The sequence below is a fragment of the Microcaecilia unicolor genome, chromosome 3 (assembly GCF_901765095.1).
Source record: "Microcaecilia unicolor chromosome 3, aMicUni1.1, whole genome shotgun sequence".
Classification (NCBI taxonomy): domain Eukaryota; kingdom Metazoa; phylum Chordata; class Amphibia; order Gymnophiona; family Siphonopidae; genus Microcaecilia; species Microcaecilia unicolor.
In genome coordinates this window covers 30,627,238-31,662,911 of record NC_044033.1, presented here as the reverse complement: position 1 = coordinate 31,662,911, position 1,035,674 = coordinate 30,627,238, and the positions used below count along the sequence as shown (strand labels likewise).

At 44.8% G+C, this 1,035,674-nt stretch overlaps 1 protein-coding gene across 1 annotated transcript; it reads right to left on the bottom strand.

The window, feature by feature from the left end:
- Positions 1-87,239: 87,239 nt before the first annotated feature.
- On the bottom strand, positions 87,240-1,002,507 carry PRKCE (protein kinase C epsilon). Its single transcript, XM_030195809.1, has 15 exons — positions 1,001,450-1,002,507; positions 724,046-724,112; positions 502,857-503,016; positions 442,617-442,651; positions 433,153-433,238; positions 427,934-428,063; positions 419,340-419,482; positions 404,893-404,989; positions 400,238-400,449; positions 396,541-396,714; positions 263,119-263,273; positions 156,540-156,678; positions 140,668-140,856; positions 128,293-128,439; positions 87,240-87,836 (listed from the first exon to the last, which is right to left on the bottom strand). The coding sequence occupies exons 1-15, from the start codon at positions 1,001,795-1,001,797 to the stop codon at positions 87,690-87,692; spliced, it is 2,229 nt and encodes a 742-aa protein (XP_030051669.1). The 5' UTR covers positions 1,001,798-1,002,507; the 3' UTR covers positions 87,240-87,689.
- Between the last annotated feature and the right edge of the window lie 33,167 nt (positions 1,002,508-1,035,674).

Here is a 1,035,674-nt window from a genome sequence, read left to right as displayed (position 1 = left end):
CCCAGCATCCTGTTTCCAACAGTGGCCAATCCAGGTCACAAATACCTGGCAAGATCCCAAAAAAGTACAAAACATTTTATGCTGCTTATCCCAGAAAAAAGCAGTGAATTTTCCCCAAGTCCATTTCAATAATGGTCTATGGACTTTTCCTTTAGGAAGTGCTAACTGCCTTTACCACATTCTCTGGCAACGAATTTCAGAGTGAAGAAAAAGTTTCTCCTATTTGTTTTAAATTTACTACTTTGTAGTTTCATTGAATGTCCCCTAGTCCTAGTATTTTTGGAAAAAGTTAACAGACGCTTCAGAAATGTTGGGCTAGATTCTATATATGGTGCCTGAAAATTCCATGTTGAAAAAAAATACTATAAAGTATAAATTCTATAAAGTATGCCTAAATTTTATAGAATAGGCTTAAATTTCCACAAGGTATATAGAATAATACTAGGCACCTCTCCATGCAACCAAATGTAGTTGTGGCCATTTACACCATGTTTTACTGGGCATAAATCCTGACACCTAAATTAGGTGCAGAGTGGGTATATTCTATAACAACACACATAGATTTTAGAAATGTCCATGTCCCACCCATGGCCACACCCCTTTTCAACTAAGCAACTTAGAATTTAGGCACATTACAGAATATGCTTAGCGAGGTGTGCACGTAGTAAATCAACGCCAATTAGTGCTGATAATTGCTTATTAACTTCCAATTAACAGTGCTGATTAGCTGATTAAATTATGCACATCGTTATAGAATATGCTTCGATTTCCATGCTGAAATTAAGGCACCTTATATAGAATCCTAGGGTTTATGGCTGTGGCAAAAATTAATTAATTTATTTATTTGTTACATTTATACCCCACATTTTCCCACCTATTTGCAGGCTCAATGTGGCTTGCATATTACTGTAAAGGCGTTCGCCAAGTCCGGTTGAGAAACAAATACAAGGTTATGTTGTGGTCTTATGAGACGGAAGGGAGTGAGGATTGTAAGTTGTCTAGTATGATCATTGGTATTGTTATGTTGTCTGATGTGGGGGTTTATGTTGGATCGGTGGGGAACACCTTTTTGAAATGGTTGGTTTTTAGTGATTTCCTGAAGTTTAGGTGATCACGGGTTGTTTTTATTTTTATTTATTTATTTATTTGCTGCATTTGTACCCCACATTTTCCCACCTATTTGCAGGCTCAATGTGGTTTACACTAAGGGGCATAATCGAACGGAAACGTCTATCTCCATGGGCGTTTATCTCCGAGAACGGGTCCGTGAAGGGGCAGACCGAACCGTATTTTCAAAAAACATGGACGTTTATCTTTTTTTGAGCTGGGTGTTTTTGTTTTTCAGCGATAATGGAAACCGAAAGCGCCCAGCTCAAAAACGAATAGCTCCAAGACATTTATTCGTGGGAGGGGCCAGGATTCGTAGTGCACTGGTCCCCCTCACATGCCAGGACACCAACCGTGCACCCTAGGGGGCACTTTTACAAAAAAAAAAAAAAGGTGAAAGAGCTCCCAGGTGCATAGCACCCTTCCCTTGTGTGTTGAGCCCCCCCAAATCCCCCTCAAAACCCACTGCCCACAAGTCTACACCATTACTATAGCCCTAAGGGGTGAAGGGGGGCACCTACATGTGGGTACAGTGGGTTTGGGGGACGGTTTGGAGGGCTCCCATTTACCAGCACAAGTGTAAAAGGTGGGGGGGGGATGGGCCTGGGTCCACCTGCCTGAAGTCCACTGCACCCCCTAATAACTGCTCCAGTGACCTGCATACTGCTGCCAGGGAGGTGGGTATGACATTTGAGGGTGAAAATAAAAAGTTGTGAAACGGCATATTTTGTGGTGGGAGGGGGTTTGTGACCACTGGGGGAGTCAGGGGAGGTCATCCCCGATTCCCTCCAGTGGTCATCTGGTCATTTAGGGCACTTTTTGGGGCCTTATTCGTGGAAAAACAGGGTCCAGGAAAAGTGCCCTAAATTCTCGCTAAAAACGCATATTTTTTTTCCATTATCGGCGAAAGGCGCCCATCTCTGATCGGCCGATAACCACGCCCCAGTTCCGCCTTCACCACGCCTTTGACACACCCCATCAACTTTGTCCGCATCCGCGACGGAGTGCTGTTGAAAATGTCCAAATTCGGCTTTTGATTATACCGCTTTATTCGTTTTTGTGAGATAAACGTCTATCTCCCGATTTGGGTCACAATATAGGCGTTTTTCTATTTCGATTATAGGCAGGACTATGTTGCAAAAGGTATAATCATAAACAGAGTAAGAGGTATGGTCTAATTTAACATATTACTGTGTAAGAAATTAGGTAGAGTGTGTTCCATAGTTGTGCACTTATGTTGGAGAAATTAGATGCATAAGTTGTTTTGTATTTGAGTCCTTTGCAATTAGGGTAGTGTAGATTTAGGCATGTTTTTGATGATCCGGTTCTGTTCCGGGTTGGTAGGTCTATAAGGTCTATCATGTATCCTGGGACTACGCCGTAGATAATTTTGTGGATCAGGGTGCAGATTTTGAAGATGATCCGTTCTTTGATTGGGAGCCAATGCATCTTTTCTCGGAGGGGTTTAGCGCTTTCGAATCGTGTTTTGCCGAATATCAGTCTGGCTGCTGTGTTTTGGGCAGTTTGGAGTTTTTTTGTGAGTCGTTCTTTACAACCCGCATAGATTCCGTTGCAATAGTCTGCATGGCTTAGGACCATTGATTGAATGATCTTAGCGTGCGGGATAGACCTACGTATGGTTGCTTTAAGTCCAACTGTTTGCTGCAGCTTAGTTAAAGGTCCCCTTAGATTATAAATCACCTTGAACTACTACTGAGTAAAAGTGTGAGTTAAATCCAGGGGTGTGCTGGTAAATTTTTAACAACGGGCTCTCTCTCCGGACATAGCTGGCCCTGAAATTTGGGGGAAGGGGGGAATACATGCCTCTCTCTCCCCTCCCTTCTGCGGGCATGCTAGGCATACCTTTGCCGAGCCCCACCAGCCAATAAATGGACTGCCACCATTCTCTGCTGCTTGTTTCTGGCTCTGAGCAGCATGATGGAACCTTCTTGCACTTGCATGAAAAGTCCCAGCCTGATGCTCAGAGTCAGAAACAAGGAGCAGGGAGCAGCAGCAGTCTATTTACTTGACTGGTGGGGCCAGCATCACTGCCAGCAAAGTAAAAGAGAATTCAGGAGGGGGCCGAAGCCCACATTTGGGGAGTCAGTTGTTAAAGTAGCCATGGGGAGGCCTACTTTAACAACCGGCTCCCAAAATTCTTAAAAATTTAACAAACGGCTCTTGCGAGCCTGTGAGAGCCCGCTCCAGCACACCACTGGTTAAATCCAAAATCCCTACCCCCTTCCATTCTATGTAATAATCAAAATAATAATAATATCAGAATAATAATTCTTTACATAATCTATAGTGAGTAGCCCATCAATGGAACATTTTAATCTCTATTCTTCACTATAGGAATAACCAGGAACACAGACTATTTTTTATTTATTTATTTGTTGCATTTGTATCCCACATTTTCCCAACCATTTGCAGGCTCGATGTGGCTTACATTGTTCTGCCATGGCTATCGCCATAACAGAGTAAAAGATAAAATTAGTAATTACATGAGAACATGGGTAACACAGAGGGGCATAATCGAACGTTGCCGGCCAAATAGTTCGCCAGCGATCTATTGTGGCGGCGCTACAGCTGGCCGGAACCGTATTATCGAAAAAGATGGCCGGCCATCTTTTCTTTCGATAATATGGTTTAGCCCGGCCAAATGCCAGAGTTAATGGAAAAAAAATGCCGGCCATCTCAAACCCGGCGAAATCCAAGGCATTTGGTCATGGGAGGAGCCAGCATTTGTAGTGCACTGGTCCCCCTGACATGCCAGGACACCAACCGCGCACCCTAGAGGGCAGTTCTAAAAATTTTTAAAAATACAAAAAAACCTCCCAGTTGCATAGCTCCCTTTCCTTGGGTGCTGAGCCCCCCAACCCCCCCCCCCCCAAACCCACTCCCCACAACTCTACACCATTACCATAGCCCTTATGGGTGAAGGGGGCACCTACATGTGGGTACAGTGGGTTTTGGGGGGATTTGGAGGGCTTAACATTTACCACCACAAGTGTAACAGGTAGGGGGGGGATGGACATGGGTCTGCCTGCCTGAAGTGCACTGCACCCATTAAAAACTGCTCCAGGGACTTGCATACTGCTGTCAGGGAGCTGGGTATTACATTTGAGGCTGGCATACAGGCTGGTAAAAAAAGGTTTTGATTTGTAATTTTTTAGTGTGGGAGGGGGTTGGTGACCAATGGGGGACAACGGGGAGGTCATCCCCCATTCCCTCCAGTGGTCATCTGGTCAGTCGGGGCACCTTTTTGAGGCTTGGTCGTGAAAATAAAAGGACCAAGTAAACCCGGCAAAATACTACTTAACGCCGCTTTTTTTTTGTTCCATTATCCGCGAAAGCAAGCCATCTGGTAGCCTCGACCATGCCCGCCCATGTCCCACCTTCGCTAAGCCGCCAACACGCCCCTTGAACTTTCGCTGGCGAGGCGATGGGAAAGTGGCGATGCTGTTAAAAACACCGCTTTCGATTATACCGATTTCGCCACTTTTGAGAGATCACTGGCCATCTCCCGATTTATGTCGGGAAATGGCCGGCGATCACTTTCGAAAATAAGCCTGATAATGGAGTAAAGCAACAGGTACAAAGAGATCATTATCGGAATAACAGATAAAGCGGTATTGCGCTAGCGCTTTAGAAATGTCAAGTAGTAGTTGTAGTAGTAGTAGTAAAGTTCATATGATGGATCGTTATGGTATGCTCTGTTGAAAAGGTAGGTCTTCAATGATTTCCGAAAGTTGATTAGGTCACGCATTTTTTTTCACACCCAGTGGTAAAGCATTCCAAAGCTGCGTACCTATGTAGGCTGCATGTGTTAGTTTGTGTTTTAGTCCTTTGCAGCTGGGGAAGTGGAGATTTAGGAATGTGCGAGATGATCATTTAGCGTTCCTGGGTGGTAGGTCTATGAGGTCTGACATGTAGACCGGGGCATCTCCGTAGATGATTTTATGAATCAAGCTGCAAATCTTGAACGTAATACGTTCCCTGAGTGGGAGCCAGTGTAATTTTTCTCTAAGGGGAGTGGCACTTTCGTATTTTGTTTTACCAAATATAAGTCTTGCTGTGCATTTTGGGCTGTTTGAAGTTTCTTAAACATTTGGTCTTTACAGCCAGCATAGAGTGAATTGCAGTAGTCTAGGTGACTTAGCACCATTGATTGTACAAGGCTGCGAAATATATCCCTTGGGAAAAAAAAGTTTATTCTTCACATGTTTTTCCAATGTGAGATTGTTCATTGCGAAGTTCATTTTTAAATTATTTGTTCATTGCTACACTATTTTAGAATAATACACGTAATTAACTATGGGAAGAAGAGCACGTTAGTTGTGAGCATCCTAATTAATCATAGTGGGCGACAGTGAGTCAATCCAGATATCAGCTAGGACAAGAAGCCCTGTCCTTGTTTAAAAAAAATGTTTGTTGGAATTTGGCAGTGTAGCTTGCGTTTTTGTACAGCATATTTTGCACAAAAGATGGCTTCCCAGCCTCATTCCGGCTAAGATCCAAGTGCAGAGCCTGAGCCCCGAAATGATGAAGGTCTCTTGGCCTTTTGGCTGAAGATAGCACTGGGGGCCTGGTGATAAGATGACCATTGCAATTTTACAAGTAGGTGTCCCCGAGGATAATTATATCATACATGCATCAAAAAGAATCCTCTCCAAATGAGTATATATCCGTAATTTTTATATTCATTACATTTTTATACTTTTTTTTAAATTTTTGTTTTTTTAATTTCTCTCATCTCATATAAAAAAGGGGAAGGAAAAGCCTCAATTGACTCATTTAAGGCTAAAAGCCAGACATATCCAGGCTGTGGAATAGAACCGTGTTGTTGAAGAGTCAGCAGGTCTCTTGAAAGCCAAACGTTAAGTAGAAGCTCACATTTTTTGAATTGAAATGATTTATTATTAAATATTTTGGAGTGGTTTTTTTTTTAGCCTATGATGATGCTGTGAACTCCTGGATATGTCTGGCTTTTAGCCTTAAAGGAGTCAGTTGAGGATTTTCCTTCCCCCCTCTTTTTTGTATGAGATGAGAGAAATTAAAAAACAAAAATTTAAAAAAGTATAAAAATGTAATAAATATAACAATTACAGATACATACTAATTTGGAGAGGATTCTTTTTGATGCATGTATGATAAGATGACCATTGCCAAAGTAGGAGGTAAAATTAGCTTAATCGAGACCCTGGAGATGTGAGTGAGAATCACCATTTGAATTGCTGCTAATACCGGGTGGTACAACATGTTGGTAGAACAAAGCCAAATGATAGGCTGGGGCAGGAGCGATGGGAGGAAGAAGGCAAGATATGGCAGCACCGGAGTGGAAAAGAAGCAACAGAAAGCTTATGTAGGTGGCACTGCAACAAGGTATTGCTAGTAACAACTGGCCTGCTTATTAGTCACCACCAGCAACAAAGGCGGGAAGATTGTGAAAAACTACAAGAGGACCTTACGAGACTGGGAGACTGGGCGTCTAAATGGCAGATGACGTCTAATGTGAACAAGTGCAAATTGATGCATGTGGGAAAGAGGAACCCAAACTATAACTACGTCATGCAAGGTTCAGCGTTGGGAGACACGGACCGAGAAAGGGATCTAGGTGTCATCGTAGATGATACGTTGAAAACTTCTGCTCAACGTGCTGCTGCAGCTAGGAAAGCAAATAGAATGTTGGGTATCATTAGGAAAGGGACGGAAAAGAAAAATTAGGATATTGTTCTGCCGTTGTATCGCTCCATGGTGCGACCGCACCTCGAGTATTGTGTTCAATTCCGGTCGCCGCACCTCAAAAAAGACATAGTGGAATTGGAAAAGGTGCAGAGAAGGGCGACAAAGATGATACAGGGGATAGGACGGTTTCCTTATTAGGATAGGCTGAAGAGGCTGGAGCTCTTCAGCCTGGAGAAAAGGCGGCTGAGGGGAGATGACAGAGGTCTATAAGATAATGAGTGGAATGGAACAGGTGGATGTGAAGCGTCTGTTTATGCTTTCCAAAAATACTAGGACAAGGGGGCATGCGATGAAGCTGCTGTGTGGTAAATTTAAAACGAATCGGAGGAAATTTTTCTTCACTCAACGAGTAGTTAAACTCTGGAATTCGCTGCCGGAAAAGGTGGTTAAGGCGGTTAACTTAGCAGACTTCAAAAAAGGGTTGGACGGCTTACTGGAGGAAAAAGCCATAGCATGTTATTGAGTGGATGAGGGAATAATACAGTATTTCTAGGATGGGCGGGACAAATTGCTTGTTCTTTTGGCCGCTGTCGGTGACAGGGTGCTGGGCTCGATGGATCCTTGCTCTGTCCCAGCATGGCAATGCTTATGCACTTATGTCATTGTCAGACTCAAACTCACCTAAGTAATCAATTATGGGCATTGACATGCTTTCTGATAATGGATCTGGCCATACTTAGCCCATGCTTGATAAGCATGTGCAAACGTCTTGTGCATTTTCATAACAGATATCCAGAAAACCAAACTGGCTGGTTGTGCTTGGGGGACTTGTTTGGGAAGCATTTGGACACTGGTTTAACAATTATGGGGTTTACTATATCTGGTAGTAAAGAGTCATGGATTTGATAAACTGCCTTTCTGTGGGTACAGCCAAAGTGGTTTACATATATTACATGCAATGTTATCTCCTGCAGCAATAAAAGTTCTACTGTGTATGCCACAGCGGTGCAACTCATAGCCGGAAACTTCAAGCACTACGAGAATTATAACACCCATTTCCTCATCAGCTGTACAGAAAATTTAAATTTTAACTGTTAAATTTTGCTGTTTATATTATATTGTTTCTTTTTTTTTTTAACAGAACTATATTAACATCAATAATTCTTGATAAAGATATTTAAATATTCATCTATCCCAAGCTGGGGATAGGATCTGATGTTTATTTATTTAGATTTTGATCACACCTTTTTCAGTAGTAGCTGAAGGTGAGTTACATTTGTTGGATTATTTGTAGTAAATAATTAGCAGATTTTAGTACACACAGCTTCAGCTTTAGAAATGTTAATTTCTTTCTTCATCTCTCTCATACACCCCTGAATAATTCACTGCTGAGTCACTTTAAAGTTGAAGTAACAAAACATCTGTTTACTCACAGTTTGTAGTTAGATTATAATCAGACAGGCTTATATATACATATTACTATACATTTGTATTATCAGCTCCTTCCATGTGCTTAGATGGTAATGGATGCTCACACCACCATAGATCCTCTCAGGTTAGGAGAGATCATGAGCTCCATGTGCTCCATGTGCTGCATGTGCTGTGTCTAAACCCCCACAGGAAGTTGCATAGCTGTGTGACCTCTCTAAGTAATTCACATCAGAGGTCACAGAGTAATAGCAGAGAAATAATAGGTGACAGGCAATGCATGTAAAATACAATTACATTCCAACAAACCCCTTCTCATGCATTACTGTCATGCAATTATTTATTCATACAAAGTCCAAGCTTTATACGCAGATTCACAAAATGTTCTCTGGGTAACGGTTTGGTCATGATGTCAGCTGTCATCTCACTGGTGTGACAATAGTGTAGACTGATGACCCCTTCTTTTGCCAACTCTCGCACGTTGTGGTATTTCGTTGCGATGTGCTTGGTGCGTGACTGAACCTTGTCATTCTGTGACAGTCGGATGCAGCTCTGATTATCTTCCATTATCTGGATTGGTCTCTTTTCAGCTATTCCAAAATCCAGCATAAGTTTTTCAATCCACATCAGTTCTCTGCACGCTTCCGATACTGCCACATATTCAGCTTCTGTAGAAGACAAACTCACAATACTTTGTTTATGACTGGCCCATGAAATTTGTACATTTCCATACATAAACACATATCCACTTGTGGATTTATAATCAGAATGATCCCCTGCCCAATCTGAATCACAGTAACATATTAGTTTTGGATTACTATTGGCTGAAATCTTTAATTTACAATCAATGGTACCCTTTAAATACCTTACCATCCTTTTAACTGCAGTCCAATCTGATTTGGTAGGTGAGCTGACCCTTCTGCTCAAAAATTCCTACTGCATTTGCTATATCAGCCCTGTATGTGGTAGCTAGATATAAAAGCTTACCTATGGCTGATCTATATTGGATGTTATCTGGTAAAGGTTCTCTTACTGTTTCATCCTTCAGAAAATCAGTGATCATGGGAGTGCTTACAACTTGGGCATCTTGCATACCTAAACTTTCAATAAGCTCATTTATTTTCTGCTTCTGGCTTAGAAGATAAGAACCATCATTTTGTTTCTCAATTTCTATACCAAGATAGTATGACACATTACCCAGTTCTTTTATCTCAACATTCTGGTTTAAACACTTTACAATGTCCTTGTACTCTTGCTCACTTTCGCTTGCAATGAGCAGATCATCAACAAAAGCTAAAATGTATGCATATTGTCCATTTGTGCACCTAGTGTACAAGCATTTATCTGCTTCACCTTGCTTAAATCCTAAATTTGTCAATATTTCATGCAATTTTTCATTCCAACATTTTGCACTTTGCTTTAATCCATAAAGACCTTTGTTTAATTTACACACTAGCTGTCTTTGTTTTGTATTTATGAAACCTGTTGGCTGTTCCATGTACAAGTCTTCAGTTATTTCTCCATGAAGAAACGCTGTTTTCACATCAATGTGGTTGACTTGCATGCCTTTTGAGACTGCAATGCTCAGAAGTGTTCTTATTGTCGTGTGTTTCACTACAGGTGCAAACACTTCATCAAAATCTTCTTCATATTTTTGAAGATATCCCTTTGCCACTAATCTGGCTTTATACCTTTCCACTTTTCCTTGTGCATTCCTTTTTAACTTGAATACCCATTTGCATCCTATAGCTTTCTTGCCAGGAGGTAATTTTGTAAGAATCCAAGTATTATTTTTATCCAATGCATCAATTTCTTCTTGTGCAGCTTTATGCCATTCAGCAGCTTCTTCTGCTGGCATTTTCTCAATCTCATCCCATGTTAAGGGCTCTTGAGCTTCTGCTGACTTTGTTAGGTAAGACAGTCTTGGGGGTGGAACACCTTTGTTTTCCCTGGATGAGCGTCTGACAACAGGTTGGTCTGACCTTTCCGCATCCTCTAAATCTGAGAGTCCTTCTCCAATTGATTCCCCTTCTCCAACTGTACTGTCTTCTTCAATGATCCTTTCTGTGTCTGCTTCCTCTGCCTGTTCCTCGTTAGATACAGGTGAGTTGCTTTCAGACATCTGCCTTGGTATGGCATTTATATACACTGGCATGTCTATTATGGTTCTAGTTTCATATTCTGGATGATAAGGCTCATCTGGGATAATCCAGCCTTTATCAACCCTTTTGTTTTCATCAAATATGTAACATGTCTTATGCCAACAATGCCAGTTTTCAGATTCAAAATTCTATATCCTTTGTGTCCTGGAGTATAGCCAACTAAAATGCCCCTTTCTGTTGTGGAATCCAGCTTATGCCTTCTTTGCTTTGGTACATGAGCATATGCTGTACTTCCAAATGTTCTTATGTGTGACAGGTTTGGCTTCCTACCATGCCATGTCTCATGTGGTGTGCGCTCAGCGCCTTTAGTTGGCATTCTGTTTTGTAGGTACACTGCTGTGAGAATGGCTTCCCCCCATAGTCTTTTAGGGAGATTGCTATCTGACAGCATACATCTGGTCATTTCCACAAGTGACCTAAATTTTCTCTCTGCAACAGAATTTTGCTCTGGTGTATAAGCTACTGTTGTGATATGTTGAATGCCTTCTTGTTCTAGAAATGTGCGCATGCTTTGTGAAGTGAACTCACCACCATTGTCGGTCTGAAGAACCTTTGGTTTTCTTTCAAATTTATTGCTCACCATGGCTACGTATTTCTTCAGCATGTCTGTGACTTGACTTTTTTCTTTCAGCAAATAGGCCACACAATATCTAGAGAAATCATCCAAGAATATTAGCACAAATCTGTTATTTCCCAATGATGGGATATTAAACGGTCCACATAAGTCACTGTGTATTAAGTCCAGTACTTTATTACTCCTATTTCCTGTGTATGCAGGAAATGAGGGTCTCACACCTTTTTGAGTAACACAGTCTATGCATTTCTCAATTTTACCAGCATCTGCACTTATCTGAATGCCGGTGGCCAGTTGCTTACTGTAAAGATCCTGGATCACCTTAGAATCACGATGTCCCAGGCGGCTGTGCCAGATTTCCGGACTACATTTACCATCATTCTTCCTTACTTGCGCCATATGTGAGGCTTCACCTGAAATGCTCAGTTTATAAACATCATTATGCATAAAAGCTTCAGCATACACTTCATCATTTTTAGAGATTGTGCACTTACTGTTTTCAAAATGAATCGCAAATCCCTTCTTATCTAATGTAGATACACTAAGCATATTGCAAACTGCTTGGGGAATATACAAGACATCACTTACAGGAATTTCTTTAACTTCATTAGACACTTTGCATTTTAAGAATCCAATACCTTTTGCTTGGATCTTAGCAGTCCCTGCGTTTGCAGTTTTAAGAATACCTTCCTCTGGACACATTTCCTGAAAGAAATTCTTACAATTGGTTAAATGGCATGTGCTCCCTGAATCCAAAATCCAAGTACTTTCATTTGAATTATTATTTACCATAGTCAAAGATTTTTCTGCCATTAGAAAGCCCTTGTGTTTATCTTTGTCCTTCATACATTTCCTGGTTTGAAAATTCTTTAGTTCCATTGGCTTAGGTGAGCTAGAGGGAGTGTTTTGTGTTTCCTTACACAATTTAGATACATGTCCCTCCTTTCCACATGAGTAGCAAATCAGCTTGCCCTTGGGTGGAGTTTTCTCATAGCTCCGCCTTCCTCTGTTCTTTGCCAAGAAATTTGTTTCATTTCTCTCTGACTGACTTTGAGAACACATCTCCTCAGAATCATTTATTATGCATTCCTGCCTTAGTTTTGATGTTGCCTGTTCAAAAGATTGCCCTTCAATGGCCTCATTTACAGACCTAAAAACATCAAACTTCTTTGATAGTGAGGTAAAAAGAAATGCTCTTTTCAATGCATCACACATGGGAATTCCAGAAAGTTCTAGCTTTTGAAATGAAGACATAAGATGCATAATGTGATCATTACATTTACTTTTATCCCTTAATTTGGTTTCATTCAACTCTGCCAGCCAAATTGGTTGCTGCTTTGCATATGTAGTTGCATACATAGTTCTCAGTTTATATAAAATGTCCTTTGGTGTATCTTTTCCCTCCACTAATATGGCTTGTTTCTCTGAGAGAGCTTCCAAAAGCATGCACTTCACATAATAGTTTGCATTGTCCCATTCAGCCATATTTTCAGCTGTTCTGTCTTGGTCTAAGCATATATTTAATCTTTTTGCTCGAAGGAGACATATGAATCTTAGTTCCCACTGCTGATAATTAAACTCAGTTAATCTAGGCACCTTGAGAGAATAGAACAATGGTGAATTTCTTCCCTCAGCCATTTTCTTAGCCTTCTGTCTGCTGTGTGGGGGGAGAGAGAGACAGACTGAATCTTTCCTTTAAAACTTAAGAGAAAAATGTGGCCTTTTTTTTTTGCCTGGTAATATTTCTCTTCTTTTTCAATTCCTGAGCCCTGGGCCCATAACCCTTTTGTTGGATTATTTGTAGTAAATAATTAGCAGATTTTAGTACACACAGCTTCAGCTTTAGAAATGTTAATTTCTTTCTTCATCTCTCTCATACACCCCTGAATAATTCACTGCTGAGTCACTTTAAAGTTGAAGTAACAAAACATCTGTTTACTCACAGTTTGTAGTTAGATTATAATCAGACAGGCTTATATATACATATTACTATACATTTGTATTATCAGCTCCTTCCATGTGCTTAGATGGTAATGGATGCTCACACCACCATAGATCCTCTCAGGTTAGGAGAGATCATGAGCTCCATGTGCTCCATGTGCTGCATGTGCTGTGTCTAAACCCCCACAGGAAGTTGCATAGCTGTGTGACCTCTCTAAGTAATTCACATCAGAGGTCACAGAGTAATAGCAGAGAAATAATAGGTGACAGGCAATGCATGTAAAATACAATTACATTCCAACAACATTCATGTACTCTGGATATTTCTCTGTCCTAGTCTGTTTGTACCTGAGACTATGGAGGGTTAAGTGACTTGCCCAAGATCACAAGGAGCAGCAGTGAGATTTGAACTGACCACCTCTGGATTGCAAGACTGGTGCTCTAACCACTAGGTCACTCCTCCACTCCACTCTACATGGTTCATGTTTCACTCATAGAGCTGTTTCAAGGAAGTCCCCTGTAGAAGAGAGGGAAAACATGAATAAATTTACTTTCCCTAACTTAACTCTTCTAAGCTATCTCTACTATAATAAAAAGCACCTCCAACGTTGTGAAGCTGACTCCGTGGCTTCACTGAAGTGAAGGGTTGGTAAGGTTCGTCAGATTCTTGAGTTTTTCACTATCTCTCTCGGCCCCACCCTCGCACCTCTGATAGGTCTAACGTCCTCGACCTCATCACGTTTTGACGTCGAGGGCGGCGGACCTATCAGAGGTGCGAGGGCGGGGCCGAGAGAGATGGTGACAGACTGACGAATCTGACGAACCTTACCAACCCTTCACTTCAATGAAGCCACGGAGTCAGCTTCACAACGTTACAGGTGCGTTTTGTTACACAGCTCCCTAATTTTTCACTTAAACATCGCAGGGTGCTGGAGGGGGGGGGGGGGGAAGAGGGGGGCAACTAACCTGGAACTGGGAGGGAGGGAGAGAGGGGGGCAATGACCCTGGAACTGGGTGGATGGGTGGGAGGGAGAACAGACCTTGGAGGGGGGCCAGGTGGACCCTGAAACTGGGAGGGAGGGAGGGAGGGGGGTTACCCTGAAACTGGGAGGGAGGGGGAGAGGGGGGCAACGACCCTGGAACTGGGTGGGTGGGATGGAGGGCAGACGCTGGAACTTGGAGGGGGGCGGGCGGACCCTGAAATTGGGAGGGGGCCCCTGGTACACACTCTCATTCTCACACACACACACACACTCTCGCACACAGTCTCACTCTCTCTGTCACACACACTCACACATTCACTCTCTCTCTGTCACACACACTCACACATTCACTCTCTCTCTATCACACACTCTGTAAAACACACACACTCCAAGGAAAACCTTGCTAGCGCCCATTTCATTTGTGTCAGAAATGGGCCTTTTTTCCTAGTATACTATAAACAATAAAAAATTACCTTAGTGCAAAAGTGGAAAAGTTTTGATAGACTCTTATGAGGGCTCTCATTTAGAATGTGGGAGGTGCCAATGGTGTCAGTTGACAATACATGGACCTAGTTGGCAGGATCCTCAAACTAAAGGGTCCTTTTACTAAGGTATGCTGAAAAATGGCTTGCAGTAGTGTAGGCGTAGGTTTTAGGCGCGCGCTGATCCATTTTTCAGTGCGCCTGTAAAAAAGCCCTTTTTAAAATTTTTGCCAAAAATGGACGAGCAACAAAATCAAAATTGCCACGCGTCCATTTTGGGTCTGCGACCTTACCGCCAGCCATTGACCTAGCGGTAAAGTCTCACACGGACTCCCGCCCTCACGGAAACAGGAAATTACATCAGACGAGGGCGGGACACAGGGAGGGAAGGCCCAAAGGTAGGCAATCTGCAGCTGCGCTTTCACATGGAGGTGAGCGTTGCCGAATCAATTTGAATGCAGGGGGCCTGGTGGTGGACAGAGAGGGGCTGTCGACGGAGCCGAGGGCAGGGGGGTGAGACCGGAGACTACGGCGCTGGGGAATTTTGTCCCTCCTGCCCCCCCCCCCCCTCGGCAGCCCCGAGCTTATGGTATTTGGTGGCATCTCCCAACAAAACAAACCAAGAAAAAAATTAGCTAACAAAAACTATTTCTACATTGTCACCCACACAGAGAGAGGCATTTTCGATATGATGTTTCAATCTGACTTCAGACATTTTGCTCAAAACACCTAAAATTCAAGTGGCAAACAGAATAATTTTCAAAACTGAAAAATGTTTATCTTTTTGTTTCAATAATGGCCTTTTTCTAGACATTGCTGTACACAGTGCGTTTATCTTTTTGGATTCTTTTAGGTTTTTAGCTCTCGAGAATGCTGTCCTTAAGCGATGTTGTGCAAACAACGGATGTGTTTTCATTACATCCCAATGTTGTCTAATAATCCTGGCAGCTGCTTCTCCTCCTGGAGCAAATCGCATGACCAATGTCATAACTGGATCAATCTGACCCCCCCTGTCTCCCCTGCAGAAGGAGGTCCCTGTTGTTAAACCTGGCACGGAGGTACGCTTGTCGGAGTAACCTAGGGGGATATTGTCTGGTGGTTAACTTATTGCAGACACTCTTTGCTTGAGTTTTAAAGTCCTCATCCAGAGTACAAATGCGTTTGTACCGGAGAAATTGTGAGAAAGGCAGACTGTCCCGTAGCGTTCGGGGATGGCAACTACTATATTCTAAAATGGTGTTGCTGTCTGTAGGCTTCGTGAATACTTTCGTTATAAACGTCTGATGAACCAAACGAACCTCCACATCTAAGATATGTATAATGCTGTCAGAAGATGCTGAGGTAAACTGTATCCTCCGATGGCAACGATTTAGCCAAATCACAAAATCCTCCAACTCCTTAGGGCTTCCATGCCATAGCATAAACACATCATCAATGTAACGGCGCCAAAGGAAGACTTTAAATTGAAACGGGAACTGCACCAGCCATTTGTCCTCGAATTACTAAGCCCGGCACGGTTGCTGGAGGAGGTACATACCTTGTCCAGTGAGAGACCCTTATTTTATCATCCTCACTTTAATATTCCGTTATCTCTTGTTTGTCCTGTTTGTCTGTCCTAATTATATGTGCTACTTTATGTGTATACTTGACCTTGATTTGTTTAGATTGTAAGCTCTGTCTAGCAGGGACTGTCTCTTCATGTTCAAGTGTACAGTGCTGCGTACGTCTAGTAGCGCTATAGAAATGATAAGTAGTAGTAGTAGCAATAAGGTAAACTGTAAAACTTGTGAGCTAACGATCGAGGCGGCCAGTTTTAGTCATGCTGGCCAGGTATATCGTTTAAAACATCGCACGACCTGCCACACTCCCGATATTGTATATTACATAAGTTATTTATTTATTTATTTGTTGCATTTGTATCCCACATTTTCCCACCGTATTGCAGGCTCAATGTGGTTTACATTATGCCGTAATGGCGATTGCCATTTCCGGAATGAGAAATACAAAGTATTGTTACATTAAAGTTCATAAATGTTAAGGCAAATTATAAAATAAGTTGGATAAACAGTTCATTTCAGGCATAAGATATAAAGGGTAATGCGCTAATGTTCATTGGTGACAAATTGATTGATGCAATCAGGTGTAAAGAAGTTGCCCATGCAATAAGAAATATATATCAAGAAATCCAGCAGAACACTCCATGCCAAGATGATTGAACATCGGTCGCGCATCACAGCGCGGAATTTTGGAGCACCGCAAGTACAACACTGTGTGCAAAATAACCACACAGTGAATGATTTGAAATGCATGGTGACAGACCATATTGTCCCGACACCGAGGGGAGGTGACCGCAACAGGAAATGTTATCGGAGACAGATTTGTGGAGATCTCTCTCTCTCTCTGTACTGCTCTATAGGTTTGCTGACTCTTGTTCCCCATATGGGCAGATGTAAGGGAAAATCTGTTCTTACCCTCCAGAGCATCAGCTATTGCGGATTTTGCAATGCCAGGCCAAAGAAGCTTGGAAGTAGCCTAGCTGCTCCTAACCAGTTGGAAGCTTCATTCAGTCCAGAGGTTCAGATGTTCTAATCTACGCCAAGCCCCCTCCCTACCCATCTTCAAATCCTTGCTTAAAGCTCACCTCTTCAATGCTGCATTCGGAACCTAACCTTTCGAACATATAGGTTGCCCCAATCTGTCTGACCTATCAGATTAACTGTACATTTGTCTTTTTAGATTGTAAGCTCTTCGAGCAGGGACTGTCCTTCCATGTTAAATTGTACAGCGCTGCGTAACCCTAGTAGCGCTTTAGAAATGTTAAGTAGTAGTAAATTACTGCAGCAGGAAACTTTTTGGATTTACCATCTAAACACTGTGGAACCCAGGGGGCTGAACACTTACATACACTGGGGATGCTTTATGTGAAACACAACTCCATCGTGAGCCACTTCCGGCACAGCCACTAGGTAAAACACGCCGCCGCCATGATGCAAACATGGAGGCTAATCAACAAGAAGGCCAAGCAAGTGTGAGCCATGACGATGATTGCAAGGACTGGAGCAACGCATTTAAGGAGAGTGGTGACAGGCTGTGTTTTGTTGTTACAGGTCCGGTGCTGTACTTGTCCCTTGACGAAGCTTGAAAAGCGAAACAGGCACCTGTCGGGATTCAGCGTTACACCGGAACGCACAGAGAAGTGATTCTTAAGCCTACCATCTCCATGGCATAAACTAAAGGTTGCGAGGAGATATGCCGAGTGTGCAAGGGCACAGCATGAAATGGACTAAGTAATACAATATCACTGTGAGAATTAAAAAAGAAATAAACTAAAAATCAGAGATACAATTGTAAAACTGTTCCGTTTGCACATGCAGGAAGGCTGAGGGGTTTTGTCGATGATTACAACTATCACCTATAGGGGTTTATTTGATTGATGTGTGAAACATCACACCAGACCCTGGTGACAATATGAGACTTTCCCCTTAAAAACCACAAAAACAACCAGAAATTAATTGTTGCCCCTGTACGGATTTCTGCTATATTTTGTATATTATTACGGTTGAGAGTTAGTAGACAAGTGCCAGATTAGGTTTATATTAACTTAGGCGTGCGTAGAAAAAGACATCACCGCGGAGACCCAGGCCAAGGTATCGGCCTGCTTATCCGACATTGCTGCCTGGATGTCCAACCGCCACCTGAAGCTGAACATGTCCAAAACCGAGCTCCTCGTCTTCCCACCTAAACCCACTTCTCCTCTTCCTCCACTCTCTATCTCAGTTGATAACACCCTCATCCTCCCCTTCCCATCTGCCCGCAACCTCGGAGTCATCTTCGACTCCTCCCTCTCCTTCTCTGCGCATATCCAACAGACTGCCAAGACCTGTCGCTTCTTCCTCTTCAACATCAGCAAAATTCGCCCTTTCCTCTCTGAGCACACCACACGAACTCTCGTTCATGCTCTCATTACCTCTCGTCTTGACTACTGCAACTTACTCCTCACCGGCCTCCCCCTTAGCCATCTATCCCCCCTTCAGTCCGTTCAGAACACTGCCGCACGTCTTATATTCCGCCAGAACCAATATACTTATATCACCCCTCTCCTCAAGTCACTTCACTGGCTTCCGATCAGATACCGCATACAATTCAAGATTCTCCTCCTTACCTACAAATGTACTCGGTCTGTGGCTCCTCACTACCTATCAGGGCCGTGCCGATGCGGTAAGCGAGGTAAGCGCCGCAGGGGGGCGCCCACCTCTGGAGGGCGCCGCCGCGGAGCTTACCCTCGCCCCGCCGAGGCCTTTAAATCTTTTGGTCGCCCCGGGTGTCACCAGAAAGGGGGGTGCCGCCGCTCCCGCTGTCTTCATCCTGGCACCCCCCCGCCCCCCCCCCGCACCAGCCCTTTAAATTTATTTGCCGACGCGATAGCGAGCGCAGCACCTCGTGTGGAAGTAAAGGAAGCGGATCCGATCATCTCATTGGGCCTTCCCTCACTGTCCCGCCCTCCTCTGACGCAACTTCCTATTTCCTCTAGGGCGGGACAGTGAAGGAAGGCCCAATGAGATGATTGGATTCGCTTCTTTTACTTCCACACGAGGTGCTGCGCTCGCTATCGCGTCGGCAATTTCTTTTTAAAAACAGGTGGCAGGGAGAAGACGAGGCAGGGTGAGGGTGGGGGACAGATGGGGTGACCGTGAAGGTGGGGGAGGACTCCGATAGCAGAAGGGACTGGGTGGGAGACAGATGGGGTGAGGGGGACTCGGATGGGCAGAAGGGACTGGGTGAGGGGGACTCGGATGGGCAGAAGGGACTGGGTGGGAGCCAGATGGGGTGAGGGGGACTCGGATGGGCAGAAGGGACTGGGTGGGAGACAGATGGGGTGAGGGGGACTCGGATGGGCAGAAGGGACTGGGTGGGAGACAGATGGGGTGAGAGTGGGGGGCACTTGGATAGCAGAAGGGACTGGGTGGGAGCCAGATGGGGTGAGGGGGACTCGGATGGGCAGAAGGGACTGGGTGGGAGACAGATGGGGTGAGGGTGGGGGGCACTTGGATAGCAGAAGGGACTAGGTGGGAGACAGATGGGGTGAGGGGGACTCGGATGGGCAGAAGGGACTGGGTGGGAGACAGATGATGGGGTGAGGGTGCGGGGCACTTGGATAGCAGAAGGGACTGGGTGGGAGACAGATGGGGTGAGGGGGACTCGGATGGGCAGAAGGGACTGGGTGGGAGACAGATGATGGGGTGAGGGTGGGGGCACTTGGATAGCAGAAGGGACTGGGTGGGAGACAGTTCATTTGTACAGCGCTGCGTAAGTCTAGTAGCGCTATAGAAATGTTTAATAGTAGTAGTAGTAGATGGGGTGAGGGGGACTCGGATGGGCAGAAGGGACTGGGTGGGAGACAGATGGGAGAAGGGGCATGGAGCTGGAACTGGGGTCTGAAAAGTGAGCAGGAGGGAGAATGGGGTCATGCCTGGGGCAGGGGTGGATGGGAGAATCAATGGATCTGGAACTAGGGGCAGCCGCAGGTGGGAACTGGGAGCCGAAAAGAGGGGGCAGTGAGAGAGGGGGGATAGATCCTGGATGGAATGGGGAGTGAGAGGGAGGGCAGACCCTGAATGGATGGGAGGGGGAAAGAGAGAGGGCAAATGGTGAATCGAAGGAGCAGAGAGAAAGGGCAGACAGTGGATAGAAGGGAGTGAAAGAGCAGAAAGTGGATGGAAGGGGGCAGAGATAGAGGGCAAATGCTAGAGGGAAAGGAGAGAGAGAGGGCAGATGGTGGATGGAAGGGGGAGAGAGGGATGGCAGACTGGGGCAGATGGTGGATGGAAGGAGCAGAAATAGAGGGCAGATGTGGATGGAAGGGACATTAGAGAGGGCAGACACTGGAGAGCAGAGAGAGAGCGAAGACAGATGCTGGATGGAAGGAAGACGGTGAAAAGAAGATGAGGAAAGCAGAAACCAAAGACAACAAACTGTAAATATATATTTTTATTATTTTGCTTTAGGATATAGTATTTTAGCTGTGTTAATAAATGTTTATAAATAGAACATGTAAATAAGGTAATCTTTTTATTGGACTAATTTTAATACATTTTGACTTAACTTTCAGAGAACAAAACCCCCTTCCTCAGATCAGGATAGGATACTGTAACAGCACTATACTGTATTGACCTGAGGAAGGAGATTTTGGCCTCTGGAAGCTAAATGTATTAGTCCAATAAAATGGTATTATTTTATTTTCTGTATTTGTTTTATTTCTATTTGTTAATTTGTAAAGTGGTGATTGGTATTTGTTAGTTTTTTCAAATTTACATCTGCTGTCTTTATATTTTGCACAGTACTAGGGGACAGTTTCTGTTTCTGTGGTGTTGCATTGTATACAGAGTCTGGCATCGGGGGTTCAGTTTAATTTTTGTCTAAATAGAAAGTTTATGATTACTTATTCTATAGTGGATTAGGGTGTATCTATTTGTGAAAAAGACATGGCTTTCGGTTGGCATTGACTGTGCAGGATCGACGATCTGTACTAATCTGTCTGTTTTCATTTTACAATAGGTGAATTGATGTTCTAGTGCTCACTAGTGTTTAAGATGCTTTCCTTTCCCTTGTGTGACTCGTAGAAACGACTGCTTATGGTATGGTAAAATTGCTCTATAGGTCGTGAGTGTTTTGTATTCTCGGTATGCCTAGTACTGGATTTGGGGGGGGGGGTGTTAAACAATGACCGGCCCCGGGTGTCAACTACCCTAGCTACGCCACTGCTGCCGACGTCTCCCTTGCCTTGCACTCGTTGGTTCCCTCAGTGTCCTGCCTTCTTCTGACGTCAGAAGAAGGCGGACACTGAGGGAACCAAGAGCGCAAAGGGAAGGGAGACGTCGGCAGCGCGCCGCTTTCACTGACGCTGCTGCGACCGGAAGTAAAAGATTTAAAGGCCCCAGGGTGCGGAGGGAAGGGCAGAGAGGCATGGATGGGAGGGCAGGGCCCAAGGAGAGGACAAATTGCTGGAAATGGAGGGGAGGGGATAGAGGAGGCAAGGATTGCTGGCTATGGATGGAGGAGGGAAGGGCAGAGAGGGACAAGGATGGACATGGGGGCCCAGGGAGAGGACAAATTGCTGGAAATGGAGGGGAGGGGAGAGAGGAGGATTGCTGGCTATGGATGGAGGAGGGAAGGGCAGAGAGGGACAAGAATGGACATGGATGGGAGGGCAGGACCCAGGGAGAGAGGAGAAATTGCTGGAAATGGATATAGAGCAAGAAATGAAGAAGAAAGGAGAAAAGTAAAGAAATAAATGGAAAGGAAGCCCTGGAAATGGAGTTAAGAGGACATATAGCAGCAGAATCAGATATTGGACCAGCATGATTGAAAAAAGAAAGTCACCAGACAACAAAGGTAGAAAAAAATTATTTATTTTCATTTTAGCGTTTGGAATATGTCCACTTTGAGAATTTACATCTGCTATCTTATTTTGCAATGTATAGCAATTTGTTTCTAAGAATATTGCTGACAATTCCTTTCAGTGTGGCAAGTGGTGAGCGATCATTTTCATGGGGGGGGGGCGTGATCATTTTCACGGGGGGGGGGGGGGGGGGGGCGCCAACTGATAGTCTGCAGGGGGGCGCCAGAGACCCTAGGCACGGCCCTGCTACCTATCTACCCTCATCTCCCCCTATGTTCCCGCCTGTAACCTCCGCTCACAGGACAAATCCCTCCTTCAGTTCCCTTCTCCACCACTGCCAACTCCAGGTTCCGCTCATTCTGCCTTGCCTCACCCTATGCCTGGAACAATCTTCCTCAACTGCTACGCCAAGCCCCCTCCCTACCCATCTTCAAATCTCTGCTTAAAACTCACCTCTTCAATGCTGCCTTCGGCACCTAACCTTTCGAGAAATATAGTGTGCCCTATCAGATTGACTCTACACTTGTCTCTTAGATTGTACACCTGTCTTTAGATTGTAAGCTCCTTGAGCAGGGACTGTCCTTCCATGTTAAATTGTACAGCGCTGCGTAACCCTAGTAGCGCTTTAGAAATGTTAAGTAGTAGTAGTAATAGAGAATGGTGCACCAATAAGTAGTTATCTAGCAGGAGAACGAAATAAACTTCAAACTTCAATTTCTCGTGTTTTCTAATGACTCCCGATAGCTTTCAACCATACCCATCTCTTGTTCTTTGCTTGGCTTTGCCGGTTTTAACTTCTGCCGAACAAAAAAATAGTCCGGTTTGTTTTCCCATAGTGTATACCTTTAAAAAAATACCCGGAAATGGCCCCTTGTATACTGCTGCATTAAATCTGGGCTTAGTGTGCAGGAAAGTCCTCCATTAAAAATGTGCTAAACCCAGATTATAGCATGTTGTTTCCAGTACCATCTCTATGCTGATGACACCCAGCTTTATCTCTCCACTCCCGACATCACAGTCGAAACCCAGGCCAAAGTTTCGGCCTGCCTCTCAGACATCGCTGCCTGGATGTCCAACCGGCATCTGAAACTGAACATGGCAAAGACCGAGCTCCTTGTCTTTCCACCCAAACCCTCTTCTCCCACTTTCCGTCTCTGTTGACAACGCCCTCATCCTCCCCGTCTCTTCAGCCCGCAATCTCGGAGTCATCTTCGACTCCTCCCTCTCCTTCTCTGCCCATATCCAACAGACAGCTAAGACCTGTCTCTTCTTCCTCTTTAATATTAGCAAAATTCACCCATTCCTCTCTGAACAGACCACCCGAACCCTCGTCCACTCGCTCGTTACCTCTCGTCTTGACTATTGCAACCTTCTTCTCACTGGCCTCCCGCTTAACCATCTATCCCCCCTTCAATCTGTCCAAAATTCTGCCACACGTCTTATCTACCACGTGAACCGATACTCTCATATCACCCCTCTCCTCAAGTCACTTCACTGGCTCCCGATCCGCTACCGTATACAGTTCAAGCTTCTCCTATTGACCTTCAAGTGCACTCAATCTGCAGCCCCCCTTTACCTCTCTACCCTCCTCTCCCCGTATGTTCCCACCCGTAACCTCCGCTCTCAGGACAAATCACTACTATCTGTACCCTTCTCCACCACCGCTAACTCCAGACTCCGCCCCTTCTGCCTCGCATCACCTTATGCCTGGAACAGACTTCCCGAGCCCATACGCCATGCGCCCTCCCTGCCCATCTTCAAGTCCTTACTCAAGGCCCATCTCTTCTCCCTTGCTTTTGGCGCCTAACCACCTTCCCTACATAGCTTATAACCTTTAGATTGTAAGCTACCTACATTGACTACATAAGTTGTAAGTTACCTACACTGACTACATAGTTTGTAACCTTTAGATTGTAAGCTCTCTTGAGCAGGTACTGTCCTTCCCCATGCTAAAATTGTACAGCGCTGCGTAACCCTGGCAGCGCTATAGAAATGCTAAGTAGTAGTAGTAGTAGTAGTAGTATGTTGTAGTAGAAGGGGCCCCTCAATCTCATTGGATAAAATGCAACCTGTACCAAAATAGCACATGTTGAATGGTAAAATAATCCATGTTGAAGGTAGTCCATATTGATAAACGTGTTAAATGGGTGTTATTCTTATAAAACTGTTTATACCAGTGGCGTAGCTACGTGGGGCCAGGGGGGGCCTGGGCCTCCATACATATGTACATAAGTAATGCCATACTGGGAAAAGACCAAAGGTCCATCAAGCCCAGCATCCTGTCCCCGACAGTGGCCAATCCAGGTCAAGGGCACCTGGCGAGCTTCCCAAACGTACAAACATTTTATACATGTTATTCCCGAAATTGTGGATTTTTCCCAAGTCCATTTAGTAGCGGTCTATGGACTTGTCCTTTAGGAAACCGTCCAAACACTTTTTAAACTCTGCCAAGCTAACCGCCTTCACCACATTCTACGGCAACAAACTCCAGAGTTTAATTATGCTTTGAGTGAAGAAACATTTTCTCCTATTTGTTTTAAATGTACTACACTGTAGTTTCATTGCATGCCCCCTAGTCCTAGTATTTTTGGAAAGCGTGAACAGATGCTTCACATCCGTAGATTTGGCCCTGGACCCCCCTGCCGAGGACCCTCTTGACCCCCCCCCCCTCCCGCCGTCACCTGCCTTTGCTGGCGGGGGACCCCAACCCCTACCAGCCAGGAACCTCTTCCCGCAAAAGGCTTCCTTCTGTTTCTGACGTCCTGCACGTACAATGTGCAGGACGTCAGACTCACAGAACGAAGCCTTGGGAGGCGGGGATAGTGCTGGGCAGACTTATACGGTCTGGCCCAGAGCCAGTGGTGGGAGGCGGGGCTGGTGGTTGGGAGGCGGGGATAGTGCTGGGCAGACTTATACGGTCTGTGCCCTGACAATGGCAGATACAAATCAAGGTAAGGTATACACAAAAAGTAGCACATGTGAAATTATCTTGTTGGGCAGACTGGATGGACCGTGCAGGTCTTTTTCTGCCGTCATCTACTATGTTATGTTACATGAAAACTTCCTGCTCTGTGCTCCTCGCCACCTCCAACCTAAGAAATGTGACATGTCCTATTTTGCTGTTTTTTTTTCCTTGTTGTAAATTTCCAGAATTGCATTCCACAACCATAAAGAGTGATTAAGAATGTACAAGAAAAGCAAACACAGGAAAAAAACAAAATTAACCTTAGGGGTCCTTTTACCAAGCTGCAGGAAAAGGGGCCTGCACAGCTGGTAAAAGCCAAAACAAAATGGCCACGCGGTGAGATAACTCTTACTGTGTTGCCATGCGGCGGGGAGCCCTTGCTGCCACCCATTGAGGTGGCGATAAGGGCTCCTGCGCTAACCTGGCAGTAACCAGGTAGCACGCTGCGATGACCAATTACCGCCAGGTTATCGCTGCACAGGCCATTTCCGGGGGTTTCTTTTTCCCCTGGAAATGGTGAGCACTCAGGACAGGACTACCGCTGGTGGCTGCATTGGGCCGGCAGTAGCCCTGGAAGAGTAAACGGTAAGCCCGTGTTGGGGTTATCGCCACTGTAAAAGGGCCCCGTAGCACGCGATAATGATAAGATGCCCATATTATATGGAGAGAGGAGGATAATTCTGACAAAGTAAAAGAAAAATGAGTTTAAAAAAAAGTCCAGACCCAATCAGTTAGAGCTGATAACAATTAATATTCAATCTCCAAATTACCATCAATTATGTAGACTATTTATTTATTTATTTTATTACATTTGTACCCCACACTTTCCCACTCATAGCAGGTTCAATGTGGCTTTCATATTATATACAGGTACTTATTTGTACCTGGGACAATGGAGGGTTAAGTGACTTGCCCAGAGTCACAAGGAGCTGCCTGTGCCTGCAGTGGGAATCGAATACTACTACTACTACTATTTAGCATTTCTATAGCGCTAAATAGTAGTACTAAGCCATGGTAAAAAGTGGCCTGCGGTAGTGTGGGCGTGGGTTATGGGCACGCGCAGAATTATTTTTCAGTGTGTCTGTAAAAAAGGTCCCTCTCCCCCCCCCCCCCCCAAAAATGGACGTGCAGCAAAATCAAAATTGCCGCGTGTCCATTTTGGGCCTCAGACCCAGCCATAGACCTAGCAGTAAAGAATTTGTACGGTAATGACCTACATGTGTCAGATGCCACTTGGCACGCGTCTGCTACGCCCACCAGAAAATAAAAGTTACCTTTCAGACACGCGTATCGTACGCACGCCAAACATGAAATTACATAAGTATTCCCATACTGGGAATGACCAAAGGTCCATCAAGCCCAGCATCCTGTTTCCAACAGTGGCCAATCCAGGTCACAAATACCCGGCAAGGTCCCAAAAATGTACAAAACATTTTATACTGCTTATCCCAGAAATAGTGGATTTTCCCCAAGTACATTTAATAATGGTCTATGGACTTTTCCTTTAGGAAGCCGTCCAAACCTTTTTTTAACTCCACTAAGCTAGGCGCCTTTACCACATTCTCTGGCAACGAATTCCAGAGTTTAATTACACGTTGAGTGAAGAAACATTTTCTCTGATTCGTTTTAAATTTACTACATTGTAGCTTCATCGCATGCCCCCTAGTCCTAGTATTTTTGGAAAGCGTGAACAGATGCTTCACATCTACCCATTCAACTCCACTCATTGTTTTATAGACCTCTATCATATCTCCCCTCAGCCGCCTTTTCTCCAAGCTGAAGAGCCCAAGCCGCTTTAGCCTTTCCTCATAGGGAAGTCGTCCCATCCCCTTTATCATTTTCGTCGCCCTTCTCTGCACCTTTTCTAATTCCACTATATCTTTTTTGAGATGCGGCGACCAGAATTGAACACAATATTCGAGGTGTGGTCGCACTATGGAGCGATACAAAGGCATTATAACATCTTCATTTTTGTTTTCCATTCCTTTCCTAATAATGCCTAACATTCTATTTGCTTTCTTAGCCGCAGCAGCACACTGAGCAGAAGGTTTCAACGTATCATTAACGACGACACCTAGATCCCTTTCTTGGTCTGTGACTCCTAACGTGGAACCTTGCATAACATAGCTATAATTCGGGTTCCTCTTTCCCACACGCATCACTTTGCATTTGCTCACATTAAATGTCATCTGCCATTTAGGCGCCCAGTCTCCCAGACTCGTAAGGTCCGCTGGTAATTTTTCACAATCCTCCCGTGATTTAATGACTTTGAATAACTTTGTGTCATCAGCAAATTTAATTACTTCACTAGTTACTCCCATCTCTAGGTCATTTATAAATATGTTAAAAAGCAGCGGTCCCAGCACAGACCCCTGGGGAACCCCACTAACTACACTTCTCCATTGAGAATACTGACCATTTAACCCTACTCTCTGTTTTCTATCTTTTAACCAGTTTTTAATCCACAATAGAACACTACCTCCTATCCCTATCCAGACTCTCCAATTTCCTCTGGAGTCTTTCATGAGGTACTTTGTCAAACGCCTTCTGAAAATCCAGATACACAATATCAACCGGTTCACCTTTATCCACATGTTTGTTCACCCCTTCAAAGAAATGTAGTAGATTGGTGAGGCAAGATTTCCCTTCACTAAATCCATGTTGACGTCTCATTAATCCATGCTTTTGAATATGCTCTGTAATTTTGTTCTTAATAGTAGTCTCTACCATTTTGCCCGGCACCGACGTCAGACTCACCAGTATATAATTTCCCGGATCTCCTCTGGAATCTTTTTTAAAAATCGGCAAGAGCCACGCAGTAGTCGGGTAGTAAGTGCATTTTGGCACGAGTTGGGCACGCATAGACGCTTACGTAGCTTAGTAAAAGGGGCCCACAAATTCCTATGCACCTTGCCTTGAAAGAAACGTCTGCAAATGGTCAGGTTGAGAACTTTGATAGGACTCTAAATACTCGCATGTCCTATTAAAAGCCTCTGCATCTGAACAATGTAGAGTCCAGGGAGACACTGTGCCCCTCTGTTCGTATAATTTTTTTTTTCATAGAGTTGCTATTGTCCTGTTCCTGGAATGTTGTGTACATGTGGGATTTACACTAGCATAAACATTCTTATCTTGGAGGCCAGAAACACGCAACCTATATCAAGTTAACAGAAAGGGTGGCGATGGGGAGGAAGACAAGCAAATGGACAAGACATTTCAAAGCAGGACTTTTTTTGAGGGGGTACTTGGGGGCACTGAGTACCGGCACCTTTTCCATTGTCTGCTAAAATTGACCCATGGTCCCCAAGTTTGAATGAAAGAGCTCAGGCTCTACACACCAATTCTGCCTTGTCATAGATTCTGTGACTGGTTGCAGGGGGTCTGGCTATTGTGGGGAGGGTCCCTCAGTGATCACCCCACCCCTGAAGGGTGTCCTGGCATTTGTGTACTGGCACCTTTTTCGCTAGAAAAAACACACTACTCTTTAGGATTCCAGAATCTTGCTATTCTTCGGGCTTCTACCTGGAATGTTGCCACTCTTTGAGATTCTGCTGGAATCTTGTCACTCCTTAGGATTCCAGAATCTTGCTGTTCTTTGGGGTTCTACATGGAATGTTGCTACTTTTTGAAATTCTGCATGGAATCTTGTCACTCTTTAGCAGGACTTTTTTTGCGGGGGTACTTGGGGGTACTGAGTACCGGCACCTTTTCCATTGTCTGCTAAAATTGACCCATGGTCCCCAAGTTTGAATGAAAGAGCTCAGGCTCTACACACCAATTCTGCCTTGTCATAGATTCTGTGACTGGTTGCAGGGGGTCTGGCTATTGTGGGGAGGGTCCCTCAGTGATCACCCCACCCCTGAAGGGTGGCCTGGCATTTGAGTACCGGCACCTTTCTCGCTAGATAAAACGCACTGTTTCAAAGTGAAATCATGCAACAGGCCGTATTTCCTGAGAATGAGAAATGTGTACGCTGACCAAGTTTCAAGTTTATTAGTACTTTCACCCCGCCTTACAGATACACCATCTAGGTGGCTTACACTATAACAACAGAAATGGTAAAGATAGTGATAACATAAAGACAGACAGTGTAGGAGAAGGGGGAGAAACTACAATAAAAATAGGAAAGATGGGGAAGGTACACACACAAAGTAGGCACTAGTGTCTTTCTAGGACCCCTGGACAAAAGGTAAGTGATTGGAGGTAAACCTCAATAGAAGGCATCTTTAAAAAGAAATGCCTTCAAGTCAATTTTAAATTAAGCAAGGGATGTCTATAATCGCAATGGAAGGGGCAAGAGTTCCAGAATTGTGGGCCTTAGACAGAAAATATGGAGGCTCTGGTATGTTCAAGGACTGCCTCTCTATAGGTGGGAACAATCGGTCTATTTTGGTTAGGAGATCTGAGAGATCTGAACGGAAGGTATGGGATTAAATAACGAGCGAGTTAAGCCAGTTCCTTTGTAATTAGTGTTTTAACGACTAGAAGGGGGAAGGACCACTGTTCTCATGCTAAAGTTGTGAAACAAAGATTAAGGCTTATGCAATTCCAAAATCTCAGGGCCCGATGCACAAAGCTTACAGTGCTTTGAACGTTTGCTTTAGAGCACTTGTAGCCTGGTTAAGGCAAATATTATTTAGCGTGTAATGCACAAAGGGGTTCTGCATCCCTTTTACCTTTCCCTGTAGCAGCTATTGACTACTCTATGCAAATGCATTACAATGAGCTCCATAGTATTAAAATGAGCATTCCAAGCAATGTACAGACCTCAGCCCCTACCTTTAACATGCAAATTTTATGAAAGGTCTGGACCTGTTCTTATGGGGAGCAATCTGCTTGCATTGTATAGTGTAAGTAGATGGCTCCCCATGGTAGGTGTTCAAGTGCATGGACCCCTGACATGACCCAACCCCCCTCCTGAAGACCTTTATAAATCTCCCTGGTGGTCCAGTGGACCCTGAGCCCGAACCTGACACTGAACCCCCGGCACCTTCTCCCCCCCCCCCCAGCAAAAAATCCATGGTGGTCCAGTAGAACCCCTCTTGAGCCCCACCCCACTACCAAAAATCTCCATGGTGGTCTAGTGGCCCCCTCCCCTCCCATCCTGTCCACATACCTGTAGAGTTAGAGGCAGAAGGGCAGTAGCAACGCATCCTCTCTCTTGCTTCTGGACCCACCTTCTCAAAATGGTGACACCCAGCCCCTGCCCGGTGCATCCTGGGATGCACTGGAAGGGGCTAAGTACCATTCCTTATATGCTGCTTAACCCCTCCCAGTACATCCTTTGCGGATTGGTTGCTGTTTGCAACTTGGTAAGTTCTCCCATGGCAGCCATATTTAACGGCTACCTTTGTACATCTGGCCCTCAGTCAGTCCTTCTAACACCCAGCCACCTATTAATGAACAACTGTGTCATTACTTGCCATTGGTATCAGATTCCCTGGTATTCCCTGATGTATTAATGAGGTTCAGTCCTATCACACTATGCACAAAACGAACCCTTTTGGAGACATTACTCTGAAAGTACAATTCTACATAGGACTGGAACAGCCTTTCCCACCCCGAGTCTACTCATAAATCGAGCACTAGGATGCTTCAGTGCTTTAATAATCTCAGTCCACATGGTAGCCTCTCTTATCTCTCAGGTACCTACACCAGGAGAAGTCACTCTCCTCTCCCCGCTGAAACAGACTTCTCCACTTTCCATTGACTATAGGAGAACGCTGTACCTGCAACTTTCTGCTTATGTTTATTGCCAGACTTCATATATATCCACTCAATAAATATTAGTTGAAGTACATCAGAGAGTCCATACTCCATGATAGGGGAGTGCATAAAGAGAAGCAACAGAAGAAAGCATAGCTGTTCTCCATTAGCTCCACACCAACCAAGGTAGCACCTAGTCCTCATCAAAAGCCTGAGAGAAAATATAGGCCTTGAAACAGGCCTTAGCCAAGGTAATGTGGAGGGGCATAATTGAACTGGGCACCCGAGTTTTCATGAGGGCGTCCTCGCAGGACGTCCTCAGGAAGGGGCGGGGAACCCCGTATTATCGAAACAAGATGGGCATCCATTTTTCGTTTTGATAATACGGTCGGGGACGCCCAAATCTCCACATTTAGGTCGTCCTTAGAGATGGTCGTCCCCAGTTTTCAGCGATAATGGAAACCAAGGATGCCCATCTCAGAAACGACCAAATCCAAGCCATTTTATCGTGGGAGGAGCCAGCATTCGTAGTGCTCTGGTCCCCATGACGTGCCAGGACACCAATCAGGCACCCAAGGGGGCACTGCAGTGGACTTCACAAATTGCTCCCAGATGCATAGCTCCCTTACCTTAGGTGCTGAGCCCCCCCAAAACCCCTCAGAACCCACTACCCACAACTGTACAACAGTACCATAGTCCTAAGGGGTGGGGGGGGGCACTTAGATGTGGGTACATTGAGTTTGTGGTGGGTTTTGAAGGGCTCACATTTACCACCACAAGTGTAACAGGTAGGGGGGATGGGCCTGGGTCCGCCTGCCTGAAGTGCACTGCACTAACTGCTCCAGGGGCTGGCATAGAGGCTGGCAAAAAATATTTTTAAAGTTTTATTTGAGGGTGGGAGGGGGTTATTGATCACTGGAGGAGAAGGGGAGGTCATCCCCGATTCCCTCCGGAGTGCTGCTTTGCCCTGCATCCTTCTCGGTCTCGGCTCGGGATTCAAAATGGCCGCCGAGAGTTGAAGCGGCCTCGCGAGACTTCAACTCTCAGTGGCCATTTTGAATCCTGAGCCGAGACCGAGAAGGATGCAGGGCAAGGCAGCACTCCGGGCAGGAAAGAGGGGGGGCTCTTTCCTGCCCCGAAGAGGTCACTAGACCACCAGGGCAGTAGATAGTAAGTAAGGGGAGGGGAATATGTGACAAGAGGGAGGGGAGGTGATGGGAGGGGAGGTGACGGGGGCAGGGGAGGGGAATATGTGACAAGGGGGAAGGGAGGTGATGGGGGAGGGGAATATGTGACCCGGGGGAGGGGAATATGTGACAGGGGGCAGGGCGATGATGATCAAGGGGCGGGGCATGTGTCCGCTTTTTAAGAGGACAAAATATGGTAAACCTAATCTTGGGCAAGTCACTTAACCCTCCATTGCCCCAGGTACAAAAACTTAGATTGTGAGCTCTCTAGGAACAGAGAAAGTACAGCGCTATGTACATCTAGTAGTGCTATAGAAATGATTAATAGTAGTAGGATATGACCAGTTATCTCCCTCTGAATATCAGTGGTTAGGTGCTTAACTGCTATATCGGGGGAGGGGGCAGGGTGCACAGATGGCAAAACTAATGCAGAATGCTTTAACACATCCTGAGTTAGGTGGTCATTTTTCTGCTCTGTTGGGGGTAGCCTAATGGCTAGTTCAGCAGCCCGATAACCAGATTCTATTCCCACTGCAGCTCCTTGTGACCCTCCTCAAGTCACTTAGGGCTCCTTTGACTAAGCGGCGGTAAGCCCAATGCGAGATTACCACTTGCTATACATGAAGTACCGCCAAGCTACCACAGTAGCCCAGCGGTACTTCCCACCCCTAGCATGCTGTCATTTCTAGCACTACAAAAATTAATTAATTTTTGTAGCGCCGGAGTGTACCTGGCGGTAATTGGGCAGTGTCCGGTTACTGCCGGGTCAACGCAGGCGCTCTAATCGCCACCTCAATGGGTGGTGGTAAGGGCTCCTCCCCGAAATGGCCGCGCGGCCATTTCCTGCAGGAAGGCGAGACTTTCCTTTTACCAGCTGCGGTAAAAGGGGGCCTCAACACCAGTGACGTGGCTACGTGGGGCCAACGGGGGCCTGGGCCCCCATAGATTTGGCCCTGGACCCCCCTGCCGAAGATCCTCTCGATCCCCCCTCCCGCCGCCAACCCTCCTCCGCCGCTGTCCTGCAGGACGTCAGACTCACAGAAACAGAACGAAGCCTTGCGCCAGAAGAGGAGGACCTCGACTGGCGGGGGTTGGGGGTCCTCCAACATCAAAGGTAGGCGATGGCGGGGGAGGGTTGGCGGCGGGAGGGGGTCGAGAGGGTCGTCGGCGGGGGGGTCAAAGTTGTTGGTGGCGGTGGCGGCGGCGGGGGGGGTCGGCGGCAACAGGGGGGGCTAAAATGTGTCCCCTCACCTCAGGCTCTGGACCCCCCCCTCCCGCCGAAGTCTGGCTACGCCCCTGCTCAGCACGCGTGTAAAACTTGTGCTGATGCCAGTGCCGGCTCCCTTTTGCCACAGCTTGATAAAAGGTGCCCTTAACCCTCCGTTGCCCCAGGTATAAAATAAATACCTGTATATAATATATAAACTGCTTTGATTATAACCATAGAAAGGCAGTATATCAAATCCCATCCCCTTTCCCTAATGCAGTTTCGTAAAAGAGTCCCTCGAAAATGCTATATATGTTTTATTTGTCTATATGAACACGTGCAAAGAATAGTAAGATGAGGCATATAAATGAAAGATTGCACCATAAATTGAACTGGAACATTCCACAGAGCTTCTTAGAGGTGTATAATTAAATGTGTTGAATGGCTGAGCTTGAAAAGCCTTCTAGGCCCAGTTCATTGGCAAGGTTGGTGAAGTTTTGTTTTTTTGCCCCAGGCAAGCGAGAGCAGAATCTCCAGCTCTTCCAAAACAAAAGGATTTTGCAAAGTAAACAGAATTAAGTAAACCTAATGCATAGTAAGATTGCTTGCCAAAAGACTTAGCTTATGCTGTAGGGTTGGTTTGTCCTTGTACAGGGGCCATTGGTGCAGGACAGAACTATTTCGATCTATTCCACAAGTTTATCAATAGAAATCAAACAAAATAAAACATGGAAAAGAAAATAAGATGATACCTTTTTTTAATGGACATAACAATACATTTCTTGATTAGCTTTCGAAGGTTGCCCTTCTTCGTCAGATCTATTCCACAAAAGCACTTGTTTCCTGGTGGTCATGCATCACAGGATAAAGCTTCTAAAATTAAGCCTTGTCTTCACACACACTGGTTTTACTGGAACATTACATGTCTTTTGTTTGGTAGGGTAAAATGTACAGCTGTGTTAGCACCTCTAAATGGGTTTGTTTTGCAAACAGCATGACAGGATTGCACTTCATTGGGAAGCGGGGATCTGCTGGGTATAACATAGGCAGCCGAGACACCTCGGCCTAAAAGTTTTCAATAGTACACAAATAATACAATAATAACACAACACATGGTATTTGAATATGGCATAACTCGGCCGCAGCTTTATTTAGATACAACACATCTTAACCATGGCTATACCCAAGCCTATCCAGCCTCTGGCTCATTGTCCAACCCAGTCCGCCATCATAGCAAGACCGACCAATCGTACACAGAGCTCCCCGCCGCCCAGCAAGGGAGCTCAACCGTAAGCGCAGATGCCCCAGCTGCCTAGCTTACACCATCAGGCTTGGGTACCCCGCCAAAGCTGCGACAGGATATATACAGGTACAGCACGCACGAAATTTGGGGAGGGAGGGCTGGGTGCGCTTGGTGCCCAGACATAGTAACATAGTAGATGACGGCAGAAAAAGACCTGCACGGTACATCCAGTCTGCCCAACAAGACAAACATATGTGTAAACCTTACCTTGATTTGTACCTGCCTTATTCAGGGCACTGACCTTACAAGTCTGCCCAGCAGTATTTCCCGCCTCCCAACCACCAGTCCCGCCTCCCATCACCGGCTCTGGCACAGACCGTATAAGTCTGCTATCCACTATCCTCGCCTCCCAACCACCAACCCCTCTTCCCCCCACCTGCTCCTCCACCCAATTTCGGCTAAGTTTCTGAGGATCCATTCCTTCTGCACAGGATTCCTTTATGCATATCCCACGCATGTTTGAATTCCGTTACCGTTTTCATCTCCACCACCTCCCGCGGGAGGGCATCCCAAGCTTCCACCACCCTCTCTGTGAAAAAATACTTCCAGATGCCAGAAAAGGTTGTCCGGGCTCCGCCCAGGGGTTTTAAAACCCCTTTCCTCTCTCCTCCCTTACCAGCAGGGTGCCCTTGAGTGGCGGGAACCTGCGTACCTCGCCTCGCCTGCACCCCGCTGGTAACCCCACGCATGCCCCTCGGTGCACGGCGCCATGTTATCTGCGGCTCCATGCACCTATGGGGCACTGCGCCTATCTTTTATCTCAGTCTCTCAAATGTACTGCTGCTCTTCTTAATATTTGCACTGTGCCAAACAGCATCCTCAGTTTCATTAAAACAAACAAGCATGCATGGCACTGAAAAACAGGACAGGGCGCCAGCAATGTAAGACCAGCGCAGGACAAACGCCTCAGCTGGCGGGGTTGGGGACCCCTGCCTAGGGCCGCCGAGAGACTGGGCCAGGCCCGGGACAAGGCCCCCCTCCCACCCGAGGTCGCCAGGCCCCCCCCTCCAACCATCATGGGCCCTCTGCACTGACCTTAAGCGCCTCACCTTCGAAAGCGCAGCAAGCAGCGGCAGACCACTCCTTCCTTCTGTGTCCCGCCCTCGCGGACGTTACGTCAGGCGAGGGCGGGACATGGAAGGAAGGAGTGGTCTGCCGCTGCTTGCTGTGCTTTCGAAGGTGAGGCGCTTAAATTCAATGCCAGGGAGTGACAGAGGGTGAGCGGGCCGGACTGCGGCGGCGGCGCTGGGCCCCCCCCCCCGGAGGCCCGAGCCCCGGGAACTTTGTCCCCCCTGTCACCCCCCTCTCAGCGGCCCTGCCCCTGCCAGCCAAACTGGGGGCCTCGAAGCCAGTTTGAGGAGACTCAGGTCCCTGTGGCCCCCCATAGCTACACCACTGGTTTATAGGTCACTGACCTAACCACTAAGCCAAGGGCATAGTCAGACTTCAACGGTAGGGGGGTCCAGAGGCGAGGTGAGGGGGCACATTTTAGCCCCCCCCCCCAGTGCCGCCGACCCCCCCCCATTGCCGACACCTCCCCCCCGCCCGCCCACCATTGCCGACACCTCCAACAACTTTGACCCCCCCCTGCTGATGACCCTCTCGACCCCCTGCCCGCTGTCGCCTACCTTTGCTGGCGGGGAACCCCAACCCCCGCCAGCCGATGTCTTCTTCCTTTGTTTGGTTTCTAACTGAGTCTGACCTTTAAGACCTCTAACGTCCTCTCAAGGATCATCACTATCTGTACCTTCGTCAAAAGAAATTGTTCAATGTGATACCCGCCAGCAAGCCTTCTCAGGTGTAGCCCCCATGTTCTGGAATTTACTTCCAGAGGGGCTACGTATAACTCAAGACTACCTCTATTTCAGGAAGCAGGTGAAAGTCTGGCTCTTCTCCTATGCCTTTAATACATAGGGTGACTGACTATACGGTCATTCTGCACCTGGGCTACCTTGGTACACACACTGTAATGTAGATCAGTTCCTTATCTCTTGCTTAACTATACAACAAACCTGCCTTGAGTTTAGCTAACCATCAAATCATAGGCGGTCGGTGACCCAACTGTTTGGGGAGGCTAAAGGGGTGGGGTTAGGGGTGGGGCCAGAGGTGGAGCTTTAATCCATAATTGTCTGATAACACACAGAAAAAATAAATAAATAAAAATAAAATCACAATTAATACCTTTTATTAAATTTAGATATTAGATATGTATCATATGTCAAAGAATAAAGTGGTTGCTCAAAGCATATTCTAACCACAATCGCTCAACTGCAAAACACTATGCACAACTTTGTCCAAAAACACACTCAGAACCTTACTGTACCATAAATATTACACTGGGCAGAACCTAATACACCAATATACCACCCATACGGAAAATGCAGACCGTCAACAATATGAAACATGGGATCATATCATCACAATTCTCATGTAGAACCACAAAACACCCTAATTCATGTTTAATGTGGGATAAAATGCCATAAATAAGTAAATAAATATAAACTTTTAATGTTGAGCACCTGATTCTCAAAGTGGACATATTCCAAACACCATAATGAAAATAAAATTATCTTTTCTACCTTTGTTGTCTGGTGACTTTTTCTGATCATGCTGGCCCAGTATCAGATTCTGCTGCTATCTGTCCTCAGTGCAGGTCAGGAAGTCATCCTCAAATATCTGCCTGGCAACCCAGGACACCTCCAGCCAACCCCCCCTGCTTTCCCAGCAGTAAGGTAAACAAATTAAAACATAAACCAATTTCTACAACTGGTTACACAAAGCTAGAAGGCTTTCACTGCAGCTCCTGCTGTGAGGATGGAGGTAAATCAACAATTTAAACCCCTTAGAGCAGTGGGACTCCACAGCTGATCCATCCTGCTGCAGCAGGGGAGGCTTAGCCTCTCCAAGCCTCTTATACCGGGCGCCTATGCATCAAATTATCCCAAATAATTCTGTACCACGCATCTTGTTCCCATCATATATCTGATCTTGGTCCCTCAGCTATATGGTAAGCCATATTGTAGAAATTCTTTAGCATCGTATCTATGTTAGTTGAATGTTCTAATGCATGTTTATTAGGTGTATCATTTGTATTATCCTTACATTGCATTATATCTCTGGTATTTGAATTCCAGTGCTGTTAAATGTTATATTTTTGATACTGTTTCGTGGTAGTTGTATTATTAGGTTTCAATCAACTTTTTTTCAAGTTCACCACATTTATTGTATTTATGTTTATTCTTGGTTATTTTACTGTTAACAAAATTGTAAGTTTTATGTTAAACTGTACCTGCTGTACACTGCCTTGGGTGAATCTCTTCATAAAGACAGTTAATACATCCCAATAAATAAATAAATTAAATAGCCTGTCTTAATGGCACCCCTCATTGATAACTACCCCCTTCCTTCCCCCCCCCCCCCCCCCACCCCCCCACCGATTCACAAACTGCCAGTACAAGAAGCCTGAAAAAGACTAGAGGTGGTGGAGCAAATATATGGGTAATTTTATTAAAATTATATTCCCCACTATCTAAAATTCTGGGCAGACCTCTGGAAAAGGTCAGATTTCTTCTTACAACATTTCTTTCAGTTTCGAGTGAGCCCTTTGTTGGGTGTGACATCAACAGAAAAATAAATGTTAAAAGCTGGACAGCCTGTGATCTGAATAGGGTTGCTGCAGAGCAGCCCTTTATACGATAAACATCTTGCACAGCCCTCTGTATGAATGTGGTTTTCAACAACTCAGCATCTAACCTAAAAATGCAGTCTTTGCAAGTACCCCAGAAGAAGCCACACATTGAATGATAACACCAGACAATATGGAAAATTTTGGCTGATGCAATGTAGAAGAAATATGGAATGTCTAGTTTAAGGAGGTAGACTGGACACCCTCAAAATTCCCCTTTCCCCCTCAGTCTCTGGAGTGCCTACCAAGCAGCCGTACGAAGAGGAGACAGGGACACTGAGAGGCCTGTGAACGCCTGCTGGCTCACATATAAGAACATAAGCATTGCCATACTGGGACAGACTGAAGGTCCATCAAGCCCAGTATCCTGTTTCCAATAGGCCAATCCAGTACCTGGCAAGATCCCAAAAGAGTAAAACAGATGTTATGCTGCTTATCCCAGAAATAAGCAGTGGTTTATCCCAAGTCCATCTTAATAAAGGCTTATGGACTCTTTTTTTTTTGTAGTAAATTGGCCAAACCTTTTTTTTAAACCCTGCTAAACTAATGACTTTTACCACATTCTCTGACAACGAATTCCAGAGTTTAATTGCACGGCAAGTGAAGAAATATTTTCTCCAATTTCTTTAAAATTTACTACTTAGTAGCTTCTTAGTGTGCGTCCTAATCCTTGTATTAGGGAGAATGCAAAGAAGCTACTACACAGTAAATTTAAAACAAATCAGAGAAATTTTTCCTATAGGTACCAGCTCTGTGGACGCAGTAAACATTGAGCAAACTCTTTTACTGTAACCAAGGAGTTGACTCCTATGTCCCTTGCTCACTGACTGCAACTACCAATTCCCCTCTTTCAGAATAAAGGGTTGGGGAAGAAGAGCAGGGTCTTTAGAAAGGGAACTCATAGGCTTAAATTGAACAAGGAAAAGACAACATTTCTCTGGTTGGGGTCTGTGGATCAGTCTTTTAGCTATCTACAACACATGACCTGATGACCTTTCGGAAATAACTGAAGACCTATCTGTTCAAAAAAACGTACAAAAAATATCCCCCATAAAACACCGACATATAAACCTACCTGATACAAGTTTAATGGAACTGTTCAAATCTGTTTATTCTAACTTACACCCTAATCATTGAACATTATATTTTATCCTGTTACCATTATGTTACGTTCTATCTAGTTACCCACTTCTCATTATACACAATTATCTTATGCACCATAACTTCAGCAAGGCTGAAATTATTATTCCGTTAAAATGATTGCCGTGGAGGGGCATAATTGAACGAAAACATCTATCTCCATGGGCGTTTATCTCCGAGAACGGGTCCGTGAAGGGGCGGACCGAACCGTATTTTCGAAAAAAATAGACGTCCATGTTTTATTCAACAATTTGTGAGCTGGGCGTTTTTGTTTTTCAGTGATAATGGAAAATGAAAGCGCCCAGCTCAAAAACGAATAAATCCAAGGCATTTGTTCGTGGGAGGGGCCAGGAGTCATAGTGCACTGGTCCCCCTCACATGCCAGGACACCAACCGGGCACCCTAGGGGGCACTTTTACAAAAACAAAAAAAAAAGGTAAAAGAGCTCCCAGGTGCATAGCACCCTTCCCTTGTGTGTTGAGCCCCCCAAATCCCCCTCAAAACCCACTGCCCACAAGTCTACAGCATTACTATAGCCCTAAGGGGTGAAGGGGGGCACCTACATGTGGGTACAGTGGGTTTGGGGGGGTTGGACGACTAAGCATTAAGCAGCACAATTGTAACAGGTAGGGGGGGATGGGCCTGGGTCCACCTGCCTGAAGTCCACTGCACCCCCTAACAACTGCTCCAGGGACCTGCATACTGCTGCCAGGGAGGTGGGTATGACATTTGAGGGTGAAAATAAAAAGTTGTGAAACATCATTTTTTTGTGGTGGGAGGGGGTTAGTGACCACTGGGGGAGTCAGGGGAGGTCATCCCCGATTCCCTCTGGTGGTAATCTGGTCATTTAGGGCACTTTTGGGGGCCTTATTCGTGAAAAAACAGGGTCTAGGAAAAGTGCCCTAAATTCTCGCTAAAAACGCATACTTTTTTTCCATTATCGGCGAAAGGCGCCCATCTCTGTTCGGGCGATAACCATGCCCCAGTCCCGCCTTCACCACGCCTTCGACACGCCCCCGTGAACTTTGTACGCTTCCGCGATGGAGTGCAGTTGAAAACGTCCAAGTTCTGCTTTCGATTATACCGCGTTATTCGTTTTTGTGAGATAAACGTCTATCTCCCGATTTAGGTCGCAATATAAGCTGGATAATATTCTCATGCACCTTATTTGTTATCTATATTCAGATTTCCTTATCCCATTAATGTGATTGTTGTATTATATTGTAAGCCACGTTGATCCTGCAAATAGGTGGGAAAATGTGGGATATAAATGCAGCAAATAAAATAAAATAAATAAAAATATTGGGACAGGCTGTTTTCATTTTTGTAAGTCAACAAGCATTCTTGGTGTAGATCTATATAATATCAACTTAGGGGTCCTTTTACTACACTGCATAAGCGTCTATGCGCGCCCAATGCGAGCCAAAATGGAGTTACTGCCCAACTACCGCTTGGCTATTGCGGTAATCTCATTTTTGGCGCTCGTCCGATACGCGTGTCCGAAAAATAATTTTTATTTTCGGACGCGCACCAAGTGGCGTTTGACATGCGTAGGTCATTACCGCCCGGTTACCGCATGAGACTTTACCGCTAGGTCAATGGCTGATGGTAAGGTCTCAGACCCAAAATGGACACGCAGCAATTTTCATTTTGCCGCACGTCCATTTTCGGCAAAAAGGTGCGCTGAAAAATGATTCTGCGCGCGCACAAAACATGCGTCTACACTACTGCAGGCCATTTTTCAGCGCACCTTAGGAAAAGGACCCCTTAGTCATTAAGAAGGTCTTTTTTTTCTTGTTGAAAAAATTGTGGTACATTAAGAAATATTTCACCACCTCTTCCTTCAGATTAGTGGTTCAATCTTTAACTCTCTCTATGATCAATTATTATAACAGTGTTTTTTCAGTTTGCACTAACTACTACTACTACTACTTATCATTTCTATAGCGCTACTAGACATACGTAGCGCTGTACACTAGAACATGAAGAGACAGTCCCTGCTCGACAGAGCTTACAATCTAATTAGGACAGACAAACAGGACAAATAAGAGATAAGGGAATATTAAGCTGAGGATGATAAAATAAGGGTTCTGAACAAGTGAATAAGGGTTAGGAGTTAAAAGCAGCATCAAAAAGGTGGGCTTTTAGCTTAGCTTATATGGATGCCCTTGTCAACTTACCACCAAGGAATTCACTTAGATCTTTTCGTTCATACTTAAACCTCCATTACCCTGCGTGCTCTGGTCTCAAGTATAAAACCACTTACGCTTCCACCTTTTCCTACATCAGCATTCATTTGTGGAATGCATTGCCTAAATCTGTAAAAAACGGTTCAAGATCATCTGACTTTCAGGAAGTCTCTCAAGACCTACTTATTTGGGCAAGCTTACCCTAAAGATCCCGTCCTGCCTCCGTGATTCCTGGACTACAAATCCTATAAATACCTTGTGAACTCAATTACTTTATCTTACCCCTCTGTAACTTTACGCCATCCATATCACTTTCACTTTGTTGTACTTTACTGTTTGTTTCCTAAATGTTGTAAGCCACATTGAGCCTGCCAGTGGTGGGAAAATGTGGGGTATAAATGATATAAAATAAAATAAATAAGTAAGTAAAATATAAGAGCTGGAAATGGAATGGAATAGAAACCTAGTATAAATCCTGGTGCACAAGTTGGGCATGCAGCCCCGGTATTCTATAACACTATGCCTACATTTTGGGAATTCCCCTGACCTGCTCATGCCCGCTTTTAAGTTATGTGTGAAACAATTTAGGTGCATAGTGTTATAGACTAGCTCACAGGCAGATCTGTGAGAGAGAGAGAGAGAGTTCCTACATATTTCCCACCATTCTGTAATTTCATTTTTAACCTTCTTATTTCAAGTACTCTTGATGGAAAGAGAAGATGTTTCTGCCTGATTTTGTGCTATTGCCTAAGTTCTGCAGATCAGTCCCCTGACAATTCATGCTTGAACATTCTGTACTAATTTTAACAAGGGACATATGTCCATCTTGTCTAAATATCCTATTTTCTTAGAAAAAAAAGAATGCTTCAGCTGGAAATATTTGAACTAAATCTTCTCCCTATAATTTAAATTCTTTTTTTGCAATTGCTCAAAACGTGTAGGAATCGTGTCTTGATATCATTGCGCAGACTATCTTAATATTTTCATTCTTTGCTTTATTTTTAAAACTCTTGAGAACCCCAAGGAACACTGGTTTTCTGTCATACTTTTTTTTTTAACCAGCTTTTGCCAGGTTCTTAAAGAATGGAACATCCATGGCTTTTTTTTAATCTGCCCTCCATATCAGTATCTGTGTAGGTGAAAAATAAATCGCTGATGAAAATTCTCTAACACAATGACTGCGCCAACAAATAACCATTTATCCTTGACCCACTGCAATATCTGTTACTTTTGCTGCAAAACAGCAGTCTCTGAGGGGTCAATTTAAGACTGAAATAGGAATGGATCCTCAGAAGCTTAGCCAAGATTGGGTGGCAGAGCGGGTGGTGGGAGGTGGGGCTGGTGGTTGGGAGGCGGGCTAGTGCTGGGCAGACTTCTACGGTCTGTGCCCTGACAATGGCAGATACAAATCAAGGTAAGGTATACACATAAAGTAGCACATATGAGTTTATCTTGTTGGGCAGACTAGATGGACCGTGCAGGTCTTTTTCTGCCGTCATCTACTATGTTACTATCCAGCTCATTTTCGAAAGAGAAGGGCGCCCATCTTCCGACACAAATCGGGAGATGGGCGGCCTTCTCTTAGGGCCGGCCAAATCGGCATAATCGAAAGCCGATTTTGTCCGGCCTCAACTGCTTTCCGTCGCAGGGACGGCCAAAGTTCAAGGGGGCGTGTCGGCAGTGTACCGAAGGTGGGACAGGAGTGTGGTTAACAGATGGCCATCCTCAGCCGACAATGGAAAAAAGAAGGGCGGCCCTGACAAGCATTTGGTCGACTTTACTTGGTCCCTTTTTGTTCACGACCAAGCCTTCAAAAGGTGCCTGAACTGACCAGATGACCACCGGAGGGAATCGGGAATCACCTCCCCTTACTCCCCCAGTGGTCACCAACCCCCTCCCACCCAAAAAATAATTTTAAACATTTTTTTGCCAGCCTCAATTGTCATACCCAGCTCCATCATAGCACTATGCAGGTCCCTGGAGTAGATTTTAGTGGGTACTGCAATGCACTTCAGGCAGGCGGACCCAGGCCCATCCCCCCTACCTGTTACAATTGTGGTGGTAAATGGAAGCCCTCCAAAACCCACCCGAAACCCACTGTACCCACATCTAAGTGCCCCCCGTTACCCTTTAAGGGCTATGGTAGTGTTGTACAGTTGTGGGTAGTAGGTTTTGGTGGGGGGGTTTAGGGGGCTCAGCACACAAGGTAATGGAGCTATGCACCTGGGAGCAATTTGTGAAGTCCACTGCAGTGCCCCCTAGGGTGCCCGGTTGGTGTCCTGGCATGTGAGGGGACCAGTGCACTACAAATGCTGGCTCCTCCCACGACCAAATGGCTTGGATTTGGCCGGTTTTGAAATGGCTGTCCTTAGTTTCCATTATCGACGAAAACCAATGGCGGCCATCTCTAAGGGCGGCCATCTCTAAGGTCGACCCAAATGTTGACATTTGGCTGTCCCCGACCGTATTATCGAAATGAAATATGGCCACCCATCTTGTTTCGATGATACGGTCGGGGACACTGCTCCTTAGAGATGGGCGCCCCCGTTCAATTATGCCCCTCCACGTTACTATGAAATGGAGTACATGATAAATAGCTATGCAGAAAGGTGGACCAAAAATGGGAGTCAACACGTGAGCAGAGGATATATGAGAAGCCAAATAGTGATCATTTCTGCAAAAATGAATGTGTAATGAGGCAATTTTGGGGCTGGGCTTGCTCCAAGCTATGGAGTGCATTTCAGTGGGACACAACAGTCCACGACTAAATTTAGTCGCACGGATGGACGCTCAGTGTATTCTGTAGACTGCACAGAAATGTAGGCTTATTCTATAAAGTATGCCCAAATTTAGGCGTAGTTTGTAGAATATGCTTAGGCGTATTGCATTTTGGTGCTGATACTTTAGGCATGATATATAGAATTGTAGGGACAAAACACACCCTGCATATGGCACTATGTAGCACTATGAAGCTGACTTTCTTGGATCAGGCTTAGGCCAGTGTCCGTTCCTATGTAGAGGTTTGTTCGCAGACCTGGGGTGCATTGCTGACACATTGAGGCCTGTGCAAGGGAAAGTAACTTTCAATAACAACCCTGTTTACAGAGCTGGGGGACTTCATGGTCAGAAGAAATCAGTTGTTTGGTCCCCCAAAGACATAACACTGGAAAACATCAGACTTTGTTATTCTAGTCAGCATGGCACCAACCTAGAGGGAAGGGTATAAAAAACCCTCTGTTATCCTGGGCAGTTCATGCGATAGCTGCTTTCAGCTGGCCTGAGACAGCCAGATGATGAAGGCTCATTTATTTATTGTTTTTGTACCCCTCATTTTCCCACCTTTTTGCAGGCTCAATGTGGCTTACAGAGTATGTTTAGACTACTGCAATCTGCTTCTTGCTGGCCTCCCACTTAGTCACCTCTCCCCTCTCCAGTCGGTTCAAAACTCTGCTGCCTGTCTCGTCTTCCGCCAGGGTCACTTTACTCATACTACCCCTCTCCTCAAGACCCTTCACTGGCTCCCTATCCGTTTTCCTGTTCAAACTTCTTCTACTAACCTATAAATGTACTCACTCTGCTGCTCCCCAGTATCTCTCCACACTCGTCCTTCCCTACACCCCTTCCCGTGCACTCCGCTCCATGGATAAATCCTTCTTATCTGTTCCCTTCTCCACTACTGCCAACTCCAGACTTCGCGCCTTCTGTCTCGCTGCACCCTACGCCTGGAATAAACTTCCTGAGCCCCTACGTCTTGCCCCATCCTTGGCCACCTTTAAATCTAGACTGAAAGCCCACCTCTTTAACATTGCTTTGGACTCGTAACCACTTGTAACCACTCGCCTCCACCTACCCTCCTCTCTTCCTTCCCGTTCACATTAATTGATTTGATTTGCTTACTTTATTTATTTTTTGTCTATTGTAAGCTCTTTGAGCAGGGACTGTCTTTCTTCTATGTTTGTGCAGTGCTGCGTATGCCTTGTAGCGCTATAGAAATGCTAAATAGTAGTAGTAGTAGTAACGTCGTTACATGATTTAAGAAAACAGTCGATCATAAGCTGAGGTGAACGAGGAATTTAGATGGAAAGGTGTTAGGTAAGGTCGTGTAAGAGGTGTTTTTTTTTGGTGTACTTGGGTGGTTTAAGGAATGATTTGTTTCATTGAGGGTGACTTTTGTAGGCTCTGTTGAAGAGATGTGTTTTACAAAGCTTTGCGAAAGCTGGTTAGATTGGTCATGGTTTTCAGGGCCATGGGTAGTGCGTTCCAAGACTGTGTGCTTTTGTATGCAAAGGTAGTAGCATAAGCCTGTTTGTATTTCATTCCTTTGCAGCTGGGGAAGTTCAGGTTGAGGAATTTGCGGGCCAATCTTTTGGCATTCCTGGGCGGTAAGTCCACTAGGTTTAACATATAGAGTGGGGCCTCTGCGTGAATGACTTTGTGTACAGTCGTGCAGATCTTGAACTCAATTAATTTGTGGCATCACCTGCTTGCATGCTCTTGCCCAGCTGGAGAGAGCTTACCTGCTGACCGACTGGGCCCACCTGCTGCTGACCAACCAGAGAAAGAGAATGCCTGCTTCCTACTTCAGCTCTCTGACTGATTTCAGTTCCTAGGTTTGTGAGTGTGGGGGGACCTTTTCCATCAGTAGGGCTGACACCAATGGTTGGGGTGATTGAGAGACTTTCCCTAGCATGGAAAGCCAGAGCACAGCCTTTACCATCTGTCTTACTCTCAGTTCAGGTCTGTGTGATATATTTATTTATGTATTTAAAAACATCAATATTCTGTCAAGTCAAAAAGTTCTTGGCAGGTTACAATAAAAACGTATCACATAGAACAAACATCAAAAAGTCATAACAAACAAACAAGACAGACTTCAATTGCTGTAGAACAATAACAATTCATCAATCATCCAAACTTGGCAGTAAAATGATACTGCAGGAACACTTAAAAAAAAAAGAACATTTACCCACGCTGTGTCTCATTTCGTGGCCCACTGATGCGTAGGAACCAGCTCTGCGGGTGCCAGTGGGTACTGAGCACCCCTGATATTAAGCAATCTCCTTCACTGTGTGCAGGGAAGGATGATTTGTATTATTTTTGGCACCGCCAACCATTTTGAAATGTTGGCACCTCTATACCTGACGTAAGAATCAATCACAGATCTGATTCACTACACAAAATTTTAGGATAACCACAATCTAACAGTGAATCTTAATGCAAACACTCTCTCCGTTTGTAAAAGTAAGGGAGGAAAGAAGACCTCATACAACTGCGGCAATCACCATGAAGTACGTGATTGCTGAATCAGCGAATCCACCTGCACACGGTTAAAAATGGTAATCATAGGTCAAAAACCTCTGCTTTAAATTAACTTAAATATGCAATCAAAATGGAAAAAGAGTCTAATGTTTCACAAAATCTTCAACACGCTACTGTCATACAAATTAAAGTCAGTATGTGAATACTTATCTTAATAATAGTATCCCAACATCTTTCCGTATAATCTTAATCCACCTCGTTGGGCAAGAATCAAGACAAGAGGTCATGATATGAATTGCCAAAAACATTACTCTAATTCCTCTTGTTCTATTCCAAGAAACCCACATCATAACGCACCCATGTCCTCCACTTCCTGCCCAACAGGCAAAGGACTCTGGGATCCTTGATATAAATCTCTGGATTTATGATACAAATATGTAGCAAATAACTCAGGGCCCAATATCTCAACACAACTGGACTGCCAGGTTCACAATACTAATTCTTTAACTGCCATAACTTCTGTAGCTGATTTAATGAAAATAAAACCCTTGAGGAATAATACTGACATTATCTATTATCCTGCAGAAATCCGCAATGCAACCACATATCTAAATTAATTAAATTGGATATGGGTTCAGTAAATTATCCGCATATGTAGATTGAGTTCAATTACTACTACTACTACTACTAATAGCATTTGTATAGCGCTACCAGACGCACGCAGCGCTGAACACTTGACATAGAGAGACAGTCCCTGTGCAAAGAGCTTACAATCTAGGTAGAACAGATAGACAAGACATAGAGTGGGCAAGGGAATGAATGGGTAAAGAGGGGGAGGGCAAATGAGTAGTGGTTAGGAGCCAAAGGCAGTAGTGAAAAGGTGGGCTTTCAGCATAGATTTAAAAACAGGAAGAGATGGAGCTAGACGTATGGGTTTGGGAAGACGGTTCCAGGCATAAGGTGCTGCGAGACAAAAGGAACGAAGACTGGAGTTAGCGGTGGAGGAGAAGGGGGACAAGAGAGATTTGTTCAGAGAGCGGAGTTCACAGGGAGGAATGTGGGGAGAAACAAGAGAGGAGAGGTAATGAGGGGGTCATAGAGTGAATGCATTTAAAGGTCAGTAAGAGGAGTTTGAACTGTATACGGAAGCGGACAGGGAGCCAGTGAAGTGACTTGAGGAGTGGGCTAGTGTGGGCATAACGATTCTGGCGGAAAATAAGTCGTGCTGCAGAATTCTGGACAGATCAGAGAGGAGAGAGATGGTTGAGTGGAAGACCAGTGAGAAGTAAATTACAATAGTCCAAGCGAGAAGTAACAAGGGTGTGGATAAGGGTTTTGGTGGCGTGTTCAGAAAGGAAGGGGCGAATTTTGCTAATTTTACTACTACAAATCATTTCTATAGCGCTACCAGTTGTACGCAGCACTTCACAATTGAACATGAAGAGACAGTCCCTGCTCAAAAGAGCTTACAATCTAAGTCAGGACAGACAGGCAGGACCAATAAGGGATAAGGGTAGGCCAGACAGATAGGACACATAGGGATAAGGGACTATTGAAGAGAGGAAGATAAGATAAAGGTTCAATTGCACTATACAACCTTCATCATCACTCACCAAGCTTCCCATGTTTTGTTCTAAAGCCAAAAATCCTATTTTACATCTTTTCATGCATTTTAAAATAAATTTCCAGTTAGTTGTCTGGATTGTGGGTTCAGTATAGTAGTGTTAGCCATTGATCTATCCAGGTATTCAGTGCCGGCCGCTATCCAGATTCTAGTGCTAAAAGTCAAAATTTTGGGGGGCTGGCATTTAAGACAACTGCAGATCATGGTGGCTGACTATCAGCCCACATAAAAATAATTTTGTCTTCCTGCTCCATGTAAGGCTAAGGTTTAGAAATACAGATGTAGCCTCTCCATTGTAAACAGAGACCCTCTTTTTAAAAGAACATTTCTCTTACATAAGATCCAAGTGAAGCGTGACATGTAGTAAAATATATTTGTGTTTTGTTCATGCCATGGAAGACTAATGCCATTACTCATGAGGAAATTCTCCCGTGCAAATGAGTGGAAATTAATTTATGATAAGATTTGGGCAATAGAATGTTCCGTTTTGCAGGCTTCTTTGCTCTGTCTTTCATGAGTAGTTTTGAAGTTCACTGGAAATCACCATTTATGTTTTATAAGTCCCAAGATAGTTATAACTTCCGAACTTTTCAGCCAATGAAATACAAACAGGCTTACGCTACTACATTTGCGTACAAAAGCACACAGTCCTGGAACGCACTACCCACGGCGCTGAAAACCATAACCAATCTAACAAGCTTTCGCAAAGCCCTGAAAACACATCTCTTCAACAGAGCCTATAAAAGTCACCCTCAATGAAACAAATCACTCCTTAACTACCCAAGTACACCTAAGACACCTCTCACACGACCTTACCTAACTCCTTTCCATCTGAATTCCTCTTTCACCTCAGCCTATGACTGACTGTCTTTGTTTTTTGTCTTCAAATCATGTAACGACGTCTTCATTTCCATACTCTGTAAGCCACATTGAGCCTGCAAAAAGGTGGGAAAATGTGGGGTACAAATACAATAAATAAATAAAGAAATAAAACAAGCCCATCTGGCTATGTGTCTCACTTGCAAGATGATATAATTAGAATTAAAGGTGCCACGCTTTTAAGGCACAGATACATTGCCATATTTGCAAATGATTAACTTCTCTCGCTAACTGTTGCTGTAATACAGAATAACAGTGGGTTCATTTGCATTCTTGTGTGTTGCATGCTGAAAGAATTTGCATCCCAAACCAACCAAATAAGATCAAAGGTATTTTGCTTCTGTTCTTAGATGTTTATACATTTTATTTATTTAGGGGTCATTTACTAAGCCGTGGTAAAAAGTGTCCTGTGGTATTGTGGGTATCACCTCTCGCTTAGATTACTGAAACTTGCTTTTCACAGGTCTTCCACTCAGCCGTCTCTCCTCTTCAATCTGTTCAAAATTCTGCTGCACGACTAATATTTCACCAAAGTCGCTATGCTCATATCAGCCCTCTCCTGAAGTCACTTCACTGGCTCCCTATCCGTTTCCGTATACAGTTCAAGCTCCTCTTATTGACCTATAAGTGCATTCACCCTGCAGCCCCTCACTACCTCTCCACCCTCATCTCTCCCTACACTCCTTCCCAGGAACTCCGTTCACTAGGCAAATCTCTCCTAATTGCACCCTTCTCCTCCATCGCTAACTCCAGACTCCGTTCCTTTTATCTTGCCACACCTTATGCCTGGAATAGGCTGCCTGAGCCGTTACGTCTAGCTCCATCCCTGGCTGCCTTCAAATCCGGGCTAAAGACCTATCTGTTTGATGCTGCTTTTGACTCCTAATTTGTCACTTGCTGGTAACCTTTATCTTGTCTTCCTCTCTTCAATGGTCCCTTTCCCTATGTGTCATTCTGTCTGTTGTACCCTTATCCCTTATTGGTCCTGTCTGTCTGTCCTGATTTAGATTGTAAGCTCTTTGAACAGGGACTGTCTTTTCTTCATGTTCAATTGTGTTGTGCTGCGTACGACTGGTAGCACTATAGAAATGATTTATAGTACTAGTAGTAGTGCTGGGTCATTTTTTTTACCACGGCTGGGAAAAAAGGCTTTTTAAAATGGAGGCAGTAAATGACTGTACTCTAAAATTCAAAGTAGCATATGGCTGTTTACTGCTTGAGCCCTTACCACCACCCATTGACCTAGTGGTAAGGGCTCAAGCGCTACATGTGCGATACTCATGCAGTGCACGCCAATGTGGCTGCACTGCCGATTACCACTGGGAACATGCCCCCCCCCAGTAGAAAAATATTTTCTACTGTGGGAAATAGTGTGCCAAATTTGAAATTACTGCTGGGTGGTAGTGTCGATTTGGCGTGCGCTACACGTGCAGTAGTCCTACTGCGCTTTGTAAAAGGGCCCCTTAGATTTTGGGTTATGGCTTTTTGTTAGTAGTAGCTCAAGGAGGGCTGCATTCAGGTAAACTAGATGTTTCCATGCCCCCAGAAGACTTACAGTCCATGAGGTCCTAAGTTGCGGTAATCACTAACGCCTGCTTACCGCAGATTAAAGTGCACTCCCGCAGGGTGCGCTGAGGTGTCCCACAGTAGTTTTAGGATCGGCATGCACTTCCCATGCACTAAAAAAAAATCCAATTTATTTTTTAGTGCTGGGGGCATGTCTGGGGGCAGAGAGTAGGTGTGTTCTATGCTAATCAGTTAGTGCAGCTGAATAAGTACGTAAGTATTACCATACTGGGACAGACCACAGGTCCATCAAGCCCAGCATCCTGTTTCCAACAGTGGCCAATCCAGGTCACAGATACCTGGCAAGATCTCAAAAAAGTACAAAACATTTTATGCTGGTTATCCCAGAAATAAGCAGTGGATTTCCCCCAAGTCCATTTTAATAATAGTCTGTGGACTTTTCCTTTAGGAAGCCGTCCAAACCCCGCTAAGCTAACCACCTTTACCACATTCTCTGGCAATGAATTGCCATGCACTATCTGATTAGCATGTGGTTAGCGCATACTAATAGATGGTGGTAAGGGCTCATGCACTAATGATCACACGCTAATGGGGAAATTAGCACGTGCCCATTAATAGACAATATGGAAAATGGGGCATTTTTACCGCCATGCTAAAAGTGGCCTCAGCACATGGGAGAGACCTGCACTGGGGACTGTGCCTGCCTCTTTATAGCGCAGCTTAGGAAAAGGGCCCCTAAGTTTTTACCTGAGATCATGGAGGGTTGTGACTTGCCCAAGGGCATAAGCAGGGGTGGCCCAACCACTAGGCTACCTGAGGCGGGGGTCTCGGGTGGCATTCCTCAGGAGCGTCATCTCGGGGAGCAACATCTCCCTCTTCATGGCATTTTACCTCGTCACGTTCCAAACCCGGCAGCAGCAGCAGCAGCAATTCCCATATGCTGCCCTGCCACCGGCACCCGCCTCTTCCCTTTACTGCGGCCGCCTCTCTGATGTAACTTTGGATTGAGAAATGGCTGATTTTATGATAGCATATAAGATGTTTGACAATGTGATGGTCCATTTATTTATTTATTAGAATTTTGAATGTATTAATTGATTTATATTTTCATTTTAAACCACTTTAAAACATGCTGTATTAAGTGATAGACTAAATTAATACATAAGTACATAAGTAATGCCATACTGGGAAAAGACCAAGGGTCCATCGAGCCCAGCATCCTGTCCACGACAGTGGCCAATCCAGGCCAAGGGCACCTGGCAAGCTTCCCAAACGTACAAACATTCTATACATGTTATTCCTGGAATTTTGGAGTTTTCCAAGTCCGTTTAGTAGCGGTTTATGGACTTGTCCTTTAGGAAACCGTCCAACCCCTTTTTAAACTCTGCTAAGCTAACCGCCTTCACCACATTTTCCGGCAATGAATTCCAGAGTTTAATTACACGTTGGGTGAAGAAAAATTTTCTCCGATTTGTTTTAAATTTACTACACTGTAGTTTCATCGCATGCCCCCTAGTCCTAGTATTTTTGGAAAGCATGAACAGACGCTTCACATCCACCTGTTCCACTCCACTCATTATTTTATATACCTCTATCATGTCTCCCCTCAGCCGTCTCTTCTCCAAGCTGTATAGCCCTAGCCTCCTTAGTCTTTCTTCATAGGGAAGTCGTCCCATCCCCGCTATCATTTTAGTCGCCCTTCGCTGCACCTTTTCCAATTCTACTATATCTTTCTTGAGATGCGGCGACCAGAATTGAACACAGTACTCAAGGTGCGGTCGCACCATGGAGCGATACTCAAGGTGCTGTCGCACCATGGAGCGATACAACGGCATTATAACATCCTCACACCTGTTTTCCATACCTTTCCTGATAATACCCAACATTCTATTCGCTTTCTTAGCCGCAGCAGCACACTGAGCAGAAGGTTTCAGTGTGTTATCGACGACGACACCCAGATCCCTTTCTTGGTCCGTAACTCCTAACGTGTTAAGCAGAAAGGGAAAGGGGACTTGATATACTGCTTTTCTGAGGTTTTTGCAACTACATTCAAAGCGGTTTACATATATTCAGGTACTTATTTTGTACCAGGGGCAATGGAGGGTTAAGTGACTTGTCCAGAGTCACAAGGAGCTGCAGTGGGAATTGAACTCAGTTCCTCAGGATCAAAGTCCACTGCACTAATCACTAGGCTAGTCCTCCACTCATTCCACCAATAAGAGCCAACCTCATCAGTGATGTCACAATGGCTTGATTGCCCGGTACTTGGCTCACTTCTGATATTGTGATGTCATAAGGGAAAGGGGGAAAGGGAAATTGGACTTGATATACCGCCTTTCTGAGGTTTTTGCAACTACATTCAAAGCAGTTTACATATATTCAGGTACTTATTTTGTACCAGGGGCAATGGAGGGTTAAGTGACTTGCCCAGAGTCACAAGGAGCTGCAGTGGGAATTGAACTCAGTTCCTCAGGATCAAAGTTCACTGCACTAACCACTAGGCCACTCCTCCACTACAATATTTAGATAAGAAAGATAACAACCATCCATATAATACTGATGGTTAGAATGATGAGGCTTTGGACTGTTACAGGGGATGATTAGAAGTGAGCGATGGGGGGGGGAGGAAAGGAGGTGAGGGGAAAGGAGGTGAGGGGAAAGGAGGTGAGGGGAAAGGTACTCCTACAAATGGAAAAGGAAGAGGCCGAAGCAGAGAAAAGGGGAAAACTCAATTAAGTAGTGCCAAAGACCATGGAGGAAAGCCAATGGGCCCTTTTACAAAGTCACACTGAAAAATGGCCTGCCGTAGTGTAGACGCATGTTTGGGGCGCACGCAGAATCATTTTTCAGCGCACCTGTAAAAAAGGCCTTTTTTAAAATTTTTGCCGAAAATGGTCGTGCGGCAAAATGAAAATTGCCGCATGTTCATTTTGGGTCTCAGATCTTACCGCCAGCCATTGACCTAGCGGTAAGGTCTCATGTGGTAACTGGATAGTAATGACCTAAATGCATCAAATGCTACTTGGCGCACGTCCAATATGTGTGTCTGAAAATAAAAATGATGTTTCGGATGCGCGTATCGGACGCACGCCAAAAATGAAATTACTGCAAGAACCACGCGGTAGTCAGGCGGTAACTCCATTTTGGCGCATGTTGGGCACGTGTAGATGCCCCCAAGTCTTCAGTGCAACTTAAAATTTTTCAAACAATGTCTTGATACTCATTTCTTTTGGAAGGGAGTTCCGATGAAAGGGGGCGGCAAAGAAAAAGGCACAGCAGCGGGTTGACTCCAAACTAACCTTTTTTCGGCCTGGGAAGCAGGGGCGTAGCCAGACTTCGGTGGGAGGGGGGTCCAGAGCCCGAGGTGAGGGGGCACATTTTAGCCCCCCCCGGTGCCACCGCCCCCTCCGCCATTGCTGCCCCCCCACCATTGCCGACACCCCCCCTGCCATTTCCGACCCTCCCCCCACTGCCGCCACCACCACCACCACCACCACTAACTTTGACTCCCCCCTGCCGACGACCCTCTCGACCCCCCCTCCCACCACCAACCCTCCCCCGCCTACCTTTGCTGGTGGGGGACCCCAACCCCCGCCAGCCGAGGTCCTCTTCTTCCTTCGTTCTGTTTCTGAGTCTGACTACCTGCACGTTGTATGTGCAGGATGTCAGACTCACAGAAACAGAACGAAGCCTTGCGCCGGAAGAAGAGGACCTCGGACGGCGGGGGTATAGCAACATTCCATGTAGAATCTCCAATAGTAGCAACATTCCATGTAGAATCTCCAATAGTATCTATTTTATTTTTGTTACATTTGTACCCTGCGCTTTCCCACTCATGGCAGGCTCAATGCGGCTTACATGGGGCAATGGAGGGTTAAGTGACTTGCCCAGAGTCACAAGGAGCTGCCTGTGCCTGAAGTGGGAATCAAATGAAATGTAATGTGGACAAGTGCAAAGTGATGTGTATTAGGAAAAATAATCATCCAGTACCTATAGTTATATGAAGCAGTATTAGGAGTCCCCACCTAGGAAAAGGATCTTGAAGTTATTGTAGCAATACCTTAAATTTAGGAATTATTCAGAAGAGAATGTATAATAAAATGGAGAATGAAATCATGTCCCTGTAGCGATCCATGGTGCAACTGCATCTTAAATACCGTGTACGGTTCTGATCGCCCCATCTCAAAAAACATAGTGGAACTGGAAAACGTAGAGAAAAGAGTGGCAAATGGTTGGGACGGCTCCCTTATGAAGAAAGATTGAACAGATTATGGCTCTTCAGTTTAGAGAAGGCATGACTGAGAGGGAGTAAGATAGCGATTTACAAAATCATGAGCAAGGTAAATAGGGAACATTACACGTACATAAGTATTGCCATACTGGGACAGACCAAAGGTCCATCAAGCCCAGCATCCTGTTTCCAACAGTATCCAATCCAGGTCACAAATACCTGGCAAGATCCCCAAAAAGTACAAAACATTTTATACTGCTTATTCCAGAAATAAGCAGTGGATTTTCCCCAAGTCCATTTTAATAATGGTCTATGCACTTTTCCGTTAGGAAATGGACTAAATGGAAATGGGGGAAATCCACTATTTCTGGGATAAGCAGTATAAAATGTTTTGTACTTTTTTGGGATCTTGCCAGGTATTTGTGACCTGGATTAGCCACTGTTGGAAACAGAATGCTGGGCTTGATGGACCTTTGGTCATTCCCAGTATGGCAATACTTAAGTACTTATGTAAGCTGTCCAAACCTTTTCAAAACCCTGCTAAGCTAACCACCTTTACGACATTAATGTCGTAAAAGCAGTTAGCTTAGCAGGGTTTTAAAAAGGTTTGGACGGCTTACATAAGCCAATGAACTTGTGCAACAAATTCCAGAGTTTAATTACACATTGAGTGAAGAAAAATTTTCTCCAATTCGTTTTAAATTTAGTACTTTGTAGCTTCATCGTTAAGAACATAAGAAAAAGAAAAGCCATGCCAAGTCAAACCAATGTCCATTGAGCCCAGCATTCTGTCTCTCTGACAGTGGCCAGTCCGGATCACAAGAACCTAGAAGATAAGTAGATTTATTTCTTATTGCTCCTTTCCAGGGATGGATAATGGCTCTACAACAACAAACAATCACGCCCATCACCTTCAAAGGATCCCCTTGTGGTCATCCTTTAATTCCTGGTGGTATAGTGGTCTCTGGGAGGAGCAATCCCTAGTTGCTCCTGCCCATCCAGTGCTGTCCCTCAAAATGGTGCCTCTCATGGCAGTCTCATGCAAACTTGTGCAAAAAAACACACTCAGAACCTTACCATATCGTATCAGCACTAACTTCCAGGTCTCTAACAGCAACAACCTTTTCCATGAAAAGGCAGCACTGTAAATATTGCACCGAGCCCCTAAATACCAATATGTCACCTTGTGAGACAACAGAACAAACAGGACAGATACAGATCTGTACACAGAAATGACAAGCTAGTAGGCTGCTGCAAAACACAGACCTCAACAAGGCGCCAGAGATCAGTAATAGCGATTTGGAGGCATAAAACTGAATTGAAAACCTCAAGAAGTCAGACTCTTCATGCACAGCAGTACTAAAGAAATGGAAACTGAAATGCAAGGTATCAGAGATGTATATGTCCCAAAACTTAATATTTCAATTAATAAATTCAAACTAAAATACTTTTTTTCTACCTTTGTTGTCTGAGCATTTTATTTTCCATTTACTTTGGTGCCAGGGTCTTTTTTCTTGTTATTTTCCCTAGCTCGCTTTCCAGGGTCTATTTGACATTTTTTATCTCTGCATGTCCACCATCAGTGTCCCTATCTAACTTGTCCAGCATCTCTCTTCTGTGTCCCAGTCCTTATATTCCCATCTAGTTCAGCATCACCCCTTTGTACCCCTATCCCTCGTCCTGTGTCCAGCGTCATCCTCCGGTGTCCCTATCCCATCCTTGTGCCCAGTATTGCCCCATTGTGTCCTTTTCCCTCTCTCAGCATTGCTCCTCTGTGTCCCCATTGACTCCTTGCTCAGCATCACTCCTCTGTGTCTCTGTCCCTATGTTCTCTGCAAGCTCAGCATATTTTCTCAATGTCCATTTCCCTCCCCTTGTCCAGATTCTCTTGCCTCCACCCTTTCTGTTGCACTTTCACCCTAGGGACAGCATCTCTCCCTCTCTCTTCCTCCCTCCATGAGTCTAATGTTTCTCCCCCTCTCTTTATACCTGGTCTGGTTTCAATCTCTCTCTCTCTTTCACTCTTCTCATCCCCCCACTCCAGTCTGATCTCTCTTGCTCCTCCCTGTTGGTCCAGCATCTCTCCCTCCCCCTCCATCTTCCAAATTTGTCTTGTTGCCAGCAGTGGTAGCGATTAACCAGGCTGCCCCCCAGCCAGCCCTTGGTTCTTTCCTCTGCCGCTGATGCAACTTCCTGTTTCTGGGTGGGTGTGGCTGAGGGAAGGCCCTGGGGCCAATTAGAGGCAGGCCTGTCTTAATAACTGCAGTTGCCAGTGATGGGAAACAAGTTTGGAGGACAGTATGGGGAGGGAGGGATGAGAAGAAAAAGATGTCAGTCTTGCAAGGGATGGAGAGGGAAAGGAAAGGAAAGGATGAGAGATACCAGACTGCTGGAGAGAGAAGCAAGAACAGAAAGAGAATGTGTGTGAGGAAGGTCCTTCTTCTACTAACCTATAAATGTATTCACTCTGCTGCTCCCCAGTATCTCTCCACACTCGTCCTTCCCTACACCCCTTCCCGTGCACTCCGCTCCATGGATAAATCCTTTTTATCTGTTCCCTTCTCCACTACTGCCAACTCCAGACTTCGCGCCTTCTGTCTCGCTGCACCCTACGCCTGGAATAAACTTCCTGAGCCCCTACGTCTTGCCCCATCCTTGGCCACCTTTAAATCTAGACTGAAAGCCCACCTCTTTAACATTGCTTTTGACTCGTAACCACTTGTAACCACTCGCCTCCACCTACCCTCCTCTCTTCCTTCCCGTTCACATTAATTGATTTGATCTGCTTACTTTATTTATTTTTTGTCTATTAGATTGTAAGCTCTTTGAGCAGGGACTGTCTTTCTTCTATGTTTGTGCAGCGCTGTGTACGCCTTGTAGCGCTATAGAAATGCTAAATAGTAGTAGTAGTAGTAGTAGATGTGTGAACTGGAGAGGGGGGCCAAATGTGTGTGTTACTTTTTTTAATTTATTTATTTATTGCATTTGTATCCCACATTTTCCCACCTTTTTGCGGGTTCAGTGTGGCTTACAATATGAGATGAATGATGGAAATACAGTTTGTTACAAATTGGTTATGGATTACATTGTGCAGAGTTATGCAAGACAATCGAAGTGTCGTTAGGAATGTAACAATGGAACACAAACATTGAAACATTGGAAGGAGACAATGAGAGCTTAGAGGGCGATAATAAGGCATAAAGACATATGGTATGCATATTTCTGTGAGTAAAGGTATAAGTGATGTGAGGTTACGGGGGATGAGAGTTCAGAAGTGGATGTATGATGCATTAGTGAACAGTGAGTGTGGACTTTATGTGTTTTGGCTCTTTCCGTAAATTTTTTCAAAAAGATGGGTCTTTAATAATCTGCGGAAGGAAGCTTGCTCGTGGATCGTTCTTAAGTTGCGCGGCAGTGTATTCCAAAACTGCGTGCTCATGTGAGAAAAGGTTGACGCGTGTAGCGTCTTGTATTTCAAGCCCTTGCAATTGGGGAAGTGGAGGTTGAGGAAGGTTCGGGATGATCTTTTGGCGTTTCTGGGTGGTAAGTCTATTAACTCAGACATGTAGGCTGGGGCTTCGCCATGAATGATTTTGTGGACTAATGTGCAAACTTTAAAAGTGACGCGTTCTTTGAGTGGAAGCCAGTGCAGTTTTTCTCGTAGTGGTTTTGCACTTTCATATTTTGGCTTTCCAAAGATGAGTCTGGCTGCCGTATTTTGGGCCATTTGAAGTTTCCTCAGTGTTTGCTCTTTGCAACCTGCGTATAGTGAGTTGCAGTAATCCAGATGGCTGAGTACGAGGGATTGTACTAGGCTGCGAAAGACGGATCTTGGGAAGAATGGTCTTATCCTTTTCAGTTTCCACATGCAGTAAAACATCTTTTTAGTTGTGTTGTTTGCGTGATTTTTGAGCGTTAGATGGCGGTCGATAGTGACTCCAAGGATTTTTAGCGTTTCTGAGATTTGAAGGTTTAGGTTTGGTGTGTTTAAAGCGGTAAATTCCTTTGTGTTGTATTGGGAGGTGAGTATCAGGCATTGAGTTTTTTCTGCATTTAATTTCAGATGAAATGTATCTGCCCATGTGTTCATGATGTGTAGGCTTTGATTGATTTCGTTGAAGATTTTGTTGATGTCTTGTGTGAAAGGGATGTATATTGTCACATCATCAGCGTAAATATGTGGGTTGAGGTTATGGTTTGATAGGAGTTTTGCCAGAGGGATCATCATTAGGTTGAAAATGGTTGGTGAGAGAGGTGATCCTTGTGATACTCCACATTCAGGTGTCCATGCCTTAGACGTGGTCGAATTTGATGTGACTTGGTACGAACGTTGGGTTAGGAACCCCTTGAACCAATTCAGGACATTTCCTCCAATGCCAAAGTATTCGAGTATGTGTAATAGGATTCCGTGGTCAACCATATCGAAGGCACTTGACATGTCAAATTGTAGGAGGAGTATATTGTTTCCAGTTGCTATTATTTGTTTAAATTTAGTCATAAGGGTGACTAATACTGTTTCTGTGCTATGATTCGACCGGAATCCTGATTGGGCATCATGCAGTATTGAGTGTTTGTTTAGATAGTTTGTGAGTTGTTTAGTTACCATTCCTTCGGTTATTTTGGTTATTAGTGGTATGGATGCTACTGGCCTGTAGTTGGTTAATTCACTCGTGCTTTTCTTTGTATCTTTAGGAATTGGGGTGAGTAAGATTTTTCCTTTTTCTTTTTGTAGCATGAAGTTCACATGGTTCGTTAGGTCTATTATGAATTGTTGAGGAGCAGATTTCATGAGGTTATTTGGGCATGTGTCTAGTTTGCAGTGGGATTTGGCATATCTTTTGAGAGTTTCAGAGATGAGGTCTTCTGATAGTATTTCGAATTCGGTCCATGTTCTGTCTAATGAGTGTAATTTGGCATGTCTGTTATATGGCATCTCTGTCCCCATTATTGGCATCATGGACAGAAGGTTGCCAAAGAGGGAGCAGTCAGGGACACAGGTCTGAAATCAAGGAGAATCCTTGGAAATCTGGCTTTGATCCTGGCGACCTGGGTTCAATTCCCACTGCAGCTCCTTGCGACTTTGGGCAAGTCACTTAACTCTCCATAGCCCCAGGTACAAAAACTTAGATTGTGAGCTCTCTAGGGACAGAGAACGTTCCTGCTTATAATGTGTACAGCGCTGTGAATGTCTAGTAGCACTATAGAATGATTAGTAGTAGTAGGATTTTAACACACGTGCAACACAAGAAATTCACTGCCAGGTCTGAGGCAGTGTAGATGGGTTAATTGAGAGGATTTAATGGCAGTTTTTGAGATTTGCTGCTAGGTTTATCTTCACTCATAGCAAGTACCAGCAATTTTAAAAGACATCTGTTGAAGAAGTTTCACGATCGAGTCCATTTTATCAGGGTCCTGTTTACTAAGCCTCGCTGTAGGTGCGCTTGCATTTTTAGAGCGTGCTAAATTTTAGCATACGATAAAAATGCTAGCGCGCCTAAGTAAACAGGGCCCTTAGTCAGTATGGTATTTGATTGAGACTTGAATATGCTATAGTGACTTTACTTTAGGAAATCTACAGTTTTTTTTGGGGGGGGGGGCAGAGAATACTGATATATCCAGATGCTGCGTGGCCAACTCCTCACTTTAATATTCCCTTATCTCTTGTTTGTCCTGTTTGTCTGTCCTAATTAGATTGTAAGCTCTGTCGAGCAGGGACTGTCTCTTCATGTTCAAGTGTACAGCGCTGCGTACGTCTAGTAGCGCTTTAGAAATGATAAGTAGTAGTAGTAGTCTTTAGGATTCCGGAATCTTGCTATTCTTTGGGTTCCGGAATCTTGCTACTCTTTAGGATTCTGCACAGAATCTTGCTACTCTTTGGGATTCCGGAATCTTGCTACTCTTTGTCCTTGTCCCTTATTTGTCCTGTTTGTCTGTCCTAATTAGATTGTAAGCTCTGTTGAGCAGGGACTGTCTCTTCATGTTCAAGCGTACAGCGCTGCGTACGTCTAGTAGCGCTTTAGAAATGATAAGTAGTAGTAGCAGTAACTCAAGAGAGATGTCGATTGTTTCTTTCTATGCAGCAGGAAGTTTTGGTGTTAGGGGCTACTTTATTCCTACGTTATCCTTGCAAATGTATAATTAATTACCTAGGTGTGAAATACACGTTCTTTGCCCCTGAACAGCTACGTTCCTTTTTATCGTCCTTTTTAGACGATAATGTCTGCAGTAACTGAAGCCCCAAATGGTTAATCATGAGTGAAGCAATAATTGAATCAGGTTGTTTTCTCGATACTGCTAGTCGGTTATTTTTGAAATAGTTCCTGTAGGAACTCCACTATTTTCGGATTCCCCCTCTCCCCCCCAATTGTTTGTGGTCTAATGAAGGATGGGAAGGTAATTTGTTTTTTGTTTTGTTCTACTTAGGGCTTTGTTTACTAAGGTGTGATACAGGCGCATTAGCGTTTTTAACGTGTGTTAATGGCTGATGTGCATTAAACATTAATGCACCCACAGGAATATATTGGCGCATTGGCATTTAACGCGCTTTAACTTTAAAGGCGTGTTAAAAACGCTATCGCGCCTTGGTAAATATACCCCCTAATTAACTATTGGGCTCCTTTACTAAGGTAAGAAATGGGCTTAGCACATCCTTATGTGGGCCTTTCTCTCATGTAAAGCCCATTTCTAGTAAAACCATCAAAAAGGCTTTTAAAAAAATTTGTTTCATTAATGGCTATGCACTAATGCTAGCATTAGCATGTGGCCAAAACAAAAAAAGAAAAAGAAAAATTACCACGTGAGCACTTACCACTACATATCATCTCTTATTTAGGAGGCACTAAGGACTCCCGCGTAGAGAGTTGCACGGGGACAGAAATCCAACCCTTTCCCCACCCATTCCCTCTGGAATCTAAACCCATCCCCATCTGTCCCCCTAGGGAATCTAACCCATCCCAGTCCGTGCCCTTGGGGAATCTAGCCCGTCCCCACAAGAATTTAATGGTACATTAAAAAAAAAATTTCCTGTCTGCTCTCTGGGTTCGAGCCGCAGCACTGCAGGCAAGAAAGGAACGGAAGTTGGAACGCTCTGGTGCGCACATGTAAGACTTCTCTGATTCACTGGCACTGTGTGCTAAGAGATCGCCACATGCACGCGGCAGTAGGTCAGGTGGCATCTGATGTTCGTGCCTATGTCAGAGCTGAGGTCTGCACATCAGCCCGGGAGCAGAGAGGATTAATAATGTCATAGTAAATGACAGCAGATAAAAAATGGAACGGTCCATGCAGTCTGCCCAATAGACATAATCATTATCAATTCATGATTAAATCAACAATAAATGTGATATTACATACTTGGTTATGGTCTTTCTGTGGTGTTTCTGGAACATAGACCATAGAAGTCCGCCTGGCCCTATCCTTATCTTCCAACTGTTGGACTTGCCCTCGAAGCCCACTCCAGTCTATTCATCTTCTCATTTGCTGGACACAGACCGTAAAAGTCTGTCCAGCACTGTCCAAGTCCTTTCCAGCCCATCTTAAACCAGATTGCCATATATGAGACACAGACCATACAGGTCTCCCAGTATCAGCCCTAGTTCATCACAGCCAGAGTCGCCATCTAAGTGTCGCTCGACACATCCACACACATGCAGCCATTTAAGTTTAGGTTTTTGTATCGCTTCCATTTTCTAATTACAGATCCTCTATGTTTATCCCATGCCTTTTTGAATTTCATCACCATTTGTATCTCTACCACCTCCGTAATGGAGCCTTTCCGCATCTGTGCTGTTAAAGCAAGGAGGAGGAGGAGACAGAACTCAAAGAAGTTGGTACTCGGTAGGTGAGAGGCTGGCGCAAGTGCAGCATACACTTCCATGGGAACCCCACAGGAACTGCTTCCGTCCCCGCGGGATCCCCACAGAACTTCCGTCCCCACGGGATCCCCGCAGAACAACTGCTTCCGTCCCCACGGGAATCCAGCGGGTTCAGCGGGATTCCCGCAATCCCCGTTTCCGTGCAAGTCCCGCGTTAAAGACGCTCTAACCAGTTAACGTGGTGAATATGTCAGCATGATAGCGGAATAGCACATCCATGCCCAGTCCCCACCCTGACACAGCCCCTCAAAACAATAAAGAAAAATAAACAGAAGTGCAAACAGCTGGCAAATCTAGTGCAGAACACTCTAGATCATCCTGCATTACCTAATGTAATCTGGCATTTTGTTAACCGCCAAATCCCTTGCAGGTTCACAGCAGTGTACAGAAATAAAGTTTAAACATTAAGTCTCAGCAATACAAACATAGTTCAATTATATCAATTACACTAGTTATTTAAACCATCATTTCACAAAGTGACTCATTTAACAAAGTAATTAACCCATGTCTAAACAGATTGGGCAATTAAATTGTTCATTAAACGAAAATGTTTTATGATTTTCACAAAATAAAATATAGGATTTCTCAATTCTTATATCCTGAGCCAAAGAACTCCAATAAAAAGCAGCTAAAGAAGAATAAGATTCACCATAATTTCTTTTAGATAACAAGGGTCCTGTTTACTAAGGTGCGCTAGAGGCACGTTAGTACACGCTAACCATGTAGGCAACCATACTATTCCTATGGGCGTTTACACGGTTAGCATGCGCTAAAAACTCTAGCGTAGCTTAGTAAACTGGGCCCTAAGGGACCATTTTACTAAGACGTGTAGACGTCTACACGCATCCAATGTGCATCAAGTTGGAGCTACCACCCGGCTACTGTGTGCCCCAGCCAGTAATTCCATTTTTGATGCGCGTTGTAAGGAATATGAGGGGGGGGGGGGGGTAGGAGGGAAGACAGGACGGGAGAAAGGAGCAAATCCTATTCACCAGAGAAGTGGAGAAAGGAAAAAGACTACAATTCCTACCAGTCCCCAAGAGGAGCGCAACCTAGAATGCAGGACTACGTTTCCCAGCAGTCCCGGAGGGAGGCATACCATCGCAGCAGGGACTTCCATTCCCATCAGCCCCCGGAGGAGGTTGAGAGAAGGACAAGGGTGGGGAATTGGAAAACCCTGACACAGAGAACTAGGCTAGGGGAGGAGGTCTTGCATCTGCCCAATCAAGGAAAGGAAGGGCAGCTGGGAGAGGGGTGTGGGGAGGAACCCATGGACTGGCAAGGGGCAGAAAAGGGAGAGGAAAGAGAACAGGAGGAGCCGATGGATACCTCAATCTACATTATCCCAATTGCAGGAATGTTAAATACAAGACCCTTTTTGCTTCGTCCTTCCCCTACATTAGTCCAAAATTCTGGAATGTTCTGCCGAGACAACTAAAAGAACTAGTCGACCACCACCTGTTCAAAAAGACTTTAGAAACATTCTTATTCGCCAAAGCTTATTCCACTGGCAACTCCTATATTTAACCTCTCTCCCTTCCTGACTGTATATGGTTATTTGCCGGTTGCTTTGCCTCTGTCTTTCACCCCGTGTTTTCCACTGTTCCATTCCCTGCCTGTCTCAATCTGAAACTGAGTCATCTTTGCATTGTATTTTTTCCTCTTGAATTATTGTAAGCCACATTGCGCCTGCTCCTGTGGGAAAATGTGGGGTAGAAATGCACCTAAATAAATAAATAAATAAGCCATGCAATGAAACACCAGGCCACCTTTGCTGCGACAGGCATGCATTAGCGCCAAACACAGCTTAGTAAAAGAGCCCCTGTGTTTCCTTTTTTTCTTGTTCCCTGTCTGTCTCAAAATTTCTGTAACAAGTGAGTGCTTGTGAATTTTTTGGATAACGACAAATAATAATAAAAGGCCAAATGGGAAGTAAGAGCTCCGTGCACACGTCCAAAGAAAACAAATGTAGTAGCAGACATCAGCGCGTGAACTGGAATGCTGTCCTGTGCAAAAATATTAGCCTCGTGAAAATGTTATATTTTTATTTGTTACATTTGTACCCTGCGCTTTCCCACTCATGGCAGGCTCAATGCGGCTTACATGGGGCAATGGAGGGTTAAGTGACTTGCCTAGAGTCACAAGGAGCTGCCTGTGCCTGAAGTGGGAATTGAACTCAGTTCCTCAGGACCAAAGTCCACCACCCTAACTACTAGGCCACTCCTCCACTGTTGCTACTATTTGAGATTCTACATGGAATGTTGCTATTCCACTAGCAACATTCTATGTAGAAGTCGGCCCTTGCAGATCACCAATGTGGCTGCGCAGGCTTCTGCTTCTGTGAGTCTGACGTCACGTCAGACTCACAGAAACAGAAGCCTGCGCAGCCTTCTACATGGAATGTTGCTAGTGGAATAGCAACATTCCATGTAGAATCTTCAATAGTAGCAATATTCCATGTAGAATTTCCAATAGTAGCAACATTCCATGTAGAATCTCCAATAGTATCTATTTTATTTTTGTTACATTTGTACCCTGCGCTTTCCCACTCATGGCAAGCTCAATGCGGCTTACATGGGGCAATGGAGGGTTAAGTGACTTGCCCAGAGTCACAAGGAGCTGCCTGTGCCTAAAGTGGGAATTGAACTCAGTTCCTCAGTTCCCCAGGACCACAGTCCACCACCCTAACCACTATCCACCACCATTTTTGTGAGGGTAACATTTATACACAGAACAACATTCTGGTTCATGAACAGGTGTGTTCTGGCACTTTTGTTTTCATAGAAACATAGAAACGTGACGGCAGATAAAGGCCATATGACCCATCCAGTCTGCCCATCCTCTGTAACCCCTAAGTCTTCCTGTTCCTAGGTGATCCCACATGCTTATCCCATGCCTTTTTAAATTCTGGAACAGTCCTCGACTCCACCACCTCCACCGGGAGGCCATTCCACGCCTCCACCACCTTTTCTGTGAAATAATACTTCCTTAGGTTTCTCCTAAGCCTATTCCCTCTTAACGTCTTCAGACATGTGCGCAGTGAAGCCACCTCTGTGGGTGTGTGTCTGGAAGGCTTTCCCGGATTAGTGTGCAAATTCTGCGTGCTTTGAATTTGCATCTCATTAGCTTACTGCAGGGTCATGGAATATTTTGTTGTTAATCTCACCGTAGAAGCCATGAACTCAGCCATGGGCGCACAGCTCTACCGCGTGGCTTTCTGCCTCGACCCCTTAATGCACTATGATTGTTTCTATTACAGATTCTAGTTACAAACTGACACCCTATTATTTAATATATCCAATTACACAGTAGATGGACATTTTTCATATAGCTCATTTAGGGGCCCTTTTTCTAAGGCGCGGTAGGCCGAGGCATCCCATTGTAGTTTGGCCATCAGCATCTGGTACTCCCACGTAAAAAAAGATTTTTTATTTCTTGCCATGGGAAGCGTGTATGGGAGCAGAGGTTAGGCATGCCTGAGCTAATTGTATATCATGGGCATATTACTGTGTGTTACCCCATTAGCGCAGGAGTAGCGTGGGAGCCCTTACCGCCTTCTAAATAGGTGGCGATATGGGTTCGCAGCAGTAATGGCCATGAACTAATGGGTTAAAACACAACACCACAAAGAGGGGAATTCAAACTACTTATGTCAAATACTAATGGAGAAACAAGTTTGAACGAAATATACTCAGTGATGGAATTCCCAAACACTCCCACTACTTTCAAAATGAAAATAGTAAATAAATACTTACAAACAGAACCTTTGAGAAGTTTGAGGTTCTGTTTGTAAGTATTTTATTTACTATTTTCATTTTGAAAGTAGTGGGAGTGTTTGGGAATTCCATCACTGAGTATATTTCGTTCCAACTTGTTTTTTGATTAGTTCAAGAACTAATGGGGAAATTAGGTGTCGTCGTTGATGATACGTTGAAACCTTCTGCTCAGTGTGCTGCTGCGGCTAAGAAAGCAAATAGAATGTTAGGTAATATTAGGAAAGGAATGGAATACAAAAATGAGGATGTTATAATGCCTTTGTATGGCTCCATGGTGCGACCGCACCTCGAATATTGCGTTCAATTCTGGTCGACGCATCTCAAAAAAGATATAGTGGAATTAGAAAAGGTGCAGAGAAGGGAGAAGAAAATGATAAAGTCCCAGTAGGTAGAATCCCATAGTTTCTATTGCTCAGAGCAGAAAAGACAGAGTGTGGTCACAACCAACACTCTGGTTCTATATTTACAGGTGCTCGTGAAATGAGGGGCAGTGTACATTATTCTCCCTATCCTGTGTCCCAGACAACCAGGCCCGCCGAGAGACTGGGCCGGGCCCGGGGCAAGGCCGCCCCCGCCCCCCTGAGGTAGTTGTCGTCGTCGCCGCCCCCCTCTGTCCACCACCGGGCCAGGCCCCCCTGAATTCAAATCTTAGCGCCTCACCTCAACCTCGCTCCATAGCTATAATTCGGGTTCCTCTTTCCCACATGCATCACTTTGCACTTGCTCACATTAAACGTCATCTGCCATTTAGACGCCCAGTCTCCCAGTCTCGTAAGGTCCTCTTGTAACTTTTCACAATATTCCTGTGATTTAACGACTGAATAACTTTGTGTCATCAGCAAATTTAATTACCTCACTAGTTACTCCCATCTCTAGGTCATTTATAAATATGTTAAAAAGCAATAGTCCCAGCACAGACCCCTGGGGAACCCCACTAACTACCCTTCTCCATTGAGAATACTGACCATTTAACCCTACTCTCTCTTTTCTATCTTGTAACCAGTTTTAAATCCACAATAGAACACTACCTCCTATCCCATGACTCTCTAATTTCCTCTGGAGTCTTTCATGAGGTACTTTGTTAAACGCCTTCTGAAAATCCAGATACACAATATCAACTGGCTTACCTTTATCCACATGCTTGTTCACCCCTTCAAAGAAATGTAGTAGATTGGTGAGGCAAGATTTCCCTTCATGAAATCCATGTTGACTTTGTCTCATTAATCCATGCTTTTGAATATGCTCTGTAATTTTGTTCTTAATAATAGTCTCTACTATTTTGCCCGGCACCGATGTCAGACTCACCGGTCTATAATTCCCGGATCTCCTCTGGAACCTTTTTAAAAAATCAGCGTTACATTGGCCACCCTCCAATCTTCCGGTACCACGCTCGATAAACATAAAGGAATCCTATTCAGAAGGAATGGATCCTAAGGAGCTTAGCCGAGATTGGGTGGCAGAGCCAGCCGGTGGTGGGAGGCGAGGATAGTGCTGGGCAGGCTTATACGGTCTGTGCCAGAGCCAGTGGTGGGAGGCGGGGCTGGTGGTTGGGAGGCGGGGATAGTGCTGGACAGACTTATACGGTCTGTGCCCTGAAGAGGAAAGGTACAAATCAAAGTAGGGTATACACAAAAAGTAGCACATATGAGTTGTCTTGTTGGGCAGACTGGATGGACCATGCAGGTCTTTTTCTGCCGTCATTTACTATGTTACTATGTTAAGGATAAATTACATATTACTAACAATAGCTCCGCAAGCTCATTTTTCAGTTCTATCAGTACTCTAGGATGAATACCATCTGGTCCAGGAGATCTGCTAGTCTTCATTTTGTAGAACTGCCCCATTACATCCTCCAGGTTTACAAAGAATTCATTAAGTTTCTTCGACTCGTCAGCTTCAAATACCATTTCTGGCACCAGTATCCCACCCAAATCTTCCTCAGTGAAGACCGAAGCAAAGAATTCATTTAATCTCTCCACTACAGCTTTGTCTTCCCTGATCTCCCCCTTTACTCCTCAGTCATCTAGTGGTCCAACTGATTCTTTTGCCGGCTTCCTGCTTTTAATATACCTAAAAACATTTTTTACTATGTGTTTTTGCCTCCAACACAGTCTTTTTTTTGAAGTCCCTCTTAGCCTTCCTTATCAGCGCTTTGCATTTCACTTGACATTCCTTATGTATAGTATACATTGTATTAATCTGTATAGTATACAGTGTATTAATAAAGCTTTTAGTGCACAAAAATGAGCACAAAATACAGAGATTAAAATTGCTGTTTCTAGCAGCTATAAGAATTTTTCAAGCTGTTCCAGTGATATTCAATTGTTATTTAATGATATTTATATCGACAAATGTGAAGCTTTCAAAAAAACAGTCCTATAAGTAAAAAAAAAAATGGGCCTCCACCTTTTAAATCACCGGCTAAAACAGCTTTATACTTGTTACAGATGAACCAACAATTAAAAAAGACGACAATGTGGATGCAGCAGCTCATAAGTTTGCTTGCTTGGGTAAACGGGGATGACAGCTGCGCTGGTAAAGGGAAACTAGACTGTCTTAATTGGCATCCTTGCCTCACTTCCACTCCTGTTTATTGAACATCCTTGAGCACGACAGCGCTGAGAACTTTCTGTTCTCAACCCACTCATCCACTCCATGTTTTACCACTGGGCCCTGCGCATCAAAGGCACATGGCAAAGGCACATGGCAACCTGCTGTGGGGGGGGGGGGGGGGGGAATGGATGCACGTGGCACTACAACACTACAAGCTTTTCATTGGCAATGAAGGAATGGAGGACACCTCTACTGCCTGTGAGCCCGCCCATGCATAAAACCATGGCACGTGCGTGACCTGCCCAGAGGAGACTGGGATGTCGCAGACTGAAGGTGAGTATGGCAATGCACCTTCCCGGGGTGCAGGGGGAGAAAAGGCAAGGAGACAGATGGAAACCCGTGGTGGAGGAGTTAGTCACACAAAGGTTAATCTAAATAAAAGCTTGATACATCTTGAATTGGACTATGTGACACAAGTCGGTTCGGCATGTACTGTTCACTGTTGGGGGGGGAGGGAAGGTCGCAGAAAAGGGGGGGCATGCAGGAGAGGATAGAAAAGTTTTTTCTACATAGTAAAATCTATATAGCCCAACACAGGAAGGGGGAGATGGTGAGTGTTACTATCCAGAAGGGGGAAGGGGGGGGGGGCAATGCATGAGAGGTCAGAACAGTTTGAAGACAGTAACAGCTAGCCATGATGAATCTAAGAACCCAATATTTATTTATTTATTGCATTTGTACCCCACATTTTCCCCATTTGCAGACTCAATGTGGCTTACATAGTACCGTCAAAGATGTTTGCCCAGTCGGTGGATAACAAATACAAAGTTGTATAGTGATCGTATGAGGTATAAGTGGAGGGTCGGAATGGATGAAGATTGCGTGTTGTCCTGTTCGATCATAGTCTTGCTGTGTTGGTAGGTGAAGAGGGTTACGTGGGGTCGTTGGGGTAGGTCTTTTTGAAGAAGTTGGTTTTTAGTGATTTCCTGAAGTTCAAGTGGTCGTGGATTGTTTTCACAGCTTTTGGGAGCCCATTCCATAGTTGTGCGCTTAGGTAGGAGAAGCCGGCTGCGTAAGTTGTTTTGTATTTCAGTCCTTTGCAATTTGGGTAGTGTAGATTTAGGTAGGATCTTGATGATCTTACTTTGTTTCTTATTGGTAAGTCTATGAGGTCTGTCATGTATTCTGGGACTATGCCGTATATGATTTTGTGGACTAAGGTGCAGATTTTGAGGATGATCCGTTCTTTGATTGGGAGCCAATGCAACTTTTCTCGGAGGGGTTTGGCACTTTCGAAGCGTGTTTTGCTGAATATCAGCCTGGCTGCTGTATTTTGGGCGGTCTGGAGTTTTTTTTATATATACTATCTCATTCTCTGTTCCTTCTGTGCTTGTCTCCCCTTGGCAGGCAAGAGAAGGCGTAGCCCTCCAGATGGGGAGGGGGGGGGGGTGGGGAAGGAGGTGAGTAGTACTAACAAATATCGTCTATTTAAATCATTATACACAATGGAACACAATAAAAACAGCAAACCATGTACACATCTGTTTACTATGGGGCTCATTTTCAAAGCACTTAGACTTACAAAGTTCCATAGGTTACTATGGAATTTTGTAAGTCTAAGTGCTTTGAAAATATGCCTCATCATATCTGTCCCTTCTAAATTAGTACTGTTTTTACAGTGAAGGAGGAGGAGCAAGACAGGCCATCCACCAGCATAATCGGATCCCCGTGCAGATCCAGCGAGTTTCTCTATATACTTCTATTGCACGGATGATCAAAGGTCAATGCGAGCAGAAAAGGACATTAGCCAACATTACATCCATAACAATGTTTTCACAGTTCCAGGTGTTTCAAGTACCAGTACCCCTCCGTCCGAGGGAGATCGGTTTCTGATCGAGGGGGAGGTATACCTTGACCCCCCCCCCCAATAGAAATGCCACCCTGGCTGGAGAGGGCATGGTCAGTGTTCTTGCACCTCTTCTTTAAGCTCCAGTGTAAGTAAAATGATATCCTTTGGGGGAGGGGGGGGCTTGGGGAGGGAGGAGGGAGAGAGTGCCAGCATTGTAGCAAACAATGAGCAGGTAAGTTAAGCATGCAAGATATGAACTGCTGAACAGTGAAAGTGGTAACAGTAATAGGTATTAAAGCATGCAAGATTTGAATATAAGAACAAATACACAACAGAAAACATTAACAGTAAACTAGTGTGTCTTAATACGTGTTCCACTTAACCTTTTCAGGTTTTACGATAGAACACCGGAGGACTCGGGACACTGCAGTGTGGCCACCCCCGCGATGCCGTCAAATTCAATCACCCACTGGAACACCAATGCCGGAAAGCACTCCTTCCTTCTCACCCCCTCCTCCATCTCCTGCGTCTGACCTCACACCCCCTTTCTCCCCAACATCCTCTTCACAATCCAACTCCAAACTACAGCAAGTACAGGAAATGCTCAGGCACATACAGGATGAGTGGCGTGACCTGGCCCAGAGGGTGGATGCGATCAGCGAAATGGCAGGATCAGTCGCTGATCGCATCCACCGCTCCGTGCCGCCTCACGACCCTCCGCAACATGAGAACGGTAATGTGTGTAATCTCAAAAAGACTAAATGAAAATGTTCCTACGGGGTAACCCCTTAAATGAGAACTGTAATGTGTTCAATGTTCTAATTGATATCGATAAGAAATGTTATTATGGTACAAAACACTTAAATGACAAGTGTTATGTGTGTAATGTAAAAAAAAAAATTTCAAAATGGGTGTGGACATAATTAATCACTTAAAACATCCCCAGTGGCGTTCCTAGGGGGGCGGACACCCGGGGCGGCGCCCCGCCCCCCCGGGTGCAGTACCTCCCCCAGTGCAGCGTGGACCCCCCCGGGTGCAGCACCCCCCCCCCGCAGTGCGGACCCCCCCCCCCCCGGGTGCACGCTGCTGGGGGGGTGCTGCAGCGCGCGACTGCTCAGAGTTCCCTGACTTCGCACGTTCGCTGCAGCTCCCTCTGACCCGGAACAGGAAGTAACCTGTTCCAGGGCAGAGGGAGCTGCAGCGAGCGCGCGAAGAAGTCAGCGAACTCAGAGCAGGCACGCGCCGCGGCACCCCCCCAGCGGCGTGCACCCAGGGTGGACCCGCCCCCCCCCCCCCCCCGCGGTACGCCACTGAACATCCCAAAAGTTTTTTTTACACATTCAAAAATGTATAACAATATATTTAGCATAAAGTGGTAGTCATCACAAACTCACTTTGGACTAGGAAGGAAAAAGGCCTCAAAGAGGTCCAGGATATAACAAATCCTATAGAGCTAAACAGATCATTACGATCAACTCTTCATCATTGGCCACCAAAAAAAACCTTCCAGGATTGCTTCCAATAGTTTGGCCGTAACAAAAATCTAGTTTTATTTAAAAAAAAAATATTTTTTACTGCTTTTAAAATTTTGAAGTTTGTTGAAATAAAGAAGTTTGTTGGACACCATCTGCGAGAGGATTCCTTTTTTCTCCACTGTTTTTGCCTGGTGAATTCCATTCGTCGGTTTTTTTTCCCTTCTGTTTGTTACCCACTTACCACACAGCCGTTTCAGAAGGGAGCACTTCCAACCGAGGTGGTGGTAAGGGCTCCTGCAGTAATCCGGTAGTACAAAAACAGAAAATATATTTGTAGCGCTGGAAATGGTGCAGGCTGGGGGGGTGGGACCTACCGTCGGGTTCCTGCCCTGCTCGTCCCCTCACGTTGCATATACGCTCATTTTAATGAAATTGAGCATGCACGTGATGTGTGGTGAAGAGCAGGGCAGGCAGTGAGTGGAGAGCTGGAGACCAACGCTGGACAAACGCTTCAGCTGGAGGTGGTTGGGGGCCCCCACCAGCCAAACCAGGGGCCTCGGAGCCAGTTTGGGGGGCCCAGGCCCCCTTGGCCCCCCGTAGCTATGCCACTGGATTCAACCAGCCAAAAATGTCTCCTGGACAGTTAAACAGCCTATTCAGGGCTAATTGCTCATTTACTTAACTGGTTAGTGTCACTAAAAATAACCGGTTAACACCAAACTATAAACCAGCTATTTTTCAGGGTGTTCCAGTCAACGTAGAATGAGAGGACATGAAATGAGATTGAAGGGGGGCAGACTCAAGAAAAATGTCAGGAAGTATTTTTTCACGGAGAGAGTGGTGGATGCTTGGAATGCCCTCCCGCGGGAGGTGGTGGAGATGAAAATGGTAACGGAATTCAAAAATGCATGGGATAAACATAAAGGAATCCTGTTCAGAAGAAATGGATCCTCAGAAGCTTAGCGGAGATTGGGTGGCAGAGCCGGTGGTGGGGGCGGGGCTGGTGGTTGGGAGGCGGGGATAGTGCTGGGCAGACTTATACGGTCTGTGCCGTGAGGATGGCAGATACTAATCAAGGTCAGGTATACACGAAAGGTAGCACATATGAGTTCATCTTGTTGGGCAGACTGGATGGACCTTGCCGGTCTTTCTCTGCCGTCATCTACTATGTCACTGGATAAAAGTCAGTCCTATCTTTATGAGGTGTCTAATAGCTGGTTAAGTGCTGAATTCACCCCCTGGAATTTCCCTAAAATACCTGTTTTTGTGTTGGACATTAACTGGACATTATCAGTGGCATTATCTGATTAAGTGACACGACTATGACCAGTTCGCCGTGAACAAGCGATTTAACCAGCCAGGAGCTGTTTCTGGCCAATTAAATTGCTTTGACTATCAACCCCCTCTATGTTTAAGAGATCCAGTGGCATATCTAAGAAAGGAAAATGTGCATGGGTGCAAGGAAATGCCCTTCCTAAACTAGTGCTCCCATACTGAATCTGGCTTACCCAGTATCATAGGTGCCTAGTATAAGAGGCTTGGGGAGGCTAAGCCTTCCCAGCCACAAGCCCCCAAATCTCACGCCAAGTACTCGGCTCTCCATGTCAGGGTCGCTTCAGGTGCTGGCATCTCTCATTCCCTGGGTCCAGCACCTCTCTTTCCTCCTCCATTACTTCTGGTCCAGCGTCTCTCTCGCTTTTTACCCCCTCCCATTGCAGTATCTGTCCCTCTCCCTCCCTCCCTCCCTCCCCATGGTCCAACTTGATTAGCTCGCCATTGGTACCAGCACTGTAACAACTAAAACAGCCTGCTTCAGCCTTCCTTGTGACTCGTCTCACCACTTTTGATGTAACTTCCTGCTTCCATGGGGGTGGGGCACATCTCAAGGAAGGCCAAAGCCCCAAAGCAGGCTTTTCATTGTTACAGAGATCTAATCAAGTTAGAGGGACCAAGGGAGGGAACGGGACAGATGCAGCAATGGGGGGTGGGAGGGGGGGAGGAAGCGAGAGAGACGCTAGACCAGATGTAATGGAGGAGGAAAGACAGGTTCTGGACCCAGGGAGAGTGAGATGCAGTAGGTGCTGCTCTACTGGAACTGGAGGTTGGGGGCAGACAGGAAGAGGTGCTGGACCCAGGAGGGAGATGGATATGGATAGATACTGGGCCAAGAAGAGGGGAGTGAGACTGAACTGGAAAAGGGGAAGATACTAGACCCAGGAGGGGAGATGCTGGAACATGGGGGGGGGGGGGGAGGAAGGCGAGAGATTCTGGAATCTGCAGAATGGAGGGAGAAGGAGACTGAGACCGACTGGATTGGAGGAGAGGAAGAGAGGGGGAAAGACACTGGACCGTGGGGGAGGGGAACAGGAAGGAAGAGAGGAGAGATACTGGCCCCATGGGTGGGATGAAGGGGACAGGGAGACAGAGATAAGATGCTGAGCATGGAGGGAGCATAGGGATAGGGACACAGAGGGGCAATGCTGGACACAGGAAGGATAGGGACATAGAAGGGCAATGCTGATCACAGGGGAAGAGATATGGACACAGAGTGGAAATGAAGCACAGGTCAACCAAGGGACACACAAAGGAGAGATGATGAATACAGAGGAGAAGATGGATGCTGAGAGGGCAGATGCTGAACATGGAGGGAGGAAGGGTTAGGGACAGGGACACAGAGGGAAGATGGATGGAGGACATGGAGAGAAAAGAAATGACAAATGGACAGGAGACCCTGCAGACAGGGGATGAAAACAGAGAAAAACAGAAAAGAGACATCAGGACCAAAGTGAATAGAAAAGTAAAATGCTCAGACAATAAAGGTAGAAAAAAATATTTTATTATGAACTTATTAATTGGAACATGTCAGCTTTTGGAATTATCTCCGATATTTTGCATTTGAGTTTCTATTTCTCTATTAGTGCTGCGTGAAGAGTCCGACTGCCTGAGATTTCCAGTTCTGTTTTTGCCTTCCTATCTCTATTACTGATGTGTGGTCCCTTGTTTCACATTTGTTGAGTGTCTGTATGTGTTTTGTGTCTGTGACCAAAGTATGGTATTCTGTTGGCATGTTGAGTCTTGTTGCAGTCCTGTTTATTTATTTCTAGGCGGTGTATTAGTGTTTTAGGGCATGGTGTAATATTGCTTTTTGAGTCCTGGGAGTTAGTGCTGTTTTGCAAAAACACACTCAGAACCTTACCATACTATAAGTTTATGTATAGTAACATAGTAACATACGTAGTAGATGGCGGCAGAAAAAGACCTGCATGGTCCATCCAGTCTGCCGAACAAGATAAATTCATATGTCCCAGTTTTTGTGCATACCTTACCTTGACTTGTACCTGTCTTTTTCAGGGCACAGACTGTATAAGTCTGCCCAGCACTATCCCCGCCCCCCCAACCACCAGCCCCGCCTCCCAACCACCGGCTCTGGCACAGACCGTATAAGTCTGCCAAGCACTATCCCCGCCTCCCAACCACCAGTCCCGCCTCCCACCACCAGCTCTGGCACAGACCGTATAAGTCTGCCCAGCACTATCCCTGCCTCCCCAACCACCAGCCCCGCCTCCCACCACCAGCTCTGGCACAGACCGTATAAGTCTGCCCAGCACTATCCCCGCCCCCCAACCACCAGCCCCGCCTCCCACCACCAGCTCTGGCACAGACCGTATAAGTCTGCCCAGCATTATCCCTGCCTCCCAACCACCAGCCCCGCCTCCCACCACTGGCTCTGGCAGACTGTATAAGTCTGCCTAGCACTATCGCCGACTCCCACTACCGGCTCTGTTTTGCAGTGGAGGAATTATGTGTTGGCCTTACTGAGGTGATGTCAAAACTTTAAGTTTTAGTTTGTCATAACATCAGAGGGTTGGCATCTTTGCACTCTGGTCCAGTATATTCCCTCCCTTCAGTACCCCCATGTCCAGCAATTCCACCCCCCCCCCCCCATCCCCTGTGCCTTCCCACTGTGCAGCCATGGAGTTGTCAGACAGCTTTGAGGAACTTGAGGTTCATGAAGAGCCTGTTGACCTTGCAGCTCCCAATCTCATGATCCAGCAAAATCAACAAGGTCTCGGAAGGTGGCAGGGGAGGGGGACGACAAGTGTGTGAGAAAGAGGCAGCCTGGCTGTGGGGAAGTGGGATGTGAGACAGGGAAAGAGGGGGGGCAGATGGACTGTAGGCCTCTATAGAGGTGTGGGCATCATCTACTGATACTTTTTTAAAAATCCACTTTAATTCAATTGCCTAAGGGGTCCTTTTCCTAAGGTGCACCGAAATGTGGCCTGCGCTGGTGTAGATGCGTGTATTGGGCGCACGCAGGTCCATTTTTCAGTACTCCTGCAAAAAAAGGCCTTTTTTTTTTTTGGCCGAAAATGGTGGTGCGGCAAAATGAAAATTGGCACGCGTCCATTTTGGCCATGAGACTCATGCATTAACCGAGCGGTAATCGTCAGCGCAAGTACAATGCCGATTACTGCCCGGTTAGTGCCGTGCGAGGTAAAATTTGCAGCATGCCTACTGGACGCGCGTACAAAATGAAATTACTGCCAGGGCCATGCGATAGTTCCAAACTGGCACGCACTGGGCACCCGTAGGCACCTACGGAGCTTAGTAAAAGGACCCCTAAGAGTCCTATATATATCTACTGAAGCTTGCACTGTTTAATTTTCTTTGCTACCTTATTCTTTGGCATATGCATCTTAATATCTAAATTTAATAAAAGGTATCTGCAACTATTTTGCTGGCCTTTCTCTGTTTTCATACAATTAAGGACTCAGGCCTCACCCCGCCCTAGCCCCGCTCATTGTAAAAGTGGCACTTTGGAAACGAGTCTCTCTCTCTTCCTCACAGTATCAAAGCTTGAACTTGTCTGTAAGGTACTGATCACCGGTTAGTCATGGAACTACAAGTGGGAAAGCATCAAGTAGATTAATCTGTTAAGCAACAATTTTGTTGAGCGCTTTGGAGGATTAAAGTTCAGTTTTTGTGTATAAGGATTACACAAAATTGCTTGGAAAATACAAAGAAAAGACACTTTGGCAACCCTTGTTTATTAACCCAACAGTAAATCAAGTCATTAGATACTGTATTTGTTCATCTGCTGTGGTAAAAATCTTAGACCCACCTTGACGCTTTCATCAGTCGCTGTCTGTGGGCGCTGGTATGTTAATCGGCGTACCACTGAGGTTTTAAGGAAGCCAAGCAACTGGGCACAAGGAGGAAGGAACAATGCCAGCAAGATAAGATCTGCTATGAAATGGAATGACTAACAGGCTAGTCTGAAATCCGAGGAGTAATTCTTTTTTGGCTGCTGTTTTTCTTCACTAATGTATACAGTACTTCTTAGCTGTTCTGCACACCTTACGCCAAGGGCAAAGATGTAGTGGCTGACATGCTGAAACACAGCCCTTACCTTTAGAGTGGAAAGAAGAAATTACCTCCTGGTACTAGAGTTATCTGCCACTTATCAACATTCTCCACCACCGCTAACTCCAGACTCCGCCCCTTCTGCCTCGCATCACCTTATGCCTGAAACAGACTTCCCGAGCCCATACGCCATGCGCCCTCCCTGCCCATTTTCAAGTCCTTACTCAAAGCCCATCTCTTCTCCCTTGCTTTTGGCGCCTAACCACCTTCCCCATTCATGATACCTACACTGACTACATAGTTTGTTACCTTTAGATTGTAAGCTCTCTTGAGCAGGGACCGTCCTTCCCCATGTTTAAACTTGTACAGCGCTGCGTAACCCTGGCAGCGCTATAGAAATGCTAAGTAGTAGTAGTAGTAGATTTTAGACTGTTGCATTTGTAAATGGAGCAAATTTATAGGCAGTTACAGGCACAAGTTGGATAAACATAAAATTCAATAAAGACAAAGTAAAAAAAAAAACATCGGGGAAGCAAACCACTTCTAATAACTATACTTAACACATGTCCCATACCGCATGGTATTCATGTAGAAACAACATTCCTACTGTATTTTCTTTATTTTCTTTATTTATTTATTTGCATTTGTGTCCCACATTCTCCCACCTGTTTGCGGGCTCAGTGTGGCTTACAATACTTTGAGAATGATGGAAGTACAATTGGTTACAGTACGATTATGGATTACATTATGATGAGTTATAGAAGACAGAGTAAATACAGGATATCATTTGGGAATAGAGCATCAGAAGATAACAGTGGTGAGTTGAGAGGGGGACAAACAATATCGAGGGAACATAAAGGTCTAATATTTTTATTTGTGGGTAGGGTTTTAAGGGTGGTGAGGATACGGGAAAAGAGACTTCAGGATAGAGTGTTTTGGTGCGTATCTATTGGTTTGTATGGACTTCATGTGTTTTGATCCTTGCCGTAGATTTTCTCAAAGAGATAGGTTTTCAGTAGTTTGCGGAAGTCGGTCAGTTTATAGATCGTTTTCAGATTGCGTGGTAGTGTATTCCAGACTTGTGTGCTCATGTATGCGAAGGTCGATCCGTGCATTTGGTTGCTGTGGGAAAACCAATGAGGGGGGAAATTCGATTATGCCCCCTCCAGGTCTCTCTCAGCCAATCACAGCGCGTTTAGCTGTCACCGGTGTCAGCTAAACGCGCTGTGATTGGCAGAGAGAGACCTAGAGGGGGGCATAATTGAAAGGGACGTCCAAATAGTTTTTTTATTTGGATGTTCTTGCAAAAGAACACCCATCACAAAAAATCTGGGGGAAAACGTCCAATTGCTCGTCAGGGCCGTCCTTTTTTAAAAAATGTTTCAGTGAAGGACGTCCATGTTAGGCGTCCTCGCACATCCCGATGTCGGCGGTGGTAATTTGGTGCAACTCTCACCCCCCAGAGCTGCACGTTCCCAGGGAGGAGGGTCTGCACGGTCAGCCGCAATCCACCCCCTTCTTCCGAGAGTGGGGCAGCAGGGATCACCGGCTGTACCGGCGGCTGCAGCTTGCGCTCCGGCCCGCGGCTCTGACAAGTGCTCGTCAGGGACGTCCTTTTTGGACGTCTTTGGCATGCGCAGAGCAGCCAGCATAACACTTGGCAGCTCTGCGCATGCTCAACCGGCCGACTGGTTTCCGAGGGAATAGAGAATGCAAGTGAGCTACAACGAGCATCTCATTTGCATTCCATTTCCTTATTGCATGGCCGTTCCATACCGATTCGCTATGGAATCGGTAAGGGAATGGCTCTTCCGAGGACTTTAGTGTATCTAGCCCTTAGTGCATGCCAATCCGGGTGCTACAAAATATTTGTATTTGGGGGGGGAGGGGACTGGCATGTCAGCGGGTGGAGAGTGGGCATTCCTGTGCTAAATAGTTAGCACATCCACATTAGCAGACTGGTTAGAGCAGGATTACCATATGAACCCCAACCACCCATAAAACATTAGCGCATGGCCATTAACACAAAATATAGAAAATCGGCCACTTTATAGCTGTGGTAAAAATGGCTTTAGCGCACAGGGGAGACCCACAAAAGGGCGTGCTAAGGCCAGCTTTTGCTGCAGGTTAGTAAAAAGGCCCCCAAATGATTTCCACTGATTGCCATACCCACTGCAAAAGCGCCTTTCAGATTTCATACACAGTTTCTAATTTCCTGTGACCTATTTTGAGAGTATTTTGTGAAAAGTTTAAAAGAGTGAAAAATGCAAAAACACTATGGGGTAAATTCTATAAATGGCGCCTAAAAAATAGGTGCCGAAAAAAACCTTGCTAAAGTGGCATTATATAAGCCACGCGTAAGGTTCAGTGCGCTTTACAGAATACACGCATAAGCGGAAAATCGCAGGTAAATTTAGGGCCCTGTTTACTAAGCCGTGCTGTAGGTGTGCTAGTGGTTTTAGCGAGCGCTCATGCTAGAGACACCCATAGGAATATATGGGTGTCTCTAGCGTTAGCGCGCATTAAATTTTAGTGCGCCTTAGTAAACAGGGCCCACGGTTATTTGCACCAATGAAAACGTGGTGCAAATGCCCTAAATTTACACACAGAGCACCACTATTATGTAATTACATGTGTAACTCGAAGCCACATCCCCGTTCCACTCCAAAACGCTCATGACCTTCCATTTGCACACCCCCTTATTTGGAATGTGTGTAATTATAGCTATGTCATGCAAGGTTCCACGTTAGGAGTTATGGACGAAGAAAGGGATCTGGGTGTCATCGTTGATAATACACTGAAACCTTCTGCTCAGTGTGCTGCTGCGGCTAGGAAAGCGAAAAGAATGTTGGGTATTATTAGGAAAGGTATGGAGAACAGATGTGAGGATGTTATAATGCCGTTGTATCGCTCCATGGTGCGACTGCACCTTGAGTATTGTGTTCAATTCTGGTTGCTGCATCTCAAGAATGATATAGTAGAACTGGAAAAGGTGCAGCGAAGGGCGACAAAAATGATAGCGGGGATGGGACGACTTTCCTATGAAGAAAGACTAAGGAGGCTAGGGCTTTTCAGCTTGGAGAACAGACGGTTGAGGGGAGACATGATAGAGGTATATAAAATAATGAGTGGAGTGGAACAGGTGGATGTGAAGCATCTGTTCACGCTTTCCAAAAATACTAGGACTAGGGGGCATGTGATGAAACTACAGTGTAGTAAATTTAAAACAAATCGGAGAAAGTGTTTCTTCACCCAACGCATACTTAAACTCTGGAATTCATTGCCAGAGAACGTGGTGAAGGCGGTTAGCTTGGCAGAGTTTAAAAAGGGGTTGGACGGTTTCCTAAAGGACAAGTCCATAGACTGCTACCAAATGGACTTGGGAAAAATCCACAATTTCGGGAATAACTTGTATAAAATGTTTGTACGTTTGGGTAGCTTGCCAGGTGCCCTTGACCTGGATTGGCCGCTGTCGGGGACAGGATGCTGGGCTCGATGGGCCTTTGGTCTTTTCCCAGTGTGGCATTACTTATGTAAATTTTAGACTCAGATTCCATGCTTAACTTTAAGTGCATTATTCCCAATTAAATCTAATTAGTGGCAATAATTGCTTGGTAAAAAGACATTGGCTCGTTATCCTATTAAATTCCTTGAACAATTTTTTGGTGACTTTTACAGAATCAGGGGGAATACACAGCTAACACAAACAAATGTATTCAGAAAAACTGTAACCAGACAAAATCCCTCCAATTTATCATCATCGTATTTATTAGGTTCTGTAATGATACACATTCACATCCTTTTTGAATACAGTACATTTGGCACAGTAATAATGTTTACAATGAAATAACATAGATGGCAGAAAATTTAAAATACATCCTTACGAAAAAAAATTCCTGTACAAATAAAGCATCACAATATGAAAACTAAAACTGAAAATACAGTTTATATTTAGCTAAACCTATTTGCACATAATTTAAAAAGAGGTAATTTTTTTTTTTAGACATTTTGGAGAGAATGCGGTTTTCACTGTATGGAGAAAATGTGTTTACACTTTTAAAAGTCTTTTAAAAATCAAGTCAACAGCGATGCCTCAGCTTTTTTTTTTTTTTGCCATTCTTCACTCGTTTGACAAAAAAAAAAATATGAGGGCAGGGAAACCAAGTTTACAAGAAAAGGCGTAACAGCATGCCCAGTTTATGAAGAAAAACATCTTTAAAAAAAAAATGTTCAAGGTAACAGACGGACCTGTTAATGTAAACCCAAAAGAAAAGGGTCTTCTGCTTGTGCAGAAGAAACCCTTTGCCCATGCAAAAGGTTTAACCTTTCTACCTTGCCTACCTAGCAAACATCATGCTTAGGAAACAAATGCAGGTGCCTTAAGACCTCTTGAAATACAAAATGTCATTGCCAGAAAGAGACCACACTAAAAATAAAAACCATGCGTCCGCTATATGAAATGTTCCCTCCTACCTATTTTCCCACTGCCCTCTCTTACCAGGAACTGCTAAACCCGTTTGTAGAAAGGCCTGTCATTTCTTACAGACACTAACTATTTATTTTTATTACATTTGCACCCCGCGCTTTCCCACTCATGGCAGGCTCAATGCAGCTTACATGGGGCAATGGAGGGTTAAGTGACTTGCCCAGAGTCACAAGGAGCTGCCTGTGCCTGAAGTGGGAATCGAACTCAGTTCCTCAGGACCAAAGTCCACCACCGTAACCACTAGGCCACTCCTCCGCTCACTAATCCACCATGCAATAGTTTGTCTTTCTAGCCAGTCAAGTCACCCGTTGGAAAGGACACTTAGCATTGTGGTCAGTTCCCGCCCGGATGGCCAGAGCTAATTATGGCGCAGAAACACACGGAGCCAATAGTGAGACCTCAAACTTCATGGGTAGCATTACTGTTTTTACTTCCATCCCACCCCCCTTAAAAAAAAAAAGAGACGTCATGAGATGATGCAATTATAACGATGTTTCTGTGCTTGTACTCAATTCCAGAAGTGCTTTTTCCTTCCTAGAACACAATGTTACCGACGATAAATTATATTAATCTACATTTCGATCCATTACAGATCACCTGTCTTCAAACAAAGGAGCTGATAGAGCACAATATTTACTTATCTGAAATCATCATAAGACTGTATAATAATTACACCTGAGTTTAAAAAAAAAAAAAAAAAACAACAAAGTGGAACTTTATGTCATTATCGGGAACAGAGCATATGAGCAGCCAGACACAAAACTGACACAAAGTAACTCCTTATCCTTGAGACTCAAATTGTCTCAGAACTCCAATAACCCAGGATCTTTGTCCACCGTTGTCTCGGAAATTCCTTTTTTTTTCCCATCCTATCTCAGTTGTATCTTTTATAAGAGTTGAATAGAACTATACAAGAGATTTAGTGTAGCTTAACAGGCTTACATCTTTTATAACAAAAAAAACCGTTTTCATCTCTCGACGGCAACTTGAACCAATACACATACAAGAGTATTGCACATGGACGTTATAATTATTCTTTCATAGACTACATTTTTTTTTTGTAATAATATGCCCATACATGCAGCGGTTTGATACCTCTATATTCAACGAACTCCACAGGCCTTGCAGCAAACACTATATACAAAGTCTCACCTGTACAAAAGGCAAAAAAAAGCTTTTTTTTCAGTGCCACTTTGCCACTCACAAGTATATATATATATCTATCTATATCTATCTATATATATATATATATTCTGGGCAGCCAAGGATCCATGTGTGTCAATAAAAATGAACCCCCCCCCCCCCCTCCCACTAGCTGCCATTTATCAGTCCAGTAAAATAGATAAAGTGAGCTCAACAATACACGTACACACAAACACGGGGAAACTCCTGGAGATAAATGTACATAACACTGTCGGCATATCTATAGGAGGTAACTTCACATTCTTGTCCTTATCAGTTACCCATTCTTGAGTACGCAAACACACTCGATACACACACATACAATCAGCCTACATTGCCAAATAATGTCAGTTTTGAACATCTGAGCTTCAGTCTTTCAATACACGTTCACCAAATACAGGGTTTACGCTTGGCGTGGTGTTTTTTTCATAGTATAGTTTTCATATTTCGTGTCTAAGAGACAGTGGTGCTGTGGTATTTCTAAGCCTGCAAAAAAAAAAAAAAAAAGTAACACTCTGCAGTTGAAAACGCACACAACTCAGGCGTGGGCTTAAAATTCCAAGCGAAGTGAGGAAAAGGGGGGGGGGGGGAAATACCACTCCGATAAGCACACTGCAACACGCATAGCTTCTGACACGGATGTGTTACGCTTTCCGGCAGAAGGGAAGATGAATGCTCTGTCTTTCTGTAAAAAGTAAACCGGGTCAAACAGATTGATTAGTAAGCCAGGAAGGAGATGGTTTCAGTGAGTTTCCTTTTAAAATTTAGCCCTTTAAAATCTTCCTATAAAATACAAAAAAATGGCTTTTTAAATAAATAAATAATTATACTGCTATTTTTCATTAATCTTTCTTTTTTTTTTTTTCATGGTGGATTTTTATGAGAGCTGTGTTATCAATACCCTTGCACACCACTACTGGCAAGCAGAAGTGACCATGTATGCAGTATAGCAGCGGTCTTCGAGGTTCACAACATACATACATAGCAACATAGTAAATGACGGCAGATAAAGACCTGAACGGTCCATCCAGTCTGCCCAACGAGACCCAGCCTGGTTTTCTACAATGAATATGTATGAGATTCATGAGCGTAGCCAGGCCCACTATTTTGGATGAGCCCACAGCTAACTTAGATGGGCCCTTCCATGGCACAGCTCCCCCCCCCACCCCCCCCAGAGATATAAAAAAATATTATACCGTATTTTTCGGAATATAAGACGCACTTTTTTCCCCCAAACTTTGGGAGGAAAATGGGGGGTGCGTCTTATAGTCCGAAGGTAGAGATTTGGCTGGCTGGCTGGCTGGCTGGCAGGCCGACCGCCCTCCCTCCGAGTTCGGGATCGCCCTCCCCCCGGCCCTGTCACCACTTCTCCCCTTACTCACACGATCTTCCCTGGTGGTCTAGTGACGTCGGGGCAGGAAAGAGCTCCCTCTTTCCTGCCCAGCGCGTTGCTCTCCATCCTCCTGTATGCAGCCTGACAGTCTCGGCGAGATTCAAAATGGCCGCCGAGACTTCAATTCTCGGCGGCCATTTTGAATCTCACCGAGAGCGTCAGGCAGCAATGCATACAGGAGGATGGAGAGCAGCGCACTGGGCAGGAAAGAGGGAGCTCTTTCCTGCCCCGACGTCACTAGACCACCAGGGAAGATCGCGTGAGTAAGGGGAGAGGTGGTGACAGGGCCTGGAGGGCGATCCCGAACTTGGAGGGAGGGATTCGGACAAGACGCACCGGAGCACCTAGGTTTTAGAGGAGGGAAAAAGCAAATTTTTTTTTCCTATTTCCCTCCTCTAAAACCTAGGTGCGTCTTATGGTCCGGTGCGTCTTATAGTCCGAAAAATACGGTAGATTATTTTTTTCTCTGCAGCATCCCAGCATGACCACCCATCGCTGAACCCTGTCCCTCCCTGGTGTACCTTACAGGCGTCCCCGATGCCTGCAGTGATTCTATTATTGCTGCCTGCGCCAACTCCGCAGGCTTCCATCGGCCGGGTCCCGCCAGACAGAAAATGATGAAAGCGAGGGCGGGACCCGGCCGATGGAAGCCTGCGGAGTTGGCGCAGGCAGCAATAATAGAATCACTGCAGGTGCCTGGGACATCTTTAAGGTACACCAGGGAGGGACGGGGCTCAGTGACGGACGGTCAGATGCTGGGACACCGCAGAGGAGAGATGCTGATGTGGGGTGCTGCCGCTGGGTGGGCCTGAGCCAAGAATGGGTGAGCCTGTGCCCACGCAGGCCCACCCATACCTACACTACTGATGACACGTATTTGCATGCAATGGAAGCAGTGAATGCAAATTGATACCATACATATTCATTGTGGAAATCCCGAATACCAAGTTGGGTTGTGGACCTGAAGGACTGGATTTGAGAACCCCTGCAGTATTATATATTCTCAGAGAAATGCCATTCCCTTGGTGTGGATAGCACAGGTCACACAGTACTGCGCACAGGTCGCACAGTACTGCGCACAGGACAGGTTTTCCTCCTGTTAAAGCTACCTACATGCGCAGAAAAGAAACCCTTATCTTTCCCACTCTTTCTCTGAGCGTATGGCAGTTACATAAGCATGAAATGAGAAATACATACTTTCAACAGGTTGGCTCTTTTGCTGTGTTGGGAAAAGACTCAAGTTAACAGTGGATTTACTGGAACCAAATGATGGAGCCTAAAACCCGGCAGAGTAAACCACCGGGGTGGAGGAACAGAAAACACTACGAGTGTATCAACAGTGGTAAAGGAGAGCAGTGTAGAAGAAGGCACAGATTTTTATTTAGGAATGACACCTTGTAGACTCGAAAATGATTATTTCGACCACAGCACTGCTTACTTCCAATTATTTAATTAATGCATTCTGTTTCATTATTTATTTTTGTTACATTTGTACCCCGCACTTTCCCACTCATGGAAGGCTCAATGCGGCAATGGAGGGTTAAGTGACTTGCCCAGAGTCACAAGGAGCTGCCTGTGCCTGAAGTGGGAATTGAACTCAGTTCCTCAGGACGAAAGTCCACCACCCTAACCACTAGGCCACTCCTCCACTGTTGCTATTATTTGAGATTCTACATGTAGAAGTCGCGGCCCTTGCAGATCACCAATGTGGCCACACAGGCTTCTGCTTCTGTGAGTCTGACGTCCTGCATGTACGTGCAGGACGTCAGACTCACAGAAACAGAAGCCTGCGCAGCCTTCTACATGGAATGTTGCTAGTGGAATAGCAACATTCCATGTAGAATCTCCAATAGTAGCAACATTCCATGTAGAATCTCCAATAGTATCTATTTTTGTTACATTTGTACCCCGTGCTTTCCCACTCAAGGCAGGCTCAATGCGGCTTACATGGGGCAATGGAGGGTTAAGTGACTTGCCCAGAGTCACAAGGAGCTGCCTGTGCCTGAAGTAGGAATCAAACTCAGTTCCTCAGGACCAAAGTCCACCACCCTAACCACTAGGCCACTCCTCCACATTAAAGTTTGGGCCCTGTTTACTAACCCTTGCTATAGGCGCGCTAGCGCTTTTAGCGTGCGCTAATGCTAGAGACACCCAAAGGAATACATGGGTGTCTCTAGCGTTAGCGCACGCTAAAAATGCTAGCGCACATTAGTAAACAGGGCCTTTTGTTTTCCAATGAATGTACTCATTTTTAATATCCTTTTTTGTCCTTATGAATTAAGTTTTTATGTATATAATTATTTACTTTAACATAGTATGATATTTATATATTTATATACCTGTTCACTTTTTCGAGTTTCATCTCTTTAACATTTGTACTTCTTCAATATATTTTAGGTTTCTGATGGATTTTTATGCTTAAAATATTGCTACTGTTTTTCTTCATGTACGCTTGTTTTTAGACTCCTGAGGCAGCACGGCTGGTGCCGAAACAACTACTACTACTACTACTACTTAACATTTCTAAAGCGCTACTAGGGTTACGCAGCGCTGTACAATTTAACATGGAAGGACAGTCCCTGCTCAAGGAGCTTACAATCTAAAAAAGACAGGTGTACAATCTAAAGACAAGTGTAGAGTCCGTCTGGTGGGTGATACTATATTTCATGAGAGGTTAGGTGCCGAACGCGGCATTGAAACACAGCCCCGTGTCAAGTCTACAAGGTGTCATTCCTAAATAAAACCTGTGTCTCTCGGATGGAACTGCCTTCTTCTCCACTGCTCTTCTCTACCACCCACCATACCCTCCCCCTCTTCTTATAAACAGCAGAATGTTACCTCTGCTGTTGCTGACTGACAGACAATCTTTCTGCATTGCTGATGGAAGAGAGAAATTCCAAGCGCCTTCAGAACATAAAATTAAAAGAGACAAATACATCAATAAATAGTTCAGATAGGGGATGCAGGCTCAAGGACGGAGAAGTAGTTCTTGCTCCACTGAATGACTTGATGATCTTCTTAGGACCACTTGTATTTTGCAGCATCGTTCCTCTGGGACTTCACCGCCATCCCTAGGGTAGTGGCTCCTCTCCAAAATACGAGAATCCTTTAAATTCATCCTGATTGATTTGCTTAACGATGGTGTCATCCACCGGCGTTAATACTGGCTCTTCCCGTGTAAAATCTTGATCAAAATTATTTACATCTCTTTTGGTTTTCTAAGAAGGGAAGGAAAAAGAAAAGGATGCTTGTTATTTTTGAAATGGCAGACAACCTATTACGAATCCACATATGAGCAATGCAATTATTAGTTTAGAAATAAATGGTCAAAGTAACTACATGTTACCTATTTAAAAATATATTATACTGAAATAATACATTATGTAACATAGTAACATAGTAGATGACGGCAGAAAAAGACCTGCACGGTCCATCCAGTCTGCCCAAGAAGATAAATTCATATGTGCTACTTTTTAAATTTGTACTGTCCTCTTCAGTGCACAGACCGTATAAGTCTGGCCAGCCCTATCCCCACCTCCCACCTCCCAACCACGCCTCCCAACCACCAGCTCTGGCACAGACCGTATAAGTCTGCCCAGCACTATCCCCGCCACCCAACCACCAGCCCCGGCACAGACCGTATATGTCTGCCCACACTAGCCCCGCCTCCCAATCATCAGCTCTGTTATAACCCTTGATGTAAAAATATCAAATCTTTTCCCTTTGGTTACTGAAGACCTGGGGATTGTAGAAACAGATCCAGTTACCCAGGAATGGGCAGTCCATCCCCATCATAAAATGCATCCCTTACTACTTACCTCATATGCGCGACTGTAAGTTGATCCATGTTTAAGTCGAAGGCAGTTTTGGGACTAAAATGGCCAAAATTGGTGTGTTTATGTATAAGTTGAGTCCACAAACACAGCCCCCCCCCAACACTTCTCCCTTCCTCACAACCCTCTCCAGCCAGTATGTCCTCCTCCATGCCTCATTCTCATCCCATCACACAGATCCAGTATTCCCTCTCTGCTAACCCCACTCTACACATATAGATCCCAGGCCCCCCCAATTTCAGCTCTGGCCCGCCCACTCCCATTGCTCCCATTGCCGGCCACTGCTGCTTTTCCTGTTGAGCAGCAGGGCCGGCGCTACAAAAAGAAGAAGTGCTCAGCTGACTGAGCTGAGCGCCGCCGCCAACGTTAACAACGAGAAAAAATGTAAAAAAAAAAAAGCGGCACCGTAGGCAGCCTCGAAGCATTGGCTGCTGGCTCTGCAGGCTCCTCCCGTCTCTTACGTCACTGCCCCAGGAGCGAACCAGGGGCAGTGACGTAAGAGACAGGAGGAGCCTGCAGAGCCAGTAGCCAATGCTTCGAGGCTGCCTGCGGTACCGCGCTTTTTTTTAAAACATTTTTTTCTCGTCTTTAGCGTTGGTGGCGGCGCTCAGCTCAATCAGCTGAGCGCTTCTTCTTTTTGTAGCTGGGGCTGGCGGGCCTGAATCGGGTGGGCCTGAATCGGATGGCATGGGGACTGGGGAGAAAGAGGGAAAACGGATGGCAGGATGGGGACTGGGGAGAAAGAGGGAAAACAGAAGGATGGGGAGAGAAAGAGGGAAAACAGATAGGAGGATGGCAGAGAAAGAGGGAAAACGGAAGGATCGGGAGAGAAAGAGGGAAACAGACGGAAGGATGGCAGAGAAAGAGGGAAAACAGACGGAAGGATGGCAGAGAAAGAGGGAAAACGGAAGGATGGGGAGAGAAAGAGGGAATACAGATGGAAGGATGGCAGAGAAAGAGGGAAAAAGGAAGGATGGGGAGAGAAAGAGGAAAAACAGACGGAAGGATGGCAGAGAAAGAGGGAAAACGGATGGAAGGATGGCAGAGAAAGAGGGAAAACGGATGGATAGGGAGAGAGTCACTGGATGGAAGGATGGGGAGAGAAAGAGGGGAGATGGATGAAAGGATGCAGCGAGACTGGAAGGATGTGGAGAGAGAAGGGACACTGAACAGAAAAGGGTAGAGAGATAGACACTGGTTAGAAGGAGGGAGAGAGAGACATTAGATGGAAGGATCAGGAGAGAGGGTAGATGGGTGGAAGGATGGGGAGAGAAAGAGGGAAGACGCTGGATGGAAGGGTAGGGAGAAAGAGGTGACACGATGGAAGGATGCAGAAAGAAAGAGGGGAGACTATTGGAAGGATGGGGAGAGAGAGGGGAGACACTGGAAGGATGGGGAGAGAAAGAAGAGAGCTGCTGGATGGAAAAGGAGAGTAGTGAAAGACTGGAGAATAAGAGGAAGGGGCATGGGGAGAACAAGGGTGAGAAAAAGATGAAAAACCATAAGTAGATGAAGGAACTTAAAGAATGGATAGTAAGAATGAATTAAATCTGGACAGAGAGAGAGAGAGAGAGGCAGAAAAATATTGAAGAAAGCAAAGAAAAAGGAGAGAAAAATGACAAATGGCCAGGAAACCCTGGCAGAAGAGTTAAGCAAAAACGAAGGAAAGCAGAATCTAGAGACTGGGAGCAACACAATGAGAAAAAGTAAATGGCCATACAACAAAGGTAAAGAAAATAATTGTATTTTTAATTTAGGATAAAGTAATATGGTGTTAATAAAGTTTCAGAGACCAATACTTCCTTCCTTAGGTCAGGAGAGGATACCGTAACAGCATTATACTGACCTGAGGCAGGAGGTTTTGGCCTCTGAAAGCTCACTGAAAAGGATTAGGCTATTAAATAAATTGTCTGAAATCTGATGCACTGAAAAGCAGCACTTTACCCTGTGTGACAAATGTATCTGAATGTGACTACATTTTGCTGGGGGAGGGGGGTAGAGAGAAAATTTTGTGCCCACCCACTTTGGGTTCAGGCCCACCCAAAATTGGCAGTCTGTTCTAGCCAAGCTTGTGTATGTATTTCTGTCTGTTTGAGACCCTGTATCTTGAACCCTGTCTAGTCTAGCTTGTTTCTCCCCACTCGGTCCAGTAAGTCCTGCCGGCTGCCCGCACCTAGGGGCTCAACCCCTACGGAACGGCGGCCAAGCGCAGGTGAAGTCCTGTTCCAGTCACGCTGGTTCTTGAATCCTGCTTGTGTTTCCTGATTCTGGTCCCTGCCAAGCCAAGTCCATTCCGGTTCTGCTTATTCCTGCCTAGCCTGCCTACAGCTTCTACTCCAGTCCTGTTGGTCCAGTCCAGGTTGGAGGGTTTTGCCTGCTGCTGTCGCTCCTCATCAGCAGCCCAAGGGCTCATGATTCCAGACTACCCTGGAGAACCTGACAGGAGCAGACTTCAAGCGGCCTAGGTGTACCGCTGTAGTGCCGAAGAGCAGTTTGAAGGTACACAGCAGCGGCAGCAGGGATTAAATTTCTTAGTGTTATGGGGTGCTACCCAAAGATAGGATGACCCCAGTTTTTCAGATGATTTTTTTCAGCATAAAAGTTTTCGACTTATAGTTGAGTATATATGGTACTTCTTTAATTTAAAATAAAATTAGGAGTAATTTTCGATGGCTTAATTTGAACTCCAGCCAATAGTGCTGCCCTACATATAGTTAGCAGCACTGAATATAAGTGTGGTGTGGGGACTGCCAACACTGCTATGTTTAGTTTAGGCTTGCTGTTTTGCAGGCTTAAACTAAACGCAAATTTACCTGTATAATGGATGAATACCACCGCTGTCCCTCTAATTCTATAAAAGTAGTCAAAAATTGTGTGCGAACATTTGGGCACGCATAATTTAATTAAAAAGTGAAGAATTTAGCACCAATAATTGACTTTTTAAACAATTCAGACCACATTCAGAAGCCCAAAGCCACAAATGCAGAATTCTGCTAATCACCATTCCTCTGCAGTCTGACTTCCAATTATTTTCATTCCCCTGATTTCCTGTGGCACAGGTGGAAAATTAGGCAGCTCAGTTTCAGAGAATCAGGGCTGGTGGTAGGAGTGAGACGGTGCCAGTGGTGTAAGTACCTTGGTTGCCAACCGAGGCAGGCGCGTCCCCCCCACCCTCCCTCCTCCGAGCAAGGGGGTGCAGTTGTCGGCTCTGCCAGTCCCCTGCCCCCTCTTTCCTGGCCAGTTTCTTGGTTCCTTACTCTCCTGTGAGTGCACTCCGATCATCTACACAGGGTCTCTTAATAGGTTCCATCCTTCCACAAGGTCTTTTTGAACTCTATTAGAAATTCACGTTCTCGTGTGGTTGGCTCAACTCTCTGGAACGCCCTCCCTCTACTTGAAGCTTAAATGATCTATTAGCAGTGCGTTTTTTTCTAGCAGAAAAGGTGCCGGTACTCAAATGCCAGGCCACCCTTCAGGGGTGGGGTGATCATTTAGGGACCCACCCCACAATAGCCAGGCCCCCTGCAACCAGTCACAGAATCTATGGCAAGGCAGAATTGGTGTGTTGAACCTGAGCTCTTTCATTATAATTTGGGGACCCTGGGTCAATTTTAGCAGACAATGGAAAAGGTGCCGGTACTCAGTACCCCCAAGTAACCCCTCAAAAATAGCCCTGTCTATTAGTAAGTTCAAGTCTCGACTTCAAACTTATTACTTCTCTTTGGCATTTCTGTTCTGTTGCTCTGCCTATAGTCCCCTTCCCCTTTTAATTTTTTTATCTTGTAAACTGCTTAGATTTCCTTTTGAAAAATTTTGCAGTATCAAACATATAAACGGCGAGTGACCGTACTCACTGCAAATGCGCAGTAGAGACTTCCCTCTCTGTCCCACCCCCGCGTCAATACGTGATGACGGGGGGGCGGGACAGAGAGGGAAACTGCGCCGCTGACGTTGCTACCGCTCCCCCCCCCCACTCGGAGTCGCCGCCGCCACCCCTCCACCCGGCCCGGGCCCTCTCTTCCCTTCTGAACTTACAGATCCATTCGCCGAACGCAGCAACGCACATCAGCTGAGCTGCAGTGAGCCCTTCCTTCTTTGCCTGTGGCCCCGCCCTCCTGTGACGTAACGTCAGCGAGGGCGGGACACACTACACACACAGGCAGAGAAGGAAGGGGCAGCTCAGCTGATGTGCGTTGCTGCGTTCAGCGAATGGATCTGTAAGTTCAGAAGTGAAGAGAGGGCCCGGACCAGGTGGAGGGGTGGCGGCGGCGACGACTTCGAGGGGGGGGGAGCGGTGGTGACTTCGCGGGGGGGGAGGGGAGCGGTGGTGACCGCGGGGGGAGGAAAACCTCTATACCAGACCGTTTTTACGGGCTCAACGGCTAGTATGAAATAAACTGAACGTGAACCTAGTTCTGCAGCAAAGGTCAATACTAAGGAATCTTGTCAAATGTACAGCTCTACCTACAGTACTTTAAACAGCAGGAGAAACTGATTTTCTTTCTTAAAAACAACATGGGTGTGAGCCCAGAGTCATCCCCGTATTCATTAAACACTAATCAGGGAGTTGCTTCCAAGGTAAATTAGATCCACTGTGCTCAGTGTGTTGTGACTGTGTGTGTGTCACTTGGAATTTGGAAACAGAGGCCTCCAGCTATAACCCAGGTGCTGCCTTTTTAGTCTTCTTCCTCCTTTTCATACCTTGTCAAATAAAATCCCTTCTGTTTCCATTTAGAGCCTTATTCTATGAAGGTTATGCTCCCAAGTTTATGCTCCTAAATTTATACTCCTAAATTTACGAGTGTAATCTGTGCTCCGAAATAGATTAGGCTCGTAATTTAGGTGTGTAAATTTAGGAGCATAAGGCCCGTAGGGGTCCTTTTACTAAGTCACGTAAGCATCTACGTGCGCCCGACGCACGCCAAAATGGAGTTACCGCCCAACAACCACGTGGCTCTTGAGGTAATTTCATTTCTGGCACGCGTATGAAATAAAAAAAAAAATTTCGGGCGCGCGTAACGGACACGCACCAAGTGGCATTTGGCGCACATAGGTCATTACTGCCCAAATTCTTTATCGCTAGGTCAATGGCTGGTGTTAAGGTCTCAGATCCAAAATGGATGCGCGGCAATTTTGATTTTGCCGCATGTCCATTTTCAGGGGAAAAAAAAAATCTTTTTCACAGGTGCGTTGAAAAATGGATTGGCGTGCGCCTAAAACCCGCGCCTACACTACCGCAAGCCATTTTTCAGTGTGCCTTTGTAAAAGGATCCCTTAAACTTTTGTTCCTGTTCACTTAGGGGAGGCGTCGGCATCTCTAGCATTTAGTGCAATGCCTATTTTTAGCACGCATTAAAATGCTAGAGAGCCTTAGTAAGAGATCCCCTGAGAGTTCAGGCTCACAACCACTGTAAGGGATGGTAGTGGAAGATGTGCTCTTACAGGATTTATATTTCTTGAATTTAGTATTCTATTCTTTTTCCTTTCTTGGTTCCCATTTCCTTTATTGTGGCAATAATGGTTATTTTCTTTTTTTCCCCCCTTGATTTTCTGGAATGTGTTACTACAGTGTTGTATTACTATGACATGTAATTTGAACATTTCACAAATTAAAAGAAAAAAAATATATATAAAATCTGCCCTCAAACAATATTTTCTGATTTTGTTGTCTTTGCTTTTAGTCTTATGTTTTCCCCCAAAATTCATTTTTAAGCTTTCCCCCCTTCAGAAACTAGGCTGATATATAGATTAAGCTGTATAAGAAAAAATAAAAACTTAAAAAGGATTTCTTTCAACAAAACATGATATTATCAGAGTATCTCACGCAAGAAAGAAAAAATAATGACGTTCTGAATGGCACCTTCATCTCTCTAACATGTCTGATAAGAGATCTTAGAAAACCCTGCCTACCTGCATCTCATGCAAAACATATGCAAGTTAGAGAGAAAGAGTTGAGTGAATTCATATTGAAACTGGGTAAATGCCAGAGAATGTTAACGAATGAGTAAAGAATCTTCCCAGGTGTTGAGCTACGGAAGATACTGCACAAAAAAACCAAAGAAACAGTTTATGTACAGTGAGAAACACACCTGGAGAGACTATTTTTCCCTAAGAATTCCTAGTGAGTTAGAAATATAAAATTCAATGGTCAATTGTGGCTTTCTCTTTTGAGTGCAGCAAATAATTTGTCACACTCAATGCAGGGATCACTCAAAGGTATCTGACACCATATGGAAGCCTTCAGGTCAAGGCCCTACCCCCAATCTTCCTTTTCCCCCTCCCAAGGTGTCAAGCATCTTCCTTCTTCTCCATCCCCCCCCCCCCCCCCCCCAAGGTGTCCAATATCTGCCTTTCCTTTCCTTATCATCCTCAGGTGTCCAGCATCTTCTCCTTCCCTCTGTCAGACCTACCTCATTTATTCTCTGCCCCCCCTCCCCAGGTGTCCAGTATCTGCCCTTCCTTTCCTTATCATCCTTAGGTGTCCAGCATCTTCTCCTTCCCTCTGTCAGGCCTACCTCATTTTTTCTCCGCCCCCCCCCCCAGGTGTCCAGTATCTGCCTTTCCTTTCCTTATCCTCAGGGGTCCAGCATCTTCTCCCTCCCTCTGTCAAGCCTACCTCATTTATTCTCTGCCCCCTCTCCCCAGGTGTCCAGTATCTGCCCTTCCTTTCCTTATCATCCTCAGGTGTCCAGCATCTTCTCCTTCCCTCTACCAGGCCTACCTCATTTCTCATAACGATACTGCTGCTGCTGCTGCATTGTCTCATCAAGTCTACCTGGGCCTTTGTCACTGCACAAGACTCAATCATAGTTAAAGCAGATCCTTGAGCATCTGCACTTGTTCAATGCGTGTCGTTTACTGCCCCACCCGAGCTTCCTCTTTCTTCCATTCTTGATTAGTGAGGATGACTGCTACATGGCCGTTGACTGCCCACCTCTGTGGTACCCCAAAGCAGAATTAGGAGTACACGTCCAGGAAAAGGAATGTTTTGAGATTAGTTTTATAATTCTGAAGAGATGTTTCTTGGCAAAGGGATTGGGCCAACCTGTTCAAATGCTCAGGAGCTTGGACTGAAAAGATGGTCTTTCCGGTGTGTTGATGGATAACTTCTCGGAAGGGTGGGATAATTTGCAAGTTTTGGAAGTTTGATCGTAAGGTTCTTGTGTTTGAGTAAGGGGTTAACAAATGGGAAAGGTAGGCTGGTTCACCTGACCTATGAATTTTAAAATCCATGAGCAAGATTTTGTAGATAAAATGGTGAGGAAGAGGGAGCCACTGGGCTACTTTCAATAGAGGCGTTACACGATCAAATTTCTTTCTGCCATTGATAAGTTTGATGGCTGTGTTCTGGACTACTTGCAGGCATCTAATGTCGGTAGTTCTGAGATCTATATATAGAGATTTACAGTAGTCGAGTTAGCTGATAATAAAAGAATTTGGGCTGTTTGAAAAAATGACAGAATTAGATTTATTAGGGTTAAACAGTAATTTATCATCCTGAAGTCAGTGGGTGATTAATATTGAGCTAAGGTGAATAGAGGTGGTAGAAAAATGTTAAATAGCATAGGGGACAGTATAGATCCCTGTGGAACTCCTGAAGTCAAAGAAAATTGGGCTGATGTCTTGCTATGGAAGTGAACTATATTGGAACGAGCAGTAAGGTAAGACTGGAACCAGGAGAGAGCTAAGTCTCGAATACCTATGTCACTAAGAGGGGCATTTTCGATAGAACGTCTAAATCAGAATTTGGACGTTTTACACAAATGTCCAAATTCTGAACAGGAAAGAAGGTCATTTTCGAAAAAGATAGACGTCTATGTTTTGTGTTTGAAAATGCTATGGGCATCTTGCGATTTGGACGTCCTTTTTTTTGGTCCATTTTCGAACAAAAGACATCCAAATGCAAGACATCCAAAGCAGGAGAGGAGTGGCTTAATGGTTAGTGCAGCGGGCTCTGATCCTGGCAACAGGGGTTCAATTCTTACTGCTGCTCCTTGTGACTTTGGGCAAGTCAAATGTTTTCTGTTATACATCGTGTTTTTGTTATTTTATTACCACACATTGTTTTTATTTGTAGACTCCTGATGTAGGCCCTCTGGCCGAAACACAATGTTGTGTCGAGTCATTTTATTATTTAATAAACTTTCTTCATTTTCACTACTGTTGTGGTCCAGTCTCTGGGAATCCTGGTTTTTATTCCCATTTCATTTTGTTATTGCATTTTTGGATATGACATCTAAGTCTGAATTTGGACATTTTTTGTAAAACGTCCAAAATCAGAACAGGAAAGGTCATTTTCTACAAAAAAAAGTCTATCTTTTCCTTTGGAAATTGCTCTTTGGAAAAATGTTTTGTGATTTGGGGGAGTAAAGGGAGGTGATCCCCGATTCCCTCCAGTGGTCATCTGGGGCACCTCTTGTGTGGAGTAGAGGAGTAGCCTAGTGGTTAGTGCAGCAGACTTTGATCCTGGGGTAGTGGAGTCCATTCCCACTGCAGCTATTCGGTATAAAATCAGGTCTAGCTCAAAACATCTAAGTTTTAATCTTGGACTTATTTGTTTTATTCCATTATGGCTGAAAGACGTCTAAGTCTTAGGAACTCCCAAGTCCCGCATTGAACACACCCCTGGCACACCCCCTTGAGATTTAGAGGTCCTTCTGATGGACTTCAGAGAAAGACGTCTAAAATAGGTTTCGAAAAATACTGATTTGGACGTCTTTGTGAGATGAACGTCCAAATGCAGACTTATGTCACTTTTTGAAAATGAGCCTGATAGTCTATCCAGAAGAATGGTGTGATCAACTAAATCAAAGGCAGAAGAAAGATCAAGGGATAGTAGTAGAACAGAGTTGTTACTATCTAATCTGCGAAATATGAAGGTAGTAATACCAAGTACAGCGGTTTCAGTACTGTGGTGTGGCCTGAATCCAGTATGATTGGGATGAAATGCATTGGTTTTTATCACACATGTAACTCAAAGCCATGTCCCCGTTCTGCCCTGAAATGTTGATGACCGTTCCCTCTCCATGCTCTCTTTTTTGGGACACGTGTAAAATTTAGGCGCGGATCCTGCACCTAAGTTTACGCACATAGGGTAACACCCAATTAAATCTAATTAGTGCCAATAATTTCTTGTTAAAGTCAATTATTGGCACTAATTGGTTTGTTATTCAATTAAATTGCATGCATAAATCGCCAACATACCTAAATTTGTGCATTTGGCCACCTTTACAGAATCAGGGAGAAGGCCCCTAGTCATTGCAATGGACAGACTAGCAAGTTATTGGCAATTTATGCGGTTGGATCCATCTCCTATATATATGGACATACCTGTTTTCCATGAGAGTAGTACGGATGTTTTTCGGTCTCATCGTTATGGTGCTGCACCTTATAAATGTTTGAATCTTTCATTTTGTCATGGAACAAACATGATTATTATTTTTCATTTATTATTCGTCTTCCCTTTATGGATGGCAGTTCAAGATAAAATGGCCTACTTTCTCTTTTTTTCCCGTCTAGAGTTGAATGGCAGTGGAAACGTTTTTCTGTAACAACGCACCTGCACAGAGGAATTCCCCAAGCCAATCAGTGGTTTGGTGAGTTATTTCTAAAGTTTGTTTTTATTATTTCATTTGTTTTATTACTTTTTGTAGGAGTTACGGATCAAGAAAGGGATCTGGGTGTCGTCGTCGTCGATGATACGCTGAAACCTTCTGCTCAGTGTGCTGCTGCGGCTAGGAAAGCGAATAGAATGTTGGGTGTTATTAGGAAGGGTATGGAGTCCAGGTGTGCGGATGTTATAATGCCGTTGTATCGCTCCATGGTGCGACCGCACCTGGAGTATTGTGTTCAGTACTGGTCTCCGTATCTCAAAAAAGATATAGTAGAATTGGAAAAGGTACAGCGAAGGGCGACGAAAATGATAGTGGGGATGGGACGACTTTCCTATGAAGAGAGGCTGAAGGCTAGGGCTTTTCAGCTTGGAGAAGAGACGGCTGAGGGGAGATATGATAGAAGTGTATAAAATAATGAGTGGAATGGATCGGGTGGATGTGAAGCGACTGTTCACGCTATCCAAAAATACTAGGACTAGAGGGCATGAGTTGAAGCTACAGTGTGGTAAATTTAAAACGAATCGGAGAAAATTTTTCTTCACCCAACGTGTAATTAGACTCTGGAATTCGTTGCCGGAGAACGTGGTACGGGCGGTTAGCTTGATGGAGTTTAAAAAGGGGTTAGATAGATTCCTAAAGGACAAGTCCATAGACCGCTATTAAATGGACTTGGAAAAATTCCGCATTTTTAGGTATAACTTGTCTGGAATGTTTTTACGTTTGGGGAGCGTGCCAGGTGCCCTTGACCTGGATTGGCCACTGTCGGTGACAGGATGCTGGGCTAGATGGACCTTTGGTCTTTCCCAGTATGGCACTACTTATGTACTTATGTACATGCACATATACATACTCAAAAACTGGTCTATTTTACTGTTTCGCACATGTTAAACCGGTTTTTATTTTCTCTGTATGTTAAGTTTTATTGATGGTTTTTGATGTTACATAACATATATATTCTTTTAAATACTAATGATCGTTATGGTCTGCTAGTCTGAAGATTATTCTAGTGTGCTATTTCATTACTACGATTTATTATTATTGTTTTTTATGTTGTTTTTATAATCTGTAATGTACAAAAATCTTTCAGCTATATTTTTATACAATTTTATGTGTAAAAACACACAGTGTTTTTATATTTATGTATTTATTTTCAAGAATGGCTATATATGGTTACATATTTTAAAACATGCAGATATCATATAGCTTTTGACAGTCCCTTTTAGCTGTTCAGATGCATTGTATGTATTCAGATAACTTATTATATTTTTTTACTTCTGTGTGTTTTTTGTAGAATTTTATTTGTGACCCCTGAGGCAGGCACTTCTGGCACTGAAACACGGACCGTGTCGGGTCCCTTATGTAAATTGGCTCAATAAACGCTTTTTCATATCATCTCCCAAGCTGGTTTGTCCATTTGTCAGCCTCTACTTTTGCTGTTCCCCTTTGACATATGGTATAGCAAAGAGAGGGATCGAAGTACAAGCAAAAGTCCAAACAAAGAAAACAGCTCCAAGGGCCTTAAAAAGAGGGACACAGTTCTTTAATTATAAACTTTGATAAAAACAGTCATTGAAGAAAGACCCGACACGGGCCGTGTTTTGGTGCTCCGCACCTGCGTCAGGGGTCTTTGGTGTTGTAATATAACTCTTGTCTATTTAACCTGCACGCTTTTGAAACCACCATTTTGCATCATTTACATTAGCTAATATACGGCTACTGCTTTCCAGCAAGAAAGAAGATAATCGAAGGATTTCACATTCAGATCCTTGAAAAAATTTTTTTTCCCTGTTGTCAAGAGTTATATTACAAAACCAGACACCCCTGATGCAGGTGCGGAGCACTGAAACACGGCCCGTGTCCTGGCATGTAAGGGGGGACCAGTGCACTACAAATGCTGGCTCCTCCCACGACCAAATGTGTCCCTCTTTTAGGCCTCCTTTGACATATGACATGAATGGATGTTCTTCGAACCTTCGGCATCTCCAGGGAACCTCCCTCAAGGCGCACCCTCAGCACGGCTTGCTGGCTGGTAGGTACTGGTGATGTAACAGCAGCAGGCTACCGTTTCAGGGCATGACTACACCAGCGGGCTAGTACTACCAAGCTTGACTGGTCCCAAAAGATAGTCTGGATCTCCCACATTAGTGAACTACTGCCTAAGCCACGGTGCTAGCCTTAAATCCTGTTTTTAGTTAAAGGTTTCAGTAGTAAGGCAAAGCAGACAAATTTAGTACGCTTTCCTGCTTATTTTCGAAGGAGAAGGGCCGGCCTTCTTCTGACACAAATCGGGAGATGGCCGGCCTTCTCCTAATGCCGGTCAAATCGGTATAATTGAAAGCCGATTTTGGCCGGCTTCAACTGCTTTCCGTCGAAGGGCCGGCCAAAGTTCAAGGGGGTGTGTTGGCAGTGTACCGAAGGCAGGGCAGGGGCATGGTTAACAGATGGCCGGCCTCGGCTGATAATGGAAAAAAGAAGGCCGGCCCTGACGAGCATTTGACCGACTTTACTTGGTCCCTTTTTGTTCACGACCAAGCCTCGAAAAGGTGCCCGAACTGACCAGATGACCACCGGAGGGAATCGGCGATCACCTCCCCTTACTCCCCCAGTGGTCACCAACCCCCTCCCACCCTAAAAAAAATTTTTTAAACATTTTTTGCCAGCCTCTATGCCAGCCTCAAATGTCATACCCAGCTCCATCACATCAGTATGAAGGTCCCTGGAGCAGTTTTTAGTGGGTGCAGTGCACTTCAGGCAGGCAGACCCAGGCCCATACCCCCCCCCCCCACTTGTGGTAGTAAATGTGAGCCCTTCAAAACCCACCACAAACCCACTGTACCCACATGTAGGTGCCCCCCTTCACCCCTTAGGGCTATGGTAGTGGTGTACAATTGTGGGGAGTGTTTTTTTTTTGGGGGGGGGGGGGCTCAGCACACAAGGTAAGGGAGCTATGCACCTGGGATCATTTTGTGATGTCCACTGCAGTGTCCCCTAGGGTGCCCGGTTGGTGTCCTGGCATGTGAGGGGGACCAGTGCACTACGAATGTTGGCTCCTCCCATGACCAAATGGCTTGGATTTGGCTAGTTTTGAGATGGCCGCCATTAGTTTCCATTATCGGCGAAAACCAATGGCAGCCATCTCTATCGCCAGCGATCTCTAAGGGCGGCCCAAATGTTGAGATTTGGCCAGCCCCGACCGTATTATCGAAATGAAAGATGGCCGCCCATCTTGTTTCCATAATACAGTCGGGTACACCACTTTACGGGGAAGTCATTATAGATGGCCGCCTCCGTTCGATTATGCCCCTCCACATATCCATTTTTACACGTCTCCATTTTCCATAAAAAAATTCACAAACTTGCACAAACACATTTAGGACCGTGCTATAGGTGCGCTAGCATTTGTAGTGCTCGCTAACGCTAGAGACACCCATAGGAATATAGCGCTTAGCGTGCGCTAAAAACACTAGCGCACCTTAGCAAACAGGGCCCTTAATTTCTTTGTAGTAAAGTTTCAGTAGAAATAAATGGCTTTCTACAGGTTTCTGGAATTTTCTGCAGTACATTTTACGGAAATTTTCACCACTGCTGCCTTATAGGAAAAATTCTGAAAACCTGCAGAACTGTGAATTTCTCGGGAACGTAAAACCTGCATGTTTTGCAACTCTCCATTGTTAACAGATCGCATTTTGTAACGCGGAGTTGCTCTACTTAAATTGTCATTATGCACTTGGTCCATTAAAAAAAAAACCCCAAACATGTTTAAAGAAAAACAGTTTCCAACTAGTAGTTGAATATGTTTGCTCATTATCTGTGTCTTCATCTTTAGACCAGCTAAGATTATTTTTAGAAGACTGAAAGCAGTGACAGCTAAAGATATTTCACTTTTTGAGCCGGGGCCATGATAATCACATGGCAGTGAGGTTACACCACACACCAATGCCCTCTTATTCACCTTTCCTCTCGAGAAAGCAGCACGCACCTCAGCAAGAAATTCTCACCAATCTGCCTCTTTTCAGAAACTCATAAGAAGAGGAAGACATTTTTGTGCCCGGTATTTCCCCGCTTGACTCATTTAATTGTTACAGTATGAATACTGATCTCAGTCGCATGAAAAATTATGGTGTTTTTGCGTGTGTTTAAATTAATACTACACTTTCTGGGGGAAGCAAAAAAGAAACAAATTCCAAGAGCCTAATTTACTGAAGGGCCCTTTTACCAAAATGCATTAAGGGGTCCTTTTACTAAGCTGCGGTAGAAGGGGGCCTGCGCTAGCATCAGCATGCGTTTTTGACATGCTCTGAGGCCCCTTTTTACCGCAGCGGGTAAAAGGCTGTCTTTTTTAATGGAAAAGAAATGGCAGTGTGGTAAGTGAAAAATAAAAATTAGAGGAAAAACAAACTGCAGCTCTAAATATCCTAAAGGGCCCTTTTACTAAGCTGCATAAGCACCTACGCGTGCCCAATGCACGCCAAAATGGAGTTACCGCATATCTACTGCATGGCCCCTGCGGTAATTTCATTTTTGGCGCGTGTTCGCTACGCCCGCCTGTAAAATATTTTTTTAAATTTTCTGGTGCGCGTAGGTCATTAGCGCCCGGTTACTGCATGAGAATTTACCGCTAGGTCAATGGCTGGCAGTAAGGTCTCAGACCCAAAACGGAAGCACGGCAATTTTCATTTTGCTGCGCGTCCATATTCGGCAAAAAGTTTTTAAAAAGGCATTTTTTTGCAGGTGCGCTGAAAAATGATTCTGCGTGCGCCCGAAAACACGCATCTGTACTACCGCGGGCCATTTTTCAGCGCACCTTAGTAAAAGGACCCCTAAGATAGCTAACACTATAATGAAGAACCCAGCGGTTAATACAAAAATATATGGTCACAATTGTAAAATAAAACACAAGGAAAAAGACCTCAGAACACCCAAACTCTTAACTATGATTTTGGCCAGACCCGTTTCACTCAAAGCGGCTTTTTCAGGGGTTGTGCCTTGATACTGAAACACGAAAAGGTGGTTTCATTCATTCGAATGACAATAGACCACCTTGCTGCTGGCGCTTTGCCAAAAGTGTCAGAGACCAAATTCAACGGCGCGAAGAAGCCGTTTCAGTGAAATGGGTCTGGCCGCTGTTGGGTGTCAGTTAAGGCGGGGATAGTGCTGGGCAGGCTTATACGATCTGTGCCAGAGCCGGTGGTGGGAGGCGGGGCTGGTGGTTGGGAGGCGGGGATAGTGCTGGGCAGACTTATACAGTCTGTGCCAGAGCTGGTGGTTGGGAGGCGGGGCTGGTGGTTGGGAGGCGGGGATAGTGCTGGGCAGACTTATACGGTCTGTGCCAGAGCCGGTGGTGGGAGGCGGGGATAGTGCTAGGCAGACTTATACGGTCTGTGCCCTGAATAAGACAGGTACAAATCAAAGTAAGGTATACACAAAAAGTAGCAAATATGAGTTATCTTGTTGGGCAGACTGGATGGACCGTGCAGGTCTTTTTCTGCCGTCATCTACTATGTTACTATGTAAGTGCTTGACTTTTCTTGCTATCTACATCTTAAGGAACAAGAATATAGCTGCTCTATTGTTGCTTTGCAAAAGGAGTGCTATCTCTGAATAGAAATTTAAAACTTGAAAACATTTTTATAAAAAAATTGAAAAGGAATAAAGTTATTAACGAAATTAAAATACCACAAGGTTTTTTTTTTTTAGACCAATGATGAATGACACAACCCCAGTGGAAGATGTCAAGATCACAGTAAGCGTTTGGGTGTTTTGAGGTCTTTTTCCTCGTGTATTATTATACAATTGTGACCATATATTTTTGTATTACCCGCTAGTGTGGTAAGTGAACCACTTGCCGCGTGGCCATTTTTTGGGGGGGGGGGGGGAGCATTTACCGCCACCCATTGAGGTGGCGGTAAGGGCTCCCGTGCTAACCTGGATTTAACTGGGAGGTGCGCACCACTGCCTGATGACTGCCGGGTAAGCACCAGCGCTACAAAAATAGAAATATATTTGTAGTGCCAGAAATGATGCGCACTTGGGGTGGGAACTACCGCCGAGCTCCTGCGGTGGCCCAGCAGTAGTTCTGGATTGGCGCGCTTCAACAAGAATTGGACAGCGCATTTTGGGACTTTCCTGCGGGTTAAGCCCATTTCTAAAGCGGCCCTAAAATGTGTTTTTTTTCTTCTTGCATTTACGTGCAAGACCTGCAAAAATGTTAACGTGGGAGCACTTAACTCCTCCTATAGTAAGTGCTCCCAAGTTAAGTCTGCGTTATCCAGTTAGGGCTAGATTCTATATATGGTGCCTAAAAAATTGGCGCCTAAAAAAATCCGCTAAAGTGGTATTCTATAAGCCACACCTAAAGTTCGTCAAGGTTTATACAAGTAATGCTTAAGTAGATAGGTCACGCGTAAATTTAGGCACTACCATTTGCGCCAATGAAAATGGGGTGCAACTACCCCTGCCTAAATTTATGTGCAGAGCACCACTATTCTGCAATTGTGCACGTAACTCAAAACCACAACTCCGAACTGACCTGAAATGCCCATGACCCTCCCATTTCTGTGCTCGCTTTTTCGGGCCACAAGTAAATTTTTGGCATGGCTTACACACGTTAGTCTCAATGAAATCTAAGTAGTGCCAATAACTGCTTGATAAAAAGCCAATTATTGGCACTAATTGGTTCATTATTCTATTAAATTGTGCACAAATTGGGGCTGCACCTAAATTTGCACAAGTAATTTTTGGCGACCTTCACAGAATCGGGGGTTAGTGTGCGCTAATGTGAGCGTTGTAGCTGGATAACGCTTCCATGCCCGTTTCCAACCCATGACATACCTCCTCCCACAAGATGGGTGCCCACACTGTATGGTTTGAAATAAGGGTGAAGGCGGAGTGCGGACGCACAAAACTCAAAGTACTGGATTTCAGACGCACTGATTTTGATAAAATGGGGAAAACAGTGGTCCAAGCTAAAGGCTGCTCTAAATATGGCAACTGATCTTTTTGTGAGGAAAGTAAACAAAAACAAGAGAAGCAGGAAGTCCATATGGTTCTCTAAACAAGTAGCTGAAAAAAATAAGAGCAAAAGAGGCCTTTGTTCAAGAAATACAAAAGAATGCAATGAGAGGCTCATGGAAAAGATTATCGGATTAAACTCAAAGAAGCGGAGGGAAATATGGCTAGCAAAAGCGCGAGTGGAAGAAAAAAATGGCTAAAGATGTAAAGAGAGGTGACAAGACCTTTTTCAGATATATTGGAGAAAGGAGAAGAGATAGGAATGAAACTGCGAGACTGAAAGATAATGAGAATGGCTATGTGGAGAGTGATGAAGATAAAGCGAACGTGCTAAACAATTATTTCTCTTCGGTGTTCACGGAGGAAAATCCTGGAGAAGGACCGCGGTCGGCTGCCGAGGGAACGTTTGGGAATGGAGTGGATACTGCGCCATTTACGGAAGAAAGAGTTTATAAACAGCTTGAGAATCTGAAGGTGGACAACGCTATGGGGCCGGATGGGATACATCCTAGGATACTGAGGGAGATCAGAGGGGTCCTGGTGGGACCTCTTAAAAATTTATTTAATAGATCTTTACAGACGGGAGAGGTTCCGCAGGATTGGAGACGAGCGGATGTGGTCCCTCTTCACAAAAGTGGAGACAGAGAAGAAGTAGGAAACTACAGACTGGTAAGTCTCACGTCGGTGGTAGGAAAAATAATGGAGTCGCTGCTGAAAGAAAGGATAGTTAACTTTTTTAGAAGCCGACGGGTTACAGGACCCGAGGCAACATGGGGGAAATCCTGCCAAATGAATCTTATTGACTTCTTTGACTGGGTGACAAAAGAACTGGATGAACTAGATGTAATCTACTTGGACTTCAGCAACACCTTTGATACGGTCCCCCACTGAAGACTCGTGTATAAACTGAAAGGGTTAAACTTAGGATCGAAAGTGGTGAACTGGATAAGAAACTGGTTGACCGACAGGTGGCAGAGGGTGGTGGTAAATGGAATCCGCTCGAAGGAAAGAAAGGTGAACAGTGGAGTTCCTCAGGGGTCGGTGCTGGGGCCTATTCTGTTTAACATATTTGTGGGAGATATTGCTGAAGGGTTGGAAGGAAAGGTTTGCCTTTTTGCGGATGACACGAAAATAGCCAATAGAGTGGATACCCTGGAGGGAGTAGAAACGATGAGAAGGGATCTCCAAACCTTAGAAGAATGGTCGAGAGTCTGGCAGTTAAAATTTAATCAATAAAGAAGAGGAAACAGAAACCCGTTATATACTTCTACCGGTTATAACTAAAAACAGACCTTGTGTAGACAGTGGTAAGCAATATAGCTAAACATAAACAGTGCTCAGAACTAAGTGCATGAGTTAAGCTTTAGGGCAGCTTGTGATCTCAACACACAACCACCATCATCGCATTGCCAGCCCTTCCTTCCTACCTATATAGTTTAGTAATGAATCTTTACAATTGAAACCGCATACTGTCATATAAAAGTACTTAGCTTAGCTATCATTAGAAGAGCTGGGTGCGGATAGGGCTGGATGCGCTGCTCATCTATGCTTAAGCCCCGATCATTTTTTTCTTATTTTTTCTTTTATGCTGGTGTTGTCGTGCAATGTTAAAAGTGATGCACCCTGGTGGTTATTCCCACGCTCTCATAACTTCCACGCTAGGTTGCATAGAGAGGGGCATAACCAGCAAAAGAAAGGAGGTGTTGATGCCCCTCTACAAGTCATTGTTGAGGCCCCACTTGGAGTATTGTGTTCAGTTTTGGAGGCCGTATCTTGCTAAAGATGGAAAAAAGACTGGAAGCGGTGCAAAGAAAAGCTACGAGGAGAGACATGCTAACCTGAACATGTATACCTTGGAGGAAAGGAGAAACAGGGGTGACATGATACAGACATTCAAATATTTGAAAGGTATTAATCCGCAAATGAATCTTTTCGGAGACTGGAAGGCAGTAGAACTAGAGGACATGAATTGAGGTTGAAGGGGGGCAGACTCTTTGGGGTTCTACATGGAATGTTGCTATTAATTGGGATTCCAGAATCTTGTAACTCTTTAGGATTCCAGAATCTTCAGAACTTTTAGTACAAGAAGAGTGCTGGGTAGACTTCTACGGTCTGTGCCCTGATTGTGACTGAATAGATAAGGATAGGCTGGAGTGTAAATTTTAAGGGGCTTCGACGTTAGCTTCAGAACTTAGTACAAGAACAGTACTGGGCAGACTTCTACGGTCTGTGCCCTGAGAAAGGCAAGGACAAATCAAACTCAGGTATACATATGAAGTATCACATACCATGTAAAATGAGTTTATCTTGTTGGGCAGACTGGATGGCCCGTTCAGGTCTTTATCTGCTGTCATTTACTATGTTACTATGAACAATAGCGCATACTGACAGGAAAATTATCACAAAATGCTTTAGGGGCCCCTTTTACTAAGCAGCAGTAAAAAGTGACCTGCGGTAGTTTGGAGAAATTAAATTGGCGCGCACTTGGCCATTTTTTACCATGGCTGGGAAAAAGGATGTTTTAATGAGGAAGGAAATGACTGGGCACTAAAATTAAAAGTAGCACGTGGCTATTTACTGTCTGAGCCCTTACTGCCACTCACTGACCTAGCAGTAAGGGCTCATGCGCTACACATGCGGTAATCATACACCACATGCCAATGTGGCCACGCTGGTGATTACCGCCGGGAATGCCCCTGTGGTAGAAAATAGAAAAATATTTTCTACCACGGGAAACAGAGCGCACCAACTTCAAAACTATTGCAGGACACCCGTGCTACCCTGCATTAGTGCCAATTTGGCGCATGCTACCCGCGCATTAGCCGAACTGCTGCTTAGTAAAAGGGCCCCTTAATGCGTTAAGCCTTTTTTCCCGTGTTAAACATGCGTTAGCATTTAAAGCGATTTAGTAAAAGGGCCCTGACTTAAGTCCATTTCAGTATTAGCTTGCAATAATAATTTAGACATTATTAAATTGAAAAATAATTCCTATTTAAACTCATGATTTATTTATTCATTAGAATTTATTAACTGTCTTAATGGGTTAGCGGACTATAAATACCCAAATTAAATTACATTAAATTTATGAAAAGATTTGCTGAAGGCAGCAAGTACAGCTTGACATAAAATTCCTGTTAACATAACAATAGTAAAATGAATAAATAGTATCAATAAAGAAAACTTGGAAATGGCAAATTGAATCCTAGTAATAGGTCTAACATGACACAGAACTAGAAATATAACTTTTATTGGCACTGTAAAAGAATCAAATAACAGAAATATGATAATTGTCAGCAAAATATGAATGTCATAAAAAGCAGCTTGGAAGAACATTCATAACATTGTCATGAAATGCCTAGCCACCCGCCTGGGGCTACCTCTGCGGCCACTCAAAGGGTCTATCCCCAGCACAGTTCAGGCCCATCTGCACCTGCTACTTGTGCTCTACACTAGTACCCTCCTCCCACCAACTGGGTCATAACCGTCTCTAGGGAAGTCTCCCACTCTCAAATTATCCCCAGTGATTTCTAGGTTATGGGAAGCCACACTCTCAGTGGTTCCACAGTTCTCAGAAAGCACTCACAGACCCAACACACAAACAACCAGGATTCTTAGTCAGTCCAAACAAGCAAAGGCAATAAACTAAAATGTTTATTGTCATGAAAAAAAATTAGAACAATGAATAGAAAAGGTGCAATCAGCAAACAGTAACAGATAACTGAAATATGGATCAATTATAACACTAACAAAACATTTGTTTACCATCTAAATAATACCTGGGGAGATCAGGACATATAGATGATCACAAGTTATCAAATATAACTTGTCATAGGGCCTCAGCAAAGAGATCCTTCTGTCTTTTCTCCCTAGATAAAACTGGGGCAAAAGCCAGTACATTCTAGATGAAATTGAGCTCTGTGTTTAAAAATAGCTTGCCACATCACTGCTAGCTGTGTTAACTAAGGGCCCCTTTTACCAAGCTGCAGCAAAAGGGGTCTGGTGCTGGCATTGGCACGTGTTTCACATGCGTGCTGAGGCCCCCTTTTACCACAGCTGGTAAAAGGGAAATCTTGCCTTCTTGCAGGAAATGGTTGTGCAGCAAGTAAAGCACTTGCCATGTGGCCATGTTTTGGGGGGGGCAGCTCTTTCCGCCACCCATTGAGTGCATTTTATTCTGGGACTATCCTGTGCGCTAAGCCCAGATTTTACACAGCACATTTTAGATTAAAATTTTTTTTAATGCAAGTCATGCACTAACATAACCATTACTGAGTGTACTAGCTGCTGGGGTAAATGCAGGAGCACTTCCTGCACTCTATTTAGCTAAGTGCTCCCATATTAAGTATGCATTATTCGGCTAGCGTGCACTAATCATAACACGCCAGCTGGCTAGTGCAAGAATACCCACTTCCTGCTTATGATACCTCCTATTCAAAAATAGTTTATAATCATAGTTAATGCAAAGTTATTATGAAACAACAGGGAAATTAATGCAAAATGCCGTAATGCATTTTGTGGTCTTTTCTCACTATCCCGCATTAGAGCTTAACATCCTTTAGTAAAAGGGCCCTTACTTCTTTATTATCCATGAAAAATATAACATTAGAGGATCATGTGATGCCAAGCTGGAGACAGGATGCTAAGTCCGTTCTCTCCTGCCACCCTGCCCATCTAACTCTGATTTTTCAGGCATAAATTCCCCATCACCCTTGGGGAAGTTCTTGCTGATTGCTCTTGCTATCTGACTCTGTGTGGGGGTGCGCCGAGACCTAACTTGCTCAAGAGTACCTGAAGACAAGAACAGCTGCAGAAAGCCCCAGCACTCTGCTGTGATAAGTACATAAGTACATAAGTAGTGCCATACTGGGAAAGACCAAAGGTCCATCTAGCCCAGCATCCTGTCACCGACAGTGGCCAATCCAGGTCAAGGGCACCTGGCACGTTCCCCAAACGTAAAAACATTCCAGACAAGTTATACCTAAAAATGCGGAATTTTTCCAAGTCCATTTAATAGCGGTCTATGGACTTGTCCTTTAGGAATCTATCTAACCCCTTTTTAAACTCCGTCAAGCTAACCGCCCGTACCACGTTCTCCGGCAACGAATTCCAGAGTCTAATTACACGTTGGGTGAAGAAACATTTTCTCCGATTCGTTTTAAATTTACCACACTGTAGCTTCAACTCATGCCCTCTAGTCCTAGTATTTTTGGATAGCGTGAACAGTCGCTTCACATCCACCCGATCCATTCCACTCATTATTTTATACACTTCTATCATATCTCCCCTCAGCCGTCTCTTCTCCAAGCTGAAAAGCCCTAGCCTTCTCAGCCTCTCTTCATAGAAAAGTCGTCCCATCCCCACTATCATTTTCGTCGCCCTTCGCTGTACCTTTTCCAATTCTACTATATCTTTTTTGAGATACGGAGACCAGTACTGAACACAATACTCCAGGTGCGGTCGCACCATGGAGCGATACAACGGCATTATAACATCCGCACACCTGGACTCCATACCCTTCCTAATAACACCCAACATTCTATTCGCTTTCCTAGCCGCAGCAGCACACTGAGCAGAAGGTTTCAGCGTATCATCGACGACACCCAGATCCCTTTCTTGATCCGTAACTCCTAACGCGGAACCTTGCAAGACATAGATACAGGACTTGGAAAATCGTTCTTGGAGAAGCAACTTAAGGTTTGTGGATCTCTTCGAATCAGTTAAAGATGCAGAACTCATCAGGTTCAGGGAGGCATGGCTCCCAAGGAAATTGGCGCTCTGCACGAATTAGGGGTCCCTGAGAGTGGAGAGGGCTCATAGATTGGGGTCCCAGAAGTTAACCAACAGACATCTCAGAGTGGTGATTATAAAACTGCTGAATTTTGCTCATAAAACTGTTATATTGCAAGCGTTGTGCAGTGGAAAAACTCTTACCTACATTGGTAAGAAAATATTGTTCTTTCAGGATTATTCGGTGAGCGTGGTGGCTAAAAGACATAGGTGTGCGCCTCTTTGTTCCAAGCTTTTTGAGCACCTTATCCGTTTTGCCCTGCTTTATCCAGTCAGTCTGTGCGTACAGTACTAAAATCACACTAAGCTCTCTGAAAATGTGGATAGCGCGCAGCGCTTCCTGGATGGACTTAAGCGCAGCACCTTCTGGGGCTGAGAACTCTTAAGTCGGATCCAAAGACCTGCGGTCCCTTTGAGAGGCAAGCGCCGACAGTGGACCACTTTCACATCATTGGACGCTTTTGATTGGTTGCCTTTACCTGGCACTATTTGACTGAGCTTTGCGTCGGATAGACTAAGTTGGGGAGAGCATGGGATGTACTTCCCACCCCCCCTTTTTTTTCTATGGCTGCAGAGAGGCTGACAACGGATAAACTATGTTTTTTTTTTTTTACTTACACCGCAGAGGTGAAGCTGAGGATATTGGACATACAAGATGTGTGGGGGTTTTTTTGACAGGGTGATTTCATATGGGGAGTTTACTTTGGACATGGCAGTTTATTCTGGGGTGATTACTCAATGTTGTGGATCGGGCTGGCTGAGTGGGTGAATGGGTGGGGTAGGCGTTATATATGACTAGCCGTTGAGCCCGTTAAAACGGGCTACTATTGGAATGGGGGTGTTCCAAGGCCCCCCCGAGGTCGCCGCTGCCCCCTCTCCCCCCGAGGTTGCCGCTACCAGTACCCCCCCCCCCCCCGGAGTCGCTGCCGCCGCCACCCCTCCACCCGGCCCGGGCCCTCTGTTCGCTATTCAACTTACATCGCCGCAACATGCGGATCAGCTGAGCTCCCGTCGGCCTGGCCTTCCTTCTCTGCCTATGTCCCGCCCTCGTGTGACGTACCGTCGGCGAGGGCGGGACATAGGCAGGGAAGGAAGGCCGACTGGAGCTCAGCTGATCTGCATGCTGCGGCGATGTAAGTTGAATTAATTGCGATCAGAGGGCCCAGGCCGGGTGGAGGGGTGGCTGCGGCGACTCGGGGGGGGGGGGGGTTACCAGTGGTGGCGACCTCGGGGGGGGGGGGGAGCGCAGTTTCCCTCTCTGTTCCGCCCCCGTCATCACGTATTGACGCGGGGGTGGGACAGAGAGGGAAGTCTCTACTGTGCATTTGCGAGTTAGTTCGGTCACTCGCCGTTTATATGTTTGATGGCCCTTTTTGTAGAGTGTAAGGTTTACTTAGGGGATGGTTGGGGAATGGGAGGGTGGGAGAGGCTGAGGGATGGGAGGGATGGTTGGTTTTGCTGGTTGGTGGGGAGGGGGGGTGAGGCAGCTTGGTGTGTTAGGTTGAAGGTTTGGAGTTTTTGCAGGGGTATCCTGTCTTTGTGGTTTGATCATACAGAGGGGTTCAGCGGCTCTGTTTGGAGTCGCACAAGGAGGGGGTTGTACGTTTCTACCCTATAGCTATCTTTAACTCCTCAGACTTTTAGTCTAAGTATCTACTGATCCTGGGGACAAAATGTTGCTGATGAATGATCACAGTTACCCTGTTTCTCTCATAGGGAAGAAATCAAGCTGTTAGCTGACAGCTGTGTATACTTCCGTGAAGCCAGCACAGTTCCCGGTGAGGGAATCCTGTCTACAGCACTCCAAAAACACGAAGGGGGCATGCACTACATCTAACCTTATGCATGCAGCACCTATAGAGGACACACTGAACAGCAAGACACATTTCCAAACCACAATTTCTGATGTCTATATGACAGACAGTTGCATGCTGAGGCCCGCTGCAGATGCCAATAAAATACCTCAGCCGCCAATACAAAGAGGCATGCTGGAAGTCGTTTTCAACAACTGGCAGATATACAGATCTGATAGTTAATTGTAGGGTTTCAGGCCTAGTATTCATGCCAAAAAAATTGCTCATCAGTGCCTTGTTTACTTTCTGGCTAACAGAAATGTTTTTTTTTTTTTAAAGAAAGGTAATGCAAGTCTCTTGTTCTACGGTACATTTAGATGTCTGTGGTTTCTTTCCTTAGCCATGCTTTCCCATTTATGGAGCAAGAAGCTGGAAAATGCCAGTGTATGTTAGTAAAGACATGTGAAAAGTAAAACTGTAATCTTACAAATATTTTTGGTAGCTTTCCAGAAAAATTATGCATTCATGAAACTCTCTGTAGCAGACTTTAGTGAGAGAGCTACCATGTGAAAAATGGAAAATAGAAAGCAGATCTAAGATAACTAGATACAGTCACTTGTACAGGCCCTAGGCATATTCTATAAACGGTGTTAAAGTTAGGCGGGGTTTACAGAATATGCCTAGCCGTATATTTTTTTGGGTGTCGATTTTTACGGCGCCATAAACAGAACCTAGCCGATTGTGCATTAGTAGCAAAAACTAGGACATGGGAAGTGAAAAGCCTGTGCAGCAGATGCAGGGGGTGGGTCCAGTATCCGAACAGATTGTAGACTGTAAGCTCTTTGAGCAGGGACTGTCTTTCTTCTATGTTTGTGCAGTGCTGCGTACGCCTTGTAGCGCTATAGACATGATAAATAGTAGTAGTAGTAGTCTCTTGTAACCAGAGCTAATATTGTGATGTCATAATGCCTCAGTCCACCAATAAGAGCCAACCTCATCAGTAATGTCACAATGGCTTGATTGTCCTATACTTGGCTCACTTTTATTACATAGCTCTTTGAGCAGGGACTGTCTTTCTTCTATGTTTGTGCAGCGCTGCGTACACCTTGTAGCGCTATAGAAATGCTAAATAGTAGTAGTAGTAGTAGAACAGGGCAGACACTTACCACATGGGCACTGTGTTACACAATGGTGGGTGGGTACTCCCACACTAACAGCCACTGTATGTAATGTGGTATGGGCCCACTGAAAAAGAAATAAATACACCCTCCAGCATCTATTCCCCTGTCTGAACCTCACCTCAAAGTCAGAAAATCCCCATGCCCCCCGATACCCCACCAAGCTGAGCCCCCTCCCTCCCCCACAAAGTCATAATCTCCTCAATGTAATCCTCCCCCTCTCAGGCTCAAATTTCAAGTTTAAAACCCCACCCTGATGTAAGCGCCCCCCACAAGCATGACCCTCACTCACTCTTCCCAGGGACCTACCCTTTGGCCAATTGCTTTGCTCATCCAATCAAAGATATAGCAAAATACAAAGAAGTCAGTTTTCTCTAGGAAAGGTAGGTACGTTGCTACTCTGCACTGGCAATTTTTGAATTGAAGTCTGCCAAATTATTTAACATCCAGGGACTTATTCAGTCAGGGCTTTCTTTGGGTAGAAATCTGTGTGTCTGCCCAGCACTTCACTGGCAGACAGTGTCATCATGAGCTCCTGAACCAGCTGCTTCATAAAGCAGTCATTGATTTCATCAAGGAATTTTACCTCTCCAGCATGCTCTGATGTTACATTTACTCAGTCGATATCAAGGAAATTGAAATCACTTATTATTATTGTGTTGCCCAGTTTGTTAGCATCCCTAATTTCTGATAACATTTCTACATCAGTTCATCTTGGTCAGGTGGACGGTAGTACACTTCTATGATCAATGTCCTTTTCCTCTTTACACATGGAATTTCTATCCATAGGGATTCTAAGATGTGTTTTGTGTCCTGCAGAATTTTTAGTCTAAGATGCCCAGTTCCTAACAAATCTAAATCCCTCGTACCTGCACCATCATCATGCCTATTAATCGAATCACCAGCTACCACAGCCGTCCTAACCCTTCCCTCCTGGGCAGAAACTCCTGGAGACACATCCTCGGTGCGAGAGGATATTGCAACCCCTGATGGGCTGGTCCTGGCTACAGAATTACATCCAATTTCTCCAGGGTGATGCTCTCCTTTTAGGAGACTTCCCTCCTCCAAGGCAGCACAGGGGCTTCCTTACTGGAGGTGGGACTTCTCTACAACGTCCCTGTAGGCCTCCTCTATGTGTCTCCCTCAGCTCCTTTAAGTCTGCTACTCTAGCCTCAAGAGAACAGACTCGTTCTCTGAGAGTTAGGAGCTCTTTGCATCAAGCACATACATAAAACCTCTCACCAACTGGAAGATAATCATACATGTGACAGTCAATGCAAAAGACTGGATAGCATCCCTCTTTCTGCTGGACTGCTGTCTGCAGCTTTTTTTTTTTTGTTACATTTGTACCCCGCACTTTCCCACTCATGGCAGGCTCAATGCGGCTTACATGGGGCAATGGAGGAGTTGTTTCATTAAAACTTCTTAAGGTACTAGGGATATTAGACAAAGATAAAGAGCCTTAAGATTATATGGTATAATGTGGGACTTTTCCTCTCTATATAGTTTTGATTCTATGGGATCTGCTTCAAACCCTATGAAGCTAACCCAGTAATCAGTTTGCCCTTAGTAATCTTTGCAACTCTTCTATTTTCTCACACCTTAATTAACACCTAATTCAGGCCAGTAGCAGTGTACCTCTTCAGCAGCCAAAGAACTGAAAATACCTCTGCAGCACATTCTTGTAATATCATTTCCCTACTAATATTATAAACTGACTGGTACTTGTGTTTGAAAACAATCTTCAGGTTCCTTTCTCATAGAATCTAGCTTCTGCATGTGACAAGTTTGATTAAAATACTACATCTTCATCATACCCAACTTAAGCTGGGACTATGGAAAATACACTGTTCACCCTGGTGGGAAGAAGTTTCAGTCATTGCATGACAGTTATACCTAGTGACGAAATCCAGGGTGCACACTTCCAGAGGGAACAGTTTTCTCTCCCTCATGGCCAAACACTATTACTGTCATGGTTGAGCTAGACAGGAAGCTGTGAGAGTTAAAAGAGGGGGAGGGGGAGAAGAAGCAAATGACGTGGGTACTAGTATAAGCTGGTCCCAAATGAGCTGAAAGTCTAAATGAGCAGCAGGAAACTGAAGTGTTTCTCAACCCAGTCTTCAGTAAACAGCCAGCACTAGGGGTTTCAAGATAGCTACAATGAATATGCATGAAACAGATTTGCATGCACTGCCTCTAACCAGACTGGCTGGCTGGGTCCCAAATAGTGAGTTGAGAACCCTTGTCATACATAGACTGAAATTCTGTTTAGGTAGGTTGAGTGACACTCATTTACACAGAAGGGTTTTGGCATTGAATATGCATAAATTACTCTTATTGGTGAATCCAATCTTTCCCAGAATGTAGCCAGCCGATATCCAGCCAGCGGCGGTCAGCGTTTTTCAGTGCCGGACCATTTCTGGGCAGTTGCATTGAAAATTAGGGCATGTCCAGTTAAGAATGTACTGCTCAGCCAATATTCAGCCAGGACCCGCAGAAGTGATATTCCAGTTCAATCCCCCCGAGCCCCTTGGCACCACCACTTCCAATCCCCAACACCACCCTTCACCAGATCTGAACACTCACTGATTCCTCTTCAAACCATTAGTCCCTCCCCAATTACAAAATCTGCCTCTTCCTGCACCCTCTTCCCAGAAGCACCCTTCATTCTCAGAACTTATCAGGATGAGATCCCTGGTGTCTAGTGGGAAAGGGCTGGAGAAGTCTCCGTTTTACTCCTGCCTTGTCAACTCCAGGTCAAACAATGGCAGCACCCTTAACAGTAGTCTCACTCCAGCCCTGGTTAAGTGCTGGTGAATACTGGCGGCCAGTCTGCTCAGCACAATTTAAGCAGGAGCATAAACCACTTTGAATATCAGGCCCAAAATATTCTTTATACAGGAGATGGAGACTGAACACACTTTAAATTTGGCCCTTAGAACACTGAACCCTTAGAATTAAAGACAACATGGGTCTCAACTCAGAAGACCATTCCCCTGCTATATAATATTATCTTAGTACTGGGTATATAAAATTGGATTCACAGATTTTTCCACATGTAAAGTGTGTATTATGTGGAAATGGCTTTTTGCAAAAGTAGGTGGTAGAATATATGCTTATAAGTCCATATGGAAGTAAGATGGTGTATAAGCATTCCTGGGGGTGTAGTTTGGGTGCAGATGTGATATTTATATTTGCTCACACCTTTTTCAGTAGTAGCTCACGGTGAGTTACATTCAGGTACTCTGGATATTTCTCTGTCCCAGGAGGGCTCACAATCTAAGTTTGTACATGGGGCAATGGAGGGTTAAGTGACTTGCCCAGGTTCACAAGGAGCAGCAGTGGGATTTGAACTGGCCACCTCTGGATTGCAAAACTGATGCTCTAACCACTAGGCCACTCCTCCATTAGCAACATTCCATCTAGAATCTCAAAAAGTAGCAACATTCCAGAATCTCAAAAAGTGGCAACATTCCATGTAGAATCTTCAGTAGTAGCAACATTCCATATATTTATTTATTTAGATTTTGCTCACACCTTTTCCAGTAGTAGCTGAAGGTGAGTTACATTCAGGTACACTGGCTATTTCTCTGTCCCAGGAGGGCTCACAATCTAAGTTTGTACCTGAGGCAGTGGAGGGTTAAGCGACTTACCCAAGATCACAAGGAGCAGCAGTGGGATTTGAACCGGCCACCTCTGGACTGCAACACTGGCGCTCCAACCACTAGGCCACTCCTCCACTCATATACACATGCATTTTATAAAACATGCTAGTACATGCACAGATTTCCATGAACTCTGGAGCAGGTGTAAATGTATAAGTCAGCATTTTTGCACTACCAGCGTTGGTTCTGGGGATCTATTCTATAAAGAAACACAGGTGTCTATGTCACCTTTATCAAATAGGCTTCTAGGTGCCTTTTTAGACTTCACATATGGGTGTCTTATTATAAAATCAGGTCCATAATACTTATCCCTCTCACAGAGGAAATTCACATGCTGAAAAATAGCTGGCTGCTTTGCCCTCTCCTGACATTTACCATGTGATGGGATGAATGAATAGACTCCACAATGAAAAGAAATGATTGTGCTTTGAAGCAAGAGAGAGAAGCTTCTTAGATACCAGGCTGACTATTGAGTTCAACACCCTTCCCGGGAGCTGGAATTAAGACAGGCAGGAGGTAGCAGGCTGTGCCTGTTTCCCCAGATTGATGGAGCTATTTTTATTTGGTGCTGAAGAGAAGCAACCAGTGTTCATGTTCCTTTTTTTTTTGTTACATTTGTACCCCACACTTTCCCACTCATGGCAGGCTCAATGCGGCGGGCAATGGAGGGTTAAATGACTTGCCCAGAGTCACAAGGAGCTGCCTGTGCCGGGAATCAAACTCAGTTCCTCATGACCAACGTCCACCACCCTAACCACTAGGCCACTCCTCCGCCTTGTAAAGAAGGAGGCATTATGTACAAGGATGGCTGTCAGGACTCTGTCTGTTCTGAATTTTGAGAGGCTCCTTGGACTAAGGAAAAATGACGTGAGCATTACTGTCTTTGTTAAGAAGGACAGGCACTCAGTCAATGAGCAGGAGTCCCCTTAACCATTACATTTGTTTACCAGCTTCGAGCAATAAAGCTTATTATATTCTAACAGTGTCTTGAGTAAGGTTAGAATCCACTTGTTCGAGTGCATTTAACTGCACAGCACTATTACTTTGGAACGCTCAACCCCTACTATTTCACTTGAACCGTCTTATTTATTTTTTTGATTTTGCTCACACCTTTTTCACTAATAGCTCAAGGTGAGTTACATTCAGGTACACTGGATAGTGCCCTGTTCCTGGAGGGGAGTTTTCCACGCAGGGGCGTATCTGACTTTCCCTGGTAGGGGGGGCCAGAGCCCGAAGTGCGGGGGCCGGTTTTCGCCCCCCCCATAGGCTTCCATTGGCGGCACGGGGGGGTTGGCGGCGGTAGCGGGGGCCAGGGCCAAATGTACGGGGGCCAGGCACCCGTTGGCCCCGTTACAGATACGCCCCTGTTTCCAAGATCAAAAAGAGTAGCAGGGAGATTTGAACCAGTAACCTAAACCACTAAGCTACTCCTCCACTCAAAGCTTAGGACAGCATTAAAAACATACGTGGCCATCTCTGGGAAAAGGAGACTAAACAGGCTCATTTTCGAAAGAGATGGACGTCCATCTTCTGACATAAATCGGAACATGGACATCCATCTCCCAGAGACGTCCAAATCGGTATAATCGAAACCCGATTTTGGACATCTCTAACTGAAGTCCGTCGCAAGGACGTCCAAATTCCAAGGGGGCGTCGGAGGCATGGTGAAGCCGGGACTTGGGCGTGCCTAACACTTGGACGTCTTTGAGCCATAATCGAAAAAAGCAGGAACGTCCTAAAGTAAAACTTGGACGTTTTCACCCGGACGTGTTTTTTTAATGAATAAGGCACAAAAAGGTGCCCGAAATGACCCGATGACCTCCGGAGGGAATCGGGGATGACATCCCGTTACTCCCCCAGTGGTCACTAACTCCCTCCCACCGTCAAAAAAAATCTTTAAAAATATGTCGTGCCAGCCTCAGATATCATACTCAAGTCCATGACAGCACATGCAGGTCCCAGGAGCAGTTTTAGTGGGTACTGCAGTGCACTTCAGACAGGCGGACCCAGGCCCATACCCCCCCTACCTGTTACGTTTGTGGAGGAAACAGCGAGCCCTCCAAAACCCACCACAAATCCACTGTACCCACATCTAGGTGCCCCCTTCACCCGTAAGGGCTATGGCAGTGGTGTACAGTTGGGGGTAGTGGGTTTGGGGGGGGGGGTTGGGGGGCTCAGCACACACAGTAAGGGAGCATGTACCTGGGAGCAATTTATGAAGTCTACTGCAGTGCCCCCTAGGGTGCCCGGTTGGTGTCCTGGCATGTCAGGGGGACCAGTGCACTACAAATGTTGGCTCCTCCTATGTCCAAATGGCTTGCATTTGGACGTTTTAGACATGGATGTCTTTGGTTTCGAAAATCGCCAAAAGTCAAAGACGTCCATGTCTAAGGACGTCCAAATCTAAGGACGTCTTTGGTATTTTCGAAACAAAAGATGGACATCCATCTTTTTTCGAAAATACGTTTTTCCCCGCCCCCGAATTTCGACATTTTACAAAGACGTCCAAATCCCAACTTGGACGTTTCTTTTGAAAATGCCCCTCTAAAGTCACCAGAAACAAAAAAATGAGGTTTTAATGAATTCTGTTAAAGTAAATATAGGGGCCGTGCATGGGTTTCCCAGTTGCACGCATAAATCTAGGTGTATTCTATAACTACGCACGTAGATTAATTGTTTAAACAAACTGTAGCCCTTAACAAGCAATAACGAGCACTAATTAGCTTAGCTACAATTGGGTGGCAGAGCAGGTGGGGGGAAGAGCAGGTGGGGGGAAGAGGGGTTGGTGGTTGGGAGGCGAGGATAGGGGAAGGCATACTTATACGGTCTGTGCCAGAGCCGGTGATGGAAGGCGGGACAGGTGGTTGGGAGGCAGGAAAAACTGCTGGGCAGACTTATACGGTCTGTGCCCTGAGAAAGACAGGTACAAATCAAGGTAAGGTATACACATGAGTTTATCTTGGGCAGACTGGATGGACCGTGCAGGTCTTTTTCTGCCGTCATCTACTATGTTACTATGTAATTGGCAAAAATTAGAATTTACTTGCATACATTGCTTAGCGTATTCTATAAAGTACTGCGCCTAAATTCTAATGTGCACAGGCAAAAAAGACGTTCTTAGTGGTGTGAAAATGGGCAATCCAAAATCTATGCGCGTTGTTATAGAATATGGGCCAGTGAACGTAAATCTACACGAAGGGATTTACACTAGCTTTTCTTTGGTGTAAATGGACACGCGTAGATTTAGTTGCATGAACTACGCGTAATTGTATTCTAAATACTGCACATAGATTTATCTGTGGTATTTAGTAAGCACGATGAGCGCCTCATGAATGTTAATTTTAGGCGCCATATAATCGAGCCCTTAGCACTCGGCATGCTTATTCTCTACCCCCAAACACGTCCCCGGTACTTTTAGTGCTGGGGAAGCATGCACAGATGCCTGATCTACCGCAGGATGTGTCAGCGTGCCCCACGGTAGTGCATTTTGGCATGCAGGAAGAACGCAGTCATGTTTGCTGCCACTTTATAAAAGAACTCTATATTTATTTATTTATTGGGTTTTATTAAGGGCCTTTATGAAGAGATTCACTCAAGGTGATGTGCAGCAGGTACAGTTTAACATAAAACTTATAACAACAAAACAATAGTAAAATGACCAAATATAAACATAAATACAATAAATAAGGTAAACTTGAAAAACAGCAAAGTGAAACTTAATAATAGGACTACCATGAAACACTCAGTCATTCTTAACGTTTTGGATCTGCTACTTTAGTTACCTTTTCCCCAGAGATGGTCACATATCTCTTTACCAAGGCCTTTGTGTGTTAGCTTTGGCTGGTATGGACTACTAGACTGCCCTGAGCCCCCCCCCCCCCCCCCCCCCCCCCCCCCCGCCGTTCTCTACACTTTCTTTCTTTTTGCCAAGTACTGGGGTTCCTTACCCTCTATCTGATTTTATTGTGTTTATGTAAATCGCTTTGTAGACTCTCATCTGCTCAATTCTCTCATCTATGCAAGACAGGTTCTTTTGTACTTAGACAATTGCGCTCAACCCAATGTTTTTTTGACCATGAATCTCTCCATGCACTCATCCTATCTTTATTTACAATAAGTGGATGAGTGGCCTAGTAGTTAGAGCACGGGTCTTGCAATCCCGAGGTGGCCGGTTGAAATTCCACTGTTGCTCCTTGTGATCTTGGGCAAGTCACTTAACCCTCCATTGCCCCTGGTACAAAATAAGTACCTGAATATAAGTAAACCGCTTTGAATGTAGTTGCAAAAAGCTCAGAAAGGTGGTATATCAAGTCCCAGTTCCCTTTCCCTATTTGAGGTTCTAAACGGAATGTTGTTACTATTTGAGATTCTACATGGAATGTTGCTGTTGCTACTATTTGAGATTCTACATGGAATGTTGCTACTATTGGAGATTCTAGATAGAATGTTGCTACTATTGAGATTCTGTTGCTACTATTTGAGATTCTACATGGAATGTTAATGTTGCCATTCCACTAGCAACATTCCATGTAGAAGCCTGCCCTTGCAGATCAGCAGCGCGGCCGGACAGGCTTCTGTTTCTGTGAGTCTGACGTCCTGCACGTACGTGCAGGACGTCAGACTCACAGAAACAGAAGCCTGCGCAGCCGCATTGCTCATCTGCAAGAGCAGGCTTCTACATAGAATGTTGCTACTGTTTGAGATTCTGTTGCTACTATTTGAGATTCTATACAGAATGTTGCTAGTGGAGGAGTGGCCTAGTGGTTAGAGCACTGGTCTTACAATCCAGAGGTGGCTGGTTCAAATCCCACTGCTGCTCCTTGTGATCTTGGGCAAGTCACTTAACCCTCCATTGCCTCAGGTCCAAACTTAGATTGTGAGCCCTCCTGGAACAGAGAAGCCTCCAGTGTACTTGAATGTAACGCACCTTGAGCTACTACTGAAAAAGGTGTGAGCAAAATCTAAATAAATAATTATTGCAACATAGTATACCTAGTATGTAACCAGTCACTTCGGGAAAAACTACAATCCCTGAATAATCACCATGAGATTCCTTCACCCCACCCATCATTCAGATCACATCTCTCCACTGCTTAAGTCACATCACGGGCTTCCAGTTGAGCAGCACATTCTCTTCAAAGTTCTTATACTTACTTTCAAAGCTTATAGATCTGGCAATCCACCCTATCTAGAATTTCTGACCATCCCCTATTCACCTTGTCGTGTTCTCCATTCTTTAAATGACTATCAGTTAGTCCTTCCCAGTTCAAGAAATGCCTCTCCTGAGTCTACGAGATACCGAGCTTTCTACTTTGCTGCACCTCCTCTCTGGAACTCGTTACCTCTTTTCATCTGTTCTGAGCTTTCTTTGCAGAAATGTAACTCCCTGGTTAAAATCTGGCTTTTTCAACAAGCCTTTCCTGCTCCATAGGGTTAGGTTATCTGGATCTTATTTTGCACTCGATTAACCTCAATCCTACTCCTAAGTGTTTTCCCCCTTCTTCTCCTTTCCCACATCGGCGTTTGCCAAAACTTTCTCAGTTGTTGTATGCTTGCCTGTATTTCGCTTTCCTACTATTATTATAGTTCCTTTTCCTTACTTTGAATATATGTTTTATGGTTATGATTACTGTACACCGCTTTGAACTGCTTGTTAGCAAAGGTGGTGTAGAAAGTCTGAATGAATAAATAAAATAAATAAGGCAGTATATCAAATTCTATAAAAACAAAGCGTCAACAGGGGGTCATGAAGCACCTTAGCACTTTTTACTATCGCAAGGGGTGTGTGCCAGGAACAAATAATGGCGAATCAGGCCTACAGTGCAAAGCTTCTCCATATAAGATTACTTATGTTAAAAGCCCATCAGGGTGCGGAACATGAAAACAGTGCAAGCACTATTCTGTGGGAAACTGATGTTCACAATAAATCATCAGAATAAGATTAATTCATTAACTTTGCTTTATTACAGTCAACTCAAAGACAATTTGCTCAAGGCAACAAAACGAAAGATGCTGATAAAATCCCAACAGTATTACATTATGTCTCCACTGCCTGCAGAACCCTGCATATGGTAGGGAGGAGTAGCCTAGTGGTTAGAGCACTAGACTTGTTATCCAGAGGTGGCTGGTTCAAAACCCACTTTTATTCCTTGTGTCTGTGTCCAAATCACTTGACACTCTATTGCCTCAGGTATAAAAATTAGATTGTGAGCCCTCCAGGGAAAGGGCAATGCCTCCTGTATCTGAACATCATTGGAGTAGCCAGAAGGCAATTTTTGGGTGGGCCAACAGGTCGGATGGGTGCGCACTAGAGTTGCCAACCTTTTGAAAGAGAAAAAACCCAGTCACCTGATGCACCCATGCTCTGTCCCTACCCCTCCCCATAATCCACCTCTACCTCACTCCTAAGTGCTTCAATGAGGGTAGCAGTGTAGGCTTCAGTGGCCAATTGAGAGCTAAGGGAAGTATAAGAGACTGCACTCTTCTTCAGCACTGTGGAGCCACGGTCCTCCAACACACATATGGTAATTCCGCAACCAGAGAACCTCCCGGTCTTCCATCAACAATGAATGCAGAGCAGAGCAAGGACATTTCCCCATAAAACTCACCATACAAAGAAATTTTGGTAATCTCAATAATGGAACTTTACAAGTCTAAGTGCTTTGAAAATGATCTCTCAGGTCTCCTCAGTTCTTTCCTCTTTTTTGGTTGTCCCTACTGTATTTACTCCTGCCGAAATTCTCTGTGACTGTGGAGCGCAGAATTTGCACAGAATACCGCAGCTGTGCAGAATTCTGCATGCCTACTCAGAATCTGCGCTCCGAGGGTGGATGGCTGGCCTCCCCTCTGCCTCCTCGAGCCTCAGTGAGCCCTCCCCAGCCCACGGAAAAGGCAGGCAGGCTGGCTGACTCCCCCGCTGACCTTCCAGGTGTACCTGGTAGTCTAGTGGCCTTTTCAGGGGAAGGAAAGAGCCCTATTCTTTCCTGCCTGCTGCTGCCACTCTCTAGCTTATGCCGCTGCTTTTTCAAAATGGCCACCGAAACTTCAAGCAGTAATCTCGTGAGACTGCCGCAGAAAGTCTTGGCAGCCATTTGGAAAAAGTAGTGGTGGCATGAGCGAGAGATTGGCAGCAGTGGGCTGGGCAGAAAACAGTGGGGTTCTTTCCTGCCCCGAAAAGCTACTCTCATACAGCCCCTACCTCACAGGGGAGTGCAGGGATGGGTTGAAAAAGAAATATTGATGGTCTGTGGATGCAGGTAGGGCGGGAACTGTAAAAAAAAAAAACCAATAAACAAAAAAGTGGATGCTATATGTGGGTATGTGGGTGGTTGGAGGGGGTTTTAAAAAAAGTGGATGCTGTGGGTGGAGGGAGCTGTAAAAAAAAAAGGTGGATGAGAAATGTAATATGGGTTAAATTATGACAAATTTGCAGAATTTGGCAAATTTTGTGCACAGAATTTTACAGAATTTGCAATTTTTTTGCGTAGAATTTTGATTTTTTTGTTTTTTGGCACAGAATTCTGGCAGGAGTACGTACTCCTCCCTTTTATAGCCCTGTGGGGAACCAGTTCTTCCTTGGTCTCAATATGCCATTTCGCTTACATACTTCACCTCTAAAAGAAAGGCTTGCTGATTGGATCTTGCCTTCCTTCTCTGCTGGCCTATCATTACAACTACTGATGAAGGAAAAAGATTCTGGGGTTAATATTCAAAGTGACATGACTGGGCTGGAGAGGACCTGCCCAGCTAAATCACTTGTGCGGAGCTATCTGCTGATATTCAGTGACAGATAACTGGATAGTGATGCTGAATATCAGCTGTAACTGCAAAACTCATAGCTGGCAATTTTGTGGGTAGTCCAGAGCAGAGTCAGCACTTATGCAGTTAATGGTCAATATTCGGCACTTAAGGCCTCGTTTACCAAGCCATGTTATAGGTTAACCATGTACGCACCTACAATATCCCTATAGGTGCCTACACGGTTAGCGCTAATTATAGGTGCGTTAAAAGTGCTAATGCACCTTAGTAAACAGGGCCCTTAACCACATAAGTTAATCGGACATACAGGAATGCATAAAACATAGACCTATCTTTGTCTGGTTTAACTTGAGTGGTTAAGAGATCCTTTTACTAAGGCACACTAAATGATAAGACACCCATAGGAATATAATGTGCAAAATCATTTTGCATGTGCTAATCGTTGGTGCACGCTAACAGGCTCATTTTTAAAAGAGAAGGACGTCCATCTTTCAACATAAATCGGAAGATGGATGTCCTTCTCCCAGAGACGTCCAAATCGGTATAATCGAAACCCGATTTTGGACGTCTCCAACTGCAGTCCGTCACAAGGAAGTCCAAATTTTAAGGGGGCATGTTGGAGGCCTAGTGAAGGCGGGACTTGCGCGTGCCTAACACTTGGACGTCTTTGACCCATATTCGAAAAAAGCAAGGTCGTCCCTGACGAACAACTGGACGTTTTCACCCGGACGTGTTTTTTTTTTACAAATAAGACACAAAAAGGTGCCCAAAATGACCACCGGAGGGAATCGGGGATTACCTCCCATTACTCCCCCAGTGGTCACTAACCTCCTCCCACCGTCAAAAAACATCTTTAAAAATATTTCGTGCCAGGCTCTATGCCAGCCTCAGATGTCATACTCAGGTCCATGACAGCGCATGCAGGTCCCAGGAGCAGTTTTACTGGGTACTGCAGTGCACTTCAGCCAGGCTGACCCAGGCCCATACCCCCCCTACCTGTTACATTTGTGGAGGAAACAGCAAGCCCTCCAAAACCCACCACAAACCCACGGTACCCATATATAGGTGCCCCCTTCACCCGAAGGTTGTGGGTAGTGGGTTTGGGGGGTTTCGGGGGGGGGGGGGGGGTTGGGGGACTTAGCACACAAGGTAAGGGAGCTATGCTCCTGGGAGCATTTTATGAAGTCCACTGCAGTGCCTCCTAAGGTGCCCAGCTGGTGTCCTGCATTGTCAGGGGGACCAGTGCCCTAGAAATGCTGGCTCCGCCCACGTCCAAATGGCTTGCGTTTGGACGTTTTTGACACGGAAGTCTTTGGTTTCGAAAATCGCCGAAAGTCAAAGACATCCATAACTATGGACGTCCAAATCCAGGGACGTCCAAATTTAAGGACGTCTCTGATGGTATTTTCGAAATGAAAGATGGACGTCCATCTTTTTCCCAAAATACGTTTTTCCCCGACCCCGGATTTGGACGTTTTGCAAAGACATCAAAATCGCAAAATGGATGTTTCTTTCGAAAATGCCCCTCTAAATCTGTTAAGCACCTTAGTTAAAAGAACCGCTAAGTGCTGAATATCGCAGTTAACTGGATCATTGATAGCCGGCTACATGTAGCTGGATATTAAATGCTGGAGCCCAGACAGGACCTGACATTAAATAAATGGCATAATGTTGGCAGGGGCCAAAATTGCTGACCACCAGTGGCTGAATATTTATCCCTCTCTTTCAAAATTAAAAAAAACCCAAGTAAGGTGAAAAGTCAGCTTGAGGCAGGAAAATATAAAGAAACAGGTGATAAGAAGTTGAGAGTCACAGCAATGTACTACAACAAGGTTCTGAAATGCCTCATACGAAACTGAAATGCTGTCACTAGAGAGTTAAGCGTGTTAAATTGGGCAAGTGCCCAATTTAACACACGTAATAAATTGAATAAGGAGCCAATCAGCGATGATAATTGGTGATAACAATCAATCAACAGAACTAACTGGCCCTAATTAGGATTTAAATGCACACTGTATTCTATAACGATCTGCATGTACATCCTAACTCATGTAACTATTTGGGGGCATGGCTAGGGGCATTTTTGAGGCATTCCTAAATTTTATAAGCATACATATTAAATTGCGCTTAACTGTAGGCTCATAGCAGGCCTAACTGCAGGCGCCTACAGTTAGCAATTCTATAAAGGACTCATACGCCCTATAGAATTGCGCTAAGCACGTTAAATTTTCAACGCCGGTTTTTAGGCGCTACTTGTAGAATTTGGTTCTTAGTGCATTTGTAATTTCTTCAAATTTGGAAGAAACTACTGCTTCAAATATTCTGGTATCATATACACATAAACACAGCAGCCAGGCTTATAGTTGGAAAAACACGCTTTGACAGCGTCAGACCACTCAGAGAAACATTGCACTGGCTACCAATCAAACAACGTATCACTTTCAAAATCTGCACAACTGTTCATAAAATTATTTACGGTGAGGCACTGGGATACATGACAGACCTCATCGACCTGTCAACCAGAAACACCACAAAATCTGCATGATCATACCTAAACCTCCATTACTCAAGCAGCAAAGGACTCAAATACAAATCCACATATGCAGCCAGCTTTTCCTACCTAAGCGCACAACTATGGAACGCATTGCCAAAAGCAGTGAAAACTACACTCGACCACCTAAATTTTCGGAAAGCACTAAAGACAGACCTGTTCAGAAGAGCATACCCCACCGACCCAGCATAAAAATACCTGGACATCTGTGACACAATGCAACCAAAGACCGTAACGGGCATTACGTGACTCTTCTTCCCCCTTTCCCTCTCTAAGTTCCCCCCAATTGTACCTACCATACATGTATCTCATTCTACCACAATATCACTTTGTGTTCATTCATACCATATATTTGTTCAGACTGTAATCGGCTAACGCCGTTAACGGTTTATATGTAAGCCACATTGAGCCTGCAAAAGGTGGGAAAATGTGGGATACAAATGTAACAAATAATAAATGTAACAAATAATAATAATCTACTTACAATCCGAGGTTTGAAAGGTGGCTTGATTTTCCTTTGTTCCAGAAGAGCCCAGTCAATTTCCTTGAAAAACGGGTGCTGCTTAATGGCGTCCTCCGAACCTTGCGATGCCACACAGCCTAATCGCTTATTTGGGTTTTTTGTCATAAACTGGAGGAAAAGAAAAGTTACAAGATGTTATTGGCACAGTAATGGAGTTTAAGAGGGTTTGGAATAATCGCAGCGGTTCTCTAGTTGCCATAAGTTATTGGCACAGGGCTCCTTTTACTAAGCAGCGGTAAGCTCAATGCGGGCTTACCGCTCGCTACAACAGAAGTACCGCCAGGCTACCGCAGCGGCCCGACAGTACTTCCCACCCCTACCGCGCCATCATTTCCGACGCTACAAAATTTTTTTTATTTTTGTAGTGCTGGACTGTACCCAGTGGTAATCATGTGCTGGCCGGGCTACCGCCAGGTTAGCACAGGAGCCCTTACCGCCACCTCAGTGGGTGTGATAAGGGCTCCCCCCCCCCAAAATGGCCACGCGGTAAGTACCGTACTTGACGCCCAGCCATTTCCCGCAGGGAAGTGAGACCTTCCCTTTTACCAGCTGTGGTAAAAGGGGGTCTTGGAGTGCGTGTAAAACACGTGCCAACGCCAGCGCCCTTTTGCCACAGCTTGATAAAAGGGGCCCACAGTAATGGAATTTAAAAGGGTGTGGAATAATGACAGGTTTTCTCTAGTTGCCATAAGTGGAGAAAGCGTAAAGCAGAACCTAGTGGTGGGCAAGGTGAGTGGAGGAGTAGCCTAGTGGTTAGTGCAGTGGACTTTGATCCTGGGGAACTGGGTTTCATTCCCACTGCAGCTGCTTGTGACTGTGCACAAGTCACTTAACCCTCCATTGCCCCTGGTACAAAAATCTCAGAAAGGCGGTATATCAAGTCCCAGTTCCCTTTCCCTATTTGAGATTCTGCATGGAATGTTGCTACTATTGGAGACTCTAGATGGAATGTTGCTACTATTGAGATTCTGTTGCTACTATTTGAGATTCTACATGGAATGTTAATGTTGCTGTTCCACTAGCAACATTCCATGTAGAAGCCTGCCCTTGCAGATCAGCAACGCGGCCACATTGCTGATCTACAAGGGCAGGCTTCTACATGGAACGTTGCTAGTGGAGAAGTAGCCTAGAGGTTAGTGAAGAGGACTCTGATCCTGGGGAACTGGGTTCGATTCCCACTGCAGCTGCTTGTGACTGTGGGCAAGTCACTTAACCCTCCATTGCCCCAGGTACAAAATAAGTACCTGTATATATGTAAACCGCTTTGAATGTAGCTGCAAAATACCACAGAAAGGCAGTAGATCAAGTCCCATTTCCCTTTCTGTGGTTAACATATTATATACAGGTACATATTTTTTTTTACCTGGCGCAATGGAGGTTCACAGGGAGCTGCCGTGGGAATCAAACTCAGTTCACCAGGCTCTCAGGCTACTGCACTAACCCCTATGCTACTCCTCCACTCTGCTAGTGGTATGTGTGGGATTGGCTGTACTGCTGCAATTGACTGATTCAATCGTTAGCGTGGGGACTTCCAGAAAGTACAGCAAAGAATGGTGTCACATTATATATTAGAAATTCACATAACAACTTTGGAGGCTGGAATTTACTTCCGGGGAACTTTGCATCATCGACGAACAAAGGAGTGAGGTGAACTGAAGGAGGATATCAAGAAATCTTTAATGTAAACAGTATAAAAATCACCCGACACGGCCGTGTTTCGGCACAAAGGCCTGCCTCAGGGGTCAGAGAAATCTCGTGTTATGGCGGAAATGCTTATTTACGTCACCGACGTTTTACTAGTCAGACGTTGTTTGCAACCCAGCGTCTTCTCTCCTGAGGATTTTACAGAGGATGAACAGCCAGAAAGAACTTTGACCTTACTCTTGAGTTAAGCATTTCTGCCATAACCCAAGAGATTTACCTTACCCCTGAGGCAGGCCTTTGTGCCGAAACGCGGCCATGTCGGTTCGTTTTTATGCTGTTTACATTAAAGATTTCTTGATATCCTCCTTCAGTTCACCTCACTCATCTGTTCATCACTCACGTTTACGTGAGGTTTTTTTTTCCTCCTCTTTTCTTGTTGAACTCTGCATCATGGAACAAAGAAGAATTCACAGGTGGGGGAATTCTGTGCAAATTCTCCACTTGCCTTGTGATCGTGCATCAAGAGAAGGAGGCAAAGCGCTGCACGTCAGGCTGCATCCTCCTTTTCTGCCGTCCTGGGCTCAACTGTTGATTCAACCTGCCAGGAGCTTGCACAGCTGCGATGTTCAAATCAGCAGTCGGAACCAGGGTGGCAGAGGAGGAGGACGTGGTCCAATGTGCAGACTGTTCTCTTTCTCCTCCTGTCACGTCATCAGGGGGGAAGGACAAAAAAAGCTGGGATGGGCTGTGGAGAGGTGGGAGGGATCAAGAGTTTTCTTTCCGCACGGCCATTTTGGGGGGGATTTTTTACCCAATGTGGAAAAACATGGCCCCCGGCATGCAGGAAAATTGGCCCGGCCACTACCGCAGGGTCCTTTTTTCCCCGCAGCTTAGTAAAAGGACACTTGTATGCGCAAATCCAATAAGTGCCAATTAGCTTCAATAATTGATTGTTAACATCAATTGTTAGTTAATGGCTCATTAACTAATTTGTTGGCGTGTGTATCTTGGATCCACCCCCAAATACTGGACACCATATATAGAATCGGGGGGTATAAGTGAAGGAATAGTAGACTTGGGCAAAGTTTTAATTACCCATATTCTGGTGTTATCTCATGCTGTGAAGCCGTTAGAGGAGAAAGTGGAGAAAGAAGCTAATGATTTGTGATTCTGTGGGGAAACGTGACTAAAGTCACTAGAAACAAAGCAATTTTAGTCATGTTTTCCCAGAGACAGTCACATTTTGCCTTTTAAAATATTTTATTAATTTTCAATAAATTACAATAACAGTGAGAAAACACTGAAAGAGGGGATGGGGAAACAAGTGCATGACCCTGCATTTTTTGGGATTAAGCCTTAGTTGCCAAATATCGGTCCATTCTTCTAGCTTCGCTAGGTCCTTCCTCATGTCATTCACACCCTCCAGGGTGTCCACCCTGTTGCAGAATTTAGTATCATCTGCAAAGAGACAAACCTTACCAGACATCCCTTCCGCAATATCGCTCACGAAGACGTTAAAAAGAGCCGGCCCTAGGACCGATCCCTGTGATACTCCACCGATGACATCCTTTTCTTCAGAGCAAGCTCCATTTACCACCACCCTCTGTCTCCTACCATTCAACCAATTTTTTACCCAATTAGTTACTCTAGGTCCCACACCGAGGGCACTCAATTTATTTATCAGTCGCCTGTGCGGAACCGTGTCAAAGGCTTTGCTGAAATCCAAGTATACCACATCAAGCGCCCCTCCCACATCCAACTGCTTGGTCACCCAAACCCCCAGATTCTGTATTGGTCACCCAAAGTTGGGCACGGATCACAGATTTGTGAATAAACTAACTGACTAAATTCTGATAACAATCAATTATTGTTAATAAGTGCTAATTGGCAGCCATTAATAGTTACTGGCAGATCTGTTCTATGCTCCTATTCTATAACCTATGCACCTAACTTATCTCGTGAGCAAGGCCAAGGGGTGTGTGGCCAGGGCAGCGGCATAGGCAGGTCAGGGGTGTCCCCAGGATTTACTATTACTACTAATCATTTCTATAGCGCTGCTAGATATATGCAGTGCTGTACACATTATACCCTAGAGGGCTCAGAATCTAAGCTTTTGTACCAGGGGCAATGGAAGGTTAAGTGACTTGTCCAAGGACACAAGGAGCTGCAGTGGGAATCAAACCTAGGTTGCCAGGATCAAAGTCCACTGCAGTAACCACTAGGCTACTGCTCCACTCCATAAAGGAAAGAGCTCTGACTTGTCAGGAGTGGGGTTTAGGCATGCAGTTACAGAATTCTTGCATTTCTGTGCATAACTGACAGTACTTTGGGTGTGGGCATTTATACCAGCCTTTGGCTGGCATAAGTGCTGGCACCCAAAGATAGGTGCGAAATTGAGCACTAAGCTAGAATTCTATAAAGACCGGTGCCTAACTTTGGGCAACCTTTACTGAATTCCCCCCAAAGGTACTTGCCAAGGTCATAAGAGATGTCAGTAAAAGAGGTGGGATTTGAACCCGCTTCTCAGACCATTGTTCTAAACTACAGGTATACACGATGTCCAGAAAAAAAAGTGAGCCCCCTAAACATTTAGCAACAGCAGCCTCAAACTTGCACCGAATTAATTAAAATTTTACATGCACAAAGCAACATCAGTTTGCGTCACCAACGCCAAATTACATTGGAATCCCTTGTCCCGTTTAAGAGATTTTAAATTTTTACAAACTGCTGTCACAAATCTCAGCTTCCGACATGACTTAATTACTTACTTACTTGCTATTGTGCATTGATAAACAAAATGTTAGCAAAAGAAAATTAAGTTTTACTTAAAATACTCAGATTTGAAAAAGAATACGGTGATTAAAGATTAGATTTAAACATTCGGATTGTTCATGTTGATAGGTAATCAATAGAAATAAAACAAAATAAAACATGGAAAAGAAAATAAGAAAATCTACAAAAATGGAATGGGATTTGCGTTGCAAATTGTACGAGGAGAGACTTGCTGATCTGAACATGTATACCTTAGAGGAAAGGAGAAGCTGGGGTGACATGATACAGATATTCAAATATTTGAAAGGTATTAATCCGCAAATGAACCTTTTTCGGAGATGGGAAGGCGGTAGAACTAGAGGACATGAATTGAGGTTGAAAGGGGGCAGACTCAGGAGTAATGTCAGGATGTATTTTTTCACAGAAAGGGTGGTGGATATGTGGAATGCCCTCCCAAGGGAGGTGGTGATGAAAACGGTAATGGAATTCAAACATGCGTGGGATACGCACAAAGGAATCCTGTTTAGAAGGAATGGGTCCACGGAATCTTAGCGGAGATTGGGTGATAATGCCGGTAATTGGGAAACAAAATGGGAGCTAGACAGACTTCTACGGTCTATGCCCTGATCATGACTGAATACATAGGGATAGGCTGGAGTGTAAATTTTAAGGGGCTTCAACGTTAGCTTCAGAACTTAGTACAAGAGCAGTGCTGGGCAGACTTCTACGGTCTGTGCCCTGAGAAAGGCAAGGACAAATCAAACGCGGATATACATATAAAGTATCACATACCATGTAAATGAGTTTATCTTGTTGGGCAGACTGCATGGACCGTACAGGTCTTTATCTGCCGTCATTTACTATTTCATCTGAGCACATCCCGCAGTAAAGCATTTTTTTGTTACAGTAAGCACTCGTTAGTAAAAGGGCTTCTCAATTTGTAGAATACCGACTAATGGCAATTCCGTGCGTAACTGAAAATTAGTACCAAGTAGCGCCAATGAATACCAATTATAACCAATTATTGGTTTTATGCTAATTAGAAGCTAATTTAACCATTAATTTATGTGTGTAACTGGCATTATTCAACAACTTGTGTGCGCAACTTTGCGTACGAACCCTCAGATTCTATATATGGCACCTAAACTTGCATGTGCGTTATTTGGCAGTGCAGTCAAATTGCTTGCGCAACTTAACTAGTTAACAAGTCAATCGGCGCAGATAATTGGCCACTAACAAGCAATTATCAGCACTAATTAGAATTTATGAGCACAACCTTCTAAGCTTATTCTATAAAGCGGTGTGGGTAAAAGAGGGCATGGCCAAGAGATCGGCAGGTTGTGAGTGTTCCTAACAATTCCACGCAGCTGCCGATCTGCACTGAAATTCAGCACGGGCATTTACACCAGGTTTTAGTTGGCATAAATTAGCAGCACCTAAATTTTGAGTAAGCTGGAACGAGCTCTACGCGCATTCTATAAACAGTGCCTAACTTTAGGGAGGTTCACAGAATACAGCTAAGCGCGGGATATTTTTGGTGCTGATTATTTTAGCACCGTATTCAGAATTCACCCCTAAGTGTCAAATTGTGTGTGCAAGTTTATATAATTATTTATTTATTGCATTTCTATCCCACATTTTCCCACCTGATGGTGGGTTCAACGAGGGGATCCGTGCTGCGTAAGAACCCTATATTGAAACAGAACATACGCAGCTTCCTTGTAGTTCATAAGTACCTTTCTAGTTAGGAGCCTAATGAAAATTTACCCCAACTTGACCATGGAGCAGAAGCAGCGTCTGGCAGTACAATGCAAGGAAACAGCGAGCTCCAGACATAATCACTTGGGCATACTCTGTAGCAAAAGGCCCCGACGCCTATGTATTTCCTCTGTTTTTCCTGTTCTGTTCTGACAGAACCTGGCTGGGGTGTACAAACAAGATCAAACGTTTACAGAGCTAAATAAAACTGTATTTTCTTTTCTGCCTGTTTAATCCTTTATGCAATTCACAGGTGGCTTTTTTTGTTTTACCCTCTGTGTTTCTTGGTGCTGCCTAACCGCGGTTGACAAAGAAAATCGAATTAGCAAACAAGGTGGGGGACAGCATGGCACAGACAAAACAGAACCAGTGTTTCCCTAAAGGCAGTGCTGGAGGTAAAGGTGGATCAAATGAACTGTGGGTCGTACCGGGCCAATACCCACGATCCATTTCAAGAAGTGTAATCAAGGTTTTCTGTAAAGCAAAATGGGCAAAATACACACCTGTATGTGAAGAATATATCATTCAAATCCCAGAGAGCATTTTTGATCTATGGCTCACAAGTCCCAAAGCAAATTGGAAAGCGTAATTTCCTGGCTCACGGATGATGTTTCAGAAAGAATTCAGCTTATTCCTAATCTGAGGTGCGTTGTGAAAAAGTATCTTCTCTCCTCTCATCTCCACTTTCCCCAAATCTAATTTGTATGGCTCCAGTCTGCTCACCTCTAGTCTATGGATGAGCAGCCAGAAAATATTTCTTTTGTGTCGTTTTCCATGTTGTTTCTGAGAACGTTCATTTCATTTGTTAGTGCTTGGCCTTTTTTTTGTCTTTTGAGTGCGAATTCTTCTTGCTGAAAGAGTGCGCTCTATGCATGCACGCAGGCACAGTGGTTTCCACATGTAGATAGTTTGCGCCTGTAAATTGGGTGCCCTTTTTATGAATAGTGCATACTATTATCAGCATTTGAAACAACATGAATTTTCATGGGTTTTTTTCTCTTTGATAACAACATTCAATGATAATATGTCATTAACATGAAGAAGTAGGAAAGGGATGTAGGCTAACCAAACACAGAGTCTCTAGAGGTTGACTGTAGCAAATTTATTTAAAAAGCCAGATACAGCGAGCTCGCTGTATCTGGCTTTTAAAATAAATCTGCCACAATCAACCTCTGAGATTGTGAATTTGGTTGGCCTACATTCCTTCCCTACGTCTTCAGTGGTCTCTGCTTCACTGTAGGGGATTTTTCCTTGTTCCTGGTGGTTGTTGACATACAGAACAAATAGAGAGGGTAATACAGCATACAACCAAAAAAAGAAAAGAAAGCAACACTGGGCCTTCAAGACCAGGACAACAGAAGTTCTTTATTGACAGGTGACCCGACACGGGCCGTGTTTCGGCATCAAATGACACCTGCCTCAGGGGTCAAAATGTGGAGGAGTGGCCTAGTGGTTAGGGTGGTGGACTTTGGTCCTGGGGAACTGAGGAACTGAGTTCGATTCTCCTTGTGACTCTGGGCAAGTCACTTAACCCTCCATTGCCCCATGTAAGCCGCATTGAGCCTGCCATGAGTGGGAAAGCGCAGGGTACAAATGTAACAAAAATAAAATAGATACTATTGGAGATTCTACATGGAATGTTGCTACTATTGGAGATTCAACATGGAATGTTGCTACTATTGGACATTCTACATGGAATGTTGCTATTCCACTAGCAACATTCCATGTAGAAGGCTGCGTAGGCTTCTGTTTCTGTGAGTCTGACTCAGTCTCACAGAAACAGAAGCCTGCGCGGCCACATTGGTGATCTGCAAGGGCTGACTTCTACATGGAATGTTGCTAGTGGAATATTCCATGTAGAATCTCAAATAGTAGCAAAAGTGGAGGAGTGGCCTAGTGATTAGGGTGGTGGACTTTGGTCCTGGGGAACTGAGGAACTGAGTTTGATTCCCACCAGGCACAGGCAGCTCCTTGTGACTCTGGGCAAGTCACTTAACCCTCCATTGCCCCATGTAAGTCGCATTGAGCCTGCCATGAGTGGGAAAGCGCAGGGTCCAAATGTAACAAACAAAAACAAAATTTGATTCTGCAGTATATAATTTGTGTAGGTCAAATGCCTAAAAACATTAAACTGTTACCGTCGAAAATATTTGTCGCAACGTGAAAATTAGGCTCCTGTACAAGCCTTCTCCTATGCACAAATAGCCGGTTAAAACCTGTCAATAAAGAACTCCTGTTGTCCTAGTCTTGAAGGCCCAGTGTTGCTTTTTTTGGTTGTTGACATACCCCATATTATTTGCAGAAGAATGTCCATCCCTATCCTAGACATGCTGCTGAAACATCTGACTGAAAACGACTCCTGTTAAAAGCTATGAACAACCAGGGCTCTACTTTGTCACAACTGCACAGAGAACAGAACCTGAACATTCAACGAAATGAAAATTTAACTCATCACACTTCTATGAAATTTCTGAAACAATGTGTAGTGACAGCTCTCCCACAAAGTGCTCTCTACAAAGCGAGGACCATCCAGAGACAGTCAGACCTAGCAGAGTGACATCAATGAAGTGTGGGTGTGGAGCAAGCTTGGTGGAGTTCTCTGGAGTAGCTGACTGGTTAGAGCAGCAGGTTGAGAACCAGAGGGGCCAGGTTCAAGTACCGCTGATCTTGGGCAAGTCACTTGTCACTTAACCCTCCATTACCTCATGCACTAGCATAGATTGTAAGCCACCTCTGGATTGCAAGACCCCGGTGCTCTAACCACTAGGCCACTCCTCCACTAGTAACATTCCGTGTAGAATCCCAAATAGTAGCAACAGAATCTCAAATAGTACCAACATTCCATATATATATATTTATTTAGATTTTGCTCGCACCTTTTTCAGTAGTAGCTCAAGGTGAGTTACATTCAGGTACTCTGGATATTTCTCTGTCCCAGGAGGGCTCACAATCTAAGTTTGTACCTGAGGCAATGGAGGGTTAAGTGACTTGCCCAAGATCACAAGGAGCAGTAGTGGGATTTGAACCAGCCACCTCTGGATTGCAAGACCGGTGCTCTAACCACTAGGCCACTCCTCCACTACCTAGCAAGATATGCACTGTGATAAAGTCACCTCCAGGGATAGTTGGGTTAAGGCAGTTTCAGTCTGAAATACAAGTCCCAGAAGGCATTGCAGGCAAGGAGCCAGAGGGTGAGATGAAGAACCCAGACTGGACTCCTAGCTGCAATCAGGGAAGACATGGGTGTAAGCTGGCAGGTTGTGTAAAGTGGCTGCCACTAGGCAGGAAGAGAGTTAGGAAACCCTGTGTGCAGGAGCTCATTGGTCTCATTAGTTTAATGCTCAACTCAGCTGGTATGGGTGTGAGGAAGCTAATGGAATGAGAATGATTGGTTGTGGTAGCTGAAGCCAGGGATTGATTAGGCAGGTGGGAAGGAGTCCCAGCAGTTCAGTTCAGGAGAGAGAAGCAGAAGAAGAGAAGCAGTTGCAGGCTGAAAACCCTTGGGCAGGGAGGTCCCTAAAGTACTGAAGCAGGCTGAAATTCCCTGGGTGAGAGGAAGTCCCAAAAGTATTGAATTCATTGTGAAGCTGATGCAGGGGGAAACCCTTGGGTAGAAGGATCCCTAAAATATTGAACTCTCCTGAAGGTAAAGAGGATAGAAGGTAGAAACTGCTGCTTGGTGACTGAACTGAAAGAACTGTTTGTCTTGGGAATTGAATTACTGTTTATTGTGCACTGGATAAAGAGCCCAGACTTGAGTCTGTAAGCCTGTATTGAATCCTGGTATGTGCTATGCTGCTGTTGGAACTGTGTACTAGAAACCTGCATGGAATAAAAGTCCTTAAGATTGAAGTTACTGATGGACATCTATTTCTTCATTGTACCGGGAGCCTGTGGCTGGAGGAGATTGTTCTATCCTTGGCTGCACAAGAGAGGTACCTTGTTACAGCACATGTAAATTATTATTGCCAATGGGCACCGACAATTGATTATTAGCACTCGATTACTGGCGCTAATGGGTTTGTTACTCAATTCAATTGTGTGTGCTAATTGGGCATGTACCCAAATTTGCACACACAATTTTGTGCACCTTTCACAGAATCCTGGGGTAAATGAATAATAAGTGTGTGGCCTCTCTGGTGGCAATATTTCGCCAGCGGTGATCGGTGATTTTTTTGCCACTGGCAGATATATGCCCAGATATACAATGCCAGGCCTTGTCTGGGTACAACACTGAATATCTGGGTATGTGCAGGAAGCTGGCACATAACCTGAGAAAGTTAAATTGGACAAACCCAAGACTATTTATACCATCCTATCTGTCCAGTTAACGTATCTGGTTAAGGGCTGAATACCAGCATTTAACTAGAGAAGTGTCAACTCCACCCTTTGACCTCCCACAAGATAGCAGGTTTCTGTTTGACCGGTTAGAGGGGATAGTCAGCAGGTACTACTTGGGTAAGTACCCGCTGAATATCCCTAGATAGCCAGCTGAGTGCAGTTTAATCGGTTGGGAGACTACATTGCCAACCTTGTTTCAACTCACTTTTGTATTTATTTGTTAACCTTTATTTCTGTAACATTGTAGTGGATTTTTGCGGAAAGCACATTACTTTATAACTTAAGAATAGCCATACTGGGTCAGACCAATGGTCCACCAGTATCCTGTTTCCAGCAGTGGCTAATCCAGGTCACAAGTACCTGGCAGAAACCCAAATAGTAGCAAGATTCTATGCTACAAATTCCAGAACAACTAATTTTAAGATCTGACAACTTCCTTCAAGACAGCACAGGAGACCCAACTATGATCTGAAAACGCAGTCTACCCCTCTTTCAGTTTCAATGCACTGTTTTCCCTCATGGTCCTGAAATGTCTGTCAGATTTGGGGGTGCTTTTACAAAGGCGCGTTGAAAAATGGCTTGCGGTAGTGTAGGCGTGGGTTTTGGGCGCGCGCCGATCCATTTTCTAGCACACTTGTAAAAAAGGCCTTTTTTTATTTCTGCCGAAAATGGACGTGCGGCAAAATTAAAATTGCCGCGCGTCCATTTTGGGTCTGAGACCTTACCGCCAGCCATTGACCTAGCGGTAAAGACTCACACGGTAACCGGGCGGTAATGACCTACGCGTGCCAAATGCCACTTAGTGCGCGTCTGTTACGCCTGACTCAAAATAAAAAAATGTTTTTCAGACACACATATCGGACGCACGCCAAAACCGAAATTACCGCAAGAGCCACGCAGTAGTCGGCCGGGAACTCCAGTTTGGCACACGTAGACGCTTACGCAGCTTAGTAAAAGGATCTCTTAAAGAGTCGACTTAAAAACATATGTAGCAGCGCAAGGAACTTAGAAAGCAGGCCAGGGGCCTAGCCAGACCTCGGCGGGAGGGGGTTGAGGAGCCCAAGGTGGGGGTGCATAGTTTAGCCCCCCCCCCACCACTTTCGACCCTCCCCTGCCACCCTCGACCACCCCCCCCCCCATTGCCACCAGGTACCTTTGTTGGCAGGGGTCCCCAAACCCCGCCAGCCAAAGTCTTCTTCAGCGCCGGTCTCCGTCGCCTTCACTGATCTGTTTCTGTGCACACACAGGACGTCAGGAGTCACAGAAATAGATCAGCGAAGGCACCGGAGACCTCGGCTGGCGGGGGTTGAGGAGCCCCGCCAGCAAAGGTACCAGGCAGCAGTGGCGGTGGGAGGGAGGATCAAAAATAGAGGGGGCCGGGGCTAAATCTGTGGGGGCCCATGCCCCCATGGTCCCACCTAGCTACGCCCCTGAAGCAGGCTATCGGGCTCATTTTCAAAGCACTTAGCCTCCCAAAGTTCCATAGAAACCTATGGAACTTAGCCTCCCAAAGTGCTTTGAAAATATGCCTCTAGGTGAACCAGAAGCTGTCAGAGGAGGTCTCGTTCGATCCCGCTTTTCCCTCTTAGCACGATTCTGTGCTACGCAACACACAGCAGAGCTATTAAGAAAAAAATCATTAGGATCGTCACCCACAAGAAGTGCAATGTATCCCAGGCTCTTTTATCCTGCCGGTGGCACTTCTGAACTGTACTTGAACTCCCAGCGGTGCCTGTTCTCTACTTGTCAAATTCAATTTCAAGCAGGAACTCCCTTCCCTGAAATAACCAAACAAAATTAGGAAAGCGCAGAAAGACTTACTGATTTCAAAATGCTAACAGCTTCTTTGCTGAGCCAGACCGGGTACAGGACGTCGTCGTGAAGGATTGACTCGAAAAGATCATCTTCATTGTCGGCCTCGAACGGGGGCTGTCCAGCCATCATTTCGTACATCAGCACACCTAGAGCCCACCAGTCTACTGAAGGACCATATTCTAACTCCTGGAGGATCTAAATTGGGGAAAACAGAGGTTGAAAAGAATAAGCAATCTGAAATGATCACTACTACTACTTAACATTTCTAGAGCGCTACTAGGGTTACACAGCGCTGTACAATTTAACAAAGAGAGACAGTCCCTGCTCAAAGAGCTTACAATCTAATAGACAAGTGAACGGTCGGTCCGATAGGGGCAGTCAAATTGGGGCAGTCTGGATTCACTGAACGGTAAGGGTTAGGTGACGAACGCAGCATTGAAGAGGTGGGCTTTAAGCAAAGACTTGAAGACGGGCAGGGAGGGGGCTTGGCGTAAGGGCTCAGGAAGGTTGTTCCACTATGGACTTGCTTTTGCGAATGAACATTGCTACGTTTGTTTATTTATTGGGGATTTATTTTATCTCCCCACTGAAGAAATTCACCTAAGACGGTACATCAAGAACAATCTGGACATAGGCAATAGATAATTACAGCAGTAAAAATATTCACATATTACATTATTTCATTTTACTATTGATGCATAGTTGCAGGGCAGCCCAAGACAATCTGCTGCCTGAGGCAAAGGATGACGTGGTGTACCCCTTCCCCACTGCCCCCTGCTCCTCATCAAAACTACAGTCAGGGAGATCTAAATGAAACAAAATATTTATTTTTATTTTGACTTATAAAACCACTTGTCCCTGAAACACGTTCAAAACAGAATAATCCATTTGTGCACTGAAAATTTAAACTTCTACAAAACAGATGCAGATGTGATTCCATTTTTCTCAAGAAAAATGTCGGGAAGTATTTTTTCACGGAGAGAGTGGTGGATGCTTGGAGATTTCTTTATTTACAGCAACGAATAACAAAAATACAGAAATCATATAAATACCAATATTCACATGCCTAACACAAACCATTCTATCACCAAAACAATCCCTTCTGCCCCTATACATATACACCCCTCCCCCTCCCTTTTCCCCCCCTTATTCCCCCCCTAAAATTACAACCAACACAACATCACAGTAACTATAATCATAAGGCCTTTAACCTCACATGCTTCCACCACAAGGACACCATCTGTGAATCCCTCTCCACTCTTTCCCATTGCGCCACTTGCTGTACAGCCCGCACCACATCCCAACTGACCTGTTCAATGGATCGATCTTCTTGGTGCAGGGATACCCGGCAACGAGCCATCCAAAGACAGAACCGGAGAATGAGCGAAATCAAGAACCCCGTCCCCGGATCCAGCTGACCTCTCTTGAATCGATATCCATACACCCAGTCCGCATACGTATAGGAACGGAACGTGGGGATCTGGAGGAGAGCAGAAACCCTGTCACCCACCCCCCGGGAAAAGGGACAGTCCTTCAAAAAGTGGTCCATGGTTTCTAACTTCCCCACACATTCCCCCCTTGGACAATTCCTGTCCTGGATCTTCCTATCTCTCAGATTCTCTCTGACATATAATTTGCCGTGTAGGGACAGCCAGGCAATGTCCCGATATTTAGCCGGAATCCTCTCCGAATTGATATTCCGTAGCCCTTGCCTCAGCACTTCCCCGGGAGCATCCCTAAGTACCAGAGGGGACGAGAACATCTGGGAGCGCACTCTCTCCACCCAGATTCCTCTCTTCCCATCCCTAATCTCCCCCACTAGAATCCCCCAGACCCGAACTAATTTTACTAACGTTTTATAGTACCCTACCCTTTCCGGAGCCCCTTTCCGCAATACCCCTACCCTCTCCCCTCTCCTCCACCCCACCCAAACCCTCTCCCACCACCCCAGCACACTACTCGCCCACCCTGGAGGAGCCTGACCCACCGCTCTCCCTAGATTAAAGTGCACAAACAAAGAACTAAAAAACAAAACCGGATTGATCATCCCTACCCCCCCCCTCCTTCCTAGATAGATATGTGGTGTTTCGTTTGACTGGATTCAACCGATTGCCCCACAGCAGCTGGAAGAAAATGCTATACAACGAGGCATAGCACTTTTCAGGTACCAAACAAATGTAGCTGATGAACAAAAAGAGGGGCACCAAATGGGTCTTGATGAGTTTCACCCGATCTTCCATGGACATTTTCCACCTCTTCCACCTGTCCACCCGCCCCTTTGCTTCCTGAAGACAACGGTCCCAGTTGAATTTAGCATAATCTCCTATCTCAAAGTAAATCCCCAAAACCCTCATTCTATCCACCACCCCCGGGAAACCCCCTCCTAATTCAAACTGCTCCCCTACTGGCCCTAACCACAAACTGTTGCATTTGTGGATATTCACCCGTGACCCTGTATCCCCTGCGAAATCGTGGATGAACTCCAAAAGTTTATCCCCTTCTGCTTTGTTTGCCACCCACACAGTAATATCGTCTGCGTATGCCACCACCCGCAACTGTTCTCCCGTGCTTACCTCCACCCCCCTCAATCCTCCCACCCCACCCTGCTCCAGACGCCTAATAAAAGGGTCTATAGAAAATGCATACAGCAAAGGGCTTAAAGGGCACCCTTGCCGAACCCCTGCCGTCAGCTCAAATTCCCCCCCTTTCCACCCATTGATCAATGGAAATGCATGTGCATGAGAATATAACAACCGTAATTGTGCCACCCAATCCCTAGGGAACCCGTAATACTCTAAAACCCGCCAGAGGAATCCCCATTGGACCCTGTCAAAGGCTTTTTCTTGGTCAAGCGCCACCATCAGCCACCCTGACCCCTCCTCCCGACTCCGCTCTAAACCTTCCCTCACCCATGCCGCAGCCTCCAGCACCCCTCTACCCGGCACCCCACAAGCCTGTGAGGCTGCCAACAAGTCCCCCGAGAATTGCCGCATACGCTTGAAGAGCATCTGCGCAAAGATCTTACGATCACAGTTTAGTAGCGCAATAGGCCTCCAGTTAGTTAACAGCTGCGGATCTTTGCCCTTACTTAACAAAATCAATGCAGACTCCAACAAGGATTTTGGAAGAGACCCCCTCTGACGTGCCTCTTCCCAGAGATCCAATAAAATCGGAGCCAGGCGCCTGCGAAACGTATGATAGAATTCTGCCGGCAGCCCGTCCGGCCCCGGAGATGTCCTCTTTCTCAGGGCCCCTATAGCCTCCTCAACCTCCTGCAGTGTCCAGGGGCACGAAAGGGCCTGGAGATGAGACCCCCAATTCCCCACCCCCGGAGTCCCTTCCACATACTGATCCATCCTCCCCCCATCCAAGTGCTGATCCGAAAAAAAACCCCTGAAGTGCTCTTCCACCACCTTCAATATTCCCTCTTTGGAATCCTGCATCACCCCCCTAGTATCCCTAAAACCCTCCACCACCCTATGCTCTCTTCTTTCCCTACAACAAACGAAGGGATCTGGGCTAATCAATTTACCAAAGTCCCTCTCATAAACTAAAGAGGAATACCGATCGTATTGAGTCTTCTCTAACAGAGACTGTAATTCTTGGATATCCTCTTTCCTCCCTCCCTTGGAAATCAAATAATCCTTCCTTTGCTTCAAGGCCATCCCCAAACGTGTCCTTTCCCTTCCCCTCCTCCGTGCCTGTCCCATGAAAAGGAAACGCGTCCGTTTTTTCACCACCTCCCACCATTCTCCTCTGGAGGGAAAGATCCCCCGTAAGGATAACTGGTCTTCTAAAAAATTCAAATATTTCTTTTGAGCCTCCTCATCCTGGACCCATCTTAAATTCATCCTCCACAACCCCCTACCTATCCTATGAGCCGCCGACCCCCCTACTTCCACAAGAAGCAGTTTATGGTCGGAAAAATCCACGTCCAGCAGGCGAGGCCCCCGCTGGCATACCCCTCTACGAACCAAAAACCGATCAATTCGGCTCCTACATCTCCCCCTGCTAAACGTGAATCCATCCTCATCTGGGAAATGTTCTATGTGAACATCTATCAGCCCCCCCTCTTTCATGATCCCGAGCAAGCGCACCCCATCATATGTCACCTGTACCTTAGTACCCCCACTATCCTGTTTCCTAATAATTAAATTGAAATCTCCCCCCCAAATTACCTGGCGTGCAGTAAACAAGTAAGGCCTGATCTTCCCTAATAACAAACTGCGCTCCTTCCTAGTCTGCGGCCCATAAAGATTAATAATTCGCAACGCCATACCCTGCCATAATACGTCTACCACTAAACACCTCCCCACCCCGAGTTCCATCACACGCTGAATTTCCACCTTATGTGTCTTAAATAAAATCCCCACTCCCCCATATCGTTCCCCTGCCAGCCCCCACACCGAGGGTCCCCATCTCCAATCCCTGCGCGCCCTTCTCAGCTGCTCCAGGTTCTGCAAACGCGTTTCCTGAAGCAGAAAACAATCGGCCTTAACCTGAGAAAAGCACTCATAGGCCAAACACTGAGCTCTCTGGGAAGCCACACTCGCCACATTTAGGGTGGCGAACGTCAGAAGAAGCCCTGCCATACCCCCCATTAGGACTCATGCAACTCCTCACTCTCCTCCTTCCTTTGCATACTATCTACTCTCTGTGGCAACCTGCTACCCAGAATGTAATCCTCCTCTCCATTATCCCCTATCTCTGCCGCCCAGTCCCGTATCCCTGTATCCTGATCCCAACCTTCCCCTCCCCCCTCCCTCATACCTTTCTTCCTCCCTTTCTTCTTTTTAAACCCTACGGAATCCCCCCCTGCAACCTTCCCCTCTTGAACCTCTCCCCTCTGCACCCCCTCCCCCTCCTTTCCTACCTCTACATTACCGTCCCCTTGAGCTTGCTCCTGGCTAACCACCCGCTGCCCCATCCTCCTCTTACCCCCCCCTCCCTTCCCTACCGGAACCCCCTCCTCCTCCCCAACCTCAACATCTTCCACTTCCATCCCCCCCTCCTCGTCATGGGTACCCCTTCCCTTCCTACCTTGACTCCTTTCCCCCTTGACCTTTCCCCGACTCCTCTCCCCTCCTCCCTCTTCCTGAGGTCCCTTCTCCCCATCATCCCCCTTCCCCTGTATCTCTGCCCCCCCATCCTCTTCTTCCAAAATCTGAAATCGATTACCCCCCTGCCCCACCCCAGGCAACCCCTGTAATGTCAAACCCTTTCCCTTTGAAACCTTCCGTTTCTTTAATTTTGACACTTGAACCCACTCTCCCTTTCCCTCCTCCTCCTGTCCCCCTCTAGTCTCTAGACCCCCGCCCTCCTCTAACCGTAAACCCTCCTCTTCCCCCTGCAAACCACCCCTCCCCTGTACCCCCAAACCTCCCTCTCCTCCCCCTTCCTCCCAAGCCCTCCCAACCCCCAGACCCCCAGAACCCTGACCTAGATCCTGCCCCTCTCCCCGAATCATATTCCCCCTGCCCTCATCCCTCCTATTATGACGCGCCCTCGGGCAGTCTCTAAAGGCATGCCCCAGACCCCCGCACAAATTGCAACGGATAGAGGAACAATTTTCTGTATAGTGCTCCTTACTCCCGCACTTTACACACTGTTGTACTGGGCAAGACATACTATAATGGCGAAAGGATCCGCAACGGAAACACTGCCGTGGCTGTCCCTTGTAAAAACAGAGAATCCTGTCCCGGCCAATAAAAGCCGCAGAAGGAATGTGCTTGACCACTTGCCCTTCCTGTCTTAGCTTAACCCAAGCCCCCCACCCCCCTGCCCACACCCTACTTGGATCCGGGAGTTTGGATAACGGGGTTCTCAAATCCGCATGCCGCTGTAACCAGTAGGCCAGGTCTGCCCCTGAAATGGACTCGTTTCGTACCAATACAGTGACTTGCACCAAGTCAGGTCTACTAATAGGAATAACCACATAATTGCTCCAATCCCCCCTTCCTTTCACCCCCTCATACCTCTCCCAAAAGATTTCCATACCCCTCTGCGTTAGAAAACTAACATCGTACTCAGGCAAATTAACTGGGTGAATACAGGCATAGAAGTCCTCTGGCACAAACCCCAGGCCCATGACCATCCTCAAAACCGTCTCCCGAGAAGGCATAGCCCCCTCCCCCACCCATCTAATCTGCACCACATTCCTTCGTTTGGGGATTTGCCCTGCCCCTCTCCCTTCCCCCCCTTTCCCCCTTGATCCCTCCACAGACACTGGCCGCCCCCCCATCTCCCCTCCCCCCTCACCCCTCACCACCGCCGCAAAGGAAAGAGCACCCTGCCCCTCCCCCGCCCCCCTCACTTCTCCCCTACCCTTCTTCCCTTCCTCCGAATCCCGGCTCCCCACATCCCCCTCCCCCACCTTCCGACAAGAAAGCATACCCCTCTCTTGACCAAGACCCTCCCCCCGCCCCCCACCCTCCCCTCGCACACAGCCCCCCCTCAACCAGTTCAAACCCAGACCTTCAACTGGGACATCAGGAGCTTTAAAAATTAGTGCACTTTCAGAGCTTACTCTGGTCTGAGCAATTGGTCCAATGTCCTGCTCCATTCCATGCAACTCCTGTTCCAGTTCCTCTTTCTCCTGCTGATTCTCTATGTCCTGGGCACCATACCCTAGCAGGTCCCCTGCAAACTTGGCTGCAGATTGAACAGAGATCTCTCCTGATTCTTCCTCCTGTCCGTCCTGACCTCGCGGGCAGACCTGCTCTGAGCCAAGCTGCACAGCTGATGATAATTGATCACCAGAAACTGCTGCCTCAATCAGAGCACCTTTGGAGTGCTCCTGCAGTTGGAAGCCTGCTGGTTTTTGCTTCTCTTGCAATCTCTCCACACAGGTAAGTTCAATACTTTTTTCCACACCCTGTTCTTCTTCCCCACTAGTGGGTACTGAAAAAGTGTCCTGGGTGGAAAACCTGTCTCCATCCGTTTCAATAATATGAAAGTGTTGTAACTTTGTGTCTTTTCCTTTCTGTTCTACCGGAATACCTGAGGCCAAACAATCCGCCCCTCCCCCTTCTCCTGGAGCTGTATCCAACCTGAGTACTCCCTCTTCCCTTGGGCTCATCAGGGCTTTCATAGTTTGCAATGTACTTTGACTGTTTGGACTTTGTACAATCTCTGTTACCAACTGCCTTTTGTGAAACAATGTTCCTGAGCTTAAACTGGTAGATTCCTGTGCTGGGGAAAAAACCTCCTGGCTCATAGTTTTAGATGTACCAGCCTGCATCCTCTCTTGATTCTCATAAACCTCCCTCAAGGGATTTGCAGAGCCTGTTTTTAAACAAGCAATTCTTTTTTCCTTCTGTTTCAGCAACTTTGTTAAGCGCTTTTCTTCAGTCTTATACTTTTGACCATGCTCTGCTGGGGCCAGCCTACTCATGGCTTTAGTCATTTTCAACCGTTTCCCCAGCTCCTCTATTTCCTTCTCCAGAGACTTGATGTGCCTCACCCGCTCCACCGTTTCTCTGGCACACTGTCCTGGGTCCATATTCTCCCACTCACCGGCCTCCTCCCCTTCTTCTGACCACTCTTCTTCACTGCCGGCTGCCTCAAATCCCAACTGGGCCTCCTGCCCCACCTCCATTCCTTCTTGTCCTTGCTCCTTCTGGGTCTGCACCTTTAGGGCCTCAACCTTCCTCCTTCCTCCCCCATGATCTTCAGGCTCCTTACCTGGACGCCGCTGGGTCATGGAGGAGGCATCAGATCCACAATCCTCCCTGGCCCTGGGCGCTTTACGGTCCAGGGGACTACGCTCCCTTCGTGCTGGAGGAGGGACTGGCTGAGAGCTACTCCGCCGGGCCTTCAGATCCTTCGGCCTTGTAGGCCCCATAGCCTGGGAGTTTCCTGGGCCTCTCTCCCCAGGCCCCCTCCGCATAGCTGGGGAAGGGACCAGGCCTGGCTCCCTTTCCTCAGAGCCTCTGACCGCACCTCCTTCCTGCCCTCTGTCTGACAACGACTGACGCTTGGAATGCCCTCCCGCGGGAGGTGGTGGAGAGGAAAATGGTAACGGAATTCAAACATGCGTGGGATAAACATAAAGGAATCCTGCTCAGAAGGAAGGGATCCCCAGAAGCTTAGCCGGCGGTGGGAGGCAGGGCTGGTGGTTGGGAGGTGGGGATAGTGCTGGGCAGACTTATACGGTCTGTGCCAGAGCCAGTGGTGGGAGGCGGGGCGGGTGGTTGGGAGGTGGGGATAGTGCTGGGCAGACTTATAAGGTCTGTGCCAGTGCCAGTACTGGGAGGCGGGGCGGGTGGTTGGGGATAGTGCTGGGCAGACTTATACGGGCTGTGCCAGAGCCAGTGGTGGGAGGCAGGGCTGGTGGTTGGGAGGCGGGGATAGTGCTGGGCAGACTTATACGGTCTGTGCCAGAGCCAGTGGTGGGAGGCGGGGCGGGTGGTTGGGAGGTGGGGATAGTGCTGGGCAGACTTATACGGGCTGTGCCAGAGCCAGTGGTGGGAGGCGGGGCGGGTGGTTGGGAGGTGGGGATAGTGCTGGGCAGACTTATACGGTCTGTGCCAGAGCCAGTAGTGGGAGGCGGGGCGGGTGGTTGGGAGGTGGGGATAGTGCTGGGCAGACTTATACGGGCTGTGCCAGAGCCAGTGGTGGGAGGCGGGGCTGGTGGTTGGGAGGCGGGGATAGTGCTGGGCAGACTTATACGGTCTGTGCCAGAGCCAGTGGTGGGAGGCGGGGCGGGTGGTTGGGAGGTGGGGATAGTGCTGGGCAGACTTATACGGTCTGTGCCAGAGCCAGTGGTGGGAGGCGGGGCGGGTGGTTGGGAGATGGGGATAGTGCTGGGCAGACTTATACGGTCTGTGCCAGAGCCAGTGGTGGGAGGCGGGGCGGGTGGTTGGGAGGTGGGGATAGTGCTGGGCAGACTTATACGGTCTGTGCCAGAGCCAGTGGTGGGAGGCGGGGCGGGTGGTTGGGAGGTGGGGATAGTGCTGGGCAGACTTATACGGTCTGTGCCCTGAAAAAGACAGGTACATATCAAGGTAAGGTATACACAAAAAATGACACGTGAGTTTATCTTGTTGGGCAGACTGGGTGGACCGTGCAGGTCTTTTTCTGCCATCATCTACTATGTTATGTTACTATGTGCCCCAATGAAAGAAGAGTTTAATTTTACTTCCATTTAATTTCAATATATTCCATCTTATATAACACCAGGCCTCCCAAGGCAGATTACAGCAACAGTTAAGATGAACCCATCAAGAAACAGGATATCCTCACTGAAATTTGGTCCTCTGTATTGTATAGAACAGTGTAGAAAAATGAGCACAAAACACAGAGTTTATAACTGCTGTCTCTCCAGTTACAATATTTTTATAGGTGTTTTAATGATATTCAATTGTTATTTCATGATATTTATATATGGGAAGCTTTCAAATAAATTAAAAAGCTGTCAAATAAGAAAAAAAAATATTTTGTCCTCCGCCTTTTAAGGCACTGCCTATCCAACTGGAACAGCTTTAGAATTTTTACAGATGGACCACGCACAGGCGGTCCCTCATTTCTAATAATCTTTTTTACTATTGCTTTCAATAGTGTTTGCTATTGTTTTGGGTGAACTAGTGTGGTGGCAGGCTCCGCATACTGGCTTCAGCCCATATAATGGGCTAGATAGGCTTACCCCGTTTCCTGTTTTATCTAACCTCCTTGTCCCGAGCCCAACATCTCTCATACTCTCTCTCTCACCCACCCCACCCCCCCAGGTCAGCATTTCCCCTTTTCCTCCCTCAATCCCCTTCCCCCGAGTTTACCTTTAATTTGTTTCAAAACTTGCCAGGCAGCGGCAGCGATTCACAGGCGCTGCCCTGCCACTGATCCCGACATATTCTCTCTCTGCTGTGCGGCCTGCCCCAGTGGAAACAGGAACTTACCTCAGAGAGGGCGGGCCACTGCAGCAGAAACAGAGAATGTCAGGCTGGTGGTACGGCAGCGCCTGTGAATCGATGCTGCCACCTGGCAAATTTTGAGACAAATTAAAGGTAGGCTCAGGGAAAGAGGGTTGAGGGAGGGAGGAGCAGCGGTGTCGGCGGTGCAGTGAATAGGAGGAAAGGGAAGATATGCTGCCGGAGGAAGAGTGCTTCAGAGTGCTGGCTGGCAGAGAGATGCCGTTCCTTTGTAGTGCTGCCTGAGGCTGGCACCTCACTTGTGAGACTGGGCTGGGCCCGGGGCAAGGCCTCCCCGGGGCCCCGCCCCTGCCGCCCTGCCCCCCCGAGGTCGCCGCCGCTCCCCCTTCACCCCCCCCCGAGGTCACCGCCACCATCCCCCCAAGGTTGTCGTCGCCGCCGCCACTCCCCCTCCACCCCCCCGAGGTCGCCACCGCTCCCCCCCGAGATCACCGCAGCCACTGCTCCCCCCTCCACCCCCCCCCGAGGTCACCGCCACCATCCCCCCCCGAGGTCGTCGCCGCCACTCCCCCTCCACCCCCCCCCGAGGTCGCCACCGCTCCCCCCGAGATCGCTACAGCCACTGCTCCCCCTCCACCCCCTCGAGGTCGCTGCCACCACCCCCCTCCATCCCCCCCCCGAGGTCGCCGCTGCTGCCGCTCCCCCCCTCCGTCCGCCATTGGGCCGGGCCCCCTGCATTGAAATCACAGTCTCACCTCCGTGAAAGCAGCGCTGCAGGCAGCAGAACGCCTCCCTTCGGCCCTCCTTCCCTCCTTGTGTCCCGTCCTCGCGGAAGTTACATCAGACGAGGGCGGGACACAGGGAGGGAAGGAGGGCCGAAGGGAGGCGTTCTGCTGCCTGCAGAGCTGCTTTCACGAAGGTGAGACTGCGATTTTAATGCAGGGGGTAGACAGTCAACGGCGGAGGGCGGGTGGGACTGCGGCGACGGACCCCCCTTGGAGGCCCGGGGAATTTTGTCCCCCCTGCCCCCCCTCTCGGCGGCTATGCATGGATGGGAAGGCTGGATAGGCCACATGCCATCCGATATTCAGCGCAATTTAACTGGCCAGGAACAGCTTCTGGTCAATTAAGTAGCACTTAACTGACTAAGCGCTAATACTGACCATTTGATAGCCAGCTATCTCTGCCAAATACTACCACTTAGTGCAAAAGCATCTCTATTGTGCAATATAACTGGTTAGCTGTGACTATTCAGTGCATTGCTGGCTAAGTTTGGTGGCCAAATTGCGCCATTCAGACCTACCTTTGACCGCTATAAATGTAACTGTTTAAACTGGCCAAAAAACCCTGGATATTCAACACCAGTCACCGGATAGGGCCCGAATTTGAATATCCAGGGCTCAGCGCTGATCGCGGGATTTAGCTGGCCTGCCTCCCGCTGGCTGAATAATCGGTCAGATAGTCTTTATCTGCCTTCATTTTTCTCTGTTTCTATACATACTATGGCACAGCTACTTACATGTCAACACAATAGCAGTAAAACATCTTAATTGACCCTTGTTTACCCTTCTGTAAGCAGAACTGATAAGGTGTCCAGTTTCTACATGTTTACTGTGGGAATTAGGCAGCGAATTCTAAAACTTTTCTGAATAATGTTAACAAAATATTCAAGATTCGTCTTACTTCTGTGCAGAAATAAACATTAACAAATTAACCCCCCCTGTTTACTATGCCGCACTAGCAGCTGACATAGCCAATTCAAAGTGAATGGGCTGTGTCAGCATTAGCGCAAGGCAGCTGCTAGCATGGCTTAGTAAACAGGGGGGTGGGGGTGGGGGGGGGGTGGGACAATTAAACACATCTTCCCCGATGTTCAAAACTATTTAACCAGCCAGGAACAGCTTCTGGCTGGTTAAATAGCATTTAAGTGCCTATCTGTGGACATTTAGTGGGAGATAACCTGTTATCTCCCGTTGAGTATCCCAGTTAGCGGCTACGTGATAACCAGCTGTATCGCGTGACAAATAACCAGTTAGGTACGGTTATTCAGCGCCAAACCAGATATGTTGAGTGATCAAAATAGGCCACTTAAATAGAAGGCCTATCTTTGACCGCTAAAAAGTTAACTGGTTAGGGCCTTATTCTATAAAGCTTACGCTCCTAAATTTACGCTCTTAAATTTATGCTCCTAAATTAGAAGCATACTCTATGCTGCAAAATAGATTATTTATTTATTACATTTGTATTCCACCTTTTCCCCATTTATAAGTAGGCTCAAAGTGGCTTACATAGTTCCGGAGAGGTGGTTACAGACTCCGGTGTGAACAAATACAGTGTAGAGGTACTATACAGTTAAGAAATATCAGTAAAGAGGTTGGGGTGGTTCACCCCAAGCAAAATGCTAGGGTGTGATCATGGGTCGGGGTTGAGTACTGTCTGTTTCCTGATTAAATTGCCATATTTATTGCCAGACTCATATTTGGAAAAGCGAAATACGAAAGCGCCAAACCCCTGAGAGAAAACTTACACTGGCTCCCACTAAAAGATCGAATTACATTCAAAATCTGTACCCTGGTTCATAAAATTATTCATGGCGAGGCCCCGATATATATGTCAGACCTCATAGACCTACCAGCAAGGAACTCAAAAGATTATCATGTACTTTCTTGAACCTCCATTACCCAATTGTAAAGGGCTTAAATATAAATCAATGTATGCATCTAATTTCTCCTACATCTGCACACAACCAGGGACGCCGAGAGGGGGGGGGGGACAAAAGTCCCCAGGCCCAGCGCAGTCCACCCGCTCTCTGTCGCTCCCACAACTAACCTGAAGCGTCTTCATCTTCAACGCCAGCAGCAGGGCAGGCCACTCCTTCCTTCCGTGTCCTGCCCTCGCCTGACGTAACGTCCACGAGGGCGGGGCAGGGAAGGAAGGAGAGGTCTGTCCTGCTGCTGCTGCTTGCATCGAAGATGAAGGCGCTTCAGGTTAGTTCAGAGGGCCCGGCACTGGGAGCGGGTGGAGGGGGGCTCGGCGACCTCGGGTGGGGGGGGGGGGGGGGGGGGGGGGCGCAACGCGACGTGACCTCGGATGGGGGGGGCCAGAGAGGGCCTTGTCCCGGGCCCAGCGGCCCTGCACACAACTATGGAACGCACTACCGAATGCCATAAAAACAACACATGATCCGACAGCCTTCCGGAAATAACTAAAGATTAACTTGTTCAAAGAGACTTATCAAAAGGATTCGTCATAAAAGTCTCGATATCAAAACTTTACCAGAACAAGTTATCATTGAACTCTTTTTAATTTGGTTACTTTAATCACATTGTCATTATTGAACGTTTTACATTACCCTTGATCTCAAATACCTGAAATGTATTGTATATCTATTTACTTCTAAATTTACTTTATATTTTTTGTACTTTAATTGCAATAATTCTCTGTACTTCTCATACCGGAAATGGTGATCGCCAGTACGGCATAATGTAAGGAACATTGAGCCTGCAAAGAGGTGGGAAAATGTGGGATACAAATGCAGTAAATAAATAAATAAATAAATAAATATTACATTATTCAACATTTGTCAGTTCTGTGGGGTATGCCTTCTTGAAAAGGTAAGTCTTTAGGTTTATGCTCGTAATTTAATGCATACATTTAGGAGCATAACCTTTATAGCATAAGGTCCTCAGCGTTGAATATCAGCTTAGCCACAGGTGGACCAGGGCCCACCCACTTAGGGCTCAGGCCCAACAGTAGCACACGCTTAGCGTAGTTCGTGGGGATCCCAAGCTCTGCCAGCTGAAGTCTTCCCCCTGATGGTAACAAAAACGCTACTCTCCACGATACCGGCACCTGCGCATGCTCAGTTTTCAGCGCATGCCTGCTGCAGACTGCCAAGGTGGAAAGAAGCATTTTCCTGCCAGCTGAGATATTATTTTGGTGGTGTGGTGGTGGTGGGGAGAGGGGGGGGTGGAGGAGGTGTCCACCCAAAATCTGTTGTCTGGCTACGCCCATGATCAGCAGCGGGTCCCATTTTATTCCTATGGGCCCTGCTACAGATAAATCGAGCTAATGTTTAGTAAAAGACCCCCTTAGTTTTACACTGTAAGCAGCAGTTAACTCACTCTCTTTCTGCTCAATATTTCACAGGACCCCAAAGTCATCCACAAAGGAAAGATATTCAACATAAAGGGATCTTTCACTTGCTCATTTTCCAATGTGGTATATATCATTCAGTGTAAAATATGTAACGAAGGATGCTATATTGGAGAAACAGGCCAGATGCTTAAGACAAGATTCAATTTACATAGACATCACATGAACAATACTGGTGCCAGTAGGGCTCCCACCCCTGTTGGTCAACATTTTACAGGAAGCAAACACCCACAGAAGGTGAGCTCTCCACAAGGAAACCAACGATAGGAAAAACACACAGTGGATCCAAAAAAGTCCTCTCACAATGAGTGTCTTCCTGAACAAGGTCTTTATTAGTAGTAGCTACTACTAATAAAGACCTTGTTCAGGAAGACACTCATTGTGAGAGGACTTTTTTGGATCCACTGTGTGTTTTTCCCAACATTTTACAGGACCAGGACACTGTACCAGTGACTGCACAGTGTGAATCCTGAAAGGTAACTTTAAAACCATACAAAAACGTAAGACCTTTGAAGTCAGAATGATTGAATATTTTAACACCCAACAGAAAGGACTTAACAAGGATCTGGGGTTCCTAGTCCATTATAAACCATAAAGATGTATGTCTCTGTTGATCACCCCACCCCTCACCTATCCACACCTATCCTGTTAGAATATCAATGATATGCTTTGATGTCCCCATGCATACCTCCGACCCACCCCCATCCTCCCACCCTGTCAGACTGTCATAGTCATGCTTGAATGTTTTCACTTATATACACTGTCAGCTAGCACATTTGCTTATTTCCGATCTGACGAAGAAGGGCAACCTTCGAAAGCTAATCAAGAAATGTATTAAGTTATGTCCAATAAAAAAGGTATCATCTTATTTTCTTTTCCATGTTTTATTTTGTTTGATTTCTATTGCTCACATAGCAAAAGAGCATGTATTAAGTCAGTCCTATTAGCTTGTCTGTTCACCATTCTTTCTTTCTGTTTTTTTTTTTTTAACTCTCTTTACTGGTGAACAAAACAAAGTTACAACCATCATCCAAAAACAGCACAATTATATTAGGTATCATAACAATCTGTGAAATAGAAGCACTTTGAAATGTTAATCTAAAAAAACAAATCATATTAAGATGGCAGTAAAAAGGACAAATGTAGGATAAGGTAAGACCACTTAAGAATAGACCAAAGAAAGCAAAGAATTTTAATATGCATCTTGTGCGTACTGCACGAAAAGCAACTTAAGAACAAACATCTGTAACATGTAATAAATATCATCCCATATACCAAAAATGATTGAAACGTCTTGTTAATTTTCCTTTTCCCCTATCCCCCCCACCCTACCCCGTCCCTTCCTCTGGGGCCCTTTTACTAAGGTGCGCCTAAAAGTGGCCTGTACCGGTGTAGGCGTGTGTTTTGGACGCGTGCAGGTCCATTTTTCAGCGCACCTAGAGAAAAGCTGCTTTTTTTGTGGCCGAAAACGGACATGCGGCAAAATTTAAACCAGTGCGCATCCGTTTTCGGCCTGAGACCTTACTGCTACCCGGTGACTTAGCGGTAAGGTCTCATGCGCTAACCAGGCAGTAAGCGGCCAGCATGCATAAACTGCCAACTACTACCGGGTAAGTACCACACGGTAGAAAAGATTTTCTACCGCGTGTTTCGGTCACACGTCAAAAATAGAATTGTCGCCTGAGGTATGCGGTAGCCGGGCGGTACCTCCAATTTGACACACGTTGGACGCACGTAGGCGCCTACATGCCTTTGTAAAAGCCCCCCCCCCCCTCTACGTGTGCACCACAAAATCAAACTGACCAGTCATAACGCGACAAACAAATCATTTGAGAACTGTGAGCAAAATTACTCTACCTCTGGAGCAATGTAATCAGGCGTTCCACAGAAGGTTGTTGTTGTCACCCCGTTTAAAATTCCTTCTTTACACATTCCAAAGTCTGCCAGTTTGCAGTGACCTTCTGCATCCAGAAGAATGTTGTCCAGTTTAAGATCCCTACAGAAGAGGTCAAAGGTTATTTTTTTCTTTCAAATACTGACATTCCCTATTGGGATATCTTTCTTTCACAGTAGTTTTTTAATGGATATTTTTGGAACATTCACCCTCTGTGAGCCACATTTATTTTGGGTGAATTGAACTGTAATATATGCTAAGGGGTCCTTTTACTAAAGTGCGCAGAAAAATGGCCTGCGGTAGTGTAGGCGCGTATTTTGGGCACGCGCAGATGCATTTTTCAGCGTGTCTGCAAAAAATGTCTTTTTAAAAAAAAAATTTTTGCCGAAAATGGACAAGCCGCAAAATGAAAATTGGCGCGTCTCCATTTTGGGTCTGAGACCTTACCACCAGCCATTGACCTAGCGGTAAAGTCTCACGCGGTAACTGGGTGGTAATGACCTACGCGCATCAAATGCCAATTGGCGCGTATCCGATACGCGTGCCCAAAATTATTTTTCGGACTTGCATATCAGATGGGCGCCAAAAATGAAATCACCACAAGAGCCACCCAGCAGCTGGGCACGCGTAGATGCTTACGCGGCTTACTAAAAGGGCCCCTTTGCGTTTTCCTCAACATATGATGCAATCTTTAAAGAAACAAGAGGTACAAAAGCACCCGAACAGGTCTATTTCTCACTGTCTAACACTAGTGTAGACATATATAGCACAGTTATTAATGAATGCTACTAGTCAACCTTTTGACCTTGAGAGCCAGCTTTCATTTTCATGCAACAGGGTCTGAAATCAATAAGTTTACCCCAAAGTTGTGATCTGAGGCAATATTACAAAGTTTTATTCTATAATGATCATTTTTGTTGTATACATACAATTAGCTTTTATATAGAATCTCACACACGGTGAAAAATTAGCAGCAGCCATCTTGGCAGCAACATAAGCTACACAGAAGCGTAGCCAGGTTTTGATGTCAGGGGGAGCAGACCTTTTGTAAAATAGGTGCCAATGAAAGCTGAAGGACCGATCTGAATAGGCACCAATTCATTCAAGATCCATTTGGGGGAGCGACTGCTCCCCTTGCACCCCACCTAGCTACTACACCTTTGAAGCTACACTATTAGGTTCTTAACTGGCTTCAGCATGGAGATGATAAATGCTATGAATGATTTCCAGAGTTCAGTAGGAGAAAACAAAAACAAAATGCAGGCTCTACTTCGTCGCCACAGTGATAAGAAATATGTTCACCAAGTCACGTCAAAGATTTTTCAGTGCATCTTTTAAGGTAATGGGGCAAAAGGGCACATGGACCTATATAAATATAGGATGCCCTTGTCAACTTGCCACCAAGGAATTCACTTAGATCTTCTCGTTCATACTTAAACCTCCATTACCCTGCGTGCTCTGGTCTCAAGTATAAAAATCACTTACGCTTCCATCTCTTCCTACATCAGCACTCATTTGTGGAATGTGTTGCCTAAATCTGTAAAACCAGATCAAGATCATCTGACTTTCAGGAAGTCTCTCAAGACCTACTTATTTGGGCAGGCTTACCCTAAAGATCCCGTCCTGCCTCCGTGATTCCTGGACTACAAATCCTATAAAGATTTTGTGAACTCAATTACTTTATCTTACCCCTGTAACTTTACACCATCCATATCACTTTCACTTTATTGTACTTTACTGTTTGTTTCCTAAATGTTGTAAGCCACATTGAGTGGTGGGAAAATGTGGGGGTATAAAATCAATCAATCCCCAAAGAGAATAATCCACTAAATTTCCATATTTTTGGAATAAAAAGCAGCCACCTGCTCCTTCCTAGCCCTGCCTGCTGGACCACCCTTTGAGTAGGCAAGCGAAAGAATGCATTGTTGAACACCGTTTATACTCTGACCCACAGTTTAGGCGATAATCAAAGCCCTACTTTCTCCTGGTAAAAAAATACTATTTTACCTGTTGAAAGGGCTTTCATTATAATTCTCTAAGAGGGTTAATTCTATACAGTTCACCTTTAGATCAGTGCCCAGAGGATGCCTGATTGGTGTGTAGCATGATATGATGAATTTTCAGGGTTATTAATTGTGCTGGATACAGATATATATAAAAGTGCTTTCAAAAACTTTGAATATAGATTGCTCAGATATCAGAAAGCCGATCTGGCCTCATCCCTCCTCCTTCAGACCATGAAAGCCTGAAACAATTGAACTGTTAAATGGTCAACTAGTGTGTAACAAAAGCAGGCTGGGTTATAGGAGAGTTAATCACCTCCATTCTGTAAGAAAAGGATCTGTATATTGACTGCAATCAAAGAGGCTGGATATAACAAAAGAAAGACCATCTACCTGAAACTCCCAGACAATGACACTGTCAGAAACATTCTGGGGTGTGTACCACAGAAGCTGATCAGCCAGGAAGCATGTGAGCAGCTACACCAAGTTTTCCATGCCTCCATGTCCAAAACCAGAAAGAACTAGTTTCAGCTATCCCTGAGATGTAATTGGGTTAATACACCCCAAATGACCAACTCTTATGGCCCAACAAGAATTATTAAAAAAACTGAACTGTCTCTCTTTGGACCCTCTCTGCACTGCTCTCTCTGGACCTTTGCTAGACTCCACATATCCAAGACAAGACTTCCTGCAGGTTCCACTACCATTAACAGAAGACTTCTCTTCCAGAAAGGATCACCGTCAAGCAACAGAAACAAGACATCCTTCACCATTCCAACCAGAAGCAGAAAGAATACATCTGAACCTCAATCAGAGTAAGTTCATATCAATCCAGCATAATTAATAATTCAGCCTTTCTAGCCATATTTATCCTGTGGCACATTTCCCTTGTATAAGATCCCTAAACTGAGAGCTAAAATTATTGCATTACCTGTACAGTATTGTAAATAAACTTGCTCTGTACCTTAGATTAAGAATCTAGTCCTTATGTTCTGAGTATATTTCCTTTAACATTGTACAGTGCGGGTTAGTGAAAGAAAGCGCTGGAAAAGGTTTCGGGGTCATGGGAGGGGGGGGGGGGGGGTCGTGGTCCACTGGACCACTGGGGTAACAGTGGCGGTACAGTGTATCAGAGCTGTCAAATCCATTTGACAATAGTGTCAAATCCATTTGACAACTCGAACTCGCAAACAGCGAGGATGCACAAAGGGGGATCCATGCAGCTCATTTGCAAGCGATCCCCTTTGTGCATCGTGCCACATATGTGAATGTTTCCTTGTCTGTGCTCACCTCGCTCTCTGGTGGCCAGAACCGATGGCTGCTATGGACTGTCACCCGTTCCAGACTTCAGCCCAGTCCGGTCCGGATCTTCCTGGCTGCCAGACTTGCTTCTCTTGTTTGTGCTTGAACAGCACCCTTAGCTGCCATGTGATTCCTGCAGCTAAACTTCGGCAGCTGATGGGCTTTATTAATCACTTGGAAACTTCTGTGTTGGCCTTTGCATCATCTAAGGTCCCTGGTTTGTTGGGGCTTTGTTGCACTTCTGCCTAGTCTGGTTTCTTGTTTGAGTTTCTTGTCCGGTCCTAGTTAGTCTGTGTATAGTTTAGCTTAATGTTTTGCTTTTTCTTAGTCTTGTTTCTGGTCTGTATTCTTGGATTAGTTTCTGTTTGTCTGTGTCTATCTCTTAGTGGCTGCGTGGCAGCTTTCAGTCCTGACTCTTTTCTGTCTGTGTTCTCGCTTAGTGACTGATCTGCAGCTTTCAGTCCTGACTCTTGTCTGTCTGTGTTGTTCAGTGGCTGCTTGGCAGCTTTCAGTTTCTGTCCTCTAGCTTGCCCATTTCCTGCCTTGTGTAGTATTGTTTGTCTGTGAGTCCTAGCCCAGTTTCCTGCCTTGCTGCCCATGTATATTCCCTTCCTCTCTGACCCTCACCCTGTTCAGCCTAGTTGGTATCCAGTTCCTGCCCTGTCCGGTAAGTCCTACCGGCCGCCTGCACCCCGGGGCTCAACTCATGGGGAAGGGTGGTCAAATGCAGGTGAAGTCTAGCTGTTCCTGTCAGAGTTCTGCCTTGCCTCTGGTGTGGGGTGGTTTTGCCTGCCACTGCTGCTCCACGGCAGTGGCCCAAGGGCTCACGAACCTAGTTTCTGCCTTGAAAACGTGACACATCGCGGGCTGTTAGTGATCTGCTAAATTTTGTGCACCGGGGCCTCACACAGAATAAGTACAATTTCATTACCAAACACAGAACAAAGGACCACCATAGTAACAGAACGTCTCAACTGGTAAAGATAACCGGATCAGTTTATTTACAAAATTAGCACCTAACTGCTTAGGGCACTTTAATAAAAATCAACTTGCCCAAAGCCACAAGGAGTGATCCTGGTTTCCCTGATTCTCAGCCCATTGCTCTAACCATTAGACCAAATCCTTACCTTCCAACAGATGAAAAATGTCCTAAACATTAGAATGATACCCATACAAAAAAATGTATTCTCTGCATGTACAAAACGTCTTCACACAATCACCAGCCCTTAGGCTGAAAAGAACAGTTACAGTTTATTGAATTTACTATACCGCTAGGCTTTTTGTGTAAAAAGATCACAGTGGTGAACAAATTTAAAATAAAATAACACTTAAAACGTATCAGAAAAGAATTACAATCATCAGATAGGAAAGAATCAATCATACACCACCATTCATAAACATAGCAGCCATAAAAAAAAAAGCACATATCTTGGGAACGTATTATCCTAGCTGGTATATATGGCTGTAGTAACCTAACAATCTCCCTGTCCAACATCTCACAGCTCCCACTTCCCTCCCTACCTTGGCCCTGTTTTTAAGGGCGTACAAAAATACTAGGACTAGGGGGCATGCGATGAAACTACAGTGTAGTAAATTTAAAACAAATCTGAGAAAAGTTCTCTTCACCCAACGCATAATTAAACCCTGGAATTCGTTGCCGGAGAACGTGGTGAAGGCGGTTAGCTTGGCAGAGTTTAAAAAGGGGTTAGACGGTTTCCTAAAGGACAAGTCCATAAACCGCTACTAAATGGACTTGGGAAAAATCCACAATTCCAGGAATAACATTTCTAGAAAGTGTGTACATTTGGGAAGCTCGCCAGGTGCCCTTGACCTGGATTGGCCGCTGTAGTGGACAGGATGCTGGGCTCGATGGACCCTTGGTCTTTTCCCAGTGTGGCATTACTTATGTACTCTGCCTGGAATGATTGCTGGGTACTTTTCTATCAGTTTACTGTAGTTCCTTTTTCTTTTTTTCCGGTATTGTATGTTTTTATTTAGTTTGTAAACCTCCTAGGTCTAGTAAAGGAAGTATAGCTACTGTGAATAAATAAATAACAAGTGTCTGAGGAATCTTTTCATAGTATGCCCTACGGGTAAGCACCATCAACTTAAATAAAATCCTAAACTGCTCCAGTAGCCAATGATAACACACATATACGGGAGAGACATGTTCAAACCTATGAGCTCTTCCTAATAGACGAACTGAAGTATTCTGTAACGTATTACTACTACTACTTATCATTTCTAAAGCGCTACTAGACGTACGCAGCGCTGTACACTTGAACATGAAGAGACAGTCCCTGCTCGACAGAGCTTACAATGTAATCAGGACAGACAAACAGGACAAATAAGGGATAAGGACAAAGAGTAGCAAAGATTCCGGAATCCCAAAGAGTAGCAAGATTCTGTGCAGAATCCTAAAGAGTAGCAACATTCCGGAACCCAAAGAATAGCAAGATTCCTGAATTCTAAAGACTACTACTACTGATCATTTCTATAGTGCTACTAGACATACGCAGCGCTGTACATTTTAACATGAAGAGACAGTCCCTGCTCGACAGAGCTTACAATCTAATTAGGACAAACAGGACAAACAAGAGATAAGGGAATATTAAAGTGAGGATGATAAAATAAGGGTTCTGAACAAGTGAATAAGGGTTAGGAGTTAAAAGCAGCATCAAAAAGGTGGGCTTTTAGCTTAGATTTGAAGACGGCCAGAGATGGAGCTTGACGTACCGGCTCAGGAAGTCTATTCCAGGCATATGATGCAGCCCATAAGCCAAGCCCCCTCCCTACCCATCTTCAAATCCCTACTCAAAACCCACCTCTTCAATGTCGCATTCGGCACCTAACCATTATACCTCTATTCAAGAAGTCTAGACTGCCCCAACTTGACATTTCGTCATTTAGATTGTAAGCTCCTTTGAGCAGGGACTATCCTTATTTGTAAAACTGTACAGCGCTGCGTAACCCGAGTAGCACTTTAGAAATGTTAAGTAGTAGTAGTAGCAAGATAAAAGGAACGGAGTCTGGAGTTAGCAGTGGAGGAGAAGGGTGCAGATAAGAGAGATTTACCCAGTGAACGGAGTTCCTGGAGAGGAATGTAGGGAGAGATGAGAGTGGAGAGGTACTGAGGAGCTGCAGAGTGAATGCACTTATAGGTCAATAAGAGGAGTTTGAACTGTATGCGGAAACGGATAGGAAGCCAGTGAAGTGACTTGAGGAGAGGGCTAATATGAGCATAATGACACTGGCGGACTATTAGTCGTGCAGCAGAATTTTGAACAGATTCATATGTGTACTTCCCATCAGTACTGCATTCGCATAGTCAAAACGAGTCATAAAAAGCGCATGCAATAAAATTAAAAATACCTTCTCATCTACATAACTCCTCATAGCTCTAAATTTACGCAGTGATGTATACCCACGATGCACCAGGGCACTAACCTGATCACTAAAAGTTAATTGAAAATCAGTCAAGACCCCTAAATATTTAAAGGTATCAACCGCAGATGCCATTTCACCCCACAAAGTCACTGTCAAATACGGCTGATTTTAATAATTATTACAAATATTTAAGGGCCCCTTTTACTAAGCAGCAGTAAGTCCAATGCGGGCTTACCGCTCGCTAAACAGGAAGCACCGCCAGGCTACTGCAGCAGTCTGGCGGTACTTCCCACCTCTAGCGTGCCGTCATATCCGGTATGTACCTGGCGGTAAGGCCATTTCCTGCAGGAAAGACAGATTTCCCTTTTACCCGCTGTGGTAAAAGGGGGGCCTCGGTGCATGTGAAAAACACGCATCAACGCCTGCGCAGGCCCCCTTTTGCTGCAGCTTGGTAAAAGGAGCCCTAAATGTGTTAGTGAAAGGACTCAGGAGGTTAGGAGGTATTGATCTCAGTGATATTTTTGTTTTTTGTGATATATTTATTTATTTGTTGCATTTGTATCCCACATTTTCCCACCTTTTTGCAGGCTCAATGTGGCTTACATATTACCGTTAACGGCGTTAGCCGATTCCGGTCTGAACAAATACATGGTGTGAATGAATACAAGGTGATATTGTGGTAGATAAGGTACATGTATGGTAGGTACAATATATACTCCTGCTACTCAACATCTTTGGCCTTTCATTATCCTTAAAAGTATACCGTGAATGTTCAAAATATGAACACGAAATGCTGTTAGAACAATGTCCAAAATCCACTGATGGTTTCCAATTGATTAAGAAGGTGTTTTACTAATGATTAGCATATATTGAGGGGCATAATCGAACGAAAACGTCTATCTCCATGGGCGTTTATCTCCGAGAACGGGTCCGTGAAGGGGCGGACCGAACCATATTTTTGAAAAAAAATAGACGTCCATGTTTTATTCGACAATTTGTGAGCTGGGTGTTTTTGCTTTTCAGCGATAATGGAAAATGAAAGCGCCCGGCTCAAAAACGAATACATCCAAGGCATTTGTTCGTGGGAGGGGCCAGGATTCGTAGTGCACTGGTCCCCCTCACATGCCAGGACACCAACCGGGCACCCTAGGGGGCACTTTTACAAAAACAAAAAAAAAGGTAAAAGAGCTCCCAGGTGCATAGCACCCTTCCCTTGTGTGTTGAGCCCCCCAAATCCCCCTCAAAACCCACTGCCCACAACACTACACCATTACTATAGCCCTAAGGGGTGAAGGGGGGCACCTACATGTGGGTACAGTGGGTTTGGAGGGGTTGGACGACTAAACATTAAGCAGCACAATTGTAACAGGTAGGGGGGGGGGGATGGGCCTGGGTCCACCTGCCTGAAGTCCACTGCACCCCCTAACAACTGCTCCAGGGACCTGCATACTGCTGCCAGGGAGGTGGGTATGACATTTGAGGGTGAAAATAAAAAGTTGTGAAACATCATTTTTTGTGGTGGGAGGGGGTTAGTGACCACTGGGGGAGTCAGGGGAGGTCATCCCCGATTCCCTCTGGTGGTAATCTGGTCATTTAGGGCACTTGGGGCCTTATTCGTGAAAAAACAGGGTCCAGGAAAAGTGCCCTAAATTCTAGCTACAAATGCATCCTTTTTTTCCATTATCGACGAAAGGCGCCCATCTCTGTTCAGGTGATAACCTTGCCCCAGTCCCGCCTTCACCACGCCTCCAACACGCCCCCGTCAACTTTGTACGCTTCTGCGATGGAGTGCAGTTGAAAACGTCCAAGTTTGGCTTTCGATTATACCGTGTTATTCATTTTTGTGAGATAAACGTCCATCTCCTGATTTAGGTCGGAACTTGGGCATTTTTCTCGTTCGATTATAAGCAGGACAATCTCCCACAGAGCCCATTTTATTCCTATGGACCTTGCTGCAGATAACATGAGCTAATCATTAGTAACAGACCATCTAAAAGTCTACCAAAAATATTAGGTCACAAAAATAGTACTCGTCCATGCAGATGCTGTTGTAGGATGTTAATAATTCACACAGCTCTCGTTTCCCAATCGTTCTACTCCATCACAAATAATTCCAAATGCTCAGGGGCTTGGGACTAGATTCTATGTATCATGTCTAACAAATCATCGCCGAAACAAAATACACCTAGGCATATTCTAGAAAGTATGCCTAAATTTAGGCATACTTTATATAATAAGCCTAAAATTTGGTGTGATTTATTTTTATTACATTTGTACCCTGCACTTTCCCACTCATGGCAGGCTCAATGCAGCAGGCAATGGAGGGTTAAGTGACTTGCCCAGAGTCACAAGGAGCTGCCTGTGCCGGGAATTGAACTCAGTTCCTCAGGACCAAAGTCCATCACCCTAACCACTAGGCCACTCCTCCACTTGTAGAATACAACAAGCGCCCATCCATGTGATTAAATCTAGTCGCGGACAGTCACGCCAAATAAAATTTGGTGTAAATGCAGACACCTAAATTACGTGTATATTCTATAACCATGTGCATAGATTTTAGAAATGCCCATGACCCCCATTCCATACCCATGACCCTGTCCCATTTTCAAATGGGCAACTTAGAATTTACATGCATCAAGTTATAGAAGATGCTTAGACAGTTCTGCATGTAAACTGTAATTAATGGCAATTTGTGGCAACCAGGGGCGTAGCCAGACCTCTGCGGGAGGGGGGGGGGCAGAGCTCGAGGTGGGGGGGGGGCACTGTTTAGCCGCCTCCCCCAGCCGCCTCCCCCCGCAGCCACCGCCCGCCTGCCCCCTGCATGGGGCTACATGCACGGTGCAGGACATAAGGCATCAGAAACAGATAATCACACAACGAAGGCGCCGGAGTTGACCGGCGCTGAAGAAGACTCTTCGGCTGGCGGGGATTGGGGACCCCCGCCAGCAAACAAGGTACCTGATGATGCGGCAGCGGAGCGGAGGACAGGCAGCGGCGGTCAAATGTAGAGGGGGCTAGGACATAATCTGTGGGGGCCCATGCCTCCGTGGCCCCACGTAGCTACGCCCCTGGTGGCAACTGACTGTTAAGTGGCAATTATTGGCACTGACTGGATTTTTACGTGCAACTTAAGACATGCTATATAGAATCTGGGGATTAATGTCTTCAATGTCTCATAGCATTTTAGAAAACAGCGACTTTTTTGCTCAACAATTTAATATTACCTTCAGTGGGTAGCAAGTAATTTGTTATTCTAGCTTTATAGAAGACACCTGAACTTAGGTATACAAGATCTTTGAGTGGTTGGTCAAATGGATCACTCATAGACTCAATAATGAACGTAAAGGTAACATTCTGTTGTACATATCTGGTTAAATTTGGGCTGCCTAGAATTAAGGGGCCCTTTTACAAAGGCGCGCTGAAAAATGGCCTGCGGTAGTACAGACTCATTTTGGGTGCACACAAAATCATTTTTCAGCGCACCTGTAAAAAAAAGCCTTTCTTAAATTTATGCCGAAAATGGACATGCGGTAAAATAAAATTTGCCGCACGTCCATTTTAGGTCTGAGACCTTACCGCCAGCCATTGACCTAGTGGTAAGGTCTCACGCGGTAACCGGGCAGTAATGGTCTATGTGCGTAGAATGATGATTACCGCCCGAATGCCAGAAAATAAAAATATTTTCTAGGTGCGCCTAGCAGACACGCATCAAAAATGAAATTACCGAAAGCTACGCGGTAGTCGGGCGGTAACTCAAAATTGATGTGCGTTGGCTATGCGTAGGCGCCTACGCGGCTGAGTAAAAGGGCCCCTAGGTTTGGATGACTAGTTTTCAGATAGCGTTGTTCTGTTTGTGCTGGTGGACGTTTATGCCTTCTGGGGGGGGGGGGGGGTTAGTAGTATTTTATTAGTGTGTTGTTATGACGTTTTTTATTTTGATCTCTTTGTGCATAGTGGAATTCAAGAATTTATAAATTAAAAAATGAATGTCTGAATGCTTGCTAAATACTGTACCATATTTTTTTTTTAACCAAATGACCCTTTGGGATGAACATTAACTAGATCTGTCTGCAACAAAGCCCAGCATCTAAGAGACATCACGGTTAATATATTCCACCAGGTTCAGCAGACATGTGTTTTCAAATGATGTATGTCTGTTTCAGCTGGTTTGGTTTCATCCCTGAAGCAATAAATATAAGTAAGGAAAGGTTATCTTGGTTGCAGGACTATAAGAATGTCATGACAGTCTCAAATGCAGGTAATATTTATATTTTAAATTTGTAAAAAAAAAACGTGAATGTGACTCAGAGCTGGCTTGTTGCTCCAATGACTAACACCTGTGTTTACAAAGGTGCGCTATTATTATTATTAGCATTTGTATAGCACTACCAGACGCACGCAGCGCTGAACACTGAACACCTGATACAAAGAGACAGTCCCTGCTCAAAAGAGTTTACAATCTAAATAATACAGACAGACAAGACAGTTACGGGTGAGGGAAGTAATGGGTGAGAAGGAAGGAAGGAGCAAGGGAAGGGCAATTGAGTAGTGGCTAGGAGCTAAAGGCAGCAGTGAAAAGGTGGGTTTTCAGCATAGATTTGAAAACAGGTAGAGACGGAAATAGACGAATAGGTCCAGGAAGTCTATTCCAGGCATAAGGTACCACGAGAGAAAAGAAGCAAAGCCTGGAGTTAGCAGTGAAGGAGAAGGGGGACGACAAGAGAGATTTGTCCAGTGAGTGGAGTTCACGGGGAGGAATGTAGGGAGAGGTGAGAGTGGAGAGGTAATGAGGGGCTGCTATAGGCGCGTTAGTGTTTTTAACGCACATTTAACGCTAACGCATGTCAAACACTAACGCGCCTTAACTTTAAAGGCGCGTTAAAAACACTAATGCGCCTTAGTAAACATACCCCTACGTCATAAAAGATGGAGTACAAATGTTTCAACACATCATTGAATCTGTAGGAATCTGTGAAGCTGCACTATTTACAACATAGAAACATCCCTTCTCTAGTCTCAGGGCTGCTTCTACCTATGGGTAAAAGGAGCAGCTGCCCCAGACCTAGATTAACAGGAGGGGGGGGGGGCATAGGTAAAAACAACCCTGAGCCCAGGGCCCACTCTGGTCCAGCAGTTTCCTTTCCTCCCTTCCCCTCCCTTGCTTCAACAGCTTCCTAATCCCCCTGCCCGTACTGCTTCCTGGCAAATAAAAAATATAATCCGGAACCTGCAAAAGGTCCGGTGGACGGTTCACTTGCGATTCAGTGCTGGTGCCCAAATATGGCCTGGCACTGAATATCCAGGGCTAATTCGGCCCCTGGCGGTCAGCATTTAAAAACATGTTGACTGCCATGGGCTGAATATTGTCAGAATAAGTTATACATTATGTTACAGTCTCTTCAAAATCCCCAAATCACTCCCTAGTTTAGAGAAATAATTTTGGATTATTTTAGAAGCTCTAATCTTGATTTGGACATCTGAAAACTGGCATTTAGATGTCCAAATCCCAATTTTACAATGGCAGAATACGGATATCTTACACGGAGGTATGTCCATAAGGCAAGGAGGTGTGGTCTGGGTGTGATTTGGACATTCAACTTCATTCACAGATGGGGAAGGGACAGCCATGTCTAAAAAGATGAACATTGTTATTTAGACTTGGTAGTTGGCACATCCAGATTATAGAAAGATGCTCTGATTGATCAGATGTCCACTGGAGGAACTGAGGCACGACACCTCCTTAATCCCCCAGTGGTAACTATCCTCCTTCCTCTCCCCCGAATGTGAAACCAGCAAGGGATACCAGGTTCTATGACAGCTTCAGGTAGTTACGGACATTCTTAACAGAGCAGCACACAGCTCTGACTAATGCTCAGTGCAGTGAACTGAGCACCAAAGAATCCAGGCTCCAAATTCCACTTCAGCTTTTTTTTTTTCCTTTTAATTGCAAGCCCTCCAGGGACAGCAAAATTGTACCTGAATATATAAGATACTTGCAGGCCTGAAGGCTATTGAACAGGTGTACATTCACGTACAGTAGGTATTTTTCACGGAGAGAGTAGTGGATGCTTGGAATGCCCTCCCGCGGGAGGTGGTGGAAACGAAAACGGTAACGGAATTCAAACATGTGTGGGATAAACATAAAGGAATTCTGCTCAGAAGGAATGGATCCTAAGGAGCTTAGATGAGATTGGGTGGCAAAGCCAGTGGCGGGAGACGGAGATGGTGCTGGGCAGACTTACACGGTCTGTGCCGGAGCCGATGGTGGGAGGCGGGACTGGTGGTTGGGAGGCGGGGATAGTGCTGGGCAGACTTATACGGTCTGTGCCAGAACCGGTGGTGGGAGGCGGGGCTGGTGGTTGGGAGGCGGGGATAGTGCTGGGCAGACTTATACGGTCTGTGCCCGGAAAAGGACAGGTACAAATCAAGGTAAGGTATACACAAAAAGTAGCACATGTGAGTTTATCTTGTTGGGCAGACTGGATGGACCGCGCAGGTCTTTTTCTGCCGTCATCTACTATGTTACTATGTTACTATGTATTTGTCTGTTACTAGAGGGCTCACAATTTAAAAAAAAACAAAACCACAAACAGCTGAAGTGGAATTTGAACCTGGGTCCCCTGATTCTCTGCATGGATGTCTGGGTGGCCATTTTATAAGATGGACGTTCCTATGATGCCACAGGGACATCCATGTCCCTTGTTTTCTCTCATTCATAATTTGGACGTTTCGGTTTGTAAAAAAGATGTTCATGCTGGATGGACAACCATCTTACATGTACATCTCTGGATATAGGATAAATTGTGATAAAACGGAGTGCCTTCCATTACACGAAGATATAACAATTCAAGAATTGAGTGTTTTCCCATTCAAAACACAAACTTCATACATAAAATATCCAGGTATTTATTTGGGGAGGACTCTACAAGATACCACCAACAGAAATACTGAGCTAATTTTAAATTCCACACAGGAATCAGTTTCTAAATGGTCTCCTTTGTCCCTTAGTTGGTGGGGAAGATTGGATACCATCAAAATGACTTTGGCTCCTATGTGGCCATGAGTGTTAAGTATGCTTCCTGTTTCCAGATAGTTTCTTTAGAAAAATCGACAGGATTCTTTCACAGTTTTGTTTTTTTTTAATAAATCTTGTTTATTCACATCGGTACACAAAGAAACTTAAAACAAACATGTAAAATACAGTCTAAATAACATTCCTTACAACCAAAACAGTTCCTTTTTTCCCCCTTTTTCCCCCCCTTTTACCCACCCCCTCCCTCTACCCCGCCTTCCCCTCCCTTCCCTTGACCTATTGCCCCCACCATCCCTCCCTTCCCTTACTTTTCAAGAGTTTAATATTCTACTTTTTGTCGTTGCAGTCAAAGTCTCCCAAAATGGGGCCCATATCTTACAGTAGTCATCTCCTTTTTTGGAAGCTAAGTCCGTAATTCTTCTCCATTCTAGGGAACACATGTGGATCATAAGTGCTCTCCACTGCGGTTTCACAGTTTTTATGGAAATCCAAACCTCCCTAAATCTCAATTCGCACACTAAAATTGCCTAAACAGAAAAATGGAGTCAATTTTCCAGACTTTGCTGCTTATCACAATTCCTTTATCTTGTCCAAAGGGTATAACTGGTTTTTACAGGAATACTCTTTTTGCAATCCTTCATGGTTATCAGTGGAAAGGTCCTTATCTCACCATCTTCCACTGAAGAAATTGGCAGAAATGGGCCCTAAAAGCTGCAGAAGGTTACTCCCAAGCAATAGATCAGTAATAATTGCAACAATTACAGCTTTTGCGGCACTGGCTAAGTCTCTGCTGAAACCTGCTGGTTTCCCCTCAAATATGGTCCTATGGAATAATAAACAACTAATGATTGATAGGAAAATCATAAATTGGTCTATCTGGCAAAAATGCGATATATGGTTTCTGAACCAACTGATAACAGATGGCACTCTTAAAACATTTGCCCAGCTACAAGTTGAGTTTCAAGTTCCCAACTCTCAACTATTACAGTGGTATCAGTTGCGCAGTGTACTAAAATCCAAAAAGTGGAATCTAAATTGCGTAACCAACAATATGGCTCTTACTAACTTCATTACCAATCAGTGCAAGATACAGCACAAAGCCTCATTGTTCTATAAAACTATGAGGTCCAATATTATTGCTCTAAGACTCTCTACGCAACACGTATGGGAAATGGATCTTCAAGACTCATTGTCAGATACTCAATGGTCTCGTGTACGGTCAAGGGGCCCAAGGGCATCCCTGTCGTCAGCAATATCACAATCTCTTTTCTTTATGCTCCACAGGGCCCTTTGGACGCCTAGAAAGAGCAAACTGTCTGGGTCTTCTATTTGCGAACTATGCTGGTCTTGCAAACAAACAACAGGAACTCTTATGCATCTTCTGCTAGAATGTCCTAATTTAGTATTATTCTGGTCAGATGTTTGGGACAAGTTAAAAAGGATTTTTGGGTTTCAAGAATCTTTTCTACCAAAGTATATAATCTGGAAGTCTACCTGCACCCCATTTATATTTTCAGAGAACGATAAACTATTATTTGACTTCTTAGTCTCTATTGCGTTGAAATTAATAATATCGCACTGGAAAGATAATTCTCCAGTTAACGATATCCTTTGGTGGAATTGGATCTTATTATACAAAAAATATGAGCAAATGTCAATATACTTTATACCTGGACTCAATAATGGTCCTCAGAAATGGAAAACCCTGGACCTCTTTCTTTTATCCACGGCTTAGCTATATAGACCACTGAACTCAGCTTAATGTATATCATTGTATTGCAATATAGTACATGTTGTTTTCTTTCTATTTTTCTTCTTTTGATTGATGTATTAAAAAAAATGTCCCTCCATATGTGTCAAAACTTATATATTCAAATGCTGCAAATAAAAAATAAAATACTCATGCGGTCAGTGCCACTGCTGTCTGGAGTGGAGTGGAACAGGTGGATGTGAAGCGTCTGTTCACGCTTTCCAAAAATACTAGGACTAGGGGGCATGCGATTAAACTACAGTGTAGTAAATTTAAAACAAATCGGAGAAAATTTTTCTTCACCCAACGTGTAATTAAACTCTGGAATTCATTGCCGGAAAATGTGGTGAAGGCGGTTAGCTTAGCAGTGTTTAAAAAGGGGTTGGACGGTTTCCTAAAGGACAAGTCCATAAACCGCTACTAAACGGACTTGGAAAAATCCAAAATCCCAGGAATAACATGTATAGAATGTTTGTATGTTTGGGAAGCTTGCCAGGTGCCCTTGGCCTGGATTGGCCGCTGTCGTGGACAAGATGCTGGGCTCGATGGACCCTTGGTCTTTTCCCAGTATGGCATTACTTATGTACTTATGTCTGCCTAAGTGCTTTCGAATATCACAGCAAATTCTTAATTTTTATCCCAATAACATAATACAAAGTTTGACTATAGGGTTAGTGGGGGGGATATGCAATTCATGAAAACTGGAAATATTGTTTACCGGGTATTTATGAAGAGAACTGTTGGTTCTTTTTGAGGGGGGGGGGGGGGGAGACCTCTTATGCCATATTCATTCCCTGATAAAAGCAGGGCCTCCTATAGGGGGAGTTAGATAAGTCAACAGTATTACTCCTAGGGCCCTGTTTACTAAGCTGCCTTATAGGTGCGTTAACATTTTTAACGAGCGTTAACCATGTACGTGCGTTAACTGTGTACGTACCTACAATATCCCTATAGGCACCTACGTGGTTAGCACACATGCTAATTGTAGTCGCGTTAAAAATGCTAATGCGCATTAGTAAACAGGGCCCTTATTGTTTTGTAATTTTTCTCCATATTAAGGTTAGCTTCTGTAATGTGGTGAATTGAATAAGCTGTTTTTTCTTTCCATTATGATAATGATGGTACAATTTAATTGTATTATGATTTCATTTATAGTGTAGTTTATTTTCAAATTTCAATTAAAAAAATGAAAGAAAAAAACAGGGGCTCCTGGAAAAACGTATCACATCAAAACCTGGAATTCTGCTATTTTTGGCCTTCTCTCCACTTTGCTAACTTTTGTGTTTCTTTTACCTATCTGTGAAAACTTGATTGCGATGTTCAGCTTGTAGTGGTGAGCGGTTTTTAAAATGCTTGCTGCCGTGGGTATTTTATACCTGAATATTCAGATCCAGGATGCCCACAGATACTACTACTATTTAACATTTCTAGAGCGCTACAAAGTGTACGCAGCGCTGTACAAACACAGAAGAAAGACAGTCCCTGCTCAAAGAGCTTACAATCTAATAGACAAAAAGTAAAGCATTTAAATTTAAAATATTTAAGCAGTCAAGCACAAGAGAACAGTCACAGAAGGACAGAAGATGTTGAAGGGTGGTCAGTGTGATTAGGTGTAACTCTGGTTGGAGTAGTGGGAGAAGGTGATAGAAGAATAGAAATGGGTGAGGTAAAGTAATGAGTGGGTTGATAGGGAGGTTATATAAGACATGTCACTCTAGGGGTGGGTGGGTAGAGGGGTAGGGTGGGTGGAAGCAGGAGAAGGTATTCTCTGCAGCCTATCTGTGAGATGGAAAATGCTCTCTGAAGCTGCTGCTATAAGTTGTTAGTTTTCTCTCCCTGAAAGAGATCCAAGCCACACCCACGAAGTTCAAACTGTCAGTGGGGAGGGTGAGGGGAGGAAATGGCAGTGCTTGATGAAAAAGAGAGCTCAGTTTGATAGGAGATATACTATAGGATGTCATTCTGAGGCCAGGCTAAGTCTAAAGCAGGAGAAGGTATTCTCTGCAGCCTATCTGTGAGATGGAAAATGCTCTCTGAAGCTGCTGCTATCAGGGTTGCCAGGTGGAAAATTTTTTTCCAGCCCACTGGAGCCCAAAAAACAGCCCAAAAACCGCCCAAACACAAACCCCGCCCCTGACACCCCCACCCCCGCGTCATCACCCCCGCCCCCGCCGTCATAAACCCCGCCCCCGCCGTCACCGGCCCCGCCTCCCACGTCACCGGCCCCGCCTCCCCGTCATCGGCCCCGCCTCTCACGTCATCGGCCCCGCCTCCCCGTCATCGGCCCCGCCTCCCCGTCATCGGCCCCACCTCCCACGTCATCGGCCCCGCCTCCCACGTCACTAACCCCGCCCAAAACGTCATTAATCCCACCCAAAAACGTCACTAACCCCGCCCCCCCGCGGCCGAAAAAAACGCCCGAAGCACAAAAACCAGCCCAAAAAACCGCAACCCGCCGCGGGCAAAAATTTCCCGCGGCGGGTCGCGGAAAACCGCCCAATTGGGCGGTAAAACCGCCCACCTGGCAACACTGGCTGCTATAAGTTGTTAGTTTTCTCTCCCTGAAAGAGATCCAAGCCACACCCACGAAGATACCGGCACTGAATAGCTGGGGATTGGGTGGCCTCTGGCATTTATCTGGGTACCAGTGATATTCAGCCTTCTTGCTGTCCTAATTTTATAGCTGACTGAAAATCACCACTAACCAGGTAACTCTCGCCTCTACCCAGTCTCCACCCTGGTACTGACTGGGTACTGCCAAGGGGATCTGAGCAGATATTCAGTGGTACTAGCTGGTAAAGGAACTCTTTTACTAAAGAGTTGCAAGACAGTAACCCAGAGCTACCGCCAGCCCAACGCGGCTGCTGGCGGTAGCTCCACCTACAGCAAGTGCCATTTCCAGCGCTGCTGGATGTTGAAGGTGTGCCGAAAAAATGGCCTGCGCTGTTGTAGACGCGTGTATTGCATGTGCGCAGGTACATTTTTCAGTGCACCTGCAAAAAAGGCACTCTTTTTTTGGTCGAAAATGGACTTGGGGCAAAATAAAAATTGGCACGCGTCCATTTTGGGCCCGAGATCTTACCGTCACCCACTGACTTAGCGGTAAGGTCTCACACGTTAACCGGGCAGTAATCATCAGCGCATGTACACTGCTGACTACCGCCCGGTTAGCACCACATGGTAGGAAAAATTTTTTTGGGACGCGCATAAAACTGAAATTACCACACGGGGCTCACAGTGGCCAGGCAGTAGTTCCAAACTGACACGTGTTGGATGCGCATAGGCGCCTACTCGCCTTAGTAAAAGGGCCCTTATATACACTGCAGTGGGCCACCCGGAAGTACGGCACTGCCCGGTTACTGCAGGGGTAGCAAAGGCGCTTTTACTGCCACCTCAGTGGGTGGTGGTAAGTGCTTCCCCCTCCCCCCACATGGCCACGTGGTAAGGTCATGGTCTTGTGTTTTTTTCAGGTTTTTTACTCGCTGCGGTAAAAAGGGCCCTGATGCCTGACAAAACAGCCACCGCCGCTACTGCAGGGACCTTTTTTACCGCAGCTTTCTCAAAGGGCCCCTAAGTGCTGCTGAATATTTGGGCAGTATCTGGTCAGTGTGAGTTAGCAGGGCAGGACCCGCTCTACCCAGTTAACTCACACCAAACATCGACCCCTTGATTCCTTGGAGGATTGGACACCTTTTACTAGCAGGCTTATTTTCGAAAGTGATCGCCGGCGATCTTCCGACATAAATTGGGAGATCGCTGGCGATCTCTCAAAAGCGGCAAAATCCGTATAATCAAAAGTGGCGTTTTTGACACCATTGCCGCTTTCCCGTTGCCGCACCGGCGAAACTTCAAGGGGCGTGTCGGTGGCATAGTGAAGGCGGGACATGGGCGGGCATGGGCGTGGCTACCAGATGGCCGGCTTTCCCGGATAATGGAGGGGGGGGGTGACGGGGTATGTGACAGGAGGGAGGGGAAATGTGACAGGGGGTGGAGCGAGGGTGTGACAGGGGGTGAGGTGGGGTGTGAAAGGGGGTGGGGCGGGGTGTGTGGTGGGGGCGGGGCATGTGTCCTTTTTGGGGGACAAAAAATGGTAACCCTATAATAGGGCCTTTTACTAAGCCGCTGAAACATTTTTGGCGCGTAGTAAAAATAATTATGCGCTAAATGCTAGAGAAACCCATATATTCCTACGGGCATCTCTGGAGCGCACTAAAAACGGCTTAGTAAAAGACCCCCTAAGTTCTTGTATCTGGTGCAATGAAGGGTTAAGTGACATACATTGGGAATTGATCCCAGTTTCCCACTGTGCTAACCATAAGGCTTCCTCTCCACACCAGCTGTTCTCATTCCAGGCCTCAGGACACACCTGGCCAGTCAAGTTTTCACTGAATACTCATGAGACAGATTTGCATGATTGTAAGCTCTTTGAGCAGGGACTGTCTTTCTTCTATGTTTGTGCAGCGCTGCGTATGCCTTGTAGCGCTATAGAAATGCTAAATAGTAGTAGTAGTAGATGGTACATGCTGCAAATCCCTCTCATATATGTTCATTCTGGATATCCTAAAAACCTGACTAGCAGGGTTGGGAACCTCTGCTATACACAGATTTTGTTTTGAAAACTGTTCTGATGTGTTATCATTGCACCCATATTGCTTTTACACATAATTTTCTTGCACTGTTTTGGTTCACAAAGTGGCAGCGTGCCAACATATAACAACAACAAAAAAAGTTCCCCCTTGGAAAGGATATCCACTATCAAAATAAAAACAAATCTAGCAGCTGGAAGGTAGGCAATAAGATATCCACAATATCTGCTTATCCCAGTGCCCAAGGAATGCAGTGTTCATACCAAGAGCCTCCTAAACTCAGAACATGTGCAATTGGCAGCAAAGAAAGAATTATCCTTTTGTTATTTATTATTTTAACATATATGCTCCAAGATAAACATCTTGCTAAGAAAGAATGGATAAACATAATTAAAAAAAAAAAAAAAAAAAACCCCAAACATTTCAAAAAGAAACAAATTAAAAATGAACCCTTCATAAGCTAACCATAAAGAGAGGTGGAGTAATACAAAAAACTCCAGAAATTATTTTATCAGGAAAACAAAGGAGTTTAGTTTATTTGACATTTGATATACCCCCTTTCAAAGCAACATGTGGAGGAGTGGCCTAGTGGTTAGGGTGGTGGACTTTGGTCCTGGGGAACTGAGGAACTGAGTTTGATTCCCACTTCAGGCACAGGCAGTTCCTTGTGACTCTGGGCAAGTCACTTAACCCTCCATTGCCCCCCCCCCCCCCCCCCCCCATGTAAGCCGCATTGAGCCTGCCATGAGTGGGAAAGCGCAGGGTACAAATGTAACAAAAATAAAATAGATACTATTGGAGATTCTACATGGAATGTTGCTACTATTGGAGATTCTACATGGAATGCTGCTATTCCACTAGCAACATTCCATGTAGAAGGCTGCACAGGCTTCTGTTTCTGTGAGTCTGACGTCTGCACGTATGTGCAGGACGTCAGACTCACAGAAGCAGAAGCCTGCGCGGCCACATTGGTGATCTGCAAGGGCCAACTTCTACATGGAATGTTGGAATAGCAACATTCCATGTAGAATCTCAAATAGTAGCAACAGTGGGGAGTGGCCTAGTGGTTAGGGTGGTGGACTTTGGTCCTGGGGAACTGAGGAACTGAGTTCGATTCCCACTTCAGGCACAGGCAGCTCCTTGTGACTCTGGGCAAGTCACTTAACCCTCCATTGCCCCATGTAAGCCGCATTGAGCCTGCCATGAGTGGGAAAGCGCAGGGTACAAATGTAACAAAAATAAAATAAACATCTAAGTGGTGTATAATAAACTAAATGGAAAAGAAAGGAACTACATCAAAAATATGTGACAGAGGAAAGGGACGGAGAAAGACTCTGTCTTCCAGATCAGAGTCCTGCTGCCAGGCAACTTACAGACAGGAAATAAGTGAGTTTTTAAGAAAGACCAAAAACGTGGATAGGACTGTTCGGTGGGTTCTAAGCTCAACAGGGAGAGCATTCCATAAGGTAGGGCCCATATAAAAAAAGGCTGAATGCCGAGTCAACTCTGGGTGAGAGAGGCGGATGGGGGAGGTAGGGAGAGACAAGGCTGAGTGAAGACTCTAGGGGGGGGGGGGGGGCGGAGGGAGAGACAAGGATGAGTGAAGAGTCCAGGAAGGCATAGAAGCAATGTGTGGAAAGACAGAAAGGTAACCCAGTGGGTAAGGATAAGGATTTTAAACTGTATACAAAAAGAAAGAGGGAGTTAATGATAACGAGCCAGCAAGGGTAAGGCATGATCAGACCTGCATGTGTGAGCAAGTACCCGAACGGAAGTGTTCTGGACTGTCTGAAGGCATTTGAGAAGGTATTTCAGGAGACCAGCGTAAATAATATTACAGTAGTCAAGACGGGAAGAGACCAGGGAACATAAGAGTGTAGAACAGGAGGACTCATCAAAGTAACTATGCAGGGAGTGGATCTGGCAAAGTGAAAAGAAAGAGGATTTAAGTACGGAAGAGATATATGGGGAGAAAGAAAGTTGGGAATCATAAGTCACACCCAAGTATTTCAGGGTGGACACTAGAGTCAGGGGAGAATTATGAAGTAAGGGGGCCGATATGGGGGCTGAAGGTTTACTAGTTACCCTCAATGCAATGAACTTGGAAGGGTTCAGTACAAGATGATTTAAGGTGAGCCAGGAATCGATAGCATCCAAACAGGACTGGAGCCTAGACAGGTCAGGATCGTATGGATTTTGGGTAGAAACAAGAAGAATATCATCTGCATAAATACAGAACTTGATGGAGAATACTTGAATAGGCGACACCAGAGGACTGAGAAAAATGTTAAACAGAGATGGAGAGAGCAAAGGGCCTAGTGGAACACCACAACGGAGGCCACAGGAAGCTGAACTAGACTGTGGGAGAGAGAGAGAGAGAGTAGAAGCGGCCCAATAAGAAAGAAGTGAACCATTTAAGAACTAAACCAGAGATACCAACAGAGGACAGTTTGGCCAGGAGAAGGGAGTGGCTAACCAGGTCAAAGGCCACACTGAGATCAAGAGAAACAAGTATGGTGGCCTCACAGCACTCAAAAGTGGCGTGTATGTAATTTAAAAGAGAGGTAATAATGGTTTCCATCGAATGGCCATGATAGAAACTGGACTGAATGGGGTAAATCAAGTGTGAAGTCTCCACATACTGAGTAAGCTCGTCAAGAACAACCTTTTCAGACAATTAGGAAAGGAAAGCCAAATTGGAAACTGGTCTATAATTAAAAACGGAGTGAGGGTCATGAGACGGTTTCTTCAAGACCGGTTCGAGAAGTGCTGCCTTCCAATCACTGGGAACCTCCCCAGAGGAGAGGCTATCGGAAATCATTGGCAGGGCAAGTGGGCTGAGACCATGGGGAATTAATAGTCATCAAGTGAGAAGCAATGGGATCAAGTGAACAGGTGGTTTTCCTAGAGTAAACACACTAGCTCTTACAGTGCCCATTCATATACAGGAGAAATAAATCAACCCTCAGAAGCAGGACTGACTCTAAAAACAGAAGACTCAACAGCCTCCTATGTTGACTTACCACTGAAAAAAAGAGTCAGCCGTGCAATACCATTAGTACCACATGACTATTGCTTGAGGTTGCAGCAGCCATTTTAGCATGGAGCTGCTAGGGGAAGGAATGAGTGGGGTTCGCTCTTGCCCCCATTACTCCACTGAACTACCATGTCATTCAGGTAGGCCCAGAGGGGGCCTATTCTGATTGGAGACGGGGTGGGGGTTCTTACTTGTTGGGGATGGAAGGGGTGGGAGATAACCATCTTTCGCAAAGCCCTGAAGACATACTTCTTCAACAAAGCCTACAATGAGAACCGTTAACCAAGAACCTCACTAACCCACACCAACCTACTCAGTTATGAAGACCCACCTTCTATAACTACCCTAATCACTCCCTTCCTCTTCCCTACTGAATCTCGGCACAATACTAACTGTATCTGATACCCTAGAATGACAATGTTAGTAAAACTATGTAAGCCACATTGAGCCTGCAAATAGGTGGGAAAATGTGGGATACAAATGCAATAAATAAATAAATAATGTTTCTGTATAATATGTCTAATACCTAATACCATAGTGGTGGAAGTTAAAACACAAGTGTTTTTGGTAGAGTCCACCTTCTGCGTCCCATTGAGCAACCATTGTCTATGCGCATATAATGCTCTCTCATATGCTCTCTTCACCACATTCCTTGGATAACCACGATCCAGCAATCTCTGAAACATGATTATTGCTTGATTCTTATACTCAACCATAGTAGAACATGAACGACGCAGCTGAAAGAATTGGCCCACTGGTATATTATTCTGTAAATATCGGGGGTGATGGCTATGATAATGTAGAAGCGTATTGCAATCAGTTTCTTTTCGATGAATACTAGTTGCAAATTGCCCCTGTTCATAAGAAATTGCTCGGCAATAGTGATCATAATCTGATCTAATTTGACTCAGTAACTGGAAAGAGGACACTAAGGGCATCTTTAGTAAAATGTGTGCATTAATGTGTACTGTTAATGCACAAGCATGATAACTGTTACCACACTAGCATGACAGCGTGCACTAAGTCACATGTAATTACATGCTATGCAGTAGGGAATGGGCATGGATTGCATGGTGCAGTTAATGCGCAATACTATAGCATGTGTTATCTGTAATGCTTTCTGCAAGGAGAGGTGAGCTCTTGTACTCGATGAGGGAAACCCCTCACCGGGCTGTCGGTCAAAACCCCGAGTTCTCCCTGTGTCTCCCACTGTTCCCCAGGGGTTGAGCCCCTGAGTGCGGGTAGCCAACAGCAGAGAAAACAAAGTCCAGCACAAAGTCCACAGGGTTAGACCAGGCAGCAGAGAACAGAAGATCCAGGGACAGGCAGTAGTCAGTACCAGGCAGCAGACAACAGCAGATCCAGGAACAGGCAGAGGTCAGTACCAGGCAGTGGTCAGTAGCAGATCCAGGAACAGGCAGAGGTCGATACCAGGCAGTGGTCAATAGCAGATCCAGGGACAGGCAGAGGTCAATACCAGGCAGCGGTCAATAGCAGATCCAGGGACAGGCACAGGTCAATACCAGGCAGCGGTCAATAGCAGATCCAAAAGCACTGCAACTAAACAGCGAACTGAGTAGAAGCCGAAGCACGGAAGGATTGAGGGCAGAGTCTTAAATAGTGTAGAAATTAGGCCCAAACTAGCACAGCTGAAATCAAGATGGCTGCCCCCATCGGTGACACCCTGTTGGAATGTATTGTATTTTGCATGCATTGCCTGTCACCTATTATTTCTCTGTGATTACTCTGTGACCTCTGATGTGAATTACTTAGAGAGGTCACACAGCTATGCAACTTCCTGTGGGGGTCAGATGCAGCACATGCAGCACATGGAGCACATGGAGCTCATGATCTCTCCTAACCTGAGAGGATCTATGGTGGTGTGAGCATCCATTACCATCTAAGCACATGGAAGGAGCTGATAATACAAATGTATAGTAATATGTATATATAAGCCTGTCTGATTATAATCTAACTACAAACTGTGAGTAAACAGATGTTTTGTTACTTCAACTTTAAAGTGACTCAGCAGTGAATTATTCAGGGGTAAATGAGAGAGAGAGATGAAGAAAGAAATTAACATTTCTAAAGCTGAAGCTGTGTGTACTAAAATCTGCTAATTATTTACTACAAATAATCCAACAAAAGGGTTATGGGCCCAGGGCTCAGGAATTGAAAAAGAAGAGAAATATTACCAGGCAGAAAAAAAGGCCACATTTTTCTCTTAAGTTTTAAAGGAAAGATTCAGTCTGTCTCTCTCTCTCCCCACACAGCAGACAGAAGGCTAAGAAAATGGCTGAGGGAAGAAATTCACCATTGTTCTATTCTCTCAAGGTGCCTAAATTAACTGAATTTAATTATCGGCAGTGGGAACTAAGATTCATATGTCTCCTTCGAGCAAAAAGATTAGATATATGCTTAGACCAAGACAGAACAGCTGAAAATATGGCTGAATGGGACAATGCAAACTATTATGTGAAGTGCATGCTTTTGGAAGCTCTCTCAGAGAAACAAGCCATATTAGTGGAGGGAAAAGATACACCAAAGGACATTTTATATAAACTGAGAACTATGTATGCAACTGCATATGCAAAGCAGCAACCAATTTGGTTGGCAGAGTTGAATGAAACCAAATTAAGGGATAAAAGTAAATGTAATGATCACATTATGCATCTTATGTCTTCATTTCAAAAGTTAGAACTTTCTGGAATTCCCATGTGTGATGCATTGAAAAGAGCATTTCTTTTTACCTCACTATCAAAGAAGTTTGATGTTTTTAGGTCTGTAAATGAGGCCATTGAAGGGCAATCTTTTGAACAGACAACATCAAAACTAAGGCAGGAATGCATAATAAATGATTCTGAGGAGATGTGTTCTCAAAGTCAGTCAGAGAGAAATGAAACAAATTTCTTGGCAAAGAACAGAGGAAGGCGGAGCTATGGGAAAACTCCACCCAAGGGCAAGCTGATTTGCTACTCATGTGGAAAGGAGGGACATGTATCTAAATGGTGTAAGGAAACACAAAACACTCCCTCTAGCTCACCTAAGCCAATGGAACTAAAGAATTTTCAAACCAGGAAATGTATGAAGGACAAAGATAAACACAAGGGCTTTCTAATGGCAGAAAAATCTTTGACTATGGTAAATAATAATTCAAATGAAAGTACTTGGATTTTGGATTCGGGGAGCACATGCCATTTAACCAATTGTAAGGATTTCTTTCAGGAAATGTGTCCAGAGGAAGGTATTCTTAAAACTGCAAACGCAGGGACTGCTAAGATCCAAGCAAAAGGTATTGGATTCTTAAAATGCAAAGTGTCTAATGAAGTTAAAGAAATTCCTGTAAGTGATGTCTTGTATATTCCCCAAGCAGTTTGCAATATGCTTAGTGTATCTACATTAGATAAGAAGGGATTTGTGATTCATTTTGAAAACAGTAAGTGCACAATCTCTAAAAATGATGAAGTGTATGCTGAAGCTTTTATGCATAATGATATTTATAAGCTGAACATTTCAGGTGAAGCCTCACATATGGCGCAAGTAAGGAAGAATGATGGTAAATGTAGTCTGGAAATCTGGCACCGCCGCCTGGGACATCGTGATTCTAAGGTGATCCAGGATCTTTACAGTAAGCAACTAGCCACAGGCATTCAGATAAGTGCAGATGCTGGTAAAATTGAGAAATGCATAGACTGTGTTACTCAAAAAGGTGTGAGACCCTCATTTCCTGCATACACAGGAAATAGGAGTAATAAAGTACTGGACTTAATACACAGTGACTTATGTGGACCGTTTAATATCCCATCATTGGGAAATAACAGATTTGTGCTAATATTCTTGGATGATTTCTCTAGATATTGTGTGGCCTATTTGCTGAAAGAGAAAAGTCAAGTCACAGACATGCTGAAGAAATATGTAGCCATGGTGAGCAATAAATTTGAAAGAAAACCAAAGGTTCTTCAGACCGACAATGGTGGTGAGTTCACTTCACAAAGCATGCGCACATTTCTAGAACAAGAAGGCATTCAGCATATCACAACAGTAGCTTATACACCAGAGCAAAATTCTGTTGCAGAGAGAAAATTTAGGTCACTTGTGGAAATGACCAGATGTATGCTGTCAGATAGCAATCTCCCTAAAAGACTATGGGGGGAAGCCATTCTCACAGCAGTGTACCTACAAAACAGAATGCCAACTAAAGGCGCTGAGCGCACACCACATGAGACATGGCATGGTAGGAAGCCAAACCTGTCACACATAAGAACATTTGGAAGTACAGCATATGCTCATGTACCAAAGCAAAGAAGGCATAAGCTGGATTCCACAACAGAAAGGGGCATTTTAGTTGGCTATGCTCCAGGACACAAAGGATATAGAATTTTGAATCTGAAAACTGGCATTGTTGGCATAAGACATGTTACATATTTTGATGAAAACAAAAGGGTTGATAAAGGCTGGATTATCCCAGATGAGCCTTATCATCCAGAATATGAAACTAGAACCATAATAGACATGCCAGTGTATATAAATGCCATACCAAGGCAGATGTCTGAAAGCAACTCATCTGTATCTAACGAGGAACAGGCAGAGGAAGCAGACACAGAAAGGATCATTGAAGAAGACAGTACAGTTGGAGAAGGGGAATCAATTGGAGAAGAACTCTCAGATATAGAGGATGCGGAAAGGTCAGACCAACCTGTTGTCAGACGCTCATCCAGGGAAAACAAAGGTGTTCCACCCCCAAGACTGTCTTACCTAACAAAGTCAGCAGAAGCTCAAGAGCCCTTAACATGGGATGAGATTGAGAAAATGTCAGCAGAAGAAGCTGCTGAATGGCATAAAGCTGCACAAGAAGAAATTGATGCATTGGATAAAAATAATACTTGGATTCTTACAAAATTACCTCCTGGCAAGAAAGCTATAGGATGCAAATGGGTATTCAAGTTAAAAAGGAATGCACAAGGAAAAGTGGAAAGGTATAAAGCCAGATTAGTGGCAAAGGGATATCTTCAAAAATATGGAGAAGATTTTGATGAAGTGTTTGCACCTGTAGTGAAACACACGACAATAAGAACACTTCTGAGCATTGCAGTCTCAAAAGGCATGCAAGTCAACCACATTGATGTGAAAACAGCATTTCTTCACGGAGATATAACTGAAGACTTGTACATGGAACAACCAACAGGTTTCATAAATACAAAACAAAGACAGCTAGTGTGTAAATTAAACAAAGGTCTTTATGGATTAAAGCAAAGTGCAAAATGTTGGAATGAAAAATTGCATGAAATATTGACAAATTTAGGATTTAAGCAAGGTGAAGCAGATAAATGTTTGTACACTAGGTGCACAAATGGACAATATGCATACATTTTGGCTTTTGTTGATGATCTGCTCATTGCAAGCAAAAGTGAGCAAGAGTACAAGGACATTGTAAAGTGTTTAAACCACAATGTTGAGATAAAAGAACTTGGTAATGTGTCATACTATCTTGGTATAGAAATTGAGAAACAAAATGATGGTTCTTATCTTCTAAGCCAGAAGCAGAAAATAAATGAGCTTATTGAAAGTTTAGGTATGCAAGATGCCCAAGTTGTAAGCACTCCCATGATCACTGATTTTCTGAAGGATGAAACAGTAAGAGAACCTTTACCAGATAACATCCAATATAGATCAGCCATAGGTAAGCTTTTATATCTAGCTACCACATACAGGGCTGATATAGCAAATGCAGTAGGAATTTTGAGCAGAAGGGTCAGCTCACCTACCAAATCAGATTGGACTGCAGTTAAAAGGATGGTAAGGTATTTAAAAGGTACCATTGATTGTAAATTAAAGATTTCAGCCAATAGTAATCCAAAACTAATATGTTACTGTGATTCAGATTGGGCAGGGGATCATTCTGATTATAAATCCACAAGTGGATATGTGTTTATGTATGGAAATGTACAAATTTCATGGGCCAGTCATAAACAAAGTATTGTGAGTTTGTCTTCTACAGAAGCTGAATATGTGGCTGTATCGGAAGCGTGCAGAGAACTGATGTGGATTGAAAAACTTATGCTGGATTTTGGAATAGCTGAACAGAGACCAATCCAGATAATGGAAGATAATCAGAGCTGCATCCGACTGTCACAGAATGACAAGGTTCAGTCACGCACCAAGCACATCGCAACGAAATACCACAACGTGCGAGAGTTGGCGAAAGAAGGGGTCATCAGTCTACACTATTGTCACACCAGTGAGATGACAGCTGACATCATGACCAAACCGTTACCCAGAGAACATTTTGTGAATCTGCGTATAAAGCTTGGACTTTGTATGAATAAATAATTGCATGACAGTTATGCATGAGAAGGGGTTTGTTGGAATGTATTGTATTTTGCATGCATTGCCTGTCACCTATTATTTCTCTGTGATTACTCTGTGACCTCTGATGTGAATTACTTAGAGAGGTCACACAGCTATGCAACTTCCTGTGGGGGTCAGATGCAGCACATGCAGCACATGGAGCACATGGAGCTCATGATCTCTCCTAACCTGAGAGGATCTATGGTGGTGTGAGCATCCATTACCATCTAAGCACATGGAAGGAGCTGATAATACAAATGTATAGTAATATGTATATATAAGCCTGTCTGATTATAATCTAACTACAAACTGTGAGTAAACAGATGTTTTGTTACTTCAACTTTAAAGTGACTCAGCAGTGAATTATTCAGGGGTAAATGAGAGAGAGAGATGAAGAAAGAAATTAACATTTCTAAAGCTGAAGCTGTGTGTACTAAAATCTGCTAATTATTTACTACAAATAATCCAACACACCCTACGCCCAAATATGGGCTTCCTTCCTGAAGCTGCCCTACTCCAAGATGGCTGCCATAACTTAAGCTGCCCCCTACTAAGATGGCCGCCCAAACCTGGAACAAGCCCAAAACCAAGATGGCCGTCCGATCCTCCGGTGCCCATACTCTGCATAGCCAGGGAACGTGACACTATCATTTGAGCAGTAATCCCCGGATTCCATAAACGGTGACTAAAGTTGTTCATGCATTTATTACATCTAAAGACTGAAAATTTGGAAAATCAATTAAGAGCAAAGACTCTTAGGTTGATTAATTTTCCTAAAATTTCATTGTTGGCTCCATTAATAATCTTCAAGAAATATCTGTCAGAAATTTTAAAAATTCCTGAACAAGCCTATCCACCTGTGTCAAAAATTTACTATTTACCACCTTATAAGAAGGAGAAACCAAAAGAAAGATTGGACCAAATCGAACAAGGCGCAGAAGTTTCATTTGACATATTGAACTTAACACAAATAATTCAAGAAGATGAGAAGGGAACACCAGCTACATTAATAGTCTCTTTTGTTTTGGAGCCTGATCGAGATTGGGTTCTTAAACAATTTGTCATAGAGATGAACTCTTTATGAATAGAAAAATTAGAATATTTCCTGATATTACTAGAGCAACAGATACTTCCCAGTCACAAAAAGCACCTCAGGTTTTGAGTAGGGAAGCACCATTACCAGTATTGTATTCTGCCTTTTTGTCTCATCTGCTCTTTGAGTCTTTACCAAATGTTTTTCCATAGTTACAGCGTGTCTACGCAGACGGGGGGGTGCATGTGTTTCCCTACCTGGACGACTGACTGGTCAAGAGCACTTGCAAAGAAGGAGTCAGGGTTCCATGTAGAAAACCATTTGGGTGTTGGAGCTCCTGAGGTTTGTCATTAACTACCCAAAATCCCATCTACTTCCCACTCGACAATTGGAATTCATAGAAGCCCTGCTAGACATGGTTCAGGCTAGAGCCTTCTTCCTGAAACCCAGTGCTGAGGTGTTAGAATCTATTGCCCTGCAGGATCGGCACAGCCAGCAGGTTTCAGTTCGGCAGATGTTGGTTGTTAGGCCACATGGCCTCCACAGTACATGTGACAACTATAACATGTCTACATTTGAGAGAGGCTCAGTAGATCCTAGCTTCCCAGTGGTGTCAGGCTTTGGGGGAATCTAGCAGATCTTACATCTGTCACTCCTGCTGCATGGGAGTTGCTCTTGTGGTGGATAATTTGGTTCAGTCTGACCTTGAGACTTCCATTCCAAAATCTTCCTCCGCACAAGATGTTGGTAATGGATGCATCCAACCTGGGCTTGGGGAGCCCATGTAGATGGGCTTCATACTCTGGGTTGCTGGTCCACATAGGAATCTTCCCTTCACATATATCAACAAGCAGGGAGGCACAGGTTTGTACCTCCTTGTGTCTAGAGGTGGTCAAGATGTAGCACTGGGCCTCTGCTCATGGCATGGTACTTAGAACCACATACCTGGTGGGGAGAGAGCAGCTTGGTAGACAGATCAGGGTGATATAACATGAATGGTCTCTGAAAATGAGTATTGCCTGGCGCATCTTCTGAGTGTGGGGCTTCCCGTTTGTGAGGTTTTTTTTGCCACTCATTTCAACAGCAAGGTCCCTCATTTTTGCTCCAGGCTTAGATCACACAGCAGGGTAATATTGGATGTCTTCCTCCATTGGGGGAAAGGTCTTTCTGTATGCATATCCTCCAGTGCCTTTTGTGGGGAAGACTTTGCTGAAACTCAAACAGGATCAGGGAACCAGTTTTTACCTTTAGATTGTAAGCTGTCTTGAGCAGGGACCGTCCTTCCCCATGTTTAAACTTGTACAGCGCTGCGTAACCCTGGCAGCGCTATAGAAATGCTAAGTAGTAGTAGTAACACAAAAGAGACGTCAAGCATTTTTAAAGCTCCGTCCTAGGGCCTTGCAGTTGGGAGGATTATTTTGGTTAAATTTTCCATGCAAATGTATGTTAAAAATTAATTCAGTTAAATATATTTTTTATGATCCAACCCAACTGAGTACTTTTCTAGACTCCAAGATAGTTGCTACCCCGAATCAACAGCTAGCAGCATTATCTACATCTACTCCGTAATGGATAAGTTAGGCATATAATGTGTCTCTTCTATTACCTAAGTTAACTTAGTGGAAAATATTTTTTCATGAAATTGTACCTTGTCTCCTTTCTAAATTGTGGACTTGAAATGGAAGAGTTAAATATGTATTTCCTTATATTTGTTTTGAGTGAAAATGTTCTATAATCTATTCCATTTTTGCATGTTAAGAGATTTCTTGTAATATTGTGAATCCTTATAAATATTTTTAAAAAAGTTGTGCATGCTAACCAATGTGTAGCGCCGATTTGCTTGCAACTTAATTGCTTAATAAGCTAATCAGCACTGATAATTGGCCACTAACAAGCAATTATCGGCACTAATTGGCACTAATTATAATTTATGCACGCAACTTTCTAAGCATATTCTGTAAAGTGGTGAGCATAAATGCTAATGTGTGGATCACAAAATGGGGCGTGGCTATGGGAGGGGCATGGGCGTTCCTGAAAATTAAATACTTTGTTATAGAATATGCCCAATCCGTGCCTAAATTAAGCATGGGCGTTTACACCAGGTTTTAGTTGGCATAAATGGCTGCACCTAAATTTTAGTTGCGGGGACAGCCGCTACACTTATTCTATAAACCACGCCTAACTTTAGGCGAGGTTTATAGAATAGCACTAAGAACGTGTTTTTTCCGCACTGATTTTTTAGGTGCAATTTATAGAATCTACTCCTAAACTAGCTGCATCCTAAACTGTCAATATATTTACCCCCTAATTCTAGAAAGCTGCACATTCAAATTTCCAACTAGTGTGCAACTTACAGAATCTCACTTACACACACAATTTACTAGATTAATTAGGTGGCAGTAGGCCTTATCCACCAATTATTGGCTATAATTGATGTTAATGGGTGCTAATTGACAGTAATATGCATGTCACTGCTGTTACTCAGTATTTGATAAGTTCTGCGCTCAAATTCCAGAGTGCACAACTCCAAGGGGGGAATGCACCTGGAAGAGACGTGAGTGGGTCAGCGGCATGTCAGGCAGAAGGTTCTAGAATACTAGTATGTACATGCCTAACTGCGTACAGTTAGGTGCAAACATTTACATCAGCCACTTGGCCGGCTTTAAGGGCTTGCACGTAAAGTTAAATGCATAACTGCAGACTTATGCTAGTATTTAATAACAGCAGTTGCACGAAATATTGCCATTATAGCATTTGTGTTTTGGGTCTTATTCTACAAAGCCTTACCAAAGCATTTCCAAAAGCCTTGAAAACGACATACGACCACCTAAACTTCCAGAAATCACTAAAAACTAACCTGTTCAAAAAGGCACACCCCATCGATGCAACTTAAATGCCTGATCCCTGCAACACAACAAAACTAAAGTTCATAATGGACCAAACCCAACTCTTCCGATGGACAATTCCCTAATGTGGCTATGCCACATGAACTGTATCTTACCACAACATCACTTTATATTTGTTCTCAACGGAGTCTGGTGTAAGCCAAATTGAGCCTACAAATAGGTGGGAAAATGTGGGATACAAATGTAACAAATTAAGAAAAATAAATAAATAAAAAACTTTATGTTCCTAAATTTACGCTCCTAAATGTATGTAGGAGCATAGCTTATGCTCGTAATTTAGGAGCATAAATTATGCTCATAAATTTAGGCGTGTAAATTTTAGGAGCGTAAATTTAGGAGTCATAAACTTTGTAGAATAAGACCCAAAGCACGAATGCTATAATGGAAATAGTTTGTGCAACTGCTGTTATTAAATACTAGCATAAATATGCAGTTACACATAAATTATTCTCATAATTTAGGCATGTAAATTTTAGGAGCGTAAATTTTGAAGCATAATCTTTGTAGAATAAGGCCCTTGGCGCATATCATCCCGGCTTCTAACTTTAGGCGATCTGAGGTTTACCCCCTTACCGCACAGTAAAGGACTTTTCTCTCTTTAGCATGCAATGTTTTGCATTCAGTGTGTGATAAGTGTAAATGACAGGCCGATGACTGTCTTCTTTTTATAATTGCTTGATTAGATCGACTTGCTATTCTTACTATCCTTAATATCTCTGTAACACCAATTGTATTTTTTGTACCCTGAAATGGTGATGCCATAACAGGTCTTTGTAAGCCACATTGAGCCTGCAAATAGGTGGGAAAATGTAGGATACAAGTGCAATAAATAAAATAAAAATAAAATAAATAAATAAATAAAAATAATGAAAACTACCTGTGCTAGCATTTAACTTTCAAACAGGAGACAATGAGGAAAAAAGGAGAATGGTTAGTAAAAAAGCTAAAAGGAGTTTATATCCCGCATGAAGAACACTGTTGAAAAACACCATTTTGGAAGCACAGACCAGATCCATTCTATGCAGGGCTTTTTTATGAGGGTGTACTTGGGGGTACTGAGTACCGGCACCTTTTCCATTGCCTGCTAAAATTGACCCAAGGACCCCAAGTTTTAATGAAAGAGCTCAGGCTCTACACACCAACTCTTCCTTGTCATAGATTCTGTGACTGGTTGCAGGGGGCTTGGCTACCATGGGGTGAGTCCCTCAGTAATCACCTCACCCCTGAAGAGTGGTTTAGCATTTGAGTACCGGCACCTTTTTTGCTAGTAAAAATGCGCTGATTCTATGTATTAAAACAGAAAAAGGGAAGACCAAACAACTCTCAACATTATTAAAAGGTAATGTTAAAGAGGTAATTACAGACAAAAGATCATCTTTAAAAAGATGGAAAGTGGAACCATATGAAGAAAGTAGGAAACAGCATAAACACTTTGAAGGTATATATATGTAAAGCATTGGTAAGGCAAGCAAAAAAATGAATTTGAAAAGAAGCTTGCAGAGGCAAAAAGACATACTAAAATCTTTTCACATACATTTGAATCAAGAAGCCTGTAGGGAGCGGGCTGGACCATTTAGGGGGGGGGGGGGGAAGTCATCAAACTGAGTTAGCCCAATAACCTATATTATTAGCCTTTTCATGTGACTTAAAGGGCTCTATTGCAGGATCTCTTGTCTTAACAAAGAAATAATAAAATGATGGTAAAATAACCCCAGACAAGAGCTGGAGTTATTTTACCGTGCTAGGAGCACTAGGCCTAGGGTTACCATATGGCTCCAGAAAAAGGAGGACGGATTGAGCCAGCCGGGTTTTACTTCCATTGCTGGTTACCATATGGCTCCAGAAAAAGGAGGACGGATTGAGCCAGCCGGGTTTTACTTCCATTGCTGAAAGCAATGGAAGTAAAACCCGGCTGGCTCAATCCGTCCTCCTTTTTCTGGAGCCATATGGTAACCTTAACTAGGCCTCAAAGCCAAATCCTGACCTGGAGCTTAAAGGGGTCATGCATTGAACTCCCCTGATCATACTTCTACCCCCCTGAGCAAAACTTCCAGCACCATTAAGCAGGACCTCCCCTCACCCCCAAGAAACCCCCTCCTGCATCAGGGCCTAACACCTGATTCCCTCTGCAGCTACGTGTGACCCTGGGCAAGTCACTTAGCCCTCCATTGCCTCAGGTACAATATACTTAGATTGTGCGCCCATCAGGGACAGTGCAAGTACCTGAATAGTTAACTGTAAACTGTCTTGATTTGTGCTTCGAAAGAGGCGGTATATCAAATTGATAAACTTACTTGGTAGACCAGTGGTCCTAGGGCAGAAATGATCCCCAATCACTCCTGTCCTGCCATACCTTGCCTTATATAGAAACATGACCACTAGCAGTGTAGCATAAAACTACCACTAGGGGCACCGTTTTCAAAATGACACTGGCAACACAGGAGTGACGGGGCTACTCCTGCTCTAGGACCACTAGGCCGACACAGGCCGTGTTTCGCAAAACACGGCCTGTGTCGGGCTACTGTATACATATTTTAATTGGTTTTCATCAATAAAATATATTTTGGTTTTTCAACGATCTGCTTTGTATATATTTTCCATCTTGGAGCTTGCAGACCGTCTGCCCTTGTGCTTTCTAGGACCACTAGGTACAGGTCTGCCAGGCCCCTGATGGTGGAGGGGGGTCCCTTGGGTGGGGGGCTCTGCTCGAGGGTATAAAAGTGCAATTGCAGAGTTGAGGGATTCTGTTTGGGGGCGGGAGTGTGATTGTGGGGTGGAAGTGGGATCAGGGGGTGAGGGCTCCAATCAGGGGTTAGGAGTGGGATGGCGAGGTTGCGGGGGGGGGGGGGGGGGGTTCTGACTGGGGGTAGGAGGGTTGGAGTGTGATCAGAGGGTGGGGCTCTGATCTTGGGAGGAGGGGGAGTGTGATCAGGTAGGGTGGATGGCACTTTGATCACTTTAAGTTCTGGCCCGGAAGTGTCATTGGCTTTGAGGTCTGGAACTCCCAGGCCGCTGGAATAATACTGTTTGTAGTTACTTTATTTCAATGGGAACCTTAACACAAAAAGATCAGCACGCACACTCTTAAATCTCCACTACCCCAGCAGCAAAGGACTAAAATATAAATCAACATATGCATCCAGCTTCTCATACATAAGCACCCAACTATGGAATACACTATCAAACGCAATAAAAACAATACACGACCTAACGAACTTCCGAAAATCACTAAAAACCAACCTGTTCAAAAAGGCATACCACAATGACCCAACCTAAATACCGGACAAAGAAACTAAACTGGAACTGGACTAAACCGAACACTCTACACTTCACTGCTTCACTTACTTTGACACCAAGGAACTTTGACGCAATTCCACTTTCTCATTCCGGAATTGAACTCTTTATACTTGAATTTTTTATTTATTTTTGTTACATTTGTACCCCGCGCTTTCCCACTCATGGCAGGCTCAATGCGGCTTACATATTGTATACAGGTACTTATTTGTACCTGGGGCAATGGAGGGTTAAGTGACTTGCCCAGAGTCACAAGGAGCTGCCTGTGCCTGAAGTGGGAATCGAATTCAGTTCCTCAGTTCCCCAAGACCAAAGTCCACCACCCTAACCACTAGGCCACTCCTCCACTGTTGCTACTATTGGAGATTCTACATGGAATGTTGCTATTCCAACATTCCATGTAGAAGTCGGCCCTTGCAGATCACTAATGTGGCCGCGCAGGCTTCTGCTTCTGTGAGTCTGACGTCCTGCACATACGTGCAGGACGTCAGACTCACAGAAACAGAAGCCTGTGCAGCCTTCTACATGGAATGTTGCTAGTGGAATAGCAACATTCCATGTAGAATCTCCAACAGTAGCAACATTCCATGTAGAATCTCCAATAGTAGCAACATTCCATGTAGAATCTCCAATAGTATCTATTTTATTTTTGTTACATTTGTACCCTGCGCTTTCCCACTCATGGCAGGCTCAATGCGGCTTACATGGGGCAATGGAGGGTTAAGTGACTTGCCCAGAGTCACAAGGAGCTGCCTGTGCCTGAAGTGGGAATCAAACTCAGTTCCTCAGTTCTCCAAGACCAAAGTCCACCTCCCTAACCACTAGGCCACTCCTCCACTTGTAGAATGCTTATTCTACTCTGTCACTTATGAACTGTAAAGCAATATCACGTTGTATTTCTCATCCTGGATATGGCGATCGCCACTATGGCATTATGTAAGTCACATTGAGCCTGCAAATAGGTGGGAAAATGTGGGATACAAATGCAACAAATAAATAAATAAATAAATAAAATATGAGCAAAACCCTTTTCTGCACATTCCAGAAAGCTAGTGAATTGTTTAACTGAACTGAATGTTTCACTAAAATCTCCCCATAATTTTATCCAAGGCAAATGAAGCCCAAACAGCTAAAACCATTACAGCATCGCACAGAAGTCAATGACTAAGCCGGCAGTTCCGCACATATGCAACGTTCAATAATGATTTTGCTCTGACAAATAGCATTCTGTGCAAAACTATTAATTTACTTCCAGGACTAAAGCTTTCTCCTTGTTGCTTACTCTACAGCTCCATTACAATTGGCGGTAACAGACAAAGACATAAAAGTGAATGATTTGCTTATCTTGCAAAGCTGGATTTCCTCATAATAATGAGAGACTAATGTACCACACGTAGCAGCCTTTCCCTTGTGCTGCTTTTGCCATGCTATAATTTCAACTATTTTTCCCCCTTTGTGAACTTTGGTTTAACATTTTCGATGTTTAATGTGGGTATCATGCAAATTGTTCTCAGAAACGGCGTGTTCTTTAATGGAGTACATTATGAGTTTTAATAAAGAAGAAACACGCAATACCCAGCTTTTCCCATGGCAGGTTTCCTAATCAGACACATTTCAGTGATTATTTTAGATACCCTGTGCGTGTTTTAGATATGGCTAACCTAGCAAAAAGGGATTTTTAGAATCTTTATGACATTTTTGGAATTACTTTGTAAACTAGAATATTTAATTGACATACAAATCAAAATTATATTGGGGTTATAGAGTAGTTCTTTAAGGACCAGTGATGGGTTTTTTTTTTGTTATTTTAAAAATGACCTTGTATATACACTGAGGACCTTTTATTCCACTTAATAGTGATAATATTATTTTAAAAAGGAAGATATTGGTTTGGAGTTTCTGACACTTAGGTGTTCATTTTACTAAGGTGCGCCGAAAAATGGCCTGCGCTGGTGTAGACATGTGTATTGGACACGCGCAGGTCCATTTTTCAGCGCACCTGCAAAAAACCCTTTTTTTGGCTGAAAATGGACGTGCGGCTAAATAAAAATTGGCACGCATCCATTTTGGGCCTGAGACCTTACCGCCACCCACTGACCTAGTGGTAAAGTCTCATGCGTTAACTGGGCAGTAATGGTCTATGTGTACACAATGCTGATTACCACCTGGTTAGCGCCATGCACCAGAAAATTTCTGGCGAGCTTACTGGATATGCGTAAAAAATGAAATTATCACAAAGACCATCAGGCTTATTTTCGAAAGAGAAGGGCGCCCATCTTCCGACACAAATCTGGAGATGGGCGTCCTTCTCTCAGGGTTGCCCAAATCGGCATAATCGAAAGCCGATTTTGAGCGTCCTCGACTGCTTCCCGTTGCGGGGACAACCAAAGTTCACTGGGGTGTGTCGGCACCGTAGTGAAGTCGGGACTGGGGCGTGATTAGGAGATGGGCGTCTTCGGCCGATAATGGAAAAATGAAGGGCGTCCCTGATGAGTACTTGGCTGACTTTACTTGGTCCATTTTTTCTTTATTTTCTTTGTTACATTTGTATCACACATTTTCCCACCTATTTGCAGGTTCAAGCCGTGAAAAGGTGCCCGAACTGACCAGATGACCACCGTAGGGAATCGGGGATGACCTCCCCTTACTCCCCCATTGGTCACCAACCCCCCTCCCACCCTAAAAAAAAAACTTAAAAATTTTTTTTTGCCAGCCTCTATGCCAGCCTGAAATGTCATACCCAGCTCCATGACAGCAGTATGCAGGTCCCTGGAGCAGTTTTAGTGGGTGCAGTGCACTTCAGCCAGGCGGACCCAGGCCCATCTCCCCCACATATGTTACACTTGTGGTGGTAAATGTTAAGCCCTCCAAAACCCACCAGAAACCCACTGGACCCACATGTAGGTGCCCCCCTTCACCCCTTAGGGCTATGGTAGTGGTGTACAGTTGTGGGGAGTGGGTTTTGGGGGGCTCAGCACCCATGGTATGGGAGCTGTGCACCTGGGAGCAATTTGTGTCCACTGCAGTGCCCCCTAGGGTGCCCAGCTGGTGTCCTGGCATGTGAGGGGGACCAGTGCACTATGAATTCTGGCTCCTCCCACGACCAAAGGGTTTGGATTTGGTCATTTTTGAGATGGGCATCCTCGGTTTCCATTATGGCCAAAAACCGGGGACGACCATCTCTAAGGTTGACTATCTCAACATTTATGTTGACCGTATTATCGAAACAAAAGATGGACGTCCATCTTGTTTCGATAATACGGGTTTCCCCGCCCCTTCGCCGGGAAGTCCTTAGAGATGGGCGTCCCTGTTCGATTATGCCCCTCCATGTGGTAGCTGGGCAGTAGTTCAAAACTGACACTCGTAGGGCCCCTTAGAGAAGGATTTTGTATGATACTGTTACTTTTCCTTTTAACACGGGGTAAAACGGCCAATTTTTGTATATTGGCAATAATGGCCATGTGCTAATTTTTCCATTAGTGCGTGGCCATTAGGGTGTGAGCCCTATTTTCTAGATGCATTAGTCGCACGCTAATGGGTTACAGCACGGCAATGCCCACGCATTAACCCATTAGCACTGAACACACCCACTCTCCACCCCTAAACACGTCCCCAACACGTGGGGACCACCTGTATATGGCAAAACTATCACGGGATGCCTCAGGGCACCCTGCGGTAGGCATTTTTAACCTACAGTAAACACACCTTAGTGCTTACAGAAGCTTAGCAAAAGGCTTAGTCTGGAATTTTTTTGTCTTTAAGTAACCTAACATTTACACATTTATATTGCATACATGTTTATTGATTTTACGCCAAACAAACAAAAAGAAGGGTGGGAATGACCATGGCGCTGAGGCGAGATAGAAGTGATGAGTCTATTTACACGTGCACTAGCGTTTGATTGAAGACAGCACATTAAAAAACCCCATCAAGTTTCACTTGAATGAGGATGTAACACGGTCCATGTTTCGACCTATGCCTTTAACAGGACCACACATTTTAAAAATGTGTATGGTATTTGATGTGCAATAACAGACAAATATCTTCAAAATAATTTAGACAGAAATGCAACTATGGAAAATAAGTGACATAAGAGGTGACAAAACATGTCTACTGAAAAGTATGCTTAGGTGAGTATTATTATGTATTTAAGACATTTATATCCCACATTATCCGAGCACTCTACCAAAACCCTCATCCACACCCTTGTCACCTCTCGTTTAGACTACTGCAATCTGCTTCTTGCTGGCCTCCCACTTAGTCACCTCTCCCCTCTCCAATCGGTTCAAAACTCTGCTGCCCGTCTTGTCTTCCGCCAGGGTCGCTTTACTCATACTACCCCACTCCTCAAGTTGCTTCACTGGCTCCCTATCCGTTTTCGCATCCTGTTCAAACTTCTTCTACTAACCTATAAATGTACTCACTCTGCTGCTCCCCAGTATCTCTCCACACTCGTCCTTCCCTACACCCCTTCCCGTGCACTCCGCTCCATGGATAAATCCTTCTTATCTGTTCCCTTCTCCACTACTGCCAACTCCAGACTTCGCGCCTTCTGTCTCGCTGCACCCTACGCCTGGAATAAACTTCCTGAGCCCCTACGTCTTGCCCCTTCCTTGGCCACCTTTAAATCTAGACTGAAAGCCTACCTCTTTAACATTGCTTTTGACTCGTAACCACTTGTAACCACCTGCCTCCACCTACCCTCCTCCTTCCTGTACACAATAATTGATTTGATTACTTTATTTTTTGTCTATTAGATTGTAAGCTCTTTGAGCAGGGACTGTCTTTCTTCTATGTTTGTGCAGCGCTTTGTATGCCTTGTAGCGCTATAGAAATGCTAAATAGTAGTAGTAGTAGTAGTAGGAATCTTGAGTTGCATTACATAATCAAAATAACTATGGACGGAGTGTAACAGACAGCATTGGGGTAGTTGGTTAATTGTGGGTTGAAAAAATGATAATGTAAGGATGGTATTTTAAGTACAATGCCATGAAATTAATGAAAAAGTCAGTCAAGAACTGGACACATCAGTTATTGATCAGCAACAGTAGGAATTAAACATAGGATTGTTAATCTGTTGTAAAGAATTTATTAGAGAGGATTTCGAAGATTTGCAGAATATTAGATAATTATGAGTATACACACATGCCTAAGGAGTTAGTGATATATTCAGTGGTGTGCTGGAGCAGGCTCTCACAGGCTCGCAAGAGCCGGTTGTTAAGTTTTTAAAGAATTTTGGGAGCCGGTTGTTAAAGTAAGGCCCTCCATGGCTACTTTAACAACTGGCTCCCAAAATGTGGGCTTGGACCCCCTGCTGAATTCTCTTTTACTTTGCTGGTGGGGATGCTGAGCCCTGCCAGCCAAGTAAATAGACTACTGCTGCTCCCCGCTCCTTGTTTCCAGCTCTGGGCAGCAGGCTGAGACTTCTCGAGCATGTGAGAGAAGTTCCAGCATGCTGCTCAGAGCAAGACGTTGGGAGTGGTGGCTGCCAGCAAAGGTATGCCTAGCGTGCCCGCACGAAGGGAGGGAGGAGAGGCAAGTGTTGCTCCCCCCCTCGGCCACCCCTGGCCCTTCCAACTGCAGAGCTGGCTATGTCTAGAGAAAGAGCCTGTTGTTAAAAATTTACCAGCACACCCCTGAATATATTATTTAAGTAGTATATAAAAAGTGATAACCAAAGGGAAGGGTTTTGAGATCCAGAGAGAGAAGAGTGTGAACAGCGTGGGAATGTAGTAAGGGAAAGTGCGAATAAAATATATGATTTTACACCACCAGGATATACATGTCTAAATTTGAAAAATGTGCTAAGGAGCATGTTCTGGGTGATTTCAGAAGGGGAATAAACATCTATGTTCAAAAAAAAATGGACACTGGGATCTACACCTGCTTCCCCGTATGTCTAGGGGCTCGTTTTACTAAGCGGCGGTAAGCATTTCTGACGCTACAAAAATTTATTTATTTTTGTAGCACCAGAGTGTACCCGGCGGTAACCGGGCAGTGCCGTGAGCTGCCTAGTTACCGCCAGGGTAACACAGGATGCGTTACTGCCACCTCAGTGGGTGACAGTAAGGGCTCCTCCCCCGAAACGGCCGCGTGGCAAGTGCTTTACTTGCCACCTGGCCATTTCCTGTTGGAAAGTGAGATTTCCCTTGTACCAGCTGCGGTAAAAGGGGGCCTCGGCGTGCATGTAAAACATGCACCGATGCCAGTGCCAGCCCCCTTTTGCTGCAGCTTGGTAAAAGGGGTCCTTGGTTTCCTATCACCACCACTGATGCTGCTTACTCAGACTAGGGTTACCATATTTTGTCCTCTGAAAAAGAGGACACAAGTCACACCCCTGCCCCGCCCACACCACACCTCTTTTGCATCCTCGCCCCGCCCTTTCTCGCTCTCACCCCGCCCCGTCACATATTCCCTTCCCCCCGGGTCACATATTCCCCTCACCCCCATCTCCCCTCCCCCGGGTCACATATTCCCCTCCCCTCCTCTTACTTACTATCTACTGCCCTGGTGGTCTAGTGACCTCTTCGGGGCAGGAAACAGCCCCCTCTTTCCTGCCCGGAGTGCTGCCCTTGCCCTGCATCCTGTTGCTGTGACGGTCACGGGATTCAAAATGGCCGCAGAGAGTTGAAGTCTCGTGAGGCCGCTTCAACTCTTGGTGGCCATTTTGAATCCCAAGACCGTCAACAGCAACAGGATGCAGGGCAAGGGCAGCACTAGACCACCAGGGCAGTAGATAGTAAGGAAGGGGAGGGGAGGCTAGGATAGGTCCGCCGCCCGCCCGCCCACCCGTTTGTTCAGAAATCCAGACATACAGCCGGACTGGCAAAACCTGCCAGGATGCCCAGATATGTCCTCAAAAAGAGGACATGTCCGGGGAAATCCGGACGTATGGTAACCCTAATTCAGACCAGAAACAGCAGTGGCAACACAACATAAAACAGTTACAGGAACTCAGTCTGCCAGTCTCCATGTTTGCAGCTGCCAGTCTTGCCCCCTCTGATTTCACCGTCCTGTTGTTGGGCAGAGTAGGCAGCCGTGTATATAAAGATTACAGCTCTGTGACTGCTTTAGGTTGTTAATAAATACAAATAAAAAAAAAGAAGGTGATATCTTTTTATTGGACTAAGTTTAATACATTTTTGACTAACCCTGGAGACAAAACCTCCTTCCTGAGGTCAGGACAGGATACCATAACAGCAGTATACTGTCCTGACCTGGTTTGGGCTTCTGAAAGCGAATTGAAAAATGTATTAAGTTAGTTCAATAAAAAGGTATAATCTTATTTTCTATTCTTTTATTTATATTTGTTAATTTGTAATATAGTGATTTGAGTATACCAATTTTTAAATTTATATCTGCTATCTTCATATATTTTGCACAGTACTGCAGGAAACGTGTCACTTTTCGATTTCTCTGTTGCACTACATGCAGAGTCTGGCTTCTTGGGGGTTCAGTTTTATTTTTGTCTACATATTTCTATTTTTAGTTTGTGATTACTTATTTTATACTTGGTGAGGGTCTATCTGTGTTCTGCACGTGTGAAAGAGACCAGCCCCCCTCTTTAATAAGAAGCGCTAGCGGCTGCCGTGCGCTATAGTGACAGCATTGCTACATACCTTAGTAAACAGGGGGACAGGTTTTCCGTGAGCACTGAATGTCTATGTAGGATCAATCTGTACTACATAAGTACATAAGTAATGCCACACTGGGAAAAGACCAAGGGTCCATCAAGCCCAGCATCCTGTCCACGACAGCGGCCAATCCAGGCCAAGGGCACCTGGCGAGCTTCCCAAACGTACAAACATTCTATACATGTTATTCCTGGAATTGTGGATTTTTCCCCAGTCCATTTAGTAGCGGTTTATGGACTTGTCCTTTAGGAAACCGTCCAACCCCTTTTTAAACTCTGCTAAGCTAACCGCCTTCACCACTTTCTCCGGCAACGAATGCCAGAGTTTAATTACACGTTGGGTGAAGAAACGTTTTCTCCGATTTGTTTTAAATTTACTGCACTGTAGTTTCATCGCATGCCCCCTAGTCCTAGTATTTTTGGAAAGCGTGAACAGACGCTTCACATCCACCCGTTCCACTCCACTCATTATTTTATATACCTCTATCATGTCTCCCCTCAGCCATCTCTTCTCCAAGCTGAAAAGCCCTAGCCTCCTTAGTCTTTCTTCATAGGGAAGTCGTCCCATCCCCGCTATCATTTTAGTCGCCCTTCGCTGCACCTTTTCCAATTCTACTATATCTTTCTTGAGATGCGGCGACCAGAATTGAACACAATACTCAAGGTGCGCTTGTTTAGTTTTTCAATACATGTATTGATATTCTAGTGCCCACTGCAATATTTATGGTACTGGTTTTTCCTAGGCAGGCCCTTACTGTGTGACTTATGTAAGTTCATGCTATTATGGTATGGTGGAATTGCTCTGTAGGTCCTGAGTGACATTTGTAGTGTTTTGTGTTACTTCATAACAGTGCCGCCGAGAGGGAGGGGCAGAGGAGGCAAAATTCCACGGGCCCGGGCCTCCAAGGGAGGCCCAGCGCTGGGGTCTCTCTCTCTCCTGCTCCTGACAGGAGCCGAGTGATCGCGTCCCAACAGGAGCAGGAGAGAGAAAACTCCGGCACCGTTCCCCCCCTTGGAGGCTGGGGAGGACCCGGAGCTTCCCCCAGCGCTGCTCTTCTGCCCATTGCTGAGCGGCTGCTTTTCCTCTCAGGCGCGCGTGCTCGGTTTCCGAAACCAAGCATGCCCTGAGAGGAAAAGCAGCCGCAGGGGCAGGCAGTCGGCGCTGGAGGAAGACGTGTTCTGCTGGCGGGGCCTGGGATCCCCGCCAGCCAACATATTTCAGCAGCGGCAGTGATCGGCGACTTGTGGGGGGCAGCAGCGGCAGCGATCAGCGACATGGGGGAGGGGCCGGCAGCAGCCCTGCCCCGGGCCCGATTCAGTCTCTTGGCGACCCTGCTTCATAACATGCTTAGTACTGGGTTTTGGATTTAGATCACGCCTTTCTGAGTAGTAATTCGAAGCAAGTTGCATGCAGGTATAGTAGGTATTTTCCTGGCCTGGAGGACTTACTATATAGTTTGTACCTGAGGCAATGGAGGGTTAATTTACTTGTCCAAGATCTCAAGGAGCGACAGTGGGATTTAACCCTAGTTTCCCTGGTTCTCAGCGTGTTGATGTAACCATTAGGTTCAGCTAATTCATACTCCAAACATGTTGGATAACTCAACAATAAACTAAAGGCTAGCAGAGGTGAATGATGCCAGCCATTTGGCAACATACCAAAAACATTGATAGGTAAATCATTTTATGGTTGCCAGTAAGCACAGGATTTTTCTTACATTGCTGTTTGAACACCAGTGTTCACATGGCCAACAGGAAGATGCTGGATTGGGGAGCTAGGACTGACGGGAGCCAAGTGCCTGCACATACTTGAAGAACACTTCATATACTATTCTGGTTAATATGTTTCATTATTTTGGTGTCTACTATGGTGTCCTTCCCTGCTATGTTCAAAAGTGCCCTTACTGTCCCTTTACTGCAGATATAGGTGTTCCCGCCCCTCCACCATAAGAATTTTAACATGCCCCACCCACCTTAGCCTCCCCAAACATTTGAATACCCAACTGCCTGTGTTCTTTGCTGTGGCTGGCGGGGATCCCCCAGCCCTCTTTCCAAGAGTCCTGACCACCGGAGGAGGTCTTCAGCTGGCAGGGCTTGGGGGGTCCTCTCAGGGGGAGGGGGCAGAAAACTGAGGAGGGCAGGGATGGAGAGAACATTTTGTGCCCACCTACTCTGGGCTCAGGTCCTCCCCAAATTGGCTGTTCAGACCACCCTAAACACAGCAGCCAGGCTTATATTTGGAAAAACGCGTTTTGACAGCGCCAAAGCACTCTGAGACAAATTGCAATGGCTACCAATCAAAGAACGTATCACTTTCAAAATCTGCACGACTGTTCATAAACTTATTTACGGCGAGGCACCGGGATAGATGACAGGTCTCATCGACCTGCCAACCAGAAACACTAGGGAATCAGCACGATCATACCTAAACGTCCACTACCCAAGCAGCAAAGGACTCAAATACAAATCCACCTAAGGCAGCCAGCTTTTCCTACCTAAGCGCACTACTATGGAACGCATTGCCAAAAGCAGTAAAAACTACACTCGACCACCTAAATTTCCGGAAAGCACTAAAGACAGACCTGTTCAGAAGAGCATACCCCACCGACCCAACATAAAAATACCTGGACACTTGCGACACAATGTAACCAAAGACCGAAACGGACATTACCTGACTCTTCTTCCCCTTTTTCCTCTATAAGTTCCCCCCCATTGTACCTACCATACATGTACCTCATTCTACCACAATATCACTTTGTATTCATTCATACCATGTATTTGTTCAGACCGTAATCGGCTAACGCCATTAATGGTTATATGTAAGCCACATTAAGCCTGCAAATAGGTGGGAAAATGTGGGATACAAATAATAATAATAATAACTATAAAATGTGGTCAACTCAAAGCATTTCAGGAGATGTTTTGAAAAGATCTTAAGAAAAGGAAATACGATACATTTTAATGGAACAAACAATACTGTCTGGAGCACAGTATACCCGTGGATGCAGTCTCTTAATCCCAGACTGGCACATCACCAGGTGACATTTGACACCTCTGGGATCAGGAGGATTGGAGAGGTGGCAACAGACAGTTATATGCTTATTTTAAGACAGGGTAATCTGAAGTGCAACGGATCTAGCCAAGGAAGAGATCTCCCATCCAGCAGCAGATGGCCGAATGTTCCTTTTCTGGACCCCCTGATCACTGAACCACCAGATCACATATGAGAAAGAACCTGTCATTTGCAATCAGTCATCAGTATGTCTTCCTTCTTCACAGATAGTTATGTTGTTGCATGGTCTGTCTTTATTTGCTATTTCCAAGTTTAAAACCATTTTTATATTGAAGTTAGTTTATTTTGATTTACACGCGTAAGATTAAACTTTTATTTGGCTATCTGAATGGGCTGAGATGTCACTGATGATGAATCCTTCTATTTGAAGTATTTCAGATTTGAATGATCCTACTCTTAGAACCCTTGATTAACTAGTACCCCAAGGTCTTCCCACCAGTGGTGTAGCCAAGGGTGGGCCCAGGCCCATCCACTTTGGGGTCAGGCCAGGGTTGTGCTGGTAAATTTTTAACAACGGGCTCTCTCTCCGGACATAGCTGGCCCTGAAATTGGGGGGGGGGGGAGGGGGGAATACATGCCTCTCTCTCCCCCTTCCCTTGTGCGGGCACGCCAGGCATACCTTTGCCGAGCCCCACCAGCCAATAAATGGACTGCCACCATTCTCTGCTGCTTGTTTCTGGCTCTGAGTAGCATGATGGAACCTTCTTGCACTTGCATGAAAAGTCCCAGCCTAATGCTCAGCGTCAGAAACAAGGAGCAGCAGCAGTCTATTTACTTGGCTGGTGGGGCCAGCATCACTGCCAGCAAAGTAAAAGAGAATTCAGGAGGGGGCCAAAGCCCACATTTTGGGAGTCAGTTGTTAAAGTAGCCATAGGGAGGCCTACTTTAACAACCGGCTCCCATAATTCTTAAAAACTTAACAAACGGCTCTCGCGAGCCCGTGAGAGCCCGCTCCAGCACACCACTGGGTCAGGCAGTAGCAGCACATCTATAATGTGGCTGGCAGGGATCCCCAAGCCCCACCAGCCAAAAACTCCCAACAACTGACCCTCCTGCATACCTTGTAAATAGCAAATCTTTGCCTGCAGCGAGCAGCAACTGATACATACTGTTCCCTCTGATGTATTCCCGCCTATGTGGAAACAGGAAGTTGCATCAGAGGGAAGGCTGTGGGGCCAACATGAGCAGTGTGCATTAGTTGCTGCTCGCTGTCAGTGAAAATCTGCTGCTTAAAAGGTATGCGGGGGAGGGGGGATGTTTGAGAGACCATCCTGCTTATTTTTGAAGGAGAAGGGTGGCCATTTTCCGACACAAATCGGGAGATGGCCGATTTTGGCCGGCTTCAACTGCTTTCCGTCGCAGGACTGGCCAAAGTTCAAGGGGGCGTGTCGGCAGTGTACCGAAGGCGGGGTGGGGGTGTGGTTAACAGATGGTTGTCCTCGGCCGATAATGGAAAAAAGAAGACCGGCCCTGACGAGCATTTGGCCAACTTTACTTGGTCCCTTTTTGGTCACGACCAAGCCTTGAAAAGGTACCCGAACTGACCAAATGACCACCGCAGGGAATCGTGGATGACCTCCCCGTACTCCCCCAGTGGTCACCAACCCCCTACCACCCGAAAAAAAAAAATTTAAAACATTTTTGCCAGCATCTATGCCAGCCTCAAATGTCATACCCAGCTCCATCACAGCAGTATGCAGGTCCCTGGAGCAGTTTTAGTGGGTGCAGTGCACTTCAGGTAGGTGGACCCAGGCCCATCCCCCCCTACCTGTTACACGTGGTGGTAAATGGGAGCCCTCCAAAACCCACTGTACCCACATGTAGGTGCCCCCCTTCACCCATAAGGGCTATGGTAGTGGTGTACAGTTGTGGGGAGTGGGTTTTAGGGGGGGATTTGGGGGGGCTCAGCACACAAGGTAAGGGAGCTATGTACCTGGGAGCAATTAATGAAGTCCACTGCAGTGCCCCCTAGGGTGCCTAGTTGGTGTCCTGGCATGTGAGGGGGACCAGTGCACTACAAATGCTGGCCTCTCCCATGACCAAAGGGCTTGGATTTGGCATGGCCGACCTCGGTTTCCATTATCGGCAAAAACCAATGTCGGCCATCTCTAAGTGCAGCCCAAATGTCCCCGACCGTATTATCCAAACGAAATATGGCCGCCCATCTTGTTTCAATAATACGGTTGGGTACGCTGTTTTACGGGGCCGTCCCTAGAGATGGGTGCCCCTGTTCGATTATGCCCCTCTATGGCACTGAATACTAGCCATACCCGCTTAATTTTAGTACCACTGCTGAGCCGGATACTGAGTGTTAGTTTCTGGATATGGCTTGGCACTTAACATCTGGGTCTAAATTAGACAGTAGTGTTCAGTATTCATAAAATGTTGACCATTGCCAGCTCAATACTGGCCCTTCAGATTTTAGTACCATCCAAGCTATGCCCCCTTAAACTCTCTGAGGCCCTTTTACAAAGCTGTGGTAAGCACTAATGCATGATTACCACAGCAAAAAAAATGCCTTACCGCGGGGCGCACTCAGGTGTCCCACAGTAATTTGAGGACTGGCACACGCTAAAAAAACAGCGCTGGGGGCAGAGAGTGGCTGTGTTTCTGTACTAATTGGTTAGGGGCTCACACACTAATGGGAAATTTAGCACGTGGCCATTATTAAGAAAAATCTACCATTTTACCCCAGCGGTAAAAATGGCCTTAGCGCATGGGAATGACCTGTGTAAGGATATGCTAAGGCCACTTTTTACTGCTGTTTGGTAAAAGGGCCTCTCAGTTTGGTCTGGATCTCCACATGTATGCGGAACACAAACAAAGCAGATCCAACGCGGAACACAAACAAAGCTTTCTCCACATGTATGTAAATACTGGCTTTCTTAAATCAGTATTTATATATATATGCAATACACACATGGTTATATTCCTAAAATAATACCCATAATCATACTATTTATACGTTTAAAGTTGGATGGCTCAATACGAGTGGCCAAGATGGCAACACGTACACATTCAGCTGAGTGACACTCCTCTGTTGATCCTCTGTTTTCTCCTCTGCTTTGGATTACCTCATTCTTTTTTGGGGGATGCCACATACACAGAGGAAAGGAGTTGTGACAGCCGTTCCCTCGCCGGCTCTCTCTTCATCATCGATACGGAAGCGGATTGAACGCTACACTAACGGGAGCACAGCTGCACAGACTAGGGTTGTAGGCTCTGCTGTGCAGGGGTAGAAGGAAGTCCCCCCCACTTTGGAGCACAAAGCCACTCTTTTTCCCCCTGATACAACCCAACTACCGTATCTGAAGTTACAGGCGGGGACACTGGAGGCTGTTTATGAGCCGCAAGAATTGATGCAGGAGACCGTGGGTGAGGGCTGTGTACCACCTTTGCAATGCCGAGAAGTTGAGTCATCAGGTGGAAGGGAGTATCTCTTCGACCTGTGATGGTTTCTCTTGAATCCATCTGGAAGGTTCTTCTAGATCTCTCTGCTACAATGAAAAAGTCATCTGAAGAGGTAACATTTCTTGTGACTAAGGTGGATAATCTGCTTGTATTAGTAGAAGAATTAAAGATTCCTCCACCTGTTTCCAGAAAGTACATGAGGATATTAAACTTTTCCAAGATTTTCCAAAAGATTTTATAAAAGATAAATTAATGCTCCATAGGAAGATTGAACAGCTTGAAAACGTCAACAGACGTTTGAATCTTAGAATATTAAATTTTCCTTAAGTTCCTGGAATGTTACCATTGGATATGTTTAAGAAATACCTTATTGAAACTTTGCCAAAATCAGGGTGAAGTGCTAGTGGAACATCCTAAAGAAAAACAGTTGGATTTGGCTGATATCTCAGATATTCTTGAGGAATCGATTTCAGAAACAATGTTGAGGTCCACTTTGGTGGCCTCATTTGTTTTTGAACAGGACTTGAATAACGTGATGACGACCTATTTTCGTCATTCACAAGTTTTCTTCTATGGACAAAAAGGTTGTATTTATCTGGATGTGACCAAAGAAACAAAGGATCGTAGGAAGGCTTTTTTAGCTTTTAGACAAGAAACTCAATCTTGGAGCAACCTTTAAGTTGGTGTATTCATGTAAATGTTTGGTGCGTTTTGGGAGGTCAAAATATGTGTTTTGTTTGCCCTTGAACAGTTGAAAACCTTCCTGGACCTCAAGAAGGATGTTAAGTAACTGACTAGATTATGTTACAGTAGCTGTGTATGGCGTTAAGGCGTTTACCTTATACATTATTCCTTATTTTGGGATCTCCTTCCTTCTCCTTATTGATACCAGTCTCCAATCCTTTAGTAGTCTAAGGAAGAATGAATAATTTGCTTATATACATTTGTTTCTTCTTTAATTAAGCCAGGAGATTTTCCTGGTAATGAATATTCCCTTCTGTATTTCTATAACAAGTGTATGCTTGTGTAAATTTATTTAAAATTAAAAAAATCAAAAAAATACTAAAATAAATTTGGATGTCTGCTGAGCTGATGAACACTGACCTATTTTCTTTTTCTTTAATTTAAATGTTTTAATCCTGGCATTTTCCTCCAGCTTCCATTGTAATAGGTGCCTGAAGTCTTCATTTGCAATTACCCAGTCCAACACCCTCCCCCAACCCTTCATTTTCACTTTTGGCGTGCGCCCAAATTTACATGTGCAATTTTGAGCAATATATGTAAGAACTGGCGGGGTAGTTTTGTCAAGATATCCACAGTGAATAAGCATGAGTCAGATCTCATGCACTCCTTCCCTTGTATTCAAATCTAATTCAGACATATTAACGTAGGGCCCTGTTTACTAAGCTGCGCTGTAGGTGCACAAAAGTTTTTAACATGCACTAAACATTAGTGCACGCTAATGATAGAGACACCCATCTCTCTATATAATAATTGGTCAATCTGCGTCCCTGGATGGCTGGCTGGGTTTGTAACCATATGCTAATGAGCTTACGTCAGCTTGCCTCCAGTGTTCTTTTCCCTCTCAGTGTCCTGCCCTCGCAGAAAGACGAAATTACATCAGAGGAGGGCGGGACACTGAGAGGGAAGGCAAGGGAAGGCTGGAGGCGACGCGAGCCGAGCCCAGCCTGCCGCCGCTGAGACCTCAGGCATGGAGGGGAGGATCGCTGGACATGGATGAGATAGGATGGTAGGGCAGAGGAGGGGAGGGGAGAATCGCTGGACATGGAGGGGAGGGCAGGGGAGAATTGCTGGACATGGAGGGGAGGGCAGGGGAGAATTACTGGACATGGAGGGGAGGTCAGGGGAGAATCGAGAAAACGCTTAGATGACAGCCTTCCTAGGGCCCGTTTCATTTGCTCTGAAACAGGCGTTTTTGCTTGTACGGATATAATGGGTATCTCTATCGTTAGCGCACACTAATAAGTTTACGCGCCTACAGCGTGGCTTAGTAAATAGGGCCCTTAATAGGTTTGGTATATCCAAAGGACTCTGCTGAAAACCACTGATGTAACCTAAGAGCATTGAAATTGATGTGTTCTTAATAATTTAAGTAAAAATGAAATGCATCCACATTACTACTACTACTTAACATTTCTAGAGCGCTACTAGGGTTACGCAGCGCTGTACAATTTAACAAAGAGAGACAGTCCCTGCTCAAAGAGCTTAACAATCTAATAGACAAGTGAACGGTCGGTCCGATAGGGGCAGTCAAATTGGGGCAGTCTGGATTCACTGAACAGTAAATAGTAGCAACAGTGGAGGAGTGGCCTAATGGGTAGGGTGGTGGATTTTGGTCCTGGGGAACTGAGGAACTGAGTTCGATTCCCGGCACAGGCAGCTCCTTGTGACGCTGGGCAAGTCACTTAACCCTCCATTGCCCCATGTAAGCCGCATTGAGCCTGACATGAGTGGGAAAGCGCAGGGTACAAATGTAATAAAAATAAAATAGATACCATTGGAGATTCTACATGGAATGTTGCTACTATTGGAGATTCTGCATGGAATGTTGCTACTATTGGACATTCTACATGGAATGTTGCTATTCCACTAGCAACATTCCATTCCATGTAGAAGGCTGCGCAGGCTTCTGTTTCTGTGAGTCTGACGTCCTGCACGTACGTGCAGGACGTCAGACTCACAGAAGCAGAAGCCTGCGCGGCCACATTGGTGATCTGCAAGGGCCGACTTCTACATGGAATGTTGGAATAGCAACATTCCATGTAGAATCTCAAATACTACTACTACTTAACATTTCTAGAGCGCTACTAGGGTTACGCAGCGCTGTACAATTTAACAAAGAGAGACAGTCCCTGCTCAAAGAGCTTACAATCTAATAGACAAGTGAACGGTCGGTCCGATAGGGGCAGTCAAATTAGGGGCAGTCTGGATTCACTGAACGGTAAATAGTAGCAACAGTGGAGGAGTGGCCTAATGGGTAGGGTGGTGGACTTTGGTCCTGGGGAACTGAGGAACTGAGTTCGATTCCCAGCACAGGCAGCTCCTTGTGACGCTGGGCAAGTCACTTAACCCTCCATTGCCCCATATAAGCCGCATTGAGCCTGCCATGAGTGGGAAAGCGCAGGGTACAAATGTAACAAAAATAAAATAGATACCATTGGAGATTCTACATGGAATGTTGCTACTATTGGAGATTCTGCATGGAATGTTGCTACTATTGGACATTCTACATGGAATGCTGCTATTCCACTAGCAACATTCCATTCCATGTAGAAGCCTGCGCGGCCACATTGGTGATCTGCAAGGGCCGACTTCTACATGGAATGTTGGAATAGCAACATTCCATGTAGAATCTCAAATACTACTACTACTTAACATTTCTAGAGCGCTACTAGGGTTACGCAGCGCTGTACAATTTAACAAAGAGAGACAGTCCCTGCTCAAAGAGCTTAACAATCTAATAGACAAGTGAACGGTTGGTCCGATAGGGGCAGTCAAATTGGGGCAGTCTGGATTCACCAAACGGTAAGGGTTAGGTGCCGAACGCAGCATTGAAGAGGTGGGCTTTAAGCAAAGACTTGAAGACGGGCAGGGAGGGGGCTTGGCGTAAGGGCTCGGGAAGGTTGTTCCAAGCATAGGGTGAGGCGAGGCAGAATGAGCGGAGCCTGGAGTTGGCGGTGGTGGAGAAGGGTACCGAGAGGAGGGATTTAGCCTGTGAACGGAGGTTACGGGCGGGAACGTAAGGGGAGATGAGGGTAGAAAGATAGTGAGGGGCAGCAGACTGAGTGCATTTGTAGGTAAGAAGGAGAAGCTTGAATTGAATTAAGGTAGACTCATCCCTATCCCCCAATAATTTCACCCCATCGACCTCTATTGTTTGCTTCTACCTCCTTATGAACTATTACCATTTCTGACCTCTGTGTCTATGCCAAGGAGCAGCTGTAGGACAATGCACAAACACATTATGTTAAGCTCCGTACTGAGCAAACCTTATTAAGTTAACAGCGATGCCAAGCATTCACAAAGCTGGGTGAGTAAATAAAGAAAACAAAACAATTATAGTATGAAAACGTGAGCACCGTAACAGAGGCAGCGAGCTGTAAATTTAATTTTATCTGCTCAGTGTACACCTAATCCGTTTAATCAAAATAAGAGAAAACCATTACAAGATGAAACCACCTGGTGAAAGATTCTTAAAGAATGGCACGAAGCAAGAACATTCTAGCCCAGTCAAGTTTTGATGGTTGAATGCTTTAAAAATGTTAACATGTCTTTAAGGAGAGAATTTCTCCATGTACATCTTTGTTTTGAGTTCAAAGTTCAGCTCAGTTCAAAACTGTCTTCTGCTGTTCCAAACAAAACATCTCCATATTCTTAGTATTTTATGTTCACTAAAAAGGAAAGATAAAAAGGTGAAGAAGCATTGGGTAAGCTAAGATGAAGTGGCTTCCCGTTCTATTTTAATTGATTTTTCTGGCCAACCCAAGGGTTTAAATTACTAGCTGTAACTAACTGCTTATAGCAGGCTGCTATAAAACAGGACATCAAGGTGCTCATTTTCAAAGCAGGTGGACATCTCAAAATGTCCCCCCTCCCCAAAGGTCCATCTGCTAAAAACGTCAAAATTGTGGTTTTTGAAAGGCAGAATTTGGACATCTTACACTGCAGTTTGTCTGAATAGCAAGGGGGCGTGTTGTGGGTGTGTTTAGGGAAGGTCCAAATTTAGGACATCTAGTAGCGATAATCGAACGGGAAGAAATGTCAAAGTCAAAAAAAAAGAAGGGCATCCTAAGTTAGACTTGTTTCAGTCACCTTCAGGGTATAAAAAGGTGCCCTGATTGAGTAGCTGTCCACTGGCGGGATTAAGGCACGACACTCCTTAATCCCCTAGTGCAGTGATGGCGAACCTATGGCACGCGTGCCAGAGAGAGCACACAGAGCCCTCTCTGTTGGCACGCGCGCCGTCGCCTCAGCCAGTTCCAGCCCCCCCCCTGCCCTCCGAGCACCAGGGCCCCCCTCCAAAATTTAAAAGTCATATCTGGTTGGGGTTAAGGCAGCGTCGGCAGCAGCAGCAGTAGTGAAAAGCGTGTTGACTCTGCGCGCCTTCAGCCTTCCCTTCTGTCTCTCAAGCTCTGGTCCCACCCTCATTTTCTGTTTCCGCAAGGGACGGGACCACGGAGCTTGAGAGACAGAAGGGAAGGCTGAAGGTGCGCCGAGTCAGCACGCTTTTCACTGCTGCTGTTGCTGCTGACGTCGCTGATGCCGCCTTAACCCCGACCAGGCATGACTTTTAAATTTCGGAGGGGGGGCCCTGGTACTCGGACGGAGGGAGGGTGGGCTGCTCAGGAAAAGCTTTTGTCTGGAACTGGGTGGGAGGGAGGGAGAGGGGAAGGGGGTACCCTGACCCTGGAACTGGGAGGGAGAGGGGACCCTGTGAAACTCAGAAAAAGGGGGGATCCTGTTGAACTGGGAGGGAGGTGGACCCTGGAACTCGGGGGGAGGTGGAGGGGGGACGAGGGGGAAGGGGGAGAGGGTGGGGGAACGAGAGGGTGGGGGATGAGGGGGAGAGGGAGGGGGGACGATGGGGAGAGGGAGGGGGAATGGCACTTTGTGATAAATAATTAGATTTTGGGTTGCTGTTTGGGCACTCGGTCTCTGAAAGTTTTGCCATCACTGCCCTAGTGGTTACTGTCCCCCCTCTCTCACCCCTGAAAGTGACACTGGAAAGGGAAACTGGGCTCCCTGACAATATCAGGTATTATGGGATTTCTGAACACAGCAGCAAGCAGGTCGGAAGGGTAGCTTGGTGGTCAAAGCAGTAGACTGTAAAGTGTGAGCCTTCTAGAAACAGAGCGTTATCTTCTGTAGCTAAATACTAAAGACACCTGCAAGCCTAAGGGCTATCGAGGTGGTGCACATTCAGGTACAATAGGTATTTCCGTGTCTCTGGAGGGCTCATCTTTTAAAATAACAGAGTTGCAGTGGAATATGAACCTGGGCGCTCGGGATTAAAGTCCACTGGGATGACCACTAGGCTGCCCCTCTGCTCTGCAGGGATGTTTGTGTGGCCATTTTTTGTACAAATGCTGCCAGATGTCCTTGTCCCTGTTTTTTTTTTTTTTTGGCTTTCATAATTTGAACGTTTTATTTTGGAAAATGGCTGTTTATTTTGGAAGTTCTCATGTATTTTCAAACAGGAAACCCTAATGTTTTTCCTGTTCGAAAATGGCTGTGAGATGGACCTTTTTTTGAATGTTATGAGCGGGATGTCCCAATTCTGACTTGGATGTTCTTTGGAAAATGCCCCTCTACGTATCAATATGTTGTTAATATTATAAATACAATTGTACGTTATCATGCCATCAGTAGTGGTGTCAGTTGTTTTGTCTATATTAGATCATTAGTCGAGATCGGGAGGCGGGGCTGGTAGTTGGGAGGCGGGGATAGTGCTGGGCAGACTTATACGGTCTGTGCCCTGAAGAGGACAGGTACAAATCAAGGTAGGGTATACACAAAAAGTAGCACATATGAGCTTATCTTGTTGGGCAGACTGGATGGACCGTGCAGGTCTTTTTCTGCCGTCATCTACTATGTTACTATGTTACTATTATAATGCTATGATGTTGGGTCTTCCTAAGATTTTGATTTGGCATGGTACAAAATGCAGAAACCAGATTTTAGGAAAATCTCATCGTAATGAATGTGACTATGCTGCAGCCATAATAAAACCACTCTTCAGACTATTGTGTTCCAAGAGTGCATCATATATAACTGCCCATATGTGGTTGGCATGGTGGCAAATTGCCGACTGCCCTGTTCGAGTGAAATTTAACTAAGAATGCAACTAAGCCAAGAGCTCATTTGTTTCTCTTAGCTAAATCTTGTAGAAATGGGTACTGACCAGGGGATGATGGGTACCTTGGGTCCAATGGTACGAATTATTCAGAAAGGAACAAAAATTAGAATTGAGTGTCTCATAATGCATCTGTAGAAATCCGCAGTTCGATCATACCTTCATTATTATGTGCAGTTCTGGTTATCCTATCTCATATAAAAGGTGCACAGGACAAATGATAAAGGAGATGGGCCAGCTCAAACTCTTCAGCTTGGAGAACATAAGACTTGAGGGGATGTAACAGAGGTTTCGAAAATCAAGAGTGGTGTGCAAAAAGTTAATAGTAAACAATTACGTACCTTTTCCAGCGGTATTAGGACTAGGGTACACTCCAGCCCAGATCCCAATGTGCCCTTGAGTCAGACAAAGACCTACCAAGGGATCTGAACTGGGGCCTTCCAGTTTACAGTCTGCTGCTCTAATCATTAGGTTACTCCGCCACCCACATTCCAGGAACAGATTTAAAACAAATTAAAAAAAAATATATATTTTTTTAGTTAAAACATAATAATGTCATCTGGTCTGAGATACCGAATAGGGAGGGGAGAGGGGTAGGGGGATTGGGGTTAGAAGGGGGAGGGGAGGAGGGGAACTGTAGGAAGAGGGGAGGAGGGAGGAGGGGGAGGGTGTACTGTGGACTTGTCATATGGATATAAAGAGAAATTGTAGCATCTAACCCAGCTTTACCGCACCGAAACTTTGCTTGATATCATTTAACATTAAAATACGTTGGGAATGTATGTCATAAAGAGACCCTAGGATGTTTAATTATATAAAGGTAGGTATATTGGACAATTACATGAAGGGGAGGAATGTGGAGTTGGGAGCAGAAGGGAATATGGACATAACACTGATAATAGACCTATTATGTTGGTTAGGTTATAAAGTGGTTGATATGTTAGCTATAAGATCAACGGTTGTACACTGAATATGTTGGTTGTTTAGTAGATGGGCTTTATCGTATTATCAATAAAATGGGCTGACAGTTAAAAATATAGAATAGGAGGGTGGGAAGGGGAACAAGGTCAAAAGGAAAAAGTGATGGCGAGCGGTATCATTTGGGGTTTTCTATTCTCCCCTTCTTTTGTTGGGATATATGTTCATAAGTACATCTATGCATATTCAGCTTATTGGCTGGGTATTTCCGGAAATATCACCAATAAAACTGTTGAAAAGTAAATACATGACAATTGGGGGGGGGGGGGGAGGGTTAGTGGAGGGATAGGGGAGAAAATGTTAAAACACTTTTGGTTGGTCCCAGACGAGAAACAAGATGGCGTCCGGAAGGGAACGCTAGCCAGACGGCTCGTCACCCGTTTTCCCTCAATCCTCAAAAATTATTACCTTGAGATGCCGAAGCGGAGGGGCAAGCAGCGGATGACTCCCTCCACAGCTGCTGTGGTTTCGGGACCGATGGACCGTTTTGCGATGCCTGTGAGAGGTACGGGGCAGGATTCCTCGCTGCAGGAGGGAGCGATGGGAGGTTCCTTGCTCCCTCAGCTTGAGGACGATATCTCCTTTAGCCCCGAACAGCGGAGCCCTCCGATGATGCCGGCAAGGGGTCTACAGCAGGGGCAGGAAGCACTCGGCGTCTCTGACCTGGAAGTGCATCCAGTAGAGGGAACTGCAGCAGACCACGAATTGCCAGCTTTGGAAGCCGGAGGAAGAAGAATCAATGAATTGCTGGCTGGGAATTAGGAGCAGACATTGAAGAAAGATTTGACTGAGCTTGCTACATCTAGTAAGTCATTTTTGCCTTCTAAACCTGGGAATATAACTCTTGACTCGATTTGGGAAGCCTTGGTAGGGTTTGAGAATTCTTTTTCACAGAAGATATCTCAGGTGCTACAAGCAACTCAATTGCCTCTGGAAAAAATTGAAACTTTAGAAAATAGAACGAGTAATACTGAGAAATCTTTATTGTCATATAATGAAGCATTAAAAACTTCTCAACAAATACAAACTAATTTGATAAAAGAGAATATTATATTGCATCAAAAGACTGAAAATTTGGGAAATCAACTAAGAGCTAAAACTCTTAGGTTGATTAATTTTCCAAAAACCTCATTAATGGCTCCACTAATAATGTGTAAGAAATATTTATCGGACATTTTAAAGATTCCCGAACAAGCATATCCTCCAATTTCAAAAATCTACTATCTACCTCCATATAAAATTGAGAAACAAAAAGATACAGTGGGCCAACAAGAATAAAGATCTGATGCTTCATTTGACATATTGAATTTAACGCAAGAATTTCAAAAAGAAGAAATGACGACGACTCCAGCAACATTGATTGTCTCTTTTGTGTTAGAACCCGACCGTGATTGGGTCCTTAAACAATTTTTCCGTCATAGAGATGAACTCTTTATGAATAATAAAATTAGAGTATTTCCAGATATTGCTAGAGCAACACAGAAGAGACGCCAAGCGTTTTTGAAACTCCGTCCAAGGGTCCTACAGTTGGAAGGACTATTTTGGTTAAACTTTCCATGTAAATGCGTGATAAAAGTTAGCTCAGTTAAATATATTTTCTATGATGCAATTCAATTAAGTAATTTTCTTGATTCTAAGTTTGCAGCTAATCCTAGTCAGCAATTGCAGGCTCTGTCTACATCTACTCCGTAAATAGGATAGTAACAGGCATATTATGTTCTCTTTTTTTTTCTATCTTATATATTAATGAGAATAAGTTTTCCTGGAATTTTACCTTGTTTCTCTTCTCAAATGGTGGACTTGAAAGGGACGAGATAAAGTAATTTCTTTAGAATTTGAATTTCCTATGAAAATGATGTATAATGGGAAGTAGTCGTACGCTACCCGTAAGTAGTTGACGGGTACAGGTGCACAGTGCACAAGTAATGTGGGTTCGCACAGAGGAAGAGTGTATAGGCAGGGGGCTATCAGACACAAGGCCCTTTTGCCTTTTGCGATGTATTCTCTTGACTGTATTGGTTATGGTGTCACAGGTCTTATTATGTAATAGCCATTTCCTTTTGTGTACAATGTTATATAAACCTCAATAAACAAATTTGAACAGAAAATGATGTATAATTTCTTCCATTTTTTCCATTACAAGTGTTCTTGTAATAATTTGTTAAAACTTATAAATAAAATAATTAAAAAAAAAACACTTTTGGTTGTGGATTCTTGTTAAGTGTTGGCATACAGCATGGCTTGTTTGTGGAATATATACAGTGCAATGTTTTGAACAGATGTATAATGCTGAAATCTCAATAAAAACGTTTAAACATAAAACATAATAATGTGGAATTTATCGCTTGACAATGTAGTCATGTCTAGTAGTACAGCCTGCTTTGTCTCAAACCCTTATTTTACTTTAAATGATGTATCCACGCCCAGCACCATCAGGCCAGAGGTCAGTGAACCTGCATTTTCATAACAGAGGCTAAATGGTCTCACATCTTTCATTAATGTAACCCAGCGGTTCTAAGCTCAGTCTTAAGCACACATCCAGCCAGTCTAACTTTCAGGATATACCAAGTCAATCGAGCTTTCAAGATATCCACAATGAATGTGTGCAATTTGATGCTGTTGCACTTTCCATCCATTAGACATCTTAAATATAAATCTATATTTAATTCTTCTGTGTACTATCAAGCCGCTGTACTATGGAATTTGTTGCCTTTAGAAATTCGTAGTAATTCTAATTATTTGGCATCTCGTAAAACTTAAAAAACTTGGGGGCTCTTTTACTAAGCCGCAGCAAAAAGTGGCCTCCGGCTGTGCGAGCACGTCTTTTGGACATGCGCCGGGCAAGTTTTTGCCAGCATCCTGGAAAAAGGGCCTTTTTTTAAGGGACCGGAAAATGGACGTGCAGCAAAATAAAAACCAGCGAGTGTCCATTTTCAGCCTGAGAACTTACCACCACCCACTGACTTAGCGGTAAGGTCTCACGCGCTACCCTGGCTGAAAGAGGCTCTTTTATATGTTCGACGGACCACCCGCGGACGGACCACAAATCTGTGATGCAATTGCTTGGCGTGTATTTTAAACTGGTCCTGAGTTGAACATAACCGCTTAATCCTCAAAAACTGTCCCTTTGGGATATTATTACGTAAACCTTTGAGGTGAAAGCTGGAATAAATAAATAAATAAATATTGTAGCAACATATTTCTGTCACTTTCCTTTCTATATAATGTGGTAGAAAAAGCTCCCATAGTATCTATGGAGACATTAATATCGAGAAAATTGACATGTGTAGGGTTGTAAGAGGTGGAAACGTAATTGCTGAGTCCACTTGATTGATATATGAAAAAAATTCTTCAAGTTTTTCTGACGATCCCTGCCATACCATGATTACATCGTCAATGAACCTTTTCCACACAATGATATTAGATTGAAATTGACTTTGGTAAACATATGTTTCCTTGAACTTAGTTATGTATAAGCAAGCGATGGACTGTTGCGCCCATCGCTATACCCCGGATTTGTAAATAGCATTGTTTTTCACATCTGAAATAGTTATTTTTTATGACAAGTTCAGTCATTTTGTTCAAAAAAGACAGCTTCGGGCCCGATATGGATAACTGAGATAGATATTCATCAACCACTTTCAAAGCTTTATCCTGTGGGATACTTGTGTAAAGGGCATTAACGTCCATGGCGACTAGAAAAATGTGTTCATTATTGGGATGTAAATCTAATTGTTGTAATATCTGAATAAAATGAAGAGAATTTCTGACATATGACTTGGCCGATGGAATATATGATTTCAAATAGTAGTCTACCTATTGAAAACTACTATTTGTAGAACTTCTATTGTGTATGAACTTTCTTAGCGGCTTCCTCCTGAAGAAGACATAATGAAACTCAGCTGTTTTGTGTGATTAACTGGCTATCTAATAACACGCACCAGCAAGATTGAGTCGAGGATTTAAAGCAAGGATTGTTTGAATTATACAGAATATGACACTATTTCTTTATTTGTTTGATTTGGTGATATTACACGATGGACTACACTCTGGACTGAGTTAATAGAGACAATCAACACTTTGGCGGGACAAGAAAATTTACAGATACGTTATCTAGCTTTGCTGTATATGGATACAGCTTTATGAGACCGGCTGTGTCATCAAGTTAAATTAACTAGTAGAAGATTCCTTACAAAATCGGAGAAGCAATTTACTGCTTGCTAATTAGATTATTGAGATATTAATTAGTTATCTGGGGATTTACCAACTTTGAACAGATTATTTCATTAACAGGTTTAACATCTTCAAGCAGTATGCTGTAATCTTAGTGATTGATCACAGGGGTACCCACCATTAGATGTGGGTTAAGGTCTAGATACAAATTGAGAACTAAGAAATTAGTTTCTCGGCATTTGAGGACGCTGAAGTGCGATGCTGGTTCTCTACTCAGCCAGTCAGTCACTTTTAATATGACAGAAGGGCGAACTGAGCACTTTTCAAAAAATTTATATAAAAATATTGCACTTGCGAAAAAGAAAAATTGATGGCATATAAACCAAAGTAATAGGTATATATAAGAATAAAGTTTTTAGATATCTTGAATTTGTGCTGAATTAGTAAGAGATATATTTACAATTGGAATTTTCCCTACTTCTTTTTTTTTTTTTTTTTTTTAATTCTTTATTTATAAGTTTTTCATTTACATACAGTGACATAAATGAGGATATATCAGAAAATGCAATAAAGTAAAACTACTTAAAGCCATTTCTGGCTTAAAATAGAAAATAGTTTTTAAATTTTGTCCACAATCATTTGAATCAAGATACTAGGCAATAAAAAAAGAAGGAAAAAAAAAATAACTTAGCAATAAACTAAGTATTAACGGTTGGGTTAATGCAGAAATTCTACAGCCAACATAACAGCGTTCTCATTTAGGGAGGCTAATCACTGGGCTTAACAGCTTCCTTCATTACTATAAATTCTAGCAGCTTCGAGGGAGAGAAAAATATATAATTAACTAATTCAAAAGTTACATAGCATTTACAAGGAAACCTTAACAGAAAAGTTGCACCTAATTTAATAACTCTAGATTTATACAATAGAAATTCCTTTCTCCTTTTCTGTGTGCTCCTTGCCATATCAGGAAAAATTTGAATTTTCTGACCCAAGAAACAGTCATTTAAATGGCGAAAGTATAGTCTGAAAATATTATTTCTATCTAGTTCAAGAGCGAATGTCACTATTAAAGTTGTTCTTTCGGTAATCACTTCCAGGGAGTTCTCAAGGTATTCTGTCAAGTTGAGATTAATATCGGCCTGAGGTTGTTGTTCTGCAGGTTTCACTATTCCAGAAATATATTGGGCCCTTGTAATAGGGGGAACTCCCTCTCCAGGAATTCCCAATATATCTACAAAATATTTTCTAAGCATATCAATTGATGATACTAAAGGGCATTTAGGAAAGTTCAATATCCTCAGGTTATTTTTCCTCCCATTATTCTCCAAATACTCCATCTTTCTTTCCTGAGTTTCCTTTTCTTTTACCAAAGTTACTGTTAGATCCTGTAGTTGTTTAAGCTCAGTCTCCATTTTTGATATTTTTTCATTCTGTTTTTGAACTTTTGTAGATATACTCTGATTATTTTGCTTCAGTTCCACAATTTCGCCATTTATGGAAGTATTCATATGAAGTAAAGTGTTTTTTACCTCCTGGATTGCGTCCCATAGCATAGGCATCGTCACCTGAGTTGGTCTTTTCATTCCTCCACTGCTCTCTGGAGTGACTCCGTGGGGGGCAGGGAACCCGACCAGCGTTAGTCCCTGAGTTATTAACTCCTTCCCCGGAGTAGAGGTACTCGAGGGACCCCCCTCCACAAACTGTAATTCCAACTGTTGTGGACCCGTCGATTCCGCTACACTTCCAGGCTGTGGGGGAGCGGAGAGAGAACGAGGGCTCAGCGTTGCGCCCTCTACGCTGCGCTCTGCTCCAGACTGGAGCGAGCCCGTCAAAGTAGAAGTCTGCACAGCCAAGGTCCCGATTCCGAAGTTTTCAAGCGTCGTTTGATGAGAAGCCGGGGTCGGCGCTGGCACTGAGGAGGTAGGTGCCGGCGTTTTCCCCTTTCTTTTCCCCATCTAAAAGTCGGGGTAGGAATTTCTCTCTCGCGAACGCCGTCAAATCTTAGGAGCTCTGGGTTCACACAACCGTTACCGGCGCCATCTTGATCCCCTTTCCCTACTTCTTTATATATATTGTGATATTAAATTTTAACTGCCAGACCCTCAGCCATTCTTCTAACTTTCGGAGATCCCTTCTCATCGTTTGTACTCCCTCCAGGGTATCCACTTTATTGGCTATCTTCATGTCATCCAAAAGGCAAACCTTTCCTTCCAAACCTTCAGCAATATCTCTCAGAAATATATTAAACAAAATGGGCCCCAGCACCGACCCCTGAGGAACCCCACTGCTCACGTTCCTTTCCTCCGATCGGATTCCATTTACCACCACCCTCTGCCACCTGTTGGTCAACCAGTTTTCTATCCAGTTCACCACTTTCGGTCCTAAGTTCAGCACTTTCAGCTTATTCATGAGTCTTCTGTGGGGGACCGTATCAAAGGCTTTGCTGAAATCCAAGTAGATTACATCTAGAGCACGTCCTTCATCCAGCTCTTTGGTCACCCAGTCAAAGAAGTCAATGAGATTTGTTTGGCAGGATTTTCGTTTGGTAAAGCCATGTTGCCTCAGGTCCTGTAACCCGTTGTCTTCTAGAAAGTTAACTATCCTTTCTTTCAGCAGCGACTCCATTACATTTCCTACCACCGATGTGAGACTTACCGTCTGTAGTTTCCCACTTCTTCTCTGCCTCCACTTTTGTGAAGAAGGACCACATCCGCTCGTCTCCAATCTTGCAGAACCTCTCCCGTCTGTAAAGATCTATTAAATAAATCTTTAAGAGGTCCCGCCAGGACCTCCCTGAGCTCCCTCAGTATCCAGGGATGAATCCCATCTGGCCCCATAGCTTTGTCCACCTTCAGATTCTCCAGCTGTTTATAAACTCTATTTTCCGTAAACGGCGCAGTATCCACTCCATTCCCAAATATTCCTTCAGCAGCCAACCGCGGTCCTTCACCAGGATTTTCCTCCGTGAACACCGAAGAGAAGTAATTGTTTAGTACATTCGCTTTATCCTCCTCACTTTCCACATAACCATTCTCATTATCTTTCAGTCTCGCAATTCAATTCCTATCTTTTCTTCTTTCTCCAAAATATCTGAAAAAGGTCTTGTCACCTCTCTTTACATCTTTAGCCATTTTTTCTTCCGCTCGCGCTTTCGCTAGCCGTATTTCCCTCTTCGCTTCTTTGAGTTTAATCCGACAATCTTTTCCGTGATCCTCTCGTTGCGTTCTTTTGTATTTCTTGAACAAAGCCTCTTTTGCTCTTATTTTTTCAGCTACTTGGTTGGAAAACCATAGAGGCTTCCTGTTTCTCTTGGTTCTGTTTACTTTCCTCGCGTAAAGATCAGTCGCCATATTTATAGCAGCCTTCAGCTTTGACCACTGATGTTCCACTTCTCCTACGCCTTCCCACTTCAACAGCTCCTTTTTCAGGTATTCCCCCATTTTATCAAAATCAGTTTTGTGCGTCCACACTGCGCATTCGCCCTTATATCAAACCATATGGTGTAAAATGGCAAATGTCATGTTTAAATATGCCTTACAAAAAGTTCTAGGAGGGAGGGCTGTAAACATTGCCATTTGGTAATGAAACTTCAGGCAGCTCTAAATGTTTAGGACTGCAAAATGTCTCTGTCTGCCATTATAGAAAGCCAGTTGCTTATCTGGCACATCATCTCTCTCTGCTGCCAGGAAGTATAACCATTGAAATGTGAGCCAGAGTTGTTTATAGAAGATTTAGGTGGTACAACATTCTATGTCAATTGCCTTTTGTGATTTAATGGTGAATGTACCTTGTTCCGTTTCTGTGCAGTGCTGATAAAATAAAGGTTAAAAAAAAAAGCCTACTGCTAAATGTTTTGTACTGGGATTTGAACCAGTTGTCTCTATATAGTAAACCCATTGCTTTAACTGCTAACCTACTTCTCCATTTCATTCTGAGGTGCAAAACATTAGTACTGCCCTGGGGTTGCATAACCCTGAAAAAGAAATGCACAACTTTAAAGCCACAATATTAAGATACGTGGAGGGACATTTTCGATATGATATCTAAGTCCGACTGTGGACATTTTTCAAAAAAGTCCAAAATCTGATCAGGAAAGAAGGTCATTTTCAAAAAAGAAAAACGTTAAAAGTTTTTTTTTTTTTTTCGAAAATACTGTTTTAAACAAAGTTTTGTGATTTGGACGTTTTGTTTTTTGGTCCATTTTCGGAACCCCCTCCCCCCCCAGGTCTAAGTGCAAAACACACAAAATCAAGCCTTTGGGATGTAGGAGGAGCCAGCATTTTTGTAGACTGGTCCCCCAGACATCCCAGGAAAGCAATGGGGCACCCTAGGGGGCACTGCAGTGGACTTCATAAAATTCTCCCAGGTACACATCTTACCACTGCTCCCTTATCTTGTCTGCTGAGCCCCCCAAAATCCACTACCCCCAACTGTACACCACTACCATAGCCCTTATGGTGAAGCGGGCACCTATATGTGGGTACAGTGGGTTTCTGGTGAGTTTTGGAGGGCTCAATGTGGCTTACATTGTACCGGAGAGGCGTTTTCAGACTCCGGTGTAAACAAATACAAAGTGTTGTGGTGCGATAAAATTTATGTGGCACAGCCACACTAGGGAATCATACAACGGAAGAGTTGTGATATATCCATTACGTTCTTGAGTGGCGTGGAACGGGTAGACGCTATACCGCTTTGATTTGCCTGGCTATAAAGGCAGTATAGTAAGGGAAATTTAAAAAAATACTCTATGTAAATTCAGTGCTGCTCACTATCCAAAGACGGGTGCTGAATAAGCAGAAGAGGTTTAAAAGCTGAAGGAAGCAGATCAATACAAGATATCCATCACCAAAAAGCAGCAGGGCACAGAATACTGTCCACATGCTGTTTGCTGGAGAAGTACTGCTTTGAACTAAGTAGGTGACACCTGTAAAAGACACTGCTTAGTTATTAATGAGCCTCTGATGCAGTCCGGAAGTGGATGAAACATGGCTGTGTTGGGCTTTTAGGGCTTTGTTTACTAAGGTGCGTTAGTGTTTTTAGTGCGCCTACACTTAGCACGCGTGCTAACCATGTAGGCGCCTATATAGATATTATAGATGGGAATAATCGAACGGCGCCAGCGAAATAGATTGCTGGCGATCTATTTTGGCGGCATCGCAAACAGCTGGCCGAACCGTATTATCAAAAAAGATGGCTGGCCATCTTTTCTTTCGATAATACGGTTTGGCCTGGCCAAATGCCAGAGTTTGCCGGGTTTGAGATGGCCGGTTTTGGTTTTCAGCGATAATGGAAACAAAAAGCAGCCATCTCAACCCCGGCTAAATCCAAGACATTTGCTCGTGGGAGGAGCCAGCATTTGTAGTGCACTGGTCCCCCTAACATGCCAGGACACTAACCGGGCACCCTAGGGGGCACTGCAGTGGACTTCATTAATAGCTCCCAGGTACATAGCTCCCTTCCCTTGGGTGCTGAGCCCCCCAAATCCCCCCCAAACCCACTCTCCACAACTCTACACCATTACCATAGCCCTTATGGGTGAAGGGGGGCACCTACATGTGGGTACAGTGGGTTTTGGGGGGGTTTGAAGGGCTTAACATTTACCACCACAAGTGTAACAGGTGGGGGGGAGGGGAATGGACCTTGGTCTGCCTGCCTGAAGTGCACTGCACCCATTAAAAACTGCTTCAGGGACCTGCATACTGCTGTCAGGGAGCTGGGTATCACATTTGAGGCTGGCATACAGGCTGGCAAAAAAGGTTTATATTTTTATTTTTTTAGTGTGGGAGGGGGTTGGTGACCACTGGGGGAATATGGGGAGGTCATCCCCCATTCCCTCTGGTGGTCATCTGGTGAGTTGGGGCACCTTTTTTAGGCTTGGTTGTGAAAATAAAAGGACCAAGTAAACGCGGCGAAATACTGATTAACGCAGCTTTTTTTTACATTATCCGCAAAAGCCAGCCATCTGGTAGCCACGCCCATGCCCGCCTTCGCTACGCTGCCGACACGCCCCCTTGAACTTTGACCGAGTCGGCGACGGGAAAGTGGCGATGGTGTCAAAAAAGCAGCTTTCGATTATACCGATTTCGCTGCTTTTGAGAGATCGCCGGCCATCTCCCAATTTATGTCAGAAGATGCCCGGCGATCACTTTCGAAAATAAGCCTGATAGGCACATACATGATTAATGCACGTACATGGTTAACACGCATTAAAATCATTAACGCGCCTATAACACTGCTTAGTAAACAGGGCCCTTAATGTGTATTTTTATATATGATGAATACATAATTTTGGTGATGGACAATCTTAGGTGCCTGCTTTGAAAATCCAGGAAAGACTGCACATAGATGTCACACAATTCTAAAATTATCCATACTATCACATACACTAAATAGAAGCACAGGTTGAACAGTTAAACTGGGAACTATTCTAACCCCTTTCGTTGTAGATTTTATCTTTTGAAAAAAAAATTTACATTTCAAATGAAATAATATAATTCAAAACTATCTATATCCACCAAACTGCACATGTATTCCATCTAAACTCTAATATGGGATTCCCTCCCCCACTGGATCACAAGTTACACTGAAGGCTTCTTGCTAGACGATGTTAACATGTAATCGATCAATGTCAATGGTTACTAGAAACAGTTCACTCCCCCAGTGAAGGTAATTTCTACAACAAACAAATCATATGTATAGAATTTCAAACACAAGACATAGGGGAATGAGAGGCTGCAATTCCTCCACAAAACAAAAAGATTCTTTTTTATTTATAATTTAACTCATAAGAGAAGATTACATAGTAGATGACGGCAGAAAAAGACCTGCATGCTCCATCCAGTCTGCCCAACAAGATAAACTCATATGTGTATACCTTACCTTGATTTGTATCTGTCATTTTCAGGGCACAGACCGTATAAGTCTGCCCAGCAATATCCTCGCCTCCCACCACCGGCTATGCCACCTGATCTCAGCTAAGCTTCTGAGGATCCATTCCCTCGGAACAGGATTCCTTTATGTTTATTCCACGCATGTTTGAATTCCATTACCGTTTACAATCTCTATAATATAATCTATTACAGTTGAAATAGTTTATAATCTACTTTTGACCAGAAATATAAAGTAATATGATCCAAGAATTCAGCAAATTATAAAGAAATAAAATTATACACGGGAGTTGTTGTTGCCAGGTAAACTTTCCTTAAGCATATCAGTGTGGTCTGGTTATCTAACTATTACATTCACATCTTCTTTTTTGAGTAGAGAGGTGTGGTAGCCGTGTTAGTCCACTTTGAAAGGTAATCAATAGAAATCAAACCAAATAAAACGTGGAAAAGAAAATAAGATGATACCTGAAATGTATTAAGTTATGTCCAATAAAAAAGGTATCATCTTATTTTCTTTTCCATGTTTTATTTTGTTTGATTTCTATAGATTACATCTTCTTTTGAAAGTAAAAAATCCTCTAGCTGTTTAGGATCGAAAAATTGAAACAATTTAGTTTGATATAATACTCTACATATACAAGGATATTTTAACATATAATTTGCTCCAAGAGCTGAAGTCCTCTGGCGAAGTGCTAAAAAAGCACTATGTCTTTTCTGGGTCTCTCTAGCCAGGTCAGGAAATATTCTTATTTTAGATCCACTAGTACTTCTACTACTACTATTTAGCATTTCTATAGCGCTACAAGGCGTACGCAGCGCTGCACAAACATAGAAGAAAGACAGTCCCTGCTCAAAGAGCTTACAATCTAATAGACAAAAAATAAATAAAGTAAGCAAATCAAATCAATTAATGTGAACGGGAAAGAAGAGAGGAGGGTAGGTGGAGGCGAGTGGTTACAAGTGGTTACGAGTCAAAAGCAATGTTAAAGAGGTGGGCTTTCAGTCTAGATTTAAAGGTGGCCAAGGATGGGGCAAGACGTAGGGGCTCAGGAAGTTTATTCCAGGCGTAGGGTGCAGCGAGACAGAAGGCGCGAAGTCTGGAGTTGGCAGTAGTGGAGAAGGGAACAGATAAGAAGGATTTATCCATGGAGCGGAGTGCACGGGAAGGGGTGTAGGGAAGGACGAGTGTGGAGAGATACTGGGGAGCAGCAGAGTGAGTACATTTATAGGTTAGTAGAAGAAGTTTGAACAGGATGCGAAAATGGATAGGGAGCCAGTGAAGGGTCTTGAGAAGAGGGGTAGTATGAGTAAAGCGACCCTGGCGGAAGATGAGACGGGCAGCAGAGTTTTGAACCGACTGGAGAGGGGAGAGGTGACTAAGTGGGAGGCCAGCAAGAAGCAGATTGCAGTAGTCTAAACGAGAGGTGACAAGGGTGTGGATGAGGGTTTTGGTAGAGTGCTCGGAAAGAAAGGGGTGGATTTTACGGATGTTGTAAAGAAAGAAACGACAGGTCTTGGCAATCTGCTGGATATGAGCAGAGAAGGAGAGAGAAGAGTCAAAGATGACCCCAAGGTTTCGAGCTGAGGAGACAGGGAGAATGAGAGAGCCATCAACAGAAATAGAAAATGGGGGGAGCGGGGAGGTGGGTTTGGAGGGGGAAAATGAGAAGCTCGGTTTTAAATGTAGATTTTAAATGTCTAAATGAAAGTCTCAAAACTGCGTCGCGGTCCATTTCTAAAGTAAAAACAACCAAAAAGATTCTAAAACAGAATGAATGCCATAAACTAAGAAGGGTTTAACACAGATTTACAGTGCCTGGTACATCTTTTCATATTCTGCTATCTAAAAAATGCAATTTAAAATGGAGCTTGTTTCATTGATCTATACAATATACTCTACACTTTCCATAAAAAAAACAATTACAGAAATTAAAAAAACGTAATTATGAATAAGAAACCGAAATGAATCGATTGCATGTCTTCATGGCCTTAGTCATAGCAAACCCACAGTAGATCTGTTTTCAAAAACTGCCTTAATACGGCCACTAATAAGTCAAATAGATCCTACCCAGGGCTCAATCGCAATAATTTAACTGACCTGAAAAGTCCTGAATGAAGACTCAAGCTGATTCTGTTCCATGAAATAAATTTGAAGGAAAGGTCTAAACATGATGAGCACAGGGCTTCTGAAAGAACGTCAGGTAATATTACTCAAAGGTACAGGTTGGGGGAAGGATGCAGGAAAATGTCAATGTGTTTGACTACCCATCGGGGAATATCAAATTCATCGTTGTAAACTGGAAACAAATTTGGCACCACCAATACACTATCTTGATGTGGCTGTCCTTCTAGCGACAGTAGCCATAGTATAAGAAAAATGCTGAAGAAAGTCATAGTGAAACCTAAGATTACTTTAAAAGAAGTATAGAGGTTGCTGACAGATATTGGGGAAAATGTTGACTAATTGTTACAAGATTGTTCTACAAACATGGTGAGTATGGAAGGTTGGCAAGAGGGAAGCCATTGCTGAAGAAAAGCCATATTGGATGCAACTGTATAAAGTGTTTTCCATGAGTAAAGCATGTTTATATTCAGAAAAATGGCACTTAAATAATTGTGTGGCTAAATATATGAGTATAAACACATTCACTTACAAAATTGTGTACCATGTGTAGCAGGGGTGTAGCCAGACCTCAAGGTGGGGGGCAAATTTTGGTCTGCTGCTCCACCGCCGCCCCCCTCCGCTGCCTCGCCGCCCTGCCACTCCTCACCCACTGCTGCCGCCAGCTGAAGTACCACCGCTGCTGTATCTTGGCTGGCGGGGGTCTCAAACTCCCATCAGCTGAGGCACCGCCACCGCAAATCCTTCGGCTGGCAGAGGTCCCCAACCTCTGCCAGCTGAAGCCTTCAGTGCTGGTCTCCTGTGCCGCGCTGCCGCCGCATTGCCTGCCCTGGTCTCTCTTCCCCTCAAGTCCGGCACGCTCCTTTTAGTGAAACTGAGCATGCTCAATTTCACTGAAAGGAGCGTGCCGGACCTGAGGGGAAAAGAGAGCAGGGCAGGCAATATGGTGGCGCCGGAGACCAGGGGCCCAGAGCAAATTTGGGGGGTGGCCCCACATAGCTACGCCACTGATGTGTAGGCATTCCCAGGGAGGTAGTTTGTGTGAAGCAGGGATGGAGATGTGATGTGTGCATGCATTTTATAAAATATGCATGTACAAGCATACAGAACTTCAGAGCAGGTGTAAATTTGTGAACTATTGGGAACAGCTTTGGGTGTTTATGCTGCCTTTATAAAACGGATGCTTTTTTCAGAACACAGGCTCTCTATTATAGAACTATCCCTATTATTTGCTGCATAACAGCTATTTGCTTGTGATCAACAGGGGAGCGACTACCCTCCAGCAGGCTAGATATGAGTGCCAACACCAGTGGGTTTCCTGATGAAGCTAATGCGAAACGGGTCCGCCGGGACCCCACTGTTTTGAGCTCTATAGTTGGGGTGGAGCCATGCATCACACAAATGCTGCACTACTCAGATAAGCTCAATACTCAGTCTTTAGTGATGCGCTTTCTGGTTGGCACTGGATGTGATTTTTGTTACTGAGTAGTGCTTGATCAGGTGAATAATTATTTTGTAAAAAAAGTTTAGGAGGTTTTTGATCCATGATGACTTTTTTTTTACTGTGGGCAAAAAAAGAGCCGCAGAAAGAGCGGTACGTTGTGTTGTTCATTGCCCCAATATTATGAGATCTTTTTTCCTCCTTTAATTGAGAGTGTTGTGTTTTCCTTCACTTTTCAGTAATTGAGCAGTCTCGTATCACTAGTGAAGTGGATCTTAGTGAGTTTTTACTTTGAGTGTTTTAAACGCTGGCCATGAATATTCCATGCCGCTATCTGGACAGTGCGTGATATCAGTGCAATTTTTCTAGCAAAAAAGGTGCCTGTACTCAAATGCCAGGCCACCCTTCAGGGGTGGGGTGATCACTGAGGGACCCACCCCATAATAGCCAGGCCCCCTGCAACCAGTCACAGAATCTATGACGAGACAGAATTGGTGTGTAGACCCTGAGGTCTATCATTAAAACTTGGGTTCCATGGGTCAATATTAGCAGACAATGGAAAAGGTGCCGGTACTCAGTACCCCCAAGTACCCCCTCAAAAAAAGCCCTGGTGATACTAAATATCTGTGCAGAGTGGAGAGGACCACTGCTATCTGGACAGCAAATTTTAAGTTCTAACTTTATCCGGGTAATTATCCTGATTCCCCCAAATTCTATAGATGGCACCTAAAGATGGGCACGCAAATGTGCGCCCAGTTATATGATAGGGTCAGTTATGCACATAACATAGGGGGTCTTTTACAAAGGCACGCTATTATTTTTAGCATGCACTAATGATTAGCGTGTGCTAAATGCTTGAGATGCCAATAAGCAGGGCCACCGAGAGAGGGGGCGGGGGGGACAAAATTCCCCAGGCCTGGGCCTCCAGCGGGGGCCCGGCACCAGGGTAAGGCCACCGGCGCTGCAGTCCCTGGTCTCACCTGCCTGCCTCCTCGGCTCTGGGCCCCCTGCATTCAAAGCGGCAGTCGCAGATCGCGTCTCTTCTGGCCTTCCCTCCCTGTGTCCCGCCCTCGCGGAAACGGGAGGCGGGACACAGGGAGGGAAGACCAGAAGAGACGCGATCTACGACTGCTGCTTTGAATGAAGGGGGCCCGGAGCCGTAGAGGCAGGCAGATGAGACCATGGACTGCAGCGGTGGGGGGAGTGATGGGGGGCGGCAGTGGCGGGGGGGGGGGGGGGGCGGAGGTAGGGCAGGGGGGCAGGGCGGCCTTGCCCTGGGCCCGGCCTAGTCTCTCGGCAGCCCTGCCCATAGGAATATATGGGCATCTCTAGCATTTAACACTGGGCCTTCAAGACTGAGACAACAGGAGTATTTATTGACAAATGACCCAACACGGGCCATGTTTCGGCGTAAAATAACGCCTGCCTCAGGGGTCAGGGTGTACTTGTAAAGTGTGTGCAATATATATGCGTCCAATGCCTTTGAAAACAAGAGAAGTCTTTAAAACAAACGTTCCAATTGCAAACGGCAGTCGTGATGTTGGAAGTAAACTCCTACATTAACACTGATCTTTTTTCGCTAAGATCAATGTTAATGTAGGAGTTTACTTCCAACATCACGAATGCCATTTATAACAGGAGCTAATTGGCACTTAATTGGAGATAAGTACCAATAATTGTGTTAAGTACTAATCGGCACTAATTAGCAGTTGCACATGCAACCAACTTAGGTGCTCAGTTTACATACTACATACGTAACTTCTGTCACCTGCAACTCCAAAGGGGCATGGCCAAGGGAGGGGGCATGAGCGGGTCACAGACATTCCCAGAATTTAGGTGCGGTGTTACAGAATAATTTAATTTCCGCACCTAACTGACAGTAGTTTGGCACGAGCATTTAAACCAGCTTTTGGCAGGCGTGAATACTCAGGCCTGATGTTAGGCACGAAAATGACTTAATCTAGCATTCTATAAAAACAGCTGCATGTGGAACTGCCTTTATAGAATTCACACTTAGGGGGGATTCTATATAAGGTGCTTAACAAATCCACGTGAAAAACATTTACGGCTAAGAGTATTCTATAAGCAGCACCTATATTTAGGCGCGGTATATAGAGCGGTGGATACTTGGAATGCCCTCCCGAGGGAGGAGAGGTGGTGGAGATGAAAACGGTAACGGAATTCAAAAATGCGTGGGCTAAACACAAAGGAATCCTGTTCAGAAGGAATGGATCCTCAGAAGCTTAGCGGAGATTGGGTGGCAGTACCGGTGTGGTTGGGAGGCGGGGCTAGTACTGGGCAGACTTCTATGGTCTGTGCCCTGAAAATGGCAGATACAAATCGCCTTCGGCACCTAACCACTTACCTCTATTCAGGAAATCTAGACTGCCCCAATTTGACATTTTGTCCTTTAGATTGTAAGGTCCTTTGAGAAGACTGTCCTTCTTTGCTAAACTGTACAGCGCTGCGTAACCCTAGTAGCCCTCTAGAAATGTCAAGTAGTAGTACAAATCAAGGTCAGGTATACATATAAAGTAGTGAATATGAGTTTATCTTGTTGGGCAGACTGGATGGACCATACAGGTCCTTTTATTTATTTTGTTTATTTATTTGTTACATTTATAGCCCACATTTTCCCACGTATTTGTAGGCTCAATGTGGCTTACATAGTACCGGAGAGGCCTTTGCAGGCTCCAGTGTGAACAAATACAAAGGGGCTTATCTTCAAAGCACTTAGACCTACAAAGTTGCACAGTAACCTATGGAACTCTGTAAGTCTAAGTGCTTTGAAAATATGCCTCTTAAAGTGATGTTGTGGTGCGATAAAGTTCATGTGTTATGTCCATTACGTTCTTTAGTTTTGTTGTGTTGCAGAGATCAGGCATTTATGTTGGATCGGTAGGGTGTGCCTTTCTAAACAGGTTAGTGTTGCCAAACGACGTGTGCAACTTATAGAATACTATGAGTTAAGTTGCATGTGTTGCACGGTACACTTACACCAGCCCCTGACCTATCATAAGCAGGTGCACGTAGGAACGTGCAGGATGTCAGGACTCACAGAAACAGAATCCAGATCAGCGAACGCGCCGGACTCAGAGAATTGTGCTGAAGGGTACTTTGGCTGGCGGGGGTTGGGGACCCCAGCCAGCAAAGGTACCTGGCGGTGGCGGGGGAGGGTTGGCGGCAGTGGGAGGGTGGTCGAAAGGGACGGGGAGGGGCAGCAGCGCCAGGGGGGGAGGGTAAAAAGTGGCAGAGGCATCAGCGGTGCCAGTGGGGGCTAAATGTGTCCCCTCACCTCATACTCTGGACCCCCCTCCCACCGAAGTCTGGCTACGCCCCTGCCTATGCCTACATAATGGGTGGCGGTAGGGCTCACGTGCTAATGGCCACATGCTTATGGGAAAATAGAAAGATCGGCCATTTTACCCCAGTGGTAAAAATAGCCTTAGCGCGTGGGAATTGCCCGTGTAAGGATGCGCTAAGGCCACTTTTTAATTGCAGTTTAGTAAAAAGGACCCTTAACCTAGATCTTAGCTAGGTAAAATTGGCCCCATAATGAACGTTGTCATAACCACATACATACATACTATACCAACACAAGTGGACTGTGAAAATTACAGGAAGACTTTAGGAAATTGGAAGACTAGGCATCCAAATGGCAGATGAAATTTAATGTGGATAAATGCAAAGTGATGCACGTTGGGAAGAATAATATAAATCATAGTTACCTGATGCTAGGGCCCACCTTGGGGGTCAGTACCCAAGAAAAAGATATAGGTGTCATAGACAATGCAATGAAATCTTTTACTCAGTGTGTGGCAGTGGCCAAAAGAGCAAACACGATGGTAGGAATTATTAGGGAAGGGATGGTAAATAAGACCGAGAATACTACAATACCTCTGTATCGATACATGCTACAACTTCACCTTGAGTATTACGTTCATTTCTGGTCGTCGTATCTCAAAAAAGATATAGCAGAATTAGAAAAGGTTAAAAGAAGAGCGACAAAATAATAAAGGGAACGGAACTCCTCCGATATGAGGAAAGGCTTAAGAGGTTAGTGTTCTTCAGCTTGGAAAAGGGACAGCTGAGGGGGGATGTGATTGAGGTCTATAAAATCCTGAGTGATGTAGAAAGTAGAAGTGAATCAATTTTTTTTACTCTTTCAAAAAGTACAAAGACTAGGGGACACTCAATGAAGTTACATGGAAATACTTAGGAGGAAATATTTTTTCACTTAACAAATAGTTAAGTTCCGGAACTCTTTGCCAGAGGATGTAGTAACAGCAGTTAGCTTATCTGGGTTTAAAAATGGTTTGGACAAGTTCCTGGAGGAAAAGTCCATAGTCTGCTATTGAGACAGACATGGGCAAGCCACTGCTTGTCCTGGGATTGGTAGCCTAGAATGTTGCTACTATTGGGTTTCTTGTGACCTAGATTGGCCACTGTTGGAAATAGGATATTGGGCTAGATGGACCATTGGTCTGACCCAGTATGGCTATTCTTATGTTCTTAACAAAGGAAATTAGGTATTCTTAAATAGTCATACAGTGTTGTACGCCAAGTACCTACTGCCTATTATCTACTGTGCTTGAATTGAATTCCATCATGTCTGGACAATACACATGTAAAAAAGAAATCAAGAACGTTGTTCTTAGTAATATGTTCACTTATATGGAAACACTAGGGAAATGCTTTGATATTTCTTCAGTTCACATTTCTTATTCTGCCCCGTTGGATTTCAACAGCATACCACACATGCCTCAACTTGCCTCTACCGACCATGTGACACGGGCCATGGATGCAAGCACATTAAGTTTAATCTTTTTCCAAAGCTCTCAGGGCTAGCTAAGGAAGAGGTAAAAGCTTAGGTAAAATCAGCATGATGGCACCTGAGACTAAAGCCACAACCAGTGTATTTCAGGCCTGGGGGGGGGGGGGGGGGGGGGGGGAGCAGGCGCATACTTATTTCCTCTTTGTCATCATAAACTTCTTGCTGCCATCTGCTCAAATTAATAGTTAAAATAATTTTACAGTGACTGCTCAGAATACGTGGAAGGGCATTTTTGATACGACGTCCAAATGGCAAAACAACCATTTATTGGAAAATGTCTAAAAACTGAAGTCCATAATAAAAGAAAAACTAAATGTTTTCTGAAGTTCGAAAATACACACAAAAAAAGTTCTGAAAAAGGACGTACCGAAAACTTCCTAGACGTTCATAGATAAATGTTTCCTCCATACCTGTATATAATATGTAAACCACTTTGAATGTAGCTGCAAAAACCACAGAAATGCAGTATATCAAGTCCCATTTCCCTTTCCCAGTGTGAATGCTTAAGCTCTGAAAAACAGCATGTGAAAATAAGGCCACATAAACTTTTAGAACTGCATCAAATTACACTACAATTTCATTACAGACATAGCTGTCTATTCTTCCCATTTCCAGTTTAATAGACTTTCACTAGCAAACTAGAGCATTCCGAGGAAGCCTGGAATGCTGAAGGGTTAACCCCTGCGTGCATCTACCTTCTATTACACGCATTCGGAACTCTGGTCATTATTTTTACAACAAACAAGAAAATCAGATTGTACAACCACTTTGAAATATTTAAACTCTTCTAATTGCTCAAATGTTTTCTGCCTGAAATAAAAATAATTTAAACAAGGCAGGAAATCGCTATTGTGCCAGCTACAAAAAAACACAAGCTACTTCTTGGAACAGGATGTCTTTTGCCAAACAAGCAGATGAGTTTTCCTTTTGAACTGGGGGCGACATTAGGACAAGTAGATATTAAAGTAATTGGCTCATGCATTACAGTGGAGTTTGAATTGCATGCCCCTGGGTACCCAAAGCCCAGCAACCATGGTCTTTTAGCAGGCTTAGGGCTGGCTGCAAGTGTGAAATGTAAAGAGCTGACAAACCTGCTTATAATTGAACGAGAAAAACGCCCAAGTTCCGACCTAAATCGGGAGATGGACGTTTATCTCACAAAAACGAATAACGCGGTATAATCGAAAGCCGAATTTGGACATTTTCAACTGCACTCCGTCGCGGATGCGGACAAAGTTGATGGGGGCGTGTCGAAGGCGTGGTGAAGGCGGAACTGGGGCGTGGTTATCGGCCGATCAGAGATGGGTGCCTTTCGCCAATAATGGAAAAAAAATATGTGTTTTTAGCGAGAATTTAGGGCACTTTTCCTGGACCCTGTTTTTCCACGAATAAGGCCCCAAAAAGTGCCCTAAATGACCAGATGACCACTGGAGGGAATCGGGGATGACCTCCCCTGACTCCCCCAGTGGTCACAAACCCCCTCCCATCACAAAATATGCCATTTCACAACTTTTTATTTCACCCTCAAATGTCATACCCACCTCCCTGGCAGCAGTATGCAGGTCACTGGAGCAGTTATTAGGGGGTGCAGTGGACTTCAGGCAGGTAGACCCAGGCCCATCCCCCCTCCACCTGTTACACTTATGCTGGTACATGGGAGCCCTCCAAACCGCCCCCAAACCCACTGTACCCACATGTAGGTGCCCCCCTTCACCCCTTAGGGCTATAGTAATGGTGTAGACTTGTGGGTAGTAGGTTTTGAGGGGGATTTGGGGGGCTCAACACACAAGGGAAGGGTGCTATGCACCTGGGAGCTCTTTTACCTTTTTTTTTGTTTTTGTAAAAGTGCCCCCTAGGGTGCCCGGTTGGTGTCCTGGCATGTGAGGGGGGACAGTGCACTACGAATCCTGGCCCCTCCCACGAACAAATGCCTTGGATTTATTCATTTTTGAGCTGGGCGCTTTCATTTTCCATTATCGCTGCAAAACAAAAACGCCCAGCTCACAAATTGTCGAATAAAACATGGACGTCTATTTTTTGCGAAAATACGGTTCGTTCCACCCCTTCACGGACCCATTCTTGGAGATAAACGCCCATGGAGATAGACATTTTCGTTCAATTATGCCCCTCAAAGAGTTCCATGATGCTCTCTTCACAAGTTTTTGCTTGCACGATTTTAGTTATGGAATTTTTACCCCTTGCAGAAATGGCATGAAATTAAATCCTTTGGTGGAAAGATATACTCTTTAATTTGCAAGCAAGTGAGGCTGGCAGACTAGTGGCATTTTTATTCTTTAGTCTGAAATTAAACTCTGCCCTTTCCTCCTTGAACACTAGGGCATTGGGGTAATTTGCACAGAGTGACCATAGTTAAAACCTAGACGTCAATGGGCACGGGGAAGCTGGGCGTTTTGGACAATGGCTTTATTCATTTTGCTGGCTTTGTAGATGATTAGGAAACCTGTTAATAAGACACGGAAGGGAACCTGAGTCTTGATTTTGTAAAAATAAGAGGAAGATGACGAGGTTTGAAATGACCTACCAGAGACACCAGTAATTTAACACGTTCTGGGCATGCTCAAGACTGATGGAAGGCAGTGGTAGGAAAGGGATTGGAAGTTCAGGTGAAAGACATGGAAGCAGTGATGTTGGGGTTGGTTTGAGTATGGGAATAGACACGCTCACTTACTCACTGGAAGAACTGCAACTGGGCAAACTGGATGGGCCATTTTGGTCTTTTTCTGCCATCTTTTACTATGTTAATATGTGACAGGTGTGCATTTTAACTATAGGTCTTCTCTAAAAAAGCAAAGCAACTTGTTTCAAATAGTTTGTTCTTCAAATGCATTCTAAGCACATAGAATTTGAGAAGAGTAAAACATAATAATATCCCTTCCCATCTCACCCTATAAATATTAACACAAATAACACAAGAATGAGAATCTAGGAAAACACGGAATCAGAGACACTAACTTTTATTCTCCATTTTCATACTTTGGAAATTACAACTAATGAATCACACCCACATACATGTAGGTATACTCCCTCAAAGGAACAACGTTGTCATAAGACAAGCTAGGACTTTGTTCCAACAATCAGCTTGTTCGGTCAATGAGAGCCCACAAAATTCAGAGGGAAAGGAATATCAGAGAGGAGCCTGTTGTTCCAGATCTGGAGTGTGAGTACATCGGAGTGTGTGCTGGGCCATCTTACTGAGGAAGAAGCCAAGGGCAAGAGAGAAAGTCGCTGGGACCAAATAATGGTTCTCCTAAAACAGGTGTATAGTACAAGCTTCTGCTACAAGCAGGACCAATGAATCTGTATGGAAACCAAGTTTCAAAATGTGATCTGCACTACGGGTTGGAGCAGAAAATAGTTGTCTACAATCCAAATCTTCCATTAGAGTCAGAAATTTGATCTCAGGTGACCTAATCAGGCCGTCTGCACGGACATTAAAATCCCACAGGACCGCTGTAAGGCTTATTTTCGAAAATTCAGCCTCAATACAAACATCATTAAAAAAAGAATCTTAAATTGCATTCTGGCTCTAATCAGAAACCAATGCAATTAGGGCAACTCAGGAGTCTTGTGGAGGGGCATTTTCGAAAGAAACGTCTAAGCTGGGATTTGTAAAACGTCCAGATCCGGAGGCGGGGAGAAAGTGTATTTTCAAAAAACGATGGACGTCCATCTTTCATTTCGAAAATACCTTGGATTTGGATGTCCTTAGCTATGGATGTCTTTGACTTTCGGCGATTTTCGAAACCAAAGACATCCATGTCTAAAATGTCCAAATGCAAGTCATTTGGATGTGGGAGGAGCCAGTATTTCTAGTGCACTGGTCCCCCTGACATGCCAGGACACCAAAAAACAACAAAGAAAGCGGGAGAAAAACCAAAATAGACCAGATAGAAACCACAAAGAGTAAGACCCTACACGGTCCATGTTTCGGCCAACCGGCCTTCTTCAGGGGTCTAAAATCAAACATACTTTTTATTTTTACTGTTTATTATTATTTTTTCTGTCTCTACATTTTCTTTTTTCACTTTTTTCTAATTTTTCATTTTTTATTCCTCGTTTTCCATGCAGTTTATGCCTTGCATTCCATGAGAATTCTGGAGGCACATCTGTATATGTCAATTTGAAGGTAGGCCATAACTGTATTTTGTCTATATGCCTCTGTTTTCAAGGTGGTTAAGTTATCAGTTATTAGCATGTAATTTCCTTTCATTCATTCATTATAAATTTTGAAGATGTAATTATGATATGGGAAAATCTTGAATTATATTATGTTATTATATCTGTATATGTCCCCATTTTCACACTGTTTGTACAAGTATCTGGGTGATTGTTATAGCACTGTTGCATTTATAAGTTTGTATTTTTAAACCTCTGTGATATATATGTTTTTAATCTCATTTTTATTTTTCACTGCCATTTTAATCTTCACTGCCGTGTTGCGCTTAGAATATCTCAAATATTTCAAATGCCACATTTTTCTTTTATCTTTTGAAATATTTTGGTATTACCTTTTAAACAGGGCCGTGCCGATGCGGTAAGCGAGGTAAGCGCCGCAGGGGGGCGCCCACCTCTGGAGGGCGCCACCGCGGTGCTTACCCTCGCCCCGCGCCCCCGAGGACTTTAAATTACCTCGGTCGCAGCCGCTGCAGCAGCGTCGGTGAAAGCGCTGCCGACGTCTCCCTTCCCTTGCACTCATTGGTTCCCTCAGTGTCCCGCCTTCTTCTGACGTCAGAAGAAGGCGGACACTGAGGGAACCAAGAGCGCGGTGGGGGCGATGCGCCCCGGGTGTCAGCGGGTGGGGGGTGCGCCGCTCCCGCTGCTTCCACCCTACCTTCTTTTAAAAAAGAAATCAGTAAAGCGGCGTGGCAGGCAGCACAGCTTCGCGTCTGCCCTGCTTGTAAAACAAGTAGATCTCCTTGTCGGGCCTTCGCTCACTGGGTCCCGCCCTCGAGGAAATAGGAAGTTACCTCAGAGGAGGGCGGGACCCAGTGAGCGAAGGCCCGACAAGGAGATCTACTTGTTTTACAAGCAGGGCAGACGCGAAGCTGTGCTGCCTGCCACGCCGCTTTACTGATTTCTTTTTTAAAAGAAGGTAGGGTGGGAGCAGCGGGAGCGGAGCACCCCCCCCCACCCGCTGTCATCTGGACAGAGCTGGTAGTGGGGTCGGATCAGGGGTGCCCAGATGGCAGATGGGGATGGGGAGGGGAGCCCAGATGGGAGAAGGGGATGGGGTGGGGAGCCCAGATGGGAAAAGGGGATGGGGAGGGGAGCCCAGATGACAGAAGGGGATTGGGTGGGGTGCCCAGATGACAGAAGGGGAGGGGAGCCCAGATGGCAGAAGGGGATGGGGTGGGGAGCCCAGATGACAGAAGGGGATGGGGTGGGGAGCCCAGATGGGAGAAGGGGTTGGGGTGCCCAGATGACAGAAGGGGAGGGGAGCCCAGATGGCAGAAGGGGATGGGGTGGGGAGCCCAGATGACAGAAGGGGATTGGGTGGGGTGCCCAGATGACAGAAGGGGAGGGGAGCCCAGATGGCAGAAGGGGATGGGGTGGGGAGCCCAGATGACAGAAGGGGATTGGGTGGAGTGCCCAGATGACAGAAGGGGAGGGGAGCCCAGATGGCAGAAGGGGATGGGGTGGGGTGCCCAGATGACAGAAGGGGATGGGGTGGGGAGCCCAGATGGGAGAAGGGGTTGGGGTGCCCAGATGGGAGAAGGGGATGGGGTGCCCAGATGGGAGAAGGGGATGGGGAGGGGAGCCCAGATGGGGTCTGGGGCTGAAAGGGGAGGCCCTAATGCAAGGCATGTGGATGAAGGGAGCTGGAGCTGGAACTGGGGGCTGAAAAGGAGGGTAGGTGGGATAAGGGGGCTAGTACTGGGACTGGGGGCTGAAAAGGGACAAGAGCTGAAACTGTGGGGACTGGGGGCTGAAAAGAAGACAGGGAGAAGTGGCTGGGGCTGAAGCTTGGGACTAGTGAGAGAAAAGGGCTAGGTTTGAAACTGGGGGCTGAAAAGGGGACAGGGAGAAGTGGCTGGGGGCCGAAGCTCAAGACTGGTGGGAGAAAAGGGCTAGGGCTGAAACTGAGGACTGGTGGGATAGTGGGGCTGGAACTGGGGGCTGAAAAAAAGGGGCAGAGAGAGGGGACAGATCCTAGATGGAAGGGGGAGTCAGAGGGAGGGCAGACCTTAGATGGATGGGAGAGGGAGGGCAAATGGTGGATTGAGCGGACAGAGAGAAAGGGCAGACAGTGGATGGAAGCGATAGAAAGGGCAGACAGTGAATGGAAGGGGGAGAGAGAGGGCAGACAGGGGCAGATGGTGGATGGAAGGTGCTGAGATAGAGGGCAGATGTAGATGGAAGGAGCAGGGAGAGAGGGCAGACATTGGATGAAGGGGACAGCAGAGAGGGCAGACACTGGATGGCAGAGAGAGAACAAAGACAGATGCTGGATGGAAGGAAGGAAGACAGTGAAAAGAAGATGAGGAAAGCAGAAACCAGAGACAACAAACTGTAAATAAAATATTTACTTTTATTTTTTTGCTTTAGGATATAGTAGTATTGTAGCTGTTAATAAATGTTTATAATAGGTAATCTTTTTATTGGACTAATTTTAATACATTTTGACTAACTTTCGGAGAACAAAACCCCCTTCCTCAGGTCAGGATAGGATACTGTAACAGCACTATACTGTATTGACCTGAGGAAGGATGTTTTGGCCTCTGAAAGCTAAATGTATTAGTCCAATAAAATGGTATTATTTATTTTCTATATTTGTTTTATTTCTATTTGTTAATTTGTAAAGTGGTGATTGGTTCTTGTTAGTTTTTTTCAAATTTACATCTGCAGTCTTTATATTTTGCACAGTACTAGGGGACATTTTCTGTTTCTGTGGTGTTGCATTGTATGCAGAGTCTGGCATCTTGGGGGTTCAGTTTAATTTTTGTCTAGCGTTTGGAATATGTCCACTTTGAGAATTTACATCTGCTATCTTATTTTGCAATGTATAGCAATTTGTTTCTAAGAATATTGCTGACAATTCCTGTCAGTGTGGCAAGTGGTGAGCGATCATTTTCACCGGGGGGGGGGGGGGGGGGGGGGGGGGGGGGGGGGGGGGGGGGGGGGGGGTGGTGGGGGGGGGGGGGGGGGGGGCGTGATCATTTTCACAGGGGGGTAGGGGCGCCAACTGATAGTCTGCAGGGGGGCGCCAGAGACCCTAGGCACGGCCCTGCTTTTAAATATGTGTGTGATATGTTTTTAGATGTCTTTGTTTTTAACCAATTGTTTTTAACCATTTTTTATATATTTTCATTTATACATGTATAAGATTGTACATATTTTGATCTGTTATACTTTGTTTGATTTTAGACCCCTGAAGAAGGCCGGTTGGCCTTTCAAGGCTTTGCTTTAGCTTCCAGTGTTCTTCAGAGATAAATTTAACTAAACTTCTCTCAAACGAGTCATTATCATTGATCAAAGCGTAAACACCAGCAAAAATCATAATAAAAAAAAAAGCCAGTGTTTCCTCTCTTTTCCCACAATATTCTTTTAGATCTGTAGCTGAGATGCAGCAATCCCATAAAAAACAATGCGGACATCAGTGGGTTTTCCTGCAAGGAAGTTGTGTCAGTATGGAGCGCTTATCCAGAAGTGAAGATGCCAGGACATCCTAAGCTAGTCACAGTAGAGCAACTGAAGCTTTTGGAAGATGAAAAAGGCACCATTAGGGAAAAAGTCACAACCAGCAGTCTTACATGAGAACTAGTTTTTTTTTTTCAACGCAGGCTGTTATACTGAGGGTGGAACATAGTTTTCATAACTTGTTTTTCTCCGTGCCAGAACAATTAGTCTAGTAAGCGACCTCTTTTCTTGGTTCATCAGGATCCAGAAATTAACTGCTAATTACTATGTGTACAATCCTGGGAATTGAATAGTCCTTTTCAAAAAGAGCTAATCCTTACTCTCCCCCCCTTTCCCAGGAGGAGTAGCTTAGTGGTTAGTGCAGTGGACTTTGATCCTGAGGAACTGAGTTTGATTCCCTCTGCAGCTCCTTGTGCCTCTGGGCAAGTCACTTAACCCTCCATTGCCCCTGGTACAAAATAAGTACCTGAATATATGTAAACCGCTTTGAATGTAGTTGCAAAAACCTCAGAAAAGCGGTATATCAAATCCCATTTCCCTTTCCCTATTTGAGATTCTAGATGGAATGTTGCTACTATTGGAGATTCTGCATGGAATGTTGCTACTATTGGAGATTCTACATGGAATGTTAATGTTGCTATTCCACTAGCAACATTCCATGTAGAAGCCTACCCTTGCAGATCAGCAACGTGGCCGCGCAGGCTTTTGTTTCTGTGAGTCTGACGTCCTGCACGTACGTCAGACTCATAGAAACAGAAGCCTGCGCGGCCGCATTGCTGATCTGCAAGGGCAGGCTTCTACATGGCATGTTCCTAGTGGAGGACTAGCCTAGTGATTAGTGCAGTGGACTTTGATCCTGGGGAACTGAGTTCAATTCCCACTGCAGCTCCTTGTGACTCTGGGCAAGTCACTTAACCCTCCATTGCCCCTGGTACAAAATAAGTACCTGAATATATGTAAACTACTTTGAATGTAGTTGCAAAAACCTCAGAAAGGCAGTATATCAAGTCTCATTTCCCTTTTCCAACCAAAACGAGGAAAGACCAAACATAGTGGAATTTGCAGAACATGCCACTTCGTACATTGAAGTGTTCAACTTCTTTATCAGACTGTTGAAAGAAAACCCTCACTGTAAGCACTGGCAGCCTAGCGGTGCACAGGCTTTGAATTAAGAAGGGGAATAGTGGAAGTCCCAGATCAAGGAAAGACTGACTCTCTAGCTGCCTTGGGAAATTATTAGTTATGATCTCTCTATATAAAAGGCAACCCCAACATTCTGAAGCCTCCACGGAAGTTGAGGCGCCCGAGATATCCGGTGTGCACTGGAGTGACTGCCCCACCCTCGCGTCAAAACGTCATGACGTCGAGGGCGGAGCTATGACACTCGACGAGGGCCAAAACGGAAACGCCACAGCGAACAAGGCAAGTAGCTCGGAGGGACGGAGGGAGGGGGCCCCTTGCTAGCGCCCGTTTCATTCTGCTCAGAAACGGGCATTTTTTCCTAGTTTATTTGCTGAACACAATTGCCGTATATATGGATTTGATAGACTGCCTTTCTGTAACAGTTTACATTTATTATGTGCAGGCACTTTCTCTGCCCCTAGTGGGTTCACCATCTAAGTTTTTGTACATGGGGCAGGGGCGTAGCTACGGGGGGGCCATGAGGGCCCCCACAAATTTCATCTGGGCCCCTGGATTGGTTGGTGGGGGTCCCCAACCCCCACCAGCCGAAGCCTTCTTCAGCATGGTCTCCGGTGCAGCTGCATTTGCTGCCTGCCACCTGCTCTTCTTTCTTCTTGCTCCTCCTTTGCATGCTCAGCCCGGTAGTACTTCCCACCCCCCCCCCAGCACACCGTCATATCCGGCGCTACAAAAAACTATTTTTGTAGCGCCGGGTTGTACCTGGCAGTAATCGGACAGTGCTGCACACTGCCTGGTTACCGCTGGGTTAGTGCGGGAGCCCTTACCACCACCTCAAAGGATGGCGGTAAGGGCCCCTTCCCCTTGAAATGGCCACGTGGCAAATGCTTTACTTGCCGCACTGCTATTTCCTGCAGAAAAGAAAGACTACCCTTGTACCAGCTGCGGTAAAAGGGGGCCTTGGCGCACATCAAAAACAAGTGCCGACGCAAACGCAGGTCTCCTTTTGCCGCAGCTTGGTAAAAGGGACCCTAAGAATGTCTAGCTAGAAATGTTCATATCTTATGATGCACTTCTTGACTTTCACATCATAGCAAAGCTTAAAAAGTGAGGGGTCAATTTTCAAAGAAACTGTCCGATCAATATTGAGGCAGTGGTGGTCAGCATTGAATATCTGGGCTTAACTGGACTGCTACTGGCCGCTAGAACTTATGCGAGTCCCGGCTATCAGCTAGGACCCGAATAAGTGAAGTCCATATATCCTTTGCCCCTTCCCCCAGCACCGTATTCTGAACCACCCTCCTGTCCCATGGTTGGTAGAGGACATTAGAGGTTGTGGTGGCCATTCTCCATTAGGAAAAAGAGGGATAGAAGTGAAGCAAAGAACCTCTAGACCACCAGGGCCTGCAAATAGGCCCGGGGGTGTCATCTGGAGCTCGGGGTGGAGGGGAGATCACAGGTGATCCAGGGGTGGGACCGAGAATTGGAAGTGCTCTGGGGGGCAGGAGGCAGGGATCGGAGGTCCTCCAAGCCACAACTGGCACCTATATAGGTGTCGGATAATATTCAGTACCGGAACCCACAAAGATAAGTAACCAAAGTTATGACTATTTATGCGATTCAATTTGATCACTTAGTTCTACAGATACTGGCAATGAATATTGTTGGCACCTGCATAACTGTCATCTCCTCCCCGAATCTGCCCTCTCCGGCAGTCAGAACTGATAATTACATAAGTACATAAAGTATTGCCATACTGGAACAGACCGAAGGTTCATCAAGCCCAGCATCCTGTTTCGAATGGTGGCCAACCCAGGTTGCAAGTACCTGGCAAGATCCCAAAACAGTACAATACATTTTATGCTGCTTATGCTAGAAAGTCCAAACTTTTTTTAAACCCCACTAAGCTAACTGCTTTTACTACATTCTCTGGCAACAAATTCTAGAGTTTAATTACACGCTGAGTGAAGAAATATTTTCTCTGATTTGTTTACTACTTTGGAGCTTCATTGAGTGCCCCCCCTAGTCCTAGCATTTTGGAAAGAGTAAACAAGTGATTCACATCTACCCGTTGCAGTCCACTCATTATTTTATAGACCTCTATCATATCTCCCCTCAGCCGTCTTTTCTCCAAGCTGAAGAGCCCCAGCCGCTTCAGCCTTTCCTCTTAGGGAAGTCGTCCCATCCCCTTTATCATTTTCGTCGCCCTTCTCTGCACCTTTTCTAATTCCACTATATCTTTTTTGAGATGCGGTGACCAAAATTGCACACAATATTCAAGGTGCGGTCACACCATGGAGCGATACAAAGCAATTATAACATCCTCATTTTTGTTTTCCATTCCTTTTCTAATAATACCTAACATTCTATTTGCTTTCTTAGCCGCCGCACACTGAGCAGAGAGTTTCAACATATCATCAATTATGACGCCGAGATCCCTTTCTTGGACTGTGACTCCTAATGAGGAACCTTGCATTACGTAGCTATAATTCGGGTCCCTCTTTCCCAAGGGCATCACTTTGCACTTGCTCACATTAAATGTCATCTGCCATTTGGATACCCAGTCTATGTTTACTAAGACTTAACACACCGCTCATCCTAATTGTCAGATCTAAGTGGTTCTTATTGTATGATTTATATATTCTATATAACTTTTATTGTTCTCCTCCCTAGACAAGGTTGGATTATAAATAATAAATCTAAATCTAATTATACCACTTTTCAAGTGAAACATCAGAATGTTGTACATTCAAAATTAAAATGCTGAAAAATATAATTACAAAAACAGCAAGACATGCACAGACACACGAGGAATGAATGTTTAGCACTACAATTATTACTCAAAGACAACTGTAAAGATCTAAGACAGAAAAGGGTAAACATAAATCATAAAATATAACAGATTGCCACCTAACTATCTGTCCCCTTCTCCTCTACTGCTAATTCCAGACTCCGTTCCTTTTATCTCGCTGCACCTCACGCCTGGAATAGACTTCCCGAGCTTGTACGTCTAGCCCCGTCTTTGGCCGTTTTCAAATCCAGGCTAAAAGCCCACCTCTTTAACGCTGCTTTTGACTCCTAACCATTACTCACTTGCCCTGTACCCTTTTATCCCCTCCTCTTTAATTCCCCTTACCCCTTAGTTCTGTCTGTTTGCCTGTCCTATTTAGATTGTGAGCTCTTTGAGCAGGGACTGTCTTTTCATGTATGGTGAACAGCGCTGCGTATGCCTGGTAGCGTTATAGAAGTGATAAGTAGTAGTAATATAGAAGCCTGCCCTTGCAGATCAGCAACGCAGCCGCGCAGGCTTCTGTTTCTGTGAGTCTGACGTCCTGCACGACTCACAGAAACAGGTGGCTGCGTTGCTGATGTGCAAGGGCAGGCTTCTAGATGGAACGTTGCTAGTGGAGTAGCCTAGTGGTTAGTGCAGTGGAACATGAGATGTTGTTACTATTTGAGATTCTGGAATGTTGCTATTACTTGAGATTCTACATGGAATGTGCAGGACGTCAGACTCACAGAAACAGAAGCCTGCGCGGCCGCGTTGCTGATCTGCAAGGGCAGACTTCTACATGGAATGTTGGTAGTGGAGGAGCAGCCTAGTGGTTAGTGCAGTGGAACATGGGATGTTGTTACTATTTGAGATTCTGGAATGTTGCTATTACTTGAGATTCTACATGGAATGTTGCTACTATTGGAGATTCTACATGAAATGTTGCTGTTCCACTAGCAACATTCCATATTTAGATTGTGAGCCCTTTGAGCAAGGACTGTCTTTTCATGTATGGTGTACAGCGCTGCGTATGCCTTGTAGCGCTATAGAAGTGATAAGTAGTAGTAGTAATGTAGAAGCCTGCCCTTGCAGATCAGCAACGCGGCCGCGCAGGCTTCTGTTTCTGTGAGTCTGACGTCCTGCACATACGTGCAGGACATCAGACTCACAGAAACAGAAACCTGAGCGGCCGCATTGCTGATCTGCAAGGGCAGGCTTCTAGATGGAATGTTGCTAGTGGAGGAGTAGCCTAGTGGTTAGTGCAGTGGAACATGGGATGTTGCTACTATTTGAGATTCTGGAATGTTGCTATTACTTGAGATTCTACATGGAATGTTGCTACTATTGGAGATTCTGTTGCTACTATTTGAGATTCTACACAGAGTGTTACTATTCCACTAGCAACATTCCATATTTAGATTGTGAGCTCTTTCAGCAGGGACTGTCTCTTCATGTATGGTGTACAGCGCTTCGTATGCCTTGTAGCACTATAGAAGTGATAAGTAGTAGTAGTAGTATATCTTGGTAGCTATTTCAAATTCCTAGAAAAAAGTCTCCAAGTGAGACGCAAATCAATAATGGGAGGGAATTCCATAACTAAGGTGCGATACAACCAAAAGATGTTCACCATGATTCGTCCAGCCATAATTGCTTATGTGATGGTACTTTCAATAAACTGGCTTGAGATGATCATAAGGATCGCAAAGGCTGAGAAGGTACGTTGGGATTCCAGTATAAAAAAGCACAATGGGCAATCATCAAGCCAATACTGCTCTTCTAATAAAGGCTATACGTCATTGTTTCCTTTGTCATCATAATCTTACTGCTGTGCTTTGGATTAATTTAATTCGCTTGATCTGATATTGTGGGAGTCTACAAGTAGAGAATTACAATAATCTATCCTAGTCATCGCCAAAGAATGTAACAGAATATTCGCTGCCTTCATATTCAAAAATCTTTTAAGGGAACAAACCTTTCGCAGATAAATAAAGGGACCATTGAATTATCTTTGAAATATAATAAGAGAAGGTTAATTGCTGATCCAAAATTACCCCCAGAGATACAATTATAGGCTTAAGAGCAATCGGACGATTATTTTGGAAACAAAAGAGGGAGATGCTGCTTTCCTAGCAATCCACAAAGCCTCATGTTTACTAGAATTAAGATGTAATTTATGGTTTACTAACCACTAACTTACTCGAGTTAACTTATTATCCAAAGCTGTTTGAGCACCAACATCCCAGGAATCACTCCCTACCACCAACTGGATATCATCCATATAAAAATGGGCATGAAGACCCAGGTTTTGAGGGGCCCCTCTACTAAGATGCGCTGAAAAATGGCCTGCGGTAGTGCAGACGTGCGTTTTGGGCACGCGTAGAATCATTTTTCAGTGTACCTGCAAAATGCCTTAACATTTTTGCCTTACCACCAGCCATTGACCTAGCAGTAAAGTCTCGCACGGTAACCGGGTAGTAATGACCTACGCACATCAAATGTCACCTGGCCCGCTCTCAATACATGCATCTGAAAATAAAAATTATTTTTCGGACGTGCATATCGGACGTGCGCCAAAAATGAAATTACCTCAAGAGCCACGCAGTAGCTGGGTGGTAACTCCATTTTGGCACATATACGCTTACGTGGCTTAGTAAAAGGGCCCTTGAATTTGCTAATGGAGAGAGTAAGTATTAAATAAGACAGGTGCCAACACTGATCCCTGTGGTGAAATGAAGCAAAATGTATTCAACGCAGATACATAAAATCAACATATAACCACCCAACATGGCCATGTGTCACCCTCCAGGGCTGTGTCAGGGGCTTAACATGAAACCAGCAGGAACAGTCCAATGTTTTGTATTTGTGAACAGGCGGTATGCCAGGCTGCAGCTACTTAGAAAATACATCTCACTGGTTATGATCCTTATTCTCTGTGCTGCACTGCATTAACCAGACAAGGAAAACAATGGGCTGTTTCTGCTGGTTTCATGTTAAGCCACTGACGCAGCCCTGGAGAGGGCGAAACATAGCCATGTTGGGCGGTTAGAGGAAAGTTGTATGATGATTTTATATATCTGCACTGAACAGATTTTGTTTTATTTCACTACATGGGTCTGTTTTTCTTTTCTGCAAAAACAGAGGAAAGTACATTATTAATAGCCACTTGATAGGTATAGCCCGAAAAATAGGAGCAATTTAAGGTTATGCCAGAAATCCCTGTTTCTTATAATTTCTTCAAAAGAAGTGCATAATCAATCACATCAAAAGTATCTGTTAAATCTAATTGAATTGATTTCCTTGTAACTATCCTTATGATACAATGATCTCATTTAGAAGTCTCATCAATAGTGTCTCCGTATTATGACCTTTGCGAAAACTTGATTGATAAAGATAAAAAATGTTGGTAGATTCCAATATTGGACTACCTGTTGTGCTAGCACCTTCTCTAATATTATTAATATGAATGATAAGCTTGATACAGGTCTCTAATTACCAGGATTATCTCTCAGTAGTGTATCTCACTCCCTTTGACAGGTGGCCACACTCACTTCCAGTCCCAGTAGCCAATCAGAATCAAGGACATGCTCAACCCCATCAACTTCCTGTCCAAGCCCTGCCCCTTTGACATCATCAGATGTGATGTCATAACCCCACCCCTAACCACAATTTATTTGTACAATCCTACCCCTTTTGCATAGCCCTGACCCCAAACCCCACCCCTTTTAGAGATGGCACAGGAAGTGACATATTGGCTATGCTACTTTTCCAAGCTGGTGGCCATCATAGGAAGCACTAGGTCACTTCCTGCTTCTGCAGCTGGTCGCCATTTTGGATGGGGTCACATGACGGGAAGTGATCAAAAAAACCTCAACACTGCCCCCTACAGCCATGGACGGATGTCGCAGCTTTGTCTTTTTTTTTCTCATAGGAAAAAAAATAAACAGGCATTTGTTTTTTCTTGTTTTTTTTTTATTATCTTTCTTTCAAAAGGATACCTTGTGCTTATTTTTTAAGATGGATTGAGTCAGGTCTGTCTGTTTTTTAAGAATAAAACAAAAACCAACAAAGAGTGGAGAAACAGGATCCGCTACGTGGATAAAAATAGAAGAACAGCACAAAAGTAGTGAGATCAACACGACACTCCCAAGACAACGTTGGTACGAGTAATAAAATGTTTAATTAAATGAAAATGAAAAATTCATTTTCATTTAATTAAACATTTTATTACTCCTACCCACGGTGTCTTGGGAGTGTCGTGTTGATCTCACTACTTTTTTGCTGTTCTTCTGTTTTTTTTAAGAATGACAGATTGCTTTGCCCCAACAGTATCAAACATATAAATGGCAAGAGGCGTACTCACTCGCAAATGCGCAGTAGAGACCCTCTCTGTCCCGTCCCCGCGTCAATACGTGATGACGGGGGCGTGACAGAGAGGGAATCTGCACCTGCGAGTGAGGGAACCGCCGTCGCCACCGCTCCCCCCCCCCAGGGTTGCCGCTACCTGCCTGTGTCCCGCCCTCGCCGACGTTACGTCACACGAGGGCGGAACACACGCAGAGAAGAAGGAAGGCCGACGGCAGCTCAGATGAGCTGTGTGCTGCGTTCCGGCAGTTTGAATAGTGAAGCCAGGTACCTGGCCCGGGTGGAGGGATGGCGGAGGGGATTCCGGGGGGGGGGGGCTTTCAAACCCCCCATCCTTTACTAGCCCGTTTTTACGGGCTCAACAGCTAGTTTATTTAGGAAGCATACAATGTTTTAAAGTTAAGTAAAACACATGCAGAGTATAGATATAATCAGCAGCCATAAGGCAAACCGTTAAAACTTTGGATCAAAACCCCCGCTTATCATGGACCAATGGCACCCATGGATCGTAATCCAGAACTATTTCCCTTAGACTGCAAAAATGTATATTTTCACTGTTTCACAAAATTATATACACTGTATTATACTTGAAAAGACAACTTGATTCCTTTTACAAAAGCGTGTAGTTCTCGATACGTTTGTATCTGTTTCAGACTTTGGGGCGTGTTTATAATTGTTTGAAATTATACTCCAAAGAAAACATGAATCTTTTTACAAAAAGTGTGTAGTTGTCAGTGGTGGCCTTACCATTAGGCCAACTGAGGCAGGGGCCTCGGGTGGCACTCTTCTGAGGCTACATCACCCCCCGCCTTTCCTTCCCCAACCCCCTTCCTTGAACGTACTTTTTCTTTTCTTGTTTTTTAAAAGGTGGTGGCGACAACGGCAGCAGTGATTCCCATAGGCTGCCCTGTCACCAGTCCCGGCCACTTCGCTCTACTGTGCCCTGCCTCTCTGACATAACTTTCTGTCTCCTCAGAGGTGGGCCGCAGTAGAGAGAAGAGGCCGGGACCGACAGCAGGGCAGCCTATGGGAATCGCTGCCGCCACCTCTGCCTTTTGAAAAACAAGAAAAGAAAAGACAAATTGGAGGAAGGGGGTTGTGGAAGGAAGGGGGAATGTCTGATTGTGGTGGGCGGCAGCAGAGGAGGAGCCAGGGAGGCAGCTCATTCCTCGCCTCAGGCGGCAGATTGTCTTGGAACACCCCTAGTAGTTGCCAATATGTTTGTATCTGTTTCAGACTTGGTAGCATGAATAAAAACACATGAAAAGGAAGCAATAATCGACTGTGACAAGGCAGTAGCAAAGGCTTGTCACGAGAGTGGGGAAAAGCCCTACTACAGGTCCCAGAAGGCATTGGAAGCACCAGCTCAAAACCTGGAGTGGTGCTGCTTTAATGGAACATTTATTTATTTATTTATTTGTAGCATTTAAACCCCGCTCTTTCCCACTTGATAGCAGGCTCAATGCGGCTTACAATAAATGGGAACAAAGTGTAACAGAGATGACATAGGCTCAGTGCGGCTTACAATAAATGGGAATAAGGTGTATCAGAGATAATAAAAGATATGGATACATCATTTTACAGAGATACAAATTGTATAGAGAATGAGAAGACGAAGGAATATGGGGGCAGGTTCAGGTATGGTTAATGCTAGTGGTTTGGTTTACAGATGTGGTTTAGGTAATTAGATTAAGTTGGGTCGTTCAAATAGGCTCGTTTGAAGAGGTATGTTTTCAGCAACGTTCAGAAGGGTAGAAGTTCGTTGGTTGTTCTAATGAGTCTTGGTATGGCATTCCAGAGTTGACTGCCTATCACGGAAAAGTTGGAAGCGTAGTAGGTTTTGTATTTGAGGCCTTTGCAACTCGGAAGATGAAGATTGAGATACGTTTGAGAGGATTTGGTCATGTTTCTGTTTGGGAGGTCAATTAATTTGATCATGTAGCTCGGAGCTTCTCCGTGGAGGATCTTGTGGAACAGGGTGGTTTCCCTCAGAATCTGTAAGGGAAACCTCAGCACTAAGTAGGAGGGGAGCCATTAGGATACAATCAGCAAACAAGCTCTTACCTGGAAAGAATGACTAAGAGTGGGAAGCTCTGGGGCTGTGTTTCTGTTGTCCAAAGCAGAGTGCAGGGTTTTCGTGTTCTGCACTGGAAGGAGGAGAAGCTAATCTCCAGGCCTATCAGGTGATCCTCAGAGAATGCTTTGTAAAAGATTCCTTCCTGGGAGAAGTAAGGGAGTGCTCATGTAATAGGAGAAAGCTGTATGTCTGTGATCAGTGTGGGAGGGGCAAATAGGCTTCTTGACTCCACAGTAGGGAATGGGGCTAAGTCTTCTGGGAATTGTAGTCCAGCCCTATACCCCACAGAAAGTAAAAGGGCTGGTGATGTCATCCCCTGGAGGCAGGAAAAGGGCAGAGTTCTAGAAACACCTGACAGTCCTCTGCTCTAGAAAAAGATTTTGCAGATAGAGAGAAGAAGGAAGGAAATAAAGTGGAGGTGAGAAGACAAGGAGGAGGGAACTCCCTAGGACCTGGCTAGATGGGAGAGAGTAAACGGGCTACCTAACCCCAAAGTACAAGCTTGACCAGAGTCAAGTATTTCCCTACAGGCAGGTTGGAAGTGAGGAATGTGGCTAAGCCCCTCCTGATAGAACATGTGGGGAAAGACCCAACCAGAAACGGAGGGGCCTGAATGGGACCCCAAGAAAGTATCGTTTAATGAGATTTTCCCTGAAATGTTTTTGAACCATGGAAGCTGTTAATCTTTTGTTTATTGGATTATGCTTTTGAATTTGAATTGTGTTGTTGCCTAAAAGTATGGAAATATTTTAGATCTAAATAAAATAGAAAACCTGGAATGGATCTGTTGGTGGCCTGGAGTCATAGAAATTACTAAACTGGGAGTACAGGCAGTTGCCCAGTTCCCTGAGGAACACAGTCGTCTGAAGGCTGAAGGGATCATCATACCAACATACTATTGCTTTTTTTTTTAAATCCAACTATGTGGGGGAAAAGTCTGTGTCCTGTATAGAGAGGAAATAATGAAAAAGACAGAGAAGGATGCGGAGGCAGACGTAGAAGAAATATCGGGAGGTGGGGCGGTGACCCAAAGAAATTGTATAAATCCATTCCAATACATTATACTAGCTTCCATGTGTATGACCATGTTCAGGGTCATATGCTTAAAACCAAGAATCACAGCTCTGCTGTCGGCCAACAATTATCATCAGCAGACCAAAAGATATTTCAGGTTTAAAAAAATATCTCCACTGTTTTGACATGCTATCTTCATATTCAGTGTTTTAGTCTGGTGTGTGAATGCATGTGTGTTTTGAATAACCATAATGAATAAGCAGTGGCGTTCCTAGGGGAGCTGACACCGGAGCGGATCGCCGATGTGCCCCGCCCTTTGGGTGCAGCGCCTCACCCGGATGCAGCGCGACACCCCCAGGGCGAAAGGACACCCCCCCCGTGAAAGAACCCTCCGCCCAGGTGCACGCCGCTGGAGGGGTGCCGCGCGTGCCTGTCCATCGTTCGTTCCATGCTCCCTCTGCCCCGGAACAGGAAGTAACTTGTTCCGGGGCAGAGGGAGCATGGAACAAACGACGGAAAGGCGCGCACGGCACCCCCCCCCCCCCCCCCCAGAGGCATGCACCTGGGGCGGACCGCCCCCACCCCCTAGGAACGCCACTGTGAATAAGTATGAGATGCATATATGCAAATGAATATCAATGCTAATGTATCAAGCCCCACCCTTTGCCCCTCCAAATGAAACACAGTCAAACTGCACCCGTGATTAACAGCTGTAGGAACATTCTCCTCATCAGCCAGACTCTCTCCCTCCTCAACTCCTTCAGAAAAACAGAAGGTAGGGAAGCTTTCCAGTTTAAACTTATCTAAATTCAAACGTGATCTCTTCCATCTTCCCTTCTAACAATTCTCAAGTCACCATTAATATTTATTTTAGTTACATTTGTACCCTGCGCTTTCCCACTCATGGCAGGCTCAATGCAGCTTACATGGGGCAATAGAGGGTTAAGTGACTTGCCCAGAGTCACAAGGAGCTGCCTGTGCCTGAAGTGGGAATCAAACTCAGCTCCTCAGTTCCCCAGGACCAAAGTCCACCACCCTAACCACTAGGCCACTCCTCCACTGTTGCTACTATTTGAGATTCTACATGGAATGTTGCTATTCCAACATTCCATGTAGGGCCCTTGTAGATCACCAATGTGGCCGCACAGGCTTCTGCGAGTCTGACGTCCTGCACATACGTGCAGGACGTAAGATTCACAGAAACAGAAGCCTGCGCAGCCTTCTACATGGAATGTTGCTAGTGGAATAGCAACATTCCATGTAGAATCTCCAATAGTAGCATATGTAGAATCTCCAATAGTTGCAACATTCCATGTAGAATCTCCAATAGTATCTATTTTAATTTTGTTACATTTGTACCCTGCGCTTTCCCACTCATGGCAGGCTCAATGTGGCTTACATACTACTACTACTACTACTAACTAGCATTTCTAAAGCGCTACTAGGGTTACGCAGCGCTGTACAATTTAAACATAGAAGGACAGTCCCTGCTCAAAGACTTTGGTCCTGAGGAACTGAGTTTGATTCCCACTTCAGGCACAGGCTGCTCCTTATGACTCTGGGCAAGTCACTTAACCCTCCATTGCCCCATGTAAGCCGCATTGAGCCTGCCATGAGTGGGTAAGCGCGGGGTACAAATGTAACTAAAATAAAATAAATGTTAAATCTAAGGCTTTCAGTAGATGTAAGCTCTGTTTCTGTGATAAAAATAATACCTGTGTCTCAATCTCCACTTAATTCTCTAATAAGATCAGACATATTACAAGGCATTGGAATAGAAGAGGTTTCAAATGGTAGGCAATCCTGCTTATAATCGAACGAGAAAAACGCCCAAGTTCCGACCTAAATCGGGAGATGGACGTTTATCTCACAAAAACGAATAAAGCGGTATAATCGAAAGCCGAACTTGGACGTTTTCAACTGCACTCCGTCGCGGATGCGGACAAAGTTGACGGGGGCGTGTCGGAGGCGTGGTGAAGGCGGAACTGGGGCGTGGTTATCACCCGAACAGAGATGGGCGCCTTTCGCCGATAATGGAAAATAAGTATGCGTTTGTAGGTAGAATTTAGGGCACTTTTCCTGGACCTTGTTTTTTCACGAATAAGGCCCCAAAAAGTGCCCTAAATGACCAGATTGCCACCAGAGGGAGTCGGGGATGACCTCCCCTGACTCCCCCAGTGGTCACTAACCCCCTCCCACCACAAAAAAATTATGTTTCACAACTTTTTATTTTCACCCTCAAATGTCATACCCTCCTCCCTGGCAGCAGTATGCAGGTCCCTGGAGCAGTTGTTAGGGGGTGCAGTGGACCTCAGGCAGGTGGACCCAGGCCCATCCCCCCCTACCTGTTACAATTGTGCTGCTTAATGCTTAATCGTCCAACCCCCCCAAACCCACTGTACCCACATGTAGGTGCCCCCCTTCACCCCTTAGGGCTATAGCAATGGTGTAGACTTGTGGGCAGTGGGTTTTGAGGGGGATTTGGGGGGCTCAACACACAAGGGAAGGGTACTATGCACCTGGGAGCTCTTTTACCTTTTCTTTTGTTTTTGTAAAAGTGCCTCCTAGGGTGCCCGGTTGGTGTCCTGGCATGTGAGGGGGACCAGTGCACTACGAATCCTGGCCCCTCCCACGAACAAATGCCTTGGATTTATTCATTTTTGAGCTGGGCGCTTTCATTTTCCATTATCGCTGAAAAACAAAAACGCCCAGCTCACACATTGTCAAATAAAACATGGACGTCTATTTTTTTGCGAAAATACGGTTCGGTCCACCCCTTCAGGGACCCGAACTCGGAGATAAACGCCCATGGAGATAGACGTTTTCGTTCAATTATGCCCCTCAATTTAAAGCAATCTGAAATAAACATCTAGGCCACTTAGAATGAGAAGAACAATTAAAGGTTCAAAACTCTGCTGCCCGTCTCATCTTCCACCAGGGTCGCTTTACTCATACTACCCCTCTCCTCAAGTCGCTTCACTGGCTCCCTATCCATTTTCGCATCCTGTTCAAACTTCTTCTACTAACCTATAAATGTACTCACTCTGCTGCTCCCCAGTATCTCTCCACACTCGTCCTTCCCTACACCCCTTCCCGTGCACTCCGCTCCATGGATAAATCCTTCTTATCTGTTCCCTTCTCCACTACTGCCAACTCCAGACTTCGCGCCTTCTGTCTCGCTGCACCCTACGCCTGGAATAAACTTCCTGAGCCCCTACGTCTTGCCCCATCCTTGGCCACCTTTAAATCTAAGACTGAAAGCCCACCTCTTTAACATTGCTTTTGACTCGTAACCACTTGTAATCGCTCGCCTCCACCTACCCTCCTCTCCTCCTTCCTGTACACATTAATTGATTTGATTTGCTTACTTTATTTTTTGTCTATTAGATTGTAAGCTCTTTGAGCAGGGACTGTCTTTCTTCTATGTTTGTGCAGCGCTGCGTATGCCTTGTAGCGCTATAGAAATGCTAAATAGTAGTAGTAGTAGTAGTCAGTGGTGTAGCCAGACAGCCAATTTTGGATGGGCCTGAGCCCAAAGTGGGAGGGCACAATATTTTCTCTGCCCTGCCCTACCGCAAAATATAAATACATTAGCTAATAAGGATCCTCAAACTCTGTCAGCTGAAGACTTTCTCTGAAGGTGGCCAGAACTCCCTTTTACCAAACTTGACAGGCAGTAGCAACATCCGTAAGCCACTGATGCCAGCAACCTATGCGTGCTTAGCTGTCGGTGACTCAAGCATGCTGTCACTGACTGCAGAGCTTGGTAGAAGGAAGTTCTGGCCGCCTTTGGAGGAAGTCCTCAGCTGGGGAGGCTTGGGATCCCTACCAGCTATACAGCAAGGGTCAGAACTGGTGTTAGACATGCTAGGGCCCCCTCCCTGATCCCCTCTCCTCCCTGCCTTCCCTCCAATTTCCCAACCTGCCGTTACTGTCACACCAACAGACCCTCACCAAATACAGAACATGGGATCGCGTATCAGAAATAAAAATATTTAGACAAAAATTGAACTCGGAACCCCAAAAAAGTTAAACTTAGCATGTACTTCAACACTGGAGAAATAAAAACAGAAATGCATTTCCTTTCTCCTGAACACGATACAAACACATTTGCTATGTAGATTTCCCAAAGCCAACATATTCCATTTAAAACATTCAAAATACATTGTTTTCTACCTTTGTGGTCTGGACATTGTATTTTTCCATCATGTTGGTTGCAGCTCCTTTTCTGCTTTCCTGTCTGTCATCTTCTAATTCTCTTTCGAGCGGCTGCTGTCCATTTGTCTTCTTTTACCTTCACTACACATGCTTCTGACATATTGACTTCTTATTTTTAGCTCTTTCCTCTCTTTTTTCTTCTTTCTGCCTTGCTGTCAACTCAAATTTCACCCTCTCACTGTTCTCCTCCTTTTTAGTTTACAGCTACCTATCAGATTTTCATCTTTTTCTCTCACCTACTAGCTTTTCCTCAGCCCTCCATTCCCTTTCATTACCATATTTCTATCCTCTGTAATCACTATCTTTTTATTTATTTCCTTGCCACCCTCTTCCTCTCCTTCCTGGCCTCTCCCACATGGTTCCACCATCTTCCTTCCCTCCACCCTTGTAGCCCAGCATCTGCTCCCTCTTTCTCCCCACCCCACTCTTGTAGCCTTACATCTCTCTTCCCTCCTGCCCTCTCCCCCATGTTCCAACATTTCTCCCTCTCTCTTCCCTCACTCCCACTGTCCGGCATCTCTCCATCACCCTTCTGCTCCTGAATCCAACATCTCTTCCTTTCTTCTCTCTCCACCTCCTGTGTTTTTCTCTCCCTCTCATTCACCCCCAGGTCCAATATATCTCCCTCTCTCCCATGTGCTACCATTTCTCCCTCTCTTGTGCCATGGGTCCAACACTTCTCTTTCCCCCTCCCCCCATGCAGCATTTTCTCTCTTCCTCCATTCCACTGACATGCCATGTCCAACATTTCTGCCTCTCCCCCTTTCTTGTGCCCCATCCAACATCTCTCGCTTCCCCCTACAATATCTCTTCCTGCCCTCCACCATCATGTCCAATTTTTCACCATCTATCTTCTCCTCCTCACCACCCCCGTCCAACATTTACCATCTCACCCTCCCCACTACCCCCCTATGTCCAACATTTCTCCCTCTCTTGCCCCTCTCCACCTCATTCCCCCCCCCCCATGCAGCATCTATCTTAAGGAGACCTCCCCCCAACTCTCCCTCTCTTCAATGGGGCACCACCCTTAAAAGGCTGAGCTCCGATCCTGCATCTGCCTCCCTCTGTCCCACTGCAGAGCTTCCCAGACGCTGCCTACCTACCACCACCACGATCCTGCATGTACCTCCCGTTTCAGCAGCAGCGGTAGCGATTCATGCTGCCTCCTGCTTCGTTCTAACCCGGAAGCGTCTCCTCTGCCGAGCGCCCGCGTCCTGCCCCAGCAGAAACAGGAAGTTGTAATAATGGGGGCGGGACGCTGCAGAGGAGATGCTTCCGGGTTAGAACGAAGCAGCAGCAGCATGAATCGCTACCGCTGGTCCACGCTGCTGCTGAAACGGGAGGATCGTGGCGGCGGTAGGTAGGTAGGTAGCGTCTGGGAAGCGCTGCAGTGGGACAGAGGGAGGCAGATGCAGGATCGGGGGAGCTCAGCCTGCTTCCTCTGCTGCCGTTCAAATGAAGGTGCTCTGCTGGGTGGGTCTGAACCCAAACTGGGTGGGCCTAGGCCCACCCGTGGCTACGCCCCTGGCAGTAGTAAAGGAGGGCAAACCATATCTTCCCTTACCATACACTACCAAAATAGATCAATTAGTGTCAACTGAGGAACAGTCAAACAGATTTGAATAGTCTCTAAAATGTGTGATATATATACTGTATACACTAAGAAGGGCTTCAACTAACTTGAATGGAGCTAGCTTGCCCAATTACAAGACTGTAGTTAGCCATCAGTCAAAGTAGAATATGTAAATAAAAACAAAGGGGTGGATATTCAAAGCAATGTAAATGGCCAGCAGAAGCTACATTCTGTTTACATTGCTTGCCTGGGGTTAGATGGGGATATTCAGTGGCACATCGGATGGTGCTACTGAATACTTTAACACAATCAAAACCACAATAAAACACTATTAGGTGGCCCATACGTGGCCTACAAAGTGGCACACAAATGGGCTTAGGCAGCACGCCTCAAGAGCAGCATGTTTTTCAAATGGCAAAGACTACGTGTGTATTTCCAGCAGACTTATGTGTATTTTACAAAAGCCTCTACATTCAGTGAGCCTCTTATAAAATCCTCTGCAAATTGTTAACATCCAGACGAGGGACATCACTTTTTCCACTCAGACAACCTACGTGAAGATGGGCTTCAACAGAGATGTATATTTATTCAGACAAAGCAAGAAAAGAGAACCAGTGACAGCAAACTGCACATTACTGGGTCCATATATTCTACAACAAACACAGGGGCCCTTTTACTAGGCCATGCAGGCACCTAGGTGAGCCCAACGCACAGCACCCAGTTACCATGTGACCCTTGCAGTAATTTCAATTTTGGCACGCGTCCACTACGAGTGTCTGAAAATTTTTTTAAAAAATTTTGTGGCGCACGGCAGCTACGCGCTTAGACCGTTACCGCGTGAGACCCTACTGCTAGGTCAATGGCTTGCGGTAAGGTCTCAGACTCAAAATGGACGTGCAACAATTTTCATTTTGCCGCACATCCGTTTTCGGCAAAAAAAAAAAGAGGCATTCATTTTTATAGGTGAGCTAAAAAATAATTCTGCGCGCCCAAAACACGCGTCTACACTACCGCAGGCTATTTTTCAGCCACCTTAGTAAAAGGACCCCACAGTTTATTATATACACCCCTAAATGATGCAATTGTGTTTTCACTCAAATGAAGCTTTAGAATATTGCATGCAAAATCCAGGCTACTGCTCAAAGCCTGTTCCTACCAATGACCAGGGAAACTGAAAACCTGGACTCAGGAAAAAAAACACCCAAAAAGCAAGTGCTTTATTTTCATGCTTCTTTGCAATTTTCAAACCTTTTCAGCTTCTCTATCTTTCCGTCTTTCTTGTTGCTATTTTGTGGCCTGGTATATTTATTAAAAGAGCAAAACAGGAAGTACCAGGAGCCTTCAAGAAAAGGGGCATAAAACCTTTAATCATGTGTGTTGGTGACACAATCCTTACATGTACTTTGCTCCCTCTCTTCGCTACACTACTGGTATATTTATTAAACATGCAGCAAGCGGACTCTCTCTGCAAAGACCATCAGCCCTGAGCAGGCAGGAAAGAAACAGGGAATGAAGAGAGAGAGAGAGAGAAAGAGAAAGAGAGAGAGAGAGAGAGAAAGAGAGAGAGAGAGAGAGAGAGAGAGAGATAGAGAGAGAGAGAGAAAGAGGGAGAGGAGAGAGAGAGAGAGAGAGAGAGAGAGAGAGAGAGAGAGAGAGAGAGAGAGAAGGTCTCAAAGTGCAGTGGAGAGAAAGCAAAGGAGTCAAGATTTTGGAGGGGAAGAGTTGAGATATGAGTTGCAAGTTACTCTGTCTAGCATCTCATCACTATTACTTGTTTTAAAGATGTTCCATCTATTTTTTGCAGATTTATTAAATCAGCATTTCATCGCAGCAGCACAGGGACACTGTTCTCCAGGGCTTTTTTTGAGGGGGTACTTGGGGGTACTGAGTACCGGCACCTTTTCCATTGTCTGCTAAAATTGACCCATGGTCCCCACGTTTTAATGAAAGAACTCAGGCTCCACACACCAATTCTGCCTTGTCATTGATTCTGTGACTGGTTGCAGGGGGCCTGGCTATTGTGGGGTTGGTCCCTCAGTGATCACCTCATCCCTGAAGGGTGGCCTGACATTTGAGTACCGGCCCCTTTTTTGCTAGAAGAAACACACTGCTGTTCTACTCAATGTGGAAACTCAAAAGAATAAAACCTTTTTTCCCTAGATACGTCTTCCGCACCCTAGTACAATCACTAGTGATAAGTCACCTGGACTATTGCAATGCTCTGTATGTAGGATGTAAAGAACAGACCATTAAAAAACTCCAAACAGCCCAGAACACCGCAGCCCGTCTTATTTTTGGAAAACCCAAATACGAAAGCGCAAAACACCTAAGAGAGAAACTACACTGGCTCCCGCTCAAGGAACGAATTGAGTTCAAGATCTGCACGACCGTATACAAAATCATTCACGCAGAGGCCCCAATCTACATGCTGAACCTAATAGACTTACCACCCAGAAATGCCAGAAGATCAGCCCGTAAGTTCCTCAACTTGAACTTCCCCAGCTGTAAAGGAACCAAATACAAACAGGCATACGCTACTACCTTTGCGTACAAAAGCACACAGCTATGGAACGCACTACCCAAGATCCTGAAAACCACGGACAACTTAACCAACTTTCGCAAATCTTTGAAGACATTTCTCTTCAACAAAGCCTACAAAAATAATCCTTGATGAATCAAACTACAAATCTTTGAAGACATTTCTCTTCAACTTAGCCTACAAAAACAATCCTTGATGAATCATACTACTCCGTACATCACCCAAACGCTCTAAAACACTTCGACACGACCTTACCCATTACCTTCTAATTAATTCCTCTCTTACTCCAATTCATTACCGACTGTATCCAACTCTATGTAACGATAATACCAAATTAAACCCTGTAAGCCACATTGAGCCTGCAAAAAGGTGGGATAATGTGGGGTACAAATGCAATAAATAAATAAATAAATAAAATTTTTGAATGCATTAGGAAAAATCAGTCAGGCTATGCTAAGCATTACTCTTCCTTTATGTACGGCACCAGGTGATTCTAGCACAGGTTTGAAAATTCCAAATGAATTTCAGTTCTCCAAGAAAGTACCAGCAGTCATCAAAAGCTTAAAAATCTTTCAGCAGATCACAGTGCAAGTTCCTTTTTTTTTTTTTTGGTGGTGGGGGGGAATAGGGGGGAAAAGCAGATTCCCAGCCACAGCAGAGGGCACAAACTCCACAGCCTCTCAACTGCTGTCCCCTGACTGTATCAAACTGGAGACATCCAAGGACAAACAGCCTCAGGAAACAGCAAGGGAGTTTGAAAGGAGAGAAAAACTCCGTCAGAGAGAGAAGTGAAGAGATTGCACTGATCTGCAGGGTCACTTCTGGGTCACTATGTGCCAGGCAGATCTCAAAAAACGCTTTAGTCGGGCTGTAATTCCAAACTGGCACACACAGCTGGAGACCCTGGCAGTGGCTAGTCACATGTTAACATTGCGAAGGATAAACAGCCAACACAGTTCTATGTAAGCAAATTGAACCAAACAAGCAATGTAAATTGAGTTGCTAAGAGACTAGGAGAATTTAAGCCAAATCTAGATTTAAGGCCCAAGGTTTCTCTTCCCTCCTCATTCAGAAAGTACCTGTAGATGACGCCATGTTGGTGGAGGAACATAAGAGCTGACGTGACCTCTGCTGCATAGAATCGGGACCGAGGTTCATCAAATTTACGTGAGCGCTGGATCTGAAACATTAGATCCCCTCCATTGACATACTCCATGACGAAGAAGAGGCGGTCCTGAAAGAAATGAAAACGGTGCCATTTAGAAAAATTTCTTTCAGCTGCACAAAGGGCTATGCCAAGCTACGTTCTTGGAGATGGTGGAATTTGCGTCAAGCAGCTGAATAAAACAGCAACTCTGAAGGAAAAGGAGCTGATGCCCAGAAAGTGAAAGAAAAGAGAGAATTAACAAGTGACAAGATTATTTTCTTAACATAAAAAACAGAATAGTGTTTATTTAGGAATGTTTACATGTGGCAGTCCTGCAAAGCTGAATTTCTTTGTATACTGGGATGTTACAATGAAGTAGTGTGCTTGATACAGGCTTATAACTGTTTAATGGTTGCAAAATTCTGTCGAATGCATGGAAAATGCATATCACAGTCAGTACTTACAGCAAGACTCAAGATCAATGGTACATTATGGGGTCCCTTTTACTAAGTTGCACTGAAGAGTGGCCTGCATTGGTGCAGACACGTGTATTGGACGCGCGCAGGTTCATTTTTTAGAATACCTGCAAAAAAAGGCCTTTTTTGGGGGGGGGGGGGGATGAAAATGGACGTGCAGCTAAATGAAAATTGGCGCTCGTCCATTTTGGGCCTGAGACCTTACTGCCACCCACTGACTTAGCGGTAAGGTCTCACGCGCTAACCGGGGTGGTAATCGTCAGCGCACGTACAATGCCGATTACTGCCCGGTTAGCGCTGAATGCTGGAAAATTTCCAGCGCGCCCGCTGGACGCGCATACAAAATGAAATTACCGCCCGGGCCACATGGTAGCCGGGCGGTAGTTCCAAATTTGCATGCGTAGGGTGCACGTAGGCGCCTCTGCGGCTTAGTAAAAGGGTCCCTTTATTTCTTTGGGTTCTTCAAGTCATACTGTTAAAGATGCATGAGAACTTTATGGGCTTAGATATTATAATATTAAAACGATCTACGAACTAACCAACTTCCGCAAACTACTGAAGACCCATCTCTTTAACAAAGTATACCACAAAGATCAACAAATGTGAACACACACCATTCCTCCACATACATTCAGAACTGCTCTACAATTTCTACTTGCTATATTACTATCATGTTTTATCATTACCATGTTACCCAAGATTCTTCTGTAACATTAATAGTCTAATTTCTAATGCTTTTTCACCATTCTTGATGTATTGTAAGCCATTATCATGTTACCCTAGATCCTCTGTAACACAAAATGTCTATCTTCTAATGTAATTCCACCATTCAGGAAGTATTGTAAGCCACATTGAGCCGGCAAAGAGGTGGGAAAATGTGGGATACAAATGCAATAAATAAATAATGAAATGGTTCTGAATTCAGTCCACAAGGACCCCCCTAATCTGATTGGTTTTCAGCATATCCATAATGAATATGCATGAGAGAAACCTGCATCTCTAGGCAAATACATTTCAATGATATTCATTCTGGATAAACCCCACTGGCCGGGTGGTCCTCAAGACAATTTTTGAACTGTGGTCTCTCACTCACTGTTTCTTAATCCCTTGCAGGGTCTATGAAAAGAAAAAGGGAAAGGGATTTGATATACTGCCTTTCTGTGGTTACAGTCAAAGCAAAAAAAGCTGCAGTGGAAATGTGTTGCTCTGTACGCAGGGTTTGTAACACCAGAGACGGAAAAAGAGTTCTCTGGATATACCCCAGCCTTCAAATTTGGGGGGGGTCCAATAAAAGTTTCATGCTCTTAACTTTGAAAGATATGCTCATAAAAGTGGCTTCTTAGAAAATTTACTAGGGCTGAGGGCATAACTTTATATACAAAATTTCACTGAACTCCTCAATTTAGGTGGAAACAGAGGCAGATTTAGGGAAGAGAAAAGGTTAGGAACTGATTTTCAGCACTAGGCTAATACATCTAAGCAAATGAATAACAGGCTTAAATTTATGAGCATAACTTTTAAGCCCCTAATTAAGATGAATTTTCAGCTGAAAACTTCTGGCTCACAAGTTTGGCTGAAAATAGGGTACGCATTTAGAAACATAACTTAGGTCCATAAATTTAGGAGCTCAACCTATTCTGAATATTGGGCGTGTCGTATTTTCAGCTCAATAAATTTCACTTTTAGGCCCTTTTCACCTGACCAGACTATGCACAGTTTCTGACTATGGTGAAAACTTAAGTTCTGGAGCACAACATTTGTTTCTGGGTCTTTCCTAATAAGAGGGGTTGCTTGGAGTGGAGGAGGAGCCTAGTGGTTAGTGCAGTGGACTCTGATCCTGGAGAACTGGGTTCAATTCCCACTGCAGCTCCTTGTGACTCTGGGCAACTCACTTAACCCTCCATTGCCCCTAGTACAAAATAAGTACCCGAATATATGTAAACCGCTTTGAATGTAGTTGCAAAAACCTCAGAAAGGCAGTATATCAAGTCCCATTTCCCTTTCCCTATTTGAGATTCTGCATGGAATGTTGCTACTATTGGAGATTCTGTTACTACTATTTGAGATTCTACATGGAATGTTAATGTTGCTATTCCACTAGCAACATTCCATGTAGGAGCCTGCCCTTGTAGATCAGCAACTCGGCCGCGCAGGCTTCCGTTTCTGTGAGTCTGACGTCCTGCACGTACGTGCAGGACGTCAGACTCACAGAAACAGAAGCCTGCGCGGCCACGTTGCTGATCTGCAAGGGCAGGCTTCTACATGGGCTGTTGCTAGTGGAGGAGTAGTTAGTGGAGGAGGAGTGGTTAGTGCAGTAACCTGGGGAACTGGGTTCAATTCCCACTGCAGCTCCTTGTGACTGTGGGCAAGTCACTTAACCCTCCATTGCCCCTGGTATTATTATTATTATTGTTACATTTGTACCCCACATTTTCCCACCTATTTGCAGGCTCAATGTGGCTTACAGAGTGTTGTTATGACAGAGTCATGACAGGATATTGGATACAATCAAAAGTAAGCAGAAGATGGATGAGGAGTTAGAGAAGATGGTGTTAGAATGGGATAAGTACCTGTATATAATCTGTAAACCACTTTGAATGTAGTTGGAAAAACCACAGAAAGGCAGTATGTAATTCCCTTTCCCTCTCTCTCCTTCTCTGCGCATTTCCAGCAGATAGCCAAGACCTGTCGCTTCTTCCTCTTTAACATCAGCAAAATTCGCCCTTTCCTCTCTGAACACACCACCCGAACTCTCGTCCACGCTCTCATTACCTCTCGCCTGGACTACTGCAACTTACTCCTCACCGGCCTCCCACTTAGCCATCTATCCCCCCTTCAGTCTGTTCAGAACTCTGCTGCACGTCTCATATTCCGCTAGAACCGATATACTCATATCACCCCTCTCCTCAGGTCACTTCACTGGCTTCCGATCAGATACCGCATTCAATTCAAGCTTCTCCTTCTTACCTACAAATGCACTCAGTCTGCTGCCCCTCACTACCTCTCTACCCTCATCTCCCCTTACGTTCCCGCCCGTAACCTCCGTTCACAGGATAAATCCCTCCTCTCAGTACCCTTCTCCACCACCGCCAACTCCAGGCTCCGCTCATTCTGCCTCACCTCACCCTATGCTTGGAACAACCTTCCTGAACCCTTACGCCAAGCCCCCTCCCTGCCCGTCTTCAAGTCTTTGCTTAAAGCCCACCTCTTCAATGCTGCGTTCGGCACCTAACCCTTACCGTTCAGTGAATCCAGACTGCCCCAATTTGACTGCCCCTATCGGACCGACCGTTCACTTGTCTATTAGATTGTAAGCTCTTTGAGCAGGGACTGTCTCTCTTTGTTAAATTGTACAGCGCTGCGTAACCCTAGTAGCGCTCTAGAAATGTTAAGTAGTAGTAGTAGTAGTAGTAGGTTATGCCATCTTTTACAGAGACAACACATACAGCCCCACTTTAGACAGAATGTGAAAATTGGAAATGAGATTCAAGTCAAGACATGTTTAGAAAAAGATCTACCAAAGAAGAGCCTTTCTAAAATGTTTGCAGGAATATATATATATGTACAAGTTAATTGCAGCAAGAGCAACCATTTTACAATTATCCTGTGCCGAAGGAATGGATCCTCAGGAGCTTAGTCAAGATCGGGAGGCGGGGCTGGTGGTTGGGAGGCGGGGATAGTGCTGGACAGACTTGTACGGTCTGTGCCAGAGCCGGTGGTGGGCAGCGGGACTGGTGGTTGGGAGGCGTGGATAGTGCTGGGCACTTGTACGGTCTGTGCCAGAGCCGGTGGTTGGGAGGCGGGGCTGGTGGTTGGGAGGCGGGGATAGTGCTGGGCAGACTTGTATGGTCTGTGCCAGAGCCGGTGGTTGGGAGGCGGGGCTGGTGGTTGGGAGGCGGGGATAGTGCTGGGCAGACTTGTACGGTCTGTGCCAGAGCCGGTGGTTGGGAGGCAGGGCTGGTGGTTGGGAGGTGAGGATAGTGCTGGGCAGACTTATACGGTCTGTGCTAGAGCCGGTGGTTGGGAGGAGGGGCAGGTGGTTGGGAGGCGGGGATAGTGCTGGGCAGACTTATACGGTCTGTGCCCTGAAGAGCACAGGTACAAATCAAAGTAGGGTATACACAAAAAGCAGCAAATATGAGTTATCTTGTTGGGCAGACTGGATGGACTGCGCAGGTCTTTTTCTGCCGTCATCTACTATGTTACTATGTTACTATCACAATCTAACACATCAACAGAAGCAACTAGGCAACAAATATGTCTAACAGACACTCCCCCAAATTCTATATATGTACTTAACAACCAATTAGCAGCACTAATTGGCTTTAATTAGAATTTGCACGCACAACATTTTAGGTGCATTCTATAATGCGGTGCATGTCAATTCTCATGCGTGCAGTCGAAATGGGGACGCGGCCATGGGCATGGAATGGGCGGGTCATGGGCGTTTCAAAAAACTATGCGCACTATTATGGAATACACTTAGGCACAAGTATTTAGGCCTGGTTTTAGGTGACCTAAATAGGAGCGCCTACATTTTAGTCACAAGAATGGCGCGTGAGCGTATTCTATAAACTATGTGCAACTTTAGGCGTAGTTTATAGAATCACGCTAACTGCGTGTTTTTTTCGGCACCGATTTCTAAGGTGCCATTTATAGAATTTAGCCAATAGTTATCAACATGGGCCTACCATTAAGACATTATTTGTTCAAGGCTAGATACACTTGGCTTTTTGGGAGCAATCTTTTCTCCCCTAGAGTTTTTTGTTGGGAATTTTTTATTGCTCTTTTTTACTGAGTGTTTATATCTGAAACCTGTCATAGGAAGCCATATGGAGATAGATAACGCTTGTGGATCTTCTCCAACAGTTGAGGTTTCATTTGATAAATACTTTCTGATTAAAATTTTCTTGTTTGAAGCCCTCTCTCTCTCTAACAATCTAGCAAAAAATTGCTTTAGTGATTTTTTTTACAGTTTGATATTTTTTGCTTTCCAAATTAGTTTTTGCCAGTTAACAGTAAAATAACATGTCGAACGGTAGCCCATGAAAACAAGAAGGCAGACGACCCGCAAAATCCAACGTGAAAACAAACAGAAGCGGATCAATCAAGGTATGGTATACAACTTTATTCTAAAAAAACGCCCGGCACAGGCTGTGTTTCGCCCACTAGGGCTGCGTCAGGGGCTTGAAAACGAAAGCAGGTTCACAACGGAGCAAAAATAAACCCCAGCATAACGCGTTCCTCAAAAACTAACTCAATCCATGCACCCGGTGGACGGGCATCATGTGACGCAGCCCTAGTGGACGAAACACAGCCTGTGTCGGGCGTTTTTTTAGAATAAAGTTGTATACCATACCTTGATGGATCCGCTTCTGTTTGTTTCCACGAATGGTAGCCCATGTTCATAACTTCATCCTAAGTACCAGCTCTTACAGGTCATAAATTGGTATTCCAGAACCTAGACATGGAAGTGCCAACACATAGATATGAGTACATGTCACTTTGGAAAACTGCTTGTCTAAATGCTCCCATTTAAGTACAGAGGCCACAATTATTCGGCACAATCAATTTTGGGGTAGGAAAAGCACTGGTGGATTAAGGGGGCAACCTCTCATAATCCTTCCTGTACAGCACTGCCCAAAATGAGCACTTTTACAAAACCTATATGTACCCGGGATTAGCTGTAAATCCTGATATTGATCGCAGTGATCACAGATGTGCATGACCTTCTGAAAAGAGGAATACATAGGTTTATTTTGGTCCTGTCCAAACCCTGTCCTTTGACATCCTATATAATAAAATGCACCTCCAACATTCTGAAGCTGACTGCATGGCTGAGGCATTCCTGCTCTCTGTATCCATCTCCTGAATTGACATCACGTACTTCCGGGTTCGTCACAAGCAGAAGTGACCAACCACACGAGGTTTCTCGGCGTCAGAATGTTGGAGGTGCATTCTATTAAATAGGATTGGTCAATTCCTTGAAGCACAGCCAGAGCTCAGCGTCCTGCACAGTAATGTTCAGACACCAGAGAGAGAGGGGGGGGGCTGACACCAGAAGGAGGGAGGGGGGTCCTGACACCAGAGAGGCGGGGGGAGGTATCTCTCTCACACACACACTCTCTCTCTCACAGTCAATGTCTTTCTTTCTCTCTCTCACACACTGTCTCTCACTGTATCACATTCACTCTCTATGTGTCACACAGTCACTCACACACTCTCTTGGTCTCATACACTCAGTCTCACAGAGAGTCTGTCTCTCTCACACTCTCTCTCTCTCGCACACACTGTATCTGTGTGAAACACACTCTCTCTCTCACACTGTGTCTCACATACGCACTTGCACACACTCTCATTCTCACACACACACACACTCTCTCTCACACACACACTCGCACCCAGACTCACTCTCTCACACACACTCGCACATTCACTGTCTCTCTCACACACACAGTCACTCTCACATACACTGTCAAACATACACACTCCGAGGAAAACCTTGCTAGCGCCCATTTCATTTGTGTCAGAAACGGGCCTTTTTTACTAGTATACACATATTGCAGATTTACAAGTGTAAATTCCAGCTATCTAAAAGTGGGCTTTCACCATTTTTTCAATATACATGTGTAAATTAATACAACTACTAATCGTTTCTATAGCGCTACTAGATATACGCAGCACAGTACACATTAAATACAGATATTTTCTCTGTCCCTGGTGGGCTCACAATCTAATTTTTTTTTTTTAAAAAGGGCTTCTACTTAAGGGTCTAAGGGGCCCTTTTACTCAGGTGCACTGAAAAATGGCCTGCGGTAGTGTAGGTGCGTGTTTTGGGGTTAACAGTTAAATAACCAGTCTTAATGGTAGCCCACTCCCTCCTCCCCCCCAGGTCCTTATTTCGTGATTTATATATGTAAATATTTGCGTATGCAGATGTATATCACATACATATGTAAATCCTGGATAAGGGTGGGCTAAAAAAATAATAAATCTAAATCTACATAAATCGAAAAGTAACGAGTAACCAGTGTTGGGTAAGTTACTTTCCAAAAGTAATATAAAACAGTCACTAGTTTCATTAGGAAACAGGAATATGTTACAGTTACTAGTCTAGGTAGATTACTGAGAAAAATAATGTATTACTTGTAAAGTAATATATTACTGGTAATATAACTTAGTAATACATTATGCCCAATCTGACAGGCAGCAATATGTTGGTGGGTTTTGAGCATGAATGCAGACCCAAGGCCTTGCTCAAAGCCCACCTCTTCAATGTCGCCTTCGGCACCTAACCACTACACCTCTATTCAGGAAATCTTGACTGCCCCAACTTGACATTTTGTCCTTTAGATTGTAAGCTCCTTCGAGCAGGGACTGTCCTTCTTTGTTAAACTGTACAGCGCTGCGTAACCCTAGTAGCGCTCTAGAAATGTTAAGTAGTAGTAGTAGTATATGTCTTGTAGTCTTTGGTCCCAATTATGGAAGACAAAGAGCTGGAAACTGGATTGAGGCTTCCAGTTCTTCACTTTGTAATTTGTATTTTTGGATTGGCAGAGGTTGTCCGAACAGGTCCTGGAAACGTCTCGTGCCTTTCAGAAAACTTTTTTTCTAGAAAGTGAAGGCCTTTATATGAATTCAGTTCTTGTACCAGACAGTGGTGTAGCCAGACTGTTGAGACCAAAGTGTGTAGGCCCAAAAACTTAATCTTCCCCCAAATTAAAAGAAATATCCAAATTTCATCTATGCACCTCCCCCTCCTGGCACCCTCCCAAACAATAAGAAATACCTGACCTGGCGGGGATCCTCGAGTCCTGCTAGCAAAGATCTCCTCCCCGCTGAACGAACTCACACCTTGGGTGGCCAGCAGCAGTGCCCCTGAGCCACTGGCCTTCGCACATGCTCAGTTTCACGTATGTGCAAAAACTGAGCATGCACAGGGCGGCCGGCAGCAGTGGCTCGGGGACACTGCCGCTGGCCGCCCAATGTGTAAGCTCATTTGGTGGGGATGGGGGTCTTCAGCTGGCAGGACATCCCCGCCAGGCATACTAAAGGAGTACAAATTTTGAGTGGGCCCTAGTCCACCCGGGCTCATCCATGGGTACGCCACCCTAGTGCTATGAACCATTTTTTGGAGTTGGAGGATATAGTGCCATTCAGGTGAAAGGTTAACGAGAAAGAGAGAGAAGAGAAGAGAGAATGGATCCATTACCTCTAAAGTACAAACATCAGGGGAAAAGGAAACCCCAGAACAGCGCTTACCAATCTTTTTGTGGCTATGACTTCATGATCACAGCCAAATTGTTACCCCCCTGGAGGTTCAGAATAATGATACATCTTTTTTTGTTACATTTGTACCCCGCGCTTTCCCACTCATAGCAGGCTCAATGCGGCTTACTTGGGGCAATGGAGGGTTAAGTGACTTGCCCAGAGTGTGCCTGAAGTGGGAATTGAACTCAGTTCCTCAGGACCAAAGTCCACCACCCTAACCACTAGGCCACTCCTCCACTGTTGCTACTATTTGAGATTCTACATGGAATGTTGCTATTCCACTAGCAACATTCCATGTAGAAGTCGGCCCTTGCAGATCACCAATGTGGCCGCGCAGGCTTCTGCTTCTGTGAGTCTGATGTCCTGCATGTACGTACAGGACGTCAGACTCACAGAAACAGAAGCCTGCGCAGCCTTCTACATGGAATGTTGCTAGTGGAATAGCAACATTCCATGTAGAATGTCCAATAGTAGCAACATTCCATGTAGAATCTCCAATAGTATCTATTTTATTTTTGTGACATTTGTACCCTGCGCTTTCCCACTCATGGCTCAATGCGGCTTACATGGGGCAATGGAGGGTTAAGTGACTTGCCCAGAGTCACAAGGAGCTGCCTGTGCCTGAAGTGGGAATCAAACTCAGTTCCTCAGTTCCCCAGGACCAAAGTCCACCACCTAGTTGTGACCCCAAATGTGGGTTTTGTGACTCCATTTGGGGTCATGACCCACAGTTTGGGAAGCTTTGCCCTAGGACCAATTTACACAGAGAAGCCATTAACATTACAATCTAGAAGGGACTTTGCAAGTGTAATATTTTTCATACACTGTGACTGAATCTAGGATTCATCTTTCTTAATAAGGATTCCTCTGTCCATACTGTACACTGTATTAGACAGTCCCAAGCTGGGAGACAGTTCTCTTCCCCATTTGAAATGAATCTGGAGTTGTATTGGCTCCCAGAAGATCTACAGTGACCCTTCATCGGTCCCACGATACGAGACGGACAACGTACAGTACAGAATTAACGTAACTATACTGCTCCAGCTGTACTGCAGTGGATGAATACTAAAGCAGTGGCCAAACCCCTAGCTGCTCTTACATTGTTTTGTACTATGGAGAATAACGATAACTAGAAAAGGAACTCTAATATAAATGAGATATTTAAACCTTACATGTCCAGAAATAAATGTCACCGCATTTCCCTCTCTAACACTGTAAACTTTGAAAACAAGAGATATTAGTAAACAGGAAATAAGGAGTAAGTTAAAAAACAGCCTTCTGATGTAAACAACCTTATTGCCCCATGGATCAGACCTTCAGTGATAACAAAGTTAAACAGAACATAATATAATAAACAGAATGAGCATATACTCAAACATCAAATCATCTTTCTCCCTTCCTCTTGCAAACTATAAACATTATGTACACATGAACTGTTGCGTGAGAACAGTTCAGTAAGCATTTACCAGGGAAAAGTAAATAATATAAGTATATTGTTCCAGCCTCAAACCATTCGTGTCATTTCTAGGGTCATACCAAAACGAAGGGTGCAGGAAGTCTGGATCCAGTCAAGTATCTTTTCTGTTGAGTCACTCTCACAATACAGATGGCTTTCTGGAATACTTTACCTAATACTTGGGGAGGGGGGGGGGGTGTAATGGTACTATTCTACAAAAACATAATTTATCAATATCCTGCTACTGCCATAGATTTATGAGATGCTGAGCTCTAGTATCTACTGATCATGAAGAAATCTGGAGACCTTGTAGGTTGTGATACCTTTTGTTCACCCAACATACGAATTATCCAAGAGCAGTTTCTTTCAAAACCACACAGATCCCATCCTCAGAATTCCGAAGAGAGTTGGAGAACCGAATGATGTGGTCTTGAAATTTTAGTATCACAACCTGAGGGAATCATGCTTTGTGAGATGGTACTGAACTCAAGAAAAAAATGACTATCAAGCAACATTCTTTCATTTTCCCAGGGTTTGCAAGCTTTATTGTTGGAATCAGATGACCTTAAGGTCACTGTGCCAACTTTCTAGTTATTGAACTGAAGAGGTAATATTTTTAAGGATTTAACTGGGCAGGAGAGTCCCCATTTGCTGAGCTAGTTGGCCACCAAATCCAGCTGCACTTAACCAAATGGTGCCTCTGAATATCACTGCTAACTGGCCATCCCCTAACTGGCTAGGTTAGGGGCAGGCTGGGCTGGAGTTAGGGCGGAGCGTCAACTTAGCCGGTAAGCGATCACATTCAGTCCACTAACCAGCTAAATAAGCACATAAAGTTAGTTCAACAAAACAGTTTTCCTAGTTCTATGTGCCAAGTTAACCAGGCCCTGATCTGAATTTCGGACAGGATAGTGGGCATACCCTGATATTCAATGCTGGGAGCCGCACGTGGCCCATCACTGAATATCTAGGGTTAGGTCAGCCTGTGGCCGGCTGCATTTGGCTCAAACAGAGAAAAGGAGGTATATCCCCTACGGAAAATGAATCCAACAAAAATGAGGAATAGGGAAAAAGGTCCACAGACTTCCAAACAAATAAGTGGGTCCATAAGGGTCCAACGTTGAAGGTTTATTCAAACTAATGCACAACAGATTCAACAGTAGACTCAACACGGTACCATGTTTCGGTAATCGAATGCCTGCATAAGGTGTCTTTTCGTTCTGTTGAGTATACCTCAAAATGTTGGAAAACAAATAAAGCTGTGCAATGTGAGCTCGTTGAGTGGCACAGAATTCTCATCAACATGGCCCTGGTCAAATGCATGGAAACAATAGAAAAACCTGTGCATTTGACCAGGGCCATGCTGGTGAGATTTCTGTGTCGCTCAACAAACTCACATTGCTCAGCTCTATTTGTTTTCCAACATTTTGAGCCATACTAACAGCATTCAACAGAACAAAAAGACTCCTGACACAGGCATTCAATTGCTGAAACATAGCACTGTGTCGAGTGTATTGTAGAATGGATGCCCGATCTTCTAGTTTCCTAAGAATATGCGACGTCTTGAGGTCCTGGCTGTAAAGTAGGCTCAGGAGGGGTGTGTGGCTTCATCTATACAGCGAGAGGGTGGAAATGGGAATTTCCAGTTCGGGGGAGGGGAGCAGGGCATAACAACACACCTCGGGAAAGGGAGGGAATAGGAGGAATGCAGGATGACACGGGGGAAGGAGGGTAGGCCCGAATATAAACCGAGATTTAATTTTTGATACCTTTTTTGGTCAAAACATCTCAGTTTATATTCGAGTATAGTCAAAAATCAGATTACTGAATATTGTTTTCCTATTAGGAGGTCAAAGGGACACAGCATCGCTGCACTCCCATTGGGTGAAGAAATCACATAAAGTGGAAGACCTGAAGTATTTTGTTGATGAACAAAGACATTTGTCATGGAAACAAGAATATATTTTTCAATGGAACACACATAGAAGGCAACTCTCTAAAAGGGTCTTTCCACTTTAGCGCTCTGAGGCCACTCGGAGACAGCCTATTCTGGAAGTGCATCTAGGTGTCCAGATTCCATTACAGAATACTAGCATAACCCATTATCAGTGCATCTTACATTCATGCACCTGTAGTTACATCAGCCTTCATGTAACAAGGGCGCATGTAATGGATGGCATTCTGACAGTTATGTCTGTAAGTGAGAGCTCCACCCATGTCCCACCCATGCTTCAGTGGACTTGTAAGAGTGCAATTTTTTGGTTGGCCTCACAATACTGGAATGAGCTGCCCATGACTGCTCTTGTTTCTTTACATTGGCTGACTATTGTGTATAGAGTGCAATATACAATTCTATTGTTGGTATTCAAAGTGATAAGTGATAAAATCTCTCTAGCGATTTCAGTAAGTTTTACATCTACATCAACCTTCTCGGTCTTTGAGGTCAGCATCTTCTAACATGCTAGATGTTCCATCTTTTAAGACTTCAGGAACTCGATTTTTTTTAATATCGCAGGACCAAGTCTGTGGAACTCCTTACCTACCAAGCTTAGGTCTCTTTTACAAAGCCACGCTACAGATTCTAGGTGCGGCAAATGAGACGAAGCCCATTCAATTCCTATGAGCTTCCTCTCATTTGCCGAGTGGGAATCGCTAGCACGGCTTCGTAAAAGAAGCCCTTGGAGCCTTAAGAACTATGGATGATTTTAAAAACGGTTTTATTTCTGCGAGCATTTGATATCTCTTCCTAATGGCAAGCTTTGGACTGTCTTGGTTATTGTTAGAGTATAGGGTACTGTGGAACTGTATAGCATTGCCTCGTATTGATGTTAATAAAGACAAAATAAAAAAAAAAAAAGAAGATAGCACGGTTATGTTGTGTGTCTTGTGACATGTGTAGCAACAAAAAATGCACAAACGAGAATCTCCATTGTTTACAGTCATTTGGGCTTATTTTTTTAATTTGCTCTTGTGGACTTTTGGATCCTCTCTTTTGCTATTTTCTTATTATGAATGTAGATTGTTCCCCGCTCAGGATTGTAGACGTGCGGGATACAAATCTTTTAAATAAATAAGGAAAAATGGATGGTAAAAGATTTTGATAACAACGTTGCTTTTTAAGCAAGCTTTTCCCGATTGGGAGTTATGAGGGACGCACTATTGAAAGGTCTGCAATTAATCTAATTATTTGATGGCAGTGATTTGATAGTAAATTTTACATTTTAGGTTTTTAATCATTTAATTAGGAAGTGTGTGTGGGATTGCATGTGGCTTTTGTTTGGGATGGGCTTTTCTATCATTTTGTGTCACTCTGTAATTTGATTTTAATGTATTGTCTTTTTATTATATGTAAATCGCTTGGTACTGTATCGTTAAAGTGGTATATTAAGTTCAATAAACATACACCCCCCTGCCTTTTATGCGCTATCCTCGGATTCTATATATGGTGCCCAGATTTGGGTGCGCTGCCAAGATGTATGCACAAACTAATTGGTGATTGAGCACTTCATCCTCAATCATTGGATGCTAATGACCAATTATATATGTTAATTGGCACTCATTAAAATTTGCGCACACATGTGGCTGCACACTATTCTATAAGGCAGGGCACCTAACTCCCATGGAGCGTATCCCAAAAGGGGGTGTGGCCGTGGAAGGGATATGGACGTGTTAGGGATGTTCCAAAAAGTTATGCGCGTAGTTACAGAGTACAGCCTCAGCACGCCTAACTTGGGCGCCAGGGTTTACAGAAGGTTTCAGCAGGCACGTCTGGCACCCACAGTTATACGTGGGAATCAGCACAGTGCATGATTTTATAAAGGGTGTTTAACCCTTTATAGAACAGTGCTTAGTGTTGATTTTTTTTTCAGTTCCTATTTTTAATGCTATTTATAGAATTTCCTCCTGTCACTTGCGTGCACCATTATAGAACAGCGCTTAGGTGCCCTGCTGGCACTTTTGTGTTTAGTGTACACTTATGCATGTAAGAGTATTCCATACATCTGTGCATATTGCTCTTTTATTGCATTGCATATCAAGAAATGAACACTTTTTTTACAGTGTGGAGACACAGACCTTTGTAAGCAAACAACTGTAAACATTATACTCGTAACAATAAAACACTCTGAAGTATGTACAGTGGTGACGGTCCATTGGCCTTACTGAGGCTGCTACCCCTCCTCAAGGAGCATCCTTAGCTCTGCACAATTTGGCCCAGTAGTTCTCATGGGGCCACCAGCTCCTGCTGCAAGTCTTGCAGTAGGAGCTGGACTAGGGTGTCTGGTTGGATGGGCCCACCGGCAGGCATGGCAACTGTTTCAGGCTGGGGCTCAGCTGCTGTACCTTCTAGAGTAGCTGCTGGGGGGATCTGTTCCAGGACCCTTTCTTCCCCCTGCAGGGGTCCTCCCCTCCTCGGCCTCCAGATGTATGGGGAGCGGCACCTCCCAGGGCCAAGGTTCCATCACTAATTCCTCTCACGCTCTCTCAGGCGCGCCCGGGTCTTGGGTGGCCTGATCCGAGGTGTGGTGGTCCTAGGTGGCCTGGTTCTGGGCAGGCTGTTCAGCCGCTGGAGGGTGTCCTGTTTGTGTAAAAGGTTCACATCCTACATAGTTTGCATAGTGGTGCAGTTGGCTATCGGGAGGCGGGTACAGGGACAACTGGGGCAGTAGGTGTTACCTGTGGGACATGTCTGAGGTGTGGCATAGCAGGGAACCCCAAAGGCAATGATACCAGAGTTGTTTGTCCCCTGAAAGGATTGTCTGGCTATGGGCACGCAGGATGGGTTGTGGCCCTGCTGGAGGGCCCTGGATGAGCACGCACTAGCAGGAAGGTAGTATGACACTGCACTGATGGGCCATTGTTACCATTTTTGCAGGGATGTTGCTGTGTGTGCGTCTCCAAGTGTCCTACAGTTGGCTCAGCCGCACATCCTTCTGGCCACTTCTACTGGGATCACCAGGAGAAAGGCAGTTTACAGGCTTCAAGGTGAGAAACCTAGATTTGGGGGCATCTATCTGTGGGGTAATCATTCTAGCTGTTTTATGGCCCACACTTTGGGGGTGCCCGGGAGTGGGGGGGAGAGGAAGTGTATACGTAGGTGGGAGTTTCTATAAGGGGGGTTGGGGGAACACTGCAATGTGGAAATGTTATGGGCCCCCAGCTTGGTCCTCGAGATGTCTCACAGGGCAGCATACCAAACTGGAGTTGACAATGGTATATCCAGGGGGGCATGACAGAATATCCAATTTGGGGGGAAGCAACTGATGCTGTAATGGCCACCTGTGGTCAGTGTACTATCCTTGAGCACTCCTTTGTCAGATACGGGTTTGGCATAGAGGTTAGGGCTGTGTACCTTAAATGCAGGGGACGTGGGTTTGATTTCCACTGTGGCTCTTTGGGGGTTGTTGTTTGATTTCCCCTGCCATGCTGGCTGCAATGTTCTAGGTAGGTGTCTGAGACATGCTGATTTTCTATTGGTTGCTGTAGGATGCTGTCCAAAGGTCCTGCCCGCCTTCCTTTCCATGTCATCTCATAGGTTGGAGATTGGCTTGGAGAATGTGGAGAAGGCGGTTAGCTTTGCAGAGTTTAGCTTAGCAGAGTTTAAAAAGGGGTTAGTCCGTTTCCTAAAGGACAAGTCCATAAACCACTACTAAATGGACTTGGGAAAAATCCACAATTCCGAGAATAACAGGTATAGAATGTTTGTACGTTTGGGAAGCTCGCCAGGTGCCCTTGGCCTGGATTGGCCGCAGTCATGGATAGGATGCTGGGCTCAATGGACCTTTGGTCTTTTCCCAGTGTGGCATTACTTATGTACTTATGGCTTTAGCACATTCTAGTAGATATGAGGGTTGTGGGCACAATGTAACAAGCCTTGATGGGGGATAGAGCTGTTATAGGGGTGCTATGTCTGTGGTACCTTATGTCGGGCTATGAGGCGTTGCTGCATGTGTTGGATTAGGGCGTGGTCTTCACGCCAGACACGCCTGTACTTGCCCTGGAGCAACTCGGTGGAGACAGGGTTCAGGTGATGGGCCTTCTTGGCATCACATGCATTACTGTTTTTTTACAATATATTGTGCAATGCTCCTCACATAGCCTGTGACAGATGGATACTGCCAGGTTTTTTATTTTGGGGTGGGGGGGGAATGAGGGGGCGGGTATGCATTACACAGGCACAGGTACTGTGTGAGCTGAGGTGACCATGGGGATAGAGGATGGTATGGTGGCCTTCCTGTGGAGCACGTGCACTGTTGCAGGGAGGTGGGGATGGGCAGTGGAGTAAAGCAGGTGTGTTTGGGTGGCTTAATGTACTTTAGTGAGCTGCTACCAACACTCCCATCAGTTTATAGGCATGGGGCAGGATGCTGGGGGGGGGGGGGGGGGGTGCTTAAATATGCAATTTTAGAATTGCAAGGTTAGTAGAAGGGGCCCCCGAACCCTCATCCACACTATCATCACCTCTTGCTTAAGACTATTGCAACTTGCTTTTCACAGGTCTCCCACTTAGCCATCTCTCTCCTCTTTAATCTGTTTAAAATTCTGCTGCACGAATAATATTCCGCCAGTGTTGTTATGCTCATATTAGCCCTCTCCTCAAGTCACTTCACTGGCTTCCTATCCGTTTCCGCATACAGTTCAAACTCCTCTTATTGACCTATAAGTGCATTCACTCTGCAGCTCCTCAGTACCTCTCCACTCTCATCTCTCCCTACATTCCTCCCCGGGAACTCCGTTCACTGGGTAAATCTCTCTTATCTGCACCCTTCTCCTCCACTGCTAACTCCAGACTCCGTTCCTTTTATCTTGCTGCACCATATGCCTGGAATAGACTTCCTGAGCCGGTCCGTCAAGCTTCATCTCTGAAAGTCTTCAAATCTAAGCTAAAAGCCCACCTTTTTGATGCTGCTTTTAACTCCTAACTCTTGTTCACTTGTTCAGAACCCTTATTTTATCATCCTGACTTTAATATTCCCTTATCTCTTATTTGTCCTGTTTGTCTGTCCTAATTAGATTGTAAGCTCTGTAAAGCAGGGACTGTCTCTTCATGTTCAAGTGTACAGCGCTGCGTACGTCTAGTAGCGCTTTAGAAATGATAAGTAGTAGTAGTAGTCTTTAGGATTCCGGAATCTTGCTATTCTTTGGGTTCCGGAATGTTGCTACTCTTTAGGATTCCGCACAGAATCTTGCTACTCTTTGGGATTCCAGAATCTTGCTACCCTTTGTCCTTATCCCTTATTTGTCCAGTTTGTCTGTTCTAATTAGATTGTAAGCTCTGTCGAGCAGGGACTGTCTCTTCATGTTCAAGTGTACAGCACTGCGTACGTCTATTAGCGCTATAGAAATGATAAGTAGTAGTGATAAGTAGTAGTACTTGTTATTGGATATTCTGTACATTCTGATTTCAGTAATGTTTTGCTGTTCTTTGTTATGAAAATTAATAACATGTATTGCAACAACAAAGGGACCTTACTGTATGTGACCCTACCTATGTATGGTACTGTGTTCTTGGAAGGCAATGCTTAACAGTCACTTTTCCAAGTTGCTCTTCATGGGTCTCGATGCCCTCATGGAGTCATTGTGTGGAGGCAGGTGGTGATAGTGCTTCAAGATTTCTCTCCTGTGTCTGAAGTACAGGAGAACCAGGAGCTCTAACTCCTGCACGGAGAAATTGGGCTCCCTGCACTGTGACATAGCTATACACAATGAGGAACGTTCCTCCACGTGCAAAGGTATATATATATGCATGTTTTGCACATGGAGGAAACGTCCTGCTGTTGCCACAGATGTGTTCTCAACACGGGGAAACAAGAGGTGGAAGAAAACCAAGTCCAAGTGACCAGTCAAACAAAACACAGGAGTCAGAGCTCCAAACAAGGTTTTATCAGACCAAACCTTGAGTACTAGCAAAGCATGAGTGTAAGGGTGCTTTGAAAGTACTCAAGGTTTGGTCTGATATTCAGCAGAAGATTTATCGACCCCTGAGGAAGGCATTTCTGCCGAAACATGGACCGTGTAGGGTCCTAATAAAACCTTGTTTGGAGCTCTAACTCCTGTGTTTTATTTGGCTGGTCACTTGGACTTGGTTTTCTTCCACCTCTTGTTTGCTGTGCTTGCGTTTTTGTGGAAGGAGTGGACCCCTCCCCTTTTCCCTTTTGTTCTCAACACGGGGACCAGAACCACCATTGCACCTTTTGTGTAGTGTATTTTCAACTGCTGGAAACATTTACCTCTGAACGTGAGGATGTTATAATGTTGTTATATCGCTCCATGGTGCGACCGCACCTGGAGTATTGTGTTCAGTTCTGGTCGCCTCATCTCAAAAAAGATATAAAGGAATTGGAGAAGGTGCAGAGAAGGGCGACAAAAAGGGATGGGAGAACTACCCTATGAGGAGAGGTTAAGACGGCTAGGACTCTTTAGCCTGGAGAAAAGGCGGCTGAGGGGTGATATGATAGAGGTCTACAAAATAATGAGTGGGGTACAGCGGAAAGATGTGAAGCGTTTGTTTACACTTTCTAACAATAATAGAATCAGGGGACACAAGATGAAATTAGAATGTGGTAGGTTTAAAACAAATCGGAGAAAGTTTTTCTTTACTCAGCGCATAGTTAGACTCTGGAACTCATTATCGGAGAAGGTAGTGACGACAGCTGGCCTTGCTGAGTTTAAAGGGGGTCTGGACAGATTCCTGAAGGAAAAGTCCATTCATCGTTATTAAATTTGGGGGTTTTGCCAGGTTCTTGGGGCCTGGATTGGCCGCTGTCGGAGACAGAGTGCAGGGCTTGATGGACCTTTGGTCTTTTCCCAGCATGGCAGTGCTTATGTACTTATGTCTATGACGTTTGCAGTATGTCCTCTTTCTAAACTTTTTTTTTTCCGTATTTTCAAATATCGGAAAATGTTTAGTTCTTTCTTCCATTATGGACTTGCACTTTTAGACATTTTCTGATAAACGTTTATTTCGCTACTTGAACATCATATCAAACGTGACCCTCTAAACTGTTCAATTTCTAAAAAAATAAATTGATGCATTTTTTTTGTTGGTTACATTTGTACCCCGTGTTTTCCCACTCATGGCAGGCTCAATGTGGCTTACATGGGGCAATGGAGGGTTAAGTGACTTGTCCAGAGTCACAAGTAGCTGCCTGTGCCTGAAGTGGGAATCCAACTCAGTTCCTCAGGACCAAAGTCCACCACCCTAACCACTAGGCCACAGCTCCACTGTTGCTACTATTTGAGATTCTACATGGAATGTTGCTATTCCAACATGTAGAACATGTAGAAGTCAGCCCTTGCAGATCACCAATGTGGCTGCGCAGGCTTCTGCTTCTGTGAGTCTGACGTCAGACTCACAGAAACAGAAGCCTGCGTGGCTGCAAGGGCAGGCTTCTACATGGAATGTTGCTAGTGGAATAGCAACATTAACATTCCATGTAGAATCTCAAATAGAAGCAACAGAATTCCAATAGTAGCAACATTCCATCTAGAATATCCAGTAGTAGTAGAATCTCAAATAGGGAAAGGGAAATGGGACTTGATATGCTGCCTTTCTGTGGGGTTTACATAGTATATACAGGTACTTATTTGTACCTGGGGCAATGGAGGGTTAAGTGACTTGCCTAGAGTCACAAGGAGCTGCCTGTGCCAAGAATCGAACTCAGTTCCTCAGTTCCCCAGGACCAAAGTCCACCACCCTAACCACTAGGCCACTCCTCCACTCCATTTGAAGTAGTTTCACAGAAAGAAGATGTATCTTTAAGGTTTCGTGTGTTGATTGTATATCAAACATCTACAAATCATGTTCCGATGTCAAAGTAGTTTTGACATCCCCTTAAAGAAAGACCATACATAAAGCAGTTACTGACTCACCCTCTTTTAACATATGTGAAAACCGAGTAACAGATTTCAAACATTTAATTTCTAATCTAAACATGTTCTTTCATGAGCTTCTTATTTTAATATGTAACAAGCTATAAAGATTCAGCCAATCATTATGTCAGTTATATAGAGTGCTTAAGGGTAAGGAAAATATGAGTAATGAGTATTACAAAATAAACCCCATAATCGTATTTTCCATGACCATAGCATATGTCAAGTTTTCTTCCCTTTGAAAAAAGAATGCACGCATGCCTTTGTCTTTTGAGGTGTGACTGATGATCAGGGGCTTCCCAGTAGAAGCACACGATGTTTTTGCCAGTTTGTTTCTGTTTGCATGCACATTAATATCCATAATTAGGTTGTTTATAAGTAGGAGACAGGATCTTTTGAGAAGCACATTTCATATGATGGCTGTCTTCAAACAATCAGAAGAACCTTTGATGTGTTGTTTACAACTTACGGATGATCGTTGACCTGTCAGATTCTTCAAAATTATGTTCTCATTCCATGCATTAAGCAAACAAATTTGTACTGTTGTCTGAAAACATTCCCTGCGGATATTTTTTTTCACTTTGACTTTCAAAACTTCATGACCCTGTTCACTTTGGGCAGTAAGTAAATTCAAAGTTAATACACATGTAAGTGAGCCAGGCTGACCCACTGCTTCTTGCTGGATTGGGCTCTAATAATTTCAGTAAAAGGCACAATACAGGAGAACATTGACGACTAATTAAACTCTGGAATTCATTGCCAGAGAATGTGGTAAAAGCAGTTAGCTTAGCGGGGTCTAAAAAAGGTTTGAATAGCTTGCTAAAAGAAAAGTCCATAAGCCATTATTAAGATGGACTTGGGGAAAATCCACAGCTTATTTCTAGGACAAGCAGCATAAAATGTATTGTACTGTTTTGAGATCTTGACAGGTACTTGTGAACTGGATTGGCCACTGTTGGGAACAGGATGCTGGGCTTGATGAACCTTTGGTCTGTTCCAGTATGGCAACACTTATGTACTGATAAAAGAAAAAGGTACGTATTAGTAAAGCCTCAAGGTAAGTCAAACTCTTGCGTGACATGACCTTAACCCATTTGTGCCCAACGTTCCCATATGGTGGCTTATTATGGGAACACTGGGCACTAATGGGTTAATGTGATCCAGTTGCACATAGGAATGATCTCTGTTATTACAATGCAAGACTAAGGGGCAAAGTTATCAACATGGGCTACCTTTAAGATGGGTTATTTTACTGTTAACCCCAGTTATTAGTAAATTAGGTCTCAATGCATGAAATGGGACCTGTGATAGAATAACATGAGATAGTGCTAAAATAACACATCTTAATGGTCACCACTACTGTTCCCTCTAAGCTGAGCGGGAGTCCTTCAACTGACTGTGGGGAGAGATGCTTCAACATTGTGTTTTCAGTCTCTAGGAGCAGGCAGGTTCCCTGGAGTCCATATATGTGCAGGCCTGACCCTCACTACTGGAGGACTCCCATTCGGCTAAGAGGGAACAATGTAGCCCACTTTGATAACTTCCCCTACAAATCACTGAGCTCGGTAGGGGGTCCTTTTACTAAGGCACTCCGAAAAACAGCCTACGCTGGTGTAGGCGTTTGTTTTGGACGCTCGCAGGTCCATTTTTCAGCACGCCTGAAAAAAAGGCCTTTTTTTAGTGACCGAAAATGGACGCGCGGCAAAATTAAAACCAGTGCGCAGCCATTTTCGGCCTCAGGTCTTACCGCCACCCATTGACTTAGCGGTAAGGTCTCACATGTTAACCAGGCGGTAATCGTCAGCACACGTACACTGCCAATTACCGCCGGGTAAGCACCGGCCGGTAGAAAATTTCTGCCGTGTATTTTGGACGCACGTCAAAAATGGAATTACCACCTGAGGCATGCGGTAGCCGAGCGGTAGTTCCAATTTGACTTGCATTGGATGTGCATAGGTGCCTACACGCCTTAGAAAAAGGGCCCCTGGATTTCCTGGATTAAAATCACAACTTCAGTAATCACAGAGTATTTCATGTATTTCTTTCACTATTAGTCTTTGTATTGTATTGCATTTATATCCCGCCTTTAACCAAAGCTACAAAGCAGATTACATAAAATCGGCTTCTCATCAGAAGGAATTTACATCATACACTTAAAACATACTACTATGAAAACATCAACAATAAATCATAAAAATTCATAATGTACATAAAACCCTATAAGATGATCACGGACTCTGAAACAAATAAGTTTTAAGGGCTTTTTGAAACAGAAAACATGAAGTTATTTGCCAAATTTTGACTGATTTACTATTCCAAAATGTATCATCCTAATACACAAAGGAATGCTCCCAAACTGATTTTAACATTATATTCTTCACTGAGGAAAAATCCAGAGTCAATCTATGTGAACTTCTTAAGGATCTTTGCGAAGGAATAATCAATAATTGTGTTAAATTTTCAAAACCTAGTCCATTGGAACTTCTATATCTCAAACAAGCCAGTTTACAACGTGAGCAATGTTCTACCCTTGGCCAATGTAGATTATATAGAAGTTGAGAAGCTTCATGAACTTTACCTAACCTAAAGATTAACCTTGCAGATGTATTTTGCAGCAATTGCAACCTCTTCTTTAATTTCAAATTAATAGCGATATACAAAGAGTTGTAATAATCTAAATATGGAACCATAATGGTTTTGGCTATGGTCCGAAAACTTGCAGGACTCAAGGAGGACCTAATAGCTCTTAATGTCCGCAAGTTAAAAATGAACTTTCGGACAAGATCGTTAATTCAAAGGTCAATCTTGAATCCAATATTGCTCCTACTACTCTGGATTTGCCTTCAAACTTAAGGATTTCCCCTAAGGACCAAATAACATTAACCAGGTTAACCTTCTGCAGATCTCCAAATCACAATAGTTTTATTTTATGTTTGTTCAGCTTAACGAAATTAACCTCTGTCCAAGTTTTAACCTTATCAACAGTTTCTGGAATCCAGTACTATAACTATTCTTAGTAAAGACAATTGGATTAAATTTTTTTTCTTGATTTACACTGAGGGGCATAATCGAAGGGGGCGCCCAAGTTTTCCTGAGGACGTCCTCGCAGGACGTCCCGGCGAAGGGGCGAGGAAACTCATATTATCAAAACAAGATGGGCATCCATCTTTCGTTTCAATAATACGGCTGGGGACGCCCAAATCTCCACATTTAGGTCGACCTTAGAAATGGTCGTCCTTAGAGATGGTCGTCCCAGGGTTTCGGCGATAATGGAAACCAAGGACGCCCATCTCAGAAACAACCAAATCCAAGCCCTTTGGTCGTGGGAGGAGCCAGCATTCGTAGTGCACTGGTCCCCCTCACATGCCAGGACACCAACCAGGCACCGTAAGGGGGACTTCACAAATTGCTCCCAGGTGCATAGCACCCTTGCCTTGTGTGCTGAGCCCCCCAAACCCCACTCCCCACAACTGTACACCATTACCATAGCCCTAAGGGGTGAAGAGGGGCACCCACATGTGGGTACAGTGGGTTTCTGGTGGGTTTTGAAGGGCTCACATTTACCACCACAAGTGTAACAGGTAGGGGAGATGGGCCTGGGTCCGCCTGCCTGAAGTGCACTGCACCTACTAAAACTGCTCCAAGGACCTGCATACTGCTGTCAGGGAGCTGGGTATGACATTTGAGGCTGGCAAAAAATATTTTTAAAGTTTTTTTTAGGGTGGGAGGAGGTTAGTGACCACTGGGGGAGTAAGGGGAGGTTATCCCTGATTCCCTCCAGTGGCCATCTGGTCAGTTCGGGCACCTTTTTGAGGCTTGGTCACAAGAAAAAATGGACTAAGTAAAGTCGACCAAGTGCTCGTCAGGGACGCCCTTCTTTTTTTCATTATCGCTTGAGGTGTTAAGCATGCCCCAGTCCCGCCTTCGCTATGCTTCCGACATGCCCCCGGGAACTCTGGTTGTCCCCATGATGAAAAGCAGTCGAGGCTTTCGATTATGCCAATTTGAGCGACCCTGGGAGAAGGACACCCATCTGCCGATTTGTGTCGAAAGATGGGCGCCCTTCTCTTTCAAAAATAAACCTCATAGTTTGTCAAGATCATTTTCATGGACAACATCAGTATAAAACCAAGATAACTCTCGAACGTATAAAATTTAAGGGCCAGATTTAAGCTTTTTCCCTATGTGCCCAGCATGGGAGATAAACCATAACCCTGTCTGATGATGAACCTGAAAACAGGATGAGAAGAAATAGAGGTATGTATTTTAACATTCTAAACCACAGGCAGCAGAATGGGGGGAGGGCACTGGGACCATGGCCCTACCTATAGGTTGCCCAACACAGCCTCAATAATTTGAGGAAGCAGAACCGAAAATTGTTTTGCTCGGTCCCTCTAACCAAAAAGGTATTCTGCTGCTCCTCTTGTAAACTTTCAAGGCATCTCAATACACAGTTATGAATGGCAAGAAAATATTGGTCCAGGGATTTTTTTTTCTTCATGTCAACTCATAGGGTATGAAATCATGCAGAGGTCCTACACTACCCCCTCCCCAACTCTGCTTAGCACCCCCCCCCCAATCTACATCAAATGTGTGCCCCCTAGTCCTAGGACATCAGAAACAGAAGGAAAGAAGCCTTTTGCGGGAACCAGAGGACCTCGGCTGGTGGGAGTTGTGGTCCCCCGCCAGCAAAGGTAGGCGACAGCAGGTTGGCGGGTCGAGAGGGTCGTCGGCGGGGGGGCAAGGTTGGTGGTGGCAGTGGCGTCGGCAATGGCAGGCAGGCGGGGGGGGGGGGTGTCGGCGGCGCCAGGGGGGGGGGCGCGAAAATGTGCCCCCTCACCTTGGGCTCTAGACCCCCCTCCCGCCGAAGTCTGGCTACGCCCCTGCTATAAACTCCTCCCAGCCCCATGCCAGCCAACCAAGGAAGTGGAAGGCCTTACCCAGGAATCAAATCCAGGTCCTCTGCATGGTAGCATGCACAGCACTGCCACTGGGCCAGTTCATTTCATCTTATTTTAACATTCTGTAATAAGTTTTGTTGCATGTTCTGCTGACTACCCTTTTCTACCCAGGATTATTGCTCCCTACATTTAGAGTTGTTTTCTTCTTGGTGTCTCTCTGTATCATCCAAATTACCCTCTCATACCCTTGATAGAAAGGCTGAGCTCTTTAATGTCCATCTGGAAGCCATTTTTGAATTCTTGAGGACCTGGCTCCACTGAAAGTATAAAAGCCACAGTAAGTCTGTTCCCTGGTTTCAGTATTCCCTCATGGTAGCTAAAAGGCTCATGCGTGGGCAGAGTGTAACTGACAGAAAAACAAGTACCCAGATAATCTTAGAGCATGTAAAATATTGTAAGCTCACTATAAGATCTTATTTACACAGCCTAAATCTTGGTATATTAATGCCTGTATTCATTCTGCTACGAATTATCCTAGGAAGCTATTCTCTATACCTTAGAGACGACCATATAGGTTGTCGGCCCCAATTTTCCCCGAGTATTTAAGCTGTTTTTATATTGGATACATTTGCCCTTCTTCAAGTCCTCAGTTAGGGAACCACATCTTTATTCCCCACTCCCTCTATCTCCTTCATGTGCTGGGGCGCAATCCTCAATGGAATACCTACAAAGTAGTATATTTGCTCATCTTTCAACTCTATCCCATGTTGGTCTTGAAAAGACGATGGGCTCTGTTCGACCATCAAGCTTCCCCTTGGATGGAGCCCCTTCATGGCTAATAAAGAAGTGTAGTTCTGACCTTTCACCCATTTTGTTGGATCTTATAAATTCCAGTTTAACCAACGGTTGTGTTCCTCGTCTACAGAAACAGTCATCATGTCTAAAGAGGCTGGGTTTAGATTTAGACAATTACTTGACCCAGAATTTTTGTCCAATAAACAATTTGTCATTTGTTGCTAAATTTATTGAAAAGGTAGGGTTTCAACTGCTTTCCACATTTTGGACCACAGCTGTACTGTTTCACCCTAAGCAATCTGGGTTTTCTGTCATACATAGCACGGAGATGGCTCTGCTGGCAATGCTGAATGACATTGTTTGCCATCTTGACGTCTAGAAGGATGGTCACCTTTTTCAACTTGAACTTAGTTCGGCAATTGACACAGTGGATCATTTGCTTTTGTCTCCTTTACATGATACAGGCCTTAGGAGAGAAACCAATTAAGTGCAATGTCCCTATCTCTTTTAACGTGAATTTCAAGTTTATATTAACTGTTTATCGACCTGTTGCTCCTCCCTACTTGTGGGATACCCCTAGGTTCCATACTGGTTCCTATGTTAATATTTTTGTGCTCCTTTTGACACAATGATACGGGATCAAGACATTACACCTTATAAGTATGCTGATGATATTCAGCTGCTTATTGCTCATGATACTTAGGTTCAGACATTTCGGCAGGGCATGACATTGCTTTCTAGATGAGTGTTCATAAGATTGTTTTGAATCTAGTGAAATCAGAAGCCTTTTGAATTCTCCATCATGGTTTCTGTTTATCTTTTCAGCCCAGTATTGGCAAAACTCAATTTCAGGTTACAGACTCTGTTCTATCTTTGGGAGTTCTCATAGATGGTTCCCTCTCTTATAGTCTTTTTATTCCTCGCGTAGTTCAGAAATCTTTTAGGGGTCTTTGAAAAATTAGATTGCTTAGACCTTTTCTAGATGACAAGGCCTTAAAGATGCTAATTTATGCTTTCATTTTACAGCATTTGGATTACTTCCTCTCCTAGCTGGGGTTCTTTTCAAGTCCTTTCAGCGTCTGCAATTGATTTAGAACACGGTGGTCAAGATCCTTCATTGAGCAAAAAACTATGACCATAACACCCCTCTTTTGTTTGCTCAAAAATGGTTACCAATTTCTTTCAGAATACAGTTTAAATTTTGGCTTTTGACACACAAGCTTTCTATACAAGATTGTCTTCATTTCATTCTCATCATCTTATCCCATATGCTCCATCTCGTTTATGTCATTCATCAAATACTGTACTAACTTGTTTTGGTATCTTCTCTTGTTAGACTTCATTTAGAAGCTTCTCCTTCCTCAGCTTTCTGCTGTATGGACCCTATATTCTAGAAGAGACTGCCAGTGGAACTTTTCTTTAAAAAATCTAGGGCTGCTTTGCAAATTTGTTTTATGACAAAAGCATTTGCATGAAGGATCGAAGTTCTATCTTATGCTCTTTCTGGAGACGCTGTTGTGTGCTTGTCCCTGCTCCTTGTGTTTAATATTTTTGTCATGTTCCACTGGGTGATATTGTTGTTATATGCACTAATTTCCTTTTGGTTTCAGTCTTTTAAAAAATTATTTATTTTTCCGTTTTTGATTATTTGGATTCTGTACATCACCATGGTTGTACTGTGAATAGCGGTTTTATCATCTCATGAATAAATTACTAGACACAACACCGGTCATCACAACCAACACCGACATCCCATCTGTAGAAAACCTTGCTAAATATTTCAACAAAAAAATTATTAATATAAGCAAAACCCTACCTCTGGACAACACGGATATAGAAAACTTCATAAATGGGCTGGACCCCACCCCTGGTGAATACCCGGCGGACCGATTATGGACAAACTTCGCTCTCCTCAGCGCCAACATAGTTACTCAGGCGATTAAAAAATACTCCAAAAGCCACTGTCAATTGGACATCTGTCCCAGCTACCTAATACAATCTGCCCCCGCACCGCTTCATAACAGATCTTACATTCCATCTAAATTTCATGCTTCAGTGGGGTATTTTCCCTAAAGAAAAAGGCAACATCTTGCTCACCCTAATACCAAAAGACACCAAGAAAAAAACAAATGAAATCACCAACTACCGCTCAGTAGCATCTATCCCATTAGTAGTCAAACTTATGGAAGGACTGGTGACCAAACGACTACATAAACAAATTCACTATACTACATGAGTCACAATCAGGATTCCGACCCCAACATAGCACCGAAACAGTACTACTCACTCTCCTATCCAAATTCAAGCAGAGATAGCAATAGGCAAAAGCATTCTCCTCCTTCAATTTGACATGTGCAGTGCGTTTGACATGGTTAACCATAACATATTGCTAAGACTCCTAGACTATTTCGAAATTGGTGGTAACACTTTCAACTGGATTAAGGGCTTTCTAACCACCAGAACATACCAAGTGAAATCAAGCACCAACATATCATCACCCTGGAAACCAGACTGCGGAGTACTACAAGGATCACCACTATCACCGATCCTTTTCAACATGATGGTCCCACTAGCCAAAGCTTTATCCACACAAGGCCTTAATCCATTCATTTACACTGATGACATTACACTATACATCCTCTACAAGCATGATTTAGCAGAAATCACCAATAAAATCAAGCTCAGCTTAAACAACATGAACTCATGGGCAAACACATTCCAACTAAAACTCAACACAGAAAAACACACTGTCTCATTATTTCATCCAAATACAACACATACAAACCCACAAACATTAACACCCCAGGATACACCCTCCCTATTTCAGACAGCCTGAAAATTCTCGGAGTAACAATCGACTGAAACCTCCAACTAGAGTCCCAAGCTAAACTCACCATAAAGAAAATGTTTCTCTCAATGTGGAAACTAAAACGTGTGAAACCATTCTTCCCGAGGGAAATATTTCGCAACCTGGTACAGTCAATGGTACTAAGCCACGCAGACTATTGTAATGGAATTTATGCGGGATGCTTAGAACAAATCATAAAGAAACTTCAAACCGCCCAAACACAGCAGCACGGCTTATGTATGGAAAAACGCGTTTTGACAGCGCCAAACCACTCCGAGAAAAACTGCACTGGCTTCCAATTAAGGAACGTATCGCATTCAAAATCTGCACGACAGTTCACAAAATCATCTATGGCGAGGCACCGGGATACATGACAGACCTCATCGACCTACCACTCAGAAACACTATAAAATCAGCACGATCATTCCTAAACCTCCACTACCCAAGCAGCAAAGGACTCAAATACAAATCCACCTATGCATCCAGCTTTTCCTACCTGAGCGCACAATTGTGGAACACACTACCAAAAGCAGTAAAAACCACACTCGACCACATGAATTTCCGGAAAGCACTAAAAACAGAACTGTTCAGAAGCGCATACCCCACCGACTCAACATAAAAAACTTAGACATTTGCGATACAACGTAACCAAAGATCGTAATGGACATATCCTAACTCTTCCTTTCCCTCACTAAGTTCTCCCCAATTGTCTTTACCATTCATGTATCTCACTCTACCATAATTTCACCTTGATATTACTCGCAACTTGTATTTGTTCACACCGGAATTGGTTAACGCCAATTACGGTACTATGTAAGCCACATTGAGCCTGCAAAGAGGTGGGAAAATGTGGGATACAAATGCAACAAATAACAACAAATAATAAATACTAATAAACACTAATATTAAATACTATTATACTCTTCAGAGTGCAATTCTAAAACATTAGACTGACCAGTGTGATGCAACTATTTCAGCTACACAGGTCCTTTTAGCCTACTTGATATATAGCTATATAAATTGTATAAATCTGGCCCTCTGCAAACGGTTCCTACAAATTCTCTTTGTTTGCACACAACTTAGATTACTTGACAATGTTTAAACAGGATGCTCACAAAGCTTGTTTAAAATAACCTATAAATGTATCTACACTCCCTCCCTTTAGAACTTGAGTAAGCATTTCCTGCTTCTGATTAAAATGGTACACAGTATTGTAGCTGTCCTCTGTTAGCTAGACTACATTTCAGTAGTAAGTTAATAGAATATCTAATATAACTTCATACAGTGGCACAGCCAGAAACAATTTTTTTTGGGGGGGGAGACATTTAACATGGGTGAACATTAGCACGCAACTATATAAAAAAAAGCTATTTGCTGAAATAAAGCAGAGGAGTGTGGTAGCCGTGTTAGTCCACTGTTAAGGTTATCAATAGAAATCAAACAAAATAAAACATGGAAAAGAAAATAAGATGATACCTTTTTTTATTGGACATAACTTAATACATTTCTTGATTAGCTTTCGAAGGTTGCCCTTCTTCGTCAGATCGGAAATAAGCAAATGTGCTAGCTGACAGTGTATATAAGTGAGAAACATTCAAGCATTGCTATGACAGTCTGACAGGGTGGGAGGATGGGGGTGGGTAGGAAGTATGCATGGGGACATCAAAGTATACCATTGGTATTCTAACAGGGTGGGTGTGGACAGGTGAGGGGAGGGTGATCAACAGAGACATACAGCTTTATGGTTTATAATGGGCTAGGAACCCCAGGTCCTTGTTAAGTCCTTTCTGTTGGGTGTTAAAATATTCAATCATTCTGACTTCAAAGGTCTTACGTTCTTGTATGGTTTTAAAGTTACCTTTGAGGATTCTCACTGTGAAGTCACTGGTGCAGTGTCCTGGTCTTGTAAAATGTTGCCCAACAGGCGTGGGAACCCTGCTGGCACCAGCATTGTTTATATGATGTCTATGTAAATTGAATCTTGTCTTAAGCATCTGGCCTGTTTCTCCAATATAGCATCCTTCATTACATTTTTACACTGAATGATATATACCACATTGGAAGATGAGCAAGTGAAAGATCCCTTTATGTTGAATGTCTTTCCTTTGTGGATGACTTTGGGGTCCTGTGAAATATTTTGGCATAGTTTGCAACTGGATAAATTACAGGGAAGTGTGCCCTTCTGTTCCTTTTCAGTCTGTGAAGGAAGTTTACTTCTGATTAGCTTGTGTTTTAAATTGGGTGGCTGTCGGAAGGCCAGTACTGGTGGGGATGGGAATATCTCTTTCAGTAATTCATCCTCCTGGAGTATAGGTTGTAGATCTCTTATGATTTTCCTCAGTTTTTCCAGCTCTGGATTGTATGTCACTACAAGCGGGATTCTGTCTGTGGATTTTTTCTTTTTGTACTGTAGCAGATTCTCCCTGGGTGTTTTGAGGGAGGAGGCAATTTTCTTGGAGATTATTTTGGGGTTGTAGCCCTTCTGTTTGAAGGATTCAGTCAGGGTTTTAAGGTGTCTGTCTCTGTCCCCTGGGTCAGAGCAGATACGGTGGTATCTTGTGGCTTGGCTGTAAATGATGGATCTTTTTGTATGTGAAGGATGGAAGCTGGAGTTGTGGAGATAGCTACATCTGTCTGTGGGTTTCTTGTATACAGATGTTTGTATACAGCCATCACTGATTGAGACTGTGGTGTCCAAAAAATTGATGGTATGTATTGAATGCAGAATAAAATTGTTTCAGAGTTTCTTCACCCTCCGTCCAAATCATAAAAATGTCATCGATGTACCGGTAGTATTTTAGAGGTTTGGTCTGGTGTGTATTCAGAAATGTCTCTTCCAGCTCAGCCATAAAAAGGTTGGCATATTGGGGTGCTGTCCTGGTGCCCATCGCAGTGCCCATTATTTGCAGATAGATATCATTGTTAAAGTGGAAGTGGAAGTGGAAGTAGTTGTGAGTTAAAATGAATTTGATTAATTTTGTAATAGTTTCTGGAGAGTATTGATGGTCCAGTGTGGATTTTTTTAGGAGTCTTCCACATGCAGCTATGCCATCCGCATGTGGAATGTTGCTGTATAGTGATTCTACATCCATCGTGACCAGAAGGGTGTTAGGTGGTAGTTGCTTGATATTTTTCAATTTATTCAGAAAGTCTGTGGTGTCTTGTATGAAGCTGTTAGTTTTGTGTACGAGTTTTGTTTGATTTCTACTGAAATAAAGCTAAATTCAAAAGGCTCCATATCAATCAAACGTCCATAGCTAATGAGAAAGCAGATCTTGAAACCCCTTCAAAGCTTCTCTCTTCTTAAGGTTTATCATGTCCTTAATTCAGCACTAACTTCAATTGATTCATGGTTCAAAAATAACCATCTTGTCCTTAACCTCACCAAAACCACCGTATATTAGATAACCAGTTCCTCTCCGTCTCTTTCCCCTGTCTTTTCCAGTGCTGCAATTCCTTTAGTGTCACATTTCAGAAACCTAGGCGTCATAGTCGATCAAGAACTGTCTTTCACCTATCAAACTGCCTCCCTTGCCCGGGCCTGTTTTCTTTCTTTGCGTCAGTTTAAAACTGTTAGGCCATATCTGGATACCATGGATAATCTAACCAACTTTCGCAAATCTTTGAAGACACATCTCTTCAACAAAGCCTACAAAAGTAATCCTCAATGAAACAAATCATTCCTTAAACCACTCATGTGCATCAAAAAACACCTCTCACACTACCTTACCTAACACCTTTCCATCTAAAGCCCCATTTACCTTCAGCCTCTTATCGATTGTATTTAAGATCTTGTAATGACTACATCATAATAACACTCTGTAAGCCACATTGAGCCTGCAAAAAGGTGGGATAATGTGGGGTACAAATGCAATAAATAAATAAAGAAAACATTACTCTGATCTCTCATCTCGATTACTGTAATCCCACTTATGCTGGTCTCCCTCAGTACTCCATCCGCCGTCTACAGACAATTCAAAACACTGCTGCTCGTACCCTTATGATTGCCACAAGATTCAACTGCATTATTGCTCTTCTAACTCATTTACAAAATAAGTACCTGTATATAATATGTAAACCACTTTCATTGTAACCACAGAAAAGCGGTAGATCAAGTCTCATTTACATTGATTACCCATTTCTGCTCGCATCTACTACAAAATTCTCACTCTCGCCCAGAACATTCATTATTCAGGTTCCGCCTCCTACGTCTCCTCCCGCCTTATTCCCTACACCCCCCCTCTCTGAGGATGCTTCGTTCTCTAAAGAATAATCTTCTCGGAATCCCTCCCCTTGAAGGAAGCTGGTCACAAATCCACCCATTCTTGTGCCGCCTTCTGTCTTGCCCCTTCGCTATGGAATTCTCTCCCACCTGCCGTTCATTTGGAGCCAAGTTTAAGTCACTATTAAAAACTCACCTTTTTGAAAAGGAGTTTTCCATCCATTTGGGCAGCTCTCACGGAATCCACTAGTTTCCTGGTCTCTTTCTTTTCCCTACTTTTCTTTTCTATTTCCTCTGTCCTGTTCAACAATGGGTGTTCTTTTAACGCTATTCTTTTCTTTTTAATTTAATAGTGCACATCGCTTTGCTTTCATATTGAGGAAAGGTGATTACGTTTTAACAAATCAAATCAAACCACGGGATATATCTTATCATCAGTTCAAATATCCTCCGAACTGTAAGACAAACACATAAAACAATATTTAAAAAAAAATGTAGAAAAGTACCAGAAGCCCAAAGAACTTCAAATGGGTCTGTACGATGCTGATATTGGATTTCTTCCTTTCTAGCGTTTTTAGTGCACGCTAACTTTTTAGTGTGCGCTAAAAAAACTAGCGCACCTAGAGTGCGGTTTAGTAAACAGGGCCTTCCCCCAATATTCATCCTGCAGGGGGTGAGCGTTTTGCTGTCCCCCCTGCCAGCATTATTCCTGGATATTCAATGACGTCTGGGCTTCAGCATTCAATATCCAGTAGCCTTATGGAAGCTTTGGTTGCTATTCAACTGACAGAATATCTGGATAAATCTGTTGCTTTGAATAAAACACAGCCTGGGTTCTGAAACAATTATAGTATGGAAATAGTTATAGGTACTCTAATAGCAAAGGTTAGACTTTTGATGGCAAGAAGTAAACAAGTATTGATTTTGCAATTCATTCTATCCTGTGCCTTTGATTTAGTTGATCACAAAATATTACTCTTCTTACCTCCCGCTTAGACTACTTAAACTTCTCCCACTGAGCCATCTCTCTCCTCTTCAATCTGTTCAAAATTCGGCTGCACGCCTAATATTCCGCCAAAGTCGCTATGCTCATATTAGCCCTCTCCTCAAGTCACTTTATTGGCTCCCTATCCGTTTCCACATACAGTTCAAACTCCTCTTACTGACTTACAAATGCATTCACTCTGCAGCTCCTCTGTACCTCTCCACTCTCATCTCTCCCTACACTCTTCCCCGGGAACTCTGCTCGCTGGGAAAATCTCTCTTGTCTGCACCCTTCTCCTCCACCGCTAACTCAAGACTCCGTTCCTTCTATCTTGCCGCACCATATGCCTGGAATAGACTTCCTGAGCCGGTACGTCAAGCCTCATCTCTGGCCGTCTTCAAATCTAAGCTAAAAACCCACCTTTTCGATACTGCTTTTAACTCCTAACCCCTACTCACCTTTTCAAAACCTTCACCTTTTCATCCTCCCTTCAACTGTCCCTTATCCCTGATATGTCCTGTCTGTCCTAACCCTTATCCCTCACTTGTCCTGTCTGTCTGTCCTAATTAGATTGTAAGCTCTATCGAGCAGGGACTGTCTCTCTATGTTCTAGTGTAAAGCGCTGCCTACGTCCGGTAGCGCTAAAGAAATGAAAAGTAGTAGTAGTAGTAATATTATATATTTTACATTCCACTAGGATAATGTATTGCAATGGTTTGATGGACTTCTTGAGAATCGATCTTGTAGGGTCAAGGTAAATGGTCAGCTTTCTGAAAAATGGTTGGCTCTATGTGGGGTACCGCAAGGTTCCCCCTTGTCCCCCATCTTGTTTAACGTTCTGATGTTTTCATTGGGTGTTAAGCTGGAAGCAGAAAGAGGATACAAAGCTTTTGTATATGCAGATGACATTTCTATTTTAATACCAATGCCTTCCAGTACTGATGATGCAAAAGCCAGGATTAGCAATCGCTTAAAACTAAATAAAGATAAAACAAAATGTTTACTGGTAGAAGACAGAGGGCATCTAGATCAGTTCAATTCCATTAAAATTGACAATACAGTACATAAACTTGAATCTGGTTTAAAAATACTGGGAATAACTTTTGACAGTAATCTTACTTTTGACTTACAAATGAATGTGTTAGTGATAAAATGTTTCTGGACATTAAGGAAGCTTAGAAGGATTTGGAAATATATAAATCAGGAAAAGTTGAAACTTACAGTTCAGGCTCTAGTGTTGCCAAAGCTGAATTACTGCAATATTACCTATTTGGGTTGTTCAAAACCAATCCAAAAGAAATTACAAACAATTCAGAATACAGCTATTCGTTTGGTTTACTCTCTTAGTAGATATAATAGGGTGTCAGAATATTATGCTGAATCATATTGGCTTATTATTGAGGCAAGAATTACATTCAAGCTGTGTTGCTTAATAGTTAAAATCATTCATGGAATGACCTCTCCCTGTATAGTGGATTTGATTCATATTACAGGTCAAGCGTTAAAGCGATCTGCTAGAAATCCATTAAGACTGATTTTCCCAAGTCCAAGAGGGATGAAATTATCCAATATTTATGTATCTTTTTTTTCGTATCTGGAAGAAAAAATATGGAATTTCCTATACATAAAGATAACTTCAGAACCAAATCATTTTCTTTTTAGAAAAGCACTACAAACAGCTTTATTCTGCAATTATGATAACCATAAGAAATTATAGTTATGCCGATTTGACGATCTTTCGAATTTGTGATAAACTGAATTGTTGTAATTTCCAGGGTAATTGATCTTGCTTCTGATTGTAAAAGGGGCCCTAAATAAATAATTATTCAGCCCTTGACTGCATAAGCCAAATACATGGGACGGCTATTTATGCAGTCCAATTAATCAGCACTTAACCCGTCTCTGCTCCTGGAACACCCACAAGTTAGCCGCTTTTGAGTTTGGTGCTAACTAGTCATTTTCAGCTAAGATAACCAGTTAACTGCTGCTGCAAATGACTGGATGGCGCGAACAAGAGATTTCACTGGTCAGCGGTCGTTTCCGGCCAGTGAAAAAAGATCTGAAGAAGCTGGAAAAATGGTCTAACGTTTGGCAATTAAAATTCAATGCGAAGAAATGCAAAGTGATGCACTTAGGGAGTAGAAATCCAAGGGAGGCGTATGTGTTAGGTGGGGAGAGCCTGATAGACACGGACGGGGAGAGGGATCTTGGGGTGATAGTATCTGAGGACCTGAAGGCGATGAAGCAGTGCGACAAGGCGGTGGCCGTAGCGAGAAGGTTGCTAGGCTGTATAGAGAGAGGTGTGACCAGCAGAAAAAAGGAGGTTTTAATGCCCCTGTATAAGACATTGGTGAGGCCCCACCTGGAGTATTGTGTTCAGTTTTGGAGGCCGTACCTTGCGAAGGATGTTAAAAAAATGGAAGCGGTGCAAAGAAAAGCTACGAGGATGGTATGGGAGTTGCGTTCCAAGACGTATGAAGAGAGACTTGCTGACCTGAACATGTACACTCTGGAGGAAAGGAGGAACAGGGGTGATATGATACAGACGTTCAAATATTTGAAAGGTATTAATCCGCAAACGAATCTTTTCCGGAGATGGGAAGGCGGTAGAACGAGAGGACATGAAATGAGATTGAAGAGGGGCAGACTCAGGAAAGATGTCAGGAAGTATTTCTTCACGGAGAGGGTGGTGAACGCTTGGAATGCCCTCCCGCGGGAGGTGGTGGAGATGAAAACGGTAACGGAATTCAAACATGCGTGGGACAGGCATAAAGGAATCCTGTGCAGAAGGAATGGATCCACAGAAGCTTAGCTGAAATTGGGTGGCGGGGGGAAGAGGGGTTGGTGGTTGAGAGGCTAGGATGGGGGAGGGCAGACTTATACGGGGTCTGTGCCGGAGCCGGTGATGGGAGGCGGGACTGGTGGTTGGGAGGCGGGAAATACTGCTGCACAGACTTATACGGTCTGTGCCCTGAAAAAGACAGGTACAAATCAAGGTAAGGTATACACATATGAGTTTATCGTGGGCAGACTAGATGGACCGTGCAGGTCTTTTTCTGCCGTCATCTACATAAGTACATAAGTACATAAGTAGTGCCATACTGGGAAAGACCAAAGGTCCATCTAGCCCAGCATCCTGTCACCGACAGTGGCCAATCCAGGTCAAGGGCACCTGGCACGCTCCCCAAACGTAAAAACATTCCAGACAAGTTATACCTAAAAATGCGGAATTTTTCCAAGTCCATTTAATAGCGGTCTATGGACTTGTCCTTTAGGAATCTATCTAACCCCTTTTTAAACTCCGTCAAGCTAACCGCCCGTACCACGTTCTCCGGCAACGAATTCCAGAGTCTAATTACACGTTGGGTGAAGAAAAATTTTCTCCGATTCGTTTTAAATTTACCATACTGTAGCTTCAACTCATGCCCTCTAGTCCTAGTATTTTTGGATAGCGTGAACAGTCGCTTCACATCCACCCGATCCATTCCACTCATTATTTTATACACTTCTATCATATCTCCCCTCAGCCGTCTCTTCTCCAAGCTGAAAAGCCCTAGCCTTCTCAGCCTCTCTTCATAGGAAAGTCGTCCCATCCCCACTATCATTTTCGTCGCCCTTCGCTGTACCTTTTCCAATTCTACTATATCTTTTTTGAGATACGGAGACCAGTACTGAACACAATACTCCAGGTGCGGTCGCACCATGGAGCGATACAACGGCATTATAACATCCGCACACCTGGACTCCATACCCTTCCTAATAACACCCAACATTCTATTCGCTTTCCTAGCCGCAGCAGCACACTGAGCAGAAGGTTTCAGCGTATCATCGACGACGACACCCAGATCCCTTTCTTGATCCGTAACTCCTAACGCGGAACCTTGCAAGACGTAGCTATAATTCGGGTTCCTCTTACCCACATGCATCACTTTGCACTTGTCAACATTGAACTTCATCTGCCACTTGCACGCCCATTCTCCCTATGTTACTATGTACTATGTTACTATGAAATCATTTTGAATATCAGCCGGTATAAGTTTATGTGTTATGTGTTTCTTTTTTTATTTTATTTTTTATTTTTGTTACATTTGTACCCCGCGCTTTCCCACTCATGGCAGGTTCAATGCTCAAGTCATTCATTGGTTTTTCCACACCACAGGTGGAATTAAAAATGCACGTCTGTGTCAGTGAGTCAGCAGTGTAGAAAGGATTCAAAAACTAGGGCAGTGGTGTTTGTCCAATACACATCTATGTTAATTATTTTCCACTGGAGGTGTTTTATTGGTGTTTGTTGGTTAAAACCAAAAATCAGAAGCCCTAATTATATGTTATGCAACTTTAAAGATCTCCACTGCGTCTGGGTTTATTTTGTCTATTCTCTGCTGGTTTCCCCTTTGGGTTTTGTTTTGAACATTACTGACCTCATGGCTGACCTCTACCAAATCAGTTGTTTGTTGTCAAACTAATCAAATATCCTGTAAAAACAAATCTACAACTTTCTAGACGTGAACAACCTACTTGACCTTGCCCAGTCAGGATTTTGCAAAGGATTCGGCAAAGAAACAGTTTCAACTGCTGTAGTGAATAATCTAGATGGAGGAGCCATTGCTTTTCTGATTCTACTTGGTTTGGTCAGTGTCTTCGACATGATCAATCATGGTTTATTACTGAAGAAGCTTGACAACCTTGGAATAACTGGTACATTGGCAGAATGGTTTTCCCCATTTCTAACTAGCTGATTATTTCATTAATTTATTTTTATTGAAAAGCGTTTTTAGCTCACACTGCCTTGCCATTCTAGGTGGTTAACAATAAATACAAACATAATAAGATAATCTAAATACAAAATAAACAAGCATAACAAATAAGCAGAAAAGCAACATCTGCCAAACAGAACAAGTAAAACAATCTATGGCAGAAAACTCAAGATACAAAAAGTAAACAATTTCAAGAGCAAGTAATATAAAACACAATCTCTCTATATAAAAAGCAACACCAACGTTCTATGAAGCCTCCAGCCGGAAGTGTGAAGGGGGCGAGATATCCGGTTTCCCTATGTGTCTGCCCCGCCCTCTCTGTAACACAGTCAGTGAAGGAAAACAGCAGAGCACGAAATCAAATCGCTGGCTCTGTAACAGTGAAGGACTCAGAGGGGGGAGGGGAGAGAGGCCAGAGGGCAGGGACACACACACTCCCACATGCACACAGAAGAAAACATTGCTAGCCCCCGTTTCATTTGCATCAGAAACGGGGCTTTTTTACTAGTAATATATATTACCAATCATCTGAAGATAGGCAACCTAAAATATACTGGAGATAAGGCCATCAATTACTCAAAAGCTTTCTTAAATAAATAAGCTTTCAGATATTTCCTCAACTAAGTAATCAAGCCAATGCTACAAACTTTAAAAGGAGGGCATTATTCCTGTTTTACTATACAGTCCAATTTTCTTTTAATTAATTAATTTATTTATTGTACCTACCTACAGCTTGCCATCTATTTCCCTCACTCTGGCTCTCCTATTTCACTTCCTCTTCTTTCCCAGTCTTTCACTAACTTTATCCTCTTTCTCCCCCCCACCAACCAACCAGCATATGCCTCCCTCTCTCTCCCACTTCCATCCAGCATGTGCCCTCTTTCTCTTCCCTTCCTTCCAGCATGTCCCCTTTCTCTCCCCTTCCATCCAGCATGTGCCATATTTTTCTCCTGCCTTCCATCCAGCGTGTGTCCTCTTTCTCCCACTTCTATCCAGCATCTGTCCTCTATTCCCCCATCCAGCATCTGCTCTCTTTCTCTGCTCCCCCTCTATCCAGCATCTGCCCTCTCTCTCTCCCTACTTCCATCTAGCAACTGTCCTTTATCTCTGCTCCCTCTTCCATCCAGTGTCTGCCCTTTCTCTTCCCCTCCCATCCAGTATCTGCCCCCTCCCTTTCTCCACTTCCATCCAGTATCTGTTCCCTCTCTCCCCCTTCCATCCAGTCTGCCCTCTCTCTCTCCCCTTCCATCCAGTGTCTTCCCCCTCTCTCTTCCCCTTCCATCCAGTGTCTTTTCCCGCTCTCCCTCTTCCATCCAACATCTCCCTCTTTCCCCCTCCCATCCAACAACTGCCCTCTTTCTTTGCTCACTCACCCAGAGTCTGACTTCTTTCTCTGCCCCCTCCATTCAGTGTCTGGCCCCTCTCTCTTCCATCCAGTGTCTTACCCCTCTTATCCAGTGTCTTCCACATCTCTCCCCTTTCCAGCCAGTGTCTCCATCTCTCTCTCCCCTTCCATCCAGCATCTTTCCTCTTCCTTTCCCCTTCCACCCAGTGCCTGTCCTCTTTCTCTCCACCTTCTCTCTTCCCATTTCCATCTAGCATCTGCCCTCTTTCTCTGTCTCCTTTCCCTCTCCACTTCCATCCAGCATCTGCCCCTCCCCCTAAAGGCAGTGTCTGCCCCCTCTCCCATATATCCAGGTCTGCCCCCTCTCTCCCCTTGCATCTGCCTCCTCTCTTCTTGCCTCATCCAGCACCTGTCCCTCTGTCCCCTTCCATCCAGCATCTGCCCCTTTATCCCCCCAAATTCCAGCATCTGCACCCTCTTTCCTCCTCTTTACCTCCAGCATCTGCCCCCCTCTCTCCTCCCCCTACATCCAGCGTTTAGCCCCTCTCTCCCCCTCCCACCCTTGCTGCTGCTGTTTCTCCAGACCAACAGCAGCAGCAGCAAAAAAAAAAAAGTAAAACGATCTTGAGTTCACTCTGTTCATAAGAGCAGCTGCTGGCTCTGCCTCATAACAGGAAGTGATATCAGAGGGGGCAGGACTGGCAGCTGCAAGTATGAACAGTGTGGCCCCAAGATCGCTTTATCTTTGTTTTGCTGCTGCTGCTTCACAGCAGCAGGGTGTCAGGTGAGAGTGGGCAGATCCTGGTGCTTCTGCTGCACTCTCGTGCAGCTTAAAGGGACCATTGATTTTCTGTTCCGACGCATATGATGCACCCCAACATATCGAGGAACAACATTCTTCTAATCAGATTTGATGAAAAGAAGGAATATATAATAATCACTTTTCTGCTGATTGTAATGAGCAAGCTGGTCCATAAATTCTAAGTGAAGAAGTAATTGAGAGAGGGGTATCATTATTTAATGCTTTATGTATCAAAGTGAGCACCTTAAATTTAATTTGGCATGATGTAGGGAGCCAGTGAAATAGGTGAAATATGGTCTAATTTAGACAACCCCAAAAGCAAGCATGCGGCATCATTTTGGACCACCTGTCAGGACCGCAGCAAATATGAAGGTATCCTTAAGAAGAGGGAATTACAATAATCAGAAAGCGGAGTAACTATGGGGCTCTTTTACTAAGTTGCATAAACGTCTACGCGCGCTCAACGTGTGCCAAAATGGAGTTTCCGCCCGGCTACCACATGGCTCTTGCTGTAATTTCATTTTTGGCGCGCGTCCGATACGGACTTCTGAAAAATAATTTTTATTTTCTGACGTGCATATCGGGTGCCCGCCAAGTGGCATTTGACGCACATAGGACATTACCGCCTGGTTACCGTGTGAGTCTTTACTACTAGGTCAATGGCTGGCGGTAAGGACTCGGACCCAAAATGGACGCATGGCAATTTTCATTTTGCCGCACGTCCATTTTCGGCAAAAATTTAAAAAAGACTTTTTTTTTTTTTACAGGTGCACTGAAAAATGATTCTGCATTCGCCCAAAACACGCGTCCACACCACCAAAGGCCATTTTTCAGCACAACTTAGTACAAGGACCCCCTACGGTTGGAAGAACTATTCTAAAAGTTTCATATAACAATAAGTCACAAAGGGGTCCTTTTACTAAGCTGCGGTAAAAAGTGGTCTTACACAAGTCTTTCCCATGCACTAAGGCCATTTTTACCATAGCCATAAAATAGCTGATTTTCCTATATCCTGAATTAATGGCAATGAACTAATTTTTCCACTAACACGCAACCATTAAAACAATTAGTACGCGAGCACTTACTGACACCTATTTTGTAGGCAGTAAGGGCTCATGCGCTAATCCTGCACTAATCATTTATTTAATCTAGCAAAGAGTTAAGAATGTAAGAGTTGAAATACTGGGACAGACCAAAGATCCATCAAGCCCAGTATCCTGTTTCCAACAGTGGCCAATCCAGGTCACAAGTACCTGGCAAGATCCCAAAAACCTAAAACAGATTTTATGCTACTTGTCCTAGAAATAAGCAGTGGATTTTTCCAAGTCCATCTTAATAATGCTTAATGGAATATTCTTTTAGGAAATTAGCCAAATCTTTTTTAAAACCCTGCTAAGCTAACTGCCAATGGGGAAAATGCTTAGCATGGAGGTCTTTTAATGAGATGATGGGCTGGTCTCTACGTATGGCTTTAAAACTGTAGTCCTTCTTGTTTCTTATCAACACTTAATAGGGGGCGTCCCCAATTAAAGAGTATTTAAATTTAAAATGAGATGCATTTCATTCAAAAATGTAATAAAAAGTTATCATTTTAAACAGAAACAATCAAATTAAATTATTACCGAATGTCACTTTCCTTATAAAGAATGGACGTTTGATAAGCAGGGAGGCTAAATTTTATGGGCACACAACCAGATCAGCCCATGTTATGACTGAAAAACAATTTTGCCTGTCAGTTCAGGGTTCATAAAATTGACTGTGTTAATCAAGACTCAAAAGTATCATGTGGATTTTGAACAGTTTGTTTCACCATCTCAAAGTCTTAAATTACAAGTCTTGCAGTTTTAGTAACCTCCCTGGGTGAGCCAAGCCAGGTATTCATGCCTCTTCACTAATACCTGCATTTAACGAGAGAGAAGCTGTGGACGGCCTTTTATTAAATTCTTTGATCTCCACAATTTCTTCCTGAGTTGCTTCGAGGGTACAAGAGCTGAAACTGAGATAACATTAAAGACATCCCTAATAATGTCCCTAAAACACGCTGCAGGAAACCAGTTAAGCCGCAAGGCACTATTATGAAAAAATGCTATTTAATTCTAGCATTTATTAATGTGAACAGAGAACAATGAAACTAGCACAGCTGATTTAAGAAGGCTTAGATTCACAACAGGCTCAGATCAAACCAAAATAAAACGACAGGATGTGATTTGTTCATAACCCCATTGTAGCTGAGGACCTAGAAAAGTGAAAACTCTGAAATGCAATCCATGTGGTTGTTCTAGAGCTTGAATTCAGTCAATTTCTATCCATGAAAACGCAGTGTCATCAAGGAAATGAAAACCTTCATTGGACCCTACCTGTCCTTCCAACTATCGTCCCATCTCCCTCCTCCCTTTCCTATCCAAGATACTTGAACGTGCTGTTCACCGCCGTTGCCTTGACTTTCTTTCATCTCAAGCTATTCTTGATCCACTTCAGTCTGGCTTTCGCCCCCTTCATTTAACTGAAACAGCGCTTGCTAAAGTCTCCAATGATCTGTTCCTGGCCAGATCCAAAGGTCTCTATTCTATCCTCATCCTTCTCGATCTATCTGCTGCTTTTGACACTGTTGATCACAGCCTACTCCTTGATACGCTGTCCTCACTTGGATTTCAGGGCTCTGTTCTTTCCTGGTTTTCTTCTTATCTCTCCCAGCGTACCTTTAGTGTATACTCTAGTGGATCCTCTTCTACTTCTATCCCACTGTCAGTTGGTGTACCTCAGGGATCTGTCCTGGGACCTCTTCTTTTCTCCATCTATACTTCTTCCCTTGGTACTCTGATCTCATTCCATGGTTTTCAGTATCATCTTTACGCTGATGAATCCCAGATCTATCTCTCCACACCAGAAATCTCAGCCGAAATCCAGGCCAAAGTATCAGCCTGCCTGTCTGACATTGCTGCCTGGATGTCTCAGCGCCATCTGAAACTAAACATGACCAAGACTGAGCTTCTTATCTTTCCCCCTAAACCAATCTCTCCTCCCCCCCCCCCCCCATTCTCTATTTCTGTGGATAACACTCTCATCCTTCCTGTCTCATCAGCTCGTAACCTTGGGGTCATTACTACTAATACTACTACTATTTAACATTTCTAAAGCGCTACCAGGTGTACGCAGTACAATCTAACAAAGAAGGACAGTCCCTACTCAATGGAGCTTACAATCTAAAGGACAAAAAGTGCAGTCAATCAAATTGGGGGCAGTCTAGATTTCCTGGATACAGGTACAATGGTTAGGTGCCGAAAGCGACATTGAAGAGGTGGGCTTTGAGCAAGGATTTGAAGATGGGCAGGGAGAGGGCTTGGCGTATGGGCTCAGGGAGTTTATTCCAAGCATAGGGTGAGGCGAGGCAGAAAGGGCGGAGCCTGGAGTTGGCGGTGGTGGAGAAGGGTACTGAGAGGAGGGATTTGTCCTGTGAGCGGAGGTTACGGGTAGGAGCGTAAGGGGAGATGAGGGTAGAGAGGTAATGAGGGGCTGCAGATTGAGGTCATTTGTAGGTTAGTAGGAGAAGCTTGAACTGTATGTGGTACCTGATCGGAAGCCAGTGAAGTGACTTGAGGCGAGGGGTGATATGAGCATATCGGTCTAGGCGGAAGACAAGATGGGCAGCAGAGTTCTGAATGGATTGAAGGGGGGATAGATGGTTAAGTGGGAGGGCAGTGAGGAGTAGGTTGCAGTAGTCAGGGCGAGAGGTGATGAGAGAGTGGATGAGAGTGCGGGTGGTGTGCTCAGAGAGGAAGGGGCGAATTTTACTGATGTTATAGAGAAAGAAGCGACAGGTCTTGGCTGTCTGCTGGATATGGGCAGAGAAGGAGAGGGAGGAGTCGAAGATGACTCCGAGGTTGCGGGCAGATGAGACGGGGAGGATGAGGGTGTTGTCGACTGAAATAGAGAGTGGACGGAGAGGAGAAGTGGGTTTGGGTGGAAAGACAATGAGCTCGGTCTTGGCCATGTTCAGTTTCAGGTGGCGGTTGGACATCCAGGCAGCAATGTTGGATAAGCAGGCTGATACTTTGGCCTGGGTTTCTGCAGTGATTTCTGGTGTGGCGAGGTAAAGCTGGGTGTTGTCAGCATAAAGATGGTATTGGAAACCATGAGATGAGATCAGTGAGCCCAGGGAAGAGGTGTAGATTGAAAAAAGAAGGGGTCCAAGGAAAGATCCCTGAGGAACTCCAACAGAGAGCATCTTCGATTCCTCCCTCTCCTTCTCTGCACATATTCAACAGACTGCTAAAACCTGTCGTTTCTTTCTCTATAATGTCAGCAAAATTCGCCCTTTCCTTTCTGAGCACATTACCAAAACCCTCATCCACACTCTTATCACATCTCGCTTAGACTATTGCAACTTGCTTCTCACAGGTTCCTACTTAGCCATCTCTCTCCTCTTCAATCTGTTCAAAATTCTGCTGCACGACTAATATTCTGCCAGTGTTATTATGCTCATATTAGCCCTCTCCTCGTCACTTCACTGGCTTCCTATCCATTTCCGCATACAGTTCAAACTCCTCTTATTGACCTATAAGTGCATTCACTGCAGCTCCTCAGTACCTGTTCACTCTCATCTCTCCCTACATTTCTCCCTGGGAACTCCGTTCACTGGGTAAATCTCTCTTATCTGCACCCTTCTCCTCCACCGCTAACTCCAGACTCCGTTCCTTTTATCTTGCTGCACCATATGCCTGGAATAGACTTCCTGAGCCGGTACGTCAATCTCCATCTCTGGCTGTCTTCAAATCTAAGCTAAAAGCCCACCTTTTTGATGCTGCTTTTAACTCCTAACCCTTATTCACTTCTTCAGAACCCTTACCTTATCATCCTCACTTTAATATTTCCTTATTTCTTGTTTGTCCTGTTTGTCTGTCCTAATTAGATTGTAAGCTCTGTCGAGCAGGGACTGTCTCTTCATGTTCAAGTGTACAGCGCTGCGTATGTCTATAGAAATGATAAGCAGTAGTAATATAGCACCTCAAAGATGTAACAAAATTTAAATGACATTAAGGATAGAGGCTGACCGAAACTGATTTTTTTTCAGTTTTGGCCAAAAGTGAAACTGTCTAAAAGCTTTTGGCCAAAACTGGAACTGCAGCCTAAACTCATTACCTGGTTTTGGCCAAAGCCAAAACCAAAAAATGAAATGTGGTTGTGTGAATGTGAACCAATGAGGAGGGGGGAAGACAGAGGGAGATATGTTGGATGCAGGGGCAGAGGGGAAGATTTTAAAACCCTGTACTTCTCTCTCTCTATCTATCTATCTATCTATATGGGGGGGAGGGCGCAGGGAGATTGTGAGCTACGGGAAGGGGAGGGGTTGGGTGGCTACGGGAAGGGGAGGGGTTGGGGCCCACCCAAAATAGCAGGTCTGGCTATGTCACTGAATTGAGGGAGGTCACATTTCATATCTGACCAATAAAGATGAAAACACTTTTTTCACATCTAAATCACTTTGAGGCTGTCCTCCCACTATCTATCAAGCATTTTGTGATCACCAGAAAGCACTAGTGAGAAAACCTCTGCATCCTGCAGTGCCCAACAATTTTAGAGAAATCACACAGTAGTGTGGTTAAAAAAAAAAAAAACTCTCAGGCACTCTTTCCTGTCATTTCTGGTTTCTCCCAGGCTGTTTGCAACAATCCAAAGAAAGAAGTGGTTAAGCAGGGTCTCTGCCAATATGGAAATGCTGTCCAGCAGGGAAGCAATTCTCTGCTATGCAAAAAAAGCCTCATCTGTGTTCCCACGTACTTATAATAAAGGTCAGCCAGTGACAACATTCTCTTCTAGTTTGACGGTACAGCAAGAAAGTTCACCAGAATGGAAAATTAACAAAAAAAACCTAGAACTGCAGGATCAATTTGCAGACCATGTACTGGTTGCCAAAAATATCTCATGCTCACGGTTTATTTGAACATGTTCCGAGAAAAAAAGCAACATTATTAAATTAGCATAAAGACAAAATTCTTTACTCAGCCAGAATTCCCTTAAGGCAGAAAAAAAGAAACTCAAAGAACAGTGCAGGACACATCACTGGCCAATGCAACTTTTTTTTTTCTAATTAATTTATTTAACATTAAAATAAACTCTGAACTGAAAGGAAGTTATTTTATAGTTTCTAGCCCCTAAGTACGGTAGTGTGAAAATGACATCTGCTCAGTGGCAACACATGAGCTCATGTTGAACTGCTTGTGGATTACCCCATGTAGGACCCTCTACCCTCCAGACCTAAAAGCTCTTTTCCAATCTCCCTGTTCTTGACATGAAAATTGTAAGCTCACTGAAGCAGGGGGACCTTGCAGCACTGACACAGCTGTTGTAGGTGTAAATAAGCTGCACTATATAGCCCTCTCTGCTGGTGAACTTGTAGAAAAAAAAGCACTCTCAAATTCATGGCATGAAGAGAGGTTTTATACCCAAGATATGTCCAAAGCTGGAGAAAAACATACACACTTCGGTGAAAAAAAGTGCACATGAATTGATTTATCTTACTTCATTCTTACTGTTTAATGAAGAAATTGTGAATTAGGCACTATACCTATTTCACGGCTACCTAATCCTGTTCTGGGGACCCCCGCAGTTAATCAGATTTTCAGGATATCCATCATAAATATGCACGAAGCTAATTTGCATATGCTAGGTTTCTAATGTATGCACATTTACCTCATCCATACTCTGAAAATCTGACTTGCTATGGGGCCCCAAAGACAGGTGTGGTAAGCCCTTACCTATTTTCTTTTATAGATAGATTTATTTGAAAATGATATGGCATGACTTGCAGTATGTATTGTTATAGAATACTAGTGGAACCCTGTACCATAGTAACATAAGTAACATAGTAGATGACGGCAGAAAAAGACCTGCACGGTCCATTCAGTCTGCCCAAGAAGATAAATTCATATGTGCTACCTTTTATTTGTACTGTCCTCTTCAGGGCACAGACCGTATGTCTGGCCAGCCCTATCCCCGCCTCCCAACCACCAACCCCGCCTCCCAACACCAGCTCTGGCACAGACCGTATAAGTCAGCCCAGCACTATCCCCGCCTCCCAACTACCAGTCCCGCCTCCCACCACCAGCTGTGGCACAGACCGAATAAGTCTGCCAAGCACTATCCCCACCGCCCAACCACCAGCTGTGGCACAGACCGTATAAGTCTGCCCAGCACTAGTCCCGCTTCCCAACCACCAGCCCCAGCACAGACCGTATAAGTCTGCCCAGCACTAGCCCCGCCTCCCAACCACCAGCTCTGCCTTACAATAGCCATAGACATGGTATAATTGGGGGCACCCAAATGGGGCAAGGGGACCTATAACTAACTGAGGGGTCCTTTTACTAAGCTGTGGTAAAAAGTGGCGTAGTGTAGGCATGTGCTTTGGGTGTACGCCAGGCCAGTATTTATTTATTTATTTGTTGCATTTGTATCCCACATTTTCCCACCTATTTGCAGGCTCAATGTGGCTTACAATGTTCCCTCATGGCATACGCCTTTCCAGAGTAAAAGATACAATTGGTGTTACATAGAGAGCATGGATGACATAATTGAGTTAAGCAAGCAGATATAGTAAGAGAACATACAGAATATAAGGTTGGGTGGTGATGTGTTACAGTTTCAGTTATTGAACATTGTGGTAAGCCTTGTTGAAGAGAGAGGTGTTCAGGGATGTATGAAAGTTAATTCGTTCGTAAATTGTTTTTAAGTTAAGTGGCAGTGCGTTCCACAACTGTGTGCTCACGTAGGAAAAGCTGGACGCATGTGTTAGTTTGTATTTTAGTCCTCTACAGTTGGGGAAGTGGAGATTAAGGAATGCGCGCGCTGATCTTTTAGCATTCCTGGGTGGCAGGTCAATAAGGTCTGACCTGCCACCCAGGAATGCTGGTCATAAGGTCTTAACCGCGTCTGCAAAAAATGGCGCTTTTTTGAATGGGATGGGAAAAGGGCATGTGGCAAAACTGAAACCAGCAAGCGCCTAAAACCGGCCTGAGCCCTTAACACAATTTCCGGAAATCACTAAAGACCGATCTGTTCGAAAAGGCATACACTACTGATCCAACTTAAGTCTTATATTCCGCCAGAACCGATATACTCATATCACCCCTCTCCTCAGGTCACTTCACTGGCTTCAATCAGATACCACATTCAGTTCAAGCTTCTCCTTCTTACCTACAAATGCACTCAGTCTGCTGCCCCTCACTACCTCTCTACCCTCATCTCCCCTTACGTTCCCGCCCGAAACCTCCATTCACAGGACAAATCCCTCCTCTCATTACCCTTCTCCACCACCGCCAACTCCAGGCTCCGCTCATTCTGCCTCGCCTCACCCTATGCTTGGAACAACCTTCCCGAGCCCTTACGCCAAGCCCCCTCCCTGCCCATCTTCAAGTCTTTGCTTAAAGTCCACCTCTTCAATGCTGCGTTTGGCACCTAACTCTTACCTTTCAGGAAATCCAGACTGCCCCAATTTGACTGCCCCTATCAGACTGACTGTTCACGTGTCCTTTAGATTGTAAGCTCTTTGAGCAGGGACTGTCCTTCTATGTTAAATTGTACAGCGCTGTGTAACCCTAGTAGCGCTTTAGAAATGTTAAGCAGTAGTAGTAAGTAACTGAACTCAGCAACACAACGAAGCCATAACCTGCAATGAACAATAAATCACTCTTCTTCTCTTGATTCTCTAATGTTCTGTAACAACATCACTCTGTATTTGTTTCATCACCGGAGGTAGCTAACGCCTCAAGGTACTATGTAAGCCACATTGAGCCTGCAAAGAGGTAGGAAAATGTGGGGTACAAATGCAACAAACAAATAAATAACCACCACCTATTGATCTAGCGGTAAGGGCTCAAGTGCGGTAACCGTGGTCCTGTCTTTGGATATCCTGGTTCTCATTCCCACTTTCCTCTCATTTTGAGCTTCTCCGTGGGACCTCTTGAGTTCTCCACACTACTGATTCACAACATCTCAGTCAGGATATGGCCACAAGGCTTAATTTGTAGACAAAAGGGAACTGTGCAGCTGGGGGTGGAGGAGGCCTAGATTAGAGAGAACAGTGGCTGTTCTCTGCTCTGCTCTAGGCTCAGTCCTTTCCCTCCTCGTACCCCGCCCGCTGCCCGCAGGGAAGAGGCAGGAGCAGAAGACCCCTGTCACTCTGAAAAGAAGTAGTAGAACTGCATTCCAGGCCACTCTCGCCTTGATGGTACAGTTTATTTGTAGATCAATTTTTGAGAGGTACCATTTTTGGACAGGCTTTTGACTAGCTTGCTCGTAGAATTCTATTGGAGAAATTGGGGTTTCCCTCTTAACCAACTGATGTGATTCTCCACAGAAAATGTATAAAACTGTGAGTGCAGTGGCAAAAGCTAACCAAATGAGTGGAGTGGAGGAGTGGCCTAGTGGTTAGGGTGGTGGACTTTGGTCCTGGGAAACTGAGGAACTGAGTTCGATTCCTGGCACAGGCAGCTCCTTGTGACTCTGGGCAAGTCACTTAACCCTCCACTGCCCCATGTAAGCCGCATTGAGCCTGCCATGAGTGGGAAAGCGCAGGGTACAAATGTAACAAAAATAAAATAGATACTATTGGAGATTCTACATGGAATGTTGCTACTATTAGACATTCTACATGGAATGTTGCTACTGTTGGAGATTCTACATGGAATGTTGCTATTCCACTAGCAACATTCCATGTAGAAGCCTGCGCGGCCACATTGGTGATCTGCAAGGGCCGGCTTCTACATGGAATGTTGCTAGTGGGACTCTGGGCAAGTCACTTAACCCTCCATTGCCCCATGTAAGCCACATTGAGCCTGCCATGAGTGGGAAAGCGCAGGGTACAAATGTAACAAAAATAAAAAAATAAAATATGAACAAGGCAAAATAGGCAGCCAGTGCTGTAGCACTGTTTGCAACACAGAATGTTATTTCTCTGTGAGACCGAAAGGCAATGACCATCTCCTTCTGCATGAGAATACAAGATAATTAACAGGATCCTCAATCATGAGGATTAGGAAGAAAGGTTTGTAGACTATTGTGACTGACATTAATAACTTAGGGACCCACTCAATCTGCATCATAGCTGTAGTATCAGCTCTTTTGCTAGGGTTATAAGGTTAAAAATGGAAGTTGGTAGTTCAGCCATTGTTTATATTATATGAGGTCTTGTTTGGCCCTGCAAGAATTGAGTCACTAGGATACAATTCAGAAATGGTTATGGATCATTTCATGAGAGGTTAACTTGATTTTATCTTGAGCAGGTCTAATCAACCAGGACATAAGTGGTTGGATTTACAGTGGCTTATCTACAGGACCACTGAGAAGGGAGGGCAGGGGGAATCAAGATTCCCATGGGCCCAGCCTCCAAGAGGGGCCCAGCGCCCGGCCTCCAAGAAGGGCCCAGTGCCCGGCCTGCAAGGGGGGGCCCAGCAGCCCAGGTGAGATCCAGAATCTTTTCCTCTCTTCCAACCTTTCCCCCCCCGGTCCTCTACTTACCTGCAGTCATTGAATGGCAGACAGTAGCGATCAACAGATGCAGCTCTGCCAGCCACAGATCCTTCTTCCTACCATGTCCCGCCTATACGGAAACAGGAAGTTACTTCACAGGAGGAGGGACACGGCAAGAAGGAGGACCAGTGGCTGGCAGAGCAATATCCCTTGATCACTGCTGCCAGCCATTCAATGACTCCAGGCAAGTAGAGAACTAAGGAGGCACAGTAGTGATGGGCCACGGGCCCAGCTTTGTCTCTCAGTGGCCCTGTTTATCTGCAAAATGATAATGATTTAGAACACTCAAAATGTATCAAGAAAATCCTTTTTACTGCAGAGTCCAAAGATCTTACATGAATCAGCAGAAGGAGAGCACTGGAATCTGACAGGCAGAGTGTGTTCAATGGTCCTCTCCAACAAAGAATGAAAAAAAAAAAAATCCAAGTGTTTGGACAGGGACAATTAATTGCAAATACCGTACAATAAAAATGCAAGACGAAGCTGTGGATTAGGTTTTATGATGTACTGCAAGTATTATGTTAATAAAGTTCAATGTATTATTGCGTGTAAATGTAGTAAAGCAGAGATCCTGTTTTCTTAAAAATGTTTGGCTCTGGTGACTCATTTCTGGTAGTCAAGGTTATGGGCAAGGAGATACAGGAATTGAGCAACCTGGAACAGGAAAAAGGACTCCATTTGTCTATGTGTGGAAGTAGCTTTGATATAATGACTAGAAGCGAAGTTTGGGTAACATAACATAGTAACATGACAGCAGATAAAGACCTGTATGGTCCATCCAGTCTGCCCAACAAGATAAACTCTTTTTCTTAGCAAACCTAGTGGCATCAAAAAGCCATATTTTATACTCCATTCAAAAAGGTCTTTTTCAAGACCAAAATGTTTCTCAAAAAGAGACTCACTCCTGTAATGCTTTGTCCACAAGTTTTTTGGGACAAAGTACCAAAACTCCTGAAGAAGGCCCTTCCAGTGCCGAAACAGGGTACCTTGTAGAGTCTTCCCTCAATAAACTTTACTTTAAATATTGGACGTCCTCGGTCTGTTTTTTTGAAGAGCCTGATTCTGTTCCACTCTTTCATCCAGTCTGCCCAACAAGATCAACTCATAGCATAAAGAATGATGTGATACTACATACGTATCCTTGATCTTGATTTATTCTTGCCATTTTCAGGGCACAGAGTGTAGAAGTCTGCCTGGCAGTGGCCTTGTTCTCCAGCTACTGAACCGGAATCTGATCAGGACACAGACCGTAGAAGTCTGCCCGGCATTGGCTTTGCTTCCCAATTACTGCTGTTGCCTTCTAATCACCGCTAAGCCTGTTTGGTTCCATGCTTTCTATACAGGATTCCTTTGTGTTTATCCCACACAGTTTAATCAGGGAGGCGCCTTTTGGCCTCTTCCAAGAACCCAATTTTCTTGTCTCCTTAATTGTGAGGTGAGAATAAAAAGAGAGAGGGGAAAATACAGAGGTCGTGTTCCAACATGTCTATCAAAACAAAGGCCATGATATTAATTATGAAATCTTTTCTTAAAAGAAAAAAAAAAGTGGCATAGTTAAATTAGAAATTCATGTGTACCTTTAGGTGAGATGTGCCAGGTAAAACCTGCAATTTTGCCATGCTGTAGATTTTAATGAGCTTATACCAATGCAAACCATTGCTCTGTGCCGACAGCTAGGTGAGGATCACAAACACTTTTCCTGCCGCAAATTCTTCTGCCTGTCTTTTACAGTAATAAATTTACGTTTTATGATATACCTAAAATCAACTAAATAGGGAAGGAGCCAAGATGGTGTCCAGAGGGTTACAGGCTCACTGAGCTCTGAGATAGTTGTGTAGATGGAGGCTTTTGTAACAATGGGTAAGTGGAAGGAATAGGTAAAGACTTACCCCTCTGTTGCCTCAGAAGAGCCTCCCATGATGATGATACAACTCATGGTGTTGCAGTTTCCTGGGTATCTGTAGTCTGTGGTGGGGAATGGTGCAGGAGCCACCACTCTAATAGAAGCCAAAGTGTCTCTGACCCCAAGTGGGTGGGACTTGACACCTCAGCCTGACTGGTAGGTTGTGCTGGCAGAGTTACTGCTTCCAGGAGGTGCAGGATCTGTATCCCTCTCCTGAGAAACTGCAAAAGGAAGTTCAGTCAGCGTAGTATTGCTTCTATGGTGACTTGGTTCACCAAAAGCTAGTCTTGAGATCTGCAGGGATGGATGCATACTAGTGAGGTAAACAGGCCCTGGTCCACCAGGTCAATGAAGATCTGAATAAGGAGGCAGGTTCCTAGGAACTACATATTGAAGGCAAGTATCCCTCCTGAAAACCGCCAATGACAATTTTGGATTTGCTGTCATTGCCCTCTAGATTGGATAATGTATTACAGGAGATGGCAGGGGTTAAGGTTTGTGCAGAATAAAGAATTGCACAGGGATAGAAATTTCACCCATCCCCAATGGAATCTAACCCATACACACCCCTGCCTGCTAAGACCCATTCCATCCCCACAATTAATCTCCCCTCCTTCTACCCATACCCGCAGGAGTCAATGTTATTATTTACTTGCTCGCAGCCCTGTTTCCTCCCAACCCCAACTGCCTACTGTGGTTTTCTGGATGGTATTCACTATTCAACCAATGAGTGTTTGAAGCCCAGCTGCCTCTCTGGACATTCCAAACCTCATTCTGGTGCTCCAATTGCCTCTCTCAGTGCATTCCAAGCCTCATTCTGGAGTCCCCAGGAACAGAAAAATACCTACTGTACCTAAATATATAAGACACCTGCAGATCTGAAGGCTATTGAAGTGGTGCACATTCAGGTACAGCAGATATTTTTCAGGTCCTGGAGAGATCATATTTACAAAAAGAGTTATAGTGGGGTTTGAACTTGTGTCCTTTGCTTTACAGTTCACTACACTAATCACTAGGCTATGTCTCTGTTCTGCAAGGATATCTGTGTATTTTTCAAAATGATGCCACAAAGACATTCATGTCCCTGGTTTTTTGTTGTTCAAAAGTTGGATGTTTCACTTTGAAAAATAACTATTCATTTTGGATATTTTCAGTCCAAAAACGTCCAGCTCACAGCCATAATCGAACAGAAAATCTAGACATTTTTTTCCTGTTTGATTATGGCTGTGAGATGGCCTTTTTTGGGTGATGTTATGAGCAGGTCTTTTTTTTTTTTGGGGGGGGGGGGGGGGGAGGTGGCTTAAGACCTTTTTTTGAAAATGCCCCTCAAAATTAAAAAAAAATCACCTAATTACTTACTTCCTAATGTAGTAAATATTAGCTCAACAGCAATGATGAAAATCAACTGAAAACAGATAAACTGAATGCGACATTCCAGAAGACCCAACCATTTTTGCAAGTAATGATTTTATATGTCTTAGTGAAGCCTAATAAAAAACAGGACAAAACTGGATAAATCTTTAGTAGGCACTAGTTACAGATCACATCTGGCAATCAGAATGGAAACCAGTAACCCTATGAGGCTACAGCTGTACTGGGAAATCAGTTGTGATTTCTTAGAAATGTTTTTGAGGAACAATTTTCAAACAGAAAAGTCTAAATTTAGGACCTTTGATTGGCTGAAAGGTCCAGATTCTGCAACCAAAAGAGGCATGCATGATTAGCTCATATCTTACAGCAAAATGTCTCCCAATTCCAGTGCAAAATAAGATAGTACCATACTGTTACATAGTTATTTTTGAGGAAGACTGTATTTAAATTAAATTTGTGCACAGAAAGGACAGGAATGATTCCAAAAAGCGTAGCAGATATACTTTGCCCATAAGAAAATCTGATAAACTGAGAGATGAAAGTTTTTTTTTCCCTTGCAAAACAACCAAAAAGGAGGAAAAAACCTCACGGAACTGTGAGACGTAAAAAAGAAACAGTGAGAAAAATCCAAGAAGGATAACAAAGAGGTCTTTATTGAAGATACCAAAAACCGATCCGACACGGCCGTGTTTCGGCCCGAAGGCCTGCCTCAGGGGTCTTGATAAATCTCTGATGTTGCAGTATAGTACACTACACCGGAGAAATTTAATACATGGATCTGGCAAATAAAGTCTTCGTTTATCAATAGTACATTTCTTTTGATCCAGTCCACTGCATATCTTTTTTTTTTTGTTACATTTGTACCCCGCGCTTTCCCACTCATGGCAGGCTCAATGCGGCTTACATGGGGCAGTGGAGGGTTAAGTGACTTGCCCAGAGTCACAAGGAGCTGCCTGTGCCTGAAGTGGGAATTGAACTCAGTTCCTCAGTTCCCCAGGACCAAAGTCCACCACCCTAACCACTAGGCCACTCCTCCACTCCACTCCAATCCCACGACGAAGAGCAACACAAAAGCAGGAGCGGGAAACAGATCCTGGCACTTCTGAATCAGACCCAGGTACACCAAAGATGAGTAGTAAAACTCAGTTCCTCAGTTCCCTAGGACCAAAGTCCACCACCCTAACCACTAGGCCACTCCTCCACTTTTTCCCTTGTTTTTCTCAATTGCTTAGCGAGTCACTGTTGGCGGCCATGACAGTTACATCTGGGAATTGTTGCTCCTTTCGCCAAGCAACAGTGACTCTCTAAGCAATCGAGAAAAACAAGGGAAAATTCCTAGAGTTGGCGTACAGAATGTTTGTTTATGCTCATGCTACATTACAGTTTTTTTTCCCTTGACTCAAAATTTAGGGTCGTATGGGTGTAGTATTTTCTGTGGATTAGATCTCCTATTTTCAGTGCTAGTGTTTTTAGCGCGTACTAACACTAGAGATACCCATATGGGTGTTTCTAGCATTAGCGTGTGCTAATTTTTATCGTACACTAAAAATGATAGCGCACCTACACAGCAGCTTAGTAAACAGGGCCCTTAATTTAATTTTGGATTTAATTATTTTTATTTATTTGTAGCATTTATACCCCGCTCTTTCCCGCTCGATAGCGGGTTCAGTGCGGCTTACAATGTAAGGGTACAAAGTATCACAGAGATAATACAATGTATGGGTACAAAGTTTCATAGAGATAACACAATGTGTGGTAACAGAGTATCATAGCGATAACACAATCATTTAGAGAAGGACAAGAGGGAGAGATGTGGGGGAAGGATTGAGGTGTGTTAATGTTTATATTTCACTTTCAAGAATGAGATTCATGTCCACTGTGCATTTCAACAAAATAGATACAAAACACTCAATATAAAACTGAAAAACATTAACCCCCTCATCTATAACAGGGTGCCTAACTTTCTCCTTTCCCCTCCCTTTTCCCAGATATCCTATTAAATATTGTATTTTGTTTTTTTTCATCATTTTTGTATTTTAAATATTGCTAACCGCCCAGAAGATTTTCCAAAGGTGGTGGGGTAACTAAAGCCTTTCATGATTCCCTTGGTTTAGAATTTGTAACCATTAGACCTGAGATTTTTAACCTTTTTCATCCCATGGCACACTTACACGGCGCTAAAACTGTCAAGGCACACTCCTACTCATGGTCCAGCATTTTATCTTCTCCCCCTCCTTCCACTCCCATTCCACCCCCACCCCCACACATGGTCCAGCATTTTACCTTCTTTCCCCCTCAGAAAGAGTCCAGCATTTACCTTCTCTTTCCCCCACCCTCACAAACAGTCCAGCATTTACCATCCCCATCCAACCATCCCATCTTTCACCCCCCCCCTCATAAATAGCTCAGCATTTACCTTTTCTTCCCCCGACCACAAAAATAATCTAGTATCTCTCCCTCTTGTCCCCTCTCCAGCTGGGTGACCAGGCATCTCCCCTTATCTCTATTGATTCCCCACCCCCATCCACATGTACCTTTTAAAAGTTTTATTGTCTCTAGCAATTGATAGCAGCAAGCAGCGATTTTATACAGCATGCTTGTGCCAACCCCAGAGCCTTCTCTCTGACGCTTTCCACTTTTGTAGAAACAGGAAGTTATGTCAGAGAGAAGGCTCTAGGCTTAGCATGAGCATGCTGTATGAAATTGCTGCTCCCTGCCACCGATTGCTAGAAACAAAAGAACTTAGTCCACTCTGGTACAAATTAAGCTGGCCCAACTCCCACGGCACACCTGGGAGCAGCTGCGGCACACCGATATGTCATGGCACATGGGTTGAAAAATGCTGCATTAGACTATTTCAGGGAACGGAATATCTGCTGTATCGTGTTCATGTAATAACTCACTAAAAACTGGGAGTCGGGATAAAACGATGGGCCAGACAGTCAGCCCGCAGTGGTATGAAGCATTGAAGCCGTGAGTTGACCTGATGCTCGATATTCAATGCTGGGGCATGAATGGCTCCTGGCAGTGGCGTTCCTAGGAGGGCTGACACCCGGCGAAAGAACCCCCCCGGGTGCACGCCGCTGGGGGAGGGGGGGGTGCCGCGCGCTTGCCGGCTCTTTGTTTTCATGCTCCCTGTGCCCTGGAACAGGAAGTAACCTGTTCCGGGGCAGAGGGAGCATGAAAACGAAGAGCCGACAGGTGCGCGGCACCCCCCCAGCGGCGTGCACCTGGGGCGGACCGCCCCCACCTTGGTACGCCACTGGCTCCTGGCATTGTCTATCCGGGTATCAGTAGTCATCCGTAAGCTAACCAGGCACTGGCTGATAGTCAGACTGGTGTCCGGGTAACTTTGGCGCATAAAGGGGTCCTTTTACTGAGGTGCACCGTAAAATGGCCTGCGCTGTTGTAGGCATGTGTATTGGACGTGCATAGATCCATTTTTCAGCGCACCAGCAAAAAAAACGGGTAGATGTGAAGCGTCTGTTTACGTTTTCCAAAAATACTAGGAATAGGGGGCATGCGATCCAGCTACAAAGTAGTAAATTTAAAATGAATCAGAGAAAATGTTTCTTCACTCAACGTGTAACTCAACTCTGGAATTCGTTGCCAGAAAATGTGGTTAAGGCGGTTAGCTTAGCAGAGTTTTAAAAAGGTTTGGATGGCTCCTAAAGGAAAAGTCCATAGATCATTATTAAATTGGACTTGGGGAAAATCCACTATTTCTAGGTTAAGCAGCATAACATGTTTTGCACTTTTTTGGGGACCTTGCCAGGTATTTGTGACCTGGATTGGCCACTGTTGGAAACAGGATGCTGGGCTTGATGGACCTTTGGTCTGTCCCAGTATGGCAATACTTATGTACTTATATACTTATGTATAATGCTGCTATACCCCTAAGCTGAAAAACGTACAGGAAGGTGGTAGCTACTGACCCGATGATGATCTGGGTATGTAAGACACTGTGCATAAGCGGATAAAGGCACAGCGCATTACTACTGAAGTTCATTAACCAACACATTTACTTTTGTTGTTCAGTTGGATTTCATGGGTATCTAGGAAGAATACTTGATATCCAAAGTATATTTGTTACATCAATTGAAACATCTCCATCTACAAATAGCGATGGATATATGGACCAAGTGAAGAAGACAGTGGTAAAACCAGTATTGGAATTCAATAAAGCTGAGGATAAGTACAGAGGATTCTTAGTTGCACAGAAATGAAAATAAGGCCAATGAACAAATATGGGGCCCTGTTTACTAAGGCACATTAGTTGTCAGGTTTTCAAGGCAGAAACTAGGTTCGTGAGCCCTTGGGCCACTGCCTTGGAGCAGCAGTGGCAGGCAAAACCACCCCACACCAGAGACAAGGCAGAACTCTGACAGGGACGGCTAGACTTCACCTGCACTTGACCGCCCTTCCCCAGGAGTTGAGCCCCTGGGTGCAGACGGCTGGCAGGACTTACCGGACAGGGCAGGAACTGAATACCAACTAGGCTCAACAGAGACTGAGGGTCAGAGGGGAAAGGAATATACATGGGCAGCAAGGCAGGAAACTGGGCTAGGACTCACAGACAGACAATACTACACAAAGCAGGAAATGGACCAGCTAAAGGACAGGAATTGAAAGTTGACAAGCAGCAACTGAAACAGGGTACAAACACTGACAGAAAAGAGTCAGGATTGGAAGCTGCCACGCAGCCACTAAGAAAGAATTACAGACACAAGACAAGGAAAAGCAGACCAGAAACAAGACTAGGAACTAAGCAATAAAACCAAAGCTAACTACACACAAACAAACTAGAACCAGACAAGGATCTCAGACTAGAACTGGACTAGGCAGAAGTGCACAAAGCACACCCACATACCAGGGACCTTAGACGATGCAAAGGCAAACACAGAAGCTTCCAGGTAGCTAATAAAGCTCATCAGCTGCTGAAGCTCAGCTGCAGGAATCACAAGGCAGCTAAGGGTGCTGTTCAGGCACAAACAAGAGAAGCAAGTCTAGCAGCCCGGAAGATCTGGACCGGATTGGGCTGAAGTCTGGAACGGGTGACAGTTCATAGCAGCCACAGGTTCTGGCCACCAGGGGGCGAGGTGAGCACAGACAAGGAAAGGTCACGAATGTGACATTAGTGTTTTTAACGCGCCTACAATTAGAGCGTGCGCTAACTGTGTAGGCGCCTATAGGGATATTGTAGGCGCATACACAGTTAACGCATGTACATGGTTAACACGCATTAAAGACACTAACGCGCTTATAATGAGGCTTAGTAAACAGGGCCCATGGTCTGTGATTTGCTCCAGAAAGCAAGCGTTTGGTGTTCATTTTCTGCTGTCTGACAGTACAGTTCTCTGATTTCAAGAATATTAGGTAACCACTTTTTAATCTTCAATGTTTTAAACATAAATATGTTTTCATCAAGTGTGTCTTTGGCAGGTTTTTAATTTCTGTCTAATCGCTGCATAGTCCAACTTTCCTCCTGCGCTACCACTGAACTGTGAGATCTCTTTCTTGCCAGACAAACATGTCTATAAGCAGTCTAAGCAAGCTCACAGAGGCTTATGTAAAAGTTTTTGCATTTTTTTTTCAGGGGAAGTTACAATTAAGTTGATAAGATGATGGCAAAAGTCCCAGGACAGATTAAGAACAAAGCTTTGTGATGAAACACTGGGTCATTAAAGTGCAGACTCTAAACATATTTTAGACACACCATTAAACACTTATGACATAATTTTTCTACCATTTGTTATGATCTTTCAACTAACACTGTTATAGTTCATCAATAATTCTTGCATAATAGCTGACAGCGCCCACAGGGGACAGTGCTGACAGCCCTATACCTCAGAATAACATCCCCAGAAGACTGATTTACTAAGGCTTTTCTCCCATTCTGCATTTCTGAAGAAAAAGCTTAGGGGCCCTTTTATTAAGCCACTTGAGGGGCATAATCAAACTGGGCGCCCATCTTTAAGGGTGCCCATCTCTAAGGACGTCCTGGTGAAGGGGCGGGGCATCCCATATTACTGAACCAAGATGGGCGTCCATCTTTTGTTTCGATAATACGGTCGGGGATGCCCAAATCTCAACATTTAGGTGTCTAAATTAAAAGCGTCCATGCTAAAAGAAAAAATTTGAAACGCCCAAAGTGAAAACACACATTGGCGTCTGGTTCCTGCATCTAAATATAAGCGTACAAACTAAATTTTGGACACTTATATTTAGGCTGCAGTAAACAGATGCTAATGTTTGGGTTTTACCAGGCGCATTTGCACAGGAGCTAAGCTTAACGTGGAACTCTTCTGCACATGTGCCAAAGCACAATCCTCCCGTTGAATTCCCTAGTGCTTAATGCTATCAGTGTGCCTACATTTCCTCATGAAATAGGAAGGTATTTATTTTATTTATTTAGATTTTGCTCACACCTTTTTCAGTAGTAGCTCAAGGTGAGTTATATTCTGGATATTTCTCTGAGGCAATGGAGGGTTAAGTGACTTGCCCAAGATCACAAAGAGCAGCAGTGGGATATGAACCAGCCACCTCTGGATTGCAAGACCAGTGCTCTAAACACTAGGCCAGTCCTCCACTGTGCAGTCTATGCTATAAAGTGGTACCTCGATGCATAGGATTCGTAAAGTAGCTCAGTCCCTCCAGCATACCTTCCTATTTCGTGAGGAAATTTTGGCTGCCGCATTCTGCTTTCATTCCATATTAAGGCACACTTGACCGCTGACGTAGGCGCTGTGCGCTGAAACACGGCCCGTGCCGATGCTATATTGGAATATCCATTTTTTGAATGAAAGAACTGTGTCCCGTTTCTGAAGGCTCTTGGTACTTTTTACTGTACTTTGTTCTGCACTTTGAACCCTCTCTGTACCATTAGTGTGTAGCCATTAGCAGGGCTGCTGAGAGGGGGGGGGGCAGAGGGGAAAAATTCCCCGGGCCTCCAAGGGGGGCCCGGTGCCGCAGTCCCCGGTCTCATCCGCCCGCCCTTGGCTCCGTCGACTGTCCGCCACCGGGCTGGGCCCCCTGCATTCAAATTACAGCGCCTCACCTCTGTGTGAAAGCGCAGCAGCGGCAGATAGCCTCCCTTCGGGCCTTCCCTCCCTCTGTCCCGCCCTCGTCTGATGTAACTTTCATGAGGGCGGGACACGGGAGGGAAGGCCCGAAGGGAGGCGATCTGCCGCTGCTGAACTTTCACATGGAGGTGAGGCGCATTGATTTGAATGCAGGGGGCCCAGCCCGGTGGCGGAAGGATGGGGGCTGTCGACGGGGCTGGGGGTGGGCAGGTGGAGACTGGGGACTGCGGCGCGGTGGCCTGGGGGGGGGGGGCTGTGGTGACCTCAGGGGGGGGGGTGGCCCGGCCCAGTCTCTTGGCGGCCCTGGCCATTAGTGTGTGAGACTTTACCACCACCTATTTTATAGGCGGTAAAGGCTTATTCTCGAACTATGTGCTAATCAGTTAGCACACGACAATATAGAACACACCTACTCTCCACCCCAAGACCCACCCCTAGTGCTGTAAAATAAAGCCTATTTTTCAGCATGTGTGTAGTGCATGCCGATGCCAAATTACCATGAGATGCCTGAGAGCGCCCCTCGGTATGGCATTTTAAACTATGCTATGTGCTTACCACTGCTTATTAAAAGGACCCCATAATGTTTTAATATTAGAATCACTGGTCAGTTTGTCATAAACACAGAGGTTTTCCTGAGCTCAGTATCACTGCTCTGTTTGTCACAAACACAGATTTTATGTAACTGGAATCCACTGTACAAACACACATCTTTAGAAAAACTGAAAAACCTAAGAAGATTAGAAAGATCAGGTGATCTCATCAATTGTTATGAACCCTTTGGTATTCAGCTAAACAAGTTTCTTGTAATAAGACGGTGATCTTCCACCTTTCAGACATTTTTGCAGCAGAAAGAGTTTGAAGCGCAAGAAATCTCTCATTTGCTCATGAGCAAAAGGGTGGCTGGGAGGGTTCTTGAACAATATACGGTAAGGTCTGGTAAAAGTTTATTTCTTTTTTATAGCTCAGATATTTTTATTCACATATCACACCCACCCCCCTAAAGAAAAATCCCCAATCAGTCTGCCAAAACACAGCGTTCCTTCCTCTGCTTGGGAAACAGTTTTCGGTAGCATTTACTGCCAGTCACTTCAAGAGTACGCGTAGAAAAAACAAAACAGAAAAATACATGAATCCTTCTTACATAGTTCCCAAGACTGCAGACAGCTAAAAATCAGCATACCACTAAGAATTAAAATTAATGCTCACTGGCACAATAACTAAAGTATAGTTAACTGCTACCAGGGATCACTGCATACTGATAGATTGTGAGCCCACTAGGGACAGAAAGTACCTGAATATAATACGTAAACTAATTCAGTAGTACCACAGGAGGGCACTAGATCAAATGCATTAGCCATTGCTCGCTGATGCATGAACTCCCAAACTGTCAACTCTCAGATTTTGAGGGTCAGGTGCCATGATCTGCACTCCCAGTCCTTGAGAACCACCAGCAACAGGCCAAGTTTTCAGGATATCCCTAATGAATATGCATGAGAGAATGCATGCCTTCTACTCCATTTATATGCAAATCTCTTTCATGTATATTCATTACGAATATTCTGAAAACCTTATCTGTTGGAAGTGAAGACCTAGGGTCTAGTGAATTAAACTGCTGTTGAAATCTAGAACCACTTTTTTGCTGCACCATGGGCAGATATTAAGAACTGTACCTCTTTTCTCCCCACCCATCTGGATTTTTTTCTTTTTGTGCTCACCTTAACTGTGAGGATGGGGGGAGGTAGCATAGAGCAGCAGTGTTGGATCTCCTCAACGCCTGCCGAGGCCAGACGATTGGTCATGATGGGGACAGGAAGGCTAAGATGATTTTAGAGGGTTCCAGATGGGATAGTTCAACTCCATTTTTGATTACATTGTCTGCCTACTCAAGAAAGAATAATGTTCAAAGTTCTTTTATTAGTTTTTAAAATTATTCATGGATTAGCTCCATTTTATATGGCCCACTGACTGACTTGGTATCTATGTTCTGAGAACCAATGAAAGGTTGTCCTTCCATCAGCTAAGCAATTTAACTTAGAGACTTGTTTACAAAAGCATGCTAGCGTTTTTGGCACGTGCTAACCATGTAGACGCCCATAGGAATATTATGTGCATCTACATGGTTAGCTCGCCTTTGTAAACAGGGCCCTTAGTTTCTTAGAGGAAAAGATATATAGTGGGTAGTGGCAACAATATGAGAAGTTTCATTGTGACTTGAGGACCTGGTTGTTTAAGAAATTGTAACGGCTATTACAAAACACCTAGCCATCCACCTGGGGCTACCCCGTGACCACTTAGAGGGTCTACCCCCAGCACAGTTCAGGTTCACCTGCACCTGATGCTTCTGCTCTACACTAGCACCCTCTTCCCACTGTCTGGCTCCCAACCGCCTCTACGCAAGTCTCCCACTCTCAAATTATTCCCAGTGATTCCTAGGTTACTGGGCCACACTCCCAGTTGTCCCACAATTACTAGAAAGCACCCACAGACCCAACACACAAACCACCAGGATTCTTCGTCAGTCCAGACAAGCAGAGTCAATAAACTAAAAATGTTTATTGTTATGAAAAATTAGAATAATGAACAGAAAAGGTGCAATCAGTAAAACAACAACAGGTAACTGAAAATGGATCAATTATAACACTATCTACTGTAAATAGTACCTGGGGAGATCAGGACATATAGCTGCTCACATGTTATCAAATATACCTGTTCACAGGGCCTCAGGATCTTTCTCTTTTCCCTGGCTGACTGGGGCAAAAGCCAGTACTTCCTAGATGAATTTGAGCTCCTAGGCCAATCAGAGCCCAGAACAACAAGTTTTAAAAGTAGCTGGCCACATCACTGCAGGTTACCTCTTATCTGTGTTAACTAAAGAATGAACAGTCAGTTCTCTGTAACTTCTTTAAACAAATATGCACCACCTGTTGGCCAGACCAGAGAAATACTCTTCAGGAAATAATACAGGGGGCCTTTTACTAAAGCTTAGCTCGAGTTATCTGCAGCAGGGAACAAAGCAATAAAATGGGCCCTGCTGTAGATAACTTGAGCTAAGCTTTAGTTAAAGACCCCCACAGCTTTACAGGCTTAACAACCCACTGTTTTGTCACAATGGCCATGCACTAATTTTCCCATTAGTGCATGAGCCCCCTACCACCACCTATTTTGTAGGCAGTAAGGGCTCTCACGCACTAACCAAGTGCTAATTGGCTGGCGCATGTCAATGTAGTTGTGTTAACCGATTATCACAGAGCATGCCAACTCTCCACCCCAAGACCTGCCCCCAATACTAAAAAATAGATGTTATTTTTTAGTGTGTGAGTAGCACACTCCGATCATGAAATTACCATGGGACAGCTGAGCGAGCCCTGTGGTAAGGCATTTTTAGCCAGTGCCGTAGCGAGGGCTAATGGCACCCAGGGCGGGTCGCAGCTGCGCACCCCCCCCCCGGGTGCAGCACGGCGCGACCCCCCCCTCTGCAGCGCACCCCCCCGGAGCGCAACCTTACCTGTGGGAGGGCCGATCCGCCCCAAGTGCACGTCACTCGGAGCTGCGTCGGCCCCGCTGGTTCCCTGCTCTCTCTTCCCCGGAACAGGAAGTAACCTGTTCCGGGGCAGAGGGAGCAGGGAACCAGCGGGGTCACCACCCCCCCGAGCGCGTGCACCCGGGGCAGACCGCCCCTCCCACCCCCCCTTCCTACGCCACTGTTTTTAGCTGCAATATGAATGCGTTAGTGCTTACCGCAGCTTATATGTTTTATTTCTGTTTGCTCCCTGCCTTGAGCTATGTTCATGGTTAAGCAGGCTATAGGGCCAGCACATCAGTAGTTTCTCTGGACAGATGTATTTGGACTGGCAAAAGATGAGGCCAAGCTAATGTGATATTTCCACATATCACACCACAACATCGCAACTCCTTCCCCTGTCTTTAAATAAGCTACGAAATACAATATGAAAAAACCCCCAAAACGCCAAGGGCCTTCTATGCATAAAGAAGGTCCCTAGCCAGTATCAACCACCCAATAAAATACTGCTACAACTGATAGAATCATTCAACTAATTCTTCTATATGGGAGTGTATATTTTCCTGACAATGGAACTGAGATGTTTCCCCTCACAATTCACCACACATAAAAAATTTCACTCTCCTTCTGCTGCCAGATACTTTTCAAAATAGCCCAATACCCTGCAAAAAGACACTCAAAACCTATATACAGCAAACTTACAAAAACAGCAGTAATAAACAGGACATGCGGGAAGCCACTGATTTTCCTGGGATTGGTAGCATGGAATGGTGCTACTATTTGGGTTTCTGCCAGGTACTTGGACCTGTATTGGCCACTGATGAAAGCAGGACACTGGGCTAGATGGACCATTGATCTGACCCAGTATGGCTATTCTTATGTTCTTATAGACTCAAACAGTCACAGTCCTACCTATGGAAATACATCAATCATGAGCAAAAAAATCTACTATTGGAAAAAACAGAAAAGCAGAACTGCTACAGATCTCTACATAGAAGCTACATGCTAGAAGAACCCTTCAAGAGGACATGGACAGACCTTCAGCAGATACATGTCCTTCCTCTCTTCCTGTTTCGGCGGTAGTTGGGGTATGAGTCCCTACTGGATTGTGAAAATAATGGATTAGACACGAGTGGGATGACAGAAATGGACCAGCTCCATGAGAACCATCTGGATATGATTCATTGCTGTAAAATGAATGTACATATAATTTGTCTTCACTTTAGCCACCCATCTATTTATCTCAATTGACTTTGTATCATCTATCTTGGCCCGGTCTATATATCTGCACTTGGCTCTGGTTACATGGTAAGATATTTCATTGTATTGTAGAATCAGCATTAGCATCATATCCCTAGTCTTTGAATGTTCTAATGCCTGCTTAGTAGCTGGTTCATTGGTATTATGCTGACGTCATATTATACCTATATTATTTGAATATTCTTCCATGCTGTCTATTATGGTATTGTTTGTGTTGTACTGGCATTTATGATATTTCTGTTATATGATTGTTCTTCAGTGCCATTAATGTGTATATTACTGATACTATATCATGTTAGTCCTGTTACTAAGATTCAATCCACCATTTCCCAGTTTACCTCACTGATTATATTTATGCTTATGTTTGGTTATTTTATTATTGTCATACTGTTAGCAAAATTGTACATGTTATAATGCCGTTGTATCGCTCCATGGTGCGACCGCACCTGGAGTATTGTGTTCAGTACTGGTCTCCGTATCTCAAAAAAGATATAGTAGAATTAGAAAAGGTACAGCGAAGGGCGACGAAAATGATAGTGGGGATGGGACGACTTTCCTACGAAGAGAGGCTGAGAAGGCTAGGGCTTTTCAGCTTGGAGAAGAGACGGCTGAGGGGAGATATGATAGAAGTGTATAAAATAATGAGTGGAATGGATCGGGTGGATGTGAAGCGACTGTTCACGCTATCCAAAAATACTAGGACTAGAGGGCATGAGTTGAAGCTACAGTGTGGTAAATTTAAAACGAATCGGAGAAAATTTTTCTTCACCCAACGTGTAATTAGACTCTGGAATTCGTTGCCGGAGAACGTGGTACGGGCGGTTAGCTTGACGGAGTTTAAAAAGGGGTTAGATAGATTCCTAAAGGACAAGTCCATAGACCGCTATTAAATGGACTTGGAAAAATTCCGCATTTTTAGGTATAACTTGTCTGGAATGTTTTTACGTTTGGGGAGTGTGCCAGGTGCCCTTGACCTGGATTGGCCACTGTCGGTGACAGGATGCTGGGCTAGATGGACCTTTGGTCTTTCCCAGTATGGCACTACTTATGTACTTATGTACTTATGTTAAACTCCATCTGCTGTACACCGCCTTGGGTGAATCTGTTCATAAAGGTGGTTAATAAATCCAAATAAATAAATAAAATAAGGAATCACATATTAGAAAGAAACATCCAGACAAAAACTGAAATGGAAACCCATAAAAATCCTTCACAGACTCTATGAATGGTGCAATATTGGAAAAAAAAACCCTTCCTCTTATACTGTGTAAAATATAAAAAGAGAAGAGATTCACATTTCCTCAAGTTGACATATTACAATCCCTTCTGACCTGTTAGAGTTAAATGTTGAGCGGAAGAGTTTACCTAGGCAGCAGAGGGACAGGTTGCTACAGAAAGGGAGAGAGATTGTGGAAAGGTGATTGGAGAGGAGATGAAAGTAGGGCAATAGGAAGCTGGGTCAAGGTAAGATAAAGAGGAAAGGGGCCAGATGCTAGGAGGCCACTAGGGACAGAGAAAGTGCATAAATATAACATATATGTAAACCGCTTTGGTTGTACCACAGAAAAGGCAGTATAGCAAATCCATGACCCTTTCTTTATGTCCTGAGTTAACCGGGCACTGGTATGAATATTGGCTGGTGCCTGGTTAACTTCTGGGTCAGCGCACATACCCGGATATTGAATGCTCGGAGCTGTGCATGCGCTGGCACTGAATATTTGAGTTAGTTCAGCTCACGGCTGTGAGCAGCTTACAAACCACTTACTACCGTGGTCTAAATATTGTCCCCAAATGATTTATTTTCTATCTTGATGACTATGCATTTTCTTTTCCTAACTAGGCTAGTTACGTGGAGGGGCATAATCGAACGAAAACGTCTATCTCCATGGGCGTTTATCTCCGAGAACGGGTCCGTGAAGGGGCGAATCGAACCGTATTTTCGAAAAACATGGACGTTTATCTTTTTTTGAGCTGGGCGTTTTTGTTTTTCAGCGATAATGGAAACCGAAAGCGCCCAGCTCAAAAACGAATAACTCCAAGACATTTATTCGTGGGAGAGGCCAGGATTCGTATTGCACTGGTCCCCCTCACATGCCAGGACACCAACCAGGCACCATAGGGGGCACTTTTACAAAAAAAAAAAAAAAAAGCTAAAATAGCTCCCAGGTGCATAGCACCCTTCCCTTGGGTGTTGAGCCCCCCAAATCCCCCTCAAAACCCACTGCCCACAAGTCTACACCATTAATATAGCCCTAAGGGGTGAAGGGGGGCACCTACATGTGGGTACAGTGGGTTTGGGGGGCGGTTTGGAGGGCTCCCATTTACCAGCACAAGTGTAACAGGTGGGGGGGGGGGGGGGATGAGCTTGGGTCCACCTGCCTGAAGTCAACTGCACCCCCTAATAACTGCTCCAGTGACCTGCATACTGCTGCCAGGGAGGTGGGTATGACATTTGAGGGTGAAAATAAACAGTTGTGAAACGGCATATTTTGTGGTGGGAGGGGGTTTGTGACCACTGGGGGAGTCAGGGGAGGTCATCCCCGATTCCCTCCAGTGGTCATCTGGTCATTTAGGGCACTTTTTGGGGCCTTATTCGTGGAAAAACAGGGTCCAGGAAAAGTGCCCTAAATTCTCGCTAAAAACGCATATTTTTTCCATTATCGGCGAAAGGCGCCCATCTCTGTTCGGCCGATAACCACGCCCCAGTTCCGCCTTCACCACGCCTTCGACACGCCCCCATCAACTTTGTCCGCATCCGCGACGGAGTGCAGTTGAAAACGTCCAAATTCGGCTTTCGATTATACCGTGTTATTCGTTTTTGTGAGATAAACGTCTATCTCCCGATTTGGGTCACAATATAGGTGTTTTTCTATTTCGATTATAAGCAGGATAGTAACATAGTAGATGACGGCAGAAAAAGACCTGCACGGTCCATCCAGTCTGCCCAACAAGATAAACTCATATGAGCTACTTTTTGTGTATACCCTACCTTGATTTGTACCTGTCCTCTTCAGGACACAGACCGTATAAGTCTGCTCAGCACTATCTCCGCCTCCCAACCACCAGTCCCGCCTCCCACCACCGGCTCTGGCACAGACCGTATAAGACTGCCCAGCACTATCCCCGCCTCCCAACCACCAGTCCCGCCTCCCACCACCGGCTCTGGCACAGACCGTATAAGTCTGCCCAGCACTATCCCTGCCTCCCAACCACCAGCCCCGCCTCCCACCACCGGCTGTGCCACCCAATCTCGGCTAAGCTCCTGAGGATCCATTCCTTCTGAACAGGATTCCTTTATGTTTATCCCACGCATGTCTGAATTCCGTTACCGTTTTCATTTCTACCACCTCTCGCGGGAGGGCATTCCAAGCATCCAATACTCTCTCCGTAAAAAAATACTTCCTGACAAGTGCAGATATATAGACTGGTTCCAGTCTTTTTTTTTTCACATTCATTCTACTCTCTTTTGAACAGCACTCTCCTCTTCCCTCCTCAATCCTTTACCCCAGTTTCTTTCTCCAAAAGGCAGCTGCGACAGCGACTACCAAAGGGCGCCCTGCCACCAGCACCGGTCTCTTCTCCCACTGCGACCCGCCTCTTGATGTAACTTCCTGTTTCCTCAGAGGCGGGACGCAGTAGTGAAGAGGCCGGTGCCGGTGGTACCGCAGTAGGGCAGCCTATGGGAATCGCTGCCGCTGATGTCTTTTGGAAAAAAATAATAAGGTAAAGGGTTGAGGAGGGAAGGGAGGAGATGCTAGACTGGGTGTTGGGGGGGGGGGGGGCACAGGCTCAGGCAGGAGTTTTTCATCTCAGAGGGGTAGCATTTCATCTCTGCCTGGAGTGGCAGAATGCCTTGGGCTGCCCCTGCTTGGCATGGTATATCCAGGGTTCATTCAGCCCGTGGCTGTGAGTGGCGTACAAACCACTTACCACCACAAGCTTTACATCGGACCCCAAACTAACGTACCCCTAAATTCCACTGTATATTCTATTATTAAATTTGTGTTACATCTGTTACTTGTTCATTTTAAGGAGTGTCTAATCAAGGCAATTATGTTGACCCTCGAAAATGTTAAATATTCTTGTCAACTTTGGTTCATTGTTCTGAAGATGACAGTATACACAGGCTTTGTGAAGCTTTCATATTAAACAGATTCTGCAATGTTTGGCCAGTCTAAGTACTTTGTGCCTCAATATCTCTAAATGAATCAGGAATAGTCGTCACGGGAAACAATTCCAAATCACAACGAACTTACAACTCTGGACAATGACTCGGGCTTCTGATAAACACAAGTTTATTCTTAATAACTGGTGTAATAATCCGATTTCTCAAATGCATGTGAAAGCCCTGTACCAAGCCTATTGGTCTGAATCCAATCTGTCATAATCCTTCCCGAAATTGCTGATCCGAGTGAATATCAAGTTACACTAGTAAATACCACCTGTTCATTTCATTCAGTTGTACAATAAGCACAGGTCATCTGATATGGGCTTTCTACACCTATTCAAATGAATCTTCCATACCTTTCTTTACTGACCATTTTATAAACGCAACTATGACCTTTAAAAGAAGCACTTAGGCTTCATCTTTTCATTTTCACAACACATAATTGACTCTTGCCAGCGTATAACTGAAGATGACAGTACACAACATAACCAAAGACCGTAACGGACATTACCTGACTCTTCTTCCCCATTTCCCTCTCTAGGTTCCCCCCAACTGCTCCTACCATACATGTACCCCATTATACCACAATATCACTTTGTATTCATTCATGCCATGTATTTGTTCAGACCGTAATCGGCTAACGCCGTTAACGGTTATATGTAAGTCACATTGAGCCTGCAACGGGTGGGAAAATGTGGGATACAAATGTAGCAAATAATTAATAATAATAATAACTGCTCATTTGACTTGATGACTTTGTACTACGGGACCAAAAAAGTCAATTGTAATCATCCTTTCATGGACAACTAAAAATTATAGGCAATGTTTGGTTATTTAGTAGGAATAGAACAAGCTGTATTTTTAATTTAACCTTCTTTATTTAGTGGCATAAAGCAACAAACTGGTAGCCCCATGTATTTTTCTGCTTTTACCTAATGGTTTCCAATTTGTGGACATGCCACCTCAACACATAGAGTACATAAGTATTGCCATACTGGGACAGACCAAAGGTCCATCAAACCCAGCATCCTGTTTCCAACAGTGGCCAGTCCAGGTCACAAATACCTGGCAAGATCCCCCAAAAAGTACAAAACATTTTATACTGCTGATCCCAGAAATAGTGGATTTTCCCCAGTCCATTTAATAACGGTCTATGGACTTTTCCTTTAGAAAGCCGGCCAAACCTTTTCAAAACTCTGCTAAGCTAACCGCCTTTACCACATTCTCTGGCAACGAATTCCAGAGTTTAATTACACGTTGAGTGAAGAAAAACTTTCTCCGATTCGTTTTAAATTTACTACATTGTAGCTTCATCAGATGCCCCCTAGTCCTGGTATTTTTGGAAAGCGTGAGCAGACGCTTCACATCTACCCGTTGTATATTTTAGGGTGTATTTATCCTCCCCTGGACAGTGGTCATACCATTAGCCAGAGATGAACAAATCACCTCAGACTGCTTCTATATATTTTCCTCGTATATCTAGACTCCTAAATTACTAGAGATGTGCACGCTCTCCAAATAATTCAGAGGACAATAATAGTGGATATGAGTAATTAGCTTTCACGTTTATTACAGAATATTTCTACATGAAATTACTTTTATATCTGGGACTCCAAAGAATATACAAGCAACATGTACAATCAGTTGATTATGGGAATTTAGCACCCCAGCTACACATAGGTGTTTTCTGGGTCTCAGTCTTTAATGTTTTTGTTTTACTACTCAGTCAATTAGTAGATATGAAAGATTCAAAGTTACGTATGAGAAAGCAATGGGATAACTTGCCAATTCAGATTGGTTTCTCATAGGAGAGGACAGCTCTGTGGCTGTCTCTCCGGCTTGAAGTAGGAAGTACACTCATTTTTATATGTCCATTCCGGATACGGGTAATATGACAGTAAGCACATCTGATTGGATCTATGTTAATGTCATAGTTAACACTGATTGGCTAAGGTAATGGGTAGCTTCAAATCTTGTAAACATGTTTACATCTTTAGATTCAACCGTTATTGCATCTCTTTACCACAAATTTCAGCAAGCCCCCTGGCACCTGGCCTTTGTTTACCAGTTACTGGATATCTAACCCCAAGCTTCTCGTTCTGGACCATGCTTCCCCTTTCTGGACCATCCATCTGGCATTTTTGTAAGTTATTTTCATTATTTACGTCAGTGCCAAGTTTCACAAACTTCTCTTAAGCTGTCAACAACTGGGCTGCTGTAACCCTCTGAAAGAGACAGGTTTTATGATCTTTATCCAGGCCTTGCTATAAGTAATAAGCCTGCCTAGAAAGTAATTGACCTGTCCTTCCCCAAAGGCAAGCTGTACCAGTATTCTTAACCGTTCAACTCCACTCATTATTTTATAGACCTGTATCATATCTCCCCTCAGCCACCTTTTCTCCAAGCTGAAGAGCCCTAGCCGCTTTAGCCTTTCCTCATAAGGAAGTCGTCCCATCCCCTTTATCATTTTCGTCACCCTTCTCTGCACCTTTTCTAATTCCACTATATATTTTTTGAGATGCTGCGACCAGAATTGAACACAATATTCGAGGTGCGGTCACACCATGGAGCGATACAAAGGCATTATAACATCCTCATTTTAGTTTTCCATTCCTTTCCTAATAATACCTAACATTCTATTTGCTTTCTTAGCCGCAGCAGCACACTGAGCAGAAGGTTTCAACGTATCATCAACGACGACACCTAGATCCCTTCCTTGGTCCGTGACTCCTAACGTGGAACCTTACTAATCAATTCTTGAGCAACAGGGTAGAAAATGCGAGCATGTATGAGGCTATACAGGGTATCAGCAAGGCAAGAAGAAACTGAAAGTATTAAGCATAAATGTTCATAGTTTAAATGTAATGGAACAGGGGCTCTAACAATTCCTTATAGAACAGGGGACAGCTATGAACCTAATCCCTCTCTGCAAGCAGAAAAGCCCCACAACAGAGATAATGGCACAAAGACTACATCTCCCTTCGGCCCAGAGAGGTCCTCCAGCCAATGAAGTTTAGGGCTCCTTAGAAATGGAGGAGTTGAGGTTTCCCCCTTCTAGAGGGACGATGGAGAGGGGGTTAAGTAGACTGAGGAAGATAAGCAATAGAGGAGAAAATCAAGGCACCTTCTCCATTCTGGAGGGGAAAGAGATCTACCTAGACACAAAGGGGAGCAGCTGATCCTTTCAAACCAAACAACAGGCCTTCTACCTGTGACAGGGGTGAGAAACTACAAATCTGGAGTGCTGCAAGCCAGTTAGGTTTTCAGGATATCTGTAATACATGAGTGATATTCTGAAAACCAGAGAGGTTTACAACCCTCAGGGTTGCAGTTTGAAAGAAGGAAGACGTAATGAAATATACATTAGAATAACTAAAATTGCAGCTCATCAGGGACAGTGATTTATTTGTAACTAGTAAAAAAGGCTTGTTTCGTAAACAAATGAAACGGGCGCTAGCAAGGCTATAGAGAGAGTGAGAGTGTGTATATGCATGTGTGTCTGTGTGTGTGTGACACACAGAAAGTGTGTGTGTGTGTGTCTGTGTGTGAAAGAGAGTGTGCACAGGTAGGGTGAAAATGAAGACACAGCAGTGAAAGTTTACATAGGACAGCTGAACCATTTGAGGCGTGTTTGTGTGTCTGTGTGAGAGAGTGTGTATATGTGTGCGTGGGTGCGTGTGTGTGTGAGATAGAGACAGTGTAAGTGTGTGTGTGTGCATCTGTGTGAAAGAGAGTGTGCACAGGTAGGGTGAAAATGAAGAGACAGCAGTGAAATTTTACATAGGACATCTTAACCATTTGAGGCGTGTTTGTGTGTCTGTGTGAGTGTGTATATGTGTGTGGGTGTGTGTGTGAGATACAGACAGTGTAAGTGTGTGTGTGTGCGCGTGTGTGTGAAAGTGAGTGTGAAAGGGTAGGGTCAAAATGAAGAGACAGCACTATAATTGTACATAGCACAGCACAAACATTTGAGGCAGTTCTTGCCTTATCTCCCCTGCCGCCCCCTCCATACCCAACGATTCGTTCCTTGTCTTCCATCCCCTCTGTGTCCCGTGTGTGTGTGTGTGTGTGTGTGAGAGAGAGAGAGAGAGAGAGAGAGAGAGAGAGAGAGAGAGAGAGAGAGAGAGAGAGAGAGAGAGAGAGGTGCTAGCAGTCCCTGTGATAGTGGCAGGTCAGTTGCTCATTATAGCCAGTTAAGAGTGAGAGTGTGTGTGTATGTGCTGTTTTTTTTCCTTCCCTCCTATGCCCTCCATGTCCGTTGTTTGTGTGGCGAGCAGAGATCTTTATGGTCCTTTTAGCGTTGTTGTTGACGTCGTGTAGCAACTGTGTGCTGCTGGTTTTCATTGTTTTGCGATGTGTCTTATGTCACGTTCCGTCGCTTAGTAACGGGTTCGCAATGTGATTGGTTGAATGTCATTGGTCCGCCCTCGACGTCATGACGTTTGACGCAGGGGGCGGGGCCACCACTCAAGGGCGAATTCCGGGTTTCACCACCATGCATTTAGAATGTTGGGACTTGTGGAGGCTTCAGAACATTGGAGGTGCGTTTTATATAGAGAGATCATTGTGTGTGTGTGTGTGTATATATGTGTATCTTTGGTGTATGTGTGTGTACTGTGCATCTGTGATGTGGATTAGCTGGGGAGTGGGAGGGAGTTCAGGAGTAGTTATGAGGGGAGTGGGGTAGCTGCAGCAAGGCTATTTTGGGGGGTATTTTAGGGGATGTAGGGCAGTTGAAGGGCAGGTTGATTTGGAGGTGGTGCAGTATGAAAGGTGACAGGGCAGTTCAGAGGAGGTGGGGTAATTGGAAGTGGTTTGGGGGGGTGGGATAATTTAAGAGGTAAGGCAGTTATGGGGGTTGTTTTTGAGGTGAGACAGCGTGTAAGGTGGTGGAGCAGTTGTAAATTTTGGGGGTGGGAAGTTGCTAGGATTAATTTTTAGGGGTCATTTAGTTTGGAGGTGGGGCAGGAGGGGTATTTTGTTTTGGGGGGGGGGGGGGTATGAGGAGAGTAGAGAAAAGGGATGTAGCAGTTTAAAATGAGGAATTCCCTAAGCTCTGCTTCACAGTATATAAGTTCCCTTACTGCAGTAGCTGGAACTGCTTCTCCCACAGAAATGCATTAGGCCATTTTTTAGGGGGTTATTTCTCTGGAACCCCTGGTCCAATCTGGTCTATTTTCAAACTCAAAGTATCTCTTTACTGTTTTTCTCCTATGCCAGGTTTCATCTCTTTCCATTACATTTTCAGAGGCTTATTTTGTCCCCAGACAGACAAATGGATAGTTAGAAAGACATTCTTGATCTCTTTTTGGATAATTCTTTTGAACATCTTTTGAGCTGGAAAGAATAAACAACTCAAAACAGTGAAACAGGCCACATATAGAATTGATAAAACCTCAAGCTAAAACTTTACACTCAAAAACACAGAAAAACTAAAGCCTAAATTAGAATAAAAATTTAAAGATTCTCAAAGGCTTGCAACAAATAATAGTCTTGGTTTTTGTCCAGTTTGAGAGAGAATGTCAGTGGCCTAGCCAAGGGTGGGCCCAGGCCCACCCACTTTGGGCTCAGGCCCAACCAGTAGCAGCACACCTATGATGTGGCTGGCAGGGATCCCCAAGCCCCACCAGCCAAAACCGCCCAACAACTGTCCCTCCTGCAAACCTTGAAAATAGCAGATCTTTGCCTGCAGTGAGCAGTGACTGATACATACTGCTCGCACCGGCCCCACAGCCTACTCTCTGATGTATTCCTGCCTATGTGGAAACAGGAAGTTGCATCACAGGGAAGGCTGTGGGGCCAACATGAGCAGTGTGTATTAGTTGCTGCCCGCTGCCGATGAAATCTGCTATTTAAAAGGTATATAGGGGAGGGGGGATGTTTGAGAGACCATATGGTATGCAGGCGAGAGAGGGAGAGACCAAATCACTTGTGGGACAAGGAGGAGTTCTTCTGCTCACCCATCTTGGGCCCAGGCCCACCCAAGGTTGGGTGTCTGGCTATGCCCCTGGAGAATGCCCTTCTTGATGGTAATGCATACCAAAGAGTTGACCCCACTACAACAGGAATCCCCAAACTATGGCCCAGAGGCAGCCCTTGGAGCAAGTTTTTCTGGACCTTTGTGCCTTTCCTATTTCTAGATCTGATGTGTTGAGATTAGACAGTTATAATGAAAGAGGCACAGTCCATCAAGTTCACCCTTTACTATTCAGTAAATTCTGCTGCACGACTAATATTCCGCCAGTGTCGTTATGCTCATATTAGCCCTCTCCTCAATTCACTTCACTGGCTTCCTATCTGTTTCCACATACAGTTCAAACTCCTCTTATTGACCTATAAGTGTATTCACTCTGCAGCTCCTCAGTACCTCTCCACTCTCAACTCTCCCTAAATTCCTCCTCGGGAACTCCATTCACTGGGTAAATCTCTCTTATCTGCACCCTTCTCCTCCACTGCTAACTCCAGACTCCGTTCCTTTTATCTTGTTGCACCATATGCCTGGAATAGACTTCCTGAGCCGGTACGTCAAGCTCCATCTCTGGCCGTCTTCAAATCTAAGCTGAAAGCCCACCTTTTTGATGCAGCTTTTAACTCCTAACCCTTATTCACTTGTTCAGAACCCTTATTTTATCATCCTCACTTTAATATTCCCTTATCTCTTGTTTGTCCTGTTTGTCTGTCCTAATTAGATTGTAAGCTCTGTCGAGCAGGGACTGTCTCTTCATGTTCAAGTGTACAGCGCTGCGTACGTCTAGTAGCGCTATAGAAATGATAAGTAGTAGTAGTATTAGTCTTTAGGATTCCGGAATCTTGCTATTCTTTGGGTTCCGGAATCTTGCTACTCTTTGGGATTCTGGAATCTTGCTACCCTTTGTCCTTATCCCTTATTTGTCCTGTTTGTCTGTCCTAATTAGATTGTAAGCTCTGTCGAGCAGGGACTGTCTCTTCATGTTCAAGTGTACAGCGCTGCATATGTCTAGTAGTGCTATAGAAATGATAAGTAGTAGTAGTATGTGTAGAAAACAAAAGAGGTCCAAAAAAAATTCCACAAAAGTCCAACACAGAAAAGAAACAAGTGGAAAAACAACTTCAAGGGATCAATCCAAGACAAGAGATAAGATGCTCCGAAAAAAAACTTTATTGAGGACCCAACACGGTCCGTGTTTCGGTTTTTGAAAAAACCTTCATCAGGGGTCAATCAGTAGTTGCACAGAAGATATACTGACAGACAATGGAGCTCATAAAATGTGGTCTCTTGAATATATAGAAGAGTGTAGCCTAGTACCAACGTATTCAGTGTGAAATAATATCGAAAAAGTGTTGGGTCCTCAATAAAGTTTTTTTTCGGAGCATCTTATCTCTTGTCTTGGATTGATCCCTTGAAGTTGTTTTTCCACTTGTTTCTTTTCTGTAGTAGTATGTGTCACACGAAGCAAGATGTTTTTCCAGTGCACTCCACCTTTCCTCCTTCTCTCTCTCTCTGCTTCTGGCAGCTCTGGGATTTCAGCAAGTAGACTGTGAGCAGCCTAGCCTCATTCTCAGAAAACCTACCCTCTCTAGTCCTCCCTGCTCTGATCCCCCTCTTCCTATTCTGTGCCAAGAAAGTAATCTTGTTCCCAGGAATAAGGTGAGAATAGGTGGGAGTAGCCTGCTGAACCTGCCAGCAATGAAAGTGTTCAAATACCCATGATCCCTGAAATCACAGTCAGATCTGTCTCGCTCCTGTCACACACTGGGCACCATTGCTAGCAGGGAGGGAGGCTCCCCAGTCTTGGTAATGCGGGACTGGAAGTATGCGGGTGGTGCCCTCAGCTCCTGGGGCTGTAGGACTGGGGTGTGTATGCTGGTGCTCCCTGCTCTCAATGATGCAGGATCAGCTGTGTGTGTTTGTGCTTTGCCCAGGTCTGAGGCTGCAGGTCCAGGGGTGAGGCAGTTGAGAGAGGAAGGGGAGGGAGGTGGGTGAGAGAGGGAAGTAAGAGGAGATTAGATGGAAGGGGGAGAAGAAGGGTGAGAGAATGGAATGAGAGGCGGCAGCGGGACGACAAAGATTCGGGAGGGTGGTGGTGACGGAGCACAGATTCTGCGCAAACATTTCTAATTCTGTGCGGTTGTGGAATTCTGCACAAATTCTGCGCTCCACGGTCACGCAAAATTCCGGCAGGCGTAAGCGATGCAGTAAATAAATGTTTGCTGTCTGGTATCATCTTGACTTAAGATGTAAATTAAACCCCGCACATTGTAAATCATATTTTCACTGAAAAAGGATTTATTTATTTATTTGCTGCATTTGTATCCCACATTTTCCCACCTATTTGCAGGCTCAATGTGGCTTACAAAGTACCGTGATGGCGAACGCCAATTCCGGTATCAGAAATACATAGTGGTAATTGCGTTAAAGTTCAAGAGTAACAGAGTGTCTTAGGAAGCTGAGGAGGAAGAATTAAGAACCAAAACAGTTTTACAGGGCACTAGGAAAATGCCAGAAACACTGTATGGATATAAAGGAAACAATCTGGAGAAATGTATTCAAAGATCCCGTATAGCACAATTATGAAGCGGAGTAGATACCCTGCAAATGGGAGAATTTGAATAAAGCAAACATCAAACCAAAGAAATGATCTGAAGTAACAACAAATGAATTGGAAAGCAGGTTAAAAATAGTCCCAGGCTGAAAGAGCCTCGACTCACCATGAAAATGCAACAGACCACACTCATTCTGAAATATGATGGACAGTTTGTCATTCCTAACAAAGATCTAGTGAGGAATACTCCAGGGAGACTCTCTGTTGCTACGTTTTTTTTGTATATCATTTAATCTACTGAATAATCTTATTAACTCAGTCTATATATTTAGCTCCATCTACGTGTACCACTAGCAGTTACAAGCAGTGGCGTAGCCAAGGGTGGGCGTGGGTGAGCCCAGGCCCACCCAGTAGCAGCATACCTATGATGTGGCTGGCAGGGATCCCCAAGCCCCACCAGCCGAAAACTCCCAACAAGTGTCCCTCTTGCATACCTTGTAAGTAGCAGATCTTCGCCTGCAGTGAGCAGTGACATACATACTGCTCGCACTGGCCCCACAGCCTTCCCTCTGATGTATTTCTGCCTAGGCGGAAACAGGAAGTTGCATCAGAGGGAAGGGTGTGGGGCCAATATGAGCAGTGTGTATTAGTTGCTGCTCAATGCTAGTGAAAATCTGCTATTTAAAAGGTATACGGGAGAGGGGGGATGTTTCAGAGACCATATGGCATGCAGGTGAGAGAAGGAGAGACCAAATTACGTGTGGGACGGGGCGCGGTTCTTCTGCCCACCCATCTTGGGCCCAGGCCCACCCAAAATTGAGTGTCTGGCTACGCCCCTGGTTACAAGCTATAGCATTTACCTTATAGAATAGTGCATAGTGCAATTTTGGGCTGAAAACAAAACTCTTTCCACCCCCACACCGTGATCACCACTGCCCCCCCCCCCCCCACACCTGATATTGGTAGTCCCTCCCTGGTCTAGTGGTCTCTTTGGGGATAGCAATAAACCCCACTCATTCCTGCCCTGTGCACTGCTCAAATGGAAATAGCTGCTGAGACCACCATAGATGCTCTCGCTTATTTCTTAACAAATTTCAGACCATTCAGAATGCTGCTGTCAAATTGCTTCACCATGCTCAAAAATATGACCAGCAGGGGCATTTTCGAAAGAGAAGGGCGCCCATCTTCTGACACAAATCGGGAGATGGGCGTCCTTCTCTCAGGGTTGTCCAAATCGGCATAATCAAAAGCCGATTTTGGGCGTCCTCAAATGCAGTCCTTCGCGGGGACGACCAAAGTTCATGGGGGCGTGTCAGAGGCGTAGCAGAGGCGGGACTGGGGCGTGCTTAAGAGATGGGTGTCCTCGGCCGATAATGGAAAATAGAAGGGTAACTAAGACAGCACTTTTATAATATATTGTCAAGACTTATGTATGGGACATCAATCAGCATTAGGATGCCAACAAATCAGAAATAACTACGTTGTACCATTTTCTAGTGATTTCACCAGCAAATATTTTATAAAATGGGTGCCAGGCACACCTGGGCTTTCCAATGGTCACTGCCCTTTTTTAAACAGCATAGCTGATTTTATTTCAAATGAGATTTAAATTATTAAATTTTAAATTAGGGAATTGAGAGCACACTAAAGGTTGACCGTGTTCTTCCTACCAGTAAACACAAATAAATTAACAAGATGGCCACTTCTGGTATACTTTAAGCTATTTTGATCTTGGAGCTTCCATCCAGTGAGACAAACGCAGGAAGGTTGAAATGTTAGCCGATTATCTGAGAAAGAGGATTAGTGTAATTATTTTTCAAACGGCAACATCTTGATTTGCCTAGTTATGTAGTTTAATGACCGCCACAAGTAAAATGTTATAACAAATCTATCTTGGTGCATTAGGGTTTTCATTTCTAATATTACTTGCCCATGTTGTTCCCCACACACACTGTGCTTATTAGTAATCAAACGATGAATCTATTTCATTACTAGCTTACTTTCACTGTCAGCTGAACAATGCAAACACAGAAGTCTAATTAATTCACATTAACCCCTTAATTCTATAAGGGGTCCTTTTACTAAGGTGCACTGAAAATACTATAATGTGCTTTGCTGTGAATGCTAGGTGCCCAAGCCATGTTATATAGCTGGTAAAATAATCTCTACAAAAATAAAAGGGGGGGGGGGGGGAGGTTATTTTACCACACAGGAGCACTGGACCACCAAGCTGTAGTCTTTGTTCCCAGACATATCTTAAAGGGACTGGTAACTGTATTAAATGCGGCCAGAACGCCCCTTCCCCCAAGCACAAACATTCTCTACTGGCCCCCTAAATCAAGCCCCCCTGAATAGTGCTTCCCAACTGGAACTCCCCAACCTGAAGGGCTCCCCTACTGTTGACCCTCTGAATTTCCCCCCTTGACACCCTCCAGAAGACCTCCATAAGCCATGAATCCTCCAAGGCCCCCCACCCTCCTAAAAAAGGCCCTCCAGGCCTAACTTTAAGAAGCTTCCTAATGGTCTGGGCAGGAGCAATCCTCAGGTGCTCTAGCTCCCACCTGCACCATCAAGTTTCCATATAAAGGCCATAAAGAAATATGACCCCCTAGTGGTACTCTTATCACACAATCAAGATCTTTTAGCATTAACTCCGTTGCTCCATACCACCCTGTCATCATCAGTATTTTTAAAGACTTGATCCTGTTTTCCTGTTTTATTTTTGTACCACCTCACAGTTGATCATTCAGTTACAACCAGATACAGATTCCTGAGGTAGGCGCTTTTTGCCGAAACACGATGCCGTGTCGATAATACAGAACAAAGTGCATTTTTATTTTCCATTTTGTCTCTTAGGTTCTTTGGAAGAGTCTTGTTGATTACATTACTTCCTCTTCGTTGACCCCCTAGTGGTAGTACCATGACACTACCACTAGGGGGTCGCCAGTACCATTTTGGATGACAGCACCAGAAAGAGCAGGAGCAATTTGGGGTTTGCTCCTGCACAGACCACCAGATACCAGAGATTTCATAAAGGTAGGCCTAGGGGCAGGAAGCCTTGTGGGGGGGTTCATGTCCTGGGGTGGGGTCTTCTGGTGAGGGGGTACTTTGGAGGGGTTCAATAATGGAAGGGGTCCTTTAGGTGGGGGGATTCAGGTTGGGGGCACTACTTTGGGGGACTTGATTTGGAGGGCCGCTGGAGGGGGGGGGGGGGTTGTTCTTGGGGATGCCCTAGCCTCACCTAATTAGTATAGTTCCTCTCTGAACAGACCACCCGAACCCTCGTCCACTCGCTCGTTACCTCTTGTCTTGACTATTGCAACCTTGTCCTCGCTGGCCTCCCGCTTAGCCACCTATCCCCCCTTCAATCTGTTCAAAATTCCGCCGCACGTCTTATCTACCGCGTGAACCGATACTCTCATATCACCCCTCTCCTCAAGTCGCTTCACTGGCTCCCGATCCGCTACCATATACAGTTCAAGCTTCTCCTATTGACCTTCAAGTGCACTCAATCTGCAGCCCCCCATTACCTCTCTACCCTCCTCTCCCCGTATGTTCCCACCCGTAACCTCCACTCTCAGAACAAATCACTCCTATCTGTACCCTTCTCCACCACCGCTAACTCCAGACTCCGCCTCTTCTGCCTCGCATCACCTTATGCCTGGAACAGACTTCCTGAGCCCATACGCCATGCGCCCTCCCTGCCCATCTTCAAGTCCTTACTCAAAGCCCATCTCTTCTCCCTTGCTTTTGGCGCCTAACCACCTTCCCCATTCATGATACCTACACTGACTACATAGTTTGTTACCTTTAGATTGTAAGCTCTCTTGAGCAGGGACCGTCCTTCCCCATGTTTAAACTTGTACAGCGCTGCGTAACCCTGGCAGCGCTATAGAAATGCTAAGTAGTAGTAGTAGTAGTTGCTGGTCCCTTTAAGATATGTCTGGGAGCATCAGACAGCAACTTGGTGACCCAATGCTCTCAAGTCAATGGAATAATGCTGCTGGCAAGGTGGTTCCCAAGCAGTGTTATTCTTTTAACACAGGAGTCAACAACCTGCGGCACTGAGATACCGCAGGATGGAGACTCCCATGTTAAATCAAGTTTTGGTAAAAGCCCGCCTTTTACCTCATCTTGATATCAACCCCCTAAGCATAGGAAAATGTAAACGTTCCAAGTCATAAAGATGTGAAAATGACTGTAATTAATTGACGTAATATGAGCTATCAGGAAAGCCAGTGATCTGAACGCACATAAAGAACTGTTGCAGAATTAGCCTGAAATGCTTTAGGCAAAAAAAACAAAATACCAGACACTTCTCAATTATAAATAATGAGTCACAAACCTCAGAGTCATTTCTTAGCTGGTGGTGTTACATAAATTCATCTACGTTGTCTACAATTCTCAGACTCACATTTGAACTATTGATAAATTATTTCCGGTCACAGAACAAATGTCTCATTAATAATCAGGACAAAGTGGGAACCGCCCTAACAGCAGGAAGTAGAAACAGCAACTGACAAAATGGTAGAGGCTATTATTAAGAACAAAATTATAGAGCATATACATAGACATGGATTAATGAGATAAAGCCAACATGGATTTAGTCAAGGAAAATCTTGCCTCACCATTCTACTACATTTGTTTGGAGGGGTGAATAAACATGTGGATAAAGATGAGCCAGTCGATACTGTACAGCTGGATTTTCAAAAGGCATTTGACAAAGCACTTCATGAAAGACTCCTGAGGAAATTAGAAAGCCATGGCGTAGGGGGTAATGTTCTATTGTGGATTAAGAACTGGTTAAAAGATAGCAAACAGAGAGTAGGGTTAAATGGTCAGTATTCTCAATGGAGAAGGGTAGATAGTGGGGTTCACCCGGGGTCTGTGCTGGGACCGCTGCCTTTTAACATATTTGTAAATGATCTAGAGATGGGAATAACCAGTGAAGTAATTAAATTTGCTGATGACACAGTTATTAAAAGTTGTTAAATCACAACAAGAAGATTGTGAAAAATTGCAAGAGGATCCTACGAGACTGGGCAACCAAATGGCAGATGATGTTAAATGTCAGCAAGTGCAAAGTGATGCATGTGGGAAAGAGGAACCCAAACTATAGCTACGTGAGGCAAGGTTCCGCATTAGGAGTCACTGCCAAGGAAAAAGATCTAGGTGTCATCGTTGATGATACTTTGAAACCCTCTGCTCATTGTGGAGGAGTGGCCTAGAGGTTAGAGCACCAGTCTTGACATTCAGAGGTGTCCAGTTCAAATCCCACTGCTGCTCCTTGTGATCTTGGGCAAGTCACTTAACTCTCCATTGCCTTAGGTACAAACTTCGATTGTGAGCCCTCCAGGGACAGAGAAATACCCAGTGTACCTGAATGTAACTGAAAAAGGTGTGAGCAAAATCCAAATAAGTAAATAAAATTGTGCAGTGGTGGTTAAGAAAGCAAATAGAATATTAAGAATTCAGGAAAGGAATGGGAAACATAGTGAGAAAGTTATAATGCCTTTGTATCGCTCCAAGCTGTGACCACACCTTGAATACTGTGTGCAATTCTGGTCACAGCATCTCAAGAAAGATGTGGAGGGGCATAATTGAACGAAAACGTCTATCTCCATGGGCGTTTATCTCCGAGAACGGGTCCGTGAAGGGGCGGACCGAACCGTATTTTCGAAAAAAATAGACATCCATGTCTTATTCGACAATTTGTGAGCTGGGCGTTTTTGTTTTTCAGTGATAATGGAAAATGAAAGCGCCCAGCTCAAAAACAAATAAATCCAAGGCGTTTGTTCGTGGGAGGGGCCAGGAGTCGTAGTGCACTGGTCCCCCTCACATGCCAGGACACTAACCGGGCACCCTAGGGGGCACCTTTACAAAAACCCCCAAAAAAGTAAAACAGCTCCCAGGTGCATAGCACCCTTCCCTTGTGTGTTGAGCCCCCCAAATCCCCCTCAAAACCCACTGCCCACAAGTCTACACCATTACTATAGCCCTAAGGGATGAAGGGGGGCACCTACATGTGGGTACAGTGGGTTTGGGGGGGTTGGACGACTAAGCATTAAGCAGCACAATTGTAACAGGTAGGGGGGGGGAATGGGCCTGGGTCCACCTGCCTGAAGTCCACTGCACCCCCTAACAACTGCTCCAGGGACCTGCATACTGCTGCCAGGGAGGTGGGTATGACATTTGAGGGTGAAAATAAAAAGTTGTGAAACATCATTTTTTGTGGTGGGAGGGGGTTAGTGACCACTGGGGGAGTCAGGGGAGGTCATCCCCGATTCCCTCTGGTGGTAATCTGGTCATTTAGGGCACTTTTTGGGGCCTTATTCGTGAAAAAACAGGGTCCAGGAAAAGTGCCCTAAATTCTAGCTACAAACGCATACTTTTTTTCCATTATCGGCGAAAGGCGCCCATCTCTGTTCGGGTGATAACCACGCCCCAGTCCCGCCTTCACCACGCCTCCGACACGCCCCCGTCAACTTTGTACGCTTCCGCGATGGAGTGCAGTTGAAAACGTCCAAGTTCGACTTTCGATTATATCGCGTTATTCGTTTTTGGGAGATAAACGCCTATCTCCTGATTTAGGTCGCAATATAGGCGTTTTTGTCTTTCGATTATAAGCTGGATAGTGGAATTAGAAAAAGTACAGAGAAGTGTGATGAAAATGATAAAGGGGACGAGATGACTTCTCTATGAGTAAAGACTAAAGAGTCTAGGGCTCTTCAGCTTTGAGAAGAGATGGCTGAGGGGAGATATGACAGAGGCCTATAAAATACTGAGTGAAGTGGAATGGGAAGACGTGAATGGCTTGTTTACTTTTTCTAAAAATACTAGGACTAGGGGGCATGCAATGAAGCTACAAAGTTGTAAATTTAAACGAAACAGGAGAAAATATTTCTTCAATCAATGTATAATTAAACTCTGGAATTTGTTGCCAGAGAATGTGGTAAAAGCAGTTAGCTTTGCAGGGTTTAAAAAAAAAGGTTTGGATAGTTTCCTTAAAGAAAAGTCCATAAGCCATTATTAAGATGGACTTGGGGAAAATCCACTGCTTATTTCTACGACAAGCAGCATAAAATCTGTTTTACTGCTCTGGGATCTTGCTAGATACTTGTGACCTGGATTGGTCACTGATGAAAACAGGATGTTGGGCGTGATGGACCTTCGGTCTGTCTCAGTATGGCAACACTTATGTTCCTATGACAGAACAGTTTGCCATGCAGATTCTAGAAGTTATGATGATTTATTTTCCTTAACAAGAGCAAGGTGTTTGCTGTCTCCTTGCAGTACTGAATATTAACATAGGTAAACCACATTAACAGCAATTCTGTAACTGGTCACTTGCTTGCATAAATTTACAGAATGCTTGCACTTTTGTGTGTGTAAGCTGCAGCACAGTGAGTAAGCGCTATTCCGTAAGGTGCACATTAAGTGGCATAGGGCCAGATTCTAGAAATGGTGCTGAAAATTGAGTGCTGATATAATTTGATACTCAATGCCATGGGGATGAGCATTCTTTACTGAATAACACTGAGCGCCGAATCAGTGCTCAACTTTGGGTGCCATAATTTGGCATTCAACTTTGGGCATTAGGATTTACGCCAGCTGAAATCTGGTGTAAATCCTGGCATGCAAATTGGGCATTAATCCCCACTATTCTGTACCACTGCGCATGTCTTTCATGAATACCCCTAACCTGCCCATGCCCTTCCCATGGCTGTGCTCCCTTTTGAGTTGCGAGCGATCCAATTACAGAATGGCAGATAGCCAGATTGGCACCCAAATCATAATTAATGCCAATTAAGTGCTAGTTAAAAGTAGTGTAGCTAAGGGGGCCCTGGGGACCTGGGCCACACTTGCCATACAGCCATTTCCTGGGGGAGCCCTTACCGCAACCTATTTAGGAGGCAGTAAAGGCTCCCGCATTAACCTGGCGGTAACTGGGCAGCGCACAGCGCTGCTTGGTTACTGCCGGGTAAGCCCCCAGTGCAAAAAATGTAAAAATATTATGAAGCAAAAGAAATGGTGAGCGGTGGGGGCAGGCATTACTGTTGGGCTCTTGCAGTAGCCGGATCACCACATGGGAAGCCTGCAGTGGGCTTGCCGTGCTTTAGTAAAATGGCCCCTAAATCATTGGAGCATGGTTGCACGAACGGAAAGTTGGGGAGCTGAGGGCGGACAGGCAGGCGGACGGGCAGGTGGGCGGGGGTTTGAACGAATCGCTGGACATGAGGAGGGGAGGAGAATTGCTGGACATGGAGAGGAGGGCAGGGGAGAGAGGAGAATCGTTGGACGTGGATGGCAGGGGAGGAGAAATTCCACTGCAGAGTCACACAGGTTGTGCAAAACTGCTGTCCCCATACAAGAGTGTTGCACAACCTGTGGTCCTCCAACAGATCTCCGCCACGCTTTTTGCTTCAAATTTTTTTTCCCCATTTTCCTCCTCTAAAACCTAGGTGCGTCTTATGATCCGGTGCGTCTTATAGTCCGAAAAATACGGTAATTATTTTGGGGATTGATCTCAGATCTGTGCTCCATCTTGCTATGCGCTATTCTATAAAACAGTGACCCAAATCGCATAGCATGCAACCCAAAAGGGGGCATGGCCACGGGAGAAGCATGGACGGGTCATTGGCATTCCAGAAATTTGCTCGCAGTGTTACAGAATACCCCGGATGCGCGCCTAAACTAGGTGCCAGGAACTACATCTGGTTTCAACGGGTTTATACAGTAATTGATGCTACATCCTATTCTTTAAAGAGCTCTCAACATGCAGCACCCTTTAAAACAGCACCAGGCGCTGATTTTTTTCCAGTGCCCAAATCTGGTTCTAAGCCTAGATTTAATGCAACACTTTGTTAGGGTCTTTTTGCTTTATTTGCAAGTCGTATGCTAATGTTCCATTAGAACGGAGTACCTGCACAAACGTAGGGGTCCCTTTACTAGCACCATTTTGGAGATGTTTAGTGATCTCCGAGCTATACACAGGTCTTCCAAGTTTGAAGCCTGTAATATACCTGACCCTGATGAAGCCGTATAAGTTGGCGAAACGGGTCCCGTCGGCAAAGATCGAGCACAGATTGAAGTTTGATATGCTCATCATTGTGGCTTAAGTAGGCGCTTTGAAGAGTCATCAGAATTTTGGATCTGTTATGAGAGCTCCATTAGATTTTTACATACATTTTTGGATATAAACTTTGGTACTGTGCTACTTTTTGAAGAATTTGAATAAATATTCTTTTGGATTACATTTGTTGTGTGCACGTTGGGAAACTGTGGAGGAACCCTCGTCTATTGCAGTATTGAAAAAAAAATTGGCCATGCAGTAAGATTGAATTTACCCCTTGGCCATGTGTTGGGGGGGGGAGGGCTTACCATCACCCACTGAGGTGGCAGTAAGGGCTCCCGCGCTAACCCAGCTGTAACCAAGCATTGTGTGGCGCTGCCCGATTACCGCCGGGTAACCCCCTAGGGCAGTGATGGCGAACCTATGGCACACGTGCCAGAGAGGGCATGCAGAGCCCTCTCCCTTGGCACGCGCTCCGTCGCCATCACTGGTCCGTCCACTCTCCCTCCCAGTTCGGCCTTCCTCCCACCCTCCCTCCAACCCAACGAGCAACAGGCCGCCCGCCCATCCTCCCTCCCGCCTATGGACCAGAGCTTGAGAGACAGGGAAGGCCGAAGGCGCGTCGAGCGAAGCACACGCGCTTCGCTGCTGCTACCGACGCACGCAGCCTTAACCCCGACTCCGAGGTACGCTTTTTAAATTTTAGGAGGAGGGGGGTTTCTGGTGCTGGGAGGGAGGGAGCCTGCCTGATGGTGGGTGCTGGGTGGGAGGGAGGCCTGGTGTTGGGTGCTGGGTGGGAGGGAAGCCTGATGGTGGGTGCTGGATGGGAGGGAAGCCTGATGGTGGGTGCTGGGTGGAAGGGAGGTCTGATGGTGGGGGCTGGGTGGGAGGGAGGTCTGCCTGATGGTGGGTGCTGGGTGAAAGGGAGGCCTGATGGTGGGTGCTGGGTGGGAGGGAGGCCTGATGGTGGGTGCTGGGTGAGAGGGAGGCCTGATGGTGGATGCTGGGTGGAAGGGAGGCCTGGTGTTGGGTGCGAGGGAGGCCTGCCTGATGGTGGGTGCTGGGTGGGAGGGAGGCCTGATGGTGGATGCTGGGTGGAAGGGAGGCCTGGTGTTGGGTGCTGTGTGGGAGGGAGGCCTGATGGTGGGTGCTGGGTGAGAGGGAAGCCTGATGGTGGGTGCTGGGTGGGAGGGAGGCTTGATGGTGGGTGCTGGGTGGGAGGGAGGCCTGGTGTTGGGTGCTGGGTGCTGCCAGGTGCTGGGAGGGAGGGCAGGGGGGAGAGGAGGGAGGCTGGACATTTGTGGCTGGAGGGGAGAGGAGGGTTGCTGGACATTTGTGGCTGGAGGGGAGAGGATGGTTGCTGGACATGGATGGAGGGAAAGAAATGAAGAAGAAAGGAGAAAAGTAAAGAAATCAATGGAAAGGAAGCCCTGGAAATGGAGTTAAGAGAACAGATAGAGAGCAGCAGAATCAGCGACTAGAACCAATATGGATAGAAAATCAAAATCACCAGACAACAAAGGTAGGAAAAATCATTTTATTTTCATTTTAGTGTTTGGAATATGTCGAATTTGAGAATTTACATCTGTTGTCTTATTTTGCACTGGGTATACTGGAGCTGTAACAGCTTACAGAAATGATTTATAATGGAAGAAAATCATGTTATTTTTTTCTCCTATACTAGTATAATATTTTCAACGATGTCTGTTTATATGCGCCATGGCTGGTGTAAGGGGTGTGGCTATCATAGGGGTGGAGTCATATGTGGTGACCCCGCCCATAATGAGTACCAGCACTTTGCGATAAATAATTCGATTTTGGGTTGCTGTTTGGGCACTCGGTCTCTAAAAGGTTCACCATCACTGCCCTAGGGAAATACTGTTCAAATATTTCCGCTGGCACTAGAAATGCCACACGCTGGGGGTGGAACTACCTCCAGTGCATTTTTGCTGAGTATGGCGTCATTGCCTGATGAAGGTTATTATGAGGGGCATTTTTGAAAGAAACATCCAAGTTGCGATTTGGACATCCTTGCAAAACGGTGAAATCCGGGGCGGGGAAATTCGTATTTTCAAAACAAGATGGACGTCCTTCTCTTTCGAAAACGAGCCCATATATGGCCTGAATGTCACTACCCAGAAAGCAGGCTGTTGCCAAAATGCTCGTGTGTCTTCTTTTGAGTGCTGGGTGTTTGATGTTTCAGCGCTGGTATTAGCTTTACAGCAAGATAAGTGGCCATTTTTTTCCCTTTTCAAATAATAGTGATTTAGTATATTTGAAATAAATAGTGATTTTTAAAAAAATGTGTTAAAGTTATATAGGGTCAAGGAGTTCCTGCAAACGATAATACTTCTTCGTGAGGCACAGACTTGGAACAGCTGTATGTTGTAGGCAGGGGCGTATTTGAGGTTCGGCGGTAGGGGGGGCAGGGGCTAGAGTGAGGGGGCACATTATAACCCCCCCACCACCATTAACCCTCCCCCGCCTACCGCCAACCCTTTCCCCGCCTACCGCGGTCACCTACCCCCCGAGGTCCGCTCCTGCCATTTTTTTTAAATATTACTTCAGCTGGCAGGGGGCCCTAGCCCCCGCCAGCCCAGCCGAGGTCTTTAACTTCTTCATCTTTGTGCTGTTAAACCTGCAATGCATCCTTCCAGTTGGACGGAGTTTGACGTCGCAGCACGTTGACATCCTGCACGTACAATGTGCTGCAACGTCAAACTCCGTCCAACTGGAAGGATGCATTGCAGGAACAGCACGAGGATGAAGAAGTTAAAGACCTCGGCTGGGCTGGCGGGGGTTGGGGTCCCCCACCAGCTGAAGTAATATTTTAAAAAACCGGCAGGAGCGGACCTCGGGGGTAGGTGACCGCGGTAGGCGAGGAAAGGGTTGGAGGTAGGCGGGGGAGGGTTAACGGCGATAGGGGGGCCCAGGCCCCTGTGGCCCCACGAAGATACGCCCCTGGTTGTAGGGAATCCTATGCCCTAAAAAATCCATTTTGATGCAGGACCTTCCATGTTCTCCTATTTATATTTGAGCTTTGGCACTGATTTAAATTTTGCTACTCCATTCACCATCTTGTTTTTTCTATGGTGCATTATTGTGTTCAAGATGGAATGTTCCCTGTTCTGTTATTTCAAGTTTGTAGGGGGTCTTTTACTAAAGCTTAGCTCGAGTTATCTGCAGCAGGGCCCATTTTATTCCTATGGGCCCTGCTGCAGATAACTTCAGCTAAACTTTAGTAAAAGACCGCTTAAGTGCCCTCTTTATGGGAATTACTCTGATAGTGTGTACCTTACACCCTTATAGACATGGCTCTTGTACCTCACCAGAAAGGACTGTGTGAACCCTTTTTTGGCATTTCAAAATGCTGCCCTGCAAAGTGTTGTGGAAGAAATAAAAAAAAAATGAATTCAATCAACCATTACTCTTAAAGACAGCTAGGGTATCTGCGGTGGTTTTCTAGGGTTCATGGTGGATCATTTTTTTCCTGTTATGGAAGCAGAAGCCGGTGTACGCCATGAACGAGTTCTGGACTGGAAGAAAGCTACGAGGAACTGAAAGGATGTTTGGGAACAATGAGTCTTCAGTGAACCACCGAAGCTTCAATAATATCTCAGTAGCTAGCTACGCACTGCAACGGCAAGTTACCCCAAATCAGGTCACCAAGCTACACAGAGAGACCAGTGTGTACGCAAAGGATGGCAATCGCAGCCATTCTCAGGAGACTATACTGATTTAGCACCCGAACTATTGCGGACGGCAAACATCTCATTTGCAAAGATTGATTGATTAATAATTCTAGTTTAATATGACCTAATTTCATAGTGTTTAATCAGGTTTCACATCCCAATGACAATAAATAGAGACCTAAGTGTTTTTTTAAAACAATTATTAATGTGCTTTTACATAGTAACATAGTAGATGACGACAGAAGACAACTCATGTGTGCTACTTTTTGTGTATACCCTACTTTGATTTGTACCTGTGCTCTTCAGGGCACAGACCGTATAAGTCTGCCCAGCACTATCCCCGCCTCCCAACCACCGGCTCAGGCACAAACCGTATAAGTCTGCCCAGCACTATCCCTGTCTCCCACCACCGGCTCTAGCACAGACCGTATAAGTCTGCCCAGCACTATCCCCACCTCCCAACCTCGCCTCCCACTACCGGCTCTGCTATCCAATCTCGGATAAGCTCCTGAGGATCCATTCCTTCTGAACTCTATTCAGGCATCACTGCCTTCCATGATACAGTTAGAAATCAAAAACAGTCATTTTGCAGGTTATTCACATAGGTGTATAATTATACGAAGCTCAATAAATCAGCAATACGGTGCATTTCCTCAGATGCACAGATAAGCAATCTGTTAGGGGAGCAGAGAGAAAGTAAACATTCTGATCTTGTTTCCATTTAAAATAAGAAAATCAGCTTCATCTACGCAGTGTGTTTTTTCTAGCAAAAAAAGTGCCGGTACTCAAATGCCAGGCCGCCCGTCAGGGGTGGGGTGATCACTGAGGGACCCAGCGCACAATAGCCAGGTCCCCTGCAACCAGTCAAAGAATCCATGACAAGGTAGAATTGGTGTGTAGAGCCTGAGCTCTTCCATTAAAACTTGGGGTCCGTAGGTCAATTTTAGCAGACAATGGAAAAGGTGCCGGTACTCAGTACCCCCCAAGTACCCCCTCAAAAAAAAAGCCCCGCATCCACGGTTCCTGCAGTTTGAGAAAGTGTGAGAATATCTCTCATGAATATTCATAGTGGATATGCCAAAAACCTGACTGGCCGGGGTGCCTCCAGGACCAGTTTTGGGAACCACTGCTCTAGGGCATATTGCTTAGCGTGCATTCCGCACCTAACTTTGGGTTTGAGCAATTACACCTGCCAAAGGCTGGTGTAAACACTTGTGTCCAACTGATGGCAGTTGGGCGTGCAAATGCAGGTAGGTATTCTATAACACTGCACCTAATTTCTGGGAACACCTGTGACGCCCCCTTTGGCACACGTTATTATAATTCACGGTGATGCCCCCGACCTACATGCAGTGGCGTTCCTAGGGGGATGGACACCTGGGGCGGCGCCCCGCCCCCCCCCCCGGGTGCAGCAGCACCCCCCCCCCCGATGCAGCGCGGACCCCCCTGGTTGCAGCACCCCCCCCCCTGGGTGCACGCCGCTGGGGGGGGGGGGTGCTGCAGCGTGCGCCTGCTCAGAGTTCCCTGACTTCGCGCGTTCGCTGGAGCTCCCTCTGACCCGGAACAGGAAGTAACCTGTTCCAGGGCAGGGGGAGCTGCAGCGAACGCGCGAAGTCAGCGAACTCAGAGTAGGCGCGCGCCGCGGCACCCCCCAGCGGCGTGTACCCGGGGCGGACCGCCCCCACCCCCTTGGTACGCCACTGCCTACATGTTAGACCTTATTGACCTACCACCCAGGAATGCTAAAAGATCAGCCCGCGCATTCCTAAATCTTCACTTCCCCAGCTGTAAAGGTCTAAAATATAGAGTAATACATGCGTCCAGCTTTTCAGACCCGAGTTCGCAATTGTGGAATTCTCTACCACTTGACCTGAAAACAATTCATCAACCTAATCAACGTCCGCAAAGCACTGAAGACACATCTCTTTAACATGGCATACCATGATGACTCATAATTAGAACCGTAATTCTCCATCATTTACTTAACAATCGGATTATTTTCTCCCTATATCGTATCGTCTAATTTTATTATATAATCCATGTTCAATATATGATACCAATTGTTTGTTTTCCCCTTGTTTACCTGATTGTTCATTATATCATCTATGTTCTATATATATTGCCAATTGTATCTGTACTCTGAAATGGCATAAGTCATGATGGACACAAACAAACAAAGCAACACTGGGCCTTCAAGACTGAGACAACAGGAGTATTTTATTGGTAAACTAGTAAAAAAGGCCCATTTCTGACACAAATGAAACGGGCGCTAGCAAGGTTTTCCTCGGAGTGTGTATGTTTGGGAGAGTGTATGTGAGAGTGACTGTGTGAGAGTCAGAGTGTAAGTGTGAGTGTGTGTGTGTGAGAGAGAGAGTCTGGGTGTGAGTGTGTGTGTGAGAGAGTGTGTGTGTGAGAATGAGAGTGCGTGCAAGTGTGTATGTGAGACACAGTGTGAGAGAGAGAGTGTGTGTGTGTGTGCAAGAGAGAGAGTGTGTGTGAGACACAGATTCTCTATGTGAGTGAGTGTATGAGACCAAGCGAGTGTGTGAGTGACTGTGTGGCACATAGAGAGTGAATGTGATACAGTGTGAGACAGAGTGTGTGAGAGTGAGAGTCAGAGGCAGTAAGACATTGTATATGAGAGAGAGAGTGTGAGCCTTGCCCTCCCAATCCATGCCCATCTGTTCCCTGCCCCCTCCATTCATCCTTTTCCAGCAATTCCCCTCTCTCCCTGAGCCCTGCCCTCCCAATCCATGCCCATCCATGCTCCTCTGTCACCTGCCCCCTCCATTCATCCCTATCCAGCAATTCCCCTCTCTCCCTGAGCCCTGTCCTGCAATACATATCCATCCATGCCCATCTGTCCCCTCCATTCATCCCTATCCAGCAATTCCCCTCTCTCCCTGAGACCTGCCCTCCCAATCCATGCCCATCCATGCTCCTGTCACCTGCCCCCTCCATTCATCCCTATCCAGCAATTCCCCTCTCTCCCTGAGCCCTGTCCTGCAATCCATATCCATCCATGCCCATCTGTCCCCTCCATTCATCCCTATGCAGCAATTCCCCTCTCTCCTTGAGCCCTGCCCTCCCAATCCATGACCATCCATGCTCCTGTCCCCTGCCCCCTCCATTCATCCCTTTCCAGCAATTCCCCTCTCTCCCTGAGCCCTGCCATCCCAATCCATGGCCATCCATGCTCCTCTGTCCCCTGCCCCCTCCATTCATCATTTTCCAGCAATTCTCCTCTCTCCCTTCCCCCTTGCATTCATGCTCTTCTCTCTCCCATGTCCCAGCCTGGCCCACCCTCTTCTCCCCCCACCTTCGCATCCATGCCCCCCCTTCGCATCCTTGCTGTCGTTTCTCCCTTGCCCTCCCGCTTCCATTGTTCAACTGCCCACCCTCTTCTCTTCCCCCAACATTCTTTTTTTTTTTTTTCTTTTTAAATTTACCTCCGTGGCGGCGGTTCCGGCAGCGCAGCGTCAGGGAAGGAGGCGGCGCTCCCGACGTCTAGCCTTCCCTTCGCTGTGTTCCGCCTTCTTCTGACGTCATCCTTGACGTCAGAAAAAGGCGGAACACAGCGAAGGGAAGGCTAGAGACGTCGGGAGCGCCGCCTCCTTCCCTGGCGCTGCGCTTTGTTTTTTTTTCCGCCGTCGACGTCATGACGTTTGCTCTCGACGTCATGACGTTTGACGCGAGGGCGGGGCATAGACGGCTGGCAGCCTGGCTGGCTTCACACCACGAATCCACGAACCCTACAGCCAGGGAGTGTTTGAGTGGCTTCAGAATGTTGTCTTCAGAACGTTCACGGTGCCTTTTATTATATTAGATGACCCGACATGAGCCGTGTTTCGGCGTTAAATAACGCCTGCCTCAGGGGTCGAAGTTCAATTGTAAATATTATTAGAATTGTGTCTGTCCAATGCCAAGATTCAGTTGAAAAGAGTATTGGACTTATGTCTATCCGGTGTTTCCAAAGGAGGGGATAGAAAAAATCTTTACAGCCAGGTGAGGCTGTCCGAACCGACAGTCACTATGTAGGAAAAACTCCTATATTAGCCTCGTCTTGATATGAAATCAAATGTAATTACCGCCCAAATTCTTTACCGCTAGGTCTATGGCTGGCAGTAAGGTCTCAGACCCAAAATGGACGCGTGGCAATTTTGATTTTGACACACGTCCATTTTTGGCAAAAAAAGAGGCATTTTTTGCAGGTGCGCTGAAAAAATGGGTCTGCGCGCGCCCAAAACCCAAGCTTACACTACTGCAAGCCATTTTTCAGCACGCCTTTGTAAAGGGAGGAGTGGCCTAGTGGTTAGGGTGGTGGACTTTGGTCCTGGGGAACTGAGTTTGATTCCCACTTCAGGCACAGGCAGCTCCTTGTGACTCTGGGCAAGTCACTTAACCCTCCATTGCCCCATGTAAGCCGCATTGAGCCTGCCATGAGTGGGAAAGTGTGGGGTACAAATGTAACAAAATAAAAAGGACCCCTCTAGTTCTTAAGAACTTCAAATGAGTTATGTTTCCAGGATATCTGCAACAAATGTTCAAGAGGTGTTTCTAGATCAGGGGTGGGCAACCATGGTCCTTGAGGGCTACAACCCAGTCATTTTTTTCAAGATTTCCACATTCAATATACATGAGAGTGATTTGCATGTATTGCTTCCATTGTAAGCAAAAAGATCTCATGCACATTCATTGTGGAAATTCTGAAAACACGGCTGGGTTCCTCTCAAAGACGTGGTTGCCCAATCCTGCTCGAGATGCATCACCTCCATGGAAGTACCTGAATGTAAATTACTTTGAGCTACCACTGGGATTTAAATATAAATAAATACAAATATACCTTGTGCATATTCATGACTCGTTGTTGGCCACGGGTAATATCCAGCATAATTCGCCCTCCTTAAAGCATCTTTCTTTTTATTCTCTGCATGAGAAGTTGGCCTTATATTACTCTTAAAGCACAAAGGTCACTGTGAGGACCATCTGGGTTTGACAATAATTTAACAATGGAGACATAATTACTGTCTGTTTTCGCTTTAATCTTCCATCTTGCCTTGGGTTCTGTTTGTCCACAGCCCTTCCTTCCAAGTGTATCTGATGAGCTGAGATTTGAAAACAATAAAGGCCTCCCCTTGATCAAGGCAAACCGTTGATAATGATCTCATCGTTAGTGTTGCAGGCCCAGTTTGGCAAAGTCTCCATGGTGTTATTTTCTAGATAACACAGAAATATGTGACTGGATATTAGGGACTTTATCTGCTCTTTCCTGCGATATCTGGAAAGTTCACAAGCTGCCTCGTTAAGGCCACTCATGTCTGCAGCGTATACTCAAGTTAAAATGACTTAGGACAAGACTCAAACAATGATTGTGCTCTTGTACAATTGAGTTCATCATTTTAAAATTCAGTGTGCTCAAAGTGCTGCCACTTAAAATCTGTTTAAAAGTGAAAGTTCATTCTATATGATGTTTTCTTTTTTTTTTTTAAGCATAAAAATTTACTACACTGTGCTGGTTTCCTAAAGTGGAAGGTGTCGTCAGTTCAGGGTTGTGAAAGGCTGTGGAAATACTGCAGTTCTACAGGAAGCCTAGAGCCGGATCCTATAAATGGTGCCATAATCTAGGCGCTGGAAAAGATCAGCGCTAACGATTCTACAAAGGGCGCTCAGCCTTTATAGAATAATGCTTAGTGCCGATTTCCACACGCAACTCTGGGCACCAGAAATACGCCTACTGAAAAGTGGTGTAATTCCCAGCGTCCAAGCTGGGTATGGAGACGCCTTAATCCATACTACTGTGCCAATTTTCTCAGAACACCCCTGACCCGCTCACAGCCAGGGAGACCTGGTTCAAATCCCTCTGCTCCTCCTTAGAACACAAAAACTAAAGTGTTGTCATAAAGGGACAGACCTGACGTCAATCAAGCCCAGCATCCTGTTTCCAACTGTGGCCAATCCAGGTCACACGTATCTGGCAAGACCCAAAATAGTAAAACTGATTTTATGCAACTTATTCTAGAAAAAAAAAGCAGCGAATGTTCCCAAGTGCACCTTAATAATGACTTTCGGACTTTTCTTTTAGGAAATTGTCCAAACCTTTTTTAAACCCCGCTAAACTGACTGCTTTTACCATATTCTCTGGCAATGAATTCCAGAGTTTAGTTCAGTCACCTAACCCTCCTTTGCCTCCGGTACAAACATGAAGAGTAATTCTATAACCACATGTGTAGGTGCCGAGATGCTCTTCTATAAAATGGCATGTAAGTGTATTACCACATAACTGCAAGGGAGTGTACACGTGGGCGTGACATGGACATAGCTCCCATATACACATTCAAGTTACAGAATACTATAAGTAACACACGTGATCTGTAGTGTTTAGGTGAACTCATTGACCTGGCGTGAGTTCGCCTAACTCTTTGTGCACATCTTGGGGCTTAAGCCAGTATTCCATCATAGCATCTGTGCGTACAGATTCTGTTTTCAAATTAGCTCAGCACTGTCCATCGTGGCACATAATACGTGGTTCCCAGTTATAGAATTGCCCTCTTAGATTGTAAGCCCTCTGGGCCCTCAACATGACTCACTTCGAGCCACTAAAGGTATGAGCTAAATCCAAATAACTAAATAAAACACAGAATCATTTTGGGATCCTTTTACTAAGTAGCGGTAGGGCTAACGCACAGGTAACGCATGCCAAATTGGCATTGTCGCTGGGATAGCGTGGGTGCCCAGCAGTAATTCCGAAGTTGGCGCGCTGTTTCCCACGGTAGAAAATAATTTTGTATTTTTTACTGAGATGTGTGTGTGTGGGGGGGGGGGAGGGGGGGGGGACACATGTTCCCGGCAGTAATCGGCAGAGTGGCCATATTTGCACATGCTGCATAATTACCACGTGAGTAGCACGTGAGCCCTTGCCATTAGGTCAATGGGTGGCAGTAATGGCTCAGGCAATAAATAGCCACGTGCCACTTTTAATTTTACCGCATAGCCATGTACTGCCCCCTTACAAAAAAAGCCCCTTTTCCCAGCCGCGGCAATAAAATGGCCGGGCGTGCACAAATTTCACACATCCATTTATCTACGGTGAAGCACCGGGATACATGACAGACTCGATCGACCTACCAACTAGAAACACATCCGAATCAACACGAACGTACCTAAATCTGCACTACCCAAGCTGCAAAGGACTCAAATACAAATCAACTTACGTGTCCAGTTTCTCCTACATAAGCACACAACTGTGGAACGCATTACCAAAAGCCTTGAAAACTACGTACGACCACCTAAACTTCCGGAAAATAACTAAAAACTAACCCGTTTAAAAAAGGCATACCCTGCAGATCCAACATAAATGCCTGATCTCTGCAACACAACAAAACTAAAGTACGTAATAGACATAACACAACTCTTCCGTTGTACGATTCCCAAATGTGGCTGTGCCACATGAACTTTATCTTACCACAATATCACTTTGTATTTGTTTACACCTGAGTCTGCAAACGCCGCTCCGGTACTATGTAAGCCACATTGACCCTACAAATAGGTGGGAAAATGTGGGAAACAAATGTAACAAATAAATAAATAATTAATCCACACTACCACAGGCCACTTTTTACCACAGCTTAATAAAAGGGCCCCTTTGTCTTTTACAGCTGTCACAGTAAAATGTCATGAAAATAAAAATCTAATAATCTGAAGCCAGGAAAGGGGTGGGGAGGATATGATAAAGATATTTAAATATACCAACCCCTGGACTCTCTATACATGGTGCCCAAATTTGGATGTGCATGCAAATTTATTGGTTAAGAAGCTCTTAATCATCAATAATTAGGTGCCAACAACTGATTATTGATGTTAATTAGCACGCATTAAAATTCACACACGCATCTGGCTGCGCGCTATTCTACAAACCAGGGCGCCTAACTCCCGCAGTGTACATTCTAAAAGGGGCGTGGCCATGGAAGGGGCATGGCCGTGTCAGGAGCACTCCGAAAAGTTACGCGCGTAGTTATAGAATAATGGGTCAGCATATCCAACTTAAGCGCCAGCATTTGCACCAGGTTTCAGCAGCAGTAAGTCTGGTGCCCAAAGTAAGGCGCTGGAATCGGCGCTATCCCCAGGATTCTATATAAAGCGTGGCTCCGTGCATATATCTAGGCATATTCTATAACTGCATGCGTAGATTAATTGTTAACAGCTCTTAATAAGCAATAACAAGCACTAATTGGCAAAAATTAGAATTTACCTGCGTACAGTGCTAAGTGTATTCTGTAATGTACTGCGCCCAAAATTCTAACGTGTGCAGGCAAAAAGGGGCGTGCTTAGAGGCGTGGAAATGGGCATTCTAAAATCTACATGCGTTGTTATAAAATATAGGCCATCCATTGGCGTAAACGGACGCGCATAGATGAACTACGACTAAGCATATTCTAAATACTGCGCATAGATTTACGCTTGGTATTTAGTATATGCCTAGGCGTGATTGCCTAACATGCGTTAATTTTAGGCGCCAAATGTCCTTTATAGCGTAGCACTAAGTGACCATTTTTTCCAGTGCTCACATTTGAGCACTATTTATACAATTCAGGCTCAGTACGAGATGAACCGCAGGTTCAGAGATTTGGTGTATGTGCTTGGCTGATGAGCCAATGGGGCGAAGCTACCATCTGTGGGATTATAACTGAACGCCTCTAAGTCAGAATCCTCCCTAAACAGAAGGATACCACAGCGCCAGAGGAACAAATAATGCACAAGAGTCAAACATTTTTCAGAGAAACAGATGCTTTACAACATGGGATCATGCACGACTAATATTTTGCCAGTGTCGTTATGCTCATATTAGCCCTCTCCTCAAGTCACTTCACTGGCTTCCTATCCGTTTCCGCATACAGTTCAAACTCCTCTTATTGACCTATAAGTGCATTCACTCTGCAGCTCCTCAGTACCTCTCCACTCTCATCTCTACCTACATTCCTCCCCGGGAACTCCGCTCACTGGGTAAACCTCTCTTATCTGCACCCTTCTCCTTCACTGCTAACTCCAGACTCCGTTCCTTTTATATTGCAGCACCATATGCCTGGAATAGACTTCCTGAGCCGCTACGTCAAGCTCCATCTCTGGCCGTCTTCAAATCAAAGCTAAAAGCCCACCTTTTTGATGCTGCTTTTATCTCCTAACCCTTATTCACTTGTTCAGAACCCTTATTTTATCATCCTCACTAATATTCCCTTATCTCTTGTTTGTCCTGTTTGTCCGTCCTAATTAGACTGTAAGCTCTGTCAAGCAGGGACTGTCTCTTCATGTTCAAGTGTACAGCGCTGCGTATGTCTAGTAGCGCTATAGAAATGATCAGTAGTAGTGGTGTTTGGGATTCCGGAACCTTGCTGCTCTTTGGGATTCTGCACAGAATCTTGCTACTCTTTGGGATTCCGGAATCTTGCTACTCTTTGTCCTTATCCCTTATTTGTCCTGTTTGTCTGTCCTGATTACATTGTAAGCTCTGTCGAGCAGGGACTGTCTCTTCATGTTCAAGTGTACAGTGCTGCGTACGTCTAGTAGCGCTATAGAAATGATAAGTAGTAGTAGTCTTTAGGATTCCAGAATCTTGCTATTCTTTGGGTTCCAGAATGTTGCTACTCTTTAGGATTCCGCACAGAATCTTGCTACCCTTTGTCCTTATCCCTTATTTGTCCTGTTTGTCTGTCCTAATTAGATTGTGAGCTCTGTCGAGCAGGGACTGTCTCTTCATGTTCAAGTGTACAGTGCTGCGTACGTCTAGTAGCGCTATAGAAATGATAAGTAGTAGTAGAAGTAGTAACATACACTACTGCACTGGTCTGAGCTAATGTTGCTGGTGTGCATTATCAGTAACCAGATCGCACCATAAAATTGGGACCGGCGATAAAATGACGCGCACTAATGCTGTTACAATGCATTAATGTTGAATTTATTTAGTGGCTTATTCGACTTCTTCTCTTGTGTTTGGCTGCTCTATGCAATGAAAAGACCAAGGACTGAGTTAGGAGGTTAAAAGTTACTTTTCTGTTTCATTATAAGTGAAACAAGAAATCCTGCTAAAGTAAGAGTCACTCAATCACAAAATGAGCAGAAAAAAAAATAACAGAGCAATTTGGGTTTTTTTTTCTTCTTATAGTGAAATCACACATGTGAAAGGTAATTCCATAACACAACTCCCAGGTTAGGAAACCACATCTTGTGCCTATTTTATAAAGGGAACAACATGCACCAAAACCGACTTTAATCCAGGAGACTTTTAGATGATATCAAAAGAGAAGTCCATCCAGTGTTGCGTTACCAGTAACGTGTTACAGTAGTTAATTACTTTTTCCAACTAATTAAATTACTGGTTAACTATTTATTAACTATAGTAACGGTGTTACTATAGTTACTTACTTGGTAATGGCAATCACATAAGGATTGCAGTCGAGTCACACACTCAGTCTTCCCTTCTGTTGCTTCCTTTCCACAATCCGGCATCTCTGACTCCCTCCCTCCACTCCCCCTGAATCTGGCATCATTTCCTCCACTCTGCCCTCTTTCCCAGCCTGCCCAGGTGGAGGTGAGGGAGGAGGGCAGAGTTGGTGGGAGGCCAGCTTTTCTGCCAGTGGGGAGGCTAGCCCTGGGGAATGGGCTTGCGGTGGCACAGAGTGGTCATGGGGGCAGTAGAGGAGGTGGGCAGTTTTGTTCAGAGCCGAAAATGCCCTTGCATTTTTGTCCAAAAACCGAAGCACGGCCAAATCCGGATTTCGGGCCAGTTTTGGCGCCGAAGCTGAAACCGAAACTTAAATTTAGTCGGCCTCTACTTAGCTGTGGTTGAAACTGTACTCTTATGTATAGCACAGACTGCAATAGTCACGGATGAACGCTACAGAGCATGTGACGCAGTGACCTCCAAATAAATGCATGATTAAGCATCTTCAGTATATGGCTAAATATAAGAATAATTCATGGGCAAACGATCTAGTCTCTCACATGTACAGTAGTTCCCAAGGATTTTAAATAGCTGTTTCATTTGCATTGATGCCAGCAGAATAATTTATTAAATGATCCTAAGTTTATATTAAACAAGGGGAAAATCCAAACAGAATAAAGTATTTAGATTACAGAAGAAGGAGTGCATGATATCATTCCATACTATTTATGCAGTGCACATTCTCTGTGTGAACTTCTTGGTAGACACCACAGAGTAAGAGCAAACTGGCAAGTTAACATAGTAGATGACAGCAGAAAAAGACCTGCATGGTCCATCCAGTCTGCCCAAGACAAACTCATATGTGTATACCTTACCTTGAATTTGTACCTGTCCTTTTCAGGGCACAGACCGTATAAGTCTGCCCAGCAGTATTTCCCGCCTCCCAACCACCAGTCCCGCCTCCCATCACCGGCTCTGGTACAGACCGTATAAGTCTGCCCTCCCCTATCCTCGCCTCCCAACCACCACCCTCTCTTCCCCCCAACTGCTCCGCCACCCAATTTCAGCTAAGCTTCTGAGGATCCATTCCTTCTGCACAGGATTCCTCTATGCATATCCCACGCATGTTTGAACTCCGTTACCGTTTTCATCTCCACCACCTCCCGCGGGAGGGCATTCCAAGCGTCCACCACCCTCTCCGTGAAAAAATACTTACTGATATTTAAAAAACAGCCAGAGGGGCTCATTTTCAAAAGAGAAAAATCGTCCAAAAAGTGGCATAAACCTGAATTTGGACATTTTTCTCACACAAAAACGGCCAAATTAGTATTTTCAAAACCAATTTTTATATGTTTTTCTATGACGTCTGTCAGAAGTGCATTGAAATCACAAAGGGGTGTGTCAGGAGCATGTTTAGGGTGGGATCTGAGCTTTCCGAACAATTGGGTATTTTCCAGCCATAATGTAACAAAACAAAAGTGTTTTGGACTAGACCTGTTTTTATAATGACTAAGGCACAAAAGGGTGCCCTAAATGACCAGCCAGCTTATTTTCGCAGGAGATCGCCGGCCATCTTCCGACACAAATCGGGAGATGGCCGGCGATCTCCTGAACCCGGCCAAATTGGTATAATCGAAAGTCGATTTTGGCCGGCGCCAACTGCTTTCCATCGCGGAGCCGGGCAAACTTCAAGGGGGCATGTCGGTAGGGCAGCGGGGGCGGGACGGGGGCGTGCTCATGAGATGGCCGGCTTCGCCCGATAATGGAAAAAAGAAAGCCTGCCCTGACGAGCATTTTGCCGGCTTCACTTGGTCCCTTTTTTTTCAGGACCAAGCTTTAAAAAGGTGCCCCAACTGACCACCGGAGGGAATCGGGGATGACCTCCCCTTACTCCCCCAGTGGTCAGCAACCCCCTCCCACCCCAAAAAAAATATATATATATTTTTGCCAGCCTCAAATGTGATACCCAGCTCCCTGACAAAAGTATGCAGATCCCTGGAGCAGTATTTAGTGGGTGCAGTGCACTTCAGGCAGGTGGATCCAGGCCCATCCCCCCTACCTGTTACACTTGTGGTGGTAAATGTTAAGCCCTCCAAAACCCCCCAAAACCCACTGTACCCACATGTAGGTGCCCCCCTTCATCCCTAAGGGCTATGGTAGTGGTGTACAGTTGTGGGGAGTGGGGTTTGGGGGGATTTGGGGGGGGGGGGCTCAGCACCCAAGGTAAGGGAGCTATGCACCTGGGAGCAATTTCTGAAGTCCACTGCAGTGCCCCCTAGGGTGCCCGGTTGGTGTCCTGGTATGTCAGGGGGACCAATGGACTATGAATGCTGGCTCCTCCCATGACCAATTGCCTTGGATTTGGCCCGGTTTGAGATCGCTGGCATTAGTTTCCATTATTGGCAAAAACCGATTCAGGCCATCTCAAACCCGGCCATCTCTGACATTTGGACGGCCCCAACCATATTATCGAAACGAAAGATGACCGGCCATCTTTTTCGATAATACGGTTCAGGACTGCTCTTTGTGGCGCTGGCCAAATAGATGGCCGGCCATCTATTTGGCCGGCGCTGTTCGATTATACCCCTCCAGATGACCACTGGAGGGAATCAGAGGTGGCCCCTCAATACCCCCAGAATAGGAGCCGACTCTGTGGGTGCTTGAGCACCCCCAATATTGAGACAATTCCTTGTATGTGTCTAGGGAGTGGTTATTTCCACTGGGCTTAGCACCCCCAATAATTTTGAAAAGTTGGCTCTTATGTCCCCAGTGGTCACTGACCCCTCCTACCCCCTACAAATGTGAATACAAATATGATTTAGCAGCCTCTATGACAGCCTCAGATGTTAGAGCCAGGTCTATTAGAGTAGCATGCAGGTCCCTGGAGTAGTGTAGTGGTCAGTGCAGTGCACCATGGTGTGGGGGACTGTGGTCTCTATCTCCCTCTACCTGTCACATTTATGGGGGAAACTGTGAGCCCTCCAAAACTCACCAGAAACCCACCGTACCCACATATAGGTGCCCCCTTCACCCATAAGGGCAACGGTAGTGTACAGTTGTGGGCAGTGGGTTTTGGGTGTGTTTTTTGGGGGGGGCTCTGCAGACAAGATAAGGGAGCAACGGTGAGATGTGTACCTGGGAGCATGTTTTTGAAGTCCACTGCAGTGCCACCTAGGGTGCCCCATTTATCTTCTGGAATGAGACCAGTCTACTAAAAATGCTGGCCCCTCCTACATCCCTATGACTTGATTTTCTACATTTTTCACTTGGACGTTTTTTGTTTTCTTTTGAAAATGGACCAAAAAACAAAACATCGAAAGCAAAAAAAACCTTGTTAGAAACAGTATTTTCAAAAACAAAAGAAAGGCGTTTTTCTTTTTGGGAAATTAACTTCTTTCCTATTCAGATTTTGGACGTTTTTTGCAAAACGTCCAAAGTCGGCCTTAGACGTCATATCGAAAATGCCCCTCCACGTAACTTTGTAAGTCTAAGTGCTTTGAAAATATGCCTCATGGACACCTAATGAAAACTATATAGAGCCACGTACATTTTACCTGTAGCTAGAATACTACAAAATGCAGGTTTCCCTAACAATTTTGGATTCTCTGAAAGGGAGAAACTACGAAAAGCCCAAGAATAATCAGAACTAACAACAGAAAAAATTAACCCTCTGACTGAACTTGCAACAACTTTGTCCATATTCACATTCTGTCAGTTCTACATTTGTTATAGTCTCATTTCATTTATTTAGATTTTGCTCACACCTTTTTCAGTAGTAGCCCAAGGTGAGTTACATTCAGGTACACTGGCTATTTCTCTGTCCCAGGAGGGCTCACAATCTAAGTTTGTACCTGAGGCAATGGAGGGTTAAGTGACTTACCCAAGATCACAAGGAGCAGCAGCAGAATTTGAACCGGCCACCTCTGGATTGCAAGACCGGTGCTCTAACCACTAGGCAGTGGCGTACCTAGGGTAGTTGACACCCGGGGTTGGTCATTTTTTAACATCCCCCCTCTCCAAAATCTAGTACTAGGCATGCCGAGAATACAAAACACTCAGGACCTATAGAGCAATTCTAGCATACCATAAGCAGTAATTTCTACAAGTCACACAAGGAAAAGGAAAGCATCTTAAACACTACAGTGAGCACTAGAACATCAATTCACCTACTGTAAAACAAAACCAGGCAGAATAACACAGATTGTCCATCTTGCACAGTCAATGCCAACCGAAAGCCATGTCTTTTTCACAAACACAGATACACCCTAATCCACTATAGAATAAGCAATAATAAACTTTCTATTTAGACAAAAATTAAACTGAACCCCCAAGATGCCAGACTCTGCATACAATTCAACACCACAGAAACAGAAAATGACCCCTAGTACTGTGCAAAACATAAAGACAGCAGATGTAAATTTGAAAAAACTAACAAGTACCAATCACCACTTTACAAATTAACAAATAGAAATAAAACAAATCTAGAAAATAAAATAATACCATTTTATTGGACTAATACATTTAGCTTTCAGAGGCCAAAACATCCTTCCTCAGGTCAATACAGTATAGTGTTGTTACAATATCCTATCCGGACCTGAGGAAGGGGGTTTTGTTCTCCGAAAGTTAGCCAAAATGTATTAAAATTAGTCCAATAAAAAGATTACCTTGTTTACATGTTCTATTATAAACATTAACACAGCTACAATACTACTTTATCCTAAAGCAAACAAAATAAAAATATATATTTTATTTACAGTTTGTTGTCTCTGGTTTCTGCTTTCCTCATCTTCTTTTCACTGTCTTCCTTCCATCCAGCATCTGTCTTTCTTCTCTCTCTGCCATCCAGTGTCTGCCCTCTCTGCTGTCCCCTCCATCCAATGTCTGCCCTCTCTCCCATCTACATCTGCCCTCTATCTCTGCCCCTTCCATCCACCATCTGCCCCTGTCTGCCCTCTCTCTCTCCCCCTTCCATTCACTCTCTGCCCTTTCTATCGCTTCCATCCACTGTCTGCCCTTTCTCTCTGTCCACTCAATCCACCATTTGCCCTCCCTCTCCCATCCATCTAGGGTCTGCCCTCCCTCTCACTCCCCCTTCCATCCAGGATCTGTCCCCTCTCTGCCCCTTTTTTCCAGCCCCTAGTTCCAGCCCCACTATCCCACCAGTCCCCAGTTTCAGCCCCAGTCCTTGTCTCCCACCAGTCCCGAGCTTTAGCCCCCAGCCACTTCTCCCTGTCCCCTTTTTAGCCCCCAGTTTCAACCCCAGACCTATTCTGTCACCAGTCCTGAGCTTCAGCCCCAGCCACTTCTCCCTGTCTCCTTTTCAGCCCCCAGTCCCCACAATTTCAGCCCCTGCTGCCTTTCAGCCCCCAGTCCCAGTACTAGCCCCCTTATCCCACCTACCCTCCTTCAGCCCCCAGTTTCAGCCCCCTTCATCCACATGCCTTGCCCCCCTTTTCAGCCCGACCCATTCTCCCACCTGACCCAGGCATGCCCCATTTTCCATCATGACCCCTTCTCAGACCCCAGTTCCAGCCCCCTTCTCCCATTTGAGAGCCCCCTCCTCCCATCTGAGAACCCCTTCCCTCCTCCCATCTGAGAACCCCTCCCCACCCCTTCTCCCATCTGAGAACCCCCAGAACACCCCTCTCCTCTCCCATTTGAGAACCTCCTCCCCACCCCAGTCCCCTTCGCCCATCTGGAAACCCCCTCCCCACTCCAGTCCCCTTCTCCCATCTGAAAACCCCCTCCCCATCTAAGAACCCCCAGAACACCCCTCTCCCATCTGAGAACCCCCTCCCCACCCCAGTCCCCTTCTCCCATCTGGAAACCCCCTCCCCACTCCAGTCCCCTTCTCCCATCTGAAAACCCCCTCCCCATCTAAGAACCCCCAGAACACCCCTCTCCCATCTGAGAACCCCCTCCCCACCCCAGTCCCCTTCTCAGTCCCCTTCTCCCATATAAAACCCCCTCCCCTCCCCATGTAAGAACCCCTACAACACCCCTCTCCCATCTGAGACCCCCCTCCCCACTCAGTCCCCTTCTCCCATATGAAAACCCCCTCCCCATGTGAGAACCCCCACAATACCTGTCTCCCATCTGAGGACCCCGACCCGACTCTCCTGCTCCCACCCTACCTTTAAAAAAAATTATTTTGAAGCGTCGTTGCAGGCAGCGCCTTGCGTCTGCCCTGCAGAAGTAAATCTCTTCGCTTCGAAGTTCGTCGTCGTCGGGCCTCACTATGTCCCGCCCTCGCGGAAATAGGAAGTTTCCTCAGAGGAGGGCGGGACATAGTGAGGCCCGACGACGACGAACTTCAAAGCGAAGAGATTTACTTCTGCAGGGCAGACGCGAGGCGCTGCCTGCAACGACGCTTAAAAAAAATTTTTTTAAAGGTAGGGTGGGAGCAGCGGGAGCAAAGTGGATCACCCCCCCACCCACTGACACCCGGGGCGGACCGCCCCCACCGCCTCCCCCTTGGTACGCCACTGCCACTAGGCCACTCCTCCACTCTGTGAGCTACATTGAACTTGAATCCTATTTGAGATAATATGGGATATAAATGTCATAAATAAATAAACTTCAATGTGACTGTGAAACGAAAACCAGCTAAGTAGGCAGACATGATACCTTTATCAAACTTAACAAATACTAGAAGTTACAATCATTGGCGATCAGCAAGACCCTTTCCTCCAGAGCCATTTTGGCAGTCTCAAAACTATGCACATTCAAGCAGCCACCAGTCTACCCTGCTAGTATGGTGTTTATTTTCTTTTATTTCTGAAAGGCTAATGTAGGAGTCCTTTTACTAACCCACGTAAGCGTCTATGCGCGCCCAACGCATTGCAAAATGGAGTTACCGCCCGACTACCACGTGGCTCTTGTGGTAATTTCATTTTTGCCACGCCTCTGAAAAATATTTTATTTTTGGATGCGCGTAATGGACGCGAGTCAAGTGGCATTTGGCATGCGGTCATCACCGCCCGGTTACCGCGCGAGTCTTTACCGCTAGGTCCAATGGCTGGCGGTAAGGTCTCAGACCCAAAATGGATGCGCGGCAATTTTCGTTTTGCAGCACGTCCATTTTCCGCAAAAATTTCTAAAAAGGCCTTTTTTACAGGCGCGCTAAAAAAATGGATCGATCGCGCGCCCAAAACCCAAGCCTACACTACCGCAAGCCATTTTTCAGCGTGCCTTTCTAAAAGGACCCCATAGTAATCCCTTTCACTGAGATTCTGGCTAATATTAGCATCTGCCTTATATCATCTTACGGAATTTCATCCCATAAACACAGTTTCTTGGCATCTTTGGCTATAAAACTTACATCTTAGACATGTATCATTCCATTTTTCAGATAGCCTTTGATCTATTCTTCTATCCTGACGATGCTCTGTGCCTTCCTCTATTATCCAACCCCACCCACCCAACTGCTGGGCTTCCTCTTAAAACAATTCAACTATCATGTTCTACAGAATGGACATAAATTCTTTGATTGCAAAAATTCAAATACACACATGAAAGCTGCCATAAGACTTATCAAAACATCCGGTTTCTAACTGTAAACAAATTTTGTTTGGTAACGTATTATTTATAACTTTAAGTCATGTTTTTATGACTATACAGCTGTTTATTTCTTTCTGCCAGTACTGGCAGTGAGTGAGCGTCGCACCCTGTCACAGCGTTGCGCGTTAAGGTAGAAAAGCAGTGTGCGAGAGCTCAGCTTAGGTCTTCATTGAGAAGGCAAGAGGCTTGGAACTTGGCAAGATGGCTACTGCTGTTAGTGGTGACTTCTGCTGGTCACCTCTAAACTCTCATTCAGGGGGTCTCTTAAAAAAGATTAGATGGAGTTATCTGCAGCAGGGCCCATTGGAATAAAATGGTACCTGCTGTACATAACTCGAGCTAACCTTTAGTAAAAGACCCCCTCAGTGAGGGAATCTATCATCTATACATTGTATCCCGGGAGAGTGGCAGGAATGAATACAATAAAACTTAAAAGCTAATATTAAGGCAGTATAAGGAAAATATTTAAGCCAGATTTTCCATTTAGGTTTTTACCGGGGGATCGAACAAAGTTCTCATCCAGTGCAAGGAAATGGCATTTGTATTTATTTCATTAATTTACTTCTGCCTACTCGATCCCACACTTTCTCTAATAAAATTTCAAAGCAATTTGTGGTTCATAAAAGCTTTTCTTATTATAAAAACAATACCCATCCACCATCAACACCGTTCCCATTCTGTCAAATCCCTTCCTCTTAACCCGTCATTTATCTATAACCTCTGTTCCCATTCTTAAGCTATATCATCTGCATTCTGAACATAAGAATAGCCACACTGGGTCAGACCAATGGTCCATCTAGCCCAGTAGCCTCTTTTCCAAACAGTGGCCAAGCCAGGTCACAAGTACCTGGCAGAAACCCAAATCGTGGCAACACTTCATACTACAAATCCCAGGCAAGCAGTTGCTTCCTATGTCTGTCTCAATAGCAGACTATGGACTTTTCCTCCAGGAATTTGTCCAAATCTTTTTTAAACTCAGATACACTAACCGCTGTTACCACATCCTCTGGCAAAAGTGTTCCAGCGCTTAACTATTCGTTGAGTGAAAAAAAAATTTCCTCTTATTTGTTTTAAAAATATTTCCATTTAACTTCCTCAAGTGTTGCCTAGTCTTTCTACTTTTGGAATGAGTAAACAATCAACTTACTTCTACTCATTCTACACATAGTAACATAGTAGATGACGGCAGAAAAAGACCTGCATGGTCCATCCAGTCTGCCCAACAAGATAAACTCATATGTGCTACTTTTTGTGTATACCTTACCTTGATTTGTACCTGTCTTTTCAGGGCACAGACCGTATAAGTCTGCCCAGCAATATCCCCGCCTCCCAACCACCAGCCCCGCCTCCCACCACCGGCTCTGCCACCTAATCTCAACTCAGGATTTTGTAGACCTCAATCATATCACCTCTCATCCATCTCCTTTCCAAGCTGAAGAACCCTAACCTCTTTAGCCTCATTTTGGTCACTCTTCTTTGAACCTTTTCTAATTCCACTATATCTTTTCTGCGTTATGGCGACTAGAACTGAATGCAATACTCAAGGTGCGGACGCACCACAGAGCGATACACAGGCATTATAGTATTTTTGGTCTTTCTACTACAATGCTATCATCCTCACTCTCCGTCTCATGTCTCTAAAACATTTCTTTTCAACAGTCATGTTTTAAACCTTTTCTGAAAAGCTGAATAACTGTCTTATGGTTGGAGCTTGCATGGCAATTTGTTCTACAATGCACGATATGCAAAGTGATTTAAACGGCCAGAAGCCATTTAAATCACTTGACCAGGGCTAACAGCGACTATTCAGTGGCACTTAACCGGATAATGGCGCTGAATATCCACGGTTAACGCCTAAGCCGAAACCAGCTAATTTGTGGGCAGTCTGGGGGGCAGAGCTGGCACTTATGCGGTTAAGTGCCAATATTTAGCAAGCAGCCACATAAGATAACCGCATAAATTTGTCCGCATAAAAAGCTGTCTTATCTCTATGCAGTTCAACTTATGCGGTAAAGCGCTGAATATTGCACTTAACTACATAAGGGGTCTGTTTATTAAGTTGCACTAGCGGCTTCCACATGGCATTACCAACACAGCCCATTCAAAGTGACATCATAGTACAGAAATGGCTTTATTGGGTATCACTACTCTTATTCACACCCATTTAGACAAATTTAAATCGGTTCTTTTGATTTCACTGGACCAGATAGACCATTTGCTCCTTTTCAAAAGATTACATGACAAAGGAATCTCACACCTGGTGCTTGATTGTTTTACCTTATACCTAGAAAACAGGCACTATCGCAGTCCATGTAAACAATACCACTTCTGTACCATTTACATTAGATTCCGTGGTTCCCCAAGGATCAATACGCTCTCCGATACTCTTTAAATATTTTCCTTTCACCTCTTCTAACACTGATTCAGAGCCTTGGTCTGCAAATAGTGGTGGTCTAAGGAAGCATTTTTTGGTTACTTTTAAAAAAAGTTTTCATTGTTTAGAATGCATAGACTATCTATATTAATACATCCCACCTTGAACGTTCTGAAGCTCACTCCAAGGCAGAGAAGCACAAAAATCCTGTAGTCTTCATAGGCTAGGACCAGTCACCCTCACTCATAGACCCGCCCTCAGCCACACCCCATCTATATATATAAAAGGCAACCCCAACGTTCTATGAAGCCTCCAGCCGGAAGTGTGAAGCGCCACAGATATCCGGTTTCCCCATGAGTGAAGGAAAACAGCACGAAATCCCTCTCTCTGTAACAGTGAAGGACTCAGAGGGGGGAGGGGAGAGAGACGCCATCACTCTCTCGGTAATACAAACACAGCACAGCAGGAAACGTAACACTGAAGGACTGGACTCGGAGGGGGGAGGGGGGGAGAGAGAGAGGGCAGAGGGCAGGGACACTCCCACATGCACACTCTGAAGAAAACCTTGCTAGCCCCCGTTTCATTTGCATCAGAAACGGGGCTTTTTTACTAGTATACCAATAATTCAGACAATTTTCAATTATGTAACTCAAAATCAGATCTATGTAATTCATGCTGTGTTGCAATTTATAAGTTTGTCTTGTAAATGTGAAGAAATTAATAAAGAATAAATAAATAAATAAATAAATAAAAAGAAATTACTGATATTAACAAGAAACTCAAGCTTATTACTTCTTGGCTTCATTCACATAAGCTCAATCTAAATCCACATAAATATTATTATTAGCATTTGTATAGCGCTACCAGATGCACGCAGCGCTGAACACCTGACACAAAGAGACAGTCCCTGCTCAAAAGAGCTTACAATCCAAGTAATACAGACAAACAAGACAGTTACGGGTGAGGGAAGTAATGGGTGAGAAGGGAGGAAGGGACAAGGGGAGGGCAATTGTGGCTAGGAGCTAAAAGCAGCAGTGAAAAGGTGGGTTTTTAGCATAGATTTGAAAACAGGTAGAGATGGAGCTAAACGTATAGGTCCAGGAAGTCTATTCCAGGCATAAGGTGCCGCGAGAGAAAAGGAGCGAAGCCTGGAGTTAGCAGTGGAGGAGAAGGAGGACGACAAGAGAGACTTGTCCAGTGAGCGGAGTTCACGGGGAGGAATGTAGGGAGAGATGAGAGCAGAGAGGTAATGGAGGGCCGCAGAGTGAATGCATTTAAAGGTCAGTACGAGAAGTTTAAACTGAATGCGGAAGCGGACAGGGAGCCAGTGAAGTGACTTGAGGAGCGGGCTAGTATGGGTATAACGATTCTGGCGTTATAAATATAAACTGCTCCTTCTTTCTAATCAGTTAAGCACTCTATGCGGTATCCCCATCCCACAGGTACAGACCACCCGTATATTAGGTGTCATACTGGATTCGCAACGTACCTTTCAATCTGAACTATCTCAAGTAATAAAGGACTGTTTCTATAAACTCTGTCTAATTAGATCCATTTGACCACTAATTTATCCTCCACATATAAATGACGGCATCCACACCATGCAGAAATTTCAAGGGGGCATGGCTTGGCCAAGTGGGGTCAATATCATCTGCTACCTGGATAAGTCCCAACGAGACATTAATTCAGTGGCACTATCGAGCATTATCTTCACAGACCTCAGCTCAATGGTGCTTGAGCTCAACAGCGGGAGGTACATACTATTATTATTATTTATTACATTTGTACCCCGCGCTTTCCCACACATAGCAGGCTCAATGCGGCTTACATAGTAAAAAAAAATACAAGTTCTGTAAAAGAATATTACAAGCTATAATAAACATTATAATGATAAGATTTTAAGAATAAATGATTTGGATATGGGAAGGTAAGGATAGGATAGGCAAAAGGAAAGGAGATTGGGAGGGGCATGATACGGAAAGATGGCGAAGAAAGGATTGGAGGATGAGTATGATAAGATTTGGGAGAAGGTCAAAGGTAAAACCGGTGTCAGAGTCAATGTCAGTGTCAAAGCAGGAGTAGTGTAGGTGGGGTGATAGGATTAAGTAAGGTCGTTAGGGTAAACTTATTTGAAAAGATGTGTCTTCAACATTTTCCTGAAGAGTAGATAGTCATTAATAGTTCGGATGGATCTAGGTAGAGCATTCCAAAGCTGACTACCCAAGGAGAAACTGGATGCATAGTAGGTTTTGCATTTAATTCCTTTACAGTTGGGAAGGTGTATATTGAGGTAAGTACATGAGGACATTGATCTATTTCTGATTGGAAGGTCGATCAGGTCATTCATATAGCTAGGGAATTCTCGGTATATGATCTTATGAATCACTGTATGGACCTTGAAAAATAGTCTTTCTTTGATGGGGAGCCAGTGAAGCATTCACCATTGTACAAAGAGAATACACATGCATGAGGAAAACTTTCCGCGCCAGGTTTTACACCACCTCAGAGGCACACATTGGTTTTTAAAAAGTGCATGTTTTGGTCACAGCTTTACAGGTGCCTGCCTCAGGAGTCAATAATATCTGCAAAATGGAAAGCAAATAATAAGCAAATAATAAATAAATAAAACAAATAAGGTACATATAGTTACATATAAGAAACATGCGCATACAGCCAGCAAAATATATATATATATATATATATATATATACGGAAATAAATAATTAAGGACCCTGTTTACTAAGGTGCACTAGCGTTTTTAGTGCATGCTAAAAATTAGTGTGCTGTAACCGTGTAGACGCCCATAGGAATATTATGGGCATCTACATGGTTAGCAAAAGCTAATGGTTAGTGCATGCTAAAACCACTAACGTGTCTCTAGCCCTATGTGAATTGCCATATTAAATCAATAAATATATACTCATTAAACAAGCACCAAAAAAGCAAATATATACAAATATATAAATACATATTGAAACATTGTATAAAGGTGTGTTTAAAAACCTACATGTAACAAACAAATTCATAGTTGTACTACTTATACATGGATGTTGTGAAATCACCAATTCCACATACTGTATGCCGACACCTGCAAGTGGAAGCTGCTAGATCTGTCCTGCCAATTTTTTCAATGCGTATATTTGTACAATTTTATTTATTTTTTTGAGGATTTACTGCCTTTTTGAAGGAATTCATTCAAGGCAGTGTACAGCAAGAATAAGTCAGACATAAGCAATAGACAATTACAGCAGTAAAAATATTCTAACAAGAATAGAAAGTATGGCATAGTATGCTCCATTACAACGACAACACAACACACAATAAAACATTTTCATAGACAGCGTGGAAGGGCATTACCGAACGGGGAGCCCACGTTCTCATGAGGGCGTCCTCGCAGGACGGCCCCGTAAAGGGGCGGGGCAACCTGTACTATCAAAACAAGATGGGCGTTCATCTTTCGTTTCGATAATACGGTTGGGGACGCCCAAATCATGAAATTGAGGTCAACCTTAGAGATGGTCGTCCTTAGGTCGTTTTTGAGATGGTCGTGCCCGGTTTTCGATGATAATGGAAATTGAGGACGCCCATCTCAAAAATGACCAAATCCAAGCCCTTTGGTCGTGGGAGGAGCCAGCATTTGTAGTGCACTGGTCCCCCTCACATGCCAGGACACCAACCGGGCACCCTAGGGGGCACTGCAGTGGACTTCAGAAAAAGGTCCCAGGTGCATAGCTCCCTTACCTTGTGTGCTAAGCCCCCCAACCCCCCCAAAACCCCAAACTGTACACCACTACCATAGCCATTAGGGATGAAGGGGGGCACCGACATGTGGGTTTCTGGTGGGTTTTGGAGGGCTCACATTTACCACCACAAGTGTAGCAGGTAGGAGGGGGATGAGCCTGGGTCCGCCAACCTGAAGTACACTGAACCCACTACAATTGCTCCAGGTACCTGAATACTGCTGCGATGGACCTGAGTATGGCATTTGAGGCTGGTATAGAGACTGGCAAAAAAGTATTTTTAAAGATTTTTTTTAGGGTGGGAGGGGGTTAGTGACCACTGGGGGAATAAGGGGAGGTGATCCCCGATTCCCTCCGGTGGTCATCTGGTCAGTTCGGGCACCTTTTTGAAGCTTGGTCGTGAAACAAAATGGACCAAGTAAAGCCGGCCAAGTGTTCACCAGGAACGCCCTTCTTTTTTCCATTATCGGCCGAGGACGCCCATCTCCTAAGCACGCCCCAGTCCCGCCTTCGCTACACTACCGACGCCCTGGGAACTTTGGTCGTACCCACGACGGAAAGCAGTTGAGGGCATCCAAAATCAGCTTTCAATTATGCCAATTTGGGCGACCTTGCGAGAAGGATGCCCATCTCCCGATTTGTGTCGGAAGATGGGTGCCCTTCTCTTTCGAAAATTCACCTGATAGGGTGTAAGCAAAGGTGGCAAACCAAAAAAAAATGGCGGAAGATAAACCAAAACAGACCAAAGGTGGAACATATAGATAGATAAAATAGCGTAACAGGAGTAAAAAAGTAAGGGGTCCTTTTACTAAGCCGTGGTAAAAAGTGCCCTTCAGTAGTGCACTTGTGTCTTTTGGATGTGTGCTAAACCATTTTTTACTGCGTCTAGGAAAAAGGGCCTTTTTTTTTAAGGGGCCGGAAAATGAATGTGCTGTAAAATTGAAACTGCGTCCATTTTCGGCCTGAGGCCTTACCGCCACCCACTGACCCACCCACCCGTGCAGTAAGCATGCAGCGCGCCAACTGCTGTTTATCGCCGGGTAAGCGGCCCGTGGTAGAAAATTCAGAATTACCACCTGGCTCGTGCGCAAACCAGGCGGTAGCACCGATTTGGCAAGTGCTGTACTTGCGTAGGTCCTCCTCCCACACCTGCGTAAAAGGGCCTCACAGTTGCAAATGAGTTCAGAAAGGTGCTTGAATATTATTTTAGCTAGGGTAGGAGTGGGTAAATGGTGGCTCTCATTGCCCAAGCTGCCAAATACACATGCACTCCTGCAGGCATTTTTACAAAAAGCCCTACGTCAGCAAAGCCTTTTCTTAACCACTGGAATAGAGCATGTCCTGACCTGAACATCTCAATCCCTATCTCCACGTTTGGTCTAAAATGGGCTACACATGTCTGTTTTTTTCTTTTTTATATTTTGAAATGGAACAATCTTTGTTTTAGAATGGAATTCAAACAAAATGGCAACTAGACTCCTTTAGAAAAAGGCAGTAAAGGGTTAGATCCTTTTCTTACTGAATTATCTATAACCAGTACCATGTAGAAGATAATTTTATAATAAGCCACTTAACGTGATCATCAGCTGTGCGCTGGAAGTGCCTCAGTTTTCAAAAGGGAAAGCAGACATAATTGTCCTTCCATGCACACATTTACATAAGTACATAAGTATTGACATACTGGGAAAGACCAAAGGTCCATCGAGCCCAGCATCCTGTTTCCAACAGTGGCCAATCCAGGTCACAAATACCTGGCAAGATCCCAAAAAAGTACAAAACATTTTATACTGCTTATCCCAGAAATAGTGGATTTTTCCAAGTCCATTTAATAATGGTCTATGGACTTTTCCTTTAGGAAGCCGTCCAAACCTTTTTTAAACTCCGCTAAGCTAATCGCCTTTACCACATTCTCTGGCATCGAATTTCAGAGTTTAATTACACGTTGAGTGAAGGAAAATTTTCTCCGATTCGTTTTAAATTTACTACATTGTAGCTTCATCGCATGCCCCCTAGTCCTAGTTACTCACACACATTTTCTGGTTTATTTTACATGTACAAGTGTGTGTTAAGTACATGTATAGGGTGCCAAAGCCTGCTCCAATCTCATCCCCGGTCATGCTTCCATTCAAGTTAGAGAAAGTTTTGCCTATACAGGTTTTGTATGAATGTATCATGAACAAGTTTATAAACAGCTGTTTCTGCATGGAAAACACTGTACTCCCATGTCTCATGCCAATTTTCTAATCGGCTGTAATTGTCTTTTCGCCTGTTTCCTAAGTAAGATGACTGTTTGTATTCACAGGCACACCCTGATGTAGGAATGTTCAGATCTGAACAAAAATTAATCCTATAATCTGCATGCAGGACATATCTAGTTTCTCAGTACCTCTGTTTTTTTTTCAAAGGTTCCATGACTATGGCAATTTAACCTGGTCACTGAAAGCAACTTTATACTGTATTTCACAAAGTTCAGAGCACATGGAGTTATTTTTGAACAGCCCAAACCCTCAGCGGGACATTTTTTTTTAAGGGGGCATCTTTCAAACTGTCAGCTTTGGTACAGAGTCCACAGGGCCGGTCTTAGGCAGGGGCAACAGGGGCGGTCGCAAAGGGCCTCGCGCTCGTAGGGGCCCCGCACCTCTGGCACGTCTGTCCTTCTGTCTCGGAACACCTCCCTGCTCCGTACCTTAACTTGTATCCACATTTTAGTAGAGAGCATCAGGCAGCGATTTTCATATTCTGTCTGCTGCCGAGCCCAGAGCCTCCTCGCTGCTGCGACCTGCCCCCTTTTGATGTCACTTCCTGCTTCCACAAGGGCGGGATGCAGCAGTGATGAGGCTCTGGGCTCGGCAGCTGAAGAGATATGAAAATTGTCTGTCTGTTGACCTCTACTGAGACATGGCGGGTGCATATCAAGGTATGGGGTCAGGTGGAGTTTCGAGAGCTCTGAACCTCCTTTTAAACTGATAAATTATAGCTTATAGTGGCGGGCACGGGCAAGGGGGTCCACTTAGCTGCACAGGGCCCCACAATTGCTATGACCGACCCTGAGACTCCACAGCTATTTTTACTTACTTATTTATTTATTGCATTTGTATCCCACATTTTCCCACCTCTTTCAAGGCTCAATGTGGCTTACAATACATCGTGATAAGTGGAAATACAGTTAGAAAATATACAATTACTGGTACAGAAAGATCTTGGGTAACATTATAATAAGAGACAGATATAGTAAGACAGTTCTGAATATATATGGAGGAGTTACATATGTTCATATTTGTTACTCTTTGTGGTACGCCTTGTTAAAGAGATGGGTCTTCAGTAGTTAGTTAGTTTGTTGATTTATTTATTTTTGTTACATTTGTACCCTGCGCTTTCCCACTCATGGTAGGCTCAATGCGGCTTACATGGGGCAATGGAGGGTTAAGTGACTTGCCCAGAGTCACAAGGAGCTGCCTGTGCCTGAAGTGGGAATTGAACTCAGTTCCTCAGGACCAAAACCCACCACCCTAACCACTAGGCCACTCCTCCACTGTTGCTACTATTTGAGATTCTACATGGAATGTTGCTATTCCAACATTCCATGTAGAAGTCGGCCCTTGCAGATCACCAATGTGGCCGCGCAGGCTTCTGCTTCTGTGAGTCTGACGTCCTGCACGTACGTGCAGGACGTCAGACTCACAGAAACAGAAGCCTGCGCAGCCTTCTATATGGAATGCTGCTAGTGGAATAGCAACATTCCATGTAGAATCTCCAATAGTATCTATTTTATTTTTGTTACATTTGTACCCCACGCTTTCCCACTCATGGCAGGCTCAATGCAGCTTACATGGGGCAATGGAGGGTTAAGTGACTTGCCCAGAGTCACAAAGGAGCTGCCTGTGCCTGAAGTGGGAATTGAACTCAGTTCCTCAGTTCCCCAGGACCAGAGTCCACCACCCTAACCACTAGGCCACTCCTCCACTTCACTTCACTTCGTTTTTAGGTTCAGTGGTAATGCGTTCCATAGCTGTGTGCTCAGGTAGGTAAAGCTTGACGCATGCATTAGTTTGTATTTTAGGCCTTTGCAGTTGGGGAAGTGCAGATTAAGGAATGTGCGGGATGATCTTTTAGCATTCCTGGGTGGTAGGTCTATCAAGTCTGCATGTAGGCTGGTGCATCTCCGTGAATGATTTTGTGAACTAGAGTGCATATTTTGAACGTGATGCGTTCTTTCAGTGGGAGCCAGTGTAGCTTTTCTTGTAGGGTTTAGCACTTCCATATTTTGTTTTACCGAATATGAGTCTTGCTGCAGTGTTCTCGGCTGTCTGAAGTTTCTTGATTATTTCCTCTTTGCAGCCGGCGTAGAGTGCATTGCAATAGACTAGATGGCTGAGCACCATTGATTGTACAAGGTTACAGAAAACGGTTCTTGGGAAGAAAGGTCTTACTCCTTTTAATTTCCACATTTGCTACCTGTCAACTTTGCTACCTGTCAGCTTTGCACTGTAGGTGCTTGATTTAATATCTGGTAGTTGTTTTTTTAAAGAAAATAAAAAGCATAGAGCTGAAAATACAATCTGTGATATTATCTTCTAATCCTGCACTCAACGTGTAATTAAACTCTGGAATTCATTGCCAGAGAATGTGGTAAAAGCAGTTAGCTTAGCAGGGTTTAAAAAAAGGTTTGGCTAACTTCCTAAAAGACAAGTCCATAAGCCATTATTAAGATGGACTTTGGGAAAATCCACTGCTTATTTCTAGGATAAGCAACATAAAATATATTGTACTGTTTTGGGATCTTACCAGGTACTTATAACCTGGATTGGCCACTGTTGGAAACAAGATGCTGGACTTGATGAACCTTTACTCTGTCCCAGTACGGCAACACGTATGTTCTTAAGGTGAAAACGTTAGCTTTGACCCCAGAATAGACCAGTACTTCTCTTGCTACAATAGCGAGAGTTTCCTAGAAAGGAATGTTTCTGTTACCATCAGCAATTGCAGGATTTTACACATGAGTAATTATACAGGATTTTAACTTCCTTAGGGTAATTTAAATTAAATGTAGTTTAAATGTAATTTACATTCTGCTTAACCAATGGTTCAAGGCAGATATAGCGATTCCATAAGTAACAAATAATAAAAATCACTAACACAGTTATATATTATATTTTATACTATTACAAATCAAACTTTAAAAAAATTTAAATTACATCCTATAAACATTCAAATTTCAAAGAAAACATCTCACTTTTAATCCCTGAACTCAAAATCAAGTTCCAGTGTAAGAAAAGAACCTTCCTGGCTTCCAAAAAGATCAAAGGAACCCCCTTTTCGCTCATAAGTCCAAATATCTGATCATTCACTTATTCAAGTTCCAAAGAGAGGCTGGATTATATTCTTTTTGCAATTTCTAAACCCTTGAACCATAACCTCATCTACTGTGAACTTGGTTACTGTTAATTAAAATAAGGAGTGGAGCTGAACGGGTAGATGTGAAGAATCTGTTCACGCTTTCCAAAAATACTAGGACTAGGGGGCATGCGATGAAGCTACCATGTAGTCAATTTAAAACAAATCAGAGAAAATATTTCTTCACTCAACGTGTAATTAAACTCTGGAATTCGTTGCCAGAGAATGTGGTAAAGGCAGTTAGCTTAGCGGAGTTTTAAAAAAGGTTTGGACAGCTTCCTAAAGGAAAAGTCCATAGACCGTTATTAAATGGACTTGGGGAAAATCCACTATTTCTGGGATAAGCAGTATAAAATGTTTTGTACATTTTTGGGATCTTGCCGGATATCTGTGACCTGGATTGGCCACTGTTGGAAACAGGATGCTGGGCTCGATGGACCTTTGGTCTGTCCCAGTATGGCAACACTTATGTACTTATGTACTTGGGATTTTGAATGGAATCTTGCTACTCTTTGGGGTTCTACATAGAATGTTGCTACTATTTAGGTTTCTGCCAGGTACTTGTGACCTGGATTGGCCACTTTTGGAAACAGGATGCTGGGCTTGATGGACCTTTGGTCTGTCCCAGTATGGCAACACTTATGTACTTGGGATTTTGAATGGAATCTTGCTACTCTTTGGGGTTCTACATGGAACGCTGCTACACTTTGAAATTCTGCATGGAATCTTGTTTTTCTTTAGAATTCTAGAATCTTGCTACTCTTTGGGGTTCTACATAGAATGTTGCTACTATTTAGGTTTCTGCCAGGTACTTGTGACCTGGATTGGCCACTTTTGGAAACAGGATGCTGGGCTTGATGGACCTTTGGTCTGTCCCAGTATGGCAACACTTATGTACTTATGTACTTGGGATTTTGAATGGAATCTTGCTACTCTTTGGGGTTCTACATGGAACACTGCTACACTTTGAAATTCTGCATGGAATCTTGTTTTTCTTTAGAATTCTAGAATCTTGCTACTCTTTGGGGTTCTACATAGAATGTTGCTACTATTTAGGTTTCTGCCAGGTACTTGTGACCTGGATTGGCCACTGTTGGAAACAGGATGCTGGGCTCGATGGACCTTTGGTCTTTCCCAGTATGGCAATATTTATTTGTTGCATTTGTATCCCACCTTATCCCACCTCTTTGCAGTCTCAAAGTGGCTTACAATACATCATGAGTAGTGGAGGAATGTTAGTAAATAAACATTTAGTATTACAGAGTATTGGTCAGCATGTTGATAATAAAACAAAGTTATATTATACAAGCAGATATTTGAGAAACAGTTCTAAACATAGATAGGCGAGTTGTGCATATTCCCATTGGCTGATCTTTGTGGTACGCTTTATTAAAGAGATGGGTCTTCAGTGATATGCGGAAGTTCGTTCTTTCATAGATCAATTTTAAGCTGCGCGGCAGTGCGTTCCATAACTGTGTGCTCAGGTAGCTAAAGTTTGACGCATGCATTAATTTGTATTTCATTCCTTTGCAGCTGGGGAAGTGTAGATCAAGGAATGTGCGGGATGATCTTTTGGCATTCCTAGGTGGTAGGGTCTATCAGGTCAGACATATAAGCTGGTGCGTCTCCATGGATGATTTTGTGAACTAGTGAGCATATTTTGAATGTGATGCGTTCCTTAAGTGGGAGCCAGTGTAGTTTTTCTCGTAAAGGCTTGGCACTTTCAAATTTTGGTTTGCCAAATATGAGTCTAGCTGCAGTGTTCTGGGCTGTCTGTAGTTTCTTGATTATTTGTTCTTTGTAGCCGGCAAATAGTGCGTTGCAGTAATCTAGATGACTAAGCACCATTGATTGTACCAGGTTGCGGAAAACACTCCTTGGGAAGAAAGGTCTTATTCTTTTAGCTTCCACATTGAGTGGAACATCTTCTTGGTTGTGTTTTTTGCGTAGCTCTCTAGAGTTAGGTGTTGATCAATGGTGACTCCAAGAATTTTTAGGGTTTCTGAAATAGGAAGGTTTAAAGTTGGTGTGTTAATGGCGGTAAATTCTTTCCTGTTGTGCTGGGAGGTGAGTATTAGGCACTGGGTTTTTTCTGCGTTGAGTTTTAGCCGAAATGCGTCCGCCCAGGAATGCATGATATTGAGACTTTGGTTGATGTCATTGGAAATTTCTTTTAGGTCTTGTTTGAAAGGGATGCAGATCGTTACGTCATCTGCATAAATGTATGGATTAAGGTTTTGATTTGAAAGTAATTTTGCCAAGGGTATCATCATCAAGTTGAATAGAGTTGGCGAAAGGGGGGATCCTTGTGGTACTCCGCATTCAGGTATCCACGCGGCTGAAATAGTCGAGTTGGATGTTACTTGGTATGATCTTGTGGCTAAGAATCCCTTGAACCAGTTGAGGACGTTGCCTCCGATTCCGAAGTATTCAAGAATGTTTAATAAAATTCCGTGATCAACCATGTCGAAAGCGCTTGACATGTCAAATTGTAAAAGTAGTATGTTCTTCCCAGACGCAATCGTTTGTTTGAATTTAGTCATGAGAGTTACTAATACTGTTTCGGTACTGTGGTTGGACCGAAATCCTGACTGGGAATCATGAAGTATTGAAAATTTATCTAGATAATTTGTAAGTTGTTTGGTCACCAACTTATGTACCGCAACTTGTGCTGTTTTAGCATGGGTCCCATTTCATGCACTGAGATCTAGTTATTAATGACCTGGGTTAACAGTACAATAACCCGTCTTAACAGTAGCCCGTGTTTATTACTTTCCCTCTTACACTGAAATCCTTTGCTACTGTGAGTCAACTGAATATGGGTCTCTTCACAACCAATAAAACTCAGGTCATCTGACGAGAAAACTGTGGAAATGAACGGATAACTGCAATGCAAGGTAGAACTCCAGGGCCCACCACTAACCGCCGCACATCTGCACCAGATCTGCTAGGGTCAGTAAGGGCAGATGTCAGTTTTTCTGTGCCAAAAATAGGTCGGAGTTTAGGATAACCACAAGGAATACTTATGAAATGTACTTGCACATGAGGGCTCTGCTTCTTCTTTCATTTATACAGCTTGGTTCTCTTAAAAATCATGTCTGCATGGAACAACGGCCGGACTACAGTTGCCTTCTCTTGACTGGGTGGATAAGAAGCAAATCAGAAGCTAAGAGAGCAATTATTTTCCTTATTTTCCTGCTCAAACAATCTTAATCTCCTTGTGCCCAAAGCACTTCACTCAACATCACCAAGCATCAAATTCAAGAAGGGCGGGGGCTATTAATGAAACAATGCTTGGTTTCGCTCTATTTTTGGCCTGGCAGTTTTCTCTTTGGCCTTTAGTTCAATTGAAACTATACCTGGGATCAAGAGCAAAGAGTCTGCACAAACAACTACCTCAGGATATTTCCCCCCTGTCTTACAACCTCTGCCAATTCACTTAGCCTGGTCAACATTGTTACAGAACTCAGATGGGTGCCACTCACCACGGATGTTTCTGTAACCTTGCAAACTTGAACCCTAAATCTAGTCACTAGGACACAGGGGCTATGAGTACTGCCTCTGAAGCATCAGCTGACATGGAACAGAATGACTTGACCTATGTCCTTCATAGTGCAGTGCATAGCACTGCACTGAGGCATTGATCTGGTCTGTGCAACAACATTGATGGAAAGAAAATACAGAGAGCAATTTTCAAAAGCAATTTAGTTGGGTAAAATGGCTATCTGAATATTGGTCAGCCTTTACCCAGCTAAAAGTAAGTGTGATATTCCACAATACATCTAGCTGCATTATGATCTATATGTTCCTGAGGGTGTGTCAGGGTAGGGAAATCTGTCTGTACATTGCACTTTCACGGAAAGAGGTTTGCAGAAAAAGCACGGGACAATATCTGTGGATATTTTGCCCTTGCAATTATCAAGGTGAAAGAATATGTGTGCCTCTGCTTTGAAAATTGGTACAAAGATCTCAGGTAGAAGTAGCTGTGGACGCTGAAAGTTGATGCCAAAAAAGCTGGGGAGGAAGTGGAAGGTAGCAGCACACAGTCTGGATAAGAAGCTGAGAAATTTAGAAACTCGACAGAGTCTTAAGCATTGAGTGCATTCACATTTCAGCCTTTTCTCAAGCACCTTGAGACATTAAAGACCAAACTAGCTTCCTGTCTCCTACACTACTGAAGATTCATACAGCTACAAAACTATTTTCACCAGATAAATGGACAGGTTTGAAAATTCCAGGCCGGCATCCTGTAGTGACAAGAGGATTCAGGCCATGCGGAACATTAAGAAGATAAGAATAGCCATACTGGGTCAGACCAATGGTCAATTTAGCCCAATATCCTGTTTCCAACAGTGGCCGAGCTAGGTCACAAATACCTGGCAGAAACCCAGATAGTAGCAACATTCCATGCCACTACTCACAGGTCAAGCACTGAGTTCCCCATGTCTGTCTTAATAGCAAACTAAGGACTTTTCCTCCAAGAACTTGTATAAACCTTTTTTTAAACCCAGATACGCTAACCGCTCTTATTACATCCTCCGGCAACGAGTTCTAGAGCTTAACTTTTCATTGAGTGAAAAATATTTCCTCTTACTTATTTTAAAAGTATTTCCATGTAACTTCATTGAATGCCCCCTAGTCTTTGTACTTTTGGAAAGAATACAAAATCAATTCACTTCTACTCATTCTACACTACTCAGGATTTTGTAGACCTCAATCATATCTCCCCTCAGCCATCTCTTTTCCAAGCTGAAGAGCCCTAATCTCTTTAGCCTTTCCTCATATGAAAGGAGTCCCAACCCCTTTATCATTTTGGTCACTCTTCTTTAAACCTTTTCTAATTCTGCTATCTCTTTTTTGAGATGCGGTGACAAGAGCTGAGTGCAATACTGAAGGTGAGGTCAAACCATGGAGTGACACAGATGCAGTATAGTATTCTCAGTTCTATTTACCATCCCTTTCCTAATAATTTCTAGTATCCTATTTGCTTTTTTGGTGATGGGCAGAAGATTTCAGAGAACTGTCTACAATGACACCTAGATCTTTTTCTTGGGTGCTGATTCCCAAAGTGGACTCTGGCAGAAGGTAACCATAATTCAGATTATTCTTCCCAATGTGCATCACTTTGCATTTGCCCACAATAAATTTCACCTGCCATTTGGATGCCCAGATCGCAGATGAAATTTAATGTTGACAAATGCAAAGTAATGCAGATTGGGAAGAATAATCCGAATCGTAGTTACCTGATGTAGGATCCACCTTGGGGATCAGCATCTAGGAAAAAGATCTAGGAGTCATTGAAGATTCCAGGCCAGCATCCTGGTGTCGATCCTCATATAGTGACAAGGGGATTCAAGCCATGTGGAGCATCTGGAGAGAAAGTGACTTAAGGACATCCAGAGCATCCAACCGATTCTATTTTCTGAATTAAAGAGAAATGTATCTTTATCCTTTCCTAGTGTCTGCACTTATGGATGGGAAAGGGACAGGAGATGGGATCTGATATAACACCTTTCTGTGGTTACGACTAAGGCAGTTTGCTTATTATACACAGGTCATTATTTTGTGTCTGGGGCAATGGAGTGGTAAGTGACTTGCCTAGACTCACAAGGAACTGCAGTAGGAATTGAACCTGGTTCCCCTGGTTCTCAGGCCCCTGCACTAACCACTATAACAAAACCAAAGGGGTTAAAACAATTCTGAGATCTAGAAGCCTGCGATTTTGGTAACCTTCCCTACCATTCTAGTAAGGTACTAATCTGAGTTAAAACAGGCAGGCTAAAGCTGAGCCGTGAGGTTCAACCACGACTTGTCCTTCAAAAGTTAATTACATAATACATTGTTAATATGAAATGAGGACATAATAATAATCCTGGTTATCACATCATCATTTGCCTGGGCATTACATAATAGAACATCTGTAATGCAAAGTACTCTGAAGACAAGAAGCAGCTGGGATCTTGCCTAAAACACAAAGGCTTTGGAGGTCCTGTAGTGAAACCTGTCGAGGGGTAGCTTGCTGCCAGATGGAAGAGAAGGACTCTGCCAGAGGGGCTACACAGTGCTGGGGTGGGAGAAGGTCCCTCTTTGTAGAGCAGAAATCGATGACATAGATAACTTCCTGATGGAAAGGGGGATCCTTCTTGAAGACGTTAATTGATGTTGGGTGTTATCTTCCAAATGGGGAAAGGAGAGTCCATCAGAAGGGTTGCTCAATGTTGCAAACAGAAAGGTGTTCCTTTGGGTCAGCAGTGAGATGGAGGGTACTAATTATAATTTTTGGACTGCTTTTTCAAATTATGCTCAAGCTAGGCTAATTGTTTCAAATTTCAATACCATGCCTTATGATCTTGAGCAAGTCATTTAACTTTCCATTGTTCCAGGTCCCCACTTAGATTGTAAGACCACCAGGTACCTCAACGGAGCTCCCATTCCTACAATCTTGAGTTCTAGGGCAATGGAGTCCAACAGAGACCGATGCACGCTGGGTATAGTTATGCATCGAATAGGTCTCCACCTGCCTCGGCGCCTCCTGCTTGGCAGGTCATTCGGGCGCATCGGCGGATGTGTCTTGGGCCGGATCATCTCCCTGTGAAGCGCAAGTAGTGTCTCAAAGACGAGACGTATTCTACTCTGCCAGGGATGCCCAAAGGAGATGCCCAGAGCTTTGCTCCCTCGGTTATGGAGGTGGAAAACTCAACGAAACCCCACTCTCAACATCCAGACCGTGTGAGCCAGAGATTGGAGGTTGGGATGTAGAAGTGCCCCCTCGTTCTGCGTAATGAGAGCTGGAAAACATTCCAACTCCAGAAGAAGAGGGAATCCTATCTGACGCAGCTAGAAAGGAGCAATCAGAATCATGGCTCCACAATCTTGCTTGAGAATCAGCAAAGTCTTTTCCACCAGATGTATGGGAGGATACGCATACAGAAAAACCTGTCTCCCAAAGAAGGAGAAAGGCATCCGATGGTAGCCTGCCGTGAACCTGCAGCCTGGAACAGAACTGAGGGACTTTGCGATTGGACCTTAGTTTTAGCCTATTATGCTGACCATTTGTAAAATACAGGTTATAAGAGACTTGAACCTACAGCATTCCACGTAGTAGTATAAGGCACTTACTACCCAAGCTACAGACGTAGACTTCTTTATAAACCACTGTTTCCAGAAGCCCTTTATTACTTGTGCTGGGAGTTGGTGGTTAGCATAGGAAGTTTTCAAGGCTGAGGTATAGAGAAGCCAGTGTTCAGTCTCATTTCCCCTGTTAATTCATACTACAAGCCAGTGGCGTAGCTACATGAGGCCAGGGGGGGCCAGGGCCCACATAGATTTGGCCCTGGACCCCCCTACTAATGACCCTCTTGACCCCCCTCCTGCTGCCAACCCTCCACCGCCATCACCGTGGGCTAACTTTGCTGGTGGGGGACCCCAACCCCCGCCAGCTGAGGTCCTCTTCTTCCCGTGCAAGGCTTTGTTCTGTTTCTGACATGGACGTCAGACTCACAGAAACAGAACGAAGCCTGATCTGATCTGCAAGGTTTCGTTCTGTTTCTGTGAGTCTGACGTCCTGCATGTACAACGTGCAGGACGTCAGAAACAGAACGAAGCCTTCGGAGGAAGAAGAGCACCTCCTTGGCTGGTGGGGATTGGGGTCCCCCACCAGCAAAGGTAGCCCACGGCGATGGCGGGGGAGGGTTGGCGGCGGGTGGGGGGTCGAGAGGGTCGTTGGCAGAGGTTGTCAAAGTTGGCGGTGGCGGGAGTCGCCAATAGTGGGGGGGGGGGGGGGGTAATGGTGGGAGGGAGTCAGCGCCACCGGGGGGGGGGGGCTAAAATGTGCCCCCTCACCTTGGGCTCTGGTCCCCCCTCCCGCCGAAGTCTGGTTACGCCCATGCTACAAGCTAAAAGTTGAAACCCGTCTAAGACCTTAGTGAGTGCACATAAAGTAGGATATAGGAAACAGCATACCACATTATTTCACAGGGCCCCCCGAGCCTCGTTTGCATTTGACATCATTAGGGGGTATGTTTACTAAGGTGCATTTGCGTTTTTAGCGCGTGCTAACCGTGTAAGCACCCATAGGAATAGTAGGGACGCCCACAAGGTTAGTGCGCTAAAAATGCTAGCGTGCCCTTAGTGCTGTTTAGTAAACAGGGGCGTTATTTTGCATTCTTGAATACGATCATGTTACTGCATACGTTTATTAGATTCTTCATATATATCCCCTTTTTGTGGGTTACCAATTATATACAGGTACTTTCTTTGTCTCTAGTTGGCTCACAATCTGTTTTGTACCAGGGTCAAGAGAAGATTATCTTACTTGCCCAGGGTCACAAGGAGCTGCAATGGGAACTGAACCTGGTTACCTGGTTCTCAGTCCACTGTGTTAACCATTATGCTACCCCTTCACTCAACCCCACTAACACGTCAGGAACAATCTAGTGTGCACACTTACCCCTAAATTCTATAAAAGTTGCTAAAAACTGCATGAGCAAATTTGGGCATGTGCCCGATTTGCAGATGCAAATTTAATTAAATAAGCCAATTACCACCAATAATTGAAATCTTAACAAGCAATTATTGGTGCTAATTGTATTTAATTATATTTTATGTATAGGTTCAAAAAGGAGGTGCACTCATGGGAAGGCCATGGGTGGATCAGGGGCGTTTTGGCATGTCGTTATAGAATAAAGGAGATCCGCGCGTAACTTAGCTGCGGGGATTTACACCAAGGTTTCATTGATTTAAATGGTCGCGCTTAAATTTAGTCACAGTTCCTGGCACTAAGCACTATTCTACGTGACAGACTTGATCGACCTACCAACTAGAAACACATCCGAATCAACATGAACGTACCTAAATCCGCACTACCCAAGCTGCAAAGGACTCAAATACAAATCAACCTACGCATCCAGTTTTTCCTACGTTAGCACACAACTGTGGAACGCAACTGAGGAGTGGCCTAGTGGTTAGGGTGGTGAACTTTGTTCCTGGGGAACTGAGGAACTGAGTTCAATTCCTGGCACAGGCAGTTCCTTGTGACTCTGGGCAAGTCACTTAACCCTCCATTGCCCGCCGCATTGAGCCTGCCATGAGTGGGAAAGCGTGGGGTACAAATGTAACAAAAAAAAATTACCAAAAGTCTTGAAAACTATGTACGATCACCTAAACACTAAGAACTAACCTGTTTAAAAAGGCATACCTGGCCGATCCAACATGAATGCCTGATATCTGCAACACAACAAAACTAAAGTACATAATGGACATAACACAACTCTTCCGTTATACGATGCCCTAACGTGGCTGTGCCACATGAACTTTAACTTACCACAACATCACTTTGTATTTGTTCACACTGGAGTCTACAAACCAGTGGCGTAGCTACGTGGGGCCTGAGGGGGCCCGGGCCCCCGCAGATTCGCCCCTGGCCCCCTGCCGACGACCCCCCTCCCGCCACCAACCCTCCCCCAACATCGCCGCCAGCCCCGCTACCGCATGATTTACCTTGATTGCTGGCGGGGATGCCCAAACCCCGCCAGCCAAGAGTGTTCTTCAGCGCTGGAGTTAGTAAACTCCAGCGCCTTCATTCAAGAAAGTTCGTCTGAAGGATCAGCTGGTTTTGACGCCTTACGTCCTGCACCGTGCATGTAGCCCCGTGCAGGACATAAATGCGTCAAAACCAGCTGATCCTTCAGACGAACTTCCTTGAATGAAGGCGCCGGAGTTTACTAACTCCAGCGCTGAAGAACACTCTTGGCTGGCGGGGTTTGGGCATCCCCGCCAGCAATCAAGGTAAATCATGCGGTAGCGGGGCTGGCGGCGATGGTGGGGGAGGGTTGGTGGCGGGAGGGGGGGGGAGTTTAAGAGTGTCAGCGCGATCGAGCGGGGGAAGGGGGGTTGCCGGAGGGGGGGAGGCGGCTTAACAGTGCCCCCCCATCTCGGGCTCTGGCCCCCCCTCCTGGCAAGGTCTGGCTACGCCCCTGCTACAAACACCCTCTCCGGTACTATGTAAGCCACACTGAGCCTACAAATAGGTGGGAAAATGTGGGATACAAATGTAAATAAATAAATAAATGGCACCTAACGTTAAGTGTCGTTTATAGAATAGTGTTTACTGCTATTTTTTTCGGCGTCATATATAGAATTCAGTCTTTGGCTACAAATCCTCTTGATTTGTGCATTCAACAATCTCAGAAGTGGATCACTTGAAAGCAGGTTTCCGGCAAACCTCTGCATAATTGATAAATATTTTTTTAAGAATCAGTAAATGAAGCTTTGGAGGTGATCCAAGGTCTTCATGCTTTCTTTTCAGTTACAGTGCTCGCCGAATCCAAACCACATATAGCCAATAAGTAAAAACAAATCATAGGGTTCAGCAAAAGACGCTCACTGAAGGCTGGAAGAGGGCAGACATTTTTGCTTCTTTACTGCCATCTTCTGGCACTGCCAAAGAACACAGACAATTGCATATTTGCAAAGCGGTGTGGTAGCCGTGTTAGTCCATTTTTAAAGGTAATAAATAGAAATAATTCAAAACACAGAAAAAAAAATAAGACAACACTTTTTTATTGGACTAACTTATTTTTTGATTAGTTTTCGAAGGTAACCCTTCTTCTTCAGATCGGAAATAAGCAAATGTTGACAAACATAGTAACATAGTAGATGACGGCAGAAAAAGACCTGCACGGTCCATCCAGTCTGCCCAACAAGATAACTCATATGTGCTACTTTTTGTGTATACCCAACTTTGATTTGTACCTGTGCTCTTCAGGGCACAGACCGTATAAGTCTGCCCAGCACTATCCCCGCCTCCCAACCACCAGCCCCGCCTCGCAACCGCCGGCTCTGGCACAGACTGTATAAGTCTGCCCAGCACTATCCCCGCCTACCAACCACCAGGCCCGCCTCCCACCACCGGCTCTGGCACAGACCGTATAAGTCTGCCCAGCTCTATCCCTGCCTCCCACCACTGGCTCTGGCACAGACCGTATAAGTCTGCCCAGCACTATCCCCGCCTTCCAACCACCAGCCCCGCCTCCCACCACCGGCTCTGGCACAGACCGTATAAGTCTGCCCAGAACTATCCCCGCCTCCCAACCACCAGCCCTGCCTCCCACCACCGGCTCTGGCACAGACCGTATAAGTCTGCCCAGCACTATACCCGCCTTCCAACCACCAGCCCCGCCTCCCACCACCGGCTCTGGCACAGACCGTATAAGTCTGCCCAGCTCTATCCCTGCCTCCCACCACTGGCTCTGGCACAGACCGTATAAGTCTGCCCAGCACTATCCCCGCCTTCCAACCACCAGCCCCGCCTCCCACCACCGGCTCTGGAACAGACCGTATAAGTCTGCCCAGAACTATCCCCGCCTCCCAACCACCAGCCCTGCCTCCCACCACCGGCTCTGGCACAGACCATATAAGTCTGCCCAGCACTATCCCTGCCTACACACAAGCTTCCACGTAGTTCCAGAACCGTCCTTAAATACATTCCAAAATTAGCTGACAACTTTCTGCAATTAAAATTTTTAAACATAGCAAAGGATTGTGCCAAGGACTTTTCAGCACATACCATACAGTTTTTTTAATATTAAGATTTTACTCCATTAAGCTTAACGTGAATAGAGGCTGATCGTGAATTCACCTGTATCTGCATGCAAATATACACACACTTTAAACATATATATAAACACACATATATATATAACTCAAACACAAGATTTCAACTTATTAACAACCGTTACACTAATAAACACTCCACACGAAGCAACATCATCACTGGAACTTTCCAGAACCGAGCTGAAAACCCTGCAACGTTCTGGTACATCAATTCATTGCGACTTACACCTATAGTGAAATTCTGAATCAGTGATCGATGCCTGCAGGGGCCGTGGGATGTCTGTCCACGAATGTGTTAATCTTACCCTTGCCAAATCTAACAGTACACTCAGCCCCAGGTGATCCTTGCAGCCTGTGAGGGCACAGTGCTGTTTTGACTGACTTATGCATCGTACCTTCGTCTGGAAGCAGCAGTAGAGCTGTGTTAGGTAAGGGTGTTTCCGCGCTAGCGCCAAAATCCTTTTTTCTGTCATCGTGCAATCCACATCATCATCTTGAAGAATGACGTCTTTTTTTAGGACTTTTACCGCATATACTTCATCTTTACCTTTCAGCTCTGCCAGCATGACCTAGAATTAACATAAAGTTATCCTTAGGAAGGAGAGACATACACAGAACCCATGGACAGATGCTCATCTCTACAGTTTTCCTTAGCAGATGACGGCATTAGAAACAGAGAGCAGAGAATACTTTGTACCCTGCGCTTTCCCACTCATGGAAGGCTCAATGCGGCTTAGGTACTTATTTTGTACCAGGGGCAATAAGTACATAAGTAGTGCCATACTGGGAAAGACCAAAGGTCCATCTAGCCCAGCATCCTGTCACCGACAGTGGCCAATCCAGGTCAAGGGCACCTGGCACGCTCCCCAAACGTAAAAACATTCCAGACAAGTTATACCTAAAAATGCGGAATTTTTCCAAGTCCATTTAATAGCGGTCTATGGACTTGTCCTTTAGGAATCTATCTAACCCCTTTTTAAACTCCGTCAAGCTAACCGCCCGTACCACGTTCTCCGGCAACGAATTCCAATGGAGGGTTAAATGACTTGCCCAGAGTCACAAGGAGCTGCAGTGGGAATCGAGCTCAGGATCAAAGTCCACTGCACTAACCACTAGGCTACTCCTCCACTAGGAGCAGTCCATGTAGAAGCCTGCTCTTGCAGATCAGCAATGCGGCCGCGCAGGCTTCTGTTTCTGTGAGTCTGACGTCCTGCACGTACGTGCAGGACGTCAGACTCACAGAAACAGAAGCCTGTGCGGCCGCGTTGCTGATCTGCAAGGGCAGGCTTCTACATGGAATGTTGCTAGTGGAATAGCAACATTAACATTCCATGTAGAATCTCAAATAGTAGCAACATTCCATCTAGAATCTCCAATAGGGAAAGGGAAATGGGACTTGATATATTGCCTTTCTGAGGTTTTTGCAACTACATTCAAAGCAGTTTACATATATTCAGGTACTTATTTTGTACCTGGGGCAATGGAGGGTTAAGTGACTTGCCCAGAGTCACAAGGAGCTGGCTGTGGCTGCAGTGGGAATCGAACCCAGTTCCCAAGGACCAAAGTCCACCACTCTAACCACTAGGCCACTCCTCCACTCATTTAACATTTGTTATTTATTTAGCAATTTATAACACTTCCTTTCAACAATGTTCGCGATGAGGAACAATAGAGGGTTAAACAGGTTTACGAAATATAAGGGTCCTTTGCAAAGCCGTGGCAAAAAAAAAAGGCCAGCGGTAGTGTGGGCGTGTCTTTTGGGCGTGCACTGGGCCACTTTTACCCCGGCTGGGAAAAAGGCCATTTTTTAATGGGTCAGGAAATGGGTGTGCGCAAAAATAAAAACTACAGGCGGACTTTTATAGTGTTGAGTCGCCATATTTTTGAGTTTAAATTGACACATTTACTGTTCATTGAATTGACCCCCTGAGTCAGGCATTAGTTATGCTGAAACACGGCCTGTGTTGGGTCTTGAACAAAGCACACTTGTTCCATTCTTGAGAGCCCTTTGTGCTTTTTTTCTGGACTGCTTGTACTGTGTACTTTGACCCTCTGCTTTGCATGTGACTCTGCCCCTGGAACACACCCAAATAACTGGTTTTGAGTTAGGCGCTAACCCCCGGATAATATACAGTGCAACCTAAATTGCACGTGCAAGACCGTATTCTGGATTTGAACATGCAACTTAATTAGTTAACAAGCCAATCAGTGCTGATAATTGCCACTTAACAAGCAATTATTGACACTAATTGGAATTTAGGCACACAACTGTCTAAGCATTCTGTAACGTGATGCGCGTAAATTCTAAGTCGCATAGTTGAAAAGGGGGTGTGGCCATAGGCGTGGAAAGGGTGGGTCACGGGCACTTCTAAAATCTATATGCGTTGTTCTTATAGAATACACGCAGTTCGTGACTAATTTAGTCATCGGTATTTCCACTAAGTTTTACTTAGCGAAACTGACCGCAACTAAAATTAGTTGCATGGATGGGTGCTCGGTGTATTCTATAATCCACACGGAAATTTATACGTACTTTACAGAATAAGCCTAGATGTATTTTTTTTTAGCACCGATTTTTCAGGTGCCATATATTTTATTTATTTATTTTTGTTACATTTGTACCCCGCGCTTTCCCAATCATGGCAGGCTCAATGCGGCAGGCAATGGAGGGTTAAGTGACTTGCCCAGAGTCACAAGGAGCTGCCTGTGCCTGAAGTGGGAATCAAACTCAGTTCCTCAGGACCAAAGTCCACCACTCTAACCACTAGGCCACTCCTCCACTGTTGCTACTATTTGAGATTCTACATGGAATGTTGCTATTCCACTAGCAACATTCCATGTAGAAGTCGGCCCTTGCAGATCACCAATGTGGCCGCGCAGGCTTCTACATGGAATGTTGCTAGTGGAATAGCAACATTCCATGTAGAATCTCCAACAGTAGCAACATTCCATGTAGAATGTCCAATAGTATCTATTTTATTTTTGTTACATTTGTACCCTGCGCTTTCCCACTCATGGCAGGCTCAATGCGGCAGGCAATGGAGGGTTAAGTGACTTGCCCAGAGTCACAAGGAGCTGCCTGTGCCTGAAGTGGGAATCAAACTCAGTTCCTCAGTTCCCCAGGACCAAAGTCCACCACCCTAACCACTAGGCCACTCCTCCACATATATAGAATCTAGGTATAACCAGGGCCGCTGACAGGGGGGCAGTGGGGAGAAAATTCCCTGGGCTCAGCACCGCAGTCCCCTCCACCCACCACCAGGCCGGGCCCCCCTGAATTCAAATCATAGCGCCTCACCTCGACCTTGCTCCGTGTGAAAGAAGCGCAGCAGCGGCAGTCTGCTCTGCAGATCACCTCCCTTCGGGCCTTCCCTCCCTGTGTCTCGCCCTCGTCTGACTTAACTTGCGCGACGGCGGGACACAGGGAGGGAAGGCCCGAAGGGAGGCGATCTGCAGACTGCCGCTGCTGCGCTTCTTTCACACGGAGCGAGGTCGAGGTGAGGCGCTATGATTTGAATTCAGGGGGGCCCGGCCCGGTGGTGGACGGAGGGAGGCAGGTGGAGGGGGGGAGGCCTTGCCCCGGACCCGGCCCAGTCTCTCAGCGGCCCTGGGTCTAACTGGTCATTTTCAACGGAACTAACTGGTTAGTGCTCCTGAAAATGGCTGGTTAGCCCTGAACGAGCAACTTAGCCAGCCAGGAGCCATTTCTGCCCAGTTAAATCTCTTTGAATTACGACCCCTTAGGCGCCATGTTATAGAACAGCGACAAAGTGCACTTAGGTGCCTAATTGCTATGATATATGGATAGTATCGGACCAGTAAGGATTTCCTGGCCCGATACTCTCTGTATAAGATTTACAAATATGTGGATAGCGAAATTATATGTTCATCAGCCACCGGTGAAAATACAACTTTGTTTGAATCGCAGCCTAAACATAAGAACATGAGCAGGAAAAAAACCCCAAAACATTTATGTGATTATACTTTCCAGTGCCAAGGGAAGGTCTTCAAGGAAAAATCTAATCCCTCTCACTCATGGTCAGGATTACTGAACAACCAAAAGCAGAGCCTTTCAATCCAGGAGCCACAAACCTTTCCGAAGCTGCCTTTCCCCAGTACTTTGATGAAGCTGAATTCTTCCAGGCCCATTCGCTTGGACTGATGGAGCCGGATTTCTCCGTTTTCCCCATTTTCTCCCATGCCGGTGAGCTGGTTTTCCGTCGATGCAGTTGCAGCACCTTTGTGCTCGTCGCCTCGATTGTCAAAGGACAAAGCTTTCCTAATATTTTCAAGTTCTTTTATTTCTAAAAGAGAGGAAACACAAAGTAGCTGCAGTCAAGGGTTGAGTGAGAAAAGCTTTCCAGGAAACCACTGCGAATCATTCAGTACAGATGTGGCTTCTTCTCCTTAAGGGGCCCTTTTACTAACTAACGCATGCCTAACACAACAAAAATGACCTAACATGGGATGCGCTAAAGCGGGGGCGGACTGACAAGAAATCTGGGCCCCCAGGCAACATGAGGGTCCTGCCCCCTCCCCCCGCCCCTGGGACCCACATCTCTCCCCCTTTTCCAGATCCAACTTCTTTCTCCCCCCACCCTCCCCCAGATGGAACATCTCTCTCTCTCTAATTCTTTCTCCCTCCCCTCGACGCACCATTTCTGCCCCCCCCCCCCCTGCAACTCCACCATCTCTGCCTTCTCCCTCCAATCCGCAGGTCCAACATCTCCCCCTCTCTTCTCTCTGTCCCTGGATCTGACTCTCTACTCTCATGTTTACCTCAAAAGTCGCTTCCTCCATATCGGGCTCTGGCTGTCTGCCACCGCTGAATGGAATGACCCACCCTTACGAAAGAAGGAAGTTATATACGAAAGGGGTGGGTTATGGTAGAGACATTCCGATCAGCAGCAGACAGCCAACCTGTATGGAGAAAGGGACTTCTGAGGTAAATGCGAGGGTTAGAGAGCCAGATCCAGGGACAGAGAGGAGAGAGGGGGAGATGTTGGACTTGGGGAACGGCGGGAGGAGATGTTGGACCTGGGGAACGGCGGGAGGAGACAGAGACGGATGGAGAAAGGCACTTTTGAAGTAAATGGGGAGGGGGAGAGGGGGGTGCCGGACCCGGAAACGGAGGGGAGAGAGACGTCAGACATGTGGGGGAGGAGATACTTGGACCCCTAACTGCACTGGCCCTCGGGCACTGCCTGGTTGCCCGAATGGTCAGTCCCCTGTGCTAAAATATTCCACGTTAGTTTTGCCATCTGCGCACACTAAATGAATGGTATTTTTAAACAAATGATTTTTGAGGGGCATATCAGAGGCAGAGAATGGGTGGAGAGTGGGCATGGAAACATTAACCAGCTAGCACACTGACATTACTGCAGTGGCGTTCCTAGGCTGGCTGACACCCGGGTGCAGCGTGACCCCCCTCCCGGGTGCATTTTTACCTGCTAAGGGGGGGGGAGGGGTGCCGCGCGCCTGTTGGCTCTAAGTCCGCTCGTTCCCTGCTGCTCCCTCTGCCCCGGAACAGGAAGTAACCTGTTCCGCGCAGAGGGAGCAGCAGGGAGAGAACGAGTGGACTCGGAGCCAACAAGCGCGCGACCCCCCCCCCAGCGGCGTGCACCCGGGGCGGACCACCCCAACCGCCCCCCCTTGGTATGCCACTGCATTATTGCAGGCTAACTGGTTAAAATGGTATTAATGCGGGTGCCCTTACTGCCTCCTGCATTAAGTGTTTCAAATGGTAACATTAGTGCATGGCAGAAATGAAACTAATGGGAAAAAAGGCAGTTTTACGGCCATACTAGACATGGACTTAGCATGCGGAAAAGACCAGCATAAGGGGGCTCTAACTTAAGCCCATTAACTAGCACAGCTTAAGTAAAAGGGACCCTATGTGAGCCAGGGGTGTAGCCAGACCTCGAAGTGTGTGTGTGTGCGTGTGGGGGTGTCCAGAGCCCAAAGTGAGGGGGCACATTTTGGCACGCCTTCACGCCACATCACGCCCCCCCCACGCCCCAACGCCACATACCTTGACTGGCAGGGGTCCCCAACCCCTGCCAGGTGAAGCGTTTCTCCAGCGCTGCTCTTATATTGAGCGAAGTGTCGCGCATGCTCAGTTTCACTAAAACTGAACGTGCTCCCCTCTGACTGGGATATTCAGAGGTGCTATCCAGATAGTTTCTCTGAATATCCTTACAGACCACCTCTGCACTATCCCCCAAATCAGCCATTCCCAACCCAGTCCTCGGGGGAACACCTAGTCCCACTGGGTTTTCAGGATATCCACAATGAATATTCATGAGTTAGATTTGCATGCACTGCCTCATGCATATTCACTGTGGATATCCTGAAAACCCGATGGGACTAGGTATGCCCCGAGCACTGGGTTGGGAACGGTTGTTCTAAATTCTTTATAGGTCACCCAAAGTTAGATGCACAATTTTGGGCGCAGTTCGCAGATACGTGCATAAAGTATTTTTGCTAAATTGGTGATAGATAACCATCAATAAGTGGGCTTTTCATGTGTTAATTGATACTAATTACTGGTTATGCGTGAATCTGCTCTGCGCTCCTATTCTATAACCTGTGCACCTAATTCATCTGACGCGCAACTCTAAAGGGGGCATGGGCGGGGCATGGGCATTCCCAGGATTTAGGCGCGGAGTTATAGAATACTTCAATGTTTGCACCTAACTGCCAGTAGTTAGTAACACAGTAGATGACGACAGAGAAAGACCTGTACGGTCCATCCAGTCTGCCCAACAAGATAAACTCATATGTGCTACCTTATGTGTATACCTGACCTTGATTTCTATCTGCCATTTTCAGGTCACAGACCGTAGAAGTCTGCCCAGCACTAGCCCCACCTCCCAACCACTAGCCCCGCCTCCCCCACCGGCTCTGCCACCCAATCTCCGCTAAGCTTCTGAGGATCCATTCATTTACACCAACCTGTGGCAGGCTTAAATGCACACACTTATGGTTCCTTCAAAACCAAAAAGAACCTCACTGGGGAGAGGCAAATAATTCAAATGTCAAACCAGATAAGTGGATCTTGCTATACTTTTTGATAAAGTTATTTTGGGGTCCTTTTACTAAGGCGTGCCGAAAAATGGCCTGCGCTGGTGTAGATGCGTGTATTGGATGCACGCAGGTCCATTTTTCAGCGCACCTGCAAAAAAGGACTTTTTTTTGGCCAAAAATGGACGTGCGGCAAAATAAAAATTGGTGCGTGTCTACTTTGGGTCTGAGACCTTAACACCACCCATTGACCAAGCGGTAAGGTCTTCCGCATTAACCGGGTGGTAATGGTCTAAGCGTATATCGAGCGACCATATACCAGAACAAGAAATTTTCTATACAAGATAAGTGATTTAGCCTATATGAAACTATCTTATGGAAGAAATGTCAATAATTAGTGAATTGCACTCTTTATGATTTTCACTTTATTTTTGTTAGATTGAAGTTTTGTTTACACTGATTAAGAATTTCTGGAGTGGAGATTTTTTTGACCGATTAGTATTTTTAACTGTCAGCATATTGTATCACCAAAAAGTGCGGATTTTGCCACAAGTTTCTATGAGGTCTTTTTCCTCCCTCTTTTCTGCATAAAGAAATGTATAAAGAAAAGTTGGAAATGTTTATGCCTTCATTCACTGTTTGGTTGGGGTCTCGTCTTCCGCCAGGGTCGCTTTACTCATACTACCCCTCTCCTCAAGTCGCTTCACTGGCTCCCTATCCGTTTTCACATCCTGTTCAAACTTCTTCTACTAACCTATAAATGTACTCACTCTGCTGCTCCCCAGTATCTCTCCACACTCGTCCTTCCCTACACCCCTTCCCGTGCACTCCGCTCCATGGATAAATCCTTCTTATCTGTTCCCTTCTCCACTACTGCCAACTCCAGACTTCGCGCCTTCTGTCTCGCTGCACCCTACGCCTGGAATAAACTTCCTGAGCCCCTACGTCTTGCCCCATCCTTGGCCACCTTTAAATCTAGACTGAAAGCCCACCTCTTTAACATTGCTTTTCACTCGTAACCACTTGTAACCACTCGCCTCCACCTACCCTCCTCTCTTCCTTCCCGTTCACATTAATTGATTTGATTTGCTTACTTTATTTATTTTTTGTCTATTAGATTGTAAGCTGTTTGAGCAGGGACTGTCTTTCTTCTATGTTTGTGCAGCGCTGCGTACGCCTTGTAGCGCTATAGAAATGCTAAATAGTAGTAGTAGTAGTAATCTCAAGAAGTATCAACATTCCATGTAGAACCCCAAAGAATTGCAAGATTCTGGAATCCTAAAGAGTGACAAGATTCCATGCAAGATTCGTAACCACTTGTAACCACTCGCCTCCACCTACCCTCCTCTCTTCCTTCCCGTTCACATTAATTGATTTGATTTGCTTACTTTATTTATTTTTTGTCTATTAGATTGTAAGCTCTTTGAGCAGGGACTGTCTTTCTTCTATGTTTGTGCAGCGCTGCGTATGCCTTGTAGCGCTATAGAAATGCTAAATAGTAGTAGTAGTAGTTATCCTGAATTGTTTGAGTGAATCTGATCTGGTTGGAAGTTTTACGTTGAATATTAAGACTGCCATTACTGAAAGCATAAAGGCTCCATATTAAAAGTCATTTTACAGCCCAAATTATTTGTTTCTGTACAGAACTCGGAGAACTGTGCTGTAACTTTGCAGCTTATTTCTATGGCATACATTCAAACTTAGAAAGATAAGAGGACTCTAACCCTGATCACACGGAGAGGTTGGCGCCGACTTTGATCTGTCGTCTTCGGATGACGTGCCACCAGGCATGGGCTGCTGACATTCTGCACCTGCAATCAGCTGTGAACCCCCCACCCAAGAAAGAAACAATTTTAGGGTTCTCAAACACAACTGCAAAGTAATAACAAGAAAATGACTCTAAAAAAAAAACAGAAAATGGGCCAAAGATACAAAGAAATACTAAATTCTATTTAACGAACATTTAAGTGCCTTTGACAGAAATACGCTTCGCAGAAATTGTATTGTAAAATTGGACTCTTACAACAAATTACTTTCTTATGCATTATTCTTTGTTATGTATCCTATACTGTTTATTGTAAGCCACATTGAACTCAAACTTGTTGGAGATAATATGGGATATAAATGTCACAAATAAAATAAATAAAAGGTTTTAATTTATCGGCTCTGTATTTTCACTGATGCCTTTTCAGAAGTCACCACTGAACTCCCAGATCAATGGAAGAGATCAGAACAAGAGTAGTTTGTTTAAGAGCATAAGAAATATTACACTGGGTCAGACCAAGAATCCATAAAGCCCAACATCCTGTTTCCGAAAGTGGCCAATGCAGCTTACAAGTACCCAGTAATCTCCAAAAGAACAGATGCTCTCTTTGGGGCCCTTTTACTAAGCTTTGGTATGCTGTACGCTCGCTTACCACAGCTTAAAATGGTTTACCTAATCTAACTTTGAAGGGGGGGGGAGGTGATGCCAGAATACCTATTTAAAACATTTTAGCTTAGAAACAAAATATCTACAGAGTTTGTTTAGCAGCAACTAGCAAGCATCAGGGCAAGAGCACCAAAAGGAAGGTTGTGCTATGTTTCCCCTATACCCCTATCCCAGCTCAGCAGAAGCAGCAATGAGAAAGTGCAATGAGTATGAAGAGCTGTGTTTCCGCATACAGTTCAAACTCCTCTTATTGACCTATAAGTGCATTCACTCTGCAGCTCCTCAGTACCTCTCCACTCTCATCTCTCCCTACATTCCTCCCCGGGAACTCCGTTCACTGGGTAAATCTCTCTTATCTGCACCCTTCTCCTCCACTGCTAACTCCAGACTCTGTTCCTTTTATCTTGCTGCACCATATGCCTGGAATAGACTTCCTGAGCCGGTACGTCAAGCTCCATCTCTGGCCGTCTTCAAATCTAAGCTAAAAGCCCACCTTTTTGATGCTGCTTTTAACTCCTAACCCTTGTTCACTTGTTCAGAACCCTTATTTTATCATCCTCACTTTAATATTCCCTTACCTCTTGTTTGTCCTGTTTGTCTGTCCTAATTAGATTGTAAGCTCTGTCGAGCATGGATTGTCTCTTCATGTTCAAGTGTACAGCGCTGCGTTCGTCTAGTAGCGCTTTAGAAATGATAAGTAGTAGTAGTAATTTAAAACAACTTTCCAACTGGTTACTTTTGAATTTGTGGAGAATGCTAAATGAGGACTGTACACCACACAGACGGATCTGGGTTTGACCTCCTCACTCAGCTTTTCCATTGTCCAACCTGGCTGAGGATGAGGATGATAAAGAACCAGTGCCATGGAGGATTAGCAGAGGAAGGGGGAGGGCATGAATTATTACGCAAGGGTGACATCTAGTGGCTGTATTCAGGACCCATAATCTCAAGGATCTGGAAGGAGCCTGGGTGCCTGAACCCCAGTCAAGGCCAGTCATTGCACGGTCCAAATGATAGCTAGCTAGGAAGGACCCTCCTCCCCCCCAGACCAATGGCATAGCTAGACTAGACATTTTGGGGGGGGGGGGGGACAGACTTAACAAGAGTGGGCACTAGGCATATAGGTATATGCCTAGTGCACTTGATTAGCACCATGCCCACCAGAATACAAAATCACCCACTGCACAAGAAACGGAAAAAGAGGGGGCGGAATAGCCATAATTTACAAACCCGAATTCACCATCACAACCACGGGTGAATCTACCTCACCACAACTTGAAATTGCCTCGACAAGAATTAATCATCCAAACCTAATAGGAGACCTTAATGCAATCCTATTCTACAGACCACCAGGAAAATGGCAAGACTCCCAAACACAACTAATGGACTTCATCTCGAACACATGTGTATCTGCCTCAAACATCCTTATAATAGGAGACATCAACCTACACCTTGAAGACGACACCTCAACAGGCACACGAGAATGCAAAGAATTCTTAAAACTCTGGGACCTGCACACACCCAACTCGCAACCAACACACAAAAAAGGACACACACTAGACATCATAACACACAAATTTGACCCGGACTCAACTATCATACTAACTGACACAAGATGGACACCCACACTATGGTCAGACCACCATAAAGCAAATGTCTCTCTCTACTGGCGAAAAACACACACAAACACAATCAATAAACATGAGCGAACAACATACACCACGAGAGGAAAAATAGACCCCACAACATTCTGGCAACAGATCTACCAGAACGAATGGTCAACAAATGCTGACACCATCCAATTCCTCCAAGAATGGGACGATTTATATACAACAACATTAGACAAAATCGCCCCAATCCAAACCAGAACATCACACAGGAAAAAATCAAACCCATGGTTCACCGAAGAGCTGAAAAAACTTAAAACACAAGTCAGGAAACTAGAACTCGTATGGAACAAAAAGAGAGATGAACAAACACTAAATGCCTGGAAACTACTCCGGAGGAAATACAAATATACCATAAAACAGACTAAAAGACTACATTACAAAACAATAATAGGACCAAACTACAAAGACACACATAAACTCTTCTACCTTGTGAACAAACTGTTAGACACCACACCAGTTACAAACAACAGCAAAGACATACCAGATGTTGACGACCTCGCAAAATACTTCAAGGAGAAAATTATACAACTATGTCGCAAAATACCCGCCAGCCCTATTGAATACGCCACACTTCTAGATTGTCTAGACCCAGCAGACGGAACATACCCAGCAGACAGAACTTGGACCGAATTCGAACTACTATCAGAAGACCTCATCTCTGAAACACTTAAAAGATTTGCCAAATCCCACTGCAAACTAGACATATGCCCAAACAACCTCATGAAATCAGCTCCTCAACAATTCACAATAGACCTAACGAACCACATAAACTTCATGCTACAAAACGGACTTTTCCCTAAAGAAAAAGGAAAACTTTTACTCACCCCAATACCCAAAGATACAAAGAAAAGCGCAAGCGAAATAACCAATTACAGACCAGTAGCATCCATACCACTAATAACCAAAATAACCGAAGGAATGGTAACAAAACAACTCACAGACTATCTAAACAAACACTCAATACTGCATGATGCCCAATCAGGATTCCGGTCGAATCACAGCACAGAAACAGTATTAATTACCCTTATGACTAAATTTAAACAAATGATTGCAACCGGCAACATATACTCCTCCTACAATTTGATATGTCAAGTGCCTTCGACATGGTTAACCACGAAATCCTATTACACACACTTGAATATTTTGGCATTGGAGGAAATGTCCTAACTGGTTCATGGGCTTCCTAACCCAGCGGTCATATCAAGTCACATCGAATTCAACCACGTCTGCTGCATGGACACCTGAATGTGGAGTACCACAAGGATCACCCCTCTCACCAACCATTTTCAACCTAATGATGATGCCCTTGGCAAACCTCCTATCAAACCACAACCTCAACCCATATATATACGCTGATGATGTAACAATATACATCCCTTTCAAACAAGACATTAAAGAAATCCTCAATGAAATCAACCAAAGTCTACACATCATGAACACCTGGGCAGATGCATTTCGCTTGAAACTAAATGCAGAAAAAACTCAATGCCTGATACTCACTTCCCAGTTCAACACGAATGAATTCACCGCTATAAACACACCAAAACTAAACCTTCCAATCTCAGAAACGTTAAAAATCCTTGGAGTCACTATCGACCGCCACCTAACACTCGAAACTCATGCAAACAACACAACCAAAAAGATGTTCTACTGCATGTGGAAACTGAAAAGAATAAGACCATTCTTCCCAAGATCCGTCTTTCGCAGTCTAGTGCAATTCCTCGTACTCAGCCATCTGGACTACTGCAACTCACTATACGCAGGTTGCAAAGAGCAAATACTGAAGAAACTTCAAACAGCCCAGAATACAGCAGCCAGACTCATCTTCGGAAAACCAAAATATGAAAGTGCAAAACCCTCACGAGAGAAGCTACACTGGCTCCCACTCAAGGAACGCATTACTTTTAAAGTATGCACATTAGTCCACAAAATCATTCACGGTGAAGCCCCAGCCTACATGTCTGATTTAATAGACTTACCGCCCAGAAATGCTAAAAGATCATCCCGAACTTTCCTCAACCTCCACTTCCCTAATTGCAAGGGCTTGAAATACAAGGCGCTGCACGCGTTAACCTTCTCTTACATGAGCACGCAGTTCTGGAATACACTGCCGCGCAACCTGAAAACGATCTACGAGCAAGCCACCTTCCGCAAACTATTGAAGACCCATCTTTTTGAGAAAATTTATGGAAAGAACCAAAACACATAAAGCCCACACTCACTATTCAGTAATGCATCAATACAGCCACTTCTGAATTCTCATCCCCCGTAATCTCACCACACTCATACCTTTACTCACAGAAAATGTATACCAAATGTTTTCCTGTTATTATATATTGCCCCTTTTTGTTGCTGTTACTTCCTTCCAACGTTTCAATGCTCTTTTCCATTATTATATTCCTTATCGATACTTTGACTTTGTCTCACATAACTCATCACAATGTAATCCATAACCGAGCTGTAACAAATTGTATTTCCATGATTCATAATATATTGTAAACCACACTGAACCCGCAAAAAGGTGGGAAAATGTGGGATACAAATGCAATAAATAAATAAATAAATTACAGATTTACAGTCTATCCTGCATCAAACATAAACCCCATACATACTTATAGAAACTTCGGGCTCCTTTTACAAAGCCGCGGTAGTGATTTCCAGCGTAGCAAATGCGACAAAACCCATTCAATCCCTATGAACTTCATCGCATTTGCTGCATGGGAATCACTACCGGGGCTTTGTAAAAGGAACCCTTTGGAAACACTGACATTTTTACATAAATTTGCATTATCCCATAACTTAAACTTTGCCATTATAGTAGACTCGAGTCTGGTCAACATCAACACACATCACAGTATCCTGCAAAATAATTACCTCAATGGTACATATCTTCAACTTTGCTTTATAACAAATATAAAAAATGCCAAACCCTAACACTGCACACTGGAGCATCAAGCTGTTAATTTAAACATGTATTTTGCATCCACAGAGAAGGCAAGTACTGTAAATATCACATCGGGTACTAAAACACCAATGCACTACCTAGTGAAAAAAACAAAACACAAACAGGACTGCTACAAGATCTCTACAAAGGACATACATGATAGCACACCTTGGTCACATACACAAAACACAGACTCTCAACAAATAAGGAACAAGGACCACAAATCAGTAATAAAGATATGAAGGCACCAGTGACGTACCTAGCATATTTGACACCCGGGGCCAATCATTTTTGAACACTCCCTCCTCTATATGAAAAATTTATTTTTAGTAATAATCCACGAGTCATACAACAAGGGTGTACCTAGGAAAAGGCAGCATCTTAAACACTGCTGTGAGCACTAGAACATCAGTACACCCACTGTAAAACTAAACAAGCCAGATTAGTAAAGATGATCCTGCCAACAGAAAACAGATACACCCTCACCGAGTATAAAACAAGTAACCACAAACTAAAAAATAGAAATATGTAGACAAAAATTAAACAACCCTCAAGAAGCCAGATTCTGCATACAGTGAAACACCACAGAAACAGTGATGCATGTCCCCTAGTACTGTGCAAAATATAAATATAAAGATAGCAGATGTAAATTTGAAAAAACCAAAACCTCCTTCCTCAGGTCAGTACAGTATACTGTTGTTACGGTATCCTGTCCTGACCTGAGGATAGGGGTTTTGGTCTCTGAAAGTTAGTCAAAATGTACTAAAATTAGTCCAATAAAAAGATAACCTTATTTTAATTTTCTATTTATTACCACAGCTAAAATGTTACGTTATCCTAAAGCAAAAAAAAAATTTTTTTAAATCTTTTTTCTACCTTTGTTGTCTCTGGTTTCTGCTTTCCTCCTCTTCACTCTCTGCCATCCATCCAGCGTCTGCCCCTTTCATCCACTGTATGACCTTGCTCTCTTCCATCCTGCGTCTGTCCTCTCGCTCTTTCCATATGTTGTCTGCCTGCTTTCTCGGCTCCTTCCATCCACTGACTGCTCTCCCTGTCCCTATCCCCCTCCCCCCTTGTTCAGAAATTCAGAGACTTTAATCTCACTTTGCTCCTGCTATCAGAGATGTACAGTCTGGTCTGACTTTAACTATAGGTGGGGGTGGGGGGTGTCCTTTCAGCTGAAAGACCTGGTTTTTCAGAATATATGTCAGGCATATTCAAGATATTTATTTGCATAACAATGGTTCAGGTTTATTAATAATTTCCAGATATTGGATATCCTGAGAACTGGGCCTCTTTGTATCCCCTCAGGACTGGACTTTTTCATCTCTGTAGGTAGTTGTGAATATTGAAACATCGCTGTCTTAACCCACCTGTGTCAGATCAGGACTTTGGATCTAAAGAAACCATTTTAAGTAAGGGTGTGAGAGCTCAGCTCTATCAGCCCCAAATTGTTAACACCTATTTTATTTATTTGGTGCATTTTTACCCCACATTTTCCCACATAAGAGGCGCATTGCGGCTTACATTAAGTCAAGAGTATACAATTCAATATAGAGATGGCTCAGAAACAGAATGTGACAGGAGGGGAAGGTACATGGGATGGCACGGGCAAAGGACAGGGGTGAAGAGCCAACAAGTGGTAGAGGTTAAACTGAGTAGTAGCTGGTAGAAAGCCCGTAATAGTTGGCGCGAAGGTTTTGTCTCTCCCGACGGCTTTATGGCGTCTCCGGGCGCGTACAAAAGTAAGCTTCGCAGTAAGGGCGGGGAAGATAAGATGGCGCCGCCCACAAGCCCTGGTGCGTCGGTTTCTTCTGCGTGGATCGCGGAATTAACGGCAGAAATGTCCTCCGTGATGGAGGAGCTGCTGGAACGGCGGCTTTCTCCGATACAGGTTAAGCTAGAGCAAGTGCAAGCCCAGCTCCTTGATCTCTCCCGCGATTGCACGGGGTTCCAGTCGCGGGTGAGTGAAGTGGAGGACAGAGTGACCGTGGTAGAGTCTTCACAAGCTCAGGATCAGAAGAAGCTGCAGGCGTTGGAAGGAAAACTTGAGGACCTGGAAAACAGGTCCAGAAGAAACAACATGCGTGTGGTGGGCTTGCCGGAAAGTGTGCCGGAGCGGGGTTTGGAGGCCTTTTTGACCCGTTGGCTTGCAAGTGAACTACGACTCCCAGAATCCTCAGGGCCACTGCAGTTAGAGCGGGCCCACCATCTGGGTTTAAAACTGAATGGAACAACTAAGCCAAGAGTGATCATAGCTCGTTTTCTTAACTACACTCAGAAGCAGGAGATACTGCAGCTGCTCAGATCCGGGAAACCACTGGCATATGAAGGCATTCCAGTGCGGTGTTTTCAGGATTATTCAGCAGGGGTGGCAGCAAAGCGGCGTCAGTTTTCAGAAGTCTGTTCAGCATTGTTTCGCAGGAACATTAAGTTTGTACTGCTATATCCCGCCAAACTGCGAGTGTCACATAATGGTACCACTAGAGTGTACGAGACGGCGGGAGCAGCTAAGGAATTTCTACAGCAGCTGGAAGCAGCAGCTTCGGGTGCCTACTGAGCTACTCTTGGACCATACTGTATACTGTATCTGGTGTGTGGGAGGGCGAAGTGCTTGTGGCTCGGCCTGACCTGCAATTGTTTGATTCCTTTTTAGCATTGGCACTGTTGGTCATGCAGGCGGGTGGAGGAAGATTGTTCTGTTGGGTTGCTGAGTTCCTGTTTCAGCTGTTTAATGCACTGGCATAAAGGGGTTTTTGGGGGGAGACGGTGCTGTGCACTGCCCCTAGTGAGGGGGCATTGTTCAGCACTTACCTGTTCAGCTAACCCTTGAGGATGTATGTTTTCTTGTTTATTGTATGGAGGGAGGTGGGAGGGGCGTAGGAAGTGATGGTCCCGTTTGGTGGGCCTTGGCATTGGGGGAAAGGGGGTGTGGGGTGGGGGGAGGGGGGATGTGGGATGGAGGGGAGGGAGGGGAGGGAGGGTGTATAGCAGTACACGGGAGTCTAGCTCTTGGGTGGGTACGCTTCAGGGCTGGCAGCACTAGGTACCACTTTTCTGATTTTGTGTGGGCGGGAGCCTGGGGGTGGGCTTGGAGCGGCAGGACAGTGAGTTGGGTGAAAAGGCTGGAGGGGGCAGGGGCTGGGCTGTTCCCTTCGGCTGCCATTATATATTTTTTTTTTTCGTGGAAATGATCGTATTCCTTCATTTTTTGTTATAGTACGCATTATTTCATGGAACGTCGGCGGAGTAAATTCGCCGATTAAACGATCCAAGATTTTGCAGCACCTGCAGAGGCAGAGGTCTGATATTGCACTTCTTCAGGAGACTCACCTGAATCAGGTTGAGCATGCCAAACTCAGTACTTGGTGGGTTGAGAATTGCATAGCGGCACATGCACAGGGGAAAAAGGGTGGAGTGGCGGTGCTGTTCAGAAAAGGTATAGCATCATCAATTACCCCGCTCTTGGTTGATGCCGCAGGGCGTTATGTCATTCTGGAGGCGTTGGTTGGGAGGCAAAAGCTGTTAATCTGTAATGTGTACGCCCCTAACAAATACGATCGAGGGTTTTTTCGTACCCTGATAACTTTTCTGCTGAAACAGCCGCACACTGCCATAGTGGTGGGGGGCGATTTCAACGCGGCTTGGGATCCCTCCTTGGATAGGTCAGCTGCGGGGGCTTCGTCCCCCTATTATAATAACAGGGGACTTTTGCAGCTGTGCCAGCTGGTGGATCTCATCGACGTTTGGCGGGTTTTACATCCGGGAGAGAGAGATTATACCCACCTTTCGCGTGCCCACGCCACCCAATCGCGAATAGATTATGTTTTGGTGTCTCGTCAGCTGTTTGGCGGGGTGAGTGGGGCAACCATTGGACCGTATGCAGTGTCGGATCATGCGTGGGTCGAGGTGGAGTGGGTTCCGGGGGGTGCGGTTCATCAAGGATCTAGATGGCAATTTCCTTTACAGTTCAGTCATGATCCAATATTACAGGGTCGTCTACAAGGTAGTTGGAAAACGTATACTGAATGTAATCAGGAGCACCGTGATGATCCGGTTTTGTTCTGGGAGGTGGCGAAAGCGGTGCTTAGAGGTGAAATTATCAGCCACGCGCATTTTGTACGGTCGGCACGAGATAGAGAGATATTAAGATTGAGTAAGTTACTTTGTCAAGCGCGCAAACGGTTTGGGGAGACTCATGTGGAGAGCCATAAACAGCGAGTGTTAGAGCTCCAATCGGCGCTAAATGAGCTATTGCAGAGGAGGGCACATAAATCTCAGGCCTACTATCGTTATTCGCTTTATAAGTACGGGAATAAAATGGGTAAGTTGATGGCGCGTTTAATTAAGCCGCGGGGAGGGAATAGAACTATTCTGACCCTTAGGAGGGAGGGGGGAGGTCTCCATATGTCTGATAAGGCTATTTGTGATTCCTTCCGAGCTTTTTACAAGGCTTTGTATGCCCCTCCGAATGTTGAGGGACTGCCCAATCAGTTATATTTAGACAATCTTAAACTGCCGAAACTCACAGAAAAGGAGTTGGGTGGCCTTAATCGGTTAATTACTGAAGATGAGGTTAACTTGGTCATATCTCGCAGCCCGTTGTTGAAGGCCCCAGGTCCCGATGGGCTTCGAGTGGAATTCTACAAATTGTTGGGGGACGGAATTGTGCCTGCCTTGACTAGGTTTTTGAATCATATAATAGGGAATCAGGTGATGCCTTCATGTTTGAACAGAGCACAGATCATAGTGTTGCTTAAGCCTGGGAGAGACCCTTTAGAACCGACGTCGTATCGCCCTATCTCTTTACTGAACTATGATACAAAGTTATTGGCGAAAATTTTAGCAAATAGGTTGGGGTGCTTGCTGCCTCGACTGTTACATGACAGTCAGGTGGGGTTTGTAAGAGGAAGGGCTGTAAGCAAAAATTTACGAGCGATCTTGGCCTCTTTAGAATATAGCTCGCAGGGACACTTGGCGTCATTGCTGATTAGCTTTGATGCGGAGAAAGCTTTTGATAAGGTTCACTGGGAATTCCTTTTTGATACTTTAGAATGTTATGGATTCTCTGGGTGGTTTGTTGATGCGGTCCGTGTACTGTATGCTAATCCCAGTGCAACATTACTGGTGAACGGGCTTGAATCGGAGAGTTTTCCCATCCGGCGGGGCACTAGGCAGGGGTGTCCTTTATCACCACTTCTTTTTGTTTTGACATTGGATCCCCTTATAAGAGATATTATGGAGAATCCCATGGTTAAGGGTGTACATGTGGGGTCTCAAACGTTCAAGGTCGCTGCTTTTGCAGATGATCTTTTGGTACACCTCACGAACCCAAGGGAATCGTTAGAGGCATTGTTGGAGACGTTTCGAGAATATGGGGACTATGCTGGCTTTCGGTTAAATTTGGAGAAGTCTGAAGTTTTGGCCTCCCCAGAAGTAAACCAGCGGGATTGGGGACCTGAGTTCCCACTGCGGTGGGCTGATGAATCTTTCAAATATTTGGGGGTTCGGCTTGCCATGGATACCTCTGTACTCTATCAAATAAATTTAAAGGTTCTGTTTGATGACACTAAGGTTAAGTTAGATGCTTGGATGCATCTCCCTTTGTCATTAATGGGGCGTATAAATTTAATAAAGATGACGTTGTTTCCCCGGTGGCTGTATGTTCTGCAAACTTTGCCAGTCCGTTTGTTGCAGAAAGATCTGAAACGGATAACGCGACTTTTTAGTCGTTTTTGTTGGGCTGGGAAAAAGCCAAAATTCAGTCAGGAAATGTTAGTTGGGAGTTGGAAACAGGGTGGCATAGGTTTCCCAGATTTGTTCTTATATAATCAGGCGTGTTTATTGCGTCATCTGGGGGACTGGATTGAATCGACTCATTTTTACACACCCACAAATTTAGAAAAGGCCTTTTTTGTTCCATATGATGTGATGACGCTTCTTCATCTGCCTCAGAGTAGGGTACCCCCTAGATTTAAAAACAGCATCTTGTTACAGCCGCTTCGTGAGGTATGGCAGTGGTGGGTGCGACAACTGGGGGGACAACCGTATATCACGGACTTATTGCCGATAGTAGGAAATATAGCGTTTCAGGCAGGGATGGACAATCCGATTTTTGGTGCCTGGGGACAGCAGGGAGTTGCGCGTTTAGAACATTTGTTAAAGAATAATGGGGAGTTGTTGCCATTTGAGACTATACAAGATAAGGTGGGAGTAGCCTGGGGTAACAGGTTTGCTTATACGCAGGTCACACACTATATGAAGTCCTTGCATCAGGCTTCTTTGAGGGGTCGATTGGGGGACCGGGTTCGAGGTTTTTTTGAAGGGATGAAAACTGCTAGACATTCGGTCTCTGATTTGTTTGGGGCACTGGTTAAGTGTAGGCCTCGGAGAACATATGAGGGTCTTAAGCATAAGTGGGAACAGGATCTGGGGTCCTCATTGACTTCATGGAATGTGGAGTCTACTTTAAAAGGCATTCGCCTATTAGTAACGGATGAACGGTTGAGAGAATGTGGGTATAGAATAGTTCTTCGGGGTTACATGTCTAAAGCGCAGTTGGCTCATGTGTTAGAGACGGTTGATGCTGCTTGTTCTAAGTGTGTGGGGGGGTCATAGTTCCTTCTACCACGCGTTATGGCAGTGTCCAGGGGTGCGAGCATTTTGGCAGCGGGTCCGGGGGTTTTTGATTAAACTTGGGAATAAAATTGAGGGCACGGAGGGACAGTTTTTGCTAGACCATCCACGGGCTTTTGCCTCTTTGAGTACTCCTGCAACTCTGCTATGCAGAAAGCTGAGTTTGGTAGCTCGAAAGTGTATAATGCAATATTGGACCTCTTCGGAAGTGCCCGCTTACTGGCATTGGCGTAATCAGGTGCACTTTTTAGCATCTTGGGAGGCTAGAGATTCCAAGATGTCGCCTAAACGTAGAAAACAATTTCTTCAGATCTGGATGCCTTATCTTCAGATTCTAAGTCCAAGGGGTCGGAGTTTACTTATTAATGCTTGTTGATCTTGGTTGTGGAGTGGGTGGGTGGGGGGGGTGGGGGGTTCCACCTCCTCTCTGCTTTGTAATAAGCTGCTTTCCATAGAGTACAGAGGTCACCACATAATCTGTAGCCTGCTAAACAGTTCTGGATTATTGGTACTGTTGTACTTCTTTGAATTTATACGGAGTTTTTGGAATTTGAGTGGTACAGGGGTGGGATGGAGGGGATGGGAAGGGGAGGGGAGTGATGGGGGGGTATGGGTAGTTTATAAGCTGTATGGTTCACGCATAGTATTTTATTGTTTGTAAGTTGGCATTATTGTATATGCTTACTTTGAGTTATCAATAAAATTTATTTAAAAAAAAAACAAAAAACTGAGTAGTAGCCAGGAGAATAAACCTTGGCGAATAAGAAGGTCTTTAGGACCTATATTATTCTACTGATGGAACTTTCTTCTTTCTTTGACTTATGGGACAACAATGATCTGGTGAACAGAGCTCACCCACCCAGCATTCTTTGATGTAATAATGATTTCTCTGTCTCTCTTTTTATACAACCAGCAGGCTTATTTTTGAAAAAGAAGGACGCCCATCTTTCAACACAAATCGCAAGATGGGCATCCTTCTCATAGGGTCGCCCAAATCGGCATAATCGAAAGCCGATTTTGGGTGTCCCCAACTGCTTTCCATTGCGGGGACGACCAAAGTTTACGGGGGCGTATCGGAGGCGTAGCGAAGGCGGGACTTGGGCGTGCCTAACACATGGGCGTCCTCAACCCATAATGGAAAAAAAGGGCGTCCCTGACAAGCACTTGGACAACTTTACCTGGTCTTGTTTTTCTTACGACCAAGCCACAAAAAGATACCCAAACTGACCAGATGACCACCGGAGAGAATCGGGGATCACCTCCCCTTACTCCCCCAGTGGTCACTAACCCTCTCCCACCCTCATAAATACTCTTTAAAAATCTTTTGTGCCAGCATCTATGCTAGCCTCAAATGTCATACTCAGGTCCATCACAGCGGCTAGGGCTCTTCAGCTTGGAGAAAAAGCGGCTGAGGGGAGATATGATAGAGGTCTGTAAAATAATGAGTGGAGTTTAACGGGTAGACGTGAAGCGTCTGTTCACGCTTTCCAAAAATACTAAGACTAGGAGGCATGTGATGAAGCTACAATGTAGTAAATTTAAAACGAATGGGAGAAAAATTTTCTTCACTCAACGTGTAATTAAACTCTGGAATTCGCTGCCAGAGAATGTGGTAAAGGCGGTTAGCTTAGCGGAGTTTAAAAAAGGTTTGGATCATTATTAAATGGGCTTGGGGAAAATCCACTATTTCTGGGATAAGCAGTATAAAATGTTTTGTACTTTTTTGGGATCTTGCCAGGTATTTGTCATCTGGATTGGCCACTGTTGGAAACAGGATGCTAGGCTTGAAGGACCTTTGGTCTTTCCCAGTATGGCAATACTTATGTACTTAATGTTATAAATGCCAACATACCTATTTCAAATAAGAACCAAACTCAATTCTTTACATTTCTAGAAACTGATTTTCTACTGGAAACATTTATTTATTTGCTCATTTATAACTGGCTTAGGGGCGTAGTTATCAATCTGGGATACGGTTAAGATGTGTCATTTTAACACTAGCTCATGCTATTTTAGCACCGGTCCCATTTAATGCAATGAAACCTATTTACTCATAATTCAGGTTAACAGTAAAATAAACCATCTTAATGGTAACCCACGTTGATAACTTCCCCCCTTAACTGGAAGAATGCTTTGGTGCACAGCTGCCAACTTACTCAGTTCCAGTTGGGGCACCTGGTTTTCATCTCATATTCCCAGTACAGTGTGACATTTGTAGTCCCTGATTCTCCCAATTGAAATCCATGCTTCCAAACTCATAATGCATCGGGATAGACTTGTCAGATCCAGAACAGGCCTGAAGTTACCACCTATTCTTGGGGGGAGAGGGGAGATGGGAGTGGCCTATGCTGTCATGGTGCCTTCTCCACTGGAATGATCCTACATTGTTTGCATTCTTTCACGTGGTGCCTCACAATGTTACGAATGCATGTTTAGTAATGCTACCTTTCATAAAAGATAGATAGAGAGAGAGAGATCATCTTTCCTCACCTTTTTCCTTCGTTGGCCACTATTCGTGATCTTGTCTGGCGTGACTCCCAAGTCTGCAAGCACTTTTGCGATTCCTCGAGCATCCACCCCACAGTTTGGGGCCACGTTGCTTTCACAGCGTCTGTGCACGTTCATCTTGCACACTACAGCAAAAAAATAAATCAATAGAAAGATGGCACATGATTACGGAAAACCGCATATTCCACGACGGACCTCTCCAGAAAACAAGCTGAAACCAAGGTACCAAAGAACAAACCAGAGTATCCACGTCCCATGAATCATGCCCCAGCTCTGCTCAATGTGAATTATGTACGATGTTTTGTAACAGCGTGCTGAAATGCACCTGTCAAACCTGATTAAGTTGCTCGTAACAATCAAGCTCAAATTTATTGAATGAACACTGTTTCAGGCAATATGCCAACCACTGTGGAAATCATGGTACCATTATCCAGCAAATTCTATATATGGTGTCTAAAGCTATGCAAGCAATTCTGGCCATGTGGCCGAACTGCACGCATAACTACTACTACTACTATTTAGCATTTCTATAGCTCTACGAGGCGTACGCAGCGCTGCACAAACATAGAAAAGAGTCCCTGCTCAAAGAGCTTACAATCTTATAGACAAAAAATAAAGTAAGGAAATCAAATCAATTAATGTGTACAGGAAGGAGGAGAGGTGGTTACAAGTGGTTACGAGTCAAAAGCAATGTTAAAGAGGTGGGCTTTCCGTTAATTTAATTAACGAGCCAATCAGCGCAGATAATTGGACCCTAACAAGCAATTAATGGCACTAATTGGAAATAATTAGAATTTACTCGCACAACTTGGTAAGCATATTCTATAAAGTGGTGCATGTAAATTCTACCACGCGGATCTCAAAAGGGGGCGTGCCATGGGAGGAGCATGAACAGGTCATGGGCATTCCTTAAATTTAAGCGCAGTGATATAGAATACACCCGCTCCATGCCTAACTAAGGTGTGGGCATTTACACCAAGTTTTACTTTTACAATTAAACTTTTCAGCTTCTTCCTGCTCGTGTACCAGAAGAAAACCTGAGGTCCAGAATGATTCAGGCAGAGTAGCCTAAATATTGGGTGATGAACTTTTGTTTAGGCACAGGTATAAAAATACTGGTACAAAATTCAGCAAGTTTTTAAAATACTGGCTGGAACGGGTAAAAAATACCCCAACATTCAGTGCCACTATCCGGATAACTTAGGACAACCTTTTAATTTGTATTCTCTGTTATCCATTTTAGTTACTCAGATAATGGACTGAATGCCACTGCTATTTGGATAAATTCTGTGGTCTTCTTGGCTCTACCCTACACTATCTGGATAGTGCCAAGGCAGTCTGTAAGGATATTTAGATGTACTGTCTGGATAGTTTTGGTAAGTCAAGATTATTTTTTGTTACATTTGTACCCCGCGCTTTCCCACTCATGGCAGGCTCTATGCGGCGGGCAATGGAGGGTTAAGTGACTTGCCCAGAGTCACAAGGAGCTGCCTGTGCTGGGAATTGAACTCAGTTCCTCAGTTCCCCAGGACCAAAGTCCACCACCCTAACCACTAGGCCACTTAAAGTCCACACTATGATTTACAGGATATTACATGGAGAAGCCCCCACCTACATGAATCACCTTATTGACCTCCCAAACAGGAACAGTTTGACGTCTTCCCGTACTTACCTTAATCTACACTTCCCCAACTGCAAAGGTATTAAGTACAAATCCTTCTACGCATCAAATGTTTCCTTTTTAGGTAGCCAGCTTTGGAATGCTCTACCAAGACCTATCCGTACCATTAACAGCCTTTTGCCCTTCAGAAAAGCACTGAAGGCCCATCTCTTCAAGATAGCCTACCTTAACGACCCAACTTAACCAAAACTTGTCCACATGATTCTTACTTACAATAGTTATACTTTGACCATGCTTCCCATTATCCTTTTGCCATCCTATATCCATTCCTTTCCACCTTTCTACGCCTACCTCCCAACGCTCATTTCCTTCCGAACCCAATTCCTCCTATGTTTACTTATTTATCCGTTAACCCCATTAGTTTTGCATTTACCACAAACTGTATATTCTTCTTACGACTTTGTAATTCTTTATATTGTTACTATATAAGCCGCATTGAGCCTGCCATGTGTGGGAAAGCGCGGGGTACAAATGTAATAAATAATAATAATAACAGTGCCCCTGAAAATCCTGGTCAAAAGCACGAATCCCAATAGTAGATGCAGCAATCCGGAAAAGTGCTCTTGAATACTCAGCTAGTAAGAAATAAAACTGCTTAAATACCATTAGGAAAAAGAGAATTTGATCCTGGAGAGCATAAGTGACTAATGGGAGAAGTTATCAACGTGGGCTACCATTTAGACGAGTTATTTTACTAACCACTCATGTTATTTTAGCACAGATCCCGTTACAAATAATCCAGGTTAACAGTAAAATAGCATGTCTTAATAGTAGTCCACGCTGACAGAAAAAAAGAAATGTTTCTAGAAATCAAAACCACTGCTATATGTTAGAAAAATGACCCCGGTATAGGGCAATCAAGCCATTGTGACATCACTGATGAGGTTGGTTTTTAGGCATTGGTGGAATGAGGCATTATGACATCACAATATCAGCTCTGGTTACCAGAGACTGAAACTCTTCACTCTAAGAGGGGAAGTTATCAACATGGGCTACTGTTAAGACATGTTATTTTACCACTAACGAGCTATTTTAGCACGGGTCCCATTTTATGCAATGAGACCTAGTTAGTAATAACTGGGGGGGGGGGGGGGGGTTAACATTAAAATCACATGTCTTAACAGTAGCCCATGTTGATAACGTCCCCCCTTACTTAAAGAAAAAAGAATAGAAATGAGCCAAGTATAGGGATCTTCTTTTCTCCATCTATACTCCTTCCCTTGGTGCTCTGATCTCCTCCCATGGCTTTCACTATCATCTTCATGCTGAAGATTCCCAGATCTACCTCTAAACCAGAAATTTCAGCAGGAATCCAGGCAAAAGTCTCAGCCTGCCTGTCTGATATTGCTGCCTGGATGTCTCACCGACATTTAAAACTAAACATGGCCAAGACTGAGCTTCTTATCTTTCCTCCTAAACCCAACTCTCCTCTTACTCCATTCTCTGTCTCTGTGGATAAGACTCTCATCCTCCCGTCTCATCAGCTCGCAACCTTGGGGTCACCTTTGACTCTCTCTGCACATATCCAACAGACTGCTAAAATCTGTCTTCTCGTCTTCTATAATAACACCATAATTTGTCCCTTCCTTTTGAGCACACTACCAAACCCTTATCCACACTCTTTATCACCTCTCGCTTAGACTACTGCAACTTGCTTGTCACAGGTCTCCCACTAAGCCATCTCTCTCCCCTTCAATCTGTTCAAAATTCTGCTTCGCTCATATTAGCCCTCTCCTCAAGTCACTTCACTGGTTCCCTGTCCATTTCTGCATACAATTCAAACTCCTCGTATTGACTTACAAGTGCATTCATTCTGCAACTCCTCAGTACCTCTCCACTCTTATCTCTCCCTACACTCCTCCCCGGGAACTCTGTTCATTGGGTAAATCTCTCGTCTGTACTCTTTTTCTCCATTGCCAACTCCAGGCTCTGTTCCTTTTATCTTGCTGCACTGTACACCTGGAAAATTCTTACTGAGTTAGTATGTCAAGCTCCAGCTCTGGCCATCTTAAAATCTGGGGTAAAAGCCCATCTTTTTTGAGGCTGCTTTTAACTCCTCCTATTCACCATGTCTGTTTTATCATTCCCAACTTAAGTCATTCCATTATCCTTAAGTCCCTTATCCTAATCCTCACATCCACCTACTGTAAGAACACATTCTCCAGTATCACTCTAAATGGATTTACCCACCTAATAGCAGATAGCCTAAAAGTCCTCAGGATCACACTAGACCGAAGCCTGTCTCTCAAACAACAGACAACGAATGTAGTAATGAAAATGTTCTGAACAATACGGAAATTAAGGCACATCAGATGCTATTTTCCAAGAAAAGTCTTCCACATGCTAGTGCAAACACTAACCTTAACACATCTAGACTACTGCAATGGAATCTACGCTGGATGCACAAAACAGGTTCTGAGAAAATTACAAACAGCGCAAAACACCACAACACAGCTGGTTTATGGAAAATCACAATACATAAGAGCCACCCCACTACTCCAAGCCTTACACCGGCTCCCCATAAGGGCAAGAATAACCTTCAAGCTCTGCATAATCATATTCAGTCTTGCTCCTAGCTACATGGCAAACCTAATAACCTTACCGATATGCAACATCAGCACGAACACTAGAAACTACCTCACACTCTACTTCCCCAACTGCCAGGGACTGCGATACATATTAGTTTACTCATCGAGCTTCACTTATCTATGCACTCAGCAGTGGAACTCACTCTCTAAAGCCTTAAGAATCATGAACAACTACCTGAACTTCCATAAATGACTAAAAGATTTCTTCTTCAAAAAGTTCTTTTATGAGGACTCAGAAGACCCCCAGTCTAAACACGTCAATCAGTAGACCTTATTAACGTGATCTTCGACACCAAGCCAAATTTAATCCCTCTTTTTCACAGACAGACAAAGAATAGTCAATTAAAATAATCTACCTCACTGACATTCTTCGACATACGCAAGTTCCTGGTCAATATGATCTTTGCCACTGATCAATCTGCACTACCCCAATTGCAAAGGAATCAAATACAAAACCTATTATGGATCCAACTTCTCCTTCCTAGGCAGTCAACTCTGGAATGCCCTTCCCAGACCCATCCGATCAATTTGTGACTATTTGCCCTTCCGGAGAGCACTGAAGACCCACCTATTTAAGCAAGCCTATCCTAATGACCCAGACTAATCTTATGAACCCATCTACCTAACGACACTGACCTAGACTGTATCTCCTACTTCACTCCCTTCTCCACTGCCTATCTCTACCCACCCATCTCTTCTGTCATTTGGGTATATTTAACCTTTGCCCTCTCCAACAATACTCTGTATTCCCTATTACTATGTAAGCCGCATTGAACCTGCTTTGAGTGGGAAAGCGCGGGATACAAATGTAATAAATAAATAAATAATCTACCTTTATTCATGGCTAGGTAATGAGCAGCCAACTAAAATATTCTACCTTCACTGAAAATTCTTCAACACACCCAACCACTGTTCCCCACCAACATGAAGCTAACATACATGACCACATATCAGTAACACAGATCAGCTCACTGAATGTAACTACTATAATACGTTTGCAAGCCACACTGAAACAATGCTATTTGGAAAATGTGGAATATAAATGCTGAAATAAATAAATAAAAATAAATTTGTCCTGTTTGTCTGTTTTGATTAGATTGTAAGCTCTGTCGAGCAGGGACTGTCTCTTACATGTTTAGTGTACAGTGCTGCGTAAGTCTAGTAACAATATAGAAATGATAAATAGTAGCAGTAGTAGTAATCAAGCTATTGTGACATCACTGATGAGGTAGGCATTGGTGGAATGAAGACATTATGACATCACAATATCAGCTCTGGGTATCAGAGACTGAAATTCGTCACTGTAAAGGGAGGATATCTATGTGGGCTGTCATTAAGACATGCTATTTTACCACTAACTCATGCTATTTTAGCACAGCCCCCTTTTTATGCAATGAGACCTAGTTACTAATCACTGGGGTTAAAAGTAAAATAACATATCTTAACTGTAGTCCACATTGATAACGGCCCCTTTAAATGAAGAACTAACCTCTTCTCTAAGCCATCTGAATTTCACTCTGATTACACTTATACAATTATTTACTCACTGTAATTGTGTTCCAACTTTTTATTTAAATCTGTAATATTCAACCTTATATTCTTTGTTACTATTACATCTTCAACCTTACTTTCAAGCACACCCACACTCACTCACAAGCTATATGTATAGACCGTACAGTTTGGAATCAAACAACTCCAGGAACTGAACTAATAAAAAAATTGGAGTGCATTCAGTGTTAAAAAGCAGGAAATGAACTTTTAAAAATTGAAGAGCACTGAGAGTTAAAAAGAGGTTTAAGAAACTGTACGGTCTATACATATAGCTTGTGAGTGAGTGCGGGTATGCTTGAAAGTAAGGTTGAAGCTGTAATAGTAACAAAGAATATAAGGCAGTGGCATAGCCACAGGTGGGCCTGGGTGTGCCAGGGCCCACCTACTTAGGGTTCAGGCCCACCCAACAGTAGCACATGTTTAGTGGTAGCTGGTGAGGATCCCCAACTCCACCAGCTGAAGACCTCCCCATGATGGTAATGAAAATGCTACTTTCCTTGATATGGCACCTGCTCATGCTCAGTCTTCAGCGCATGCCTGCTGCAGACTGCCAAGGTGGAAAGAAGCGTTTTCTCGCCAGCTGAGATTTTTTTTTGTTGTGGGGGGGGGGGGGGGGGGGGGGACACTTGCTGCCCACCCACTTCTTGCCTAGGCCCACCCAAAATCTGTTGTCTGGCTACGCCCCTGATATAAGGTTGAATATTAGAGATATTAATACAAATTTGGAACAAAATTACAGTCTTTAAATGAAGAAGGAATATGGCTGAAAAGCAGGCAGGTGGTGATTTTGTTGTTATCAATTTAAGATTTCTAAATTGTCCTTGCAGTGCCCTCCAAGCCATGAGCATATTGGTATAACAAGACAGTCTGCTTGCTTGGAAACAGCACAAAACAAGGTTGGTAGTAAGGGGAACGCCCATATTATTGAGGTTACAGTGCCCTCTAGTGGAACTACACAAAGGGACTATAAAGCTCTTTGAATCTTGACGTACTCCTAGGGGCAATTCTGGGTAAATTGTGTAGTTGCAAACCATGCAGGCATTTTTTTACAATATTAAAATAGTTTCTCTTTGAAAATGATTCTATGTAAAATACACATTTTACACTTCTTTGTCCAAGTAGTGGATGGGAACAGTAACATAGCATATCACATCCCACATACGTGTACCTTTTTTCTACTCAACCTAACTCCCCTCTCTCCTTGGGAAATCTTTTAGCTGAGTTAAGGGGGCCGATAGTCAACATGATTTAACTGGCCAGAAGCGGCTCCTGGCCGGTTAAATCATCTGTTCAGTCCTAACTGCTAATTTTCAGTGCCGCGCGTCCATTTTGGGTCTGAGACCTTACCGCCAGCCATTGACCTAGCGGTAAAATCTCATGCGGTAACTGAGCGGCAATGACCTATACGCGTCAAATGCCACTTGGTGCGTGTCCGAAAATAAAAATGATTTTTCAGACGCATGTATCGGATGAGTGCCAAAAATGAAATTACCGCAAGAGTAGCTGGGCGGTAACTCCATTTTGGCGCGCGTTGACACTTACGTGGCTTAGTAAAAGGGCCCCAAAACTGGTAAAAAATTGTGTATCCTCCTGGAGCAGTTTGAAACCGGGATTTAAAAAAATCCTGGGAGTACTGAAGAACCAATAAAAACTGTATTTCTCCTCATAAGATCTGCTTCTCTTTCTGTTCCGTTTTGGATTTGACACACTACATGTGCTCTTTGCGACTCCACCCGTGAACTTCTCTCAAACATGCCTATTGTAACATCATTTATACATGCATAACCCCTAAGGTAATTTTAGAAACGTCTTTTATCCGCCATCAAACCAGACATGGCGTCATTTGATGAAAGAACTGGCAGCGTGGGTGGAGCTACAACATATGTTGAGAAAACGGTAACGGAATTCAAACATACGTGGGATAAACATAAAGGAATCCTGTTTAGAAGGAATGGATCCTCAGGAGCTTAGCCGAGATTGGGTGGCAGAGCCAGTGGTGGTAGGCGGGGCTGGTGGTTGGGAGGCGGGGATAGTGCTGGGCAGACATACGGTCTGTGCCAGAGTCGGTGGTGGGAGGCGGGACTGGTGGTTGGGAGGCGGGGATAGTGCTGGGCAGACTTATATGGTCTGTGCCCTGAAGAGGACAGGTACAAATCAAGGTAGGGTATACACAAAAAGTAGCACATATGAGTTGATCTTGTTGGGCAGACTGGATGGACCGTGCAGGTCTTTTTCTGCCGTCATCTACTATGTTATATGTTACCTACAGGCAGACATAAGGCATATCGAGAAATCTGGAAAAAGTACTCCCAGCTGTACGAACAGGAGGACCCCCCAATAACCACTACTGCCTAAAAGTTAGTAACCCTAATGCAACGTACCTGGAGAAGGGGAAGGGGGTATAGAGGGGGGGGAGATAGGAGGAGAGGGGAAGGGGGTGGAGGGGGGAATATATAAGGGGAAAAAGGAAGCCAGGAGGAAAAAGCAGGTATTCACCCCTAGGAGATAATTGTGTATTCTACTGTTGAATGTTGGAAAGATTTTGAGCAGCATTAGCCTGCATATTGTATATAAGTTTTTGAAGATTCAATGAGGTACAATCTATTATAAACTTCTTGTCTGGTGGCAATAAAGATATTATTAAAAAAAAAGAAACGTCTTTTATCATGATAAAGCAGGGTTTACCTGTGAAGAAAAGCTTATAAAATTTCTCCCAAAATGTTTATGGAAAAAAAAAGGTAACTATCGTTTCTTACCTTTGCATTGTAAACCTTGCCTCATGAGACCCCACAGCAATGAACCGCAGTGGTCACAGAACGTGGGGACTTTGTAGTTGTGATTTCCAAACTTGTGGGGCATGTTGACACTGAAGCGTTGGGAGCCCACCTGCCATTAAAGCAAAGAATGAGTTATGAACATCAATAATCATTCTTGTTAACCACTGTTTCCCCTAACGAGGGTCCAACACGGTGTACAAAAATACAGAATCCAGAAATTACAGCATGATAACATTCATATCCAATCTTATAGCAAGATCAATCCATACTCTAAATCAGTGTTTCCCAAGTCCAGTCCTGGAGTACCCCCTTGCCAGTCAGGTTTTCAGGATATCCACAATGAATATAGATGAACTTGATTTGCATAGACTGCCTCCATTATATGCAAATCTCTTTCATGCATATTCACTGTGGATATCCTGAAAACCTGACTGGCAAGGGGTACTCCAGGACCGGACTGTTCTGAAAATTGTAAAATTAAAAACATACATCTAATAACAAATCTCAGCAGTGAGCAATCTTAGAAAAGTAATCATAAACCAAAGTTTGGCAAAATGGGTTTAAATTTACAACTAATACAGAAAAAAAGGGGAATAGCAACAGGCTCCCATCACAGCAATGTACTAAAAATCAATCAATGGGATGTATTAACAGCCTTCTAATATACATTTAATATTTCAACTTAATAACTTTCTGTAAATAAATTCCATATTCAGAAATACTGGAGCATCAACGGGTTTTTACTTGGCATAAAAGTCACGGAACCTTCGACAGATATTCAACTGGACGTCCGAACCTCTCTGCATTGCTTAATCATCTGCCCGTAATGCCCTGGATTCTAAATATAGCAACCAGAATTGCACGCCCAAATATGTGCATACGTCCAAGATGCACGCACAAGTTGAGTAACGAGCCAATTTATATCAATAATTGAGTGCTAACCAATTTGAATGCACATCTGGCTGCATGCTATTCCGTAAGGCATGGCACCTGCTAGATAAGTAGCAAAAGAGAGATACAAAAGTACACAAACCAAGATAACAAAAACAGTACAAGAGAGCCCTCAAGACTGGAACGATATTGAAATCTTTAAAGCCAAAGACCCGACACGGGCTGTGTTTCGGCGCAGAAAAACACCTGAAAGAATAACAGAAGCTAATTTGCCTAGTCCAAAGGGGAGTGCAACAGTGGAGAGCGACAGGTAAACATTGGCAGTTTCTGGTGTGACAAAGCTAGCACTCGGGGCCCCACAGAGAAGCAGCTAATCCCTGAACTACGGTTCCCAGAAGCCCTTGCAAGCAGGAGAGAGGAGGGTAGCCCCAAAAGGATGGAACGGATTTCCAATCCCAGCAGGGGGAGCAATGACTCAGTGCTAGGGGAGCCAGTTACTCCCTTCCCCACTAGAGGGAGAAGGGGAGGTGAAGCTCAGTCCCTTAGCTGCATCGCCAGTATATAATTCCCTCCGGCTGTGAGAGGAGGGAGAGATTTCTGGGTGGCTCCCGGCCACTAGGAAGGAGAGGAAACTGATTGAGAGAGAAGCTGCCATGGAATAGGTGGAGGACAGAAAGGGCCTGCCACTGGAGCTTCCCTGTTTCCGGAAGGGCGGGACCAGAGGCAGAGCTGAGACACATGGGAAGGCAGTCTGAAGCGCCGCTCGCCTTCACTGCAGATGCCAGACCCCGAGGTAAGAATTTTTAAATTACAGCCGGCATTCAGGAAGGTGAGGGGCTGCCGGAGGACAGAGAGAGAGGGAGGAAGGCGCAGGGGTCTGGAACTCGGAGAAGAGGGGGGTGTGGAACTCGGAGGTGAGGGGAAGGAGAGGCATCCTGGAACTCGAAGGGGAGGGGGCAGGAGGTCCTGGAACTCGAAGGGGAGGGGTGCCTGAAACTCGGAGGAGAGGAAGGGAGGGAAGTAGGGGGTACATGTTTGTAACCCAGGTCTCACAGTCTCCGCTAACCCAGATCCCACCATGGCCACAAAAGCTCAAACTTTTTTTTTCACCACCACCAGATGTGTCAGGAGACCACACACACCACATTCAAAGTTCCAATTCCCCTGCAGTCGAGCATGGGAGAGGGTCAATGGTCCGGAAAAGTGATCTAGGGTGTTGGGAGTTTGAAAGAGACTTCTCAGGGACTCTCCCTTCTCAGTTTCGGGATCAGGCGTCCTCCTGTCATGCCAAAATAATATCGCACCGCACTCCAAGAGCTTTCTAGAATGAAAATAACTTTAGTGGAACTTCTGCAACTGGCGGCCAAACTCTTCAACTCTTTTAAAATATACACTGTCCATCCAAGACTATTCAGGGTCATCTTGGCATCTCCTCTCCAACCTTTAGGAACATTCAAGATTATACATATCTACATGTGTTCTTGTCCTTTACCCATCCCGCTGTGTCAGTAATAATTCAAAGCTGCTCCTGCTATTCCTAATACCGATCCAACTCTTTCAAGCAAAGACCCTTTAGGCTGCCCTCCTTCCAGCACTGTACCTCGCAGGACTACACTCCGGCCTTGGGAAGGCTTCCCCTGTCCAGGTCCCGCTTCCAGGCTGGATTCCCCATATCCAATGAAGCTCTATCTCCTTCTCAGATGCCACTTATAGGGGCAGCAACTACTCCTGTACTCAGCTTGAACTTATCCCTTTCACTCCAGGACCCCCCCCCCCCCCCCCCACCACAATGCTTCCAAGGGTCCTGGTGGGGGTACAGGCAACAAAAAGACCTCTTGTACCTCACCACAATCCTTTCTGTTATCAGCAAACTCCACTTTATCTCTGCAATTTATTTCAACACCGCTCCCTCCTTGGGTTGGCTTTCTCTCACCCAGGGACATCCACTCTCCAGCCACTGGCAGGAACCTCCATCCCCAGGACCACCAAGAGGAGGGCAGCAGCAGCTGAGGGGGGGAATTCCCCAGGCCTGGCCTCCGGAAGGACCCAGTGCTGGGGTCTATCTCCTCCTGCTCCTGTCAGGAGCTGGGTGATTGTGTTAATCTTATAACCCAGCTCGGCATACAGGAACAGGAGACAGACAGACCATGGCGCCGGGCCCCTCTTGGAGGCTGGGAAGCAGCAGAAGCATTGACGCAGGAAGGTAGGGGGTGGGGGTTGGCAGCGACAGCTGTGTCCCGAGTGGGGGCGGAGGCAGCTGCGACAGTCCAGCCCCGGGCTCGGCTCTGGCTCTCAGCAGCCCTGTCCTTCCTCCCAGGGCCTCACATTCTAGCAATCTCCATATAACAGGGGATTTCATATTTTATTCCTGACACAGGTGTGACCTTATACATGTAATGCTGAGGAGTCTGCTTTATTTTTTGGACTGAACTATAATTCCACACTGGGCCACATAGTTCAGAAAACAACATGAAAAGATGGTATGACTAATTAGGTCATCACATAATAACTCTATAGAAATATTACCTACTGTTAATACATTCACTACTATAGAAAGTCCTAGAGATTTTTGCAGTCTTTAATCTGCAGGGTTGGTTTCCACCTAAGAGCACGGTGGACTGGCTGGACTAGCAAAGTCAGCCATTCACAATAAGGAGAAGCAATAACAGACAGTGAGTATCAGACTGCAAACTCAATGGCCCCAACTTAATAAAGCACGAGTTAAAATATGCACAAAATTTCAACACACAATTTACTTTACTTATGTTTTAGGGTTTAACACCTGATGTCGTAAGCTGATGATACCCTAAAGCATTATATTTTGAAATTATGCCTGAAAAATATTTGTGCTAAACCTGAGTAAATCCTATATAATAAAACTCACCCTCAACGTTCTGAGGACACTGACGTCACTGTCGGGTCCTCCGGGTACTTCCTTCCGGTTCGAAGCCTTCATGGTGGTGAAGCCACCGAAAACCCTGTGTTGGGGTCCCGCCCTCGCGTCAAACGTGATGACGTCGAGGGCGGAGTAATGGCGTCAGTGGCTTCACAACCAAGGACTCAGCAGACTGAAGGTGGCATGCCGAGGTCCGCAACAATGGCGGTCAGTGCCTTCAGAACACCGAAGGGGTGAGTACGGAGGGGGGGGGGAGGTTCGGAAGGAAACCGTGCTAGCGCCCGTTTCATTTGCGCAAGAAACAGGCATGTTTTACTAGTATGTTCATAAATGTTTTTATATCAGGAACAGCTTTCAAAACAGTAGCAATTTTTAAAACTTTATTGTAGGCTGGCTGGGCCAAGAACCTAGATGGGACTTGATATACCACCTTTTTGTGGTTACAATGAAAGCAGTTTACATATTATATATAGATACTTATTATATACATGGGGCAATGAAAGATTAATTGATTTGCCTGGAGTCACAAGAAGATGCAGTGGGAACTGAATCCAGTTCCCCATGTTCTCAAGCCACTGCATTAACCACTAGGCTACACCACTAGTCCTCTGGAATCCAGAAAAATTGTGACATAGGACCACCAAGAAAGGGGGTCCTCTGTTCTTTGTTCTCTGAACCAGAAAGCCACTGTTCCAGGACTTCTTGAGCCAGAGGGACTTTGGCACCGGACCAGAGAGTCCCCACTCTGCATACCCAACTCACCCACCTTTCTACTGCACCCATACCTGCCTACACTTTCACTTACCTACCCATCACCCAACTATCTACCCATCTCTGCCTACCAACCTATGTTCCTACTGACCCATTCAACTATCTACCTTAGCCATCAATTTACCACTCTGCTTACCCATCCATCCATCCATCCATTTACCTAACCATCCCAGGCCAACTACCCACTTTCTCCCCTACCCACTTACCTAACCACCCACCCATCCACCATCCCAGCCATGTACTCTCCCACACATGCTATGGACCAGTAAGTCCCTTTGTACTGACTGAAGATGACGAACGCCTCCTCCTTTTCTTCTTTTGCACCTCCTGTGGGGCAGCCATTTTTTAAAAGGCATGGGTTCAGCTGAGGTCACTAGCTTGCATGGATTTCCTACACATATGGACATATGCAGGTCCTTTCCATGCTTAAAACACTTACTGATATTAAATATGAGAGTAAAATCAGAACCGAAAAAAAAAGTGTGTGCTAGAACAGAATGAAAAAGCACGCTAAGGTCACTGCACTTCATTACATCAGTCTCAATAAATCTGTTGAGCGTACAGAAGAAAAGGCAATTAACTGGGCAGAAATGGTAACGTTTTTCCACAATGATGTCATTCGGGATTTATGACTGTTTACCTCATCGGGTGTCTCCTGCTTCTTTAGACCAGCACACTTCGTAATTATAAGCTCATGGCACCTCTTATGGACTACGCAAGTGCAAACTGCAAACAAAAGAGATGAACAGTTGAGGTTTTCTGCCAACGGGCTCTAAGAAAGATCAGACTGCAGCATGCACTAGACATCAACAACTGCTAAATCCCTGTCAGGCTTATTTTCGAAAGAGAAGGGGAGCTCATCTTTCGACACAAATCGCAAGATGGGCGTCCTTCTCCCAGGGTCGCCCAAATCGGCATAATCGAAAGCCGATTTTGGGCGTCCTCAACTGCTTTCCGTCGCGGGGACGACCAAAGTTACTGGGGGCGTGTCGGAAGCATAGCAAAGGCGGGCTGGGGCGTGCTTAACACATGGGCATCCTCGGCCGATAATGGAAAAAAGAAGGGTGTCCCTGACGAACACTTGGCCAACTTTACTTGGTCCATTTTTTTTTACCACCAAGTCACAAAAATGTGTTCTAAATGACCACTGGAGGGAATCGGGGATGACCTCCCCTTACTCCTCCAGTGGTCACTAACCCCCTCCCACCCTAAAAAAAATTTAAAATATTTTTCCAGCCTCTATGCCAGCCTCAAATATACCCAGCTCCATGACAGCAGTATGCAGGTCCCTGGCGCAGTTTTAGTGGGTACTGAAGTGCACTTCAGGCAGGCGGACCCAGGCCCATCCCCCCCTACCTCTTATACTTGTGGTGGTAAATGTGAGCCCTCCAAAACCCACCAGAAACCCACTGTACCCACATCTAGGTGTCCCCCTTCATCCCTAAGGGCTTTGGTAGTGTTGTACAGTTGAGGGGAGTGGGTTTTGGGGGGGCTCAACACACAAGGTAAGGGAGCTATGCACCTGGGACCTTTTTCTGAAGTCCACTGCAGTCCCAGTTGGTGTCCTGGCATGTCAGGGGGACCAGTGCACTACGAATGCTGGCTCCTCCCATGACCAAATGGCTTGGATTTGGTCGTTTCTGAGATGGGCGTCCTCGGTTTCCATTATCGCCGAAAATCAGGGACAACCATCTCTAAGGATGACCATCTCTAAGGTCGACCTAAATGTTGAGATTTGGGGCATCTCCGATTGTATTATCCACACGAAAGATGGCCGCCCATCTTGTTTCGATAATACGGGTTTCCCCGCCCCTTCGCTGGGATGTCCTGCGAGGATGTCCTCAGGAAAACTTGGGCGCCCCGTTTAATTATGCCCCTCTACGTGTACCTTAATTGCCTAAGATGCAATATTTCACTTGCTGGACGTATATATTTCTAAAATATTTAGACATTGCAGCTCACAACATTTCAGCAGAGGGTTATTAGCATTAGTGGTGAATCCTACTTCAATCAGAACATTTTAACCCTGTCATTAAGGAATGTCCTAAGGTAAATTCTGAGTGGAAGTTGTATTGCTATCTACTGTAATTTAGGATTTTTGGTATTATGAGATAGATTTTGTCTCATAATATCTCTTAGCAGCTCTCACAGGGGCCCTTTTACCAAACAGCTCTAAAAAGTGGCCTTAGCGCACCCTTACGCAGGTCTTTCCTACATGCAAAGGCCATTTTTACTACTGAGGTAGAATGGCTGAATTTCCTATTTTTTTGTATTAATGGCTATGCGCTAATTTTGCCATTGGTGCGTGAGCCCTTACCGCTACTCATTACGTAGGTGTTAAGGGCTCACACGCTAATCAGTTAGTGCACGGCAATGTAGCTGCGCTAACCAGAACACGCCCACTCTCTTCTCCCAGACACGCCCCCCTACAACAAAAAAATAAATTTTATTTCTTAACTTGTGGGTAGTGTGAGCACATGGCAAAATTACCACAGGATGCCTCGGCACGCCCCACGGTATACCATTTTTTGCTGCGGTAAGTACAAGTCAGTGCTTACCACAGCTTTGTAGAAAGGTCCCACAATCTGCTAGGAGATATCATGGGACTCATTTGATTTATTTACTTGATATTTGACATGGCATACAGATATAAAACGACCTTGAGACCTCTACTCTTTGGGTGCCTCGGGCAGCCTACTGGAACAGTATGGGAGGAAATGTTAAATACAACCCTTGAAAAACCGAACAGATTTGCACAGTTGTGCACTGATGGCAGATTATTCTATAGGGATTCCACGGACAATACAATTGTGAACAGGTACATCATGCTCAAGATTCTATAAATGGTGCCCAAAGCTAAGGTGTCAATAATTGGGTGCTAATTGACACTAATTTAGATTTGTGCACACATCTTCCTTCGTGCTATTCTATAAGAAAGTGCGCAACCCAAAATGGGGCATGGCCATGGGAGGTACATGGGCAGGTCAGGGGTGTTCCTAACATTTGCACACAGCATTATAAAATATTGGGGATGTCGCCCAAATCGGGCACCGGGAATTACACCTTGTTTCAGCAGGCATAAGTCCTGGCGCCCAAATTTGTGTGTGGAAATTGGCACCCAATGCGATTCTATAACGGGTGCTGATCTTTGAGTGCCCATTGTAGAACACCATTGATTACCGATTTTTTATGGTGTTGATTTTTGAGCGCCATTTACTGATTCTAGACCCATATGAAAGGCAACATTAATCAATGAGGTAATTTTTAAAATATTTGTTTCTTTGAATGGAACACATAATCCTCCAAGCTTTAAGGCTTCCAGAAATTGAGGTGATGATCCACAGCAGTAAACCCCAATAGAAAAGCAGACCAAAGGACCAGGATTGAAATTTCAACTACTTTACTGTAGAATAACCACACAGACCCAACATGGCCCCATTTCACCCAAAAGAAAGGGCTGCACCAGGGATCAATGGACGGTCTGACATCAAATCATTTGTGGCTCTGTTCAAAATATAGATTTAAAAAGGATTACGATTCCCTCAGTATCACAAAGTCAGCACATTTCCTTCTGGAGATAAGCCACTTTATATGTCACAAGGTCAACATCCTTCGTCCTGGTGAAACGACATGCTTAAATGTACAGTCAGACTTTTGTGTGGCGCTAAATAATTGAGAAACCAGAAGGTAACTGAAAACAAAAAAGTCCCACCAGACAAGCAATAGTACACAGGGAAGTGGGAACAGAGGAAGGCCAGACAAACCTCAGGAATAGTGCAACTGAAATTTATTGCTTAAAATATGTATAAAAATAACATAAAATCAATGCTCAAAAAAACAATATGTATAAAACAAAACACAATGAAATAAATATACTAAAGGTATACAGAAATATACATTAAAAGTAATGTCAATACTCAAGACTCGATGTGGCACAGTTTTACGCATCCACGGTCTTTTTAAAGGCCTCCTTGATATCTCCTTGACATGCTCATTGTCATACTCCTGAGGCAGGCACATCACGTGCCGAAACACGGTGCCGTGTCGAGTCTTAAGTACTGACATTACTTTTAATGTATATTTCTGTATACCTTTAGTATATTTATTTCATTGTGTTTTGTTCTATACATATTGTTTTTGAGCATTGATTTTATGTTATATTTATACACTAGTAAAAAAGCCCCGTTTCTGATGCAAATGAAACGGGGACTAGCAATGTTTTCTTCAGTGTGCATGTGGGAGTGTGTGTGTCCCTGCCCTCTGGCCTCTCTCCCCTCCCCCCTCTGAGTCCTTCACTGTTACAGAGCCAGCGATTTGATTTCGTGCTCTGCTGTTTTCCTTCACTGACTGTGTTACAGAGAGGGCGGGGCAGACACTCATAGGGAAACCGGATATCTCGCCCCCTTCACACTTCCGGCTGGAGGCTTCATAGAACGTTGGTGTTGCCTTTTATACAGAGATATTTTAAGCAATAAATTTCATTTGTACTGTTCCTGAGGTTTGTCTGGCCTTCCTCCGTTCCCACTTCCCTGTGTGCCAAACATTTTGAGCACAGCATTCACTATAAGAAAGGATGATTACCTTTGACACAGAGCAGTATCTCTCCAGAAGGAAAGGTGATGACTTTGCAATATTATGCCTGTCCCCTTTCAGTCCACAGCCATTTTTATTTAAATAGTTTCAGTTTAAGCTGTTGCAGTAGTCCAGCCCGGCTATGAATGAATGAATGAATCAATCTTCTAAATGCCTATTTATCCAGCATGGACGGACTAAGCAAAGTTGTTGTAGGTGAAGAAACATAATAGAAATCGTGTGTTTTCAAAAGTATAGGTTGAAAAATGCATCTTAAAATTTTTACTGGCTTTACTAATGTGATAGAATATGTATGTATGTATGTATTTACAGCATAAACCGTATCTCAGAATATATCCAACGAAATCCTATATAATAAAACGCATCTCCAACATTCTGAAGCCGAGAAAGTGAAGCCTTCAAGCCTTGAAGCATTCCTGAAAAGTTCCGGAACTATGTGTCGTCAATTGATGAAATGGAGCCTTACAGAGTGCACAAATGCTTCAAGGCTTGAAGGCTTCACTTTCTCGGCTTCAGAATGTTGGAGGTACGTTTTATTATATAGGATGTGCTCGGTGCTCTTCTGTAGCAAACGGGGGGAATTTAATATATGCTGATTAAAGTGGAGGAGTGGCTGGAGGGGGGCAGGGGAGATAGGACAATCGCTGGGTGGCTGGAAGGGGGACAGGGGAGGGAGGAGATTCGCTGGGTGGCTGGAGGGGGGCAAGGGAAAAAGAATCGCTGGGTGGCTGGAGGGGGGCAAGGGAAAAAGGAGAATCGCAGGGTGGCTGGAGGGGGAGCAGGGGAAAAAGGAGAATCGCTGGGTGGCTGGGGGGGGGGCAGGGGAAAAAGGAGAATCGCTGGGTGGCTGGAGGGGGCAGGAGACAGGAGAATTGCTAGGTGGCTGGAGGGGGGGCAGGGGAGATAGGACAATCGCTGATGGCTGGAGGGGGGCAGGGAACAGAGGAGACTCGCTGGCTGGCTGGAGGGGGAGCAGGGGACAGAGAAGACTCGCTGGATGGCTGGAGGGGGGCAGGGGACAGAGGAGCATCGGTGGGCGGCTGGAGGGGGGCAAGGGAAAAAGTAGAATTGCTGGGTGGCTGGAGGGTGGACAGAGGAGACACACTCACACCCAGCAGTCTCACTCTCTCTCTGTCACACACACACACACACACTCGCACATTCACTCTCTCTCTCTCTCTCTCACACAGTCAATCTGAAACATACTCTCTCAAACATACACACTCCGAGGAAAACCTTGCTAGCGCCCGTTTCATGTGTGTCAGAAACGGGCCTGTTTTACTAGTGGATTACTATTTCAGGTCCAGCCAGATTAAAATCTAACCTACTCAAAATAAAATAATTAGAAACTAAAGATAGTGTTTTTCCAAAGGAGTGGAGAAATGTTAAGTAGTAGTAGGGTATGGAGGTATACTCTATTGACCTATTAACCTGAAATGCCAATGAAAGGAAATATGTCTTCAAATCCCTCTTAAATTTTTGTAGGTTAGTCTATAAACAGAGATGAGATTGAAAGGAATTCTAAAGAGCTGAGGCTAAATGTAAAAAAATGCAGATTCACGTGTAGAGTCTAATCTCACTCTAGACAATGAAGGAATAACCAAGTGGCTTTGATTTTGAGATCTCAATGACCACAAAGGGCAGTAATTGGCAAAAATTAGAATTTACGCGCGTACACCGCTAAGTGTATTCTGTAATTTACTGCAACTAAATTCTAACATGCACAGGCAAAAAGGGGTGTGGTTAGGGAGCATGGAAATGGGCGCTTCGTGGGCATTCCAAAATCTACACGCATAGTTATAAAATATGGGCCAGTGTGCGTAAATCTAAGTGCAGGGATTTACGCCAGCTTTTTCGTTGGCATAAATGGATGCATGTAGATTTAGTCACATGAACTATGCCTAAACACATTCTAAACATCGCGCGTAGATTTAGAATACGCTTAGGCGTGATTGCCTACCACGCCTTAATTTTAAGCACCATTAATAATAGAATCAGGCCCTTCATGCCTAACTTTGGGCATGAGAATTTACGCCTCCCAAAGGCTGGTGTAAATGCTTGCGCCCAGCTGATGGCAATTAGGCGCACAAATGCAGGTATTCTACAACATTGCACCTAATTTCTGGGAAGTGCTCCTGACCCACCCATGTCCCTCCCATGGCCAAGCCCCCTTTGGAGTTGCACGTTGTCGAATTTAGGCATACAGAATAGGGCATAAGGCAAATCCACACGTAATTTGTAAATACTGCCAATTAAGTACTCACAGCCAACTGCTCAAAAAATCAGGGCTGGTTTTAACAACGAGGCAGCCTAGGGAGCTGCCTAGAGTGGCATCTTCTAAGGGGCAGCAAACAGCTGCTACAGTCAAGGCAGAACCCTAGGTGATGACCTCTACATAACCTTGATCTTTTAGCTGCAGGGAGGGTGAGCACTTTTCAAATGCCTTTTAGAAATTGGCCTTATGTATTTATCTCTGGAAGAAAAGTTTAATATTAAAAGTATGATTTACAATTATGTGCTTTATCTGGGGGATAACTCACAAACACTGTCAACTGCACGTCTCTGCTGCATTTACATGACTGCAGTTATGCCAGCTCTATGGCTAGTTGCAACTGTGGGCACATAAATATTAGGCACACTGATACTGGGTTATGCTGGTATTTTATAAAGGAATCTGGGCACCCAGTTGCCGTTATAGAATAGGCTCTCATTGCACAGCATTGGGGCACTTAAATGGATGCACCTACTTATAGAATTGCCCTCTTACGTAAGTGCTGCCTTACTGGGACAGACCGAAGGTCCATCAAGCCCAGCACCCTGTTTCCAACAGTGGCCAATCCAGGTTACAAGTACCTGGAAGATCCCCATTTTATGCTGCTTTATCCTAGAAATAAGCAGTGGATTTTCCCCAATTCCATCTTAATAATGTGCATAAGTTAATTGGTTAACTAGCTAATCAGCGCTGTTAACTGGATGCTAATAAGCAATCATCAGCACTAATTGGCATTGAGAATTACACACACAACTTGCTAAGTGTATTCTATAACATGGCGCACTTAAATTCTAAGTCACAGAGGGGCGTTTTCGACCGGGTATGCCCATCTCTAAGGGCGCCCATCTCGGAGGACGGCGCCGCGAAGGGGCGGGCCCAACCGTATTATCGAATGAGATGGGCGTCCATCTTTCGTTTCGATAATACGGTTGGGGGCGCCCAAATCTCAACATTTAGGTCAATATTAAAGATGGCCGACCTAAAAGCTGAGATTGCCGGATTTAGAGATGGGCGCCCTCTGTTTTTGCCGATAACGGAAACCAAGGACACCCATCTCAAAAACGAATAAATCCAAGGCATTTGGTCGTGGGAGGGGCCAGGATTCGTAGTGCACTGGTCCCCCTCACATGCCAGGGCACCAACCGGGCACCCTAGGGGACACTACAGTGGACCGCAAATTGGTCCCAGGTGCATAGCTCCCTTATCTTGGGTGTTGAGCCCCCCAAAACCCACTTCCCACAACTATACACCACTACCATAGCCCTAAGGGGTGAAGGGGGTACCTACATGTGGGTACAGTGGGTTTCGGGTGGGTTTTGAAGGGCTCCCATTTTCCACCACAAGTGTAACAGGTGGGGGGGGATGGGCCTGGGTCCACCTGCCTGAAGTCCACTGCACCCACTAAAACTTCTGCGATGGACCTGAGTATGACATTTGAGGCTGGCATAGAGGCTAGCAAAAAAAGTTTTTAAAGTTCATTTTTTGAGGGTGGGAGGGGGTTAGTGACCACTGGGGGAGCCAGGGGAGGTGATCCCCGATTCCCTACAGTGGTCATCTGGTCAGTTTGGGCACTTTTTGGGGACTTGGACCTGAAAAAAAAGGGACCAAATAAAGTGGACCAAATTCTCAACAGGGACACCCTTCTTTTTTCCATTATCGGCCGAGGGCGCCCATCTCTTAAGCATGCCCCCGTCCCGCCTTCTGTACCCTGCCGACACGCCCCCTTGAAGTTTGGCTGGCTCTGCGACGGACTGCAGTTGAGGCTGGCCAAAATCGGCTTTCAATTTTGCCGATTTTGCCGGCCTTGAGAGATGGCCGGCCATCTCCTGATTTGTGTCGGAAGATGGCCAGCCTTCTCTTTCAAAAATAAGCTGGACAGTTGGAAAGGGGGCGTGGCCATGGGCATTTCTAAAATCTATGCACATTATTATAGAGCAATGCTGCTGAGAGGGGAGGTGGTAGGGAGGGGCAAAATTCCCCGGGCCCAGGCTTCCAAGGGGGGCCAAGCACCAGGGTCTCTCTCTCTCTCTCTCTCCTGATGGGTCCAAGTGATCGCATCCCAACAGAAGCAGGAGAGATAAAACTCCAGCGCCATGGCCGGACTCCCCTTGGAGCCTGGGGAGGACCCGGAGGAGCATCTCCAGCGCTGCTCTTCTGCCCAACTGAGTGGCTGCTTTTCCTCTCAGGCAGGCATGCTCGGTTTTGAAATCGAGCATGCCCTGAGAGAAAAAGCAGCTGCAGGCGCAGGCAATCGGCAGAAGAGCAGTGCTGGAGGAAGACGTCTTCTGCTGTCGGGGCCTCGGGATCCCCGCCAGCCAACAAGGTATTTCAATTGTGGCAGCGATCTGGTGGGGGGGCAGCAGCGACGATTGGGGGGGTGGCTGCCCTGCCCCAGGCCCGGTTCAGTCTCTCAGCAGCCTTGTTATAGAGTACACCTGATCTGTGCCTAATTTAGGCGCCGGGAATTATACCAAGTAAAACGTGGCCTAGATGGACGTAACCAAATTTAGTCATGTGGCGAGCCACTCGGCGAATTCTATATATCGCACAGAAATTTAGGTCTATTCTATACAATTCAGGCGTAATTTTGTTCCGCACGGATTTTTCAGGCAACATATACAGAATCTAGCCCATAGCGTGCAACCTTTAAGAAGACGGTGCACTATTACTGGTTGACGGCATTCACATCAAATGACAGCCCGTCTCTACAAATTGTCTGGAGATGAAGCAAACGTTCCGATGCTTTGAAAAGGTGTCTGAAACACAACGAGCCCTCCGGTATTCTCAAACTATTTCTTCCATTGTGTGCAAAGCAAAACCCTTTCAGAACAGATGGCAGCCTTCCCTTCCTCCAGATAATCTGACGGACTCAGAGCATGACAACTGCACAGCTACAATCATCAGCTCTGTCATCCCCCATAATGTAGTGATGCTATTCTTAAGAATAACAGGAACTCAAAGTGAGTCATTCAGATATTATTAATCCACAAAGGGGAGCACAAAGAAAATGTTCTCAGATTTGACATTTAGACGTTGTGTATGAGGCACTTGTGAAATTACGAGAGTCCTCCATCCGCCATTTGATTTATCAGTGGATTTGTCCAGATGGATTAATCGGGGGAGCACCCTTGGAACTAGAGCTACTGTTCTTAAAATACCAGCCAATAACATTTGGAAGCATTCAAGCCACAAAGATTCATCATGCCTCAAACATCAGTACCCTCAAAATGATCTCTTACCTTGACATTGATATCCCTGTTTTCCTATTACACCCCTGTAAATAAGAACATACATGTTAGAAGAAGAGACATACCAGATTAAAACTCCAATTGCAGCTTGGGGACTGATTTTTTTTTTTTGTTAGGTTGAAATAACTATAACACATCTTTCTGCAAAATACTGCACACTGTAACTGAGCGGAGTGATTTTCTTCTGTTTCGTGCAGGTTATGAGTTTGTCTGCGCTGCCGTTTAAACCTTCCCTTGTTCTGCGGGGCCTTTTGCGGCTCGCAAATCTCACATACTATGAGACCACTGTTTCCACAACATGGAACTTGTTTCATGCTGCAGTACATTCACTGAATTCACTGGGTGATGAGGAGATAGAGCAGAAGTGGGCAGTGCCGTAGCGAGGGTGCCTGACACCCGGGGCGGGTCGCCGCTGCGCACCCCTCCCGGGTGCAGGGCATGGCGCCCCCCCTCTGGAGCACCCCTCCCCCCAAAACGCACCCTACCTTTCAGCGGGGGGCAGGCGGGAGGGCCGATCCGCCCCCAGTGCACGTCACTGGAGCTGCGTCGGCTCTGCTGCTTCCCTGCTTTCTCTGCCCCGGAACAGGAAGTAACCTGTTCCGGGGCAGAAAGAGCAGGGAACCAGTGAGCCAACACCCCCCCAGTGCGTGCACCCGGGGCGGACCGCCCCACCGCCCTACGCCACTGGGGGTGGGCAACCTGTGGCCCACCACTGAACATTTTGTGGCCTCCGACATAGGAGCCAACTTTTCAAAATTATTGGGGGTGCTAAGCCCCATGGAAATAACCCCTCCCTGGACACATACATGGAATTTTCTCAATATTGGGGGTGCTCAAGCATCCACAGCACCCACAGAGTCGGCTCCTATGGCCTCCGAGACCATGGGAAATATACACAGAAAATGTCATTAACCAGAGTTTTGACAATTTTACATACTATTATTTTGCAAATATTTTCAAAATAGCCCCTCTAGCAGTTCGTTGCGTTGTTTTCAGTTAAATTGTTATTTATCACAGAAGGTCTATTGGGTTCTGTGCATTTTCAGTTGTGACACTGAATAAGGTTGCTGCCTGCTAAGGATAGTACTGACATTCGTGTGGCCTTCTTGTATAAAAGTTGCCCGTAGAGTCTTAAGTGGATATTAACAATTGTTTCAATTCCTTCAGCTCTCATTTAAGAGAAAAATATACTCCCCCCCTGATACTGTAACACTGCAGTTAGCACTGACATCTTCCATGATGTAGTGATACTGACCATGAAGCTTAAATTTATACACAGGTATTTACCATTGGAACCTACCTGGAAAACAGGAATAACAACATAGAAGGCAGCCACCAAAGATTATTCAGGAACTGCTGGTATGGAACCACCAGTATCCGGATAACCATCTGGTTGACAGCTATTTTGGGGGCTGATGCACATAGCCTGGGTGCTAAAGTCTATAATGAAACCCCCACAGTGCAACAGAGCCATGCAGAAATGCTGGGCTCGATGGACCCTTGGTCTTTTCCCAGTGTGGCATTACTTATGTACTAAAACTACCTAACCACTGCTTATTTCTAGGATAAGCAGCTTAAAATATATTATACTGTTCTGGGATTTTGCCAGGTACTTGTAACCTGGATTGGCCACTGTTAGAAACAGGATGCTGAGCTTGATGGACTTTCGGTCTGATCCAGTATGGCAATACTTATGTACTTAAAGCAAATGATATTCAAATTTTGTGCGCAGATAATTTGCACTATTAAACTGAAGGCAAGGGGAAGAATGTGCTGGTGTGTGCAAATAAAAGTTTCACTTTAAGTGCAGCTCTTGTGTGTGTGCCCAGAGAAAACCAGAAGTGCAAGCACACATCGGCGCTGTTCTGTGCCTTTAAATATAAGCTTTTCAAAAATTTGTTTGCAGTTTAGCTTTTGAAAGCACAGAAAAACAGGCGCTGATGTGTGCTTCACTCTCACTTTTGCTCATAAGAACATAAGAGTAGCCATACTGGTCCATCTAGCCCAGTATCCTCTTTTCCAAACAGTAGCCAAGCTAGGTCACAAGTATCTGGCAGAAACCCAAATCGTGGCAACACTCCCTACTACAGATCCCAAGTCTTCCCATGTCTGTCTCAATAGCAGACTATGGACTTTTCCTCCAGGAATTTCTCCAAACCTTTTTTTAAACCCAGATACACTAACCACTGTTACCACCTCCTCCGGCAAAGAGTTCCAGAGCTTAACTATTCATTGAGTAAAAAAATATTTCCTCCTATTTGTTTTAAAAGTATTTTCATTTTACTTCCTCGAGTGTCCCCTAGTCTTTTTACTTTTGGAACGAGTAAAAAAAATCGATTTACTTCTACTCATTCTACACCACTCAGGATTTTGTAGACCTCAATCATAACTCCTCATCTCTTTTCCAAGCTGAAGAGCCCTAACCTCTTTAGCCTTTCCTCCTACGAGAGGAGCTCCATTCCCTTTACATTTTGGTCGCTCTTCTTTGAACCTTTTCTATAATGCCTTTGTATCACTCCATGGAACTGAACGCACCATGGAGCGATACAAAGGCATTATAGTATTTTCAGATTTGCACGTTTGTTTCTCATTATGACCACTTAGAAGCTGAACGGGCTTCCCCTCGCTTCCAAAAAAAGTCAAAACGAGTAGTTTAATTTGAGAAATTGACAAGAAATCCTCTCCCCAAACCCCTCGACCAAAGGATGACCATCTCTAAGGTTGACCTAAATTTCATGATTTGGGCATCCCCGACCGTATTATCGAAACGAAAGATAGACACCCATCTTGTTTCGATAATACGGGTTGCCCCGCCCCTTTACGGGGCCGGCCTGCGAGGACGCCCTCATGAAAACTTGGGAGCCCAGTTCGATTATGCCCCTCCAAGTGTCACATGGCCCAAAATAAGGCACACAGCGTTTAGCACATGCTAAGCTTTAGTAACTGAATAGTGCGGGGCACTGAAGACTTGCAGCAACATAATCCTGAAAATGCTTCTAAAAATCAGTGGTTGGCCCTGCTGAGCAGCTCTTATCCAACCCAAGAAATAACACCAATGGGGGAGGATCTATCCCTTTGACTATATGTCTGTATGTACGCATAGGCACAAAGACACACACACTACTACTACTACTACTACTATTTAGCATTTCTATAGCGCTACAAGTCATACGCAGCGCTGCACAAACATAGAAGAAAGACAGTCCCTGCTCAAAGAGCTTACAATCTAATAGACAAAAAATAAATAAAGTAAGCAAATCAAATCAATTAATGTGAATGGGAAGGAAGAGAGGAGGGTAGGTGGAGGCGAGTGGTTACGAGTCAAAAGCAATGTTAAAGAGGTGGGCTTTCAGTCTAGATTTAAAGGTGGCCAAGGATGGGGCAAGACGTAGGGGCTCAGGAAGTTTATTCCAGGCGTGGGGTGCAGCAAGACAGAAGGCGCGAAGTCTGGAGTTGGCAGTAGTGGAGAAGGGAACAGATAAGAAGGATTTATCCATGGAGCGGAGTGCACGGGAAGGGGTGTAGGGAAGGACGAGTGTGGAGAGATACTGGGGAGCAGCAGAGTGAATACATTTATAGGTTAGTAGAAGAAGTTTGAACAGGATGCGAAAACGGATAGGGAGCCAGTGAAGGGTCTTGAGGAGAGGGGTAGTATGAGTAAAGCGACCCTGGCGGAAGATGAGACGGGCAGCAGAGTTTTGAACCGACTGGAGAGGGGAGAGGTGACTAAGTGGGAGGCCAGCAAGAAGCAGATTGCAGTAGTCTAAACGAGAGGTGACAAGGGTGTGGATGAGGGTTTTGGTAGAGTGCTCGGAAAGAAAGGGGCGGATTTTACGGATGTTGTAAAATAGTAGTCATAGTAGATGACGGCAGAAAAAGACCTGCACGGTCCATCCAGTCTGCCCAACAAGATAACTCATATTTGCTGCTTTTTGTGTATACCCTACTTTGATTTGTACCTGTGCTCTTCAGGGCACAGACCGTATAAGTCTGCCCAGCACTATCCCCGCCTCCCAACCACCAGCCCCGCCTCCCAACCACCGGCTCTGACACACACACATACACACCCACAAAAACACACACTGGGAAAGACAAAGACACACACACTCACCAAAACACACACTGGCAAACACAAAAAGCCACATAAAAACACATATGCACACATAAGGACACACATGAAGAGACACACTTTTCCATGTCTTTTCACACCCAGTTCCTGAACAGACTAGTAGAACGTTTGTGAATGGAGGAAGGAGAAATATGCAATTTTATCTCACTATAACTGAACACTTTTCAAAAAAAAGAAGAAGTAGGGGGGTAGACCAGATGTATATCCAAACAGAAGATTTATTCAAACATGATATTCAAAGTCAGTCTCAATGATTTTATTTTTTGAGTAAACCTGCTGTGCGGATATACATCTGGTCTACCTCCTACTTCATCAAATCAACAAATAGTGGAGCAGTGGTTCACTGATGAGATATATATATATATATATATATATATATATATATATATTGTGAAGAGCAAAGAAACTACAAGCCCCAGAAGGCAGTGCAGCACCAGAGAGATTCAGAACCAAGGAACTACAAAGCCCAGAAGGCAAGGCAACGTCAGAGAAGCCAGGAGCTAAGAAACTATAAGTCCCAGAGGGCAGTGCAGCACCAGCAGAGGGATCAGGTGAAGGGAGAAGAATCTATGCAAGAGAGGGAGGAGCCGGGCTGTGATTGGGAGATGGAATCAGATGGGGGAAGGGAGGAGCCCCTAGATCGAGAGGAAGGGGAGGAGAGAATGGAACTGGAGGAGGTAGAAGGAGGGGAGAATGAGGAGGAAATGGAAGTGCTGGTGGAGGGCTCTAAAAGTGAGTTATGAACTGAACTGGAGAGAGTGAATGAAGCCTTGGTGAATTGACCTGGTGGGTGGATGTTAGGTGGTTTTCTGCTGACAGATGAGGGAGGTGGGTCATTAGGTCTAAGAGTGAGAAAGTGACTTAGACCATATTGCCATTGAATTGAACTGTCTAATTTCATTTCTAAGATGAACTGTGTTTGAAGGCAATGCTAAACTAAACTGTGTTTGAAAGCAGTGCTAAACTGAATTGATGAGGAAAACATTGCTAACTGAACTGAATTGTGAGCAATGCTCATTAGCTGTGTGAGAGAGTAGTACCACTAAGTACTGGATTAGAAGCAGTGCTGGAGAAAACCATCTTGAAAGCAGGGCCAAAGTGAACTGTGTGGAAAGCAGGCTCAAGCTGAACTGTATTGCAAGCAGGGCTCCAATGAACTGTGTTTAAAAGTGGAGCTACACTGAGGAGAGGGGAAGGCCTGTGAAGCCTTAAAGCAAATTAAATGTACTCAGGAGATAATAAAGCACTTCTGGTGATTTGCCTGTTGTCCGGAGACCCTGATTGCAGGCTGTCGACTTGAGAGTGAAGGGCGTGCTTGGTGAAGAAAGGAAGAGACTGAGGAAGAGTGGTGCAGATCTGGCGACTGAGCCTGACAATATATATATGGAAGGATGGGGGGGGGGGGGGGAATCTCATCTATCACCAGGTTGGCACCCCACATCTCTCCAGGGTGATCTATTTGAAAAAAACCTTTTGCTGATTATTGTAATCATAGACAAAAACCCCCTCTGTCCATATGATTTATAGCAGCTAGTATGTCTATTGTTTAAGTTATAATTAATCAGTCTAATCCAATCACATTACATTGAGTGAATGGAAATAAGCTTAAAAACGTAATTCAGGACAACACTTGTCTTCTGGCTCACTGAGTCCCGACGGACACCCGTTTCGCTGTTGCTTTATCAAGGGATTGCAGTCTCAAAAAACAGTGACATGAAGCCTGCTGCTTGCTGCTATTGCCGTCAACTGAGTCTTTCACTTTTCAGTTCTTGACATCTCAGGCCGTCTAATCAATACCCTTTTCGAGCATGGTTTTAAAACAGGATGCTTATGAGAGAATGCCAAAAAGGTTCCAATTTTAAACCTGTTTTATAAAGGCAATACGGGCGTCTGTGTCTTTAAAAAAAACAAAACAGGCTGCCAGAACCAGCCCCAACAGATCACAAATCTGAAGCACAAATTTACACTTGCTCTGAAAAGGTGTAAATGTGTGCGAGTACTCTTATCAATCTATAGGTGTATGCATTCTAACTTTCTGCTCCACCCACACTAAGCCCCGGGAATGCCCATGCACACATCACACAAAAAGAGAGACACACTTTCCATGCGCGTACATTTTAATGCACACATGCCATCGCGCAGTGAAAAATCCCTCTTCTGCATATAAAACAAACATTAGATGGAACGTTATTCAGCGCAATTTAATCAGCCAGTTCAGAGCTAACTGCTAATTTTCAGTACCACTTCACCGATTAGTACTGCTGGAAATAACTGGGTAACACCAAACTGAAAACTAGCTATTTTGGGGGTGTTCCAAGGGCGTAACAGTTGTGGGGAGTGGGGGGTTTTTTTTGGGGGGGGGGGGTGTTGGGGGGCTCAACACACAAGGTAAGGGAGCTAAGCACCTGGGAACTTTTTCTGAAGTCCACCGCAGTGCCTCCTAGGGTGCCCGGTTGGTGTCCTGGCATGTCAGGGGGCCAGTGCACTATGAATGCTGGCTCCTCCCATGACCAAATGCCTTGGATTTGGTCGTTTCTGAGATGGGCGCCCTCGGTTTCCATTATCGCCGAAAATCGGGGACGACCATCTCTAAGGTCGACCTAAATGTTGAGATTTGGGCGTTCCCGACCGTATTATCGAAACGAAAGATGGCTGCCCATCTTGTTTCGATAATATGGGTTTCCCCTCCCCTTCGCGGGGAAGTCCTGCGAGGACGACCTCAGGAAAACTTGGGCACCCTGTTCGATTATGCCCCTCTATGTTAGTTAAGTGCTGATATTTAGTCCTCAACTGAGCAGATTAACTGTATAAATAGGACCACATAAAAGTCAGTCCTATCTTTATATGGTTTGTGATAACCAGTTAAGTGCTGAATATCGCACTTAGGGCCCCTTTTACTAAGCAGCAGTAAGCTCAATGGAGGCTTATCGCTCTCTAAACATAAAGTACTGCCTGGCGGTACTTCCCACCCCTAGCATACCATCACTGCAGTAATCTGGCAGTGCCGCGCACTGCCCAGTTATGTTAGGTTAGTGCGGGAGCCCTAACCGCCACCTCAATGGGTGGTGGTAAGGGCTCCCCCCTGAAATGGCCGTGCGGCAAGTGCTACGTCGTCTGATGAGCGTTATGGATGACCAGACTGGCAAGGATAAATGTGCTGTTGAACTGGCTCGTAATATATCACTGTTGGATTCCCTACATATGCAGAAAGAGGCCTGGAATCATATTACACAGGCAACCATTGTGAACTGCTACAAGCGGGCAAGCTTTGTTAAGGATGTGGAGAGGGATGAAACAGATGCACCTGTTGCAAACGCGTCAGATGAACAGGCTATTGACATCCCAGCCGGTGTTACTGAAGAGGAGTTTCATCACTACGTAGCTATTGATTACGATCTACAAACAGCTGACGACAGCACTGATGTCGAGATATGCGCCTACACGCAGGCAACGGCTGATGATGAAACAGATGACGAAATAAGCAGCTAGGCACAATTTTGACGAAATTCAACAACCTCCTGTCACTTTTGCAAGAGCGCTGGAGAGTCTCAACATCGTGCGGGCCTATCTAGAGGCCACTGGATGTCAGTGCTATGACAGTTTTTACTGTCTGGCAGACGTAGTCTATGGAACTCACAGACACAATAGTGTACAGAGAACTATGACTGATTACTTCAAGTAAGCCTAACGTCAGTTAACAGAGACTGTATAACGTCAGTTAACGGAGACCGTATACTGTACGTATAATAAACAGTACTGTACATATGTTTATCAGATGTCAAGCTTCTTTGGGTCATAACGGTTAAGTGCACGCTTCAGTTAACTGCATGTATTTCTTTGGTCCCAGACCCTTGCACTTACGTGGATTATACCGTATTTACTCTCTTATCTTTCGTCTATCCTCCACTGCATCATATCAGCCCCAGCTCTATCCCTTTCTCTCCTTCCTTCCCTTGCCTTCAGGCCATTCTTCCATCTCTTACCTTACTTTTACCATCTTATTAGCCACATTTCCAACCTCAATCAACTCCTTGAGAAACCCATCACTAGTACCCCGATCCATCCTCTCTCCAGGCTTTCAGGTCTTTCACACTATATCTGAACCTTTCCCCACACTTCATCCCCTTTCTCTTACCCTTCATTTCATATCTTCATTCATTCTCCCAACCCATCAACATACCCCACTCATACCCAACAATTGTCAAGTATTTACTATCCCCTTGAAATTTTCACCCCATCATCTCCCATCCATAATTCCTTCTTCTGCTCAACAACACTCTCCCACTCAACAAGTCTCAGTCATCTTCTGCTCTATTTCCCTACCCCCTCTCCAACTCCTTGTCCAATCCATCTGTTCTGTTCCCCTTCTCCCCTTCTCTTGACACTGCCACTGGCTCCAGAGTTTGGAGATTTCTGGCTGAGAGATCATCAGAGAAGCACATTTCTCAAAGCTGACATATTCCAATTAATAAATTTAGAATAAAATCTTTTTTTCTACCGTTGTAGTCTGAGCATTTTATTTTTCCCCTTTTTGTTAGGTTCCAGTATCTCTTTTCTGCTTTTCAGTTTTTTCTCTCTTTCCGGGATCTCCTGTACATTTGACATTTGTTCTCTCTCCATGTTCACTATCCATCTTTCCTCTGCATCCTTATCTGTCCTCTGCAGAATCTTCTTCCCGCTATGTGCCTGTTTCTATTTTTCCCTCATGTTCAGCATCTGACATATCAGTGTCCCTATCCTCCCCCATATTCAGCATCTCCCCTCTGCATCCTTATCTTGCTTTGTCCAGCATCTCTCCTCAGTGTCACTATCCTTCCCCTGTGCCCAGCATCGCCCCTCTATGTCCTTGTCCTTATGATAACTCAATGCCACATCTCTTCTCTGTGTCCCTGTCTCTCCCCATGTCCAGCTCCTCTCCTTTCTCTTCCCTTCTTATCATCTACTCTCACCCTGGTGCCAATATCTCTCCCTCTCTCTCCCCTGCCTGGCTTGCCCCCACCACCCACCTGGGGCTAACATCTCTCTCCCTTTCTCTCTCCCCTGCCCCCCCCAGCAGTGCAGCATCTCTCTCTCTCCCTCCCTCCACTGGTCCAGCATCTCTCCCCCTCTCCAGTATCTCTTTCCCTTCCTCTTCCCCCTGGATCTGGCATCTCTCTCTCTTTCACTCTGCTCCCCACCACCACCCCATCCCAGTACAGTCTCTCTCTCTCCTCCGCTCTACCCTGGGTGGATCTGGCAGCATCTGTCCCCTCCCCCCCCCCCCAAGCCCAGCACCTCTACATTCTGCTCCTTCCCCCCAGAGTTCATCCAATACCCCTTTTTCCTCCCCCAGCAGTGCAGCATCTCTCTCTCTCCTTCCCTCCACTGGTCCAGCATCTCTCCCCCTCTCCAGTATCTCTTTCCCTTCCTCTTCCCCCTGGATCTGGCATCTCTCTCTTTCTCTCTTTCACTCTGCTCCCCACCACCACCCCATCCCAGTACAGTCTCTCTCTCTCCTCCGCTCTACCCTGGGTGGATCTGGCAGCATCTGTCCCCTCCCCCCCCAAGCCCAGCACCTCTACATTCTGTTCCTTCCCCCCAGAGTTCATCCAATACCCCTTTTTCCTCCCCCCGCAGTCCAGCATCTCTCTTTCACTTTCCTCTTTCTTTTTCCCTTCTTGCAGCACTAGTATCTCTCCCTGCACACACTCACACACACACACCCTCATGGTCCTCCAATCTTATGTCAGATCGACAGCAGTGGAAGGAACAGCTGGCCAGCCCCGTGGAAGGAACAGCTGTTTCTGGCCAGCCCCGTGGTTCTTCCCTCTGCTACTTCTTCCCTGCCCATCTTCAAGTCTCTGCTTAAAGCCCACCTCTTCAATGCTGCCTTCGGCACCTAACTCTTACCTTCAGGATATCCAGACTGCCCCAAATTGACTGCCCCCATCGTACCATCTACTCACTTGTCCTTTAGATTGTAAGCTCTTTGAGCAGGGCCTGTCCTTTTATGTTAAATTGTACAGCGCTGCGTAACCCTAGTAGCGCTTTAGAAATGTTAAGTAGTAGTAGTACTTCCTGCCTACAGGAAGTTGCATAGAAACATGATGGCAGATAAGGGCCAAAAGGCACACCCAGTCTGCCCATCCTCAGTAACCACTAACTCTTCCTATTCCTAAGGGACTGGAGGTGGGATGTGACAGAGGGAAGGTCCAAGGGCCTAGCCAGAGGCAGCCTGTCTTTATCACTGCCAGTGATCCAAATTAAGTTTAGAGGAACATGAGTCGGTTTGTGGGGGGGGGGGGGGGGGGGGGCAGGGGAAGGAAAAGGAAAGGAAAAACACTATCTTCTCCTAGCTCTCTTTCAGGAATCCAAATACCCTTAGTACCTTCCTTGCGGGTGCTGGGTGTTATCCTAGATAACACACTTAGCTTTCATGATCAGATTCCATCAGTAGTCCACCACTGTTTCTTCAAATTACATCTGATAAGATCACTAAGTACTACTACTACTTATAATTTCTAAAGCGCTACTAGATGTACGCAGCGCTGTACACTTGAACATGAAGAGACAGTCCCTGCTCGACAGCGCTTACAATCTAATTAGGACAGACAAACAGGACAAACAAGAGATAAGAAAATATTAAAGTAAACCCCTCCTGCATCAACATGTGTTTCAAGTACTTATTCACTCTCTAGTAATGAGCCAAATTGATTATTGAATGCTTTATACAATAAAGTTACACCACCTCAAAACACTTCTATTACAGTTTTATCTGAAACTAGAAAATTCAAGCGCGTCACTCCCCTCCTTAAATCCACTCACTGTCTGCCTCTCATACACAGAATAACATATAAGATTTATTTATTTATTTGTTGCATTTGTATCCCACATTTTCCCACTTATTTGCAGGCTCAATGTGGCTTACATAGTACCATTAAGGCATTTGCCCAGTCGGTTGATAGCAAATACAAGATTGTATAGTGATCGAATGCGGTATATGTGGAGGGTCAGAAGGGATGAAGATTGTGTGTTGTTCAGTACGATCATTAGGCATGCTGTGTTTTGGGTGAAGAGGTTTACGTAGGATCGTTGGGGTAGGCCTTTTTGAAGAGGTTGGTTTTTAGTGATTTCCTGAAGTTCGTGGTCGTGGATTGTTTTCACAGCTTTTGGGAGCCCATTCCATAGTTGTGCACTTACGTAGGAGAAGCCGGCTGCGTAAGTTGTTTTGTATTTCAGCCCTTTGCAATTTGGGTAGTGTAGGTTTAGGTATGATCTTGATGACCCGACTCTGTTTCTTATTGGTAGATCTATGAGGTCTATCATGTATCCTGGGACTACGCCATATATAATTTTGTGGACTAAAGTGCAGATTTTGAAGATGATCCGTTCTTTGATTGGGAGCCAATGCAATTTTTCTCAAAGGAGTTCTCTTGTTAGTTTTCAACATTCCGCTGTTTTTATGTCACCTACTGTCCACCATGTACCCTGAGATCCTCTCAAGAACAATGTCCCTGGTGGTCTCTTCCTTTAGATAAATTAGGCATTTATTTATTTGTGACATTTATATCCCACATTATCCCAAACAAGTTTGAATTCAATGAGGCTTACAATAAACAGTATAGGATACATAACAAAGAATAATGCATAAGAAAGTAATTTGTTGTAAGAATCCAATTTTACAATACAATATCATAAACATACTGGGATAGCTATGGATGATTAACATTTTGAAAATCTATTATGACTGAGAAATTGTACATGAAGCAAAGAGAAAGTTAATGGTAAATAGAGTAATAACCAATTCAGGTAATAATTAGTTGTTTGAGATATGGTTGTTCTTTGTGAGGATTTTGCGGAATCAAGTATGTTCCTATATATTTCTTATTTTGGGTGGTAAGGAGTTCCACCATTTGGTTCCTAGGTAAGTGAAGTCTGCAGAGTGGACAGTTTTGTAGATCACTTTTTTGCAATTTGGGAGGTGTAGTCTGAGATAGTTTCTTGCCTCATAGTTAGTGTTTCTTTGAGGTAAGTTTATTAATGGTATCATATAGTGTGGAGCTGTGCCATTTAGGATTTGAAAAATAAAGGAATATAATTTGAAGGTAATTCTCGCTTTGATGGGATGCCAGTGTAATTTGATTAATAAAGGTGAGGAGGCACTTTCTAAATGAGAGATTTATATATGAACCTGGCAGCAGTGTTGAGAGCTGTTTGGAGTTTTTTCAACAGGTACTCCTTACAGCCAGCGTATACGGTATTACGTAATTGAATTGGGATAATGTTAATGATTGTACCAATACTCTGAATGTTTCTGATGAGAAAGAGGGTCTGATCCTTTTTAGTTTCCAAAGAGACCTGAAAGATTTTGTGATTACTGAGGAAACTTGATTATCAAATGTTTGTCTATAATTATACCTAGAATTTTCAGATTATTGTCAGTGGGGAACGAAGTGTTGTCAATTGTGAAACTGTTGAAGTCGTTTTGGTCAAATAGGTTGGTCATGAACATGAATTTACTTTTTTCTTTATTTAGCTTTAGTTTGGATTCTGAGGCCCAGGTTTCCATCAGATTTAAGCCAAATTTTGCCTTTTGTAAGATGTCTCGAATGTTATGGTAACATCGTTAGCCTATATGAATGTTTCTAGTCTGTATGAAAGGTATGACACCACTTGCCAATGCATCTTCTCTGTCACGGGGTCCATCCTTTGGAACTCTTTGCCCCACCATTTGCACACCAAGACCTCACTAGGTAAGTTTAAATCTGAGCTCAAAACCTTTTTACTTGATGATGACTTTAACTAAATCGTCTATAGTTTCCGTTTCCTCTAATATGGATTTTCAGCAATTCCTCCCAGTGTGAGCCTGCGAGCTATGACCTTGAGTCTCTCTACCCTTTGAAGAGTTATGCTAGCCCTTACGCTCAGTAAAATACAGGCCAATGGCTCAGGCTAAGAGCTAGGCCTCTTTCCTATGCATATTATAGTTCTCTCCCTCTTGCCTTTCTTTTTACCTCATTATTTCCTTTCATCACACTACCCTTCTTGTTATTGCATTAGTATTGCAAACCGCTCGGATAACCTTTTGATGGGTGGCATAACACACACTTAATAAACTTTGGATCCTTGGAAAGGTGAAAGAGATGTTGGACTACAGAGGCACTGAGCCAGGAACCAAGCTAGGCAGAGGGCACTTCAGCTCAGCAGAAGGCAGCCCTTACCATTGGGTGGTCCTGGGCTTTTTGCCAAGATTGCTCAATGTTAGCTAGAGCTCTGGAGGTGACTAAAACGAAGGAAAGCATTTTGGGCCTCTGACAGCAGAGTCAGAGTCTGCACGGATGGCTTCCTCCACCAACTTCAACATGTTAATGGCATTAGGAAACTCACTCTGCAAATAAAAAAAATGTATAAAGAGAATTATGAATACTGTAATCACACCGATAATGTATTGTTTGACTGGGAGTGATGCTAGGTTTGAAAACCCATATAAAGAGGATTTATTTGATTTTTTTTTGAGCTACAGAGTTCTGTGAGCTATGTTTATTTAACAAAGGATTCAACTGGCTTTCTTTCCTAAAGATGATAAATAACTTTAGGCTGTAAATTTTTCTAAGCCCTGAGTTAAACCCTGAAAGAACTGAAATGATGATTCAGTCTGTAAACTACGGTTTGCTGTATGCTCCTGGAAGAGGTGCTGTGACAGATCTCAAGGCAATTAGCATCCTGTAATAACTCAAAATCAAAGGGAGAGGTCTTATTAATGAATAAATCTATTTAATAAAATGAGAAATTCATACTCAGTGAGGGTATCTAGTACCTTGCTTGGAGAAGAGACGGCTGAGGGGAAACATGATAGAGGTATATACAAAAATGAGTGGAGTGGAACAGGTGGATGTGAAGCGTCTGTTTACGCTTTCCAAAAATACTAGGACTAGGGGGCATGCGATGAAACTACAGTGTAGTACATTTAAAACAAATCAGAGAAAATGTTTCTTCACCCAACGCGTAATTAAACTCTGGAATTCGTTGCCGGAGAACGTGGTGAAGTTGGTTAGCCTGGCAGAGTTTTAAAAGGGTTTGGACGGTTTCCTAAAGGACAAGTCCATAGACCGCTACTAAATGGACTTGGGAAAAATTCACAATTTCGGGAATAACATGTATAGAATGTTTGTAGGTTTGGGAAGCTGACAGGTGCCCTTGACCTGGATTGGCCGCTGTCGGGGACAGGATGCTGGGCTTTTGGTCTTTTCCCAGTATGGCATTACTTATGTACTTATGTTGTACATTTTGCTTCCTGCTACGACTTATTATTAAATTACACAAAAATTTTACAAACTTGAGGTCATTTTACAACATCAAAAGTCATTTCTAGGTATTCTCTTCTCTATCCATCTGCCTTCATAAAAACAATACTTAAATTTAAAGTGATATGCTCATTTCCTATGATTAGGGCCTTGGGTCCTCTTTAAACAATATCAACAGCAGTAATAATAATAATGCTATCATTAATTTACATGGAGGGGCATAATCAAACGCGAACGCCTATCTCCATGGGCGTCTATGTCCGAAAACGGGTACATGAAGAGGCGGGACAGACCGTATTTTCGAAAAAATGGACGTTTTTGAGCTGGGCGTTTGTTTTTTTTTTTAGCAATAATGGAAACTAAAAACGCCCAGCTCAAAAACGTCCTAATCCAAGCCATTTGGTCGTGGGAGGGGCCAGGATTGGTAGTACACTGGCCCCCCTGATATGCCAGTACACCAACTGGGCACCCTAGGTCAGTGCGGTGGACTTCAGAAAAGCTCCCACATGCATAGCTCCCTTACCATGGGTGCTGAGCTCCCAACCCCCCTCCCCCAAAACCCACTACCCACAAATGTACAACACTACCATAGCTCTTAGGGGTGAAGGGGGCACCTACATGTGGGTACAGTGGGTTTTGGAGACCTCCCATTTACCAGCACAAGTGTTACAGGTAGGGGGGCATGGGCCTGGGTCCACCTGGCTGAAGTGCACTGCGGTACCCACTAAAAGTGCTCCAGGGACCTGCATACACGCAGGCCTCTAGGACTTGTTGCTGCTGTATAACCTTGGCACACCAGTTGACACCTGAAGACTAATCTCTCCAAAAACATTCTTTATTGGAATAAGCACGCTTACTCACAGTTAACTGCAGATCAGAGGTTGTGCCCCACTGGCAACGAGTCTCCCTGGTACTGAGATGAGCAGTAGGTCAGAGCTGGCAGAATGCTGTACAATGCCCTCTTTCAGCCACATTCAAGGTAAGAACTAAGTTCTCTAACATGAACAGGATCTAAAACTGGCTTACAAAAATGGCTACTACCTCATGGACTACCAGAAACAAAACAGGGCACACTCTGACCCAGTAAGCAGGGGGAAAAGCACCATGGGAGTAGAGCCTACCAACTACCAACATCGTGAGCATTTGCCACAAGCTAGTGGAATCACAGAGCCCAATACCCTACACCCACATAACAGAAAAGGTGTCACACTCACCCGAGAGCCACAACACAACCAGGGAAAGGCTGTCACAGGATAGAACACATTCTGCTGTCATGGAGGTGGGTACGGCATTTGAGGCTGGCATAGAGGCTGAAAAAAAAGTTTTTAAAGTGGGTTTTTTTTGGTGGGAGGGGATTAGTGACCACTGGGGGAGTCCGGGGAGGTCATCTCCGATTCCCTCCAGTGGTCATCTGGGCAGTTGGGGCACTTTTTTGGGACTTGTTCGTGAAAAAAAAGGGTCCAAAAAAAGTGACCCAAAATTGCGGTAAAAATGCCTTTTTTTTCCGATTATCAGCTAAAGACGCCCATCTCTCCTCGGCCGATAACCACGCCCCAGGTCCGCCTTCACCACGCCTCCGACACGCCCCCGTCAACTTTACCTGTTTCCGCGACGGATTGCAGTTGGAAACGCCCAAAATCGGCTTTCGATTATACCGATTTGGGCGCCCACGGGAGAAAGACGCCCATCTCCCAATTTGGGTCACAATATAGGCGTTTTTCTCTTTCGATTATAAGCAGGATACCGTCTTAACCAATTAGCTCAAGATGGTTTACAAAAGAATAAGGATCACAATATTATAAATGAACAATATCTAAACAACTGAATTAAGAACTTGGATTACTTCAAGGCTGTCAAAAGAGGTCTTGGCAGCCGTTGTGGACTGCAGGCCGGTCTCGGGCAGGAGTAAGTGGGCATTGCTCCTGCCTGATTTCCCTCTAAACCACCAAGGACTTCTCCAGCTAGGCCCGGGGAGGAGGGGGAGGCCTGCAGAGGAGAGTGGGGGCTGGGGTAGCACTTATGCTCTTGATGGGGAGGGAAGAGAGATTGGGATGGTGGGTCGCTTGACCCATTTTCTGTAATTTATGCAGGTCCCAGCCGATATTCAGCCAGGACCCACATAAGCTCCAGCAGCCAGCCCCACTTAAATTAGCATCCGATATTCAGTACCAGTACCTGAACATGGCATGGCACTGAATAAAAGAACAAAAGAATAGCCATTCTGGATCAGACCAATGGTCCATCTAGTTCAGTATTCCAACAGTGGCCAATCCAGGTCACAAGTACCTGGCGGAAACCCAAATAATTACAACATTCCAAATAGCAGACTATGGACTTTTCCTCAATAAACTTGAATCTTTTTTTAAACCCAGGTACGCTAACCGCTGTTACCACCACTGAGGAGCCAATGCACAAAGGCACCTGTTAAATATGGGTGCCACAGGAAAAGTTACCGAGTCACAATGACCAATGCATAAAAGAGATGGCATGCAAATGAGATGTATGGGTCCCCCTTCGTGCATCGGTTGCTGTTTGTAACTCAAAGCTGTCAAATGCATTTGATACTGCTAATTTTATTGTTATGCAGCAGGGGCACGACAGGGGGTCCACTGGAGTCCCCCCTCTCGAGCGCCCCCACAACTGTATAAACTCTGTGCTGGTCTACTGACCCCCCCCCCCCCCCACCCCTCACAGTAAGTCCAGTGGACCCTGCCCCCCCAAGCAAAAACACCCTGGTGGTCCAGTGACCCCTCCCCTCCTCATTCTATACCTTAAAATGTTGGAGGCAGGAGGGCAGGAGCAACACCTCCTCCCTCCTGCCTCTGGGCCAGCCCTTCACAAAATGGCAAGACCCAGCCCCTCCTAGTGCATCCCAGGATGCACCAGACAGGGGCTGGGCACTGCCATTTTACAAAGGGTGGGTCCAGAGGTGTTGCTCCTGCCTCCAACATTTTAAAGTATGGCATGGGGGGGTTGTCACTAGACCACCAGATCAACTTTTGCTTGGGGTGTTGGCTGAGAGGGGGGTCTAGGAAGGATCTGGGACTGGACCATGAGAGATATTTTACTTGAGGGGGGTCAAGGAGAGGATGTGAGGGGGGGGGGGGCGTTGAGGTGTACCAGACCACCAGGAGTTTTGGTTCTGGGGGGTCACAGAGGGCAACAGGGGGGTTGGTAGGGGATCCACTGGACCACCAGGGATCTTGGGGGGCCCAGGGGTGCACGGGGGGAGTTGGGAAGGGTGAAGTAGGGAGCACAAAAAGGCAGTGTTAAAGCTAGGTGCTCTAGAGCTGTGCATCACATGGAATGCTTATTATAATACCAATGAGTTCATTGTAATACATCTCGGTAGCTGCTAACAGCACACATTAGAGCAATGAAAAACCCCTTTGTGCACTACTCACTAAATAACGTTTGCTTTAGACCAGCTACAACTGGTCTAAAGCAAATGTTGAAAACTTGGCTAGCTTTTTGTATCGACCCCTAAGTATTTTGTAGACTTCAATCACATCTCTCCTTAGCCGCCTCTTTTCCAAGCTGAAGGGCCCTAATCTCTGCCAGCAGAATATTTACCTACGTTTTTAAATCTACTGTAGTCATGTTCTAGCCACAGTTTGATCGGCGATGAATTCCATATGCCCGGGGCAGCCTCAAAGAACGACTAGTTAATTATTTTAAACACTGGTAGAGCCATTTTGTGAATTTTTCAGGAATATTTGGTTTCTTAGTTTTTACATAAGGACATAAGCATTGGCATACAGGGACAGAGTGAAGGTCCATCAAGCCCAGTATCCTGTTTCCAAGAGTGGCCAATCCAGGTCACAAGTACCTGGCAAGATCCCAGAACAGTAAAACAGATTTTATGCAGCTTATCCTAGAAATAAGAAGCGAATTTCCCCAAGTCCATCTTAATAATGGCTTATGCATGTTTTCTTTATCAACTTAATTGCTTGTGATGTTATTTTGGAACTTAAAAATATTTTTAAAAACTGATATATCAGTATTCATTAGACTTTGCTATGTACAATCCAAATATTGTTTTATACACACAGTAATATTCTGAGAAACTATGTAGCTTTCATGTCCAATGATGTGGTCATCATCATCAACAATTGATATACTGCAAAGTCAAAAATATATCTAAGTCATCTACTATGTTACTATGTAAGTAGTTTGGAAATTCATAATATAATACGAATCAAGAAATACGTAGATAAGGATGCCACAAGGGATACAAGTTACAATACAATTTCAATAAAAGGCTTTGAAGATAAAGTATCTATATCACGAATTATAAGAAAAAGAGGATGAAGGCCGATGCAAAAGCAGGGCCATGAGTGTGAAATTAATCAGATGAAAAGACTAGTATAAAATAATAAGTTTTTAGGGCTGTTTTAAATTTACAATAGGAGGCCTCGGAATGTAGAATGGCAGAACATTCCACAGGACTGGTGCTATAACTTGAAGGCAAGACTACTGAGTAGAATCCAAATAAAAACATTTTTTTGTTTTTTGTTACATTTGTACCCCGTGCTTTCCCACTCTTGGCAGGCTCAATGCGGCTTACATGGGGCAATGGAGGGTTAAGTGACTTGCCCAGAGTCACAAGGAGCTGCCTGTGCCTGAAGTGGGAATTGAACTCAGTTCCTCAGGGACAAAGTCCACCACCCTAACCACTAGGCCACTCCTCCACTCCTTCAAATAGGTAGGGGCAACCAGTGGAGGAGTAGCCTAGTGGTTAGTGCAGTGGACTTTGATCCTGGGGAACTGAGTTCGATTCCCACTGCAGCTCCTTGTGACTCTGGGCAAGTCAGTTAACCCTCCATTGCCCCTGGTACAAAATAAGTACCTGAATATATGTAAACCGCTTCGAATGTAGTTGCAAAAACCTCAGAAAGGCAGTATATCAAGTCCCGTTTCCCTTTCCCTAAACATTGTTGGAATGAGACCAGGCAGGAATATAAGGAGTAAGAGAGCTAAAAAGAAAATGTGGAGTTCCAGTATGAATCGCTCAGTCAGCCAGTATGAGAATCTTGAAAGATATCTTGATATATCATTGGAATAAAAAGAGTGTCACCCTATCATACTTCTTTGCCCCATAAAGAAATATTTTGAACAATCTGCAATCTATAAATTTATATTTGAAGTAGACCTTGAAAAACAGAATTACAGTAATCTACAAGGGAGAACATTAGGGAATAAAGTAAGAGGTATAATGCCTTTCTATCATCAAAGAGCAGAAAGAACACAATTGCTGGACAGTGAAAAATGATTTCTTCACCACTGTTGAAATTTGAAGTGAAAAAGACAGTTCAGTGTTGAAAATAACCCCCTAAGGTTTTAATAGATTCTACATGAGGGGGTTGGTGTTCCAAGAAAAAGAAGGGGAGGGCACCAAAATTCGATTCCAATCTCCAGAGAAGATCATCTATCGAAATTTTAGCGGAATTAATTGCAAACCATTTATGGTTAGCCAATTATCAATTTTATCCAATCTAGAAGAGACTTCAGCAGCAGAGGTAACTGAGTATGGGTCAACAGACAGAAGCAATTGAATGTCATCTACATAAATAAAAAAGATAAATCCAATGGCCTGAATAAGAAGTGCTAATGGGGTGAGGCAACATTGAAACGAGCAAGACCAAGAACTGACCTCTAGGCTATACTACAAGGCAGTGAAAATGAGGCAAAGACGGAATCAGAACCATGTACAGTACTTGAAAAGTGAGACAGGAATGAAACAATTTACGAACAGTACCCAATAAGTTAATTAGCCATTGAAGAAGAATTGAATAGTTCACAAAATCAAAGGCTGCTGAAAGGTCTAAAGACATGAGAACAACATCAGTTCCCCTAAGTCCATTGCCCTTGAAATAACCACAGAATTTGAGTTTTGGAAATATTTATTTATAAAATGTCTAGCCCACATCATCTACTTCTCTCAGCAGATTACAGCAAACATTCACCGTCTTTTACACGAACCGTAAATACAAAGACCAATTCACATAAAACCAAAACAAAGATGTAGGATCACTGAAGAACCCAGGAGAAGTAGTTATTCCAGGCCTCCAGAGATCCCAACTGGAAGAGGAGGAAGGCTGGAAAATAGGAAGGGAACCAGCCAAGACAAGAAAGTAAAATTCGAAAGGGTGCTCATAAAATACACAAAGAAACTAGGCAGTCACTAGAAAGAAAGTGACAACAGACCATATAGCAGACCCAGGTAATAGGAGATGAAAACCTTCAGCAGTGCAAGAAGAAAACAAGGAACAATGAGACAACAGGTCCCTGTAGACCACAAGTGAGGACTGGCAGTAGTGCCTTGGCATGCCAAGAAAAAAGGTCATATGCCATCTAACCCAGAAAGGTGTAAGGAAGCTGAAATATATGCCCTGGCAGAGAACAGTAAACAATGAAGAAAACCTAGATTAAAACAAACAGATACACCAGGCTTAAGCTTTTGCCCTAAAGCCTTCACTTGACCCTACTTGTCCCTCTAATTACCGACCCATCTCCCTCCTTCCTTTTCTCTCCAAATTACTTGAGCGTGCTGTTCACCACCGCTGCCTTGATTATTCTTGACCCACTACAATCTGGTTTTCGCCCTCTCCACTCAACTGAAACTGCGCTTACTAAAGTCTCCAATGACCTAAATCCAGAGGTCAATATTCCATCCTCATTCTTCTTGATCTTTCCGCTGCTTTTGACACTGTCGATCACAGCATACTTCTCGATACCCTGTCCTCACTTGGATTCCAGGGCTCTGTCCTTTCCTGGTTCTCTTCCTACCTCTCCCTCCGCACCTTTAGTGTTCACTCTGGTGGATCCTCTTCTACTTCTATCCCTCTGCCTGTCGGCGTACCTCAGGGTTCTGTTCGTGGTCCCCTCCTCTTTTCTATCTACACTTCTTCCCTTGGTTCATTAATCTCATCCCATGGCTTTTCCTACCATCTCTATGCTGAAGACTCCCAAATCTACCTTTCTACCCGTGATATCTCACCTTGCATCCAAACCAAAGTTTCAGCGTGCTTGTCTGACATTGCTGTCTGGATGTCTCAACACCACCTGAAATTAAATATGACCAAAACCAAGCTTCTCATTTTCCCCCCCAAACCCACCTCCCCGCTCCCCCCATTTTCTATTTCTGTTGATGGCTCTCTCATTCTCCCTGTCTCCTCAGCTCAAAACCTTGGGGTCATCTTTGACTCTTCTCTCTCCTTCTCTGCTCATATCCAGCAGATTGCCAAGACCTGTCGTTTCTTTCTTTACAACATCCGTAAAATCCGCCCCTTTCTTTCCGAGCACTCTACCAAAACCCTCATCCACACCCTTGTCACCTCTCGTTTAGACTACTGCAATCTGCTTCTTGCTGGCCTCCCAATTAGTCACCTCTCCCCTCTCCAGTTGGTTCAAAACTCTGCTACCCGTCTCATCTTCCGCCAGGGTCGCTTTACTCATACTACCCCTCTCCTCAAGACCCTTCACTGGCTCCCTATCTGTTTTCGCATCCTGTTCAAACTTCTTCTACTAACCTATAAATGTACTCACTCTGCTGCTCCCCAGTATCTCTCCACACTCGTCCTTCCCTACACCCCTTCCCGTGCACTCCGCTCCATGGATAAATCCTTCTTATCTGTTCCCTTCTCCACTACTGCCAACTCCAGACTTCGCGCCTTCTGTCTCGCTGCACCCTACGCCTGGAATAAACTTCCTGAGCCCCTACGTCTTGCCCCATCCTTGGCCACCATTAAATCTAGACTGAAAGCCCACCTCTTTAACATTGCTTTTGACTCGTAACCACTTGTAACCACTCGCCTCCACCTACCCTCCTCTCTTCCTTCCCATTCACATTAATTGATTTGATTTGCTTACTTTATTTATTTTTTGTCTATTAGATTGTAAGCTCTTTGAGCAGGGACTGTCTTTCTTCTATGTTTGTGCAGCGCTGCGTATGCCTTGTAGCGCTATAGAAATGCTAAATAGTAGTAGTAGTAGTAAATACGGCAAGACAATATGCAGGTATAAAAGCTGACAGGAGAAAAATTCCAGCTAGAGAGGCAAAAAGATGTACAGCCAGAACCTGGAATTAGGACTTCAAGGTTTCAACACTGAGGTGGAAACAAAGCACCACAAAATGAGATATAATGCTTTTGACTTGTAACCTCTCGCTTCTACCTACCCTCCTCTCCTCTTTCCTCTACACATTAATTGATTTGCTTGCTTTATTATTTTTTTGTCTATTAGATTGTAAGCTCTTTGAGCAGGGACTGTCTTTCTTCTATGTTTGTGCAGCACTGCGTACGCTTTGTAGCGCTATATAAATGCTAAATAGTAGTAGTAGTAGTAACTGTTGAAAAGAAGACCAGAGCAGGAGACCAGAAGTGCCATCATCTGCGAGTGGTTGAGCGCCAACCCAGCTACTGCTGGTGTACTTGGTGCAGTTGGAGAGGCAAACCATGTATCAAACTATCGCTCTGCCTTACGGGAAGTGAAGCAGAGTGAAGTACACAACAGCAGAAAAACTAGGAAAGTAACCCAGCACCACCAGAGGTAGTAATGCTATCAGAAATAGGCGAAGAAAGGGGAGACTGAGAAGGCAGGCACCAGCCATGCAACAGACACAGAAACAGCCCATAAAACAGGAAACTGTTAGTGAAAGCAGAGGTAAGTACATTGCATAATGCCAGCAGATGAGCCTGGAAGCCATGTAAAAAAAAAAAAAAAACCCTGAAGAGAAGGACACGGATTTGCCCCCGCACTGCACTGGAATACTCAAGGAACTACGAGAGAAGCGCCAACAATCCAATAAGAAGGATTATGAACAGGGAATTACCACTGAAGACAGAATCTAGAATAGGCCATAGGAGACTTAACGGGAAGTCTTGGTAGCTACCTACTACTATAGAGAAAAGAATGTACTGCAAGGTGAGCCGTTGTGTAGATGCGACATGGAAGTGCTATATACGAAAGCAGAACAAGGTGGAATATAAACTATGTTGAAAGGCTGAAGAAAGAAGGCAGTAAAAGCCTGAGAGAACAGACACACCAGTCCGCGCATGCCCAGTCCAAGAAGGAAAGAGCAGCCAAGCCTAGAGAAGGAAGTGCTACGGAGGTATGGGCAACATTACCAGACCACAAAACCCATCTTGCAAAGAGTAGGAATGCCAATCCAGCCACAGACAGGAATGTGAAGGAAAAGACTCCCAACTGGGAGACGTGAAGGGGTGACAAGTCGGAGGTGGGCTGCAGCTCTCCCAACAGCACCGGACAGTCTTAGAAAGAAACAGGAGGTCCGTTTTGTCAACATACAGAAAACCTGTTCTACAAAGGAAATGGGGCCAAGCCTGTATAAAAACTGAATGCCAGATCTGAAAAGAGACAAGATTACAATTGCAGAGAGAGACAGAATGCCAGTCCTGAGAATGTGGAGGAGTGGCCTAGTGGTTAGGGTGGTGGATTTTGGTCCTGGGGAACTCAGGAACTGAGCTCAATTCCCACTTCAGGCACAGGCAGCTCCTTGTGACTCTGGGCAAGTCACTTAACCCTCCATTGCCCCATGTAAGCCGCATTGAGCCTGCCATGAGTGGGAAAGCGCAGGATACAAATGTAACAAAAATAAAATAGATACTATTGGAGATTCTACATGGAATGTTGCTACTATTGGACATTCTACATGGAATGTTGCTATTCCACTAGCAACATTCCATGTAGAAGCCTGCGTGGCCACATTGGTGATCTGCAAGGGCCGACTTCTACATGGAATGTTGCTAGTGAAATAGCAACATTCCATGTAGAATCTCCAATAATAGCAACAGTGGAGGAGTGGCCTAGTGGTTAGGGTGGTGGACTTTGGTCCTGCGAAACTGAGGAACTGAGTTCAATTCCCACTTCAGGCGCAGGCAGCTCCTTATGACTCTGGGCAAGTCACTTAACCCTCCATTGCCCCATGTAAGCCGCATTGAGCCTGCCATGAGTGGGAAAGCGCAGGGTACAAATGTAACAAAAATAAAATAGATACTATTGGAGATTCTACATGGAATGTTGCTACTATTGGACATTCTACATGGAATGTTGCTATTCCACTAGCAACATTCCATGTAGAAGCCTGCGTGGCCACATTGGTGATCTGCAAGGGCCAACTTCTACATGGAATGTTGCTAGTGAAATAGCAACATTCCATGTAGAATCTCCAATAGTAGCAACAGTGGAGGAGTGGCCTAGTGGTTAGGGTGGTGGACTTTGGTCCTGCGAAACTGAGGAACTGAGTTCAATTCCCACTTCAGGCGCAGGCAGCTCCTTGTGACTCTGGGCAAGTCACTTAACCCTCCATTACCCCATGTAAGCCGCATTGAGCCTGCCATGAGTGGGAAAGCGCAGGATACAAATGTAACAAAAATAAAATAGATACTATTGGAGATTCTACATGGAATGTTGCTACTATTGGACATTCTACATGGAATGTTGCTATTCCACTAGCAACATTCCATGTAGAAGACTGCGCAGGCTTCTGTTTCTGTGAGTCTGACGTCCTGCACGTACGTGCAGGACATCAGACTCACAGAAGCAGAAGCCTGCGCGGCCACATTGGTGATCTGCAAGGGCCGACTTCTACATGGAATGTTGCTAGTGAAATAGCAACATTCCATGTAGAATCTCCAATAGTAGCAACAGTGGAGGAGTGGCCTAGTGGTTAGGGTGGTGGACTTTGGTCCTGCGAAACTGAGGAACTGAGTTCAATTCCCACTTCAGGCGCAGGCAGCTCCTTATGACTCTGGGCAAGTCACTTAACCCTCCATTGCCCCATGTAAGCCGCATTGAGCCTGCCATGAGTGGGAAAGCGCAGGGTACAAATGTAACAAAAATAAAATAGATACTATTGGAGATTCTACATGGAATGTTGCTACTATTGGACATTCTACATGGAATGTTGCTATTCCACTAGCAACATTCCATGTAGAAGCCTGCGTGGCCACATTGGTGATCTGCAAGGGCCGACTTCTACATGGAATGTTGCTAGTGAAATAGCAACATTCCATGTAGAATCTCCAATAGTAGCAACAGTGGAGGAGTGGCCTAGTGGTTAGGGTGGTAGACTTTGGTCCTGAGGAACTGAGTTCGATTCCCACTTCAGGCGCAGGCAGCTCCTTATGACTCTGGGCAAGTCACTTAACCCTCCATTGCCCCATGTAAGCCGCATTGAGCCTGCCATGAGTGGGAAAGCGCAGGGTACAAATGTAACAAAAATAAAATAGATACTATTGGACATTCTACATGGAATGTTGCTACTATTGGACATTCTACATGGAATGTTGCTATTCCACTAGCAACATTCCATGTAGAAGCCTGCGTGGCCACATTGGTGATCTGCAAGGGCCGACTTCTACATGGAATGTTGCTAGTGAAATAGCAACATTCCATGTAGAATCTCCAATAGTAGCAACAGTGGAGGAGTGGCCTAGTGGTTGGGGTGGTGGACTTTGGTCCTGCGAAACTGAGGAACTGAGTTCAATTCCCACTTCAGGCGCAGGCAGCTCCTTATGACTCTGGACAAGTCACTTAACCCTCCATTGCCCCATGTAAGCCGCATTGAGCCTGCCATGAGTGGGAAAGCGCAGGGTACAAATGTAACAAAAATAAAATAGATACTATTGGAGATTCTACATGGAATGTTGCTACTATTGGACATTCTACATGGAATGTTGCTATTCCACTAGCAACATTCCATGTAGAAGCCTGCGTGGCCACATTGGTGATCTGCAAGGGCCGACTTCTACATGGAATGTTGCTAGTGAAATAGCAACATTCCATGTAGAATCTCCAATAGTAGCAACAGTGGAGGAGTGGCCTAGTGGTTAGGGTGGTAGACTTTGGTCCTGAGGAACTGAGTTCGATTCCCACTTCAGGCGCAGGCAGCTCCTTATGACTCTGGGCAAGTCACTTAACCCTCCATTGCCCCATGTAAGCCGCATTGAGCCTGCCATGAGTGGGAAAGCGCAGGGTACAAATGTAACAAAAATAAAATAGATACTATTGGAGATTCTACATGGAATGTTGCTACTATTGGACATTCTACATGGAATGTTGCTACTATTGGACATTCTACATGGAATGTTGCTATTCCACTAGCAACATTCCATGTAGAAGCCTGCGTGGCCACATTGGTGATCTGCAAGGGCCGACTTCTACATGGAATGTTGCTAGTGAAATAGCAACATTCCATGTAGAATCTCCAATAGTAGCAACAGTGGAGGAGTGGCCTAGTGGTTGGGGTGGTGGACTTTGGTCCTGCGAAACTGAGGAACTGAGTTCAATTCCCACTTCAGGCGCAGGCAGCTCCTTATGACTCTGGACAAGTCACTTAACCCTCCATTGCCCCATGTAAGCCGCATTGAGCCTGCCATGAGTGGGAAAGCGCAGGGTACAAATGTAACAAAAATAAAATAGATACTATTGGAGATTCTACATGGAATGTTGCTACTATTGGACATTCTACATGGAATGTTGCTATTCCACTAGCAACATTCCATGTAGAAGCCTGCGTGGCCACATTGGTGATCTGCAAGGGCCGACTTCTACATGGAATGTTGCTAGTGAAATAGCAACATTCCATGTAGAATCTCCAATAGTAGCAACAGTGGAGGAGTGGCCTAGTGGTTAGGGTGGTGGACTTTGGTCCTGCGAAACTGAGGAACTGAGTTCAATTCCCACTTCAGGCGCAGGCAGCTCCTTGTGACTCTGGGCAAGTCACTTAACCCTCCATTACCCCATTTAAGCTGCATTGAGCCTGCCATGAGTGGGAAAGCGTGGGGTACAAATGTAACAAAAACAAAAAAAAAAAGAATAGACAGGATGCCAGGCCCAGAAAGAAACAGTACACTACTGCAGAAAACAAAAAAGGAACAGGATACCTGACCTGCAAAATTACAGGATGGCAGGCCTGCAAGGATACAGTATGTAAGACATACTCAGCAACAGGATGAGGTGCAAGGAGGCGAAAGCAGCAGTGGAATCTGAACTCAGAGAACCCATGGCTCGTGCTCTGGGCGCCTGAACTATGAGGCTATTCCTGCACCCAGATACCACCACCCTTGCTAATGAAGGATGCAATTCCTATTAAGAAAGAGAATGCCATGCCTGAAAAGGCATAAAGGATGGCAGGGCTGTGCAGAAACAGAATGCCAGGCTTGCCCATTATTAATTCAATCCTTAAAAAAGATTGGAATTGCTAGGCTTGTAAGAAACAGAATGAGAGTTCTGTGAGAGACAGCACGCCAGTCGGGGAAAAAATGACAGGATGCTAGTCCAGTAAGGAGACATGGATTCAGAACCACAGAGTCACAGGGTGCAGTCCTATAAAGAGGCTGGAGGACAGCCATGAAGAAGGCAATACAAAAACCAGATGCCAGCCCAGGAAAGAGACAAGAAGCCAGTCCCATCAGAGGCAGCATGCCAAGCTCAGGAATGGACAGGATGACGGTCCCACAAAGAAACCTGAAGACCGTGTCTCAATGAGACAAGGACACCAGTCCTGCAAAGGGATAACATGCGAGGTCCGTGAAGAGACCAGAGGACAACCCAGGAAAGGGACGGTCCACTTAGTCCCTGAAATGGACAAGCAGAAAGGGAGGCTGCGCATAAGCCATCATAAAGATGGATATGGAATCATCTACTGCCTATTTCTAGGAGAAACAACATAAAATCTATTTTACTGTTTGGGATGCTGCCAGGTACATCTCGTCCCAGTATGGCAACACTATGTTCTTATGACTCAGAGAAAGGGAAAAAAAAACTATGGTATTGAACTACAGGGAACTGAGCCCCAGCTGGGCTTGACAGACTCCCTTTCAACACTGATGTTTAGAACACAAGGAAAAGAGACGAACCATGGAGCAATCAACCATCTTTCTTGCATTCCTCGGAACTGAACAAAAACTGATATGTGCGAAAACAGTTAATAAAAACCATAGTCAGCTGCTCTTCAACTGAGCTATAAAGTGAACCAATCCACTTAAGAGACATGCTTGAGCCTGGTAGTCCACGTAAGAGCATTTCAGTTCTCCTGCTATGAATTTGCTTATGATATGCAACCCATTGTCAGCAACACCATGCCGGAAAGGCACAAAGCCCTATTGACCATGGTGTAAACTGCTGAGGAACCAAACTGAGTGTTTTCTTTTTGTTTGTTTCCTTCTTGGTTGTCACCCAAGGAGAAGGTCGACAAACAACATACAGCCAAAGCAATCCAGAAGCGTGTCCCAATGGAGCAAAGTAGAGCAACAGAAGGGGCTTATAAGCAGGTCGAACGCCAGGCAGAACTGAAATTATTCCGGACACCAAACCAGAAAGGAAGACAGCATAAAACCATCCCTTGCACTGAGAGAAGGAGTGGAAGGGGAGCAGATGCTGTCAACCTCAACCCGGAGACAGACAAAGTCCCGAAACTTGCAGACTGGAATTACAACCCATGCAGAAAAACCGAAAGCTCAATAAAAAAAATTAACCTCGCAGAGAGGGTCACCGGTGAAAGATGCAATCTGCCTTCCCAAAATTAAATTAAACTCTGGAATTCATTGCCAGAGAATATGTTAAAAGCAGTTAGCTTAATGGGGTTCTAAAAAGGTTTGGATAGCTTCCTAAAAGAAAAGTCTATAAGCCATTATTAAGATGGATTTGGGGAAAATCCGCTGCTTATTTCTAGAATAAGCAGCATAAAATATGTTGTATTGTTTTGCGATTTTGCCAGGTACTTGTAACCTTGATTGGCCACTGTTGGAACATGATGCTGGGAATGATTGACCTTCAGTCTGTCACAGTATGGCAATGCTTATGATCTTATAAAAATGGAAAGGTTGCAGAGACCTGAGCCGTTGGCCAAACTGAAGGAAACCAGATAATGGCCACCGCCAGAGAATTTCCCACCTGACTGATAGAAACAGTCAGTCACCAAAGCACCAGCACGGAGACTCCAGATCATCAAAGAAATGATGGAAACAGAAATAAAAGTAAAAGAACAGAAGTTCCACTGGTGGTAAAAGAGAAATCTTACTTCACTGACCAGAAAAGCCAAGTGGAAGAAACTGACGGCTCCAAAGGTCTAATGGGCATTTGCATCTGTTGAAAACCTGCACTTCCTTCCGCAAAGCCAGAACATGACACAGGCATGTGCTACAAAACTCAAGGCAAACAATCCCTCAGGGAAGCTGCAGAGAGAAATAGGGGGGGGGGGGGGGGGGGGGAGAAGGACTCTGCACCATTGGGTGTCACCCAAGCTCCTTACAATATCCAGGATAATGGAGCAAAATTGAGCAAAGACCTCTAAAGAGGTAACCCTCAAACTCAACTGAAACACAATCTGGAAACTGAGGCAGGAACAGTTACCACAGAGCGGACCAGAAACTATGAAGTCTGTCCATCATCTGCTGGAGACAGAGAATACTGAAGGTTGCAGAGCTGCACGATACCCTTAAGTGGGCAAATCATGAAGAGCTACTTTTGTTCTCTGCCTCCATCCGCTGGTTGATGGACATAACTCGTATGTTTTTGGACTGATTTGTGGGATGCAAAGGAATGAGTAAATAACCATGAACCCCCCTCCCCCCCATGGTGTTGAAAGCTACTAAAAAAATAAAATTAAAATTAGGTGGGCAGGCAATATAAAGATCGGAATCAGTAAACTATTTTGCTGTAAGACAAAGAAAACCAAGATAATGAGCTAGAATAAGTTCACGGACTAAGTGAGCTTTTGATTTAAGAGATCGGATATTAAAGACATTGATCTTAAGATGTGAAGCAGTATTAGAACTAGGATGAACGTGGGCTTAGCGCACGCTAATCCTGTGCTACCGCCGGCCCAATGGTGGTAGTTCCAGTCCCAGCACATGCCATTTCCCGCGCTAGGAAAAAAATCAGTCTGTATTTTTTAGCGTGGCGCTAACCCAGTGGTAATTGGGCAGCGCTACCGCTGGGTTAGTCTGGGAGCCATTACCGCCACCTCAATGGGTGGCGATAAGTGCTTCTCCCCTGCATGGCCACATAGTAAGAGCGATCTTACCGCATGCCCATGGCTATTTTCAGCCTTTTTTTACCCACAGCACCTGGCAAAAACAGCTCCCGCCACTCCCACGGCTGGGTAAAAAGATCCCATAGCACGTAATCCAAAAGGCAGCATGGCAATGGGAGGTGCGTGGGTAGGGCAGGGGCATTCCTAGAATTTGTGTGCGGTGTTACAGAATTGAGTGTTTCAAAATTAGATCCGATTCACACCCTTTGTTCTAAAACTATGCACTAAGTGAATCTCGCATACACACTCGCAACCACTGCGCGTCTGCACTTATGCCTTTAACTCTAACCTAGAAGCCAAGCAGAAATGCGCAGGTGCAGGTTGCGTAGAGCAGCTCCTAAGGTCAGACGGTGAGGACCCTTGAGAAAGCAGCAGCGAAAACGGGTCCGTCGGGACCTCACTCTTACAGAGTATCTACGGAGCAACGAAGCACCGACACAATACAGATTGTATAAAGATAAGTAGTTTTGAATTATTCAATCAAATTGATAGATAGACTACTGAGAGGTTGTTTAACCCGTGATTACTTTTTTTTACTGTGAGCCAACGTTTTTTCTGGTTAGAGTTAACCAAGTGGGGCCACAGCAGTATGAGGTTTTTCCTCTCATTAAAGGCATAAGTGCAGACACGCAGTGGTTGCGAGTGCGTATGTGAGATTCACTGAGTGCACAGTGTTATAGAATACCAGGGATGTACGTCCAAATCGGGAGCCAGCTATTGCATCTGGTTTCAGCAGGTGTCAGTCCTGCTGCTCAAATCTGTGCACTGAAATTGGCACTCAGTTCTATTCTACAATGGGCATTCATCTTCGAGTCAGTGGCGTAGCTACGTGGGGCCTGAGGGGGCCCTGGCCCCCCTGCCGATGATCCCCTTGAACCCCCCTCCCACCACCAACTCTCCCCCGCCGTCGCCACCCGCCCCGCCGCCGCATCAGATACCTTTTTTTGCAGCCAAAGAGAGTCTTCTTCAGTGCCCGAGTAGCGCCTTCGTTCAACGAAGTTTCTGCAATCAGCTGTTTTGACGCCTTATGTCCTGAGTCCCATGCAGGACGTAAGGCATCAAAACAGCTGATTGCAGGAACTTCGTTGAACGAAGGCGCTACTCGGGCGCTGAAGAAGATTCTCTTCGGCTGCAAAAAAGGTACCTGATGCTGCGGCGGGGCGGGCGGCGGGGAAGAGTTGGTGGCAGGAGGGGGGGTTCAAGTCTTGAATGGCATGCTGTTAATAAGCAGGGGGGTCCAAAGTGGCGGCGGCAGTAGCGGCGGGCGGGCGCGCGCGGGGTGGGGAGGCGGCTAAACAGTGCTCCCCAACCTCGGGCTCTGGTTCCCCCCTCCCGGCAAGGTCTGGCTACACCCCTGCTTCGAGTGTTCATTATAGAATAGAATTGAGCGCTGATTTTTGAGCACCCTGTATAGAATTTGCCCCTAAATGATTTCCTTTCATCAAAAGTCGGAGCATTTCCTCAAAACTGTGACTTTAGAGTTAAATTATTTTCTCATATTCTGAATCATTACTAACCTCCTTGACAAGTTATCCAACTGCACAAAAAGCAATTTTATCTTCAATACTTCCTTCCATGCAAATGAATTCCATAATGCTTTACAGCAATTAAAAATAAGTACAATACAGTAGTTATCATCGAAGAGCTGTCATATCTGAGTAACAGAACATAATCAGAAAGATTAAACAAAGAGCAGTTATAGGCTGGGTTAGAGAGGTTTGAGTAACTGCCAGTGAAAAGCAATGGGCAGATGCTGGTTTCCGCTTTACCTACAGCCCAGAGCACTTACAAAACATCCAACATGAAACACAAACCATTTAAAGTAGAATACACCCATTAAAATCAACATAAATGCCAACAATACAAAAGTATCCCAAACCAACATCCATATATTATTCACACCACCCGAACTCTTATCCATTCTCTCATTATCTCTCGCCTTGACTACTGCAACCTACTCCTCACTGGCCTCCCACTTAGCCATCTATCCCCCCTTCAGTCCATTCAGAACTCTGCTGCACGTCTTATCTTCCGCCTGGACCGATACACTCATACCACCCCCCTCCCCAAGTCACTTCATTGGCTTCCGATCAGGTACCGCATACAGTTCAAGCTTCTCCTACTAACCTACAAATGCACTTGATCTGCAGCCCCTCCTTACCTCTCTCTACCCTCATCTCCCCTTACATTCCTACCCGTAACCTCCGCTCTCAAGATAAATCCCTCCTGTCGGTACCCTTCTCCACCACCACCAACTCCAGGCTCCGCCCTTTCTGCCTCGCCTCACCCCATGCCTGGAACAAACTCCCTGAGCCCATACGCCAGGCCCCCTCCCTGCCCATCTTCAAAGCCTTGCTAAAAGCCCACCTCTTCAATGTCGCCTTCGGCACCTAACCACCATACCTCTATTCAGGAAATCTGGTCTGCCCCTATTTGACATTTCACCCATTAGATTGTAAGCTCTTTGGAGCAGGGACTGTCCTTTTCTTAATCTGTACAGCGCTGCGTAACCCTTGTAGCGCTCTAGAAATGTTAAGTAGTAGTAGTATATATTATTCACAGTAGACAGTAGGCGATGCTTACTATTGCATAATACTGTGTTAATGCGGTTAATTTGTATTATTTTACCACACATCCAATTTATGCAATAGGACCTCTAGTCAATAATAATGCACCAAACATTTGTGCACATTAATAACAACAGTCCTTTGTCTCAATGGAAGTTTTGCGTGTATAAGGTATGCTTGCGAATATTCACCGTGGGGATGGGGCAGGGATGGGGACAGAGCCCGTGGGTATGGGGACAAACTTTGTCCCCATGTTATATTATATTTTGAAGCCTGTTAATGAACTGAACTGTTATTTATGTTTGAGTGATGCGGACAACAATATTTTGATTTTTTTTTGAAAAACAAGCTTACATGCTGGCCATAAGGGGGATGCTGTACATTCCTGCTACCAGTACACCTTCTAAGAAGACATCTTCTATTGCAGGAAGGACTGTGGAAGACAGGAGAGCTAGACTGAATCCTGAGATTATTAATGACTCATTCATCCACAGATTAAAAAATCATAACAGTGCTTCATAGGGCATATTTCTCCCCCATTAGGGCATACAGAACGGGTTGTATTTTGTACCCCTGGACATTTTAACAGGGTGGATTAGGATTCCTTGGGGTAGTAGAAGTTAGCTATTGTTGGGGTTGGAAAGGAAGGGTGGGAAGGGGAAGGGTTATTACAGTTGCTCATTGTTATTATTGTTTTCCATTTGTGAATTATAAACAATTGCACAGTATATTGTTCCTTTATATACTTTAATAAAGATTTAAATATAAAATCATAAATGTTTGAGGCTTCTGCAGATGAGAACAGAGCTCATGAGTACGGGGCAGGGACGGAGACAGAACCTGTGGGGATGGGGTGGGGACGCAGACAGGGCCCAGGGGGATGGAACAGGGACGGAGACAGAACCTGCGGGGATGGGGACAAACTCTGTCCTTGTGCTCTGAAGCACCTGCACTATCTGCCCCTGCATGTAATGTGTTACGAGACCAAAAAAGAAAAAAACCTACTGAACTACCACGGTAGTACACCCTTCTCCTTCTGATCAGTCCCCCCCCCCATCAGAATCTCCCAACACCTCCCTCAATCTATTTTCACCAAACAGTCTGGACCACCCCAAGATTGGCCACTGATCTGATCCCCCCAACACAAGATTGCATCCCCTGATTTGATCTCCCCACAAGATTGCCTCTAATCTGATGTCCCACACATGATCTCCTTCCCATCTGATCCCCCCACAAGATTGATCCTCAAGGTTCACTCCCCTTAGAAAGACCCCCCCCCCCCAAGCAATCAAAACCCCCAAAGCCCATTCCCTGAACTCTAAGTGTACATATAGCCCCACCTTACCAAACTTCCTTCCCTAACCAACCTCCCTGAGAACCCCTGGGACTTACCCAGGGTCCTTCCCTGGTGGGCTAGCAGGATGGGGAGGGAGCTGTTTCCCTCCATTCCATTCTCACTGAGCTCTGGCCAATGAATGAGGAGGTTTTTTGACCAATGAATGAGACTGAGCTGTGGATGAAATATCTGGAATTTTCAATAAAGGCAGCTTATATATCGTCTTTTGACAGTTACAGCTGAGGTCTTTTTCCTCCTTTTCTTATTTTAATTTGGTTCCGTTAATTTGGAGCTTTACTGTTTGGGCTCCTCATATCTACAATCTAATTTTCGGCAAGAAGTAAGAAGCGAGTTGTCATACTAACTCTCAAACCTAATTCCACACCACTAATATTACCCATACTCCAATCCTTTCCCCATATCTCTTACTAATGTCCTACTCTACGCAATTATGTCATCTGTTCCATACTTTGTATTATCTCTGTGATACTTTGGGGCTTATTTTCAAAGCACTTAGACTTACAAAGTAGGTTACCATGGATCTTTGTAAGTGTAAGTGCTTTGAAAATACGCCTCTTTGTATCATACTTTGTAAGCCGCACTGAACCTGCTATCGAGCAGGAAAGAGCGGGGTATAAATGCCACAAATAAATAAATAAATAAATAATAAATACTCCACTATTTGCCTTTTTTGGTTCTTGTTCCACTTTGTGTGGAGTTTATTTCTCTACTTTGCAAAAATGTAGAGTACACAGCTCTCCTTACTACAAGATAATCCCCTCAAGGCATAACCCTTGCCATTGCAACTCTAAAGTAAGAATCTGTGTTGCCACTCCACAGTTATTTCTGGCAAAGGATTCTCGTGCCAAGTAGTCGCACAGATGCTATTCTTACGTTTCTTGATCGACACAGCACAATTCTTTGCAGCGATGAAAACATGTATTACAAATGTGCAACGGGAGCCTTTTAAGAACAAAATGATAACGCTTCCAGTAACTCTCTCATAATGTTGGCTTGGAAACCATTGTCGTTAAAAAAAACTGTGACTGGAGTAACTATGCAGACACCTGTTCAACAAAGGTTGGTTTCTGTAATTTTTTTTAAACTGATTTTATTGATAGTTCTGAACAGAAATGCTGAAAGGGTCAAACTACGGCATTCAGGGATGTTAAATCATCAGAACCTCCTGGCTGAGTTGTGGCGAAGTTCAAGGGCAACAATCCCTGCTAGGACCAGAAGTTGTACTGTTGTAGACATCATTTGGAAAACGGTTGGAGAATTTATAGACAGAGCCGGGAGGACTTCTACAATCTATGTCCCAGAAACAGCGGCGTACTGAGGGCGGGGCGGTTCGCCCCGGGTGCACACTGCAGGATGGGTGCAGGGAGCAGTCATGTGGCTATCGGCTCCGCTGGTTCCCTGCTCCCTCTCATGCTACTTCCTGTTCCGGAGCAGAGGGAGCAGGGAACCAGCAGAACCGACAGCCGTGCGGCTGCTCCCAGCACCCTAGGAGGTAAGAGCAATGCATCTAGGAGAGGGGGGTTTGGAAGTGATGCGTCGGGGGGGGGGGGGATGACACTGTACCCAGGTGGGGGTCTCGATGCTGCACCAGAGGGGGAAATGATGCTGCACCAGGGGGGGGGAGGGGGAACGCTGCAATAATCCACCCCGGCTGGCAGCTGACCAAGGAACACCACTGCCCAGAAACACCAAACAAAAACCATGATCAAGTATATAATATCACATTCAATGTTGATTTAATCTTGAATTGATAACGAATGTGACTGTCGGCAGACTGGATGGACCATTAAGGTCTTTATCTGCCGTCACTTACGATGCTACTATATTTCTTTCTCCTCCTGTATGTCATGTCTCCAGATCATATAGACGGCAATTCTGTAAGTGGGAGCCATGTTTTAGGTGCCCTGGTACTGTGTGGTCCAAGATTATTCTAAAATGGCATATTAGCACCCAGATTCTGTTAGAGAATACTAGCATAACCTCATTTGTAGAACTAAGCTTAACGATTTGCTTGAAACAATCCACAGGTCAAATATCCTTGAATATTCACAATTTTCAGTGAATCGATGGCAGTTTTAAACAACTAAAGAACACTGCCATCATTCAAGGTGGACAGAGCCACAAAAGCTCATGTGCAAAATCACTAGGGAGACCACAGGAAATGCCACTGATGTTTGGAGCACGATGTGGAGAAACATTTGGAGCCACTGCCAATGTTGGAGACCTAGAAGAGGACCAGGGGAAGAAACTGATGCTGATGCAGGGGACCCGGGACAGGCCAAGAAGCTGCTGGATTCAGGCTATGACACTGCGGTCCAGAACTGCCACTGTTCCTAAATTCTGTACTGGTAGGGCAGGAGAGGTGAGAAAATGATTGGGGTGAAGGGGGAAAAAGAGAAGCGAGTGCCAGGAGTGAGAGGGAGGGGTCCCTTGAAAAAGCGTAAGAAAGGGGAGAGAACATGTGAAAAGAAACCATGAAAATAAAGGTGGGGGGGAAACATAATTGGGAAAGAATAAGAAAAAAAGCAATAAAGAGCACAATAAACAGAGATACCCTCCCACCCCCCTCCAGTGGCATAGCTACGTGGGGCCACAGGGGCCTGGGCCCCCCGTAGATTTGGCCCTGGACCCCTCTGCCGACGACCCTCTCGACCCCTCCTCCCACTGCCAACCCTCCCCCGCCGTCGGCTACCTTTGCTGGCGGGGGACCCCCAACCCCTGCCAGCCGAGGCCCTCTTCTTCCGGCGTAAGGCTTCGTTCTGTTTCTGTGAGTCTGACTCACAGATGGGCGGGACAAATTGCTTGTTCTGTATAACTCCCTCGTCCATTCAATAACATTCTATGGCTTTTTCCTCCAGGAAGCTGTCCAACCCTTTCTTGAAGTCTGCTAAGTTAACCGCCTTAACCACCTTTTCCAGCAGCGAATTCCAGAGTCTAACTACGCATTGAGTGAAGAAAATTTCCTCCGATTCGTTTTAAATTTACCACACTGCAGCTTCATCGCATGCCCCCTTGTCCTAGTATTTTTGGAAAGCGTAAACAGACGCTCCACGTCGACCCGTTGCATTCCACTGCTTAGTAAATAGGTGGCTGTAAGGGTTCACACGCTAATAGCCACATTCTAATTGAGAAATTAGCACGTGGCCATTAAGGGGAAAATAGAAAATGGGGCCATTTTACTGCCATGCTAAAAGTGGTCTCAACGCATGGGAAAACCATGGAAACACTCACTCTCTACTCCTAGCCACGTCCCCTCCCAGTAAAATGTTTAAATATTTTTTTTAGCGCGTGGTTTGCATGCGCACATTCAGAACTTACCACAGGACACCTCAGTACAGTGATACCTCGGTTTTCGTCAATAATCTGTCCGAAAACAATTGGCGAAATCCAAAACTGACGAAAACTGAGGCACTTATTTCTATATGGAATTGTTTGGCTAGACGCGTGGGGTGATGCTCACACAACGAGAAACAATGCCACACTGAGCAGGAGAACGCGTGGGTCGCCCTTTGTTTTCGCAAAAATTAGCAGCGAGGTCACGTGGGCACGCTGACGAAATCCAAGGCAACCGACGAAATCCGAGACAAATTTTTCGCGGAAAAAATCAACGAAAACCGAAACCAACGATAACAGAAGTGAATGAAAACCGAGGTAACATAGAGGGGCAAAATGGAAAGATCGTCCAAGTACGAATTAGGGCGTTCTTACGATAACGTCCAAAAATAGACCTGTATAATGGAAAAATAGTGTGGGCGTTTTTCGACAATCGATTATCCCTGTAAGAAAACAATCAAATGACGAGCGCATAAGCGTGACTAAATTGGGCGCCCTAACACGGTCGACTATTGCAGGTGCAAACGACCAAATCACGTGGTGTGTAAAATAATGTACATAGGTGTATCGCAAGTACAGTACATGTTGTTCAGGCCATCCAGGTACGGAAATATATGACGAACGCATATATGTGTCAACTACAGACATATCATGCTGCTCCACCCATACATTCATCATATGTGCCCATCTAAATGTGCGGATCTGCATGCACTGTACACCTACTGAACATGCAGTAAATGTATATTGTGTATATGTGAAAAGGGTCGGGTGGGGTGCGTCATACTCATCTATAGAAGGCACGTTTCACACTCCTGCAGGCATGTGCACGTCAAAGACGTCTATGCTTACGAGGGCGTCCACGTGCTGATAGGGGCCATATATGGAATGGTCATCCATATATGGAGCTGTGCATGAAACGACGTCCCTCACGCAAGGTCGTCTATATAAGGCACTTCTTTTCCAACACGTGGAAAAATGGCACAACGCAGGGAGCCAAATTTTGGAGAAGAGGAGAGCCTGCTGCTTGTCCGGCTCTGCCTAAGGCACCGCCATCGCCTTTTCATCCAGCACCACCACCTGCCCCCCAGGCTGCAGGCCATGCGAGCCTGGTCCCGCATCCGGGAAAGATTAGAGAGGTAAGGTTATGGCCCAACCCCCCTCCCCTCCTGTACCTACACATATAACAGCTCCGTCATCAATGTTACCAGCAGTAACTGGAGTGTCCATGCAAGGATCATGAGTAATATAGGAACATGCACAATCACCAATAATTTGTATGTTATTGAAACGACCACCATTCCCACATCCCTACAAGAATGTATTTCGTTAGGTTAGGTATGTGACTATTCTATTAGTGTTATGTGACAATTTCGTTAGTTATGTGAAGGCCACATTTTCCAACCCCTCTTTGGAGCCTCTGAATAGTGGAAGCATGAGACCAATGAAACCTATACCATACTTTATAACATGGTCATGATAACACATATAAAGTAGTTTAACAAGCATACATTATAATGTATACAAACGGTACTGTCTGGCCTCATGGCCACCTCTCTGGCATCATCTGCATAGGAACCAACTCGGTGGCTGCTGTGGGTGCTTCACCACCCCACCCCCCAATATCAAATATGTATGGAGGGAGGGGTCATCTCCACTGGGGGTTCCACCCCCCAAAATGGAAAAAAGGTGGCTCCTATGATTCACTACCAATGGAGGTGCCCCCCCCCCCCCCCAACACTGTAGACCCTCTCTCTCTGGTATGTGAATAGCAAATGAATGTGTGCAGGGGACAAAAAGGACCAACACCCCTGACCCCTGCTCTCCAAACTTATATCTTACAGACGCTTTGGAGTCCACCGGGACCTCGAGTCCCTGCGGAGGCGGTTCCGCAGGGTGAGGCGGGAGAGGCCCGACGTCATTCGGGCGGTGCGAAGGCACCTCAGGGCTCGCCGTAAGTATTCAAAAACAGGACACCTGTACAGATTACTACATACATTTCATGAATAAAGCAAATGTGTTGTACAATATCACTTCCCATGTGCCTAATAGCCACCTAGTAATACCATATCTGTCCCAGATCAAGGATGCAGGTTGCAGGGGTTCTCCCATGAGCGTGCTTGCAACGTCCGACCATCCCCCCCGAGATGAATGAGATGATATGCCACACTTTACTATTCCCCTTACTGTGGTGGCTGATTAGTGTGTCCTGGTACAGTTGCCTGAGGCCCTACTTTTACTGCATGTTATGGCCTAACTCACATAAAAGAATTGTGCTCAACACCCTTCCCACTGCCCCCCCCCCCCCAATAACTCCTACAACAACTGCCCATCAACCCCTCGTTGCATCTCACAATGCAAACATGCTGGTCAGCAATGAATTTGGTATGGCAACATGTCCTGCGTGGTGTGTATCAGAGGAGGGTCCAGGGTTCTGTGTCATGTCATCTGATGCAGCTCATTCCCCATGGGCATAGGCTACGCCTTACCACACCCTGCCCCATCCCCTGCCTCACGCCACCCAGCTACTGCACTATGCAAGCCATGTTGTATGCACTGATCTCAATCACACTCCTTTTACATACACAGGGCTCCACCAGCAGGAAGCCGAGCGGGAAGATGAGGAGGGCCACCACCTCCAGGAGGAGGAGGAGGAGGAGGAGGAGCAGGAGGAGGAGGAGGAGCAGGAAGAGCAGGAGGAGGGGCACATGGAGGAAGAGGAGGAGCAGGAGCCAGGCCAGGAGGCGGGCCACCAGCAAGAAGAGGAGGACTCGGACTCGGAGGAGGGAGTCCTCATTATAGACCTGCATGAGGACCCCTCCCCACCTGCAGTACCATCGCCTGGCCCACCTCCATCCCCTGGGCCAGCTTCTGTGTCCCCTGGCCCACCTCCATCCCCTGGGCCAGCTTCTGTGTCCCCTGGCCCACCTCCATCCCCTGGGCCAGCTTCTGTGTCCCCTGGCCCACCTCCATCCCCTGGGCCATCATCCATGTCCCCTGGCCCACCTCCAGCCTTTGGGCCAGCGACTGTAGTGCGCCTCCTGCAGCAGCTGGTAGATGGCCAGCAGCAGATTATAGTTGGCCAGCACCAGCTGCTGCAGGAGGTGACAGCCCTACGGCAGGGCAATGAGCAGCTCCAGGGCCCACTAAGGGTACTGCTGGGGCTGCTCATTGCCCTGCTACAGAGGGCCTTACTAAGAGGGCGTGGCCGCCCTTAATTTAAATAGGGGGGCCTGTTGGTGTTGTGTGTGTGGGGGGAGGGAGGGAGGGAATTGTTGGGGTTGTGTGTGTGGGGGGAGGGAAATGTTGGGGGTTCTGTGGGGGGTGGGGGAGGGAATTGTTGGGGTGTGTGGGGAGTTGTGGGGGGGAGGAGGGCATTGTTGGGGTTATTTTGTAGGGGTGGGGGTGGGGATGGGGGGCAAATAAATTTTTGTTATAATATAACTATCAGGGTGTGTGTGTGTGTGTGTTTGTCTCCCTTGTGCATTACATATCACCAAATGGTGCTGTTGAGTTGAGAGGAAGGAGGCAGCAATATGCATAGCATTAAATGTGCTGTGTGAATGAGAAGGTGATGTATGTCTGAGAATGTTGGCCAGACAGAACGCCACCTGTTCATTCCAACCTGCATGGCCCATATGTGCAGGGGGGTTGGGCCGGGGAGGCTGGATGGATATTTGTGTTCATTAATAAAAATGGCCAGCCAGCATCTCTCTCTCCCTTCCTCCCTCCCTCCCCTCCACCATACTGACCCACATTACAGAGTGCCATCAATAAGAGATTAATAGTGTACCACGTGTGATCTGCCAGGTACACACTTCCACATAACTCCAGGTACCACATACACAGTGTTTGCTGTCTGATGGACACATATCTTTACCCACAAGCCACATTGGTGGGGTGGGGGGGGGGGCCCAAGAAGGACCTACAAACAGCTGGCTCATATTTTCACATTGAATACATCAGCTATGGTATATAATGCTGAGGAGCAAAAGGGAAACAATGGGAAACCCAATAGATGGATGGTTACTTCATCACAGTTGCAATGTAATACTTGTGTTAGGGAAGGGCACAAATAACAATGGTGCTCATTATTTGCAGGTGTGATCACACTTTCTCCAGTAGTGAACCAAGGTGTGTTACATTCAAGTATTCTGGGTTTGTGTCCAACTTTGTCTCTGAAGTGACTTGCCTTAGGTGGGATTTGAACCAGCAACCTTATGATTATAAGGCTGGTGCTCTAACCACTAGGCCACAGCAGCCACCAGGCTTTATCCACCACCAGTTACTTTGGGTTGGTACCTGTACACACACCCCTTTCCCTCACCACCACGTCATAGGCCTCAGTGGCACTACCTGTAGCCACCTCGATCATTTTGTCCAGGCTACCGATTAAAAACAATGTAATGTGCATGTTCCCTACCCTACTACCTATGGAGCAATTTAGGAAGGTGTTGCATAAAGTGCTATACACATCCATTGCATTAATCATTCTCCCCTCCCCCGCCTATGGACCTTGAGAATGGGTGGCCACTTCATAAATGGGGACTGGGGTACACCACATAAACAAGGAAGATGGAAGCTACCGGGAACCAATACAGCACCTCCAACAGCTGGCCCACACCACTGAGGACCTGCCAACCCCACAGTACAGTGCACAGGAACCTGGTGAAAACAGAGCTACCTAACATCTGACTCCAGACTACATACATACAGTGAATGCACACTCCTTGACTATGAGCACAAAGAGAAGAGGTGGCAGACAAACGAGAGCTTACCATGAACGTCTGTTTCAAGACTGTGTAGTGCGCCTTTTATCTTCTGGAACATTAGCTGCACATCTCCCTGATTGAAATGACCCTTACCGAGGGGTGCTTGATTTGGGGTGAGTGTAGCAAATTCGTGGCCCCCACACACTGCCTGCTACAACCAGGCAGAGAGAATGGGAGAAAGGAAGGGAGCATCAGGCGATGTGGAAGACAGGAAACGGAAGGCGTGGTGGCTGAGGGCCAACAATTATTCCCCCCCCCCCCCCCCTAAATACACAGGTGTACCCAAGCATGCTAAGTGAGGGTAAAACCCTGTAAATGATTATTACGAACAACCGGCAAGGTCTCAGTGCAGGAAATGGCAGGTAAAATGGCAATGAAGAAAGGGAAGGCAGGTGGAGACGCCCATACTTATCTACTCATAATCGAAAGCATGTGTTCCTAATCGCTATCTGAGCTGGGCACGCTTAGGAATTATGTGTATAATTGAAAAAGTAGCGCCCAAATCAGAAACGCCTATTCCCCCGTCTCAATGGGCGTTCTTGGCGCCTATATAAACGCCCACTCCGTATTTTCGAAAACACCATTGGTACAATGCCACCACGCATGCCGCCGACCCGGAAGGGTAATTTTCTCGAGGCAGAGGTGGAGCTCCTGGTACAAGAAATTGTACAGCGGCACCGGAGTCTGTTTGCTCCCACAGGGCAGAGGCTGGCAGCAACAGTAAAGCAGCGGGAATGGGAGGCAGTACGGGACAGCCTGAATGCTGTCTTCCATGCTGGGAGAGACGTGGAGGACTGCAAGAGGAAGTGGCGGAAGCTGAGGAGGGATGTTCGCAGGAAGGCAGGGGCCAATCCCCCAGGCAATGACACTGCCAATCTTACACCAATGGAGCTGATGGTGTACTCCCTCCTACCCCAGGAGGGCATCCACGGGATTGGCTCCATGGACACCTCGGGCCAGGCTGAGGACTCAGGTAGGTGTTTCATTATGCAGTTGGGGTATCTGTTGTGCTGCAGTACACTTGTGTTATAGAAGTTGGGGTCAGGGGGAGGGAGGTGAGGAGTGGGGGGCAGGAGGAGGGAGGTGGGTGTGGGTGTGGGTGGGGATGGGGGGGGAGTATCTCTGGCTGTCTTTCTGTATATTAACAGGCCACCTTTATGATGCTGTTGTGACCTGGTAACCCCTACTCACTAGCTCTCTACCCTTACTCCCTATCCCTACCGTTGTCATTGGGTTTCCTCTTACTTGTCCTGTGTGCCCATATTTATAGAATTAATTGTAAGCTCTATTTGAGTAGTGGTAGTGGTCATGTGTGTTATAGGAGCAAGCAGACAGGGTGGGTGCTGTGTGTGTGTGAGAGCACCCCCAATATTGAGGAAAGATCATGTAGCTGTGCAGGGAGGAGTGTTGGTCACTGGGCTTAGCACCCCCAATACTACTTTCCAGTTGGCTCCTATGGGTGTGTGTAGGTTACTACTGTGGCAGAACTCTGGGGGCCGTCCTTCCCTACTACTCCCTCCTATTTTCCCATTACCAAACTGTGCCTAGTTCCTCCTGTGACCTCTGTGCTCTACTGAGTGTGGGCCACATGCATTCAACTGAAGGAGCCTGTAATGGGGGTCATAAAGCAGTTCTATGCAGTTTAGCAAGTCAGTAGTAACACAACACATGCTGCAATGTTGTTCAATTTAACAATTATACAACTAACAGCTTGTGCACAACGTTGTGAGTGGTGTCCTTCTCTTGGCTGCTCATCCACCACCTCTACCCAGCTGCCTGCGGGCCTCTCTCTTTCGTACCCGTGTCAATTCCATTTCTCCTCACCATCTCTTTGCTGGGTCATCAGGTTGGGGGACATACCAATGTATATGAATGCTGAAAGACAAAAGTGGGTTATTTGCACCAACACTATTCCTCACTCTTGTGCTATACAGGTGAAGACTCAGAGGAGGCTGGCCCTAGTGGCCTGCAAGGCCAACGCCCTACACCATCTGTCCAGCCTCAACCTCCACAGCCTGCAGCACCAGCAGTCCAGCCGCCACCACCTGCACCAGCTGTGCATCCTCCGCGTCCACCACCACCTGCACCAGCTGTCCAGCCTCTACCACCACCAGCTGTCCAGCCTCTGCCAGCACCACCACCACCACCTGCACCGGCTGTCCAGCCTCTGCCAGCACCACCACCACCTGCACCGGCTGTCCAGCCTCTGCCAGCACCACCACCACCACCTGCACCGGCTGTCCAGCCTCTGCCACCACCACCACCACCACCACCTGCACCAGCTGTCCAGGCTCTGCCACCACCACCACCACCACCTGCACCAGCAGAGGCCGCACCTCCAGCACCGGAGGACTTTGGTGAGGAGGAGGAGGGCCCAGCTCCCCGCCAGAGGCCATCCGCCCAAAGGAGGCAACTCCTGCGGCTGGCCACGGAACTACTCCGCCACAACGTGCGCTTGGAGGAGTACCGCCAGCAGAAACTGGAGCTGCAGCGCCAAGCACTGGAGGCACAGCAGCGAGCACACCAAGAACTCCTCCAGGCGCAACGTGAAGGCCACCAGGAGGTGCTCCAGCAACTGAGACGGCTGGAGCAGAGCATCCAACACCTGCACCCTCAGGGCACCGCGCCTACTCCAGCCCCCGTGCTGCTGGAGCAGCCCCTGCCATCAACCTCCTCCTCCACTGACCACCAGCAACCACCACCAGCTAAGAGGTGGGCATTGCGCTCCTCAGCCTCTGCACCCACTCCTGCTGCTCCCATTCTGGGTCCTGTGGCCAGACCACTACAACCAAGAAGGTGGCCCGATTTCCACGGTGCAGCCGAAGCCGCAGGCTGCCGTGGGGATAGGGAGGAGGACACTGGGAGCAGCAGCTCCGAAGAGGGGGAAGAGACTTCCCGTGCAGCACCAGCTGCAAAGGAAGGGCGTGGGAGGGGTAGGAGGGGACGGGGGAAGGGAAAATGATGGGACATGCTGTAGGGTGAGGGTTGGTGGGAGGGGGGTGGGTGTGGGAGGGAGGGGGGTGGTGGTGGTGGTGGTGGGGTTGACCAAACATATGCACTGTATGTAAATAATAAATGCTCACTTACATTCACCTAAAACTTGTTTCAATGAGTCTTTGTCTTGCTCTTACACCAAGCTGGTAGGCATTGAGCTCTGCTCTGTGGGCTGGGGGTGGAGGGGGCTCCTCTTCCAGCTCATCTGGGGCCTCTTCTGGTGGTGGCTGTGGCTCCTCTGGGAGAGGCTGTCCTCTGCGCTGGGCCAAATTGTGTAACATACAGCACGCCACAAAGATCTTGGCCACCTTTTCTGGACTGTAGAGCAGCTCTCCTCCAGACCGGTCCAGACAGCGGAAGCGGTTTTTCAATAAACCAAAGGTGCGCTCAATGATCCCCCGGGTGCTGCGATGTTTCCTGTTGTAGGTTTCTTCTGGCCCTGGTTGTGGGTGGATCAGGGGGGTCATAAGCCATGTCCTCTGCGGGTAGCCTCGGTCACCTTTGCAGAAAAGCAGAATGAGATAGATGAGTGTGTATCGCTTGGAGCAGGTACAGGGGGGGCGGGGGGGATTTGGATAGTGGGTTGTGGTGGAGGAAGCCAGGGCGGAGGGTTGCCCAGTGGAGGAGGTCTAGTATGGGTGGTACATGCATGTTGCACTTACCTAGTAGCCATCCACCAGTGAACTCCCCTTGCTCGAACCTGCGGAAGATGCCCGAGTGCTGTAGGATGTAGGCATCGTGGCTGGAGCCGGGGTACCTGGCACACACGTCTAATATCTCCCCCTGGGCATCACATACAACTTGCATGTTCATAGAATGAAATGCCTTCCTATTTCTGTAGGTGGCTTCGTGTGCCCGGGGGGGTCTGAGGGCTATGTGTGTGCAGTCTATCACACCGATGACCGAGGGGAATCTAGCAACAGCATAGAAGGCGGCCATGTTGTTGTGCAGAGCCTGGGGGGTGGTGGGGAAAGTGATGTAGTGTGAGGTGTGAGTTATGAAGGCATCCAGGAACTGGGTGAGACAGTGTGAAATAGAAGCCTGGGTGAGGCCTGTGTTAGCAGCTAATACGGATTGAAAACTGCCAGTGGCCAGGACAGAGAGAGCGGAAGTGATTTTGAGGTGGGCAGGGATGGGGTTATTCCTACGTGTCTGGGGCTGAAGGAGGGGTTTCAGCTGCTCACACAGCTGACGAATGGTGGCCCTATCAAACCTGAACCTTGTTAGACACTGCTGGTCAGTGAGTTGTAGGAAGGTGGTGCGGGGCCTAAACACTCGGGGCCGTGAATACCTCCTGCGGTGGGTGGCCTCTTCGTGTAGCATGAATGCCACAAGTGCATTAAGTGCATCCATATCCCCACCACCAGTGCAAGTATTAGGACTAGTAGTCAAAAAGCAACACACACAGATCTGTCACTTCCAGCCACCACGCCCCTCTGGCCACTCACTCGCCAAACAGTACAGGCACACAGAGACAAACGGAGGTCAGGGAATACAGTATACACGTGGGAAGAGTGAATGGGGAGGGGGAGGGGGAGGGGGAGGGGAAGGGGCGATAGAGCAAAGGAGTAGGAGTAAGGAACGGTGAAAGGGTAAGACACAAAAAGAGGCAGGGCACACAGACGACCGTCACAGGTACTGAACACGCTTGGCTTTCTCTCTGCAACCACCACTTCAGCTCTTCCACCAACAATATCGCCACTCTCCAACTACACACAATCGCTAATGAGTCTAAAGACGCTTTCCCCCTTGCTCTGGTCGCTTTTATTTCGGGTCCATCATATTACGCCCATCTTCCCGCTCAACCAGAGCCATTTCGCTATTCGTTATACGTTGTACCCGTCCACGTCGTATCACCGCCCCTAACACGCCCCCGACACGCCTCTTATTTGGGCGTTTTTACGTCCACGTACGAGCGACACGGACGCACTGAAACATTGCTTTCGATTATATGGATTTACTCGTTTTTGTGAGATTAACGTCCATCTCCCGATTTAGGTCGGCTCTTGGGCGTTTTTCTCTTTCGATTATAAGCAGGATAGTAACATAGTAGATGACGGCAAAAAAAGACCTGCACGGTCCATCTAGTCTGCCCAACAAGATAAACACATATGTGGTACTTCTTGTGTATACCTTACCTTGATTTGTGTCTGCCATTTTCAGGACACAGACCGTAGAAGTCTTGCCCAGAACTAGCCCCACCACCCAAACACCAGCCCCGCCTCCCAATCTCGGCTAAGCTTCTGAGGATCCATTCCTTCTGCACAGGATTCCTTTATGTTTATCCCACGCATGCTTGAATTCCGCTACCGTTGTCATCTCCACCACCTCCCGCGGGAGGGCATTCCAAGTATCTACCACGCTCTCCGTGAAAAAATACTGTACTTCCCATGGTAAGCCCTACCATTAGGCCACCGCCTGAGGCGGGGGCCTCAGGCGGCAGTCTTCTGGGAACAACATATCCCCCCCACAACGGCCACGGTCTGGCATCTCCTCCATTCATTCTTCAATCCCCTTCCCCAAGTCTACCTTTGTTTATTAAAAGACGGTGGTGGCAGCGATTCCCATTGTCCCCCCCCCCCCCCCCCGCTAGCACTGGCCTCTTCTTTCTAATGTGGCTTGCTTCTGACATAACTTCATGTTTCCTCGGAGAGAAGAGGCCGGTGCAGGTGGGGGGTGGCAGACTATGGGAATCGCTGCTGCTGCTGCCGTCTTTTGGAAAACAAAGGTAGGCTTGCGGAAAGGGGTTGAATAAGGAAGGAGGGAGATGCCACGACCAGGGGGGTAGCTATGTTCTTTTGAATTCTTGTCTATCCCCTTTAGATATAATGGGCCTTTATAATGCTGCTCACCATCAGTTAGAGCTGTTTAAAGTCAGCGGAAGAGAAGGAGGAAACCTATTCCTCCCTAAAACCTGGGGCCCAAGTTGAAACCGTAGCTAGTCTCCAGAGGGATAGCCATATCTGTAGACAGATGCAGGAAAAAAGAAACAGGTATGTGCCTGCAGGTAAAGCATAACTGGAAGAGTGTCTATAAAGGCAGACCTGTTCAGTCAGGGTGGGAAGCTCCTAGGATTCATGGGATAGGTTTTGGAGGCCGTATCTTGCTAAAGATGTAAAAAGACTGGAAGCGGTGCAAAGAAAAGCTACGAAAATGGTATGGGATTTGCCTTTCAAACCGTACAAGGAGAGACTTGCCGACCTGAACATGTATTCCCTAGAGGAAAGGAGAAACAGCGGAGACGTGACACAGACGTTCAAATATTTGAAAGGTATTAATCTGCAAACAAACCTTTTCCGGAGACGGGAAGGTGGCAGAACTAGAGGACATGACTTGAGGTTGAAGGGGGGAAAACTCAGGAGTAATGTCAGGAAGTATTTTTTCACGGAAAGGGCGGTAAATACGTGGAATGCCCTCCAGCGGGAAGTGGTGGAGATGAAAACGGTAATGGAATTCAAAAATGTGTGGGATAAACACAAAGGAATCCTGTTTAGAAGGAATGGATCTATGGAATCTTAGCGGAAGTTGGGTGGCAACGCCAGTAATTGGGAAGCAAAACCAGTGCTGGGTAGACTTCTACGGCCTGTGCCCTGAGAAAGGCAAGGACAAATCAAACTTGGGTATACATCAAACATATAAACGGCGAGTGACCGTACTCACTTGCAAATGTGCAGTAGAGACTTCCCTCTCTGCCCCGCCCCCGCGTCAATACGTGATGACGGGGGCGGGACAGAGAGGGAAGTCTCTACTGGCATGCTGCAGACGTCGGAAACGCTCCCCCTCCCCCCCCCCCGAGTCGCCGCCGCCGCCCCTCCATCTGGCCCGAGCACTGTGAACTTACATCACCACGCAGCAGCAGGCACATCAGCAAAGCTGCCGTCGGGCTTCCTTCTCTGCTTTTGTCCCATCCTCGCCGACGTTACGTCACACGAGGGCGGGACACAGGCAGAGAAGGAAGCCCGCCCTGACGGCAGCTTTGCTGATGTGCCTGCTGCTGCGTGCTGATGTAAGTTTACAGTGCTGCTCGGGCCGGGTGGAGGGGTGGCAGTGGCGACTCCGGGGGAGGCAGGGCGGCGCCGACCTCGGGGGGGGGGGGCTCGGAAACCCCCCCATTCCAAAAGTAGCCCGTTTTCACGGGCTCAACGGCTAGTATAATATAAAGTATCACATAAAATGTAAAATGAGTTTATCTTGTTGGGCAGACAGGATGGACCGTACAGGTCTTTATCTGCCGTCATTTTCATTTACTATGTATTCTCTGGCCCTATCCTCCAATAGATGAACTGAAAGTGCTGAACCAATCAGAGAAAGCCAGCACAAAGGAGGGGCTCAGGAAGCTAAGGAACAAGACAGGGATTGTTTTTAAAAAAATGTAACCCCCAGGTTCAAATGTAGGTCTCTGCCTCTTGTTTGCTCCACGGAGTGGGAACCAGGTAAACAAGCACATTTAATTTATCAGGACCACAGGCTGGGGCTGGCTGACGCCAGAAAGCCAAACAAACAGTTCAGACTTTTATAACTCCACATTCAATACCTCAGTCGACTTCAAATATACAGTTCTGAACTAGGATTTACTTAATGTCTTTTCAAAGTTATTTGCAATTTCAACAGTAACAAAGGCATTTATCATGTAGCAACCAAAACAGTAACTGTAGCAAAAGTGTTACAATCCTATTTTTCAGCAGTGCAGAACTCCCTTTAATTCTTATGTCCTGCCATTGAGTGTGGCAAGAGTTAGATTGGACACAGTTCTCCTTCATCTGTCTTACTGTAGGGGGCAGATAAGATTATCAGTTCTCTTTAACACAATTAGCAGTTCTAGTTGACAACCCTGATGAAACTCAGAGAAACTGAGTTCAAACAGTGCCTCAATGGGAACCTGAAGGCTGCACCAGGACCCCAGATACTCTTGCAGATGTGATAATTACTTTAATCCTTCAGCCTTTGGATCACTAACAGTGCTGTAACACAGCTCCCTAATACTCAGTGCTAATGACATTTAAAATTTAGGTGCAATGTCAGCACTGAGCATTAGAGAGCTGTTTCGAATTCTATGGGAAAACTGTACCTGGGAATATGCTCAAAAATACATTGTTTTGGTATCCTCATTTGCTCTCCTCACTTTTTTGTCTCATATGGAACCCAGACCCTCCACTCCCCCCAAAGACAAAGGGGCCTGGTGGTCCAGTGGACCCTAGACTCCCCAACCCTTCAAAATTAAACTCTGCTGGTCCAGTGGCCCCAGACACCCCACCCTGCAAAGATGTAGGGGTCTGGAGGTCTGGTAGACCCCATGACCCCCCTCACCCTGAAAATAAAACCACGGTGGTCCAGTGGGACCCCTGGCAATGCCTCCCATCTAGTGGACCTCAGACCCCCTTGAAAATAAATAAAACCATGCTGGTCCAGTGGGACCCCAGGCCATGCCCCCATCCTGAAGACTAGCCCTGGTGGCCTCCTCAATCCCCTCATACCTTGAAGAAAGGAGGAGGGATGGAATCCTAGTCCCTTCTCCTGCTGGGCATGCCGTCAAAATGGCAGTTCCCTGCCTGGTGAATCCTGATATGCAATGGGCGGGGCTTAACTACCATATAAGGGATGCACTGGGCAGGGTGCCACCATTTTGATGGCACGCCCAGCAGGAGGAGGGGCTAGGACTCCGTCCCTCCTTCTCCATCAAGGTAGGAGGGGGTTGGGAGGCCGTATGGGGGGCATGGACAGGGGTCCCACTGGACCACCATGGTTTTATTTTCAGGGGGGTCTGGGGTCCACTGGACCACCAGGCCTCTATGTCCTGGGAGTTCTGGGGTTCACTGGACCACCAGGATTTAGTGTTTGGGGGGGGGAGGTCTGGGGTCCACCAAACCACCAGGGTTTAGATTTGACAGGTCAAGGATTCCTATTCCTCCCCTGCTCAGCACAACCCTAACACCAGTTCTGAGCTGGGATAGGGCTTGCCGCAGCTGGAGCGACCTTCTTTGGTGCACTGCCCGCTGAGCATTGGGGGAGGAATAGGTGATTTGCATACTCCTTGCACTCAGAGCCTGCGAGCTCGTTATTTCACACACTCACCAGTTCTGAGCATTCAACGGTAGCAAATATGGGGGCTAGTTTGGTGCAAATGGTCTCTAGCGCCTGAATTTGCTTCTGAGCATCAGGGCCTAAGGATTTGTGACCAGGGCACCTTGCTGGTATTCACCAAGTAGATCAGACTTCCCTTCTCCTCTCTACGCTCAGGCCCCTACCCTCTAGCAACCCTGACAGGGCAGTGGATCCGACACCTGCACTATTCTGCTTCACACCTGTGGTCTAATAGTTTACTAGTCGATGGGTGAAGAAATGAACCTTACTTCTTTTCTGGAAAACTCGTTGGATGTGGTTACCCATAGGACAACTATGCTGGTCACTTTTGTGTTGGAGCCAGATCGGAATGCAGTTTTAAGACTTTCTTTAAGACGCTTAGACTGTTTATGGGCTCAAAAGTCAGAATTTTTCCTGATCTCACTAAGCCAACACAGGCGCGACGCAGGGCCTTTGTGGAACTGCGCCCCAGAGTTGAGGCTATGGGAGCAAATTTTGTATTACGTTTCCCTTGTATTTGTAATATAATGCTTGAGGGTAAACAATTTCAATTTATGGACCCTAAACAACTTAAAGATTTCTTAGATGCTAGAGTTGAAGTGAATGTAGTACGTCCTCCCATATAGCAGGCTGGAGTCTGAATAAAGAGGTAGCAACTGTATATTTCTTTATATTTCCTTGTTATTGATATGTTTAATCTTGGAATCACTTTTCTTTAATTGTGGACGGAAGAGTTGTTTTTTCTCCTTTCCTTTAAAACTTTTTCCTATTTTTTGTTAAATCAAATGCTGATTGCTTAATCACATTGTTTTGTGAGATATTATAAAATACTAATAAAGAAATGAATTTAAAAAAATAGTTTACTAGTCTGGGTGACCAGCAATAGGCTCTGCAGTTTTGTGCTCTACATGGAAAACGCTTGGCTTGAAGACTCTCTCTAAGGAGATGTCAATTTTTCCCTTATACAGCAGACTGGTCCTGCCAGCTGCATCCCAGGATGCATCGTGGAGGGCCTAGAACTGCCAATTTGTGGATGACAGCGCCAGAGGCATGAATGAGTGGGTATCACTCCTGTCTCTTCAATTAAGAGGGTACGGGGGGGAGGGGTTGCAAAAGGGGACAGGGTGGATGGATGTCACTATACACCAGAGAGAGTGATTTTTTTACAGTCGGCGGTGGTTGGGCTGGGGCAAGGGAGAGGACAACCAAATCACCATGGACTTTTTAAATTCAGGTCAGGTGGGTGGGGATGCCACTATACACCTGGGCAATATTTTTTAAACTGGAAGGGGGGGGGGGGGGTCAGTCATAATATCGTAGGGAGGGGAGTATGACTTGGGAAATTTTTTTTTTAATATTGGGGTGGGGTGGGAAGGAACCGTATCTCCCTCCTCCCTTTTCTCTCCAAATTACTTGAGCGTGCTGTTCACCTCCGCTGCTTTGATTTTCTCTCCTCACATGCTATTCTTGACCCATTACAATCTGGTTTTCGCCCTCTCCACTCAACCGAAACTGCGCTTACTAAAGTCTCCAATGACCTATTACTGGCTAAATCCAGACGTCAATATTCCATCCTCATTCTTCTTGATCTTTCCGCTGCTTTTGACACTGTCGATCACAGCATACTTCTCGATACCCTGTCCTCACTTGGATTCCAGGGCTCTGTCCTTTCCTGGTTCTCTTCCTACCTCTCCCTCCGCACCTTTAGTGTTCACTCTGGTGGATCCTCTTCTACTTCTATCCCTCTGCCTGTCGGCGTACCTCAGGGTTCTGTTCTTGGTCCCCTCCTCTTTTCTATCTACACTTCTTCCCTTGGTTCATTAATCTCATCCCATGGCTTTTTCTACCATCTCTATGCTGATGACTCCCAAATCTACCTTTCTACCCCTGATATCTCACCTTGCATCCAAACCAAAGTTTCAGCGTGCTTGTCTGACATTGCTGCCTGGATGTCTCAACGCCACCTGAAATTAAATATGACCAAAACCGAGCTTCTCATTTTCCCCCCCCAAACCCACCTCCCCGCTCCCCCCGTTTTCTATTTCTGTTGATGGCTCTCTCATTCTCCCTGTCTCCTCAGCTCGAAACCTTGGGGTCATCTTTGACTCTTCTCTCTCCTTCTCTGCTCATATCCAGCAGACCGCCAAGACCTGTCGTTTCTTTCTTTACAACATCCGTAAAATCCGCCCCTTTCTTTCCGAGCACTCTACCAAAACCCTCATCCACACCCTTGTCACCTCTCGTTTAGACTACTGCAATCTGCTTCTTGCTGGCCTCCCACTTAGTCACCTCTCCCCTCTCCAATCGGTTCAAAACTCTGCTGCCCGTTTTGTCTTCCGCCAGGGTCACTTTACTCATACTACCCCTCTCCTCAAGTCGCTTCACTGGCTCCCTATCCGTTTTCGCATCCTGTTCAAACTTCTTCTACTAACCTATAAATGTACTCACTCTGCTGCTCCCCAGTATCTCTCCACACTCGTCCTTCCCTACGCCCCTTCCCGTGCACTCCGCTCCATGGATAAATCCTTCTTATCTGTTCCCTTCTCCACTACTGCCAACTCCAGACTTCGCGCCTTCTGTCTCGCTGCACCCTATGCCTGGAATAAACTTCTTGAGCCCCTACGTATTGCCCCATCCTTGGCCACCTTTAAATCTAGACTGAAAGCCCACCTCTTTAACATTGCTTTTGACTCGTAACCACTTGTAGCCACTCGCCTCCACCTACCCTCCTCTCCTCCTTCCTGTACACATTAATTTTGCTTACTTTATTTTTTGTCTATTAGATTGTAAGCTCTTTGAGCAGGGACTGTCTTTCTTCTATGTTTGTGCAGCGCTGCGTACACCTTGTAGCGCTATAGAAATTCTAAATAGTAGTAGTAGTATCGGGATGGGGGGTACCAGTCATTTTGGGAATGAGAGGGTGCTGGAGGGACATTTATTTTTGAATTTTGGTGGGACAGAGGGGAGAGAAACGGGGATGATGCTGACTTCAGGGGCTCTATGCCATCATCAGACCTGAAGGTAGGTTGCTGGTGTTGAACCCCCATGGTAGACATCAGTGCTCGGCCGTAAATACTGTGGGTTTAGCTGATCTTTAGAATGCATTTTAATATGCTGTGCACCGATGTCTACCGTGGAAGTAAATCTCACTGCAGAACCCCTTTTAACATGCAGTGGCCATTAACGAGCAGATATCAGCCATATCTCCCTCGGTAGTGTAGTACTTTAGCTGGCTGTTGTACTGCTTCATGGGAAGCTAAAAGCATTCCTCCGGCTTACACTAAGCCCTTTAAAACCCTTGATCAGGAAAAATAATTAACAAATAAATTTTAGCCTCATAATCCCACTAGGGGATGGGGAGAGTAGAACAAGAGCAATTTTTAAGCTGGTTGACTCAAGCTGATCTGCAGAAATCCATACTTCTACATAAAACATGAGTATCTGCAGGCCACATTTTAGACAGAATGTAGAAATCAGAATTGATATGTCCAGGTTTGCAGGTGTACAATTCCAATAGTATTTTAGAACAAGATCAGCTAACTCAGTGACCCCTTTACTAAGCTGCGCTGAAAAATGACCTGCAGTAGTGTTGACGCGTGTTTTGGGTGCGCGCCGAATCACTTCTCAGTGCACCTGTAAAAAAATGCCTTTTTAAAATTTTTTCCGAAAATGGACATGCGGCAAAATGAAAATTGTTGCGCGTCCATTTTGGGTCTGAGACCTTACCAACAGACACTGACCTAGCGGTAAAGTCTCATGCAGTAACCGGGAGGTAATGACCCATGTGCGTGTTTTGGGTGGGCGCAGAATCACTTCTCAGTACACCTGTAAAAAATGCTTTTTAAAATTTTTTCCGAAAATGGACGTGCGGCAAAATGAAAATTGCTGCGCATCCATTTTGGGTCTGAGACCTTACCACAAGCCATTGACCTAGCGGTAAAGTCTCACGCGGTAACCGGGAGGTAATGACCCACTGCGTCAAATGCCACTTGGCACGCGCCCAATACGCGCGTCCGAAAATACAAATTATTTTTCAGACGCACGCCAAAAATGAAATTGCTGTAAGAGCCACATGGTAGCTGGGCAGTAACTCCATTTTGGCGCGCATTGGGCATGCGTAGACGCTTACATGGCTTAGTAAAAGCCTGCTCTAACGTACATGCAGAAATACATATGTATCTTCTGGCACATGCAGTGGGAGAGTATCCATTTCACAAATACAAATGTGGAAAAGATAAATGCAGTGAACACAGCTACTTACATGTGTATGTGGACAGCACATGTGTAAGTTGTAAAATACCAATTTACATGTGAGTAAGAACACATACATGAATATGTCAACATTTTGCAAACCTACATGTATGAATGCTGCTAATTGGATACAGAGGCTGCAATCGACATATTTGGGGGAGGGGGATTTATCAGCTTAGGCTATTGTTAAGATGTTATTTTACTGTTAACCCCAGTTATTAGGGCCCTGTTTATTAAGCCATGCTGTAGGTGTTTTTAGCTCATAAGTACATAAGTATTGCCATATGGGAAAGACCAAAGGTTCATCGAGCCCAGCATCCTGTTTCCAACAGTGGCCAATCCAGGTCACAAATACCCGGCAAGATCCCAAAAATGTACAACACATTTTATACTGCTTATCCCAGAAATAGTGGATTTTCCCAAAGTCCATTTAATAACGGTCTATGGACTTTTCCTTTAGGAAGCCGTCCAAACCTTTTTTAAACTCCACTAAGCTAACCGCCTTTACCACATTCTCTGGCAACAAATTCCAGAGTTTAATTACACGTTGAGTGAAGAAAACGTTTCTCCGATTCATTTTAAATTTACTACATTGTAGATTCATCGCATGCCCCCTAGTCCTAGTATTTAAGGAAAGCGTGAAAAGACGCTTCACATCCACCTGTTCCACTCCACTCATTATTTTATAGACCTCTATCATATCTCCCCTCAGCCGCCTTTTCTCCAAGCTGAAGAGCCCTAGCCGCTTTTGCCTTTCCTCATAAGGAAGTCATCCCATCCCCTTTATCATTTTCGTCGCCCTTCTCTGCACCTTTTCTAATTCCACTATATCTTTTTTGAGATGTGGCAACCATAATTTGCACTGGCTGCCACTTAAAGAACGTATCACATATCACGTTCAAGATCTGCATATTAGTTCATAAAATCACTCACGGAGATGCCCCGGCCTACATGTCAGACCTTGTTGACTTACCACCCAGGAATGCTAAAAGATCAGCTCACACATTCCTTAATCTACACTTCCCCAGCTTTAAAGGACTGAAATATAGACTAACTCATGCGTCCAACTTTTCAAACACGGGCACGCAGTTGTGGAATGCCTTACCACGTAACTTAAAAACAATTTACGAACTAACTAACTTTTGCAAATCTCTGAAGACATATCTCTTCAATAAGGCATACCACAACATCGATCAATAATTGTAACTGTAACACATTACCACTTTACCTTCTATTCTAACTGATTTCTATCGATGCCTATTATCCTAACCTCTATGAGGCAGATGCAGCAACCAAACGTAAAAAAATCTAAATCGTTAAAGTCCCTAACGATTTTAAAATAACGAAACATGCACCAAAAAAAAAAGTCACACATGCTGAGATCGGTAGTGAAACGTACAATGTATCAAAGAATCACAATACACATCGTTAATCGGCCCCCAAATCATGCGCAGAGCAGCCAAGCGTTATGTTAGCTGCTCTGCGCATGCCACAAACAGTCAAAACACAGTCAAATCGCAAGCACATGGCTCCCAAATAAAAACAAAAATAAAAAAAAAGGGTCGGGAGGGGGCAAGGGCGCTCATCAGGAGCGTCCTGTACAGACGGCCTTGCCCCCCCCCCTGCTGCTCCCCTTTCCGCCGCTCCCCCCACCCCGAAAAAGCAAAATTCTAGCAGCCCCTGCCCCCTCCCCACTTTCCGCCGCTCCCCCCACCCCGAAAAAGCAAACTTCTAGAAGCCCCTGCCCCCCTCCCTTCCTCACTACTCTGTCACCTCAGCTCCGCCTCCCGACATCCTCCGTCCGCGCCCCGCCCCCTTTTGGGGTCGTCGCCGCCATTCCCCTCCTCCATCGGGCCCCCCTTCCTCTTACCGGGCCCGTGCAGCGCCTCTCTCCTCTGTCCGAAGGCGCTGCACGGGCAAGAAGAACGCTGAATCAGCTGATGCCTGCCTTCGCGATGGGCGTCTTTCTCCTCCTGGGCCCGCCCCTGTCTGACGTCAGTAACCTACGTAGGTTACTGACGTCAGACAGGGGCGGGCCCAGGAGGAGAAAGACGCTCTATCGAAGCTAGGCGAAGGCAGGCATCAGCTGATTCAGCGTTCTTCTTGCCCGTGCAGCGCCTTCGGACAGAGGAGAGAGGCGCTGCACGGGCCCGGTAAGAGGAAGGGGGGCCCGATGGAGGAGGGGAATGGCGGCGACGACCCCAAAAGGGGGCGGGGCGCGGACGGAGGATGTCGGGAGGCGGAGCTGAGGTGACAGAGTAGTGAGGAAGGGAGGGGGGCAGGGGCTTCTAGAAGTTTGCTTTTTCGGGGGGGGGGGGAGCGGCGGAAAGTGGGGAGCAGCGGGGGGGGGGGGGCAAGGCCGTCCGTACAGGACGCTCCTGATGAGCGCCCTTGCCCCCTCCCGATCCTTTTTTATTTTTTTTTTTTTATGTGTTTTCTGAGGTCCTTTGGACCAATCACAGCGCTTTTAGCTCTGCTAATGCGCTGGGATTGGCTCAAAGTTTGTTTATTTTTTCACTTAACACTTTTTCCTGCCACGGAGCTGTCCTAACGAGAGGTCCAGACCTCTCGTTAGTTTTCCTGCCTTTTTCCTGCGTAAAGGCAATCGGAAAAGGTTAGTGCATGTCGTTTCAATGGGGTTTTCACACTAATTGCTCATCTCCATTCCGTTTTCGTTAGCTGCTACTGTCGTCGGAAAATAGGCTTAAGTGCATGGAAAGGATAGGAAATTCTTCCCTGAGGGCTCATTTAACGATGAAAAACATTTAGTGCATCTACCTCTATGTGACTCCAACTGTAACTCTTCACTCTGGAATGGCGAATGCCATAACGGAACATTGTAAGCCACATTGAGCCTCCCAAAAGGTGGGAAAATGTGGGATTCAAATGCAACAAATAGATAAATAAATAAATAAATAAATAAATAAATAATTCCACTATATCTTTTTTGAGATGCGACAACCAGGCATCTGCCATCCTCATTTTGAAAGTCTACCACCCTGCAACCTCAATTCATGCACTCTAGATCTACTGCTTCCACACCTTTGAAAAAGATTTGTTTGTATAATAATATCTTTCAAGGATGTAAATGTATCATATCTGCCCTGTCCCTCCTTTCTCGAGCCTTCAAGTCTCTTCCCATAGCCGAGGGGGTTTCCTCTTCCAACTCAATTGGAACTGGACTACATGGGGTATAGCAGCATACAATGGAGAAGGTCAAAGTACACAACACCAGCAACCCCAAAAAGAAACAGAAAGGGCTCTCAAGAATGGCATAAGGGTGCTTTATTAATGACAAGACACGGGCCGTGTTTCGGCATGAAACAACACCTGCCACAGGGGTCAATTCAGCAAATCAACACTAGTCACATGAACTGCCGCTCAAAATATAGTGATCCGCATTTTTAACAATTCGCTCTGGGGTCAAAAATTCAGAGACTTGATGCAGAGCAAACTGTTTTCATGATGGTTTGCGCCGCATCAAGCCTCTGAATTTTCGATCCCAAAGCGGATTGTTGAAAACACAGATCATTCTATTTTGAGCAACAGTTCATGCGATTAGTGTTTTTTTGCTGAATTGACCCCTGAGGCAGGCGTTGTTTCACGCCGAAACACGGCCCATGCAAGGTCATTAATAAAGCACACTTGTGCCATTCTTGAGCGTTTTTTGGGGGTTGCTACATGGGCTGTAGCCTTCATTCCAAAGTACCTGGGAATTTTCATCTAGTTTAATACACCTCACCAAACTGAGCTAGCTAGTGCAGCGAAAATCTTTGCCAACAGATCTCTCCAGAACCAGACTAATATGCAGTGGCGTAGCCACAGGTGGGCCTGGGTGGGCCGGGGCCCATCCACTTAGGGCTCAGGCCCACCCAACAGCAGCACAAATCTAGTGCTAGCTAGTGGGGATCCCAAGCTCCGCCAGCTGAAGACCTCCCCCTGATGGTGCTGAAAACACTGCTTTCCACTTCAGCAGTCTAAGCTTCCTAAGCTGCCGATACTGGCTTCATCGCATTGGGAGGGGGGGGGGGGGGGGAATGGAGAACACTTGGTGCCCATCCACTTATTGACTAGGCCCACCCAAAATCTGCTGTCTGGCTACGTCCCTGCTAATATGGATTCCAAATCTGCCTCTGGCCACTAGGTGTCACAGTTAAGCAACAGATAAAAATTCCTTCACCCCCTCCCCCACCACAGGGCAGCATACCTGATTAAGTGTTTTTTAAATCTATTTATTATTCCCCAGGTATGAGAAGAGACCTGAAGCCTGGAGGGAAGGAGGGTCAGGGGAGATATGACACAGACAGAGAAGACTTTAGAAAGCTCTCGTTAAATGGCAAATAAGCGCTCACACTTACATCAGAAATTTTCGAGTTAGAAATTAAAGAAAAGTATTCTGTACCTTACCATATAAAATCTCGGCAATGCGAACAGTAAGTCGGTTGCCTAAGATAGGTGGCCATGAACTTGTGCCCGTTAACTTGATGGACTCTGCGCCGTACGGCACCTTGCCGCTTCCTTGGACGCATTCGTTCCCTGAATACTCGCTCTTCATTTTCTTTGGGTGCTTTCAAATAAAAGGAGAACAGGTGGTCAGCAGGAAAGAAGCTCAAAATACACATTGCTTTGCAAGAAGATCAAGTGCCAGGTTCTTCTAAGGACAACAATAAAAAAAAGCCATCTGATACAACAAAGAGAGCTTAAGGAGTTTATTTGTAAAGCAGGGTCCTTCAGTTCTCTTCCTTTCCATCTGTAAATTCATAAACGATAGGAAACTGTGACCTTAGAGCATTTCTGGAGGCACATGCGAGACACTTAGGCAGTGGCGTAGGAAGGGGGCGGGAGGGGCGGTCCGCCCCGGGTGCACGCGCCTGGGGGGGTGCCGGCCCCGCTGGTTCCCTGCTCCCTCTGCCCCGGAACAGGTTACTTCCTGTTCCGGGGCAGAGAGAGCAGGGAACCAGCGGGGCCGACGCAGCTCCGCGTGACGTGCACTCGGGGCGGATCGGCCCTCCCGCAGGTAACAATGAGGTCCGGGGGGGGGGGGGGGTTGCGCTCCAGGGGGGTGCGCCGCAGAGGGGGGGTCACGCCGTGCTGCACCCGGGGGGGTGCGCAGCGGCGACCCACCCCGGGTGCCATTAGCCCTCGCTACGGCACTGCACTTAGGCAGTAGGTTTTCAGGACTGTGAACATGCATGAGGGAAATTTGCATGTGACAGGCAATTGTATAACTGCCAGTGGCGTAGCTATGGGGGGGGGGGGCATGGGCCACCTCAAACTGGCTCCGGGACCCCCAGTTTGGCTGGCAGGGGTCTGTCCCGCGCTGGTCTTACATTGCTGGTGCCCTGTCCTGTTTTCCAGCGCCGTGACGCTCACTTTAATGAAACTGGGCATGCTCGCACATGCTCAGTTTCATTAAAATGAGCATGCATGGCGCTGAAAGCAGAGCAGTGCGCCAGCAATATAAGACCAGTGCAGAACAAACGCTTCAACTGGTGGGGGTTGGGGACCCCCGCTAGCCAAGGTACTTTTCAGCAGTGGCAGAGGGGGGAGCAGCAGCGGCGGCGGGGAAGCAGAGGCTGTACCTTCCAGCAGCAGAGGTAGAGGAGTAGCAGCGGCAGGGAGAGAGGCAGAAGCAGTGGGAGGCAGAGGTGGCGGCGGGAGGGCAGCAGCAGGGAGGTGGCCCAAAATGTGCCCCCCCCCCACTTTGGGCTCTGCCCCCCCTCCCGTCGAGGTCTAGCTACGCCCCTGATATATTGTGACTAGAGTTCTGCACACAAATCAGCACGCATAGCTGAATTGTGCATGGAACTTAATTAGGTAAGAAGCCAATCAGCGCTGATAATTGGAAGTTAAGAAGCAATTATCGGCACTAATTGTAATTTACATGCATAGCTCACTAAGCGAATTCTATAAGGCAATACGCATAAATCGGACTGTGCAGCTCTCAAAGTGGCCATGGGAGGGGCGTTCCTACAACATACCCGTTCCGCGCCTAAATTAGTCGTATGCTTTTACACCAGGTTCTATTTGGTGTAAATGGCCGCGACTAAATGTAGTCACAGGAATGGGCGCGATACGTATTTCGTAAACCGCGCCTAACTTTAGGCAAAGTATAGAACAGCGCTAAGCTTGCTTTTTTCAGCATCATATATAGAATTTGGTCCATTACGTATAACCGCAAGGGGACACAGACATGGGCGATGCGTGAGCACAACAGTGGCTTGTCTCCCACATGCTTGTGTAACTTACAGAATACTAATTATATGCACACAACTGTAACGGAATCTGTGCACACAGCTGCTGCTACAGAACTGACATTTATTGCGTACCATCGGGACAGTTAAAACGTGGAGCCCAGTTGTTGAATTGCCCCCTACTGGGTGGGTTCAATAAAAGTATTATAGATTATGTTTTTTTTTTTTTTTTTACTTTCTGTTCCAATGTCTCATTAGAAAACATCTGGATTTTTTTTTTACTGCACTGGTTTACCATTAGTACAAGATCTATGAATGTAAACAATAAATTAATGAAAAACAAATTGCCTGTAGGGATTTACACTTCAAGGACCCGCAGTGAAGCTGTTTAGGCCTGATTCAAAGAACAATACGCTCCTGACCTAAACAGCTATGTTACAGGTACCCAAAGTTTGACAAAATTTCAGCCAAACCTAAGGGGTCCTTTTACTAAGCCGCAGTAAAAAGTGGCCTGCGGTAGTGTGCACGCTTATTTTTGGCGCACACTGGGCCATTTTTTACCGTGGCTGGGAAAAAAGGCTCCTTTTTAATGGGGGGAAGTAAATGGCTATGTGCTAAAATTAAAAGTAGCCCATGGCTATTTACATTTTGAGCCCTTACTGCTACCCATTGACCTAGCAGTAAAGGCTCACGTGTTACACGCACGGTACTCATGCAGCGAATGTCAGTGTGGCCATGCTGCCAATTACCGCCAGGCAGGGGCGTAGCCAGACTTCGGCAGGAGGGGGCCAGAGCCTGAGGTGGAGGGGCACATTTTAGCCCCCCCCAGGCGCCACGGACCCCTCCGCCACCCCTCCCCTTTCGACCCCCCCCCTTCCCACCACCGCCAACCCTCCCCCGAGTCCCCTGCCATCGGCGTTGGGAACCTGTGCTGGCGGGGGGTCCCCAACCCCCACCAGCCGTTCTCCTCAGCCGGTCTCTGGGCCGGCGCGTTGCTGCAGCTGATGTGGAAGCCTAGGATTCTGTTTCTTCTGTGTGAGTCGTCCTGACGTCCTGCACGATTCACACAGAAACAAATGCTAGGCTTCCACATCAGCTGCAGCAACACGCCGGCCTGGAGACCAGCTGAAGAGGACCTCGGCTGGTGGGGGTTGGGGGACCCCCGCCAGCAGAGGTACCTGATGGCAGGGGAGGGTTAGCGGTGGCGGGAGGGGGGGGGTCGAAAGAGTTGGCGGGGGCCAGGCCCCCGTGGCCCCACGTAGCTACGCCCCTGCCGCCAAGAACGACCTCCCCCCACCCCATGATAGAAAAATATTTTCTGCCGCGGGAAACAGCGCTCGCCAGCTTTGAAATTACTGCCAGGTGGGCGTGCTAACTGGGCAGTAGTGTCAATTTGGCAAATGCTACACATGCAGTAACCCTACTGCTGCTTTGAAAAAGGGACCACCTGAGGTGTTAGGCCAAAAAGTAGATCTGACATACCTAATTTTGAGCTTCCTATTCACAGGCTTCACTGTAGCTGAATATATAGCATGATATGTGTTTGTCAGATTTATTGATTTTGCTGGATCAGACACAAATGTATATATATAAAAAATATACAGCTGCAAAGACTTATTGGAACAGTATCAGAAAAATTGCTCCGACCATCACCCTCCCATGTAACTAAAACTAGCTCGGTGGATACCTAAGTCCATCAACACATCTCCAAAGAACAAAAATCTGAAGATGGACAGCAATCACAGAGACTGGAGTTAACCAAAGACAGTGAAACTCCACCTATTCTAAGACAATAACTCCGAGACTGAAAAGCCCTTCTACCTATCTAATCTGACAAAAGAAGCCCACTTACTCTCAGACAATGGACCAGCAGATGTCCAGACAGAAAGTCTTATGATGTCCTTAAAACATGTGACCAGTTACCATGCTCCATCTCAAAACTAGATTAAACCAGTTTTCAACTATCCCTGAGTTTTCATTGGATCGAGTACACCCCTCCTGACTTCAGCCTATGGTCCAACAAGAGATTATAAAAAGCCTGGAAAATGCTTTTCTTTCTTCTCTTCTCTCTTGCGCTCAAGGTTGCCCATTGGGCGGTTTTCCGCGACCCGCTGCAGGAAATTTTTGCCCGCCGCGGGTCGCGGTTTTTGGGGCTGGTTTTGGGGTTTTTTCGGTGGTTTTTGTGCGTTTTTTTGGGCTGGTTTGGGCGGGGCTAGTGACATTTTGGGTGGAGCTAGTGACGTTTTGGGAGGGGCCGGTGACGGAGGAGGCGGAGTCGAAGACGGCGGGGGCGGGGTTGATGATGGCGGGGGTGGGGGTGTGAACTTTTTGGGCGGGTTTCGGGGCCGAGTACCTGGCAACAGTTGCGCTTTGGCCCTGCACTCTTCATCCGCTTCCTGATCTGGACCTTCACTGAGCCTTGCTAGACTTCACACACACATCCCAGATAAGACTTTCTCCAGGCTCCAGCAACAACTCTGCAACAAAAAGTCTTCTTTTCCAGCAAGGATCTTCTTCCTCACTCCAACCAGCAGCCTCCATCAAAATGAGTTACTATTAATTCAGCCTAATTTATAATTCAGACTTTTTAATCTTGAAAAGCATATTTCTCTTGTGAAAGATCTCTGAAAACTGCCTCTCTCTTGTAACATTATTATTATTACATTACCTGTATTGTAAATAAACATTTTAAAGTTAAATACATGATCTTTATGTTCTGAGCACATGTCCTTAAACCTTACAGTGCAGGTTAATGTAATTCAACAAATATTGTATTTAGTTCCCCCTTTTCTTAATACTACTTAACATTTCTACAGTGCTACTAGGGTTACGCAGCGCTGTACAGTTTAACAAAGAAGGACTGTCCCTGCTCGAAGGAGCTTACAATCTAAAGGACGAAATTTCAAGTTGGGGCAGTCAAGATTTCCTGAATAGAGGTGTAGTGGTTAGGTGCCGAAGGCGACATTGAAGAGGTGGGCTTTGAGCAAGGCTTTGAAGATGGGCAGGGAGGGGGCCAGGCGTATTCTTATTCTTATCATAGTACCTTATATTTAATTGGTGGAGAATAGAATACAGAAGAATAGAAGCAAATAACTTTCGCAAATCTCTGAAGACATACTTCTTCAACAAGGCCTACAACGAGAACCAATAGCTTCACTGATCCACTTTCCCAGCCCAACCAGCTACGAAAACCCACTTCTACAATCACCCGCCAATCACTTCCTCTTTCTTCCCTACTTAATCTCTGCACACTACTAACTGTATTTGATATTCTGTAATGACAATGTCATAACAAAACTATGTAAGCCACATTGAGCCTGCAAATAGGTGGGATAATGTGGGATACAAATGCAATAAATAATAATATTATTATTTTACACATACACTAGGCACCTAGCACTGGATAATAGCAGTGAGTGCTTAATTTCCTTTCCTTGTATGTTTTAGGTTCCTAAATTTAGAAGTGCAGTCCTAATTTTCAAAAGAAACAAAATTAGGCATCTACATACTTTGAAAATTGCTCTACAAGTTTTCCATTTTCCTTAACACAGAATAGGAGGAAAGTCTCTTCACTAAGGGCCCCTTTTACTAAGCCGAGTAGGTGCCCAATGCGCGCCAAATTGGAGTTACCACCCGGTTACCGCGTGGCCCTTGCGGTAATTTCAATTTTGGTGCACGTCCAAAAAGATATTTTTTTATTTTCTGTCATGAGTAGCGGACGTGCGCCAAGTGGCCACCCAAATTCTTTACCGCTAGGTCTATGGCTGGCGGTAAGGTCTCAGACCCATAATGGACGCGCGGCAATTTCGATTTTGCTGCATGTCCATTTTCTCCCCCCCCCCCCCAAAAAAAGAGCCATTTTTAGCAGGCGCGCTGAAAAACGGATCTGCGCGCCCAAAACCCGCGCCTACACTACCGCAAGCCATTATTTTTCAGCGCGCCTTTGTAAAAGGACCCCTAAATCAGGCCTTCAGCGTACACAGCAATTGTACCCGTAGGACACTGCGGCAGGAACTCAGGCAGTGCAGTGGGCTGGACCACTGGGGCTATGGCTCATTTACCCTAACACAGCATCAGCTAATAGAGAGCTTGGAAGTGTGGCCAGAAATTGGTTTGTTTGCCCCCCCCCCCCCCCCAACTAAAAAAGTGTCCATTGTCCTTGTGCAAGCCTACCCTAACATCCTAACTTAACACTACATCCCACCCACTAAATTCCTGCTCCGAAGATGACTATACTCTAAGCCATGTCTCCCAACTCCTTATACTTGTCCCTAGTCCTCTCGCCTCCTTCTTCCCTACACCATACCCCTCCCAATTCTCTTTCCTTCGTCTATCTTGCCTTGTTTACCATTCCATGTTTATTCACATACTCTTAAACCTTACCTTTACTATGTCTACATCAGTTATTTTATTCTCCATATAATACTCTGTAATTCTATTTACTATGTAAGCCGCAATGAAACCTGCTGTTTGTGGGAAAGCGCAGGGTACAAATGTAATAAAATAAATAAATAAATACAGCAACTTCATATAGGAACAAAGCATCCATGCGCACTTCTGTCTATTGTTGTGTCCACCTGTTTCACATCTATGCTGACAAATACCACAAGGATTAGTGAACAATCTTGCTGTATAACTACCAGCAAGGCTCTGTCAACATCTATTTGCGCAATAACTCACGAGCACAAAGGGGATAATTGCACAGAGCGGGTGCTAATGTTTGCATGCTGATGACATGTGGGACTGTTTAGAATAATGACATATACATGCATGCGTGTGCAAATACATGAGTAAATGCCATACTTTCACTTAATGATATGAATGAACCAGGGTTCAATTAGAACTCAGCTCTAACCTCTAATTAAAGGGTATGGATAGAGAGCTTCATATGCTTGTTTAACATAAAATAAACTAGATAATGGAGAGATTACATGATAGAGAAACCCATCCACCCATTAGGAACAGCCTGCATTATGCGGACGGTCCGCCTGGATGAGTCCAGCCTCTGAGAATTTCTCCTTCACACAAAAATTATTATTTAGTTTATTTTATGTTAAACAAGCATATCAAGCTCTTTAGCCATACCCTTTAATTAGAGGTTAGAGCTGAGTTCTAATTGAACCCTGGTTCATTCATATTTTTAAACTATTTTTGTTACCAGCGCTATTACAAGGGGATCGTATACTTGTATTTATACTTTCACTTAAGCAGTAGTTTGCTAATATCTGCATATCCTTCTCCCCAACTTATTACATTGCATTGCATACTGGTTATATGGCAGGTCAAATTTAGGATACTTTTGTTGGTATTCAAAGCTTTGCAGCAGGGCTCCTAAGAGAGAGAGTGGGGGTGGGGCAAAATTCCCCCGAGCCCGGCCTCCAAGGGGGGCCCAGCACCGGACCCCGGAGTCTGTCACTCTCCTGCTCTTATTGGGAACCGGTCCCGGAACACTGGAGAAGGTGAGAGACAGACCACGGCACCAGGCACCCCTTGGAGGCGGGAAGGAGCAGGAAACAAGGTACCTGATGTGGCGGCGGGGCAGGGGGCGGGCGGTGGCAGCGGGGGGGGGGGGGGGGGGGTTGCAGTTGCGGTGGCGGGTGTGGGGGGTCCAAAGTGTCAGGAGGGGGGTTGGCGGCGGGAGGAGGTGGCTAAACAGTGCCCCCACCACCATGGGCTCCGACCCCCCTCCCGCCGAGGTCTGCCTACGCCCCTGGTGCTACGTGCATAAATGTTCAGAGCAGTAGTATTTGCGTGTGTATCAGCTTGCATGCTGCCTAAGTGCTATTCTGCAAACATCTGCTAAACTTACACAGCGTGTATTTGCAAGACAGGCGTATAAAGGGGCAGAGCATGGGTGAAACATAGACCGGGCTCCCATCTATATGGGTAATGTACAGAATACTGTGCCTGTCCCTGCTGCATTTACGTGCTAGGTTTATACCAGCTCTATGGCTGGTGCAAGCGCTCACACTAACCCCGTAATTCTATAAAAGTTGCGTGTGCAAATTTGGACATGCGCCTAATTTATGCATGAAGTTTAAGTGAATAACGAGCCAATTAGTGTCAATAATTGGCTCAACTTAGTGGCATTAATTAGATTTAATTGGTATTTATGCATGCAAATTTAGGCACGGGATCTGTGCCTAAAGTTTACACACACTCCTAAAGAGGGCGTGTGGAAATGGGTGGGTGATGGGCATTTCATGGTGAAGCGTAGGCGTGGTTTCGAGTTTTGTGCGTAACTGGGGCACCTCATGTAAATTTAGGCATGGGCATTTGCACCACATTTTCACTGGTGCAAATGGCAGTGCTCGAATGTACTCGTGACTCCTGCTAAGCAGTATTCTATAAATTGCGCCTAACTTTAACCGCGGCTTATAGAATAGCTGTTTTTGTGGCGCTGATTTTTTAGGTGCCATTTATAGAATCCTTCCTAAATGTTAAGTGCGTATATGTCCGCTTACACTGTTAGTCTAAAAGGGAAAGTATGCACTTACTGCGACCCTCCAGATGCCTACTCCTAGAACAATCATTCTCAACCCAGTCCTTGGAGTACACCCCGCCAGTTGGGTCTTCAAGTTATCCACAGTGAATATGCATGAGATATTTATTTGTTTAGATTTTGCTCACACCTTTTTCAGTAGTAGCTCAAAGTGAGTTACATTCAGGTACTCTGGATATTTCTTTGTCCCAGGAGGGCTCACAATCTAAGTTTGTACCTGAGGCAATGGAGGATTAAGTGACTTGCCCAAGATCACAAGGAGCAGCAGTGGGGATTTGAACCGGCCACCTCTGGATTGCAAGACCGGTGCTCTAACCACTAGGCTACTCCTCCACTCAATTCATATGTATGAGATAGATTTGCATGCACTGCCTTCTTGATATGCAAATCTATCTCATACATATGAATTGCGGATACCCTAAAAAACCTGACCGGTTGGGCGTACCCCGAAGACTGTGTTGAGAAGTACTGTTCTAGTCACTGTCTTATAGAATTCTCCCTAAACACTTGCAATAGTTTAGTAAATAGGCAACTTGGAGGGTCATTAATTAATTACATGTGCTAATGCCGTTTAACACGTTTTATTTACCACAGGCCCCATTTTATGCATAAATTATACGCATTAAGGGCATTAGCCCATACCAGCATTCAGTAAGTCATCTTCTTAGTGTTTCATTTTATTATGTCAACATTGCATTACCGCCTGAGTGATCAGGAAATTGGAAAAGTTTCTCAGCTTAAAAATGAATATTTATAGGAAGCATTACAACTTCTCATGCTGTGAGATAGTGAGAGGAAATTCCGTTGAGCTTAATCTGCCTCCAACTTTCTATATTGGAGTATTTTGTGATGTACAGCTATTGCAGGTGTAGACTATTACATGCTTCGAGTACGCTGTGTTTTCTTTTTCACAGTAGCAAAACAGAACTCATCCAATCATAGTAACACAGTAGATGACGGCAGAGAAAGACCTGTACGGTCCCATCCAGTCCAAGATAAACTCATATGTGCTACTTCTTGTGTATACCTGACTTTGATTTGTATCTGCCATTTCAGGGCACAGACCGTAGAAGTCTGCGCAGCACTAGCCCCGCCTCCCACCACCGGCTCTGCCACCCAATCTCCGCTAAGCTTCTGAGGGTCCATTCCTTCCGAACAGGATTCCTTTATGTTTATCCCATGCATTTTTGAATTCTGTTACCGTTTTCATCTCCACCACCTCCCGCGGGAGGGCATTCCAAGTATCCACCACTCTCTCCGTGAAAAAATACTTCCTGACGTTTTTCCTTGAGTCTGCCCCCCCTTCAATCGTGTCAATGTGTTGATAAGGCAGCTTTTTAAAAAAAAATCTTACAGATTTATTTCCTCTGTTTTAGACACTCACACTCCATCTCTCTCCATCCTGTAAGGCAGACCCAATCCCAACCCTGGTTTCCCTGCAAAGCTGATATCCTACATTCCTGGGCCCGCTCAGAAGAGTGGCTGTGGCCAAATCCCTATCATTTCAATCTGCTGATGCACTTGCAAAGAAGTTGCAATGTTCATCTCATATACACCTTTGCCTCCTACTCCCATCGTCTCTTCACCATACTCACCCGCACCCTCACACTGCCCTCTTTTCCTGATCTCCCCTCCTGACCTCTTCCATGCTAAAGTTCATAAGATTACTCTTTAGCTCCCTACTAGGCCTCATCCACCTCCCTTGCTTCACTCCTCATGCGGAGGTCCTTTTACTAAGCCACGTAGGCGCCTACGCATGCCCAACGCGCGTTAATTTGGAGTTACCACTCAGCTACCGCATGGCCCGAGCGGTAATTTCATTTTTGACGTGCGTCTGCTGCGTGCACTAGAAAATATATTTTCTTTTCTGGCGCGGGGTGAAAATCAGGCGGTAACTCCGACTTGACGGGCGGAGGCAATTACCGCATGGTTAGTCAGTGGCTGGCGGTAAGGTCTCAGACCCAAAATGGACGCGCGCCAATTTTTATTTTGCTGCACGTCCATTTTCAGCAAAACTTTTAGGAAGGCCTTTTTTACAGGTGCGGTGAAAAATGGATCTGTGCGCGTCCATAACATGCACCTACACTAACGCAGCCCATTTTTCACTGCACCTTAGTAAAAGGACCCCTCATTCTCTTAACCCTTGCCAATTTATCTTTCTTCCCCCCCCCCCCCCCCCCCCCGAAATTACAGGCGGAGAAGCTGCTCATCTTCTCATTTCCAAATTCACTACTTATTCCTCTGGGGTTTTGTTTTGTTTTTTTCGCATTGTATCATATAGATTTGTGGTTTACAGAGCTTTTCAGCATGATTTTGTCTTTGGGTTGTGGAGGAGGAGATGGTTGTTAAGTGATTGTGAAGTGAGGACTAAGATGAAAGGGTAGGGTGCTAGCTACTTGCTTTTTATTTCAGCTTTGTTGTATTATCTGTGAAGGATTATGTATGTTCGTTATATCATTTTGTTATCTGCGTAGAATGCTGGATGAGCGGACTATAAATGCTTTCAACATATAAGTACATACGTACATGCTTGATAATTTATCAGCACTACATCTAAGTGAGGGTACCCGGTCAAAATAGCCCTGACAAAATTGCCCCCGACAAAAAAAGCTCCAATAAAAAAGCTCCCGACATAATACCCCTGACATAAGAACCACTCTCGACTTGGATATAACAAAAGAGAGGGAAGGAAGTCCAAACTAAAGTCCAAACCAAAAAATAGCACCAGAAAGTGAAAGCGCCTTGTTGCTTTGTAGCTTTTACTATATGAGACGTGGGGTAAGGAATAATATATTGTAGAGGAATATATTCGAGTTATTCCCCAAGTTTTCCACGTCATCACTGTGACCCCTGACGCAGGCGCTAGTCACCGAAACACGGCCCGTGTCGGGTCTTTTTGTCAAGGCTCATTCATTAAAGAACTGTGTTCCAATTTTTAAAGGCCCGTGGTGCTGTTTTTTTTTATAAGAACCACTCTCAAACTGGCCTGCCCACAATATAACCCTTGACAAGTTAGCCCCCTGTCAAAAGGGCCCGATCAGGCTGCCCTGAATATGGAGGACTGCATTTTTCCCTAATAATCTTACTTTGCCAAACAGGATAAGGTTGGTAAGTCTATGAAAATGATGACAATATTGTGTTGGTTTTTTTTTAATTAGCATGTTTACGGAAGAATAGCTTTCTTAAACGGCAGAACAGATCATAAATACCTGTTGGTAGCTATAGAATTTTATTTATTTATATTTGCTTTATACAACAAATTAACAAACAAGACATGAATGGTAAAGGAATGCTAGAAACAAATGTAAAAAGAATGCCATTGTTAATCTCACTGATGTAAAGATTTCAACCTGCCTAGAATGATAGTGCAGGATTTTTAAAAAAAGTTAAATAAATATGAGAAAAGACTGTTAAAACTTGGGTTACGTTCCTTAGGAACAAAAAAAATCCTTGGGCATGCCCAGTTGCTCAGTTGAAACAGGCAATACAGGAAGTCTAGGTTCACTGATTGCCTGTAGGCTCCAAACAAAATACTCTTCTTTTTAATCTTTTCTCCGTTGATCTAGCTTTGTAACTGACAGTGGTGTAGCTAGGTGGGGCCACGGGGGCTTGGCCCCCCTCCAATTTGCTCTGGGCCCCTGGTTGGCTGGCTAGGGTCCCCAAACCCCGCCAGCTGGAGACTTCGTCCAGTGCTGGTCTGCAGCGGTGCCGTCAAATTGCCTGCCCTGCTCTTTCTCAGGGCAAGCGATGCAGCCGCGCTGGATGGAGTCTCCAGCTGGTGGGGGTTGTGGACCCCCGAAAGCCAAGGTATTTGCAGCAGCGGTGCTTCAGCTGGCAGGGGTTGAGGACCCCTGCCAGCCAAAACGTACATGGCAACGTTATGGGGTTGAGGGGGGCGGCAGCAGCAGCAGGGTGGCAACCAAAATGTCCCCCTCACCTTGGGCTCTGGCCCCCTCCTACCTCGAGGTCTGGCTGCACCCCTGGTAACTGAAGTAACAATCCTCAGCCAGAAGCAGCAGACCAGGGCTTCCTCTGGAAATCAGTATGCATGCATTCTGGTGTTCTGTTCGTCAATAGCTGGGATATCCTTCTTCCCAGGGGCTCTGAACAATGCTTGCTGTTGTGTCCCCACTGGCCAGCAGAGCTGGCAATATATACATAATAACAGAACCATTGAAACCTTGGCAAAACAAACCACGAAGTATGGAGTCCCAAGAGAACTTTACTCCAGTGAAGGAAGGGTTGGTGGTTGGGAGGCGGGGCTAGTGCTGGGCAGACTTCTAAGGTCTGTGCCCTGAAAATGACAGATACAAATCAAGGTAAGGTATACACAAAAAGTAGCACATATGATTTTATCTTATTGGACAGACTGGATGGACCGTGCAGGTCTTTTTCTGCCGTCATCTACTATGTTACTATGTATATACATAATGTTTTTGCTTTTTTTTTTACCTTCACCTGAAAACCCACATGCAGATAGCTGTTAGGCAATTAGAAGAATTTTGACCTAGAATAGAACTTTAATCTTTCAGTCTAACCGAGTATGAAACGATGCCAGCTAACAGCTGGTTTTGATCATTCAAACCTTGTTATCATGCCATCAGCAGCTATTTAATGCTTTCAGCTCTTGTGGGCTTACTGGCTGACTTTATTCTCCTTTATGCAGTCTAAGCCAAATGCATTCACTTTGTCCTGTAAAACTGAAACGCTCAGTCAAATTAATTTCTTGCTTAAGTTAAGTACTTGAGATTTAACTGCCCACTTTTCCATTTTAAAGTCAACTCTCTGACACAAAAATATACCGTCTCCCACATATCCAGTGACTCAAGGATCTTCATGCTCCAGAACAGTTTATGTGAAGAGAATTAACTCGCTTGAAGCATTCAGACTCGCACAGAATGCATGGGAGTTACGAAGTGGAAAACATTGTTTTTAATATCACATTTTAGTCACACAGCTCAATGATTTTTTTTTTATGACATAGAGGTAAGGACATTAAGGTGTCCTTTTACTAAGGTGCACTGAAAAGTGGCCTTGCACTAGCGTAGGCACAATCAGTGGCGTAGCAGGAGGGGCTGCCACCCGGGGCGGGGCGGTTCGCCGTTGCACCCCCCCCCCCGGGTGCAGCACGATGACATCCCCCCCCTCGGCGCATCGACACCCCCTCCCCGCCGACCAGCTCCCGTACCCTACCTTTAAAAAGAATTTCGGAATCCGAGGCGAGGCGCAGCCCCTCGCGCCTGCCCTGCACGTAAAAGAAATGTGGACCGTCAGGCCTTCTCTCGCTCTGTCTGTCCCGCCCTTGCGGAAATAGGAAGTTGCATCAGCGGAGGGCGGGACAGATAGAGCGAGGGAAGGCCCGACGGTCCACATTTCTTTTACGTGCAGGGCAGGCGCGAGGCGCTGCGCCTCGGATTCCGATATTCTTTTTAAAGGTAGGGTGCGGGAGCTGGTCGGGGGGTGTCGATGCGCCGAGGGGGGGGAGCTGGCAGGGAGCACCCCCCCCCGAGCTGACACCCGGGGCGGACCGCCCCTCCTGCCCCCCCATTGCTACGCCACTGGGCGTAAGGGCCACGTGGCAAGTGCTTTACTTGCTGCACAGCCATTTCCTGCAGGAAAGAGAGACTTCCTTTTACCCGCTGCGGTAAAAGGGAGCCTCAGCGCACGTGAAAAACATGCGCCGAAGCCAGCACAGGCCCCCTTTTGCCACAGCTTGGTAAAAGGGGCCCTGTATGTCACCAGATCCTATTCCAAAAATACATAAGAAACGGATGTCCACTTGGATATCCATATTTTAAGTTGGACATCCTTTCTAAAATGTTCTCCGGCAGATTTTCTTTATGAGGTTTCATGTTCGCAAAGCAACTTGTTCCACCCGCGCTATTTCTGACATCTTTTTACTGTTTTCAGACTATTATCCCAGATACTAAGAACATAAGAGTAGCCATACTGGGTCAGAACAATGGTCCATCTAGCCCAGTATCCTGTTTTCCAAACAGTGGCCAAGACAGGTCACAAGTACCTGGCAGAAACTCAAATCGTGGCAACATTCAATGTAGAACCCCAAAGAATAGCAAGATTCTGGAATCCTAAAGAGTGACAAGATTCCATGCAGAATCTCAAAGAGAAGCAACATTCCATGTAGAACCCCAAAGAATAGCAAGATTCTGGAATCCTAAAGAACAACAAGATTCCATGCAGAATCTCAGAGTAGCAACATTCCATGTACAACCCCAAAGAAAAGCAAGATTCTGGAATCCTAAAGAGTGACAAGATTCCATGCAGAATCTCAAAGAGTAGCAACATTCCATGTAGAACCCCAAAGAATAGCAAGATTCTGGAATCCTAAAGAGTAACAAGATTCCATGCAGAATCTCAGAGTAGCAACATTCCATGTACAACCCCAAAGAAAAGCAAGATTCTGGAATCCTAAAGAGTGACAAGATTCCATGCAGAATCTCAAAGAGTAGCAACATTCCATGTAGAACCCCAAAGAATAGCAAGATTCTGGAATCCTAAAGAGTAACAAGATTCCATGCAGAATCTCAGAGTAGCAACATTCCATGCTACAAATCCCAGGACAAGCAGTTGCTTCCCATGTCTGACTCAATAGCAGACTATGGACTTAGTGTCCCCCAGTCTTTTACTTTTGGAACAAGTAAAAAATTGATTTATTTCTACTTGTTCTACACCACTCAAGATTGTGTAAACCTCAATCATATCTCCCCTCATCTGTTTCTTTGCCAAGCTGAAGAGCCCTAACCTCTTTCCTCATATGAGAGGAGTTCCATCCCCTTTATCATTTTGGTCACTCTTCTTTGAACCTTTTCTAATTCCACTATATCTTTTTGGAGATACAGCGACCAGAACTGAATGCAATACTCAAGGTGCGGACGCACCATGGAGCGATTCAAAGGCATTATAGTATTTTCGGTCTTATTCACCATCCGTTTCCTAATAATTCCTAGCATCCTGTTTGCTTTTTTGGCCACCGACGCACACTGAGCAGAAGATTTCAGCATATTATCTACAACGACACCTAGATCTTTTCTTGAGAGCTGACCCCCAAGGTGGACCCTAGCATCAGGTAAATATGATTCAGATTATTCTTTCCAGTGTGCATCACCTTGCATTTGTCCACATTAAATTTCATCTGCCACTTGCATTTTTTATTATCAAACCCATTCTTGGATTAAACTGGTTGAGATGATGGATGCATTTCTGGTCTTAGTGGGGGAAGTCTCACCTGTATTTTTAAGGAAAGTCCCTTGTGGTTTGCTTTGAGGGTTAACAAGTGTTGTGGAAATGTTTAATTTGCAATGAAAAAGGGAATCAAGGCAATGCATTTTAGGGGCTGATCTCTTCCCCACTTATAATCATTCCCCCTATCTCTCACCGACCTTCCTCTTGTTCAGGTTTTGTTATATAGCTTGGTACATGGCCTAAAACCAAAATTCTTCTATCGCTGGCCAACTCAATCAAAATGTTCACAGTTCTCAGTGAAAACCCATCTCTTAACTCACTTTTGAGCTTTCACATTATATTCTCTGTTCCCTCATCTATTGTAAATTGCTTAGATTTGCAGAGGATGGTATTAAGCCAATTTTAAATTTCAATTAATTTAGAAATCAAGCTGGATTCTCTCAATACAGTATTACTCAAACCTCCTACTCAGCCACCTGGTCTTTCTTACATAAACTCTTACAAAGCCTCATCTCTTGTGGCTTTGCTCAGTTGATGTTTTCCCATCAGTTAACCCCGTCTACCATCCTTCTGGTTCGGTTCTTCCAATCATGGCTTCATTGTTTAACTTAAACCCCTTATTTGCTTCTGATTGTATACATTATAGTGTGTATATTTTCACTAGTTCCAAGGAGCAGGACTTGTGTGTGTCTGAAAAGCACTGTACAAATGAAGATAAATATTCTAGTAATAAGTTTCTAGAAGGAAAGATTTGCATGTATCCAGACCTTTTGCAAAGCTACACAAGACTGGAGGAAGAAAAATTTCCTCCTAGAAATGTGGAGGGGCATTTTCGATATGACATCTAAGTCCGACTTTGGACGTTTTGCAAAAACGTCCAAAATCCGAATAGGAAAGAAGGTCATTTTCAAAAAAGAAAAACGTCTATCTTTTGTTTTCGAAAATACTGCTCCGATCAACGTTTTGTGATTTGGACATTTTGTTTTTTTTTGGTCCATTAAAAATAAAACGTCCAAGTGCAAAACGCACAAAATCAAGCCATTAGGATGTAGGAGGAGCCAGCATTTCTAGTAGACTGGTCCCCTGTCATCCCAGGACAGCAATAGGGCACCCTAGGGGGCACTGCAGTGGACTTATGCTCCCAGGTACACATCTCACCATTGCTCCCTTACCTTGTCTGCTGAGCCCCCCAAACCCATCCAAAACCCACTACCCCCAACAGTAAACCACTACCACAGCCCTTACAGGTGAAGGGGGCAACTATATGTGGGTAAAGTGAGTTTCTGGTGAGTTTTCGAGTGTTCACAGTTTCCTCCACAAGTGTAACAGGTAGGAGGAGGTATGGCTCTGGGTTCACCTGTCTACAGTGCACTGCACCCACCACTAGAATACTCTAAGGCTGGCATAGAGGTTGGTAAGTAATGTTTTTTTAATCACATTTTTTGGGGGTGGGAGGGGGTTAGTGACTACTGGGGGAGTAAGGGGAGGTCATTCCTGATTTCCTCCAGTAGTCATCTGGTTATTTAGGGCACCTTTTTGTGCCTTATTCATAATAAAAACAGGTCTAGCTCAAAATGTTCACTGGGTAAATCTCTCTTATCTGCACCCTTCTCCTCCACTGCTAACTCCAGACTCCGTTCCTTTTATCTTGCTGCACCATATGCCTAGAATAGACTTCCTGAGCCGGTACGTCAAGCTCCATCTCTGGCCGTCTTCAAATCTAAGCTAAAAGCCCACCTTTTTGATGCTGCTTTTAACTCCTAACCTTTATTCACTTGTTCAGAACCCTTATTTTATCATCCTCACTTTAATATTCCCTTATCTCTTGGTTGTCCTGTTTGTCTGTCCTAATTAGATTGTAAGCTCTGTCAAGCAGGGACGGTCTCTTCATGTTCAAGTGTACAGCGCTGCGTACGTCTAATAGCGCTTTAGAAATGATAAGTAGTAGTAGTAGTTCTGGACGGTTTTGTTTTGTTCCATTATGGCTGAAAAATGTCTAAGTCTTAGTTCCGCCCTGAACACGCGCCTGGCACTCCCTCTTGAGATTTGGATGTACTTCTGGCGGACTTCAGAGAAAAATGTCTAAAAACAGGTTTCAAAAATGCTGATTTGGACGTTCTTGTGAGGAAAAGCGTCCAAATGCAGATTTTATGCCACTTTTTGGATGTTTTTCTCTTTTAAAACTGAACCTGATATTCGTGTAATTTTTATTAGTATTTGTACATCACTACAGGGTTATTCAAGTTTAGTTATACATGAACTATGCACAGGGGCAAACTGACCACTGGAACATTAGGGCATTGCCCCCGAGGCCAAGTCTCCCCTTGATTCCATCTAGTTTAATCATTTTTGGTAGGTGGTTAGGGGCCCATGCCTGAGGGGCCCAGATCATTGTTAGTCCACCCCTGGCCATGCATATTAACTTTCAGAGCAACCAGAGAGCTACACATGAAGCAGACTGCGTCAAGGACTGTCCAAGAAATTCTGAGAAGTAGATCTACTACTACTACTACTATTTAGCATTTCTATAGCGCTACAAGGCATACGCAGCGCTGCACAAACATAGAAGAAAGACAGTACCTGCTCAAAGAGCTTACAATCTAATAAACAAAAAATAAATAAAGTAAGCAAATCAAATCAATTAATGTGAACGGGAAGGAAGAGAGGAGGGTAGGTGGAGGCGAGTGGTTACAAGTGGTTACGAGTCAAAAGCAATCTTAAAGAGGTGGGCTTTCAGTCTAGATTTAAAGGTGGCCAAGGATGGGGCAAGACGTAGGGGCTCAGGAAGTTTATTCCAGGCGTAGGGTGCAGCGAGACAGACGGCGCAAAGTCTGGAGTTGGCAGTAGTGGAGAAGGGAACAGATAAGATCTGTAAACCATCTCATGTTGAAATCTGCTCAGTGTGCAGCAGTGGCCACAAAAAAACAAACAAAATGTTAGGAATTATTAGGAAAGGGATAGAAAATAAGGCAAAGAATAGTATAATTCCTCTGCATCACTACATCTCGCAATCTCACCTATTAGGAAAGGAATGGAACACAAAATGAGGACGTTATAATGCCTTTGTATCGCTCCATGGTGCGACCACAACTCGAATACTGTGTTCAATTCTGGTCGCCGCATCTTTAAAAAGATATAGTGGAATCAGAAAAGGTACAGAGAAGGGGGATGGAACGACTTCCCTAGGAGGAAAGGCTAAAATGGCTCGGGCTCTTCAGCTTGGAGAAAAGACGGCTATGGGGAGATATGATAGAGGTCTATAAAATAATGAGTTGAGTGGAATGGGTAGACATGAATCGCTTGTTTACGCTTTCCAAAAATACAATGAAACTACAAAGTAGTATATTTAAAATGAATCAGAGAAACTTTTTCTTCACTCAACGTGTAATTAAACTCTGGAATTCGTTGCCAAAGAATGTAGTAAAAGCAGTTAGCTTAGTGGGGTTTAGAAAAGGTTTGGATGGCTTCCTAAAGGAAAAGTCCACAGACCATTATTAAGGAAAAATTAATTCTTACCTGATAATTTTCTTTCCATTAGTCCCAACAGATCAATCCAGAGACTTGTGGGTTGTGTCACTATAGTGGAGGAGTGGCCTAGTGGTTAGGGTGGTGGACTTTGGTCCTGAGGAACTGAGTTCGATTCCCACTTCAGGCACAGGCAGCTCCTTGTGACTCTGGGCAAATCACTTAACCCTCCATTGCCCCATGTAAGCCGCATTGAGCCTGCCATGAGTGGGAAAGCGCGGGGTACAAATGGAACAAAATAAAAATAACAGCAGGTGGAGATAGAGAGAACCTCCGAGGTTTGCTATATGTGGACCTGTGCAGCCAACTGAACCTCAGTATGAACGATACCAAAGCAGTGGAATGGAAACAATAGAAGACTCTCCTAACATTGTCAGACCAATTGCCCAACATACTTCCACCACTACAATGGTCAGTGATCATCATAAAACATATAGAGACAGACTCTTAGGTCTCAATATATACACTGTGGAAGAAAGACACGAGAGAGGGCAGATATGATTGAGACATTTAAAAATATCCATAGCATAAATGCACAAGAGGCTGGTCTCTTTCAACTGAAAGGAGGCTTTGGAACAAGAGGGCTTAAGATGAAGTTGAAGGAGGAGAGACTCAAAAGAAATCTAAGAAAATACTTCTTTAAAAGGAAGTAAATGTGTGGAACAACCTCCTATTGGAGGTGGTGGAGACAAGGACTATATCTGAATTCAAGAAAGCATGGGACAGGCATGTGGGATCTTTTAGGGGGAAGAAGGAGATGATATGGATGGGCAGACCGGATGGGTCATATGGCCTTTATCTGCCATCATTTTCTATGTTTCTATATTCAATGCTGCCCTATGTTATCTGGATACAGATGCTAAATATTGATCTTCTTCAGATAACTCCTAGCTTTACCCAAGCTTCACCCCAGACTGTCCTAGCCCTATTCTGATATCCCTAGGGCAGGATGTGGTCATTTTCAGTTCTGAAACTTGCTGACTAGCCTTGGTCAGTGAGACTTATCAGGGTATCACATGTTGCTATCTGGAGAAATCTTTTTAACTATCAGACCCTTTGCTCTTAGGACTACCTACGTCAGGGACAGTCAACTCCAGTCCTCAAATGCCACAGGTAGGTCAGGTTTTCAGGATATCTACACTGAATATATAAGACAAATCCCTCCTTTCAGTGCCCTTCTCCACCACCGCCAACTCCAGGCTCCGCCCTTTCTGCCTCGCTTCACCCCATGCGTGGAACAAACTCCCCGAGCCCATACGCCAGGCCCCCTCCCTGCCCATCTTCAAATCATTGCTCAAAGCCCACCTCTTCAATGTCGCCTTCGGCACCTAATCACTACACCTCTACTCAGGAAATCTAGACTACCCCAACTTGACATTTCGTCCTTTAGATTGTAAGCTCTTCTGAGCAGGAACCGTCCTTCTTTGTTATTTTGTACAGGGCTGCGTAACCCTAGTAGCGCTCTAGAAATGTTAAGTAGTAGTAGTAGAATATAAACATAAGAAAATAAGCACTGCCCTATTGGGACATACCGAAGGTCCACAAAGCCCAACATCCTGTTTCCAACAGTGACCAATCCAGGACACAAATACCTGGCAAGATCTCAAATGAGTAAAACAGCTATTACACGGCTTATCCTAGAAATAAGCAGTAGATACATGAGATAAATTTGCATGCACTACCTCCATTGTACGCAAATTTATCATATATATTCATTATCTTACTTCTAATGCCAGTCAGAAAATCACAAATTTCATTAAACTTTTATAATATTTTCCTCCTTACTGAAATATTTTATGCAATAAACACTTTCTTGTGGAAATATTTCCTGTTTTTACTGCATAGACACAACTCAACCTACATATGTATGTTATAACATCATACTTACTAAACACCAAGCATACCACCATACATACTTCAGTGGAGCTAATTTCCACCACTCTTTTTCACTCAAAATACAAATGCAATGATGGGTTTTTGCAGTGGCGTACCAAGGGGGGGCGGTCCGCCCCGGGTGCATGCCGCTGGGGGGGGGGGGGTGCCACGGCATGCGCCTGCTCCTCCGAGTTCGCTAAACTTCGTTCGTTCGCAAACTCAGAGGAGCAGGCGCACGCCGCGGCACCCCCCTCCCACACAGCGGCGTGCACCCGGGGGTGTCATTTCGCCAGGGGGGGAGGTGTCATCTAGCGGGGGGGGGGGGGGGCGCTGCACCCGGGGGGGGGGGGCGCATCGGCGCTCCGCCCCGGGTGCCATTCAGGCCAGGAACGCCACTGGGTTTTTGTATTGCATTTGTATTTTGAGTGAAAAAGAGTGGTGGAAATTAGCTCCACTGAAGTATGAATGGTGGTATGCTTGGTGTTTAGTAAGTATGATGTTATAACATACATATGTAGGTTGAGTTGTGTCTATGCAGTAAAAACAGGAAATATTTCCACAAGAAAGTGTTTATTGCATAAAATATTTCAGTAAAGAGGAAAATATTATAAAAGTTTAATGAGATTTGTGATTTTCTGACTGGCATTAGAAGTAAGATATAAATTGTATGCACAGTTTGGGTACGATAACTCATTTAGTATCATATATATATATATTCATTATGGATATCCTGAAAACCTGACCTGCCTGGGGCACTCAAGGACTGGAACTGCATAGCCCTGACTTACACAGAGATTACGTAAAAGCAGGCGAATGCTTGCCATGCACATACTTTTAAAATTCCTTTCCTTCATGTGAAACAGGCTTTACACATGGAAAAAAGCTTTATTACTCCCTAAAAGTCTAGCCAGCATTTCTTCTGATTTGTTAGGGCTTTGAAAATCTAGATATTTACCACTGAAACTCCGATTCTTGACATACTGCGCAAGCAACGGTCGACAAAGTCAAAACCCCAGTAGAAGAGCATAATTTATGTATTTTCTGCAGCTTCATTCCTTCTATTTCCATTTTCCTCTGAGACTTTCTGTCAAGCTTTTATTTTCCTGCCAAAAAAACACGATGATCTAGCCATGCAAATATACTTTAAAAGTATCCAAGATTACCCTAACAGTCTAGAGATATTTAAAAAAAGTTCTTAAAATGAGGGTCAGAGCACAAGCAGCTGCTGTGGGGTCTGCTATCAAGTCAGTATTCCTCCCCGTGAACTCCGCTCTCTGAGCAAGTCTCTCTTGTCGTCCCCCTTCTCCTCCACTGCTAACTCCAGACTTCGCTCCTTTTATCTTGCTGCACCTTAGGCCTGGAACCGCCTTCCCGAGCCCATACGTCTAGCTCCATCTCTACCTGTTTTTAAATCTATTTTGATAGCTCACCTTTTCACTACTGCCTTTGGCCCCTAACCGTTACTCATTTGCCCTCCTCCTCCCCTGTTCCTCTTTACCTGTAATTCCCTTGCCCGTAATGTCTTGTCTGTCTGTTTTACCTAGATTGTAAGCTCTTTGAGCAGGGACTGTCTCTCTATGTCAATTGTTCAGTGCTGCGTGCGTCTGGTAACGCTATATAAATGCTAATAGTAGTAGTAGTAGTAAGCAAGGCAAACCTGATGGCTAACTGTAAGCAGCTCTTAAACCCTTGCAAAGCCTATATATTATAGTAAGAGATTTTATTCTTAGGCAGAGGCGTATCTGAAATGCGGCGGTAGGGGGGACCAAGGCCAGAGAGGGGGGCACATTATAGCCCCCCCCCCATCGCCGTCGTCTCCCCCCCCCCTCGGCCACCACTGCCGTCCCCCCTCCCGCCGTCGTCGCCATCACCTACCTTTGCTGGCGGGGGACCCCAACCCCCGCCAGCCGCGGTCCGCTTCCTCCTGCCGCTGCCTTTAAAAATATTCCTTCAGTACATAAAAACTTGATCCTCCTCTTGTTCAGGCTTTCTTATATAGATTGATATAAGACCCAAAATCAAAATTCTTCTTTCATTGGCCAATCAATCGAAGCGTTCACTGTTCTCATTTTTGAGCTTTTCCATTATATTCTATGTTTTCTTATCTGTTGTAAATACTTAGTTTTGCAGAAAGCTGTATTAAGTCAACTTTAAATTTCAATCTATGCAGAAGTCAGGTTGGATTCTCTCTCTTATTCAAATCTCCTACTCAGCCACTTGGTCCTTTTTACACAAGTTTCAAATTCAATATAAGTGTGTATTTTTATGCTTTGGAAACTACTTTATTTTGTACAGGCTTAAAAGCACGTGTGTTACCCTACTCATCTGATAACTGTCCTTCAAACTTAACCACTGTGTTAACAGTCCTTGACCAAAGAACAGAATATGGCTCCCTCCAGACCCCAAATGCAAGTGATCCACAGGTGTGGAAAGAACACCAGAATCCCACAACAAAGAGCAACACAAGAACAGGAGCGGGAAACGGATCCTGGCACTTCTGAATCAGACCCAGGTACACCAAAGATGAGGAGTAAACCTTTTATCGATGATTGTTAATGATGACTCGACACGGCACTGTGTTTCGGCTCAAACGTGCCTGCCTCAGGAGTCTCTTGACGATATACAACGTAAACGTAACAATCACACATAAATCAGTCGTAAAAAGGGGTCTTGAAAAAGACTGTCAGAATCTCAAAGGCTGCGCTATCAGCTGTAAATTTTAAGAATGCCCCCATTCCGCCCATGACCCGCCCATTTCCATGCCCCCTTTTTGAACTTGCACCTAAACTTATGTGCATATGTTTTAATTAAATCTAATTAGTACCAATAATTACCAAGCCAATTAGCACTAATTAGCTCATTATTCCATTCAATTGCACACACAAATTGGGCATGTTCTCAAATTTACACACGCAATTATGATCAACTTTTATAGAATTTAGGTTAATTTTTATGTGTTATTGTAGCTAGTTTTATATATTGTACACCGCTTCAAACTGGAGAGGCCGGCACTAAGGGGTAAATATTCAGCTGGTGTGAGTCAGTGTATTTTTGGTCGCTGCCGGCGTTATGCTTAGATATTTAATGTTAGGCCATGTCCAGGAACCAGCACTGAATATTTGGATTTTTGTGGCCGGCTATCCCTGATCCAGTTAAGTGTGATATTTATTTATTTATTTATTTTTATTTATTTATTTGTTACATTTGTACCCCACATTTTCCCACCTATTTGCAGGCTCAATGTGGCTTAAATAGTGTCGGAGAGGTGTTTGTAGACTCCAGCGTAAACAAATACAAGGTTATCTTGTGGTAGGATGATTGTGAAGTTCGGACTGCTAAGTGGAAAAGGTAGGACTGTAAGAGCAGCTAATTAACTTTGTAATGCCTTTATATATCTCTCCAATGCAGGCTTATTATTAGGGCTGTACCGAATATTCATATTTGATTTGGCTCTAAATAGTGCTCTGAATGCATTATTCGTATTCAGCCGAATAATGATTTTAATTCAAATACGAATAATCCAGGGCTCTACTGTGCTAAATCCTAGTGAAAAGTAGTACCTGGAAATATTCAGCACTTAACTGTGTAAGTGAAACTGGATAAAGATAGGATTGACTTTTACAAGGTCCAATTTGTCCAGTTAACTTAGGGGCCCTTTTACTAAGTGGCCTGCGGCAGTGTGGGCGTGTGGAATTGCTGTGCCGAGGACACTTACTACCATGGCTGTAAAAAACCCTTTTGTTAAAATGGAAGTCGTAAAAATTGGTGCACGACCATTTACTGCCTATTTAGTAGGCGGTAAGGGCTCACATGCTAACCTAGCTGTAATCGGGCAGTGTACGGCGCTGCCTGATTACCACCGGGCATGCTCACTCCCCTGCCCCCGGCACTAGAAAATAGAAAATTATTTTATGGTGCAGGAAATGGTGCATGGCAAAAACAAAACTACCTTCTGACTGGTTATTTAAACACCCTTTTAAATCTTGTGAGGCTAGATTTCGGGGCTGCATACCGACAGATGTTTCGCTTCAGCTTTATCAAGGCATTTATTTATTAGGATTTATGTACCGCCTTTTTGAAGGAGTTCACTCAAGGCGGTGTACAGTAAGAATAGATCAAACGTGAGCAATAGGCAATTACAGCAGTAAAAATATTCGAAAACAATACAAAGTATGGCATGGTATACTAGCAATGTCAACACAATACGTAATAGAACATTATAATTGGTAGTGAAGGGTAAGGCAAAGTAGGAAGACGTTCAAATATTTGAAAAGTATTAATCCGCAAACGAACCTTTTCCGGAGATGCGAAGGAGGTAGAACGAGAGGACATGAAATGAGATTGAAGGGGGGCAGACTGAAGAAAAATGTCAGGAAGTATTTTTTCACGGAGAGAGTAGTGGATGCTTGGAATGCCCTCCCGCGGGAGGTGGTGGAAACGAAAACGGTAACAGAATTCAAGCACGCGTGGGATAAACATAAAGGAATCCTGTTCAGAAGGAATGGATCCTAAGGAGCTTAGCCGAGATTGGGTGGCAGAGCTGGTGGTGGGAGGCGGGGCTGGTGGTTGGGAGGCGGGGATAGTGCTGGGCAGACTTATATGGTCTGTGCCCTGAAATGGACAGGTACAAATCAAGGTAAGGTATACACAAAAAGTAGCACATATGAGTTTATCTTTTTGGGCAGACTGGATGGACCATGCAGGTCTTTTTCTGCCGTCATCTACTATGTTACTATGTTACTATGAATTAGAAAGTAAAGTGACTGATTTGAAGAAAGTTGCACATGGAAGAGTGGATAAACATGTCCCGCTGCAGTATGTACAGCCCAAGTCACTCCTTGTGTGTGTGAGTGAGACTAACAAGTTAGTTACTTCTTCCATTAAAGGCTTGGTTGAAGAGCCAAGCTTTCACCTGCTTCCTAAAGAAGAGATAGTATGACCCTAAAAGAAGAAAAAAAGACCAATAAAAATTGAGACAATCTTGCCATTTAAAACAGATCATCATAATGGTCTATTACCTTTATGTCTCAAACATGAGTACTAAGCTCTTCACCCCTTCTGCCAAGATGGCCGCGGTGTCTAACTCACAATTTTTATAGCTGAGGCAACATGGCCTCACAAGATATAAAGAATGTATAAATAACCAGTCAGAAGATAAGTATACAATTTTTCTGACCGTGTATATTGAGTTGTCATTCCAGTAATTTTATATAAAAGAAATTGAGTAAAAAATGTTGAAAGGTACTCTTTATTATGACCGATGACGAGAAAGGTGGGAATTATTACCATGTGAAAAAGTGATAGCAGTGTACCACCAAAAAACGGAGTATCGCCTCTGATGGTCTGAAGATACCTTTTTTGTTTGAACACTTGGATTGATTACAACAGTAATCGAATATATAAGCGCCAAACCCCTTCGAGAAAAATTGCACTGGCTCCCAATCAAAGAACGTTTTGCTTTCAAAATCTGCACCCTGGTTCATAAAATTATCTATGGCGAAGCCCCGGGATACATGACAGACCTCACAGACCTACCAACCAGAAACACAACAGGATCAACACGAACATACCTAAATCTCTACTACCCAAGCTGCAAAGGACTCAAATACAAATGAACCCATGCATCCAGCTTTTCCTACATAAGCACACAACTATGGAACGCATTACCAAAAGCCGTGAAAACAACTTATGATCACCTAAACTTCCGGAAATCATTAAAAACTATCCTGTTCAAAAAGGCATACCCTACCGACCCAACTTAAATGCCTGTACCCTGCAACACAACGAAACCAAAGCTCATAATGGACATATAATAACTCTTCCTCTCTACGATTCCCTAATGTGTCTATACACACGAACCTTATTTTATCACAACATTACTGTATTTGTTCATACCGGAATTGGCAAACGCCTTAACGGTACTCTGTAAGCCACATTGAGCCTGCAAATAGGTGGGAAAATGTGGGATAGAAATGTAACAAGTAAATAAATAATATTGCTCATGTATGATTATACATAGTATTGATTGCTAAATAGATATTTAAAGTGGGCAACTGGTTGGACACTTAAAAACAAAATTACCGCCAGGCACCTGGGTTCGCCCTGCGGTCCTGCTATTTTGCTGCATGCTATCCACGCAGTAGCTCTACCACCACTTATTAAAAGGGCGCCCTAGGCAGTTAAGTGCTGAATACCTTTTCTTAACCACATAAGTGTCGACTCTGGCCCTAGGCCTCCCACATAATAGCCATTTAGCAGTTAGTGCTGATATTCAGCGCCGTTAAGCCATGTGCTGCTGAATATTAGTGGATAACCCCACGGAAGCGATTCAACCAACCAGCAGCCTCTGCAGCCTGGTAAAATTGCTTTGAACGTCAACCCATCCATTTTGAAATAAATCCACCCAAATCCACCCATGAAATCGACCCTCCAGCTGCGGATTTGAACACAACTGAATAAAGTATGAGCACATCTGTAAAAGCAATTAACCACCTTGATCAGAACCCTTGCTCATTTCACCTTAGAGATTCTCACTCTCCGTTTCCAACCTGAACGATTTTAGAAATGCTGCATTTATTCCCTGCCCTCGTGCCTTTTCAATTACTATCAAAATCAATCATCTGTGTTTTTACAACTGTGCTGCTCTGCATTTGCTCTTTCGGCGGAACAACAGCAGCTGTTTGCGTCCCATGACAACAACATGCTGAAAATCAACATCCCAGTGCAAGATGGTGATGCAGCCGCAGCTATTAAATGTTCAAAGCATGACACTTCCTTCATGATAATTCTTAATACAAATCAGTATCCCCGGGATTCTCAAACTGGGGCTAAGAACAAAACAAACAGCTTGAACATCATGGACTCTTGGGCAAATGCATTTCAACTAAAACTAAACAAAAGAAAAAACACACTGTCTCATCCTCTCATCCCTACACAGCGCGGATAACCCCACAATTATTACACCCTCCTTATCTCAGTCAGCCTGAAAATCCTCGGCGTTACAATGGACCGCAACGTAACGCTAGAGAGCCAAGTGACATCCACAACAAAGAAAATGTTCCACTCAATGTGGAAACTCAAAAGCGTGAAACAATTCTTCCCGAGGGGAACATTTTGCAACCTGACACAATCAATGGTACTAAGCCATGTAGACTACTGCAATGGAATCTATGTGGGATGCAAAGAACAAACCTTAAAGAAACTTCAGACCGCTCAAAACACGGCAGCTAGGCTTATCTTCGGAAAAATGCGATTTGAAAGTGCTAAACCCCTTCGCGAAAAACTACACTGGCTCCTAATCAAAGAACGTGTTGCTTTCAAAATCTGCACTCTGGTTCACGTGAATTATCTACGGTGAAGCTCCAGGATACATGACAGACTTGATCGACCTACCAACTAGAAACACATCTGAATCAACACGAACGTACCTAAATCTGCACTACCCAAGCTGCAAAGGACTCAAATACAAATCAACTTACGTATCCAGTTTCTCCTACATAAGCACACAACTGTGGAACGCATTACCAAAAGCCTTGAAAACTATGTACGAACGACCACCTAAATTTCCAGAAAACACTAAAAACTAACCTGTTTAAAAAGGCATACCCTACCGATCTAACTTAAATGCCTGATCTTTGCAACACAACAAAACTTTAATGTAATGGACATAACACAACTCTTCCGTTCTCTGATTCCCTAATGTGGCTGTGCCACATGAACTTGATCTTACCACAACATCACCCTGTATTTGTTCACACCGGAGTCTGCAAAGGCCTCTCCGGTACTATGTAAGCCACATTGAGCCTACAAATAGGTGGGGAAATGTGGGATACAAATGTAACAAATAATAATAATAACAACGATGGAACTCAAAAATAAAAAGGAAGTTTCCAATTCAAAGTCTACATACAGGAGTGTGACCGTTCCCAGGTATTTAGACATAAAAAATAATTTTAAAAACAAGTTTTCAAGCTGTAGCCTCTCGTGGTTTGATGAAGTTTCACTGGTTTATTTTTCTGTTTCTATCTCAGTGAGGGATATAGCTGACTAGCACATCCATGCTCATTCCCTGCCCCTGACACACACCCTCTCAAAAAAATAAGAATAAATACTGTGCACTTACCCCAAAACGGCTTACCCCAATGACCCCATGTAACCTCTTCACTCAGCAACACGGCATGACTGTAATCGTACTGGACAACTCGCAATCTTCGTCCCTTCCAATCCTCCACTTATACCTCATACGATCACTATACAACCTGTATTTGTTATCAATCGACTGGGCAAACGCCTTTGACGGTACTATGTAAGCCACATTGAGCTTGCAATAGGTGGGAAAATGTGGGGTGCAAATGCAACAAATAAAGATTCTACATATGGTGCCTAAATTTGGTGCATGCCAAAGATCTGTGCACAAATCAATTGTATAATAAGCCCTTAACTACCAATAACTGAAGTTAATTGGCAGCACTTAGGATTTGCGCAAGCATCTTGCTGCGTGCTATTCTATAAAGCATGGTGCCTAGTTCTCCAAGCAAGTAACTGAAAAGGGGGAGTGGCCATGGGCATGCCAGGGGCGTTCCGAATGGTCGCATGTGTAATTACAGATGCACCTAACTTGGGTACCATCATTTACACTAGGTTTTAACCGATTCCCAGTACAATTAGGTGTGGGAATCGGCGCTTAGCGACATTTTTGGGGGCCCTCATTTTTGAGCACCATTTATTTATTTATTTGTTATATTTGTACCCCACATTTTCCCACCTATTTGCGGGCTCAATGTGGATTACATAGTACCGTATAGGCGTTTGCCAAATTCGGTTGACAACAAATACAAGGTTATATTATGGTCAAAGAGGTAGGTATGAGTCAAGCGTCATGAGGGTCGAAGGGAATGAGGATTGTAATTATAGATTTCCTCCTTCTGTACATGCAGATGGAAAAAAAAACTAACACAGAACTCTTTAGCGTATTCTGCATTATACTATTTTTCCTGCACTAGGCGTGCATTAGTGCCTAACGCAGATTAGTAAAAGGGTCTTGCTTCCTATGTTTCCTTTTGCATTGTTACAAGAACATAAGAACATTAGAATAGCCAATGGTTCACCTAGCCCAGTGTCCTGCTTCTAACAGTGGCCAATCCAGGTCACAAGTACCTGGGAGGATCTCAAACTGTAGCAACATTCCAGAACCCCGAAGAGTAGCAAGATTCCATACTACCAAATCCAGGGCAACTAGTTGCTTCCCCGTGTCTGTCTCAATAGCAGACTATGGACTTTTCCTCCAGAAACTTGTCCAGACATTTTTTTAAACCCTGATACCGCTGTTACTACATCCTCCGGCAAAGAGTTCCAGAGCTTAACTATTCTTTGAGTGAAAAAAATATTTCCTCTTATTTGTTTAAAAAGTATTTCCATGTAACTTTATTGAGCGTCCCCTAGGGTCATTGTATTTTTGGACCAAGTAAAAAAATCGATTCACTTCTACTCATTCTAAACCACTAAGGATTTTGTAGACCTCAGTCATATCTCCTCTCATCCATCTTTTTTCCAAGCGTTAGCAAGGTAAAGAAAAACCACACAAGCATACTTGAATTTAATCAAAGTGCACCAAGACACTCCGTATATTTGTATTTGCTGATCTGACGTACTGCTATTCATAAATACCACATGGTGATTTACAATAAAATAACAGAAGGTCATTTGTAGTAGATGAAAGTTTTGTGGGAAATAAGCTGAATAACCTTATCATCCCAACTGCATTTCTCTGATGTACCAGAGGAGGGCAGTCCAGCATGACAGAGAAATGTGCTGTGGCTCAGTCAGTTTATGGATGCACCTTGACACAAAGGATTCATTTAGGAAAATAATCTGCAGCGTCTATGGAACATTTAGGACTAGATTCAGTAAATCGGAGACTAAAAAAATGAAGCGTTGAGCGCTGTTCTATAAAAAGTATCCCCGTTTTATAGAACAGCGCCTAATCCGGGCCTAACTTAAGGCGCCTGCATTTATGCCTGTTGGAAACCAGGTACAAATGTCAGTACCTAAATTAAGTGTGGATCGGGGGTATTCTATTAAAATGTGCATAACTCATAGGAATGCCTCCTAAACACGCCCACTTGAAATTACATACTACAGGAATTTATAGAATACGCCTAGTGGCCATGACTGTACCTAACTCTAGGCGTGTCCATTTATGCCAGTAAATACTGGTGCCCAAGTTAGACGCAGAGCAGGTGTATTTTATAACTCTACTCATAAATTTTCAGAATGCCCACGATCCACCCATTCCACGCCAATGGCCATATCCCCTTTTTGATATTAGAATTCATGTGCACCACTTTTACAGAATACACTTAGCAAGTTGTGCACATAAATTCTAACTAACGCCAATTAGAGGGGCATAATCGAACAGGGGCGCCCATCTCTAAGGGCGGCCCCATAAAGGGGCGTCCCCGACCGCATTATCAAAACAAGACGGGCGTCCATCTTTCGTTTTGATGATAAGCTTGGGGACGCCCAAATCCCAACATTTGGGTCGACCTTAGAGATGGCCAGCCTTGGTTTTCGCTGATAATGGAATCCAAAGACGGCCATCTCAAAAACGGCCAAATCCAAGCCCTTTGGTCGTGGGAGGAGCCAGCATTTGTAGTGCACTGGTCCCCCTCACATGCCAGGACACCAACCGGGCACCCTAGGGGGCACTGCAGTGGACTTCCAAAATTGCTCCCAGATGCATAGCTCCCTTACCTTGGGTGCTGAGCCCCCCAACCCCCCCCCCCCCCCAGTCCGCCTGCCTGAAGTACACTGCACCCACTACAACTGCTCCAGGAACCTGTATAGTGCTCAAATGAGTATGGCATTTGAGGCTGGCAAAAAGTACTTTTAACCTGTTTTTTATGGTGGGAGGGGGTTAGTGACCACTGGGGGAGTAAGGGGAGGTCATCCCCGATTTCCTCTGGTGGTCATCTGCTCAGTTCGGACATCTTTTCACGGCTTGGTCATGAAAAAAAATGGACCAAGTAAAGTCGGCCAAGTGCTCGTCAGGGCTACCCTTCTTTTTTCCATTATCGGCCGAGGACGCCCCTCTCCTAATCATGCCCGAGTCCCGCCCCAATCCCACCTTCGCTACCCTGCCGACATGCCCCCGTGAACTTTGGTAGTCCCCGCGACGGAAAGCCGTCGAGGGTGTCAAAAAATTGGCTTTCGATTATGCCGATTTGGGCGGCCTTGCAAGAAGGGCGCCCATCTCCCGATTTGTGTCGAAAGATGGGCGCCCTCCTCTTTCGAAAATGAGCTGGTTAGTGTCAATAATTGCTTGTCTAATGGCAATTATCAGCATTGATTGGCTTGTTAAGATAATTAAATTTCATGCGCAAATCCAGAATATGACCGGATTTGCGTGCTCAATTTTGGTCGCGCTATATAGAATCCAGGGGTCTGCGCATACATGTAGGTGCAGAATCCGCACCTAAAGAATAGTGTTTTTTTTGGTGCTATATATAGAATTCACCTCCAAACTCTTCCACAGGGAATGCCTACGCAACCATCAAATTAAAGGAGGCACCATTATTCAGTTCAATACTTTTTATATTTATTTATTGCTCTACAAATTTATGTTTAGAGCTCTTTATTAACACTAGTAACCAACAGATCAAAAGAACATTGAATTCAGAAATGCAACGACCACCAAAGTATAGTAAACTCAACACAGGATAAAGCTGAAACTGGTGTCATTCAATGGTGATTTACAATATGGATATCCCCATCCCTTTCTCATCATACACCTCCCCCCTCCAAAAAAAATCCCCACAGCCTTCCCATCACTTTTACCCTTCTGAAAGCCTTCACCACCCCTCCCACCCACTTCTATGCCAAGCACTTAGAAAAATGCTGGAAGCTCACCTCTTTAAGCAAGTGTCCCAACCTAATCTTACCAACCTCCAATCCCAATTCTGTTCTGACTTAGATACCGACCTCATCATTGGTTTTACTTACCCCACCTCCCCATTCCCCCTCTATGCATCCCATCCTTCTGTTCTCCATTTCTCCTTTATTATATCCCTCCTTACCCCTTTTCCCCCAACTTATACTATCCTATCTGCCCTATATTATCCTAATCATACATTATCAAGCTCAACTTTATAAAGTTTCACTACCGTTTTGAAATTTCCTTTATAAGACTTTGTATTTCGAATTACTATGTAAGCCGCATTGAGCCTGCATTGTATGGGAAAGCGCAGGGTACAAATGTAATAAATCAATAAATAACAAAACTTGTCAGAAAGTTATAAATTCAATATAAGACTTCTAGTTCTTGGAGACAACCATATTATCTCCAAAATTCTAGACAGCTTACAAAATAAAATACTTAAAAGTCAAAACAACTAAAAAATAAAGCTAAGTAGTAAACAGACAAAAATAATATTTTCTTTTAAAAAAAATCACCAATTGAAAATATACCATGAAAAGCAGCGTAGCCCAATTTTATAAGGACCATTTTCTACTTACTTTTTTTATATGCATGACCTTTTTGTACATTTAGGACTAGATTCTATATATCGTGCCTCGATTTCCGCATGGAAATCAAAGCGTATTCTATAAAGTACACTTTAATGTAGGCGTATGTTGTAGAATACACTGAGCGCTGCTCCGTGTGACTAAATTTAGTCGTGGTCCATTTCGCCAACTAAAACTTGGTGTAAATCCCGACGCCTACCTCAGGTGCGGAGCAGGTGTGTTCTATAACAATGCGCATAGATTTCAGAAACACCCAAGACCCGTCCATTCCTCTCCCGTTACCATGCCCACTTTTCAGCTGTGCAGCTTAGAATTTACGTGCACCATGTTACAGAATACGCTTAGCAAGTAGTGCACATAAATTCTAATTAAAGCCAATTAGTTCTGATAATTGCTTCTTAACATCCAATTATCAGCACTGATTAGCTCTGATTTCCACGCAGAAATCGAGGCGCGATATATAAAATCCCGGGGTTAAAGTATGCTTTACATACAGGCCACACTTTATAAAAGTATGAGCATTTTTAAACTTTGGGTCGCTTTTAATCCTAATAAAGTTTTTTGGTATCCTCCTTGGTTTTTTCCACATCTCACGGTCACGTGAGGTATTTTACCTCCTTTTTTTTTGCTCATTTTTAAACTTTCAGCAAAAGCTAACAGACTACAGTAAAAATAAATAAATTAATTAATTAAAAAATGTGGAATAAAACTTCATTATAGTACAAAACCAAGCAAAGCTACCATTTTGTTTAGTCTTGTTTTTAACTAAAATCAATTTAAATCTGAAAAAAGAATACGCAGAAATAACTGATAAAAATGCAAAATTGTGCTTAACAGAAGTTTGGCTGTAGAAAGATAACATGCAGAGACTCTAGAGAACGCATAAACTTAAAAAAAAAACTACGAAAAGCTATAGTTTAGTTTAGTTTACTGAGCGTTTCAAATAAAATCAAGGTGGTTTACAATAAAACTGAGAAAAGGAACTACACATTTCAATAAGATAGCTGGAAAATCTGACAGATCGAAACGTAGAAAGAGAAAAAAAATCGTAACTGTGCTCAAGCTGGGGAACAATCCACCCATCAACGGCAGTGGAATGCTGGGAAGAACAGGTGGACTTTCAAGGATGCTGTAAATCTAAGGTAAGACTGTTTGGCTCAAAGATCTGGAGAAAGAGAATTCCAGAGTATGAGTGCAGTGCAAAAAACGCAGAGTGGCAAGTTGCTTTAAGATAAGCGCAGTGGATGGGAGGCAAGGATAGGCAGTGTGCAGAAGCTGAACGAAGGGCATGGGAGGGAACAGAGGGAGAAGAAAGACAGGAAGAGGTGCCTGTGTGAAGGACCTTGAACACCAGGCTAACGCTCCTGTTTACAATGCCGTGCAGCACTGCCGACACAGCCCGTTCAAAGGGACGTGGGCATCGGCGGTAGCTTCAGCCCCAGCGTGCACCATTTCCCACGATGGGGGAAATAGGGCTGTAATTTTTAGCGTGGCATTAACCAGCGGTAATCGGGCAGTGCCACATGGTACCCTGTTACCGCCAGGTTAATGAGGCAGCCCCTACCAACACCTCAATGGGTGGCGGTAAGTGCTCCCCTTCGCATGGCCATGCGGTAAAAGCAATCTTACCGCATGACCATGGCAATTTCAGCCTTTTTTTTACCCGCTGCGCTAAAAAAGGCTGCAGCACACAGCCAGCGCAGGGCCCTTTCTACTGCAGCTTGGTAAAAGGACCCCAGAGTTTGATGTTGTCTTCACATGACAGAAATTATTGCTGGTACCTGGTACTGATCCACTAGTTCAGTGGACACTGTGTTGGTGAGGGCTTCCTCCACTCATATTATTTACTAGTAAAAAAGGCCCGTTTCTGACACAAATGAAACGGGCGCTAGCAAGGTTTTCCTCGGCTCCCCTGCAGCCACCCATGTCCAGCGACCCTCCTCTCCCCCTGCGCTCACTGCAGCCACCCATGTCCAGCGAACCTCCTCTCTCCCTTGCCCCCCTGATCTACGGAGCCTAGCAGACCAACTCGGAATGAGCCACGGTCCCAGGCAAGTCAGAACGTTGGAGGTGAGAATTATTATATAGGATATCTATCTATAGATATGGACATACATACATACATATTAGGCTTGATTTTCTGAAGTGGGCTGTGAAAACTGTAAAGCTGTTTATAGCTATTCTGCATGCTGTTTTACATTCTGTAATTTTTCAATTTGTATGACCTTTTCATTGCTTTTTATTCTTTAGAGCTGCATTTCAATTAAAATTAATAGTGTATTATTTACTTTTTTTCCCACTGCAGCTCTTTATGACGCTGGGCAATGCTGGGCTAAGTAACTTGCCCAGAGTCACAAGAAGCTGCAGTGGGAAGTAAATAACATATCTTTAATCTCGCAATTAATCGTAATGAAAATTTTTAAGCAAAATGCAGCTATATATATATATATATATATATATATATGAAGAATAAATTACACAGATGTAATAACATTGGAAAAAGAATAACAATCAAGTGTTCTCCTTGAGACTGGCTTAAATATTGGTTTCATTTCTATGGTTTGTAGATTCAGTGACCAGTGAGTGGGAATTTCTTAGTGACAACAGTGCAGTTAAAGCCCGCTGCCGGCGCTGAAACCAGAAGTTCAATGGTGCGCAATATCTGGCGATCAGCACTAAATTTCCAGTTTCATTTTCTGCTGCCGGAACTTATCTGTTAAGCTGATATTCTGCGCTAACTGGTTAAGTTCCTAGCGGTTTAATGTAGGCAGCGGCGTACCAAGGGCGGGGCGGTGGGGGCGGTCCGCCCCGGGTGCACGCTGCTGGAGGGGTGCAGAGAGCAGCTGCGCACCTGTCGGCGGGAGGGGGGGTCGAGAGGGTCATCAGCAGGGGGGTCCAGGGCCAAATCTACGGGGGTCCAGGCCCCTGTGGCCCCATGTAGCTATGCCACTACTCCAGACTGCTTCAGCTGGTGAGGCTCGGGGATCCCTGCCACCTACATGATTGGTGCACCCAGTGGCTTAGTGGGCCTGAGGCAAAAGTGAAGGGGCCCAGGCTACATTCATGTCACAGACCACAATAGCTCACCATATTGAATCCTTGTCCTTTAAGAATGAAAGAGCAGATCACCCCTCTTTTCTGAATATTTAATTCTCTAAACAGCACATCTACTATCATATATCATTAGGATGCCCTTTTACAAAGATTACCGCTTGCTAAAAGGGAAGAACCGCGGTGGTAGTTCCCATCCCCCAGCGCACACCATTTCCGGTGCTACAAACATATTTTAATTTTTGTAGCGACAGTGTGTACCCGGCGATAATCGGGTAAGTGCTCCCACCTGAAACGGGCACACGGCAAGTGCTTCACTTTCCGTCAGTGGCGTAGCTATGTGGGGCCACAGGGGCCTGGGCCCCCGTAGATTTGGCCCTGGACCCTCCTGCCGACAACCCTCTCGACCCCCCCCTCCCGCCGCCAACCTGCCGTCGCCTAACTTTGCTGGTGGGGGACCCCAACCCCCGCCAGCCGAGGTCCTCTTCTTCCTTCGTTCTGTTTCTGAGAGTCTGACGTCGTGCACGTTGTCAGACTCAGAAACAGAATGAAGGAAGAAGAGGACCTTGGCTGGTGGGGGTTGGGGTTCCCCGCCAGCAAAGGTAGGTGACGGCAGCGGCGGGAGGGTGGTCGAGAGGGTTGTCAGCAGGGGGGGGGGCAAAGTTGTTGTTGGTGGTGGTGGCGGCGGGGGGGGGGGGGGTCGGCAATGGCGGGGAGGGCTAAAATGTGCCCCCTCACCTTGGGCTCTGGACCCCCCCTTCTGCCGAAGTCTGGCTATGCCCCTGCTTTCCGCACTTCCATTTCTTTTTCTTTTTAAACCCTGCCTTTTACCTGCTGCAGTAAAAAGGAGGCTTCGGTGTGTGCCAAAAACACGTGCCCACGCCAGTGCAGGCTCCCTTTTGCCGCAGCTTTATATAAGGACCCCTATATATCTTTATATATATATATATTTACAGTGGAGCAGTGGCATCGCGAGGGCAGCTGACACCCGGGGCGGGTCGCCGCTGCGCACCCCCCCCCCCCCCCGGGGTGCAGCGCGACGCACCCTCCCCCCTCCGTAGCGCAACCCCGCCCCCCCCCCCGCGAGAACATACTTGGAAAGCAGTGAGGGGCGGGCGGGAGGGCCAATCCGCCGAGTGCATGCCGCTGGGGGGTGTCGGCGCCTCGCTGGTTCCTTGCTCTCTCTGCCCCAGAACAGGAAGTAACCTGTTCCGGGGCAGAGAGAGCAAAGAACCAGCGAGATGCCAACACCCCCCAGCGGCGTGCACCCGGGGCGGACCGCCCCACCGCCCCCCCCCCTTCCTACGCCACTGCAGTGGAAGTATTGCTGCTGGGAGGATGAGAAAGCCATGTCTTAGACTAAAAATTTCTCAAACTTTTCTGACTGTGCTAGAGGTCTGCAGATCAGTCTGACGTAAACAGATGTTCTACTCTATTTCTCTCCAGGACAACCCATGGTGCCTCTAACCCTCCTGCAAACCCTCTCTTTTCCGTTGCTTAAATGCTATTCTCTCTCTAAAATGACATTCCTCTCTTTTTTTTCTATCCACCCTGCCCTTTGTGAACAGATTATAGCCTGGAATGATTATATCCCAGTCATAGCACTTATTGTCTTTGTGACAGCAATAATATCTAAAGCTGGTGTCTACCATCAGAGCCTTCCAGCCGGGGAGTTTTTCACCCCAATGATTAAAATTAATGAAGCCTGCCAGTCTTCCAGCTACTGCTGCTTTCCTGATCTTAATAATAGATCCATTTGTTCTTCCCTGACCTCATTTGATTGTCCGGGTGCCGGACTGATTTAACCAGCTTCCGTCTGCTACACCCCTCATCAGATTTAGGCATTATTATTAGCCAATATGGGGTAAATTATCAAAACGCCTCCAGAATTTAGGTGCTGGGGTGACGCACGCTAAACAGAAATTCTAGTGGTTTCAAGGCTTTCTTAAGTTCAGATCATATCAAGTGAAGATGGCAGGTTCCATTTCTCCCTTTTGGTCCCCTGATTGCAGACTGCCTCATTTTATTTAAGGTAATTATGTCTCCCCTACGTAGCAGACTGGAATCTGAAGGGTTCAAAACCTTCATATATGCAGGTGACATCGCTATTTGCTTCCCTTTCAGTAAACATATTTCTGAAATCTTACACCAAATAAATCTAGGCCTTAGCCTCATGGAGTCTCGGGCATCTGAAACTCGACAGAGACAAAACAAAATTCCTGGTCATTACCAACCCATATGATTCCACTTCCTTCAAGTCTATGGTGGCAATTGCGCAAGTGCTGTTATAGAATACTAACCTTAAATCCACATTTACACACCTAACTTTAAGCGCAGGCACTTAATTCAGCTCTAGGTAGGCAACTGGGCGCAAAAATGATCGTATTCTCTAACCTGCGGGTGTTAGTGCCTGACATGCCACTAACATGCCCGAGTCCTTCCCAGGTCCACAGCTCCTTGAAGTTGGGGCGCTCTGGAATTTGAGCACGCAACTTATAGAATAGCGACTAAGGGTAGTTATGTGCTTAGCTCTAATTGGTGCCAATTACCACCATTAAGACCAATTAAAGACTATATTGTTCATTAAAACCAATTATCGGCTCATATTAAATTAAGTGACATGCACAGCTGACCTTATTTTGCCATATTCATTAGGGGGGAGGGGAGAAGTTATCAACATGAGTTACTATTAAGATATATTATTTTACTATTAACCCAGTTATTAGTAACAAGGTTTCAGTGCATAAAATGGGACCTGTGCTAAACTAGGAAGAGTTAGAGGTAAAATAACATGTCTTAATGGTAGCCCACGTGGATAACTACACCTCTTGGCTTGAGTGGTAACGTCCTCCAGTGGTTTCAAGGCTTTCTTAAGTTCAGTTCATATCAAGTGAAGATGGCAGGTTCCATTTGTCCTTTTTGGTCCCCTGATTGTAGACTGCCTCATTTTATTTAAGGTAATTATGTCTCCCCTAGGTAGCAGACTAGAATCTGAAGGGTTCAAAACCTTCATACATGCAGATGACATCGCTATTTGCTTCCCTTTCAGTCAACATATTCCTGAAATCTTACACCAAATAAATCTAGGCCTTAGCCTCATGGAGTCTTGGGCATCTGAAACTCGACAGAGACAAAACAAAATTCCTGGTCATTACCAACCTATCTGATTCCACTTCCTTCAATTCACTTACCACTGATCAAACTTCCTAGCCTATAGAATCCACTCTGAAGATCCTTGGTGCTATCATTGATCATCAGCTCACGTTGGAACAACATGCCTCCCAGGCCATCTCCAAATCATTCACAACCCTGTGGAAGTTTAAGCACATCAGGCCCTACTTTACTTAGACTACCGGTTCAATCTCTAGTTCTCCCGCAGTTGGATTACTGTAACACTATATACTTGGATTGTAAGGAGCAGGTTCTAAAAAGACTGCAAGCTGTACAAAACACAGCTGCTCGGTTTAATTTTAAAGTACCCCATTTTGAGCAAGTCACTCCTTTATTAATTAAGTTGGCTCCCCATTAAAGCCAGGATCTCGTTCAAGCTATGCACCTTTATATTCCAGATACCGCATGGACTGGCTCCAGATTATGTGAATATATTAGTTATATACAAAGCTCAAGAGAGAAAGAGAGTTTTTTATCCCTTTCGGTTTTCTCATCTAGCTGATGAGTTTTTACGTTGGGGGTTTTTTCTCTATTCTCTCTTGAACAGAACCTATGATAGTATTCCACTCCCATTTATGCAGGGGATTGACAATATTTTTGCAGAGTTCTTTGCTGGGAGATTTGAGGTTCGTTTTGTTAAGATTTAATAACTTTAAGGGTGAATCTATCTGTTTTTCACCAATTTAAAGGAACACCTCCACACTATCAGGATATATAAGAGTCAAACTCCTCTATTTGGGTTTATATATATTACATTGGGTTTGCTTTCTCCTACACTAGTTAGAGTTTTCCAGATTATGTGAACCATTTAACACGAAATATCTTCACATAAAGCCAGAGACCCTCTCATACTTCGTCCAGCAAATTTTAAAAATGTGGTATAGAAATCAGTACTTTCTGTTGATTTCACCTACATTGGAACCAAACGTTGGAACTCTCTCCCCAAATCTATTAGGTTTCATCCTAACTACTTACAATTCCGAAAATTGCTAATAAATCATTCCTTCACCAATTCATTCCAGAATTAATTACATTAGTTAATAGAACAATAACCAGTGGATAATCATGTCTCTTTTCTATATTGCGAATCTATCAATATGTCCACTATTTTTTTTATAATTTAATTATTTATTAGTTTCAAAAAGTTTTTAACAAATAATACATTTGAAACAGAAAAGGTACTTTCGTCAATTTTTACAAAGAAATTTCATTCCAATATTTAACTTTATGACTAAGTACTCTCCAGTCCACAATATCTAATCCAAGATTTACTACTAAGAGGGATTACAACTTAATTAAATAAAAGGAAAAAATAAGAACCGATCTAAGACGGTATCTTCTTTCATTTAAGAGCTTAACCTCATAGAACTTCTGGTGGCTATGAACTCAGATAATTGAACAGATTCATAAAAAACATATTTAACCGATTGATGACAAATTATGCATTTACAAGGAAATCGTAACATAAAAGTAGCTCCCAGGTGGAGCACCCCTGGTTTTAACAGAAGAAATTGTTTACGCCTCTTTTGGGTGTCTTTACATACATCCGGAAATATACGGACCTTGAGTCCTAGGAAATCTCTCTCTCTACTTTTAAAGAATTTTTTCATGATTAAAGTTTTATCCATGGCTAAAGCCAAAGTAACTAATAAAGTTGCGTAACGTATTAAGTCTGCTGTTGGTGTTTCTAAAATTGCGGAAACGTCCAGTGACTGATCCATCTGTTGTTCAGGTTCTTCAAAATTTTTATTAGGTAAGTAATATACTTGAGTCATTGGAGGTAAAATGTCCTCTGTAAAACCCAGATTTACTTTCAAATACCTATTTATCATTTCTCTAGGAGTAGTAGTAACTACCCTAGGGAAATTCAAAAACCTCAAGTTTTTAGCTCTTTGAGCATTTTCCAGGTTTTCAATTTTTCTTCTCACAATATGTCCACTATTTGTAATTTATTTGCTAATCTGTTACTCTCAGCCACGTCATCAAACTGCTTCACTACTGTTGAAATTCAAATTCAGTATTTTTAATCTAAATTGTAAGCCACATTGGACTCAAGCTTGTTTTCGGGATAATGTGAGATATAAATGTTAGAAAGAAAGAAAGGCACCTATTTTTAGGCACCAAGAATGTATCTATTTAGAGCCTGTTCTATAAAGATAAGTAGGTACCTACATGTACAACACTAGCATAACGAGTCAAAAACACAACTATATATTACTAGTAAAAAAGGCCCGTTTCTCACACAAATGAAACGGGCACTAGCAAGGTTATCCTCCGAGTTCCAGCTTGGCCTCCCTCCCTCCCTCTGTCTCCTCCGAGTTCCAGGCCCACCTCTCTCCCTCCCTCTCCTCCGAGTTCCAGGCCCCCCTTCCTCTCCTCCGAGTTCCAGGCCCCCCCTCTCTCTCCCTCTCCTCCGAGTTCCAGGCCCCCCTCTGTCTCCTCCAAGTTCCAGGCCCACCTCCCTCCCTCCCTCTCCTCTGAGGTCCAGGCCCCCCCGAGTTCCAGCCTGGCTCCCTCCCTCACCCCCATCCGAGTTCCAGGCCCCCCTTCCTCTCCTCCGAGTTCCAGGCCCCCTCTCTCTCCAAGTTCCAAGCCCCCCCCTTCCTCCCTCTCCTCTGAGTGCTAGCCCGACCTGCGCTGGCTGCCCTCTTCTTCCAGTCCTCCGCCTGCCCATCGCCTTCCTGCGTGGTGCCCAGAATTTAAAAGTTCTTAACTCGGGGTCCGGCAGTAGCAGTGAAAGGTGAGCAGGCTCGGCGCTTCAGCCTGCCTTCCCTTCTCTCTCAGCTCTGCCTCTGGTCCCACCCTTGTGGAAACAGGAAGTGAGGGCAGGACCAGAGGCAGAGCTAAGAGAGAAGGGAAGGCAGGTTGAAGCGCTGTGCCTGCTCGTCTTTCACTGCTGCCGCCGGACCCCAAGGTAAGAACTTTTAAATTCTGGGCGGCACACAGGAAGGCGAGGAGCAGGCAAAGGACTGGGAGAAGAGGGTGGGCAGCACAGGTTGGGCTAGCACTAGGAGGAGAGGGAGGGAGGGGGGCCTGGAACTCGGAAGACAGGGAGGGAGGAGGGCCTGGAACTCGGAGGAGAGGGGGGTCTGGAACTCGGAGGAGAGGGGGGAAGGGAGGGGACGATTCTCCCACGATTCTCTCCTCCCCTCGATTTGTACCTGAATGTTCTCTGGCTGGCTGGCACTGGCTTCTCTTCCCTCTCACTGTTCCACCATCTGACGTCATTACGTTTTGACGCGAGGGCGGGGCAATGAGTGGTTATGGATGTTACGAACCCAGGCATCCAGACGTAGAATGTTGGAGGTGCAAATTATTATATAGGATATGTGGTCACTGATACCAGTTCTAGAGCTGGAGTAAATGCTCGCACCTAGATTGCTAAAGAATGCCCTTAGATCTCAGTATTTTATAATGTACACACATAAATGTGCCTAGGTCCATGCTCTGCCCACACTCTACCCATGTAAACACCTACCTTCAAAGTACATATCATCTAATATTGGTGTCTATTTATAGAATAGTGCTTAGTGGGAAACCTCTTATTTACAGGCATAAGTGTTCACACATGTGCGTAAATGACTAGAATTGGCAATTACGCGCATTCTTGCTGCCTCAGTCTAGGTGGTTCCTTGTAGAAAACACCATTTATGGGCAATTTTCAAAGGCTTTTACATAGGTAAATACATGCTTATCAATATGAAAGAGCATTTTGACAACTCCTCTTACATGTATGACTACAGTAGACTTTCTCTATCCTCCTAATTCTGTAAACTCGTGCACACAACTTGCCGCTTGGGACTAGATTCTACGGGGCTCATTTTCAAAGCACTTAGACTTACAAAATCCCATAGGTTACTATGGAACTTTGTATGTCTAAGTGCTTTGAAAGTAGGGAAAGGGAAATGGGATTTGATATACCACCTTTCTGTGGTTTTTGCAACTACATTCAAAGCAGTTTACATAGTATATACAGGTACTTATTTGTACCTTGGGCAATGGAGGGTTAAGGGACTTGCCCAGAGTCACAAGGAGCTAAAGTGGGAATCAAACCCATTTCCCCAGGATCAAAGTCCACTGCGCTAACCACTAGGCTACTCCTCCACTCAAGATATGGCCACTAAGGGGTCCTTTTACTAAGGTACGCCGAAAAATGGGCTGCGCTAGTGTAAGCACGTGTTATGGGTGCGAGCAGATCCATTTTTCAGCGCGCCTGTAAAAAAGACCTTTTTTAAATTTTTGTTGAAAATGGACGTGCGGCAAAGTTTAAATTTTGCCTTTGACTTAGCGGTAAGGTTTCATGTGGTAACCGTGCGGTAACCGTCTACGCGCGCAGAATGACGATTACTGCCCGGTTTCCACCGCGAGCAGGAAAATAAAAATTATTTTCCGGCACATGCAGCAGATGCACGTAAAAACCAAAATTACTGCCCGGGCCTCGCGGTAGCCAGGCGGTAACTCCAAATTAACGCGTGTTGGGAATGTGTAGGCGCCTACGTGGCTCAGTAAAAGGGCCCCTAAGAGGGCAGATGCTGAACATGGGGGGGGGGGGGGTAAGATAGGAACAGAGGCACAGAGGAAGGATGCTGGACATGACAGATAGGGACACAGTGAGAAGATGGATGGCAGACACGGGGAGAGAAAAAAATGTCAAATGAATAGGAGACTCTGGAAAGACAGGAGAAAGAGAAAAGCAGAAGAGACACTTGGACCAAATCGAATGGAAAAATAAAATGCTCCAGTTTCCAAGTTTATTTAATATTTGCTACCTCGCTCTATGGAAGCCATCAGGGCAGTTTACAATCTAATATAATAAAAAAAGGAAGAGCTAAAAAGACAAAATTGAAATATAAACTATAACAATAGTGGTGGTGGTGGTGGTTGAAATGAAAACGGTAACGGAATTCAAACAAGCGTGGGATAAACATAAAGGAATCCTGTTCAGAAGGAATGGATCCTCAGGAGCTTAGCCGAGATTGGGTGGCAGAGCCGGTGGCGGGAGGCGGGGCTGGTGGTTAGGAGGCGGGGATAGTGCTGGGCAGACTTATACGGTCTGTGCCAGAGCCGGTGGTGGGAGGCGGGGCTGGTGGATGGGAGGCGGGGATAGTGCTGGGCAGACTTATACGGTCTGTGCCAGAACCGGTGGTGGGAGGCGGGGATAGTGCTGGGCAGACTTATACGGTCTGTGCCAGAGCTGGTGGTGGGAGGCGGGACTGGAGGTTGGGAGGCAGGGATAGTGCTGGGCAGACTTATACGGTCTGTGCCAGAGCCGGTGGTGGGAGGCAGGGATAGTGCTGGGCAGACTTATACGGTCTGTGCCAGAACCGGTGGTGGGAGGCGGGGATAGTGCTGGGCAGACTTATACGGTCTGTGCCAGAGCCGGTGGTGGGAGGCGGGGCTGGTGGTTGGGAGGTGGGGATAGTGCTGGGCAGACTTGTACAGTCTGTGCCCTGAAAATGACAGATACAAATCAAGGTAAGGTATACACAAAAAGTAGCACATATGACTTTATCTTGTTGGGCAGACTGGACGGACTGTGCAGGTTTTTTTCTGCTGTCATCTACTATGTTTTTTACTATGTAAATATAAATATGAGACAATAAGGGTAGTGAGGGTAGAACTACAATCATGATAATAAAGAGGGGTGGGGTAAAATAATAGGATATCTCTGTAACACTCAAGCCAACTCCATGCCATCGCTCAAAAGTAGTATTATTGATAAGAATCTGCAAATAAGTAAGTGTTAAGTTCAATTTTAAAATTTGATAGGGTAGATTGAAGTCTTAATGAACGAGGGAGAGCATTCCAAAGACGAAGTCCTTGTACGGAAAAGACAGAATCTCTGGTGTGTTCATGAGCTAATCTAAGATAACTGGGAATGACAAATTGACTCTGCTGAGCGGATCTTAACGTCCTGTCTGGACAATATGGAATTAGAAGTTGGGGAAAATATGGTTCATTGGAATACAAGTAACAGAATTTTATAGGTAATACGATGAGTTATAGGTAGCCAGTGTGCGCCTTTGAGATAAGATGTGATGTGATCAAACTTCCTGACCTTAGTTATCAGTCTGATTGCAGTGTTTTGGATGACCTGGAGGCATCATATTTCCTTAACCCTAGATCCTTGGTATAAGGAATTACAATAATCGAGTTGCGTTATGACCAGGGAATGAACCAGGATATTGAGTGCAGGAGGCAATATAAAAGATTGTATGGAATGAATTAAACAAAGTTTATAGAAACAACTACGAACCACCCAAGAGACTTGAGGATGGAAGGAAAGTACACAGTCTAGTAAGACCCCAAGAATGCGAACCGTATCCACCTGACCACAAAGGAAGAAAAAAAAAAAAGTATTTTATTTTGAATTTATAAATTGGAACATATCAGCTTTGGGAAATGTGAATTCCTGATATCTTGCATTTCCACTTCTGATTCTCTAGTATTGCTGTATATGCAGAGTCTAACTCCTTGAGGTTTCCAGTTCAGATTTTGTCTTCATATTCCGCTAGCTGCATATAGTTTCTGTGGAGAGATCTGTAGCAGTTCCATTTGTTCTATTTTATCACTAGATGGTTATCAATAGAAATCAAACAAAATAAAACATGGAAAAGAAAATAAGATGATACCTTTTTTATTGGACATAACTTAATACATTTCTTGATTAGCTTTCGAAGGTTGCCCTTCTTCCTCAGATCGGAAATAAGCAAATGTGCTAGCTGACAGTGTATATAAGTGAAAACATTCAAGCATTACTATGACAGTAAAATAGATACCATTGGAGATTCTACATGGAATGTTGCTACTATTGGAGATTCTACATGGAATGTTGCTATTCCACTAGCAACATTCCATGTAGAAGGCTGCGCAGGCTTCTGTTTCTGTGAGTCTGACGTCCTGCAAGTACGTGCAGGACGTCAGACTCACAGAAGCAGAAGCCTGCGCGGCCACATTGGTGATCTACAAGGGCTGACTTCTACATGGAATGTTGGAATAGCCACATTCCATGTAGAATCTGGTTATCAATAGAAATCAAACAAAATAAAACATGGAAAAGAAAATAAGATGATACCTTTTTTATTGGACATAACTTAATACATTTCTTGATTAGCTTTCGAAGGTTGCCCTTCTTTCTCAGATCGGAAATAAGCAAATGTGGTAGCTGACAGTGTATATAAGTGAAAACATTCAAGCATTACTATGACAGTAAAATAGATACCATTGGAGATTCTACATGGAATGTTGCTACTATTGGAGATTCTACATGGAAAGTTGCTATTCCACTAGCAACATTCCATGTAGAAGGCTGCGCAGGCTTCTGTTTCTGTGAGTCTGACGTCCTGCAAGTACGTGCAGGACGTCAGACTCACAGAAGCAGAAGCCTGCGCGGCCACATTGGTGATCTACAAGGGCTGACTTCTACATGGAATGTTGGAATAGCCACATTCCATGTAGAATCTGGTTATCAATAGAAATCAAACAAAATAAAACATGGAAAAGAAAATAAGATGATACCTTTTTTATTGGACATAACTTAATACATTTCTTGATTAGCTTTCGAAGGTTGCCCTTCTTTCTCAGATCGGAAATAAGCAAATGTGGTAGCTGACAGTGTATATAAGTGAAAACATTCAAGCATTACTATGACAGTAAAATAGATACCATTGGAGATTCTACATGGAATGTTGCTACTATTGGAGATTCTACATGGAATGTTGCTATTCCACTAGCAACATTCCATGTAGAAGGCTGCGCAGGCTTCTGTTTCTGTGAGTCTGACGTCCTGCACGTACGTGCAGGACGTCAGACTCACAGAAGCAGAAGCCTGCGCGGCCACATTGGTGATCTACAAGGGCCGACTTCTACATGGAATGTTGCTAGTGGAATAGCAACATTCCATGTAGAATCTATAGAAATCAAACAAAATAAAACATGGAAAAGAAAATAAGACGATACCTTTTTTATTGGACATAATTTAATACATTTCTTGATTAGCTTTCGAAGGTTGCCCTTCTTCCTCAGATCGGAAATAAGCAAATGTGCTAGCTGACAGTGTATATAAGTGAAAACATTCAAGCATTACTATGACAGTCTGACAGGGTGGGAGGATGGGGGTGGGTAGGAGGTATGCATGGGGACATCAAAGCATATCATTGATATTCTAACAGGATGGGTGTGGATAGGTGAGGGGTGGGGTGATCAACAGAGACATACAGCTTTATGGTTTATAATGGGCTAGGAACCCCAGGTCCTTGTTAAGTCCTTTCTGTTGGGTGTTAAAATATTCAATCATTCTGACTTCAAAGGTCTTACGTTCTTGTATGGTTTTAAAGTTACCTTTCAGGATTCTCACTGTGAAGTCACTGGTACAGTGTCCTGGTTCTGTGAAGTGCTGTCCCACCGGGGTGGGGGCCCTACTGGCTGTATTGTTTATGTGATGTCTATGTAAATTGAATCTTGTCTTAAGCATCTGGCCTGTTTCTCCAATATAGCATCCTTCGTTACATTTTTTACACTGAATGATATATACCACATTGGAAGATGAGCAAGTGAAAGATTCCTTTATGTTGAATATCTTTCCTTTGTGGATGACTGTGGGGTCCTGTGAAATATTTTGGCATAGTTTGCAACTGGATAAATTACAGGGAAGTGTGCCCTTCTGTTCCTTTTCAGTCTGTAATGGAAGTTTACTTCTGATTAGCTTGTGTTTTAAGTTGGGTGGTTGTCGGAAGGCCAGTACTGGTGGGGATGGGAATATCTCTTTCAGTAATTCATCCTCCTGGAGTATAGGTTGTAGATCTCTTATGATTTTCCTCAGTTTGTAGCGCTATAGAAATGCTAAATAGTAGTAGTAGTAGTAGTTTTTCCAGCTCTGGATTGTATGTCACTACAAGGGGGATTCTGTCTGTGGATTTTTTCTCTATTCACTAGATGGTGTATTGGTGTTTTAGGGCCAGGTGTAATATTTACAGAGCTGCCTTTTCATGGATAAGGTTTTGCTCTCCTGAGTCCTGGGACTTAGTGCTGTTATGGTATAGTAAGATTTTGAGTGTGTTTTTGCATGAGTTTATGCATAATGTTTTCCAGTGGAGGGACTGTATGTTGGCCTTAATGAGGTGACATCAAAACTTTAATTTAATTTTAGTTTATCATAACAGTAGACATCATAGAACATTCATTTATGTGTCATTTTCTTCTGAAATGGCAACCCTAGTGTGGATAGTTGGTTGTAGAGGGGCAGGGCGAGGGAAGGGTGCAACAGTAAGTGCGGGGGGGGGGGGGGGGCTATGGGTGGGGTATGGGGTGGGACAAGGGAGGGGCATGGAGCAGGGCAGGTGTCAGGTTTTTCTCTGTCAAAATTTGGCAACCCTAAGAAAGCATGATCTTTGTCTCAGTGGGCTCAAATGCATCCAAGGTGACAAGAATAATATTATTCCTTCTCCCTAACCTTTTTAGAAGCTCATTTCGAATCCAGCTGCCAGAAAAGTGCTATCATATCAGAAGCAGCTACATGCACACTCCCAAAATAGTAAATGCAAACTGAATTGTGATCTTGTTTAGATTATTAATATGTCCTAGATACTGCCAAGGCCTGCTTGTGTTTCTCTTCATGTGCACAACAGAGAAGATTACTTGAGGGAGTCATTCTCAAACTATCTCCACTGGGACAAAGTATGTGAGTACTTTGAATCCATTGGCTCCTGCAGTTTTCCAAAGAAAGGGACATGCGTAGCTTCTTTGCAAATTACCAAGGATACAACCCATGAGTGATCACTTGTATCAGCTTTCTGGGCAGGTAAAAATGTGCCAAAGAATCAAATGCAAAGATTGGAAAATACAGTCTACATGCGTACCCATATTCCCCTGACTTAAACATTCCTCCAGAAATGGTTCCTCCTACTGACACTAAGGGGGATCATGTCGTAAAGTCATTTCTACATGTATGTGGCAATATACGGGCATAAAATGATTTTTATACAATAGCTCCAGGTACAAAAATGCACGCGAGGGCATGAACACATGCACTTTTACTGTAGACATGCCAAGCGCATGATCTGGGTGGAGTGTGGGCAAAGTTGCAAAGTTCGCACGTAGATTATAAAAATACCTTAATTTACACATGTACTTCAATAATCTATAGGCAGACATTTAGGGGCGCAATCTCGGCAGGATTTCAACTAGTAGTTTACGAAGAGAAATTGGCACCCATTTATTTGTCTATATAGAATAAGAGAAAAACATGTGCCCTTCCAGTCCACTTAGCCCAGACAATCTATTATAAAATTACCCTCCACGTGCATATTTTGACCATGCAAGTGGAGGGTAATTTTCAGATGATCGGTTAAAGCATATAAATTGCTATTTACCCACATAAATGACTGAAAATTACTCTCCAAATACAGATGCTTTCCAATCCACAGACTAAAGAGAAACTGCTGTTTCAGAGTGGAGCAGTAGCCTAATGGTTAATGCAGCAGACTTTGAGCCCTCAACCTGGGTTCAACTCCCACTGCAGCTCCTTGTGACCTTGGACAAGTCACTTAACCCTCCATTGCCCCAGGTACAAAAAAACAGAGAAAGTACCTGCGTATAAAGTGTACAGTGCTACAGTATGTACATGTAGTAGTGTATAGAAAGGATTATTAGTAGTAGTTTTATCCATGCATTTTATCTAGCGAAAAAGGTGCTGGTACTCAAATGTTGAGCCACCCTTCAGGGGGACCCACCCCGCAATAGCCAGGCCCCCTGCAACCAGTCACATAATCTATGACAAGGCAGATGTGGTGTGTAGAGCCTGAGCTCTTTCATTAAAACTTGGGGATCACGGGTCAATTTTAGCAGACAATGGAAAAGCTGCCGGTACTCAGTACCCCCAAGTACCCCCTCAAAAAAAGCTCTGAGTTTTTTTTTTTAGCTATGCATCTGCATCAGACTTGCTCAAAATACTCTTCAGATTTTAAAAAGCAATGACTGGAAAATGACTAGAAAGTTTTGTTTCAACAAGTGGAATTTCAGCAGGCCTGAATGTAAAACTTGAGCTGGCCCTTACCCTACTGCATGAGAATTATAAAACGTGCCGTGGCAGATTTCATGTCCATAGAGAAGGCAGCGTCTCAATTAAATGCCACATCTTGACAGATGGCAGTACCAGTGGAACAATATCATGCTGAGTAAGAGCAAATGGAAGAATGATCCCTGCCATCCACACAAATGCTGAGTCACCACTACTGCCTCCTACAACACCCTGGTTCTTTCTCACATATGGACTGGCCAGCGTCCAAGATGATGTTGCTGCAGGTCACACATTGATCTGATAAACGGAGCTAGTTACTTAGATACTGCCGTCCAGACCAGTTTTAGACAAAGGGGAGGGGGGGTGCCCTTGCTCTTTTCCTCTCTTATACTTTAAATCAGCTACAGCGGCCAAGTATGCTTCTCCCTTAAGTACCATAAATATTCAAATATAAATCCATCCAAATATAAATTTAGGAGAAAAATGTTAACTCAAAGTTTACTTTTGACTTGCTGAGTTGAAAAGTCTGAACTGAAACTATAGTAAAATAGAACTTCTCACGGAGGTTTTTTCAGGCCGATGATGAGGAAGTCTAACTCCTTACTGATTTTTTTATAAATCAAGGGGTTTCTCGAGGCCTTTTATTTATTTATTTATTTATTTGTTTGTTTGTTGCATTTGTATCCCACCTTATCCCACCTCTTTGCAGGCTCAAAGTGGCTTACAATACATCATGAGTTGTGGAAGAATGTTAGTAGATAAATATTTGGTATTACAGGATCTTAGTCGGCATGATGTTAATAAAAACAAACAAACTTAAAGCAGTTATAGAATATAAGCAGATATTAAGAAACAGTTCTGAATATGGATGTGCGGGTTGTGAATGTTCACAATTGTTGATCTTTGTGGTACGCTTCATTAAAGAGATGTGTCTTCAGTAGTATGCGGAAGTTCGTTCTTTCGTATATCGATTTCAAACTGCGCGGTAGTGCGTTCCTTAACTGTGTGCTCAGCAGGGGCGTAGCTACGGGTGGGCCTGGGTGGGCCCAGGCCCACCCAATTCCAGCCCAGGCCCGCCCAGCGCCAGCGCCAGCTCCCATTGCCGGCCACTGTTGCTTTTCCTGATGAGCAGCAGGGCCGGCGCCCGGCGCTACAAAAAGAAGAAGCGCTCAGCTGACTGAGCTGAGCGCCAACGCGTCGCTAAGGACAAGAAAAAATGTTTTTAAAAAAATGCGGCACCGCAGGCAGCCTCGAAGCATTGGCTGCTGGCTCTGTGCAGGCTCCTCCCGTCTCTTACATCACTGCCCCTGTAGCGAAGCAGGGGCAGTGACATAAGAGACGGAAGGAGCCTGCAGAGCCAGCAGCCAATGCTTCGAGACTGCCTGCAGTGCCGCGTTTTTTTAAAACATTTTTTCTCGTCGGGTTAGCGACGCGTTGGCGCTCAGCTCAGTCAGCTGAGCGCTTCTTCTTTTTGTAGCGCCGGCCCTGCTGCTCATCAGGAAAAGCAGCAGTGGCCGGCAATGGGAGCTGGGGCTGGTGGGCCTGAATGGGAGAGGGAAAATGGATGGCAGGATGGGGAGAAAGAGGAAAAATGGAAGGATGGGGAGAGAAAGAGGGAAAATGGAAGGATGGGGAGAGAAAGAGGGAAAACAGATGGGAGGATGGCAGAGAAAGAGGGAAAATGGAAGGATGGGGAGAGAAAGAGGGAAAATGGAAGGATGGGGAGAGAAAGAGGGAAAACAGATGGGAGGATGGCAGAGAAAGAGTGAAAATGGAAGGATGTGGACAGAAAGAGGGAAAACAGATGGGAGGATGGCAGAGAAAGAGTGAAAATGGAAGGATGTGGACAGAAAGAGGGAAAACAGATGGGAGGATGGCAGAGAAAGAGGGAAAACGGAGGATGGGGAGAGAAAGAGGGAAAACAGATGGGAGGATGGCAGAGAAAGAGGGGAGATGGATGAAAGGATGCAGAGAAAAAGGGGAGAGTGGAAGGATGTGGAGAGAGAAGGGACACTGAACAGAAAAGGGTAGAGAGATAGACACTGGTTAGAAGGAGGGAGAGAGACATTAGATGGAAGGATCAGGAGAGAGGGTAGATGGGTGGAAGGATGGGGAGAGAAAGAGGGAAGACGCTGGATGGAAGGATAGGGAGAAAGAGGTGACACTGGATGGAAGGATGCAGAAAGAAAGAGGGGAGACTATTGGAAGGATGGGGAGAGAGAGGGGAGACACTGGAAGGATGGGGAGAGAAAGAGGAGAGCTGCTGCATGGAAAGGGGGAGTAGTGAAAGATTGGAGAATAAGAGGAAGGGGCATGGGGAGAACAAGGGTGAGAAAAAGATGAAAAGCCATAAGTAGATGAAGAAAATTAAAGAATGGATAGTAAGAATGAATTAAATCTGGACACAGAGAGAGAGGCAGAAAAATATTGAAGAAAGCAAAGAAAAAGGAGAGAAAAATGACAAATGGCCAGGAAACCCTGGCAGAAGAGTCAAGCGAAAACGAAGGAAAGCAGAATCTAGAGACTGGGAGCAACACAATGAGAAAAAGTAAATGGCCATACAACAAAGGTAAAGAAAATAATTTTATTTTTAATTTAGGATAAAGTAATATGGTGTTAATAAAGTTTCAGAGACCAATACTTCCTTCCTTAGGTCAGGAGAGGATACCGTAACAGCATTATACTGACCTGAGGCAGGAGGTTTTGGCCTCTGAAAGCTCACTGAAAAGGATTAGGCTATTAAATAAATTGTCTGAAATCGGATGCACTGAAAAGCAGCACTTTACCCTGTGTGACAAATGCATCTGAGTGTGACTACATTTTGCTGGGGGGGGGGGGGGGGGTAGAGAGAAAATTTTGTGCCCAGCCACTTTGGGTTCAGGCCCACCCAAAATTGGCAGTCTGGCTACGCCACTGGTGCTCAGGTAGGTAAAGTTTGACGCATGCATTGTTTTGTATTTCATTCCTTTACAGTTGGGGAAGTGCAGATCAAGGAATGTGCGGGATGATCTTCTGGCATTCCTAGGTGGTAGGTCTATCAAGTCTGACATGTAAGCTGGTGCGTCACCATAGATAAGTTTTAGGTATCTCACCCCCACTTCTATTGTTGAACTCAAATACATTGTCAAGTATTCCTCCCTTTCCCCCCTCCCCATGGTGACAGTCATTTCTCTCCCTCCCCCTGTGACTGACATTTCTCTCTTCCTTCCTCTCTGGCTGCCCTTATAGCCACGTCTCTCCTTCTGCTATTCAAGTCATCCTGGGGGGTGGGGGAGAGAAGAGGGAGAAAAATGCTATCACCACAGGAGAGAGGGAAAAGGAGAGGAAAGGGATAGAAGTGTCCATCACAATGGGGGAGGGGGGGAGAGAAGGGAATAAGAGAAAATTTTGCTGACTCAAACAGTGGCGTAGCCAAGGGTGGGCCCGGGTGGGCCCTGGCCCACCCATTAGCAGCACACCTAAGATGTGGCTGGCAGGGATCCCCAAGCCCCACCAGCCGAAAACTCCCAACAACTGTCCTTCTTGCATACCTTGTAAATAGCAGAACTTTGCCTCCAGCAAGCAGCGACTCATACATACTGCTCGCACCGGCCCCACAGCCTTCCCTCTGCCGTATTCCCGCCTATGCGGACACAGGAAGTTGCATCACTGGGAAGGCTGTGGGGCCAACAAGAGCAGTGTGTATTAGTTGCTGCTCGCTGCTGGTGAAAATCTGCTCTTTAAACGGTATGCGGGGGAGGGGGGATGTTTGAGAGACCCTATGGCATGCAGGCGATAGAGAGGAAGAGACCAAATCACTTGTGGGACAGGGAAGTTCTTCCACCCACCCATCTTGGGCCCAGGCCCACCCAAAATTGGGTGTCTGGCTACGCCCCTGGACTCAAATATAAGCGAGATCCCAATTTTTGGACTTTTTTGGGGGACAAAAAAATTCAGCTTATAGTCGAGAGTAGACGCTGTCCAGCACAGATCCTTCTGCCACTCACAAACCGACAGGCTCTGTGATGCAACGTCCCCTCCACCGGTACGGGCTTCCTGTCACCACAGGAACCAGCGTATGGAGCTCGGAACCACGGATACTGTGCATGCAGGAATAGTCAGAGCTGTGCCGTAGCCACAGGAGGCCTGGGGCCCCCGCACCTAAGATTCAGCCCCCCCCCCCCCCAAAAAAAAACTGATGGTCTGGCTACGTGACTGAGTCAAAAGCCCCATGCTAGTTAAGTACATCAGCTGAGGTAAGAGAGCCTGGACCATGGCATAGCAACGGCAACAGTGCACCGGCATCTAACAAAATTTGGTACCTACTTTGCCGATGCCCTGTATCCAGGCCCGAGTCCTACATCACACAACCTGTTTTTGAAAAATTTGATTTGGAATAAACAGGATTTACGTGGAAATATGTAGGGAAGGGAATTTAGACATCCAAGTCATGACATGGAGAATTCCCACAGTAGTTTACAAGAGGTTCAGCTACATGTAAATTAGGGGAAGGAATGCAGGTGCCACGATTTTTAAAAACACACACTGCATGTGCTTGGGAGAAAGGTTTTTTTAAAAATCGGTGCTCCCACAGCACCGGTTACTCCATTCTCCCTCCCCCCAAGAGGTGTAGCTAAGTGGGGCACCAGGAGAGTGACTACTCCCCCAAATGGACTTCCGACAGCACCAATGCCTATTTTTCAGGCAGTCCGGCATGCTTATGCAGTCCGCACTCCGCTCCCCCTGGTGTCACAATCTGGCTATGCTTCTGCCTCCCCCATGGCATGTGAACCCTCTGATCGCCCCCTCATGCATTCCCCCACCCCATATCCCCCCAAACATCCCACAGGTACACCGTGCCCCCCCCCTCCCAGAAAGAAGATTGGCAATAAGGAACACCCTCTATCCCACCTTCCCACCCTGGCTCCTCATTGGGAGTCCCTGGGGGTGTAGAGGGAGTAGGAAAAAATCTCAAGTGGCTCCTGCTTTACGGCTGCAGTTTTAGAACAGCTGCTGCAAACCCTAACGGTAACCTCACAGTACTATTATCATCAGGAGTGAGGCTGCCAAATTCTTCCTTATCAAGTTGCTTGACTCCTAGCAGTGGTACTGCAAGATTAACTCTGGGGATCATGGCAGCCATTTTGAACCCATGGCCCCAGAGTAGAAGAGACTGGGTAATGATCTTACTCCCACTACACTATTATGGATCCTCATTAAGAACCAGGATAGGGTCTGATGGAGTAAAATCTTAGGGTGGGGGTCCTTCTTGCCAGGCTTTTCTTGGGGGGAGGGGGAACACATGTAGAGAGATAGGATGCTTTGGAGGATACAAGATGGGGAGGATTAAATTCTTTGGGGTGGGATATTGAATGCTAAAGGAATGGGGGGAATCTGATGCTTTGGGTGTGGGGGAATGGGGGAATCAGTGGCCTGTTCCTACAATAGACACTTACTCATGCCTAGGGTACATGTAAATGCCCATATCTACTTTTCAGACCAATGTGGATTCCCCCCGTCCTTAAAAATTTTTATCGGTTACCGATAGAGCAACAAATAAAATTTAAGATTGTTTGGTCTATAAATCACTTCATCAAATGCCCTCGTGTTCTTGCCTCTAATTTACATCTTTATCAACCTGTTAGATCTCTTAGTTAGATCTCATGCACCCTGGACCATTCCTCCACTGCGTCTGGAAAAATTATTATTTTTTATTTTTTTTTTTGGGGGGGGGGGGGCGTGAAATAGACATGCAACAAAATGAAAACCAGAAAGAGTCTATTTACAGCCTGAGCCCTTAGTGCCACCCATTGACATACTGCCACAGGCTCAAGCGTTACCCACGTGGTAACCGTCCAGAGTGCACCAACTGCCGATTACTGCCGGGAATGTCCCCCGTGGTAGAAAATAGAAAATTATTTTCTACTGCGTGTTTTCAGCATCTGCAAAATTTGGAATTACCACCCGGGACACGCGTTAGCCAGGCAATAATGCCGATTTGGCGTGCGCTGGATGCGCGTAAGCTATTATGTATTTTTGTAAAATGGCCCCTACCTACAGGTACTTTCTCTGTCCCTAGCGGGCTCACAGTCTAAGCTTTTGTACCTGGGGCAATGGAGAGTTAAGTGACTTCACAGGCTCACAAGGAGTGGAGGAGTGGTTAGAGAACTGGTCTTGCAATCCAGAGGTGGCTGGTTCAAATCCTGCTGCTGCTCCTTGTGAGCTTAGGCAAGTTACTTAACCCTCCATTGCCTCAGGTACAAACTTAGATTGTGAGCCCTCCTAGGACAGAGAAATATCCAGTGTACCTGAATGTGACTCACCTTGAGCTACTACTGAAAAAGGTGTGAGCAAAATATAAATAAAGGAGCCACAGTGTTTAAGCATAAGTATTTTATGCAGAGACCTCTAAGGTTCTGCTCTAGGTGGACAGCAGAGGCTTCTAGTGGCTATATTAAAGCAATCAAAGCAAATAACCAAGCAGTTTCCAGAAGAAAGGGAGGGTTCTCCTGACCAGTGATGTAATGGTAGGAAGACAGCCCTTTTGGAGGGAAACTGGGATTGGTATAAAACCCTGGCCCTGTGTGACTTATTTGCTTTGACGCCGATTCCCCACCCACTGCACCAGTTCTGTGAGGGGAACAAGGATTAAGTAAAGCAAAGCTCTGGTTCAGAACCATAATTCTGGCCTGAACTGAGTTATGGAATGTCGTAGGAGAGTGACGAGTGTGCACTGGTTTGCCAATAGCCCCCCCCCCCCCCCCCCCCCCCCGCGATACTAGTCCGGACCTAGATCCACCAAAAGTAATGCATTTAGAATAACACATAGCCCTGAGCAAGAAAGAGTTACATTTACAAGTCTGTAGAAGCATTTTGAAGAGGAGCAACCAACTTCTCACCCTACATATCTGTGTGACTGCGATATCTCTTTCCAGAGGATGACAATTTTAACTTGAACTAAACCTTCTTTTTTTTTCTCACCTTTGATGCGTAAGTCTCCAATTTTAATTGTTTGAGAAAGTGTTGTTAACGGTTTAAGGAGAGAGTTTCAGCTGAGACAACTGCAGATTTATATTAGGAGCAAGGGCCTGCCAGATCACAGGCTGAAGTCCTTGAAGACACACACTCATGTCAATCACAGAATATGGAAATCAGAATGCATTGCTTTCAAAACTTCTGCATGCATTTCTCCAAAAAGCAAAAAAGTTATGAATGCCATCACAATACCAGGAGAAATGACAGAAGGAATTGCATTTATTCAAGTCAGTTAAGGAGAAGTAAATGAAAGGCAAGAAAAGAAGGTGCAGCCAGAGTCCCAGACAAAAAGACACATAAGAAAAACAAAGAAACAAACGTTGAGTACAATGACCCGCAAGGCTCAGTTAGACTGCTCGTTTTTCATTCCCACCACAATGCGACAGTATCCAATTAAATTCAGATTTTTCCTTAACATCTTTGCAACTAAAGACCGTATACAGTAATAAAATATAAATCCACATAAGCAACCAGTTTCTCCTACATATGCACGCAACTATGGAACGCACTACCGAAGGCCATAAAAACAACGCAAGACCTAACTATCTTCCAAATGCTACTGAAAACTGACCTGTTCAAGAAGGCATACCAATAACATCCATCCTCAATGCTAAATAATAAGACTGTACATGAACCCATGTAAGCCGCATTGAGCCTGCCATGAGTGGGAAAGCGCGGGGTACAAATGTAACAAAAAAAAAAAAACTAGACAAAACCGAACTCTTCTCACTTGACTGATTAACCTCATTGCAACTAATGAACAAGCACTACCACTTTAATCCTTATGTCGAAAATGGTCTCTCTATAGTCGATGACCTAACGTATGTTACAATCCAATCTATCACTCAGGAACCTATATGCAATACCATAATGTATTCTTCTTTACCATGTATGTATGCACCTTAATGCAATGCCATTTGTAATTCTGTTACCCGGAAATGGGAATCGCCATTACGGCAAATGTAAGCCACATTGAGCCTGCAAATTGGTGGGAAAATGTGGGATACAAATGCTACAAATAATAATAATAATAGATGACAGCAGATAAAGACATGTATGGTACCGGTCCATCCAGTCTGCCCAACAAGATAAACTCATTACATAATTTGATTTGTCCTTGCCATTTTCAGAGCATAGACCATAGAAGGTCTGCTAAGCATTGTCCTTGTTCTAAAACTTCTGAAGTTGTCATCGAAGCCCCTGAAAAGCTCCACTCCAACCCATTCAAGTCTCTTCAGCCATGATCAGGGCACAGACCGTAAAAGTCTGACCAGCACTGGCCTTGTTCTCCAACTTCTGAAGTATAATTTGTCCAGCCATGATCTTCTGTGCTTATTCCATACCTCCTTGAATTTGTTTAGGCTATGGAGAACCAAGATGGCTGCCGAGGTATGCTATGAGGTGGTTGCTCTCGCTAACTCCTCAAACTTTATTTCTAATTCTTACTGAAGCTGTTTGTGAGGAGGAAGTGTGTTTGTGAGGAGGAAGTGAAGAGGAAAAGTAAGAGGATCCTTGCAAATTGCTCTTTCTGCTACTCAGGCAACAATGACACAATATACTGTTCCTCTTCCCAGGAAGAATTTAGCTAGAGGCTCTATCACCGGGAAGGGAGGAGGAAAACTCCCTGTCATTGAGGAAGCTGTTTCTGTCAGTCCGCCTGCCTGCACCTGACCCCAACTGACTTGGGCACTTGGACAACTCTACTAGTTACTTTTGCAATTGAATTAGTTAGAAATCATGTTCGGACTTTGCTTTTTAAACAGAGGTCTGATGTGCTTATGGGACATAATATATGGTGTTTTCCAGATGTCAACCAACAGGGTGGAGAAATGTTCCAAAGAATGAACAGAAGTCAATGCTCTTCCAAAAGATTTATTCTCCTTGAAAAAGTCACTTGAATCACCTGGACCTGACACGGTCCGTGTTTCAGCTGTATACCTTCCTCAGGGGTCACAGCTATGTTACAAACAGATAAACATGGTGTCAAGTCCCCTACCTCAGCGGCATCCTTGAACGGCGTGGGGCTCCGTTGTAGCGCAGCCTTGATCAGCGCAACGAGCTGCCAGTCTTCTCAGGCGGCGCTCTCTCTGCCTGCTGGGAGCCTCCTCACCGCGATTTGCCGTGCATCTGCTTGGCTCTGCCCCCTGTCGCCCAAGTGGCCAATCAAGGTGCTCCTTCCCCTGGCCTGTTCCCATTTGCTCTTGCTTGTTCCCCACCTCCTGTCTTTTCCCTATGGCTGCTCTCCCTTCCCCTGCTGGGTTCCTGCTGACGTCAGATGCCAGCACTTTATGTGCTTATCCTTTCTTGGGTTCCATGCTTCGGTTTCTACTCTGGTAGGTTTGATTTGTACTGTTGTGCATTTTTCTCCTGACCCTCGTTGTTGAATCCGGTCTGTCCTCTCTGTGCCTGCTGCTTGCCTCGACCCAGCGTGTCCTCTGACTACTCTCTGTGCCTGCTGCCTCCCTCATCCCAGCGTGTCCTCTGACGACTCTTTATTCTCTGTGCCTGCTGCCTGTCTATTTGAACCCAAATGTGTACCCTGACTACTCTCCGTGCCTGCTGCCTTAAGTCCTGTTGGCTGCCTGCACCTAGGGGCTCAACCTCTGGGGAACGGCGGTCATCGCAGGTGAAGCCTCAGGGTTGCCCGACCGCCAAGTCAGGATCTGGGTCCTCCTTTTCCTCAGGACACGTCGGTGTTCTACTTGGCACAAGGGCTCACAAATCTGACACATGGACATAAACATAAGTATGAACATATAAAAAAAATGTTGATAAAATGTACATTTTTGAAAAAGTATGCATAATTATTTAAAAGACAAGTAAAATAGTTAATAAAGTGATTCAAAAATAGGTAATCATGATATTTAAAAAATGGTGCAGATATTGTTTGAACAGTTGTGTGAATTTGAATGGGCTACTATGGCAATACCCTAATAAAAAGGTGGAAAAAGAAAGCTGTAATTATAGATAAAAGCTAAAATGATAAAGGAAAGTAAGAGTGATGAAGAAAAAGAGATCTAGTGTGTCTGGAGAATATATTAGAGGTGCAAAGTGGACAGGCGTATAAGAAAAGTGCTCTATGCTCGAGAGACACATGGTGTGAAGTGGAAAATGGTAAAGCAAACCCTGAACAGAATAACTCGAAATATGTGACCTTGATGGCTTGGGGAGAGTGTCTCCTCAAAATGCAAAACAAAGATGTAATCCTAAAAAAACACACACATAAGGTGAGCATTATGAGTTCAAAGAAGTGTATATGAAATAATGAAAAGAACAAACCCCACATGCTGAGGGAGAGAAAATGATATGCAAAGAAGAAAGCTACTTGGTAGCATATACTAAATGATTGAACATCAGTTGATTTCATTTCAAAGAAGTGGCTACATATTGATGAGCACAAATCGAATGATATCAGTGTTCTACGCTGGTGCATTTGTAATATATGGATGACCAGCTATCAGACTATTATTAATGTAATATATCAATGAAGGTTGATTATCTGTGTTATCGAGCTGCACATGCTGATAGAAGTGACAACAGAATGTTGATGACACTGAAAAATTAAAATAAAAATTAAAGTCGGTGAAATGTACAATTAACTGATGAAACTTAAAACATAAACTTTGGAACATTCACTGGAAGTCATTCATTTGGAAGTCACTTCACTGGCTTCCGATCAAGTACCACATACAGTTCAAGCTTCTCCTACTAACCTACAAATGCACTTGATCTGCAGCCCCTCCTTACCTCTCTACCCTCATCTCTCCTTACGTTCCTACCCGTAACCTCCGCTCTCAAGATAAATCCCTCCTTTCAGTTCCCTTCTCCACCACCGCCAACTCCAGGCTCCGCCCTTTCTGCCTCGCCTCACCACATGCTTGGAATAAACTCCCTGAGCCCATACGCCAGGCCCCCTCCCTGCCCATCTTCAAACCCTTGCTCAAAGCCCACCTCTTCAATGTCGCCTTCGGCACCTAACCACTTTACCTCTATTCAGGAAATCTAGACTGCCCCAACTTGACATTTCGTCCTTTAGATTGTAAGCTCCTTTGAGCAGGGACTGTCCTTCTTTGTTAAACTGTACAGTGCCGCGTAACTCTAGTAGCGCTCTAGAAATGTTAAGTAGTAGTAACATTCCTCTACCCTGTTGGTTGGTTGGTTGATTGCTGTGGAAGGACTTCCCCGTTCTTTTTCCTTTGTTTTCCAGATGTCTCCAGAGAAACACAGAAACTTCACAAGCAGTTCCCGTCTCTGCAAGACAGAGTGATTCAAAATGGCAGAGATTTTTTTTCTCCGTTTTCCTGTGAAGTGTTTAGTAAGCTTTTAGTGATGTTAAATACATTTTCGTTGACCCTAAACAACTACAGACTTTGGGGTCCATTTACTATGTTGTGGTAAGCACTAACATACATACCACAGCCGTATTCCCTGGTGATTTTTGCTTTTTTTTTGTGTGTGCTGGGGGTGGGTTGGAGTTATGTACTGTGTCAGCTAGTGCAGTACTGAAACAAGATGTTCCTGTGTTAAAAACAGGGGATATCTTTGAAGAAGGGCTTGAGTCTGAGTTGGCTGTTGTGAAGTCTTTGACACTAGAGCAATTCGTGAACCCTATTCATCTGTGGTTTTGGGAGGGTTGGGGGACAAAACTACAGCAGCCTTATTACTATTAGTGAATGGCTCCTTGTAGGGTCCTTTTACGAAGCTGTGGCAAAAGGGGGCCTGCGCTGGCGTCAGCGCGTTTCTGACACGTGCCGAGGCCCCATTTTACCGCAGCGGGTAAAAGGCAGGTTTCCCATCGAGGCGGCGGTAAGGGCTCCCGTGCTAATCCAGCATTAACTGGGCAGCACGCAGCACTGCTCGACTACCACCGGGTAAACACTGGCGGTAGAAAATTTCACATTTTTTTGCAGCGCCAGAAATGGTGTGCGCTTGGGGAAAGAACTACCGCCGGGCTGGTGCGGTAGCTCGGCGGTACTTTCCTTTTAGCGAGCGGTTAAGTCCACATTGGGTTTACCACTGCTTCGTAAAAGGGCCCCTGTGTGAGGGTGTTTTTCCTACACAGTTAAAAACATTGACTGTCAAGCCTATGTGGAAGAAGGCATATTTACGTCCCTCAACTCTTTCTAATTTTAGATGTAATAAATAGAAATAAATCAAAACAGAGAAAAGAAAGTAAGGTGATACCTTTTTTATTGGACTAACAATACTTTTTTTTTATGTCACTAAGGCGACGCAACAAAGGAGGAAAGACGTTTTGACCATGAGAACGAAAATAATAGAATTAGGAGGCTCCTTCCTGCTTGCCTACCCCTGTAAATGTGTAATACAGTTGGCCCAGAATAAGTATGTTTTTTATGTACCAGAGCAGCTAAAGTTTTTTCTAGATTCAAAATTATCAAAGTGAAGTATATATTGGGAAGAACGATGCCTTATTATTATGATTTGTTAATTCCTCAATAATCTTCTCTGATTCCTGCCCCCTTTTCCTTTTCTCATTTTATTGTGGTCTAAGGAAGCTGTATAAATGTTACTTAGAGATAATGATCTCATATTTTACGTATCTTCATTTTCCGTTTTCTTTGGCTGTATTTCACTTGACAGATGTATTCTGTTTGAGTATAAAATTGTAATAAATAAAAGTTTAAATGAAAGGTTAACCAAAAAAAAAAATACAATAATACATTTTTTGATTAGCTTTCGAAGGTAACCCTTCTTCTTCTTCAGATCAGAAATAACCAAATGTTGCAAATATCAGAACACAAAAGAAATTCCAATGACAGTCTCACAGGAAGTGGGTGGGGTGGGTTAGGTGAGAAACAGGGAGAGCTGGGTGGGTGAGAGACAGGGCGAGATGGATGGCTGACAACAGAGTGACAAAGCAGTATAATTTTATAGTTTATAGTGGGAAAGAAAGCCCAAATCTTTGTTAAATCCTGCCTGGGGGGGTGTCAAAATATTTCATCATTTTGACTTCAAGGTTCCTGGATTGTCTAGTGGTTGACTAGTGGTTGGGAGGCGGGGATAGTGCTGGACAGACTTGTACGGTCTGTGCCAGAGCCAGTGGTTGGGAGGAGGGGCTGGTGGTTGGGAGGTGAGGATAGTGCTGGGCAGACTTATACGGTCTGTGCCAGAGCCAGTGGTTGGGAGGCGGGGATAGTGCTGGGCAGACTTATACGGTCTGTGCCAGAGCCAGTGGTTGGGAGGCAGGGCTGGTGCTTGGGAGGCGGGGATAGTGCTGGGCAGACTTATACGGTCTGTGCCCTGAAGAGCACAGGAACAAATCAAAGTAGGGTATACACAAAAAGCAGCAAATATGAGTTATCTTGTTGGGCAGACTAGATGGACCGTGCAGGTCTTTTTCTGCCGTCATCTACTATGTTACTATGTCTTAAAATTTCCTAATTTTAGACCAATTTCTGTTCTACCGGCTATGGCAAAAATGATTGAAAAAGTGGTATTGTAGGAGTTGATGATCTTTACTGATAGAGTGGCACTGTTAGATGAAGATCAATATGGTTTCCAATTAGGACACGATACTGAAATGCTGTTAGTGACGTTTGATGTGCTTAAGAAAGGTTTAGATGATAATGTTCAATACTGCTTTTGACACCGTGAACCATTCTATTTTATTTGATCTTCTTTGGCAGTTGGGCCTAAGGGGAAAGGTTTATGATTGATTTACCTTCTATATGGAACATCTAAGGATGTGTTAAAAGGGAAAGCGAAATTGGACTTGATATACCACCTTTCTGAGGTTTTTGCAACTACATTCAAAGCAGTTTACAAAGTGGAGAAGTGGCCTAGTGGTTTGGGTGGTAGACTTCGGTCCTGAGGAACTGAGTTTGATTCCCAGCACAGGCAGCTCCTTGTGACTCTGGGCAAGTCACTTAACCCTCCATTGCCCCATATGAGCCGCATTGAGCCTGCCATGAGTGGGAAAGCGTGGGGTACAAATGTAACAAAAAAAACAAACAAAAAAAAAATATTCAGGTGCTTATTTTGTACCAGGGGCAATGGAGGGTTAAGTGACTTGCCCAGAGTCACAAGGAGCTGCAGTGGAAATTGGACTCAGTTCCCCAAGATCAAAGTCCACTGCACTAACCACTAGGCTACTCCTCCACTAGCAACATTCAATCTAGAAGCCTGCCCTTGCAGATCAGCAATGCGGCTGCACAGGCTTCTGTTTCTGTGAGTCTGATGTCCTTATACGGTCTGTGCCAGAGCCGGTGGTGGAAGGCGGGACTGGTGGTTGGGAGGCGGGGATAGTGCTGGGCAGACTTATACTGTCTGTGCCAGAACCGGTGGTGGGAGGCGGGGCTGGTGGTTGGGAGGCGGGGATAGTGCTGGGCAGACTTATACGGTCTGTGCCCTGAAAAGGACAGGTACAAATCAAGGTAAGGTATACACAAAAAGTAGCACATATGAGTTTATCTTGTTGGGCAGACTGGATGGACCATGCAGGTCTTTTTCTGCCGTCATCTACTATGTTACTATGTCCTGCACATATGTGCAGGACCTCAGACTCACAGAACCAGAAGCCTGCACAGCCGCGTTGCTGATCTGCAAGGGCAGGCTTCTACATGGAATGTTGCTAGTGGAATAGCAACATTAACATTCCATGTAGAATCTCAAATAGTAGCAACAGAATCTCAAAAGTAGCAACATTCCATCTAGAATCTCAAATAGGGAAAGGGAAGTGGGACTTGATATACCCCCTTTCTGAGGTTTTTGCAACTACATTCAAAGCGGTTTACATATATTCAGGTACTTATTTTGTACCAGGGACAATGGAGGATTAAGTGACTTGCCCAGAGTCACAAGAAGCTGCAGTGGGAATCGAACTCAGTTCCCCAGGATCAAAATCCACTGCATTAACCACTAGGCTACTCGTCCACTAGCAACATTCCAGGTAGAAGGCTGCCCTTGCAGATCACCAATGCGGCCGCACAGGCTTCTGTTCCTGTGAGTCTGACGTCCTGCGTCAGACTCACAGAACCAGAAGCCTGCACGCTGATCTGCAAGGGCAGGCTTCTACATGGAATGTTGCTTGTGGAATAGCAACATTAACATTCCATGCAGAATCTCAATAGTAGCAACAGAATTCTCAATAGTAGCAACATTCCATCTAGAATCTTCAATAGTAGCAACATTCCATGTAGAATCTCCAATAGGGAAAGGGAAATGGGACTTGATATACTGCCTTTCTGTGGTATTTTGCAACTACATTCAAAGTGGTTTACATATATTCAGGTACTTATTTTGTACCAGGGACAATGGAGGGTTAAGTGACTTGCCCAGAGTCACAAGAAGCTGCAGTGGGAATCGAACTCAGTTCCCCAGGATCAAAGTCCACTGCATTAACCACTAGGCTACTCCTCTTAGGTTGATAAGGTATAAGAGCTCTATCGTGTAGACATGGGTGTTTCACAGAGGCCAGCATTGTCAGCAATATTGTTTAATATGTATTTGAAGCCTCCACATGAAGTTCTGAAATCTTCGCAGATTGTATATAGGATTTATGCTGATGGCATTCATTTTTTTTCCAGCATTTCAGGTTCATGTCCCTATCCGCTTTCTACAATCTGTAGGATTCACTGCACTTTCCCCCCCCCCCCCCCAATTCTATATATGGCGTGTGCAAAATCGGCATGCATAGCTGATTTGTGCAAGGAACTTAGTTGGGTAACAAGCCATTAGTCGTTAATTGGATGGTAATAAGCAATTACCAGTAGTAATTGGCACTAATTAGGATTTACACGTGTAGCTCGCTAAGTGTATTCTATAAAGCAATGTGTGTAAATCGGACCGCATGGATCTCAAAAGGGGGCATGGCCATGGGAGGGGCATGGGTGCATTGTGGGCATTCTTAAAATTTACGCAACGTTACAGAATATACACGATCTGTGCTAAATTAGTCATGTGATTTTAATACCAGGTTTTTAATTGTTGTAAATGGCCGTAACTAAATTTATTCACAAGAACGGGATCTACACGTATTCTATAACCCGCGCCCAATTTTAGGTGAGGTTTATAGAAGAACGCTAAGTGCAGTTTTTTTTTCAGTGCCGAGATTTTGGGAGCCATATATAGAATCTAGTCCTTTATGCCTGTCTTTCTTCTAAGTACATAAGTAATGCCATACTGGGAAAGACCAAAGGTCCATCAAGCCCAGCATCCTGTTTCTAACAGTGGCCAATCCAGGCCACAAATACCCGGCAAGATCCCAAACATGTACAAAACATTTTATACTGCTTATCCCAGAAATAGTGGATTTTCCCCAAGTCCATTTAATAATGGTCTATGGACTTTTCCTTTAGGAAGCCCTCCAAACGTTTTTTAAACTCCGCTAAGCTAACCGCCTTTACCACATTCTCTGGCAACGAATTCCAGAGTTTAATTACACATTGAGTGAAGAAACATTTTCTCCGTTTTAAATTTACTACATTGTAGCTTCATCGCATGCCCCCTAGTCCTAGTATTTTTGGAAAGCGTAAACAGACGCTTCACACCTACCCGTTCAACTCCACTCATTATTCTATAGACCTCTATCATATCTCCTCTCAGCTGCCTTTTCTCCAAGCTGAAGAGCCCTAGCCGCTTTAGCCTTTCCTCATAGGGAAGTTGTCCCATCCCCTTTATCATTTTTGTCGCCCTTCTCTGTACCTTTTCTAATTCCACTATATCTTCGACCATCAGTGCATTTAAGCAGACTTTAAAAACACATTTGTTTGTGCAAGCATATTACTGATGTGAAAGCTGCATTATAGCCAAGAATTCAGTGGAAATTGTCTGTATTGTATGTTTTGTTTGTTGATTCTACTCTGAATGTTTTATTGGTACCCACTTACCCCCGGATTCTATAGCATAGAGTTACACACCACTCTGCATGTAAATCTAGGCATATTCTATAACTACGCATGTAGATCAATTGCTTTAACAACCTGTTAACAGCTAACAAGCAATAACAAGCATTAATTGGCAAAAAAACAGAATTTACACGCATACATTGCTAAGCATATTCTGTAATGTACTGCACCTAAATTCTACGGCGCGCAAGCAGAAAGGGGAATGGTTAGGGGTGTTTTGTGGGCATTTTAAAATCTACACGCGTTGTTCTAAAATATTGGCCAGTTGGCTTAAATCTTTGCGCAGGGATTTATGCCAGCTTTGCACTGGCGTAAATGGATGTATTTAGATTTAGTCGAATGAATTATGCATAAAGGGTATTTTAAATACCATACGTAGAATTATGTGCCGTACTATGGATGTGTGCAGGTCCATTTTTCAGCGCGCCTGCAGAAAAGGCTCTTTTTTGCCGAAAATGGAGATGCGGCAAAATAAAAATTGGCGCATGTCCATTTTGGGCCTGAGACCTTACCGCTACCCATTTACTTAGCGGTAAGGTCTCACATGATAACCAGGTGGTAATCATCAGTACATGCCCTGCCAATTATCGCCTGATTACTGCCGCACGCCAGAAAATATTGTCTGGCGCACATATCAGACATGCGCAAAAATTAGAATTACCGCCTGGGGCATGCGGTAGCCAGCTGGTAGTTCTAATTTCACACGCATTGTACGCATGTAGGCGCCTACGTGCCTTAGTAAAAGTGCCCCCATGTGATCTGCGCACTTCTCTGAATTGGCACAAAATAGCTAAGAGCCTCATTACCATGGTTATAAATACGCTGCACACTGGTATTTAAGGCCGGGCTTCGCAGAGGGTTAGCTCCTGTGCAAAACCCATTTTTGCACCTGTGCACTCACAAACTTATGTGCTAAAGCCATCCAAACCGTCAGTCAAAGCCGTGTGCTCTTAATTGCACTGGACCTAGGGACAGATATGTTTCTGTGACTTTAGAAACCCACTTTCTAGTGTCCTAGTCATAGCCACCGAGAGGGGGGGCAGGGGGGGACAAAATTCCCCGAGCCCGGGCCTCCAAGGAGGGCCCGGCGCTGCAGTCCCACCCACCCTCCGTTGTCGACCGTCTGCCCCCTGCATTGAAATCGCAGTCTCACCTCCATGAAAGCAATGCTGCAGACAGCAGAACATCTCCCTTCAGCCCTCCTTCCCTCCCTGTGTCCCGGCCTCGTCTGACGTAACTTCCACGAGGGCGGGACACAAGGAGGGAAGGAGGGCCGAAGGGAGGCGTTCTGCTGCCTGCAGCGCTGCTTTCACGGAGGTGAGACTGCGATTTCAATGCAGGGGGCCCAGCCTGGTGGCGGACGGAATGGGGGGGCAGCGGCGGGGACCTCGGAGGGGGGGGGTGGAGGGGGAGCCACGGCAGCAACCTCGGGGGGGTGGAGGGGGGAGCTGTGGTGATCTCGGGGGGGGGAGTGGTGGCGACCTCGGGAGGTGGAGGGGGAAGCGGCAGCGACCTCGGGGGAGGGGGCAAACCGGTGAAGGCGGCAGGGGCCCGGCCCAGTCTCTCAGCGGCCCTGGTCCTACTTTCTAAATCTTCTTCCATAAGTGAATTACATGCTACAAAAGGGACTCTTCCCAAAGGAGAAAGGAAATATCTTACTCATCCCCATACCCAAGGATGCAAAGAAAAATACGAGTGAATTAACCAACTATAGACCAGTAGCATCCATTCCCCTAATAACCAAAATAACAGAAGGGATGGTTACCAAACAACTCACAGAATATCTAAACAAGCACTCAATACTACAAGAGTCCCAATCAGGATTTCGTTCCAACCACAGTACCAAAACAGTACAAGTTACGCTCATGAATAAATTCAAACAAACGATTGCAACCGGCAAGAATATATTACTTCTACAATTCGACGTCAAGTGCCTTCGACATGGTTGATCATGAAATCCTACTACACATACTTGAATACTTCGGTATCGGAGGCAACGTTCTTAATTAGTTTAAAGGATTCCTAACTACACGCTCGTATCAAGTGACATCAAATTCGACTACATCAGCCACATGGACACCCGAATGTGGAGTTCCACAGGGATCTCCCCTCTCACCGACCATATTTAACTTAATGATGACACCCTTGGCCAAACTACTATCTAAGCAAAACCTCAACCCATACATTTACGCTGATGATGTAACAATCTACATCCCATTCAAACAAAACCTAAAAGAAATCTCCTCTGAAATCAGCCAAAGTCTACAAATCATGCACTCCTGGGCAGATGCCTTTAAGTTAAAACTCAATGCAGAAAAAACCCAATGCCTAGTACTCACCTCCCAACACAACACGAGCAAATTCACCACCATCGATACCCCAAAACTAACTCTACCAATTTCGGAAACCCTGAAAATTCTTGGAGTCACCATTGACCGGCACCTAACAATTGAGAATCACGCGAAAATCACGACCAAAAAGATGTTCCATTCAATGTGGAAGTTAAAAAGAGTAAAACCATTCTTCCCAAGAACCATTTTCCGGAATTTGGTGCAATCATTAGTACTCAGTCACCTAGACTACTGCAACTCACAATACGCTGGCTGCAAAGAGCACATACTCAAAAAACTCCAAACAGCCCAGAACACAGCAGCCAGACTCATATTTGGAAAACCAAAATACGAAAGTGCAAAACCCCTACGAGAAAAACTACACTGGTTACCACTCAAAGAACGCATCACGTTTAAAGTATGTACCCTAGTACATAAAATCATCCACGGCGAAGCCCCAGCTTACATGTCTGACCTGATTAACCTACCACCCAGGAATGCCAAAAGATCATCTCGCACATTCCTTAATCTTCACTTCCCAAATTGCAAAGGCCTAAAATATAAACTAATGCACGCATCAACCTTTTCCTATATGAGTACGCAATTCTGGAACGCATTGCCACGTAACCTAAAAGCGACCTATGAACTGACCAACTTCCGAAAACTGCTGAAGACCCATCTTTTCGACAAGACATACCACAATGACTAAAACATATGAAAACCCCACATATATCTAGTAAGCATTGTTAACAGTACCCATATCATATCTTCATCATACTTTCCATTACCCAATATACTTCTGTTACACTAATATTAACTCTCCTCTCATTTCCACTTTCCACTATATATTGTAAGCCACATTGAGCCTGCAAAGAGGTGGGATAATGTGGGATACAAATGCAATAAATAAATAAATAAATAAATATGCACGACAGAGTAAAACCTCTAATATATGAGGCCAAGGATGATTTTATTATATCTAAATAGTTTATTATTCATCTTACAATGTACAGCACCCACAAAGGTAAATTAATTTGCAGAATCTTTATTATACAATGTGACCTTTAAATGAAACCTCCGCAAAAAGACACATTTCGTTTAAAGAGCTGGAACTGCTGTTAATGATTAATGTTTCTTGTGTCCTAACCACACACCCTCTGTTATACCCGTTGATGTGAAAAGAGACATGAAACTGTATCCAGAAAAGACTAGTCGGCCCTGTTCCCCTTTCTTATTCCTACCACCTAGCCTTGTCGACCTCAAAACAAGAACATGCTGCAAAAGAGGGATGAATCAGCAGCAGTTGCTCCTCTGCGAAGGTCAAGAAAAATCAGAAGATCATAGAAGCCACCATGGGAGAGAAGTAGGACTCAACTGCTACATCAGAAACTAAACGTATACAAAGGGAAAGGGAAACCTTTATGGAAAACAAAAGAAAATGTGAACGCTCAATTGACTGTAAAATCTAACATTAAAGGAATAACTTCCACATAACACGTACACATAAAACGATGGAACATACTAAAAAAGACAGAACATAAAAATGAAAGGTTATTTATCTGTTAGGATTTATTTACTGCATATTTTAAGGAATTCACTCAAGGGTCCTTTTACTAAGCTGCAGTAAAAAGGGCCCTGCGCTAGCGGTTAGGGCTGTTTTGGCCACACGCTGCGGCCCTTTTTACCGCAGCGAGTTAAAAAAAAGGCTGAAAATAGCCATGGTCGTGCGGTAAGATTGCTCTTACCGCATGGCCATGCAAAGGGGATCACTTACTGCTACCCACTGAGGTGGCGGTAAGGGCTCCCAGGGTAACTCAGCAGTAACCAGGTAGAGTGTGGCACTGTCCGATTACCGCCAGGTGACTGGCACGTTAGAAAATGGTGCCCTATTTTCCCTAGCACAGGAAAGGGCATGTGCTAGGGCGGGAACTACCACCGGCGCCAACATTGGGCTGCGTTGCGATTACTGCCGCTCTGTAAAAAGGGCTGTTTTAGGCGGTGTACAGCAATTTAGGCTTTGCAAAAAAACTTAAGGGACAAAGGTAGTATTTAAATTTAAAAAATAGACTATGGTGGCAACTCTATAAATTTATTTTGCTGCATTTATAGCCCACATTTTCCCACCTATTTGCAGGCTCAATGTGGCTTACAATATAAATACAACTACAATCACATTGTTACAGCCTCCAAAACTGAACACAATACTCCAGGTGCCAGAAATTCAATGTCAGACCACACCTGGGCAGCAGCACTGAACTTCCAGGCTTCTGGAGCCAGCTAATGCACAGCCAATTAAAATGGGTCACCGCATAAAGGGGTCCTTTTACAAAGGCGCGTTAGGCGCTACATGTGTGCAGTGTGCGCCAAAACAAGGCTATCGTCAGTGCCCCCTGGCAGTAATTTCGAATTTGGCGCGTACCCATACCGTCTGGATGATTTATTTCCTCCCACACGTGTAGTTTCCGGAGGTAATCGTCACTTGGCGTGTGCCAACTGGTCACTGCGCATGAAGCCTTACCGCTAGATCAATAGGTGGCGTTAAGGGCTCAGGCCGGTTTTAGGCACACACTGGTTTCAGTTTTACCGCCTGCCCTTTTCCTGTCCCATTAAAAAAAGCCCTTTTTCTCAGACGCGGTAAAAACTGGCCAAGCGTGTGCCCAAAACACGCGCCTACAGTACCGCAGACCACTTTTTACCATGGTTAGTAAAAGGACCCCAATGATAGGACTGACTTTTATATGGTCCTATTTATGAGGTTAACCTGGTTGGTTAAGGGAAGGGGGAAAGGGACTGGGACTTGATATACTGCCTTTCTGTGGTTTTTGCAACTACATTCAAAGCGGTTTACATGGTATCTACAGGTATTTATTTGTACCTGGGGCATTGGAGGGTTAAGTGACTTGTACAGAGTCACATGGAGCTGCAGTGGGAATCAAACCCAGTTCCCCAGGATCAAAGTTGACTGTACTAACCACTAGACTACTCCTCCATTCCTGAACATTGGCACTTAACTGGCCCCAGGTTCAACTCTGCCCCCAGAACACCCCCAAACTAGCCGCTTTTGAGTTTGGTGCTAACCGGTTATTTTCAGCGGTCCTAACTGGTTAAGTGCCACTGAAAAATTAGTGGTTAGCCCCAAACCGGCGATGTAACCGGCCAGGAGCCATTTCCGGTCAGTTAAAATCCCTTTGAATATCGACGCCATATTCTTCGATGATCGAGAAAGGCATCACATTTTAAAACTTACTACTAAATTCAATAACTGTAGATTGGAGAAACAGGCCAGATGCTTAAGACAAGATTCAATTTACATAGACATCACATGAACAATACTGGTGCCAGTAGGGTTCCCACGCCTGTTGGTCAACATTTTACAGGACCAGGACACTGTACCAGTGACTTCACAGTGAGAATCCTGAAAGGTAACTTTAAAACCATACAAGAACGTAAGACCTTTGAAGTCAGAATGATTGAATATTTTAACACCCAACAGAAAGGACTTAACAAGGATCTGGGGTTCCTAGCCCATTATAAACCATAAAGCTGTATGTCTCTGTTGATCACCCCACCCCTCACCTATCCACACCCATCCTGTTAGAATATCAATGATATGCTTTGATGTCCCCATGCATACCTCCTACCCACCCCCATCCTCCCACCCTGTCAGACTGTCATAGTAATGCTTGAATGTTTTCACTTATATACACTGTCAGCTAGCACATTTGCTTATTTCTGATCTGACGAAGAAGGGCAACCTTCGAAAGCTAATCAAGACATGTATTAAGTTATGTACAATAAAAAAGGTATCATCTTATTTTCTTTTCCATGTTTTATTTTGTTTGATTTCTATTGATAACCTTAAGAGTGGACTAACACGGCTACCACACTCCTCTGCTTAATAACTGTAGATGTAACTGTAAAAAATGAAATGTTTAAAAAAGAGACCACACTGCTGTTATGGAACAGCATGACCTCAATAAAAAAGAGAAATGAACCTTCTCAAAAGAAGCCATGTATTTATGCCTATGGTAGTGAGGCCACTAGGCTTTGGCACATGGTCCACTGACAGGGGATAATAACATCAGACAAGAATGTGCTGTCCTTCTGTATGCTGCAAGCACATTTCAGGTTCAGTAACACATTGTGACAAGGCTACAGCCCAGTTGTACAAAATGAAGCAGCAAAACCCTGAACTATATCTCCCAGAATGCATTTCCAGTCCCAGCAGGGGGAGCCCAGGGGATAGGCAAGCTGGCCATATACCATCTCTGACCACAAGAGGGAGGGAGAAGGAAGAAGCCCAGTTCCCCTGGACCTAGGGTTACCATTTTGTGTCCTCTGAAAAAGAGGACACATGTCACGCCCCCTACCCCGCCCCGCCACCGCCCCACCCCTTTCAGATCCTCGTTCCGCCCCCTATTCCCTGCCCCCCGTCACATAGTCCCCTCCCCGCACCACATACTCCCCCCCCGTCACATACCCCCCCCCCTCACTTACTATCTAGCCCTGGTGGTCTAGTGGCGTCTTCTCTTCGGGGCAGGAAAGAGCCCCCTCTTTCCTGCCCGGAGCGCTGCCTGCCCTTGCCTGCTGCATCCTCCTCGGTTTGGCTGGGGATTCAAAATGGCTGCCGAGAGTTGAAGCAGCCTCGCGAGACTTCAACTCTCGGCGGCCATTTTGAATACCCAGCCAGACCGAGAAGGAAGATGGACAAGGGAGGCAGTGCTCCGGGCAGGAAAGAGGGGGCTCTTTCCTGCCCCGAAGACGTCACACTAGACCACCAGGGAACATGGTAAGGAAGGGAAGGGGAGGGGACGGAAGACCAGACCCACGGCACCGATCGCCCGCCCAACGCATGCGCCCACGTTTGTCCAGAAATCCGGACAAACGTGCGTGCGGGCAAAATCCGCTGGACGCCCCGGACATGCCCTCAAAAAGAGGACATGTCCGGGGAAATCCGGACGAATGGTAACCCTACCTGGACCCGCAATCAGTATATCATGCCTCCCACCTGTAAGAGGGAAGGGTGGGGTGAGAAGCAGGAGGAGGATTGGATGGATTGGGTGGAAGAGGGGGTTAATGAGGCTGAGCAAGGGGAAGAAAGCAGAATGGAATGGGAGCTTGAGAGTCCTGAGGAGCACAGCACTTGAAGGTTTGCAAACCTACATTGTTTTGGAATTTATTTTGATTTAAACCCTACTTAAATAGGGAAGCCTGTTTTCTTTTGTGGAACCTGTTTGCCTTGGGGGAAACCCTGAACGTTGGAAAGTTTGCTGGAAGAATTACAAACCTGCTTATTTTGAGAAACTCTGTTGAATTTGAAAGGCTTGTTTATGAAGGAGGACTGTCTGGTGGGAAGAGGGGAAAGCCTGCTTGGGGGCAAGTACTGTTTGTTTGCTATTGACTTTGACCAAAAAGGAGGAAATTTCAAAAGGACTGTTGAATCCCCCTCAGGGAGTGGGGCAGAGTCTGTGTGTTTAGTGGGCGGATGTACTAAGCAATGCAGAACCGCCCTGCCGGAGAAGCCCTAACCCAGGGCTCTGGAGTGAAGTTTGGGTATTAACCTGACAAATAAAGGAATGTTTTGAAGTATCCCCGGGTGGCAGTTTTGTGAAGATCTGGCTATTCGCGGGATGCGGTTTCCTCCCCCCATACTGGAGCAGCGGGCCCGTTTACAACATCTCTTTTCATCTACTTCCGTACTTAAAAAATGGTGCATTTGTTCATAATTTCTAGGAATGGGGAAGAAGGTGGTCTGTTTCAGTAGTTCTAGTTCCTTTGAACCTCATAGCCTGACAACTTGCTTCTTGTGCATAATCCCCAAATTCGATAAATGGCGCCCAAAGTTAAGTGCGTAATTGGGCCAGTTACACATGCACAGACAGTACAAATGGCAGCAGTGATCCAAGGAAGGACAAGACAGCAAAAGCTCACTCAAATGTAAGTAACTTTAGTTTCGGATAACCTTCGTTAGGGGTCACACTGGTTTCCAAATATATTCTCTGGTAAACGCGTAAGTATCCCTGCTGCAGTGTGGAAGGTTTGCTGTTCCTGCCTGTCTGCATTTGAACTGATTTTTCTTCAGCGCAGGAATTGCATTATAAAACTACACTGGCTCCCCCTGAAAGAACGAATTACGTTTAAAATATGTACCCTGGTTCATAAAATTATTTCATGGCGAGGCCCCGGCATATATGGCAGACCTTATAGATTTACCAACCAGGAACTCAAAAAGATCAGCACGCACATTCTTGAACCTCCACTACCCCAGTTGTAAAGGACTTAAATATAAATCAATATATTCATCTAGCATCTCCTACATCAGCACACAACAATGGAATACACTACCAAAAGCCTTAAAAACTATGCATGACCTAACAGCCTTCCGGAAATTACTAAAGACCAACCTGTTTGAAAAAATATACCATAATGAGCCATCAATAATGACCTACCACATAATTCTACCACAACCAGATAAAATTTAATCCCAAACACCTAACTGCTTCAATCAATTTTCACCAATGAACATTAACGCATACTCAGCAAGTTACTTCATCATTTATGAACTTACATGTTAAACTGTTTTGCATTTCTCATGCCGGAAATTATGATTATCATTACGGCATAATGTAAGCCACACTGAGCCTGCAAAAAGGTGGGGAAATGTGGGATACAAATGTAACAAATAAATAAATACTTATGCATTTACCAGAGAATATATTTGGAAACCAGTGTGACCCCTGATGAAGGTTATCCAAAACTTGGCCACATTGGGTGCAGGACGTCAGACTCACAGAAACAGAAGCCTGCGCGGCCGCGTTGCTGATCTGCAAGGGCAGGCTTCTACAAGGAATGTTGCTAGTGGAATAGCAACATTAACATTCCATGTAGAATCTCCAGTAGTAGCAACAGAATCTCCAGTAGTGGCAACAGAATCTCAACATTCCATGTAGAATCTCAAATAGGGAAAGGGAAATGGGACTTGATATACCGCCTTTCTGAGGGCTGATGTTTGTAAAATGGATGATCCCAATGCATGTAACCGATGCATACACATCCATTCCTGGATCTACTTTAGAACAGGCTCTACGGCCCTCATGGTCAAAGCTTACCATGCTTGCAACATTTGATTTAGACTGATTGTAGCCAGTCTAGCACACATGTTATTCAGCGTCTAATAACATAACATGTCAGGCCCTGACACCCTAACCTCAACCCAGCACAGACCCTGTCCCTGACCAAAACCCTGAATCACCTCCCCACAACCCTGAACCTCTAAATCCCATCACCCAGGACAGAACCAACATCCCAGTGCCAAAGAGAGCTTCCGAGAGAAACAGCCCGCCCGTCAACCAAACCCCGCCCCTCTGACTTCAAAACCCCAGTACGGTACCCAAACCCCAACACTCCCCCCACAACTCCCCCCAACCCCCTTGGGACTTACCCGGGGACTGCATTGGTGGTGCAGTGGATCCCAGGCAGAAGGATCCTTCTCCGTTGCCGCAAGTGATGGAACCACATGGCGCCAATGGCCTCAAGCAGAGAATCCAAGAAATGCAATGTTGTTTTATTTGCGGGGGGAGGGAGGGACAGGACTACAGTACATGGCAAAGGTAATTTTATAACTGTTAAGGCACACAAAGTCATAGGTAGTACCAGTTTTATCTATGTATATCTACGTGCCTTTTTAACAAGGCCACCACGAAAAAGTTACAATTACTCTGAAGCAGGTGTGAATACTTACATTTTATAATGTACGCATGTGCCCTGCAACTCCACCCCGGCTCTGCCTAACCTCCCTCCACAGCAATGCCTAAGCATATGCATGTATTTTGAGATGCAGCTACTTCTGCATGTAAATTGCTGTTTTATGTGTAAAATCTTTCATACAGTTTCTCCTGGTGGGCGAATTCTTTCCGTGGTGAGTAGAAATATTTAAATACGTGAGTATAAGTCTACAACAGCAGTAATTCACTCCAGCTGAAGTCTAGCAAACAGAGGATTTACTATAACAGTATGCAAAACCAGACATTAACATACCTGCACAAGTTTATACAGTCCATACCGAGACTCTTTTCTAGCATTACGGAAATCGGGTTAAAGAACTGTTGTCAGAGTCAACTGCAAGGAAGCCTTTGGTTCTGTAAAATCACAGAACTAGCAGTCAAATAACACAGGAAAGTGTCAAACCTCGGCCGATAGGAAGAGATGAGTAAAAGCTGAAGCCAAACACAGAGAAAACATGCATTAGCTAAAATCTCCCAGAAAGCTTTGCAGCATCAGGTTGTCCCTCTACACTATCTATAGAGAAAGCAATAATGTAAGAATGAGAGCTTTCTAGAGATTCCTTATAGGATCCATTCAGTATCGCGTTAAATACACTGAGGTCTACTACATTCAACCACTGAGGTGACTGTAAGAATTTACACAATGTCACAGGTGTTTTAGCTAATACACATATTCAGTGCCAATATACAGGGTGAGGCAAAAAAAAAAAAGTAACCCCTTACATTTAACTAACTTGTTAGTCTCACTCACACACACAAGGATTGACTCGGGTTGCACATACTGCAGCGGGACATATTTATCCACTCCTAGCCTAAGTGAGATCATATTTAACCAGCTCTCTGATCTCACGTGCAACTTTCTTCAAATCAATCACCTCACTTTCTAATTCTTCCTACTTCCTTACTCATCTATATGTTACAACTTTGCCTTACCCTTCACTACCAATTATAATGTTCTAGTACGTATTGTGTTGTCATTGCAAGTAGTATACCATGCCATACTTTGTATTGTTGTTCGAATATTTTTACTGCTCTAATTGCCTATTGGTCATGTTTGATTTATTTATTTTATTGCATTTGTATCCCACATTCCCTCCACCTATTTGCAGGCCCAATGTGGCTTACATAGGTTTGCTAACATAGTAACATAACATAGTAACATAGTAGATGACGGCAGAAAAAGACCTGCACGGTCCATCCAGTCTGCCCAACAAGATAACTCATATTTGCTGTTTTTTGTGTATACCCTACTTTGATTTGTACCTGTGCTCTTCAGGGCACAGACCGTATAAGTCTGCCCAGCACTATCCCCGCCTCCCAACCACCAGCCCCGCCTCCCAACCACTGGCTCTGGCACAGACCGTATAAGTCTGCCCAGCACTATCCCCGCCTCCCACCACCGGCTCTAGCACAGACCGTATAAGTCTGCCCAGCACTATCCCCGCCTCCCACCACCGGCTCTAGCACAGACCGTATAAGTCTGCCCAGCACTATCCCCGCCTCCCAACCACCAGCCCCGCCTCCCAACCACTGGCTCTGGCACAGACCGTATAAGTCTGCCCAGCACTATCCCCGCCTCCCACCACCGGCTCTAGCACAGACCGTATAAGTCTGCCCAGCACTATCCCCGCCTCCCACCACCGGCTCTAGCACAGACCGTATAAGTCTGCCCAGCACTATCCCCGCCTCCCAACCACCAGCCCCGCCTCCCACCACCGGCTCTGGCACAGACCGTATAAGTCTGCCCAGCACTATCCCCGTCTCCCAACCACCAGCCCCGCCTCCCAACCACCGGCTCTGGCACAGAACGTATTAGTCTGCCCAGCACTATCCCCGCCTCCCACCACCGGCTCTGGCACAGACCGTGTAAGTCTGCCCAGCACTATCCCCGCCTCCCAACCACCAGCCCTGCCTCCCAACCACCGGCTCTGGCACAGACCGTACAAGTCTGCCCAGCACTATCCCCGCCTCCCAACCACCAGCCCCGCCTCCCAACCACCAGCCCCGCCTCCCAGCCACCGGCTCTGGCACAGACCGTATAAGTCTGCCCAGCACTATCCCCGCCTCCCAACCACCAGCCCCGCCTCCCACCACCGGCTCTGGCACAGACCGTATAAGTCTGCCCAGCACTATCCCCGCCTCCCAACCACCAGCCCCGCCTCCCACCACCGGCTCTGGCATAGACCGTATTTCAGGATATTAGATACAGTTAGTAATGTGTAGTAATAGGGAAGGGAAGAAAGAAGAAGGAGATTAGGGTAGTTGTAGAGGTGTGCGTTCATAATTGAGTGGGTTGGTGAGGTGACTTAGTAAGGTTATTGGTTTTCATTGTAGGCCTTGTTTATTCTTACTGTACACCGCCTTGACTGAATTCCTTCAAAAAGGTGGTATATAAATCCTAATAAATAAATAAAATAAATAAATAAATACATTTTTTGTGTTGTTTTCAGCAACTGCTTTGAATTTCAAAGAGAAATTTTACATACTTATTTAGTCATCATACTTACGTATTACTATTCAACAACTTTTAATTATCTTAAGCTATGTTGATGTTACTGGTATTATTACCAAGTGATTTTTTGCATGTTAAAAATGAACATAAGAACATAAGCATTGCCATACAGGGACAGCCCAGTGTCCTGTTTCCAACAGTGGCCAATCCAAGTCACAAGCACCTGGCAAGATCCCAAAACAGTGAAACAGATTTTATGCTGCTTATCCTAGAAATAAGCGGTGGATTTTCCCAAGTCCATCTGAATAATGACTTATAGACTTTTCATTTAGGAAATTATCCAAACCTTTTTTAAACACTGCTAGCTGCTTTTACCACATTCTCTGGCAACAAATTCCAGAGTTTAATTACATGTTGAGTGAATAAATATTTTCTCTGGTTTGTTTTAAAGTTACTGCTTTGTAGCTCATTGTGAGCCCCCTAGTCCTAGAATTTTTGGAAAGACTAAACAAGCAAGTCAAGTCCACCCATTCCATTCATTATTTTATAGACCTCTATCATATCTTCCCTCAGCCATCTCTTCTCCAATCTTAAGAGCCCTATCCGCTTTAGTCTTTCCTTGTAGCGAAGTCATCCCATCCCCTTTATCATTTTCTGACATGCAGCGGTAACCGAGCTGTAATCGGCACTGTATGCGCGTAGACCATTACCGCCCAGTTAATGTATGAGACCTTACCACTAGGTCAATGGGTGGCGGTAAGGTCTCAGGCCCAAAATGGACATGCACCAATTTTTATTTTGCCACACGTCCATTTTTGCACCCCCCCCAAAAAAAAGGGCCTTTTTTGCAGGTGAGCTGAAAAATGGACCTGTACGTGCCCAATACACACGTCTAAACCAGCATAGGCCATTTTTCGGTGCAACTTAGTAAAAGGACCCCTGAGACTGAAAAAAGCCAACTGTTTAGCGGAAGGTCTATCCTTCTGCAAATAACCCAAACAATAACCTGTATCTGTAAGATCAAGTACCAGTGGCATACCAAGGGGGGGCGGTGGGGGCGGTCCGCCCCGGGTGCACGCCGCTGGGGGGGGGGTTGCTGCGGTGCGTGCCTGTCAGTTGAGTTCGCTGACTTCGCTAACTTCGCTGCAGCTCCCTCTGCCCCGGAACAGGCTACTTCCTGTTCCGGCCGGGGCAGAGGGAGCTGCAGCGAAGTTAGCGAAGTCAGCGAACTCAGCTGACAGGCGCGCGCCGCGGCACCCCCCCCCAGCGGCGTGCACCGGGGGGGGGTGTCATTTTGCCAGGGGGGGGGGGCGCATCGGCGCTCCGCCCCGGGTGTCATGCCGGCTAGGATCGCCACTGTCAAGTACCAATCTAAATAAAACGTTCATATTAGTTACATCATCACTTTAAAAACCTCTCTCTTTAATAAAGCCTACCAAGAGAACCCATAACGACTTGAACACAACCCTCATACTCCGTTATTCAGAATCTCTCACTGTTCAGCTGCATAACCAGATCCTCTTGTTCTTTCTATCTCTTTGTAATCACCAATTGTATTTCTTCCCTGTTGTGGCAATGCCATAACAGATCTTTGTAAGCCACATTGAGCCTGCAAATAGGTAGGAAAATGTGGGATACAAGTGCAATAAATAAAAATAAATAAAAAATAATAATTAAATCAGAATAGTAAGACTTTCTTTAATTCCTCATTGCTAGTTTATAAGAACGCACCATCGACCTCCATTCGAGATATGTTGCAACTACACCATCCTTATACCAACATCTCTCCAACCAACGGCAACATTGTTTTAAATCCAACAATTCATCATCAAACCACTTTATCAGATGAAAATAATCGTTTTGCTCTAGTACAAGCCAGAGCAATTCGGTACAAAACCCCTATTCTCACCTTCTGTCAATAGGTTGCAAATTCCCAAGATTCCAAATTTTCATAACTGGACAAAATAGCAACATTATCCACCCTTCCCCTTGTACTATACGTCTGCATGAGTCAAGCTAAACACTTCTGAATTCTTCTCCAATTAAGATTAAAGCACTATAAAAAATGATCAGAAGGATGAATATCCGAAACCTCAGTTGAAGCAGTCAAAAAAGCAGCCACATCAAACTGATAGCCCCATTTTGGCACCTTGCATTCGTTATAACAATTTTCCGCACCTCTTCAGCCCCATACATAGAATTCCCTCAATAGGGTTGCCAAATGGAGCCAGATTTGCCCAGCAGGGTGGATCCCGTTCTGGGTTTGCCACATTGCACGCAGGGACCTGTAGTTCTGATTTCTCCATTGCAGTCACTCAGAAAAGCAAGACTACAAGTCCCTGCATGCAATGGGGTAAACCCAGAAGTGGATCAACCCTGTCCAGTGAATCTGGATACAGTTGGCAACCTATTCTGAGATTCAGCAGCCATAGAGCTGTGAGCTTCAAATTCTTCCCTACAGGTAGATGTTGTCATAATAGGGCCAGATATTTCTAGAGAAAGTTTGCTTCATGTTGGCATCCACCCCAGAGGCACTGCCCCTCCTTTGAATAGCTCTTTTAAGATAGGATTAGATTAGTTTATCAGGGGAACCGTCATTTTCGAACCTAATAGATTCCACAATTGAATAGGGAGAACAACTGAGAACATAGTAACATAGTAGATGACGGCTGAAAAAGACCTGCACGGTCCATCCAGTCTGCCCAACAAGACAAACTCATATGTGCCACTTTTTGTATATACCTTACCTTGATTTGTATCTGCCATTTTCAGGGCACAGACCGTATAAGTCTGCCCCGCACTATCCCCGCCTCCCAACCACCAGCCCCGCCTCCCACCACCGGCTCTGGCACAGACCGTATAAGTCTGCCCAGCACTATCCCCGCCTCCCACCACCAGCTCTGCCACCCAATCTCGGCTAAGCTCCTGAGGATCCATTTCTTCTGAACAGGATTCCTTTATGTTTATCCCACGCATGTTTGAATTCCGTTACCGTTTTCCTCTCCACCACCTCCTTAGTAAAAACTCTAAAGAAAAAACTACTTTTCACACAAAACCTATCTGTCTTTGAAGAGCACATGCTATAATATTTGAATGTCATATAAGTGCTGGAACATTTTTCAGCCGAGTCCATTGGTTAAAGTTAAAATATTGCTTTAGGACAAGATGTTCTAGTTCCAGTCTACGAAACGTTCCTCTAATTTCTTTCATTTACGAGCCTACTGAATGGAGAGGTAACGGAATCATTTTTTTAAGTCCAAGGCATAAATTTTAGTTTACTGGATTTTATAGAATTATTTCCCTAAAAACTGTATGCTCGCTATATAATATTAGTGCTTGCAAACATAAGGCAAGCACTAAAATTATGTCAGTACCAGCCACAGATCTTAATAAGAAATTATTTCTGTTGGTTTTCCTACAGATATCCTGCATACCTGAGAATAAAATGGTTAGTAAGAAAGTTGCAAATTACATCACCCACTGACTCGGACTGATTGGTTCATGCACTTGAATGTTCTTGGTGACATCAGAGGTAACAGAACCAATAAAGATCTATTGTGTGCGGTACTGTAATTTATTATTAGGTGAAGGAGGGCGGAGGGCTAGATAAATCTGTACAACGTTGATTGCAATTGACAACAGATACCTGTGGTTAGTGAACAATCAACCATTTGATTACAGAAAGGCCTCCAAGAAGCACAGGGGTAAAGAAGCAGGGCTGTTTTGTATGAAATGAACTGCATGGCTAAGTGAACTCAGGCAGAATTAAAATTACTTGTCAGTGATGTGCTACTCACCAGGGCCGCCGAGAGAAGGGGGACAGGGGGGACAAAGTTCCCCGGGCCTCCGGGGGGGGGGGGGGGGGCGGCGCCACCGCCGCACTCTGGCCCGCCCGCCCTCCGTCGTTCCCTGGCATTGAATTTAAGCGCCTCGCCTTTGAAAGCGCAGCAAGCACCGGCAGACCACTCCTTTCTTCCCTATCCCGCCCTCGCCTGACGAAACTTCCGCGAGGGTGGGACACAGACTGAAGGAGTGGTCTGCCGCTGCTTGCTGTGCTTTCAAAGGTGAGGAGCTTAAGTTCAGTGCAGAGGGCCCGGGGGTGGAGAGAGGGTCCGGTGGTGGATGGAAAGAGGGCTCAGTGGCACCCATTGACTTAGCAGTAAAGTCTCACATGGTAACCATGTGGTAATTGTCTATGCGTGTAGAATGATGATTACCGCCCGGTTTCTGCCGCATGCCACAAAATAAAAAGTATTTTCCAGCGCACATAGCGGATGCGCGACAAATATGAAAATAACGCAAGAGCCACACAGTTGCTGGGCAGTAACTCAAAACTGACACACGTTGGGCGCGCGTATGTGCCTATGCGGTTTAGTAAAAGGGCCCCTAACTAAATAGGTTGTGCACAGATCTGAGATCCACACCCAAATTTGGGTGCCCAATATCTGGCAACCAATATAGAAGTTGGGAGTATGTATATAAATATATATACACATATATACACACACACACACACACACATATATATATATATATATATATATATATATATATATATATATATATATATATATATATATATATACATCCTATATAATAAAACGCACCTCCAACATTCTGAAGCTGACTGCATGGCTGAGGCATTCCTGCTCTCTGTATCCATCTCCTGAATTGACATCACATACTTCCGGGTTCGTCACAAGCACAAGTGACCAACCACACGAAGTTTCTCGGCTTCAGAATGTTGGAGGTGCATTCTATTAAATAGGATTGGTCAGTTCCTTGAAGCACAGCCAGAGCTCAGCGTCCTGCACAGTAACACTCAGACACCAGAGAGGGGGGGGGGGGGGGGGGGAGCCTGACACCAGAGAAAGGGAGGGAGGGGGGGCCTGACACCAGAGAGGGGGGGAGGTATCTCTGTCACACGGTCACTCACACACTCTCTTGGTCTCATACACTCAGTCTCACAGAGAGTCTGTGTCTCACACACACTCTCTCTCTCGCACACACTATCTGTGTGAAACACACTCTCTCTCTCTCACACTGTGTCTCACATACGCACTTGCACACACTCTCATTCTCACACACACACTCTCTCTCTCTCACAGACACACTCGCACCCAGACTCACTCTCTCTCTCTCTCACACAAACTCGCACATTCACTCTCTCTCTCTCACACACAGTCACTATCACGTACACTCTCTCAAAAATACACACTCCGAGGAAAACCTTGCTAGCGCCCGTTTCATTTGTGTCAGAAACGGGCCTTTTTTACTAGTATATATATAAAAGGCGAGTGTCGTACTCACTCGCAAATGAGCAGTAGAGACCTTCTCTGCCCCGCCCCCGCGTCAATACGTGATGACGGGGGGCGGAACAGGGAGGGTCTGTACTGTGGATTTCTGAGGGAGGGACACCGCCGTCTAACGCTCCCCCCACCCGAGTCACCGCCGCCACCCACCTTCTACCCGGTCAGGCCTTCGCTCCACTATTGAAACAGCGAGGGTCCGGGAACGCAGCACTGAGCTCTGCTGAGCTGCCGACATCGCCCTTCCTTCTTCTTCTCTGCCTCTGTCCCGCCCTTGACGACGTTACGTCACACGAGGGCGGGACAGGCAGAGAAGAAGAACGAAGGCCGACGTCGGCCGCTCAGCAGAGCTCAGTGCTGCATTCCCGGACCCTCGCTGTTTCAATAGCGGAGCGAGGGCCCGACCGGGTGGAAGGTGGGTGGGATGGCTCGGGGGGGGGGGGCACAAATTCAGAGGGGGAGGGGCAGCAGTGAACTCGGCGGCGGGGGCGGGCCTTTCAACCCCCCCTTCCTATAATAGCCCGTTTTTACAGACCCAAAGGCTAGTGTATATATATAGATAGATAGATAGATAGATATATAGAGAGAGAGAGAGAGAGAGAGATAGATAGATAGATAGATAGATAGATAGATACTACTTCCAGAAGCAGGTGAAAGCCTGGCTCTTCTCCCAAGCTTTTAAACATAGGGTGACTGACTATACACCACTCTGCACCTAGACTGCCTTGCTACACACACTGTAACTTAGACCAGTTCCTTATATCTTGTTTAACTGTACAAAGAACTTGTCTTGAGTTTAGCCTCCCCATCTATTTTTTCCAACTGTCTCTACCACCCATCTTGTCCCCATCTACTGTCAGACTTGTGAGTTCTTGTACAAAGTAGAACGCTGCTGAGCCCGGTACTCGGATCAGGTTCTTCTTGGCGGCTGGACAACACCCGGGTTTCACCTGCGCTGACCGCCGTTCCCCAAAGGTTGAGCCCCTAGGTGCGGGCGGCCTGCAGGACTTAAGGGACGGAGCTGGAAGCGGGGTGATGAATGTATCGGCCAGGCAGGCAGCAGGTCAACAGAATAATCCAGATACAAGCGGAAGTCAGTAGGAAGACGGCAGGTAAGAGAGTAATCCAGGCACAGGTAAAGTCAGTAGGCAGGCAACAGGTCAAGAGAGAAATCCAGGTACAGGCAAGTCAGTAGGCAGGCGGCAGGTCAAGAGAGTAATCCAGGTACAGGCAAGTCAGTAGGCAGGCAAGAGAATAATCCAGGTACAGGTGAAAGTCAGTAGGCAGGAGGCAGACAAGAGAGTAATCCAGGCACAGGCAAGTCAGTAGGCAGGCGGCAGGCAAAAGGGTAATCCAGGTACAGGCAAAGTCAGCAACGAGGGACCAGTAGAAGAAGCAGACTACAGAGTTAGTAACACCTACCAAAGTAGAAGCCGAAGCCCAGAAGCAGAGAAAGATTTCCCAGAAATAGTGCTGGAATCAGCCCGTAACAAGAAACAGCTGGGAGGAAGAGCCGCCATTGGTTGGAGGAATACCAGAGGGACACCCAATAGGAGAGGCAGAGAAAGAGCAAGGGAAAGTCCATAGGTAGCCAGGGTAGAGAGCCAGGACACACAGCCAATCCGAAGAGCTGAGAGACAGGGTAGAACCCAGCATGCCGAGAGTGCCCAGCCAGCATCCGTTGGAAGAGAAGAGACGCGCTGACGTAGAGAGGAAGCAGCGTGGGTGAGGACACCGATCGAGCGTGCGAGCATGCACGTCCGCAGGCGAACAGGTGGGAGCAGCGTCACAGAAGGGAACCCCGGCTTCAAAGAACGGCGGTCTAGCTGTACTTCCAGGAGGAGGAAGGGGGAATCAGAAGGGGAAGGTTAGATATTCCTCGGGAGTTGCCAGGGAGGGAGAGGGAGAGGGATGGCAGCACTTCAGACCAGGACCCAGAAGTTAACTGGGCATTGACCAATTTTCAGACCGGTGCCCAGCTGACTTTGCCACATTGTTAGGACGGCCTTTCTTTCTGTCCTAACTTTGGGGTCCCTTAACAAAGCGTCGGTATGCCCAACGCAGGCTTATCGCAGGTCCAACACAGCCGCCAGTGGTAGCTGCAGCTTGAGTGAGCGCCTTTTCTGGCTCACCAGAAATTCTTTTTTATAGCGTGGCACTAACCCAGTGGTAATCAGGCATTGCCGCGTACTTACTGCGAGAGCCCTTACCGCCACGTCAATCAGTGGCGGTAAGAGCTCCCGCCGCAAGGCCATGCGATGAGTTATCCTGCCCCATGCCATTTTTTTAGGGGGGGGGAGGAGTTTACCCACTACGGTGAAAAGGGCCCCTGCGCATGGGAAAAATGGTCACCGCCGCTACCAGAGTCCTTTTTCCCACGGCTTAGTAAAAGGACCCCTTAATATGGTTGCTCAGCTGGTTAGCAGACTGAAAATCTCTGCTCGTTGACCAGGTTTCTGCTCTGCCCTAACCGCCCACAAACTAGCCGGGTTCGGCGTAGGTGGTTAGTGCTGATATTCTTTGGCACTATCCGGTTTAGTGCCACTGAATATCCCCAAATATTCCCAAAGTGAGTTCGATTCCCACTGAAGCTCCTTGTGACTCTGGGCAAATCACTTAACCCTCCATTGCCCCATGTAAGCCGCATTGAGCCTGCCATGAGTGGGAAAGCGCAGGGGACAAATGTAACAAAAAAAAAAACACAACTGTGAACACTAGAACATCAATTCATCTATTGTAAAACGAAACCAGATAGAATAGTACAGATCGTCAATCCTGCACAGTCAATGCCAACAAAAGCCCTGTCTCTTTCACAGACACACCCTAATCCACTATAGAATAAGTAATCATAAACTTTCTATTTAAACAAAAATTAAACTGAACCCCCGATGCCAGACTCTGCATACAATGCAACACCACAGAAACAGAAAATGTCCCCTAGTACTGTGCAAAATATAAACATAGTAACATAGTAACATAGTAGATGACGGCAGAAAAAGACCTGCACGGTCCATCTAGTCTGCCCACGATAAACTCATATGTGTATACCTTACCTTGATTTATACTTGTCTTTTTCAGGGCACAGACCGTATAAGTCTGTCCAGCAGTATTTCCCGCCTCCCAACCACCAGTCCCGCCTCCCATCACTGGCTCCGGTACAGACCCCGTATAAGTCTGCCCTCCCCCATCCTAGTCTCTCAACCACCAATCCCTCTTCTCCCCGCCACCCAATTTCAGCTAAGCTTCTGTGGATCCATTCCTTCTGCACAGGATTCCTTTATGCCTGTCCCACGCATGTTTGAATTCCGTTACCGTTTTCATCTCCACCACCTCCCGCGGGAGGGCATTCCAAGCGTTCACCACCCTCTCTGTGAAGAAATACTTCCTGACATCTTTCCTGAGTCTGCCCCCCTTCAATCTCATTTCATGTCCTCTCGTTCTAACGCCTTCCCATCTCCAGAAAAGATTCGTTTGCAAATGTAAATTTGAAAAAACTAACAAATACCAATCACTACCAAATTAACAAATAGAAATAAAACAAATATAGAAAATAAAATAATACCATTTTATTGGACTAATACATTGAGTTTTCAGAGGCCAAAAACCTCCTTCCTCAGATCAAAACAGCATAGCTGTTATAGTATGCTATCCTGACCTGAGGAAGGGGGTTTTATTCTCCAAAGGTTAGTCAAAATGTATTAAAATTAGTCCAATAAAAAGATTACCTTATTTCCATGTTCTATTTATAAACATTTATTAACACAGTTACAATACTACTTTATCCTAAATCAAAAAAAGAAAAAATATATATTTTATTTACAGTTTGTCGTCTCTGGTTTCTGCTGTCCTCATCTTCGTTTCACTGTCTCCCTTTCATCCAGTATCTGTCTACGCTCTCTCCCTACCATCCAGTGTCTACCTTCTCTCTCTCCCTGCCCCTGTCATCCACTGTCTGCCCTCTCTCCCCTGTCCCCTCCAACTACCATCTGCCCTCTCTCTCCCTCTGCCCCTTCCAACCACTATCTGTCCTCTCTCTCTCTCACTTCCATCTAGCGTCTGCCCTCTCTCTCTCCCCTTTCCATCCACTGTCGGCCCTTTCTCTCTGCCCCTTCGATCCACCATTTGCCCTCCCTCTCCCATCCATCTAGGGTCTGCCCTCCCTCTATCTCCCCCTTCTATCCAGGATCTGTCCCCCCTCTCTCTTCCCCCTCTTTTCAGCCCCCAGTTCCAGCCCCATTATCCCACCTGTCCCTAGTTCCAGCCCCAGCCCATGTCTCCCACCTGCCCCCTCCTTTTCAGCCCCCAGTTCCAGCCCCACTGTCCCACCAGTCCCCAGTTTCAGCCCCAGCCACTTCTCCCTGTCCCATTTTCAGCCCCCAGTTCCAGTACTAGCCCCCTTATCCCACCTACCCTCCTTTTCAGCCCCCAGTTCCAGTCCCCTTAATCCACCTGCCTTGCATTAGGGCCCCCCTTTTCAGCTCCAGCCCCATTCTCTCACCTGCCCTCCTTTTCAGCCCCAGACCCATTGTCCCACCTGCCCCTGTCCCAGGCATGGGCTCATTCTCCCTCCTATCCCCTTCTCAGATCCCAGTTCCAGCTCCAGCCCCCTTCACTCATCTGAGCCCCAAATACCCAGTCTCCATCTCCCATCTGAGCCCCAAACCCAGTCCCCTTTTCCCATCTGAGCCCATCCCCCGATCCAGTCCCCATATGCCTACCGTCAGCTCCCTCAACAGCCCCCTTCTCTCTGCCACCCGAACGGCTGCGCTGCAGTTTAAAAATCGCTGAATCGGCAGCGCCCCGGGCGAAAGAGCGAGGGGGGTGCTCCGCTCCCACTGCACCTGACCGAAAGGCTGTTGGCACCACAGTCAGCTCCTTCGACAGCCCCCCCGACTCACTGCAGTTTAAAAATCACTGTCCCACCGTCCTCTGGTATAACTTCCTATTTCCGCGAGGGCGGGACACAGTGAGAGAAAGCCCAATGAGGCGATCCGCTTCTTTTACAGGCACAGACGCGTTCACTGCACTCTAGAGCTGCGCTGCCGATTCAGCAATTTTTAAACCGCAGCGGGTCGGGGGGGGGGGCTGTCCAAGGAGCTGACTGCGGTGCCAGCAGCCTTTCGGTCAGGCACAGCGGGAGCGGAGCACCCCCCCTCGCACTTACACCCGGGTCGGTTATCAAGTCCCATTTCCCTTTCCCTTCCCAAATAGCCCTGTCCACTTTGAATATCTACCCCAAGGAGACTTTTTAAAGACAGGAAACGCAGAGGGAACACAAGTATACCTCGGATTACGTTCTCTCCTATGCGTGAGTACCTGTAAACGCCAATAATGGCTGTGCACCAAATTCATGGAATGATTTAGTGCTACAGCCCATGACCATCCCTACTGTGTGCAGAGAAAAAGCGGTGACTCATATTCTCCCCATGCATGAGATACTTTTTGTTTAGAGAGTAGGACATCTCCACTAGGGTTTAAGAAAAACACAGTAAAATAGAATTACCCTAATTTACAACACAATGCCAACAGGGCTTGTGCAACACTTTTTCACCAAGATGGTGCAGGACATAAGAGTGGGTTTAGGGTCTGTATTAGCTTGCTTGTTTGCATTCCTCTCTCCATACCCTGACAGCGGAAATCAATACACATGCCAAACATTTCTGGGTTTACAAACACACATTTTCTTTTCTCTTTAAAGTGGTGCAAAAGATCTCTGGTACTTTGAAAAAAAAAAAAAATCAAATCTTGTGACTACTCTACAGTTCTTCCAGAACAACCTTAAAGTGTGTTAAAATATTTTTTGGCACAGGTATTTGCCTTCAGGCTCTTAAAAAGTGAGCACTCCAAGCCTTTAAGTGTTTAAAAACAAAGGAGTTACTGTATAAACAAGTAAAAAAACATTATAAATCTTAAGAGGATATTACAAATACGCTGGTGTAGAAACTGTAAACTGCAACCCAATTTTTTTAAACTAATATTATACTTTCTGTTCAATGCTTTAAAATGTTTATGTATCTAGGGGGGTGGGTGTCTCTTGCATGAACTGGTTTGGTGCATGGCAGACTAGCTGGCTCAGTTTGATTTCTGATGCTTTTTGCCAAGTCTGCACATCCAGTTCCCATCCTCCTCCCTCCACCTGGCTGACACTTGGCACTGGTGAGAATGAACAGATAAATTCTGGTTGTCAGCCTGGAAAAGCAGGTCAGGGTGGGGATGAGGAATACCAGACCTGGTCTAGCTTTGCAGTATAGGGTGTGGGACAGCAGCAGTACAGGGCACTGCTACCAGGAAGCGGATCTTACTGGTTCTAGTTAACCCTCTGTTTGCTGGAGACTCCAGTTACCTAGGGTCTTTTGCAGATACTTACTCATACAGCTGAGAGAATCAGGGTGCAAAGCCCCTCTAAAGCTAAGGTTTGACATTTTTTTTCTAACTTGGAATTTTGCTTCTTTAGAGTTTGCACACATTACAAATCTGACACAGTATGGCTGTGCTCCATCTATCCTGTGTGTGTGTGTGGGGGGGGGGGATGACAAGGGGGGGATAGAAAAACGTGTGAAACAATTTTGAAATGTTTATCAAAGGCATGTAAAAGACAGAATCTCCTGAAAATGTAATTTTGTGACAAGAAGCCATTAATATACAATGATTTTTAGTACCCCTCCCCCCAAGCACCTAAGTGGCTTGAAAATAAACACACAGATAAGGGGCAATATCTGTTCAGCCCCTTTACATGCTGGTTGAATAAGAGCTGGATATTCAGTGCCAGGACCTATCTGGGTACTCTCACTGAATATCTGGGCACAGGTGCTGGCAGGAGTTACCTGGGTACCACCATTATTAACTCAGGACAGCCTTCTCGCTAGACAATAAGTTTTTAAGCTTTGCAAACAGGGGGATCTCGAGAATTGTAGTAAGACCACAGACACTTTGCAACACTTAGTATGTGTTTATGGAAAGCATTCACCGCATATATTATATACATTTACACAGGGCTTTTTTTGGGGGGTACTGAGTACCGGCACCTTTTCCATTGTCTGCTAAATTTGACCCATGGGCCCCAAGTTTTAATGAAAGAGCTCAGGCTCTACACACCAATTCTGCCATGCCATAGATTCTGTGACTGGTTGCAGGGGGGCCTGGCTATTGTAGGGTGGGGGTCCCTCAGTGTTCACCCCACCCCTGAAGGATGGCCTAGCATTTGAGTACCAGCACCTTTTTTGCTAGAAAAAAATGCACTGCATTTATAACACGGCGCATTCATGAATACACATATCGTTAGCTTATTTATTATGCTCCATAACACGGGGGTACCTATCTCTTTTAAAAGATATTTTTAGAGGTGTATGGAGCGACGAGGTCATTTTTAACGCTGCCTTTCATGTTACAATATGGTATGGTGCGTTTTAAAGACGTTCTTCTGCATTGGAACCTTGTATATTTCCAAAAGAAATTCTTTTACACTGTCACATTGCCTGGGAAGTTGTCTAGTTAGTTATTTATTCATTTATTATTCATTTTTTATTAATTATTAATCATTTGTTTTTCTATGTAACACTACAGTCACCTCTTATAAACTTCCCTCATAAGTAAATGGGCAATTTGGAATTCCTTGTGGCAGCCTCTGCACTGAATAAAAGACATTTACTGATGGATTCGTATTATATTTTACCTAAGGGAAGTTTTTTGTGCACACTATATTTATTGATCTCCGGGGAGAGGATACTCTCATGTTTTCATGATTAAATAATCCTCCTTTGTTTTATACTAGGCAATATGCCCTAACTTCGTGGGTCATTTCTATTAGTCCATATTAAACACATAAGAACCATTCTGGTAAAATCATTTCACTATCGCTTCTCTGATCAGGCAGTAGATTCTCCTTTCTACAATATTTCAGTTCACAATCGAATCAACTTGTTTTAGTTTTCCACTGTCTAATAGTACTGTTCTTTGCTCTTGATTATGCATTTGATGAGATTATTGCTTTTGATTGGTTTTATTTGACATGCAGATGCTATGTTATCTGTTTTGTTGTTTTGTGAAATTGGCAACTTACCTGACCTTGCTAAGTATGTTATCGTTTTTTTACATGATTTTAATTATCAAACCATTTAACTTGTTCTAGTCCTCTATTGTCAAATTTTAATGTTGTTTTGATTCTTTTGTTTTTTTATGAATTTGATGACTTGCCTATTGGTTTTATGTAAATGTTTGTTAGCAATATATATACATTTTTATATATGTAATGCCTGTTTTGATTAATATTTATTCATGTTCATTTTTTATATGTTTTTTTTATGTTAGACCCCTGAGGCAGGCGTTTGTACACCGAAACACGGCCCGTGTCGGGTCATTTTCAGATTAAAGGATGACCGTTATCTCTATCCCAAAGACCCAGTGTTGCTTTTTTTCTTTTTTTTTTTCTGTTTCTGTTTATGCTTGTATGCTGTTTTTACCCTCTCTTCTGTGACTGAATATCTGGGCACAGGGGCTGGCAGGAGTTACCTGGGTACCACCATTATTAACTCAGGACAGCCTTCTCGCTACCCTAAGTTAACCAGATAATTAACTGGGCACCACGTCACCCCTGAACCACATGGGCAGTACCTAAATGGTACTGAAGACTGGCGTAGTGGTTAGAGCACTGGGCTTCATATCCAGAGGTACCTGGTTCAAATCCCACAGCAGCTTCTTGTGGTCTTGGGCAAGTCACTTAATCCTCCAATTGCCTCAGGTGCAAAATAAGATTGTGAGCTCTCCAGGAACAGGGAAATACCTAGTGTACCTGAAGGTAGCTCACCTTGAGCTGCTACAGAAAAGGGTGTGAGCAAAATCCAAATCAAGAAATGTCCGACTGAAAATCTGGGTATGATCTAGTCAGAGCTACACAATCAGTGAAGTAGTGTTGTGTTTTACCTGTATGGAGCAGTAAAACTGAAACCCCCAAATTCCAAGAAACACAGCGGGCTACTTTTACTAAGGCACGGTAAGTGAAATGCAGCCCATAGGAATAGAATGGGATAGGGTTACCATACGTCCAGATTTACCCGGACATGTCCTCTTTTTGAGGACATGTCCGGGCGTCCGGACGGATTTGGCCAGCCTGCCCGTTTGTCCGGATTTCTGGACAAACGGGCTGGCTGGCGGGCGCGGGACTCCTCTCCCCTACTCTACTCTACTATCCCTGGTGGTCTAGAGGTACCTCTTCATCTTCGGGGCAGGAAAGACCCCCCTCTTTCCTGCCCGGAGCGCTGCTGCTAGCTGCCCTGCATACTGTGAGTTCAGCTCTCGGTGTTTCAAAATGGCCGCCGAGAGTTGAAGCAGCCTCGCAAGACTTCAACTCTCGGCGGCCATTTTGAAACGCCGAGACCCAGACTCACAGGATGCAGGGCAGCTGGCAGCAGCCCTACGGGCAGGAAAGAGGGGGCTCTTTCCTGCCCCGAAGAGGTACCTCTAGACCACCAAGGATAATAGAGTAAGGGGAGGGGAGGTGACGGGGGGGAGGGGAGGTGACGGGGTGAGTGGAGATGACGGGGGAGGGAAGGTGATGGGGGGAGGAGGGGGTGACCGGGGGAGGGGAATATGCATCAGGGGCGGGGTGAGTGTGTGAAGGGGCGGGGTATGGGTGTGAAAGGGGCGGGGCATGGGTGCGTGAAAGGGGCGGGGCAAGTGTCCTCTTTTTATGAGGACAAAAAATGGTAACCCTAGAATGGGAGGTATGGCATTTAGCATGTGCTAAATATGTTAGCGCACGCCTTAGTAAAAGGACCCCTATACGGCATAAATTGTACCTGTCTCCTCTGCTCAGGAGCATTCAGGTGCAAGGTTGCATCCCTCTCTCCATGAGCTGATAGAAGTAGCCTGATGGTTAGAACCGCAGACTAAGGAGGAGATTCTATATAGAAGGCGACCACAACTGAAACCGCCATCCCTCTCTGCTGTACTGACATGAATGCTTATTAGGTGTATTATTAGTATTATGCTAACATTGTATTATATATCTGTATTTGAATTCCAGCGCTGTTAAATGTGTATGTTTTTGATACTGTTTCACAGTAGTTATTATTATTTGTAGCATTTGTATCCTACATTTTCCCACCAATTTGCAGGCTCAATGTGGCTTACATTTGCCGTAATGGCAGATGCCATTTTGGGTAGTAGAATTGCAAAGGTTATTGCGTATGGTGCCTACATACATGATAACATATATGGAACATAACTTATATGGAACAGATCATGGTATATATATATATATATATACCATGTGCGTACATACATGGTAGAGGAGAGCAAATATGGTATTGCCTGAAGGTTTCAGTTCTATTATTAGGTTTTTTACTGTTTTCAAGTTTGCCTCATTTATTGTATTTATGTTTATTCTTGGTTATTTTACTATTGTTATGCTGTTAACAAAATTGTTAAGTTTTATGTTAAACTGTAACTGCTGTACACAGCATTGGGTGAATCTCTTCCTAAAGGCGGTTAATAAATCCCACTAAATAAATAAAATGTATGCTATTTCTGTTAGATGACTGTTCTACAGGCGGTTAAATGTTTATATTTCTGATACTGTCAGGCTTATTTTCGAAAGGGAAGGACGCCCATCTTTCAACACAAATCGGAAGATGGGCGTCTTTCTCACAGGGTCGCCCAAATTGGTATAATAGAAAGCCGATTTTGGACGTCCCCAACTGCTTTACATTGCAGGGACAGCCAAAGTTCACAGGGGCAGGTGGGAGGTGTAGCGAAGGCAGGACTTGGGCATGCAGAACACATGGATGTCCTCGACCCATAATGGAAAAAAAAGGGCGTCCCTCATGAGCACTTGGATGACTTTACTTGGTCCTGTTTTTATTATGACCAAGGCACAAAAAGGTGCCCGAACTGGCCAGATGACCACCAGAGAGAATCGGGGATGACCTCCCCTTACTCCCCCAGTGGTCACTAACCTCCTCCCACCGTCAAAAAAAAATCTTTCAAAATATTTTGTGCCAGCATCTATGCTAGCCTCAAATGTCATACTCAGGTCCATCACAGCAGTATGCAGGTCCCTGGAGCAGTTTTAGTGGGTGCAGTGCACTTCAGGCAGGCGGACCCAGGCCCATCCCCCCCTACCTGTAAACTTGTGGTGGTAAATGTGAGCCCTCCAAAAACCCACATGTAGGTGCCCCCCCTTCACCCGTAAGGGCTATGGTAGTGGTGTACAGTTGTGGGGTTTGGGGGGGCTCAGCACACAAGGTAAGGGAGCTATGTTCCTGGGAGCATTTTATGAAATCCACTGCAGTGCCCCCTAGGGTGCCCAGTTGGTGTCCTGACATGTGAGGGGGACCAGTGCACTACGAATGCTGGCTCCTCCCACAACCAAAGGGCTTGCATTTGGTCGTTTCTGAGATGGACGTCCTTGGTTTCCATTATCGCCGAAAGAAACGACCATCTCTAAGAACGACCTAAATTTCAAGATTTGGACGTCCCCGACCATATTATCGAAACGAATGATGGACGTCCATCTTGTTTAGATAATATAGATTTCCCCCGCCCCTCCATCGGGACGTTTTGCGAGGACGTCCTCAGCAAAACTTGGGCGTCCCTTTCGATTATGCCCCTCTGTATCATGTTAGTCCATTTCCAAGTTTGCTTCATTGACTGGATTTATGCTTCTATTTGGCCGTTTTACTCTTGTTATGCTGTTAACAAAATTGTAAATGTTATGTTAAACTGTAGCTGCTGGACACCATCTTGGGTGAATCTCTTCATAACGGCATTTAATAAATCCCCATAAACATATAAATAAATGCAGAGGCACCTATGCTGCCTTCAATAAAATAAGAACTATTCTGGAAATGTTTATAGGTGACCTGTTACAAAATTACCCCTCAAATCAAGTAATTGCTTGTTTAAAGAAGATTTGGGGGATAAATTTAAAGAAACAAAACTGATTTCATTACAGCTTTTCTTTCCAAACACACTGGAACATCCAAAGTGGTACACAACCATACGATCACAAATTCACTTATAAAATAAAAAAAAAAATACAACCCAAATGTGCCCCTTGCCTTCTCACCCCCACGAAACCCTCTCCGACTAAAAGATTTCCAGCAACACCGATAATCACAGCCAGTCAAATAATTGCTAGATAACAGGGAACGGCAGGGAGATCTTTTAATGGACAAGCACAAATGAGCCTTAACTGACAATTAAGCTCATTTTTAAAAGCCTATAATTATCCCAAGGAATGTACAAAATAAACAGTCCACTCTACCTCTTTCCTTTTATTTTCAACCACTTGATCGTTCTGACTAGTTCATGTTCGCTGATATCCGGGTAATTTCACTTTCTTGGAAAAATTAATCGGCAAGAAACAAAGGGGCTTTTTTTTTTTTTACAAAAGCTTAGCGTGCACTGACGGAATCAACGCGCACTAAATGGTAAGAAGCCCATACGTATAAAATGGGTTTCTTAAGCATTTAGCAAGTGCTAATTCCGTCAGTACACACTAAGCTTAGTAAAGAGACCCCACGGGTGCCCTTTAGTAAAGTGTGTGAATTAGAATGCAAGGCCGTGCTAACAGTTAATGTGATGGCGTGACTTGTGAAGGCAGTTCCATAAACCAGGCCCACATTTACATGTCTCTTGCGTATGTAAATGTCTAGATTACAAGCTCTTCTCCTACATAATAATTCGTCAATCTGCGTCCCTATATGGCTGGCTGGGTTCGAAATCGTATGCAAATGAGGTATACGTAATCGGCTCGCCTCCAGCCTTCCCTTCCCTCTCAGTGTCCCGCCCTTGCAGAAAGAGGAAATTACATTAGAGGAGGGGGGGACACTGAAAGAGAAGGAAAGGGAAAGCTGGAGGCGAGCCGAGCCTGCCACTTTCACTGACGCCGCTGAAATTACCTCTATATCTGAGACTCCAAAGAATACACTAGCGGCATGTACAACCAATTAGTTATGGGAATATAGTACCACAGCTACACATAGGTATTCTCTGGGTCTGAGTCTCTAATGCCAAAGGAAACAACAAGTCAAGCGGAAGATATTCAGAAGGACCAGACTGAAGTCACAGATGTTAACAGTCAAAAATGATTTATTAAGACCCTACATGGTCCGTGTTTCGGCCAAGAGGCCTTCTTCAGGGGTCTAAAACAAAAATATAAATACAAATGTAAATAAAAATGTAAAAAATATATTTAAAAATAAATTTAAAAATAAAACATTTGTTCCATATGCAGTGCTATGTGTAAGGTTAAAAAATGACATAAATGTAAATGACAACAATTACACATGATAGCAAGCAAATTATGCAAATGAATAGTAAACACATATGTATAACATCAATAGTAGCAAAATACATAATAAAGGCAAAAAACTTAAAAACAACAATTTGTCATAAACCTAAACATGGACATTAATTAAAATAAAGATAAAACACCTATGTATCAGTTAAAGGGATATAAATATGTAGATATATATATATACTGATACGTAAAGGCAAGATGTAATTATAAATGATGATAAAAATGGACATTTGGTAAATGCAAGCATAAGCGATAAATGGTGATACCAAAATAAAAAGACATTGCTGAGATATCATTGAAAATGTTTCGTACCTTCAAATTGGCAAATACAGATAATCCAATCAAAAGTGCTTATGTAATAAACCTATCTGGATGGAACTCAGGATAAGAGCTATAAAAACAAATCTTTTATTTTTAAATTTATTTTAAAATATATTTTTACATTTTCATTTACATTTGTATTTATATTTTTGTTTTAGACCCCTGAAGAAGGCCTCTTGGCCGAAACACGGACCGTGTAGAGTCTTAATAAATCATTTTTGACTGTTAACATCTGTGACTTCAGTCTGGTCCTTCTGAATTATCTTCCGCTTGACTTGTTGTTTCCTTGTGTGTTTTTGTGAGAGAATTGGACTCTCTTTGTTGTTCTCTAATGCCAAAGCCAATTAGTGGAGTGGAGGAGTGGCCTAGTGGTTAGGGTGGTGGACTTTGGTCCTGGGGAACTGAGTTCGATTCCCACTTCAGGCACAGGCAGCTCCTTGTGACTCTGGGCAAGTCACTTAACCCTCCATTGCCCCAGGTACAAATAAGTACCTGTATACAATATGTAAGCCGCATTGAGCCTGCCATGAGTGGGAAAGCGCGGGGTACAAATGTAACTAAAATAAAAAAAAAAATTAGTAGATATAAAAGACTCAAAGCTACTTATGAGAAAGCAATCGGATTACTTGCCAATTCACATACAATTGATTGGTTTCTCATGTGAGAGAGCAGCTCGGCTGATTCAAAGGTACTGGCTGTGGCTGTCTCTCCCCATTGAAGCAGGAAATGGGCGTTCTGAAAATTACACACCTAGTTATAGAATATGGCCCAGTGCGCCTAAATCTATGCGCCAGGATTTACGCACAATAGAATCTCCCCCTAAGCCCTTACTCCAGATTCTAGATAGTAGACCTAGCGTTCTGCGCCAAAATCTAAGCCTATTGCATAACAACTGGCTTAACAAGCTAATCAGTGTTGATAACAGCACTTAACAAGCAATAATGAGCACTAATTGTCAATAATTAGAATTTACATGTACATCACGCTAAGCGCCTAAATTCTAATGCACGCAGTTTTAAAGGGGTGTGGCTATGGGCAGGGAAATGGGCATTTCATGGTTGTTCCAAAATTTATAGAATATGGCCCACTGCGCGTAAATCTACATGCAGGGAATTACACCACGTTTTCGTTGCTGTAAATGGATGCACCTACTTTTAGGCGCTGTGATATCAACTAAGCGTATACTATAATCCGCGCCTAAATCTAGGTGCCACTTATAGAATACACTTAGGCGGAAATGTTTACCATGTAGATTAAACTCTGGAATTCGTTGCCGGAGAACGTGGTGAAAGCGGTTAGCTTAGCAGAGTTTAAAAAGGGGCTAGACGGTTTCCTAAAGGACAAGTCCATACACCACTACTAAATGGACTTGGGAAAAATCCACAATTCCAGGAATAACATGTATAGAATGTTTGTACATTTGGTAAGCTCACCAGGTGCCTTTGGCCTGGATTGGCCGCTGTCGTGGACAGGATGCTGGGCTCGATGGACCTTTGGTCTTTTCCCAGTGTGGCATTACTTATGTACTTATGTTTAGGTGGCGTGGAGGAGTAGCCTAGTGGTTAGTGCAGTGGACTTTGACCCTGGGGAACTGAGTTTGATTCCCACTGCAGCTCCTTGTGACTCTGGGCAAGTCACTTAACCCTCCATTGCCCCTGGTACAAAATAAGTACCTGAATATATGTAAACTGCTTTCAATGTAGTTGCAAAAACCTCAGAAAGGCAGTATGTCAAGTCCCATTTCCCTTTCCCTATTTGAGATTCTGCATGGAATGTTGCTACTATTGGAGATTCTGTTGCTACTATTTGAGATTCTACAGGGAATGTTAATGTTACTATTACACTAGCAACATTCCATGTAGAAGCCTGCCCTTGCAGATCAGCATCGCGGCCGTGTTGCTGATCTGCAAGGGCAGGCTTCTACATGGAATGTTGCTAGTGGAGGAGTAGCCTAGTGGTTAGTGCAGTGGACTTTGATCCTGGAGAACTGACTTCAGTTCCCACTGCAGCTCCTTGTGCCTCTGGGCAAGTCACTTAACCCTCCATTGCCCCTGGTACAAAATAAGTACCTGAATATATGTAAACCACTTTGAATGTAGTTGCAAAAAAACTCAGAAAGGCGGTATATCAAGTCCCATTTCCCTTTCTGTTCATCACATAGTTAACTTGCAGCCTTAACAGCTTAACACGCAGCTTCCTACCTAAAGCATAGAACTAAATTCTTGCTCACCAATGCAGTAAACAAATTATATGTAAAAAGAACCTGTGCAAAACTTATGTGCTAACGTGGGTGTATACACCACACGGATGAACACATGATTCTGCACTAAAGACAGCAAGTGATGTGCACATCTGAGCAGAATGGCATGTACTGGCACACATCTACAGATGCGCTGCAATGTTATTCTGTGCATAAAGAGAACAATTCTAGAAATGGCGCTGAAAATTCAGCACCAGGAAAAAAATTGGCGCTGAATGGTATTCTATAACGTGTGTTCCAGGATCGGTGCCCTTTACAGAATAGCGAGTCATGCCAGGATCTACGGCTACGCTCAACTTTGGGCACGAGGAGTTACACCAACTGAACCCAGGTGTAAATTCCATCACTCGAGCCGGGTGCGGATCCCCCGAATTCTGTAACACTGCACACATTTTAAGGGAACGTGTCTCACCCTCCTGTGCCCTTTCCATGGCCACGCCCCCTTTGCAGATCCACATGTAAACACGTAGGTCTTATTCTATAAATGGGTGCATAAGTGTGCTTTCACACAGATCTGCCATTTCTGCAACATTTCAATATTTATATGCAGAATAACATTCCAGCACGTGCACAGATGTGGGCTCCTACAATTCAGTCTGTTCAGATGTGTGCCCAGCTTTAGCTGTCCATAATGCAGAAACATGTGTTCTCAACAGTCCAGATCTTCCAGCACACCTCCCCCCCCCCCCCCCCCCCCCCCCCCACCCCCCCTTCTGTCTGGTTTTTCAAACACATGCTCTTCAGGGAGGCCCTGAAAAAGGAAACAGGCATTAAATCCTCAAAGATGCTACAGCAGAAGAACAGGCTGAGCCTTCTACACCTCCTCAGACTTGGCATTAAAGCCCCTGGCACTGTGCTCAGCCTTTAAGTGTTCTGCGCACTTTCTCTGAATCTGCACAGAATAGCTAAGAACCTCATTACCACGGAGTCTAATACGCTGTGCACTGGGGTCTAACGCAAGGCTTTGCACAGGGTCTAAGCAAAACTCTTTTTTTTTTCCATTTGTGCACTCACAAAATTGTGCACTAAAGCCTCGCTCACCCTGCACAAACCCTTGTGATTTTACTTATGGTTGCTAACTTTTTGATAAAGAAAAACCCTAAATCCGGTTCACATAGGGTTACCATATTTTGTCCTCTCAAAAAGAGAACACATGTCCCGTCCCCTGCCCCGCCCCCTGTCACATATTCCCCTCCCCTGCCCCCTGTCATCTCCCCACCCCCAGGTCACCTCACCTCCCCTCCCCTTATCTACTGCCCTGGTGGTCTAGTGACCTCTTTGGGGCAGGAAACAGCCCCCTTTTTCCTGCCCGGAGCTCTGTCCTTGCCCTGCATCCTGTTACTGTGACGGTCTCGGGATTCAAAATGGCCACCGAGAGTTAAAGTCTCGCGAGGCCGCTTCAACTCTCGGCGGCCAAGTTGAATCCCGAGACCTCACAGCAACAGGTTGCAGGGCAAGGGCAGCGCTCCGGGCAGGAAAGAGGGGGCTCTTTCCTGCCCCGAAGAGGTCACTAACCAACAGGGCAGTAGATAGTAAGTAAGGGGAGGCTAGGATAGGCCTGCCGCCCGCCCGCCCATTTGTCCAGAAATCTGGACAAACAGGCGGACTGGCAAAACCCGTCCGGACAAGTCCTCAAAAAAAGGACATGTCCGGGTAAATCTGGACATATGGTAACCCTAGGTTCACTCCATGCCGCTCTCTTTTCCTCCACCCATGCCCCTCCCTCAATCCCTTGGCCATACCTACCTTCTCTGCCCTGTCCCTCTATAAGCAACTGCCCACCCTAGGGTTGCCATCTCAGAAATAAAAACTGCCACATGTACAGATGTTCTAGGATTATTTCACAAACTTTACATATTAGAAACTGGCTAATTTTTAAAGAATATATAATGCAGATAAACCAAGCACTATATTGCAGTGGTTCCCAAACCTAGTCCTGGAGGCATCCTAGCCAGTCAGGTTTTCAGGATATCCACAATGAATATTCATGAGATAGATTTGCATGCAGTAGAGGACCAGGTTTGGAAAACCACTGCTATATGGCAAGAGCCTCATAAAACAGCACAGGCAAGAGTCAGCCAGTCACACACAGTCACAACAACACGGATTGGAAGCCAATAAGAGAGCTTTTTCTTGCAGAAGCACATAGTCTAATCAATAAATAGAAAATAAAATTCCTTTTCTACCTTGGTTGCCTGATCACTTTGGGGCCCTTTTATCAAACTGCGGTGCTAAGGCCATTTTTTCTGAATGGGTAAAATGGCCGAGTTTTTTTATTTGCCTGAGCGTGCCGAGCGGTAAAGCATTTTAAGCTGCGGTCAGTGCATGTTAGGGCTTACTGCAGCATAGTTAAAGGACACCTCTATTTTTCTAATCGTGTTGGTCCCAGTTTCTGGTTTCTTCTTTCTTTCTTTTTAACTTTCTTGCTAGTGTCTCCTTGTCCATGTAGCATTTCTTTTCTCTCCATGTCCATCATTCATCTTCCCTCTGCATCTCTATCCACTCTGTCAAGCATCTTCCCTCTGTGTCCCTGTCCCTATCGTCCCGCCATGTTAAGCATCTCCCCTCTCTGTGTCCTTGCCCTGTTCAGCATCGCCCCTCTGTGTCCCTATCCCCCCCTGATGTGTAGTGCTGACCCTCTATGTTCCTATCAGCAATTAGCACTTGTTAATGTCTGTAAGAGCATGTTAAGCTTTAGTAAAAGGACCCCTATGTGCATGGTTATAAAATCCCCCTCATTCTGTTCTGACTTGAGGAAGGGGGGTCTGTGCTGCCAAAGCTACCATGAGTCCAATAAAAAAGATAATACCACACATGTTTCTTTTTATTTATTAATTATTTCTGTACAGGTTTTATTGTTCTCCTTTTTTTTGTGTCTTTTTTTTTGTAGAAAAGTTTAATATAAGCCATGCACATCTGGAAGTTTCTTTGTCTAATGTTTAATGCTACAGCACTGCACAAAAAGGACTCCAACAGGCCCTTTCCTTTGAAACTATGAGCTTTTAATCACTAAGGGGTCCTTTTAGTAAGTTGTGGTAAAAAGTGGTCTTAGCATGCCCTTATGCAGGTTTTTACTGCACGCTAAGGCCGTTTTTACTGAAGCCGGAAAATGGTCGATTTTCTTTGATTTCTATTAATAGCCGTGCATTAATCTTAAAAGGATCAGAACAACACAACTCCATACTTCGCAACGCAACACAAAGCACAGTGGAGGTGACAAAAGAACAATCAATGGTGCACTAAGATCCTTTAATAAGTGTCTTCCCAAACAACTCGACACTGGAGATGTTTCAGCCGATTGATCTACATCAGGAGTCTACATAAAAAATATGCACATATGTAAATCAAATTTCATATACAAATGATTACATACAGCGCTAAAAATGTAAAAATATGGTGATATAAAATAATATAAAAATATATACAAAAGGATGGGGAAACCTTTGAAATGACTGAATAAGAAAACTGATAAAAGCATAATGAACACAATCAAAATACAAAAAAATATCAATAATACAGAAACTAGTGAATAACCTGAATAACATGATGCATGGCATGTTTCAGCATCTGACGTCATAACGATCATGATACAACTTTGTATTTCTTATCCACCGACTGGGCAAACGCCTTTGACGGTACTATGTAAGCCACATTGAGCCTGCAAATAGGTGGGAAAATGTGGGGTACAAAAAAAAAAAAAATAAATATTATCGATATATAGGATTTTACAGCAGTTACACTGTGGCTTCTTCTCATGTTCCGCTAAGCTTGATTTGAGCAAGAACGAAGTAAACATCACTAGGATGAGATTTTATGAAGACTTTTCTGCTATTATACCTGATTTACTGTTACCCTACAGATTCACGACTGATTGACCCTGACGCAACAGTATCGAAACGCTGGCCATCGTTGGTCATGGTCTGGTGTTTGTTTGGAGAAAGAAATGCAGCTAAGTACGTTATATTTTTGAAAAATTAAATGGAATTAAACAAATGACATTGTTTTGTGCAGGGAGGTTTTTTATGCCGATGATGAAGAAGTCCTGCTTGATCAGCTTATAGCTATGAGCTTCTTGAGGCTTTTTCCTCCTTTGCTATTTTGATGCTTATATCTATATCAAGAGAACTTATATTTATATATTATTGTGTTGACTGCATTTGTGCTTCTCTTCCCAGTCTCTAGTTTGTAACCTGAATAATATTACAGACAAATACAAAGCCATCCTATATAATAATTCTCACCTCCAACAGGATGTGCTTGGGACCGTGCCTGCCGGAAGTAGTCTGCTAGGCAGGCACGCACTGACCTCAGTGACCTCAGTGACATCAGTGACAGACAATTTGGCAAAGCAAAACAATCTGAGTGCTGGCCATTAGGACACAGGGTTGATAGGAGAGTTTTAAAAAGACTGAAGGAACCGAAAGTGTTAAATGGGGGGAGGGGGGAGTTCTGAACGACTGAAAGACATGCAAATTTGGGACAGGAAAACAATCTGAATGCTGGCCATTAGCACACAGGGTACATAGGAGAGTTTTAAAAGACTGAAGGAACCAAAAGTGTTCAGGGGGGGGCAAGTTCTGAATGAATGAAAGAAATGAAAATTTATGAGAGGAACACAATCTGAATGCCGGGCATTTGTACACAGGGTAGATAGGACACTTTTTTTTTAAAATGAAGGACGTGAAAGTATTACATCTTGGGGGAGGGGTGAGGAGGAAAGCGGTGGGGCATTCGGATACTGGGCGTTAGGGCCACGGGGGTACATAGACTTTTGAAAGCCTTAAGGAACCCAAAGTGTGGGAAGGAGGAGGAAAAGGAGGAGAGGGAACGGGGTGAGGGGCATTAGGAACAGGGGAGGGGGCCCTGTCACACACTCATTCTCACACACACACACTGTCACACAGACAGTCTCACTCTGTCACACACCCGCACGTTCACTCTGGCTCTCTCTCTCAAACATACACACTCCCAGGAAAACCTTGCTAGCGCCCGTTTCATTCGTTCCAGAAATGGGCCTTTTTTACTAGTATGGATATAAATGAACATCCTACTACTAGTACTACTATTTAGCATTTCTATAGCGCTACAAAGCATACGCAGCGCTGCACAAACATAGAAGAAAGACAGTCCCTGCTCAAAGAGCTTACAATCTACATCCTATGATTTACAACAACTAAAACCATTGATAACCACCTAGGTAATAGATAATAAATAATATGTACAGGAAAAAAACAACATGATATATGCATTTGTACCACATAACTGTTAAGCACAATTATATTTTGAGACATATAATTTTGAGATATCCACAAAGAAATGCTTTACCTGAAGGTGTCCGTATTGAATGATTGACGTTGTACCCAATAGCCTCAGTGAACAAAAATAGACAATCCTACAATCATTTGCTGATATGATTATTCAAAATATGTATATTAGCGCATAGCCATTTATTTATTGCATTTGTACCCCACATTTTCCCACCTATTTGCAGGCTCAATGCGGCTTACATAGTACCGTCAAAGGCGTTTGCCCAGTCGGTGGATAACAAATACAAAGTTGTATATTGATCGTAGGAGGTATAAGTGGAGGGTCGGAATGGATGAAGATTGCGTGTTGTCCTTTTCGATCATAGTCATGCTGTGTTGGTAGGTGAAGAGGGTTACATGGGATCGTTGGGGTAGGCCTTTTTGAAGAGGTTGGTTTTTAGTGATTTCCTGAAGTTCGAGTGGTCGTGGATTGTTTTCAGAGCTTTTGGGAGCCCATTCCATAGTTGTGCGCTTATGTAGGAGAAGCCGGCTGCGTAAGTTGTTTTGTATTAATACAAAAATTGGAAAAAAACGGCCATTTTACTGCCGCAGTAAAAAATGACCTTAGCACACAGAAAAGACCTGCTGAAGGTCCACTTTTTAACCACTGCTTAGTAAAAGTTCCTTTTAAGACAGGTTGTGCGTTAATGTTGTCATTAGTGGCACCTGTATACAGCTAATGCGGGAGCACTTACGGTTTTTTATTTAGGAGGCGCTAGATAATTCAATGTTTATCTATTTATTGGGATTTATTAACCACATTTATGAAGAGATTCGCCCAAGGTGGTGTATAACATAAAACTTACAATTTTGTTAACAGCATAACAATAGTAAAATAACCAAGAATAAACATAAATACAATAAATGAAGTAAACTTGAAAACAATAAATTGAAACCTAAAATAATAGAACTACCGTGACGCAGTATCAAAAATAAACACATTTTAACAGCACTGGAATTCAAATGCTAGCGATATAATAGAGAAAGAATAAATTTTAAAGTTCACACACTGATTCACAAGATAATACATGGAGAAGCCCCTACCTATACAGTATAACCTTATTGACCTCCCAACCAGAAACAGTATGACGTCTTCCCGTACTTACCTCAATTTACACCTTTCCCAACTGCAAAGGTATCAAGTACAAATCCTCCTATGCATCCAATTTTTCCTTTTTGGGTAGCCAGCTTTGGAACGCTCTACCAAAAAACCCATCCGAACAATCAACGGCCATTTGCCCTTCAGGAAAGCATTGAAGACCCATCTCTTCAAGAAAGCCTACCCCAATGATCCAACTAACTAAAGCCTACCCAAATGATTATATATTGATGATTGTTATACACTGACCATGTCTCCCATTCCCATACGCTACCCCCTATCTTTTCCTTTCCATCTTCCCTATGCCTACCTCCTAACGTTCATTTCCTTCTATACTCAATCCCTCCTATGCTCAATTTACTCATCAGTTTACCCCATTATTATTACGTCTACTACAATTTGTATAATCTTTTAAAGACTTTGTAATTCTGTTTACTTGTTACTATGTAAGCCGCATGGAGCCTGTTATCTGTGGGAAAGTGCGGGGTACAAGTGTAATAAATAAAAATAAAATAATACAATGTTAGCTTAATACTAATGATACACCCAGTACGCACGCATTAGAACATTCAACTAACATAGATATGATGCTAAAGATTTTCTACAATACGGCTTACCATATAGTTGAGGGACCAAGAGCAGATATATGATGGAAACAAGATGCATGGTACATTAACTCTACCTTATCCTATTAGTGCGTACTAATCCTAAGGTGCTAGCTGGATAATATGGGAATGCCTACTCCCTGCCCATGACATGCCACTTCCTAAAAATATGTTTTAGAAATAGGTAACACACAGGTTCGCGTGACCAAACAGGCATATTATTACAAAACATTTTAACGTGTTCTGCAGTAGGGTGATAACTCCTGGAGTGCAGGAGTGGCCTAGTGGTTAGAGCACAGGTCTTACAATCCAGAGGTGAGCAGTTCAAAAGTCGCTGCTGCTCCTTGTGATCTTGGGCAAGTCACTTAACCCTCCATTGCCTCCTGGGACAGAGAAATATCCAGTGTACCTGAATGTAACTCACCTTGACCTACTACTGAAAAAGGTGTGAGCAAAATCCAAATAAATAAATAAATAAATACAATAATTACTGCCAATTGCTTGTTAACTCCAATAGTTGATTGTTAGCACCTAATCAATTAATTTACATGCAGTTCTGGGATCCACACTCAAATTTGGGTGGCCCATACAGAATCTGGAGTTACGTGCGAACATTTATACTTGCTATAGAGTTAGTATTTTACAAAGATACATAGGCGTCTGTGTCTTTATAACGTAGTGCCAAAATAGGTTGCTGTGAGATGCTCCCCTCTAAAAGTGAAAACTAGGGGGTGGATAAGAGACGGTGGGAACACAAGGGCAAACTGCAGTACAAAACTAAAACGGGACTGGTGAAGCATTTCCCAAACTGTGCGCCGCGGCAAACTCACAGGGTGCCGCGGGGCAGACCGGAGGTTCATAGCCAAGTGCCGGACATTACTTAATTTCAACGTATTTAAACAAAGTTGTATAAAGCTCCAGAAAACCTACATACTCCATGGCTGGGGCAAGCCACCAATCACAGCTCAGCTGTGACTGTCATGGAGCCTCCCTGGCTCCTAAAAGGACGATCCTGATTGGGAAGCAAGGATTGAGGCTCTTTGTTTCTAAATCAGGATCGCCATTTTAGGTGCCAGACAGGCTTCGTGACCAATCACAGCTGAGCTGTGATCGGTAGCTTGCCCCAGCCATGTAAACAGCGGTCCTCCATCGGTGAGAGAGATTTTGTACGCAGCTGGCAGAGACAAAGAGATAAGCAAAGGTAAGCACAATTAATCCTGACCCTGTAAGAACGGCAAGTTAAAAAAATCATGAAACCAAGAGGAGGCTTCTGGGTTCGCGACAGGCACCATGTGGGAATCTCTGTCGGGGCCCCGTTTGAGCAGAGGGAGAGTTGTGGGTGGGGTGGGGGAGGGAAGGAGAGATGCTGCAGGAGGAATGAGAGGCAAAAAGTGTTGGACTTGAGTCGGAAGGGGAGGAAGGGGTGAAATCTTGAATATGTGGGCCAAGGGGAGGGGGAAATGCTGCACGGAGAGGGACCAGAGAGGAAGAAATGTTGGACATAGGTGTGGAGGGAAGGGACAGATGGTGCATGGGGGAGAGAGGGAGAAATATTGGACATGATGTGTAGCGCGGGGGGCGGTAGAGACCTGTGTGGCCGGGAGAGGGGTGTGGGTTGAGACCAGAGTGACTGAGGGGGAGGGTTCCGCAAAACATTTCTTTGACACTAAGGGGGCCACTGGACTGACGTGAAGTCAAGGAGAAATTAAGTAAAGACAAGGAGCAAGTAATTTGTACCAGTGGAAGACAGAATGGTGCTACGAGAGTTAAAGGGCAGAACGTTTGGGACAAAACGACTCTGCATTTGCACTACCCATGACAGCACAGTGAAGAGTTCCATTTACCATTTTTCACTCTTTTCCTTCATGCCTCTCACGTGCTTTGCAATTCTTTTTTTTTTTTTCATGTCAAAGACTTAAGCCACCTGGTCTGGTTGCGCAAACTGTTTAGAGTATCATATGATTTAGTTTCCAACAGACATTGTTTTTCTTTTCTTGTATTTCGCCAACACAAGAGCCAGCCTTGTATTACGCAGTACAGCAGATACCAGAGTCGTTACCACCAGCGATAGGTAGAAAAATGAAGGTGTTTTTTTTATGTAACTTCCTTTTGTCCCTGTTTCATTAGGTATCTCCACCATCTGCTCTGTTGATTAATTTTGCTCATTCGCTGAGTCCACAACAGACACATTAGCAAGGCTCTAACTAAATTTTCTCAGAAATCTTATTTGGGCTGTAATTTCACATGCTTTGCTATTGGTTGCTATAGGAACAGAATAATGAGCTCTCAGTTCTGTGGCGTGGAATAGCACATGCAGCCTGTGTTCAGATCGGAAGCAGCAAAATGACATTTTTGTAAATGGTATTTAAGAACAAACTGATTTTCAGCGAGGCTCTACTGGAAGTACAAGGGCACCGAGAAGATTGCAATAATGTATATGCACTCCTCTGACACCGGAATTTCACAGCGAAGATTATCGATGTAACATAATAACTTAAAAATGTAAAACAGCAGAAAAGATGGAAAAATGGCCTACACTAGCCCCCTCCTGAAAAGAAAAACACATATAGGACAGTGGCGTAGCTATGTGGGGCCAGGGGGCCTGGGCCCCCGTAGATTTAGCCCTGGACCCCCTGCTGATGACCCTCTCGACCCCCTCTTCCGCCGCCAACCCGCCGTCGCCTGCCTTTGCTGGTGGGGAACCCCAACCCCTGCCAGCCAAGGTCCCTCTTCTTCTCGCAAAAGGCTTCCTTCTGTTTCAGCTGATCTGCAAGGCTTCGTTCTGTGAGTCTGACGTCCTGACATCAGAAACAGAAGGAAGCCTTTTGCGAGAAAAGAGGACTTCGGCTGGCGGGGGTTGGGGTCCCCTGCCAGCAAAGGTTGGCAGCGGGAGGGGGGGTCGAGAGGGTCGTCGGCAGGGGGGGCAAAGTTGGTGGTGGCGGTGGTGGGGTTGGCAATGGGGGGGTGTCGGCAATGGCGGGGGGGGGGGGGGGGTCAGCGGCACCGGGGGGGACTAAAATGTGGCCCCTCACCTTGGGCTCTGGACCCCCCCCGCCGCCCAAGTCTGGCTACGCCCCTGATATAGGGTCCTGTATTTAATGGCACTTGTCTGGGTGGGAATGACTCCTACTCGGATAAGTGCTGCTCAGTGGGGCCCATACCTGGATTTTCGAATAATGCTGCTGAAAATCTTCTCTGACCTCCCCTGCACTATCTGATTAGTGCCCTGGAGTGGTTGAGGAACACAGCCAAGGTAGAGTCAGAAGCTATCTGGGTACCGTCAGTATTCAGCGTTGGTACCAGGTTAACACTTCGGCTTAAGTACTCGATAACTATCCAGGCAAGGCAGGATGGCAAAATAACCCCTCCCAGCATCCTTCTTTCTCTCTCTGCTAAGCCTCCTCCTCTTCCTCTTCTTTCTCCCTCTCTCATCCCTTCACAGTAGCATCCTCCCTTTTCATACTTGTCCTCAACCCAGCATTCCACTCTCTCCCTGCAAATTCTCTCCATCCTCTCCTCCTATATCAACCCAGGAATCAATATTCAGCCCACTGTGGTAACTAGTTGGTAAGCCACTTCTATTCAATGCTGGAGCATTCACGGCCCCTGGTACTGAATATCTGTCATACCACTGCGGATGATCCGGAGTAGTGAGCCCTTGGGCTGCTGCCAGAGACCGGCAACAGCAGGGGAACCACCCAAACTGGAAGCAAGGCCAAACACCAATAGGCTGGTACCAGGTACAGGAGTCTCGAAAAGGTTTGGCTGGACAGAACTCTGAAGCGAACTTGGCCTGGCTGGACTGGAACCAAATGCTGGAACAGACTTGGCTGGACTGAAATCAAATGCTGGAACGGACTTGGCTTGGCTTAACTGGAACCAAATGCTGGAACAGAGTTGGCTTGGCTGGACTGGAACCAAATGCTGGAATGGACTTGGCTTGGCTGGAACCAAATGCTGGAACAGAGTTGGCTTGGCTGGACTGGAACCAAATGCTGGAATGGACTTGGCTTGGCTGGAACCAAATGCTGGCACAGATTTGGCTTGGCTGGACTGGAACCAAATGCTGCAATGGACTTGGCTTGGATGGAACAGGACCAAGGCAGACACAAGCAGGGTAGGGCAGAAGCTAAGGACAAACGGTGATACAAACAGAAAGGAAACTAAAGCTGAAGACAGACAGGGCAGAGACACACAGTAAGGAACTAAAGCTAAAGACACACAGGGCAGATACAACAGTAAGGAACTGAAGCTAAAGACACACAGGGCAGATACAACCAGAAAGGAAGCTAGAACTGAAAACAAACAAGGCAGATACAAAAAGTAAGGAACTGAAGCTAAAGACAAACAAGACAAGAACTAGCAGAGCTAGAACTGCAACAAGCACCCACAGACGAAAGCACATCTGAAGACCTCTGTTGCAAAGGCAAGTCTGACAATTCTCAGGAGCTTAATAAAGGCAATTACAGATGAGGTCACAGGTGAGGCCTGGCAGCAGAAACACCGGGGCAAGTCTGGAGTGCTGGAACATCCGGACCGGAATAGAACCTGGAAGATGTCTGGGAAACAGGAAAAAACAGTCCACAGCAACCACAGGGCCCGGTCACCCAAGGGCAAGGTGAGTGTAGGCATGGAATACAGTCACAATCATGACAAAATCCAATGTCTGCAGATCAGGAAGTTAAGCAGGCACCAGTTAACTCAACGCATAAGGTTAGGACAATTAGGATACTTAGCTGGCTAGCGGAATGAAAATCACTGCTAAGTGGCTAAGTTGTTGTTCCACCCTAACTGCACCCCCAGCCCACCCCTAACCCATCCAGTTAGCGGACATATTCAGCAACACTAAGTGACTAAATGCCACTAGGAAGAAGCCTCTCCTGCCCAGTTAAACCTTTATTATTATTATTAACATTTGTATAGCGCTACCAGACGCACGCAGCTAATGAGACACAAATTATTTATTTATTCATATCTAGATTTAACTCACACCTTTTCATTGGTAGCTCAAATCAAGTTGCATTCTGAAGTGGGCAGCTGAATTGAATGCAAGCTGTTGCTGGTAAGCCTCCCCTCTCTATTCAGATCCTGTGTGTTTCTTGGGGGCACTGTGTGTCTCGGCCGGTTGAGAGCCACAGTCAGTGCTCTCGCCTTCCTCCTGCGCCTTTCTCCTTCAGATCTTTAATCACGCGACAACTCATTGCTCCGCTTTCTGCAACTTCAGTGCGAGACCCTGATTTTCCAAGGTCCACGCTGAAGGATCTTATTTTAGCTTTTGGGGGCACATCCCCAGCCTTTGGTAGAGCAGTCCCGGTCTCGGGGAAGGAGTAGATGAGTCTGCCTCATGAACTGCAGGAATGGCAACCATCTGGCTTTCCAGCATTTCCTCAGAGTCAGGGCAGCAAGAATCACTTCCTTTGCAGATTGCCAAAGTGCAGCAGGCCTCTGAGGCAAGTGATGCTCCCGAGTCAACATGGGTTTCTAGCAGGGGATTCCCCCTACTTCCAAGAATTTGTCCATCTCCACCAGACCTATATGCTTAAGAGATCCAAATATGCCCAGGATCAGCCTCCCCACTGCTGCATCTCTGCAAAGCAGATCCATTTGAAACCAGTGGATCCCTGGAATTCAAAGCCACTCTTTCTTCTCCCGTTATACATTAAGGGCATAGGGCCAGATTCAGTAAATGGTATCCACAGTTAGGTGCTGTTAAGAGCCACGCTAAGCAGCAATTATATAAAGCAGGAGCGGACTGACAGTGATCTGGGCCCCCCCTGGGCAGAGGGAGGGGGTCATTGGGTCCCCGCTGCCACCCCCACCTTTGTTTCCAGCACCCCCCCCCCCCCCTGCACACTACAGCCCCCCGAGCCTACCTTGAAGGACCTATTCAATGATCATAGACTCTTTGGGGGGGCAGGAAAGAACTCCACCCTTTCCTGCCCGCCACCACTGCTCATCCGGTGCTGCTGCTGCTTCTTCTTAATGGCTGCCGAGACTTCCTGCAGCAATTTTGTTACATTTGTACCCCGCGCTTTTCCCACTCATGGCAGGCTCAATGCGGCAGGCAATGGAGGGTTAAGTGACTTGCCCAGAGTCACAAGGAGCTGCCTGTGCCGGGAATCAAACTCAGTTCCTCAGGACCAAAGTCCACCACCCTAACCACTAGGCCACTCCTCCACTGGGGTCTAGGGGAAGCCATTTTGAAGACACAGCAGTGGCAGACACAGTAGTGCAGCGGGTAGGAAAGAGTGGGGTTCTTTCCTACCCCCGAAAAGGCCACTAGACCACCAGGGCCCTTCAAAGTAGGCCAGAGGAAGGCCGACTCAGGCTCGAAGGGCTGCAGTGAGCAGGGGAGAGGAGAAAGGCACTGGGCCCCCCCCCCCCCCAGACCCTTGGGCACTGTTCGGTTGCCCATATGGTCAAGCTGCCCCTGATATAAAGGCTGCTTAGCGCTAAGCAATCTTTATAGATTAGCACTTAGAACGTATTCCCATGCCCGACTTTGGGAGCGAGGACTTAGGCCTGCTGAAACCTGGAGGAACTCCTCATACCAATTGAGAGAAGCTAAGCGCACAAATCCAAGTACCAGGGCCGGACTGACAATGATCTGGCCCCCCGGGCAGTGAAGGTCATTGGGGCTCCCTAGCTGCTGCCTGCCACCTCCCCACCGCTGGTGCGGTTGTTGCCGCCCCCCCTCCCGCACACCACAGACCCCTGAGTCTCAGTGGGCCCTCCCTAGTCCTACCTTTGAAGGGCCCTGCTGAGCCGGTGGCTTATTCGGGGGCAGGAAAGAACCCCACTCTTTCCTGCCTGCTGCTGCTGCGACTCTGCCCGGTGCCGCTGTGTTTCCAAAATGACTGCCGAGACTTTCTGCGGTAGTCTGGCGTGTCTCGGCAGTCTCGACGTGGCAGCCATTTTTAAAGACACAGCAAGAGTAGTGGCAGCAGGCAGGAAAGAGTGGAGCTGCCTTCCTACCTGAAATGTCAGTTTGCCCTGCCAAGTATTCTATAACATGGCTCCTAAAGTCTGGGAACGTCCCTGAGTTGTGACCCTCCCATGACCATGCCCCATTTTGAGTTGCAACTGCAAAATTTAGGCACGGATGCTATAGAATAGCGACTTGGGCATATGCACAGGCAAATCCAAACTGGTGCCAATGAAGTGCCAGTCAACTCCAATTAACCCCAATAATTGACTGTTAGCACCTAACTGACTAATTAGTTTGCACACACATCTGGGTTTCATGTCCAGATTTGATGACCTATTAAGAATCCGGGGGTTAATGCCCTTTAGTAAAAGGGTCCCTACATCAATGAAGCTCAGCTTGGCATATTCGTCCCACCGTAATTAATATAAGCCATATGCATTTGGTAGAAAAAGCAGATTAATTCAGTGCAGAAAAACTGGAAAATGCACAAAGGGGTTTTATTTTGTTGGCTGGCACCAACTGCTATGCAGGAGCTGAATAACTTCAGAGAAAGCCCGAGACAAATTACTCATGTTGTAGAGCTATTGGCAGTCTCCTTCTCTAAGTTCCCACATCAGGAATGTTGGCTTCTGCTACCAATCCGGCAGGTAAAAACATATTCACATCGGCATAAATTTTATTTGAATTTTGTTTTCTGTTCTCCTGGGTGATCAAGTCCCGACAGGAGCAGCAGCGAGAGAACACCGGCGCCGGGCTCCCCTTGGAGGCTGGGGAGGACCCAGAGGTTTCCTCTGCCGCATTGCCTGCATGCACAATGTGAGGAAAAAAATCAGGGGCAGGCAATGCGGTAGAGGATTAAGCAGCGATGGACGAAGACGTCTTCTGCTGGCGTAGCCTGAGGAGCCCCGCCAAGGTATGGCGGCATCAGTGGCGATCCTGGGGGCGGGCAGGGGCAGTGGCAGAGATCCTGGTGGGCGGTGGCAGAGATCCTGGGGGGGGGGGGGGCGGTGGCGATCCTGGAGGGGGGGGGGGCGCAGCCCTGCCCCAGGCCCAGCTCAGTCTCTTGGTGGCCTTGTGTGATCCCTACTCTTTACCCCTTTAGTCTAGATTATTCAAATATGATTTATGCTGGTATACCTCAGAAAAACTTGAAAAGACTGCAATCTTTACAGAATACAACTGCATGCTTTCTTTGCAAAACCAAACACAAATATCACGTTATTCCCCTTTTCCTGCGTTTATTTATTTGCATTTGTACCCCACATTTTCCCACCTATTTGCAGGCTCAATGTGGCTAACAGAGTGTTGTTATGACAAAGTCATGACAGGATATTGGATACACTCAATAGTATGCAGAAGATGGATGAGGAATTAGAGAAGATGGTGTTAGATAGGATAGTTTAGGAGGTGATTTGTGTCTTTAAGGGTTCTTTTTGTAGGCTGTATTGAAGAGATGTGTCTTCAGAGGTTTGCGAAAGTTGCTTAGATTGTCCATAGTTTTTAGGGCTGGGGGTAACCCATTCCATATCTGTGTACTTCTGTAGGAGAAGGTAGCGGCGTATGCCTGCTTATATTTAAGTCCTTTACAACTGGGGAAGTTCAGATTGAGGAATTTGCGGGCTGTTCTCTTGGCATTTCTGGGCGGTAGGTCCACAAGGTTAAACATGTACAGTGGGGCATCTGCGTGAATGATCTTGTGTACGATCGTGCAGATCTTGAATTCGATACGTTCCTTGAGTGGAAGCCAGTGAAGTTTCTCTCTTAAGGGTTTCGCACTTTCGTATTTAGTCTTTCCAAATATGAGTCTGGCTGCGGTATTTTGGGCTGTTTGGAGTTTCTTAATAGTCTGTTCTTTGTAGCCAGCATACAGAGTGTTACAGTCGTCCAGGTGACTTAATATTCAATTCAGGGTCCGATGTAAGATATTAGTCTGACTTTTAAAGCCCTTCATGATGGTTTTCCAGATTGTCAGTTTTGACAGTAACATGGTCCCCCTCGTGTGTTATGCTTATTTACTGTTCATAGACTGGTGCTTCCGAGTCCTTCGTGGGCCACTGGGGATCCAGAAGAAAGAATGTTTTTTTTCTTTCTAGCCTCCAGACTATAGAACAATTTGCCTTTATGTCTTTGCTCAGAGTTATCCTATAAGCAATCAAAAATCAAATGCTTATGACGAGATTGAATCTATACAGACACAACACCAGAAACTATAGTGCTAACCAGGAAGACAACTCGGAAGGACAGTATTTTGCCAGTCCAGGGCACTACACTAATGACTTTATGGTGAGAATATTAAAAGGAAATTTGAAAACCATCCAGCAGGGGCGTAGCCAGACACCCAATTTTGGGTGGGCCTGGGCCCAAGATGGGTGGGCAGAAGAACCTCACCCCGTCCCAAAGGTGATTTGGTCTCTCCTCTCGCCTGCATGCCATATGGTCTCTCAAACATCCCCCCTCTCCCGTATACTTTTTAAATAGCATATTTTCACCAGCAGTGAGCAGCAACTAATACACAATGCTCATGTTGGCCCCACAGCCTTCCCTCTGATGCAACTTCCTGTTTCCACCTAGGCAGAAATACATCAGAGGAAAGGCTGTGGGGCCAGTGCGAGCAGTATCTATGTCACTGCTTACTGCAGGCGAAGATCTGCTACTTACAAGGTTTGCAGGAGGGACACTTGTTGGGAGTTTTCGGCTGGTGGGGCTTGGGGATCCCTGCCAGCCACATCATAGGTATGCTGCTACTGGGTGGGCCTGAACCCAAAGTGGGTGGGCCCGGGCCCACCCAAGCCCACCCTTGGCTACGCCACTGCCATCCAGGAACCTACAACCTTTGAAGTTAAAATGATGAAATTTTTTGACACTCACTTAACAAAGATCTGGGTTTCCTATCACATTATAAACCATAAAATTATACTGCTTTGTCACTCTCTTATCACCCATCCATCACTTCCTGTTTCTCACCCCCCTCCCCACCCAACCCTACCTTCCCCATGAGACTGTCATTGGAATGCTTTTATGTTTCACAGATATATTCTGCTATATGTCATTATATGTATTGTTAGTCCAATAAAAAAAGGTTATCATCTTATTTTCTGTTGTTTGTCTTGTTCCATTTCTATTTATTACCTTTAAAATTATTTCAAAAACCCATTTATTCACTATTGCATTTAATACCTTTTAGAGACTGTTCTTAGGAACCCCTGCTGCAATTTATTTATTTATTTATTTATTTATTGCATTTGTATCCCACATTTCCCCACCTCTCTGCAGGCTCAATGTGGCTTACAATATATCATGAGTGGTGGAAATACATTAGAAAATAGACATTGAGTGTTATAGAAGGATCTTGGACAACAAGTGGCCTAGTGGTTAGGGTGGTGGACTTTGGTCCTGAGGAACTGAGTTCGATTCCCAGCAAAGGCAGCTCCTTGTGACTCTGGGCAAGTCACTTAACCCTCCATTGCCCCATGTAAGCCGCATTGAGCCTGCCATGAGTGGGAAAGTGCGGGGTACAAATGTAACAAAAATAAAATAGATACTATTGGAGATTCTACATGGAATGTTGCTTCTATTGGAGATTCTACATGGAATGTTGCTACTATTGGACATTCTACATGGAATGTTGCTATTCCACTAGCAACATTCCATGTAGAAGGCTGCGCAGGCTTCTGTTTCTGTGAGTCTGACGTCCTGCACGTACGTGCAAGATATCAGACTCACAGAAGCAGAAGCCTGCGCGGCCACATTGGTCATCTGCAAGGGCCGACTTCTACATGGAATGTTGGAATAGCAACATTCCATGTAGAATCTCAAATAGTAGCAACAGTGGAGGAGTGGCCTAGTGGTTAGGGTGGTGGACTTTGGTCCTGAGGAACTGAGTTCGATTCCCAGCACAGGCAGCTCCTTGTGACTCTGGGCAAGTCACTTAACCCTCCATTGCCCGCAGCATTGAGCCTGCCATGAGTGGGAAAGCGCGGGGTACAAATGTAATAAAAATAAAATAAACATGATAATGAAAAAACATAATAGTAGTATAACAAGAAGGATTTGGGGTAACACGATAATGATATAACGTGATAGTAGTATAGTAAGCAGATATTGTAAGACAGTTCTGGATGTATGTGGAGGAGCTGTGTTTACCACTCCCTCCCTCACAGGCCCCTATATTTGTTAGTTAATATTTGGGTTCTAAGCAAGATATAAAAAGTAAGACTGGAACTACAAGATTAAAACAAAATCAGATACTAAAATAACATTTAATTATCATTAGCATAATACTTAGCAAATTAAAAATACTTCATAGCCCGACAAAAGTTCAGATAAGAAGAAATTTGTCTCAGATATAAAGGGAAAACATTTGAAAGCTTAGTTGCTCGGAATTAGATGGAAGAGTCAAAAATTTGTTTAAATCGAATACTCTTACTAGATGGAAATTTGAGTAAACAATGATGTTGACTTCATGATCATTTAGATAAGAACATAAGAATAGCCATACTGGGTCAGAACAATGGTCCATCTAGCCCAGTATCCTGCATCCAACAGTGGCCAATCCAGGTCACAAGCACCTGGCAGAATCCTAAAGAGTAGCAAGATTCCAGAATCCCAAGGAGTAGCAAGCCCCAAAGCTAATCGTATATAATAATTCCTATATAATAATTTGCAGAGCCGGTAGTGGGAGGCGGGGCTGGTGGTTGGGAGGCGGGGATAGTGCTGGGCAGACTTATATGGTCTGTGCCAGAGCCGATGGTGGGAGGCGGGGATAGGGCTGGGCAGACTTGTACAGTCTTGTGCCCTGAAAAAGACAGGTACAAATCAAGGTAAGGTATACACAAAAAAGTGGCACAGTGGGAGGCGGGGCTGGTGGTTGGGAGGCGGGGATAGTGCTGGGCAGACTTGTACGGTCTGTGCCCTGAAAAAGACAGGTACAGATCAAGGTAAGGTATACACAAAAAAGTGGCACATTTCTTGGGCAGACTGGATGGACCGTGCAGGTCTTTTTCTGCCGTCATCTACTAGGTACTATGTTACTATATACTAATTTGCACCTCCAACGTTCTACGTCTGGATGCCTGGGTTCGTAACCCTATTGGTCCACCCTGGCGATGACGTCAGAGGGCGGATCAGTGAAAGGGAAGGGAAGCCAGCACTAGCCAGCCACAGAACGTTGAAGGTGAGTAGAGAATCGTCCCCCTCCCTCCCCCTCTCCTCCGAGTTCCAGCTCCCCTCCCCTCTGAGTTCCATGCCCCCTCCCTCTCTCCTCCCCTCTGAGTAACAGAACGCCCCCTCCCCTTCGAGTTGCAGCCCCCCTTCCTTCCTCCGTCCGAGTTCCATGCCCCCCTCTCCTCCGAGTTCCACGCCCACGCGCCTCCCTCCCTCTCTCTCTCTCCCCTCTGAGTGCAAACATGACCTGTCCTCTGTCTGCCCCTCGCCTTCCCGCGTGCCGGCTGTAATTTAAAAATTCTTACCTTGGGGTCCGGCGTCAGCAGTGAAGGCGAGTGGCACTTCAGACTGCCTTCCCTTCTGTTTCAGCTCTGCCTCTGGTCCCAGAGACAGAAGGGAAGGAGGTCTGAAGCGCCATGCCTGCTCGTCTTCACTGCTGACGCCGGACCCCGAGGTAAGAATTTTTAAATTACAGCCAGCACTTAGGAAGGCGAGGGCCAGGCGGAGGACAGGTCGTGCTTGAACTCGGAGAGGAAAGAGAGAGAGGGAGGGAGGCGCGGGGGTCTGGAACTCGGAGGAGGGGGCATGGAACTAGGAGGGAAGGGGAGGAGAGGGAGGGAGGGGGACGGTCCTGGAACTCGAAGGGGAGGGGGCGGTCCTGGAACTTGAAGGAGAGGGAGGGAGGTAGGGGGGCATGGAACTCAGAGGGGAGGGGGACTAGAACTCAGAGGAGAGAGAGGGAGGAAGGGAGGGGGCGTGGAACCTTGCTAGCGCCCGTTTTATTTCTGTCAGAAACGGGCCTCTTTTACTAGTATTCTATAAAGGACAATCTGTGCAAAGCACGCTTTACAGAGTAGTCGTTCAGCATGGATCATCCCGGCACCTGACTGATGTCCCTCCATAGTACTGCTAAATATACCAATAATTAGAAACATCTCTAAGTTCCAAATTATTACCCAGACATCCTGCATAGTATGAGGCTCCATGTACTCGATGTTTTATTCCATGTTATTTACTAGTCTTGTATGTTAGTGTATAAATATTATGTTTTGATTTGCATGATGTACCTATTATGTATGTCATTGTAAAAATGATTTGGTTTCGGAGCATGTATTTTTTTTAAATGTTTTAAACCACACTAAATGATATTTTAAAGGAACAGAAGGGCAATATATAAACCCTAAGATTAGATTTAAAATTACACTTGAGTGTGGTAGAAAAACACATTTAGCTTTGAACTTTCATCAGCTCCACTTTTAAGGCAGAATTTTAACACAATCACCATGGCCAGAAGCAAGCAAGACATGCAAGACAAATGTAACAACACTTTGCTCCAGTGCAAAAACCAGCTCACATTTACCCTGGTATTTTTTCCCCATTGCAAAATAATAGAATATATTCATTGATAAATCTGGAGCATATTTTGCGGCGTCAGGTTGTTTTCTTTCCCGTTGCTTTTGTTATTTTTCCTCAAACTCCCTTTCTGTTCCAGCAGATGGCAGTCTTCCTGTTCATGTGGCCAACGAGATGCCTTAAAGCTACAGACGGAAAACCAGCAGAGAAAATAAACGTGGTTTCCTGTCAACGTTATGAGAATGTGATTTTAGTTGGCTTTAGTGGACCTGAAAACGTGGATGTGGTTAAAAAACAGACACATATAATACAATAGATGAAGGCAATATAATACAGGGGCAGTGCAACATCTTTTTAGGGAGGGCTAAACAAATCCAGCTCTGTTTCTGCCCTGTTCCCACCCATCTCCCTAGTTGCTAACCCTGTTTGGGAAGCAAAAAAAATCTGGTAAGCAGTAGCGTAGCCAGAGTTCAATTTTTAGATGGGCCTGGAGGTGGACTGGGTGGGCACAGGCCTCGCATTTCCTCCCCACCCGCTACCACCCCCGCCGCCGCATTTCCTCTCCATCCGCCCCCCCCTGCACATGGTCAGTTCTGGTCATTTATACTGACCTGAAGCGCCGTTCTCCCTCCAGCACCAACGATTCCCATAGCCTTCTGCCAGCACGCGTCGTTGGAGCCTCCTCTCAGGCGCGTCCCGCCTACTCTGCAACTTCCTGTTTTCCGCAAAGGTGGGACGCAGGAAGTTGCAGAGTAGGCGGGACGCGCCTTAGAAGAGGCCCCGACGACGCACGCTGGCAGAAGGCTGGCTATGGGAATCACCGGTGCTGGAGGGAGAGTGGCGCTTCAGGGCAGTAAAAGTCACCAGACCATGTGGACAGGGAGAGCGGGCAGAAGAGGCTGGGCGGGCCTGCAGCAAAAGTGGCTGGGCCTGGGCCCGTGGCTATGCCCCTGCTGGTAAGGCTATGAACCCCATAACCCACTCCATGCCACTGCCTATGATAGTCTGCTGGATTATTCCTGTCCGCTTTGCCAGCATGTATCTCAGCTGTCAGCTACACAGCATGACCACTTGTAAGGTACTAATTCTTAATCAGAACATAAGAATAGCCATACTGGGTTAGACCAATAGTCTATCTAGCCCACTATCCTGTTTTCCAAACAGTGACCAAGCCAGGTCACAAGCACCTGGCAGAAACCCAAATCGTGGCAACACTCCATACTACAAATTCCAGGGCTTCCCATGTCTGGCTCAATAGCAGACTAGGACTTTTCATTCAGGAACTTGTCCAAACCTTTTTTAAACCCAGGTACGCTAACCGCTGTTACCACATCCTCTGGCAAACAGTTCCAGAGCTTAACAATTCATTGGGTGAAAAAAATATTTCCTCCTATTTGTTTTAAAAGTATTTCCATGTAACTTCCTTGAGTGTCCCCTAGTCTTTGTACTTTTGGAACAAGTAAAAAAAAAAATTGATTTACTTCTACTCATTCTACATCACTCAGAATTTTGTAGACCTCAATCATGTCTCCCCTCAACCGTCATCTTCCTCATTTGTACCTAAGGCAGATAATCCAAAACACTCTAACTTGTGTTCTTCTCCCTCCATCAGTAACTCCTGAACCTACTCTTTCTAATCTAATCGAATCTGGTTCTTATATACTGACCGCTATTCCAATTGGGATTCACAGCAGTTTACAGGTGATGTAAGAAGATTTGGGGGTATGGAGTTATAAGGTACGGTGGGGTAGGTCGCAGTAAGCCTGGACGTTTGACTTAGTATGAGTTAGACATTGTCTTGCTTCAACATTTGCCTGGAACAGATGCCCACTGTTAATACATCTTGCACATTGTCTATAGCCTTCTTCAAATCCAAACTAAAAATTTAAGGGTCAATATTCAAATTGACTTAACCGGGCAGGAGAAGCATATAGCTGATCAAATTGCTTGTGTGGGGCTTTCCGCTGATATTCAATAACACTTTACCGGTTGGCGCCACTGAATATTACCACTTCCCACTAAAGCCATAGCCGGCAATATTGTGGGTGGTCTATGGGCGAGATCAACTTAAGCAGTTCAGTGCTGAATATCAACACAACCACATAAATTCTAATTGGACAAATCAGAACACATAAAACTCAGTCCTATCTAGAGAGCTGCACGGGAATGGGGATTGCGAGAATCCTGCGGAACCCACGGGATTCCTGTGGGTACGGAAGATGTTGCCAAGGGATTCCCATGGGAATAGAAGTTACCATGAGATTCCGCATGGTTCCACACTGAGCCCGCAAATAGGTGGGAAAATGTGGGATACAAATGCAACTAAATAAATAAATTCCCATGGATATGGAAGAAGTTGCTGTGGGATTCCTGCAGAAGTGTAGTCAAAATCTCTGGTGAGTCGGGAGGATGTGGTATAGAGCTGCTCTGGCGTTCTGTTACAACAATAGTGAAAAAGAAGGTTAAACTGCGGGTTTATCATTCTGAACCCAGTATGCTCCTCTGGTTTCCTTTCAGGGTCCGATGGATGCATTTGTTCAGCACGGTGAGTTGGCAGCTGTTTTGACACCACGGCCAGGAGGAGTAGCGTCAGACCTCGGAACGGAGTTATCTTTGACTCCCGATATGCGATCCCCCCTGTCTCAGCCCTTTGTGGCACGCCCTGTGGAACCTACTGAGGAGGCCCAGCAGAATGCACAGAGCCTGTCCTCGGCTTGGGGGAAGGCTTCTGGAGCAGTGGAGGTGTAGATGGATTATCCTCCGGGTCAGCGAGTGTCAGGAATGACGGGAGGTGTGCCTCTTGTTCCAAAGCTGGGATCTGATTCTGTGAATTGACAAGTTGAGCCTGTGACGGTTGCAGGTATCCTTGAATGAATTTATGTATTTATTTATTGGGATTTATTAACCGCCTTTATGAAGAGATTCATCCAAGGCGGTGTACAGCAGATACAGTTTAACATAAAACTTACAATTTTGTTAACAGCATAACAATGGTAAAATGACCAAGAATAAACATAAATACAATAAATGAGGTAAACTTGAAAACAGTAAATTGAAACCTAATAATAGAACTACAGTGAAACAGTATCAAAACTATACACATTTAACAGCACTGGAATTCAAATACCAGAGATATAATACAATACTAGCATAATACTAATGATACACCTTACAAGCATTTATTTATTTAGATTGTGCTCACACCTTTTTCAGTAGTAGTGAGTTACATTCAGGTACACTGGATATTTCTCTGTCCCAGGAGGGCTCACAATCTAAGTTTGTACCTGAGGCAATGGAGGGTTAAGTGACTTGGCCAAGATCACAAGGAGCAGCAGCAGTGGGATTTGAACTGGCCACCTCTGGATTGCAAGACTGGTGTTCTAACCAATAGGCCACTCCTCCACCCTGAAGAATCTTGTTACTCTTTGGGGTTCTACATGGAATGTTGCTACACTTTGAAATTCTGCATGGAATCTAGTTATTCTTTAGAATTCTAGAATCTTTATTTATTTATTATTTAGATTTTGCTCACACCTTTTTCAGTAGTAGCTCAAGGTGAGTTACATTCAAGTACTCTGGATATTTCTCTGTTGCAGGAGGACTCACAATCTAAGTTTGTACCTGAGGCAATGGAGGGTTAAGTGACTTGCCCAAGATCACAAGGAGCAGCAGTGGGATTTGAACCAGCCACCTCTGGATTGCCAGACCGGTGCTCTAACCACTAGGCCACTCCTCCACTCCATGCATTAGAACATTCAACTAACATAGATATGATGCTCAAGATTTTCTACAATACAGCTTACCATATAGCTGAGGGACCAGTTGGGATAATTGATGGTTAGCCAAAATCAAGGCAAGTTCTTTGTATAGTTAAACAAGAGATGAGCTGATCTAGGTTACAGTATGTGTAGAAAGCTAGTCCAGGTGCAGAATGGGTATACAGTCAGTCACCCTACATATTAAATTTATTTATTTATTGCATTTGTATCCCACATTTTCCCACCTATTTGCGGGTTCAGTGTGGCTTACAATACATTGTGAGTCATGGAATTACATTGGTTTCAATATGGTTATGGGTTATATCTAGAAGAGTTATGGGAAGACAGTCGAAGTCAAACATGTTTTGGGAAAACAAGTCAAAGTCAAACATAGTTTGGGAATGGAACAGTAGAATGTAACAATGGGGAAGTGATCGGCGATAGAACAATGGCGAGAGAACATTAGGGTATAACAGTTCCATCTGTGGGTAGGGTTTTAAGTGTGGTGAGATTAAGGGGAAGAGAGATCAGAAGAGAGTGTATTGCCCTATCTCTGTTAGTGCGTAAGGACTTCATATGTTTTGATTCTTGCCATAGCTTTTCTCGAAGAGGTGAGTTTTCAATAGTTTGCGGAAGTGGGTTAATTCATAAATCATTTTCAGGTTGCATGGTAGTGTATTCCAGAATTTCGTGCTTGTGTAAGAAAAGGTTGAGGCATGCAGTGCTTTGTATTTTATGCCTTTGCACTTAGGGAAGTGGAGATTGAGGAAAGTTCGGGATGATCTTTTGGCATTTCTGGGTGGCAGGTCTATTAAGTCAGACATGTATGCAGGGGCCTCACCATGAATGATCTTGTGGACCAAGGTACATACTTTAAAGGTGATACGTTCCCTGAGTGGGAGCCAGTGCAGTTTCTCACGTAAGGGTTTTGCACTTTCGTATTTTGGTTTTCCGAAGATGAGTCTGGCTGCTGTATTCTGGGCTGTTTGAAGTTTCCTCAGTATTTGTTCTTTGCAGCCTGCGTATAGTGAGTTGCAGTAGTCCAGATGACTGAGTACGAGTGATTGCACTAGGCTGCGGAAGACAGATCTTGGAAAGAATGGTTTTATTCTTTTCAGTTTCCACATGGAGTAGAACATCTTTTTGGTTGTGTTGTTCGCGTGAGTTTTGAGTGTTAGGTGGCAGTCGATAGTGACTCCAAGGAGTTTTAGAGTTTCTGAGATTGGCAGATTTAGTTTAGGTGTGGTAATAGCGGTAAATTTCTTCGTGTTGTATTGGGAGATAAGTATGAGGCATTGAGTTTTTTCTGCGTTCAGTTTCAATCGGAATGCATCTGCCCAGGTATTCATGATGTGTAGACTTTGGTTGATTTCATTGGAGATTTCATTAATGTCTTGTTTGAAAGGGATAAATATCGTTACATCGTTACATCATCTGCATATATGTAAGGGTTGAGGTTGTGGTTTGATAGAAGTTTTGCCAAGGGAATCATCATTAGGTTGAAAAAAGTTGGCGATAGGGGAGATCCCTGCGGTACTCCGCATTCAGGTGTCCATGTAGCAGATGTGGTTGAATTTGATGTAACCTGATATGAGCGTGAGGTTAGGAATCCTTTGAACCAGTTTAGGATGTTGCCTCCTATGCCAAAATATTCGAGTATGTGTAGTAGGATTTCGTGATCGACCATATCAAAGGCGCTTGACATGTCAAATTGTAAGAGGAGTATATTGGTGCCGGTTGCAATCATTTGTTTAAATTTGGTCATCAGGGTAATTAGTACTGTTTCTGTACTGTGGTTTGACCGGAATCCTGATTGGGCATCATGTAGTATTGAGAACTTGTTGAGATAGTTTGTGAGTTGTTTGGTTACCATCCCTTCGGTTATTTTGGTTATTAGTGGTATAGATGCTACTGGTCTATAGTTAGTTATTTCGCTTGCGTTTTTCTTTGTGTCTTTGGGTATTGGGGTGAGTAAAATTTTTCCTTTGGGAAAAGTCCATTTTGTAGCATGAAGTTCACATGGTTTGTTAGGTCTGTTATAAATTGTTGAGGAGCTGATTTCATGAGGTTGTTTGGACAGATGTCTAGTTTGCATTGGGATTTGGCGAATTTTTTGAGTGTTTTAGAGATGGAGTCTTCTGATATTAATTCGAATTTGGTCCAGAACCTATCTGCTGGATATATTCCGTCTTCAGGGTCTAGGCAGTTTAGGAGTGTGGAGTATTCGATAGGGCTGGTGGGTATTTTGAGTCGTAATTGTATAATTTTCTCCTTGAAGTATTTCGCGAGGTCGTCGACCCCTGGTGTATCTTTGTTGTTGTTTGTAACTGGTGTGGTGTCCAGCAGTTTATTTACAAGGTAGAAGAGTTTGTGTGTGTCTCTGTAGTTTGGGCCAATCATTGTTTTGTAGTGTAGTCTTTTAGTCTGTTTTATGGTATATTTGTATGTCCTCCGGAGTGATTTCCAGGCGTTCAATGTGTGTTCATCTTTCTTTTTGTTCCATGCGCGTTCTAACTTTCTGACTTGTGTTTTGAGTTCTTTCAGCTTCTCGGTGAACCATGGGTTTGATTTTTTCCTATGTGATGTCCTGGTTTGGATTGGGGCAATTGTGTCTAATGTTGTCTTACATATGTCGTCCCATTCTTGGAGGAATTGAATGGTGTCAGTGTTTGTTGACCATTCATTTTGGTAGACTTGTCGCCAGAATGCTGTGGGGTCTATTTTTCCTCTCGTAGTGTATGTTGTTCGTTCCTGTTTATTGGCTGCGTTCGTACGTATTTTTCGCCAGTGGAGGGAGATATATGCTTTATGGTGGTCTGTCCATGGTGTGGGTGTCCATTTTGTGTCTGTGAGTAGGAGAGTAGAGTCTGGGTCGAATTTGTGTGTAATAATGTCTAGTGTGTGTCCTTTTTCGTGTGTTGGTTGAGTGTTAGGTGCGTGTAAGTCCCAGAGTTTTAAGAATTCTTTGCATTCTTGTGTGCCTGTTGAGGTGTCGTCTTCAAGGTGTAGGTTGATATCTCCTATTATGAGGATGTTTGAGGCAGAGACACCTGTGTTTGAGATGAAGTCCATGAGTAGCGTTTGGGAGTCTTTCCATTTTCCTGGTGGTCTGTAGAATAGGATTGTGCTAAGGTGTCCTTGTAGTTTCGGATGAGTGATTCTTGTCGAGGCGATTTCGAGTTGTGGTGAGGTAGATTCACCAGTGGTTGTGGTGGTGAACTCGGATTTGTAAATTATGGCTATTCCGCCCCCTCTTTTTCCATTTCTTGCTCAGTGGGTGATTCTGTATTCTGGTGGGCATATTTCTATGATGGCGGGGTCTGTTGGGCCGTGGAACCAAGTTTCCGTGATGAATAGAAGGTCTAGATTCTCTGTGGTGATCCAGTCTATTATGTCTATTGAGTTTCTTACTGCTGATCTAGCGTTGATGTATCCTATTCGGATTGAGCGGTATGGTTCTGTAGGGAGGTTGGATGTAGTTATTTTTATTAATTGTCTGTTTCTTCGGTGGTTGAATTTGTCATTGTTGCTCTTTTTTTTTTTCTCTTTCTGTTGGTATTCATATGTGAGGATTTTTCCTATTGGTTGGTTGTTGTAATAAAGGATAGGGAGAAGAGCCAGGCTTTCACCTGCTTCCTGAAGTAGAGGTAGTCTCAAGTTATACGTAGCCCCTCTGGGAATAAATTCCAGAGAGTGGGGGCTACTCCTAAGAAGGCTCGCTGGCAGGCATCACATCATACAATTTCTTTTGATGAGGGCACAGTTAGTGATGATCCTTGAGAGGACCTTAGAGGTCTCAAAGGTGTGTAAAGGGTTAACTTATTCTTTAAGTACTCTGGCCCTTTTTGTCTCAGGGCCTTGAAAATCAAACACAGAATTTTAAATTTAGCTCTGTAAGGTACTGGTAATCAGTGTAGCTTTTGCAGGAAGGGCCACTTGAAAGCCTTCTATCAGTCGTGCTGCAGCATTCTGAATTAGCTGGAGCTGATACAAACTCTTTTCGGTTTGGCTAGTGTATAGAGCATTACAGTAGTCTAGGTGTGATGTTATCATGGCATGGACCACTGTGGTTAGTCTCATCTTTTCAATAAATGGAGAGAGATTTCTTAGCTGTCATAGATGATAGAATTTTTGAAGGTTGTTTGAATTTGTGGGATCAGAGTGAGCAATGAGTAGGAGTATCCCGTGATTCGTGATCTGTGATTTTAGTGGGAGTTCATACTTCCCAAAAAGTATTTTGAAGTTGAGTACTTGTCCACTTGTGTTTTGTACCCAAAGAATCTCTGTTTTATTTGGGTTCAGGCAAAGTTTGTTGTTGTTTGCCCATTTCTGAGTTGCGGTTAGGCAGGCAGTCAGTTTACTCAGAGCTGTGGGTAGATCTGGTTCAATGGGTATGAGTAGTTGCACATCACCAGCATAGATGTAGAATTTTGTGTCCATTGACCGAAGCAGCTCAGCCAGAGGCTTCAGGTACATGTTACATAAAATGGGAGACAGTATGGATCCCTGTGGCGCCCCACAGTCCAGTGCCCAAAGCAATAATGTGCTGTTGCTGAACAGAACTGATTCCTGTCTATCTGACAGATAGGATTTGAACCAAGTAAGTACTGTGCCACTGATACCTATTTCTGCCAGTCTCGTAAACATGATATTATGAACCACGGTACTGAAGGCTGCCAGCAAATTGAGCAACACTAGTATCGAGGCAGATCCGCTGTCACGGTTTCTGTGCAGATCATCAAGAAGGGACACAAGAACTGTCTCGAGCCAATTACTTTCAATTTGCCAGTCGTTGAGTTGACTGCAGACTGTCCTTTCTATAAGTTTTGCCAGGAAAGGAATGTTAGAGACCGGCCAGTAGATTTTGAGCTTATCCTGGTCCAATGAGCTCTTTAGCAGTAGGGGGCGCACCCCAGCTCTTTTTAGTGTTGTTGGCAGCTGCCCTTCCATTAGAGAGAAGTTAACAATTTTAGTGGCTTCTTCAATGAGGACTGTGCCTGTTCGTTGTACAATTTTGCTGGGCAGGGGATCAAGAGGGCAGGTTGTAGGCCATAGACCTTTCAGGATTTTTTCAAGAGCTTCCTCTGTGACCCGCCTGAATGAGTCCCAGATGGCTGTGCATAGTGGGGAAGAGGGAGTGCTCTCTTTATTAGCTGGTAGGAGCTTTGATGGAGCTGTCTGTAGGTCCTGATGGAGACCTTTAATTTGTTGGCAAAGTAAGTGGCAAAATCATTGCTGGTTAGTTGTGACTGGGAAGGCTGGTTCTGTTGTGGGGTTTGCAGTAGGCTGTTTTCTATTTTAAATAGCTGCTTGGTTGAATTTGCAGCTTGTTCTATGTGTTGAGAAAAATATTGTTTTTTTGGCTGTTGTTATGAGCTGGCGGTACATTTTTCGTGTGTTTCTTACAGTTTAGCCAGTCTTCATCTAAATGAGATTGTCTTCATTTTCTTTCAAGCTGATGTCCTTGATGCTTAAGGACCCATAGGGAGCATTTGTTTGTGGAGCATAGGGCTTTCTTTAGAGGGGCTGTTTTTTCTAATGTCATTGCTAAACATGCATTCCTGATATCAACCTGTTCTGACACGGTCATCATCTTTTTATCCATATGGGGGTAGGACAAGGCCTCCAGGAAGTCTTCAGCAGTCTCGGAATTCCTTCCAAGCTTTGATTGGGCCCATCTGTTTTTTTGTAGTCCTTAGCAGAAAATTTGGCACAGCCTCAGAGTTTCATTTTAGAATCGATTTGGAATCAACTGTTAATAGGTACTGTTTCTGATGTTAAGAACGTACAGTCTCAAACTGAACAGCTTAAAATATCTATGGAAGACCATCTGGTTCAGATAAAGAGTGTTCAACAGGTTAATACTGAACTAATGACTGAGAATAACGTACTCCGTCGAAAAACTGAGAACCTGGAGAACTCAGTTAGGTGTACTAATATTTGAGTGATTAATTTCCAAAGGCACAATATGTTACAGCGAGAGACATGTTTAAGCAATGTTTAAAAGAGGTTTTGCAGATACCAGATGAAAATGTTCCATCTTTACAACGTATTTACTATTTACCTGTTGCAAAAAAGGAATTAAATCCTTCACAAGGAGACTTGGGTGCAGATGTAGATGGTCTGAATGTTTCTGATATTCTTGAGACCTCAGGATTAAAGTCTGTGACATTTGCAACCTTAGTCATTGTTTTTTCATTATCCTCAGATCGAGATTGGTTATTACATATTTTTTTAAGAAGCGTGATTCCCCCTTCCTGGGATCTCAGATCCGGATGTTTCCTGATCTTAGAAAAGGAGAAAGAATTTTATTTTGCTTAAACATGGGGTCCTGCAATTGGGCACCTTGTTTTTCCATAAAGATCCATATAAATGTATTGTAAAATATAGATCCGTTAAAGATATATTTTTTGGGCCTTCTCAACTTTTGTCTTTCATTAGCGATAAGAGGAGCGATAAGAAGACTGCTTCTACTTCACCAGTCTGAGTCAAAAAATAAACGTATGTTATTTGTTGGACTCTCACCATTAACAGGCTCATTTTCGAAAGAGAAGGACACCCATCTTTCAACACAAATCGGAAGATGGGCGTCCTTCTCACAGGGTCGGCCAAATTGGCATAATCGAAAGCCGATTTTGGCCGTCCCCAACTCCTTTCCGTCGCGGAGACGACCAAAGTTCACAGGGGTGTGTCGGAGGCGTAAAGTGAAGGCGGGCATGCCTAACACATGGGCGTCCTCAACCCATAAAGGAAAAAAAAAAGGACGTCCCTGACAAACACTTGGACGACTTTACATGGTCCTGTTTTTTGGTCCTGTTTTTCTTATGACAAAGGCACAAAAAGGTGCCCGAACTGACCAGTTGACCACCGGAGAGAATCGGGGATCACTTTCCCTTACTCCACCAGTGGTTACTAACCCTCTCCCACCCTCAAAAAACATTCTTAAAAAGATTTTGTGCCAGCCTCTATGCCAGCCTCAAATGTCATACTCAGGTCCCATCACAGCAGTATGCAGGTCCCCGGAGCAGTTTTAGTGGGTGCAGTGAACTTCAGGCAGGCGGCACTTGTTACCACCACCTGTTATACTTGTGGTAAATGTGAGCCCTTCAAAACCCACCAGAAACCCACTGTACCCACATCTAGGTGCCCCCCTTCACCCATAAGGGCTATGATAGTGGTGTACAGTTGTGGGGAGTGGGGGGCTCAGCACACAAAGTAAGGGACATATGTACCTGGGAGCAATTTATGAAGTCCACTGCAGTGCCCCCTAGGGTGCCCAGTTGGTGTCCTGGCAGGTCAGGGGGACCAGTGCACTACGAATGCTGGCTCCTCCCATGACCAAAGGGCTTGCATTTGGTCGCTTCTGAGATGGGTGTCTTTGGTTTCCAATACTGCCGAAAATCAGAAACGACCAAGTCTAGGGACGACCATCTCTAAGGACGACCTAAATTTCAACATTTGGGCGTCCCCAACCGTATTATTGAAACGAAAGATGGACGACCATCTTGTTTCAATAATACCGGTTTCCCCGCCCCTCCACCGGGACATTTTGCGAGGACGTTCTCAGCAAAACCTGGGCGTCCCTTTCGATTATGCCCCTCTTAATCTCCATAATTGCTGATATGATAATGTAGTTTACTATCTTTTTTTCCTATGATTTTCTATTTATTTTAATATAATGTCAATTTTCTGAAGTATTTCCTTTTGAATTTCTAATATGTCTGTGCAAGTGTTTATCCTTGGATTATATTGTAAAATTGCAAAAAAAAAAAAAAAAAGAAAAATCCAAACAAGACTTTGGTGACTCCAGAATGAGGCTTGGAACGCAATGAAAGGCACAATTGGAACAGCATGAGGCTTGGAATGTATGGAAAGAGGCAGATGGAACACCTGACTGAGGCTTGGAACATTCATTAATTGAATATTTAATACTACCCAAAAATCTATGGGAGGCTGTTGGGATTGGAAGGAACGAATTACCTGAATAATGCTTCCATGCCCATTGCTTGCGCATGCCATGCCCCTCCCAAAAAATAGTTTTGAAAAATAAATAACGTGCATTTAGAACATGGGAAATGACAAATTACCACAAAACACTTTACCATATTTTGCAGTAAGCATTTTCCCATCTGCTAAGCATGAGTTAGGGCTTAACGTCCTTCAGTAAATGGGCCCTTTAGTTACTACTACTACTTTTTATCATTTCTATAGCGTTACTAGACATTTGCAGTGCTGTACACAAAATATGTGTAAGACAGTCCCTGCTTGACAGAGTTTACAATCTATTTAAGACAAACAGGACTAATACGGGATTAGAGAATGATTAAAACAGACATGGGTACTGAACAAGTGAATAGGAATTAGGAGTTAAAAGCAGCCTCAAAAAAGATGGGCTTTTAGCCTAGATTTCTAAGTGGCCAGAGATAGAGCTTGACGTACTGATTCAGGAAGTCTGTTCCAGGCCTATAATGCAGCAAGATTAAAGGAATGGAGTCTGGAGATGGCATTGGAGGACAAAGGTACAGATAAGAGACCTGATGAATGGAGTTCCTGGGGAGGAGTGTAGGGAGACAGAAGAGTGGAGAGATACCGAGGAGCTGTAGAGTGAGTCAATAAGAGGAGTTTGAACTGTATACGGAAACATAGTTCTTAAATTTAGGGGTTCAGCTTTTTTCTGACTTAAACTAAAATCTGGAGCGCATCTGATCTCCCTTGGGTGAGTGAGCAGTACCTGAAAGAGAGAGACCGAGGAAGCTTCATTCCATCCAAAGGAGACCTCTATTGAGGTGCCCTGAGGACCTGTGGTCAGAGCTGGGTGCCCAGATTACGTTATGAAATATTAGCCTAACCAGGCATCAGCACACCTTGAATTTATGCGCCTGTAGTTACACCAACCACAGAGCTGGCATAAGTGTGGGGGTTTAAAAACAACAGGGGTGCACACACCTTACAGTTATGTGCAGAAGTGGCAGCCCATCTATTGTCCATCCATGCTCCACCCAAGTGTACACCCTGTGAGGATGAAGCTTCTGCTTCCCCTCCTGCCAGGCCTCACTGACCTGTGGCCTATGAACAGGACTCCAAACAGTCTCCTCCCAGCATCCTGAGCAATCCAATCTCAAGCTCCTGGGCCCCTTTATCACTCAGGGTGAGCTGTTTCTCAGTATGCAGATTAGCATGTTATCCTTTCACGCTCAGGGTGACCTGGTTCTCCAGAGGCAAAATTAAACAGGTCTTACCAACAGCATATTCAGGCAATTCTTTATTCCAGTCCCTGGGCACAGTTCTTCTAGCTTAAATACTTTATACATTTACATATCTTCACACTGAGCCTCCCCACACAAATTCCTGGGCTCAGCATTAACCTCAATACTTTGGGGACTTCTAACCCCAGACTTTGCAGCCTGCTTCTCAGTACTGGGACACACAGCCCTACTTCTTCTTTGGACACCCAGTCCTTCCTTCCTTGGACACCCAGTCCTTTCTTTCTTTAGACTCACAGTCCTTTCTTTAAACACACAGTTCTTCTAAGTACTGAGGCTACACAGTCCAACACTAATGCTTTAAGGACTTCTTACCCCAGTCTGTTTTTCTTCCTTGAGCACACAGTCCACCACAAGTCCATAGGGTTTAGCCAGTTCTTTCCACGGGGATTCTCTTTCTTCAGCTCCCAGCTCTCTTCTCTCCCTTTCACAACTCAGGTGGGGTATAAAGTGGTTAATAACTAAACAGGACCCAGCCCATAACCGCCTGCACCTGTGGACCTCCCAGGGCTCTCCTCGGTCCTAGCGACCTCCACCTGTTCTCCTAGAGCCCTCTAGTGGCCTACCCCGGACATCCTGGACATTTTTAGGGGAACAGCGCCATCTAGTGGCCTGCCCCGGCTAGGACAGCCTCTTATTTATCACAACCCTTTACATTTTATATTGCTTACATGCATCCTTACAGAATAGCACCTAGACACACTTAAGTGTAGACTGATCCACAAAATTGCTGGTATTCTGTAAACTATGTGTTTATTTATTTATTACATTTGTATCCCGCGCTTTCCCGCTCATCGCAGGCTCAATGCGGCTTACATAGTAACAAGAGACTACAATCTGTAGTATCTGAATCAACAAAGGAGGTGTGTGAACAAGGGTAAATGTGATAAAAGAGGTATGAAAGAAAGGATAGGGATAGGTAAGGAAGTGGAGTGATGAAGAAGAGGTAGGGGAAGAGCATGGAGGGTAAGAAGATTGGTAGGAGGTAATTTCTGAGCCATTGTTGTTAATGATTAGATGAACTGGTAAATGGATGGGTTGCTTATGTTTGCTTATGGTAGGTCAAGTCATTTGGGTAAATCTGTTTGAATAGATGGGTTTTCAATAGTTTCCTAAAGGGAAGGTTTAAGAAGTGTATAAAAGCAGGTGTCTAACTAAAATTTAACTAAAGAATTTCTCTTAAAGTGTTCCACCTATGTAGGGCCTTGAAACGAGTCTTCCTCAACCCCTCCCTCAGGGACCAAAAGGTAAAGAGAGCAGCCCTGCCCTATCAGGTCACTCCTTCTTGGATGCTACCAAAATCAGTGCTTTTTTTTTTCCTAGTTACAAGAAAGCGGTTCTTTTGTAGATACAAAACTGGCTCTCCCCCTCTCACCCCCCCCCCCCCCCCCAATTTTGTTATAACAGAAGATATGTTCTGAAGTCTATATCTCTGTTTCATCAATAAAGAGGTGAAGGAGATGTGGAGAAAAGGACTTAAGGGAACTGCAGTCTACTACTGCTCCAGGTTCCCATCTACCACAACCCACTTTTGGATATAGCGCTTTTTCCACGTAACGGTCCATAAACATATATACCTGTAGAACAGATCTGCTTCCCTGCTGTCGATGAGATCTGTCGGGAATATCTGAAGGAAAAGGAGTATGAATGAGACTTGAAACTCAGTTTCCAAATATGAGAAGAATTTGCTGCTTAACGTATATATAAATTTTATTGTGCTGTTATATAATGTTTCCTTTTATTATAATCTGCTTGTTAATGTTGTATAATATCTCGTCCTGAACTACTGTTGTTAGTGGTGGGCTAAAAATGATTATGTTTAATTAAACGTTTTGCTTTTTACATATTTTTCTCATTTGTTTAACTATCCATGCAGTTGCTATTCACAGAGTAGACTGTTTCAGAGAAAACAGCACCATACTGCCTTGCTTTGTCAAGGGATTATAAGAACAGTGTTCTGAAAATAGCCAAGCACAAAAAGAAGAGAAGGGCTGCAGATGTTAAGAGCTGAAAAGGGGACCTGCTCAGAATGCCAAAAAAGATGATTATATGTTAAGTTTCTTTTGACATCTGTTAACAGCTAATATGAAAACTGGGAAAGTGCCAATTTTCACACTTGTGAATGACACAAAAAATGAAGGCACTTTTAACTGGCTCAGTGCACAGAGTATTAGGACAGTAGAAGAAAAGGAACTTACGTGGAATAAATGAAAAAGAAGGCTTCCCCCAAAGCACAATGTAAGAAGAAAGAAAAACAATTGGATTAGACCAAGGGAATTCCAACCAGGGGAAACAATTTATTGATAATATTAAATATATGTAAGATACAAACGGGCCCTGTTTACTAAGGCGCATTAACGTTTTTAATGTACCCACAATTAGTGTGCACGCTAACTTTGCAGGCGCCTATAAGGATATTGTAGGCGCATACACTGTTAACACGTGTACATGGTTAATGCGCGTTAAAAATGGAGACTATGATAAATTGAGAAGAACGGTGAAAAAAAAACTTAGAAGGTGAAAAAACAATGAAGGTGGAACAAATAGATATGAAGGTACCCAAAGAGAAAAGACACCCCCAAATCACTAATGTTGAAACTCATACCAGGAAACTGTTGCTACTAGGAGATGGCATTAACTTTGAAACACAGTTCAAGGGACCATGCAAAGGGAAATGCCTTCCAGGCTCTACAGCTACCAGGAGTACCAAGCAAATAATCTCTATAATCAGAGAAGAAACTAAGGAGTCAAAAACTGATGTTGTTACCACCTGGGAACAAATGACTTGTCCAGTTATACCCCACTTGCCGTGCAGAGAGCTTTTCAGGAGCTGGGAGAGGGGTTAAAACCTTTGATACAAATAGCTTTCTCTGAAGTACTACCTACCTTTGGAAAGGGAGAGAAAAGATTGCAAAGTACTGAGAATGTCAATAGCTGGCTCAAAGCCTGGTGTCACCAAGAAGGATTTAGGTACATAGGAGGATGGGGCAATACATGGAAAAACAAAAGACTATACTGTAATGATGGGCTGCATCTCACTGTGGCAGGAAAAAAATTCCTTGGGGAGAAATTCAGACAATATATTTCTAGACATTTAAACTAGAAGGCGGGGGTGGCATATGGAGGCAGTTCACTTCAAGTGGTCACCCCCAGCTAAAGCTAAAGACAAGTTGAGATGCGTCAGTAGAAAAGAAAGCAATGAAAACAACAATCTTAGCAAATCACTTCTTACCAACACAGCAGGAAGTGAGACTAAACAAGAAACTAAACAGAAGATAAAAATTCCACTGAAATGTAGATGGAAAGCGATGACCACAAATGCTCGCAGTCTAAGCAATAAAGTTCATGACCTTCAAGCCCTGATTTTGGAGGCAGACTTAGACACTGTTGCAATCACGGAGACGTGGCGCAATGGTTTCCATGAATGGGAAGAAAACAGGCTATAATCTATTTAGGAAGGATAGAGATGGTCGTAAAGATGGAGGAGTACTGCTGAAAGTGAGTGTGAATGGGTACGTTGGAATGGGTGAATATGAATGAGGGTGTGCTACTGAGGAGTTGTACTGTTGAGCGGAGGTGTGAGAATGGATGAGTGTGAATGGGGGTGTGCTACTGAGGGGAGGGGTGAGAATGTGTGAGTGGAGGGTGTACTACTGAGGGGATGAGTATGAGTGGGGGTGTGATACTAAGGGAATGTGAAAATGGTTGAGTGGGGGTGTACTGCTGAGGGGTGAGTGTGAGAATGAATGAGTGTGAATGAGGGTGTACTGGTGTAGAGGGTTTGAATGGGGGTGTTAATGGATGAGTGTGAGTGGGGGTGTTTTGCTGAGAGGTGTGTGAGAATGGGTAAGTGTGTTTTGCTGAGGGGTGTGTGAGAATGGGTGAGTGTGAGTGTTTTCCTCAGGGGTGTGTGAGAACATTTGAGTGTGAGTGCGGTGTGCTATTCTGTGGTGTGCGAGTGGGGGTGTACTGCTGAGGGGTGAATGTGCGTGGAGGTATGCTACTCAGGGGTCTGTGAGAAGTGGTGAGTATAAGTGGAGGTGTGGTCCTAAGGGTTGAGTGGGGGTGTAGTATTCTGGGGTGTGTGACTAGGGTTGTTTTGCTGAGAGGTGTGTGAGAACAGGCGAGTGTGAGTGGGGTGTTTTGCTGAGTGCTATATTAGAATGGGTGAGAGTGGGAGTGTGTGAGAATGGCTGAGTGTGACTGGGGTGTTTGGCTGACGGGTGTGTGAGAAAGGGTGACATTGACGTTGAGTTTAATACTCCCATAAATCAGAAAATGTGGAGACCGGATCCCTACCTAGCACTAACTTTTCTTTTCCAATCAATTTGTTTAGGATGGTTTTCTTGATTAGTTGTTTCTTTCAATCTAGCAAGCGTCTGCCCTTTGGCTTTCTCCGTTTTCCTGTCAAAACACAGCCTTCTTTTCAAGGGCATACTGAAATTCAGTTTCCCCCTCTTTTCGAGGCACGTTCCCCTGGCAGGGTAGTGAATTCATGCACGCACACACACACACACACACACACACTTCCTAGTCTGACTCCAATACTTTCTCTCTACCCTGTTCCCACCAATCTCTGAACCTCCCTTGTACTGAAATTGGTAGGGAAGAGGGTATTAGAGAATGAGAGAGGGACAACTGCACAGCTGCTGTCTGTGTTTCTCCCAACCAGTCTCTGAGCCCTCACCCTGACCCAAGCAGTTGGATGGAGGTATTGCTCCCCCTCCCCTGGGTGCCCCCATGAACCAAATCGCTTCAAACTAAACTATAACCTCGGCAATGGCGGGTAGAGTCTGCATGCCAGGTTTGGTGGCCATAGCTCTTCGGGGAATGGAGGAGTTTGGACACAGACAAACAAACAAACACACATATCAGCTTTATAGATAGATAGATAGATAGATAGATAGATAGATAGATAGATAGATAGATAGATAGATAGATAGATAGATAGATTACTACTACTACTACTACTATTTAGCATTTCTATAGCGCTACAAGGCGTACGCAGCGCTGCACAAACATAGAAGAAAGACAGTCCCTGCTCAAAGAGCTTACAATCTAGATAGATAGATAGATAGATAGATAGATAGATAGATAGATAGATAGATAGATACAATACATAAATCTTTCTAGATTTACACATTGGACATTCCACCTGAAAACCTCACTCTTTGGGGTGGTAAATGGCACCATTTAGGGTGGTTCTTCCTTGGCAGCTCTGCTTCCCATTAGTAGGCACTGGGAATGGGAGACCCAATGGGAAAGCTCTCCCAGCTATCCATGCTCCCTACCATGGCATTCAAGTGATTAAAGATGCTCCCCAAAACCATATTTATTTATCTATCCACTAAGAAAACTGGAGATAGAACTTTAAACAATGTCAATAATCAAGAAAAAGTTTGCAAATAATGGGAAAAATCTGTAATGCACCTCAAAATGCATTAATTAAACAAAACTCATGGCTCCTAGTAGTAGTATTGCTTTGGACTACTTTAAAAGAGAACCTTGATATCATTGGTTTCTATTATCAGGAAATCAAACAATACTGGTGCCAGTAGGGCTCCCACGCCTGTTGGTCAGCATTTTACAGGACCAGGACACTGTACCAGTGACTTCACAGTGAGAATCCTGAAAGGTAACTTTAAAACCATACAAGAACGTAAGACCTTTGAAGTCAGAATGATTGAATATTTTAACACCCAACAGAAAGGACTTAACAAGGATCTGGGGTTCCTAACCCATTATAAACCATAAAGCTGTATGTCTCTGTTGATCACCCCACCCCTCACCTATCCACACCCATCCTGTTAGAATATCAATGATATGCTTTGATGTCCCCATGCATACCTCCTACCCACCCCCATCCTCCCACCCTGTCAGACTGTCATAGTAATGCTTGAATGTTTTCACTAATATACACTATCAGCTGGCACATTTGCTTATTTCCGATCTGATGAAGAAGAGCAACCTTCGAAAGCTAATCAAGAAATGTATTAAGTTATGTCCAATAAAAAAGGTATCATCTTATTTTCTTTTCCATGTTTTATTTTGTTTGATTTCTATTGATAACCTTAAGAGTGGACTAAAACGGCTACCACACTCCTCTACTTATTATCAGGAAAAAAAGAGGCAGTGAAAAAAAAACTCCCTAAGAATAGGAGAAAAATGAATAATACGAGTGTCATCACAGATTATAATACAACAAAACAGTGGGTAAAAAACCAAGAGCTCCAGAGTGAAGATGAACCAAACCTTATTAATCAGTATATTGACTCGACACAACGTTGTGTTTCGGCCAAAGGGCCTACATCAGGAATCTAAATACTTGAGAACGATAATGATGATCCAGAATTAGCAATGTTGTAAAATACAGTCTGTATTGTAGTGGTCTTTGTTCTGAAAGTGAGCCAGATCTCTCGCATGAGTGTCTGGGCTGTGCAGTCTAAGAAAGGGATTCTCTACTCATCACAGATTATCCCACTTATCATAAAATACAGCTCCCCCAAATTTTAATCAATCTGTATTCCACCATCAAAAAAATTGAGCAGACAAAAAATAATGAGTCGCTATGACCTTTTCCTATACTTCCAGCCACATTAAAATTCAGTCACTTGTCTTTACGGCGTCTTCTCTTTCAAGACAAAGGTGTGTTGCTGCCGTGGCGTTTTGTTTTTTTCACTCCTCATCTGCGCTTGATAATCAGGACGCCCAGATTCACCTTCAAAACTTCTGGATGTGAGAACCTCAAATTCAGACCCCCCCCGACAAGGGCACCTTGTTTTGCAGTAAGCTGCGTCAGGAGGAACATCCTTCATTCGGAACTTGGAATTTGTCTTGAAAAAGAAGACACCGTGAAGATAAAGTGACTGATTTTTAACTCGGCTGGAAGTATAGGAAAAGGTCATACAGACTCATTATTCTTTGTCGGCTCAATTTTTGGATGGTGGAGTATAGATTGATTAAAACTTTTGGGAACTGTATTTTATGATAAGTGGGGTAATCTGTGATGACACATGTATTATTAACCAAATTCTACTTTCAAAAAATGGTTTGAAAAACTAAATGTAATGGTGTGTCACCCTGTAACTCTTTAATCCACAATCGGGATCATCTCCCATAAATAACAAGGAACCTCAAACCTCCTCATGGAGAACACATTGCTACTAAGGCTTAGTTCACCATTAAAATAAGGAGTAGAGTATTATCACTGGTTCCAGTGAGGAAAAGAAGGGAAAAAAAACCAACCGGTTTTCTCAAGTAAGTTTGAGTTTTTGCGGTTGGTTTTTTTTCCCTTCTTTTCCTCACTGGAACCAGTGATAATACTCTACTCCTTATTTTAATGGTGAACTAAGCCTTAGTAGCAATGTGTTCTCCATGAGGAGGTTTGAGGTTCCTTGTTATTTATGGGAGATGATCCCGATTGTGGATTAAAGAGTTACAGGGTGACACACCATTACATTTAGTTTTCCAAACCATTTTTTGAAAGTAGAATTTGCATTATACGGGTCTTGGAAATTCCCTGTTTTGGTTTATACATGTATTCTTAAGTAATTTTTAAGGATTTTTTTAGAGCCAGTCATTTTTCTCCTATTCTTGGGGAGTTTTTTTCACTGCCTCTTTTTTTTTTCTGCCTGATAATAGAAACCAATATATGTGGAGGGGCATAATCGAACGAAAACGTCTATCTCCGTGGGCGTTTATCTCCGAGAACGGGTCCGTGAAGGGGCGGACCGAACCGTATTTTCGAAAAAAATAGACGTCCATGTTTTATTTGACAATTTGTGAGCTGGGCGTTTTTGTTTTTCAGCGCCCAGCTCAAAAACGAATACATCCAAGGCATTTGTTCGTGGGAGGGGCCAGGAGTCGTAGTGCACTGGTCCCCCTCACATGCCAGGACACCAACCGGGCACCCTAGGGGGCACTTTTACAAAAACAAAAAAAAAGGTAAAAGAGCTCCCAGGTGCATAGCACCCTTCCCTTGGGTGTTGAGCCCCCCAAATCCCCCTCAAAACCCACTGCCCACAAGTCTACACCATTACTATAGCCCTAAGGGGTGAAGGGGGGCACCTACATGTGGGTACAGTGGGTTTGGGGGGTTGGACGACTAATAAGCATTAAGCAGCACAATTGTAACAGGTAGGGGGGGATGGGCCTGGGTCCACCTGCCTGAAGTCCACTGCACCCCCTAACAACTGCTCCAGGGATCCGCATACTGCTGCCAGGGAGGTGGGTATGACATTTGAGGGTGAAAATAAAAAGTTGTGAAACATCATTTTTTGTGGTGGGAGGGGGTTAGTGACCACTGGGGGAGTCAGGGGAGGTCATCCCCGATTCCCTCCAGTGGTCATCTGGTCATTTAGGGCACTTTTTGGGGCCTTATTCGTGGAAAAACAGGGTCCAGGAAAAGTGCCCTAAATTCTAGCTACAAATGCATACTTTTTTTCCATTATCGGCGAAAGGCGCCCATCTCTGTTCGGGTGATAACCATGCCCCAGTCCCGCCTTCGCCACGCCTCCGACACGCCCCCGTCAACTTTGTATGCTTCCGCGATGGAGTGCAGTTGAAAACGTCCAAAATCGGCTTTCCATTATACCGATTTATTCGTTTTTGTGAGATAAACGTCTATCTCCCGATTTGGGTCGAAATCTAGGCGTTTTCTCTTTCAATTATAAGGTGGATAGTAACATAGTAGATGACGGCAGAAAAAGACCTGCACGGTCCATCCAGTCTGCCCAACAAGACAAACTCATATGTGTATACCTTATCTTGATTTGTACCTGCCTTATTCAGGGCACAGACCGTACAAGTCTGCCCAGCAGTACTTCCCGCCTCCCAACCACCAGTCCCGCCTCCCATCACCGGCTCTGGCACAGACCCCGTATAAGTCTGCCCTCCACTATCCTCGCCTCCCAACCACCAACCCCTCTTCCCCCCACCTGCTCCGCCACCCAATTTCGGCTAAGCTGCTGAGGATCCATTCCTTCTGCACAGGATTCCTTTATGCATATCCCACGCAACGTTTGAATTCTGTTACCGTTTTCATCTCCACCACCTCCCGCAGGAAGGCATTCCAAGCGTCCACCACCCTCTCTGTGCAAAAATACTTCGTGACATCTTTCCTGAGTCTGCCCCCCTTCAATCTCATTTCATGTCCTCTAGTTCTACCGCCTACCCATCTCCGGAAAAGATTTATTTGCAGATTAATACCTTTCAAATATTTGAACGTCTGTATCATATTACCCCTGTTCCTCCTTTCCTCCAGGGTATACATGTTCAGGTCAGCAAGTCTCTCCTCATACGTCTTGGAACGCAAATCCTCTCTTTTAAAGTAGTCCAAAGCAATATTGCCTATTAGGAGCCATGAATTTTTGTTTAATTAATGCACTTCGAGGTGCATCACAGATTTCCCCATTATTTGCAAACTTTTTCTTGATTATCGGTTTTCTCTCTCTACCTACATTTATCTCTCACCTTACAGACAAGTGCTGAAAGCAAGTTACAAATTTAAACATAGCACCTCTACTTGGAACTGCAGTCTCAGCAGTAGCTGGTATTCATCTGCGATAATGCAATTGCATCATTAAAATGTCTGTCCCCCTTTAAGGAAGATTTATCTGTATGGAACACCTCAAAGCCTCTGTCTCCTTTACTTGCAGAAGCGACACTGATAAATACTCCTCGAGTCCCCCTCATTTGATAACTTTAGCCCTAAATACCCAGTGTGCCTGAATGTAACTCACCATGAGCTACTACTGAAAAGGGTATCAGGTGAGGTCCCACCCGGATATTTCCCACCGGACAATTCCCACCTACTAATTCCCCCCAAGACAATTTCCACCTAGGACAATTTCCACTTAAGGGGGACAATTCCCACTTAAGGGGGACAATTCCCATCAAGGACTTCGACTCACCTCCCCCGGTCATTTCCCACCCTCCCTAGCCTTTTTTTTTTTTATTGACCATAGCTTCTTTCTTGTATCGGGTCCAGGGGCGTATCTGCGTGGGGCCACAGGGGCCTGGGCCCCCACAGATTTCGCCCTGGCCCCCCTCCCGCCGCCAACCCTCCCCCACTAATGTTGCTTACCTTTGCTGGCGGGGGACCCCAACCCCCGCCAGCCGCCGAGGTCTTCAAAGTTCTTGTTCGTCGTCCTCCGTGGCCATGCTGTACCCTGTTGATTCGGAGTCTGTCTGACGTCACACCACGTTGTACGTGCGTACAACGTGGTGCGAGGTCAGACAGACTCCGAATCAGCATCATACAGCATGGCCACGGAGGAGGACGACGAACAAGAACTTTGAAGACCTCGGCAGCTGGCGGGGGTTGGGGTCCCCCGCCAGCTGAAGAATTATTTTTAAAAGCAGGCTGAAGCGGACCTCGGCTGGCGGGGGTTGGGGTCCCCGCCAGCAAAGGTAAACAGCGTCAGCGGGGGAGGGTTGGCGGCGGGAGAGGAGGTGGAGAGAGTCGTTGGTGGCGGGGGGGGCTCTGGCAATGGTGGGGGGGAGTCGTTGGTGGCAGGGGGGGCTCTGGCAATGGCGGGGGGGGGGTCGGTGGTGCCGGGGGGGAGGCTAAATGTGCCCCCTCCCTCTGGCCCTGGCCCCCCCTACTGCCAAAGTCCAGATACGCCCCTGATCAGGTCCCATAAGTCCTGGCCGTGCTTTTTTTTTACGGCGTCTGGAACAAGCAAGTTAGAGCAGCAGACGGAGGTACACAGAAGATGTATAACAACAGAATAACTTTTCATAGGTAGAGTAGTCATTTGTTAAAAATCATAATCAGTGTGTCATTTTGAGGGACTGAATTAGGTTGAAACCTAGTTTGGAGGTGTGTGGGAGAAGGTGTGGGGGGACTGCTCTCCCACCCTCCCACATGAACTGCAGTTTGTATTTATCTATTTATTTATTTATTAATTTACGACATTTAGATCCTGGATTAAACATGAATTAGGTTGAAAACTACCGTATTTTTCGGACTATAAGACGCACTTTTTTCCCCCAAAATTTGGGAGGAAAATGGGGGGTGCGTCTTATAGTCCGAAGGTAGATTTGGCTGGCTGGCTGGCTGGCCGCCCACTCTCCGAGTTCGGGATCGCCCTCCCCCCGGCCCTGTCACCACTTCTCCCTACTCACGTCACGCAATCTTCCCTGGTGGTCTAGTGACGTCGGGGCAGGAAAGAGCCCCCTCTTTCCTGCCCAGCGCGCTGCTCTCCATCCTCCTGTATGCAGCCTGACGGTCTCGGCGAGATTCAAAATGGCCGCCGAGAATTGAAGTCTCTAGACGTCACTAGACCACCAGGGAAGATCGCGTGACGTGAGTAGGGAGAAGTGGTGACAGGGCCTGGGGGAGGGCGATCCCGAACTCGGAGGGAGGGATTCGGACAAGACGCACCGGAGCACCTAGGTTTTAGAGGAGGGAAAAAGGAAAAACATTTTTTTCCTATTTCCCTCCTCTAAAACCTAGGTGCGTCTTATGGTCCAGTGCATCTTACAGTCCGAAAAATACGGTAGTTTGGGGGGTGTGGGGGGCAATCTGCATGTCTGGAATGGGAAAGAGTTGTGTAAAAGACAATGTTTTTGGGGGGCGGTGTGAGGGAGTACTGGCCTCCCAATGATCTGGAAGAGAAAAGGGAGGGGGATTACTTGTCCTCGTGTGTTTTGTATTTTTTCAGCTATGGGTAGGAAGTTTTTGGGTTATGTGGTAGGAATTGGTTCAGTGGGAATTGTCCAGATGGGAACTGACTTAAAACCTTGAAAAGGTTTGAGCAAAATCTAAATAAATGTAAATGCATTTGCGTGTTAAAATTATAAAGGTCAATATTCAAAAGATCATACCTAAACCTACATTATCTAAACTGTAACAGACTAAAATACAAAATAACCTCCGCATCCAACTTCTCCTACATAAGCGCACAACTACGGAACGGACTCCCAAATACAGTGAGAACAATCCATGACCACTTAAGCTTCAGAAAATCACTCAAGACTCACCTATTCAAAAAAGCCTATCCCAACGATCCAACATAAAATCACAGCAACCAGCGACACAGCATAACTAATGATCGTTCTGGACAATTTATATTTTACACCTCTTTCGACCCCTTGATACCTGACCCAAACCTACCTCACCTGATCACAATATAACTTTGTATCAGTTACCAACCATACTGGCAACAGCCTCTCCGGCACTATGTAAGCCACATTGAGCCTGCAAATAGGTGGGAAAATGTGGGGTACAAATGTAACAAATAAATAAACAAAAGGGGTTAAACCAGGCAAGAGAAGCTCCTGCCTGGTAAAAAAAAAAAAACTATTGAGTGAACCGGCATCCAATATTCAGCAACACTGAGAACTTCTTTTACAAAGCCACGGTAGCGATTCCTGCGCGGCAAATGAGAGGAAGCCCATAGAAATTGAATTAAATCACTACCGCAGCTTAGTAAAAGAGGCCCTGAATTGGTTAGTGGCAATGAATATGTCTGCTAACTGGCCATTCCCTAGGTTAGGGGCAGCCCAGGGGTGGAGTTAGGGCCAGTCTCAACAGCCAGTTAGGGTGATTTTCAGTCTGTTAACCAGCTAAGTAACTGCAAAAATCTGTCCTAACTTTTTAAGCAGCGAGTTAACCGGCCATCGGTCTAATATCGGTCAGTGCCCTGTTAACTTCCTGGTTGGCAGACATACCTGGATATTTATTTATTAGGATTCTGTGTTTTTGAAGGAATTCACTCAAAGCGGTGTACAGCAAAAATATGTAAAAGATAAGCAACAGATAATTACAGCAGTTAAAATATTCAAATAACAATACAAAGTATGGCATGTTTGAATTCCATTACCGATTTCATCTCCACCACCTCCCGTGGAAGGGCATTCCATGCATCCACCACCCTTTCCGTGAAAAAATATTTCCTGACATTACTCCTGAGTCTGCCCCCCTTCAAACTCAATCCATGTCCTCTAGCTCTACCGAATCTTGGTGTCCAGATGCCATTATAGAATTCAAATTCAGTGCATTGCATTTAGGAGTCTAACTCTGGTATCCAGTTACAGAATCGCCCCTTGTGTGTATGGCTACAGGAGGAAGAGGAGGGGAGAGACCCATCCAAGACAGAGGTTCTTTGCCAATAGCAGCCTCCTGTAACTGACCCTCAAAGGCACTAAGCAGTATTGCCATATAAAAAAAAAAAATTCCCACCCAAAACAGCCCAAAACCCGCCCAAAAACCGCACACACCCCACCCCCGACGTCATCACCCCCGCCCCTTCCGTCATCACCCTGCCCCCGCCGTCATCAGCCCCACCCCTTCCGTCATCACCCCGCCGTCATCAACCCCGCCCCTTCCGTCATCACCCCGCCCCCGCCGTCATCAGCCCCACCCCTTCCGTCATCACCCCGCCGTCATCAGCCCCGCCCCCGCTGTCATCGCCCAATACTTCACCTCGCCCCGCCCAATACGTCACCAAACTCCCGCCTCTGTCACCGTTAGCCCCACCCCCCGCCGGCCGAAAAACCGCCCAAAACCTGCGCGGAAAAAAAAAACAAGCCGAAAAAACCGCAACCCGCCGTGGGCAAAAGTTTCCCGCGGCGGGTTGCGGAAAACCGCCCAATTGGGCGGGAAAACCGCCCATCTGGCAACCCTGGCACTAAGCACAGGTGATCTGTGCTCAAATATTTGTAGAGTAAATCTGCAGTGCAAGAGGGAGGAGGAGCTGGTAAAGCAGGAAATGCCTGCTGCCAGAAACTTATTCCAGCTGGGAGAACCTCAACCCATCCTGGCATAGAGCCTAGAAAAGAGGCAAGATGAAGCCTCCACTGCCACTGAGCCAGAGAGGTATATTTAGCCCATGACAAAGAGATAAGTCCAGGCAGGGAGAAGAAAGAAAGGAGAGAGCAGAGAAATGGCAAGGCAGAGAGAAGTGGAAGGGAGACCAATATATCATGGGGCTCTCTTAGCTCCACAAACTTTGACTTGCCTCCATGGTACAGTTTGGTAAGTAGTGGAAGTCAGGACAGAACGACTGAGCAGCAGAAAACCCTTGATTAAAGACTTCCGGGTCAAGATCCTCAACAAAAGTCTCCTCTGTAACATTCTTCCAGGGACACCATTGCACAAGCTTTCATACTAGCACATCAAAAGGCTGAACTTCCACCAGTAAACCTGTGGTACGGTATTTAAATTCTTAATCGCCCAAGATAATCTGGCAAACTCTGACAGAAACACTAAATTTATCCTATGCCTTTTCACATGAGTAAGACTGACAATTAAATATGGCTTTCTTAGGAGGGTACTGAATATTAAAGTGATAGGGGCATAATCGAACGGGGCCGGCCATCTTCAAGGCTGGCCCCGTAAAGCGGCATCCCGATCGTCTTATCGAAACAAGATAGCTGGCTATCTTTCGTTTCGCTAATACGGTCAGAGCCAGCCAAATCTCAACATTTGGGATGGCTTTAGAGATGGCCGGCATTGGTTTTCAGCAATAATGGAAACTAATGGTGGCGATCTCAAACCCGGCCAAATCCAAGGCATTTGGTCCTGGGAGGAGCCAGCGTTTGTAGTGCACTGGTTCCCTCACATGCCAGGACACCAACCGGGCACCCTAGGGGGCACTGCAGTGGACTTCAAAAATAGCTCCCAGGTGCATACCTCCCTTATCTTGTGTGCTGAGCCCCCCAAATCCCCCCCCCAAAACCCACTCCCCACAATTGTACACCACTACCATAGCCCTTAGGGATGAACGGGGGCACCTACATGTGGGTTTGGGGGGGGTTGGAGGGCTCCCATTTACCACCACAAGTGTAACAGGTAGGGGGGATGGGCTGGGTCCACCTGCCTGAAGTGCACTGCACCCACTAAAAACTGCTCCAGGGACCTGCATACTGCTGTCATGAAGCTGGGTATGACATTTGAGGCTGGCACAAAAACGTTTATAATTTTTTGGGGGGGTGGGAGGGGGTTGGTGACCACTGGGGGAGTAAGGGGAGGTGATCCCCGATTCCCTCTGGTGGTCATCTGGTCATTTGGGGCACTTTTTGGAGGCTTGGTCCTAAAAATAAATGGACCAAGTGAAGCTGGCGAAGTGCTCGTCAGATCCGGCCTTCTTTTTTCCATTATTGGCAGAAGTCCCGCCTTCCGTACCCTGCCGACACGCCCCCTTGAACTTTGGCCGGCCCTGCGACGGAAAGCAGTTGAAGCCGGCCAAAATCGGCTTTCGATTATACCGATTTGGTCGGGTTTAGGAGAAGGCCGGCCATCTCCCGATTTGTGTCGGAAGATGGCCGGCCTTCTCCTTCGAAAATAAGCAGCTTTTTTTCTCCAACTATACCCTTTTGTATGAAATCTGAAATGTAGTTGCTCAGCTCTAGAAAGCACTGTTTAGAGACAGCATAATTCCTCCAAGAGTGCCATGTGTCTACTGAGGTTAAACGGACAGCTCATGAAATATGCAGGATGCTGCACTCCTTATGCTCACAACGCAATCGATTCACTGAAATCCAGGACCTAGAAAAACTCGTGACAAAAAGCTATTGGAGAAATATGAAATCCTGTGTTAAAAAAAAAAAACTGCCACTCGTAAAACATGTGTACAAATCCTTAAAAATTCAGGTCTTTAAACAATCCCCACTCTGATTGACGCAATGCTTTATCCAGTTCCTTAAGGTCTCGTGTGCTTCCTTACACTTTCTCAACATGTATGGAATCAATCTGTTGCCCTCACCAACAATTGCAACTGAGCAAAGGAAATGCCCTGATTGTGCCTATGCCAAGATGATACTTAGTTGAGCCATTTACGCCAATGAAAACCTAGTGTGTATATCGACCCCTAAATTACACACGGAACAGGCAAGTTCTACAACACTGCACGTCAATTCTAGGAACGCCTATGGCCTCACCCCCTTTTTCAGATGTGCCTTAAAATTTACGTACGTCACGTTATAGAATACGTGTAATTTCTAATTAAAGCCAATTAGTGTCAATAATTGGCTGTCGCCATTTATAGAACCCAGGAGCATATGCTTTTGAGTCTCAGACTCTTACCTCGACGATGAGGCCGCTCTTGTTTTTAAGCTGGAGAGTTAGTCCTCTCAGCCTGGCTTGGACTCCAATGATTCTGCATCCCCAGCGGGTGAATGACAGGACATGAATTTCTCCTCCTCCTAAATCAAAGATTCTCCATCTCAGCCAAAAGGCCACAAAGGGACCTTCATCCACTCAAGACTTTGATTGTACTTTTGATATTAAGCACAAGGCTAAGTATTTTGGCTGCTGATCTATTTACAGTCCCTGAGAGATAGTAACCCACAGGTTCCTACTGCTGGGAGAGCAAGAGCAGACATGAATGCATTATTCTGCTGCCCAAGCACATGTTCACACCCATTAGAAAATAATAATGGCCTAGATCTGTGAGTTTTAAATCCGCTTCCAAATGACAGTAGTCTCTGGGGACCGGACAAAGGTAGAGAGATATAATTCTTTTCATTCCTCCCCAGTAAGCTTTAAAAAGTGCTAATATTTTCCCAATCAGGATTCATAAACGTTGAGATTTAATTTCATTCTCCTCCGTCTAACATCAAAGCTGGATAATATATCTCATTATCCATTTACTTCAGATCCATCGGATATGTTGCCAAAGCCATAACGGAATGTGCAGCAGGGCCCGTGCCGTGTATAACTTTACTAGAAAGGCATAAGAACCCTGATGAACTCAGTGATGTGTTTTACCCAATTCTAAGATGTTTTCCTTTCTTCAGCTCACAATCTGTTGCAGACATCAACAGTCTATTTTAGTGTATCAAAATGGATTTCTGTTCTCTAAAGACTATCTCAAAGCAATCAGCTCATCAATAAACATAATAGTCAGAGGCTCTTTATTGATTCTATTTTTAATGGAGTCATTATACAGGAGGCTCAGGGTGACCTTTTTAAAAAAAAAAAAAAAAACAACCCTGTGCATGAAAATTTGTCTCTTTTCAAATTCAAAATAGCTACGTGGGCAATGAGCAAGTTGGGAGAGGGACCAGGAAGGCAATTCTGGTCCGGTATCATAACCTGCATTTATTGGGTCAGCTTTCAATGATACATGCATCTATTATTTATTTATTTATTATTATTACATTTGTACCCCGCACTTTCCCACTCAAAGCCGGTTCAATGCGGCTTACATGGTAATAGGGATTATAGAATATTGATAAAGAAAATAAAAGTTAAGTATCGCAGAATAACAAAAGAGATAGGTAGGTAGAGAAGGACAGGGGTGAAGGAAGTAGGAGAGGTACGAGCAAGGGTAGGTGAAGAGGGGTGCAGGAGGGGGATGTGTTACAGGATAAAAATAGGGAATTTTGGTGGGAGAAGTAGATCATTGTCGTTGTCTCCTGGATATGTGTTGGACGGGCATTTTCGGCATGATGTCTAAATCCGATTTAGGACGTTTTGCTGAAAATGTCCTAAAACTGAGGGGTGTTTTTATAAAACTGTGGCAAAAATTGGGGGGGGGGGTCTGCGCTGGCATTGGTGTGTGTTTTACATGTGCACCGAAGACCCCTTTTACCGCAGTGGGTAAAAGGCATGTTTCCCTTTTCTTAAAGAAATGGCCACGCGGCGAGTGAACTACTTGTTGTGCGGCCATTTCGGGAGGAGCACTTACCGTCACCCATTGAGGTGGCAGTATGGGCTCCCGCGCTCACCTGGCAGTAACCGGGCAGCCCACGGCACTGCCCGATTACCGCTGGGTACACACCAGCGCTACAAAAATTAAAATTTTTTGCAGCGCTGGAAAAGGTGCACACTGGGGAAGAGAACTACTTCTGGGCTTCATGGAACAGCTAGTTCAGGAGCCGACAAGAGAAGGAAAAATACTAGACTTAGTCCTTAGTGGTGCTCATGATCTAGTGCAGGGGGTAACGATACGAGGGCCGCTTGATAACAGTGATCATAATATGATCGGTTTTGATATTGGCATTGAAGGAAGTGAAACTAGGAAATCAAGTACGCTAGCGTTTAACTATAGAAATGGTGATTACGACAAAATGAGAAAAATGGTAAAAAAAAGACTGAAAGGAGCAGCTCGCAGAGTAAAAAACTTGCATCAGGCGTGGATGCTGTTTAAAAACACCATCCTGGAGGTTCAGGACAAATATATTCCACGTATTAGAAAAAAGGGAAAAAAGACTAAACGTCAGCCGGCGTGGCTAAACAGTAAGATAAAGGAAATCATTAGAGCCAAAAAACAATCCTTCAGAAAGTGGAGAAGAGAACCAACTGAAAGTAACAGGATAGATCATAAGGAATGCCAAGCCAAATGCAAAGCGGAGATAAGGAGGGCAAAAAAGGACTTTGAGAAGAAATTAGCGTTGGAAGCAAAAATACATAGTAAAAAATTTTTTAGATACATTAAAAGCAGGAAACCGGCCAAAGAGTCGGTTGGGCCGCTGGACGAAAATGGTGTTAAAGGGGCGATCAAGGAGGACAAAGCCGTAGCGGAGAAATTAAATGAATTCTTTGCTTCGGTCTTCACCGAGGAGGATTTGGGGGGGACACCGGTGCCGGAAAGAATATTTGAAGCGGGGGAGTCGGAGAAACTAAACAAATTCTCTGTAACCTTGGAGGATGTAATGGGTCAGTTCAGCAAGCTGAAGAGTAGTAAATCACCGGGACCTGATGGTATTCATCCCAGAGTATTAATAGAACTAAAAAATGAACTTGCGGAGCTACTGTTAGAAATATGCAATCTATCCCTAAAATCGAGTGTAGTACCGGAAGACTGGAGGGTAGCCAATGTTACTCCAATTTTTAAGAAGGGTTCCAGAGGAGATCCGGGAAATTATAGACCGGTGAGTCTGACGTCGGTGCCGGGCAAGATGGTGGAGGCTATTATTAAGAATAAAATTGCAGAGCATATACAAAAACATGGACTGATGAGACAAAGTCAGCACGGATTTAGTGAAGGGAAGTCTTGCCTCACCAATCTAATGCATTTTTTTGAGGGGGTAAGCAAACATGTGGACAATGGGGAGCCGGTTGATATTGTATATCTGGATTTTCAGAAGGCGTTTGACAAAGTGCCGCACGAAAGACTCCTGAAGAAATTGCAGAGTCATGGAATCGGAGGTAGGGTATTATTATGGATTAAGAACTGGTTGAAAGATAGGAAGCAGAGAGTAGGATTGCGTGGCCAGTATTCTCAGTGGAGGAGGGTAGTTAGTGGGGTCCCGCAGGGGTCTGTGCTGGGTCCGTTGCTTTTTAATGTATTTATAAATGACCTAGAGATGGGAATAACTAGTGAGGTAATTAAATTCGCCGATGACACAAAATTATTCAGGGTCGTCAAGTCGCAGGAGGAATGTGAACGATTACAGGAGGACCTTGCGAGACTGGGAGAATGGGCGTGCAAGTGGCAGATGAAGTTCAATGTTGACAAGTGCAAAGTGATGCATGTGGGTAAGAGGAACCCGAATTATAGCTACGTCTTGCAAGGTTCCGCGTTAGGAGTTACGGATCAAGAAAGGGATCTGGGTGTCGTCGTCGATGATACGCTGAAACCTTCTGCTCAGTGTGCTGCTGCGGCTAGGAAAGCGAATAGAATGTTGGGTGTTATTAGGAAGGGTATGGAGTCCAGGTGTGCGGATGTTATAATGCCGTTGTATCGCTCCATGGTGCGACCGCACCTGGAGTATTGTGTTCAGTACTGGTCTCCGTATCTCAAAAAAGATATAGTAGAATTGGAAAAGGTACAGCGAAGGGCGACGAAAATGATAGTGGGGATGGGACGACTTTCCTATGAAGAGAGGCTGAGAAGGCTAGGGCTTTTCAGCTTGGAGAAGAGACGGCTGAGGGGAGATATGATAGAAGTGTATAAAATAATGAGTGGAATGGATCGGGTGGATGTGAAGCGACTGTTCACGCTATCCAAAAATACTAGGACTAGAGGGCATGAGTTGAAGCTACAGTGTGGTAAATTTAAAACGAATCGGAGAAAATTTTTCTTCACCCAACGTGTAATTAGACTCTGGAATTCGTTGCCGGAGAACGTGGTACGGGCGGTTAGCTTGACGGAGTTTAAAAAGGGGTTAGATAGATTCCTAAAGGACAAGTCCATAGACCGCTATTAAATGGACTTGGAAAAATTCCGCATTTTTAGGTATAACTTGTCTGGAATGTTTTTACGTTTGGGGAGCGTGCCAGGTGCCCTTGACCTGGATTGGCCACTGTCGGTGACAGGATGCTGGGCTAGATGGACCTTTGGTCTTTCCCAGTATGGCACTACTTATGTACTTATGTACTTATGGGCTGCTGCAGTAGCCCAGTGGTACATCCCTTTTAGCGAGCGGTAAGCCCATGTTGGGCTTACCACCGCTTTGCAAAAGATCCCCCGAGTGATGAACATAGTGATTTTTGAACCAGAAAAACATCTACTTTTTGTTTCAAAAATCGTTGTCTTCTAGATGTTTTTGTGTTCATTGTACCTATCTTTGGTACCATTTTTGGAAAAAAAAAACAGCGCTAGGGAGAAATGCACAAAAATACGTCACTGGGTTGCCTTGGGGGGGGGGGGGGGGGGGCAGGTTTCTTAGCAGACTGGCCACACAGACATCCCAGCAGAGCAGTGGGGAAGCCTAAGGGGCACTGCAGTGAACGTTACACACAAGGTCCCAGGTACACAACTCAACCATAATCCCATTATATTGTATTGTGAGCCCTCCAGGAATAACAAAAAAAAAATGTACTGTACACCACTAGAATAGGCCTAACGAATAGTCCTATTTTCAGGATCATCACAGTGCTGTAATGGAGCAAACGAATTCTGTAGGGGAAACATTTGTGAGGGTGGATGCTTCTGTGCCACATAACGTAGTCTGCCTGAGTCTACCGTGAACCATCTATTCTTAGGTGGTTTTATCCTTTGAGGCAGAGGTGAGAAGTTGGTATGATTCTGTGCAGTCCTAGAAGCAAATTTATAACCAGTTGGGAGACTAAGTTTTTGCTTTTGCCTAGGACTGGCAGAACCTTTCCACAAAGTTAGAATGCTACAGGACCAGAAGCAGTTAGAAAAGCCTATCCTCTATCAGAGCTAGGCCAGAAATTAAAGAGGGTATTATTATTTTTTGTTTTTGTCTTTTTGGGGGGGGGGGGGGGGGGGTTAGAAGACATAGAAGTGCACCACAATACAGATTCACAGGACAAATTAATTAAGCAATAAGCATTAAATTAAAGAGAATATCAGGTAGCTAAACCTATAGCCAAAAAGTTGAGAAATTAGAATAAAATAATCAGAAATCACTTAGCAGTATTTTGGTTCAGGTCCAGGACTGGATATCAGGACTAATTTGGCCAATGCTGGCTGCCGGGGCTTATGCGAGTGCTGGCTGATATTCAGCCAGAGCCCACATAAGACAGCTCCCTCGCTCTGCCCCATGCGGCTTCCCTAAAAATATGGCTACCACAACCTCTTGTGACAGCCATTTTCTTTGGGATGCAACATGCTCCGGGGTCCTAGCAAGACAGCTGAAGGGGGTCACGGGTGAGGGGGCATTCCAGGGGGTAGGGGGACTTCTCCGTGGAGGTAGGCTGGGGGAGGGGGTTTTTATCGGGGAGCCAGGAGGGGGATCAGGGGGCTTTTAAAGGCAAAAAAAGCTTTTGAGCTGTCTTAAATTTGCCTGCTTCTCATTTGGGTCCCAGCATTGAATACTGACAGCATTCGCATAACCCTGGGCTCCTGCCATACACTGCCTCTGTCTTGCCCCTGAACTGCCCATTTTTTAATGGGTGTTCAGAAGTGATATTCAGCGACACTGCCCAGTTTAGTGCCACTGAATATTGGAGGGGGGAGGGGGGTAAGCAGCCACAGGTCACAGGTGATTTAAGCAGGGAATGTCCTTGAATGGTCTAGTGAAAGCCTACAGCTGAATCCAATAGATTACCCGTGCCACGACTTGAAGACTGCAGCCTATAGAAGGTCCTCAACCAAACCTGAAAGAGTTAAACTATTCTACCAAATAAATAGGCCAAAAATGTCCCCCCCCCCCCCCCTCCTTCACTGAGCAAGGTTGGTAGGCACTTACCCTTTCCCCTGGATTATTTATATGGTGCCTAGATTCGAACAGAGATAAGCACGTAACTTAACTGGTGGAACAAGATAATCAACATTTTTAACAGCACAACAATAACTAGAGCTAATTGGCAATAATTATAATGCATGCACGGAAATCGCTAAGCGTATTCTATAAAGAACTGCACCTAAATTGCAACGCGAACAGTTCACAATAAAACGCACGTAGCTGAAAAGGGGCGTGTTTATGGGCGCTTCCTGGGCGTTCCAAAATTTCCACACGTAATTACAGAATACGGGTCAGCGTCAGTATTGATAAGGCACATTCTATATACCGTGCCTAAATTTTATAGAACACACTTATTTTCATTCAGATTTTTTAGGCCCCATATTTGGAATCTAGCCCTTAGCGACTCATAGCTGTCATTGCTACTTAGGGGGCTTCCATTGAGTCAAGGGGTGTGAAGGCTTATGAAATGAAAACGTTTTGGTTTCTTAGATACTTTTTGAATATTTCCACAATTATCCTTCTCTTGGAAATTATGCTGCATAGATCTGTGAAACAATCCTAATTTAATGCATTCGAACCGAATTTTATGAATAGCAGAATGTGAAAAATGTACAAGGGTGTGAAGATTTTTCAAAGATACGGTATGCTAACATTCTCAGTAGTAATATTTACTCCTTAGACAACACGCTGTTGCTTTTTATTATCCAAATGATAGTTGTTGCTTTAATAAACTGCAAACATCTTTGTTTACCATTCTTTGTACAGCCACACTGTGCAGCGAGTGCATCCTGTTAGGTAACCGTAACAGCACACATTTTACGGCCACCAGAAGTCACACAATTCAAGGGAATGGATTGTGTCACAGAGCGGCAAGTATCACATCAACTGTCCCTACCAGATACTGCAAAGCTACCAGAGCTTCTGAAAATCAGTTTAGATCCTCTAGTTATGTAGGATATAACAATTATATGCAAAACAGCACTTCTGAATGGAGAGAGTCGGCGTGATCCTTCTCCAGCAAACGACAGGAATTCAGATTGGTAGTTTGTTTCCATGCACTGAAAAACGTCTAGTTTAAGGACTGGAACCCTAGATGGTTTAGCCAATGACAGCAGAAATTTTTTTTTTTGTTACATTTGTACCCCGCGCTTTCCTACTCATGGCAGGCTCAATGCAGCTTACATGGGGCAATGGAGGGTTAAGCCCAGAGTCACAAGGAGCTGCCTGTGCCTGAAGTGGGAAGGGAACTCAGTTCCTCAGGACCAAAGTCCACCACCCTAACCACTAGGCCACTCCTCCACGGTGCATCCAGTCTACCCAGCAAGGTGTTTTGGGTTTAACTGTTGCTCCATGCTGGATAAGCCCAGGGCTGGGCTCAAGGCATGGACCAGGTGAAGCACTGGCTCAGGTCCCCAAAAGCCCATGTGACATGCTCCCCTTGGCCTAAACCTCCATCCCTGGTTCTGGCAAACCTCGGTACCTCAGGGGTCCCTACTCCTACCTGAGAACCAGCAGTGTTTCACCTAATGCTACCCAAACCAGCTCTGGCATCTCCCGTCTGCCGCAACTCTGTGGAAACAAGAAGTTACATCAAAGTGGGGTGGGGTGTGACAGAGGGAAGATGCTGGAATTGGTGCAAGTAACGTTAGGTGAAATGCTGCCGGTGCTCAGGAGCAACCAACCACATTGAAAGGTAGACCAGGGGAGGATTACCTGAGAGAGAGGAAGTGTGGGCCGAAAGGAGGGGCATCAAACCAAAAGTTGGCCCAGGGCGCTACACGAAAATTGGCTCAGGGTGCCACAGTCCCTTCAGCCGGCCTTGGTTAATCTATGTCTTCTGTTTAGGGCTGAAGCTGCCACTCCATACAAGTCACCTCCATACCGTCTTCTAATATAGTAATGCGGAAGCAGATTTTAGAGAAGACGTCCAACTCAGAATAAGGACAACCAAGTCAGTATGTCAGAAATGGACATCCATTCCTCATGTACTTTAGAACACGATCTGCTGACAAACAGCCTGTTCTAAAATACATGAGAAATTGACATCTATGTGCTGGCTACGTCCAGCATGAACATTCATTTTGCAAACCAAACTGTCCAAACTATGAATGGCGCAAAACAAGGAACATGGATGTCTTTGTGTCAGCACAGGAACACCCATGCTGCCACTTCCAGTTGATGCAGTGGATTAGGAATTGGCTATTGGACAGAAAACACAGAGTAGGGTTAAATGGCCATTTCTCTCGAAAGAGGAGGGTAAATAGTGGAGTGCCACAGGGATCTTTACTGGGACTGATGCTACGTAACATATTTGTAAATGATCTGGAAATTGGAATGACAAGTGAGGTGATTAAATTTGCAGATGACTCAAAACTATTCAAAGTTGTCAAAGCATATGCGAATTGTGAAACATTGCAGGAAGACCTTAGGAAATTGGAAGGCTGGCCATCCAAATGGCAGATGAAATTTAATGTGGACAAATGCAAAGTGATACACATTGTGAAAAATAATCTGAATCACAGTTACCTGATGTTAGGGTCACCTTAGGAGAAAGATCTAGGTGTAGTTGTAGATAATATGCTGAAATCTTCTGCCCAGTGTGTGGTGGCAACCAAAAAAGCAAATAAAATGCTAGGAATTATTAGGAAAGAGATTCAAAATAAGACCAAAAATATTATAATGCCTCTGTATCGCTCCATGGTGCAACCTCACTTTCAGTACTGCGTTGACTTCTGGTCGCTGTATCTCACAAAAGATACAGCTGAATTAGAAAAGGTTCAAAGAAGAGCGACCAAAATGATAAAGTGAATGGAACTCCTTCCATATTAGGGCTCTTCAGCTTGGAAAAGAGAAGGCTGATGGGGGATATGATTGAGGTCTATAAAATCCTGAGTGGTGTAGAAGTGAATCCATTTTTCACTCTTTCAAAAAGTACAAAGACTAGGGGATACTCAATGAAGTTACATGGAAATACTTTTAAAGCAAATAGAAGGAAATATTTTTTCAATCAAAGAATAGTTAAGCTCTGGAAATCGCTGCCAGAGGATGTGGTAACAGCGGTTAGCGTATCTGAGCTTTTAAAAAGTTTGGACAAGTTCCTGGAGGAGTCCATAGTCTGTTATTGAGATAGACATGGGTGAAGCCACTGCTTGCCCCGGGAATGGTAGCATGGAATGTTGATACTATTTGGGATTCTGTCAGGTACTTGTGACCTGAATTAGCCACTGCTGGAAGCAGGATACTGGGCTAGATGAACCATTGGTCTGATCCAGTATGGCTATTCTTATGTTCTTATCCATATTATAGAATGGTCCCACAGAAATCCACATGGAGGAGTAGCCTAATGGTTAGAGCAACTAAGAACCTGCACAGAGAACCAGAAGATGCCAGTTCAAATCACACTGCAGCCCTTTGTAATTTTCTATCCCCTTTATTTTTTTATTGTGAGCTCTCCAGGGATAGAAAAATACATATTGTGACTTCTCCTACCCCTTCAGTGCAGAACTGCTCAATCAGAGCAGTTTTCTGTAAGCTGGATGTGACAAGTATCATCAGGTTTACATACAGAGGTCATCTTTTTAGACATGGATTTCCACTTCTGAAACTGTATTTGGATGTCCATATTTTGCCCCCTCCCCCCATGGTCTTGCCCACAAAATGCCCAGATCATGCCCCTTGCCATATGGATGTACCGTATTCTAAATGTCCAATCTGTCTATGCGATATGGATGTCTACAAGCTGGTTCTCAGACGTTCAAAACAAGAATAACCACTACAGTAACATAGTAAATGTTAGCAAATAAAGACATGTACAGTCCATCGAGTCTGTTCAACAAGGTGGCCTGAGTTGTATTTGGAAATCAGTACAGGTTAAACGTCTTCAGGATTAAGCACTAGCATCACAGCCAGGGCACTGATAACTTGCCACCTTGCCAACCTCATGTAGGCAGTTAAAGATGTAATCTTGGAACGGTAACACCACAATGCCATTACTTTCAACCCTACGAATGTCTTCCCCTCCCTCACCACTAACTAGCATCACTTATTTGCTAATATTAAGTCTATGATTCTACCTTTCCCCCATCCTACAAAGAGATACACAGCACCTGGCACAAACTTAATTTTTAGCTCTCCCTGCCAACGTTGGGGCAGACACCGTAGAAGTCTGCTCAGCACCTGTCCTTTTACCCAACCGTTGGAGTTGCCATCAAAGTCCAGATCAGCCTTGATCCTGATCTGTCTTTGCTATTTACAGCAGGGGCGTAGCCAGACTTTGGCGGGAGGGAGGTCCAGAACCCGAAATGAAGGGGCACATTTTAGCCCCTCCCCTGCCGCCACCACCACTAACAACTTTGACCCCCCCTCACGCCGCCAACCCTCCCCCGCTGCCGCCTACCTTTGCTGGTGGGGGACCTCGACCCCCCACCAGCCGAGGTCCTCTTCTTCCGGCGTAAGGCTTCGCTCTGTTTCTGTGAGTCTGACGTCCTGCACGTTGTACGTGCAGGACGTCAGACTCACAGAAACAGAACAAAGTCTTGCGCCGGAAAAAGAGGACCTCGGTTGGCGGGGGTTCGGGTCCCCTGCCAGCAAAGGTAGCCGACAGCGATGGCGGCAGCAGCAGGGGAGGGTTGGCAGCGGGAGGGTCAAGAGGGTCATCAGTAGGGGGGTCCAGGGCCAAATCTACGGGGGCCCAGGCCCCCGTGGCCCCACGTAGCAATGCCACTGATTTACAGGACCCAGACCGTAGAAGTCTGCCCAGCATTGGTCTTACTTCCTCAATCTCTGGAGCTACCATCAAAGCTCACTCCAGCTTTCATTCGTTTTTCTAGATAGGGATCCACGGTTGTTTATCCCAGGCATTCTTGAATTCTATCACCATTTTTGTCTTCACGACCTCTGCCCTTTCCCCCTGGGAGAGCATCCCAGGAATCCACCGCTCTTTCTTTGAAAATGGAAAGTGCAGGCATTTCACTGCTGTTCTGGGCTGTAACCGGTGCTCCCTGCAGGTTACCCAGTGCTTCGTTACTATCTTCTTGCCAATAGGGATCTTCTGTGTTTATCCCAAGCCTTTCTGAATTCCAGTACCATTTCTGGCTCCATGAACTCCTCTGGGAGGGCACTGAAAACATTCTTAACTCTTTTCGTGTACAGATACTGCTTGAAAATACATAGTAGCATTATGTAATATCAGTTTGTGGAAGTTTGATGCTATCACATTGCTCACATTGAAATCATTAAAGTGTCTCTTTACTAAACTGATAATGTGGTAATTAACATGTACGAACAGTTAGTGCGGTGCCTTTGCAGTTAACATGTGCTAATTTCAACTGATGGATCCTGAGCGAAGAACGAACAGGAATTACACCTTACAATTAACACAGAAGTAGTTACCATGTATTAACTGTTAACATGGCAGATAGTTACACCTGTTTAGGTGACGCTAACTGTGCAACACAGTGGCTTAGCTATGGGGAGGCCCCCCCCCCCAAATTGGTTCTGGGGCCCCTGGTTTGGCTGGCAGGGGTCCCCCAACACCCGCCAGCTGAAGCATTCATTCATCCCGCACTGGTCTTGCCGCATTGCCTACTCTGCTCTTCTCGGTCATGCCATGCACGCTCGTTTTAATGAAACTGAGCATGCGCAACACTTCGCTGCATGCTCAGTTTCATTAAAATGAGCATGTATGGCATGACTGAGAACAGAGCAGGGCAAGCAAATCGAGACCAGAGTGGGACAAACGCTTCAGTCGGCGGGGGTTGGAGACCCCTGCCAGCCAAGGTAGCATCATGCAGCAGCAGCGGCGAGGCGGGCCAAAATGTGCCCCCTCACTTACTATAGGCTCTGCCCCACCCCCTCTTGAGATCTGACTATGCCCCTGGTGCCACAATAACTTCATTTTATGCCCAATTTTCAAAATGATTTAAATGGCTAAGAGAGGCTCCTGGCTGTTTAAATCACCTATCTGGGTATTTTCAACAGTACTATCCGGTTAAGTGCCACTGAAAATGCCCGGTTAGCGCTCAAGCTGAAACGGGCTATTTTGGGGGATTTTGTGAGGGTGGAGTTGGTCCTTAGCCAGTTACGATAATTGCATAAATAGGACCCCATAAAACGCAGTCCTATCGTTATGCAGTTCTTCATAGCCAGTTAAATGCCAGCAAAACACTGATCACCGCTGGCAGAATATCGGGCCCGTTATGCACAATACAGTTACATATTAAGGAAACAGAGTCTGTGTTAACCACGTGGGAAGATGATGGGAATTCTCCAAACAATTAACACAAAGTAACTGCTGCAATGGTGATAGCAAATCCTTAGAAAATAGTCCTCATCAGTTATTCATCAGAACACTACTTAAATGAGGTCCCTAATTAGTGGGGAGTGGAGGAGTGGCCTAGTGGTTAGAGCACCGGTCTTGCAATCCAGAGCTGGCCGGTTCAAATCCCACTACTGCTCCTTGTGATCTTGGGCAAGTCACTTAACCCTCTATTGCCTCAGGTACAAACTCAGATTATAAGCCCTTCTGGGACAAAGAAACATCCAGAATACCTGAATGCAACTCACCTTGAGCTGTTACTGAAAAACGTGTGAGCAACAACTAAATAAATTAATAAGCAGGTGCCTATTTTATGTCTATTTTTGTGATGGGGGGGGAGCTGTTTTAAACAGTTTTCTTAATAGGTTTAAGTTTTGTGGTAATATGGGGCCCTTAAACTAAGATGCATAGATGCCTTTGCACGTACAACGCACGTCAAATTACACCTACGCCTGGCTACCGTGTGCCCCAGGCAGTGATTCTAATGTTGACGAGCATCCAAAACACATGGCAGAAAATAATTTTCTACTGCATGGTACTAACCAGGCTGTAATCAACAGTGTACGCGCGCTGATGATTACCGCCCGGTTAACGTGTGAGATCTTACCGCTAAGTCAGTGGGTGGTGGTAAGATCTCAGGCCCAAAACAGATGTGCACTGATTTTTATTTTGCCGCACGGCCATGTTTTTGCAGGCATGCTGAAAAATGGACCTGCGTGCGTCCAATACACGCACCTACACCTGCGCAGGCCACTTTTCAACGTGTCTTAGTAAAAAGGCCCCTATGTTCAGCTCACATTGCAACGTAGTAGATGACAGCAGAAAAAGACCTGCATGGTCTATCCAGTCTGCCCAACAAGACAACTCATATGTGCTACTTTTTGTGTATACCCTACTTTGATTTGTACCTGTGCTCTTCAGGGCACAGACCGTATAAGTCTGCCCAGCACTATCCCCGCCTCCCACCACCGGCTCTGCCACCCGATCTCGACTAAGCTCCTGAGGATCCATTGTGATTTGATTTGCTTCTGTTATATATTTTAGATTTTTTTTCCTTCTGATGAAGCTTTCAGTGAAAGCCAGATCTGTGTTGAGGAAATCTGTGTTGTGGATTTGATGGACATAATTATTTTATGTGCCACATTGTGGAGTGGGGATTCCTTGTTTATAATTCTCTGGAACTTCTGTCATCATTTTTGTCTGCCTGGAAGCAGGTAAGTGCATTATATTTACTCTTCAGTTCATTATTTTCTATGAACATTAAGACTGAACTGTATTCTAGATCGGAGGGCCTTGGTGGGCTTGTATATAGGCTTCCGAGATCGGCATTCACTTTATAGTTTAGTGATTAGGATGGTGAACGGAGCACATTTTCATACATTATGTCTGGATAAAGTGGCAGACTGGTTGACAACATATCAGTTGGTATTGAACCCGGATAAGACTATAACATCTTGGATAGTAGGGCAAGGCACATGTCCTTCGGTGGTACCTACGCTATTTGGTCGGAATATCCCAACAGTTAAGTCCTTTAGATATCTTGGGGTCATTATTGATTCCGCATTGACTTTTGAGAAACAAGTATCCGATGTAGTGAAAAAAATCTTTCTTTCATCTGAGGCGGCTTCAGTCAGTTAGAAATTCAGTAAGTAAGGACTCTCTTAAAACACTCACATCTGCGTATATTACTTCACGTTTAGACTACTGTAACATTGTATATGCTGGGATTACTCAAGCCAACTTAAAGCGATTACAAAGAATTCAAAACACAGCAGCACGTATGATCTGCAGGGCCCGGAGGGATGACAGAGTAACATCTTTACTGCATCGTCTGCATTGGCTCCCGGTCGAAGCAAGAGTAAAGTTTAAGGCCTTTTACACATTAAACCCTAGTTATTTGTCGAACTTAACAATTCCCTACACCGCTATGCGAACTCTTAGATCGTTAACAGATAACAGGTTAGTTATTCCCCCTCTTGCTAAGGCTAGATGGGAATCTACACGGAGATCGGCTTTTTTCTATTTGTGCCCTTCCCTTTGGAATGGCCTCCCAAAGGAGATCAGATTAGAGAAATGCTATATCCATTTCCGAAAACTTTTGAAAACCTTCTTCTTTATAAGCTATGTTGAACAGAACTTAGCATAAGAGATAAGGTCAAAAAGAAATATTAGTTTTTAATTTGTATTGATTTTATTATATAGTTTATTCTGGTTTGCTGTGCTTTCCTGTCATGAATGGAATTCCTATATTTGTTTATTTGTATACACTAGTTGTTTTTATACATATGTAAACCGTTCTGTTTTGCAGTTGCAATAAGATACGGTATATAAATTAACATAAATAAATAAATTATATTATATATACTTTGTGTTTGCTGTTGATATTGGCAGGCAAACACAGTGAAGGAGACACCAAAGATGACTGCAAATAGCGCTCTACGGCATCTTAAAGTAATGACCTAGTCTCTGGTGTATCAAACACAGAAGCACCCACAACTGTCATTCTGCTGCTATTTTCGAAGTGGGCGCTCCTGTGTTTGATACACCAGAGACTAGCCAGCTTATTTTCGAAAGTGATCGCCGGCCATTTCCCAACATAAATCAGGAGATGGCCGGCGATTTCTTAAAAGCGGCGAAATCGGTATGATCAAAAGCTGCTTTTTTGACAGCATCGCCGCTTTCCCCGTCACCTCGCCGACGAAAGTTCAAGGGGGCGTGTCGGCGGCTTAGTGAAGGCGGGACATGGGTGAGCATGGGCGTGGCTACCAGATGGCCGGCTTTCGCGGATAATGGAAGAAAAAAAAGTGGCGTTCAGCAGTATTTCGCCGGGTTTACTTGGTCCTTTAATTTTTACGACCAAGCCTCAAAAATGTGCCCCAACTCACCAGATGACCACCGGAAGGAATCGGGGATGACCTCCCCATACTCCCCCAGTGGTCACCAAACCCCTCCCACACTAAAACAATAAAACTAAAAACCTTTTTTGCCAGCCTGTATGCCAGCCTCAAATGCCGTACCCACCTCCATGACAGCAGAATGTGTTCTATCCTCTGACAGCCTTTCCCTGGTTGTGATGTGGCTTTCGGGTGAGTGTGACACGTTTTCTGTTAGGTGCACTGCAGAGTCACATCAGCAATGCATTGGGTAGTGGGCTCTACTCCCATGGTGCTTTCCCCCCTGCTAACTGGGTCAGAGTGTGTCCAGTTTTGTTTCCAGTAGTCCATGAGGTAGTGGCCATTTTTGTCAGCCAGTTTTAGATCCCTTTCATGTGTTACCCACGTTAGAGAACTTAGTTATTACCTTGAATGTTGCTGAGAGGGCATTGTACACCATTCTGCCAGCTCTGACCTACTGCTAATCTCAGTACCAGGGAGACTCTTTGTCAGTGGGGCACAACCTCTGATCTGCAGTTAACTGTGAGTAAACGTGCTTATTCAAATAAAGCACTTTTTCAAAGAGATTAGTCTTCAGGTCTCAACTGGTGTGCCAAGGTTATACAGCAGCAACCAGTCCTAGAGGCCTGCCCAGTTGGTGTCCTGGCATATGAGGGGGGCCAGTGCACTACAAATGCTGGCTCCTCCCACGACCAAATGCCTTGGATGTCGCCAGGTTTGAGATGGCCGGCAGTTTTTTCCATTATCGCTGAAAAACAAAACCGGCAATCTCAACCCCGCCAAAATGAGAAAAATGGTGAAAAAAAGACTGAAAGGAGCAGCTCTCAGAGTAAAAAACTTGCATCAGGCGTGGATGCTGTTTAAAAACACCATCCTGGAGGTTCAGGACAAATATATTCCACGTATTAGAATAAAGGGAAAAAAGACTAAACGTCAGCCGGCGTGGCTAAACAGTAAGATAAAGGAAATCATTAGAGCCAAAAAACAATCCTTCAGAAAGTGGAGAAGAGAACCAACTGAAAGTAACAGGATAGATCATAAGGAATGCCAAGCCAAATGCAAAGCGGAGATAAGGAGGGCAAAAAAGGACTTTGAGAAGAAATTAGCGTTGGAAGCAAAAATACATAGTAAAAATTTTTTTAGATACATTAAAAGCAGGAAACCGGCCAAAGAGTCGGTTGGGCCGCTGGACGAAAATGGTGTTAAAGGGGCGATCAAGGAGGACAAAGCCGTAGCGGAGAAATTAAATGAATTCTTTGCTTCGGTCTTCACCGAGGAGGATTTGGGGGGGACACCGGTGCCGGAAAGAATATTTGAAGCGGGGGAGTCGGAGAAACTAAACAAATTCTCTGTAACCTTGGAGGATGTAATGGGTCAGTTCAGCAAGCTGAAGAGTAGTAAATCACCGGGACCTGATGGTATTCATCCCAGAGTATTAATAGAACTAAAAAATGAACTTGCGGAGCTACTGTTAGAAATATGCAATCTGTCCCTAAAATCGAGTGTAGTACCGGAAGACTGGAGGGTAGCCAATGTTACTCCGATTTTTAAGAAGGGTTCCAGAGGAGATCCGGGAAATTATAGACCGGTGAGTCTGACGTCGGTGCCGGGCAAGATGGTGGAGGCTATTATTAAGAATAAAATTGCAGAGCATATACAAAAACATGGACTGATGAGACAAAGTCAGCACGGATTTAGTGAAGGGAAGTCTTGCCTCACCAATCTAATGCATTTTTTTGAGGGGGTAAGCAAACATGTGGACAATGGGGAGCCGGTTGATATTGTATATCTGGATTTTCAGAAGGCGTTTGACAAAGTGCCGCACGAAAGACTCCTGAAGAAATTGCAGAGTCATGGAATCGGAGGTAGGGTATTATTATGGATTAAGAACTGGTTGAAAGATAGGAAGCAGAGAGTAGGATTGCGTGGCCAGTATTCTCAGTGGAGGAGGGTAGTTAGTGGGGTCCCGCAGGGGTCTGTGCTGGGTCCGTTGCTTTTTAATGTATTTATAAATGACCTAGAGATGGGAATAACTAGTGAGGTAATTAAATTCGCCGATGACACAAAATTATTCAGGGTCGTCAAGTCGCAGGAGGAATGTGAACGATTACAGGAGGACCTTGCGAGACTGGGAGAATGGGCGTGCAAGTGGCAGATGAAGTTCAATGTTGACAAGTGCAAAGTGATGCATGTGGGTAAGAGGAACCCGAATTATAGCTACGTCTTGCAAGGTTCCGCGTTAGGAGTTACGGATCAAGAAAGGGATCTGGGTGTCGTCGTCGATGATACGCTGAAACCTTCTGCTCAGTGTGCTGCTGCGGCTAGGAAAGCGAATAGAATGTTGGGTGTTATTAGGAAGGGTATGGAGTCCAGGTGTGCGGATGTTATAATGCCGTTGTATCGCTCCATGGTGCGACCGCACCTGGAGTATTGTGTTCAGTACTGGTCTCCGTATCTCAAAAAAGATATAGTAGAATTGGAAAAGGTACAGCGAAGGGCGACGAAAATGATAGTGGGGATGGGACGACTTTCCTATGAAGAGAGGCTGAGAAGGCTAGGGCTTTTCAGCTTGGAGAAGAGACGGCTGAGGGGAGATATGATAGAAGTGTATAAAATAATGAGTGGAATGGATCGGGTGGATGTGAAGCGACTGTTCACGCTATCCAAAAATACTAGGACTAGAGGGCATGAGTTGAAGCTACAGTGTGGTAAATTTAAAACGAATCGGAGAAAATTTTTCTTCACCCAACGTGTAATTAGACTCTGGAATTCGTTGCCGGAGAACGTGGTACGGGCGGTTAGCTTGACGGAGTTTAAAAAGGGGTTAGATAGATTCCTAAAGGACAAGTCCATAGACCGCTATTAAATGGACTTGGAAAAATTCCGCATTTTTAGGTATAACTTGTCTGGAATGTTTTTACGTTTGGGGAGCGTGCCAGGTGCCCTTGACCTGGATTGGCCACTGTCGGTGACAGGATGCTGGGCTAGATGGACCTTTGGTCTTTCCCAGTATGGCACTACTTATGTACTTATGTACTTATGGGCTGCTGCAGTAGCCCAGTGGTACATCCCTTTTAGCGAGCGGTAAGCCCATGTTGGGCTTACCACCGCTTTGCAAAAGATCCCCCGAGTGATGAACATAGTGATTTTTGAACCAGAAAAACATCTACTTTTTGTTTCAAAAATCGTTGTCTTCTAGATGTTTTTGTGTTCATTGTACCTATCTTTGGTACCATTTTTGGAAAAAAAAAACAGCGCTAGGGAGAAATGCACAAAAATACGTCACTGGGTTGCCTTGGGGGGGGGGGGGGGGGGGGGGGGGCAGGTTTCTTAGCAGACTGGCCACACAGACATCCCAGCAGAGCAGTGGGGAAGCCTAAGGGGCACTGCAGTGAACGTTACACACAAGGTCCCAGGTACACAACTCAACCATAATCCCATTATATTGTATTGTGAGCCCTCCAGGAATAACAAAAAAAAAATGTACTGTACACCACTAGAATAGGCCTAACGAATAGTCCTATTTTCAGGATCATCACAGTGCTGTAATGGAGCAAACGAATTCTGTAGGGGAAACATTTGTGAGGGTGGATGCTTCTGTGCCACATAACGTAGTCTGCCTGAGTCTACCGTGAACCATCTATTCTTAGGTGGTTTTATCCTTTGAGGCAGAGGTGAGAAGTTGGTATGATTCTGTGCAGTCCTAGAAGCAAATTTATAACCAGTTGGGAGACTAAGTTTTTGCTTTTGCCTAGGACTGGCAGAACCTTTCCACAAAGTTAGAATGCTACAGGACCAGAAGCAGTTAGAAAAGCCTATCCTCTATCAGAGCTAGGCCAGAAATTAAAGAGGGTATTATTATTTTTTGTTTTTGTCTTTTTTTGGGGGGGGGGGGGGTTAGAAGACATAGAAGTGCACCACAATACAGATTCACAGGACAAATTAATTAAGCAATAAGCATTAAATTAAAGAGAATATCAGGTAGCTAAACCTATAGCCAAAAAGTTGAGAAATTAGAATAAAATAATCAGAAATCACTTAGCAGTATTTTGGTTCAGGTCCAGGACTGGATATCAGGACTAATTTGGCCAATGCTGGCTGCCGGGGCTTATGCGAGTGCTGGCTGATATTCAGCCAGAGCCCACATAAGACAGCTCCCTCGCTCTGCCCCATGCGGCTTCCCTAAAAATATGGCTACCACAACCTCTTGTGACAGCCATTTTCTTTGGGATGCAACATGCTCCGGGGTCCTAGCAAGACAGCTGAAGGGGGTCACGGGTGAGGGGGCATTCCAGGGGGTAGGGGGACTTCTCCGTGGAGGTAGGCTGGGGGAGCTATGGACTTGGGAGGTATTTTACTTTTTTTTTTTTAATTGTTACAAGTGCCCCCTAGGGTGCCCGGTTGGTGTCCTGGCATGTGAGAGGGACCAGTGCACTACGAATCCTGGCCCCTCCCACTACCAAATGCCTTGGATTTGTTCGTTTTTGAGCTGGGCGCCTTCAGTTTCCATTATCCACCCAGCTCAAATCCGCACACATCCGATGCATTTGCCGGGCACAAACCGTATTATCGAAAAAAAAGATGGCGCCCATTTTTTTTCGAAAATACGGTTTGTCCCGCCCCTTCACGTACCCGTTCTCGGACATAGACGTCCATGGAGATGGGCGTTCGCGTTCGATTATGCCCCTCATGGTGAACTAAGATTCATGAATGTAAATTTTTACTGGCCAAGAACAGGAGAGAGTATTACTCTAAGATAGTTGGGAATGATAAACCAGATATTTGGAAACAATTTGCTTTACTTGATCAGCTAACCAATGTGAATCAACTAGTAGACACCTTGTACTCTATTTCTCCATCTGCCTCCGATTTGGCCACTTATTTCCAAACTAAGATTCAGTCAGAAACCAGCTTAAATTATCATTTTGTTGTATGGATGTATGTCCCCCAAACTTATTTAAGAGGGTCTTTTACTAAGGCGTGCTCATGTTTTTGGCGTGCACTAAAATTGTGGGTGCGTTAAATGTTAGAGACGCCAAGGGCGTCTCTAACGTTTAGTGTGCCCACAATTTTAGTGTGTGCAAAAAACATGAGCACGCCTTAGTAAAAGACGCCTTAAGTTAGCTTCTCCAACATTATTTCTGGCTCTCATTCAATGGCTTAATTTTCACTTAATTTCTGGGAAATTTCCTCTTGTTGGATGTCCAGAAACCATGAAAAGTGGAGGTGTGCTCTGGCACCCAAACACAGTCATTTGGTGTTCTCCAATACAGATTTGGAATTACATATACGTCTCCCTCGTTGTTTGGAAAGAGCCAATTTGTCCTACTCCCTTTTTCTTCGCCCTCTTGTTGAATGCGACATTGTTCTTACCCCCCATTTACTAATCCAAGCAGCAACGTCAATACAGCCCATTGAAAGTGAATGAGCCATGTCGGCATAAGTGCACCACCAGCTGCTAGCACGGCTTAGTAAACGGGGGAGTTAGATTGTTATCTTCAAAAATTTGACATTTTTCATTCCTCCCAATCTGGTTTTAGGAAAAATTACAGCACCGAAACCGTTGTATCAGCTCTGATGCTAAATAATTATTTTGCAAAAAACAATGTGTAATTGTTATCCAATTTGACTTAAGTAGCACATTTGATCTAGTTGATTTTGAATTGGTGACTCAAATCTTAAATCATTTTGGTATTCAAGGTTCAGTTTTATCTTGGTTTTATGGTTTTCTTAAGAATCATCGTTACATTGTTAAGAAGGATGTTTTTTTCTGAAAGATGGAGTCCTTCAACTGGGATCCCCCAGGGATCCCCAATTTCTCCTTCCCTTTTCAGTTTATTAATGTAGTCCTTCAGTGTTACTCTTACTGTGATTCTCCCTGTTTCTCAACTATGGTCTGATACGTTATCTCTTTCTAGAACTTGTGTTTGTATGATAGAAAAATGGATCACATTCCTCAGGCTTCAATTAAATAAGAGTAAAACCAAGGGCCCTATTTACTAAACCACGCTAGAGGCTTATTAGCATTTTTACCACGCACTAACCATTAGCACACGCTGTGCAGATGTCCACAACATTCCTATGGGTGCTCACACAATTAGCACATTCTAATTTTGTGCACACGCTAAAAACACTAGCTCACTTTAGTAAACAGGATCCCAAGTTTTTAAATGGTTGGGTCCTAAGTCACATAGATTACTGCAATGCAATCTATGCGGGATGCAAAGAACAAACACTAAAGAAACTTCAGACCACTCAAAACATGGCAGTCAGACTCATCTTCGGAAAAACCCGATTTGATAGCGCAAAACCCCTTCGTGCAAAACTACATTGACTCCCAATCAAAGAACGAATTACCTTCAAAATCTGCACAATGGTTCACATAGTAACATAGTAGATGACGGCAGAAAAAGACCTGCACGGTCCATCCAGTCTGCTCAACAAGATAAATTCATATGTGCTACTTTTTATTTGTACCTGTTCTCTTCAGGGCACAGACCATATAAGTGTGGCCAGCACTATCCCCGCCTCCCAACCACCGGCTCTGGCACAGACTGTATAAGTCTGCCCAGCATTATCCCCGCCTCCCACCACCGGCTCTGCCACCTAAACTCGGCTAAGCTCCCAAGGATACATTTCTTCTGAACAGGATTCCTTTATGTTTATCCCACGCATGTTTGAATTCCGTTACCGGTTTCATCTCCACCACCTCCCGCGGGAGAGCATTGTAAGTATCCACCACTCTCTCCGTGAAAAAGTACTTCCTGACATTTTTCCTGAGTCTGCCCCCCTTCAATCTCATTTCATGTCCTCTCGTTCTACCACCTTCGCATCTCTGGAAAAGATTCGTTTGCGGAATAATACCTTTCAAATATTTGAACGTCTGTATCATATCACCCCTGTTTTTCCTTTCATCCAGAGTATACATGTTCAGGTCCGCAAGTCTCCCCTCATACGTCTTGTAACGCAAATCCCATACCATTCTCATAGCTTTCCTTTGCACCGCTTCAATTCTTTTTACATCCTTCGCAAGATACGGCTTCCAAAACTGAACACAATACTCCAGGTGGGGCCTCACCAATGATTTGTACAGGGGCATCAACACCTCCTTTCTTCTGCTGGTCACACCTCTCTCTATACAGCCTAGCAACCTTCTCGCTACGGCCACCGCCTTGTCACACTGTTTCGTCGCCTTTAGATCCTCAGATACTATCACCCCAAGATCCCTCTCCCCATCCATACCTATCAGACTCTCCCCGCTCACAAAATCATCTACGGCGATGCCCCGGGTTACATGACCTACCAACTAGAAATACTTCAAAATCATCACGTGCGACCTAAACCTGCACTACCCAAGCTGCAAAGGACTCAAATAGAAATCAATGTACACATCCAGCTTTTCCTACATAAGCACGCAACTGTGGAACGCACTCCCAAAAGTCGTGAAAACCACGTACGACCACCTATACTTCAGGAGAACACTAAAAACCTATATACCCTACCAACCCAACATAAATGCTTGACTGCTACCACTCAACATAACTAGAATACGGCATGAACACACAACACAACTCCTCCGTGCATGACGCCACTATGTGGCTACACCACAAGAACTACCCTATCGCACGTGGCAATACCACATGCACTTTATCTATCTCTACATCACTATGTATTTGTTTACACCGAAGTCTGCAATCGCACCTCCGGCAATATGTAAGCCACATTGAGCCTGCAAATAGTTGGGAAAATGTGGGATACAAATGCAACAAATAAAAAAATCAGATCCAAGATATGTTGAATCCATATCTTTGGATGAAAATCAGTTTTCTTTGGATCTTCATTCAAAAATTCTAGGGGTGGAGATAGACCATCTACTGTGTATGCAGTCTCATGTACTCAGTCAGTTATTAACCACTCTTTTATAATGTTGAGAAAGTTAAGGATTTTTAGAAAATATTTCTGTAAAGTGGCTTTCAGAATTTTGGTTCAATCTTTGATTCTCTCGAGACTGGATTACTGTAGTTTAACACTAGCTATTTGTTCTAAATCACTGATCTATCGTTTACAGCTGGTACAAAATTCTGCTGTTAAATTGATTTTTGGATTATCTCAATTTGAGTCACTTCAGTCTTACTATTCTATGCTCCATTGGTTACCATTCACTGAGAGAATTCAGTTCAAATGAGGTATTACCACTTTTAAAATTCTTACTGGAGAAATTCTTGATTATATGTTGAATTTAGTGTCATTGTTTCGAGGATCTTCCTCTAGATATAATACTCATAATCTTTTTCAACTTAAGAGTTCCAATGTATAAGAATTTAAAATCTACCAAACATCTTACTTTGTCTATCCAGTATCAGCTAGTTAACCTCTGGCACCCACTTCCAGTGTCTTTGAGGTCTTGTACCCATTATCTTCAATTCAGAAAGTACCTAAAAATGTTTTATTTGTAAGGCAGGTCTATCTAATGTTTAGTTTATGGTTTGTTAAGGCAGGTTTAATTAATGTTTAATATATGTTATTAGTTTGTTTTAATCACTTGTAGCGCCTGGACTGATTGGTCCAGCTCTTGTTTACTGTAATCCGTCCTTGAACTGAATAGGTATAGGCGAAATACAAGAACCAGTATAACATAACATCCAGAACCTCCCCACTATGCACAAATTCTCCTGCAAACACATGTACACCTGCTCTGAAATATATAAAGTAGGGGTGGGCAACGAGTAGCCTAGTGGTTAGTGCATCCTATATAATAAAAAGCACCTCCAACATTCTGAAGCTGACTCCGTGGCACTGTGGCAGTGTAGGGTTCGTAAGTCTGTAGTTCAGCGTTTCATTGGCTCTCACCAATCAGACAGAACGGAACTTGGAGGAGGGAAGTGGAGTGGATTGAATCTCTAACAAACAATCATATACAGGGAGGTACGAACGTCAGTGGAGGCAAGTGCACAGAACGGAAGGGATACACTCTGTGTATCTCTCTCTTACACTGTCTGTAAAACACACTGTCACTCTCAGTCTCTCACATAGACAACCGTATGTTGCATTCTCACGAGTAAGGAGCTCTTCTGATGTGATTGTTAAACTGATTGAAGGGCCTGAACAAGGAAAACTTTTACCACATTGTAACACAGTTTACACAAAAAAAGAAATCTTCCACATGTAAACAACAATTATATTCAGAATACCACCGTGGAAACATTAATGGCAGGAACTCATTACATTGCTAGCGCCCATTTCATTGCGTTAAGAAACGGGCCTTTTTTCACTAGTAATGTTCTAAATGCCTTTTACACATGAAAAACTTTACAAAATTCCCCCAAGTCTGCTCTGTGGCTTCAGGAAAGATTTCCAACATATTTCTCAATCTGGCTTCCATCTTTATGTCATAAATAGGCAATTCTACAACTGAGTGCAAAATGTGCACAGAACAGTGCCACTTAGATGTGTAATCGCACTGTGTTATTCTGTAAGGGTGCTCATTATGTGGTACTGTATGTAACCCAGTGGCATAGCTAGTGGGTCGCCAGGGGAGTGACTGCTCACCCAAATGGACTTCCATTGGCATCGGTGCCTATTTTTTTACATGGTTCTGCCGGTCCATTGTATCTACGTGCGCCTGCGCAGTCCGCACTCCCTGTCACAACTTGGCTAAACTTCTGATGTAACCACAAGGGAGCATACACGTAGGTGGAGCATGGGCGGGGCAAGGGTGGGGCTGCAACTTACGTGCACTTACAGAACACTGTTAAGTTACCTGCATTGAATGCTGCATTTATATGCGTCCATTTATACCCGCCATAGCCCTGATGTAACTGATACGGGTTTACACTTGTATTCTATAATGTAATCCCGCTGCCCAAATACATTATGGAATAGTCACTCCCCACACAGCAGTGGGGTATGTAAAAGGGGGGCACCTAGTTATAGAGGTGAACCCTAAAGTTCTCATACAAGTATTGCCTCAAAGCAGCAGATGTCTAAATCCGATTTTGGATGTTCTGCGGAAGACGTCCAAAAACTCAGTAGCGAACATGGCCCATTTTGAAATCTTCAAAACATCTTTTTTTTTTTTGTTCAAAAATGGCCATTTGCTTGACGTTGTTGTTCTCAGTGCGTCTGTCTTTTTGGACCATTAAAAACAAAAATGTCCAAGTGAAAAACGCACAAAATCAAGCCATTAGGAAGTATGGCAGGCCAGCATTATTAGAAGACTAGCCACAGAGACATCCCAGCAAAGCAGTGGGGCACTGCAGTGGACTTCACATAAAAGGTCCCAGGTACACATCTCACTGTTACCCCCTTGTATTATTGTAATTTCTATCCGGAAATGGCGATCGCCACATTGAGCCTGCAAATTGGTGGGGAAATGTGGGATACAAATGCAACAAATAATAATAATAATATGGTGAGCCCTCCAAAACCCACCAAAAGCCTACTGTAGCCAACTGTACACCACTACAATAGCCCTTATGCCTGCAAGTGTCATCCATATGTGTGTACAGTAGGTTTTTGGTGGGTTTTGGAAGACTCACACTTTTCACCATAAGTTATAATAATAAATAATTTCTTGCATTTGTACCCCACATTTCCCCACCTATTTGCAGGCTCAATGTGGCTTACAAGTACTGTCAAAGGCGTTTGCACAGTCGGTTGATAACAAGTATAAGGTTGAAAAGTATGTGGTATATGTGGAGGGTTGGGAGGGATGAAGATTGCATGTTGTCCAGTACGGTCAAAGTCAAAGTGAAACAGTTAGAGTGGATTAGGGGCCTAGGTCAGTGGCGTAGCTATGTGGGGCGGCAGGGGAGCAGCCGCTCCCCCAAACGGAGTTCTACTGGCACTGGCGCCTATTTTGTTTCGTCGTGCAGCACTGAAAATGTGTGCCGGTGCAAGTCCGCTCTCGCTCCCCCTGCGCCGTCAACCTGGCTGAACCTGGCTACGCTTCTGGCCTAGGTCCCCTTCTCTACAGTCCACTGCACCAACCACTAGGCTACTACATAGGCTACTCCAGGGACCTTGCTGCTCTAGGAGGCCTGGCCATAACATCTGAAGCTGTCATAGAGGCTGGTATGTACTGTTTCTTTCACATCTTTAGGGAGTGGAAGTTTACAGTTTATTCAGACTTACTAGACCAGTCTAGCTGCCGAGGCAGGGTAGACCAAGAGCAGGGATAGGAAAGGGGATCAGTGACCACTGGGGGAGGCAGGGGGTCATGTCTTACTCCCTCCAGCGGTCTTTTGGGGCACCTGTTTGTACTTGGTCATTATTAAGTCAGGTCTAGCCAAAAACATCTAGGTTTTAGCCTTAGATGATTTTGCATTTTTCCATTATGGCAGAAAAATGTTCACGTGTTAGGAATGTCCAGATCCCTCCTCCAGCATGCTCCTGACACACACCCTTGTGATCTGGATGCACTGCAGAGGAACTGCATAGAAAAATAGCGATTTGGACGTTTTTGCAAGAAAAACGTCCATCTGCTGCTCTGTGCCCTTTTGGGGGGATGTTTTTCTGTTTCAAAAATAGTAAGGTGCAAATTTGTAAGTCTATGTTGCTTTGAAAAAGAGTCTCTTAACATCTCATTTAACCATATCCTTTTTTATTTCCCCAAAATATTTGTTTTCCTAGATCCTAGTACCATTTCCAAGCTTTCACAACTTGAAAAACAAAAGGCCAGCAGTTTCCATACAACCCAATTAATTATTGAAAACTCTGTAATGGTGTGTGATTAAAGCTTTTTCTGTTTACTGCAGTCTCTCATCCACAGGCCTCCATTACCAAGGTTAAATTCTAATGCACTGTTGGGCATCCACCTTCAGAAGACCCCTGCGTTAGCCCCTTCCTTTGTTACTAAACAGCAGGTTACAGAAGATCCAAACAATCCATCAAAGCAACTTCTCTGGGCAGATGACCTACGCACCCCATGCAAATTCGTTAGTGCTAAGAAACAAAACATTGCAAAAGCTCTATGAATGTTTTTTCATGTATTTTTTGACTTTAACAAAGAACAATATGGGGACTAATTCGTTTATTTATTTACCCATGCATTCTTGTATCCCACTATTATCCAAAAACAAGTTTCAGTTCAAAGTGGCTTACAAATTACATTTCAATACATTGCAATTTACATTTTGGTGAAGTTAATGTAGGGTTGTCCAATGTGGGGAAGGCATAAATTGAAAGGGAAGGCAGCTTTTGTATTTAGTTGTAGAGCAGTGGCGTAGCTACGTGGGGCCTGAGGGGGCCTGCCCCCCGTAGATTTCCTCCTGGACCCCTCTCCCGACGACCCTCTCGCCCCCCCCCCCCTGCGAACCCTCCCCTGCCATCACCTACCTTTGGTTTTGCTAGCGGGGGACCCCAATCCCCGCCAGCCGACGTCCTCTTCGTCCTGCAGTCAAAAAAGTCTTTGTTCTGTTGCATGCTGACGTCCTGCACGTACAACGTGCAGGACGTCAGCATTCAACAGAACGAAGACTTTGACTGTAGGATGAAGAGGACGTCAGCTGGCGGGGATTGGGGTCCCCCGCCAGCAAAACCGAAGGTAGGTGACGGCGGGGGAGGGTTCGCGGGGGGGGGGGTTGAGAGGGCGGAAGGTTGTGAAAAGTGGCGGCGGGTTGGCAATGGGGGGGCCGGCAATGGCGGGGGGGGGGCTAAAATGTGCCCCCTCACCTCGGGCTCTGGACCCCCCTCCCACCGAAGTCTGGCTACGCCCCTGTTAGAGGTCTGGCGATTTTTTCGTATGGACTTAGAAGAAGTTGATTTGGAGTGGAGAGTGGTGATCACTTTTTTGTGTTTAGTTGCAGAATCTTTAGGTAAACCATTGCCTGCTGATAGGCGCCGAGATGATGTGCAGTGAGCACGAATTCTAAAACAGTAGTTGTGTGCACAGCATGCGTGATGCGAGGGGGAAAAGCAGCCACAGGGCAGGCAATGCAGCGGAGAACAGCATCGGAAGAAGGCTTCTGCTGCTGGAGCCTGGGGACCCCCACCAGCCGAACCAGAGGCCCCAAAGCCCTGTGTCTGCTCCTCCCCAGGCCAGGCCAGGCCCCCTCCACCTGCCCCCTCCATCCGCCACCGGGCCCCCTGCATTGAAATCACAGTGCCTCTCACCTCCGTGTGAAAGCGCTACAGGCAGCAGGGCAGCAGATCGCTTCCCTTCGGGCCTCCTTCCCTCCCAGTGCCCCGTCCTCACGGAAGTTACGTCAGATGAGGGCGAGACATAGGGAGGGAAGGAGGCACGAAGGGAGGCTATCTGCTGCCCTGCTGCCTGCAGCAATTTCACATGGAGGTGAGAGGTGCTGTGATTTCAATGCAGGGGGCTCGGCCCGGTGGCAGACGGTTGATGACGGAGGGCGGGTGGGACTGCGGTGCCGGGCCCCCCTTGGAGGCCTGGGGAATTTTGTCCCCCATGCCCCCCCTCTCGGCGGCCCTGCCCCAGCCTCTAAGGGGGGCCCAGCACCGGAATTTTCTCTATCCTGCTTCTGTCGGGATGTAATCACCCGGGTCCTGTCAGGAGCAGGAGGGAGACAGATCCCGGGGCTGGGCCCCGCTTGGAGGCTGAACCTGGGGGAATTTTGACCCCTGCCCCCCCTCTCGGCGATCCTACTGCATGATATGCCCCCAACCTGCCTATGTCCCTCCCAGGTCCAATCCCCTCTCAAGGCAGAGAGCACTGGAATATAAGTGCACAACCTACAGAATACTAATTTAGGGCAGTTATGTGCATAACTCAATTAAGGCTAATTATAACCTATTATTGCAATTAACACCAATTATCAGCTCATTATTAAAATAAGTTCCGTTTGCAACTGGCCTTATACCATAACTTGCACTTGCAAATCTGGGAGCACAACTTTCTAGAGTTAGGAGTATATTATATTTATTTAACCTGGAATTCTAATCTCAATGGGACAGCCAATGCAATTTCAAAAACAACCATAGGTGCAGATCTGTAGGTGCCAGAGGGTGCTGAGCACCCCCAATGTTGAGCAAGCTCCTTAATTGCATCCAGGGAGTGGTAATACATATTGGGGTCAATATCCAAGCTGCAAAAAGCAGCCTGGCTAACACCAGTGGTCGGTGGCGAACTCAGATATTCAAAGAGTAGTAACATTCCATGTAGAACCCCCAAAAACAGCAAGATTCTGGAATCGTAAAGAGTGACAAGATTCCATGCAAGATTCGTAACCACTTGTAACCACTTGTAACCGTTTCCAGTGACCGGAATTGAATATCTGGCTCATTTTGGCCACTAAAATCTTAGCCAGCTAAGTCAATATTTAGTGCTGGCCAGCTAAGTTCATAGTGGCCAAAGATAAGCCTGTATTTACACTACCTGATTTGGCTGCAAAATTTAGCCGGCCAGCGTTTCAATATTTGCGATATAGCCGGTTAGCCGCTATGCAATGACCACGAATGTTCAGTGGGAGATAGCAGGCTATCCCCCACCGAATATTTGCGGATAGCCGGTTAAGTGCTATTTAACCAGCTAGGAGCTGTTCCTGGCTGGTTAAATAGTGCTGAATATCAAGCAGATTGTGTTAAGCACCCTCAATCATTTTGAAATGTTTGCATCTATGAAAGACAGGGGTGGGCTGAAGGTGGTCTGGGCCCCTGGGCACTGAGGGTGGTCTGGACCCCCTGTCCGCCCGCTGCCTGACACCCCCCTGCCGATGCAGCTGATGCCCCCGCTGTCCCAGTCATCTGGTGGCCTCTGCGGGAGGGTGTGTTCTTTCCTGCCCGCTGTGCAGCCACTATTCCCCTGCTTGCTGGTGCTGCCGTGTTTTCAAAATGGCAGCCGAGACTTCTCACGGTAGTCTCACAGGTCTTAACAGTCTCGCGAGACTTCAGAAGGGAGTTTTGGCCGTCGTTTTGAAAATATGGTGGTGCTGGGTGGGTGGGGGGAGATAGCTGCAGCACAGCAGACCGGGCAGGAAAGAATATGTTCTCCCTCCCCCCCCTCCCCCCGGAGAAGCCACTAGATCATCATCAGCGCGCCTTTCAAGGCAGGACCGGGGAGGGCTGTAGTGTATGCCAGGCACTGCCTCTAGGCTCCTAGAGCCTCTGGGCCCTCGGGCACTGCTCGGTTGCCCAAATGGTCAGTTCACCTTAGGAATAGAGGTACATAAGTACATAAGTACATAAGTAGTGCCATACTGGGAAAGACCAAAGGTCCATCTAGCCCAGCATCCTGTCACCGACAGTGGCCAATCCAGGTCAAGGGCACCTGGCACGCTCCCCAAACGTAAAAACATTCCAGACAAGTTATACCTAAAAATGCGGAATTTTTCCAAGTCCATTTAATAGCGGTCTATGGACTTGTCCTTTAGGAATCTATCTAACCCCTTTTTAAACTCCGTCAAGCTAACCGCCCGTACCACGTTCTCCGGCAACGAATTCCAGAGTCTAATTACACGTTGGGTGAAGAAAAATTTTCTCCGATTCGTTTTAAATTTACCACACTGTAGCTTCAACTCATGCCCTCTAGTCCTAGTATTTTTGGATAGCGTGAACAGTCGCTTCACATCCACCCGATCCATTCCACTCATTATTTTATACACTTCTATCATATCTCCCCTCAGCCGTCTCTTCTCCAAGCTGAAAAGCCCTAGCCTTCTCAGCCTCTCTTCATAGGAAAGTCGTCCCATCCCCACTATCATTTTCGTCGCCCTTCGCTGTACCTTTTCCAATTCTACTATATCTTTTTTGAGATACGGAGACCAGTATTGAACACAATACTCCAGGTGCGGTCGCACCATGGAGCGATACAACGGCATTATAACATCCGCACACCTGGACTCCATACCCTTCCTAATAACACCCAACATTCTATTCGCTTTCCTAGCCGCAGCAGCACACTGAGCAGAAGGTTTCAGCGTATCATCGACGACGACACCCAGATCCCTTTCTTGATCCGTAACTCCTAACGCGGAACCTTGCAAGACGTAGCTATAATTCGGGTTCCTCTTACCCACATGCATCACTTTGCACTTGTCAACATTGAACTTCATCTGCCACTTGCACGCCCATTCTCCCAGTCTCGCAAGGTCCTCCTGTAATCGTTCACATTCCTCCTGCGACTTGACGACCCTGAATAATTTTGTGTCATCGGCGAATTTAATTACCTCACTAGTTATTCCCATCTCTAGGTCATTTATAAATACATTAAAAAGCAACGGACCCAGCACAGACCCCTGCGGGACCCCACTAACTACCCTCCTCCACTGAGAATACTGGCCACGCAATCCTACTCTCTGCTTCCTATCTTTCAACCAGTTCTTAATCCATAATAGTACCCTACCTCCGATTCCATGACTCTGCAATTTCTTCAGGAGTCTTTCGTGCGGCACTTTGTCAAACGCCTTCTGAAAATCCAGATATACAATATCAACCGGCTCCCCATTGTCCACATGTTTGCTTACCCCCTCAAAAAAATGCATTAGATTGGTGAGGCAAGACTTCCCTTCACTAAATCCGTGCTGACTTTGTCTCATCAGTCCATGTTTTTGTATATGCTCTGCAATTTTATTCTTAATAATAGCCTCCACCATCTTGCCCGGCACCGACGTCAGACTCACCGGTCTATAATTTCCCGGATCTCCTCTGGAACCCTTCTTAAAAATCGGAGTAACATTGGCTACCCTCCAGTCTTCCGGTATTACACTCGATTTTAGGGACAGATTGCATATTTCTAACAGTAGCTCCGCAAGTTCATTTTTTAGTTCTATTAATACTCTGGGATGAATACCATCAGGTCCCGGTGATTTACTACTCTTCAGCTTGCTGAACTGACCCATTACATCCTCCAAGGTTACAGAGAATTTGTTTAGTTTCTCCGACTCCCCCGCTTCAAATATTCTTTCCGGCACCGGTGTGTCCCCCAAATCCTCCTCGGTGAAGACCGAAGCAAAGAATTCATTTAATTTCTCCGCTACGGCTTTGTCCTCCTTGATCGCCCCTTTAACACCATTTTCGTCCAGCGGCCCAACCGACTCTTTGGCCGGTTTCCTGCTTTTAATGTATCTAAAAAAATTTTTACTATGTATTTTTGCTTCCAACGCTAATTTCTTCTCAAAGTCCTTTTTTGCCCTCCTTATCTCCGCTTTGCATTTGGCTTGGCATTCCTTATGATCTATCCTGTTACTTTCAGTTGGTTCTCTTCTCCACTTTCTGAAGGATTGTTTTTTGGCTCTAATGATTTCCTTTATCTTACTGTTTAGCCACGCCGGCTGACGTTTAGTCTTTTTTCCCTTTTTTCTAATACGTGGAATATATTTGTCCTGAACCTCCAGGATGGTGTTTTTAAACAGCATCCACGCCTGATGCAAGTTTTTTACTCTGCGAGCTGCTCCTTTCAGTCTTTTTTTCACCATTTTTCTCATTTTGTCGTAATCACCTTTTCTATAGTTAAACGCTAGCGTACTTGATTTCCTAGTTTCACTTCCTTCAATGCCAATATCAAAACCGATCATATTATGATCACTGTTATCAAGCGGCCCTCGTATCGTTACCCCCTGCACTAGATCATGAGCACCACTAAGGACTAAGTCTAGTATTTTTCCTTCTCTTGTCGGCTCCTGAACTAGCTGTTCCATGAAGCTGTCCTTGATTTCATCAAGAAATCTTATGTCCCTTGCGTGTACAGGTGTTGAGGATTAATCTAAATAGATGTCAATTCTGAACCTCTTTTACCTCTGTTCTCATCAAGAGCTTTGAACTGAAAAATACAAAGTAGATGTCTTGAGTGGCCCTTGAAAAGAGACTCCCATGCTTGAACTTTGAGGTTGATTGTCCAGGTGGAAGTGCTCATATGAATAAAGAAAATTATTTAGAGCCAAATGATTGATGAGCTTTCTTGCCTTACTACTACTACTATTTACCATTTCTATAGCGCTACAAGGCGTACGCAGCGCTGCACAAACATAGAAGAAAGACAGTCCCTGCTCAAAGAGCTTACAATCTAATAGACAAAAAATAAAGCAAATCAAATCAATTAATGTGTACAGGAAGGAGGAGAGGAGGGTAGGTGGAGGCGAGAGGTTACAAGTGGTTACGAATCTTGCATGGAATCTTGTCACTCTTTACGATTCCAGAATCTTGCTGTTTTTGGGGGTTCTACATGGAATGTTACTACTCTTTGAGATTCTGCATGGAATCTTGTCACTCTTTAGGATTCCAGAATCTTGCTATTCTTTGGGGTTCTACATGGAATGTTGATACTCCTTGAGATTACTACTACTACTACACATTTTTATAGCGCTACAAGGCGTACGCAGCGCTGCACAAACATAGAAGAAAGACAGTCCCTGCTCAAAGAGCTTACAATCTAATAGACAAAAAATAAAGTAAGCAAATCAAATCAATTAATGTGTACAGGAAGGAGGAGAGGAGGGCAGGTGGAGGCGAGTGGTTACAAGTGGTTACGAGTCAAAAGCAATGTTAAAGAGGTGGGCTTTCAGTCTACATTTAAAGGTGGCCAAGGATGGGGCAAGACGTAGGGGCTCAGGAAGGGCCTTCAGAATTGTTCCTTGCTATTGCTGGGAGTATTCATTTTGTACTGCAACACAGCTGCCAAATTACCGAGCTCCAATAGAGAGACTTTTGACCATTCTTTTGAACTTGCATCCCAAAGCAGTGTGGTATGTCGAGTCCCAGATTCTCTCTATTGAAATCCGTGCTGCGGTGCCATAATATAACGGGATTATCAGAACGCCAGGACTCTCCTAAAATGTCTCTCCTGGAACTTGATATCTTGGTTGCTCTGCTGCAGAATAACACTATGCCAGAGGTTCCCAAACCTAATCCTGGAGGCATCCCAGCCAGTCAGGTTTTCAGGATATCCACGATGAATATTCATGAGAGGTTTGCATGCAGTGAAGGCAGTGCATGCAAATCTCGCTCATGAATATTCATTGTGGATATCCTGAAAACCTGACTGTCTGAGGTGCCCCTAGGACCACCTTTGAGAACCACTGCACTATGCTGTTAGTTCAGGGGTTCTCAACTCAGTCCTCTGGCCAGCAGGGTTTTCAGGATATCCACAATGAATATGCATGAGATAGATTTGAGTGTATTGTTTGTCCCATGCATGCACGTATCTTAAAAATCCAAAAGGCAACGTGCGCCCGGAGGATCGAGTGGAGAATCCCTATATTGGTTGATAACTAGACCACCATTAACCAGAATAAGTACATAAGTACATAAGTACATAAGTAGTGCCATACTGGGAAAGACCAAAGGTCCATCTAGCCCAGCATCCTGTCACCGACAGTGGCCAATCCAGGTCAAGGGCACCTGGCACGCTCCCCAAACGTAAAAACATTCCAGACAAGTTATACCTAAAAATGCGGAATTTTTCCAAGTCCATTTAATAGCGGTCTATGGACTTGTCCTTTAGGAATCTATCTAACCCCTTTTTAAACTCCGTCAAGCTAACCGCCCGTACCACGTTCTCCGGCAACGAATTCCAGAGTCTAATTACACGTTGGGTGAAGAAAAATTTTCTCCGATTCGTTTTAAATTTACCACACTGTAGCTTCAACTCATGCCCTCTAGTCCTAGTATTTTTGGATAGCGTGAACAGTCGCTTCACATCCACCCGATCCATTCCACTCATTATTTTATACACTTCTATCATATCTCCCCTCAGCCGTCTCTTCTCCAAGCTGAAAAGCCCTAGCCTTCTCAGCCTCTCTTCATAGGAAAGTCGTCCCATCCCCACTATCATTTTCGTCGCCCTTCGCTGTACCTTTCCAATTCTACTATATCTTTTTTGAGATACGGAGACCAGTACTGAACACAATACTCCAGGTGCGGTCGCACCATGGAGCGATACAACGGCATTATAACATCCGCACACCTGGACTCCATACCCTTCCTAATAACACCCAACATTCTATTCGCTTTCCTAGCCGCAGCAGCACACTGAGCAGAAGGTTTCAGCGTATCATCGACGACGACACCCAGATCCCTTTCTTGATCCGTAACTCCTAACGCGGAACCTTGCAAGACGTAGCTATAATTCGGGTTCCTCTTACCCACATGCATCACTTTGCACTTGTCAACATTGAACTTCATCTGCCACTTGCACGCCCATTCTCCCAGTCTCGCAAGGTCCTCCTGTAATCGTTCACATTCCTCCTGCGACTTGACGACCCTGAATAATTTTGTGTCATCGGCGAATTTAATTACCTCACTAGTTATTCCCATCTCTAGGTCATTTATAAATACATTAAAAAGCAACGGACCCAGCACAGACCCCTGCGGGACCCCACTAACTACCCTCCTCCACTGAGAATACTGGCCACGCAATCCTACTCTCTGCTTCCTATCTTTCAACCAGTTCTTAATCCATAATAATACCCTACCTCCGATTCCATGACTCAGCAATTTCTTCAGGAGTCTTTCGTGCGGCACTTTGTCAAACGCCTTCTGAAAATCCAGATATACAATATCAACCGGCTCCCCATTGTCCACATGTTTGCTTACCCCCTCAAAAAAATGCATTAGATTGGTGAGGCAAGACTTCCCTTCACTAAATCCGTGCTGACTTTGTCTCATCAGTCCATGTTTTTGTATATGCTCTGCAATTTTATTCTTAATAATAGCCTCCACCATCTTGCCCGGCACCGACGTCAGACTCACCGGTCTATAATTTCCCGGATCTCCTCTGGAACCCTTCTTAAAAATCGGAGTAACATTGGCTACCCTCCAGTCTTCCGGTACTACACTCGATTTTAGGGACAGATTGCATATTTCTAACAGTAGCTCCGCAAGTTCATTTTTAGTTCTATTAATACTCTGGGATGAATACCATCAGGTCCCGGTGATTTACTACTCTTCAGCTTGCTGAACTGACCCATTACATCCTCCAAGGTTACAGAGAATTTGTTTAGTTTCTCCGACTCCCCCGCTTCAAATATTCTTTCCGGCACCGGTGTCCCCCCCAAATCCTCCTCGGTGAAGACCGAAGCAAAGAATTCATTTAATTTCTCCGCTACGGCTTTGTCCTCCTTGATCGCCCCTTTAACACCATTTTCGTCCAGCGGCCCAACCGACTCTTTGGCCGGTTTCCTGCTTTTAATGTATCTAAAAAAATTTTTACTATGTATTTTTGCTTCCAACGCTAATTTCTTCTCAAAGTCCTTTTTTGCCCTCCTTATCTCCGCTTTGCATTTGGCTTGGCATTCCTTATGATCTATCCTGTTACTTTCAGTTGGTTCTCTTCTCCACTTTCTGAAGGATTGTTTTTTGGCTCTAATGATTTCCTTTATCTTACTGTTTAGCCACGCCGGCTGACGTTTAGTCTTTTTTCCCTTTTTTCTAATACGTGGAATATATTTGTCCTGAACCTCCAGGATGGTGTTTTTAAACAGCATCCACGCCTGATGCAAGTTTTTTACTCTGCGAGCTGCTCCTTTCAGTCTTTTTTTTACCATTTTTCTCATTTTGTCGTAATCACCTTTTCTATAGTTAAACGCTAGCGTACTTGATTTCCTAGTTTCACTTCCTTCAATGCCAATATCAAAACCGATCATATTATGATCACTGTTATCAAGCGGCCCTCGTATCGTTACCCCCTGCACTAGATCATGAGCACCACTAAGGACTAAGTCTAGTATTTTTCCTTCTCTTGTCGGCTCCTGAACTAGCTGTTCCATGAAGCTGTCCTTGATTTCATCAAGAAATCTTATGTCCCTTGCGTGTACAGATGTTACATTAACCCAGTCTATATGCGGGTAATTGAAATCCCCCATTATTATTGTGTTGCCCAGTTTGTTTGCGTCCCTGATTTCCTTTAACATTTCCGCATCCGTCTGTTCGTCCTGGCCAGGCGGACGGTAGTACACTCCTATCACTATCCTTTTCCCCTTTGCACATGGAATTTCAATCCACAGTGATTCCAAGGAGTGTTTTGTTTCCTGCAGAATTTTCAATCTATTTGATTCAAGGCTCTCGTTAATATACAATGCTACCCCTCCACCAATCCGATTCACCCTATCACTACGATATAATTTGTACCCCGGTATGACAGTGTCCCACTGGTTATTCTCCTTCCACCAGGTCTCAGAGATGCCTATTATATCTAATTTTTCATTTAGTGCAATATATTCCAACTCCCCCATCTTATTTCTTAGGCTCCTGGCATTCGCATATAGACATTTCAAACTATGTTTGTTGTTCCTAAGTACATCATGCTTAGTACTTGACAGTATTAATTGGCAATCTTTTGTCTGATTTTTATTGTTATTTAAAGATACCCGATCTACTACAATCTCTTTTGCAACCTCACTATCAGGATACTCTATCTTCCCTGTTATGGTGATATCTTTGAAAGATACCTTATCCCGAACCATGCTCTTTTGAGCGACTGTCGGCCTTCCCCCCATTTCTAGTTTAAAAGCTGCTCTATCTCCTTCTTAAACACCGATGCCAGCAGCCTGGTCCCACTCTGGTTAAGATGGAGCCCATCCTTTCGGAATAGGCTCCCCCTTCCCCAGAATGTTGCCCAGTTCCTAACAAATCTAAAGCCCTCCTCCCTGCACCATCGTCTCATCCACGCATTGAGACTCTGGAGCTCTGCCTGTCTCTTGGGCCCTGCGCGTGGCACAGGTAGCATTTCAGAAAATGCTACCCTGGAGGATCTGGATTTCAGCTTTCTACCTAAGAGCCTAAATTTTGCTTCCAGAACCTCTCTCCCACATTTTCCTATGTCATTAGGTGAAGTATAGTTAGAAAAAGCAATGACTGGCTACAGATTAGCTCTGTACAAACTTAAATGTCAATAAACATTGCCTGAACACGTTACAAGGTCAAATCTTGTTTTTTTTTATCTTTAAGAAAAAGTGAGGTTTACTTAGCATTTTATAATGGAAAGAGATTACAAATGTTCAATTGAATAACTACCTAAAGTTGCTTTTGCCTTTTGTTATAGTGCGCTGCACCCAAGAGGGTCACAAAATGTGAGCTTGCCCTGTGCAAAACGCCCCCAATTTCTCCTGCTCCGCCCACTTGCATGACATCAACAAAGGAAAACACTGGGCAGGGCACAGTTTTGGCACTCTGGCTTCCCTTAAGTGTGCAGCCGCACTGACCGCATATAGGGGTCCTTTGTAAAAGAACCACATGCTAGCTATGGCCCTGGGTGCACCCAACTTACAAGCACTAGGAAATTTATGCGTCACAGCTCCAAACGTGCTTAACTAAAGAAAACTGACAGTTCTAATTCTGGAAGGCAAACAGCAGAATGAAAAATGAAAATACAATTTGACCTGTGATGGAATCCACGTTACAAAGACAGCTGACAATATGACAGCATTTCACCCTGCAGAGCTGGTTTTCCATGCCTGGGGCAAGCATAAGTACAAGTGCATAAGTATTGCCATACTGGGACAGACCAAAGGTCCGTCGAGCCCAGCATCCTGTCCATGACAGCGGCCAATCCAGGCCAAGGGCACCTGGCAAGCTTCCCAAACGTACAAACATTCTATACATGTTATTCCTGGAATTGTGGATTTTTCCCAAGTCTATTTAGTAGTGGTTTATGGACTTGTCCTTTAGGAAACCGTCTAACCCCTTTTAAAACTCTGCTAAGCTAACCACCTTCACCACGTTCTCCGGCAACGAATTCCAGAGTTTAATTATGCGTTGGGTGAAGAAATATTTTCTCCAATTTGTTTTATCGCATGCTTCATCGCATGCCCCCTAGTCCTAGTATTTTTGGAAAGCGTGAACAGACGCTTCACATCCACCTGTTCCACTCCACTCATAATTTTATATGCCTCTATCACGTCTCCCCTCAGCCGTCTCTTCTCCAAACTGAAAAGCCCTAACCTCCTTCATCTTTCTTCATAGGGAAGTCATCCCATTCCCGCTATCATTTTAGTCGCCCTTCGCTGCACCTTTTCCAATTCTACTATATCTTTCTTGAGATGCAGCGACCAGAACTGAACACAATACTCAAGGTGCAGTCGCACCATGGAGCGATACAACGGCATTATAACATCCTCACACCTGTTTTCCATTCCTTTCCTAATAATACCCAACATTCTATTCACTTTCCTAGCTGCAGCAGCACACTGAGCAGAAGGTTTTAACGTATCATCAACGACGACACCTAGATCCCTTTCTTGGTCCGTGACACCTAACGTGAAACCTTGCATAATGTAGCTATAATTCGGGTTCCTCTTTCCCACATGCATCACTTTACACTTGCTCACATTAAACGTCATCTGCCATTTAGACGCCCACAGGGGCATTTTCGACCGTGGACGCCCATCTCTAAGGGCGCCCATCTCCGAGGACGGCGCCGTGAAGGGACATTAAAGATGGTTGACCTAAATACTGAGATCGCCGGATTTAGAGCTAGGCGCCCTCGTTTTTCGCCGATAATGGAAACCGATGGCACCCATCTCAAAAGCGAACAAATCCAAGGCATTTGGTCATGGGAGGGGCCAGGATTCATAGTGCACTGGTCCCCCTCACATGCCAGGGCACCAACCGGGCACCCTATGGGGCACTACAGTGGACTTTGCAAATTGGTCCCAGGTGCATAGCTCCCTTACCTTGGGTGCTGATCCTCGCCAAAACCCACTCCCCATAACTGTAGCAAGGTAAGAAACCTTTTTCAAATAAAGGAAAACTCTGGAATGAGGGCATATAGGATGAAGTTAAGAGAACATAGACTTAGGAGGAATCTAAGAAAATACTCTTTCACCGAAAGGGTGGTGGATACGTGGAATGGCCTCCCGGTGGAGGTCGTGGAGATGAGGACTGTGTTAGAATTTAAGAAAGCTTGGGACAGGCACGTGGGATCTCTTGGAAAAAGGAGGAGTTAGTAGTTACTGAGGATGGGCAGACTGGATAGGCCATTTGGCCCTTATCTGCTGTCATGTTTCTAAGTTTCTTCTTATCTCTAATTGATTTTGATGTTCTTGTTTTGTATAGTTTAACATAGCTTGTATAACTTCTGTCATTTTATTTTGTCCCATCCTATGTCCAATGATAAAAAGTGTTATAAAAAATGTTATAATGAATAATAAGTAATTCTACTAATAATCAGAGCTCACCCTATTTGTGTGGACACTATGGAGTCCTTTTACTAAGGCGCGCTAACAGATTTAGTGCACACTAACGATTAGCTTGCGCTAAACGGTGAATATAACATCATCATTTAGTGTGTGCTAAATCTGTTAGTGCACCTTAGTAAAAGGATCCCTATATCTGGCACTTCTGGTTGCCCTATACTATTGATATTTATTCAATTTGATATTCTGCCTCATTAAAAAAAAAAAAAAAAAGACCAGAGTACATATAAGTCAAAAGCACCCCAATATACACAAATAGCTATATAAAATACAGCAATTAATTTAAAACAAAACTGTTACACCAATTAGGGCCCTACTTGTAAAAATGTAACTAAAAGCAAGGTAAAAAAAAAAAAAAAAAAAAAAAGCCAAGCATTGTCATTTTCAAAATCCTTGGCAAAACAACTTTAGAACAGATTTCATAAAGCAGTGTATTCCATTACAGATGGCCTATAAATCTAAAGGTCTGTTCCTTGTAGATACATCTACAGGCCCTGGCATTCAAAGCGAGGATTTTAAACAATAGGATGGGTCGTAATCATTTCCCTGACTTGAGGACCAATAAAAATGTCTTCTTTAATTTTGGCATCACTAATGAATGGAAACTTCTCTGTCAGGTATTGAATCCTTCAATGTTCATAGCTTTAACAAAGTTCTTAAGGAGATCCAGTTTGATACGAAGGGATGGTAAGAAAATCTTCATCGGATCTACAAGTGGCTCATGTACTACATTCTTCTAGACAGGTAACATGCTTTTGCGGAGTGGCCATCCCTCTGACAGAATATCTTTGAGTCAGAAAATGGCATGGTTGGTTATGAACCTTTGATCAAAGTTCTAAGATTAACTGCATATTATGCACAATAAATATGGAAGTCTAGCAGTATCTCAAGATTCCTGACTTGTGATTTTTTAGGGTTGGGGTGGGGGGGAGTTCATACTTCCCAAAAGGTATTTTGAAGTCAGGTATTTGTCCACTTGTGTTAGGTACCCAAAGAATCTCTGTTTTCCTTGGGTTCCGGCACAGTTTGTCATTGTTTGCCCATTCTTGAGTTGCGGTTAGACACAGAGTCGGTACTTAAGGCTGTGGGTAGATCTGGTTAAATGGGTATGAGTAGTTGCACATCAGCAGCATAGATATAGAATTTTGTATCCATCGACTGAAGCATTATTAAATAAAATGGGAGACAGTATGGATCCCTGTGGCACCCCTGCAGTTCAGTGCCCAAGATAATGATGTGCTGTTGTTGAACAAAACTGATTGTTGTCTGTGTGACAAACAGTATTTGAAGCATGTAAATACTGTGCCACTGATACCTATTTCAGCCAGTATTGTAAACATAATATTAATCCACAGTGTTGAAGGCTGCTGAGAAATCCAGCAACACTAGTATCGAGGCAGATCCTCTGTCACGGTTTCTGTGCAGATAATCAAGAAGGGACACAAGAACTGTTTCTGTTCTGTACCCAGGTCTGAAGCCAGATTGACATGGGTCTAGCCAATTATTTTCAATTAGCCAGTCGCTGAGTTGACTGCAGACTGTCTGTTCTATAAGTTTTGCCAGGAATGATAGAGACTGGTCGGTAGTTTTCGAGATTGTCCTGGTCAAGTGAGCTCTTTTCAACATTGTTGGCAGCTGCCCTTCCACAAGAGGGGACTAAAGTGCTGTTCTCCAGTGGTGACATCCTGGTTGGCACTGTGATGTTAATATGATGTCTGTGTAAATTGATCCTCAACTTTAGCATACGATTTGTCTCTCCAATACAGCACCCTTCTTCACACTTTTTACACCACATTTGAAGATCAGCATATGAAGGATCCCCTTTTGCTGAATGTTTTTCCAGTTGTGAATGACTGTGTTAGATGTCCATATCTTGCCTTTGTAAAACTGGGATTTGAATGTCCATGCAATATGGGCATCCAAAGCCAGTTTTCAGACATCCAAAACAAGAACAGAGCTTCTGCACCCTACGCCTGGAATAAACTTCCTGAGCCCCTACGTCTTGCCCCATCCTTGGCCACCTTTAAATCTAGACTGAAAGCCCACCTCTTTAACATTGCTTTTGACTCGTAACCACTTGCCTCACCTACCCTCCTCTCCTCCTTCCTGTACACATTAATTGATTTGATTTGCTTACTTTATTTTTTGTCTATTAGATTGTAAGCTCTTTGAGCAGGGACTGTCTTTCTTCTATGTTTGTGCAGCGCTGTGTAGGCCTTGTAGCGCTATAGAAATGCTAAATAGTAGTAGTAGTTCTAAAATAACCACCGTAGTGTATCTGGATTTTTCAAAAAGTGAAGTAATCAAATTTGTTCAATTGCAAGCCGATTGTGAGACGTTGCAAGACAGCCTTGTGAGACTGGGGAACTGGGCATCCAAATGGCAGATGAAATTTAACGTGGACAAGTGTGAAATGATACTCATTAGGGAAGAAGAACCCAAACTACAACTACACAATGCCAAGTTCCAAATTAGGAGTCACCACACAGGTAAAAGGATGTTGATGCCATTGTGAACAACACATTCAAACCACCTACTCAATGTCTGGAAGCATTCAAAACAGCAAACACAATGTTAGAAATTAATAGCAGAGAATGGAGAATAACCAGAAAATGTCATAATGCCTCGGTGGTTGCTGCATCTCAAAAAAGCTACAGCAGAACTGAAAAAAAAAAAACATACAGAGAAGGGTGACCAAAATAATAAAGAGGATGAAGGCAATGGTTCTTCAGCTTGGCGAAGAGACAGCTAAGGGGTGATATGAAAGAGGTCTATAAAAACATAAGTGGAATGGAACAGGGAAATGTGAAGCAGGCAGGTAAGTTATCAAGGTGTGTTAAAGGGTAGGCTTTTACCGCACCTTGATTGACTACTGGAGTCACCAACCTGAAGTATCTCAGTACTGTAAGTTGCTGACTCTTAAGTAACGTGAATAATGCTGCTTGTCAGCCAAATCATAAACAGCGTTATTCCATCATCCTGGGAGAACCGGGCTTCAAGCCATGGCTCAATGCTCCTGGTTTGAACCTTAAAGAAGTTGGAAACATTTTAAAGAAGCTGATAGCAGAGTGCCCCCCAGCACAAAACCCCTCCTGAAGCCATTCCCCCAAATAGTGTCCCCCAACCAGAAGCTTCCCAAATGTTGAACCTCATCCCCACCCAGATGTTACCCCCTCCGTACTGAAATACCCTCCATCCTCCCGAAGGCCCCCTCTGGGACAACCTTAAAACCCTGTTGTCTAGTGGGGTCCAGGCAGGAGCAATCCACAACTGCTCCTGCCCTTGACAACGATGGGATGCAAAATTGCACTGGCAGCCCTTAGCGGTACTCTCGCAGTACTACGGCTAGGGGGTCATGTTTCTGTATAAAGGCAAAGAAGCCCTAATATGGACTCATTTTAGTGAAAGCAACTTATTAAATCATAAGGTAAAATATATGTTCTTTATTTCGAGACTTGGCTGCTACAGGTTCAGTGATACTTGGCTTTGTACACTGTTGGAATCTCTACAAAACAAAATAAAAAAAAAACAAATATGGTAATGAAGCATCTCATTTCCTCTAAATGCACTAATTTCTATCCTCTGTAATATAAATGCACCGCTAACATTTCATTTCCCATCATATTGAACAAAGGTTTGTGACACGGCATAAAACAGAAAGCTTTAGTGTCCTTTGAGATGGTTTAATGCATGGTTTGTGTGGTATCAACAAGAGTCTTATGACTTCCTGGACAATGAAATGGGTTTCCTGGGCTGCTGAGCAGAAATGAGCTGCAATCAAAGAAGGCATGATGTGTCTTGCAGAGCAGACCAGCTTATCTATTAAGAGGGCTCTAAACTAGGATCGATGAGGATGGGTGCAGAAAGCTCTCAGGTAAGCAACACTTGCATAGAATTGGGAAAAGGGCAATATTTGGAAATTTATGTACACTAACACCCGTGGAGGAGCATAATCGAATGGGGCGCCCAAGTTTTCCTGAGGGCGTCCTCGCAGGACATCCTTGGGAAGGGGCGGGGAAACCCGTATTATCGAAACAAGATGGGCATCCATCTTTCATTTCGATAATACGGTCGTGGACACTCAAATCTTAACATTTAGGTCGTCCTTAGAGATGGGTTGTCCCCTGCTTTCAGTGATAATGGAAACCGAGGACGCCCATTTCAAAAACAACCAAATCCAAGCCATTTGGTCGTGGGAGGAGCAATAATTCGTAGTGCACTGCTCCCCCTCACATGCCAGGGCACCAACTGGGCACCCTAGGGGGCACTGCAGTGGACTTCACAAATTGCTCCCAGGTGCATAGCTCCCTTACCCTGGGTAAAACCCACTCCCCACAACTGTACAACACTGCCATAGCCTAAGGGGTGAAGGGGGGCACCTACATGTGGGTACAGTGGGTTTCTGGTGGGTTTTAAAGGGCTCACATGTACTACCACAGGTGTAACACGTAGGGGGATGGGCCTGGGTCCGCCTGCCTGAAGCGCACGGCAGTAGCCACTAAAACTGCTCCAGGGACCTGTATACTGCTGTCAGGGAGCTGGGTATGACATTTGAGGCTGGCAAAAAATATTTTTAAAGATTTTTAAGGGTGGGAGGGGGTTAGTGACCCACTGGGGGAGTAAGGGGAGGTTATCTGGTCAGTTAGGGCACCTTTTTGAGGCTTGGTCATGAAATAAAATGGACCAAGTAAAGTCGACCAAATGCTCGTCATGGACGCCCTTCTTTTTTCCATTATTGGCCGAGGACGACAATCTCTTAAGCACGCCCCAGTCCCGCCTTCGCTATGCTTCCGACATGCCCCCATGAACTTTGGTCGTCCCCGCGACGGAAAGCAGTTGAGGACGCCCAAAATTGGTTTTCGAATATGCCGATTTGGGTGACCCAGGGATAAGGATGCCCATCTCCCGATTTGTGTCGGAAGATGGGCGCCCTTCTCTTTCGAAAATGCCCCTGATAGTGGACTAGATTCTATAAATGGTGCCTAAAAAATTGGCGCCGATTAAAATCATGCTTATAGTCTATACATGGTTTATACAACAGCGCTTAGCGCCGGGAACTGTGACGACATTTAGGCATGACCATTTACACCAATGAAAATCTGGTGTAAATTCCCACTCATAAATTAGGCATGGACCCCCCCCCCCCCCCCGATGCTATAACAATATGCATAAATTTTACAAATGACCCCAACCCGCCCATGCTCCTCCCATGGCCATGTCCACTCTTCAGATCCACGCAATAGAATTTTCGCATTATCTCTTTACAGAATATTCCTAAATAGGACAATGGCTTGTTATTGCCCAATTATCAGCGCTGAATCAGTTTGTAATTCAATTAAGTTGCGCACACAAATTAGACGTGCAACCAAATTTGCGCACGCAACTCAAAGTGCCATATATAGAATCCATGACAGTATAGAAAATAAAGTCCTGGATATAGAGACTGTCATGGATTTAACAGCATCACTGAAGCATGGTACCAAGACCCATTATAATCATCCAAAATATCAGAAGAAAGCCAACTCCACAGATCATTAAGACCAAGAAAAAAGCAGAGATGGAGGAGTCACATGAGGTGTCACAAAGATGATCTATTTAAATGTAGACCCAACACGGTCATGTTTCAGCATGTGCCTGCATCAGGGGTCCTTCATTTTCTATGTAATCAATTATATCAACGTAAGTACATAGAAAAGTGCTCACACAAAATTTATGTATTCCAATTAGAGTGATTGCCACTTCAGCTCTTCATGCAGCACACCTCTAAACAAAATACTGAAATGACAAACCACATCAGTATTTTTGTGTTGATTTTTGTTACATGAAGATCTGAAGTACTGCGAGGCTGCCACTACGGCACCCTTTTTCTAGAAGTAGCCACTAGGGGCACGAACAAGTGGGGTTTGCTTCTGCCCCCCATCACCCCCACTGCAGTAACAAGGAGTTTAAGGAGTCCAGAGGGGGCCTATACTGAGTAAGGAGAGGTTGGGAGGAGGTAGAGACCCTGGGAGGCTGGGAGGGAGGTCTTGCCTCATCAGGTGGATGGGAAGGAGGGAGGAGGATCAGAAGGGGCTGTATGCTTCCAGCAGGCAGGAAGGCAGCTGGGGGGGGGGGAGGGAGGGAGGGAGAGAGGATTGGAAAGGGTGGGGGGGGGCTTGTTTGCTTTCTCGGAGGGTTGGGAGATCGGGAGAGCAGAGGACACAGGTCCCAGCTGATATTCAGGAGCCCAACACTGGGGCTAATTCTGCCCATAGCAGTCAGCATTTAAAAAAACACTGACCACTGTGGGCTCAATATTGACCTGATAGTTTCTTAATGCTTTATTATGGTCATTGTAGAAATGACAAATTTTGCTATATAATAGAGGCAAAAAGCTAAGGATGACATGAATATGGGGAAGGCTACAGAGTCATTTGTGTGGAGACCATTAACCCCTGCCATGTTTCCATATTCAGAGTCAACCAAGTCTGCCCCCACTTCTAGAAGAGATCCAGAAACATAAAGAGTTGTTGGACTATGATGAATTCTGAAACAGGGTCCCCAAAGGATACTGCTACAGGACTCCTTCAGGCATTGGCAATATAGGAAAATCCACATGTGAGTGGAGGTGAGATACAAATTTGCACAAATTAGCAGAGATGTATTTACCAATGCAAAGCCATAGAAAAGGTAGTGGCCAGAGCTGGAGCAATGCAAGGAGGCATAGTGAGAAAAAAAAAAAAGGGGTGATATGATACAGACGTTCAAATATTTGAAAAGTATTAATCCGCAAACGAACCTTTTCCAGAGGTGCGAAGGCAGTAGAACGAGAGGAAATGAAATGAGATTGAAGGGGGGCAGACTCAAGAAAAATGTCAGGAAGTATTTTTTCACAGAGGGAGTGGTGGATACTTGGAATGCCCTCCCGCGGGAGGTGGTGGAGATGAAGACAGTAACGAAATTCAAACATGCGTGGGATAAACATAAAGGAATCCTGTTCAGAAGGAAGGGATCCTCAGGAGCTTAGCCGAGATTGGGTGGCAGAGCCGGTGGCGGGAGGCGGGGATAGTGCTGGGCAGACTTATACAGTCTGTGCCAGAGCCGGTGGTGGGAGGCGGGACTGGTGGTTGGGAGGCGGGGATAGTGCTGGGCAGACTTACACTGTCTGTGCCCTGAAAAGGACAGGTACAAATCTAGGTAAGGTATACACAAAAAGTAGCACATATGAGTTTATCTTGTGGGGCAGACTGGATGGACCGTGCAGGTCTTTTTCTGCCGTCATTTACTATGTTACTATGACATGTCATTAGGGAGACCTCATCTGAAAATGTCATGCCCAACTCTGGAAGCTATACTTCAATCCCAAGAAGAGATATCAAGATGACGAGCAATGTGTTCCAAAAGCTGAGTACCTAAATGCAGAACAGTCAACAGAGAGAAATATGAAAGAAACATTCGAATACCTCAAAGGCATAAATAATGCATAAAAAGCTAATATTTTACAGAACAAAGGAACGTCTAGAACAAGACGTCATGAAATGAGGCTTAAAGTGGTAAACAAAGGAATACAATTAGAAAACATTTTCTCGCTGCCAGTCCAGTAAGTGCCTCACATTGTTATGTGAAGAACTGAATTTCATTTCTGGGCCAGTCAGGGTAGGAAATATAATGGATGAATGGAAGTAATGTCCTCAGTCCCTGTGGAAGTAGGGAGGACTAGTCATCATGAAAATTCAGCACTTGGAGGTTCCACTTTGGGTTTATGTTCATGCTTATACAGGACTTGCTACAGGGGGCGTAGCCAGTGTCATGGAACCCAGGATGGTGAGCCCTTGGGCTGCAGCAGAGAAGCCCTCTGGGGAGGTGCAGAGCAGAGGCGAGCCAGGCACTGAATACACACAGGATACCAGACATGGCAAATAGACAGCACACTCAAGACAAGCAAAAAGCACCACCAGAAAAGGGAGAATGGCAGTGAGGCCCGCCTGAGTGGTCTAACCGGAACCCACTCGTACAGAGTCCAAGCGTATGGGCCTCACGGCCAAACTGGAACCGAATCATACCAGAGGGAATGGAAAAGAAACAGAACAGAATCTCTTGCGCAAGTACTACTCAAGCAGTGCACACACACTGTACTAAACAGAGTCACAAACAAAGGGTCAAAAGACCCTACACACAGGCACAAAGAAACTGAAGGGGAAAAGACAACCCCACTTAGACTCACATGGTAGAAACCACAAGCAAAAGATAAGAAAACCACACAGGAAGGCAACACAGGACTGGGCTTAGATCCCTAGCTATAAATGAATAGTCCTAACCAAGTCAAACAGAAATCACACAGAGAGGTAGCTCAAGGCTGAGCTAGTAGCCCCAGCTAAATGGAAGAGCTGTCCACTTGTGCCACACAGAGAGGCAGCTCAAGGCCGAGCTAGTAGTCACTGCAAACAAAAGAACCACCCACTCAAACAGAGAGGATGCACAGGACTGTGCTAGAAGACAGCTAAACGGAAGAATGGCCCACTCGTGCCACACAGAGAGACTGCTCAAGGCTGCGCTAGTAGTCACGGCTAAACGAAAAAGCAATCCATTCAAACACAACCAGAACCTCACAAAGAGAACTCAAATAGAAAACACACAGGAAAAACTCAAGACAAGGCCACACAGAGGAACACTCACGGCTATGCCATACAAACTCAAGGATAAGGGAAGCCACTCATGAGTGAACACTCTAAGCTGTACCATACAGCATTCAGGGAAAAGAGAAGCCACTCAAAGGAATACTCAAGGGTGTGCCACTAGGCACTCAATGAAAAAGGGAAGCCACTCATAAAAATACACAAGGCTGTCCATGCAGCACTCAAGGGTAAAGGGGAGCCAACTATAGGAATACACTCTAGGCTGTACCATACAGCACTCAGGGAAAAGGGAAGCCACTCATAGGAATACACTAGGCTGTGCCACACAGCACTCAAGGGAAAAGGGAAACCACTCATAAAAATACACAAGGCTGGCCACGCAGCACTCAAGGGTAAAGGGGAGCCAACTATAGGAATACACTCTAGGCTGTACCATACAGCACTCAGGGAAAAGGGAAGCCACTCATAGGAATACACAGGGCTGGCCACACAGGACTCAAAAGTAAAGTAAAGGGGAGCCAACTATAGGAATACACTCTAGGCTGTACCATACAGCACTCAGGGAAAAGGGAACCCAATCATAAGAATACACAAGGCTGTGCCACAGAGACAAATAACAGACACTAGAGACAAAGGGAAAAGTAAGCAAACAGGGAAAGCTGCCTTTACATACACAGATCAGATAAGGAGCAAAGCTCACAAGAATCAGGAGACAAAACACAGCAAAGTGCTGTAGGGTGGGCCAGTCATCATGGCTTTGAAAGCAAAAAAGCACATGTTAAATCTGATCCCGTAGGCTTCAGGTAGCCAGTGAGATTCCTTAAAATAAGGCGAAGCCTGAACAGATGATCTGAGATTGTAAAGGAAACAGATGATCTTTGTTATTTGAGTTCTTGAATGAGCCCTGACTTACAGAACCCTGGTCGAGGTCTGTCACTGCAACGACTTAACTGAGCTGCGAGAGAGATAAGAAATACCCAAGTATTTACAAAATAAGTCTCACACTGTATCAATAAAATCCTCACTATCTTGGGGCAACACGTACACAGAGCAGAAGATACAACCTCCAACAGAACCAGGGCCCAGATGCATCAACCATACGTAAAAAAATTACAAACGTTAAAGTCCGAACCGAATTTAAAAAAACGAACAATGCTCAAAAAAAAACAATTTGCACAAGTTCGGTGCGGATTTAAAAAGTACAATGTATCAATGATTCGTAATTCTGTTCGGTAATCGGCCCTTAAATCATGCGCAGAGCAGCCAAGCGTTATGCTGGCTGCTCTGCGCATGCCAGAACCGTCAGAACAACAACAACAAAACCCCCACAAACATGTGGCTCCCCGCTGCATCCCTGAAAAATAAACATACCTTAAAAAAGGATCGGGAGGGGGCAAAGACGCTCTTCAGAAGCGTCCTGTATGGACGGCCTTGCCCCCCCCCCCCCAGATCGCCGCTGTTCCACACTTCCGCCCTTCACTAAATTAAAAACTGAAAATAAAAAGTTAAACTTTAGCAGCGCCGGGCCCCCCTCCCTTCCTGTGTTCATCTTCTTCTTTTCCCAACACTGCTCCGCCTCCCGCCATCCTCCGCCCCCCTTTCGTCACCCGCCGTTCCCCCCCTCCACCTTACCGGCCATGCAGCGCCTCTCACCTTTGTGTGAAGGCGCTGCACGAGATGAAACAATGGATCGTCGCTCCCTTCTGCCTCCACCGGCGTCTCTCTCCTTCTTCCTCATGTGCACGCCCTCCTCTGACGTAAGTTTCCAGAGGGTCGTTAAGGTTTAGTGCATCTAGCCCCAGAATTCCAAGAAGAATAACCTGCTTAAACTGGTGGTTAAAATCCTAACAGTGAAGTATCTGCCAAAAGATTTCCAGGAAAAATGGGGTAATCGAGAAGGAGAGACCATGAGCAGGAGGAGACCAGGCACTGCTGACAATGGCCTCACCAGGTTTCGTGGCTGCATGAAATACTTTGTGGTAAGTATCTGAAGAGGGCCTGAGCGTGGAATTAACTATGGAAGAGAAGAGGAAGACGACAAAGCCAAGATGGTCGAACACGAAAAGCAGTAGTAGGACAGGGTTGAGGGGTTTAGTAAAATTGGTGAAACAGTAGTAGGTATGGGGTAGCCAGATTGGCACCGCCTAGTAGGCAGCAGCCAAGTTTGGTACAACTCACCAGACACAACCAAGTTTGTGCTAACAGGTCAGTGGTGACGTAATACAGTCTAGCAAAAAAGCTGTCCAAACTTTAGCCAGGCAGTTATGCGGGAACCAGTCTGAATATCAGCCAGTACCTAGATAACTTCCATCAGATTAGGCTCAGTATTGAATATCAAGGTCAAATACAGCCAGTTGTAGTCAGCACCTTTAAAAATGCAGACCACCATGGGATGAATATTGGGGTCTAAACTTTTATGTGGCTAATTCCAGAAGTTATGAATATGGACCTCTTAATGGCCATATTCAGCAGAATGATAATTGCTTGGCCCAAAATTATTCCCCAGAATGTTTAAAGATCACTTCACATTACAAAGTCATGGAAAGGACAACAAAGAAACTGCAAACTGAAACTGGCACAAATCCTGGGATATGATTTCCTACAGACTTTCTGCAGAGCCACAAAATGCTAATGCATCTTTGGTGAATAAGGTCCTTAATAGAGTAAGAACAGACAGGACTGCTGCATATCAGAGCTGCCAAGTTACCCAGTTCTAAGAGAGAGATTTGTTGGCCAATCATGGTTCTGAAGTTACATAGTGAAGCAGTGGTATTTGTAGGCCGGATTCTACTCATTGAAATCAGTGCTGCAGTCCCATAATGCACTATGACAGAGTTTGAAACCAATGTTGCAGGTCCCATAATGTACTAGACAGAGTTTGAAATCAGTGCTTCAATCCCATAATGCACCAGGATAGAGTTAGAAATTAGTGCTTCAATCCCATAATGCACCAGGATAGAGTTAGAAATTAGTGCTACAGGTCCCATAATGCAGTTACTACTACTACTACTTATCATTTCTATAGCGCTACAAGGCATACGCAGCACTGTACACCATACACAAACAAGACAGTCCCTGCTCAAAGAGCTTACAATCTAGATAAGACAGGTAGACAGACAGAACAATTAAGGGTAAGGGAATAATAGGTGAGGTTGAAGGACAGGGCAAGTGAGTAGTGGTTAGGAGTCAAAAGCAGTGGTAAAGAGGTGGGCTTTAAGTTTGGACTTGAAAACGGCCAAAGATGGGGCTAGACGTACAGGCTCGGGAAGTCTATTCCAGGCGTGAGGTGCAGCAAGATAAAAGGAACGGAGTCTGGAACTAGCAGTACAGGAGAAGGGGACAGATAAGAGAGATTTATCTACAGAATGGAAATGCCCCGGGAGAGTCTGGAATCAGTGCTGCAGTCCCATAAGACTACTACTACTACTTGACATTTCTAAAGCGCTACTAGGGTTACGCAGCGCTGTACAATTTAACATAGAAGGACAGTCCCTGCTCAAAGGAGCTTACAATCTAAAGGACAAATGTACAGTCAGTCAAATAGGGGCAGTCTAGATTTCCTGAAAGGTATAAAGGTTAGGTGCCGAAAGCAACATTGAAGACGTGGGCATAAGAACATAAGAATAGCCATACTGGGTCAAACAAATGGTCCATCTAGCACAGTATCTTGCTTCCAACAGTGGCCAATCCAGGTCACAAGTACCTGGCAGAAACCCAATTAGTAGCAACATTCCATGCCACCAGTCCCAGGACCAACAGTGGCTTCCCTCATGTCCATCTCAATAACAGACTATGGACTTTTCCTCCGAGAACTTGTCCAAAGCAGCAGATTGATGATTTTTTTTGCCAAAATGTCCAAGTCGCTATTTTCGAAATCTATTCGTATGCAAGGCTAAAGGTTCACCTACAACAGGGGTAGGCAACCACAGTCCTCGAGGGCCACAACCCAGTCAGGTTTTCAAGATTTCCACAATGAACATGCATGAGATTGATTTGTAGGTACTGTATGCAAATCAGTCTCATACATTGTGGAAAGTCTGACTGGGCTGTGAACCTTGAGGACCGTGGTTGCACACCCCTACTCTAGAACACCCGATACCCATACGCCCACTTCTGTGGCACAGTTTGCCAAAACAAAATGTTAAAAATGTTCTAAATATTGTAGGGAACCAAAGGTTAAATCTGACTGCTCAGTGCTCTGCTGTTAGCTGATCACTTTAGCAAGATAGTACAGTTTCGTTTAAAGGTCAGATTTTATGGCATTCAAATATTGGGACTAGAACCCAAGTCTTGCTGCCACTGTTCAAGGTGTGACCTTGAGAAAGGCCAACTGGCTTTCTGCTGTTCTCTTTTGTCTCAGATTTCCTTGAGGGCACAGCAGGTTTACTATCAGTTGGGTTTGATAAGGCAATTAAAACCATTTTTGGAACTACAGACGTTCCACATAGTGGCTCAATCTAATCTAATCTAACGCCTTTAAATCTTTTCATGGTCAGACTCCTGTTAATGTACGTGATTTATGTTTTTCACTCTCTTTTCGTAGTTAACATTGAGCCTGAGGATAACGAAGAAAATTATTATCCTTAAATCTAAAAGTCTAGTATCAAAGAGACATTATAAAGGTTTATACTCTTTTCAGGCTGCCTTGCATTGAAATTCTCTGCCGGTTGAATTAAGAACTGAAAATTCACACTCCTTTATTTTTTTTCTTCTTTTTTCTTTTTTTAATGAATATCTACTTGGAACTTCTGTTTAGCAAATATTTATCTTTAATTTTTGTTTAAACTGGATGATTTATTTTAGTTTGTACTTTTTAAACTGTTGTACACTGCCTTTGTCTTTCTTAGGATTTGGCAGTTAATAAACGCTAGATTAGATTAGAATTATGGGTCTCTGTGCCCAACTTGGATGCCAGGATTTACACTAGATTTCGGTAGGTGTGTCTGGCACTCAGAATTGGGGACGGGAATCGGAGCTAAGCATTATTTTCTAAAAGATGCACGCCTTTATAGAATAGTAACATAGTAGATGACAGCAGAAAAAGACCTGCACGGTCCATCTAGTCTGCCCAACAATTTAAACTCATATGTGCTACTTTATGTGTCTACCTGACCTTGATTTGTCTCTGCCATTTTCAGGGCACAGACCGTAGAAGTCTGCCCAGAACAAAGCCCACCCCCTAACCACCAGCCCCGCCTCCCCCCACCGGCTCCGCCACCCAATCTCAGCTAAGCTTATGAGGATACCTTCCTTCCGAACAGGATTCCTTTATGTTTATCCCACGCATATTTGAATTCCGTTACTGTTTTCATCTCCACCACCTCCCGCTTAGCACTGATCTTTTCCAGTGCCCGTTTTCAGAACCATTTATATTTGCCCTATATATAGGCCTAAAAGAGATTGCAGGTCATCCAGAACATAGCAGAATGCCTGGGAGAAGGGAAAGCATGTGACCCTGTTAAAGCGACAAAAATCGAAGAAAACAATCCTCCGCACTGGTCAAGCCAAAGGAAAAAGTCGCAGCGAAGGAGACAGAAAAGATGATGGCAAAAAAAACTTCTACTGGGCTCTACAAAGTTCACAGCGTAAGTTTAATTCTAAAAATGTGGACTCGACACGAGTCGTGTTTCGGCCGCTCAGGCCTGCCTCAGGAGTCCCCCCTGTATGTTGTTGCTTAAATAATTTCTGGAAGACGTAACAATCTTCTGAAAAAATGAACTGGTAGCAAACCTGGCTTAGGAGTGAGGTTCATTCCTGTCATGGAATGCACAAAACTAACCCATTTGGATAAATTGCCCCCTGTCGGAAACAGGAAGTTGCGTCAGATGAGGGGCGGAAGATTCAGAGGAAAGTCTCCTGCTTCAGCCAGAGGCAGATTGGGACTGCCGGTGAAGCAGGAGCCTTTCCTCTGGCTCTTCCGTATGTGCAGGATGTCAGACTCACAGAAACAGAAGCCTGCGCAGCCTTCTTCATGGAATGTTGCTAGTGGAATAGCAACATTCCATGTAGAATCTCCAATAGTAGCAACACTCCATGTAGAATCTCCAATAGTATCTATTTTATTTTTGTTACATTTGTACCCCGCGCTTTCCCACTCATGGCAGGCTCAATGCGGCTTACATGGGGCAATGGAGGGTTAAGTGACTTGCCCAGAGTCACAAGGAGCTGCCTGTGCCTGAAGTGGGAATCAAACCCAGTTCCCCAGGACCAAAGTCCACCACTCTAACCACTAGGCCATTCCTCCACTACATTTAGTTGTAATCTCTAGAATCAGGTACCTGTTTTGTAAGCTTGTGATGTATCCAGCGTAGAAACATTTACTAAAGGGGTTCTCAACCCAGGCCTTGGGACATATACAGCCAGTCTGATTTTCAGGAAATCTAAAACGAATATGCAAGAGACAGGTTGGCATGTACTGCCTCCCCTTGTATGTAAATCTATCTAACGCATATTCATTGTGGACATCCTGAAAACCTGACTGGCTGGGTATGTACCACATTGAAAACCACTGATCTACAGTGATGATAAATAATTTAAATTATTCTAATGCCAATAAAAGTATTTTAAACCCCCCCTACTGACAACTTCTATGAAATTTACAACAACTCAATACATTATGGCAGATCATCAAAACCATTGGCCCTGTTTACTAAGCCGCGCTAGTGGCGTGTTAGCGTTTTTAGCGCACATTAACCATGTAAATGCCCATAAAATTCCTTTGTAAACAGGGCCCCAAAGGAGATCTTTGCACTGCAACACTCGTTAAACGCAAAAGGCCAAACTCTACAAACGGTGCCTTAAAATAAGCACCGAAAAACCACGTGGGCAGCGTGATTCTATGAACTATGCCTGAAGTTAGGCGTAGTTTATAGAATATGCCCACGTGCCGTTCTTGCAACTAAAATTTAGGCACACCCATTTAGGCCACCTAAAATCAGGCCTACGTTTGGCGATGATCTGGTGTATTCCATAATAGTGCGCATAGTTTTACGAAACACCCACAACCTACCCATTCCATGCCATGACCACACCCCCTTTTCGACTGCACACATTAGAATTTACATGCACCACATTGTAGAATATGCCTAGAAAGTTGTGTGAATAAATACTAATTAAAGCCAATTAGTGCCGCTAATTTGTTGTTCAGTACCAATTATCAGCACTGATTACTTGTTAATCATAAGTACATAGTACATAAGTGTTGCCATACTGGGACAGACCGAGGATCCATCAAGTCCAGTATCCTGTTTCCAACAGTGGCTAATCCACGTCACAAATACCTGGCGAGATCCCAAAACAGTATAATACATGTTATGCTGCTTATCCCAGAAATAAGCAGTGGATTTTCCCAAGTCCATTTTAATAATGGCTTATGGACTTTTCTTTTCAGAAGCTAGCTAAACCTTTTTTTTAAACCCCGCTAAGCTAACAACTTTTACTGCATTCTCTGGCAAAGAATTCCAGAGTTTAATTACATGTTAAGTGAAAACATATTTTCTCCAATTTGTTTTAAATTTACTACTTTGTAGCTTCATTGCGTGCCCCCTAGTCGTAGTATTTTTGGAAAGAGTAAACAAGCGATTCACGTCTACCCATTCCACTCAGTATTTTATATACCTCTATCATATCTCCCCTCAGCCGTCTTTTCTCCAAGCTGAGGAGCCCAAGCCATGCGGCCAAATTAGCGTGCACAACTTAAGGCACCATATATACTGTAGAATTTGGGAGTAACTGTGTAAATTCTTTTCCTCAAGTCTTTAGGACATACCATTACCATTTGCACTAGAAAAAAAGGATGCACACTGCTAACATTAACACTGTCATGGCCAAGTACGGCAAATGCAGCAACCTAAATTATCACTATTTGAACAGTAACTATTTTTGACATTTTAATTATTTCATTTTGGAGTTCTGATTTCCCCTTTAATCAACCTCTCTTACTATAATTCACTCTAATGGCTTAGAGCTGTAAAACCTGGCATGCTTTCATTCTGTCTTATCTAAAGTTTGGTGTAGCCACTGACAAATGTTCATAGTCTATATTCACTCTAGCATGGCGGAGGACAAAAGATCCCCTGAGGACAGCACCACCTGCTCTGTATACCAAGGACAAAGAGAACTAAGTACTTATCAGTATGTATTTTCAAATGCAAAGAACACATTTAGAGCTATAGATACATATAAGAAATCCTACAAATGTACCTAAAATAGGACAACTCCAGCTGCAAGCAAAGAAGCTGGTTATAGTTTTGAATCTGTGTTGTTTCTGCTTTCATCTTAAGCTCTGTTCATCACAATAAAATCTATTCCTAACAAACACAGATGTTGTCTATGGTTTAAAACGCTAGGAATTATCTTACATTTTGGCTATGTCAGCTGTTAGCATATGCAGGTCTGTAATAGGCAATATTTATCAAACCGTAAGGCACACTAGACTGTTTGACATATTCAGTTGTAAGAGAAACTGAAGTTACAAGAAGAAACATTAGGGGCCAGTTCTCTAGGTGCATCTTATCGTCTCTTCGGTCACCTGTCTACACTTTCCTCTCTCTGTCTGCAATTCTCTTCTTCCCTTTTCTCTCTCTCTCCATTCATGATACCCCCTTTCCTCCACTGCTGCTCCTTGTGAGGAGTGGAGGAGTGGCCTAGTGGTGGTCTCAACATCTAGAGGAGCCCAGTTCAAATCCCACTGCTGCTCCTTGTGATCTTGGGCAAGTCACTTAACACTCGATTGCCTCAGGTACAAACTTAGATTGTGAGCCCTCCTGGGACGGAGAAATATCCAGAGTACCTGAATGTAATTCACCTTGAGCTACTACTGAAAAAGCTGTGAGGAAAATCTAAATAAATGAATACAGATTCTAGAATTCTAAAGAATAACAAGATTCCATGCAGAATTTCAAAGTGTAGCAACATTCCATGTAGAACCCCAAACAGTAACAAGATTCTTTGGGGTGGAGGAGTGGCCTAGTGGTTAGAGCACCAGTCTTGCAATCCAGAGGTGGCCAGGGGTTCAAATCCCACTGCTGCGCCTTGTGATCTTGGGCAAGTCACTTAACCCTCCATTGCCTCAGGTACAAACTTAGATTGTGAGCCCTCCAGGGACAGAGAAATAACCAGAGTACCTGAATGTAACTCACCTTGAGCTACTACTGAAAAAGGTGTGTGCAAAATCTAAATAAATATGTGAATGCAAATAAATAAAATTGATGCAAATAAAAACTAACACATGCTTATGGAACAATTAAAATAGAATATAACAAAATAGAACATATTATTACTACAATTTGATATGTCAAGTGCGTTCGACCTAGCAGACCACACACTAATGACCCTGTTCGATAACATGGGAATCAGCAGAGTAGTGGCAGCAGGGTTCAATGGTTTCCTAAGGATCAGATCTACATTGTAAAGATGTCTAACCAGATAGCCTCTTGGATCTCGGAATGTGGGGTACCACAGGGTTCTCCAATATCACCAAAACTGTTCAATGTTATGTTGGTACCACTCAACAAAAAAACTGGAATTAATGGGCTTCAACCCATTCATATATGCAGATGATGTCACCATTTACATACATTTTATAAACAGTATCACAAAAATACTGGATAAAGTTAAAAAAAAGGCCTGGACCTTACGGAAAACTGGGCAACAATCTTCAAACTCAAATTAAACAGAAACAAAACCAAGTTCCTGGTTCTATCCAGCCCACACAATCCCACATCTCTCCAAAATTTCACAATCAACCTCAAACATACCAAATCGAAACATACCTAAAAATACTGGGAATTATTCTCGATAAACATCTATCGCTGGACAGTCAAATATCAGCAGTAACATCAAAATGCTTCAGAACACTATGGAAACTGAGAAGAATTAGAGACTATTTTCCTAGACAATCGTACCGGATAATGGTACAATTAACTATACCATCACAACTAGACTACTGTAATGCAGCATGTGTAGGGTGTAAGAAAAACACACTAAAATCGTTGCAAACCATCCAAAACACGGCAGCAAGACTGATATTCAAGAAGTCGAAATACGAAAGTGCTACTCCACTGCTCGAAATACTACACTGGCTGCCAAATCAAGGCAAGACTACTCTTCAAAGCTAGCACCCTCACTTTCAAGATACTATTTGGAATGGCCCCCAAATATATGCTAGATATGATTGAACTTTCCCCAAGAAATGCAAGTCCAGAAACAGGAGGCTACCTACTTCTTCATCTACCCAACTGCAGAAACATAACATACAAAACCACCTACACAGCAGGATTTAGTTACCTGGGTTCCAAATGGTGAAACACAATACCAAGAGCCGCAAGAAGCATCATTAACTATCTTCAGTTCAGAAAAGAAATGTAACATAGTAACATAGTAGATGACGGCAGAAAAAGACCTGCATGGTCCATCCAGTCTGCCCAAGATAAACTCATGTGTATACCTTACCTTGATTTGTACCTGTATTTCTCAGGGCACAGACCGTATAAGTCTGCCCAGCAGTTTTTCCAGCCTCCCATCACCGGCTCTGGCACAGACCATATAAGTCTGCCCTCCCCTATTTTCGCCTCCGAACTACCAACCCCTCTTCTCCCCACCTGCTCCGCCACCCAATTTTAGCTAAGCTCCTGAGGATCCATTCCTTCTGCACAGGATTCCTTTATGCATATCCCACGCATGTTTGAATTCCGTTACCGTTTTCATCTCCACCACCTCCCGCGGGAGGGCATTCCAAGCATCCACCACCCTCTCCGTGAAAAAATACTTCCTGACATCTTTCCTGAGTCTGCCCCCCTTCAATCTCATTTCATGTCCTCTCGTTCTACCTCTTCAAAAAATTCTATATTTTTATTGTTACATCTGTACCCCGCGCTTTCCCACTCATGGCAGGCTCAATGCGGCTTACATGGGGCAATGGAGGGTTAAGTGACTTGCCCAGAGTCACAAGGAGCTGCCTGTGCCTGAAGTGGGAATCGAACTCAGTTCCTCAGGACCAAAGTCCACCACCCTAACCACTAGGCCACTCCTCCACAGCTAACTAAATAAGCTATCAATGTGCTTCCATGTCCTGTTAAACAATATTGTAATTTCACCAAACTGTAAATTGTAAGCCACTTTGAACCGAAACTTGTTTTTGGATAACAGTGGGATATAAGAATGCATAAATTAAAAAATAAACATATAAATAAAAATGAAACAAAAAAAGTAAAGTAAAACCATCAAAATAAGTTTTAAAATATCAGTTATAAAAAGACAGTAAAACTTATATCCTGATTTAAACCATTAGGAGCCATAGGGCAAAACATGGCACGTCTGGCTTTTTATGTGATATTTTATCTATCTTCAATAAAAGAACTTTTATACAGCATCCAAGTTTAATCTGCTTTGCTTCCTACACTCCTGCTGTCTGCACATTGTTTTTGTCTTTCTTTTTCAACTATTCTAACACTGAATATCCAGACTTAATTCAGTCCACAGCTCTTAGCGGCTTAAAAGCTGCTGGCCACCCACAGTAAATGACGGCAGACAAAGACCAACATGGTTTATCCCGTTTGCCTAATATAGTTGATATGACTATAACTGCCACTCTGTGCAGGTTAAGCACTGACCCATGACTTTGTTAAGGGTTGTAACTGCCAGTCCATGTAGATTAAGCTCCCCCCTCCCCAAAGACTTTTTTTTTATTTTTATCTGCCACTCTGTGCAGGTTAAGGACCCCCCCCCCCCCCCCATGATTCTGTTTAGGCTTGTAACTGCCACCCCATGCAGGTTAATGCTCCCCCCATGAGTTTGTTTAGGTTCATAACTGCCACTCCATGTAGGTTAACCCCCCCCCCCCCATGAGTTTGTTTAGGTTTGTAACTGCCACTTTGTGCAGGATAATGCCCCCCCCCCTTGAGTTTGTTTAGATTTGTAACTGCCACTTCATGCAGGTTAATGATCCCCCTGATTCTGTTTAGGTTTGTAACTGCCACTCCTTCCAGGTTAATGATCCCCCCCCCCATGATTCTGTTTAGGCTTGTAACTGCCACTCCATGCAGGTTAATGCTCCCCCCTTGAGTTTGTTTAGGTTCATAACTGCCACTCCATGCAGGTTAACCCCCCCCCCCCCCCCCCCCCCCCCATGAGTTTGTTTAGGTTTGTAACTGCCACTTTGTGCAGGATAATGCCCCCCCCTTGAGTTTGTTTAGGTTTGTAACTGCCACTTCATGCAGGTTAATGTCCCCCCTCCATGAGTTTTTTTAGGTTCGTTACTGCCACTTTGTGTAGGTTAAGCACATACACACAAAACCCAATATTTTAAAAACAATAAAAAGCACACATCAGAACGTAAGAAGAAGACAAATATTAAAACAGTACATGTCAATAAGATAGCCATTTGTCAACAGAAGCTATCAGCAATGTGCATAAGGCAATAATTTTCAGTTTGTTTTCTTTTATTTTCAGCTTTTTTCTTGATATTTGGATTCTTTTCAGTTTGTTTGACACATTTGTTTAAAAAACAAAAACTACATCTCTTAAAAACTAAAACCATAAATTACAAAACTCAAAACATATACGTTTTCAAAGCTTTACGAAAAAAATAACAGTTCATCGAACGTAATTCTAGAAGAAGATTATTCCATAAATGAATTGCCAAAAACAAAAAAGAATGAAAAAATAAAGCCTTGAATCTAACAGACCTAACAGTCGGAAACACCAGAAGTAATTGCAACGCCTAGTAGTAACATAGTAACATAGTAGATGACGGCAGAAAAAAGACCTGCACGGTCCATCCAGTCTGCCCAACAAGACAACTCATGTGTGCTACTTTTTGTGTATACCCTACTTTGATTTGTACCTGTGCTCTTCAGGGCACAGACCGTATAAGTCTGCCCAGCACTATCCCCGCCTCTCAAACTCCAGCCCCGCCTCCCACTACCGGCTCTGCTATCCAATCTCGGTTAAGCTCCTGAGGATCCATTCCTTCTGAACAGGATTCCTTTATGTTTATCCCACGCATGTTTGAATTCCGTTACCGTTTTCATCTCCACCACCTCCCGCAGGAGGGCATTCCAAGCATCCACCACTCTCTCCGTGAAGAAAGTCACAGTAGAATTTAAAATCATCAATAATTGAGACAATTACATTCATTATAAAGGGATCCTACTCATGCTCTTCCTCAAATGTATATTTTTTTATTTTGTTTCTTATATACATTAGTCAATGCAGAAAATGTGAAGAAAGATGCTATATTGGGGAGACATGCCAGATTTTAAAGACAACAATGAACCCTCACAGGCACCACATCAAACACCACAAAGCAAAGCAAGGTGACACCTCTGTGGGTGAGCATTTTTCAGGACCTGACTTTATGGTCAGAATACTAAAAGAAAATTTTGTACCTCACTGTAAGTTACTGTACTTCCCCTAGTCATGTTCCTTGTGTGTGTACTTAACGTCTTACAAACAACTTAAGTGTCTATCAAGTTTTAATAAAACAAGCATAAAACCCGAATGGCTTTGCTTGTGATTGGACTCATAACTGGATTCTTATTTAGCATCCTTGACAAAAGAATAATTTCTAGATACAAGAATGCATTGTTCAAACTTCTTCTACTAACCTATAAATGTATTCACTCTGCTGCTCCCCAGTATCTCTCCACACTCGTCCTTCCCTACACCCCTTCCCGTGCACTCCGCTCCATGGATAAATCCTTCTTATCTGTTCCCTTCTCCACTACTGCCAACTCCAGACTTCGCGCCTTCTGTCTCGCTGCACCCTACACCTGGAATAAACTTCCTGAGCCCCTACGTCTTGCCCCATCCTTGGCCACCTTTAAATCTAGACTGAAAGCCCACCTCTTTAACATTGCTTTTGACTCGTAACCACTTGTAACCACTCACCTCCACCTACCCTCCTCTCTTCCTTCCCGTTCACATTAATTGATTTGATTTGCTTACTTTATTTATTTTTTGTCTATTAGATTGTAAGCTCTTTGCGCAGGGACTGTCTTTCTTCTATGTTTGTGCAGCGCTGCGTATGCCTTGTAGCGCTATAGAAATGGTAAATAGTAGTAGTAGTAGTAGTAGTAGCTTCACACTTTTCAAACTGGTGTAAGAGGGCTGTGCACCAAAACATTCTCACTCACACATGCTATCACCTGGTCAAGATAAGGGAGAAATTAAGCATCTTTCTGAGAAAAATTTCAAAGCAAGGATAAAGACACCTGAAATATCCACAAGGGAAGAACGAGGGGAAAGTTGGCAAAGTAATCAAATATCGTATTTATTAAATATACTGCTAAAATGAAAGCATCTAAGTAGTTCAAAATACATTAATAATAGCAAATAAAAGTGTATACAGACAACAGGCCAAAGCAAAACAAAATTAAGAGGATCCACACAACAGAAGACCTAGAGGGGCATAATCGAAAGGGGCGCCCAAGTTTTCCTGAGGACGTCCTTGCAGGACGTCCCGGTGAAGGGGCGGGGAAACCCGTATTATCGAAACAAGACGGGCGTCCATCTTTCGTTTCGATAATATGGTCGGGGTCGCCCAAATCTTGACATTTAGGTCGCCCTAGAGATGGTCATCCTTAGACTTGGTCGTTTCTGATTTTCGGCGATAACGGAAACTAAGAACGCCCATCGCAGAAACGACCAAATGCAAGCCCTTTGGTCGTGGGAGGAGCCAGCATTCGTAGTGCACTGGTCCCCCTGACATGTCAGGTCACCAACCGGGTACCCTAGGGGGCACTGCAGTGGACTTCAGAAATTGCTACCAGGTACATAGCTCCCTTACCTTGTGTGCTGAGACCCCCAAAACCCACTCCCCACAACTGTACACCACTACCATAGCCCTTAGGGGTGAAGGAGGGCACCTACATGTGGGTACAGTGGGTTTGTGGTGGGTTTTGGAGGGCTCACATTTACCACCACAAGTGTAACAGGTAGGGGGGGATGGGCCTGGGTCCGCCTGCCTGAAGTGCACTGCACCCACTAAAACTGCTCCAGGGACCTGCATACTGCTGCGATGGACCTGAGTATGACATTTGAGGCTGGCACAAAATATTTTTAAAGTTCTTTTTTGAGGGTGGGAGGGGGTTAGTGACCACTGGGGGAGTAAGGGGAGGTCATCCCCGATTCCCTCCGGTGGTTATCAGTTTTGTGCCTTGGTCGTAAGAAAAACTGGACCAGGTAAAGTTGTCCAAATGCTCGTCAGGGATGCCCTTTTGTTTTCATTATGGTGTTAACGCATGCCCAAATTCCGCCTTCATTACGCCTCTGACACCCCCCCCCCCCCCCCCCCGGAACTTTGGTCATCCCCGCGACGGAAAGCAGTTGGGGACGCCCAAAATCGGCTTTCGATTATGCCAATTTGGGCGAACCTGTGAGAAGGACGCCCATCTTCCGATTTGTGTCGAAAGATGGGCGTCGTCCTCTTTTGAAAATAAGCCTGCTATTGTACAATGTCAAATGAAATCTCTAAAATCATAGCATTAAGTAGCTAAAAATTACATCTAAGACGCAAACAGTATGCTGGATACCGTCAGTAGGGCAGACTACTACTACACAAGAAAGCATTAAACTATGACTGGAATGTTTTAAAACATACATTAAAATATCCAATCAGCTACGGTAAATTACAGGAAGGGAAAATTAGATAAAGTTGCAGTTGGAGAGAAGAAGATTCACAGGAAACATGAGAAAGATTTCTTTAATTAGAGGGTACAGCAGGGGTGTAGCCAGACAACAGATTTTGGGTGGGCCTAGGCAAGAAGCGGGTGGGCACCAAATGTTCTCCCCCCCCCCCCCCCCCCCCCCCCCCCCCCACCAAAAAATATCTCAGCTGGTGGGAAAATGCTTCTCTCCACCTTGATAGTCTGCAACAGGCATGCGCTGAAAACTGAGCATGCACAGGTGCTGGTATCGTGGAGAGCAGCATTTTCATTACCATCAGGGGGAAGTCTTCAGCTGGCAGAGCCTGGGATCCCCACAGCTACTTCTAAACATGTGCTACTGTTGGGTGGGCTTGAGCCCTAAGTGGGTGGGCCCCGGCCCACCCAGGCCCACCTGTGGCTACGCCACGGGGGTACAGGATGTCTAGAATAATGTACCAAGAGAGCTGCTGAAAATCTGTATGGTACAAGAATTCAAGCAATCTTGGGACCGATGTAAAGGACTGTAGTAGAATCTGGGTTAGGAGGTTGCAAAATTACAAACTCGATCACCTTTGCATCCAGGAAGAGAGGGGGCGTGTCAAGACAGCGGCCTGAACACACTTGCTGATCGACCGATATTGCTTGCTGGCGTTTGCTTCAAATTATTTCGTCTTAATATATGCCTCACACTAAGAGAAAGGGGACAGTGAAGGGCCAAACGCGGTTGCCCAGAACTTCATCCCCGATTCAGCAGACAATATTTATTTATTTATTGCATTTGTATCCCCACATTTTCCTACCTTTTTGCAGGCTCAATGTGGCTTACAATACTTCATGAATAGTGAAAATATATTAGAAAATAGACATTTAGTGTTACAGGAGAATCTTGGGTAACATGATAATGATAAAACATGACAGTAATATAACAAGTTCTGAATATATGTGGAGGAGTGGTGTATGTTCACATTTGTTGATCTTTGTGGTATGCCTTATTAAAGAGATGGGTCTTCAGTAGTTTGCGGAAGTTGGTTAGTTCATAGATCGTTTTTAAGTTGCGCGGCAGTGCGTTCCATTACTGTGTACTCAAGCAGGTGAAGTTTGACGCATGCATTAGTTTGTATTTTAGACCTTTGCAGTTGGGGAAGTGCAGGTTAAGGAATGTGCGGGATGATCTTTTAGCGTTCCTGGGTGGTAAGTCTATCAGGTCTGACATGTAGGCTGATGCTTCTCCGTGAATGATTTTGTGAACTAGGGAGCATATTTTGAACGTGATGCGTTCTTTAAGTGGGAGCCAGTGTAGTTTTTCTCGTAGGGGTTTAGCACTTTCATATTTTGTTTTACCGAATATGAGTCTGGCTGCAGTGTTCTGGGCTGTCTGGAGTTTCTTGATTATTTGCTCTTTACAGCCAGCGTAGAGTGCGTTGCAGTAGTTTAGATAGATCGATATGCAATCGGAATCCCAATTACCGGACTGGATGAACCCGAGCTGAGAGCCGAAGGAGGAGCGAAGACTCTCTTGGGATTAGAAACATCGCTACCACCTCCGGATAATAATCCTCCTCCGTGTCCAGTGTTTCTTGGGTGGAGAGCGGAGGCCCAGGCTGAATCAGAAGTCGAAATCGGCTGGACCTCGAACGGCGCCACACCCACCCAGACCGCGGGGGAAACGAACTTGGAGATTTTTTTCTCCCACGGAGATTACTCTGGAGGCATTTGGAAAGCTTTACAAGATTTAAATAAGGTGGTCTCTAAAACTGCTCAAGACACTTCTCAACTTGTAAGTAAAGTCGATTCTTTAACAATTTCATTAGAAAAGATTAACAGGAATTATTAATGCAAACGCAACAAATGCAGCAAGAGCTGAAAAATTTAAAAACTACTACTGAGGTTTTGATAACTGATAAATCTATGATACATAGGAAGAGTGGAGGAGTGGCCTAGTGGTTAGGGTGGTGGACTTTGGTCCTGGGGAACTGAGGAAGTGAGTTCCATTCCCACTTCAGGCACAGGCAGCTCCTTGTGACTCTGGGCAAGTCACTTAACCCTACATTGCCCCATGTAAGCCGCATTGAGCCTGCCATGAGTGGGAAAGCGTGGGGTACAAATGTAACAAAAATAAAATAGATACTATTGGAGATTCTACATGGAATGTTGCTATTCCACTAGCAACACTCCATGTAGAAGTCTGCGCGGCCACATTGGTGATCTGCAAGGGCCAACTTCTAGATGGAATGTTGCTAGTGGAATAGCAACATTCCATGTAGAATCTCAAATAGTAGCAACAGTGGAGGAGTGGCCTAGTGGTTAGGGTGGTGGACTTTGGTCCTGGGGAACTGAGGAACTGAGTTCGATTCCCACTTCAGACACAGGCAGCTCCTTGTGACTCTGGGCAAGTCGCTTAACCCTCCATTGTCCCAGGTACAAATAAGTACCTGTATACAATATGTAAGCCGCATTGAGTCTGCCATGAGTGGGAAAGTGTGGGGTACAAATGTAACAAAAATAAAATAGATACTATTGGAGATTCTACATGGAATGTTGCTATTCCACTAGCAACATTCCATGTAGAAGGCTGCGCAGGCTTTTGTTTCTGTGAGTCTGACGTCCTGCGTATGTGCAGGACGTCAGACTCACAGAAGCAGAAGCCTGTGCAGCCACCTTGGTGATCTGCAAGGGCCGACTTCTACATGGAATGTTGCTAATGGAATAGCAACATTCCATGTAGAATCTCAAATAATAGCAACAGTGGAGGAGTGGCCTAGTGGTTAGGGTGGGGGACCTAGTTCCAGGGAAACTGAGGAACTGAGTTTGATTCCCACTTCAGGCACAGGCAGCTCCTTGTGACTCTGGGCAAGTCACTTAACCCTCCATTACCCCATGTAAGCCGCATTGAGCCTGCCATGAGTGGGAAAGCACAGGGTACAAATGTAACAAAAATAAAATAGATACTATTGGACATTCTACATGGAACGTTGCTATTCCACTAGCAACATTCCATGTAGAAGCCTGCGCGGCCACATTGCAAGGGCCAACTTCTATATGGAATGTTGCTAGTGGAATAGCAACATTCCATGTAGAATCTCAAATAGTAGCAACAGTGGAGGAGTGGCCTAGTGGTTAGGGTGGTGGACTTTGGTCCTGGGGAACTGAGGAACTGAGTTCCATTCCCACTTCAGGCACAGGCAGCTCCTTGTGACTCTGGGCAAGTCACTTAACCTTCCATTGCCCCATGTAAGCCGCATTGAGCCTGCCATGAGTGGGAAAGCACAGGGTACAAATGTAACAAAAATAAAATAGATACTATTGGACATTCTACATGGAACGTTGCTATTCCACTAGCAACATTCCATGTAGAAGCCTGCGCGGCCACATTGCAAGGGCCAACTTCTATATGGAATGTTGCTAGTGGAATAGCAACATTCCATGTAGAATCTCAAATAGTAGCAACAGTGGAGGAGTGGCCTAGTGGTTAGGATGGTGGACTTTGGTACTGAGGAACTGAGTTCGATTCCCACTTCAGGCACAGGCAGCTCCTTGTGACTCTGGGCAAGTCACTTAACCCTCCATTGCCCCATGTAAGCCGCATTGAGCCTGCCATGAGTGGGAAAGTGCGGGGTACAAATGTAACAAAAACAAAAAAAATAAGATAGAATAGAGAACTTTAACAGATGTTTGAACCTGAGAATATTGAATTTTCCTTTAGCACTTGGAATGAGCCCAGTGGATTAAAAAAAAAAAATACCTACAGGAACTATTACTATATCCAGCTTCAGCTATACCTCCATTTAATAAGATTTACTACTTGCCGATACCCTCACAGTCTGAAGCTAGGCCTAATGGCGCAGAACCAATATTCTCAAGGAATTTGCCTTTAAACCAACAAAATACACAAGGAATTCAGGACATTTCAGTATTACTAGAAGAATCCATTTCTGAAGTGCCACAACGTCGAACCTTAATAGTTTCATTCGTATTTGAACAAGACTTGAATTCTGTGATGAAGATATACTTCAAAAATTCTTTAAAAACATTTTGTGGTCAAAGAATTTGGATTTTTCCAGATGTTACTAAAACAACACAAGATTGAAGGAAACAATTCTTGGCTCTTAGAGAACAGACAAGGGCTTTGGGTGCAACATATCTTCTAGCATATCCTTGCAACTGTCTAGTAAAATACATGTCTTTTTTGAACCGCCCCAGCTTAAAATATTCCTAGAAATGAAAAAGCTATCCATGAAACCAAAGGAGCAAGAGAAGGTCAACTGATTATTTATAGAATTTAATGGGAACACAGGCCAGGCCATTTACTACTGTTGTTCTAGAATATTCTTATTTTGATCGCCTAGTCTATTAATCACCCCCCTCAAAATATTGTGGTCTAAAGAATTGAAAAATTGATGTAAATACTACCGTGACATGTTACTTTATTAGTTCTATTCAATCATATGTGCTATATTTAAAATCAAATTACAGCTCAATGTATCTTTAATAATATTTAAGTCATGTTCATCAGATATATGTTTACCAGACAAGCACAGCATACTATTTGACGTACTAATTACTATTGGTCAACATATGATTCTAGCAAACTGGAAAAATTCGACCTATCTAAATGAACATTTTTGGTGGCAATCAGTCTTGTTATACAAGTATGAGTCAACCTCTGCGCAACTTATGGGAACTCTGACCAAGAAGAATTCAATATGGACTCCTCTCAAAGACTATATATACACATTACAGTGCTAGACAATACTAGCTTGATATTTATGTTATCATTACCTTATGATGCTCCTTCCTCTGCATAAATTTCTATATAATTTGTTATATTGTTATTATATCTTCTAAAAATCAATAAAATATCTTGGAAAAAAAGTTCTATTCAATCTTTTCAATGTATTTCCATCGTGTAAAGATTGTAAAAACGCGAAAATAAAATAATAATTAAAAAAACCTTTTGCATTCATGGGCAAAAATGATAAAGAGAGAATAATAGGATGGATAAAGGACACTTGACCTAATAACATTGCAGACTACAGGGTACCTACATCTGAACAGGCTACAATTCCCCCGCCCCCCCCCTCCCAAAAAAAAAGAAAAATAAAACAATCAAATCAATGGTGGTAGTTTCAAAATGACCTGCACCAATCTCACTAGGGGCCCTGTTTACTAAGGCGCATTAGCGTTTTTAACGTGCCTATAATTATCATGAACGCTGTGTACGCGCCTATTGGGATACTGTGGGCGCGTATGTGGTTAACGTGTCTATAATGCAGCTTAGTAAACAGGGCCCTAGTTTTATTAGTTATTTAGACTATTACAAAGACTGTTGGTGAGACATGAGAAGAAGAAGGTATTAGCTATTTTAAAAAAGGCTCATAGTAGACCTTTCTCTATTAGTAGTAATAGTATATATATATATATGTTTTACATTCCTTTCAAAGTCAGAAAAGGCATCCATCACGTCACCCATGACAAGACTCTTCTACAATGTAAGAAAACTTCCAAGATAATACATATTCTTGATAACAAGCCTAATATTAAACCACCATTTATATATAGTTGTAGGGATAACAGGTGCATGCAATTACTTCATACTGATACATAATAATATGGTCCATTAACTTCCTGGCACTGAGTTTTGGATTACCCAACACAAAATCAGTTAACAAAAACAGATATGCCAAAACTAATAATGTCAATTTTAATTAGCTTTTGGTTTCAAAATCTAGATCAACTAATTGGAATGTACTAGGAAGAGTTTCCAACAACGAACGAGTTCACCAGCCAAATGAAAATGACAAAATTTGAACAGTCTTACCTTCTTCACCAGAAGAACCTGAAAGGTCTATGATTACAAATACTCTCCCCTCTGGCTCCAAGTCAATCTGCAAAGGAGAGGAAAAGGTACCATTTAGACCTGCTTCATTACCAAGATAACCGAAGAGACATCTAGTTAAGGGGTTTCAACTTCCTGAGCTCTTAAAATGCAAGAGATATACTACAAATGACAATTTGATATCTTAAAGAGCTATCTGCATACATAACAACAGGGGTGTAGCCTCTATGGGGCCACGGAGGCCTGGGTCCCCGTAGATTTTGCCCTGGACCCCCCTGCCGACGACTCTCTCAACCCCCCTCCCGCCGCCAACCCGCCATCGCCGTCTGTTAACTTTGCTGGTGGGGGACCCCAACCCCCGCCAGCCGAAGTCTTCTTCCTTCGTTTGGTTTCTGAGTCTGACGTCCTGCACGTACAACATGCAGATCGCAAGGCTTCATTCTGTTTCTGTGAGTCTGACGTTCTGCATGTTGTACGTGCAGGACGTCAGACTCAGAAACCAAACAAAGGAAGAAGACCGTCTGGCAGGGGTTGGGGTCCCCGCCAGCAAAGGTAGGTGACGGCAGGCGGGGGGGGGTCGAGAGGGTCATTGGCAAGGGGGTCAAAGTTGTTGTTGGTGGTGCTGGCGGCAGCGGGGGGTGTCAGCAATGGCGACGGGGGGGGGGGGGTCGGCAATGGCGACCGGGGGGGGGGGGTCGGTGGCGCCGGGGAGGGGGTTAAAATGTGCCCCCTCACCTCGGGCTCTGGACCCCCTCCCGCCGGTCTGGCTACGCCCCTGTATAACAATTGGCTTCATGCAATAACTACTTTTATTATAGGGGCCCTTTTACTAAGGTGCGCTGAAACATGGGCTGCGCTAGTGTAGGTGCGTGTTTTGGGCATGCACAGATCCATTTTTCAGCGTGCCTGTACAAAAGGCCTTTTTAAAGTTTTGCTGAAAATGGACGTGTGGCAAAATAAAAATTGGCACACGAGTCCATTTTGGGTCTGAGACCTTACCGCCAGCCATTGACTTAGCGGTAAGGTCTCACTCGGTAACTCTGCAGTAATCGTCTATGCGTGGACAATGACGATTACCGCCCGGTTTCTGCCACGCACCAGAAAATAAAAACGATTTTCCGGCACACGTAGCGAACGCGCATCAAAAATGAAATTGCCACAAGGGCCACATGGTAGCCAGGCGGGTAACTCCAAATCGAGAGAGGAAGAAAGTGCTGTGTAAAAGGCAAAACTACAAAATAGGGTTTTAATGCAATACTCCTGTACAAAACTAAACGTAACAGAAAGGGGGTAATTGTATAACAGAGTGCCTCCATTTTGATGTCCCAAGGCTGTGCAGGTGGCACCTATTCTGGCACCCTGATTCCTTTCTAGAATAGTAACATAAACCCACACGGGTACACTTAAACTTTGGCACAACCATTTACGGCAGGTCAATGACTTGCGTAAGTAGGTATGCCTCAGCACGCCATGCAACGCGCATAATTAACAAATTGCATCTGTAAGTCGGAGACGTACCCATGCCCCTCTCATGTGTAGGCCCCTTGCGGTTACACACTCTAGCATTTATGTGCTCTCTTACAGAACAGTATATAGTGCACTTATGTGCATAAAAGTTGCTCTTCCGTGCACTTACACACACAAGACACACGCAACTGCACACATCCAACTACAGCATTGCCTGTAAAGAGCGTATGTTGGTAAGGCAAGCTTGGAAACCCAACAGTGGAGATAACCAAAATATCCAAGGTCCTTGAAAAAGTCCTTTATTAACAAACTATGCTATTCACAGTTCATAGTGGGACTCGACATGGTAAGGCAAGCCGACAGCCCAATCAGTTCTTTGGATGAATATGCTTCACGGCCAGTGCTAGACACGATGGGGCCCAGGGCAGGTGCTAGGGAGTGGGCCCCAAAGCCTGCTTGCAGGCTGTCTCTCTCTTTCAACTTCAGGCTGGTTTGAGGCTCCGTTTAACAGGGGGGCCCAGAGCAATCGCCCTGTTTGCCCACCCTAAAGCCAGCCCTGATATGCTTATGTTTACAAAAACTGCAGGTGGCCTGGAGAAGGGAAAGCATGCCCATTGCCCATCATTCTTCAACCTCTTTTGAGTTCTTTGTATTGGTTTGGAATTCTTATCATTCCTATACACTTATGTATCAACCAAGAACCAAGAAATTTTCCAGGTCAAATGTGAACAGACATTAATGAACAGTGCCCTTAGCAAAAAAATTAAGTGCACAATGCGGGCTTGCTGTTCGCTAAAACGGAAGTACCGTAGCAGCCCGGTAGTATTTCCCACCTCTAGCAAGCCATCATATCTGGTGTGTTCCCGGCAGTATTCGGGAAGTGCCCTGTGCTGCCTGGTTACCACCAGGTTAGGCGCAGGAGCTCTTACTGCCACCTCAGTGGGTGGCGGTAAGGGCTCCCCCCCCCCCCGAAATAGCCACGTGGCAAGTGCTTTATTTGCCGCATGGCCATTTCCAGTAGAAAAGCAAGACTTACCTTTTGCCCGCTATGGTAAAAGGGGGCCTCGTTGCGCGTCAAAAACACACAAGGACACCAACACAAGCCCCCTTTTGCCGCAGCTTGTTAAAAGGGGCCCAATGTTTGTTTCACTCCCGTCGGGAGTCAAAACCCAATATGGGAAATAAGGTGATTGAGGCTGATATGGGATAAGAAATTGCATGGGGTAGGACTGAAGCCATCAGTTCAATGACTGTTTTGCATAATTTTTGTAAGCAAGGAGTTATGATTTATTTGGTGGTTTAGTTAGGGGGGGTTTGCTCTTGTTGATTTTATTGTTGTTACTCTCCTCAGGCAATTCCCAGTGTGGCATGCTGCCAAATCACATCAAATAAATACAAAAATATCCCTCGTGAATGCAAGATAAAAATAAGTGGGGAAAGCATGCAGAACTCTTTCCTACTCCTCCACGTGCATTCTCATGTTTGTTTCTCTGTTGCCTCAGTGTGTTTGTGAATTTGTGTCATCTCTATGAGTGTCTTCGACCAGGAGGAGAGGAGAAGAGGGAAGTTTGTTTTCTAAACATTTCATAGGTTTAGAAAGAATAATAAAATATTAAGAAAGCCCTGTTCACAAAAGTTCTCCTTTTCTGGGGGGGAGGATATTTTTCCTGGGGGGGGGGGGGGGGGGAAGAGGGTAATCCCACCCCTTAAAACTTTCTTCCCCAGGTGGAGGCACCGAGTGCCAAGCAAGTAAGGGATCAACGGACACTGCCTTCGGGAGGTTCCAGCCAGGTCGGACCCTGAATCCAGGAGCACCCAGTAAGGGAGCGTTATATAAACTACTATGGTCTTAAGAACATCTGAAATTAAACTGAACCTACAACATGCCAGACTCTACGCACAATGCAACATTAGAGAAAGGGAAAACAGTGACACATGGCCCCCTGTACTGTGCAAAATATAAAGACAGCAGGTGTAAATTTCAAAAACTAATATATTCCAATCACATTACAAAGTAACAAATAAAAATAAAACAAAAAAATGGAAAATAAGGTGATACGTAATACATTTTTCAAAAACTTCCATCCTTTCTCACTGGCGCCCTCATCCAGTGCTCTCCTGGTCCATAGGTTGAGCCAGCCCTGTTTACAGTAGAATTTACAAAAATGAAAATGAAATACACATCAGAATCATAAGAGCCAGTCCAGCAAGGACAGTGACGTGGCAGGTTGAGTACGTGATGGTAAATAGAGTGCTCCAAATAAATGCTTTTGATACAAAAGTTTTGCCGAAATTTAAGTCTATAAATTTGGGATAACAAATTCCTTAAGCACTAGCCTCTTTGTGGAGAAATGACATCAGCCGTCACTCCAAATATGGCACAAAGCCAGATATTGTAAAAGCACGATGGCTTTTAGTTTCAGTTTTCATTAGCTGAGGTCCATGTGTGCAGAAGCTGTTTTGCTTGGAGGTAAAAATATGGTCTTTAATTATTTAAATTGTTATATATTTCTGGCTTCGATACTATTTGAGTAATTGTAAAGAATTTCCAGGATCTGTTGGGTATGATGAAGATTGGGGTTTGGACAACCATGCAACATGGATGTCAAATGCCAGTTTTCACGTATACAGCTTCTAAAATAAGGGAAAATGATATTCAAACCACTATCCAGATAGCCATCTGGATAAAGCTAGGACAATTGTTCTGGACTAACTTTAACCAATTAGTGATGTGAATATCAGTGTTCTCCAGATAACTCTCAGCTCTGCCCACACTCCGCTCTAGCCCCATTCCAGACTGTCAAGGCTGTCTGTAAGGATATACAGAGCACTGTATGGATATTGCCAATAAACATCCACAGCCAGCGCCAGCTAAGCCATTTGCTTGGGAAATGGTGGCCATTATCCAGATAAAATGGCTTTGACTATTGGCCCGCATAGATTTAAGTGACGCCACCCTTGAATGCCTCTTGACACTGATTTCCCATTTATTTTGTAAGCTAAATTCTAAAACCAAATATATAAATGTGAAAGGTACTGCCTAAAGCAGAGGTGGGTAACCACAATCCTCAAGGGACACAACTCAGTCGGATTTTCTAGATTTCCCCAATGAGGAGTGGCCTAGTGGTTAGGGTGATGGACTTTAGCAGCTCCTTGTGACTCTGGGCAAGTGACTTAACCCTCCATTGCCTGCCGCATTGAGCCTGCCATGAGTGGGAAAGCACGGGGTACAAATGTAACAACAACAAAAAAATTTATATGAGATCTATTTACATTCAACAGAGGCAGGACATGCAAATCAATCTCATGCATATTTATTGTGGAAATCTTGAAAACCTGACTAGCTTGTGGCTTTCAAGGACTGTGGTTGTCCATCCCTGACTTATATATAACTAGTAAAAAAGGCCCGTTTCTGTTTGAAAGGAAACAGGCGCTAATAAGGTTTTCCTCTGAGTGTGTATGTTTGAGAGAGTGTATGTGAGAGTGACTGTGTGAGAGAGGCTTCTGTTCCTGCTGCTGTGCATTCCCCGTGTTGTGCTGATTCGCTGCTCCCTGTATCGTGGCCCCGCCCCTCTCCCTTCTACTGGCCAATCTGGTGTGGGTTGTGTGACATCACTATTACCTACTCCAACATGATCCATGGTTCCAGGCAGCCTCAGAATGTTGGAGGTGAGAATTATTATATAGGATATATACATAGATATAACCAAGGACAATGAATCAATAATTGTATGCAATCCACCTAATCGCAGCTATGGATACTAAATTATTCCACATTTTTCCCGCTGAGATCTAAGCTGTAGGGAAGTCAGATACAAACAACCCTAACTTTTTTTTTATCCTTTCCCACTCACAGCGGACAGCAGGGCTGCCGAGAGACACAGCCGGGCCTGGGGCAAGCACTCCTGGGGCCCCCCACATGCCCCCCCACACCATGTTTCCTGCTCCTGTGTGCCAGGACCGTGTTATCTCTGCTCTGCTGCACACTGGTCCTTCTTCTTGTCACGTCCCCTCCTATGTTTGTGGAAACAGGAAGTAATTCACACAGGAGGCGGGATGAGGCAGGAGGAGGACCTGTGGCTGGCAGAGTAGAGTTAACACGATAACGCGATAACCCAGCAGTTCAGCACATAGGAGCAGGAGACCAAGAGCTCCCATTGGAAGCTGGGTCCTGGGGAGTCTTACCCCCCCCCCCCCCCCCCCCCCCACTCGGCGGCCCTGGTGGTCAGGAGATTGGTTTGGCAGGACAGCTGTAGGAGGGAAAGGCAAGCCTGAAGCTTTTGATCTCAACTATACCAATATCAAAAAAGGAAGTGGGTAAAGAAAGACAAACATTTAGAACAGCCAGGTAAAAAAAAAAAACACTCAAAAAGTCTGTAAAAGAAGTATCAGCGCTAATGCATTCTTTCATTTCACACAAAGTTGCAACAACAAGGTCCACACAATTAGGGCTGTAACAAACATTCATATTCGATTCGGCCCCAAAGAACATTATTCGTATTCAGCAGAATAGTGATTTAAATTCGAATATGAATAACCCGGGGCTCTACTGTGCTAAATAAATCTTCCTGTATAAGATTCCCTAATGTGTTTGTTCCACATGAACCTCATTCTACCACAACACCACTGTGTAACCGTTCATACCGGAATTGGCGAACGCCTTTACGGCACTATGTAAGCCACATTGAGCCTGCAAATAGGTGGGGAAATGTGGGATACAAATGTAACAAACAAATAAAATCCTACTGAAATAAACACTTGATCTCTGATTTCACGATGTTTCCTTTATTATTTGATACTAGTAAAAGAGGCCCGTTTCTGAGCAAATGAAACGGGCACTAGCAAGGTTTTCGTCGCCAACACCCCCCCTCCCTGTGAATCCCTTCGTTGTTTTGCCATCACGGTTTTCGTCACCAACACCCCCCCTGCCTCCCTCCCTGCCTGCCTGCCAACCCCTTCGTTGTTCTAGCACTGCTCCGCCCTCAACGTCATGACGTTTGATGCAAGGGTGGGGCCCGGAGCGATTTCCTACCCCCCCCCCTCCCTGCCTCCCTCCCAACCCTTTCATTGTTCTGCCATTGCTCCGCCCTCGAGGGCGGGGCCCGGAGCGATTTTGGTGGCTTCACCACCACGAACCTTCGAACCTTTTTGAAGGAAGTCAGGGCTTGGCTTCACTGACGTCACTGTCTTCAGAACGTTGAGGGTGAGTTTTATATATATAGATGTTAAAGCTCAATGCCCATTATTCATATTCAGTATTCGTTTTCAGCCAAATAATATTTTTCGTTATTCGTATTCAGACGAATAGTAAACTATGCCATTCAGTACAGCTCTACACACAATATTGAAAATACATAAAGGAATCTAAGCATGGGCTCTTCCATTTGCAGAAATAAAAAGTCACTTAACCCTCCATTGCCCCAGGTACAAATAAGTACCTGTATATATGTAAGCCGCATTGAACCTGCTATGAGTGGGAAAGCGCGGGGTACAAATGTAACAAAACAAAACAAAAATGCAGGAAGGATTATCATACATGAACAAATACATTCTGGAGAAACACCACACCACAGAAACAAATCTTAATAGGAAAATAACTTACAAAGGTTAACTCCCACTCTTGCATAAAACCAAGTATATGGATAAAAAGATTGTATGCCATGTCAGCTTGTTGTCAAACAATGACATCATTCTATCACATGACCAAGTAAATATCAGTGAGCCTTCATGTGTCATTAATCACAGTGACTCGTGGGTTAACTTGATAAATATCAGCTTAACTCAACTACTGCTCCAGTAGATGCAAACCACGAAGAACACCTCCGAAAACGGCAGGCAAATCTTGCCCCTCAATATGTTTAGTTACGTATTTAGGTGAAAGATTTGCCTGCCGTTTTCGGAGGTGTTCTTCGTGGTTTGCATCTACTGGAGCAGTAGTTGAGTTAAGCTGATATTTATCAAGTTAACCCACGAGTCACTGTGATTAATGACACATGAAGGCTCACTGATATTTACTTGGTCATGTGATAGAATGATGTCATTGTTTGACAACAAGCTGACATTGCATACAATCTTTTTATCCATATACTTGGTTTTATGCAAGAGTGGGAGTTAACTTTTGTAAGTTATTTTCCTATTAAGATTTGTTTCTGTGGTGTGGTGTTTCTCCAGAATGTATTTGTTCATGTATGATAATCCTTCCTGCATTTTTGTTTTGTTTTGTTACATTTGTTACATCCAAAGCACAAAACCTTGTTAGAAACCGTATTTTCGAAACCAAAAGATAGATGTTTTTCATTTTTGAAAATTTTTGCAAAGTCTAAGCCCCGACTTAGACGTTTTGCAAAAATTTTCAAAAATGAAAAACATCTATCTTTTGGTTTCGAAAATACGGTTTCTAACAAGGTTTTGTGCTTTGGATGTTTTGTTTTTTTGGTTCATGAAAACAAACAAACAAACAAAAAAAAACGTCCAAGTGAAAACCAAGCCATTGGGATGTAGGAGGGGCCAGCATTTTTAGTAGACTGGTCTCTCAGACATCCCAGGAGATAAATGGGGCAACTTAGTGGACTTGAGAAACATGCTCCCAGGTACACATCTCACCATCGCTCCCTTACCTTGTCTGCTGAGCCCCCCAAAACCCACTGCCCATAGCTGTACAAAATAGCCCTTATGGGTGAAGGGGGCACCTATAAGTGGGTACAGTGGGTTTCTGGTGAGTTTTGGAGGGCTCACAGTTTCCCCCACAAATGTGACAGGTAGAGGGAGAGAGGGACCACAGTCCTCCACACCATGGTGCACTGCACTGACCACTACACTACTCCAGGGACCTGATGCTCCTCTAATAGACCTAAAATAAAGTTAACTGGTAATATAACATCAATGTTCAAATCATAAAGAACTAGGGTTCCAATCAGTGCAGGGAATCAATGAGAGAATAATCCAACAGCTGAACAGCTGAAACAGTAATTGATATATTTATAGGAGTGATCTCAGAATGATTGTATTGAATGGAACACCATTATTTGATTAATTGATCTATCCTCGCTCGGTTGTGATTACTTTGAGGTGGAGTCTGGAACATGACATCATTTCCTGCCAGGGAGCATTTAAATGGTCACTACTAGACTAACAAGAAAGCTTCATTGTATGTTGGAAAGGCACGTTATTTTGAGTTCTACCTGCATATCTCTGGAGTTCCTGAAGAAGAGAAATCGAAACCCTGCAGAGTTGAACTTGCAGAGGTTTTAGGTGGATTACAATTATATTTACTTGGAACTTTTGATTGAACATTAAAAGTTATAACACCGAGAGGGAGTCCCAAGAATGTTTGTGACTACCCCACAGTGTGTTATTGAGAGGAGGAATTTTGAACCATAAAGAAGACATCAATATGGACTACTCCTGCTCAAGTTAAGTGCCCCTTATTTAAGCAAAAAGAGAAAAAAATATATAACCCTTGAGGTTTGGTGCTAGTGTGTGTTCGTCAGTGCGGGAACATGAGAGAATAGTTACTTGCGTATGAAAGTTTATTTAAGAACACTGGGTGTTTTGCTCACTTGAGAAAATTGAAAACCATGGAGTGTATCTATGATAGAGAAGGTTGTCCACCCTTAGAGGTTTAAATCGCTGCGGTGTATCCTCGCTTGGGTGAGTTTTTATTCTGAGATCACTCCTATAAATATATCAATTACTGTTTCAGCTGTTGGATTATTCTCTCATTGATTCCCTGCACTGATTGGAATACTGGTTCTTTATGATTTGAGCTCTAACATCTGAGGCTGTCATAGAGGCTGCTAAATCATATTTGTATTCACATTTGTAGGGGGAAGGAGGGGTCAGTGACCACTGGGGGGTATTGGGGGGGGGGGGTCACCCCTGATTCCCTCCAGTAGTCATGGGGTCATTTAGAGCACACATTTGTGCCTTATCTTTTATAAAAACAGATCTAGCTCAAAATGCCTTAGTTTTAGTCCTGTACACTTTTGTTTTGTTCCATTATGGCTGAAAAACATCCAAATGTAAGGAATGCCCAGATCCCGCCCTTAACATGCCCCTGACACGCCCCCTTGTGATTTGAACGCACTTCTAATGGACTTCACGGAAAAACGTCTAAAAATTGGTTTTGAAAATACCAATTTGGATGTTTTTGTGAGAAAAGCATCCAAATGCAGATTTAAGCCACGTTTTGGACGTTTTTTTCTCTTTTGAAAATGAGATTCGTGGTCTCCTTGTCCTTCCAGAGGATGAAATCCAGTCACTCGTCCAGAAGAGATAACCCATAAGAGAACTGAATGTCAGACCTTATAGACTTGCCTACTAGGAACGCAAAAAGATCAGCACGCTCATTCCCTCAATCTCCACTACCCCAACTGTAAAGGGCTAAAATATAAATCCACAATCGCAACCAGTTTCTCCTACATCTGCACACAAATATGGAACGCACTACCGAAGGCCATAAAAACAACGCAAGACCTAACTATCTTCCAAAGGCTACTGAAAACTGAACTGTTCAAGAAGGCATACCAATAACATCCATCCTCAATGCTAAATAATAAGACTGCACATGAACTAGACAAAACCGAACTCTTTACCACTTAAATGAATAACCTCTTTGTTAATAATGATCAAGCACTACCACTTTAATCCTTATGTCGAAAATGGTCTCTCTATAGACAATGACCTAATGTATGTTACAATCTAATCTATCACTCAGGAACTAATATGCAATACCATAACGAATTCTTCTTTACCATGTATGTATACACCTTAATGCAATGCCTTTTGTAATTCTGTTACCCGGAAATGGCAACCGCCATTACGGCAAATGTAAGCCACATTGAGCCTGCAAATCGGTGGGAAAATGTGGGATACAAGTGCTACAAATCAATAAATAAATAAAAATCTAAGTATAGTGCAGTTCTAAATTGTGCCTCAAAGTACAGAAGGCTATTTTGGGATTCTTTAAAGACCATACTCATGTCTGAATCTGTGCAGCCACCAATCAGTGGGCTAGCCAAACTGTGTCACTGGAGTAATGCTGTTTTACAAAGTTCGGAAGAGGTGAATAGGATACAACATGGAGGTGGGTGGTGTGAGGTTCAATGTCCTGAAAAGCCAAAACACAGTAACTGCTGAGAATGTCCAAAAAAAACCTGAATAAATCCCCATAGTGTAATTCTTGACTAAAAGTAATACAGTACTGTGTTCTGGCTTAACATATCTACCATTTATCAAGAGATAACTGTGTTTTGGACTTTTGCTACAGGCTTGAAAATGCATCCAAATGTTAAATGGCTTCCATATTAAGAAATACACAGTAACTACAGGACATCTGGAGAGAGCTGCCCCAATCTGTCTGACCTATCAGATTGACTGTACATTTGTCTTTTAGATTGTAAGCTCCTTGAGCAGGGACTGTCCTTCCATGTTAAATTGTACAGTGCTGCGTAACCCTAGTAGCGCTTTAGAAATGTTAAGTAGTAGTAGTAGTAGTAGGGTAAGTGAACAACAATAGAGAGTCTTTTTACCTCTAGGCCAACAGCTCACATCCTAGTCAGAATAGCATACGTGGAAAAGAGATGATGGTTTCAGTTCAACTCCAGGGGCATAGAAGAAGTGTTTGAATGACGGTTAAGGGGGAAGTTATCAATGTGGGCTCTGTTAAGACAGGTTATTTTAGAACAAGTCATGCTATTTTTAGCATACGTTCTCATTGCATGAAAGGGGATACTGTGCTAAAATAGCAAAATAACCTGTCTTAATGGTAGGCCATGTTGAAAACTCTCCCCCTGTCAAGAGTCCCACAAATCTGTGAATTCTACTGCGAACCTTTCCGCTGGATTGTGACATGGACACAATGAGAGAATTATAAAAGAACGGTACAACTGTAGCTTCCCGGTTCAGTTTTAGAATTGCCAGGCCTGAACTACAAAGTTCAGCTCTCTTAGGGCCCCTTTTACTAAGCTGCAGTAAAAGATATTCTGCACTAGGGGCAGTGCAAGTTTTTGCCAATCGCAGAGTCCCCATTGACCACAGTGGGTATAAAGGTTGAAAAAAAAGGAAATGGCCATTAAGTACGTTCGCACTTGCCGCGTGGCCATTTCAGGGGTAGCCCGCACCGCCACCCACTGAGGTGGAGATAAGGCCTTCCACACTAACCCAGTGATAACCGGTCAGTGTGCGGCAATGCCCGATTGCTACTGGGTAACCCTCTACAGTGATCATTTTTCTATGCCGATGATGTCACAATCTACATCCCCTTTAGAAATGACTTGTTCGAAATCTCCAAAGAAATCAATCTTGGCTTGCATATCATGAACAAACGGGCTAATACTTTTCAAATGAAGCTGAATAATGAGAAAACGCACTGCCTTATCCTTTCATCTATACATAATAGATTCAAACCTTCATCTTTAATAACTCCAAACCTCACCCTTCCTATCTCTGAGAGCCTACAAAATACTTGGGGTAATTATCGATCGCAACCTATCGCTAGTTAGCCAAACTAATTCCACTGCAAAGAAAATGTTCTTTTCATTGTGGAAACTCAAGCGGATAAAATCTTTCTTCCCTAGAGAAGTATTTCGATATCTAGTTCAATCACTGGTATTAAGTCACCTAGACTACTGTAATGGAATAATCGCAGGATGCAAAGAACGACTTGTAAAGAAACTTCAGACTGCCTAAAACACAGCAGAAACACTAATCTTTGGCAAATCCAAATTTGAAAGTTCAAAGCCCCTTGAAGAGAAATTGCACTGGCTCCCAGTAAAGGAACGAATTAACTTCAAAATCTGCTCCCTAGTCCACAAAATTCTTTATGGAGAAGCCCCAGGATACATGAATACCCTAATCAATCTTCCAGACAGGAATACATCAAGCACATCCCGTTCATTCCTAAATCTCCATTGTCCTTACCTGTAACAGCCTCAAATATAAATCCACTTACACTTTGTCCTTTTCCTTTATCAGCAGCCAATTATGAAATGCACTGCCAAAAGCTGTCAAAAGTACTCAAAACCATCTCAGCTTTAGGAAATTACTCAAGACCAGCCTATTCCGGAAGGCCTACCCCCAGGCTCCAACATAAAACCCGAAGTCCTTCAAAAGCAGCATATAAATGGACTATTTTAGACTCTCTTACATTTACCCTTTTCCCCTTTATACCTTGTTCTTTCTATCCACTCTGACCACCCCAATCTATTGTATTTATATAACTACTGGACTGGTGATAGCCTTTTCGGTCTATTGTAAGCCACACTGAGCCTGCAAACATGTGGGAAAATGTGGGGGTATAAATGTGATAAATAAAAATAAATTTTTGAAAAATTCCAGCAGTGCTTCAAATGCCACAGAACCACAGTGGGCCGGCAGTAGCTCCGCCCCCAGCGTGCAGCAAGCCCACTGCCATGTGCAACCCTTTAGTAAAATGGCCCCTAAGAAGTCTTGACCCGACACGGCCGTGTTTCGGCATCAAAGCCTGCATCAGGGGTCAAACAAATCTTTTTAAGTTGTCACTCGATAAAAAACCAAGGAAAAATATGGCTTTAGAACTTCCTTAGAACACAAGAATGAAGAAGTCAGCTGTGGAGCGCCTCAACGGCAATACGCATAAATGATGTCATTTATGTGTATTGTATAGTGACAACCTAAAAAGATTTGTTTGACCCCCTGATGCAGGCTTTGATGCCGAAACACAGCCGTGTCGCGTCGTCATTTTGTTACTAATAAATTTTTTTCGGATTTCCTCCTCAACTCGTCCTCACTTTTTGTGTTCATTGCTTTTGATTTGTGTGAGGATTCTCCTCCCCGCTTTTTGTTTCCCTAAGACTTTTCCACATAACAGGTTATAAGAACTTAAGAATATCCATTCTGGGGCAGCCCAATGATCCATCTATCCCAGGGAGTGGGAGTAGCCTATGTTGAGTGCTCAAAATAGGCCACGTAAACAGCAGGCCTATATTTGACCGCTAAAAAGTTAACCATTTAGTGCTGAATATCGGCACAGCCGGTTAACTTTTTAGCAGCCTGGATATTCAATTCTGGTCAAGGTAAATGGCCTGGCATTGAATATCTGAGTTTAATGCCAGCGGTAAACAGCAAAACACGTTGCGCGCTGCTGGCTGAATATTGGGCCCAGTGTATGCAAATCTCTTTCATGCATATCTAGTACAGATATCTTGAAAACCAGGCTGGCAAGGGGATACAACCCGCAAATGAACCTTTTCCGGAGATGCGAAGGCGGTAGAATGAGAGGACATGAAATGAGATTGAAGGGGGGCAGACTCAAGAAAAATGTCAGGAAGTATTTTTTCACAGAGAGAGTAGTGGATGCTTGGAATGCCCTCCCGCGGGAGGTGGTGGAGATGAAAACGGTAACGGAATTCAAACATGCATGGGATAAGCATAAAAGAATCCTGTGCAGAAGGAATGGATCTTCAGGAGCTTAGTCGAGATTGGGAGGCGGGGCTGGTGGTTGGGAGGCGGGGATAGTGCTGGGCAGACTTATACGGTCTGTGCCAGAGCCGGTGGTGGGAGGCTGAGATAGTGCTGGGCAGACTTGTACGGTCTGTGCCAGAGCCGGTGGTTGGGAGGCGGGGCCGGTGGTGGGAGGCGGGGATAGTGCTGGGCAGACTTATATGGTCTGTGCCCTGAAAAGGACAGGTACAAATCAAGGTAAGGTATACACAAAAAGTAGCACATATGAGTTTATCTTGTTGGGCAGACTGGATGAGCCGTGCAGGTCTTTTTCTGCCGTCATCTACTATGTTACTATGATACTCCAGGACTGGCTTGTAAAACAAACCACCCCAGCCAAACTGGCTCTTTTATAATTAAGAGTTCTTGCAACAAATTAAAAATGCAGACAGAGAAGAAGGGGGTTAATTTCTCAACCTTTCGCCTGCCATTCTGTGTCTATGGCAAAAACATTTTCATAAATCAAGTCTGAAAGTAATTAAAGTACTGTAGTCCTTTATTATTCTAAGATATCATTTCAGTTCTTGGAAAGAACTATTTAAAAAGTGTCACACGAAAAACAGCCACAACGTGCTTACATTGGGAACATCCATCTAGGAGAAAAGTGCTCTCTGGTGCTTAAGAACACAAGAACAGCCATACTGGGTCAGCTCGTCGATCCATCTAGTCCAGTATCCTGCTCCCAACAGTGGCCAATCCAGGCCACAAGTACCTGGCAGAAACATTCCACGTTACCAATCCCAGGGACAGCATTGGCTTTCCCCATTTCTATCTCAAGAGCAGACTATGGACTTTTCCTCCAGGAACTTGTCCAAAACATTTTAAAACTCAGATACACTAGCCACTGTAACCACATCCTCTGGAAACAAGTTCCAGAGCTTAACTATTTGTTGAGTGAAAAAGTATTTCCTCCTATTCGTGTTAGAAGTATTACCGTGTACTTTATCTAGTGCCCCCTACTCTTTGTTCTTTTTGAAATAGTAAAAAAAAAAATCGAATGACTTTAACCCGTTCTACACCACTCAGGATTCTGTCGACCTCTATCATATCTCCCCTCCGCCGTCTCGTTTTCAAGTTGAAGAGCCCTAACCAGTTTTCAAGTTTTATTCAGGATTTACTATCCCACCCATCAAAAAGCATGTCTAAGCGGCTTACAATTTAAAAAATACTTAGGAAGAAAGAACAATAGCAAAAACCATCACTTGACCCCACCTGTCCCTCTAACTACTGCCCCATCTCTCTCCTACCCTTCCTCTCCAAATTACTTGAACACGCTGTCCACAGCCGCTGCCTTGATTTCCTCTCCTCTCAGGCCGTCCTCGATCCGCTTCAATCGGGCTTTCACCCACCTCACTCGACAGAAACAGCACTCTCTAAAGTCTGCAATGACCTGTTCCTTGCCAAATCCAAAGGTCACTATTCCATCCTCATCCTCCTCGACCTATCCGCCGCCTTTGACACCGTCAATCATAATTTACTTCTCGACACACTGTCCTCATTCGGGTTCCAGGGCTCCGTCCTCTCCTGGTTCTCTTCGTATCTTTCCCAACGCACCTTCAGAGTATTTTCTAATGGCTCTTCTTCCACCCCCGTCCCGCTCTCTGTTGGGGTTCCTCAAGGATCTGTCCTTGGACCACTTCTTTTCTCGATATACACCTCTTCCCTGGGCTCGCTGATCTCATCACATGGTTTCCAGTACCATCTCTATGCTGATGACACCCAGCTTTATCTCTCCACTCCCGACATCACGGTCGAAACCCAGGCCAAAGTTTCGGCCTGCCTTTCAGACATCGCTGCCTGGATGTCCAACCGGCATCTGAAACTGAACATGGCAAAGACTGAGCTCCTTGTCTTTCCACCCAAACCCTCTTCTCCTCTTCCCCCACTCTCCGTCTCTGTTGACAACGCCCTCATCCTCCCTGTCTCTTCAGCCCGCAATCTCAGAGTCATTTTTGACTCCTCCCTCTCCTTCTCTGCCCATATCCAGCAGACAGCTAAGACCTGTCACTTCTTCCTCTATAATATTAGCAAAATTCGCCCATTCCTCTCTGAACAGACCACCCGAACCCTCGTCCACTCACTCATTACCTCTCGTCTTGACTATTGCAACCTTCTCCTCGCTGGCCTCCCGCTTAGCCATCTATCCCCCCTTCAATCTGTCCAAAATTCTGCCGCACGTCTCATCTACCGCGTGAACCGATACTCTCATATCACCCCTCTCCTCAAGTCGCTTCACTGGCTCCCAATTCGCTATCGTATACAGTTCAAGCTTCTCCTATTGACCTTCAAGTGCACTCAATCTGCAGCCCCCCATTACCTCTCTACCCTCCTCTCCCCGTATGTTCCCACCCGTAACCTCCGCTCTCAGAACAAATCACTCCTATCTGTACCCTTCTCCACCACCGCTAACTCCAGACTCCGCCCCTTCTGCCTCGCATCACCTTATGCCTGGAACAGACTTCCCGAGCCCATACGCCATGCGCCCTCCCTGACCATTTTCAAGTCCTTACTCAAAGCCCATCTCTTCTCCCTTGCTTTTGGCGCCTAACCACCTTCTCCATTCATGATACCTACACTTACTACATAGTTTGTTACCTTTAGATTGTAAGCTCTCTTGAGCAGGGACTGTCCTTCCCTATGTTTAAACTTGTACAGCGCTGCGTAACCCTGGCAGCGCTATAGAAATGCTAAGTAGTAGTAGTAGTAGTAGTAGTAGTAGTAACTACAATTTTGATAGGATAGAAAAGAGAAGGGAAAGGTCTAACTGGTCTGTAAAGTTCATCAGGCTCATTCCCTCAATCATTTTGGTTGCCCTTCTTTGAACCTTTTCTAATTGTGCTATATCTTTTTTGAGATACAGCAACCAGAATTGTACTGGATGACATCACACCGCTTTGATATCTTCGATCAAGAGTAAGCCTACATATATGCCTGTCTGCATATTCGATATGATCTCCGTAGCCAGGCTTATTTTCAATACCCTGAGGAGCAATCTGTCTTTCTTCTATTGTTCGCCCAGCACTTAAGCTCAGCTTTCCATCCACAGCTAGCCCTCTCTTGGTAACTTACTTTCAGCAGTACAGACAGTGAGGTTTACTTAAAGTGCAGGAGGCGGCCACATAATTAGGTTTTACTGGAATTGCAGAGCCTTCTAACATGCTGATTACACATATGAAGTAATCTGTCCAGAGCAACAGAGGGAAACTGTTATAAAACCTAATGAAGCAGATAAGTGGAGCAGAGACAAGCTGAATCAGGGAGAAGGTCTGAAAGAGGTAAGACTCAAGCTACATTTCCGAAACAAGGGCACCCAGAGTGGGTTTAAGGTGCCATCAAATCACCCAGCAAGCATTTAAGTGTTTGCAAGCGACAGCCTCATTGTGTCACTATTGTGTCATTACTCAAGAAAAATAATGCTTCCCACAAGCTGAAGACATAGTCGTCAGAAACACAAAATTATTCCACTTAAAGGTGGCCATTTACCTTTGATTGATCCCCCCCCCGGGCTGTGTCTGTTTCAGTTTTCATTATATATTATCTCATTCAGATGTCTGGCTGATGATTGGGATATTGAGGTCACAAAGTACTTCAAACCTTCTGAGGGGGAATGCGACAGATGGTCTGTTGCTTTCCTAAATAGCTCTGCTTAAATGTTACTGATATCGGTATGCTGGTCAGGACTGGAGGAATAGCCTTGTGGTTAGAGCAGTGTAGTGGGAATCAGAGAAGCCAGTGTTTAAATCCCACTGATGCTACATGTGATGTTAGGGCAAGTTGCTTAACCTGCCATTGTCTCAGATACCTACTACCTTTTACTAAAACACATTAAGCAGTTAATACACAAATTAGCATACACTGTTCATGCCGCCGAGAGACAAAGCCAGGCCCAGAGCAAACAATCTTCAGGGCCCCGCCCACAGCAGCGAACAAGGGAGAGTGCTCTGCTGGCTACAGGTCCTTCTTCCTGCCATGTCCCGCCTCCTGTGAAGTAACTTCCTGTTTCCGCATAGGCAGGATGCGGCAGGAAGAAAGACCTGTACCCAGCACAGCAGTTTCTTTTGATCTCTGCTGCCAGGCCCTCCTTGGGAATCTTGACCCCTCCTCCCCTTGGTGGCCATGGCACTGTTACCACACTGATGTCACAGTTTAGTGTGCTCCAATTTGTGCTGTGTTAAGGGGTGGGCGTGGGGCAGGTTATAGGCAGTCAATGGGCATGGACAGCACACTACAGCTAGTGCATGTGCAGTTAGGACTAGATTCAGTCCATCTCCCGTCCCACAAGGCGCACTAATCCCCAGCCCTGGCTGACCCCTTGCACCCGATACCTTCGCTCCTGCGCCTGATCGGCTGAACACCTCTGGAGGAAATCTCGCACCCATACTGATTTCATTCATTACAAATTCATGCTATCCTCCTTCCAGTCCTCCCTATTCCTCTCCAAACAGGACTATTACACCCAATTGACTAACTCCCTCAGCTCTAACCCTCGTCGTCTCTTTGCCACCCTTAACTCCCTCCTCAAAGTGCCATCCGCTCCCCCCCACCCCCCACTCTCTCCTCAATCACTGGCTGACTACTTTCGCGACAAGGTGCAGAAAATCAACCTCGAATTCACCACCAAACCATCTTCTCCTCCTCTTCACCATATAATCCACTCCCTCAACCAACCAACCCAGGCCTCCTTCTCCTCTTTTCCTGATATCACCGAAGAGGAAACCGCCTATCTTCTCTCCTCCTCGAAATGCACCACCTGTTTCTCAGACCCCATCCCCACCAACTTACTTAACACCATCACTCCTACTGTCACCCCCCCATCTGTCATATCCTCAACCTCTCTCTCTCCACAGCTACTGTCCCTGACACCTTCAAACATGCTGTAGTCACACCACTCCTCAAAAAACCATCACTTGACCCTACCTGTCCCTCCAACTACCGCCCCTTTTCCCTCCTACCCTTCCTCTCCAAGATACTTGAACGCGCCGTTCACAGCCATTGCCTTGATTTTCTCTCCTCTCATTCCATCCTCGATCCACTTCAATCCGGCTTTCGCCCCCTACACTCGACAGAAACGGCACTATCCAAAGTCTGCAATGACCTGTTCCTTGCCAAATCCAAAGGTCACTACTGCATCCTCATCCTCCTCGACCTATCCGCCGCTTTTGACACTGTCAATCACAACTTACTTCTCGCCACACTGTCCTCATTTGGGTTCCAGGGCTCTGTCCTCTCCTGGTTCTCCTCTTATCTCTCCCACCGCACCTTCAGAGTACATTCTCATGGTTCTTCCTCCACCCCCGTCCAGCTCTCTGTTGGAGTTCCTCAGGGATCTGTCCTTGGACCCCTTCTTTTTTTCAATCTACACCTCCTCCCTGGGCTCCCTAATCTCCTCTCATGGTTTCCAATATCATCTTTATGCTGATGACACCCAGCTTTAGCTCTCCACACCAGACATCACTGCAGAAATCCAGGCCAGTGAGGAGTAGGTTGCAGTAGTCAAGGTGAGAGGTAATGAGAGAGTGGATGAGAGTTCGGGTGGTGTGCTCATCTTCGACTCCTCCCTCTCCTTCTCTGCGCATATCCAGCAGATAGCCAAGACCTGTCACTTCTTTCTCTATAACATTAGCAAAATTCGCCCTTTCCTCTCTGAGCACACCACCCGAACTCTCATCCACTCTCTCATTACCTCTCACCTTGACTACTGCAACCTACTCCTCACTGGCCTCCCACTTTGCCATCTATCCCCCCTTCAGTCCATTCAGAAATCTGCTGCACGACTTATCTTCCGCCTGGACCGATACACTCATATCACCCCTCTCCTCAAGTCACTTCACTGGCTTCCGATCAGGTACCGCATACAGTTTAAGCTTCTCCTATTAACCTACAAATTCACTCGATCTGCAGCCCCTCCTTATCTCTCTACCCTCATCTCCCCTTACATTCCTACCCGTAACCTCCGCTCTCAAGACAAATCCCTCCTTTCAGTTCCCTTCTCCACCATCGCCAACTCCAGGCTCCGCCCTTTCTGCCTCGCCTCACCCCATGCCTGGAATAAACTCCCTGAGCCCATACGCCAGGCCCCCTCCCTGCCCATCTTCAAAGCCTTGCTCAAAGCCCACCTCTTCAATGTCGCCTTCGGCTTCGGCACCTAACCACCATACCTCTATTCAGGAAATCTAGACTGCCCCAACTTGACATTTCACCCATTAGATTGTAAGCTCCTTTGAGCAGGGACTGTCCTGTTTGTTAAACTGTACAGTGCTGCGTAACCCTAGTAGCGCTCTACAAATGTTAAGTAGTAGTAGGTACCCAAATTTAGATGCCAAAAAAAAGTCCATGCAGAGCTCTATTCTATGAACGGAACTCCAAGTTGCGTGCTGTTTATACAATAGTGCTTAGAGCCTATTTCTGCACAAATTTGGGGTGCAAAGATTTACATGAACTGAAACCTGGTGTAAATCCTTGCACGTAAGTTAGGCATAGATCTATAATACTGTGTGCATCTTTAGTGAACGCCCCTGACCTGCCCTGTCTCCCTCCCATGACCACACCCCCTTCTGAGTGCACGCTATAGAATTTGAATACTGATCTTTATAGAATAGCGTTTAGCAAGTTGCACGCACAAATCCAAATTGTTGACAACACCAATGATTGATGGCTAGAGCCCACTTACTGGCGCTAACTGGCTCGTCAGCTAATTTAGTTATGTACCTCAGAATAGTGCACTATTTTGCACATCATTTATAGAATCTGGGGGTTATTATAGGTGCAGAAGGTGGTAAGTGTATCTGTGCTGATTGCAAATACTCTTAATGTGCGGAAAATAACTTTTCAGTGTGGTAACTGCAAGACATGATGGGCACACCCATAACTGCTACTGGCACAGCCTTTGGGCTTAACGCATGTTAACGTTTGATGTTAAAGTGCGGTAAGAGTAAAAACTTACCTCACTTTAGTAAAAGGGCCCCTTAATTATTAGCCAGCACTTATCAATCTTTCTGTGGCCATGATACCATTTGCATGGTCACAGAAAGAGTGTGACACACCTGCCCACCCCCTACCCCCTGCCCCCCGCCGGAGCAATAGGCCAATGACATCTTCATAGAGCCCTGCTTGGGTTGCAATCCCAAATGCGGAATTTGCAACCCTATCTGGGACTGCAACTCACAGTTTAGGAAGACCTGCTGTCCCCTCTATGGTCACGCCTTAAATTAGTGTTGAGAAAAGTGTGAGCTCAACACCAAAAAAATAAATAGCTATAAAACATACCGTTTAGCAAATTTAGGGCCCTGTTTACTAAGGTGCCCCGGCATTTTTAGTGCATGCCGTGAAAATGGCAGATGCTAATCAAGGTCAAAAAGTAGCACATAGCACATATGAGTTATCTTGTTGGGCAGACTGGATGGACCGGGCAGGTCTTTCTCTGCCGTCATCTACTATGTTACTATGTTAGAGACACCCATATATTCCTGTGGGCATCTCTAGTGATAGCGCAAGCTATAAACATTAGCTTAGTAAACAGGACCCTTGGAAAGTGAAAGTAAATCAATTGTGTATTCAATTGTGTATCCTAATGATACTTCGATTGTCTCGCATAACTCTGCACAATGTAATCCATAACCAAGTTGTAACATATTGTATTTCCATTATTCATATCTTATTGTAAGCCACACTGAGCCCGCAAAGAGGTGGGAAAATGTGGGATACAAATGCAATAAATAAATAAATAAATTATTTATTTTATTTATTTATTTAATACATTTATATCCTACGTTTTCCCACTAATTGCAGGCTCGATGTGGCTTACAGTAATCTGTAGGAAGGCTATAGTGCATGAGGTACAATTATACAGTTGATAACAATAAAGCAAATATCTTTTAAAACAACAATATATAAAAGAAAATAAAGGTAATTAGTGTCCTTGAACCTTGTTAAGACTAAAAGTTGAACAGAATTATGTTGAACCTGGAGAATAAGCTTTTTTAAACAGTACGGACTTCAACAGTTTTCTGAAATTTAGGTAGATCTGGGTAGATTTTACCGATTTGGGTAAAGCATTCCACAATTGTGTGCCTATAAAAGTGAAGTTGGAGGCATACATAGATTTGTACTTGAGACCGTTACAATCTGGGTAGTGTAAATTCAAGTAGGATCGTGAGAGACTGGCTCTATTTCTAGATGGTAAATCAACCAGTTCAAGCATCTGTTCTGGAACTTCTCCGTAGATTATCCTGTGAATTAAGGTGCGAACCTTAAAGGCCACTCGTTCCATAATGGGAAGCCAGTGCAGTATTAGTGACAATTGCCCGGGCATCCGGGCAGTGCCTGAGGGCCCAGAGGCTCTGCTCAGATGCCAGGATGCCCGGCGTGCTGCTGGTGATCTAGTGGCCTTTGCAGAGGGAGGGGAACATGTTCTTTCCTGCCCGGCCCACTGGGCTGGTGCTATTCCCCCCCCCCCCCTACACCCAGCACCACCATATTTAAAAAATGGTGGGAGAGACTCCCGGTGGAAGTCTCACGAGACTGTTGAGACCTGTGAGACTACCGCGGAAAGTCTCGGTCGCCATTTTGAAAACACAGTGGCGTCGGCAGGCAGGGGAATAGCAGTAGCGCAGCTGGCAGGAAAGAACATGCCCCCCCCTGCCCCGCAGAGGCCATTAGACCACCACGACCTCTCAGGTAGGACTGGGGCAGCAGGGGCATCAGCTGCAGCGGCAGACGGCCGGGCATTGGGCAGCGGCTGGGCGGGGGGGCCCAGCAACCCTCAGTGCCCAGACCACCCTCAGTCTGCCCCTGCTGACAATTGGCCTTAAGACAGCCATCTTTAAAGGAGGCACACATTTTCATTGCAGGAATGGAGGAGTAGTCTAGTGGTTAGAGCACTAGACTGGGGAAGCCCAGTTCAAATCCTGCTGCTTGTGATCTTGGGCAAGTCTCGTAACCCTCTAACCCTAAGTGTAGAGGCTCTTGTACAATGCTGTGGTAGTGCAGCAAAACCTGGCATACCACAAGGAGTGCTGAGGCATCCCACAGTAACTTTGCCATGCGCACACTCTAAAAAGTATGTTTTATATTTTGGCACAGGGATGTGTCTGGGGGTGGAGAGTGGACGTGTTCTGAAATAATCGTTTAGTGGAGCTACACTGCCGCGCATTAACCGACCAGCACAGGTTGAACACGTGAGTCACTACCGCCTACAAACTGGTAGTGGTAGAGCCTCACGTGATAATGGCCAGCGCACGAATGCGAACATTAGCGCGCGGCCATTATTGAAAATTTCAGAAAATCGGTCATGTTACCCCAGCAATAAAAATGGCCTTAGCATGCCAAATAAGGGTTCGCTAAGGCCACTTTTTACCGCTGCTCAGTAAAAGGGCTCCAAAGATGGTAAGGCCTCTGGAAATAGGAAAATGCCTACAGTACCTGAACGTAACTCTCTTATGCTACTACAGAGTAGAAAAGTAGCCTAATGGCCGCCGAAGTGGGCTGAGAACCTGGGGAACTAGGTTTGATTCCCACTGTGGTTCTTTCCGACCCTTGGCAAGTCACTTATCTTTCCATTATTTCAGGTACAAAACTTAGATTATGAACCCACTAGGGACAGACAAAGTACCTGAACCTAAACCACCATGGTTGTTCCACAGAACAGTCGCATATCAAGAATCTAACAAAGATAGGGACCCTTTTACTAAGACGCATAGGCACCTATGCACATACAATTCATGTCATATTAGAACTACCATCAGCTACTGCGTGCCCTGGGCAGTAATTCTAATTTTGAGGCGCGTCCAAAATGCGCAGCAGAAAAAAATTTCTATTTTCTACCGCGTGGCGCTAACAGGGCATTGTAAGTGTGCTGACGTTTACCGCCCGGTTAACACGTGAGACCTTACCGCTAAGTCAATGGGTGACAATAAGGTCTCAGGCCCAAAAATGGGCACGCACTGATTTTTATTTGGCCACACATCCGTTTTCGGCAAAAAAAGGGCCTTTTTTGCAGGTGGGCTGAAAATTGAACCTGCATGTGTCCAATTCTCGCACCTACACCAGTGCAGGCCATTTTCCGGTGCAATTTGTTTTTTGTTACATTTGTACCCTGTGCTTTCCCACTCATGGCAGGCTCAGTGTGGCTTACATGGGGCAATGTAGAAGTCGGCCCTTGCAGATCACCAATGTGGCCGCGCAGGCTTCTGCTTCTGTGAGTCTGACGTCCTGCACGTACGTGCAGATGTCAGACTCACAGAAACAGAAGCCTGCGCAGCTTTCTACATGGAATGTTGCTAGTGGAATAGCAACATTCCATGTAGAATCTCCAATAGTAGCAACATTCCATGTAGAATCTCCAACAGTATCTATTTTATTTTTGTTACATTGTACCCTGCGCTTTCCCACTCATGGCAGGCTCAATGCGGCTTACATGGGGCAATGGAGGGTTAAGTGACTTGCCCAGAGTCACAAGGAGCTGCCTGTGCCTGAGGTGGGACTTGAACTCAGTTCCCCAGGACCAAAGTCCACCACCCTAACCACTAGGCCACTCCTCCACTCCCCATAAACATACTAAAATAAAATGTGAGCTAAATCTAAATGATAAACTTATAAATTTAAATGTTATCTGGGCTAATTAAGGGGCAATATAAAACTGCCTTCTAGTTCTACTGTACTTAAGCTGAACGCCTCCTTCCCGAGTACTTCTTACGGCACAACTCATGCTGCACAATCGTACAGTAAGGCATCAAATGTGATTACGCATTTCCTCCAGCTTTTAAACCTATGTGCTTAACTGCAGCTGACGCTGTAATCGTTATGCCAGTGAATACAGGAGGAAGATTTATGCCATCGTTTTAAAAAGGACTTTCCCCATTCTGTGTCTCTGGAAAAATTATTTCTTGAGTAAATACAAAAACAGAACTGTAGGCGCACAGGCAATGAGGCCCCTGGAGTTCAATAACTATGCGATTGATTCATCCCACTGAAGCCTCCAGGAGATGACTAAGAGCAGAATGTTGGCACGTTCCTGAATTTCAACTGTCTTGAACGGGAGTATTCAGCAACCTGCTCTAGTTCAAACACTCAAACACTTGTTCAGAAGGAATTGGGGGGGAAAAAAAAAAAGACACCTGGAGCACACAAAGAGGAGTAACTGACTTCTACACTGTGTTATCAGGCTCTCTGTTTCAGGAACAAATGCACGGCCAGATATTCAAATGACATATGCTTTTATGTACCTAAATTGGCCTCTTTGAAAATTCTCTAGGGCTGAGTGCCTAAATTTATGCTCAAAATTTCACTAAATCCTCAAATTTTGATGCGTGAAAAGTAGGCAGCAACAAGGGTGGATTTAGGGATGGGAAATCCTTCTTATCTGTTCCCTTCTCCACTACTGCCAACTCCAGACTTCGCGCCTTCTGTCTCGCTGCACCCTACGCCTGGAATAGACTTCCTGAGCCCCTACGTCTTGCCCCATCCTTGGCCACCTTTAAATCTAAACTGAAAGCCCACCTCTTTAACATTGCTTTTGTCTTGTAACCACTTGTAACCATTCGCCTCCACCTACCCTCCTCTCCTCTTTCCTCTACACATTAATTGATTTGCTTGCTTTATTTTTTGTCTATTAGATTGTAAGCTCTTTGAGCAGGGACTGTCTTTCTTCTATGTTTGTGCAGCGCTGCGTACGCTTTGTAGCGCTATAAAAATGCTAAATAGTAGTAGTAGGAAAAGAAGTTAAGAGCTCAGCAGTGATTTTCAGCACTAGGCTCATAAGCTGGACTCCTAAATCTAAGCAAATAAATGACAGGTCTAAATTTATGAGCATAACATATTAAACTCCTAAATTTAGATTAAGTTTCTCTGAAAATAGGACACAAATGTAGGGCCCTATTTACTAAGGCGCGTTAGCGTTTTTAACGTACCTACAATTAGTGTGCCCGCTAACCTTGCAGGCGCTTTTAGGGATCTTGTAGGCGTGTACACAGTTAACGCACGTACATGGTTAATGGACGTTAAAAACGCTAATGCACGTATAACGCAGCTTAGTAAACAGGGCCCTTAGGATCCTAAATTAAAAGCTAAATTTAGGAGCTCAGTTCTTTTTCCATATCAGGCCCTTAGATTGTAAACTCTCTGGGACAGGGATATCCCTACTGTACCTCAATGTAACTTGACTTGACCTAGTACTGAAAAGGTGTGAGTTAAATCCAAAATAGCTCCTTTTTTTCGTGTTTCCTACTACTACTTATCATTTCTATAGCGCTACTAGACGTACGCAGCGCTGTACACTTGAACATGAAGGGACAGTCCCTGCTCGACAGAGCTTACAATCTAATTAGGACAGACAAACAGGAAAAACAAGAGATAAGGGAATATTAAAGTGATGATGATAAAATAAGGGTTCTGAACAAGTGAACAAGGGTTAGGAGTTAAAAGCAGCATCAAAAAGGTGGGCTTTTAGCTTAGATTTGATCATTAATTATAATAAATACTCCTCAAGACCCTTCACTGGCTCCCTACCTGTTTTCGCATCCTGTTCAAACTTCTTCTACTAACCTATAAATGTACTCACTCTGCTGCTCCCCAGTATCTCTCCACACTCGTCCTTCCCTACACCCCTTCCCGTGCACTCCGCTCCATGGATAAATCCTTCTTATCTGTTCCCTTCTCCACTACTGCCAACTCCAGACTTTGCACCTTCTGTCTCGCTGCACCCTACGCCTGGAATAAACTTCCTGAGCCCCTACGTCTTGCCCCATCCTTGGCCACCTTTAAATCTAGACTGAAAGCCCACCTCTTTAACATTGCTTTTGACTCGTAACCACTTGTAACCACTCGCCTCCACCTACCCTCCTCTCTTCCTTCCCGTTCACATTAATTGATTTGATTTGCTTACTTTATTTATTTTTTGTCTATTAGATTGCAAGCTCTTTGAGCAGGGACTGTCTTTCTTCTATGTTTGTGCAGCGCTGCGTATGCCTTGTAGCGCTATAGAAATGCTAAATAGTAGTAGTAGTACTTACTAATTCTCAAACGATCAGAAACTCTCAGAATCTAATAGCAAAATCTCCTCCCCCTTAATTCCCGCCCTTCCCTCCTTGCATGGGAAATCAAAGGAGTAGTATTTCCTCCATCAACCAAAAAAGTACCTTCCCCCCTCTATTTCTGAAGCGTGAAGACAGAGTGCTCTGCTCCAACCTATTCAACCTCTTACAGGTCACTCTGAAAAATATTCAAATCAAGAAAGCACCAAGTCCAATAAGGGCAGAATCAGGAATGAATCTGGAATTAGTATGGTGGTACCCAGTAGACCCATGGACCAATTGGGGGAAATTCAGTAAATGGCACCCAAAATTAGGTAATCCGGAAACAGAAGACCTCCTATGCATCCAGTTTCTCCTTTTTGGGCAGCCAGCTTTGGAACGCTCTGCCAAGATCCATCCGAACAATCAACAACCATCTACCATTCAGAAAAATGTTGAAGACCCATCTCTTCAAAAAAGCTTACCCTAATGACCCAACTTAACTTTTTAAGCCCACCCACATGATTCCTGCCCTGACGATTATTATACCTTTGACCATGTCTCACAATCTCCTTATGCTCATTCCTCAATCTCTTCCTCTCCATCTTTCCTACTCCTTACCCCTCCCAATCTCTTCTCCTTTTGCTCATCCTATCTTTGTTTACCTCTCCATGCTCAATTTACATATCCTCAAAGCCCCACTACTACTATGTTTACTACAACTTGTAACATTCTCCTTCAAGACTTTGTAATTCTATTTACTATGTAAGCCGCATTGAACCTGCTATGTGTGGGAAAGCGCGGGGTACAAATGTAATTAATAATAATAATAATACCAGCACCTTTTCCATTGTCTGCTAAAATTGACCCATGGTCCCCACGTTTTAATGAAAGAGCTCAGGCTCTACACACCAATTCTGCCCTGTCATAGATTCTGTGACTGGTTGCAGGGGGCCTGGCTACTGTGGAGTGGGTCCTTATGATCACCCCACCCCTGAAGGATGGCCTGGCATTTGAGTACCGGCACCTTTTTTGCTAGAAAAAACACACTGTGAGATTGTGAAGACATAACAGTAATGCAAGGCTTAAGGACGGCACGGTATCTGAAAGGGATAGGCATGTGACTAATGTCCTGTAAATGCTGTTGCTTTATAGAAAGGATGGTGTAAACAAAAGATTCAGAACAAAGATTTACTAGACTAGGAAAAGCTTTTTCGTTTATGTTTATTTTTGGAGACACACTGGCCTTGCGTGCAAGCAGTTCCTCATACCCAGAGTTTGCTAAGGCATTTATGGGTCATTATATGGTTGTAATAAGTATTTTTCCCGGTAGGTGAATGCACGGGATTTCCCCATTGACTCCAATAAAGACAGAGTGAATAAGTATTCCAAGTATGCAAATAAAGTGGTAAAGCCATTGAAGTGTGACCGAGCATTTTTGATTTCTTCTTATTAGAACACATGAGCATCACAGCCTGACTGCGCTGCTTATCACATCACCCAAGTAAATCGGCAGATCTAAAAGGCGTAAATGAGGTTCATACGCATAGAAGTGAGGCAGCTAAAGCATTCTGGAGGAGTGGCTTAGTGATTAGAGTGGTGGACTTTGGTCCTGAGGAACTGAGTTCGATTCCCGGCACAGGCAGCTCCTTGTGACTCTGGGCAAGTCACTTAACCCTCCATTGCCCGCCGCATTGAGCCTGCCATGAGTGGGAAAGCGTGGGGTACAAATGTAACAAAAAAATTCTATCCTTTAGAGCAGACCAGGCCTGAAATGCATCATTAAACAGCTATTTTTGTCTCATTCAGTCTCACTCACAGCTTCCATTCCAGGTTCAAATCACAAATATTTTAGCAGCTCATTGGAACAACTACTGTTTCAGCCTCTTTTGTGATCAAACAGACTTGCACACAGCCTAGGACTATCTCCAGCTTCTCGGTTCCATGGCAGTGACGCTGAAAATGGCACCACGGGTGAGGGACCACATTCATGCCGTTATCTCGGTAGACCCCCTCATTCACAGGAGTTCAATACGTCTTCCCCTTTAGGGGCCCTGCAGAGATGTCTGGCTTTGTGGGACAACCTGGCACTGAATATTTGGGTCACTGGTGGTGCCTCCTCTCCCCTTATTTGAGAGGGGTTCCTTGAGGTTTGGAACAGTTTGTTTTTGTAGAGAACCACCCCCCCCCCCCAACCTGAAACAGAGAGAGCAGAAGGGTACTTTTGAGCTATGGTATTTTCTTGAGAGAGGTCCATTCTGCCGGGGATTAGTCAGTGGGGTGGTTACTCATGGCAGTGTGTCAGGGGATCATGGCGGCTTCATCCATGAAGGTGCGACACTGCTTTCTCCCCTTAGCGGCTTCTGCCACAGCTGAGGGCAGTTTGGCAGTTTCAGCAGAGACAAAGACTTCAGTGTCGGATTTTGGTGTGGCAGAGGGTCCCGGAGGTAAAGCCCAATTGAGCCGGGAGGAGTTGGAGGCTCAGGCCTTGGCAGCACAATCGGCTCCAGATGGTGTTGGGCACCACTTTTTGGCAGGAAAATCACCAGAGCCCCTATTACCAGCTCTCTGTTTCTCCAGAGGCTCCTCCTGTGTTACAGCGCCAGGATGTGTGGGAACCCCTCCCCCTGAGTTTGCCCGTTGTCCCCAGAGTTTGTTTTCCTTCTCCACAAAACGTTTTGTTTAAAACAGGAGTTGCAGGTTCCTGGGGTCTCTAATCCCGGGGCTTCTGACCCCTTGGGGCCCATGGAACAACCGGGGACCGGTCCCTGGATTTTCTGGAGCCCTCTGGGACTAGACGCCTGTGACTGGATTTGGTTCCACAAAAGAAGGAAGTGGAAAACAAAACTTCAAGAGATCAATCCGAGACAAGGGGTGAGATGCTCCAGGTAAGCTTTATTAGGACCCTACACGGTCCGTGTTTCGGCTTTTAAAAAAGCCTTCATCAGGGGTCGATCAGTGGATGCACAAAATGTATACTGATTGACAATGGAGCACATGAAATGTCGTCTCTGAGTAAAATAAAGTGTACTGCCTCGTACCAACAGATGAAGGCTTTTTTAAAAGCCGAAACACGGACCGTGTAGGGTCCTAATAAAGCTTTCCTGGAGCATCTCACCCCTTGTCTCGGATTGATCTCTTGAAGTTTTGTTTTCCACTTCCTTCTTTTGTTGAATTTTTGTGGAAACTGCGAACCCCTTTTGTTCCTGGATTTGGTTCCAGACAGTTGGGATGGCAGCGGAGTCCTTCCCCTAGAGGAGGAGGAGGTGGTTCCACAAGAGTGGGCGGGCGAGTCTCTCAGAAAGGGTCCATGTTTTGCATATGTGCTAAGTGCTTTCCCTACTAAGCCGCCCGAATACCGCTGCTTGCATGTTATCCAGGGAATTTATACGGAAAATGCAGCTTTCCCTTCCTCAGGCTCTCTGATTCAAGGTGAAACGGTGGGCACTCACAAATGAAGGGTTTAAGCCTGTCATGAATGTGCAAGACATCTCCTAAAGCACTATTATTGGTCAAAATCAGATCTGAGGCGGGTTGTTATCCTTCTATATTGGAATGGAGCAGAAGACTTTTGTAATTCTTGTGCATAGCTTATTCTCATGTCGCCCTCACAGTACCAACAGTTTCAGACCTAATGGCAGTGGTGTGCTGGAGCGGGCTCTCACGGGCTCGCGAGAGCCGTTTGTTAAGTTTTTAAGAATTTGGGGGAGCCGGTTGTTAAAGTAGGCCTCCCCATGGCTACTTTAACAACTGACTCCCAAAATGTGGGCTTGGGCCCCCTCCTGAATTCTCTTTTACTTTGCTGGCAGTGATGCTGGCCCCACCAGCCAAGTAAATAGACTGCTGCTGCTCCCTGCTCCTTGTTTCTGACTCTGAGCATCAGGCTGGGAATTTTCATGCAAGCGCAAGAAGGTTCCATCATGCTTCTCAGAGCCAGAATGGTGGCAGTCCATTTATTGGCTGGTGGGGCTCGGCAAAGATATGCCTAGCGTGCCCGCACAAGGGAGGGGAGAGAGAGGCATGTATTCACCCCTCCCCCCCAAATTTCAGGGCCGGCTATGCCCGGAGAGAGAGCCCGTTGTTAAAAATTTACCAGCACACCCCTGCCTAATGGTATATTTTACATGTAGAAGGTAGGCGCTCCTTTCTGTGCATTGCACGGAATGCTCATTATAATACTAATGAGCCTGTTGTAATGCATTTGCACGGAGTTCTCGGTAGCTACTATGGCACATGGTTAAAGCCATGTAAAATCCCTTTGTACACTACATAACGTTTACTTTAGACCAGCCCCAACTGGTCTAAAGCAAACACTGCAACTACGGTAAGCTTTGTAAATCAGCCGCCTAGTACACCTGAATGTAACTCGCCTTGGGCTACTACTGAAAAGGCATGAGCTAGATATAAAAAAAATGAACTGTGACATTTTTATTCAAGTGTCATCATATTTTTCATTTTACATACAATACTTTCTCATTAAAGACAGCCATGCTATTTTACTGCTTATGCCTCGTCACACTCATACAACCACATTTTAGTCAACATGAATAAGGATTTTAAAAATCTACTAGGGTTTGTTCCTAGTTGATTTTTATTTATTTATTTAGATCATTTATACCTCGCCGATTACCACATAAAGCAGCCCCTAAGCGGCTTACAATGAACTAATGAAACATTTATAATGAGCCTGCCATGAGTGGGAAAGCGCGGGGTACAAATGTAACAAAAATAAATATTTAATCAAATAGGTAGGCAAGGAAAAGAAAAGAAAGTAAGGAGTCCAAAATCAGATCTTGACTCGCTGAGATACTGAAGGCAAGTAATCAGAGCCTGCGAACAAGACAGGAATGCGAGCGGTAGCCAGCGGCTGGAATCGGCGATCCAGGAGGACACAGGGCCCCTTCAACATGCAGGCACTCTCCAGGCACGAAGCAGCCGCAGAAGAGAAGACCAGCAGCCAGCATCGTCGAAGACGACCACCTGAGTCCAGCAGCAAAGCCGAGAAGGCCACACGACGATTTTGATAACTTGAGGCAAATTTGAGAAAATGGGTGTGCATTACAGAAACAAAAAAGGGTCTATACTTCAAGAGAAAATGGTAGCTCTTTCAAGAAGCGGAGCCAGGTTGACGGCGTGGGGGAAGCGAAAGAGGCGCGAGAGAGGACTTCCACCGGCCCAGTGCACATTTTCAATGCAACACGACAAGAAAATAAATAGGTGCTGGTGCCGGCAGAACTCCGTTTGGGGGAGCAGCCGCTCCCCTGGCGCCCCACCTAGCTACGCCACTGGCTCTTTCACGTGACACCAGAGCACACGTATCACCTGATGGGTTTTCAAAGCTGTCACAGTCTGCTCGTCTGTAATGTTTAACATTTGGATGTCTCGCTGCACCCTACACCTGGAATAAACTTCCTGAGCCCCTACGTCTTGCCCCATCCTTGGCCACCTTTAAATCTAGACTGAAAGCCCACCTCTTTAACATTGCTTTTGACTCGTAACCACTCGCCTCCACCTACCCTCCTCTCCTCCTTCCTGTACACATTAATTGATTTGATTTGCTTACTTTATTTTTTGTCTATTAGATTGTAAGCTCTTTGAGCAGGGACTGTCTTTCTTCTATGTTTGTGCAGCGCTGCGTACGCCTTGTAGAGCTATAGAAATGCTAAATAGTAGTAGTAGTAGTAGTAGGATGTAGCTTAAGATGAGTCACTGAAGGCTCAAGGTGAGTTACCTGCAGGTATATTAGGTTGAGTTTAGAAGATTAGGGGACAAGGGGTTTATCATTATGGAAAAAAAAAAACCTTCTTTAACCAAAAGACTGTGGGGTCAATATTCAAAGTCAATATTCAATGGCTTCTGGCTACTTAAATCATCTGTTACATAAGTACATAAGTGTTGCCATACTGGGACAGACCGAAGGTCCATCAAGCCCAACATCCTGTTTCCAACAGTGGCCAATCCAGGTCACAAGTACCTGGCACTATCCCAAAACAGTACAAACCATTTTATGCTGCTTATCCTAGAAATACACAACAATAGTAGGACAAAACTTGTATGTGGCAATATATATCTTATAGGCTGTAGAGGTTATCTCATAGCATTTTAGCGACTGTGTATATCAGCGTATCATATGCCTCACACGTCTGCAATTGTAATCATAGACTACCTCCAGCCAGCCAGTAGTTTCGTGTTATATTTAGACTTTTAATTGAAACGTACTGCTGTCTCAAAAACTTAACATTATTGCACACATCAAAAGCAAATAATGCACCAATTCGACTTAACTTAAGGGCTCCAGACTTTATGTGTTGTCTTCGGTAGTGAAAGTTCAACAGTTTGCATCCCAAATTTGTGGAGCCCTTATCGGCAACTCCGTTGTTGTGGTAAGCCCGACAGGACCCTGTTTCGCGGTCTCAAGCTTTGTCAAGGGCAAAAACCTAGCAACAGTGTCTTCTATCAGATAGAAGACACTGTTGCTAGGTTTTTGCCCTTGACAAAGCTTGAGACCGCGAAACAGGGTCCTGTCGGGCTTACCACAACAACGGAGTTGCCGATAAGGGCTCCACAAATTTGGGATGCAAACTGTTGAACTTTCACTACCGAAGACAACACATAAAGTCTGGAGCCCTTAAGTTAAGTCGAATTGGTGCATTATTTGCTTTTGATGTGTGCAATAATGTTAAGTTTTGAGACAGCAGTACGTTCAATTAAAAGTCTAAATATAACACGAAACTACTGGCTGGCTGGAGGTAGTCTATGATTACAATTGCAGACGTGTGAGGCATATGATACGCTGATATACACAGTCGCTAAAAATGCTATGAGATAACCTCTACAGCCTATAAGATATATATTGCCACATACAAGTTTTGTCCTACTATTGTTGTGTATTCATACAGAGCCCTCTTGGGAACAAAACACAGCCATTGATTTTGTATTTGTATATATCCTAGAAATAAGCAGTGGATTTTCCCAAGTCCTTTTAAATAATGGCCTATGGACTTTTCTTTTAGAAAGCTAACCAAACCTTTTTTAAACCCCACTAACCTAACTGCTTTTACCACATTCTCTGGCAAAGAATTCCAGAGTTTAATTATACGCTGAGTGAAAGAAATATTTATTTATTTATTTTATTGCATTTGTATCCCACATTCCCCCACCTATTTGCAGGCTCAATGTGGCTTACATAGATTTGGTAACATAGTCATAACTGGATATCTGATACAGTTAGTAGTGTGTAGCGATTAAGGAAGGGGAGAGGGAAGAAGGGAAAGAGTTGTTAGGGTAGTTATAGACGGTGTGTGTTCATAATTGAGTGGGCTTAGTGAGGTTATAGGTTTTCATTGTAGGCCTTGTTGAAGAAGAATATTTTCAGAGATTTTCGAAACATAGTTGTTTCTTTGATTGCTTTCAGTTCTGTAGGTAGTGCATTCCATATCTGCGTGCTCTTGTAGGAGAAGGTAGTGGCGTGCATCAGCTTGTATTTAAGTCCTTTGCAGCTGGGGTAGTGCGGGTTGAGAAATTTGCGGGATGATCTTGTGGCGTTTCTGGGAGGTAGGTCCACAAGGTTTAGCATGTAGATTGGGGCGTCTGCATGAATGATTTTGTGTACAATCGTGCAGATCTTGAACGCAATGCGCTCTTTAAGTGGAAGCCAGTGAAGTTTCTCTCTTAGGGGTTTTGTGCTTTCATATTTGTTTTTTCCAAATACGAGTCTGGCGGCTGTATTCTGGGCAGTTTGGAGTTTTTTGATTGTCTGTTCTTTGCACCCGGCATATAGTGCATTGCAGTAATCTAGATGGCTTATTACCACTGATTGTACCAGGGTACGGAATAGGTATCTCGGGAAGAAAGGTTTTACTCTTAAGTTGCCACATGGTGTAGAACATCTTTTCCGTTGTGTTTTTCACGTGTGTATCAAGAGTGAGGTTTCGGTCAATGGTGACTCCAAGAATTTTCAAGTTTTGTGAGACTGGAAGGGAACAGTATGGTGTGATTATGGTGCTGAAGTTTTTTGTGATATGTTGTGAGGTGAGTAATGTTCTCCAAGTTATTTTAAATTTACTACTTTGTAGCTTCATTGCATGCCCCCTAGTCCTAGTATTTTTGGAAAGAGTAAACAAGCGATTCACATCTACCCGTTCCATTCCACTCAGTATTTTATAGACCCTTATCATATGTCCCCTCAGCCATCTTTTCTCCAAGCTGAAGAGCACAAGCCCTTTCAGCCTTTCCTCATAGGGAAGCTGTCCCAGTCATTTTCAGTGGCACTTCACTGGTTAGTGCCAGTGCAAATAACTGGTCAGTGTTGAACTCAAAACTGACTATTTGGGGGGCATTCTGGGGGCGGAGCTGGCACTTAGCAGTTAAGTTCCGACATTCAGCACTTAATCAGCCAAGGTAGCCGCATAAATAGGACCACATAAAAGTCAGTCCTATGTTTATGAATAACCCATAGCCAGTTAAATGCTGAATATTACACTTGCGTTAGCTGGCTCTGCAAACCCAGAAATTCGATGCTGGTGCCCTGACACAGCCCAGCACTGAATATCCCGACTGAACACCAGCGGCGGTCAGCAAAACGCTGATTGCTGCCAACTGAAAGTCGGGCCCTACGTTGACAGAACTGTTCAGTGTTAGTCAAGGATTTCTTTGAAAAAATCATTTCTGGGCTAATTCAGTTTTTCCAGTGTGCCTATCCCCTTTCCGCAGTATGAAAGTCCATCAGTTAGGCTCACTATATAACCATCTGTCCTACGGCGCTTCAGTTTTGAACAAAACAGGGAATCTATAGAAAAGCTGGGCCCATCCACAATTACTCTGCCGCAGCAAAACACATACAGAGCATCATAAATACATTGCTCTGTACTCTTAAATGTTAAATTGAATGACCCCAATCAATGCCCTGCCAAAATCCATACTTTAAATCAATTGTTCTTTTTATAGCTTCATTTTATGTACAAGAACTGCAGAAATATGCTTCCACACAATAACATTTTTAAGTAGGAGTTCCATATTTTACAAAGCCAGCGTGTGTGCGTGCTTTTTATGAGAGATTTACCAAGCCAGTGTGACATGTTTTGTCACATTCCTATGTCACTTTCAGGGCAAACCAACTGCCATCTCTCAACATGGCTAAAAGCAGGTACAGTCTTCTAAAGCAGGGGTTCCTCAATCTGTCACATCCTCAACCTCTCTCTCTCCACTGCTACTGTCCCTGACACCTTCAAGCACGCTGTAGTCACACCACTTCTCAAAAAAACCATCACTAGACCCCACCTGTCCCTCCAACTACCGTCCCATCTCTCTTCTACCCTTCCTCTCCAAATTACTTGAACGCGCTGTCCACAGCCGCTGCCTTGATTTCCTCTCCTCTCAGGCCGTCCTCGATCCGCTCCAATCCGGCTTTTGCCCACTACACTTGACAGAAACAGCACTCTCTAAAGTCTGTAATGACTTGTTCCTTGCCAAATCCAAAGGTCACTATTTCATCCTCATCCTCATCCTCCTCGACCTATCTGCCGCCTTTGACACCGTCAATCATAATTTACTTCGTGACACACTGTCCTCATTCGGGTTACAGGGCTCCGTCCTCTCCTGGTTCTCTTCGTATCTTTCCCAACGCACCTTCAGAGTATATTCTAATGGCTCTTCTTCCACCCCCATCCCGCTCTCTGTTGGGGTTCCTCAAGGTTCTGTCCTTGGACCGCTTCTTTTCTCGATCTACACCTCTTCCCTGGGCTCGCTGATCTCATCACATGGTTTCCAGTACCATCTCTATGCTGATGACACCCAGCTTTATCTCTCCACTCCCGACATCACGGTCGAAACCCAGGCCAAAGTTTCGGCCTGCCTTTCAGACATCGCTGCCTGGATGTCCAACCGGCATCTGAAACTGAACATGGCAAAGACTGAGCTCCTTGTCTTTCCACCCAAACCCTCTTCTCCTCTTCCCCCACTTTCCGTCTCTGTTGACAACGCCCTCATCCTCCCTGTCGCTTCAGCCCGCAATCTCGGAGTCATCTTCGACTCCTCCCTCTCCTTCTCTGCCCATATCCAGCAGACAGCTAAGATCTGTCGCTTCTTCCTCTATAATATTAGCAAAATTCGCCCATTCCTGTCTGAACAGACCACCCGAACCCTCGTCCACTCGCTCGTCACCTCTCGTCTTGACTATTGCAACCTTCTTCTCACTGGCCTCCCGCTTAACCATCTATCCCCCCTTCAATCTGTCCAAAATTCTGCTGCACGTCTTATCTACCGCGTGAACCGATACTCTCATATCACCCCTCTCCTCAAGTCACTTCACTGGCTCCCAATCCGCTACCGTATACAGTTCAAGCTTTTCCTTTTAACCTTCAAATGCACTCAATCTGCAGCTCCCCAGTACCTCTCTACACTCCTCTCCCCGTATGTTCCCACCCGTAACCTCCGCTCTCAGGACAAATCACTCCTATCTGTACCCTTCTCCACCACCGCTAACTCCAGACTCCGCCCCTTCTGCCTCGCATCACCATATGTCTGGAACAGCCTTCCCGAGCCCATACGTCATGCCTCCCTGCCCATCTTCAAGTCCTTACTCAAAGCCCATCTCTTCTCCCTTGCTTTTGGCGCATAACCACCTTCCTCACTCATGATACCTACACTGACTACATAGTTTGTAACCTTTAGATTGTAAGCTCTTTTGAGCAGGAACGGTCCTTTCCCATGTTAAACTTGTACAGCGCTGCGTAACCCTGGCAGCGCTATAGAAATGCTAAGTAGTAGTAGTAGTAGTTCTCAACCCAGTCCTCAGCGCACACCTGGCCAGTCTAGTTTTCAGAAAACCCACAATTTATAAGGCATGAATTGAATTGAAATTGCACTTATATTCTAATGGTTTCCAACTAAAGTGGCTCAATACGGATTACAAAAGATTATCCAGATGAAATACTGGGAAGAGTACAATTCTGGATGTAGTTATCTTAGAATTATTCCTTAAGACATTTGTTAAACAGGTGGGTTTTTAATTCCCTCCTAAATTTCTATTAGGTTCTAAGTTGACGTCTTTTGGTAATGGCGCTCATTTTCATAAGAGGAAAACGTCACGAAAGCGTCACAAAGTGGCAGATGGACGTTTTTCTTGCAGAAACGTCTAAGCTGTGATTTTCAAAACTTAGAATTGGGATGTTTTACTCCGCAGTTTATCTAAGTCACAAGGGTGTATGTTGGAGGGGTGTTTTGGCCGGACTTAAAATCTGTACATTAACAGCAAAAAAGGTCCAGGACAAAAAAAGAAGTATGTTTTTATCTAGACCTGTCTCAGTCACGACTAGGTCAGAAAAGAAGTGTCCTAACTGACCAGTTGACCACTGGAAGGATTAAGGCATAATCCCCCCCCCAATCCCTCCAGTGGTCACTGACCTCCTGCCACCCCCCAAAGATGTGACAATGACAGTAGATACCAGGCTCTATGACAGATCCAGATATTTTGGCCATTTCTAAGAAAGCAGCAAGTAAGTGGATGGAGTAGCCTAGTGGTCACTGTTGTGGACTGTGAACAATCGGACACAGGTTCAATTCCCACGGTCCATCCAGTCTGCCCAACAAGATAAACTCATATGTGCTACTTTTTGTGTATATCCTACTTTGATTTGTACCTGTCCTCTTCAGGGCACAAACCGTATAAGTCCAGCACTATCCCCGCCTCCCAACCACCAGCCCCGCCTCCCACCACCGGCTCTGGCACAGACCGTATAAGTCTGCCCAGCACTATCCCCGCCTCTCAACCACCAGCCCCGCCTCCCACCACCGGCTCTGGCACAGCTCTTGTACCTAAATATATAAGCGACCTGCAAGCCTGAGGGCTTTTATAGCGGTGGACCTTCAGGTACAGTAAGTTTTCCGTGTTTCTGGAGGGGGGGGTCACCATACAATATGAAGGGGTTTAGGAAGGATTTGTACCTGGGTCCCTTTATGTGAAGTCCACTGCACTGACTATTAGGCTGCCTCCCTGCACTGCTGGGACGTCCGTGTGGCCAATTCACTAGGGGGCCCATTTACTAAGCCACAGTAAAAAGTGGCCTGTGGTAGTGTAGGTGCATGTATTGGGTGCACGCCGGGCCAATATTTACCGCATCTACAAAAAAATGGCTTTTATTTAATGGGACAGGAAAAGTGCTTGCAGTAAAAATGAAACCAGGGCATTCCCAAATTCGGCCTGAGCCCTTTAAACCACCCATTGATCTAGCGGTAAAGGCTCACGTGCTACATACGTGGTGACCAGTCGGCGAACGCCAAGTGCCAATTACCACTGGAACCAGCGTGCGTAGGAGGAAATAAATAAATAATTCATCCACGCATTAAGGGCGCATGCCAAATCTGAAATTACCGCCAAAAGGGTGCACTGGCATGGCAGTAGTCTCATTTGGGCATGCGCTGCACACACGTACAGCTTACCACGGCTTAGTAAAAGGGCCCCTAGGAATGCTGCCAGAGAGATGTTCCTATGGCTTGTCTTTCTGTTTTCCCTGGGACTTTTTTTTTTTAATAGTACTTAGAGACTGACATGTTGAACATGAAAACGTCTAGCTCAAAGCCATAACTGAACCAGAAATGTAGGCTGTTTTCTGGTTCAATAATGGCTGTGAACTAGACATTTTTTTTAGAGATTTTTTCAGCAAAAGTCTCAATTCGGACTTAGATGTGATATCAAAAATATCCATGAGTTCCAAATTAAAGCTGCTTGATATAAGAATAAAAGCCAAGGGAGAGAATATGATGTCAGCTTCCTAGATGGACGCCTGATTTTGGGCTCCAGCTCTTCCTCCCACACTAAAGCTTATATCTCTAACCATCTGGAGTTTTGATGTACGATTTTACACAGACCCGCTTTGCTGAATATTCAGGATGTCTCAGAAAGTGAAATCATTGGATATTAAAGAGACTCTCCGTCAATTGGAGGTGCAAGTGGAAGAACAGGGAGAAGTGGATATCAGACTTACATAAGAAATACACTGCTTTGGAGTCCCAGTTTGAGGATCTACAATTTAAACTGGATGATATCGAGAACAGGAGACATTGCAATAACTTACGATTTAGAGGAATACCGGAGAATAATAACCAGGAAAATGTGTGGGAGGTGATTCAGGTCTTGTGTTGGTCACTATTGGGGTTTGCGGAATCGGCACCTCCCATTGAACTGGAACAGGCTCACAGAGCATTGCGTGCCCCCTCGGATAACAGGCCCCGCAATATTATAAAGTGCTTCTCGAGACATGTGGACAAGGAAACAATCTTGCAAAAAGCACGGTCTCTTCCTTCCTTATAGTTTCAGGATGCTTCAGTCACAATTTATCAGGATTTGTCAGCTTTTACCTTGGCTAAACAACAGGAATTCAAATCAGTGTTGGGCATTCTTCGGAAGGAACAGATTAAATATCACTGGCTTTCCCCCTCGCTCTCAGCTTTCCAATTCAAGGAGCTTTGCATAGATTCAAGAGACCAGATGAAGCTTGGAAGCTACTTTGAGAGGCGGGGTTGGCCAAAGCTTCTTCCCCAGGGCCTAATGTGGCCTATTCAGGGGCAGCACCCAAGGCTACACGCTGGACCAGAGTACCCAATAAAGGAAAACACCTTCAGCGCCACTCGGATGCAAAGTCCTAAGCTTTTTTGACTGGTGATAGACTACTGTGGGACCTGGATCTTCTCCGGTGGTCCGATTTAACATTTAGTTTTCAGTTCATGGAGCGGGGAACTTTGGTTTCTCCATATTTGCAGTTGGATTATACATTAGGGTTCAAGTTTTAGAATGACTGAGATGCTTATTATAACAATTCAGAGCAGAGGTTTATTCAGCTCAAAGGATCTTTTTATGGTTTAACTTGAAAGGTTCAAATGATAAGGGAGGGAAATATCAGAAGGGAAAGTTGCTAATCTGTGAATGTAGGGCAATGTGTTGGAGATATTCTTATTTTCTGTTTGGGTTTTTCTTTAGCAGGGAGAAGAATGGATTTTCCATGTGGGATGGGGGTGTCATTCCTCTCTTTAGGGAACTTCTGGTTGGTTCTCCTCCTTCTATGGGTTGGGGGGGGGGAGCTCAGGGAGTGTATGAGGTCTTTAGAAGGGGGTTGGGATGGAGTAATTGTCTGCTTGGTTTGTATGGGATGGATTGGTTGGGGGAAATGTTCTTTTTTTCAGGTTGTTTTTTGTATAGTCTGCCTCCTCCTGGGGAGGGGGATGAGAGGTGGATAAGGAGGTTGACTTCAACCTTGGAGCTCAGGTGGCTTGGGATGCTATTTGTGGTTCTTCTTTATTTACTATGCCACCTGCTGTAAATATATTGACTTTAAATGTGAATGATCTCAACTCGCCCAGAAAACGATCACTATTGTTTCAATATTTGCCGTGCCAGAAAGCCCAGCTGGTCTTTTTGCAGGAGACTCACTTTGAAAGATCCCACAAGTACTTGTTACACCATAGCTTGTACTGTAGCTTGCATTACAGACCTTGTAAGCCACTTTGAGCCTGCGATCAGTGGGAAAATGTGGGATATAAATGTAATAATAAATAAAATAAAATAGAGTGTGCTCCCATATACTGTTTGCATGAGATCTTTCTGAGGCTAAAAAACAGGGGTGGCAATTTGGGTTCATAGAGATCCCCGGGGGTCTCTCACTAAGCCATGTCTCTCCCCTTCAATCTGTTCAAAATTATGCTGCATGACTTACATTCGGCCAGTGTCATTATGCTCATATTAGCCGTCTCCTCAAGTCACTTCATTTGCTCCCTATCCGTTTCCGAATACAGTTCAAGCTCCTCTTAGTGGCTTACAAGAGCAATCACTCTGCAGCTCCTCAGTACCTCTCTTCTCTCTCCATAGACTCCTCCCCAGGAATGCTGCTGTTCTTTGGGTAACTCTCTCTTATCTGTACCCTTCTCCTCCACTACCAACTCCACACTCTGTTCCTTTTTATCTTGCTGTACCATACGCCTGGAATAGACCTCCTAAGTCAGTCAAGCTCCATCTCTGGCCATATTCAAATCTAGGTTTTCAGGATCTCAACAACGAACATGCATGAGATAGATTTAATTACATTAGAGGAAGGGCAGTGCATGGAAATAATCTCATGCCTATTCATAGTGGATATCCTGAAAACTAGACTGGCTGGGTGTCACGATGGTGACTATTTTCCTTGGCTGTGCTCACCTTGACCTCTGGTGGCCAGAACCGGTGGCTGCCATAGACTGTCTTGCTGTTTCCCTACACATTCCAGACTTTCATTCCATTCCGGTCCACGTATTCTAGCCCGCCAGACTTGGTTTGAAGTTTGGCAGCTAGCCTAACCCTTATCTGCCTTGAGATTCCTGCAGCTGAACCTCAGCTGCAGATTGCCTTTATTAGGCACCTGGCCCTTTCAGCAGAGCCTTTGTATCGGCTGGTGTTTGTGCTGTTAGCACTTCTGCCTTGTCTTGCCTTGTTTCTTAGTTAGCATTCTTAGTCTGTGTTTCCTTGCTTGTTTGAGTCTCCTGTGTCCTGTCTTGAATCCAGTCCTGATTGCTCCTTCCCTGCCTCCTTTTGGCTTCCTTTCCCTTCTGGTTGTGAAGCTTGTGCTTGTTGCCTGCCTGCTTGAGACCCTGTACCTTGAACCCTGTTCTAGCCAAGCTTGTGTTTGTTTCCTGCCTGTTTGAGTCCCTGTATCCTGTACCCTGTCGAGTCAAGTTTGTCTTGATCCACTCCGTCCAGTAAGTCCTGTCGGCTGCCTGCACCTAGGGGCTCAACCCCTGGGGAACGGCAGTCAAGTGTAGGTGAAGCCTAGTTCCAGTCCAGTGTGTTCCAGTCCGTGTGTTCTGGCTTGGCCAGTGCTGTTGGGGGGTTTTGCCTGCCACTGCCGCTCCTCGGCAGTGGTCCAAGGGCTCACAACCCAGTGTTTCCATGAGAAGCCTGACACTGGGTATGTCTCAAGAACTCAGTTAAGAACCCCTACATTAACGCAAAGTCATCACAACACATGTAACCTCAATAGTTACTATCCACAAACACAGATAAGAGGCAAATACAAAACAGGAAACACATTAAGAAGTATTGCATTATCTTACTGAAAAAAGGAATGTCTTTAATTATGATTCCCATTCAGGGTTACCAGATGGCAAACAATTTCCCACCCAACCCATGAAACAAAAACAACCCACAAATAGCCTGTGAGGAGTGGGGGTCTCCTTCATTGCAAGCAAATCAATGTGAGGAGCGGGGGTGTCCCTCTTGGAGCAAATTGATGTGAGGAGCGGGAGGGTCCCTCTCGGAACAATGTAAAGAGCAACGATAGCTCCTCCTCCCTCCCTGTTTCTGAAGACCTCATCATACTCCTATTGGTCAAATTTGGATCAGGAATGAGGCTTGAGATGTACCAAAACTCATTCTGGTTCCAAATTTGACCTATAACGTGCAGGATGTCAGACTCACAGAAACAGAACGAAGCCTTGCGCCGGAAGAAGAGGACCTCAGCTGGCGGGGGTTGGCATCCCCCACCAGCAAAGGTAGGCAACGGCAGCGGTGGGTTGGTGGCAGGAGGGGGGTCGAGAGGGTCGTCGGCAGGGGGGGGGGTCAAAGTTGTTGTTGGTGGTGGCGGCGGCGGAAATGGCTGGGGGGGGTCAGCGGCACCGGGGGGGGGCCTAAAATGTGCCCCCTCACCTCGGGCTCTGGACCCCCCCTCCCGCCGAAGTCTGGCTATGCATATTCTATGATCGGCATCTAGATTTAGGCGCCGATTATAGAATACGCTTAGTTGATATTTCACCACTTAAATTTGCATGCATCCATTTACACCAACTAAAACATGGCGTAAATCCCAGCACATAGATTTAGGCGCACTGGGCCATATTCTATAACTAGGCGCCTACATTTCGGAACACCCACAAAACACCCATTTCCCTGCCTATAACCACGCCCCTTTTTGCCTGCACATGTTAAAAGTTTGGCACACATCATTACAGAATACCCTTAGCGAGTTGTGCGCCTAAATTCTAATCAGTGCCAATCAGTGCTCATTATTGCTTAAGTTCCGATATCAGCGCTCATTAGTTTGTTAAGCCAATTAAGTTATACACAGTGTTATAGAATCCGCACCAATTTAGGCACCTAAATCCAAGCGCACTGTATAGAATCTGGCGGTAAATATTTAATGTGCGTTAAACATTTTAACACACGTTAACGACAGATCTCGCTCCCTCACTCACAACAATCCAGCACTGCTCCCTTCTGCAGGGTCCCAGGTCAGGAGAGCATCAGTCCTAGGCTGCCATCTTGGATCTCATCCTCCTGGAAGTTCCCCCATCTTCCCAGAAGTCTGTGCATTTTCCATTGTAACTCCAATATCCTTCCACACTTCTCGATTTATGCCTCGTTCCAGGAAAATGATGCTGGCTTAGATTATTTCTGAATCCCTGCACTAATGGCAATCCTGTCTTCTGAAACAGCAATTATTTATCTCCTGCTACATACCAGTGACACATGGCCTGATAAAACACAGACTATTGAGTGCTCGCCCTGTGATGAATGATTATACTATCCTTTGCATTATATTGGAGGTGTTTGTACAAAGGCTGTAGCCAAAACACCACAATATAAATGGTCCTTCATTTCTTTAGCAACAACACAGCACAGATTGGAATTTTCTATGGCAGGGTGAAGAGAAAAGGCAGATTAAACGGCACAATTCAGAAGAAAAGAAGATTAAGCTTTAGTATCTGCAAACAGAAGACTTGCAGGGCCGCCGAGGGGGGGGACAGGGGGGGACAAAAGTCCCGGGGCCCGGGCCTCCGCCGCCGCCGCCTGGCCCGCCCTCCGTCACTCCTGGAACTAACCCTAAGCCTCCTTTCACTTCGCAGCAGCAGGTCAGGCCACTCCTTCCTTCCATGTCCAGCCCTCGCCTGACGTAACGTCCGTGAGGGCGGGGCACGGAAGGAGGAGAGGTCTGCCCTGCCGCTGCTTGCAGCGAAGTGAAAGGAGGCTTAAGGTTAGTTCCAAGGGCTCTGCCCGATAGCGGGTGGAGGGGGGCCCGGCGACCTCGGGTGGGTGGGCGGCAGGGGGGCCGGGCGATCTCGGGTGGGCGGCGATCTCGGGTGGGCGGGGCCCGGCGATCTCGGGTGGGCGGTGACTTCGGGTGGGGGGGAGGGGCCGGGGGCGGCCTTGTCTCGGGCCCGGCTCCGGCTCTCAGCGGCCCTGAAGACTTGGCAGCATTTTAGTAACTAAAACAACTTAAATGGTATTTTCTAAGCTTTGTAAATATCTGTCTATGGAATGGCTTGGTTTGATTTGTATTTCCTACAATACAGTTTATCCAAATTTCAGAATATTTATTAGGGATTTCAGTTTCGCAGATCTTTACAAATTTTGCTTCATGTTTTCCTGGACTGTGTATCCATTTTGGATTTTCTCCATTTCTTTCCATTCTGTACTGGTGGTAAAAAAAAATCTAACGGATGTCCTGAGCAGATCTGGGGGTAATTTGAAAATTCCACGAGGCTCAATCCAGTAGAAATTCGCCTAGCATCAATCTCATTTTTTATATCTTTCTAAAGCAGAGACATGGATGCCAAGCTTTTGTTCTAGCTTGACTTTCCCAATATAATCTTTCATCATCTTTTGCCTATCCTTTCCCTCTGCTTTCCTGGTCAGTAGTATAGCTGGCTCCAACCTATTTGCTTTCAGATGATTCACATTTGAAACAACGTGTAACATGAACAATATCCCAACCAAAAACAGTCTGAAATGTTAATATACAGTTGTAATATTTACATATCACAAACACTGCATTTCACAAACTCAGAATATCACATAACTCAGCTTAAAAACTACTTTAGATTCAAATGCATTGGGTGGCAGAGCTGATGCTAGTGCTGGGCAGACTTATACGGTCTGTGCCGGGGCTGGTGGTTGGGAGGCGGGACTAGTGCTGGGCAGACTTATACGGTCTGTGCCGGGGCTGGTGGTTGGGAGGCGGGGCTAGTGCTGGGCAGACTTATACGGTCTGTGCCGGGGCTGGTGGTTGGGCGGCGGGGATAGTGCTGGGCAGACTTATACGGTCTGTGCCAGAGCTGGTGGTGGGAGGCGGGACTGGTAGATGGGAGGCGAGGATAGTGCTGGGCAGATTTATACAGTCTGTGCCCTGAAGAGGACAGTACAAATAAAAAAGTAGCACATATGAATTTATCTTCTTGGGCAGACTGGATGAACCGTGCAGGTCTTTTTCTGCCATCATCTACTATGTTACTATGAATATAGACAAGTATTGATGTACATAGTGAAGTCCTTTTTTGAGTAAAATATTTCTTTAGAAATCCATTTTCTAACCAACAAATGCCTTCACATAGTTATTTTCCAATACTATACGTTTTTTTTTTTTTTATGTTTCCCCATACTGTGGGGTTATGCAAAGCTCTTGAAAACAGAGCCCCGACTACGTTTCATGACAACCTGCTGGAATTTTCACATTTTTCACAAAAGGTCATGATCCATTAGGACTTTGCCAAGTCATGGAAAACTTATGATCAGACGGAACTGCCAAACACTTCTCTGTGTTATCTTGTAATTGCAATTAATACGGCAAGTTGAACTTTTGCAATGCATTTACTTTTAATCAGTATTTACAACAAATCATCTGCAAATGGCTGCTGAACAGAATTGAGTGTCTTCTCAAGTAGATCTACACAGCATCAAAATATATTCACCGACTAGAGAACCACTTTCACACTTCGGCTTCCTGCCCTTTCTATTATAAAGAAAGCAGAGGCAATGGTCTTTTTAACGACCCTGCACCACTGACTGACCTCACTACCGAGTGCCTTCAGTATGGGCTCTCAAGTGATTGACTGGGGGGGGGGCTTTTACTAAGGCACGTAGGAATTTACATGCGCCCAATGCGCGCCAATTTGGAATTACCGCATGGCCCGGGCGGTAATTTCATTTTTTACGCGTGACGGAAAATAATTTTTGTTTTCTGGTGCGAGGTGCTAACCGGGCGGTAAAAAGTATTCTACGCGGTAAGGTCTCAGACCCAAAATGGACACGCGCCAATTTTCATTTCGCCGCACGTCCATTTTCGGCCAAAATGTTTAGAAGGCATTTTTTACAGGTGCGCTGAAAAATGGATCTGCACGCATCAAAAACACGCTCTTGCACTAGCGCAGGCCATTTTTCAGTGCACCTTAGTAAAAGGACCCCTGGGTTAGGAACTGGTTGAGTGAAAGGCATCAGGGGTAATGGTAAATGGAGCTCACTCTGAGGAAAGGGGTGTTACCAGTGGTGTACCGCAGTGTTCAGTTCTTGAAATGGTTCTTTTGAACATTTTTGTCAGCTATACTGCTGAAGAGCTGTCTGGTAAGGTTTGCTTCTTTGAGGATAATACCAAAATCTGCAATAGAGTTAGACACCCCTGATTTGGATAACATGAGGAATGACCTAGCAAAAGTTGAGAAATGGTCCAGAATTTGGCAGCACAGATTTAATACTAAATTTATTTATTTATTTATTACATTTTTATCCCGCGCTTTCCCACTCACCGCAGGCTCAATGCGGCTTACATAGTAACAAGAGAATACAATCTGTAGTATCTGAATCAACAAAGGGCGTATGTGGTAGGACAAATGAACAAGGGTAAATGGGATAAAAGAGCTATGAGAGAAAGGATAGGGATAGGTAAGGAAGTGGAGCGATGAAGAAGAGGTAGGGGAAGAGCATGGAGGGTAAGAAGATTGGTAGGAGGTCATTTCTGAGCCATTGTTGTTAATGATTAGATGAACTGGTAAATGGATAGGTTGCTTATGTTTGCTTATGGTAGGTCAAGTTATTTGGGTAAATGTGTTTGAATAGATGGGTTTTCAATAGTTTCCTAAAAGGACGGTATTCACTAGTTGATCGAATGTATCGAATGCATCTAAAAAATGCAGGGACATGCATTTGGGCTGCAAAAACACGATGGAATGGTAGAGTTCAGGGGGTAAAGAACTCTCATGCACGAAAGAGGAGCAGGAATAGGGTGTGATCTTATGTGATGGACCTTAAGGTGGCCAAACAGGTAGAAAAGGTGACAGTGAAAACCAGAAGGATGCTTGGGTGCACGGCGAGAGGAATGGCCAGAAGGAAAAAGGAGGTAATGATGCCCCTGTATAAGACTCTGATGACACCTCGTGTAGAATATTGTGTACAATTCTGGAGACCTCACCTTCAAAAAGATATAAACATGATGGAGTCGGTCCAGAGGGCAGCTACTAAAATGGTCAGTGGTCTTTATCATAAAGTATATGGGGACAGACTTAAAGATCTTTGGAAGAAAGGCAGGAGAGGGGAGATATGATAGAGAATGTCTGGAATGAGGGGGCACAGGATGAAAGTGAAAGGGGATAGACTCAGAAGTTAACTCCTAATAACTGCCAACTGACACCATTATTGATTGTTAACACCTCTTTAAGCACGGATCTGTGATCCGTGCCCAAATTTGCAAGTCCAGCTTTGAACAGCTGACCGGTTCGCTCAGAGTGTGTTTAATCTTAATGCACTCGCTGGCGAGTATCGTCATTAGTCTGAAAAACCTCTATTACCTATCTTAAATACAGTTTTATTCTGGAAAGTGCAATAGTACAATACTAGTACTTAGCTGTGGTCTGTATTGAGACTATTGAGAACACCGACGCCCATGAGTCTCTGAAGTCGTTTCCTCTATGCCTAAACTAAGATTACGTAGAGAGTCTTATTTGCAATAGGTGGTCTTTACATCTACTTTAATAAAACTCACCCTCAACGTTCTGAGGACACTGACGTCAGTGAAGCCAAGCTCTGACTTCCTTCAAAAAGGTTCGAAGGTTCGTGGTGGTGAAGCCACCAAAATTGCTCCGGGCCCCGCCCTCGAGGGCAAAGCAATGGCAGAACAACGAAGGGGTTGGCAGGGAGGGAGGCAGGGGGTGGGAAATTGCTCCGGCCCCGCCCTCGAGGGTGGAGCAATGGCAGAACAACGAAGGGGTTGGCAGGGAGGGAGGCGGGGTGGGTGGGAAATCACTCCGGGCCCCACCCTCGCATCTAACATCATGACATTGGGGGCGGAGCAATGCCAGCACAACGAAGGGGTTGGCCAGGGAGGGAGGAGGGTGTTGGCGACGAAAACCTTGCTAGCGCCCGTTTCATTTGCTCTGAAATGGGCTTCTTTTACTAGTGTTATATAATAACGGCAAGTACCAGGAGTATAGTTAAAAAAGTACAACTTTGAGCAATCTATACAGAATCTGGGGGATAGTGTGTGCTTTAAACTACATCTATTAAAAAAAAACACAGAAAAAAATTGAACATAAAATCGTAAGTGCCTAGCACTGTTCTATAAAATTGGCAAGCAATTTGCATAACACGTAACCGAAAGTGAGCCACAGCTGTGGGTGGACATGGGTGTGTCATGGGCATTCCAAAAAAAAAAAAAAAAAAGCACAAAGGGCTCTCAAGACTGGCGTATTTTATTGGGAACCTAACACGGGCCATGTTTCAGCGTAGAACAATGCCTGCATCAGAGGTCAATTCTAAAAATAGACATAAAATATCCAATATTAAAAAAAACATCACAGAAAGAATATGTGTTTCTTAAGTCTCTGGTCACGAGATGAACGTGTGCCTTATTTATTTATTTTCAAGATGGGACCTTTTATGCATATTTTTTGCGACATTGCTCATGTAATTGATACTGACCCCTTGGTAAGCCTCGATTATTCTTTACCCTATTCCGTTTATTATAGATGCATTGTCACTCTTTGGCACCATTTTAAAAGCTTCACATGATCACCATCATGTTTATATATGAGTCTGTGCACTTTTACATTAGTTATTTTTCACAATCCACTAATACTTATGTCACATGCATTGCTGTACATACTGTAGGTCACATGTCACTGGTTTCAGTTGGTTTGAGGTCACAGTACAGTTCATATTCTTTCTGTGATCTATTTTTCATTTAATATTGGATATTTTGTCTATATTTTTAGAATTGACCCCTGATGCAGGTGTTGTTCTATGCCGAAACACGGCCAGTGTTGGGTTCCCAATAAAATACACTTGTATCAGTCTTGAGAGCCCTTTGTGCTGCTTTTTTTTTTGGACTGTTCGTGCTGTGTACTCTGACCCTCTTCGTTGTATGCTGTGTCATGGGCATGTCACCATACGATGCACGCAACTTAAAAAATACTGTTAGTTACACATGCTGTATGCCGCACTTAGGCGAACTTGTATTCTCTAATGGGTTAGGCGCAACTGTGTAGTCTGCCTAATGGTTAAGCTAGTCCTACTTTTTACAATGCTAGTATCAGAAAATGGTTAGTAATTATTAGCAATAGAAGACATAGGAAAAGAGGCTACAGAGGTTCAGGGAGGGGAAGGAAAGGAGATACAGGCAGGAAGAAACTGAAGGCGGGGAGAGAAGACTGAGTCAATGAAGAAGAAAGCCAGAAGGACGGGGGGGGGGGGGGGGGGGGGGGGGGGGGGAATGATGACTGATGAGCATAAAATGCCACAGAAGAGACTGACAAGGAAGAATCAGGAAAAAATCAAAAGGAAATGTCACACAAAGGAAAATAAGAAAAGTAAAGGAACAATGGGTGGGAGATGTGGAAATGTGTGGAAAAGGGAAACTTGGAGGATGAGAGAAATAGTGAGTTGAAAGAGCAGAGTAGGAGAAGATGATATGACTAGGAGCAGATGAAAATAAGAAGAAACAGAGGAAGATGTGGCATTGGAGAGGAAAGGTACTGAGCAAAGAATAGAGATAAACATGGACTGATCTCAGGAGGAACAGCAGAAAAGAAAAATGGAAAGGAAAGCTTGGAAAAAATGTTAGGAGAAGGCAGACATGAGAAAACAGATCACAAGTAGAAAAAAAACCTGAACAACAAAGGTGTAAAAAAAAAAAAAAAAGTTTTTTTTTTGTTACATTTGTACCCCACGCTTTCCCACTCATGGCAGGCTCAATGCGGCGGGCAATGGAGGGTTAAGTGACTTGCCCAGAGTCACAAGGAGCTGCCTGTGCAGGGAATCAAACTCAGTTCCTCAGTTCCCCAGGACCAAAGTCCACCACCCTAACCACTAGGCCACTCCTCCACTGTTGCTACTATTTGAGATTCTACATGGAATGTTGCTATTCCACTAGCAACAATCCATGTAGAAGTCGGCCCTTGCAGATCACCAATGTGGCCGCGCAGGCTTCTGCTTCTGTGAGTCTGACGTCCTGCACATACGTGCAGGACGTCAGACTCACAGAAACAGAAGCCTGCGCAGCCTTCTACATGGAATGTTGCTAGTGGAATAGCAACATTCCATGTAGAATGTCCAATAGTAGCAACATTCCATGTAGAATCTCCAATAGTATCTATTTTTTTTGTTACATTTGTACCCCACGATTTTCCCACTCATGGCAGGCTCAATGTGGCTTACATGAGGCAATGGAGGGTTAAGTGACTTGCCCAGAGTCACAAGGAGCTGCCTGTGCCGGGAATCAAACTCAGTTCCTCAGTTCCCCAGGACCAAAGTCCACCACCCTAACCACTAGGCCACTCCTCCACTTTTCAGGTTAGTGACTGGAATACGAAGGGCACTGTGGTAATTGCTACACTGCTCCTAGAGAAACTGGAATGTTTGCAGGGTGTGATAACCTGCTGTGCGACCAACTTAATAATTACCCAAAAATGCTGATGTACTTTCATAAACACATAGGCATGATGTCCAGGGCATTTGTTCATCTCTGAAACGTGACCAAGGTGCTCTCAAAGGCTTGTGCAAAAAAGTACCCTTAAAAAAGGCTGATTGAGAGCCAGTAAAACGTATCACAGTCTGCAAAGAATTTAGTCATTAGACTTTATAACTTTTGAAAATATTGTTATTGTATATTCTATTCACACTGTTTATATCTGTAAGAATCAAGAACAGCTCCCCCTCCCTTCATCCGCACATCAGGAGCTAGCCAGTTGAATTAAACCAGCTAAATATATCTTCCCGCTGGCCTGCTAAATTTAACGGGATCAAGCAGAGGTGGAGATCAGCAGAAAGAAAATCAGACCACCAAATGAAGATAAGAGAAATAAAATGTTTTAATTGCACCAAGGAATACAATGCCCAACAAGGCCGCATCAGGGGCAATAACCACAGGGGGACGGGCAAATACACAGTTCCCTCTAGAACTGGAAGTCATAGGCAATTAGCCTCCAAGCACTTCATACAGAGTCTCTGTATGGAACCCTCTGTATGAAGGGCTTGGAGGCGAATTGTATAAGATTGCTAGCCAATAAAGCGCCAGTTCGCGAAAGGCAACTGCACGTGAAATTACTGTTACAGAACAGAGCACATATCAGCATGCACGCGCCTAACTTACACCATATCAAAGGCTGGTATAAAGAGTCACGCCTAAAGTTGGCAGTTGTGCACCTACATCATAGTATTATATAACTTATGTGCACAACTGCATGACATGCCCATGAACTGCCCATGTGCATGCCCCTTTGAATGCATGCTTTAGCATTTCAACTGCATGACAAGCCCATGAACCGCCCATGTGCACGCCCCCTTTGCAGTTGCATGCTATAGCACTTCAACTGCATGACACGCCCATGAACCGCCCATGTGCACGCCCCCTTTGCAGTTGCATGCTATAACATTTAGGTGCTAAGGGCCAGATTCTATATATGGCGCTTAAAAAATCTGCGCCGAAAGCATTTCCACCTAAGCGTATTCTGTAAGCGGTGCCTAGAGTAGAATACGATTAGTCGATATCATGGTGCCTAAAACTGTGCGCATCCATTTACACCAATGAAAATGGGGCATAAATCCTGGCATGTAGATTTAGGCGCAGAGGGCCATATTCTATAACAACGTGCATACATTTTGGAACATCCATTGTCACACCCATAACCATGCCCATTTTCGCCTGCGTGCATTAAAATTTAAGAGTAGTGCATTTCAGAATACGCTTCGAGAGTTGTGTGTGTAAATTCGAATTGTTCATTATTGCTTGTTAAGTGCTGTTAACAATGCTGATTGGCTTAAGCCAATTAAGTTACGTGTATTATTACAGAATATGGTTGGATTTGTGGAGCACTGTTTAGAATTCAGGAACTCCATATATAGTGCCAAAAAGAGCACTATACAATAACCAAGCTTAAAGTTAGGCATGGTTTATAGAATAGCACTTATGCTCAGGAATCGTGCTTAACTTTAGGCATGGCTATTTGCACCAATTGAAACATATCCCCATTATTCTATAACATGTGTTAATTTTAGGAATGCCCCCGTTCCACCCATAACCCTCCCATTTCAGCGCCCTTTTTTCAGAATGCACGTAAAATTCAATTAAATTTAATTAGTGACAAGAATTGCTTATTAAAAAGCCAATTATAGTTACTAATTAGCTTATTTAAATCAATTACATGTAAATAATTGGGCTCGCACCAAAATTTGTGTATGCAATTTTTGGCAACTTTTACAGAATTAGGAGGTAAGTTTATAGAATAGCGCTACATGCATGTAACTAAAAATTAATGCCAATTAGTACCAATTAACACTACTTAAGGGCTATTATTGATAGTTAATGCCTATTGGCATCTAATTTAACAATTTAGCACACAACTGGCACTATTCTATAACTTGCGTGCCCAAATTTACGTGCTGTTGGAAATTTGGACATGCAACTTTATAGAATCCAGAGAATGTTGTTCGACTACATTGAGGAAAAATGCTAGCCAAAAGTCTAGCTAGTTAGATTTGGCTGAAAATTCAGTGATAGGGGTGTACATTTGTTAATGAGTGTGTCTGTCAACTTGCCTTAAAAAATTTAACACACACTAAATTGATTTAATGCACATAAACTTACAAAGCAATGCACATTAAGTTGACTACCCTATATCAAAAAGTTTGTGTTATTAAAACAACTAGTAAGGCTCGAAGATTCCAAGATGGCGTTTCGTACACACGCACCTGTGTGAGCTCCCTGAGGACGCTGCGAATTGTTTCCTCCTGCGACTCCCTCGTCCCGTCGTTTGCGATGGGAAAGCGGAGGGGGAAGGTTAGGGAGCTCCCCTCGGTTCCTGGACCTTCGTCGGTTTTGAGGCAAACGACTTTACAGTTCCCCAGGACGCCGCCGGGACCTCTATGTTCATCGACCCCCTCTGCCACTGTCGACGTGACGACGTCGATGGAAAGCGGAGACGGGGTTTCCTTGAGCCCCGAAGACCGCAGGGAACCTCCACAGCCAGGAAGTGAACTATTTGCCGCAGCCCAGGCAGTATCCGAAACCGAAGGGGTGAATTCAGAGCTGCCAGAGGGGAGGACAGCGGCAAAACTGAGTGGGACCCCGGACTTTACGTTTTCGGCTGATTTGGCCTCAAAGGTATTACCGCAAGCTATTATTAATAGACTTACTTGTACCGAGACCCCACCACACTCCCTTTTGCCAACAAGTGGAATAAGTAAGCCCTCTATTGTGACACTTGAGTCACTGTGGGATATGGTATATAATACTCACTCCTCTATGCAAAGTATGCTAAAAGAAAATACTAAAGATATTAAAACTCTTTCAGAAGCAGTTCTGATTCAGGCACAGGTGACAGCACAGCAGTCCTCTAAGATTGAAAAACTAGATACTAAGATTCAAGAAATGGGGTCTTTGGAATCCGTTTTGGTTAAGGACAATAATTTCTTACACAAACGTTTGGAATACCTTGAAAATCAGTCTCGGAGACTTAACCTCCGGTTTCTTAATTTCCCCAAGTCTCCTTTAATTTCCTCAATGGAGATGGTGAAAAAATACATGATTGACATTCTGGGAATGGACAAAGACTCATTGCCTCCCATAACTCGAGCCCATTACATCTGGAATATTAAGGGGACATTGGGAGATCCCCCTAGACGAGAAATGGGTGAAGAAATGAATCTTACGTCCTTCCTGGAAAGTTCACTGGATGTGATTACCTACAGGACTACAATATTAGTCACTTTTGTGCTGGAACCAGATCGGAACGCTGTGTTAAGACTTTCCCTGAGACATTTAGACGATCTGTTTATGGGTTCCAAAGTTAGGATCTTTCCTGATCTTTCTAGGCCGACACAAGTGAGACGCAGGGCCTTCTTGGAACTCCGTCCCAGAGTAGAAGCCTTGAAAGCTAATTTTGTATTACGTTTTCCTTGTATATGTACTGTTATGCTCGAGGGCAAACAATTTCAATTTGTAGACCCTAAACAGCTTAAGGATTTTCTAGATGCTAGAGTTGAAGTGACTGTTACATGCCCTCCTACATTGCAGGCTGGAGTCTGAATTTAGAGATAGTAAGTGTGTATTAATAATTCAATGCTTTTTCTTAATTTTTTTTCCTTTTCTTGGAATCGTTTTTCTTTAGTTGTGGACGGAAAAAAAGTGTTTATTGTTTCCTCATACCACTTTTTGTAAAGAATTTCTTTTGTAATTTCAATGTGAATTGTATTATCACATTGCTGTGTGAATCATTAAATGATTAATAAAGGTTAAAAAAAAAAAAAAAAACTAGTAAAGAAGGCCCGTTTCAAAACGCAATGAAACGGGCACTAGCAAGGCCCCCCTTCGACCCTTCGTGTCTCCCTCCCTCCCGAGTTGCACACCCCGTCGCTCGCAATTGAACCTTCACTGCCCTCCCACCGAGTTTTAGACTCCCTCCTCCCTCCGATTACAACCCCCTCCCTTCGTGTTACTGCCTCCCCCCCCCCACGGCGCGACCCTGTGGACACCACCTTTAGCTCTGGAAAACCTGCCCCGAAGCCTTTGCATACCTGTGCTGAGGGAGGTGAAGTTGTTTTCAGGGCTGCGGGGCGTTCCTTGTTGATAGAGCATCTGTTGACATGTCTGTGCGTGCATCTGATGTCAGACGCACGCACAGAGACGACAGATACTCCTTCATCAAGGCAGGCCCCACAGGCGAGAAGAGAAGTTCGTTGGCATTAGCAGAGGTAGAGGAAGGGTTCGGGGAGGTTTTTCAGAGGAAGGGGTGGTGTGCAGAGGGTCGCGGCAGGGGGGTCCAGGGGGCAGTAACGCGGAGGGGGCGTGTTGGAATCGGAGGGAGGGAGAGTGTGTAAGTGGTTGTTAGGGGCATGACGGGCCTTGAAGTGGGAGGGAGGGAGGGAATGAGATGTGTGTGGGTGGGGGCTGGTGTGTTGATGGCCATCTGTGTTGCGCCCTCGACGTCATGACGTTTGACGCGAGGGCGGGGAACACAGACATGGTGAGTTTCATGGCTTCACCACCATGAACTAACGAACCCTTCAGGGAGTGTGCAGATGGCTTCATCAGGTTTTGTCTTCAGAACGTTGAGGTAGCGTTTTATGTACAGATGGGGCATGGCTGAGGGCGGGTCTATGAGTGAGGGTGACTGGTCCTCATAGCCTAGCCTACGAAGACTACAGGAGTTCAGTGTTTCAGTGCCTTGGAGTGAGCTTCAGAACGTTCGCGGTGGGATTTATTTATATAGATTATATGAATCAAACCTAAAAAACCCTCCTCCTTAATGGGTTTTTGAAAACTGACATTAGAATGTACAGTGTAACAAGCATTTAACCCCTCATTCTATAACTTTACTTCCTAAGAGGTGTAATTATCAATGCAGGGTACTGTTAAGACATGCTATTTTACCGCTAATCTGGCTATTTCAGGACAGGTCCTATTTTATGCAATTAGATCTTGCTACTAATAACTGGGGTTAACAGTAAAATCACACATCTTAACAGTAGCCCACATTGATAACTTTCTCCCTAAATTAAAGAAAAAAGAAATGTCTCTAGAAATGGAAATCGCTGCTTTATGTTTTAAAGGTGAGCCAAGTATAGGACAATCAAGCTATTGTGACATCACTGATGAGGTTGGCACTTAAGCACTGGTGGAAGGAGGCATTATGACATCATAATATCAGCTCCGGTTACCAGAGACTGAAACTATTCACTCTAAGGGTTGAGGTTATCAATGTGGGCTACCATTAAGACGTTATGTTTCTGCTAACTTGTGCTATTTTAGCACAAGTCCCATTTTATGCAAGGAGTTCTAGCTAATAATCACTGGATTAACAGTAAAATGACATGTAAACACGTCTTAACGGTAGCCCACGTTGATAGCATCCCCACTAAATGTAAATGCCATTTGCATGCTAAAATTATAGAATGTTAGTAAAAAAGGCCCGTTTCTGAAACAAATGAAACGGGTGCTAGCAAGGTTTTCCTCGGCTCCCCTGCAGCCACCCATGTCCGGTGACCCTCCTCTCCCCCTGCAGCCACCCATGTCCAGCGACCCTCCTCTCCCCCTGCGCCCAGTGCAGCCACCCATGTCCAGCGAACCTCCTCTCTCCCCTGCCCCCTCCTGCCACCCATGTCCAGCGATCCTCCTCTCTCCCCTGCCCCCCCTGCAGCCACCCATGTCCAGCGACCCTCCTCTCTCCCCTGCCCCCCCTGCAGCCACCCATGTCCAGTGACCCCCTGCCCCCCCTGCAGCCACCCCATGTCCAGCGACCCTCCTCTCTCCCCTGCCCCCCCTGCAGCCACCCATGTCCAGCGACCCTCCTCTGGACACGGATCAGCTGTGAGGCATGTTCCCCCCCCCCCCCCCCCCCGGGTTCTGAAGTTGACATCATAATGGCTACGGTGATGTTAGCCTGATCTACGGAGCCTAGCAGACCAACTCGGAATGAGCCACGGTCCCAGGCAAGTCAGAACGTTGGAGGTGAGAATTATTATATAGGACTTGCACGTGCTACACTTAAAAGTGTAAGTGCTATGTGCGCACTGAGCGCTATTCCGTAAGTGATGCGGTTTGGTAGGCGTGTAAATGCAAATGAGCATTCACAGGGGAGGAGCATGGGCATGGCATGGGAGGGACCACATTTATGTCCATAGCTTACAGAATACTAAAGTGCTGCATGTAGGCACACGCATCTACGCCTGCTTTTGACATGGCATAAGTATGTGCGCCTAAACACAGGTGTGAAGATGCCGCCTTATGCCAGTATTCTATAATGGAATCCTGGCGCACAGATTCCATTATAGAATTCATACTCAGAGCGATGCAACTAGTTACCAAACTTTTGTCACCCTGATAATTATAGAATTGCTCCCTTCAGAGAAAAAGGGATTTTACCTGCTGGTTGCCTCTCTCCTCCAATTTTGCAAACGGAGATAATCAGGGGTAATATCCAAATGGTGAACTAGAACAAGGTAGTAATCACAGAATCCATAAGAGAATCGTCGTTGGCTTCATAACTTTCATGTCCGACAACACATGTAATTGGATTTACAGAACAAGGCAGACCCTTTCGTTTTATGGTTAACTAGTATAAAAGGCCCGTTTCGGTAGGCAATGAAACGGGCGCTAGCAAGGTAATTCCCCCCCCCCCCCCCCCCCCGCAGCGTCCTTCCTGTCTCCCCTGCGCCCCCTGCAGCCACCCATCTGGTCTCAGGACCCCCTCCCCACCAACCCTCCTCTGCCCCTGCAGCCACGCATGTGCAGCGGCCCTCCTCTCTCCCCTGCTCCCCCTGCAGCCACCCATGTCCAGCGACTCTCCTCTCCCCCTGCCCCCCCTGCAGCCACCCATGTCCAGCAACCCTCTTCTCCCCCTGCAGCTACCCATGTCCAGCAAGCCTCCTCTCCCCTGCCCCCCTGCAGCCACCCATGTCCAACGACCATCCTCTCCTTTCCCCTTGCCCCCCCTGTAGCCACCCATGTCCAGCAACCCACCTCTCTCCCCTGCCTCCCCTGCAGCCACCCATGTCCAGTGACCCTCCTCTCCCCTGCCCCCCCTGCAGCATCCCTTCTGTCTCCCCTGCCCTCCCCTGCAGCCACCCATCTGGTCTCAGGACCCCCTCCCCACTCCCTCTTCCCTGCCCCCCCCTGCAGCCATCCATGTCCAGTGACCCTCCTCTCCCCCTGCAGCCACCCATGTCCAGCGACCCTCCCCTCCCCCCTCGGCGCATCACCCAAACCCCTACCCCCCCAGCACATCACCCAAGCCCCTACCCCCCCTCGGGCACATCAACCCCCTCGCCACATGCAGCCGCCAATACTAACGCTATCCGGCCGCTGCTGCGTCTCCTGTTGACCAGCAGCGGCCGGTACAAAAAGAAAAAAGCCAAACAAAGATTTTAAACCTGAAACATGGCTCCGTAGACAGCCACCTGGCATTGGCTGTCATCTATGCAGCCTCTCCTCCTCTCCCCTCTGACATCGCTGCGCTCCTCCGGGGTCTTCCTGCAGGGGCAGTGACGTGGAGGGGAGTAGAGGAGCGGCTGCAGTGACGACAGCCAATGCCAGATGGCTGTCTACGGAGCTGCACTTCAGGTTAAAAATGTTTTTTTGGCTTTTTTCTTTTTGTATCGGCCGCTGCTGCTCCACAGGAGAAGAAGCAGCGGCTGGACAGCGTTAGTATTGGCGGCTGCGGGTGGCGAGGGAGTTGATGTGCCCGAGGGGGGGTAGGGGCTTTGGTGATGCACCGGGGGGAGGGTCTTGGGTGATGCGTCGAGGGGGGGTAGGGGCTTGGGTGCTGCGCCGGGGCGGAGGGGCTTGGGTGTTGCGCTGAGGGGGGGGCACTGAGAGCTGATTGGTAGGCAGGGGGAGGAGTAGAGAAACACGCGGAGCCTTGGAATCAGCTGTCAGTGACATCACTAACGTCAGTGCATTCTAAACTGCCTAGCAGACCACCTCCGAGGGAGCCACGGTACCAGGCACATTAGAACATTGGAGGTGAGAATTATTATATAGGATAACAATTATATAAGTGAAAGTGATCCCTCTGTCGGCTACACAAATGCCCTCATCCCCCATGCCTTGTGAAGTTTTGAAGGTACATGGCCAACATGGGGGAGGAGTTTTGTGAGAAAAACTAAAAATACTGAAAGAGGTCAGACAAGATCAGACTTACAGTACGATACAGACTGAGCAAACACGGAAGGAACCCAGAGCTAACAAATGCTGCAATTTCTCTTCTCTTCAGTGGGTGGAAATATGAAAAAAACAACAACCTGAGACTGCAGATCAGATACAGTGCAAAGCATGAAAAATGTATCTTGTGGTTGACATTTGCAAATGACAATTACTCCTGCCTCTTTGTGCCTTGCAAATATTAACATGGCTTTTCTATTGTACACATATGCTACACTAAAAACAGAGTGATTACAGGGCTGTCCCTAGACAGAAGCCTATTGGGGTGACTGTAGGAGCTTCAGAGGTGGACTAGGAGGGGGGTTAGCCCCTCTACCCAAATATGTGTTCTACTGCCCCTAAACAGCGCTGACAATGAGACATTACACATAAGAACATAAGTATCCTGTTTCCAACAGTGGCCAATCCAGATTACAAGTATCTGGCAACATCCCAAAATAGTACAAAATATTTTATGCTGCTTATCCTAGAAATAAGCAGTGGATTTTTCCCAAGTCCATTTTAATAATGGCTTATGGACGTTTCTTTTAGGAAGTTATAAACCTGCTTTTACTACATTCCCTGTCTTACATGTTGAGTGAAGAAATATTTTCTCCGATTCATTTTAAATTTACTACCCGTGCCCCCTAGTCCTAGTATTTGTGGAAAGCGTAAACAAGCGATTCATGTCTACCCGTTCCTCTCCACTCAGTGTTTTATATACCTCTATCATATCTCCCCTCAGCCATCTTTTCTCCAAGCTGAAGAGCCCTAGTTGCTTTAGCCTTTCCTCATAGGGAAGTCATCCCTTTATCATTTTCATCACCCTTCTCTGGACCTTTTCTAATTCCACTATATCTTTTTTGAGATGCGGCGACCAGAATTGCACGCAATATTCAAGGTGCGGTTGCACCGTGGAGTGATACAAATGCATTATAATGTCCTCATTTTTATTTTCCATTTCTTTCCTAACATTCTGTTTGCTTTCTTAGCCGCCGCTGCCGCACACTGACCCAATGTAACCTGGGTCTCAGCGGCCAGCTCACTCTGTTCTATCCAGGCCACAAGCAATGTCACCAACACTCTCTCACTCAGCGTCTGGTCTCAATCACATGAGCCTGGGTGTAGGCCGGGGACGGTCATGTTAAGTTGGGCTTGCTTGAGTACTCTTGATAAGTCTGGGAGCAAGGGTTTCACTCTCCACACCAACCCTCCTGTTTACTAAACCTCACTAGCGGCAGCCACTAGTACAGCTTAGTAAACAGGGGGGGTAAGGATGTTATTTTAAAGCTAAGAGTGGAGGAGTAGCCTAGTGGTTAGGTACGTCAAGCTCCATTTCTGGCCGTCTTCAAATCTAAGCTAAAAGCCCAACTTTTTGATGCTGCTTTTCACTCCTAACCCTAACTTGTTCAGAACCCTTATTTTATCATCCTCACTTTAATATTCCCTCATTTCTCTGTTTGTGCTGTTTGTCTGTCCTAATTAGATTGTAAGCTCTGTTGAGCAGGGGCTGTCTCTTCATGTTCAAGTGTGCAGCGCTGCGTATATCTAGTAGCGCTATAGAAATGATAGGTAGTAGTAGTAGTGCAGTGGACTTTGACCCTGGGGAACTGAGTTCAATTCCCACTGCAGCTCTTTCTGACTCTGGGCAAATCACTTAACCCTCCATTGCCCCAGTACAAAAATAAGTACCTGAATATATGTAAACCGCTTGGAATGTAGTTGCAAAAACCTCAGAAAGACGGTATATCGAGTTCCACTTCCCTTTCCCTATTTGAGATTCTACATGGAATGTTGCTACTATTGAGATTCTGTTGCTACTATTTGAGATTCTACATGGAATGTTGCTATTCCACTAGCAACATTCCATGTAGAAGCATGCCCTTGCAGATCAGCAACGCGGCCACGTAGGCTTCTGTTTCTGTGAGTCTGACGTCCTCACAGAAACAGAAGCCTGCGTGGCCGCATTGCTGATCTGCAAGGGCAGGCTTCTTCATGGAATATTGCTAGTAGAGGAGTAGCCTAGTGGTTAGTGCAGTGGACTTTGATCCTAGGGAACTGAGTTCTATTCCCACTGCAGCTCCTTGTGACTCTGGGCAAGTCACTTAACCCTCCATTGCCCCTGGTACAAAAATAAGTACCTGAATATATGTAAACCACTTTGAATGTAGTTGCAAAAACCCTCAAAAAGGCAGTATATCAAGTCCCCTTTCCCCTAACTCAGACTTTACTGAATTCTGAAACAGGCAGTTCAAACCCTTTTATCTCAAACAGTCAATCTGATATCAAATGCAAATTATAAATCCAGAGCAAGCTTAGGGAGGTGGTGTTATCTTCTTCAATGCAATTTCTAATCCTACAGTAGGTACATATTTACATCTCCTTCTGTCCATAACCATCCCTCCTCAGGCGGTGCCTGCAACACCGGTGCAACAAGCAGATCTTCCTCTGGATCAGATCTTCCTGACTATCCACACTCCTCTCCGCCAAAGGAGTACCTCTCTGGGCTATACCATCTTTGGCTCTGAACAGCGGTTTACTATTCCTGCTCCCAGGCAAGGATCCCCACCTGGAGCATTCCTCCTTCTCACGGTTAATGCTGGAATTAGCAGAAACCACCTCTTTGGTCAGCCTTAGTTTCTTGAACCCATTCAGGACTCCTCCCCCCCCCCCACTCCTCCTGGGCATTGTTGCCAGGGTTGTGGTTTTCCTGCCCAATTGGGAGGGTTTCTGCGAGCGGCTGCGAGAAAATTTCGGCGGCTGCGGGGTGCGGTTTTTTGGGTGGTTTTCCTGTGGCCGCTGTGTGGGTTTGGGCTCTTTTTTCCGAGGCTTCTATTGGTCCAATAGAAGCTTTTCCGGGGTGGGGTTGTGGTCAGGGGCGGGGTTAATGACATCAGGGGTGACGCCAGGGGCGGGGTTAATGACGTCAGGGACGGGGTTAGTGACGTGGGAGGCGGGGTTGGTGATGTGGGAGGCGGGGTTGGTGACGTGGGAGATGGGGTTGGTGACGTGGGAGGCGGGGTTTGAGTTTGGGCGTTTTTTGGGCAGGTTTAGGGCTGATTTGGGGCTGGGAAAATTTTACCCATCTGGCAACCCTACTCCTGGGGTCTTGGTGGGGTACAGGCAACCAAAGACCTCATACATTGTCCCATCAACATTAATTATTAACTCCTAGCTCCTCCTCTTCTGTCACTCAACAACCAGAAACATTTTTCTCTGGATCTTACCCAGGAACCCACCCCCTCGGGCTGGATCCTTTATCACCCACAAACTCAGAACTCTCCCCTCAGAAACTCTGGAGAGTTCTCTCACAATCTTTAGAAGTGATTTATAGTAGTAGTAGTAGTTATAGTAAGTAGGTTCACTTTGCCTTTATTTTCCATTCTCACTGCATATGAGCAAGGTATGAAAACTTCCCGCTTCAGCTGGGGATAAAGCTTTCCTTTAAAGAAAATGTTTACATTTTTCTAGTGCAAACCAGAATCAGATCAAGTGTAGCCAAACAACGCTTCCTACTGCCCTGTGGAAATAGTGGTCTTATACGGTGCTGTTGTTCCCCACAATTACCTACCACTGTATAGTTATGATGATCAACGGTATCCCTGGAAGATCCCTATGCTCAGCAACAGAAACAAGGAAAGGGAAGGGGAGAGTAAACCTCAGCCTAGGGACAGCCCTCAAGGGAAAGAGGATCCTGGGAGACGGAGGTATGCCCCTCAGCCCAACAGAGGGTCGGAAGTAGAAGACAGGAAGGCAGCGGCATACCAAGGGCGGGGCAGTGGGGGTGGTCCACCCCGGGTGCACGCTGCAGGGGAGGTGCAGGCAGCAGCCGCGCAGCTGTCGGCTTTGCCGGTTCCCTGCTCCCTCTGATGTTACTTCCTGTTCCGGGGCAGAGGAAGCAGGGAACCGGCAGAGCCGACAGCCGCGCGGATGTTCCCAGCACCCCAGGAGGGGGGTGCGCAGCGGCGATCCACCCCAGGTGGCAGCCGACCAAGGAACACCACTGCAGGAAGGGGAGGATCTTGAGTCCATGGACTGTGAACAAACCCCTTTTAAACCCGATGAAAGCTCAGTAGGGATGGAAGTGGAGGAGACAAACTGCCAAGAGACTGAAGGAGCAGAAGACCTCAATCCCACTGAGCTTATGGAGTTAAGTGTGTGAGCATTATTTTGCTATTTTGATCTTTTTTTGTAAAGAAAACCCCGCTGGCAGATTTTAGTTGAAAGGGTTAACCACAGCTGCGGGTGGATCCGGTATGCTTACAAACACTGGGAGGGAGGAGGGATGCACAGCCTTGGCAAGAACCCGAAAAGCCAAGGCTGTATTTTTGTTGAACCCTGTGCCTTTAATGTTTGGGGTTTGAACAACAGGGATAAGAAAAAGACATTGAAGTTTAGTTTCTCCCTTGAAAGACTCCTAGGGAAGTGAAAAGAAGAAGGGGTTGAGGGTGAAAGGGAATAGCCTAGTGGTGTAATGACTGAACTGAGTACTGCATAAATAAATAGCTGCTGAAGATAAAGCAGTGTTTTGTAGAAGTTTGTTTTCCTTTTATTTATTATTATTTTTTTTTATTTGTACCCCGCGTTTTCCCACTCATAGCAGGCTCAATGCGGCTTAGGTACTTATTTTGGTTTTGAATAAATTGTGTCACTGTGGGGAAGTTCTGGCAGGTGGTGACCTCCTCAAGGGAGCAGGCGAAAGAGCTGGAAAAGAGTAACCAGATTGCTGAACTGAGACTTTCCAAGCTATTATTGCAGATACCAGTGACAGTAATCGTATTTGTGAAAAGAATTGAGATGTAAAACTGACCTGAGAATATGTAAGCTGTTTCCCAGAGGCTCCCTGGGAGACTCATTTAACAGCGAATTGTTCTAGTTGTGCCTCAGGGCATATACAAACAGCTGTTCTCACAGTACAGGCAGCAGGTTGGGTTATGATTTCCTATTCCTTAAAGGTTTCCTAGAGCCAATGTGATCTGCAGAAATTTATCCTCCACACTCATGAAACGATATCCACTGTGTTTCAAAATAAAAAAAGAAAAAACAAACTATACAAAGCTTTTTTTTTGTAGCTCCGTCAAAACGTGACCAATTTCAATAAAATTTGGGATTATTATTTATTGCATTTGTATCCCACATTCCCCCACCTATTTGCAGGCTCAATGTGGCTTACTGTCATAACAGGATATCGGATACAGTTATTAATGTGTAGCGATTAAGGAAGGGGAGAGGGAAGAAGGAAGAGAGTTGATAGGGTAGTTATAGACGGTGTGTGTTCATAATTGAGTGAGCTTAGTGAGGTTATAGGTTTTCATTGTAGGCCTTGTGGAAGAAGAATGTTTTCAGAGATTTTCAAAACATAGTTGTTTCTTTGATTGCTTTCAGTTCTGTAGGTAGTGCATTCCATATCTGCGTGCTCTTGTAGGAGAAGGTAGTGGCGTGCATCAGCTTGTATTTAAGTCCTTTGCAGCTGGGGTAGTGCGGGTTGAGAAATTTGCGGGATGATCTTGTGGCGTTTCTGGGAGGTAGGTCCACGAGGTTTAACATGTAGATTGGGGCTTCTGCATGAATGATTTTGTGTACAATCGTGCAGATCTTGAACGCAATGCGCTCTTTAAGTGGAAGCCAGTGAAGTTTCTCTCTTAGGGGTTTTGCGCTTTCATATTTGGTTTTTCCAAATATGAGTCTGGCGGCTGTATTCTGGGCAGTTTGAAGTTTTTTGATTGTCTGTTCTTTGCACCCGGCGTATAGTGCATTGCAGTAGTCCAGATGGCTTATTACCTTTGACTGTACCAGGGTACGGAAGATGTATCTCAGGAAGAAAGGTTTTACTCTTTTAAGTTTCCACATATATTGTTCTGAATAAATTTGCAGTAAGCCTACACTCACGCCAGCCACCTATCCTATACAATGTCACTTAACTAGCTCATAATTCAACTGCTGCAATGTTTTCTTCAGTGTGAACTGATCAGGCCCTGCCACTTCCTGACTGGCCACCAAGTGAGCCTGTTTCTCACAATTTCTTCAAAACATCTTCAGTGCTTACCCTCTTCCCCTCTTTTTGGAAACTCTAGCACCAGTCTAGGAGAACCATAAACTTTCTCCAGATACAAATTTTTAATAAGGATCAGATCCTCGCAACCGAGACCCATGGTAACTGTTTATGTCTAAAGCAAAATGACGTCTACGCATATCACGATGATAGTCGCTAGGTGGTGGCGATGTCATATAGGGGAAGTGACCAGCGTGAGCGTAGGCTTATTGCAAATTTATTCAGGGTGATATATCCTAAAGTTTTATTGAAATTAGCCAGGTTTTATTTATTTGGAACATTTATACCCCGCTTTTTGCCACTGAAAGCAGCCCCAAAGCGGTTTACAATGAACTGAGAAAACAATTACAATGACAGTAGAGGAGGTAGAAGAACAGAGGAAGAAGGGATGCAAAGGGAAACGAGTCTAAAATGGACTGTGGAAATCCAGACGCTGAGATGTATCAGAGTGGCTGGAACAGCGCCCAACAAGGCACTGTAGGGAGGCCCAGCGAGCGCAGATGAAGTGCTGAAGAAGCAGCATGCAAGCCTGGAGAGTGGAGGCGGCCACCGGAGGCAGGAACAGGAATCGCAGTCTACCGGAACCAAAGGCAACAGCCCCCCGCAATAGAGTTACGCAGAAAACAAGCTTTGTATAGTTTTTTTTTTTTTTTAAACAGTGTAACACTGGTAACATTTATGCACGCTTCACTGCAATGAGCTATCACAAACATGTTTAAACTGATGCACTATGCTTGCTTTCACTAAGAATTTAATTCTTATATACTTCTGTCTTAGGGCCCTGTTTACTAAGCCGCGCTGCTGGAAGTGTGCAAGCATTTTAGCGTGCGCAAATGCTAGAGACACCCAAAGGAATATAATAGGTGTCTATCAGTGCACGCTAAAAAGTTTGCACGCTTACAGCACGGCTTGGTAAAGAGGGTCCTTAATGTTATAGTTGAGTTATGTTATGGATTATGATTTTATGCTTTTGACACTATTATATTTATCATATTTATTTCATCTGATTGACTCTGGTACAGTGCAAGATTTTTATGATTTTGCATGTTTCTATTATTTTATTTATGTGTTATAATTATGATTGTATTTTATGACTTGTGTTTAATTTATGGATTATGTCTAATTGACAGTTGCTGCCCATGTTAAGCCTGCAACAGGCGAAACGTGGCCGTGTTGGGCTAATTTTAATAAAAGTTCTCCACCCTATCTTTTGTGATCCATTCTCTTCTTTTCCAACACAAAAACCATATCAACAATAGAAGAGGCAAAATCAAACTTATTTTGTGCTCTATCAGAGCTGCGGTTGAGAATATGAACCACAAAGGAGGCAATTTGTGGCAGTTGTATCAACTGTGTCCCGCCATTGAATTTTATGCGGCTTCGGAGCGAAGAGAAGCAAACGAAGGACCAATCTCCATGGATCAGAAGCAGAAACCAAAAAAAAAAAACCAGCAGAGATGGCCAAAGACCAGTGTGGAGCCAAAACAGTCTCTTAAACTATCTTTAATTCATAGGAATTAGCATAAATACACTTGAAGAGGTACACAACCACTATGGGGACTTGAAAGAGCTCACTAAGGGTAGCAACAGTGGTGTAGCGAGGGTGGCTGCCACCCAGGGCAGTTCGTCGCTGCGCAACCCCCCCCCCCCCCCCCGGGTGCAGCATGACACCCCCCTCGGCGCATCAACCCCCCCTCGGCGAATCAACCCTCCCCCCCCCCAAGTGCATCACCCAAGCCCCCCCCCCCGAGTGCATTCTTGCCTGCCGTGTGCACACCGCTTGGGGGGGGGTGTCGGTTCCTCTGGTTTCCTGCTCCTTCTGCCCCGGAACAGGAAGTAGCCTGTTCCGGGGCAGAAGGAGCATGGAACCAGCGGAGCCGACACCCCCCCCCAGCTGCGTGCACCCAGGGCAGACCGCCCCCACCGCTCTCTGTTTTCTTCCCCTCCCTAGCTCTAAATCAAATACCTCCTAAGGGCTCATTTATACAACCCAAGTGGGGAGAACTGGGATGGGTGCGTTGAGACTGCCCCTCCCAGCACCACAATATCAAAAGAGAAAAAAAAAATCCCTGGACTAAGTGAGCAGAGCTGAACCTTATCTCTGTTTTTTATCTTATATAATAATTCTCACCTCCAACGTTCTGAGGCTGCCTGGAACCGTGGTTTCCGGCCAGAGCTGCTCAGGAAAGTGGAGTAGATAAAAGTGACATCATTCCTGAAGTGCCACTGATTGGCTGCGCCTCCAGCTCGACACCCAGCAACAAAACACAACCCAGCCAGCACGAAACAGCGATCCAAGCAAACGGCGACCCAGCCAGCAGCAAACAGCGACCCATGCAGGGGGAGGAGTAGGGGGAGGAGTAGGACTCCTCCCCCTGCCTAGGAATAGCTGCAGACTGCCTGCCAACCTACAGAACTAACCACCCTCAATCGGAGAGCACGAAGAGGGAGGGCGGCAACATGGCGAACGAGCGTCGGAGAGGACGAAGAGGGAGGGCAGCAACATGGTGAGTGGAGGAGGAGGGTGATGGCTCAGGGCGGGGTCCAGTAGTGGCGAGTCAGAGGAGGGGGGAGGGAAAGCGCAGCGGGTCCGATTCCAGCGTGGCCGTCATCCCCGTTCACTCAAAAGAAAGCAAGCATGCTGCAGGACGTTCAAGAGACAGGAGTGGAAGTGAACAAAGCAAGTCTATGGTAAGCAAGGAAGCCAATTGGTTAATCTCTGATTCCACTCCCCAAAGCAACCGTCATTCCTGTACACTCAAAAAAAAACCCGAAACCTAGGAGCTGCTTCTCATTGTCGTTTTTACAGCTGTTTCCACTGGACAAAAGGAGGGGGGAGACACACAGACCCTGCAACTGGGAGGGGGGAGAGGGGACCCTGCAACTGGGAAAAAGGGAGGGGGGGTCCCTGCAACTGGGAAAAAAGGAGGAAGGGATGGAGGGGGGGGACCCTGCAACTGGGAAAAAGGGAGGATGGGAGGAGGGGGGACCCTGCAACTGGCCAGGAAAGAAAGAGCCCCCTCTTTCCTCCCGTAGTGGTGGCTTCCTTGCTGCATCGTGTGGGAGTCCGGCTCTCGGCGTTTCAAAATGGCCGCCGAGAGTTGAAGTCTCGGCGGCCATTTTCAAACGCAGAGAGCCGGACTCCCACACGATGCAGCAAGGAAGCCACCACTACGGGAGGAAAGAGGGGGCTCTTTCTTTCCTGGCCCGACCGAACAGGTACCTCTAGACCACCAGGGAGACACGCGTAAGGGGAGGGGAGGTGACAGGGGGGAGGGAGGTTGGTGAGGTTAAGCGTGTGCTACTGTGGGCGGGGCGGGGCTATGTGGCGAAAGGGGCCGGGTTCATCTGCATGTCGGCGGCGGCTGGGATTTGTTGGAAGGGGAGGAGTAGGGAAACACGCGGAGCGTGTTTCCCTACTTCTCCCCATGCGTTAATTTGTTTTGGTGTTCCGCCCTCGACGTCATCACGTGTGATGCGAGGGCGGGGCATGAAGATGTTGTGTGGCTTCACCACCATGAAACCACGAACCGGTGTGTGAGTGACTTCAGTGACGTCAGTGTCCTCAGAACGTTGAGGCTGCGTTTTATTATAGTAGATAACCAAAATGCTAAAGAGAAATAGAAGCACTTTGAAATCGTTTCTACACTTAAATAGAAGTCTAATACTGGCTGTGACAGCTGTTTTAATTAAGTCTATTCCCCTGACATTCATAAACCAACCATCAGGTAACAGAAGTTTTGGCTGATTTTTCAGTGCAAGTCATATTTTGAGGCTGTACTCTTAGAAATGAAAGGTACAGTACAGTCTAGTGCATATAATAATGCAAATGGTATGCTATTATCCTCTGGATACTTGATAAACAATTCCAGATGTGCAGCCAACATCTGACTAAGCAGAAGACATTGGCTTAGGTTTTATACTGTGCTGTTCCCAGCACATTAAGACACTTACAGGCAGATGGTATTAGTCAGAAAAATGTGTAGAAGAAAAACATCCTCTCTTTTTCTGCTGTTGAACGGAATTATCATACCATTTCATATCGTTACAAGATCTTTTCTTTTCTTGCAAGACAATTGTTCAGCTCCATTATTGACTGTGTCCACTGAGCACCATTTTTCAAGAGGCGTTTTTCCACTAGCAGAGAACAGGATACATTATTCTGGGGAAAGGGGCTTCATGGATCTAATTTACAGAAACCTTTTTTATTTAACTGAGCTATGGTATCAATTGGTATGCGGAGAGCAATTTTCAAAGCTTTTCCCATGCATAAACACCAGTTTACCTGTGAGTAAAAGCCCTGCTGAAAATTGTACACCTCAGATGTTGCTCAAAATACCCACAAGGGTCACAGCATGGATACTTATGTCTGTGGTAGAAAACAAGTGGAGAAAGTGCAAGGTTAGGCTGGGGAAGGGAATGTCTGATCAGGGCTTTCATTTTCAAAGCCCCATGCAGCTTTCTCTGCACTTTGCACCTTTTCCAAGCACTTACACAAAAGGAGGGGCATTTTCAAAAGAATGTCCTAGTCAGAATTGGCATGTCCAACTTATAACGTTCAACAAAAGTCCATCTCACAGCCATTTTTGAACTGCAAGAACGTCAGGATTTCCTGTTTGAAAATATATTACAAGGATGTTCCTGTGTTGAAAACGTCCAAAGAGAAGAGCCATTTTCCAAAATGAAACATCCAAAATATGAATGACAAAAAAGAAGTCTGGTATCATTTGTATAAAAATGGCCACACAGACATCCCTGCAGAGCAGAAGGACAGCCTAGTGGTCAGTGCAGTGGACTTTAAACACCGGGACCCAGGTACAAGCCCCATTTACTTCTGTTCTATGTTATTGTAAGCCCTCCAGGAACAGATAAAAACCTATTGTACCCAAAGGTACAGCACTACAATAGCGATCACACTTGCAGGTTTCTTATAAATTCGGGTACAGTAGGTATTTCTATGTTCCAGCAGGGCTCACATATTTGTACAGAAATAAAGGTATTAACATGGGAGTTACGCCTGGGTCCCATTGATCAAAGTTCACTACACTGACCACTAGGCTACTCCGTATACTTCCATGCTGCTGTTTTAGAAATAACCATAACATCTGAAAACGTCATAGAGCCTGGTATCCACTGTCACTTTCACTTCTTAGGGGGATGGGAGGCAGTCAGTAAGCACTGGGAGGTTACGGAGGGGTCATGCATTCATCCCTCCAGTGGTCAGCTGCTCAATCAGGGCACCTTTTTGTACCCTGGATGTGATTGAAACAGGTCTAGATAAAAGTATCCTTCTTTTTTGCCTTGAAAGTTTCTTCCCATTCTGTTACTGCTGAAAGACGGACTAATTTTGGGCCAACCTAGTCCCGCCCAAAACACGCCTCCTTGGTATCTGGATGTACTGCAATGTAAAATGTCCAAATTCTGCCTTTCGAAAAAGCGCAATTTGGAATTTTGCAGCAGATGAACCTTTTTCTTGGCCATTAGCACCGAAGGTTACAGAACACTTTCACTTACGTGCCGTAACTGCATTTACGCCTCAAGTTAGGCATGTAACTTAGGACTTCTGTTAGTATTCTATAATGCTAATTAGGCACTTAATTGCAGATTCAAAATTCATACCTAGCCCAACGCGCATCATCTCAGAACCTAACTATACATAAGAACATAAGAGTAGCCATACTAGGTCAGACCAATAGTCCATCTAGCCCAGTATCCTGTTTTCCAACAGTGGCCAAGCCAGGTCACAAGTACCTGGCAGAAACCCAAATCGTGGTAACACTCCATATTACAAATCTTAGGGCAAGCAGTTGCTTCCTATGCTTCCACCGCGGGAGGTGGTGGAGATGAAAACAGTAACGGAATTCAAGCATGCGTGGGATAGGCATAAAGGAATTCTGTGCAGAAGGAATGGATCCACAGAAGCTTAGCTGAAATTGGGTGGCGGGGGGAAGAGGGGTTGGTGGTTGAGAGGCTAGGATGGGGGAGGGCAGACTTATACGGAGTCTGTGCCGGAGCCGGTGATGGGAGGCGGGACTGGTGGTTGGGAGGCGGGAAATACTGCTGCACAGACTTATACGGTCTGTGCCCTGAAAAAGACAGGTACAAATCAAGGTAAGGTATACACATATGAGTTTATCGTGGGCAGACTAGATGGACCGTGCAGGTCTTTTTCTGCCGTCATCTACTATGTTACTATGTTACTATGAGGCATATTTTCAAAGCACTTTGGGAGGCTAAGTTCCATAGGTTTCTATGGAACTTTGGGAGGCTAAGTGCTTTGAAAATGAGCCTCTTTGTCTATCTTGATAGCAGACTATGGACTTTTCCTCCAGGAATTTGTCCAAACCTTTTTTTAAACCCTGATAAGCTAACCCCTGTTACCACACCCTCCGGCAAAGAGTTCCAGAGCTTAACTATTCATTGACTGAAAAAATATTTCCTCCTATTGGTTTTAAAAGTTCTTCCATGTAACTTCCTCGAGTGTCCCCTAGTCTTTTTGTACTTTTGGAACGAGTAAAAAACTGATTTACTTCTACAAAGTTCAGGATTTTGTAGACCTCGATCATATCTCCCCCTCATCCATCTCTTTTCCAAGCTGACGAGCCCAAACCTCTTTAGCTTTTCCTCATCATTTTGGTCTCTCTTCTTTGAACCTTTTCTAATTCCGCTATCCAGCTCATTTTCGAAAGAGAAGGGCGCCCATGTGTCGGGAGATGGGCGCCCTTCTCTCAGGGGCGCCAGAATCGGCATAATCGAAAGCCGATTTTGGGCGTCCCCAACTGATTTCTATTGCAGGGACGGGCAAAGTTCCCGAGGGCGTGTCGGAACGCTAGTGAAAGCGGGACAGGGGCGTGCTGGGATGTGGTTAAGAGATGGCTGGCTTCGGCCGATAATGGAAAAAAAATGGGCGTCCCTGGCGAGAATTTGGTCCGCTTTTTGTGGTCCCATTTTTTTTAGGTCCAAGTCACAAAAAAGTGCCCGAACTGCCCAGATGACCACCGGAGGTCATCAGGGATGACCTTCCCTGACTCCCCCAGTGGTCACTAACCCCCTCCCACCCTTAAAAAAACACTTTTAGAACTTTTTTTGCCAGCCTCTACGCCACCCTCAAATGTCATACTCCGGTCCATCGCAGCAGTATGCAGGTCCCTGGAGCAGTTTTAGTAAGTGCAGTACACCTCAGGCAGGCAGACCCAGGCCCAACCCCCCTACCTGTTACACATGTGGTGGAAAATGGGAGCCCTTCAAAACCCACCAGAAACCCACTGTACCCACATGTAGTAGTGTATAGTTGTGGGGAGTGGGTTTTTGGGAGGGTTGGGGGGTTCAGCACCCAAGGTAAGGGAGTTATGCATCTGGGAGCAATTTTTATTTTTTTTGTTAATTTGTAGAAGTGCCCCTAGGGTGCCCGGTTGGTGTCCTGGCATGTGAGGGGGACCAGTGCACTACAAATCCTGGCCCCTCCCACGATCAAATGCCTTGGAGTTGTTCATTTTTGAGATGGGCGCCCTCGGTTCCACTATGGCTGAAAACCGAGGGCGCCCATCTCTACAGCCGGCGATCTCAGCATTTGAACCAAATGTTGATATGGGCGGAGCCAACCGTATTTTCGAAACGAAAGATGGACGCCCATCTCATTTCGAAAATACGGTTGGCCGTTCAAAAATGCCACTGTATATCTTTTTTGAGATACAGCGATCAGAATTGAACACAGTGCTCAAGGTGCGGACGCCCCATGGAGTGAGACAAAGGCATTATTATGTTTTTGGTCTTTTTCACCATCCATTTCCTAATAATTCCTAGCATCCTATTTGCTTTATTGGCTGCCGCCGCACACTGAACAGATTTCAGCGTATTATCTACAAGGACATCCAGATCTTTTTCTTGAATGATGACCCCCAAGGTGGACCCTAGCATCAGGTAACCTTTTGAGAATCCCCCCTACAGTACTCCAAAAAGAAGGCAACACTATCACATTTGTTTTCAAAGAAATGATATAAATGGAAACCATTGAGAATCAGATTAAAAGGAGATTGATTTGAACCCGTGATGAATACGTACGTTTGCAAAAGTGGCAGGAGTGGTTATTATAACATCTATGGCTTTAGTTGTATCTGAGGTCTCTTCCCTCTTAACACCAACAAATCATAAGAAATGTTTGAGAAATCCGATATGGATCATTTTGAACAAATTTTACAATATTGTGAGCCCTCCTGGGACAGAGAAATATCCAGAGCACCTTGAGCTACTACTGAAAAAGGTGTGAGCAAAATCTAAATAAATAAATAAATAAAAGAGTAAATATTTAGGCGCTAGCCGTCAGGGTTTTTTGGCCTCTGCTGGTGTTATGACCTATATTCAAGGCCGGGCCCTGTCCAGGAACTGGCATCGAACAGCTGGAATTGTGGGCTACCTCTTATCCAGTTAAGTGGAATATTCAGCACTTAACCATCTAAGTGGTTTTGTGGACCGTCCACAAAATCACTGACTGCATTTTTGGCAGATGGTGCTGATACTCTACGACACTATCCTGTTACATGCCACTGAAAATTGGTGGATAGCCACAAACAAGTGATAGGGAAGAAGCTGAAAACTACAGGCCGGTAAGCCTCACTTCGGTTATTGGAAAAGTAATGGAAGCGATGCTGAAGGAAAGGATAGTGAATTTCCTGAAAGCCAATAAGTTGCAAGATCCGAGACAACAAGGTTTTACCAGAGGTAAATCGTGCCAAACGAATCTCATTGAATTCTTTGATTGGGTGACAGGAGAATTGAATCAGGGATGTACTATAGACGTAATCTACTTAGATTTCAGCACAGCTTTTGACACGGTTCCCCACAGGAGGCTCTTGAATAAACTTGACAGGCTGAAGATAGGACCCAACCGACATGGTGGATTGGGAACTGGTTGACGGACAGACGCCAGAGGGTGGTGTTTAATGAAATTCACTCAAATGAGGGATAGGTGACTAGTGGAGTGCCTCAGGAATCGGTGCTGGGGCCGATTCTGTTCAATATATTTGTGAGTGACATTGCCGAAGGGTTAGAAGGTAAAGTTTGCCTTTTTGCGATTGATACCAAGATTTGTAACAGAGGGGACACCCCGGAGGGAGTGGAAAACATGAAAAAGGATCTGCAGAAGCTAGAAGAATATTCTAAGGTTTGGCAATTAAAATTCAATGCAAAGAAATGCAAAGTGATGCACTTAGGGAGTAGAAACCCACGAGAGACTTATGTGTTAGGCGGTGAGAGTCTGATAGGTACTGAGGGGGAGAGGGATCTTGGGGTGATAGTATCTGAGGATCTGAAGGCGACGAAACAGTGTGACAAGGCGGTGGCCATAGCCAGAAGGTTGCTAGGCTGTATAGAGAGAGGTATGACAAGCAGAAGAAAGGAGGTGTTGATGCCCCTGTACAAGTCGTTGGTGAGGCCCCACCTGGAGTACTGTGTTCAGTTTTGGAGGCCGTATCTTGCTAAGGATGTAAAAAGAATTGGAGCAGTGCAAAGAAAAGCTACAAAAATGGTATGGGATTTACGTTACAAGACGTACGAGGAAAGACTTGCTGACCTGAACATGTATACCCTAGAGGAAAGGAGAAACAGGGTTCATGTGATACAGACGTTCAAATATTTGAAAGGTATTAATCCGCAAACTAACCTTTTCCGGAGATGGGAAGGGTAGACGACATGAAATGAGATTGAAGGGGGCAGACTCAAGAAAAATGTCAGGAAGTATTTTTTCACGGAGAAAGTAGTGGATACTTGGAATGCCCTCCCGCGGGAGGTGGTGGAGATGAAAACGGTAATGGAATTGAAAAATGCGTGGGATAAACATAAAGGAATCCTGTTCAGAAGGAATGGATCCTCAGAAGCTTAGCGGAGATTGGGAGGCAGCACCGGTGGTGGGAGGTGGGGCTAGTGGTTGGGAGACAGGGCAAGTGCTGGGCAGACGTCTAACTGAAAATGGCAGATACAAATCAAGGTCAGGTATACACATAAAGTACACATATGAGTTTATCTACTTGGGCAGACTGGATGGACCGTACAGGTCTTTCTCTGCTATCATCTACTAGGAGAGTTAAATTGCTTTGAATATTGACCCCTTAGTTAACAATTGTGAACGTTCCATGGATATCTGTTTTGTTTTTTTAACATTTTTGTAGATTCAATTAACAAAAAAAAAAATCAAGAAACTTCTTGTCTAGAAAAGTTGAAAAGAAAAGAGAAAATAATAGAAATGTGGAAAGACGCCACTATACAGCCCTGTCCACGACAACGGTTGACGAAGTATGGCTAGAGTTAAACGCAACGGCAAGTTAATGAGTCTTAATTTGGGCTTTAAAGACATGCATAGAGAATTCCAATCACAAAGTTTGGGGAAGTGTGTTCCAAAGAGTGGGTCTCCTACCTTCCGCTCCTCCTTTTGACTCTGGGTTGCTAACGGTCCCCTCCAGGTTTCTGTTTCACTTCCGGAGCCAAATCCTGTGCTACCAGCGTACATGGTGGTTCCCGGGAAGCTTGTAGTACATGGTTGCAGAGAGAAGTTCATCAGTCTGGGCTCAAAGTTAGTTCAGAGCCAGGGGAGCAGTATTCTCCTCCTCCTTGAGATGCCACTCCCAGCTGGAAGATCTCCAGGCCTCCATGCAACTCTGCCCCAAGAGCCACATACAAACCAATAGGACCAGACACTAAAACAGCTGGGACTTTCGGCAGTCTACCAGATTGCTTTCCTCTGCATTTACCCATCAGGATCAAGGAACAGGCAAGAGGGTCTGTGGCAGCGTCTAAGTATGCAACCATCATCTTGGATCCCCATTAGTTCTATCGATATCTAATTAGAGGGGGGGGTCTTTAGAGGAGTCTTGCTACCCTTTGAGATTCTGCCAAGTACTTGTAACATGGACTGGCCACTGTTGGAAGCAAAATACTAGGCTAGGTGGACCATCGGTCTGATATAGTCTTAAGTTCTTGATTTTACTAAAGATCAGCACATGTTATCTGCAGTAGGGCCCATAATGCTGTAATCTTTTGGAAAAAGCCCCTTTAATTGTTTGTGTGCAACAAGGACCTTCATATGTGTGGCATATGCAAGATCTCTTCCCAGGCATACACAGCTTATAATCATCAGTCTTTCATTTGATACTCAAGTTTCAGTGGCGTAGCAAGGGCGGGGCGGTGGGGGCGGTCCGCCCCGGGTGTCAACGGGTGGGGGGGTGCATCCGTCCACCCCCCCCCCCCCCCGGCGCAGCGTCTCCCCCCCCCCCCCGACACGGTCCCCACCTGCCTATGAGCTCCATCCATCTGCAGCGCTGCTGTAAAGAAGAAATCGCTTCGTCGGCCCTTCCTTCACTCACTGTGTCCCGCCCTTGAGGAAATAGGAAGTTACGTCAGAGGGCGGGACACAGTGAGTGAGGGAAGGGCCGACGAAGCGATTTCTTCTTTACAGCAGCGCTGCAGATGGATGGAGCTCGTAGGCAGGTGGGGACCGTGTCGGGGTGGCGCTATGCCAGGGGGGGATGAGGGTCCACGCCGGTGGGGGGGGGGTCGTGTTGGTCTGCACCCAGGGGGGGGGGGGGGTGCAGCGGTGATCCGCCCCAGGTGGCAGCCGCCCCTGCTACGCCACTGTCAAGTTTCCTTAGTAATCACAAAATCTTTCAGGTCTGTTTGGAAACTAAAAAGGATCAGACCCTATTTCTCATCAGAAACATTTAGACTATTGGTACAATCATTAACATTATCCCAATTTGATTATTGTAATGCCATATATGCTGGCTGTAAGGAGTTACCTGTTCAAAAAACTCCAAACAGCACAAAACACTGCAGCCAGGTTCATATACAAAATCTCTCATTTTAAAAGTGCCTCGCCTTTATTAATCAAATTACACTGGCTGCTCCCCAGTATCTCTCCACACTCGTCCTTCCCTACACCCCTTCCCGTGCACTCCGCTCCATGGATAAATCCTTCTTATCTGTTCCCTTCTCCACTACTGCCAACTCCAGACTTCGCGCCTTCTGTCTCGCTGCACCCTACACCTGGAATAAACTTCCTGAGCCCCTACGTCTTGCCCCATCCTTGGCCACCTTTAAATCTAGACTGAAAGCCCACCTCTTTAACATTGCTTTTGACTCGTAACCACTTGTAACCACTCGCCTCCACCTACCCTCCTCTCTTCCTTCCCGTTCACATTAATTGATTTGATTTGCTTACTTTATTTTTTGTCTATTAGATTGTAAGCTCTTTGAGCAGGGACTGTCTTTCTTCTATGTTTGTGCAGCGCTGCATATGCCTTGTAGCGCTATAGAAATGCTAAATAGTAGTAGTAGCATTAATAAACTTACCTCAAAGAAACACTAACTATGAGGCAAGAAACTATCTCAGACTACACCTCCCAAATTGCAAAAAAGTGATCTACAAAACTGTCCACTCTGCAGACTTCACTTACCTAGGAACCAAATGGTGGAACTCTTTACCACCCAAAATAAGAAATATATAGGAACATACTTGATTCCACAAAATCCTCACAAAGAACAACCATATCTCAAACAACTAATTATTACCTGAATTAGTTATTACTCTATTTACCATTTACTTTCTCTTTGCTTCATGTACAATTTCTCATTCATAATAGATTTTCTAAATGTTAAACATCCATAGCTATCCCAGTATGGTTATGATATTGTATTGTAAAATTGGATTCTTCCAACAAATTACTTTCTTATGCATTATTCTTGGTTATGTGTCCTATACTGTTTATTGTAAGCCACACTGAACTCAAACTTGTTTGGCATAATGTGTGAAATACATAAATAAATAAATAAATAAATAAATAAATAAATAAATAAATAAAGCAGGATCAAAACTATAAACAATTTAACAGCACAGAAATTCAATTAACAGAGATATAATACAATAGCAACATTCCAGAATCTCCAATAGTAGCAACAGCAACATTCCATGTAGAATCTCAAATAGTACCAACATTCCATGTAGAATCTCAAATATTTGTTTAGATTTTGCTCACACCTTTTTCAGTAGTAGCTCAAGGTGAGTTACATTCAGGTACTCTGGATATTTCTCTGTCTCAGGATGACTCACAATCTATGTTTGTACCTGAGGCAATGGAGGGTTAAGTGACTTGCCCAAGATCACAAGGAGCAGCAGTGGGATTTGAACCAGCCACCTCTGGATTTCAAGGCCAGTGCTCTAACCACTAGGCCACTCCTCCATCCTACACACGTCAATTTTGAACTACCACCCGGCTACATAGTGGCTGACGGTAATATCACTTTCTAGGTCCACCCACTGCGCACCCTGGAAAAATTTTGGAACGCGACGCTAACCAGCGGTAATCAGCATTGTACGCGCACTGACAATTATCGCTTGGTTAATGCTTGAGACTTTAACCGCCAGGTCAATGGGTGGTGGTAAGGTCTCAGGCCGAAAATGGACATGCACCAATTTTTATTTTGCTGCAAGTCCATTTTTGCAGGGGCGCTGAAAAATGAACCTGCGTGCATCCAATACACGCGTCTACACCAACACAGGCCATTTTTCAGCGCACCTTAGTAAAAAGACCTCCCCCCCCCCCCCCCCCCAGTTTTTCAGACTTCTATACCACCTAAATCTAGCAGTTTACAAATACTCAATACTCAAACAATTGTTGATGCTAGTTTTGCAATAAATGGAAATCGTAGTCTAAGAGCATTGCACACCTTCAGTGGTGCAACCCTAAAAACAGAAGAGAGGGAAAAAAGCAGGAAAGTTTTTATTTTTATTTATCCAAATTTCTATTCCGCACAATCCTATGTTCTTGGCAGATTATAAAAATCACATACATAATAATAAAAAACCAAAATAAAACACATCACCGAGACACACTCTTTAAATCAACCAGCAACGCCTAACTGGCAATAATTGTTCTAAAAACCATACACCTAGCCATCCATCCCGTTTACCCTTAAAGTCTCCTGCTTCCCCAAATGCTTTCAAAAAACAAACATGTTTTCAACCGTTTTCTAATAGTAAACAATGTATCAATTTTACACATTTCCAATGGCAGAGAATTTCAAAGCTTAGGCCACTGGTTCCCAAACCTGGTCCTGGAGGCACCCCAGCCATTCAGGCCTCCACAATATGCAAATCTCTCTCATGAATATTCATAGTGGGTATCCTGAAAACCTCTAGGACCAGGTTTGGAAACCACTGGCTTAGGCCCTGCAATATGAAAAGCAGTAGCACGCAGACCTAAAAGGCTTATAGATCAAAAACTTAGAACATATATTTATTTATTTTCAAACTTCTATACTGCCTAAATCTAAACAGTTTACAAGATACAAACAAAATCCACATTAAGTACAAAATTACAATAAACAAAACAAAACAAAAATTTAAACTCCAAGAATAGGGTTAAATGGTCAGTATTCTCGGTGGAGAAGGGTAGATAGTGGGGTTCCCCAGGGGTCTGTGCTGGGACCACTGCTTTTTAATATATTTATAAATGATCTAGAGGTGGGAGTAACTACTGAAGTTAATTAAATTTGTGGACGACACAAAGTTATTCAAAGTTGTTAAATTGCGAGAGGATTGTGAAAAATTACAGGAGGACCTTACGAGACTGGGAGACTGGGCGGCTAAATGGCAGATGACGTTTAATGTGAGCAAGTGCAAGGTGATGCATGTGGGAAAGAGGAACCCAAATTATAGCTACGTCATGCAAGGTTCCATGTTAGGAGTCACTGACCAGGAGAGGGATCTAGGCGTTGTCGTTGATGATACGTTGAAACCCTCTGCTCAGTGCACGACAGCGGCTAAGAAAGCAAATAGAATGTTAGGTATTATTAGAAAAGGAATGGAAAACAAAAATGAGGAGGTTATAATGCCTTTGTATTGCTCCATGGTGCGACCGCACCTCGAATACTGTGTTCAATTCTGGTCACCACATCTCAAAAAAGATTTAGTGGAATTAGAAAAGGTGCAGAGAAGGGCGACGAAATGGTAAAGGGGATAGGAAGATTTCCCTATGAGGAAACGCTGAAGTGTCTAGGGCTCTTCAGCTTGGAGAAAAGACGGCTGAGGGGAAATATGTTGCAGATCAATAAAATAATGCGTGGAGTGGAACGGGTAGACGTGAATCGCTTGTTTACTCTTTCCAACAATACTAGGACCAGGAGGCACGCGATGAAGCTACAAAGTAGTAAATTTAAAACGAATCGGAGAAAATCTTTCTTCACTCAACGTGTAATTAAACTCTGGAACTCGTTGCCAGAGAATGTAGTAAAAGCGATTAGCTTAGCGGGGTTTAAAAAAGGTTTGGATGGCTTCCTAAGGAAAAAGTCCATAGACCATTATTAAAATGGTCTTGGGGAAGACCAACTGCTTATTTTTAGGTTAAGCAGCATAAAATGTATTGTACTTTTTTGGGGATCTTGCCAGGTACTTGTAACCTGAATGGCCACTGTTAGAAACAGGATGCTGGGCTTGATAGACCTTCGGTCTGTTCCAGTACGGCAATACTTGTGTACATATGTACTTATGTCTGATGCAGATGTAACCTACTATTGCACCCAAAAAACAGCAAGGCAAACAATCTGCAGACTCCAAAGTGGAAATAAAATAGAGTAGATCAGTGGTAACATAGTAACATAGTAGATGACGGCAGAAAAAGACCTGCACGGTCCATCTAGTCTGCCCAAGATAAACTCATATGTGTATACCTTACCTTGATTTGTACCTGTCTTTTTCAGGGCACAGACCGTATAAGTCTGTCCAGCAGTATTTCCCGCCTCCCAACCACCATTCCCGCCTCCCATCACCGGCTCTGGCACAGACCCCGTATAAGTCTGCCTTCCCCTATCCTAGCTTCTCAACCACCAACCCCTCTTCCCCCCGCCACCCAATTTCAGCTAAGTTTCTGTGGATCCATTCCTTCTGCACAGGATTCCTTTATGCCTATCCCACGCATGCTTGAATTCCGTTACCGTTTTCATGTCCACCACCTCCCGCGGGAGGGCATTCCAAGCGTTCACCACCCTCTCCGTGAAGAAATACTTCCTGACATCTTTCCTGAGTCTGCCCCCCTTCAATCTCATTTCATGTCCTCTCGTTCTACCGCCTTCCCATCTCCGGAAAAGATTTTTTTGCGGATTAATACCTTTCAAGTATTTGAACGTCTGTATCATATCACCCCTGTTCCTCCTTTCCTCCAGAGTATACATGTTCAGGTCAGCAAGTCTCTCTTCATACGTCTTGGAACGCAACTCCCATACCATCCTCGTAGTTTTTCTTTGTACCGCTTCCATTTTTTTAACATCCTTCGCAACTTTATTAGTCGAGTTGCAAACTAATATGGTGTATGACACAGGCCGTGTTTCGCCCAAAAAGGGCTGCGTCAGGGATATGTTGTAGTCTCCACTATCAAATGCTTGTTACTATCAAATGCTTGTTATATGCTATTTTCCCATATAAGGTACTAAAAAACAACCGTACACTGCACTGTAGTTAAAAAAAAAAAAAAAAAAAACAGCACAGGATCAATTCGTATATCAAAGGCTCAATTCATAATAATCTTGCCCAGGGGCGTAGCTACAGGGGCCTGGGCCCCCGCAAATTTCATCCGGGCCCCTGGTTTGGCTGACGGGGGTCCCCAACCCCCGCCAGCAGCCGCGTTCGCTGCACTGCTCTTCTTTCTTCTTGCTCCTCCTGTGCACGCTGACGCTCCTTTACGTGAAACTAAGAAGGAGCGTCAGGGTGCACAGGAGGAGTACGAAGAAAGAAGAGTAGGGCAGCGAACGCGGCTGTGCCGGAGACTGGCGCTGAAGAAGGCTTCGGCTGGCGGGGGTTGGGGACCCCGCCAGCAAAAGGTATTTGTTTTTGCGGGGGGGGGGGAGCAACGAGGTGCTGAGGGGAAGCGGCAAGGTGGCGAGGCGGTGGGAGGGAGGTGAAGCGGTGGGGGGGGCGAGGAGGCGTGGCGGTGGGGGGGCACTCAAAATGTGCCCGCAACCTCGGGCTCTGGCCCCCTTCCACCCCTGATTTTGCCTCGGTTATATGAATTGAGCCTGTGCTGTTTTTTTTTTTTACTACGGTGCGGTTCATGGTTGGTTTTTAATACCTTATAGAAAAATAGTATACACACCCTGTAACAAGCGTTTGATAGTAGAGACTACAACACAGCCCTGACGTAGCCCTTTTTGGGTGAAACACGGCCTGTGTCGTACACCATATTAGTTTGCAGCTCGACTAATAAAGTTTGTGAATATCTACCAATGACCTGCTCTATTTTACTTCCACCCACTTTTGCACTCCATTTACAACTGTTCCAGTCTAAAGTTACATAAATGCCTCGACAAATAAGAAGGTAGTCAAATAGCATTTAAATTATGAAATCTCTGTACATAAACGTAACTGCCCCTTCAAAGAGTTCCACATGGAAATTCCACCCATAGAAAAGGTTGAAAGCCTCGTATCATTATATTTCCCACCGACATATCGATCAAGCGAAATGTGCATTGCTGTCTCAGATCTCAAAGTTCTACAAGGATGATAAATACATCTAGCAAATGCACCGGCGTATACATTTTAAAAGTTAACTCCAGCTGAGGTGATCCTACATTATTCAATGCCACCCAATCTAAAGAGCTTAGCCAAGATTGGGTGGCAGAGCCGGTGGCGGGAGGCGGGGATAGTGCTGGGCAGACTTATACGGTCTGTGCCAGAGCCGGTGGTGGGAGGCGGGGACAGTGCTGGGCAGACTTACACGGTCTGTGCCCTGAAAAGGACAGGTACAAATCAAGGTAAGGTATACACAAAAAGTAGCACATATGAGTTTCTCTTGTTGGGCAGACTGGATGGACCGTGCAGGTCTTTTTCTGCCGTCATCTACTATGTTACTATGTAAGTAGCTGCATTATAACTGAAATCTTGTTAACACAATCACATGAGCACTCACAGAAACTTTGTAGTCGTGAAATGAAAATGTTGGATACTTTACAACTTCAGAGGAAATTTATAGTGCATAAAAACATGTCACAAAGAAAATCAGACTTCCAAAAATACCTCATTTATCTTAACTTTTTACATCTTTTCAGCTTCTAGTAAACAAAAGTAACTTTGCAAGGGGAGAAAACAGAAGAGGGTCATCACCCTCTTTTCTTTTTAAATCCAAAGTTTACATTGTTCAGCCAGATTTTTCATCTTCTGTCTTCTTCTCTGTAGTGCTAAGGATTCTTTAATTCCTGCTAATGAAGGCTGAATTTGACCCAAACAGCACTGCCAGGAACTAAACTAGGGTATGAAATTTCAAGTTCAACTGAACCTATTAAAAAACAGCAACAACACTATACAGAACCAGTACAGAGAATGGTGTGGGAAGGGCTGCGTATCAAATGAGGTGTGTGGGAGGAATGTATAATTTACTGAATTCGTACATATCTGAAAAACTTCCTCCACCCCCACCCTCCCTAAGGAGCTTTAGGACATACTTCAGGGCTAAAGCTAAATCCCCTCCCACACCATCCCATGCATAAATACACTAACTCACACATATATATTTTTTTGTTACATTTGTACTCCGCGCTTTCCCACTCATGGCAGGCTCAATGCAGTTTACATGGGGCAATGGAGGGTTAAGTGACTTGCCCAGAGTCCCACTAGCAACATTCCATATAGAAGTCGGCCCTTGCAGATCACCAATGTGGCCGCGCAGGCTTCTGCTTCTGTGAGTCTGACGTCCTGCATGTACGTGCAGGACGTCAGACTCACAGAAACAGAAGCCTGCGCAGCCTTCTACTACATGGAATGTTGCTAGTGGAATAGCAACATTCCATGTAGAATCTCCAACAGTAGCAACATTCCATGTAGAATGTCCAATAGTATCTATTTTATTTTTGTTACATTTGTACCCACGCTTTCCCACTCATGGCAGGCTCAATGCGGCTTACATGGGGCAATGGAGGGTTAAGTGACTTGCCCAGAGTCCCACTAGCAACATTCCATGTAGAAGTCGGCCCTTGCAGATCACCAATGTGGCCGCGCAGGCTTCTGCTTCTGTGAGTCTGACGTCCTGCACGTACGTGCAGGACGTCAGACTCACAGAAACAGAAGCCTGCGCAACCTTCTACATGGAATGTTGCTAGTGGAATAGCAATATTCCATGTAGAATCTCCAATAGTAGCAACATTCCATGTAGAATCTCCAATAGTATCTATTTTATTTTTGTTACATTTGTACCCTGCGCTTTCCCACTCATGGCAGGCTCAATGCGGCTTACATGGGGCAATGGAGGGTTAAGTGACTTGCCCAGAGTCCCACTAGCAACATTCCATGTAGAAGTCGGCCCTTGCAGATCACCAGTGTGGCCGCGCATGCTTCTGCTTCTGTGAGTCTGACATCCTGCACATACGTGCAGGACGTCAGACTCACAGACACAGAAGCCTGCACAGCCTTCTACATGGAATGTTGCTAGTGGAATAGCAACATTCCATGTAGAATCTCCAATAGTATCTATTTTATTTTTGTTACATTTGTACCCACGCTTTCCCACTCATGGCAGGCTCAATGCGGTTTACATGGGGCAATGGAGGGTTAAGTGACTTGCCCAGAGTCACAAGGAGCTGCCTGTGCCTGAAGTGGGAATTTATTTATTTATTGCATTTGTATCCCACATTATCCCACCTCTTTGCAGGCTCAATGTGGCTTACAATGCATCATGGGTACTGGAAATAGAAGTGAATATACATTAGGTTTAGAGAAGGTTTGTGTTACATGGTGGTGAATTATATAATGGTGTTAAAGCAAAAAACATTATAAGACAGTACTAGAAGTTCAAAAGATTATACAGTTACACATGTTGATCTTTGTGATATACCTTGTCAAAGAGATAGGTTTTTAATAGTTTGCGGAAATTGGTCAGTTCATAGACCGTTTTCAAGTTGCGTGGCAGCGCATTCCAGAGCTGCGTGCTTGTAAAGGAAAAGGTAGATGCATGCATTGATTTGTATTTCAAACCCTTACACTTGGGAGGATGAAGAATGAGGGGTGTGCGGGAAGATTTTTTTGCGTTCCTGGGTGGTAGTTCTATTAGATCTGACATGTAGGCTGGGGCGTTACCATGGATGATTTTATGGACTAAAGTGCAAAGTTTGAACGTGATGCGTTCTTTTAGTGGGAGCCAGTGTAGTTTTTCTCGTAAGGGTTTCGCGCTTTCGTATTTTGGTGTGCCGAATATTAGTCTGGCTGCCGTATTCTGAGCTGTCTGGAGTTTTTTGAGTATTTGCTCTTTACAGCCAGCGTAGAGTGAGTTACAATAGTCCAGATGACTGAGTACCAGTGATTGTACCAGATTGCGGAAGACAATCCTTAGAAAAAATGGTCTAACTCTTTTTAGTTTCCACATTGAATGAAACATCTTTTTGGTTATGTTATTTGCATGGTTCTCAAGTGTTAGATGTTGATCAATGGTGACTCCGAGGATTTTCAGCGTGTCCGAAACTGGTAGATTTAGTTTAGGTGTGTTGATGGTGGTAAATTTATTCTTGTTGTATTGCGAGGTGAGTACCAAGCACTGGGTTTTCTCAGCATTGAGTTTCAGCTGAAATGCATCTGCCCAGGAATTCGTAATATGTAGGCTTTGCTTGATTTCATTGGAGATTTCCCTTAAATCTTCATGGAATGGGATGAAGATCGTTACATCGTCAGCTTATATATATGGGTTTAGGTTCTGATTCGATAGTAATTTGGCCAAGGGTGTCATCATTAGGTTGAATATGGTCGGTGAGAGGGGGGATCCCTGTGGAACTCCGCATTCAGGTTTGCATGTCGCTGATGTAATCGAGCTTGAAGTCACTTGATATGAGCGTGTAGTGAGGAACCCTTTAAACCAATTGAGAACGTTGCCTCCAATTCCGAAATATTCGAGGATGTGTAATAAAATTCCATGGTCAACCATGTCGAATGCACTTGACGTGTCGAATTGTAGCAGTAGAATGTTGTTGCCATTTGCTATCAATTGTTTGAATTTGTTCATGAGCGTGACTAGTACGGTTTCAGTACTGTGATTACAGCAAAATACTGATTGAGAATCGTGTAATATCGAGAAATTGTTTATATAGACTGTGAGTTGTTTGGTCACTATGCCTTCTGTTATTTTGGTAATTAAGGGGATGGATGCTACTGGCCTATAGTTCGTTAGTTCATTTGCATTTTTCTTTGCATCCTTGGGTATAGGGGTGAGTAAAATATTACCTTTTTCCCTTGGGAAGAGTCCATTTTGTAGCATATAGTTTATGTGGTTTCTTAGGTCTTTTATAAATTGTTGAGGGGCCGATTTCATGAGGTTGTTTGGGCATATATCTAGTTTGCAGTGAGATTTGGCGAATCTTTTAAGCGTTTGTGAGATAAGATCTTCCGGTAGTATTGTGAATTCTGTCCAGATTCTGTCTGCTGGATATATTCCAGGGTCTGGGTCTAGGCAATCCAGGAGTGTGCTGTATTCGGTGTGGCTGATAGGTATTTTAAGTCGCAGCTGTATGATTTTCTCTTTCAAGTACTTCGCCAAGTCGTCTGTCTTTGCTGTTGTTGGTGACTGGAGTGGTGTCTAATAATTTATTTACAAGTTGAAAGAGTTTGTGTGTGTCTTTGTAGTTTCGTCCAATTTCAGTTTTGTAGTATTGTCTTTTGGTTTGTCTTATGGTATATTTGTATTTCAGTCGTTAAATGTGGGATCGTCTTTCTTTTTGTTCCAAGCTCGTTCTAGTTTCCTAACTTGTGTTTTGAGTTTTTTCAGTTCTTCGTTGAACCATGGCATTGAGTTCTTTCTGTGCAATGTTCTCCAGGACCAAAGTCCACCACCCTAACCACTAGGCCACTCCTCCACTCCCTCATATACCCCAGAACTCTCTTTCCTAGAGCAAATGCCAGAACATATACAGAGACACCCCCTTCCTGATCCCCCTCACCCCCCCCCCAAAAGCAATTACAGCGCATACGCTCAGGCCATGGAGGAACAGAACAGCATTTCAGAAAGGACGTCAAAATAGAGAGGTCCAGGCCCGTACATCACAGGTGGGGCTTGTATTTCAGAACAGGAGCTGCTGAAGTAGAGCTTGTTCTAAAATACATGGTGAAAGGCAGTGGCGTAGCAAGGGTGGGGCAGTGGGGGCGGTCCGCCCCGGGTGCAAGCCGCTGAGGGGGTGTCGGCTCCGTTGATTCCCTGCTCCCTCTGCCCCGGAACAGGTTACTTCCTGTTCCGGGGCAGAGGGAGCAGGGAACCTACGGAACCGACACCCCCCCCCCCCCCCCAGCGGCGTGCACATGGCAGGCAAGAATGCATTCGGTGCGGCGGGACTTGGGTGATGCACCGAGGGGGAGGGGTGATGCACCCAGGGGGGGTTTCATGCTGCACCCAGGGGGGGTGCTCAGCGGCGAACCGCGCCGGGTGGCAGCTGCCCTCGCTACGCCACTGGTGAAAGGAACATCCATGTGCTGGTTATGTGCAGCATGAATATCCAATTTAGAAAATGTAACATCTAAAATATGAACGGGGTAAAACAGGGACATGGAGGTCAATGTGGCAGCACAAAAATATCCATGTTATGAAATGGCAACATAAATGTTCATATGCCAGGTCAGCCATTTTAATACTATGAACGTCCATAGTTCAGGAAGCTGTCATAGGACCCAGTATTCCCAGGGAGGAGAATAACCACTGGGGGATAAAGGGCATGACCTCCCTTAACCACTTCAGCGGAGTGCTGCTCAATCAGAGCACTTTTCTGTAATCTAGATGTCCCCAGTAGCAGGTCTTTGTGGCCACAGATATTAATTCCCCTTCTGAAATGGAGAATGGGCATCTATATTTTGGCCCTTCCCTAGCTCCACCCACAAGCTGTCCAGACCATACTCACTTGCCATATGTACATACTGCAGTTTTAAATGTTCATATCCTGGCTTTATAAAATCGGAATTTAGACGTTCATGCAATATGGACATCTAAGTGACAGTCTAAAAGGGCCTCGTTGTTTTAAGGTGCCATGCAAGTCTATAGTAGTTTCTCTTCTTTTAATGAGAACATTACACAGAAAAATATCGTAAAGGTGTAAGCTGCTTGCTGCTATAATTATGCTAAATTTCTATCCTCCTGCTGACTTTATGTTTAAATCCTTTTTATTGAAACAGAAAATAAAAGAAATCAAGCAACAAAAATTTCAACATTATTATTATTATTTATTGCATTTGCATCCCACATTTTCCCACCTATTTGCGGGCTCAGTGTGGCTTACAATATATTGTGAATGATGGAAATACAATTTGTTGCATTACGATTATGGGTTACACTGTGAAGAGTTGTGGGAAGACAAAGTCAAAGTCAAAATATCATATGGGGAATAGAACAATGGAATGTAACAATGGAGAGTTGATAGGGCGATAAAACAATAGGAATAGAACATTAGGGTATAACAATTTTATCTGTGGGTAGAGTTATAAGTGTGGTGAAAATCCGGGGGAAGAAAACTCAGAAGAGAGTGTTTTGATGCATTTCTATTAGTGTTTATGGACTTCATGTGTTTTGATTCTTGCAATAAATTTTCTCAAAGAGATGAGTCTTCAATAGTTTGCGGAAGTCGATTAGTTCGTAGATCGTTTTCAGGTTGCGTGGTAGTGTATTCCAGAATTGCGTGCTCATATAAGAGAAGGTTGATGCGTGCAGTACTTTGTATTTTATTCCTTTGCACTTAGGGAAGTGGAGATTGAGGAAAGTTCGGGATGATCTTTTAGCGTTTCTGGGTGGTAGGTCTATTAAATCAGACATGTATGCAGGGGCTTCACCATGAATGATTTTGTGGACTAAGGTGCATACTTTAAAAGTGATACGTTCCTTGAGTGGGAGCCAGTGTAGTTTCTCACGTACGGGTTTTGCACTTTCGTATTTTGGTTTTCCGAAGGTGAGTCTGGCTGCTGTGTTCTGGGCTGTTTGAAGTTTCCTCAGTATTTGTTCTTTGCAGCCTGCGTATAGTGAGTTGCAGTAGTCCAGGTGACTGAGTACGAGTGATTGCACTAGGCCACGGAAGACAGATCTTGGAAAGAATGGTCTTATTCTTTTCAGTTTCCACATGGAGTAGAACATCTTTTTGGTTGTGTTGTTCACGTGAGTCTCAAGTGTTAGGTGGCGGTCAATGGTGACTCCAAGGATTTTTAAAGTTTCTGAGATTGGCAGGTTTAGTTTAGGTGTGTTAATAGCGGTAAATTTATTCGTGTTGTATTGGGAGGTAAGTATGAACTATAAAACCTGAACAAAAGTAAAAGAAACCCCTTCCCCGCCCAAGCAGCCCAACAGCCCACCCCCACCTTCTCCCCCACAAAAAAGCTACTAAAGGGCACTCTGTCCAGGTGTCCCACCAGAACCTACTTAAACAGAAAGATTGAGCATGCTACTACAAGATCTGTGGGTTAAGATATTCCAAAAATGTTCCCAGATTCTCTGAAAACAACGACCAGCAGGTCTCCTATTCTTTTCCCTTGTGTGTTTTTGTGCCGAACTTGACTGTTCAATAAGGGTTCTTATTTCAAAAACAGAGCTTGGAACTTCTTCCTACTGCACAGTTGACTGAAGTTTAATTTAATTAATTTGGCTCCCATTGCACCTGGTGCCTAGTACAGTCTGTGTCTTTAAGGGAGGGGCAGCTTCCTGGAGAGTTGGGAATTCCTGAGAAGCACTACAAGCCTAAAAGCAAACAATTTATATTTTCAGATGTTTGTGTTTCGTTTGATTCATACATTCTATACTACGCTATTACCTGAGTGTTTCTCTCTAATTTCTTCCTAGAACATTGCTGACTTTACCTCCATTTATCCTATACAGGAAAAAAAAACCTTCCTTTCCTTTCACTTGCAGAGCTGCTTGCCGCTATAATTTCCTATATTCCTGTCCTCCTGCTGACAAGACATTTTTCAGATATATTGGGGAAAGAAGAAAAGCTCGGAATGGACTTGTAAAACTGATAGTTGTTGAGAACAGCTATGTGGAGAGCGATGAGGAAAAAGCAAATGTGCTGAACAAATACTTCTCTTCGGTGTTCACGGAAGAAAATCCTGGAAAAGGACTGTGGTCATTTGCTGAGGGTACAGTGGTGGAAATAAGTATTTGATCCCTTGCTGATTTTGTAAGTTTGCCCACTGACAAAGTCATGAGCAGCCCATAATTGAAGGGTAGGTTATTGGTAACAGTGAGAGATAGCACATCACAAATTAAATCCGGAAAATCACATTGTGGAAAGTATATGAATTTATTTGCATTCTGCAGAGGGAAATAAGTATTTAATCCCTCTGGCAAACAAGACCTAATACTTGGTGGCAAAACCCTTGTTGGCAAGCACAGCGGTCAGACGTCTTCTGTAGTTGATGATGAGGTTTGCACACATGTCAGAAGGAATTTTGGTCCACTCCTCTTTGCAGATCATCTCTAAATCATTAAGAGTTCTGGGCTGTCGCTTGGCAACTCGCAGCTTCAGCTCCCTCCATAAGTTTTCAATGGGATTAAGGTCTGGTGACTGGCTAGGCCACTCCATGACCCTAATGTGCTTCTTCCTGAGCCACTCCTTTGTTGCCTTGGCTGTATGTTTTGGGTCATTGTCGTGCTGGAAGACCCAGCCACGACCCATTTTTAAGGCCCTGGCGGAGGGAAGGAGGTTGTCACTCAGAATTGTACGGTACATGGCCCCATCCATTCTCCCATTGATGCGGTGAAGTAGTCCTGTGCCCTTAGCAGAGAAACACCCCCAAAACATAACATTTCCACCTCCATGCTTGACAGTGGGGACGGTGTTCTTTGGGTCATAGGCAGCATTTCTCTTCCTCCAAACACGGCGAGTTGAGTTCATGCCAAAGAGCTCAATTTTTGTCTCATCTGACCACAGCACCTTCTCCCAATCACTCTCGGCATCATCCAGGTGTTCACTGGCAAACTTCAGACGGGCCGTCACATGTGCCTTCCGGAGCAGGGGGACCTTGCGGGCACTGCAGGATTGCAATCCGTTATGTCGTAATGTGTTACCAATGGTTTTCGTGGTGACAGTGGTCCCAGCTGCCTTGAGATCATTGACAAGTTCCCCCCTTGTAGTTGTAGGCTGATTTCTAACCTTCCTCATGATCAAGGATACCCCACGAGGTGAGATTTGCGTGGAGCCCCAGATCTTTGTCGATTGACAGTCATTTTGTACTTCTTCCATTTTCTTACTATGGCACCAACAGTTGTCTCCTTCTCGCCCAGCGTCTTACTGATGGTTTTGTAGCCCATTCCAGCCTTGTGCAGGTGTATGATCTTGTCCCTGACATCCTTAGACAGCTCCTTGCTCTTGGCCATTTTGTAGAGGTTAGAGTCTGACTGATTCACTGAGTCTGTGGACAGGTGTCTTTCATACAGGTGACCATTGCCGACAGCTGTCTGTCATGCAGGTAACGAGTTGATTTGGAGCATCTACCTGGTCTGTAGGGGCCAGATCTCTTACTGGTTGGTGGGGGATCAAATACTTATTTCCCTCTGCAGAATGCAAATAAATTCATATACTTTCCACAATGTGATTTTCCGGATTTAATTTGTGATGTGCTATCTCTCACTGTTACCAATAACCTACCCTTCAATTATGGGCTGCTCATGTCTTTGTCAGTGGGCAAACTTACAAAATCAGCAAGGGATCAAATACTTATTTCCACCACTGTATATCTGGGAAGAAGGCAACATTTATAAACAACTTGAAAATCTGAAAGTCGACAGAGCTAAGGGGCCGGATGGGATACATCCCAGGATACTGAGGGAGCAAGGAGAAATCCTGGTGAGACCTCTTAAGGATTCATTAAATAGATCTTTAGAGACGGGAGAGGTTCCACAGGATTGGCGACAAGCATATGTAGTCCCTCTTCACAAAAGTGGGGACATGGAAGAAGTTGGAAACCACAGGCCAGTAAGCCTCACAACAGTGGTTGGAAAAATAATGGAGCTGCTGCTTAAGGAAAAGATAGTTAACTTTCTAGAATCCAACAAGTTGCAGAATCCGAGACAATATTGCTTTACCAAAGGAAAATCCTACCAAATGAATCTGATTGATTTCTTTGACTGGGTGACCAAACAGCTGGATAAAAGACATGCACTAGATGTAATCTACTTGGATTTCAGCAAAGCCTTTGATACGGTTCCTCACAGAAGAATTAGCTGAGAAGGCTAAACGTAGACCAAAAGTGGTGAACTAGTTTGGAAACTGGTTGACCGACAAGCAATAGAGGGAATTTGATCAGAGGAAAGGAAGGTGAGTAGTGGAGCACCTCAGGCATCAGTACTGATATCAATTCTGTTTAACATATTTGTGAGAAACATTGCTGACAGGTTAGAAAGAAAATCTTGCCTTTTTTTGCGGATGACACAAAGATAGCTTATAGAATAGAAGTTTTCTATAGCGTTTGATACATTCCATCATAACCAGAGATACAGACAGAACAATCTATACGACACAAGAAGACTCCTGAGGCAAGCCACTTGGCCGAAACACGGCCGTGTCGAGTCAAGGTTTTAATAAATTAGGAGCATCATCGTCCCATTGTGTCATCTTCGCTGTCTCCTGATTCTGTCTTTATCCTGCGAAGTCCATGTTCTTCTGTACTTGTACTGTTTTTGACCCCATCATCTGCAGCAGGAAGACATTCCAGGCATCCACCAGCCTTTCTGTGAAAAAGTATTTCCTGATGTTGCTTTTAAGTTTACCTTATCGTGGCTTCATTTCATGTCATCGAGTTCTGTAGCTTCCCATCTTTGACAAAGATTTGTGCTATAATATCTTTCAAGCTTTTAGACATGTGTCTCCTCTCCTCTAGGGTATGCATATTCAGATCGTCAAGTCTCTTGTCATACATCTTCTGGTGCCGAAACCTTACCACTCTGGCCATCTTCTTCTGAATTATTTCAATTCTTTTTACACAATTATCAAAATTGTTCTCCAGAACTGAACGCAGTATTCCAAGCATTGCCTCACTAACGACTTGTACAGGGGCTTCGTTTTGCTATTTTCACAAAGACACTGAACAGAATCAGTCTGAGGGTGGATAAAGCACACTACTACTCACATCTTTTTTTGCTTCTGAATGAATTCTATTTACCACCACCCCTGTCGTCTGTCAGTCAACCAATTTCTGATCCAGTTTACCACCCATTTTAAGTCTTTGCTTAAGGCCCACCTTTTCAGGCTGGTTTTTCCTACCTTGGTTCCCTGAGGGTTTGGTGATGGAGTCGGTGCTGGTACCCCTCTGTTCTATCCCTGTTTGACTTTAATTGGAGTTTCCTCCTTTTCTGATTTTAAATTCATTTTATTATTCACCGTTCTGATTTTACTCTGAAGGGTGGTATATCAAGAATTAAATATAGCAACTAAAGAGTGTTATGCCCTAACACACACTTAGTACATACGAAAACAATGAGTAGCGGAGTAGCCTAGTGGTTTGTGCAGCAGACTAAAAACCTGCGGGCCCAGGTTCAATTCCCACTGCAGCTCCTTGTGACTCTGGGCAAGTCACTTAACCCTGTATTGCCCAAATACAAATAAGCACCTATATATAACACTGCCTTGATTGTAACCACCAAAGGTCAGTACATCAAGTCCCATCCCCTTACCTCAAAGCATTTTGTAGTAAGTAAATTGATTCGGTGAGCAAAGTGCGTAGTATTTCTTTTTTTGTATTTCTTTTTTGGAGGGGGCATGTCAGGGGCAGAGGACAGGCATGGATGCACTACCCAGCTGGCGTGTTCCAATTACCGTGCACTAACTGGTTAGCACTTCCATAACGCAGAAGCTCTTAGCATCTCCTAAATAGCAGGTGGCAAGTGAACCCCTGTCAATTTTTTTCAGGTTACACATGCTAATGCAAATATTTGTGTATGACCTGAAATACTGGAAATTGCCCTGTTTCCTTGGCATGGTAGAAATGGGCTTAGGAGACGATTCTATATATGGTGCCAACTAAGCGTATTCTATCTTCGGTGCCTAGATTTAGGCGCCGATTACAGAATACGCTTCGTTCAGATTTCAGCGCCTGAATCTACGCGCATCCATTTACACCAATGAAAACTTACTCCCCGGGAATCAATTGTACATTCATCTTCTTATGCATGTATTTACAATATTTTATATACTATCCCCCTCTAGCAGAAAGACTTTCAAAGCGGTTTACAATAAGAACAAAATCCATCCAGCCATTATAATAACACAAAAGAAACTGAAAATATATCCCATTGTCATCAGGAAGTAAAATCTCCCTATTCTTCCATTTATTGTTAGACCCTCTGCCAAGGGATCTTTGAAGTATCAGGAAAAAAATGAAACAGAGAAAAGTCAGGTACCGTGAATCACTGTTTACTATCATTGATCTCTTAGGGAAAACCTGTTTATACTCCGTAATCTTTCAAAGGGGACTTAAATTCTCTCTCCTATTTTAACGGACTGGGCTTCCATTCCGTGATCCGCTGACTCAACGAAGTGTAGGAAAAGCTGCCAAATGAAGCAAAACTGTAGAAATTTATCATTACGAAATGAGGTTAACATCTCCATTCGCCTGAACGTTATCATTTATCACCAGCAAAGTGGTTTTCTTCCAGACAGTTGCTATGACACATTTTATTACAGCTAACAAATGAGGCTGACTTTGAAGGAGCCACTCTTGGAAAATCGAACAGAAAGACTCTGTCGCCTGTCAGAGTTCTGCCACTTTAGGGCAGTGACGCCAAATATCAAATCGTTGGTCATTTTATCAGCATAATAACAGACAAACAGGAATGGAGGTGTGGCCTAGTGGTTAGAGAACTGCTCTTGATATCCAGAGGTGGCCAGTTCAAATCTTCAGTGGCGTACCAAGGGGGGGAAGGTCCACCCCAGGTGCACGCCGCTGAGGGGATGCCGCACGCCTATTGGCTCCAAGTCCACTCGTTCCCTCCCTCCTGCTCCCTCTGCACGGAACAGGTTACTTCCTGTTCTGGGACAGAGGGAGAAGCAGGGAACGAACGAGCCGACTCAAAGCCGACAGGCGCGGGGCACCCCCCCCCCCCCCCCAGCAGGTAAAGATGCACCCGGGGGGGGGTAATTTCGCCAGGGGGAGGTCGCGCTGCACCTGGGGGGGGGGTAATTTTGCCAGGGGGGGCACATCGGCGATCAGCCCCGGGTGTCAGCCAGCCTAGGAACGCCACTGCAAATCTTGCTGCTGCTCGTTGTGATCTTGGGCAAGTCAGTAAACCTTCCATTTCCTCAGGTACAAAATTAGATTGTGTGTCCTCCAATGACAGGAAAACACCTTGAAAACGGTATGAGTTAAATCAAAATAAAAAAATAGTAAATGACAGCAGATAAACACCTGAACGGTCCATCCAGTCTGCCCAACAGTCATACTCATTATCAAGTCATGATTAAACCAACAATGAATGAGATATAAAATACTTGATCATTATCTTTCTTTGCCATTTCTGGGACATAGACCATAAAGGTCTGTGGGTCCTGGTCTTAGGTTCCAATTACTGAAGTTGCTGTCAAAGTCCGCTCCAGCCTATCCAAATCTGTCTTGTCATTTGCGGAAGATAAGAAGATAAGAAGATAAACAGTCTTTATTTAAAATCCAATGGCTCCCAGACATTTATAATCTGTGCCTGATATGGCCATGTTTTGCCTTGAAACAGCTACATCAGGGGCTAAGTTATCAGCTGGTAATTAACCCCTGAAGCAGCCATTTCAAGGCAAAACATGGCCATGTCGGGCACATTGTATAAATGTCTGGGAGCCATTGAAACTTTCTATTTCTGTTGATGGCTCTCTCATTCTCCCTGTCTCCTCAGCTCGAAACCTTGGGGTCATCTTTGACTCTTCTCTCTCCTTCTCTGCTCATATCCAGCAGATCGCCAAGACCTGTCGTTTCTTTCTTTACAACATCCGTAAAATTCGCCCCTTTCTTTCCGAGCACTCTACCAAAACCCTCATCCACACCCTTGTCACCTCTCGTTTAGACTACTGCAATCTGCTTCTTGCTGGCCTCCCACTTAGTCACCTCTCCCCTCTCCAATCGGTTCAAAACTCTGCTGCCTGTCTCGTCTTCCGCCAGGGTCGCTTTACTCATACTACCCCTCTCCTCAAGTCGCTTCACTGGCTCCCTATCCGTTTTCGTATCCTGTTCAAACTTCTTCTACTAAGCTATAAATGTACTCACTCTGCTGTATCCCCAGTATCTCTCCACACTCGTCCTTCCCTACACCCCTTCCCGTGCACTCCGCTCCATGGATAAATCCTTCTTATCTGTTCCCTTCTCCACTACTGCCAACTCCAGACTTCGCGCCTTCTGTCTCGCTGCACCCTACGCCTGGAATAAACTTCCTGAGCCCCTACGTCTTGCTCCATCCTTGGCCACCTTTAAATCTAGACTGAAAGCCCACCTCTTTAACATTGCTTTTGACTCGTAACCACTTGTAACCACTTGCCTCCACCTACTCTCCTCTCCTCCTTCCTGTACACATTAATTGATTTGATTACTTTATTTTTTGTCTATTAGATTGTAAGCTCTTTGAGCAGGGACTGTCTTTCTTCTATGTTTGTGCAGCGCTGCGTATGCCTTGTAGCGCTATAGAAATGCTAAATAGTAGTAGTAGTAGTAGTACATGCAAAATATCACAGATGCACATTTCCAAAAGCTGACATATTCCAATTAATAAATTCTGAATAAAATACTTTTTTCTACCTTTGTTGTCTGATCATTTAGTTTTTCTATTCGCTTTGGTCCCAGTGTCTTCTGTTTTATGCAGTGTCTTCTTTCCATTTGATATTTCTTCTCTCACCATGTCCACCATCCTCCTGTGTCCTGTCTACCATCTGTAGCCCTGTCCCTATCCTTTCTCCAGTTTCAGCATCTGCCTTCAAAGTGTTCCGATCCAGCTCTTAAATTCAGCAATTTTCCCTCCATCCATGTGCATCTACTTTCCTCCCCTACATCCATGTCCAGCATTTCTCCTCTCTCCCTTCCCCTCCATCCATGTGCATCTCCTTCCTTTGTCTTTCCTTCCCTCCATTCCTGCCCAACATCGATGCTCCTCTCTCCCCTTCCCTCCTCCATCTACCCATATCCAGCAATTCTCCTCCCTCCCATCCATGTCTATCGATCAATGCTCCTCTCTCCCCATCCCTCCCGCTCCCATGTCCACCTGCCCGCCCTCTTCTCTCTTCTATATTATTTAAATTTACCTCCATTTCAGCAGCTGCGCAGCGTAAGTGAAAGGTATGTCTGATGTCTCCACCAGCCTTCCCTCCGCTCGTTCGTTCCCTCAGTGCCCCGCCTTCTTCTGACATCATTTCCTCGAGGGCGGGACACTGAGAGGGAACGAACGAGCCAAGGGAAGGTTAGAGACATTGGGCGACGCTTTCACTGACGCTGCACAGCTGCGACGTCGGAGCAAGGTAAATTTAAATACCGCCGGAGCGCTGGGATGGAGCGAAGGAGGCTGACTGAGGTGCGCCGCGCAGGGCCCTCTTAAGCACGAGGCCCTATGCGGCCGCCTCAGCCTAAGATCGGCCCTGCCCATCTTTCGACACAAATTGGAATATGGGCGTCCTTCTCACAGGGTCGCCCAAATCGGTAAAATCGAAAGCCGATTTTGGGCGTCCCCAACTGCTTTCCATTGCAGGGATGACCAAAGTTCCTGGGTGTGTGTCAGAGACATAGCGAAGGCGGGACTTGGGGTGCCTAACACATGGGCATCCTCGACCCATAATGGAAAACAAAAGGGCGTCCCTGACGAGCATTTGAACGACTTTACCTGGTCCTGTTTTTCTTATGACCAAGCCACAAAAAGGCGCCTGAAATGACCAGATGACCACCGGACAGAATCAGGGATGACCTCCCCTTACTCCCCCAGTGGTCACTAACTCCCTCCCACCCTCAAAAAACATCTTTCAAAATATTTTGTGCCAACCTCAAATGTCATACTCAGGTACATCGCAGCAGTATGCAGGTCCCTGGAGCAGTTTTAGTGGGTGCAGTGCACTTCAGGCAGGCAGACCCAGACCCATCGCCCCCTACATGATACACATGTGATGGTAAATATGAGCCCTTCAAAACTCACCACAAACCCACTGTACCCACATCTAGGTGCCACCTTCACTCGTAAGGGCTATGGTAGTGGTGTACAGTTGTGGGTAGTGGGGTTTGGGGGGCTCAGCACACAAGGTAAGGGAGCTATGTACCTGGGAACAATTTATGAAGTCCACTGCAGTGCCCCCTAGGATGCCCGGTTGGTGTCCTGGCATGTCAGGGGGACCAGTGCACTATGAATGCTGGCTCCTCCCACGACCAAAGGGCTTGCATTTGGTCGTTTCTGAGATGGGCATCCTTAAACGACCAAGTCTAAGGATGACCATCTCTAGGGACAACCTAAATGTCAAGATTTGGGCGTCCCCGACCGTATTATCGAAACAAAAGATGGACGCCCATCTTGTTTCAATAATACGGGTTTCCCTGCCCCTTCGCCGGGACGTCCTGTGAGGACGTCCTCAGGAAAACTTGGGCGTCCCTTTCGATTATGCCCCTCTTTGTATTCTTTCCACTCCACCAGGCCACCTGAAATATTGGGATTACATTGGATTTTTCTCCACCAATGGCTCCATCACTAAAGCACAGGTCAAACAGAACGATGAGCCTTCAGTTAGAGAACGCCAGAGTATGGTTTATCAAGGGATCCGAAACGGGCTGTATTTCAGCAAATGTCTGTGTCATGGGTCACAAGAATAACAGAAGGGGCAAACAGTCCTTGTTCCCTGCTTCTTCAATATCAGAGAAGCTTCTCCTATTCCCAAAATCACTCCCATTCTTATCTATTGATGTACTGATCAAAATAAAACTATTCTGGCTGCTCGGTACACGAAAATGCGCTCTCCTGCCCTAGCATACTGTATTCAAGGGGGAGTTTTAGGTGTATTAGCATTAGATATGATCAGTGAGGCAGAACCCTGAGGGAGGGAGAGTCCGAAATATCGAGCCCAGGGTAACAAAATCAAATAGAATGAAACAGCTATCAGCAAAGACCTTTCAGGCACTGTAGCTAACGTTGTTACTAATGATATTTTCCAGTCTGGCAGCTGAATGTGCAAAACAATAGATTAGTTTTTTTTTTATTCAATCAGATTATAGTTTTAGTTCAAGGAAATGATTTACGAAGTGCCTGGTTTTAGAGGTCTCCTCGGGACATGTGACTTGGCACGATTTCATGGCTAAATTTGCAGCATCAAAGTGACATTGTCTGTTCTCTCTTATTTTGGTCTCACAGGTGGCTAATTTCAAAACACTGTCTTTGTCACTCACCCATGAAGGCCGATGGACTCCGTGATATTTACTGAGACAAAACAAAGCACACAACATCTTTTACCAGCCTTTCCAAGCAACACTCAAAGCAGCTTACAGCATTATTAGCAGTCAGATGCGTCCCTTCCTCCAACAGCTTACAAGCTATCAGCCGGATTCTATATATCGCGCATAGCATTCCACATCGAAATCTAAGCGTATTCCATAACAGCGCGCATAACTTAATTGGCTTAAGCCAATCAGCATTTTTAATAGCACTTAACAATGAGCACTAATTGGCAATAATTAGGATTTACGTGCATAACTCGCTAAGCGTATTCAGTAATTAACTGCACCTAAATTCTAAACAGTGCAGTTTGAAAGGGGCATGGTTATGGGCGGAGAAACGGGTGTTTATATGGGCACTCCCAAATTTACATGCATCGTTATAGATTATGGTCCAGTCCGCGTAAATGTATGCGCAGGGACTTATGCCACGTTTTCATTGGAGTAAACGGACGCACGTAGTTTTAGGCATTGGGATATCAACTAAGCGTATTCTATACATGCTTAGGCAAAAATGATTTCCATGTGGATATTTCAGGCACCATACAGTATATAGAATCTGGCCCTATATGGGTACCCAGGGAAACAAGAAATAAAGGAGAAATTGTGTAAAGGCATTTCAATTTAGGTACCAATTACTCACTGTTTAATAGAACAGGAGCACATAGACACGTGAATGATTTCACAAATTGGCCTCTACATAGATATTCGCCAGGTGCTATTCTATAAAACTGTTGCGCTAGTCGCATGGCGCCTAAGAGGAAGTGGGCGAAGCATGGGCACCTTGTAGAGTATCATCAGAAGTATGCCTTGAAAGGCGCATTTATGTACCTCAGCCTATGTCTGCCACTGACCTGGCGTAAGCTGTCGCGCCTACGTTTCAGCAGACCAAAGTGGCTTTATACTGCTATTCTGTGGAGCTCATTTTCAAAAGAGAAAAACGTCCAAAAAGTGGCATAAATCTGCATTTAAAAACGTCCAAATTGGCATTTTCAAAACCAATATTTAGACGTTTTTCTATGAAGTCCATCAGAAGTTCATTCAAATCGCAAGGGGGTGTGTCAGGGGCATGTGAAGGGGCGGGATCTGGACGTTCCTAATGCTTGGATGTTTTTTTAACCATAATGGAACAAAACAAAAACGTCCAGGACTGAAACTAAGACATTTTGAGCGAGACCTGTTTTTAGAACAAATAAGGCACAAAAAGGTGCCCTAAATGGCCAGATGACCAATGGAGAGAATCAGGGATCACCTTTCTTTACTCCCCCAGTGGTCACTAACCCCCTCCCACCCCCAAAAAATGTGATTAAAAACATTACTTGCCAGTCTCTATGCCAACCTCAGATGTTATACTCAGGTCCATTAGAGCAGCATGCAGGTCCCTGGACTAGTCTAGTGGTGGTGCAGTGCACTGCAGACAGGTGGACCCAGGCCCATACCTCCCCTACCTCTTACACTTGTGGAGGAAACTGTGAGCCCTCTAAAACTCACCAGAAACCTACTGTACCTGCAAGGGCTGTGGTAGTGGTGTACAGTTGAGGGTAGTGGGTTTTGAGAGGCTCAGCAGACAAGATAAGGGAGCAATGGTGAGATGTGTACCTGGGAGCATTTTATGAAGTCCACTGCAGTGCCCCTTAGGGTGCCCTATTGCCTTCCTGGGATATCTGGGGGACCAGTCTACTAAAAATGCAGGCTTCGCCTACATTTTGTGCATTTTGCCCTTAGACTTTTTGTTTTCCAGAAATAGACCAAAAAAAACCAAAACCAAAACGTCCAAATCACAAAACCTTGTTCAAAACAGTATTTTCGGAGAGAAAAAAAAAGATAGACGTTTTTCTTTTTTGAAAATGACCTTCTTTCCTATTCAGATTTTGGACATTTTTTGCAAAACGTCCGAAGTCGGACTTTAGACATCATATCGAAAATGCCCCTCTGTATCAGGTTTGGGCGTTCCAAAAATGTACGCGCAGCATTATTTAATATACCCGCTCCATGCCTCTTAGGCATTTACACCAAGTTTTACTTGGCATAAATGGACGCACCTAGAATTAGTTGCAGTAATGGCCGCTGGGCGTATTCTATAAACTCTCTAAGTGTATTCTATAAACCGCGCCTAAACCTAAGCGCGGTTAACAGAATATGCCTAGGCGGAAATATTTTTTGGTGCCATATACAGAATCTAGTCCCTTGTGCCTAACTTTGGGGGTAAGCACTTACGCCTGCCAAAAACTGGTATAAACGCTGGCACCCAAGTATCCAATAATATCGTACCTAACTTCTAGGAATGACCCTGGTCCGCCCATACCCCTCCCATGGCCACAGCCCCTTTGGAGTTGCACATTATGATATTTAGGTGCATGTTATAGAATAGGGTGTGGGGCAGATCCATGTGTAACTCCTTATTTATTTGTTACATTTGTATCCCACATTTTCCCACCTATTTGCAGGCTCAATGCGGCTTACATAGTACCGTAGAGGCGATCGCCAATACTGGTATGAACAAATACAGAGTGAGGTTGTGGTAACGTAAAGGTCATGTGTGCTAGACACATTGGGGAATCATAAGGAGGAAGAGTGAGCTATGTCCAGTACGAGTTTTGGTTTTGTTGTGTTGCAGGGTTAAGGCATTTAAGTTGGATCATTAGGGTATGCCTTTTTGAACAGGTTGGTTTTTAGTAGTTTCCGGAAGTTTAGGTGGTCAAATGTTGTTTTCATGGTGCTTGGTAATGCGTTCCATAGTTGCGTGCTTATCTAGGAGAAGCTGGATGAGTAGGTTGATCTGTATTTGAGTCCTTTGCAGCTTGGGTGGTGGAGATTTAGGTATGTTCATGTTGATCTTGATGTGTTTCTGGTTGGTAGGTCTATGAAGTCTTATCATGTATCCCAGGGCTTCGCCATAGATGATTTTATGATTCCATTGCAGTAGTCAAGATGGCTTAGTACCATAGATTCCTGCCAATTAAGTGCTTGTTGATTGTTACCAACTAATTGACTAGTTTGCACGCTAATCTGGGATCCACACCCAAATTTGGGCAACCTGTACAGAATCCGGGGAGTGACTTGCCCAAGGTGATAAAGAATGGTAGTGGGGGAAGCAGGACCTGATTTTCAGCCCTCTGTTCTCACCACTAAGCCACGGAGGCATAACTTGCCGGGATGGGAATCTTTCAAATTAAATCATTTCTATGTTTGCATTTTATTATTCATATTGTTTGCTGAAAATTGTAGATACTTTACATAGATTTCGCACAATCTGGCCAATATTCAGCCCACAGCAGTCGGCCTTTTTTAAAATGCTGAGCGCTGTGGCCAGAATTAGCCTCTGATATTCAATGTCAGGACAGCCCTGAATGTCTCAGGCTAATTGCAAAAGTGCTGGTCACCAATATTCAGCTGCAGTCATATAAGTGTTCCAGTTCCCTCCCTCTCCTTCCATCCTGTTCCCTTCCCGCTCCCAAAGTCAAAGCAAAACCAAGCCCAAGCCACTCCACCCCCATAGCCCCCCTCTCAGACCTATCTCAAATGTCCCTGGTGGTCTAGGGCAATCGCACAGGCAAGAAATTCACCCACTCACTCCTGCCTGTTGCAAGTCCGGCCTCAAAATGGCCACCATTGATCCCTAGAGGCAGTCTCGAGGCACTGTGGCTATTTTAAGGCTGAACCAGCAAAGGGCAAGAGCAAGTAGGCACTGCTCCTCCCTGTACGACCGCCCCCCCCCCCCCCCAGACTACCAGGGACATTTCAGGTAGGCTAAGGGGGACCCTTGGAGGGGGGGGGGGAGAGACGGGCCTGGGCTTGTTTTTTTATTTATTTTTTTTAAGAAGGGAGTTGGGGATCAGAAATGGTAGGAGGGACCTAGAAGCCCTGATATCACCTAGAAATTAACTGGGCACTGGTCAATATTTAGACCGGTGCCCAGTTAGCTCAGTGGCTTTTGTTGTCTCACTTAAACGGTTAGCAGTCTGAAAATCACCACTAACTAGTTAAGTACTGGCTCCTCCCAGGCTCCGCCCACAGATTGCCCTTGCACTAACTGAACAGAGCAGGGGTATTTTAAGTGCCCACTGAATATCAGTGCTTAGGCAGCCTCAAGTAATCTATCCCGGCAGGAGACTCTCCTGCCCAGTTAAATCGCTTTGATATCTAGTGAAATATTTACAGGTATATCAAAATGCATTAGTTTCTCAGAAATTACAGAAATATGTGCATAAGTAGGTAGTGAATGGTAGGCTGAACGCAAATATGAAACACTGTATAATTAGCAACTGTACGATTGTAATAAATTCCTCTGTTATTATGATTTATTTTCATCAATGTTTGATGCTGCTGCGTTTGTAATAGCTGGTGCAAACACACTTTTCAGAGGGGGGTACAGAATATCCCAGAGACAGCCTTTCAAAGGAGATGTGGAGGGATGTTAAATCGGAGAATACATGTTGCTCTGAACAGTGGTATATAGGAAGAAACGTCTCCTCTCTGACTGAGATTCTTTATTTTATACAGCGAGGTAAACCTCCCACTACCCCCGGGTTCTATTCATTCAATAATCTGCTTACAGAATGTAAATTGCATGAAAAAAAAAACGATGTGAGTCGTTCCTGTTGGAATTATAAAGCTCAATATTCAAAGACACGTATGCAGGTTGCAGCACCTGCTCCTCGAATAAGTGCTGCTGACTGGGATATTCAGAGGCACTATCTGGATAGTACTGCTGAATATCCTTAAAAGAACAGACCAATGGTCCATCTAGCTCAGTCTCCTGCTTCCAGCAGTGGCCAACTGAGGTCACAAGTAACTGGCAGAATCCCAAATAGCAGCAAGATTCATATTACTGATCCCAGGGCCAAGCACTGGCTTTCCCCATGTCTATCTCAATAGCAGACTTTTCCTCCATGAACTTCTCCAAACCTTTTTTAAACCCAGCTACACTAACCGCTGATACCACATCTTCTGGCAATGAGTTCCAGAGCTTTACTATTCATTGTGAAAAAAATATTTCCTCCTGTTCATTTTAAAAGTAGTACCAACTACTTCATTGAATGTCCCCTAGTCTTAGTACTTTTTCAAAGAGTACAAAATCGATTTACGTTTACCCGTTCTACACCGCTCAGTAGTTTGTAAACCGTTATCATATCCCCCCCCCCCCTCAGCCATCTCTTTTCCAAGCTGACAAGTCCTAACCTTTTAAGCCTTTCCTCATATGAGAGGAGTTCCATCCCCTTAATAATTTTGGTTGCCCCTTCCCTAATTCCGCTATATCTTTTTTTAAGACATGACGACCAGAATTGGAGTGGAGTGGAGGAGTGGCCTTGTGGTTAGGGTGGTGGACTTTGGTCCTGAGGAACTGAGTTTGATTCCCACTTCAAGCACAGGCAGCTCCTTGTGACTCTGGGCAAGTCACTTAATCCTCCATTGCCCCATGTAAGCTGCATTGAACCTGCCATGAGTGGGAAAGCGCAGGGTACAAATGTAACAAAAATAAAATAGATACTATTGGAGATTCTACATGGAATGTTGCTACTATTGGACATTCTACATGGAATGTTGCTATTCCACTAGCAACACTCCATGTAGAAAGCTGCGCAGGCTTCTGTTTCTGTGAGTCTGACGTCCTGCACGTATGTGCAGGACGTCAGACTCACAGAAGCAGAAGCCTGCGCAGCCACATTGGTGATCTGCAAGGGCTGACTTCTACATGGAATGTTGGAATAGCAACATTCCATGTAGAATCTCAAATAGTAGCAACAGTGGAGGAGTGGCCTAGTGGTTAGGGTGGTGGACTTTGGTCCTGAGGAACTGAGGTCGATTCCCGGCACATGCAGCTCCTTGTGACTCTGGGCAAGTCACTTAACCCTCCATTGCCCCATGTAAGGCACACTGAGCCTGCCACCAGTGAGAAAGCGCAGGGTACAAATGTAACAAAAAAAATTGTACACAGTACTCAAGCTGTGGTTGCACCATGGAGTGATACAGAGGTATTATAATATTCTTTGTCTTATTTTCTATCCCTTTCCTAATAAATTCTACTTTGCTATTTTGGCTACTGCAACACACTGGGCAGAAGATTTTAGTGTTTTGTCCACAATGACAGCTAGATCTTTTTCTTGGGTGCTGACTCCTAGGGTGGAACCTTGCATCAAACAACTACGATTTTGATTATTCTTCCCAATGTGCATCACTTTGTACTTGTCCACATTAAATCTCATCTGCTGTTTGGATGCCCAGTCTTCCAACTTCCTAAGGTCTTCCTGCAATTTTTTCCAATCCACATGCGTTTTAACTATTCTAAATCATTTTATGTCATCTGCAAATTTAGAGGGGCATTTTTGAAAGAAATGTCTAAGTTTGGATTTGGACATCTTTGTAAAACGTCCAAATTCAGAGGCGGGGAAAACCGCATTTTCAAAAAAAGATGATCAATAAAAGTAAAACAAAATAAAACACAGAAAAGAAAATAAGATGATACCTTTTTTATTGGACATAACAATACATTTCTTGATTAGATTTCGAAGGTTGCCCTTCTTCATCAGATCGGAAATAAGCAAATGTTGGTAGATGACAGTATATATAAGTGAAACATCAAAGCATTCCAGTGATAGTCTAACAGGATGGGGGTGGATAGGTGAGAGACAGGAAGAGGGACAGGTGAGATATGTATGGAGACAGGAGGGTGACAAAGCAGTACGATTTTATGGTTTAAAACGTCCATCTTTTGTTTCGAAAATACCGTCAACGACATCCAAATCCAAAGACGTCCCAAGATTTGGACGTACTTGGATTTGGATGTCTTTGACGTTCAGCCATTTTTGAACACAAAGAAGTGCAAATGCAAGGCATCCAAAACAGAGGAGGAGTGGCTTAATGATTAGTGCAGCTGGCTTTGATCCTGGCAACATGGGTTCAATTCTCACTGCTGCTCCTTGAGACTTTGGGCAAATCAAATACGGAAAGGGCATTTTTGGATATCACATCTAAGTCTGTATTTGGACATTTTTTGTAAAACGTCCAAAATCAGAACAGGAAAGGTCATTTTTTACAAAAAAAAAGTCTATCTTTTCCTTTTGAAAGTGCTGTTTGGAAAAATGTTTTGTGGTTTGGGGGAGTAAGGGGAGGTGATTCCCAAGTCATCACTGTGTGGAATAGAGGAGTAGCCTAGTGGTTAGTGCAGTAGATTTTGATCCTGGGGATGTGGGTTCAATTCGGACTGCAGCTATTGGTTATAAAAACAGGTCTAGCACAAAATGTCTAAGTTTTAGTCTTGGACATCTTTGTTTTGTTCCATTATCGCTGAAAGACGTCCATGTCTTAGGAACTCCCAAGTCCTGCCTTGAATACACCCCTGGCATGCCCCCTTGAGATTTGGACGTCCTTCTGACGGACTGCATTTGGAGACATCCAAAATTGGGTTTTGATTATACCGATTTGGACGTGCCTGGGAGATGGACGTCCGTGTTTTGATTTGTGTCGAAAGATGGATGTCCATCTCTTTCGAAAATGAGCCTGAGAATCACCTCACTCACTGTTCTCATTTCCAGACCATTAATAAATATGTTAAAAAGCAATGGTCCCAGTACAGATCCCTGTGGAACCACTATTCACCCTCCTACATTGAGAAAAATGGCCATTTAACCCTACCCTCTGTTTTCTATCCATCAACCAACAGAACAATGCCTCCTATCCCACGGGTTTTTAATTTTCTCAGGAGTCTTACGCCTGCCAAAGGATAATATAAATGCTGGCGCCCAACTGATGGCACTTAGGCATAAAAATGCAGGCTTCTACAACATCACACCTAAATCTCTGGAACAACCTGGACCCACCCGTACCCCTCCCATGACCATTCCCCCCCCCCCCCCCTGGAGGTGCATGCTATGAAATCTGCACGCACTTGTTAAACAATAAGGTAAAGGGCAGATTACTGTCAATTAAGTGTTTCCTAACTCCAATAATTGATTGTTAACACCTTTATGACCAGATCTGGGATCTCTACCCAAATCTGTGTGCTCAAATTTGGGTGACCTATACATAATCCAGGGATAGTGCTTATTTTTTAATGAGTGCACATTCAGAATGAAATTTGTTCTGGAAAAAAAAAAACCCTTGAAAAAAAAGCAACTGGAAAGTCTTCTGCTGCCCATCTCTAGTATTTAAGGCAAATCAAGTGGAATTTTAATTTAAAAGTAGAGGATATTTCCTGCAACACAGATTTTACCCTGCTAAATGGATACAGTGATACTAGATCAAGCTCAGTCATGGGGAGGAGCATCCCCTTCAGCATCTTCCTCCTGTAGCATAAACCATCCCACGCTAATCACTGGGACATGATCAAAGACGTGATTGGCTCAAAACAAAACACACACAAGAGGTACAACTGACTAAAGGAGCAGACAAGTGAGATGATTGGCTGAGCTTTCATTCTCATTTCTAAAACCCTGCGTGTCTGTAATAAAGAGCATACAGCACACTCCCTACAATGTCCCATCAGCAAATTCAGTGTTAGTCTAAGTAAAAAGTGTGAACTATGGGATTAGCTACAATCATTTGCATGCCAAAATTTCACAACTGGAAGGTGCTGAGCACCAGAGCTCAGAAGACTTAACCCCCACTAGATGTCAGTCTTGCTTTCTTGCAACCCTCACAGCACAGCCAACATTTTTAGCTTTCTGTTAAAGAAAAAACAAGTCATAAGGATCTTGCTTTGCTCCCAACTTATTATGGGTGGACAGAGGAGTGGCCTAGTGGTTTGGGTGGTGGACTTTGGTCCTGGGGAACTGAGTTCGATTCCCACTTCAGGCACAGGCAGCTCCTGGTGACTCTGGGCAAGTCACTTAACCCTCCATTGCCCCATGTAAGCCGCATTGAGCCTGCCATGAGTGGGAAAGCGCAGGGTACAAATGTAACAAAAATAAAATAGATACTATTGGAGATTCTACATGGAATGTTGCTATTCCAGAAGCAACATTCCATGTAGAAGGCTGCGCAGGCTTCTGTTTCTGTGAGTCTGACGTCCTGCACGTACGTGCAGGACGTCAGACTCATAGAAGCAGAAGCCTACGCGGCCACATTGGTGATCTGCAATGGCCGACTTCTACATGGAATGTTGCTGAGGAACTGCGTTTGATTCCCACTTCAGGCACAGGCAGCTCCTTGTGACTCTGGACAAGTCACTTAACCCTCCATTGCCCCATGTAAGCCGCATTGAGCCTGCCATGAGTGGGAAAGCACGGGGTACAAATGTAACAATAAAATAGATACTATTGAAGATTCTACATGGAATGTTGCTACTATTGGAGATTCTACATGGAATGTTGCTGAGGAACTGAGTTTGATTCCCACTTCAGGCACAGGCAGCTCCTTGTGACTCTGGGCAAGTCACTTAACCCTCCATTGCCCCATGTAAGCCGCATTGAGCCTGCCATGAGTGGGAAAGCGCAGGGTACAAATGTAACAAAAATAAAATAGATACTATTGAAGATTCTACATGGAATGTTGCTACTATTGGAGATTCTACATGGAATGTTGCTATTCCAGAAGCAACATTCCATGTAGAAGGCTGCGCAGGCTTCTGTTTCTGTGAGTCTGACGAAGCAGAAGCCTACGCGGCCACATTGGTGATCTGCAATGGCCGACTTCTACATGGAATGTTGCTGAGGAACTGAGTTTGATTCCCACTTCAGGCACAGGCAGCTCCTTGTGACTCTGGGCAAGTCATTTAACCCTCCATTGCCCCATGTAAGCCGCATTGAGCCTGCCATGAGTGGGAAAGTGCAGGGGACAAATGTAACAAAAAAAAAACCATAGGGCTGTAGGGGTCCTTTTACTAAGGTGCGCTGAAAGTGGCCTGCTCTGGTGTAGACCAGGGGCGTAGCCAGACCTAGGTGGGAGGGGGGACCAGAGCCCGAGGTGGGGGGGCACTGTTTAGCCACCTCCCCCCGCCGCCGACTACCCCCCCTCGCCACCACAACCGGAAATTCCCTCCCCCACCACTTTGGACTGCAACCGCAACCCCCCCCCCCCCTCCCCGCCGCTGCATCAGGCAAGGTCTCAAGCCAAACTTGGACGTGCGCTGGTTTTAATTTTTCCACAGGTTCATTTTCCGGTACAAAAAAAAAAAAAGCCCTTTTTCGAGGCGCGCTGAGTAAAATGGACCAGCATGCATCCAAAATATGCACCTACACCAGCGCAGGCCACTTTTAAGCACGCCTTAGTAAAAGGGCCCCTGAGGGAGAGCATTTTTCATACAACTTATTAATGATGTTAATGCTTTTTGCCTGTGTAAATTTATTTGAGCACTGACCTTCCACTATATATGCAAACCCCAAATTACTAAAAGAAGAACATTTTGCTCAGCAATTATTTTCTCCTGCAGAGAATGTGTTGCAGGACAGTTTAACCTGAAACAATCATATGGAGAACACTGCAGCACCCTGTCTAAATTCCAAGACAGCCGTAGTACGCTCAGATCAGTGGAGGGAGGAAAAGCCAATGCCAACGCTGCAGTGACTCTTATTGACACTATAACAGAGGTGAGGGTCAGGGCTGCCGAGAGGTGGGGACAGGGGGAGCAAGATTCCGTGGGCCCGGTCTCCAAGGAGGGCCCGACGCCGGCAATCAACAGAGACTGCTCTGACGGCCACAGGTCCTTCTTCCCGCTGTGTCCTGCCTATGCGGAAACAGGAAGTTACTTCACAGAAGGCGGGACACGGCAGAAAGAGGGAAAGAGCCGGCAGAGCGCTCTCTCATTTGCTGTTGCAGGATTGGAGGGGGACAGCAGTGGTGGGGCCCTGAAGATTATTTGCCTAGGGCCCAGCTATGTCTCTCGGTGGCCCTGGTGAGGGTTATTTCAGACACTTCCATTCCTTATAGCCCTCACAGGCAATGTCTGAGGATGGTTTTAAATGCAGGATTTGAAAACATGTACTAAGTCGTACATTTCCATGTATTGAACCTGGGTTCAATTCAAGGGCCCAGATTCTGCATCTATATAAGCAGTAGAATCAAATAGACCACTAGGGCCTTGACCCAGTCAACTTCTTGCCCCACACAGCATTAGCAACTAGAGAGCCAGGAAGACAGAAGTAATGGTCAGTTTGGTTCCCGCCAACCAAAAAAGATGTTCTGCCGTCCTGATCCTGTACTGGAGATACCGTCAGGGCAGCATTCACAGTTTCCAGGCTGAAGGCTTCTCAGCCATCACACAACAGCATTATCTAGGGGTCAGAATCAGGGATATATGCATATCAGGTAGCAGAAGGATCTATGGTGGGTGGTCCTTGGCCAAGAACAGTGGTTGACCTGTGTTGGGGTGTTAGAAAATGGGGGGGGGGGGGGAGAAGCCCTAGAAAGTTTCACAAGAAGGCTTATGGTGCCAGTGTCAAATGGAGACCATTTCTAGTTCAGATGGAAGACCAAAGGAGCAGAAAGAAAAATGTCTAGGTCAAAAAAAAAAACCAAATCCTCTCCAAAACAACTACATGGCAAAGAGAGGGATGCAGTTTTCCAATAGTGACGTAAGCTTTATACCATTTTTCTGTAACAACATCGCACATTTTTCCTGCACGTTCTTCAGATTTCTACTAATAACACCAGTTGGCTAAACCCCCAAAGTACCGAGGCAGCCGAGCCATGAAAACAGCAGCCTCGTCATCTGCAAGGAAAGAGGAGCACTTCGAAAACTGCGAGAAACTCACTAGCAATAGAAAAAATAAAACCTGCTACGTGCACAGAATATTTAGGGCTCTGTTTAATAAGCCGCACTGCAGGCGTACAAACTTTTCAGCGTGCTCTAAAAATGAGTGCATGCTAATAACAGAGACCCCCGTAAGAATGTAATGGGTGTCTCTATAGTTAGCGTGCCCTAAAAATTAGTTCGCCTACAGCGCAGCTTAGTAAACAGGGCCCTTAATCTTTTGACACCTCTAGGTATGCATGAGTCACATTTTAAAAAAGCTAAAGGAAAAAAGAAGATCTAACTGCTTTGTTTATTTATTGCATTTGTATCCCACATTTTCCCACCTCTTTGCAGGCTCAATGTGGCTTACAATACATCATGAATGGTGGAAATATGTTAGAAAATAGACATTTAGAGTAACAGAAGAATATTGGGTAACATGATAATGAAAAAGCATGATAGTAGTATCATACCAAATGTTAATCTTCTTATATATTTTCTACTACTTATGATGTATTGTAAGCCACATTGAGCCTGCAAAGAGCTGGGAAAATGTGGGATACAAATGCAATAAATAAATAAACAAGCAGACATTATAAAACAATTCTGAATATATGTGGAGGAGTGGTGTACGTTCACATTTGTTGATCTTTGTGGTATGCCTTATTAAAGAGATGGGTCTTCAGTAGTTTGCAGAAGTTGGTTAGTTCGTAAATCGCTTTTAAGTTGCGCGGCAATGCGTTCCATAACTGTGTGCTCAAGTAGGTAAAGTTTGACGCATGCATTAGTTTGTATTTTAGACCTTTGCAGTTGGGGAAGTGCAGATTAAGGAATGTGCGGGATGATCTTTTAGCATTTCTGGGTGGTAGGTCTATCAGGTCTGACATGTAGGCTGGTGTGTCTCCGTGAATGATTTTGTGAACTAGGGAGCATATTTTGAACGTGATGCGCTCTTTAAGTGGGAGCCAGTGTAGCTTTTCTCGTAAAAGTTTAGCACTTTCATATTTTGTTTTACCGAATATGAGTCTAGCTGCAGTGGTCTGGGCTGTCTGAAGTTTCTTGATTATTTGCTCTTTACAGCCGGCGTAGAGTGCGTTGCAGTAGTCTAGATGACTGAGCACCATTGATTGTACCAGGTTACGGAAGACAGTCCTTGGGAAGAAAGGTCTTACTCTTTTTAGTGTCCACATTGAGTGGAACATCTTCTTGGTTGTGTTTTTCGCGTGGCTCTCAAGTGTTAGGTGTCGATCAATGGTGACTCCAAGAATTTTTAGGGTATCCAAAATTGAAAGGTTCAGATTTGGTGTGTTAATGGTGGTGAATTTGTTTGTGCTATGTTGAGAGGTAAGTATTAGGCACTGGGCTTTTTCTGCATTAAGTTTCAGCTGAAATGCATCCACCCATGAATGCATGATATGGAGACTTTGGTTGATGTCATTGGAAATTTCCTTTAAATCTTGTTTAAATGGGATGTAGATCGTTACGTCGTCTGCGTATATGTATGGGTTGAGGTTTTGGTTTGATAATAGTTTGGCCAAGGGTATCATCATTAAGTTGAATAGTGTCGGCGAGAGGGGAGATCCATTTGGCAGAAGTAGTCGAGTTAGATGTCACTTGGTATGATCGTGTGGTTAGGAACCAATTGAGAATGCTACCTCCAATTCCGAAGTACTCAAGGATATGTAGTAGTATTCCATGATCAACCATGTCGAAAGCGCTTGACATGTCAAATTGTAGGACTAGTATGTTTTTTCCAGTTGCAATCATTTGTTTGAATTTAGTCATGAGTGTAACTAGTACTGTTTCAGTACTGTGGTTAGACCGAAATCCTGACTGGGAGTCATAGAGTATTGAGAATTTATTTAAATAGTTTGTGAGTTGTTTGGTCACCATTCCTTCCGTTAGTTTGGTTATTAAGGGAATGGATGCTACTGGTCTGTAGTTGGTTAGTTCACTGGCACTTTGTTCTGTAAACTGCCATATTTCAAGCATGAAGCTGTGGCGTACTGAGGGCGGGGCGGTGGGGGCGGTCCGCCCTGGGGGCGCTTTGCAGGGAGCAGCCATGTGGCTATCGGTTCCGCCGGTTCCCTGCTCCCTCTGATGTTACTTCCTGTTCCGGGGCAGAGGGAGCAGGGAACCAGCAGAGCCAACAGCCACCTCAGGAGGTAACAGCACTGCACCCGGTGGGGGGTGATTTGAGGTGATGTGCCAGGAGGTACGACGCTGCACCCGGGGGAGGGGGACGACGTTGCATCGGAGGGGGGGGGGTGCGCAGCGGCGATCCTCCCCGAGTGGCAGCTGACTAAGGAACACCACTGGCATGAAGTCATCTAAACAGGGTTTTGTGTGGATTAGAGAGAGGAGGGTGGTTGCCCAAAGGAAGACACCAGGACCCACAAGATACAGAGTGAGAACATGTATTCAACCTATTTCTTTAACTATTAAAGAAATTCTTCCTCAACACCACACCAAGCTGCTACCTGTCACAACCTCAGAACCTCTCTTGCCTTACCACTGGTACGCCTGATCCTTCCTGGCCTTCACTACTGCTGTCACAAATAAGCTTGCAAGAAGGCTCTTACCTCCAAAGAGAACCAATGGGGAAGGGATGCAAGAGCTTAGCGGTTGGTATGGATGAGCAGACTGGATAAGCCATATTACCTTTATCTACCATTATTGCAACTCACTATACGCAGGTTGCAAAGAACAAACACTGAGGAAACTTCAAACAGCCCAGAATACGGCAGCCAGACTTATCTTTGGAAAGCCAAAATATGAAAGTGCAAAACCATTAAGAGAAAAACTGCACTGGCTTCCACTCAAGGAACGCATCACTTTTAAAGTATGCACATTAGTCCACAAAATCGTTCACGGTGAAGCCCCAGCCTACATGTCAGAGTTGATAGACTTACCACCCAGAAATGCCAAAAGATCATCTCGAACCTTCCTTAACCTCCACTTCCCCAGTAGCAAAGGCGTGAAATACAAAAAGTTACACGCGTCAACCTTTTCTTACAAGAGCACGCAGTTTTGGAATACACTACCGCACAACCTAAGAACAACCTACGAGCAAGCTTCCTTCCGCAGATTATTGAAGACCCATCTTTTCGAACAAGTCTACGGAAAAAAACAAAACACATAAAGTCCATACTTACTGTTCACTAATGCATCGTACACTCATCTCGGAACTCCCATTCCCGTATTATCACATCACTCACACCTCTACACACAGAAAGTTGTTTACCATATGACTTCATGTCTTTTTATCGCCCCTAAGCTACCATTGTTTCCTTCCAAAGTTGCAATGCCTATGTTCCATTATCACATCCCTTAACGACACCTCAATTGTTTCGTCTAACCCTGCTTAATATAATCCCTAACTATCTGTATAAATTGTATTTCCAACATTCAACTCATATTGTAAGCCACACTGAACCCGCAAAAAGGTGGGAAAATGTGGGATACAAATGCAATAAATAAATAAATTATTTGCATTGGTTGCCCGTTGGCTGGCGGATTCAATTTAAACTGCTGGTATTGGTTTTTAAGGTACTGCACGATGAGGCCCCTCATGCTGTGGTTCAAAAGTTGCAGAAGTATTATTTATTTATTTATTGCATTTCTATCCCACATTTTCCCACCTTTTTGCAGGCTCAATGTGGCTCACATTATGCCGTCATGGCGATCGCCATTTCCGGAATGAGAAATACAAAGTAGTTTTACATTAAAGTTCATAAATGTTACAGTAATTTATAAAGTAAGTTGGATAAACAGTTCATTGGTGATAAGTTAATTGAAGCAACCAGGTGTAAAGAATTCAATTTTATCTGGTTCTGATAGAGTTTTGATGTTAGGTCATTAATGATGGCTCATTATGGTATGTCTTCTTGAACAGGTTAGTCTTTAGTAACTTCCGGAAGGCTGTTAGGTCATGCATTGTTTTTAAGGCCTTATCCTACAAGATCCTTGCGATCATAGGATCAAGAATTGTTGACTGTTCCCTCTGTCCCCAGTATTTGACTGCAGGCTGTTCATGTGCGGATTTTTTTCCATTGTCAGACCTCAACTGTGGAACACTTTGCCTCTTTCTGTATGGCAATTGACTTCTTTGGCGGTATTTAAGAAACAGATAAAGGCTTTGCTGTTTCAGAGAGCTTTCTCTGAAGCACAGTAGGCACTGGCGTAGCTACATGGGCCTGAGGGGGCCTGGGCCCCTGTAGATTTCCTCCTGGACCCCCCTCCCGACGACCCTCTCGACCCCCCCCCTGCGAACCCTCTCCCGCCGTCGCCTACCTTCGGTTTTGCTGGCGGGGGACCCCAATCCCCGCCAGCCGACGTCCTCTTCATCCTGCAGTCAAAAAAGTCTTTGTTCTGTTGCATGCAGACGTACAACGTGCAGGACAATTTTTGACTGCAGGACGAAGAGGACGTCGACAGCAAAACCGAAGGTAGGAGACGGCAGGGGAGGGTTCACAGGGGGGAGGTCGAAAGGGCGGGAGGTTGTGAAAAGTGCTGGCGGGTTGGTAATGGGGAGGTCAGCAATGGCAGAGGCGGGCGGGGATCGGCGGCGCCGGGGGGGGGCTAAAATGTGCCACCTCACCTCAGACTCTGGACCCCCCTCCCTCCGGTCTGGCTACGCCCCTGACAGTAGGTGGGGGGTTTGGGCTCCTAGATCAAGATTGAGGTTCTGTGTATTGATGATGTTTTATGTGATTCGATTATGTTTTTTTTTATTGTACTCCGCCCAGATCTTTGGATGGGCGGATTATAAATTTTTGCAAATAAATATTTTCTCTGTTCCTATGTTTTGTAATGCAACAGAACTGGCCACATGTGAGTAAACCACGCTATCGCACATGCAACAAGAATCCTTCCACCCTTTTAATTCCACGGTTTTCAGAATTAGTGACGGAGAAGAAAAAAGGACTGGTGACAACCACGGAGAGGAACAAGAACTCTTCAGAATCAGTGGCCACAAGTTATGGCTGCTACAGGATGGAACAGTTGGACATGCTCCCAAATGGTTTTTGAGGATCTACATCAAGCATGGCTACCAACGCGCTCTTTCAGTTTTCCAAATTTGAAGCCGGTCTTTTATTCTATATTTTAGGATGTTAAATTCCTATTGATTGCACAATAAAAATGAAGATGTGATATTCAAACGTACAGGGAAGAACAGAGAACAAAGCTTTACTGTCCTGCGTCTGAACAACACTGACAAAGTAGGAGAATGCATTAAAGATGAAACTGAAATTTAAAAAAAAAAACCTTTAAAAAACAAAAATGCCAAAAACATTTAGGAGCGAGTGAAGTTTTTAATGTCCTTTCTGGACACATCTCTGATATGCTGCAGCTCTAGGAAAAAAAGTCTCTGTGCCAAGAATTGAAAGACATCTGACAATAAAAGAGAACACAGATTTGAGGGTGTGCCTGCCCTGTTCGCTAACTTCAACAAATGCAGAGTCATGTGTTCAGACCCAGAAGATCAGGAAAGCAGTACGTGCTGGTAGAAAAGGCCACCAAGGTGCAAAGAACAACCAGGGGAAGAAAAATACTAGGGAGCCTAGGTGTGAGCCAAACAGTTTCAGAAGCCAATGAAATTCTTGTTGCTCTTTTCTTCTCAGCAATTTTGATCCTTTATTTTTCTCTATATTTTAGTTTGTTTTCTTACTTTTTTTGTTTCTTTTTATTTGTGTTGTTTGCCTTTTTTTGAACTCCCCTTCCCTCCTCAGGCATTCTCCTTCCGTTGACTTCCTTTAAGAGACCCGTCCCTCTACTCTCCCTCCCCTTGTCCTGGTTTCAAGTGCTTCTACCCAACTTCTCACTCCCTCCCCTTCCAGATTCTTAGACTCAGCCCAGCAACAGAGGCTTCATCAACAACATCTTCCGCAGCTCTCTACAGCCTGGGCTCTGCTGGTGGCAGCCACTGCAACCTCTGCAGCCTGGACTCTGCCGATAGTGAGCATTATAACTTTCCGTTGCCCATGGCCCATGACTTATGTCTCACAGCAGCCACCACAGCTCTCTAAGGCCCAGGTGCACCACCATCTCTTCCTTTGGACACCAGGCCCTGAATTTTAATGTCCAGGTGACATGGCTTCTGGGCTTTTTCTGCCCTGGGGAGCAAGATCTGAGAATGATCATATCTGACAACGTAAAAGTTATAACAACAAGATAATGTTTACAGAAGGCGAGTAGAAAGCTCTTATCCAACATAAAGATGATCTCCATACATCTCACTCAACAACTTCATCTAGATCGCCACATGTATGGGGACAATAAAGAAGAACCTTTTCCGGAGAGGGGAAGGCGGTAGAACGAGAGGACATGAAATGAGATTGAAGGGGGGCAGACTCAAGAAAAATGTCAGGAAGTATTTTTTCACGGGGAGAGTGGTGGATGCTTGGAATGCCCTCCCGCGGGAGGTGGTGGAAATGAAAACGGTAACGGAATTCAAACATGCGTGGGATAAACATAAAGGAATCCTGCTCAGAAGGAAGGGATTCCCAGAAGCTTAGCCGGTGGTGGGAGGCAGGGCTGGTGGTTGGGAGGTGGGGATAGTGCTGGGCAGACTTATACGGTCTGTGCCAGAGCCGGTGGTGGGAGGCGGGGCTGGTGGTTGGGAGGCGGGGGGATAGTGCTGGGCAGACTTATACGGTCTATGCCCTGAAAAAGACAGGTACAAATCAAGGTAAAGTATACACAAAAAAGACTGAAAAGTGCTGTTTCCCAGAAAAAGCAGAGGTGAATGGAAAGGCCTCACAATACAACTTTAAAAAGAAATGAATGAAGTATAGAGGATTCTTAATGGAAAAGCAAGACAATGCAGTTAAATTAAAAGCAACTGTACTCAATCTAAACAGACTGTACATGACCATGGCTCGAGTTTGAATGAATTATCCAGTTAATTAAGAAAAAAGCCAAACAGAATTCGCAGATTTAAGAAAGATTCTGTAATCTACAATATTTCATGCAATATTCAACAGTCGGCAAAAATCAAAGCTCAGTTAAGGGCTGGAGTGGTAGAAACAAAGAAAATAAAAACATATAAGTACATAGGTATTGCCACACTGGGGACAGACCAAAGGTCCATCAAGCCCAGCATCCTGTTTCCAACAGTGGCCAATCCAGGTCACACATACCTGGCAAGATCCCGAAAAAGTTCAATACATTTTATGCTGCTTATCCCAGAAATAAGCAGTGGATTTTCCCCAAGTCCATTTAATAATGGTCTATGAACTTTTCATTTAGGAAGCCGTCCAGACCTTTTTAAAACCCCGCTAAGCTAACCGCCTTTACCACATTCTCTGGCAACGAGTTCCAGACTTTAATTACACGTTGACTGAAGAAACATTGTCTCCGATTCATATTAACTTTACTACTTTGTAGCTTCATCGCATGCCCCCTAGTCCTAGTATTTTTGGAAAGAGTAAACAAATGATTCACGTATACCCCTTCCACTCCACTCATTATTTTATAGACCTCTATCATATCTCCCCTCAGCCATCTTTTCTCAAAGCTGAAAAGCCCTAGACTCTTCAGCCTTTCCTCATAGGGAAGTCATCCCATCCCCTTTATCATTTTCGTCGCCCTTCTCTGTACCTTTTCTAATTCCACTATATCTTTTTTGAGATGCAATGACCAGAACTGAACACATTAATCAAGGTGCGGTCGCACCATGGACCAATACAAAGGCATAATAACGTCCTCACTTTTGTTATTCATTCCTTCCTAATAATACCTAACATTCTATTTGCTTTCTTAGAAGCCGCAGCACACTGAGCAGAGGGTTTCAACGTATCATGAACAAGGACGCCAATTTCCCTTTCTTGGTCAGAGACTTCTAACGTGGAACCTTGCATTACATAGCTATATTTTGGGTTCCTCTTTCCCACATGCATCACTTTGCACTTGCTCACGCTGAACGTCATCTGCCATTTAGACGCCCAGTCTTGTTGGGTTCTCTTGTAATTTTTCACAATCCTCTTGCAATTTAACAACTTTGAATAACTTTGTGTCGTCAGCAAATTTAATTTCCTCACTAGTTACTCCCATCTCTAGATCATTTATAAATATGTTAAAAAGCAGCGGTCCCAGCACAGACCCCTGGGGAACCACACTATCTACACTTCTCCATTAAGAATACTGACCATAGAAAAATGAAAGCAGATAAAGACCATATGGCCTATCCAGTCTGCCCATCCATACCTTCTACTTCCTCCGCCTTGGGAAAAATTCCTCTCTATACTACTTTGTTTAAAAACAGACTTCTTTATAACAGCTTTTGGAGTCTAATCTCCTTTTTATTGCTTGCAACAGTGTCCCACAGCCCCTATAAAGGCAAATTAACTCAGGAGATACAACAATTTGCAGACTAGGAAGGGATTATTTGACCTATGTATACCAAAAGGAAGTAAAGTACAAAACTATAGCTGCAGTCCTGAGATTAATGGGTAGACTCTCCGTTCCTGGTTTATACATTATTCTCTTAGAGACAACACGTTGGAATTAACTGGATAAACAATGGGTTTTTTTTGCAGACGCGGTAAAAACTGGCCCAGCGCGAGCCCAAAACACGCAGCTACACTGTCGCAGGCAACTTTTTACCGAAGCTTAGTAAAAGGACCCCTAATTTCTTTACGTTTCAAAAGCAACACTTCAGCTAAGTAGAACCAATGACTGGTGCCATGATGGACCCACTGATGACTAATATTTGTGTCGTTTGAGGAAATTATGGGGGGGGGGTTCCCACCAAAGAAATGAATGGTATCATTGTTTGAATGCACAGTTCTGATTCACTCAGTTATCCCTGGTACAAAATAAGTACCTGAATATATGTAAACTGCTTTGAATGTAGTTGCAAAAACCTCAGAAAGGCAGTATATCAAGTCCCATTTCCCTATTTGAGATTCTACATGGAATGTTGCTACTATTTGAGATTCTGGAATGTTGCTACTATTTGAAGATTCTACATGGAACATTGCTACTATTGGAGATTCTACATGGAATGTTGCTACTATTGAGATTCTGTTGCTACTATTTGAGATTCTACATGGAATGTTGCTATTCCACTAGCAACATTCCATGTACCTGCCCTTGCAGATCAGCAACGCGGCCGCGCAGGCTTCTGTTTCTGTGAGTCTGACATCCTGCACATACGTCAGACTCACAGAAACAGAAGCCTGCGCGGCTGCATTGCTAATTTGCAAGGGCAGGCTTCTACATGGACTGTTGCTAGTGGAGGAGTAGCCTAGTGGTTAGTGCAGTGGACTTTCATCCTGTGGAACTCTGAGTTCAATTCCCACTGCAGCTCCTTGTGACTCTGGACAAGTCACCTAACCCGCCATTGCCCCTGGTACAAAATAAGTACCTGAATATATGTAAACCACTTTGAATGTAGTTGCAAAAACCTCAGAAAGGATATCAAGTCCCATTTCCCCGTTCCCTTTATTGTTAGGATGAGGAGAGAGGGAGTCGACTACATTTTCCGAAAAGATACAGAATTCAATGTTTCATGATTAAAATGGGAGCAAGTCATTTTTCTTCAATGTTAGCATATTTTTAGACTGTCTTACTACAGCACTGCATCAACCAGGGGAAGCTGTTGACTATAAGCTGGATGAGGCCACTTATAAAAGAGCATCTGCTCTGGGTGTGAATGATGCAGTGGAGAAGGCTGAATGAAGTAATAAGGTGGTAACCACAGGAAGTGGAGAAAAGTGGGTCAGACCATGTGGGGTCCATGTGATAAAACCCAATCAGGGGACCACTGAGTGAGTCAGACACAGAGGCGTACAAGGAAAGGATGGCCAACAACCACAAACCACATCACAAGTATATTGGTCATATAAAAATAACAGTTGTTCGGCAAAGAAAAGTACTTTATAGGTATGTCTGCTCTTAGTCACTGTGGGGCTCGTTTACAAAAGATAAAAATGTCCAAAAAGTGGCATAAATCTGCAGTTGAACGTTTTTCTCCTAAAAATGCCCAAATTGGTATTTTCAAAATCGAATTTCAGACATTTTTCTACGAAGTCCGTCAGAAGTGCATTCAAATCACAAGGGAGCGTGTTATGGGCGGGATCTGGGCGTTCCCAACACTTGGTCGTTTTCAGCCATAATGAAACAAAACAAAACCGTCCAGGACTAAAACTAAGATGTTTTGAGGAAGACCTGATTTTATTAAACATCATCTGCCATTTAGACGTCCAGTCTCCCAGTCTCGTAAGGTCTTCTTGTAATTTTTCACAATCCTCTTGCTGTTTAACAACTTTGAATAACTTTCTGTCATCAGCAAATTTATTTATTGCATTTGTATCCCACATTTTCCCACCTATTTGCAGGCTCACTGTGGCTTACATAGTTTTGTTATGACATTGTCATTACAGAATATCAGATACAATTAGTAGTGTATAGAGATTGAGTAAGAGAAGAAAGAGGAAGTGATTAGGCGGGTGATTGTGGAAGTGGATTTTCATAGCTGGTTGGATTGGTAAAGTGGATCAGTGAAGCTGTTGGTTCTCTTTGTAGGCCTTGTTGAAGTAGTGTGTCTTCAGAGATTTCTGAAAGTTATTTGTTTCACCAATTGATTTCAGGTCTGTGGGTAGAGCATTCCATATCTGCGTGCTCGTGTAGGAGAAGGTGGTGGCATGCATCAGCTTGTATTTTAGTCCTTTACAGCTGGGGAAGTGCAAATTGAGAAATTTGCGTGATGTTCTTGTGGTGTTTCTGGGAGGTAGGTCCACTAGGTTCAGCATGTAGATAGGGGCGTCTGCGTGAATGATTTCGTGTACAATCGTACATATCTTGAACACAATGTGTTCCTTAAGTGGGAGCCAGTGCAGTTTCTCTCTTAAGGGTTTTGCACTTTCATATTTAGCTTTTCCAAATACGAGTCTGGCGGCAGTGTTCTGGGCTGTTTGGAGTTTTTTGATTGTCTGTTCTTTGCAGCCCGCATAGAGTGCGTTGCAGTAATCCAAATGGCTTATTACCATTGACTATACCAGGGTGCGGAAGATGTATCTTGGGAAGAATGGTTTTACTTTTTGAGTTTCCACATGGTGTGGAACATCTTTTTCGTCATGTTCTTCACGTGGGTATCGAGAGTGAGGTTTCGATCAACAGTAACTCTGAGAATTTTCAGGTTTTGTGAGACAGGAAGAGAACAGTATGGTGTGATTATGGTGGAGAAGTTTTTTGTGTTATGTTAGGAGGTGAGTACAAGACATTGGGGCTCATTTTCAAAGCTCTTAGACTTACAAAGTTCCATAGATTACTATGGAACTTTGCAAGTCTAAGTGCTTTGAAAATATGCCTCATTGTGTTTTTTCTGCGTTAAGTTTTAGTTTGAATGCATCCGCCCAGGTGTGCATGATTTGGAGGCTTTGGTTGATCTCGTTGGTGATTTCATTTAGATCATGTTTGAACGGGATGTAGATTGTGACATCGTCTGCATATATGTAGGGGTTGAGGTTTTGATTGGCTAGAAGTTTAGCTAGAGGTATCATCATTAGGTTGAATAAGGTTGGTGAGAGGGGAGATCCTTGGGGTACTCCACATTCGGGTGTCCATGGGGGTGATCTGTCTGTGTGCATTGTTACTTGGTATGATCTTGTGGTCAGGAATCCTTTGAACCATTGGAGAACTGTGCCTCCTACTCCGAAGTATTCTAGTATATGTAATAATATTCTATGATTAACCATGTCAAAGGCACTGGACAGGTAGAATTGTAGGAGGAGTATATTGTCACCTGTTGCAATTGCTTGTCTGAATGAGTTCATTGCGGACACTAGAATGGTTTCAGTACTGTGATTTGACCGAAATCCTGATTGAGAATCATGCAGAATTGAGTATTTGTTTAGGTATTCAGTAAGTTGTTTCGTCACTACGCCTTCCATGAGTTTGGTTATGAGCGGAATGGATGCTACTGGGCGATAATTGGTTAGGTCCAATGTGCTTTTCTTGGGATCTTTTGGCAGCGGTGTAAGTAGGATGTTTCCTTTATCCATGGGAAAGAGCCCATGTCGAAGCCTGTAGTTTATGTGGTTCGTGAGGTCTGTTTTGAATTGTTTGGGTGCAGATCTTATCAGACTAGTAGGGCAAGTGTCTAGTTTGCATTGCGATTTGGCGTATTTTCCAAGCCAGTGAGATTACTTCATTAGTTATTCCCATCATCTCTAGATCATTTATAAATATGTTAAAATTTATAAACCCCACTATCTACCCTTCTCCATTGAGAATACTGACCTTTTGAGAATACTGACCTTTTAACCCTACTCTGTTTTCTATCTTTTAACCAGTTCTTAATCCACATTAGGACATTACCTCCTATCCCATGACTTTCCAATTTCCTCAGGAGTCTTTTATGAGGTACTTTGTCATGCCTTTTGAAAATCCAGATACACAAAATCGACTGGGCATATACGTAGGCATGGATTAATGAGCAAAGCCAACACTGTACCAACACCTCATCTATGCATTGAGACTCCAGAGCTCTGCCTGACTCTTGGGTCCTGTGCATGGAATGGGGAGCACTTTTGAAAATGCTACCCTGGAGGTTCTAGATTTCAACTTTCTATACAAGAGCCTAAATTTGGCTTCCAGAACCTCCCTCCCACATTTTCTTATGTCATTGGTACCCACATACACTAAGGCAGCAAGCTCCTCCCCAGCACTATCTAAAATTTGATCTTGGTGACACGAGAAGTCTGCCATCGCGCACCAGTCAGGCAAGTGACCAAGCGATCCTCATGTCCACCAATGATCGAATCTCCAACTACAATAGTTATCCTAACCCTTCCTTCCTGGGCAGAAGCCCCTGGAGACACATCCTCAGTGAGAGAGGATATTGCATCCCCTGGAGGGTAGGTCTCTGCTACAGGATCAGTTTGTGCCTCTCCACAGGGATGGTTTCCCTTCCAGAGACTGTACACCTCCAAGGTAGCACAGAGATTGCCAGACTGAAGGTGGGACTTCTCTATTTTGTCCTTGTAGGCCTCCTCTATAAACATCTCTGTCTGCCTCAGCTATTCTAGGTCTGCCACTCTAGCTTCCAGAGATCAGACCTATTCCCTGAATGCTATGATCTCTTTGCACCGAGTACACAAATATGGCTTCTCACCAACTGGGATATAATCAAACATGTCACACTCAGTTCAAAACACAGGATAGCCCCCATCTCGCTGCTGGACTAGTGCCTGCAAACAGCAAATACTCAAAAAACTCCAGACAGCCCAGAACACAGCAGCCAGACTCATATTTGGAAAACCAAAATACGAAGGTGCAAAGCCCCTACGAGAGAAGCTACACTGGTTACCACTCAAAGAACGCATCACGTTCAAAGTATGTACCCTAGTACATAAAATCATCCACGGCGAGGCCCCAGCTTACTTGTCTGACCTGATTGACCTACCACCCAGGAATGCCAAAAGATCATCTCGCACATTCCTTACTCTTCATTTCCCCAACTGCAAAGGCCTAAAATATAAACTAATGCACTCATCAACCTTTTCTTATAAGAGCACACAATTCTGGAATGCATTGCCACGCAACCTAAAAGCGACCTATGAACTGACCAACTTCCGTAAACTGCTGAAGACCCATCTCTTCGACAAGACATACCACAAAGACCAAAACATGTGAAATCCCCACATATATCTAATAATGTTAAGAATGCCTTACATTTTATCATTATCGTGTTTTCCATTACCATGCAACCCAAAATACTTCTGTAACACTAAATGTCAATTCTCCTTTCATTTCCACTATCCATGATACATTGTAAGCCACATTGCGCCTGCAAAGAGGTGGGATCATGTGGGATACAAATGCAATAAATAAATACATAAATAAAATTTATTTATTGATTGTACACCACTTTGGTTTTCTTTTAAGAAGCCTTATTAAACATTAGTTCGCTCCTACTCTGGAATTTTCTCACATCACCTCTTCTGGACAAATTTAACTGGAATTGCTGGTATAAATTCATGTTATCTTGACCATACAAGTGTATCTCATTTGTAATCTGACTATACTGTGTCTGTGTGCCTGTATTTCTCGAATAAACAGGCAGCTAATACCAAGATCTAAGGGGAAATAATCTAAAATTTTGAGAATAATCAATTTTGCACTTAAAAATCTCAGTACAGAATTACTCCGATAGAAACTTCATTTAAAAAAAAAAAAAAAATCAATGGATGCCTGCAAACCTTAAGAATACTGTCTAAGCAAACTGGAAAGTGTTTCAAGGATCATCCAGTTTTGAAAACACACCATTGTCTTCTTTCACTTGTCAAATGTCGTATTCAGGTTTATCACGTTGGTTTGGATAAGAAAGAAAGGCAGGTTGCTACCATGACATGTAAATAACCAGGCAGACACTGTGCTGACTGCAGTTTTTGAGGCAGAGACACAGAAGCTCATGGGAACACTTGATCAGGGACAAGACCTTTTTAGACTGTTCTAGTACTTTTATATTATACACAATTAATTGTCCGTGTCAGTTGATCTGTATGAGCAGGTCTAATAGAACATCAGAGTCAGAATATCAAGGCATCACTAGGTGAAGAACTCCAGCATTACTGCTGAGACTATCAGGCTCATTTTCAAAAGAGAAGGACGCCCATCTTCCGACATAAATCGGAAGATGGGCTTCCTTCTCACGGGGTCGCCCAAATCGGTATAATCGAAAGCCGAATTTGAGCATCCCCAACTGCTTTCTATCGCGGGGATGACCAAAGTTCCCAGGGGTGTGTCATTAGAATACAGGGGCCTTTTACTAAAATGCATTAACAAATGGAAAAAATTAGCATGGAACATGCAGAAATTTTTTTAAAAAACTATTTTAGGGCTATGTTAAAAATGGGCTTAGCACACAAGAAAGTCCCGCATTTAAACACGCTAAGCCCATTTCTAACACATTTGCTTATTTCCGATCTGACGAAGAAGGGCAACCTTCGAAAGCTAATCAAGAAATCTATTAAGTTATGTCCAATAAAAAAGGTATCATCTTATTTTCTTTTCCATGTTTTATTTTGTTTGATTTCTATTGATAACCTTAAGAGTGGACTAACACGGCTACCACACTCCTCTACTTAACACAGCCCTAAAATAGGGTTTTTTTTTATTTCTGCAGGTCCCGTGCTAATTTTTCCATGAGCACATAAAACCTGCAAAAATCTTAAGGCCCTGTTTACTAAGGTGTGCTAGCGTTTTTAGCACACACTAAAAATTAGCATGCACTAAATGTGTAGACGCCCATAGGAATATTATAGGTTAGCACACTAAATACTACACGGTTAGCGCGCTAATGCTTAGCATGCACTAAAAACATTAACGCGCATCTAGCGTGACTCAGTAAGCAGGGCCCTAAATGTGGGAGCACTTACCACCTCTTACTCCCATGTTAAGTCTATGTTATCCAGTTAGGGCCAAATGCTATAAATGGCGCCTTAAAAACCGTCACCGAAAAACACAAACTCTTAGCATGATTCTATAAACTGCGCTTAAAGTTAGGTGTAGTTTATAGAATAAGCATAGCAGCCGTTTTTGTGACTAAAATTTAGGCACACCCATTTAGGCCACCTAAAACCAGGCCTAAATACCTGTGCTTAAGTTAGGCGCAGATCGGGTGTATTCCACAGTAGTGCATATAGGGGCCCTTTTACTAAGCTGCGTAAACGTCTATGTGCGCCCAACACGCCCCAAAATGGAGTTACCACCCGGCTACCTTATGGCACTTGCAGTATTTTCAATTTTGGCCTGCGTCCGATACGCACATCTGAAAAATAATTTTTATTTTCGGACACGTGTATAGGGTGCGTGCCAAGTGGAATTTGATGTGCATAGGTCATTACCACCCAAGTTTTTATGCTAGGTCAATGGCTGGTGGTAAGGTCTCAGACCCAAAATGAATGCACAACAATTTTCATTTTGCCGCACATCCATTTTCGGCAAAAATTTTAAAAAGGCATTTTTCACGGGTGCAATGAAAAATGATTCTGCCTGCGCTGAAAACACGCGTCTAGACTACTGCAGGCCATTTTTCAGCGTGCCTTTGTACAAGGGCCTGTGGTTTTGTGAAATGCCCACAACCCGCCCATTCTACACCCATGGCCACGTCCCCTTTTCAGCTGCGCACGTTTGAATTTACAAGCACCACATTACAGATACACCTATACAGTTGTTCGTGTAAATTCTAATTAAAGCCAATTATCATAGCTGATTGGCTTTAAAACACCATTATAGAATTTGGGGGTTAGTGCACACAGATGCAAACACATTAACTGGATAACACCTGCATGCCTATTCCCCATCCATGACACACCCCCTCCCGAAAAAACCAACACACAAAATAAAATAGCCTTTTCGTGCACCCAACGCAAGCCAAAAAGGAGTTACCGCCTGGCTACCACGTGACTCTTGCGGTAATTTCAATTTTGGTGCATGTCCGTTATGCGTGTCCGGAAAATAATTTTTTATTTTCAGATGCGTGTATTGGACATGCGCCAAGTGGCATTTGACATGCGTAGCTCATTACTGCACGGTTACCACGTGAGACTTTACCGCTTGGTCAATGGCTGGAGGTAAGGTCTCAGACCCAAAATGGACACATGCCAATTTTGATTTTACCGCATGCCCATTTTCGGCAAAAAAAAAATTTTTAAGGCCTTTTTTACAGGCGCGCTGAAAAATGGACCTGCGTGCGCCCAAAACCCGTGCCTAACTACCACAGACTGTTTTTCAGCGCACCTTAGTAAAAGGACCCCTAAATTTCTATTATCATTATTTGATTTATTTTCTATAATTCCCAGATGACTGTTCTGGCATCTTGTTGACTTAGAACTGGAAGGTGGTAGTGGGATATAAACTGAGAAAAAACATAAAACCGAGAAAATGATGCCATGTAGCCCATCCAGTTTATCCAGTTTCATAGCCACAGACCCTGGCTCAGGATTTCTCTCACTTGTTGTTTCCAGGGATCCTTTGTGCTCATCCCATGATTTATTGAAGTTAGTTATCGTCCCTGCCATACCAGCGTTGTTCCTGACTACACATCCTTGGAGCCTCTTGTTCTAGAGCAGGGGTTCTAAACCCAGTCCTCAAGCCATGCCCAGCCACTAAGGTTTCAGGATAGCCACTGTGAATATGCATGAGATAAATTTGCATATACTACCTCTATTTTGTGCAAATAGGCATCTTGAACCCCTGACTGGCTTGCTGTGTCCTGAAGACTAGGTTGAGAATCACTGTTCTAGAGCATTCTTTCCTCTGAAAAATGTTTGTTTCTTGTATATTATTTATGCTATTGAGTTATCTGAATGTCTCTATCATATCACCCTTATTTCTCCTCTCCTCTACATTAGACATATGTAGTTCCTTCCATCTGATCTCAAATGAGAACTGGTACAATTTTCTAATGCTGTCTGCAGAGTTTACAGATCCAAAATGTGCAAATTGTGTTTGAAACCTACATGTAAGCTGATGGAGAGCCAAGGCTGAATAATCAGATACAGGAGTCAAATAACTTTCTTTTTCTTAATGGCAACACTATTAACTTGACATCATTTTCCAATTAAGCCAAGAATCATATAGTAACATAGTAAATGATGGCAGATAAAGACCTGTACAGTGTATCCAGTCTGCCCAACAAGATAAACTCATTTTACATGGAATGTGATACTTTATATGTATACCTGAGTTTGATTTGTCCTTGCCTTTCTCAGGGCACAGACCGTAGAAGTCTGCCCATTACTGTTCTTTTATTAAAAGTTCTGAAGATTCTGGAATCCTAAAGAGTTACAAGATTCTGGAATCCCAATTAATAGCAACATTCCATGTAGAACCCCAAAGAGTAACATAGTAACACAGTAAATGACGTCAGATAAAGACCTATACGGTCCATCCAGTCTGCCCAACAAGATAAACTCATTTTACATGGTATGTGATACTTTATATGTATACTAGAGTTTGATTTGTCCTTGCCTTTCTCAGTGCACAGACATTAGAAGTCTGTCCAGCACTGTTCTTGTACTAAGTTCTGACGCTAACGTCGAAGCCCCTTAAAATTTACACTCCAGACCATCCCTATCTATTCAAACAAACAAACAAACACATTATCCAAAATTTAATGCATACAAATCATCCATGCTCTCCCCAAAGCATCTTCCCAGCCAACATATAAGGAAAGGGAAAAAGGGATGAAATTTGATACACCACCTTTCTGTGGTTACAATCAAAGTGGTTTACATATTAGATACAGTTGCTTATTTTGTGCCTGAGGCAATGGAGGAATAAGGGGCCCTTTTACAAAGGTAGGGATACCGAGCATGTAGCATGTGCCAAATTGACATTACTGCCCAGTTAGCGCCCCCCCCCCCCCCCCCGGGGGTCATTTCAAAGTTGGCACACGCTTTTTCCTGTGGTAAAAAAATATTTTTTCAATTTTCAACCGCGGGGTGTTCCCGGCGGTAATTGCAGTGTGGCCACGTTGGCGCACGCTGCACGAGTACTGCGTGTGTAGCATGTGAGCCCTTACTGCTAGGTCAGTGGAAGGCGGCAAGGGCTCGGGGCCCTGTTTACTAAGCAGCGTCATAGGCACATTAACATTTTTAATGTACGTTAACCATTTACGCGTGTTAACCATGTACGTGCCTACAATATCCCTCTAGGCGCCTACATGGTTAGCGTGTGTGAGCTAAGTGTAGGCATGCTAAAAACACTAACACACCTTAGTAAACAGGACCCCCAAGCAATAAATAGCCACACGCTACTTTTCATTTTAGCGCACAGCTGTTTACCGCCCCCATTAAAAAAGCCTTTTTCCCCAGCTGCGGTAAAAAATGGCCCAGCGTGTGCAAAAACCACGCACCTACACCACCGCAGGCCACGTTTTACTGCAGCTTAGTAAAAGGACCCCTAAGTAGCTTACCCAGAGCCACAGAGAACAGCAGTAGGAATTGAACCTAGTTCTCAGGCCATAATTCCTCCACACCTTATTGCTCAAAGTAACTCTCACATGGAGTTCAAACAAATGCCACAATCGTATCTTGCTTTTTCATCTCTGCTGTCAAAATATCCATTTCCCTTTCTTCTCATGTTCTACAGTCTAAATCAAAAGTAAATAAAATACAGGCCAAAGTAGGATGCAGGTTAAACAATCCTCCATTTACACAAAACAGCCCTCCTCCCAAGAAGGATCCGTTTTTGAACCATTTATACTGCACCATCTCAGTGGAAAAAATGGAGAGTAATTAGAGGATCTGAAGGACTATCACCATCCAAAAATTTCCTGTAAAATGCTATACAAATAAGTGTGGGAAAATCCCAAATTTGGGAAATATATGTGTCAAAACACCCCAGCCATCTCTACCTCCCCACCAGCAACAGTTAGCTCTGCCAGCCATTCTCACTGGTTTGATTTGTTATGGATATACAAAAGGATTAAGTCAAGATTTTGTATTATTTGAAGTTTGCATATATGCAGTGCACTGCAACCGATTATTTACACATAAAAGCTTTACTTTGCTTTAGCTGACAATGGTTCTACAAAGTCAGCAAAATGTGTTCAGTTGAAGACCAGGAGTGCTCCAGAGAGGACAGTTTATTTATTTACTAGGAAAAAATGCCCGTTTCTGAGCGGAATGAAACGGGCGCTAGCAAGAGGCCCCCTCCCTCCGTCCCTCGAAGCTACTTGCCTTGTTCGCTGTGGGCCGTTTCGGCCCTCGAGTGTCAATAGCTCCGCCCTTGACGTCATGACGTTTTGACGCGTCATGACGTTTTGACGCGAGGGCGGTGCAGATACTCCAGGGCACACCGGATATCTCGGGCGCCTCAACTTCCATGGAGGCTTCAGAACGTTGGGGTTGCCTTTTATATATATAGATTATTTAGATTTTGCTCACACCTTTTTCAGTGAGTTACATTTAGGTACTCTGGATGTTTCTCTGTCCCAGGAGGGCTCACAATCTAAGTTTGTACCTGAGGCAATGGAGGGTTAAGTGATTTGCCCAAGATCACAAGGAGCAGCAGTGGGATTTGAAGCGGCCACCTCTGGATTGCAAGACTGGTGATGCAATCACTAGGCCACTCCTCCACTAGCAACATTCTGTGTAGAATCTCAAATATTTATTTTATTTATTTAGATTTTGCTCACACCTTTAGTAGCTCAAGGTGACTTACATTCAAGTACTCTGGATATTTCTCTGTCCTAGGAGGGCTCACAATCTAAGTTTGTACCTGAGGCAACGGAGGGTTAAGTGACTTGCCCAAGATCACAAGGAGCAGCAGTGGGATTTAAACTGGCCTCCTCTGGATTGCAAGACTGGTGCTCTAACCACTAGGCCATTCCTCCACTGTTAAGTCTTATTCACTAGGAATGTGTCACACTTTTTTGAAGGCTAACTCTCATGCGTGTCCAACAGGTGGCCCGGGCGGTAATTGCATTTTTTTTTTACACGATTCCGATACGCATGCCGGATAATATTTTTTTATTTTCCAATGAGCTGCACTAACCAGGTGGTAATCGGCAGTGAACGCGCACTGACGATTACCACCCAGTTAACGTGCGAGACCTTAGCGCTAAATGAATGGGTGGCAGCAAACTGTCAGACCCAAAATGGACATGCGCCAATTTTTATTTTGCCGCACGTCCATTTTTGGCCCCCCCCCCTCCAAAAAAGGCCTTTTTCACAGGCACATTAAAAAATGGATCTGCGCACGTCCAAAACACGCGCCTACACTAGCGCAGGCCATTTTTCAGCACACCTTAAGTAAAAGGACCCCACAGTCTTTGAGCCCCTTCTCTCACAAATTAGACCCTCGTGCGGTTATCCTGATCACTACCTTAATAAGATGGAAATGTAAGAGAAGAAAATTCAAGTGGAACTCAGTAGGAAGATAGCCACGCCCACCTTCCTACATACTGCCCCTCCCCCAACTTCATCTCTTTCCCCTGTATCTATAACTCCATGTGTCATGAAACCTGTGCGCATATTTTTAGCCATCGAGTAGAGGGCACTTTTCAGTCTGGACAAATTTACACAGATAACTGCTTAGAGGGGCATAATCGAACGGCACCGGCCATCTAGGTGGCCGGCGCCACAAAAGGCAGTCCCGAACCGTATTATCGAAAAAGATGGCTGGCCATCTTTCGTTTCGATAATACGGTTGGGGCCGGCCAAATGTCAGAGATGGCCTGCATCGGTTTTCACTGATAATGGAAACCGAGGCCAGCCATCTCAAACCCGGCCAAATCCAAGGCATTTGGTCATGGGAGGAGCCAGCATTTGTTGTGCACTGGTCCCTCTGACATGCCAAGACACCAACCGGGCACCCTAGGGGGCACTTCTAAAAATTAAAAATAAAAATAGCTCCCAGATGCATACCTCCCTTACCTTGGGTGCTGAGCCCTCCTAAATCCCCCCACCCCCCCAAAACCCACTACCTACAATTGTACACCACTACCATAGCCCTTAGGGGTGCAGGGGGGGCACACATGTGGGTACAGTGGGTTTTGGGGGGGGGGGTTGGAGGGCTCAACACTTACCACCACAAGTGTAACAGGTAGGGGGGGGATGGACCTGGGTCCGCCTGGCTGAAGTCCACTGCACCCACTAAAACTGCTCCAGGGACCTGCATACTGCTGTGATGGAGCTGGGTATGACATTTGAGGCTGGTAAAAAAATGTTTTTGTTTTTTTTGGGGGGGGTGGGAGGGGGTTGGTGACCACTGGGGGTGTAAGGGGAGGTCATCCCCCATTCCCTCCGGTGGTCATCTGGTCAGTTGGGGCACCTTTTCGAGGCTTGGTCATGAATAAAAAGGGACCAAATAAAGTCGGCCAAATGCTCGTCAGGGCCGGATTTCTTTTTTCCATTATCGGGCGAAGCCAGCCATCTCTTAAGCACGCCCCCGTCCCGCCTTCTGTACCCTGCCAACACGTCCCCTTGAAGTTTGGCCGGCTCTACGATGGACTGCAGTTGAGGCCGGCCAAAACTGACTTTCTATTATGCCGATTTCGCCGGACTTGAGAGATGGCCGGCCATCTCCCGATTTGTGTCGGAAGATGGCCGGACTTCTTAGTCACCTGGGCAAAGTCCTTTGAAAACTGTCTGATATTGACTTCTCTCTGCCTAAATCCTTTCAGGGGCACCAAACAGAAACAAATACCATTTTATGCTTATTTTTTTTCACCTGCAAAGCAGTATGACACAAATCTTTCTAAATTCATATTTTGGAGATACCATCTGAAAACATTTCACACTTTGGCCTTCAGTCTCACTCTTTGGGGTGGTCTGAACCTTGGCACCTCTGAGAGAGGATTACCTGAAACCACAGCAAGGAGGCAAAACGATATAAATGCAGGTATGTGAAAAAGAGAAAATACCTGCTGGGAGTTTATGAGGACAGAAAGTTGTGAAAAAGTTTGCAGTGACAAGTTACAAACTGAACAGTTTTCTTGGCTAAACTATCATTTCCTCACAAAACAAAATAGGCAGATGCAGAAAACCATCTGCTGCAGTTTCTACTCCAACATGTTGGCGGTAATATTCTAAACGCTTTCAAGTACATATGCATAAAAAGCCTCTCACACCTCACACATAAAAGGACAGGAGGTGCAATTAGGAATGTACTTGTATGCGACTTAGAGTAGGTATATTCAGGGGAGGAGTTTGAATGGAGGACAGGAGGAGTCAGAATTTATGCATGTAGTTTATAAAATACTAGTAGAAAAGGCCCGTTTCAGACACAAATGAAACGGGCGCTAGCAAGGTTTTCCTCGGAGTGTGTATGTTTGAGAGTGTGTGTGTGAGAGAGAGTGAATTTGCGAGTGTGTGTGCGTGACAGAGTGAGTGAGACTGTGTGCGAGTGTGTGTCTGTGAGAGAGAGTGTGTATGCCTGGGGACCCTCCCTCCCACCCAGTTCCAGTGCCCCCCCTTCCTCCATGTTCCAGGGTCGTCATCCCTCCCTCCATTCCTCCGAGTTCCAGGGTCGTCCCTCCATTTTTTGTTTTTGTGCAGGTGGTGCATTCCTCTCCTCTCATCCCCTCCTCTGAGTTCCAGAACCCCCTCCCCCCCCCAGTTCCAGACCCCCCTACCTCCAAATTCCAGACCCCCCCCCCGAGTTCCAGACCCCTCCCTCCTGCTCTCCGAGTTCCAGACCCCACCTCCCTGTCTTCCTCCCTCTGATTTGCAGACCCCCCCCACCTCTCTCCGAGTTCCAGACCCCACCTCCCTGCCTTCCTCCCTCCAATTTGCAGACCCCCTCCCTCCGATTTACAGACCCCCTCAGAGTTCCTGACCCCTGGACCCCCCTGCCGTGACCCTTTTGAGCCCCCCTTCCCGCCGCCAACCCTCGCGTACCTGTGCTGGTGGGGGACCGCAACCCCCGCCAGCCGAAGTCGTCTTCGGCCGCGCAGCACACACGCAGCACGCAAACAGATTCCAACTTGATCACGTCATTTGTCCATGCCGCACAGCCAAGAAGAGGACTTCAGTTGGTGGGGGTTGGGTCCCCTGCCAGCACAGGTACGCGGCGGGGGAGGGTTTACGGCGGGAAGGGGGGCTCGAGAGGGTCGCGGCAGGGAGTCCAGGGGTCAGGAACTTTGAGGGGGGTCTGGAAATCGGAGGGAGGGGGGTCTTTGCAAATTGGAGGGAGGGGGGTTGATGTGCTTGGGGGGAGGGGCTTGGGTTGTGCCTGGGGGGGTGTTGATGTGTTTGGGGAGAGAGGTGCTTGGGTGATGCGCCGACGGGGGGGGGGGGTTGATGCACCGAGGGGGGGTTGTCTGCGGTTTCGCGCTTGTCGTGTTGCAGGAAGCGGCGCACTCACAGCTGATTCCCAGGCAGGGGGAGGAGTAGGAAAACATGCTCCGCCTGTTTCCCTACTCCTCCCCCTGCCTGGGAATCAGCTGTGAGTGACGTCAGCCTGACTACGAAGCCTAGCTCAGGAGCCATGGACACAGGCAGCTACTTTAGAACGTTGATAGTGAGAATTATTATATAGGATGTACACATGCATATACTTTGAGGGACATTTTAGATATAACGTCTAAATCTGATTTTGTGAAAAACGTCCAAAAATCCAGCAGTAAACATGGGACCCTGTTTACTAAGGCGCAATAGCATTTTTAACGCTCCTACAATTAACGCTAAACGTGTAGGCGCCTATAGGAATATTGTAGGCGTATACACTGTTGTGTGTGCATGGTTAACGTGCGTTAAAAATGCTAACGTGCCTATAACGCAGCTTAGTAAACAGGGCCCATAGTCATTTTCAAACCAGAAAAATGTCCACCTTTTTGTTTTGAAAATGGCCATTTGCTAGATGTTTTTGTGCATCTATCTTTTAGGACCATTAAAAAAAAAAAAAAAAAAAGTCCAAGAGAAAAACGCACACAAGCAAACCATTGAGATGTATGTATTGGGGGGGGGGGGGGGGAGGAGGCCAGCATTCTTAGCAGACTGGCCACACAGACGTCCCAATAAAAGGACTCCTGAACGAACAAGAAATCCTGGCAAGAGAGTTAAAAGAAGACAAGGAAAGCAGAAACCAGAAACTGGAACCAACACAATTGAAAAAAAAAAAAGCAAATGGCCAGACAACAAAGGTAGAAAAAATAATTTTATTTTCAGTTTAAAATAAAGTAGTGTGGTAGCTGTGTTAATAAACATCCTATATAATAAAAGGCACCTCCAACATTCTGAAGCTGACTGCATGGCTGAGGCATTCCTGCTCTCTGTATCCATCTCCTGAATTGACATCACGTACTTCCGGGTTCGTCACAAGCAGAAGTGACCAACCACACAAGGTTTCTCGGCTTCAGAATGTTGGAGGTGCATTCTATTAAATAGGATTGGTCAGTTCCTTGAAGCACAGCCAGAGCTCAGCGTCCTGCACAGTAATGCTCAGACACCAGAGAGGGGGGGGGGGGCCTGACACCAGAGGGGGGGTATCTCTGTCACACACACACTCTCGCTCTCTCTCTCACAATGTCTTTCTCACTCTCACACACTGTCTCTCACACACTGTGCCTCACACTGTATCACATTCACTCTCTATGTGTCACACAGTCACTCACACACTCTCTTGGTCTCATACACTCAGTCTCACAGAGAGTCTGTGTCTCACACACATCTCTCTCTCGCACGCACTGTATCTGTGTGAAACACACACTCTCTCTTTCACTCTGTGTCCCACATACGCACTTGCACACTCTCTCATTCTCACACACACACACTCTCTCTCACAGACACACTCGCACCCAGACTCACTCTCTCTCTCACACACACACACACTCGCACATTCACTCTCTCTCACACACACAGTCACTCTCACGTACACTCTTTCCAACATACACACTCCGAGGAAAACCTTGCTAGCGCCCATTTCATTTGTGTCAGAAACGGGCCTTTTTTACTAGTTAATAAATAAAAATAGAAAATGGAAATACGGTGTTTATTGGACTAATTTTAATACATTTTTGACTAACATTCAGAGACCACCATCTTCTTCCTTGGGTCAGGACAGGATATCATAACAGAAGTATACTGTCCTGATCTGGGGAAGGAGGTTTTGGCCTCCAAAAGGTAATTGAAAAATATATTTAGTCCAATAAAATGGTACCATATTTTCCATGTTTCGTTTTATTTGCATTTGTTAATTTGTAACGTAGTGACTGGAATATGTCAGGTTTTGAAATTACTTCTACTTCTGCTATTGTTGGGCCCTGTTTACTATGGCATGCTAGTGTTTTTGGCATGCACTAATGCTGGAGACACCCATACATTCCTATGATTATCTCTAGCATTAGTATGCGCTAAAACGCTAGCAAGCCTATAGCGTGGCTTATTAAACAGCGCCATTTGCACCGTACTGGGGAGCATTAGTGTTAGTGCTTTTAGCGCATGCTAACCATTACCGTGCGCTAAGTGTGTAGACGCCTACAATATTCCTGTGGGTTAGCGCACACTAATTTTGTGCATGCGCTAAAAACGCTAGCGCAGCTTAGTAAACAGGGCTTTTACAGGCTTATTTTTGAAAGAGAAGGACGCCCATCTTTCGACACAAATCAGGAGATGGGCGTCCTTCTCCCAGGGTCACCCAAATCGGCAAAATCGAAAGCCAATTTTGGGCACCCTCAACTGCTTTCCGTCACGGGGACGACCAAAGTTCATGGGGTGTGTCGGAAGCATAGCGAAGGCGGGTCTGGGGTGTGCTTAACAGATGGGCGTCCTCGGCCAATAATGGAAAAAAGAAGGGCGTCCCCGACGAGCACTTGACCGACTTTACTTGGTCCATTTTGTCTTGCGACCAAGCCTCAAAAAGGTGCCCCAACTAACCAGATGACCACCGGAGAGAATCGGGGATGACCTCCCCTTACTCCCCCAGTGGTCACTAACCCCCTCCCACCCTCAAAAAAAAAACCTTTAAAATTATTTTTTGCCAGCCTCAAATGTCATACCCAGCTCCCTGACAGCAGTATGCAGGTCCCTGGAGCAGTTTTAGTGGGTGCAGTGCACTTCAGGCAGGCGAACCCAGGCCCATCCCCCCTACCTGTTACACTTGTGGTGGTAAATGTGAGCCCTTTAAAACCCACCAGAAACCCACTGTGCCCACATGTAGGTGCCCCCTTCACCCCTTAGGGATATGGTAGTGTTGTACAGTTGTGGGGAGTGGGTTTTTTTTGGGGGGGGGTTGTGGGGCTCAGCACCCAAGGTAAGGAAGCTATGCACCTGGGAGCAATTTGTAAAGTCCACTGCAGTGCCCCCTAGGGTGCCCGGCTGGTGTCCTGGTATGTCAGGGGGACCAGTGCACTATGAATGCTGGCTCCTCCCACGACCAAATGGCTTGGATTTGGTCGTTTCTGAGATGAGCGTCCTCGGTTTCCATTATCGCTGAAAACCGGGGACGACCATCTCTAAGGACGACAATCTCTAAGGTCGACCTAAATGTTAAGATTTGGGCGTCCCCGACTGTATTATCGAAACAAAAGATTGACGCCCATCTTCTTTCGATAATACGGGTTTCCCCGCCCCTTCCCGAGGACGCCCTCAGAAAAACTTGGGCGCCCCATTCGATTATGCCCCTCTTAGTGTCTTCTGTTCTATTTATTAGATAGATACAGAGGGAAGTCTTATATGGGTTTATTAAGATTTATTACATTTTAAGTTATCCATTTTTATTTTTTTGCTATGGTATTGAATGTTTTTATCTATTACATCTTATTGTGCTATATGTTTTCTTCGTTTATTATATTATGTTGCTATGATGTTCATCTACTGTATTTTCTTACTGTAATTAAAGATTCTTATTTGTGTTGTAACTCACTCTGAGCTTGTATGGTACAGGTGAAATGCATGTGCTCATATAGTTGGATGTATCTTGCAAACTATGCACCCCCCATGCCAACTGAATCAATGAGGTAGAGCACCATCCAGAAAGGCCGTGAGGACCTAGAAAGCAGTATGTTTCTGTACCGCAGCGGCTTCCAAACCTACACTGGGTGAACCCCAGCCAGTCATGTTTTCATGATATCTGCAAGGAACATTCATGAGTTAGATTTGCATTCACTGCCTCCAATGCATGCAATTCTAACTCATCAATAATTATTACGGATATCTTGAAAACCTGTTTGGCTGCCAGGACAGGTTTGAGAACTATTGCTGTACTGGTATGGATATGTCCTTGTCTTTAGATTGTACACCTGTCTTTTTAGATTGTAAGCTCCTTGAGCAGGGACTGTCCTTCCATGTTAAATTGTACAGCGCTGCGTAACCCTAGTAGCGCTTTAGAAATGTTAAGTAGTAGTAGTAGTAGTAGTATTATGGGACTCCTTGTGTTTGGATATGGAAGGGGAAAGGTGCTGGGAATGAACTACATATATGATCTTGCATGCTCACCTATCTGGTAGGGTAAACTACAAATAAAGACTGTGTAACAGGGGTGGACTGACAGTGAACTGGGCCCCAGGTAGTAAAGCTCATTGGGCCACCCTGCCGCCACCTCTGCCTCCCCTCCCCTTTGTTTCCAGCCTCTGCCCCTGCCTTTGTTTCCAGCACTCCCGTCCTGCACACTACAGCCCCACCTTTATTTACAGCCCCCTCCTGCACACTACAGCCCCATCTTTGTTTCCAGCAACCACCCCTTGCACAGTACAGCTCTCCCGCCAGAGCCTCAGTGGGCCCTCCCCGGGTCTACCTTGAAGGGCCCTGGTGGTATAGTGGCCTCTTCGGTGGCAGGAAAGAACCCTCACTCTTTCCTGCCCGATACCACAGCTCTATCCAGCTTCTTCTTAACTGCTGCCGAGACTTCCTACGGTAGAGGCCCCTAGTCTTCCAGGCTCTTCAAGGTAGGCCCAGGAAGAGCCCACTGAGGTTTGGGGAAGATGCAGTGTGCCGGTGGGAGGAGAGCAGCACTGGGCCTCCCAGAGCCTCTGGGCCCTGCCCGGTATGTTCAGTCTGCCCCTGCTACATAATCTGTCAGGATATATTCTAAGCAATGTGGACAGCAATAACTGGGCAGAATGGATGGGGTCATTATTTTTTTCTGCTGACATCTACTATGTTTTCTAATCTCTTGATCAAAAAAATCAATTCTTCTATACAAGGAGGAGTAGTACCACATTAAAGGGGGAAGTTACCAACAAAGGCTACTGCTCAGATGTATTATTTTACCACTAACTTATTTTAGGTCCTGCATTATGTAATGACACCTAATAACCTCACTAATCCACCTCACCAACCTACTCAGTTATGAAAACCCACCTTCTATAACTACCCTAATCACTCCCTTCCTCTTCTCTACTTAATCTCGGCACAATACTAACTGTATCTGATACCCTAGAATGACAATGTTAATAAAACTATGTAAGCCACATTGAGCCTGCAAATAGGTGGGAAAATGTGGGACACAAATGCAATAAATAAATAAATAACATATCTTAACAGTAACCCATGTTGATAACTTCCTCCCAAATGGTCACCTATGCAGCACAACATTTAAACATGGTGTTTATAAAAGCAACTGTGAAAATGAGTACTGAAGAAGTAAATAAAGGGTTAAAAAAAATCAAAAGCAGAAGAGACCACAAGCATATCCATAATGAGTAAAGAAAAAAAAAAAAAACAACGATCGCCAACATTATAATTCTTTTCAAAGACATTAAAAAATGAGAAAGATGGCGGAATTGGACAGATGAAGCTTTTATTAACACTGCAAAGCTTGCAGCCAATTTAAGAGCTCACTCAGAAAACTGGGAGCGAGTCAAAAACAGCAGCCAGAAATCTGTTACTTGACAAGACACTAACCTACGATGATGCAAATGCAAGCAAAATGTATCATATTCTCATCAATGCATTTTGATTTCTTTTCATCTGTTCTAGCCTTTTACAGCAGTATTTAAATATGGTTCATTTGCGTGCTGGTTACACTGAAATGCTTTTTGTGTGTGTAGAATGCTATTCATGCATGTCAACACCTTTGCAATTCAATTTAACAATGGAGAGGTCTTGACTTGCAGCAGGCCTAGAGAGAATAAATAATGCAAAGATGTATGTCTGTATATATATATATATATATATATATATATATATATATATATATATATATATATATGTGTGTGTGTGTGTGTGTGTGTGTGTGTGTGTGTGTGTGTGTGTGTGTGTGTGTATGTATAGATAGACAGATAGATAAATAGATAGATAGTTATATAAATGTTTATCAAGTTTATTCGGAAACTTACTATCCCGCCCATCAAAACAAATGTCTGGGCAGCTTACAATCTAAATTGAATATAAGAGAGGAGGAAAATGAGATGCACAATAACAAGAGAAAGAAGGGCAGGGTGGAGGAACTACAACATAAATAGGAAAGAGGGGAAGGGGATACACATGAGGCCTACTGTGGCGTCCAGGACCCCCTGTATGGGGCGGTCAGTTAGGGGTAAGCATTCGTCAATAAGTGAGTTTTCAGGTCTTCCTTAAAAAAGTGTGAGGGATGGTTGAATCCTAAGATGAAGTGGTACGTACATTCCAGAGTTCTGGACCCTGGACAGAAAAGATAGAACATCCAAAGGAAGGAAGGAATAACGAGTTTGTTCTGCTGAAGAGAACACAAGTTACGGGACGGACAATAAGGAATCAGGTACTGGGAGAGGAATGAGAGATGACTAGTGGCACGGATTTTGTATCAATGCTACTAAATAGGGACAAGTTGAACCCACTAGAGTCACTCAACATTAATTAATTTACACCTGAACTCCAGTATATTTAAAGTTTACAAAATATCTTTATTGAAATAGTGTGCCTTTAACAATCGGCACTTATCCTAACTAAACTTAGTTAGGAAAAGTTTCAATAAGGATTTTATATACCAGAACAACGAGCTTGAACAGAACACGGTGAGATACAAGCAGCCAGTGGGCATCTCTCAGAAGTGGCGAGATATGGTCGTATTTCTTATGGCCAGTAAGGAGCTTCACGGACGTATTTTGTATAAGCGGAAGGCGGTGTAAATCCTTAACTCTAATTCCGCAATACAAGGAATTAGACCAATTGGGACCAATTCTTAACTGCAATAGTTCTGTCTGAGATATTATCTTTGAATCTTAATTCTCCAATGGTTTGCTGACTCAACCCATCCCAAATTTTATTTATCTTTCCTTTGAAAAAGACAGCTAAGTCCTCAGCCTCTGGGGCCACATCATTCTTTTCCTTCAATGCTGGTGATTAAATAACTGATTTACCAGCAGAAATAATTTTTTAGTATCTAACCCTTCTGCACATAAAAGGACTAGATTCTATACATAACGCCTAAAAAGTCATCACCAAAACAAAGTACGCCTAAGTATATTCTATAAAGTACACGTAAATTTAGGCGTACTTTATAGAATAAGCCTGAATTTCCACGTGGTTTATAGAATACACTGAGCACCCATCTGTGTGACTAAATGTAGTTACGGACAGTTATGTCAAGTAAAACTTGATGTAAATGTTGACGCCTAAATCACGCACGGACTGGGTGTATTCTATAACCACGCACATAGATTTTTAAAATGCTCATGACCCACCCATTTCACGCCTGTGGCCATGCCCCCCCCTGTTCAATTATACAACGTAGAATTTACACGCATCATATTCTAGAATACACATAGACAGTACGGCCCACAAATTCTACTTAATGCCAATTAGTGCCAATAATTGCTTGTTAATTTGCAATTATCAGTGCTGATTGGCTTGTTAACTAATTAAGGGGCCTTCTTACAAAGTAATGGTAAGCCCAGTGTGGCTTACCGCACGCCAGTCTGGAGCTACCGCCAGCTCAACGCATACAGCAGCAGTGGTTCCAGTCCCGGCACGCACCACTTCCTACATTCCAGCTAATTAAATCCCATTTTGACATATCTCCTTCTAATTCAAACTCAAGATCTTTCAGTTGCCTATTTTCTTGTCTAAATTTTTCCCTCCAACGTATTGTAAATAGTAATTTCAAATGGTCAGACCATTAATGGCCTTTTATAACTAAATCATCTTTAAAACCTAATTTATAGGCAAACAAAATCAAAGCTGTGATCTTTGATATGAGTAACCCCACCTAATGGTACGATAAAACCCAACTCCTTTAAAAAAAAGCATATACCAGAGGTGTCACGTGATGCTGTGAGCGACAGTAGACGTGTGGTTTACAGGCTGCTCAGTCTAACAGTCTTTTATTACTGCTTCCCAAGTTCATAACTACTAATTTTTTTCGTGGGAACTATTCAACAACATATGGACAAATACCTTATCCACTCTGCAATGATGACATCCTCTAAAACACCTAAGAGAAAGGAGGACCTGCACCAGGCTCTAGAGGCCAATATGGCGGCTACCTCTCCTTCCCCGCCACAGTCTCAACCTCGCTCCGAATGACTGATAACTGAACTGACGGAATCAGTGATAGGCGCGCTGGACCCCAGGTTTACCCAGCTTTCTGAGCAGCTAGTAGACATAACAGCGTTAATGTTGGACCTTGCCTGCCGCACTAGAGAGCTGGAAGCACGAGTGTCAGAGGTTGAGGATGTAATCCACGGATGTCCAGGGGTTCTGGTGCATCTCTGTCCAGCAAGAGCGAGATCACTGCATCTGGATACAAGTGTGCAAGCTGGTCGGTTCTGGGCCTCAGGTAAGGGTGATTCCGGGCAGCCTGTAGCATGGGAATCTCACCCTTGTCATCTGGTATCTGGTCACTTTCAACCCGTGTGGGTGACCGTGGCGTGGTGTCACCATTCATAGCCTCTATCACGTAACCGCTTGCTGCTTGCTCTGCCGTCTGTACGGTCCTTGCACAAGTTTTGATGCTGTCTGGGGAATAGTTTTGGTGGATGTCGAACAGGTCATAGCGCTCTGATCTTGTAAGAAACATGTTGCGCTGCTCATCTATGACAACGTACATTTTGGCTGCTTTGTCACGTCGTCCTTCAAGGTGCACTTCGGTCAAGCATGTCTTGGTGTGGCGTCTCCCTTCGCAGTTTCCGTCACACACCTTCGTGCGGAAACATTCTGGCAACAGATATACGAAAACGAAGAACAAACGGACTCTATATACTACCTCTCAGAATGGGATAAAAGATGCAGAAGCATACTGGATGAAATAGCACCCTTACGAACAAGAACCTCACGTAGGCATAACTCAATACCGTGGTTCAACGAAGACCTGAAAAAAATAAAAACATAATCCAGGAAACTCGAACGAGCTTGGAAAAAAAATAAAAGACCAACACACACTCAACGCATGGAAACAAACACAAAGAAAACACAAATACACAATAAGACAGACCAAAAGGTCATACTATAAAACTAAAATAGGGTCAGATTACAAAGACACGAAGAAATTATACCAACTCGTGAACAAACTACTAGACATCACCTTGAACATGAATACCCTGGAGGAAAGGAGGAACAGGGGTGATATGATACAGACGTTCAAATATTTGAAAGGTATTAATCCGCAAACAAATCTTTTCCAGAGATGGGAAAGCAGTAGAACGAGAGGACATGAAATGAGATTGAAGGGGGGCAGACTCAAAAAAGATGTCAGGAAGTATTTTTTCACAGAGAGAGTGGTGGATGCTTGGAATGCCCTCCCGCGGGAGGTGGTGGAGATGAAAACAGTAACGGAATTCAAACAAGCGTGGGATATACATAAAGGAATCCTGTGCAGAAGGAATGGATCCTCAGAACCTTAGCCGAAATTGGGTGGCGGAGCTGGTGGGGGGAAGAGGGGTTGGTGGTTGAGAGGCGAGGATAGTGGTGGGCAGACTTATACAGTCTGTGCCAGAGCTGGTGGTGGGAGGTGGGACTGGTGGTTGGGAGGCGGGGAATAGTGCTGGGCAGACTTATACGGTCTGTGCCAGAGCCGATGGGAGGCGGGGCTGGTGGTTGGGAGGAGGGGATAGTGCTGGGCAGACTTATACGGTCTGTGCCCTGAAAAAGACAGGTACAAATCATGGTAAGGTATACACATATGAGTTTATCTTGTTGGGCAGACTGGATGGACCATGTAGGTCTTTTTCTGCCGTCATCTACTATGTTACTATGTTATTTGGTCACCACAACGAATACAGACATCCCATCTGCAGACAACCTTGCTAAATAATTCAATGAAAAAATTGCAAACCTACGTAACACGCTACCTCAGGACAACACCGATATCGAAAATTTCATCACAGGATTGGACTCAAACCCCTGGTGAATACCCAGTGGACCGAACCTGGTCAAACTTCGCTCTCCTCACCGTTGAAACAGTCACCCAGGTGATTAATAGGCGCTTAACAAAAACTGAGTTTTTAATGAATTTTGTCTGAGGAAACAATTTGTACTACAACAGTTCAAACCCTATCCTTTTATGTGAAAAATTTTAAAAAGTTACAGAAGTTCAAACATGTAACTTCTGCAAATTGTTTCTGGACCCATGACATGAAAAATTGGCCATTCTCAGCATTTTGAATCCGCTATTTTAGCCTTCTTTTCCCAGAAATGGTCACACACATTTGTACATGTACACAAACCTATAGATAAAATAGCCCCCCCCAAAAGAAAAAAAAATTAAAATTAAATCCCACGGAAACACAGTTTCAAAACCACAAAAGTGCAGAAGTTATAAATCAAAAGTCACAGTTTAAAAGTGTGCAAACATTAGCTTCAGAAACAAAGAAGGTTCCTCAGATTCCAGACTCGGTCTCAAGTATCATCCAACGAGCCACCAGGAGACATCTCTTCTGACCTTCACAAATGTGTGCTGTTGCTGATTTGTGAAGGTCAGAAGAGATGTCCCTTACTGGCTCGTTGGATGATATTTGAGACCGAGTCTGGAATTTGAGAAACCTTCGTTTTTGAAGCTGGTTGTACACTTTTGAACTGTGACTTTGATTTATAACTTCTGGACTTTTGTGGTTTTGGAACTGTGTTTTGGTGGGATTTTGTTTCTTGGGGGGGCTATTGTTATATTTCGGGGGGGTTTGGACAAGTTCCAGGAGGAAAAGTCCATAGTCTGCTATTGAGACAGACAAAGGGAAGCAACTGCTTGCCCTGGAATTTGTAGCATGGAAAGTTGCTAATATTTGGTTTTCTGCCAGGAACTTGTGACCTGGATTGGCCACTGTTGGAAACAGGATACTGGGCTAGATGGACCATTGGTCTGACCCAATATGGCTAATCTTATGTTCTTATGAGGTTTGTTTATGTTTTAAAAGACAATGGTTTGTTTTGGTTTTTTTGAACAGTTGATTTTTATCCAACTAAATTTTTTTTCTCCATACAGAGTTTTTTTCCACTGTTCTCTTTTTTTCTGGTTGGTGGAGGAAGACCAATGATGACAAAAAGTGGGACTTCAGTGAGTGGATGATTGGTGGGTGCATGTTGCATTCTATGCCCTTGGAGCTTTGAGGCCTGATTTGATTAACAAAATTTGTTGTTAAACTAGTCTCCTCTGAACAGTCCCAATCCTAAATTTGAGCAAACAATTCTGTTGTATATACTGTTTCTTTAAATGCATAAATAAAAAGTAAAAAGAAAAACCCCCCAAATTGCTCAAAATACCTCTGCTCATGTTCTTTTCGGTTATTCTCAGTATACGCATATAACTCCAATATTGAAAGGCCTTTCATTGGCTTCCCATCAAACAGAGAATTGTTTTTAAGATTCTTTTATTGGTTTTTGAAGTACAGCATAATTTGGTTTCACCTCAGATTGCAACATCTTTGTGAATGCATCAATCTGCCTTGAGATCTTCCAAAGCAAATCTTTTAGATATGCCTTTGTTTCAGGTTATCAGATTAAATGAGTATCAAATGTCAACTTTTAAAGTCTGGGGGCCGAAATTACATAATGATTTACCTGTGAATATAAGATCTATAAACTAGTTTACGTGAGATTTAAAGACCTTATTTTTTCACAAAGCATTTGGAGATTAACCTCCACCCCCCCCCCCCCCCAGCTGCCGTTCGCTGATGCTGACACAACTCATTCACTTTGAATGGGCTGTGTTGGTATTGTCAACCAGCAGTCGCTAGCGCAGCTTAGTAAACGGGGGGGGGGGGGGTATATTTTTTATTTGATGGCTGTATAACTTGATTAATTTAGGAGAGCACAGTGATAAATAATATTATTAAAGGAGCCTGGATGATTGACATTTATCTGGAGATGTAGAACTGATTTTTATTTTTTTATTTCGTTTTGTGATGGTTTTATGATTATGTATGTTTTAACTGTAAGCCACCTAGAACATTGTGGATTGAGTGGGTTCTAAATATTTTAAATAAATGAACTACAAAACAGCGCTTTTTTTCAGCACCAATTTTTTCAGTGCCGTGCATAGAATTCATATATTTCCTGGTACAAAAGTTGAACAACATTCAGGAGTCTGTTTCACATGTGCAAATGTGCTCTCCTCTGTGAAACATGTAGAAAATTGCTGTCTGTACATGCCCCATGAGAGATGCATTTTAATTGCATTTCATGTTCAATTAAAGTAATTAACTGTACATTTTTTGATGGGATACTGAGAACAGAGTCTAAGGAAGCAAAATCAATTAAAACTCCTGAAAAAGCAGAGCATGCTTGGGTTTTGCGACATAACACAGGAGGTCTTTTACTTAAGCGCTAGCGTTTTTAGCGCATGCTAAAAATAGGTACGCACTAAATACCAGTAATGCCAATGTATTCCTATGGGTGTCTCTAGCATTTAGCGCACGCCTATTTTTAGCATGCGCTAAAAACGCTAGCGTGCCTTAGTAAAATCTAATCAACCTTCAATACAGAAACATGTCAACATCTTAACAATCATACCTTAACCTTCATCTTCCCGACTGCAAAAGACTAAAGTACAAAACCTACCATGCATCTAACTTCCCCTTCCTGGGATCCCAACTCTAGAATGCTCTACCTAGATATATTCGGTCAATTAATGATTATCTCCCCTTTAGAAAACTACTGAAAACCCATCTGCTTAAACAGGTTTACCCAAGTGACTTGACCTATCATAAGCAAACAAACAAATCATCTATCTACAGGTTCAAATAACCATTAACAACAATGACTCAGAAAATATCTCCTACCAACCTTCTTACCCTCCATGCTCTTCCCATCTTCTCCTTAATTGCTCCACCGCCTTACCCTATCCCTATCCTTTTTCTCATACCTCTTCTATCCTATTTACTCCTTGTTCATTTGTCATATCACATACCCCCTTTGTTGATTCTGTTACTATAGATTGTATTCTCTTGTTACTATATAAGCCGCATTGAGCCTGTGATGAGCGGGAAAGCGCGGGGCACAAATGTAATAAATAAATAAAAGATCTCCATAGAGAGGGGGACATTTAGTAAAGGTTATCGTGTGGTAGCACACCTAAAACACATTATGGGGTCCTTTTACCAAGCTGCGGTAAAAGGGGACCAGCGCTGAAGCCCCTATTGGATACTTGGATTTCAGCAAAGCCTTTGACAAGATTCCGTACAGGTAACTGATAAATAAATTGAGTGCCCTCGGTATGGGACCTAGAATAACTGATTGGGATAAAAGTTGGTTGAATGGTAGGAGACAGAGGGTGGTGGTAAATGGAGCTTGCTCTGAAGAAAAGGATGTCGTCGGTGGAGTACCACAGGGATCGGTCCTAGGGCCAGCTCTTTTTAACGTCTTCGTGAGCGATATTGCAGAAGGGCTGTCTGGTAAGGTTTGTCTCTTTGCGGATGATACTAAACTCTGTAACAGGCTGGACACCCTGGAGGGTGTGAATGACATGAGGAAGGACCTAGCAAAGCTGGAGGAATGGACTGATATTTGGCAACAAAGGTTTAATCCCAAAAAAATGCAGGGTCATGCACTTGGGTCGCAAAACTCCGAGGGAACGGCACAGTATAGAGGGTGAAGTGCTTCAGTGTACGAAGGAAGAGCGGAACTTGGGGGTCTGATGACCTTAAAGCTTCCAAACAGGTAAAAAAAGTGACGGTCAAAGCCAGAAGGATGCTTGGGTGCATAAAGAGAGGCATGACCAACAGGAAAAAGGAGGTGATAGTGCCGTTGTATAAATCTCTAGTGAGGCCCCATTTGGAGTACTGCGTGCAGTTCTGGAGACCGCACCTAAGGAAAGATATAAACAGGACGGAGTCGGTCCAGAGGGTGGCTACAAAATTAGTAAGCGGTCTTGAATGCTATAGGGACAGGCTTATGAACCTCAATATGTATACACTGGAAGAGAGGAGGGAGAGAGGAGACATGATAGAGACATTTAAATATCTCAAGGGCATTTATGTACAGGAAGACAGCCTTTTTCAAATAAAGGAGAGCTCTGGAATGAGGGGACATACGACAAAGATAAGAGGGAATAGGATTAGGAGTAACCTAAGGAAGTATTATTTCACAGAAAGGGTGGTGGAGGCGTGGAATGGCCTCCTGGTGGAGGTGGTGGAGTCGAGGACTGTTCCAGAGTTTAAAAAGGCAGGGGATAAGCATGTGGGATCGCTTAGGAACAGGAAGAATTAGGGGTTACAGAGGATAGGCAGACTGGATGGGTCATATGGCCTTTATCTGCCGTCATGTTTCTATGTTTCTATTCCACCAATGCCTAAGAGCCAACCTCATCAGTGATGTCACAATGGCTCAATTGTCCTATTCTTGGCTTACTTTCCTCCCTTAGTATGAAGAGTTTCAGTCTCTGGTAACCAGAGCTCATATTGTGATGTCATAATGGGAAAAGGCTTAGGAATAACCTAAGGAAGTATTATTTCACAGAAAGGGTGGTGGAGGCGTGGAATGGTCTCCCTGTGGAGGTGGTGGAGTCGAGGCCTGTTCCAGAATTTAAAAAGGCACGGGATAAGCATGTGGGATCGCTTAGGAACAGGAAGAATTAGGGGTTACAGAGGATGGGCAGACTGGATGTGTCATATGGCCTTTATCTGTCATCATGTTTCTATTGAGATGGTGGTAGGGGCTCCTATGCTAAGCCGGCAGTAACTGAGCCTGAATTAGGCTTATGACCACTTCATAAAGACCCCCCCCCCCTATGTGCTGCAGGACCCATAGGAATAAAATGGACCCTGCAGCAAATAACAAACAACAATCACATTAGTGTACTAGTATAACTTCCAGAGGGCTCGAGAGACCACTGCTTGAAGTCTCGGCAGCCATTTTAAAAAAGCGGCAGCAGTGAGATGAAGGATCAGCGGCAGCGGGCAGGAATGAGTGGGGATCCTTCCTGCCCAGATGAAGCCATTGGACCAAATTCTAAATACAAATGCTTCCACTCAATACAAAACTACAATAGTAATGGGGGAAAAGCCTCAAAGAGCTCCCAGATCAAATATCCATCTGTCGGAGCTAGAACAGACCAACTAGTCTTCTCTTCATCATTGGCAAAAACCCCTTATGTGCGGCCCCAAAAATTCTTAAGGGACCGCAATTGTCTGGTAAATTCTATTGATAATAGATTTTTTGAGATCAAGAATTTTTATTAAAAAAAACGTGTTAATTTCTAGAACATACTCAATGTATAATGCAATACACTTAGCTTATTGCTTGGCGTTCAATATTACTGCTGCTTCATGGCACACTTGGAACAGCGCTTTACTGTCTCCGCAGCCATCGCCGAAAACGGCGGTAAAATTCAAAATGGCGGTTTGCGCCAAAATCGCCCCGATCGCGGGCCCATCCCGGAGGAGTCAGAAAACACTCTTACCTCACTGGACCGAGTATCACAGCTCCGGTCCCACAGAAAAAAGCAAGGAAAAACCTCTGTTCCAGCGTCTAAGCGCCAAAGCGCGACGCAACTTTTTTTTTTTTTTTTTTTACGCTGTGAGGAAAGCAGAGGTAAATAGAACTCCGGAGGCTCAGGTGAGTGGGAAAGGCAGGGAAAGGGCGAACCTATGTGCCTGCATCCACTGTTGGTGGGGAAGGACAGGGAAAGCTAAGCAATGTGTCCACATCCACGGAGGTATGGGTACGGCAGGGAAAGGGCGAACCTATGTGCCTTTAAAGTGAAGCTGCTATAGCCTCCAACACCCCTGCTAACAACTGGCAAAAGCACAGGAGCAACCTCCAGGCAGATTTTAGATGGAGCTCGAAGAAGCTGCAGCCACTCTGCTAGGGGAGATAGAGAATACTGAAGAGAGGCAGTGGAGCAAGCTGGTATGAGGCACTGAAAAAAGTGTGCTCTCTATCTCCCTCTGCTGGTTGATGGACACAACCCATCTGTAATGGCTGCATCTGCTTGATGACAAGGAAGTAGATATAAATATCATGAAATAAAAATTGTGTATCACTAAAACAGCTTCAAAAATTATTGTAGCTGATAGAAACAGCACTAATGAAGGCTGTATTTTCTGCTCATGCTTCTACACTGTTCTATACAATATAGTAATACATGGCCAAATTTCAGTGAGGATGATTGGAAGTAAAATTAAACGCTCCTTTAATTGGAGCACATGGAATCACATTTTCAACAACATCTCTTTCGTACAAACGGATTATTCTGGTTTGAGCATGTTTCAGGGACAAGTGGTTTTCATAAGTCAAAATAATAAAAATAAATATTTTCTTTCATCCAGATCTCTTTCTTGGGGGAAGGGCAAGGTGACTGCGATACAGTGTGGGGGGACCAGGATGGAGGAGATTACTTGCAGAGGGTTAGATTCTGGCGGAGAGAGGTTACATTTCTGTCCTCGTACAACTCTCTACTACTTGGGCCAGAGCCCCCTGACGTCACTGCTGTCCCCTCCTACCCCCACTTCCTACCATAAATACCCCTGTGGTACAGGCGGTGGATGGGTTCCTGGAAGGGTTTCAAAAGTGATTGAGAGGTGGAGGTTGGATTCCAGTGGAGGGTGGGGGTGGGAGTTAGTTGAAAAGGGATTGGACATGAGGAGGTATTTACTTTACTAAGCACCTGCCTGACCATTTAAAAGACAGTAGGCCCTATCTGGGCTTGCTATGTTAATACTCCTGCCACTGAGACCCTGAAATATTATCAGCCACAGCAACACGAAAGCAAATTTACTTTGGTTAGTAAATACTATGGTAAATAGTACATAAAGTGCTATTTTATCTTGGGTTAGTAATTATGCTTCTGAGACAGCCGCTTAATTTGCTCACAAAATTCATTTCCTAACAACAAAAGAAACTTTATAACAGGCCACCCAATTTGTACAGCAGAGACCCCTGCCAAAAAGCGGTGCAGAGAAGCCCTCAATCTGGCCACAGTAAATAAACTACTAAGACTCAAACGGAGTTCTCTAACACCTCTGTTTAGTAAAGCTTAGCTCGAGTTTATTCCTATGGGCCCTGCTGCAGGTATCTCGAGCTAAGCTTTAGTAAACAACCCCCTAAGTTGTAATTAAGATCATCAATCCTTCGTCCTATCCAACGAAGTTTGGTTTTGTCTTTGTTTAATTTTAATCTGTGCAGTCAAAATGGCTGCTGTGACTTCCTAATGCCAGCTGTGTGAGACAGACGCAGGAGGTCGTGGGAGCCATTTTGAGATCGGATCCATCATGTACAGAAGTGATCGCCATTACTCCTACCCATATCGGTTTCAACTTCAAAATGGTTGATTCGGCCCCCATAGCCAGCATGCAAAGGACCAACAGGGGATGCTCCTCTCCAAAATTTTCAGCTGAAATCAAAGCACGGCCAAATCGGGATTTCAGTGAAACTGAAACTCGGTCGGCTTCTACCCCCTTCCCACTCCCAGGTCACAGTCAAGACCTTATTCCAAGCCTTCCCACATACCACTTCCAGGTGTCTCAAAAACCTCTCCCTCCCTATCCCCACCAGTAAGAGAATCCTCCCTTACCCAATACTGGCTCCAGAACTCTTTCTCAAAAGATACCACATTAGCGGTGCTACGTAATATGATACCCATATAAGTCACAGCTGGCGCAATTTGAGAAGCAGGGTGGGAACTAGCAGGAGGTAAGAGAAGATTCTCCTGCATGTGGGAATGATTTGACACAACTTGGAAGGAATATAGGGAAGGCTGAGAAGGGGTCTTCGCCATATTTCAGAGGATTATAAGGGAGGTCTAGATGGAAGATCAGGCCAGGGTGCCTGAAGTTTGTTTAAAATGTAGCAAATAAGCTTCTCACAGGGGCCATGTAGCTCTGTCACTTAAGCAAGCCCATTGGTTGCCACTCTTTCATGGAATCACATCCAAAATCCAGATTCATCAGGCAGGCTTTCTATTATTCCTACTGTGATTGGTGATACCTTGCTCCCCCTTCTTGAGAACTCAGATCGTCTCAACAAACCTGCCTATGATTCTATCTAACACACCCTTGTCACCTCTCGTTTAGACTACTGCAATCTGCTTCTTGCTGGCCTCCCACTTAGTCACCTCTCCCCTCTCCAGTCGGTTCAAAACTCTGCTGCCCGTCTCGTCTTCCGCCAGGGTCGCTTTACTCATACTACCCCTCTCCTCAAGACCCTTCACTGGCTCCCTATCTGTTTTCGCATCCTGTTCAAACTTCTTCTACTAACCTATAAATGTACTCACTCTGCTGCTCCCCAGTATCTCTCCACACTCGTCCATCCCTACACCCCTTCCCGTGCACTCCGCTCCATGGATAAATCCTTCTTATCTGTTCCCTTCTCCACTACTGCCAACTCCAGACTTCGCGCCTTCTGTCTCGCTGCACCCTACGCCTGGAATAAACTTCCTGAGCCCCTACGTCTTGCCCCTTCCTTGGCCACCTTTAAATCTAGACTGAAAGCCCATCTCTTTAACATTGCTTTTGACTCGTAACCACTTGTAACCACTCGCCTCCACCTACCCTCCTCTCTTCCTTCCCGTTCACATTAATTGATTTGATTTGCTTACTTTATTTATTTTTTGTCTATTAGATTGTAAGCTCTTTGAGCAGGGACTGTCTTTCTTCTATGTTTGTGCAGCGCTGCGTATGCCTTGTAGTGCTATAGAAATGCTAAATAGTAGTAGTAGTAACAGAGAGATTAGGTTAAATTACTCTTCGAAGCACCATCCTTAGTGTCTACCATACCTACGCTTAGAGGTTTCCTTTGAGAAATTCAAGACTAGGCTAAAAACCTACTTATTTAATTTTGCATTTGGTTAAATTGTCTCTGTCTGCTGTTAAGTCTTCACTTGTGCAGCAAGCTGCTCTGAGCACTCATGCCCGGGTGCGCAGATTGCCAGGTTCTTGAAGGCACAGCTATGCTTTTCTCTCTTGATGTTTTTAATAATGCAATTTCTTTTCTTCTTTCTCTTTTTCTCATCTCTGCTTTTGAAATTTTAGGAGTTAATGCAAACTGCTCACAAAGTCCCCCAATGTGCGGGATATTGAATACTATTTGCAAATAAATTTGGAAACCTGGACTGAACTGGCAAGGTGGTAGAGGTTTCCCCACACTACCAGCCCACTTTTGGGCCCAATCAGTATAGAGGAAGATGTTGAAATTAATGATTTGCATAATGTGCATCCATTCATCATGTGCACTCTGCATAGCCTATGTTTAACACATCTATAATTATTTTTATGCACCAAGAAATATAGCATGCAGGTCCCAAAGCGAAGAAAATCATCTAGAAATTAAGATGCATATGAAGCAGACATTTTCACATTTATTATTATTATTTGTTACATTTGTATCCCACATCATACACAACGTTAACTAGAAAAGCAGAACACACTATGGGGGCCCTTTTACAAAGGCGCACTGAAAAATGGCCTGCGGTAGTGTGGATGCGTGTTTTATGTGCGCGCAGAATCATTTTTCAGTGCACCTCTAAAAAAGGCCTTTTTAAAAAAAATTTCCAAAAATGGGCATGCGGCAAAATGAAAATTGCCGCGTGACCATTTTGGGTCTGAGACCTTACCGCCAGCCGTTGACCTAGCGGTAAAGACCCACATGGTAATCGGGTGGTAACGACCTATGCGCATCAAAAGCCACTTGGCGTGTGCCCAATACGCACATCAGAAAAAATTATTTTTCAGACGCGCGTATCCCACGCGCGCCAAAAATGAAATTACCGCAAGAGCCATGCGGTAGCCGGACAGTAACTCCATTTTGGCATGTGTTGGGCATGCATAGACGCTGATGCAGCTTAGTAAAAGGGCCCCTGTACTATTTGGTAACCTGCTCCCCCCGCTCCTCCACCCTATTAGCTTGATCTGTTCCACATTCCTTACCTTTGCACATGTTCGTTTCCTCCTAGGACAACACTTTCATTGCATGAACTTCTAAGGAAATGAGTTTATATTGTTTGGCAGACTTGATGGACCGTACAAGTCCTTATCTGCAGTCATAGACTATGTATATGTTACGTTACTAGAAGCCACAGAAGGTAGACAGGCAGGCAGGAATTAAAAGCAAATTAGAGAAACATCTGTCCAGAATGAGAATGGCGTGAATCTTGCCTAGAGGCAAGAGAGCGAGAAAAGTAACCTTTTGGGTCATTTTCAGCCTTATCTTTCCATAATTTTTTCCTTTTCTGGGAAAAGTGAAGATAGGCGAATGAATTAGAGGTGTGACTCTTTTTCTATTTGCACATTCTATGGATCCTACTTCTGAAAGTCTCCAAACAGGCATGAAGTGCAATAACGTTCGTTGCTTCCATTTCTACAACCAAGCATCCCACAAAATGCTGTGTAATTTATTTCCTCATCCCACAGTGAAGACGTCAAGGCAATTGAGGTTGCACTGGCATATAGGAAGCAACAAGAGGAAATGACAGCTACTGAAGTAATGTTACTGAGATGCTAGAGGGACCTTGCAGTGAGGGAAAACAAACATTAATCACAATATTTTACAAAACAATGTTATCATTTATGTTTACCAGTTGTATCGCTACTAGGTATACAGTACGGTACTCTTTCTGATTGTGTTTTTACAGTTCTGTATTGGTCTTATTTTATGGTATAGTACAGTGATTACAGTATGTTTTGGCACCCCAGTTATGCTGCAGAATGTGCAATAGCGATGTTAATAAAGAATTTTTGAAAATCAGGAACCCTATGCCTTTGTTTTTGCATTGTTAAAGGGGTTACCGCTATTTTCTGTATTATCTGACTTTCTACTTATCTGACAAGGGGTCGGTCCCATTTATGTTGGATAATCAAGACCGTACTGTACATTTACCTTAGGATATCAAAAGCTTCCCAGATTGGCTAAATGATAAACAAAGATGAAACTTCTTTTGGAAAGGAACTCAGGGGCCCTTTTACTAAGCCGAATAAGCGTCAACGCATGCCAAAATGCAGTTACCAACTGGCTACTGCGTGGCTGTTGCGGTAATTTCATTTTTGGCGCACGTCCGATACACGCGTATGAAAAATAATTTTTATTTTCGGATGCGCGTCAAGTGGCATTTGACACATCTAGGTCATTACCGCCCGGTTACTGCGTGAGACTTTACCGCTACGTCCATGGCTGGTGGTAAGGTCTCAGACCCAAAATGGATGCGTGGAAATTTTCATCTTGCTGCACGTCCATTTTCTGGAAAAAAATTTTAAAAGACATTTTTTACAGGTACGCTGAAAAATGATTATGCGCGCCCAAAAATGCGTGGAAATTTTCATCTTGTCGCACGTCCATTTTCGGCAAAAAAATTTTTAAAGGCATTTTTTTACAGGTGCACTGCAAAAATGATTATGAGCGCCCAAAACATGCATCTACACTACCGCAGGCCATTTTTCAGCGCGCTTTTGAAAAAGGGCCCCTCAGTTAACAGTATTCAGAATTTAAGTTACTTATATTTCATATATATAAAAAAAACGTTTCAGGTCATTATTAACTTTCACACATAGGAACAACTTAATGAACTTACGGCCTCCTTAATCAAGCCGCGCTAGCGCTTCCCGTACGACAAAGTCCATTCAAGATGAATGGGTTCTGTCAGCACTACCGCACCGAGGACCGCTAGCGCAGTTTGCTAGAACAGGACCTTAAACTTCTATTGGATGTTTCTGGGAGCTTTTCAAGTTTCCAGTGCTGATTACAAAAGGAGATTCAGCTTAATGAATGCAATTAAAACTAAGAAAAGAACCCTTCTAGAAGACAGACTTCTTGACATTTTAAGAGAGATTAAAATATATGTACACTCGGGAAACTGCGCTAATCTTGACAGTGTTTATAAATTGTAGAAAACCAAAAAACAAAGTAGGTAAACAAGTTTTCACTCTGTAACTTGCATGTACTCAGTTTTTTTCTGTATATTTCAGCTTGTTTGTGCCTGGTTCTCATGAATTTGGAATGCTGCCAGTTCATTGAGACAAGTGAATCTGTGCGAAGAAGTGGAAGTGGATTTTTACTATTAGGGGTATACTGGGTTTTTACCCCTCTTAGTTCTTTTACCCCTGAAGCAGCCTGAGGGTGAAACGTGGCCAAGTCGGGTAACTGTTCAATAAATCACTTCTTTTTATTTACATGTTTTGGTATTTTTATGTGATCTGCTTTTACTTTGTTTGTACTCAGTTTTTTTTCTGTATATTTCAGCTTGTTTGTGCCTGGTTCTCATGAATTTGGAATGGATACATAAGTGATATGTCTTGCTGGGTTATTTTTTTCCAGCAACTGACAGTCTTTCTCTCTCCCCAAACAGTAATCCAGTCCCTCACAGCAGTGGTGAATGAACCCTAGCCTGAATATCTCTTTAGAGCCGAACGCAACACACAGGGGCCCTTTTACTAAGCCGAGTAAGCGTCTACGCACGCCCAACGTGTACCAAAATGGAGTTACCGCCCAGCACTACGGCAGATTCACTCCTAGCGATAGTATCAATAGAGGTTATAGCGTCCATTTTGAACCGTGACAGCTAAGGGGCGGATGCAGAAGGGCACCATCCCTGCTCTGGTCCACTAGATTACCAGAGATCACTCTGGGTGAGTTTTGGGGAATAAGGGGTTGACCTGAGGGGGGGGGGCACGTGCAAACTGTATAGTGATGATCTCAATGAATATTCATGAGAGAGATTTGCAGGCACTGCCTCCACTGCATGCAAATCTCTCTCATGAATATTTATTGTGGATGTCCTGAGAACCTGACTGGCAGGGGTGCCTCCAGGACCAGGTTTGGGAACCACTGCCCTAGACAAAGTGATTCTCCATGTACGTAAAGCCCTTTCCATGAAGTTTATCTCCCTTTAGTATTCTGGCTTTTTTTTTTTTCACTGACGGTAGCATCTCTGCTGTGAACCAAGAACTACACTCTGATCAATTATTTCTGTTTCCACCTGTACCTCCGTCTTTCGAGCCTGCAAGAGTACTCAAAAATATAATATAAAAAAAGCGCAGGAATTAACAGATGGACGGTGGAAATGTAAATGGACTAAGAAACACTAATCTGACAGACGGCCAACTCTGAAAAATGTCCTGGGCACGATTACAACACTGAACATATTAAAAGAGAGATTTATGACTAGCTGCCATCTCTCCCAGCACTGACATTTCATCTGAGTCATACACTAGAAACAAATAAGCAGCACAATTGCACAGTCATACCCGGGATCAAACAACTTTTTTTTGTACAGCCAACCCATGTATACGCATCATGTTTTCTTCATGGCTAGTTCTCTGTATTCATAGCAGGAATTAAATCTATTTACAGATGTCTTTAAAGGTCGCACACTTACACAGACCTGAAGCAAAAAAAAAAAAAAAAAAAAAAACCTCTTGTGCCCACAGGGTTCTGCTGTCATCCTTCTGCCTACTGAAACTGTTACAACATTATTAGATACGGTAGCATTCCGGATTGTCATCATGACATTTTCCTTATAAATGCCGGAACGGAGACTTTATACCACCTTGCTAGGCAGAAGATTCAGATCAACCAAACAGTAGAACAGGGGTTTTTTTTCCATTAAATCTAATTAAATTCTTGTTTTTTTAATAGTTTTTTATTTTTGTTACATTTGTACCCTGCGCTTTCCCACTCATGGCAGGCTCAATGCGGCTTACATGGGGCAATGGAGAGTTAAGTGACTTGCCCAGAGTCACAAGGAGCTGCCTGTGCCTGAAGTGGAAATTGAACTCAGTTCCCCAGGACCACAGTCCACCACCCTAACCACCAGGCCACTCTTCCACTGTTGCCACTATTTGAGATTCTACATGGAATGTTGCTATTCCAACATTCCATGTAGAAGTCGGCCCTTGCAGATCACCAATGTGGCCGCGCAGGCTTCTGCTTCTGTGAGTCTGACGTCCTGCACGTAAACAGAAGCCTGCGCGGCCGCGTTGCTGATCTTCAAGGGCAGGCTTGTGCATGGAATGTTGCTAGTAGAATAGCAACATTAACATTCCATGTAGAATCTCAAATAGCAGCAACAGAATCTCCAATAGTAGCAACATTCCATATAGAATGTCCAATAGTAGCAACATTCCATGTAGAATGTCCAATAGTATCTATTTTATTTTTGTTACATTTGTAACCTACACTTTCCCACTCATGGCAGGCTCAATGCGGCTTACATGGGGCAATGGAGGGTTAAGTGACTTGCCCAGAGTCACAAGGAGCTGCCTGTGCCTGAAGTGGGAATCGAACTCAGTTCCTCAGGACTAAAGTCCACCACCCTAACCACTAGGCCACTGATGCTTTATACATTCTGCCCAATCTATATAACGACATAGTAACCTGGAGGGGCATACTCGAAAGGGATGCCCAAGTTTTTCTGAGGACGTCCTCGCAGGACGTCCCCATGAAAGGGAGGGGAACCCGTATTATCGAAACAAGATGGACGTCCTTAGACTTGGTCATTTCTGACTTGTGACGATTTTCGAAACCAAAGACGTCCATGTCAAAAACGTCCCAATGCAAGCTATTTGGGAGTGGGAGGAGCCAGCATTTGTAGTGCACTGGTCCCCCTCACATGCCAGGACACCAACCGGGAACCCCAGGGGGCAATGTAGTGGACTTCAGAAATTGCTCCCAGGTGCATAGCTCCGTTATCGTGTGTGCTGAGCCCCCCAAAACCCACTACCCACAACTGTACACCACTACCATAGCCCTTATGGGAGAAGGGGGGGCACCTACATGTGGGTACAGTAGGTTTGTGGTGGGTTTTGGAGGGCTCACATTTACCACCACAAGTGTAACAGTTAGGGGGGAGTGGGCCTGGGTCTGCCTGCCTGAAGTGCTCTGCACCCACTAAAACTGCTCCAGAGACCTGCATACTGCTGCGATGGACCTGAGTATGACATTTGAGGCTGGCATAGAGGCTATCAAAAAATATTTTTAAAGAATTTTATTTTGAGAGTGGGAGGGGGTTAGTGACCACTGGAGGAGTAAGGGGAGGTCATCACCGATTCCCTCTGGTGGTCATCTGGTCAGTTCGGGCACCTTTTCGTGGCTTGGTCGTAACACAAAAAGGACCAAGTAAAGTCATCCAAGTGCTCGTCAGGGACGCCCTTCTTTTTTCGATTATGGGTCAAGGACACCCATGTGTTAGGCATGCCCACGCCCCGCCTTAGCTATGCTGCTGACACGCCCCATGAACTTTGGTCGTCCCCATGACGGAAAGCAGTTGGGGACACCCAAAATCAGCTTTCGATTATGCCAATTTGGGCGACCCTGGGAGGACACCCATCTTCCGATTTGCGCCGAAAGATGGGCATGCTTCTCTTTCAAAAATAAGCCTGATAGTAACATAGTAAATGATGGCAGATAACGCCTGAACGGTCCATCCAGTCTGCCCAACAAGGTAAGTTCATTTTACATGGTATGTGATACTTGATATGTATACCCGAGTTTGATTTGTCCTTGCCATTCTCAGGTCACAGAACGTAGAAGTCTGTCCAGCACTGTTCTTGTACTAAAAGTTCTGAAGCTAACTTTGAAGCCCCTTAAAATTTACACGCCAGACTATCCCAGGGCGTAGAGCGTAGAAGTCTGGCCAGCATCGGTTTTGCTGCCCAATTATTGGCGTCTCCACCCAATCTCCGCTAAGATTCCGTGAATTCATTCCTTCTAAACAGGATTCCTTTGTGTTTATCCCACACCTGTTTGAATTCCATTACCGTTTTCATCTCAAGCACCTCCAGCGGGAGGGCATTCCACGTATCTACCACCCTCTCACATATTTAGAGATAGTTATCATACCCCCCCCCCCCATCCACCTTTCCAAGGTAAGCATTCCTACTTCTTTGACCTCTGGAAAACTTTTCATTAGGGCTGGATTAACCAATAGTAAAAAAGGGAAAGGGAAAGGGAAATGATATACTGCCTTTCTGAGGTTTTTGCATCTACATTCAAAGCGGTTTACATATATTCAGGTACTTATTTTGTACCAGGGGCAATGGAGGGTTAAGTGACTTGCCCACAGTCACAAGGAGCTGCAGTGGGAATCGAACTCAGTTCCCCAGGATCAAAGTCCACTGCACTAACCACTAGGCTACTCCTCCACTAGCAACATTCCAGGAGAAGCCTGCCCTTGTAGATCAGCAATGCGGCCGCGCAGGCTTCTGTTTCTGTGAGTCTGACGTCCTGCACGTATGTGCAGGACGTCAGTCTCACAGAAACAGAAGCCTGCGTGGCCACATTGCTGATCTGCAAGGGCAGGCTTCTACCTGGAATGTTGCTAGTGGAATAGCAACATTAACATTCCATGTAGAATCTCAAATAGTAGCAGAATCTCAATAGTAGCAACATTCCATCTTGAATCTCCAATAGTAGCAACATTCCATGTAGAATCTCAAATAGGGAAAGGGAACTGGAACTTGATATACTGCCTTTCTGAGGTTTTTGCAACTACATTCAAAGCGGTTTACATATATTCAGGTACTTATTTTGTACCAGGGGCAATGGAGGGTTAACTGACTTGCCCAGAGTCACAAGGAGCTACAGTGGGAATCGAACTCAGTTCCCCAGGATCAAAGTCCACTGCACTAACCACTAGGCTACTCCTCCACTAGCAACATTCCATGTAGAACCCTGCCTTTGCAGATCAGCAATGCGGGCCGCGCAGGCTTCTGTTTCTGTGAGTCTGATGTCCTGCACAAAGTATGGCATGGTATACTATTTACAATGTCAACACAATACGTAATAGAACATTATAGGTGATAGCGAGGGGTAAAGCAAAGATGTAACACGTAGAAGGGTAAGAAACTAGGAAGAGTTAAGGTGATTGATTTAAAGAAAGTTGCACATGAGGTCAGAAAAATGGTTAAACGTTATCTCAGCTAGGGTAGGAGTGGATAAACATGTCCTGCTGAAGTATATGCAGCCTGAGTACTCCTTGTGTGTGTGAGTGAGACTAACGAGTTAGTTAGCTAAAAGCTATCTGTCTCCTACCTAATAAACAGATCATCTGTAGACTTTGAATAAATAAAAGATTCAATGCTGAAGGACACTACTGAACACTAGAAACACTCGTTGTTGTTAATCAACAAATCCTTCAGACCAACACAGCATCCTCGTTTCATTGAGTCACTTTCGCTGTTTTGGGTGTGACATTACCTCTGCGAGGTTCTTGGTTCTTCTGTTTTTACCCATAGTTAGGTACCAGGATGATCCACGCTAAACGTGTTCTGTAAAGGGGACTCTGTGTGGAGTGGCCTTCACTGAATACTAGCTTAGCACGAACCACGTTTTGTAAATAACTTTGGTGCCAGCGTTTACACCTGCAAAAAGCTGATGTAAACGCTTGCGCCCAATCGATGGCACTTAGGCACGCAAATGTAGGTATTCTATAACATCATACCTAAGTTCTGGGAATGTCCCCTGATCCACCCATGCCCCTCCCATGGACACGCCCCCCTTTGAGTTGTGTGCTATGAATAGGTGCTTACGTTACAGAATAGGGCATAGGGCAGATCTGCCTATAACTCCTAATTACTGCCAATTAAATGCTTGTTAACGCCAATAATTGACTGTTAGCGCCAAATTGACTAATTAGCTTGGGATCCACGCCCAAATTTGGGCAACTTATACAGAATCCAGGGGATAGTAGTTTTTTACTGTGTAGTTCTGATGATTGGAGATGGGAGACGGGGTGTCTCAGTTCTATTATGACTAGGGCTGCACATTAATCGCAATTAACGCATTATTAATCATGAATAATAATTAACCTGCCTCCCTCCCACACCCAGTCAGTCTGGCCTCTCTCCCTCCCCTCCTCTCCCACCACTGGCTCTCTCTCCTCTCCTTCCTGTTTTCAGAAGGGGGCAGGATGGATCAGAAGAAAAGGCCCAGTGCAGGCCGAGGCAGTGTTTCATTACAGCTGTCGCTGCAGGACAAAGACTTATTGAAAATAAAAAGGTAAACCGGGAGGGGAGGAGAGAGGAGAGAGATCTGCTGCTAGTCCGGAAGGGATGCTGGTGAGGGAGGGAGGGCATTGAGACAGAACCATCGGAGGGAGGGGGCAAAGAATCACAGGAGGGGAGGGGAGGCACATTTGAGACAGAGAGAGAGAGAGAGAATGGGTGAAGGCACACGGGGCATATATGAGAGAGAGAGAATGGGTTCACATATGAGAGAGAGAGAGAGAGAATGGATGAAGGCACAGGGGAGCATATAAGAGAAACAGAATAGGTGAAGGCACAGGGGGGGGGGCACATATGCAAGAGAGAGAGAATGGGTGATGGCAGGGTGTACACATGAGAGAGATAACAGGCTCAGGCCCCCTCCAAAGCTGCAGTACCTGTTCAATGGCTGGTGTGGTAGCTGAAGCCCCACCAGCCAAAGAAATCCACTGCCTGAGTCACCCCTTCCTCCTCGTACTACCTCAGGCGCGAGGAAGTCAGCAGAGGACTCCAGCTACCAATGCTTGCACTCCCCAAGCATGCTCAGTTTGTGCATGAACTGAGCATGCTCGGGGAGTGGAGGCATCCTACTGACTTCCTCACTCCTGAGGCAGCACAAGGAGAAAGGGGGCCACTTTGGAAGTGGATTTCTTCAACTTCTAATGAGGGGGGTGGGGAGGGAGAGGAAATGTATGCCCCCCTACTCCATCCCTGTGCCTCCTCCCATGGACTGTTGGCTATGCCCCGCCTTTAATCGTGCAATTAATCACGAGATTAAAATTTACGCAATTAATCACAATTAAAAATTTTAAGCAAAATACAGCCCTAATTATGACTAGTTTTGTGTTTTAAGACTATGCATGTTGCATTATAACTCACCCAGGTAATAGGCGGGCTAGAAATGGATGGATGAATAAATAAACAAACAAGCAAATAAATAAATAATTAAGCCTCTTTCTCCACATTAACTGAACAGTAAGATGTTGAGAACACAGCAGTTAACCTGAAAACTTTGCAGATACCACACACTGATTTTGGCCACTAACCCGCTGCAACTGCAAAATCTCAAAGGGGCCTCAGAGAGGTTTGATAGGCATCAGTGAAGTCCTGGAAGGTAATATTTTCCATAGAAAAGCTGCATACCAGATACCCGGTATGCAGCTTCAGAGAGGAAAGTTTGGAGGGTAAATGAGTTTATCGAGAGAGTGGAATATCCTACCAGCAGATATAATGACAATAAAACCTGAGAAACAGACTTGGACAAATTCAGAACACAGTCATAAGGGCAACTGACGAGTAACAACTATAAGAAACGAATGAGGGAGTATGCATGTTAGTTCGGTTAGATGGAACCTTAACAAGCTCAAAGAGGAGTGAATACAATCCACTGGGCAGAGAAAGGGCAAGTTTATAACAGGGCATATGCTAGATGACCCTTAAGAGAGAAACTGCATTGGCTCCCTCTTAAGGAACGCATTGAGTTAAGATCTGCATGACCGTACACAAAATCATTCACGCAGATGCCCCACTCTACATGTTAAACCTAGTGGATCTACCACCCAGAAACGCCAAAAGATCAGCCCGCAAATTCCTCAATTTGAACTTCCCCAGCTGTAAAGGAATTAAATATAAGCAGGCATACGCCACTACCTTCTCGTACAGGAGTACTACTACTACTACTTAACATTTCTAGAGCGCTACTAGGGTTACGCAGCGCTGTACAGATTAACATAAATTGACATAAAGGACAGTCCCTGCTCCAAGGAGCTTACAATACACAGCTATGGAACGCACTGCCCACAGCCTTGAAAACCATGGACAATCTAACCAACTTTCGCAAATCCTTGAAGACATATCTCTTCAACAAAGCCTACAAAATGAACCCTTAATGACACTATCACCACCCAACCCACGTAAGAATTAAAACACACCCTACACCACCCTACATAACCCTTCCTTCTCTTATCCCTCTTCCATCTTCTGCTTAATATTGATTGTATCTAGATCCTGTCATGACGATGTCATAACAACACTCTGTAAGCCACATTGAGCCTGCAAATAGGTGGGATAATGTGGGGTACAAATGCAATAAATAATAATAATGACTATTCTATAAAGGAATACCATACCATGCATAGTCTTCTATTCTGCATATTTTTTCTTAAGGATTCTAAGCGGATTACAAAAAGAAAAACCCTAACAACAGAGGGAGTTACAAAATATAATTAACACTCTTCCCATATTTAAACAGATCAATTTAATTTTGGATACAAATAAACGTAAAGATATTTCTGAAAAAGAGTAAGATGATAATGTTCTAATCTGCCTCAGTAAACAGTTCCATAACCTGGCCCCTTGAATGGGAAAAGACAATTCAGCCTGCCTCTTGTCCCTTTTAAAAGATGGAAAATTAAGCTTTGTCTTATTAATCTCGCATATAGTAGAGTGGTTATAAGGGAGACTTAAAATCCTAGTGACTCCTTCAGAGTTTAACTCTTGAAATGATTTAAAAATCAAGCATGCAATTTTACAAACTATACGTGAATTAACCGGAAGCCAATGCAAGGCTGCCAAAAAAAAAGCAACCAGGATGCTAGGAATTATTTGGTAAATAAGACCAAGAATATTATAATGCCTCACTATCGCTCAATGGTGCCCTCACCTTAAGTACTGCTCTCAGTTCTGGTTGCCGTATCTCAAAAAAGTATAATGGAATTACAAAAGGTTCAAAGAAGGGCAACCAAAATGATAAAAAGGGATGGAACTCCTGTCACATGAGAAAAAGTTAGTTAGGGCTCTTCAGCTTGGAAAAGAGAAGGCTGAGGGGAGATATGATTGAGGTCTACAAAATCCCGACTGGTGTAGAACGAGTAGAAGTGAATCGATATTTTACTCTTTCAAAAAGTATAAAGACTAGGGGACACTCAATGAAGTTATATGGAAATACTTTTAAAATAAATAGGAGGAAATATTTTTTCACTCAACAAATAGATAAGTAGATTATAAAATTTTGCAGAAGTTTGAGTATGCCCTGCTCGTGCTCTGCCTAAACTCTAATGTATACACAGAAGAAACAAATCTCCGCAGGAATATACAGTATGCAGCAGAACAGCGAAGACGACTCAGGAACAATGAGACTCAACACAGCTGTGTTTCGGCCAACAAGGCCTGCATCAGGAGTCTCTTGGATTTTATAAAATCATCCACTTGAGATGTTTATTATGGTCAGTGTAGTAAAACAACAAGCAGAGCGGAGTTTGTGTTTGGCTAGAAGTGCAGCGCGTTTTACTAGCTTTCTCACCATTGTTTGGTTTGGCGCATGGAGCGCTTTGCTTGTCGTTTTTACTACACTGACCACATGCTTTACATGCAGGACCCATAGACTTATCTATGGGTTCTGCATGTAGACAACCAACAAGGAACACAACTGGACAGATCAGACGACTCAACTGGTTCTTATCAGCTGTCAACTTCTAGGTTACTACGAGGTTGATTTTCAAAAGGATTTGCCACATGATTGCGAAGCTGGCCAGCTACATCTGACTGCCTGAGAAATCTTTCCCTTGGGAAGCAGTTAAATGATAGCCACCATTTCTGGTATATGTCTGTAGTTAACTGCTTTAAAAGTAGTCATACCTAGGGGCACTTGAAGGAAAAGCAATGTAGCCAGCTACCTTCAAATTTTCAGCATTATTCAGCCATGTCTAAGCACACAAACTGCGGGCATTAAGTTTAGCGAACTATGCCAGGCAACAATTCACTTACATTTTGCAGGATATAACATAACCCAGTAACCAACCACTGAGCAGCTTAAAGGGAATTCACCTTATAAGTACATAAATATTGCCATACTGGGAAAGACCAAAGGTCCATCGAGCCCAGCATCCTGTTTCCAACAGTGGCCAATTCAGGTCACAATACCCGGCAAGATCCCAAATACAGTGGGGGAAATAAGTATTTGATCCCTTGCTGATTTTGTAAGTTTGCCCACTGACAAAGACATGAGCAGCCCATAATTGAAGGGTAGGTTATTGGTAACAGTGAGAGATAGCACATCACAAATTAAATCCGGAAAATCACATTGTGGAAAGTATATGAATTTATTTGCATTCTGCAGAGGGAAATAAGTATTTAATCCCTCTGGCAAACAAGACCTAATACTTGGTGGCAAAACCCTTGTTGGCAAGCACAGCGGTCAGACGTCTTCTGTAGTTGATGATGAGGTTTGCACACATGTCAGGAGGAATTTTGGTCCACTCCTCTTTGCAGATCATCTCTAAATCATTAAGAGTTCTGGGCTGTCGCTTGGCAACTCGCAGCTTCAGCTCCCTCCATAAGTTTTCAATGGGATTAAGGTCTGGTGACTGGCTAGGCCACTCCATGACCCTAATGTGCTTCTTCCTGAGCCACTCCTTTGTTGCCTTGGCTGTATGTTTTGGGTCATTGTCGTGCTGGAAGACCCAGCCACGACCCATTTTTAAGCCCTGGCGGAGGGAAGGAGGTTGTCACTCAGAATTGTACGGTACATGGCCCCATCCATTCTCCCATTGATGCGGTGAAGTAGTCCTGTGCCCTTAGCAGAGAAACACCCCAAAAACATAACATTTCCACCTCCATGCTTGACAGTGGGGACGGTGTTCTTTGGGTCATAGGCAGCATTTCTCTTCCTCCAAACACGGCGAGTTGAGTTCATGCCAAAGAGCTCAATTTTTGTCTCATCTGACCACAGCACCTTCTCCCAATCACTCTCGGCATCATCCAGGTGTTCACTGGCAAACTTCAGACGGGCCGTCACATGTGCCTTCCGGAGCAGGGGGACCTTGCGGGCACTGCAGGATTGCAATCCGTTATGTCGTAATGTGTTACCAATGGTTTTCGTGGTGACAGTGGTCCCAGCTGCCTTGAGATCATTGACAAGTTCCCCCCTTGTAGTTGTAGGCTGATTTCTAACCTTCCTCATGATCAAGGATACCCCACGAGGTGAGATTTTGCGTGGAGCCCCAGATCTTTGTCGATTGACAGTCATTTTGTACTTCTTCCATTTTCTTACTATGGCACCAACAGTTGTCTCCTTCTCGCCCAGCGTCTTACTGATGGTTTTGTAGCCCATTCCAGCCTTGTGCAGGTGTATGATCTTGTCCCTGACATCCTTAGACAGCTCCTTGCTCTTGGCCATTTTGTAGAGGTTAGAGTCTGACTGATTCACTGAGTCTGTGGACAGGTGTCTTTCATACAGGTGACCATTGCCGACAGCTGTCTGTCATGCAGGTAACGAGTTGATTTGGAGCATCTACCTGGTCTGTAGGGGCCAGATCTCTTACTGGTTGGTGGGGGATCAAATACTTATTTCCCTCTGCAGAATGCAAATAAATTCATATACTTTCCACAATGTGATTTTCCGGATTTAATTTGTGATGTGCTATCTCTCACTGTTACCAATAACCTACCCTTCAATTATGGGCTGCTCATGTCTTTGTCAGTGGGCAAACTTACAAAATCAGCAAGGGATCAAATACTTATTTCCCCCACTGTATGTACAAAACATTTTATACTGTCCAATTTCCCCCCCTCCCCCCCAAATGTCCCTCAATGATGGGCATGTCCTCTCTGAATGGCCGTGTGCAGCAGGCTAATGAGCAACACCAGGAGCAGCCTCACTGCCCTATGGTGATGCTCATTAGCCTGCCACATTGCCCCCATCTCCTGCCTCATTGCTGACATCTTTCGTAGCAACTGATTTTGGGTATTGAGCAACTGGTTTTGCCCATCAACCAGTTGCTGCAGGAGGCGCAGTGCTGGGGCAGGGGATGGGGCTGCGGCTAGGGATGGGGCTGCGGCTGGGGGTGTTAATAAGTTGCAGGAAAAAGCTAGACTTCAGGGCTTTGTAGCACTGTTTTGTTTAGGAAGGAATCATTTCAGCTTCCAGGAATGGGGTTAGCATCACAGAGCAGTATAGCTTTCAGAAATAAACTCAGAAGTTCTATCGGCTCTTAACTTTCTCTGGCAAGGGAATAACATGTTAGCTTTTTGATATTAGGATTAATTATCAAACTGTGCCTCGCAGTCACAGATGGCACAGCAGTCATGCAACTGCCAAGTATTATGGCTTCCATTTCAGGCACTCATCATTTTTTGCCTTGTTTATTTGAAAGCCTGCTTTATGAGATGAGTAGTTAATTTTCAGATCTCTGGTGCATCGGTGATTTCAACATCGATGTGTCTATTTTTGCTGCCAGGCAGCTTAGGTTTCTTCAACACATCCAACGGAGGATTGATGTCATACATACGAGGACAAACGGCCCACTTGTTTTGCATTTTGGGATGAAATGTCAGTCTTTCTACTCCTAAATTTCATTATGCTTTCATTTTTAACATCTGCACATATTTTTCTTCATGAGTGGAAAACTCTAGGTACACTAACCCTTCCCGTTCTTCAGCAGTTGTTGGGTAATCATGTACTGCAATGGAAACTGGTGGGATGTGAAACAAGTCAGCAACCAGGTGCTTACTGGAGACTCCCCTTTCCTTGACTAGGGTATCTCACCTTTCAACAGCACGCAAGTACTGCTGCATAAGTGTCTGATCACACAGATCCTATTTTCTGATTTTGGACCAGTAAAGCAGCTTGTGAAATAGATTTTGAAAATCAGTAGAGACCATTCCTACTGCGCAGCCCAACATTTCATGAAGGGCACTACTACTACTTAACATTTCTAGAGCGCTACTAGGGTTACGCAGCGCTGTACAAATTAATAACTAAGGACGGTCCCTGCTCAGAAGAGCTTACAATCTAAAGGACGAAGTGTCAAGTTGGGGTAGTCTAGATTTCCTGAGTAGAGGTGTTGTGATTAGATGCCGAAAGCGACATTGAAGAGGTGGGCTTTGAGCAATGATTTGAAGATGGGTAGAGAGGGGGCCTGGCGTATGGGCACTAGGGGAATATTAGGATGAGTGCATTATTCTGTCTCACGTCTGCCCTCTGGAACTTCTTTCAGCCAATATATATCTAGAGCCTTTATACCCCAAATATAGAGCATTAGTAAATACTTATTTATTTTTGTGGGCCTATGGCATGCCAGGGACTGACAGCTTCATCACTAGGTTATATTGAGACTTCAGCTCTCTCTCTCTCTCATTCTCCCCTTTCTCGATGGCCTCTGAATTTCTGACAGCAGCACAGCCTAGACACTATAGTTTTAATGACAGCAAACCTGCAATACTGCTTTCAGATGCAGTATAGCTAATCCACCTATGCTCGTTCTTAATTCTGCTCTAGATCTTGCTTTTCCATTTTGTATTTTTATTGACGTTCCTTTCCATTCCTTCTATTATTATTAAGTTATTGTTTAAGGAAAGTTCAGTCCAATAAACCACAACCTATTCGGAAAGTTCTGTGATGCTGCTTAGTTACAGAATGAAGTAGACATTTAGTGGAATTAAGAATGGAAGAAAGGGTACAATCTGGATGTTGGCCAGTGGCCCTGTCAGTAGATTAATAAAGCAGGTTATAAGGAGTATATAGACTTCTATACAACTACTACTACTACTACTACTACTACTACTTAACATTTCTAGAGCGCTACTAGGGTTACGTAGCGCTGTACAAATTAACAAAGAAGGACAGTCCCTGCTCAAAGGAGCTTACAATCTAAAGGACGAAATGTCAAGTTGGTGCAGTCTAGATTTCTTGAGTAGAGATGTGGTGGTTAGGTGCCGAAGGCGACATTGAAGAGGTGGGCTTTTAGCAAGGCTTTGAAGATGGGCAGGGAGGGGGCCTGGCGTATGGGCTCAGGGAGTTTGTTCCACGCATGGGGTGAGGCGAGGCAGAAAGGGCGGAGCCTAGAGTTGGCAGTGGTGGAGAAGGGTACTGAAAGGAGGGATTTGTCTTGAGAGCGGAGGTTACGGGTAGGAATGTAAGGGGAGATGAGGGTAGAGAGAGGTAAGGAGGGGCTGCAGATCAAGTGCATTTGTAGGTTAGTAGGAGAAGCTTGAACTGTATGCGGTACAAGGCACATTAAACCCTTTCCCAATAGCTGGTTGGCTGTCATTGAAGTCATCTAGTGACGCTGTGCTCCCGTCAGAAGTTCAGAAAACCTAGTGGTGGTTCTTGTGAAGAACACTCACACAACACGGAAGAAGATGAGGATTCCTAAGCATTCCTAATCTCACAGAAAAAAAAAACCGCCTGATGCACGCAAACCAAACAAGGCGGTGAAAGGGAAAAAGCACAAGACCAGCAGGGTAAATAGAATTGTTTGTGCCGAGTGATTACTCCTTATCATGTGTGGAAAAAGACAAGATCCTCATATATCAACAAAATGTAATCAGAGACCATGAAAAGTTGACCAAAAGACGAGGAAATTATCCCAGTTGTATTGGGTATCAATGTCCTGATTTAAAGGAATGCAAAAGCGCATTTTGATATGTTGTCTGTGCGCATAACGCCTTCCGAACTCCTTGGAGCAATGCAAATGTCAAGATGAGCAGCAGCAATGAATCTGAGAGACTGAGATAACCTCCAACATACCCAGGAGTAGGAGTGAGATTCAGTTCTGTCATAGGATGCAAAACAATTATCCAAACAGGCAAAAAAAGAAAACAATTTCACAAAAGAGGAACCACACTTAATATTCAAATCAACCTGAATGACAACATTGGTAACTCAATGCAAAATCATAAACATGCTGAATGTATACAGGGAGAAGAAAAAGATCTCAGATTAGCAGCCCGATAAAGGACTTCTTGTAAGAGGGCTAAAATCCCTCTCTTTTCATAGCAACAAATAAAAAATATTAAAATAAGGGATCCTTTTACTATGGTATACCAACAAATTTAGTGCGTGCTAATGATTAACGTATGCTAAATGCCGTGCTGCCCATTATCCCCCAGAATCTATATAGCTTGCCTAGAGATCTGCGCCAAAATCCAAGCAGATTCTATAACAATGCGCATAGCTAAACAAGCTAATGAGCGCTGATAACAGCACTTAACAAGCAATAATGAGCACTTTATTGGCAATGATTAGAATTTATGTGCACAACTCGCTAAGCATATTCTGTAACAAAGTGTGCTGAACTTCTAACATGTGAAGGCAAAAGGGGCATGGTTATGGGTGGGGAAATTGGCATTCTGTGGGCATTAAGAAATTTATGTGCATAATTATAGAATATGGCCCAGTGTACGCTCCAGGATTTACACCACATTTTCATTGGTGTAAATAGATGAATGTTGGTTTAGGCGTTGAGATATCAACAAAGTGTATTCAATAATCGTCGACTTAATCTAGGCACCGATTATAGAATACACTTAGCACTGATTTCAGCGCCGAATTTTTAGGTGCCATATCTAGAATCTCCTCCTATATTCCTATAGGCTTCTTCTTAGAAATAAGAGGCCTTTGTTTCATGGGAAAAACTTGCTGCACTGGGGCAGAATAATTCAACATTTCTTCTCACTTTTCACAGTCACAAAAGAGAGGGTAACAGCATACAAATATCAACAGAAACACAAGAAAAGCAAACAGGATTGAGAAAAATGTTATCTTTTTATTCTGAAAATGACCCGACACGGGTCGTGTTTCAGCGTACAAATGCCTGCCTCAGGGGTCTAACATAAAAACACAAATATATTAATCAAAAAATATTCATCAACTTAAACTAACATCACATATGTAGACAACATTACATATATGCAAAAATGATAGATATATTCATAAAAACATATTCATACATTAAAAACAGCAGAAAACAATTCCAATAAAAAGAACATAAAATCATACAGAAGAGGACCAAAAAATACAATACAAAAGGAAACACTCTTCAAAAATATTTTTTAGTGGTAAACAGTCTTACCAAAAAGATCCTATAGGTATGCTCACTTTTCATGACATCAAGATGGCGGCTGTCTTCTTATACAAACTTCTTCAAACCATCAGCCATCAACCATCGGTTCATTGCTCCCCAAAATGCAACCAATCAAAAAACAAGCTGGATGATCTGTTCCATTTTAAACATCAAAAACTATCAAAGACAACAACATTTTCCAATGGTATACATATGCTATTAAAGAAACCAGCACTAGTTAAAAAAATTTGTGCTATCAAGAACTTCCATCAGTGCACTTGAAAGAGCACCTTCAAATCCAAACAGGTGTTAAGTCCATCCGGTTCCACACTGTGAAGTGAAAAAAAATCCGTTCTTGTTCCAATTGAAGCAATGCCCTTCTCTGATCCCTTCCTGTACTCGATCCAAATAAAAGCGCCATCCTCTGGATTCTATAAAGGTTGCCCAAATTTGGGTGGCAAAATTGGGCACCCCAGATCCACACTTAAAATAATTAATGGTTCATAAAATCATTTTCGGCGAAGCCCCGGGATACATGACAGACCTCATAGACCTACCAACCAGAAATACTACTACTACTACTTGACATTTCTATAGCGCTACTAGGGTTACGCAGCACTGTACAATTTAACAAAAAGGGGCAGTCCCTGCTCAAAGGAGCTTACAATCTAAAGGATAAAATGACAAGTTCGGGTAGTCTAGATTTCTTGAATAGCGGTTAGGTGCCAAAGGCGACATTGAAGAGATGGGCTTTTAGCAGGGATTTGAAGATGGGCAGGGAAGGGGCATGGCATATGGGCTCAGGGAGATTATTCCAAGCATGGGGTGAGGCGAGGCAGAAAGGGCGGAGCTTGGAGTTGGCGGTGGTGGAGAAGGGTACTGAAAGGAGGGATTTGTCTTGAGAGCGGAGGTTACGGGAAGGAACGTAAGGGAGATGAGGGTAGAGAACATATCTAAATCTCCACTACCCAAGCTGCAAAGGACTTAAATACAAATCAACTTATGCATCCAGCTTCTTCTACATAAGCACACAACTGTGGAATGCACTACCAAAAGCCCTGAAAACAACATACGGCCACATAAGCTTCTGGAAATCACTAAAAACTAACCTGTTTCAAAAGGCTTATCCTACCGACCCAACTTAAATGCCTGAACTCTGCAACACTGCAAAACTAAAGTACGTAATGGACATACCGCAATTCTTACGCTTTACGATTCCTTAATGTGACTGCTCCACATGAATCTTATTTTACCACATCATCACTTTGTATTTGTTCACACCGGAGTCAGCAAACGCCTCTCCGGTATTATGTAAGCCACATTGAGCCTGCAAATAGGTGGGAAAATGTGGGATACAAATGTAACAAATAAATAAATAATGAGATCCAATGATTTAGGGGTCCTTCTAAAAAGACGCACTAGCGATGCCCTTATATTCCTATGGGCGTCGCTAGTGTTTAACACGCACTAATCATTAGCGCACACTAAAAATGCTACCGTGCCTTTAAAAAAAGACGCCCTTAGTGCACAATTAGCACATGCTAAATGCTAAGAAGCCCATAGGAATGAAATGGGATACTTAGCATTTATCGTGCACTAATAATTAGAGTGATAAATCTGTTAGCCCACCTTAGTAAAAGGATCCCTTTGTGAAGCAATTTCACAAATCACACACTATATTGCATCTGCTCTGGCGCAGGGGTAACTCTGCGCACCTATGTGCCATTAAGTATCAGCCCTTTTGTGTATACTTTATTAAATACAAGCCACAAAGCCGATTTCATGAAAAATGAAACGGGCCCTAGGGAGGCTCTCGTCTAAGCGATTTCTCCTCTCTCCCCTGCCCTCCCCTCCATGTTCAGCGATTCTTCCCTCCCATCCCATCCATATCCAGCAATTGTCCTCTACCCCTCCGATCCCATCCAATCCACATCCAGCCATTGTCCTCTGCCCTGCCGTTCCCTCCATGTCCTGCGATTCTGGCCTCCCCTCCATGTCCAGCGGTTCTCCTCTGCCCTGCCCTCCCATCCGTATCCCGCAATTCTCCCTTCGCCTCCCAATCCCTCCATGTCCAGCAATTCTCCTCTACCCTGCCCTCCCATCCGTGTCCCGCGATTCTCCCCTCTCCTCCCATGCCATCCATGTCCAGCGATGCTACCCTCCCCTCCTTGGCCAGTAACTCTGTCCTTTGTGCAGCCCTGCCTTTAAGCCGTTCATCTCACCTCATGTTGCAGCAGCAGCAGGCTGGGCTCGCGTCGCCTCCAGCCTTCCCTTGCCTTCCCTCTCAGTGTCCCGCCCTCCTCTGACGTCATTTCGTTTTTCCGCAAAGGCGGGGCACTGAGAGGGAAGGGAATGCTGGAGGTGAGCTGACGTCAGCATGCTGTTACGAACCCTGCCAGCCAGCCATCCAGGGAAGCAGAGTTACCAATTATTATATAGATATATATACGCAGCAACATTCTCAAATTACCATTCGCACATGAATGCAATCTATATGTGCAAATACCTCTATTGACATGCATAGAAACTGTGCAAGGCTTGCAAAACAACCTCCATAGCATCAAGTCACACATAACAGTAAAACTCACAGAACAAACAACATACATTCAAGTGATAATACAATTAACAAAAATCAACAACAGTGCATTTTTTGTAGCCAAAAAGCTACCGGTACTTAAATTCCAGGCCATCCTTCAGGGGTGGGGGTGATCACTGAGGAACCCACCCCACAATAGCTGGGCACCTAGTCGTTGCCCAGGTCGCTGGCAAGAGGGAACGTTGAGCCCCTGGTTACACAAACCGGTGCCTGTAACGTGTGGAGTGATAGGGTTTGAGGTGCAAAGAACTGCTGAGCAAGGATTGAGAGGGAATTGTGATCAGTACTGCTACAATGGAGCTAAGCCTGGAAGGGCTGGTGATTCAGATCCGAGACTTCTGAAAAGCATTTCCAGTATGGGAGAGCGAGTACCCAGTAGAGAACTGTGTTTTGAAATTTTCCCACCAAGGAGAGCTGCAAAATTGGCTATTATAACTGTCAGGACATTACCGTGGTGAATAACATCAGAACTATGAGCACCTGAAAGTGTCGGAATGAATCTGGAAAACTAAGATGGCGGTTGTTCCCTCGCTTAGTGCAAAGAGAGAGTGGAGGAAATAGTAGGCGGGTAATCCATGGCAGGAACACCAGGAGAGGTCTGTCATTGGAGGTTCGCAGCGTGTGACGTTCGACACATCCCTGCAGGGTGGAGGTCATGCACGAGGCTTGGGGATAAAAGGAGACACAGAGCACGTGAGAAAGAGAGGGGAGCTGGGATGAAAGCTTTGTGATCGAGATGGCTTGGAAGTAAGGGTGGAGCAGAAGCTGCGGGCCATGGCTAAGCTAGTTAGAGGATGGAAAGCTGGTGGCGCGAATCATCTGCCCTGAGTGTGCCCGCCAAGACGATCCCGCAATTCCGTTGCTGGTTCTGTACTCCTGAATTCTACCAACGAGAGAACAAGCAGTTAATAAATCACCACATCCTTTTTTTCCTAGTCATTATGCCTCTTCCTACCTACTCTAGCATTCTTCCGGCTCTGGCCATTACCCTGTCATACTGTTTTGCTGCCTTGAAATCCGAGATAATAACCCAGAGGATTTCAAGGTAGCAAAACATTAAACTTTAAATATCACCCTTGTGCAGAAAATGAAGGAAATATAGTCCCTCGTTATTAATCAGATCTTTCTGTAAAAAAAATTATGCAAGCTCGTTGTTGATTGCAGATGCCAGGCACCATCAGTGACATGATTTAGTGATGTAACTGACAGTACAAGGCTAAAAAAAGACGGCAGGTCTTATATAACTAAACGAATGAATTTCCTTTCTACCCTGTCTGTGAGATTCATTAGGAGAACAGAGGTCAGAGGAACAGCAAATTAGAATGAGAGATAAAAACAGTGATCTCTGCTAACTGCAAACTGTAAGGTACATTTGACACTATATAAAACACTCGCTTTTGGAAAGTGCTTTTTAAAATGTCTGCTTACAGTTGCAGCCTACTTCCTCTGGGTCTTCCTTTATGTAGCGCCCCCAGCTGGAGGAGGATTCCAAGGCTCTGCCACCATGTTCTAAGCTGAACTGTTGACCAATGAGTGATACAGCTCAATTCCCCTATTGACACTAGAATGTTTTTGTCAGTGAAGTTGCAGCCAGTGTTGCCAGGTACTCGGCCCCGAAACCCGTTCAAAAAGTTCACACCCCACCCCCGCCGTCATCAACTCCGCCTCCGCCATCATCGACCCCGCCTCTTCCATCATCGGCCCCACCTCCTCCGTCACCGGCCCCGCCCAAAACGTCACTAGCCCAGCCCAAAAAACCGCGACCCGCTGCAGGCAAAAATTTCCCGCAACCTTGGTTGCAGCTCTGGACAGTCTCCCGATTCTCCAGGGTACCCAAAGGTCATAATAGGTCTTAACAGAGCTTTTGTTTTTTGGAGCTGGTACACTGTACCAGCATCTTTTCCCCCGGCTGCACCGTTTTACAGTCTGCAGGTAGGCGCCATCCCTGATCACAAGCTCCCCCTTCTCCACCCATAGGCCCTCCCTGGGCCCACCTTAAAAGCCCTGGTGGTCTAGTGGCCTCTTTAGGGCAGGAGTGACCCCCACTCGCTACTGTCCATGCTGGTTTCGCTTATCAAAATGGCTGTTGTGACTTCAGCTCACAAGACTACTGCAGGAATTTGCAACCATTTTGAGACTGGAACCGGCAAAGGTACACCATTACTCCAATTTTTTCACTGACCAACTTCTGCCTCTCATTAATAAATGTTTTATGTGTGTTTTTGAACTCTTATTTATTGTGTGGTGGTATTGCCCATTGACACAGAAAGGCCAAAGGAGCCACCCAGGTTGTGTTACAGACTAATGATATTGTCACACTTACGACATTTTTATGTATCACATTTCTTTGTGTTTATTGTTAATATGTTCACCATAAGTGTATCAAAATGTTTTTTTAGATTTATATATGTATGTTTTTAATCATGATTATTATTTTATGTATGTTGTTCCATTTTTTACTTGTTTTGTTTGTTTTATGTACACATATATTTATTTAGATTTTTGCTCACACCTTTTTCAGTAGTAGCTCAAGGTGAGTTACATTCAGGTACACTGGATATTTCTCTGGCCCAGGAAGGTTCACAATCTAAGTTTGTACCTGAGGCAATGGAGGGTTAAGTGACTTGCCCAAGATCACAAGGAGCAGCAGTGGGATTTGAACTGGCCACCTCGGATTGCAAGACCGGTGCTCTAACCACTAGGCCACTCCTCCACTCCACTTGTTTTTAATAGACAAGTGTTCCACCAAAACATGGCCGGTGTCAGGTCTCTCATTAATAGTTGGCTGCAAACACATTCCTGGAGGCCCACTGTGCTTTTTTTGTTTGATATTATTTATATAGGATACTGCTACCACTGCCATACAGTAATAATAAGAAGATAGAGCCTTATTGTAACTACTTGCTTATTAGTTCACCAGGAAACAAAATAGATGAAAAAAAGGTATTTCTTTTTTTTCAGCTTATATTTCATAAACCTCCTTTCACTTTGCTGAGTTATTACATTTTCTCACATTTTATTGCATTTTCCCCAGGATGTTACTCAAACATTGTAAAACAAAAAGTGTAGACATATTTATGTATTTATTTAGATTTAGCTTAAAGGTGGTGGGAGGCGGGACTGGTGGTTGGGAGGCGGGGATAGTGCTGGGCAGACTTATACGATCTGTGCCAGAGCCGGTGGTGGGAGGCGGGGCTGGTGGTTGGGAGGCGGGGATAGTGCTGGGCAGACTTATTCGGTCTGTGCACTGAAGAGGACAGGTACAAATCAAAGTAGGGTATACACAAAAAGTAGCACATATGAGTTTATCTTGTTGGCCAGACTGGATAGACCGTGCAGGTCTTTTTCTGTCGTCATCTACTATGTTACTATGTTTAAACCTTTCCATTGAAAGCTCAAGGCAAGTCATTCCACAATACTCAGGGGTGGTCTCTAAGCTGAAGTAAAATCTCATATTTTATCACAGTTTACTTTACCACAGGAGTCACTAAACTGTAGTACTTCAGTATTACAGACGAGTAACTACCACAATACTTGTAAGCCACATTGAGCCTGCAAAGAGGTGGGAAAATGTGGGATATAAATGCAATAAATACAAAAAATAAATGTATGAAAAATGCAAGTTGTAATCAACCTCACAAGCTGTGTTACTCTCCTCCCCGCCAACGAATGGAGACATCTTAAAGGGGCTGGTGCATATGAATTGATATGACCTCCTCTCACCTCCTCCAAGCACAGGCCACACCCCCACCCCCTGGCAGACACCCTACCCACAAAGACTCTCCTCAATACACTCTGAAGCCCCCACCCCCGGACCTACTAGGAGGGGTCTCTCTTGTCTAGCAGGCTTTAGGTTCAAAATGTCACCAGTTCCCCCCCCCCCTCTATTAGTAGTTAAATAAGGTGCCAGGGGAGGTCTTTGGGAGAGGTGGGGGTCTGGGTGACTCTGGGGGCGGGCTTAGCTCTGTGGTTCAAGTTAGAACACCTTTTTTCCTATCCTAAACCAATCAACATAGATATATTGCTGACTATCCTACAGCTTGGTGGACCATCCACACGGCACCTTCACTCCAGATAGCAACAGGACAGTCTGCACGAATTTTCTGCGAGAGACGGATACAGAGATAACCTGAGCTGCATATCACATGTGCTCATAGACTGCTTTTAACAAGGCCAAGTCGCTTTCCCTTCCTCACTGCTCAGTCCAGAAGTGCAACGTAATGACAGAAATCAGAACAATCAGTTTAAGCTGTGTGAGTGATATCAGAACAAACAGGTCGCTCGGGTCTCATCTGTTCAAGACATCACTTTTGCAAATTTGTTTCCCATATGCCTAGATATTGAGCCAAGCAACAGCATTACTAGTGGCTAAGTGGCGTTTCGGAAGCCCCCTCTCGCGTAGTCCAAGAACGCTCCTCCATGACAGTTTGAAATGAACTGCAGCTGCAGCTGTGGGGGGATCCACTGATGAGAATGGGTGCGTAGAGACCTTGGACACTGGAGAAACAATTTAAAAGAAGGTAAAGTCACCGGGGAAGGTTAGAAAGTGTCCTGGCTTCTCAATGTAGTCCACAGAACTTGAAGAAGTGTTACTGGCATGACTAATTTGTGTTGAGTATTGTAACATTAACATATAAAAGGATGCATGTTCAAAACCTCAGTCATGGTCTATGTGCATAATAGTAGATTGACTGAAACAGCTTAAGTGAATTTCAGTTGTTTGAAATCCCTTAACACATGGAACAGATACATCTTTGCAATTTTTTCTGAATAGCAAACTGCATATCTCAAAACCAATTCACCAACTGACCCTCATCCATGGGGATCATGTTCCTCATCCCATAGGTCACTCTTCTCTCTCTTTTTTTTTCTTGTTCTTGTGTTCAAATGTTTGTTGGCCTGCTTTCCTTACTATAAAATGCTTTTAAACATAGCTGCTTTGAAAGCTTAATTCTGTTTTCACTGGACTTAGTATCTGTGAGGGTTTGCAAATCAGCATCACAGTGTGTAAAGTCTTCAGACAGTTGCTTTGCGTTAAGCTGCCATACAGTAGCTGGAATTTCTGTGTTCTCCTCCTCCGCCTGAGCAGATCTCAACTGTATCAGATCTTCACCATAAAACTGTAGTAAATCAGCCACACCTGATGTTGTGGCGTTCTTCAAATCCATCACTGGTGATGGTCACTCTTCTGTTGAATTTGTGGAATGCTTTCCCAATGGGCCCTGGACAGTACATATGTACTATGACCACATCATCTTCTACACGTCTTTCAAAGTTGATGGTTTGAGTTCCTTCCAGGGCTTAACAACGCTCTCAATGGCATTACAATGTGCGTGTAAATTTTAATTAATGCCAATTAGTGTCAATAATTGCTTGTTAATTGGCAATTATCGGCACTGATTGGCTTGTTAGCTAATTAAATTGCACACACAAATCCAGAATATGACCAGATTTGCACGCGCACCTTAAGTCACGTTATATAGAATTCAGGGGTTAAGATCTTCCCACACCCAGAACATCCCTCATTTGAACCCGATTGTGCCACCTGTATAACTGTATATGTCACAGCCCTTCTAAAATCACTTCCACAATACCTCCAACATTTTAGTCATTTTTTTCACCAGATTCGCAGAGCTTAAGACTTCTACCGTTACATCTTAAGATAAAATGTTCTGGTGCTTCGGTTTTGACCGCCACAAAATGGACGCTGCACAACATCACAACTTATTTTTACTTCCTATGAGGCAGAATGTGGAGAAAATCTGAACTGCGGCAAGTGATTTTTTTCCTAGATTTCCCTCTCCTGAAGTGGATTTGCAGCTTTATAAGCCTCAATTTTTCTCTGCTGAAACTTAGGGGCTAAATGTGCACAGTTTCCAACCACACCCCCTGGAATGCCTCTTTTAATGGGGCTAAAAGTACATGTGTCACAAAAATACATACAGCAGTTCCTCTGCATTATACTGTAAGTAACTTAATGGAATTTCCTTTGGTCTGTAGCGAGCTTTGACCTCTGTGTAGAACAGGAAGTGACCTGCAGGAAGCTCAAAATTACAGGAAGAGCACTGGTTGAAATTCAGTTATAACAAGTTTTTGTAGCTTCATATACTGAATCCTAGTCCCAATGGGAAATTCCATTAAGTTAATTTATAATGATGAGGAACTGCTGTATGTGTTTTTGTGACACATATACTTTTAGCCCCATTAAAAGAGGCATTCCACTGGGAAGGGACCTTAAAGCATTCTACCAGATGGTAACGAAATTCTGTTGGGCGAATAAGAAAGCTAAGATGAAACAACAGCTAATGAAGGGTGGTTGGCAGCAGGGAGGATTTGGATTACCTGATTTGAAGGCATATAACATGGCCTGTTTAATGCGGCATGTGAGGGATTGGATATTTGGATCAAGTTATTATACGCCGATAGGATTAGAGAGAGATTTTTGAACGGCTGCGTTTGCAAACCCTAATACAAACAGAAAGAGTGCAGATACTTGAGGCATATAGGAACAACTTACTGTTGCTACCACTGAGGGGTGTGTGGCAATTTTTGGAACGTAGATTGAGGGTGGGGAAAGGGGTAACAGAACTTCTAACAATTAGAGGGAACCCAATGTTTGAGGCAGGCATGGAAAATGTAGTGTTCCAGCGTTGGGAAGAAAGAGGAGTGGGTTGCCTGGGTGATATGATGGGGGACAATGGAGAGATTAAATGTTTAGATCAGATGCTAAGCACGGATAGCATTCAGTGGGGCGACACTTTCGCATACTGTCAGCTAAAACATTATATTAAATCATTAGACCAAGGCCGACTTGCCCAGAGGTTGGGAGGGAAAATAAAAAAAACTTTTTCATGGAGATATCTGCAGAAGAGCCACCAATCTCAGGGATACACAAGGAGCTGTGGGAGCACGCGAACCCCAAAAACTTTACACTGTTGAAAGAGAGGTGGGAGAAGGACCTGGGAGTCAGATTAACATCATGGGATATTGATAGGCAATTGAGGGGAATACCGCAATTGATAAATGGAGCACACTACAGGGGATGCGCATTACATTTTATACATAGAGCTTACATGGCACCGGCACAACTAGCAAAATTTGGAGGGTTGCAGACGCCCTTATGCAGACGGTGTAGGAGGGCGGATAACACATTCTACCATAGCTTCTGGAGATGTTAGAAGATCAGAAGGTTTTGGGGAAAAATTACTCACTATTTGTCAAAATTATTAGGACAAAAGATAGCAGGAACACCAATGCAAATGCTGTTGAACCTGCCAGGATCATTTAAGGGAAAGATACCAGAGCACAATTTGTTTTTCAGAAAAACTACCTTATTAGCAAAGAAATGTATCTTGCAAAACTGGACGACTGAGGTAGAGCCAGAATACTGGCATTGGCGAAATCTTGACCACCAGTTATTGATGTGAGAAGTAAAAGAAGCTAAACGTTCATTAAAACGGAAGAAAATATTTGACAATTTGGGGCGCTTACATAGATTCTCTGACCCATAGGGGAAAAAGTTCGGTCCTTAACATGCTAGGCCAATAGACAAGCACATAAGTACCAGACACCACAAGCGGGAGAGGAGGGGTGGGGAGGAGGTAGAGGAGGGAGGGGAGGCAATATGGGCTTGGGAAGAGGGGAGTTAAATAATAATTTTGGAGGCAGTTGGTCTCAGTAGCAGGTTAGTGAACAATTTGAGATCGGCTATTTGAGATATCATTGGCTGATAGGAGGTATAAGCAATGTCTTCAATAAATGGGTTGTAACATAAAATCTGAAGGGGTGGAGGAAGGAGCTGGGGGGGGGGGGATGTTAAAAAAAACTTTGATGATGTGAATGCAGTGGTGTGCTGGAGCAGGCTCTCACAGGCTCGCAAGAGCCGGTTGTTAAGTTTTTAAGAATTTTGGGAGCCGGTTGTTAAAGTAGGGCCCTCCATGGCTACTTTAACAACTGGCTCCCAAAATGTGGGCTTGGGCCCCCTGCTGAATTATCTTTTACTTTGCTGGTGGGGATGCTGAGCCCTGCCAGCCAAGTAAATAGACTACTGCTGTTCCCCGCTTCTTGTTTCTAGCATGCTGCTCAGAGCAAGACGTTGGGAGTGGTGGCAGTCCATTTATTGACTGCCAGCAAAGGTATGCCTAACGTGCCCGCACGAAGGGAGGGAGGAGAGAGAGGCAAATGTTGCTCCCCACCCCCCCCCCCGGCCACCCCTGGCCCTTCCAACTGCAGAGCTGGCTACGTCCAGAGAAAGAACCTGTTGTTAAAAATTTACCAGCACACCCCTGTGTGAATGTAACCATATTTGTACTCAGCGTGACTTGTTTCATACGGATATATACTGAGATGTTGATGTGAATTTTGTTTTATCATCAATAAAAATGTTGAAACATAAAAGAGGTATTCCAGGGGCTGTGGTTGGAAACTATGCACATATATGCATGGTTTCAAACGTGTACACACAGTAGAACTGTGGCTAATGTACATACTTTACATTATTACGCAACACTCTGTCAGTGCACTTTTGGCCAAATTGAAAGGATGTTTTGTACCGGGGGTTATGGAGGGTTAAGTGACTTGGGCAGGGTCACAAGGAACCACACTGGGAAATGAATCCAGCTCCCATGGTTTGCAGTCCATTGCACTACCATTAGTTACCGAGCGTCTTCTCCATTCCAAGGGCAATTCTAGAAATGGACAGCAGCATTTACATGCACAACGCACATGTAGATACCAAGACAATTGGCACTTATGCATATAATTGAACTCTGTGGTATTCTATAGGGTAGCAAGTATATGCTTTAGCGCTAACTGCAGTGGAGACATACATGTGGGCAGAGCATTGGAGGGCCTAGTCATGTCTCCAACTTATGAGCATATCTTCTAGAATACTATAAGTTACGTTCGTTGCATGACGCACTTAGGCGCATCCATTTATGCTTGCCATTGACCTGGCATAAATGGTTGCACCTAAATGCAGGCACACGAATTCAGGTTTATGCCTCAGGTACAAACTTAGATTGTGAGCCCTCCAGGGACAGAGAAACATCCAGTGTACCTGAATGTAACTCACCTTGAGCTACTACTGAAAAAGGTGTGAGCAAAATCTAAATAAATAAATAAATTCTACACAATATCTTGGTACACAGATGCCATTATAAAATTGGCGCTCAGGGTGAGGCAACCGCGCACCTTACTTGCCCCAATGGGGGGGTGGGAGAATTCTATCAATGGTGCTCATAAATGGGCAAGAGTTTGTCCCTGTACCCGCCCCAGTGGGTTCTGTCTCCGTCCCTGCCCCATCCCTGCAGGTTCTGTCCCTGTCCCTGCCCTGTCCCCACTCTATCCCCATGGGCTCTGTCCTCATCTTCAGAAGCCTCAAATAATTATGATTTTAATTTAAATCTTTTTATTAAAGTATAAAAAGGAACAATATGCTGTGCAACTATCCTATATAATAATTTGCACCTCCAATGTTCTACATCTGGATGCCTGGGTTCGTAACATCCATGTCCACTGATGCCCCCGCCCTCGCGTCAAAACGTAATGACGTCAGAGGGTGGAACAATGAGAGGGAATGGAACGCAGGAGGTGAGCTGACGTCAGGAGGGATGTTACGAACAGGTACAAATCGAGGGGAGGAGAGAATCGCAGGACATCGAGGGGAGGGAGGAAGGAAAGGGAGGGGAGGGCAGGGCAGAATTGATGGACATGGATGGGATGGGAGGACAGTAGAGGAGAGAATCGCAGGACACGGATGGGAGGGCAGGGAAGAGGAGAATCGCTGGACATGGAGGGGAGGGAAGAATTGCTGGATATGGAGGGGAGTGCAGGGGAGAGAGAGAAAAAAAAGCTTACATGACAGCCTTCCTAGGGCCCGTTTCATTGTTGAGGGAACGGGCATGGTTCCACTAGTTGTGTATAAATTACAAATAGAAAACAATAATAACAGTGAGCAGCTATAATAACCCTCCTTACCACCACCACCCTCTACCCTTCCAACCCCAACAATAGCTGATTTCTACTACCCCAAGGAATCTTAGTCCACCCTAATCCACCCTGTTAAAAAGTCCAGGGGTACAAAATACAACCCGTTCTGTATGCCCTAGAGGGGAGAAATATGCCCTATGAAGCACTGTTACGATTTTTTAATCTGTGGATGAATAAGAAGTCATCAACAATCTCAGGATTCAGTCTAGCTCTCCTGTCTTCCACTGTCCCACCTGCAATAGAAGATTCTTAGAAGATGTTCTGATAGCAAGATGTACAGGATCCCCCATGCAAATGTTGCTAGCTGTGGCCATCATGCTTACTTGTTTTTCCAAAAAATGAAAATATTATTGCCTGCATCACTGAAACATAAATAACAGTCCAGTTCATTAACAGGTTTCAAAGTAGAAAATGACATAGGGACAAAGTGTTTCCCCGTCTTCGTGGGCTCTGTCCCCCTCCCCATCCTCAAAGTTACTGTGGGTCCCCGTCCCCGTGTCATTCTCTAGTACGCAACCTTTATAGAACAGTGCTTAGCGCCAATTCCCATGCCCAACATGGGCGCCAGACTTTTGCCTGATGAAACCTGGTATAAATCCTGGCGCACAAGTTGGGACATGGAGAACCATTATTCTAGAACACTGCATGTGACTTTTTGGAACGCCCATGGTCCACCCATGGACACGCCCCCCCTTTTGGGGCGCTTGCAAATCCTAATTGGTGCAAGATAACGTCAATAATTGGTTGTTAGCATCCAATTATTGATGGTTAACAGCTTGTTAGCCAATTAAGTTGCGGCGCATCTAGGAAGCGCGCCATATATAGAATCCGGGGGAATGTGGACACATTTACTAACAATCTGGGCTGGTTGCCAATTATAGACTTTAATAAAATCTTGCCCTAAAGCGGTAAAAAGAACAAATTTAAAAAAACAAAAGAGAAATAATGCAGACAAATCCAGGGTACTGTCAATCTCTGGTCATATTACTTGTGTGACCTGACAGGATACAACAGCACAGCTTGCTTCTCTACCTGCTGCTTCTCTTGTTTTCCCCAGGATTGTGTGGAGTTTTTTTTTTTTCCTGCTCATTCTTTTGCGGTAGGTCTCTTACTTCCTCTGTCAGCTGTCGGAAATGTGCATCTCTCCTGTCTTTGTATTTAGCACAGTAGAGAAGGAAATGCAATTCTACTACTACTTGACATTTCTAAAGCGCTACTAGGGTTACGCAGCGCTGTAGAAATTTAACAAAGAAGGACAGTCCCTACTCAAAGGAGCTTACAATCTAAAGGACAAATGTACAGTCAGTCAAATTGGGGCAGTCTAGATTTCCTGAACGGTATAAAGGTTAGGTGCCGAAAGCAACATTGAAGAGGTGGGCTTTGAGCAAGGATTTGAAGATGGGTAGGGAGGGGGCTTGGCGTAAGGGCTCAGGAAGTTGATTCCAAGCAATCTCCAATAGTAGCAACATTCCATGTAGAAGTCGGCCCTTGCAGATCACCAATGTGGCCGCGCAGGCTTCTGCTTCTGTGAGTCTGACGTCCTGCACGTACGTGCAGGACGTCAGACTCACAGAAACAGAAGCCTGCGCAGCCTTCTACATGGAATGTTGCTAGTGGAATAGCAACATACTACTACTACTACTTGACATTTCTAAAGCGCTATTAGGGTTATGCAGCGCTGTACAATTTAACATAGAAGGACAGTCCCTGCTCAAAGAGCTTACAATCTAAAGGACAAATGTACAGTCAGTCAAATAGGGGCAGTCTAGATTTCCTGAAAGGTATAAAGGTTAGGTGCCGAAAGCAACATTGAAGAGGTGGGCTTTGAGCAAAGATTTGAAGATGGGTAGGGAGGGGGCTTGGCGTAAGGGCTCAGGAAGTTTATTCCAAGCATAGGGTGAGGCGAGGCAGAATGAATTTCAGTTTCTCCGGTGCTGTACTGCATGCGGTGCCTGGCTTCTTGGGGTTCCCCCACCCCCTCCACCTCACCCCCAGACTGGCAGTCAGAGATGCTTCAGTGCATCCTCTTCTGCTGCTGGGACCACGTCTTGTGACAAGAGCCAGGTGATTATGATTATTGTTATTATATAATTATATTGCACTAAATTTTGGATGTATTGTTTGATAAATTATATTTAATGGGCTAATATTCAAAAGCATTATTGACAGTCGAAACTGGCCATGTAAGTGCTTTGTTTCATAGGTCATAAAAGTTCCCATCACTTATATGCACATATAATTTGTTATATTGTTGAAGCTATGCATTAAAACTAGGGTGGAATTTGGAACAGGATAGGGCGGTGCTCTTCAATGCAAAGCCCAGAGGCCAATGGCAGCCCCAGGAGACCTCTGAGATGGCCCTTATTGTCATTCTGGCTTTCCTTCTGCTATGCTCTGCCCCGCTACCTAAGCTAACAGCAGAAAGGGGGAAACAGATGATGGGAAGAGCTGCATCCTTGAAGGATAAGGCATTTCAAAACAAAGACAATATATTTTGAAATGACCCTCCTCCTTGAGGATACATCCAATAAAAATGTTTGAAGGTAGCAGATCTGTAGCCAGACCTCGATTTGGGAAGAAGCATGAGCCCAAAGTGTGTGTGGGGGGGAGCACTTTTTGCCCCACCTCCCTGTCGCTCTCGACCCCCACCATAACCTCATATATCTGAGCTGGCAGGGGATCCCCAAGCCCCACCAGCAGAAGCTTTCCTGCGGCAATATTCACCATTGTGCTGCCTACCCTGATTTCCCGCCCCCGCGCGAGTGCTCAATTTCATTAAAAACTAGTATGCGCATGGGGGAAAGCGAAAGTAGGGCAGGCAGCAAGGCAGCAAATATTGCGACAGGAAAGCTTCTGCTGGCAGGGCTTGGGGACCCCCACAAGCCAAATCAGCAGAACAATTGGGGCTCCAAACCCAAACTGGGGAGGCCCAGGACCCCCATGGCTATGCCACTGGAAGGCAGGCTGGTGGGGTGGCTGTCATTAACACACACTGGTCAGCAGGGTTGAGGTCTCGCATGGGAAGATATCTGGTGGCTCTTCTTCAGCTCACTTGGATCCAAAGTGTCACCAACTTAAAAATTACTGAAGAGCAGTGGATTAGGGCTTAATGTTACCCATAGAGGGGTAATATTCAGCACTATGGTGGCATTTCAATAAATTGGCACCTTCTTTTAGTTGTCACAAAGGAGCACACTTAGCGCCAATTTGAGGTTTTACACCAGCTGGTTTCTCTGCCCTTGACACAGACATATTATGGCAAAACATGACCATATCGAGTAACTGTATTTGAATCCTGGGAGTTTTTCAGAATTAATTAAAGACTGCTTTTCTTCATAAGAACTGCTTCTCCTTTGTGTTTTCTACGTATTGCTTGAGACTCTTTTCCAAAGTAATGGAACAGCAAATGAAAAAAGAAAAATAATTGTCTCCATGATGGGTGCATTACCCATAAAGCTTCTGTCTACCATGTCATGACTACATTTTGTCTTTAGGCTGGCGCTTTTCAAGGTGTGGGCCACTGCTGCCACCAACAAACAAACTTACTTAAGAAATCCTGACTGGAGTCCTACTTGGTAGAAAAGGGAAACAACCTTATTGGCTTCAGAATGTAAGGCCAGTCCTGATTGGTAGAAAAGGGAAACAACCTTATTGGCTTCAGAATGTAAGGCCAGCCCTGATTGGTAGAAAAGGGAAACAACCTTATTGGTTTTAGAATGTAAGGCCAGCCCTGATTGGTAGAAAAGGGAAACAACCTTATTGGTTTCAGAATGTAAGGCCAGTCCTGATTGGTAGAAAAGGGAAACAACCTTATTGGCTTCAGAATGTAAGGCCAATGAAGACCAGTCATAACTGCTGCAACTGAACATACTGAAGGGCATTTTAGAAAGAACATTCAACTCGGTACATATGGATCCTTTAGAAAAGGATCTGCCCACATACAGCCTGTTCTACGTGCTAGTGACATCCAGCATGAACATCTATTTTATAAACTGAAAGGTCCAGAGAGGAGGGGGAGGGGAATTCGTTAAGATGGTAAAATGTCATATGTGCAAAACAAAGTGTGTGGGGGGGGAGGGGATAAAAGAGTTGAAATAAAGGTTTTTGCATACTTGTTTAGTTATTCTCGGATGCTTAACGTCAGTGGGAACAGTGTTAAATAGCCTATGTAACTGTATCCGAGTTTTGTATTTTCAATAAAAATGACTTGAACATAAACTGAAAGGTCCAAATTATGAACAAGAAAAGGAACACGGAGGTCTTTGTGACACCATAGGAATGTCCATATTATAAAATACCACAGCGCAGAGGGGTAGCTTAATGCAGTGCTTCTCAACCCAAGTCCTTGAGGTACACCTAGGCCCATCAGGTTTTCAGGATATCCACAATGAATATACATGGGCTCTATTTACATACCAAGGAGGCGGGGCATGCAGATATATCTCATACTACTACAACTTATCATTTCTAAAGTCCTACTAGACGTACGCAGCGCTGTGCACTTGAACATGAAGAGCTTACAATCTAATTAGGACAGACAAACAGGACAAATAAGGGATAAGGACAAAGGGTAGCAAGATTCCGGAATACCAAAGAGTAGCAAGATTCTGTGCGGAATCCTAAAGAGTAGCAACATTCTGGAACCCAAAGAATAGCAAGATTCCGGAATCCTAAAGACTACTACTACTACTTATCATTTCTAAAGCGCTACTAGACGTACGCAGCGCTGTACATTTGAACATGAAGAGACAGTCCCTGCTCGACAGAGCTTACAATCTAATTAGGACAGACAAACAGGACAAATGAGAGATAAAGGAATATTAAAGTGAGGATGATAAAATAAGGGTTCTGAACAAGTGAGTAAGGGTTAGGAGTTAAAAGCTGCATCAAAAAGGTGGGCTTTTAGCTTAGATTTGAAGATGGCCAGAGATGGAGCTTGACGTACCGGCTCAGGAAGTCTATTCCAGGCATATGGTGCAGCAAGATAAAAGGAACGGAGTCTGGAGTTAGCAGTGGAGGAGCAGGGTGCAGATAAGAGAGATTTACCAAGTGAACGGGTAATGCATATTCATTGTGGATATCTTGAAAACCTAATGGGACTAGGTGTGCCTCAAAGACTAGGTTGAGAAGCACCGACCATATGGTTAAAGCAGTGGACTGAGAACCAGGGAACCCAAGTTCAAATCCCACTTCGGTTGTTTGTGATTTTTTAGTTTAAACTGTGAGCGCTCCAGGGACAGAAAAAAAAACCTATTGTATCTTAAAGTCAGTGGTGTTCCTTGGGTGGCTGCCACCTGAGGCAGATCGCCGCTGCGCACCCTCCCCCCCCCCCCCCCCCCCGGGTGAAGCACGACACGACCAGGGTGCAGCGTCGTCCACCTCCGGTCCATCACCTCCAAGCCCCTCCCCCACCCTTCTGTGCATTGTTCTTACTTCCCGGGGTGCTGGGAGCAGCCACACAGCTGTCGGCTCCTCCAGTTCCCTGCTCCCTCTGCCCCAGAACAGGAAGTAACATCAGAGGGAGCAGGAAGTAACATCAGAGGGAGCCAACAGCTGCGTGGCTGCTCCCTGCACCCCTTCTGCAGCGTGCACCCGGGGCGGACCGCCCCAACAGCCCCACCCTCGGTACGCCGCTGCTGAATGTACACTGCTTCAATAGCCTTCAGGCTTACAGGTGTCTTATATATTCAGTACTGTCAATATATGTTTCTAGATCCCTAGAGTGCTCACAATTAAAAAAAAAAAAGAAACCTAAAACACACAGATGAAGTGGGATTTGAGCCTGTGACCCTTCAGATCTCAGGCTGCTGCACTAAACATTAGGATACTCACAACTCACAACCGAGGTCTATTAAAAAGATGATTTAAAAATGATTATAGTATTACGAACCTCCATAGTTCCTGAAGCTGTCACAAAGCCCAATGTCCCTTGCTACTTTCACATTCAGGGGAGGGAGGGGGACAGCTACCACTGGGGGATTAAGGAAGTTATTTGCCTTAATCTCTCCAGGGGAGAGCTGCTCAATCAGAGCGCCTTTCTGTAAACTGGATGTGCCAAGTACCAGGTCTAAAGAGAAAGCTACACTGGCTCCCACTCAAGGAGCGCATCACGTTCAAAATATGTACACTAGTTCACAAAATCATCCACGGAGACGCACCAGCCTACATGTCAGACCTGATAGACTTACCACCCAGGAACGCTAAAAAAAATCATCCCGCACATTCCTTAATCTTCACTTCCCCAACTGCAAAGGTCTAAAATACAAACTAACGCATGCGTCAACCTTTTCCTACCTGAGCACACAATTCTGGAATGCGCTGCCGCGCAACTTAAAAACGATCTATGAACTAACTAGCTTCCGCAAAATACTGAAGACCCATCTCTTTAGCAAAGCATACCACAAAGACCAACAAACAAACTCCTATACACACATTCAGAACTGCCTTTTTGCTTGTTAATCTACTATTATGTTTTATCATTATCAAGTTACCCAAGACCCTCTATTATACTAAATGTATACTTTCTTATATATTTCCACTATTCACGATATATTGTAAGCCACATTGAGCCTGCAAAGAGGTGGGAAAATGTGGGATACAAATGCAATAAATAAATAAATAACAACATCCATCTTCTGGGACATGAACATCCCTTCCCCTTCTGAAATTTGAGCTGGAGGTCCAAATTTTGGCCCTTCTGTAGCCCCACTCAAAACATGCCCAGACCACATTCCCTTGCTACATGGGCGTACTGCAGTTTCAGACATTCATTTTTGGGCTTTATAAAATCGAGATTTAGACGTTCATACAATATGGAGTGGAGGAGTGGCCTAGTGGTTAGGGTGGTGGACTTTGGTCCTGAGGAACTGAGTTCAATTCCCGGCACAGGCAGCTCCTTGTGACTCTGGGCAAGTCACTGAACCCTCCATTGCCCCATGTAAGCCGCATTGAGCCTGCCATGAGTGGGAAAGCGCAGGGTACAAATGTAACAAAAATAAAATAGATACTATTGGAGATTCTACATGGAATGTTGCTATTCCACTAGCAACATTCCATGTAGAAGGCTGCGCAGGCTTCTGTTTCTGTGAGTCTGACATCCTGCACGTACGTGCAGGACGTCAGACTCACAGAAGCAGAAGCCTGCGCGGCCACATTGGTGATCTGCAAGGGGTGACCTCTACATGGAATGTTGCTAGTGGAATAGCAACATTCCATGTAGAATCTCAAATAGCACCAACAGTGGAGGAGTGGCCTAGTGGTTAGGGTGGTGGACTTTGGTCCTGAGGAACTGAGTTCAATTCCCGGCACAGGCAGCTCCTTGTGACTCTGGGCAAGTCACTGAACCCTCCATTGCCCCATGTAAGCCGCATTGAGCCTGCCATGAGTGGGAAAGTGCGGGGGTACAAATGTAACAACAACAACAATATGGATGTCTAAAAGTTGATTTTCAGTCATCTAAAACATGAATAGAGCTTCTGAAATGAAGGCCTTTGGTTAAGGCATGTAAATAAATTGCTGTAAAATAAGCAAACAAACAAGATTCTGGGCACTTCTTCCACACCCTCTGTTTCTGTGTTGAAGCCCCGTTTCTGGTGTGGTCCTGGATTCCTGCTTCCCAAGGTTAACTTTACAGCTTCAGACCTTGAAATGGGATTGTAGGTAACTCTCTCAGCTGCCCACAGCATCACCTGAGCCTGATAACTTCAAAGACACGTCTATCTCACGACCTGTTACAATGTTCACGCTCTTTAAATAATTTGGCAGTTATGACAAGTTTTTATTTTATTGCTACTGACAAGTGTGTGCATCACACACACACAGAAGATGCATAAATATATAAATAATTAGAGTAGCTGTCATATAATTTATCATAACAAATTCTGTTTTTCACAAGTGAAAAAAAATGTAACAAATAAAAATATAGAAGTGTTCACAAATCATTTAGCAACCCTTCTACTAAGCTGTGGTAAGCACTAACGCATTCTTTACTGAGCCTTAAAATGAACTTCTGCGGGGCACGATCAGGCATCCCGTGGTAGGTTTTGCATCTGCGCGCCCTACCCATGCACTAAAAAATAACATTTGTTCATTAGCAATGGAAGTTGTCCCTAATCTTTTTCAGTTCACGGCACCCTTCGTATCCGAGCAATTTTTCGTGGCACCCCCCCCCCCCTTTCTGGCCACACCAATCTTCCCTCCCCCACCCGGCCACATAGGTCTCCGCTGTAGCCCCCCTCCCCCAGCCACACAGGTCTCCATCTTTTTCTCTGCACAAATATAACAGTGCTAGGGTGTCCCTATAACCGGCCCCTCCAAATGACACACTGGTTACGATTTAGAGCAAATTGCTACTCTACCTATGAAAAGTTATTCCATTATTATACTTCCTCTTTGTACATCTCTATGCTCCACAAGCCAGCATGTTTAAAATTATAAGTGAGATTAACTTTTAAAAAATGCTACCAACGATAAAGAATGGCAACTTGGATGCAGCAGCTCATAGGACTGCTTGTTTTGTTTTGAATGGCAAGGGAAACAGACTGACCTATTGGTTTCCTTTTTGACTTCATCCCGTCTCCTGTTTTCATCCAACCCCTTGGCAGTCGCCTCTGCGAGTCCCTAAAGCCATCTGCTCCGTGTGCCCAGTGGCCACGACAAAAAAAAGCAAGCCTTCAGGCATGGGCTGTCGGCTCTCCTGGCAACTTCCAGTTCCGGGGGGGCAGAAGACCGGCAGAACTGACAGCACATGCACGTCCAACCGCCACCTGAAACTGAACATGGCCAAGACTGAGCTCATTGTCTTTCCACCCAAACCCACTTCTCCTCTCCCCCCACTCTCTATTTCAGTCGACAACACCCTCATCCTTCCCGTCTCATCTGCCCGCAACCTTGGAGTCATCTTCGACTCCTCCCTCTCCTTCTCTGCCCATATCCAGCAGACAGCCAAGACCTGTCGCTTCTTTCTCTTTAACATCAGCAAAATTCGCTCTTTCCTCTCTGAGCACACCACCCGAACTCTCGTCCACTCTCTCATTACCTCTCGCCTTGACTACGGCAACCTACTCCTCACCGGCCTCCCACTTAACTATCTATCCCCCCTTCAATCCGTTCAGAACTCTACAGCACGTCTTATCTTCCGCCTTGACCGATATGCTCATATCACCCCTCTCCTCAAGTCTCTTCACTGGCTCCCGATCAGGTACCGCATACAGTTCAAGCTTCTCCTACTAACCTACAAATGCACGTGATCTGCAGCCCCTCAATACCTCTCTACCCTCATCTCCCCTTACGCTCCTACCCGTAACCTTCGCTCACAGGACAAATCCCTCCTCTCAGTACCCTTCTCCACCACCGCCAACTCCAGGCTCCGCCCTTTCTGCCTTGCCTCACCCCATGCCTAGAATAATCTCCCTGAGCCCATACGCCAAGCCCCCTCCATGCCCATCTTCAAATCCTTGCTCAAAGCCCACCTCTTCAATGTTGCCTTCGGCACCTAACCATTATACCTTCATTCAGAAAATCTAGACCGCCCAATTTGATTGATGGTACTTTTTTGTCCTTTAGATTGTAGGCTCCTTTGAGTAGGGACTGTCCTTATTTGTTAAATTTCTACAGCGCTGCGTAACCCGGACAGCGCTTTAGAAATGTTAAATAGTAGTAGTAGTAGTGAAAGCTGCAGCAACCCTGTGCTTGCTTTTTTTGTTGTTTTTTCTGCCGCTGCTGTCTGCAGTAGCAGTTCGGGAGGGAGGGAGGTTGAGATTTGCTGTGGCACCCTGGAGAGTTTGCTGCGGTGCACCAGGGCACTGCGACTCACAGTTTGGGAAATGCTGAGCAATGGGAACGTGTTTGGGGCGAAGAATGGATGCGGCTATGCTAATTAGTTAGCACATGGGCATTACCGTACACGAACTAATTAGTGCGTGAGTCGTTGCTGCCTACAAATAGGTCCCAGTAAGTTCTCACGCACTAATGGGACAATTAACATAATCAGTCATTTACTGGAAGTGCTAAAAGTGGCTTTAGTGTGTGGGAAAGACCCGAGTTGGGGCTACAGCAGGTCACTTTTTAGCACTACTTAGTAAAAGGACACCTTATAAATCAAAAAATGGGCAACTCACTTAGGGGTCCTTTTTGCTCAGCTGCTAAATCTGGGCTTTGTCTGTTTTAATGTGGGTCTTTCACTTGCGTTAAGCCCAGATTTACTACAGCTTTATATTAAGGATTTTCTTTTTTGCAGGTGACATGCTAATTTTCCCATTAGTGCGTGGGACTTGTAAAAAAAAAAAATAATGCAGAAACACTTACTACCTCCTATTTAGGAGGCACAACACCGTCCCGCATTGTCCATGTTATCCAGTCAGGAATGCCGGGGGGGGGGGGGGGGTGGCAGGGGGGGCAAAATTCCCTGATTGGTTGCATCTGAATTGTGGTTTCTTCTGTCAATTTATTATAGCGTTCCTTTCTTTTAATTCAATTTTTTTAGTACAACTGTAAACCACTTAGATCCACGTTTGGAATATGCGGTATAGCAAGATTTTAATAAACGTAAACATAGTGCTACATAATATGGTAAGTGAAGCAGATCTCAAAAATGAGTATTGCTACATAAAATATGCTTTTTGCATGGTTAAATTAAAAATAAATCAAAAGTAAACAGGGCACAATGCTCCTATCCAAAATCGACTCCCTTCATTAAAAAGGCTGCTATAGGTCAGTCTTTTGGAGCAATAACTATGGGAAGGCAATTCAACAGTCTAGATAAATAAACAAATGTCATTGTAGGGCCCCTACCTACTCCAGCACAAAGCACAACATCCAAAACTCCACTAGTGCAATTATTATTATTATTATTTGTTATATTTGAATCCCACATTTTCCCACCTTTTTGCAGGCTTACATGTAACCGTTAGCGGTGTTAGCCGATTCCAGTCTGAACAAATACATAGTATGAATAAATACAAAGTGATATTGTGGTAGAATGAGGTACATGTATGGTAGGTACAAGTGGAGGGAACTTAGGGAGGGAAAGGGGGAGGAAGAGTCCGGTAATGTCCGTTACGGTCTTTGGTTATATTGTGTCGCAAGTGTCCAGGTATTCTTATGTTGAGTCAGTGGGGTGTACTCTTCCGAACAGGTCTGCCTTTAGTACTCTCCGAAAATTTAGGTGGTCGGGCGTAGTTTTTACTGCTTTTGGTAATGCGTTCTGTAATTGTGCACTTAGGTAGGAAAAGCTAGATGCATAGGTGGATTTGTATTTGAGACCTTTGCTGCTTGTGTAGTGGAGGTTTAGGTATGATCGTGCAGATTTTGTTGTGTTTCTGGTTAAGGGGGGAAATTATTAATGTGGGCTAGCGTTAAGACCGATTATTTTACCACAAGGTTTGCTATTTTAGGACGGGACCCATTTTATGCAATGAGAACCTGTGTTATAAAAACATGGCATGTGGTGAAATAATCCATCTTAACAATAGCCCACATTGATAATCTCACCCCACCCCCCTTTTTAATCTATGTTCTCATTTTGAATATATCTGCAGATCTTCTGTCAGTCTCAGGACACTAAGGGCCTCTTCTACGAAAGCACGCTAGCAGCTCCTGCGCAGCAATGCCAACAAAGCCCATAAATGAATGAGCTTTGTTGGCATTGCTGCGCCGGGAATCCTAGCGTGGTTTAGTAAAAGGGGCCCTAAGGTTGGTCTGTCAAGCATTTCTCTCATTTGGTGATTTTGATAAATTAGGTGTTCAGAATGTCTGAACCTTAGAAGCGGTGCATTTTACATTTAATGGGTAATGAAGTGTGATGCTTGCCATTGCTACTTATCATTTCTAAAGCGCTACTTTAATATTCCCTTACCTCTTGTTTGTCCTGTTTGTCTGGCCTAATTAGATTGTAAGCTCTGTCGAGCAGGGACTGTCTCTTCATGTTCAAGTGTACAGCGCTGCGTACGTCTAGTAGCGCTATAGAAATGATCTGTAGTAGTAGTAGTGTTTGGGATTCCGGAATCTTGCTACTCTTTGGGATTCTGCACAGAATCTTGCTAATCTTTGGGATTCCGGAATCTTGCTACTCTTTGTCCTTATCCCTTATTTGTCCTGTTTGTCGGTCCTGATTACATTGTAAGCTCTGTCGAGCAGGGACTGTCTCTTCATGTTCAAGTGTACAGCGCTGCGTACGTCTAGTAGCGCTATAGAAATGATAAGTAGTAGTAGTATTCATCATTTTTTGAACACCAGTATATGAAAGAAAATGGAGCTCTCAGATACGCTTGAAACATGTCAGAATTAAAAAAAGAGGAGCTTAAAGGGTTTGCTTTGATTTGACAGCTGATCAAGCTCTCTAGAAATGTTTTTGCAAGTACAGATGCATTAATTTCTCATGTTCCCTATTCAAATTTAATGCTGTGTCTCTTTAAATTCAATATCAATAGTCTATTGCACTAACTAAAGCTACAGACACACTGTACAGACTGCTGCCATAATGAAGAAAAAGCACTTTTACAGCCTTATAAATGCATCTACACCACTCTCCCTAACTAGAGAAAGAAAACAATGGCAGAAGAGAACATTATCATAAACCAGCCGGGAGACTAACATAAATAATGTCTCTCAGGTTTTATTGTTGTTGTTTCTTATATTTCTTCTGCCAACTGCATTACGACAGATGTTGGCACGCACTCTTACAACTTCTGCACTGTGTCTTCCCACCAACCCCTTTCATTGAATATTTCTTCTGTTTTCCTCAGACTTTAAGCATCAAACAGTAAGTAGGCCTGCAAGTGTGATGGACAGAAAGGCATTTTCGATATAACATCTAAGTCCAACTTTAGACATTTTGCAAAAAAAAAGTCCTAAATCTGAATAGGAAAGAGGTTCATTTTCAAAAAAGAAAAACATCTGTCTTTTGTTTTCGAAAGTACTGTTTCTAATAAGGTTTTGTGCTTTGGACGTTTTTTTTTTTTTTGGGTCCATTTTCAAAAAAAAAAATGTCCAAGTGAAAAACGTAGAAAATCAAGTCATTAAGTTGTGTTTGGAGGGGCAGCATTTTTAGTAGACTGGTCTCCCAGACATCCCAGGAGATAAATGGGGCACCCTAGGGGGCATTGCTGTGGACTTCAGAAACATGCTCCCAGGTAGACATCTCACTGTTGCTCCCTTATTTTGTCTGCTAAGCCCCCCCCCCCAAAACCCATTTCCCATAACTGTACACCACTAAAATATCCTTATGGGTGAAGGGGGCACCTATATGTGGGTACTGTGACTTTCTGGTGTGTTTTGGAGGACTCACAGTTTCCCCCACAAATGTGACAGGCAGAGGGAGATATGGACCATAGTCCCCCACACCATGGTGCACTGCACTGACCACTACACTACTCCAGGGACCTGATGCTGCTCTAATAGACATGGCTCTAACATCTGAGGCTGTCATAGAGGCTGCTAAATCATATTTGTATTCACATTTGTGTGTGGGAGGGGAGGGAGGTCACCTCCCATTCCCTCCAGTGAACTTCTAGTCTAGTGGTTAGGGTGGTGGACTTTGGTCCTGGGGAACTGAGGAACTGAGTTCAATTCCTGGCACAGGCAGCTCCTTGTGACTCTGGGCAAGTCACTTAACCCTCCATTGCCCCATGTAAGCCGCATTGAGCCTGCTATGAGTGGGAAAGCGCAGGGTACAAATCTAACAAAAATAAAATAGATACTATTGGACATTCTACATGGAATGTTGCTACTATTGGACATTCTACATGGAATGTTGCTATTCCACTAGCAACATTCTATGTAGAAGGCAGGCCTCTGTTTCTGTGAGTCTGACGTGCAGGACGTCAGACTCACAGAAGCAGAAGCCTGCGCGGCCACATTGGTGATCTACAAGGGCCGACTTCTACATGGAATGTTGGAATAGCAATATTCCATGTAGAATCTCAAATAGTAGCAACAGTGGAGGAGTGGCCTAGTGGTTAGGGTGGTGGACTTTGGTCCTGGGGAACCGAGGAACTGAGTTCAATTCCTGGCACAGGCAGCTCCTTGTGACTCTGGGCAAGTCACTTAACCCTCCATTGCCTGCCGCATTGAGCCTGCCATGAGTGGGAAAGCGCGGGGTACAAATGTAACAAAAATTAAAAAATTTAGGGCACCCTTTTGGTCCTTATTTGTTATAAAAACAGGTGTAGCTCAAAACGTCATAGCTTTACTCCTGTACACTTTTGTTTTGTTCCATTGTGGCTGAAAAACGTCCAAGTGTTAGGAACGCCCAGATCCAGTCCTTAACACGCCCCTTTGTGATTTGAACGCACTTATGACGGACTTCATAGAAAAACGTCTAAAAATTGGTTTTGAAAATACTAATTTGGACGTTTCGTGAGAAAAACATGCAAATGCAAATTTATGCCACTTTTTGGACGTTTTTCACTTTTGAAAATGAGCTCTATGGGCATCCATTAAAAAGTTTAATGTAAAGTAAAATGTTTGATGTGCTAAAACCATTTAGGGCATTATTTACTAAGAGGCCCTTTTACTAAAGATGCATTAGGAAATGGGCTTGGCATGTTTTAACATGGGACTTCTCCACGGAAGAAGCCTATTTTTAATGAGTCCCGAAAGTAGGGCTTTTTGCTTTTTTTTTCTTTTCCAGGTCCCGAGCTACTTTTTCCACTAGTGCATAAGACCTTGTAAAGGGGGGGTCCGCTTCCTCCTCTTGGGTGGAGCCGGCAAGCCTGCGGGGCTCCCAGGGTTCCTGGACAGAATACTGCTGATACTGGGATTCAGGGCCAAAGTATTTTATTGTCAAGGCAATTTCATACCAAAAATCATAATTAATTCTTCATAACAAAAGGTACAGCCCTCTTAATACAGTCTGCAAAAGAAAAAGGTATAGTCCTCATCAGATAATCGTCAAAAGAAAAAACGGTACAGTCCCAATCCCAAAATCCTTCAGCAAACGCTCAGGTCTTCTATTAGGGCATTAGCTTTCCCTTCCCCCTCCTTCAGAAGGGTTTAGTAAGAGTTCAGCACACTTCCAATATAGCACAACAGTTCAGAACAAATCTTCATGGACAGTCTTTGCACATCAAACCAATACCACAAATCACCTGCCTTTTCACAGCACAGAGGGAACCCTGTAAGGAGCAGGGTTGGCAGTTTCTCCCATCTCTCAGCACCACACCCGATGTGGCCTCCTCCACTGCCTTCAAGTGCTGGGCAGGGCAACCTTTGAATTCTCCCACTCCATGGTAGCTGGATCCTCTCCCTTGGGCAGCTCTAGTGGCAGACTCCTTCCTTCCTCCACATACTCCATGGAATCTCTCTCTCCCTGCATCTCTCCTCCCTCCTGGTGACTGAGAGCCTCCAGGAAATCTGCTCCTCCCTTCTCACAGCTGGGGCAAATGATATACTGATGGCAAAGCCAGGGAAACTGAGCTTCATCCTTCCCTCGCCCTCTAGTGGAGAAGGGAGTAACAGGCTCACCCTGCTTCGAGTCATTGCTCCCCCTGGTGGGACTGGGAATCCATTCCATCTTTTTAAGACTACTCTCCTCACTCATTCTTGCAAGGACTTCTGGGACCCGTAGTTCTGGGCTCAACTGCTTCATTGGGGAATCTCTGGGGCTTGCCTTGTCACAACCTGCAAAAATATTAACGCAGGAGTACTTAGAACATCAAAATATGAACTCGCTAGCTGGATAACGCTGTCACAACCATTCTCCACCCGTGACATGCCCCCTCCCAAAAATTTGCAAAACTAAAGGTGCGTGATTAACACTCACTAACAAGCAAATTACCTCAAAACACTTTAGCATGTTTTGCAGAAAGCCTTTTCTCACATGCTAAACCTGAGTTAGGGTGTGAGACACTGGACTGGGATTATTGGGGTGGCCCTAGGAATAACTCAGCCAGACAAGGTATATAATTGTGAAAGTAAATGTTTTATTCACCTGAGCCCTGGGACCTCAGATGCAACAGTTTCTCTGGTTTAACAACAGTCTTGAGTAGGAATCTTCTACCAGTATTGCACTGCTTATAGAGTCTGACTTTAATGGGTGGGGGAGGGGATATTCATTTCAGTTTTCGTCTGCATGTTTTTTTGTGGTTCCATATCAGGTGTGGATCTGTCCATGGTTCTGCATGTGCAACTGAGGTGAAGGATTCAGCAAGCAGGAAGTGTCTGCCTAGGGATCTTTAACAATGCAGCTTGTTCTAGTTTCCCAGAAGTAGGTACATTGGTGCTGAAGGGCCCAGTGTAATATTTATAGCACTGTCCTTTCATAGGTGGGTTGTGGTTTTTATGGTGTGCTAAGTTTCTTGTATCCTAGTAGGTTTTGAGTGTTTTTTTTCAGGGTGTTTTGTTATTTTGCAGTGCCTGGCTTGTTTAAAAGCAGGCGCTGAAAGCCATGGTGTCCTATTGCTAATTTAAAAGTGGGTGGAGTCTCAATGCGTGGATGAGACGATGGTGCAGGGAGGAAGGTTTTAGATTTGTTAGGAACTGGGCAACATTCTGGGGAAGGGGGAGCCTATTCCGAAAGGATGGGCTCCATCTTAACCAGGGTGGGACCAGGCTGCTGGCATCGGCATTTAAAAAGGAGATAGAGCAGCTTTTAAACTAGAAATGGGGGGAAGGCCGATAGTCGCTCAAAAGTGCATGGTTCGGGATAAGGTATCTTTCAAAGATATCACCAAAACAGGGAAGATAGGGTATCCTGATAGTGAGGTTGCAAAAGAGACCATAGTAGATCAGGTTTCATTAAATAAAAATAAAAAGCAGACAAAAGATTGCAAATTAATACTGTCAAGTACTAAGCATGATGTAAATAGGAACAACAAACATAGTTTGAAATGTCTATATGCGAATGCCAGGAGTCAAAGAAATAAGATGGGAGAGTTAGAATATATTGCACTAAATGAAAAATTAGATATACTAGGCATCTCTGAGACCTGGTGGAAGGAGGATAACCAGTGGGACACTGTCATACCGGGGTACAAATTGTATCATAGTGATAGGGTGGATCGAATTGGTGGAAGGGTAGCACAGTATATTAACGACAGCCTTGAATCAAATAGATTGAAAATTCTGCAGGAAACAAAACACTTCTTGGAATCACTGTGGATTGAAATTCCATGTGTAATGGGGAAAAGGATAGTGACAGGAGTGTACTACAGTCCGCCTGGCCAGGATGAACAGACGGATGCAGAAATGTTAAAGGAAATTAGGGACGCAGACAAATTGGGCAACACAATAATAATGGGTGATTTCAATTACCCCGATATTGACTGGGTAAATGTAACATCGGGGCACACTAGGGAGGTAAAATTCCTTGAAGAAATCAAGGACTGCTTTATGGAGCAGCTGGTACAGGAGCCGACAAGAGAAAGAAAAATTCTAGACCTAGTCCTTAGTGGAGCGCATGATCTGGTGCAGGAGGTAATGGTGCTGGGGCCGCCTGATAACAGTGATCATAATATGATCGGATTTGATATTAGCTTTGAAGTAAGTATACATAGGAAGTCAAATATGCTAGCACTTAACTTTAAAAAAGGAGACTATGATAAAATGAGAAGAATGGTGAAAGAAAAACTCAGAGGAGCGGCTGCGAGGGTCAAAATTGACATCAGGCGAGGATGCTGTTCAAAAACACCATCCTGGAAGCCCAGACCAAATATATTCCGCTTATTAAAAAAGGAGGATGGAAGACCAAACGACAGCCGGCGTGGTTAAAAAGTGAGGTGAAGGAAGCTATCAGAGCTAAAAGAAAATCCTTCAGAAAATGGAAGAAGGAACCGACTGAAAATAATAAGAAACAGCATAAGGAATGTCAAGTCAAATGCGAACCGCTGATAAGGAAGGCTAAGAGGGACTTCGAAAAAAAGATTGCGTGGGAGGCCAAAACACCTAGCTTGTCTTCCTGTTGCTACTCCAAATATCTCTGTGTAGAGGGATGGAAAGAATTCCATGAGCCAGGATCGGCATGCTTTCCCCACTTTTTGTTGGGGCTAAATCTTGACCTTTGATGAATCTGGACCACAGGAGCACAGCCACTGGTGGGTCTGGGCCCACCCAGCAGCAATGCACACCTGACAGCTGGCACGGGGGAAGCAAGCTGGGTTCCTACAGTCCTGCATCTCCCTCTCTCCCTCCCTTAACGAGCTTCTCCCTTCAAAAAGGCAGTGGCAGCAGTAGTGATTCCTACATGCTGCCTGTGGCTGATCCAGAAGCCTTCTCTCTGCCACATCGCCCCCTTCCCCCAACGAAACTTCCTATTTCTTTCTGGGCGGAACATGGTAGAAAGAAGGCTTCAAGGTCAGCTGCAGGCAGTGTGTAGGAATTGCTGCTATTGCCCCTTTGAAGAGAGAAGACTGTTAGGTGATGGGAGGAAATCTCAGGGGATACTAGGAAAGGCTAGACAATGGGAGGGAGAAAGGGAAGAGAGGGAGAAAGAGATGCCGCACGGAGGGGGACAGGGGCAAGAGAGGGAGAGATGCTACATGGGGTGATAGGGGTAAGAGAGGGAGAGATGATGAAAGATGCTGTATGGGGGGACAGGGGCAAGGGGCAACAGAGGGAGAAATATTGGACATGGTAGTGGAGGGGACAGAAGGAGAGATGCTGCATGTGGTGGGGGGGGGGGGGGTTGAGATGCTGGACCTAGGATGTAAGGGAGAGGAATAGAGAGAGAGAGCAAGAGAGATGGTGGACAATGGGAGAGAGGGAGGATAAAAGAGAGAGGGAGAGGTGTTGGATATGGTAGTGGACGGGACAGAGGAAGAAATGCTACCTGAGAGGGTGGAGAGAGAGAAATGTTGGCCATAGCAATGGAGGAGACAGAGGGAGAGATGCTACATGGGGGAGGGAGAGATGTTGGACCTAGGATGGAAGGGAGAAGAGTAAAGAGACAGTGAGAGAGATAGTGGATAATGGGAGAGAGGGAGGAGGGAAGAGAGAGGAAGAGGTATTGGATATGGTAGTGGAGGGGACAGAGGAAGAGATGCGGCATGGGGGAGGATGTTGCACTCAGGGTGCAAGGGAGAGAGAGGTGATGGACAATGGGAGAGATCACAGGAGAGGGAGGGGAGAAAGAGGGAAACGGTGGATACAGGGGTAGAAGGGATTGAAGGAGATATGCTGGACAATGGAGAGAGGGGAGGAAAGAAAGAGGGAGAAATGCTGGACCATGTGAGATGGGAGAAAAGGGACGGGAAGATGCTGGGGGGGTAGAGTGGATGGGATAGGGAGATATCAGGCTATGAGGGTGGGGAGGGGAGATAAAGGGAGAAGATGCTTAGCTAGAAAGGTGAAGGGAGAAAGATGCTTGGAATGGTAGAACCAAGTGGGAGAGACCAGAAGAGAATGAATGAGACGAGGCAGTAATTACAGGGAGTACAGATATGGTAAGTAGGTTAAAGATGAAAGGGAATGGAAGTCTGGGGAAAGAGTTAGATTGGCAATGGGAGAGCTAATGGGTAAGAGTAGGAGATAGAATTTGATAGGTAGCTGAAAAGTATAAAGAAGGAGGAGGGTGAGAAAGAGGGTAAAATTTGAGTGAACAGAGAGGCAGTAAAGAAAAAAAAAGAGAGGAAAGAGGTAAAAAGGAAAGACAAATAAGTCAGAGGCTGGTGTAGTGAGGGAATAGAACAAAACAGGAAAGAGAAGAAATGACAAATGGACAGCAACTGCTTAAAGGAGAATTAGCAGAGGACAGTCAGGAAAGCAGAAAAGAGAAACTGGAACGAAAATCATGGGAAAATAAAATGTTCAGACAGCAAAGGTAGAAAAAAGCATTTTATTTTAAATTTATTAAGTGAAATATGTTAGCTTTGGGAAATGTACATAGCAGATGTCTTTGTACTGTGTTCTCTAGAAAAGGCAATCCATGTCCTTTTTAATTTCTCCAGTGTTGCAGTACAAGCTGTTTAACTTCTTGGGGTTCCCAGCTGTATTTTTGTCTATGTATTTTTTTATTTCTACTTTGTGATCCCTTGTTCCGTACTTGGTGCGAGTATGTCGATGGGATAGTACTTGCAGGTGGGGAGATCAGAGGAGAGGCAGGAAGGATCCGGGGGTCCCCTCCTCTATTTTCTGACTTGGGTCCTATAATGTCTGACATTGGCCCTGACCTTGCTGTAGCTGGTGGTGATCCGTAAGCATCACCACCATTCAGATGCAACCAATCAGGATAGTCGTCCAAATCTGAACAAACAGAACGAGCATCCCAAATACAAATATTTAAATTCAAATTCAACATCCCAGGTCAACTTCCCAGCAGAAAACTCACTGGGAATTCTGAAAAGCTATCATCCACTATTCTAAGAGGAACTGAGATTTAGCAGTGCAAATCAAATGCTTTTATTAGTAAATCAACAAGGCATCATTTCCAGCTCCCAGTCCCAACTACAGTTCATAATCAAGAGAACAGTTTTCAATACCATTGACGTGGGTGAGAAGCAATTTACATAGGCATGTTGGGCTGTTTAAGTATCCCCCCCCCCCCCTTTAAGCTGAGGGACCTCCTCCAAAGGTGCCCCGGACTCTCTTCCGCCAAGCTCTGCAATCGGTGGCAACATCCTTGAGCCACCATCAACTAAGCATGTGTGAGGTGCTGGCATCTGTGGCTCGTGGACGTTTCTGCTGTTTGCCAAGCTTGGTAAAAGAGAGTTCTGGCCACCTTCAGAGGAAGTCTTCAGGTGACAGACCTTGGGGGTCCTCATTAGCTAAAGTATTTATATTTTGAGGTGCTGGGAGAGAGGTGGAGAGTGGGGGGGGAGGGTGAGAGAAAATTTTGTGCTCTTTTCTTTAAATTCTGATATGGGCTCATAATATAAATCAAGAAAATTTGCAAATCTCTATTGATTAATACTGAATAGATTTGGTTCATACAGAGTACTGCAAAACAGTATCTCCTGGTTTATGTAAGATCTGCTAGCCTGCATTGATATAATGAGAAAACATTGGGTCCTTCCTACCTTATCAACAAAGCAGTTTGGCTTCTACACTGTGATAAGGGAGATAATTTATTTTTTTTAGTTATTTATTTATTGCATTTGTATCCCACATTTTCCCACCTATTTGCAGGCTCAGTGTGGCTTACAGTACATTGTGAATGATGGAAATACAATGTGTTACAGTACGATTATGGGTTACATTGTGAAGAGTTATGGGAAGACAAAGTCAAAGTTAAAACATCATTTGGGAATAGAAATGATGGAATGTAATAATGGGGAAATGATAGGGCGATAAACAATAGCAAGAGAACATTAGGGTATGACAAGTAATCTGGTCTCTAGTCATATTCTGATCTCAGACGGCATCAAGCCCTCACTTATTCCCCTCAGATGGAAGACCTCTCTATACAAATGTGAAAAATGGTGGTTATCACTATCTCAAACCAACATCAAAAAGCTGAGAATCCACAAGTGACACGGCGATGAATATTCTCTCACTGTAGCATGTGAGGAGCGAGTGGAGCAAATATATAGTGTGAGAAGAAAATGCTACGGTTTGACTACAGAACAGCAAGACAATTTAAGGGACTGATATTTGAGATTTGTATTTGAACAAGGATGTTTTATGTTTCCCGTGACTTGTTCTGAGCTGGCTGGAAAGAGCGAGTAATCAGATTTTAGTAAATAAATAACTAACACCAGAGGGGAGTCGGGTAATTGAGCTGACTGAATTCTGCTGTCTGGGGGGGGGGGGGGGGGGGAGTTTGGAGACAGAGCTGAGAATCTGGTGACTGAAACAACTGCAAATGCAGGGAGTGAAGAGAAATGAGCTATAAGATGCAGAGACTTGTGTTATGGGTGGGATTCTAAAAGCTTCTGAAGCCCATAGAAACTGAGACCATTTAGTTGGTAAACATTTTTGCATACAAATTTAATAGTATATTTAAAACAGCCCATGTAGATGCAATCTACACAGGCAGTTTAATGCATGTAGTTATCCTGAATTTTCTAAGGGAAAACAATATGTGTGTGTTCCTGTGAGGGAGGGAGTGACATAGGGCCAGACATCCCTAGAAACACTACACTCTCTCACTCAGATTGCAGTTCATCCGCTTTACAGCAGGTGGCGCTAAAACTACTGGGTCAGAGACTGAACTGCAGAGTCAAGTGAACAAAGGGATGTTGGGCTGTCTGACCAGGAGGGCGGGGCTTGACCGTGAGGAAGACGTAAAAGCCCTCCCACAGATCACAACTAGGCCCATTACAGAGATCCCAGAAGGGGAGAAGCCACCCTATAGTGTAAGAGCTCCCGAGACCTTGTGTATGCTACCAGAACCTGGCTGAGGTAAGCCACTTTTGCTCCTTGATTCAAACGTGTAAGCCTTGTTTGAGGTCTGGCTGGAGCCAGACCTGGGACTAAGAGAAAAACTGAGACCTTGCGGCTGTGTTTGGGGCGTGACAGAACACCAGCCACTGTTTGGACTGCCGCCACAGGCCTCCTTAAGACTGCGCTTATTGAATTACAGAGGTTTTTTTTCCCTTATGTTCCTGGCCTGTGACAGGTCTCAGGGCTCCAGTGGCATACCAAAGGGGGGGGGGCGGTGGGGGCGGTCTGCCCCGGGTGCACGCCGCTGGGGGGGTGCCATGCGCCGGTCAGCATCGTTCGTTTCCATGCTCCCTCTGCCCCGGGGCAGGTTCCAGGGCAGAGGGAGCATGGAAAGAATGACGCTGACCGGAGCGCGGCACCCCCCCAGCGGCGTGCACCCAGGGGGGAGGGTTTTTTTTCGCCAGGGTGGGGGAGTGTCCTTTCGCCAGGGGGGGTCGCGCTGCACGGGGGGGGGGCGCTGCACCGGTGATCCGCCCCGAGTGTCAGCGTCCCTAGGAACGCCGCTGCAGGGCTCTGTTAATAAACTAGTTACTTTCTCATTTACATACCGTGATGCATATGGAAAAGAGGAACCCTAACTATAGTTATGTGATGCCAGGTTCCACATTAGGATTCACCAACCAGGAAAGGGATCTAGGTGTCATCATTGATGATATGTTGAAATCCTTTGCTCAGTGTGTGGCGGCTATTATCAGGAAAGTAATGGAAAACAAAAATGAGGACGTTATAATGCCTTTGTATCACTCCATGGTGCAACTGGACCTCGAATATTGTGTGCAATTCTGGTCACAGCATCTCAAAAAAGATATAGTGGAATTAGAAAAGGTGCAGAGAAGGGCGATGAAAATGATAAAGGGGATGAGATGACTTCCCTACGAAGAAAGGCCAAAGTGGCTAGGGCTCTTCAGCTTGGAGAAAAGACGGCTGAGGGGAGATATGATAGAGGTCTATAAAATAATGAGTGAAGTGGACCGGGTAGACATGAATCACTTGTGTATGCTTTCCAAAAATACTTAGACTAGGGGGCATGCAATGAAGCTACAAAGTAGTAAATTTAAAACAAATCTAAGAAAATATTTCTTCACCCAATGTGTAATTAAACTCTGGAATTTGTTGCCAGAGAGTGTAGTAAAATCAGTTAGTTTAGCGGGGTTTAAAAAAGGTTTGGATAGCTTCCTAAAAGAAAAGTCCATAAGCGATTATTAAGATGGACTTAGGGAAAATCCACTGCTTATTTATGGGATAGGCAGCATAAAATGTACTGTTTTGGAATCTTGTCAGGTACTTGTAACCTGGGTTGGCCACTGTTGGACACATAAGGGTTAGACTAAGAAGGGCATGAATAGGGAGAACCACAGTTTATGTTTCACAGGCGTGTAAAGATTAGCACCTGCTTTACTGAATTACCTTAGTGTCTGGCAATGAGCTTTTTCCAGGTATGGTCACACTACCACCTATCTACATAGTAGAGCAGAATATATGAATTTCTATGAAATGCCACAACCTGAATTTTGAAAAATATGTTTGCTGTCAATGCCTCAATATTGGACTGGAACTGAAGTACTGACCCACTGGAAATGCAACAGTTTATGTGGCAGGTAACAGAGATCATAATCTCATCAACTTTTTCCCCGTCCATTTGGTAAATTCTTCTCCCACAGTAGCCCAGAAACATATGAAAAACACTGGATCCTCGGACAGAATTTAAGTATCTTGCTTCCAACAGTGGCCAATCCAGGTCCAAGTACCTGGCAGAAACCCAATTAATAGCAACATTCCAGAATCCCAAAGATAACAAGATTCCAGAACTCCAAAGAGTAACAACATCCCATGCTACCAATCCCAGGGCAAGCAGTGGCTTCTTCCATGTCCATCTCAATAACAGATTATGGACATTTTCTCCAGGACTCGTCAAACCTTTTTAAGACCACATACATTAACCGCCATCACCACATCCTCTGGCAACATGTTCTGGAGCTTACTATATTTTGAGTAAAAAAAAAATATTCCTCCTATTTGTTTTAAAAGTATTTTTCCCTGGTCATTGTACTTTTGGAAAGATCTAAAAATCGATTCACTTGCCTGTTCTATACCACTCAGGATTTTGTAGACCTCAATCATATTTCAGCCATCTTTTTTCCAAGCTGAAGAGCCCTAACCCTCTTTAGCCTTTCCTCATATGAGAGGAGTTCAATCCCCGTTATCACTTTGATCGCTGTTCTTTGAACCTTTTCTAATACCGCTATATCTTTTGAGGAATAGCCTAGTGGTTAGTGCAGTGGACTTTAATCCTGGGGAACTGAGTTCAATGTTGCTACTATTTGAGATTCTACACGGAATGTTAATGTTGCTATTCCACTAGCAACGTTCCATGTAGAAGAAGCCTGCCCTTGCAGATCAGCAACATGGTCGCGCAGGCTTCTGTTTCTGTGAGTCTGACATCCTGCACGTACGTGCAGGACGTCAGACTCACAGAAACAGAAGCCTGCGCGGCCGTATTGCTGATCTGCAAGGGCAGGCTTCTACATGGACTGCTCCTAGTAGAGGACTAGCCTAGTGATTAGTGCAGTGGACTTTGATCCTGGGGAACTCAGTTCAATTCCCACTGCAGCTCCTTGTGACTCTGGGCAAGTCACTTAACCCTCCATTGCCCCTGATACAAAATAAGTACCTGAATATATGTAAACCACTTTGAATGTAGTTGCAGAGAGGTGTAGTTGCAAAAACCTCAGAAAGGCGGTATATCAAGTCCCATCCCCCCCCCCTTTCCCCTTTTTTGAGATAAGGCAACCAGAATTGAATGTAATACTCAAGGTGAGGTCACACTATGGTGCAATGCAGAAGTATTATAGGTCTTTATTTTGCATCCCTTTCCTAATCATTTCTAGCATCCCGTTTGCTTTTTTGGCCGCCACCGCACACTGGGCAAAAGACTTCAGTGTATTTTCTACAATGACACCTAGCTCGTTTTCTTGACGGTTTCCTAATGGAGCTATACCAAATTTTCAAAATAAATATTTTGTTCTAAAACCACAAAGCTCTCGCACATAGGTAAAATCTGCAAATGTATTAAATCAAAAGCCCGCGTGATTAAAAGCTGAAATAAATAAAAAAAGTTGAAAAAATGCCTACACTTTTTCTTAATTCGGCACTCAGTGGTCCATTTACAAAGCCATGGTAAAAAGCGGCCTGCGGTAGCATGGGTGCATCTTTTTGGCACGCGCTGGGCCACTTTTCACCGCGGCTGGGAAAGTGGCCATTTTTTAACGGGCTGGGAAATGGATGTGTGCAAAAATTAAAATCAGTGTACACCTATCTATGGCCTGAGCCTTTACCGCCAGCCATTGATCTAGCAGTATGGGCTCACGCGCCATCCATGCGGTAACCGTGCACCATATTCCAACGGGGCCGCACTGCCAATTACCACTGGGAACACCCCTGCGGTAGAAAATAGAAAAATATTTTCTACCGCGGGATTCAGCGCGCACCAAACTCGGAATTACCACCGGGCACTTGCGCGACCCCAGCAACAGTGCCAATTTGGCATGTGCTACCCGTGCATGAGCCCTCCCGCGGCTTTGTAAAAGAGCCCCTTAATCACTTGGGCTTTGTATTTTGCCGTATTATATAAGCTGAAATGGTGAAAGCCAGAGGGTTTTGTTTTGGAGGTCTACGGTATGCTGCAACCAGGAAGAGAGGTGTTGCCTTTCTAAAGCCTGCTGCACAGAGAGGGTTTTCTAATTCGTGACCTTCAGTGAACAGGAATTCCTCCGCTTCAAAATGCTCATCCTTAGCACAAAACTCCAACACTATAATTCATCCTTTCCACAGCCTAGGGCTACAAGTTTAAAAACAATACTGCAGGGGGGAAAAGGCACATGAGACCTTGATTTGGAGTTTAAATTAGAGGAGAAATCTCTCGCAAAATTACACCATGAGCCTCAGGCAGAATATTCCCATCAGAGAAGTAGGACAGCCTCATATTTTTTTTATTGAATATTATAAAGTTTACATATCTATAAAAGAACATGCAGAATGGAATTAGAAGAATCAGGAAATAAACACAATCTACACAAAGGAAAAAAAATCCATCCAGTCCACATCTAGGGAGGAAGTTACCTTTAATTACTCCAAGGAAAACAAGCTAGTAAAACCTAACTACAATATCCAGCGCATATCAAATATAGGGCCCTGTTTACTAAGCCGTGTTAGCATTTTTAATGTCTATAGGGATATTGTGGGTGTGTACACAATTAACAAGCATTAAAGACGCTAACACGCCTATAACGTTGCTTAGCGAACAGGGCCCATAATGTACCCAACTAAGTCAAAGCACTCGTGACCCTTCAAAAATTGCTCAAGCTGCAGGGAATCCCAAAATATATCTTCTTTACCTTGAAAATTCAGAAGACATTTACAGGGATATTTCAAGAAACAAAAAGATGTACCCAGAGCCACAACACAGGATTTAAGGCCAAAAACACCCTCCCGCCTAAGTTGAGTGGCTCTAAGCACATCTGGAAACATATTAATCTTGGCTCCACAAAAAAAACAACAACACATCTTTCTTCTGAAAAATCTTTTAAGAACCAATGATGTATCAGTTTGTTGACCAAAAGTTGCCAGAAGAGTAGGTCTGGTATCCTGTGAATCTTCTAAGAAAGTTGTTAAAAAGTCAACCTCAGCTGCAGCCAATTGGTCAACTCCCTGCTGAAGATATGGAATTGTTTTTTTCATCAAGTGGATAATAACAATTAATAGAAAGTGTATCTGCTGTAGATATATCAAGAATCTCCTTGAGGAGGACAGCCTCATATAAAGCAAAATTAATTTTAGAATCTTGACCAATAATAGAGAGCCTTTTTGTTCTATACCACTAAAAGATCAATACTAAACATGATCGTGCAGTTAACTTCAAAGGGGTCGATATGCCAAGTGATTTAATTCATCTATGCGGGGCCATCCACTAATATTCCAAGAGATTTTTTTTCTATTGGGGCAGTTCAGAGCTATTCGCTCTAAGCTCCCGGTGGAGGTGGTGGAGTCGAGGACTGTTCCAGAATTTAAAAACAATACAAATAGGGTGGAAAAGAACCAAGTCCAGGAAATCAGTCCAAAACACCAGGATAAGATGCTCCAAACACAACTTTATTTGGACCCTACACGGTCTGTGTTTCGGCTACAAAAGCCTTCCTCAGGGGTCAATCGATGAGTGCTCAGGTATATATCGATTGATGATGGAGCGCATGAATGTCTATTGCTTGTTACGGTTAGATGTTACATACATTTTGACCAAGCGATAGACATTCATGCGCTCCATCATCAATCGATATATACCTGAGCACTCATCGATTGACCCCTGAGGAAGGCTTTTGTAGCCGAAACATGGACCGTGTAGGGTCCAAATAAAGTTGGGTTTGGAGCATCTTATCCTGGTGTTTTGGACTGATTTCCTGGACTTGGTTCTTTTCCACCTTGTTTGTATTGTGTTCCATCTTTGTGGAAAGTGTGAACCCCCTTTGTTTTTCCAGAATTTAAAAAGGCATGGGATGTAGCACCGGAAATGGAATGCGCTGGGGGTGGTGGGAACTACCACCAGGCTGCTGTGGAAGCCTGGCGGTACTTACGTTTTCATGAGCGGTAAGCCTGCGTTGAAATTCCTGCCACTTTGTAACAGGACCCCTCAACTAGTTAGTGCCACTGAGTATCAGCAATAAACACTAATGAATTCTATAAAAGTGCTATAATTGCGCACACAATTTCATTGAATAATATGCTAATTAGCACCAATAAATGGCATTTTAACAAGCAATTATTGGCACTAATTGAGTTAATTGACATGTACACATGTAAATTTAGGTGCGGAATATGCAACTAAATTTTACGAGCGGCCTGTAAAAAGGAGGTGCAGAAACAGGAGGGTCATGGGCATTTCGGGGCAGATCAGGGGCATGGTTTTGAGTTACGCATGTAATTACTGAATAACGGTGGGTACGGACATTTGCGTCAGGTTTTCACTGGTGCAACCGGCGGCTCTTAAATGTACACACGACCCCTGGGCGTAAGCACTATTCTATAAACCGCACCTAACTTTCTTTGACACTGATTGGACGGTACATGGGTGGAGTCAGCACTTATGCGGTCAAGTGCCGATATTCAGCGCTTAAGTGCCTATCTTAATCGGACAGCATGCAATAATAGTCCTATCCCTGTCCAGTTTAGCTTAGGCTGTTAAGTGTTGAATATCGCACTTAAGGGTCCTTTTACTAAGCCGCACTAAAAAGCGGTCGGTGGTAGTTTTAGTGTTCTATTCCGCTAAGCGACCATGCACATTTTATTTGCATTAAGCGGGACAATCATCCAATTTGTCATCTCTAAAGGACAAAGCTCGGCTTCTCCTTATAAACCACAACTTTATGACGCAGGCGCTGTGCGCTGAAACACAGCCTGTGTCGGGTCATTTATGGAAGAATTGATGTTCAAGTTACATGATTAAAGATACTGTGTCCTGTTTTTCAAGGCTCCCGGTGCTTCTTTACGATCCGTGCGCTAATAATAACATTGGCACGCAACTATTTACTGCCTGAGCCCTTACTGCCTCCTATTTAGTAGATGGTAAGGGCTCATGTGCTACTTACGCAGTAATCAGGTAGTATGCAGCAACAGTCGTGTGCTGCCCATTACTGCTGGGAACGCCCTCTCCCCCCCCCCCCCCCCAGCACTAGAAAATAACATTTGTTTCTGGGCACGCTGAACACAGTACTACCGTTGGGCACCTGGGCATGCTTGGTGGTAGTGTTATTTTCCCACACGCTACCCACATGGCAGAGCTGCTGAGAGACACAGCTGGGACCGGGGCAGGGCCACAGCCACCACCCCTCCCCACTCAGCTCCCCCCCCCCCACTGGGTTCGCCACTGTCCTTCATCCCCCTTACCTTCCTGCGTCAGCTCTTCCTTCGGCCTGTCACTCTCCTGCTTCTGTGTGCGTTATTGCAGTAACGCAATTACCTAGATCTCGACATACAGGAGCAGGAGAGAGCAGAACCTTCTGGCACTAGGCCCCCCTCGGAGGCCAGGCCCAAGGAATCTTGCCCCCATGCCCACCCTTTTGGCGGCCCTTTAGTAAAAGAGTCCCTTAACCGTAGAAGGGATAGCCAGCCATACGTAACCCAATATTCAATGAAGGTGTCCAGCCATGACCTGGCATTGAATATCCAAGCACAACAATGACAGTAGCCAAAGAAACGCTGACCGTCACTGGCTAAATATTTACCTCAAAGTTTACCATATATATATAATTCATGCTAAAAATTTGGCGCTGAACTAGTTAAGTACAGGAGAGATTAGAGACATTAAGGGGGACAAAGTGTAAAGTGAAATGAATCATAATGATGTTTAACACAATAGCATTGGTTGGTATTTAAACCCTGCCAGATATTCAGTGCTAGGGCATGCATGGTTCCCTGCATAGTATATCCGTGTATGAATGCCAACCCAGAAGTTACCCGGGTGTAGCGTGCCCTAGGTTTCAGCGTTGCTTTGCTTTTCTGCAATAGCCAAGTTAGCTAATAGTCACAGTGTCCGGGTAAGATGATTTTCCCCTGATGCAAAGCACACGTCCACCCTTGACACCACTGCTGTAAAACCAACCAGCGTTGATTTGTTGAGTGATTGGGAGACCTGAACACAAGTAAAGGCAATAAGAGGCTTCTACAGGCTTTACAGGTAAACCAAGATTTTATTGCACATAAATGTTTAAAAATTTATTTTGAACAGCTTTAAAACAGTAAGCTAAAGTGCATCTTAAATTTTGAAAAGTAATTAAAAAACCCAATAAACCCAAAGACATTTAAAACCTCAGCTGAGCTTACCAGTATTTATTTGAAAAAAATTGCTCTTTCTTTTGCAGACAATACTTCAGCTCAAACATCAGGTGAGTACTTTTTGTGTTATTCTTTTAATCTTTCTCCAAGTTAGGATGGATGTGTTACTAAAACTCTTCTCTTTCCTTACAGACCCTGTGGGTTTTACTTCAACAAAAGTCTTCTATAATAACTTTACTTAAACCAGCATTTGTGTTTTGGGCCCTGCCCTGGCCCAATGTCCATTAAAATGCAACCAAATATTGGCATTTAAATAAAAAGAACTGAGTGTGCACACCAAAATAAAAATGTAAAAAACTTCACCGGCTCTGGCACTTTCTTGCGTTGGGTACCATGGGTTCTCCCTGCAGCTGGACCAATCTCATCCTTGGTGACTGGACAGGTACTTGGACCTACTAACCTTCTCAACAAAATCAACAAAGCAAAACCTTAACTCCCTGTGAGGGTAACTAGGTCAGTGCCTTCTTCGGTGGTAAGGCCCTGTATGCTAGCTAATTAGGAAAACAAAATATAATTATTTCTCCCTGCTCTAATTTCCCAAAAACCCATAAGGTCTTTTGATGCACTCCGAGCAGTTCTCAATCTCATCAGAGCAACACGCAAACCTCTTTTTCCTTAGGGGACCATAAATTCAGCAAAATGACAAGTCTCAGGCTCTGTCAGTCTCTAGGCAGCCTCCGGCCCTGCTCAGATTCCAAGCTGCCTCTTTAGCTCCTAAGCAGCCCTCAACATTCTGAAGCTGCTTCAATCTATGGGTGTTGATGCCCCTGTATAAATCGTTGGTGAGGCCCCACCTAGAGTATTGTGTTCAGTTTTGGAGGCCGTATTTTGCTAAGAATGTAAAAAGAATTGAAGCGGTGCAAAGAAAAGCTACGAGAATGGTATGGGATTTGCGTTGCAAGACGTATGCTGACCTGAACATGTATACTCTGGAGGAAAGGAGAAACAGGGGTGATATGATACAGACGTTCAATTATTTGAAAGGTATTAATACGCAAACGAACCTTTTCCGGAGATGTGAAGGCGGTAGAACGAGAGGACATTAAAATGAGATTGAAGGGGGGTAGACTCAAGAAAAATGTCAGGAAGTATTTTTGCACGGAGAGAGTAGTGGATGCTTGGAATGCCCTCCCGCGGGAGGTGGTGGAAATGAAAACGGTAATGGAATTCAAACATGCGTGGGATAAACATAAAGGAATCCTGTTCAGAAGGAATGGATCCTAAGGAGCTTAGCCGAGATTGGGTGGCAGAGCCGGTGGTGGGAGGCGGGGATGGTGCTGGGCAGACTTATACGGTCTGTGCCAGAACCGGTGGTGGGAGGCGGGACTGGTGGTTGGGAGGCGGGGATAGTGCTGGGCAGACTTATACAGTCTGTGCCCTGAAAAGGACAGGTACAAATCAAGGTAAGGTATACACAAAAAGTAGCACATATGAGCTTATCTTGTTGGGCAGACTGGATGGACCGTGCAGGTCTTTTTCTGCCGTCATCTACTATGTTACTATATGTTACTTAAGCTTCAATGCAGTTTCCAGCATTCTAAACTGCTTTCAGCTCTGATTTTCTCTTTCCCTCAAGAAATCCAGGGAAAGCTCAAAAATAACTTTTAAAACATAGTTTTTTCCCTGAAGTTACACTTCCCCAGAAGCAGATTTTTAAAGGCTGTTTTTAAACCCAGCCTCTTAAGACACCAACTTCTTTTAAAAACAAAATCATGAAATAAATTGCTCTCTCAAATATTTCCCTGTCATATCCCTTAGGGGAATATTGTTTCTCTAAAGTTTCAAGCTCCTCAGACCCTTTTCAGAGCTCTTACATCAACTGAAACAAACGTCTAATTTCTAACATTTTTCTCACTCACTGAAGACAGAAGTTTTCCTTCCCCTTTCAGACAGGATCAGTACCCTTAATCTCCCAGACTACTGAAAATCATAAAATTAGAGACATCTGACCTCTTTTCCCCCTAAATTCTGTCAAAAACCCAGACTACAGTCACACTTGCCTCTATCTCTCTCCATGTCTCTCCAAATGACCAGCTGTTATTTTCTGGTTACATCACATGTTCTACCAGGCTCAGGCATGTGAGGGTTCCAAACCCTGCATATGCCACATCTTCACACATTGCAGAAGTAAACCCCATCCATTTTTAGAGACAGTCTTGAGTGGAGGAGTGGCCTAGTGGTTAGGGTGGTGGACTTTGGTCCTGGGGAAGTGAGGAACTGGGTTTGATTCCCACTTCAGGCACAGGCAAGCTCCTTGTGACTCTGGGCAAGTCACTTAACCCTCCATTGCCCCATGTAAGCCGCATTGAGCCTGCCGTGAGCACGGGGTACAAATGTAACAAAAATAAAATAGATACTATTGGAGATTCTACATGGAATGTTGCTATTCCACTAGCAACATTCCATGTAGAAGGCTGCGCAGGCTTCTGTTTCTGTGAGTCTGACGTCCTGCACGTACGTGCAGGACGTCAGACTCACAGAAGCAGAAGCCTGCGCGGCCACATTGGTGATCTGCAAGGGCTGACTTCTACATGGAATGTTGGAATAGCAACATTCCATGTAGAATCTCAAATAGTAGCAACAGTGGGGAGTGGCCTAGTGGTTAGGGTGGTGGACTTTGGTCCTGAGGAACTGAGTTCGATTCCCACTTCAGGCACAGGCAAGCTCCTTGTGACTCTGGGCAAGTCACTTAACCCTCCATTGCCCTATGTAAGCTGCTTTGAGCCTGCCACGAAAGCGCAGGGTACAAATGTAACATAAAAAAAAATAATCTTCATCTTTTTTTAACCAATAATAATGATAAGCCACACACACCACAGTCACACTTCAGAGCTCTGCTTCATGCACACAACCCAAACACACACACACACACATTTCCAGCAGCTAAGCATTTATAGTTCCCCAGCTCTGGCCATCTTGCACCCAGCAATCCTCAACCACACAGGCAACAGTTGCAATTAACACCTCTAAGATTCAGCACAGCTGCCAGCCATCTCTCACCTCTCAACCAGGGTTGCCAGATGGGCGGTTTTCCGCAACCCGCCGCGGGAAACTTTTGCCCGTGGCGGGTTGCGGTTTTTTGGGCTTGGTTTTTTTTTTCGCGCGGGTTTTGGGCGGTTTTTCGGCCGGCAGGGGGTGGGGCTAACGGCGACAGAGGCGGGGTTTGGTGACGTATTGGGCGGGGTGAGGTGACGTATTGGGCGGGGCGATGACGGCGGGGCTGATGATGGCGGGGGCGGGGTGATGACGGAAGGGGCGGGGTTGATGATGGTGGGGGTGGGGGTGATGACGGAAGGGGCAGGGGGTGATGACATCGGGGGTGGGGTGTGTGCGGTTTTTGGGCTGTTTTGGATGGGAATTTTTTTTTTTATATGGCAACACTGCTCTCAACACTGCAGCCACTCTGCCCTGCAGCATCTCTGCTAGCCACTGACTGCTCCTAGCTGCCCTGAGCCTGGAAAAGCCCAGGGGACTTAAAAAAAAATTCAGCTGCTGGAATTCTCGGCAGCCATTTTTAAAAAAGCAATGACAGTGAGAGGATCTTTCCTGCCGGGAAGAATCCACTAAACTACCAGGGTGGCTTGAAGTATGTGCTGGGAGGGGCATCCTGTGGCTCGGGAGAGGGGAGGCAAAGCTTGGATTGCCATGCATTTCCGTGGGGACCCCTCAAGACCTGGGTCCATCCCTGCACAGACCTGGAGGAGATCCCCGCGGGATTCTCGCCATCCCCGCTCGCTAGTCCAGAGTAAGAGAAAGTGATGGCGTGAAGCAGGAGGAGAGTAAGAGGACTGCAGAAGTGTAAGGAGGAAAAGGAGTGTACAGCTGGGGTTAGGAAGAGATGGAGGAGAGTTTTAGGGATTATTAAGAAAGAAACGGAGAACAAAAGTGAGAATATTATAATGCTTCTGTATCGCTCCATGGTGTGGCTGCACCTTGAATATAAGGTGCCATTTTGGTCAACGCTTCTCAAAAAGATATAGGAATTAGAAAAGGTACAGAGAAGGGTGACAAAAATGATAAAGGGCATGGGATGACTTCTTTATGAAGAAAGTATAAAGCAGATAGAGCTCTTCAGTTTGGAAAAAGAGATGGCTGAGGGGAAATATGAGGGAGGTCTATAAAATACTGAGTGGAGTGGAACGGGTAGAGGTGGATCGCTTGTTTAATCTTTCCAAAAATACAAGGACTAAGGGGCAAGCAATGAAGTTACTACGTGGTAAATTTAAAATAAATCTGAGAAAATATTTCTGGAATTTGTTGCCAGAGAATGTGGTAAAAGCAGTTAGCTTAGCAGGGTTTTAAAAACGTTGGAGCAGTCCCTACAAGAAAAGTCCATAAGCCATTATTAAGATGAACTTAAGTACATAAGCACTGCCATGCTAGGAAAAGACCAAAGGTCCTTCAAGCCCAGCACTCTGTCTCCAACAGCAGCCAATCTAGGCCCCAAGAATCTGGCAAAAACCCAAAATTTAATAATGATCAATGGACTTTTACTTCAGGAATCTGTCCAGACCCCCTTTAAACTCAGCAAGACCAGTTTCTGTCACTACCTTCTCCGGCAATAAGTTCCAGAGTCTATCTACGCACTGAGTAAAGAAAAACTTTCTCCGATTTGTTTTAAACCTACCACATTCTAATTTCATCTTGTGTCCCCTGGTTCTATTATTGTTAAAAAGTGTAAACAAACGCTTCACATCTGTCCGCTCTACCCCATTCATTATTTTGTAGATCTCTATCATATCACCTCTCAGCCGCCTTCTCTCCAGGCTAAAGAGTCCTAGCCATCTTAACCTCTCCTCACAGGGTAGTTGTCCCATCCCTTTTATCATTTTGTCGCCCTTCTCTGCACCTTCTCCAATTCCTTTATATCTTTTTTGAGATGAGGCGACCAGAACAGAACACAATACTCCAGGTGCGGTCGCACCATGGAGCAATATAACGGCATTATAACATCCTCATGCTTGTTTTCCATCCCTTTTCTAATAATACTCAACATTCTGTTCGCCTTCTTAGCCGCCGCAGCACATTGAGCTGAAGATTTCAACGTCCTATCCACAATGACTCCCAGATCCTTTTCTTGGTCCATAACTCCTAAAGCGGAACCTTGCATGACCATAGCTGTAATTCAGGTTCCTCCTTCCCACATGCATCACTTTGCACTTGTCAACGTTGAACTTCATCTGCCATTTGGACGCCCAATCCCCCAGTCTCATGAGGTCTTCTTATAATCTTTCACACTCCTCCTGCGACGAGACGACCCTGGATAACTTTTTGTCATCTACGAATTTAATTACCTCACTAGTTACTCCCATCTCAAGGTCATTTATAAATATGTTAAAAAGCAGCAGTCCCAGCACAGACCCCTGAGGGACCCCACTAACTACCTTTCTCCATCGTGAATAATGACCATTCAACCCTACTCTCTGCTTCCTATCTTTTAACCAGCTCTTAAACTTGGGAATATCCACTGCTTATTCCTGTGATAAGCAGCATAAAATCAGTTTTTACTCTTGGAATTTTGCCAGGTACTTGTGATCTGGATTGACCACTACAGGATACTAGACTTGATGGATCTTCAGTCTGTCCCAGTATGGCAACAGTTATGTTCTTAAGAGTGAAAGGATTGCAGAGATGGGCAAAGCAGGAGAGTTAGGGCTTCAGGATGGTGAAGGGAGAAGGGAAGTCAGAGGGCTGGGATTGGAGGAGAAGAGTGAGATGGCTGCAGGAGGAAGTGGAGGAGGAAAGTGAGGACTGTATTTGGGGGATGGGGAGCAGGGAAGGGAAGAGCGTGAAATCTGCACTATGAAGTGAAGAGGGGAAGAGGGAGAGCTGTGAGAGGGAGCACAAGAATACAGTACAGGACAGGTGCATTTCTTCCCTGCATGGAGAGATTTTCAAATCTCTGATCAGAAAGCAATCACAGAGACACCAAAACACTTCTATTGTATAAATCCTGCACAAGGGAATGTGTATTTCAGCTACAGTGGAAGGTACCTTCAGGAGTAACATAATGAAATATTTCTTCACAGAAAAACTGGCAGATGCATAAAAGCAAACTGTCAGCTAAAATGGTCTCCGGATTTAATAACACCTACAGCCAGCAAAGAGGATCCACCACAATGAAAATGGGAGAGGAGAACCGGAAATCAAGCCGGATTTCTATGCAGAAGTGGATAAGGAGAATGGGTCCAGTCTGTTTCAAATTCTCTGAAAAGAGTTACTTCAGCTTGCTGACAAAGAACAACTATGTTGAAATGTTCGGCTACATCTCTGTAAACCTGCAGATCTAAATGATTGCTCTAGGTACCCTGAAAGAGAAAATAATAGAACATTGGAGTTTGGTACATCAAAATAACAACTATGGCATGCCAACATCCCATTAAGTCGTCTCGTCACGGGAGGAGTGTGAAAGATTACAAGAGGACCTCATGAGACTGGGGGATTGGGCGTCCAAATGGCAGGTGAAGTTCAACGTTGACAAGTGCAAAGTGATGCACGTGGGAAGGAGGAACCCGAATTACGGCTATGTCATGCAGGGTTCCGCTTTAGGAGTTACGGACTGAGAAAGGGATCTGGGAGTCATCGTGGATAGGACGTTGAAATCTTCCGCTCAGTGTGCTGCGGCGGCTAAGAAGGCGAACAGAATGTTGAATATTATTAGAAAAGGGATGGAAACCAAGCACGAGGATGTTATAATGCTGTTATATCGCTCCATGGTGTGACCGCACCTGGAGTATTGTGTTCAGTTCTGGTCACCTCATGTCAAAAAAGATATAAAGGAATTGGAGAAGGTGCAGAGAAGAGCGTCGAAAATGATAAAAGGGATGGGACGACTACCTTATGAGGAGAGATTAAGAAGGCTAGGACTCTTTAGCCTGGAGAAAAGGCGGCTGAGGGGTGATATGATAGAGGCCTACAAAATAATGAGTGGGGTAGAGCAGACAGATGTGAAGCGTTTGTTTACGCTTTCTAACAATAATAGAACTAGGGGACACAAGATGAAATTAGAATGTGGTAGGTTTAAATCCAACTGGAGAAAGTTTTTCTTTACTCAGCGTGTGATTAGACTCTGGAACTCATTGCCGGAGAAGGTAGTGACGGCAGCTGGTCTTGCTGAGTTTAAAGGGGGTCTGGACAGATTCTTGAAGGAAAAGTCCATTGATCGTTATTAAATTCTGGGTTTTTGCCAGGTTTTGGGGGCCTGGATTGGCCGCTGTCGGAGACAGAGTGCTGGGCTTGATGGACCTTTGGTCTTTTCCCAGTGTGGCAGTGCTTATGTACTTATGTACTTACAAGTCTGCAAGAGAGTACAATGCTCCTGCTTTCACCTTCCGATCCATTCAGAGGACTGGTACTCATACACAATGAATCAGGGGGCCTAGGTTTGGAAGGCACACAGGTACAAGGCCCGATTTCAATCAAGGACACATAGGTGGCTTGAGGGAGTGGGGTACTCTGCCTCTCTCTCCTTGATCGCCCCTTCCCATATTTTGCTCTCTCCTACAACCCCCTCCCCCACCACCACCACCTTCCACCTAGCACTCTTCTGTTAAGCAGTCTGAACCCCAAACAGCTGTGACTTCAATCAACAAAACTCAACATAGGAACCTGAAGGCCTCATGGATGGAAGATCCTGCCCCATGCTCTTGCAGCATTTCCCGTTAGCATGAAAACCCTTGAGAAAGGAGGGGAAGGGCAGAGTACCACAGGGCCTACCAATCCGTGAGGCCACCGGGTCTATGCAGAGTTTTAAATGGAGTTGCTAGTATGTAGGAACCCGGCCATTTAGCAGGAAAGTGGCTTTGCGGCTGACAGCTTAGACCAGGGGTGGGCAACCTTGGTTCTCGAGGACCACAACTGGTAGGAGTTTCAGGATTTCCCCAACGAATACATATGAGATCTATTTGCATGCATATTCATTGGGAAATCCTGAAAACTCAGTTGGGTTGCAGCCTTCGAGGACCAAAGTTGTCCACTCCTGGCTTAGACTGAGGCCTGGTAGTAGAGGTAGTGCTCCTATGAAACTCTGGCACTGGAGATAACTGTCTGCAATGGGGTGTATGTTGTACTTATTTATAAAGACAACACATGTGCCTATCAGGCTTATTTTCGAAAGAGAAGGACGTCTATCTTCGTACCCAAATCGGGAGATGGCCACCCTTCTCTCGCGGGCATGTGAAAGGAATCAGTGCACTACGAATCCTGGCCCCTCCCACGACCAAAGGGCTTGGATTTGGTCGTTTTTGAGATGGCCGGCTTCGGTTTCCATTATCGCGGAAAACCAATGCCGACCATCTCAAATCCGCCCAAATCCTAGGCATTTGGCTGGCAGCAACCGTATTATCGAAAGAAAAGATGGCCACCCACCTTTTTTGATAATATGATCTGTCCCACCCCTTCGCGCCCCCGTCCTCGGAGATGGGCAGCCATGGAGATGGGTGTTCCCATTCGATTATCCCCCTCTATGTAACCTTTATAAAATCAACTCCCCAATAGTTCCACCTGTTGTAAGGCAGGTCTAACTTTTCTGCCTAGGTTTGCATCTGTACTCACCTCTTTTACAACACAGGTGTTTATTTTGCAGCTCTGCTCAACCTCTGCATTTGTGCAAAATGTTATGCACAAAAAGACCTTATGAAACTATCCCCGAACTGTTGCTATTAGCAACAGAGGCACAACTAAGATGAGCAGAACTGAAGCTGTCCATTCTTTCGGACTCAGAAGTTTGAGCCTTCAGTGCTGGGATCCTGGCTCCACATGCCTTGATTTGCAGCAACTAATAATTTTTCCCTATTTTCTCTCTCATCTCTCCTCCCCACCATCAAAGTACCGAGTTTTGTCCCTGTAGTAAAAGATCCTGAGCTGTGGTCATGCACCAGAGAGAACTCTGCAATCCAAGGTCACCAGGTGTGACCACCTTATGTTGACCCCATGACTTTCTTATCCCTCGGCACAGTGAAAACTGCTTCCACGGCACGTGTGATTGACCTAGAAAGTGGAAGGCAGGAACTGGATCATGAATCCTCCACATGGCGGCATATAGCATTGTCTCTGAGCCACTAGGCCAGCCATAAATTCTTTATTCTCATACACTACTACTTAACATTTCTAGAGTGCTACCAGGGCTACGCAGCACTGCACAATCCAACAAAGAGAGACAGTCCCTGCTCAAAGAGCCCACAATCTAATAGACAAGTGAACAGTCGGTCCGATAGGGGCAGTCAAATTGGGGCAGTCTGGATTCAATGAACGGTAAGGGTTAGGTGCAATTAGTAGAATACCTCATCCTTCACGTTATCCTGCTGAATGCCACTTCCATTACCAATACAAATATGCATTTGGCTCTTCCTAGCAGCTTTCAGCTTTCCTGAAGCTAAATGACATGCTCCTTGTCCTCTGTTATTTAGGAAATTCTCAATAATATGGAAGTCTGTGCATGCAAGTTACAATAACCTCACTTTGCCTTGAGACAAATATAATATCATCATAAAACAAGTCCGCGTTTTATGATAGATGATGGCTTCCTAAAGGAAAAGTCCATAGACTGTTATTAAATGGACTGGGGAAAATCCACTATTTCTGGGAAAAGCAGTATAAAATGTTTTGTACTTTTTGGGGATCTTGCCGGGTATTTGTGACCTGGATTGGCCACTGTTGGATACAGGATGCTGGGCTTGATGGACCTATGGTCTGTCCCAGTATGGCAACACTTATGCACTTGGGATTCTGAATGGAATCTTGCTACTCTTTGGGGTTCTACATGGAATGTTGCTATTCTTTGTTTTTCTGCCAGATACTTGTGACCTGCATTGGCCACTGTTGGAAACAGGATGCTGGGCTTGATGGACCTATGTTCTTTCCCGGTATGGCAATACTTATGTACTTATGCCCATTACAAGTATTTAAGTAAAAACATCATTTTCTCTAGTTTGAAACCTAGCATTTATTTATTTAAGTTTGTATACCATTTTCCTGATTAAAAAAAACAATACCATTCAAAATGGTTGGTAAATTATAAAAACAATAAATGCAGAATAAAACAAAATTGACAGACACATATACTATTAAATCATAACCAATATACACAGAGGGGAACAAATATGTCTTTCATTTTTGTCTGAATACTGGAAGACTGGATTCCACTGTTAAGTCGGTGAGCAATTTGTTCCATAATTCTGGTCCAATGACCAGAAAAGCCTTAAATCATCATCCTACTGTCCTTATTTATTTTTTTCTAAACCTGGGACTTCCAACAAATTCCCCTCAGATTGCAGACCGTGTCATGGTTGGGGAAGGTGAGCCTTTGGGCTGTGACGAGGTTGGCTCTATGTGTGAGGCGTAAGCGCCATGCGGGCCCTCATCGACAGCTGCTGATGGGACTGCCTGGCAGAAGCTGGAGAAAGCAGGACAAGACTCGGAATGGCTGAAGCGTAGGACTAGGCGGTGCCTTGCAAACGGGCTGGAACACGACAGGGGAGGTCAAGAGGTTGGCTCTTAAGAGAGCCCTTGGGGGCTGGCCCAATGGAGTTGGGGCCAGGGAGTAGCTGAAACAGCAAGGCTGGAGAAAGGAACAAGCAATTGTTCCCAACAAGATGAACACGTTACAGGTATCAAGAAAAAAGAAGAGGTTCGCACCATCCACAAGATCACCAAGGAGAAAGAATGCAGAGTGGAAGAAAATCCAATCCAAGAAACGAGTCAAAACTCACAAAATGAAAACTCCAAGTACATTTTATTAGGACCCTAAACAGTCCGTATTTCGGTGATAGAGCCTTCATCAGGGGGTAATATGCTGATGTCCTGTTGAGCATATGATACTACTGGAGCACTGAAAATAACGCAAACTCAAACTCAGAGACAAAAAAGGTCACTAGCGATCACTGCGAACAAATACAACTGCAGTAGTATCATATGCTCCACAGAACATCAGCACATTGACCCCTGATGAAGGCTCTATAGCCGAAACACGGACCGTGTAGGGTCCTAATAAAGTCTACTTGGAGTTTTCATTTTGTGAGTTTTGACTGGTTTCTTGGATTGGATTTTCTTCCACTCTGCATTCGTTCTCCACGTTACAGATATGACAATTAACTACATGATAAAGAAAACATACCTTTGGGTTGCATGCAAGAAGATTTAGTCACGGCTCTTTATAGAATCTTGCATAGGCACTTATGCGCACAACTCCAAATTAGTGCCAATTAACACCAATACTTGATTGTTAGCAGCCAATTACTGAGGGGGGTCTTTTACTAAAGCTTAGCTCGAGTTATCTGCAGCAGGGCCCATAGGAATAAAAATCGGCCCTGCTGCAGACAACTTGAGCTAAGCTTTAGTAAAAGACCCCCTGAATGTTAATTGCTCATTAACTAATTTAGAGGGTCTTTTACTAAGAAGTGCTAGTATTTTTAGATTGTGCTAAAAATCAACTGGCACGAACCCCCGGTTTCTATATAGCGCACCTAGCATTCCGCGCTGAAATCCAAGTGTATTTTGTAACAACGCGCATAACTAAATTGGCTTAACAAGCCAATCAGCATTAACAGCACTTACTGTAACAAGCAATAATGCGTACTAATTGGCAATAATTAGAATTTATGCGCACAAATCCCTAAGCATATTCTGTAATGCATTGCACCTAAATTTTAATGCACACAGGCAAAAAGGGGAATGGATATGGGCGGGGAAATGGGCATTGCGTGGGCATTCCAAAATGTTTGCACATTGTTACAGAATATGGCCCTCTGTGCCTAAATCTACGCAGCGGGATTTACGCCACGTTTTCATTGGTGTAAATAGAGGCATGCAGTTTTACACACTAGGATATCAACTAAGCGTATTCTATATACCACGCCTAAATCTAGGCACTGCTTATAGAATACACTTAGGCGGAAATGTTTTCCGCGCATATTTTCTAGGTTATATAGAATCTGGCCCTAAACGCCGAGACGCCCATAGGAATATTTTATTTATTTTATTTTTGTTACATTTGTACCCCGCGCTTTCCCACTCATGGCAGGCTCAATGCGACTTACATGGGGCAATGGAGGGTTAAGTGACTTGCCCAGAGTCACAAGGAGCTGCCTGTGCCTGAACAAAGTCCACCACCCTAGGTCACTCCTCCACTGTTGCTACTATTTGAGATTCTACATGGAATGTTGCTATTCCACTAGCAACATTCCATGTAGAATTCGGCCCTTGCAGATCACCAATGTGGCCGCGCAGGCTTCTGCTTCTGTGAGTCTGACGTCCTGCACGTACGTGCAGGACGTCAGACTCACAGAAACAGAAGCCTGCGCAGCCTTCTACATGGAATGTTGCTAGTGGAATAGCAACATTCCATGTAGAATGTCCAATAGTAGCAACATTCCATGTAGAATCTCCAATAGTATCTATTCTATTTTTGTTACATTTGTACCCTGCGCTTTCCCACTCATGGCAGGCTCAATGCAGCTTACATGGGGCAATGGAGGGTTAAGTGACTTGCCCAGAGTCACAAGGAGCTGCCTGTGCCTGAAGTGGGAATCGAACCCAGTACCCCAGGACCAAAGTCCACCACCCTAACCACTAGGCCACTCCTCCACTGTTGCTACTATTGGAGATTCTACATGGAATGTTGCTATTCCAACATTCCATGTAGAAGTCGGCCCTTGCAGATCACCAATGTGGCCGCACAGGCTTCTGCTTCTGTGCAGGACGTCAGACTCACAGAAACAGAAGCCTGCGCAGCCTTCTACATGGAATGTTGCTAGTGGAATAGCAACATTCCATGTAGAATCTCCAATAGTATCTATTTTATTTTTGTTACATTTGTACCCTGCACTTTCCCACTCATGGCAGGCTCAATGCAGCTTACATGGGGCAATGGAGGGTTAAGTGACTTGCCCAGAGTCACAAGGAGCTGCCTGTGCCTGAAGTGGGAATCGAACCCAGTACCCCAGGACCAAAGTCCACCACCCTAACCACTAGGCCACTCCTCCATTCATATAACGGGCATCACAGCATTTACCACCAACTGATTTTTAATGTGAGCTAAAAATGCTAGTGCACCTTAGTAAAAGACCCCCTTAGTTGCATGTGCAACTCAGGACTAAGCCTAAATCTGGGTGACCAAATTTAGGGAGGATAGTGGTTATGTCCACGCTCTTTCATTAATGGAATATGGTTCATGCTAGTGGTTCTCAATGCACTCTGAGACTCACCCATACCATACCATCAAGGGTCTTATATTCCGTATACTTCACAAGATTCTATGCGGATTACGGGAATTACAAACTAAAATAATGCATCATTATTAATAAACACGTAAAATTTCAACTGGGAAAAAAAGAATACGTTTTGAAAGATTTTCAGGGGTCCTTTAACTAAGGTGCGCTGAAAAATGGCCTGCGCTAGTGTAGACACGTGTATTGGACGCGCACAGGTCCATTTTTCAGTGCACCTGCAAAAAAAGCCTTTTGGGGGGGCTGGAAAATTTACGGCGCGCGTAACATATCCACGAAATTACAGCCCAGGCCATGCGGTAGTCGGGTGGTAGTTCCAAATTGGCGCACATTGGGCGCGCACAGGTACCTACGCAGCTTAGTAAAATGGCCCCTCAAAACATTAAATAAGAAGGCAGCTGCCTGAGTTGCCTAGGAATACTATTCCACAGCCTGGCCCCATAAAAAGAAACAAGACAGTTCCGCTTGTTTTTTAAAAAATATTTAATTACTTTCAGAAAAGGAAATTGAGCTACGTCTTCATTCGTGTGGATAACAATAACCAGCGAACCTGAATGTAACTCACTTCGAGCTACTACTGAAAAAGTGTGAGCAAAATCCAAATTTAAAAAAAAACCCCAAATTATCTGGAAACCTCTAAATCCTGATAAGACTTTCAGAGTTAAACCCATACAAAGACTTAAAAATCGAACAGCCCAGTGTCTGATGTTCACAATAACTATCCATGAGATGGATTTCCACACATTGGAGGCAGTGTATACAAATCTATCTCAAGCATATTCACCGTAGGTATCCTGAACTTCAGATTGGCTGGGTGTGCCTTGCAGAGTTTTGTATCACATTCTTACTCCGAATGTCTAACTGGGGCTAGCTTCTCATCAGATTTTGTTTCTGATTTTGTGGCTGTCAGATAGCTGGAACCGGAAAAGCAGGAAATATTTCTTCCAGTGCTTAATGCTCCACTAACACTGACTGCAGTAGTAGGTCTTGGAGTAGTTTTCTAACTCTGGTTTGTGTGTTACTCTAAGGCCGAAACACTAAAGTCAGTGAAATTTTTGGAAGCATTACCAGACTGAAAATGCTGTTGGGTTGTGCAATCTAGGTTAAACATGCATTAACAGGGCTTTTAACGTACATGTATTAGCTCACAAGAGTTTTAACATTAAACTCTAGGCTCTCTCGGCTTTTCCCCAAACATCCCTAGACCCTTAATTTGGGATTAAAGCTCAAATGGCCTAATGAAGGTATCTTTTTAGCATTTTTAGATTAGGATAATATATTATGTATTTTTAACTGCTGGTCTATTAATTGTAATATAGATTATGTTCTACCATGAATTCAAGTTTCAAGTATCCAAATTTTATTCTTTCTTGGTATACCACTTGTATAGCGAACCTTTAGTGTGGTTTTTACAACAATTAAAATCAAAAAGAGAAATTAAAATTAAATACAGATTCAAATAGGGCAGAATACAGTAAGATGGGGGGGGGGGAGTTTGTTGCAGATTCATCAGATTACCCACTGAACAAAAAGCTTTAGACCAGATTTAAACCTGTGAAAAAAGATCTCTAAATGGAGAGGAAGGGAATTCTAAAACCTGGGGGCGGCCACTCTAACTATTTGCTGTAGAAAAAAGCATGCTCTGAAATTGATTATAATTATTTTTATGTGGGCACATCACAGCCAATGCTGACTTTTTTAAACTCCATTATTTCAGGTCCTGCCAAAGGATCTGATATTCATAGAGACATCGGTGCAAAATCGATTTTTTACTTGTTCTAAAAGTAACAAGTCTAGGGGACATTCGAAGAAGTTAAAAGTACATAAGTATTGCCATACTGGGAAAGACCAAAGGTCCATCAAGCCCAGCATCCTGTTTCCAACAGTGGCCAATCCAGGTCACAAATACCTGGCAAGATCCCAAAAAAGTACAAAACATTTTATACTGCTTATCCCAGAAATAGTGGATTTTCCCCAAGTCCATTTATTTATTTATTTGTTGCATTTGTATCCCACCTTATCCCACCTCTTTGCAGGCTCAAAGTGGCTTACAATACATCATGAGTAGTGGAAGAATGTTAGTAAATAAACATTTAGTATTGCAGGGTTTTGGTCAGCATGTTGATAATAAAACAAAGTAATAGTATACAAGCAGATATTAAGAGACAATTCTGAATATAGAATTTAATAATGGTCTATGGACTTTTCCCTTAGGAAGCCGTCCAAACCTTTTTTGAACTCCGCTAAGCTAACCGCCTTTACCACATTCTCTGGCAACGAATTCCAGAGTTTAATTACACGTTGAGTGAAGAAAGATTTCTCCGATTTGTTTTAAATTTACTACATTGTAGCTTCATCGCATGCCCCCTAGTCCTAGTATTTTTGGAAAGCGTAAACAGACACTTCACATCTACCCGTTCAAATCCACTCATTATTTTATAGACCTCTATCATATCTCCCCTCAGCTGCCTTTTCTCCAAGCTGAAGAGCCCTAGCCGCTTTAGCCTTTCCTCATAGGGAAGTCGTCCCATCCCCTTTATCATTTTCGTCACCCTTCTCTGCACCTTTTCTAATTCCACTATACGTGGAGAAGGCCTCTGATAAAGTAAGATGGCCTTTCCTTTTTAATGTTCTTTCCTATGTGGGTATGCAGGGGTGGTAAAAGGACCCCTTTGTGAAGCAACTGTGAGGAAGTGAATCAAATGCCTTTCCATAGTCAACCTTAGCCATGAAAAGATTTATTTGCCTTCTTAAACTGCTCTGAAATTTGGCTGGCTAGTGTCTACAAGAGGCACTAGCTGAACGGTTTACCTCTGCTGTACTGTAGTAGGCCTTCCCTGGATTTTTCTCTGATGATGCAATTTTGCTGGAGCTGATTTTGGAACTATAATTTGTTTGTTTGTTTTAATTGCAGAATTCAGTTACTACCTTGGGATGTTTATCCTTGTTTTCTGAGACTCGGCACAATCATACATATTTCGGTTTCTTTAAGAAACTAGACCAAGGAAGCTTCAGACAGAATGGGAATGAAATTGTTCCTGACTCAAGTCTATTCCTTTTGACAGAGAGCTGTGCAGATCACTGTAATCTGATGGTTTTCCACCCAGTCCTCAGGGCACACACCCAGCCACTTTGATTTTCAGGGTATCCAAGGTGAACATTCATGAGAGAGATTTGCATGCCCTCCCTCCATCTCATGCATATTTATTGAAAAAAGGGAGTTGCTTAACAGTGGTTTTTAAAAATACGGGAGAATTACAGAAGCCGACCTAGCGTTCACGATGCTATGAACTTTTGATTGCAAGGCACATACATCATATGGATTTCTACGGATCATCATAAGATAAATTTGTATTTGAATATTCTACACAATTGTTTTTGATAACTTTGTTACTTTAAACAATTGTCTTTGCTGACATAGCGACTTTTTAACCATTTCCAATTTACATCGTAAACAGTGGACTTTTTTTTATATGTGCGATGATGGGATGGTAGGTGGCTCTCTGTTTAGGGCACATTGGGCTGAGCACATAACATATCATTTTTTTTTAATTTCGGTAAATATTTTTTTAATTAAAAAAAAATTTGGTCAGTGCATCTGATCTTTTTCAAGTTAATACTTTTTAAAGTTAGCTTCAGAACTTTTATTACAAGAACAGTGTTGGGCATACTTCTACGGTCTGTGCCCTGAGAATGGCAAGGACAAATCAAACTCGGGTATATATATATATATATAAAGTATCACATAACATGTAAAATGAGTTTACCTTTTTGGGGCAGACGGACCGTTCAGGCCTTTATCTGCCATCATTTACTATGTTAGTATGTAATACTTGTATGTTGCGGTATCGGAAACTGAATCAATTTGTCCCCGAATTATATTTTTCTTTGCATATTTATTGGGAATATCCTGAAAACCCAAGTGCTTGAGTGTATCCCAAGGAGAGTGCTGCAGTCTATTGCCCTAATCTAAATTGATATCTACTCTCTCAATGGGAACCAATAATGCATTAGGGAAGTGTTTCTGAAGTCAGACCAGTAAAATAATTTGCATGCAACTCTGTGGCATGCAGATCTATCTCCTACATATTAATTACAGACACATAGAATCACAAAAAAAATCCACTGTGAACAAAAACAACCATAGACTTCTGAAATGTTTACAAACAATTGAGAAGGACCATGTTATGTTTGTTTCTGACATATTTGGATATCTTGATATATTTTTTTATGAAAGGTTTTTATGCCGATGATAAAGGAATAAGTGATCATTGGATCATTTCAGCTCGTTAGATCATTCGCGATTCTTGAGCTCTTTCAGGCTTATCCTTCCATTTTCTCGTTATGGTTGTTTTTGTTCACAGTGGGGTTTTTTTTAAAGATTCTTTGTGTACATTTGTGTAATCCACTCCTACATAAGTACATAAGTAATGCCACACTGGGAAAAGTCCAAGGGTCCATCGAGCCCAGCATCCTGTCCACGACAGCGGCCAATCCAGGCCAAGGGCACCTGGCGAGCTTCCCAAACGTACAAACATTCTATACAATCAAGCCATTGTGACATCACTAATGAGGTTGGCTCTTATTGGTGGAATGAGCCACTATGACATCACAATAGGTTAAATCACTGCTCTATGTAATAAAAGTGAGCCAAGTAGAGGACATAAGTACATAAGTAATGCCACACTGGGAAAAGACCAGCATCCTGTCCACGACAGCGGCCAATCCAGGCCAAGGGCACCTGGCAAGCTTCCCAAAGGTACAAACATTCTATACATGTTATTCCTGGTATTGTGGATTTTTCCCAAGTCCATTTAGTAGTGGTTTATGGACTTGTCCTTGAGGAAACCGTCTAACCCCTTTTTAAACTCTGCCAAGCTAACCGCTAGTTTTGCTAATTTGTTATTAATTACAGACACACAGAAATCCAGAGTGGTTAGGGAACACTGTAGAACCCTACTTGAGAAACACTATCTTATGGTTTTATAATAAGAAAAAATAACATTCACAAACAAAACAAAACAAATAAATAAACAGAAGGAAGCCAGATATACACATACAGACAACACAGTCTAAAAACATGTGCAACTGGTCTGAATTAGTCAACAGAGGTGAATCTATTAAACAGAGTTATGACTCATTTACATGTAAATTAAAAGCAATTAGTGTCAAAGACACCAGTCCCTGCTACTGAAAAAAGCAAATACAAGCTTCACCATGGTGACATGCAATTCAAAGAACGCAAACAACATTCAGTGGAACCTTTTCATCCATTTCTACAGCTACAATTTCAAAACAAAATAATGTCGGTCCTTAATAATGAATTACTCAAGCAAATGGAGTTACCTGATTTTACATATTCACCAGACAATCCCTAGCGCCACAGGTTCCCATGAGGAACTGTGTTACCTGTCAGTGAAAATGCTGTGCATTATAAATAGTTAAGTGGAGTCTTTTTTCAGATTTCTGTAATAGCTATTTTCAAAAAAAATAAAAAGGTATTCAGAATAACTTAAGAAGACAAAGACTCAAAGTATTCTTTTGTCGATTTTATTTTTTTGCAAACCACTTTGGGACCTTTTTAAGGGGAGATGTGGTATATAAGAGAGATGAACAGAATAGAATTCTAGTAAAACTAAGGTGGTATACCTAATTAATACAAAGTTTAAGGGGCATAGTTATCAATGTGGGCTGCTGTTAAGATGTATTATCTAACATAGTAACATAGCAACTTAGTAGATGACGGCAGAAAAAGACCTGCACGGTCCATCCAGTCTGCCCAACAAGAAAAATTCATATGTGCTACTTTTTATTTGTACCTGTCCTCTTCAGGGCACAGACCGTATAAGTCTGCCCAGCACTATCCCCGCCTCCCAACCACCAGCCCCGCCTCCCACCACTGGCTCTGGCTCAGACCGTATAAGTCTGCCCAGCACTATCCCCGCCTCCCAACCACCAGCCCCGCCTCCCACCACCGGCTCTGGACAGACCGTATAAGTCTGCCCAGCACTATCTACGCCTCCCAACCACCAGCCCCGCCTCCCACCACCGGCTCTGGACAGACCGTATAAGTCTGCCCAGCACTATCCCCGCCTCCCAACCACTAGTCCCACCTTCCACCACCGGCTCTGCCACTATCTTACCACTAAGTCATGCTGTTTTAGCATTGGTCCCATTTTATGCAATGATATCCAGGAGACCATTTACTAAAGGCATTAGAATCTAGGTTTAGCATGTCTTAACATGGGACTTTCCCATGCGCTAAGCCCAGATTCAACATAGCAGTACTTAAGGGGGTCTTTTACTAAACCTTAGCTCAAGTTATTTATTATTTATTTATTTATGTATTATTACATTTGTACCCCGCGCTTTCCCACTCAAAGCAGGTTCAATGCGGCTTACACAGTAATAGGGATTACAGATTATTGATAGTGAAACTTGATATGGAAAATATAAATTAAGTATAGCAGAATAATAAAAGATATAGGTGGGTAGAGATGTGTAAGTGTTGGGTAAATGGGTTCATAGGATTAGTTTGGTTCATTTGGGTAGGCTTGCTTGGACAGATGGGTTTTTAGTGATTTCCAGAAGGGTAGATAGTTCCTGATTGATCGGATAGGTCTGGGGAGGGCATTCCAGAGTTGTTGTTTTTTTTTGTTACATTTGTACCCCGCGCTTTCCCTCTCATGGCAGGCTCAATGCGGCTTACATGGGGCAATGGAGGGTTAAGTGACTTGCCCAGAGTCACAAGGAGCTGCCTGTGCCTGAAGTGGGAATCGAACTCAGTTCCTCAGTTCCCCAGGACCAAAGTCCACCACCCTAACCACTAGGCCTAAGAAGGAGAAGTTTGATCCATAATAGGTTTTGTACTTGAGTCCTTTGCAATTGGGGTAATGTAGATTGAGGTAAGTTCGCGAGGTTTCAGACATGTTTCTAGTGGGAAGGTCAATCAGATTATCTGTTATCTGCAGCCAACTCTGGAACGCAATACCTCGACACATCCGAACAACCAATGAACACCTACCCTTCCGAAAGCTGCTTAAAACTTACCTCTTCAGACAAGCTTACCCAAATAACCCAACTTAATTCTCGAACTCAAACCACACTACCCATACTCCAATCCTCTCCCACACATCCCTCTCTATTGTCCTACTCTTTCCAACTGGATCATCTCTGTGATACTTCATACCATACTCTGTGTTATCTCTATGGTACTTTGTACCACACCTTGTACCTTACTTTGTGTTATCTCTATGATACTCTGTACCACATCCTGTAAGCCGCACTGAGCCTGCTTTCGAGCGGGAAAGAGCGGGGTATAAATGCCATAAATAAATAAATAAATAAATAAGTAAATAAATAAATTGTATTCCTATGGGCCCTGCTGCAGATAACTTGAGCTAAGCTTTAGTAAAAGACCCCCCTTAAGGTTTTTTTATTTTGTTAGTTTGCAGGTCCTGCACTAATTTTAACATTAGTGCATATAACTTGCAAAACTTTAGTACAGGGGCACTTACTGCATCCTATTTAGGAGGCACCAAGTGTTCCCAAATTAAGTCTGTGTTATCCAATTAGTTCATGCTAATGCAAACTCATTCTGGCTAATGCTTCCACGCCAAAACTCCATCCATAAAATGTCCCTTCCAAAAAAAAAATCTCTCTATATAAAAAGCAACACCAACGTTCTATGAAGCCTCCAGCCGGAAGTGTGAAGGGGGCGAGATATCCGGTTTCCCTATGAGTGTCTGCCCCGCCCTCTCTGTAACACAGTCAGTGAAGGAAAACAGCAGAGCACGAAATCAAATCGCTGGCTCTGTAACAGTGAAGGACTCAGAGGGGGGAGGGGAGAGAGGCCAGAGGGCAGGGACACACACACTCCCACATGCACACAAAAGAAAACATTGCTAGCCCCCGTTTCATTTGCATCAGAAACGGGGCTTTTTTACTAGTATGTATATATTTTAAAAAATAATGCACAGTTAGCATTTGGAAAAGGGAATATTATTGCAAAACACTAACAGGTTTGGAGTAAGCGTTTTCTCACATGTTAGGGCTTAACACCCTTTAGTAAAAGGGCCACCTAGCTACTAATAACTGGGACTAACAGTAAAATAACACATCTTAACAGTAGCCTACTGTTATGTGTATTAAAAGTGAACCAAGTATAGGACAATCAAGCCATTATGACATCACTGATGAGGTTGTCTCTTAGGCATTGGCGGAATTGAGGCATTATGACATCATAATATCAGGTCTGGTTACCAGAGACTGGAATTCATCACACTAAGGGGGGAAGTTTCAATGTGGGCATCTGTTAAAACATGTTATTTTATCACTAACTTTGCTATTTTAGCAAATGAAAATATGCTCATAATTTTATTAAAATAGCTCACCATGATGCTCATAGAGAAAACTATGACCATACTACTTGTATATCCCCAGATGATCTATTAAAAGTCAGAATTTTGGGGTCGGCCTTGTGGCCTAGAGGATAAGGCAGCTGACTTTGGATCAGAAGATTAAGGGTTTAAATCCTTTCAAGGTTGGTAGCTTGTATTAACGTTGAAATTAGCAAAGTTAAATGTTGTTACTACTACTACTACTATTTAGCATTTCTATAGCGCTACAAGGCATACGCAGCGCTGCACAAACATAGAAGAAAGACAGTCCCTGCTCAAAGAGCTTACAATCTAATAGACAAAAAATAAATAAAGTAAGCAAATCAAATCAATTAATGTGATCGGGAAGGAAGAGAGGAGGGTAGGTGGAGGCGAGTGGTTACAAGTGGTTACGAGTCAAAAGCAATGTTAAAGAGGTGGGCTTTCAGTCTAGATTTAAAGGTGGCCAAGCATGGGGCAAGACGTAGGGGCTCAGGAAGTTTATTCCAGGCGTAGGGTGCAGCGAGACAGAAGGCGCGAAGTCTGGAGTTGGCAGTAGTGAAGAAGGGAACAGATAAGAAGGATTTATCCATGGAGCGGAGTGCACGGGAAGGGGTGTAGGGAAGGACGAGTGTGGAGAGATACTGGGGAGCAGCAGAGTGAGTACATTTATAGGTTAGTAGAAGAAGTTTGAACAGGATGCGAAAATGGATAGGGAGCCAGTGAAGGGTCTTGAGGAGAGGGGTAGTATGAGTAAAGCGACCCTGGCGGAAGATGAGACGGGCAGCAGAGTTTTGAACCAACTGGAGAGGGGAGAGGTGACTAAGTGGGAGGCCAGCAAGAAGCAGATTGCAGTAGTCTAAACGAGAGGTGACAAGGGTGTGGATGAGGGTTTTGGTAGAGTGCTCGGAAAGAAAGGGGCGGATTTTATGGATGTTGTAAAGAAATAAACGACAGGTCTTGGCGGTCTGCTGGATATGAGCAGAGAAGGAGAGAGAAAAGTCAAAGATGACCCCAAGGTTTCGAGCTGAGGAGACAGGGAAAATGAGAGAGCCATCAACAGAAATAGAAAATGGGGGGAGCGGGGAGGTGGGTTTGGTGGGGAAAATGAGAAGCTCGGTTTTGGTCATATTTAATTTCAGGTGGCGTTGAGACATCCAGGCAGCAATGTCAGACAAGCATGCTGAAACTTTGGTTTGGATGCAAGGTGAGATATCAGGGGTAGAAAGGTAGATTTGGGAGTCATCAGCATAGAGATGGTAGGAAAAGCCATGGGATGAGATTAATGAACCAAGGGAAGAAGTGTAGATAGAAAAGAGGAGGGGACCAAGAACAGAACCCTGAGGTACGCCGACAGGCAGAGGGATAGAAGTAGAAGAGGATCCACCAGAGTGAACACTAAAGGTGCGGAGGGAGAGGTAGGAAGAGAACCAGGAAAGGACAGAGCCCTGGAATCCAAGTGAGGACAGGGTATTGAGAAGTATGCTGTGATCGACAGTGTCAAAAGCAGCAGAAAGATCAAGAAGAATGAGGATGGAATATTGACCTCTGGATTTAGCCAGTAATAGGTCATTGGAGACTTTAGTAAGCGCAGTTTCGGTTGAGTGGAGAGGGTGAAAACCAGATTGTTATCAATATTGTTGATTTAGGGGCCTTTTTACAAAGCTGTAGCAAATAGTAGCCTTAGCATAACCTCACACAGGTCTTTGCCACATGCTAAGGCCACTTTTTTCCATCGTTGGAAAATGGCCAATTTTCCATTTTCCAAATTAATGATCATGCGCTAATGTTGCCATTAGCATGTGACCATTAGCAAAAATTATCATATGAGCCCTGACCGCCACCTATTTTGTAGGCAGTATGGGCTCATGCGCTAATCCTGCACTAATAGGTTAGCGTGTGGCAATCTGGCTGTGCTGATTAGCGCAGACATGCCCACTCTACACCCCCAGACATGCTCTGTCAGTGAAAATACATATATATATATATTTTTTTTAGCGTACCAGTTTCCACATGTCAGAAATACCATGGGATGCTTCATTTAATCTGTACTTACCACAGCTCAGTAAAAGGGCTCATTAACCATGTATTGATAAGGAATGTAAGCATGCTGCAGCCATAACAATAAAATCTCTCTTTGGACTATTGGCATCAAGGAGGTTTAATGACAGGAGACGTCATGAGCCTATCTGGCCCATTATGTGGGGTGAAGCCAGTAGGAGGGGCTTGTCACCCTATCAATTACATTGGTTTGGGTGTACCAAGATGGAGGTGGCTGCATTGGGGAGAATTAAAACCTCTATGGGGTGGGTGGAGACCGGCTTCAGCTTTGTGACATCATGCCGTCTCCTGTCATTAAACCTCCTTGACTGAGCATGCTGTTGTAGGAGTATTGTGATCTAAGACTGTGTCATATGTTAACTGCCAACTGCCTTGTTTTGCAATACCAGTATTTAATTATGAAGGAGTGCAACTTGCAGGGAGTGAGGGATTCAACTCTGGCTGCCTTGTTGGGCAGACTGGATGGACAATACAGATCTTGGAACAACCTTCCTGAACCCTTACGCCAAGCCCCCTCCCTGCCCGTCTTCAAGTCTTTGCTTAAAGCCCACCTCTTCAATGCTGCGTTCGGCACCTAACCCTTACCGTTCAGTGAATCCAGACTGCCCCAATTTGACTGCCCCGATCGGACCGACCGTTCACTTGTCTATTAGATTGTTAAGCTCTTTGAGCAGGGACTGTCTCTCTTTGTTAAATTGTACAGCGCTGCGTAACCCTAGTAGCGCTCTAGAAATGTTAAGTAGTAGTAGTAGTATTACATATAGCAGTGATTTAACCAGAGCTAAGATTGTGATGTCATAATGCCTCATTCCACCAATGCCTAAGAGCCAACCTCATCAGTGATGTCACAATGGCTTGATTGTCCTATATTTGTCTCACTCTTATCTATTAGATTGTAAGCTCTTTGAGCAGGGACTGTCTCTCTTTGTTAAATTGTACAGCGCTGCGTAACCCTAGTAGCGCTCTAGAAATGTTAAGTAGTAGTAGTAGTAGTAGATCTTCATCTACCATCATTTCCTATGTTAGAAAGGGATTAAAACTTTCTTGATTAGAGAAGCTGTTAGTAAACGAGTATCTATAACGGGCACTTCAAAAGGATTTTAGGGGTATATAAAGAAGTGCAAAACATTTGAAATTAAGACAATTAAACGATCTAAAACATAAATAGCGTGGTGCTATAAACAGGTGCCTAGAAGTACTCACAACTTATGCTCATCACTGGTTTTAATAATCACCAGGCGCTATTCTATAAGTTATCCTCAAGGGGGCATACACATGGATGGGCCATGGGTATGTCGCCAAACAATGCACACAACTTACAGAATTGCTACCAGCTGTGCACATTGATTGGCGCACCTGGGCACGACCACTTACACCAACCATCGACCTGTCATAAGTACTGCCATACTGGGAAAGACCAAAGGTCCATCAAGCCCAGCATCCTGTTTCCAACAGTGGCCAATCCAGGTCACAAATACCTGGCAAGGTCCCAAAAAAGTACAAAACATTCTATACTGCTTAGCCCAGAAATAGTGGAGTTTCCCCAAGTCCATTTAATAACGGTCTATGGACTTTTCCTTTCGGAAGCTGTCCAAACCTTTTTTAAACTCCGCTAAGCTAACCACCTTTACCACATTCTCTAGCAACAAATTCCAGAGTTTAATTACACGCTGAGTGAAGAAAACTTTTCTCTGATTCGTTTTACATTTACTGCATTGTAGCTTCATCGCATGCCCCCTAGTCCACCAGTATCCTATAATATGACTTTGGCATGCCGAAGTGTCGTTATACAAGTTGCCCAATTGTGGCTCTTACTTCTTGGCCAAAATATTGAATTGCCCCCAAACGGACGTAATAATGGCTTTATCCATGATCAAATATAAATGCTTTAAACTCTGAAGTGTTACTGTCTCAATCATCTCAGTCCATCACTCTCCTTCCTTTAACTGAGCTTTAATGACATCTTTTTATTCTACTTTTATACCCTAGTCTTCTTACAAAGACTCAGAGCAGCTCACAAACACAACAATAACAGCAAAACAATAAACTTAACCTTACAGTATTACAATAACAGCATATACACAGGGGTCTTTTTACCAAGCTGTGGTAAAAAAGGCCTTGCAGCAGGGACTGTTTTTCCCCCACACCAGAGCCCTTTTTACTGCAAGGGGTAAAAAGCCCTCCCCCCCCAAAAAATGGCCATGCGGTAAGATTACTCTTACCGCATGGCCATGGGGCGGGGAGCACTTACTGCCATCCGTTGAGGTGGCGGTAAGGGCTCCCACGGTAATCCAGCGGTAACTGGGCAGCGATTACCGCCAGGTTAGCGCCATGGTAAAAATTCTAAAAATATTTTCCGGCACGCCAGAAATAGCATGCGATTAAACCGGAACTACTGCCGCGGCCGTGTTCGGCCGGCGGTAGTTCTCTGTTGCCAACCCTTTCATAAAAGGCCCCTAAGGTTACAATATTTCCAGTGTGTTTTTTTCTAGCGAAAAAGGTGTCGGTACTCTAATGCCAGGCCACCCTTCGGGGGGGGGTGGGGGTGATCATTGAGGGACCCACCCCACAGTAGCCAGGCCCCCTTCAACCAGTCACAGTATCTATGACAAGGCAGAATTGGTGTGTAGGGCCTGAGCTTTTTCATTACTACTTACTACTACTACTACTACTACTTAACATTTCTAAAGCGCTATTAGGGTTACGAAGCGCTGTACAGTTTAACAAAGAAGGACAGTCCCTGCTCAAAGGAGCTTACAATCTAAAAGACAACATGTGCAGTTAGCTTACAATCTAATGGACAACATGTGCAGACAGTCAATTGGGGCAGTCTAGATTTCCTGGATAGAGGTAAAATGATTGGGTGCCGAAGGTGACATAGAAAAAATGGGCTTTGAGTAAGGATTTGAGTAAGATGGGCAGGGAGGGGGCTCTGCGTATGGGCTCAGGGAGTTTGTTCCAAGCATAGGGAGAGGCAAGGCAGAAAGGGCGGAGCCTGGAGTTGGCGATGGTGGAGAAGGGAGCAGAGAGGAGGGATTTGTCCTGTGAGCGGAGGTTTCGGGTCGGAGCGTAGGGGGAGATAAGGATAGAGAGGTAGTGGGGGGCTGCCGATTGAGTGCATTTGTAGGTTAGTACAAACTTGAGGACCATGGGTCAATTTTAGCAGACAGTAGAAAAGGTGCCAGTACCCCCAAGTACCCCCTCAAAAAAAGCCCTGAGTATTTCAATAATATAATTCCTTAATATATACCTATAAAACCCAAATATATCTTAAATAACCTCTTACCCAGAACCTGGGGTTAAATCTACTAATATAAGCTGACAGATTGCTCACTAAAGGGCAAACAATGGAGCGGGACCCTCTGGTTCTCTCTTCTGGCTGTGACCAGCCACCTCGAAGCAGATCACCCTCTGCACTGATGTCAAGAGGGGGCTGAGCTGGATCCAGCCAGAAACAGGCAGCAGATGGTAAAAGCGAGAGTGAAGGCACAGATGGAGATAAGAGAGGGAGCTGCAAGCAGACAACCTAAGGTCTAACTGATCTGTACTATCTAAACCCTGTGCAACTGTGCCGTTTCTTCTCTGATCTCATGAAGGGAGCAAAACTCTCAAAAGCAAGTCTCGGAGGTACTGAGTTAATTCAATAAAACGTGTTACCTACAACTTGTTTGTTCACCTTTACGACTAGAGGAACTTAGGGCATCCCAGTGGTAATAAACTGGAGAGCGTTAGTTGAAGTTGAAAAAAAAAAGTTCACATAAGTCATAATTGAATGACTGTGCAGGTAAGAGAAATTCTTGTAGGCGTGAGACTACTGCATGAGCGAAAGAGGTTGTTTTTTTTTTTTTTCAGAGGTCACGTCTGAGCCCTGCTTTGCTCAGTCATGTTGCGGTACTTTAAATACCAGCTCAATCAGATCCTGCAGCCCTACTGAGGGGCCCTTTTACAAAGGCGCGCTGAAACATGGCCTGCGGTAGTGTAGACGCGTGTTTTTGGGCGCGCGCAGAATCATTTTTCAGTGCACTTGTAAAAAACTACTACTATTTAACATTTCTAAAGCACTACCAGGGTTACGCAGCGCTGTACAATCTAATAAAGAAGGACAGTCCCTGCTCAAAGGAGCTTACAATCTAAAATGTAAAAAAAATGTAAAAATGTAAAAAAAAATGCCCTTTTTATTTTTTTGGGCCGAGAATGGATGTGCGACAAAATGATAACTGCCGAACGTCCATTTTGGGTCCCAGACCTTACCGCCAGCCATTGACCTCGCGGTAAGGTCTCACGCGGTAACCAGGCGGTAATGGTCTACAAGCGTAAAATGCCGATTACCGCCCGTGCGCCGGTAAATACAAATATTTTCCAGCGTGCGTAGCAGACGCGCATTAAAAATGAAATTACACAAGGGCCTCGCGGTAGCCAGGCGGTAACTCAAAATTCTGCACGTGTTGGAAACACGTAAGTGCCTACACGGCTTAGTAAAGGGCCCCTGAGCTTGGTCTCTCTAGTGCCTGTGCATGTACTCAAAGACAGAATGAGAGCGCAATCTTGAACGTTTTTCTGGTCTACCTTTCTTACAGAATAACTGCTATCATTTCGCAGAAATAATCAGCAGGAATCTTCTGCAGTTCGTTTTGTAAGTCACAGTTCTTTAAGCACAGCACCTTCAGCCCTGTGACTTCTATGCAAATTAGGTTTCCACCTATCTTTTTCTGCAGCTGTGATATAGCTTGTGGCATGGTGCATCTTTCAGACTAGTGAATTCTATCCAGGAGTCAGATAAACCTCAGAATAATACAGTCTTCTTTTTTTTTTTCCGTTACAGTTGCAGTGAAGCGAAGGGTGATCCAAATATGTCACACACATAAGGCAAGCCTAACTGTTGTTACCACCTGATGATGAAAAAAAGAGCAAGGAAGACGACCTCAAGAAAACAGAGAAGTGAAACTGAAGTGTAAAGACGCTGTAGGTCCCAGAGACGAGAGAAGTCTCAACAAAATTACTGTTTGTTCTCAAACTAATTATGGTTGCTTACTTGGGTAGCTTTTTTTTTTTTAACTACTTTTTTTTAATCCAAATTTAACTTTTACATTCCATCAAAAGAACAAATTGGAATAAAAGAAAATTACAAAATTACTACCACAAATTTCAACAAATTTAGAAAACCCAACTAGCCCACGTTTAGAGCAGAAAATCACCATTAAGTAACCCGTGTCGGGTCCTTGATATGAATAAACTGGTTATTGATATTATCTCCCTATTGGTTTGCGCATTTGTCGGCCTCTACTTTTGCTGTTTTGCTTTGGCAGAAAAAGACCTGCACGGTCCATCCAGTCTGCCCAACAAGATAAACTCATGTGTGCTACTTTTTGTGTATACCCTACCTTGATTTGTACCTGTCCTCTTCAGGGCACAGACCGTATAAGTCTGCCCAGCATTTTCCCCGCCTCCCAACCACCAGCCCCGGCACAGACCGTTTAAGTCTGCCCAGCACTATCCCCGCCTCCCAACCACCAGCCCCGCCTCCCGCCACTGGCTCTGCCACCCAATCTCGGCTAAGCTCCTTAGGATCCATTCCTTTTGAACAGGATTCCTTTATGCTTATCCCACGCATGTTTGAATTCCATTACCGTTTTCATTTCCACCACCTCCTGCGGGAGAGCATTCCAAGCATCCAATACTCTCTCCGTGAAGAAATACTTCCTGACATTCTTCTTGAGTCTGCCCCCCTTCAATCTCATTTCTAGTTCTACCACCTTCCCATCTCCGGAAAAGGTTCGTTTGCGGATAAATACCTTTCAAATATTTGAACGTCTGTATCATATCACCCCTGTTTCTCCTTTCCTCCAGAGTATACATATGTTCAGGTCAACAAGTCTCTCCTCATACGTTTCAAATCAGAATAATTCTAACTATACAACAGCATAAATCACTGTATTATATACCTTTAGCCCACAGATTTTTTTCTCGACCTTTAAGAAATTGTTCACGTTGCAAAGAATCAAAAAATATATATTCACTGCCCTTAAAGTTAAGAAGACACTTGCAGAAGTACTTTAAAAAAATAAACCCTATTGCCAACACTCTAGAATTACGGGATAAAAAAAGCCTTTCGTTCTAAATTGAGTGACTCTAGCAACATCTCAAAATATATTAATCTTGGCTCCACAATAAACAAGATCTTTCTTTTGGAAAAAAAAGTTTTCCGAACCAAAGATTTATCTTTCTCGTGACCAAAGTCACCAACAGGGTAATTATTGCGTCTTGCAAATCCTCTAGGAAAGCTGTTAGACCAACCTCCGTTGTGACTAATCGGTCAGCCCCGTGTTGGGTATCAGAAACCCTTTTCTTATCAGGTAAATGATAACAATTTACTCTCTTAATTTGTATCTGCCATTGTTAAACTGAGAATCTCCTGTACGTCTTGCTCCATCTCTACCTATTTTCAAATCTATGCTGAAAACCCACCTTTTCACTGCTGCTTTTGGCTCCTAGCCACTACTCAATTGCCCTCCCCTTGTTCCTTCTCACCCAGTACTTCCCTCCCCCTTAATTGTCTTGTCTGTCTGTATTTTTAGATTGTAAGCTCTTTTGAGCAGGGACTGTCTCTCTGTCTCAGGTGTTCAGCGCTGCGTGCGTCTGGTAGCGCTATACAAATGCTAATAATAATAATAATAATCTCCTTGAGGTATTTCCTCAGGAGAATCTCAGGTGGCAAAAGATATATACAAGGGAAATTCAAATAAATAAGGTTTCTACTCCTATTGGCATTCTCCATCATTTCTAATTTTACATGCAAATTTAAAGAATCTTTATCTGCAGATGATGACATAGCCTGTAGGGCAGCTACCTGGGTTTCTACATTTGTACAACACTTATCTAAGGTTTGAATATTTGAATCCACATTTTTAAATTTTTCCACAACTTTTGGCGAGAAGGCAACACTTTGGGTCACTATTGCTGTGAGCAATCCCTTCATCCAATAGTTAAGGTCCCATAAATCCTTCAAAGACATATCTTGTTTGTCTCCAGTCTGGCCTACTTCAATCCTCTGAAAAGGAGTAGGTAACTTCACATATGACTTTTTCAGCAGGCACAGATACAACAGGAGTGAGGGCAACCTCTTGGGATGCCCCTACCAAAGAGGATACAGGCAGAAGGGGGAGGGGGGGAGTACATACATGAGAGCTCAAAGAATCTCCCACTGGGGATAACGTATGAAACAGTACCTGTTCTGATGGCACTCCAGATACCACATGCTTGTCCACTGGGCCTGCACTTTGGTGTAGAAATCTTCAGTTTAATCTTACGCTTCCCCATTTAAACCACTAATAACACCCAAAGATCTCCTCATATTCCTCAGTACTTCCAAGGAACTTCTAAAGGGAGTGCCTGCCCTTTGGCCATGCTTTGTGGTCATGCGCCTGAAGCAGCACCGGCTCTTAAAGAACGTTCAGGACCCCCCCCCCCCAATGGTGTCAGCAGGTGGTGCCTGATGGAATTGGCTCCATCACTCCTTCCCAGGAGCCTCCTCTCTCCTGCTACCGTACATGAAAACGCGGGAGGAATGATTCACTCACACTGTGTGCCTCTGAGGAGACTCTTTCCCCTTTTAACTACTTTAAAACATATTCCTGTAACAGTAAACGAAAATCGTGTACTTGATGTTTAACCTCAGTGCTCACTGTTTCAGTAAAATGCCAGTCACCATATTTTAAATGAAACTTGATAATCAGCGTTGGTGCTCGGACACTGGCCAGTGCCAAATATCCAGTTTCAGCACCGACCCAGAAGTACTGTTGGTTAGCGGTGATATTCAGACAGCTAACCAGACAGCTAAATGGAAAAAGTTAGGACAGTCGCTTTCCTACAGCAGAGTAACATAACATTGTATATGTACAGTCCATCTAGTCTGCCCAACAAGATAAACTCATAGTATAAGGTATGATGTGATCAGGGGCGTAGCCAGACTTGGACAGGAGGGGGGTCCAGAGCCCGAGGTGAGGGGGTACAATGTGCAGGACGTCAGACGCACGCACAGAAACTTGATCAGATCATTCAGCAAGCAATGCTGCGCGGCCGAGGACAGAACTTTGGCTGGCAGGGGTTGGGGTCCCCCCCAGCAAAGGCACGCGGAGGGGGAGGGTTGGCGGCGGGAAGGGGGGTCGAGAGGGTCACGGCAGGGGGTCCAGGGCCAAATCTACGGGGGCCGTGGCCCCATAGTAGCTACGCCCCTGGATGTGATACTATATATGTATACTTGATCAAGATTTGTCCTTGTCATTTTCAAGACATAGACCGTAGAGGTCTGCCCAGCACTGACCTCATTCTCCAGCTACTGAAGCTCTGTCCAGCCACGATCAGGGCACAGACCGTAGAAGTCTGCCCAACACTGGCTTTGCTTCCCAATTACTGGTGTTGCCATCTAATTACCACTTGTTTGGTTTCATGCCTTCTATACAGGATTCCTTTGTATTTATCCCACACATTTTTTTTAATTATCCAATTTGTTACTCAGCAGTCCGAACATGGCTTTGCTCCCAGATAATGCCAAGATGGTCAGAGGACATATTTAGCAGCACTCTCCAGTAAGTACCTCTGACTACCCCTCCCGTCTGCTAACAGGCTAAACACCTTTGAATATCAGCCTCTGTATTTTCTGTGAGTTGAGCGGTAGTCCTGCAAGTAGCCACACTCAGCCAGTATCAATTAAGGCTAAGCCAGGTTTTTCAAAATCTTCTTTGAATACTTATCCTGCTCCTCCCGAAATCCCTAAGAGGAATCATGTTTGGAAGAGCATTCCGAATACCTGCAGGTGGAATCTGTACTGATTGGTTCATGTCTTGCATGTGATTTGTGACATCACAGCCAGTATGGGCCAATAGCATCTCACTATGAGGCCAATGTAAGCAATTGTGGGAGGCTTAATGCACAGTTTAGCGCAGGTTCTGTGCACAATTTTCTACACTTTTATGGCCACTTTATCAGAAAGGAACTTAATGCACACAAAAAAAAGCTGTGTGCAAAGATTCATGTAAATATCATTGCACTGTTTATTTAAGTCCAACGGAAATGAAGGTATTAGCTAACAAATCCAGATGCCATAAAGTGTACAGACAACCAGATAGCCAAGCACATGGTTTTGTGATTTTGGACATTTAATACATGGGATAGCGCTGGGCAGACTTATACGGTTTGTGCCAGAGCCGGTGGTGGGAGGCGGGGCTGGTGGTTGGGAGGTGGGGATAGTGCTGGGCAGACTTATATGGTCTGTGCCAGAGCCGGTGGTGGGAGGTGGGACTGGTGGTTGGGAGGCGGGGACAGTGCTGGGCAGACTTATACGGTCTGTGCCAGAGCCGGTGGTGGGAGGCGGGGGTGGTGGTTGGGGGCGGGGATAGTGCTGGGCAGACATATACGGTCTGTGCCAGAGCCGGTGGTGGGAGGTGGGACTGGTGGTTGGGAGGCGGGGACAGTGCTGGGCAGACTTATACGGTCTGTGCCAGAGCCGGTGGTGGGAGGCGGGGCTGGTGGTTGGGAGGCGGGGATAGTGCTGGGCAGACTTATACGGTCTGCGCCCTGAAAAAGACAGGTACAAATCAAAGTAAGGTATACACAAAAAGTGGCACATATGAGTTTATCTTGTTGGGCAGACTGGATGAACCGTGCAGGTCTTTTTCTGCCGTCATCTACTATGTTACTATGTGTGAGGAAGAGTAAAAAGTTACCCTGTTCTTCTGCAGCTAGGGTTAGTGGGGCTTTCATGCCTGTTTCCTCTGTTTTGTGCAAGCATGAGGTACCAGCAACTTTTTTTCTGGTTTTGTTGGAGGGGATTGGTCAATGAAAAAATCCCCCCAAAAACAAGGGAATGAGTAGCTGGGGTGATCGTGGCGCCACATGTAGGGTTCAGAAGGAGGTGCTATGGATATGAAATGATGGGTGAAGTGCCCAATTGCAGAAATTTAGATGGTACCATGCCAATAATATGTAAGCTCGGAACAGCATTCCAGACATCCACGTGCAACTCATCCAGATGCCAATACAATTGTGTGCAAAATATCAATTCTACTGCTAATGTACACCCATGTGTGTATGTTTCCATGCCAACTAGCATGCTCTCCCATAGTAACATAGTAAGTGATGGCAGATAAAGACTTGAATGGTCCATCCAGGCTGCCCAACTGTCACACTCATTATCAATGAATGTGATGTAAAATATTTGATCATGGTATTTCTTTGGTATTTCTGGGACATAGACCATGGACGTCCGCCCGGCCCTGTCCTTACGTTCCAACTACTGGAGTTGCTGTTGAAGCCCACTCTAGCCAATCTGCCTTGTCATTTGTGGGGACACAGAACGTAAAAGCACTGTCCTCAGGTCCCAGGCACTGAAGCTGCTGTCGAAGCCCTTTCCAGCCTATCCTAAACTGGATTGCCCATATACGGGACACAAACTATACAAGTCTGCCCAGCACCGGCCCTAGTTCATCATAGCCGGAGAAGTCATCTAAGCGTCACTCGTCAAATCTGCACACATGGAGTCATTTAAGTTTATGGGGGGTTTTTTTATACCATCCATTGTCTAATTAAAGATCCTCTAAGTATATCCCATGTCATTCTGAATTCTGTCACTGTTTTTCTGTCTACCACCTCCCTCAGGCGGACAATCCAGGCTTCGACCACCATCTCTGTTAAAAACAATTTCCTGACATTACTTCTAAGTCTACCACCCCGCAACCTCAAGTCATGTCCTCTAGTTTTACTGTGTCCCCTTCTCTGGAAAAGGTTTGTTTCTATATTAATAACTTTCAAGTACTTAAACGTCTGTATCATATCTTCCCTGTCCCTTCTTTGCTCTAGATTATACATACTCAGGTCTACATCTTTTGACTCAAACCCCATACATTTTTGTCACCTTCCTCTGGACCACTTCTAGGCTTTTTATATCCTTAGCAAGATATGGCTTCCAAAACTGAACACAGTATTCCAAGTGGGGCCTCACCAATGACTTGTACAAGGGCATCAACACCTCTACAGCCTATATTCAACCACATTTCTTTGCATCCAAATAATTTGCATATAATTTGGACACAGCACTGGGTGTAAACATTTTTTTTACATGTGCAATGGGAAACCAGGCGCTCAGCTATAATGGATGAATAGTAACATTTTTAATTGATATAGGTACATAAGTATTGCCATACTGGGAAAGACCAAAGGTCCATCAAGCCCAGCATGCTGTTTCCAACAGTGGCCAATCCAGGTCACAAGTACCTGGCAGAAACCTAAATAGTAGCAACATTCTATGTAGAACCCCAAAGAGTAGCAAGATTCTAGAATTCTAAAGAAAAACAAGATTCCATGCAGAATTTCAAAGTGTAGCAGCGTTCCATGTAAAACCCCAAAGAGTAGCAAGATTCCATTCAAAATCCCAAGTACATAAGTACATAAGTGTTGCCATACTGGGACAGACCAAAGGTCCATCAAGCCCAGCATCCTGTTTCCAACAGTGGCCAATCCAGGTCACAAGTACCTGGCAGAAACCTAAATAGTAGCAACATTCTATGTAGAACCCCAAAGAGTAGCAAGATTCTAGAATTCTAAAGAAAAACAAGATTCCATGCAGAATTTCAAAGTGTAGCAGCGTTCCATGTAGAACCCCAAAGAGTAGCAAGATTCCATTCAAAATCCCAAGTACATAAGTGTTGCCATACTGGGACAGACCAAAGGTCCATCAAGCCCAGCATCCTGTTTCCAACAGTAGCCAATCCAGATCATAAATACCTGGCAAGATCCCAATAGGGCTAAATTCTATTTATTACGCCTAAAAAATGGAGCAAAAAAAACCTATACCTAAATTTAGGCATAGTTATAGAATACGCCCAGCACCTGCTTCCTGCAATTATATTTAGTTGCAGCCATTTATGCTAGCTAAAACCTTGGTGTACATGCCGATGCCTATGTTATAGGTGAAATGGGTATATTCTATAACACTGCACGTAAATTCTAGGAACGACTATAACCCGCCCATGTTCCTTCTGTGGCCACGCCCCCTTTTCAGATTTGCATCTTAGAATTTACGCGCATCACATTATAGAATACGCTTCGAAATCTGTGAGCGTAAATCCTAATTAAAGCCAATGAGTGGCAATCACTGCTTAAGTGGTAATTATTGGCGTTGATCGGCTTAAGCCAATTAAGTGGTGCACGCAAAACAGAATATGATCAGATTTATACACGGAACTCTAGGCATCATATATCTGAGGGATAGAGTGTTACTACTGACTATGTGTCCTTCACAGAACATAAAAGGCAGAGAAAATGTTCTTTCAAATTAGTTTGTTCTCACTCGGATAGTTTTTATAGCCTACTTGCGAAGGTGGCAAAGTCCTAAAATAGAAATATAAGGCCTGTAAGTCATAAATTAAACCTGGCAAAAAAAAAAAAAACACCAGGCCCTCTGCTACCAATCATTTTCATTCTAAGATACTTAAAAAAGTTGTGCTGAGTTTTACACTTAGCCTTGTGTAAAACTCAGTTTACTGCATGATAAAAAGAACTATAATCCAATTAAAGCTTACACACTACAGCAAGGGTAAAATAAAAGATACATCAACACACTACAGCTTATATAGCTATAGAGCAAAAATTTCAGCACCAAATTTAAAACATCTGTTAATAAACTTTTTTGAAAAATGTTCAGTGTAACAACACATCATTAGCCCTAAAAGTCAAATGCTTAAAGGCCTCACAGACGCAGGGACAAAGGGTCAGATTCTATATACGGTGCCAAAAAAATCCACGTGCTAAAGATTTCTTCCTAAGCGTATTCTGTAAGTGGCACCTAGATTTAGGTGTGGTATATAGAATACACTTAGGTGGAAATCTTAGCACCTAAAACAACATGTGTCCATTTAGGTCAGTAAAAACATGCTCTAAATCCCTGCACGTAGATTAACACGCATTGGGCCATATTCTATAACTGCGCATGTAAATTTTATAAGGCCCATGAAATGCCCCTTCCTCTGCCCTTAGCCCTTTTAAACTGCACACAAGTTCATTACAGAATACGCTTAGCAAGTTGTGTGCGTAAAGTCTAATTATTGCTAGGGTTACCATATGTCCGGATTTCCCTGGACATGTCCTCTTTTTGAGGACACGTTCTCTTTTTGAGGACATGTCCGGGGCGTCACCTCCCCCTTGTCACCTCCCCTCCCTCCCCGTCACCTCCCCTCCCCCTTGTCACATATTCCCCTCCCCTTACTTACTATCTGCCCTGGTGGTCTAGTGACCTCTTTGGGGCAGGAAAGAGCCCCCTCTTTCCTGCCCGGAGCGCTGCCTGCCCTTGCCCTGCATCCTTCTCAGTCTTGGCTCGGGATTCAAAATGGCCGCCGAGAGTTGAAGCGGCCTCGCGAGACTTCAACTCTCAGCGGCCATTTTGAATCCCGAGCCGAGACTGAGAAAGACGGATGGCAAGGCAGCGCTCCGGGCTGGAAAGAGGGGGCTATTTCCTGCCCCGAAGAGGTCACTAGACCACCAGGGCAGTAGATAGTAAGAGGAGGGGAATATGTGACAAGGGGGAGGGGCGGTGACAGTGGGGGCAGGGGAGGGGAATATGTGACCTGGGGAGGGGAATATGAGACCCGGGGGGAGGGGAATAGGGGGCAGGGTGAGAGCGAGAAAGGGCGCAGCGAGGATATGAAAGGGGTGTGGTGTGGGCGGGGCAGGGGCGTGGTGTGGGCGGGGCAGGGACGGGGCAGGGGGGCATGACATGTGTCCTCTTCTTCAGAGGATAAAATATGGTAACCCTAATTATTGCCAATTAGTGCTCATTATTGCTTAAGTGCTGTTATCAATGCTGTTTAACTTGTTAAGCCAATTAAGTTATGTGTGTTGTTATAGAATATGCCTAGATTTTGGCACAGATCTCTAGGAACACTATATAGAATCCCGGGAAAATGCTATAGGCCGAACTATTGTTTAGGCCAGTGATTTATTCAATGTTTTCCCATGCTAATATTACTGATGTAGGAAGGCTTTAGTTCAGAAAGATTCACAGTAAAGCCCCACACTAAAAGCTAAAACAATCGGCCTGCAAACTAAGAGAACCAACAAAATATGACACTGGTCCCAACGTAAAAAACTATGATACATTTTTATGCAGTTTATTATGTCCCTCTTACCCTTAAATCTCTGCTACAGCCCTTTAACTATAATAAAGATTGTAGTACTGGAGGTAAAGGGTCAACTGAGGTAAAGAGCAGCACTTCACCCCCAGATGACCCTATTACAAAAAGGTTCCAGTGGGCCCCCTCCTTCTTAAAACAAATCCCTGGTGGCCTCAGTGGTCTGCAAATAAGAATGTGCGTTTTCTAGTGTGGATTTGGTTTGTCAGTGTGCCTTTAAAAATTCAATGCACACTAGCTTGATTTAATGCAGGTCAACCAAGTGTGAAATGAACAGAAAAATAATTCTGAATGCTGGAGAAATATACCTAAAGGAACCAAAAATGTACCGAAAATGTTTGTCCTGAAGGGGCCATCCCTTTTCCCAGACAGGATGCTGGGCTTGATGGACCCTTCATCTTTTTCCAGTATGGCGGTGCTTATATTAAGGCATGAGCGTTTGAGCTTCATCAGATACAGGCTTCGTTACTCAACTAGATCGACTGTTTTGGAGTTTCTGGCCACAGACAGCAATTGTTAGAGAAACAGGCTAAGAACCAGGAAAACCAGGGTTTAAATCCCACTGATACTCCATGGAGCTCATTTTCGAAAGAGAAAAATGTCGAAAAAGTAGCATAAAGCAGCATTTGGACACTTTTCTCACAAAAAAAGTCCAAATCAATATTTTCAAAACCAATTTTTAGATGAAGTCCGTCAGAGGTGTGTTCAAAACACAAGGGGGCATGTTGTGGGGGTGTTAAGGGCGGGATTTGGGTCTTCCTAAAACTTGGACATTTTACAGCCATAATGGAACAAAACAAAACTGTCCAGGACTAAAACGTTTTGAGCGAGACCTGTTTTATAACGAATAAGGCACAAAAGGGTGCCCTAAATGACCAGATGACCACTGGAGGGAATCAGGAATGACCCTCCCAATGGTCACTCACCTCCACCCACCCACCCCCAAAAATGTGACTAAAAATATGACTTCCCAGCCTCTATGACAGCTTCAGATGTTAGAGCCAGGTCTATTAAAGCAACATGCAGGTCCCTGAAGTATTGTAGTGGTCAGTGTAGTGCACCATAGCTTGGGAGACTCAGATCCCTATCTCCCTTCTACCTGTCACATTAGTGGTGGAAACTGTGAGCCCTCCAAAACTCACCAGAAACCCACTATACCCACATATACCCCATAAGGGCTGCTGTAGTGGTGTTCCGTTGGGGGTAGTGGGTTTTGGGAAGCTCAGCAGACAAAATAAGGGAGCAAAGGTGAGACGTATATCTGGGACCATGTTTCTCAAGTCCACAGCAGTGCCCCCTAGGGTGCTCCATTTATCTCCTGGGATGTCTGAGGGACCAGTCTACTAAAAATGCTGGCTCCTCCTACATCTCAATGTCTTGATTTTGTGCATTTTGCACTTGGAAATTTTTTTTTTTTTTAATGGACCAAACAAAATCTCCAAATCAGAAAACCTTGTTCAAAACAGTATTTTTGAAAAAAAAAAAAAAAAAAAGATAGACTTTTTCTTTTTTGAAAATGACCTTTTTTTTTTCTATTCAGATTTTGGATGTTTTTTGCAAAACGTCCGAAGTTGGACTTAAACGTCATATCGAAAATGCCCCTCCATGTGACCTTGGGCATATCACATCACCTTCCACTGTCTCAGAAGCAACCTTCAGAGCCAATTTACTCAACTGTGGTAAAACTGTGTGCTTGGGCACTATTTTACCACAAAAGAAAAAAAAAAGCGCAGGATTCACATATCCGAGGTTTAGCGCTAGTACCTCAAGTCTACCACTAAGGGCACGTGGCATCATTTTAGAAAATGGCGCTGCCGGGAAGGACCACCAAAGATGTCCTAACATGGTACCACAGTGTGAGTTCCACAGTCATCAGGGAGACTGGGGGGTGGGGGCGGGGTTTTTTTTTTTTTTTTTTTTTAAGCCTAAGCCCTAGTGGTTAGGGTGGTGGACTTTGGTCCTGGGGAACTGAGGAACTGAGTTCGATTCCCGGCACAGGCAGCTCCTTGTGACTCTGGGCAAGTCACTTAACCCTCCATTGCCCCATGTAAGCCACATTGAGCCTGCCATGAGTGGGAAAGCGCAGGGTACAAATGTAACAAAAATAAAATAGATACTATTGGAGATTCTACATGGAATGTTGCTACTATTGGAGATTCTACATGGAATGTTGTTATTCCACTAGCAACATTCCATGTAGAAGGCTGCGCAGGCTTCTGTTTCTGTGAGTCTGACGTCCTGCACGTACGTGCAGGACGTCAGACTCACAGAAGCAGAAGCCTGCGCGGCCACATTGGTGATCTGCAAGGGCCGACTTCTACATGGAATGTTGCTAGTTGAATAGCAACATTCCATGTAGATTCTCAAATAGTAGCAACAGTGGAGGAGTGGCCTAGTGGTTAGGGTGGTGGACCTTGGTCCTGGGGAACTGAGGAACTGAGTTTGATTCCCACTTCAGGCACAGGCAGCTCCTTGTGACTCTGGGCAAGTCACTTAACCCTCCATCACCTGCCGCATTGAGCCTGCCATGAGTGGGAAAAGCGTGGGGTACAAATAAAATAAAAAAAAGCAATTTGTAAAACACATTTTTGGACCAGGTAGCGGTGGGGGAGTAGGAGACATGCCCCTCACCACTAGCACACCAGGGACTGCTACTAAAATGGGCTTAAATTGCTCCTCTGGAACACTGGCTTATAAATTGGTGCTCCTGAGACAAAGTTACCACCACCTCTGGACCTGTTTTTAATGTTTCAGGAATTACACAACTTGTGGAGTTTACTGTAAGCTTTGTTATTACATTGCATAACATAAGATGCTTCATGTGAATTTGCATATGACGCGGCTTTTAACTACAATTAACGTGTGATACTACTTAATATTGCAAGGTTGTGTGTGTGGGGGGAGGGAGGAGGTTAATTATAAAGTATTTCCCACATAATGTTTTACATGCAGAAAATGGTTCTTTTTTTTTAACTTTAAATAAAATAGTCAAGCTGAATACACACAAACATACAAGTACTCATGCTGACAAACTTATGCATATTTTATTCTCACCATGCAAAGGGCTCCTTTTACTAAGCTGAATAAGCACCAGTGCATGCTTACCACAGCTTAAAAGAGTTTTCTGTGGGATACGCTGAGGCATCCCGCGGTAAGTTCCCAATGTGCATGTGCAAATCACGCACTAAAAATAAATGTTTTAATTCTTCTGAGAGGGGGGTGCGTCTGGGGGGGGTGGGGGCAGACAGCGGGTGTTGTTTCTCAGCTAATCAGTTAGCGCATCTCCGCTGCTGTGCGCTGATTAGAATGAGATTAGTGCACGATCTCTTACCGCCTACAAAATAGGAGGCGGTAAGAGCGCACGTGCTCATTTTTGGCAATGGCCATGCGCTAACAGCAACATTAACGGCCTGCTGTTAATTTGGAAACCAGAAAATCGGCCATTTTCCAGCAGTGGTAAAAATGACCTTAGTGTGTAGGAAAGACCCACATAAGGGCGAGCTAAGGCCACCTTGTACTGCAGCTTTGTAAAACGACCCTATAGGTATTTCTGGGGCCTAGGGAGGAGTTCCAATGGAAATACAGACATTATAAATCAATATGTTTGTACATGAACATATGGAGAAGGAAACAAGAATGTGGGTGCTATCAGGAATAACTTTGAAAGCCAGTTTAGTCAGGTGCTTATGTTGCCTTTATAAAATACATACAAGGTCGATATTCACCCAATCTACTGAATATCAACGAATCCAGCTTCTTATATAACGTTTATGTGGAAGGCAGTAACCTTAGTGGTGCCGTTCAGCGACTGTACTTTAACGCTGGGTCTTACACAACTATATCGTCATTGGACACCCGCCTCCACCCTAACATTTTACTTTTTGATGTTTTGTGCATTATTTAAATACTTTTTTAAATACTCTTTCAACTTTTAACAGATACTCATCTCGTGTCAGTCAGCCATAGGGGTACAGTGCTCCGACACGGCATGTGTTTCGCAATAGCTTCCTCAAGGAGGTCCCCTAGAGTTAGTCTCCGTATAGCCTGCCGACATAATGGCCCACGGTCAAAACATGCCCAGTATTCTCTAACTACATGCAAATTTTAGGAATAGCCCTGACCCGCCCATACAGCACCCATGGCCACACCCTCTTTTGGGCTGCACGCTACGGGATTTCGGTGCACATTGTTATAGAATAGTGAATAGAAAAATGTGTGATCAAATCGGTGCTAATTAGCACCTAATTATTGGCACTAATTGGCTCCTTAATCAATTTAATTGGGCGCACATCTTGGATTGGCACCCAATTTTGGGCACCATATAACAGAATCTGGGAGGATATGCGTTTGCATGCTATACCAGTGTATTTTTACTAAGATGCACTCATTGTAAAATTAGCGTGTTTGTTTTTTATGTTTTAACATTTTTATTGATGACAATACAAAGTGAACACTTCCAACAATATGATTATTCAAATATCAAAACTTATACATTAAAGGCAATGTATTAAAGGTAGCCATCGAGCTGTTAACAATTTTATCCGCCCCCTCCTACCCTCTCTCTCAGATAAAGCAAACTTTATATAACTACAGTTTGTTGATGACCATCAAAGTTACGCACATTCAGCATCTGACTCCACCCTAGTACCAATGTCAGAACTTGATAATAAGATTATAAAGTCCGTCATCAACCTGGTTTTAACCCTTGCCTCCCTTCCCCCCTAACCCATCCTCCCTCTCTCCCCATTATATTTCAACTTTTTATTGATGGGGCTGGTGGTTGGGAGGCGGGGATAGTGCTGGGCAGACTTATACGGTCTGTGCCAGAGCCGGTGGTTGGGAGGCGGGGCTGGTGGTTGGGAGGCGGGGATAGTGCTGGGCAGACTTATACGGTCTGTGCCAGAGCCGGTGGTTGGGAGACGGGGCTAGTGGTTGGGAGGCGGGGATAGTGCTGGGCAGACTTATACGGTCTGTGCCCTGAAGAGCACAGGTACAAATCAAAGTAGAGTATACACAAAAAGTAGCACATATGAGTTATCTTGTTGGGCAGACTGGATGGACCGTGCAGGTCTTTTTCTGCCGTCATCTACTATGTTACTATGTTACCTTACTTAATTTCAAAACCAGTAATGACACATTAAAACATTTGTGCAAAGTGCACAGCTTGTTACTCACACCCTTATACCTAAACCACCATCTAATTTTCAACAAGAATGCTCATAACTCCCCCCCATCCCCCTCCCCCCACCCATCAATCCTGCTCCACCTGGCTCTACTTACACAATTATGCAGAGGCTGTCTAGCCTATGGTTTTATAAAGGGTCATGTTCTTCCCATAACCGACTGTCCCCTCTGTTGCACCATCATATTTACGTTGGTATCCCCCTCCCCTCCCCTTTCCCCGGAGCCCCCCCTCCCTCTACGCCCTCCCCGAACCATCTAGGCGTGTTTGTTTTTAAGGCATTTTCTTTTCAGGTTTTTGCAGTTTACAGTAATAAAGTCTGCAAGACCTAAAAAGAAAAGCCCTTAAAAATAAACATGTCAGTTTTGAAATTAGCACCTCTTAAAAAAAATAAAATACTACTACTACTGCTACTTAACATTTCTAAAGCGCTACTAGGGTTACTCAGCGCTGTACAATTTAACATAGAGAGACGGTCCCTGCTCAAAGAGCTTACAATCTAAAGGACAAGTGAGTAGACGATACGATGGGGGCAGTCAATTTGGGGCAGTCCGGATATCCTGAAGGTAAGAGTTAGGTGCCGAAGGCAGCATTGAAGAGGTGGGCTTTAAGCAGAGACTTGAAGATGGGCAGGGAGGGGGCTTGACGTAGGGGCTCAGGAAGGTTGTTCCAGGCATAGGGTGAGGCGAGGCAGAATGGGCAGAGCCTGGAGTTGGCAGTGGTGGAGAAGGGTACTGAGAGGAGGGATTTGTCCTGTGAACGGAGGTTTCGGGTGGGAACATAAGGGGAGATGAGGGTAGAGAGGTAGTGAGGGGCAGCAGACTGAGTACATTTGTAGGTAAGAAGGAGGAGCTTGAACTGAATGCGGTATCGGATTGGAAGCCAGTGAAGTGACCTGAGAAGAGGGGTGATATGAGTATATCGGTTCTGGCGGAATATGAGACGTGCAGCAGAGTTCTGAACAGATTGAAGGGGGGATAGATGGCTAAGTGGGAGGCCGGTGAGGAGTAAGTTGCAGTAGTCAAGGCGAGAGGTAATGAGAGCGTGGACAAAAGTTCGGGTGGTGTGTTCAGAGAGGAAAGGGCGAATTTTGCTGATGTTAAAGAGGAAAAAGCGGCAGGTCTTGCCTATCTGCTAGATATGCGCAGATAAGGAGAGGGAGGAGTCAAAGATGACTCCGAGGTTGCGGGCAGATGAGACGGGGAGGATGAGGGTGTTATCAACTGAGATAGAAAGTGGAGGAAGAGGAGACATGGGTTTTGGTGGAAAGACGATGAGCTCGGTCTTTGACATGTTCAGTTTCAGGTGGCGGTTGGACATCCAGGCAGCAATGTCGGATAAGCAGGCTGATACCTTTGCCTGGGTCTCCACGGTGATGTCTGGTGTGGAGAGATATAGCTGGGTGTCATCAGCATAGAGATGAAACTGGAAACCATGAGATGAGATCAGGGAGCCCAGGGAAGAGGTGTAGATTGAGAAGAGAAGGGGTCCAAGGACAGATCCCTGGGGAACACCAACAGATAGGGGGATAGGGGTGGAGGAAGATCCATGAGAGTGAACTCTGAAGGTGCGGTGGGAGAGACAAGAGGAGAACCAGGAGAGGACAAAGCCCCTGGAACCCAAATGAGAACAGTGTGGCAAGAAGTAAATCATGATTGACAATGTCAAAAGCGGCGGATAAATCAAGGAGGATGAGGATGGAGTAGTGGCCTCTGGATTTGGCAAGGAAAATGGTACAGAATGCATTAAACCAGTTTATTTTTACACACAGACCCACAATTTCAGCACATTATATGCGTAAAGGATCATCCTCTACTTACCTCCAAGGACATTAAGGTCCTCCTATGAAGCATCCCTAACCACACCCTCTCCAAAGGACATTAGAGGATGGGATACCCGCAAGGGAGCCTTCCCTGGAGTAGCCACAACTCTCTGGAATGCATTGCCTGAAAGGCTCCGCTCAACACAAGACTATCACTACTTCAGGAAGCAGCTGAAAGCTTGGCTCTTCAACCAGGCCTTTAATGCAAGAAGTAACTAAGGGACTCTTTTATTAAAGGCTTGCCATGGGATTTCGGTGCACATTGTTATAGAATAGTGAATAGAAAAATGTGTGATCAAATCCAGGATCAAATCTAGGAGTGGCCTAGTGGTTAGGGTGGTGGACTTTGGTCCTGGGGAACTGAGGAACTGAGTTCGAATCCCACTTCAGGCACAGGCAGCAGCTCCTTGTGACTCTGGGCAAGTCACTTAACCCTCCATTGCCCCATGTAAGCCGCATTGAGCCTGCCATGAGTGGGAAAGCGCGGGGTACAAATGTAACAAAAATAAAAAAATTAATGTGGCAACCCAGAACTACCGCCGGCCCAAAGCGGCCACCGGCAGTAGTTCTGCCTCCAGCGCATGCCATTTCCGGTGCTGCTGGATTTAAAAAAAATATATACCATCAGGAGCCCTTATCGCCACCTGAATGGGTGCCAGTAAGTGTTTCCCCCGCATGGCCACGCATTAAGTGCAAGCTTATTGCACGCCCATGTGTTTTTTCAGGCTTTTTACCCGCTACGGTAAAAAGGGCCTGGGTGCATGGCAAAATTGGCCACCGCTACAGCTTGGTAAAAGGGCCCCTATCCTGTTAGTCTCACACACACGCATAAGGAGTGACATGGGTAGCACATACTGCAGCAGGACATGTTTATCCACTCCTACCCTAGCTGAGATAATATTTAATCGTCTCTCTGACCTCATGTGCAACATTCTTCATCTTTGCTTATACCCTATGCTGTGTATTAAAATGTTTTTATTAAGTATTGTGTTGACACTGTAAGTAGCATATTATGCCATACTTTGTATTGTCATTTCAATATTTTTACTGTTGTAATTGTCTATTGCTTATGTTTGACTTGTTCGTGCTGTACACCGCCTTGACTGAATTCCTTGAAAAAGAGGGTAAATAAATCCTAATAAATAAATAAAGGTTTGCTAATTCTAAACGCTGTGGAAAATCAAATTGACCTGAGTTGAATAATCTACCCCCACCTCTTGTCTCTATCTCCTCCACCCCCTCACAGGGAGGAGGGAAATTATGTACTTAAAATTCGATCTGCATTTTTCCTTTCAATTCCAGCTTTCAAAAGCAGCAGATCCTCTAGCAGAGAAAGATATCAAGGACCATGCTTCCATCCCAGTGCCTCTCTCACAGCTTGGAATATCTAACCTCCAGCAAGAGCAATTAACTGGCAGCAGAGCCTCTCACCACAGGCACCCATCACTTAATGGAAACAATGCAACTTTCAGTGACAGAACAACAGAGGGGAAAAAGCTGCATACACTGCAGATACCTTGGGTTGTGCTTTTGGCCATAATTTGGTTAGCTAGCTAATATAAAATCAAATAAACTAACCTGGAACCAGGAAAATATTCTATGCCCTAAATTTTTGGAAAGAAGGGGCGCAATCTGACTGTGGAACTCAGGTGGACAGCCACAATCCTTGAGAGCCACAACCCAGTGGAGGTTTCAACATTTCCACAATGACTGTTATCAATAGAAATCAAACAAAGTAAAACATGGAAAAGAAAATAAGATGATACCTTTTTTATTGGACATAACTTAATACATTTCTTGATTAGCTTTCGAAGGTTGCCCTTCTTCGTCAGATCAGAAATAAGCAAATGTGCTAGCTGACAGTGTATATAAGTGAAAACATTCAAGCATTACTATGACAGTAAAATAGATACTATTGGAGATTCTACATGGAATGTTGCTACTATTGGACATTCTACATGGAATGTTGCTATTCCACTAGCAACATTCCATGTAGAAGGATGCGCAGGCTTCTGTTTCTGTGAGTCTGACGTCCTGCACGTACGTGCAGGAAGTCAGACTCACAGAAGCAGAAGCCTGCGCGGCCAAATTGGTGATCTACAAGGGCCGACTTCTACATGGAATGTTGCTAGTGGAATAGCAACATTCCATGTAGAATCTATAGAAATCAAACAAAATAAAACATGGAAAAGAAAATAAGATGATACCTTTTTTATTGGACATAACTTAATACGTTTCATGATTAGCTTTCGAAGGTCGCCCTTCTTCGTCAGATCGGAAATAAGCAAATGTGCTAGCTGACAGTGTATATAAGTGAACACATTCAAGCATTACTATGATAGTCTGACAGGGTGGGAGGATGGGGGTGGGTCGGAGGTATGCATGGGGACATCATTACACAATGACTGTGAAAGAGATTGATTTACTGCTTCCATTGTATGCAAATCGATCTCATGCATATTCATTGTGGCAATCTTGAAAGCCCCACTGGGTAGTGGCCCTTGAAGACCCTGGCTGCCCACCCCTGATGTGGAGAGTCTAGTAAAATTCTGCAGCAAAATAATTTAACCCACACGGGACTAGATTCTATATATGGCGGCAAAAAGAAATCAGTGCAGAAAAAAGTGCTATTCTATAAACCTTGCACAAAGCTAAGCGCAGTTCATAGAACAGTGCTTACACCTAGGGGTCATGCATAAATTTTGGTGCCGCCATTTGCACCAATGAAAACACGGTGCAAAAGCCCGCACTTAAATTTACACGAGGAGCTCCAACTTCTATAATTACACGCGTAACTCAAAACCTTGCCACAAAGATCCCATGTCTAAATTTACATACGCAAGTTCTAATTAAATCTAATTTGTGCCAATAATTAATTGTTAGAAAGCCAATTAGTATTAATTGGCTCGTTATATAATTAAATTGTGTGCCAAATTCAGTGCACACCCACTTTTGTGCACGTAATGTTTATAAATTTCGGGGGTTGGTGCTGCTTACCATTAGGTTATAACAGTGGTTCTCAAACCTGATCCTGGAGGCACCCCAGCCAGTCAGGTTTTCAGGATATCCACAATGAATATTCATAAGATAGAATTTCCATGCAGTGGAGGCAGTGCATGCAAATCTCTCTCATGAATATTCATTGTGGGTATCCTAAAAACCTGACTGGCTGAGGTGCCTCCAGGACCAGGTTTGGGAACCACTGGGTTATAACCCCGATGTGCCACAAAAGCAGTCACAAGAACCTAGTGCATTCACTCCTTTTGAAAAATTTACAAAGCTGCATAAACTTCTTAAACCAGAGGTGTCCAAACTCCGTCCTCAAAGGCCACAACCCAGTCTGGTTTTCAGAATTTCCCCCATGAATATACATTTAGTAACATAGTAGATGACGGCAGAAAAAGACCTGCACGGTCCATCCAGTCTGCCCAACAAGATAACTCATATTTGCTGCTTTTTGTGTATACCTTACTTTGATTTGTACCTGTGCTCTTCAGGGCACAGACCGTATAAGTCTGCCCAGCACTCTCCTCACCTCCCAACCACCAGCCCTGCCTCCCAACCACCGGCTCTGGCACAGACCGTACAAGTCTGTCCAGCACTATCCCTGCCTCCCAACCACCAGTCCCGCTGCCCACCACCGGCTCTGGCACAGACCGTATAAGTCTGCCCAGCACTATCCCTGCCTCCCAACCCCAGCCCCTCCTCCCAACCACCGGCTCTGGCACAGACCGTATAAGTCTGCCCAGCACTATCCTCACCTCCCAACCACCAGCCCTGCCTCCCAACCACCGGCTCTGGCACAGACCGTATAAGTCTGCCCAGCACTATCCCTGCCTCCCAACCACCAGTCCCGCTGCCCACCACCGGCTCTGGCACAGACCGTATAAGTCTGCCCAGCACTATCCCTGCCTCCCAACCCCAGCCCCTCCTCCCAACCACCGGCTCTGGCACAGACTGTATAAGTCTGCCCAGCACTATCCTCACCTCCCAACCACCAGCCCTGCCTCCCAACCACCGGCTCTGGCACAGACCGTATAAGTCTGCCCAGCACTATCCCCGCCTCCCAACCACCAGCCCCGCCTCCCGATCTTGACTAAGCTCCTGAGGATCCATTCCTTCGGCACAGGATTCCTTTATTGATTTGATCTGTTTGCATGCACTGCCTCCATTATATGGAAATAGATCTCACGTATATTCACTGTGGGAATCCTGAAAATCCGACAGGGTGAGGGTGAGGTAGGACACCCCTGTCTTAAACCATTAATGATCCAAGATCCAGCCCATAGCATTCAGCAGTTTTTAAGCTGAATTAAATCCAGATATTCAACATGACCTGGCACTGAATACTGTATCTGGGTCAGTGAAATCACCTGGCAGTTTACAGACACTGGGCAATATTCGGCCTTTTTGCTGTCCTAACTTTATTTTCTGAATTAACCACTTAGCAGACAAAGGGGAAAGTTATCAATGTGGGCTGCGTGCAGGACTGTGTGGTATCCTGAGATTGTTCCCCCAATCTAAATTGGCTAATGAGCCAATTAGCACTAAGAATTGGGTGCAAACAATTATTGGCAACAATTTGGAACTGCGCATGCATCTTCCTAAGCGCTATTCTATAAATATCCGTGCGCAAATCTTATAGCACACAACTCAAAGGGGGTGGCACGGCCATAGGAAGGGAATGGATGGGTTAGGGGCATTCACTAAAGAGGTGTGCAGTATTACTGAATACTGGGGATCCGCGCCAAATTATGCGGCACGATTTACACCAGGTTTCAGTTGGGTGTAAATGCTTGCGCCCAAAGTTTTGCATGGAAATTAGCTCTAAGACCTATTCTATAAACAGCGCCCAACTGGAATGTGTTGCCAGAGAATGTGGTAAAAGCAGTTAGCTTAGAGGGGTTTAAAAAAAAGGCTTGGATAGCTTCCTAAAAGAAAAGTCCATAAGCCATTATTAAAATGGGTTCAGCAGACAAGGTAAGGGAGCTATGTTCCTGGGAGCATTTTATGAAGTCCACTGCAGTGCCCCCTAGGGTGCCCGGTTGGTGTCCTGGCATGTGAGGGGGACCAGTGCACTACAAATGCTGGCTCCTCCCACAGCCAAATGCATTGGATTTGGCCGGGTTTGAGAAGGCCGCCATTAGTTTCCATTATCGCCGGAAAACGATGGCGGCCATCTCTAACTCCGGCCCAAATGTTGAGATTTGGCCGGCCCCAACCGTATTATAGAAACAAAAGATGGCCGGCCATCTTGTTTCGATAATACGGTCGGGTATGCCGCTTTACGGGGCTGGCCTTAGAGATGGCCGGCCCCGTTCGATTATGCCCCTCTATGTTAGCCAGTTATGTTTAAACTGGCCACACACACAAAAAAAAGGATATTCAATGCCGGTCACCGGAAATGGTTATGCGTTGACTATCCAGGCTCAGCACTGACCGTGGGACTTTACCAGCCTGCCTCCCGCGGACTGAATACTTTCCCCAATGTGTACAGCATTGCGTACATCTAGTAGCGTTACAGAAATGATAAGAAGTAGTGACATAGTAACATAGTAGATGACGGCAGAAAAAGACCTGCACGGTCCATCCAGTCTGCCCAACAAGACAACTCATGTGTGCTACTTTTTGTGTATACCCTACTTTGATTTGTACTTGTGCTCTTCAGGGCACAGACCGTATAAGTCTGCCCAGCACTATCCCCGCCTCCCAACCACCAGCCCCATCAATAAAAAGTTGAAATATAATGGGGAGAGAGGGAGGCAAGGGTTAAAAACAGGTTGATGACGGACTTTATAATCTTATTATTACGTTGTCAAGTTCTGACAGGTAGTAGTAAAACAAAGAAAATACTCAGCACATTTTAAATCTTGACTGCAATTGTGGTTTCTGTATGTGAAGATCAATCAGATTTCACTTTTCCTGTTTGTTTGTTTGTTTGTTTATTTATGTATTTACTGAGCTGGCAGGACTCAGACATGCCAAGTAGGAAAAGCAACTGCTGACACTCAAGTAACCTTGATTGACACTGAGCAGCACCCAAGGGTACTTCCCTCCTGACCTCAAGTCTATCTGAGGCAAAGGGTGCTATCAAAAGGGGAGACAAGCATTCGACATTAGGAATGACCACCCAGAAAGAGGATCTTGGAATCCTTGTGAACAACAGATAGAAATATACAGAGGTGATCAACAGAGCAGACAGAATGTTAGGAAGCATTTGGAAAGGGATGGACAATAAAACACAGATTACTACAATGTCTGTGTACTGATGCATAATGTGATTTTTTTTATTTATTTGTAGCATTTATACCCCGCTCTTTCCCACTCGATAGCAGGTTCAGTGCGGCTTACAAAGTATCACAGAGATAACATAGTTAGGATAGTAGATCTAAGGAGTGGTTGTGTTAAGTGGGACAAGAAGGAGAGATGTGGGGGGAGGGTAAAGGTATGGGTAAAGTTAGTGGCGTGGATTGGGCTCGTAAGTTAAGTCGGGTCATTTGGGTAGGCTTGTTTGAAGAGGTGAGTTTTCAGCAGCTTTCAGAAGGGTAGGTGTTCATTGGTTGTTCGGATGGATCTAGGTATGGCGTTTCAGAGTTGGCTGCCTATAACGGAGAAGTTGGATGCGTAGAAGGTTTTGTATTTGAGGCCTTTGCAATTGGGAAGGTGAAGATTGAGATATGTTCGAGAAGATTTGGCCCCATTCCTGGCTGGAAGGTCGATCAGATTGGTCATGTAGCTAACGAAAATGGAATGCAAATTATCTACAGGTTATTATAATGAGCTAGACAAGAGGACATTTCAGGGAATAGCTACACCAAAACTGAGGTTTCAGACCATTAAAAGAACGTATTGCGTTCAAAGTTTGCACCCTGGTCCACAAAATCGTTCACGGGGAAGCACCGGCCTATATGTCAGATCTTATAGACTTGCCTACTAGGAACGCAAAAAGATCAGCACGCTCATTCCTCAATCTCCACTACCTCAACTGTAAAGGACTAAAATATAAATCCACATACGCAACCAGTTTCTCCTACGTTTGCACGCAGCTATGGAACGCACTACCGAAGGCCGTAAAAACAATGCAAGATTTAACTATCTTCCGAAGGCTACAGAAAACTGATCTATTCAAGAAGGCATACCAACATTCATCCTCAACACTAAATAATAAGACTACACATGATCTAGAAAAATCGATCTCTTATCACTTGACTGACTAACCTCTTTCACTTTAACCCTATGTTGAACATGGTTTCTCTACAGCCGATGACCTAATGTACGTCACAATCCTATCACGCAGGACCCAATACACACTACCACAATGTATTCCTCTTTAACATGTATGTATGCACCTTAATGTAATGCCTTTTGTACTCTGTTACCCGGAAATGGCAACCGCCATTACAGCAAATGTAAGCCACATTGAGCCTGCAAATCGGTGGGAAAATGTGGGATACAAATGCTATAAATAAATAAATAAATTCCTGTTGCCCAGAATCTCCAGTGCATGAGATTTTGCTTTAAAAAAAGGCAAAATGATGGTGGTAATCTATATCCCATGCACAGCAAGACATAGCCACAGAAAAGATAACAATCAGAATTACACTGAAGCAGATGCTAGTCATTCGTGTAGACTCTGCAAGCACAAGGAAAAGAGGGTAGGTTACCCCGTCTGTGATTTATTTCAGTTAATCAGGAAACTGAGGAAGGAAGCAGTGTGAATGCCATGTTCGTCTAGTTAGACACACAGAAATAAAAGTGAACAAGTAACTTTTCTAGGTGTCACCTTTATACCGAAGTGATGTCCTGATGTACCAAGCATTTTCCCATAAGCACAAAGGGTGGAATCCCATAACATTTATGCACTGATTATGCGAGTAAATGTTCAGAATAATTGAATATATGTGTGAACTTAAATGCCAACAATCCACCTAACTGCTATATAGTAAATATAAATCACTTCTTCTATAGTTTGGATTATATTAACAACATTAATCTCATATATCCAAACTTCTGATGTTCATATCTGTTATCCAGTTGTGAGTCTAACATTTTTAAACATTTTTATAATATTTTTAAACTTTTTTTTTTTCAATTTACCTTAAGTTTTATTTATTGTTATAACAAAGGTAAACAACTCAACATACTCATAACATCCTACATACAGTCAATAGAATATCTCAGTTGAACCATACAACGTGTAAAGTTCCCTTCCCCCCCCCCCCCCACTCCCCCTCCAACCCCTCCTCCCCCCTAGTACTTAGTCTCGGAAACCTGCTTACTGCTAACTGAGTGGTTACAAGTAAATACATCAGAACCAAAATTACAATACTTTTTTTTTTTTAAGAATGGCCATCAGAGGTGGGCAACATCAGTAAATACTGATATATTATTGCTTCCCACTTGGAGAAAGACATGCTACACGATGGAAGAAATGTGTTTGTAAGGCCCTGCATTGACGCAGATTTTGGTGAAACATGCATCGTCGGCTGTGGTCCGTTTTGCATTATGATAAGTGTATGTTTGAATCTTATTTCAAATAGAATATGGCAGTAAGATTGACAAGCATTTGGACATAAAAATAAAAAGCAATAAAATGTGACCTATGAAGATTGTAGCAGTTATATATGCAATAATATGTCACTATTTAATGATGTTGCTGCCTCAGACAGCCATTCTTAAAAAAAAAGAAGAAGCTTAAAAAATGTTTAAAATATGTCAGACTCACAATTGGATAATTGATATGAATATTGGAAGTTTGGCTTTATTTTTAAATTTGTTTATTGATTTTCACAGAAAATTCCATGTCATATTCAGAAATAGGCTCTAAACAATTTTCATGCCTAGCATAAACAAGATATTTATAACTTCAACTTTCTCTTAATTTTGCTAACATAAACTTCTAATCTACCATGACCTACAATCTACTTCAGAAGTTTGGCTTTATGAGATTAATACTGTAACTTACCAGTTCCTTAAATCTTAATTAACTGTACACAGAACTTGCCTTTAGTTTAAGCCACCCATTTATTTATCCCAACTGACTCTGTACCACAGAAATTTATTTAGAGAGAGAGAGAGAGAGAGAGAGAGAGAGAGAGAGATGCATTTGGCTCCTCAGCTATATGGTGGAAAAGCATTAGTTCTAATTGAGTGCTTATTAGATGTTTCATTAGCATTATGTTGACATCGTATTATATCTCTGTTATTTGAATTTCGGTGCTGTTAAATGCATGCATCTTGGACCCTGTTTCATGGTAGTCTTATTATTAGGTTTCAAATTGCTGTTTTCAAGTTCTCTTTTTTCATTGTATTTATGTTTATACTTGTATATTTTACTATTGTTATGCTGTTAACAACATTGTGAGTTTGATGTTAAACTGTAACTACTGTACACGACCACACTGGGTGAATCTCTTCATAAAGGCACTTAATAAATCCCAATAAATACTGTAAATATATGCGTAGCTTACTTAGCCTGGATTCTGTACAATTTGCCCAAAGTTGAGTGAGAAATTTTGTATGCGGATCCCAGATCCATGTGCAAACTAATTAGCTAATGTAAGCGCTAATGATCAACTAGTGCAGTTAATAAGCACTTAATTGGCAGTAATTAGGAATTACACGTGGATCTGCCCTATGCCGTATTCTATAACATGCACAGCTATATTTCATACCGTACAACTCCAAAGGGTGCACAGCCATGGGAGGTGCATGAGCGGGCCAGGGGTGTTCTCAGAAATTAGGTGCTCAAGCATTTACACCGGCCTCTCGCAGGTGTAAATGCACGAAATGAGCGCTAGGCTAGTATTTTGTAAAGGTTATTCCATGCAGAGTTGCCCTTTCTAGAATACTAGGTTAGCGCACATCATTTCAACGCCTAGCCTTGGGGCGCAATTTACGGAATCTAGGCCATGTATTTTACGGGTGGAGCCTGGGCGGGGCTATGTATCTCTTGCATTTCGGCATTAGCCCTGTCATCAGCTCTATGGCTGCCATAAGTGCTTGCACCTGAATGCAAACAAGTGTATCTACCCAAATTACTAGGGTGGAGAAGTAGCCTAGTGGTTAGTGCAGCAGCCTGGGGAGCTGGGTTCAAATCCTACTGCAGCTCCAATGTGACTCTGGGGAAGTCACTTAACCCTCCACTCTCCTAGGTGCAAAATAAGTACCTGTATATTGTATGTAAATTGCTTTCATTATAACCAGAGTAGAGAGGTGTGTTAGTCCACTTTTAAAGGTAATCAATAGAAATAAAACAAAAGAAAATAAGATTATACCTTTTATATTGGACATAACTTAATTATTTCTTGATTATCTTTCAAAGGTTGCCCTTCTTCGTCAGATCGAAAATAAGCAAATGTTGGTAGATGACTGTATATATAAGTGAAACATCAAAGCATTCCAGTGACAGTCTAACAGGATGGGGGTGGATAGGTGAGAGACAGGGAGATATGCATGGAGACAGGAGGGTGACAAACAAAGCAGTACATTTTTATGGTTTATAATGGGCTACAAAACCCAGATCTTTGTGAAGTCCTGTCTGGTGGGTGTCAAAATATTTAATCATTCTGACTTCAAAGGTCTTACGTTCCTGTATTGTTTTAAAGTTACTTTTCATGATTCTTACTATGAAATCACTGGTACAGTGTTCTGGTTTTGTAAAGTGCCGCCCCACAGGCATGACATCCTGGCTGGCACTGGCATTTTTCATATGATGTCTATGTAAATTAAATCTTGTCTTTAGCCCATTATAACCAGAGCAAGGCAGTATATCAAGTCCCCTCCTCTTACCTTACCACCACTGACTACTTTTCTTGACAGAATAGGTTCCTATCAGACGCCTCTTCACAGAACTGCCTCAAAATGGAGATTTAGATGTGAATTTGATTATTGACCTTTCTAAATAGGAGAAAACCCTTTAGTGCATTTAGACACCAGGGTGTTACCAACCAGCTTTCAAAAGCTAAGCTCCTTTCATCAGCAACAATTCCTGAATTGCCAGGGGTTCTTCTTGAGCTACCACAGAGGCTTGCCTGTGTTACCTAATCATTTAGTCTCTTAGAGTAAATTTGGAAAGCATCTTCCATGTGTAACGCACATTTTCCTTGCAGAAAATGGCTATTATAAAAATATGAGGATGAACATACATGTACAAGTGCACACGCTAACAAACCATGCATATTTCCACATCGATCACGCATCAGCGTTCCCAGAGATGTGAATGCAATTCTATAACTTGCCACATGCAATAATACACGCCTTCCCCCCACGCTCAATTCAAATGGAGCTAAAAATTGTGTTTCGGCGAATGCCCAAATCTGTGTAACGAGCCAAACACCATCAATAACTGGGTGCTAACAATTATTGGCGCTAATTGGCAACTACTTGAGTTTACGAGCTCATCTTGCCAGGTGCTATTCTATAAAGACGCGCACATAAATGTTTTAGTGCACAACTGAAAAGGGGGCATGACCATGGGAGGGGGTTTGGGCAAATCAGGGGTGTTCACCTCAGATGCGGCCAGTATTACAGACTATGGGAGATCCGTGTCTAACTTAGGCATGAGGATTTATACCAGATTTCAGTTGGTGTAAATCCTCATGCTCAAAATTTAGGTGCAAATCCCAGCACTAACCACTATTCTATAAAATGGCGCTCCAATTTTAGCACCATCTATAAAATAACGCTTACTGCTCATTTTTTTTTCAGCACATAAATCTGGGCACCATTTACTGAATCTAGTCCCTTGTGTGCACAGAAAAGCAGCATTTACATGTATAAGTGCACTAAGCTTCCTGAGCCGCTACGTCAAGCTCCATCTCTGGCCGTCTTCAAATCTAAGCTAAAAGCCCACCTTTTTGATGCTGCTTTTAACTCCTAACCCTTATTCACTTGTTCAGAACCCTTATTTTATTATCCTCACTTTAATATTCCCTTATCTCTTGTTTGTCCTGTTTGTCTGTCCTAATTAGATTGTAAGCTCTGTCGAGCAGGGACTGTCTCTTCATGTTCAAGTGTACAGCGCTGCATACGTCTAGTAGCACTATAGAAATGATAAGTAGTAGTCTTTAGGATTCCAGAATCTTGCTATTCTTTGGGTTCCAGAATGTTGCTACTCTTTAGGATTCTGCACAGAATCTTGCTACTCTTTGGGATTCTGGAATCTTGCTACTCTTTGTCCTTATCCCTTATTTGTCCTGTTTGTCTGTCCTAATTAGATTGTAAGCTCTGTCGAGCAGGGATTTTCTCTTCATGTTCAAGTGTACAGCGCTGCGTACGTCTAGTAGCGCTTTAGAAATGATAAGTATTAGTAATAGTACTAAGCACTATTTTGTAAAGTTGTGCATAAGTGGGATGTACACATGGGTGGGGCATGGGAGGGGCAAGGGCGTGTCTCCAAGTTACTCATGCAGCTTATAGAATGCTATAAGTCTTGTGCATTGCAAGGTACTCTTAGGCACAGCCATTAACATCAGCCAGTCACACTTAAATTTAGATACAGCAGAGCAGGGTCAAGCCAATATTCGGTAATGGAACTGAGGGGCCCAGGCGTTGTTTCACAACAGGCGTGCCCTGCGCAGCACTGGAGTGCCTAAATTGAGGGGCCTTGTTACAGAACTGCCCCGTAGTTTGTTCAGAGCAGGGAAGGAATTGCAACATACATGTGTCATTTAAAACCATTAAAGCCAGGATCTCATTCAAGCTATGTACCTTTATATTCCAGATACTGCATGGACTGGCTACAGATTAAAGGAATCATTTAATAAAAATGTCTTCACAAAGCCTTTCTTGGAGCCTGGGACCCTCTCATACTTCGTCCACCAAATTTTAATAATGTGGTATATAAATCAGTATTTTCTGCTGATTTCACCTATATTGGAACTCTCTCCCAAAATCTATTAGATTACTTACAATTCTGAAAATTGCTAAAAACTCATTTCTTCTCCAATTCATTCCAGAATTCATTACGTTAGTTAACAGAACAATAACCAGTGGATAATCATGTCTATTTTCTGTATTGCGAATCTATCAATATGTCCACTATTTGTAATTTATTTGCTAATCTGTTACTCTCTTGTAAGCTCTTTGAGCAGGGACTGTCTTTCTTCTATGTTTGTGCAGCGCTGCGTATGCCTTGTAGCGCTATAGAAATACTAAATAGTAGTAGCCACTTCATCAAACTTCTTCACTACTGCTGAAATTCAGACTCTGTAATTTTAGTCTAAACTGTAAACCACATTGAACTTGGAACTTGTTTTCAAGATAAAGTGGGCTAAAAAATGTCAGAAATAAATAATTAAATAAATGAAAATACGTTACCCACTCCAGAACCCAGTGCATAAAACAATACCCAGTGTACCTGAATGTAACTCACCTTGACGTACTACTGAAAAAGGTGTGAGCAAAATCCAAATACGTAAAATAAAATATCTTAGGAAACGGTGTGAAAAATACACGAGGAAAAGACCTCAAACGCCCGGACGCTAAAACTCGTCAATGTCTTTCCCAGGGCTATGAATTTTATCATTGGTCAAAAATCCTAGTAATTAACACTTGTATTCCTTTTACTCTGCAATGCTTTTTTTTTTTTAATCTATTGGTATCTTCCAAATGGAACAGCAACTGCAGCCGACTTCTACAGTATTTCTTTAAAAGGGAGAAGCAAGCCTTGTTGTGATGGGAACGTTAAGAGAACGCATCACTGCTTCTGATGACAGCCGCAGGAACATATATATTATGGAGCACAAACCCTGGTGAAGCCATGACAGTGAAACGGCTGGGCCACCGTTGGGTGTGAGTTCAGTGTTTCATATTTTAAAATTCATAGCCTCAGGAAAGACGCTGAAAAGTGTTAACTTCTGGGCATTTGAGGTCTTTTGCTCGTATATTTTCACACAGTTTACTAACATTTTTTTAAATGCACTGGGTTCTTGAGTGGATAACGTTGCGTACAGATTGGTTTCAAGCAACAGTGTGTCTCCACTTTAGTGTTTCGTTTATAAAATACACACTTACGTGCACTTATTTTCACTTGTTTCAGAGCAAGTGTAGACGTGTGAGAGTATCTGGTCACTACTGGTGATCATTCTGAGAGCCGTTATATAATACGCATAATGCAGACATGGCGCTGGACATTTTTAATAGGTGCCAGTGAATTGATAAGAAGTATGCTTAGCCAAACTGACCCCCTCAGGATCACAACGGTTAATATACATCACATGACATTGGGCACCAAGACCCGGAGCATAAACCCTCAGATTCAGTGTATATAACGGGCCTAGAGATCTGAGCCGAAATCCAAGCGGATCCTATAACAACGCACGTAACTTAACAAGCTAATGAGCGCTGATAACAACATTTAACAATCAATAATAAAGCACTAGTTGGCAGCAATTAGAATTTTTATACGCACAACTCGCTAAGCGCATTCTGTAACGAAGTGTGCCGAACTTCTAACATGTGCAGGCAAAAAGGGGTGTGGTTACGGGCAGGGAAACGGGCGTTTCAAGGGCGTCCGTAGTTATAGAATACGGCCCTCCGCGCCTAAATCTACACGCTGGGGATTTATGCCACATTTTCACTGGCGTCAATGGATGCGTGCAGTTTTAGGCGCTGAGATATCAACTAAGCGTTTTCTATATACTGCGCCTAAATCGATTATGACCCTCCACATTTCCCATGTTTCTTATGTAATTACTAATTGTATATGTTATTCAGTCATGGTGATACCATGACGGAGCAATGTAAGCCACATTGAGCCTGCAAATGTGTGGGAAAATGTGGGATACAAATGCAATAAATAAATAAAATAAATAAATAAATCTAGGTGCTGCTTATAGAATATGCTTAGTCGGCACTAATTTCCAGGCTGATTTTTTTAGACGTCATATATAGAATCTCCCCCAAAGCACCTATACATGGATTCAACACGCAAGCTTCGGCCTACAGGAACATAGGGGGACATTCTTTAAACGGTGCAGGAAAACCAGCACCGAAAAAAAATTGGCAACATAGCCCTATTCTATAAACAGCCCTCCAGGTTGAGCACCATTTATAGAACAGCGCTTAGAGACGATTCCTGCGCCCAAAGCTGGGCGCCAGTATTTATGCTGGCACCTCCCCCCTCCCAGTATTTCTGTGCGGAAATGGGGCAATTCTATAACCCCGCACACAACTTTTCAGAACGCCCCTGCCCTGGCCACAACTCCTTGTGAGTTGCGCACTAGGGGATTTCGTGCGCAGGGATCCAACTATTACAAATGATCTGCAATCCAGTGGCATTCCTAGGCTGGCTGACACCTGGGGCGGATCGCCGATGCACCCCCCATGGGTGCAGCACCCCTGGCGAAATTACACCCCCCCCCCGGGTGCAGCGTGACCCCCCCGGGTGCATTTTTACCTGCTGGGGGGGTGCCGTACACCTGTTGGCTCCGAGTCTGCTCGTTCCCTGCTGCTCCCTCTGCCCTGGAACAGGAAGTAACCTGTTTCGCACAAAGGGAGCAGCAGGGAGGGAACGAGCGGACTCGGCCAACCGGCGCGCAGCACCCCCCCAGTGGCGTGCACCCGGGGCGGACCACCCCCACCGCCCCCCTTGTTACGCCACTGCTGCAATCATTGATTTATTACCATCAATGAATTGCTAGTTAATAGCTAATTAAGATGCACGCCCAACTTTAGGTGCCATGCATAGAATTTGGACGACAGTGCACTGGGCAGCAAAGATGAACATCTGCTCAAATCCAATCTCCTAGGTCTGTACTGTCACTGCCATAGGAGCCAACTTTTCAAAATTATTGGGGGTGCTAAGCCCAATGAAAATAACCTCTCCCTGGACACATACAAGGAATTTTCTCAATATTGGGGGTGCTCAAGCACCCACAGCACCCACAGAGTCGGCTCCAATGGTCACTGCTACGTCTCTAAGGACATTATCCTAAACCACATTCTGTCCAACACTTGCTTGGTGCATTTAGCTGGTTCCAAGGGGCCAATACAGGTCAATTTCAAAGTTTATTATCATTATTCTTATTTTAAAATCTTCTACCTACTCCTCATTTTCCTGTAACCTCCTTCAAAGAGGATCAATAGCAATCAAACATGAAGGTCTCTGGGTTGCTAAAACACTCACACACACACACACCCACCCTGTCAACCCCAAGGGTGCTTGCAAGCTTCCCTTCAGCACCTCAATAAGCCCGCCTTACCCAGTCCTCGTAGTGGCGGCTGCCGTTCTGCAGCAAGTCCTCGAACTGGATGGTGCAGTTGGCCACAAAATCGTCGTAGCCGATGGGGGCATCGTGGAAGACGGCGAGCTCGATCTTGCGGCCATCGCTCACCTCGGTGACGAACTCGTCGTGCCAAGCGGGGCTGTTGGTCTTCTGCTTGGTGGCGGTCTGGCCGATGCGCGAGTCGTCCACGTTCAGGGCGATGTAGGGGTCCAGCAGGAAGGTCTGGGGTCGGGGCCCCACCGCATGCCTCAGGGACCAGGGGGTGGGCTTCAGATTCACCGCCTCGCAGATCTTGATCTTCAGCAAGCCATTGAAGACCACCATGGCGAAGAGCAGGGCTCACCTTGGGCTGGGATTCTAATCTAGTCCCGACTGCAAGTCAAGATCAAGCTGACAGCAAGATTAAATTTTGCTGTTTAAGCCCCCTTTAGGTTATTTAGCCTTTGCTCTTGCGACACCCAGTGAAGACATTTATTTCTTGCTATATGGCTATATTTTCTAACGGAAAATAAGGAGGGGGCGTCCGCGCTTTTTTTCCCCCCTTTGCAACCAGATGCAATCAAAATCCAAACCTCTAATCCGAGGTAAGAGTAAACAACATATTCTTATTATGTATCACAGCTGACTTGTCCGTTCAGATCTGTTGCAGGCAAATTCATGGGCTGGCGGGTTTGCGATCTGAGAAAGACTGTGGCCCCAGGGGGCAAATGGGCAAAAAGCCCCCCACCCCTTGCACAATCCGAAAACAGACCTTACATCCGCATCGGCTCCGCTGACCCCCCCGGTGGCTGCCGGTGTCCGGAGCGCGGCCGCAGGCCCCCCCTGCTCCGGCGGATCACGCGTGGTGCACGGGGCTCCGGGGGGCCGGGGCTGGGCTCTGCCCGATCCCAGGGCTGCGGGAGGGATACCCTGCAGCCTGTGCCACCGCCGCCGCCGTGCTGCTCCCGCCTCTGCTCTTGCTACTGCTACTGCTGCTCCTAATCAGCACCACCCCACCTCTCCTCTCCTCTCTCTCTGATGCAGGAAATGCGCAAAAGACGTCAGTGTGTGTGCGGCGAAATAGAAAGTTTTTGCCTGTTGGGGGAGCAATCCGGTGCGAGAGAGAGCGGAGGAGCCAGCCAGGACGCAGGAGCCTGGGTGTGGGCAGGCAGCCCCGGCCGGCCCGCTGACCGGCGCTGCTCACGCTTCTTTGGGGCGGGGGTTATTATTGAACAGCACCCAGAACCCCCCCCCCCTCCCTCCCTCCGGTGATCTGGGAAGGATGCTGGAGGTCGGGCTGATCCCCGGGTCTGCAGGCAGCTGTACCAAACCTTTAACAGCCCAGGCACAAACACATCGCGATAGCTTTCCCACAATGTATCGCGCCTTTTACGTGTCACATTGCGATCGCACCTAGGCATGTGCTGCAGTTCAATGGTGGGGGGGGGGGGGTTAGGTTTAATATATTACTAGTATCATAAGTGCTATATAGACCGCTGCCCCACACGCCCACCCTAAATGCAGATTGGCGAGTGTGGCTTCGTTTCCGGAACTGCTTTGACTCCGGATCGCAGATTTCTTTTGATCACCGGTTTGGCTTTTTTGCAGGCTGAGACACTGCACTACTGCACCCTGCGAACCTCCCCGGCAGCCTCGGTGTTACGTAATGGCAGGGGCGGGGCCCAGCGTCTGCCCTACAGATGGATTTCCTCCCTGTGCAGCGCTGGGAAGGAAACTTGGAAGCTGAGCCAAAGCTGCACACGGATTTCAAAACGGACTTGGAAGATACGCGCTTGTGTTCAGTCCTGCAGATCTCCTTGAAGCAACAATAACAACAAACCGGTGTAATCATCAGTAGTTGATTTGGATCCTAATGTTAAAAGTGTATTAAGCGTGCGCTGTCGGCTGTTTACATATAGCCAGAACTGCAGATACGGAATTTGTACAGTGCATGAGTCATGAGAAAATCTGAGGTAAGAAAGAGTAGTTTGCTGGCCAGACTGTTCAGGCATTATGAGAGTGCTGGTAGCAAGCCAATTATATTACATAATAACTCAGAAGTCCCTGAGCAATGTTCAGTCCGTTTTCTGTGCACTGCCTTACTGGACAGTGTGGTTAGTTTTATAATCCGCAGGTTCGGAACACAAAACAAACAAAAAAAAAAGATGAGAAATATATATTGTGTAAAATCGGATTTCTTTTCGGTAAGATCATTTTTATGCGTCTGTGCTACGCTTTAAAACGTTTGCATTCTGACGTGATTTTTTAAAACATTTTATCTGCATCAGGTTTTCAGTTACAGTATTCAGATCTCGTTAAAATGTTTGCCATCCATTGTTATTACAGCAATATTATGGCATAATTCGGAGAGTAACTTGCAAGAGCAACGAAACAGCAACTGTTACAATGTATATAGCTCAGATCAAAAGATCAAAATGCAGAGAACAATTGCTTCCCGTGCTTGCAGGATGAGAACAAGTAACAGTTACGCATGCATTGCAAGATTTTACATACCGACCCCCCCCCACCCCCCCCCCCCAGCATTAGCAGAATAGTATAGTTATATGAAAGAAATGCAGCCGTTGCTACCTTAGCGCATGACCTTTCCGTGCCCCAGGAATCGCAAACTTCTCCGTGTAGAGAAACAGCGCTATCTAGTGGAGAGACCGTGCAGTTTATTCTTTTTCACCAGGGTACACTATTTAAATTAGTCTCTACCACTGGAAAACAGATCCTAAACCTAATAACACGTTAACTCGAAGAATCATCAGCAGATACTTTTACCTGCAGGAAAAATGGGTATTTACCTTTATAAGTGGCTTATGGTAATCTCACTCATTATGTATACAAAAGAGATTTTAATTTCTTAAAACACATGGTGTTCGCATATATTATTCCAAGAGAGATGAGATGCTTATGATTGTTGAATTTAATTGACTCCATCCAACTTATTAGTAGAACATAATAACCACAGAGGCATGGTTGCATTTTCAATATGGTAATATGGGCACAGACTTCTACCGTCTGTGCCCTGAGAAAGGCAAGGACAAATCGGGTATACATATAAAGTAGCACATACCATGTAAAATGAGTTTATCTTGTTGGGCAGACTAGATGGACCGTACAGGTCTTTATCTGCCATCATTTACTATGTAATACTAGAGCCCAGCTAAGGAACAGGTTACTTTGAGTTAGTCTTCACTGGACCACACTTGCTTTCCTTGTGCTATCACCATCCAGCTGGATAGGCAGTGTCTTAAAAGGTGGTAGATAAAGGATTTTTTTTTTTTTTACATTTATAGGCCACATTATCCCAAGCACACTTGGGTTCAGTGTGGCTTATATTTGAAAATACATCAAGACAGAATAATAGAATTCAGTTATATCATAGGAGCAAATAGATTGTTATGTCTGAAACATTTAACAAAGTTGAGATTAGCATATATACCCAGCTGGGCATTTAAAAGTCTGTCCTTTAATAATGCCACATGTTCAGGAATCATAGCCATATGTATAAACATGCACACACCAGAACAGGCATCTATACACACATTGCAAAAGTAAACAACAACTTCCAGAGAGTACATCCAAACCTTAATTTTTATATTCTGATTTCCATCTTCCAGAATTCCAGACAGCAGATGTACAGATCGGCAGGACCCAAAGCACTCCAAAACAAGTGAAGTTGGAAACAACATAGTTTATACCTAATTCATTCAACCACCTCTAGGATTCACCTTTGGGTTTAACAAGCAAAACCATGTACATGTAAGGACTGGATAAACAAATTAAAACAAAGGCCTTAATATGTGATACTTGGTAGCAATAGTGAAACAATGATGGGAATTTCATATAGCAAGCAGCCTGAGCCAACAGATTTATTTTCCGTTGATCATAATTAATTTTGTATGAAGTTGGCTGCTGAACTAGCCAATGTTGGCACATTCAGACTGACTCTGGACAGTTCTGCCTGAAGGAAACCCTTCCCTCATTATTCAATACCTTCTCTGTGAAATAGTAGTAATAAAAAAAGGCAAGTGCATTTTTATAATATACCACTCCCCTCTGAAGGGACACCACCTTGTAGTGGTGGAGGGGCTTCTGTGTTTCAATGACTCAGAGGGCTATGCTGAAGGGTTACCCATATCAGACAGGCCTCTAAGGAGAAACCAGACAAAGAGTGTCCGAAACTGGGAGAGTGGTAAGATGGTGACCTGAAGTTCATATGCCCAACGGCCCAGCTGCTCTCTGAAATTTCGTCTTCTTTATGTAAATTTCCTCTCTGCAATTGCAGATACCTTAACTGAGAGGAAGGGGACAACCGGCGAGTGTTTTGTCCCCTGAGCAGCAAGTGCGGGACCGCTTCGTGACAAACTGCCCACAGATGAAAGGGTTGGCGAGTCCTTTGATTAGCGCCGGTGAAGGAGCATTGATGCTCTTGGACCTGGAAAAAACAACTCCATCACTCCCGAATTATTCAACCACCATGTTCAAAGGAGTGGAGGAGTGAGTTAGAGGCATACGCTGAAATGGAGGATGTTTACAGCAGAAACCGAACCAGCAGAACCACTCCTAAACACCTAAGAGAAATCAACTTGGAGTTTTTGGCTCCCGTGGAGGTTACATTGAATACCATCTGGAAGGCGCTTCGGGACCTAATGGTGGCAGTAAATAATTTTGTTTCAGATACAATTTTATTAGAGAGTTACATGGACAATTTAACTGAACCCTTTGAGAGTGAAAAATTGATATAACAAATGATTCTACACGAGCAAGAAGTGGTTATGATTTTGAAAATGATAATAGACCAGAAACTTTGAATAATAAAATGAATATTATTATAGATGATTAATATCAAGATTATTGTTTTTCCCCAGAGTTCCGGGTATGACTCCTAAAGGTTTCCTCAGAAATATTTCCTCAATTATTACTTTAAAAGGAGTGAAGCCTGTGAAAACTGGGATTACTTTAATCAGTGGGATTTGAATTAGAGACTTAAGTATATGTATTGTTAAATAACTTCTGTTTTTTTAAAGATCAGATGTATTATTTCTAACTAATATTGGACAATAAGTATGTTTTCAATTAAATGATTTGACTATACACCGTATTGGCCTTGAAGAAGCCAACCAGATGATCAATGTGGAATAATGAATTAGATGAGTAATATCTGGGTTTGTTTTCTGTTTACTGTTTAATTGATCTCCTTATCTTGTTTCACTCTCCCTATTTAGTGGTCTAAGGAAGAGAATAGAATTACCTGACTGAAAAAATTCCTATATATATTACTTTCTCTTTATTTCCGGCAAGTTAATTTTATCACTTGTAAAAATTGAAATGGTTATAAATAAAAAATTTTTTAAAAAATAATATACCACTGCAGTCCACAAGACAAAAGGAGCACGTTCCCACATGCCATCTTTTTTTGATGTAGGCACAGGGAAAAAAGATGTGAAATGCTCCCAGTTTTCATCCTAATTAATGATGACAACGTGGATAGAGCAGCTCATAGATGCTTGCTCTGTTTTGCATGTACATGGATGACTGACAGCTGCATGGAGGAGAAGGAAAAGGAGATCAACCTAATTGGCTTCAGCTTTTTATGTTGTCTGTTCTGGCTCCCTGCACCGCTGCCTTTCTTCAATTTTCTGGGCTACCGGTAGCATCAGTGAGATAAACACACTGCCTTTGATGCCCCCAGAAGCTGTCTCTCTGTTGCAGCGTCCCCTCTAATCAGAACAGGAAATTGTATCACAGGGAAAGCTTCCGGGCCACCAAAGGCAGTGTGTTTACCTCACTGACGCTGCCGGTGGCCTGTAAAATTGAAGGACAGTGGTGCAAGGAGCGGTGAAGAACAGCAACACAGGGAGCAGGAGGGCAGCCAGTAGTGCCTAAAACACAGGCAGTAGACTGGCCACTAGGGTTGGGGGGGCCTGAGGCTGGAATGGGGGAGCCTGGGCTACGCCACTGACTCACACCAAAAGTCTTCAGTGTTATAGGCCCTTGTCTCTGGAATGCCTTACGTGCTCACTTAAGATCTATGACTTCCTACTCTGTACCACCCCATCAATTCGTATTCTTATTCATGCATTTCTGGTATCACGGTTAGATTATTGTAATGTAGTGTATTCTAGTTCTCTTCTCCGTCGTCGCCAAACTCTTCAAAATTCTGCAGCTCACTTGCTTCTTAGAGCTCACAAGTTTGATCATTCTACACCACTTCTTGTGTCTGTTCACTGGCATCTCGGTGATTCTTTTTTTTTTTCTTGATATGTTTGAGATGTTTAAATATTTTTTTATTTTTGTTACATTTGTACCCCACGCTTTCCCACTCATGGCAGGCTCAATGCGGCTTACATGGGGCAATGGAGGGTTAAGTGACTTGCCCAGAGTCACAAGGAGCTGCCTGTGCCTGAAGTGGGAATCAAACTCAGTTCCTCAGGACCAAAGTCCACCACCCTAACCACTAGGCCACTCCTCCACTCCACTCTATAGATTTATAGAGTGGAGGTGTGGCCTAATGGTTAGTGCAGCAGGATATGGAGCTCCATGTGACCCTGGGCAAGTCACTTAGCCCTCCATTTCCCCAGGTAAAATATACTTAAGATTGTGAGCCCACCAGTTCAAGTACCTGAATAGTCATATGTAAACCACCTCGATTTGTGCTTCAAAAGAGGCAGTATATCAAAAATTGAGAAAGTAAACTTATGGCGTTCTTTTCTATTGCATTTTTATTTTAATTGTACACAGCTGTGATCAATGCTGTTGCAACTGCGGTATATCACGTTTCAATAAACTATAAGAACTTTCTTTTCAAGGAAACTTATCACCTCTATCTTTCCCCTACCCTTCTCTTTTACCAGCACGTAATACACCTTGGACATATTAGGGCACCCATTATGGGACCACTTAGGTCCGTAGCCTATCTATATTTCAATTCCTTTTCCGAATGGAGTTCCATTTTCTTTCCTCACTCTTCCCTGTTCTTCCTCACTCTTCCCCTATGATTTTTGCTTTTCTGTTTACTTGTTCTGTCATAATATGCTATGTACACGGCTCTGAAGGCCGTAGGGCAATATATCAAAATTCTAATAAACTTGAAACTTTGGATCATGGAATCTTTCTCTTTTTTAAAAAAAAACATATATTTCCAGATATGGTTCATGCAACTCAGCAGAGACAATGGTTTTTATTACTACCACCCAGGGCCACCGAGAGGGGGGGGCAGCGGGGACAAAATTCCCCGGGCCTCCGGGGGGGGGGGCAGCGCCGCCACCGCAGTCCGACCCGCCCAACCTCCGTCGCTCCCTGGCATTGAACTTAAGCGCCTCACCTTCGAAAGCGCGGCAAGCAGCGGCAGACCTCTCCTTCCTTCCGTGTCCCGCCCTCGCCTGACGTAACTTCCGCGAGGGTGAGACACGGAAGGAAGGCGTGGTCTGCTGCTGCTTGCTGCGCTTTCGAAGGTGAGGCGCTTAAGGTCAGTTCAGAGGGCCCGGTGGAGGGGGGGGGGCTGGGGGCGGCCTTGTCCCGGGCCTGGCCCTACTACCACCTAGAGTTTTGCAGATTGAAACTACTTTCTTCTTTAAATATCCTTGCAAATGCAGAGTGAAATATAGAGATGGAAAGTTTGACTTTTTTGAATCCTCCGAGCTTTCTATGGAGTCCTTTTACTAAGGTGTGCTAACAGGTTTAGTGTGTGCTAAATACTAAGAAACCCTTTTTATACTTATGAAGTTCTTAGCATTTAGCATGCACTAAGAGCCTCTTATCAAACTACGCTAATCCCCAGTGCGCTAATTCCTTGGCATTGCTGCGCAGGAACCGCTAGCATGGCTTGATAAAAGAGACCCTAAATCCATTAGTGCACCTTAGTAAAAGGACCCCTTTGTTTTTTTTTGCAGATAAATTACCGCTGACTACGCCTACTCCTGGGTAGTTGGTTTACTGTTTTCTACCCTGCAAACGCTGCTATATATTTATTTATTTATTTATTTTATTTGTTGCATTTGTATCCCACATTTTCCCACCTATTTGCAGGCTCAATGTGGCTTACATTGTTCCGTCATGGCAGTGGCCATTCCAGAATGAGAGATACAAGTGGTATTACATAGAGAACACGAATGGCAAAATAAAATTGAGCAAACAGGTATAGAGACAACACATTCAGGATAATAGGTAAAGAGGTAATGCGTTAAAGTTCATATGAAGGATCATTGCGTTGTGCCTTGTTAAAGAGGCAGGTTTTCAGTAGTTTCCGAAAGTTGGTTAGGTCGCTTTGTTTTTGAATGCCATACTGAGTACTGTTTGCTATTTCTTTATTTTCTCTTGTTCGTATTTTGTATGTGAGCAAGTGCAAGGTGATGCATGTGGGAAAAAAGAACCCGAATTATAGCTACGTCATGCAAGGTTCCACGTTAGGAGTTACGGACCAAGAAAGGGATCTGGGTGTCGTCGTCGATAACACACTGAAACCTTCTGCTCAGTGTGCTGCTGCGGCTAAGAAAGCGAATAGAATGTTGGGTATTATTAGGAAACGTATGGAAAACAGGTGTGAGGATGTTATAATGCCGTTGTATCGCTCCATGGTGCGACCGCACCTTGAGTATTGTGTTCAATTCTGGTCGCCACATCTCAAGAAAGATATAGTAGAATTGGAAAAGGTGCAGCGAAGGGCGACTAAAATGATAGCGGGGATGGGACGACTTCCCTATGAAGAAAGACTAAGGATGCTAGGGCTATACAGCTTGGAGAAGAGACGGCTGAGGGGAGACATGATAGAGGTATATAAAATAATGAGTGGAGTGGAACAGGTGGATGTGAAGCGTCTGTTCACGCTTTCCAAAAATACTAGGACTAGGGGGCATGCGATGAAACTACAGTGTAGTAAATTTAAAACAAATCGGAGAAAATTTTTCTTCACCCAACGTGTAATTAAACTCTGGAATTCGTTGCCGGAGAAAGTGGTGAAGGCGGTTAGCTTAGCAGAGTTTAAAAAGGGGTTGGACGGATTCCTAAAGGACAAGTCCATAAACCGCTACTAAACGGACTTGGAAAAATCCAAAATTCCAGGAATAACATGTATAGAATGTTTGTACGTTTGGGAAGCTTGCCAGGTGCCCTTGGCCTGGATTGGCCGCTGTCGTGGACAGGATGCTGGGCTCGATGGACCCTTGGTCTTTTCCCAGTATGGCATTACCTATGTACTTATATGTAATTGCTCCTTAGTTCAGTTACTCTAAACCTCCCCCCCCCCCCCCCCCCCCCCCCCCATTGTGGAGTACTTTGTAAGACTAAGGAACTCTCTGGTATCATAGGAGCCAACTTTTCAAAATTATTGAGGATGCTAAGCTCAATGGGAATAACCCCTCCCTGGACACATACAAGGAATTTTCTCAACATTGGGGGGTGCTCAAGCATCCACAAAGCTGGCTCCTGTCTGGTATGTCTTCTTTTTTAAGTTTTTCTATATCTTATCTTGCTTTCATGTTCAAGATTATTCTTGTATTGTTATCTGAAATTGCATAAATATAAAATTTAAAAACAGTTATCCGGTCAATACTCAGCCGGGCACCAGCATTGAATACCTGGTTATGACTGGACTGCTGCTGGCTGCCCGAATTCACGCAGGTCCTGGATGATATTCAGCCAGGATCCACGTACGATACTTATATAGGTCATAGTTCCATATTGACTGGGACCCACATAAGTGGATCTATTATTTTCTTCCACTCCATCTAAATCCTCTTTATCAGTCCACCTGTAGCCTACCCCTCCCCTCCCCCCAAGCCAACTTACATTCCCTAGTGGTCCAGTGGGGTACCTGGGCAGGAGAGATCCCAAATTGTTCCTGCCCCTAGCAGCTCCATCAGCAAAATGGCTGCTGCAAGCTCTAGTGAATAGTCTTGCAGTACTATTGTTAGAGGGTCAGCTTTCCAGAAGCTTACCCACTTCTGAAATGTTTGGCTAACAAGTGCCCTAGTTCCCCTTTTTAGATTCCTGTTCTTCCCCACTGTGTAGGAAACAGAAATGAGAGTCCATGTTTCCCCAAAGTTAGGAGAAGGGGGCAGAAATTGTTGGGTAGTAGAGGGAGAAAAGGGGCAGATGCTGGGAGAGTGAGAAGGAAGAGGAGGACAGACATGGGGGTGGGCAAATCAAGGGCATATGCAGTGAAAGGTGGAGATGAAGGAGCAGAGGGATAGATGCTGGAGGCAAGAAAGAGGAAAAGCAGAGAAAATGTAAATTGCAGAAAGAGGAAAATGAGCAGATGCTGGGGAAGGGGAAAGCCTGGAGGAGCAAGAAAGAAAGGTCTAGGGACAAGACAGTGAGGGGAAAGTCTCCAGGGGGATAAGGCGTGAAAGAAAAGTGAGAGAAGAGCAGGATGGAGAAATGCAGGGATAGAGTGGGTGAGATGGGAGAGGTGAGTACCCTTCGAGAGGAAGGGAAGTGCCTCTAGGGAGTTGGGAGTGAGTGAGTGGATGAGTGAGTGTGAGAATGGGGGAAAGAACATCAAATGAGTGGGTGGGTAGTTTCTAGTGATGGGAGAGTGCAAGTAAAGAGGAAGCAGGAAAGGAAGATCTACAGAGAGAGAAAAAGAAATAGGGATGGAGGTGTGAACAAAGGAAAATAAGTATCCCTTAAAAGAGAGATTGAGGGGGAAGGAAAAGCCTATAGTGGGTAGGAGAGAGGAACTGGGGGAAAGAGCCTTTAGTGAGAGAAGGGAGAATGGGAAAAGTGTGTTTGGAATGGATTTGGAGATATGATGTGAAGGATTAGGGGGCTGGGGGGTTTAAGAAGCAGTGTTAAGAGATAGAACTACAAACAGCATATGGAAATGGGACTGGACAGAAGTTTAAGAGGAGGTATGGGAAACTGGGTAGGGGGCGGAGGAAAAAGAAATGACCTAGATGTCAGGAAGGGTTGAGTTACAGGAAAGGCATTGAGGCTGGTGAGAAAATCAGAGGAGGGGGGTGAGTACAGAGGATGGAAATGGGGGACTAGAGAGTGAGTGAAAAACAGGAAGAATAAGCTGGGAAAGGAAAGAGAGAGAGAGGGATCGTGGGAAGTCAGAAAGATAAAAATGGAAAGGTGATGCTGAAAACAGAATTTAGGAGAAGAATCACACAATGAAAGTGAACAGGAGACTGGAAACAACCTGGTTAGAGAACTAAAATACCAAGACAACAAAGATAGAAAATGAAAACTAAGGGCTCCTTTTACAAAGCCACAGTAGTGATTCCTAATGCAACAATTGCGACGAAGCCCATTCAATTCCTATTGACTTTGTTGTATTTGCCATGCGGGAATCACTTGCATGGCTTAGTAAAAGGAGCCCTAAGGTAGAAAAAAAACACCTATTATAAATTTTGGGGAACTGGGCCATGAATGAGTTGTTTCTTTTTAACTCTGTTGATATTTAGTAAAGCAATTGGACCTTGTAATAGTGGATCATGGTTAGAAGATTAAATGGGGTTTTTTTGTGTGTGTGGTGGGGGGGGGGGGGGGGGCGGGGGTTGCTCTCCAATTTTTTTAGTTAGTGTTCCCTTTAAGTTTACTTGTATATTTTTAATCTTTACCCAACTTTTCAAGTTTATTGCTTGATGTATATTTGAATTGCAAATAAAAATAAATACATTTTTTGGGAACTGGAATGTGCATCTCTCTATTTTTGTTTCTCGTAGTGTACGGAAGGAAATGCATTTCTGGTTCTCATTTATCGGTACTGTACTGCTTATAGAGTCTGGCTTCCTTCGATATTTCCATTTCAGTTTTTGTCTGTTTGTTTCTTTCTAAGTTATGGTTGCTTCTTCTGTATTGGATGAAGGTCTGTCCATGTTCAAGGATTTTGCAAAGTGTGTGGTTCCTGTACAGGGACCTGCAGCAGTCCGGCTTTGTCTAGTTTCCCAACAGTAGCTGTATCAGTGGTCTAGGGCTAGTGTAATATTTACAGTGTGGTCTTTCATTCTAAGATAGGGAAAGTGACTGATAGGGAAGCAAAGGGAAAAGATTAGTTGAGAGGAGATAATAGGAAATATAGCGGAAATGGTTATTTGTAGTTTATTTATATAAAATTTCTTTTTTTTTTGTTACATTTGTACCCTGCGCTTTCCCACTCATGGCAGGCTCAATGCAGCTTACATGGGGCAATGGAGGGTTAAGTGACTTGCCCAGAGTCACAAGGAGCTGCCTGTGCCTGAAGTGAGAATCAAACTCAGTTCCTCAGTTCCCCAGGACCAAAGTCCACCACCCTAACCACTAGGCCACTTGGTTATATTCTGCTATATCTACGATCCTAAGTGGATTCCAATGAAGCATACACATTTTACAAAACATAACATCCTATCCTATAAAAATCTACATTACCCAAATTGCAAAGGACTTAAATACAAAGCAACTTACGCATCCTGCTTCTCCTACATAAGCGCACAACTGTGGAATGGACTCCCCAAAGCTGTGAAAACAATCCATAACCACCTAAGCTTCAGGAAATCACTAAAAACCAACCTCTTCAAAAAGGCTTATCCCACCGACCCACCGTATATCCCCCACACCCAGCAACACAGCATAACCAATGATCTACTGGACCCTCATGATGCCTGATACACACCTACCTCATTCGACCACAATATAACCTTGTATTTGTTATCAACCGATTTGGCGAACGCCATTACGGTACTATGTAAGCCACATTGAGCCTGCAAAAGGTGGAAAAATGTGGGGTACAAATGTAACAAATAAATAAAAATAGTTCATCCTCCTTTGTTGGTTTGGTCATTCCCACTGCTTTTTGTTTTTCGTGACTTCTGGTTCTTCTCCTTATTTAGATTGTTTATAGTTCTCATACATCTTTGTGTTCACCAGTGCAAATAAGGCATTTTTTGAAATAGCTATGGGATTGAGGTATGCCAGGGGGTGGAGCTAGGAAGTAAGGCCGGGGGTGGATTTGGGCGGGGCTAGGGACAGAGTTGGGTGGGGTTGGGGAGAACACTAAAATCTCCCTCGTCTGTGCAGATATTCCAAGTGACTTGCATGAGGCATATGACGAATGCTTTGGGCTTCTTCTCCAGCTCACATGCCTAAATGCTGTCTTCACAGCCATTGGCTCCTGGCTGCTCCCTGCCCTCACAGTCTGGCATCTCTCTCTCCAATTCCTTTTCCCTTTCTCCCAGCCCAGCATCTCTCATTCTTACCCTCCCCACACCCTCGGCAGCCCACCAGCTTTGTGACTGGCAGTGTTGAAGATACACGGCCCTGGCTGGTGCAGACTCCTTCCCTCTGCCACCTCCTGCCTCCTCTGATGCAACTTCCTGTTTCTGGCAGACAGGAAGTGGTAGAGGGAAGAGGTCTGGACCAGCCAGAGGCAATGTGTCTTTAATGCTGCCAGCCACAGTTGCAAAGTGGGTTGGCTGCAGGGGCAGGCGAGAGGAAGCAATGCTGGGTCGGGGGAGGGGAAGGGAAGGAAGAGATGTCGGGATTTATGGGAGAAGGAGGCAGAGAGAAAGATGCTGGACCTGCGGGGAAGGGAGGGATGAGAGAGGGGGGCACATGCTGGATCCCCAGGGAAGGGGAGGGGAGAAGGAGAGAAAGATGTCAGGACTTGGGGAAAGAAGAGATGCTAGACCCATGGGAGTGTGGGAGGATAACTGACCATTTAGTCCTACTCTTTGATCTTTTAACCAGTTTACAGCCCACAAGAGGGCATTGTCTCCTATCCCATGACTTTGAATTTCCTGAAGAGTCTGTCATGAGAGACTTTGCCAAACACCTTCTGAAAATACAGGCATGCTATATCAGCTGGCTCACTGTTAACCATTTGTTTGTTTACACCTCAAGAAAATCCAATAACTTGGTAAGGCAAAACTTGCTTTTGCTGAACCCAAGCTGTGCCCATCCATATGTTCAGTAATTTTGTTTTATAGTAGAGCTTCAACCATTTTGCCCAGAACCGATGTCAGGTTCGTTATTCTATAGTTTCTTCCATCTCCCCAGGAACCCTTTTTAAAATTGCTATTGCATTGACTACCTTCCACTCCTCAGGTATTGTGACTATTTTGAATAATAGGTTACAGATTGCTAGTAATAGATTAGACATTTTTATGTTTGAGCTGTTTCAGGGCTCCGGGGTGAATACCATCTGGTTCTGGGGATTTGTTGCTCTTAAGTTTGTCAATTTGATCTATTACATATCGTAGACTTGTAGCAGTATTTATTTATTTATTTATTTCAGTACATTTATACCCCGCCTTTTGCCACAGTGATGCAGCCTCAAAGCAACTTACAATGAACCAATTAAAATAAATACATTACAGTTACATTTTAATAATTAAAGTGGGAAAGCAGGAAAAGTTAGGAAAAGGAATGGAGGCAAAGGGAGACAGAGATGAACGGCGAAGATCCTGGCAGGCCAAGGGGAAAGAGGCCAATCCAGGCTGACACAGCTAGGACCAGCAAGATGATCCCCATTAGGGATGGCAACAGGGCCCAGGTGGAACAAATGAAGCTGAAGACAGGCATCCACGGTGAATGAGACAGCAGAGCAGGAAACAAGATGGCGGACCAATGGTCATCCTCCGCAGCTTCAACCATCGGGGCACTCCAGCCAGGGACCTCCGCCACTGCGACTCCAACAGTCCGGCCGGAGAGGAAGAGCCCGCAACCAAAATGTGGCAGCAGCAGTAGGTGGTCCAGAGAGTAGAAGAGGAACCGGAGGGTGGCATCGCTCGGCCGAACAGCTGAGCGCACGCAAGGCCAGACGCGTGAAAGCAGAAGGAGAGCTGGTTCAAATCCCTCTTCAAAACTTGCAGCAGTATGATTTAGTTGCTCCAAAATCATCACCATCAAAGAAGATTTCCATTGTGGATATGATTCCAACATTCTCTTCAGTAAAGAATGAGACAAATAAATCATTTAGGGACCCTTTTAGTAATCTGCGTTAGGCACTAATGCACGCTTACCACAGCTTAAAAGGGCATAACAAGGGATATATTCACGCAACCTGCATTAACTGCCAAATGAGCACGTGCTAATCCACAGGCGCTAAACAGGGGGCAGAGATAGGATGCTCCTGTGCTAAACAGCTAGTACATCTACATTAGCATGCGCTAACTGGTTAGTGCAGGATTACCATGTGAACGCTTATCACCTGCAAAAAGGGAAGCAGTACGTGGTCATGCAGTAATTTTTTTTAATGTCAATATTAGCACGTGGCCACTAATACGAAAAATAGAAAATGTTCCATTTTATGGCTACAGCGAAAATGGCCTTAGCGCACGGGAAAAACCTGTAGCGTGACTAATGGTTAGGCCTGGGCCCTTGATAAATACAGCCACACAGGTTCGAGGTGAAAGGAAACTAGTTATTTACATGCACAGAAGTGTGTAGCCTGTCTCTCTACAGGTCAGAGATAAATAAACGTATAAAGTCACTTCTTACAGTCACAAGCGCTCTCTCTCTCTCTCTCCTGAGCCCCCCCAGCACACACTTGGTCACCCCTCCACCAGGCAAGCCAACTATCTTGTCTGTTCCTGAAATCCCCACCATTAAAAAAAAAATTTTTTCGTACCCTGTGCTTTCCCACTCATGGCAGGCTCAATGTGGCTTACATATTGTATACAGGTACTTATTTGTACCTGGGGCAATGGAGGGTTAAGTGACTTGCCCAGAGTCACAAGGAGCTGCCTGTGCCTGAAGTGGGAATTGAACTCAGGTCCCCAGGACCAAAGACCACCACCCTAACCACTAGGCCACTCCTCCACTGTTGCTACTATTTGAGATCTACATGGAATGTTGTTATTCCAACATTCCATGTAGAAGTCGGCCCTTGCAGATCACCAATGTGGCCGCGCAGGCTTCTGCTTCTGTGAGTCTGATGTCCTGCATGTAGAATCTCAAATAGTAGCAACAGTGGAGGACGTCAGACTCACAGAAACAGAAGCCTGCGCAGCCTTCTACATGGAAGCTAGTGGAATAGCAACATTCCATGTAGAATGTCCAATAGTATCTATTTTATTTTTATTACATTTGTACTCCGCGCTTTCCCACTCATGGCAGGCTCAATGCGGCTTACATGGGGCAATGGAGGGTTAAGTGACTTGCCCAGAGTCACAAGGAGCTGCCTGTGCCTGAAGTGGGAATCAAACTCAGCTCCTCAGTTCCCCAGGACCAAAGTCCACCACCCTAACCACTAGGCCACTTCTCCATTCCACTTTCACTAATTTCCCAAGTCACACTGTCAACCAGGTTGTAAGATAAACTTATTCTACCTCGGTCCTCTTCTGCTCTGTCACTTACAGGGTAGCACTTTCTGCTAAGGCCATTCTTCTCAGGTACCTGCAGCTCTACTTGCCACACCCTTGGTTTCCTCTGCACCTGGGGCCTGTGTGATCTGTTCAACCTCAGAGCATTTAATTCAAGACTGGTCTGAGTCTCGCCCCTCTGACTCAGCCTCAGCTGACTAGTGCCACCTGCTGTAAGCACTGAATGCTGTTTTTTTGCAACTGAGGAATGTATATATTCAGGGCTTTTTTTGAGGGGGTACTTGGGGGTAATGAGTACCAGTACCCAGTGGCGTAGGAAGGGGGGGCGGTGGGGCAGTCCGCCCTGGGTGCACGCCGCTGGGGGGTGTCGGCGCCTTGCTGGTTCCTTGCTCTCTCTGCCCCGGAACAGGTTACTTCCTGTTCCGGGGCAGAGAGAGCAGGGAACCAGCGAGGCGCCGACACCCCCCAGCGGCGTGCACTCGGCAGATTGGCTCTCCCGCCCACCCCTCACCGCCTTCCAGGTATGTTCTCGGGGGGGGTTGCGCTCCGGAGGGGGGAGGGTGCGCCGCGCTGCACCCGGGGGGGTGCGCAGCGGCGACCCGCACCGGGTGTCAGCTGCCCTCGCGACGCCACTGCCGGTACCTTTTCCATTGCCTGCTAAAATTGACCCATGGTTCCCAAATTTTAATGAAAGACCTCAGGCTCTACACACCAATTCTGCCTTGTCATAGATTCTGTGACTGGTTGCAGGGTCCTGTCCATTTTGGGGTGGGTTCCCTCACCTGACCCCTGAAGGGTGGCCTGGCATTTGAGTGCTGGCACTTTTTTCGCTAGAAAAAAATGCACATACTGCCTGGTATATTTGTAACGCTTTGGTGCATGATAATCTGATTGTTGTTTTTGGATCTACAAGTTCATCGTGGTGTTTGGTAGTTACCACTCAGACATGAATACAGACATACAGCCAAAACACGGCCCGTGTCGAGTCACTTTTGAAGATGATTTATAAAAGCCAGCTATACACCACTGATTTCACTGGTCATCTCCACTGTTTTCTGCTTGTATAATTAACAAATGCAAGGCGCAGATTAAGAAGGCCAAGAGGGAGTATGAAAAAAAGATAGCAATAGAGGCAAAAAAACATAGTAAAAATTTTTTTCGGTATATTAAAAGCAGGAAGCCGGCAAAAGAATCGGTTGGGCCGCTGGATGACCGAGGGGTAAAAGGGGCGATCAAGGAAGACAAAGACGTAGCGGAGAGACTGAATGAATTCTTTGCTTCGGTCTTCACCGAGGAAGATTTGGGTGGGATACCTTTGTCGGAAATGATATTTCAAGCGGACAAGTCGGAGAAACTTACTGACTTCACGGTAAACCTAGAGGACGTAATGGGGCAGTTCGGCAAACTGAAGAGTAGCAAATCTCCTGGACCGGATGGTATTCATCCTAGAGTACTGATAGAACTGAAAAACGAGCTTGCGGAGCTACTGCTAGTGATATGCAACTTATCCTTAAAATCGAGCGTGGTACCGGAAGATTGGAAGGTGGCCAATGTAACGCCCATTTTTAAAAAAGGCTCCAGGGGAGATCCGGGAAATTATAGACCGGTGAGTCTGACGTCGGTGCCGGGGAAAATGGTAGAGGCTATTATTAAAAACAAAATTACAGAGCACATCCGAGGACATGGATTACTGAGACCGAGTCAGCATGGCTTTTGTGTGGGGAAATCTTGCCTGACCAATTTACTTCAATTCTTTGAAGGAGTGAACAAACATGTGGACAAAGGGGAGTCGGTTGATATTGTGTATCTGGATTTTCAAAAGGCGTTTGACAAGGTACCTCATGAAAGGCTACAGAGGAAATTGGAGGGTCATGGAATAGGAGGAAATGTCCTATTGTGGATTAAAAACTGGTTGAAGGATAGGAAACAGAGAGTGGGGTTAAATGGGCAGTATTCACAATGGAGAAGGGTAGTTAGTGGGGTTCCTCAGGGGTCCGTGCTAGGACCGCTGCTTTTTAATATATTTATAAATGATTTAGAGATGGGAGTAACTAGCGAGGTAATTAAATTTGCTGATGACACAAAGTTATTCAAAGTCGTTAAATCGCGACAGGATTGTGAAAAATTACAAGAGGACCTTACGAGACTGGGAGACTGGGCGGCTAAATGGCAGATGATGTTTAATGTGAGCAAGTGCAAGGTGATGCATGTGGGAAAAAAGAACCCGAATTATAGCTACGTCATGCAAGGTTCCATGTTAGGAGTTACGGACCAAGAAAGGGATCTGGGTGTCGTCGTCGATAACACACTGAAACCTTCTGCTCAGTGTGCTGCTGCGGCTAAGAAAGCGAATAGAATGTTGGGTATTATTAGGAAAGGTATGGAAAACAGGTGTGAGGATGTTATAATGCCGTTGTATCGCTCCATGGTGCGACCGCATCTTGAGTATTGTGTTCAATTCTGGTCGCCGCATCTCAAGAAAGATATAGTAGAATTGGAAAAGGTGCAGCGAAGGGCGACTAAAATGATAGCGGGGATGGGACGACTTCCCTATGAAGAAAGACTAAGGAGGCTAGGGCTATACAGCTTGGAGAAGAGACGGCTAAGGGGAGACATGATAGAGGTATATAAAATAATGAGTGGAGTGGAACAGGTGGATGTGAAGCGTCTGTTCACGCTTTCCAAAAATACTAGGACTAGGGGGCATGCGATGAAACTACAGTATAGTAAATTTAAAACAAATCGGAGAAAAGTTTTCTTCACCCAACGTGTAATTAAACTCTGGAATTCGTTGCCGGAGAAAGTGGTGAAGGCGGTTAGCTTAGCAGAGTTTAAAAAGGGGTTGGACGGATTCCTAAAGGACAAGTCCATAAACCGCTACTAAATGGACTTGGAAAAATCCAAAATTCCAGGAATAACATGTATAGAATGTTTGTACGTTTGGGAAGCTTGCCAGGTGCCCTTGGCCTGGATTGGCCGCTGTTGTGGACAGGATGCTGGGCTCGATGGACCCTTGGTCTTTTCCCAGTATGGCATTACTTATGTACTTATGTACTAACATAAAAACACACAGTTTACACTGCTTTTCTGTGGTTACAACCAAATTGTTTTACATGTTATAATCAGATACTTATTTTGTACCTGGGGCAATGGAGGGTTAAGTGACTTGCCCAGAATCACAAGGAGCAGCAGTGGGACTGGAACTGGATCGCTCTGGTTCTTAGGCTACTGCACTAATCAATAGGCTACTTCTTCACTCACAGTGAGCTAATCGTGAGACAGAATCATAGTAGGCAAATAAATTTCTGCTCGGCCTCCTCAAGCCAAATGTAAAGTGTTTACCCCAGGGGCGTATCTGCGTGGGGCCTCAGGGGCTTGGGCCCCCGCAGATTTCGCCCTGGACCCCCCTACCGCTGCCAACCCTCCCCCTCCGTTGTTGTCGCCTACCTTCGCTGGCGGGGGACCCCAACCCCCGCCAGCCGAGGTCCGCGTCCTCCTGCCGCTGCCGGCTGCCGTTAAAAGAATTCCGTCAGCTGGCGGGGGACCCCCAACCCCCGCCAGCCAAGCCGAGGTCCTTTCATTTCTTCTTCCAGTAAAGCTGGCGCCAAAAGTTTCTTCTGAGTCTGACGTCGCTGCACGTTGTACGTGCAGGACGTCAGACTCAGAAACAGAATGAGCTTCATTCTGTTTCTGAGTCTGACGTCCTGCACGTACAACGTGCAGCGACGTCAGACTCAGAAGAAACTTTCGGCGCCAGCTTTACTGGAAGAAGAAATGAAAGGACCTCGGCTTGGCTGGCGGGGGTTGGGGGTCCCCCGCCAGCTGACGGAATTCTTTTAACGGCAGCCGGCAGCGGCAGGAGGACGCGGACCTCGGCTGGCGGGGGTTGGGGTCCCCCCCCAGCGAAGGTAGGCGACAACAACGGAGGGGGAGATTAGCAATGGCAGCGGCTGGGGGGAGGGGGATCGGCAATGGTGGCGGCGGCGGGGGGGGGGGCTATAATGTGCCCCCTCACTCTGGCCCTGGCCCCCCCTACCGCCGCAGTTCAGATACGCCCCTGGTTTACCCCTTCTAAATTCCAGGGCCAAGTACCCAATTTCCATAACAAGTAAAAATTTGTCATAAGGACCTAGTTTCACAAAGGGGCTGAAATACTAAAGGCACGTTATCCTTTAATACAATGGTCTACTTGGTTTTTGTGCAGATACATGCAAATAAGCTGTATGCTGGATTACTCTTCTATAATAAACCATGCTATACATAAGCACAATTTTAAATTTAATGCTTAATGCTGAATTTTTACACCAGTCTTTGAGGTGAACCAGATTTAGATTGAGTTATTATTTATAACCCGCCCTTAGCCAGTGAACCCGGCAAAAAGCCTTCTCCAAGCAGACCAGCAAGCAAACCCCCTGCCCTGGAATGGGACAGTCAGGCGGCAGACATTAAAGATTTTAATGTGCTTAACGCAGCTTAGTAAAAGGGCCCCAAAGATAGGACTGAAGAATTGCTGTCTTAACTTCCATCTGGATTGTATCTGGATAGCAGTTTGAATATCGCTGCTGTCCACATAGCAATGGCACTCCTCACTCTGCACGGATATTCAGCTCCACTTGCTATCCGGATAGCGGTGCATGAGTAAGTGAAATGTCACAGCTGGTGTTTCAAACAAATGATGACCCCAGAGTTTTAACTATTGACTCAAATATAATCATGTAGTAATAAGTACTACTACTACTACTTGTCATTTCTCTAGCGCTATTAGACGTACGCAGCGCTGTACACTGGACATAAAGAGACAGTCCCTGCTCGACAGACCTTACAATCTAATTAGGACAGTCAAACAGGACAAATAAGGGATAAGGACAAAGAGTAGCAAGATTCCGGAATCCCAAAGATGACTACTACTACTACTTGTCATTTCTCTAGCGCTACTAGACATACGCAGCGATGTACATCAAAATGACAAGACATTCCCTGCTTGACAGAGCTTACAATCTAATCAGGACAGACAAACAGAACAAATAAGGGATAAGGAAATTAATAAGGGTACTGTACAAGTGAATAGGGGGTTAGGAGTTAAAAGCATCAAAAAGGTGGGCTTTTAGCCTAGATTTGAAGACGGCCAGAGATGGAGCATGAAGTATTGGCTCAGGAAGTCTATTCCAGGCATATGGTGCATCAAGATAAAAGGAACGGAGTCTGAAGTTGGCAGTGAAAGAGAAGGGTACAGATGTGAGAGATTTACCCAATGAACAGAGTTCCCAGGGAGGAGTGTAGGGAGAGATAAGAGTGGAGAGGTACTGAGGATCTGTAGAGTGAATGCACTTGTAAGTCAATAAGAGGAGTTTGAACTGTATGCGGAAACGGATAGGAAGCCAGTGAAGTGACTTGAGGAAAGGGCTAATATGAGCATAGCGAGACTGGTGGAATATAAGCCGTGCAGCAGAATTTTGAACAGATTGAAGGGGAGAGAGATGGCTTAGTGGGAGACCTGTTGAGAAGCAAGTTGCAATAGTCTAAGCGAGAGGTGATAAGAGCGTGGATAAGGGTCTTGGTAGTGTGCTCAGATCGGAAAGGACAAATTTTGGTGATAGAGGGAATGAAAATAGTGTTGACCAATCTATTATACCACAAATATAAATTCATCTAATTAAAATGATAGAGGAGGTGTAACGTTCAATAGGACAGATAAGACTAATTAGAAGTATATTTCTCATATATACGGTTTGTAGACTCTACATCTAATGCAAATAGATTCAACATAATAGGGAAAGAAATTATTTTGTTCTATGAATCTAACAACTCACAATTACCAATATATAATGAAGAAAACAAATATTAGAATGCACAGGATAACAATAGGATGAATTAAACAATAAAAAAATATGATTCACTGTGAGAGAAAGTCCAAACAATGCTTCCCATGAGGAGACACAAGTCTTTTATGCAATTTATCCACAACATTAGAAGAAGTAGGTTTATTGCGGATGCTGGTGTTACGCTTCGTTGAAGTCTCAGCCCTACATAGATGACAGTGGACAAAGAGAACCTATAGCCTCACTAATCCACCTCACCAACACACCCAGTTATGAAAGTTCACCTTCTATACTTACCCAAATCACTTCCTTCTCTGTTCCCTTACTTAATCTCTACACGTTACTAATTGTATCTGATAATCCTGAAATGACAATGTCACAACAATACTTTCCAGCTTATAATTGAAAAAGAAAAACGCCTATATGGCGACCCAAATCGGGAGATAGACGTTTATCTCACAAAAACGAATAAAGTGGTATAATCGAAAGCCGAATTTGGACATTTTCAACTGCACTCCGTCGCGGATGCGGACAAAGTTGATGGGGGCGTGTCGAAGGCGTGGTGAAGGCGGAACTGGGGCGTGGTTATCGGCCGATCAGAGATGGGCGCCTTTCGCCGATAATGGAAGAAAAATATGCATTTTTAGCGAGAATTTAGGGCACTTTTCCTGGACCCTGTTTTTCCACGAATAAGGCCCTAAAAAGTGCCCTAAATGACCAGATGACCACTGGAGGGAATCGGGGATGACCTCCCCTGACTCCCCCAGTGGTCACAAACCCCCTCCCACCACAAAATATGCCGTTTCACAACTTTTTATTTTCACCCTCAAATGTCATACCTACCTCCCTGGCAGCAGTATGCAGGTCACTGGAGCAGTTATTAGGGGGTGCAGTGGACTTCAGGCAGGTGGACCCAGTCCCATCCCCCCCACCACCTGTTACACTTGTGCTGGTAAATGGGAGCCCTCCAAACCACCCCCCAAACCCACTGTACCCACATGTAGGTGCCCCCCTTCACCCCTTAGGGCTATAATAATGGTGTAGGCTTGTGGGCGGTGGGTTTTGAGGGGGATTTGGGGGGCTCAACACCCAAGGGAAGGGTGCTATGCACCTGGGAGCTCTTTTACCTTTTTTTTTGTTTTGTAAAAGTGCCCCCTAGGGTGCCCGGTTGGTGTTCTGGCATGTGAGGGGGACCAGTGCACTACGAATCCTGGCCCCTCCCACGAACAAATGCCTTGGATTTATTCGTTTTTGAGCTGGGCGCTTTCATTTTCCATTATCACTGAAAAACAAAAACGCCCAGCTCACAAATTGTCGAATAAAACATGGACGTCTATTTTTTTCAAAAATACGGTTCGGTCCGCCCCTTCACGGACCCGTTCTCGGAGATAAACGCCCATGGAGATAGACGTTTTTGTTCAATTATGCCCCTCCACGTAAGCCACATTGAGCCTGCAAATAGGTGGGAAAATGTGGGATACAAATGCAATAAATAATAATAATAATGTAATGCAATGAAGTTCTTTGGTGGTAGACACCGTCACCATTGAAAGCAGAACAAAGTCAAAAGGAGAGGAGGATGACATAGCTTCACAGTAGGGGTTTGATCAGGGAATGATGCAACACAACCCAGTGTGCCTGCCTTTAATACTGGGGTCTGCACATATTGTCATGAGGTGCTGGATTCCTATGGAATCCAAGCCTTTTCTTTGTACCGCCCCTCACAGCTTGACTGAACAAATCCACCTGTGTAGTGTTTCAGTTGGCTGAAGGTGGGCATGTCAGCTGAACACAGACTTTTAATAGTCACAGCTCACCCCTAATGGTAGTAAATAACTGTAGTACCATGACACTACCACTAGGAGACATCCGGTGCCATTTTAAGATAGGCAGCCACTGGGGCATGAGTGAGTGAGGATCATTCTTGCCAAGTGGTATGGCAAGGATTGAATGGGCCTTGGAAGAAAAATTAAATGTGCTATTTCTCCTTTCTATAGTTATGGGGGAAAAAAAATCTTTATTGAATTAGGCCCTACTGAGTTTTCCAGATTTCGTGCTTAATCTGTGAAACAGGAGCTTAACCTTTCTCTTCCTTCCCAACTTTACAAAGGGAAATTCTGATGTCACTTGTGATTAAAATGAAAGGCCAGGACTGGGCTGAGTATGGGTCATGGGTGCAGTGTTTGGGAAAATATTTGGCAAAAAGATCCAGATCCTGCCATATAATCTGTTAACTGCGATTTCCTGGAAAGCAGAAAAAACTTTGGCGCACTCAGCTGAGCTGTTGAAATAAGTTCAGGGAGTAAAATCAAAGGGGGAAAGCCAAGCAAGATGCTACCAGTCCTAAAAGAAGCTCTGGCATATTAAACCATTGAACCAGTGGTGTTGTTACAAGAAATGATTTATTTTGGGGAAAATAACTCTAGAGCAACTCGCCTCTCTTTATAATTTAAGAGCAGGTGCTGTATTTATAAGTTTTAGGATATTAATTTCTCCACCAATCACCAAAGGTGATAATTGCAATAAATTAAATAAATTAAGTATATATACTCAGAACACAAAGAGACCGTATTTTTAGCTTCAAAAAGGTTGATTTAATATACAATTGCACACGAGAGGTAGGTTTTTAAGAGATCTTTACAGGTAATCTGTGCATAAAATAGAACAAAGTAGCAGGTAGGTTAACTTACAAGTCCTTGTTACAAGCATGCTGTGGTCCAGCTGATTGATGAGCACATGGTTAGGACAGGAGGGCTTCTGCAGTATATGGATCTGAGTTGCTTGCAGCTGAAGAGAATCTGAGTCTTGCTTGCAGTTGAAGAGAATCTGACTCTTGGGAAACAGCTTGTCCTTTTATATCTTGCAAGCTGCAGGAGGATATGCCATGTGGATCTTTGTCCTGGTTTCCACACGACCCTTGGGCATTTGCAAAGCATTGTGGTATCTTGGTCTCATGTCTGCACATGACCCCTGAGTTGGTCTCATGTCTTATGACATCACGAGACTTACAGTCTGGATTTTCTTTTGATGTCCTGCTCAGTCTCTGGGGCAGATACACATTACAAGTCCTTCCTTTCTGCACATGTCTGAAAGCTGATGGGAGGGGCAGGTATACCTTTGACAAGCAAATGTCCTGTTTATGCTTTTCCTGATTTCTTTGTTTTATTCAATGGAGTATTCAGGTGCCCACCTTAGTCATGCCTTTGTTAGGTGGGAGGGCAGAGGAAGCTCTTTTGTGTTTGTTAAGTGTTTGTAATTAACTAGCCCTGCTCTCAGAAGTTCCCAGAAAAAGGAATGGAGAGAGAGGGGCTTGAAATGAAACTATTCTCTCTGCTGCTGTGTCAAATATATATTTTTAAAAGATATTTATATATTGGTGTATATATAATCCAGGAAATATGCTACATATTTCAGTAATAAACTGATACCATTACAGTGTAGCCATGAGTGGGCCGCGCCAGGCACAGGCCTACCCTTGCTGCAGCTGGCAGGGATCGCCAAGGCCCCCCAGCTGGAGACATCCTCGAAAGTGCCCAAGACTCCCTCCAGTGCAGGTCGGCAGATGGCAGCAGCTTTCCTTTGCTGCCTGACACCAGCACTTGGTGCGTGTTCAGTTTTCACCCATGTGGGCTGAGAAGACATTGTACCCCCCCCCCCCCCCCCCCCCCAATTTGCCTGTAGGTTCACCTAAAATTTGAGATCTGGCTATGCCACTGACCATGGAAAGTACAAGAAAAGGGGGCCTCTCCTTCCACAATCATGCAAACAGAAAACAACCCAAAGTGGAGGAAAAAACAAATCCAAGTGACCAGCCAAACACAGTGGTGAGAGCTCCACTGATCCACACGGCTGCTTAAGCTGCAAAACATTGCTGCTGATGAAGCAGGTCAACCTTTCCAAGAGGGCGCAGAACCTGAATTTACAATAAAATTGACTCTGTCTAATATTATGCTTATTGTAACTAATGGATTTAAAGAAGCATAAGGCAAAATTTATGGTTTAAATCAGGCTTGTTGAAGTTCAGTCCTCCAGGGCTGTAAGCAGAACAGGTTTTCAAAATATCCCTAATGAATTAGGATGAGATCTGCATACAGTGAATGTAGTGGGCATGCAAGTCTTTCTCATATATATTCATTAGGGATATCCTGAAAACCTGGCCTGCTTGCAGCCCTCGAGGATTCATCTTGGTTTAAGTGATCCAGTTCCCAATATAAGAAGAGAAATTGGTACAGTGGATTGTTAAAGGACAGTTGGGGAAGAGCATAAGTGACATGGAGGCTGGAAAAAGGTTCAGCCTTCATTGGGTTTGAAAATTATAGGAGATGGCGCAGGCAGCCCGAGGCAGGGAAGATGCTTAAGTTGTTATCCCCCTTACAAAGATCCTTCCTCTTTGAATTCCACTGATCCTGTCTGTATATTCTCAGTGTAAACACAAATACAAAACAATTGTAATCCACATTCCAGATAGTGCCTGGCCAAAGCCTTACACAGTGCTATTATGACCGCCTTTTCCTGTCTGCTAATTGTCATTTTCAGGATCCTTAGGATCTTTGATATCTCGCCAGCTGCATCTATCTTTTGCGATCTCATTTTGAAATGGCTATTTGGACGGTTGCATCTTTTTCTTACGTTTGTGTTTGTAGAACGTATCTCCAAATGTATAAATCACTTTTTTTTGTTTCCCTGCATACATGACTTTAAACCAGGGGCTCTCATCTGGGCGTGAGATAGATTTGCATTCAAGGGAGGCAGTGCATGCCGATCTGTCTCATGTATGTTCATGGTGGATATCCTGAAACAGTGACTGGTTTGGGTGTGCCCTGAGGACTGGGTGAAGAAGCCCTGATTTAGACCAGTCTGCCCTGAACTAGAGAATGACACGGGGGGGGGGGGGGGCAAATTTGTTCCCGCCCCATCCCCCTGGATTCTGCCTTCATCCCCGCCCCGTCCTCGCAGGCCCTGTCTCTGTCCCCGTGGACTCTGTTCTCATCTGCAGGGGCCTGAAACAATTATGATTTTATATTTAAATCTTTTTATTAAAGTATAAAAAGGAACAATATGCTGCACAATGGTTGTGTATAAATTACAACAGAAATAGAAAACAATAATAACAATGAGCAGCTATAATCTCAGGATTCAGTCTAGCTCTCCTGTCTTCCACAGTCCTTGCTGCAATAGAAGATTCTTAGAAGATATGCTGGTAGCAGGATGTACAGGATCCCCCTTGCACATTTTGCTAGCTGTGGCCAGCATGTTTACTTGTTTTTACAAAAAATAAAAATATTGTCTGCATGAATCAAACATAAATAACAGTCCAGTTCATTAACAGGCTTCAAAGTAGAAAATGACATGGGGACAGTGGCGTACCAAGGGGGGGGCGGTGGGGGCGGTCCACCCCGGGGGCACGCCGCTGGGGGGTGCCGCGGCGTGCGCCTGCTCTGAGTTCGCTGACTTCGCGCGTTCGCTGCAGCTCCCCCTGCCCTGGAACAGGTTACTTCCTGTTCCGGGTCAGAGGGAGCTCCAGCGAACGCGCGAAGTCAGGGAACTCTGAGCAGGCGCGCGCTGCGGCACCCCCCCCCAGCGGCGTGCACCCGGGGGGGGGGGGTCCACGCTGCATTGGGGGGTGCTGCAACTGGGGGGGGGGGTGCTGCACCCGGGGGGTGGGGCGCCGCCCCGTGTATCCGCCCCCCTAGGAACGCCACTGCATGGGGACAAAGTTTATCCCCGTCCTCACAGGCTCTGTCCCCGCCCCATCCCCACGGACTCTGTCTCAGTCCCCATCCTCGCGGTTACTGCTGGTCCCCGTATCATTCTCTATCCTGAACTGCACTTGCCATTTCAAGACTCGCATTACTCAAATCCCTATGCTATTTGTTTTTTAATTCTTCTTATTTTCACTGGACTAAGCCATTTTTTCAGTGTGACTTTCTGAAAACTGCCTTCACCTTTCACTTCTGTCTGTTGTGCACCAATGAGCACAGTGAAAAGCAGGAGCTCCAGTACAGATGCTTGTCTCACTTCCTTTTGCAAACGATTCTTCTGTACTTCTCCTTAATGACGTGAATAATTGATCGCACTTTGGTTAATGTTGCAACAGGTCACCTAGACAGGAAAGGCACACAGGCATTCCGGAAAGAGATATGGAACATTATCTGGGCTGTATTTGACTTTGAGATGACTTAGGGTCCAATGCACAAAGGGTAGCATGCTGGCAACATTTGCTTTAGACTGGTTATAGCTAGTCTAGAGCAAACATTTAGCATGAAACGCACAAAGGGGTTTTGTATCCCTTTACCGAACCCCGTAGCAGCTACCGAAAACCCTATGTGTTATGATGTGGCGAATGTGAGCCCCAGGGGCGTAGCCAGACACCCAAGTTTGGGTGGGCCTGGACCCAAGGTGGGTGGGCAGCACTCCGCCTTGTCCTACAAGTGATTTGGTTTCTCCCTCTGTCGCCTGCATGCCATATGGTCTTTCAAACATCCCCTCTCCCCCGTATACCTTTTTTAAATAGCAGATTTTCACCGGCAGCAAAAAGTTGTTGGGAGTTTTTGGCTAGTGGGGCTTGGGGTCCCTGCCCGCCACATTATAGGTGTGCTGCTACTTGATGGGCCTGAACCTAAAGTGGGTGGGCCTGGGCCCACCCCAGCCCACCCTTGGCTACGCCACTGGTGAGCCCTTGTGCCCCGACTGAGCACGGCAAAGATGGAGTGACACCGCACTCGGTCAGGCAGCCAGACAACCCCTAGCTTCACCTGGGAAGCGACCACCATTCATCAGGAGTTGAGCTCCCAGCTGCAGGTGGCCACCAGGACTTCTGGAACCGGCGGGGTTGCACAGCCGCTGACCAGACTGGCTAGGAACAGACACAGTCCAGAACCAGTACTCCGACAGGCAAAGAATAGTCAAAGTCAGTCCAGGGTCAAGGCAGGCAGCAAACAAAAGAAATCCAAGAAACTAGCCAAAGTCCGGTACACAGGAAATAAGGAACAGACACTAGCCAGCGAACAGCACTCCGACAGCAACTCCTCAGAACAATTGAAGCAGAACCAATGAAGGCCTGGAGGCAGTGCTTTAAATAGTGAAGGAATCAGGCCAAAGCATGTGCAGCTGAAACAAGATGGCTGCCCCATCAGCAGAGAAACCTAACACCCAAATATGGAGTTCCTTCCTGTTCTCGTTATACACGATGGCTGCCCCCTCCTGAGCTAGTCAAGATGGCTGCTGCCCTTGCTCCAAGCCGGATGACGGCTGCGGGACTAGGAAACCGAAACATGGCTGATTCCCCTGAGTCAACCAAGATGGCCGTGGTCTTGATCCAAGCTAGATGACGGCTGCCAGACTTAGGAAACTGAAACTGAATCAGATCTTCCGTCGGGAGGAGCGCCGAACAGGTGAGGAACGTGACACTATGCAAATGCATTGCATGAAGCTCATTAGTATGTTTTAAATCTGTTTATTATTATCATGAAAAATACAAAAGTAGGATAACCATGATTACTGTATAGTGTAAGCAGACTGCTCATGGGTAAGGCTCTCACGGACCTGAGTGAACCCCCCCCCCCCCCCCCCCGCATACCCAAGCAACAAATCTCTAGTGTTCCATGGACACCGCACCCCCTCCCGGTCCCCAAAAACATCCTGGTGGTCCAGTGGACTCTAACCCCCTGCATCTCCTCCCAGACCACCCCCCTCAAGGAAAAATCTACCTGGTAGTTTAGTGACCCACTCCCCATACCTTAAAACAATGGAGGCAGGAGCAACACCTCCTCTCTCCTGCCTCTGGACCCGCCCAGAGCAAAATGGCGGTGCCCAGCCCCTGTGCCATTTTGTTCTGGGCAGAGGAGGTGTTGCTCCTGCCTTCCTGCATCCACTGTTTTAAGATATAGGGAGGGGGCCACTAGACCATTGGGTAGATTTTTGCTAGAAGGTGGTGCGGGGGAGTTGGGGGTCCACTGGACCATTAGGAATTTATGGTTGGGAGGGTGGAGGGGTCGGGGTCCACTGGACCACCAGGGATTTTTTGTTCTGGGGGTTGGGAGGTGCGGGAGGGGGGGGGGAGTTGGAAGACGGTCCACTGGATTTTCTGCAGCGACCAATGCACAAAGGGGAGGGATCTGTACATCTCATTTGCATGCGATCCCCTTTATGCATTGGTCACTGTGTGTAATTTTCCCCCGCGACACCCATATTTAACAGGTGCCTCTGTCATTGGCCTCTTATTCTGTAACAATTTTGAAATCCAACACATTCCCTATCTCTCTGTCACACTTTCAAGTGAATTTGTTGTGCGTAGCCCTCAAATCAATCTTGAGTTGTTACAAAAATACTGATTTGTTAAATACTCACTTGTGGCAGACAGTGCTTCAAATACAGAAATGTGAGTTAGCTATGGTAGAGGGTACGGTCTGAGTCCCACATATAGGAATCCTGTTTAGGACGGGCTGGAGACAGCTTCAGCGGAATCTCCTGTAATTTTGACCGTGAGGACAGTGCTGGGCAGACTTTTATGGTCTGTGTCCCGCAAATGACAGGACGGTTTTGGATAAGCTGGAGTGGGCTTTAACGGCAACTCCAGTGATGGAAACATAAGGACAAAGCCGGGTGGACTTGTACAGTCTATGTCCCAGAAACACCATGCCCCTGGAATGTTTTGAGCTAGACCTGTTTTTATAGTGAATAGCTGCAGTGGGAATCAGTGGCGTACCAAGGGGGGGGGCGGTGGGGGCGGTCCGCCCCGGGTGCACGCTGCTGTTCCGGGGCAGAGGGAGCATGGAAACGAACGATGCTGACCGGCGTGCGGCACCCCCCCAGTGGTGTGCACCCGGGGGAGGAGTTTTTTTTTGCCGGGGTGGGGGGTGTCCTTTCACTGGGGGGGGGGGGGTCGCGCTGCACAGGGGGGCGCTGCACCCCGGGTGTCAGTGCCCCTAGGAATTGAACCCACTTCCCCAGGATTACTACTACTACTACTACTTAACATTTCTAGAGCGCTACTAGGGTTACGCAGCGCTGTACAATTTAACAAAAAGGACAGTCCCTGCTCAAAGGAGCTTACAATCTAAAGGACGAAATGTCACGTTGGTGCAGTCTAGATTTCTTGAATAGAGGTATAGTGGTTAGGTGCCGAAGGCGACATTGAAGAGGTGGGCTTTGAGCAAGGATTTGAAGATGGGCAGGGAGGGGGCTTGGCGTATGGGTTCAGGGAGATTATTCCAAGCATGGGGTGAGGCGAGGCAGAAAGGGCGGAGCCTGGAGTTGGCGGTGGTGGAGAAGGGTACTGAAAGGAGGGATTTGTCTTGAGAGCGGAGGTTACGGGTAGGAACGTAAGGGGAGATGAGGGGAGAGAGGTACAGGGGGGCTGCAGATCGAGTGCATTTGTAGGTAAGTAGGAGAAGCTTGAACTGTATGCGGTACCTGATCGGAAGCCAGTGAAGTGATTTGAGGAGAGGGGTGATATGAGTATACTCACTTCCCCAGGATCAAGGTCTGCTGCACTAACCACTAGGCTACTTCTCTGTTCCACACAAGAGGTGCTCCAAATGACCAGATGACCACTGGTGGACTCGGTGATCACCTCCCCTTACTTCCCCCAGTGGTCACTATCCCCCAACCACCCCCCAAAAATGTGATTAAAAGTATTACTTGCCAGCCTGTATGCCAGCCTCAGATGTTATACTCAGGTCAATTAGCATAGCATGCAGGTCCCTGGAAGAGTCTAGTAGTGGTGCAGTGCACTGCAGACAGGTGGACCCAGGCCCATACCTCCCCCTACCTGTTACACTTGTGGAGGAAACTGTGAGCCCTCCGAAACCCACCAGAAACCCACTATACCCACATATTGGTGCTCCCTTCACCTGTAAGGGCTATGGTAGTGGTGTACAGTTAGGGGTAGTGGGTTTTGGGGGGGGGCTCAGCAGACAAGGTAAGGGAACAATGGTGAGATGTGTACCTGGGAGCATTTTATAAAGTCCACTGCAGTGCCCCCAAGGATGCCCTATTGCTTTCCTGGGATGTCACTTTTCCATTATTCTACCTGATGCCAAGCTTTCTATTCTTTTTTTTATAACATCTGAGCCTTGTGTCTATTGTTTATCAGTTGATTTGGGCTTTGAATTCAGATCTATAGATGAAAAGGAGGTCTCATTACATATATCTAAATACCAGAGTGCTATTTTTCCATACTTCATAGCAAGAGTGTACATTCTCTAATTACCTGTCCCAATGCAACTGAAGCTTTTACCTCCCCAGTGCATGTAAATGGTTTCATCCCTGTGTGGATTCTCTGATGCCATGTGAGGCTTTCACCGCACTCAGGACATGTAAATGGTTTCACTCCTGTGTGTATTCTCTGGTGCATCGTGAGGTTTACCTTCTGACCAAAGCTTTTACCAGACTGTATACATGCAACTGGTTTCTCTCCTGTGTGGACTTTCTGATGCACTTTGAGATTTACATTACAACCAAAGCTTTTACCACACTTAGAACATGTGAATGGTTTCACTTTATTGTGGATTTTCTTGTGTATTTTGTACGTTTTGCATTTGGATGTATTTCTTTGAACATGGACCAAAAAATAAAACATACAAATCACAAAGCATCTTTCCAAACAGCATTTACAAAAGGAAAAGAGAGACTTTTTTGTAGAAAATGACCTTTCCTGTTCTGATTTGGATGTTTTACAAAAAACGTCCAAATTCAGACTTAGATGTCATATCCAAAAATGCACCTTGTGCATTTGACTTGCCCAAAGTCACAAGGAGCAGCAGTGGGACTTGAACCCATGTTGCCAGGATGGCAACTAACCATTAAGCCACCCCTCCTCTGTTTTGGACGTCTTGCATTTGGACATCTTTTGTTTGAAAATGGGCCAAAAAAAGGACATCCAAATCACAGGACATCCATAGTATTTTCGAACACTATTTCCCTCCAAGAATACTTGACACAGAACCATGTTTCAGCATAATTCCCGCTTCAGGAGTTTTTAACTACTACTACTACTTAACATTTCTAGAGCGCTACTAGGGTTACGCAGCGCTGTACAGTTTAACAAAGAAGGACAGTCCCTGCTCAAATGAGTTTACAATCTAAAGGATGAAATGTCAAGCTGGGGCAGTCTAGATTTCCTGAATAGAGGTATAGTGGTTAGGTGCTGAAGGCGACATTGAAGAGGTGGGCTTTGAGCAAGGATTTGAAGATGGGCAGGGAGAGGGCCTGGCGTATGGGCTCAGGGAGTCTATTCCAAGCATGGGGTGAGGCGAGGCAGAAAGGGCGGAGCCTGGAGTTGGCGGTGGTGAAGAAGGGTACCGAGAGGAGGGATTTGTCTTGAGAACGGAGGTTACATTTTTTAAAATGCAGAGGTGTGGATTGAGTGCGGTAAATGCACATTGTGAAATAACCTGTACCGATAAGGCAATGGCAAGTAGATGATCAAAAGCCCCGCGATGTTCCAAACAGCGCTGGGCTTTACTGTGCCGATGATCAGAGATAATTGCATGTGTTCAGCACAATCCTCCCGCACTTGTTTTACAGGTCTGGGCTGTCAAAAGCTCAAACCTGTCAAACACAGGGGCTGGAGATCCTTGGGACCACCAGGCCCCAACTACCCCTGCCCCGAGCAACAGGGGCTGGAGGTCCGGCGGACCTCCGGTCCCACCGACAATCCCCCCTCAGTTTCAGGGAGGGCTGGAGATCTGGTGGGTCTCCTCCAGCCCCCCCCCCCAACTCCCCTCAACATGTGCACCCAGTCCCTGGTGGCCCAGTGGGTGACCAACCCCCCCCCCAGCAACAGGGAGGCTGGAGGTCTGCTGGACCACCGGTCCCCCCCCCCCGACGATCCCCCCCCCTAGGTTCAGGGAGGGCTATTGATCCGGTGGGTCTCCAGCCCCCCCCAACTCCCCTCAACATGTGCACCCAGTCCCTGGTGACCCAGTGAGTGACCAACCCCCCCCCCCCCAGCAACAGGGAGGCTGGAGGTCCACTGGACCACCGGTCCCCCCCCCCGACGATCCCCCCCCCCTAGGTTCAGGGAGGGCTATTGATCCGGTGGGTCTCCAGCCCCCCCAACTCCCCTCAACATGTGCACCCAGTCCCTGGTGGCCCAGTGGGTGACCAACCCCTCCCCCAGCAACAGGGAGGCTGGAGGTCCGCTGG

Coding starts and splice junctions, on each gene's coding strand:
- PRKCE (XM_030195809.1), bottom strand. CDS start 1,001,797: ATGGTGGTCTTCAATGGCTTGCTGAAGATCAAGATCTGCGAGGCGGTG. Junction 400,450..404,892: donor AACCTCTCCGTGTGATCAGG/GTTAGAGTCCTC, acceptor CCTCTCTTTTAG/AAATAAAAGAACTTGAAAAT. Junction 128,440..140,667: donor CTGTTAGCATTTTGAAATCA/GTAAGTCTTTCT, acceptor CTTTTCCTCCAG/TTTATGACAAAAAACCCAAA.